At 36.3% G+C, this 1153433-nt stretch overlaps 1 long non-coding RNA gene and 2 pseudogenes across 3 annotated transcripts; 2 read left to right on the top strand and 1 right to left on the bottom strand.

Annotated features, from left to right (window-relative positions):
• Positions 1-270042: 270042 nt before the first annotated feature.
• On the bottom strand, positions 270043-1107839 carry LOC145509217 (protein CFDP2 pseudogene; annotated as a pseudogene). 2 transcript variants are annotated; one of them, XR_014055918.1, is made up of 11 exons: positions 1107348-1107839; positions 1086089-1086206; positions 1054002-1054081; positions 883595-884019; positions 722499-722576; positions 570837-570950; positions 409016-409196; positions 345360-345439; positions 320526-320743; positions 284098-284182; positions 270043-271563 (listed from the first exon to the last, which is right to left on the bottom strand). The product of XR_014055918.1 is annotated as a protein CFDP2 pseudogene, transcript variant X1 (transcript). The 2 variants fall into 2 exon arrangements; XR_014055919.1 differs by lacking the exons at positions 270043-271563; positions 284098-284182; positions 320526-320743; positions 1086089-1086206; positions 1107348-1107839 and adding exons at positions 541944-542040; positions 916759-916869 and having other exon boundaries at positions 1054002-1054212.
• Positions 767155-771511, top strand: LOC145516052 (ras-related protein Rab-22A pseudogene; annotated as a pseudogene).
• Positions 1024391-1028176, top strand: LOC145521478 (uncharacterized). Its single transcript, XR_014065409.1, has 3 exons — positions 1024391-1024464; positions 1026643-1026845; positions 1027895-1028176. It is a non-coding gene; the product is annotated as an uncharacterized LOC145521478 (long non-coding RNA).
• Positions 1107840-1153433: the final 45594 nt, after the last annotated feature.

Genomic DNA, 1153433 nt, shown 5'->3' with positions numbered 1-1153433 from the left:
AATAATGTATATATTGGGTTTAGGACCACGAATGCAAAATATTATTACTTTATTCTTCCATATTATTATCCCATGTTGCCCCCAAGATTCTTGACGGGGTGTCTTTCCTTCTTTGGCTTCTAGTTTTTCTTCTTCTAGTTCACCTATGTAGACATCCAGAGAAGGCAATGGCACCCCACTCCAGTACTCTTGCCTGGAAAATCCCATGGACAGAAGATCCTGGAAGGCTGCAGTCAGTGGGATCGCGAAGAGTCAGACACGACTGAGCGACTTCACTTTCACTTTTCACTTTCATGCATTGGAGAAGGAAATGGCAACCCACTCCAGTGTTCTTGTCAGGAGAATCCTACGGATGGGGGAACCTGGTGGGCTGCCGTCTATGGGGTCGCACAGAGTCAGACATGACTGAAGCGACTTAGCAGCAGCATGTAGACATCTGGGCTTTCCTAGTAGCTCAGCTGGTACAGAATCCTTCTGCAATGCAAGAGATCCCGTTTTGATTCTTGGGTTGGGAAGATTCCCTGGAGAACAGATGGGTTACCCACTCCAGTATTCTTGGGCTTTCCTGGTTGCTCAGTCGTTAAAGGATCTACCTGTAGTGAGGGAGATCTGGGTTCGATCCCTGGGTTGGGAAGATCCCCTGGAGGAAGTCATGGCAACCCACTCTAGTATTCTTGCCTGGAGAATCCCCATGGACAGAAGAACCTGGTGGGCTGCAGTCCATGGGGTTGCAAATAGTTGGACATGACAGCAACTAAGCATAGGACAGCACATGTAGACATAAACATTATTAGTTCATTTTGAGAGGGCTAGTTCCTATTCTTTTTAATGGGAATTATTTTATTCCCTTGTATAAATATATTATACTTGGTTTATCCACACTTCTATTAACAGAATTTGGGGATTTATTTTTTAGCCTTATCCTATTATAAATAAAGGGCTTTGCTAATGGCTCAGTGGTAAAGAGCCTGCCTGCCAAAGCAAGAGACACGGGTTCGATCCCTAGGTTGGGAAGATCCGCCAGTAAAGGAAATGGCAACCCACTCCAGTATTCATGCCTGGGATATCCCATGGACAGAGGTGGGCTACAGTCCATGGGGTTGCAAAAGTGTCAGATACAACTCAGTGACTAAACAACAAAAACAACATTATGATTAAAACTGCTCTGAACATTACATACATGTATTTTTGTTGATGAGTATTTTTATTCTCTTGGGAAAGTGCATAGGAATGTCATTGTTGGTTTGATACTTTGAGAGTATTCCAGGTGAAATCCCAAACAGGCCCTGTACCTAGGGGGAAGGGAGAGACCAAAGAGGCAGAACATTCCAGCTTGATAGGAGGCTGGTTTAACAAGCAAGGGAACTTACGTATTGGTGGCCCCAAGACAAGTAGACCTCTGCACCTGCCTGCTAGAATCTCAGAAGTTTATACAGGGGCCTTAACTGGGTTCCATCATGTACACCATTCAGATAGTCTCCAGAACACGTTGCTCTCTGTAGACTGAGACCTTAAAAATGGCTCCCACTGGAGAAACAATGGGCAGAATGTACTTTTTAAAGACAGGAAGGGGGTTGAGGAATATCTAATTGCATGGGTCCAGCTCAGGAACCTACCTTAGTCACATCCTTTAGTTGATCCCCTGCTACAGTCATAGTAGTTAGTGCATGTTTACCTTTTTAAGAAACTCAGTTTTTCAAATTTTGTACATTTTATACTTTCACCAGCAATGTGTGAGAGTTTCCACTTCTTTGCATCTGCTCATTTTCTGTTCTCAAGTCATTTTAATTTTAGCCATTTCTGTGGATGTGAACTTTATCTCACATTGTGATATTATTTTCCTGTTGATTCATGATGAGTCTTGACATATGCATATTTTCCTTTGTAAAGTGTTCAAGTCTTTTGCTTATATTTTCCATTTGGGTTGTTTGATTTTTATTATTAATTTTTATCAGATCTTGATACATTCTGAACACAAATTCTTTGCTATGATTATGAATTGTGAACATTCTATTCTGTGATTTCCTAATCATTTTCTTAATCATGCAGCAGAAGTGAAATATTTTGATTAGTCCAAGTTATTTTTTTTGTTGTTTTATGGTTAAATTTTTTATAACCTCTTTCTGTTTAAAAAAATATTTTTCTATTTAAATTTGTGAGTTCATTCTCCCAAGTTTTCTTCTAGGGGCTTTTAGATTTCACATTTAGTTATACATCACTACTTGAGTTATTTTTATTTTTTTATTTTGAAACGTAGGTGTAAAGATTAATTTATTTCCATATATTTATCTAGCAACGCCAGGAAATTTTGTGAAAGACTTCCCTTTCCTTATTGAATTACCTTCATCCCTTTGTAAAAAACTCAGTTGAATGTATTCAGGTACTTGAATGTATTGAATGTATTCAACTTGCTGTGCTTATTCTCCCATTTGTGTCTGATTATTTGCAATCCCATGGGCTGTAGCACGCCAGGCTCCTCTGTCCATGGGGATTCTCCAGGCAAGAATACTGGCATGGGTTACCATGCCCTCCTCCAGGGGATTTTCCCAATGCAATTGAACTCAGGTCTCCTGCATTGCAGGCAGATTTCTTTATCAGCTGAGCTACCAGGGAAGCCCCATTCAGGTCAACTACTAGGCTTTTATTCTGTTCCCTGGTTACATATATCAATCTACATAAACAAGCATTTTATGTGTGAATTAAGACAGTTTTACTTCTCTACCTTCCAAGCTTTTGGCATTTTGTTTTCTTACTTTGTTCAAGACCCTCTAGTAGGATGTTGAATAGAATTGCTGAGAACAGACATCCTTGCCTTTTTTGCAATCTTTCTGGGAAACATTTATTTTTTACCATAAGAAGTGAGTGATGATAGCTCTAGGTTTTTCCACAGATGCTCTTTATGAGATGTAATTCCTTCTTAATTTTCTGGGAGTTTCTACCATGAGTGGATGTTTTTCGTATTTTTTTATATGATTTTTCTCCTTTATTTTTAAATTTGTTAACAGGGTGAATTGCATGGATTTATTTTCAAATGTTAAATTACACTTTTACTCCTGGTATAGCTTCACTTTATTATCACATTATTTGCTTTATAAATTGAGAGATTCTATTGCTAACGTTTTATTAAGGATATCTTTGTTTACAGTCATGAGGTATGTCCACTTGTAAATTCATTATTTGATTTTTTTTGATATTTTGTTTCAGCAGTTTGATATCTCCTTTTATATTTTCTGAAGCATTTGTATAAAGTTGGGATTATTTATTCTGTGAAACAATTTTGTACTGGAATTTCCTTTGTGAGAAATTTATTGATTATGGATTTAATTTCTTAAAAAGGTTTTGTAGTTCTCCTGTATCTACTATGGTAATTATGATTTCTAAGGCATTTGTCCATTTCATTTAATTTGTTGAATTTATTAGGCATAAATTGTTTGAATTTACCTCACTATACTTTATAATAACATTCTCTCTTTTCTTCCTGAAAGTGTTAATTTTGTCTTTCCCAAACATTTTTAAGATTTATCAATTTCTACTCTTTTTAAGGAATCAAGTTTTGTCTGTGTTCATCCTTTCTGTGGTTTTCCTATTTGCTACTTAATTTCTTATCTCTTCTTATTTTCTTCCTTATACTTACTTTGAGTTTATTTTGCTCTTCTCTCATTATTTTCTTGAGGTATAAATATACATAATTATTATTAACACTTGTTGTTTAGTTGCTAAGTCATGTCTGACTGTTTGTGACCCCATGGACTGTAGGCTCTCCTATACGTAGGATTTCCTATACGTGGGATTTCCCAGGGAAGAATGCTGGAGTGTGTTGCCATCATCTTACCTAAGTATTTAATGCCAAAAATTTCCCTCTTGTCAGTGTTTTAAGTTGCACCCCATAAAGTTTGACAGTGACCTCAGCAGGTAGTGTCAAGAGGATCTGCTGCTGGAAAACAAGTCCCTGGATGCAGAGCACATTTACCAGTTTGCCCTCAGTGAGTGATGAAATAGCAGAGCAAATGAAAGTTACCCGGAGGTGAGAAGCCAGTTAGCAAACCTGGGTGACTGCTGTTTTGCCTCTATCATCACTTGTGCTGGAAGCAGATTTGTTTACTCTCTAACCCCTGATTAATGAGAGAAAATGTACCATATTTTGCCTAATGGTCTGTCATTTTATTAATTTGATTTAGAAGCTTTCTTTACTTCTGTGAGTACATATGGGGAGGACAGTTGGGGGTAGAGAAAAGCAGACAAATGTTCAGTCTTCCATTGCAAACCAGCTGCTGCCTGACTGAAAGGGAGAAGTGTATAAATTGTTTGGCTAGTCCCTGCCAACAGCCTAATGTCCACCAGTGGAAAGCAAATTGGTACATCATGTCAGAACTGATGCTTTTGTTTTGAACCTTAACTTTTGTTTAACCATCTCAGCGATTTTCAGTATGTTTTTCAATATGAAAATTGTCCCTGGTAAATTTGTGCAGTTTCACAAAATTTCCAATAAGAAATAAATGGTAGCTTATAGTTAGTAAAGCCTCTGTGCTTAAGGGTCTCTAAGAGATTTTTATTAATAGATAGTAGTAGATGATAGTGTAATATGATTCTTAACACCCACTTTAAATAGAAATTATTCTGAATATCTGAATATACTCTGCAATTCCCTGTGAACTTAATTAAGGTATACTATTCATTAGAAAAGACCCTGATGCTGGGAAAGATTGAAGAAGGGGACAACAGAGGATGAGATGGATGGATGGCATCACCAACCCAATGGACATGGGTTTGAACAAACTTCGGGAGTTGGTGATGAACAGGGAAACCTGGCGTGCTGCTGTCCATGGGATCGCAAAGAGTCTGAGCGATTGATTCTTTGACTGAGTCAAATGACTGAGCAATTGAACTGAACTGAATATAATGGAATAAAATAGGAGAAGGAAGGAAGAAATTAATAGTTACAGAGAACTCAGTCAATTTTTAACTTCAAGGCAGAAAGCAGAAATTGTGCCAAGTACTATGTTCCAAGCTCTTGCTGTATTTCCGTATTTAGTTCTAATCAAAATTTTTTATAATGAGCAGCATTGACCCATTTTAGAAAAAAATGAAACTTAAGTTTTTGATAAAGTCAATACCTGCCATCAGCCAATAAATACAAAATCAAAGATGCATATCCAATTCTTCATTGTTTCAGAAATTATGCTAATTCTTCCAACTACACTACATTACCTCCTTACCTTTTTTCATAAGTCCAGGCACATTTTTATTATATTAGATACTATATTGATATATTAGATGTATTACACCTGATTTTATTTAAATGTAATGCAACAGAAATTATCTAAAATAAAACTTTTGAAATTCAAATAAATAACTTTTCTCTGGCAGAAATATTTTTTTCTAAAAGATGTCTATAGTGTTAAAACATAAAACTATTAAGATACTAATGACATATTTTTATACTATATGGTTTTATTTTAAACAATGATAATTGATCAGTTTTCTTTTTCTGTAAAAGATGGTGACCTAGACTTTTAAAATGACTCTCATTGACTTCCTATTGCCTCCAAATTTTTATTTTTTAAAGTTTTATATTATTTTAATTCATAATATTCTGAAATCATAATTCCCATAGTTATTTAGTAATATATTAGTTCTACTTTTAATTAATTCAGTATCTATACATGGTCATGTATATAATTCCTAAACATTTCATTTAATTAACTGAATTCTATTTTTAAATAAAATCTTATAGACCTGTAGTGTAATATCACCACTGGGGCAACACTGATAGAGTCAAGATATACAGAATTTCCATCACCACAAATGTGCCTCTTGGTGCCCTTTTATCTCTTGTGTACTTTGCCCAGTTTCTTCCAGTGGTGACATTTTATAGAACTATGGTTTAATATTCCAACTAGGATATAGACATTGGTACAAACCATCAGTATTATTGAGATTTTTCCCAATTTTACTTGTAGTCACATATGTGTTTCTGCTTCTCTGTATTAAGTTCTATACAATTTTACCTCAGTGCTTGCTTGCTTGGGGGTTTATCTTTTTAATAAGTTGGTGTATGTCTTTTGGAAATCTTGGCAGTTTTCAGCACTTATTTCTTGGAACACTTTTAAAGCCCCATTTCCTTTCTCCTCCCTTTGAGACCAATTTAATGAATTTTAAATATTCTGTTACTGTTCCGTAGGTCCCTGAGGCTCTGTTACTCCCTGTTAATCCATCTATCTTCTGTCAGTCAAATTGGGCAATTTTTATTGTCCTCTGTTCTGGTTAGTTGGTTTTTGTCTATGTTCCCTCCATTATGGTGTTTCATTTCAAATAAATTCAGTCACTCAGTCATGTCTGAGTCTTTGCGACCCTGTGGACTGCAGCATGCCAGACTTCCTTGTCCATCACCAACTCCTGGAGCTTGCTCAAACCCATGTCCATTGAGTCGGTGATGCCATCCAATCATCTCACTCTCTGTCGTCTCCTTCTCCTCCTGCCTTCAATCTTTCCCAGCATCAGGGTCTTTCCCAATGAGTCAGTTTTCGCATCAGGTGGCCAAAGTTTCAGCTTCAGCATCAGTCCTTCCAATGAATATTCAGGACTGATTTCCTTTAGGATTAACTAGTTTGATCTCCTTGCAGTCCGAGGGACTTTCAAGAGTCTTCTCCAACAATGCAGTTCAAAAGCATCAATTCTTGTGTTTAGCCCATATACTGAGTTTTTATTTCAGTTACTGTATTTTAAGGTCTAAAATTTTCATTTGATTCTTCTTCATGCTTTGTGTTTCCTTTCTGAGACTTTCTAGTTTTTTTCATTTGCTTTAAGAATGTTCCTAACTATGTTTTGAAGCATTTTATGATGGCAGCTGGAAAACATTTGTCAGGTAATTTTAACCTCTCTGCATCTTACTGATCCTCTTTTCATCCTGTTTGAAATTTGTCTGGCTCTTGGTATTGTAACTTTAAAAAAAATCAAAACATGGGCATTCAGGGTATTACGTTATAAAACTCTGTTTCTTATTTCAACCTGATATTTTAGCTGACTTCCTCTGAAATTGCTTTTGCAGGGGAAGAGTGAGCTCCTATTGCCAGAAGTGGGTAGAAATCCAGATTTCTTTCTTGGCCTCCACTGATACCCTAGGAGGGTGTTCGTTGTTGCTGTTCAATGTAGGTAGGAATTCTGGCTTCCTAGAAGGCTCCCATAATACCTATATGGCTGGGAGGGATACAAGTGCCTGGAGACTGCTCTCCACAGGGTTTCCAGTGACACAGTGAGGCCGGGCTACCTACTTTACTGCTGAGTGATGGCTATTATTATTTATTAAATCATTTATTTATCAGTATGGACACATGGATGTTTAGTTTATACTTTGGTTTATATAGTTATTTATTATACCTTCAAATATTATTTTTCACCAATTACTTCATTTGTTAACTTCTTTTTCTGATTTGTTATTATTTTAAATTTCTATTATTTAACATTTGAATTATAGTTTGATGATTTATTTGTTGCAAATTTTAAATTTTTCTTGTAAATTTTCTTATTTTGAAATATTAAGTTAGCAGTTTTTGCCTGCTATGTGTTTGGTATTAATGGTGTGCTTTCATTATAATATGGAGATGATGTCCTGCTCCCCATCTTTTTATATTATATTGTAACATCTTTGTATGAGATTCTGCTGCAGTCCTTTTGTGTTACACATTTTCTGTTATACATTCTGTTACACATTTACACGTCTGATGATTTGTAGGTAAAATCACCATTATTGCACATTCAGGAAGGAGAGATGAGCAAGGATATTTACTGTAGTTTTCCTACCCTCTAGTGCCCCCTTTTGTTTTTCACCACCTAATCAAAACTGTGGTCTCAGCTTTCTGAGAACTTCCTCCACAATGCCTCACCCACTGTAGCCCTCCCTCCCCCTTTTCTGAATCTTCTCTTTCCTCCCCTCCCGTTTGATCCCTGACATGATCAGTTTGGGTTCTATAGTGGCAATACCTCCTCATCATAGAAAAGGTGCTTTAGTTTGTGGGTTTCTATATTTAACAGGGCACCGACTCCCAGATAACTTTACTGTTCTCAGACATTCACAAGGTTACTTGAACTCTCATCAAACTGGTGTTTACCATGTGACCTTTCTGCTTTTGCTACTCTTTTTTTTTTTTAATGGACTGAGTAACTTTGCAGGGAATACATGATAATGATTTGGAGTTCTCTGGATTTAAGGTTTGTTGAAGGCCCTTTGTTTTCCCCTCCTTTCTCTAATACAGTTTCTGATATTGAACAGGTTGTTTAGCTATTGTTACTTTATCTTCACTCAATTTATTTGGAGTTTTTTTTTATTGAAATATATAACACTGTGTATATTTAAGTTGCACAACTTGCTGATTTGATTCTTCTTTATATTGCAATATAGTTACCATCATAGCATGAGCTAACAGCTCCAACACATTTTGTAAGTATTGTGGTTTTTTGTGTGTTGGGAATAATTAAGATCTAGTCTCCTAGCAACTTTGCAGTTTCTAATACAGTATTATTGACCATAATCGTGCTCTGCACCAACTCTACAGAACTTATTTTTCTACTACTTCCCAGTTTGTATCCTTAAACAAGATATTCTGAAGTTCTTGAAGTAACCTTTTCACTCTTGTTATGTTTCTGAAAGAATTTCAAAAGATTAAAAAGCACATTTATGTTACAGCTATCTTCCTACTATCTTGGCTTGTTTATATTTAACTTAAATTTTTCACACTGCCTCTTCAGCTCACCTCTGCCCTACCACCCATAAAGTTTCACAAGAATTTTAGTTACTTTTAATTATCACCTCTATCATCTTTCCATTAAGTAATCATCATATTAAAAAAAAACAGATTTCTGGGATCTAGCCTTCAATGATTAAGGAAAAATAACTTACACAGAAACGTCTTTCTCCTTCAAATGTATGTATAAGGATAATGAATAAGATGCGTGATAAGCACTTTGAACAATTTGAGGAAATATGCTAAGAATATACAGAAGCAACAACATGTTTATTTCTTTGTACTTCATAGCTTTCTCCAAAATGAATGTGAGGAGGTGAGATTATAATTATTTTAATTAGGTTTCACCTTTCACTGTCTTCAAATTTGCTAAATCCTTGTGAATTTGGGTTTTGTAAAAGGAGAATGAGGTATAAAATCTCTTTACATTTGATGTACTAGCTTCTTCCCTTCTTCCCTTTTTCCTTTTTCACTTTCCTCTTCCTTCCGTTTGCTCTTTCTTACTGTTTCTTTCTTATCCCTGTTTATTTCTCATCTTGTTGTAAAGGGCTTGACTGATAACATAATTTCAGATGCTTCAAATCTAGCAGAATATGACACTTTGGGGGAATAATAAATGTGGAGGATGACAAAAGTAGGGATCCAAATCTATTCTGGTGGACCAAGCCTTTTAAAAATGAAATTCAACAGCAAGGGATGTGAGAAAGCAAACTCGAGCATGAAGTGAATGGCACAAAATTTAGGAAAAGAGTAAAAGGCCCTCAGCAGCAGTGTTTTAGTCAGTAGTGACTATAATTTCAGTCAACAATATGAAATGATCATTAAAGTGCTAAACACCTGAGCCTGCAATTATTACAGGAAAAATGAAGGGAAAAAAACCCCGCACTCTTTTGTCTAGATTGAGACTGTAATATTCTTTTTCATTAAAGGCATAATCTAAGTATTATGTTTATATTTAGTGCTTCATGTTAACAGGGTTTTATTCCTGCTGGATGTGTTTCAGTCAGAGACACAAGATTGGTGAAGATGCTCAAAACCTTTCAACGTGAACCAATAGCCACTCCAGGGTGGGGAAGATCCCCTTGAAAAGGAAATGGCAACCAACTCCATATTCTTGACTGAAAAATCCCATAGACAGAGGAGCCTGTTGGGCTACAGTTCATCGGGTTGCAAAGAGTCGGACACAGCTTAGCGACTGAGCACAGTAGTTTGAGAAAGAAATGGTAGGAGTATTTCCCTCATCTTGATAGTGTTATGTGGAAAAATTATATGAGGTCCCCAGTGGCGGAAGTGCAGAGTATTGATCAATATGAGAGAGAGTTCAGCTAAATATATGAGATTTTATAAAAACCAGACCAAAGACAGTAAGGGTTGCCTCAGCTCTTACTAAGATATCTAAACCACACTGTGATTACCACTTAGGAAAAAGTTTTATACAATATTCTACAGTTTCAAAGATGATTGGATCATGTCTTTTAGAATCTCTTCAAGTTAGAATGTTTGTAATTTTATGAATGATCCATCTCATTCTCAAAGAAATAACAGGTGTTATTCCCAACTTAAACTCAGATAACATTTCTGATTTATATTAAATTGTAATTTGAATCCAGTTGTGAGAACTATTTAAAATATGCCATTCTCTGGTAGCTCAGCTGGTAAAGAATTCATCTGCAATGCAGGAGACCCCAGTTCAATTGAAAATATAATTCAATCCCTATTTGCATTCTGCTCTAATGAGATAATTAAGACTAAACTATAATTTTTGCTGCTGCTGCTGGTAGGCTGCTTCAGCCATGTCTGACTCTTTGTGACCCTATGGACTGTAGCCCGCCAGGCTCCTCTGTCCATGGGATTTTCCAGGCAAGAATACTGGAGTGGGTTATCATGCCCTTCTCCAGGGAATCTTCTCATCCCACGGAATGAATCAGTGTCTCTTATGTCTCCTGCATTGGCAGGTAGGTTCTTTACAACTGGTGCCAACTGGGAAGCCCATAATTCCTGGTAATGCAGGGGGAGGGTGGGAAGCTATATGAAACTTTCATTATAGGACTGGAATGCAAAATAAGGACATCAAGAAATACCTGGAGTAACAGGCAAATTTGGCCTTGGAGTACAAAATGAAGCAACTCAAAGGCTAAGAGAGTTCTGCAAAGAGAACGCACTGGTCATAGCAAACAACTTTTTCCAACAGCGCAAGAGAAGATTCTACACATGGACATCATCAGATGGTCAATACCGAAATCAGATTGATTATATTCTTTGCATCCAAAGATGGAGAAGCTCTATGCAGTCAGCAGAAACAAGACCGGGAGCTGACTGTGGCTCAGATCATGAAATACTTTTGGCCAAATTCAGACTTAAATTGAAAAGAGTAGGGAAAACCATTAGACCATTCAGATATGACCTAAATCAAATCCCTTACGACTATGGAGTGGAAGTGAGAAATACATTCAACGGATTAGATCTGATAGCAGAGTGCCTGAAGAACTATGAACAGAGGTTCGAGACATTGTATAGGAGGAAGTGATCAAGATCTTTCCCCAAAAAAAGAAATGCAAAAAGGCAAAATGGTTATTTGAGGAGACTTCACAAATAGCTGCGAAAAGAAGAGAAGTGAAAGACAAAGGAGAAAAGGAAAGATATATCCATTTCAATGCAGAGTTCCAGAGAAAAGCAAGGAGAGATAAGAAAGCCTTCCTCAGCAATCAATGCAAAGAAATAGAGGAAAACTATGCAATAGGAAAGACTAGAGATCTCTTCAAGAAAATTAGAGATACCAAGGGAATCTTTCATGCAAAGATGGGCACAATAAAGGACAAACATGGTATTGACCTAACAGAAGCAGAAGATAATACGAAGAGGTGGCAAGAATACACAGAAGAACTATACAAAAAAGATTTTCATGTCCCAGATAATCACAATGGTGTGATAACTCACCTAGAGCCAGACATTCTGGAATGCGAAATCAAGTGGACCTTAGAAAGCATCACTACGAACAAAGCTAGTGGAGGTGATGGAATTCCAGTTGAGCTATTTCAAATCCTAAAAGATGATGCTGTGAAAGTGCTTCACTCAATACGCCAGCAAATGTGGAAAACTCAGCAGTGGCCACAGGACTGGAAAAGGTCAGTTTTCATTCCAATCCCAAAGAAAGACAATGCCAAAGAATGCTCAAACTACCACACAATTGCACTCATCTCATACTCTAGCAAAGTGGTTCTCAAAATTCTCCAAGCCAGGCTTAAACAGTAAGTGAACTTTGAACTTCCAGATGTTCCAGCTGGATTTAGAAAAGTCAGAGGAACCAGAGATCAAACTGCCAACATTTATTGGATCATCGAAAAAGCAAGAGAGTTCCAGAAAAACATCTACTTCTGCATTATTGACTATGCTAAAGCCTTTGACTGTGTGGATCACAATATATTGTGGAAAATTCTTCAAGAGATGTGAGTACCAGACCACCTGATATGCCTCCTGAAAAACCTGTATGCAGGTCAAGAAGCAACAGTTAGAACTGGATGTGAAATAACCGACTGGCTTCAAATTGGGAAAGAAGTAAGTCAAGGCTGTCTGTTGTCACCCTGCTTATTTAATTTATATGCAGAGTACATCATGAGAAATGCTGGCCTGGATGAAGCACAAGCTGGACTCAAGATTCCCAGGAAAAATATCAATAACCTCAGATATGCAGATGACACCACATTTATGGCAGAAAGTGAAAAAGAACTAAAGAGCCTCTTGATGAAAGTGAAAGAGGAGAGTGAAGGAGTTGGCTTAAAACTCGACATTCAGAAAACTAAGATCATGGCATCTGGACCCATCACTTCATGGCAAATAGATGGGGAAATGGTGAAAACAGTGACACACTGTTTTTTGGGACTCCAAAATCACTGCAGATGGTGACTGCAGCCATGAAATTAAAAGACTCTTGCTCCTTGGAAGAAAAGTTATGACCAACCTAGACAGTATATTAAAAAACAGAGACATTACTTTGCCAACAAAATTCCATCTAGTGAAAGCTATGATTTCTCCAGTAATCATGTATGGATGTGAGAGTTGGACTATAAAGAAAGCTGGGTGCAAAAGAATTGATGCTTTTGAACTGTGGTGTTGGAGAAGACTCTTGAGAGTCCTTGGACATCGAGGAGATCCAACCAGTCCATCCTAAAGGAAATCAGTCCTGAATATTCATTGGGAAGACTGATACTGAAACTGAAACTCCAATACTTGGCCACTTGATGCGAAGAGCTGACTCATTTGAAAAGACCCTGATGCTGGGAAAGATTGAGGTCAGGAGGAGAAGGGGACGACAGAGGATGAGATGGTTGGATGGCATCACCGACTCAATGGACATGGGTTTGGGTAGACTCCGGGAGTTGGTGATTGACAGGGAGGCCTGCCATGTTGTGGTTCACGGGGTCGCAAAGAGTCAGACATGACTGAACTGAACTGGTAAAAGATGGGGACAGTTGAGCATTTGTGGAAAAAATAACTGTAGTAAACCAAAACATATCAAATATGTTTTGATTCATTATGGTACTTAAAAAATACCCCTGCATTGGAGAAGGAAATGGCAACCCACTCCAGTACTCTTGCCTGGAGAATCCCAGGGACGGCAGAGCCTGGTGGGCTGCCGTCTATGGGGTCGCACGGAGTCGGACACGACTGAAGTGACTTAGCAGTAGCAGCCCCTACTTAATTGAGAGGAGGGCATGGCAACCCACTCCAGTATTCCTGCCTGGAGGATCCCCATGGACAGACGAGCCTAGCAAGGTATGGTCCATGGGGTCTCAAAAAGTCAGACATGACTGAGTAAGTACACACAGCACTACGTAATTGATCACTATCAGTGAATAGCTTGCTTCCCAGGTGGCATTAGTGATAAAGAACCCACCCGCCAGTGCAGGGGATGCAGGAGATGCTGGTTCAGTCCCTGGATCTGGAAGATCCCCTGTAGGAGGGCACGGTAACCCACTCCAGTATTCTTGCCTAGAGAATCTTATGGACAGAGGAATTTGGCAGGCTACAGTCCATGGGGTCACAAGGAGTCAGACACAACTGAATCGACAACACCAACACACGCACAGAGGATAGCATAAGGAATTAATTCACTTTGAAAATTTGTCAAAAACCAAACAAACACACAAACAAAAACAACACACACTTAAGCATGTATTTTGCATTTCTTATAAAATGAGGACTTTAGGGAAACAAAATTGTAGATCAAGATGTTACCAAAAATGGGGGTCCAGACTCTCACTGGGCTTCCCATGTGGCTCAGCTGGTGAAGAATCCACCTGCAAATGCGGGAGACCTGAGTTTGATCTCTGGGTTGGGAACATCCCCTGGAAAGGGAAAGGTTACCCATTCCAGTATTCTGGCCTGGAGAATTCCATGGACTGCACATCCATGGTGTTGCAAACAGTCGAATGCAACTGAGCCTCTTTCAGTTTCATTTTCAGCTGCTCACTGCCCAAAAGGCAGTAAAATGTCCAGATTGGTAGAAAGAAAAATCTTTATTTTGGATGCCAGCAACCCAGGGCAGGGGGGCCCACTCCTTCTCCATCCCACTGACAGTTAGTGAGCAAGGGTTTTATAGGCTGAGGGAGAGGGCTACAGGCAAACAGCACAGCCAGGTCTGACATTCATCTTGAAATTAGTCATCAGTGGTCAGATCAGCATTATCTTGCTTGTTTTAAGTGCAATTGCTCTTTAGTTCTAGCGCTGGTTTGTTTCCGTTTCTTGAGGCCAATTCTCAGAATTATGGCAGCTTATGTCATGGCTACAGTCTGGTCATCATGTAAACTTTTTGCTTGGTAGGGCTTTCAGTATCTATAAGACGGCTCCCAGGATATGGCTCAGGATATTATCTATAGCCCTAGAGAAGGAACTAAATATCCTTGACTCTGCTTTATGACTATATTATTATTATTCGATCTCTTTTGACTGTTTTCCTTTGTTTCTACATTTTCTCACTTCTCTGGTTAAATTTATTCTTTGGTGAAAGTTTTTCCACAGATGAAAGGCAGGCAGGGGACATGGGGGGCAAGGATCATAGGGTCCTGCTCTGTTTCAAAAAGCGTTGATCTTTGTAAGAATATCCAGCTTTTATATAAAAAAGAAATAATTTAATTAAAACACAAACATTTGCAATACCAAATTAAACAAGGATCTGAACAACAATCACTGCTGACAGCACAAAAAGGGGCAGCATTGATATCAGTTACCTTCCTAAAGGAAGCACAGAGTGCTGCCTGTGAAATAGCCCTCAAACGTGAGATCTAACTGTGAATTTATAGTAAATGCAGGAGAGAGATGAATGTGTTAAATGATGCTAATGAAAAGCAAGCAGCCCATCTAGACTATAGGAAATCCATAGGACTAAATAAATAAACAAAATCTTGATTTCTTAAAAATGAAGTATAAGTAGATATGACAGAGTGATAACTAAATTATAAGACAAATTAGCTAATCAAAATATAAGACTGTTGTTTGAATCTCTATGTGATCAAATATACTGTAAAAATAAAAAGACCAATTGTAGGATAATCAGTAGAACATGTGTATTGCATACATATTTGGTGATATTAGAAATTTTTGTGAGGGGTGGGTGTGATGAAGATAATTCTTCATGAAACATTGTCATATTTTTAAAAATAGCTGTTGTGTTTTATGCTTTGTATGGTCAGGCCTTTCAGGATTGATGTTCTCTTGCTCTCTGTCCATCCGTCCCCTGCTCAACCCGTCCCTGCTTCACACACATAATTATCCAAGTCTCATAATTATAGGGCTTAATCAGATAGACAAGATTCAGGTTCAATCCCTGGCTTGGGAAGATCCCCTGGAGGAGGGCATGGCAACCCACTCCAGTATTCTTGCCTGGAGAATCCCATGGACAGAGGAGCCTACCAGGCTACAGTCCACAGGGTTGCAAAGAGACACGACTGAAGCGATTTAGCACACATGCAATCAGTAATTGCCTATGTACATGCCTCCCTACCCCAACCTGGTTTCCCTGGTAACTGATGATCTTTCTTTTCCCCCAGAGTAGCAACGATTGCCACCATGTCCTGCCTACTGTTGGCCACGGAGGGTGGGATGTCGCTCCAGGACCTTTTGCTTCAGGCTGGTAAGATTCCCTATCCAGTAAATTGTTATATGAATCTGTTGCTGTTTCTAAGCTCTTTCTTTGGTCTGGAATCAGGACAATTGCAGGGCTTGCAAGCCTGCAGGGTATACAAACACACATATATACTAAAATGTTTATAGATGAAATAATATATGGCATTTGTTTCAAATTAATTGGATGGTGGGTGAACTTGTGAAGTTATGAAGAAAATTAGATTGATCATGCTTTGATAATTGTTGCAACTGGGTAAGGGGTACATAGAGATTCAAAATACTGTTTTCTTTACTATTGTGTCAGTTGAAATATTCTATAATAAAATGACCATCTGGCTATAAAGTATACACTTCTAGAACATAAAGTTAGATAAGTTACTGCTTATAACATAATTCTGAAGAAAATTGTAGCTAGATATTTCAGTGGGATAAGACTGTATGCTTGTATAACCTCACCTCTGAAGGTTCTTTTTATTCTTGGCTGTGCTTCAATTTTTTAGAAAGTACATTATATTTGTCTAAGATTCTACAGTGCTTTTAAAGATTTTAGTAGCAAAGAACATTACACTGTGGTAACTTTGTTTTAAGTGTGTCTTTGCTTTCAATATATCACTGCAGTAGAGATAACTACCCATTTTAGGTCACTGAACATACTACCTTTTTTCATCTCATGGGTGAAGATGAAGGTTATTTCAGTAGGATAGAAATCATAGATAATTTTAACTTTTAATAAGGAAAGTTAAAGAACTTATACTGCTAATTGGCAGTAGCTTTGCTTTTTTTATATGGGAAGATAAACTTGTTAAAATAGTGAAAAAAAATTTTGACCTCAAGGTTATCTGCTGCCATATCATTGATTTTGCAGCACTTAAGTTTATTATAAAAATGTAATTAGAGGTAATACAAATTATATTTATTCTTTATTTTTAAGGAAGAAATGCTACAATTATTTTATCTTTACTTTTAAATGGTTTAATAAATATTAAAATTTAAAATTTCACTTTTAACATACACATAAAATAAAAGAAATCAAAGGAACATCTGTGTACCAAATTAATAAACAGAATTTTACCAATTAAAATATTACCAATTTTATGATTTGCTACCCTGTGTGTAATCTTTGACTAAACTCATCATTCTTCCCATCCTTTCAGAGCTAACCGCTATTCTTAATTCTGCATATATTCACTTCTTCATTGTTTAGTTGATATGTAATTATCAATATATTACTTAGTTTTTCAGGTTTTTAAACATATGTTAATGGAATCACATTGTATATAATCTGTGACTTTCTTTTCTTTGTAAAAAGATTGTGTTTCTGATGTCCACTCGAGTTGATGAATTTTGCTGAAGTAGTTCAGTGCCATGTCATAAAATATCCAAATCCGTAAATGTGAGATAACATATTAACAGAATAAAGGATGAAAAGTATATGATCATATCCACAAATTCAGAAAGGGCCTTTGACAAAACTAACAACTTTTAGTTTTCACAGTTTGTTGTGATCCACACTGTTAAAGGCTTTCTTGTAGTCACTGAAATAAAAGTGGATGTTTTTTGGAACTACCTTGCTTTCTGTATGATCCAGTGAATACTGGCAATTTGATCTCTGGTTTCTCTGCCTTTTCTAAATCCAGCTTGTACATCTGGAAGTCCCGGTTTACATACTATTGAAGCCTAACTTGAAGCATTTTGAGCATAACCTTACTTGCATGCAGAATGAGTGCAATTGTATGCATTGCCCTTATTTGGGATTGGAATGAAAACTTACCTTTTCCACTCCTGTAGCCACTGCTCAGTATTCCAAATTTGCTGACATATTGACTGCAGCACTTTAACAGCATCATCTTTTAGGATTTGAAATAGCTCAACTGGAATTTCATCGCCTTCACTAGTTTAGTTCATAGTAATGCTTCTTAAGGCCCACTTGACTTCACACTCTATGATGTCTGGCTCTGGGTCAGTGACCACACCATAGTAGTTATCCAGGTCATTAAGACTATTTTTGTAAAGTTCTTCTGTGTATTCTTGCCACCTCTTCTTAATCTCTTCTGTTTCTTTTAGGAATAAAAAAGAAAATCGTGTAAATTGTACAACATGGATGAACCCAGAGGGCATTATGCTTCGTGATATTAGCCAGACAGAAAAACATATATATTGTGTAATATTACTTATAATTGAAATCTTAAAAAAAAAAAAAAGTCAAACTCATAGAAACAGAGTTGATTGGTGGTTGCCAAGGGTGGTGCTGCAGGGAAATTGGGTCAAGGTTGGCAAAAGTGTACAAACTTTTAGTTATAAAGGAATAAGTTCTGAGGAACTAGTGCATGACTATAATTGATATTATTGTCTTGAATAACTGAAATTTTCCAAAAGAATTGAACCTGTGTTTTCACCAAAAACAAAGGTGAATATACGAGGTGATGATTGTCTTAGTTAATTCAATTGTGGGAATCTGTTCACAATGTATATAAACATCATTGTATCATACACTTAAATATTTTGCTCTTTTATTTTATAGGTATACCTCAATAAAGCTCAAAAAAATTTTTTTCTTATCTGAAGTTCATACAGATATTCTCCTATATTGTCTTCCAAAAGTTTGTAAATGTTTCTTACTATTAATGTATTTTAGCTTTTAAATATTCTGGAATGGATTTTGGTTAAAATGTGAAGTTTCCATACTCAGTTTTGTTACTTTATTTGTCAATCTCCACTGTTAATATATTGCATCATCTTGGTGGCTCAGACAGTAAAGAATCTGCCTGTAATGGGGGAGACCTGGGTTCTATCCCTGGGTTGGGAATATCCCCTGGAGAAAGGAATGGTTACCAACTCCAGTATTATGGCTGGGAGAATTCCATGGACAGAGAAACCTGGCAGGCTATACTCCATGGAGTCCCAAAGAGTCGGACACGACTAAGCGACTTTCACTTTAATATAAATAAAACTTTTTACTTCATAGGAAAGTGCTCCAATTTTTTCTTACTCTCCTGAGATATTCTGGCTCTTCTTAGCTATTTTTCTTTCATATGAAAATTAAAACAGAACAAAAAACCCCAGGAAAACAAATCTAAATATAACATAATTGTGCTGACATTTTGATTAGAATTTTATTTTCCATTTAATTGTTTTCATATGTCCTTCAAAATAGTTTTAATTTTTGCACAAATTTTATGCATTTCTTTAGTTTTTTTATTCCTGGGTACTTATAACTTTGTTGTAAGTATAGATAGCTACTTCCATTTTAATTATATGTATTGCATATTCATTGCTGATGGAGAGAAATACAACAAATTTAAAGATTTTTTCAAAAATAAAAATGGTGAAATTTTTTGTGAGTCTAATCCTCATCCCTAGATCCTTTCCACTTTTCTAATAGGTAGTAATTTTCTTGGAAAATAGTGATTTTTTTCTCTAATTCTAATTCTTACGCCATTCATTTTCTTTCCTTATATTTCTTTCCTAGACAGGACTTTCAGCACAATGTTTAAATGTAGCAGTAAAAGTAAGTGTCTGTGTCTTATGTTCTTAAAGGGAATACTAACTTTTCACATTAAATATGATGACTGTTGTGGGATTTCTATCAATTCCCTTTTTAAGAATAAGGTATTTACTTCTATTGCTAGTTTCCTAGGAATGATGTCTACAGATATAAAAACAGATAAGTAAATATTATCTGGCATCCATTGGGTTGATATTCTATATATTTTGTTTGATAATACCTTGTTTAGAATTTTTCATCTGCAGTCTTAAGTATGTTTTGCAGATATATTGGACTTTTCCTTCTTTCTCCATTCGCTTCTGCTTTTTAAAAGGCAGAAGGCAGCATCATAAAAATATGTTGGAGTATTTTTCCTCACTTTCTATGTTCTGTAAAATTCTGTATAAGCTTGAATTTATCTGTTCTTAGAACACTGTCTGGTTTTGGCATCTTGCTTATACGAAGATTTTAATTACTTTTCCTATTATTTTTGTGGCTAAAACACTCAACTAATCTATTACTTCTTCAGGTATGGTGTACTTGTTTAAAATGTGAGCCACAGTTTGGAGGTATGACCTAAATCTAATCCCTTATGATTATACAGTGGCAGTGACAAATAGGTTCAAGGGGTTAGAACTGATGGACAGAGTGCCTGAAGAACTACAGACAGAGGTTCATGACATTGTACAGGAGGCGGGGATCAAGACCTTCCCCGAGAAAAAGAAATGCAAAAAAGCAAAATGGATGTCTGACAAGGCCTTAAAAATAGCTGAGAAAGAAGAGAAGCCAAAGGCAAAGGAGAAAAGGAAAGATATATCCATTTCAATGCAGGGTTCCAAAGAATAGCAAGGAGAGATAAGAAAGTCTTCCTCAGTGATCAATGCAAAGAAATAGAGGAAAACAATAGAATGGGAAAGGCTAGAGATCTCTTCAAGAAAATTAGAGATACCAAGGGAACATTTCATGAAAAGATGGGCACAGTAAAAGACAAAAATCGTATGGACCTAACAGAAGCAGAAAATATTAAGAAGAGGGGCAAGAATACACAGAAGAACTATATGAAAAAGATTTTAATGACCCAGATAACCACGATGGTGTGATCACTCACCTAGAGCCAGACATTCTGGAATGCAAAGTCAAGTGGGCCTTAGGAAGCATCACTACAAACAAAGCTAGTGGAGGTGATGGAATTCCAGTTGAGCTATTTCAAATCCTAAAAGATGATGCTGTGAAAGTGCTGAACTCAATATGCCAGCAAATTGGGAAAACTCAGCAGTGGCCACAGGACTGGAAAAGGTCAGTTTTCATTCCAGCCTGAAAGAAAGGCAATGCCAAAGAATGCTCAAACTACTGCACAATTGCACTCATCTCACATGCTAGCAAAGTGATGCTCAAAATTCTCCAAGCCAGGCTTGAACAATAGGTGCACCATGAACTTTCAGATGTTCAAGCTGGATTTAGAAAAGGCAGAGGAACCAGTGATCAACTTGCCAACATCCGAGGGATCATCGAAAAAGCAAGAGAGTTCCAGAAAACATCTACTTTTAGTTTATTGACTATGTCAAAGCCTTTGACTGTGTGGATCACAACATACTGTAGAAAATTCTTCAAGAGATGGGAATACCAGACCACCTGAACTGCCTCCTGAGAAATCTGTATGCAGGTCAAGAAGCAACGGTTAGAACTGGACATGAAACAGCAGACTGGTACCAAATCGGGAAAGGAGTAAATACATCAAGGCTGTATATTGTCACCCTGCTTATTTAGCTTATATGCAGGGTACATCATGTGAAATACCAGGCTGGAAGAAGCACAAGCTGGAATAATGATTGCCAGGAGAAATACCAATAAACTCAGATATGCAGATGACACCACCCTTATGGCAGAAAGCAAACAAGAATTAAAGAACCTCTTGATGAAAGTGAAAGAGGAGAGTGAAAGACTTGGCTTAAAACTCAACTTTCAGACAACTATGATCATGGCATCCAGTTCCATCACTTTCTGTCAAATAGATGGGGAAATAGTGAAAACAGTGAGAGTCTTTATGTTTTGGGGCTCCAAAATCACTGCAGATGGTGACTGCAGCCATGAAATTAAAAGACGCTTTCTCCTTGGAAGAAAAGTTATGACCAACCTAGACAGCATATTAAAAAGCAGAGACATTACTTTACCAACAAAGGCCCATCTAATCAAAGCTATGGTTTTTCCAGTAGTCATGTATGGATGTGAGAGTTGGACTATAAAGAAAGCTGAACACTGAAGTATTGATGCTTTTGAACTGTGGTGTTGGAGAAGACCCTTGAGAGTCCCTTAGACCACAAGGAGATCCAACCAGTCAATCCTAATGGAAATTAATCCTGAATATTCATTGGAAGGACTGCTGCTGAAGATGAAACTCCAATACTTGGGCCCCCTGATGCAAAGAACTGACTCATTGGAAAAGACCCTGATGCTGGGAAAGATTGAAGGCGGGAGGAGAAGGGGATGACAGAGGATGAGATGGTTGGAGGCATCACTGACGCGATGGACATGAGTTTGAGTAGGCTCCAGGAGTTGGTGATGGAGTGGGAAGCCTGGCGTGCTGCAGTCCATGGGGTCGCAATGAATCAATCGTGACTGAGCAACTGAACTGAACTTAGAGTTTGGAGACAATGTTTGACTCACATAAACAGTGCCAATATTCTTTTTTTGTGATGTTAGTAATGAGGTTCTTGCATTTCATATTCCTTCACATTTGATTTGCTAATGAAGTGCTCTAATTGTAATGTATGCCTCTCATATATATTTCTTTTTATCTGTCTCTTGATGTAACATGGAAATAAAATTCATACTGGATTACCTGAAACACTGTATAGACGAGCATAATTAAGATAAAAATATATTTACTGCAAAACATGAAATCAGTAAGTAGACTGTTCACTTTGCTGTTGATGAAGTTAAGGTTCATGATATTAAGCAAGCCTAATGTTTAAGATTAATATTAGATGGGTTAGAAATTTTAACTTTGAGATGGAAAAATCTATAAATTGAAGCAACAAAGGGCAAAACTGCCTGGTTAATATCTGCTGAGAGATAACTTGGAAGATATAGCATATTAGAGCAGATTGTACTGGTGCCCTTTCCATATCTTGACAAAGGCGAGATTTATGACTGCTAGCGTTGACTTTTTCTTTTTTTTCTCTAAAGGCTTTGTCTCACCTTTGGTATGTTCTTAGCCCACCTAGAGACTGGCAGTGTCAGGAGATTAATACCTCCTCTCCCTGGGGTTCCCAGCTAATGGTGGTTTGTGTGTAAATATCCCAGTTCTCTTTCCTCTCTGATGGTATAACTCTAAAGCAGGGGTCTCCAACCCCCAGGCCATGGACCGCCACTGGTCCATGGCCTGTTAAGAACCAGGTCACACAGCAGGAGATGAGTTGTAGGCCAGCAGCAAAGCTTCATCTGTATTTATAGCTGCTCCCTTTCTCTCGCATTACCGCCTGAGATCCACCTCCTGTCAGATAAGCAGCAGCATGAGATCCTCAGGAGTGCTAATTCTACCGTGAACTGTGCAAGCAAGGATCTAGGCTGTGTGCTCCTTATGAGGATAATCCCAAAACCATCTTCCCCCAACCCTGGTCTGTGGAAAACTTGTCTTCCCATCCCTGATGCCAAAAAGGGTGGGATCTGCTGCTCTAAAGTGAATGTAGTATAATGGTTCCCAGAATTTCCCAGTTGTTGGAAGTCATCGACAGCATGTGACCACAGGTTGACCTACAAGTTGAAACAGAGCAACTGGGTGTTCCTCACCCTCATCCCTAACCTGGGAATGCGCATTGTGCCCACTGTCCTCATAGTGGGAATAATTTTCAAGGACTCAGCCTCCTGAAAGAGCCCTCTGTTATGGAGACCATTTGCACAGTGTATATGATTGAACCCTGTTAAGGCCTCTCTACATGAACGTTTAAGATTCTGGTGGGTGGGTGAGGAGATCTCCTTGTCTTGTGGCCATCCTGTGTGAGCTTCTTTGCTTATTAAACCTGTCAGTCTGGAGTGGTCTGCTTCTTTCTTTGGTCTCTCCTTGCCCTCTGTGTACAAGGCCAGTTTGCGAACCGACATCAATGGAATTAAACTATTGTTTCCCTAAGTGATAACTTGATATATGCACATGCTTTTTTGGCACTCTCCTCTCCCCTATCTCATTTCCCCAATTACCTACCTGCATTTCTGGACTTATATTCCAAATAAACTAATTGTACTTGAATACATTTTTCAGGATCAGCTTATTCAAAAATTCCCACAAAGGCAGAAATTTTCCTAATAAGTAGGTCCTAAGGATATTTTTCTGTAACTGAACAACTGGCTGGCTGAGAGACCACAATAATTAGATTGCTGGTGCTCAGTGATGATAATATCTGAAATATTTTCCCATCACAATTACTAAGAATTTTCTCTGGAGTGAATTGGAATGGCATGCGGTTGTAAGAGGATACACTAATTTATGCCATGTTGTTAGCATTTGAGTAGTCCTGAAACAATATTAATTATATAAGACCTGTGAAATTTGAGACCATGGGGGCAAATTCTTAGTCTGTCTCTACAGTGTAGGACATTATAATATTTCTTAATATTAAAATTTATTATAGGGCCTTTTGAATAAGATTATATACATAAATGGGAAAATATAGTGATAGATTTGTTGAAAGTACTCATTAAAAATTGACATTAATACTAATGAAAAGAATAGACTGTCAAAGCTCAGTCATCTAGATAGTGCTTTAATCCTGCATTATTTTTCTGCCATGCTTTTTTAAAAATTTATGACCACTTGTGGAGACAGTAAGGAGGCTTTACTTTTGTGGCTGTGTTTTCTTCTACAGTTGGCCCCTTGAACAACATTGGTTGAAACTATGATAGTCCACTTATATATAGACATTTTTCCAGTAAATATGTATTTCAGAACTATAGGAGGCAAGGTTGGCTGCATCTTTGGATGTGAAAGGACAGATACAGAGGGTTGTCTGTAAAGTTACAGGCAGATTTTTCAACTTCATGGAGGGTTTGAAGCCTTAACCCCTGTGTTGTTCAAGAGTCAGTTGTATTCCAGTGGATTTTCAGAGAAGTCAGTAAATGTTGATGTTCGTTTACCATTTAATATCGTGCTCATTCTCAGTCACTCAGTCGTGTCCAGCTCTTGCAACCCCACACTCCTCTGTCCATGGGATTTCCCAGGCATGGATACTGGAGTGGATTGCCATTTCTTCCCCCGGGGGATCTTCCTGACCCAGGGATCGAACTGCGTCTCCTTCTTTGGCAGGCGGATTCTTTAGCACTGAGCCACCTGGGAAGCCTCCCCCCCCCATTTAATATAGGTAGATTCAAAATAAAGAGCAAGTTTAGGAAGAAAGAACTCTATGACATACTGTTAATTCTGTGAGGTGCTAAGTGAGAAAAAAAGTGTAGATTAATACAGATGGCATAAACTGATATTTGTAAAGCAAACAACGTAGCATCATCCCCCCACCCCTACCAACCAGTCTCTATCTAAAATAAATGTGCATAAATTTACATATGAGGGAATAAATACCAAATTTATATAACTGTTTACACCCAGAGTTTAAGCATGGAAGAGATTTGAGGAGAATTTTTAATATACTTATGTATCTTTGCATTTGTCTACTAGTCACCATGAAGATATGTTCCTTTGATAATTTAAAATATATTTAATTTTTTTTAGTGTGTGGAAAGATTACATCATTTGAATCATTCAAATATATAAAAAGTAAACAAATTTTTGCTTTCTGAATTTTATATTAAGAAATTTAAATTTTAAGAAATCAAGAGGGAAGCTCTCATTATTTAATATTCTTTTTTGTGACTTTTTTTCTGCTTCAATAGTTAAAATTGTTGGCATTTAGAAACTCAAACAAAGTTCTGTATCATAAACATTAAATACCTAGCAGTAATCATTTCAGGAAACTATTGGCTGGTAGCAAATATCTTTCTAAGTGGCTTAGGCTATCACTAGTCTGTGTTTCTTTAAAAAAATGAACAATTTTCCTGTAGATATATATGATGAAAGGATGCAAAATACTTGTTTGACTCCACATTTGCTTCAAAACTTCTTAAACTAGTGTGGCCCACTAAAAATAAGTGAAATCATCAAATTGCAGTCCTCTTATCTGTCAGTTGCTGTCTAATATGATTGCCATAAATAATGAGCCACATCCTTTAAGGGAGAGGATTTCTCCCAAGAAATTCAGTTCACTTCAGTCGCTCAGTCATGTCCGACTCCTTGTGACCCCCATGGACTGCAGCACACCAGGCTTCCCTATCTGTCACCAACTTCCAGAGCTTGCTCAAACTCATGTCCATTGAATCAGTGATGCCATCCAACCATCTCATCCTCTGTCGTCCCCTTCTCCTCCTGCCCCCAATCCTTCCCAGCATCAGGGTCTTTTCCAATGAGTAAGTTCTTCACATCAGGTGGCCAAAGTATTGGAGTTTCAGCTTCAGCATCAGTCCTTCCGATGAATATTCAGGACTGATCTCCTTTAGAATGGACTGGTTGGATCTCCTTGCAGTCCAAGGGACTCTCAAGAGTCTTCTCCAACACCACAGTTCAAAAGCATCAATTCTTCGGCGCTCAGCTTTTTTTATGGTCCAACTCTCACATCCATACATGACTACTGGAAAAACCATAGCTTTGACTAGGTGGACTTTTGTTGGCAAAGTAATGTGTCTGCTTTTTAATATGCTATCTAGCATATTAAATTAGTCATTGTAAATTTCATTAACATTCTGTGGCCCCTACAAAGATGGTGTTCTATCATCAAATATAATTTTATGAAAAAAGTTGATAAAATTGATTTAAAATGAAGACCATGGAAGTATTGATTTTTATATTGTTCTAATATCCTGATTTTAAAAATCACTTAAAAATTCAATTAATAGTGTATTTAGTGACATCTACAGTCTCTGTCAACATGAAAAAATATAATCTGACTGTTTTAATAGTTTGATTTAATTTCCAAATGAAGCCTCAGAAAAATAAAGTCACATTGCTTCTTTGATTGAATTAATTTGTTATTGCTTATTTGTTTGATGTAGTCAAACTGATATATATATGGATATTGGGTTTCCAGTGACTTTAAAGTAGTGAAGACTGATAATAAAATTTAATGAATACATTTTCTTTCTTTTATTTACTTATATATTTATTCATTCATGCTGTGTAATAAGCACTCAGTCAAGTCTTGAATACATAGATTTGTGGAATATCTTTACTCTTGATATTGTCTCAGTATAAAAGACAAAGGCTAATTTGTATGCAAATAATGAGGAGAGTGTGCTTGGTACTAAGGAAGAAAGTTACAGCATTGTTAATGGTGAGGCATTGAGCCCATCAGATGCACTCTCAGTTCAAGAGATTGGAAATAGGGTACAATTTGTTTACCCAGATACTGATTCTACCTACTCCTCAGAGTTTCTTTTATTTTATATCTCTTTCTTATAGCAAGTTATCCAAAAGTCTAGCTCAACTATTTGCTGATAAGCACATGTTTACATATAAAACTGAGATATAGAGGTACTGTTCATTCAAGGTATGTTTAACGTCCTGTCCTCTGAAATTACTTTCAGGGCAGTGATCTCTTCTTTCCTACACTTTTTGGTTCTTCTTCTTTTTCACTGGCTCTGATTCTGCACCCTGGTGTATACCCCAAGGTGCTGGGTATGTAAGTGTAGTGGAACAGCACTGGTTTTAGGATCCTGACTTGACCATAATCATTCTCAGCATCTTTTTATTCATGTATAAGATGAATTAAGTCAAATTTTAAACTTCACTATGCAATTAAGTAAGAATATAAGAATGCTTGAAAACATGCAAAGAATACCTTAAAAGCAGTTGAAACAAGCTAAGTTATCTGAATCTTTCTCTTCTATTCAACTGACTTACCAAAACAAGTTTGAAACATATACCAGGACAAGTAGCTGCAATATTCAATGCGCATATTATCTTGCAATTCAGTAGAACTACTTTAGGAAATAAGAATTGTAATAATACAGTAAAAATAAAACTGGTGAGGAGAAGGGCAAAAAGTGAATCTGATAGCTTTTCAACACATAGGTAAGTAAAAACAAAAAAAATATAGTAACAATCAAAGCATGATTGGGCTTCACAAATCTACAGTAAGTGTGTTTCTCCTTTCTGGACAGTACAAGTAAATAATGTGATTTTTAGCGTTCACTGTCGGTTAGTGGCATCCTACATGCTATCATTAAATAAGTTAGGCTTATTCCTTCCATTATCATACAAGCTAAATTTGGTACTGAGCACATGCTCATAGAGCAGAAGCTCTGAGGAAGTCTAAACAGACAGCAGCATAAACAATTAAATTTAAAGATGTGCATAGATAAAACTTGCTGGAAAAACTGAACCTTGGGGAGTCATTTAAATACAGGGAAGAAGGTAACTCTTCAGAGAAGCAGGGAAAAATTATTTCAAGTGAAAAATCATAACCAGAAATCAAAACCAAAAAGAAATGTGTAGGCAAGAGGGAAAGAAAAGATAAAGAAGAGAGAAAAGACATGCTGTTCTGTGCTGTGCTTAGCCACTCAGTTGTGTCTGACTCTTTGAGGCCCCATGACTGTAGCCCACCAGGCTCCTCTGTCCATGGAATTCTGCAGGCAAGAACACTGGAGTGGGTAGCCTATCCTTTCTCCAGGGGAACTTCCCGACCTAGGAATCGAATTGGGGTCTCCTGCACTGCAGGCAGATTCTTTACCAGCTGAGCTACCAGGGAAGTCCAAAGGACATGCAAAGGGGGGCCATTTGGTGAATCAGTTCTGCCATTTGCCTACAGGTAGAATAAATTTGCCTTGAATTTTTGAAACAATCTCAGCAAACACAATCTTCTAATCCTTATGGAGTTTTACTAAGGCAAAGAAAAGGCAAGTATGAGATACTGGAACTTAATTTTTACAAAAGCTATAAAAAAACAGTTGGACTTTGGACAGATCAAATGATCTAAGTGTCAGCTCAAGAAATTGACAAATTATTGCATCCCTACCCTTTACTTTATTATTACTATTTCAGGTGATGAAAATGTAACTTGACTAAGAACTGACTCTTGTCTTCAAGGAGATCACCATCCTGTGAGACAGATATTCAGGTAAACACATACTGAAAGTTATATGTTCTGTACTAGAAGTGAGAAACATGTAAACAGGAGACAGAGGAAATTACTTGTTCCAACTTGAGGACCTTAGGGAACTTCCTCTAGATACAAAAATTCAAATCTGTTTTGACGGCATGTGTGCCATTAACCAAGTGTTAGTTAAGGTTTCTAGGCAGTATTGGAGTTTCAGCTTCAGCATCAGTCCTTCCAATGAATATTCAGGACTGATTTCCTTTAGGATGGACTGGTTGGATCTCCTTGCAGTCCAAGGGACTCTCAAGAGTCTTCTCTAGCACTGCAGTTCGAAAGCATCAGTTCTTCGGTGCTTAACTTTCTATAAAGAAGATCCAACTCTCACATCCGTACATGACTACTGGAAAACTCATAGTTTTGACTAGACAGATGTTTGTCGGCAAAGTGATATCTCTGATTTTTAACATGCTGTCTAGGTTTGTCATAGCTTTTCTTCCAATAAGCCAGTGTCTTTTAATTTCATGGCTGCAGTTACTGTCGGCAGTGATTTTGGAGCTCAAGAAAATAAAGTCTGTCACTGTTTCCATTGTTTCCCCATCTATTTGCCATGAAGTGATAGGACTGGATGCCATGATCTTAGTTTTTTGAATGTTGAGTCTTAATCCAGCTTTTTCCCTCTCCTCTTTCACTTTCATCAAAAAATTCTTTAGTTCCTCTTTGCTCTCTGCCATTATGGTGGGACCTTCTGCATATCTGAGCTCCTGGTATTTCTCCCAGCAATCTTGATTCCAGCTTGTGCTTCATCCAGCCTGGCATTTCACATGATGTACTCTGCATATAAGTTAAATAAGCAGGGTGACAATACACAGCCTTGATGTACTCCTTTCCCGATTTCGAACCAGTCCATTGTTCCATGTCTGGTTCTATTATATTGAGCAAAACTCCGTCATTTGTTGGATTTGAGGCAAAGAGAGGTATCTAGAATGACAATCAGTTTTATGGTTTGAATAACTGGATTGATGTTCAGACCCATGAGTAAGAAGTAAACGCAACATTTGAGAGAGAGAGGTAAATGTGTTCAACTTTGGACAAGCTGAGTTTGAAGTTCCTGGGGATATCCCATGGGTCAAGTGAGCAGTGAGTAATATGCATAAGGCAGGACCTCAGTGGACTGCCCAATACTAGGACTATAGTTTGGGGAGTTATGATTTTGTAGAAGGTATTTGAAACCAAAGAAATAGATGAAGTCTTGAAAGTAACAGAAGAGTAAGGAAAAAACTGGAAAATGGAAATAGAAATATATGGATGAAAGCATGAAAAAATTAAGGACCAGGAGTCAGAGGAGTATAGCTAAAAGTCAGATAAAAAAGTATCCTTCACCATCTGAATGTATCTGGGTTCTTGAGTTCAGCCAGGAGGGATTTGGATGGAAAGGGTCATTTTAGTCTCAGAGAATCCAAGGGAGTAAGGCATTTTTAGGAACAAGTGGTTCCACAATCAACAGATAGGTCAAATAACACAAAAACTGAAATCCATTCGTTTAGAAATTAGACTTATTTTTTAGTAGTTTAAATGTATTGATGAGACAGAGCCAGAATTCAAGGGGATGAGCAGCAAATGGAAGATGTCTAGAGTCAGTGAGAAAAAACTACTTTCAAGAAGCTTGACCCAGATGAGAAGGAGTGATATCAAGTTAGATAAAGATCTAGGAGAGAAGGTTTTCATGGCATAACAGACTCGAGCATTTTCTTCACATATCTCTGATTATATATTTATGGAAATCATTTGCATTGTTGTTCAGTTGCTCGGTAGTGTCTGACTCTTTGCAACTCTATGGACTGCAGAATGCCAGGCTTCCCTGTCCTTCACCATCTCTCAGAGTTTGCTCAAACTCATGTCCATTGAGTTGGTAATGCTATCCAACCATTTCATTCTCTGTTGTCCCCTTCTCCTCCTGCCCTCAATCTTCCCTGGTATCAGGATCTTTTCCAATGAGTCAGCTGTTCACAACAGGTGGCCAAAATATTGGAGCCTCGGCTTCAGCATCAGTCCTTCCAATATCTATTCAGGTTGATTTCCTTTATGATTGACTGGTTTGATCTCCTTGCAGTCCAAGGGACTCTCGAGAGTCTTCTCCAACACCACAGTTCAAAAGCATTGATTTTTCAGTGCTCAGCCTTCTTTATGGTCCAACTCTCACATCTGTACATGAGTACTGAAAAAACCATAGCTTTGACTAGATGGACCTTTGCTGGCAAAGTGATGTCTCTGCTTTTTATATCTGCATAGATTTCAAAAAATAGAAGACCAGAATAGTTCTAAATACAGTTGGGGGCAACTCATTATCATTGCCATCATTACTACTTACCATTTTTAAAAAGCCAAAAAAATATATTTAGGATTCCATCTCTCCCTTGCCTACCACATACATTTGTTCTGCTGAGATATGACAGAGAGGGTGCTGTCTCCAAAGGCAACACATTCTGTTCTTTCTCAGCTCTGTGTTTGTGTGTGTTCATTACTTAATTGTGTCTGACTCTTGTGAACCCACGGACTGTATGTAGCCTGCTAGGGTACTCTGCCATGGAATTCTCCAGGCAAGAATGCTGGAGTGGGTAGACATTCCATTCTCCAGGGATTCTTCTTGACCCAGGAATCAAACTCTGATCTCTTGTATTACAGACAGATTCTTACCATCTGAGCTACCAGAGAACATTGCCTCTTATTCTTCTTAGTGATTGGTGGTTTAGTCGCTAAGTCCTACCCGACTCTTGTGACCCCATGGACAGTAGCCTGCCAGGCTCCTCTGTCCATGGGATTTCCTAGACAAGAGTACTAGAATGGATTGCCATTTCTTTCTCCAAGGGAATCTCCCCGATCCAGGGATCAAACACTGGAGTCTCTTGAGTGTCTCTTGAGTCTCCTGCACTGCAGGTGGATTCCTTACCGACTGAGCCACAAGGGAAACCCATATAAGAAGCTCTTATTCTTTTTCAGTTCAGTTCAGTCAATCAGTCGTGTCCAACTCTTTGTGACCCCACGAACCACAGCATGCCAGGCCTCCCTGTCCATCACCAACTCCCTGAGTTTACCCAAACCCACGTCCACTGAGTCGAAGATACCATCCAACCATCTCATCCTCTGTCATCCCCTTTTCCTCCTGCCTTCAATCTTGCCCAGCATTAGGGTCTTTCCGAATGAGTCATTTCTTTGCATCAGGAGGCCAAAGTATTGGAAGTTCAGCTTCAGCATAAGTTCTTCTAATGAATATTCAGGACTAATTTCCATTAGGATGGACTGGTTGGATCTCCTTTCTGTCCAAGGGACTCTCAGAGTCTTCTCCAACACCACAGTTCAAAAGCATCAGTTCTTCGGCACTCAGCTTTCTTTATAGTCCAACTCTCACATCCATACAGGAGAAGGCAATGGCACCCCACTCCAGTACTCTTGCCTGGAAAATCCCATGGACGGAGAAGCCTGGTAGGCTACAGTCCATGGGGTCGCTAAGAGTCGGACAAGACTGAGCGACTTCACTTTCACTTTTCCCTTTCATGTACTGGAGAAGGAAATGGCAACCCACTCCAGTATTCTTGCCTGGAGAATCCCAGGGACGGCGGAGCCTGGTGGGCTGCTGTCTATGGGGTCGCACAGAGTCGGACACGACTGAAGCGACTTAGCAGTAGCAGCACATCCATACATGACTACTGGAAAAACCATAGCCTTGACTAGACAGACTTTTGTTGACAAAGTGATATCTCTGCTTTTTAATATGCTGTCTAGGTTGGTCACAACTTTCCTTCCAAGGAGTAAGCGTCTTTTAATTTCATGGGTGCAATCACCATCTGCAGTGATTTTGGAGCCCAGAAAAATAAAGTCAGCAACTGTTTCCACTGCTTTCCCAACTGTTTGCCATGGAAGGATGGGACTAGATGCCATGATCTTAGTTTTCTGAATGTTAAGCTTTAAGCCAACTTTTTCACTGTCCTCTTTCACTTTCATCAAAAGGCTCTTTAGTTCTTCTTCGCTTTCTGCCATAAGGATGGTGTCATCTGCATATCTGAGGTTATTGATATTTCTCCTGGCAATCTTGATTCAGCAATACGTGAACCGTGAACTTCCAAATGTTCAAGCTGGTTTTAGAAAAGGCAGAGGAACCAGAGATCAAATTGCCAACATCTGCTGGATCATAGAAAAAGAAAGGGAGTTCCAGAAAAACATCTATTTCTGCTTTATTGACTATGCCAAAGCCTTTCACTGTGTGGATCACCATAAACTGTGGAAAATTCTGAAAGAGATGGAAATACCAGACCATCTGACCTGTCTCTTGAGAAACCTATATGCAGGTCAGGAAACAGCAGCTAGAACTGGACATGGAACAACAGACTGGTTCCAAATAGGAAAAGGAGTACATCAAGGCTGTATATTGTCACCCTGCTTATTTAACTCATAGGCAGAGTACATCATGAGAAACGCTGGGCTTGAAGACACACAAGCTGGAATCAAGATTGCTGGGAGAAATATCAATAACCTCAGATATGCAGATGACACCACCCTTATGGCAGAAAGTGAAGAAGAACTAAAGAGCCTCTTGATGAAAGTGAAAGAGGAGAGTGAAAAAATTGGCTTAAAGCTCAATGTTCAGAAAACTAAGATCATGGCATCTGGTCCCATCACTTCATGGGAAATAGATGGGGAAAGAGTGGAAACAGTGTCAGACTTTATTTTTTGGGGCTCCAAAATCACTGCAGATGGTGATTGCAGCCATGAAATTAAAAGACACTTACTCTTTGGAAGGAAGGCTGTGACCAGCCTAGATAGCATATTTAAAAGCAGAGACATTTCTTTGCCAACAAAGGTCTGTCTAGTCTAGGCTATGGTTTTTCCAGTGGTCATGTATGGATGTGAGAGTTGGACTATAAAGAAAGCTGAGTGCCACAGAATTGATGCTTTTGAACTGTGGTGTTTGAGAAGACTCTCGAGAGTCCCTTGGACTGCAAGGAGATCCAACCAGTCCATCCTAAAGGAGATCAGTCCTGGGTGTTCATTGGAAGGACTGATGTTGAAGCTGAAACTCCAATACTTTGGCCACCTCATGCGAAGAGTTGGCTCATTGGAAAAGACCCTAATGCTGGGTAGGATTGGGGGCAGGAGGAGAAGGGGACAACAGAGGATGAGATGGTTGGATGGCATCACCGACTCGATGGACATGGATTTAAGTAAACTCTGGGAGTTGATGATGGACAGGGAGGCCTGGCGTGCTGCGATTCATGGGGTCGCAAAGAGTCGGACACGACTGAGCGACTGAACTTAAGTTAACTGAATCTTGATTCCAGCTTGTGCTTCATCCAGTGCAGTGTTTCTCATGATGTACTCTGCATATAAGTTAAATAAGCAGGGTGACAATATACATCCTTGATGTACTCTTTTTCCTGTTTGGAACCAGTCTGTTGTTCCATATCCAGTTCTAACTGTTGCTTCCTGACCTGCATATAGATTTCTCAAGAGGCAGGTCAGGTGGTCTGGTATTCCCATCTCTTGAAGAATTTTCCACAGTTTATTGTGATCTACACAGTCAAAGGCTTTGGTATAGTCAATAAAACAGAAATAGATGTTTTTCTGGAACTCTCTTGCTTTTCCGATGATGCAGCAGATGCTGGTAATTTGACCTCCGGTTCCTCTGCCTTTTCTAAAACCAGCTTGAACATCTGGAAGTTCATGATTCATGTATTGTTGAAGCCTGGCTTGGAGAATTTTGAGCATTACTTTACTAACGTGTGAGATGAGTGCAATTGTGCGGTAGTTCAAGAATTCTTTGGCATTGCCTTTCTTTGGGATTGGAATAAAAACTGACCTTTTCCAATCCTGTGGCCACTGCTGAGTTTTCCATATTAGCTGTCATATTGAGTTCAGCACTTTCACAGCATCATCTTTTAGGATTTGAAATAGCTCAACTGAAATTCCATCACCTCCCCTAGCTTTGTTCGTTGTGATGCTTTCTAAGGCCCACTTGACTTCACATTCCGGGATGTCTGGCTCTAGGTGAGTGATCACACCATCATGATTATCTGGGTCATGAAGATCTTTTTTGTAGAATTCTCCTGTGTATTCTTGCCACCTCTTCTTTATATCTTCTGCTTCTGTTAGGTCCATACCACTTCTTTCCTTTATTGAGCCCATCTTTGCATGAAAGGTTCCCTTGCTATCTCCAATTTTCTTGAAGAGATCTCTAGTCTTTCCCATTCTATTGTTTTCCTCTATGTCTTTGTATGGATCACTGAGGAAGGCTTTCTTATCTCTCCTTGGTATTCTTTGGAACTCTGCATTCAAATGGGTATATCTTTGCTTTTCTCCTTTGCTTTGGCTTCTCTTTTTTTCACAGCTATTTGCATGGCCTCCTCAGACAGCCATTTTGCTTTTTTGCATTTCTTTTTCTTGGGGATGGTTTTCATTCCTGTCTCCTGTACAATGTCACGAACCTCCGTCCATAGTTCATCAGGCACTCTGTCTATCAGATCTAGTCTCTTAAATCTATTTCTCACTTCTACTGTATAGTCATAAGGGATTTGATTTAGGTCATACCTGAATGGTCTAGTGATTTTCCCTACTTTCTTCAATTTCAGTCTGAATTTGGCAATAAGGAGTTCATGATCTGAACCACAGTCAGCTCCCTGTCTTGTTTTTGCTGATTGTATAGCGCTTCTCTCTCTTGGCTGCAAAGAATGTAATCAGTCCGATTTTGGTGTTGACCATCTGGTGATGTCCATGTGTGGAGTCTCCTCTTGTGTTGTTGGAAGAGGGTGTTTGCTATGAACAGTGCATTCTCTCGGCAGAACTCTATTAGCCTTTGCCCTGCTTCATTCTGTACTCCAAGGCCATTATTCTTCTTAGGTTAATTCAAAACCTGTTTCTCATATTTCCACTTCTGTTTCTAGTTCTGCTGTTTGGAGTCACTAAAGAGTAAGGCAAGTCTGTCTTTTATAAGAAAATCCTTTGAGTATTTGAAAAATAGCTTGCGTGCTTCCCCTTTTATCTGACCCATTTCTATGCTAGATGGAAGTTTCTATACTTAACTCCTATTTGAGATGTTTTCAGATCTCTTCTAACTTCATTTCTCATTTTTTCTTCTTTCTTTTAATTTACTCTCTCTTATCAATATATATAAATGATGCTGAATTGTACATAGTATTCCAAGTTTGCTTTATGTAGTGCAGAGTAAAGTTGGCCAGCTTTGTGTCACCATAGGAGATAATCCCTTTAAACTCCTCTGATTGGCTACCCATTGTAAGCAAACATCTGACACCTCTAGCTCATTAGTAAATTTACAGTCACAATTAATTTTCACATTAATTCATACCAAGTATTTTTCTTACTCCATAAATTTATGTTGGCTATTTTTGAGCTTAAAAGCATAAGTACACTAGATTGCCTTCATAGTAGCCTAGGAATGTAGGCCCTCACTGTCATATCAAATCTTGGCTTCATCCCCTTATTAGTTGCTTTCTACCTTCTTTGTTGTCTCCTGAAAATATGATAAGCATACTTTTTTGTTTTCATCTAATGCATGAGAAAAAAATGATATTTTGATAAGTACGGACGAGGCCACAAATTTGTAATGATCCACCTTTATCCAAGGTTGAAATCAATGTCTTAGTCAACATGATTTATGATTATGAAGGAATTTATGAATGCACCTAATAATTCACATTTCAAAAAGTATCTTATTAACATGTATAAATAGTTTATTCAAGTGTCCATGTGCTTTGTTAAGCTAGTGAAAAATTACCAAAATAGGAAGTAATGATTGTACAGCTGATTTATTTAGGGTAAATCTTCATAGATTTCTTAAGATTTCATGATTCTTGTCAAGTAATAGTCAATTATATTTATATAGTGCTTGACTTTTCTAAATGATTCATCATGGGATTTTTTAGAGTGGAAGCATTGTATAAAGTTCATAGGCATTTTAGTCTAACCAATGGAGTAGAATGTCTAGCTTTAGTATGCATTAGCTCTGTGTCAAAAGTGAATGTTTAAACTTTCAGTATATAAAAAAGATAATAATGGATGATTCATAAGATTATTATGAAGATATAAAGAGAATTTATACTCAGTCCAGGGTCTAGCCCACAGTGTGCAAGACACAATTACATTTCTTACTTCCTACACAAGATACTTGATTAACTGTACTGATTATTCAGATTGATATTATATAGCCATTTTGAAGATGAAGAAAAAATGTTTAGAGAGCTTTATTCATTCATTCAATAATTATTGAATGCTTCCTAGGTTTGGCACTGTTATTCAGTGGGTAGAGTGAATTATGACATAGATGCACGGATACCCTGGGAACACAGAGAATGTGTAACCAAACTCACCCTCAAAGGCTAGACAGTTAATTTTGAACAACAGCTTGCTTAGAGTTGACATAGTGTTTTGACAACGCAGTAATTGTCTTTATTATCGACGTGACATAAACATTAACAATAAATCTAATTTTTTCTGGTAGGTATAGTCTATAATAAAATAGCTTCTCATATTTAGCTTCAAAGGGTAATATGTTGGGGCAGCAAAATGTGACCCACAAACATGTATAGAAGCCAGCTTTAATGAATCATTAAAGATTATTTATAATTAGCATATGAAGTATACGTAATTAGATGCTGTAAGGTATTTATGAGGTTCAAATAATTTGTTCTTTTATGAAGTAAAATGTTTTCCTTCTGATTAAAATTATTCTTTATTAAATTGATAATCCATTTTTATAGCTGAATAGCCTTAAGTTGGCCATAAATACAGAATTAGTGGAATTAAAATTAATGACATTGCATATAATTCAAAACCGTCAAATTATGACCTTTGTAAGAATGAATTTATTCTGTTCAAGTCTTATTGTCTGAGAGAATGAATAATATTGTACAACTTTGGAAAACTGTCAAGGTAGATAATAATTTAGTAGGTATACTTAATAGCAGTTACTAGAAAGATAACTAAAAATATGGTTTAAACTTCACAAATCCATTTTGTTTTTTGCTAAGTTGATCAAAACATATAGTGTTTTTCCCTTGGGAGAATTTTTATTCATTTGAAAAGAGATTTAAAAAAAATGCTAGTACAGGACTTTTTACTTCGAGAGGAAATGCACTGAGTGCTTTATATAAAGATACTATGTGAATCCTTAGTGTATTTAAAAAACAGTAAACACCAAAAGTAGGACTCCCACCTATGCAGAGTGATAGGTTGTTGATCCTATACAGACACAGACACACAGACACACAGACACACAGACCCACAGACACGACCATACTGAATTCCAAAAAAAAATCTAGACATTAGGAAAATGATAAAAGGCAGAAGAGAAACAGAATCACTTCTTGAAAAATCACTATCATTTCACATAAGAAAAATGGCAGTCTTTAGCCTTTTTGCCAGTTGCTCTATTCCTTACCTACTTCCACTTTTAGTTGGTGAGAAGTGTTAATTTATCAGCTCAGGGCTGTCTGCATAAACTTGCAGCTGTGCTAACAGAGGATGTGAACTCAATTTTGAGCAGAAGGTGAAAATACAAGACCTTGCAGATGAAATTGGTGGAGGCAGTAGGACACCAAGGAGATTTTGATAGTCTGAGATTTGGTCCTGGTTGGGGTGAACAGGGGACCAGGTGGAACTTGACTGGGTGATGTAGACTAGTTAAGTAAACTCTTCATGAGTCCCTGACTGTCTAGGAAACTATGTACATGAGGCAGTCAAGTGGAAATTGAGTGTAAACAGAGATTTGGGAACTGGTTGATTTTTGAAGGCCCCTTACGAGTTGCACACAACAGATCGATCATTGAAGAGAGGAAGTTCAAGATTTTTGAGCACATCTGCCAAGTTCATTGGCTGACCATTAAACTAATAGAGACACAGGGTGACCCCTCTGAAACAAAGCTTAAAGTTAAAAGATAAACCCTGTAGAATCCTATAGAAAAGAAGAAATATACCATATTACTATCCTAAACCTACAGATTTATTATCTATGTGAGTTGTGCTCAGTAAGATGCAGATATCATGACAACTACCCCCACGGACTCTAGAAGAAATCATATAATACAGTTCAAGTAATTAGAGCATAGTCTGACACATAGTAACTCTTCTGTTATTTTTTTTCCTTTTCATTTTTATTGAAGTATGGTTGACTTGCAACATTATATATATTAGTTTCAGGTGTACAACATAGTGATCTGACATTTATGTACATTACAAATTAATCACCACAATAAATGTAGTCACCATACAAAGTTATTATTGACTACATTATTGTATTATTACTGTATATTGTATTATTGTATTATTGACTACATTCTCTATTCTGTACTTTATATCCTCAAGACATTTATTGTGTGCCTAGAAGTTTATACCTCTTAATCCCCTTCATCTATTTTGCTAATTTGCCACCTTCCCTCCCCTCTGACAACCACCAGTTCATTCTATGAGTCTATTTCTGTTTTAATTCATTTGTTCATTTGTTTTGTTTTTTGGATTTCACATATCAGGGATATCATATGGTATTTGCCTTTCCCTGTCTGACTTTTATCACTTTAGCAGAGATACTGAACATTCCACCCCAAAAAGGAGAATACACATTATTTTCAAGTGCACGTAGAATATTCTCCAGGATAAATCACGTTTGGCCACAAAACAAGTCTTAAAAATTTAAGAAGAATGAAATCATCATCAAGCATCTTTTCCAACTACAAAACTATGAAACTAGAACTCAGTTACATGAAAAAAACTGGGAAAAACACAAACGTGGAGGGTAATTTTTCTATTATTCCTACAGAAAGCAGTAAGTGTGCTTTTGCAGTAACAAAAGCAAAATTCTATGAGAAAAGTAGTTTACATTCAGATCAAGAGAGAATAAAAAAAGAAAATAAAAAACAAGAGAAGCAAAGATTCAACAATACAAAGTTCCTAATTAACTTGCTAGTTTTTAGATGTCCTGAATTTTGCTATTCATGAATTTAGGTACTGTTATGCATGCATTCAACAATGATGTTGACACTGATGAGACACTGTATAAGTTTCTGAAAATAGAAAGATGACTGATGTAAGAATTATAAAAACAGTGATACTACTAACTCAGATGTTTCAAACATAGTATAATGATTTCATTTAACAGGGTCTCCCTGTTAGTCATATGGCAAGACAGTTTAAAGGTTAGGATGTCCTTCATGTAAATATGTAATGTTATCCTGGTGGCTGGTGACTAAATCCAGTAGTTAAATATTGACCTAAGAATTAGGCTTATATTAAAGTTAGCATTGTGTGGTCCTGTATATTACTCTCAAGTCAATGTAGCTGATATTTCTACCAGAGTTGTTATACCTTCTTTGAATTTGCTATTAGTTATTTCATCCTATTAATACATCTGTTAGTTTAGAGAGCATTAGGATATTAGGAATAGACTTCTAACTTGAGAGCTTATTGAGAGCATAACACCAGAAGGGAATCCATTGTGATTATCTTGGGGAGTGATACTCATAATTCCTTCTGACTTTTCCTCGATCAACACATGAAAAATTCATACATTTCAGAGTTGACTTTTGAAGGCTTATCTAAAAGGAGTAGGCAGCACTGAGACTGCAGTTTCTGTTGATGGTAATAACTCATATTATCTTTGCTGCTGAACAGTTCTCCCCTGACCTTTAGACTCATATAGATACTAGACTACTTGACATTTCCAAATGCATGCTACATAGATAAATCAAACAATATTTTCCAAGAGGAACTGTTGATTTCATCCAACAACCTGATCCTCTTCTGGTATTTCCTGGTTTCAGTAATTGTTAAAACCACCCACCAAGATGCTCACATTGGCAACTGTAGTGCCTTCCTCAGTCTCCCAACTCTGCAATTCCTACTGTTTCTGCCTTCTAAACATGTCTCATGCTTTTTCAGTTTTCTCTACACTGAGACTGTTTGGATCCATACTGCTTAAATTATACCTTTCTTCTAACCAGTCTCATCTTTAAATATTTTGTTGTTGTTGTTCAGGTGATAAGTCGTGTCTGACTCTTTGCCACCCCATGGACTGTAGCATGTCAGGTTCCTCTGTCCTCCACTGTCTCCTGGAGTTTGCTCATGTTTATTTCCATTGAGTCAGTGGTGCTATCTAACCATCTCATCCTCTGCTTCTCTCTTCTCCTTTTGCCCTCAATCTTTCCCAGCAGCAGGATCTTTTCCAGTGAGTTGGCTCTTTGCATCAGGTGGCCAAAGTATTGGAGCTTAAGCTTCAGCATCAGTCCTTCCAGTGAACATTTGGGGTTGATTTCCTTTAGGGTTGACTGGTTTAATCTCCTTGCTGTCCAAGGGACTTTCAAGAGTCTTCTCCAGCACCACAGTTCAAAAGCATCAATTCTTCAGTGTTCACATTTCTTTATGGTCCAATTCTTACATCTGTGCATGACTACTGAAAAAAACCATAGCTCTGACTATACGGATCTTTATTGCCAAAGATTGCTTTTTACCTTGATTCATGGACCTAACATTCCAGGTTCCTATGTGATATTCTTTACAGCATTGGACTTCAGTTTCACCACTTGACACATCTACAATTGAGTGTCATTTCTGCTTTGGCCCAGCCTTTTCATTCTTTCTGGAGATATTTCTCTGTTCTCCTACAGTAGTATATTTGGACACCTTCTGACCTGGGAGGGGGTGGTCATCTTCTGGTATCACATATTTTTGCCTTTTCATACAGTTCACAGGGTTCTCACGGCAAGAATACTGGAGTGGTTTTGCCATTCCCTTCTCCAGTGGACCACGTTTTGTCAGAGCTCTTCACTATGACCCATCCATTTTGGGTGGCCTTGCAACGAATGGAGAAGGCGTTGGAGAAGGAAATGGCAACCCACTCCAGTACTCTTGCCTGGACAATTCCATGGATGGAGGAGCCTGGTAGGCTACAGTCCATGGGGTTGCAAAGAGTCGGACATGACTGAGTGACTTCACTTCACTTGCAAGGAATGGCTCATAGCTTCACTGAGTTATGCAAGCCCCTTTACCACAACAAGGCTGTGATCCATGGTGGTGGTTTAGTCGCTAAGTTGTGTCCAACTCTTGCCACCCCATGGACTGTAGTTTGCCAGGCTCCTCTGTCCATGGGATTTCCCAGGCAAGAATACTGGAGTGGTTTGCCATTTCCTTCTCCATGGGATCTTGCCAACCCAGGGACTGTACCCATGTCTCCTGCATTGCAGGCAGATTCTTTACCAACTGAGCTATCAAGGAAGCGAAGGGCCTTTAAATCTCTCATTTAAATCCTCCTTTAAACATAGCAGCAGGGTAATCTTTTTAGATTATGGATTGGACAATAATATTGTCCTTGAAACCTTTCAATTCTCTTGCATGATGTTTTCCAGTTACAAATACAAATTCCTTACCAAGGCCTATTATAATCTAGCTTCTTCACACCTTTCAAATTTGTTTCTTTCTACTCTCTCTTCTCTGTATGTTCTGGCCACTGTGGCCTTTTTCCAGTTTCTCATCTTTGTCTGTTCCTTTCCTACCTCATGCCTTGGCTGCTAGCTTTCTGCCTAAAAAAGACTTTATGCTGCAGATCCCAGGTTAAACTTTACAAAGACCTTTCCCAAACTATGGTAAATTGTCCAACTACTGTTATTATTTTATATTATTCTACCTTTAATTATCATATAAGTACCTCATTTTAATTTATTTTTTATTGAGATAACATTGGTTGTTATATTACATGTTTCATGTGTGCACATTATATTTCTAATTCTGTATACAGTACAATGAACACAAGTTTTGGATATGCATTTTATGTACTCATCTATATCAATATATATTTAAGCTGCCACATAACTGCTTTTAAAAGAAGTGCTTAGAGAGCATATTTAGTACCTGTTTCTGCACAATTTCTATAGCCTATAGGTACTATACATAGGCATAGGCACTCAGCAAGGTGGCAAGTACCCTCCCAACCCGTCTGTGATGTCTCCTAAAATCTAGGCCCCATACCAACCAACATAGCACATTGCTGAGGAGTCTCTCCAAACACAAGGCTCATGACAGAGATCAACCACTAGCACTGGTGGAAATTCTCAATTTGTGGAGACATTACATTTTTAAACAACTGAGTAGAAATAGAATAAAAGGTAATACAACAATTTCCTTTATAGACCTAGCCATTTTACTAGATTCATAGTGTAAAAATTATAACATGTTTACTTGATTTACTCATGAAATTTAAATGGTTGGCATATTAAATTTAAAAGGATAGTTTGTGTAACCTTTAATTTCACATTTACTCTTGGGATTTACTATTAGATATAGTTAATTGCTACAAATACACTGCAAGGTGATGCACTTAAAAAGTGAACATCTTTTACTTTTCCCCCTATTTATCTGAAGTAGCAAACAACAGAAAATAAGAAACCAATATTAAAATTAACCAAAGCAAGTCATCATGTTTTGTGGCCATGATGTCCACTATGTTGTCAAACAGATGTAGAAGTACACAAATTCAGAAAAGAGAGCTTAGTGTGTGTGTGTGTGTATACATATACATATATATATGTATATATATATATATACACACAAATAAAGCAAACCCACAAAATAAAAATGTATATTACTAAGCAGTAAATATTCATAATGCATAAATGAACACTAATAATTTTATTAAAAGGTACTAACGTCATGTCCTGTAGATACTAGCTGCAAGCATAGGAAATCATCAAATTGGCAAAGTACTCTCCTAATCCTATGTTGATGGTATTTCCTAGAACACAGTGCCCCACTCTGTGTGTGTGTGTGTGTGTGTGTGTGTGTACATACATACACACATATAATGTACATATTTCACATTGGATCAGGCCAAAAGATTCTAGAATGGAACACAGAGTTGTAACATGAGCAAGAGGTAGGATGTTGCCATCCTCATATGGTGAGAAGATCTTGGAAAGCAGGAAGGGCAGAGCCCAGCTAAGAGATCTGAGCAGATAGAGTTCACTATAAAGGTGATGGGGAAGGTGATATGGAAGGTGATGCAGTTTACTGAATAAATAACCATAAGCCAAGGACTGGGCTTGTTATTGTTTAGTCACTAAGTCATGTCCAACTCTTTAGTGAGCCCGTGGACTGGAGCCCACCAGGCTCCTCTGTCCATGGGATTCTCCAGACAAGAATACTGGAGTGGGTTGCCATTTCCTTCTCCAGGGCATCTTCCCCACCCAGGGGTCAAACCTGTGTCTCCCGCATTGGCTGGTGGAATCTTTACCACTGAACCACCAGGGAACTGGGCTAGACAGTTTAAAGGTAAGTTGCTTTGATGTTTGCAACAAATTTTTGAAGTAAATAGTATATTCCTTAATTGACTTGTAAGAGACTTGGAGCTCAGTAAATTTAGCTCCTTTGCTCAAGTTCACACAGAAAGTGGCCTGTCTAGGGACTTCCCTGGTGGTCCAGTAATTAAGCCTGTTATATGAGGGGCACAGGTTCCAATCTTGATTGGGAACTAAGATCCCACATGCTGTCAGGATTGGCAAAAATATTTGAAAGCATTTGAAAATGGCCTGTCTGGACAGACAGAGAGTTATGTATCAGTCTTAAACCAAGCTCTTAAAGTTAACTAAGTCGGTATCAGGGCTGTTTCCAGAAAATGGAGGAAGAAATAAGACCACATCAAACCAAGAGGTGGAGAGGTGACATTAATACTTTGCCATTATATATGTCCCTGGAGAAGGAAATTGCTACCCACTCCAGTATTCTTGTCTGGGAAGTCCCACGGGCAGAGGAGCCTGGCAGGCTACAGTCCACGGGGTTGCAAAAGAGTTGGACATGACTTAGCAACGAAACAACAAACAAATATATGTCAGGCACACTTGTAGACTTTGTGTTTATAGCAGTAAATGAGACAAAGTATTAAGCTCATTGACTATACAGTCTAGCAGAAGAGGCCGACAATGAAAAATAAAGATACGAATAAATACATGGCATAAATAGTATGTAACTGTAGACACTTTGAAGAAAACTGTAGTTATCAAAGGGCATAGATGTGAACGGATAGAAAGGGGTTTTTTAAAATACAGTGGCTAGGAAAGCTCTCTGAATAGCAGATATCTAATCAGAGACACAAATGAAGAGAGGAAAGACTGAAACACTAGTGTTCTGGGCAGCCACTAGTGCCATGAAGCAGAATTACTGTGTTTGAGGGATGTTAGGAAGACAGCATGGTTCAAATGGATAAGGGAGGCAGACAGATCCGAAGATATGGTTAGAGACAAAGAAAACAGCTGGTTTATGTAAGCTTTCATAGGTTGTTATAAAGAGTTTGTGGGTTTTTAAACATTTTCTACTTCTTTATTTTTAATTTTTTAAAAATTTGTATTGAAATATAGTTCATACTATAGTTTACAATACTGTGTTAGTTTCAGGTATACAGCAAAATAATTTGGTTATATATATATATATATATATATATATATAAATGTATATATACATATATGCTGCTGCTGCTGCTGTTAAGTCGCTTCAGTCGTGTCCGACTCTGTGCGACCCCATAGACGGCAGCCCACCAGGCTCCCCCGTCCCTGGGATTCTCCTGGCAAGAACACTGGAGTGGGTTGCCATTTCCTTCTCCAGTGCATGAAAGTGAAAAGTGAAAGTGAAGTCGCTCAGTCGTGTCCAACTCTTGGTGACCCCATGGACTGCAGCCTACCAGGCTCCTCCATCCATGGGATTTTCCAGGCAGGAGTACTGGAATGGGGTGCCATTGCCTTCTCCTATATACATATATAAGTGTATATATATATATATATATATATATATATATATATATAAATAAATGTGTGTATATATATATATATATATATATATATATATATATATATAAATGTATATATATGCTTTGGGGGCTTCCCAGGCTGTAGCTCCCAATGCAAGAGACACAAGAGATACAGGTTCGATCCCTGGAGGCTGGGAAGATGCCCTGGAGAAGGGATGGCAACCCACTGCACTATTCTTGCCTAGAAAATCTCATGGACAGAGGAGCCTGACAGGCTACAGTCCAGGAGGTTGCAAGGAGTAAGACATGACTAAGTGACTGAACATACATACACACACACAGTAGACATATCTGAGCTATATTTTGATGCCACACACATAGAATATCTATACTAGGAGCATATAACAGGATCTCCCAGAGTTCCACTGAGCATGTCTTTGCTGATTGAGTTGCCTATGATTTCAGCTCTGTCCCCCTCAGGAGTTCAAAGGAGGCTATAAAGGAACAATGCAACTTCTGATCTCTCCATTTTCCAAACTCCAATATTATGCAAATGTCCTTTGCCATACTATTACACATTATCTGAATGATCACTGTCAAGGCCTTCTCCTTTGCAGAAAGTCTCATTTTGATTTCAGCATACATTTCACAAAACTGAAAGTTTTTACAATCATCTCTTTAAATGATTGTAAGTGATTTAAATGATTTAAATAATCATGTCTTTAAAATTGGTTAATTTCTTGGAGAGACAGATTTCCACACAGACATGGGATTTGTCCTTGCTCTTATCTTTCATTTTCTGATGAGGAATTCGATACTCCCCCTTATGCAGCCATTGTTGGCAATGTTTTGTGAAGAGGATGTTAACTAATATTTCTGGAACTTCCTTATATGCTAATTTTGGAACCAAGCATCTTGCTTACAGTATTTTACTTTAGCTTCAGAATAACCCTGGTAAATTTGTGTTTTCGTTCATAAAGGAGGACACTGAGGCTGAGAATTTAAATACCATGATTAATTACACTTAGTAAGCAGGGGAGTGGGGATTTGAGACTTTCCCTACAATTTCTCTAGAACTGCAAAGCACAAGTTCTTTCTATTGCTGATGCTCCATAGATCCCAGAGTAAGTTCCTGTAGCAACCCCTTAAGGAATGGCTTTTTTCCTCCAGCACTTTAAAGTTTCTTTCTGACATCCAGGCTAACTGTGCTGCTTATTTTGTAATCCAGTCAAATGCAGCAGCAGTTTTATATTTCTGCCTTTGAATCTCAGATCCAAGAAACTGGCAGCAGCATGAATTCCTCAGTGTAAAAGAATTGTAATGATCTGACTTTGTCGATGGGTTGACACCGAATTCTTTTAGTCACATAAGGCTTTTTCTTTTTTTGGTTAGAAATAAAAATAGTTGCAGAGGAATGAATTTGAGGAGTAAGAACAATTTAACTGAAAACTGATTTTTTATACAAGATTTATAATGAAAGTGAAAGTTGTTCAGTCAGGTCCAAATCTTTGTGACCCCATGGACTATACAGTCCATGGAATTCTCCAGGCCACCTTTCCCTTCTCCGGGGGATCTTCCCAACCCAGGGATCAAATCCAGGTCTCCCGCATTGCAGGTGGATTCTTTACCAGATGAGCCACAAGGGAAACCCAAGAATACAGGAGTGGGTAACCTATCCCTTCTCCGGCAGATCTTCCCAACCCAGGAATCAAACTGGGGCCTCCTGCATTGCAGGCAAATTCATAATTTATTATAAGCTTTATAATAAAATATGCTTAATTTTCCATTCCCAGAGACAGCTACCAAAAAATATACCTCCTTCGATTTTTATTCCCATCACTTTCCTCATTTCCCCTCAGGTCTGCTCTAAAATAATGTTCATAATCTGCTCCAAACTGTATTGTCCTGCCCTTCCTTTTCTGAGAGAGGAACAGGGAAAAAAATCTTCTCACTTGGTGAGAATTGATTCATGCATGCGTGCTCAGTGGCATCTGACTCTTTGCAACCCCATGGATTGTAGTCATCAAGGCGCCTCTGTCCATGGGATTGTCCAGGCAAGAATATTGGAGTGAGTTGCCATTTCTTTCACTAGGAGATCTTACTGACCCAGGGATTGAACCTATGTCTCCTACATCTCCTACATTGGCAGGCAGATTCTTTACCACTCAGCAGCCAGGGAAGCCCTAATTGATTCATGTGTGCATGCTAAGTCACCTCAGTCGTGTCTGACTCTGTGCGACCTATGGACCCTAGCCCTCCAGGCTCCTCTGTCTATGGGATTCTCCAGACAAGAATGCTGGAGTGAGTTTCCATGCCCTCCTCCAGGGGATCTTCCCGACCCAGGGATCGAACCTGTGTTTCTTAATGTCTCCTGCATTGGCAGGCAAGTTCTTTACCACTAGGGCCACCTGGGAAGCCCAATTGATTGATACTTCAGGGATAAACTGATTAAGGGGAAATGGTTATATTAATACCACCAATTTTTACCCCACATCTTAGTTTTCCTAATTCACACAAACCTATTTTACTACAATTTAAAAAGAAGTAGTAAACTTTATATAGTGTTTATCACCACTCAGTTTAGTTTAATAGTGAGGAATTAATATGGGCTATGGCTAAAGAAACTACTCAAGGAATTTATAGTCTGTGGAAGAACAAACATGTAAAGGGAAACAATTATATCCTAAGCTACAAATGCTATGAAACTCTCAAGACAGTAATTTTCTCAACTTTAAAATTCAAAAAAAAACTTATTAATGGCAATAAGTAAAGTGGTTCAGGTGAATATAAAGGGAGAGCAATTTCTGATAGAGGAAACTGCTTGAAATAAGGCAATCTAGGGAGTCAGGTATTGCTAGTTATTATTCTGCTTGCCTCTGTTTCTTCCCAATCCCCAGCATGTGAGTGGGGCCCAGTGAAGAGCTGAGTCTCCAACTTTTCCCCCGTTGATAATATGAAACAATGTGGTGGGAGGTGGGGCAACCTGGTATTCTGCTTTCCTCTCTTAACTGTGATATATGTCTATGGGAGTTTGGGGGAACCAACAGGGGCTCACCATCCACATGCAGGAACTGGCATCTAAGTTAACACACCTGTGCTGTGTGCGTGCTCTGCTTAGTGGCTCAGTCATGTCTGACTCTGTGCGACCCCATGGACTATAGCCCACCAGGCTCCTCTGTCCATGGGATTCTCCAGGCAGGAATAATGGATTGGGTTGCCATGCCATCCTCCAGGGGATCTTCCCAACCCAAGAATTGAACCCAGGTCCCCTGCATTGCAGATTCTTTATCAGCTGAGCTACCTGGGAAGCCCCAGGTTGACGCCCCTAACCACAATCAAATCTAAGTCAGTTTCCTTTTCCTGTTGTTCAGTCACTAAGTCATGTCTCACTCTTTGTGACCCCATGGACTGCAGTATGCAATGCTTCCCTGTTCTTCAGAATTTCCCAGAATCTTCCCTGTTCTTCAGAATCTTTCCTGTTCTTCAGAATCTCCAATGCTCAAATTTATATCCATTGAGTCTATGATGCTACCTAATCATCTCATCCTCTGTCATCCCTTTCTCCTCCTGCCCTCAATCTTTTCCGCATCAGGGTCTTTCCCAATGAGTCAGCTCTTTGCATCATGGCCATATTGGAGTGTCAGCTTCAGCATCAGTCCTTCCAATGAATATCCAGGTTCATTTCCTTTAGGATGGACTGGTTTGATCTCCATGTAGTCCAAGGGACTCTCAAGAGTCTTCTCCAGCCCTACAGTTTACTGTTACCTCAAGTGATATTTGGACTTGGTTCAGAACCGTCTATGTTCTTTCCAAAAAAATGTCATTATGAGAAGACTAAGCTTTCTCTTACCTTCTTGGTACATATTTGGCACCATCAGTCTCCAAATATAAATTTTAGATGGGGTTTCCATTTCTTGATGGGTGGGGTTTCATCACTTGAATGCCTATAGATGTACAGAGGGACAATGATTTAAATAGATTAAATCAGATTTCCCATCTGAAACTATGAAGGCCATTTTTCAAGCATTGAAAGTAAACGAATGTCAACCATAAGTTCTACATATGGTGATCTTAGATGTAAACATCTTCAATAAAATATTAGCAAGTCTAATCTAGCAATGAATAAATATAATTACTGATTCTGATCAACTGGAATTTATTCCAGGTATGCAAGTCTGGTTCAATGTTCAAATATCAACTAGTGCAATTCAGTATACCAACAGGCTAAAAGAAAAAAACACATGATCTTATCAACTAATTAAGAAATTGATTTAATGACATGAAACAACTCTTCATGATAAAAACTCTCAGCCAACTAGGAATGGTGTGGAAGAAGGGACTTCTATTTGAAGAACAACTAACAAAAGAACCTACTACTAACAAAAGAACCTACAACTAACAAAACTCTTTAATTGTGAATGATTGAATGTTTTCAACCTATGATCAGGAACAAGGCAAAACCATCCACTATTAATAGCTTTATCCAGTGACTACTGGAAGTTATTGTCAGGCAAGGAAAGGAAATAACAGATATGCTGATTAGAAATGAATAAATAAAGCTGACCTATTTGTAGATGAAATGACTGCCTACTTAGAAAACCCCAGGAGCCTATAAATATCTATAACTAATAAGTGAGCTGAATATGAGTGTATTTATAAGATCATCATGCAAAAATCTATATGGCATTTCTTTATACTAACAATAAATAGGCAGAAATGAAGAAAATTTACAATGCCTCAAAATAAAATGAAATGCCTAGGTATAAATGAAAATATACATGGGCAGAACCTGCATGCCTAAAATTACAAAATACTGATGAAAAAAGTCAAAGAAGATCTACATAAATGGAGAGTCACATTGTGCTCATGGATGGGAAAATTCAGTGTAATAACAATGCCATGTGTGCCTGCTTAGTCCAGTTCTTTGTGACCCTATGGACTATAGCCCGTCAGGCTCCTCTGTCCATGGGGATTCTCCAGGCAAGAATATTGGATTGCCATTTCCTACTCCAAGGGATCTTCCAAACCCAGGGATCAAAACCATGTCTCAACTTATGTCTCCTGCATTGGCAGGCAGGTTCTTTACCACTAGCACCACCTGGCAAGCCCAATGAAGATGCCAGTTCTCTCCAAATTGATATATAGGTTTAACAAAATCTCTATCAAAATCCCATAAAAGATTTGCTTTTAATATAAACAGAATTGTTGCACCGATTTTATGGAAAGGCAAATGAATTATAGTAGTTAAATATATTTTAAATGAGCATTTTTTATGATTCCATTTTCTCTCTTTTCTTTGTTAGAATATCATTTATATTTAAAAAAAACTTTTTGTTTGGTAGTTTCTCTAGAGCTTGCAATATTATTTACAACTAATTCAATTATACTTTCAAATAATACTATAATACCTCAGGGGTACGGTGAGTATTTTATAATAATAAAATATTATTAATTGCTTTTTCATGTCCTTTGTATCTTTCTTGTTATTCATTTCACTCATACATAAGCAAGTATCATTATATGTATATATATATCTTCTATACATAAGTTGTATACATAAGTATACATGATCAAATACATTTTTGCTACTATTATTTTGAATAAATGCTTATTTGTCAAATCAATTAAGAATAAAACTCATAAAAGTTTTATTTTACCTTCACTTAACCTTTTTGATGTTCTTCTTTTATTTCCTTGGAGTGGATTTCTGACTTGTGTAATACTTCTTATCTCTGAAGTTCAAGTTCAAGTTCAGTCACTCAGTCGTGTCCGACTCTTTGCGACCCCATGAATCGCAGCACGCCAGGCCTCCCTGTCCATCACCAACTCCCGGAGTTTACGCAAACCCATGTCCATCGAGTTAGTGATGCCATCCAACCATCTCATCCTCTGTCGTCCCCTTCTCCTCCTGCCCCCAGTCCTTCCCAGCATCAGGGAATCTTTTCAAATGAGTCAGTTCTTCCCATCAGGTGGCCAAAGTATTGGAGTTTCAGCTTCAACATCAGTCCTTCCAATGAACACCCAGGACTGATCTCCTTTAGGATGGACTGGCTGGATCTTCTTGCAGTCCAAGGGACTCTCAAGAGTCTTCTCCAACACCACAGTTCAAAAGCATCAATTCTTTGGCACTCAGCTTTCTTCACCATCCAACTCTCACATCTCCATTGCTGCCATTATCACCTGAGCTCCACTTTCTTTCAGATCAGTGGCAGCATTGGATTCTCATAGGTACACATACCCTACTGTGACCTGCACATGCAAGGGATCTCGGTTATCTGCTCCTTATGAGAATCTAATGCCTAATGATCTGAAGTGGAGCTGAGGCACTAATGCTAGTGCTAGGGAGTAGCTGCAAATACAAATAGCAGAGAGATATGACTGCACAGAGACCATAATAAAGCAATTACTTGCAGACTCATATCAAAACCCTATCAGTGAGTGGCAAGTGACAAGCTGAGTCTAGTGGCAGGCTTTAAGTCAGACTCCAATACTTTTATTTCAGTCTATGTGTGGTCTGTCTATTGTTTTGTTTACCACTTCTGTCCATGCCTCTTTCCTAGACTGTGCACTTGTCTCAGTCACAGTTTTCATAAGCCCAAAAGCTGACCCTAGCCAAAGTGAGTAAAAAAAGAAAAATGTTGCTGGAGAGCTTCTTTGAAAAGGGGCAAAGACCCAATGATGAGATGGCAAAAGACTCTAAGACTATCAACATAAAGAAAGCTGCATTTAAAAGAAAATACCAAGAGTCCTTAAATTGTGGGTTCACTGAAAAAAGTTAATTCACATCCTCCAAGCCCACCTTGTAAAATATGTGGTGAATGGTTATCCAGCAAAGCCATGAAACCTTCAAAACTGCTTCGCCACATAGAGACCAAGCAGCCTGCATTAAAAACAAGCCTCTGGTGTTTTTCAAAAGAAAAAAATGTGAACACAAAGAACAGAGCAATTATTGAAGGCCACAATTTCATCAAATGTGTCTGCGCTGAGAGCATCATTCTTAGTGGCTAACCACATTGCTAAAGCTAAGAAGCCATTTATTGTTGGTGACGAGCTGATCCTGCCTGCTACTAAGGACATTTGTTGTGAACTTTTAGGAGAGGCTGCAGTCCAAAAGGTGGCGTGTTTACCTGTTTCAGCTAGCATCATAACTAGAAGAATTGATGAAATAGCAGAGGACACTGAGGCACTCATTAGAGAGGATTAATGAGTCACCATGGTATGCAATCCAGGTTGATGAGTCTACTGATATTTACAAGTCAACAATGTCTGTTTTTGTGTGATGTGTTTTCAGGAGGATGTGCATGAGGATATGTTATATGCACATTTGTTGCCAACTAGCATGACCACAGCTGCAGAACTCTTCAAGCCTAAATGATTACATATCAGGAAAACTGAGTTGGTCATTTTGTGTCCATATATGCACAGACAGATTGACTGCCATGACTGGATGGTTTTCTGCTTTCGTTACTCAGGTCAAAGAGGTCACTTCTGAATATGAGTCTATGCACAGAGCCATCCATAGAGAAATGCTGGCTAGTGAAAAAATACCACCTGAACATAGCAAAGTTTTTGGGGATATGATTAAAATGATCAGCCTCCTTAAAGTTAATACCTTTTAGTTCAGTCACTCAGTCATGTCCGACTCTTTGCAACCCCAGGAACTTCAGAACACCAGACTTCCCTGTCCATCACCAACTCCCACAGCTTGCTCAAACTCATGTCCAACAAGTCAGTGCTGCCATCCAACCATCTCATCCTCTGTCGTCCTCTTCTCCTCCTGCCTTCAATCTTTCCTAGCATCAAGGTCTTTTCTAATGAGTCAGTTGTTCACATCAAGTGGCCAAAGAATTGGAGCTTCGGCTTCAGCATCAGTCCTTCCAATGAATATTCAGGACTGATTTCCTTTAGAATGGACTGGTTGGATCTCCTTGCAGTCCAAGGGACTCTCAAGAGTCTTCTCCAATACCACAGTTCAAAAGCATCAGTTCTTCAGCACTCAGCTTTCTTTATGGTCCAGCTCTCATATCTATACATGTGATCTCAAATCCACTCATTCCCTTAACTCACTCCTATTCACACAGCTCTGTGAGATGAACACAGAGCACACGTCTTCTCTTATACACAGAAGTGAGATGACTTTCTAAAGGTAAATCATTGGCTAGAGTTTTTGAGTTATGAGAGCAACTCCAGAGATTTCTTATAGAGAAGCAGTCACCGCTGGCAGCACTTTTCAGTGACACAGAATAGGTGGAAAAACTTGCTTACTTGTGTGACATATTCAACCTGTTCAACGAACTCAATCTGTCATTTCAAGGGAGTATGATACTATGTTAAAGTTGGCAGATAAGTTTGTCACATTCAAAGCCAAATTGGAATTATGGGGGCGAGGAGTAAACATTGGGCTTTTTGACACATTTCAAGCATTAGCAGAGATTTTGAAAGAGACTGAGCCAGAGTCTTCTTTGTCCCAGTTGGTGCATGATCTCCTATCTCAGTTTTCAAAGGAGTTTGAGCATTACTTCCCAACAACAAAAGATCCCGGACTGGGAAACAATGGATCCGTGAATTTGTGAATAAACCAAATGAATCAACTTTGTCTATCTTTTGTTGTTCAGCCTCTGTCATGTCTGACTCTTTGGACTGCAGCCCAAACCAACCCATGGACTGCAGCATGCCAGGCTTTGCTGTCCTTCAACATCTCCCAGAGTTTGCTCAAACTCATGTCCATTGAGTTGGTAATACCATCCAACTGTCTCATCCTCTGTCATCCCCTTCTCTTCCTGCCCTCAATCTTTACCAGTGTCAGGGGCTTTTCCAGTGAGTTGGCTCTTCACATCAGGTGACCAAATTATTGGAGCTTCAGCTTCAGTGTCAGTCCTTCCAATGAATATTCAGGGTTGGTTTCCTTTAGGATTGATGGTTTCATCTCCTTGCTGTCCAAGGGACCCTCAAGAGTCTTCTCCAGCACCACAGTATGAAAGCATCAGTTCTTTGGTGCTTAGCCTTCTTTATGGTCTAATTCTCACATCCATACATGACTGTTGGAAAAACAATAGCTTTGACTATATGGACCTTTTTCTATGCTAGAAGAGGATCAACTACTTGAGTTTGCAAATAATGGTGGTCTTAAAAGTATGTTGCTAGTGAGAAGTTGCTATATAACACAGGGACCCCAGCCTGGTGTTCTGTGATGACCTAGAAGGGTGGGATGGGGGAGGGCATGGAGGCTCAAGAGAGACATTATATATCTATAATTATGGGTAAATTGTGCTGTTGTCCCACAGAAACCAACACAATATTGTAAAGCAATTTTCCTCCAGTTAAATAGTATATATATATTTTTAAATTTTTTAACTTAAAAAATTAATTTATTTATTTTAATTGCAGGCTAATTACTTTACAATATGGTAGTGGCTTTCACCATACATCTACAGGAATCAGCCACAGGCATACAAGTGTCCTCCATCCTGAACCCCACTCCCACCTTCCTCCCCATCCTATCCCTCAGGGTCATCCCAGTGCACCAGCCCTGAGTGCCCTGTCTCATGCATCAAACCTGGACTGGCGATCTATTTCACATATGGTAATATACATGTTTCAATGCTATTCTTTCAAAAAGCATGTTTGAGACACCTTCAAATCTCCATATGTCAAGGTGGAATCGGAGAAGGAAATGGCAACCCACTCCAGTACTCTTGCCTGGAATATCCCATGGACGGAGGAGCCTGGTAGGCTGCAGTCCATGGGATCTTGAAGAGTCGGACATGACTGAACGACTTCACTTTCACTTTTCACTCTCATGCGTTGGAGAAGGAAATAGCAACCCACTCCCGTATTCTTGCCTGGAGAATCCCAGGGACGGGGGAGCCTGATGGGCTGCCATCTATGGGGTTGCACAGAGTCGGCCACGACTGAAGCGACTTAGCAGTAACCACAGCAGCAAGGTGGAATATCCTGATATTACCACAAAAGCATTGAAAAACCTGCCTCCATTTCCAACATCACATCTTTGTGAAGCAAGGCTTTCTGCAGTGACAGCAACCAAAATGAAATTATGGAATAGGCAAGACATGAGAAACACACTTCAGGTTTCACTGTCTCCCATCACCCGCAGATGAGATTGTCTAGTTGCAACAAAACAAGCTCAGGGCTCCCACTGATTCTGCAATATGGTGAGCTGTGTAATTATGTCATCCTATATCACAATGTAATAATAATAGAAGTAAAGTGTGCAATAAATATAATCAGTTCAGTTCAGTCACTCAGTTGTGTCCGACTCTTTGCGACCCCATGAATTGCAGCACGCCAGGCCTCTCTGTCCATCACCAACTCCCGGAGTCTACCCAAACCCGTGTTCATCAAGTCGGTGATGCCATCCAACCATTTCATCCTCTGTCGTCCCCTTCTCCTCCCGCCCCCAATCCTACCCAGCATTAGGGTCTTTTCCAATGAGTCAACCCTTCGCATGAGGTGGCCAAAGTATTGCAGTTTCAGCTTCAACATCAGACCTTCCAATGAACACCCAGGATTGATCTCTTTTAGGATGGATTGATTGGATCTCCTTGCAGTCCAAGGGACTCTCAAGAGTCTTCTCCAACACCACAGTTCAAAAGCATCAATTCTGCGGCGCTCAGCTTTCTTCACAGTCCAACTCTCACAACCATACATGACCACTGGAAAAACCATAGCCTTGACTAGACGGACTTTTAAGCTTGAATAATTCCCAAATCATCTCCCTTCTCAGTCTATGGAAAAAGTATCTTCCATCAAACTGCTCCCTGGTGCCAAAAAGGTTGGGTACTGCTGCATTAGAGTCCTTAGCATATTATTTATGATTGTTTCAAATCCCCAGTCAGATCATTTCAACATGCCTATCATATCTTATTTTGGATCTGAGGTTTATTTTGTTTCTTCAAACTGTGTATCTCCTAATGTCCTGTAGGGCTTCCCTGGTGGCTCAGTGGTAAAGAATCTGCCTGCTAATGCACGATACATGGGTTTGATCCCTGTGTTGGCAAGATTCCCTGGAGGAGGAAATGGCAAGCCACTCCAGTATTCTTGCCTATGAAATCCCATGGACAGAGAAGACTGGTGGGCTTTAGTCCTTGAGGTCACAAAGAGTTGGACGCGACTGAGTGACTAAACAACAACAACAATGTCTTGTAACTTTTTCTTGATAATCGAGCATAATATACGGAGAAAAAGAAACTGTTATAAATAGACCTATAGTTACGTGGTATCAAGATGTTGGGGGAGATGAAGCATTCTGTAATCTTATGACTAGGTCTCAGTCTTCCTGGAAGCCTGTACCTTTGACTATGAACTTAACCAGTGATTTTCAGTTCCCTCACCAGCATCTTAGGTGGGACAGGATGGCTAGAGTGGACTGAAGTTGTTTTCCTTCTCCCACATGGAAGGCTGGATGAATTTCACGCTCATGCTCAGATGCTTCAGTCGTGTTTGGCTCTTTGCAGTCCTGTGGACTGTAGACTTCCAGGCTCCTCTGTCCATGGGATTTTCCTAGCAAGAATACTGGAGTGGGTTGTCATGCCCTTCTCCAGGGGATCTTCCTGATCCAGGGATTGAACTTACATCTCTTCTGTCTCCTGAATTACAGGCAGATTCTTTACCACCTGAGCCACAGGGTAAATCCTTGAAGCTGTGTATTTCCATTTATCCCTGTGGAAATTAGAGTCAGCTGCAAGAAGAGGGTTGCATAGGTCAGCTAGGCTAAGATAAAACACCTGCAGGTTGGTGTCGAGTTAAGTAGTTTCTCGTGAAGGGAAAACTTGCTAAAAAGAACAGAATGCTCTGGGGTGTTTCAAAATGGTGGATCTTCCCTGCCTCTTGCAGTAGCAGCAGGGGATTTTTCTCCAATTTTCTTTTTGAGAACCTGGTACAAATCTAGAAGGTAGAACCCCCCAAAGTTCACTCCACCCCATGAATGAGTTCTCCAGAGTTTGTTATTCTCAGAGTTGTCTACCCTGACCCTCCTAAACAATTCAGTTCTGATTTCCCTATCGTGGCATGGATTCCTGCAGAGGTTTCAGCTTGTGGATTTCTGCTTTGGTAAGTTATGGTTCTTTGTATTTACTTGCTGGTCTCTTCAATTTTGGTGGCAGTGATTTGACTTGTGACCTCACTTCTCTTGGTTATGTTGGGGCTGCTGACAAGTATTTCTCACCTACACAGTTTTGTTATAAAATGTCATTTTGTATTATCTATTTGCACTAGAGAGGTTAAAGGTGTGCTAAAACTTGAAGCAGTTAGGATGCTTTAGGTTGCAAATAACATAAAACTCAAATTAAAAGAGGCCTTAAGAATAACATTTATTATTTTGCATAAGAAGAAGCCTAAAAGTAGGACGGTAATTACGGAGTATTTTAGTTGAGAAGTTTACAAGGTCTTCAAGTGCCCAAGTTCTATCTTTGGGCTTTATTACTTTCAAGATGGAGTTTTTGTCTTCAAGCTATAGCAATGTCAGTATCTTGTCTGTGATACTGTACTCTAATTCTGAAAGATTATAGTACAAAAATTTTGAGACAACTGAGCAAAGAGTACAATAGATTTCTCTATATTATTTCTTACAGTCCCATGTGAACCTACAATTTGAAATACGAAGTTTAATAAAAAAAAAATAAAACCTAGAAAGTGCAGTAGTTTAATATTATTAGAGAGTAAGCGCTTATCAGAGAGTATTGGAAGATGTGAATAAAGAAACTGGTATCGGGGAGCCTGGAGGGGCTTGAAGTTTATGGTAGAAAGTTTGGATTTCATCTTGCCAGTGATCTTATACCATTATGTTAGTTTTATATTGCCAGTGTAACAAATTATCATAAATGTAATGGCTTAAAATAACACCAATTTATTGTCTTACAATTCTGTAGGTCAGAAGTCTAAAGTAGTTTCACTGAGCTACAATTAAAATGTCCACAGGGCTGTATGTGTATGTCTTTTCTGGTGGTTATAAAAGAAAATCTGTCCCTTCACTTTTTGCTACTGCTGGAGACTGCCTGAATTCCCTGGCAACTAATCCCCTCCTCCATTTTCAAAGCCAAGATTGTGGCGTCAACAGGTGTGTCTGACTCTGGCCCTCCTCCTTTAGTCTTAACTTAGGAGGGTCAGGATAATCTCCTTATCTCAAGGTGGTTAATTACACCAGCAAAAGCTCTTTTACCATAAAAGGTAGCATATTTACTGGCTCTAGGAATTAGGATATGGAGATGTCTTATAAGGGTATTATGCATGGATACTTATTGTACATAACTTGTAAGACAGCTAAAAGAATTCAAGATTAAAATTGAGTACACTTAACATTAAGTGTTTAAGCAAAACATGTCTGCAGCTGTGTGTAGTGGTATGATTTCCCTGTTCCCCTAAGTCTTCCAACCCTGTGCCCAAAGCTGGACTCAAAGTAGAAAACATAGTGCTCTATTTATTATTGCTCTATATTGATGTATTATAGTAGATACTGGGTGTTCTTTTAGTGACTCCTGGGGCATTTGTCTTCTCTTTTTTTGTGTTCCAATTTTTGTTGCCCCTTCAAAATGGGAATTATTTCAAAGATTCCAAACATGTAAGGTGTGCACATCAGTAGGTTTAATAATGTCTAATTCTCTTGGTCCTCTTCAAACAAGATCCATGCTTCAATGGTTTGTCTCCTATGAGACCATTGCATTGAAAAGGCTGGTGTTCCCTAATTCTCACTGGCTTTTTTACTCTGAAGCGTCATTCAGAAAAGTACGTGCCAATTCCAGTGGATTAATCTGTTCTATCTTGCTTAGGTAGTCATTAATAACAAAGCTGAAAACATTCTAGTGCAGAACAAATTTTACTGTAATTAAATTGTTCAAAGTGAAAGAATTCAGTATGACTTTTACTCACCTTTGTCTTTAGTCGGGGAAAACAGTAATCTTGCTGAAATTTTCAGTGTGTAGGCTGTCATCTCTTCTCTTTCATCTCTGAAGGTGAAATATCCATAGACCTGACTTTAAACATTGTTCTTTAGAGATTTGTGCAAGGACTTATATAGTCAAATTTATAATGTAGAAATATTACTTTTACTGCATTGGGAAGGATGTGTGATTTGTGGAGAAGAAATGACTTGCCTTAATCTTAGTTGGCTTTTCCTAAGTATTTTCCTAGTCAGTGAGATTAAAGATCATATGAGATTGTCCTCAGATATTACTTAACATGCAGAGATATTAGTTAAAGTAACATAAGCATGCTTTATATTTACTTAATATGTTAAGTGTTTGGTGCAAAGGATTTCTTCAGAGCTACTTTGCTTGATCAGAAAATGGGAAAGCAAACTAAGTTGTCTCCATGGCTTACCCAACTATCCTGCCATTTCATGAAATTTTAATAAAGTTAGCAATACACTGTAAATGAGTTCAGCATTACTACTGAAGTAGCAAAAAGAGGTAGAAATGGGAAATGCAAAGCCAGTGAAATTAACACTTAAAACAGCAGTCAATGAAAGTATCATTCAGAATTTCAATATATGCGAGGCTTCTAGATAAGAATTTCATCAAGCAGAGCTCCTAAAATTTTGGCAACAATTTCTGAGTACTTGAAAGAAACACTGATATCAACTTGCTGACACCGTTTTAAATTCTTCCTTCAAAAGCTGAATAGAAATCATTACCTTTACCATCATTACTTTGTAACTATTTGACATGATTTATCCCTGAATGTCAAAGAGCTTTAGTATAATACCTTATCAAAAATTTAATAATTTCCTAGCATCTTGGGATAATACAGAGTTTTCTTCAAGTCAAATGCAGTGTGAATGGCAGAGAATAAAATGAAAATTCGCTTCTTTGTTCCCAGGTCCCTGAGCTAATATGTATTAATATACGCTCTTTTGGGCAGTGCAAAAATTATCTGCCCACTACCAGATTAGGGCTTCCCCAATGGTTCAGTGGTAAAGAATCTGCCTGCAATGCAGGAGTCATGGGTTCGATCCTTGAGCCAGGAAGATCCCCTAGAGGAGGAAATGGCAACCCGCTCCAGTATTCTTGCCTGGGATATCCCATGGATAGAGAAGCCTGGCGGGCTACAGTCCAAATGGTCTCAAAGAGAATGAGCACTACTATATTATGAGATGTTTCTATGCTTGCAAGAGGGTATAGTTTGTAATTGAATTACTACTTAGAGCTTATCTAGAGGAGAAGGTAAAGTACTAGTGAAGGGACACCAGAAACGACCACATCTACAATTGCTGAAAGATTTGGAAAGAGAGAGAGACACGATGTGGAAGGGAAGCTGATAGATACCTTTAGTTAACTGAATGTTGTCATGTCTAGCTCCTGAAGTTCTACATAGGAAAGTAACATGGAAACATGCTTCCGTCTAATATTGAGAAAAATAGAAATATCCAGTGATGAACTTTGTTGCCTTCTTAGCTGTGAGCTTCCATCACTGACGTTTTGAAGTAAAAGCTGGATTATCATTCTTCCAATATGTGTTAAAATAATGGTGTGCTTTGTACATGAGAGTAGATTAGAGGAATACGCTTCTGTTTTATATTTTCATGATTACTTAATATAACAAAGGAAGATGCTAAGGTAACCAACTGCCCAGTGAAGGGTATACCAGCCTGATGTCCCAGGAGGAAAGTCTATCAAGATTGACAGCAAACAAATCTAGTTGAGGTCAAAGAGAACCCAAGACTGGCTCTAGTTATTCATGGCAAGTTATTCTCCGTTTGTACACAAATATCTCAAAAATACATTCCAAACCATAATTACAACACTTTATATTGATCTTCCTTTTATAATGTATACTTTTAAACATCTTAATGTTTCATATCTTTCTCCTTTATGCCAAACATACCAGTGCTTTAAGAATATTAGTCTTGTCAGTTTTAGATGTATTAGAGTAAGTTGTAGGATACTCAAAATAATGATTAAAACAGTTTAGTCCTATTTTTTATTCTGGGGGAATGTTCTGAATGTGTTTCATAGACCCCATTCTTGGAAGGTTCTCTCTGAAGAACTTTTCTTTGAATTTTAGTGAAATTTACATATTGGCAGTACTTGCTCCAACATGGGAGAGCTACCATGAAAGTAATGAATTTTCTAATCCCTTTAAGAATTTAAGGAAGGACATAGCAGTGATAAGACATACTGCTTTTTTTTTTTTTTTTTTAGTATTAGTAGTAATATTTTTAATTGGGAATTTAGTTGCTTTATAGTCATGTTAATTTCTTCTGTACAGAAAAGTAAATCAGCCACACATACACATATATCTCCTCTTTATCACCACAGAGCATTGAGTAGAGTTCCCTATTCTATAAAGTAGGTTCTCGTTGGTTAGCTGTTTTATACAGAGTAACATATATACGTCAATCTCAATCTCCCAACTCATCCCACCCACACCCATCCCTCCTTGGTTCCATAGATTTGTTCTTTATGTCTGTGTCTCTATTTCTGTTTTGCAAATAGGTTCATCTATACCATTTTTCTAGATTCCACATATATGCATTAATATGACATTTATTTTTCTTTTGTTTTTATTGGATGCTGTTTCAGTGACCTGTGAACTCCAAGTACCGGAAGTGTAGATCAGGAACTGTCTAAATCAGTGAGATCCAAAACTGGGTATTATGTCTGAAATTTAAAAGCACAATGAATTGCTTAAGTTAAATTAATGGAATATTTCAGTGAATAAGAAATAAAATGATTTTCTAGAGTTTCTTTATGTATAAAGATACATACATATATCATGTACACACACACATGCACACAAATATTAACTACTAATACCAAAGTAATGCTGATATTAAATTCCAATTATGACATTCAGGTTAATTAATCACCTTAATCAGACTGTGAGAATTTCCACATCCTATGTCTGTATCCCTTTATAAAAATTTTTGAATTATCTAGTTCGGCAAGGTCTAATGATCCTTTACTTCCAATGGTAAATACTGTTTTTTTTTTCCTCCCACCATTTTCTGTAATGAATGCTTTTGCACATTAAGACATTTAAAATACATTAAATTCTCATTTCATTACTGAGTCTGGCTCTTGCCTTGGGCCTTAAATGTACATATGCTCAACTTAGTTAAGAACATCTGTATCCTTCAATATCCCTTTTCTAAAGCATGCTTCCTGTTTGTCCAGTGAGAATTGGCAGTAAAGAAGCTTTTTTCTTTTTTTTCTCTCATTCTGTCTCATTTGAAAGACTTGAATTCAATCTTTTGGGTTTCCCACAGTGGTGGTAATGGTAGAGGCATGAGTGATTAAACATCTATCTAGCTGTTATCACTGAGATGTTAATAGTTAACCATTAAAAGAGGATTGTGTTTATTGCCAGGTTGATTATACAAGTAGAGGTTATATAATTACTTGCTGAGTATGTAGTGGAGGTAATATTTAATCTTGATCGTAAACTGAACCATATGGCCTTTAAATTTTCTGTAATACCTAGGATTATCCAATTGGGTCTGATTTTGCCAGTATGAAAATTTGAGGCAGAGTAGTCAGTCTCAATTCTAGTCATCAGAAGTAGAGTATCAAAACTATATAGACATGTAAAAGCTATGCACTCCAAAGAAACATCCAAACACAATCATTTTGGGGCAATCATGTCAGCTATTCAAACATACCATTACTTGGGAGGATAATATTCAAGGAGTTCCTCAGTTTAAACCAGTACTTGATCTCAAGTATTTAAATTTTCTCATTGAAAATCAGAGAAAGACAATCTAAGACATGATTGTATCTATTTTCTAAGGAAATGAGGAATGAAAAATAAATCCAATAGGCATTTTGGTGTTCCCATGAGATTATAGCAAACTTTATTTTCCCTTGTTGCTTTCAAAGACTTCAGATTCTGAGGGTAAGCTCCCTCATTTCTTCTTAGAGGCACAAACTCAAGGTAAAATAAGCAAACACATTTACAAAAAATCTTTAGGGATGAAATGAGCACCTGTTGATGAAAACCAACCACTGATGAAAACCAAGCTTGCTGTGCACAAAATCAGAGGGAAAGTATCCCTAGAACAAGTGGGGAGTATTCAGCACTGAATAAGTAAGTATTCGTACTTTCCCTCTCCATAAGAAAATCAGACATATAAATTTAACCTGACAGGGTGGTGGGACTCATGCTTTTCTGTTTTTATTGCAAATATTCATCATTTCTATTTTCCTCATAATAGCATTCATTTTAGTGTACTCATGGGCCATAATTTAAAGGCCAAAACTATTCAGTTATCCCACTAGCATGAGGTATAGTGATTGTGGTGGAAAGCTATTTCATGTTGCATCCATGGCTTGGACTTGTACATTTCACAATGTTGGAATTTCAAAATTTAGACAAAAATATTTGTGATGGATCAAGCAAAGAAAGCAAAGCATGCCTTCTTAATAAGAGTTACATTGTAATGTTATCAGTAACATTAGCCTAAAGGATGTGAAAACAAAGTGAAATGGAAGTTTTTGAACTGAGATGCTAAATGGTATATCATCAATGAGAGATGCAATTTTTACTTCTTTTATTCCCTTCTTCAATTTTATCCTTTCCTAGTGATGTGCTTTCCATTAATATATTGCCACAATGAGAGATCATTATATAACCCAATCATTTGGAGTCTTGGACAAACAAGAAAAGGTCAAAGAAACAGCTGAATTTAGAGTGCGTATCCACTGGATTTATATTATGGACTTGGAGCGTTGGAAAAGCTTTCTTCAGTTTAATGAATTGAATATGATTTTTTTCTGGATTGAATCACTGTATGTCATTCAAACAGAAGTTCAACTTATTACTGCACCTGATTCCAGTTAAATTTTTTATGAGACAGACAACTGGGGAAATTTGAAGCTGCGACCATAAGAGTAAAAGCCCAAACACCTCTAGAGATTATTTTATGCAACACCATTGTCACCCTGCTCAACTGAAAATTCTCTTAAAGATTATAAAACTATTTTAATCTATAAAATAATATAAAATAGAAAAATAAAGCAGACATTTACTGTCATGTTATCTTTTAGTTGTGTGAACTTACTCAGATGTAGGTAAATTTAAAGACAAAAGGAAAAGAGCTTGGGCATACTTAATATATATAAATAAGGGCATACTTATTTATATGCCACATGCATACCGTGAAGTATCTGAAAGGTTTCAAGTAGCAAATTTTGATATTTAATGTTTTAGAGGTAAGTGCTATTGTAGTTTTTAAAAAAAAAACTGAAAAATTCACATAAATGAACATAATAAGATCCTCAACTCTTAATACAAAGCATTAACAATTGTAGGCTACAAAAATAACAAATTGCTTTTCTTCCTCCTCTATATTTCTCCATTAATCTATAGATCTTATTTATGACCCAGTTAATCTGGACATGACCAAAAGAATTGCTGAATGCATGTGGTTGATTGATGGCCTACTGATGCAAAATTGGTTTAACTCTTTCTAAAATACTCCTGTGTACAATGCTTTTCTTTTTTATCTCCATGAGTACCATGGAATACAATAAAATGACACTTTTAAAATAAATAAGGTTTTATATATATATATATATATATATAAGCATAAAGTTTATGTAAAACTACTGTGGATTTTATTATGCTCAAAATAAGAAGTGACATTATTAAGAAAAAGAGCAAATGTCAAGAGCTAATGCCTGTGAGTTTCACTTACTACTGAGGAACATCTCTCTGCAAAACTGATCCCTCTGTTTTCCTTTAGTCATTTCTAAGTTCTGAATATGGTAAGGTGATTAAGAGTCCATTTTTGGGTGAAAATGGTCTTTAAAAGCAAGTCAAGTTGTTCTTGTTGCTCAGTTGTGCCCAATTATTTGTGACCATCCGATTGCAGCACACCAGGCTTTTCTGTCCTTCACCATCTCCCGGAGCTTGCTCAAACTCATGTCCATTGAGTCAGTTATGCTATCCAACCATCTCATCCTCTGTAGTCCCCTTCTCCTCCTGCCTTCAATCTTTTCCAGCATAGAGCCATCTCTAATGAGTTGACTCTTCAGATGAGATAGCCAAAATATTAGACCTTCAGTTCCAGCATCAGTCCTTCTAATGAATATTCAGGATTGATTTCCTTTAGGATTGATTGGTTTGATCTCCCTGTAGTCCTAGGGACTCTCAAGTGTCTTCAATACAGCCTTGATGTACTCCTTTCCCAATTTTGAACCAGTTCATTGTTCCATGTCTGGTTCTAACTGTTGTTCTTGACATGCATACAGATTTCTCAGGAAGGAAGTAAGGTGGTCTGGCATTCCCATCTCTTGAAGAATTTTCAATTTTTTTTTTTTTTTTTTGATCCTTACAGGCAAAGGCTTTAGCATAGTCAATAAAGCAGAAGTAGATGTTTTTCTGGAACTCTCTTTAACTCTCTTGCTTATTCCATGATCCAGTGGATGTTGGCAATTTGATCTCTGGTTTCTCTGCCTTTTCTAAATCCAGCTTGAACATCTGAAATTTCATGGTTAATGTACTGTTGAAGCCTCACTTGGAGAATTTTGAGCATTACTTTGCTAGTGTGTGAGATAAGTGCAATTGTGTGGTAGTTTGAACATTCTTTGGCATTGCCTTTCTTTGGGATTGGAATGAAAACTGACCTTTTCCAGTCCTGGCCACTGCTGAGTTTTCCATATTTGCTGGCATATTGAGTGCAGCACTTTCACAGCATCATCTTTTAGAATTTGAAATAGCTCAACTGGAATTTCATCACCTCCACTAGCTTTGTTTGTAGTGATGCTTCCTAAGGCCCACTCAACCTCACACTCCAAGATGTCTGTATCTAGGTGAGTGATCACACCATCATGCTTATCTGGGTCATGAAGATTTTTTTTTGTATAGTTCTGTGTATTCTTGACACCGCTTATTAATATCTTCTGCTTCTGTTAGGTCCATACCATTTCTGTCCTTTATTGAGCCCATCTTTGCATGAAATATTCCCTTGGTATTTCTGATTTTATTGAAGATATCTCTAGTCTTTCCCATTCTATTGTTTTCCTCTATTTATTTCTATTGTTCACTGACAAATTCTTTCTGATCTCTGCTTAATATTCTTTGAAACTCTACATTCAGATGGCTATATCTTTCCTTTTCTCTTTTGCCTTTCACTTCTCTTCTTTTCTCAGTTATTTGTAAGGCCTCCTCAGACAGCCATTTTGCCTTTTTGCATTGCTTTTTCTTGGGAATGATTTTGATCACCACCTCCTGTATAATGTCTCATGACATTAGTTTTTATCTATAGTTCTTCAGACATTCCATCTATCAGATCTAATCCCTTGAATCTATTTGTCACTTCCACTGTTTAATTGGAAGGAATTTGGTTTACATCAAACCTGAATGACCTAGTGGTTTTCCCTACTTTCTTCAATTTAAGTCTGAATTTGGCAATAAGGAGTTCATGATCTGAGCCACAGTCAGCTCCCAGTCTTGTTTTTGCTGACTGTAGAGAGTTTCTCCATCTTCAGCTACAAAGAATATAATCAATCTGATTTCAGTATTGACCATCGGGTGATGTCCATGTATAAAATCTTCTCTTGTGTTGTTGGAAGAGGGTGTTTGCTGTGACCAGTGCATTTTCTTGACAAAACCCTGTTAGCCTTTGCCCTGCTTCATTTTGTGCTTCAAGGCCAAATTTCCCTGTTACTCCAGGTATCTCTTGACTTCTTAGTTTTGCATTCCAGTCCCTTATGATGAAAAGGACATCCTTTTCTGGTGTTAGTTCTAGAAGGTCTTGTAGGTCTTTATAGAGCCATTCAACTTTAGCTTCTTCAGGTTTAGTGGTTGTGGCATAGACTTGCATTACTTTGATATTGAATGGTTTGCCTTGAAAACAGAGATCATTCTGTTGTTTTTGAGATTGCACCCGTGTACTGCATTTTGGACTCTTTCGTTGACTATGATGGCTACTCCATTTCTTCTAAGGGATTCTTGCCTATAGTAATAGATATTATGGTCATCTGAATTAAATTTGCCCATCCTGTCCATTTTAGTTCACTGATTTCTAAAATGTCAGTGTTCACTCTTGCCATCTCCTGTTTGAATACTTCCAATTTACCTTGACATGGACGTAACATCCTGGGTTCCTATGCAATATTGTTCTTTACAGCATCAGACTTTACTTTCACCACCAGACACATCCACAACTGGGCATTGTTTCTGCTTTGGCTCAGCCTTTTCATTCCTTTTGGAGCTATTTCTCTGCTCTTCTCTGTAGCATATTGGGCACCTACTGACCTACAGAGTTCATCTTTCAGCATCACTTCTTTTTACCTTTTCATACTGTTCATGAGGTTCTCAAGGCAAGAATGCTGAAGTGTTTTGCCATTCCCTTCTTCAATGGACCACGTTTTTTCAGAACTCTCCACCATGACCCATCCTTTTTGGGTGACCCTACATGGCATGGCTTACAGTTTCTTTGAGTTAGACTAAGTTGTGATCCATGTGATCAGTTTTGTTAGTTTTCTGTGATTGTGGTTTTCATTCCATCTGCCCCTGATGGATGAGTATGAGAGGTTTGTAGAAGTTTCCTGATTGGAGGGACTGGCTGTAGGGAGAACTGGATCTTGTTCTGGTGGGCAGGGCCATGCTCAGTAAATTTTTAATCCAATTTTCTGCTGATGGATGGGGTTGTGTTCCCTGCCTGAGTTTGGCCTGAGGCCAAACTATGGTAGGGGTAATGGTGGTAATGGTGGCCTCCTTCAAAAAGACTTATGGCCAGCATGCCACAGCTCCCAGGGCTGTTGTAGTCATTGCTCTTGACCCCGCAGCAGGCCACTGTTGACCCACACCTTTGCTGGAGACTCCCGGACACTCACAGGCATGTCTGGCTCAGTCTCTTGTGGGGTCATTTCTCCTTTCTCCTGGGTCCTGGTGTGCACAAACTTTTGTTGTGCCCTCCAAGAGTCTGTTTACCTGGGGGTTCTCAGTCCTTTTGCCAGATCCCCAGGCTTAGAAACCTGTTGTGGGCCCTAGAACTTTTGCAATAATGCAAGAACTTCTTTGGTATAATTGTTTTCCAGTTTGTAGGTTGTCTGCTCAGTGGCTCTATAATGGGGCTAATGGCACCTCCTCCAAGCAGACTTATGCCACACACTGTGCCTCCCAGGTCTGCTGTAGCCAGAGACCCTGTCCCCAGGCCTCTGTCGGCAGGTGACTGCTGACCCATGCCTCTGCAAGCACTCAAATGCAGGTTTAGCTCAGTCTCTCATGGGGGTCACAGGTCCTTTCTCTCAGTCCTGGTACATGAATTTGGTGTGCAAATTGTCCTACTGATGACAAATTGAAGCTATCTAAGCAAGGGTTGGCATTCCTGACTTTGCTGATTTGTGAGATCCAAGGGACTCTATGTCTCCTAAGGAAAGATGGCTGTTTTTGAAGGGTCAACTCAATTGTTAAACACAATTTACAGGAGGCACAGTGCCTAACCATGACAATAATTTTAGAGATTCATTAAAATGTTTTCTTTTTTTTTTTAAATAAACTTTTAGGTGGAAGAAAATGTTGTAATATGTAATTAATATATGTGTTTTATACCAATGCACTTTTAAAAATACAATTTTAATATTTTATGGAGAAAGAGGCATGCCTAGGAAGGCAAAAGTGCCTAGGGCCCATGAATGTCATAACATGTTCTTGCTGGCTTTAACTTACAATCATGACGAAAGAGAAAAGGTAGACAGAAAAAATACATTATTGTGTGCAATGGATTAATATTAGGCTTTTTAGATTCTGGATGTTCCAAAATTAAATTACAGCCAATTTATCAATCATTCAGAGTGCTTTCTAATTTCCTTCAAGCTGAAGTAATAGATATAATGTGAACATGTTCCATCATCTTTCATTTGGAGGCTAAAACATGGTTTTTTTTTGCATTCAAGTGAAAAGTGCCATTCCATATGGCCCTGCTGCATTAGCCAGTTATTCATTCAGGATGGCATGAGTTCTCCACTTTGCTGTATTTCTGGTTGGTCTGTGATATGATTGTACCTCAATGTGTTGCTCAAATGTTTCATCTGATTGCAGCACCTGTTCCCTCTTCAATATTTTATGTAATAGAAAACTCATGAATGAAGGCACAGCTACCACTAGCAGGTGCCAAAATACTTTCTGAGATGCATATAGGAACTTATGTATGGATTTGTGCAAGATGGTTATTGTACTGTGCTGTCAAGGGTAGAACTTTGAACTGGGCATGAGAAAACCTGATTTTTGTTTCAGTAATCTCATATCTCTCTGACTTTGAGCAAGAGATGTGCTCTATCATGGATCTCCTCTGTTCAATTAAAAAGAAAAAGGGGCTGATTCCTAGGACCCTTTCTACCTCTAAATGTCAGTAATGCTTAAAGCTATTCTACTGGTTTGCAGCATGTCTTTCTATGATGTCTGCTCATAGTGCCTGGAATCTGAACTACTCATCAGTTGCTAGGATCTCCTACTGACAATGAGTCCTTTAAATTGTCTGCAGACATTTATAACAAGCATCACTTCCAGGCTGGAGAATACCTGGCTGCACTCCAGGAGGCTCTTTTCTAGTTGCTATTATGCCAAATTTCCACAGGTCACATCAATGGGAAGGTTAGATATTATCATCTTGAATAAGGACCAGAGTCTGTGTTAACTTGGTCTTAATCTGTGAAGTCTCATGGAAGTCAAGCTGACTTCTCTGATTTGTTTTTTATCATTTGGTTTGTCAGGAAAGAGAATTCATGGAGATGACTTTCAGCTTTCTGATGATGAGGGAAATTATTAGCTTTTTGATAGCATTTTCTTGGTGCTGGTTGCATGTGATTTCAATGCCTTAACAAATTAATGATAAATATCCAGATCTAGATATCTAGCAAAGTGACCAAAAAGTCTTAGCTCATTGTAAATGTGGATAGAGATGTGGAAAAGAGAATTTCTTATTTTTACTCCTTTTGCTCTGGTTTAATGTAAACAATTTAGCTATATATTAGTGTAATTTTTTTTATTATTTTTGGAATGTGTGTAGTGAGTTATATTTGTATATGATTACATTTATTTTAAGTTAAATAGAGGTATTATTTTCCTTTTACTGAAGATAAATGGCTGAATTATAGCTAAAGAGAAAACAAATACACATACTGGAATGTACTAGCTGTGTTTTCTGGTAAAATAATTAATATAAAAAAATGATAGTGGATCATTCTTATCTTACTCCCAACCTCAAGGAAGAATTTTCAATATTTCATTATCAAGGAGGTTGTTAACAATCAATATTCTATAAATATATTTGTTATTGAAGTAACTGATATAGTTTCCTTCAGATCAGTTGCTCAGTCGTGTACAACTCTACAACCCCATGGACTACAGCATGCCAGGCTTCCCTGTCCATCACCAGCTCCCGGACCTTGCTCAGACTCATGTCCATTGAGTCATTGATGCCATCCAAACATCTCATACTCTGCCATCCTCTTCTCCTCCTGCCTTCAATCTTTCCCAGCAACAGGGTCTTTTTTAATGAGTCAGTTCTTTGCATCTGGTGGCCAAATTATTGGAACTTCAGCATCAGTCCTTCCAATGAATCTTCAGGAAGAATTTCCTTTAGGATGGACTGGTTGGATCTCCTTGCAGTCTAAGGGACTCTAAAGAGTCTTCTTCCACACCACTGTTTAAAAGCATCATTTCTTTGGCACTCAGCTTTCTTTAGGGTCCAACTCTCACATCCATACAGGACTACTGGATAAACCATAGCTTTGACTAGATGGACCTTTGTTGATAAAGTAGTGTCTCTGCTTTTTAATACAGTGTCTAGGTTGGTCATAGCTTTTCTTCCAATGAGCAAGTGTCTTTTAATCTCATGGTTGCAGTCACCATCTGCAGTGATTTTGGAGCCCAAGAAAATAAAATCTGTCATTGTTTCCATTGTTTCCCTGTCTATTTGCCATGCAGTTATGGAACTGGATGCCATGATCTTAGTTTTTTGAATGTTAAGTTTCAAGCCAGCTTTTTCACTCTCCTCTTTCAGTTTTATCAGTAGGCTCTTTAGTTCCTCTTCACTTTCTGTCATAAATTTGGTGTCATCTTCATATCTGAGATTGGTGATATTTCTCTCGGCAATTTTGATTCCAGCTTGTGCTTCGTTCAGCCCAAAATTTCACATGATGTACTGGGCATATAAGTTAAATAAACAAGGTGACAATATATAGCCTTGACATACTCCTTTCCCAGTTTGATACAGTTTATTGTTCCATGTCTGGTTCTGTTACATCTTGAAATGTATACAGATTTCTCAGGAGGCAGATAAGGTGGTCTGGCATTCCCATCTCTTGAAGAATTTTCCACCGGTTGTTGTGATCCACACAGTCAAGGCTTTAGCATAGTCAATGAAGCAGAATTAGATTTTTTTTTTTGGAATTCTTTTGCTTTTTTGATGATCTAACAGATGTTGGCAATTTGATCTCTGGTTCCTCTGCCTTTTATAAATCCAGCTTGAACATCTGGAAGTCCTTGGTTCACATACTGCTGAAGCCTCACTTGGAGAATTTTGAGCATTACTTTGCTAGCATGTGAGATGTGTGCAATTGTGCAGTAGTTTGAACATTTTTGGCATTGCTTTTCTTTGGGATTGGAATGAAAACTGACCTTTCCCAGTCCTTTGGCCCCTGCTGAGTTTTCCATATTTGCTGGCATATTGAGTGCAGCACTTTCACAGCATCATCTTTTAGGATTTGAAATAGCTCAACTGGAATTCCATCACCTCCACTAGCTTTGTTTGTTGTGATGCTTCCTAAGGCCCAATTGACTTCACACTCTAGGATGTCTGGCTCTAGATGAGTGATCACACCATTGTGGTTATCTGAGTCATTACAATCTTTTTTGTATAGTTCTTCTGTGTATTCTTGCCACCTCTTCTTATTATCTTCTGCTTCTGTTAGATCCATACCATTCTGTCCTTTATTGTGCCCATCTTTGCATGAAATGTTCCCTTGGTATCTCTAATTTTCTTGAAGAGATCTCTCGTCTTTCCCATTCTATTTTTTCCCTCTATTTCTTTGCACTGTTCACTTAAAAAGCTTTATCTCACCTTGCTATTCTTTGGAAACTCTGCATTCAGATGGCTTTATCTTTCCTTTTCTTCTTTGCGTTTTGCTTCTCCTCTTGTCTCAGCTATTTGTAAGGCCGCCTCCAACAACGATTTGCATTTTAATCATGAAGGATTGTTCAAATTTATCAAGTGATTTTTCTATATTTGTTAAGATAATTGTATAATTTCATTGTTTCATAATATTTTAAATTGCATTGACCAATTTTGATGCCCTGTTTTCATCCTAAAGTCATATATTTGTTTCTTCTACCTATATAAGTAATAATACCAGTCTTTCTAATGTCATTCTAGTAAATATGTATAGAATCTTTGCTGCAGAGCATATCTGTCATTGGCCAGCCAGAATTACAGAGACTACCCTAGACAGCTGAAGCTGAAAAGGACTGAATGTAGGAAACTGATGATAAAGGTGTCAAGAGGACAGAGAGCTTCACTCGTGGCTCAATGATGCAGAACCAGCCTGTTAATGCAGGGGATGAAGGTTCAATCCCTGGCTTAGGAATCACCCCAGAGAAGGAAATGGCAACCCACTCAAGTATTCACCCTGGAAAATCCCATGGACAGAGGAGCTTGGTGGGTTACAGTCCACGGGGTAGCAAAAGAGTCGGACACGACCTAGCAACTAAACAACAACATGCTCTAGACCTTAACAGTCTGGCCCCTGCTTGCCTCTTGGACACCCACATATCATTCTCAGTATTCTGTTTTTTCTTTATAAAACCCAATTTCCAAAACTTTCAGACAAGAACACACATGTTTATATATACAGACATTATATATACATATAGGTTATATGTTAGTCACTCAGTCCTGTCTGACTCTTTGCAACCCTATGGACTGTAGCCCACCAGGCTCCTCTGTCCATGGAATTCGCCAGGCAAGAATACCTGAGTGAGTTGCCATTCCCTTCTCTAGCGAATCTTCCCAACCCAGTGATCAAAACTAGGTCTCTGGCTCTGCAGGCAGATTCTTTACTGTCTGAGCCACCAGGGAAGCTCCATATGTCAGTTCAGTTCAGTCACTCACTTGTGTCCGACTCTTTGTGACCCCCATGGACTGCAGCACATCAGGCCTCCCTATCTATCACCAACTCCCGGAGTTTATTCAACTCATGTGTATTGAGTCAGTGATGCCATCCAACCATCTCATCCTCTGTCATCCCCTTCTCCTCTTGCCCTCAATCTTTCCCAGCATCAGGGTCTTTTCAAATGAGTCAGCTCTTTGCATCAGGTGGCCAAAGTATTGGAGTTTCAGCTTCAGCATCAGTCCTTTAATGAATATTCAGGACTGATTTCCTTTAGGATGGACTGGTTGGATCTCCTTGCAGTCCAAGGGACTCTCAAAAGTCTTCTCCAACACCACAGTTCAAATGCATCAATTCTTTGGCACTCAGCTTTCTTTATAGTACAACTCTCACATCCATACATGACTACTAGAAAAACCTTAGCTTTGACTAGACAAACCTTTGTTGGCAAAGTAATATCTCTGCTTTTTAATATGCTGTCTAGGTTGGTCATAACTTTTTTTCCAAGGAGTAAGCATCTTTTGATTTCATGGCTGCAGTCACTATCTGCAGTGATTTTGGAGCCCAGAAAATAAAGTCTGTCACTATTTCCACTGTTTCTCCATCTATTTGCCATGAAGTGATGAAACCAGATGGTATGATCTTAGTTTTCTGTGCATATATATATTTTTTTTTTCTTTGTCTGAAACTCTGATTTTATCCTTTCCTTCAGCAATTAAATTCTAAGACAAGAACACCTAGATTAGGGATTGACACAAAATAGGTATTGACTAAATATGGGTAAAATTTATGTGAACAGCAAACATAGGATAATCGTAGTCTTTATAATTCAGTCTTTCTTGCTTTTTCTTTCTGATTATCTCATAATTGTGTCCACTGTAAAATAAGACATATCAAAGTGCACATTAAGCTTTTGATGTTTCTGAAGTTTTTCAAATGTTATGAAAAGGTGAGGTAAAAGACATCAAAACAATGAGGAAATCATTTATGCCATGGAATCAGGTACATATTACATTACTTCCAAATCTCTCCTCCATTGCTCTTCTATTGTATAGCAGTGTATGATGTATTTCAGTTCATTATCTTAATTCAATCTCCAAAATAATCCCATGACTTAAGGAAATAAGACTTTTCATATCCTTTCTTGTAGACAGATTTGGGGAGATTAAATGTGAGCTACTCAGCAAAACAGAATTAGTAACAGAACTAGGATTTGAATTTCAAATCTTGTACTCTTTCAAATGTACTACATTGTCTTATCAAAAAGGTGTTAACAGGTAGGAAATACAATCTTTAGTGTATTTCAACTTGTTAACATTATTAAAAAATAATGACTGTACATGGTCAGGCTATTTTTGGACTCCTGTTTCTCACCAAATAAACAGATGTTAGATGCTCCATCCATTTGATCTCATCATTTTTAATTACTTTTTGATTATTCAGAGAATATCAGTCTAGCTTTCACTGAGGATCAGTCCTGTTCATTTGGAAACTTCAATATCTTATTTTGATTTAAAGCTGTTTCCATCCCATCTTCCCAGAACTGCTTGACTTAATTCCAGCTCTTCAGAAGGAAACTTCTCTGGTGATGGAGCAGCCTAGATTGATAGGGTAAACAAAAGACACGTCTCTGCCTCTGATTAGGAAGCATTGCCTCTCCTGCAAATTAACTGTCACAACCTCTCTGCTCATTCCCACTCCCTGTTTGTAAAGGTAGCCAAGTGTTGCTCTTTCGTGGAGCGAGTTAATGTGCTGTTCTGAGTACTCTTATTAAGTGTCCTCTCTCTTTCTTGATGTATTTTCCAGACATGGGTTCCCTAGTTTGCTTATGTTACCTTCCTCATTTAGTTTAGCTCCTGTCAGAGAGGTTCCATTCTGACAGACTCGAGCTTCTAAGGTCCTGTAGCACCTTGGGGGACACTTGCCCAGTCACTTTCTTGTAAACCAGGACAAATAGTAGAAGTGCAGGATGACTGACCCTGTTCCAGGCCACCATCCTCCATGTGCCAGCAAAATTAGGTGCTCCGTTGGCCAAGAGGTTTGGAAAATGTACAGGAAGGATATTCATTAGTTGCCAACCTGATGGAAAGAGGGTGGTTCAGATATGTACACTAAAAATCTTTATTGAGATATTGTTGACATACAAAATGATATATATTTAATTACAACTTGATGTGATGATATATGTATACATTGTTACAGGATTGCCACACTCAAGCTAATTAGCACATCTATCACCTTTACATTTTGTGTGTGTGTGTACGTGTTGAGAAGATGTCAGATATACATTCATAATTTCAGATACACAGTACAATACATCTAATACCTATTTATCTTGCATAACTGAAAATTTGTATCCCTTCACCAGCATCACCCCATGTCCCCCTCTCCCTAAGTCCTGGCATCTACCATCTAAACTCTGATTGCATGAGGTGGGCAATTTCAGATTTCACAAATAAGTGAGATCATGCACTGTTTCCATTATTGTCTTGTTTACTTTGCTTAGCGTAACGTCTTCCAGCTTCATTCATGCTATTACAGATGGTAGATTTTTCTTTTTTAGAGACAAATAATAATATATGTTTACATGTATTATATATGTGTGTGTGCATATATGTATATGTGTGTGGATGTGTGTGTATATATATATATATATATATTTCTTTATCCATTTGTCCTTCAAGAGATATTTTCTTATTGATTCCTTCAAAGCACCCTTTGCTTGTCTATAGGGATGAAAAGCAGCCTCACCTGTTCCAAAGAAGCGTGTTCATGTGTTAGACATTCCAGATTCCACAACATACCTTTATGCAAGCCCTATGGCAAAATGTCTTGCCCTAACAACTGGGAACACTTTGGATGCAGAAGTTTCTTATTGCCCATTATTCATAGTCATGATTCTGAGCACAATGCCTGTGTTAGGGAAAAATACCACAAACAAATATACTATAGTATAAACAATGAGGGCTTCCCAGGTAGCTCAGCAGTAATAAATCCGTCTGAAATGCAGAAGACACAGGTTTGATCCCTAGGTCAGAAAGATCCCCTGGAGGATGAAATGGCAACCCATGCCAGTATTCTTGCCTGAGAAATCCCATGGACAGAGAGCCTGGTGGACTACAGTCTATGGGGTCACATAGAGTTGGACACAACTTAGCGACTAAGCAGTAGCAGCTGCAGTAGAAACTATGATTTTTACTTATTGTATTTTGACTTGAAACACAGATGATTAACTTCAGATGATGAACTTCCTTCTCAAGTCACATGGGATTCAACTTGCTGGGTTGTTTAGAATGGGTAGATATAAATAGATATAAACTCAGACTAATTTTATTTGATGGTGAAGAAGATGTATCTTTATTTAGTGACAACTGATTCAGTGGGAAATGTCAGAGATGAAGGAGGTGGCAGGAATGCTTTGTCCTATTCAATAAAGGTGACATTGAATATAATATTATATACAGAATCAGCTACTTTGGGGAAGAAAGATAACTTCAGAGAGCACTGATAACTCAAAGCAAAACAGGAAAATGTGATTTTTTAAAAATACAAGGTGTGAAATTTTAATCTAGTTTTTTGCAGAGTCATATGTAGAGTTCATTTTTTAGTGCTTTTATTGCCATAATAAGTTCAAGGTTTCAATAGTTCATGAGTATTTATAATATGAACATTAAAAAACTACATGTATGTCAATTAATAAAATTGGAATTTTCATTTGAGATTTTAAAATATTTGACATACTGGTACTTGGCCAGTGGTTTCTAGGAACAATATAAGACATGCATTGTCACATAGAACTAATTTTAGGTATTTGAGGGAACATCTTCAACACACCTAATTATTTTTTAGATCAGTTTCACATTTGCTTTCAAGAATTCTTATGATTTAAGTAGGCTTTGAGTAATGTGAGATCCAGAGAGCCATTCAAAGAGTAAATCTTTTTTTCTAAGACATTTTTTATTCACACTTAAGAATATTATCTAAGAGTTTTCATAATTAAAATATTATGTTCTGTGAAACATATTGAGTGTTAGTCTCTCAGTTGTGTCTGACTCTTTGTGACTCCATGGACTGTAGGCCACTAGGCTCCTCTGTCCATGGAATTCTCCAGACAAGAACAGTGGAGTGGATAGCCATTCCCTTCTCCAGGGGACTCTTCCGAACCCAGGGATAGAAGCTGGGTCTCCTCCATTGCAGGCAGATTCTTTACCATTTGAGCCTCCAGGGAAGCAAACATATTGAGAGTCATTTCAAAAACTATCTTACATACATTTTAGATACTTCCTTTTGTATGACTTTTGATTACAGTTGACCCTTGAGTAAGAGTAGTGTCTGTGATCCTCTGTGCATCCAAATAACTGGCATACTAAAAAACTCATGGGCCGCAACTAAGACCCAACACTGCCAAAATAAATAAATAAATAAATGCTTAAAAAATCTGGATTTCGCTGGTGGTCCAGTGTTTAAGAATCTGCCTTGCATTAGCGGAGGAAGCAGGTTTCATCTGAAGTCAGGGAACTGGAGAGGGCGAAGGCGGGAGGATATGGGAGAATGGCAATGAAGCATGTAAATTATCATATGTGAAACAAATTGCCAGTCCAGGTTCGACGCATGATACAGGGTGCTCGGGGCTGGTGCACCAGGATGGCCCAGAGGGATGGGATGGGGAGAGGGGTGGAAGGGGGGTTCTGGAAGGGGAAAACATGTACATCCATGGTGGATTCATGTCAATGTAAGGCAAAACAAATACAATATTGTAAAGTTAAAAAATAGAAAATAAACTAATTTTAAAAAAAATAAAGAGTAGATCTTATGGAATCCTGAGCATTCTCAGTAGGTCTGGTTTTAAGAATAACATTATGGTGATATAGAACCTTCATTCTCAAATGATTAGAGTCGATGAAATTTTCCAAGTTAGTCTGCCTTTATTTTCTCTTGATTTTTGCATTATTGAGATAAATTGTCATACCACAGTATGCAAACTTAAGGTATACAATGAGTTGATTAATACAATTATATATTGCAAAATGATTACCACCATAGTGTTAGCTAACACCTCCATCATGAAACATATTTACCACTTCTTTTTATTGGTGAGAACATTTTAGATCTAATCTCTTAGAAAATTTAGGTACATAATACAGTACTATTAACTGTAATCACCATGCTATACATTAGATCTGAGAACTTTTCCATTATATAAATGGAAGCATGTACCCTTTGACCAACGTCTCCCCATTTCTCCCACCACTCAGCCGCCTGGTAACCACCATCCTACTGTTTTTATGAGTTCAGATTTATTAGATTCCACATGTAAAGGAGATATAATATTTGCCTTTTGCTGTCTGAGTTAAAATTATTTAGCATAAAGCCCTCAAAGTCCATCCATGGTGTCCCAATGGCAGAATTTCCTTCTTGTTTATGGCTGAATAATATTCCAGCATTTGTGCTTGTGTATGTGAGTATGTGTATGATACATATACCATGTCTTGATCCATATACCTATTTGTAGTCTCGTAGGTTGTTTCCGTATCTTGACTATTGTGATTAATGCTGCAATGATTGCAGATATCTTTTTGAGATCCCATTTTCATTTCCTTTAGATATATACCAGGAACTGGAATTGCTAGATCATATGGTAATTCTGTTTTAAATATAAAGGAATTTCCATACTATTGTCCACAGTAGTTTTACTGATTTACATTCCCACCAACAGTGTCCAATGGGACTTCCCTGGTGGCTAAGATGGTAAAGCGTCTGCCTACAATGTGGGAGACCCGGGTTCGATCCCTGGGTTGGGAAAATCCTCTGGAGAAGGAAATGGCAACCCACTCCAGTACTCTTGCCTGGAAAATCCCGTGGATGGAGGAGCCTTGTAAGCTACAGTCCATGGGGTCGCAAAGAGTCGGACACGACTGAGCGACGTCACTTTTACTTTTTAACAGTGTCCAAAGGTTCCCCTTTTTTCTTATCCTTACCAATACTTGTCGTCTCTAGTCTTTTTTAATCTTTGCTGTTCTAACAGGTGTGAGGTTATATTGTGGTTTTGATTTGTGTTTTCCTGTTGATTAGTGATGTGTTGAGCATTTTTTCATGTACCTGTTGGCCATTTGTATATATTTTTAAAAATATCTATTCAGTTCCTCTGCCAATTTTTAATTGGATTTTCTTGTTATTGAGTTGTATGAATAAAAACATATTTTGGATATCAATCGCTTATTGAATATGTTTTGCAAATATTTTCATCCATCTTGTAGGTTGACATTTTTTTTTGTTTTTTTACTGACTAGAAGTGTTTTAGTTTGATATAGTCCCACTTGATTTTTGCTTTTGTTACCTGTACTTTTGGTGTCATATCCAAAAATATTGTTGCCAAGAGCAATGTTGAAGAGTTTCATTTTATGTTTTCTTCTGGGAATTTTATGGTTTCATTTCTAGTTTTTAAGTTTTTAATCTATTCTGAGTTAACTTTCATGAGTGGTTAAGATACAGGTCCAATTTCATCTTTCTGTATTTGGTTATCTAGTTTTATGAACACCATTTACTGAAGAGACTATCCTTTCCCCATTGAGTATTTTGCCTCCCTAGTCAAATATTAGTTGACCCCCTATAGAATTTTGTTTAATTATCTTCCATTTGCCTAGGTTTCCTTTTTATGCCAATGCCATATTAATTTGATTAGTACAACTCTGTAGTGTAGTTTGAAACTTGGAAGTGTGATACCTCCAGCTTTGTTCTTCTTTCTCAAGATTGCTTTCACTGTTCATGGTCTTTGCAGTTCCATACATATGTTAGGATTTTTTTTTCTTTTTCTTTTAAAAAAAAATGCCACTTGAATTTTGATAGGTATTGTGTTGAATCTGTAAATCACTTGGATTGTATAGATATTTTAACAGTATTAATTCTCCTGATCCATGAATACAAAAATCTTTACATTTGTTTGTGACTTCTTGTTTCTTTTGTCAAAGTTTGTACTTTTTCAGCATATAGATCTTTCATCTCCTTGATTAGATTTATTCCTATTCAATCCTTTTGATGCCATTGTAAATTAGATTTTCTTTAGTTTTTTCAGATATTTCATTGTTAATGTATAGAACACAACTAATCTGTTGATTTTCTATCCTATAACTACTAAATTTGTTGATCAATTCTAACAGTATTTTTGGTGCAATCTTTAAGATTTTCTATGTATTAAGATGATATAATCTGAAAAAAGACAATTTTGCTTCTTCCTTCTAATGGGGGTGCCTTTTCTTTGTTTCTGGCTTGTGTGCTTGCTATGGCTATGACTTCCAATATTACGTTGAATAGATTCCTATGGTGAGAACAGGCACATATTTTGTGTTTCTAATCTTAGAAGAAATGCTTTTAATGTTTCATCAAGTATGATGTAAGCTGTGTACATTTCATATTCAGCTTCTATTATGTTGATGTTAATTCCTTTTATACCTAATAGATTGAGAATTTTTATTATGAAAGGATGTTAAATTTTGTCAAATTCTTTTTCTGCTCTTGATTTATCACATGATTTTTGTCTTTCATTGTATTAATATGGCATATTACATTTATTGATTTGCATATGTTGAACAATTCTTACATCTCAGGAATAAATCTAGTTTGATCATGGTATATGATTATTTTATTTTATTTTATTTTTTTGATCATGGTATATGATTATTTTAATATAATGCTGAACTCAGTTTGCAAATACTTTCTTGAGAATTTTGCATCTATATTCATAAGGGATATTGGCCTGGAGTTTTATCATAAGGTTTAGCGGTGTAGGGTGCAAGTGCAGGGGTCTTTGGTGGCATCAGGTCCTGGGAAGCATTATGTCTCTATGGCTCCAGTCACTGGGGTCTACAGCAGTGACACATATGTGGTCCCTAGAGAGCACTGTGGGCATCCATATTGGCGACAAAGGATGTTGGTCTTCTTAGCAGCACCTGCTGTTGAAGCCAGCTGCATGTTCCTGTTTAGTGGCAGGGCTGGTTACAGATACTCACACACAATGATGGGGGTCAGGCAGGCAGTAAAAGGCTAGAGTTAACTGTAGGCACACTGGCAGCTGTGCTGTGGGGAGTCACGGCTATTGGTTGCACTATCATGGCTACTGGGTCATTACAAACGCATGGCAGTGGAGTCCAGTGATGAGGATTTTGCTGGAGGGTGAGGGTGGAATGATGTAGAAGTACAGCCAGAGGGACTAACCACAGGTGAGTTTGTACAGGCCAGTGACAGAAGGTAGGAATTGATCTGGGCTCACAAGGAGCTGTGAGATCTCTGGCTGGCAGTGTGCTCTCTCATGGCTACACAAGAGGCATATCCAAAGCCAGGGAAACATGTCAGGCTAGTGGCATTCAAGTGCACAGCTGGGGAGGCTAGACCCAAGCATGAACACAGCACCAGGGGATCAGTCATTCAGTTCAGTTCAGTCACTCAGTCGTGTCTGACTCCTCGACCCCATGGACTGCAGCACAGCAGGCTTCCCTGTCCTTCACTATCTCCTGGACTTTTCTTGAACTCAAGTCCAGTGAGTTGGTGATGCAATCCAACCATCTCATCCTCTGTTGCCCCCTTCTTCTCCTGCCCTCAACCTTTCCCAGAATCAGGGTCCTTTCAGTGAGTCAGCTCTTCACATCAGGGGGCTGAAGTATTGGAGCTTCAGTTTCAGCATCAGTCTTCTAATGAACATTCAGGATTGATTTCCTGTAGGATTGATTGTGGGTCAGCCATGCAGAGTAAAGTTTGGCATCTGGTGTTGTACAGCGGCAGAGGCCTAGGCTGACTACCAGGACAGTGCAGTCTCTAATGGATGGTGGAGGAAGGAACTGGGAAGACTCAGGAGGCTGACATCAGCTAACACAAATACCTGTGGGGCAAAAGCTCGAAAAATATGCAGGTTCTATAGACACTGTTCTCACCTTTGGTTTATTTATTGGTGAAAGCTGTTTGTCTACTTCTGCTGTGTGGCCAACATTGCTTCCTTTTTACCAGCCTTTTCTGCTTTGCCTATTTGGCTGAGATGAAACAGAAGCAGGATTTTCTTATGAGGCCTCCAAAGAGTGAGAAGCTGGTTGCTCATCCTGCACTTCCTTTCCCAGCAAGGGGAGCTCTTTCTAGCTGGGAAATTCCCTCTTGGCACTGAGCAATGCCAGCTTGAGGGCTGGAATAATTCAGATAAAATGGAATCATCTCACTTCTCATGCAGTTAGTCTCAGGTTTTTTGTTCCACTGTGATGCTGAAATTTCTTAAGTGTACTGCAGCACTGTCCCACAGCTATTTTCATTTGTGGATAGCTGTCTGACTGTTGATCTCTTGGGAGGACAGAGACTGGGGTGTCTTACACTGTCATTTCAGTGATGTCACTCTCCTGTCATTATCTACTTTTTATTTTCATTCTAGCTCCTGTACTGTTACTAGGGAGAGTCAACAAAACTTTGAAAAAGAAATGAACTATTATAATTTATGTCTCTGTATCTGTAATACTTTCAAATTTCTTTTCTGTCTTTCTCTTTTCCTCTTCCTCTTTTTCTCCCTCCCTTCATTCTTTTTTTCCTTTCTTCCAGTTCAGTAAGAGCAGAGATCCTGTCTGCACTCTTCACTGCTCTAGACAACCAGCACATAACTAGTATGTAACAATGTTTGTTAATATAAAAGGTGAATATTGTATCATTTTCTATATATCCCATGAATGCATATCTTTCAAATCTCTACTAACACTCAAATTCTTAACTCTGTGAAGATTTCTAAATTCATTGTCCCATGTCATCTTTTCATGGAGGTTCGTGACATGGTACAGGAGACAGAAATCAAGACTATCCCCAAGAAAAAGAAATGCAAAAAAGGATTGCAGCCATGAAATTAAAAGATACTTACTCCTTGGAAGGAAAGTTATGACCAACCTAGACAGCATATTAAAAAGCAAAGACATTACTTTGCCAACAAAGGTCCATCTAGTCAAGGCTATGGATTTTCCAGTGGTCATGTATGGATGTGAGAGTTGGACTATACAGAAAGCTGAGCGCTGAAGAATTGATGCTTTTGAACTATGGTGTTGGAGAAGACTCTTGAGAGTCCCTTGGACTGCAAGGAGATCCAACCAGTCCATCCTAAAGGAGATCAGTCCTGGGTGTTCATTGGAAGGACTGATGTTGAAGCTGAAACTCCAGTACTTTGGCCACCTGATGCAAAGAGCTTACTCATTGGAAAAGACCCTTATGCTGGGAAGGATTGAGTACAGGAGGAGAAGGGGACGACAGAGGATGAGATGGTTGGATGGCATCACCAACTCAATGGACTTGGGTTTAGGTAAACTCCGGGAGTTGGTGATGGACAGGGAGGCCTGGTGTGCTGCGGTTCATGGGGTCACAAAGAGTCGGACACGACTGAGTGGCTGAACTGAACTGAACTTATGTCATCTTTTAGGAATAATATGGTTCAAGATTTAATGTTTATGTCTACAGTGTATCCTTAACATATATATGGAGGGAGTAGTTAAGGTTCTTTTTCCTCATTTAAATATATATATTTTTTGTAATAGAAAAATACTTTCCTTTACTCACTGAATTAACTTGCCACCTTAGTTGAAAACCAGGTAAACATGTATGTGCGAGTCTGCATTTGACCACTCATCTATTGACTTGGTCTGTTTCTAGACTCATATCACACTGTCTTAATTGCAGTAACTTTATCGTATGTCTTGAAATCAGGTAGTTTAAGTTCTCTTACATTGCTTTTCTTTATCAAGGCTACTTTGGCAACTTGATATTTCTGAGTTTAATATCAAGAAATGTCAAGTTTAATATCAGAATTTCTATAATATATTCTCCTATGATTTTGACTAGAACTATACTGAATCTAGCATAGATCAATTTGGGGAAAATGGATGTCATTATAACTTTCAGGGACTTCCCTAGTGGTCCACTGGTTAAGACTTTGCCTTGCAATGCAGGAGGTGTAGGTTTGATCTCTGGTCAGGGAGATAAGCTCCTACATACCTCGTGGCCAAAAAAACCAAAACATAAAACAGAAGTAATATTTTAACAAATTCAAATTCAACAAAGACTTAAAATTTTTTTTTAATCTTCCAACACATAAACATGTTTGATTTTTAAGTCTTGTTTAATTTCTCTTATCAAGATTTTGTAGTAATTTTCATTATATTTATTCCTAGGTATTTGATAATTTTATAAATGATTTTGCTTCTATTTCATTTGTACTAGTCTCAGGTAATACATGGAAAAACAATTGAATTTTTGGGTGTTGACCTAATTATTTCTAGCACATTTTTTAATAGTTTGAATAGAATTTCCTTTTACATAGTGTCATCTGCAAATAGGTACCTTTTCACTTTTTCCTTTTAATCTGTCTTTCATTTAACTATCTTCTAGAACAATGCTAAATAGAATTAAGTACCTGATACCCTTGAGTTGATTTTGATCTTTGGGAAAGTGTCTAATATTTCACCATTAAGTGTGCATTAGTTGATGGAGTTTTGTTGCAACATTTATCAGACTGTAGAGATCCTCTTATATTTGCTGAGAATATTTTCTTTAAAATCATGTACAATGAATTTGTCACATCCTTTTTATGTATCTGTTGAAGTGAGCATATAGGTTTTTTCTTTACTCTGTTAATGCCATGAATTATTCTGATTGTTTTTTGAAAATTAAACTATCCTGAGCAGTGCGAGGGATGGTGCTAGCAGTGGGAGCACAGTGAGATTGCTCCTTGGCAGTAGACTGATTTTTTATTTCCTCTATTTGGATCCTGATGTAAGTCAAATTTCTAGATCTACTCTGAATTCTGTAATCCACCAGAGTCTTTCCCAACCAATTTTGGTTGAGGCTATTCATAATCAATTTCTTTGCAGCCCAAACTCTCTTACCATAGCATGAGGAATGATGTTGTTATATAACAACATCATGTACTTATTACACTCCCAAAGATGACTGAGTAACCAGCTTGTCCCCAAAACATGGGTGTTTTGTTTCTGTTCTAACATTATTCTTCGATTCACACTTCATTTTTGCCTGACAAGGGAGATGCAATTAAGGACTGTATTAGCTAATGGAGAGCTGCTATGTAGCTCTTTATTTTAAACAAGTATACATGTATATCTTTTGTCCAAATTAAAAAAAAAAAGATTATAGTGGAATTAATTGTCATAGGTTTTGAGGAAGGTGGGAGTGGGGTATTTTTCCACTGAAAGAAAATGATAAATGATGTTGCATTACAACTCTTAGGAATGTGAAAGACCTCAATGAAATTTTACATTGATAGAATGCCTCAGGTGTCAACTTGCAAGGTAAAGTGTAGAGTCAGAAATTGATCTTTAGGGAAGCCAATCTTTAAAGTTTCATAAAGGTCAAAGCATTTCACCTCAAGGTTGTTTCTTAATGGCTATTCTGGATTGTTGTATAGTCAATTTGATTGAGTGTGCCATTTGAGACACCTCAAAGAAAAAAAAATAATCTGCCAAAAAGCAGTCAATATGTTGATTACCAGTAAGTACAATCTAGGAAAAACAAAATGTCCTTTTTTACATTCATAAAAAATTTTACTTTGTAGTGGAAAATAATTGGGATCTGTAGTCATTACCTAAAAATATTTTGAATATTAACACAGTTAGCACATACACATGTAGACATAATCACATACATAGGCAAATTTGCTTTTTGTCTTTTTAATGCCTATTTTTGCACATTGATCTTTTTGCCTTAATAACTTGATGTTAATAAAAATGGACAGGTTAAGCATATTATTGTCTAACAGCCCATGAAATATTAGGTTTAAGGCAATGATAACAATAACACAACCTCAGGGTATAATGGGAAAGGCTACAGATCTCTTCAAGAAAATTAGAGATCCCAAGGGAACATTTCATGCAAAGATGAGCACAATAAAGGACAAAAATGGTATAGACCTAACAGAAGTAGAAGATATCCAGAAGAGATGGCAAGAATACACAGAAGCGCTATACAAAAAAGTTCTTAATGACCCAGAAAACCACGATGGTGTGATCACTCACCTAGAGCCAGACATGCTGGAATGTGAAGTTAAGTGGGCCTTAGGAAGCATCATTGTGAACAAAGCTAGTGGAGGTGATGGAATTCCAGTTGAGCTATTGCAAATCCTAAAAGATGATGCTGTGAAAGTGCTGCACTCAATATGTTAGCAAATCTGGAAAACTCAGCAGTGGCCACAGGACTGGAAAAGGTCAGTTTTCATTCCAGTCCCAAAGAAAGGCAATGACAAAGAATTTTCAGACTACCGCACAATTGCATTCTTCTCACACAATAGCAAAGTAATGCTCAAAATTTTTGAAGCCATACTTCAAAAGTACGTGAACTGTGAACCTTCAGATGTTCAAGCTGGATTTAGAAAAGGCAGAGGAACCAGAGACGAAATTGCCAACATCTGCTGGATCATCAAAAAAGCAAGAGAGTGCCAGAAAAACATCTACTTTTGATTTACTGACTATGCCAAAGCCTTTGACTGTAGGGGTCACAACAAACTGGAAAATTCTGAAAGAGATGGGAATACCAGACCACCTGACCTGCCTCCTGAGAAATCTGTGTGCAGGTCAAGAAGCAAGTTAGAAATGGACATGGAACAACAGACTGGTTCCAAATCGGGAAAGGAGTATGGCAAGGCTGTATATTGTCACCCTGCTTATTTAACTTACATGCAGAGTACATCATGCAAAATTCTGGGATAGATGAAGCACAAGCTGGAATCAAGATTGCCAGGAACAATATCAATAACCGCAGATATGCAAATGACACCACCCTTATGGCAGAAAATGAAGAACTAAAGAGCCTCTTGATGAAAGTGAAAGAGGAGAGTGAAAAGTTGGCCTAAAAACTCAACATTCAGAAAACTAAGATCATGGCATCTGGTCCCATTGCTTCATGGCAAATACATGGGGAAACAATGCAAACAGTGACAGACTTTATTTTGGGGGGCTCCAAAATCACTGCAGACAGTGACTGCAGCCATGAAATTAAAAGATACTTGCTCCTTGGAAGAAATACTATGACCGACCTAGACAACATATTAAAAAGCAGAGACATTACTTTACCAACAAAGGCATCTAGTCAAAGCTATGGTTTTTCCAGTAGTCATGTATGGATGTGAGAGTTGGACTATAAAGAAAGCTGAGCACTGAAAAACTGATGCTTTTGAACTGTGGTGTTGGAGAAGACTCTTGAGAGTCCCTTGGACAGCAAGGAGATCCAGCTAGTTCATCCTAAAGGAAATCAGTCCTGAATATTCATTGGAAAGACTGTTGCTGAAGCTAAAACTCCAATACTTTGGCCACCTGATGCAAAGAATTGACTCATTTGAAAAGATTGAAGGTGGGAGGAGAAGGGGACAACAGAGGATGAGATGGTTGGATGGCATCACTGACATGATAGACATGAGTTTGAGTAGGCTCCGGGAGTTGGTGATGGACAGGGAAGCCTGGAGTGCTGCGGTCCATAGGGTCACAAAGAGTCAGACATGACCGAATGACTGAACTGTACTGAACTTGGCTTCCTGGTTTCAGGATGACCTAAAATCAGCGAGCATCCCCTAATTCCTATAAGCTGAAAGATGACAAAGCTGCCCCAGTAGAAAACACTCTTATCTGAAGTCCGATTAATGGTTGCCTTTTTATTTCAACTTTTATTCCCTACTATTGAAGAAAGTAAATTGTATGCTTTCCTATAGCTAACTATGTAGTAAGTATACAAACCTAAACAAATGGGCTGATCTCTCTGAAACTCAGATTCAGTTTAGCTGGTCACTCTGTTTGTAAGGGTGGGGTTTTTTATACCACCTAGGAAAGCTGTGAAATTCAATCGGATAACCTAAGTAAAACAGTTAGCATAGTGCTTGTGATATAGTGGTGTCAAATAACTGAGTAATAATGGTGAGCCTACTGCAGTCAACAATCTTCTGAACACAATGAAAAGATTTGTAAGTAAGCCAACACATAGGATTATATTGTTGAATCCGACACACCAATCAAAGCTCTTACCTAGGTAGAAGAGAAAAGTGCCATTTTTCTTTTGTTTTCCTTTTTTTGTTTTTGTTTTTTTAATGACCCTGCAGCATGAGGGATCCTAGTTCCCTTACCAAAGATCAAACCCATGCCCCCTGCACTGGAAGCATGGAGTCTTAACCACTGTACCGCCAGGGAGGTCCTGAGATCCCCATTTTTCAATAAGCTTAGAAAAATCAGGTTTTCCTCCAGTATTGAAGAACACTGTTTTTATTTCAAAAGCACCAAGTGTAGTGGTTGACTTACATTTAAGGGCCACAAAGTATAAAAAAATATGCACCAAACATTAAAATCACATTCATAGGAGCTGGCTGCCCACAACACAACTGACATAAGGACCCTGAGACTCAGTGGAAAGAAAAATGGATCCATATCTCTTTTCTGATATACATTCCAGGCCATGGCTCAAGCAAGGAAATTACAGGCAGACTTCCTATTCTTTCACACTCTTGTCCCTACTCTCCACCTTTCTCCCTCTCTTTTTACTTTTTGTTTGGAGGAGGAGGAAGTATGTAGAATCAAATGTACAGCACACATGTTAAATACAGGTTTTCTTGTAAGGAGGAAAATCTTTGCTAAAAGAAACTGAAATCCAAAATGAAAATAACTTAAATGAAATGTCCTGAGGATAGATGGAGCTAAAATTAGGAAAAAAGTAGTTGAAATCACAAATTTCTTAGAATTGTCTTTCCATATTTTCCTCTGCTATCTTCAGTGTATTTTCTCCAGTATATTCGGTATATGGCATGAGTATATCCATACTCTTGAAGTGGCATCCTAAATATCATATCTTCCTGCACCAAAGTTTAGAGACAAGAATGGAAAGAGCATTTTTTTTTTCAATGTCTTTCTAAGCATGAAGGACCCTCACTTGGAAGCCCTTTAGAAGGTCACTTGGTTTTCTATGCTTTAGTCACTGGAAAAGGAACTGAAAGATTGGCTTAACAAATCAGTATTTATCCAAATCACACTGGAAAGAGATAGATCCAGGAAATTTTAGGATTATACAGCATTTTGTTGTTTAGTTGCTAAGTCATATCTGACTCTTGCAGACCCCATGAACTGTAACACACCAGGCTCCTCTGTCTGTGGGATTTCCCCGGCAAGTATACTGGAGCAGGTTGCCATTTCCTTCTTAGGGGTTCTTCCTGATCCAGAAATAAAACCCACTTCTCCTGCATTGGCAGGCAGATTCTTTACTACTGAGCCACCAGTATATGGCATAAACCTGCATTAGACAGCATAGAAGATGTTATAAACACTTGAGGATTGGTATCTGGTTATATTTTCGAGAGCTACACTCATCTACCCATAGAAAGCTACTCTTTATCAACAAATATAATGAAATTTCTCAATAATTTATCATTAAGTTATAGTTTTCCATGTAAACAGTTCAAGCCACAATGATTTATGAATTAATATTAATATAATTAGTATAATATACACCTTAATATAAGGTATTTTTTATTCATTTACTAACATGTTAGTGATCTATTTCTAAAACATATCTGCAAATACATAGTTTCCTAAGTTACTATTATACATTTTTGGAACATTAGGAAACAGCGTTATTTTAATCTGTCAGAAATGCAAAAATGCATTTCTCTCATTTCTGAATCACTTTCTGTTCTGTTTAGTGAGTATATTCTTTCAAAACAAAGTTTCTGTTCTATTACCAATGTAAGTAAAACAAAGGATGTGATTTTTAATTACTGTATGCTGTTGCTGCTGCTGCTAAGTCACTTCAGTCATGTCCGACTCTGTGTGACCCTATAGACAGCAGCCCACCAGGCTCCCCCGTCCCTGGGATTCTCCAGGCAAGAACACTGGAGTGGGTTGCCATTTCCTTCTCCAATGCATGAAAGTGAAAAGTGAAAGTGAAGTTGCTCAGTCGTGTCCAACTCTTAGCGACCCCGTGGACTGTAGCCTACCTGGCTCCTCCGTCCATGGGATTTTCCAGGTAAGAGTACTGGAGTGGGGTGCCATTGCCTTCTCCTAATTACTGTATAGTTTCCTAAAATTGAGAAAAAAGTAATAGAATTCAAAAAGTCCTGGACATTACATACTAATGTAGTTTAAAAATATAGTTTATTCATTTAAAAAGAACACTGTATTTTCTTTTGTTAATATAATGCATATGCATACACACAGAAACACATAGAGTAGATCACTTTAAAAATAGATCAATCAAAAAGGTTTAATAAAAGTGGGTGCATTAGAGTTTCAGTCCTTAGAGACTGAGACAAGTTTCTAATAGTTGTGTATAGGAATTAGCATATTCAAAGTAGAAAGGGCTGCATTGATAAAAAGGCATGGAAATGGGAAACAACTTCTAGTGCACGCTACCTAGAAAGACAAATTTGATTATGTGAATAATGAATATGAGTAGTAAAAATTTGTTAGCCATTAGTAAAAATTCATGGTAAGTCATAGATATCAGGCTATGGATTTATATTCTGGTGCACTTTTCTCTGTGTGTTAGCTGCTCAGTCATGTCCAACTTCTTGCGATCCCATGAACTGTAGCCTGCCAGGTTTCTCTGTCCATGGACTTCTCCAGGCAAGTATACTGGAGTGGGTTGCCATTCCCTTCTGTAGGGGATCTTCCTGAACCAGGGATTGAACCTGGGTCTCCCGCATTGCCAGAGAAGGCAATGGCAACCCTCTCCAGTACTCTTGCCTGAAAAATCCCATGTATGGAGGAGCCTGGTGGGCTGCCGTCTGTGGGATCGCACAGAGTCGGACACGACTGAAGCGATTTAGCAGCAGCAGCAGCAGCTCCTGCATTGCAGGCAGATACTTTACTGCTGAGCCACCAGGGAAGCCCTGTCAGTCAGTCAGTTCAGTCGCTCAGTCATCTCTGACTCTTTGCGGCCCCATGGACTGCAGCACGGCAGGCCTCCCTGTCCATACCAACTCCAGGAGTTTACTCAAACTCATGTCCATTGAATCAGTGATGCCATCCAACCATCTCATCCTCTGTCATCCCTTTCTCCTCCCACCTTCAATCTTTCCCAGCATCAGGGTCTTTTCAAATGAGTCAGCTCTTTGCATCTGGTGGCCAAAGTGTTGGAGTTTCAGCTTCAGCATCAGTCCTTCCAATGAATATTCAGGACTCATTTCCTTTAGGATTGACTGGTTGCAGTCCATCTCCTTGCAGTCCAAGGGACTCTCAAGAGTCTTCTCCAACACCATAGTTCAAAAGCATCAATTCTTCAGTGCTCAGCTTTCTTTATAGTCCAACTCTCACATCCATACATGACTACTGGAAAAAACATAGCCTTGACTAGACAGACCTTTGTTTGGCAAAGTTATGTCTTGCTTTTTAATATGCTGTCTAGGTTGGTCATAATTTTTCTCCCAAAGAGTAAGCATCTTTTAATTTCATGGCTGCAGTCATCACCTGCAGTGATTTTGGAGCCCCAAAAAATAACGTCTGTCACTGTTTCCTCATCTATTTGACATGAAGTGATGGGACCAGATGCCATGATCTTAGTTTTCTGAATGTTGACCTTTAAGCCAACTTTTTCACTCTCCTCTTTCACTTTCATCAAGAGGCTCTTTAGTTCTTCTTCACTTTCTGCTGTAAGGATGTTGTCATCTGCATATCTGAGGTTATTGATATTTCTCCTGGCAGTCTTGATTCCAACTTGTGCTTCATCCAGCCCAGAGTTTCTCATGATGTACTCTGCATATAAGTTAAATAAGCACGGTGACAATATACAGCCTTGACGTACTTCTTTTCCTGGTCTTAAGGAAATGTAAGTCTAAAAGTAACATTAAAAAGGTGGAGACATTTTATATCTTTAGGATCAGAGGCAGCAGTTACAAGAAATAAAGTATGCTTTAAATTAGATAGATGATAAATTTCAGCTCTGATGGTTATCAGTTTTAAAACCACACACATGTGTCCTTCTGTGACTGGTTTATTTCCCTTAGTGTAATGTCCTCCAGGTCCATCCACGTTGTCACAAGTTACAAGCCTTTTTATGACTGAATAATATTCCATTGTATATACATATACACCACATTTTCATTATCCATTTATTGGGTATTTCCACCATTGCTGCACCAGTGGTATCAATTACATGAGGAATCTAAAATAGTCAATGTATGGCAAAAACCACTACAATATTGTAAAGTAATTAGCCCCCAACTAAAATAAATAAATTTTAAAAAATAATAAAATAGTCAAATTCATAAAAACAGAGTAGAATGGTGATTTCCAGGATTGGGAGGAAGGAGGAAATGGGAAAATAAGAGTCAAAATGTGTGAAGTTTCAGTTATATAAGATGAACAACTTCTAGAGATCTACTGTACATCAGGGCTTCCTAGGTGGCTTCATGGTAAAGAATCCTCTTGCCAGTGAAGGAGGTGCAGGAGATGCAGGTTTGATCCCTGGGTCAGGAAGATCCCCTGGAGGAAAACCTGGCAACCCACTCCAGTATTCTTGCCTGAAAAATCCCATGGACAGAGGAGACTGAAGGGCTACAGTCCAAGGGGCAGCAAAGAGTCGGACATGATTTAGTAACTGAGCCACATTCTGTACATCATAGTGCCTATAGTTAATAGTACTGTACGGTATACTTAAAAGTTTGCTAAGATGGTAGTTCTTATGTTGTGTTCTTATAAAAAATTAGTAATGAATAAGGTGGGAGAATACTTTTGGAAGTGATTGATATGTTTATGACATAGATTATGGTGATGATTTCACAGGTTTGTACTTAATCTTCAAACTCATTGAGTTGTGTACATTAAATCTGCAATGCTTTATGTCAATCATACTTTAATAACATTAGTTATTAATGTTTAGTTTATAAAACAAACCAATTATTTAGCCTCTTTGCATGTAAGTGTGTGTGTGTATTTTTACAACTAAATCAAAAGCAATTAGCTAATCCTGTTGAGTTTTTCTACATAAACAATTTTATAATATGTTGTATATCACATTTCTATCCCTACTGATTTTATTCAGCAATTTACAATAATTTAGTCTCTTGCTTTCTTTCCAGCCATACATTCCCAGACAATAATACAAATGAAAGGAGACTTTCTATTTGTATTGGTATAATCTGGTGAACAAATGGACATATGAATAAAGGTCATTTGCTTAAGACATGTTACCAATTCTGAATATTTATTGTCCAGGAAGGGACACAAAGAGACCACAGAGAAGCTCTCAATCAGTGATTGTGTTAGGGCACGTACCAGATTATCCTTGAATAATGGATATCTCTAAGCAGAATTCAGCCTAAATTCTCCCCTGTGCTATAAATATTCAGAACCTTCCCAGTGTGGGATCTTTGAGAGAGGCTTAACAAGTAAAGGTATAATAGGATGCTGGGAGGATGCACACTCAGCACCTGTTGGATAGATGGAAGTAGTAGTGGGAGGAGGGAGAAAGTGACAAGAGTTTAGTGTCCTGTCCATCCTCTGTTAGGATCAGAGAGGGCCAGAAGAAAAGCACTTTCATAAATGACATCGCCTTCCAGGGGTGTCCTTGAGGGTCTGTGATTGTGTTCCATTGTCCCTGTCTAGAGCATTAAGGGAGGTTCTCCAACAATGTTAGGTATACCATTCTTTCTCTTGGCTCCAAGATCTCTGTTCTTTTAACTTTACTCATTCTGTATTTTGCTTTACTTGTTCTGCAAACTCCACTATAACTGTGTTGGATGAAATTTAACCATTGACTGCAGTTTTAAGAGTAGCAGTCAGTAGTGGCATTGCTAATGACATAAAGTGGGAGGAGGCAGCTGAGGAGAGGAAGAATGAGAGGTATTTTCCTATGACCTGGTTTCTTGAGATATGTCACTAGAGATGTGTCTGTTGGACTAGGGCTTCCTTCTCTTTCCTGGATCTCTTCTCTAAAACCAATCTTTGATACTGAGTCATATGGCCTCATCAATTACTAGCCCACCTCTTCTGCTGTGGGAAGGATATATTTAGCAGGAAAGGCAGTGGAGGTGAAGAGACCCATTGTTTATAAATATCTACCATCTTTGACCTCAGTAGCAGAGAAATGTGAATAAATAATTTCTCAAAACCTAGAATTCCAGAGAAAACACGTGGGTAGCATACAGGAGTCTCATGAAGAGAGACAGTTGATATGAACTCTCATGCCTGTATCATGAGGAGTAGTAGCCAAGTTTGTACACAGTCAGGGCACTGGACAATCAACTCAGTCTGCTGATGGAGAGAGAGTATTTATCCTCAATGTCAGTGTCACAGGCATAGCACACGTAGTGCTCATGCAGAACTTGCCAAAGAACAAAGAATCGATTTTAAATGTAATAAAGGCTCATTTTTCAAGCCAAAAACATTTATGAATGGGCCGTGGTTCCTCCCAGAATGTTTAGAATTTACGCTTTAGGGAAAGGAATGAAAAATAATGTATACAGAAGGGAGAGAGACTCTTAATAGGTACATCACAAGTCAGAGAATGACCCCAGAGGACCTCCCTGATGGCTTAGTGGTAAGGATTCTGGGCATTCACTGTCACGGCCCAGGTTCAGTCCCTTGTCAGGGAAGATCCCCACAAGCTGCAAGTTGTGCCAGAAGGAAAAAAAAGTACCAGAGAATGAGCCCAGTGACTATGAAGGAAAGTGAGGCAAAGTTTTAGCCTTTTAGGCCAATGATTTAGACTTTGGAGATTTAGTAAAGCCAAAAACATCAAGAGAGTAGATGCCACCAGAGAGAGAAACTGGTAACTCTTTTAGCTTAACTGATGATCTAAGAAGTAATTAAGAGAATAATAAATTGGATGATGATATATGTAAAATCCTAGTGTTTGGGAGTGGAGCTAAGTAAGAGGATGCAGTCAAAGGACCTATATCTCTCTGGCCAGCAGTTTGGACAGGGCCTTGGGTTTTCTGGGGATGAGAAGAAAGAGTATTACCAAAATGAGCAAGACCTGGGCCAGGAGCTCCAAGTACATGCAAGAGACACACAAGCATTCCATTTCCCAGGACAGACTCAAATCTGTAGGAATACAGATGTCAGATCCTGAATGAAAGGAAGCAGAGCAGGAGAAGTCAGGAAGCACAGTGTGAGATGGATGGAGATGAATGGCTCAGAATAGAGGGCCTTCTTGAGGTCCATAAGGATGATGTAGGTTTCCATACAGATTTCACAGACTTGGACTCTGGATGATCAAACAGACTTTCTCAATTCTCTAAGGTATATGAGTTGAGGAATTTGAAGAATATAGAGACTTTAAATTTCAATATAGGTAATACTGATGTATGGCTTATAAAACTTCCCTGCTGGCTCAGACAGTGAAGAATCTGCCTGCAGTATAGGAGACCTGGGCTTGATCCTTGGGTCAGGAAGATGCCCTGGAGAAGGGGCTGCCTACCCATTCCAGTATTCTTGCTTGGAGAATTCCATGGACAGAGGAACTTGGGGGTCTGCAGTCCATGGGGTCACAAAGAGTTGGACATGACTGAGTGACTAACACACACTTATAGTGTGTTCTGCATAATGGGATATTTGACAGGTCTATTATTCGGCTATGTTCCAGGTAACTTTTTATGTGAGATTGCAGGGAGCTGAGAATGCTGAGTTTGAATGGATGCTTAAAGTTGAATTTTAAGGTCTGATGGAAGGAAAACAAGTTTGTGAGCTTTTGTAAATTTGACAAAAATCAGAGATTTGAGAAATGTTTAATACAGACTGGAGAGACAATTTTAAGAGGACTCGAAAGATAAGAAGGAATACATTTGAAAAATCCTAGTTCAGGGGCTGTCTGAGGCTGGCAATGCTGTTGAAGATAATTTAGAGTCCAAGGGAACATGTGTAAGAACTCTGTGGGATATAATGAATACCACTCATGAAAAGTTTTTATGGTCCAGTCTGAGTCAAGTGTCAGCACATCTGGATGAATTGTGATAGGAAGAAGCATTTTGAAATCACTGAAGAGGTACCTGTGAAGGAAAATAAAGCTACTAAAAAATAGATCAGAGAATAAACATGGGATATGTAACATGGACCATGTTAAGGGAATCCATTTTCAAATTCTCCACTTTCATCACACAATTTTTAAAACTCCCTTAGAACGTGCTTGCACTCACACTAGCCCTTTTAGTACTTTTAAACTATAAAATCACAACCCCCACCCACCTCACTTATCTCAAATCTTGTAATATTGCCTTGCCTGGGGTGTCAAATTCTCTTGGTGACAAGGGGCTAAGGTGAGCAGCAGCACTGTTTTAGGGGAAGTTTCTCTTAAAGACTTTTCAAGCCACTGTAAACCATAGAGCTTATGGATTGCACCTGTTTTTATACTTTTTCTTTAAAGGTGAAGCTTGTATCTTACTGGAATATACTGAATTCTTAACAATAGAAGTTGGAGGGCTGTTGATCCTTGCTCTTTTAAACCAGTAATTCCTAATGGAGAGAAAGGGTGTTTTTATTCCCCTGGGAACTTTCAGCAGTATCTGGAAACATTTTTTTGTTGTCATAAATATGGGTGTGGATGCTACCGGCATCTAGTAGGTAGAGGTTAAGGATGCTGCTAAATGTGTTACTAAGGCATGGGGCCCCACTTCCACCCCCCAGCCCCCACAAATGTCAGCAGTGCAGAATCTGAGAGTCTTTGTTTCAAATGTAAGTAGATTATGTTTTGTAATACCATTTTTTTTCAAAGTGGAATAAATAAAGTTCTTTGAAAAGTAAATTTATTGTTATTCTGGTAATAATCATCTCTCATTATATGTTATAAAATATTTAATATATTCCACTTTGTATTTCAAGAGCAAACTTATTTGAACATGATAAAAAACATTTATCAACTTAAAGATCCGAGGAGAATGAAGTTGTCAGTCTCTCTGCTGGGAATCATACTTTTCCTTAGGTAACCTTATGGTTTTCTCTCTCCTCTGCATCAGCAATTTCTTTAAATGTTTCCTTTGAAATAGGTCTTCACTGAACCTTAGTATTTAAAATTATAACATTCCTGCATCCATATACTCCCAGCCCCCTTCTGTTTTAATGTTCCGTATCACTTGCCGCCATCTAATGGAATGCATATTTTACTTGAGATAAGATAATAAAGTCTCCTCTTACTCCTTGAAATATCAGTTCCATTAGGATGGGGTTATCCTGATTTGTTAAAGGCTGTATTCTCCACAACTAAAGAATACTTGGCACAGCATAGGTACTTAACATTTGTGAAATAAGTAAAAAAGTACATTGTAGTGGGGAGAGAGCTTTGAAAGATTCTAGAAAGCCACTAGATAGTGTAGAACACACAATGATAGCAAATAGACACGGGAAGGAAGTGGAGAAAGTTCACGAACTTTCTTCTTCAGGATACCCAGGGAATGTAGCTGAAGATGGTAACCAGTTGTGTCATTCAGAGAAATTAGAACTGCCTAGGCCTGAATAGTGAGAAACTAATAATCTAGCACAGATGAACATGCCTAGTTCAGTCACTCAGTCATGTCTGGATCTTTGCAACCTCATGGACTACAGCACTCCAGGCTTCCCTGTCCATCACCAATGCCTAACAGAAAGGCAAAACTCTGGAATGGAGAGAAATATTGAAGATAATATGGGGGAGAGCTTTGGTGAGAATTATTGAGCAGATAAAGAATCTGCCTGCAATGCAGGAGACAACAGGAGATGTGGGTTCATTTTCTGAGTCAGGAATATCCCCTGGAGTAGGAAATGGTAACGCACTCCAGTATTCTTGCCAGAGAAATTCCATGGACAGTGGAGCCTGGCAGGCTACAGTCCGAAGTGTCGCAAAGAGTCAGACATGACTGAGTGACTGAGCACACTCTGAGCTTTTTATTTTAGCCAGTAGATCAACAGCTTGAATTAATACTTAAAAGTAAAATATATACACATTCCAGCATGTATCATGCACTATCTGGTATTTTAAAAAGGAAATACCTATCTTTGGCTGACAAGTTTGCAATTAATGGCTCAGAACATATATTAACAAGCTTATCGATAACCAGGCTGCTATAGCAAAAGTGACAGCACTGTGGCAAGTATTCCAGGATTGACTGACAAGGGGAAAAGTTGCAGGACGTGCTGGGTGATGAGGACAGACCATTAGTAATGAAGTAAGAGCTTTTAAAAATCAGAAACATTTACCACTGTATGAAGGCCCAGTTGGAATAATCTGTACAGTCTGTTTTCTAGGGGGGAAAAAACCTATTTGTGTACAATGTCCCACTGTGAAATTTTCACATGACCAAGCTGGTTAAGAGGGACTTCTTTGTGATAGAGCCAGTGATGTGACTGGAGAGACTGCTGAGGTCACTCTTTCTGGGAGATTCTCAATGTTTGATTGATTGTTTGATGGAGCCATTCATTCAACCAACAGACATTAATTGGTAGCCTGCTCTGTGCCTATCAGTAGTATGTCATGCTTAAGAACCCTGATTTTAAAGTCAGACAAGGCTGGCTCCAAATCACAACTCTTAGGTTTAACAAGTCTGATTTGTTTGGTTTTGAAAAAGAGGTAACTCCTACATCTCAGATTCATCATCTAAGAAAGGGAGTGAATCATAGCTTTCACGTATCATGTTAGGATGCTTAGGGGACAGATTTATGTCAGTTGAGAAAGGCTTCTGGCACATAGGGAGCTTAGAAAATGTAACAATACTTTTTGTTGCAGCTTCACTAAGACAATAGAAATTCTTCGGTGAGCACCGAGGATTACCCCATAAATGATGCATAGGTAGGGCTCAGATATTTCCAAGAACTCAATTGCCTCCAGTAAGAATTAAGCCTAAATCTTCATGTTGAATGTGAAATATTAAGAACCTTGCAAGGTACAGAGAACACATATTCAATACAAAAGAATAAGTCATGTAGAAGTTATGTCAACATGTAGAAGAAAAGGGGGGATGTTTTAGAAGTCTGTGCAATAAAAGGAATCTTCACCGGATAAGCTTTGTAGCCACATTGAGCTGAAGCACTTCCCTTGACAGTCACCTGTGGGGAAGAGAGAGAAAGAGATCATTCATTCAAAGTCACTTATTAGCTCATTCCCAGTGAGACTCTGATAGAGCAAAAAATGTATTTCTCTTGCGCCAGGTGGCCGTTCCCATTCTAGGGCTGTGTATTCTCTGTGGGTCTCTACCTGACTATGTTTCTTACTCTTGGTCTTCCTTTCTTTCTTTCTCTCCATTACTACTTATTTGGTGGCCTGTTTTATAGTCAGATGTGTTTTTGAAACATTAAATGAATCAAGGAGAAATATTTGGGAAAAAATGTATAACTTCTAGATGGAATTCAAGGTATTAGAGATTAGATTGTCCCTCACACCAAAAACAAACCAAACAACAACAACAACAAAAAACATAGTTACAGAGTCCTGCAATCCTGCCATGGAATGTCTCTAAGGAAACTAATTAAGGGAAATGTCTTTAACTGGCATTTAGATTTCTAACATAGCTATATGTAACTCCCTTTAGAAAAGTTTTAGAGGAGATGTTACCCATCTCAGCTTGATTTGGATATGGTTAGTCTTCCAGTCTCCTGTGATGGAGACTTACAGGCCACAGAACTGAGGGAATAGCTTACCTAGGGGTGGACTTTGCTGCACATGTTTAAAGCAACTTCTATGAAAACAACAAAGAAGGCTGAGGTCAATTGTAATAAAATCTATTCTTCAACACTGTAAATATGTAACAAGTCAAGTGGCATCTAGGGTGGCTTCTCTGGTGGCTCAGATAGTAAAGAATCTGCCTGCAATAGGGGAGACCTGGGTTCGATCCTTGGGTTGGGAAGATCCCCTGGAGAAGGGTTGGCTACCTATTCCAGAATTTTTGCCTGGAGAATTCCATGAACAGTGGAGCCTGGCAGCCTATAGTCCATGGGGTCACAAAGAGTCGGACAAGACTGAGTGACTAACACACTAGGGTGACTTTGAACAGACAAATCAAAAGTCAAGGTCATAAACCTTATGTTTGTGAATATTCTTGTGTGTGCTCAGTCATGTCTGACTCTTTGCAACACTATGGACTATAGCCCACCAGGCTCCTCTGTCCATGAGACTTCCCAAGCAGGAATACTGGAGCGGGTTGCCATTTCCTACTCTAGGGTATCTTTCCAATCCAGGGATCGAACCTGAGTCTTAATGTATGTCATGAAAGATTTTTGATGTCAGAAATTACTTTTGCAAATTTTTTTAAATGTTGCAAATAACAATATTGACTCTAAGGCTCTGAAGTTATTCCCTTTCTGTCTCATTCTACCTGTATTAATTTCTCTTGATATTTCTTTTTGCTTATTCTCTGAAAGTTGCTATTTGTGTGTTTGGAGTTCTTTTTAATCCAATTGTCTAGGGCTACTTCCTGGAATTTCTCTACTGGTGAGAGAGAATATAGCCAAGAGCTAAATAGTCATATTTTTAGATTATCCATGTTTGAATGTACAAATATGGATAAGGATGATATTAGAAATCCACTAACCCTAGGACTGACATGTCTATAGATAACATTTTTCCTCCCATTGTTTTTTTCTTTTTCCTCATGATCTTATGTTCTTTTCCTCCTTATTTTAGCTGCCCATGTGTTTTGGTGTAAAATGTGGGTTTGTTCAAAAAGGCTAATGCCTTAAATAGGAATGAAGGCAAGTATGAGGTGACTAGGGAGTTCACAGACTGTCATTTCCAATTTATCTGAGGGCTTACCAGTAACTGAATAATAGTTTCTCTTCAACATAAGACTCTGAGGAACACTGAGAATCAGGAAATCTTCAAAGTCAAACCTTGATTTGATCAATACAAGGATGTATTGAACAATGTAGTTTACTTATGAGAAGGACTATTGGTATCTTGGAGAAGAGAGTAGTGTTAAGTAGAGGTATCACTGCCAATGCATGCCAATAATGCTGAATATGATGAGATATGTGACATGCCAGAAACAAGGGCAAGGAGCATGGGAAATGATTTAAAAGCACTCTTTAGATTTGGAAATAGTCAACATCCCAGTTGGAATTATTTTAAAAATTTTCTCTGTAAAAAAAAAATCCAAGGAGTGGTATTAGATGATTCAATTAAATGTTCAGAGCAGGACAATTGGCAAGGCAGGAGAAAAAGCCTGGGATATGCAAAAGCCCACAGAGTGTCCATGGCATTTAGTGTTTGTTCAGTAGACTGACAAGAGTTGCATAAACTGAGAATTATCAAGCTTTAACTTGAGACTGTATATTTCTCTTCTATTTTTTTCTATCTCATTCTTTGCTTTTTCCATACTGCCATGAATAATTCAAATGCATTTTACTGTTAGGATATATAAGGTGAATCTGAGTGTGGATGGCACTGGTAAGATTTGACCAGAAAAAGCTTTCATGGAATAAGGGTGAGAGCAGAAAGTTGGTGTCTGTGGGGTGGTTAGGAAGGTCAGTCACAGCCTTAGTGACTAGATTGCCATCTTCAATGGACAGCGGGTTGCATGAGTACTCTTACCACCCAAATACTCCCACACTAGGACTTTTTATAAGGCCAGTTTGCCTTTTTCAGGACGGTATCTTTGTCCTGTGCACAGAACTCTTTGACCATAGAGAAGCAAATCTCTGAAAAACTACATTCCAGAAAGAATATACCAAAAAAAATATCAAAATTGAATTGCAAGAATATCTGTTAAATTTTAGAATTTCTAAGTACACCTGAATTGAAATTGAGGACCTTATTAACTCAAAGGAACCCAGGGAAATGGAGATATGCCTGAGACCAATAAGAATATGTAAAATAATGTTTTACATTAATGATTATAAAATTATGAGAAATTCTTTTCAGAGCTTGAAACATTGTCATTAAATGTTTATAGTTCAGTTCAGTCGCTCAGTCATGTCCAACTTTTTGCAACCCCATGGACTGCAGCACACCAGGCCTCCCTGTCCATCACCACCTCCTGGAGTTTACTCAAAGTCATGTCCATTGAGTCAGTGATGCCATCTCACCGTCTCATCCTCTGTCGTCCCCTTCTCCTCCTGCCTTCAATCTTTCCTAGCATCAAGGTCTTTTCAAATGGGTCAGTTCTTCACATCATGTGGCCAAAGTATTGGAGCTTCAGCTTCAGCATTAGTCCTTCCAATGAATATTCTGGACTGATTTCCTTTAGGATGGACTGGTTGGATCTCCTTGCAGTCCATGGGACTCTCAAGAGTCTTCTCCAACACCACGGTTCAAAAGCATCACTTTGTTGGCGCTCAGCTTTATAGTCAAACTCTCACATCCATACATGACTACTGGAAAAACCTTAGTTTTGACTAGATGGACCTTTGTTGGCAAAGTAATGTCTCTGCTTTTTAATATGCTTTCTAGGTTGGTCATAACTTTTCTTCCAAGGAGCAAGTGTCTTTTAATTTCATGGCTGCAGTCACCATATGCAGTGATTTTGGAGCCCCCCAAAATAACGTCTGTCACTGTTTCCACTGTTTCCCCATCTATTTGCCAGGAAGTGATGGGACCAGATGCCATGATCTTAATTTTCTGAATGTTGAGCTTTAAGCCAACTTTTTCACTCTCCTCTTTCACTTTCATCAAGAGGCTCTTTTAGTGTCATCTGCATATCTGAGGTTATTACTATTTCTCCTGGCAATCTTGATTCCAGCTTGTGCTTCATTCAGCCCAGCGTTTCTCATGATGTACTCTGCTGTATTAATTCTATGGCAGGTATTTTTTAGCATCAGAAAGCCTTGGTGGTGAAATCAATGAAGAAGCTAAAACTGATGGAACAACTACGAGAGAGCGAGAAATGCTTAAAGAAAATTTTGAATGGATGTGAATAGAGAACTTATGCTTTACGTTAGGTTGTTAAGGAAGTCACAATACTCTCATTTTCTTGGTAAAAGCATGAAAAATAATGGGAAAAAAGGAAGATTTTTCTTTGGGGCTAGTTAAGAACAGTGACTCCAAGGAAGCCTTGATAAACTGAATTCTGGAGAAAAGCAAAACTCTTCATAGGACAGCAGAGAGTTGCAGTGCTATCTTTAGAAATGAGCAGAGGGAAGAATGGGCTTGCCACAGAAGGAAAGTATTGAGAGGGACAAGAGTGTTAACTGAGTGTGAATGACTTATGATTTTGAAGGGTGGTATAAAGCTCCTGAAAAACTCCAAATGCGAAAGTAAATCATTAGATTTACTTTTTAAATAATTCTAAGGGCTTCTTCACTTCTGACTTTTGTACAGACAGCAACAGTGGAGAAGAGACTACAGCATGGAAAGAAAGAATCTATTGTTGAGATTTCTCATAGTACTTGGGGTCTGGGGCTGTGCCTGAGTTAAATCTAAGCGTAATCTAAAATTTTATGAACTGTCGACCCATTCCCTCCCAGTTCAAATAATGACAAAATAACAAAATGCACAGTCACAAGAAATTCTGACTTGGGCTAATCATGGCTGAGTTCAGCCTAATTAAAGCTGGTCCAAATGTCACACAACTTGATGAAAGAACCTCAATGGGACATGAATTTTCCTATAATTAAGAATATAACAAAATATCATTATATTTCTGTCTCCAGAAATTTACACAAAGTTCTAGAATAATCTTAAAAATGTAGATAAGTAAAAAATTGTGACCCCCCTCAAATTAACAGAAAAAGTAATTATTAAGCTACCCAGATTTAATCTGTTATTGAATCTTACAAACAAAAATCTTCAGAACAAACATTTTAACTATGTTAAACATTTCAGGGAAATATTTAAGTAAAAATGAGTAATGTAGAGAAATTAAAACTAAAATAGAATTAAGTACAGATTCTATAATACGATGAAATCTGTTATCAGACATAAATTGGCTGAGCCTAATGATAATTTGGAGATTGAAGAAAAAGAATCATTGAACTTGAGGGCAGATCAATAGAAGTTACCACAACTGCAGTAAAGAGAGAAATATTTGAAAAATATTCAGCATAGTATCAATGGCTTCTGTGATAATAATAAGCCGTCTAGCATACATGCAACTGGAATAGGTTGCAGAAAGAAAAGAAAAGAGGTGTGAGAGAAAATAAAGCAGAATTTTAAAAAGTATTTTCTTCCTCAGTTTTGAGAAAAATCATGAGCCCACTGATTCAAGAACTTGACATACACTGATCAGGTTAAATACCCATTATGACCAAACTGTTGAGAACCAAGAGTAAAGAGAAAATATTAAACCAAAAAACAACAGCAAAGTAAGAGATGCATTACATACAGGTGAACAAGAATAAGAAATACAAATAATTTATCATCAGAAACAAGGCAAGACATGAAACAATGGAAGGACATCTTAAAATGGTGAAAGAACAAAAACAGTCAACTTAAAACTCTTTACTGAGTGAAAATGTATTTCAAAAATGAAAGCAATACAGATTACTTTAAATAATGAAATCTAAGAATTTGTATCTGGCAGACTTGGCGTATATGAAATGCTAAAAGAATTTCTTTAGGTTAAAGCAAAAATTAACAGAAACTAAGATCTTATAGTGGGAATGGGAAGAGTGGGTAGGTTGTAAAGTTTGTATAAATATAAAGACTTATTTTTAAGAATTCTTTTTAAGGAAAATTAGATGTTAAAAGATAAATTAACATATTGTCAAGTTTATAAAACATGTAGAAGAATATGACAGCATGAAGGACAGCATAGAGATCAATAGAAATATATGGTTATAAGGTTTTATTACATTTATGTAAAGTGGTATAATATTAATTCTGAATAGACTGTCATAAATTTGAAAGCAATCTTTTAATTTTTATGGTGACCACTGAATATTTACAGATACAGCTCAAAAGGCAATAAAGGAGATAAAATAAATTATTTTTATTTTAAAACTCTCAGAGCAAAAAAGGCAGGCAAGTAGAGGAAGAGGAACAAAGCACAACTAATTTAAAAAGAAATCAATTAGGAAGATGGCAGACTTAGATCTAACATTACTAATAATTTCATTCAACAAAAATGATCTAATCAATTTTTATATTAAAAGGCAGAGATTGTCAGACTAGATACACAGCAAGATACTACTCTGAAATGTATAAACCATGATAATAATATTCATGATAACTTTGCTGTATTAATATCAGACACAGCAGATTTCAAGTAACATTCCAGTATTAGAGCAAAAGACATTCAATAATGATAAAAAGGTCATTTCAGTAAGACAAGGGAATCCTGCTAATAAGAACCTGTGGTATAGGGAACTCTACTCAGTACTCTCTAATGGCTATATGGAGAGAAAATTCTATATATAAAAGTGGATATATATGTATATATGTATGTAAAACTGATTCACTTTGCTGTATACCTGAGGCTAACACATTGTAAATCAGCTATACTCTAATAAAAATTTAAAAGGAAAAAAGAAGACATTGGAGTCCTAATATGTATACACCTTATAACAGAAATTCTAAGTACATAACATGCAACAGGTACAAAAGAAGAAATATATACAACTGCAATAATATTTGGAGGTTTTACTATTCCTTCCCAATAATTGAAAGACTAGACAAAAATAGTGATAAGAATATGAGAGGTTTGAATAACACTTTCAATCAACAGGATCTATTAGACATTTGGGGACTTTAAACCCAATGAAGTAAGAATACACAATTCTTCTCAAAGGTATGTTGTATGTTCATTAAGGTAGATGATATGCTGGGCCATAAAATGTCTCAAAATGACAAAGGACTGAGATCACAGAGTACATTTTCTGATGATGGTGAAATTATTTTTAAAATTAATAACATTCAGGCATTCTGAAAATTCACCAAAAGTTTGGAAAGGAGATAATGTATTTGAAATAACCACTATGCTAATGAAATGACCAGGGAATTTAGAAAGTATTTCAAATGAATGATACATTGTAAAACCATGACATTTGTGGCTTGCTGCTAAGGATTCCTTATAGAGAAATGCATGACTTAAAATCAGTGCATTAGAAAAGAGGACAGATTTCACAATCAGCGATGTGTTTCCATCCAAAGAATCTAAATAATAAAGAACAAACTTAAAATGTGGAGTGAGGTTGTCACATTAGTAGACAGTTGAGGGAGGTGCCTCCAGTCTTAATTAAATGTGCCCAAGCTGAGTAGAGAAGACTTGAGTTGACGCTCATCCAATGTGATACCTCTTTTTTTCATCCCTACCCCATCAACTCTTCACACACAGACACATACATTTTTCTCTCTGGAAAAACCTGATGGGTAAGATAGCTAGAACATCTTCAATCTGGGTGTGCTTTAATATCATGGCATACAGAAAACCTGCCTTATTTAAGCATTTAATCAGTTGCAGTGATTCTGCTATGTGAGACCCACAAATATTAAATATGGTAACCTGGCATAAAATGCAGGAAAAGAGGTAGTGCCTTCTCAACAGGATGCAAAATCCTTATGAGTCATGTATAAATGGGTTAGATTTCAGTAGTAGTCATCTGTAGAGTCTACTCTTCAAAGCCAGAGATCCTGAGGAGGGACAACAGGAACAATTGTTCTTAAGAGCTACAGTACTAACATATTACTATTCTCTAGGTTAATCTCTTTATTATTTTCTGAGTATGTTGATTTTGAAACTAGTGAGTTTCCACGTTGTAGTTTCCTACTTAGGCTTTCCATTGTCTAGGAGTCGTGAGTAATTATTCTGTGAAAATACTCCATGTGTTAGGATTATGGGAAGGAAGCTGGTATGTGGGGGAATTAACTGTGTGATGCTTCATGTGCACGAACTTCTCCAGGGTATACAGGTAGCCCTCCACTATCCTCTTGAGATGTTTACTTCAATCTCATTGTTTCCTACCCTTGACTGTTATACTCGTCTTTCAGTCTTAAGCTCTTCATTGTGAATAGGATGTCTTAACATTAAGAGGTATTTTATTAAGAAGCCTTATTCTAGAGGGGGAAAAACAAACATATTTGTTCAACTTTTGGAGAAACAATTTCTGAGCTTTCAAACTTCAGATTTTCTAAGCAAATATTCATAACAATTTTGAATTCCATACATTTGAGGGACATCATGGAAAGAAGACAAGTGCCTGTTAAGTATGGAAACCAGGAAACCCATCCACAGTTCATCATACAGATACCCACATCATTTGTTAGAAAGAGGAATGCAGCCTGGCCCTGTTCTAGAGCCGTCTATCATGGACTTGGCAGATGGCATTTACTTATTAGCCAGAGAAAGGGGAGCACAGAAAGGAATCTATGTGTGACTATTTTTCCTTTTTATTTCTTTGTTATTTAGTCACAAAGTTGTGTCTGGCTCTTTGGAGCCCTGTGGATTGTAGCCTGCCAGGCTCCTCTGTCCATGGGATTCTCCAGGCAAGAATACTGAAGTGGGTTGCCATTTCCTTCTCCAGGGGATCTTCCAAACCCAAAGATCAAACCCATGTCTCCTACATTGGCAGGCAGGTTCTTTGCCACTGAGCCACCAGAGAAATGATGACTTCCTGGTGACTCTTGGTGACTTCATTATGTCACGTTATTTTGAATGATGAGCGTAAGCTTTTCCATTGTGCTATAAAATATTAACAGACTTCCAGTAATGGATTTTCATAATAGATATCCTTTAAGAGCAAACTTACCTAGTAAGGAATGGAAAGATGTAATAGAAAGATCTGAGATGTGTGGAAGCATTATACAGGAGGGGGTAGGAGTTGTCCATAGGAATATATTTTATGGTGGTAAACAGAAGGTGATTATCTCTGATGCAACTGAGCTGTGTTTCACACCCCCACATGTTTTCTCCTACAGGAAAATGGAAGCATACGTTTCAGAAATTAGACAACATGTTTTTTTCTGTTTAGAACAAGAGCTACTCTCAGTATTTACATCTGTTGTGCATTCTTTCTATTTTCTTCTTTTACAATCCACGTATTTGTGATAACTTTCCTTGTTCAGTTAATAGCAGTTATGAGTATCATGGTAGTAACTCAAATTGAATGTGTAATTACAGTGAAAAGTGGTTTTGGAGGTGTTATTCTTGGAATTTATTATCAGGGTCAGGGTTTGACATGGAGTTGTTGTTCAGTCGCTCAGTCATGTCTGACTCTTTGCAACCCCATGGACTGCAGCACACTAGGCTTCCCTGTCCTTTACCATTTCCCAGAGCTTGTGCAAACTCACGTCATTAAGTTGGTGATGCTATCCAACCATTCTATACTCTGTTATCCCCCTCTCCTCTGGCCTTCAATCTTTCCCAGCATCAGGGCCTTTTCTAATGAGTTGGCTCTTCGTATCAGGTGGCCAGAGTATTGGAGCTTCAGCTTCAGCATCAGTCCTTCCAATGAATATTCAGGACTGATATCGTTTAGGATTGACTAGTTTGATCTCCTTGCAGTCCAAGGGACTCTCAAGAATCTTCCCAGCACCACAGTTCAAAAGCATCAATTCTTTGGCTCTCAGCCTTCTTTATGGTCCAACTCTTATATCCATACATGGCTATTAGAAAAAACATAGTTTCGACTATACAGACCTTTGTTGGCTAAGTGATGTCTCTGCTTTTTAATACGCTGTCTGGGTTTGTCATAGCTTTTTTTTCTGAGGAGCAAGCATCTTTTAATTTCATGGCTGCAGTCACCATCTGCAATGATTTTGGAGCCAAAGAAAATAAAGTCTGTCACTGTTTCCATTGATTCCCCATCTATTTGCCATGAAGTGATGGGACTGGATGCCATGATCGTAGTTTTTTGAACGTTGAGTTTTAAGACAACTTTTTAACTCTCCTCTTTTACATTAATCAAGGGGCTCTTAGTTCCTCTTCACCTTCTGCCATAAGGGTGGTGTCATCTGCATATTGGAGATTATTGATATTTCTCTCAGCAATTTTGATTCCAGCTTGTGCTTCATCCAGCCTGACATTTCACATGATGAACTCTGCATAGAAGTTAAATAGGCAGTGACAATATACAGCCTTGATGCACTCCTTTCCCACTTTGGAACCAGTCTGTTATTCCATGTCTGGTTCTAACTGTTGCTTCTTGACCTTCATACAGATTTCTCAGGAGGCAGGTCAGGTGGTCTGGTATTTCCATCTCTTGAAGAATTTTCCACAGTTTGTTGTGATCCACATAGTCAAAGGCTTTAATGTAGTCAGTGAAGCAGAAGTAGATGTTTTTCTGGAATTTTCTTGCTTTTTCTATGATCCAATGGATGTTGGCAATTTGATCTGTGGTTCCTTTGCCTTTTCTAAACCTAGCTTGAACATGTGGAATTTCTCAGTTCATGTACTGTTGAAGCCTAACTTGGAGGACTTTGAGCATCACTTTGCTAGAGTGTGAAGTGAGTGGGAGAACAAAAAGAAAAGGCATGGGGAATAGATTACAAATATTCTGTGGCTTGGGTGACCAGATATGACCCTGTACTGCAAAGGAAGTCTCCTCTTTGTCTCTGACCTATTCTATTTCTACATTGGGCAGATGGCTCTGTTTATTACCTATACCAATAAGTGGTTCTGTGTGTTGTGGCCATTAATGGTTTTGAGTTTTGAAGATGAGGACATTCATTTAGGGAGCAAGATTTCAAGTGAAATCCTCAAGGTCGGGATATGATGAATGTACACATGCATTTTACTATACTTTAGAATTTCTTATCTAACATAAGAACAAAAGTAGCCTAATTAAAAAAAAAAGTAGCCTAATAAATGTAAGGTAGACTAGATACTTTGGATATATATTTAAGGTTAGGTGAAATTTTTAAATCTTCTAAATAAAGGAAAGACAAATTTAGTGAAATGGCTTTTAGGAGTAAGTCTATATATAAATATAACTGGGTAATTAGGCAAAGAAAAAGCATAGGACACTCTGAAAAGTTGTACCTTTTAAACATTTTTAAAAACCTCTGGGCCTTAGTTTTGCAATCCCTAAAATGGAATGACTGTTACTGCCTGTGTAAAGTCACTTTGCAGATTGAATGAGATGATGTTTGTAAACTGACTGCTTAGAGTACCTAGGTACACTCAGCATGGGTTCAATAGATGTAACTAGGGTCATCTTTTAAAATAACATTCCATAAAGAGAACAGAGATCATGGGGGGATGTAGAGGAATTCCTCATGAGTAATTGAAAAATGAAACTCATACAATTTCCAAGAATACAGTGATCTCCATTTGAAAATCAAGGTCTTTTTCAGAAACAAAATATTAAAAAATTGCACTGTACCATATTTAGTCCACACAATTCCTTAAAAATATGTTAGAAAAGATACAATGAATATTGGATTAAAGTCAAGTCAATTAGGTAAGTGGAAACTATGGTCATTATATTTTAAGCCCATGAAAAGAGCAAAACTTCCTCACAGTATGTGGAATATAGCTTATTCTGGGAATATTAAGCTGATACTTTTCCTCTTTGCCCCCCAGCACACAGAGAAACATGACTACTGACAGAGTGATGAAACTGAAGTAGTCAAGTTGTAGATGGACAGTCACCAACATGAGTCTCCTGAGCTGGATGCACTGTGATGTACCACCTACTGTCTCTGGAGCATCAAACGTGAGTGTGTGTTTCTTCTTGTATCGGGCTGGTTGTTTACTGCTCTGGCTTGGCAATTTTATTCATCATTGGGAATGTCTGTTAGTGTCTCTATATGTCCTTTATTTTTTTTTCTTATCTCTTTCTCTCTCTCCCTCTCCTCTCTCCCTTTTTCTCTGATTACTCTTTTCTGTTTTAAAAAATAAGTTTATATAAAAAAATAAGCTTATGTTTTGGGATCACCCCAGCTGACAACTTTTCTTAATGATAATGATGAAAATTAAGTTACAGAAGGCAATAAGTTAAGGAGATTGAATAAAGTCTCCAGAATGCCTAGGGAGAGAAATAGACATACTGGTGACTAAGGAATACCACAGCTCAAATATTAACTCCTAGTCCTTTTCATGGAATGTACTTGAAAGAAACAAGGCTAATCTGGAATGAGTTGTGTCTCGGGTAAGTAGATGGGACAACCAACATGGTCTTGCAGGGCGTGTCAGAGAATGAGTAAAAAGAACACAACCTGTGGTAAAAATATTTTCTTAGTTGGGAATTTCCAGGGGTAGACTGTGGCTTAGTGGGAATTTTAGAATCTACTCTAAACAAGATTCCAAAGACAGCCTGTCAAGATTTCATTAGAAAGAAAGAAAGTTATCAGTCATGGATTGAATCTGGTAACTGAAAATTATCCTAAGATTTCTATTGAGATATAATTTTGGATTAAGGGACTAACTTTTCTATTTTACATAAAACCGTGAGCATCACTGTTGAATCTATAGCTATAAAATCTCCTTCTTTTTCATTTTGAGTTATGAATATGAATATTGATATCTTTCTGCTTGTGATAATTTCAGTCCACTAGTGTTAATATCTGAGTTGAACTTGTATGGGGTGCTTATAAGTTCAACTAGAAGAAAGTTCCATGGAGTGGGAAGGATGACAGATACTCAGTGATTGACGAGTAGCGAGAATGATGCTCCTTTACAGTACTGGAAAGTCTTTGGCCCCATTTTCTCCTCAAGATTCTGACTGTCCTATAATATTTAATAAACAAGCTAGGAATCCAGGTCTGATAGAGTAAAAGCGGATTTCTAATTTAGAATTCTAATAGTTCTAAATAATCATACAAAAGGGGAACAAATAATCATTTGAGGGAGACCAAAAATATGGAGAACATATTTGAGACCATGTGGAATATAAAGGAAATAAGTAATCCTTGGAAACATAAATAGTCAATCTTGATAAGCAATGAGGTATAGCTAGGCCTACTGTTTCATCTGTGGTGTGAGAATTGGTCTCTTGAAACAAACATTCCAGACAGCACAGACACAGTAATCTTTCAGGAAATGTTGCTATTGAGAAATTAGGACTTAACTCAAAAAACATCTTCTCCACAAAGAAAATAATCCCAAAGCAGTAAGTGGGGCACCCAAAATAACTCAGCATACAAAGTCACTACTTAAGGCACTGGAACTGATGTTTTTAACTCATATCCTATGAGTGTCATAAGACAAACAGGTTTAAATTTGAAACTATTCTTTTGTTAAATTTTAATGAAATGAAAGGCAAAAAAGATGAACAGAAGGTGATGAACTAATAAACTCTCAAATCTCATTCCAAAAACAGTGAAAGCAATATGTTCATATAGGCAAATATATAAGTGTTCTCCATCCATTTACTGGGTTAAACTAGCAGGGTGGCATACTGACAAAACATAGCATTAAAGAGAATTCCAATCAAATGCAAGTCAGTCCAGTTCAGTCGCTCAGTCATGTCTGACTTTTTGCGACCCCATGGACTGCAGCACGCCAGGCCTCCCTGTTCATCACTAACTACTGGAGTTTACTCAAACTCATGTGCATTGAATCAGTGATGCCATACAGCCATCTCAACCTCTGTGGTCCCCTTCTCCTCCTGCCTCCAATCTTTCCCAGCATCAAGGTTTTTTCAAATGAGTCAGTTCTTGCATCAGGTGGCCAAAGTATTGGAGCTTCAGCTTCAGCATCAGTCCTTCCAATGAATATTCAGGACTGATTTCCTTTAGAATGGACTGGTTGGATCTCCTTGCAGTCCAAGGGACTGTCAAGAGTCTTCTCCAACACCACAGTTCAAAAGCATCAATTCTTCAGTGCTTGGCTTTCTTAATACTCCAACTCACATCCATACAGGACTACTGGAAAAACTATAGCTTTGACTAGATGGAACTGTGTTGGCAAAGTAATGTCTCTGCTTTTTAATATGCTGTCTAGGTTGGTCATAACTTTTCTTCCAAGGAGCAAGCGTCTTTTAATTTCATGGCTGCAGTTACCACCTGCATTGATTTTGGATCGCCAACCACCCCCCCCACCCCCCAAAGAAGAAGTCTGTCACTGTTTCCACTGTTTCCCCATCTATTTGCCATGAAGTGATGGGACCAGGTGCCATGATCTTAATTTTCTGAATGTTGAGTTTTAAGCCAACTTTTTCACTCTCCTCTTTCACTTTCATCAAGAGGTTCTTTAGTTCTTTTTTGCTTTCTGTCGTAAGAGTAGTGTCATCTGCATATCTGAGGTTATTGCCATTTCTCCTGGCAATCTTGATTCCAGCTTGTGCTTCCTCCAGCCCAACGTTTCTCATGATGTACTCTGCATATAAATTAAATAAGGAGGGTGACAATATACAGCTTTGCCGTACTCCTTTCCAGATTTGGAACCAGTCTGTTGTTCCATGTCCAATTCTAACTGTTGCTACCTGACCTGCATACAGATTTCTCAAGAGGCAGGTCAGGTGGTCTGGTATTCCCATATCTTTCAGAATTTTCCACGGTATATGGTGATTCACACAGTCAAAGGATTTGGTGTAATCAGTAAAGCAGAAATAGATTTTTTTCTTGAACTCTCTTGCTTTTTTGATGCAGAGGATGTTGGCAATTTGATCTCTGGTTCCTCTGCCTTTTCTAAAACCAGCTTGAACACCTGGAAGTTCACAGGACACGTAATGTTGAAGCCTGGTTGAAGAATTATGAGCATTACTTTACTAGCATGCGAGATGAGTGCAATTGTGTGGTAGTTTGAGCATTTTTTGGCATTGCCCTTTTTGGGATTGGAATGAAAACTGACCTTTTCCAGTCCTGTAGCCACTGCTGAATTTTCCAAATTTGCTGGCATATTGAGTGCAGCACTTTCACAGCATTATATTTAAGGATTTGAAAGAGCTCAACTGGAATTCCATCACCACCCCTAACTTTGTTTGTAGTGATGCTTCCTAAGGCCCACTTGACTTCACAGTCCCGGATGTCTGGCTCTAGGTGAGTGATCACGCCATCATGGTTATCTGGGTCATGAAGGTCTTTTTTGTACAGTTCTTCTGGGTATTCTTGCCACCTCTTCTTAATATCCTCTACTTCTGTTAGGTCTATACCATTTCTGTTCATTTTTGAGCCCATCTTTGCATAAAATGTTCCCTTGGTATCTCTAATTTTCTTGTAGAGACCTCTAGTCTTTCCCATTCTATTGTTTTCCTCTATTTCTTTGCACTGATCACTGAGGAAGGCTTTCTTATCTCTCCTTGCTGTTCTTTGGAACTCTGCATTCAAATGGGTATATCTTTCCTTTTCTCCTTTGCCTTTCACTTCTCTTCACTTACAACTATTTGTAAGGCCTCCTAAGACAAAACAACCACTTGGCCATTTTGCATTTCTTTTTCTTGGGGATGGTCTTGATCTGTGCCTACTGTCCAGTGTCAGGAATCTTTGTAGTTCTTCAGGCACTCTGTCTATCAGATCTAATCCCTTAAATCTATTTTTTACTTCCAGTGTATAATCATAAGGGATTGAATTTAGGTCATGCTTGAATGGTCTAGTGGTTTTCCCTACTTTCTTCAATTTACGTCTGAATTTAGCAATAAGGAGTTCATGTTCTAAGCCACAGTCCCCTCCCGGTTTTGTTTTTGCTATAGTTTTGACTATATAGAACTTCTGCATCTTTGTCTGAAAAGAATATAATCAATCTGATTTCAGTATTGACCATTTGGTGATGTCCATGTGTAGAGTTTTCTCTTGTGTTGTTGGAAGAGGGTGTTTGCTATGACCAGTGCATTCTCTTGGCAAAACCTTATTAGCCTTTGCCCTGCTTCTTTCTGTACTCCAAGGCCAAATTTGCCTATTACGCCAGGTGTTTCTTGAGTTCCTACTTTTGCATTCCAGTCCCCTATAATGAAAAGGACATATTTTGGGGGTGTTAGTTCTAGAAGGTCTTGTAGGTCTTCCAAGAACCATTCACCTTCAGCTTCTTCAGCATTATTGGTCAGGGCATAGACTTGGATTACTGTGATATTGAGTAGTTTGCCTTGGAAATGAATAGAGATCATTCTGTCATTTTTGAGATTGCATCCACATACTGCATTTCAAACTCTTTTGTTGACTCTGATGGCTACTCCATTTCTTCTAAGGGATTCTTGCCCACTGTAGTAGATATAATGGTCATCTGAGTTAGATTCACCCTGTAGGTAAAATTAAAGCCAGAGATAACAGGGCTAAAGGTTAGCACTATAAAAAGGAGGTGTGGTGTCAGAGAGGGTTAAACATGGGCTCTGCAGGTGAGAAATTTATTATCACAGAGTATTTCATGAAATGTCCCTTTGCCCTGGAATTGATTTGGGGAACCTTAAACTGATGCAGAGAAGTTTCAAACACTCCCCATATTTTAAAGAATTTCCAGGATAATTGGAGTCTGACATCTTTCTAAGGCTTAGTTAGTCATGGTCCAGTAAGTTCTACTAGTCAACTAGTCAATATTCTTTTCCTCTACTCCATTTACATAGAAACAGTACAGAAAAGGTGGCAATTTCAAAGAACTCTGTTGAAGTCCTATATGAGAGCCTAGAAGGGAGTGATAGAGCTTGTGCTACCCTTTCCTGTTGAAGAAGATGTGTATGACCCTCATCTACAATCTCAGGGATGTGGTTCAGAGAGGATAATTTGTAGAGAGAGAAGAGGATCCTGGCCCTTCACTTCCCTTTTGGAAGTGTTCTTGTGAAGTGGTTTGTTGATATGACATTTGTGCCTTTTTTTTATAATTTTTTGTTCATCATCTAAATTATTTATTTATTTTTATAATTTTAAACTTTAAACATTTTATTTTGTCTTGGGGGTATAGCCGATTCACGACAGTGTGGTAGTTTCTGGTGAACAGCAAAGTGACTCAACCAACCATATACATGCATCCATTCTCCCCCAAACCTCCCTGCCATCCAGGCTGGACATCTGTGCCTTTTGAATAGAGCAATAAGATAATTGTGGACAGGTAGGGAAAAATCCTGGGAGGAGAGACGACAGCCATGTAGCAGTCAGCTCCTACCCCTTGTGGTATAGCAAGAATGTGTGGGTTTTCGTGGATCTGCTGAACATTTGTAAGAAGGTGAGCTTGAGCTGCTCTGTAGGGACTACACTTAAGAAGGTTGTTCTCTGTGTGAATGATCCTACTAACAGAGGCTCAAGCTGGGGCACAGAGCAGAAAGCAATTAAATTGAAATCAGATATCCCTATTAGCATGGGCAGGAATTGGGGGTATCTCTAATAAAGTCTCTCATGGAACCCACAAGTACCTAATTCACATTTGCAATAAAGAGAACATTGAGCTACGGTAAATACTGAGTGAAAGAAAGGCCAACAGCCAAAGGGGCTCCAAATGCAGTCTGAGAACAGAGATACAGTGCCTCTCAAACTTCCCTTCCAGAAGTCTGGGAGAGGAGATTAACATTAAATACTGTTGTCAGACCAAAGAGTAAAAAAAAAAATCCAAAGAACTTGTACTTAAAAGTGACTGGAAGTGGGGAGCCATCCAAAATGTAGTTGAGTTATTAGCAATCCTCTAAGAAATAGATTGGACTTCCTTGGTAGTGTGATGGTAAAGAATCTGCCTGCCTGCAGGAGACTTGGGTTCAATCCTTGGGTCAGGAAGATTCCCTGGAGAAGGAAATGGCAACTCACTCCAGTATATTCCAGTATACTTCCCTGGAGAACCCCATGGACAGAGCAGCCTGGTCCATGAGGTCACAAAGAGTTGGACACAACTTGGCAACTAAACAATAACAAAGAAGTAGATATCAAGGTGATTAAACAAGCAAGTATTTAAAAAAATTATTGGAGTATAGTTTATTTATAATATTGTGTTAGTTTCAGGTATATAGAAAGGTGAATCAATTATACATATTATCAACCTCCTTTTATTAAGATTCTTTTCTTATATACATCATTACAGAGTATTGAGTAGAGTTCCCTGTGCTACACAGAAGGTCCTTATTAGTTATCTATTTTATATATAGTAATGTGTATATTTCCATCCCAAACTCCTGACTGATGCCTCCCCACAAGCAAGGATTTTTATTATGGAAATCAACTGTGAGAGAAAAATGGGGAAGAAGCCGGGGGAATCTCGGAGAGCCAGGTGTCAGATGACGAGGCAGCACTGACTCTGAGTGAAGGGGAAGGTAGGGTGAGTGGAAATGTTATAATCAGCTGTGTGGTCTCTGAAAGATTCAGTAGGGTACTTGGGAACTTGTTAGCCAAAGTTGTCTATCAGAAGAATTCCACGTCTTCCAGGAATAGACTCTTTATGTATCCCTGCAGTCTCTGTCATTTGCTGACAGCATCCTGCGAAAAGCATGACCTAGGAATAAAGATAATAGGTTTCAGAGCACATCACCTGGGGTTTTCCCTGTTGTTGGGAGTCTACCAAAAAAATACTGCCAAGGCCACTTTATTAGTTTAGAGAAAGTAGAGTTTGACTGAGGATGGGTAAAGGAAGTGCTGGGAAAAAACTTGAAGCTTGAACTCCACAAGTTGCAGAATAAAGTGATTATATAAGCTGATGAATAGCTTGGGAGAAAAACAGAAGCAAATAATTCAGGATTCAGGACATGACTGAGGCAGTTTTGTGCTGGCCATCTAGAGCAGTGGTAGATAGAACTTGGACACGGGAGAAGAGAGAAAATCGGAGCCTTTAAAATGAAATGAAATACTAGAACCATCAGTTTAAACTAGTTCTCAAAGAAATAATCTTGTTCCTATGGTTTTCTTTGTGTATGTATTTACCTTGCCTCAAGTATTATTTTATCTTGTTTTAGTTTTTCTGAGGTTACTAATTCTATAAAAGAGATACTATTAATCAAATGCATTTAGGATTAAAAACTCTCAAAACTGCTGATTCAAAAAATAAACTTCTATTGTGGACATTATGATGATTTTCAAAAGCAGGTAAAATGTGAAAGTGAGCTTGATATCTCTCTCACTATCTTCAACAATTTTTTGTCATCAATGTCCTTTTCCTCTTTCACTCCCCATGGATTATTTTGAGGCTCAACCAAGTCATCATATATAACTTTACTATGGTTAAGCTCTAGTTGCTCTTCTAAAATGACAGGTGGGCTTCTTTAGATTTCTAACTACATGAAAGTTGAGGATTTACAATTTGTTTCATGGTGACTCAGAGCTTACAAAGATAGTACAGATTGTTGGCACTGCTGAAATTTGATTTACTTTTGAATGATTAATTGATTTCAAGGACATGCCTTAATTGGGTACTTTGTGGGAGGGAATTTTAAATATAGATTAAAAGCTTAAGAGTTATGTGGCTCAGACAGTAAGGAATCTGCCTGCAATGCAGGAGATCTGGGTTCAATTCCTAGGTCAGGAAGATGCCCTGGAGAAAGGAATGGCAACCTACTCCAGTATTCTTGCCTGGAGAATCCCATGGACAGAGGAGACTGGCAGGCTATAGTCCTTGAGGTCTCAAAATAGCCAGACACATCTATGTGACTGACACTAATCTACCATCTGCCATGGGATTAGTCCAAATTCCATCTATAACACTTTCTACCTAAATATATAAAGCTCTCCACTGACTCCTTATATCTTTATCTGTGTAATAAAACTAATATTATTTACCAATTAAGTTGGTTACAGACGTTAAATATATTATGTAAGCAATGTGTTTTGAATAATAAGTGACACGATACATGGTAGCTAATGCTACTGTTTGTACTGCAGTGCAGTGAAGTAACAATGTGAGACACAGGGAGAGAGAGGAGGAACTCTTCATGAGAAATTGATTAGGTTGAAATGAGATTTTTCCCAGAAAAAAGGAATGATGCCAGAATTACAGTCTAGCAGTCTGGGTGGCAATAATCTTTCTGTGGTGCTCAGAGCTCTCTGCATTTACCTTCCCAAACTTCTTTCCCAAGCAATATTTTCTACTTACTATAGCTGATGCCCATCAGCTATCCAGTCTAAGATACTTATGATTTAGCAGGTTATCTCAAGTTTCACAGAGAACATGTAAAGCAATGTTCAGCTATCAAATCCAAACTGGTTCTTTTGCAGAAATTGACAAGCTGATTCTAAAATTCATTATGGAAATGCAAGGGATATAGAATAGCTAAAACAGTCTTAAAAAAGAACAAAATTGGAGGATTCACACATTCAGACATACTACACTTCAATGAAATACTATTTAGTATCCAGAAATAATCCTTCACATTTTGGGCCAATTTACTATGAACAAAGGTACCAGGATAATTTGATTGGAGAGGAATGATCTTTTTGACAAATGGACATGGCACAGACATGCAGTGCAAAATAATGAAGTTGGAACTTTAATTCATGCCAATACACAAAAATTACTTCAAAGTGAATAAAAATACCTAAAAATGAGCTTAAAATATTAAACTCTTAGAAGAAAATATGTATGTGAATCTTCACCATCTTGGGCTAGGCATGGTACCTAATGCACAAGCAGCCAAAGAAAAAATAGACACCTTTACATTATCAAAATTTACAACTTTTGTACCCTCAAAGGAGGGATACCATCAAGAAAGTGGAAAGATGTCTGTTCTATATGTCTGCATCTGTATTCCTGCCCTGAAACTAGGTTCATCTGTATCATTTTTCTAGATTCTAAATACCTGTATTAATATATGATCTTTGTTTTTCTGACTTACTTCACTTTGTATGACAGACTTTAGGTCTATTTACATCTCTTCAAATGACCCAATTTCATTCCTTTTTATGGCTGAGTAATATTCCATTGTGTATACGTACCACTTCTTCTTTATCCATTCATCTGTTGATGGACACATAGGTTGTTTCCTTGTCCTGGCTATTGTAAATAGTGCTGCAGTGAACATTAGGGTACATGTGTCCTTTTGAATTACGGTTTTCTCAGTGTATATGCCCAGTAGTGGAATTGCTGCATCATATAGTAGTTCTATTTTTAGTTTTTTAAGAAACCTCCAGACTGATCTCCATATTGGCCATCTCAATTTACATTCCCACTAACAGTGCAAGAGGGTTCCCTTTTCTCCACACCCTCTCCAGCATTTATTGTTTGTAGGTTTTTAATTTCTTTTTATGATAGCCATTCTGACTGGTGTGAGGTGATTCCTCATTGTAATTTTGATTTTTAATTCTCTAATAATTAAATAACAGACATGTGGACACAGTGGGGAATGGGGAAGGTGGGAAAATTAAGAGAGTAGCGTGTGTGTGTGTGTGTGTGTGTGTGTGTGTGTGTGTGTGTGTGTAACTCTGTGTTAAATAAGTAGCTAGTGGGAATCTGCAGTATAACCCAGGAAGCTCAACTCAGAGCTCTGTGATGACCTAGATGGGTGGGATAGAAGGGAGATGGGAGGGAGGTCCAAGGGGATATATGTGTACATACAGCTGATTCACTTCATTGAACAGCAGAAACTAACACACCATTGTAAAGCAATTACACTCCAGTGAAAAAAGAAAGTGGGAGGACAACTCACTGAATGAGAGAAAATATTTGCAAGTCATATATCTGGTAATGGATTTATATCTATAACAAAAAGAACTCTTGTAACTCCACAATAAAATAAAATAACCCAACTAAAAATAGGCAATTGATTTCAATAGATATTTCTCCAAATAAGAAATAAAAATGGTCATTAAGCACAGCAAAAGATACTCAACACCACTAATCATTAGGAATGAAAATGAAAACCTCAGTGAGATGCCACTTTCACTAAGATGGCTACAGTGAAAAAGACAATTGGTGTTTGTGAGGATGTGAAGAAATTGGAACCTTCCTGCATTGGTGGTGGGAATGTAAAATGGTGTAGAGGCTTTGGAAAACAGGTTGGCAGTTCCTCAAAGTGTTAAATATAATGTTACCTTATGGCTAGCAATTCTCTTTCTGGATATATTCCTTGGAGAATTGAAAATGTATGTTCACATAAAAGTTTGTAAGTGAATGTTCATAACCTCATTATTCATGAGGAGAAACAACATAAATGCCCACCAACTGAAGAATGGATTTTGAAGTGTAGAATTCCCTACAATGGAACATTACTCAGCCATACATAAAAAGGTAAGAAGTGCAGGTACATGTAACAGCACTGGTTTCTTATGAAAATATTATGCTAAGTGAATAAATTTAGTCATAAAAGACCTCAACTGTGTGACTACATTTAAATAGAAGGTCCAGAATAGGCAGTTTAGAGAGACAATCAGTAGATTACTGTTTGCCTCGAGCTTAAGGTAGTGTGAGGTTTTGGGAACAACTGCTGGTGGGTATAGAGTTTCTTTTTGGGATGATGAGAATGTTGTAAAATTAGATTGCAATTAAGGTTTCACAGATCTGGGAATGTGCTAAGCATCATTGAGTTGTTAGCTTTAAATGCATGAATTTTTGGCATGTGAATTGTATCTTAATAAGTCTGTTGAAAAGCATAATATTCAAAGGATTCCATAGAAATCTGAATGGAGACATTGAAGTCTAGTATTTCTAAGTGATATGGAGAAAAACAGAGATCTAAGGGATTTGGGAAATATATAGTAGGTTGATTGAGTTTATGATTTGAGATTCCTTCAATAGGACTGACTTAATAGAACATAAATTATTCCTGTTTATGGCAACTGGTTAAATTCCAGAGATCAAAATGCACAAGTTGGCTTGGTCTCTGGAAGAATTTGCTGAGCAGACAAAGCTCTGTTAGCCTGGGCAGTGAGAAGTACCAGGTTGTTTGGAAATCAATTTGATGAGGAAAAGAATTTAACATTCTTCAGAAAGCCCCTTCTCCTTCTCTAACTGACTAAGAAGGAGAAGCGGGCAACAGAGGATGAGATAACTGGATGGCATCTCCAATTCAATGGACATGAACTTGGGCAAATTCCAGGAGATGGCAAGAGACAGGGAGGCTTGGCGTGCTGCCGTCCATGGGGTCGCAGAGTCAGACAGGACTTGGCAACTGAACAACAATAGAAATCCTCTAGCAGGTGCGATCAATTAACTTTTTCTTTAGATAGCTAGATATTAAATACTTTAGGTTTGTAGACAATATGATCATTGTCAAAACCATTCAGCTGCCTTTTTTTTATTGAGAAAGCAGCCATGGAACATACCTACGTGAATGAGAATGGATGGGCTCCATTGAGATTTTATTGGTAAAAGGGTGATAACTGGATTGGGCCTACACACCATAGTTTGGCATTTCTGCTCTAGGGGAAAACTGATGTTACAGAGGAGATCTGGAATGGACAATTGTCTAGATCCAATTCCCAGATCTTCTAGGGTGCATAGAAAGAGATGGAAACTTGGATCTGATGGCTAATATAACAACACACATGACTCATTATGAAGATATCTAGATCTACGGGGGACTTGGAATTCCCAGACCAGCCCAACGCATGAGTCCAGGGCAGGGGAAGCAGCTCAGCCTGTTGCTCCATGTATACTCTGATGAAAGGTACAGTAGTTGCATATAAGGTGTGTGTGCTAAGTTGCTTCTATCATGCCCCACTCTTTGCAACTCCATAGACTGTAGCCTGCCAGGCTCCTCTGTGCATGGAATCCTCCAGGCAAGAATACTGGAGTGGGTAGCCACGCCCTCCTCCATGGGATCTTTCCGATCCAGGCGTAAAAGGTAGTTAATGTTTTTATTGTTTTAATTCTAATGCTTCAATAGAAAGAAAATATCAGGCCCTGGTAAAAATTAGAGGATTTCCTCAAGATGGACTTATCTCTTAGCTAACCATCAGTTCAGTTCAGTCGCTCAGTCATGTCCGACTCTTTGCAACCCTATGAATTGCAGCACGCCAAGCCTCTCTGTCCATCACCAACTCCCAGAGTCTACCCAAACCCATGTCTATCGAGTCAGCGATGCCATCCAGCCATCTCATCCTCTGTCGTCCCCTTCTCCTCCTGCCCCCAATCCCACCCAGCATTAGGGTCTTTTCCAATGAGTCATCTTTTCTCATGCGGTGGCCAAAGTATTGGAGTTTCAGCTTCAACATCAGTCCTTCCAATGAACACCCAGGATTGATCTCCTTTAGGATGGATCGATTGGATCTCCTTGCAGTCCAAGGGACTCTCAAGAGTCTTCTCCAACACCACAGCTCAAAAGCATCAATTCTGCGGCGCTCAGCTTTCTTTATAGTCCAACTCTCATATCCATACATGACCAGTGGAAAAGCCATAGCCTTGACTAGACGGACTTTTGTTGGCAAAGTAATGTCTCTGCTTTTCAATATGCTATCTAGGTTGGCCATAACCTTCCTTCCAAGGAGTAAGCGTCTTTTAATTTCATGGCTGCAATCACCATCAGCAGTGATTTTGGAGCCCAAAAAAATGAAGTCTGACACTGTTTCCACTGTTTCCCCATCTATTTCCCATGAAGTGATGAGACCAGATGCCATGATCTTAGTTTTCTGAACGTTGAGCTTTAAGCCAACTTTTTCACTCTCCTCTTTCACTTTCATCAAGAGGCTCTTTAGTTCTTCTTCACTTTCTGGCATAAGGGTGGTGTCATCTGCATATCTGAGGTTATTGATATTTCTCCCGGCAATCTTGATCCAGCTTGTGTTTCTTCCAGCCCAACGTTTCTCATGATGTACTCTGCATATAAGTTAAATAAGCAGGGTGACAATATACAGGCTTGACGTACTCCTTTTCCTATTTGGCACCAGTCTCTTGTTCCATGTCCAGTTCTAACTGTTGCTTCCTGACCTGCATACATGTTTCTCAAGAGACAGGTCAGATGGCCTGGTATTCCTATCTCTTTCAGAATTTTCCACAGTTTATTGTGATCCACACAGTTAAAGGCTTTGACATAGTCAATAAAGCAGAAATGGATGTTTTTCTGGAACTCTCTTGCTTTTTTGATGATCCAGCAGATGTTGGCAATTTGATCTCTGGTTCCTCTGCCTTTTCTAAAACTAGCTTGACCATCTGGAAGTTCACGGTTCACATATTGCTGAATCCTGGCTTGGAGAATTTTGAGCATTACTTTACTGGCATGTGAGATGAGTGCAATTGTGCAGTAGTTTGAGCATTCTTTGGCATTGCCTTTCTTTGGGATTGGAACGAAAACTGACCTTTTCCAGTCCTGTGGCCACTGCTGAGTTTTCCAGATTTGCTGGCATATTGAGTGCAGCACTTTCACAGCATCATCTTTCAGGATTTGAAATAGCTAACCATAGATATCCCAATATAACAAATGGTTTTATGGGAAGTTAAGCCTAGAGTCTCATGTGGGTTTTGAAACCGTAACAATCTTGTCCTGAGGGATCTTTGCATGTTTTCTGGGAGCAAATGCAAATAATCAAGTAATAGAAAGACACTAAGAAGACACTGAAATTGTCAGCCAGATAAAAATCTTATGGGAATTTAAAGCAAGAGTAGTGTCAACAGAGCTTAGGTTTGTTCTTAAGGGTTTCTCTGAAGGGCCTGTGGCAGAAAGAACATTTTGGAATCAGGGCTTCTAGGGAACTGTTATTAGAGCTATATGCTAGTGAAAATTCATTCTAATGACTCCAGAGAATTAATTCTGCTTTGTCATCTCTCCCTTCCTCCTCATTACATTTTCCCCACTATATATCACTTATTAATGATGCTAGTGTGTCAGTTTCATTTGCAAAGTTCCATGCTCAAGGGAACCTATGTCATGTGGGGTCTCTATCAGTGCTCAGTCATGAAAATCAGTCTATGAGTAAAGGGAGGGCAGGATGAAGGTGTCTGGGGCCACATTTGGGATACCTGAGGACCTTGTTGATAGATATCTATGCCTGTTGATGGGAGACCCTCTTGGTTCCCAGCCCAGACCTGCCTTTAACATCACTAATTTTCATTTAAATAATTCGGTCCCATTACTAACTAACTGAGTCTACTGTTTTTATTGTGTGAGAAATGAGAAGTATAAAACTGAGGTGACACATTTAAAGTGGGTAACTAGCTTTGGAATCAAGCTACTGAGGATAAAAAAATGTGAATCTGTCCTTTATTATACAGGGACTTTCAGTGAGAGAAAGGGGGTTGGAGAAAGACTGATGTTGATCCTCACAATTACCAACATATACAAATATGCTGCTGATGAAACATCATCCATCCCTTTTATCCATTTTTCTTTTAAATTTTTTTCAGGATGGCTTGTATCTCTGGGCTGCTAAATTTTTTCCTCTGCCTGTGCTTTTTTGGCTCTCATCTGACTCTTTTTCTCTTTTTCCCCTTTGCTTTTTTTTGTCTCTCATCTGGCTCTTTATTTTGTCTTTCATCTGACTCTTTTTCCCCTTTGGTGTTGACCTGATAAGCTCCAGTGGTCTTGAGTGGCCTTTCTAGGGTGCCCCAATCAACCTCACAGGGCCTAGTCTTGGTCCAGGAGAGAAGTGGTTTCAGTATTTTTTTTTTGTGAGGGTGCTCATAGGATGTTCACAAGCAGTGACACTCACACAATGCCCAGACACATCAGCCATGAGATTTACCACCTCCTATGCGCTGATAAACTTCCCAGGTGGTTCAGTGGTAAAGAATCCACCTGCCAGTGTCGGAGCCGCAGGAGACATGGGTTTGATCCCTGGTTTGGGAAAATCCTCTGGAGAAGGAAATGGCAACCCACTCCAGTATTCTTGCCTTGAGAATTCCATAGACAGAGGAGCCTGGGCAGGCTACAGTCCATGGGTTGCAAAGAAGTTAGACATGGGTAAGCGACTGAACACATACAAATATTAATCCAATGAGAAGTACCTGTGGCTTTGATTAAAAAAAATTAAACATCACTAGGCAATCAGTGGCATCATTTCTTTGTTCTGTTAGTGCTTCTGTTGATATGTTTAGTAACAGTCTTCATGTTCAAGGTGAACCAAGAAAGCATGATGACTGGCTTTGCTGGAGAAAACTGCATAGGAAGCAGGTGTGAGAAAAGAAGGGGAGGTTAAGTGAGCAGAGTTTGAGTGATCTTCTGAGTGTCTTGGAGGCCAGAAAATAGTCTCTAATCCTCCATGGACACTCTCCCTGTTTTCCTCCTGTAATCACTCCAAGATGCTTCCAGGTAATAACTCTAGTCTTAACATTTCATTTCTATTCCCATAATACTTTGAACCTGAAAACTTATAGAGTTGAGAAAATTCCAGAAATTCTCACTGCAAGTAGGAAATGTGTTGGAGTGAAAATCCTCAAACTGTGAGAAAAGAAATATTGGAGGAAGATAACTTGTAGACTTTAGAAAGGCTAAAAGTTTTAGAATTATAAAGGAAACTGACTGACAGTTCTAAATTATCCCAGAATTGGAAAGAGCAAAATATAGTTTTGCTTTCTCAGAAATGCTTCCCATGACCAACCTTCATCAGTAAGTCCCACTCTTCCTTCTGCCTTTGTTACTTTCTATTGCATCAGCTTATGGTTTCCTCCTAGCACTTGCCATAATCAGAAATCATTTTGTTCATTTTTGTTTTTATTTGTCATGTATTTCTGCTTCCAGAGTTAAAGCTCCATGGTGAGAAAAGCTGTCTTGTTTAGATAAATAAACTTGGCAAGTGATATAACATCTCTAAGCTATAGTTTCCTAAAGGATGAAATAGGGATTGTAAGACATACCTCAAAGATTTCTTATAAAAATTAAGTGAAATATTACTGTTAAAACTAAATAGTACTGTTGACCCTTGAACAATAAGGGTTTGAACTTTGTGGGTCACCTACAAATGGGTTAAAAAAAATACTACTCCAATACTGTATCTCATGGGAGGTTGATTGAATCTGCTGATGCAGAACCACAGATAGAGACAGACTGTAAAGTTACACCTGGATTTTCCACTGCATGGGGAGTTGTCATTTCTAACCCCTTGTGTCCTTCAAGGGTCAACTATACATGAAAAGCAGTTATCAAAGTGACTGAAATTCAAGAAGCATTTAACAAAAGGAAGATGTTATTTCTTCTGTCATTGTCATCATCCCAGAGCCTGTTCTTTTTCTAACACTATGATGGCAGATACAAAGAAAACACTGCAACTTATAGAAGAGAGAGAGGAAGAAAGAAAGAGAGAGGAAAATGCTATCAGTTAGTTTTTGATTCATGATAAAATAATCACCCCAAAACTTAGTCCAGTAAGTCCCATACATACAAACGAGTTCCATTCAGAAAGCAAGTTCACAAGTCCAATTTGCTTATAAGTCTGACTAAGTCAGTCCGGCACCCAGCTAACACAATTGGCTATATAGTACTACACTGTAAGAGGTTTATAATAATTTTCACACAAATAATACATAAAAAAAAACAAACAAAAACATTTTTAGTCTAACAGTACAGTAGCTTGAAAAGCACACTACAACAGCTGTCATTAATGGGCTGGCATCGAGTGAACAGACAAGAAGAGTTACTGACTGGAGGAGGGAGAACAGGTAGGAGGTCATAGAGCTAAAGGATTGTCAGCAGTAGAAAACAGAGTTATTGTCTAGTCACTAAGTTGTGTCCAACTCTTTTGTGACCCCACGGACTATAGCCCTCCAGGCTCCTCTGTTCATGGGGTTTCCCAGGCAAGAATACCAGAGTGGGTTGCCATTTCCTTCTCCAAAGGATCTTCCTGACCCAAGGGATCAAACCCATGTCTCCTGCATTGGCAGGCAGATTCTTTACCACTGAGCCACCCGGAAAGCCCAGGAGATGGATGACAAGCTGCAATTTCACTCATACCTTAGCTGATTAGACCTGCAAACCCAAGTCCGCATCTTTGAAAGTTTGCAACTTGAAGGTTCCTAATGCCAGGGGCCTTTCTGTATTCTAAAACCATCATTTTTTATGGTTAGTAATGGTATTTCTGAGAGTCAGAAATTAGTGTTGAATTTAATGGGACAACTTTCTTTGTTCCACCATCTCTGGGACCTTGGCTGGGCAGACTTGAAGGCTTGAGGTGATTCAACATCTTGGGACTAGAATAACCTGGAGGTGATTCCTTCCTCATCTGATCTAGGTGCTGTTTGTTAGCTGGAACATAGGTTGGTTGTGGGTCAAAGCACCCCCACTTTGATCTGCATGTGTTCTCTCTCTGTGGGCTCATTTGAGTCTTCTCACAGTGTGACAGCATGGTTTTCCAAGCAGGAATTCAAAGAGAGCAAGGCATAAGTATATGACCTTTAATGCTTTATTCTCAGAAGTGATAAAATGTCATTCCTCCCTCTTAAAACATACACAAAAGTTCACCCCAGATCAAGGAGAGGGGACCTGGGAGGTCCTACTACCTGGGATAATTTTCAATGTTACATTGAAGGTATGTGGGATGCAGTGTTCTGTTGCATCTCTCTTTGGAAGAGAAGATCTACTTCAGAAACCATTGTATATAGTTTAGCCTGACAAGGTTGAGAAGAAAGCAGAAAGAGGGCTATTCAACCACAACTGCCCCCTCCCACTGACATATGTGTGCAAATTTCTCTATCAGGAATGACAGTCTCTTCCATTTTTATTATATTCTCTCATTTGTTTTCTCTGTCTCTAAATTTTTCAAGTTGGGTATATGGAAATATCATTATGTTAAAAAAAAAAAAAAGGACTACAGAGGAAGAACAAATTAGAGAAGAGTTGAGAGAGTCATTTCCTAGGCAGGTTGATAAGAAGTCCAGGGGTCCCCAAGGAGAGAGGGGTCTGGAATTCTCAAGGAGGAAGAAAGGACAAACTCTTTTTTTTCCCTCTACATTCCTTAGGATTATATAACAATAATGTATCTTGCTTGAGGACAGTCTCTGGAAAAAACCTTCTGGCTAATCCTGTTATCTTAAAATGTAAATTATGGGAGTAGGTCTAGTGAGGTCTTTACAACCTCCAGACATTCTTTTGATTCAGTGTAATAACTAATTGGAGAGTATATAACTCCACTGCTAACACTAGCAAGGGGGTACTCTTCCTGCCCCCTTCTGATGTCTATGTCAGAAGCTTTCTCTATCCCTTGTATACTTTAATAAAACTCTATTGCACAAAAGCTCTGAGCGATCAAGCCTCGTCTCTGGCCCCGGATTGAATTCTTCTCCTCTGGAGGCCAAGAATACCGGTGTCTTTTCGTGGTTCAGCAACAACTTTTCAGAGTGATTAAAATATTATGATCGTGTTTAAGGAGCTAGGGGTATTTAGCATGGGCAGAGGGGCATGTTTTGTAGATAGCGCAAATTCAGAGATTTTTTGACAAAATTATTTTAGGATTCTGAGGCTCTGTTTGTGAATGTTGGTGTAGGAGACCATTAAGAAGTTATTAATGCAACATGAATAAGTTAAGTGTTGGCTTGTTCTCCAGGTAAGAAGAGATTTATTAAAAATAGAGTGAGCCTGTCTGGTCAGAAACATCTGGAAAGTAGATATTTAAACTTAATCACATTTCTCTGAATATTTTATGCAAGAAACAAGCAAGGAGGAAAGACAGAGAGGAAAGTGACCCATGAATGAGTGTCCCTGGAATAAGATTGAGAGCATTTTAAGGTTTTTGTCTTGTGAAATATGGGAAAAAAATTGAGCATAAGCCTGTGATTTTCCTCTTCCTTCTTCTCTTTTTGTGGACCATTGGTGGTTTGTTATTTCTCCCTCTTTCTAGGTGTATCTTCTCCTTTTCTTTTAAAGGGGACTTTTTAGATGGCTCTCCATGTATTCCACTTCCTGGGTGAAACATGCCACAAGAGCGTTTATCAGGAAGGCCACTTCATTACTTTGGAGTGAAGCGAGGAGCAGTGTCTTAGAGGCAGCAGTTTGCTGTAGAGGAATAGAGAGGAACACTTTTGTTCTGTAAACTGGGCAATGTAAAATTATCACTACTAGTCTTTGGTTGACTGGTTTCCATCTACAGGGCTGAGATAGAGCATTGTTAGTGTTTGCTGAAATAAGGTACTTTTGGATATAAAGCATAAACTAGATGGGTAGTTTGACTAACTCAGCCTGAAGATAAATGAAATTATTAAAAATGACAGAACACATGAGGGAACTTAGTTGAATGAAATTAAAGCTAAATATATACTTAGTCAACATGTCATATATATATATATATATATTTTTTTTTTACTATATAACTAATGATATTCTAGATACTAAAATGGAAGAGAAAGAGTGATGGTACACATGAGAAAAGTCTAGAGGAAAGGAGAGTGACTGGAAAATATAATGATGTAAACATTGAGATCATTTACAATCATAAAAATATAAACCAACTAAACATTCAATAATATGCATATGTGCTAAATTGCTTCAGTCATGTCTAACTCTGTGCAACCCTACGGACTGTAGATTGTCAGGCTCCTTTGTCCAAGGGATTCTTCAGGCAAGAATACTGGAGTGGGTTGCCATGCCCTCCTCCAAGGGATCTTCCTAACCCGGGGATCAAAACCACGTCTCTTATGTCTCCTGCATGGCAGGTGAGTTTGTTACCACTAGCGCCATCCCATTCAATAATAAGAAGAATGTTAAAATAAAAGATGTCACACACTTGTATCTGCAGCTTTAAAGTAACATTAAATCGTGGAAAATGATCACATTGTTCTATGGAAGATACAAATAAAGAGTGTGCAGTATAATTCAAATTATACAAAGAAATATGCCTTGATGAAGATTGTAAAGAAATATTTTTAAGTATATTAAAATGTTGAATAGGTATCACTGGTTGGCAGAATACCAGGATATTTTAATGTTCATCTTTCCTTTTTTCCATATATTTCAGAATTCAAAAATATACTCTTTTCTCATTAGTATTTAAGTAAAAGCTACTAGTTATAAATGTGACAATGGTCCTATCTCATTGTAGGACTCTGAAAGAACCATGCTCTGAAGTCTCCTTAAAGACAAAACTAGGAATAATGGGAGAGTGCTTTTTATCCACTCAATTGGCCTACAGATTGAAGGCAAAAGGAGAAGGGGACCGCAGAGGATGAGATGGTTAGATAGCATCACCAACTCATTGGACATGAATTTGAGCAAATTCCAGGAGATAATGGAGGACAGAAGAGCCTGGCATGCTACAGTCCATGGGGTCACAAAGAGTCAGACACGATTAGCAACTGAACAACAACAACATTGCAAAGTTATTTTTAAAAACTGGAGCTCAATGTTCAAAAATGGGAATGCTTTAGTGATTGATGAATTGTCATTGGACAGGTTTGTGATTATAGTTCTTATAAATAATGCAAACCTTCAGTTAAGAATTAGATTAACATAACCTTCCAGCCTTGAGATATCTTGATTTTAAGCAGCTGGCAAGTCTAGTTCTTCCTAGTGTTTGTAATCCAACTGGAAACTTGAAATAACCTTTAAAATGTATGTAGAGTTTCCAAGTTATTTTTCATTGTATATTTTAAAATGGGATATATTTATGGACTTTTTGAATGTCTCAGAAGATCACTAATAAATCCCAATAATACCATTGCTGTTGAAGCATTTCCAAGTTAGGTAAGGTTGGGGAATACTGCACATGTCAAAAAAGGAGATGTATTATTTGATTGTCTACATCATTTCCTAGTTCAGCCAGAATAATCTGAAAATATGCTTTGGACCAGACACATATTTTAAATGATTCAGCAAAACTTGGAAAAGGACATAGAAAAGAAGTATTTACTTTCTTGGTTGTTTATTAATATTTTTTAAAGGTGTTTTTCTACCAGAATAAACTATAATGCTAATTTGAATTGTAAGGCAGTAATACATCTTACTACAGATTGCAAAGAGTCAGACACAACCGAGCACACACACAATACAACTTCATTTCAGAACAATAATTTTTATTTTTCCTAATTGTAAAAGTAAGTTTTTTAAAGCCTAGTGGATGCTGGTACTAAATCTAGGCATCAATTTAATGCCTAGATATTAATGAATTTTCTTAATATCCCTAAGAAAATTAAAAGGCTCTGTTCATATTTACTTATGATAAGATTGTTCATATAAGAAATCCTAAGCATGTTTCAAAAATCAAATTCCTGGAATTAATAAGTGAACTTAGCTAGGCTAAAAAATTCCTGGTTAGTATACAGAAACAAAACAAAACAGACAAAACTAATGAACAAACAAAAATACTTATATATTTTTTTAGCCTACAGAATTTGTTTTATCATTTCTTAGTGCAGGTTACCAAGATTAATTCTTTTACTTTTGCCTATCTAAAAAGTATTTATTTCACCTTTATAACTTAATACACTTTTACAGCTTTTAGGGTACAGTACAATTTATACAAATAAAATTTACCCTATTTATGTATAGTTCTGAGAGTTTTGACAAGTGCTGACAGCTCTGTAACCATTACCATGTTCATACAGAACAATTTCTTCATCCCCCAAAACTTCCCTGTGTCCAACTGTAGTCACCTGTCCTGCCACCCACAGTCTCTGGTAACCACTGATTTATTTTCTATCCTATTGCTTTGCCTTTTTTCAAAATGTCATATAAATTGAATCATGCAGCATGCTGTTTTTAAGTCTGGCTTCTCTCACTTAGCATAATGCATTTCAGATTTATTCATATTCCTATTAATGCTCTGTTCCTCTTTATTGCAGAGAAATGCTGTTGTATGCCTGTATCACTGTTTATCCTTTACCCAGTTGAGGGGCATACTGGTTGTTTGCAATTTTTATGGGTCTTATTTGTACCCTCAGGGAAACAAGGGTTTGTTTATGTGATTTGATTTTTATTTCCATCCAGGAACTTAAGCCTTTTATTCTCTGGAGAGAGACAAGAGAGGCAGGCTCAGGTGAAGTTTTGTGCTTCTCCAGAAGGCAATGGCACCCCACTCCAGTACTCTTGCCTGGAAAACCCCATGGACAGAAGAGCCTGGTAGGCTACAGTCCATGGGGTCGCCAAGAGTCGGACACGACTGAGTGACTTCACTTTCACTTTTCCCTTTCAAGCACTGGAGAAGGAAATGGCAACCCACTCCAGTATTCTTGCCTGGAGAATCCCTGGGACAGCGGAGCCTGGTGGGCTGCCGTCTATGGGGTCGCACAGAGTCGGACACGACTGAAGCGACTTAGCAGCGGCAACAGCAGCAGCTGCAGTGTTTCCTTCCCAGAATCCTGCACCATAAGGGGGCTTTCTCAGATCTCCTGTCCTGGCCCTGATCTTTTTCTTGAGCATTGGGTTAGGTCTGTGAAGAAGATCCTGCAAATAATTGAGAATATCCCTTGTGTCTGGTTTTTAGGGTTTATATTTTCTAATCAGCTCACACTCAACCTTTAGCAATTTGGTAAATATTTACTTGAATTATTAGATGTTTGTAAGTAATCTGTCATCTGCCCCAGAGGACCAACCACTTAGATCTTGTCTCTTCATAGCTGTACTTGTCATCCTTGGATTTTGGGTGAGTGGTTGTCCTGTAACCATGAATCTAATAAGTTCAGGAAAAGCTGTGACATTTTAGATTATATAGTGAGTTGAGTGTTGTGGTTGTTGTTATAGATGTGGGAGTAATGCTCTTTCTTGCTTTCTAACATCCTAAACAGAAGTCAGAAAGCACCTAACCTTTATATTTAAAAGATGTTTTAACCAAGTGTACATTTTTTTTTCAACACTTTAAAATGTATCATTTGATTATCTTTGGCTTCCATTCTTTTTCAAGAAAAGTAAGATGTTCTTCTTATGATTGTTCACCTACATGTAATGTTCCTTTTTTAAATATATATATATGTTTTAGTGAAGTATAGTTGACTTAACAATGTTTCAGGTGCACAGCAAGGTGGTTCAGTTATACAAATACACATATATTGTTTTTGAAATTATTTTCCATCATAGGTTACTACAAGATATTGACTATGGTTCCCTATGCTACACAATAAACCTTTGTTGCTTTGTTGCTTGTTTCTATTTTTTAATTAGAAGTCTAGCATTCTGTTCGTACTAAGTCAAACAAGTGGAATCAAAATGTCATAATTTTTTAATTAGGCAAAAATTCATAAGTTTTCTTAAATATACATATTATGCATATTTATATATGTATACAAAAGCTTTTCTACTACACTTGATAAAGGCTTGAGAAGGAACAGTAAAAAAAAAAAGAAGAGATGGAGAAATTAGAGAACATAAACTAAATGAAATGGGAGCACTGAATATGAAATAGAAAAAGTGAAAAAACTAGATAAAAGTAAGAGATTATCATATAGTCCAGTTGTTTTTAAATGTAACTGCTCATTAGAAACTTATCTGGAGCTCTGGAGAAAAAAAGCAATACCTGAGCATTTGTATTTTTCAAAAAATTTCAAGATAATTCTAATGTGCATCTGGATTTTAAAAAGTGAAAGTATTAATTTCCAAAATATACAAGCAGCTCATACAACTCAATACCAGGAAAACAAACAACCCAATCAAAAAGTGGGAAAAGACCTATACAGACATTTCTCCAAGACATACAGATGGCTAACAAACACATGAAAAGATGCTCAACGTTGCTCATTATTAGAGAAATACAAATCAAAACTACAATGAGATATCACCTCACATCAGTTAGAATGGCCATCATCAAAAATCTACAAACAATAAATGCTGGAGAGTGTGTGGAGAAAAGGGGACACTCTTGCACTGTTGATGGGAATGTAAATTGATACAGTCACTATGGAAGGCAGTATGGAGCTTTCTTTAAAAACTAGGAATAAAAGCACTATATGACCCAGCAATCCCACTCCTAGGCATATATCCTGAGGAAACCAAAATTGAAAAAGACACATATATCCCTTTGTTCACTGCAGCACTATTTACAATAGCCAGAACATGGAAGCAACCTAGATGTCCATCGACAGATGAATGGATAAAGAAGTTGTGGTACATATACACAATGTAATATTACTCAGCCTTAAAAAGGAACACATTTGAGTCAGTTCTAATGAGGTGGATGAACCTAGAGCCGATTATACAGAGTGAAGTAAGTCAGAAAGAGAAAGATAAATATCATATACTAACACATATATACAGAATCTAGAAAAATGGTACTGAAGAATTTATTCACCGGGCAGCAGTGGAGAAACAGCCATAGAGAATAGATTTATGGACATGGGGAGAGGGGAGGAGAGGGTGAGATGTATGGAGAGAATAACATGAAAACTTACATTACCATATGTAAAATAGATAGCCAACGGGAATTTGCTGTATGTCTCAGGAAACTCAAACAAGGGCTCTGTATCAACCTAGAGGGGTAGGGTGGGGAGGGAGATGAGACTGAGGTTCAAAAAGAAGGTTCTATATGTATACCTATGGCTGATTCATGTTGAGGTTTGCCAGAAAACAACAAAATTCTGTAAAGCAATTATCCTTCAATTAAAAAATAAATTAAAAATAAGTGATTACAGGTTTTTCTGTTAGATCCTAGTTTTGGTGTTATAGAATTCTATTATTTTTCTGTTGACCAATCATGATATAATGGTATTAAATGAGTAATAGTTATATAATCACAATAGTAAAAGATATTTATCAGTTTTCACAATCAATTGCCAGGCAAAAAATAAAAGGTAATTATATTTGCAAGCCTAATGGGACATGATTAACAATATAAAATAATTGCATACAGTTTGGGGGAGAGTCAAGCAGAGTGATGTGGTAAGTGGAAGTGTATACATGCACATATTTTCATCCACCCAGATGTTGCAGGAAGGGCAACCCCTTCCAGGGCCCAAAAGCGGTCTCTTGTCTAACACTCAGAAATGAATTGTCTGAGGAGACACAGGAACTGACAAAGCAAGAGAATTACTGGGGAGGGGCATCCGGGCAGAGAGCAGTAGGGTAAGGGAACCCAGGAGAACTGCTTTGCTTGCAGTCTCAGGTTTTATGGTGATGGGATTAGTTTCTGGGTTGTCTTTGGCCAATCATTCTAACTCAGAGTCCTTCCTGGTGGCACACACATTGCTCAGCCACGATGGAGGATTCTGGGAGATGGTCGGACACGTGGTTTCTCACTTTGACCTTTGCTGAACCCTTATGATACGTGGTGGCTTATTAGTTCCGTGTTCCTTACTAGAACCTCCTGTCATAAAATAACTCATGCAAATAGTTACTATGGTGCCTGGCCAGGGTGGGCAGTTTCAATCAGTGTGCTTCCCCTAACACAGGCAGGCAGTCTATGTCTTGTGGTTGGTAGATTTAATTCATTTACATTTAAGGTAATTATTGATCTGTATGATCCTATTGCCATTTTCTAAATTGTTTTGTGTTTACTTTCTGTTGGTCTTTTCCTTCTGTATTTCCTGCCTAGAGAAGTTCCTTTAGCATTTGTTGTAAAGCTGGTTTGGTGGTGCTGAATTCTCTTAACTTTTGCTTGTCTGAAAAGCTTTTGATTTCTCCATCAAATCTGAAGGAGAGTCTTGCTGGGTAGAGTATTCTTGGTTGTAGGATCTTCCCTTTAATTACTGTCCATCTACCAGGCCATTCCCTTCTGGCTTGGAAAGTTTCTGTTGAGAAATCAGCTGATAAACTGATGGAAGTTCCCTTATATGTTGTTTGTCATTTTTTTCTTTGTTGCTTTTAATATTTTAACTCTGTCTTTAATTTTTGTCAGTTTGATTACTATGTGTCTTGGTGTGTTCCTCCTTGGGTTTATCCTTCCTGGGACTCTCTGCGCTTTCTGAGCTTGATTGACTACTTCCTCTTCCATGTTTGGGAAGTTTTCAGCTATTATCTCTGCAAATGTTTTCTCAGGTCCTTTCTCTCTCTCTTCTCCTTCTGGGACCCCTATAATGTGAATGTTAGTGCATTTAATGTTGTCTAGAGATCTCTTAAGCTATCTTCATCTCTTTTCATTCTTTTTTCTATATTCTGTCCTGCTGCAGTGATTTACACCATTCTGTCCTCCAGGTCATTTATCCATGCTTCTGCCTCAGTTATTGTGCTATTGATTCCTTCTGGTGTATTATTCATCTCTGTTAGTTTGTTCTTTAGTTCTTCTAGGCCTTTGGCGAACATTTCTTGCATCTTCTCAATCTTTGCCTCCATTCTTTTCCCTAGATACTGGATCATCTTCACTATCATTATTCTGAATTTTTTTTTTTTTTTTGGAAGGTTGCCTGTCTCCAGTTCATTTAGTTGTTCTTCTGGGATTTTGTCTTGTCCCTTCATCTGAGACATAACTTTCTGCTTTTTACTGGTGATTAACATTCTGTAATGTGGTTTTTGTTGTAGCCGCTGTGCTTCTTCTTACTTCTTTTGTCTGCCCTCTGATGGATGAGGCTAAGAGGCTTGTGTAAGCTTCTTGATGGGAGGGACTGGTGATGAGAAAAACTGGGTCTTGCTCTGGTGGGCAGGGCCTTGCTCAGTAAAGTTTTAATCCAATTATCTGCTGATTGGTGGGGTTGCACTCCCTCCCTGGTAGTTGTTTGGCCTGAGCGGACCCAAACCTGGGGTCTACAGGTTCTATGGTAGGGTTAATGCAAAGTGCAAGAGGGTTTACACCAAGGGGGACTTCCCAATGCCCTTTCCCTGTGGTGAGCCCCTGCCAACCCACACCTCTACAGGAGGCCCTCCAACACTAGCAGGTAGTTTTGGTTTAGTCTCCTTTGGGGCCGCTGCTCTCCTCTGGGTCTTAGTGCACACAAAATTTTATTTGTATTCTCCAAGACTGGAATCTCTGTTTCCTTCAGTCCTCTAGAAAGCCTGTTATAAAATCCCACTGGCCCTCAAGGCCAGATTCCCTGGGGATTCCTGGTCCCTTTGTCAGATCCCCAGGCTGGGAAGCCTGACATGGGGTTCAGAACCTTCACAATAGTGCAAGAACTTCTTTGGTATTATTGTTCTCCAGTCTGTGGGTCACCCACCCATTGGGTATGGAATTTGATTTTATTGTGATTGCACCCCTCCTACCGTCTTGCTGTAGCTTCTTCTTTGTCTTTGGGCATGGGGTATCTTCTTTGGTGGGTTCCAGCATCCTCCTGTCGATGGTTGTTCAACAGCTAGTTGCAATTTTTGGTGCTCTCACAGGAGATGAGTGCATGTCCTACTACTCTGCCATTTTGAACCATAAGCCCTATATTTAATGATTCTTATTTCACTAGGTGCCTCTGGGACTTTCTCTTTAATCTTTGATATTAGCACTTTGACTAACATGTACCTAGGTATGTTTTTCTTTTTCTTAAATCTGTTTGGATTTCTGTGAACTTCTGGGATGTGTGAGTTTCTGTGGCTCATTATTTACTTATTTTTTAATTCTGGCAAGTATCAGTTCAAATATACTTTATACCCATCTTTTCTCCTTCGTTAGTGATTCAATTGCAGGCGTATTAGATAGTTTCATTTTGTCCTATATCAAATATTTTTTCACTATAATAGTGTCGATTTTTTTCACTATTTTTGCTCTTTGTGCTTTAGTTTGGTGAATTTTTATTGCACTGCATTCTATTTAACTGATCCTTCCCTCAGTTGAGTCTGTTCTTCCAACTCTTCTATTTGAATTATTTATCTCATATTTTTTACTTCTATTATTTTGGGGGAGCTCTTTTTTATAAAGACTTCCCTGGTGGCTCAGATGGTAAAGCGTCTGCCTACAGTGTGGGAGACCCAGGTTCGATCCCTGGGTGGAGAAGATCCTCTGGAGAAGGAAATGACAACCCAATCCAGTATTCTTGCCTGGAAAATCCCATAGGAGGAGCCTGGTGGGCTACAGTCCATGGGGTCACAAAGAGTGACTTCACTTCTTTTTTATAGGTCATTTGAAAATCCATTGAAATTCTCCATCTGTTCATCATGTTAACCATATATAACTTCAGTTGCTCAGTCGTGTCCGACACTTTGTGACCCCATGAATCGCAGCACGCCAGGCCTCTCTGTCCATCACCAACTCCTGGAGTTTACCCAAACCCATGTCCATTGAGTCAGTGATGCCATCCAACCATCTCATCCTCTGTCGTCCCCTTCTCTTCCTGCCCCCAATCCCACCCAGCATTAGGGTCTTTTCCAATGAGTCAGCTCTTCGCATGAGGTAGCCAAAGTATTGGAGTTTCAGCTTCAACATCAGTTCTTCCAATGAACACCCAGGACTGATCTCTTTAGGATGGAGTGGTTGGATCTCTATGCAGTCCAAGGGACTCTCAAGAGTCTTCTCCAACACCACAGTTCAAAAGCATCAATTATTTGGTGCTCAGCTTTCTTCACCGTCCAACTCTCACATCCATACATGACCACTGGAAAAACCATAGCCTTGACTAGATGGACCTTTGTTGGCAAAGTAATGTCTCTGCTTTTAAATATGCTATCAAGATTGGCCATAACCTTCCTTTCAAGGAGTAAGCATCATTTAATTTCATGGCTGCAATCACCATCAGCAGTGATTTTGGAGCCCCAAAAAATAAATTCTGACACTCTTTCCCCATCTATTTCCCATGAAGTGATGGGACCAGATGCCATGATCTTAGTTTTCTGAATGTTGAGCTTTAAGCCAACCTTTTCACTCTCCTCTTTCACTTTCATCAAGAGGCTCTTTAGTTCTTCTTCACTTTCTGCCATAAGGGTGGTGTCATCTGCATATCTGAGGTTATTGATATTTCTCCCGGCAATCTTGATTCCAGCTTGTGTTTCTTCCAGCCCAGCGTTTCTCATGATGTACTCTGCATATAAGTTAAATAAGCATGGTGACAGTATACCGCCTTGATGTACTCCTTTTCCTATTTGGAAGCAGTCTGTTGTTCCATGTCCAGTTCTAACTGTTGCTTCCTGACCTGTATACAGGTTTCTCAAGAGACAGGTCAGATGGTCTGGTATTCCCATCTCTTTCAGAATTCTCCACAGTTTATTATGATCCACACAGTCAAAGGCTTTGGCATAGTCAATAAAGCAGAAATAGATGCTTTTCTAGAACTCTCTTGCTTTTTCGATGATCCAGTGGATATTGGCAATTTGATCTCTGGTTCCTCCGCCTTTTCTAAAACCAGCTTGAACATCTGGAAGTTCACTGTTCACATATTGCTGAAGCCTAGCTTGGAGAATTTTGAGCATTACTTTACTAGCGTGTGAGATGAGTGCAATTGTGTGGTAGTTTGAGCATTCTTTGGCATTGCCTTTCTTTGGGATTGGAATGAAAACTGACCTTTTCCAGTCCTGTGGCCCCTGCTGAGTTTTCCAGTTTTGCCGGCATATCGAGTGCAGCACTTTCACAGCATCACCTTTGAGGATTTGAAATAGCTCACCTTGAATTTCATCACCTCCACTAGCTTTGTCCGTAGTGATGCTTTCTAAGGCCCACTTGACTTAACATTCCAGGATGTCTGGCTCTAGGTGAGTGATAACACCATTGTGATATTTAACATCATTTCCATGAAAAGTCTCTATTTGATCATTTTAAAGTTCTTGTCTGATAATCCTAATACATGTGCCACATCTGAATTTTTCCTAAAGACTCTTTTGTCTTTGGCAGTGTATGGTGTTTACTTGATGTCTTCTGCACTTTATAATTTTTAATGAATGTCAGATTTTTTTTTCAGAAAAACTCTAGAGACTAAAGTAAATAATATTTTTATGCCAAGAAATGTGAAGTTCTCTTCCAGCTTTCAGGTGTTATTGTAGAGGGTTGAGTCAACCTACTTTGTTATTCGGTGTGTTGTTGCTTTATTGAGCTTTGTTCCATTACAAGATTCAATTATTTCTTAAGTGCTCTTCTGTTCCTCCCTTGGATTTTGTCATGCCATGCACTTCTACTCCACAAAGGGGTCTCCTTCTTTGCTTCTGACTTCTTCCCCAGTGGTAGACTGCTGTTGTTATCACTGTATATTCACAAGGCTCATGTAGGAAGGATCCCTTAATTCTCCTGCCTTGATATGAGGCAGGTTCTGTGTCCCTGATCCTTGGGAGTTGGATTCTCTCAGCATCCCTGCTCTTCTTCCATCAATCCAGGGTATGGAACGCAGGCAGGTTTTGTGCTCCTCCCTCAAGTGGCCCTAACAAGAGTGATTCACTTTGTGCAGAGTCCTGGGCACAAGTGTTCCTTGCTTCTTCAGAGTGATGGCAGAATCTCACTGCTTATCTATAAAGAGCCCAGGATGGGTGGTGGATTTCCTATCCCTCCTTCAGCGGTGGATAACGTCTGCTTCCTGTCAATGAAGGGTCTGAGGCATATGGGTTTCCTGTTACACACCCATCGATAAACATCTTTCTTGTACCTGAGAAATGTCCAGGACACAGCCAGTTTTTGTGTCTATATTCCAGCAGGAACAAGCTATGCTTTATGGTCTTCTTGGTCTAAAGTGGAGAGGCTACCTCACCCTTAAGTTTAGGCAAGTATTGTGTGCCTGGACCACACAGGGACTATGACTGAAGTGTGCTTCACTTCTCAAATATTTCTTACCAATATTGAGTAGAGGCTCAGGGGAGAAATGTGATGAATGGTGCAGACTCTTTTTGTATCTGGGGCTCCCTGGGATTCTAAACTGTCATAGTAGACCATGCAGAGAGGTAAGAGTCTCCTTTCTCAAGTCTGGATCCTGGAGGAGTTCTTGAGGGTAGAAATCTTTGATTATTCATCTCTCCACCCCATCATCTCCACACAACTCTTCTTCCCCATCTAAGTCTGATAAACTTTGTAACTGTTAGATGGTGCATGCGTACTGAGTCGCTTAGTCATGTCCAACTCTTTGGGACCTGACCCCAGGGACTGTGGGCCACAAGGTTCCTTTGTCTATGGAATTTTCCAGGCAAAAATACTGGAATAGGTTGATATTTCCTACTCCAGAAGATTTTCCCAACCCAGGGATCAAACCTGCATCTCTTGTGTCTCCTGCATTGGCAGGTGGATTTTTTTTTTTTTTTTTTTTGCCACTGAGCCAGCTAATAACTGAAGAGTAGCTTGTGTTTGGCCTTAAAGAATTCATTTCAATTTCACCTGTTTTATTCTTACCTGTCTTTATGGTGATGATGTTTTTATCTACTATTTTATAAAAAGTGAATTTATATTTTTTTCACTCTTAGGAAAGGATTTCAACTCTTTGGATTTTAGTTTGCTGGGTTACTTTGTAACCTCAACTCTTTGGTAGCCAAAAAAAGTTATGACTTTTTATAGTATGTGGTTTGCCCTCATCATTAAGGTAGAATTGATACATTTCTGAAATTTTATACATCTGAGGAAAAAGTGGAAGTTTAGTTGCATTACTAAATAATAGTAAATAACCAATGGAAAATGAAAATAAAGAACACCATCAATAGTTGTTTTACAACATGATCTATGGGGAGATATATTTAATAATAGCCTGAAGAATCCCATGGACAGAGGAGCCTGGTGGGCTACAGTCCATGGGGTTGCAAACAGTAGGACACAACTGAGTGACTAACACTTTTACTTTTCAAGAACTTAACAATGAAAACAATAAAATATTGCTGAGATAAATTTTAAAATATAGTAAATGGATAGATATATCGTTATTATTTTTGGAAAGCTCAATATTTGTAAAATTTCCACTCTCAATTTAATCTAAATGCAATCCCAAATGAAAACCCAAATACTTTGTTTGTGTTGAGAACTGGAAATATGATTCTAAAAGTTATGCAGACTTGCAAAATCTGAAAATCACTAAGGCTTTCTAGAAGAACAAAAGTTGAGGGATTTATAGTACTTGATTTCAAGACTTATTTTAAATCTCTAGTAATCAAGTGATTGTAATGTTGGTGAAAGGATAATCAAACATAACAATGCATCAGAATAGAGTCCATAAAAAGACTAAATTTATTTATTAGATCTCAAGTTCAAGTCACTTTCTCACTAAAATCTTCTGCCTCATGAAACTCTTAACAGATTCCTCTGCTAAACTCTCTCACTGTTCTATCTTTTCATCTAATTCATAGTACTTATCAGAGCAATATTAAGTAATTATTTCTATAATTATTTGTTTGTTCTTAGTGTTCCCCATGAGACCATATATTCATAGTGGGAAGTATGTCTCCTTTTTTCATGGGTATGTTGAGAGTTTTGGCACATATTAGGTGTATAATAAATGCAAATGAATGAGAGATTTCAGCGTTACATGAAGGGTAATAAGCAATTTGATATTATACTGGCTTAGAGCAGGTGGCCATGTGTGGACATCCTCTAAACTGCAAAAAGAGAACATATACAGGGCACCACTGTTTTGCTGTTTTGATACTGCTGGCTGGTTTTGTTCGTTGCTTCTCCTTCTGGTCTCATCTGGTCTTTAGCTGTTTTCTCTAGATTGCTGTATCAGTTGGTGTTCTTAATTTCAAGCAATCACAAACAAATGTGCTTCTTTGTTAGTGATAATGTTCAGCAAATTGTCTTTCATTTTAGAGCGAACTCTTTAGAATAAACCATTGAATTCCTCAACTTTTCATAAGATTGCAATCCAACTGCTTTTTCTTTTTTCACTTTGTATTGTGAAGTCATTTGAGAATTAAGAAGTTGCATATGTTGTACAATCAATTTCCCTGAACTTTTACCCCAGTTCCCTAAATATTTTTACAATTTTTATTCCCCCCACACCTTCTCTGTTTCTCTCTACACGTATAGACACACACTATGAGACCATTATGGGTACATATTATATGTATATATTTTCTTACAAAGTTTGAAGTCAATTTACAGATACAGGAATTTGAAATAAATTTATATTTGCTTATACATAGGAGTAAATACTGTAAATTTGAAGTAAATTTACATCTAAATACTTCAGGATTAATCGTCTAAAATTTACTTACACAAGAAAGTAAGATTATCCAAATTGGGGAATGAGTAATTATTGAAACTTCAGACTTTATGTAAAGGTCTCCTGTTGTCCCACTAATCATCTTTTTTTGCAAATAATTTTTTTTTTTCTTTTCCAGGGTCCCATCCACAGTCACATGATAAATTTATTTCTTTAATTGCTTTGTTTTCCATGACTTTAACATTATGGATGAATTCTGGCTGTTTGTTTCTCTAAACTATTCCTTTATTTGTGTTTGTCTAATTTTCATTATAATAGAACCTAGATACGCATTTTTAGTAGGAATCATCATAGAAGGCACTTGATGTCAACTTTTTCCCATTATTTGGGATATTATTTTGATCACTTGATTATAGTGTTGTTGGCCAGTCTTCTCTGCTCTATTTCCTATAGTAATCCATAAGTGTCTTATGAAGATGTTTTTAAATATTTTATTTTTCATCATATTTTTGCCGAGGAACTTTAGTTTATGGTGATTCTTGTCTGAAATAATTAATAAGATGATGTCAAGTGGTAATTTTCTAATTTCATCATTTCTTCTGCATATATTACTTTGGCATCTACTATAAGGAAGAGGTTTTCCTTCTCCACATTTATAGCTATTTGGACTCATGGATTCTTATTTTATTCTATGGCCTATAAAATATTCTTCTCATTATTTCTTTTGTTGCTCAAATACCTCCTTGATTTTGAAAGTTTTATCTCCCCATTTTCAGTAGACATATGTCTGATCAAGACATGTAGAGTATTTAGGTTTTAGTTCTTTTTTAGCATGAGGTCATCAACCTAGACTAGCATAACGTTCCCTGGATAGTAAGACAATCAAGGCCCCTGTAGTTTACAATATGGCACAAAGATAGAGAGCTGATATATCTTAGAAGCAACGATGGTAAATACTTGTAATTTCTGCTAAATTGAACAAAACAGCTTCTGGTTTTTCCCATGTATTGGAATACAGAAAAAAAATTCCCCAGGTCATTAGCTACATACCATATGCTGTCAGTGTCAGATAAGATGGTAGGTAAAAGGAAATGATAGGTAGCATTACAGTACTTTCTTAGGTACCTTTCAAGTCTTTGGTGGTGAATTTCTTAAATTTTCTCTTCGTTAACTTTTGATGTGCTAGGGAGGAGTTAGGAAAGAAGAGAGCCAAATATTTCTTTGTGGTCTTTCTATCATAAATATTTTGAATGTTCCACAGAAGACAGGGTGAGGTGGATTCATGTCAAGGTTTTATTGTTCACCTGATCTACTTACATTCCACTATACTCTGGCAATGTAGGTGCCCAGGTTATAATATTAACTTTAGCAAGCATCCAATAACCTATTGCTTAAGTACCTTAACAGATGGCTGCAGATATCTTTGGTAAATATTATTAGGATAAAAATACACAGAATATGGACACTGTATGTCCTTATGTATACCAAACTTCTGCTTTGTTCAAGGGGCTATGTTTATTTATTTATATAAGAATTGACTCATGTCTGGGAATTGGAATAAACCCTTATAGCTCAGTCGGTAAAAAATCTGCCTGCAATGTAGGAGACCTGGGTTCTATTCCTGGGTCGGGAAGATCCACTGGAGAAGGAAATGGGAATCCACACCAGTATTCTTGCCTGGAAAATCCCACGGACAGAGGAGCCTGGTGGGCTACAGTGCATGGGATCACAAGAGTCGGACACGACTTAGCAACTAAACCACCACCACCATCAAATGGGATACATGTATAGTTAGTCCTGGAGATTGCTTGAACAAGTAATACTAAATAAAGAGATTATTTCTCATGACTCAAATCACCACCCCAGTTAATGTAGTATCCCTGCACCCTGTTTTGTTAACCAAGCCTGCCTTATTCTTATTTTTGTATTTTAACAAACATTTCTCACTTATGTTTGCCACTTATACACTTATCCTGATACTTGATCTGCAGTATCTCCTCTTGGCAACCTGACTTGCCCTAAAGTGAATAGTCTCAGAAGTACTTTTCAGTACTTCATTACAGAGAGGATTCTCTCTCCCTTTTGCATTTCAGAGACTTGTGAAGGGCAAACAGTCTCAGCTGTCTTGTGGTCTTTAGTCAGAGCCAGGGTTGAATTTCCATCTCTTTAAATGTTTAAAGTATTTGTAAATGAATTTTGACATCTCAATTTCAAAAGGAAGACCCACCAGCAAATCTAGTTTTTTTAAAAATTACTATATAAGTAAAAAATTAAAACTGACCCTAGCTGTTCAAGGTAGCACATTATTTTTTTGCTAATTATATTTTTATTACTTTACTTTATTAAAAAATATTTATTTTAATTGGAGGATAATTACTTTACAATATTGTGATGGTTTTAGCCATACATCAACAGGACCCAGCCATAGGGATACATCAGTCACCCCATCCTGAACTCCCCTCCCACCTCCCTCTCCACCCTACCTCAGCTAAGGTAACACATTATATCCAGTGTATGTGAATATGTACTGATATACTGACTATTGACATATTCAGCCTGATGTAAAATTGTTTTCCTTCTTCAAAAGAATTTCTCAGGATCCATAGCCATACATCACAGATTTATGTTTATCATGTTGATACAGTTTCAAATTGTGTGGTTTTTTTTAAAAAAAATTAAGCCTCTCTTCCAAGGCTTTACTTTATAATTTATCTGTGGTACAAGGCAGAATTTCTTTAATTTTAATTCTGCTACTGAGGAGTGAATATGAAAGAACTGGCTTTATTTTAAAAGGTAGGAACCTCGTTTGAATGTTCTATGAACCATTAAAGAGAGGGAAACAAATTTAACAGACAGGTGAAGAAGAGGCCACATCACGTTGCAGGGGAGACTCAAGGAGGGCAGATGTTTTGGGGGAACCATGAGTTCTGAAATTCCCCATTTACCTGTATTCCACTTTGTAGAGTCCACACTTGTACTATCGATGCACTGACTTTCACATAGGGACTTGGAGAGTCAGTGAATTAAATTACCATTGCAATTTGGCAACCTATAGGAAATAATCTTGAGCTAATAGCTGCCTTATTACTGCTACTGTTAAAAATACAGATTTTGAAAAATTTTTATTGTCCCTTGTTTCAAGACATGAAAAAATTTTTTTTTAGGAATTTGACCTTGTCATTCTTTTCCTTTAAATTACTTAGTGCCCTTGGAGAAGCTGACCTTTGCTGCATTTCTCGAATTACTTTTTGCCCATCATGTAATTCTATCATAAAACCAGCAAAGATCCCGCAAACTTACTTTCCCTCAGCTCTTTAATTATAGATATCATAGGGAATAATTTAATTTGCTATTACACATGAGTGTCATGGGCAACCAGCTGTCCATCCATTAATGATAATGGGATTTTCATTGCCTTCAGCGGTAAAAGCAGATAATCAAACACACATTTCTTCCATTTTAATCCAGCTCTCTTCTCTACAGTATTCCAAAGGGTGAACAGACAAGTTCACAACTGAAATCAGGAGATATCATCTCATTTACAAGCAACAGAGAAAATTGGGAGGATATCTGGATAAGGCTTGAAAAGTGAGCAGAAACCAAAAGTAGATCAAGAAAATAAGTATCTAGAGTACCACCAACAGCACTATAACACACACTAAACTTATTGAAGATTTGAACAACACATCTACCAAGTGTGATGTAAGTAGCACATGTTGAACTGTGCACACAACTGTGAGAAAATACCCATTCATCACAAAGGTGTGCAGCATTTTCTGAGCTGGGCCTGCCTCTCCTTTCCACGCAATCCCTTCTCAGTAAATACACAAAATGGGAATGACAAATGTCAAAAAATTCCTTGTACTCTATGGGGATACATATTAGACTTGTAATTATGTAAATATCAATAGTGTATACTTAGATATAATTGTACTCTATCACTGTGTATTATGGTACTTGCCCATGTTTCTTAGGAAAAATAAGGGCATGAGCACTGATCCACTGGTTAGTGAGTTGAAATGATCAGTCTCTAAGATAAACAAATCATGAAAGAAGCAACTTAAATGTTGTCTCTCTTGACCTAAGATTTAATTGGAATAAGAATTTTCTAACATATAATTTTATAGAATTTATATAGATCAGTCATTATTGCTAACCTTACTCCTAACACAAATAATTATTACAAAATCAAAGTGATCAGAATGTTATACATATATATATAAAGTTTTGCAGTTTGGATCAAGTCCCATATTTGTCAAAATATGTATTTTCTTTATAAAATATTTTGATGTTGTGTCACAATCTTAATTATACTCTATGGTATTTTATATTATCACAGGATACAAATTTAAATTTTATGAGGAAGGCTTTTATTCCTTTTTTTTTTTGACATTTCCTCATTTTTTCAAGCATGGCCAAATTACCTTGTAATTTTCTTATCCAGAGAATAATTACATTCTACTTAATATTTTGAACATGTACTAATGTTTAATGAGTACCCAGTGGCCACATGCCAATGTAATAAGCATTCTTCTCGTTAAATGCCTATTTATTCCCAGATTGCAATGTCTTTTTAAGATGCTGAGAATCTTAGCAGTTTCACAATATGCAAAACATAATAGCCCCCTTATGAAGAATTAACACTCCTGAAAATATCCCAGAAACCAAAGAAAAAGAAACATCATGTCTCTGAATATTAATGACTTCCAGAGTTATAATTTATTACAGAAGAGATCTTTATTTCAGATATTGAATGGCATTCAGAATAGTTCCAATATATTAAGAAGAAAAATGCATCATACATGGAGAAACTGCATCTAATATTGATAAAATTTAGTAAGTACTTAAAGGAATTGAATTCCACTTACTATGTAGCTTAGTTGGTAAAAAATCTGCTTGCAATGGAGGAGACCCCAGTTCAATTCCTGGGTTGGGAAGATCCCGTGGAGATGGGATAGGTGACCCACTCCAGTATTCTTGGGCTTCCCTGGTGGCTCAGCTGGTAAAGAATCTGTCTGCAATGCAGGAGACCTGGGTTCAATCCCTGGGTTGGGAAGATCCCCTGGGGAAGGGAAAGGCTACCCACTCCAGTATTCTGGCCTGGAGAATTCCACGTACTGTATAGTCCATGGGGTCACGTAGAGTTGACACAACTGAGTGACTTTCACTTTCACTACTCTGAAACCAATACTGACGCTTTCTAGAGGAAGTGGTGTCAATTGTACAAGTAAATCCATAGACCACAACCAGAAATATAAGTCTTAGCCTAAAACATGTATCTTAAACTTAAAAGTATTTCTAATGACAAAAGGCAGACAAATGCATTAGAGTTAGGGCTTCAAGTTCCTTCCTTATATTGGTAGATAGGTGAAGATGGGGAGATATGTATTCAGGCCAGGGACTCCTAGTGAATCTAGGAACTCTCCATACAGTCTGAAGGGCAAGGGCTATGGCCTTATCTGAAGGATTGATACTGGGATAATAAACTATATTGCCTAGCCTTTGTTTATCTAAAAATATGTATTCGGAAATGTATGTTAGGCAGTAATGGACCAAAAATTTCCAGAATCTCCCTGTTATCAGGGAGAGCAGGAGAATATCATCTGCTCCACAACTAAGCAGGACAGCTGAGGGGTGATTGTTAAGAATATCTGGGGTATAGTTGGGTCAGGCAAAGAATTAAAAAAACTTTTAAGATGGCACAGTTGATCCGCTACGATTCTTTTGGCATATCAAGTTGGTGAAGAGACCAGTACTGAGTAGATCCATTTGTTAGGCATCCTGACTGGTTTATGTTTAGTGAAAGAAATGTACAAGCTTTTAGCATTGGGTGGGAAAAACCTTGTGAAAACCACATGTGTTCCAACAGTGAGTGTGCTATCTGTAAGGCAAGAAGAGATATTTGCCAAGAAAACCTAACCATCATATGAAAGCTCTCAGTCCTTGCCATCATCGCTTGCCACTGTGAGGAGCAGCAAAAGGCACTTTTTAAACATGATAGGCGTTGTAGCCCTGGTCTCTAGGAGGATGGGAACTTCTGTAGTTGCTGATACGGGTTATAAAGAGCTACTTTTAAATACTAGGCGAAGTGTGCTAAAAACACTTAATCTGCTAAAACCAATTTGAGTCGGGTTTATAAAGAGTAGTCATTAGACATCAGATAACAGCAAGGGTGTGTTTTGTACCTTTCATTAAAAAATGCACTGATTTTGAATATCTGATTAATTTAGATATATGCCCTTCTACTTGGAACCAAATGCTTAGTGTTCTCTACTATGAAATGGATGTGGTTTCATTGTCATAAACCTATATGTGGGTCTAAAAGGACGCAATGTGTCCATCTGCCTTAGCTGTATCTGTGATAAAAATAGCTATGATCAACAAGTACTCTTTGTTAGGTAGGCATTTTTTCTCAGTACTTTATATAATTTACCTCATTTTAGTCTTTTTCAATAATCTTATAAAGAAAGGACAAGTATGATCTCCATTAACACAGATGAAGAATTTAAATCTCAGGGTGATTATCTTACCCAAATAGTCAGTGATGGAGCTAGAACTGTAACCCAGGTTTGGCTCACTACAGATCCTTGCTCTTATTTAAACCGTACTGATACAAAGGCAGTTTTATATACCAGTTTTTTAAAGTTATATATTTAAGGGACTAGAAAAAATGTACATTGAGACATTGACCAATTATTTAGGGACAGTTAGGCCAAAGGGCCTGACTTCCTTGGCTCTCCCTGACTCTGGGGATCCCAGAGCCTTTTGTATAAAGTGAAAGTGCAAGTCGTTCAGTTGTGTCCAACTCTTTGTGACCCCATGAACTGTATAGTCCATGGAATTCTCCAGGCCAGAATACTGGAGTGGGTAGCTTTTGTATAAAAGTAGGTAAAATAGGGAACAAAAAGAAAAGCCTTCTAAACTTTCCCCTAAGATCAAAGCTTGTTGAGTGGATCTTTATGAAAACTAAAGTTGGTATAGAAGTTGGTGGAATTTTGATAAAGGTACACGAATTGGTATATTTAAATGAGCTTTATATAATATGGCTACAGCTCTTATTTAATTATGAAAGTGAAAGTCACTTAGTCATGCCCAACTCTTTGTGACCCCATGGATTATACAGTCCATGGAATTCTCCAGGCCAGTATACTTGAGTGGGTAGCTTTTCACTTCTCCAGGGAATATTCCCAACCCAGGAATCGAACCTAGGTCTCCTACATTGCAGGAGGATTCTTTACCAGCTGAGCCACTGAGAAAGCCCTTATTTAATTATACTGCAGGATAAATAGGGCTTCCCTAAGTAATTCAGATGGTAAGGAATCTGCCTGCAATGGAGGAGACCAAGGTTTGACCCCTGGGCTGGAAAGATCCCCTGGAGTAGAAAATGGCAACCTGCTCCAGTATTCTTGCCTGGAAAATCCATGGACAAAGGAGCCTGGCAGAGTGAATAAAGTATAAAAGAACTGTACATGACTGAGCATGCATGCTTCCAAGGCAGTTGGTATTTGACTCTGTTGATGGAGAGAAAGAGGTTCTGTAGAGGAAGGTACATTTATTTACTTGTGTGTATGTTGGGTTTTTTTTTTTTTTGCTTGTGATGAGAACTTTAAGATTTATTCTCTTTGTAACTTTCAAATATAACATCAGAGCAGTGTTAACTATGGTCATCATGTACATTTCATCTCTAATACTTATAATTAGAAGTTTGTACCTTCTGACCACCTTCATCCAATTCCCTCACTTTCCCTCCATTCTTTTGGTAACCACAGCTAGGATCTTTTGTTCTATGAGTTTGTTTCTTTTTTAAGATTTTCCATATGTAAGTGATATCATAAAGTATTTGTCTTTATCTGTTTGACTTATTTTACTTAGCATAATGGCCCCAAGGTTTATCCATGTTGTAGCGAAAGGAAATATTTCCTTCTTTTTTATAACTGAATAGTATTCTATGATGGTTAATAACAAAGAGTAATTTTTCAGGTGGTTTTTGCCATCTACATACACTCCAGTGTACTTTCTTTTCATGTCTTTGCCCATTTTCTAACTGGGTTATTTCTGTTTTTCTACAGTTGAGCTTTGAGAATCCTTTAAAATTCTACATACCAAGATGTCTAGCATATTGATTTTGTGTCCTGAAATTTGCTGATCTTGTTTGTGTGTGCTCTTTCTTAGAATTCTCTATGTGCAAGATCATGTAATTTATCATTAGGGATAATTTTGCTCCTCTGTTACCAATCTAGATGCCTTTTCATTTTCTTGCCAATTTCTTTGACTAGAACCTCCAGTAGAACATTGCATAGAAGCTGCAATAGCAGACATCCTCGTCTGCTCTTACTTTTAGGAAAAAGTATTCAGTCTTTTACCACTAAGTATGATGATGGATGTGAGTTTTCATAGATATCTTTTATAAAGTTGAAAAAGTTCCTTTCTATTCCCTGTTTGTTATATTTTATTTTGAAATCATAAAGTGGTGTTGAATTATCTCAAATGCCTTTTAAAAATCTATTGATATGATTATGGCTTTTGTTCTTTATTTTATTGCTATTGTGTATTATGTTTATTGAATTTTGGCTGTTCAAACAACCAACCCTTGAATTCCTGGAATAAATCTTACTTTACCATGTTACATAATTCTTTTTGTATAACTGTATTTCTCCTTTGAATTGCTAGCATTTTGTTACTAGAACTGTCTAGTGACCTTCTAAGGATCAAAACATTTAGTGACTCTCTAAGGATCAAATTAAGTCCAGGGACATTTATTCACTGACATAGCATCTGCTATTATTTTACATCCTTTTCTAATATTTTTCTATTTTCTCATTTATCACATGAAAAGCCATCAATTTTTCAGATCCTTCCCCTGGCTTCACCCTGTCCTGGTCTCTCTCTCTCTCTACATCAATTATAGATAGAATTTATTTTTGTATCTCCTCACTTGTGATAGTGCCTGATACTTGGAAGACTTCCAAGTTCTTTCTCCTCTTCCTCTTCTTCCTTTTAATCTCCCCTGCGCTCTCCATTTCTCCTCCTTCTCATCCTTTTCTCCCTCCTCCTCCTGCACTTCCTTTCTCTTTTTCTGACTTAATGAGTATATAAATATAAAAAACTAATGATTATATAAAAATAGAAAACTTCACAAAAAAGTGAAGAACGTACTTTCCTATTTAAACTCTATCTATAAACTATTAAACTGATCTATTTTGGGAAGACATATCAATTTAGAAATTTATGGGTAAAGCAAAGCTAAATGATTCCCTACAAATTCAGATAGAATGCACTATGTTGTTGATGTGAAGTGATAATAATTGCTGGCATTTCTCAATCATATTTAAAAAGGAGTCACTTGGGAACTACTGCAGCATTCACCTGAGGACTGAGTCTTTCTTTTTGGTGGAGAAAACCAGTTGCCTATTCATTCAGACATGACGTGGTGGTGCATAAGTGTAACTCAATATCCTGTATTTTTTTAATATTGTCTTTCTGGCCAATTTATGAAGTTTTTGCTCACCTATTATAAAGTTAGGCCATTAGTATTTTAGATAAATATAAACATTTGATGTTTATAGATGATGTCTTATCTGAAACTAGTTCCTCAGCATGGTTTCTTGTTACAAAAAGAAAGAATATGAAACATTTCAAAGCATCAGCATAACAGAAATTCAAACATAAAAGTGAATTTCAGAGTGAAATCTTAGAGAGAAACTATCTATTTATCCTTGCTGTGGTCATGTAGCAAATTTAGCTGGCTAAATACGGGCTTCCCAGGTGGCTCAGTGGTAAAGAATTCCGCCTGCTCATGCAGGAGACACAGGAGACATGGATTCAATCCCTGGGTTGGGAAGATCCCCTGCAGGAGTAAATGACAATCCACTTCAGTATTCTTGCCTGGGAAATCCCGTGAATAGAGGCACCTGGCAGGCTACAGTCCATGGGGTAGCAAAGAGTCAGACACCACTGAGCAACTGAGCATGCACGCAATAGGGAAATATCTTGTGATATGAAACATATGAAAGTGAAAGTGTTAGTCACTCAGTCATGTCTGACTCTTTGCGATCACATGGATTGTTGCCTTCCAGGCTCCTCTGTCCGTGGGATTCTCCAGGCAAGAAAAATTCTACAATGAAGCTAATATTTCTTGAGAAATGTTTTTATTGTTTATGTTTATCCTACTACAATAGGAACATTCATTTGATTGTTAAATCTGACTTATTTGAAAAAGTATACTTCTAGTTAAAGAATAAAGAATGAAATATTTACTAAAAATTGCCTTTGTTTTTCCAGAGAAACAGTTGCAACAACTATAAATCTAAGATTTAACACATAGTTTGTGGAAGCAATATAAATTTCATAATGAATCAAAATGAGTTAATAACATAAAATATAATTTATTTGAATACACAAATATTAATTTTTCCTCTGTCTATACTAGTTACATGTGAGAAATTTCCCTGATATTCATCCCTCCAGCCAATCACTAAAATCATTGCTTTTAACTCTTTACTATATTTTGAATCTTCCTTTTGACTTCACTTCTGCTGACAACCACTTAATTTATGTCCTATTACTTGAGAAGTCAATTCTTAGGATGACTTTTTAATTTGCCCATCTCCTTTAAATTTCCTTTGACTAATGTTTTTTCATGTTCCTTCTTAAAATTCATTAAGAGCCCTATTATTCATAGTATAAGGTAAAATCCCATTGTAAGAGCAAGCATGAACCCTCATGACCTATTCCTTGCCCTTGACCTCTTTCAAATTTGGAAATTAGTTTATGTCAAAAGTTGTTCCCAAAAGTACCCAATTGTTTTGAACCTGATGTATCCCCAGAATGTCCTCTACTGCTGTTTATATTTGGTTGTTTGTAAACCTCTCTTTTTTTTAACTTTAAAAGTCAGTTATAACAATTTTCTTATTCACAGTGAACAAATACCTATTTTGGACTTCAGTCATTCCCTCTGTGTACTGTATAACTAAATTTACCAATTGGTACCTAACTCATTGTATGGAGATTGTCTGTGTGTCATTCTCTTCTAACCAGCTTGACTGTAAGACAGTTTTATTCATTTTCACATCTTCATTGCTGGCAAATGCCTAAAATATATTTATTAGGTATTCATCAAGTTAGTAGACTATGCTAGCTTTTCCCTAAATCATTTTCTACTTCTTCCTGGGCTAGATTAACTTTCCCAGTTTTTCAGATTTTCTTATGTAGGGTCATGTGACAATGTTCTACTCAATGGAAGGTGAAATGACATTGTCTGCTTCCAGGCCTTTGTACCTTTATTTTCCAAACCAACAATCTTAGAGAATGACAAAGCCATAAGATGAAGGGATGCTAAGTTCATGGGTATTTCCTTGGTCACTTGCTGGTCATGAATGCTCAGAATTTATCTCTGCAAGAAGTAAACTATTTTGTTAAGCTATAAGATTTGGAAATTTATTTGTTCTCTTAGACACCTTGCATTAAATATGATTTTTAGTATAATTGAACAGATTTTAACATTTTGAATATGTTTTACTGTATTTGGTTTATCCATTAAATTAGCATATAATATTAGATAAAACTAAAAATTAATAATAGAGTGTTCTATGCCAAGTATTTTATAGTAATTGTTTGTAATTTATTATTCTATTTTTATAAATGGAAAAGTGAGATTTGGGAAGATAAACAATTGTTCCAGGATATAAAACCAGTTGTGAACCCTACAGTCAATCAATCAACTGAAAGTTCATAATCATGCACCACAGCATTCTGAAATAATTCTAGACTGCTGTGATGATTCAGAAAAACCTTTGAAATCAAGTCTATTGATGTGAGCACTGCTCATCACTTTGGGAGTGAGTCAGCATGCATCTATCTTTAGTATACAGATTTTCCAATCAATTATCTTTAATAATAAGGCCTTAATATTAGTTTATGGATCTACCACTGGATCAAATATATATGCCAATATTTTAAAGGTTTTGATTTTTCTGACTGTCAATTTTGAATGATAGGGCTTTTATGCACATTACTTACAAATTCAAATATGGGAGGAAGGATAAGAAATACCGTATACAATTCACATTTTCAGCAAACATATTTTGGCTGGGTTCTGATATGAGACAGAAATAATTTAACCATCATTAAAGAATTTGGTTGCTACTTTGTTGATTCATAATGACAATTATAGCTGCCTTGTTTTAATTTGCTGTTATTCTTTAGTTGCTAAGTTGTGTCTGACTTTTTTGTGATCCCATGGACTGTAACCCACCAGGTTCCTTTGTCCCTGGGATCCAGGCAAGAATACTGGAGTGGGTTGCCATTTCCTTTCCAGGGGATCTTCCCAACCAAAAATACATGTTATATATACATATAAGTTATATATAAAAGTTCTCTTCCTCTGCTCTACTGGTATCCATTGCATTCCCAAACTTCCTCATGGTAATGCATTCATTTGCTTCATTTTCTTTTTTTTTTTTGGTTAGGTCTTTAAATTCATTAACAAAATACTAGAGCATTGAGAGCTTTTATGCATGATGTTTATGTGCTAAAGCTGTATGACCTTTTCAAAATTCTTCAGTTCATTTTGCTGTAAATTCTTTGTCATACAACTGAAATACAGTGGTTTTGACAGAATCAAGTAGCTTCAGATTTTGAGTTATAAAACTCTGGTTGTTATTAAGGCAGGAGAGAAATTCAAAGAAAATTTTCTAAATTATAAACATAAAAGTTATTCAAGATAAGATGTAGAAGAATTCACTATATAAAAATAAACTAAAACTTACAAGTAGAATTCTTGATCTTCATTCTAGACCTTGAGTCTTTGTTATTTCATTCATTCACTCAACCATAAATGTTTTTTCAGGCAGACTCAAAACAAAGATTTCTGGGAATGAAACATGAATTTCACCTACAGATTTTCAGAAAGCTATAATGAAACGAATAAAATAATCACATACATTTCTTCTACATTAGATAATGATGGAAAGATTCAGATTTTAGAAAATGAAGAGAGTCCTTCCAACTGGGGAAACACAAAAGCCTTCTAGAGAAGATGGTACATGAGGTAGGACTGAAAAGGCCAAGAAAATTTGAATAAATGTGGATTAGAAGAAGGCATTTTAGACAGAGGGATTTGCTAGAAGTTAAATAGAGTTGGAGAGTCACAGTGTTTGTTTTGGTTTAATTTATTTTTCTATAATTTAAAAAAAAAGTACTATTATAGTTACCTGCTTCCCAGTGGTAAAGAATCTCCTGTCAATGCAGGAGATGCAAGAGACATAGAGTTGATCCCTGGGTCAGGAAGATCCCCTGGAGGAGGAAATGGCAACACAATCCAGTATTCTTGCCTGGAAAATTCCATGGACAGAGCAGCCTGGTGGGCTACTGTCAATGGGGTTGCAAAGAGTCGGACTTGGCTGAGCACACACACAACGAAGAGTTTTGTGACAGATATAAAATCCTTGTATGTATTTTCACACTTTCAAGTGCACCTGGGACATTTCCAAAAATGAACCATAAGCTGAAGCATAATGGAAATCTGAAGAAGTTTCAAAGGTTAGAATCATATTAGTATGTCTCTGACTACAGAGCAAAACAAGGCTGGAAACTAAATTCCAAGTAGATAAGTAGAAAGTGCTTACATGTTTAAAAGTTAGAAAGCATACTGTTAAGTAACTCATGGATCAATAAGAGATCACAGTGTAAATTTTAAACTATTTTGGACTGAGTACTAAAATGCCACATATCAAAGCTTGTGAAATAAAGCTAAACTTGTGCTTGGAAGAAATGATACACGTTTATGTATTTTAAGAATGACCTGCAAGTTAATAATACAGACATTCAGCCCCAGAAGTTATTTTTCACAAAGACAAAAAATAAAACTCAAAAAAGTAGAAAGAAGTAAATCATAAAGACTTAACTATAAAAGTTGATAAAATCCTGGCAAAATATGCAACATAGAGGATTACTGAGGGAGAAGCTTTGCTTTGAAAATACTAGTAAAATTGATAAGCCTCTGTGAAAATTTTTATGAAGGAGAAAAGTGCTATCACTGCAGAACCTGAAAGCACTAAAAATCAGAAGTGAATATTATAAAATATACCAATAAGTTAAACATTTGGAATAAATAGGCACAGTTGGCTGTATTTTTAAATATCAGCAACAGTTAGAACTTCTTTTTTACAAATACAATTTTAGAAAACCTTAAAACATTTTTAGAAAAGGACTAAACCTAAAAAATAATGTTTAAGAATCTGTGCAATACAAAACACTGTTTGGGAAAGTTAAGAATAACTTAAATAAACTGAAGTGGTAAACCATGTTCATGGATTAAAAGATGCAGTACTCTGATAAGATCAACTGGCCTCAAATTGCTTTACAGACTCTAAGCAGTTTCAATGAAAATACTAACAGTTTGTTTCTGGTGAAATCTGAAAATCCGGAGGGACACGAATATCCAAACACTGTTAAAAAAGAAAAAAATATGGGAATTTCTACACTATCAAACACCATCATGTCTCTTTAACAAGTAGTGCTGGGAAAACTGGTCAACCACTTGCAAAAGAATGAAACTAGAACACTTTCTAACACCATACACAAAAATAAACTAAAAATGAATTAAAGATCTAAACGTAAGACCAGAAACTATAAAACTCCTAGAGGAAAACATAGGCAAAACACTCTCCAACATAAATCACAGCAGGATCCTCTATGACCCACCTCCCAGAATATTGGATGTAAAAGCAAAAATAAACAAATGGGACCTAATTAAAATTAAAAGCTTTTGCACAACAAAGGAAACTAAGCAAGGTGAAAGGACAACCTTCAGAATGGGAGAAAATAATAGCAAACAAAGCAACAAACAACTAATCTCAAAAATACACAAGCAACTCCTGCAGCTGAATTCCAGAAAAATGAATGACTCAATCAAAAAATGGGCCAAAGAACTAAACAGACATTTCTCCAAAGAAGACATACAGATGGCTAACAAACACATGAAAAGATGTTCAATATCACTCATTATTAGAGAAATGCAGATCAAAACCACAATGAGGTACCATTTCATGCCAGTCGGAATGGCTGCTATCCAAAAGTCTACAAGCAATAAATGCTGGAGAGGGGGTGGAGAAAAGGGAACCCTCTTACACTGTTGGTGGGAATGCAAACTAGTACAGCCTATGGAGAACAGTGTGGAGATTCCTTAAAAAACTGGGAATAGACCCAGCAATCCCACTGCTGGACATACACACCGAGAAAACCAGAATTGAAAGAGACACGTGTACCTCAATGTTCATCGCAGCACTGTTTATAATAGCGAGGACATGGAAGCAACCTAGATGTCCATCATCAGACAAATGGATAAGGAAGCTCTGGTACATATACACAATGGAATATTACTCAGCATTAGAAAGAATACATTTGAATCAGTTCTATTGAGATGGATGAAACTGGAGCCCATTATACAGAGTGAAGTAAGTCAGAAAGAAAAACACCAATACAGTATACTAATGCATAATATGGAATTTGATAGATGGTAACGATAACCCTATATGAGAGACAGAATAAGAGACACAGATGCATAGAACAGTCTTATGGACTCTAAGGGAGAAGGTGAGGGTGGGACGTTCTGAGAGAATAGTATTGAAACATGTATATTATCATATGTGAAACAGAACACCATTTCAGGTTCGATGCATGAGACAAATGCTCAGGGCTGGGGCAATGGGATGACCCAGAGGGATGGGATGCGGAGGGAGGTGGGAGGGGGGGTTCAGGATGGGGAACACATGTAAACCCATGGCTTATTCATGTAAATGTATGGCAGAAACCACTACAATATTGTAAAGTAATTAGCCCCCAACTAAAATAAATAAATTAAACTATAAAAAAAAGATACAGTAATTAGGAAAATATAATATTGGCACAGTGATCTGCCGGAGTCCAGCTCCAGCAGGTCCAGGGGTTCCCTCAGGATGGATGGCGTCGGCGATACGAATGAGAAGACACAGCGAGTCTCTCGGTGTTTCCAAGTGTCTCCTGCCTTTATTGTTTTTTAAGACAGCTTTTATATTTTTAGTGGTACATAGAAACAAATGTATAGAGTCATATCAAATCAGCTTAATGGGTCAACAGTGTTGACCTTTACCGACATCGTTTGCATATCTTAGTTCATTTTGTTTACATCATCTTCTGGCCTGGGGGCCTGCCAACATCTTGTGACTCTCCTATTGATAAGGGTTGATCAGTCAGAACACTTTTGTATCAGGCACAGCAGGAAAGAACCCATCAATAGAAAGTTTCAAGGCAAAACCTGTTTTCGGTAATTTACTTTTCGCCTTGAGGTTAACAGAAAGGAATGTGGTCCCATAAAGTCACAGAACAGCAAGCTGAAGGTCAGCTCTAAGTAAGAATCTTCAGTTAAATCAACAATTGTCTCACTATTTGTATTACAGCTGAACTTCTATTTATATAAATCTTCAACTATTATGCTTTTATTATATAGGCTAAATACGTTAAGAGTAAAAACATAGCAAGTAAATATAGACTAAGCAACAGTTTCACAAAGCAACATTTCCTATATTTCCCAACAAGCCTTTTATCCTGCGAAGGGTTTTGTGCCCATAGGGGCTTTTCGTGTGGAGGCTCTCAATGCTGTTTTATTATTAAGGAACAGTCATGCACATTAGCTCCAAAGGCACAGGTACATTTATTAAACAAACCAATATGTTAGCAAAAGGAATTTAGATCAGCATACTCTATATCCCAGATAATTTTATTTAGGGTGCTACCGTTCAGGGGTCTTGTTGATTGAGGTTTCAGACTGATCTATTTCAGAAGAGAATCAGGAAAAGCCTTTTGTCCAAGTCACAGAAGACAAGAAGAGGTCTATTACAGCAAGCGTCAGAAAGAGAGATCTAATTTTTAAGGTGAGCGCTGAGGCAGCCTCTCGAGAATCCCCGAGGCCTGAGAAGCCGTGCTCAAATCAGTCCTCTTTCTCATGACTCTGTCATGGGTGGGATCTCGTGAGCTGGCTCCCAGCAGTGATCAACAAAGAGAACCCCTCCAAAGGGATAGACTCTTGAGAAGGTTCATCACATATATATAGGCACTTGATTTATGACAAAGATGATACTTCAGAAAATGGATCAATGATATTTTCAGTTGGATACTGGATTAGTTGGATTTCCATATGATAATAGTAGAAAATTGACTCCTACACTACAATATATATAAAATTCTACAAAATTTGATTCCTACTTGTACATAAGACAGAAAAAATGTCTCCATATGCAACAAGAGCTGTGTATGAGAATGCTTAGAACAGCATTATTGCCAATAACCTAAACTTGAAACAAACCCCAAATCCTTTTCTTATAGATTAGGCAAGTTATTGATTACAAATTATTATGAATTTTAAATTTTGTTGTATGATCCATTATGATCGGAGAAGGCAATTGCAACCCACTCCAGTACTCTTGCCTGGAAAATCCCATGGATGGAGGAGCCTGGTAGGCTACAGTCCATGCGGTCGCTAGGAGTTGGACACTACTGAGCGACTTCACTTTCACTTTTCACATTCATGCATTGGAGAAGGAAATGACAACCCATTCCAGTATTCTAGCCTGGAGAATCCCAGGGACAGGGAAGCCTGGTGGGCTGCCGTCTATGGGGTCGCACAGAGTCGGACACGACTGAAGCCACTTAGCAGCAGCAGCAGCAGCCATTATGATCATTATGATCCATTATGATCATTAATTTAGCTTCACACTTACATAGTCTACATTTTCCTGTAATGTGTTGTGCCTTGCCATTTTAAAAAGTGAAGGAAAAAACTCTTAGAATTAATGTTGCATGTGAAATACCAATGTATTTAAAACTCACACTCTATATTTGAAAATTTGCAGATAAAGCTATGTATGACTTAGAAGTAAGTGCACAGTATTAAACAGATTGTTTATTCACCAAGAAAAAAAGATAAAATTGCTAAAATCATAAATGAGATCTATCATTACTGATTCTATGAACATTGAATAATAATAAATATTACAAAACCTCTATGTCCATAAAGTGACCAATTACTTACCAGAGATACTCTGCCCAATCTCACATATGAAAAAAGCAGATAAACCAAGTAGGTGTATATTATATAAATTTATTAAATTAATTCACTCTTTAAATTGAAGTATAAATGGTTTATAATATTGTATTACTTCTAGGCACACAACACAATGATTCAGTAATTAACAACCTCCCAAAACAGAAAGCACCAGACAACAATAATTTCACTCATGAATTCTAATAACCTTTTAAGGAATATATGACAGCACATCTCTATAATCTCATCCAGAAAAAAAGGAGCAGAGAGAATGCTTCCTGATTCATTCTGAAGTCAGCATTTTGCTAATACCAAAACCAGGCAGAAATTCAGCTCAGCTCAGTCGCTCAGTCGTGTCTGACTCTTTGCAACCCCATGAACTGCAGCACGCCAGGCCTTCCTGTCCATCACCAACTCTAGGACTCTACCCAAATCCATGTCCGTTGAGTCGGTGATACCATCCAATATCTCATCCCCTGTCGTCCCCTTCTCCTCCTGCCCCCAATCCTTCCCAGTATCAGGGTCTTTTCCAATGAGTCAACTCTTCGCATGAGGTGGCCAAAGTATTGGAGTTTCAGCCTCAACATTAGTCCTTCCAATGAACACTCAGGACTGATCTCCTTTAGGATAGACTGGTTGGATCTCCTTGTAGTCCAGGGGACTCTCAAGAGTCTTCTCCAACACCACAGTTCAAAAGCATCAATTCATTGGTGCTCAGCTTTCTTTATAGTCCAGCTGTCACATCCATACATGACTATTGGAAAAAACATAGCTTTGACTAGATGGACCTTTGTTGGCAAGTAATATCTCTGCTTTTTAATATGCTGTCTAGGTTGATCATAACTTTTCTTCCAAAGAACAAGCGTCTTTTAATTTCATGGGTGCAGTCACCATCTGCAGTGATTTTGGAGCCCCCCAAAAATAAAGTCTGTCACTGTTTCCACTGTTTCCCCATCTATTTGCTGTGAAGTGATGGGACCACATGCCATAATCTTGGTTTTCTGAATGTTGAGTTTTAAGCCAACGTTTTCACTCTCCTCTTTCAATTTCATCAAGAGACTCTTTAGTCCCTTTTTGTTTTCTGCCATAAGGGTGGTGACATCTGCATAGATGAGGTTATTGATATTTCTTCCGGCAATCTTGATTCCAGCTTGTGCTTCATCCAAGCCAGCGTTTCTCATGATATACTCTGCATATAAGTTAAATAAGCAAGGTGACAATATACAGCCTTGACGTACTCCTTTCCCTATTTGGAAATAATTTGTTGTTCCATGTCCTGTTCTAACTGTTGCTTCCTAAACTGCATACAGGTTTCTCAAGAGGCAGGTCATGTTTTCTGGTATTCCCATCTCTTGAAGGATTTTCAAAAGTTTGCTGTGATCCACACAGTCAAAGGCTTTGCCATAGTCAATAAAGTAGAAGTAGATGTTTTTCTGGAACTCTCTTGCTTTTTCGATGATCCAGTGGATGTTGGCAATTTGATTTCTGGCTCCTCTGCCTTTCTAAATCTAGCTTGAACATCTGGAAGTTCACAGTTCACATACTGTTGAACCCTGGCTTGGATAATTTTGAGCATTATTTTCCTAGCATGTGAAATGAGTGCAATTGTGCAGGAGTTTGAGCATTCTATGGCATTGCCTTTCTTTGGGACTGGAATGAAAACTGACCTTTTCTAGTCCTGTGGCCACTGCTGAATTTTCCAAATTTGCTGGCATATTGAGTGCACCACTTTCACAGCATCATCTTTTGGATTTGAAATAGCTCAACTGAAATTTTATCACCTCCAGTAGCTTTGTTCATAGTGATGCTTCTTAAGGCCCACTTGAGTTCCCATTCCCGGATGTCTGGCTCTAGGTGAGTGATGATAACATTGTGATTATATGGACCATGAAGATCTTTTTTGTATAGTTCTTCTGTGTGTTCTTGCCACCTCTTCTTGATATCTTCTGCTTCTGTTAGGTCCATACAATTTCTGTCCTTTTTGTGCCCATCTTTTCATGAAATGTTCCCTTGGTATCTCACATTTTCTTTAAGAGATCTCTAGTTTTTCGCGTTGTATTGTTTTTCTTATTTCTTTGCGTTGATCACTGAGGAATTCTTTCTTATCTCTCCTTGCTATACTTTGGAACTCTGCACTCAAATGGGTATATCCTTCTTTTTCTTCTTTGCCTTTACTTCTCTTCTTTTCACAGCTGTTTGTAAGGCCTCCTCAAACAACGATTTTGCCTTTGCATTTCCCTTCCTTGGGGATGGTCTTTATCCCTGCCTCCTGTACAATGTCACAAACCTCCATCCATAGTTCTTCAGACACTCTGCCTATCAGATCTAAGCCCTTAAATCTATTTCTCACTTCCACTGTATAGTCGTAAGGGATATGATTTAGGTCATACCTGAATGGCCTAGTGGTTTTCCCTACTTTCTTCAATTAAAGTCTGATTTTGGCACTAGGGAGTTCGTGATCTGAGCCACAGTCAGCTTCTGGTCTTGTTTTGTCTGACTGTATCGAGCTTCTCGCTGTTTGACTGCAAAGAATATAATCAATATGATTTTGGTAATGACCATATGGTGATGTCCGTGTGTAGAGTCTTCTCTTCTGTAATTGGAAGAGTTTGTTTGCTATGACCAGTGCGTTCTCTTGGCAAAACTTTATTGCCTTTGCCCTGCTTCTTTCTGTACTCCAAGGCCAAATTTGCCCTTTACTCCAGGTATTTCTGGACTTCCTACTTTTGCATTTCAGTCCTTATAATGAAAAGGAATTCTTTGGGTGTTTGTTCAATAAAGTCATATAGGTCTTCCTAGAAGCATTCAACCTCAGTTTCTTCTGCATTTACTGGTCAGAGCATAGACTTGGATTCAGTTCAGTTCAGTCGCTCAGTCGTGTGCGACTCTTTGTGACCCCATGAATTGCAGCACGCCAGGCCTCTCTGTCCATCACCAACTCCCGGAGTCTACCCAAACCCATGTCCATCGAGTCGGTGATGCCATCCAACCATCTCATCCTCTGTCGTCCCCTTCTACTCCCACCCCCAATCCTACCCAGCATTAGGGTCTTTTCCAATGAGTCAACCCTTTGCATGAGGTGCCCAAAGTATTGGAGTTTCAGCTTCAACATCAGACCTTCCAATGAACACCCAGGATTGATCTCTTTTAGGATGGATTGATTGGATCTCCTTGCAGTCCAAGGGACTCTCAAGAGTCTTCTCCAACACCATAGTTCAAAAGCATCAATTCTTCGGTGCTCAGCTTTCTTCACCGTCCAACTCTCACATCCATACATGACCACTGGAAAAACCATAGCCTTGACTAGACGTACTTTTGTTGGCAAAGTAATGTCTCTGCTTTTAAATATGCTATCTAGGTTGGCCATAACCTTCCTTCCAAGGAGTAAGCGTCTTTTAATTTCATGGCTGCAATCACCATCAGTAGTGATTTTGGAGCCCCCAAAAATTAAGTCTGACACTGTTTCCACTGTTTCCCCATCTATTTCCCATGAAGTGATGGGACCAGATGCCATGCTCTTAGTTTTCTGAATGTTGAGCTTTAAGCCAACTTTTTCACTCTCCTCTTTCACCTTCATCAAGAGGCTCTTTAGTTCTTCTTCACTTTCTGCCATAAGGGTGGTGTCATCTGCATATCTGAGGTTATTGATATTTCTCCCGGCAATCTTGATTCCAGTTTGTGTTTCTTCCAGCCCAGCGTTTCTCATGATGTACTCTGCATATAAGTTAAATAAGCAGGGTGACAATATACAGCCTCGACGTACTCCTTTTCCTATTTGGAACCAGTCTGTTGTTCCATGTCCAGTTCTAACTGTTGCTTCCTGACCTGCATACAGGTTTCTCAAGAGACAGGTCAGATGGTCTGGTATTCCCATCTCTTTCAGAATTTTCCACAGTTTATTGTGATGCACACAGTCAAAGGCTTTGGCATAGTCAATAAAGCAGAAATAGATGTTTTTCTGGAACTCTCTTGCTTTTTCGATGATCCAGTGGATATTGGCAATTTGATCTCTGGTTCCTCTGCCTTTTCTAAAACCAGCTTGACCATCTGGAAGTTCACGGTTCACGTATTGCTGAAGCCTGGCTTGGAGAATTTTGAGCATTACTTTACTAGCATGTGAGATGAGTGCAATTGTGTGGTAGTTTGAACATTCTTTGGCATTGCCTTTCTTTGGGATTGGAACAAAGACTGACCTCTTCCAGTCCTGTGGCCACTGCTGAGTTTTCCAAATTTGCTGGCATATCGAGTGCAGCACTTTCACAGCATCACCTTTGAGGAGTTGAAATAGCTCAACTGGAATTCCATCACCTCCACTAGCTTTGTTCGTAGTGATGCTTTCTAAGGCCCATTTGACTTGGATTAGTGTGATATTTAATGGTTTGCTTGGTAATGAACAGAGATCATTCTGTCATTTTTTGAGACTGCATCCAAATGCTGCAGTTTGGACTCTTTTGTTGACTATGATGGCTCCTCCAATTCTTCTGAGGGATTCTTGCTCACAGTAGGAGATATATTTGTCATCTGTGTTAAATTCACCCATTCGAGTCCATTTTAGTTCACTGTTTCCTAAAATGCCGACATTCACCCTTGCCATCTCCTGTTTGACCACTGCCAATTAGCCTTGATTCATGGACCTAAACATTCCAGGTTCCTATGCACTATTGCTCTTTATAGCATCAGACTTGACTTCCATCATTAGTCACATTCACAACTGGGTGTTGTTTTTGCTTTGGCTTCATCTCTTCATTCTTTCTGGAGTTATTTCTCTACTGATCTCCAGCAGCATATTGTGTACCTACTGACTTGGGGAGTTCATCTGTCAGTGTCCTATGTTTTTTCCTTTTCATACTGTTCATGGGGTTTTCAAGGCAAGAATACTGAAATGGTTTGTCATTCCCTTCTCCAGTGGACCACGTTTTGTCAGAACTCTCCACCATAACCCTCTGTCTTGGATGGCCCTATAGGGCATGGCTCATAGTTCCATTGAGTTAGACAAGGCTGTGAATCATGTGATCAAATTGATTAGTTTTCTGTGATAGTGGTTTTCAGTCTGTCTGCCCTCTGATGGAGCAGGATAAAAGGCTTATGGAAGCTTCCTGATGAGAGAGACTGACTGAGGGGTAAACTGGGTCTTGTTCTAATTTTGGGGCCACTTTGAGTAAATCCTTAATCCAATTTTCTGTTGAAGGGTGGGGCTGTGTTCCCTCCCTGTTATTTACCTGGGGCCAAGCTATGCTGGAAATAATGAAGACATTGGAGACCTCCTTCAAAAGGTCCCATGCAGGCACTTCTACACTCAGTGCCCTCAACCCTGTAGCATGCCACCGCCAACCCATGCCTCCTCTGGAGACTCCTAGGTACTCACAGGTAAACCTGGGTCTGTTTCTTGTGGGGTCACTGTTCCATTCTCCTGAGTCCTGGTGCTCACAAGGTTCTGTTTGTCCCCTTCAAATGTCTATTTCCCCAGTCCTGTGTATGTTCTGGCAGTTCTATGGTGGGGTTAATGGCAATATCCTCCAAGAGGGCTTATGCCATACCCAATTCTGCTTCACCCAGAGCCTCTGCCCCTGTGGAAGTCCACTGCTGATCCATACCTCGATAGGAGACACTCAAACACAGTTCTGTTACAATATCTGTGGGGTCTTTGGGTCCTGGTGTATACAAGGTTTGTTTGAGCCCTCTGATTGTCTCTGGCACGTATGGGGTTAGATTCTAAATGTGATTTCGCCCCTCCTACTATCTTCCAGGGGCTTCTCCTTTGCCCTTGGACGTGGGGTATCTCCTCAAAGTCTCTCCAGCACCGCGCAGCTGATGCTCTAGCACCTACCATCTTGCTGGGGCTTCTCTGCTCTTGCCTTGTAGAGCCACTCAAGATGGATGGGTCATGGTGGAGAGTTCTGACAAAACATGGTCCACTGGAGAAGGGAATGGCAGACCATTTCAGTGTTCTTGCCTTGAGAACCACATGAACAGTATGAAAAGACAAAAAGATAGGACACTGAAAGATGAACTCCCCAGGTAAATAGGTGCCAAATATGATACTTGAGATCAGTGGAGAACTAACCCCAGAAAGAATGAAGAGATGGAGAAAGCAAAACAAATACCCAGTTGTGAATGTGACTGGTGATGGAAGTAAAGTCTGATGCTGTATAAAGCAATATTGCATAGGAACCTGGAATGTTAGGTTCATGAATCAAGGCTAATTGGCAGTGGTCAAAGAGGAAATGGCAAGGGTTAATGTCGACATTATAGGAATCATGAACTAAAATGGACTGAACTGGGCGAATTTAACTCAGATGACCATTATATCTCCTGCTGTGGACAAGAATCCCTCAGAAGAACTGGAGGAGCCATCATAGTCAACAAAAGAGTCTGAACTTCAGTATTTGGATGCAATCTCAAAACGACAGAATCATCTCTGTTCGTTTCCAAAGCAAACCGTTCAGTATCATAGTAATCCAAGTCTACGCTCTCCCAGTAATGCTGAAGAAGTTGAATTCTTCTAGGAAGACTTACAAGCCCTTCTAGAACACCCAAAAAAGAAAGAATTCCTTTTCATTACAGGAGACTGAAATGCAAAAGTAGGAAGTCCAGAAATACCTGGAGTAACGGGCAAATTTGGCCATGGAGTACAGAATGAAGCAGGGCAAAGACTAATAGAGTTTTGCCAAGAGAATGCACTGGTCATAGCAAACACCCTCTTCCAAAAACAGAAGAGAAGACTCTACACATGGACATCACCAGATGGACAATACCAAAATCAGATTGATTATATTCTTTGCAGTCAAAGAGCAAGAAGCTCTATACTGTCAGCAAAAGCAAGACTGGGAGCTGACTGTGGCTCAGATCATGAACTCCCTAGTGCCAAATTCAAACTTAAATTGAAGAAAGTAGGGAAAACCACTAGGCAATTCAGGTATGACCTAAATCATATCCCTTACGACTATACAGTGGAAATGAGAAATAGATTCAAGGAATTAGATCTATAGACAGAGTGTCTGAAGAACTATGGATGGAGGTTTGTGACATTGTACACGAGGCAGGGATAAAGACCATCCCCAAGAAAAAGAAATGCCAAAAGGCAAAATGGTTGTCAGAGGAGGCCTTACAAATAGCTGTGAAAAGAAGAGAAATGAAAGGCAAAGAAGAAAAAGAAAGATATACCCATTTGAATGCAGAGTTCCAAAGAACAGCAAGGAGAGATAAGAAAGCCTTTCAGTGCTCAATGCAAAGAGATGGGGGGGGGGGGAAGAATGGGGAAGACTAGAGATCTCTTCAAGAAAATGTGAGATACCAAGGGAACATTTCATCCAAAGATGGGCACAATAAAGGACAAAAATTGTATGGACATATCAGAAGCAGAATATATTAAGAAAAGGTGGCAACAATACACAGAAGAACTACACAAAAAAGATCTTCATGACCCAAATAACTACGATGTTATGATCATTCACCTAGAACCAGACATCCAGGAATGTGAAGTCAGGTGGCCTTAGGAAGCATCACTATGAACAAAGCTTCTGGAGGTGATGGGATTCTAGTTGAGCTACTTCAAATCCTAAAAGAATATGCTGTGAAAGTGGTGCACTCAATATGCCAACAAATTTGGAAAACTCAGCAGTGGCCACAGGGCTGGAAAATGTCAGTTTTCATTCCAATCTCAAAGAAAAGCGATGCCAAAGAATGCTCAAACTACCGCACAATTGCACTCATCTCAGACGCTAGTAAGGTAATGGTCAAAATTCTCCAAGCGAGGCTTCAACAGTATGTGAACTGTGAAATTCCAGATGTTCAAGCTGGATTTAGAAAAGGCAGAGGAACCAGAGATCAAATTGCCAACATCCATTGGATCATCGAAAAAGCAAGAGAGTTCCAGAAAAACATCTACTTCTACTTTATTGACTATGGCAAAGTCTTTGACTGTGTGGATCACAACAAACTTTTGAAAATTCTTCAAGAGATGAGACTACAAGACCACCTGACCTGCCTCTGGAGAAATCTGTATGCAGGTCAAGAATCAACAGTTAGAGCTGGACATGGAACACCATTCTGGTTCCAAATAGGGAAAGCAGTACATCAAGGCAGTATGTTGTCACCTGCTTATTTAACTTATATGCAGAGTACATCCTGAGAAATTCTGGGCTGAATGAAGCACAAACTGAAATCAAGATTGCCGGTAGAAATATCAATAACCTCAGATATGCAAATGACACCACCCTTATGACAGAAAGCAAAAAATAAAGAGCCTCTTGATGAAATTGAAAGAGGTGGGTGAAAAAGTTGGTTTCAAAGTCAACATTCAGAAAACTAAGATCATGGCATCCAGTCCCATCACTTCATGACAACTAGATGGGGAAACAGTAGAAACAGTGACAGACTTTATTTTTGGGGGGCTCCAAAATCACTACAGATGGTGACTGCAGCCATGAAATTAAAAGACACTTGCTCCTTGGAAGAAAAGTTATGACCAACGTAGACAGCATATAAAAACGCAGAGACATTACTTGCCAACAAAGGTCCATCTAGTCAAAGCTATGGTTTTTCCAGTGGTCATGTATGGATGTGAGAGTTGGCCGGTGAAGAAAGCTGATTGCCGAAGAATTGATGCTTTTGAACTGTGGTGTTGGAGAAGACTCTTGGAAGTCCCTTTCACAGCAAGGAGATCCAAGCAGTTCATCCTAAAGGAAATCAGTCCTGAATATTCATTGGAAGGACTGATGGTAAAGCTGAAGGTCCAATACTTTGTCCACCTGACTCATTTGAAAAGACCTTGATGCTGGGAGATGTAAGACTAGAGGAGAAAGGGACAACAGAGGATGACATGGTTGGATGACATCACCTACTGAGTGGACATGAGTTTGAGTAAACTCTGGGAGTTGGTGATGAACAGGGAGCCCTGGCATGCTGCAGTCCATGGGGTCACAAAGTAGGACACAACTGAGCCACTGAACTGAATACCTGTGTACTCAATGTTACCTAATTTGGGTAACGTATGATGATCATCCACTTAGTTTCCTAAACAAATAATAATTTATTTCCTTGGTGCTTCTCTTAAGTCTTTGATATTGAATTTCTCATCCAGGCCTGTTGCTGCTGATTTCTGTTTAATATATCCACATTTTCACCTTATGTCAGACTCTCATCATTTCTCACTCTGATTTTGCAGTACTGTCCTTATGGTGTTTCATAGACTAAGCCTAGTCCATTATCCTTATCACTGAAAGAGCTTTCTACCACACAAATCTGATCATGTTATCTACTACCCTTTCATTTTAAAGTATCTCCTATCACATTCAGAATTTTAAAAAGAAAATTATCTCGACATAAAAAAAGACTCTTCCCTCTATCTGCAGCCTCCCATCCAACCACTTTAGTGCTTACTTTTTCCCAATGACAATTCCTGGCATGAGACAGCGCACATTTTTTTTTTTTTAACTTCAAAAGGTGTTTTAATGAGGTGTAATTTAAACACCGTAAATTTTCACCAGTGTTGGCTGTCCAAATTTGATAATCTTAGTGATATTGTACCATCATTACCACAATCCAGTTTTTTAATGTCTCTATAACTAAAAAAAAATTCTCTTGAGTACATTTGTAATTATTTTTTAATCCTATATCATCCTCAGGCAATCATGATATACTTCCAGTCTTTATAAATAATACAGTATAAATAATCTGCCTTTTCTGGATATTTCCTATAAGTGGGATCATACAGTATGCAACATTTTGCATCTAGCATAATATTTTTGATACTCATACATATTGTAGCATATTTTAGTGTTTTATACTTTTCATTGTTGGAAGTTATCCTATTTTATATTAACATTTAGTTTATGCATTCACCAGCTGATAGACATTTGGATTGTTTCCAGATTTGGGCTATCATGGATAATGCTGCTAGGAATATTTACATAGAAGCCTTTTGTGCACAGATGTTTTCACTTCTCTTGGATAGAATCCTAGGAATGGAATTGCTGGATCATATGGTAGCTTTATGTTTAACTTTTTAAGAAACTGACAAAATATTTTCCATGTAACTATACATTCTTATATTCCCACCCCCCGCCCCTGCAATGTATGAAGTCTCTGAATGCTTCATATTCTTGCCAGTACTTGTTATTGACTGTCTTTTGATTATAAACATTCTATTGGGTATTATTGCATTGTGGTTCAGTTACTGTTTCCCTACTAAAAAATAATATAGAGCACCTTTTCTTGCACTTATCAACTATTTCCATGTTGTCTTTGGTGAAATGTCTGTTCTCATGTCCATTTTCTGTTTTGAGTTGTTTCTCATATTATTGTGCTTTAAATATTTTGGTATATTATTTGCAAGTATGGCCTCCTAGCCTGTGGACTGTTGTTTCATTTTTTAAATGCTATGTTTTGAAATAGAAGCTTTATAACTCTAAGGAAGTCCAAGTTTCCAATTTTAAAGTAACAAATGCTTTCGGAGTTTTATATAAGAATATAAGAATTCTTTGTCTAACTCTATCTACGTAATGAAGAGTTTCATGTATTTTTTTTTCATTGTTGTTCAGAGGTTTTATTATTTTAGTTCTTACATTTGTGTTTATGATATGTTTTAATTTTTGTGTATGATATGAGTAAAGAATGTGAGTTCTTTTTTTGGTTTGTTTTTTACTTTGTTCAATTGTCCCAGAACTAGCTAGTAAAAGGACTCTCCACTACCTATTTAATGTCTTGGTATTTTTGTTGAAAGCCAATTGACTGAAATTATAAATGTAACTTCTGAAATATCAGTTCTCTTCCATTTATCTTTATCCCTATCCTGATCACTACCATATTGTCTTGATCACTCTACCTTTAAAGTAAGTTTTAAAATCACACATTGTTAAGTTCTCTAATTTTGTCCTATTTTTCAAAGTTGGAGAAACTTTATTGGTCATATTTTACTGGTAGACACGTTCAGTCATATAACAATTAGGGCAAATAGTTTGGCATAAAAGCTAGCAATTTTTAAACATTTATTCCAGAGAAGTGAAGACTTACCATCAGGCAGAAGCTTATACACACAGTTTCAAGCAATTTTGTTTGTAATAGCCTTAAACTGGGATATATGTACCTGTCGTTCAGTGGTGAATGGCTAAACCAACTGTTGTGTATTCCCACTATGGGATACTACTCAGCAGTACAAGAGTATGAACTATTATACATCCAACAACTTGGATGAACATCAAGGAAATAGAGTGAAAAACGCCAATCTCAAAAGAGTATCTACTGTATGATTCTACTTATATAACATTTGTGAAATAACAGGAGAATAGAGATGGATATTGATTAGTAATTGCCAAGTGATGGAGGCAGGGGAGATGCATGGTTGTAAAAGGATGACATGAAGGAGAATTTTGGTGATGGTATAGTCATGTATCTTAGTGGTGGTTGTAGTTATGCAAAGTCACATGTGATAAAATTTCATGGAGGTACACACACACACACACAGATGAGTATATATATATAGCTGGTAAAATCTAAATAACCTCTGTGGCTTTGGCTGTTACCAATAACAACTTTCTGGTTTAGATATTGTACTATAACTCTGAAAGATGTTAATATTGGAAGACCCTGGGAAAATGATTCAGAGAACTACCACATGCATTTATTTACCATTTCCTATGAATCTGTAATAATTTAAAAATAAGTTGAAAAAAGAATAAAATATAATATGCATATGAAAAATGAACAGAATCCAGGGTTTCTTAAGAATGTATTTCAATTCTGAAAAATAATGTTAAAAAAAGTAATAATCCCTACTAAGAACTTTTAAAAAGTAAAGAACATTGTAGAAAACAAAGGAAATAAATGTCCAAAAGATATAAGAAGACTGATGAATTTTCACATAGAGATAGTTGTTGTTAATATCCTGGTGTACATATTTTTCTTTTTGTGAATGTAATAAATATTGTTTTGCAATATGCTTTTAAAAATAAACTACATTGTGAGAATTTTACCATATAATTAAATATTATTCCATGTCATTTTAAATGTTTATATAAAAGGGAAATATGTTGAAACTCTATAACTAGACACGTATTTCCCTTTTATATAAAGAAATTATTGGATGTTTAATTAGGTTCCTATTTTTACTATGGCAAAAGAGGTGCAATAAAGATTTTTTCAGATTTCATTTTTTTCAGATAAACACCTGTATTATTTATTTAGAATATATCTCTAGATAGGAATTCTAGGTAAAAATTGGGTATATTTCTTTTTTTGAAATATCTTGAAAAATTACTCTTGCTAATTATACCAATTTATAGTTCCACTAGGAATAAAAGAATTGTCCCACATATTCGTATATTCAAAAACGCTGGTGGTCATTATTATTGCTGATATGTATATTTTATTGTAAAATAGTATATTCTATATAATTATTAACTTAGTAGGCAAAATGAATCTCATTACTGTTTCAAAATGTCTTTTTCTCACATGCAATTTGCATTTTCCTATACTGATTTGCCCATTATTTCATTCACTTGATTTCTGTTAGAATACTCAAAGTTCTCTAAGCAACTTTTGTTCTAATCAATTTATAATAATATTCTATACTTAAATTTCAAAGAGATTGACATGATTTTTAACAGATCTATCTGTAGAACATATTATGCTTTTTCACAGTATAGAAGTTTATGAAATTGATCTCTTGCACTTGTCTTTGACCAGCATTCAAAAAACCAAACACTCTACCATATCTTAACAATTCGGATAGTGTTTGGGCAGCCAATATAATTCTCTTTCTATTGGAATCAAAACAGTCAATAAGATATTGTCATTTATCTGTAAAATTTTCAGTTGTCAATATACAGAGATTATTTTAGTACTTATAAAGTAGTTGTTTTATTGCATTTACTTTATGGTCACTAGATATGATATTAACCCTATTCCCCAAGTTCTCTTCCAGGTGTAAAATAATAAAGACATTGTTATTCCATAAAGAAATGGAAGAAAGGAAAATTCCTTTAGGTTTGTATGGCTACTTTTCAGAAAGTTAGATATCTAGGGGTTAGTGTATACACAAATCAGGATTTTTATATTCTACTTTTGCCAAGTATAGACTCCTTCCAGAAATCTTTTAACATTTCAATGATGTGGCTTAACCATGTGTGAAATATGTATTGCGAAAATACTAGATTAATTGAAGCTTAATGTTTCAAGTGACTTGAGTTACCAGGGAAGCCCCAAAAAGGAACTAATATTGAAAAATTATGAAATTTTAATTAGATTATTTTATTTCAAATTTATTGAGCATTTTAGATACAGGAATCAAAAATAGATCAAAACCAAAAGTCAATACTTTCTCTCCACATATAGTTGGAGGAAAACATACTAAGCTTTCACGAAGAGATAAAGGCTAGGTCATTTCTTAGAACAAAGCTTATATCTCAAATACATTTCTAACTTGAAAACATCATATTTTATTTATTTTAATTTTTTAAATTGAAGTATAATAGCTTTACAGAATTTTAATTTTTTAAATTGAAGTATAATAGCTTTACAGAATTTTGTTGTTTTCTGTCAAATCTCAACCTGAATCAGCCATAGGTACACATATATCCCCTCCCTTTTGAACTTCCCTCCCATCTTCCTCCCCATCCCACCCCTCTAGGTTGATATAGAGTCCCTGTTTGAGTTTGTTAGCCATACAGCAAATTACCATTGGCTGTCTATTTTACATACGGTAATGTAAGTTTCCATGTTACTCTTTCCATACATTTCACCCTTTCCTCCCCTTTCCCCATGTCCACAAGTCTATTCTCTATGTCTGTTTCTCCATTGCTACCCTGTAAATAAATTCTTCAGTACCATTTTCCAGATTCTGTATATATGTGTTAGAATACAATATTTATCTTTCTCTTTCTGACTTACTTCACTCTGTATAATAGATTCTAGGTTCATCCACTCCATTAGAACTGACTCAAATGTGTTCCTTTTTATGGCCGAGTAATATTCCATCGTGGATATGTAACCACAACTTCTTTATCCATTCATCTGTCGATGGACATCTAGGTTGCTTCCATGTTCTAGCTATTGTAAATAGTGTTGCAATGAACAATGGGATACATGAGTCTTTTTCAATTTTGGTTTCCTCAGGGTATATGCCTAGGAGTGGGATTCCTGGGTCATATGGTGGTTTTAGTCCTAGTTTTGTAAGGAATCTCCATACCGTCTTCCATAGTGGCTGTATCAATTTAAATTCCCACCAACAGTGCAAGAGCATTTCCTTTTCTCCACACCCTCTCCAGCATTGATTGTTTGTAGACTTTTTGATGATGGCCATTCTGACTGATGTGAGGTGATATCTCATTGCACTTTTGATTTGCATTTCTCTAATAATGAGTGATGTTGAGCATCTTTTCATGTGTATGTTAGCCATCTGTAGGTCTTCTTTGGAGAAATATCTGTTTAGGTATTTTTCCCACTTTTTGATTGGGTTGTTTTTCTGGTATTGAGTTGTATGAGCTGCTTGTATTTTTTGGAACAAATCAAACCTCAGTAAATTTAAGAAAGTTGAAATTGTATCAAGCATTTTCTTGACCACAATGCTATGAGACTAGATATCAATTATAAGAAAAAAACTGTGAGAAACACAGACACATGGAGATTAAACAATACATTTCTAAATAACCAACAGGTTACTGAAGAAAGCAAAAGGGAAATAAAAAAATTTCTAGAAACAAATGATAATGAAAACACAACTCAAAACCTGTGGGATGCAGCTAAAGCAGTTCTAAGAGGGAAGTTTATAGCAACAGAATCCTTCCTCAAGAAACAAGAAAATTATCTAATAGAAAACCCAACTTTACACCTAAAAAAATTTAGAAGAAGAAGAAAGACACCCTAAAATTAGTAGAAGGAAAGAAATCATAAAAAGTAGAGAAGAAATAAATGAAAAAGAAATGAAAGAAACAATAGTAAAGATTAATAAAATTAAAAGCTGGTTCTTTGAGAAGATAAACAAAATTGACAAACTTTTGGCCAGACTCATCAGGAAAAAAAGAGAGAAGGATCAAATCAACCAAACTAAAAATGGAAAAGGAGAGGTTACAACAGACGATGCAGAAATACAAAGGATTGTAAGAGACTATTACGAACAACTATATGGCAATAAAATGGATAGCCTGGAAGAAATGGACAGATTCTTAGAAAAGTTCAATTTTCCAAGACTGAACCAGGAAGAAATAGAAATTATGAACAACCCAATTACAAGCACTGAAATTTAAGCTGTGATCAAAAATCTCCCCCAAAACAAAAACCCAGTACCAGCTGGCTTCACAGAATAATTATATCAAACACTCAGAGAAGAGTTAAGGCCTATCCTTCTAGAACTCTTTCAAAAAAATGGAAGCAACCTAGATGTCCATTGGCAGATAAATGGATAAGAAAGCTGTGGTACATATACATAATGGAATATTACTCAGCTTTTAAAGAGAATGCATTTAAATCAGTACTAATGAGGTGGATGAAACTGGAGCCTATTATACAGAGTGAAGTAAGTCAGAAAGAAAAACACCAATACAGTAAAATAATGCATATATATGGAATTTACAAAGATGGTAACGATAACCCTAATGCAAGACAGCAAAAGAGATACAGATGGAAAGAACAGACTTTTGGACTCAGTGGGAGAAGGCAAGGGTGGGATGATGTGAGAGAATAGCATTGAAACATGTATATTACCATAAGTGAAATAGATCACCAGTCCAGGTTTGATGCATGAGATAGGGCACTCAGGGCTGGTGCACTGGTATTACCCTGGAGGATGGGATGGGGAGGGAGGGGGAGGGAGGTTCAGGATGGGGAACACATGTACACCCATGGTGGATTCATGTGAATGTATGGCAAAAACCACTACAATATTGTAAAGCAATTAGCTTCCAATTAAATAAATTAACTTACAACAAATAAATTCTCTCAAGGGGAAAAAAAAATACAGAGGAAGGAACACTTCCAAACTCATTCTACGAGGCCACCATTACCCTGATAACAAAACCAGACAAAAACAACACACAAAAAGAAAACTATAGGCCAATATCACTGATGAGCATAGATGCAAAAATCCTCAGTTCAGTCGCTCAGTCGTGTCTGACTCTTTGTGACCCCAAGGAGAGCAGCACACCAGGCTTCCCTCTCCATCACCAACTGCTGGAGCTTGCTCAAACTCAAGTCCATCGAATTGGTGATGCCATCCAACCATCTCGTCATCTGTCATCCCCTTCTCCTCTTGCCTTCAATCTTGCCCAGCATCAGGGTCTTTTCCAATGTGTCAGTTCTTCACATCAGGTGGCCAAAGTCTTGGAGTTTCAGCTTCAGCATCAGTCCTGCCAATGAATATTCAGGACTGATTTCCTTTAGGATGGACTGGTTGGATCTCCTTGCAGTCCAAGGGACTCTCAAGAGTCTTCTCCAACACCACAGTCCAAAAGCATCAATTCTTCCTGCTCAGCTTTCTTTATAGTCCAACTTTCACATCCGTATATGACTATTAGAAAAACCATAGCTTTAACTAGACAGACCATTGTTGGCAAAGCAATGTCTCTGCTTTTTAGTAATGTCTATGCTTTTTAGTTATCCTGTTGGTTTTCTTTATCATCATCATGCAAGAAATCACTTTGTATACTGACTCTTATAGACTTTGACTTTAGTTTCTTGGGATAAATTTATCAAAAGGTGTCTGTGTGTGAGTGTGTGCATGTGTTGGGAGGGAGGAAGGAACATAGGGGTTCTATGGAAAATGCGTGTGGTCTTTTTTATTGAAGTATCAGAAAAATTCATTAGAGACTTACATGAGGCATCTCCATCACCTTTTTATTTTTGAGCTAATTTCCCAGCAAAACTGTACATGTTTATTCTTTGACTTTGCTTTCTTGTAAGCCCCTCCAAATGTTTTGTTGTCTCCTAGTTTATGATAATACTCTTTTGATTGCTGTGCATATACATTGGTCTAATAGGAATACTTGAATATTTTATTAGCTAAGAGACTGATTCTAAAACTATGGTGCATTCTCCAGTCAGAATATCTTGAATCCTTTAGATGAGTGATCTTTTACTTAAACCTATTTTCCACTTTTGACATACTGTGCATCGATAGGAATCATAAATGTTTTCTATACATTAATAATATTAATTTTGTTGTTGTTCAGTCACTCAGTTGTGTCCGACTCTTTGAGACCCCATGGACTACAGCACACCAGGCTTCCCTGTCTTCCTTCACCACCTCCTGGAGATTGCTCAAACTCATGTTCATTGAGTCGGTGATGCTATTCAACCATCTCATCCTCTTTCATCCCATTCTCCTCCTACCTTCAGTCTTTCCACTTAGCTTTGTTTGTAGTGATGCTTCCTAAGGCCTCCTTGACTTCACAATCCAGTATGTCTGGCTCTAGGTGAGTGATCACATGATTGTGGTTATCTGGGTCATGAAGATCTTTTTTGTATAGTTCTTCTGTGTATTCTTGCCACCTCTTCTTAATATCGTCTGCTTCTGTTAGGTCCATACTGTTTCTGTCCTTTATTGTACTCATCTTTGCATGAAATGTTCCCTTGGTATCATTTTCCTTTAAACCCATATTAATATTTTAATATTTCATATTTTAATTAATATCAATATTTCTCTTTAAATCCATAAGACTCATGTATGCTGAGTCACTTCAGTCAAGACTGACTCTCTCAGACCCTGTGGACCATAGCCTGTCAGGCTCCTCTGTCCATGGGATTCTCCAGGCAAGAATACTGGAGTGGGTTGCCATTTCCTTCTCCAGGGGATCTTCCCAACCCAGGGATCCAATTCCTGTCTCTTAGGTCTCCTGCATTGGCAGGTGTGTTCTTTACCAGTAGTGCCACCTGGGAAGCCCTTAAGTCTCTAAGATATTCCTACATAAAGAATATTTCCTAAATGCATATCTTATTACAACATTCTCTCATGATGTTCTTCAGTGATCTAGTTCTGTAGCAACATCGGAAGTTGATAATGTAGCTAAAATTCTCTCTGATCAGATCACACTGTCTTCTTTCAGTCTCTTTTCTCCCCAACTTTCTCAGTTCTAGCTTTGCTAGAGATCCCTCCACCCACTTCCAGCTCTTAGGACATGACTTTTTTTTTTTCATTCCAGAGCTTTGTACAGTTTCTGTGTCTAAAGACTGTCTCCAATCCAATTTTACCTTCATATGACTTATGTCATCCAGCTTATAGACTGTCCCAATGGAATGCCATCTTCTAAATGTAGTTTACTGCATTAAAGTCTTGTGATAATTCAATAAATTTATACACACACTAAATTAAGTAATGAATTTATACCCTAGCACTACATGAGACAGGGAATCAGTCCATTTGGTTGTTCATTTTACTCTCATTTTCTTGACAGTGCCTGGCACATAAGAGACCACCAATAAGGATTTATTGACCTAATTTATGATGTATGCTTCAGAAATATAGCAGAGGAAAAGTTTAGAAATACCCAAAGATAATCTAATGCTGGTTGTTGTTTCACCATAAAATATCTTTTACAATATGCTATCTAGCTTCTGTTTGCCAGTCTTTACAGGCAGGTCCTGTTGCCAGCAGCCCATCTTACTTTCCAACTGCACCAGTTATTAAAATGCTAATTCTTTTTCAACCAAAAATTTTTTTCTTTGCAATATTCTTTTTTAAAAGATAATTCATATTAGATTATTAGCACTTGATTATTTAAGTTCCTATGGTCATATATATCCAGGATGATGTGTATGAATGTAATCAAAATTGATAAATTATATATTTAGAGCAATGATTAGTTTGAGATATAACCTGTTATATTTTAATTGGAGTGAGACCTTCTTCCACAGCATCCACTATATAAATTAATAATAAGGATAGCTAACATTTACTGAAAATCTCCCCTCTGTTCTAAGTGTTGTAAGTATAGTAACTAATTTATAATAACTCTGCAAGGTACTCTACTATTTTTTACTCTACTTTATTATATAAACAAAATGATTTCCTGTTTGTTAAGCATCTGAGACTATTACTTAGTAATGCTATCATTATTAATAGTAACAATGAGTATTATATTAACAGTATTGAAGAAAGTTGAGTTTTTTGCCAAGGAAGGAATAATTTAGGGATGAGAGGTGTACCTAGCCAAGGCATGACTGGGAGCAGTGCTGCTGTGAGCAGAGGATTAAATTACATCTGTAATACAGAAGGGCTTCCATGTGGAGGATGAGGGAAACAGAAATGAGGGATGGATAACTAGAGAAAACCAACATCACTTGCTTCATGAGTCTAGAACCATTTCAACTGCCCTAACAATTTAGTTTTAATTAGAAAATTAAATTCAAGTCTAATGAGTCATTGATGTGAACTTCAGTAGATCCATAGTCAGCATTTTTCCATATTCCACAGATCATTCTCACTCTCAGGTGCTATGAGGTTTTCTCAGAGAGAATATTTTGGTTTCTCACTTATCAAAAGAAAACTAGTTTTCCTATTTACTGTGTAAGTTATATAAGCAAGTGTCAACATTAAAAACTAACTGAAAAATTCACCATCATCTCTAGAACTCATACTGTTTTCAAAACACACAGTTCAATTCAAGGTGCAAATTATAGTGTGTGTTTTGAACTATAACCAAATCATAATGTATTGAGGTTTCCAGTAATGGAATAAATGCTATTACTTGTTCACATGATAACAATATTGAAAATAAGTTTAATTCTTATCTCTCTGGAGAGGAGATGAAAAATGTTCTTCAATGTAATATTGATGTTAAAATTCTACTACCTAAATATTGGGGGATGCTTATAGAGATTAGTACACCACTATAAATAATTTAATGCTGGCAAAGTCCCAATATTCATGTTGCTTTCTTTAGCAGGTATTGGATGTTTTGAGGAATAGAATCTTTTGTATTATTTTTGTCATGCAGAGCCATTTTGATTTTTTTCTCAGCAAAACTATGGCCAAGGAACATAGCAACTGAGAACTTTTGAAAGATATTTTTTGTGAATAATATCTATTATAAACCTTTCCAGATTATCTTATAATTATTTATATTTTGAGCCCAAATTTTGCTTATTTAATAAGCAAATGAGATAGCCCAAATATACTATAATATGTAGTATAAGTAAAGCATGCATTTGCTCTTTTTATTCTATCACTCATAAAATAGTTTATGTAAAATATTATATAGGATTTCATAGCCTGTAATATACAAATGGGCTCCAAAGCGTTCATGAATACTTAAATTACATGAAAAATTTTATGTGAAGTTGCTTATAAACATAATTTCTATTATTTTTCTTTTTCTTGAAGAAGGAGTCCTAAAGTTCAACTTAGCAGAGGGCATTCTATAACCAACAATTAAGAATCACTGCTTCTGTCTACAGTCACCATTATCTTCTCTCACAGTATGTTAATAATGAGTTGACACTTATTTGGTACTTAATTTGTACTAAGCTTTTGTTTAAATGCTCTACATATAATAACTTGTTCAACAGTCTTACAGTATAGGCTCTAATTTTATTCCCACTTTATAGATGACAGGACTGAATCACAGAGACTTAAAAATGTGCTCAGGATCAACCAGCTAGTAAGTGACAGAGTAAGGAATTAAATGTTTGTCACCACTTTTCACAACCTGAGCTATAATGCTTAATATTAAGTGAATTTTTATTAAAAATGGACATGACTAAATTCTGTGGATCAGACATTTATGTAATTACCTTATACATCTTATTTCATGTGACCACCACAATAACATTATGGATTAAATATAGTTTATTGTCTATATTTTATAATAGAGAAAATTGAAGTTTGAATAGTTTAAATAATATGTGAATGGAGTAATTAATATACTCAAGTAATTCATATTCATATATAATTCAAGGGGAGTCAATGCCCCTTGACATTAAGAGATTGTCCAATTAATGAAAATATCTCATTCTTTCTCTTCCTGAAGGCATTACATGTAAATGATTTTACATGTAAAAGGTTTGAAAAAACATTCTCTTAAGTCTTTATGTACCATATAAAAAGTTTACACAAACAATGAATCTGAAGTGAAGCTAAAACTCCAACATTAGCATATGGAATCAATATGGATAGCAGAAAGAAAATTTTGGATTTATTTGATAACGACTTTCATTTAGGTACAAACAACTATAATTTTCCTCCACATAAACAGATCAGTTTTCATTTTGCATGCTCTTCTGCAGGGCACCTATATTCATAGGTCCAAGATTCTTTCAAAATTTTTGATCCTTAGAGCTATTTCTTGAATTTATTGATTTCATTTCATTTTGCACAGAAATAAGTCAGCTTGGTAGCATCCACTTACTTTTAATGTTACCTTGGAATACCTGAACAGTTTAGATGTTTGTCAAACTCACAAATCTTAAAATCTGCAGATTGCTAGCCTTATTTGTGCCCATTGTTTGCTTTCCTCTGCTGTCCAGCTCTTTATCTTAAATTAATTCTAACTTTCTCCCAGAGGCCATATCTGCATAGTGGGCAGGGGGACTGTCTGCTCTAGGCTTTCAGGTGCTGTTTCTCATGAGAGCTTCACTCATCTCATCCAATTGTTTCTGTTAGGAGTCCACATCTTCCATTTGTCCATTTTCTCCAATCCTTCTATCTTTTCCTTTCCAACTTTTTATGCTTTCTCCCCTATATATCTTCAAACATGATTCATATTTGTTTTCTTCAACTTGTTGCTTTTTTTCACTTTCTGGTTTCATTATCTCTGCTGGCAACAGATGGATGGAAACTGCATTGACCACAATATTCAGTACATATCAGCCACCTACCAAGATCTCTCTCAAACCTGAGAATGGACTATGAAAGGCATTGTAATGTAGTAGAAGGAACACAGGCATTAGAAATAGACCAGGAGGTGTTATTTCCTAGCTGAGCAGCTTTATTCAGTTACTAAGTGCATTGTGGTCTCTTGTTATATCTTCTAATGGAAATAATGTGTTTCTCAAAAAGCTATTTTGAGATAGTACATATGATTTTGTTAACTATAGCTTGCTAGGCAATGATAAAAGTAACTAAAAGAGAGTTCTTAGATCAATGATAGTGGCAAAGGCGAAGATTAGAAATATTCCAATTCTATACAGCTGAGGTCCATTGAAAACAATTTAAAAACTGCAGTATTGTAGAAGTGTCAATTCTTAGTTTTTTTTTTTTTTTTAATAAATTTATTTATTTTAGTTGGGGGCTAATTACTTTACAATATTGTAGTAGTTTTTCCCATACATTGACATGAATCAGCCATGGGTTTACATGTGTTCCCCTTCCTGGACCCTCCTCCCACCTCCCTCCCCATCCCATCCCTCTGGGTCATCCCATTGCCCCAGCCCTGAGCATTTGTCTCATGCATTGAACATGGAATGGTGATCTGTTTCACATAATATACATATTTCAATGCTATTCTCCCAGAACGTCTCACCCTCACCTTCTCCCTCAGAGTCCATAAGACTGTTCTATGCATCTGTATCTCTTATTCTGTCTCGCATATAGGGTTATTGTTACCATCTTTCAAATTCCAAATATATGCATTAGTATACTGTATTGGTGTTTTTCTTTCTGACTTACTTCACTCTGTATAATGGGCTCCAGTTTCACCCATCTCAATAGAACCAATTCAAATGTATTTTTTTTTAATGGCTGAGTAATATTCCATTGAGTATATGTACCAGAGCTTCCTTATCCATTCGTCTGCTGATGGACATCTAGGTTGCTTCCATGTCCTGGCTATTGTAAACAGTGCTGCGATGAACATTGGGGTACACGCGTCTCTTTCAATTCTACACACTGAGGAAACCAATTCTTAGTTCTTAATTTACTTATTCAATAAATTTTGTTGAGTACCTTCTATGTGCTGGACTAAGTATTTACAACTATATTGGGTTCAAAGTTTTATAAGAATAATCCCTATTAGCATTTTGGTCTGCATCCTTATGGTATTTATAATTATCTCTATATAGATATCTGTAAATGCCATTTTTATGAATATAAACCAAAATATACTTCTTTAAAATTTAAACGAAAATCTGAGCAACTACAGTCCGTTCTTTCTCTCTTCATGCCTTGGTTCAGCATTAGGACTCACTCATTCATGACACAATGTGCTAAAGGAAATCAATAAACAGGTTAAGCTCAAGAAATTTCTGAAGTAGTAGGGGAAATATATATTATCTTTCATTACCATATCTAAAATAGAACTTCCTCCACTACCTTCTCTATCCTCTAATTTTGATGCCTTTTCATTTATTATACTTATTTATTCCCTAGCACATGTATGTATTGTAGGGAATATACTATGCACAGGCCTGTACTATAATTAACAGGGCTTCTTTGAAAAATAAGAATGACTTTCTCATCATCCCCAGGCAAAGGGCTGGGAGTAGTAAAAAGTATATCATGGAAAGACATCTTGAAAACAAGATGTTGAAGTACTGATGTGACTGATGGAAAACCATTAGTGATTGTTCCCATAACCAGAGCCTTGAGGGAGTTGCTGAGAAAGGGTGTCACTAGCCGAAGGGCTAAACAAAGTCATGAAAGGCCTGAAGGTTTGACATTGAGGACTCTGCATTGTATATCTTTATCCCTGATCTGAAATTTGACATTGTAAAGAACAGATATCTCTAGAGCATGTACAAGGGGGTAGATGTTAACAATAAAAGGCGTGCTAGGATCAGAATCTGGGCTTTTGCCTGTGAATGGCATCAGCCCCCTGATCCCCACTTTATTTCTGAGTCTTCTTTTTCCTTATTCTTCTGCAGCACCACTCCCTCAGTTCGGTTCGTTGTTGGGCTGGGCCCTGCATGTATGTTCATCCTATCCCATTAAAATGTAAGTCCTGTGAGGGTAGGATATTGTCTATCTTGTTCATTACTCTATCCACAGAATCTATATTTAGTAATTGACACTTAGAAGCTACTCCTTGCATGCTACAACATAAAAATGGATTTGTGTGATTATTTGATTGTTTCGTATCACATTTTGTGCCTGCCTCTCTCTCTGTTTCAGACTACATGAGGTCATGGATTGTGTATATTCTGTTTCTCACTGTCCCAGTATGACCTCCAAAATACTTGGTATGTTATATATGACCAATAAATATTATGAACAATTACTAAAATAAAGAGGAAATCAGACACAGTCTTTTCATTTCTTTTGAAAAATCTGTTACATTAATTTACCTTTCCAGAGTAATTTATATTAGCCTAGTAGCCTTATGGCTTTCATCTGATATCTGGTGATGTAGTTTTAATGTGCGTATGTCTTATTTTCCTGTTTATATTATGCCACTATTATATTCTTTATTAGGGTCAAAGGACTATTACTTACAACAAATATGTAATACCAGGCACAAATTTTATTTAATATTAAATAAATTTTACTTTTAATAATATAGAGGCAAAATTGCGTCTATATTTGACCATGTCCTCCATAGATCATTGTCTGTCTTAATCTTCCTTGGGACTTTGTATGGCTTTCTTCATGTTATATTTTTACCTGTTTATTTTATAACACAAGTGTATATGTTTATGTATACATTTTTCTTCTAAAAAAGTCTTTTTTCTAGCTTATAAGACAAAAAATAACATTTTTAGAAGTCAAGAAAGAAGAAGCAAAGGGAAAAAATGGAAATAGGACTGAGATCAATACACAAATACATGCTATGAAATACCAAGTATTACCTGCCAGGGTGAGTCATTAATTTGTTTCCACGTAGAAGTCACCACAAAGAAATTAAAATGTTCTTTCATGTTTTTTTTTACCAACTAATAGGATAGAAATTAATAGTTTTAAGAAGTAATACTAGTGCTCATAATAAGAAGAAGAAGAATTATTTTCCAGTATCCTCAGGAAGAATATCCAATTTTAATCAATGAATGACTCCCAGGACAACAGTCTTACTGTTGGCAATTATCCATATCTTGTTCCTGACACCCCAAAGCACAATTACAAAGGAAATTCCACCAGGGACCAATAAATGGTCCACCAGGGACCAATAAATTCCACCAGAAAGACCTATCTCTTTCTGCTGATCTGGCTTAATCTGAGAAATTTGGACTGTATTCCTTTAGGAAACCCTGTGCTTCTGACAGTTAAGTAATAGTTTCCAGATTTACTCCCTTGCCTATACTTAGAGCACTGATACATTCATATAATTGATTTTTCAGGGAAACCAGTTCTCTGGGGCAGAGGTATGGCTTCTGCAGACATTCAGTCTGTACTTTGAAATGTACATTTTCATCTCTGGAGGGATCCTTGCAGGAAACCTCAGGACACAGCAAAAAGCTTAAAACTAAAGAAAAAAAAAAAAATCAATAACCCTAGATTTACAAAGATAGGTGAAATTTGATCAAATGCCCTAGCAGTGGTTGTGTGAGTGAATCTGAATGTGGCCTTAGTCCATTTGGCATGGAGTTCTTATTACTGAGCCATAGAAAGTATTAATTTCCACTCCTTGAACAAAATTTATGCCTGAGGCAGGAGTCTGCAGAGTATCTATTTTATTTATTGGAATATAATTGCTTTACAATGTTATGTTAGTTCCTACCATACAATGAAGTGAATCAGCTATATGTATACATATATTTCCTCCCTCTTAGGCCTCCCTCCTCCCCCCACCCCATTCTATCAATCTAGGTCATCACAGAGCACCAAGCTAAACTTCCTGTGCTTTATAGTAGGTTTGCACTAGCTGTCTATTTTACACATGGGAGTGTTGATTGTAATCTACCAGTTCATTCCACCCTCCCCTTAGGTAGGAGACAAAGCACAGGAATATGGGACTGAGATTAACACAATGGGACATATCCTTTCAGAAAAGTGCAATTTGTCTTGATTGCCTTAGAATTCTTTCTTTAAAGACAATATTACTCCAGTTTTGATGATCCCCCTTAAGGAGTGGAATACAGAGTTCATGTGAATGTTTACATTTCATGAGAATGAGAAAAAACATCACAGTTTTTTAAAATGACAAAACTACAAGCATCACAAAGTCCAGAAACCTGTGTTAGGTTAATGAAGCTTTAGAGTTAATATCTTTTTGGAAACCCCCCCATTCTTCAATATGACAGGGCTGCAGAGGGAATCAAAGCCCCTAACAGAACCCAGATCCATATGGCCATAGAACTCCCTTGACTTTACATTATATTGAGTGATGTGATGGTTCTCCTTAGAGGTATCTCCTGTGAACTGGGGATGAGCAGTGAGAAAGTGGTCTCACTTGCTTTGCAACAGCTGCCACATTGGCTGTCTTAGAAGGCAGTAGCTGTGGCATTTTCCAAGCTCAAATTGCATTCATGTGAGGTCTGCTCTCACAGATATTCTGGAAGGAGTAGGATTGCATGTTCCAATCTTCCCACTCCCCTTCGCTGTCTTCCTGCCCAGGTCCCTCTCCAGGCACCCTCCCTCCAACACACACCCAACTGCATCCACAATTTTAAGACCATAAACATTCTTAAGTTGAATGGAGCTAGATTAGACTTTCTGTTAATCTCAACTTGTGGGGGATTCAAGCATATGGGTCTTATCTATACCCCAAGTCATAAATCTAGACATTGGTGTTGTCAGAGTCACATTGAAAAATGTGAGTTCACTAAGAACGTGTGTATTAGAGCCATCCTCCTGAGGCTTCAAGGAGAGGTGGACAACAAATGTTTAAATTATTTTAATTGTTTCTTTTCCTCTGGTTCCCCAAATGTAATCATACAAAGCATCAGTGGAGGACAACAACTCATATTTCCCCCAGTTTTACATATGTGCCCAGACAGAATGTGTTGAGCTGATTGGGAGCCATATTTTCTCTGTCTTTAATACTTCTTTGTGCCACAATACCAGCACTGTACACGGCTGCATGCCTAAGAGGGAAGTGAGGACTTAGACAGACCAAAAACCATTTTTCATTTTTGAAAATCAATAAGTCTAGAAACTGCTAAGAATTTATGGAATCCATCTACACTGAATAAATATGATTGTCATTGATTTTATATGAGCTTATTAATAATGATAATACAAACATACATTTTTGCAGAATGCTCTGTAATCTAAAATGTACTTTCATATTCATTCAGTGCCTTATTCATTCATCATAGCTTTTTTTTCATCCATGAGGAGAGAAAAGCATCTATTTTTAATTGTACACTTTGATGAAATAACATACAAACATTTCTACTTTCAGTTACACAAGGCTAGTAGGATCCATTTTTGTTTTCACATGAGTCCCACTATATTTTCAGTTCTTTGCACATCAGGCTAAATGGCAACTAGCCCTTTATTTAGAGAATCTTCATTTTCAGTTGTTGGCACAGCCATCCTTTCAGCTGCTCTTAGCCTCTAGAGCCTGCACATAATAAATAATACAGTCTGCTGGAAGCTTCTAACAGCTTTCAATGTTTCCGCTAATGTGCCTGTGGCATTTTAGACCAGACTTTTAAAACTTCCCTAAAATCTAGGAGTTACAAAACATTTATGGGTTTAAAAGGGCATAAATTAATGAACTGCTTGATTTTATTTTAGATGAGATGTCCATGTCAATCCCTGAGTTCATATTGCTGTCTGATATCTAGGGTGGCCAATCACCTTTTATGAAGGACCAATCTCTCTATTGTACCTGCATGAAGACTGATCTACTGACTTGTACTAGCTTGGGAGCCAGTGTACTAGAGCTGAAAACCTCCAATGGGTCAGCTCTTGTTGAGTTCTGGAAAGAGAAAAGCCTTTTGTTGTTTATTCATATCTACAGGGGCTGCATCCTCACTCTTTCAAATTCTGATCTCTATTGCAGGTCCCTGATAGATATTAGGGGAGATGTGAAAGCTTCTGTAGCATTTCAGAAGTGAGATACAGATAAGAAAGAAAATAAAAAAGACAAGATGCAGCCTATGTTTTCATCTCAGGTTATTCACAGAGACAGTCTTAATGGGTGGGGTGGGATGTACACTATTAGCAGGGATGAATACTCTTGTAAGATTCCTTTCAAGCCTCCAGAAATAAAGCCAGTTTCACTCTGAGTACTAAAGAGCCACTGTTTTGCAAAGGGGATTATTATATTTGTTATGGGTATGCCTATGGTGCAAACCTTTCCAGTTCTGTAGTTTTGCACATGGATATATTCGGAAAGCTAGATTTTTGTTCAAAATGTTAAATACTCTTCCCATGTAGGATATAAATTTAAAAACTAAGTTCAACAATGTAAGAACGGCATTGTGGATCAGCAGTCTACATTTTCATACATTATACTTTAGCTATTTCAAACTGAGGATGAACTTGGTCCTTCATAATTTTAAAGTTCCATTAATTCTGCAGTTTGCTATAATTTGAGAAAAGGCTAAAATCATTATTTTTAAGTATGTTGTTAAAGATAATGAACTTACTTAAGAAAACAGTTTGAACATATAAATGGAAGAACAACTCAAATAAGTGAGTGACATTTCAAAGTTACAAGGATGGCAGCTAAAAGTAATTCTCTTTTAGTTGGTCTTCGATGAGACCATGCTACTCTGACTTTCCTGGCACTTCTCTGTTTTGGTCTCAATATTTAACATCTATTATGGACCTGAAAGGGTTTCCCAGGTGGCACTAGTGGCAAAAGACCTGCCTGCCAGTGCAGGAGACAAGAGTCGCCTGTTTGATCCCTGTATCAGGGAGATCCCCCTGAATGAAGGCATGGCATCCGATTCTGGTATTCTTGCCTGGAGAATCCCATGGACAGAGGAGCCTGGCGGGCTATTGTCCATACGGTTTCAAAGAGTGAGACATGACTGAAGCAATTTAGCACACATGCACACATGGACCTTAAATTGCTATTCTATTTCCTTGGAAAGTGCAACCCTTCTCACAGGTTTGATAATACATTAATTGATCCAGAAATCTTTATTATCCATCAAGTTCCACCCTACTTATTCAAACTGCCTGTTTGATATTTCCTTTCCACTTCCTCATTCTATTATCAAACAAGATATACCTAAAAATGAAGTTTTATTGAAATCTAATTTATCTAATGACATTTATGTGCAAGAGAGTTAAATAGATATAGTCATGCATAATCTTTCCCCTTAGACTGATATGTCACTTGACTTTAATATTCATGCTAACTCTTGAATTCATTCAACACTTTCTGAATGTGCATTCTGTATATCAAGGCACTCAGTGATAAATTCCTTGGAATCAATGGTGAACATAATGTTTCATTATAGGATGCTATAAAACAACAAGCTTCTGAGGAAATTGTCACAAAATTTATTTAAAGTTGAATTTATGAATGTTCAGATGGTTAGAGGAATTTTCCAAGAGACAAAAAAGGAAAAGAGCATAATAAGCAGAAAATTGCTAGTTTAAAATAAACATCTGAGGCATAAAAAAACAAAGAGAAAACTTGGGTTGTCCTGGGTAGAAATATCAATGTTCAAGTAAGAATTAAAAGTCTAAGCATTGTGCCAATTGTAAAGTAGGAAAAGAAACTTGAAAATTCTGAAATTTAGCCAAAATATTTAAAGGGATAAATAGTGCCCTTTAGCACCTAGTGGAGAGCAAAACTAAATTATCTCTGTAGGAACAATCCACAATTGCACAATGAATGAACAACAAAACAATAAAAAGTAACTAGGAATATTTTAAACATAATACAATAGAACTTTTCAAAATAGAAGTTTAGAAACAAGATTTGAAATTTACAATGAAATGTGTATGCATCTGGTTTAAACTGAAAAGTTGTAAAAGAATGTTGCTCTTGTCCTTATAACAAAAGCAAGTCAGATCAACCACATATTTAGAGCTATTATTTTCTACCCATATACAAAGAAATATAAATAAACTAAATTCCAGAGAATGAAGAGAGGAAAAATCCAAGGATGTTCTCATCTGTGACTGAAACAGAAAGAAGATAAGGTATTTGCAATAGCTTGGGGTAAGAAAAGTCAGCCTAATTTTCAAAAAAAAGCTTTTATTTCATGTGTTGGCTGACGTGACAGATTAGGGTCAAAGGATCCCCAGACATAGCAAAATTGTATTACCTTTTAAAGTATTTTCTACCAGATTCCATAGAATGCTGAAGGCTGTACTGGAGAATCAAAAACAGGGAAGAAAACTTGAGAGAAACTCTCCAGGTACTGTTGACCTTCTACTACGGAAGTGAGAGCAATGAGTGTACCCATTTCTGGAGATAAAAATAACTCACTTCAGACTCACTTGGCCTTTTATAGAAATTCATGGCGCAATATAAAAACCCATGGAAAATCAAGAAATTATGAAACCTTTGAGAAAGGAAATACTCAATACAAGTAAACACTAAGAGATTTCAGATATTGGAATGATCAGTCATAGACTGGGAAATTCCATGGACAGAGAAGCTGATGGGCTATAGCCCATGGAGTTGCAAAAGAGTCAGAAATGACTTAGTGACTAAACAACAATAAAGACTTTTAAAATACCTATGACAACATGTTAAGAAATCTAGTGGAATACATAAGCAATGTAGATTAAAAGAGCATTCTAGAAGGCATGTAGACTAAGAAAAATACTCTAAAGTAATTATTTGATATAATAGCACAATAGTAAAACAAATGGGCTCATTAGAAGACTAAATACAGATCAGTAGAAAATGATAAAATTGAAGCACAAAAAGAGAAATTAGTTTTAAAAAGAACAAAGCATCAAAATTCTTTTGAAGACTATGAAGTGATTTAATATAATTAAAGTCTCAGGAGAACAGAAAACAAAATTGGACATATAAGATATTTGTTAATATAGTGGCAGAGAGATTTCCAACGTGGATGAACGGCATCAACAAAGAGAATAGTAAATAGAAGCAAGTTATATTTTTAAAAATATAGGTATATTATAGTCAAATAGGTAAAATCACAATAAATAGCAGACTGTAAAAGCATCTAGAGAGAAATAGACCCCTTACAGGGGAAAGTGCTAATAGTTTATCAGTAACAAAAAGGTGGGAGAAAAAAATTCTTGAAGAAAAAGCAGGCTGTTCTGGTTCTCATCTTTTGGACTGCATATCTCAGGAGTTTCTAGCTTCCATAATCATGTTGTTGTTCATTGCTAATTAATGTCAAACTCTTTGAGACCCCCATCGACTGAAGCATGCCAGGCTTCCCTGTCCTTCACCATCTCCCAGAGTTTGCACAAACTCATGTTCATTGAGTAGGTGATGCCACCGAACTGTGTCATCCTTCTGCGATCTCATCCTCTGTGACCCCCCTCCTCCTCCTGCCCTCAATCTTTCCCAGCACCAGGCTCTTTTCCAATGAACCAGCTCTTGGCATCAGGTTCAGTTGAGTTCAGTTGCTCAGTCGTGTCTGACTCTTTGCGACCCCATGAACCGCAGCATGCCAGGCCTCCCTGTCTGTCACCAACTCCCGGAGTCTACCCAAACCTATGTCCATTGAGTCGGTGATGCCATCCAACCATCTCATCCTCTGTCGTTCTCTTCTCCTCCTCCTGCCCTCAATCTTTCCTAGCATCAGGGTCTTTTCAAATGAGTCAGCTCTTTGCATCAGGTGGCCAAAGTATTGGAGTTTCAGCTTCAACATCAGTCTTTCCAATGAACACCCAAGACTGATCTCCTTTAGGATGGACTGGTTGGATCTCCTTGCAGTCCAAGGGACTCTCAAGAGTCTTCTCCAACACCACAGTTCAAAAGCATCAAGTCTTTGGTGCTCAACTTTCTTTATAGTCCAACTCTCACATCCATACATGACCACTGAAAAAACCATAGCCTTGACTAGACAGACCTTTGTTGACAAAGTAATGTCTCTGCTTTTTAACATGCTGTCTAGGTTGGTCATAACTTTCCTTCCAAGGAGTAAGTGTCTTTTAATTTCATGGCTGTAGTCACCATCTTCAGTGATTTTGGAGCCCTGCAAAATAAAGTCAGCCACTGTTTTCCCATCTATCTGCCATGAAGTGATGGGACCGGATGCCATTATCTTAATTTTCTGAAGGTTGAGCTTTAAGCCAACTTTTTCACTCTCCTCTTTCATGTAGCCAAACTACTGGAGTTTCAGCTTCACCATCAGTCTTTCCAGTGAATATACAGGATTGATTTCCTTTAGAATTGTCTGGTTTGATCTACTTGCTGTCCAAGAGATTCTCAAGATCTTCTCCAGGACCACAGTTAGAAAGCATCAATTTTTCAGCACTCAGCCTTCGTTATGGTCCAACTATCACATCAATGTATGACTAATGGAAAAACCATAGCTTTGATTACATGGAATTTTGTCAGCAAAGTGATGTCTCTGCTTTTAATTTGCTGTCTAGGTTTGTCATGGGCTTCCCTTGTGGATCAGCTGGTAAAGAATCCCTCTGCAATGCTGGAGACCTGGGTTTGATCTCTGGGTTGGGAAGATCCCCTGGAGAAGGGAAATGCTACCCACTCCAGTATTCTGGCCTAGCAAATTCCATGGACTGTATAGTCCTTGGGGTTGCAAAGAGTCGACATGACTGAGCAGCTTTCACTTTCACTTTCAGGTCTGTCAGAGCTTTTCTTCCAAAGAGCAAATATCTTTTAATCCGTGGCTGCAGACACTGTCCACATTGATTTTGGAGCCCAAGAAAATAAAACCTGCACTGTTTCCCCTTTTTCCCCATCTATTTGTCATGAAATAATGGGACCAGATGCTGTGCTTTTCTTAGTTTTTTGAATATTGAGTTTTAAGCAAGCTTTTTCCACTTTCTTCTTTCACCTTCATCAAGGGGCTCTTTAGTTCTTCTTTTTCTGCAATTAGAGATATGCATTTGCATATCTGAGGTTGTTGATATTTCATCCCACAATCTTGATTCTAGTTTGTGAGTCATACAGCCCTGCATTTCGCATGATGTATCTGCATGTAAGTTAAATAAGCAGGGTGACCACATACAACCTTGAGGCATTCCTTTCCCAATTTTGAACCAGTCCGTTATTCCATGACTGGTTCGAACCTACTTCTTGACCTGGTTTCTCAGGAGGCAGATAAGAAGTTCTGGTATTCTCACATTTTGAAGGATTTTCCATAGTTTGTTGTGATCCACACCGTCTAAAATTTTAGTGAAGGCAATGAAGCAGAGGTAATGTTTTTCTGGAATTCCCTTGCTTTCTACATGATTCAAAGGATGTTGGTGATTTGATTTCTGGTTCTTCTGCCTTTTCAAAATGCAGCTTATATATCTGGAAGTTCTCAACTGACATTCTGTTGAAGCCTGGCTTGAAGAATTTTGTGTATTACTTTGCTAGCATGTGAAATGAGTGCTTGTAGGATAGTTTGAGCATTCTTTGGCATTGCCTTTCTTTGGGATTGGAATGAAAACTAATCTTTTCCAGTTCTGTGCCCACTGCTGAGTTTTCCAGCAATGACCAATATTTCCAATATTTTCTGGAATATTGAGAGCAGTCTTTTAACAGCATCAACATTTAGGATTTGAAATAGCTCAGCTGGAATTCCATCACCACCACTACCTTTGTTTGTAGTAATGCTTTCTAAGGCCCACTTGACCTCACATTCCAGGAGGTCTGGCTCTAGGTGAGTGACAACAAAATCATGGTTATCTGGGTCATTAAGACCTTTTTTGTATGTTTCATCTTTGTAGTCTTGCCAGCTCTTCTTAATCTCTTCTGCTTAATCTCTCTTTTGTTAGGTCCTTGCTGTTTCTGTCTTTTATTGTGCCATCTTTGCATGAAATGTTCCCTTTGTATCACCAATTTTCTTGAAGAGATCACTAATCTTTCCCATTCTGTTGTTTTCTACTATTTCTTTGCATTGTTCTCTTAAGAAGGCTTTTTTATCTCTCCTTGCTATTGATTGGAACTCTGCTTTCAGTTGGGTATAATTTTCCCTTTCTCTTTTGCCTTTGCTTCTCTTCTCTCCTCAGCTATTGGTAAGGCCTCCTCAGACAACCATTTTACCTTTTTTGCATTTCTATTTCTTTGGGATGGTTTTGGTCACTGTCTCCTATACAATGTTACAAACTTCCTTCCATAGTTGTTCAAGCATTCCGTCTGATCTAACCCCTCACCCCTCACCTCCACCATATAATCATAAGTGTTAGTGTAGGTGTTGGCTGCTAAGTCATGTCTGACTCTTTGCAACCCAATGGATTGTAGCCTTCCAGGCTTCTCTGTCCATGGAATTCTCCAGGCAAAAATACTGGAGTGGGTTACCATGCTTGATTTAGGTCAGACCTGAATGGTCTAGTGGTTTTCCCTACTTTCTTCAATTTAAGCCTGAAGTTTGCAATAAGGAGCTCATGATTGGAGCCATAGTCTGCCTCAGGTCTTGTTTTCGCTAACTCTATAGAGCTTCTCCATCTTTGGCTGCAAAGAATATAATCAGTCTGATTTCATTATTGATCCTCAGGTGATACTGTGTGTAGAATCATCTCTTGTGATGGTGAAAGAGGGTGTTTGCTATGACCATTGTGTTCACTTGGCAAAACTCTATTAGTCTTTGCTTTGCTTCATTTCGTACTACAAGGCTAAACTTGCCTGTTACTCCAGGTATCCCTTGACTTCCTACTTCTACATTCCAGCCCTATGATGTAAAGAACATCTTTGTGTGTGTGTGTGTGTGTGTGTGTGCGTGTTAGTTAAAGGTCTTGTGGGTCATCACAGAACAATTTGGCTTCAGCTTCTTTGACATTAGTGGTTGGGGCATAGACTTGGACTACTGTGATGTTGAATCTTTTGCCTTGGTAATGGATGGAGATCATTCTGTCATTTTTGAGATAGTACCCAAGTACTGCATTTCAGACTCTTTTGTTGACTATGAGGGCTATTCCATTTCTCCCAAGGGATTCTTGCCCACAGTAGTAGATATAATGATTGCCTGTGTGCTCAATCACTTCAGCCATGTCCAACTCTTTATAAGTCAATGGACTGTAGCCTGCCAAACTCCTCTGTCCGTGGGATTCTTCAGGCAAGAATACTGGTTTGGGTTGCCATGGCCTCCTCCAGGGGATCTTTCCCACCCAGGTATAGATCCTGCTTCTTCTGCATCGCAGGCAGATTCTTTACCATCTGAGCCACAGAGGAGGCCCAGATATAATGATTATATATTTAAATTCATTCTGATGTGCAGGGCCATGCCCGGTAAATCTTTAACCCAATTGTCTGCTGATGGATGTGCTCTCCTCCCTCCCTGTTAGTCACTGGGTTGAGTCCTGGAGTCTACAGGCTCTGTAGTAAGGCTAAAGGTGACTTCCAAAAGGACTTACGCCTACACACACCTCCTAGAACTGTTGCTACAGGGCTCCTGTCCCTATGGCAGGCCACTGTCAACTCATGCCTCTGCAGAAGACCCTCAAACACTCACAGGCAGGTCTGGCTCAGTCTTTTGTGGGGTCGCTGCTCCTTTCCCCTGGGTCCTGGCATGCACATTTTGCTGTAACCTCCAGGAGTCTCTGTTTCCCCCATTCCTGTGGAAATTCTGTAATCAAATCCTGCTGTCTTTCAAAGTCAGATTCCCTGGGGATTCCCAATCCCTTTGCCGGATCTCGAGGCTGGGGAGCCTGATATGGGGCCTAGAACCTTCACAACAGTGTGAGAACTTCTTTAGTATTATTGTTCTCCAGTTTGTGGATTGCCTACCCAGGGGCTATGGTATTTGATTTTATCATGATTGCATTCCTCCTACCATCTTATTGCAGCTTCTCCTTTGTCCTTGGATGTGGGGTATCTTTTTTCTGTGTGTTGGTGCCAGTGTCCTCCTGTTGATGGTTGTTCAACAGCTAGTTGCAAATCTGGGGTTCTCATAGGAAAAGATGAGCGCACATCCTTCTACTCCACCATCTATACAGTTCCAGAGCAGGAGAAGTGATAGACTACTGAAGTAACATACACAAAAAGAGTAAAGACGACAGAACCTATCAGCTGCTGCAGGTGTCAAGCACCAAAATTGGTTTCACTGTGAAGCTGAAATAAGGATATTTTTCCATCTGAGCCCAGACCAGTATACTGGTCTTCCATGTCTGTGGAGGGTCCTGAAACCAATCCCCCCTTGCAGACCAAGGAATGACTGCACTTAGCACCACTTTATTTTAAACTATATGTCTACCCAAAAATGCATGTTAATAGGTATGTGTTTCTTCCCTGCCACTGGTGGCAGGGCAGATGGGAGAGTGGCCGTCCCTTGTCAACACTTGATTGCCCCTGTTGCCACCACTACCATGGCAGCCTCCACCTCTGGTCATTTCCTTATTCTGTAGACTAGATAGATAGGTAGGTAGATAGATATCTGGACTAGTAGAGATTTTAGTATTGAGAGTGTTTGCAGAGGAACAGAATATTCATGAGCTTTCTGAATTGGTTCTGGGCTTTCTGGAATTGAATCTCTAATCTGATGAAATGCCAATGATTCTGTTTCTAGAAGTGATAAGAACAATGATAGTCCATGTTGAGATCTGGCAATGGAGATACCGTATATGAGATCAAAGGAATATGTATGAAAATATATATTAGAGGTATGAGATAATGGTAGAAGAACATAGTTGGATTTGGTCAAACTTATCGATATGGTCTCACCTAGCAAAGATTCTGGATTTAATGTCACAGCTTGTGGACTTAGGAAGAGCTTGAATGGGTTGGTTAGTTGGTTGACTGACACAGGGAACAAAAGGTGGCCATGCAGTGAGCTAATTAGAAATACTGGATGTGCCTTGGTTAATGGAGATATAGTAGTTCACATGCTTAGCAGATTGGAATGTCAGAGTGGATTTGCCATATTGAAAGGAGCCAGAGGCTGTATCTTTAACCCTTACTGTGAGAAATAAATCTGAGTGAACCCCAGCATTCTTGAAGAACTCTACGATTGTTCTTTTCTGTCAGCTAGACCTTATAGCAGAAACCACAGTCACTAAACTAGAAAACCTAAATGCAATGAGAGTAATTAATTTTAGGGTGCAGGGACCAAGTGGCTGCACTCAACTGCTAAGAGCAGGATAGGCATCGTTACCATAAGAGAGAAGAAAGTGAAAGTTGTTCAGTTGTGTTGGACTCTTTGCGACTCCAAGGACTATAAAGTCCATGAAATTCTCCAGGCCAGAATACTGGAGTGGGTAGCCTTTCCCTTCTCCAGAGCATCTTCCCAATCCAGAGATCGAACCCAGGTCTCCCACACTGCAGGCGAATTCTTTACCAGCTGAGCCACAAGGGAAGCCCACAGAGAGCAGAGTCAAGCAGCAATTAGAACAGTCTCAATCACACAGACCTATGATATTGGTTAGTTAAGCATGAAGTTTCTAGAAGTGAAATAGGTAGGAAGTATCTAAATCTGTTTGGGTGGCCATAATAGACTACCATAGACTAGGTAATTTAAACAACAAACACTTATTTTTCACACTGTTGGAGGCTAGAAAGTCCAGCATCACTGTATGGTGAGATACAAAATGTCTAATATTCTTACAAGAGGCACAAGACTATTTTTAGATAATAAAATAAAGTATTATTTCAGTTATTAAAATTTTGTTAGAAAATTATAGGGATATGCTAGAGATATTTCACAAAAAGGTGACTGATCTTCAATTTTGCGATCAAATAATTAAATGTGAAATACAGTTCAGTTCAGTTCAGTTCAGTCGCTCAGTCGTGTCCGACTCTTTGCGACTCCATGAATTGCAGCACGCCAGGCCTCTCTGTCCATCACCAACTCCTGGAGTCCACCCAAACCCATGTTCATCGAGTTGGTGATGCCATCCAACCATCTCATCCTCTGTCGTTCCCTTCTCCTCCCACCCCCAATCCTACCCAGCATTAGGGTCTTTTCCAATGAGTCAACCCTTCGCATGAGGTGGCCAAAATATTGGAGTTTCAGCTTCAACATCAGACCTTCCAATGAACACCCAGGATTGATCTCTTTTAGGATGGATTGATTGGATCTCCTTGTAGTCCAAGGGACTCTCAAGAGTCTTCTCCAACACCACAGCTCAAAAGCATCAATTCTGCGGCGCTCAGCTTTCTTCACCGTCCAACTCTCACATCCATACATGACCACTGGAAAAACCATAGCCTTGACTAGACGGACTTTTGTTGGCAAAGTAATGTCTCTGCTTTTAAATATGCTATCTAGGTTGGCCATAACCTTCCTTCCAAGGAGTAAGCGTCTCTTAATTTCATGGCTGCAGTCACCATCAGCAGTGACTCTGGAGCCCAAAAAAATAAAGTCTGACACTGTTTCCACTGTTTCCCCAACTATTTCCCATGGAGTGATGGGACCAGATGCCATGATCTTAGTTTTCTGAACGTTGAGCTTTAAGCCAACTACAAGCCCTCTGTAAAAAGACCTAAAAATGAAATAATTAAAAATGAAAAAGTGTAAGTATTTTGTTTAGCTTTAGATGAACTAGGTAATGCAATAGAAACAGTGCACTTAATACTAATGAGGAAATTATGCATTAAAGGACTTACAATGAAAAACAGTCATTATTTTACAGTGTAAAGAATTAAATTATCTTTTAATCTTTTACTTCATTTAAAGAATAATTTGAGCTAGATATGAAAGGATAAGTTTTATCTTGACAGATGGTTCTCCAGCTGTACTAGTTCAAAAATATAAGTAATTATTACAATGTTAATAAAAGGTATTATATATTTTTCTTGCCTCTTCATTCCACTGTTTTATACATAATGAAAATAGTTGTGCTTGTTTTTTGAAGCAGACTGTTAAGATTGTCATGGATACAGTTGTGAAAATTATTCAGTCTATATGACAGATGCTATGAATCATTAACTGTTTGGAGAAATTGCAGATGAAATAGGAGACAATGAATTGAACAATACTTTGTTCTTGTCAATTTACCCTGGTTTAACATAGAAGAGTTTTTTGTTTTGTTTTGTTTGAAGGTTTCAGTTCAGTTCAGTTGCTCAGTTGTGTCCAACTTTTTGCGATCCCATGGACTGCAGCACACCAGGCTTCCCTGTCCATCACCAGCTCCCGGACCCTACTCAAACTCATGTCCTTTGAGTCGGTGATGCCATCCAACCATCTCATCCTCTGTTGTCCCCTTCTCCTCTTGCCTGCAATCTTTCCCAGCATCAGGGTCTTTTCCAATGAGTCGGTTCTTCGCATCAGGTGGCCCAAGTATTGGAGTTTCAGCTTCAGCATCAGTCCTTCCAGTGAGTATTCAGGACTGGTTTCCTTTAGGATGGACTGGCTGGATCTCCTTGCAGTCCAAGGGACTCTCAAGAGTTTGAAGATTTACTGTACTGTTAATTCCAATTGCAGATTTTCTTGACACCGAAGAATGTCTGCCAAAAATTTGATAATCAAAGACCAAAAATGGCAGTGTGATTTATGTTTTCTCACAGACACCACACTGCATATGAATGAGCTCAATTTGAAGCTAAGGAAAGGAAAAGTTTGTTATCTAAATAGACAGATATGGACTATATATTAGAGTTGAATCCTCAAAATGAGAATAAATTACATCTATATTTTTCTAACATGAATCAACATACTGATGATTTTCATTGCAATTTACACTGTTATAAACACATGTACATATGGTACAAAATCTATAGAAAATTGAAGAATTTTTGGTCATCATAAATTCGATGGAAGCAGTACTCTGAATATGATAATAGTATTGAGTTGACATGAGAATTAATAAATTTACTTGTATGGATATATTAAATTCCTGCATTTTTCTTCAAAGTCAAATCAATTCTTATAAAATTAGATAAACTTATTTTGTCTATATGAATGTGAGTGTTAAAGTAAAATACTCTTTTGTATTTAATTAAGTTATCAGAGAATCTTCACATATGTTTAGAAAAATGTGCTTCTATTCATCTGCATTTCAACTGAAAATTTTATGAAATAGAAATATAGACCATGCATGTCCAATTACATTTCAGCATTCAAATAGAGATATGCTATAAGGGGAAGATTGACACCACATTTTAATGACTTAGAATGAAAAATATGAAAATCTTATTAATAATTTTATGTGGATTGAAAGATATTTAAATGACTTGAAAAGATATCTTGCATAATTGAGTCACAGAAAATACACTTTTAAAATGAAGTTCACTGCTTTCTTCTGATTTTAATGTGAACACCAGAATATTAAAAATTATCAGATTTTTCTGTTGAATTCTAATTTTCTATCAGACTCTAATTTTCTGTCAGAATTTCAGTTAGAGTAATCACTAAAAAAATAATTCAGAGAGTGTGAGTAACTAAGATAAATTGGACATAAAATTCAGTTATTACAGTAGTCAAATAATACAAAAAATGGGGAAAGAAGAAAAAAAACTAATAAAGACTAATCGATCAGTCATAGGCTTTCAATAAAAGAATTTCAAAAGCCTGACATTTGGAGGGTTTCTGTTTCTGACATATACACAGAAAGTGACAGGGTTAGATCTATCCTCTCAAGTAGAAGGAAAAAGGGGGAGTGGAACAAAAAGGACAAAATATACACAACAACAGTTCAGAGGACTCTGGACATCAGAGATTAAAGGACAACAATATCTAGGAAAATGGGAAATGAACAATTCGAGCCCTTCTGTCATCCCAGGTTAGTGTCTACTGAGGATTTCCATGGTATGATACAAGAATGTGAAAACCAAGAAATTACATAGGTTGAGGACATGAATATTAGAGTCCAGAGAGACCAAGACAGCTAGCATTTAGAGACATAGTAACAAAGAGCAGAGAGCCTCACAAAGAGAGAACACTGCAGATTTGCATAGTGTTTCTCTTGAGTGTTACTCAGCAGAGTACTGATCAGTACTTGTCTGTGAAGAAGCTACTTACGTTTTAAAAAATAACCAGCTAAAAGAATCAAAAGGCACAGTACTGGGGACTCACAGCATGGGATTGTATCCCACTGCCATCAGTCAAACTAGAATACCTCATTGCTCATGAAAAATTGGGAATTGGGTGGCAAACCCACAAGGTCTTGCATCAGAAGTTGGCAATAATTAGTACTTGTCTACACGAGATTTTGGCTTGACCTAACCAACCATATGCAGAAGGAAATGGGAAGCCACTCCAGTGTTCTTGCCTGAAGAATCCCATGGACAGAGGAGCCTGGCAGGCTGTAGTCCATGGGGTTGCATAGAGTCAGACACGACTGAAGCAACTTAGCACAACCAACCATAAAATCTGACAAATCCAAATAAGTTCCAAGAAACTTAGCTGCAACCCCAAACAAAACTGAAGAATATCTATAGGAATACAAAAGTAACTAGAACCCAAGAAAGTCAAATTAACAAGTGGCGGTGATAGTGCTTTAGTCGCTAAGTTGTGTCTGACTCTTGCAGATCCCATGGAATAACTGTAGCCTGCCAGGCTCCTCTGTCCATGGGATTCTCCAGGCAAGAAAACTGGGGTGGGTTGCTGTTTCCTTCTCCAGGGGATCTTCCCAAGCTAGGAATGGAAGCCAGGTCTCCTGCATTTCAGGCATTCTTTACCAACTGAGCTACGAGGGAAGCCCCTAAATTAACAAGTACTGGGATTCATTGAAAAAGTTGGGACTCAATGAAAAAGCACTAGCCATGCAAAGAAGCAGGAATATATGGCCAATAATTTGGAAAATACCAAATAAATCAAAACTTACCCACAAGTTTAAAGTATGTCAAAATTATTAAGCAATGATACATGAAGTTATAACTGCATTTCAGAGACATAGAAGATATTATTTTTAAAAAGGAAATTGAAATTCTAGAGGCAAATACTACAATACTTGAAATGTAAAACATACTAGATGAGATTTATAACAGTTTAGATAATGTAGAATAGTAAAGGCATAACAATAAAACCTTTCCAAAATGAAACAATATTAAAAAAAATCAAACTTGTAACAGTTTAAATTGAAGGAGATATCAATGAGGATATATGTTTGTGTGTGTAGAATGGGAGATGCAAAAACCACAGGGGTGGGGGAGGGATATCTGAATTAATATCTGAAATGTTCCCATTTTCAATTAAAATTATCAATCCACAGTTCAAAGATGTCCAGTGAATTTAAAACAAAGAACTGAGAAACAATCAAGAACCTTAAGTAATATAAAAGGACACTACAATCAAGTTGCTCAAAAGCAGAGATTAAAAAAATGAAAAGAAGGAAGAGAAAAACACATATATAGAGAAATAATCTTAGGAATAGTAAAAAATTTCTTATCAGAAAAGGGCAAGCAAGAATACAATGGAGCAACATCTTATACTTTAAAAAATGTAGTTCATACTCAGTGAATTCTGTACCTAGTGGAAATAAATTCTGTACCCAGATTTTATTGTAAAGTCAGAATTTTCTCAGACATTCAAAAGCTAAAAGTATTTATCACCAGAAAACCTGTACTACCAAACTATTAAAGAAAGTCTTTCAAGCAGAAGAAAAATGAAACCAGAAGGAAATGTGGATTTATAAAATGAAATAAGAGAAGTGATAGTGGCAACTTTATAGGTAAATATACAAGAGTTCTACACTTTTAAGTAAATTTTTTAAAGATAATAGTTTCAACAAAAATAATATAGTGTGTGATTAATAACATATGTAAACTCAAAATCTTTGACAATACAGGACAAAGTTCAGGAGGAAAGAAATCTAAATGTGATATGGTTCTTACAGTCGATGTGGAGTGGCATAATATCACTTGACTGTGACTATGATAAGCTAAAATTATATATTATAAGCAAAACAAAAACGGCAATATATCAGGAGAGGTGATAATGACTGGTTGTCTCTCTAATAGGTACAGGCCTATTCAGATTGTTTATTTCTTCTGTGTGTTTTTGCAGCTTATATCTTCTAAGGAATTGGTCCATTTCTCTAGGCTCTTAATTCCTCCAGTATCTAATTGCCACAAGACATGTGAGATGTAGTTTATTAGGGAAGCTCATTAGAGACTAATTGACCATGGTTTTTACTGGAGGCTAGCCATGTAGGCATCTTCTGCTTAGTATGTACCAAAACTCTAGACTTCTAGAAGGAATGCACGTATTCAGCATAAGCCATATCATTTGCACAAATCATTTAGGGAGCATTAAGTGCTTTTCCCTCCTGACTCAGCAGGAAGGAATCCACCTTCAATGCAGGAGGTGCAATAGGAGCCACAGGTTTGATCCCTGGGTTGGGAAGATCCCCTGGAGGAGGAAATGGCTCCAATAGGTATTCTTGCCTGGGAAATCACATGGGCAGAAGAGCCTCATAGACTATAGTCCATAGGATCACAAAAGAAGCGGATATGACTTAGCAACTAAAAAAAAAAGACACTCTTATTTAGGGAATGGTGGAAATATTCCTGAAATCCCTTCTCAGACAGTAGTCAAGGGTCCATCTTGCAAGCATGCCTTACTAAGGATAGCAGTCTCAGGACTGTTATGTTACTTATTCTCTGTACAGTGTCCATTTTGAGTTAATTTTGGTGCATAGTGTGAGGTAGGGTTCTAAATTAATCTTTTTGCATATGGATATCCAACTGTTCCAAAAACATTTGTTGAAAACATGATTCTTCCCTATTGAATTGCCTTGGAACCCTTGACAAACTTAACTGACCATAAATTTGTTTATTTATGGCTTCCAATTCTGTACCATTAATATATATTTATGCTAATACCAGTATCATATTTTATCACTGTATTGTATCAGTTTTAAAATTGAGTAGTGTAATTTTCCAAATATATTCTTCTTTAGCAAGATTGTGTTTACTGTTTGGGATCCTTTGAAGCTTCATATGAATTTCACATCAGCTTGTTATTTTTTTAAATATGCCAGTTAGGGTTTTGATAGGGATGTGGTGAATCAATAGACAAATTTGTAGAGTTGATGTCTCACCCCAAACATTTCATTTTCCAATCCATGAACGTATTTCTCTATTAATTTGTATTTCACAGTTTCTTTCAGCAATGTTTTATAGAAATTTTTAATTAACTCTTGTATTTGTTAAATGTATCCCTAAATGTTTCATTCTTTTAATGCAGTTGTGATTGAAATAATTTCAGTTGTGTTTTGATCAGTGTTAGTATATAGAAATACTTTTGTAAAAATTGACATTCTGCTCTGAGACATTATTAACCTTGTGAGTTCTGCAAAAACTTTTGTATACAAAATCATATTCAGTTCAGTTCAGTAGCTCAGTCGTGTCTGACTCTTTGTGACCCCATGGACTGCAGCACGCCAGGCCTCCCTGTCCATCAACAACTCCCAGAGTTTACCCAAATTCATGTCCATTGAGTCGGTGATGCCATCCAACCATCTCATCCTCTGTCGTCCCCTTCTCCTCCTGCCTTCAATCTTCCCCAGCATCAGGATCATTTCCAGTGAGTCAGTTCTTTGCATCAGGTGGCCAAAGTATTGGAGTTTCAGCTTCAACATCAGTCTTTCCAATGAATATTCAGCACTGATTTCCTTTAGGATGAACTGGGTGGATCTCCTTGCAGTCCAAGGGACTCTCACAAGTCTTCTCCAACACCACAGTTCAAAAGCATCAATTCTTCAGTGCTCAGCTTTCCTTATAGTCCAACTCTCACATCCATACATGACTACTGGAAAAACCATAGCTTTGACTAGATGGAAAATCATATTTTCTCTCAACAAAAGTTTTAAAAAAATTTCTTATTTTACAAACAAAATGCTTTTAAATTAATATTCTTTTTGTTACATTGTTAGACCCTCCAGCATAAAGCTGAAGAGAAATGATAGTGGTCATTCTGCTTTGTTCCTTATGTTAGGGAAGTAGCCTTATGTCTTTCAATATTAAATATGATGGTCACCATAGGACTTTTGTTGTTGCTTTTGAAGTTCTTTTATTCCTAGTTTACCAGTAGTTTCAAGTGTTGGTATTTTTCAAATGGGCTTCCTTGGTGGCTCAGTGGTAAAGAATCTGCTTGCGAATGCAGGAGACACAGGTTCGATCCCTGGGTTGGGAAGATCTCCTGGAGAAGGAAATGGCAACCCACTCCAGTATTCTTGCCTGGGAAATCCCATGGACAGAGGAGCCTGACATGGTTGCAAAAGAGTCGCACAAACTTAGCTACTAAACAACAAAATTATGGTGTCTGTCAAGATGATCATGTGGCTTTTGTCTTTTATTCTATTAATATAGTGTATTGCACTAATTGATTTTCAGGTATTTTCAATTTATTTTTGGGTAAAGAACAAAATTCTTCAGCTGGCCTTCTGAGCTCTGCCTGCACTGGTCTCTACGGTTTTATCCACTCATAGATTCTTCCCCTTGTCTCATTTTTCTCTGTTGTTTTAGAATATTGGCCTTCTTTCCATAGTCCAAGATTGCCCTTATACTTATCTCTACAAGGTCTTTTTATATACTCCTCTTCTTGGCTAGAAGGTACCTACCATTGCCCTACCACATCTTTTAGTTAACTTACATTTTCCCTAGAGATCTTTTTTTAGTCATTTCTAGTTGAGAGAAGTGGTTTCTCTGTTATAAGCTCCCAATGTTCCATGTTGCCTTATCATAAGCCTTTGCCTCAATTCATAATATTGCAATTATACAATTTGGGAATAATTAATTGAAGCAAAGACTTGTTCTCTTATTACTCCATGTTTTGTCCCCAGTATCTAGCAAAGGACCTGGAATATGTTGGGCATTTAATAAATATTGTTGAGTGTAAGAGTGATGAACCAAAATGAGAAAGGATATTTTTAGGAGTGTTTTGAAGTATCTGTTAAGCTTAGATTATCTACTGTGGCATATTCTGGAAAATTTAAGTTGCTCAACATGGCTGAGCCAATAAATTCATGCTGGACACTTACTAAAAATGATTCTATAATTACAGACAGGCATGTTATAATGAGCCTACTATCTCATAGTTAATAATTTTGTTTTATCCTGGTTATTTCCAGTTATTCAAGCTTTAATATTTGAGTCATTACTGTTCTCTGTTCTTTCTCCCTCAAATCTCACACAATTCTTTACTAATCTCTGAAACTTATTCTTTCCTTTAAAGTGCCACTTCTATCACTATTTGCTTATGTTTGTCTTATTATGTTATTCTTCTACCATCACCCCAAAATTCATTTTATTTTTAATCCATTTATACCCTAATCCCTGTGAAACATGTGAAAACAGAGAGATTTTTTAAAAGGGCAAAACATTTAAGAACAACTAAGAATTTAGCATGGCTGGATTTAAGGGTAACCTGGATGCAGTCGAAGGTCTGAGGCTTGACAGAGACAACGGGTCCCCAAATTTGACTTTCTTCTGTTAAGTTCTTATGTATCATACAAACAATGTAGGAAATTTTGACAAATTGTAGGCCAAAGAGTTACAGTACAGATATTTAACTTTTAGGAAAAGGATTATTATACCACTTTAAGTATTAAATAAAAATAATACAAATAATAGGCAGAGAAGTCGGAAGGGAAATTATTGCACACTGAGTTTCTGATTAGTTATGTAGGTGGCACTAGTGGTAAAGAATCTGCCTGCCAATGCAGGAGACTCAAGAGATGTGAGTTTGATCCCTGGGTCAGGAAGATCCCCTGGAGAAGGAAATGGCAACCCACTCCAGTATTCTTGCCTAGAGAATTCCATGGACAGAGGAGCCTGGTAGCTACAGTCTGTGGGGTTGCAAAGAGTTGGACATGACTTAGCCACTAAGCACAGCACATGTAATTACCTATAGTTAGGGTGAAAGTAAACAGAGAAAGGATGTCTAATGAGAGCCAATTTAATCTTTATCGTTATTGTTGGCTGTATTAGAAGAAATAGCTGAAACAGGTCACATTTACTTTACTTTTTGCTTATAGGGCTTATTCTGCAGAGAGAAGGACTGTCATCAATTTTCTTTCCGTTTTTTTCCTACAAGTTTCAATGCTGTTGTCTTCATGATAAAAAATGTACCTAATGTTGGCAAAAGCTGAGTAGTCTAATGAAAGACAAAGCACAGTTTTTAATTTTCTATGCACTATGCTAAATATTTATATCATTTGCAGAAGGAAAATAGGAAGTAGGTACTATTATTGACTCATTTTACAGATGAGGGAAGAGATGTAAGAGTAGGTATTATTTGTTCCAGGCCAACCATTTAGTGTGTAGAACCATGACTCTGAGCTCAGATCTGTCTGTCTAGGCTCTTAGCCACTGTGTTTTACAGCCTGTGCTCTGTACTAGCACCTAAAAAGGGTCAAACAGGAAACAGTTTATTTCCTCTTCACAATACTTAATGTTGAAAAATACATAAACTATTTCTAAGTATTTTTGGTAGATTGAAAACTAGTTACTCTTTTACTTCATCTAGTAATAAAAATGGCATTGTCTAATATAGAATTTCTAATTCAATAGAGCTAAGGTTTATACATCTGTGTTTTAAACATTTTGTTAAGCCAAATAGACACATTAGGAAATGTAACCCCTGTGGAAGTAAATAATATAGGCTTTTCTGTATTTCTCACAGAAATGGTATCACATTATATGTCAAATTAACCTCATGATTGTGTTTTATTTTTAATTATGTACATAAACTATGTCTTAAGAAATGTAGTTACTTTCTGTTGTTATTATTTTTTCTTCTCATTCATAATACCTAGAATACATAGAACATCATGGTTAACATAAAAACTCCATGTTTAGTGCCAAAAAAGCAAAATATTCATGGAATACATCAGCAGTAATATTCTTTATAAGCATTGCTACATTTTAGGTTTCAAAAAAAGGGTTTTAGATGATGTTTCTGACCACAAAATAATTTGATTAAAAAGTGAAAGAACATCATCCTTGATTTCTAAAAAGTATATGCAAGTAGATGCTATATGTTTATTGGTATCATAATTCATTCTAAGAGTAATAAAATAGATAGTGGTTTTATAATCTTTCCTTTGTTGAGTGAGATCATTCTAATCCAATACATAAGAGACCTATGCTACCTTTTATATAAGTATAAAATATTACATTATGTATTCTCAGAAAAATAGCTTTGAGTTTCTGAAAGAGTAAGTTCAGAAGACTACTGAGGTACTGTTCTTTACCTCTTTAAGTAGATTTCATAGAATCCCTCTGTCTTCACTTGCTACCATCTGAGATACCACAACTTTATGATGTTTTTTAAGCAAAAGTCTGCTGATTATTTTTTAATGTATTTAATTGTCTCCATGGGATTCCAGGTGGCACTAGTGGAAAAGAATCTGCCTGCCAAGGCAGGAGACACAGGAGTCAAGGATTCTTTCCCTGGGTTGGGAAGATGCTCTGGAGTAGGAAATAGCAACCCACTCCACTATTCTTGCCTGGAGGGCTATAGTCCATGGGGCTGCTAAAAGTCAGATATGACTAGGGACACACAAATCCATTCAAAAAAAAGAAAAAGTTCCTCCATTAACATTGCATTTACCTCAAGTTACAGCTTTAATCTCACCTATATTTCTTAACCAAAGTTCTCAGTTGAGTTGTGTATTACAACTATCACTATTTTTTGCTCTAAAGTCAACACATTGTTGAAAACCATTTCACATCTCCAATCCCTGCTATCTTCCAAAAGTAGAACAACCATACTCCTTGGTGTTAAATCCAAAAGGCATGACTCATATTTGAGATCTAATCAGCGGTCATCTGATTAGTTGATGATGGAAGGCATCACTGACTCCATGGACATGAGTTTGAGCAAGCTCTGGGAGTTGGTGATGGACAGCGAAGCCTGGCATGCTGCAGTCCATGGAGTCGCAAAGAGTTGGACACGACTGAGCAGCTGAACTGAACTGAATCAGCAGGCAATAGTTCTGACTACTCTGTCTTTGATTAAATTACTGAAGTCAAACTTAAGCTCCTGGTTTTCGTTTCCTGTGAGTCTGTGCGTGTGTGTGCTTAGTCTCTCAGTCATGTCTGACTCTGCTGCCGCCTGGACTGTAGCCCATCAGGCTCCTCTGTCCATGGGATTCTCCATACAAGGATACTGGAGTGGGTTGCTACTCCCTTCTCCAAGGGCTCTTCCTGACCCTGGGATCAAACCCAGCTCTCTTGTATTGCAGGCAGACTCTTTACCGTCTGAGCCACCAAGGAAGCCCACTCAGTTCAGTTCAGTTCAGTTCAGTCATTCAGTTGTCTCCGACTACCCCATGGACTGCAGCACGCCAGGCCTCCCTGTCCATCACCAACTCCCAGAGTCCACCCAGACTCATGTCCATCGAGTCGGTGATGCCATCCAGCCATCTCATCCTCTGTCATCCCCTTCTCCTCCCACCTTCAATCTTTCCCAGCATCAGGGAATCTTTTCAAATGAGTCAGTTCTTCCCATCAGGTGGCCAAAGTATTGGAGTTTCAGCTTCAACATCAGTCCTTCCAGTGAACACCCAGGACTGATCTCCTTTAGGATGGACTGGCTGGATCTCCTTACAGTCCAAGGGACTCTCAAGAGTCTTCTCCAACACCACAGTTCAAAAGCATCAATTCCTCGGCACTCAGCTTTGTCACATCCATACATCTCACATCCATACATGACTACTGGAAAACCATAGCCCATTTCTGTGAGTTTCTCTGCCCAAATAATTCTGTCCTTTATTCTCCTCTATCTAATACTTAAATTATGAGATTCTTAGGACTCCATACTCATTCAATGATGTCATTCACCTTTATGTCTTCAATTACCATTTATAATCCCTCGAACTGTATCTCTGGTCAGATCTCCTGCCTCAGCTATAAATCTTCAGGTCCAAATAATTACTTGTCATATGATTTATTTGTTTTATAAATGTCTGGACCATAAAATTTCAAACGTAACATTTTGTTGAGTTGTAATAGTTCTTTATTTTGCATATTAGTCTTTTTTGAGATAAGTGCTTTGAAAATGTGTCCTCCCACTCCATGGGTAGTTTTTAAACTCTTTTATAATGCCCTTTGGTTTACAAAACTTCAATTTGTCTAGAGTCCAGGTTTTTTTTTTTTTATTCATTTCCCATGCTTTGATGTCATATCTAGGAAACCAGTACCAAATCAAAGACTATGAAAAATGTTTGTATGTTTTCATCTATGAGTTTTATAGTTCCAGCTCTCATAATCTGAACTTTGATTTATTTTATCCTTTTTGAACAGTGTAAAGTAAGGATCCAAATATATTTTTGGAATGTGTATATCTATTTGTCTAAGTATTATTTGTTGAAAATGATATTCCTTCCCTATTGAATAGACTTGGGACTTTTGTTGAAAATCAATAGACCACAGATGTATGGTTTATTTCTGGAGTCTCAATTTTATTCTGCTAATCTACCTGTTCATACTTATGATGGTAACACAGTGTTTTGATCATGATAGGTTTGTAGTATGTTTTAAAATAGATAAATAGGAGAATGAGCTATTGAGGTTTTGATAGGCATTGTACTGAATCTTTATATTGCCTTTGGTGAGTACTGACATCTTAATAATTTTAAGTCATCTAATTCCATGAACACATGATTTGCATAGGCATTTTTAAATTTCTTTCTGCAATGGTTTGTAGTTTTCAGTATAATACTAAGTCCTACAATTACTTAGTTGAACATGTTTCCAAGTATATTAATTTTTGATGCTATTGTAAATGGAATTATGTCATGATGTCCTTTATAAATTTCTATCTTATCAAAACTTTATATTTTTGAGCAGTTTTAGGTTTACAGTAACATTGAAGAAAAGGTACAGAGATTTCCCATATACTTGTTATCCTCATATGTGTACAGCCTCTACAATTCTCAACATCCCCCACCAGAGTGGTACATTTGCCTCAATTGGTGAATTATACTTTCACATCATAGTCAACCAAAGCCCATATTTTACATTAAATTTCACTTTTGGTGTTGTATAATCTATGGATTTGGAAAAATGTATAATGACATGTCACCTTCCCTGGTAGCTCAGTGGTAAAGAATTCTCCTCAATGCAGGTTCAATTCCTGAGTTAGGAAGATCCACTGGAGAAGGAAATGGCAACCCACTCCAGTACTATCAACTGGCAAATCCCCTAGACAGAAGAGCCTGGTGGGTTCCATTCAATGGGGTCACCAGAGTCAGTCATGACTTAGCAACTAAATCACCACTAACATAATAACATGTATCCATCAGTATGGCAACATATAGAGTATTTTCACTGCCCTAAAAGCCCTCTTTGCATTGTATATTAATCCCTCTTCCCTTCTCCAACACCTGACAACCATTGATACTTTAGTGTCTCAATAATACATTAAGTGTCCCCAAATAATACTAAATAATACATTTAGTGTCCCCAAATGTCATATAGTTGGGAGTCGTGCCATATGTCACTTTCAGATTGGTTTCTTATACTGAGTAATATGCATTTACACCTCCTTAATGTATTTTCATGTCTTGGTAGCTCATTGCATTTTCAGTCAGTTCAGTCGCTTAGTTGTATCCGACTCTTTGTGACCCAGTGGACCGCAGCATGTCAGGGCTCCCTGTCCATCATCAACTCCCAGAGTTTACTCAAACTCATGTCCATTGAGTCGGTGATGGCATCCAACCATCTCATTTTCTGTTGTCCCTTTCTCCTCCCGCCTTCAATCTTTCCCAGCATCAGTCTTTTCAAATGAGTCAGTTCTTCGCATCAAGTGGCCAAAGTATTGGAGTTTAGCAGCTTTAGCATCAGTCCTTCCAAAGACTGTTCAGGACTGATTTCCTTTAGGATGGACTGGTTGGATCTCCTTGCTGTGAAAGGGGCTTCCACAAATCTTCTCCAACACCACAGTTCAAAAGCATCAATTCTTTGGTGCTCAGCTTTCTTTATAGTCCAACTCTCACATCCATACATGGCTGCTGGAAAAACCTTAGCTTTGACTAGACAGACCTTTGTTGGCAAAGTAATGTCTCTACTTTTTAATATGCTGTCTAGGTTGGTCATAACTTTTTCTCCAAGAAGCAAGCATCTTTTAATTTCATGGCTGCAGTCACCATCTGCAGTGATTTTGGAGCCCCCAAAAATAAAGTCTCCCACTGTTTCCCCATCTATTTGGCATGACATGATGGGACCAGATGTCATGATCTTAGTTTTCTGAATGTTGAGTTTTAAGCCAACTTTTTCACTCTCCTCTTTCACTTTCATCACGAGGCTCTTTAGTTCTTCTTCGCTTTCTGCCATAAGTGTGATGTCATCTGCATATCTGAGGTTATTGATATTTCTCCTGGCAATCTTGATTCCAGCCTGTGCTTCATTCAGTGCAGCGTTTCTCATGATGTACTCTGCATATAAGTTAAATTAGCAGGGTGACGATATACAGCCTTGACATACTCCTTTCCCTATTTGGAACTGGTCTGTTTTTCCATGTCCAGTTCTAACTATTGCTTCCTGACCTGCATACAGATTTCTCAAGAGGCAGGTCATGGAGGTCATCTCTTTAAGAATTTTCCAGAGTTTGTTGTGGTCCACACAGTCAAAGTCTTTTGCATAGTCAATAAAGCAGAAGTAGATGTTTTTCTGGAACTCTTGCTTTTTCAATTATCCAGTGGACGTTTTTTAGTTATATTGCATTTTAGTGCTGATTAATATCCAATTTTGTAGGTGTACTAATTTACTCATTCACCTACTGAAGGACATTTTGGCTGCTTCCATTTTTTGACAATGATGAATAATATTGCTATAAACCTCCATGAACAGATTATGGTGTGGACATAAGTTTTCAGCTCCTTTGGGTAAATGCCAAGAGTACTGTTGCTGGATCCCTCTCTACATTGCGATTCCTGGTAACTAGCAGTCAGGATCATATGGAAAGGGTGTGTTTAGTTTTTTAAGAAACCACAAAAGTGTCTTACAAAGTAGCTGTTGTACCATCTTGCATTTCCACTAGCAAGAAAGGGAATTCCTGTTGTATCACATCTTGCCAGCATTAAATGGTGTCAAGGGTTTGGATTTGGCCATTCTAATAGCTTTGCAGTGGTACATTGTTTTCATTTGCATTTTTCTGATGACATATAATGTGGAAAATCATCTTTTCACATACTTATTTGCCATCTATATATCTTCTTTCACTGGGTGTCTCAAGTTTTTTGACCTATTTTCAATTTGGGTTTTTCTTTTTGTTAATTTTTAAGAATTCTTCCTGTATTTTGGATAATAGTGCTTTACCAGATGTGTCTTTTGCAAATATTTTATCCCAGTCTACATCTTGTCTTCTCATTCCCATAAAATTTTTTTCACAGAATTGACATCTTTAATTTTAACAAAGCCCAACTTATCACTTCTTTCATTTTTTTTTTTTTTTAATTATTTTTGGCTGCACTGGGTCTTTGTTGCTGCGCTCAGGCTTTCTCTATCTGCAGTGAGTGGGGTCTACTTTCTATTTGCAATACACAGGCTTCTCATTGTGGTGGCTTCTCTTGTTTCAGATTACAGGCTTTGGGGTACATGGGCTTCAGTAGCTGTGGTGTGAGAGCTCTAGAATACAGGCTCAGTAGTAGGTGGGTATAAATTTGTAATTGTTACATATTAAGAATGAATTGACTCCTTTTCAATTTATAATGTCCTTTGACTCTTGTAAAAATAATCAACCTAAATTCTATTATACCTAATATTAATACAGTCACCTCACATTTCTTTTGGTCATCATTCTAATGGAATACCTTTTTCTATCCCTTCACTGTCAGAGTGTTTGTATCTTTGGATCAAAAATAAGTCTTTTAAGACCACATGTAGATGGGTCATATGATTTTTCCATTCTGCCATTCTCTGCATTTTAATTGGAGATTTTAATCCATTAATATTTAAAGTAATTACAAGTAAGAAATAACTTCTGCCATTTTGCTGGTTGTATATCCTTTTAGTTCCTTAAGTTTAGTACTTTCTCTGTGTTCAAATGATATTTGATAATGTATTCTTTAATTCACTTATTTTTAATTGGAGGAAATTGCTTTGCACTATCATGTTGGTTTCTGCATACATCAACATGAATCACCCATAGGTGTTGATATGTCCCCTTCCTCTTGAAACTCCCTCCTACCTCCCACCTTATCCCACCCCTCTAGGTTGTCACATAGTACAGGTCTGGGCTCCTTGTATCATACAGGAAACTCCCACTGGCTATCTATTTTACGTATGTAATGTAATCGTTTTCATGCTACTCTCTTAATGTGTCCCATGCTCAATATTGTACAATTTAATTCCCTTATCATGTCCTTTTCTGTACATCTTAAATGTATTTTCTTAGTGATTTTCTTGCAGGTTACAATTAACCTCATAAACTTACAGCAACAAATTTTGTATTAATACTGACTTAGCTTTGGTGTGCCATGCGTGATCAGTTATGTCCGATTCTTTGCAATCCCATGGACTGCAGCCCACCAGGTTCCTCTCTCCATGGAATTTTTGAGCCAAGAATACTGGAGTATGTTGCCATTTCTTCCTCCAGGGGAATCTTTCTGAACCAAGGACCAAGCCCTTGTCTCTTTCATTGGCAGGCAGATTCTTTACCACTAAGCCACCTGGGAAGCTTAGCTTCAATAGCATACAAATCCCTATTCCTCCTTTATGTCTCTATCCCTCTTCCTTTATGTGGTTATTGTAAAAAAAAAAAAAAATGACAATATGCCCATTAACATAGAATTATTCTTCTTTACATTGGTCTTTTATATCTTGTAGGCAAATAAGAAGAATGTCAAACCCAAAATAAAATAATATTGGCTTTTATATTTACCTATGTGGCTACTTTGCCAATGGCCCTTATTTGTTTATATAGTTTTGATTTACTGATTACTGTCATTTCATTTCAGCTTGAAGGACTATCTTTGGTATTTCATTTACAGTAGATATGCTAACAGTAAACAACTTCATTTTGTGTTTATTTAAGGCTATAATATTTACCTTTAACTTTTGTAGGATTATTTTGACTGATAGACAGTGCTTGATTGACAGTTTTTTGTTTCAACACTTAAATATATCATCCCATTGCCTTCTTCCTTTAAGATTTCTCATAAGAAATAGGCTATTAGTTATAGTGAGGATCTCTTACACATGATGAGTTCCTTTTCTTTTGCTGCTTTCAAGATTATCTCTTTTTCTTTTTTTGCCATATTGGTTATAAAAAAACTTGGTGTACATATATTTGACTTTAAGTTTCTTGGAGATCATTAAGTTAATTGGATATATAGATTCATGCTCTCATCAAGGTTGAGAAATTTCAATCATTATGTCCTCAAATATTTTTTCTGCCCATTTCTCTCTCTCTCCTTTCCTTAAAGTACTGCTGTTGTGTGTATATTGGTACACTTGATGGCATACCACAGATGTCCTAAGCTTTTTTGCTTTTCTTCATTCCTTTCACATTTCTGCTCCTCAATTGGGATCATTCAGTAGTCCTATCTTCCAGTTCATAGATTCTCTCTTCTGCTTCTTGATTTTCTAATGACCTATTCAGAAAATCTTGAATTTTAGTTATTGAACTTTTCAACTCCAGAGTTTCTTTCTGGTTCTTCTTAATAATTTCTCTTTATTGATATTCTGTTCATTGAGTCATTATTCTCTTAGCTTTTTTTAGTACTTTTCTCACAGTTACCTTCTGAACATATTTAAGACAATTTAAAATTCTTTTATACTACCAATATATGTTTTCTGTCAGCTTCAGTTTCTCCTTCCCTGTGAAAACCCCATAATTTCTTATTTCTTGCATACCTCATACTCTTGTTGAAATTGGATACATTTGAAATAATATTATGTATTATCTCTGGAAATCAGATTCTCCCTACACCCAGATATCATTGCCTGTTGTTAGCTGTAGCTACTTTAGTTTTCTAAGCTATTTTTGTTTAAACTATATTGCTTATTATGTGGTCTCAGAAATTTTGATTAATTTAGTTCATGGTCATGGTTTTAACATGAGATTTTCTTAAACTTTCAGACTCAAGAAAAAAAGTAAGAAAACAAAAATGTTTTTTGTCTTTGCCAATTGGCTCTGTTTCAGAACACTTCTCCACTGCTTTGTTGTTGATGTTTAGTCACTACGTCATGTCTGACTCTTTGGGACCCCATGGACTGCAGCACACTAGGCTTCCCTGTCTTTCACTGTGTTCCAGAATTTGCTCAAACTTGTGTCCATTTTGAGTTGGTGATGCCATTCAACCATCTCATTCTCTGTTGCCCCCTTCTCCTCCTACCCTCAGTCTTTCCCAGCATCAGGGTCTTTTCCACTGAGTTGATGCTTCACATCAAGTGGCCAAACTACTGGAGCTTTAGCATCAGTCCTTCCAATAAATATTCAGGGTTTGTTTTCTTTAGGATTGACTGGTTTGATCTCCTTGCAGTCCAAGGGACTCTCAAGAGTCTTCTCCAGTACCGCAATTCGAAAGCATCAATTCTTTAGTGTTCAGCCTTCTGTAAGGTCCAACTCTCACATCCGTACATGACTAGTGGAAAAACCATAGCTTTGACTAGATGGAACTTTGTTGGCAAAGTGATGTCTCTGCTTTTTAATATGCTGTCTAGATTTTTTATAGCTTTTCTTCCAAGGAGCAAGCATTTTTTAATTTTGTGGCTGCAGTCACAATTCACAATGATTTTGGGCCCCCCCAAAATAAAATCTGTCACTGTTTCCACTTTTTCTATATCTATTTGCCATGAAGTGATAGGGCCAAATGCCATGATTTTGTGTTTTGAATGTCGAGTTTTAATCCAGCTTTTACTCTCTTCTTTCACTCTCATCAAGAAGCTCTTTAGTTCTTTGATTTCTGCCATTAGAGTCATATCATCTGCATATCTGAGGTTGTTGATATTTCTCCCAGCAATCTTGATTCTAGGTTGTGATTCATCCAGCACAGCATTTCACATGATGTACTCCACATGTAAGGTAAATAAATAGGGTGACAAAATACAGCCTTGTGTCACTCCTTTACCAATTGTGAGTAAGTCTGTTGTTCTTTGTAAGTTTTTAACTGTTGCTTCTTGACTGACATACAGATTACTCAGAAGACATATAAGGTGGTCTAGTATTCCCAGCTGTTTAAGAATTTTCCAGTTTGTTGCCATCCACACAGTCAAAGGCTTTAGCATCACAAAAGCAGAAGTAGATGTTTTTCTGGAATTCCCTTGCTTAGTCTTTGATCCAACAAATGTTGGCAATTTGATCGTCGGTTCCTCTGTCTTTTCTAAACCCAGCTTGTACATCTGGAAATTATCGATTCATGTGCTGTTGAAGCCTAGCTTGAAGGAATTTGAGCATAACTTTACTAGCATGTGAGATGAGCACGATTGTACAGTATTTGAACATTCTTTGGCATTGCCCTTCTTTGGGATTGGAATAAAAACTGACTTTTTCCAGTCCTGTGGCCACTGTTGAATTTCCCAAATTTGCTGATGTGTAGAGTGCAGCACTTTAACAGTATCATCTTTTAGGATTTGAAATAGCTCAGCTGGAATTCCATCACCTCCACTAAGTTTGCTCATAGTAATGCTTCTTAAGGCCCACTGGAGTTCCCACTCCAGAATGTCTGGATCTAGATGAGTGACCACACCATCATGGTTATCTGGATCATTAAGACCTTTTTTGTATAGTTCTTCCATGTATTCTTGAACCTCTTCTTCTTCGCTTCTGCTTCTGTTAGATCCATACCATTTCTGTCCCTTATTGTGCCCATCTTTGCATGAAAGTTCCCTTGGTATCTTCAGTTTTCTTGAAGAGGTCTCTAGTCTTTCCCATTCTGTCGTTTTCCTCTGTTTCTTTGCATTGTTCACTTCAGAAGGCTTTGTTTCCTCCCCTTGGTATTCTTTGGGACTCTGCATTCATTTTGTTATATCTTTCCCTTCCTCTTTTGCCTTTCCCTTCTCTTCTTTCCTCAGCTATTTGTAAGGCTTCCTCAGACAACCATTTTGCCACCTTACATTTTTTTTCCTTTGGGATGCTTTTGGTCACCTCCTTCTGTACAATGATACAAACCTTTGTCCATAATTCTTAAGACTACCAGATCTAATCCCTTGAATCTATTCATCACCTCCACTGTATAATCATAAAGGATTTGATTTAGGTCCTACCTCAATGATCTAGTGTTTTTCTTTACTTTCTTCAATTAAGCCTGTATTTAGCAATAAGTAGCTCACAATCGGAGCCATAGTCAGCTCCATTTCTTGTTTTTGCTGACTACCTAGAGCTTCTCCATTTTTGCTGCAAAGAGTATAATTAATCTGATTTCGATATTGACCATCTGGTGATTTTTATGTGTAGAGTCATCTCTTGTGCTTATTCAGGTCATTTACAACTCTGCTTCAGCCTGTAAACTTACTGCTTGTGTTGAAAGTAAATTTCAGTTGAAAGATTATGATCTTTCAGGTCTTTGCTGAGTATACATTCTACTTTTTGCAAGTTTTTGGCTTTCCAAATTTCCTGGTGTATCCAGGAACTTTTCATAGTTCTTATTCCACAAAGTATCTTTCTAACCAGCTTTTCCTCCAAGGTTTTTAGCATGTCTATTGTCTGTCTCAACTTTAACCTTTGCCTGAGGGGCTTGCGCATTTGCCTTTCAATTGGTATAAGGAAGGAAATCTTTTCCTGATGATAAAACCAATTGTTTTGTTAACAGTCTATCTAAAAAAAAAGCTCTACCTTGAAGGCTCAAATGTCCAGTATTTTAGTCTTCCATATATCATCTTGAGGAAGTTATTGACAAATAACCTCTTTCCAAAGAGAATACTGGATTATTCTTGCATTTTATGGCAAAGAGTTAGGCTACTACTGATTAGAAACAAATACCGTCCCTCTATTGACAGGAAATGACCATGTGCAAGTCTGAGTTGTTGAGTTTGTGTGTGTGTCTGTTTTCCATCTCCAAGTGATGGTGACTTGGATTAACATTGACATTATCATTTTAGCATAAATGCACTTGACCTTCAAGGAGGGTCTACTGATTAGTACCCTGAGGATACAGCTGGAATTTTCTTCAAAGGCTTGTTCAGCCCCACATTTATTGTGTCATATTATAGAAAAATCAGCAGTGGCCACAGGACTGGAAAAGGTCGTTTTTCATTCCAATCCCAAAGAAAGGCAATGCCAAAGAATGCTCAAACTACTGCAAAATTGCACTCGTCTCACACGCTAGTAAAGTAATGCTCAAAATTCTCCAAGCCAGGCTTCAGCGATACATGAACCGTGAACTTCCAGATGTTCAAGCTGGTTTTAGAAAAGGCAGAGGAACCAGAAATCAAATTGCTAACATCTGCTGGATCATCGAAAAAGCAAGAGAGTTCCAGAAAAACATCTATTTCTGCTTTATTGACTATGCCAAAGCCTTTGACTGTGTGGATCACAATAAAGTGTGGAAAATTCTGAAAGAGATGGGAATACCAGACCCCCTGACCTGCCTCTTGAGAAACCTGTATGCAGGTCAGGAAGCAACACTTAGAACTGGACAAGGAACAACAGACTGGTTCCAAATAGGAAAAAGAGTATGTCAAGGCTGTATATTGTCACCCTGCTTATTTAACTTACATGCAGAGTACATCATGAGAAACGCTGGGCTGGGGGAAGCACAAGCTGGAATCAAGATTGCCGGGAGAAATATCAATAACCTCAGATATGCAGATGACACCTCCCTTATGGAAGAAAGTGAAGAGGAACTAAAAAACCTCTTGATGAAAGTGAAAGAGGAGACTGAAAAAGTTGACTTAAAGCTCAACATTCAGAAAACTAAGATCATAGTGTTCGTTGGAAGGACAGATGTTGAAGCTGAAACTCCAACACTTTGGCCACCTCGTGCGAAGAGTTGACTCATTGGAAAAGACCCTGATGTTGGGAAGGATTGGGGGCAGGAGGAGAAGGGAACAACAGAGGATGAGATGGCTGGATGGCATCACCGATTCGATGGACATGAGTCTGGGTGGACTCTGGGAGTTGGTGATGGACAGGGAGGCCTGGTGTGCTGTGATTCTTGGGGTTGCAAAGTCAGACACGACTGAGTGACTGAACTGAACTGAACTGAACTGTACTGATAGAATGCTTTCCCAGGTGGTGCTAGTGGTAAAAAACCCACCTGCCAATGCAGGAGACATTAGAGACTCAGGTTCCATCCCTGAAGAAGGAAATGGCAACCCATTCCAGTATTCTTGCCTGGAGAATCCCATGGACAGAGGAACCTGCGGAGGTTAAGTCCATGGGGGTGCAAAGGGTTGGACACAACTGAAGCAACTTAGCAGAAACAAAATTAAGATCCTTGTGCCAATCTTTCGGTGAACCTCACGACATCCTGGAATGGATGAAGCATCCGGGCTGGATGAAGAACAAGCTGGAATCAAGATTGCCAGGAGAAATATCAATAACCTCAGATATGCAGATGATACCACCTTTATGGCAGAAAGTGAAGAAAAACTAATGAGCCTTTTGATGAAAGTGGAAGAGGAAATTGAAAAACTTGGCTTAAAGCTCAACATACAGAAAACTAAGATTATGGCATCTGGTCCCATCACTTCATGGCAAATAGATGGGGAAATAGTGGAAACAGTGACAGACGTTATTTTGGGGGGCTCCAGAATCACTGCAGATGGTCACTGCAGCCATGAAATTGAAAGACACTTCCTCCCTGGAAGAAAAGCTATGACCAACCTAGACATCATATTAAAAAGCAGAAACATTATTACATTGCCAGCAAAGGCCCATCTAGTCAAAGTTATGGTTTTTCCAAAAGTCATCTATGGATATGAAAGTTGGACTATAAAGAAAGCTGAGCACTGAAGAACTGATGCTTTTGAACTGTCGTGTTGGAGAAGGCTCTTGAGAGTCCCTTAGACTGCAAGGAGATCCAACCAGTCAATCCCAAAAGAAATCAGTCCTGAATATTCATTGTAAGAACTGTTGCTGAAGCTGAAACTCCAATACCTTGGCCACCTGACATGAACAACTACTTATTGGAAAAGACCCTGATGCTGGGAAAGATTGAAGGCAGGAGGAGAAGGAGACGACAGAGGATAAAATGGTTGGGTGGCATCACTGACTCTATGGACATGAGTTTGAGCAAGCTCTGGCAGTTTGTGATGGACTGGGAAGCCTGGTGTGCTGCAGTCCATGGGGTTGTAGAGTTGGACATGACTGAGCAACTGAACTGAAGTAGACATCAAAACAAAATTACTTTTGCACAAAAGTACTTCTGCTCCCTCTGGAACCAAGACTACATCTAGAAATCCAGAACACTGTCTTCAAGACTGTCACTGCCCCCCTGAAGGGGTGTGTAACAAAAGTAAATTAAAACTGCACAAAGCTGTCCAACTGACAGCTTCCTTTCTTCACTACAACTGAAGAGGAAAAGTTAAAATTTACAATAACTTCCTGTTCATTCTGCTTCTGTAACTCAGCTTGCTCCTTGCAAAGTCTGGATCACATAGGTTACGTAGTCTTGGAAAATGGAGACTTACAACAATGCTAAGAATTGAAGCTTATTACACTCATGCTTGCCCTGCTTTTGCGATTACCTAGCCCCTGTAATCCTGCTTAACCATGCCTGTCCATGTAAAGGTCAGGCATTTCCCCCTACCTCCCTGTCCTAACCACTGCTTCCGTGTGTGTGAAACCTCTAATTTAAACCAGCCTATTAACAGTTAGCATTACCCACTCTAGTTTGATGTCTTGCACTGTCTATAAAAACTTTGTAACCCCTTTGTTCGAGGCTCACAGCTTGGAATGTTAACTTCTCTGGGCTCACCGGCATTCTCCAACTCTCTGAATGTGGTGCTTGGTTTCTTGACTACTGGTTTCTGCACAAAACCATCAAATTAAACTAAGACATTCTTAACCTCTTCCCGGAAGATAGCCATATTCTCTTTATAGGTCATGTCTTATGCATATTTGGCTCTGGTCAATGCATTCCCCATTAGAAGAAATCTGCAAACTAAAAACTACAAATTTGATTATTTAATTTTTATGGTTAGAACATGTGAGTTTCACATAGGCACTTAGTCTAAAAACTAAAATGAGTCCAATAGATTACAGACTCTTCATGTTTGTGTTCCTGTCTCTTTCAACTTGTTAACCACCTTCTTTAGATCTCTACATTTGAGGTGTACTGGTCTCATCTAACTTTCTTGAATTAATCTTACAAACTCCTCCCTATTTTCTCTTCATCTCAGTGGTCTCTCTTTGCTTTTTGCTTCCTTGCCTCTTTTACCTAGTTCTCAGGCTTGTTAAATCTCTCTGATACTCATTACCTCACTATTCAGCTAGTTACTTAGTTAGCTTCAGGTCTACTCAATGTTTACTTTAGTAGGAATGACTATTGTTGCACTCTACATTCTTTATATGCAAAGCATTGTCACTGGATTGGCAACATCTGCATTACTGGTAGGCTTGATACAAATGAAATATCTGTACAACTTAGATATGCTGAAGATAGCTTGGGAGTTTGAAGTTTTGAGGCTGATGAGCAAGAATCAGTGCTTTAACAAGCTCTCTGGACAACTAGTAGATATGATCAAATTTCAGAATTACTGCTCTTGTGTAGTTTCATAACTTTCATAGCTTCTTGTATTTTGTCTTTTGAAATAGTTATCACTTATTTTTCAAGTTCTTTCTACCTCATTATTTTAAAAGTTACTTAAGAACATGACTATAAACATTTTTTATCATAACATAAATAGGAACTGAAATATATCTTTTAAAGTAATAAATTAGTTAATTCAATAATTGATTTTAGGACCATGTATTGCAAAGAATGGAATACCTGCTGATGACCTCTGAGGTTTCTCCCTATGATCTGAAATCCAGATCATTATTTCTCACATTGCTAGTGTCCATCGAAATTAAAATACAGATTCTAATTCAAGAGATGTAATTGTGAGACCTGAGATTCAGCATTTTTAACAAGGCTCCTGGTGATAGCTACTGCTATAATTTAGAGTACAATTTAAAGAGTATGGATAGCATATTCCTTGAGTTTTTTGGTGCATCAAATCTTTGACTGCTGCTGCTGCTAAGTTGCTCAGTCATGTCTGACTCTCAGCGACCCCATGGACGGCAGCCTACCAGGCTCCTCCGTCCATGGGATTTTCCAGGCAAGAGTACTGGAATGGGATGCCATTGCCTTCTCCAGTCTTTGACTAGAAGAACCAAATACACTTTCATTTTTGCTGACCTGTGCTTTAAGATAACCACTATGTTTCTTTCTGTTATTGAGGTGAAGCTTGTTTTAGAAGTATACCTGTGACATATTCCTAAGTATACTATGTGGGTCAGGGCTCTTTGGTTTTCTGTGGATGAAAAAATAGATTTAACCACTGTTTCCTAATAGCCTCGCATGCCTTGAGCTATTCCGCTCTGTTCTTTTTAGTGCAATACACATCTTTTCAAACAATTTGCTGACGTTAAAAAATAGTAAAAGAACTGGCTTGTCAAGAGTGGAGTTGATACTTGTCAATCAAAACAAACCTCTTGGGAAAAACAATCCAGATTCATTTTATTTGACTGTTTCCTGAAAGGCAAGTACAGTTTGAGAGGAGTTTAGGTAATGAAGCAAGGAGAACTTTAAGCCAGAATTGACAGATAAAGCTTCAGCAAAATTATCTTAAATTATATATTTAAATAATGCAAAAGGTGAAAACCACTTTAGGAAAGAATTAAATAATGAAAAGTTCAAAGAGACAGGCCCAGAGACCTGCTAATAACCATTTTATTAGCTGTGGGTCATTCGGTAAGTCCCTTAATCACTCTAGGCCTCATCATTGAAGTGGAATTGATAATTCCTACTCATCTCGCATGATGGTTTTATGAATCAAATCATGTAATACATAATAAAATCCTTTGCAGTAGTGCATGAATGTAAATGATTAGGATTAATTCACATTGTTGTTGTCATTCAGTCACTAAGTTGTCTGACTTTTTGTGACCCAACAGACTGCAGCATACTAAGCTCCTCTGTCCTCCACTATCTCCTGGAGTTTGCTCAAATCCATGTCCATTGAGTCAGTGATACTATCTAAACATCTCATTTGCTGATGCCCCCTTCTCCTTTTGCCTTCAATCTTTGCCAGAGTCAGGGTCTTTACCAGTGAGTCAGCTCTTCCCATCAGGTGGCCACAGTGTTGGAGCTTTAGTATCAGTCCTTCCAATGAATATTCAGGGTTAATTTCATTTAGGGTAGACTGGTTTGATCTCCTTGCTGTCCAAGGGACTCTCAAAAATCTTCTGTAATGCCATAATTCGAAAACAATAATTCAACACTCAGCCTTCTTTGTCATCCAGCTCTCACATCTGTACATGATTACTGGAAAAACCATAGCTTTGACTACTCAGAACTTTGTCAGCAAAGTGACGTCTCAGCTTTTTAATATGCTGTCCAGGTTTGTCATAGCTTTCCTTCCAAAGAGTAAGTGTCTTAATTTCATGGCTGTGGTCACTGTCTGCAGTGATCTGCAGTTCGTAATACATAGTAAGGGCAGCACTGTCCTCATGATCATGTGCATCATACGGGATCTTTACCATCTCTTTGAGAATAAGTACTTGACTGTCTGTGACTACTAGAGGCTCTGCTAATATTCTATTAATGGCATGACTTCAAAGAAGGACTAAAAAAAACACTTTAAAAATTGAGTAAATTAGAAAATGTGAGCCAGAACGTATCTGATTTTAAACAGCTTTTCTGACCTTAGATTTGGGGAAAGCTTATGAGGATTTCAAGAGTTATTTTAGAACTAAAATTAGACTCTGTGTAAGTTTTCTGTTTTAGCACAATAATATTCTAAATTTGTACCTGGAAAGTATCTCTAGTCCTCCCCACCCACCTTGAATTATTAATACATATTAGAGGTGTAGCATTGCCACCAAATAGTTTTGCAAAATGAATAATTATATCAAGGCCTCATTTTGTGCCCATGCTAGAAGAATCTCGGTAAGAATGGTTTAGTCTGGACACAAACTCATTTGTATGACAAAGTGAGAGTCTCCACCCCCACCCCTACCCCCACATACACACAAAAGAATGAGGAAAATTAAGTGAGGGAAAGTGAACATTTAGAAAAGATGGGTGATTGTGACAATGGCACATGATTCTTATTTCCAGCATCATTGAACTCAAAATTGGATATTAGAGTGAGAAGGTGTCAATGGAAGGATGAATAAAAGCTAATGAATGCTGCTCTGCAGTACCCTTGGGACACGGCGAGCAAGGCACATTGGGACTATTACTAGGGTTATTGGAAAAGGCACTGGCAGATATGGTGCTAGGACTGGCATGATGGATGCAGCAATCACGGTGTCAGCGGCAAGCATACCAGTTGTGATGCCTCGCTAACCTCAATGTTAGGAACTGGGACCAGAGATTCATACTCAGGATCATTGCTACTGAGGTATCAGTGGTACTTGTAGTAGTTAGCAACTCTGGTCACATAGCTCCTCCTTTTTGGATGTAGTGTTGGTTAGAGACACCCCTGAAGCAGCAAAGAAAGAAAATAGACAAAATCTGTTATCCAAGACAGTTAGTTAATCCTTGGAACACTCATCAAGCATCCTCTGGTCATTTCTAGACAATTTTAGGAGAAATATGTGGCAGGACAGATTTTGGTTAGAGGTGTTGAGAGAGTGTCAGTGAAATGCTATTTTATTTTTCAGTTGTGATCTGATAATCATTGGTCACATTTCATATGATTTCGGTAAGCAAACACATAACAAAACCAATACTTCATTCTAATGCAAACAACACACATTTAAATATTACTACAATAATATTTATTTTTTCTGGTAACAAGACTAATATTTTGAGAATCTAGTCTATTCTAGCCAATGCACTTACATCTAATCTTTATAATGAAAAGGCTTCATTCTTTGGTTACTTCAAATCTCTCAAATCAACAGGCTCCCTTCTTTGCTCACATCACTCGGAATAACAACGTGTAATACCTTATTTAAACAAGGACATTAGTAAAGCCTTCGTTCCACTTCCTTCTTCATTTTGATGAAGATGTTCATGTTAAGACCATTGATAACTTCATTCTATAAGATCCACAGGAGACATTTTGTTTTACCTGAATGACATTCATCAACATCTAACATGATTGCCTATTTGCTTCTCAGTTTTCCTCCTATCACTTCACCCTACTATGCTTCCTTCTTATTTTTCTGAACACTTGTACTGTCTTCATTATCATTCTTCCATTTTTCTCTGACCTCTACATGGTATAGGTGTTTAGTTTTGGGCTTAGATCCCCTTCCTTCTTTCTCTGTGTTTTGTCCCTAGGCAAGTTCTCTTCTGGACTTTGATGATGTCAAATAACATTACTATGGATCTTTGTGATTTTATGTATATGTCAGGAATCTCTCTAATCAGCTCATTTGTATATTTAAGAACCTACTTGAAGTCTTCACTTAAATCTTGCAAACACATAAAACTGAACTTTTAATTTTGTTTCCATCCATTTTTTCCTCCTATTCTTCTACATCTACTGTGAATGGTGCCACCAGCTATTCATATCCTTTATGTCTTCCTTCCTTTCTCATACCAACCTCTCAGTCCAACCCATAAATCCTAAATTTTCAATCCTCATTCTGGCACTATTTGTCTGTAGCCATGTATCTGTAGCCACCAGGGCTTCCCAGGTGGCTCACTGGTAAACAATCTGCCTGCCAATTCAGGAGACATGGGTTCAATTCTTGGGTTGGTAAGATCCCCTGGAGAAGGAAATACCAACCTACTCCAGTGTTCCTGCCTGGAAAATTCCATGGATAGAGGGGCCGGGTGGGCTACAGCCCATGGGATTGCAAGGCGTCGGACACGACTGAGCCCAGCACAGCACATGTGTTTTTAGACTCTGGAATTGAAAATAATAAACTGCTCTTACATGTTCCATTCATTCAATCAAAACATATGGACTATATATTTAAAATAAACATAACACTATCCATCAATTCATTCAACATTAAACTAATGAGAACCTAAACAGTTTTTCCATCAAATAATCCATTGCTTTTTAGCAGCTATAGGACTAGATACATATTCATTTGTTGGTTGTATATGTTGTCAGATATTACTTTTGAAACTTGTAAGGGAATTTTAAACGGAACTTCTCTGTTTCACATAATGGCCCCTGGGAAACCTTGTAAATTTAGAAAGAAACAGTCACCTGCAAAATAGTAACCATGTTTACTCACTAAACAATTATAGCTGAATTCTCTTCAGAGAAATAAACAAGCTATTCAGCTCCTTCAAATTGATTTTTACCTTTATATACATTATACTTCTTTTGGCCACCCCTTTTCTCAAAAACCACCAAACATAAGAACCTTATAAAGTTATTTGTACCTAAAATAAACTAGGAAGACATTATTACTATTCCTCGCTCTTTTCCCCTAGAGACAATGTGCTTTCTTCACTCTGACTTTCGCTTTAATATTTGTGAAAATTAAAGGATGATGCATCTTAAATAGACAGCTTTGATTTGCATAAAATACAAGTTTGCCCAAGCTCTTGAAAGCACTTCAGAGAGTACTTAAAGGCTGAGAATATTTCCCTGCTCATTATATATGCAACACTCAACTGCATCTGGTGATATATATTTTATTAGCAGTGTTTCCCTGTCTCCCTGCCCAAATATGTTGATTTACTCATCAGACCTACCTTTTCTCTCCCTATTCCTGTTTGGATAGAGTGCCATTGTGTATGGAGGTGGGTGGGGACAGGAGAGAAAAAGGAAAAGAGTTTTGAGTCAAAGCACAGGAAACTGCTCCAAGATGAACAGGATGAGACTTGGTGTGCTTTTCTGAAGAGGCGAGGGAGGAAGGGAGGGGGAAATAGACAAATATAGACAGCCTCTACCACTTGCCAAGAATTTTAATTTGCGTGGATATTTACACAGTGCTTGGATGCTCAAGTACATTGCGGGGGAAACATCCTTACTTTTGTGAGTACATTAATCCAACTTTTTTTGTCCTTTATCATCTTGCTTTTCAGCAATTGACTTCTTCCTTCCTTCCTTTCTGCCTTTCTCTCTTTTCTTTGTTCCTTCTTCCATCCTTCTTTATTAGCTCACCTTTTTGCTGGCCTAGTATAAACAGTGCATCTTAATTTTCCATTTGAGGAAAATCAAGATGTTACCTCATCAGTACAAGGTTTAACATAGCTCTCAGAAATTATGGTGTGGCAAGTGTGTTCCCCAAGCCAACACAGGTTCTCATTAACGCTTCAGTTCAGTTCAGTCGCTTAGTCGTGTCCAACTCTTTGCGACCTCATGAATCGCAGCACGCCAGGCCTCCCTGTCCATCACCAACTCTCAGAGTTTACCCAAACCCATGTCCATCGAGTTAGTGATGCCATCCAACCATCTCATCCTGGACTCTATTGAAAATATTTAATTGGGCTTCTAAATTGCAATCTTCCTTTGTTGTATTGTTTTTGTAATCACCTTATAGTTATTGTACATACACATGTATACACATACATATATATATATATATATATATATATATATATATATAACACATATATATTTTGATAAAAGATAGACTGAGGCACATGAAAACTTTGGTCCCATGGTTCCATGATACTTGTATACTAAATGAATTCCTTTAGATTTCATTAGAATGCAGATTCCCAAAGCCTAACTACAAAATTTGATTTACTTGCTCTTGGACTGTTTCATGAATCTGCATTTAAACAAAAAAAGATGATTCTGATATTTAACAGTCTAATCACATTATTCTCTGATAGCTCAGTTGGTAAAGAATCCGCCTGCAATGCAGGAGACCCTGGTTTGATTCCTGGGTCGAGAAGATCCACTGGAGAAGGGATAGGCTACCCACTCCAGTATTCTTGGACTTCCCTTGTGGCTCAGGTGGTAAAGAATCTGCCTGCAATGTGGGAGAACTGGGTTTGATCCTTGGGTTGGGAAGATCCCCTGGAGAAAGAAATGGTTACCCACTCTAGCATTCTGGACTGGAGAATTCCATGGACCGTACTCCATGGGGTTGCAAAGAGTCAGACATGACTGAGTGACTTTCACTTGCTTACTTAATTACATTAAACTTCTCAATATACTCATAAATAATACCTACTTCATTCTCCATGTTTTTAGTAGTTTCTTCTTCTAGAATATTCTGAATCTCTCACAAAAATCAAGTCAAAAGTCTCCTGTATATCAGTGTCTAGACTAAAATAACTCTGTCTCATCAGTCCTTCCCAGCACCTCACCCATGCTCCCAACTGTCTTCTATGATACTGTGTTAAATTAAGTAAGTCTTGGGACTTCTCAGATGGCTCAGTGGTAAAAAATCCACTTTGTGATGCAGGTTCAATCCTTGGGTTGAGAAGATCCCCTGGAGAAGGAAATGGCCACCCACTCCAGTATTCTTGCCTGGGAAATCCCATGGACAGAGGAGCCTGTTGGGCTACAGTCCATGAGGTTGCAAAGAGTCAGACATGACTGAATGACTAAACAATAACGACAATAATAAGTAAGTTTTGTTTCACTTGACGATTGTGTTTGTTTCTGCCAGCTTTTATTAGTGTTTGCATTTCTTATATTGGTGCAGTGACTGACACATAATTGTGACACAGAAAAACATATTTTAGGAATAAGCATATAGTTTTCCTTTTCAGAATATTTGATGTGGAGATATGTATAAAAACACTAGCTATATGTAATTTCCTCATTTTTATTTTCAATTATAAATTTAATACATATAAAATTTAAATAAGTTTAATTAAATAAATACAAAGGGTGTCCCTGGTGGTTCAGTGATAAAGAATCCTCCTGCCAATGCAAGAGACTTGGGTTCAGTCCCTGGGTGGGGAAGATCCCCTGGAGAAGGAAATGGCAACCCACTCCAGTATACTTGCCTGGAGAATTCCATGGACAGAGGAACCTGGTGAGTCCACAGGGTCACAAAAGAGTCAGACATGACTTAGTGACTAAATGACAACAACAACAAATAAATACTAATGGTCTCCAAAACCTACAACTCAGAGAAAATACATTTGCTGACATTTCTTGTAGATCTTTCAATTATCTTATACACAAAATATACTTTTTCTTTCAATAAAAAGAGGATGGTTGTGTTTTGAAATTTGCTTTAATTTTTTAATCAACAGATTGCATTTCTTAGAGCAGTATTAAGGTTGCAGAAAGGACAGAGAGATGCTCAGCCCTACTCCTCAGGCCACCCCCATCCTTTATCCACCAAGTCTTTCCCTATTATTAACATCTATCATTGGTGTGATACATTTATTAAAATTGATAAACCAGTACTGATACATTATTATTAACTAAAGTCCAAATTTACTTTATTGTTTTTTGATTGGAGTATAGTTGCTTTACAATGTTGTGTTAGATTCTGTTGTACAACAAAGTGAATCAGTAAAATTATACATATATTCCCTCCCTCCTGGACCTCCTCTCCCTCCCTGGACCACATATCCTACCCATCTAGGTCATCACAGAGCTGAGCTTCCTGTGCTATACTGCAGGTTCCCACTGGCTATCTATTTTACACATGGTAGTGTACATATGTCAATCCTAATCTCCCATTTTGTCCCAGTCTCCCAATCCTCCTCCATGTCCACATGGCCTTTCTCTATGTTGGTGTCTATTGCTGCCCTGGAAATAGGTTCACCTGCACCACTTTTCTAGATTCCATATATATGCATTAAAATATGATACTTGTTTTTATCTTTCTGATTTACTGCATTCTATATGGGGTTCATTCTTGGTGTTTTATATTTCTATGGGTTTGACAATGTATAATATCATGTATTCACAATTATATTATCGTAAAAAAAATAGTTTAACTGCCTTAAAATTTCCCTGTGCTACAATCCCTGGGGATCACTGATCCTTTTATTCTCTCTATAGTTTTGCCTGTTTCAGATGTCAGCTAGTTGGAATCATATGGTATGTAACCTTTTCAGATTGGAGTCTTTCTCTTATCAATATGTATTTAAGGTTTCTCCATTGTCTTTTATGGGTTGATAGCTCATTTCTTTTTATTGCTGAATATTATTACATTACTGGATGAGTCATGGTTTTCATATCCATTAACTTATTGAGGGACATCTTAATTGCTTCTGTACTCAGTCGCTTAGTCATGTCTGACTCTTTGTGACCCCATGGACCATAGCCCACCAGGCTCTTCTGTCCTTGTAATTTTCCAGGAAAGAATATTAGAACAAGTGCCATTTTCTTCTCCAGGGGATCATCCTGATCCGGGGATCAAACCTGCATCCCTTGTGTTTCCTGAATTGGCAGGGGGATTCTTTACCACTAACACCACCTAGGAAGCCCCTTAGTTGTTTCTAAGTTTTGCAAGTTATGAATAAAGATCCTATAAACACCCAAGTGCAAGATTTTGCATGTTCATAGTTTTCAATGTATTTTGGCAAAAGACTAGGACAAAGATTGCTGGGTCAAGTGGTTACTCTATGTTCGAGTTTGTAAGAAATTTCCAGTTTCTTCCAAAGTACTATTTTGTATTCCCATCAACATGAATGCGAGTTAATCTTACTCCATATCTCACCTGGATGTGGTGTTGTCAGTATTTTGGATTTTAGACATTCTGGAAGATGTGTAGTGGTTCTCATTATTGTTTTAATTTTCAATCCCTTAAGTACATATGATTGCAATCAACCTTTTATATACTTAGCTGTATATCTTCCTTGGTATGATGTCACTTCAGATCTTTTGTCCTGCTTTTCTTTTCACCTGTTTTGAAATTTCCAAGTCAGAAGTTTTTTTTAAAAAAATAGATATCTATTTTTGACAGTATCTACAAAATAGTGTAACTTAGGAAATTTATATGTTGATGTGGTCTATTTTCTCTCCTAAATATTCTTATAAATATTTTCTAGTTGAACTAAAGTGATCCCATAAGTTAGGCTAGGTATCATTATAAAGTAGGAATAAATGTCTAATATTAGTAAGTCTCATTCAAGTAGTAAACACAGACAGGTATTTAGAAGACTTAACTTCTAATGTACAACCATAGCAGATGCCACTCAAGTTGGTTCCTATAATGTAAGCTGTGCAGAAAGGAGCTATTAAATAGAAAAGCCTAAGCATGAAATTCTGATAGTCACTTAAATGTATATAATCTCCCTTCAAAAACACATATGCCATTATTTAATATAGGGATAATTATAGATAATTGATTTGATTTAAAATATACACTATTAAGAGCAAATTATAGTTTTATTACTGATCATGACAAAATACTACTTTAAAAAATCACTTATGAATCAAATGTATTTAAAAACTAGTTATCATTTTTGCCTCAGGACATTTAAAGTTTCAGGACAAGAGACAGTGTAATGGGAAGAGTATAATATATATTGTGGTAGAATTTCTATGTAAGAAATCTAGTGACAAAAAATTACTAGAGAGGATTTAACATACGTGTAAAGACTAATATTTTAAAATGTTAATATTTACTCCACACTGCAACCCTGATTCCTTTTTCATAAATGATTATGAATACCCCATTTCCATATTTAGAATTACAGTGTCCTCACCATGAAAAGAATTATACTTATCTACTTCATTAGCCCTCGTATGAATGTGCTTCAGTAATATATTTTCTATAGATTTAGTGAGAGATTCAAGAGAAAGACTTCTGTGGTATGGTTACAGAGTTATATTTAGAACAACAAAGGATAGAGAAGAAATTTAGAAAGCAGAAACCTACAAAAGATGTGTGGTTTTTGTGCAGTTATGTAGCCAAACTGATTCAGTAAAACAAAGTGAGTGTAGCCAAGTAAATTATGTTCATGCGTAGAAACCTCTTGCTATATATATATATTTATTTATTTATTTTATGCTTTAAGAATATTTTATTTATTTTTTTAAACACGACATCTTAAAGGCACTCAAAAAATTTTGTAACTTGTTTAAAACTGTAGTCATTATAATCATTTGCTAGACTACTCTAGAAATGCAGTGGATAATTAGAATGAGAGGCATTGGGCATGGTAGTATATTCTTCTCTGTGCTATATGCCAATGGGAAATTAAAGATATGTCCTGGTTTCTTTCCATACGTATCACATAATCTAATGGTTAAGTACTTCAATAATCAATCACTGTTATATTATCATACATCAAAATAACCAGTTGAAATTCTAATAGTCATCTCAAAATGTATGTTTCCAAATCTTAACTACTATTTCCATTACCCTCCTGACTCTAGCATTCTCCATTCATCACCTTCTCCATCTCAGTTAAATATACTTCCAGTCTTCTTGTTGTCAGGCTCTAATACCTAGAGTTATCCTTGATCTTCTCTTTCTCTCACACTCTTCATCCATGCCTCCAGGAAATTATGGTTATTTTATTTAGAAAATATCTTCACAACCTGAATATTCACTACTTGTACTGATATCAGCAGATCAGAGATACCATCAACTTTTTTCTAAATTATTGAAATAACCTCCTGGACTGTTTTCTTGTTTTTAAACCTGTCCCCCTGTATACTTTGAAATTCTAATGTCTTAACATAAACATTATGTTATGTTATATCTAATGTCTAATCCTTAACATAGAGCAGCCAGGATGAATATTTTAAGACAACTTAGAATATAGCACTCAAATCTTACTAAAATACTATTTTAAATGGCTCTCCATTTCATTCACAATAAAGCTAGAATCCTTATACAGTCTCAAAGGTAATGGTAAGACCCTCATTACCTCTAAATAGCATCTTCTTTTGCCCTACACTGTATTCACTAAACTCCTTCATGTCTCTCTAACCCAAGTATACTCTCACCTCAGTGGTATTGCTTCAGTCTTCTGCCTGCAGTTAATTTTCCCCAGATACATCCTTGGTTAAATTTCTAGCCAATTTTAAGCTTTGTTCACATCTCACCTTCTCAGATAGGTTTCCCTTAATGACTCTAATTCATATTGCAACCTGTTCCCTCCACCTCTATTTCACCTCCTCATGTGTGTCGTATCTGATCCCTTTTCTATGCTCTATTCTTTTCTGTTTGCTCTGCAGTCTTCTTAAGGACACTCAAACCCAGTCCTGTCTCAGTCTCTGTGGGGTCTCTGGGTCCTGGTGAGCACAAGGTATCTTTGAGGTGCAGGGGCAGGGGCTCTGGGTGTAGTAGACCTGGGTATGGCATAAACCCTCTTGGAGGAGGTTGCCTTTAACCCCACCACAGAGCCGCTAGAACTTACACAGGACTGGGGATATAGACTTTTGGAGGGCACAAACAGAACCTTGTGCACCAGAACCCAGGAGAAAGAAGTGGTGACCCCACAAGAGACTGACCCGGACTTTCCTATGAGTGTCCAGGAGTCTCCAGTGGAGGTGTGGGTTGGTGGTGGCTTGCTGCAGGGTTGAGGGCACTGAGTGCAGGGTGTGTTCATGGGACCTTTTGAAGGAGGTCACCATTATCTTCATTACCTCCACCACAGTTTGGCCTCAGGTCAAATAACAGGGAGGGAACACAGCCCTGCCCATGCACAGAATAGTGGATTAAAGATTTACTGAGAATGGCCCTGCTCATCAGAACAAGACCCCATTTCCCCCTCAGTCACTCTCCCCCATCAGGAAGCTTCCATAAGCCTCTTATCCTTCTCCATCAGAGAGCAGACAGAATGAAAACCACAATCACAGAAAACTAACCAATCTGATCACATGGACCACAGCCTTGTCTAACTCAATATAACTATGAGCCATGCCCTGCAGGGCCACCCAAGATGGATGGTCATGGGGGAGAGTTCTGACAAAACATGGTCCACTGGAGAAGGGAATAGCAAACCACTGCAGTATTCTTGCCTTGAGAACCCCATGAACAGTATGAAAAGGCAAAAAGATAGGACGCTGAAAGATGAACTCCCCAGGTCAGTAGGTGCCCAATATGCTACTGGAGATCAGTGGAGAACTAATCCCAGAGAGAATGAAGAGACGGAGCAAAGAAAAACAACACCCAGTAATAGATGTGAGTAGTGATGGAAGCAAAGTCTGATACTGTAAAGAACAATATTGCATAGGAACCTGGAATGTTAGGTCCATGAATCAAGGCCAATTGGCAGTGGTCAAACAGGAGATGGCAAGAGTGAACATTGATATTTTAGGAATCAGTGAACTAAAATGGACTGGAATGGGTGAATTTAACTCAGATGACCATTATATCTACTACTGTGGTCAAGAATCACTTAGAAGCAATAGAGGAGCCATCATAGTAAAAAAAAAAAAAAAAAAGAGTCCAAAATGCAGTACTTGGATGCAATCTCAAAAACAACAGAGTGATTTCTGTTCATTTCCAAGGCAAACCATTCAATATGACAGTAATCCAAGTCTATGTCCCAACCAGTAATGCTAAAGAAGCTGAAGTTGAACGGTTCTATGAAGACTTACATGACCTTCTAGAACTAATACCCAAAAAAGAATTCCTTTCATTATAGGGGACAGGAATGTAAAACTAGGAAGTCAAGAGATACCTGGAGTAACAGGAAAATTTGGCCTTGGAGTACAGAATGAAGCAGGGCAAAGGTTAATAGAGTTTTGCCAAGAGAATGCATTGATCATAGCAAACACCCTCTTCCAACAACACAAGAGAAGATTCTACACATGGACATCACCAGATGGTCAATACCAAAATCAGATTGATTATATTCATTGCAGGCGAAGATGCAGACACTCTATAAAGTCACTGAAAAAAAGACCGGGAGCTGATTTTGGCTCAGATCATGAACTCCTTATTGCCAAATTCAGACTGAAATTGAAGAAAGTAGGGAAAACCACTAGACCATTCAGGTATGACCTAAATCCAATCCCTTATGACTAGACAGTGGAAGTGAGAAATAGATTCAAAGGATTAGATCTGATAGATAGAGTACCTGAAGGACTAAGGACAGAGGTTCCTGACATTGTACAGGAGGCAGTGATCAAGATCATCCCCAAGAAAAAGAAATGCAAAAAGGTTCAATAGTTGTCTGAGTAGCCCTTACAAATAGCTATAAAAAGAAGAGAAGGGAAAGGCAAAGAAAAAAAGTAAAGATACACCCATTTGAATGTAGAGTTCCAAAGAATAGCAAGGAGAGAAAAGAAGGCCTTCCTCAGCGATCAATGCAAAGAAATGGAGGAAAATAATAGAATGAGAAAGACTAGACATTTCTTTAAGAAAATTAAAGATACAAAGGGAACATTTCATACAAAAATAGGCTCAATAAAGGACAGAAATGGTATGGAACTAACAAATGCAGAAGATATTAGGAGGAGGTGGCAAGAATACACCGAAGAATTGTACAAAAACTGTACAAAATAATAATCACCATCGTATGATCACTCACCTAGAGCCAGACATCCTGGAATGTGAACTCAAGTGGGCCTTAGGAAGCATCACTATGAACAAAGCTTGTAGAGGTGATGGAATTCCAGTTGAGCTATTTCAGATCCTAAAAGACGATGCTGTGAAAGTGCTACACTCAAAATGCCAGCAAATTTGGAAAACTCAGCAGTGGCCACAGGACTGGAAAAGGTCAGTTTTCATTCTAATCCCAGAGAAAGGCAATGCCAAAGAATGCTCAAACTACCACACAATTGCACACATCTCTCAGGCTAGCAAAGTAATGCTCAAAATTCTCCAAGCCAGGCTTCAACACTATGTGAACCATGAACTTCCTGATGTTCAAGCTGGATTTGGAAAAGGCAGAGGAACCAGAGATCAAATTGCCAACCTCCCTTGCATCATTGAAAAAGCAAGGGTTCCAGAAAAACGTCTACTTCTGCTTTATTGACTGTGCCAAAGCCTTTGACTGTGTGGAAAACAACAAACTGTGGAAAATTTTTAAAGAGATGGGAATACCAGATCACCTGACCTGCTTCCTGAGAAATCTGTATGCAGTTCAACAAGCAACAGTGAGAACTAAACATGGAACAACAGACTGTTTCCAGATCAGGAAAGGAGTATGTCAAGGCTGTATATCGTCACTGGGCTTATTTAACTTATACGCAGGGTACATCATGAGAAATGCTGGGCTGGATGAAGCACAAGCTGGAATCAATATTGCCAGGAGAAATATCAATAACCTCATATATGCAGATGACACCACCTTTATGGCAGAAAGCGAAGAACTAAAGAGCCTCTTGATGAACGTGAAAGAGGACAGTGAAAAAGTTGGCTTAAAACTCAACATTCAGAAAACATTCATGGCATCTGGTCCCATCACTTCATGGCAAATAGACAGGGAAACAATGGAAACAGTGACAGACTTTATTTTTCTGGGCTCCAAAATCACTGCAGATGGTGACTGTAGCCATGAAATTAAAAGACGCTTGCTTCCTGGAAGAAAAGCTATGAGTAACCTAGGCAGCATATTGAAAAGCAGAGACATTACTTTGCCAACAAAGATCCATCTAGAAAAAGGTTTGTTTTTTCCAGTAGTCATGTGTGGATGTGAAAGTTAAACTATAAAGAAAGCTGAGCACCTAAGAATTGATGTTTTTGAACTGTGGTATTGGAGAAGACTCTTGAGAGTCCCTTGGACAGCAAGGAGATCCAACCAGTCCATCCTAAAGGAAATCAGTCCTGAATATTCATTGGAAGGACTGATGCTGAAGCTGAAACTCCAATACCTTGTCTACCTGATGCGAAGAATTGACTCATTTGAAAAGACCTTGATGCATGGAAAGATTGAAAGCAGGAGGAGAATGGGATGACAGAGGATGAAATGGCTGAATGGCATCACCGACTCAATGGATATGAGTTTGAGTAAACTCTGGGAGTTGGTGATGGGCAGGGAGGTCTGGCATGCTGCAATCCATGGGGTCGCAAAGAGTCAGACATGGCTGAGCAACTGAACTGGCTGAGTCTTTTTAAGGACTAATCAGTTTTTTCTCTAATTCATCTCTTGTCTCGTATGCTATCATAGGCAGCTAAAAGAAGCTGAAAATCTCTAACTGGCATCTCTTTAGCCAAAGTAACGAGTTTCTTAATTACTCCTTAATCTCCAAAATAACTCCCTTACAATGGGAGGGAGACCTATGATCACTCACATTTCTGCCTGGTTAAGGGAAGAGCAACTGAAGCAACCATTCTAATCCCAGTGAAGTAAAAAAGAGAGAGAGAATGGCTAAGGTGACTGGGACTTGTAGAGCAGAATATTAGCATGGAGGGAGCTACACAAGTGTTCTAAAAAACATTACAAATAATTACAAAGGAGATATAGCCACAAACTGAATAAACCTTCTCACCTTCTTCTAGCTCTTAAGGAACTGTCTTCCTTCAGAATCAAAATTACTTTGTATTGTATATATCTACCTATGCTTTGCTTACACCTTTTTTTTTGTATTCTATAAACTTTTTGAAGGCAGGTTCTCATGCATGAAACTGTGTATTTTTAGCAATGAACAATATTTGTTGAATTTTTTAAAATGGTAAAATAGTAAAGAAAATTTCTAGCTCATCTTTTTTCTTTAAAAGTAAATGGAATCACTTAAAGTTTGATATTATGAATACACATCCATTTTTAAGTTAACTATAATTTTCAGTAACATAATTGATTGCCATTTTGTCTCTTTAAAAATTCTTAACATATCATAATATATACTTAAAAGTTATTAATTGCCATTAGGCATGCTCTTTAACAGTGCCTAGACACTCTTTGTGCTTAGTCGCTTGGTTTGTACAACTCTTTGTGACCCTTTGGACTGTAGCCTACCAGGCTGTACTGTTCATGGGATTTTTCAGGCAAGAATACTGGAGTGGGTTGCCATTTTCTTCTCCTGGGGATCTTCCTGATCCAGGGATCAAACCCACATCTCCTTTGTCTCCTACATTGCAGGTGTATTCTTTATGTGCTGAGCCATCTGGGAAGCCCAGACATTCTTTATACCTAAGTTAAAAACAAAATTTACTTAAGATACTATATGTGGCTTGTAAAAAGAAAAAAAGGCTAGTTTCTGGTTTAAACTTCATAACTGTTTAAGCTTATGGATTTTATCCAATCCTCAATACATGATAAAGAAGAAAATTTTACTAACAAATTAAATTTTTAGTTTTAAACAGAAACTATCCAAATTAGCTAGTTTCTAGCTGCATTTCCTTTACCACTAACTCTAATATGTGGTGATTATATAGGCAGGCTATAACTCTCACCCATTACCTCCAGTTAGTATTCACTAGAAATTGAAAATGATGATTTGAACAAGCCTATAAAATATGATTTATCTTAAAACTCACTAAAGGTTCTTAATAAAACCTTACGTCATATTCTAAAACTCTATAGTACTTATGACTCTTTTACTTTATAAAATCTAAGATTAATAAACAGGAAGAAAAAAAGAAGAAATATGAAGGAAGTATTTTCAATATTGACTTTCAAAAATATGGATGTGGTAGGCTGCTGAATAATGGATCCCCAAGAGCTTGTCATGTCCTAATTCCTGGAACTTGTGAATATTATTTTATATGGTAAAAGATGGGAGAAGAGAGATAATCTTGATTTATTCAGGTTGACCCTAATTGCAAATCACAAATATCTCTATGAAAGGGAGACATGGGGAAATTTGACACAGACAGGGGAAATCAATGTGACCAGGGAAGCTGAGACTATAGTGATGTGGCCATAAGCCAAGGAATGCTGGAGGAAGCAGAGAATAAATTCTCCCCTCAGTTTCCAGAGGGAGTATGACTTGGTTAACATGACTTTGGCCAAGTGAAACTGAATTAGACACCTGGCCTCCCTAAATGTGAGAGAATAAATTTATGTTTGTGGTAATTTATTGCAGAAGCCAGCAGAAGATAATACAATCTTATTGATAACTATTTAACTATTCTTAAAGCCCAGTCTTTAAGGGTTTCCCAGGTGGTACATGGTAAAGAATTTACCTGACAATGTAGGAGATGCAAGAGCCACAGGTTTTATCCCTGGGTTGGAAACATCCGCTTGAGAGAGAAATGGGAACCCACTCCAGTATTCTCATCTAGAAAATTCTATAGACAGAGGATCCTGACAGGCTACAGTCCATGGGGTCGCTAAGAGTTGGACACAAGTGAGCGACTGAGCACAACAGCGTTGAGTCTTTAACAGTAGGAAAAAATGAGATTTGTTTAGAATAAGATTGTGGAGCTACTCTGTAACTTTTTCTGTTTAAGAAAATGAAAACAAATATTTGGAGTAAATATTTTTGTTCCCTGTTCTAGCACCTCATCTAGTCTTAGGAAAAGAATCATAATAGACACTTAATAGGTTCAAGATTCCCAAGGCATTTCATTCGCCCTATTTGAAAACTCAATAGATTTTCCTCCTGAGGAGAACAAATGAATCTGGGCTGTTTTGGCCTCCATTGCCCTATCTTCTCTTTCCACAGTCTTTTACAACTTCTTTTCTTTTGGTTGGGATGCAAAGCTTGGAGAAGGGGAAGAAAAAGGGAACTAAAATTGATCCCATCCCAACTTACAGTCTGGTTAAAAATACACAAAAGCACAAGTATAACTGCTAGGAAAAGAAGTTCCCCCCAAAAGAGAGGATTATTTAGTTCTCTGGACATGTCTGTATTTTCTCAAATTTGGGGAAATAGATGTAAACCTGGGACAAATAGAAAAGCACATTCCTGAATTTTGTCCTGCTCACCTTCACTCATATGTCAATTCCTACCATCTGAAATCTAGTAATTAGATTTTTCTTAGGCCCTTTCAAGTTGCAAGGAAAGAAGAATGAGTTATAAAACCAAAGATGAAAGGGACTTATTAAGTACATATAAGAAGAAAGGAAATCCAGAGAGATCTCTAAGTGGCTGGACCTGTACTTCAATAAATGTTATTTCCATCTCCACTTAAAATGGCCAGAATTCAAGAGCACTGTGGAGAGCTGTAACTAATGCTGACATGTCTTTGACAGGGAGAAAAAAATTTCACCACATTCCATTGGTTTTAAAACAGGTTTTGGTATAAAGGAACATTTTCTAGCAATGTTTGATAATCCCACTTTCTTGGATTATATCTGTTATTTATGTTAGTTCATATTCTAAGCATTTCTATTTTCTTGTTTGCTTGACTTAATTAGTACTCAAGCTGCCAGTAGTTCTGACACTCAAACAGCAATAGAACTTAATAGACTTTTCCAGTAAACACTAGTTTGGGTTTTATAGAATCTATTAGTTGGGGGGAATCTCTCTTATGGTCGTCTCCTTTTTGACTTACTCAAACAGCTTCTGCTCTTTCTCCTTGTGTTATTTTCTGATTTTTCTCACATAACATTTCATCAGGTTATCTAATTTAAAAAAAATTGGCAACCATTTTCAGTCAAGCTAGGGCCTTATGCACTAAATAGTTGGCAAGTTCCCATCTGTATTATGTGTTAACACAGGTACAGAAAATAAAAGGATGCATTGTCTGTATAGATATATTAACAATAGAATTAACTAGAAGTTTACTTACCATTTAACAAAATAACCATACACTAATAATTCTAAGTAGTATTAGTGATAAAACATTCCTCCTTGCTGGGGCACATGGTTGCAACTGCTCCTTCTCTCTTGATATGCATTTATAAACAGACTTCATCTTCTCCAAACATTCTTATGAATTATATCTTAGAAGAACTTTTTTACATGTTTGCCTATTTTTTTTTCACTTTTTATTTTGTATTTGAGTATAGCTGATTAACGATGTTGTGATAGCTTCAAGTGGACAAAAAGGGATTCAGTCATACATATACATGTATCCATTTTCCCCCAAGCTCCCCTCCTATCCAGTCTGCCACACAATATTGAGCAGAGATCCTTGTGCTATACAGTAGGGATTTGTTGATTATCTGTTTTAAATATAGCAGTGTGTATATGTTGATTGCAAGCTCCCTAACTATTCTGTCCTCCTATCTTTCCCCCTGGCAACCATAAGGTTACTTATTAACTTTATTTTTTTATTGAGAAGTAATATTGCGACCCCATTGACTGTATATACAGTCTATAGAATTCTCCAGGCCAGAATACTGGAGTGAGTAGCCTTTCCCTTCTCCAGGGGATCTTCCCAACCCAGGGATTGGACCCAGGTCTCCCACGTTGCATGTGGATTCTTTACCCACTGAGCCACACGGGAAGCCTGAGAAATAATTTACAGATGGTAAAATGCACAGCACTTAGGTACTCAACTTGATGTATTCAAACAATTGAACCCTTGCAACCACGCATCTTAATAAAAATATAGAACATATCCATTAACCAGAAATATCTCTTTAGTTCCCTTCTAGTCAATTCAAAGCCAGCCCCAAACACCTTATTTCTAATTTTTTCACTGTCAATTATATTTTCAGATTCTTGAATGCCATTTAAATGAAATGTATCCAGCTACATTTGCTTATTGATCTGTGTGTCTGTTTTTGTGCCAGTACCTTATTGCTTTGATGACTGTAGTTTTGTAGTTATCAAGTCAGGGAGGGTGATACCTCCAACTTTGTCCTTTTTTTTCTCCCCCTTAACATGGTTTTTTCAGGATCTTTTGTGGTTGCATAAAAATTTTAGGATTATTTGTTCTAATTTTGTGAAAAATTCATCGTAGTTTTTATAACAGGGAGTGCAATAAATCTGTAGATAGTTTTGGGTAGTATGGACATTTTAACAGTATTCATTCTTCCAACTCATGAACTTGGGATATCTTTCCATTTTTTATCACCTTCAATTTCCTTCATTGATTTTTTTTTTTCCTGTATGTTAATATTGCATCCTGCAACTTTTCTGAATTCATTCATTCTCACAGTTTTGATGGAGACTTGAGGGTTTCCTATATGTAGTAGTATGTTACCTACAAATAGTGACACATTTAATTCTTTCCTTCCAATTGAGACATGTTTTATTTCATTTTTCCATTCTTTCTTGAAAAAAAAAATCTGATTGCTGTGGTTAGGAATTCAAAGGGTGAAAGTGTTAGTCACTCAGTCATGTCTGACTCGTGGACTGTAGCCCACCAGGTTCCTTTATCCATGGGATTCTCCAAGCAAGAATACTGGGGTGGGTTGCCATTCCCTTCTACACAGGATCTTCCTGACCCAGGAATTGAACCCAGGGTTCCTGCATTGCAGGCAGATCCTTTACCATCTGAGCCACTAGGAATTCAAATAATATAGTAAACAGAAATGGCAGGAGTGGGCATCCTTGTCTTATGCATGATTTGGGAGGAAAAGCTTCAGCCTTTCACCACTGATTATGATAAATGTTGGTTTGTCATAAATAGCCTTTAATATGTTGATTTATGTCCCCTGTATACTCCCTTTGATGAGAATTTTTATTATGAATGGATACTAAATTTAATAAATGCTTTTTATGCATCTGTTGAGATGATAAGGTGGTTTCTGTCTTTCTTTTTGTTAATGTGGTGTATCACAATGGTTGTGTTGAACCGTCCTTGTTACTCTGGAGTGAATTAAACTTGATCATAGGGTATGATCCTTTTTATATATTGTTAAATTTAGTTTGCTCATGTTTTGTTGAGGACTTTTGCATTTATATTCATCAAGGGTACTGAATCTTTTTTGAATCTTTTTTTTTTTTCTTTTTTGTAGTGGCTCTGTCTGGTTTTCATATTGTGGTAGTGGTAGTCTCATAGAAGGAAGTAGAGAGTGTTCTGTCCTCTTCAGTTTTTTGAAATAGATTGAGAAGGATAAGGTATAAGTTCTTTCATGTTGGGTAGAATTCCTATGAAGCCATCTGGTCCTGGACTTTTGTTTGATGAGAGGATTTTTTTTTTTTTTTTTTTACAAATTCAGTTTCACTACTAGTGATCAGTCTGTTCAGATTTTGTATTTCTTCCTGATTCAATCATGCTAAAATGTAGATTTCTAGGAATTTACACATTCTTCTAGGTTGTCCAATTTGTTGGTATAGAACTGTTTATAGTATTCTCTTATGACTTTTTTCATATGTCTGTGATATTGGATGTAATTTTTCCATGTCTATTTCTTGTTTATTTGAGTTCAGTCAGTTTTTGTCATGATGAACCTAAATAAAGGCTTTTCCAAAAACCACCTCTTTGTTTCACAGATCTTTTCTATTGTTTTCTTTCTTTTTGTCTTTTAAAAATTTATATCCTCACTGATCTTATTTCCTTCCTTTTGCTGAATTTGGGCTCTGCTTATTCTTCTTTGTGACACTAGATGGTAGGTTAGGTTGTTTATTTGAGATATTTCTTATTCCCTAAGTTAACACTGCCTCTCTAAACATTCCTCTTAGGACTACTTTTGTTATCTCCTACAGATTTTCACGAGTTTTTTCTTTTTTTAATTGTCACTTGTTTTGAAATATTTTTTTAGATACTCTGATTTCTACTTTGATCTATCGGATTTTAATAGCATGTTGTTTGGTTTCCACGTTGTTTTTGTTTTTTCCCCATTTTTTTCCTCCTGTTATTGGTTTCTAGATTCATACTAGAAATCCTGTGGTCAGGAGAAATGGTTGATATAATTTCTTTCCTTTTAAATTTGTTAAAACTTGTTTTGTGGCCCACTTGAAAAGAACGTATATTCTGCCATTTTTTGGATGGATAGCCCTGTAGATGTCTATTAAGTACAACTAGTCTAATGAGTCATTTAAGATGACTGTTTCCTTACTGATTTTCTATCTGAATGACCTGTCCATTGGTGTATGTGGGGTATTAAGATCACCTACTATTATTATATTATCATCAATTTCTCCCTTTATGTTTGTTAACATTACTTTGTATATTTAGCTACTCCTATATTAAGTGTGTATATGTTAACAAATGTTATATCCTCTTCTTATATTGATCCTTTTATCATTATATAATGCCTGTCTTTGTCTTTTGTTGTAAACTTTGTCTTAAAATCTATTTTGTATATGAGTACTGCTACCCTCACCTTTTTTATTGTTTTCATCTGCATGAGATATCTTTTTCTATCTCCCCACTTTCAGTCTTTGTGTGTATTTAGCTCTGAAGTGAATTTCTGATAAACATATAGATGGATCTTTTTTTTTTTAAATCCAGTCAGCCACCTCCTATTTTAAAAAATTATTTTTAATTGGAGGATAATAGTTTTACAATATTGTGTTGGCTTCTTCCATACAATAATGTGAATCAGCCACAAGTAGACCTATGTACCCTCCCTCATGAAGCTCCCCTCCACCCCTCACTCCATTCCACTCCTCTAGGTTGTCAAAGAGTACCACGTTGAGTTCCCTGTGTTATACAACAATTTTCCATTAGCTATTTATTTTACATATGGTAATATATACATTTCAGGCTTACTCTCTCAATTCATCCTACCCTCTCCTTCCTCTGTTGTATACAAAGTCTGTTCTCTATGTCTGTGTCTCTAGTCCTGTCTTGAAAATAGATTCATCAGTACCATTTTTCTAGATTCCATAAATATTGTTAATATATTTGTTTTTCTCTTCCTGACTTACTTCACTCTGTATAACAGGATCTAGATCCACCCACTTCACTAAAACTGACTCAAATGTGTTCTCTTTTGTGGCTGAGTAATATTCTATTGTATACATGACATGTACCAAAGCTTCTTTATCCATTCATCTGTTGATAGACCTCTAGGTTGCTTCCATGTCCTACCTATTGTAAATACCTCATATCTTTTGATTGTAGTATTTAGTCCATTGATATTTAAAGTAATTATCAAAAGGTATGTACTTAACGCCATTTTGTTTTTCTGATTGTTTTCATAGTTTTTCTTTTTTAGTTTTTTCCCTTATGATTTGATGATTTCTTTTAGTGGTATCTTGTTTTGTTCCTCTCTAGTTTTTATGTATTCATAATAGATTTTTGATTTTCAGTTACAGTTGGGTTCTTTTATGTTGATCTATAACTATGCTGGTTTTAAATTGGTTGTTATTATGATTTAAATTCAAATACATTCAGAAAGATATACATTTTCTTACTCAATGTTTGTGTTTTTTTAATCTCATCTTTTATACCTTTATGTCTAAACAGTTAAGTAACTGTTTATTGTAGTTATAGTTGATTTTACACTTTTTGTCTCAGTCATTAACAGCTATTTAAGTAGTTGATCCACATCCTTTATATATTTGACTTATCTACTTGGATGAATCTGACTTATAGCCTTTTCTTTTCCACTTAGAATATAATTTTTAATATTTCTTTTAAGGCCATATTAGAATTAGTGAACTCTTAGTTTATCTGAGAAGTTCATTTTCTCTCCTTCAATTCTAAATGGTAAACTTATTGGGTAGAGTATCCCAGATTGTACATTTCCCCCTTTCATCCTTTAAAATATGCTACTTCCTTCTAATTGGCAGTGTTTTTGTGGAAAAATCAATCAATAGCCTTATGGAGGTTGCCTTGTATGTTACTCTTTGTTTTTCTCTTGCTGCATTTTAAATTATCTCTTTATCTTTATTTTTTTCCCATTTTAATAATGATATGTCTTGATGTGGAGGTCTTTGATTTTAACTTGCCCAGAATGCTCTGTACTTTCTGTACCTGGATCTGTTTCCTTCTTCATGTTCAAAAATTTTTCAGCTATAGTTTCATCAATACATGTTTAACACATTTTTCTCTGTCTCCTCCTTCTGGAACCATTATAGTGTGATGTTGGTATCTGACGTTATCCTTGTTGTTGTTCAGTTGCTCAGTTGTGTCCAACTCTTTGCGATCCCTGGACTGCTGTTAACTTTTTTCTAGTGTATTTTTTACTTCAGATTTATATTCTTCAGTTCTGATTGGTACTTTTTATGTTTTCTAATTCCTTGTTAAGATTTTCACTGGGTTCAATTATTCTTTTCCCTAGTTTAGTTAGTATTCTTATTACTAATGCTTTGAATTCTTTATCTCATAAATTATTTATATGTTTTATTAGATTTTTTCCCCAAGTTTTTTTTTTCTTTTTCTTTTATTTGAAACAAATTCCTTTGTTTTTTCATTTTGCTCTATGAAATTAGGTGAAATATTTACCTGTCCTGGTTTTGAAGAGGTATCATTATGAGGGAGCATCCTGATAACTGTCTGCACACGTGTCTGGTGGTATTGGTGGGAGGACTGGATCTGAAGTGAGCACAAGTCACATCTTTCCCCAGGCTGAGTCAGGCATGATCCAGTGCTTCTCCTCTGCTCAGTGGTCAACACCACACTAGTGGAGATGAAGGTGGGTCCCAAGTAGCTGGATCAGAAACCATGAGGTTTGAGTCTGAGCCGGTTCTGTTCACTTTAAGTGTGAGCTCCTCTTTGGCACATTTGCTCAAGAGGGAAGCAGTGCTGGAGCAAGGGGGCTCAAAGTGGGCATCCTGTATGTGCCAAGGTGCTGACTGGAATGGTCCTAGGATACCAGTCAGGGTTCTGGACTGCCCCCGATCTGGTGCCTCTGTGGGCACCAGTAATGGCTGTCCTCACTCTGTTTAGATGTTGTGCTGGGTCTGAGCCAACTCTGTCCCCCGCAGTTGCACACTCTCCTTGGTCATGGCATTCTTCACCCTTGTGTGGAGCTACACTGGTGAGGAAGAGGGGCCAGAGTGGGTGATCCATTCAATCTGTGGTGGCCATGGGAAACCAGTCAGAGGCCTTGGCAGTTTCAATCTTCTTCCTCCACCTTTTCTTCAGGAGTAAGCAAGCATGTGTGAACTCTTCAGGAGCAGGTTCTAGATTTCTTATAGACTCACTGTCAGTCCCACTGGTTTTCAAACCAGGTAAGAGGACTTGTCCTCCTGGTGCTGGACTCCCAAAACTAGGAAGCCCAATGTGTGGTTCAAACCACTCACTCCCCAGGGAGGATTACTGAGTCCATGTAATCCCCCCATTTTCTTCTGTGTCCCATCCTGGAGGTGCAGGTCCTGACATGATTTATTAATCCTTCCTACTCAACATTCTTTGGATATTTACTACATCTTTGATTGCAAAAGAGTCTTTCTGCCTATTTCCGTGATGATTGTCCTACATGTGGGTGTGTTTTTAATGTGCTTGTGGGAGGAGGTAAGCTCTGTATCTTCTTACTCTGCTATCTTGATCTCTTCTCATTGTTCACATAATTGAGTTCATTATTTTATTCATTAAATTTTTTAATTAGTCCTATTAAAAAGGTTTTTCAGATTGATAATTTCAAATATAATGCTAGTTTTTCCTAATATTTTACTTTTTGTAACTTTTTCCTATATAATTAATATTAGAATAAGAAAATAAAAGTACTTTTTTCACAAATATTAATTGTATAAGAGTCAACAAGTGTAATGTACTGTTTTTAGTTTTACTTCAGCTTTCAGTTTTATTTCTTTCCCATAGCATTTGTAAAGACTGTATATGCCAAATTAAATATATAAAGAAAAACTCAAATCTAAGATATATTTTGTTCTATGTCCACTACCTTTCTTGTAAAATGAAAAAACTACATGCAAGATCATCAATGCATAATCTTTGCTTCATTTATATTTATTTTTTCATTGTTTGCTTTTAATTCTGTCCTTTTATTTGTCTCTTGATTTTTTATGTTCATCAATATTATTTATAAAACACTTATATTCCAAACTCCAGTATCAAAATTTAAAAAGAACTCTATAGGATAATATTTATTATAGATTGATATTTTTGCTATGCATTTGGGTATGTGTGAACTGATCACAAAAGGCTGAAATTTATAGTTTTCACACTCGTTTTAAATCCTTGTCAGCAAATAAGATTCAAAAATTGTATTTAAATACTTCATATCTTTAGCAAATTGTTGAGTATTGCTTAAGATTTTTTTCCCCCATTTTGTTGTTGTTCAACTGCTCAGTGGTGTCCAACACTTTGTGACCCCATGGACTAAAGCACGCCAGGCTTCCCTGTCCATCACCATCTCCTGGAGTTTGTTTAAACTCATGTCCACTGAGTCGATGATGCCATCCAAACATCTCATCCTCTGTTACTCCCTTCTCCTTTTGCTTTCAATCATTCCCAGCATCAGGGTCTTTTCTAGTGAGTCAGTTCCTTGCATCAGGAGGCCAAAGTATTGGAGCTTCATTTTCAGCATCAGTCCTTCCAATGAACATTCAGGGTTGATTCACTTTAGGATTGACTGGTTTGATCTCCTTGCTGTCTAAGGGACTGTCAAGAGTCTTCTCTAGCACCACAGTTCAAAAGCATCAATTCTTTGGCACTCAGCTTTCTTTATGGTCCAACTCTCACATCTGTACATGACTACTTAAAAACCATAGCTTTGACTAGACAAGCTTTTGTCAGTAAAATGATGTCTATGCATTTTAATACACTGTCTAGGTTGGTCATAGCTTTTCTTCCAAAGAGCAAGTGTTTTTTAATTTCATGGCTGCAGTCACCATATGCAGTGATTTTGGAGCCCAAGAAAATAAAGTCTGTCACTGTTCCCACTGTTTCTCCATCTATTTGCCATAAACTGATGAGGCTAGATGTCATGATATTAGTTTTTTTGAATGCTGAGTTTTAAGCCAGCTTTTTCACTCTCCTCTTTCACCTTCATCAAGAGGCTCTTTAGTTCCTCTTTGCTTTCTGCCATTAGGGTGGTGTCATCTGCCTCTCTGAGGTTAATGATATTTCTCCCAGCAATCTTGATTCCAGCTTGTGCTTCATCCAGCCTTGCATTTCACATGATGTACTCCACATATACATTAAAATAAGCAGGGTGACAATATACAGCCTTGATGTACTCCTTTCCCAGTTTTGAACCAGTCTTGTTCCATGTCCAGTTCTCATTGTTGCTTCTTGACCTGCATACAGGTGATTTCTCAGGAGGCAGGTAAAATGGTCTGTTATTCCCATTCCTTGAAGAATTTCCCGCATTTTGTTGTGATCTACACAGTCAAAGGCTTTTGTGTAGTCAATGAAGCAGAAGTAGATGTTTTTCTGGAATTTCCTTATTTTTTCTATGATCCAACGGATGTTGGTAATTTGATCTCTGGTTCCTCTGCCTTTTCTAAATCCAGCTTGAACATCTGGAATTTCTCAGTTTATGTACTGTTGAAGTCCAGCTTGAAGGACTTATTCATCTTCAGTGGCCAGAGAAAGCCAAGATATTGGCTGGTATTAATTTTGGGGGCTTGTCTGAGTTCTGATCATGGGCAGGCAGGCCTGCCGAGACCTTTGGCTTGATTGAAAGCTCCGAATCTCTCTTCATGCCAGCCTCCTTTGGGAGAGCAGAGGGTTGAGGTATTTCTCTGAGATCACAGACTCTCTGCAGTAGGGCCATGCTGATCACACATGACCAGCTGACTAGAGTGCAGGACTCGCAACAACATTGTTGTTGCGAACAATGGGAGAGAGGTTGCCCTTTGCGGCTGCTAAGGTCTTTTGCCTTGAGGACACCTTTTTATTCTCTTGTAGGCGCCAGCCTGTACTTCCACTCTGAGAAACGCAAATATTTGAGGATCAGAAAGAGGGTGTCTGGGATATTGCGACAGCCAATAGCATTTTGGGTAAGTCCCCCAAGGTGTACCTCGAGGCCTCTTGTTGTTTTCCATTTGGGGAAATGATGCGGTTACAGTTTTGGGGTTTCTCCTTATGGAATTGGGGCCCCATTTGTAGGGCTTTGCTTTGGAGAAGCATCACAGGGTTAGTGGAAATCGGAAGTCAAGTCTTGGGCAATCTTGCCATTTGGTTTTTGGATTTATGGGCATCTCTTTGCCATTTGCTTTGTTTTTGGTGACTTCCCACTAGTGTGGTTTGGTTTGGTTTGTGCATGCAGACTTCTGACACTAATTGCTTGAACCAGAATGGGATGTGCTTCCTCTGAATTTCCATCTCAGAGTCTCCTAGGGAGAATCCTAAGTGACTGGTCCACCTATAGTTATGATAAGAATTTACTTAGTTAGAAATTAAAGGTGATCATACACACGTAATTTCCACCCTTCCCCAGGGTTGCTTTTTTTTTTTTAATTGCCTGTATAATTAACGAAGGTGAAAAAAAAAAAAGGACATACCTCCTGGGGGAAACTTACGTTTCTATGTGTCTTTGAGATATAAACGTTCTGTCTTTCTAGGTTGTTCTATTGTGTGTTCCTTTTAGGCCTATTAAGAGGCCTTTTTTATAATTTATTAATGGTCAAATGATGGTGTTGTGGAATCTGGAGTCACAAAACACACCTCAGAGGACACTCAAGACAGTGGAGTACAGTTTATTATGCCAGTGGGTCCAAGCGGAATCAGTTCCCGACAAGGACCCTGATGTTTCTAAAAGCTCCAGTTTTATACCCTCCACTATGTGACATGTTAGCAACCTCTATGTTGTATATGACTGAGTTTTACAACACATAGGTGCTTGGAGAACAAACAACTGAGGTTAAAGATGGGGAACAATGATTATACATCAAGGGGGGATGTCTCCATGGTTAATCTAACAGGGGCAGCCTGACCTCAACTATAGTCTCCATTTGTCATCTATAGGGAGGGAAGTCTCCAGGAGACCTGGTTTTTATTAGCAACAGTTTCCTCACTTTTGGGCAAAGTTCATGCCCAGTTCACATCTTTAAGATGGATGACAGGCTTGAAGATGAAGTCTCCCTTGCTTTTCTCACACTGGCCCCAACAATGGCTCCTTTTAAAATTAGAGAAACTAACAAATTATTAAATCTACCCTCTCATGTAAACAACTGTTTTGTTGGTATCTATAAAACCAAAGTCAAATTAACCTGAGAACTAGAAAAACTGGTTTGGGAAGCATCTTTAGGATCTTCCCCTGGATGTCAGTTTTCCTTGTAACTGTATTTTAAAATATGTTTCCACTAGTATTAGTGGTCTCCCAAAAGAAAAAGAAAAGCATGTGTCAAATTTGCTTTATGTTACTAGGATTATTGTTCAGAATTCCAAGAGAAACCAACAGGACGTCTCTTTTCTCTCAGAGAGAAAGATTTATTATATGGAGTTGGCATGTGTGATTATGGAGATTTACAAATTCCAAAAGCTGCAGTTGGCGAGCTGCAGACGTAGGGGAGCCACACACTCCAGCTGGGATGTCCTCAAGCTTCCCAGGTGGCACTAGTGGTAAAGAACCCAACTGCCAGTGTAGGAGACATAAGAGACATGAGTTCAACCCTGGGTTTAGAAGATCCCCTGAAGGAGGGCATGGCAACCAATTCCAGTATTCTTGCCTGGAGAATCCCATGGACAGAGGAGCCTGGCGGGCTACAGTCCATTGGTCGCAGAGTCAGATAGGACTGAAGTGACTTAGCCAGCACTCAAGACCCAGGAGGTTTTGATGTTTCAGTTCAAACCTGAAGGCAGAAAAAAAAATGATGTCTTTACTCAAAGGCAGTCAGAGGGAAGGAATTTCCTCATAATTGCTAGAGTGTCAGTCTTTTGTTTTATTCAGGGCTGTAACCAATTGGATGGGGTGCCCTCACATTAGTGAAGGGAAATCGTTTTACTCAGTTTACCTATTCAAATGTTAACTTCATCCAGAACACCCTTACATATACACCCAGATTAATGTGTGATCAAAGGCCTGATCACCCTGTCCAGTTGAAACATAAAATTAATCATTGCACTAGGTAATAAGAAAGTTGAAGATTTCTCAACTGTAGAACTGTCTTCAATATGCTAATGTACATTGCTAGCTTGCAGAGTATGAATATTTCAAAATATTTTCATAGTATAACCCCTCTTTTTTTTTTTTTAATTAAAAAGGAACAACAAAATAAGGTCTCCAGTAATTGCCACAAAGAACAGTTTGGAATATAAGCTGACCCTTGAAAAACACTAGGAGTCTGGTGCACTGACCCTCAACTCAGTCAAAAATCTGTGTATAAATTTACAATTGGCCCTCAGTATCTGCAGTTCTGCATCTGTGGATTTTACCAACACAGATCATGTCATACTGTAGAACATATTTACCTAAAAAAATCCATATATAATTGGACCCCCACAGTTTAAACACATTATTCAAGGATCAACTATGCTTACTTTAATCTCTGAATAATAATCAGATAATGACAAAAAATTCTAGTAGTCACAAGTACTCTATTTCTTCCCATTATCAAAATTCTAGAGACTTTACATCTGGAATTATAGTCAATTACAAACTTTAATCTCTTTCTTCAACTGTTCTTTGTCATGTTTAGCCAAATATATCAATATATCATTCTAAAGATTCAGGATTATTCATCTATCTAGCAACAAAAATGCAAGTGGAGCTAATACTGGACTAACTTCTGCCCAAATAATGGTTCGTATATTTCCAGCTCTTTTTTAGATGGCCTTTTACACACAGTGAATGCTTCTGTATTTTAATATTTCTTGTTAAACCCAATTATATGATATTTTATTTATCATCTATGGGCCCCACTGGTTTTCTCTCTCTTCTGTACCAGCAAGTACCAAATGGAAATTCAAAATAATCTAGTAATAGTACAGGTACATTTTCTATGAGCAAATGGTTCCATTTTTTTTCTGATTTCATGAGGGGGCATATTGGAGATAAAATATTAAAGTTTAATATAATTCAATTATTTGTTCTATGAAAATTTGTTCTCTCCCCCTAGATTCTTAAATAGACAATTGTTACATGAGTATAACCATTAAATTCTTACTATTTTATTCATTGAGAAAAAAACAATTGTTTTACTCTTTTGGTAGTCTGGTTATATAGGTTTATTTATAGTCTTATGTAAGTGTTCAGTAATTTGATTCGGTCAGTGCATTTAAAACCCTAAATTTAAAACCCTAAATTTTGACACTGCAAAATAAATCACAAGCTTTCTTTGGAAGATTTAATGTAATTACCCAGAGTATCTGTGATAATTATCAATATGCTAAATTGACATAACCAAAACAAATAAACCCTTACATTTGAAATTTCAATTGCCAGGCAAGTAGTCATTTCCATGTTGATTAAATTACTGAATATCAATATTCTGTGATCAAATGGCTAGTCTTCAGTGGAATATTCTCAGAGTTTACAATCTGTTTCTTATGTCTAATTTCATACCTCTTTATCAAACTTAATTATTTCTAAAAGTGGTCTCTAACTCAAATGTATATTTCTGATTTTCTTTTCATTACTCTTCTAGATACATGCCTCAGCATATTAAAATCACCTTATAGGTGTTCCCTTCAGAGCCATTATGTTCATTTTAACCGGTGGGCACCTTGTGAAAGTTGAGATATGCAAATGAGAAGGTCAAATGAGACAATTTATAAGTTCCCTTAGTAAAGCCTTGAAAGTGAAATTGAAAGTCGCTCAGTAGTGTCTCTTTGTGACCACATGGACTATACAGTCCATGGAATTTCTCCAGGCCAGAATACTGGAGTGGGTAGCCTATCACTTCTCCAGGGGATCTTCCGAACCCAGGGATTGAACCCAGGTCTCCCACACTGCAGGCGGATTCTTTACCAGCTGAGCCACCAGGGAAGCCCAAGAGTACTGGAGTAGGTCGTCTATGCCTTCTCCGGTGGATCTTCCTGACCCAGGAATCCAATAGGGTCTCCTGCACTGCAGGTGGATTCTTTACCAGCTGAGTAAAGCCTTGAGGGAGATGAAAGAAAGAGTACACAAAGAATACTAGAGAGATGGGGAAAGAGTAGAAATCAAGAGAGGGAGATAATTTTAGGTGGTCGCTAGTGTCAGACTTTGCAGTGTGACATAATTGTAGTTACTGTGTTCAGTGTTAATTCTCTTCCCAGGATAATTTCTGAAAGATGTACTTTCATATCTCTTTTGCTTCCACTTCTGTCAGGCTGACCTCTTTTAGCTAAAAAATGCTAACCATTATCTGAGCCTTCAGCAAGGTGTAATCTTTCTGCAATAGCAACATCAAAAATCACTGATTACAGATCACCATAACAAATAAAATAATAATAAAAAAGCTTGAAATACCATAAGAATTACCAAAATGTGAGGCAGAGACAAGAAGTGAACAAATATTGTTAAAATGGCACCGTTAGACTTGCTTGATGTAGGGTTGCCTCAAACCTTCAATTTGTTAAAAAAAAAAAAAAAAAATGCAGTATCTGCAAAGCACAATGAAGTGAAGCACAATAAAATGAGGTGTGCTTGTATATTTACATGTTCAAAGCCCAGTATCTTTCCCCAAATCCTGTATCTAGTAGAACAGTGACAGAACCCAATAATTTGGGATTCTGTTCAAGAGAGTTTTCTATTACCCCAGAACCTGATTCTCCATTTACTCTTTTCCTTTATGTTTTCCCCATCTTTCTTAGGAGATCTTTAAGATATGTGTATTATATGTTTATGGTAAAGAGAGTAGGATAGTTTTGCTAAGTAATTAACTGGGTAAACGAAATCTCTGGGAGATGCACCATTTTATTACTATTAAGACCAGGCTTTGGAGTGTGTTGTGATAACGGTCTCTTGAAACAATGTGTGCTTTCACATAGTCATGTTTACTAGATAAGTGGTAGTCCCCTTATCTGTATGGGATAGCTTCCAAAATCCCCAATGGAAGCTTAAAACTGCTGATAGTACTGATTCCTATGTGTGCTATGTTTTTTCTTCAATATATATATCTGGGCATCCCTGGTGGCTCACATGGTGAAGAATCTGCCTGCAATGCAGGAGACCGGGTTCAATCCCTAGGTGAAGAAGATGCTCTGGAGGAGGGCATGGCAATCCACTCCAAGTGTTCTTGCCTGGAGAATTCCATGGACAAAAAAGTGAGCTGTATAGTCCATTGGGTCACAAAGAGTTGGACACGACTGAGTGACTAACACTATCTACACTACACTGTGTATATACCTTATTTTAATTTATAAATTAGGCACAGAAAGAGAATATTTAAAATCTATCCAGTATTGCTACTCTTGCACTTTGGGGCCATTATTAAGTAAAGTAAGGGTTATTTGAACAGAAGCACTGCAATACCTTGACAATCAATCTGATAACAGAGACAGTTATGCGAAGTGAATAATGAGTGGAATTGGATGGACAAAAGTATGATTCAGGTCCTGAGCAAGATAGAGCAGGACGGCATGAGATTTCACCATGCTACTCAGAATGGCACACAATTTAAAACAGAAATTGATTATTCCTGGACTTTCCCATTTATTATTTTCAGACCGAGGTTGATTGCAGGTAACTGAAATCACAGAAAGTGAACGTCTGTCTACAAGGCAGGAGACCCAGGTTTGATCCCTGGATGGGGAAGATCTCGTGGAGAAGGAAATGGCAAACCACTCCAGTATTCTTGCTTGGAAAATCCCATGGATGGAGGGGCTTGGGAGGCTACAGTCCACGGGGTCGCAAAGAGTCGGACACGACTGAGAGACTTCACTCACTCACTGTAGTTATAAATTTCCAGGCCAGAAAGGAAAAGGGATTCTATCTCCTTGGCACTTACTTTTGTTCCCTCAAGGAAGGACCACAGTGCAAAAGGCCTTTGTATCTTATTATTGTGCTAATAAAAGAAAAATGCCAGTTCATGTATTCTATCTGCTGTCTTATACTGAGAGCTATAAAACATTTATCTCAGGCTCAGCTTTAGATGGATATTTCTTCCCTTAATTTTATTGTACATCAGCAGAAAGAAGACATTTGGTAAATTCCTTGAGTAGCTAAAGATGGAATCCTTCACTTCTCTTACAAATCTGGGGATCACAGGCATTAGAACAATACAGTTTTTAGGAAGTACTGTTTTTCATGTTTTTAAACATATTATTCTCATTCAACTTATTCTCTATAATCTTTACAATTGATCAAAACGATATGCGATATGATGTTTTTCTCTCATTAGAATATGACATACAACTATGGCTAAAACAACTTCGATAGCAACAATTAATCATATATCTTTCTTTTTTATCTATCTGTCTCTCTGTAATCACTCATTTTGCACCATGCACCACTCTATGATTCGGCACTGTTATTATTTCCTTTAACTAATGAGGAAAGGGAAGCACTGACAGGTTAAGTAAATTTTACAGTCACACAGATAAATTCACCATTATAGGCTAGTCACACACGCTAGTAAAGTAATGCTTAAAATTCTCCAAGCCAGGCTTCAGCAATACGTGAACCGTGAACTTCCAGATGGTCAAGCTGGTTTTAGAAAAGGCAGAGGAACCAGAGATCAAATTGCCAACATCCGATGGATCATTGAAAAAGCAAGAGAGTTCCAGAAAACATCTATTTCTGCTTTATTGACTATGCCAAAGCCTTTGACTGTGTGGATCACAATAAACTGTGGAAAATTCTGAAAGAAATGGGAATACCAGACCCCCTGACCTGCCTCTTGAGAAACCTGTATGCAGGTCAGGAAGCAACAGTTAGAACTGGACATGGAACAACAGACTGGTTCCAAATAGGAAAAGGAGTACGTCAAGGCTGTCTATTGTCACCCTGCTTATTTAACTTATATGCAGAGTACATCATGAGAAACGCTGGGCTGGAGGAAGCAGAAGCTCTAATCAAGATTGCCGGGAGAAATATCAATAACCTCAGATATACAGATGACACCACCCTTATGGCAGAAAGTGAAGAGGAACTAAAGAGCCTCTTGATGAAAGTGAAAGCGGAGAGTGAAAAATTTGGCTTAAAGCTCAACATTCAGAAAACTAAGATCATGGCATCCGGTCCCATCACTTCATGGCAGATAGACGGGGAAACAGTGGAAACAGTTGCTGACTTTATTTTGGGGGGCTCCAAAATCACTGCAGATGGTGATTGCAGCCATGAAATTAAAAGATGCTTACTCCTTGGAAGGAAAGTTATGACCAACCTAGACAGCCATTACTTTGCCAACAAAGGTCTGTCTAGTCAAGGCTATGGTTTTTCCAGTGGTCATGTATGGATGTGCGAGTTGAATTATCAAGAAAGCTGAGCGCCGAAGATTTGATGCTTTTGAACTGTGGTGCTGGAGAAGACTCTTGATAGTCCCTTGGACTGCAAGGAGATCCAACCAGTACATCCTAATGGAAATCAGTCCTGGGTGTTCATTGGAAGGACTGATGTTGAAGCTGAAACTCCAATACTTTGGCCACCTCATGCAAAGAGTTGACTCATTGGAAAAGACCCTGATGCTGGGAAGGATTGGGGGCAGGAGGAGAAGGGGACGACAGAGGATGAGATGGCTGGATGTCATCACCGACTCGATGGACATGGGTTTGGGTGGACTCGGGGATTTGGTGATGGACAGGGAGGCCTGGTGTGCTGTGGTTCATGGGGTCGCAAAGAGTAGGACCTGACTGAGTGAGTGAACTGAACTGAACTTGCTAAATTTTCCTTCATTTTATCTAACCTACCAGAAAGATAATCATGCATATAATTTATCTTCAGAGACATGATATATATTTAATTTTGGATACAAACCATTAATTTCACCTGCTTTAATTTTTGACTCACATTTCTATTAAAATACATTATTAGAATATATCCTATCATAAAGACATTATGTCATTAAATATAATAGAAAAATTTTAAATATAAATGTTCATAAAACTAATTAACTGAATTATGACACATCTATACATAGAGTATTATATAGCCATCAATGCAGTCATTTTCAAGAAATGTTCATATCATAAGGTAATAGAGGGTATAAAATTGAATGAAATTTTGATATTTAGTTAATATTGAGTAAAATCAGCTTTACATGCAACTTGACATTCATTATAAATGTACATATATGTATAAGCATGTAGAGAAAAATAATGGAAAGAAAACTCTGAGGAAGCTGTGGGTGGTTATCACTATAGGGTGGGACCATGGAAAATTGTTGTGTATGTCTTTATACACTTTATTTTTCTAATTTTATGCTATGTATATAAACAATAAAATTGAAAACACTTTTTATTACTTGTCTCAAATGTTCTTTGTAGGTTATTATTTCTGAATAAGTTAAGGTAGTAGTTGCAATAAAGTGTTATTGTAAGTATATTAATCTTACACTTAGGAGACATATTGTTGACTTCTAGCTCTCATATGAAAATTTTAAGTTGTTTGCAAAATAAATTTCGGATTATCTCTAAACCTACTTAAATAAAATTAACCTATAATTATCATCTATAAAACTATAATTTTGATCAAAGAAATTATAGAAATTTTATGATATAGAATACTTAAAATAGAAAAATTCTATTGGATATGATTGATTCTAAAATTTACATACATTAAAAATATTCCTTCCCTTTGGAAAAAAGGAAAGTCATGCAAAAGCATATCACTACATGTGTGTTAGGTATCCTCTGGAGAATAACCTGGAGTTTTTTCTCATTCACTCTTCTTTATTAAACTGCCTGAAACTCTTTCTAGAATGAGACCCATGGTGAGAATGAAGCTTCTGAAGAAAGTCACCATACAGAGTTATTCCAGTAATAGGAAGTTTTTAATCATACAGATTTTTACTTCTATGGTTAAATTTCTTCCTAAATACTTTGCTATATTTGATGCTGTTGAGAATTGGATAGTTTTCTATTTCAAATGTTTTATTGTTAGTGGATAGGAACATGATTGATTTGTTGATTTTATATTCCACAACGTTACTGAATTTGTTAATTTATTCTAGAAAGTTATTCATGGAATCATTAGGATTTTCTACAGATAAGGTGATATCATCAGTAAAGACAATCATGAAGTGAAGTGAAGTCGCTCAGTCATGTTCAACTCTTTGTGACCCCATGGACTGTAGCCTACCAGGCTTCTCCATCCATGGGATTTTCCAGGCAAGAGTACTGGAGTGGGTTACCATTTCCTTCTCCAGAGGATCTTGCCCACCCAAGGATTGAACCTGGGTCTCCCGCATTGTAGGCAGACACTATACCATCTGAGCCACGCTTTTTATTTCATCTCCTTGCTTTATCACGGTAGCTAAGACTTCTAGTACTGTCTTAAGTAGGTGCAATAAGAGGAAGCAATCTTGTCATATTCCAGATCTTAAAGGCGCATTCCTATCGTGAAATTACTTGGTATTTTGTCAAATGTGTTTTTGCCATCTTTTGATATGATCATATGATTTTTTAAAATTCTGTTAACACATTGACCAGAGAAAGATTAATACATCTTCTGTTACCTGAATGTTATTGACTAGAGATGTTTCAAAATTCACTTACATAATAAATAGCCAGCCACAAGCAATAGTTTCTACAAAAATCCCCCAGTCAATAATGTGTTAATATGGTCTATCACATTGCTTGATTTTATATGATGAACCATCCTTGCATTACAGATATACACCCCACTTGTTTATGGTTCGTTGCATTTTTAATATGTTGTTGAATTTGGTATCTAATAGTTTGTTGAGATTTTTTGCATGTATATCCATCAAGTATCACTAATATTGGTCTGCAGTTTGAGTTTCCTTATTTGGTTTTGTATGAGGGTAATGTTGGCCTCATAAAATGAGTTTGGAAGCATTCTAATTTTTGAAGATTTTTAAGAAGGGCTAGCAATAATTCTTAACGGTTTGATAGAATTCGCCAGTGAAGCCATATTGTCCTAAAGTTTTCTGCACTAGAAGGTTTTTGATTATTGTTTCAGTCTCTTTACTCATTATTGGTCTGTTCAGATTTTTCTATTTTTTTTTTTTAATGATTCAGTCTTAATAGGTTGTATATTTCTAGAAATTTATCAATTTTTTTCTGTTATCTAATTTATTGGCACATAGTTGTTCATTGTAGTCTGTGGTACCAGTTACAATGCCTTCTATTTCTGACTTTAACTTTTTTACATCTTTTTTTCTTAGTCTAGCCAGAAGTTTGTCAACTTTATCTTGTCAAAATACAACTTCTTAGTTTCATTGGTTGTTTCTATTACTTTTTTGGGCCTCTATTTCATTTAATTCTGCTCTATTCTTTGTTATTTCCTTCCTTCCATTAATTATGGGTTTAGTTTGTTATTTTTTCCTTGTTGCCTGAGGTGTATAGTTGCATTGTTTGAGATTTGTTTTTATCTTTATCACTGTAAGCTTTTCCCTTAGAACTGTTTTTGCAGCATTCCATAGGTTTTGATATACTGTGCTTCCATTTTTATTTCATATTTTTGATTTCTTCCTTTTGAGCCATTGGTTTTTCAAAACTAGGTTCTTTAATTTTCACGTATTTGTGAATTTTCCAGCTTTATTCCTGTTAATGATTTCTAGTTTTATACCATCATGGTTGGAAATGATACTTGGTATGACTTCAGTCTACTCAATTTGTAAACACCTGTTTTGTGACCTATTATATGAGCTATTCTAGGGAATGTTCTATGTGCACAAGAAAGTATGTGTATTCTGCTGCTCTCAAGGGGAATGTTCTATATTAGTATTAGGTTCATTTGATCCAAACTATGAATCAAGTTCAATTTTACCTTGTTGATTTCCTGTCTGTTTGCTCTATTCACTACTGCAAGCAGAGTACTGAAGATTCCTACTATTATTATCTCCTTGTTCCTTCAGATCTTTTAGTATTTGTCTAACATTTACATGCTTCGGTACTGGGTGTAATTTTTTATCATTGTTATATCTTCTTGATAAATTGATCTCCTTATCAGTATAAAATAACCTTTATTTCTTATTAGCTATTTTAGGGTTAAAGTCCATTTTTTGAATGATATAACTACCTCATTTTATTTTTTGGTTTCCACTTTCCCAGGTGTGTATTTATTCCATCTCTTTGCTTTGAGCTAACATGTATTCTTAAAACTTAAGTAAATCTTGTAGGCAGCATATAGTTTAAGATTTTTTAAAATCTATGTAGCCACTCTATATATTTTGATTATAATTCAATCTATAATTAGATTAATTATTAATTGGTAAGGACTTACTACTGCCGTCTTACTGTTTTCTGTCTGTAGGTAGTTCCGTTGTTCCTTTCATCCTCTCTTGATGCCTCCCTTTCTGAGCTGATGATTTTCTGAAGTGGTATGCTTTGATTCCCTTCTCTCTATCTTGTGTGAATCTACTCCTCTCTTTTATTTCCCTGCCCTTTTATATTTCTGGTGTCACAATTTACATATCTTAATATTGTGTATTCCTTAACAGATTATTGTAGCTATAGCTATATTTAATACTTTTGTTCATTAACATTTATACTAAAGTAGTTAATACAACCCTATAATATAACAGTATTAGTGTATTTTGAATCTGACCATGTGCTTACCTATACTGGCGTGTTGTATATTTTCATGTTTTCACTAATTAGTTTCTATTCATTTCACCTTGAAGACCTCCTTTCAGCATTTTTTATAAGGGAAGTTTAGTGACAGTTAATTCCTTCAGGTTATGTTTTTTAAGAAAGTTTTGTTTACCTTCATTAATGATGGATAACTTTGCTAGATAAAAATGTTATTAATGTTGGTTAGGGGATATTGGGAGCAGGAGGAGCAGGGGACAACAGAGGATGAGATGGCTGGATGGCATCACCGACTCGATGGACATGAGTTTGGGTAGACTCTGGGAGTTGGTGATGGACAGGGAGGCCTGGCATGCTGTAATTCATGGGGTCGCAAAGAGTCGGACATGACTGAGCGACTGAACTGAACTGAACTGATAGGCTGGGTTCTCCAACATCACCATTTTAATTGAGGTGATACATTATTGATGATCAAGAAATAATTGTTGAATAAATATCAAGGTTTAAACATATTTCAATTTATACAGATTTTTTCTTTTATTATAGCCTCAAATTGTGATTCTTGAAAATTTGGAACAATGTGAATACACTTACATCAGTGATACCATGAAATCTATTTTGGGAAGCTTAGCCTTAGCTCAAGTACCAACAGAGATTTTTTTTGTGATGCTTTTGTTTATAATGTAATCATATACTTGTTCTCTGAGATCAGAATTATGCCAAATCAGGTAAAATCTAGTGAAGGAAAAATGAAATACTATTGAAGAATATAGAAAATAATGAAAAAAATTAAAAATTGAAAAAATATAGATAGAAGTATTTTATATCAATGTAAAGAATATTATATGAACCCAACTATGTAGATTTTCTGTTCAGTGCAATGCTATAATTACACAATGCAACTTCCTAAAAAATAGTAACAAATAGGTAGTATTTTAAGGTGAATATTAGCAAGAGTGATGTTGAGAAATATGCAGATTAACCAAAAATAGGAGTAGTGAGTCAGACTTACATTTAGTTTACTTCTTTACAAAGAAAGCAAAGAATGATGTTAGGGCAGTTATCTTGATAATTTATTTTAAAAAGATAAAAGAAAAAATCTCCCATTGATAGGAATGTAGGTTCAGCTGCTTTATTTTAGAACCAGGTTTATTTTTGACCAGTAGCCTGTGTAATCTGGCTGAACTACAGAGCTGTTCTCTCTTCTAATATACTTCATTATGTATTACAGACAGATTTAAATGAAAAATACTAGAGTTTAATTCTGATTTCAGTGTAGTCAAAAAAATAAATGAAGTGTACCAATGAGGTCTATAATTGCATTTATTCCTCCAACTATGCAAAAATTTTTATTAAATGCAAGATACTTAGCAACATGATTTATTCTTCTGAGACATAAATTACTTCACTGGCTAAATGCTTAACCTGAACTTTGTTGTATGTGGTAGTTATCTCATTGGGGATACTTGAATTTTCCTTGTGGAGACCATAGAAGTTCAAGTCACAAAATGTAAGAAGGCATAGGAAGAGGAGAGATGGAGAGACTGTAGAAATATAAACTATAAAAGTGACAAAGTAGAGATAAAACTTACCAAGACTGGGCTGGTTCCTAACAGCAGACTGTGGCAAGTCAGTAGTTGTTGGTACTATTGCAATATTCATAAAAGAATCAGTTGTATCACTACTATATTCTTCTTAAATATTTATTTGGTTGAGAAGATTGTTTAAACACTCTCTTCCTCAGTTTTCCTATACTTTATAAGTGGATATTGATAATTCTCTCACTTAATTGTCATGTAGAATGAAAACAGGAGATTTTACCAAGTTCTTCATACAAATTAGGCATTACCAAATGTTTGCTGCCTTTTACTCTTGTAAGAGCTGCATGATGAAAAAATCTGTGACAGGTTTGAACTCATAAGCTAGTGGTGGCTTTTAATATGATTCATTTGCATGTTTAACTCAATCACCCTCTATTGAAGCAATTTAGGTTTTTAATATTTGATATTTTAATTAATTTTATTGGAGTATAGTTGATTTACAGTGTTTTGTTAGTTTCTGCTGTATGGCAAAGTAAATCAGTTATACATATATCTACTGTTTTTAAGACTCTATTGCTATATAGGTCATTGCAGAATAGAGTTCCCTGTGCTGTACAGTAGGTTCTTATTAGTTAGCAACTCTATATAGAGTAGTGAGTATCTGTCATTTCCAATCTCCCAGTCTACCCCTCAACTCCTCCTTTCCCCTGTTTGTTTTCCTCGTTGTGACTATTTGTTTTGTAAATAGGTTCATTTGTAGCATTTTTTTAGGTTCTGCGTATAAGATATATGATACTTGTCTTTCTGATTTACTTCACTCAGCATGACAATGTCTAGGTCTACCTGTGTCACTCCAAATAACATTATTTTGTTCTTTTTATGATTGAATAATATTCCATTGTATATACATATACCACTCATCTTTATTCATTTCTCCGTCAATGGACATTTAGGTGGTTTCCATGTCCTGGGTATTGTAAATAATGTGCAATGGACACTGGGGTGCATATATCTTTTCCAATTATGGTTTCCTCTGAATATATGTACAGTAGTGGGATTGTTCATACAGAGGTCTACAATATTCTACAACCTCGGATAATAGTAAGAATATGTTGATTTATCTTCTTAACTCTTTCCCTTTTAGTGGAGTGATAAATTGAGAGAGATTGATTGAGATTATTCAAGCTCTTCTTCTACATAAACAGTAGCTGTTAGAGAAAAACACACAAATAAATGAAACATCTGCCAAACAGCAACAACAAAAACACTAAATAGTAATCTGAATATGTAGGTTAAAAAAGCAATTCTCTAATGTTTTATTTAGCTTTATCACAGGGCTTGCAAACACTAAGAGTCTGAAGCTATCTATCTCATTGTCTGTATATACCTATATGATCGATGCATGCTATTCCCTAAAAGTTCTCATGTAGGTTGCTCATAGGAAGATCTGCTTTATGTTTGACTATGTCTGAAAGCCTTTAGACACCAGCCTCTATATATATCCACGATGTGTTCACCATCAATTCCTTATTTTGTTAAGAGCCAAGGGAAAGGATCCCTACTTATATTTTTAGTAAAATACCTCAGAGGCATGTTTGCCACTTGGTTCCGTTCTATTACTAGTTCTGATAAGCTCCAATTTCATCTTTGATATCACAAATCAAGTTATAATACCTCCTTTCAAGACAAGCTGGATAATTTGTATTTTTCTCTCTTGTACTCTTATTTTGGTTCTGAGATTCTGTTTTGTGCCTTTGGATAAACTATTCTTTCAGATTCAGAAATATATACTTGGATTTCAAGCACCTATTTACCAATGATCTTGGGATGTTGTCCTTTCCCTGGGAATGATTTTTGGTTGGTCTTTTTTCATTTTCATGTTGTGTGTGTTTATACTTGGATTATGGAATGAACACTAGAGTGAAACAAGTACACAGATTATGATTGGCTATCAATTCTATAGGAACTAAAACTTAGTTCCCTATTTTTGGTTGAGAATATAGCTGTGTTCATACTTTTTCTTCATTTCTCTGGACTTGTAAACAAAATAGACACAAAAGGCAGCTATTGGTTTGATTTTTGAAGTGTGTGGTAACAGCATAATATCTAGGACAGAGAGATATGAGGCACACCTCCCCTGATACATCTTTAGGAGCCTTGGCTAGTTGTAACTGAGTTTTGTTGTTTTCTGAGTCACTTAAAGTAGACTCCACAACAGTTGTAATGTGTCATAACTATTCTAAAATTATGAGGTCTGGTACCGATAAGCCAACATTCTTTTATGTCTGGTGATCCTGGCTAATTGACTGAGATGGAGATTCTTTCTTTGGTTTAATCATGTAACATTTATCAAGCATTATATAGTAGTAAGAAACTGTGGTTGAGTTAAATATTTAACATTTTTGGCATGTGCCCTCCAGGAAGTTTTCTCACTGTGCATCTGATACGCACATATGAAAAATTAAATAACAGAATAAAGCAATTATATGCCAGACGTCACGAGGCATTATGTGATTAAGTCTCCAGTTAAGGCAAAAATTTTGGTTAGGCTTCTTAATTGGTACAAAAGTATATCAACCTCTCAGTGTGTTAACTATCATGACTTTACCTTTTGGAAGTCCAAGTTTATAAACACTCCAGGCTTTGTCATAGAATGCACCTGTCTGCTCTTATGACATATTTAGTTTAGAGACATATTTATAGAAAATATATGAAATATGTGGTTCATCCATTGTGTGTTATCTTTTTCTGTGATCTATACTTTTTCATGACTTAGTGACTACACCACCACCACCACCATACTTTTCAAGCCAGTCCACTATTATAACTTATACTTGGTCTGCTCAAAGAATCATGTTTCCTAAACTTCAGTTTAATATTAAAATGTGGCTTTTATCCAAGGGCACTATAAGGGGCAGCTATGTGAATCTCATTACTGCATCAGAATGGCTTTCAGGGATATTATTCAGGAAACTGTTCATGATATTCTTCAGTTTTTCTTTTATGAAGGCTCACAACGGAAAATTGTTTTAGAGAATGGTGTGACAAATATCTTTGCTTTCACTAAAAATTTTGAGTTCTCTCTTTCTAACAACAATAAAACCAACTCCATCTTCCTGTATTTGTAGTTGTCAGGAAGTTAAGTGCAAAATTTGAAACCTATGTTGCTTCAGTAAAGACCTTACTTCAAATGTTATCTGAAAAGGAGGGTGGCACAAAGATAGTTCAGTTCAGTCGCTCAGTCATGTCCGACTCTTTGCGACCCCATGAATTGCAGCACGCCAGGCCTCTCTGTCCATCACCAACTCCCGGAGTCTACCCAAACCCATGTCCATCGAGTCAGTGATGCCATCCAACCATCTCATTCTCTGTCGTCCCCTTCTCCTCCCGCCCCCAATCTTACCCAGCATTAGGGTCTTTTCCAATGAGTCAACCCTTCGCATGAGGTGGCCAAAGTATTGCAGTTTCAGCTTCAACATCAGACCTTCCAATGAACACCCAGGATTGATCTCTTTTAGGATGGATTGATTGGATCTCCTTGCAGCACAAGGGACTCTCAAGAGACTTCTCCAACACCACAGTTCAAAAGCATCAATTCTGCGGCGCTCAGCTTTCTTCACCGTCCAACTCTCACATCCATACATGACCACTGGAAAAACCATAGCCTTCACTAGACGGACTTTTTTGTTGGCAAAGTAATGTCTCTGCTCTTAAATATGCTATCTAGGTTGGCCATAACCTTCCTTCCAAGGAGTAAGCGTCTTTTAATTTCATGGCTGCAGTCACCATCAGCAGTGATTCTGAAGCCCAAAAAAGTAAAGTCTGACACTGTTTCCACTGTTTCCCCATCTATTTCCCATGGAGTGATGGGACCAGATGCCATGATCTTAGTTTTCTGAATGTTGAGCTTTAAGCCAACTTTTTCACTCTCCTCCTTCACCTTCATCAAGAAGCTCTTTAGTTCTTCTTCACTTTCTGCCATAAGGGAGGTGTCATCCACATATCTGAGGTTATTGATATTTCTCCTGGCAATCTTGATTCCAGCTTGTGTTTCTTCCAGCCCAGCGTTTCTCATGATGTACTCTGCATATAAGTTAAATAAGCAGGGTGACAACATACAGCCTTGAAGTACTCCTTTTCCTGTTTGGAAGCAGTCTGTTGTTCCATGTCCAGTTCTAGCTGTTGCTTCCTGACCTGCATATAGGTTTCTCAAGAGACAGGTAAGATGGTCTGGTATTCCCATCTCTTTCAGAATTTTCCACAGTTTATTGTGATCCACACAGTCAAAGGCTTTGGCATAGTCAATAAAGCAGAAATAGATGTTTTTCTGGAACTCTCTTGCTTTTTCGATGATCCAGCGGATATTGGCAATTTGATCTCTGGTTCCTCTGCCTTTTCTAAAACCATCTTGACCATCTGGAAGTTCACGGTTCACGTATTGCTGAAGCCTGGCTTGGAGAATTTTGAGCATTACTTTACTAGCATGTGAGATGAGTGCAATTGTGTGGTAGTTTGACCATTCTTTGGCATTGCCTTTCTTTGGGATTAGAACGAAAACTGACCTTTTCCTGTCCTGTGGCCACTGCTGAGTTTTCCAAATTTGCTGGCATATCGAGTGCAGCACTTTGACACCATCACCTTTGAGGATTTGAAATAGCTCAACTGGAATTCCATCACCTCCACTAGCTTTGTTTGTAGTGATGCATTCTAAGGCCCACTTGACTTCACATTCCAGGATGTCTGGCTCTAGGTGAGTGATCACACCATTGTGATTATCTGGGTCGTGAACATCTTTTTTGTACAGTTCTTCTGTGTATTCTTGCCACCTCTTCTTAATATCTTCTGCTTCTGTTAGGTCCATACCATTTCTGTCCTTTATCAAGCCCATCTTTGCATGAAATGTTCCTTTGGTATCTCTAATTTTCTTGAAGAGATCTCTAGTCTTTCCCAATCTGTTGTTTTCCTCTATTTCTTTGCACTGATTGTTGAGGAAGGCTTTCTTATCTCTCCTTGCTATTCTTTGGAACTCTGCATTGAGATGGGAATATCTTTCCTCTTCTCCTTTGCTTTTCGCTTCTCTTCTCTTCCCAGCTATCTGTAAGGCCTCCTCAGACAGCCATTTTGCTTTTTTGCATTTCTTTTCCATGGGGATTTTCTTGAACCCTGTCTCCTGTACAATGTCACGAACCTCTGTCCATAGTTCATCAGGCACTCTGTCTATCAGGTCTAGACCCTTAAATCTATTTATCACTTCCACTTATACTCATAAGGGATTTGATCTAGGTCATACCTGAATGGTCTAGTGGTTTTCCCTACTTTCTTCAATTTAAGTCTGAATTTGGCAATAAGCAGTTCATGATCTGAGCCACAGTCTGCTCCTGGTCTTGTTTTTGCTGACTGTATAGAGCTTCTCCATCTTTGGCTGCAAAGAATACAATCAATCTGATTTTGGTGTTGACCATCTGGTGATGTCCACGTGTAGAGTCTTCTCTTGTGTTGTTGGAATAGGGTGTTTGCTATTACCAGTGCGTTCTCGTGGCAAAACTCTATTAGCCTTTGCCCTGCTTCATTCTGTACTCCAAGGCCAAACTTGCCTGTTACGCCAGGTGTTTCTTGACTTCCTACTTTTGCATTCCAGTCCCCTATAATGAAAAGGACATCTTTTTTGGGTGTTAGTTCTAGAAGGTCTTGTAGGTCTTCATAGAACCATTCAACTTCAGCTTCTTCCACGTTACTGGTCAGGGCATAGACTTGGATTACCGTGATATTGAATGGTTTGCCTTGGAAACGAACAGAGATCATTCTGTCATTTTTGAGATTGCATCGAAGTACTGCATTTTGGACTCTTTTGTTGACCATGATGGCTACTCCATTTCTTCTAAGAGATTCTTGCCCACAGTTGTAGATATAATGGTCATCTGAGTTAAATTCACCCATTCCAGTCCATCTTAGTTCGCTGATTCCTAGAATGTCGACATTCACTCTTGCCATCTCCTGTTTGACCACTTCCAGTTTGCCTTGATTCATGGACCTAACATTCCAGGTTCCTATGCAATATTGCTCTTTACAGCATCCGACTTTGCGTCTATCACCAGTCACATCCACAGTTGGGTATCGTTTTTGCTTTGGCTCCATCCCATCATTCTTTCTGGAGTTATTTCTCCACTGATCTCCATTAGCATATTGGGCACCTACTGACCTGGGGAGTTCATCTTTCAGTGTCCTATCCTTTTGCCTTTTCATACTGTTCATGAGGTTCTCAAGGCAAGAATACTGAAGTGGTTTGCCATGCCCTTCTCCAGTGGACCACAACCTGTCAGACCTCTCCACCATGACCCATCCGTCTTGGGTGGCCCCACACGGCATGGCATAGTTTCATTGAGATAGACAAGGCTGTGGTCCGTGTGATCAGATTAGCTAGTTTTCTGTAACTTTAGTTTTAGTGTGTCTGCCCTCTGATGCCCTCTCGCAACACTTACCGTCTTACTTGGGTTTCTCTTACCTTGGGCCTTGGTTAATTCCTCTCGCCACCGCCGCCGCCGCCGGCCCCAGCCCCCGGCCCTGCCTAGGCCCTGTCTGCCGCCGCCCCTGGCACAAAGATAAGGAAAGGTAAAAGAAAAGAAGGAAGGAAAAAAGATAAAAGTGAAAAGTATAGAATTTACTTCACTTATCGCCCTGTACCAAATTCACATGCAAAATAATTATAAACATCCACTGGGAATAAGTGTTCAAATACAAAGCAATTTCTACCTAATTAAAATTGGCATGGAAATGTGTAAAGTTGAAACAACAGGTGAATCATTTTAATGACTTTTTCTCAGAATAATCATTATGGCAAATGGTAAATAATCACTGGATTGGTGAAATACAAGATAGTCACTAACTAGTTTCTCTTTCTAAGCAATCTCAGTGATTTAAATAATATTTCTATACACTAACAATAAACTATGTAAAAAGTAAATAATTCTCATTTACAAAAGCATGAAAAATAATAAAATACTTATTACTAAGTCTAACCAAGGTGATGAAAGATCTCTACACTGAACATTGTAAGACACTAGTGAAAGAAATTGAAGATGACACAAATAAATGGAAACATATCCATGTTCACAGATGAGAAGAATCAATATCATTAAAATGTCTGTAGTAGCCAAAGCAATCTATTTGTTGTTGTTCAGTCGCTCAGTCATGTCCAGCTCTTTGTGACCCCATGGACTGCAATATGCCAGACTTCCCTGTAGTCAATAAACCCCCTGTCAATATTCCAACAGGAATGTTTCCAGAATTAGTAAAAAAAAAAAAAAAAGAATCTAAAATTTTCTGAAGCTACAGAGGCACCTGGAAAGACAGACTAGCCAAAGTAATCCTAAGAAGAACAGAACTGGAAGCATTATACTTCCTGACTTCAGACTATATTACAAATCTATAGTAATCAAAACAGTACAGTATTAGCATAAAAAACAGACACATAAACTAATGGAAGAGAATAGAGAGCTCAGAAATGAGTCCATGCATACATACCAACTAATATTTGACAAGAGGGCCAAGAACACTCAGTAGAGGAAAAATAGTTTCTTCAATAAATGTTGCTGAGAAAACAGCATATACATATGCTAGTTAATGAAACTACATCCCTTACCAAAATTAACTCCAAATGGATTAAAGAGTTAAACATATTTAAGACTTGAAATCAGAAAACTCCTAGAAATAAGCATAGGGAAAAATCGCCTTAACACTGGTCTCAACAGTAATCCCCTTGGTATGAGTGACAGCAAAAGCACAAACAACAAAAACAACAAATAGCTAAGTAAAACTAAACCAAATAAGTTCTACAGAGCAAACAGAGCAATTAACAAAATGAAAATGCAGATTATGGAATGGGAGAAAATATTTGCACATCATATATCTGATAAGGGGTTAATATCCAAAGTATGAAGAACTCAATAGCAAACGACCCACAACACCCTATTAAAAATGGACAGCAGAACTGAATAGACATGGAAATGGCCAACAGAATTTTTTACATATAACATCATATCATCTGCAAAGGCAATTTTACTTCTTCTATTCTTTTTATATATTTTTCATACTTGATTGTTCTGGCTTGAAGGTAGAGTCATTTGCTAAATAGGAGTACTATTAGTGGGCACCCTGTCTTGTCCTGATCTTAGAGGAAAAGCTTTCAGCCTTTCATCACTGAGGATGAGGGGACTGTGACTGTGTCATATATGGCTTTATTTTGTTTAAGTTGTTTTCCTGTATGTACCTTCTATACTCAGTGTGTTGAGCATGTCTTATCATGCAGTGATACACTTTGCCAAGTGCTTTTTTGCATCTGAGGTGATCATAAGACTTTCTATTCTTTTAATGTGGTAAATCACATTTGTTCACTTGCGAGTGCTGAACCAATCTTGAATCCCAGGGATAAATTCAGCTTGATCATGGTGAAGATCCTTTTAATTTGATGTTGAATTCAGTTTGCTAATATTTTGATGAGAAATTTTGTATCTTTATGTGTATGCATCAGGAATATTGTAATTTTCTTATAATATCTTATCTGACATTAGTATCAGGGTAACGTGGGCCTTGTAAAATGAGTTTGGGAGTGTTCCCTCTACAATTATTTGGAAGAATTTAAGAATAATTGACATTATTTTCAATTTTGGTAGAATTCACCAGTGAAATCTGGTTCTATTTTTTTCTGTTTTGGGAGCTTTTTGATTAACTTGTTTAATATATTTAATCAATATAATTCTTTTCACGTTCTTGTCTATTTCTTCACAATTCAGCCTTGGCAGATGATTTGTTTCTGGGAGTTTATCCACTTCTTGTAGGTTATCCATCCTTTTTTTACATATAATTATTCATGATACTGTCATGATCTTTGTATTTTTGTGGTATTAACTGTAAAGTCTCCTCTTCATTTCTGATTTTGAGTCTTCTCTCCATTTTTCTGAGTTAGTATAGTTATATGTCCACTTGGTTTATCTTAAAAAAATAACCCAGCTCTTAAGAGTCATTAAATCCTTCCTACTATTGTTCTAGTGTCTATTACATCTATTTCTATTCTGATCTTTGTCAGTTCACTTCTTCTGCTAACTTTGGGCTTAGTTTGTTCTTTTCCCAGTTCCCTGAGGTGTCAAGTTAGGCTTTTATATGAGAAAGTTCTTGTTTATCAAGTTAGGTGTTTATTGTTATACATTCTCTTAATACAGGTATGCTGCTGCTGCTGCTAAGTCGCTTCAGTCGTGTCCGACTCTGTGCGACCCCATAGACGGCAGCCCATCAGGCTCCGCTGTCCCTGGGATTCTCCAGGCAAGAGTACTGGAGTGGATTGCCATTTCCTTCTCCAGTGCATGAAAGGGAAAAGTGAAAGTGAAGTCGCTCAGTCGTGTCCGACTCCCAGTGACCCCATGGACTGTAGCCTACCAGGCTCCTCCATCCATGGGATTTTCCAGGCAAGAGTACTGGATATGCAGCAGCCAGCAAATTTTGATATGATAGGCTTCCATTTTAATTTGCTTCAAAAATTTTTCCCTCTTTTTTCTTTGATTCATTGGTTATTTAGTGATATGTTGATTATTCTCCACATATTTGTGGCTTTTCCAGCTTCCCTCTTGTTATTGATTTCCAGTTTCATACAATTGTCATCAAAAAGGTACTTGGTATGATCTTATCTTCTTAAATCAGTGAAGACTTGTTTTGTAACCTATCATGTGACTTACCCTGGAGAATGTTTCATGCACATTTGAGAAGAATGTGCATTCTGCTGTTGCTAGGTGGAATGTCTGTATATATTTATTAAGTCTATCTGATCTAATATATAATTTAAGTCCAACATTTCCTTATTGATTTTCTCTCTGGATGATCTATTTAGTTTTGAAAGTGCACTATTGAAGTCCCCTACTATAACTGTGTTGGCTGTGTCTCCTCTCAGATCTGTTAGTATTTGCTTAATACTTTTAAGTGCCCTGATAATAGGTGCACTTATATTTGTGATTTTATATCTTCTTGATGGATTAAGCCCCTTATCATTATATAATGATCATCTCTGTTTCTTGTTACCATTTTTGACTTAAAGTCTGCTTTGTATGCTATAAATATAGGTAGTCATGCTTTCTTTTGATTTCCACTTATATAGAATATCTCTTTCATCCCTTTGCTTTGAATCTATTTGTCCTGAGGGGTGAGGTGAGACTTTTGTAGGCAACATAAAGTTCGGTCTTATTGTTTTATGTATCCACCTACTCTATACCTTTTGATGAGAAATTTTAACTTATAAACATTTAGAGTAATTATCGAAAGGTATGATATTTGACTTCCATTCCCTTTCCTGGCTTACAGATAACAAAACCCTTGGAATTTCCTGTGATAAGAATATGAACATACCTCAGTTTATTGTGCTGCTTCTTCTTTTTTTACAAATTGAAGGTTTTTTTGGAAACCCTATGTCAAGCAAGTTTACTGGCACCACTTTTCAACAGTAGTTGTTCACTTTGTGTCTCTGTATCACAAATATTCTGGTAACTCTCCCAATACTTAAAATCCTGCACCAGTGAAAATATTATAATTCACTGAAGGCTCAGATGATGGTTAACACTGTTTATCAACAAAGTATGTTATAAGTAAAGTAGGTCCATTGGTTTTTAGACACAATGCTATTGCACACTTAGTAGACTACAGTGTAGTGTAAACATCACTTTAAATGTACTGGGAAACAAAAAATTTGCATGGCTGATTTATTGCAATATTTATTGCAGTGGATAAACTGAACCTGCAGTATCTCTCACTTGTGCTTATAAAGGGAGCATCTTTTGCCATTACATTTGGTCTTTTCTTTCTGAAATCACTTCAAAACCATAAATGAGAAATGGGTGTCTCATTATTCATAAGAAACCCCTTCCACCACAACTGGGTTTATGTCAATGAGGTGAGTTCTAGAAAGCACCTAAGGATGTGGGCTGATTGCCAGAGTTCAGAGAGTTGGAATTTTCAGGCCCATCCTCTGATTTCCAGGCAGGGAAATGATTTAATCAGTAACGCCTTCATAAAACCCCAGAAGAAATGGGATCAGAGAGCTTCTGAGTTGGTGAACATGTGGAGATTTGGGGACAGTGGCACACTTAGAATCTTGTGGGACTGAACCCTTGTGTAATCTGATGCTATATCTGGGTAGATAGGATGAGAATTGAATTAAATTTTAGGACACCCAGATAGTGTCCCAAGTATTGCTTTGATGGTATGGGGTTCCACACTCACATTGTAAATGGGTTCAGAACCATATTTAATAAATGAGGGCTTATTAATCCCATCTTACTATTTTCTATTTGATTTGCAGTTCCATTTTTCTTTTCTTCCTTTCTTCTGCCTTTGGAACTAGATAATTTTTTCTAGTTGTATTCTTTGATTGCTTTCTCTTTAGCTTTGTGTATTTATTGTAGATTTTTGATTTGTGGCTCCAATGAGAGTGACATAAAACATCTTATAGATATAACTGTCTATCATATGGTGATAACAATTTAATGCTGAATACAAAATTTTGTCTTTTTACTCTTCCCTTTTACATTTGTAAAAAAAATAGTATTAAATATTCAAGCTATAGCCATATTATTTTTGTAATAATCTTTTTCTTTCATCATTATTCTAGAGTTAAGTACTTAACAATGCTGTGTTATAGTATTAGGATATTCTGAATGTTGCTATATGCTTACCTCTACATCGCCTTGCATGTTTTTAATTTGCCCATTAGTGTCTTTTGTTTCAGCTTGAGGAACTCCTGTCAGCCTTTCTTATAATTCAGGATTAGTGATGGTGAATTTCCTCAGTTTTTATTCATTATAGAAGGATTTTATTTCATCTTCAATTCTGATGAACAACTTTTCTGGGTATTCTTTGTTGCAATTTCTTTATTTTAGCACTTTGAAAATATTATCTCATTCTCTCCTGGTCTAATAGGTATCTCCTGAAAAACCTGCTCAGAGTGTCTTGAAGGTTTCCTTGCATGAGAAAAAATTTTTTTTTCTCTTGCTGCTTTAAAAGTTATTTATTATTTTTGGTTTTAAATAATCTTCTTGGGGAAGAACATTTTGGAGTGAAACTTCAAGGTGACCCTATGAGGTTCATGAAATTGTATGTTAAAATTTCTTTCCATATTTGGGAAGTTCTCAGCCATTATGTCTCTAAATAAACTTTCCAATTCTTTCACCCTCTGGGACTCCAGTAATTCATACATTATTCTTTTTGGTAGTATCTCATTAGGCTTTCTTCATTACTTTTCATTCTTTTTTCTTTTTGCTCTTTGAATTATATCATTTCAACTGATTTGTCTTTTAGTTCACCAATTCTCTCTGCTGCTTGTTCAAGTCTGCTGTTTAAGCTCTCTGTTGAATTCTTCAGTTCAGTCATTGCATCCTTCAGATCCAAAATTTCTGTTTAGTTCTTTTCTAATACGTTTGTTGAGCTTCCAATTTTGTTCTTAAATTGTTTCCCTAATATCTTTAAATTGTTTTTCTGTGTTTTCACAGCTCTCTTAGCATCTGTCAAGCACTTATTTTGAATTATGTTGGCCAGTTTCTGGATATCCATTTCTTTGGGGCCACTTTCTGGAGGTTTACTATATCCCTTCGGTGGAGACATGTTTCCCTCAAACTCTGTGATTCCTATAGCCTTCTTTAGCTGTCCATGCTTTTGAAAGAGCAGTCACCTCTTCCAGGCATTACGGATGATTTTCTTTTAAAGGAAGCCTTTCATTGGTGGTTAGGGAACACAAGGGGACTGTGCTAGGATCATGACCCAAGAGGTACAGGATACCAAGTGTGGGGCACATTGTGGCACTGTGTCTGAGGAGGGTTGTGATGGCTCTTCATTTTAGACCACTGGTCACAGCATTGATAGGTGCATGCTTCTTGGTGTGTACCAAAGGGGGACTACAGGGCCTCTAAGGGCTATTGGGGTCATAACAGAAGTGGTAGGACCAGTAACTAGGGACCAGGGCAGGCACTGGTAGTGGCTGGAGCCAGTGGTATAAATAAAATTAGCTGTGAGGGCAAGTTGCAGGTACCAATGCAATGGCAGTGGTCACATGCAGATAGAATCATGCAACCTGCCCTGGCCCCTACCAGTAAGAATAAGGGCTGACTATGGGTTCAACTGCAAAGAAGACCTGGGTGTTTGTGTGCTCTCCTATGGATTTATACTCTATCCCTATGTAGTCATTTTGCAGTAAGGGTCATGCAGGGTCCTAGCTTAAAGGTCTAACTAAGTTGGCACAGTGTTGCTGGCCATCAACAGAAGGCAGAGTCTGATCCAGAACTGTAAGTAGCTGTGGGAGCCCGAGATGCCAGTGTACTCTTCTGTGGCCACACATTCTTCCCTGAGCGCACCACAGTGAGGACCACTTCTGGAAGTTAGGCTGGGAACATTCTGGAGCACTGCTAGAGGGGCTATCTATAAGTGTACACGGCACTGCCAGCCAGTGACAAAAAGCAGAGATGATTGATTCCAACACCTCAGTAGCAACGGGGTCTCTTTGTCATTGTATTCAGCCAGGGCTGCATAATATTTTGGCCAAAAAGCTTCCATAACATCTTACGGAAAAACTCATACAGACTTTTTGGATAACCCAATACCTTCCAAGTATGCTGCAGTGGAGGCCAATGATATGCATCAGGCTGGTGGGGTGGCATGCAGCTGCAGAGCTGGAGGATGAGCCCTGAGCACAGGCACACTATCGACTGAGAGTGCCTAGGCTGGTGCCTTGCGCTTGTGCAGCTGTAGGTATCTAGGCTGGGAAGAGGCCCGGGCAGATTCAGAGAGCTACGATGGCTACCCGTGTGGGTCTGGGCTCCAACAGGGGGTGGGGGCAGATGCTCAGGGAGGATCTGAGGTGTCTGTTAGAACATAAATACCTTTGGGGTAGCTGGTGAGATCTGTGCAGCCCACAGGCGACTTCTTCAGTGGCAGAAGCGGTTGAATGTTTCTGCAGAGGACGTCCCTGTGAACTGCAAGGGGTCACACTATGTTCACTGATAATAGCTTCTGCTTTTCTTCCTTCTTCCTAGGTAGTGATTCAGGCCATTGTAGACTGTTGTTTAGTTGCTAAGTCATGTGTGACTCTCTTGCGACCCCATGGACTGGAGGCCACCAGGCTCCTCTGTCCATGGGGTTTCCCAAGCAAGAATACTGGAATGGGTTGCCAGGCTCTTCTCCAGGGGATCTTTTCAACACAGGGATCAAACCCGTGTCTCTGGCATTGGCAGGTGGATTCTTTACACTGAGCCACCAGAGAACCCTGTATGGTGGCTTCACCTGGCCAAGTTCTCTGGGCCATGGGTGAGCCAAGTTTGCTCTATTTTTAAGAACTCTCAAAATCAGCTAAGGAAAATAATTAATAATGTTATACCATCTTGAGATTCAACTTTTGCACCCAGCTCCCTTCCCTTCAAATATGAAGAGAAAAATAATATAGATGATGCTATGAGTGTATCAGTGAACACTATAGTACAATTTAGTGTTCATGCAGATTTGTATCATTGTTCTAGGAAAAGAGCTATACAATTAAGATAGAAAGAATGGGAACTAATTTTCCCTATCCCCTTAAGTCATAAAGTTAGTTATAAAATTGATATAGTATCATTGAAGTAGTATGTGTCAAAACTGGACCTTCACATAGTACTGAGAGAAGCTATAAAGCTAGTTGGTCACTCCACTTTTTTGTCTCTAGTGAGAGGATTTCTTATGAGCTGGGAAGTTCCTTCTTAGTGCCAAACAATGCTGGCTTAGGTGATGTGATGATATGGGAAACATTGTCTTTTTGTTATTATTTTTAGCATTTTTTCCACAGTATTGCTAAAACTTTCAAAGTGGAATCTAGATGTCTCATGGAGCTATTTTTGTTCATAGATAGCTGTCTAATTGTTGATCTTTGTGTCAGGATAGGGAACCTTGGAACTCCTATTTCACCATTTTTTCACGGAATTTGGAAAAAGCTTCTTCACATGAATCTTGGCAATGATTTTTTTGGATATGACATCTAAAGTGCAAGCAACAAATGGGATTATAACACATTAAAATGTTTCCTCACAGAAAAAGAAACAATCAACAAAATGAAAAGATGACCAATGGTGTTGGGAGAGAATATTTTCAAACCACTTATCTGATAAGTGGTTACTATCCACAATAAATAAAAGCCTCATACAACTCAACAGCAAAGAACAAATAATACAATGTAAAAATGGGCAAAGTACCTGGAAGTGAAATTTTTTTCCAAAGATTGTCAACAGGGACACAAAAAGGTACTCAACATCACTAATTATTAGGGAAATCAAAATGAGCTGTTACCTGATACCTTTTGGAATAGCTCACCAAAATGACAAGAGATAGCAAGTATTGGTAAGAACACACAGAAAAGGCAACTTACAGAATGGGAGAAAATACTTAAAATGAGGAGACTGATGAGATTAATTTTCAAAATACAAAAACAGGTCAGTAACAAAACACAACCCAATCAAAAAATGGGTAGAAGATCTAAATAGTCATTTCTCTAAATATATACAGATAGCTAAGAGGCACATGAAAAAGATGCTCAACATTGCTAATCATTAGAAAAATGCAAACCAAAACTGTGATGTGGTATCACCTCCAGAGAAAACTAGAATTCAAAAAGATACATGTACCCCACAGTGTTCAAAGCAACGAGATTTACAATAACTAAGACATGGAAGGAGAAGGCAATGGCACCCCACTCCAATACTCTTTGCCTGGAAAATCCCATGGACGGAGGAGCCAGGTGGGCTGCACTTCATGGGTCACTAAGAGTTGGACACGACTGAGCGACTTCACTTTCACTTTTCACTTTCATGCATTGGAGAAGGAAATGGCAGCCCACTCCAGTGTTCTTGCCTGGAGAATCCCAGGGATGGCAGAGCCTGCTGGGCTGCCATCTGTGGGGTCGCACAGAGTTGGACACGACTGAAGTGACTTAGCAGCAAGACATGGAAGCAACCTAAGTGTCTCTCAATAGATGAATGGATAAAGATATAGTGTAACTACACAATGAAACATTACTTAGTCATTACAGAGAATGAAATAATGCCACTTGTAGCAACATGGATGGACCCAGAGATTATCATAGAAAGTAAGGTAAGCCAAAGACAAATATCACATAATATCACTTACATGTGGAATCTAAAAAAGTTATACAAATGAACTTATTTGCAAAACAGAATGACAGACATAGAAAGCAAACTTATGGTTACCAAAAGGAAAAGGTTGAGAGGGATAAATTAGGACTTTCAGATTAACATTTGCACATGACTGTATATAGAATAGATAACCAATAAGGACCTACTATATACCACAGGAAACTCAATATCTTGTAATAATCTGTAATGGAAGAAAACGTAAAAAAGAATATATTTATATACATATATAATTGAATCACTGTGCTGTACCTCTGAAACTAACACAAAATTTAAAAACAAAAAACTAAAATTTGTGATAAATAAAAGTAGAATTACCCTATGATCTAGAAATCCTACTATTGAGCGTGTGTGTGTGTGTGTGTGTGTGTGTGTGTGTGTGTGTGCGTGTGTGTGTGTGTGTGTGTGTGGCCAACGAGGTAGAAATCATGATCTCATAGAAGTATCTATACTATGTTCATTGCAGCATTACTTACAGGAGACCTGTGACAAGACACAGAAATACCCTGAGTGTCAGACAGAAGAAAGAAGAAACTGTGGTACACAAATAGAATACTATTCAGCCACACTTAAGAAGGCAGTATTGCCATTTGTCATAGCCCTATGCCCTCAAGGGCTACCTGTGTTAAGTGAAATGAGTTATAGAGAGAAAGACAAATACTACATGATTTCATTTAATGTGGAAACTAAAAAAAAACACTCACTGAAACAGATTAGATTTGTGGTTGGCCGATGTGGTGTTTGGGGGTGAGAGAGTTCAGTAAAGATGCCCCAAATTCCAGTTACAATTTCTAGGAATGTACCATTACATAGATATTACTTCTCTATAGTTAATATTGTACATGTCTGTTGTTAATATTGTACACTTGAAAGTTGCTAAGAGTAAATCTTAAAAGTTCTCATCACAAGGAAGATTTTAAAATGTAGCTATGTGAGGTGATGGATGTTAACTAATCCTATTGTGGTAATCATTTTTCAATATATATATATATACACATATATAAACTGATTATGTTGTACATCTTAAACTTATACAAACTTATATGTTAAATACTGGGAAGAAAATTTAAAAATGAAAACTTTTATAGTTTTTCTTAGTGATAAATAATGTTTCATTATTTTTAGAATTTAGATCTAAGGAAAGGAAAGAGAACAAATTCTTACTGAGGGCCTAATAGTGGTTAATTCCTATGTAAAATATTTTTGGTTAAAATCTAGTGAATTAGGTAATATATTTAAAAATTTACAGATATAAAAATTTCATCTGATTAAAAATGTATACTCTTTCCTACCTATGTTGTATCTTCTTGTTATTGAACATTTAATGGAATTCTACTTCTTTGTAAAGATTGTTCTTGAAAGAATGAGTCAGTGAGTGAAGAGACAAAAAACTTGTCCTTCTAATCCCTGATTCATTCATTCTTTCAAGAAAGAATTTTTGGTATCTATTATGTTTTACACACTGTGCTTCTTTTAGTTAGTTGCTTGGAATACAAAATGAACAAGCTTGTTTCATCATGGAGATATTAGTCACAGCAGTTGGTCTAATTCTGACTTGAGTGATTCCATTTTCACATGCTTAAGTCTTTCTTTCCAAGAAGGGAGGTGATTAAACATGACAATTTCATTTTCACTTTTTTCAGCTAGGCTGCTGTTGTGCACCCTCTTAGAGATGTTTCTACTTCAGAGAAGATGAACTGATGTCACTTTGTAGGTGTTCAAATATTAAACAATTCATAAGCTACTTCAGGATTTAATATGGAGACTAGGAGCTCCCTTGGGTTCTTAAGACTTTGTTGCTTAAATAAAGCATTTTGCATAGTAAAGCAAAGGTAAAATTCTAAATGCTTTTTACTTCCAGAGTATATCACAATCTAAATTTATTCATGACTGTGCTGCTGATATTTAAGTAAATTCATTAGCCTATTATATTTAACTTTTAGCTGAACCTTTTAGTGCTGTAATAAGAATAGTCTTAGCAAAATATGTAGAAGACATTGTATTCCATGGTTACAAAAAGGCAGCATCAATCATCTCATGAATTCTTCTTGGATATCCTCAGAAGTTATATAGGACCTACTGTTATATTTGTAGGTTCATGGTCATAACGCACCAAATTATGAAAGTTAGAGCTTTAGTACATGGATAGTTGCATGAGGCAACACTATTGAATATTCAGTGGACTCTTGAACAATGTAGGGGATTAGGGGTACCGACTCCCTCACGGTTGAAAATCCATGTAGAACTTGTGATTTCCCTGAAATTTAACTAATAGTCCTGTTGTTGACCAGAGGCCTTACAGATCAGTTGATTACATAAACAGTTGAAAAGCACATATTTTATATGTTTTCTATATTATATAGTATATTCTCATAAAGTAGCCTAAAGAATGTTATTAAGAAACTTATATTTACTGTACTGTAAGTTTGTCCAGTGTTTAAAAAATGAATCACTTGTTAGTACCTACATAAATATTGCCTTGTGGGGTACAAAGCACTACAGATGTTATCCATATTACTAACACTGCTGCTGCTGCTGCTAAGTCACTTCAGTCGTGTCCGACTCTGTGCGACCCTATAGACGGCAGCCCACCAGGCTCCCCCATCCCTGAGATTCTCCAGGCAAGAGTACCGGAGTGGGGTGCCATTGCCTTCTCTGTTACTAACACTAGACATCAAAAATGAAAAGGTGAGAAATTCATGTTTATCTATGTCTATAACAATTCATAAATTGATAACAAAGCAGCAGTAATATGATTGCTTAATGGAAGCCTAGTATAATCAATATGATTTCTTCACAGTTACCTAGCTTTTACATTAATGAATGAATCACTGTAAAATTTATATGGAATACAATAGTACAGTACAGTCATATTCATACTAAAATATTGCAAACTGTTACATTTTTAAAACACACTGCTTACCTTTGGTGATAGGCTGATGGGCAGTTTTTCTAATTAGGAGAGACAGAGGTGTACTGTCCAGTAGTGTAATTCTTTAAAAGCCAAGCTATAAAACAATAAGAAAACTAGTATATTAATAATTTCATATTAGAAATCACTCACCTTCTACATATTTAAAAACACATTAATCTCTACATAAACATTTTTGCAATATACTTATTGAAAAAGATATCTGTCTGTAAGTGAACTCATGGAACTCAAACATCAACTGTATCTACTTGGTAGGAGGGTCACAAGAAATAAGAAAAACTCCATATTTAAGTTCAATTGTGATCAATAATTAACCTTTAGTAAATAACTCATAAATATTTTTTGTTAAAGTTCTAGAGAAGGAGACAATAATGCAACGGAAGGCTAGCTTTTGGATTTTTCAGAATTCACACATAAAAATCCAGAACTGGGTAGAAAAATTCTGGATATTAAGTACCCATATAAGCCCCTGGAAACAAACTATTAAGACTTATATTAATAATACATGAGTATTACAGTGGCTGTGTGGAAAACTATCAGAGGGTACTAAGAGGACAATTTGAAAGGCCTAAGAAAGGAAGAATACCCAAAATCTGAGTTATTCCTTAGGAATCACAGCAACAAAACACAAGATTTATATGGTAAAGTAAATTAGATTATAATGAGATATTTAAGATAGCTATACTTTACCTTCCATTTTGGCTTAGACAGTGAAGTGTCTGCCTACAATGTGGGAGACACAGGCTCAATCCCTGGGTTGGGAAGATCCTCTGGAGAAGGAAATGGCAACCCAATCCAGTACTTTTGCCTGGGCAATCCCATGGATGGAGCAGCATAGTAGGCTACAGTCCATGGGGACGCAAAGAGTCAGACACGACTGAGCAACTTCACTTTCGCTTTTTTTTTTCTTTTCTATACTTTATGTAACAATAAAGTGGAGTAACATATTTCAGGTACTCAAAACAAGATTTGAGGAGTTCCTACTAAGCATATCTCATCATCAGCTGAAACCCATATGGTTTTTGCCTGCTGCATTCTTTAATGACTATTAGAAGCCTAGATAACTCTTAATTGGGCTGGAAAAGCCAAATGCCTGTAAAATCTCAAAAATGACTCATGAGAACATCTCTTGATGGAAGGGATCCACGTTGAGGAAATATGTCTGGGAATCGAATCAGAATATGACTGAGACAATAGAGCAAAAAATTTTAGATAAAAGTGGAGGAAAAAACTACAGCCTGGAAATCTGAGAAAACAAACTACCATCTTTTTAAACAAAGCACACAAGAGTATAGAGAGCTTTGTGAGCTATGGAAATCATCTTCAAGCATACCTTCTTGTAAAAGTTTGGGAAACTCAATTCATGTAAAAATACAAACGTATTAAGGCCAGATACCATATACATACAAATATAAGAAAATAAAAAATAGACTAAGGAGCAGACTAATAGTCTTTCAGAAAAACATATGCATGCCAGAAATGCATGCCCAGAAACCATTAATAATCTAATGTATATTTCAAGATAAGCTAAGTAGGTTAGATATTTTTGCAGACATGAAATTATATCATAAATAAAAATTCAGAAATAAGATGACAGAAGTTAGAAGACTAAATTTTTAAAAAATCATAAGAATATTGTAAAAGGAGTATGGGAACAAATAAACACAACATAATGCCTCAATAGCAACTGAAAGTACAAAATGAGGAAGTTTTATAAATTAAAAATAAAATATTTGAGAAAAAGTAGCAGTTACTGAAGGTAAGCACATGCAAAGAAAATCTAATATACGGATAACTGTAGTACCCGAAGGTGAGCATCTCATCAAGGACATGGAACACATAAAAAGTATATTAAAACTATGATTAAAAAAACTATAATAAAAGAGTTTTGAATGTCCTTTTTGAAAAAGAAAACAGAGCTTCCTTGGTGGTTCAGTGGTTAAGAATTCACTTGCCATTGCAGGGGACATGGGTTCAGTCCTTGATTCAGGAGGATCCCACATTTAACTAAGCCCCTGTACCACAACTACTGAGCCAACTCGTTAGAGCTGGCAAGCTGCAACTACTGAGCCCACACACCTAGAGCCTGTGCTCTGAAACAAAAGGAGCCACTGCAGTGAGAAGCCCACATATCTCAATGAAAAATAGCTCCCATTCACCATAACTAAAGATAGCCTGCACAGCATCAAAGACCTAGCACAATCAAAAGTAAATAATTAAAACTTGGAAATTTATAAAAGACAAAACAATGCAGAATGGCCAACACATGTTTATAAAATGATTGCATAGAAAAAGAAAAACACTTGGGCCATTCACGCAACAAGGTTTATAAACAAAGTGAACTAAAACTGCTACATGGATAACATAATTACGATACTAAAAAAAAAAAATGTGACAAAAAGATTTCCTAATCAGCAAAATTGATCCCCATTCCAAAGAGCTATTAACTATGAGTAATGTATAAGCATTAATTAGATATTGTTCCCATGTGATTTTTCTCAGTTATCTCATAGTGAAAGAGATTTAGGCAATGATAAAAACACTAACAAAGTAATGCTCAAAATTCTCCAAGCCAGGCTTCAACAGTACGTGAACCATGAACTTCCAGATATTCAAGCTGGATTTGGAAAAGACAGAGGTACCAGAGATCAAATTGCCAATATCTATTGGATCATCGAAAAAGCAAGAGAGTTTCAGAAAACCATCTACTTCTGCTTTATTGAGTATGCCAAAGCCTTTGACTGTGTGCATCACAATAAACTGTCGAAAATTCTGAAAGAGATGGGAATACCAGACCACTTGATCTGCCTCCTGACAAATCTGTATGCAGGTCAGGAAGCAACAGTTAGAACTGGACATGGAACAACAGACTGGTTCCAAATAGGAAAAGGAGTACGTCAAATCTGCATATTGTCACCCTGCTTATTTAACTTATAAGCAGAGTACATCATGAGAAATCCCAGGCTGGATGAAGCACAAGCTGGAATCGAGACTGCCAGGGGAAATATCAATAACTTCAAATACGCAGATAACACCACCCTTATGGTGGAAAGCAAAGAAGAACTAAAGAGCCTTTTGATGAAAGTGAAAGAGGAGAGTGAAAAAGTTGGCTTAAAGCTCAACATTCAGATATATAAGATCATGGCACCTGGTCCCATCACTTCATGGCAAAAAGATGGGGAAACAATGGAAACAGTGACAGACTTTATTTTTGGGGGCTCCAAAATCACTGCAGATGGTGACTGCAGCCATGAAATTAAAAGACACTTGCTTCTTGGAAGAAAAGCTATGACCAACCTAGACAGCATATTAAAAAGGAGAGACATTACTTTACCAACAAAGGTCTGTCTAGTCAAAGCTATGGTTTTTCCAGTAGTCATGTATGGATGTGAGAGTTGGACTAAAAACAAAGCTGAGAGCCAAAGAATTGATGCTTTTGAACTGTGGTGTTGGAGAAGACTCTTGACAGTCCCTTGGACTGCAAAGAGATCCAACCAGTCCATCCTGAAGGAAATTAGTCCTGAATATTCATTGGAAGGACTGATGTTGAAGCTGCAACTACAATACTTTGGCCACCTGATGGGAAGAACTGACTCATTGGAAAAAACTCTGATGCTGAGAAAGATTGGGGGAGGAGAAGAGGATGACAGAGGATGAGATGGTTGGATGGTATCACTGACGTGATGGAGATGAGTTTGAGCAAGGCCGGGGAGTTGGTGATGCACAAGGAAGCCTGGTGTGCTGCAGTCCATGGGGTTGCAAAGAGTCAGACACGACTGAGCGACTGAACTGAACTGAGAACGATATTGACCTTAGTACTAATGGTAAGAGTTATATACGTAATTATTTCGAGATCTAAAAATGAAGTCTTAAAAAAAGATTTATTGCATGTAATGGCTGTATTATCTGCTATTGTAGACATGGTGTAAATATGACAGTTTTGGGAGAATATAAAGAAATATGCAAAAAAGATTTAAACTGTTTTCAGTAACCATCATTAGTATTGACATTATTTGAATCTTATTTCCAAACTGTTCATACATAATATTCAATAAACAAAATGAGTAATCATGGAATATTCTAATTTTACCATCTTCTGTATTCTTTAGAACCAAGATCTCTGCGTGGAAGAAAAAGGATACGTACAGATACAATATGAATATTATGTTGAAAAGATGAAGTGAAAACCCTATAATTATGTATATATTAGAACTGAATCAAGGTGAGATAAGAATGCCTTCTTAAATGAACAATTCAAATAAATATAGGAATACAATAGAATGGGAAAGGCTAGAGATCTCTTCAAGAAAACTGGAAATATCAAGGGAACATTTCATCAAGAATTGGCACGATAAATGACAGAAATGCTAAGGACGTAACAGAAGCAGATGAAATTAAGAAAAGATGGCAAGAATACACAGAACTATACATAATGACTCAGATAACCGCAATGCTGTGGTCACTCCCCTAGAGCCAGACATCCTGGAGTATGAAGTCAAGCGGGCCTTAGGAAGCATTACTATGAACAAAGTTAGTGAAGGTGACAGAATTCCAGCTGAACTATTCAGTTGTAAAAGATGCTGTGATGCTGTGTAAGTGCTGCACTCAATATGTCAGCAAATTTGGAAAACTCAGCAGTGGCCACAGGACTGGAAAAAGTCAGTTTTCATTCTAATCCCAAAGACAGGCAATGCCAAAGACTGTTCAAACTATTGTACAATTGCACTCATCACATGATATAGCAAGATTATATTCAAAATCCTTCAAGCTATGCTTCAGCACTATGTGAACTGAGAATTTCCTGATGTACAAGCTGAGTTTCAAAGAAGTGGAGAAACCATAGATCTAATTGCCAGCATTTGTTAGATATTGGAGAAAACAAGGGAATTCTAGGAAAAAAAAGATCTACTTCTGCTTAATTGACTATGCTAAAGTCTTTGACTATGTGTATCACAACAAACTGGAAAATTCTTCAAGAGATGGGAATACCAGACCACCTTACCTCCCTCCTGAGAAATCTGTATACAGGTTAAGAAGCAATTAAATTAAACTGGACATGGAACAACAGACTGGTTCTAAACTGGGAAAGGAGTACGTCAAAGCTGTATATTGTCACCCTGCTTATTTAACTCATATGAAGAGTACATCATGCAAAACACTGGACTAGATGAATCACAAGTTTTAATGAAGACTGCTGGAAAAACATTAACAGCCTCCGATATGCAGATGATACCACTCTAATGGCAGAAAATGAAGAGGAACTAAACAGTTTCTTGATGAAGGTGAAAGAGGAGAGTGAAAAAGCTGGCTTGAAACTCAACATTCAAAAAACTGAGATCATGGCACCTAGTCCCATCACTTCATGGCAAATAGAAGGGGAAAAAGTGAAAGCAGTAACAGATTTTACTTTCTTGTGCTCCAAAATCACTGAGGAGGTTCCACTCGGCCATGAAATTAAAAGGTGCTTGCTCCTTAAGAGGAAAGCTATGAAAAACCTAGACAGCATATTAAAAAGCAAAGATATTACTTTGCCAACAATGGTCTGTCTAATCAAAACTATGGGTTTTCTCGCAGTTGTGTACAGATGTGAGATTTGGACCATAAAGAAGGCTGAGCACTGAAGAATTGATGCTTTTGGACTGTGGTACTGGAGAAGACTCCCATTGAGAGTCCCTTGGATAGCAAGGAGATCAAATCAGTCTGTCTTAAAGGAAATCAACCCTGAATATTCATTGGAAGGACTGATGTTGAGGCTCAAGCTCCAATACTTTGGCCACCTGATGCGAAGAGTTGACTCATTTTCCAATGAGACCCTGATGCTTGGAAAGACTGAAGGGAAACGGAGAAGGGGGTGACAGAGGATAAGATGGTTAGATAGCATAAACAACTCAATAGACATGAATTTGAGGAAATTCTGGGAGAAGGTGAAGCACAGAGGAGCCGGGTGTGCTACAGTCCATGGGGTCCCAAAGAGCTGGACACAACTTAGTGATTGTACAACAAAAGAACTGAATTAGAATGTATTACTATCATTATGTGTTAGAAATGTATTAGAATATATTAGTAGTGTATGAGCTCCTGAAGTTTTGTTCCTTTTACCTACATGTATACATCTATCTTTTTACAGTCTGTTTTTCTCTCTCTATCCCTCCCTTCCACATACAGAATTCATGTATCATGTTGTCTGATGATTATATATATATATATATATATATGTATATACACATACATACAATGGAATATTAGCCATAAAAATAATGCCATTTCTAGCAATATGGATGGACCTGGAGATTATCATACTAAGTGAAGTCAGAGAAAGACAAATATAGTATTGCTTATTTGTGGAATTAAAAAATAATGTTACAAATGAACAGACTCACTGACTTAGACTATGAATTTATGATTACCGATGGGGAGGGTGGGAATGGGATAGATTGGGAGTTTGGGATTGTCATGTATGCACTACTTTATTTAACATAGATAATCAACAAGTACTTAGTGTAAAGCACAGGGAACACTGCTCAATATTCTATAATAACCTAAATTGGAAAATAATTTGAAAAAAAATATATACATGTATATGTATTAACTGAACCACTTTGCTGCACACCTAAAACTAACAACAATGTTAATCATCTATGCTCCAATATAAAATAAACATTTTTCAAAAGTCAATGGACTTTCTCCAATTAAAAGAAAGTGTCTGAATAAAAAAAAAAAAAACAAGGTCTAAGAGTATGCTGCCTATAATAAACTGAGTTTAACTTTAAAGACACAAAGACTGAAAGTGACAAGATGGAAAATGATCTTTCAAGCAAATATAACCAAAAAAATCAGGGGTAGCTATATTTATTTCAGACAGAATAGACTTAAAAATGATTTTTAAAAGTGACAAAGAAGTTTTTTATATAATGAAGAAGGGGTCAATCCATCAAGAAGTTATAACAATGGTAAATACATGGTCAATATTGAAGCACCTAAATAGATAAAACAGATACTAACAGATCTAACAAGAAAAACATTAACATAACAGTGGGTAATTTAATACTCTACTCTAAAAAATGGATTGATCATTCAGACAGAGAATATAAAAAACAAAACACACAGATTTGAATACAACTATAAACCACATGAACCTATCAAACATATGCAGAATATTCTACTTAACAGCAGTGGGATATACATGCTTTTTAAACCCACATGGAACATTTGCTAGGATAGATCACATGTTAGGCACAAAATGTATCTTTGCAAATTTAAAAAGATTAAAATCTCACCAAGTATCTTCTCTGACCAGAATGGCATGAAAGAAGAAATCAGTAGTTGGGGGAAAACTGGAAAAATCATGAATACGTGACTATTAAACACTCTATTGAACAACAAATGGGCCAGAAAAAAAAACAGAGGAAATTTTAGAAGTACTTGAGACATGTGTAAGTGAAAACACAAGATACCAAAATTTATGAGATGCAGTAAGAACAGTTGTAAGATGGATATTTATAACCACAAATGCAAATACAAAAAAATAGAAATATCTCAGCCAACCTAACTTTAGACTCATGGAACTAGGAAAAAACAAATTACATCAAAGCTGAAAATTCAGAGATGCAAAAGTGTTATTCATAAGAGAAAGAAAAAATAGACCAAGAAAACAGAAGAAAAGATTTAAAAAGCTGATTCTTTGAAAAGATAAACAAAATTGATAAATTTTTAGTTAAATGAATGAAGAGAAAAAGGAGAGGACCCAAATCAGTAACATTATAAATGAAAGGAGATATTATAACCAATATCACAGACATGTAAAGGATAATAGAGGCTACTATGAACAACTATATGCCAACAAACTGGACAACCTAGAAATTCTTAGCAACCTAGAAAATCTTACAACCTAACAAGACTGAATCAGGATGAAATAGAAATTCTGAATGGACCAATTACTAACAAGAAGACCAAATCATGAAACACAAAACTCCAAACACAAAATGCCCAGGAACAGATGGTTCTGCTACCAAACATGTAAAGAATTAAAGCCAGTGTTTCTCGAACTTTCTAAAAAAATCAGAGGAGGTTATACTCCTGAACTCATTTTACAAGGGTACCATTACCCTGATACAATGTCAGAGAAGACATTACAAGGAAAGAAAACTACAGGCCAGTATTCTTCATAGATATGGATAGAAAAAGTCTCAACAAAATATTAGCATACTGAATTGAGCAGCACATCAAAAGCATCTATAACATTAAAGTGGGATTCATGCTTGGATTGCAACAATGATTTAACACAGGCAAATCAATAACTGTGATACACCACATTGGCAGAAGGAAAGATAAAATTTATATGATCTCATTGTATACAGAAAAAAAAAAACATTTCACAAAATTCAATAACCATTCTTAAAAAACAACTTTCAACCAGTTAGATACAGAGGGAACATACCTGAACATAAAGAAATCCACAGAAGAGAAAGCCCATAGCTAACATAATACTCACCAGGTAAAAGTTTGAAGGTCTTCTCTCTAAGATCAGAAACAAAACAAGAGTGTCTACTTTTACCAGCCTTACTAAACATAGTACTAGTTAGACTTCAGAATTGGAAAGAAAGAAGTAAAATTGTCTCTATCTGCACATGACATGATTTTATATACAGGAAAAAATAAAGATTCCACTACAAAAGTTGCTAGAAGTAGCCAACAAAGCTAGTAGTTTCAGCACAAAAAAATGACATACAAAAATCAGTAGCATTCCCATACACTAAAACAAGGTATTTGAATAAGAAGAAAATGACCTCATTTACAATAGCAACAAGAGAATACTTAAATTAAACCAAGGAGGTAAACACCTCAACATTGAAAACTATAAGACATTGATAAAAGACATAGATGAATACACACATAAAATACAAAGATGTCTTATGTCATGGGTTAGGAGAATTAATATCATCAAAATGTTTATACTATACACAGTCATCTATTGATAGGGATTACACTGAATCTATTGGAGGTGATGGAATTCCAGCTGAGCTTTTTCAAATCCTAAAAGAAGATGCTGGTAAAGAGCTGCACTCAATATGTCAGCAAATTTCGAAAACTCAGCTGTGGCCACAGGACTTGAACAAGTCAGTTTACATTCCAGTCCCAAAGAAGGGCAATGCCAACAAATGTTCAAACTACTGTACAATTGTACTCATTTCACATGCTGGCAAAGTAATGCTCAAAATTCTCCAGGCTAGGCTTCAACAGTACAGGAACCCAGAACTTCCAGATGTTCAAGATGGGTTTAGAAAAGGCAGAGGAGTCAGAGGTCAGTTTGCCAACATCTGCTGGATCATAGACAAAGCAAGACAATTCCAGAAAAACATCTACTTCTGCATCATTGATTATGCCAAAGCCTTTGACTGTGTGGATCACAACAAACTGGAAAATTCTTCAAGAGATGGGAATACCAGACTACCTTACCTGCCTCCTGAGAAATCTGTATACAGGTCAAGAAGCAACAGTTAGAACCAGGCATGGAAAAATGGACTAGTTCCAAATTGAGAAAGGAGTACATCAAGCTTGTATATTGTCACCCTGCTTAATTGACTTATATGCAGAGTACATCATGCAAAATATCAGGTTAGATGAAGCACAAGCTTGAATCAAGATTGCTGGGAGAAATATCAATAACCTCAGAGATGCAGATGACACCACCCTTATGGCAGAAAGTGAAGAACTAAAGAGCCTCTTGATGAAAGTGAAAGAGGAGAGTGAAAAAGTTGGCTTAACTCTCAACATTAAAAAAAAGAAGATCATGGCACCTGGTCCCATCACCAGGTAGATGGGGAAACAATGGAAACAATGGCAAGTAGATGGGGAAACAATGGAAACAATGACAGACTTTATTTTCTTGGGCTCCAAAATCACTGCAGATGGTGACTGCAGCCATGAGATTGAAAGATGCTTGCTGCTTGGAAGAAGAGTTATGACAAACCTAGAAAGTGTATTAATAAGCAGAGACATTACTTTGCTAAGAAAGATCTGTATAGTCAAAGCTATGGTTTTTCTATGAGTCATGTATAGAGTGAGAATTAGACCATAAGAAAAAGGCTGAGCGACCAAAGAACTGATGCTTTTGAACTGTGGTGTTGGAGAAAACTCTGGGGAGCCCCTTGGACTGCAAGGAGATCAAACCAATCCATCCTAAAGAAAATCAGTCCTGAATATTTATTGGAAGGACTGATGGTAAAGCTGAAGCTCCAATACTTTGGTCACCTGATGCAAAGAGCCAACACATTGGAAAAGACCCTGATGCTAGAAAGATTGAAGGCAGGGGGAAAAGTGAATGACAGAGGATGAGATGCTTGTATGACATCACCAACTCAATGCACATCAGTTTGAGCAAGTTCTGGGAGTTGGTGAAGGACAGGACAGCCTGGTGTGCTGCAGTCCATGGGGTTGCAGAGTCAGACGTGACTGAGTGACTGAACAACAAATTCTTTGTGTAGAAAGTTGTATGCTTTGACATTCATGACAAAGCCAGAAGGCTATTTTCCTCCCTCAAAATGAGTACATTAATTTTTACAAATTAACAATGAAACTCTTTTGCAACCACATCAACAATACATTTTGATCTTATAGGTACATTCAAAGATGTTTCAACTTTATATTAATCAAAGTATATATTTATGTGCTTTTGAGTAAGTTCCAAGACCTCCTAAATTTTGTTTGTTATTGTGCCTGTTTTTCATCAGTAAATAATCATTCTATTTTGTCCCAGAATCAAATAATTTTAGCTAAAACAAACATAAATCAGTTCCATACTCAATTTCAAGATGGTTTTCTATAGCAAGTTTAAGTCAAACAATTATCTGCTACACGTCTTCTATAGTTTGAAGATTTTATAAATACCTGTTTTTGTTTTTATGAAAATATATGTCAATGTCCCATACTCCTAATCTTTCCCTTAAACATTTGCTCAAATAATTTAACATTCTTATCTGATCGATCTGTTTCAGGTGAATAAAAATCATGCTTGTCACAACACCTCAGTTCTGAAGAATATCATGCATATTTATACTTTTTAACAGTTTTTTAGAAGTTGTATACTGCTTTCTTTTTCTTAATTTCCATAGAAATTCTTTGTAACATGACAATAAGAGAGGAGGCTAATGTGAAAAGATCTTTGGAGTTTTATATCATTCACTTACTGGCAGGTGAACCTATTAAATATTGCTTGCTACTCACAGTATTTTGATTACTGATAACTTCATATAATTTTGATAAACCATTGGTATTTATCCTTCTTAATTGGCTTATTTAAAATTAAAGTAATGGAAAACCCTATGAATGTTAAAATTTTTCATTTTTAATGTAAATTATTGAATCATATCACCAGCCATTTTAAATGTTTGTCATATATCTAGTAGATAAAGAGTGAATATAGTAGTGTGTGTTTTTAATCCTGAACTCCTAGTTTATCCCTTTCCCTGCTTTCCCCATTGGCAGCCATGTTTGTTTTCTATGTTTGTGAGTCTATTTCTGTTTTGTAAATATACACTACTATATATAAAATGAGTAAACAGCAAGGACTTATAGCACAGAGAACTATACATGATATCTTGTAATAACCAATAGTGGAAAAGAATCTATAAATAGAATAGATATATATGTATCATTTTGTGAATCAAACGGAATCATATTGCTGTACACCTGAAATTAATACAACATTGTAAATCAACTGTATTTGAAAAAAATTTAAAAAAAAGAAACTAGATAATGAGTGGAAAGAAGAGAGAAAACCAAAGAGAATTTACTCATTATCATGATGCAAATGTCTTTACTACAGCTTTAACATAACTAAATGTACAACAACAGAATCTTATGCCTTCAACTATCAAGCTAGTTAGTGTTCTTTCATATGTACCATAGTATCTCTAAAGATACTTTGGGAAGAACAAAGACAGCTGAGGTTTGGGAAAGAATGTAAGGGTGATGGTTAAATTAATTTGTGTTTTTAGTTGAAGCAATAAAGTAAAAAAGAAAAGGATATGTATAAGCCTACCAGAACTATGTTTTCTTTGCTTATTTCAAATAAATTCAACAAACACAGACACACACACACACACACCCCTATCCAATTGTTTCTTGACATCAAAATATCATGAGAAGAAAGACACTTGAAAAGTATTAAAGCATAAGAGAAGGAAGATCAAGTTTTGAGGATCTTCAAGGAAAAAAGGGAAGGAAAAGACAATGAACTCAGTACAAACATTTAGAAAAGAGGTTCAGATAAGAGTAATTAAGAAAGGTTTGAAATCTAAAATGTTTCTATATATCATCACAGATTTACAGTATTATCTATAAAAATTATTCAAAAGCCAATTTTGCCTTGTATTTATTTTTGTATCTCTTATATTCCTCTGTAGAAAACAGTAATAAAAAAACCTGGTAAAACCACATGCTCAGATATGATTACAAAAATCTCAACAGATTAATTGGAAAGAAATTATGTTTTCTACCCAGATATGTAGGCAATAGCAGTAGAAAGGGGCTTTACTATAGACTTGCTTTATTATACACTTAAAAAAATGTGCTTAATGACTTAATAAATATATATATATGCTTAATAATAATAATAATTATAAATATAATAAATAAATTAAATAAATACATTATAAATATAATAATATAAATATAATAATAATTATAAATATATATTATATATAATAATTATAAATATATATTAATAAATATATATAATGCTTAATAAATATATATATATATATATATATAGTGTTGTGCCTTTATATTTAAAATACAAGTCTCGAGATGCTTAGTTTGAATCATATCTTACTTACCCCACTCTCCCCTTAATTAGAAGAAAGGAAATAAGTTAGAAAATTTCACCAGGATATGGGCAATTATCAAAGAAGCCATGATAAAATCTGGATTAGAAGATGATCTCACTTTGTTGTCTGTGTTGGGAAACAGTGACATGCTCTGGATGGTTACTTAAATATGTTTCCAAATAGATAGGTGTTCTGCTAGTAAGACTGGACCAATTCCTTGCTTGAATAATTTTATTGTAAGCACTTGTTATGCTGAGAATTTACATGAAATGCAATATTCTTGACCATTCTAAGTGGTTTTATCCTGTCAATTATAGAGTGTTAAATTACTATGTGTGACTTCTTTGGATGTACGCATATACAATATAATTAGGTTTAGGGAAATAATTCTGAAGGCATTCCACATATTGAGATTTCTAGTTTTATACAAAATATCACTTGTATTTGTTCTTAGAGCTGCTTTCTCCAGTGAAGTGCAATACTGGGCAAATTATATAAATGTGACACTTTAACTCAAATATTCTTTCACACCTTAAAGTTTTGGAAAACTCATTGCAGTTTTTAGATTGAATGGAAGAATCCTAGCCAATTATCCTGTAAATGAAAGTATCCTATCATATTCTCCCCTCGTCATCATAACACAATGTACCAAGGCATCATCTGGTGAATTCATATAAGTGTTAGCTTTCCATACAAATCATTAAAACTCATTGGTTTATAATCAAAGTGAAGAAATGTGATGAATGCCAACTGAAGTTCAATTTAAAATCAATTTAAAACATGATTTAAAAAATTGTCTCAAAGGAATATGCTATTCATTGCTAAATATTCTGTTTTATTGTTAAATTGAAATAATACAAAAAGCCAGAAAGAAAGTTTGTCACCTCAACACACCACCCAGAGAAAATGACTGCCAACAGAGATGGTCCCTGTCCTTGCAGAAAACCTAATTCTATATGTATTTATTACATGCTATCCATCTAGAGATATATACTCATACATATCTTTCACATTAATAAGATCTTTCACATTAATAAGATCTTCAGTTTTAGCATCATTCCTGGATACTATTACCTTGAATGATCTTGAGGCACTGTGCAATGAGGAAGTGAAAGCCAAGAAATAGTTGTAAACTGCTCATTGTATGTTCAAAGTGTGCTCAAATAAATAGAGCTCTTTTTAAAAGACTGGGAGATAATTTGGTCCCTGAAACCTAAGAAAATCTTTTTTCTGTTCATTAGCTGGTCACTAAGATAAATAAAACAGAAACTCCAGAGGTCACAAATGACAAAAATTTAGACTGTAAAATTAGTTCAGGAAAGCCACCAAACAGTAACAATAAACAATGAAAAAGAGGAAGACGATATGATTACCAGAGTTTACAAACTATAATGTTCAAAAAGTCCACTTTTCAGCAACAACAGCACTGAGGGTCCACTGTTGTATGGTCCACATGTGGAAAATGAAGCAATTAGGAGAAACTTTTTATGAGGAGGCTGAGACATTAAGTTTAATAGTAAAAACTTTAAAATATTTAACTATCTTCAAAGACTTAATGGAAATCATGTCTAAAGAACTAAAAGATTCCAAGAGAATAATGTCCCTTCATACAGAAAAATCAATAAGAATACAGAAATTCTAAAAAGGATGCATATATAAATACAAGTGTGTATATATATATATATATATATATATATATATATATATATATATAGTGAAGTCGCTCAGTCTTGTTCGACTCTTTGTGACCCCCATGGACTGTAGCCTGCCAGGGTCCTACATGCGTGTAATTTTCCAGATAAGAATACTGGAGTGGGTTGCCATTTCCTTCTCCAGGAGATCTTCCTGACCGAGGCATTGAACCTGGGTCTCCCATACTGCAGGCAGACTCTTTACTGTCTGAGCCACCAGGGAAGCCCATATGTATATAATAGAGTTGGGAAGTACCGTAACTGGAATAAAAAATTCACTCGGAGTGCAACAGAAGATATGAGCAGGCAGAATAAAGATTTAGTGGACTTCAATATAAATTATTTCAAATTATATCTGATCTGAGGAACAGAAAAAATATGAATGAAGATAAGTGAACACATGCAGACCTGTAGGGCATCATCAAGCACACTAACTAACTTATGAAATGGACAAATTCCCAGAGACGTGAAAATATCCAAACTGATTCAGATAGTAATAGATGATATGAATATGTCTATAAAAAGAGACTGAATCATTAGTTAAATACCTCCAATCAAAGAAAAGCCCAGGACTGGATGGTGTCACTGGTGAATTCTACAGTCATTTAAAGAAGATTCAGCATCAAACTTTCACTGTAAACACAGGAAACGATGGTCATCATCATTAGTCAGTCAGCTCAGTTCAGTCATTCAGTTGTGTCTGAATCTTTGTGACCCCATGGACTGCAGCACACCAGGATTCCCTGGCATGATGGACACCATCACCAAATCCTGGAACTTGCTCAAACTCATCTCCATTGATTCAGTGATGCAATCCAACCGTCTCATCCTCTGTTGTCTCGTTCTCCTCCTGCCTTCAATTTTCCCAGCTTCAGGGTCTATTCCAATGAGTCACTTGTTTGCATAAGGTGGCCAAAGTATTGCAGTTTCAGCTTCAGCATCAGTCCTTCCAGTGAATACTCAGGAGTGATTTCCTTGAGGATTGACTGTTTGATCTCCTTGCAGTCAAAGGGACTCTCAAGAGTCTTCTCCAACATCACAGTTCAAAAGCATCAATTCTTTGGCACTCAGCTTTCTTTTTGGTCCAATTCTCACATCCATACATGACTACTGAAAAACCATAGCTTTGACTAGATGGAACTTTGTTGGCAAAGTAATGTCTCTGCTTTTTAATATGCTGTATAGGTTGGTCATGGTTTTTCTTCCAAGAAGCAAGCGTCTTTTAATTACATGGCTGCAGTCACCATCTGCAGTGATTTTGGAGCCCCAAGAAAATAAAGTCTGCCACTGTTTCCACTGTTTCCCTATCTATTTGCCATGAAGTGATGGGACCAGATGCCATGATCTTAGTTTTTTGAACGTTGAGTTTTAAGCCAACTTTTTCACTCTCCTCTTTCACTTTTATCAAGAGGCTCTTCAGTTCTTCTTCACTTTCTGCCATAAGGGTGGTGTCATCTGCATCTCTGAAGTTATTGACATTTCTCCCAGCAATCTTGATTCTAGCTGTGCTTCATCCAGCCTGGCATTTTGCATGATGTACTCTGCATATAAGTTAAACAAGCAGGGTGACAATATACAGCCTTGATGTACTCCTTTCCCAATTTGAAACCAGTCTGTTGTTCCATGTCCAGTTCTAACTATTGCTTGTTGACCTGCATACAGATTTCTCAGGAGGCAGGTCAAGTGGTCTGGTATTCCCATCTCTTGAAAAATTTTCCACAGTTTGTTGTGATCCACACAGTCAAGGGATTTGGCATAATCAATAAAGCAGAAGCAGATGTTTTTCTGGAATTCTCTTAACTTTCTTGCTTTTTCTATGATGCAATGGATGTTGGAAATTTTATCTCTGATTCCTTTGCCTTTTCTAAATCCAGTATGAACATCTGGAAATTCACTGTTCACACACTGTTGAAGCCTGGCTTGGAGAATTTGGAGCATTACTTTGCCAGCATGTGAAATGAGTGTAATTGTGCAGCAGTTTGAACATTCGTTGGCATTGCCCTTCTTCGGGATTTGAAATTAGTCAACAGGAAAATCCAAATCAAATTTGTAACTAGACATTATTTCACTCTATCCAGGATGACTATAAACGTAACAGTTGTTGGTAAGGTTGTAAAGTTAGAATCTTCAAAGATTGCTTGCATGAATGTGTTAATAGCATGGTGCAGTGGTGTGGTAAATGATTTGGCATTTCCTCAAAGGTAAAAATAGAATTAATGTAAGACCCACCAATTCCGCTTCTAGGTTTTTATCCAAGAGAACTGAAATACATGTCCACTCAAATATTTATATGCTGATGTTCATAACAGCAGTATTTGTAATAGCTAAAAGATATTATAGGAAAAAAACAAATGCCCTTCAGGTGATAAACTGATATCCATACAGTGGAATATTATCTCACTATGAAAAGGAGTGAAGTTATGGATACAACATAAATGAATCTATAAAGCATTATACCAAATGAAATAAGCTAGAAATAAAAGGACACATATTGCATGAGTCCATTTAGCTGAAATATTGAGATTATGTAAATTCATGGGGATAGAAAATAGATTATTGGTTATTGAAGGGATAGTGGGAAGTGTAGGTTTTCTTTTGGGGGTTATTTAGGTTCTAGACACAACTCCAATGTGTTATAGGGGTTTTCTCTTGCCTCCTCACTACGACCAAGAGTTCTTTGATACCAACCAAGTATCCAAAAATTTGAACCGGTTCTGACACTCTACCTGGAGAGAGCATCAGATTCCAGGTTAAGGGCTCAGTCACAAAAACCTTCCTTCATTTCAGACAACAACTGCAAGTTCTAGTTGTTACCAGTGCTTCTGACCAACAGGTTTTAAGAAAGAGGTTCCCATGACTAACTTGTCAATAAGATTAATTTGTTAGAGAAACTCACAGAACTGAGAAATAGTTAAGTTACTGGGAAAGCCAGATGGAATAGATACATAGGGCAAGGTATGGGAAAAAATCATATAGCTTCCACACCTTCTCAAAGTATCTACTCTCTTTGAATCTCTGTGTGTTCATCAATCCAGAAGGTCTCTGAACCCTGTTATATTTAAAGGCATGCTTGATTAAATCACTGGCCATTTGGCAGTTGATTCAACCTTTAGCCTTTCTCCTTTCCTTTGAGATGGAGTAGAAAGAAAGGTTTGGGGAACTAAAAGTTCCAATTTTGTAACCACATGTTTGACTTCAAAGACAACAGCCTCTTAAGTGCATTCCAAACATAACCTTGCTAAACTAACAAAGATACCTTTATCACTCTCTTCACTTAGAAAATTCCATGGGTTCTAGGAGCTCTGTGTCACAGATGAGGACAAAGATCAAATGTACATTTCTTATTATAAATTATGATATCACAGGGGTCATGAAAATGCTCAGGAGTAAGATAGTGTTGATAAAGACACAACATGTGAACATCCTAAAATCACTGAATTGCACAATTTAATATGGTTAAAAGGTGAATTTTTTTGTATATGAATTTAACTCAAAAATTTTTAAAAAGGATAAAATGGATTTTAATTGTGAAAAACACAACAACAACAACTAAATGGACCAGCTAAGCGGCAAAAGGGAAAGAACAAAGAAATAAATGAATATGTACCTAGAATAGCACAATTATACAATATGAATAAGAAAGCGGAATTAGAGAAAAATAACAAGAGCTTCTGAGACCAGTGGTACTATAATCTTTATATCTATATCTACATCTATGTCTATCTCAGTTATAGCATATATCAGCTGAATCCCAGAAGAGCAGGCTAAAACATATTTGAAGAAATAACTGCTGATTTTCCCTAATTTGGCAAAAGACATAAACCTAAAATTCAAATAGGAAAAGTCAAGAGAAATAAATGATAAAACATAGACAAAGAAAATCTCTTGAAAGCAGCTGAAGAGAAACTATTTACTATCAAGATGAAAAAAATCAAATCTGGCCTGATTTCTCAATAGAAATTATAGATACCAGAACAAGGTCCTCCTGTATAGCATATCAGAAGGAAGTAAACAGCATTTTTATAAGCTCTGAAAGAAAAGAACTATCAACTCAGAATTATATACTTAGTGAAATGGCATTTGGGGATGAGTAAAAATCAAGCTATTCTCAGGTGAAGGAAAACAATTTTTTTTTAGGTCTGCTGACCTACCCTAAAGAATTTCTAAAAGAAGTTCCACAAATACAATGAAAATAATAAAAGATGGATCTTTGTAACATCAGGAAGATAAAAATAACAATGAAAATCAAATATTATATATATATATATATATATATAGACAATACAATAGATTTTCCTTTTCTTGAGATTTCTAAATCATGTTTCAAACAAAAACCATACTATCTAACTATGTATAGGAAATATTTAAGCCTTTTTTTAAATAAATGGAGAGGGCAAGGAGATGTAAAGGGAGATACGTTTTCTATATTTCAGTCAAAATCGTAACCTAGTCAACATTGTATATGTCCTAAATTATTTACATATAACATAATACTAGAAGAAGTATTAAAAAGCTATGTAAGTAAATGTATTCAAGAATACTGGATAAAATAAAAATGAAATTCTAAAAAAAACTGTGTTTTAGTCACTCAGTCGTGTCCAACTCTACGACCTAACGGACTGTAGCCACCAGGTTTCTCTGTCCATGAAATTCTCCAGGCAAGAATACTGGAGTGGTTTGCCATTCCCTTCTCCAGGGGGTCTTTCCAACTCACAGATTGAACCCTGGTCTTTTACATCACAGGCAGATTGTTTACCATCTGAGCTATAGGGAAGTCCTAAAATTTTAAACAAAAATTAAATGACCACAAAAAAAGCAGGTAAGAAAAAACACAGAAATGAAAATATAGAGATACTAAGCAGAAAACAAAGCATAAAACAGAAGAATTAAATCTTAACATAGCAATAATGACATTAAATGTAAATTGTTTAAATATATCAATTAAAAGATAGAGGCCAACAGGTGAAAAAAGCACACGACCCAATTATACACTGTATATAAGAAACTCATTTCAAGGATATCAGTATAAGTAGTTGTGAAAATAAGGGCAAAAAAATAGTATAAAATCATTAATCAAAAGTAAGCAGGAGTGGCTATGTTAACATGAGATAAAATTTACTTTGTAACAAAGAAGATTGACAAGGATAGGGAGGTACATTGTACAATGATGAATGGGTCAATCTATCAATGAAATCCAGTAATTTAAATGTGTATGCACTGAGTAACAGACTCGAAAAATTTATGAAGCAAAACCAGATAAAATTGAAAGGATAAAGAGATAAACTCAGAATTATACTTGAGACTTCAACATCCCTCTCAATACTTATCTGAGATAGAGCATGTCTTAATTACAAATCAAACCTTAACTAACTTCAGTAAATTGCAATCAGACTGATTCTGTTTTCTGACCACAGTGAAATCAAATTAGGGGAAAAAAATAATACAACTACAACAGGAAAATCTCCAAACACATGAAAAATAAATCACACACTTTAAAATAATCTACTGGTCAAAGAACTAGTTGCAAAGTTAATGACAAAAATACAAAATGGTGTGAAAATAGAAGATATCAAAGTATGCATAACCTGCAAAGTATGCAGGTATATCATTTCTGAGAGGGAAATTTATATCACTTAAGACTTATATTAGAAAAAAAAGGAAATATCTTAAATCAATAATCTAACTTCCTACTTCATGACATTAGAAAAAGAAGAACAAAGTAAATGCAATGCAGTGATAAGGAAAGGATACAGAAATCAATAAAATTAAAGTTGAAAAAAAGAGAGAAAATCAATGTGTCGAAGCTCTGTTCTTTAGTAAAAGTCACTGTATTTGATAAACCTCTAGAAAGACTGAAAATATGAGTGAAGTAATAAACTTCAAATTTAGGAAGGGGATGGGGATACAATAACAGATCTTAAGTCATTTCCATTCCTTGAAATTCACAAATTCACAAAATTGATGAAAAAGAAATAGACATTCTGAATAGACTGATTACATTTAAAGAAATCAAATTTCTAATTTAAAATCTTCCAGATATATATACTTCATCTCACATGATTTCACTGGAGAATTCACACATAAAACATTTACAGAAGAGTAACTATAAATTTTATAAAATCTTTTCTAGAAAATAAGTTAGTAGGAAACTCTTCCCAGCTCATTTGATAAAACTATTATCCTAATTCTGTAATCAGACAAAGATAGTTCAAAAAATTATAACAGAGTAATATCTCTCAGCAACATAGATGCAAAAATTCTCAAGACAGTATTACCAAATCAAATCCAGTAATGTATGAAAATATATATACATACTGTGAATAACTTGGGTTTTTCCAGGTATGCAAGGCTCATTCAATATTTGAAAATTGATCAATGTAATCAACCATACTAATAGGCTATAGAAGGAAAATCATATGATCATAATTAACTGACATAAATAAGTCATTTGACAAAACTGACACTCATGTATTATAAAAATCACCAGAAACAATAAAGGAGAATTTCTCATATTTAATTGGATTATCTACAGTGAACAATCGTATTTAGTGGTGAAATGCTGAATATTTTCTAAGCTTGAATCATTCTAGGGAATCTACTCTCGACAATACATTCATCATAATATTGGAAGTTCCATTTTTTGAATAAGGCAAGTTAAAAAAAAAAAAGACCTATATATTACAAAGTAAAAAAAAAAAAAAAACTACACATGCAGGTGATATGATTTTCTCATTAGAAAATCCCAAGATATACAAAGGAAATAATCTTAAGAGTAATAAGTAAGTTTGGCAAGTTTGCAGGACAATATATCAAAATGCAGAAATTAGTTGCATTTCCAGAGATTAATAACAGTCTGATAGAAACCAAAATTATATTTGTAGAATCATCTAGAGTTCCTCGGACTTAAATTACATGGTTATAAATTTATGAAAACATGTATGGCATCTCTACCATGAATACTGCAAAATGTTAATTAAAGAAATCAAAGAAGCTCTAAATCAGTGGAGAGAAACACTTTCTTCATGGATTAGAAGATTTAGCAGAGTAACGATCTTAATTATTTCTAAGCTGATCTATTTGTTTAATGCAATGTCTACCAGAATCTTCAGCAGTAAGTGAACTGAAAACTTCTAGATGTTCAAGCTGGATTTACAAAAGGCAGAAGAACCAGGGATCAAATTGCCAACATCTGTTGGATCTTAGAAAACTCAGGAAACTTCCAGGAAAATATCTACTTCTGTTTTATTGACTTCGCCAAAGCCTTTGACTGTGTGGATCATAACAAACTGTGGTACGTTCTTCAAGAAATGGGAATACCAGACAACCTGAACTGTCTCCTTAGAAATCTGTATGCAGATCAAGAAGCAATAGTTAGAACCGGACATGGAACAACAGACTGGTTCCAAAGTGGGAAAGGAGTACATCAAGGCTGTATATTGTCACCCTGATTATTTAACTTATATGCAGAGTACATCATGCAAAATGCCAGACTGGATGAATCACAAGCTGGAATCAAGTTGCTGGGAGAAATGTCAATAACCTCAGATACGCAGATGACACAACCCTTATGTCATAAAGCAAAGAGGAACTAAAGAGCCTCTTGAAAGTGAAAGAGGAGAGTGAAAAAGCTGGCTTAACTAAGATCATGGCATCTGGTCCCATCACTTCATGGCAAATAGATGGGGAAACAATGGAAACAGTGACAGATTTTTTATTTTCTTAGGCTCCAAAATCACTGCAGATGGTGACTGCAGCCATGAAATTAAAAGATGCTTGTTCTTGGAAGAAAAGCTATGACAAGCTTAGACAACATATTAAAAAGCAGCAATATTACTTTGCCAACAAAGGTCCATCTAGTCAAAGCTATGGTTTTTCTAATAGTCATTTATGGATGTGAAATTTGGATGATAATGAAGGCTGAGTGCTGAAGGATTGATGCTGTTGAACTGTGGTGTTGGAGAACACTTTGAGATTCTCTTGGACTGCAAGGTATCAAACCAGTCTGTCCTAAATATTCATTGGAAGGACTGATGCTGAAACTGAAGCTACAGTAATTTGGCAACCTGATTCGAAGAACTGACTCATTGGAAAAGACCCTGATGCTGGGAAAGATTGAAGACAGGAGGAGAAGAGGATGACAGAGGATGAGATGGTCGGATGGCATCACTGACTCAATGGACATGAGTTTGAGCAGTCTCCAGTTGTTGGTGATGGAAAGGCAGCCTGGCTTGCTGCAGTCATGGGGTCACAAAGTGTTGTACACAACAGAGTATCTGAACTGAACTGATCTATTTGTTTAATGCAATGTCTACTAGAATGTTAGTATTAATAACATATTTTTAGATACAGACAAGCTTATTCTGAAACTTGTGTGGAAGGTATAGGCCCTAGAATTATTAAAATAATTTTTAAAAAAGAAAATATAATGAGAGAAATTTTCCTACCCAAAGTCAAGGCCTACTAACAGAGCTATGGGCTTCCCAGGTGGTGCTAGTGGTAAAGATCCTGCCTGCAGCAGACATAGGAGGTGTGGGTTCAATTTCTAGGTTGGTCAGATCCCATAGAAGAGGGCCTGGCAATCCATTCGTTTTTTTGCCTGGAGAATTCCATGGACAGAGGAGCCTGGTGAGCTACAGTCCATGAATCATAGAGTTGGACATGACTGAAGCGACTTAGCACGCACACACACACAGTTGTAGCTACCAAGACAATGGTACTGCTGGGGGAAAGACAAAAAGACCAACGGGAAAAGCAGAGAATCCAACAGTTGACCAACATATATTTGTCCAACTGATATTTTGTATAAAGCAATTCAGCAAAGGAAGGAGCACCTTTCCAACAAATAATGTTGAAGCAATTATGTGCCTAAAATAGTCTCAACTTAAATTTTATGCCTGTATACATTTTAAAAAACAATTTAACTAAAATGTAGAACTATAAAATGTTTAGATAAAAATTGGAGAAAAATCTTGGGACCTAAGGCTAGGTGAAAAATTCTTAGAATTGAAATTAAAAGCACAATCTATAAAAGGAAAAGTTGACAAATTTAAGCATATCAAAATGAAACAAAGAATCAACAACTTCTGCTGTGTTAAAGACCCTGTAAAAAGACATAGGAATTGCATCTAGAATATGTAAGACTCTCAAAACTTGGTAAAAAACAACACTAAAACAAAACAAAACAAAAAGATGAAAAAATCGGTAAAATACATGAACAAACATTTTCAATGAGGAGACTACATAGATGGAAAATAAGCCCATAAACATCTTCAGTGTCATTTTCCATAAAGGAAATTCAAATTAAAACCAAAATGAGTATCAATGTCTCCTATTAAAATAACTAAAGTTGAAAAAAAAATTGTGGTAACAGTGTATGCTGATAAAGATGTGGCGAAAACACATTATTTATACAGTGCCTCAAGTAATGTAAAAAAATGGTACAGCCACTCTAACACAGGTTTCAGTTTCTTAAAAAAATCAGAACATGCACTTCCCATGTGATCTAGCAATTGCACTTTTGGGCATTTATTTATAATAAATGCATCTTATATTCACTCAACATTTGTCAACAAATTTTTATAGCACCTCCATTTGTATGAGCTGCAGACTGGAATGTTTAATAGATGATGGTTTAAAAATGTGGTACATCCATGAAGCCCAAGAATACGGGAATGGGTAGCCTATCCCTTTTCCAGTGGATCTTCCCAACCTAGGAATCAAACTGGTCTCTTGCACTGCAGGCCGATTCTTTACCAATTGAGTTATGAGAGAAACCCCTTCAAATACTACTCATCATGCAAGAGACTGTTGATACTCATAACACCTTGTATAGATACACTCTGAAAATTAACTTGAGTATTAAAAGCCAGTCTTTAAAAGGTTACATGCTATTTGATTCAGCTTATATAGCATTCTTAAAATGACAAAATGATAGCAATAAGAGGGTTGGAGGTGGTGGTAGAGACAGGCATCTGTGGATATAAGAGAGCAACGTGTGTGATCCTTGTGAAGAAACTGTTCTGCATTTTGACCTACATGCTGGATACATAAATGTATATGTAATAAAATAGCATGGCACTAAACACAAATCAATCTTAAGGGAGTTAAGCCCTGAATATTCACTGGAAGGACTGATGCTGAAGCTCCAGTATTGTGGTCATTTGATGCAAACAGATGACTCATTGGAAAAGTCCTTGATGCTGGGAAGGATTGAGGGCAGAAACAGAAGAGGGTGTCAGAGGATGAGATGGCTGGATGGCATCACCGATGCAATCAACATGACCTTGGGAAAATTCCAGGAGATGGTGAGGGGCAGGGAGGCCTGGCAAGCCGCAGTCCACAGAATCGCAAATAGTCAAACAGGAATGGATGAATGAATAACAACAGCAACAAACACAAATACACACAATTAGCACATGCAAACTGAAATCAAAATTGCCACGAGAAATGGCAACAACTTCACATATGCAGATGACACCACTCTAATGACAGAGAGCAAAGAGGAACTAAAGAGACTCTTGATGAGGGTGAAAGAAGAGAGTGAAAAAGCCGGCTTGAAACTCAACATTCAAAAAACTAAGATCATGTCATCTGGTCCCATGACTTCATTGCAAATAGAAGGGGAAAAAGTGGAAGGAGTGACAGACTTTATTTTCTTGGGTTCCATAATCACTGCAACAGTGACTGCAGTCACAAAATTGAAAGATACTTGCTCCTCAGAAAGAAAGCTATGACAAAACTAGACAACGTTTTAAAAATCAGAGACATCACTTTGCTGACAAAGTCCATATAGTCAAATCTGTGGTTTTTCCAGAAGTCATGTATGGATGTGAAAGTTGGACTATAAAGAAGGCTGAGTGCCAAAGAATTGACACCTTCGAACTGTAGTGCTGGAAAGACACTTCAGAATTCCTTGAAGAGCTAGGAGATCAAATCATCAGTCTAACAGAAATGAATCCTGAATATTCATTGGAACGACTGATGCTGAAGCTGAAGTTCTAACACTCTGGCCACCTGATGGGAAGAGTTGACTCATTGGAAAAGACCCTGAGGCTGGGAAAGATTGAAGGCAAAAGAAGAAGGGGGTGACACAGGATGAGATGGTTAGATAGCATCACTGACTCAATGAATATGAATTTGAGCAAACTCCAGGAGACGGTGGAGGACAGAAGAGTCTGAGATTCTGCAGTCCATGTGGCTGTGAAGACTGGAGATGACTTAGGGACTGAACAACAACAAACACATGCAAAACTGGTGGAATTGGGTAACGTCAAAGGATTTGATGCCAATATCCTTATTGTGATTCATAGAATAGGCCTTCTCTGTGTTACTTCTTATAACTCATGTGATTCTACAACTATCCCCCAAAAAAGAGCTAAAAAAATTAGTAGAAAAAAAATAGTGAAGTAGTCCACTCATCTAGGGATAATGTCAGTGTTTGGGGATAGTAAGAAAATATAAAAAGGAAAATCAGCCCTCTTTTCCTTAGTATTATGAAATCTATTTCTTAAGATATATACATATAACTCCTTAAATGCATGGAAACACGTATAAATAGTTTCCATTTATATTAAATACCATTGTGGACTTGAATGTTAAAAGCACTGTTTTGGAAATATCTTTTTTTTTTTTTTAACAGAAATGAGTGTTTCTTTAATAAATCAAACTTACTTGCAGAAACTAACTGGTTCACAATTGGGAAAGGAATACGTCAAGGCAATTGTCACCCTGCTTACTTAACTGATATGCAGAGAACATGTGAAATGCCAGGCTGGATGAATCACAAGCTGGAATCAATATTGCTGGGAGAAATATCGATAACCTCATGCGGAGATAATACCACCCTTATGGTAGAAAGTAAAGAGGAAATAAAAAGTATCATAATGAGGGAGAAAGAGGAGAGTGATAAGGCTGGCTTAAAACTCAACATTCAACAAACTAACATCATGGCATGCAGTCCCATCACTTCATGGCAAATAGATAGGGAAACAATGGAAACAGTGACAGGCTTTAGTTGCTTGGGCTCCAAAATCACTGCAGATGGTGACTGCAGCCATGAAATTAAAAGACGCTTGCTCTTTGGAAGGAAAGCTATACCAAACCTAGACAGCATATTAAAAAGCAGATGTTACTTTGCCAACAAAGATCCATCTAGTCAAAGCTATGGTTTCTCTAATAGTCATTTATGGATGTCAAATTTGGATGACAATGAAGGCTGAGTGCTGAAGGATTGATGCTATTGAACTGTGGTGTTGGAGAACCCTTTCAGAGTCTCTTGGACTGCAAGGATATCAAACCAGTCAGTCCTAAAGGAAATCAGTCCTAAATATTCATTGGAAGGACTGATGCTGAAACTGAAGCTCCAGTAATTTGACAACCTGATTCGAAGAACTGACTCATCAGAAAAGACCCTGATGCTGGGAAAGACTAAAGACAGGAGGAGAAGAGGACAACAGAGGACGAGATAGTTGGATGGCTTCACCAACTCAATGGACGTAACTTTGAGCAAACTCCAGGAAATAGTGAAGGATAGGGAAGCCTGGTGTGCTGCATTACATTGGGTGGCAGAGTTGGACACGACTGAGAAACTTAACAACAACAATTTGCAGGAAATTCTATAGGTGTTCCGTATGAATTATAATATTCCAAAATAAGATACTTTTATTATTGTCTAGCATCATGATTCCTTACCTGATGCAAAATTTCATACCTGATGGTAAAGTAGGAAGTCAAGTGATATCTGGAGTAACAGGCAAATTTGGCCTTGGAGTACAAAATGAGGCATGGCAAAACCTAACAGATTGCTGAGAGAACATACTGGTCATAGCAAACACCCTCTTCCAACAACACTAGAGAAGACTCTTCACATGGCCATTGACAGATGGTCAATACTGAAATCAGATTGATTATATTTGTTGCAGCCAGAGACAGAAGAGCTCTACACAGTCAGCAAAAATAAGACAAAGAACGGATTGTGGCTTAGATCATGAACTCCTTATTAAAAAATTCAGACTTAAATTGAAGAAAGTAGGGAAAACCACTGGAGCATTCAGGTATGACCTAAATCAAATCCCTTACAATTATACAGTGGAAGTGACTGTAGGAATTAGATCTGATAGAGTGCCTGAAGAACTAGGGATGGAGGTTTGTGACATGGTGATCAAGGAGGCAGTGATCAAGACCATCCTCAAGAAAGAGAAATGCAAAAAGGCAAAATGGTTGTTTGAGGATGCCTTACAAATAGCTGAGAAAAGAAAGGAAGCTAAAGGCAAAGAGGAAAGGAAAGATATACCCATCGGAATGCAGAGTTCCAAAGAATAGCAAGAAGAGATAAGAAAGCCTTCCTCTGTGATCAATGCAAAGAAATAGAGGAAAACAATAGAATGGGAAAGACTAGAGATCTCTTCAAGAAAATTAGAGATACCACAGGAAAATTTCATGCAATGATGGGCACAATAAAAGACAGAAATTGTATGGGTCTAACGGAAGCAGAAGATATTAAGAAGAGGTGGCATGAATTCACAGAATAACTACACAAAAGAGATTTTCATGACCTAGATAACCACGATGGTATGGTCACTTATCTAGAGCCAGACATCCTGGAATGAGGTCAAGTGGGCCTCAGGAAGCATCACTACGAACAAAGCTAGTGGAGATGAAAGAATTCCAGTTGAGCTATTTCAAATTCTAAAGGATAATGCTGTCAAAGTGCTGCACTCAAATCTGTAAAACTCAGCAAATCTGAATACACCAGAAAATCTGGAAATGCCAGCAAATCTGGAAAACTCAGCAGTGGCCACAGGACTGGAAAAGGTCAGTTTTCATTCCTATCCAAAAGAAAGGCAATGCCAAAGCATGTTCAAACTACTAAACAATTGCACTCATCTCACACGCTAGCAAAGTAATGCTCAACATTTTCCATGCCAGGCTTCAACCGTATGTGAACCATGAACTTCCAGATGTTCAAGCTGGATTTAGAAAAGGCAGAGGAACCAGAGATCAAATTGCCAACATTCGTTGCATCAGAGAAAAAGCAAGAGAGTTCCAGAGAAACATTTGCTTTATTGATTACACCAAAGCCTTTGACTGTGTGGATCACAACAAACTGTGGTACGTTCTTCAAGAGATGGGAATACCAGACCACCTTACTTGCCTCCCGAGAAATCTGTATGCAGGCCAAGAATCAACAGTTAAAACAGGACATGGAACAACAGACTGGTTCTCAATCGGGAAAGGAGTACATCATGCTGTATATTGTCACCCTGCTTATTTAACTTATATGCAGAGTACATCATGTGAAATCCTGGGCTGGATGAAGCACAAGATGGAATCAACATTGCCAGGAGAAATATCAATAATCTGAGATATGCAGATGACACCAATCTTACAGCAGAAAGTGAAGAACTAGAGAGCCTCTTGATGAAAGTGAAGAGGAGAGTGAAAAAGCTGGCTTAAAACTCAATATTCAGAAACTAAGATCATGGCATCCAGTCTCATCACTTCATGGCAAATAGATGGGGAAACAATGGAAACAGTGAGAGACTTTATTTTTTTGGTCTCTAAAATCACTGAAGATAGTGACTGCAGCCATGAAATTAAAAGACACTCGCCCCTTGGAAGAAAAGCTATGACCAACCTAGACAGCATATTAAAAAGCAGAGACATTACTTTATCAACAAAGGTCCATCTAGTCAAAGCTGTGGTTTTTCCAGTAGTCATGTATGGATGTGAGAGTTGGACAATAAAGAAAGCTGAGCACCGAAGAATTGGTTCTTTTGAATTGTAGTGATGGAGAAAACTCCTGCAAGTCCTTTGGACTGCAAGGAGATCCAACCAGTAAACCCTAAAGGAAACCAGTCTTGTATATTCATTGGAAGGACTGATGCTGAAACTGAAACTCCAATACTTTGGCCACCTGATGCGAACAACGGACTCATTGGAAAAGTCTCTAATGTTGGAAGAGACTGAAGGCAGGAGGAGAAGGGCATGACAGAGGATGAGATATTTGGATGGCATCACTGACTCCATCTACATGGGTTTGAGCAAGTTCCAAGAGTTGGTGGTGGACAGGGATGCCTGGCATGCTTCAGTCCATGGGGTCACAAATAGTTGGACACAACTGAGCAACTGAACTGAACTGAACTGAACCTGAAAGACTTGAAATTTAAAGTTCCACTTAAAATCTTACAATTTTCCATTTTACACTTGCATGAAATAGCTTCTTTTTAAGACATTCTATTGAAGCCATCAACAGATTTATTGAAATCCCTATCAAGATTCCAGTGGCATTTTTTCAAGAAGTAGAAAAAAAATCCTTCAATTTGTTAAAAACTACAACTGACCCTGGTTAGACAAAGCAATTATTAAGACTATTGAATATAGCTTGAGGTGTCATAATTCCTGAAACTTAAACTATATTACAAGACTATTTTAATCAAAAAAAGTGTGGTACTGATATAAAAACAGACACACAGACAATGGAACATAGTTGAACGCTCTGAAATAAATTCCTATATATGTGGTCAACTAAAATTTGACAGCTGAGCCAAGGAATACTTATTGGAGAAAAGACAGTCTCTTTAATAATTGACGCTGGAAAGATAAAATATCCACATGTGAAAGAATGACTCTAGACCCTATCTTTCACCACTTACAAAAGTTACCTTGAAATGAATTAAAGACTGAAATATTAGACCTGAAACTATACAACTTCTAGAAGGAAATATAGAGAAAACATTTCTTGACATGGGTCTTGGTAGTAATTTTTTATATGTGACACCCATAGAAAAAGCAACAAAATTAAAATAAACAAATGAGACTACATCAAACTAAAAAGTGTCTGGGAAATGAAACAATCAACAAAATGAAAGGTAGCCTACTGAGTAGGCAAAAATATTTGCAAACCACGTATCTGATAAGGAGTTAATATCCAAATACATAAAGAACTCATACACCTGAAGAGCAATTAAACAAATTATCAAGTTTAAAAATAAGCAAAGAACCTCAATATACATTTTTCCAAAAACACATTCAAATGGCCAATAGTAGATGAAAAGATGCCTAACATCACCAATCATCATAGGAATGCAAGTGAAAACTACAATGAGGGAGCTTCCCTGGTGGCTCAGTGGTAAAGAATCTGCCTGCCAATGTAGAGAAATACAGATTCTATCTCTGATCTGGGAAGAGCCCCACATGCTGCAGGGAACTAAGCCCATGTGCCACAACTATTGAGCCTGTGCTCTAGAGCCTGGGAGTCATAAATACTGAAGCCAAATGCCACAACTACCTAAGCCAGCTCACCCTAGAGCCTGTACTCTGCAACAAAAGAAGCCACCATAATGACAAGCCTGCGCACTGCAACTGGAGAATAGCCCCTGGTCACCACAACTAGAGAAAAGCCCACTCAGCATGAAGACCCAACACAGCCAAAAATAAATAAAACTATTAAAATAGAAACCACAGCGAGATATCACCTCATGCCTATTAGAATGGCTATTGTCAAGAAGTCAAAAATAACAAATGCTGGTAAGGATACGGAGAAAAAGGAATCTTTATTTACTGTTGGTGTGAATGTTAACTCTTATAGCCACATAGAAAACAGTAGAGAAGTTCTTCAAAAAATTAAAAACACAATTATCATATGATATAGTAATTCTATTTCTGAGTATTTTGCCAAAGAAAATTTTAAAAAAATTGAGAAGATATATGTACCTTATTTTCTTATAGCATTATTTACAATATTCAAGACAGGGAAACTACATAAGTTTCCATCATGAGATGGACAGATAAAGAAATTGTAGTAATATTCAGTTGACCATGTAACAACAAATGTCTAAAAATGTTTGGTCCACCTATACTAAGATTTTTTTCAATAGTATTCAGTAGGACTACTAGAGTAGTATATGATCCAAGTTTGACTGAATCCACAAATGCAGAGTACAGATATGAGAAACCAAACACAGGAAGGGCTGACTATATGTTATACATCAATTTTCAACTGTGCGTTTTCAACTCTGTGAAGCGTCGATGTCTCTAACCTCTGAGATGTTTGTCAGTTATATATACATTGGAATACTCTTCAGCTATTGAAAAGAAGGACAGCCTGTCTTTTGTGACAACATAGATTGATCTTGAGATCATTATATAAATGAGATAAGTCAGATAGACAAAAACAAATAGCGCATAATCTTAATTTTATATATGGAATCTAAAGAAATATAACTCATAGAAAAAGAGAACAGACCTGTGGTTTCCAGAGATAAGGGGTAGGGAGGGGGGAATTGGGTGAAGTTGGTCAAAAAGTACAAATTATAGAATAACTATAAGTACTGGGGATGTAATATACAACATGATGACTGTGGTTAACACTGCTATATGATATGTTTGAAAGTTGGTAAGAAAATAAGTCCTAAAAGCTCTCATCACAGAAAAAAAATTTTTTTTCTAACTATATGAGGTGATGGATGTTCCCTAAACTTGTAGTAATCATTTTATAGTATATGTAAGTCAGGCCATTATGCTCTATACCTTAAACTTATAACAGTGTTGGATGTCAATTATATTTCAATACAACTGAAAAAAAAAAACAAACTATTCAGAGTATGAGGTACTTACCCATCATTAGGTGCCCATATTGTTCACTCATCTTCTTTCCTTTTTATACTGATGAATGCAAAATATCATATTATGGTGTGTCACGTTGGTAATCATAAAAACTTGGTTGTCTAACCAAATGTCTGTTTTATCTTGAATACGTCTAAGGCCATGACTGCAAAATTTCTTTGCTCTGTGTTTCTACTTTCTACTCAAGTTAGAAACTCTGAAGTATAGTTATTATTACAATACTTCATCATGCTAATTTTTATTCCAAAGCATGTAAAATTGAGAAATAGTTTTCTCTTGTCCACCCACTTCAGGCAGTAAGAACTCCGGAAGTTTCTTTAGTAGACAAGGTATGAGGCTATACTTCATTGTGTAGCTTATGATAGTCAGTATAGCTTCTTTTAGGGTAACTTATTAGTTTGTTTAGTTGATAAGCACTCTAAATCCTACAACCATAATTAAAAGAGATCTGAATTCAACTACTTTGTGTGAAAGAGAAGCTCAATCTCATCTATGTCCTCTTCTAATTATTTTCAATCCATCAATTTAATTTCAAATCAATATATATTTCTTGTGTTTTCTACATGTCAGGCACTAGTAAAAAGTGAAAGTGTTAGTCACTCAGTTGTGTCTGACTCTTTGTGATCCCACTGACTGTAGCCTGCCAGGCTCCTCTGTCCATGGAATTCTCCAAGTGAGAATACTGGAGTGGGTTGTCATTCCCTTCTCCAGTGGACCTTCCTGGCTCAGGGATGGAACCTGGGTCTCCCACATTGCAGTCAGATTCTTTACCATCTGAGCCACCAGGAAAGCCCAGTCAGGCACTATACTAGACACAGAAACAAATAGAAAAATCTGCTTCCTAATTTCTAAAATATTTAGAAACTACCCAGGAAAAAAACATATTGCACAAGTATTTAAAATGAAGTATGGTAAACGTTATAAGAGAAAGAAACCTCTTTCTTATATGTTGATTACCCTTCAGTCTTATGACAATCCTGGATCCTAAATTAATAGCTTGTACATAATACTAAATATATTGAATCAGTATGGTAGATAAATTGAAGACAACCCTGTAAGAATTTACATGATATCTTGTGAAATTCTGCTTGAAAAAAAAAAACATAGAAAAAAGAAAAACCATGATAACCCTTAAAATTTTACCTTAATAATATATCTCTTTTTTGATACTTCTTTTTCTCATTTTTGCTGAAAATGGAATTCAAGGCCACATAGAGAGAGAGAGTCAATTTCTTCTAAAAGGTTAATCATCTCTCTTTCAATCTTCAATAAAAGAAGAACTTATACTCTTTTTCTTCATTGTATTCTTTAGAATGACTTCCTAGATGTTTGGTGGGAGGAACTCCAGGCTCCATTTTTTATTGCATATTCATATGTTAATTTCTAAGAATATATATATTTTTTATTCTTGGTATTAGTAAGGCAAGTACTGGTGATACAAAGGTCATAATGAGGTAGGAATTTGCTTATATTTATATATTATTTAATCCTATTGTATTTATTAGCTATATTGTCTAATCTTCATAACAACCCCAAGTTTTGATATTCTGTATGTTTCTCATGATAAAACTAAAGCTATATTACTTAAGTTAAAATATAATCTATAAAATAATAATATGAAATAAAATATTAGAGTAAGTTAATAAGAAAAATTTTCTAGCATAAGAAGTCACTTTTTTTTTTTTTTAAACAAATGACAGGCCTGGGATTAAAAACAAAGTTCTGTTTGATGTTGAAATCTTCCTGGTATACTAAATGCATTGGCAGCTCTCTGGTCACCTGAAATAAAGATGTATGCTTTGAAATCTAAAGGTTCTAAAATATAGCTAATCATTTGTTGTGCAAAAGCTTTTAATTTTAATTAGGTCCCATTTGTTTATTTTTGCTTTTATTTCCAATATTCTGGGAGGTGGGTCATGGAGGATCCTGCTGTGATTTATGTCGGAGAGTGTTTTGCCTATGTTTTCCTCTAAGAGTTTTATAGTTTCTGGTCTTATGTTTAGATCTTTAATCCATTTTGAGTTTATTTTTGTGTACGGTGTTAGGAAGTGTTCTAGTTTCATTCTTTTACAAGTGGTTGACCAGTTTTCCCAGCACCACTTGTTAAAGAGATTGTCTTTTCTCCATTGTATATTCTTGCCTCCTTTGTCGAAGATAAGGTGTCCATATGTGCGTGGGTTTATCTCTGGGCTTTCTATTTTGTTCCATTGATCTATATTTCTATCTTTGTGCCAGTACCATCTGCTGGGCATATACACCGAGGAAACCAGAATTGAAAGAGACGCGTGTACCCCAATGTTCATTGCAGCACTGTTTACAATAGCCAGGACATGGAAGCAACCTAGATGTCCATCAGCAGACGAATGGATAAGGAAGCTGTGGTACATATACACAATGGAATATTACTCAGCCATTAAAAAAAATACATTTGAATCGGTTCTACTGAGATGGATGAAACTGGAGCCCATTATACAGAGCAAAGTAAGCCAGAAAGAAAAACACCAATACAGTATACTAATGCATATATATGGAATTTGAAAGATGGTAACGATAACCCTATATGCGAGACAGAATAAGAGACACAGATGCATAGAACAATTTTATGGACTCTGAGGGAGAAGGTGAGGGTGGGACGTTCTGGGAGAATAGCATTGAAACATGTATATTATCATATGTGAAATGGAACACCATTCCATGTTCGATGCATGAGACAAGGGCTCAGGGCCGGGGCAATTGGATGACCCGGAGGGATGGGATGGGGAGGGAGGTGGGTGGGGGGTCCAGTAAGGGGAACACATGTAAACACATGGCTGATTCATGTCAATGTATGGCAAAAACTATTACAATATTGTAAAGTAATTAGCCTCCAACTAAAATAAATAAATTTATAAAAAAAATAAAAAATAAATAAATAAATAAAATATAGCTAATCAGTCTTTTCTGGTGAAGTCCTATAATCATTTGGAACCCTGTGTTTGCTTGGATCCAAATGCTTGCTGTAATTTTGTATTATTTCTTTATGTTCTTCCTTAATACAAGTTAAGCAAAAGAGCGCCCTGTGGGGCAGAGTGACTTGTCCAAGGACAGAATCCATTTGAATCTGATCTAACACATACAAAATAATTTAGTAAGAAAAGTGTAATATGGGAGGAATATTTTTTCTTTTTTGTTTTTGAAGATGAAGTGATTTTTGGAAATTCTATTAATCTTGCCATCTTCCAAGGCAGGGTTTGAGAGCAGTATACATTTTGGAGGTCATTGATCCTTTGCAATTAGATCAGGTATATACAGATATAATTTACTAATTCATTTTTTTTTTTAGTGTGAAAAACTGATTTTAACACAGTTAAATGTTAACATACTTAATTGTTACATCTTCAGATCACTCAGACCTGAATGTCTACAAATCAGGAAAATAGCCTGATGACATAGTCTAAAATTTCTACCTAACTTTCTTTATGAAACAATTATATTCCAACAACTTCAGAGCTCTGTAACATCTTTGTTTTGTCTCTGTCAGATAAAAGTCCTAGCATATCATCCTGAAAATTTAGATACCATGTCACAGTTCATAAGAGTCATTCACTTAACAAATGCTTATTGATCACTTTATATATAATGTGCTGGGGAAGGGTCTGAAGAGGCATTTATGCCTCTTGTTTCAATACTTCATTAGTTCAGTCTTCCTGCTTTACACAGTTTAATGCCTACACTATAGCACCTTTGACATGATAAAGGTACAATTTAATAAATGAAATCTAGATGAATGTACATTTCTTCCTGAGAAAGAGTTAAAACCTGAGTGAATCATGGAATTCAGGGCAATGCCTTTTTAATGGTTCTCCTTAAACACTAGAAGTCTTCCCAGGGGGCATTAATGATAAAGAATCCGCCTGTCAATGCCGGGAGATGTAAGCAATGTGGATTCGATCTCTTGGTTGGGAAGATCCCCTAGAGTAGGAAATGGCACCCCACTCTAGTATTCTTGCCTGGAAAATTCCATGGGCAGAGGAGCCTGGTGGGTTACCATCCATGGGGCCACAAAGATTCGGACACAACTGAGTGACTGAGCACACATTTTAAACACTAGAAGGGTTATCTGTGATCTTAGAACAGTCTAAATCCCCTAAGGCTTCCTGATCCCTTCTGTCTGTGGGTAACTGCCTTCAGTAGTCTTCAGAAAACAAGATAGACATTTCACATTGACAATTTCAGAATGCCTAAGCATTCAGAGGGATAGCTTCATGTGAATTTTGAAAGTTGAAGTGTATCTTACCAGGTGGCCATTGCTCCAGAAGGAATTAGAAGAGGTCTTTTGCAGAAGCAGGAACCGATGAATTAGATTCATCTGAAATCACTTTGGCTGTAAAAGATGCTCCTCTAATAATCAGGATGTTAGCTCTAGTGTCCTGGAGACAATCCAGTTCTGTAATTATTTCTGCCTACTTCCTTTCCTCTCTGAAATTTCAATGGAATTATTTTTCTTTGTTGTTTCTGGAAAGAAAATGAAAAAACTAATAAGCCCATGTCTAATTAAAGCAACACTACTACAATTTAATAGCATTCACTGAACTTTTAAGAATAAGGTTAAATTCTTTATAAAAGATTTAATTATGTGCTTCAAATAAGATATTTACTCATGTAACGGTAATTACAAACAGACATAGTCCAATAAATATGAGATACACGTGGAAATTTGAAATTTTCTATTTACAGTGTCATTTTGAGAAAAAAATAAGCAAACGCAATTTTAACTTCATTTTCTTCAGATAACAATGCTTTATTCTGAATAGTATTAGTATGTTTAACTAGCAAGTCATGACTCTGAGTTCTCTGGGTTATTTAGATTTACCCATGTCTTTAATAATCTCCTTGATGCTAGTGACAAAGTTACAATAGTCTATAGGTGAATTAACACATTTTAAGAAATGTAACATCGTCAATTCATTTTGTGCTTCAATATGTAAAGAACTGCAAAGTTTCAAAGACTGCTTTGATATTGCTCTGGCCTATTCTGAGGAACTAAAAAGTTTTTAAAATACTTGCATTTACTAAAGGTCAGCAGAACAAAAAAGAAAAGAAAAATTGCTCAGAATCTTTTTTTTTTTTACATTTTGAGTTATCATCAATTTACAAGGTGTAAACTCATTGTTGTTTACCAATTAAATTTATCATCATATATATTATATACTAAATATTTTTATTAATGCCTTATGTGACATCAATGAAAACATAACAAGAATTATATCACAAATCACAATATTTTGTAAAAACAAAGCTTTTCACCACATTACAAATCTTCTAGAGATGAAACATAATCTTCTAGAGATGAAAGTGTCATTGTTCTGCCACTATCTTATTCTTACTGAGATTTCTACTCAGACAAGTTATTTCTTGATACCACATTTCTCAATGTCTCAACCATGTGACAAGTGCATTCTAGAAACCATAACTTGTAGAATAATTTGGGAAGCATTGTCAAAGGACTGTCTGAAGATCATTTGAAGGGGTTGAGGAGGAAAGGCCATAGCTATAGGAGAGACAACGCTTGTCAATGATTGGGTTAATGATTAAAGATGCTTGCTTGGAGGTTGAGGTTGAGGTGAATGTCATTAACCTTCTTCTGCCAATGTTAGTAGTATAGTACAGTATATAGTATAGAGTGGAAGCATTCTTTTTACAATGTATTTTTTCATAGGATGCTTGAAATATTCTCTAAAAATATAAATGATCTTCTATGAAGATTAATAAACACAAAATGAATTCTAGAGTTAAGACACTGGCCAATGAGAATGAGGTATTCATCTCCAGCACAACTATCAGTGCTTTCTCTGGTTAATTTTTTGGTTGCATCCTAGGTTGGAAATTTTGCTCCTAAAGCTGAACACTCAATGGCATTATCTTGATCTTGAAACAGGAATTGCAGGTATTTCAGGGATAACTGCTATCCTCATTCACCTTGATAACATCCATTCTTCCACTTGCTCAGGCATTCCTGAATTATTTCTGAGCTCAAATTTCTGTGTCTTTAATATGTCTGTTTGTTAATATGCTGACTGATTCTACACATCCATTGCTTTCAAATATCTAACAAATAATACAGAATTTAATATGGGGGCCCTAATATGTAACTTTATGTATAAAGCTGTCTTTTTTTTTTTTTTTAGTTATAGGAATTAGGAGCCTTACTAAAATGATTTGGCCTGATTCACAAAGCTGGAGAGACTCTATCAAAGAACACTGAGCAAATGTGTCAGAATTTTAAGGTAAAATGAGCTTCATTAAGATGATGTGGAAGATGAAGAAATATGCAGCTTATGGCAGAAGATCAAAGCACATTAGATTTTTATTATATATTAACAGTAGAGATATAAATATATTTAGCTTGCTCCTTGGAAGAAAAGCTATGACAAACCTAGACAGCATACTAAAAAGCAGAGACATTACTTTTCCAACAAAGGTCCATCTAGTCAAAGCTATGGTTTTTCCAGTGGTCATGTATGGATGTGAGAGTTGGACCATAAAGAATGCTGAGTGCTGAAGAATTGATGCTTTTGAACTGTGGTGTTGGAGAAGACTCTTGAGGGTCCCTTGGACTGCAAAAAGATCCAACCAGTCCATCCTAAAGGAAATCATTCCTGAATATTCATTGGAAGGACTGATGCTGAAGCTGAAGCTCCGATACTTTGGCCACCTGACAGGAAGGGTGGGTGGACTCATTGGAAAAGACCCTGATGCTGGGAAAGATAAAAGACAGGAGAAGAAGGGAATGACAGAGGATGAGATGTTTGGATGGTATCACCGACTCAATGGACATGAGTTTGAACAAGCTCTGGGGGATAGTGAAGGACAAGGAAGCCTGGTATGCTATAATTCATAGGGCTGCAAAGAGTCAGATATGATCAAGCTTTGAACAACAATATTTACTGGTATAAAGTAAAATACACCAGTACTAATGGCTTGCTCATTTATTTCTTCAGAAATATAGATTAATTTATCTATTAATTTGTTTACAGTTAGCAGGCTAGTAGAGTGAGTTTCAGTCTACTAAAAGGATTCCCCAGGAAACAGCCTCTCAGTAGATCTGAGGGAATTGCTCCCAGGAATCTAACTGATTTTACTAAGTGAAGTTTGGAGACACAGATGAATATAATAGAAAACAGACAGATCAGGGCCCACCTGCTCTGAATATTAACTTTGCTTACTATAAATGGTGGTGTTGTTTTAGTCACTAATTCACATCCAACTTTTGGGAACCCATGGACTGTAGCCCACCAGGCTCCTCTGTCCATCCAATTTCCAAGGCAAGGATACCAGAGTGGGTTGCCATTTCCTCTTCCAGGGAATCTTCCCAAATCAGGAATTGAAACCACGTCTTCTGCATTGCAAGCTGATTCTTTACCACTGAGCCGCCAGGGAGGATGCCTATTGCATATAATAGGCATCTATATGTTTTAATATTCTGCAAACCTCTTGACTTCCCCAAGGCTCAAGACACATTTGAACTATATCATTTTTCCTAGTTCTGATATATTCTAACACTCTATAAGGGAAAAGCTTTATTTATTTAAAATGCGTACACATTTTAGGACTTCTCGGTGGTACAATAGCTAGGAACCCACATGCAGCAATGAAGACCTGGTGCAACCAAAAATAAAATAAATATATTAATTAATAAAAAAATGCACACACATTTTAGACACCAGGAGCCAAATCAGTGTATTTATTGTGTCAGCTTAACAGCTATAACTGATTTGAAATATGTTCCCTAAGTTTACATTTTATTTTTTACTTAACATGTACCTGGGGTACTAGATGAACATTATGCATAGTTAATCTTTACTAAGTAATTAATCTAAAAAATTAATCACACACTTACACTTAAATTTTCAAGGAAATGAAAAGAGCCTAGAATAGCCAAAATGTTTTCAAAAAGATAAAGTTGGAGGACTAAAGCTAGCTGATATCAATACTTACTATAATGGTGCAATAATGAATGCAGTGCAGAACTGGCATACAGACCAATAAACAGAATCAGTTGAACAAAACTGAATAAAGAATAAAGATTCCAGAAGTATTCTTGCATCTATATGGCAGCTGATATTTTTTTATTTTTTAGTGTATGTGATTATTTTTTTTTTTTTTTTTAATTTTAGTTGGGGGCTAATTACTTTACAATATTGTAGTAGTTTTTGCCATACATTGACATGAATCAGCCATGGGTTTACATGTGTTCCCCATCCTCAACCCACCTCCCACCTCCCTCCCCATCCCATTCCCCTGGGTCATCCCATTGCCCCAGCCCTGAGCATTTGTCTCATGCATCGAACATGCTGATATTTTACAAAAAAAAAAAAAAAAAAGGTTGAAAAGTACTTCAGTAGCTCTAACACTTGACAACCATATGGAAAACAAATTAAACAAACCCTTTTGATTCAGATTTCTCACCATGCACAAAAATTTACTCAAAGTGAATCATGGATCACTTTTAAAACCTTTAACTAGAAAACTTCCATTAAAATGCACAGAGGGAAGCCCACAAAAGAACAAATTGACAAATTGAACTTCATTAAAATTAAAAGCATCTGTTCTTTGAAAGGAACTACAAAAAAATTTTAAAAAAAGAAAACAAGCTATAGACTGGTAGAAAACTCACAAATCATATTTCTGATAAAGGACTTATACCCAGAACTCTCAAAATAACTCAATTTAAAATAAATAGCAAAACATTTCAACAAGTCCTTTACCAAAGAAGACATCGAGTCAGTAAGCATTTGAAAAGATACTCAATATCAATAATCATTAGAAGATGAAAGTTGCAATCACAATGATATTCCATCTCATATATATTAGGATGGCAAAAATCAAAGAGACTGATTATTCTAAATGTTGGCAAGGATAAGGTAGAACTAAAATTCTCATACACTGATGGCAGGGATGTAAAATATATAGTCACTTAGGGAAGGATTTGGCCATTTCTTTGAAAGTCAACATATACTTTCTGCATGATTGAGACATTCTATGCCTAGGATTTACTCAAGATAAATAGAAATATATGTATATATTAATACTTGCACGTAAATAATCATAATAGCTTTCATTATAATAGCTGGATATTAGGTGCAATTCAAGTAAACCAATGAGTGAACTGGTAAACAAACTGGTACATCTACAAAATTTAATATGATTGAATAATAACAATGAAGAAACTATTAGAACATATCTATAGCAACATGGATAAATTTAAAACTAAATATTGTAGAGTAGATTAAGAGTACAATTTATGATTCTATTTATATAAGATACTAGAATTAGAAAATGTGAATGAATCTATAGAAAGTTTGTAGAAAGCTCATCCGTGATTTCTCTGGGGATGGGGGAAAGGAATTGTTCAGAAAGGGGAAGGAGAAAGAGAACATGTGGACATTTTTAAGAATTATAAATATGACTATAGAATTTTTGATAATGGTTTCTTGAGCATATACACATGTCAAAATCTATAAAATATACTTTAAATGTGTAACTATATCTCAAAACTATTGTTTAAAAATGATATATGAGAAAGATTATTCAGACCTAATCACTGAATGTACATTCCTGGCAATATTATTAGTAAGAAATATACACTGGTGAAAAACTAGAGGAAAAAAAAACAGTTTTGTATAAAAACTAACACATACATATACATGTGGGCTTCTTGCATAGCTTAGTCACTAAAGCATCTGCCTGCAATGTGGGAGACCTGGGTTCGATTCCTGGATCGGGAAGATATCCTGGAGAAGGAACTGGCAAATCACTCCAGTATTCTTGCCTGGAGAATCCCATGGACAGAGGAGCCTGGCAAGCTACTACTGTCCCTGAGGTCTCAAGAGTCAGACATGACTTAGTGCTATTTTTCTTTTTTTTTCCTTTGTTTCATACATATACATATAAGGAAGTTAGTAATGCAAAATAATTGAAAAAAATTTAAATCAAGCTTTAAAGGACAATGTAAATGTAGGGCAAAATGGAGACCAAATGGCCAAGACAGAACCAGAAATAAACATATTTTTAATTAGCACTATACTTTACTATAAATTTAAAAGAAGCAGTTTCATTAACCTCTTATTTGTTTTATTGTAATTTGGTTGGTGAATATTTTAACTACAGACCACACAAGGTCAAGTAATATTGCTTATGGTCTCTAGAGTTCCGGCAGTTTTCACTGCACATTGGAAAACCAATATGTTAAAGCTTTGCAGTGTGTGTAGTGTTTAAGGGAAAGAAAACATCTGGGGTGTCATAAAATGAGAGACATAACTACAAAAAATTAATCAGCTGCTGTTTTTCATTATTGTAAGACTGAACGACTTTCAAAAGAGCAAGGGATCTGTGTTTATTTGGACATTAACAGTAAAATGGTTTATATATATTACAGAATTACTCTGACCTAACAATTTGCTTTATTGAAAAAATGTATTATACTATGAAAAACAATACTGGAGAAGAAAGTAAGAATATCCAGGGGCCAGTCTATCAACCCGCATTTCCTTTTGCCAGGAAATATGTTATTCTAATTGTGGCAACTAAGTGGTAAACATGAAAATATTTTGCAGGTTATTTTATTATATTGTGTTATGCTATGTTATATAATAGAATTCTCTCACCTAGAATATTCTTTTTAAAGCTTTTGTTTCTGGGCTTTTATCCCTTAGCCTTCTTTGGCCATTTAAATCCTCTTCTTCCAGACTCAGCATAAGCATGATCTCTTCTAAAAATAGTCTCAAATCTCCAGGGTGGTTTTAGTATTCCTTCTCTGTGTTAAACATGTTATCTCACATTTATCACTTCTATAGAATTTAGTCCACTACATTACCTGTTATCTCTTCTGTCTCCTCCACTGGGACAACCTACACCAGTAACCACGCAACTTTCACTTATAGTCATGTACATGCATAGAAGCTACTAAATACCAGAGCTTCCCAGGTGGTGCTAGTGGTGAAAAAACCCACTTGCCAATGCAGGTGACATAAGAGACACAGGTTCAATCCCTGGTTTGGGAAGATCCTTTGGAGATGGGCATGGCAGCCCACTGCAGTATTCTTGCCTGGAGAATCCCATTGACAGAGGAGCCTGGTGGTCTACAGTCCATAGAGTTACAAAGAGTAAGACATGGCTGAAGTGACTTAGCACAGCACTTAATACCCAACAAATATTTGATTCAAAGGAAAGGATGCAATGCTTTTGTTTCAAACTCTTATTAAAAAAGTATGCTGAAAACCTAAAATTTGAAGAAATGTATAGCTACCCAAATAACCAGGGAAGTCAACCAGTTATTTACATCAAAGAATTATGGAAATTAAAGAGCTCTTTTGTTCAAATCAACAACATATTTAATATAGCCAGAGGAATCAGCAAGCAGAAATAGAAGGGCTAATGAAATAATGCATATTGATAAAACAAGACAGCCCTGGACCATGCCTGGAAGCCATTAGCTAGAGTTTACAGTATAGTGTCTGAAATGGGAACTCACTGGCTGATCCTCTTCTTTCCATACAAAAACACCTCTACGGTGGTTTGCTTACAGGGTGAGTATACCTAGTGTCAGCTAAAACAAAAATGCACAATATGAGAGTTGCCAGTTAAGTTTTATTTGGGGCAATCTGAGGATTGCAGCCCAGGAGACAGCACCCCAGATAGATCTGAAAAGCTGTTCCGAAGAGGTAGGGGGGAAAGACAGTATATATGTAATTTTGGAGAAGGTGGAGTACGTGCAATCAAGCACATATTTTTTTGTAGAAAGTTTCTGTTGGTCTCATGAAGCTTCTGCTAGTCATGAGAAACAGTCATCACCATGAAGTATTTTAGTGCTTTTCTAGATGTGAAGAGATAAAAGAACTGGGCTCATAAAATCAGCTCCTGAGAGTATCTAATTATCTAAAGACCTGTCCTGCCAGTTTCCTGGAGCACAGAGTGCCTCATTTTGCTCTCCATCCTGAATTTCAGGGGTGTACTGGAGGTCACAGCTGCAGTGGCACATGATTTAATCCTTGTAGAGTTAGACAAAAGCAACCATGGCAAAGGTCAATTTAGCAATGACCATGGATGGTCATTAGCAATACCATCCCTCAAGTCAAAATGAAGAATTTGTGCCTGGAGTCCCCTCGAAAGTAGGATAGGGTTACAAAGAAAAATAAGAGTATTTTGGGTCACTTGAGTCTGTTCCAAGTGCTCACAGAAAGCTCACAGACTGAAAAACATCTCAGCCACTTATCACAGCCAAGGTTTTTCCATTTGCAACTACATTTCCTGCTAGACAAAGAATGATACATTAGTTTCCAATACTGATAATTTATTATGACTAATTATTACTGATCACTATTATTTACATGAATGGACAAAAAATTATCGCTAGATATGTGAGGACAGTGAAGAGAGGGTAAACAGGAAACAAGTCAAACAAACAAAGAAACACAAAATGTCTAGTTTATATCATCAGAATTCAAGAAAAGTTCACATTCATAAAACAAAAATAGGCTTCTCTGAATAAAAGAACATTTGTTGTTCCTTTCCATCTGTGTTATCTTTGATAGATCTTGCAACTTTTTCTCTGCTTATAACAGTGCCTGGCAATGTATGTACTAAGTTTTTTCTGCCCATCTGCTCTTTTATTGCAATGCAGCTTAAAGCATTAAGAAATACCATGCTAACTTCTTCAATCTATTAAAAGTGGTAAGATTTAAGCATTTATTATTCAACAAAGGAATCCATTCATTAAATATTTATTAAGCACGAATGTGTGTCAAACACTTTTGCAGTTTCTAAGAATGCATCAGTGGGAGAAAAAAAAAAAGATTACTTATTTTCCTCATGGAACTTACATTTTACTGAGATAAAACTGAAATTATTAGATGTGATGGGTTCAAAGAGGAAAAATAAGGGAGGTAATAGAAAGAGAGAAGATGTGTAGTTTGATTGTGTTCCTGAGGAAGAGTTTTGGACTGAAATCATATTTAGTGTTGACTTCAGAACAAAGAGCTTGTGAACCATGAGCAGAAGTAACAGAAAGTGTAAATCCTGTGACAAAAGTCATGTTCTTGTCATGTTCAAATGCTAAGTTGAAGTAGTAGTGGGGAGTGAAGTAAGAGCTAAATCAGACAGGCCACTAAAGAACGGTTGTATAAGGCCTCCTATCTGCTGACTTTGAGAATCTATTATGATAGGACAAGGGTGGAGGCAAGGAGAATAGTCATAAAGTCACTGAAATAACCCTTTGATCTCTGGCCCTCAGATTCTTGATATATTGTGAAAGGAAAGCTAACAGAATTGGATGTGAAGTGTGAAAAAAAGTGAGCAAGATTTAATGCTATTTTCCTGTCATTCTCCAAGGTACGTAGTTACACATTTCACAATTGGAACTTTCTTGGATGAATGAAGGATCAAGGAGTCAGGGGACAGAAAACAATAAGGAGAGCTAACATTTATTGAACGTGCATTTTGTGCTAGCAAACTTCTAAGTGCAGTCTTGTATCATATCATTAGATATTCACAATAATTCTCTGAGATAGATACTGTTATTAACTACGGCTTCAGATAAAGAAATATAATCTTAGTGATGATATATACCAAGCTTTAAGTTAGTATACCTAGTAACTGGAGACAGATGATGACATCAAGCTATCTGACTTCCAGTCCAAAAAAAATATGGTGAAGAATCAAGACTTGGAGTAAAGTAAAACCCTGTACACTGTTGGTGGGAAAGTAAATTGGTGGAAGCACTATGGAGAACAGTTTGGAGGTATCTCAAAGAACTAAAAATAGGACTGCCATATGACCCAGCAGTTCCACTCCTGGATATATATGGAAAAAAAAAAGACAAAAACCCCGCTAATTTGAAAAGATACATGCATCCCAGTGTTCACTGAAACATGATTTACAATTGCCAAGATATGGAAGCAATCTAAGTGTCCCTCAACAACAGAGAATGGATAAAGAAGATGAATATAGTAGAGTAGTACTATATATATATATATATATATATATATATATATATATATATATATATATATATAGTGTATATATATGTATATATATATATATTATGGAGTAGTACTAAGCCATAAAAAGAAAGCAATTTTGCTATTTTCAGCATCATAGAGGGACTTGGAGGGCATTTTGGAATCTAAAAAACACAATGAACTAGGGAATATAACAAAAGAAGCAAATTCACAGATGCAGAGAACAAACTATCAGTTACCAGTTACCAGTGAAGAGAGAGGAAGAGGGAGGGACAATTTAGGGGTAGGAGATTAAGAGGTACGAACTATTGATGAAAGTGTTGTGAAACTGTTTGTTGATCAGTTGTGTCCAACTCTTTTCGACCCCATGGACTGTGCACGCCAGTCTCCTCTGTCCATGGGATTTACTAGAGTGGATTGCAATTCCCTTCTCCAGGGAGTCTGCCCGATCCAGGGATCAAAGCCAGGTCTCACAATGCAAGCAAATTCTTTACCATCTGAGCCACGAGGGAAGCCCACAAACTATTGACATTACATATAAAATAAGCTACAAGGATATATTGTAAAAACATGGGGAATATAGTCAATAATTTCTAATAACTGTACATGGAATTTAACCTTTAAAAATTATACAATAAACAAATACAATGGATTTTAAAAAACAACAACAAAAAATAGCCCAACTAGTTTGTCAAAAAAGGCTATCTGCCAAGTACTTTACAAAAGTACTCCAGTTTAATCATCACTATGAGGTAACCATGAGGAAACTGATACTTAGGATATTAAACTTAGCAAAATATCACAGAGGTTTCAAACATTGATAATTATATTTATAGTTTAAAGTAATAAATTAGAGATACTAAGGGAATATTTGATGCAAAAAGGGGCACAATAAAGGACTGAAAAGGTATGGAGCTAGCAGAAGCAGAGAAGAGTAAGAAGAACTGGTAAAAATACACAGAGTAACTGTACAAAAAAGATCTTAATGACCAAGATAACCACGATGGTGTGATGACTCACCTAGAGCCAGAAATACTGGAGTATGAAGTCAAGTGGGTCTTAGGAAGCATTACTATGAGAAAAGCTAGTGGAAGTGGTAGATTGCAGCTGAGCTATTTGAAATCCTAAAAGATGATGCTGTTAAAGTGCTGCACTCAATATGGCAGCAAATTTGGAAAACTGCAGTGGCCACAGGACTGAAAAGGTCAGATTTCATTCCAATCCCAAAGAAGGGTAATGCCAACTATTGTTCAAACTACTGCACAATTGTGCTCATTTCACACGATAACAAGGTAATTCTCAAAATCCTTCAAGTTAGGCTTCAACAGTACATGAACCCAGAACTTCCAGGTATACAAGCTGGATTTAGAAAAGGCAGAGGAACCAGAGATTAAATTGTCAACATTCATTGGATCATAGAAAAAGCAAGTGAATTCCAGATAAACAACTACTTCAGACTACAATAAAGCCTTTGACTATGTGGATCACAACAGACTGTGGAAAATTCTGAAAGAGATGGGACTACCAGACCACCTTGCCTGTCTCCAGAGTAATCTGGATGCAGGTCAAGAAGTAACAGCTAGAACTAGACTTGGAACAATGGACTGGTTCAAAACTGGGAAAGGAGTACGTCATGGCTGTGTATTGTCACCCTGTTTATTTAACTTATATGCAGAGTACATCAAGGGAAATTCCAGGCTGGATGAAGTACAAGCTGGAATCAAGATTGCCAGGAGAAATATGAACAACCTCAGATATGCAGATGATACCACCCTTATGTCCAAAAACGAAGAGGAACTAAAGAGCCTCTTGATGAAGCTGAAGAAGAACAGTGAAAAAGCTGGCTTAAAACTCAACATTCAAAAGACTAAGATCATGGCATCTGGTCCCATCACTGCATGGCAAATAGATGGACAAACAATGGAAACAGTGACAGACTTTATTTTCTTGGGCTCCAAAATCAATGGGACAGTGACTGTAGCCATGAAATTAAAAGATACTTGCTCCTTGGAAGAAAAGCTCTGACAAAGGTCCATCTAGTTAAAGCTATGGTTTTTCCAGTAGTCATATATGGATATGAGAGTTGGACCATAAAGAAGGCTGAACACTAAAGAATTGATGCTTTCAAACTGTGGTCCTGGAAGAGCCTCTTGAGAGTCCATTGGAGAGCAAGGAGATCTAACCAGTCAATCCTAAAGAGGATCAACCCTGAATATTCACTGGCAGGACTGATATTGAAGCTGAACCTCTAATTCTTTGGCCACTTGATGCAAAGAGCCTATTCATTGGAAAATACCTGGATAATGGAAAAGATTGAGGGCAGGAGGAGAAAGGGACGACAGAGGATGAGATGGTTGAATGGCATTACCGACTCAATGGACATGAGTTTCAACAAAATCTGGGAGATAGTGAGGGACAGGGAAGCCTGGCGTGCTGCCATTCATGGGGAAACAAAGAGTTAGAGATGACTGCAACTGAACAACAATAAATATGATATTAATTGAGCTGTTATCAAAAAAAGAAGGAGACTTTATATTCAGATCTTTCAAGAAATGCTAAATTAGTTTGTTCTATTGACCGCAGTGCATGGGTGCTAAGTTGCTTCAGCCATGTCTGAGTCTTTGCAACCCTATGGACTGTAGTCCACCAGGGCCCTCTGTCCATGGGATTCTCCAGACAAGAATACTGGAGTGGGTTGCCATGCCCCCCCTAGGGGGTCTTCCCGGCCCAGGGATCAAACATGTGTCTATTATATCTCCTGCATTGGCAGGTGGGTTCTTTACCACTACTACCACCTGGGAAGGTGGGAATTCCTTGGGAATTTTGGAATCATTTGGAAGAGAATTTATAGAATTGTGAAGGGCTTCACAGGGATCCTGTACAATAACTTCAACCACATTATTTTTCTTGAAAAATATAGAAAACACTCCGAGTTGACAGAGTGGAGAGGGGAAAGAAACTTGCTATAATTCCCACCATTTGCAGCCAGGACAGAACATGATCAAATGTGCCCCATTCACACCCTCTATGTGTTAAAATATGGATATATTCACTGACTCATCAATCTTGTTATTCATCAAATGGGTAACTGACTACAAATATTTATTTTCATATTTGTATGGACTCAAATATTCCTTGAGAACTATCTCAAGCCCTAAATTATGAATCAATTATTGATATAAATTGGGCCACCGATAACTTTAACAGTCATTTTGACTCTGTCAGGGCCACAACACATAAAACATGTTTATAAATTTTTTTGATAGGTATCAGTATCTACATTCAGAGAAGGCAATGGCACCCCACTCCAGTACTCTTGCCTGGAAAATCCTGTGGACGGAGGAGCCTGGCAGGCTGCAGTCCATGGGGTCGCTAAGAGTCGGACATGACTGAGCGACTTCACTTTCACTTTTCACTTTCATGCATTGGAGAAGGAAATGGCGACCCACTCCAGTGTTCTTGCCTGGAGAATCCCAGGGACGGCGGAGCCTGGTGGGCTGCCGTCTAAGGGGTCGCACAGAGTCAGACACGACTGAAGCGACTTAGCAGCAGCAGCAGCAGCAGCAGCAGTATCTACATTTCTGAGAAAGGAAGAATTCCACTGGCTGAAAAATGAGATCTGAGATAGTTCAGCTGCTAAAACAGACACTGATTTATATCTGAGACTAATTGGTGACAATAATTGTCACAAAATGTACCAGGCTTTGTTACTTACTTGCAATGTGACATCAGCCAGGTGAATAATGATAGGACTGACCTTATGGGGTTGTTAGGCAGATGACTGATGATAATGAAGAAGATGAAGTGGAATTGGAGGAAGAACTACCATAACTACTACTTAGGGTAGACCATGATATATTGCATGTTGTATGAGTCCTAGTTATATTTAAAAAATCATTAATGCATGAATATATCATAGTAATACTATAGAAAAAAGTATAAATATTTAGAGTAATTATATTCCAGATATCCTTTTTAAAATCTATAAACCTCTAAAGGGTGAAGCAAATATTAACATGTTACCAACCTCTCACAACTGAGAAAAATACAATTTATAAAATAACTTTTCTAATAACGGTTTATTGTAAGAAAACACAAGTGGATGCTTTGACTGAAATAGATAACTTTGGATGATGGCTCAACTTGAAACTTGTCCCGACACATAGCCATTAAATATTGAGTTTTTGAAATGGTTGTTGTATAATTTATAAAAACCTATGCATTTGGAATATTTATACAATTATTAATCTGAATTAGATATTCTTTGAAGCATTAGCCCCTTACTAATTTAGAAAATTTCTGCTTAAAATAGAATACAGAATTAGAATAGAGGAAAGATAATGTTGCTTGTAAGTTACTGTGCTGCTTATTCCTTGAATCTCACAGAAAGAGGCATGAAAGGGGAATGATGTTACCCTAATTCTGAATCTTATGGCTTGTGGTCTGCTCCTTAAACTAGCAGTGTCCCAGGATTGGATTATACACAGGCACTTTCAAAGGATGTATAATCTGGTGCCCCTTTCAGGTATGAGTTAGAAATGAAATCAGCAGTTCTGTCATGTAATTATGTTCTGATACTTGGCAGTATGGTGAAGGCATGAAAACTGGTTGACTCTATATCTTACATGCCTTTATTCCTTATATTCTGAAATGATGGAATGAAACTGCTGTGTTTAGAAACACATAAAATTAATAAAGAAACTAGTGGTAAAAATAAATTGGTTTTAATTCATATGTACAATTATTTCCTTTTAAGTCTGAGAAGATAATTTAAGACATAAGATAGTCTACTTCAGGAACTGAATTTAAATAAGGCTCTACTTCAAAACTGTGTGTCTGTTGACTGTTTTTTTGTTTTTAATATACCATATTCTAAAATGCTTTCATTATTTTCTGAAAACTGATTACAATTTTCTCCAGATAGACAGACAGATAAATGGACTGACAGACTTGTTTAAAGGTGATGGTCTCCCCTCTTTCCCTGTGTGTTTTTTAAAAGGAATTATAACCCGAATAGTATTAAGATAAATCTAATTCCTTATGTTACACCAGCTTCTCAGTTCAGTTCAGTCACTCAGTTGTGTCCAACTCTTTGTGACCTCATGGAGTGCAGCATGCTAGGCATCCCTGTCCATCACCAACTCCCGGAGCCCATCCAAACTCATGTCCATCAAGTTTGTGATGTCATCCAACCATCTCATCCTCTGTCATCCCATTCTCCTCTTGCCTTCAATCTTTCCAAGCATCAGGGTCTTTTCCAAGGAGTCAATACTTCGCATCAGGTGGCCAAAGTATTGGAGGTTCAGCTTTGCATCAGTCCTTTAAATGAATATTCAGGGCTGATTTCCTTTAGGATTGACTGGTTTGATCTCCTTGCAGTCCAAGGGACTATCAAGAGTCTTCTCCAACACCACAGTTCAAAAGCATCAATTCTTCAGTGCTCGGCTTTCTTTATAGCCTAACTCTCACATCCATACGTTACTGTTGGAAAAACTATAGCTTTGACTAGATGGAACTTTGTCGGCAAAGTAATGTCTCTGATTATTAATATGCTGTCTAGGTTGGTCAAAGCTTTTCTTCCAAGGAGCAAGTGTCTTTCAGTTTCATGGCTGCAGTCACTATCTGCAGTGATTTTAGAGACCAAAAAAAATAAAGTCCGTCACTGTTTCCACCATCTATTTGCCATGAAGTGATGGGACCGGATGCCCATGATCTTCATTTTTAGAATGTTGAGTTTTAAGTCAGCTTTTTCACTCTCTTTCACTATCATCAAGAGGCTCTTTAGTTCTTTGCTTTCTGCCATAAGGGTGGTGTCATCTGCTCGTCTGAGATTATTGATATTTCTCCTGACAATTTTGATTCCAGCGTGTGCTTCATCCAGTCCAGTGTTTCACATGAAGTACTCTGCATATAAGTTAAATAAGCAGGGTGACAATATACAGCCTTGACATACTCCTTTTCCAATTTGGAATCAGTGTGTTGATTGAGGACGGCTTTCTTATCTCTCCTTACTATTCTTTGGAACTCTGCATTTAGATGGGTTTATCTTTCCTTTTCTCCTTTGCCTTTACCTTCTCTTCTTTTCTCAGCTATTTGTAAGGCATCCTCAGACAACCATTTTTCCTTTTTATATTTTTTTTTCTTGGGGATGATCTTGATCACTGCCTCCAGTACAATGTCACGAACCTCCATCCATAGTTCTTCAGGCACTCTATCAGATCTAATCCCTTGAATCTGTTAGTCACTTCCACTGTATAATCATAAGGGATATGATTTAGGTCATATCTGAATGGTCTAGTGGTTTTCCCTACTCTTTTCAATTTCAGTCTGAATTTGGCAATGAGTTCATGATCTGAGCCACAGTTAGCTCCCAGTCCTGTTTATGCTGACTGTGTGTATCTTCTCCAACTTTGGCTGCAAAGAATATAATCAATCTGATTTCAGTATTAACCATCTGTTGATGTCCACATGTAGAGTCTTCTCTTGTGTTATTGGAAGAGGGTGTTTGCTATTACCAGTGCTTTCTCTTGCAAACCAGCTTCTAGCTGTATTTTTATCTAGACCCTCAAGCATTACTTTTTAGTATGAAATCCTAGGAACCTTACAGCAGTATTTTTCAAACTGCGAACTGACCTATTGGTGAGTTTTAATGAAGTACTGGGTAATGAGATCAAGTTAGGGATTAGGCAACAATTTTTTTTTAATAGAATAGAATATGACAGTACAAAACAGTAAAAATTAGAGTTTACAACATATAGTATACATATATATGTATTCTATCATGAATATTTTATTCCTTTGTGTATATAAGTGTGTTCATGTACATAACGTTGTTAAAAATAGTTATACTATGCATAGATACTTAAAGTTTTGATTCCATAGTGCGTATTTGTGGTTGTACCTCACTTATTTCACATGCCCTAAAAATAGCCTTCAAAATTCTCTGTTTATTCATATTTTCTAGGGAAAAGTGTTTTGGCATTCATCTGATGTTTATAAATTATTTTTTTCAAAAAGTTCGAGACGAACTTATTCTAAAACAAATTTAATTATTATCTTTGTAGTTTTAGAACAGGTATAGTTTGAAATATAAAAATAATATAACATTTATATGCCTATTATATAAATAGATGTACTCCAAAATAATTGCTTTTTGTTCCCAGCTTAATGTTCTAATTAGATTACATACAAAACTTATTCATGTTCCTAAAAATTAAATAACATTTAGACTTATAAAGGTGTGAGTAAAGCATATTATATATTTTATTCTTCTTAAAATAATTTACTTCTTAAAACAACAGCATTTCATGAATTAAATTTATCTAAATATTATATTTCTATGCTAATAGTAATAGCTATATAACATAATAAGTATATAGACTTCCCTGGTACAGCTCCTGGTACAGCTCAGTCAGTAAAAAATCTACATTCAATTCAGGAGACTGCCTCCAATACAGGAGACTCAGGTTTGATCCCTGAGTCAGGAAGATGCCCTGGAAAAGGAAATGGCAACCCAATCCAGTATTCTTGCCTGGAAAATTCCATGGAGAGAGGAGCCTGGTGGGCTACAGTCCATGGGTCACAAGAGTCGGACACGACTTAGCAACTAAACCACCACAAGTATATAATGAGGATGGTGGCCTATGAAAGGATACAGTTAAGAAAAAGAGAGATAAAGAATTATTTCTTAAAGATCTAAAAATGACCTAAGAGAACAATAAAAGTAATGCATTCTCAACAATAATTTTGTCCCACTCAGGGTGCTGAAGATTATATATCACTATTTTTCATCACAGAGGCAACCCTATGAAGTAGATGGTATTTATATTTTGCAAATAAGGAAACTGAGGCTCAATGTAGTTAAGGTTTCTTTGCCACGAGTCACAAAACTAGTAAGTTTTGCATAGGATAATGAAAGAGGGAGAAAGAATTCTCAATTCTAATTCTCATCTGCAGATCACTTAGGAATGTACAGTACTGGCTTCCCTTTTACCGACAAAATCCCATTCTAGGTACTAAACTGGAAGTTGAATTATTGTTGAAAACAATCTGCCCTGTACAAGGAAAATTACATTCTTTAGCTTCATCCTGTTTACTCTAGGACACTGAGTTCTCAAATGAGAAAGGGGTGATTTAGTGGGATTTGTTAAGAAGGGTGATTGAATGGAACTGGAAGAGGTACAAATAAACAAGGAAGCACATGTTCAATTTTAATGCAAACTTTCGGTGACAGCAATATGTGTTGTCTGGGCAAACACCATCACCAGAGAAACTGATAAGACACAGAGAATAGCAAAGAACAGATCTAAGAAATCAAAATCTGGAGTAGTGGATGTTGTGATTCACTTACCAGATTCCTATTCAAGACAGAAGGGCTTATTTCCCCATCCCCATTGCTGCCTGATGATTCTCAAATGTCAGCCCTCTCTGGAAGTTACCATGGGTTGAGAGACTGCTTTACTTCTCTGAGGGCAGCCTACAATCAATGATTGGTAGCTTCTGTAGCATAAAGGCCCGGTTCTTTCTCGGTAGCACAAAATAATCTGTTTGTGTGACCCTCTATCTGTGGGTTCATTGGCTTCAGAAACTCTTCCTCTAACATCTTTGGTCACCTGAGGCTTTTGTTAAGACGACCTTGAAGCCTGATCTTTTCCTCTGTGCAACCCTGCTGTTTCTTTCCTTCCTCTCCTACAGTGATGATCTCCAAAACACTCCCTAATCAACTTCCTAGAATGTACACTCTACCTCACACTCTGGGGAACTGAAACTTCAAGGAGATCTACCATAATTTGAGTCCGTATCCACTGTCAGCTACCAAAGGATACATAGGGATTGAGCAATCAAGACAAATTGGTCAAGTAATTAGACAAATGGTCATATGCATTCAAAAGACTAAACATGTAGGCGTAGGACAGCAATTACTCAAGAAGAAAAAGGAAAAGCCCTGGATAGTGGTCAAGTCTGTTCAGATGAGGCCAAGTAGGGAGAAGAATGTCACCCAAAATTGTCCACGTCATAATCTCCAGAACTTACGAACATGGTATCTTATATGGCAAAAGGGACTTTGCCAATATGATTAATGTTAAGGACCATGAAATGGGGAGATAGTACTGGATTTCCAGGAAACCCAGTATAATCATAGAGATCCACAGATGCACAAAGCTTTCCCTAAGTGTGATCAGAAAAGGAGTTGTGAGAATGTTTAGAGGGATGCAGTATTACTAGATTTAAGATAAAAGATCAAGCACAAGAGCCAAGGAATACGGTTAGCCATTTAAAAGCTGGGAAAGTCAAGGAAACATTGTTCCCAAGAGACACTACAAAAATAACACAGCTCTGCTGGCATGTTAATTTTAGCCAAATAAGGTTTCTGTTTCAATTCTAACCTACAGCGCTATAAGCTAATAAATCTGCATTATTTAAAAAACCTTTTTTTTGACAATTTGTTACAGCAACAATAGTAAGCTAATATATATATTTGGTACCAGGAGTGAGGTGCTGCTGTAACAAATACCTAAAAATGCAAAAGTGTACTTGGAATTGGGCAACAAGGGAGAGACTGGAAGGATTTTGTAGAGAATGATAGAAAAAGGGTAGATTTCTTTGAGGAAACTGTTGGTAGAACTTTGATGGGAACTATTCTCAATGAGGGCTAAGAAAGAAGTGAGGAGCAGGACTGAGAAAACATAAATCATCTTACAGAATCCCAAATCATTGTGAATAGAGTGTTAAAAAGATGGACGTCAAAGGAACAGCTGGTGAAGGCTGAGAAGGAAATGAAGAATGTGTTATTGGAAACTAGATTAGAGAACACCGTTGCTGCGTAGTGGTGGGATGCTCAGCAGAAGTGTGTCCTTAAGTTACGTGGAGAGCAGAACTGGTGAGTGATGAAACTGTTCATTTAACCGAGGGTATTTCTAAGTGAAGTGTTGAAGATACAGCTTTATCTCTTATTGCTGCTTATAGTAAAATATTAGAGGAAGGAGAAGAACTAAGGAAGAACTACTAAAGTAACAAAAAAGAGAAAAAAACAAAAACACGAAGTACCCCAGTATTATAAGATTTTAGAAATTCTAAGCTTATTCTGAGTGAAAAAAAAAATTACCAAAAAGATTCACTGCCTGGAAATCATGATCTATAGCCAAGCCAAGCATGAGTCTATACCATTTTTTTCTTTTGCTAATACCTCAGAAAAATCAAAAGGTCATAATGTTCATTCATACAAATGTCTCTTTGAGGAGATTAACCTCTGTCTCAGGGATCACTCTAATCTAACTGGAAAGCATTTAGAAAGCTTTAGGGCATTATCCTTCAGTCATCCTCCCCAAATAGAAATCTAAACTAGAGACTGGGTTATCTAGGAAGGATCTGTGAAGGAACTTCTCATCTAATGGAGTAACTCCCATGACACATGGGAGCCACCAGTCTCCAGAACTGTAGGCAGCAGAAGCACTGCTAGCTGGGAATTAAAGAGATACAGTATAGAATTACAGAAGGCTGACATAGCCATAAATTTCCACAGACAGGAAGTAAGGTGGTAAAACTAGCCAGCTACAAACCTGTACTACCATTTATGAAAAATGGAGGATGCCTAGTGGGCAGAGACAAGAGCCCAAATAACTGAGCCACATAGGCTTAATTTCAGGGCTTAAAGTCTAACGGAGCTTCTCAGCTAGGTTTTGAAATTGCTTGGGGCTAGTAACTCTTTTCCCTTCTGATTTTGACTATCTTGAACCAGAATTTCTGTAACTTTTTATCCTATGCGTGTCTCATCATAGCATGTTAGGAACATATAACTTGCTCCTTAAGTTCTATGAGTCCATAGGTGGAGAGGAGGCCCCAGTATTATTACCAGGTTATCACTCACATCTAATTTAGGTGACTTAGATAATCAGATTTTAGACTTTTGGGCTAACAAGGTTTAGATGAGATTTTTGAACTTGAGTTGATACTGCAATGGGGTGAGACTTTTTATAATGTTGTGATGGGCTGAATATTTTTTGTATATGGGAAGAATGAAAACCTTTGTAGGGGTAGAAAGTGGACTAAGGTAAGTGGAATAATGGGGCCCTAAATATGCCCCACATCATTATTGTTGGAGCATGTAATCAGGATCTTACATTGAGAAATGGATTTTGAATATGTGATTAAGGTTAAGGATCTTGAGATAGGAGATTATCCTGTATTATCTAGAGAGACCCAATCTAATCATATCAGTCTTTATTTTTTTTTATTTTTTTATTTTTGTTATAAATTTATTTATTTTAGTTGGGGGCTAATTACTTTATAATATTGTAATAGTTTTTGCCATACATTGACACGAATCAGCCATGGGTTTACATGTGTTCCCCTTCCTGGACCCCCCACCCACCTCCCTCCCCATCCCATCCCTCTGGGTCATCCCATTGCCCCGGCCCTGAGCCCTTGTCTCATGCATCGAACATGGAATGGTGTTCTGTTTCACATATGATAATATACATGTTTCAATGCTATTCTCCCAGAACGTCCCACCCTCACCTTCTCCCTCAGAGTCCATAAAATTGTTCTATGCATCTGTGTCTCTTATTCTGTCTCACATATAGGGTTATCATTACCATCTTTCAAATTCCATATATATGCATTAGTATACTGTATTGTTGTTTTTCTTTCTGGCTTACTTCACTCTGTATAATGGGCTCCAAATAGTTCTTTCCTCTGGATAAGCATAAATAGCAGATTCTATTAAAGTGTGTTAAGTTTATAAAGTGTAAGTGTTAAAGTCTTAGTTGCTCAGTCATGTCTGATTCTTTGCAATCCCATGGATTATAGCCCACCAGGCTCCTCTGTTCATGGAATTTCCCAGGCTAGAACACTGCAGGGGGTTGCCATTCCCTTCTCCAGGGGATCTTTCTGGCCCAGGGATCGAACCTGGTCTCCTATATTACAGGCAGATTCTTTACCATCAGAGCCACCAGGGAATAATAAATGCCAAAAAATGGGTTTTGCTCTAGCATGTTATGTATCAGACAAACTAGGAGCCCACCAGGTTCCAAAACAAGAAGGTAAATTTCTTTTATGTAAAGACCTCTTTTTTTTTCTTTTTTTTTTTGACATTTAGAAAGTCCAGCTCTGCACGCTTTTTCTTCAGATATTAATACCTGCATATGGGCCCATCCTTTGGGTAGAACTTAGACTTGCTTTAGAAAGAAAATGTTCATGGGATGGTAAGGTAGGTACAGCTTTTAAGAGTAGAATATATTTTATCTAGAACTTGGTATATCTGAAAATGTCTTTTCCTTTTGCTGACATTTGCTCCAGCTTCTGTTGTGGTATTGGAGCTATGATGCTTTTGCTTTGCTTTTCATCTAATCTCATTTGCCTTCTGTATTTCAGAAATTCTTTACTTTTTTGGCTCACTAGTGGCATCTCTTTTTTTTTATGGAGACATATGCTGTCACACATTGGAGAAGGAAATGGCAATCCACTCCAGTGTTCTTGCCTGGAGAATCCCAGGGACGGGGGAGCCTGGTGGGCTGCCGTCTATGGGGTCGCACAGAGTTGGACATGACTGAAGTGACTTAGCAGCAGCAGCATTCTGTCACAATAGTGGAAGTTCGGGATGTCATGATTTAATTCTCACAGAATTCTGGGAAAATTAAAACAACAACAACAACTTTTAGTCAAGAGACTGAAGGTCAGATAAACGTCTGTGTGTCGCAATTTTTGAGTGTTTAAGCTGTGTTTTGACCTCAGATTCTCTGGTCTTCATATTCTGATCTCTCATCCCTAACCAGAGATAATCTTGCATTCCATTTCATTTTAATAAATTCCACTGATTTCACCAAAACATATTCTGAATATCTGTAATGTGACAGTTCTATACAAGCAGGGAAAACACAGATTTGGCTAAGACAAAGAGTCTATCTTCAGTTGACTCACAATTTTTTATGTGAAATTTACTGAAGAAGGAAAATAAGGGAAAGTAAAGACTAAATTTACTTACTATGCCATTTTACCTGAGATTGTCCTGGTATGGATAAATTAAAAAGCAAATATAAATTGAAAAAGCATTCACTATGAATACTCTATATATGTTGGTGAAAATAATGATCATGTTTTTTTATGTCTTGATATAACTTAGAAAATAGTGCCTATTTGAAGTAATATGCAAATGATAGAAATAAACTTACTCATATACACATTATAAGGATTAATTTCTTTAACTTACTTCCTACCAGTCAGAGTTAATTTGTAGCAAGGAGGCAACTGGAATAACAAGTAGTATTATTCATAAATAAAATGCATAAAAATATATTCAGGAAAGCCAATGCTGTTTGCTTAACTATCTCATTTATACCTTACCTGTATCTGTTTGAGGTTGTTTTCAAAGTTCCATGAAACGTGAGGTTTTAGAGAGTAGTTAGTTGCCTGTCTTTATTTTCAGAGAAAATAAAATGAAAGAAAGACTTGCTCTGAAATATACACAGAGGTAGGGGCATCGCCACACCTACCCCACAAGGCATTTCTGCTAATCCCTTGTCTTAATGGAGTGGGAGAATGGGAGATCTTGAGTCACTTAACTTTCCACACTTTTTCCTTGAGGGAAATTTATCTTCAGTGTTATGGGAATATGATATCCCAGTCTATTATTCTGATTCCCTCACAAAACAACTTGGGGTAAGAAGTGCTAGACAATAATAAAACAAGGAGAACCTGAAGAGATTTTTTTTGCTTATACATAATCAGATTTGTGTCATTAAAGGCACAAACTGGAGGGTATCTAATAAAATCAATGAGGCTTTTTTGGTTGCTGATATCTATCATATTGAAAGGAATACTGCCAATGTTTCCCCATCAGGATTTATGCAGGAAACAGACTCATATCCTCTCATTGTGCAGTACAGTCTTATTTTTCACTCATTCTTCTCTAGTTGCAACATAAATTAGGTAGCTGAGAAAAGTCAGACACCATTAATGACTGAAGGTAAGTAGTATTTTTAAAGGAATTCAATGCTGATTAAGGAAGAGAACAATATTACATTTCCTATAAGTACTGAGGATCTGAGGAAGGAAAAAAAAACTTGTGTCTTGTGAAATGTATGTGCCCTATTTAAAAAAGATTCAAATTACATTTCAGTAGAATATCAGCACTCAGCAAACACCCCAGACATAATTGCTGTAGACTGGACCCACCAAATGTAGCACGTGAATATTTGAGAAGAAACAAGATATTATCATAATTTCAAGGCATCTATTCCAAGACAGTTATTAACTACAAATGGAAAGATGGTAACCCACAAACACTATTTAACCAAGGGATAAAGTTAACATCACCAGTAATAGGGCATATCAACATTATTTTTGATATCCTGTGCCTGGAGAATTCCATGGACAGAGGAGCCTGGTGAGCTATAGTCCATGGGGTTGCAAAGAGTCAGACATGACTAGCAAATAACACTTTCACTTTTCATTGAGAACTGAGGACACTTTGTCATTTCTGTGGTTGTTATGCCCGTCATACTAGTTTAGTCCCGAGGAAACATCAGACAAATGCAAGTTGAAGGACATTCTACAAAATAATTAAACAGTAAGACTATTCAGAAGTGTCAAGACCATAAAACAATAAGGAAAGAGTAAGGAACTGCTGCATATAGAGACTAATGGAAAAAAATGCAATGTAGGATCCTATGTTGGATCCTGAAACAGAAAGAGGACATTAGTGGGAAAATTGGTGAAATTTGAATGCAATCTGTAGTTAATTAATAGTATTGTAACAATGCTTATTTCTTGGTATTGATCATTTTACTATGATATGTCAAATGTTAACTTTAGCAGAAGCTGATGAGAGATGTACAGAAATCCGTTCATAGCTTATATAAGGTTGACATTTCAAAATCAAAAGTCAAAAAAACCTCATTTTATCATAAGGACACAGATTTTTGAGGAAACACACTTTCTCCATCTAACTTTTAAAATTTCACAAATAGAAGAAGACTAGAGTTAGGGGGCTTCTGTTTAGTTCTATCAGGATATACAAATGTTTATGTGAGAAGGAAATTAGACCTATAGGGAGAGTGGGTGAGAGAAACCTGGAAGTTTTGAAGGTTTTTTCTTGCAAGGGTATGTCTACTTACCATTCTTCATCCCAAATGGAAGGTGATGTCCTGGAAAAATTACGTGGAGCTCCAAGGTACAGAGGCAGCATGAAGTAGAGCTTCAAGAAAGCATCATATAGAAAAAGATGGTAAGTTTCAGAAGCAGACAATCACTTTCAAATCCTGAATCTTCTACTTGATAACTGTCACCAGTTTGACTGTAAGTTACTACCATCACCACCGCTACCACTACTGCTCCTCCTCCTCCATTTTTATTTTAGATAACAGTACTTGTCTTGCAGGTTTCACAGATTACTAATGTAATGTAAATATTATATAAGTAAGAAATATTAACCCCATGTCTATTTAAAGCCATGCATTTATTATTAAACTAATCATTACACAAAGTTTAAAAGAAGAGAAAAATCACATACATTTTCATTTACCAAAAGGTATGTGCAATCACTTTAAGTTTTATGGTTACATGTTTTAACATGATTGTGATTTTAGTGTATCATTTTTATCTTGCATTTTCCCCACATTATTTATGAATTTTTTCATGTTTCTACAATATTTTTAAATATCTCCCTACAAAAGAGATTTTGATTCTGATTTTTTTAAATATTGCAAGCCATGCATGTTACATTTAAAAATGTTTTTTAACTTGGATTATTCCTTTTATAAAGAAATATGCATTAATATTTGTTGTTGTTTAGTCACTAAGTCATGTCCAACTCTTTGTGACCCTATGGACTGTAGCCCACCAGACTCCTCTGTTCATGGGAATTCCCAGGCAAGGATACTGGAGTGGGTTGCCATTTGTACCTTAGGTGATCTTCCCGGATCAGAGATCCAACCCGCCTCTCCAGCATTGGCACACAGATTCTTTACCACTGAGCCACCAGGGAAGTCCTCATTAATATCTGTAGCTTTTGTAAATAAGTTAAAATTGACCTTTTTCATAAATGCTCATTTTTACCTCCTACTTTATAAATATTTGAACACATGAATCTTAAATCACTGAATTTTCCTGATATTATCAGAAGTACTTATTCATCACTGGTAGACAAAGCAAGGTGGATTGGCATGATCTTTGCTTCTAGTATAGAACTACAACGTTGGTGCAGACTGCCACTGTTTCGATATAAGAGGCATGACGAGTGCTATGCAGATTGTTAGTTCTCATTATTAATTATTCATATTGGCATGGTGCTGAAGGGAAAGAGTAACTTTACCAGTTATTCTTACTCCCATTCTGTCAGCCTTCTTTAGTATAGGTTGCCACTGGTGGAGGAGGTAAGAATACAGAGTAGATGAGGTTCTTCATGTGGGAAAGCCCATCACAGAATCCCTCATTCCCCAGGGTTAGCACAGTACAAATGTTCTATTAGTTCTTTGGGTTTTGACCAGCGACTGCTTAGCTTGATCTAAGGTTTTAGATCTGTTAAAAGATCTAAATTTTCCTTGATCTTTATGTTCTATATATTTCTGGCTTGTGAGTATTCACATAGACCTCCCACTACACTTGGAACTCCGGTTTTATGTTTTGTTTTGTTTTTTGCTTACTTTTGTGATCTCAGATTCATTGTGATCCCAGTAGGGTCTTTCTTTTGTAGCCTGCTCTCATGTCTTGTTTCCTTGTTCAGCTCTAATAAACATGTTGCCATTCTTGATCCAGTACAGAAAATTTGGTCTACAGCACTCCTGGTGGCTCAGTGGTAAAGAATTTGCCTGCCAATGCTGGAGACAAGGGTTCAATTCCTGGGTGGGAAAGATCCCCTGGAGAAAGATGGCAACCCACTTCAGTATTCTTGCCTGGGAAATCACATGGACCGAGGAGTCTGGGGGGCTATAGTACATGGTGTCACAAGAGTCAGTCACATCCTAGTGACTAAACAACATAATGAAAATTAGATATTTTGAGTGTATTGGAGAACATTATTTGTTTATCAATTTACTAGAGAGAGAAAAGAGAAAAGGTTAAGAAAATAGAGCAGATGCTTATCGCTTTCTTATGAATTTCCTCAAGCTGAGAAGGAAAAGTAAAGCACCCCTCCAAGTTAGAACACATGCTGTTAGTTTTTAACTGGAAATAACAAAACTAATTTCAACTGTGCTATTTTGTTATTATCCCGTTAAAATATATATGATATTACATTTACCATTTACAATAGTTTAAGTGTACTGTTCAGTAACACTAAATACTTTCACATCGCTGTGCAAATGTCACCATTATCCACATCCAGGACTATTCATTTTCCCAAGTTGAAACTCTAAATCCATTTGACAGTAACTCCCCATTACCCCTGTCCCAGCCCTTAGCAACCACCTGCTAGCTTCCATCACTGTGACCACTCTAAGTACCTCGACTAATACAGCACTTGTTCTTTTGTGATTAGATTCATCACAGCATCATGTATTCAAAGTTCATCCATTTTGTAGCATGTGCCATAACATCCTTTTTAAAGCTGAATAATTTTTCATTGAATGTACACCATTTTGTTTGTCCATCCATCCATATATGGACACTTGAGCTGCTTCCACCTTTTAGTTACTGTGACTAATGCTGCTATGAACATGTGTGTACAAATATGAATCCCTACTTTTATTGCTTGTGGATATATAATTTTGCCAATGTGCAGCATGTTATTTTCTGTTTGTTTTAATACTAGCTATTCTTATGGGTGTGAGGTAATATCTCATTGTGGTTTTGGTTTGCATTTTCCTAGTTATTAGTGATGTTGAGTATCTTTTTATGTGGTTATTGACCATTTGTTGATCTTCTTTGGAGAAATGTCTGTCCTTTCAAGTTCTTTGCCTGCTTTAACTGGGCTTTTTTCTTGTCCACTCTAATTTTAATTATAAAGGGTTTAACGTTGAATCAAAATGTGAAGATGGGGAAAGAACAGGAGAGATGTGATAAAGAACTCTGGCCTCATTCCAATATACTTGGCTTTGACTCTATCTATATATTTTCCATGTGTTAATGGAAAGGATTGTGTGAATTGCTGTTATTCCACAGGTAGTGGAATATATAATATATATATATATTAATTGTAATATATATAATATATATAATAGCTGAAGTAATGGGTTACAAAGACTCCACAGATTATAGGGAAATTACAATATCTGGGTGCCTCCCACCCCCAATCAGAGCAGATGGCTGTTTCCCAAGGGTTATAAAAGTGACTACTTTCCTTAAATAAGCCATCTGTCTGAATAATCATTTTCACCAATTAATAAAGAAGGCATTTGAAGAGCCTCAGCTCAAATGTGTTAATTCTAAACACAGGAAGGAGAAAAGTACTATGTTTTCTCCAGTTGTAAAATAATATCATTTCTAGGTTTCTGTGTTGAATCAGAAATAGGATCTACTTTTGTTGCCCTTTCTCAAACATTCTGTGGAGCTAGATAAATTGGTAAAAAGCAAATCAATAGTTGAAACTAGTCTGTGATGACAAATTTGACTTGCTTGACAGCAGCATATATTATTATTGATCACCAAGATCAAATCAGGCAGACCGAGCAAGTCACATGCTCTTATGGTAAAACAAAGCTCCCACTCATAAAGTTAATCTGATGGTGAATTTCAGTAAGGCAGATAATTGTATTTTATCTTTATGTTGTTTAACTATAAAAATATTGATTAAACCTCAACCTACTACTCACTGTCCTCCCTTCACTCCTTAAGCTCCAGCCATAAAGATACATTTACAGTTCCCCTACCCAATTTTTTATACTAACAAGCACATGTAGGTGTCAGCCCCCAATAACCTCCACTTTGACAAACTGGAAAACCTTCCTCATTCTTCAGATTCTAGCTCAAGCATCTTCTCTGTGATGAACTGTTTTATCAGCCAAAAAAGCTGATATTTCCACTTTAGCCTCCTTGGTGTTTCCAATATGAATCGACAGTACAGAATTTTTCTCACTAAACTAATTCACTGTAAAACATTGACTCTCATATTAGAGTGTTATCACATGAGGAAAGAGACCATATCCTGCTTACCTATATAGTGCTAGTTCCTGAAAATAAAACTTAAAGAAGAAATTGCTAATGCAAAAAACAGTTTAGAAATACTCTAGACAAGATGACAGCTTGCTTTAAAAAATCCTAATATATGATAATTTTATTAAAGCTTTAATTCCTTTTTGCTCACAGTGAAAAACTACAGATAAAATTTGTTATTATCAATTTTGAAACACACATCAAAAATAAATTTCAATTGAAAAATAACTTGAAACAAAGATATGGAGATTACAAATCTGATTTTTGGGATTTAGGGTTGGTTTATTCAACAGAGTTTGCTGGAATCAGTAATCCAACTTTAAACCTGAAATTTTATGGGCTCATATTTATTCCTTGTGAATTCCTTTAGCTTTGTGGTTTTGCTCCTGTGCTGTGCTTAGATACTCAGTCATGTCTGACTCTTTGCCACCCCGTGAACTGTAGGCCACCAGGCTCCTCTGTCCATGGAATTCTTCAGGCAGGAATACTGGAGTGTATTGCCATGCCCCTTCTCCAGGGGATCTTCCCAACCAAGGATCAAACTAAGGTCTCCTGCATTGCAGGCTGATTCTTTACTGTCCACCAGGGAAGCTAATAGTGGGGAAACTTTTTTTCCTGGTGATCCAAGTGGGTAATCCAACATCATACATAGTTTTTTTTAATTATTCTCAATCACACAAAATATTAAAAAATCCTTATACTTATCATTCTTGGTTGGTTTACAGTGCAGCTACAGGTTTATAATATCGCTGTCTCTGCCCCACTCAAATTTCCTAGAGCTGGACACATAGGGTGCAATGACATTTTAGAGTAAAGCTTGAATACCAGTATAAAGTAACAGTGTCATACAGCAAAATGCACACCTTAGCTTCCAAAACAAAGAAACTAGTTCTTAATGAAATGATCAGTCAGAACTTACAAGTCTAGCTATATTTATAAAAGATGGCTCGTTGCAACATGGATTCAATGTGGTTCACACTCTCTCCCCTTAAATATAATTACAAATATACTTTGATATCTACCTTTGCCAAAACAGTAGAGAGAGGCCTCTTTCTCTCTCTCTCTTTTTTTTTTTTGTATTTTATCTCAAATGTTTACTCATCAGTCTTTTCCTATTTTCTTCCCCCATTTTTTCCCTCAGTAATTTTTTGATGAATGAGCCTTTTGCTTATCGCAGCCCTTAATGATGTCGCTTAAGGGAAGAAGTGCTGGGGATGAATTTTGTGTCTGCTTGCTTTAGCCAAGTAGAAAAGTACTTCACATCCCTTTCTTTGACTAGTCCCCTTCATGCTGCAATCTAGCCCAGCTGATGGATTGTTTCTTGTCTGCAGTGACTAACCAGTGTCTTTCAGTCTGGCTGCTTGCACATTAACTCACTCTCTCTCTCATTGTCCTGTCCTTTTAATTTAAATGCTTGTCTCCTTGCCTCTCAGTCTAACAGCTCATTCCTTCTCCTCCCCTATTACCCGGCATTGTTTCTCCATCATATCACTTGCAATTTCCAGGATGACATATTTTACTTCAGATCATAGCTCATTTAGTCTTTTCTCCTGCTGGTATGCTAATAACATCTCAAGCTAATCATTAATTTCCATCCTGTGGTTTCAATAATTCCTTCCATGCTAAATCTTGCACAAGAAAATTGTTTTAGGCTTGGCACCTTAACTTAATCTAAGGGAAAAATGAGCCAGAAGTGCCCAGGGGGCACTGCAAGTGGCCCCCTCTGGTCAACGGGGGCATTATTGCTCACCTAGTTCAAGGCTTGCTTTTTTTTTTAACAGGTGGAAGAATAAAAGGGGCAGAAACAACTTTACCTCTGTAACTTCATGTGTGTTTAATTAATGTCTTTGGGAAATAGAAGAATTTGAAAGTATTGTGCAAAATTATTATTTGACCCTAATATATATTATTGTATATATAAAAATATCAAAAGGAGGAAAATTTTTAAATATTAGTGCTGGAAGGATATTCAGAGATCAAGTACAAGCTCTTCCTTTTTATAAATGAGACAAGTGAGGCCCAAGAAGTTTCAAAGATTTGCCATGTCTGCCATGAGCTGGGCTGACAAGATTTTTGCTCTACATCTGTCTATAGCCGTGAAACTAAGATCCTGACTGAATTTCTGATGCCGCTCACACACACAAAACAAACATCATTATAGTCATGCTTCCCAGAGAAGTCATAAATCTGCTTCATATTTTCTTTGCTTTCAATATTAAATACTAGTGCTTTGGTTTGGTTTAATGTAGATAGAGTACAGAATCTGAACTGTAACAAGACTTGGAAAAATAGCTTTTGGTATACCATCCACTAAAGTGCAGTAAGGAACATTGCAAGGGAATTAGAATGGAGTTGAGTGAGCTTCTAGAAAATATCTTCCATGTCTGTGTTTAACTGAAATTCCATCAGTATACACTTTCTATGGATTTACATGTGTATATGTCAGTTCTCCTTGATTAGGCGTGATTCTGCCCCTTTGGGGACATTTGACCACATGTTCTTTTTGACATCTGGGGTTTGGTGCTGACATCTAGGGGGCAGAGGCAAAGAATGCTGCTAAATATTCTACAATGCACAGTACAGTCTCCAGCGATAAATACCAACATTGCTGTTTTAGAAACCCTAATACATGAGAATACATGAAAAATGAGCAATTAATAACTGTAATTATCTTTTGGGAATAGAGACAAACACTGGATTTAAGAATCATGATTAAAGGGACTTTAGCCTTTAGTTTATTCTATTCTATTGTTTTATTTATTTTCACGAAGAGAATGTGTATCATAGTGTAGTTAAAGATTAGTAAAAAATAACAAAACATACTGAACAGGAATCAAAATGAAGGCTAGGAATATTCAAAACAGTATATTATTCAAAAATATTCAAAAAAGTATAGATGTTTAAAGGTCCTTTGTTCTTATATATTTCAGTTGAAATATTAATTTACATGGTCATTTTAGCAATAAATCAAAGTGTCTGCCCTACCTCCTGTTTCTTCCCCATCCTCCACATTTAATCTATAATCAACCCAACCCATTTTAATGGTGAATAAGTTCTGTGAACCATCATTTCCTCTTCATCTCCACTGATCATTTTAATATATGTTTTTTTTCCTCCAGTCTGGACTACAGCAATCTCATTATTAGCTCTTTACTCCCTGCCTTTAAACTCTTTTTCCAAATAATTTCCTACATCATTGACAATTTCATTCATACATAATACATCATCATTCACAATGTCCCTTAACAAGGACTTCAGTTGATTTCTTCTTAGATCAAGGATGATAAAGACAGCACTTAGTACCAGTCTCATTTTCCAGGTTCAAGGCAGCTGTCACTCATAGCATTGATTAATCTCAGTAATCTTTCTGTCTGATGTATAACAACTGTGACTTCAGACTCCCTCCTAACAGGATCCATGTGGCCATTCAAACTGCCTGGAGTCTGTGTGAAGATGAAACCTATCATACATTCTTCCACCAGTGAACTGCTGCATATTTAATACTTTTTTTTTTCTTTCAGTGGCTATTTCCATGCTGAAGAATATAAATAATGAGGGGTTATTAGCAATTTAAAGAATGGAATCAGAAACTCAAGAACATCAGTTGAGTGTTCCTTTAAGATACTTTACTCTAATTATGGAAATTTAACAACCTTAGTCACAATAATTGACCAGTACTTGACCCTATTTACTATTGCTTAGTTTCCAAGAATAAAGCCTGGTAGGCTGCAGCCCATGGGGTCGCTAAGGGTCGGACACGACTGAGCAACTTCACTTTCACTTTTCGCTTTCATGCACTGGAGAAGGAAATGGCAACCCACTCCTGTGTTCTTGCCTGGAGAATCCCAGGGACGGCGGAGCCTGGTGGGCTGCCGTCTATGGGGTCGCACAAAGTCGGACACGACTGAAGCGACTTAGCAGCAGTAGCAGCAAGAATAAAGTCTGCTGGAAGCTGACATTTAAAGGTACCAGATTTGAAAGTACTACTGCTATAAAACCTTAGAATGTTACCTAATTATAAATGGGTATTGTCTAAATGTAAAAGAGAAAACTAAATAAAGATACTTTCAGGATAGAGCAGTTAAGAGAAAAATTAGGGAGTAGTCAAAAAGGATAGAAAAGGGCAAAAAAAAATGATTCTGGACAAGTTTAAATATAGAGTTGTCAAGACAATGTGTCGGAAATTACTTCAGAATAAGCAAAACTACTACATAAAATAGACTGTCATGGGGTAGAAAAATAGGTTGAGAATTTACCATGAATATGAAAATGTCATCCTAAAAACATCAAATAAAGTGAGCAGTGAGAAAGAATACAAAAATATGAAGGAAAGAAGTATAAGATTGAGTAAGTTATTACCAGGAATTTAATTTTTAAACACATGAAAATAATAGGAAAGAAACTAGTGAAAAAATGTGAAGAGTCAAGTGCGCCTAGGAGAATAGTATGAAGAAAATAACATCAGAAATAATAAAAAAGAGAAGACATGACATTTTAAGGAAATTATTTCAAATCTTCCTCAGGAGAAAGACTATATTTTAAAAAGGATTTGTTTTCAACAACACAAGTTGATTTTATGTGGCTTCCCTGGTGGCTCAGATGGTAAAGAATCTGCTTGTAATATGGGAGACCCAGGTTCGTTTCCTGGGTAGGGAAGATACCCTGGAAAAGGGAATGACTACCGACTCCAGTATTCCTGCCTGGAGAATTCCATGGATGGAGGAGCCTGGTGGATTACAGTCCACTGGGTCGCAAAGATTTGGACAGGACTGAGCAACAAACACTCCCACAGAGGCTGAATAAATCATAATTTGGTTTCAATAACATTGTTTTTAGAAAACAAAATTCATACTTTGATTATTTTTTATTATTTTACCTTAACATAGGACTAAAAAAGGAACAAAATGCATATTTGACATTCAAACTTAAATGAAATGCCATTCATCAATGTCACCACCAGTTAGGGAATCAGCACCCAACACAGCAGTAGTATTTTCTGGATGAAGCTTCCAAGCTGACTTTTCACAGTGTTAATAACTCCAGTATCAGAGGTTTCCTGAGGTTCCTTCGACTTACAATTCATTTAGTTGGTACAATTTTCATTATTTCTTTTAACACCTCATTACAGAATCAGACAGAATAATAGCTGGGAAGAGAAGTTGGATGACCTGAACTTTTCACCTTAGAAATAAAAACTAAGGTGTTTTTATGAAGCTGATGTGACTTTAAACTTTAAGTATTTTTCATACAATCACATAATGATGACATAGTAGGAGGAAATGAGAGTAAGCATAAAACCAATAGGGTTACAAAGGTTAGAGCCTACCAATATTGAGATTGATTTTTTACACCGACTGATTAAACTACCACTGCTCCCTTACATACTAAATCTTTGAACTCCAACTGTCCACTTCTGCTTCAAAAAAATGTGAAAGAAATAAGAGAGAAATTTAAATGAAGAAAAGTCATTATTTTCCCTTAAATACCACAGTATATTGATTTTGAGAAAAAGTGTCCCCTGAGAGATGATAGCCCAAAAGTTAGGGTTTGATTAACTCAATTAACGTTCCATGTTCTTTCCCATGAAGTCAGAGCTAACTGTGTATAAGCAAGTATAGATATATGTATCTATTTTTCCTTCTAACTCTTCATAATACATATATGCAGTTTCCACTTTTATTTATGTAACATTTCAGAAAGAGATATCAGATAAAAGCAAGAGTATTTGCTCAGTTTCTTAATTCCATCATAATACAGGATAGTCTAAAACTTACATTTGTGCTAAATTGTAGCAAGTTTATAGCATAAGCAATCAAATAAAGAGAAACAAGATTGTGGCAAAGGAGACTCCTGAGTTCTGCTTCTCCCAGGGATATACAGAACCTACAGGTACACATGGAACAGTTCTCTCTGGAAAAAAAAAATCAAAAAGTAGCTGAGAGATTCCTACACAGTGGGTCAATAACAAAAAACCTATAGGGAAAAGTGTAGTAGAGAGTGAGACATAATCGTGTCATAACCTTCATCCTCAACATGATAACACATGCCTAGGAGGGAACTCACAATTTCAGCTTCTCCCTGGAGCAGAAAGTTTGGACGCCACATCTGGCAACCTGACTTTTACAATCTCCGCCTGAGAGATGGGCCCCCCTCCCACACACACACACAACTAGCTCTGAAGGGTGAGAATCACAAGAATATAGCAAACTAAGTTCTTACTGGGCTTGTGAGGACTCTGTGGCTATTCCTCATGCCTGCTTCCAACCCCTAACACCAGGGCCCAGTGCAGAGGCTGCAGACATAAACTTGCCCAGAAGTTCCATGAAAGAGGCCTATTTGCTTATCTTAAAAGCAGTAGCCTGACAGACAGGTTTCTAAATGAACACACATCTAGGGTCCAACTGCATTCTCTCCAAAATCCAGGCTGGCCAGTACTATCTTTGTGCTCTCCCTCTTCCCCATCTTAGGTCATTGGTATCCCCAAGAAAGGTGTCTGTATACACAACTAGCACCAAGGATGCATCCCTTTAAAGCCTGCCTCTGTTGTCAGAAAGGCTGTATTCATGGGTTTAATAGATGGTAGTGAACAAAGAAATAGTCCTTAACTGGCAAAGTGCAGAGGCATTTGAAACATCTATTTACCAGTCTCCCCCTGAATGAAGAGTATTTATATACTTTAAAAGCTGCTGCCTGAGAGTCTATCTTCCAATAAGCCTCCATCTAGGTGCTAATTGAGATCCTCTTATTTATGACATTGCCTGATCTTGGCACATACTCAACTATTGGGAGCCACTAAGAACAAAGAATGTTGTTTGAACATTCACAGAGGTTTGAGACACAACCAAGAACTAGGGCAGTGTTGCATAATAAGTTTCATTTTCTATTAAAAGCTACTCCTTCAAAACTGGGAGAAGAGGCTATATCATGTAACGTATAGGACACAAATACAGAGTCCAAGAAAGTGAAGAAATAGAGGAAAATATTTCAAAACAATAAATAAAACCACAGAAAAATACCTTAATGAAAAGGGGATAAGTTATTTATCTGAAAAAATGTTCAAAAAAGGCCATGAAAATGCTCTCGAAGTCAGGAAAACAATGCACAAAGAGAATTTCAACAAAGAGATACTGTAAGAATGTACCAAATGAAAATCATAGAGCTAAATAATACAATAACTAAACTGAAAAATTTAATGAAAGGATGCAACAGAAGACTCGATGAGGTAAAAGGCTCAGAATCTCCATAATAGGACAGTGGAATTCATTTGATTTGGATGATCAATAAGATAAAAGAATAAAAGAGGGTAAGGATAGCTTTAGGGACTATATAACATAAACACGTGGGTCAATAATTCCATTATAGTAGTCCCAAAAGGAGAAGAGAGGGAGAAAGAAGTAGAGAGTTTATTGGAAGAAACAATGTCTGAAAACTTCCTTAACTTGGAGAAAGGAACAGATTTCCAGATCTAGGAAACCCCTAGGTTGCAAAGAAGATGCAACTAATGAGATCCACATCAAAAAATGCATTATAATTAGAGTGTTGAAAGTAAAGACAAGGAGAAGGGGACTTCCCAATGGTTAAGACTCTGTGCTTCCACTGCAGAGGGCATGGGTTCAATCCAGATCCATGGTCAGCAAACTAAGATCTTGTATATCATGTGGCATAGCCAAAAATAAAAATTAAAAAATCAAAAAAAACCCCAGAATATATTTTTTTAAAAAAGACAAGGAGAGAATCTCCACAGCAGAAAGACAAAAAAACTAATTGTTACATACATGTAAACCCCAGAAGACTATCAGCAGGTTTTTCATCAGAAATATTGGAGCCCAGAAGGGAATGACATCATATATTCAAAGTTTTGAAAAAAAGAAACATCCAAACCTTGCCAACTAAGAGTACTCTACCTAGTAAAGCTGTCCTTCAGGATTGAAGGAGAAAGAAGAGTTTTGCAGACAGTCTAAAGCTAAAGGACTTCAACATCCCTAGAACAGTCATAACAAAAAATGCTAAATGGACTTCTTTAGCTGAAAAGAAAGAGTGCTAATTAGTAACAGAAAAATATAAAAATACAAATATCACTGGAAAATATAAATATACAGCTGACCCTTGAGCAACATGGGTTTGATCTCCAAACTGGAGAGACAGAGGTTTGACTGTAAACTTACATACAGATTTTAAACTGCAAGGAGAGTGAGGTCCCTAACTCCCACATTATTCAAAGGTCAAGTGTACTTTAACATTCAGAATAATCTAATGTTGAGATGATTCCTTGCTTATAAATCTAGCATGAAAGTTAAAAGACAAAAGTAGCAAAATAAACAACAATGAAAAGCTTCTTAATGAATACAAGAAGTAAGAAAAAATAAATTGTGAAATAAAAAACATAAAACATGAAAGGGTACTAAAATTGTAGAGCTTTACAATGCATACAAACTTTTTAACAGATTAAAACAGAATGTTACAGTTATTTTATGGAAGCCTCATTGGTAATCACAAAGCAAAAATATATAGTAAATATGTTTAAGAGATAAAGAGAAAGGAATCAAAAATACCACTAAAGAAAATGATCAAATGACAATGAAAGAGAGTAAGAGAAGATGAAAATAACAAAGGAACTAGAAAAACATCCAGAAGATGATTTTTTAAAGTGGCATGAAGTCCCTACCTATAAATAAATATGTCAAATTAAATGGACTAAATTCTCCATCAAAAGATGCAATGGCTGAATAGATTAAAAAAAGAAAATCAAGATCCAAGTATATGCTGCCTACAAGAGACTCACCCTCAGTGTTAAGGATGCACAGAGACTGACAGAAGGGATAGAAAAAGATATTCCAATGCAAATGGAAACCAAAAGAAATCTGGGTTAGCTATACAGAAAAAATAGGGGTAAACCCAAGACTGTAACAACAAAGTTATTATATAAAGATAAAGGGGTCTATCCAACATAAGAATATAATATTTGCTTACATTTATGCACCCGAGGTAGGAGCACCTAACTGTATAAAGCAAATATTAACAGACCTAGGGGAAAATAGACAGCAATGTAATAATGGTGGGGGAATCCAATATGTTTGTTTCATCAATAAATAGATCATACAGACAGAAATCAATAAGAAAACATTGGCCTTAAATTACATGCTAGAAAACATGAACTTCCAACCCAAAGCAGCCGAATACACATTTTTCTCCAGCATACATGTAATGTTTTCTAAGAGAGATCATATATTAGGCCACAAAATTTTTTAATAAACTTAAGAAGACTGAAATCATGTCAATCCTCTTTTCCAAACACAGTGGTAAGAAACTAGATATTAGTTACAAGAAAAAGATGGAAAATTAAAAAAGAATGTGGAGATTCTACAACATGCTACTGAACAATCAATGTGTCAAATAAGAATGCAAAAGAGAAATAATTAATATCTTGAGACAACTGAAAATGGAGACATATAGTATCAAAACTTATAGGATGCAGCAAAAGTAATTCTAGGAAGGAAGTTCATAGTAGTAAAAGCAAACAGTAAGATAAAGAAATATCCCAAACAACCTAACTTTAAACTGCAGGGAACTAGAACAAAAAGAACAAACTCAACTCAGAATCAGTACATGGAAGCAAATAACAAAGACTGGAGCAATAAACAAAATAAATTTATTGGAGAAATAAGTGAAATAGAGACTAGAAATATAGTTAAAAAATCAATGAAACCAAGAGCTGATGTTTTGGAAAGATAAATAAAATAAAAGTTTTTAGCTAGATCACCAAGATAAAAGAGAGGAATCAAAATTAGAAATGAAAGAGGAGATATTACAATGGATATCATGGATATTCAAAACATGATAAAAAATACTACTATAAAAAGTTGTACACCAAATTGGATAACTAGAATAAATAAATTACCAGAAAAAAATATAACTTACCAAAACTGAATCATGAAGAAACAGAAAAATATCTAAACAGACCTATGACTATTAAGGAAGTTAAAAGTCCAGGGACAGAGGGCTTTACTGGTGAATTCTATCAAATTTCTAAACAAAATTAGTACCAATTCTTCTCAAATTAATCCAAAAAACAGAAAGAGAGGCAATGCTTTCAAGTGCATTTTAGAAGATCAACATTATCTGATGCCAAAACCAGACAAGTGTGCCACAGGAAAGAAAATTACAGGCCAATATCACTGATGAACACAGATGTAAAAATCTTCAACAAAATACTAGCAAACTGAATTGAACACTATGATCACACAACATAATCAAGTGATACTTATTTTAGGGATGTAAGATAGTTCAGTATTCTCAAATCAATCTATGAGATGTACATTAATGAAATAATTGATATAACTATATGACCTTCTCAATAGACACAAAAAAAGCTTTTGACAAAATTTAATATCCATTTATGATTAAAAACTCTCAACAAAGTGGGTTTAGAAGGAATGGACCTCCACATAATAAAGGCTATATTTGAAAAGCCTATAGCTAATAGCATACTCAATTGTGCAAAGCTGAAAGCTTTGCTTCTAAGATCAGGAACAAGACAAGGATGTCCACTATCACTACTTTTATTCAGCATTGTATATTGGAAGTCCTCACTGGAGCAGTTAGGTAAGAAAAATAAATGGAAGGCATCCAAAGTAGAAAGGAAGAAGTAAAACAATCTCTATTTGCAGATGACAAAGATATTATGTATAGAAAACCCTAAATTCTATTTAAAAATGTTAGAATAAATAAGTTCATTATAATTGCAGGATATAATCTCAATATACAAAAATCAGTTGCATTTATATACACTAATAATGAAATATCAGAGACAGAAATTTAAAAGAATTCCATTTAATTGTATCAAAAAAATACTAGAAATACATTTAACTAAAGAGAGGAAAGACCTGTTCATTGAAAACTGTAAGACATTAAAGAAGGAGACTGAAGATGGCACAAATAAATGAAAAGAGATTTTGTGTTCATGGATTCAAAGAATTAACATTAAAATATCCATACCACTGAAAGCAATCTACAGACTCAATACAATCTCTATCAAAATTCCAAAAGAATACTTCACTAAATAGAACAAACTAATCTAAAATTTGAATGGAGCCACAAGAGACTCTGAATAACCAAAGAATATTGAGAAAGAGGAATGAAGATGAAGTATATCACACTCTCTGATATCTAACAGTATTTTAAACCTATATTTATAAAAAAAGTATGATATTATCATTGAAACAGAAACTTAGACCAATGGAAAATAATAGAGTGCCCTGAAATAAATGCCAATGTTGGCATATATGGCCAACTAATTTATGACAAAGAAGCCAGGAATACACAACGGAGACAGAATTGTCTCTTCAATAAATGGTTCTGGAAAATCTGTAGAGCCACATGGAAAAAGAATAAAATGGGATCAGTATCTTATATGAGACACAACAGTTAACACAAAATACATTAAAGATTTGAGTGTAAGACTTGCAACTTTAAAATATCTATAAGAAAATGTAGGGGTTTACTCCTTTACATCAGTAGTGGCAATAATTTTTTGGATTTGACCAAAATCAAAGATAATAAAAGGAAAAATAAACAAGCAGGATTATGTCAAATAAAAAGTTTCTGTATAGCAAAGCAAGCCATCAAAAAAGTGGAAAGGAAACCTAAGTAGTGAGATAAAATATTAACAAATTGTATATCTGATTTGGGCACGAAAAGGTTTTCAACATCACTAATCATGAGGGAAATGCAAATCTAAACCACAATGGGATATCACCTTATACTAATGGCTATTATTAAAAAGACAAGACATAACAAGTGCTGTGGAGGAGATGAAGAATTTCCATGGTGGGAATGTAAGTGGTGCACCTACTATGCAAAATAATATGGAGGTTCCTCAAAAGTTCAAAAATGTACATAACTATAATATGGTTAAGCAGTTCCACTTCTGGGTATTTGTCTGAAGGAAACAAAAAATTTTTGTTAGGAAGAGGTATTGGCACCCCTTTGGTTCACTGTGGCATTATTTGGAATAGCCAAGACATAGACATCTAGGTGTCCATTAATAGATGAAAAAAATATGCTATATATACATAATATAATTTTAAATTTATTTTTTATTGGAGGATAATGCCTTTACAATGTAGTGTTGGTTTCTGCCATATAACAACTTGAGACAGTAAGCCTCCCTATAACTCTATTTGATGTTAATAGCTAACACAGCCAAAGTAATTTACATGAGAAAATCCAAGTTATCTTTTATAGTATTTTGTATATTTCATTAAGTTGTTCATTATATAATAACAAACACACTGCTTGGATGGCATTAACTTTTTTTTGTTGCTGCAAGGTAGGATGGTGATTTTATTTTCAAATGTCAGTTAGGTTACCTTTAAATCTGCATTTTTATGTAATAGAAATTCCATGTTATCAACCCCATTAAAGGTAAAATGAACAAAGAAAATTTATGCAGTGAACTCACTGTAACATGAAAAAACTTGTTATTATTTTTCTAGATCACAAAATATTTCAATAATATAAAAAATCCACTTCTAGAATGAGTTCTAGTACTGCCTCTCTTATTAGCTAGATTAAATTTAATTCTAAAATAAATATAAAATCTATCAAATTCTCTTCATGTCCATCTTATCCTCATCTAAAGTGCCATCATCTCTCTTCTGTAATAACATAACATTAAATTTGGTTTGATTATCATCCTATTTCTGTGTTTAACATTCTTCAATTTATTCTTCACATTATTACTAAGGCAAACATTTAGAAAATTATGTAAATAAAAATGAATCACATCCCTGTTTCTGATTCTTCAGTGATTCCTTACTAAATTTGTATAAAATTCAAAGTCTATATAGCCTAAAATATCCCACATGATCTAGCACTGTCCACATTGTCAAAATTATTCTAAGCCACTTCCCATATCCTTTGATCATTACAAAGTGAACTAATGGCAGTTCTTACTACCCCAAACTTAAAAAAAAAAAAAAAAAAAACTCTGTCATCATATTTATTGTTTTCTGATCCTAGATCCATCTTTTCACTGTGTATTACTGTACTTTTAAAAAGCATCCTTTGGGGCTCTAGTTTATTATCTGACTATTTATATGAAGTTATTCTTCCCACCCCTTTTGGTATTCTTTGTCACAACAATCTATTTAATTGCACTGATACCAATCTGTAGGCTTTATTATTGTTAAAGAATGTTTTCTCTATGAGAGGTAGGTATACCCTATTTATCCTTATAGACACCCAGGTATGTGATAGCTACATTACTGAAAACAGAGTTTAAGATGAAATCTAAAAAGCAGAAAAAAGATATGTATATGGAGAACATCTATTTGAATTTTATGTGTTTGTCATCAGAAATAGTGGAAGACAGAAAACAACAAGAGTATCTTTAAAATATGGAAAAAAAAAAAAAACCTGTAATCTAAAATTTCTATATCTAACAAAAACGCACTTCAACAATACAGTAAAAGAGACATTTTTAGAGCAAAAGAAAACCAAGATAGCTTTTCACCAACCAACTTCTACTACAGGAAATACTGAAAGAATCTCTCCAGGGTGAAGGCAATCATACCCGGATAGAAATTTGTATCTTCAGGAAAAAAATGAAGAGAAGTAAAAATATTGACAGATGAATTGTATGTTAATTGCTCAGTCATGTCAGACTCTGCAGCCTCATGGACTATAGCCTGCCAGGCTCTTCTGTCCATGGAATTCTCCAGACAAGAGTACTGGATTGTGTAGTCATTCCCTTCTCCAGGGGATCTTCCCAATCCAGGGACTAAAGCCAGATCTCCTGCATTGCAGGCAGATTCTTTACGTTCTGAGCCACCAGGGATATATATGATAATTTCCTTAATATCTTTCTAATAATTATGAGTAATTAATGAGAAAATTGTAACATTGTTTTATGGAGTATATAGTATGTGTAGATGTAGTACAGATGACAGCTACAGCATAAAGGAATAAGGCAACAGCAAATGGACATTTTTAGAAAAATCTTTACACATTACATAAATTAGTACAATAAAAATTAGACTGTAAAAGGTTAAAGACGTATATTGTAATCACAGATAAAGAAAAAAGCAAGGATATATAGCAAAAAAGAATAATTAAATAGAATTATAAAACATATCCAAATAACCCAAAACAGAAAAGTTAAATAAAATCAGTGTATCAAAAAACAGATTTAGACAGAAACGTAATAATAAAAAGGTGGAGTTAAATCTAATCAGATACCAATTTACATTAAAGTTTAATGGAATAAACACTTCAATTAAAAGGCTGAGATTAAAGACATGAGTATTAAGAACAGAACCCCCATTTGTGCTTTCTCAGTTGGTTCGGTTCAGTCGTTCAGTTGTGTCCAACTCTTTGTGACCCCATGGACTGCAGCACGCCAGGCCTCCCTGTCCATCACCAACTCCCAGAGTTTACCCAAACTCATGTCCATTGAGTCGGTGATGCCATCCAACCTGCTGCTGCGAAGTCACTTCAGTCATGTCCGACTCTGTGTGACCCCATAGACGGCAGCCCACCAGGCTCCACCGTTCTTGGGATTCTCCAGGCAAGAATACTGGAGTGGGTTGCCATCTCCTTCTCCAGTGCATGAAATGGAAAAGTGAAAGTGAAGTCGCTCAGTCGTGTCCGACTCTGCGACCCCATGGACTGCAGCCTACCAAGCTCCTCCATCCATGGGATTTTCCAGGCAAGAGTACTGGAGTGGGGTGCCATTGCCTTCTCCACCATCCAACCTAAAATGGTGTAATTTAAATGTAAAAATACAGGTGGGTTCATTTTAAATGGAAATAACTATACACATACACTTATATACAGAGAGACTATATATATATGTGTGTGTATATATATATATATATATAACATGCAAATAAGTATAAAAAGTCAGTGTAGAGATTTATACTAATATAAAAATATGGAATTCAAGGCAAAGAATTTAAAAAAGACAAGCCTTTAAATAATGGTAAAGGGTAAATCTGTCAAGCAAAGAAAACAATCATAAGTGTATGTGGCCATAAAAGAAATGAAAAATATATAAGGAGGTTTTCAAGTCAGGGCAAGGTGGCATATACTTGTTTTTCCCTGTTCATTGCTCAGTAGAGCAATAAAGACTAGAAAGAATTAAATAGGCAATTAAAGCAGAACTAGGAAAGGAAGAGTGAGAAAAGCAATCTTGTTAGGAACCCAAGACTAGAGAAATCACATAGCAGCAGCAGATTTTATGAATCCTAACAGAAGGGGGTGACCCAAGCCTGGCATTTCCCAATAACCAACCTGCAATAGAAGACTATTTAGGCAGGCTAGATAATCCCATGGACAGAGGAGCCTGGCAGGCTACAGTCAGTGGGGTTGCAAGAGTCAGACACTGCTTAGCAACTAAACCACAACCACCACTTTCTTCAACCAAATCGAACCTGAATGCTGACAGAAACTTCAGATGAATATATCAGCACATGTCACAACTAGGATGTGACCCATGAAGTCTCCTTGTCCTTGTAGATTTGAGACGCCTTTCTTGCTGGGAAGCATTGGGATGAATGGAGAATAGCAGCAAGAGATATACTAATCCAGTGCTCAGCCTACAAAGTCCCTTTGCCTCTTTGACCTTGGGACTTTTAAACCACCCAGAAACAAAGGGTATTAATGCAGAACCTGAAAAATGACAATATTTGAACCCATAGCAACTGGCTTGGCCTGGGAAGCCTTTTTATCTCTGAGGGTCTGAGACTACCTACTCCCACTGAAAGAAACCAGGTGTCAATAGCAAAGATTCTACCAAAACAACTGGATTGGGAAGCAACATCATCCCCAAAGTTCTAAAACCCTATCTGCTCAAAAACACCAGGAAGTTAGAAGGCACTCACAAGAGAATCACAATACAAGAAATACTCATCCCTGCAAGCATTCTCCGGAGAAGGCAATGGCACCCCACTCCAGTACTCTTGCCTGGAAAATCCCATGGACAGAGGAGCTTGGTGGGCTACAGTCCACGGGGTCGGGAAGAGTCGGACACGACTGAGCGACTTCACTTTCACTTTTCCTTTTCATGCACTGGAGAAGGAAATGGCAACCCACTCCAGTGTTCTTGCCTGGAGAATCCCAGGGACGGTGGAGCCTGGTGGGCTGCCATCTATGGGGTCGCACAGAGTCGGACACGACTGAAGCGACTTAGCAGCAGCAGCAGCAGCAAGCATTCTCCTTTCCTAAATTACAGGACTTGTCCTACCATAACAAGTTCAAACATTTTCCAAGAAAAAAATCTCAGAAGTGCTCACTTTCCCCATCTTGTCTGAGACTCTACTGTTTCACAAGGATACCGATCTGCCTGGGGTTAAAGGCAAAGTTAAGCTGCCTCAAGAAATCCAGGCTAAGAACCCTCTTTATCACCAAAGGCCTGAGACATTCATTTCCTACCCAGAGACATCATGCTGGGAAGTTAGCAATGGTCCCAAATAAGATTCAAGAATCACTTAATATTAATACAATGGACAAAACATCTAGCTATAGTATAGAATAACCTTCCAGACCATAAATAAAAAAATTCTTAACTTGAAAGATAAGAGAAAATGATGTAATGCCAACAGTGAGTTAAATCAGATGCTGGAATTATCTGACTTAGATTTTAAATCTGCCATCACAAAATGCTCAACCAAGCGTTACAAATAATCTTGAAACATAGAAAAAAATTCTTAGTTAAAAAAATAGAAATTATTAAAAAAAGAATGATACAGAAATTATAGAATCGAGAAACATAATACCACAAACAGATAATACACTGAACGGACTCAGTAATACAGTGAAGATGACAGAGAATAGAATCAGGAAACGAGGGGATAAATCAATGTAATTCCCAGAAAAAAAAATGAACTGAAAATATAGAACAGAGCCTGAGAGACCTATGGGACAAAAATCAAAGATCTCAAACTTGTATCATTAAAATCCCAGAGGAGAAGAGAAAGGGAGTGTGAGATAAAAAACATTCAATGAAACAAAGATTGAAAACTTCCCTAAATAGGTAAAAGACACAAAATACAGATTCAAGAAACTAAATGTACCCCAAACAGGATAAACCTAAAAGAATACACATTCAGATACGTTGTAGTTAAATTTCTGAAAAATAAAGACAAAAAAATAGCATAAGCAGTCAGGTAAAAACAGTCCACTGTCAATAGGGGAACACCAATTTGAATGACAACAGGTTTCTCCTATGAAACAGTGGTCAGAAAAAAGTGGTGTATTTTTAAAGTGATAAAAAACCACAATGAGGTATCATTTCACACCAGTCAGAATGGCTGCTATCCAAAAGTCTACAAGCAATAAATACTGGAGAGGGTGTGGAAAAAAGGGAACCCTCTTACACTGTTGGTGGGAATGCAAACTAGTACAGCCACTATGGAGAACAGTGTGGAGATTCCTTAAAAAACTGGGAATAGAACTGCCATATGACCCAGCAATCCCACTGCTGGGCATATACACCGAGGAAACCAGAATTGAAAGAGACGCGTGTACCCCAATGTTCATCGCAGCACTGTTTACAATAGCCAGGACATGGAAGCAACCTAGATGTCCATCAGCAGACGAATGGATAAGGAAGCTGTGGTACATATACACAATGGAATATTACTCAGCCATTAAAAAAGTACATTTGAATCGGTTCTACTGAGATGGATGAAACTGGAGCCCATTATACAGAGTGAAGTAAGCCAGAAAGAAAAACAACAATACAGTATACTAATGCATATATATGGAATTTGAAAGATGGTAACGATAACCCTATATGCAAGACAGAATAAGAGACACAGATGCATAGAACAATTTTATGGACTCTGAGGGAGAAGGTGAGGGTGGGACGTTCTGGGAGAATAGCATTGAAACATGTATATTATCATATGTGAAACAGAACACCATTCCATGTTCGATGCATGAAACAAGGGCTCAGGGCCAGGGCAATGGGATGACCCAGAGGGATGGGATGGGGAGGGAGGTGGGTGGGGGGTCCAGGAAGGGGAACTCATGTAAACCCATGGCTGATTCATGTCAATGTATGGCAAAAACTATTACAATATTGTAAAGTAATTAGCCCCCATCTAAAATAAATAAATTTATAAAAAAAAAATAAATAAAGTGAAGGAAAATAGAAAAAAAAAAAAAAAAGAATTATCAACTGTAAATTCTGTACCTGGCAAAATTATCCTTCAAACATGAAGGGGAAATATGTTATCACTGAAAGAAAACGTAAAAAAACAAAATTGTGATGATCAAGCCTACCCTTAAAAAATGGATAAGCAAAGTTCTTCAAACAGTAAACAATAAAAGCAGGAATACTGCAGAATCAGGAAGGAAGGCATAAGAATCAAAAGCATGGACAGTGTGATATACGCAGTGACTATTTCTCCTTGTTAGTTTTATAAATTATATTTGGTTATTGAAGTGAAGAGTTTAACACTAACTTATGTTCAAGAAAATATATCTGAAACTGTGAAAGTTAAAGGCATTTAAATGGAAATGAGGTTTCCATACTTGAAGTGAGTAGTTGTTAACACCAGTAGACTGTGGTGAGTCACAGTAATACCTAGACTAACCCCTATAAAAGGTAGATAAAGTGACACACTCACAATACTAATAAAGAAAGAAAGAAAGAAAGAAATCACAAAGAAATTCTAAAAGATGCTCCAGTAACCAACTGAACAGAAAAAAGAGTCAAGAGAGAGAAAGGGTAAAGAAAACAAATGATTAAAACTTTGACATTAAAATGTCAAAACTTTAGTTTTGACAAGTCAATAATTACATATATATGGTATATGCATATGTGCTAAGTCACTTCAGTCGTGTCCAACTCTCTGTTAACAAGCACAGATCGGCATAGTGAATAAAAAGCATGATCCACCATATGCTGTTTATATAACTCATTGCAAATTTATTAAAATATTAGAAAACTGATTTTAACAACATATAGAGAGAATTATACACCATGAACAATTAGCATTTGTTTCAGGTATGCAAGGCTACCTCAGCATTTTTATATTAATCAATAGAAGTCACCCTAATGACAGCTAAAGAAGAAAAAAAAATGACACTATCAACTGATGCAGAAAATATGTTATTCCATAGCTATACATGATTTTAAAAGCTTAGCAAATTATTAATAGTATTAGAAGGAACTTCTTTCAACATAATAAAAGTATCTCTTAAAGCAGACTGCAAACATCATAATGAATGTGAAAGACTGAAACCTTTCTCTGTATGATCAAGAACAAGGCAAAGATGTCTTATCATGTTGGTCTCTGTACTGAAAACTCTAGCCACTGCAGTAAGGAAGTATAAAGACATAAAAGGCAAAAGTTAGAAAGGGTGAAAGAAAACTGTCCCTATTTTCAGATGACATAATTGCATTTGTAGAAAATTTCAAGGATCTACCTAAAAGTAATACACTAGTATGTATTAATATATTTTAATAATAAAAAATAAAATCAGTTCAGGAAGGTTTAAGAATAAAAGATCATTAAACAAAAATCAGTCACGTTTCCAACCAGTAAAAATGAGCATATGGATACTGAATTAAAAACACAGTGTTTTGTACAATGACTCTAAAGAAATACAGTTAGATATAAAATTAAAAGACCTAAATAAATGCATAGACATATCATGTTCATGGATTGAAATAATCAACATACTAAAGATGTCAATTCTCTCCAAATTAATCTATAAGTTTAATACAATAAAATTTCTATTCAAATACCATGAGTTACTTTATTGGTTTTGTAGTTTTGCTCGTTTTTTGCACATAGGCATTATTTAAAAACATATGGGATGGTAGAGTCTTAGCATAGTTGAAACAACCTTGAAAAGGAAGAATAAACTGGGTGGGATCACTCTCAGATATTAAGTCTTTCAGTGTAGCTACGGCAATCAAGATTGTAACACAGCAGATTAAACAGAGAACACAGAAAGAGATTAAACACAGAACACTAAATATGTCCAACTAATTTTTGACAAGGGTGTAAAACTATTTAAGGGAGGTAGGATAGATTTCTGTGTATCCAAGGAGCAACTGGACATCTATAGGTAAAAATATGAGATGCAAATATAACACCTTATATGGAAAGTAGTACAAATTAAATAACAGACTTAAATGTAAAATGTGAAACAATAAAATTTTAGGAAAAGCATAGGGAACTATTTAGGTTGATAGTTAGGCAAATAGTTTTTAGACTTGACACCAAAATCATGATCTACAAAAGAAATATTAATTGAACCTCATCAAACTGAAAAACTTCTGCTGTGTAAAAGTCTCCACAAATAAGATCAAATGCAAGATACAGGCCAGGGGAAAATATTTGCAAACCACCTATCCTATAGAAGACTAGTACCTGAAATATATAAAGAAAAACAAACCTCAAACTTAAAAGAAAATCCAATTATAAAATGGGCAAAAGACATGATAAACTATTCCACATATCTATCCTTAAGAATTAAGACTGAAAACTAGAAACTGTATTGCATCCTATAGACAGAAGAACAACTCTGATCAAGTAAACACATATTGACATAAATGAAATTTCACTTTGTTTTGACCTACATTTTAAATCTCAGTGTTCTTTTATTCTTATAAGTGAAAAGGAAAATTCAGAGTCTCAACACTTGTTTACATTTTAAACATGAAAATGTGTTTTAGTTGCAGCTGTATAGATCACACTAATTAGGGGGATGATAAATTCTTTTAGTAGAAACAATAGCTTCTAACGTCTTTCCTGATACTCCTCTGTTCAAACTGGAATCTTGATTATACTCTCATTTGCTTTTTACATACATTCAGTTCAGTTCAGTCACTCAGTTGTCTCTGACTCTTTGTGACCCCATGAACCGCAGCATGCCAGGCCTCCCTGTCCATCACCAACTCCCAGAGTCCATCCAAACCCATGTCCATCAAGTCGGGGATGCCATCTAACCATACCATCCTCTGTCGTCCCCTTCTCCTCCTGCCCTCAATCTTTCCCAGCATCAGGGTTGTTTCAAATGAGTCAGCTCTTTGCATCAGGTGACCAAAGTATTAGAGTTTCAGCTTCAACATCAGTCCTTCCAGTGAACACCCAGGACTGATCTCCTTTAGGATGGACTGGTTGGATCTTCTTGCAGTCCAAGGGACTCTCAAGAGTCTTCTCCAACACCACATTTCAAAAGCATCAATTCTTCTGTGTTCAGCTTTCTTTATATTCCAGCTCTCACATCCATACATGACTACTGGAAAAACCATAGCCTTGACTAGACAGACCTTTGTTGGCAAAGTAATGTCTCTGCTTTTTAATATGCTGTCTAGGTTGGTCATAACTTTCCTTCCAAAGAGTAAGCGTCTTTCAATTTCATGGCTGCAGTCATCATCTGCAGTGATTTTGGAGCCCTGAAAAATAAAGTCAGCTACTGTTTCCACTGTTTCCCCATCTCTTTGCCATGAAGTGATGGGACCACATGCCATGATCTTAGTTTTCTGAATATTGAGATTTAAGCCAACTTTTTCACTCTCCTCTTTCACTTTCATCAAGAGGCTCTTTAGTGCCTCTTCACTCTCTTCCATAAGGGTGGTGTCATCTGCATATCTGAGGTTATTGATATTTACAAACATTACTGTGCTTCAAAGAGTAATGTAGTAAACAAAGATTGACTCCCTTTTTAATTATTATTCAAAGTCATATGTGGTATGATTCCTTGGAAAAAGGCCCAGGAACACATATCTTTTCCATTACAGTATACTTTATTACAAGTATTTTTAGCGCTCAGAACATTTTTATTTATAGCTTTAGAAAAAAAATATGAAGTTTAATTTTCCTGATTACAGAGGTAACATATGAATTTTTAGAAAATGTAAAAATGATTCAAGAATAAAATTTAAATAGCTTTTCCTCCACCTCTAAGGGGTCCTTACTATTGTAATTATTGAATTAATTACTGATAAAGGCAAAGGATTAACAAGGACAAATGACTACACTATAGAGATGAGATAATAAGATGAGGGCATGGTGGGTGGTGGTTTTGCTTTACACTGCAGTTAGTGTTGTCAAAATGCACTTTAAAAAATCTTTCCTTTTAGAGGTGACTCAGTTATTACTTGGTATTCTCATTAATTAGCAAACTTGCTTAGAGTAAAAAGTTGATATGCAATTTGTCATTCGTCCTGATGCATCCAATTATCACTTTTGCCATAAAGTCATATTAATAATCATGTCATTTCCTTATGATTATGATTGGTGATTCATTCAGTTATTTTTAAATGTTAAATTTTCAAAAATATTTATTTTATGGTTATAAATGTGTTCTATGCTTCTCTATTTTTAAAATGATATCAATTACCAACTGCAGCATACAACTCCTATTTTTGAAGCTGAGTAGAGATTAGGTTGATAACAATTATTTCTTTGTTCTATTAGGTTTGTTTAGGTATTCTTTTGTTTTTCTGTAGTTTTTCTGTTATTTTTTAAAATTCATCCCATTTTTCACTTTGCTCTTGATTTTAAAACCACAGCTAGATAACTTTATAGTACCCAAGAAATGTTTCAAAATTAGTTAAAACTGAAGTTATAAGCCACAGAATCCTAGAAAGTTAATCAACTTAGAAATGTGAGAATGAATATTCCAAGGATAGTGATTCTAAAATTTAATTATGCAAAAGTTAAAAAGAATAAATAAACTAATATTTTATTGGTACACTTGATATAGCAAATATATTGCCCAAAAACAAGTGCTTAGGTTTTTTGATACTAATTATGAAGCAATATCATGTGTTCACTTTGTCCAAGGGTTCACATTTTTCTAAACATGAAGGTAATGAGATTTGATATTTGGAGGTCAACCCATTCAATTATTGTCAGTGATGAAATACTGCTAATACTTAATCTCTTCAAGCCTCAGCTTTCTCACCTATAACATTTAATTTTATTGGATGTTGTGAATATAAGATAACACAATGTATGTTATACGACAAAGAAGTTTAGACTGACTAGCTGCTAATTGGAGAAGGAAATGGCAACCCACTCCAGTACTCTCGCCTGTAAAATCCCAGGGATAGGGGAGCCTGGTGCACTGCCGTCTATGGGGTGGCACAGAGTCAGACACAACTGAAGTGACTTAGCAGCAGCAGCAGCAGCAGCAGCTGCTAACTAATGTATTTCTTTTATTTATGTGTGGGCATGTAATTAGGATTTTGAAGCTATGGGACATGGGTGTAGGAAATGTACACTCCCACTTTCAGTTCATTACACTAAATTTTTCACATAACTCCCCACTTTTTCCCCCTTCTACTGTTACAGGAAAACTTTGTTGAAAATGGCAAATTTCTTATCAGTTTGGGTACCTGAATGACTAACTTGTGTGCATGTATGCCTGCTCAGTTCTGTATGACTCTCTGCAACCCCTTGGACAGGAGCCAACCAGGCCCCTCTGTCCATAGGGTTTTCCAGGCAAGATTACTGGAGTGGGTTGTCATTTCCTACTCCAGGGGATCTTCCTGGCCCAGAGATGGAACCTGCATCTTCAGCATTGGCAGGCAGACACTTTACCACTGTGCCACCTGGGAAGCCAGAATGACTGCCCTATGCAGAGTCAAAAACTGAGACTTCACTGGGAGAGAAATAAACTTTGATTTCTTTTTAAACTACTGTTTCCGAAATTACCTGTTATTTTACCAGCATTAGCTTAACTTACAAGGATCTGAATGTTACTGGTTGCTCTCCAGTAAGAAAGAAGAGAAAAAATATATATATTTTAGATATACAGAGAGTTTATACAAATGTATAAACAAGGCACTCACTATAAATACAAAGTTATTCACCGTGTTGGCTCTTTTTGCACAAATATCACCAAAACACAATCCAGTAGAAAAGACTACCCGCTGATTTATATTATATATGCCAAAGCTCAGATCCCATGGGCATTACATTTATATGACATTTTCCCCTGATTAGAGGATCAAAGTCTTGCTGTTAACGCTTTAACTTCAAAAGAACTTTTTGGTACCAAAGACCAAAGACTATTTGTAAAGAGCAAAGAATATTTGGCTGCTGAACAGATATGTCAAAAAGAGAGATGTCTGAAACTTAGAATTTTCATTTACATGATATTTTCCATTTTTAAATAGCCTATAATTTCAGAAATTTATTCATTTAACTGCCCAAATTAACTGCAATTATGATAAACATTGTTCAGGAAATCATAGGTACCAAACAGTATCAGATTGTAACAAGGAAATATGTGTGTATACACAGGTACACACACATATAAATACATAGAACATAAAACTTACCATCTGAACCATTTTTAAATGTAGAGCTCAGTGGTGTTAAAGATATTCACACTGCTGTGTGACTATCATCACCATCCTTCTCCAGAAAGATTTTCATTTTGCAAAACAGAAACTCGGAAGGAATAAATAAATCCCCATGACTCTATCCCCTTAGCCCTGGAAAACACCATTCTATTTTCTCTCTTCATTATTATTATTTTTTAATCTTTCCCCCCCTATATCTCAGCCTCTGGTAACCACTATTCTGATCTCTGTTACTATAAATTAAGTTTTATTGTACTTAATTTTTAAAATATTCCACATATTAGTATGATTGTAGAATCTTTGCTTTTCTGTGTCTGGTTTATTTCACTTAGCATAATATGCTCCAAATTCATCCATGTTGTTGGAAATGTTAGGATTTGCTTCTTTTTAAAGCTTGGATACACACACACACACACACATATATATATATATATATAAACCCCATATTTTCTTTATCTATTCACCAATGGACACAAGCTTGTTTTCATATTTTGGCTACTGAGAATAAGGCTGTAATGAACATGGAGGTACAGTTATCTTTTCAAGTTAGTTTTTATTTCCTTTGGATAAATATCTGGAAGTGAAATAGTTGGATCAATTCTGTTAATTTCTTAAGGAACTTCTATACTGTTTTCCACAATGGTTGTACCAATTTACATTCCTATCAACAGTATGCAAGGATCCTCTTTTCTCCATATCTTTATGAACACTTATTATCTCTTGCTTTTTGAGAACAGCCATGTCAACAGGTATGAGGGGATAACTCATTTTGTTTCTTATTTGCATTTCCCTGATGATTAGTGATGTTAAACATGTTTTCATATACCTGTTGGCAATTTTATCTCCTCTTTAAAAAAATGACTTTAAAAACTGCCTATTTGTTTTATGTGGTCCTTGTGAGTGAATGTGAAAGTGTTAGTGTTACTTGCTCAGTTGTGTCTGACTGTTTGCAACGCTATGGGCTGTAGCTCGCCAGGTGTCTTTGTCCATGGGATTCTCCAGGCAAGAATACAGGAATGGGTTGCCATGTCCTTCTCCAGGGGATTTTCCCAATCCAGGGATTGAATGTGGGTCTCCTGAGTTGCAGGCAGACTCTTATGGTCTTTGGAGACTCACAAACGCCGAGCTCCATTGGCCTTCACGCTAGGGGATTTAGAAGCCAGTTCCTCAGGTGGCACTCATAAAAGTCAGAGGCTAATGTGCCAGGGAGATGCTGAGGGTTTGAAATTCTCTCTTGATTGTCTGGCACTGTCCCAGGGGTGGGATTTATGGCCAGAGTATGTCTAATCTTTGCTTACCTATTTCAATATGGGTATTTTCCCAGTTGCCCAATGTATAGGTGTCACACAAGTAGTTTAGGGACTTTTTCTCAGATGGTACTGATCTATAAATATATTTGGTGAGTCCATGGAGGAGAGAACATCAGTAGTAGTCTCCTATTCCACCATTTTGCTGATGTTTCCATATATGGATTTTTATAAAAGTGTTTTTCTCTTACTTAGGAAGGAAAATGATAAAACAGTACCAACAGGAAGCCATCCATCAATGACTCAGGCTAAGTGGTGATAATCTGGTAATTCAAGGTTATTGGTCTAGAATCTCATAGAAGGGAGAGAGATTCAGTTAGTTGGATCATGTAAAGATTCTTACATTCCAATTCTACATAAGTTACTTAAAATAGTAACCCTCCATCTTTTCTTTCCACTTGATTTATAAGGAAAGTTTTGTTTGTTGTTTTTTTTTTATTGAAGGATAATTGCTTTACAGAATTTTGCTGCTTTTTGTCAAACCTCACCAGGAATCAGCCACAGGTATACATATATCTCCTCCCATATGAACCTCCCTCCCATCTCCCTTCCTATACCACCCCTCTGGATTGATACAGAGCCCCTGTTTGAGTTTCCTGAGCCATACAGCAAATTCCCATTGGCTATTGATTTTACATATGGTAATGTAAGTTTCCATGTTACTCTTTCCATACATTTTACCCTCTCCTCCCTTCTCCCCATGTCCTTAAGTTTATTCTCTATGTCTTTTCTCCACTGCTGCCCTGTAAGTAAATTCTTCACTACCATTTTTCTAGATTCTGTATATGTGCGTTAGAGTATGACATTTATCTTTCTTTTTCTGACTCACGTCACTCTGTATAATAGGTTCTAGGTTTATCAACATCATCAGAACTGACTCAAATGTGTTCCGTTTTATGGCTAAGTAATACTCCATTGTGTATATGTACCAAAACTTCTTTATCCATTCATTTGTCGACAGTCATCTCACACCAGTCAGAATGGCCATCATCAATAGGTCTACAAACAATAAATGCTGGAGAGAGGTATGGAGAAAAGGGAACACTCTTGCACTGTTGGTGGGAATGTAAATTGATACAGCCACTATGGAAGACGGTATGGAGATTCCTTAAAAAACTAGGAATTGAAACATGTATATTATCATATGTGAAACAGAACACCATTCCAGGTTCAATGCATGAGACAGGGTACTCAGGGCTGGTGCAATGGGATGACCCAGAGGGATGGGATGGGGAGGGAAGTGGGAGGGGGGTTCAGGATGGGGAACACATGTAAACCCATGGCTGATTCATGTCAATGTATGGCAAAAACCACTACAATATTGTAAAGTAATTAGCCCCCAACTAAAATAAATAAATTTATTAAAAAAAAAAAAAACTAGGACTAAAACCACCATATGACCCAGCAATCCCACTCCTAGGCATATACCCTTGGGAAACCAAAATTGAAAAAGACACATGTATCCCATTGTTCACTGCAGCACTATTTACAATAGCTAGAGCATTGAAGCAACCTAGATTTATAAGGAAAGTTTTCATACATCCTAATTTCCAGGCAAAAACTCAAAAACTATATAACAATATTTAAGGAGATTATCAAGATGCTGGTAATGTTTTATGACTTTCATATAATTCTAACTTGATCAAAGTTGACAAATGCTTCTTTAAAATGACAGGAAAATATTTTTTATGGGATTGCTGTACATTATACCTAGAAAGTAAAAATAATGAGATGAAGGACTTCCTACTCTAGAAAGGAGGCATAGACAAATTTTTTCCTATCCTTTTAAGTGTAGCTAAGAAACATGAACATAATATATAAAATGAATAAAAGATGTCTCTGAAATATGGAGAAAAGAAAGAAATTGACTAGGGTCTCCAGGTTCCCCAGGTTTAAAATTCCCCAGGAATAAGATGAGTCTTTTGGGTTCTGTTTTTATTATATATAACCTAGACTTGGACCTGAGGAATCTGACAACTTGGAAATGCCAACAAATAAATGGACAAATGAGAAATAAACTAATCCACAAGTATAGCTGGAGACTTCACACTTCTCACTCAACAAAAGATAGAGCAACTAGACAGAGAATCAGTAAAAATATGAAAGAACTGAACATTACCAACTTATCAACCAATGGAACTGAATCAATATTTTTACAACATTCCACCCAGTGACAGCAAAATACACTTTTTTTTCAAGTGTTTACAAAACATATACCAAGATAGACCATATCTTAGACAAGAAAACAAATCTAAACAAATTTACAGTAATGAAATCACATGCCATGTTTTCTCCACGATGTAATCAAACTAGAAATTAGTTACAAAAAGATAAAAGGAAAAAACTTCTAACACTTGGATACTATACATCACACTTCTAAGTAATCCATGCATCAGAGGAATTATCAAGAAAAACTTTAAAATATACTGAAATAAGTGACAGTTAAAATGCAATACACCAAAATTTGTGTGACACAGCTAAAACAATATTGCAAGGGAAATTTATAGCCATAAGTGTACACCTCAGAATAGAGAAGTCTCAAATCAATAATCAAAATAAGCTTAGATTGCTCCCACCTTAAGAACTAAAAAATAAAGAGCAAAATAACCTCAACCCAGTAGAGGAAAGGAAGTAATAAGAGCACAAGTCAGCAATACTGAAAACAAAAAAAGCAATAGAGAAAAATCAATGAAACAACATCAAATAAACAACAGGCCAATGCTTGTAATGAATACAGATGCAAAATTTCTTAACAAATAAATTTCTTAATAAATAACTTTAATAAATTTATTACTAATAAAGTATTATCAAATAGAAATCTTCATATATACATATAAAAATAAAGTACAATATGACCAAGATAAAATTAATTCCAAGGATGCAAGTTTCATTCTATACACTAAATTTAAAAAACTGTAATCCACTATATTGACATGCTAAAGAACAAAACTCACATAGTTACATAAAACCATGCAGAAAAAGCATTTAATAAAATTCAACACCAGTTCAAGTCATTGCTTTTGTGGGGGTGCAAGGTCTGGAGATAACCTGTTCCACCATCTTTCAGACCCTGCTAAGATTCTTTTAAATTTGATTTTCTGGCTATTTATTACTGATATTAAAAACAATGATTTTTTCAATATGCATTTAGTGTTTTGCTATCTTAGTAAACTATATTATCAGTTATAAAATGTATTTTTTATTCTGTTTTTCTACAAATCAATAGATGAATTGTACGATTTGCAGATATTGCCACCTCTTCCTTTGTTTTGGCTAATAAGTGACATCCTGTATTCGTGTTTTGTTGATCTTTTCCATAGTACTTTTTATGTTTTTGCTTCCAAAAATTAGCTCTTTATTTTATTGAACACTTTCAGGATTTTTCCTCATCTGATTTTACCTTTCCTTCCATTTTTCTTTTCATTTATTTGTTCATTTTTATTTTAATGAAATGATTGCTTGCTTTGTAACTATTTAATTTTTTACTTCTAACTATCAATATTTAAATTTATATAGATATTATGCTGCATCCAGCTGTGGCATTTCTTTTATTCCACTGTAGAGTATATGGATTATAATATTTATTATTATATTGAAAGTTTGTGAAATTCTGTATGACCACTCTTGGTAGAGTGATACTCATGGACAGCTGAAAACAGTGCACTCTGTAGACTACATTATTACTTACATAAGTGTGGATGCATGTATTTATAATCAAGGATTTTGGTAAAATTAATACAAGCTTACATGTATACTTATTTACTACCTATCTATAAAATTCTGAGAGAAATGAGTTATTCTTAAGTCTTGAGTAGTCTTAAGAAACAGTCAATGTAAGAGAGCCACTCTGATCCTTGTCTTTGTCTCTCTGAAAGTAAGAAATAAGTCTCTCCTGTGAGAGATGCACACCCATCATCTGAGCTGGAAAGGCACTCTTATCACCAGAGACAGGGAATCTGGTGCAGGAAGCCTGTATGAACAAATCTTGTTATTCTTTAATTTACTACGCAACCCCCAAATTCTATTTATATTCTTTGCTAATTGAGCATTCAAAATCTAAGTTTATTCATTCTGTTAATTCCTCACAGATTTATTGTTTCTTTATCTAAAAAATATAAAACATGCCTTCTTGGTCGACTTCCTATAGCCTACTTCTATGAGATCTCCTCGCACACAAAAATTGTTTGTTTTTCTCCTGATAATCTGTCTTGTGTCAATTTTATTCTTAGTGGACTTCCTTGGTGGTGTAATGGATAAGAATCCACCTGCCAACGCTGGGGATATGGGTTTGATCCCTAGTCCAGGAAGATTCCACATGGCACAGACCAATAGGACCTATGCACCATAACTACTGAGTCTGTGTGCCTAAAGCTGATTCTAGGCAACAAGAGAAGTCACTGCAACGAGAAACAAGAGAAGTCACTGCAACGAGAAGCCCTCGCATTTCAATGAAGAGTAGACCTCACTTGCCGCAACTAGAAAGAAACCTGCAGCAACAAAGACCCAGTGCAGCCAAAAATAAATAAATAAATACATAAAATTTATTCTTAGTTCATCTACAAGAATTTAAGAGAGGTAGAGGGAAATTCCCCTTGCTAGATAATACTACAAATTTGAAAATCATATATCATGCATATTACTGATAAATTAAATTCATTAATATAAAATAGCTTTATTTAAACCATATAAAGCACTTTGTTTAATCCTATTGTCTTAAAATCATTTTGCTTACCTCACACTTTTTGTACCTGACTACTTTAACTTTGATCAGTGCTGGAATTTTAACTCTTCCAATACGTAAGGTAATTCTCCAATTTACTTTTATTATGATAACACTCAAGTTTGTGCATGTATTTAATTTTATGTTTTGGTTTATAATATTTTGCTTTTTTAAATAAAATTTCCCATTGTGTTTTGTGTAATTTTGTTCAAATTTCCTTTATCTCTCTTTCCTTCTCATTATTAGTGAAAACCACATCCCACATTTCATATCAATATCAATAATAAATTAGGATAAATGGCAACATACTTCTGAAATCAAAGTTGTGAATTTATCATGGTTTTCCTTACATTATCTCAAAAGTTTTGTCCTTAATGTTAATTATATTGCCTCCTGCAATTTCTAAAGTGTTATTGCTTTGAATTTAAAAGGATGTGGCTATTGTACTTGCAGACTGGTAAGTGACTATTTTTTCTTTAAAGAGAGTGCAAGCAAGTCATTGACACCACAAGCAAATCATTTGACACCACAATGACTAATGAGAATTCTAGATGATTTAAAAAGATATATAAAGCTCTGCCTAAGTGGATCAGGTGTGGCCTCTGGGCTCTTGAACGGATTAACTAATTCTTAAATATGAGGCAATGCTTGCCATGGGAGTCAGAAGAAGAAGGCATTCCATGTAAAGGGAGCAGCACTTTCAAAGGCCTGGAACCATTAGACATGAAAGCACACTAAAATATAAATATTATAATTTGATGTGGTTGGATCAATGATTACACAATGCAGAATCATAGAACATACTCCTCCTACTACTACTGGCAGTTTTCCTAGTGATTTATTCATAGCATCATGTTTAATCATCACAACAATCTTTCAAAGTAGTTACTATTATAATGATCACTTTATAACAGGAAACTGAAAAGACTTTAATAACTTATTCAAAAATTTATATTAATAAATAAATACTTGTTCAGGGTCAATTGTTCGGCCTTAAAATCTATGTAAGATGGTAACATTTCAAAAATACCTTAACTTTAGAAAAGCTTCTCATAAAAAAAAATAAAATTACTTCTTACCTTAACATTTATAATATTCCTAACAAGGATTATTCATAGTTGCAAATATACAGCACTATTTCAATGGTTAAACTTTATCTTTTCATAGATTTTTCACTTCTCTCTTAATCTGTATTCCAAGAAAGATGTTGGGCTTTCCACAGTCCAACAGAACTCTATAGATCAAAAACTCAGTGAGATGGTTTTGTCATAAACTAATTCATGGCTGGGTTTCCCAGGTGGCTCATTGGTAAAGAATCTGCCTGCCTCTGCAGGAGATGCAAGAGAAATGGGTTTGATCACTGGGTCAGGAAGATCCCCTGGAGAAGGAAATGGCAACCCACTCCAGTATTCCTGCCTAGAAAATCACATGGTAAGAGGAGTCTCATGGGCTGTGACCCCCACCCCAGTCCATGGGGTCCCAAAGAATTGGATGCAACTGAGCACTCACACACACAACACTTTGCTAGGGGAGATGAATCAAGTAAAGTTTAAGTGACCTTGTTTCCCAAGTAAGGCAAAAATGACAAAAGATGAATAAAAGCAAGTTATCTATTCTAGGATGGTATTCTCCTGATTCTGAGAAATATGGGCCATGTCTCTGACTTCTATTTACAGACACTTAATTTATGGGCTGTTTGGTGATACCAATATTGAGTTTTAAAATGGAATAACATTTGCCTGTTCTTTAAATTTATTTTTATCTGCTCTATTGCTTCAGAGGGCAAATAATTCATAGTTTGCATGTTGATAATAATCTTAACTAGAATGTTGGCCAAAGGTAGAACCTATTACTGGTTTTAATAGTATATTAAATTGAGATTATCCATAGATTGGGACAACACTGGGATAATCAACATTTTTGTTTAGAATGGTTGTAAATGCTGAGAGAACTTGTTTCAAAATTCTGTAGTTATGCAAGTATGTTTGTGCAAGGAAGAGTTAGAAGAAGCCTGACAGATAAGCCAGAAATTGCATTTGGACTGTGATGTTATCAAAATTCTGTGAAATAAATATCATTATCCTCAGTTCACTGATGAGTACAATAAATGATTTTCCCTCAGACAAAATTAATATGCAGTGGTTACAATACTCAAACTGAGACTAAGCTTTTTGCACTTGAACTTGATACCATTCATTCATCTTGTGTGAAGGATTTCCCCTATAAAGATGATCTCCTTCATAAGAATACTTGTTATGCAAATTTTTCCTCAAACTTAAAAGGCATGTATACAGGTTAAGGATTTTTATTCTGCTTCATCACTATGTATTGAGCATTTACTATGAGCCGAAATTATTTCTGAGGTTAGAAGTTGAGTAAGACACTGTCCTTTTCCTTCCAACTGTTCACTCTACTCAATAACAACAACAACAACAACAAAAACACAATTAAAAAAAAATGGGCAGAAGACAGAAATTGACATTTTTCCAAATAAGGCATGCAAATGGCCAATAGGCACATGAAAAGATGCACAACATTGCTAATTATTAGAGAGATGCAAATCAAACCTACAATGAAGCACTTCTCTGGTGGCTCAGTGATAAGGAGTCTACCTGGAAATACACAGGTTTGATCTCTGGTCCAGGAAGATCTCACATACTTCAGAGCAACTAAGCCCATGAATCAAAACTATGGAGCCTGTGCTCTAGAGTCCAGGAGCCTCAACTACTAAGCCCACATGCCTCAACCACTGAAGCCTGCATGCCCTAGAGTCCATGCTCTGCACAGGAGAAGCCACCTCAATGAGAAACCTATGCACTGCAACTAGAGAGTAGCTTCCACTCACCAGCAGCTACAGGAAAGCCTGTGAAGAAATGAGGACCAAGGACAGCCAAAAACAAAAATAAATAAAATTCTAAAAAACTACAATGAAGTATCATCTCACACTGGTCAGAACAGGCATCCTTTAAAGGTCTACAAATAATAAATGCCAGAAAGTATGGAGAAAAAGTAACTCTCCCTACACTGTTGGTGGGAATTTAATTGTTGCAGCTACTATGAAGAATAGTATGGGATGTTCCTTTAAAAATTAAAATTAGAGTTACCATATGATCCAGCAATCCCATTCCTGGGCATACATTCAGAGAAAACTCTAACTTGGAAAGATATACAAATTCCAAATCTCATAGCAGCACTATTTGCAATACCCAGGATTTGGAAGCAACCTAATGTCCATACATAGGTGAATGGACAAAGTAGATGTCACACACACACACACACACACACACACACACACACACACACACACACACACACACACACACACACACACACACACACACACACACACACACACACACACAGAATACTACTCAGAAAAATGAAATAATGCCATTTTCAGCAACATGGATGAACTTAAAGATTATCATACCAAGTGAAGTAAGTTAGACAAAGTCAAATAATATGATATCACTTATATGTAGAATCTAAAATATGATACAAATGAACTTATTTACAAAACAGAAACAGACTTATAGACAGAAAACAAACATGATTGTCGAATGGGAGAGTGGAGGAGGGATAAATTAGAAATTTGGATTAGCAGATACAAACTACTACATATGAAATAAATAATAAATTCCTAAAAGGTATAGTACAGGGAGTTACATTCAATATCTTGTAAAAAACTATAGTAGAAAAGAATATGGAAAAAATATATCAAATATATCCTAACCAATTTGCTGTACACCAAAAACTAACACTGTAAATCAACTATACTTCAATTAAAAAAAAGAAATTGAGTAAGCCAAACACATAACTCCTTTTAATGAAATGGGTTATCTATTGGAGAAAATGGGAGAGATTAATGGGTGTTATCAAAGACAACATTATGGTGGTGTATAGCTATATCTATATTGCCTTCTTCTAAAATAAACCAGAAGTAGTTCTAAAGTCTTGATGTATCCATATATTAAATGAGCTAAAATATCTTTTAAGTCTTAGTGAGAAATTAGGGCTGTTTTATAGTTCAAAATGCATCATAGCATGAGACACAAATGTCTGGCTGACCATTCATTAGTGATTCATAAATAGGTTATTTTATTATAACATTCTAACACCTTTATTATATAACTTGTAAGTAAAAATCATTTCTACAATTTGTGTAATATTTTGCTTTCATATGAATGTGTCTATTTTGCCTTTAAACATGTAACTAAGGCTCTTAACACCGCTTGGCAACTTTTGTCTAAGTAACTATATTCGATTGGTGGTATATAAAGATAATATTCTACTGTATGCAAGAATTTAATTACCCCAAATCTTTTCTTTGTCTAATTTCCAAAACAGTTATCCTACCCTATGTTTTCTTGTAAGAATATATATTTTTAGTACACAGATATCAGTATTTCATAATATTTTAGTTTAATTTTAACTATGGTATTTTCACTTAATCTACTTGATTTTATAATTGCATTTCATTTATACTGAACATATTTATTCATATCATAATTAACATAATTAATTTATTCTCCCTTGTAAGGGAGTTTTAAAATTAAAATATTGATATTACTACAAACAACCAAAGTACTGAGTGAAGTACAAAACTTCCTTGTGTTCTTTTAATTCCTAGAATTTATTCCATTCATTCAAATCCCAAGGGCAGTATGATAGGAGTGATCAAATCTGAGTGTAGGTAACAAAGGTATGCTTTTTAGAGGATTTTAGATCAATAATAACATTTACTAACACCTAAACTACTTTTTATTATCATTATGTGTCAGCAATTTCAATACTGTAAGCAAGAATTTAATTACCTCAAATATTTTCTTTGTCTAATTTTCTAAAGAGTTACCCTACTGTTGAGATTTAATTGCATGCACATAAATATGCTTCCCAATAGCACATATAATACTTATCTTTAATAAATATTTTATGCTTGGAAATTACTTTAGAGAACTCTGTTGTATAACTGGCCTGGAAATATGCAGACTCAGCCACATGTGATCCTTTCAAGAGTAAACTTGTAATGTTTCAAAATCATTCTAGCTATCATCTGACTTCCCTGGTGGCTCAGTTGGTAAAGAATCTGCCTGCAATGCAGGAGACCTGGGTTCGATCATTGGGTTGGAAAGATCCCTTGAAGAAGGGAATGGCAACCCACTCCAGTACTCTTGCCTAGAGAATTCCATGGACAGAGGAGCCTGGCAGGCTACAGTTTAGGGGTCGCAAAGAGTTGGATACAACTGAGCAACTAACACTATCTATCATCTGATTCAGTTTGTGTCTCTAATCTTGGTGGGACCACATGGCCTTTTCTGTAAACAACAAATTTAAATGAACAATGAGTGCAGCAATTGTAAAGCCAAAGATGTAGATCTTGAAATACTCTAATGCAATTCTGCAGTGTGGCCATGTTGCAGATTACTGATGTAAATATAAAGCACCTTCCCACAAAAGTTGGGGTGCTGTGAATACCAGAAAGAGAAATTTGGCAGAGTTCATCTCAACCTTGGAAGCCCTGTTATCCAAAATAAAATGTGCATACAAAAGTACTGGCTTAGTTTTTTTCTGTTCTCTATACATGATTTTGCCTTTCTGAGTTATTATGTTTTCCCCTGGGATACAGTTTTATAATACTTGCAAGGGGCCAAATGAGTCTTTTTAAAGTGAATTATCAAGATTTAAAACTGCTCCTTGAAGAATGAAAAGCAGAAATTAAATAGAAGACCATTAATTTTGCAATGACAACAATATCACAGAAGAAAGTGAGAGTTATAGGTACACAATAAGAATCAAATTTCCAAAGATACCAGAGAAACAATGAAAAAGTTTGTTTTAAATTTCCAGTCCTAGATACTCATTCTAAACCAACAAATCATCTCCATGTTTACTGTCATTTACCCACTTCCTCTTGCTGTTTTATTTTATTTTTCCCCCAGAGAAAGAACAGTTTCAAAAGTTTTTTTTAAATCTCCAAGATTATGATGGAATATTTTGGACTATGGAGATATATAAAAGCCAAGGGAAATAATCTAGAAGAAGCAAAGACATCAGAGACCAAGACAGTGCTGCACTACCAATTTCTAGAATTTATTATGAAATGGGAATTTAAGCAATTTCTGCCAAGCTCATTTATATATGATTTTGCTATTCATTATCAGTTTCTTTCTGCTAAAAAAAATCCAACAATAAATTTTTTCAAACTGTTCTTTGATCAACTAATAGTGAAGATGGAAAAACATGCAAACTATATTTTCTAAGAAACATGAATATTTGAAGATCATTGGACAATTTACAAAAGTTTTGAAAACAGGAATTATATTATTATATTACTGTTAATGACAGATTAACATACCTCTGTTTCCTTTTTACTTTCTATCAACATATCTTAATTAATGTGTTTTAGAACTAGTTCATTATTTTTAGTATTTTATATTAGTTTTTATTTTACCTACATGATTATACAAACTTCAAAACAATTGTCTGAATCTCTTTTCTGATCATTATATTATTTATTTTATTTCATTACTATTGACTTAAAAGATATTTGTCACATAAACGATGGGATATTAAAAATGAGTATTCTGGACGTTGAATTCTTCTCCAAATTCCTTTAGTTTTTTGTTATTCTTTCATAGTTCCAATGCATGTATATTTAAATTGAAGCTATAGCTTGTTATTTTTTCCTTTACTTCATTTTAGCCTTTCTTTGGTGATTTATTTTTTTCTTCGTGCTGAAACTCTCCAAATTTATTTATTATTTTCTTCTGTTTTTATTTATTATTTTATTTTTGCATCAGTTTCTGCTGTACAACTCAGTATCAATTATACATATATCCACTCTTTTTTAGAGTGTTTTCCCAGATAAATCATTATAGAATATTGAGAAGAGTTCCTTATGCTATACTTATTAGTTATTTTATATATATTAGTGTGTATGTCAATTACAACCTCCCAATTTGTCCCTCCCTCCTTCCCCCATAAGTTTTCTACATCTGTGACTCTATTTCTCTTTTGTAAATAAATTAATTTGTACCATTTCCCATTTTTTTCAGATTGCACATATTAGTGATATCATAAATTTGTCTTTCTCTGACTTCACTCAGTAGGACAATCTCTAGGTCCATTCATGTTGCTGCAGGTGGCATTATTTAATCTTTATAAATATCTTTGTATGGTCATAAATGTTTTAAAAACATGTATCCATATTTAAATAATTCATGTTTACATGTTTAATTAAGACTTTCTGGATCCCTTGGAGGAGGAGGGGAGAGATTTAAAGATCGCGAGAACTTTTTCTCTTGCTCACATGATGGGCAGTCTCTTTAATATCAGGTCCCCTTTTGCCATTTTTTTTCTGTACCTTATCATACCTCTTCCTCTTAACCCATTTTCAAGCACTCCTTTGCTGTCCTACTGTCCTCAGAATTAAGTCACTTTCTCCTGGGGGTGTGAGTCCAACTTGTGGTGTTGTCTGGCACTACTTTCTCTAGGTCTGCTTGAGACCTGCATTTTCCCCATGAGAGCTGCTACACCATCACAGATACTGGCAGTAATTCTGTGGGTTTGGATCTCTCTCTCTTTCTGATCACTTACACCTTAACTGGGGATTTTCTGGAAATCCCTGCCTCCATCTTACTCATGGTATATATTGTGGGGACTTGTTTTAATTCCCATGGTTGGTGTCTATTGCCATTAGGTGAGGGAGTAGAGAATCGCCTCAAAGCTGCTTCCTTGCTCTTGTGAAATATGGACACTCTAAGAATATTGTTTAAAATAAAAATTACAGTCAAAAGAATGACTCAAAAAATAAGTATGAGAATCATGAAGGAAGAGAAGTGGCTGAGGAACAAGATGTTGAAAGCTAATTTTCATTAGGGAGAAAACAGTTTATTATTGAAAGTTTAAACTATTTAGCAACATGGAATTAGGTATCAGGGAAGCAGAAAATCCAAATTGATAAAAGTTAGTTAGCTGCCAGTGGGAAGAAGATAAAGTGGTAGACAATTGGTGGCATAGGAGCTATTAAGTTTTCTGCAGAAGCTATTCTTTACTACATATGTCAGATAATGTGCTTGTGTTGCTATTCTCCCTCTCTCTCTCTCTTTTTGCCTCTGTCTGTGTTCCTCTCTGTATTTCAGGTCATCTGTCTTTGAAATGGTTTGGAGTATTCTGATCCTGAAATAAGGAAATAGAGAGACTGATTTCATATGTAACTAACTAGGAGATTTTATGGCTGTCATGACACTCTGCCAGACACCATACAAGCCAAGGTCATGGACAATTACTCATCTGAATTTCAATGACAGGCTTTTATGTCAAAGACATTATGAATTATTTAAAAGAGCTAAATGCCTTTTCCTGTGATTTCTAATAATTCAGGTATCACTGAATATTTTCAATTCAGATAACCTTGTGATCAGTTCCGAGACATTTCTCTAAACATTTGATTATCACTGTGTATTCCCAAATCCACGTATATTATATTTGTGGGTATGTGTTTTTTGTTTTTTGTGTTTTTTTTTCAATAAATTTATTTATTTTAGTTGGGGGCTAATTACTTTACAATATTGTAGTAGTTTTTCCACACATTGACATGAATCAGCCATGGGTTTACATGTGGGTATGTGTTTTAAACATTTAGTTGTTGAAAACTCATTGATCTCCCGAGTGGGCTATTACTCTTAAGGCGGATTCATATAGTTTGATGTAGCTGTGTCATTACCATGCCAGGCAGATTTAATTTTTCTTAAATGATGTTTGGACTTTGGCCATTTAGGGTTTTTGTGTGTGAATGAACCTGACCAATCATTTTTACTCAGTTATTCTGGACCTGTTTTCTCCCTCACAATAAAACAATATATCTCAAGATCAAGAGAGATGATAAATTCTATAAAACATCATCTATCAAATTTGGGAACATTTAAAATCTGTGATATTCTGTTTGGTAGGGCTAAGTCCAGTTCAAGACATATGTTGGCATTTATAAGACATATAATCAAGTCACTTATATTGAATGTTAAAATACTGGATAATTGAAGAGACTTTTGTCTTTCTTACAATAGGAAAACTTAATTTTGCTGACTACTAGAATAAAGTTCTGCTTTAGTCAGAGGCTGGTTGTGAAGGTCATACTGGAATTTCTCTTTTTGCAAGAATATAGGGACAATGTGGTTTATTATATTTTCCATATTTAAAATTTAATAAACAAATATAGATTTTTCAGCAAATCTTTTAGTAACTGAGGCATATTTCCAATTCAGTTTTTGGCACTGTCAATTCTCATTTTTATTCTTCCCAACTGTCAACTTTAAGCTGGGGGGGTTGGGGGGGGATGCAACTGATATGTCTTCATCCACCCTGCAGTTTCTCTCATGACTGTCCTTAGAATGATTCCCAGCCTGTTAATATAGATCCACTGTCTTCTTTAATTTTACTAATGATGCCAAATCGTTCTCTGTCTCTTCCTGTGGTTCCTGCAGTGGATGATTTTTGGAGTTATAATCTTTTTTTACATTTTTAAGATTCTCTTTTCCTTTCATGTTTTGTAGTTCAACTCAGTCCTGTGCTCCAAAGAGTTGGTGTTTTCCCAGAGACCAATAAATAAATGCCTTTTTAAATTTACAATTTCAGTGAGTGATAGTTGGATTTAATATCTAATCTGTAAGTTAGAAGCATAAATAAACACAGCTCCCAACTAAAAATATTTTACTATTCAAATTTTCCCCTTTTCTATATTCTCTGATTCATTCATGTAAGTCCATCAACACACTGAATCAGGCCATCATCATAAGCCCACCTAAACCACACCATGACCTTGTCTTCCTGCAGCAATTCTTGTCTCACTGAGTCTATATACATTATGATCTGACCCTGCCTATCTCCCCAGATTTTTATTAATGCTTTGTATCCAGTATATCTTTCAGTTTTTCAGATATGCCATGCATCCTCTGGGCTAAGTTGTAACCTTGCACAGAGTCTTATTTCCTCCTCTATTTCCCACTTCTCGCTACATACATACTGCCTGGCCAATCCATATCCACCTCTGGTACCATTTTAGCAGAACTGAATGATTTCCTCAGATCACTAAAAAAGGTTAGAATGTAAATAATAAATAGTACCCTTGGAACTAAATCTCTACTTGCTTAAAGTCTGTTTTTCCCATTTAATTTTATACAATTATGTATAACTTATCCATAGAAATTCAAGGAAATAACCAAAGCTGCAGATAAAATGAAATTCAATGTAACCTCCTTAAGAGTATATACTTTTTCTCACACTCATCCCTGAATATAAAGATTCTAGACAGTATTTAGTATCTAACAACATTGTGCTTACACTCAGTTTCTAAGTTGTGTGCGACTCTTTGAGACCGCATGGACTGCAGCCCACCAGGCTCCTCTGTCCATGGGATTTCCGAAACAAGAATACTAGAGTGGGTTGCCATTTCCTCCTCCAGGGGATCTTCCTAACCCAGGGATTGAACCCATGTTTCTTGCATAGGCAGGTGTATTCTTTACCACTGAGTCACCTGGGAAGCTCCAATAACAACACATTCATTCTATAAGAAAATGTCTTCTTATAAACCTCCTCATAAAATCTAACTCTTTATGATTAAAATAGCTCAGATATGTCTGCCATAGTTTTAAGAAATTCTTCTGACTCAGATCTTAAAAATACTTTAACTCTGAAATATTTTTGAAGTACATAGTTAATTTTGAGTATCTCTGTCCATTATCTGGAGAAGGCAATGGCACCCCACTCCAGTACTCTTGCCTGGAAACTCCCATGGACGGAGGAGCCTGGTAGGCTGCATCCATGGGGTCGCGAAGAGTCGGACACGACTGAGCGACTTCACTTTCACTTTTCCCTTTCATGCACTGGAGAAGGAAATGGCAACCCACTCCAGTGTTCTTGCCTGGAGAATCCCAGGGACAGCAGAGCCTGGTGGGCTGCCGTCTATGGGGTCGCACAGAGTCGGACACGACTGAAGCGACTTAGCAGCAGCAGCAGCAGCAGTCCATTATCTGGTTAAAAATACATTACTAACAAGTGTTATTTCAGCCTAAGTTTTATAAAAGCTTGTAAATCTAATAAAAAGCTGCTGTATCTAGCATTTATTAACTGTAGATCTCCATGTAGTTGTTCATCTACACATTTGTAGTCAAATAATGATTAATATTCACAAGGCTAATTCAAGACTCAACAAGATTCTGGGGTAGCTTCTAGTGATCAAAGATAGGTTTAAATAGTGTTTATCAGAGTTTTAATGGCCATCATCATAATAATAGCTGCTGTGTTTCACAAGCCAGACTCACACAATTTTATCTCATCTTTATGAACACCTTGATATATAGGCAACAGCATGCCCCTTTTCTATGGGAAGACAGCCCCAACACCACATAGCTGGGAAGTGGCAAGATCAAAAGTCAAACCCAGGCTTGTCTGATTACAAAGTTCTGGCTCTTAAGAACTAAAAAGGCAGAGGCATCAGAATCAGATGAACCAAAGTTGTTAGATAGAGTCTCCCTGGGAATCCATTTCATACTAGGTCCAGGATCTGTGTTTCCGCATTTTAGGATTAGGAAAAATGTTGATCAAGTCAGCTCCCTCAGGGATGATTTGATAAAATAAAACTCATGAGAGATTTGTTTATAGAACAGAATGACAATTTATTATTTTATCCTGAGAAATATTAATGTCAAGCTGGCTTCAATACTCATATTTGGTTTTTTGTGTATGTTTTTATGACAAATTCTATGCTAGGCTATAAAGTCTAAATCCTTTGAGAACTGTCTGTTAACTTGAGTTACTAGAAGAAACTGGCATACAGATACTTGTGTCTTAAGTGCTTTTTTTTGGATGATGCTGATAACTGATATCTCCTTAGAAATATTTCTCTTCACTAGCATTTTTACATGATTCTCAGCTAATTGTAGGAAACATTGCCTTTATATTACTCCTTTCTTTGCAATACTCAAATTGAAAAAAAAAAGACAGATTTGAATTCTATAATGAAATGAATGTCATTCTGTCTTACAGGCTTAAAAATACAGTTGCCTCAGATCTTGAAAGTGCTCTACCCTAAAGGGCCAGATAACCATTAACAAACTCATAGGTCTGATTTATCATTCAGAATATCGTTCTGTCCTGTATTTTAAAATGCTAACACACCTACAGGTATAGCATACCATTTGTCTGCATAAACTAGTGCATTCTTCCCTATAGGCAGAAAAACAAACACAAATCAAAATTGTAAAGTTGCTGAATGAGCATCTAATGTGAATAAAAGGTTTTAGTGAGATGTATTAAATGTATAGTGGCATCAGAATAAGGTAGCCTCTTTTGTTCTACACATTTGGAATGACGTTAATAATGCACCTAAATTTTAAAATAGTCTGAACACCTATGGTTGGACACTGCTTGTCATCATTTCCTTTATTGAACTCCTTTTTCTTTTTGCCTAGGCAGATTACACACTCTCTCTCTCTTTTTTTGTTCCATTTTTAAAGATTGCCTACATTATCTTCCATTTAAAATTGGAACACTGTATCTGGTCACTGAAAATGTTCCAAACTCTCTTCTGGCTCACATTGTGATGATTTAAAGTTTAGCTCTCAGAATGTCACATATTCATTTTCAAGGTCTTTCTGACCAATTCTATGCAGTCTCCATGCATAGACATATGTAGGCACCATTACCTACATTCACTACACAGATACCACATGAGACTGTCTTGATTTAAATCCTTAATATATCACTTTTTAAAGTAAACTTGGGGTGTTGATCTTTCTGTATCTGTGTTTTCCTATCTGTAAAATGGGGGCAATATATTATAGTAGCAAGAAACAAAACAGTTAAATAGACATTAACACGGAAACAATTTATGGAGGTATATTTAGAGTTAAAAATAAACAAGGGGTGATGAGGCACAAAAAATCTAACCAAGGAGGAAAGCTGTCATCATCATTGTGATTGATGGAACAAGCAGACAAAGTAGTTGGAGACCAGTAGAAGCAGATCTATAAACTTTAGCCACATAGCAGAATATTATTTCAAGGAGGATGCATCTAAGTAAGTGACACCATGACTAAGCAGGAACAGAGTTGGAAATGAAAACCTGACTGCTTTGTCGTTTCTCCCTAAACCAAGTTCTTGCCATTGCCTCATTCTGGCTTACAGGGCACAAAGGGAGGCAAAGAATGGATTAGGCAAAGCGGAGGATAGAGAATAATCAACATATCCTATGTTCACAGCAATTTAAGAGATTAGAATGAGAAACAAATGGGCTAATGCATGTGAATTTGTTCATAAACTCTTCAGCTAAGGACAGAAGGCAATCACAAAGTTTGTGTGGGTGAGGCTGATATAATAGAACTTCGCAACATAGGAGGGAAATTGAATAAGGGGAAACACTGACTCTTAGCAGCCCCTCAATGACTGGGCCTTTGTTCAATCATGGTTCATGTCTCCAATATCAACCCCTCTATAATTCTCATTTTGTCTCCCAGTGGACTAGACTTTTTTGAGGAATGCTGTGAATTCATGAAAACGATATTTCCATGATAAAAATGTCATGATTTCTGTATTAGTAGAGGACAATTAAGTTGCTTGTGAATGAGACAGTAAGGTCTAAAGGATTATATAGATGTAGATATATATCTCACATACATACTAAAAATGATCCAAGTGAGTATGCCAAGTCTGGATGTCTCTGCTCCCTCAGATCATTTATGCCCTCAAGTTCTTTCTATTCTATTTCTCTGTCACCCCCTGAGGAACCATATCTGGTGGTATGACTAGAGTTACATCCTAGGCCTCCACATCTTAGCTTCTGGGGAAGGTACATGGTGGGAGGAGTGTGTTCACTGTTCGAAAGTGCTGGCATAGAAATGATACTCGTTTCTGTTCATATTCCACCACCAAAAACTGTATCACTTAATCTCATTGCCACACCAAATGACAAGGGAGGCTAGGAAGTATGTAGCTGATTAGGCATGTACCTATTTTTTTCAAAATAGTATTTAAGTAAGAAGGAGTGTGAATGAATGACGATGTTTGACAGCCTTCTCTCTGATATTACTTTTCTTTTTTGATCCTCTTTGAAGGAATAATTAATACTGTCTGAGACATGAGTATACATACTTCAGTTTACTCAAAGAATGCATTTCAGAAATTTCTGAGATATGGATTATTTGGTTCAAGGTAATTAAACTAAATGGGCTATAAAGGAGGGGTATGTTGAAAGTATATAGCAGAGTATACTGAATGTATATATAAGGATTTTAAAGAACACCTCCCCCAAGCAAAAGCCCTTCCTTCCTTCCCTCCCTTCCTCTTGATGACAGTCTGCAGTTTTTCTTTTGTTTTTTTGTAGTCATATTCATTCTTTTCTCTCTGAAAGTTACTTTGTGTGTTCCACTTTAATGTATGGATACCTGATTGATTCACCTGAATCAATTTTCTATCCCAGTCCTTATCACTTGCGAGGCTAGTGCCATATGCAGTCTACAACCTATCCATTAGTGATCATGGTGAAAAAAATCATATACGATTATATGTGAGAGTTGGCCCACTGTCATGTTTCCTATAATAAATGACTTTATTACTTTATACTTAATTGGAGTCACATCTCTAAATGTTAACAATTTATTGAGAGGCAAAAAGCATGACTATACCTTTTAAGAGTTAAATGAAGGAATTTAAATCAGTGCTATTAGTTTGGAGAACAGAGATACCACTGTGGGTTTCCATGGACTTTGATGGCCTTGTGAAGGAGTCTATACTATGGTGCGTTTTTGTGAACAGATTGAGATTTGAACAGGTAGAGGAAGGAGGAGAAGATACTCAACGGCTAGTGAATAGAACATGTGTAGACAGAACATAGATGAAAGAAGTCTTATGCATAGAAAAGTCAGATCCTACTATAGCAAAACCGTTCATATGGGTAAATAATATATGAATGATAGAAATATTGAATTAAATGTTTAATTCAATTGACATATATTTTGCCTTGTAATATTCTAGTGCTTTCACAGATATTTTAAAATATCATCTTATTTAATTCTTTAAACAGCCCTTTTAGTCTGTTTCATATTACTCTTTATATTCAAATGATGAAAAAACTGTTCAGAGTGGTAAAAATAACTAGCCCAAACAGCTAGTGAGTGACAAAATCAGAATTTGAATTCCATCATTTTGACTCATTCAGTGGACAATGGCATTTGCCTAACATCAAAAATGCTGCTTTTCTTCTCCGGCTTAGATGTATTCATCTAATATGCTTAAATGTTCTACAAAATCTAACGAATTTAGAACATATTACATTTCAAAAGACTTCCTCATGGTACATCTTGGTTTTGTGGGCTGTGACAAGATATTTCATGACAATATTTGACAAAATACTCAAAGAAGAGATCATCATTATGTTCAATACTAGATACATATTTATGGAAATCACTGGCTTTCAAATGAAGCAGTTTTCTATTTTTAATTGTTTATTGTTTTCAATTTTCTATAATGTTATTCAGCTTGTTTTGGTAAGAAATTATTTAGATAAGGATATATCTCACCATTTTAAGACTCCACACACTCCAATATAGAAATAATCATAATAACAAAAATAATACTTTAAAAGCCTATAAAATTTAAATGTTTACCAAAGTTTAGAAAGAATAGAAGGCATTATGTAAACAGACTGAGCATTTTAAAAACAATATACTTATTTAACGCGTCTGCCCATCTGTTTGGTTTATTTTTCATATTGGAAAGATAGTGGTATCTGAAAGTTAAAATGTTTTTAAAAATTAAAGGGACAATCCATATTTATAGGAGCATTAAATGAACTGCTCCTTGTACTTTGCTTTTAATGGTTTATTAATAAACACTTCAGAGAGAAGATACAACAAAGCATGAATCGCTCTTATTCAGTGCTTACTATTTTTATTCTTTAACATATATTAGGCATGCCCAAGTGTGCAGAATGCTATATAGAATGAATAAAAATAGAGTGATTATTAGGCTATATTCTGGGGAGGAATTTACAATAGGTGGTTGATAAATGTGATTTGGCCTCCAATTTTTATGCTAATGTTAAAGGGAGGTCAATAATATCTGAGCAGAAATGTGGAAGGAAACTCCAGTTTGTGGAAAAAAGGAATTCTATATTATGATTCACAGATAACATGACATAATCCTCTTCATTTTCAATGCAGTAAAAACAGTCTAACAGACTCTAAGTCCACATCCCAAATTCCTTCATAAAACTTTTGATTCTGGTTCTTTTCCCCATATAAGCAAGACCCAGCTAGTTCATATGAAAGATATAGAGCTCCTTCAACAGCTCACAATGGAAGACCACATTTTCTTGCAACATCAGCTTAAACAAGGAGTAGGAGGTGGTAGAATCATCTCTATAGTTAACCACCTCCCAACTTTGAACTATGTATCTTTGGGCCTCTTATTTAAACTCTGAAGTCAATGTTTCCACTTGCATTAAAAAGTGGTAGTAATTAATTCTTAGAAAGAATGAGAATTAAATGAGACAATGTATGGGGTAGTATCTCCTAGAATGGTCATTTAGTAAGTGCTTGCTCAGTATTGAAAATAAAATGAAGAATTTAGTCTTTAGAGACAGAAAGTTCTTGAATGACTGACTTTATGTGATCTCCCTCACTCCTGATGTAAAAAAACCATTCTTATTTACTCTCATTTAATTTCTCTCCACATGTTTTTATTCAGGGTGTTATATTACTGAACAATATATTCATCTATTTTTCAGTGTACAATGTAATGACTTTTGATAGAGTTTAAACCCATAAAACCATGCTAAGAACTTCACTCATATGCATTGCAATTACCCACATACCATAACTCATATTTCATGTAAGATTTGACTTCTGTCACTATATTTGGTAATTTTTGTACAGTTTTATATTAATGAAATCATATACTTGGCTTATTTCTCTCTTATTTAGACTTCTTTGGCCCAATATAATTTTTAAAATTCATCAATTTTGCATGCACCAATAGTTTCTTCCTTTTACTTGCTAAATACTTTCCATTTTAAGAATAATCATAATTTATCATTTCACCTATAGATGAACATTTGAATCATTTTCAGAGTTTAATTTTTATGAATAAAGCTGCTCTGAACATTTATGCAAAACTCTTTGAAGGGATATCTGTTTTCCTTTCTTCTGAGTAAATATCTAAGAATGACGTTTCTGGATCCTATAGTATATATTTAAATTTTAAGAAGCTGCCAAATGCTTTTCCTAAGTAGTACTGATATTACACAATGGTAATGGTAGCAGTTCACTAGAGTTCCAGTTGCTATACATTCTTATGCTTGGTATTGTTTAACATTTTAAATGTATGTGAAGTAATGTCTTTTAGCTGAGGTTTGCCCATTCATAATGATTAATGATGTTATGCATCTTTTCATACACTTCTTGGGCATTTGAACATCTTAATTAGTGAAAGCTTTTGTTTAAATTATATATCTTATTTTAATGGATTATCTGTTGTTTCATTATTTAGTTAGAAGAGTTATTTTAATATTCACCAAACAAGTCCCTTGTGGATTGCATTACCAATATGAAAAGTTACTCACCATTACTAATTATCAGGAAAATGCAAATCAAAATCACAATGGGCTATCACCTCACATCCATTAGAATGACTATTATTAAAATATAAGAAACAACAATTGTTGGTAAGGATGTGGAGCAAAGGGAATACCCATGTGATGTCAATGGGAATGTAAATTGGCGCAGACACCAAGGAAAACAGTATACAGAGTTCCTAAAAATTAGATCAAAAATAAAACTACCATATGATGCAAAAGTTCCACTTCTGGGATTTTATTCAAAGGAAATAAAAACTCTAACTCAAAGAGATATCTGTATCCTCATTTTCATTGCATTATTATTCATATTAGCTGAGACATGAAAACAACCTATGTCCATGTATGAATGGATTAAAAATGTTGTATATATACACAATAGAATAGTATTCATCTTATCTCATTTTCTATTCATTTAATTTCATTCAAAGAAAAAAATCCTTCCATTTGCAACAACATGAATGGGTGTGGAGTGCATTCTCCTGAGATAAGTCAGAGAAATACACACACTGTATGGGCTCACTTATAAGTAGAATCTAAAACACACACACACACACAATTCATAGATACAGGAACAGATTGAAGTGGGGGGGCGCAAAATGGATAAAGGTCAAAAGTCCAAATTTCCAGATATAAGTAAATCCTATAGATTTAATGAACAGCATAGAAAGTCTGAAAAAGGAATACATAAGCTATCAAAGCTTACAGGATTCAACAAAAGCAGTTTAAAATATAGCAATAAATGTCGACAGGGGAGAAAAAAGAAAGATCTCAAAGAACAATCTAATTTTACACTTTAAAGAACCAGAAAAAGAACAACAAATTAAGCCGAAATTAGTAGCAGAAAGAAATAAAGAGAGCAGAAATAAAAACTAAAAAGACAACAGAGGATGTGGGAGGGAAGCTCAAGAGGGAGGAGAAATACATGTATATATATAACTGATTCATTTTGTTGTACAGCAGAAACTAGCAACATTGTAAAGCAATTATACACTCCAATATAAAAAGACAATAGAAAAAAAAGAAGAGCTGACTTTTCAAAAGAATAAAAAAATACCCTTACCTAAACTAACTAAATAAAAAGTATTCAAAATTATAATTGAAAATGAAGACATTGTAATTGATATTACATAAATACAAAAGGATCATAAGATTCTGCTATGAACAATTATACATGAATATATTGTACAACCTGCAAGAGCTGAATGAATTCCTAGAAACTTTCAACCTACTAAGAATAAATCATGAGAAGTACAAAATCTGAACATACACATTAATAATAGGGAAACTGAATCAGTAATCAATAAATTCCCAAAGAAAAGTCCACTCTCAGAAGGCTTCATTGATGAACCCTACTGAACAACTAAAGAATTTATACCAATACTTTGCAAGCTTTTCAAAAAACTAGTGAAGGAAATAACAGTTCCAAGCCTATTTTAGAAGGCTAACTCCACCCTGATACCAAAACCAGGCAATGTCAGTGCATAAAAATTACAGTACAATATCTTTAATGAAATGTAGATGCAAAAATTCTCAAACTATTAGAATAACAATTTCAACTATACATTGAAAGGCCTGCATGTCATAATTAAGTGGGACTTACATCAGTGATGAAAGGATGAATCAACACTCTGTAAATCAATCAATATGATACACCACATTAACAAAATGGAGGGTAAAAGTAATATAATCATCTCAAATAATACAAAAAAGCACCTAACAAAATTCAACATCTGTTTATGATAAAACTGCCAATAATGAGGTATGGAAGGGACATTTATGTTTTTGTTTATTCACTGTCTTGTCAGACTCTTTGCAACCACAGGACTTGACAGGATCCCAGGACTTGACAGGAGCCCAGACTCTTTGGCACCAGGCTCCTCTGTCCATGGGAGTTCCCAGGAAAGAATACTATGGCGGGTTGCCATTTCCTTCTCCAGGGGATCTTCCCAATCCGGGGACTGAATCCACATCTCCTGTGTTGGTAGGTGGATTCTTTACCATTGAGCCACCAGGGAAGCCCCTAGAAGGGACATACCTCAAATAATAAACAACATTTATAAGAAGCCCACAACTAACATTATACTCAGTAGTTAAATGTTGAAAAGTTTTCTTCTACGATCAGGTACAGGGCAAGGATGGGTACACTGACCAATTTTATTCAAAGTGGTACTGGAATTGCTGACAATTAGGCAAGACAAAGAAATGGCAAGTGAATCATAAAGGAAGAAGCAAAGCTCTATTTGTGGGTGACATGATATTATATATAGAAAACCCTAAAGACTCCACAAAAAAGCTGTTAGAATAAATAAAATCAATAAAGTTGCAAGATACAAAATCAACTATAAAAATCAGATGCATTTTTATGCACTAACAAGGAATTTTCAGAAAGAAAAACTTAGGTAATAATCCCCTATACAATTGCACCAAAAATAGTAAAATATTAGGAATGAATTTAATAAATGTGATGAAACATCTATACATAAAGTCTCTAAGACAGTTGATGAAACAAACTGCAGAAAATACAAATAAATGAAAATATATTCCATGTTCTTAGAGTAGAGAAATTAATACTGTTAACTGTTCACATTGCCTAAAGATATCTACAGATTCAATGCCATCCCTAATCCAATTCTAGTGGCATTTTTCATAGAATTAGGAGAGAAATCCTAAGATCTGTATGACACCAAAATATTGACAAATAATTCTTAGGAAGATAGTTGAAGTTGGAGTCATCACAATTCCTGACTTCCAACCAAATAGCAAAACTACAGTAATCAAAACAGGATGGTAGAAACCTAAAACAAATGCAATGATCAAAGGAACAAAACAGAGAGCCCAGAAATAAACTCATGCATATGTGAACAATTAATTTTAACAAAGAAGCCAAGAAAATCAGACAAAGAAAGCATAGTCTCTTCATAAACGGTGATGAGAAAGCTGGACAGCCAGTTGCAAGCAAATGAAATTGGTATCCTATCTTAAATCACGCACAAAAATTAACTTGGAAAGAATTAAAAACTCAATAATCAGACATAAAAGAATAACACTTTTAGAAGAAAATATCAGGAAAAAACTCCTTGACATTGGTCTTAGAAATGAGTTTTGGGAAAACACACCAAAACCACAAGCAGAAAGGCAAAGATCTCCAAGTGACACAATGTCAAACTAAGAAGCTCCCATTCAAAAGTAACAAACAAAAAAGCAGCCTACAGAATGGGAGAAAAAAAAAACAAACCTGCAAATCTTCTATTGCATTAAAGGTTAATATCTTAACTATATAAAAACTCATATAAATAAAAAAAAATCTGATTTGAAAGTGGCAGAGAACAAGATGGCAGCTGAGAATGGACAGGAGTACCTGACCAGTGGAAAAGAATATATAAACCACACAAAACTCAGTAGGAGAAAGGAACTAGGGGGAAAAACAGGAGTGTTAGTAGGACTGGACCTGCCTTTGGTGAGTGAGGGAACTGAAGCTGGGGTCCAATCCCCACATTGAGGCAACTCTCTGGTGAGAGGAGAAACATTTAAGGCTGAGGGTGAAACTGCTGATCTGTGGCAGCCTAAATGGATTGAGAATCACTCATTGCTGCAGCCATACATACCCGGGACAGGGATGCAGGTCCCCTGGAAGGCACAGTGGCTAGGAGCTGGAATTTAGGGATTGTGGAGCAATCCCAGGGCGAGGGCTGCTGTTGACTGTGGAGAGACGGGTCGAGGGGATGTGGGGAGGAGATTGTGGTGCGAACTGCCTGTGGAGGAAAGCTGGGCAGCCATGGAGCAAGGCGAAACTGCTGAGTAGGGGGTGGAGCTATCACCATAGCCTCTCTCTCTCCACATGCCAGCCAGCAATCACAGGTGAATAATAGAGAGGCAGGCACATCAAACGCCTGACACACTGAACTACAGAGTAGGACCCTACTCAGGGTGCTCCCTTAAGTGACTGAAGTGCCGATCTACAGAGTAGGACCCCAGGCAGGGGGGCCCCTCTATGTGCCTGACGTGCTGAACAAGAGAGAAGGGCCCCAGACAAGGGAGCCCTCTAATAGCCTGAACGGCAGGGCTACGGAGAAAGACTAGCCAAAGAGGCTTTCTGATCGCCAGCTACAAGAGGCTCGAACAAAGACTAACGATAGGGCCATAACTCCTGGTGAGGAGGCGGACCGTGTCCCTCCACACTTTGAGCCACCAAGATCCCCACAAGATAAGCAGCTGCACCACCTCCACGCTCAACTCTCACTGGGACAGAGCTGCCACAGTCAAAAAAAATTCGAGTCTATACGCACAGGGTCAATTTAGTCTTATCCAACTCCTTGCGACCCTATAGACTGGCTTGCCAGGCTTCTCAGCCACGGGGGTTCTCCAGGCAAGAATACTGGAGAGTATTGTCCAATACTGGTTGCCATACCCTTCTAGAGCACTCCTGCTGCCCTAGCCACCAACTCCCCTGAGTACCTGGTGCTGCCAGAGCCCCTGCAACCCAAAAAGCTGCACCACCTCCACACCTAGCCCTCATGGGGGCAAACCTAAGTCCACCGGGGCAGCCCCAGGAGCAAACCCCAGTGGACGACCCACATGCAGAGGTAGAAATAAAATCACACTTGAAACCTAGGAGCAGTGTGGCTAAGGAAGAAGACCCAAAACCTTCCCATCCTCTGTACAAGCTGCAGATTCAATGCACACAATCAACTAGGTAGACTCTGTGTCTATGGAATATATAAAAGAACATGGAGAGCTCCCACAAAAGAAAACACACTAGTTCTGGTAGCTGTGGACATTGGAGGCAAGAACACACAGGATCAGGACCAGATTAAAACCTGAGCTGCTGCCATAACAGGTCCAGAGATCAGCACAGTGTTGGAGGGTATCCTAGGGAGGGGAGGTGGGCTGTGACTCCCAGCTAGGGAAAGGACATTGACAGCAGTGACTCAAGAAAAACATTTATTATTCTTATATTTTCATTTGTCCTGTAGATTCTTTTGGATTTTTTTTTTCATTTTTGCCCCTTTCTTCTCCCTCTGTTTAGTTGTCAATTTTATTGACACTATGAAATCTAGTTAAGCTTTTGAGCTTTTTTTTTTCCCTCAGTCACATTTTTTATTGTTGTCATAAACCTCTGCCTCTATGTTGGGCTTTTGCATTTCTGTGGAGTTTTCCTTTTTCTTTCTTTCTTTCTTTCCTTCTTTTTTATTCTTTTCTCTTTTTTATAATTTTAATTTTTTAAACCTATTATATTTTTTCTACATTTATTCATTTGTTTACCTATCCTACTTTCTGTTTCCCCTTGAAGTTAGTTATATTTAATGCATAAAAACCTTCTTCATCTACCTCTATTTAACTTTGCATATCTATATTGCTTTCTTTTCTTTCTTTCCTTTCCTCTCAACATATTTGTTAGTTTTCATTGCTTTATTCCCCACTTGGCATCTTGCTTTAGTTTTGTTTTCTGGTTTGTGCTTTAGTTAGTTTTGTTAACTGGTAAATATAATTTTTGATTTCCTTTGTTCACTGGATCAATCTACTGTACTTTATTTTTGTTGAACTGTTTCCACTTTGCTCATGGGTGTATATGTATATGTGTATATTCCATTATTTTAATTATTATTTGCTTGATTTTGTAACTGCCATTTGTCTGGGATTCATCTTTGGGTTTTTGTTTTTGGGTATTTATTTTAATCTCACTTAATGCTGTAACAAACCATTTGTGCAATCTTCATTCCTGACCAGAGATCAAGCCCTGAACCTTTGGAGTGGGAGCACTGATTCCAAGACCATAGTCTACCAGAGAACTAACCTTAGGGAGTATCAAATAGTTTGAACTCACACAAAGGAAACAATTTGAATACAAGACCTGGCATCACCCAACCACCAATAGCACCCTGTGCAGGACACCTAATCTAAATAACAAACAAAACAAAAATACAAACCCAATCATCAGCAGACAGGATTACCACATCACTCAGCCCTGCCCATCAGAGGGAAAACAAACAAACAAAAAAACTCAGCACAAATCTTACCCTATACAAGCTTACACAAACCACTGGACCAACCTTAGGAGGAAGAAAGAATTCAACCTTGAAGCCTGGGAAAAGGAGACCTCAAACACAATAAGTTAAAAAAAAAAAAATGAAAAGGCAGAGAAATACTACACAAATGAAGGAACAAATTAGAAACACAGAAGTCCAAATAAATGAAGAGGAAATAGGCAAACTACCTGAAAAAAGAATTCAGAATAATGATAGTAAAGATCATCAAAAGCCTTGAAAACAAAATGGAGAAAATGCAAGAATCAATTAACAAAGACCGAGAAGAATTAAAGAATAAACATACAGAGACAAACAACACAGTTACTGAAATTAAAAATACTCAAGAAGGAATCAGTAGCTCAATATTGAACCAGAAGAACAAATTGGTGAGCTGGAAGATAGAATGGTGGAAATAACTTCTGAAGAGCGGAATAAAGTAAAAAGAATGAATAGTCTCAGAGACCTCTGGGACAATATCAAAGGCACCAACATTGGAATTATAGGGGTCCCAGAAGAAGAAGAGAAAAAGAAAGGGTATGAGAAAATTTTTGAAGAGATTATAGTTGAAAATTTCCCCAACATGGAAAAGGAAATAGCCAATCAAGTCTAAGAGGCACAAAGAGTCCCATACAGGATAAACCCAAGGAGAAACATGCCAAGACACATACTAATCAAACTAACAAAGACTAAACACAAAGAAAGAATATTAAAAGCAGCAAGGGAAAAGCAGCAAGTAACACACAAGGAAAACCCAATACGTTTCACAGCTGATCTTTCAGCAGAAACTCTCCAGGCCAGAAGGGAATGGCAGAATATATTTAAAGTACTGAAAGGGAAAAATCTACAACCAAGATTACTGTCCCCCACAAGGATCTTACTCAAAATTGATAGAGAAATAAAAAGCTTTTCAGACAAGCAAAAGTTAAGAGAATTAAGTACCACCAAACCAGCTTTACAAAAAAATGTTAAAGGGACTTATACAGTCAAGAAATACAAGAGGAGAAAAAAGATATACAAAATCAACCCCAAACAATTAAGAAAATGGCAATATCAATAATTACTTTAAATGTAAATGGATTAAATGCTCCAATGGAAAGACACAGACTGGCTGAACAGATATGAAAACAAGACCCCTATATATGCTGTCTACAAGAAATCCACTTCAGACCTCAAGACACATATAGACTGAAAGTGAGAGAATGGAAAAATATATTTCATGCAAGTGGAAAGCAAAAGAAAGCTGGAGTAGCAATCCTCATCAGATAAAATAGACCTTAAAATGAAGAATACAAGAGATAAGGAAGGACACTACATAATGATCAAGGAATCAATCAAAGAGGAAGAAATAACAATCATAAATATCTATATAGCCAACATAGGAGCACCTCAATACATAAGACAAACACTAACAGACATAAAACGAGAAATTGACAGTAACACAATAATAGTAGGAGATTTTAACACCCCACCCACACTATTGGACAGATCATCAAACAGAAAATTAAAAAGAAACACAAGTGTTAAATGATATATTAGATGAGATGGATCTCACTGATATCATCAGGACATTCCATCCAAATGCAGAAGAATACACCTTCTCAAGTGCACATGGAACATTCTCCAGGATACACCACATCTTGGATCACAAATCAAACCTCAGTAAATTTAAGAAAATTGAAATCACATCAAGCATTTTCTCCAACCTCAACTCTATGAGACTAGATATCAATTACATGAAAAAAAAAAAAACTTTAAGAAACACAAACACATGGAGATTAAACAATACATTTCTAAGTAACCAACAGGTTACTGAAGAAATCAAAAGGGAAATTTAAAAAAAAATCTAGAAAAAAGTAACAATGAAATCACGACAACTCAAAACCTGTGGGATGCAGCAAAAGCAATTCTAAGAGGGGAGTTTAAAGCAATACAATTCCAGCTCAAGAAACAAGAAAAACATCAAATAGACAACCTAACTTTACACCTAAAACAACTGGAAAAAGAAGAACAAAAAACCCCCAAAATTAATAGAAGGAAAGAAATCATAAAGATCCAAGCAGAAATACATGAAAAAGAAATGAAAGAAACAATAGTAAAGATAATAAAACTAAAAGCTGGTTCTTTGAGAAGATAAACAAAATTGACAAACCTTTAGCCAGACTCATCAAGAAAAAAAGAGAGAAGAATCAAATCAACAAAATTAGAAATGAAAAAGGAAAGGTTACAACAGATGATGTAGAAATGCAAAGGATTATAAGAGACTGTTATGAACAACTATATGCAATAAAATGGATAACCTGGAAGAAACAGATTCTTAGAAAAGTTTAATCTCCCAAGACTGAACGAGGAAGAAATAGAAATTATGAACAACCCAAATACAGCACTGAAATTGAAGCTGTGATCACAAATCTCTTAAAAAACAGAAGCCCAGGACCAGATGACTTCACAGGAGAATTCTATCAAACATTAGGAGAAGAGCTAATGCCTATCCTTCTAAACCTCTTTCAAAAAATTACTGAGGAAGGAGCACTTCCAAACTAATTCTATGAGGCCACCATCACCCTGATACCAACACCAGACAAAGATAACACACAAAAAAGAAAACTGCAGGCCAATATCACTGATGAACATAGAGGCAAAAATCCTCAATAAAATTTTAGCAAACAGAATTCACCAACATATCAAAAAGCTCATACACCAGGATCAAGTTGGGTTTATTCCAGGGATGCAAGGATTGTTCAATATATGCAAATCAATCAATGTGATACACCATATTAACAAATTGAAAGATAAAAACTATATGATAATTTCAATAGATGCAGAAAAAGCCTTTGACAAAATTCAGCACATATTTATGATTAAAACTCTTCAAAAAATGGGCATAGAAGGAACCTACATCAACATAGTAAAGGCCCTATATGATACGCCTACAGCAAACATTCTCAATGGTGAAAAACTGAAAGCATTCCCCCTAAGATCAGGAACAAGACAAGGGTTTCCACTTTCACCAATATTATTCAACATAGTTCTGGAAGTCCTAGCTATAGCAATCAGAGAAGAAAACGAAATAAAAGGAATCCAGATTGGAAAAGAAGAAGTAAAGCTCTTCCTGTCTGCAGATGACATGATTCTGTACATAAAAAACCCTAAAGATAGTATTGGAAAATTGCTAGAGTTAATCAGTGAATTTAGCAAAGTTGCAGGATACAAAATCAATACACAGAAATCACTTGCATTTCTATATACTAACAATGAAAAATCAGAGAAATTAAGGAATCAATCCCATTAACCACTGCAACAAAAATAATTAACTATCTAGGAATAAACTTACCTAAGAAAACAAAATAAGTGTAAACAGAAAATTATAAGATACTAATGAAAGAAATCAAAGATGACATAAACAGATGGAGAGATGTTCCATGTTCCTGGGTAGGAAGAATCAATATTGTGAAAATGACTATACTACCAAATGCAATCTACAGATTCAATGAGATCCCTATCAAATTACCAAAGACATTTTTCACATAACTAGAACAAAAAATTTCACAATTCACATGGAAACACAAAAGACCCTGAATAGCCAAACCAGTATTGAGAAAGAAGAATGGAGCTGGAAGAATCAACCTTCCTGACTTCAGATTATACAATGCTAGAGTCATCAAGACAGTATGGTACTGGCACAAAAACACAAATATAGACCAATGGAACAAGATAGAAATCCCAGAAATAAACCCATGCACCTATGAGTACCTTATTTTTGACAAAGGAGCCAAGAATATACAAAGGAGTAAAGACAGCTTCTTCAATAAATGGTACTGGGAAAGCTGGACAGCTAAATGAAAAAGAACGAAATTAGAACACTTCCTAACACTATACACAAAGATAAACTCAAAATGGATTAAAGACCTTAATATAAGACCAGAAACTATAAAACTCTTAGAGGAAAACAGTGGCAGAACACTCAGTGACATATATCAAATCAAGATCCTCCATGACCCACCTCCTAGAGTAATGGAAATAAAAAAAAAGTAAACAAGTGGGACCTGATTAAACTTAAAAGCTTTTGCACAGCAGAGGAAACATTAAGCAAGATGAAAAGACAACCCTCAGAATGGGAGAAAATAATAGCAAATGAAACAACTGACAAAGGTTTAACTTCCAAAATATACAAGCAGCTCATATTACTCAATACCATAAAAACAAACAACCCGATCAAAAAGTGGGAAAAATACCTAAACAGGCATTTATCCAAAGAAGACATACAGATGTATAACAAACACATGAAAAATGCTCAACATCACTCATTATTAGAGAAATGCAAATCAAAACTGCAATGAGATTATCACCTCAAAGTAGTCAGAATGGCCATCATCAAAAAGTTACAAACAATAAATGCTGGAGAGGGTATGGAGAAAAGGGAATGCTCTTGCACTGTTGCTGGAAATGTAAATTGGTACAGCCACTATGGAAGACAGTACGGATATTACTTAAAAAACTAGGAATAAAACCACCACATGATCCAGCAATCCCACTCCTAGATATATATACCCTGAACAACCAAAATTGAGAAAGACTCATGTATTCCATTATTCACTGCAGCACTATTTAAATAGCTAGAACATGGAAACAACCTAGATGTCCATCAACATATAAATGGTTAAAGAATTTGTGGTACATATACACATGGAATATTACTCAGCCATAAAAAGGAACACCTCTGAGTCAGTTCTAAGGAGGTGGATGAACCTAGAATCTATTATACAGAGTGAAGGAAGTCAGAAAGAGAAAGATAAATACTGTATTCTAACGCATATGTGCTTCCCTTGTGGCTCAGCTGTAAAGAATTTGCCTGCAATGCAGGAGACCTGGGTTCGATCCCTGGGTTGGGAAGATTCCCTGGAGGAGGGAAAGGCTACCACTCCAAGAGAACTTCCCTGGTGGCTCAGAGGGTAAAAGTGTCTGCTTGCAATGAAGGAGACTGGGGTTCAATCGCTGGGTGGGGAAGATCCACTGGAGAAGGAAATGGCAACCCATTCCAGTATTCTTGCCTGGAAAATCTCAAGGACTGGGGAAACTGGTGGGCTGCAGTCCATGGGGTCACAAAGAGTCGGACACAACTGAGCTACTTCACTTTCACTTTCACTTTTTCAATGCATATGTACAGAATCTAATAAAATGGTACCGAAGAATTTACTTACAGGGCAGCAGTGGAGAAACAGACATAGAGAACAGATATGTGGACATAGGGAGAGGGGAGGAGAGGGTGAGATGTATGGAAAGAGTAACATGGAAACTTACCTTACCATACGTAAAATAGATACCCAACGGGAATTTGCTATATGGCTAAGGAAACTCAAACAGGAGCTCTGTATCAACCTAGAGGGGTGGGATGGGGAGGGAGATGGGAGGGAAGTTCAAAAGGGAGGGTATATATGTATACCTATGGCTGATTCATGTTGAGGTTTGAGAGAAAACAACAAAATTCTGTAAAGCAATTATACTTCAATAAAAAAATAATTAAAAAATAAAAGAAATAAAGTGGCAGAGAACCTAAATATTTTTCCAAAGAAGACATACAAATGGTCAAGATGTGTATGAAAAGATGCCCAACATCACTAATCATTAGAAAATGCCAATCAAAAATTACAGTGAGATATCACTGCATACCTGTTATTATTGTTGTTCAGTCTCCAAGTTGTGTCTGACTCTGTGTAATCTCATGGTCCACAGCATGCCAGGCCTCCCTGTCCCTCACCATCTTCTGGAGGTTGCTCTAGTTCATGTCCATTGAATCACTGATGTCATCTGACCATCCTATTCTCTGTCATCTTCTTCTCCACTAGAATACCTAGTTATCAAGACAAGAGATAACAAGTGTTGGCAAAGATGTAGAGAAAAGGAAAGCTTTGTACACTACCAGTAGGAATGTAAATTGGTTCAGCCACTATGTAGAATAGTACCGAGGTTCCCTCCAAAATTAAAAATAAAACTGCCATATGATCCAACCATCCCATATCTGGATATATATTAAATGAAATAAAAACAAGATATCAAAAAGATAATTGAACTCCCGTGTTTATTGTGGCGTTATTCACAACAGCCAATCTGTGTCTGAGAATGGATTAATGAATAAAGAAGATATGGTATACATTTTATACACACACACACACACAAAGAGGAATTTTATTCAGCCATTGTAAAAGGAAAATCCTACCATTTGCAACAACATGGATGGAGCTTGAGGGTATTATGTTAAGGGAAATAAGTCAGACAGTGAACAATATGACATATACATGAAATCTAAAAAATAATAGTATAACTTATATAAACAGATAGTAGAAAAATGGCTATCAGACTGGACACAGGGAAAATATAGATGTTCTAAACAGTGCAATCCCCCCAGCTTAGTTGATATCATTATTACTGTTATGTTATACTATTTTTGATATTGAATATTGCCATTGTGATATTATCTCTCCATCTCTGATTCTAGCAATAGAGGAATACATGAATGATCTGTTTGCAGACTCAAAATCACATGATAAAAGTTACATAAGAGAAATAACCATCTTTAAAGGGGATTTTAGTCACTTTAAGAATGAAGTATAGAATCTAGCATCATAGGTAATATCAATGGGAATGCATCCTCATCATTATGTTCTTACTGTGACAGATTTAAAGAGGGCTTCTCATTGGCCATTGGTATAGAGAAAATTTAACTCTAGCTGTAGGCTCTCCATAATAAGTAAATAATTCACTCTCTTAATTCCTTCAACCTTGAGACAAGTTTCTAACTTTCAAGTTTATTGTGTTTAGGAAGTTAAAATGCTGGAAAACAAACCACTTGAGAAAGCAGCAATGGCACTGAGAGATACAACATTGGTGTTCATCTTGTTTGTTTTACTGATTTGATTCCAACATATTCATTTTGCTTTAAATACTTAAAAAAAAAATAAGTAAATGAGAATGGCATTGAGACGTGTATTGTCATATGTGAAACAGAGCACCATTCCATGTTCGATGCATGTGACAAGGGCTCAGGGCCGGGGCAATGGGATGATCCAGAAGGATGGGATGGGGAGGGAGGTGGGTGGGGGGTCCGGGAAGGGGAACACATGTAAACCCATGGCTGATTCATGTCAATGTATGGCAAAAACTATTACAATATTGTAAAGTAATTAGCCCCCAACTAAAATAAATAAATTTAAAAAAAAAAATAAATAAAAAAAATAAATTCAAAAAAAAAAATAAGTAAATGAAGCAAATGCTTATAAAAATCATCTAGGTTTGAGGACTTAAAGCAGAAGTATTATTTCAAAGTGGTATTTTCATTGCTATTTATTTATCTTCAGCAATTGTGACTGTAGCAAAGATATGACAGAATGCCCTGTGATAGAAGGAATACATACATATCTGAAAAATGTCAATGTATTTCAAGCACTTCATAAGTGTTTGATACTAAGCTAAGTGTAGGAAACACATAAATGCAAGGCAGTGAGGAAGACTGATAATTATTTACAGTGCAGTGTGATACATTTAGAGGCTGGTAGGTTGAACAATGGCCCCCAAAGATACCCACTTTCTAATCATCAGAACCTGTGAATGCTACATTAAATGGGAAAAGATTTTGCAGATGTAACTAAGGATCTTGAAACGGGGAGAATTTCCTATATTGTCCATCTGGGTCTGATATAATCACAAGGTTTCTGTTGGGAAGAAGAGAATTTTTCCTCTACCCTTCTAAGTTCCTCTGGACGGTCTAAATTAAATTGACCTGAATTAAAATGATGTAAGGGCTTCTCGGGTGGTTCAGTGGTAAACAATCTACCTGCAATGCAAGAGACACAGGTTTGATCCCTGGGTCAGTAAGACCCCCTGGAAGCGGACATGGCTATCCACTTCAGTATTCTCGCTGGGAAAATCCCATGGACAGAGGAGCCTGACGGGCTACAACCCATGGGGTCACAAAAGAGTGGGACAAGACTTGGTGACTAAATAACAACAACAAACACATGAGAGAAACCCAGGAAAAGTAACCTGTAAAAATGGCCAAAACCGTCATCTTAAATATCATCTTGCTGCTGCTGCTAAGTCACTTGAGTCGTGTCCGACTCTGTGCAACCCTATAGACGGCTGCCCACCAGGCTCTGCCGTCCCTAGGATTCTCCACGCAAGAATACTGGAGTGGGTTGCCATTTCCTTCTCCAGTGCATGAAAGGGAAAAATTAAAGTGAAGTCGCTCAGTCGTGTCCGACTCTTAGTGACCCCATGGAAAATAGCCCACCAGGCTCCTCCATCCATGGGATTCTCCAGCATGAGTACTGGAGTGGGGTGCCATTGCCTTCTCCAAAATATCATCTTGAGTAAAACACAAAATAGAATGTTGAAGGTAGTGGTTTGGGACTTCAAATGGGAGGAAGTCAATTCATCAGAAGATGGAAAAGCAAAAATTGAGCAAACAAGTGTTTGCTGGACCCTACAGAGATAATGGGACACAGAATGGACCCCGAGCTCTAGGTCCTGTTTCCCCCACCACACGTAGCTTATATTCTTTACATATATCTCAGGTGATAGCTTTATTCCAGGAACAGGACCTCTAAGATCTTTTAGGCAGTGAGGAGAAGGAATGAAGCTTCTCTCTGAGTTTTTTGGGCTTCGATGCTTTTCTGTGCAAAATCATCTACATGCCAAAGAGACATTCTGAAGCTGCAAATTTTTCTCTCCTACAGTGCTAAAGAGAGGCAGACACTAGGAGTTTTGGCACTGAAGACCATGTGACTGTGGAAGCAAGATGCTATTTCTGTTGGCTGTCTATACTGGAGAAAGGCAACATGAACCAAGGACCATGGGGAATAAAGCTCTAAAAGCTATACAAGGGCAAGGAAGTTGCCTTTCCCCTAGAGCCCCCCAGAGGAGTCAGACTCTGCAGACACCCTTGACTTCAACCCAGCAAAACTTGTTTTAAACATTTGACCTCCAAAATTGTATAAACACATGTTGTTTTCAGTCAATTCTGTATTAAATTGTTAGGACAGTCATAGGAGACTAACGTAACAACATTAGTTGTTGTTACAACTAATGTAAGACTATAGCATATTTTAAAATCCCTACTCCAAAGCTCTTTCACTGTATTTTAATGGCTATTTTTATTCTCTTAAAATAGCTTAGCTGGAATTCCATCACCTCTGCCGGCTTTGTTTGTAGTACTGTTTCCTAAGGCCCACTTGACTTCACATTCCAGGGCATCTGGCTCTAGGTGAGTGCCTTTTAGACAAGGGCAGAAGAAGGAAAGGTGTTGGTCATTTGGCTCGCCAAGAATTTTTCTTTACAAAGTGCTCACGATACTACTGGCTCAGTGGACCCTCATAATCATAGGAAAGTGGCATAATCCTGTCGGAAGGGAATTTGGAAACAGAAAGATCTACAAACTGACTGTTCTATGAAATGACCAACTAACCTTGGTTGGCCTCTGATGCATTTGTAAAATGGAGGTAATACCTATAATATCTCAGCACATGTTAGACTTTCAATATCTATAGCTATATATAAGGTGGATGGGAAATCTATTACTGACACATTCATTTAATGATTGGAGAATGTGAACTCAGAGAGAAATTGTTACATGAATAGTTGAGGGCAGAGCTGGGGCTGGATCTGAGGTCTTCTGATGAGAATTACAGAAAGTTACTTGCCAATAATTATGGGCCAAATTTTTAACTAAACTTAAGTTCAAGAAAAAGAGTCCTCTTCAAGATGAAACTTCCAAACACAGGTAAACATAAATTATAATTTTATTTTTCAAAGGAACTCTGAAACCATTAACAATCAGAGTCCATACTTTAAAAAGGCTCTTATTTTTAAGGAAAGAGTTCAGATGAAGGAACTTCATGCTAGATCTTTGTTGAAAATGGAATCCACAGAAAGAGTACAACAGAAAGGGCAGTGTTTTTTTTCTGATACAATATTTGTAGATATTTATTTATAGTAAGGCACCTAAACTGCTTTACGGAGTGACATATTAATATTGGTAAATGTAAATCTAACTATTTAAAGTTATTTCAATTACTCCTTACTGAAGAAAATGCCAAAGAATGCTCAACTACTGCACAATTGCACTCATCTCACACACTAGCAAAGTACTGCTAAAAATTCTTCAAGCCAGGATTCAACAGTACATGAACTGTGAACTTTCAGATGTTCCATGGATTTAGAAAAGGCAGAGGAACCAGAGATCAAATTGCCAACATACACTGGATCTGTTGGATCACTGAAAAAGCCAGAGAGTTCCAGAAAAACATCTACTTCTGCTTTATTGACTATGCCAAAGCCTTTGACTGTGGATCACAACAAACTGTGGAAAATTCTTAAAGAGATGGGAATACCAGACCACCTGACCTGCCTTCTGAGAAATCTGTATGCATGTCAAGAAGCAACAGTTAGAGTTGGACATGGAACAACAGACCGGTTCTAAATCGGGAAAGGAGTATTCAAGGCTGTATATTGTCACCCTGCTTTTTAAACTTATATGCAGAGTACATCATGAGAAATGCTGGACTGGATGAAGCACAAGTTGGAATCAAGATGGCCGGGAGAAATATCAATAACCTCAGATATGCAGATGACACCACTCTTATGGCAGAAAGTGAAGAAGAACTAAAGAGCCTCTTGATAAAAGTGAAAGAGAAGAGTAAAAAAGTTGGCTTAAAACTGAATAGCATTGAAACATGTATATTATCATATGTGAAACAGAACACCATTCCATGTTCGATGCATGAGACAAATGCTCAGGGCTGGGGCAATGGGATGACCCAGAGGGATGGGATGGGGAGGGAGGTGGGAGGGGGGTCCAGGAAGGGGAACACATGTAAACCCATGGCTGATTCATGTCAATGTATGGCAAAAACTACTGCAATATTGTAAAGTAATTAGCCCCCAACTAAAATAAATAAATTTATTAAAAAAAAAACAAAACTCAACATTCAGCAAACTAAGATCATGACATCCAGTACCATCACTTCATGTCAAATAGATGGGGAAGCAATGGAAACAGTGACAGATTATATTTTGGGGGGCTCCAAACTCACTGCAGATGGTGATTGCAGCCATGAAATTAAAAGACGCTTACTCCTTGGAAGAAAAGTTATGACAAAATTAGACAGCATATTAAAAAGCAGAGACATTACTCTGCCAAAAAAGGTCTGTCTAGTCAAGGCTATGGTTTTTCCAGTAGTCATGTATAGATGTGAGAGTTGGACAGTGAAGAAAGCTGAGTGCTTAAGAATTGATGCTTTTGAACTGTGGTGTTGGAGAAGACTCTTGAGAGTCTCTTGGACAGCAAGGAGATTCAACCAGCCCATCCTAAAGGAAATCAGTACTGAATATTCATTGGAAGGACTGATGCTGAAGCTGAAAATCCAATACTTTGGCCACCTGATGCAAAGAACTGACTCACTGGAAAGATTGAAGGCAGGAGGAGAAGGGGATGACAGAGGATGAGATGGTTGGATGGCATCACCGACTCAATGGACATGAGTTTGAGTAAACTCCAGGAGTTGATGATGGACAGGGAAGCCTGGCGTGCTGCAGTCCATGGGGTCTCAAAGAGTTGGACACAACTGAGCAACGTAACTGAACCGAACTGATGAAAATGTTTTGTTAGCAAAAGGTGAAAAGTGTGAAAGTGTTAGTTGGTCAGTTCTGTCTATTTGCAAACCTACGGACTGTAGCCTGCCAGGCTCCTCTGTCCATGGAATTCTCCAAGCAAGAATACTGGAGTGGGTAGGATCAAACCCAGATCTCCTACATTGCAAATGAATTCTTTACCATTGGAGACACCAGGGAAGCAGTGAAAGTTGAGGGGTTATTTTAAGGGAACATCTTTTGGTGTGTGTGATTTTGCTTTGTGTAAGTAGTTTAGGTGAACTATGTGCATTTCTATTCTACAGGGTTGGTGTGAAGTCACTGATGCTGTGAGCTGTATTGATAAAATTCTGTGCAACGACAACTTAATATCTTCTTGTGTACTACATGTCTCCAATATAGGAATAAGAATGTGCATTCTGAAAAACCTTTCAACCATGTTTGTCAACCTTCTACCTCTTAACATGTAAAATTATATATCCATGTTCTTTCATAAGTTTCAATTAAAATACAAATACTATTAAATTAATATTTAAGTGTGATACATTAAGCTTGGGCATATTTTATTTAGGACACTTTTGAGCGTGAACTGATTTAGAATTACCTATTTTCACTTTTATTTCCTTAAAAAATTGCATTTTAATATCAAATGTATGCACACTAGAAATTTAAAAAAAAATGTTCACTGTACTAATGTTACTACCTCCGATAATACTAAGTGTTTAGTAGATACAAAATGTTTTAAAATGTCAAATTAAAACAAAAAATTCTAATGCATGTTTTTATAGTAAGAAATAGAGGAGGGGTTAATAGCTAGTCATTGCAAACCATATATTTATTATGCTTATTTGCTACTATATCTGAATGATGAGTTGGGGAATTTACTCCAAAGGAAAATTAAACACAGAGTTGAAGCTCTGAGGCATGAACCAGCTTCAGATCTTCTCATACATTAGTATATTTTGGGTCTCTGGCATTGCAGGCGGATTCTTTACCATCTGAGCCACCAGGGGAACCCTATGAAGATCCGCAGTAATTGTCAAAGTGTTTGAACTGTTTTCTTATTTTAATAGAGTTGTATACATATTTGAATTAAACAGTTCTGCTTTAACATTTGCTGTAAATACAAATTCAAGAATCTAGCTGCATCTTCATACAATATTTTTTTAAATATTAGGTTTTGCAGGTAATAGAGTCAATATTTTTTTTTTTCAATGCTGAATACAGATAGGATTGCAGTGGGTACAGTTGTTAAGAAAACAGATTTTAGAATCAGACTGTTCAGGATCAAATCCAGGCTCAAATACTTCTTCCCAAATCTGAATGAGCTTCCAACTTGGTGAGGGAGGGTGAAATTCTTTATATGGTTTTAGCAGGAGGGAATAAGCAGAATTCACCTTATTTCAGGATTAGGTGGTCAAGGTCAATTCTCAGGAAAGGGAAAAATGTTTCTTGTCAATTTATCAGCCATGGCTTGGACAGTTAAATTTTACCAACAGGCAAGAGAAGATTTAATGGCTAAGATATGCATGAGTGAATTCAGAAACACAGGCCACAAAAGAAAAACAGACACAATGGATTGCATCAAGGTAAAAACTCCAGTGCATCAAAAAATGCAGCCAACAGAGTGAAAAGCCAAACTATGGAATGAGAGAAAACACTTGCAAATCCTATGTTTGATAAGGGACTGGTGTTTACGAAATTAAAAGAACTCCTACAACTGAACAATAACAAACAAGCTGAGTAAAAACGAGGCAAAGGACTTGAATAGACATTTCTTCCAAAATATATACAAGTGAACAACTGGCAGAGAAAAACATGCTCAACATCACTTGTCAGGAAAATGCAAACTATAACTACAATAAGACACTACCTTATATCTTTAAAAGATGGCTACTTGAAATAAAAAGCACAAAATAGGAAGTATTGGTAAGCATATTTAGAAACTGGAACTCTTGTGCATTGTTGGTGGGGGTGTAAAATCCTACAGCTGCTATGGAAAACAGTATGGTGGTTACTCAAAAAATAAGTGGCAGAATTCCCATCAGTTCAGTTCAGTTCAGACACTCATTTGTGTCCGAATCTTTGCAACCCCATGCAATTCCACTTTGGGGGACATATATTGCTAAAAGAATTGAAAGCTGAGTCTCAAAGAGAATTGTACAGCCATGTTCACAACAGCCAAGAGGTAGAGGCAAATCATTACTTTGCTAACAAAGGTCCATATAGTCAATGCTATGGTTTACCAGTAGTCAGGTAGGGATGTGAGAGTTGGACCATAAAGAAAGCTGAGGGCCAAAAAATTGATGCTTTTGAACTGTGGTGTTGGAGAAGACTCTTGAGAGTCCCTTGGACAGCAAGGAGATCCAACCAATCCATCCTAAAGGAAATCAGTCCTGGGTGTTCATTGGAAGGACTGATGCTGAAGCTAAAGCTCCAATATTTTGGCCACCTGATGCAAAGAACTGACTCATTGGAAAAGACTGTGATGCTGGGAAAGATTGAAGGCAGAAGGAAAAGGGGACAGCAGAGGATGAGATGGTTGGATGGCATCACCGACTCAATGGACATGAGTTTGAGTAAGCTCTGGGAGTTGATGATGGACAGGGAAGCCTGGTGTGCTGCAGTCCATGGGGTCACGAAGAATTGGACACAACTGACTGAACTGACTGAGAGGCAGACCAAGTATTCATTTATGGAAGAGTGAAATGAAGTGAAGTGAAAGTCACTCAGTCTTGTCTGAGTCTTTGTGATGCCGTGGACTAGTCCATGGACTTCTCTAGGCCACAATACTGGAGTTCCTAGCCTTTCCCTTCTTCAGTGGATCTTTCCAACCCAGGGATTGAACCCAGTTCTCACTCATTGCAGGTGGATTCTTTACCAGCTGAGCCACAAGGGAAGCCAGCCAATAGCTCAGTTGGTAAAGAATCAGCCTGCAATGTAGGAGACCCTGGTTTGATTCCTGGCTTGGGAATATCTGCTGGAGAAGGGATAGGCTACCCATTCCAGTATTCTTGGGCTTCCCTTGTGGCTCAACTGGTGAAGAATCCGCTGGCAATGTGGGAGACCTGGGTTTGGTCTCTCAGTTGGAAAGATCCCCTGGAGAAGGGAAAGGCTACTCACTCCAGTATATGGCCTGGAGAATTCCAAGGACTATATAGTCCATGGGGTTGCAAAGAGTCAGACACGACTGAGCGACTTTCACTATAGATGAAAGGATAAATTAAAAGTGGTATATTCATGCACTGAATATCATTCAGCATTAAAAGGGAAAGACATTCTGACACATACTATGATATGTGTGAAACCTGAGGATATTATGCTAATTTAATTAGCCAGGTCACAAAAAGACAAACGCATTTCCACACATATTCTGTATCTAGGGCAATCAAATTCATGACAGAAAAGGGAATGAATATTGCAAGGACTGTGGGGAGAAAGGAAAGAAGAATTGTTGTTTAAAGGGTATAGAATTGGTCTTTTAAGATAAAAAGACTTCTGAAGATTGGCTTCACAACAATGTAAAAGTACCTAATACTACTGAACTGTATACTTCAAAATGATTGAGATGGTAAAGTTTTTGTTATGTGTATTTCACTACAAATTTTTTAAAAAAGTGGGTGAAAGAATACACGAAGTGTAGGTGGGAACCTTCAGTTATCTCTCAAGGCACTATTAGACAAGCTATTCAGCTCTCTGCCTTAGGTTTCTCATATTTAAAAGAACAGCATCTTCCTTACTGAGAAGATTAATGAGTTTATACAAGTAACATTCAAAACAATTTCTGAACACAATAGCATTATAAAACTGTTCACAGTTACTATTACTATTCAAGCAAAATTACTTTCAGCAGTAGAGGACAGCTGTAGGGAAAATTGCCTATGGATGCAAGAGGAGTGAAAACCATTAAAAGTTGGATCATCATCTCAGTAGTATCAAAAAATTTATCCCCTGAAGTATCTTTTATCAATTTATAATAAACTTTTTCTTTATTTTGAAAAGTAATCTGCCTTAGCTTCCAAGATACTTATCAAAAATATGTTGGACAATACTTCATTCCAGACTTCAAATTTCTCTTTTAAAGCTTACTTTGTATTTCAAAAGAACTTTACACCCGAATTTGATTTCTCTTTAATTCACTGTGGATAGAAGTCTCCATGAGTCTGTTTTGCAAGTCAATTTGCCATTATGAGGGAAAAAAAATAGTGCCAATAGTATTTTCAGAGAAGCAAAGTTTGGAAATGTAACTGTTTGGTATCATAGAAATTCAGTACATGATAACTGGTCACAGAACCACACAATTCTCCAAGGAAAAGTCCTTGAATAACGTTGCGGCAGGAGTAGCTATGACTTTTTTAAGGTACCCAAATTCCTGGTCATCCAATTAGTGTGCACATGAATGGATGAAGAGCTTCCCAGGTGGTGCTAGTAGTAAAGAAACCTCTGCCAGGGCAGCACACAAGAGACATGGGTTCAATCCCTGGGTCAGAAAGATAACTTGGAGAAGGAAATGGCAACCCACTCCAGTATTCTTGCCTGGAGAACCTCATGGACAGAGAAGCTTGGCAGGCTACAGTCCACGGGGTCACAGGGTCAGACACGACTGAAGCGACTTAGCACACAACATAATGCACAGGGGGCCGTAATTTATAGGAGGATACTTCTGTGAGTTTTCACGTGGCCAAAATTTCTTAAAATTTTGAAAATAGTGTAAGTATAAAGATGTAACAGGCAAGATGTAAACATGTAAATAGCTTTATATTATTTGACCTTTAGGACAAGGTCACATTAATCTGTTTGTAAACGCTATCACATTTTCTAAGTGCTGTGCTTAGCCGCTCAGTAGTAATCTCAATAATAATGAATGACTTTATATACCTTCAGAAGCTGATATTAGTACTATTGCTTTTGGGATGAACATAGTGGGCTTTAGCGTGTTTTTTTTTCTCATAATTTTTTCTTGCAATATAAAAAAGTAAGCTGCTCATTACAATTTTAAAAGAAGTAATTTTTGAAAACTACCATTTACTTTTACCCATCCTATAAAATTCAGCATCACCTTTCATTAAATGTTTTTATGAGTCCATAAAAAGGACAGAATTGATTGTTTCATCTTCTTTTATTTCCTGTATTTACCCTTTGGCAGAGGTGCTAATGAGCAACAAATTGGTGCTAAAGACAATCCTTAGGAGGGAGGAAGCTGGAGTCTGAAGACTGGTTTGAAAAATTTATCAACAGAGTAATCAGTCCCTAAATAAAATATGCAGTTTATTGCAAAGTAAAGTCAAGAATTTCTGTGCTTCATGTGGAATTATATAAACAGAGAATTAAGTGGCCAGAGTCACATTTTACTTTTTTTTTTTTGGAATTTTTTTGACTTGACTATCATAGATATCATCCCTCAAGAGAAAACAGGTTCTATTATGTAAAAAACAGGGATATTGTTTCACTCAGGGAGTTCTCAAGGAGGGAGACCAAGATGTCTGCTATTAACATATCCAAAAATGTCTCACACGTTTGGGCTATCCTATTTTTGCTATATTACGATTAGAATATCTAATGAACATGGGAACTAACAGTCGAGCCTGGTTCATCTCCAGGTAAATTTGATCATTAAGTTGTATCTAGTGCTTACATCTCTCATTTTTATGTTCTTTGCCATTTTACACATTATTTAGAACACTTTTCTCTTCTTCCAGAGATTTAGAATCTCTGTGTTTTTGTTTCTTTGTTTTTTGCTGTACTGCACAGCTTGTGGGATCTTAGTTCCCTGACCAAGGATCGAACTCAGGCCCTTGGCAGTGAGCCCACTGGACCATAAGGGAATTTCCAATCCCTGTGCTTTTTTAAAATTGTAACACTTTTCTCTTTGTCTTATATGTATTTTCAAACCCTGTTCTCCCCAGCAGCCTCTCTTACTAGCCAAATATTTATGAATAATATATATTCAGATTTCCAGTGGTTTTCCCCAATGTCTAATTGTAACATAAAGCATTCATCTTTATAAAAATATTTACAGTCATAAAAATGCAACAGAATTTTTGTACAGATGCTACTGTGGAATACATTGTTTCCTTCTACCCCTTAAAGGTGTAGGTTTAAGTCACAACACCCGGTACCTCAGAATATAATTGTATTTGGACACAGGAGCTTTAAATGAAGTGATTGCGTGCGTGTGTGCTCAGTCACACAGTCATGTCCTAACTCTTTGCAACGCCATGGACTGTAGCCCACCAGGCTCCTCTGTCCATGGGATTCTCCAGACAAGAATATGAAGTGCATTGTCATTTCCTTCTTCAGGGTATCGTCCTGACTCAGGAATTGAACCTATGTCTCTTGCATCTTCTGCATTGGCAGATGGATTCTTTACCACTGCACCACCCGGTAAGCCTCACATGAAGTGATTAGGGTGGGACCAAATCTAATATAATTGGTCTCCTGTAAGATGATGACAATGTGAAGACGGGGAGAAGACATCCATCTATAAGCCAATGACAAAAGCCTAGCAGAGATCCTTCCCTCAGGGCTATAAGAAGAAACCAAACCTGCTGACAGCTTGATCTTGGACTTTAAGCTTCCAATCTGAAACAATAAATTTATTGTTTAAGCTACCTAGTCAGTGGTGCTTTATTATGGTAGCACCAGCAAAGAAGCAACACCACCCATTTCAATATTCCTAAAAAAACAATATTCCTAAAAACACAACTAAGATCAGGGCATCTGGTCCCATCACTTCATGGAAAATAGATGGGGAAACAGTGGAAACAGTGTCAGACTGTATATTTTTGGGCTCCAAAATCACTGCAGATGGTGATTGCAGCCATGAAATTAAAAGACGCTTACTCCTTGGAAGGAAGGTTATGGCCAACCTAGATAGCATATTTTCAGAGACATTACTTTGCCAACAAAGGTCCGTCTAGTCAAGGCTATGGTTTTTCCCGTAGTCATGTATGGATGTGAGGGTTGGATGGTGAAGAAAGCTGAGCGCCAAAGAATTGATGCTTTTGAACTGTGGTGTTGGAGAAGACTCTGGAGAGTCCCTTGGACTACAAGGAGATCCAACCAGTCCATCCTAAAGGAAATCAGTCCTGGTTGTTCATTGGAAGGACTGATGTTGAAGCTGAAACTCCAATACTTTGGCCACCTCATGCGAAGAGTTGACTCATTGGAAAAGACTCTAATGCTGGAAAGGATTAGGGGCAGGAGGCGAAGGGGATGACAAAGGATGAGATGGCTGGATGGCATCACCGACTCGATGGACATGGGTTTGGGTAGACTCCAGGAGTTGGTGATGGACAGGGAGGCCTGGTGTGCTGCAATTCATGGGGTCACAAAAAGTTGGACACGACTGAGCGACTGAACTGAACTGAAAAACACATCACAAAGGTCACTGCCTGGTATGTCTATAAGTGCAGACAAAACTCTTTAGGGAGGCAGGCATTGCAGTCTCCTATTCTTGTGTATATATAACTCCATGAGATAAAATTAAATAAATATATATTTATTTAGTGTATATTATGTTTAAAACAGAAAAATGCCATGGAGGATAAAAATCCCCTCCTCTCAAGAAACACAAGCCCAAATGAGAATGAAAAACATGCAAATTATTCATTTATTCTTAAATATGTACAATTTTAGAACAATGTTGATGGCAATAAACTTGCTACAAGGCAGATCAAAGCTACCTGAGAAGAGTAGTTATCGTAAAAGGATTGGGGGAAAGATTATTTCCAAATGGATATATCGGGCTATGCTTTCTAGAAAGGGTATCTAAATTGAACCTTATGAACAATTTTCCACTTCTTAAGAATTGTGGAATAGATAAAAAGATTGGTCTGTGATAAACTATAGGTATTAAATTAAGGAGGGCATATTTAAGAAAACAAAATAAGGATAGTCATTTTGGGAAATAATGATAAAAAAGAAGAATGAAAATATCAATACTTCAGGATACTTAAACTTATTAGGAATAAGGCAAAGTATAAGGGAGTGAGTAACATACTAGAGAGGTGAAATACTATTCAGTACTCAGTATTAAACAATATTTTTATCAACAATATTTTTTAAATCTCATGGAAGTTATTTACAAAAGCAGCTGTCTACCTTTCACATACAAAATAAAATTCAGGTAAATGTATGTATTTGTGGAGCTTCCCTAGTGGTTAAAAATCTGCCTTGCAATGCAGGCAACATGGGTTCAGTCCCTAGCTGGGGAACTAAGATCCTTCATTCCCCAGAGCAACTAAGCCCAGGTGCTAGAGAGAAGCTTGAGCAACTCAGTGAAAGACCCTGCATGCCAAAACAAAGATCCTGTGCGATGCAACTAAGACACAACGAGTCAAATAAATAAGTAGGTTACCTAGGCTACTTAAAAAGTATCTATTTGCTTTGCAGTGCTGTATTGAAACCATGTCCCATTTCTGTGACTGAAAGAAATTCTTGAGCTTGTTTTATAGGACAGCAGGAAAGGAAGCAGCTTTTGAAACTACCTCTCTTGTAATATGACAAATCTGGCTGAAACTGGTAGGAACCAGTATAGCTGATTAGAGTCTGCACAGAATAAATGTGCTTATCCAATGGGTGACCTTTTGACATCTCAGCCTGAATTACCTCATGCTACATATGAACCCCTACTCCCAATGTGCACACGTGATTCCTGAAGAGGCATAAAAAGCAATTGTGCCTGTGCAGGAAACACTTGAAACTCACAAATTCCTTTCTACCAATCATTTCTGAGCCACCTTCTGCCCACTTACTCCTTGCTTCCAAGATCAATATCCCACTCAATGGAGGATCTTAGCTTCGCCCCTGTCCCCTTGCTTGTCTGCCGTTTAATAAATCCTCTTCTCTCTGCAAAAGACTATTATCTCAGTATCTGGTCTTGTGCAGTGGGCAGTGAGCCCCTGCTCTGTAACAATAACAAGGCAAGCTTTCTGTACCAAGATTGGAAGCTTCCTATATAGAATTTAATCCTGATTTTGTTATTACAAAAGAGCGTTTGGGAGTAAAATCAGCATATCTAAGTAATGATCATAATGTTTGTAGGAAAGTTTTATCTTTACTGTCTTTATGTATATTTTCTCATTGTGGCTTTAATAAGTTTAACAGAGACTTTGAATTATATTCATACTAAAATTCACATAATAGGGAGATACATAATTTTGGTAGAAGCTTTTGTTTCTGTTGTCTAGGTTTCCTTAGTATAGCTTGGGTCCTTGATATAAAAGAAATACATTCAGATAAGGCAAGGTAATACCCAAGGCTGGTTTGGTCACCATATATTTGGCTAAGTGATACTAATTAGGAACTATTTATTCAGGCTTGGTTACTACTAACCTGACAAATATTTAAATAGGCTTTCTTGTAACTAAAGCTCTAAAAAAATTATGTGGCAAGATGTCAATGTCAAGAGAGAAGAAGGCTAAATAATTCTTCATTGGAAGAAGAGGTCATCATTGGGACAATTAACCAAAAGGATTATGCAGGATAGTTGAAAGAATATTATTGATTTAATTTGTTGAATTTGGTAATTGTAGAGAGGTTGAACATGGAAATATCCTTACTCTTAGAATTGCCATCCTCATGCAGTCTGTGCAAAAAGAAGTGATGTGAGCCATGTACACTGAAACACAAGGGGGTTGGGTCACTTACATGTCTTAGCTATTGCAAACAGTACTGCAAAGAACAACCAACCAAAATGTCCATCAGCAAATGAATGGTAAAGAAGATGTGGTGCATGTCTATATAAGTAAAGATATGTATGTATGTATATATATATATATACACACACACACGTATAGACACATACACACAATGGAGTATTACTCAGCCACTAAAAAGAATGAATCAATGTCATTTGCAGTGACATGGATCAACCTGGAGATTATCAAACTAAGTGAAGCAAATCAGACAGAGAAACAAATATATGATCTCACTTATATGTGGGATCTAAAAAAATGGTAAAAATGAACTTACTTTACAAAACAGAATTAGGCTCCCGGACTTAGAAAACAAGCTTATAGTTACCAAAGTGGAAAGGTTGGGGGAGAGATAATTTAGAGGCTTGGGACTGACATATATACACCATTATATGCTAAATAGATAACCAACAAGGACTTAGACAATAGCCCAGGGAATTCTCAATATTCTGTAACAACCTAAATGGGAAAAGAATGAACAAGAATAGATACATGTATATGTATAAATGAGTCACTTTGCTGTACACCTGAAACTAATACAACATTTTAAATCAACTATACTCCAATATAAAATATTTTTAAAAAAAGATAAGAAAAATAGGTAAGGATGGAGGAGAAGTAGAGAGAAGGGAAAGGGCAAAGAATTGGCAAAACGTTAAAAGTTGATAAATCTGGGTAAAGAGTATCTAGGAGCTCTTTATTATTCTGACAAAATTTCTTCAAGTGTAGAATTACTTCAAAAATCAAAGCATAATCATGGTATGGCAATATCTACAACTAGATGAAGTGAAAAATGCTTCTCACGGCTTCCTCTTTTGTGACTCTGTTCCTTTTCATCCAACCTTGCATGATGTTTTTGACCACTTAAACTTATTGACTGACAGTTTTAAGAACAAAGGCTAATAAAAGAAATGAAAGCTCCAAAGGCTTCTCAGTTATTGTTATGAAAAGCAAAGCTTTTGCAATTTCTCTATCTTGGTGGATAAGTCCTATTGCTTTTCTCAGACCATCTAAACTTGTTGTCAACTAAAGAATCAGATTAAAGTTTCGAGAAGGTACAAATGTTTGCTGTTTTGGAAAAATCTATTTGGAATTGTATACCTCATTATTTTTTAAAAAAGCAGTAAAATAACAACAACAAAACAATACAATTACCCTGGACTCTTATGGTACTTACTTTTTGTTATTTTAAAACATTTGGCATTTAAAGTCATTGAAAATGAGACACTTTTTGAATTGTCTTGCATTTAGTATTCTAACTGGAAACTTGCTGTCATCATAAAACATTTTTATCCTGAACATTATTCTATGAGTGGGTGCACTGGAGCTGGAGCTCTGAGGAAAAAAAAAAAAGAGAGAGAGAGAGAGATTATGTGAATTCTGGCATTTTTAGCCTATCTGTAACACAGACCTCTTTCACCTCTGTTTAAAAAATAGACTTGACTCATTACTGACTTAATGAGTCTGATACATTTAGTTTCTTTCTCATGATGGAATTATTTCTTGAAAAATAACAGAAGGCAAATGGAATGACTTATCTCCCACTTCATTCAAAAAAGAAAAAAAAAAAGATACAAAGCTTAAGTGGTTTATATGATTGGAAAAACTTTACTAAATTTGATTATAGTCACTCCCATATTTCCTCATAATACAAATATTTGTCTTATTAAAGTGTTTAATAGAAATTTAAATGTCAATAAGGAAATGAAGCCATAGTCAAAAAGATAATGGGAAAATGTCTCTCCAGACTGGAAAATGAGCCTCGCATTAGAAAAAAATGCAATACTTTTTCCAATAAGAATGTATAGTTTCAAGTCTTTCCATCAGCAGGTGACTCAGATTCTCAGCATACTTGGCCTGTGTTTTTAGAATGCTATGACTGCAGAAATGAGGTTCAAAAATTTATAGCTAGAGCAATTTATAACGGGACAACATGAAGAGCTCTGTAGATCAACTCCCCCTGAACTGGTGAAAATTTTTAACAAAAGAAAAAATAACTCAAGTTCTCTAGAACTGGTTTTAAGTGATACAGAAAATGAAGAGACATTTATTCAAGAAAGTGTGTTTAAATTCATTAAAAAAAAAAAAGAGAGAGAGAGAGTCTGTAGTATTTAAACCAAGACTGCTCCTTTGGGCCACCTCTCAGCAAGATGAAAACTCCAGACTAGTGCATCCAAGAACACAGGACTCTGTTTCCTGCTAGCTCCCAACTAGGGGCTTTATTCCTGGGAAGATTAAAGACATCAATATGTCTCAGCCTCTCCTGTTACCTACTGGTGAGGCCTAGTTCAGGGTTTGTATGGTTGAAAGAATGGCACTCTCTCCTTCTGTCCAGCCTCCATTTATAGAAGAGAACATCTACCTACCCTTAGCACCATGAGAACACTGGGCCCCTAAACAGCCACTCCCTGGCTTCTGAGACTGGTTCCATGGCAAATAAAACAAGCCAAGATCTCAGGCTGTTGTCCACACCCCTTCCCCCACCGAATGATTAAAAATTAAAGACAGAGTGTCACTCAAAGAGAAGCACGATGTTGTTCCCATTTCCAGAGTCTTTGACTTGGCTCTGCAATTTCATCTGGAGTGAGAACAGGATATACAACCAAGAGAGCCTACTGTATGGCACAGGGAACTCTACTCAATCAATGTTCTGTGGGACTTAAACAGGAAGGAAATCTAAAAAACAGTAGATGTATGTATGTGTGTAAATGTGCAGTTGTGTCCAACTCTTTATGACCCTATGGATTATAGCCTCCAAGGCTCCTCAGTCCATGGAATTTTCCAGGCACAAAGACTGTAGTGAGTTGTCAGTTCCTCCTCCAGAGGATCTTCCCCACCCAGAGATTGAAACACAGTCTCTTGTGTCTCCTGCTTTGGCAGGCAGATTCTTTCCAACTGAGCCACCTGGGAAGCCCATGGGTATATGTGTAGGTATAGCTGATTTCCTGTTGGCTTAGCGAGCAGTAAATAATCTGCCTGCCAGTGCAGGAGACACTGGTTCGATCTGAGCCAGGCAGAATCCCTGGAGAAGGAAATGGCAATCCACACCAGTATTCTTGCTTGGGAAATCCCATGGACAGAGAAGCCTGGTGGGCTACAGTCCATGGGGTCACAAAAGAGTAAGACGTGACTCAGCGACTAAACAAGCAATGACAAAATACAAACAAAAAAATCAGCCGATTCACTTTGCTGTACAGCTGAGACTAACACAACATTGTAAAGCAACTTCGCTGCATGCTGCATGCTCAGTTGCTCAGTCGTGTCTGACTCTTTGCAAATATACAACAATAAAAATTAAAAACAAACAACAACAACAAAAAACAGCTCCTAATCTCTTTCCAAAGGATCCAATTTAATTTACAATAGGACCTAAAGAATTTCAAGACTAAGGATACTCAGTAACAACTGAAGGTTGAGGTGAAGGCAATTGGGAGGAAATTCCCAGATTACTACAGATTCAGGATAAACTGGAGGCTGGCTAATTTGCAAGAGAGAATCACTGAAGACATCTGGGAGGAGCCTTCATGGGGTCTGAAGAAATATCAAACACCTTGTGGAAGAATAATTTAATGAACTTAAAGATAGATCCGTAGATATTATACAATCTGAAGAACAGAGAGAAATAAGAATGCAGAGAGATAAATGGAGATTCAGAGAAATATGGGACACTGCTGATGGACAGGAGTTTTTCCAAACTCTGGGAGGTAGTGAAGGACAGGGAGGCCTGGCATCCTGCAGTCCATGGGGTTGCAAAGAGTGGTGCATGACTTAAGGACTGAACAACAACAACTGAATGCACCACATATACACAATCAGAATACCGGAGGTCAGGAGACAAAGGGAGCAGAAAAAAATATTTGAAGGAATAAGGCTGAACACTTTTCAAAACATAATGAACAAAAAAAAATCTGCATATACAAAAAGCTTAATGAACTCAAAGAAGGATAAATACAGAGATCCACAGACACTTCATCATAAATATACTGAAAGTAAAAGACAAGGAGAAACTCTGGAAATTAGCTGGAGATGAAGGGCCCATCACTTACAAGGGAATATGCTAATAAAGATAACAGCTCACTTCTTAGAAACAATGTAGATCAGAGGATGTATCATAACCTATTCAGAGAGATTAAAGAAACTGACAGCCAGCAAAGCTATCTTTCAAAAATGAAAGCAAAATTAACACATTTCTAGGCAAAAACTGGGAGAATTTGTTGCCACTTCATCTAACTTACAAGCAATATTTAAAGAAGTTCTGTGGACTAAAAGCAACTGACTCAGACATTAATTTGAATCCACACAAAAATATGAAGAGCATCAGTGAAATAAATCATATATTATAAAATACATCATAAATGCAAACTCTCTCTACCTAACGTAAAAATCAATTATTTGAAATAATATGTATATAATGTCATTGGATCCATGACATGCAAAACAGTAATTTATCTATAAAATATTTGCCAGTAAAAACACGAAAGACATAGGTAGGAGCAAAGCTAAAGAAATGACTACAAAAGGTATGGTAATAATTATAAGAATATATTGTTGCATTTGCAATGCTAATAGATATAACATAAATATAACAAAATATCATAGTAGGATGATAAAGTAATAGAGATATATTGGAGTTACATTCTTCATCACACTGATATTAAGCTTATATAAACTGTTGCCAAAGATATAGATATGAAATGAGATACACATGGTAAGCTCTATGTCAGCCACTAAAAAATGACTAAAAAATAATTAAGGTAAAATGCTTCATGGGAAAATACTCACAAAGTAAACAAAGCAGTAAAGGAGAGATAGAGGAACCCAACAAAATGCTGGAAAAACAGAACAGATATAAAATATTTTTATATTTCCGAATAAAATAAAAAAAATAATTAAACAATTTTCTCACACCATAATTAAAAATAAACTCAAATGGATAAAATATCTAAATATAAAACTGGAAATCTTAAAGCTCCAAGAATAAAACTTGGTTAGAACATACTTTAAAATAAATTGTGGCAATAATTTTTGAGACCTGTCTTCTAAGCCAAAAGAAACAAAAGCAAAACCAAACAAATTGGACCTAATTAAACTGAAATCTTCTGCACAGAAAAGAAAATTATCAACAAAATGAAAAAAACAACCTAACAAAAGGGAGAGAATATTTCCAAATGATATGACCTATAAGGTGTCAATATCCAAAATATATAAACGACTCATACAACTCACCATCAAAAAATCAAAGAAAATGGGAAGAAGTCCTAAATAGACATTTTTCCAAAGAAGACCAATAGGTACATGAAATGATGCTCAACATGGCTAACCAGAGAAATACAAACCAAAACTACAATGAAGTATCACCCCATACTTGTCAGAATAGTAGTATGAGTGTTAGTCACTCAGTTGTGTCTGACTCATTGCAACCCCAGACTGTAGCCCACCAGGCTCCTCTGTCCTTTGGATTCTCCAGACAAGAATATTGGAGTGGGTTGCCATTCCCTTCTCCAGGGGGTCTTCTCAACCCAGGGTCTCATGCATTACATGCAGATTCTTTATCATATGAGCTAGAGAAGTCCCACTTGTCATGATGGTTACCATCAAAAAGCCACATATAACAAATACTGGTGAGGATGTGGAGAAAGGGAAACTTTGTACTCTGTTGATAGAAATGTCAATTGGTACAGCCACTATGGAAAAAGAGACAGTTTCCTCAAAAAAGAAAAAAAAAAAAAAAGAATAAAACTACCATATGATCTAGCAATTTCACTCTTGGATATATATTTGAAGAAAACAAAACACTAGTTTGAAATAATATATTCATTCACCACAATGTTCACAGTAGCATTACTTATAATAGCAACCTAACTGTCCATCAATAGATGAATGAATACAAAAGATGTAGTGTGTGTGTCTATATATACATATATACACACAGAGTGGAATACTACTCAGCCATAAGAATGGAATTCTGACATTAGCAAACATGGATGGACCTGGAAGATATTACGCTTTGTGATGTAAGTCAGACAGAGAAGGCAAATTGTGTATATTGTCACTTATAGGTGGAAAACAAAAAATAAAATGAATGAATATAACACAACAGAAATAGCCTAACAGATACAGAAAACAAACTAGTGGTTACCAGTGGGGAGAGGAACACAGGGAAAGGCAGTATAGGGATAGTGGCTTAAGAGGTACAAACTATCATGGATAAAATCAGTAAGCTATAATAGGATTATATTATAAGCACAAGGAAATTGAGCCATTACTTTATTGTGGAGTATAATCCATAAAAACATTGAATCACTATATTATATACCAGAAGCTACAATATTGTAAATTGACTATACTTTAATTACCAAAAAAAATAAAGGAATCAGCAAGAAAGATAAAAAGATTTTGCAAACTCACAGATATCTGAATATTATAACAATCTTCTTAGGAATGTTATTAAATTATTAATGAGTCAAATATGAAATCAAAAAGAAAATCAGAAAATATCTTGAAATGGGTGGAAATGAAGGCAAAGCATACTAAAATTTAGTCAAATATAATTCAAGAGGTTTTCACTGAAAAATTCATAGCTACAAATAGATATATTAAGACAAACATATTTTTAATCTAGCATAATTCCCTCAAGGTCCATCCAGGTTGTTGCAAATGGTGGGCTTTCCTTCTCTCCTTTTTATTTACCGAAGAATAATATTTCATTATATCTCTCTCACATTTTCTTCATCCATTTATCCACCAATAGGCATTTAAGTTGTTTCCGTGTCTCAGGCAGTGAACATGACCATACAGATATCTTTGAGTTAGTGTTGATTTTCCTTCCTCTGATGTTTACTGGTTTGAGTATTATTTCAGATACCTGTTAGCCATTTTTATATCTTCTTTAGGAAAAAAGGGGATTCAGATCCTGTGCTCATTTTTTAAAATCACATTCTATTTTTGCCATTGAGTTGAAAAAAATCTAATCAATAATTAACCTTCTACTCAGAGACACTGGGAGAATGAGAAAGCTAAAACTAAAACAAACATAAGCAAGGAAATAATAAAGATGGGCAAAATGATTAAAGAGAGAATAGAACAATAGAGGAAAATCAGAGACCAGAACTTTATTTTTTTAAAGATAACAAAATTAACAAAGTGGTAGTTACATTAACAAGGAAAAAGGGAAAGACTAAAATGACTATTATCAACTATGAAAAAGGCAATACTATTGACAATATAGAAAACACTGAGAAGAAATAATATAAACAATCATATACCAAGAAATGAGATAATTTTAAGTGAATGGATGTTTTTAATAAAGACACCAACTACCAGAACTTGCTCTAAAAGTCATAAATAGACTTGTAACAAGAGAAGAGACTGAATTATTACTATTGCTACTACTACTATTATTTGTTATACTACTAAGAAAACTACCCACAAAGAAAATTCAAATGCAGAAGACTTCACTGCTATAATCTAGCAAACATTTAAGGAACAATTTGTACCAATCATTGAAAAATTCTTTCAGAAACCAGAGGAGGAGACAATTCCAACTCTATCTCTAAGTGTTACCTTGATACCAAAGCCAGAAAAAGGCATCACAAGAAAGAAAAACTATAACCATTATCTCTTATGAATAAGGCAAAAATCTTTAACAAAATACTAGCAAACTGAATCCAGTAACCTATAAAAATAATTTTACAAGTAGAATTTATTTTATGAATGCAAGTTTGGTTTAACATCTGAAAAAATAATATAATACATCATATCAGTAGAATAAAACAACTTGTATGATCCTCTCAACAGATACAGAGGGACAAACCTAAAAGAAAATGACTAATGAAAGACTCCTGATATGTTAGTATCCTATTGGTGCTATAATAAACAACAACATATTTATCATCTCAGAGTTCTGCAGGACATGAGTCCCAAATGACTAAAAGCCTAAAATCGAGGTGTCCATTGGATCCTTCAGGAAGCTCTAGAGGATAATTTGTTTTCCTTCAGATTCTGGAGACTGCCCACATTCTTTGTCTTGCAATTCCACATAACTTTGACCTCTGTTTCTACCATCACGTCATGTTCTTTCCCTCTGTTTCTATTACCACACTGCCATCTCTCTACCTCCCTTAGTCCAATATTACTGTTTCTTCTGGTACTGCATTCTCAAGAATATTGTCTGTGTATGTCATAGGACACAGTTCATTTGATAAGAGGCTTCTCCATAGATCTCTTGTGGATAATCCTATCCTTATAACTGGGTTCTGCTTAAATGACTGAGGGGATCCAAGAATGACACTCATAATCTCTATAAAAAGCTCCCTGTGTGACTGGATACTCTATTTGATCCTACCAAAGCACTAAGAAAAGGTTGTTCAGCTACACCTTCAACTTTCTCTTAAGAGCACACTCAGTTTTATGCCACTCCTCATTATATTACTTTTTGCAAGCTTAATAGGCTTGGTTTCTCTTATTATCAAGTTCTAGTTCCTTTTTGCTTAAAATTTCTTCTCTCATTTATTTTTTTTTTCTCTTTCCTGTTGTATTTTACTCTTAGCAGTCAGACCACCCCAGGCCACAGTTTCAATACTTTATTTGGAAATTTCCTTAGCTGAATAACTAAGTTCACTGCTTACCAGTCTTTATTTCTACATAACTAGGTGGTATGGTGGTAAAGAATCTACCTGCCACTGTAGAAGAGGCAGAAGACAGACGTGGGTTTGATCCCTGGGCTGGAAAGATCCCCTAGAGTAGGAAATGGCAACCTACTGCAGTATTCTTGCCTGGAAAATTCCATGGACAGAGAAGCCTGGTGGGCTACAGGCCATGGGGTTGCAAAGAGTTGGACACGACTGAACACGCATGCACACTAGGGCACACAATGCAATTCAACCAAGGCTTCTATCACTATATAACAGGGATACCCTTTCCTCCAGTTTCAATAGCATGTCACTTATTTCCTTCTGAGCTCTTACCAGCAGTGTCTTTATCATCCGTGTTTAGCAGTTTGTTCAAGGAAATCTGACTTTTTCTATTATGCCCCTCAAAAATCCTTCTGCCTCTGCCAACTGATCAATTGCAAAATCACTTGAACATATTCAGATTTTTGTTGTGGCAGCACTCATTTCCAGGTACTAAAAATTCGATCAGACTTCAACTAGAGAAACAGAACTAGCGGTGATATATGGTAAAAGATTTACTGTACATAACTGGCATACACAATTGTGGGGCTGCCAAGGCAAGTCTGAAATTCACAGAGCAGACTGTCATAAAGGGCAGGATGGAACTCTCAGGCATAATCTAGCCTACTGTCTTAGTCTGTTTGGGTTGCTATAACAAAATACCACAGGATGGATAGTTTATAAACGACAGAAATTTATTTCTCACAGGTCTGAGGGCTGAGATCAGGTATCAGCATGGTCAGGAAGGATCCTCTTCTGGGATGCCACTTCTTTTTTGTTCATGGTGAAAGTGGGCAAGGATGCTTTCTCGGACTTTTTTTTACTATGTGCTTGTTCAGTCATGTCTGACTCTTTATGAGCCCCTGGATAGTAACCCACCAGGCACCTCTATTCTTTTATATGGGCACTAATCCCATTTGTGAGGGTCCTGCCTTCATAACATAATCTCCTAAAGGTGCCCACATCCTGGGGGTATTAGCATTCCTTCAGCATGTGAATTTTAGGGGAATAAATTCAGAGCATAGTGTACATCCGCAGTTATTCAACCATTTTTTCTAGCTACTGCTGTCAAGTTATTTTATATATGAAACTAAAGTCCATAATGAGCTAATTTAAATAAGGAAGATTATCCAAAATAATCTTGGTGATCATTCAATCAACTGAAAGGCCTTATGAAGCAGAGCAGAAGTTTCCAGAAAAATTCTGCCTGTGAAATGAAGGTGTAGTCCCCATCTGAAAAACCTAAACTGTCCTTCCTGGCAGTCTGCCCATGTGGATCTCAGGGTTACTGAGCCAGAACCTACAATTTCATAAGTCAATTCCTTGTAGTAACTTTTAAAATACATATCTGCTACTGGCTATTTCTCTGACTAAACCCTGAGAGATAGACCTGAATTTAGATCAAAAATTTGTTTTCATAAACTAAACTAAAATCAGTTTACATAGATGACAAATGCTTCCACTAATCAGCATCTTACTTGAATTTGATTTAGAATACTTGAGTTTTGAAGACATAAAATACCTACATGTAACTGCCAATTCAGAGTTAGTATTATTCTTCAGAATTAATCTTAATAAAGTGATATAATAACCAGCTTCTGAATGGTTTTGTTTTATCATGAAAAGTAATCATTGAAACCCCTATAAATGTCTTTGAATATTAGCAGAGAGTCTATATTTGTGTCTTACATTGCAAAATAAGTGATCTAGAGGCCTTTAAAATGATCCTATACAGATCATCTTGGATTGAGTATTTTCACATGAAGAACCATTTAAATCCAATGTTATTTCATGATTTTAATGAGGAAAACTAAATGACCTATTAACATTTTTCACTGCCTGAGGCAGTATAGGCTTCTTGATGGACTGTGACTAAAACAAAGCAGCAGAAAACAGTTTCTTATTTTTCCTAGAGAAACAATTTAATTTTTTGTAATGAACCAAATTTAGGGAACATTAGAACTCCAAATATAAGCATGTAAACTATGATTCTATCCTTTAAGCTCTATTTTTTTTATAAGCAGTTAAATAACAAATTTCAAATTTTCAGATATAATTTGAAAAACAGTAGTAATAGTGTTTAGCCATTTTAGACCAAAAAATAAGCTGTTATAGATGGAGGTTATTTGTTGGAGAATTCTGATGATGTCAAGATAGTTTTATGGAACAGGAAACAGAATGTTATTCTATACAACCAGTATATATTGAACATTTTAGATAGAAAAATATCCGTAAGTCTTCTGCTTTCAGACAAGACACTGATACCAGATTTGTTTTTTAGGAAACAAACAACTATAATGCTAGGCAACATATCTGAGGCACTTGCTTGCAGGTCATGAACAACAGGCAACACAGGACTAGGATTCTTGCAAAGTGAAAAACACAAGAGATAAGCTTCATGTAAATTATATTAACCTCCTGCATAGGATGCTTTTCTGAGATTAGTAAAGGAGAACCTTGACTGAACTAAGCAGGGAGATGTTAGAGTTCCAAAAAAATGACGGGATTCCAAGAAAAGATAAAGCTATGCATGATGCTGCATAGGACTTGAAGGCTGTTTCTCAAGTGCTGGCACAGACTCCAGGTATCTTTTATTTCTGGGCAGAGAACTTACTGATGATATCAGAAGTTATTTATCCCTAGGGAATGGATATTGACGTTCTGAGCTAGTGCAAGTAGAGTCTTTGATGAGTGCCTCATATATTCAGATTAAACCCCCGATAAAGGCATGCCTAATACTATGGAGCACACCCTAGAGTAAAGGCCATTCCCTAGGAGTCAACCTCAAATTATTGTACATTTTCTCTAACAAAGTATATAAATCTATCAGAGAGGAGCCATAATATCTTCTAGTAATTTCATGACCAGTGAAAACACATCTTCACACTCCTCACAACAAGAAGACTTAATCCAGATGCCTTATGGTATATCACTGTATCAAAGCAGTTCATAGAAAGGACAAAAGTTTCCCCAGGTGTTCAAATTAGGAAGCACTGAATTTGAGACACATACTATGATGTCTCCAAGAATATAACAGAAAACTTGATCATAAAGAGTGAACAATGAGGAGTTCAAATGGAGAAACATAAATTAAAATGAAACAAAACCAAAATCTAGACCTGAGTTGAACATTTCATTTACTGGGCTTAACAGCAATGAAGAGAGTAAAATAAATTTTTAGTGAAATTGAAGCCATACCAATATAAAGCCTTCAGTCTAATGATACTTATACCTCAATGATCATTGTAGCACTATTTTCAATAGGTAGAACATGGAAGCAACCTAAGTGTCCAACAACAGAAGAATAGATAAAGAAGATGTGATACACATATACAATGACATATAACTCAGCAATAAAAAAGAAATAATGCTATTTGCAGGAGCATGGAAGAACCTAGAGACTGTCATACTGAATAAAGTCATACAGAGAAAGCCAAATATGTATCATTTATATGTGGAATCTAAAAAAGAAAAATGGTACCAATGAGCTTATCTACAAAACAGAAATAGATTTACAGCTGTAGAAAACAAACTTATGGTTACCAGAGGGTAAGGGGTGTGGTATAAATTGGGAGATTGAGGTTGAAATATACATACTACTATATATATAAAATAGATATCAAATATGGATCTACAGTATAGCACAGAAGGCTTCCCTGGTGGCTCAGATGGTAAAAAATCTGCCTGCAATGCCGGAGACCCAGGTTCTACCCCTGGAGAAGGGAAGATAGCACAAGGAACTCTACTCAGTACTCTGTAACCGATATGAGAAAAGAATCTAAAAGAGAGTGGATATATGTGTAACTGATTCATTTTTCTGTAAACCTGAAATTAACATGACATTGTAAATCTACTAAAGAGTATATAGTCAACTATAAGGAGGCTATAAATCAATTAAGGAGGATAGAGTGTAAGGAGATTGAAAAATATGAAGAGTCTCAGTGACTCCTGGTATAGTATCAAGTCAAATATATGGGTAATCTGATTTCAAGGTGGAAATGATAGATAATAGGGAAAAGTTACTGAGAATATATTTATGCAATGCATTTTAATGTTTATTTTAATTTATCTAAATCTAGGTATTTTGCACTAGAAAGACTAAAAATGCTAGTCTTCCATACTGTAACAAGTAGAAGTTCAATATATTAATTTCTGAATTGATGTTAGTTTGTGGCAATATTTTTTATACCTGCCCATTTCAACCCTTCAGAATAGTATAGATGGTATACAGATACAAAAGAATTAGTGCGCTTTCCTAACATGCCAATATGGGATAAAGTGGGTGCTTTGTTTGAACCAAATCTCTCTGGGCAGCAAGTGATGGATATTCTAATCTCAGTATTTTTTGCCAGTGGAAAATTAGGCCATCAATTGTCATGTTCCACACTGTGCATGTCTTATGTACAATAATGATACTTATGACTCATGGTTAGGGGAAATCTATGTGAATTGCTTTTCCAGTAAGAAGCAAAAGACATTTGTGATAAGCCAAAGAAATTGCTATAAATTTGCCAATACTGTTTCAGATCACCTTTCTGTCTTCATGTCATGGAGTAAGAAGACAGTGTGACTCCAGATGTGCCCCCATTTTTGACACTAGAATATTATTAAAAATATACTATATAAGACTCAATTCATTTCTATAAAAGTACCACTTGCAAATAGTTAACAAAATCATTAGGCATTAATTATATTTTGGCTCTAGTAATATTCAAAATAGGTATTTTTTCTTTCTGTCCACATTACTGAGTGCTTAAGACAGTGAGTCTCAGACTGTGATCCTACCAAGGTTTCTTGGTGACATCCTAGGATGTCAAATATGACTATGCATACGATCCTATTCTCCTTGAGAATAAAAACACAACTGAGATACTAATCTAAACAATATCTAATATGGCATGGAATAAAATGCAAAATTCACCTTCAGTTTCTGAAATAAAATACAGTGTTCAAAGGCATTCTTGTAACAGAACCTTTAGACTATACCATTGTTTTTCATTTTTTTTCAAGATTTTTTTAATGTGGACCATTTTTAAAGTCTTTATTGAATTCATTACATTGCTTCTGTCTTATGTTTTGGATTTTGGCCCCAAGGCACGTGGAATCTTAGCTCCCTGACCAGGGATTGAACCCACACCCACTGCACTGCAAGTTTTAACCACTGGACCGCCAGGTTCCCATAGACTGTACCTTTAAATGGTCAGAGTAGGCATTTACTTTGCTTGTAGAGACACTTTAAAAGCAACATTTAAAAAGTCTTTGGTTAAGAGACTATATTCCATTTTGTTATTAAATCTTTATTTAAAAAATATTGAAGTGTTTTTTTATAAATATACTGTATAGTATAGCATGACTATGAAACACAGAATTAGTAATTTTTAAAAGATGATTTCATTAAAACCAATAAAAATATCACGGTAAGAACAATATCTTTCCCTCTGATCTGGACCTGATCATCTCAAACAGACAACTTTTTTTTTTTTTTTAAGATTATGTCACAGTCTGGGTCTCTAAGGGTATGTATACAGTATGTATGCAGAAATGCTCTTCAAAATCCTCACCCAGAAGCAAGTTGAGTAGTTTTTTTGTAAAACATATTAATAATTTTTCTATTTATGCATCTTTTAGGAAGCTTGAAGGTGATTACTTTTTCATAAAACATTTACACTAAGTGAAAATAAGAGCCCTCAAGTTAGTTATATATACTTGTTATCCCCTTACAAGAAATCTCAGCTGAATGATAAAAGAAATAAGAGCTAAACCACATTTCCTTAAGGATCATTGGCTGATACTCCTTAATTTCGCCCTGAGAATAGGAATTTAGCTGATAGCCAATTATGTTTGTTTTCTCTGACTTAATGCAGACTCAGGAAGAGACTCATAGATACTGACCTGCACTTACTGGTAGCAAGAAAAATAAAAGCAGTAAACAAAATTTACCATAAGAGGTCAGAAACAACATCCATTATTTTGCCTATTGCCAGAAAGTTAAAATAGATGTTTAAGAATAATATTATATAAAGCCATTCCATATTTTAAAAGCTAAGTCAAAGTAAAGGCAGCACTCTGTGTTGGAATAAAAAAAAGTCCACATGCATTTTAAAAGGCCCTTCAGTTCTTCAAGTCATAAATGGTAAGTTTTCAAGGGTTCTTAAAGTTCATTAGTAACCAGTCTTAAAGTTGATTAATAATAGCAGTAGTTTTTGATAGACAATAACTTTTGCTAACAGCTGATGAGTTACTATCAATGGAGTTAAAACTGAACCTTATTCAACTATATACTTACAGATAAATACAGAAAAATCCCCCTTTTGAATATACTTATCTGTCATAGATACCAGTGAGAAATATACATATATTTTGAAGAGCAGGTATACAAGAAATGTTACCTTTAGTTTGAAATACTCTATATTCAAATTTAAATATTAAATTGATTCATGCTCTTCTTAGTTATGATTTGCTCAAATGTAACAAACCCCCATAATGTTTAGCTTATTCCTGTTGCATAGTAATTTCTTGCTCTAAACCAGTTTCAAGACTCTTCTTACTTTCACTTTGGGCTCAAGAGCATAAAAATGACTCTATAAAGAATATGTCAATCACTGCTAATCTCCTCCTTTGATTTCATGACTTTACACATGGGTATCCATTATGCACTTCTCAGTAAATTTTCTACTTTGGCCTAAGATTGTCACAAATAGCAGTAATCAAAAATGATTCATGTACTTATCAGTATCAGAAAAAGGATTAATATAAGCATAACCAGTCTGTGACCAATTCAATTTCAACTGAATTGAACAACATAAATACATAGGTTATTTTTTGTGCATATGTTCATGATGGAGGAGAGAAAAGTAGAAGTAGGAACTTCTAATTCTTTTTTAACTCATGAAGTGAGATTAACTATTGTATCTATATCAACATTTTCTCCTCAACTGAAGCTATAATCAATGTCAGTATAGGGCACAATGTATGCTGATGATTCCTTCCAGCACAAGGAATAAATTCCATCTTTTCAAGACCAAAATCTAAGTTGCCAGCTGCAAAGCCACAAAACTTATAATCAGTCAACTCCAACACGTATTTGTCCCTCTGTTATCCTTGAGAAATAAAAATGAATCAAAGTCCTGACTGATATTTATGCATGAAACTGAAATACATTTTTAAATTTTTGAGGCATACTTAGTTTTTTAGTTATTGAATATTTTTGGTTAAGTGAATATCACAATATGCTTACATATAAAATCAGATCATTCTTTCTGAAGAGAACATTGCTGTACAAATGTGGCTAATGATTATTATAAATAACGAACACAGATAAAATTGTTATGAATAGTTTAGAGCAACTGATCAAAAACTACTTGATAAAATAAATACATTCCAAACACAAACAGAAATTAACTGCCTTTGTACAAGAAAAGATCACTTCTCAATTTTCAAAATTTTCTTCATTTGGTGAACAAGCATTTAGCACAAGCACATTTTTTTTTTTTTTTTTTTACTTTTTAGTGGAACATACATATTGGTGTCCCTTACAAACAATGATGCTTTTGATTCAATTTAACTTATGGTACTCTGTATTGACTAAAAGGTTTTTGAACTTGAAAAGCAATATATATATTGGAAAAATTAAGATGTTCTAGGATCAGGCTAGATATATCTTGCAATGTATGGATTGTTGCAGTGGAGTTGGTAGGAGGCTAGACTTGAGGCCAATAGTGTGATTTTAACAAATGACATAAACTTCTAGAAAGTGATACTAGTATAGTCAAGGAGAAAATAAAAATTTGCCGTTGGATAAAAGGAAGGATGTACTTTCTCACCATATTGAATGAAAGTTGGAAAAGTGAAGAAAAATGGGGAAGCAGGGATAATTAGGAAATATAAATCATAACTACTGGTTATTTTATGAGAAACAAGGTCATAATCTGAGGACCAGGGCAGCTCTAGGCATAAAGCTGGGAAAAGGTGGTTCATAATTTGATTCTCCTGTTAGACCAAGAGTCTTAAAACAATGTTTTGTGAGGCCCTGGTCAGAATTACTTAGAGGAGAGCCACAGTGCTTTTAGGGAAAGTGATGAGAAGGAGGCCTACTGGGGCTCCCCATTCATGACCTGTACAATTCTCTCTGATGTAACCTTTCAACTCCAGACAATAAAACAGAAGCCCTAAGGCTACTATTGAAAAAGAACAAAAAATTGGTTATGGTACTTTTTAGATGAATGGTTGTGTATAAATTCAATCTAATTAAAGTATTTGTTATTTTTTGCTGTTTATATGCTAAGTCATGTCCAACTCCTAGACATGACTGTAGCCCTCCAGGCTTCTCTGTCCATAGGATTTTCCAGTCAAGAATACTGGAGTGGGTTCCATTTCCTCCTTCAGGGTATCTTCCCAACCTAGGGATCAAACCTGCATCTCCTGCACTAGCAGGTGGATTCTTTACCACTGAGCCAACAGGGAGGCCCAGTCAAAGTATGCCTCTACCCAACACAAACCTTAATACCAGCAGCCACTGCCTGCTGTTTTTAATCACTCTCTCCCTTTTGCCATAGCCCAGGAGGACTGGGCCTACTTACAGTGGGGAGAACTGGAAAGTAACATCCTACATTAAGCAATTCAACTGCTCATGGAATGAGTTCTGTTTATATTATGGGGTCTTGGGCCCATAATAATGAGATAATGAGAGAGCGTCATCCAAATATTATATATATATGACTTTCTCTGAGACTTACAATGATCCTTCAATTTTTTAAAAAAATCTAAAAACACTTTATGATTCTATGAAGGGTCAAGTGAGGCTTTTGCACTCCTTGCCCACTGGTACCTTTAGGAACTGCATGTTTTGTGTGTCATTTGCTTTAGCAGAAGTGAAGTAGAAGAGATGTTTGACCCATGGTTGGCAACTGGAAAGGCAGTGGTTAGAATGAGTGAGGCCATCTTGCGAACTAACAAATGTACCAGTGATGCATCTTCTTAGATGGTTCAGGCTGTGTGAGCTGAAAAGTAAAATCAGAATGTGGTTGGATTTGTTGGAGAAAATGAAGTAATCAAATGGCTAAAAAATGGATAAAATTCTTGGAGTAGGTATAGTAAGACAAAGTAATGAGTGAAAAGCTTGAGCAGTAATTTGTGCCCCTTAATTTGAACTTATAAGAAATTAAGCAAGAAGCATAATGACCCCCTTTAGAGAACTTAGAGCAGATAGGATGAGAAAATGGGCTGGGACTTGGCAGTTGTATACCCATCAAGTTGGTTATGTACAGGCTGAATTATAGTCCACTGTCTATCAGTAAGTTGCATCAGAGAAAACAATACATAAGAAAAAAGAGGAAACCAGAATTGAAAGAGATGCGTGTACCCCAATGTTCATTGCAACACTGTTTACAATAGCCAGGACATGGAAGCAACCTAGATGTCCATCAGCAGACGAATGGATAAGGAAGCTGTGGTACATATACACAATGGAATATTACTCAGCCATTAAAAAGAATACATTTGAATAGGTTCTACTGAGATGGATGAAACTGGAGCCCATTATACAGAGCGAAGTAAGCCAGAAAGAAAAACACCAATACAGTATACTAATGCATATATATGGAATTTGAAAGATGGTAACGATAACCCTATTTGCGAGACAGAATAAGAGACACAGATGCATAGAACAGTCTTATGGACTCTGAGGGAGAAGGTGAGGGTGGGACGTTCTGGGAGAATGGCATTGAAACATGTATATTATCATAGGTGAAACAGAACACCATTCCAGGTTCAATGCATGAGACAAATGCTCAGGGCTGGGGCAATGGAATGACCCAGAGGGATGGGATGGGGAGGGAGGTGAGAGGGGGGTCAGGATGGGGAGCACATGTAGACCCATGGCTGATTCATGTCGGTGTATGGCGAAAACCACTACAATATTGTAAAGTAATTAGCCCCCAACTGAAAAAAAAAGAAAAGAAAAAAGAAAAAAAGAACTTCAGCAGGGTGATCTGAAGAGTCACTGAAGTTCATGCTCATTAAGCAAAGTCGAGAAAGCAGCTTTTTCCTCTAGCACAGCTTAAAGAGTAGCATTGCCTATGATATCCACCTATTCTCCTGTATGGTCCAGATGGAATTTCTATAGGAACCATAGGATTTCTATTTAAATCCTGATCCCTAGAAGTCACTGATTTTCTGAAAATGGCAATAATAATTTCCGACGTTGCAGTAACCCATTCATATAATATAAACTCCATTAACAATTTTAGCTGTCCATTTAAGACAAACTTAAGCATTTTTTCCCCACTGTGTCGGATATTTTTTAAATGAATACTTTGCTTGTTTGTTTGCATTAATTCACTGATGAATTTACTTAAAATGGTCAATCCAGCTGCATAATTATGCAAAGCTAATGGATTTCCTGGACTAGGTCATTAGATAATTATATTAGTTAATGTTCTTTGGGTTGTAAACAATGAAAGCTGACTCTCTTAGCTCAGACAAGAGGAACCTCAATGGCAAGACACTGAAATAGTTTACATCATCGAAGGAACAGTTGAGCAAAGAAGACAAAAAGGGATTGAACCAGGATAGCTTTTTTTTTTTTAGTGTTTTCTACTTAACATTTTTTTTCTTTTCTTTTTTCCTTCATTAAAAATACCCATGGTTCTCTCCTCTAGAGTATAGTAAGCAATTTTTTTTTTTTTCTCCACAAAGAGTCAGATAGAAAACACATTATGCTTTGTGGACCATGCAGTCTTTGTTATATTACTCATTGCTACCAATGCAGTGAAAGCCGCCAATCACAATGCACAAATAAATGAGTATCTGTGCGCCAATAAAACTATTTATATACACTGAAATACGAATGCCACAGAATTTTCATGTACCATGAAACACCATTCTGTTTTTTAATTTTTTTCCATTAAAAAATCCAAAAACCATCCTTGCCTGCTGATCACCCAAAAACAAGCAGCAGGCTGGACTGGCCTGTGTGTCTTACTCTGTCCACTTTTTCTCTAGAAGGCTGCATGAATGCTCAACGACGTTCAATTTATCTCTGCTCAAAGTTTAAAATTCTGGGAAAGATAATCCTATTAACTCTTTTTGAGTCAGTTTTCTACTCCTTGCTCAAATGTTCTCTGCCAGATGGGAAGGGCTACACAAGGCAGACACGGTCTCTAAAAGTCTATCAAGGGGTATTAGGTACAGTTTTTGGAAAAGATTGGGCAGGGATTGTTTGTAACTAAGCAGTCCCTCACCAAAAAACCTACTACAATAATACTATTTCTTTTTATTTGTCTTCATGTGCTGTGCTGTGCTTAGTTGCTCAGTCGTGTCTTGGACTGTAGCCCACCAGGCTCCTCTGTCCATGTGGATTCTCCAGGCAAGGATACTGGAGTGGGTTGCCATATCCTCCTCCAGGGGATCTTCCCAACCCAGGGATTGGATCCAAGTCTCTCGCATTGCAGGCAGAACATCTGAGCCACCAAGGAAGCCCAAGAATACTGGAATAGGTAGCCTATACCTGCTCCAGGGGGTCTTCCAGACCCAGGAATTGAACCAGGGTCTCCTGCAATGCAAGCAGATTCTTTACCAGCTGAACTGCCAGGGAAGCCTATTTGTCTTCATACTACCAAGTAAATGTATATATTTAGTAGAGAGGGACTTTGTTAATCAGTGCATCCACACTTATGCTTTGTTTGGCTCTATGTTTTCTTGACTTTGAGATAAGAAAGAAGTTTCCCAGGTGGGATGATAAGAGCTCCAAACAGTACATAAGTGCAGCCTTTCTTCGAGATATTCCAAGCCCCATGAGATCTTAATTTAAAAATTTCAAAAGTTTAAAAAAAATTTCAACTGCTTAAAGATGTTTAAGGCTTCTTCCTACATGAATACATCGAACTTGTGGAGAATGACATAGAGATCCTTCATCAGTTCAGTTCAGTCACTCAGTCCTGTCCGACTCTTTGCGACCCCATGGACTGCAGCACACCAGGCTTCCCTGTCCATCACCAACTCCTGGAATTTGGTCAAACTCATGGCCATCAAGTTGATGATGCCATCCTTCATAATCTGACCTCAACATACACTAATATTCTGTCACCCAAGATATGTCCCACGTATCTGCCCTGTGTTTGTGCTTAGTTGCTCAGTCCTGTCTGACTTTTTGCAACCCTATGGACTGTAGTCCACCAGGCTCCTCTGTACATGAGAGTTTCCAGGCAATAATACTGGAAACTATTCTTGCCAACCCTTCTCCAGGGCATCTTCCTGACCCTAGGATCAAATCCATGTCTCCTGTGTCTCCTTCATTGCAGGCAGATTCTTTAACAATGAGACATCTGTGAAGCCCCCACATTCCTGCCCTACTGCTCTCTAAACAGACTATACAAAGCTTTGTATCTTGCAGCAAAATCCATCCGAAACGCATTTTCTCCTTTTTACCTGAGAACTCCTGTTTGGAATTCCTTAACCCACATAGTTGTTTCCCATCCTCTGTGCTTTTAAAGCAGTTAACCCTTATTATAGATTTATCACACCTGCCCAAATTCCTTTGAAATATTGAAGTATACCTATTGGTTTAAACTTTCATTATTTGCTTCCCCTTAGGTCTTTCCCATCCATATGTATTTTGATTAAGTACAAGATGCTCTTAGTTCTACATTGTGCCATTAACACCCTCTCCTCTTAATCTGAGTTGAGTTGAGGTCAGTTCAGTTGCTCAGTAGTGTCCAACTCTTAGTGACCCTATGGACTGCAGCACACCAGGCTTCTCTGTCCATCATCGACTCCCAGGCCTTGCTCAAACTCATGACCATTGAGTCGGTGATGCCATCCAACCATCTCATCCTCTGTCATCCCCTTCTCCTCCCGCCTTCAATCTTTCCCAGCATCAGGGTATTTTCCAATGAGTCAGTTCTTCATATCAGGTGGCCAAAGTATTGGAGTTTCAGCTTCAGCATCAGTCCTTCCAATGAATATTCAGGACTGATTTCCCTTAGGATGAACTGACTGGATCTCCTTGCAGTCCAAGGGACTCTCAAGAGTCTTCTCCAACACCACGGTTCAAAAGCATCAATTCTTTGGTGATCTGAGTTCCATAATAATAAAAATCATTATTGAAAATATTTGGAATTATATTTGAACCACTAAAAATAAGAAATATGTCATTTTTTTTCCTGCCTACAGGCTTCAAGTTTAAAATGAATGTGGGTTAATGACCTTATTTTCGTATAGCCTATTGCAGTAGGCATAATTCTAAAATGGCCTCTAAGATTTCAATCTCCTCCTATATACATTACATGCATTACTACTGGGTTGGCCAAAAAATTTGTTAGGCATTTTTGGTACCATATTAGGGAAAATTCCTAACCCACTTCTTGGCAAAGCTAATACATCCATTTAAGTGTGAGCTCTACCTGTGAATATCATGTATTATCACTGTTGTGATACGTTACCTGAATAAAGAAATTCTGCAGATATACTTAAGATCCTTATTTAGGTGACTCTTATGTAATAAGAAAGTGATATTATCCTGGGCAGGGTTGCCTTAATTGGGTGTGTCCTTTCAAAGGGAGAGATCTCAGGGAAATGCTCTTATGCTGGCCTTGAAACAATGAATGGATAAAGTAAAAGTATACTGAATGACTAAATATATTCTTTCAGTAGGAAAAAGATCCAGAAACATAGCCAATTCTAATTTTATTATACAATTCTCCTCTATTCGTTTTTTTTCCCCCCAGTATCTTGGCATCACTGCACACACACACACATAGTAAATGGGATATCATTTAGCCATAAAGAGGAGGGAAATCCTGTCATTTATGACAACATGGATGAAATGGAAGCACATTAACCTAAGTGAAATAAACCAGGCACAGAAAGACAAATACTGTATATGTGGAAACTGAAGGGGGAAAAAGGCCAAGCTGATAGAAATAAAGAGTAGAATGGTGGTTACCAGATGTTGGGGGGTGAGCAGGGGAAATGGGAAGATGTGGTCAACGGTACAACCTATCAATTACAAAATAAAGAAGTTCAGAGGATCTAGTGTATAGCATGGAAATCACAATAATACTGTGTTATAGGCTTGAAACTTGCTAAAAGAATAGATCTTAAGTGTTTGAAACATGCACACACACGAGTAACTATGTGAGGTAGTACATGTGTTAACTTGATTATGCTAATCATTTCACAACATGCACGCATATCAAATCTACATAGTGTACACTTTAAATACCTACAGTTTTATTTACCAATATCACTTTAGTAAAGTTGGGGTGGGGGAGATGAAAAATGAAGCCATTTTCCATTTTCAGTAGGCTCTGTGAATGGGACCAGGTGGACAAAACCAATGGAGAGAAACTGTCTCAGGGAGCTGTATACTAAAGGACTACATCTAGGAGTTACAACTGCATCTGATTTATAATTATGTAGATGATTATGAGATTTGGGTCTTTGAATTAGTGATATTTAGCTTTGATTTTGGACTTTGAGTTGAAAATAATGAGATTTAGACTTAGATGACAAGATTTGGGATTTTGGGCCAAATATGTGATAGAATGAGAGTCAGGAATTTTGACAGATGGTGGACATATTTTGCATTTGGGAAGTATGTGCATCTTTGGGGGGCAGGGAGGCATATTGTAGTAACCAAGATTCTATAGAGCTGCCAAGATTCCCGCCACTTCATGTGTATGTTTTGTATTATCATCTTCCCTTGAGTGTAGACAAAATGTGTGGATCTGATGAAATATTGCTCTCATGATAAGGTGACATGGCAAAGGTAAAGGGATTTTCACATGCAATTAAGGTCTTTAATTAGTTGACTTTGACCTTGAAGGAGATTATCCCAGGTGGTGCTAGTGGTAAAGAATCCTCCTGCCAATGCAGGAGACATAAACGATGAGGGTTCGATCCCTGGATCAGGAAGATTCCCTGGAGGAGGCCAAAGCAACCCACTCCACTATTCTTGCCTGGAGAATCCCATGGACAGAGAAGCCTAGTGGGCTACAATCCATAGCGTTGCAAAGAGTTGGACATGACTAAAGTGATTAGGCACAACACAGCACATCCTTAGTGGGGCTGACCTAATCAGGTAAGTTTTTTAAAAGAATAACTCCCTTACTGATCTAAAAGAAAAGAAATAACCATGTCATGAACTGCCTATGGAGGCACCACGTGGCTAGTTTCTGAGGGATGACTGGAGCTGAGAGTGGTACCTAGCTGATAGGAAAAAAAAAAAAAAAGAAAATATCAGACCTCTAGGTACAAGAAACTGAATTTTGCCAATAACCACAAGAGCTTAGAAGAGAACCCTAAACACCAAAAAGGAATGGAACCCCAGCTACCATTTTGATTTAAGCCTAGTGAGAGCTCTGCAGAGGATTCAGGTAAGCAGTACTCGAACTTCTGACCTGCAGAAACTGAGATAGTGTATGATGTGTGTGTTCAGTCATGTCCCACTGTTTACAACTCCATAGACTAGAACCCGCCAGGCTCTTCTGTCCATGGAATTCTCCAGGCAAGAATACCAGACTGGGTTTCCATGTCCTTCTCCAGGGGGTCTTTCTGACTCAGGGATCAAACCCACATCTCTTGCCTCTCCTTCATTGGCAGGCAGAGTCTTTACCACTGAGCCACCTAGAAAGCCTGAGATAATAAACAGATGTCATTTGTGGTATCACTTAAGTTTGTGATAATTCGTTGCACAGCAATAGAAAGCTAATACAACTGTGTTGCAATTACTAGTCTCAGTTCCCAGATGCCAGCCTGATGTGATTGTTGACAGCATTTTATAATCTATATCTAATTGTAAGTTTTACCAAGAAAATTTAGTACACATTTGCATAATTCCCTCACTAGTAAATTGAATACATCGTTATTCTCACTCATTCCTTTAGAGGAAAGCTCAGGTCTTTCTATATTCATTGTCTATTCATTGTTTCTATCTTTGCACTGAAATTAGTATTATTTTTCATTGTTGTCTTTTTTTTTCACAATCTGATAAATGTTTATGTTTGCTTAACAGCTAATCCAAAAAAAGATTATTAGAACTTTCATTTGTATACGAGACTATTTTATGTCCCTGTTGCATAGAACGACTAACTATATTCCCTCAGCAGGAAAAAGATCCAGAAACAGAGCCAATTCTGATTTCATTATACACTTGTCCTCTATTAGTTTTCTCCAATATTTTGAAATCACTAACTGTGCCTGAGTTCATTTCATCAATTATTGCTTCAGCCAAAAAGCAGGAGCTAATATCCTCAAGCTCCGATATTTTAGGAATTTTTTTACCCCAAAACATCTCAAAATTCAAATATATAAAAGAGTGCCTATTACAAAATGAGTCACAAAAATAAACTCATAAAGTAGAATAAATTATATTACAGTTATAAGCCATCTTTTCTGAGATTTTAAATAAAGCTATTCTTAAAATATCCATAGAATAAGTATATCTGAAGGATATTTTTTTAAAAAGAATTACACATGATTTTCAAGAGAATATGTACTTTGAATTTCCTTAAGCATTAATAATGGATATTAATAGTTATTATAAAAACGAATGACATATTTTAAGATTGAAAATATTTCTGTAAAAGAAGGAACAGAGTCTAGAATGGTAATTATCATTGTTAGTAAAATCTGGAATTTTTTGTTTGTTTTCTTAAGGTGGCATGGATTGGATCATGAGGAGAATGCACAGTTCCAACATTTTCTGACATACACACATGTGAGATTGTTAGGGTGAAGCCAGAAGAAGATTTATTAAGGCCCATAATTCTTCCCATGTCAAGGGGAAGGATACTGGTGAACCCCATCAGAAATGGCAGTCTTGCTATCCCTAAGCCAGGCCAATGACAGCTGTCTCATCCTTCTCTTGAGGTACTAGGATTTTGTGTCCAATTACACTAGGTTTTATTTTGATCCTGGGTTCTAAGTCCCATTTTCAATCACAGCATCTTAGATCTAATTGCCTCCTACTCCTATCCTAAGGAGCAGGGTGAAGTGTGGATCTGACCTAAGATAGCACTAAATGTCGCTTCTAGTCTCACTCCTTGGATATTGATGACGGCCTGACTGGGTCTCATGTCTGAATCTGAACTGATCCTGCAGCTACCTGCTTTCTTGCCCAGATCTTAGTCCTGGGTCTCCGCTTCCATGTGGCTGACTTCTCTCTGTAACACTCACCTCACATACATTTTCATTCATTGTCTCCATGTACCACTAACACAAGCAAAAATTTCTGATGAAATATATGGGGACTTAGGAGGAATTTTAAATAGTGAAAAAATATTAGAATCAAATTCCAAGCTTCCTAACCTTGCCTTAGGCCAGTTTTCCTTGCAAGGTTTCTCCCATATGATTTTCCTTTTCTAGGTAAGGCTTCATATCCCTGATATTTTAAAATACTGAATAGTTACAGTTTTCATTCTCTGTCTTCTGCATCCTGGTCTCAATACATTTAATTGATTTCACAATGCACTAATAAGTTTGGCTTGCAGTCTGTAAAAAAATTTCTAGATCAAGCCACAAATCCCTCACCTATCATGACAAAAAATATCATTATTTTTTTTCCAAAATATCCAAGTCATCTGCCTCTGAAATGAATCCAGCTGCTGTATCTAGAATATAGAATTAGTAGATATATTATTAGAATATTAAAAATATTTGTTCTTTCTTTTAGATTACTGTTATTGTTGGACTCGTTATTGTCATTGCTGCTGCTGCTACTATTATCATGGTTGCTACCACAGGGCTTCTCTGGTGGCTCAGGCGGTAAAGAATCTGCATGCAGTGCGGGAGACCTGAGTTCAATTCCTGGGTTGGGAAGATCCTCTGGAAGAGGGCATGGCAATGCACTCTAGCCTTCTTTCCTGGAGAGTCCCATGGACAGAGGAGCCTGGCGGGCTGTAGTCCATAGGGCTGCAATGAGTCAGACATGACTGAGCAACTAAGCACAGCGCAGCACCACAGCTCATATCATTACTAATATTTAGCATTCATTATTACACCTGATTCCACATCAAAACTTAGGTCTCTGATTGCTCCACTGTTTTAAGAAATCTGTAATTAGCAACTATACTAGGCAGCCTCTAAAATGGCTCTTAATGTTTCCTGGTATTTATGACCTTGTATAATCCACCCCCCACCCCCACCATGCATTTAAAAGAGAGTGTATGGCCCACTTCTAAACACTAGAATACAGCAATAGAAAACAAATGTCACATCCAAAGTCAGGTCACAAAAGACTGGTTTCTGTTTTGCTGGCCTTCTCTTGCTCTCTTACTTGCTGACTTTGATGGAATCCAGCTGACATTTTGTGAGTTGAACTATATAGAGAGACCCAATGGAAATGACTGAGGCTAGCTTCCAGCTACCAACCACAGGCCTGAAGTTCTCAGATCAATGACCTACAAGAAACCAATTCCTGCTAACAACTCTGTGATTGAGTTTGGATGTCAATTCTCCCCCAGCTGAACCCTGAGATGATTATAACCCTAGCTTATACCTTATGTGCAGCCATGGGAGAAATTCTGAGTAAGGGATTCAGCTACATGGTGTGTAGATTTCTGACCAACAGAAGCTCTGTTGTTTCAATCTACTGTGGTTTGGGGGTATTTCATTATGCAGCAGTAGACAACCAATAAAACACTGTACCTGACTTTTTTGTCTCTTTCATGGCTCTGTAACTCCATGTATTATCCCATCAGTAGTACTATTCAGTTACAATAGTAATTGATATTTATTTCTCCAACTAACCTATCAGACATTAAGCAAAATAGGAACTGCCCTGATCACTCCTGTGATCAGCTCTGTATTCTCTCACTATCCCCTCAGAACTCTACCAAGTATGACTTAGTCAGTTAATAGCTATGCGGTAAATATTACAAAAAAGATGAAGTTGTCAATGTGTATCAGCTATAATAACAGTACTTGACTCAGACACCTGATGCGAGTAACTGACTCATTAGAAAAGACCCTGATGCTGGGAAAGATTGAAGGCAGGAGGAGAAGGGGATAACAAAGGATGAGATGGTTGGATGTCATCACCAACTCGATGAACATGAGTTTGAGCAGGCTCCAGGAGTTGGTGATGGGCAGGGAAGCCTGGTGTGCCACAGTCAATGGAGTTGCAAACAGCTGGACATGACTGAGCAACTGGATTGAACTAAATGATGCAGAAATTGGACAATGTGAAAAGAGAAAGACTATCTTGTTATCTATTTTAGATACATAGGATATAAATTAAAGATAATGTTTTCCCATGTGAGAGACAGAGAAATGTCATCAAATAAAAGTGACAGTGTAGAGTTTAATCTTGAAGTGAAGAAAACTGAATCAGATGGTTCAATTCAACTATTGATAGTTTTTTTAAGACCACCACTTTTGTCAGCATTCTGAGATTGAGTTATGTATTTGCTAAGCATCTGGTTTCTTATGTTCCAGATGTCCTGCTAAGGTTATAATTATTCTCTTCTCAGTCTTGTTCTTTTAGTCATTCCCATATTAGATTTTAAGAGTGATTCACAATGATACAGAAAGGAAAATGGATATTCAAACAATATGGTTTTCTTAGACTGACACTGCATCTGTTTCTGTTGGAACCCCGGCTAGAAAGCAGTTGAAGGTCTGTCAGCTTCTCTTTCTAATGAAAACTCCCAGGAATATAATCACTGATGCTACTAAAAGCAGCAGCGTCCTGTTGCTTCTTGTGATGAGTTTCATTTCCTCCTCAATTCCTGGTCAGTTTCTTCATTCATCACACATTTCAGTATTGCTCTTTAAGCACTATTCAACAATTGTCCCTATGGCTGAAATCTAATATTACCAAACTTCTCTCTTACATATTCTGATTCTGTAGGATATGTATGTTTGACAAACATCAAGGTGAGTCTTACCTGCAGGGCAGTTTCAAAATCATAAGAAGACAGCTTAAAACTAAGACCATGCTGAAACTATCTAGAAATAACAAGAGTGCTATGTAGTTTTCTCAAATTGTCTATTTCAAGCCATTTTAAAATTTGAATCCCTTTTAACACTACACGATTGAAAAAAATCCTAAAAGGTTACATTTTAGTAGTCACAAAACTAAAATTCAATGCTTTTATTCTACAGGCGCTATAGCGCTTTGGGATATCGAAGAGTCAGACATATTCCTTGTCCTTGAGGAGCTCATACTCTACCAAGACAGTTGAAATCAACATGAAAATGGAGATAAAACCCTTTAGATAAGGGAAAATCAAAGTATTAAGAATTTCATGCCAGGGTATGTGATCCGAACCATGTGCAAACATGGTAATTATATCTAGATTTCCTAAAATCTAACACTAGTAAAGTAATGCTCAAAATTCTCCAAGCCAGGCTTCAGCAGTACGTGAACCGTGAATTTCCAGATGTTCAAGCTGGTTTTAGAAAAGGCAGAGGAACCAGAGATCAAATTGCCAATATCTGCTGGATCATCGAAAAAGCAAGAGAGTTCCAGAAAAACATCTATTTCTGCTTTATTGACTATGCCAAAGCCTTTGACTGTGTGGATCACAATAAACTGTGGAAAATTCTGAAAGAGATGGGAATACCAGACCATTTGACCTGCCTCTTGAGAAACCTGTATGCAGGTCAGGAAGCAACAGTTAGACTGGACATGGAACAACAGACTGGTTCCAAATAGGAAAAGGAGTACGTCAAGGCTGTATATTGTCACCCTGCTTATTTAACTTAAATGCAGAGTACATCATGAGAAATGCTGGGCTGGAAGAAACACAAGCTGGAATCAAGATTGCTGGGAGAAATATCAATCACCTCAGATATGCAGATGACACCACGCTTATGGCAGAAAGTGAAGTGGAACTAAAAAGCCTCTTGATGAAAGTGAAAGAGGAGAGTGAAAAAGCTAGCTTAAGGTTCAACATTCAGAAAACTAAGATCGTGGCATCTGATCCCATCACTTAATGGCAAATAGATGGGGAAACAGTGGAAACAGTGGCTGACTTTATTTTTCTGGGCTCCAAAATCACTGCAGATGGTGATTGCAGCCATGAAATTAAAATACTCTTACTCCTTGGAAGGAAAGTTATGAGCATCCTAGACAGCATATTAAAAAGCAAAGACATTACTTTGCCAACAAAGGTCCGTCTAGTCAAGGTTATGGTTTTTCCAGTAGTCATGTATGGATGTGAGAATTGGACTATAAAGAAAGCTGAGTGCCGAAGAACTGATGCTTTTGAACTTTGGTGTTGGAGAAGACTCTTGAGAGTCCCTTGGACTGTAAGGAGATCCAGCCTAAAGGAGATCAGTCCTGGTTGTTCATTGGAAGGACTGATGTTGAAGCTGAAACTCCAATACTTTGGCCACCTGATGCGAAGAGCTGACTCATTTGAAAAGACCCTGATGCTGGGAAAGATTGAGGGCAGGTGGAGAAGGGGACGACAGAGGATGAGATGGTTGGATGGTATCACCGACTCTATGGACATGGGTTTGGGTGGACTCTGGGAGTTGGTGATGGACAGGGAGGCCTGGCATGCTGCGATTCATGGGATCACAAAGAATCGGACACGACTGAGCGACTGAACTGAACTGAACTGAATGCAGAAATAAATAGATAAAATAAGTCACATACTTTTCATGGAAAGAGGGGGAAACTAAGGTCCTGTGGAACTGATCTTTATCTCACCCTACACACTGCAAGGAGTTAAATTCTTGGCTTTTTTCTTAAATACAATGAATATTAAATGGCATATGTGGTGCTAATAATGAACGACAGGATTATTTCTGATGGTTTCGACTCTTATCTAGGAAAAAAATGTCAGCCAGGAGGAAGAAGTGGTTGGGAGGAAGGGGATGGTAAAAAGACAGTTAAATACTGAAGAGTAGGATCTGTTTTAAAAGGTGGTTGCAAGTCATGTATCTTGCAATTCAGCCAAGTAAACATACTTATTACATGCTAATAAGTTTGTCAATAACAGAAGTTGATATGAGCAGAAAATCAGAGGATTTACTTTGTAAGTGTCTAACCCTGAATTCTAAAAAGTGACTCTGACATTAGCTTTAACCATACATTTTGCCAAGTGACACGTAATTATGATCATTATAACATTAGGATGTGTCACTGTCTCTATTTAAAATTTACAGGATATGGATGGCTTTTTGAGTAAAATTCTCTGAGCATATCAATAAAATGCCCACTGACTTTCGGGATGTAGCTATGCCCTTCACATAGTGTCATTAAAGAGAGACCTTATTTCACAACCAAATGAAGATTCAATGGTGAGTCTCTACAAATGGTTTATGAAATCTAAACCCTGGATTTGCAGAGGTACAGTATTCCCATAGAGTACTTTGTGCAAAATGGATTGGAATCTGCTATGGTCTTACATCTCTTTGACAGTCAATTTTGTGCCTTATTCGCAAATGTAGCACTTGGTGTGAAGTCATTCGCCATCAATGTTACAAATCCTAATGAAGTGTTTTACCTCCTGCCAGATTTCAGTGGGGAAGGCTTTCAAATGCATTTCCATTTATACATGCCTGCTTTTTACTCTCAGTGTACAGTGAAATCCTTCTGAATAATGTGTTTTATTTTCTATTTCCTTTCTTTGGGAATGTGTGTTGTAAGACAGAAAGTAGATTGGTGTTATAAATGCAAAGAGAGAAGCAATTAAGTCATAAAAAATTGGGTAGGCTCTGCCTAATGTAGATGCATTGTTATAAATCAGAGAGGTGTAGACGTCTGTCAACTTTGGGATTTCGTTCTCCATGCCAGTGGTTTCAGTTTTCTATCAATATTGAGGAGGCAAGGACTCTATTTTCTTTTTTTGCTAGACCTCAAAAACGATATATACAAGCCTGTGTGCGTGTGTGCTGAGTCATTTCAGATGTGTCTGACTCTTTGCGATCCCATGGACTGTAGTCCACCAGGCTCCTCTGTCCACAGGATCCTCCAGGCAAGAATACTAGAGAGGGTTGCTACGCCCTCCTCCAGGGGATCTTCCCAACCCATGTCTCCTGCATTGGCAGGCTGGTTCTTTACCACTAGTGCCAGCTGGGAAGCCCTATAGAAGCCTGGAGTTTCAGTGTTTTAGAACTCTCATTCTGTATTTTTCATCTTTCAAGCTGAGTGCCATTAAGAGCAGTAAAGTTTAGGTACTAAAGGGAAAGTGTTAACTAAAGAAAAAGATAAATTGTGTCAAAAATAGTTATAAAAATAACAGAAAAAATTAAATAAAGCCACTTGTTTTGCTTTCAGACTAGTTAGCACAATTTGATATAATGATAATAAATTTACAGCTATTTACATAAGTTGGTAAACAGACAACAAAGGCTCGACAATTATACACGTGACTTCCATCTTTCACTATTTTCAAAATAAATTACAAGGTATCTTGATTGATTGTGAACATGATTTTGATTTAAACTACCATATTCAGTCACTGATATAATGGTTTTATCACCCAACAATAGGAACATTTAAAACCATGCTAATAAACCACAGGTTTTAGCATTTATTCATTTCTATAATTATTACTATCATTTGAAAACTTACTAAGGGAGACATGTATCTTTGGCCTCTGTTGCTACAAGTATGATTAAGATGTAATAAAAATGCTGACTGCAGATTTCAAAGCAACTGGTATAATATTATACCCTTGGGTTTCAAAGATAATAATAATAGCCCTAAACTCTATGCCAGGTGCTGTCCTAATTGCTTCTATGTCGTTTTATTGCACATTCTCAAGATATCATTATACAGATGAAGAAAGTAAGCCCTAGAGAATGACTCAAGGACTCCAAAACATCCAGTAAAAAGACAAAGCAAACAAACCAAAACAAAACAACCTGGGATTTAAATCCAGACAGTTTGTCCCCAACATCAAGTTTTTAAGTGTTATCATCTACCACCTCTCCTGTTGTCTCAAATCCTTACCTAATACCCATTACTACAGTTTCTGCAGTCAAGGCAAGAAAGAATAAAAAAACTTATAAGCTGGGATCTACTCAAGCACTGTTAGTTAGGCTTATTGGACTGCCTTTGTAGAAATGATGAATGAGTTTAAAAAAAAGGAGTTATTTTTAATAAAGCACTGGGACAGCAACTTATAATAAGCCCCTACTATCTTCCCCTTAACGTATTTGTGCAGGCACAGAAAAGCGTGAAAACACACATTTTTAATAGATTAGACATATAGGCCATTTATTGCCGTGATCTCTGAGAAATTTTATCAGCCATTGAAAATGCAGCTGAACACAAATGAACTTCACATCACAGGACTGGTATAGAAAAAGGAGGAAGGGGAATATAATATTCCCATGGACAATGTGCTGTGGATTCTTATTTAGTCTAGGCTCTTCTGGTCATTAGATATTGTCAGCAGTTTATAGAGTCTATAAAATAATTGAAAACAAGAAGAGTATCATCCATAAAATACAAAATAAAGAAAATAAAGTGCAAAGTTCAAAAACACACAACTAAAATATTTGTATAATATTATATCATATGAATGAGTTAGAATTTAACTGCATTTGTTATATATATATATATTATATATATATATATATATATATACACACACACACACACACATAACAAGTACATGAGCTATATTTATGTGGGTAGGAAGAATAACAGAGTGGCCATGGATTCCTGGAAACATCCTTGCATTGAATAAAACTTTGCCAGATTCTCAGCTCCTGATTCTGCCACCCTTAGTTCCTCACACTCAGTCCTGCTGACCTCCTGTCCTACAGGCTCAGTATCACTGTTTCCCAGGTCAAAAAGAACTCACAAAACCAGAAAGAAAGGCAATCTCAGCTTCTCTGAAATTTGGCCGTAATTTTAAATTATTCTGGCATGGGGTAGAAGTGGTTTACCATATGTAAAAGAGAGTGCCAGTGAGAGTTTGCCGAATGACTCAGGGAACCCAAAGCTAGGCTCTGTGATAACCTAGAGGGGTGGGAGGGGTATTCAAGATGGGAGGGAGGTAGGAGGGGGTTCAAGAGGAGGGGACATTTGTATACCTATGGCCATTTCATGTTGATGTATGGCAAAAAAAAAAAAAAATCACAATATTGTAAAGTAATTACCCTCTAATTAAAAAATAAAATAATAAAAAAAGAAGATAAGACAAAACTGGTTAGAAGCTACTAGGCCCAAGATGGTAGAATATTTGGCTCCCAGTAGACCTTGAGCCTTAGTATATGTTCATTGTAATATATTAGCATATGCTAAATAACCCATAGGTGCCATGAGAATTCAGAGGTCCACCAGGAAAGACCAAAAAGTGGGTGTTGCCTCAATTCCTGGAAATCCCACCCTATCTTCAAAATAGTTAGCCTTTGAAATTATTCAGCTCATAAAAACTAATACCCCCACACCTCAGGCTCCCTCTCACTTTCTGAGATGGATCCCATTCTGTCTATCGAATATGTTTCTCAATAATTCTTGAATTGTTTCCTGTGCAGAGCCAAGGGCCCTCAGTTGGCAGCCCATTCTAGAGACTCACTTGACACTTGATACATGACCATCCTCTGGTGACCCATTTTTCCTACAAAAATCCTTGGCCACATCTATGTGCTACATCACAACTAAGCATTGGATTTCAGCTATAGCTGACAATTTAATTTTTTCTTTTCTTTTTTTTTTTTTTTTTTACTGACAGGTCCGCAGTAACACAGCTTCTCTGAAAAGATTGGTGCTAATATACTGTTAGCTCTTGCGCTCCAAGTCCCTCACCATGTCCCAATCTGTAGTCAGGACGAAACTTATTTGGTGATCTCTAAGTATTATTTGGATGGCCCATCTACTGCCAGAATATCCTTCCTCTTACTTGACCTTCTACCTCCTATAGATTCAGAACATGACCCCTGAAGCTCTGTTACACCTGGGCTAGAGTGATTCACAAATCACTTTAAGATTCAGCTGCTGCATTTTGGATCTCTGGAGATCTCCATTCATCTAACTTATTATGATGAGAGAGGATGGTCATCCCTGTCCAGATGAATCTCTGGTCAGCCGGGCTCAAAGGTATTTGTAGCAGAAGAGCAGATTCCAAGCTTTATCTATTTCTGGACATAACTCACCATAAACAAAAAATATGATTTCCTGACACTTCCAAAGATTATATGAACTGAACTCACTTACAGATGAAGACGAAGATACACGTCTTCATTTTCCTTTTACCACATTTTTGGGAGCACATCAGTCATTCTGCTCTATATAGTGAGAAGCATATTCTCAAGATTTTTACTAATTTCTTGAGAACAAATTTCAAACAGTGATAGCTAAGGCTTCTTTTCCTTTTTAATGGGTAACATGGTATTGTATAAAGTAATTTTTTAAAATGTTTCTTTAAAACATTGAAAGTTTATCAGGCTTGGAATTTAGAATGACTTCCTAGATCAATGAATCATGATTTTTTTAAAAAAAAAAGAGGAGAAGAAAAAGAACATTTTAAAACCCTTGAAGCTTTGAGTTACGACAAAGCTAATATGGAGGGTATAAAGGTATACCAATATATACTTCCAATGAATATTCAGGACTGATTTCCTTTAGGATGGACAGATTGGATCTCCTTGCAGTTCAAGTGACTCTTAAGAGTTTTCTCCAACACCACAGTTCAAAAGAGTTATCACAGTTGTGGAGGGTATAAGGGTATAAGGAATATTGTGGTAAATTTCAAGAGGAAAAATAAGTCATTACCTCACAGCAGGAGTAAAACATGGGCCTTGAATAGGGAAGATATTTCTTATATACTTTCTTAACTGAATTCCATGCCCTTTTCCATTTCTTACATGTGGCCATCAGTTCAGTCCTGTTCAGTTACTCAGTCGTGTCCAATTCTTTGCGACCCCATAAACTGCAGCACGCCAGGCCTCCCTGTCCATCACCAACTCCCAGAGCTTGCCCAAACTGATGTCCATTGAGTCGGTGATGCCATCCAACCATCTCATCCTCTGTTGTCCCCTTCTCCTCCTGCCTTCAATCTTTCCCAGCATCAGGGTCTTTTCCAATGAGTCAGCTCTTTGTATCAGGTGGCCAAAGGATTGGAGTTTCAACTTCAGCATCAGTCCTTCCAATGAATATTCAGGACTCATTTCTTTTAGGATGGACTGGCTTGATCTCCTCGCAGTCCAAGGGACTCTCAAGAGTCTTCTCCAACACCACAGTTCAAAAACATCAATTCTTCGGCACTCAGCTTTCTTTATAGTCCAACTCTCACATCCATACATGACTACTGGAAAAACCACATATGGCCATTATATATCCTTTTTATCATAGTGATTAATTGGTAATTTAGAGGGTTATAGTTAAGGTAGCAAAGGGTTATAGTGAAGGGTTAAGTTAAGGTCGCTTAGAGGATTATACTTTATGGTAGGAAAGATTCAAATGGTCTAAATACACAGAAAAGCTGTATCTTTATTATTCAGTTCTCCATTTTGGCTTAGGATAGAAATCTAAATAAACAAGCAATAAAACTGGATAGAATGTCTATGTATTGCAGAGTGTGGTTAGTTTAGGGTGTAAGTGAAAGTATAGTTATAAGAACATTGACCCGAGGCCCTATTTTCTACCTGCTTGTATTCTTTTCTAGTTTCTGTAAAGTACAAAATATTATCAGTAGGTATTGATACGAGGTATGCTGGCCTCTGGTTATTTTATACCTCAGCAAAGAGGATGCTATTGAGATGTGTACTGTTGTAACAACTATGTCCTATATAAATGCATCTAGACTTTCTTACACATTTTTTTATGTTCCCAGAGAACTGGGCTGACCTTATGAGATTTTTAATCTTGTGTGTGTATGTGTTATATAAACTCGAAGGCCACTGCAAAAACCTATAACTATACTTATAATTTTTTCAAGGCAATATTATTTTCAAAAATCAAAAAAAGCCTTCTTATAAATAAATTAACAGCAGAAATATTTCCCTTGCACAGTTCTGAGAAAAAATTTCAGATGAATTCAGAAGAGGCTGATCAGAAAATAAATAAGTAAAACAATCAAATAAACAATCATAATAGAATTTTCTCTATTCATTAACATCATATGGTAATTTAAACATTTCATACAAGAAAAGCTTATATGTTTGTCAGCTGTTTGTGATAAATACTTTGAGTTTCTTTCTTTGGGGGACAAATGCCTTTTTGCAAATGATTTCTTTTTAATACAACAGAAAACAAAGACTGTAGGAACCAAAAAGATGAAAAAAGAGGAACTATTTCATGTGTATTATAAATTTAGGATATGCTTTATATATATATATATGTATATATCTTTAAGAGAATTTTTGTAAAGCAACTTTTGAAACACATGTTTTAAATATGTTTTTTGAGTAATTGTGTATCACTTTAAATTTTATTTGTCATACTTCTAAAACAGTCTTTAAATATTTCTAAGTCTGAAGACAATGTATAAGAGTGTTTATTATTAGCTATATTTTGGAAACAAAGAATTTAATTAAATTTTTATACCAAGGACTAAAATTGTGAACAAAATAGATTATTATAACTTTTCTTCACTTTAAAAAATAATCAAATGTCACTCTGCATTTCTTTCTAGATTGCCATTTTTTCTTTAAGCATCTTTTCCATTTGTTTTTTCTTCTTCTGTAAGATTGGCAGAAAATGTTGTGAAGGAAGAGATAAGAGATCTTGAGATCCCTTAGAAACAATTCAGGGATAATTAATAAAACATACACACTTTTTATAGCTGGCTAAATTTGATAAGCAAAAACTCTCAAAAATTCAAATGGAGTTTTGAAGTCATATATATTCTGAGAGGAAATGAATTCAGCATTTTGGATTTGAAATTCTGAAATATGAAACTTTTTCTTTTCATTCTATTTTGAAGTTTCTACATAAGTCCTACTGCTAATATTCAGAATATATTCTCAATTATTTATTTCTGGCCTAATGTGGGACTCATTTCTTAACCACAGTATGTACTAACTGACAGAACCAGAGTGGATGAATAAAATAAATGATATTTTAAATATCTTATCTGCTAACTTGGAGAGAGATGGAAGAAGAGGGGAATTGCACTGCAAAGAGAGAAGAGTAATTCACTTAACAATGAATATAGGAAAATTCAAAACCACTGCAGATGGTGACTTCAGCCATGAAATTAAGAGACACTTGCTCCCTGGAAGAAAAGCTATGACAAACCTAGACAGCATATTAAAAATCAGAGACACTACTTTGTCAATAAAGGTCTGTATAGTCAAAGCTATGTTGTTTCCAGTAGTCATGCATGGATGTGATAATTGGACCATAAAGAAAGCTGAGTGCCAAAGAATTGATGCTTTTGAACTGTGGTGTTGGAGAAGACCCCTTGAGAGTCCCTTGGACTGCAAGGAGATCAAACCAGTCCATCCTAAAGGAAATCAGTCCTGACTATTTAGTGGAAGGACTGAAGCTGAAGCTCCAATCCTTTGGCCACCTGATGCGAAGAACTGACTCATTGGAAAAGACCCTGATGCTGGGAAAGATTGAAGGCAGGAGGAGAAGGGGACGACAGAGGACGAGATGGTTGGATGGCATCCCTGACTCAATGGGCATGAGTTTGAGCATACTCTTGGAAATGGTGAAAGGACAGGGAAACCTGGTGTTTTACAGTTCATGGAGTTGCAAAGAGTCAGACATGGCTGAGCAACTGAACAACAGATAGAGAAAGAGGTTAGAGGAAGTGATGATAAAAAAATAGCAAAAATATGATAAGATATAGGACAAAAAATATTAAGGAAGTGCCATTGTCAGTATAAAGATGGCAGAGATCCTGTTTTGTTCAAAAGTCTATGGAGATTTGGTGGTGTTGTCATCACCCACGTCTTCTGTAAGATAGTGCAGTTGGCCTCTGAACAACAGGGAGGTTAGGGGCACCTATCCACCACACATTTATCCTTTCTTTCTTTGTAATTTGCTTTCATATCCTTAGAGTCAACTAATCATAGATTAAGGAAACATCAAATCCTGTAATGCTGTAGCATTTACTGAAAAAAAAAAATGTGTGTAAGTAAAGTAAGTAGTGCTACATAGTTCAAACTCATATTGTTCAAAGGTCAACTGTAACTCTTATTTTGAGAGACACTATGGTATAATATGGGCTTCCCAGGTGGCACAGTTGGTAAAGAATCTGCCTGCCAATGCAGGAGATTCAAGAGATGTGGGTTGAATCCCTGGGTCAGAAAGATCCCCTGGAAAAGGAAATGGCAACCCACTCCAATATTCTTGCCTGGAAAATTCGATGGACAGAGGAGTCTTGTGGGCTAGCAGATTGCAAAGAGTTGGACATGACTGTGTGCCAACATGCAGGCATGCAATGATTAGAATTAGTCTGTGGAAATTCCGAACAATGTGTGTGTTTGTGTATATATGTATGTACTTACGTGTGTGTATGAACATAAAGTTTAATTTTGCTTATCTAAATATAGAAACATTATTATATAGTGACTGTACCAAAACTTTTGCTAATTTTAATTTGTATTACTAAAAAAATAAATAAATAAAGATAACTTTAAGGGAGTAAGTTGCAATTTAAAAGCAAATACACTAGTCTATGGCCTTACCACCCTGAATGCTTCCGATTGTGTCTAAAAAAAAAAAGCTGAAAATCCATTTTTTTTCTGTTTGATAACCCAGCTAATTTTATTTACAAATGTATGTCAAATATTTAGAAAGGAATATGGAAGATAGCAGTAACAACAACAACAAAAAAAAAATACTTAAGAAAATCCAGTACTATGCAACATTGACAAAGAAGGCAGAGAACTATGTACATTTCTATACAACATGTAAATCTATCATTACTTTAAAACAAAAATTTAAAACAGAGGAAATCAGTGTAGATTTACCTTTTTAATGCACAACTTGGCTTGAAGGTAAGAGAATTCACCAACAATGTATGCCAAGTTCAGAGTGTTTATGATAGATGTTTACACAAGAAGAGTTTAAGCCACTACATTGGCCATGTAGAGAAGAAGGCTTTAACTGTCACAGAGAAATTACTGGAAAGCTAGTGAGAAGAAATTCTGTTCCTTTGAAAAGGAATGCAATTCAATGAGGATTGCTATGTCTATGAGTATTTCTGATAAGTTTTGGAAAACTCATTAAGGGCTGTGATCAAAGTTAGGATGTGAAAACACTAGGAAATTCTCCTTTCAGATGACTAAATAATGATAATTCAAATTAAAATATTCAAATAAATTGTCGTGCTATAAAGTAAAACATCACAGCCTCAAAAAAAATTAAGTTTTCCATGGACTAAAAATGCACAGAAGTAAACTAAAGATGAAGTGACAGGGCACTTGGGTAGCAGAAATTAAAAACTTATATGAGCAGCAGAGGTGTGAAACAAGACTGACTACTTGAACCAAGGAGGCTGAAAATAAGTGGAAAATGATGCCCTTGGCTAGAGCTGATATCAATCAGTGTATTTGTGGTTGTAGGAGAAATCATCGCAGAGCTTGAGTCAAGTTACTCTCTGGTTGAATAACTGGAGCTGGAATATCAGCAATATTACTGTGAGACAAATTTTAGTCACTGATAGAACACCTGAGTCTGGGTTCGGAGTTACGAGAGTGCCCACAAAATCTATGTAGAGATAACTGTTAAATGCAAAGGAGGGAAATAGTGCACAAGAAAATCTTCCCACAGAATTAGACCCAAATTCCCAAACTTCCTGAGAAAAACAATGGAAGGTGCCAACAATATAGAGCAATCGTGTTATAATAGACTCATAGAACAATCTCTAAATGTCTTTAAAACCAATTAGCTCTGTAAACTATAAAACGAGAGCATGATAGTCCTAAGAACAAAATAAGATATTAATAGCAGTTATCTATAAATTAGAATTATATAGACACAGGTTTAAAACACTTAGACAAACAAATAGAGATCATATATTGTTTAATGCTATTATCAGGCTTTTACATTTGTAAATAACCAAATAGGTGCTTATATACTTGATTTTGCCTCTTTGTCTGCTTAGAGAAAAAATTTGCCTACTCTTGGTATACAAAGTAGTAAAGCACATGCAACTTTGACCAATTTAGGGGAGAAAATCATCAAATCTCTTGTTAAATTTCCAACATTTCCACCAGAACAACTAATCCAGGAGTTCTAAGTAAGTACAACCTGTAATTCACCCCCTAGTGTCTGCACTTTTTGTTACATAAATTAATGAAAAAGTGGATCAGCTCCAAATCTGGAGGTACTATTAATTTTATTTTAGGCAAGGACTATACAAACGCCTCCAGAAGCAAGGTAAATATCTCTTCTTTCACGTGATACAAAGTTTATATACTTGGCAGGTTCAGGTGATCAACTGCTAACACAGATGTCATTGATCTTGACTTCAGAGAGCTTACTGATTCTGTTTTAACTTGGCATGCTTCAACAGGTCAGGATAATCTAGATACTACACTTAGGTGGCCACATTAATGCCCAAAGTATTTTCAGTGTAAAATGCTGGCTAGAAGAATTTAATATGCATTTATTTCTAAAGGAAAGGCCTCAAGTTTATTTTAAACATTGCTACCAGTAAAATCTGGATAAAAATACAATTTGCTACATCTGCAAATTAAACCAAAGATGGGGAATACAATATAGAACCACACTGTGCTAATTAAACTTGAATTTAAAATTAATATAATGTAACAGAATTAAAAATTCAGTTCCTCATTTCTATTAGCCATATTTCAAATGCTCAATAGCTGCGTGTGTTAGTGGTTACCATTTTGCATAGCACAGACTTAGAAGATTTCCAGAACTGCAAAAATGTGTACTAGACAGGGGAGTTATAGAAGATAAACTAAGATTCAGACTGAACTTCATCCTATCTAGAAGCAGGATGAAGAATCAACTAAAGACAAACTCGTTGACTTAGTTGATAAAATACATCTGAATTTGCCTATGAGGTAGTGAGTACAGTTTTGAATATATTTAGAGTACTTTTGGTAAATACCTATGTGGAGATGACAAATAAGTGGAGAAATAGTGTGATACTCAAATGTCTGATGTCAAAGACAGAAACAAATATTAACTTCTAGGTTTTCACTGAAATTGTGAAATGGTTTTACTGATGACCGGAATAGAGACCTTTAGTTGCTAAATCATGTCCAACTCTTTGCTATCCTCCACTATCCATAGTTTGTGGATAGACCTTTGAGGAACACTGTGTCAGTCACTAATCTCTGTTCTTAACAATGTAATAGAAAGCACTGTAGCTAGTTAGAGGAGAAAAAAATTACGAAATTAAACTCAAAAAATAATAGGTGACTTCAAGAGATTCCGGCTTAGAGATGATGCAGTCAAACATTTCCTAACTATCTCATGGGAATGAACCAGCAAAAACCCTGACACTGCAATTGGCATCACTGGCATCAGCCAAGGAGGTGGAGCTCTTTGTCTTGTGCTTGTAGGGTGGATGCTTCTAGCTTCATTCTCAGCCAGCCTTGTTCTGCACTTTCCAATAAAAGTCCTGTACGGATGTACTTGACCTGGCAGAGCCTAATTTCCATGTCTACTTTGGTCCTTGGAGGCAAAGAACTAACTCATTGGAAAATACCCTGATGCTGGGAAAGACTGTTGGCAGAAGAAGGGGGCAGCAAGAAGGTGAGATGGTTTGACAGCATCACTGACTCAATAGACATGAATTTGAGCAGGCTCCTGGAAATAGTTGAAGTCAGAGAGACCTGGCATGCCACTCATGCCACCCCAGCTCATGGGGTCTCCAAGAGTCAGACACAACTTAGCGAATGGACAACAACAACAATGCCTTCTTAGCTTAAAAACCAAAACAGAGTTTTACTAAATTCTACCTTAAGGATGCACAACTCATACTGTATGAAATGTACCAAAACATGGGATGCATTTTTAAAAACAGCCAGAAATCTTGACTGAAGTTCTTGATAATATGGATATGTACATGGATATCCTCAGCAAAGAATGAGTACACAGCTAAACTATCTAAAAATTGTCAGAATCAAGAAAGTCATGGGACAAAGGATTTTTAGAAATGAAGGGTAACCTCCTATGTCAAATGCAATACGGAGACAGTTGAAGAAACAACTATTTTAAATTTAATGTTGTAAAAGATGAACCAGTTGATGTTAAGTCATGAGCTTTGTGTGAGAAAATGACAATGTTATATGAAAATTAACTCTGGTAAAAAACTCATTTCACTTGTTTGTGGGGTTACTGGATTAACAAGCCATCTACTTTGTGGTGGTGGCACATTACATGAATTATCTAATTATATCTCCACTTCAAACCGTATTTATTTCCTTTGTATAGATAAAGCAAACTGGAACTTCAGAGACATTAAATATTTTGCCCAAGGTAACAGAACTGGTAGGTACTAGAGCTGGGCATCAAAAGAGAATACAGTAACTCCAATGCTTATTATCTTTCCATTGTGTTTTGCTCCCTAATATTATTAGACTTTGACCGCAGCAGGCTGTAGGACAAGTATAAAAGTATCTGAAAGAACAAAAAAGAAAAAAAAAATGTGCTGGATGTTAAAATAAGTTAACTGACAGATAAATGAACAACCAATTCCCAGAGAGTACTTATCAAGTTAGATCAATTAATAAGAGATATCACAAGATAAACTATTTGATTCTCTCCATATGTTGCTGTGTTTTTACAATAACAAAGTTGAAAATTTGGGAGATAGCATGTTTAATCCTGTTACTGTTGTTTTTATTTTTATTTTCACATATACTTCTAATTATGCTATTCTCCTTCATTTTACTTCCTGTTTCTACTGCATTGACTTAAATCATAACTTTGGTTTAATTCCTAGTTTCGTCATTCAGTGCAAATTAGTCGACAGTCTACTGATTCAATCAATGAATGATTACTTACTACTCATCATCTGTCAGGTCTTTTTCTAGGTGCTGGGAATATAACTAGTGAGCAAGGTAGTTGCAGACTCTGGCTTCATGAAGCCTGGGTTTCTAAGCTAATGTTTCCTCATCTATAAGGTGCAAATTGTACTCCACACTTAAAACTGTACTGTGAATGAATAAGCAGATGCATCTAAAAATATTAGCACAGTGGTGACTAATTTACTTATTTATTAACTCACTAATTTACCCATTACAACCACTGTTTCTGTAGGCTTATATTTTATCTTGGTAATTTCTCCTAAATGTTATGATTAAATATTCCCGACAACCTATTGGTCTAGCACTCTGATTATGGTATTCCTGGGTTGTCCATAAACTAGATTTACTCATGTCTGTTGCATATTCTTTTTACCCCTTGACGAACTTCTCTGAAGGACTAGTATGTCTTCCTTTGACCTAATAGTAAATTCTGATGCCTTTCATCATCTACCTCCATAAAGGCCCCATTCTTTTTCCTGCTGGATCTACTCCATAGGTTCACAAATTTTTGAGTACACAGGATTCATCTAGGGAACTAGTTCAAATGCATTTTTCCACCACCACATTCAATTGCTAGATACCGATTATTGGAATCCATTCTTACTAAAGAACAAGTCTTGCGAGATCCAAAACTTAGATAATTATAGGTTGTTATAGGCTGAAATGTGTCCCTCTGAAATTCTTATGTTGAATCCTTAGCCCACAATACTTCTGAATGTAAGTGTATTTGGAGGCAGAGCCCTAAAAGAAGTGATCAACTTAAAACAAGGCCATTAGGATGATCCCTAATCCAATCTGACTGTGGTCCTTATTAAAAGAGGGAATTTGGACATCAGGATGCACACAGAGAGAAGAGGACATAACAAGAAGGTGGCCATACACAAGCCAATGGGAAGAACCTCAGGAGAAACCAAGCCTACTGACACCTTCATCTTGGACTACTAGCCCCAACATCAAAAAAAAAAAAAAGAATTCTGTTGTTTAAGCCAGACTGTTTCTGGAAGTCTAAGCAAACTAATACATACGGTAAAATTTACATACGGTAAATAAAGAGTGCATGTACTTTGCCCAAGTTCAATGAACTCAAAAAGAAGTAGAAATATGACTCAAACATAGATCATTTAATCTAAGTAAACACTTTTTTACATTATGCCACATTGGCTCACATAAACAGCAGTAATGTCATCAGGTTATTAAAGGTAACTCTTGGCTAACAGTGAGACTTTTAAGATATTCTCAAGGGAGATCGTGGCATTTCCCATATAAAGCTGCACATGTGGCAGTTGAGTAAGGATGAAAGGACTGACAAAATGATCCATCATTCAGAGTTCATCCCTATAATACTAGTCTATGGTTCAATGTTCCCCTCTAATATCTGCTACTCATACAGACTTCCTCTTTACATTTTCCAACTGATGGGGTTACTTGTCAGTGAAAAAAGAGCTGCACTGATTTTCAACTGTTTTATTTCTTGTCTTGAAATCATCAGAATGAAGAGGGTAAGTCCAAAATCTTTTCTGTAATCTGTGCTGTAAATTTCACATGCCTGTTTTCAGTCATCACGAACAGTCAGTCCACAGTCTAAGTTGAAAACTGATTACCAACAATTTTTTATTATAACTCATCTAACCTTTATTGTATAAGAAAAACTTAACTCTGATCTCACTTTTTGTGTGTGTGATGTGTTTTGGGCTTGTAGAAAAGTCCTTGAGATTTTCCTATTTTTGTGGGTGTCAGTTTTTTCAGAGACATGATTCACAGAGGATAGAATAATTTTCAAGGAGTATGAAATTCTGAGTCTGCAGCCTCAATAAGACAAAGGTGAAGAAAAGGAATAAATGAAAATCTCTTGTATCTATAATGAATTTCAAAAGGCAAATTATAAATAACTCAGAATTTTTACCCAGTTATTACATAAGCTTACATTATGCTATTCAAGTTCATAATCAAAATAATGAAGGTGAAACCTTCTATTAGAAAATAATACATCTTTCAGATTAAGACACTGCACTGCACCCAGTTACAAAAATAAAATGTCCTAATAAAGCTAAAGTTGTGAGATTAATTGCTGTCATATAGTCATTTTTAATGAAGAGTAACAATTGACTTGACAGGCTAATTATTATAACATCCTGGGTCCACAGTATGTAATAAGAGTTATAATGTACCAGTCAATCAAACTCTTTCACTTCTGTTACTGTGCTTGAAATCCTCAACTTTCTTTGTTTGTCATATTAACTAGATGACATATGGAAATTACTAAAGGTGTTACCCTCAAGAGAGAACAGAAGCATGAAATATTCTGCTCATATTTCTATGCAATTGATGTTGTGAGATGGCTTTGGCTACACTGAGGAAAAACTCTTCCCAATTTTATAATAATTATTATATTACCTGGGGCATACTGACATGGAAATTTTGATAAGAATCACTAAACCTTAGAGCATTCCATTGTTAGTATAGGTTCTTGTAGAATGGAGAAAGATTAGAAACGTTTTAAAATAAACCCCCTAATGAGAGGAATGTTAGAAGATACTATAATATGTAGAAGTTATTGCTGGTGTTGCTGCTGCTGCTGCTGCTAAGTCGCTTCAGTCACGTCCAACTCTGTGCAACCCCATGGACTGCAGCCCACCAGGCTTCCCCGTACCTGGGATTCTCCAGGCAAGAATACTGGAGTGGGTTGCCATTTCCTTCTCCAATGCATGAAAGTGAAAAGTGAAAGTGAAGTCGCTCAGTCATGTCCGACTCTTAGCAACCCCATGGACTGCAGCCTATCAGGCTCCTCCATCCATGAGATTTTCCAGGCAAGAGTACTGGAGTGGGGTGCCATTGCCTTCTCTGGGTGTTGCTAGATTGTTTTAACAAAAATTTTCAGTCACTCTATTCTTTCTCTATATAAAGTGTTAGCCAAAAAGTCATGTCCAACTCTTTGCAACCCCATGGAGTGTAGCTCTCCAGGATCCTCTGTCCATGGAATTCTCCAGGCAAGAACACTGTGGATAGCCATTTCTCCAGGGGATCTTCTGGATCCAGGGATTGGGGTCTCCTGAATTGCTGGTTAAAGAAAGTATATTTTCTGGGGAATTTGATTTTTTAAGAGCTTATGTTTAAAATTTGTTACCTGAATGTGTGTGATTCTTCCTTTTAATGCAATTCAACCTTTCTAAAGTGCCTACCAGATCATATTTGTATATTATCCTCACATTTATACTGAGAGATCCTGCCATCAAAATATACAAAGAAATCCACAGTGAAATGAGGAATGTGAAGCAACTGGTCCAGAAGTCAAGCACATGAAAGGACAGAAATTGAAAATACTGTTTAACAATGCAGCATGGGTGAGAATTCAAAAATGATTTTCAAGATGTCATTGAGATACTACCATGATAAAACAGTGCCGAAGTACTTATACAAGGTGTCTGTGCATCATATCTGATGAGAAGAAATTGAATTTTGTGTATCATCTAATCTCAGATGGTGTCAGTTATAAGAGTACCACTACCAACTTTACTGACTCAACACTTTCTTATCATTTAGAAATTTTATAATTATTGGAAGAGCTTTCTACACATATTCTAATAAAGATATTTATCACATACTTCTTGGTTAGATATCTATAAGAATAAAAGAAAAAATAACTCATCAAATGATTCCTAAAATCTATATCCAACTCAAGTTTTCTGAAATATTCTTTGACTTGATGTAAAAAGTGTCTATATGGTCTTCACAGTATTGTTCCCTGGGACACCAAGAGAGTCGGTAATGCAGCATTTTTAAGAGTGCTAACTACTGTCTTGGCTTTTCATGTATGTGCTCAGTCACATCTGACTTATTTGCCACCCCATGGATTGTAGCCCACCAGGCTCCTCTGTCCATGGAATTTTCCAGGAAAGAATACTTGACTGGGTTGCCATTTTTTTACTCCAGAGGATCAGGAATCGAACCCTCATCTCTTTTGTCTCCTGCACTGGCAGGCAGATTACTTATCACTTTGTCACTTGGGAAGTCCCACTCTCTTTGTAATTTTCTCCTAAGTTTCTGGCCATTCTTTATCTGTTGACACTACTCTTTGTTCTTTTCACTAAGAGATGTCAACAAGTTCAGTTAGTTCAGTCACTCAGTCATGTTCGACTCTTTGTGAAACCACGGACTGCACCGCGGACTGCAACACACCAGGCTTCCCTGTCCATCACCAACTCTTGGAGCTTACACAAACTCATGTCTACTGAGTCAGTGATGCCATCCAACTATCTCATCCTCTGTCATCCCCTTCTCCTCCTGCCTTCAGTCTTTGCCAGCATCAGGGTCTTTTCCAAGGAGTCAGTGCTTTGCATCAGGTGGCCAAAGTATTGGAGTTTCAGCTTCAGCATCAGTCCTTCCAATGAATATTCAGGACTGATTTCCTTTAGGATGGGCTGGTTTGATCTCCTTGCAGTCCAAGGGACTCGCAAGAGTTTTCTCCAACACCACAGTTCAAAAGCATCAATTCTTTGGCTCTCAGCTTTCTTTATAGTTCAACTCTCACATCCATACATGAATACTGGAAAAACCATAGTTTTGACTAGATGGAACTTTGTTGGCAAAGTAATGTCTCTGCTTTTTAATATGATGTCTAGGTTGGTCACAGCTTTTCTTGCAAGGAGTAAGTGGTCAACAGGTTATCAAATAGCAACCAAAACTCCTATATCTTTCACATTTGTATCCAGACTGGAACATGGAGGGGTTGTCTTTGTCTACTCAGATAAAAGGAATAGTAGCCAAGTTTCCACACGAACAGAGCATAACTACATCCCAACATCACTAGACCAACAGAGACCATATTACACCATCAAAGGATAAGATGCAGCTCAATTTCAGATACTAAAATGTGGAAAACAATGTCACAAAGTTGAAGAACATAATAGGCTTCACCAGGGTTATTCCATTCTTGTAAACAACTCTAAAACATATCCTTTTTCTAGAAACAACTATGAAATAGAGTTTCTGTAGCTATTCAATTTTTCTTGCTCAAAATAATGAAATGAAAAAAGATGGGCTCTATCATGGGGTACCACATAAGATACCATTCACAGTAGCTCACAGAGTTCTAGTCATTCTCCCACATGCAAAGGATATGATTAGTCTTCATCAAAATAGGGCTCCTTTAATTGGAAATCCAGATCCAAGACAGTACTTGAAAATGATCAGATCATGTTATTGGATGGTGGTACATGCATCTCTGGAGCTTCCCAGGTGGCACAGTGATAAAGAATTTGCCTGCAATGCTGGAGACATGGGTTTGATCCCTGGGTCAGAAAGATCCCCAGGAGAAGGAAATGGCAACCCACTCCAGTATTCTTGCCTGGGAAATCCCAAGGATGGAGGAGCCTGGTGGGCTATAGTCCATGAGGTCACAGTCAGACACTAATGAGCAACGGAGCACACACATGTGCATTATCTACTAAATAACTGGAGCAAACACTTCAAATAAGAACGAGGGTAATGGATCGGTTTGATTCTGATTATGTATCTCTAATCTCTTCTCTTTAGGCTGCTGTTAGAAATACACTAGCTATGAATAAATAAATAAATATCTCAGGCCCGATCTCGGACTTAAGTGTTTTAAAGTCTTGCTTGTCTTTGATTTTCTTGTATACCGTTCAGGAAATAACAAACACACTCTGCAATATAATGTCTTATTGCAAGGTCTTTGCTACATTAAATATAAAAGTGTTGCTTCGCTTCTGCTCTTGAGTCCGTTGTTTCTTCTGATCTCAGGAATACTTTAACTCTATTTTCCATGTTTCTCTTATAATGTCGCATCCCTTCTCAGTCTTTTTTTTTTTTCTAAACTGTACATCTGTCTTCACTATGTATTTCACCTTTGGATTCTTTTTTCCTGGAGAACTGGCTCAGTCTACTTAGTTCTCCAAGCCAATGATTTCCAGACAATTCCTAGACTCTAGCAGTAAAATATCAGTATGTGGAGGTATAATCTGTGCATGTGTATATGTGCTTAATACTCTACTAATTTTTAATAACTGTTTTTTAGCCCAACTTCTAATAAGTGATGAAGTCATTGTTGAACTGAGTCTCCTGCATTGAAGGCAGATTCTTTACCATTTGAACTACCAGAGAAGCCCCTTCTTAATATTACTGATAGCATAACTGGGAATAGGAGGAAAACTGTCAATCCTGCTCTTGTATTACTATTTGCTTATACTTATATTAGAAGGCAATGGCACCCCCACTCCAGTACTCTTGCCTGGAAAAATCCCATGGATGGAGGAGCCTGGTAGGCTGCAGTCCATGGGGTCGCTAAGAGTTGGACACGACTGAGCGACTTCACTTTCACTTTTCACTTTCATGCATTGGAGAAGGAAATGGCAACCCACTCCAGTGTTCTTGCCTGGAGAATCCCAGGGATGGCGGAGCCTGGTGGGCTGCCATCTATGGGGTCGCACAGAGTCAGACACGACTGAGGTGATTTAGCAGTAGCAGTATATTAGTTTAGTTTTTAATCTATAGGTCTTTAAATGGATATTTTCAAACCATTTTTGTGATGGTAAATGTAGTCAAAATTAAATAACATAGACTTTAAGTCCTTTTAATTTAGGTAACTATTGTCCTAATAAACTAAAAGAACCAAACGTTAAGTAAAAGCCTCTGAAGCCCCAAATTGTAGATTTCTCTTCCTTTACTTAGATTGCCTCCCATGTGTTGATATATTCGACCTAGGGCCACTTGACAAGTTAATTGATTCCAGCCTTCCATTAATTATAAATGAAACATAATTTCTTTATTATCTATAGATATATAGAAGTTATTACTGTGCTTTCTTTCCTAATTTTAATGGGTCATCTCTCATAGTCCCTAGCATGCACTCATTCCTCTTGGAGGTCACTGCTCTGAAATAAACCCCTTGACCTCTTTGTCACAAGGTCATGACCCCACTGCTTACATCTTTCTTCCATTCTTCATTCTGCTGAACTCTCTGTCTACACAAGGTTTACTGGCTGGGAAGAAAATCTAGCTTCCTGCAAAGAGCAGACCAAAGAGCAATAAAAGAATTCTGTGTCCATATAGATTTCTTGTCTCTGAAAGAAAACAGTCCCCCTCAGGTATAGAGCAAGGAAAAAAATGAACATATATCAAAATATGCGAACTTGCTTTGAATTCTTACAGTTGCTGATGAAAAGTAATTCACCTTTAGCGTTTCCTTATCTACTCTGACTAAATCTAATAGGCAAATTTCTCTTTTTTTCCTAGTTTTCTTTCTTACTGGGAGATAAAAAATATTGATGAACAGAGATAAAATCACTCCTTTTTCCCCTTTACTGCTTTCTTTTATTGCTTTGCAATTTTTTGAACCTAAGTACCATTACATATTTCCAAAATAAACCTGGCTTTCTCATTTTGATGAGAAGTGGGTCAGTTCTCAATATTTAGTTAACATTAACCACCTAGTCTCTGTGACACATATGTTAAGAACTAGAAATGAAAAATATGCTCATAAAGTCTTCAAGGACTCAGGGTATAGTGAGCAAGACATGCACACTATGCAATTCTAATAAAATCTTATATGCATATTCTGCATGTAAGAATACAAGCAAGTGAAGTTACTCAGTTGAGTCCGAATCTTTGCGACCCCATAGACTGTAGCCCACCAGGTTCCTCCATCCATGGGATTTTCCAGGAAAGAATACTGGAGTGGTTACAAACAAAAGAATAATTAATTTTGCTTAAAAAGAAGAGAAGGGAGTTTGGTCTTAAATGATGAATGACTGTTTCGAACTTTGTAGGGAGCAGGAAAGCTAAAAAAAATGCCTGGAGCATAAAAACAAAACAAAAAATTCCCTGGCTCCATGTCATGTATAATGAGTAAGAAAGAGAGAATGACTACACACAAAACTCAGCTTAGTTAAAATTGTTTTGTCTAAAAGGTAAAAATCTCAAATTCATCCAAACTGAGATATTTTATTAACAACATTTCATGAATAAGCTGTTTATCTTTATAATTTGGCCAGGGGTACAATCCATATATAAGTTAGAGCTGTTTTTCTTTTAAACAGCATAATAAATATTTTTTGCTAATTCCATCATACATTTAATGATGGAATTACTATTTGCCTTCAAACTTAATTTGAAAGCAAATTAAATAGCTGAGAAATTATAATATAATCTAAGAAAAGGAAGAAAACAGAGTAGGCTAATGATTTGTGTAAAAGAACTCACACATACTTTCTTTATTCTGTTTCCACAGAATAGTTCAGTTTCGAATATTTTATATCATATCTTTCTTATAAAGATTAACTTTTTCAAGAGTAAGAGTCTAATTCAATTAACTTGAGTCTTGGTATCTGGGAGACAAAGGAGCAACCCACTTAGAATTGGGCAGGGTAGTTTTCTAATAGAGGCATTATGACCAAAAGAGCACGGAACAAAAGATGTCTTTGCAAAAATAACACTAATCAATTTCAATACTTGGAGTCTCGGCATAAACACATTTTGTTTCATATCGTCAATTCAACACACGCATAACATCCTTTACTATCCTTTACTGTGGTTTAGACGGTAAAGAATCTGTCTGCAATGCAGGAGACCTGGGTTCAGTTCCTGGGTTGGGAAGATCCCCTGAGAAGGAAATGGCAACCCACTTCAGTATTCTTGCCCGGGAAGTTCCATGGACAGAGGAGCCTGGAGGGCTACACTCCCTGAGGTTGCAAAGAGTCAGATACGACTGAGCAACTAATACTTTCACTTTCATATCATACAAACATATACATTATAAACTCATATGCATTAAATCTATGATATATCTAAATATATAACATATGAAAAAACCTCCTCCTTGTCTCCCCAAAAGAGGGGAAACTCTAACCAAGTTAACCATGGCGATTTCATGATCTCTGAATGACTCACATTCTTTTTTTTTCTTGCCCTGATTTTTTTCTTTCTAGATCTCTTCTAATCTATGCCATGTATGACCATAATTACTATGCCTCTTATTAATAATATGAGTAAAGAAGAGGAAAACTATGATTTTTGTTTTTCAGTGTAACCTAATAAGAAAACACTATCATTTTGCTTCTACAATTGTCCATATCTCTAAGTTTACATTTATGGTGCTCCTCGTTCCATTTCGTCTATATTTTGCTTAACAACCCAGCTAATTGGAGCATGTGGCCAAAATCTTATTTTAAGAAGATCTGATAAGATACACCGGAGTAGGAAATGGCAACCCACTCCAGCGTTCATGCCTGGAATATTCCATGACAGAAGAGCCTGGCAGAATAAAATCCATGGGTCACAAAGAGTCAGGAACAACAGAGAAACTGAACGCACACACACACACGCTGCCTAGATTACACTTCAGTGGACTTCTTTAAAAATTTACAGTTTTTAAAATAATGACCCCCCCACACACAGAGGTCTTATATTCTTCTCATAGACCTTTTTCTAAGAGAAAAGCTATTTCTCAATGATTTAAATTATTTTGTTGCTATAGAGCTAACAGAAGCAGAAGATAGTAAGAGGATGTGGCAAGAATACATAGAAGAACTATACAAAAAAGATCTTAATGACCTGGATAACCTGGATGGAATTCCAGCTGAGCTATTTCAAATCCTAAAAGATGATGTTAATGTAAAGTGCTGCACTCAATATGCCAGCAAATTTGGAAAACTCAGCAGGGCACTGGACTGAAAAAAGGTCAGTTTCATTCCAATCCCAAAGAAGGGCAATGCTGAAGAATGTTCACAATTATACTCATTTCACATGCTAGCAAGGTAATGCTCAAAATCCTAAAAGCTAGGCTTCAATAGTAAGTGAACTGAGAATTTCCAGATGTTCAAGCTGGATTTAGAAAAGGCAGAGGAGCCAGAGGTCAAATTGTCAACATCTGCTGGATCATAGTAAAAGCAAGACAATGCCAGAAAAACATCTACTTCTGCTTCATTGACTACGCTAAAGCCTTTGTGTGGATCACAGCAAACTGTGGAAAATTCTTAAAGAGATGGGAATACCAGGCCACCTTACCTGCCTCCTGAGAAACCAATAAGCAGGTCAAGAAGCAAGAGTTAGAACCAGACATGGAACAACAGACTGTTTCATATTGGAAAAGGAGTACATTAAGGCCGTATGTTGTCACTCTGCTTATTTAATTATATGCAGAGTACATCATGAGAAATGCTGGGCTGGATGAAGGACAAGCTGGAATTAAGATTGCCAGGGGAAATGTCAATAACATCAGATACGCAGATGACACTACCCTTTTGGCAGAAAGCGAAGAAGAACTAACGAGCCTCTTGATGAAGTTGAAAGAGGAGAGTGAAAAAACTGGCTTATAAGTCTACATTTAAAAAACTAAGATCACAGCATCCAGTCTGATTACTTTATGGCAAATAGATGGGAAACAATGGAAACAGTGACAAATTTTCTTTTCTTGGGCTCCAAAATCACTGCGGATTGTGACTCTAGCCATGAAATTAAAAGATGCTTGCTCCCTGGAAGGAAAGCTATGACAAACCTAGACAGGATATTAAAAAGCAGAGACATTATTTTTTCGACAAAGGTCCGTATAGTCAAAGCTATGGTTTTTCCAGTACTCATGTACAGATGTGAGATTTGGACGATAAAGAAGGCTGAGTGCCAAAGAATTGATGCTTTTGAACTGTAGTGTGGTAGAAGATTCTTGAGAGTCTAGTGGACTGCAAGGAGATCAAACCTGTCAATCCTAAAGGAAATCAACCCTAAACACACATTGGAAGGACTGATGCTGATGCTGAAGCTCCAATACTTTGGCCATCTGATGTGAATAGCCAACTCACTGAAAATGACCCTGTTGCTTAGATAGATTGAGGACAGGAGGAAAAGAGGGTGACAGAAGGTGAGATGGTTTGATGGCATCATTGGCTCAACGGACATGAGTTCGAGCAATCTCTGGGAGATGGTGAAGAACAGGGAAGCTTGGCGTGATGCAGTCCATGGGGTCACAAAGAGTTGGGCACAACTGAGTGACTGAACAACAACACAGAGCCTTGTCTAAAGATGCCTAAAGTTGATAAGACATTATCAACTTCCAGTGTTAATATAACCATTCTTGTATGCCCTGGTAGATGAACCTAGAATGGCAAAAATGGGAGCAATCTTAAAAAGATAAAAGAATTTACTGAGTCTCCACTCCCACATCTGCTTTTTGGTTCCTAGACTTAGGTATTCTGGCTCTAAGTGAAACAGCACTATATCAATAAATGGCTTAGAGAATATAGCACACAACCTCCAGTACCTTCAATCAAATGGTATTGATAGCATCTTATGTCACATGGTCATTTGTTAAATTTTTGTCAGAGCCTAGTAGCATGTCAAGAGGTATTTCTTTGAGGCTAACTACCAAAAAAATCATGACTTTTCTCCTCCACTTTAGGATCCTACTCTCCAATTGTGAGAATAATGCTTACCAAAGGTTCCATCTATTTTGTCATAGTCATCTTGGGAATCATTGCCTTGGCTGCATCTTCAAATTAGTTCAAAGAACCATTAGCAACATAACCTGGTATTTCCATATCTTGCTCTCAAATTCTAAGCACAAACTTTACAACTTATTTCCCCTGGTAAGTAGCTCACAGAGGGGATTCCCTAGTGGCTCAGCTGGTAAAGAATCTGCCTGTAATGCAGGAGATCTGGGTTTGATCTCCGGGTTTGAAAGATTCCCTGGAGAAGGGACTGGCTACCCAACTCCAGTATTCTTGCCTGGAAAATTCCATGGAAAGAAGAGCCTGGTAGACTATAGGTCATGGGGTCACACAGAGTTGGACACATCTGAGAGACTGACACTGACTGTAGGTCACAGAAGGACACTTAAATGTTTTTAAAGTCCCAAGTATCCATCCAACTACTGTTTGTCCTTTTCAGTAGTAGTAGAACAAAAATGAGCAGCGTTTCATTTACTTTAGAGGTAATATCCTGATGTACCTTCAGACTATACAAACTCCAGAAACTTTCCTGAAGGAAGTAAAACATACATCAGTTCAGTTCAGTTGCTCAGTCATATCCAACTCTTTGGGACCCCATGAACTGTAGCACGCCAGGCTTCCCTGTCTATCACCAACTCCCATAGCCTACTCAAACTCCGGGAGCCTACTCAAACTGATGTCAGCGATGCCATCCAACCATCTCATCCTCTGTCATCCCCTTCTCTCCCAGAGGCAGAGAGGCAGGCTTGTGACAGCCAGAGCTGGAAGGCAAGGGACTGCTACAATCTCAGCCCCAGAGAGGGTATCTTCCACCAAACTGTGAGCAGGCTCCCAGCTGCTAACCATGTCTTCCTGAGATCCTGCATGGTTGACACCCACATGGAGAGTCACAGCCTAAGATCAGCTCTCCAAAGGAGACATATGGCACACCTGAGACAGTGCTCTTGCAGCATACCTGGGAAACCGAGCAGCCAGGACCGGGGAGGTGATTAAGACACACGGCCCACCTGGGACAGTGCGCCCACCAAGCACCTGGTCACCTGAGCTGCTCATACCTGGGAAGGGCACAAAACGCATGCCCAATCCAGAGAGACTGAGTCAGAACTGTGTCTGGGTGTCTCCTGTGGAGGTATGGGTCAGCAGTGGCCTTCTGCGGGGGCTCTGGGTGCAGCAGACCTGGGTATGGCATGAGCCCTCTTGGACAAGGTTGCCATTAACCCCACCATAGAGCTGCCAGAGCTTATAGAGGACTGGGGAAACAGACTCTTGGAGGGCATAAACAAAACCTGTGTGCACCAGGACCCAGAAGAAAGGAGCAGTGACCCCATAAGAAACTGACCCAGACATGCTGATGAGTGTCCAGGGGTATCCAGTGGAGGCGTGGGTTGGTGGTGGCCTGCTTGAGGGTCAGAGGCACTGAGTGTGGCAGTGCATGCCTGGGGCCTTTTGAAGGAGATCGCCATTATCTTCATTACCTCCACCATAGTTTGGCCTCAGTTCAAGCAACAGGGAGGGAACAGAGCCCCGCCCATCAACAGAAAAGTGGGTTAAAGCTTTACTGAGCATGGCCCCAACCATAAGAACAAGACTCAGTTTCTGCCTCAGTTAGTCTCTCCCATCAGGAAGCTTCCATAAGCCTCTTATCCTTATCCATCAGAGGGCAGACAGAATGCAAACCACAATCATAGAAAACTAACCAAACTGATCACATGGACTACAGTCTTGTCTAGCTCAATGAAGCTATGAGCCATGCTGTGTAGGGCCACCCAAGATGGACAGGTCATGGTGAAGAGTTCTGACAAAATGTGGTCCACTGAAGAAGCGAATGGCAAACCGCTTCAGTATTCTTGAACAGTATGAAAAGGCAAAAAAGAAAAAAACATATATAACATCTATTTTGCTGTATTCTCTTACTCTGTGATATTCTTATTTAAACATCTTCACACAGCACAAACTGAAAGATTGAGGGCAGGAAGAGAAGGGGAAGACAGAGGATGAGATGGTTGGATGACATCACTGACTCAATGGACATGGGTTTGGATGGACTCCGGGAGTTGGTGATGGACAGGGAGGCCTGGCATGCTGCGGTTCATGGGGTTGCAAAGAGTCGGACACGACTGAGCGACTGAACTGAACTGAACATCACAATACTTTCATTGTCACACAATAATGACTGTGATATTAAGTTAGCCAACAGAATGAATTAAATTGAGACACAAAACAAGAATACAAGAAGTGGCAGATTGAATAAAGGTCCCCAAATATGTTCCCATTTCTAATCCCTAAAACCCATCAGTATATTTCTTTACATGGCAAAAAATCTTTGCATGGGGTGATTAAGAAATTTTCAATGGTAGATTATCCAGGTGGGTCTAATGCAATCATAAGAATTGTTACAAAAAGTATACCAGGAAGGTCAAAATCAGACAGAGTTGTGATGAGACATACAGGGGTTGGAGCAATTTGTGGTCACTAGCTAAGGCATTCAGGCCATCTCTGGAAGGTAGAAAAGGCATGGAGACAGATTCTCTCCAAAGAGGAACATGGTCCTATTTACACTTTGTAGACTTCTGATAACATATTTTTTGTTGTTTTAATCCACTAAAGGACTAGAAGTTAGTCTGTCTGTTGTTTTAAGCTACCAAATTTGCAGCAATCTCCCATAGCAGGAGTAGAAAACTAATACAAACAATATAAGGATATTACTGATTTTACTGGGAAAAAAACAAACTACTTTGATAGTTGATACCAACAGCCAGGAGCGGCATTACTTTATCCCAGTAAGGCTACAACATTAGGGAGAGTGTACAGGGACTGAATCATTTTTTTAAAAACTAAGCTTCCATAATCCTATTATTTTCTAAGTCTCATCAGGAAATTTCACAGATCAAATTAAAGATTTGAACAGGGATAATATGGAGGTTTCCACCTTGATTTTTTATTTTTAGGTCTTTGATGGTGAATAATATCTTGAATTTCCCAAGGATGTTATTACTTTTGTAGGGAGAAGAGTCTCCAATAGTTTCTTCATCATTCCTTCAATAATGATTCTTACAGTAGAGTCTGCGGATAATTTTCCATTTTCTGAGAATATCTATTCAGATTATTATTCTCAGTGTATGTGAAGGAAAAAAAATCAAATGGCTGAGTTTGAGGTCAGAATTTGGCCTCTTCTATTTCCTGAACCCTCATAAACCCGCATTCTTTTCAGCAGGTCATAGTAGTAAATTTTGTATCCAATATTTTCCAAAATTTTCAGCTATTTCTCATTACATAGTGTTGTTTTGGATATTAATCCAGGTCTCTTTGTGTGAGTTCCCTGTTGGATCAGATGGCAAAGAATCCACCTGCAATGTAGGAGACCTGGGTTCAATCACTGGGTCAGGAAGATCCCCAGGAGGAGGGCGTGGCAACCCACTCTAGTACTCTTGCCTGGAAAATTCTATGGACAGAGGAGACTGGCAGGCTACAGTCCATCGGGTTACAAAAAGTTGGACATGAGTGAGCAACTAACACACAATGAAGGATTTATAGTACATATGATTGTAGCATGTGTATACAGTTTCCTCTATCATTAAGACACCACAGCAACTGTATTTCATCTCTAGTAGCCCGATGGCACCCCACTCCAGTAATCTTGCCTGGGGACTCCCATGGACGGAGGAGCCTGGTGGGCTGTAGTCCATGGGGTCGCAAAGAGTCGGACACAACAGAGCGACTTCACTTTCACTTTTCACTTTCATGCATTGGAGAAGGAAATGGCAACCCACTCCAGCGTTCTTGCCTGGAGAATCCCAGGGATGGGGGAGCCTGGTGGGCTGCCATCTATGGGGTCACACAGAGTCGGGCACGACTGAAGCGACTTAGCAGCAGCAGCAGCAGCAGCAGCAGCCTCCTGGCTGTTTGGCAACCCACTCCAGTATTCTTGCCTGGAAAATCCCATGGACGGAGGAACCTGGTAGGCTGCAGTCCCTGGGGTCGCAAAGAGTCGGACACGACTCAGTGACTTCACTTTCACTTTCCTGGCTGTTTGTGGTGTATATATGCAGACCATACCCCACATGATCTGGTTACCTTTCATTGCATTATGCTCAATATGATAATCACGATCAGTGAACAGATGCACATGAAAGATACAATCCAGCTTTCCAACAATCGAAGTCTGTGACAGTACTTCTAGAAAGATATGGACAGGGATTTTTAGTCTTTCAATGTCAGTTAGCAAATTACATTCAGGTTTGCTCTTCCTAAAACAGAGGCAGCAGCTGTCTACTTAAGCTAGCTCAATAAATGTAGCAACTCTAAGGAGAATAACAAGTTTGATAAGTCCAGCCTGATCCAAAACTATGTCCTCCTCCCCCATCCTTGGCTAAGCATTCTCAAAATCCAGTCTTACAAATAATTTCCAAGCTTAGACTAGACAAATAAGCAAATTCCTGTAAATCCTCTGGGACTAGCTCTTAGCTTAACTATTCTAATGCTGCATTTCAATCTCTGTACATATTCACAATTACGGCCAGTAGGCTCTCAACAATGCAGATTTCTCTTGCATGAGAAACATAGATTGGGTGTTTCACAAGGATTTGAGAGACCTGGGTTCTCCAGCTGGTCTTATCCCCCATAATCTGGGCCCTACTTGTCCCAGCTGTTGGGGATGTATTAGTTCTAGAGCTGTGCTTGATCTTCACAAAGGAAAACTGACAAGGTTGTAAATACAACTAATTTATCATTCGGTAATCTACAAACCAGTCTCTAAAGATTATTCTGATGATTTCAGCTTTACGGCTATACAAGGGAAGAGATTTTTTTTTTTTTTTTTTTTCCAGCACAGTTACAGAAAGGCCCTGCGTTTCAGTCCATGCCTGAGGGTAAGAATTTAAAGATTTGAACTTGTCATTTTTTTTGTTTTTAAAATATTGAATATTGTCAGAAACAACTATTGTTCCCCTTGCTTTCAGAATTATTTGACCTTTCTGTGCCATTCTGTGACAGCAGTTAGTCACCCAAAGCCTTGCTCTTGCTGAACACATGGTTCCAGGTGACCACGGGGAAATATTTAATTAGCTGTTAGACCACAGATTACCCTGAGGGAGTTATTTTCCAGTTCTGGAATGTTATGGGAATCTCAATGTCATTTCCTGCATTTCAGTGTCATAACCCATTATAAATACCCCATATTTCACTGAGAGTCTGTGGTGTGAAATGCTTTCTAAATCTTTATTTCAGTTTCTTTGCATATGTGCTCTGGACAAATTTATTCTGGAAAACCTAACATCATAATCAAATATAAAACTACACAAGCTTTTGAAAGGAGAACTATCAGGAGAGTTTTGGGGATTAGGTAGAAGCAACTAATCAGTATTCCGTTAACCTTACAGAAATTAAGGTGATATAGTTCTAGTAGTTTTCCACCTTTGGGGAATGTTCCTTAAAATTCAAATATCTCGATCTGATTTGCCTAATTTTGGTCACTGTTTGCTAGTTCACTCCACCTTTGCTAGCGTTGGTGGTGGAGGATATCATCTGGATTTGTAATTCCGTCAAGAACACACTGACTAGAAATAGTAGTGTGCTAAGGGAAGGAACAAAGGGAAAAGAGAAAGGAGTGATCTCAGGCAAAACAACAAATGACCAATAAAGCTTTGAAACATTGCAGTCAGCTCTCAAATTCAACACTCAATTTGTATACATCTGTCTCTCTCATTTTATATATAATTTGTATACATAAATAAGAAAATTATTATTTCTTTCAGGGTTTTTAGCTTATATATAACAATCATATAAAAGCTAACTGAGAAGGCCATCCAATAACTAGCCTATAACCTATAAACATCTTAATTATTTAAATTATATCTTACCACCTAAGTATCACATTTACTTTTATATCATATGTAAGACTGTGTTCATAATATAATTACAGCATATGCATAATAAGTGATGTAATTTACATGCTCTAATTTAAAGTGAACAAAACCTCAATTCTAGGTGGTTACATTCTAGAAAGTAATATAAATTCAGCAACTTATAAGGAAAGGAGGAAAGAATCTAGAAACTGAAGAGCTGGAATCAGTATCTGGCTGCTTCACTTTTCACATACTTTATAAATCTTTAAGATATATTTTTAGGCCTAATTTAAAAACTTTCAAAAAATGGGAAAATGACCATCTTCCTACCTACTGGTTAAAGGTTGATGTCAGTGACTTAGTGAGCATGGGCTGGACAGTGGTATCAGGTACTATCCTGTCAGAAAACAATTGCATATACATGCCAGTGTGTAAAATTCAGGGGAGGAGAATAGGCCGCCTCCAAATATGCCACTTTTGCATGTGGATTATTACAAGCTAAAGACAACCAAGGTCCCATAACCCAGGGAGACTGCTTATATTCCCCTTAACTGTCTAAAAGAATTTAGATAGAGGGCTTGTACCAGGAAGAGAGTTAGTATCAAAGATTATTTTTTTCTGTCAGAAAGACTTATCTGTTTGGCATGACAAACGTTTGGCATGACAAACATCTATTTACCACACATCTTCTCTTCTCATTTTCCTGTAATTTATCTCCCTTCCCTTTAAAGCCCCAAACCCCTACCCACTTCTGCTTATCTCAGGAGGGCATAATCAGCCCTAATCACCTGATTGTCCTTGGGTCTCATGACTCTGGGATTCTCATATGTAGGAAATTTGTTTTTCTTCTTTGAATCTATCTTATGTCAATTTAATTATTAGGCTGTTCAAAGAACCTAGAAAAGAAGGGAAAAGTTTTCCACCTCTACAAAAGCAGTGGTTAAGAGGATGGGCTTTTAAGAAAGGCTGAATGCGATCAAAATGTGACCCCACTATTTGTTGGCTCTATGATGTTGGGAGACCCCTTGTATGACCTCTCTCAATTTCAGTCTCTTCCTCTGTAAAATGACAGTTATGATACTGAACATGGTAGTTACCAGAATCAAATAAACTAATACAGTTAGCACAAAGGGGCTACTCCAAATTAAGTATTGTTCAAAATGTATGAAGATTTTTCTATCCATTGATTTACATTTATATTTATAGCTACACACATACACACGCACACACATATATATGTAAATAGAATAGGAAATGGAAACCCACTCCAGTATTCTTGCCTGGAAAATTTCATGGATAGAGGAGCCTGGCAGGCTACAGTTCATGGGGTCACAAAGAGTCGGACATGAATGAGCAGGCATGTAACATACATATATATAAAATACAATATGTGTTTTATAGCATTGTTCTAACACATATTACCCCATAGTCTAGATAAATTTAATCCATAAAATAGCACAACAGGACTGGATAATATGAGAAAAACCAAATCTCTTTTTAACTTTCTTACAACTTCACAAGTAACTAGAGGTAAAAAGGAGCAGCTATTAAGCTCAGCAATTCTCAGTGGTGTAGGGGATTTTTGAGTAATTCTTTTCCTTTCTTCTTAAGTAGTTTCTCTCTTATTAAACTGTCAAACAGAAGCATACATGGGTATCGAGTCTGATCTCTAAAGCAAAAGCAGAATTTACCATCTACCCTCCGGCATTTTTTTTTTTTTTGTAATGCAGATTAACTGTTGTTCTCTTGTCTTTTTTTCCCAAGGTAAAGAATCAGAGGACCAATAGGAGTTGAGGAAATACACTTTGTTCTTTAAAAATCAGCACAATAGAGACAGAGCACATAGAGGTAAGGTATTCAGATTACCTTTATTTCTCTTTCCATGTACCTAGCGACAAGGTGACTAGTTTCCACTTCCGTCCTGAATTTTCTGGCAAAATAATTTTTAAAAGGCCATCCTTCTGAAAAAGGATGAAATGATAAAAATCTCAGAATTTGAAAAGAGATGAGGTCCGATTCACTCGGAAGACTAAAATGATAAAATTTAGATTCCAACCTGTTTCTAAACTACCAAATACAGGATTAAATATAACTAGATAATGCATGATGGGTTCCTTTAGTAATTCATTTACCACTTGTGTTACACTGGATGCTTTTAAGTAGATAGTAAGAGAAAACCAGCTAAAATTGAATCAAACATATGGGTTTTTATGACTCAGGACATTAGAAGGCAGGTGGTCCAAAGTTTTGTTTGATGACTGGGAAGGTCAGCAGCCAACCCAAGATTTTCTGATCCTTTTGCTAAATCCCATTCAGTTTGACAGTGATGTCTTTTTAAAGGTACTGTATCAACAGGGCAGTATGACAAAGTAGGAAGAAGGATGAGGTTGAGGATAGCAGATGAAGATCTCTCTTCCATCCCTAGATGATTTCTCTTTGAATTTCATTGATCATAACTAGGTCATGTGCCTGCCTTTAGTTGAGAATAGAGTGAAAAAGCTAGTGTTTACCTTTTGAATGTCTTAGGAGACATCACTTAGATTGCACGAAATAACTGGAGTAAGAACAATTAGTTGAATAAGAAATACATTGACATATCACACGCTTCCTTGACAAGAAAAATAGAACTTTAAATTATTTCTAGTTTGCTACATCATTTACTGGTTTGCTCCTCAGCACATTATGACCCTGTCAACCTTGGTATATTTAAATCTTAAAATGTATTTGGATACAGCCAGACAGATTTAAAATCATTTAAATGGGAGCCCACCTGGTCTCTCATTCACTAACACTGTGTGTACTAAGTCGCTTCTGTCATGTTTGACTCTTTGTGACCCCATGGACTGTAGCACTCCAGATTCCTCTGTCCATGTGATTCTCTAAGCAAGATTACTGGAGTGGTTTGCCATTTCCTTCTCCAGGGGATCTTCCTGACCCAGAGATCGAACCTGCCCCTCTTGCATCTCCTGCACTGGCAGGTAGATTCTGTACCACTAGCACCACCTGGGAGGCCAACATTACATGACTACACAGCCCATCCATCTCCTCTGTTATCCCAAGTTTTCATTTCAGCATATTTCATCCAACAATAGTAATATTCCAGCCAATCAGTCTCTTCATGAGAAAGCAATGGAGAAAAACAAATTCTGCTTGTGTTCCTGATTGTAAAACTAAAGTCTGATTAAAAGAAAACACTTTTTTCCTTCTACTTCCACATCTCATTTTTCTAATTCTTTGCCAGGTAATGTAAGACATGTAACTGGTACAAATGCAGATACAGTGAACCACAGTGCAGATACTCTCTATTCCATTGTCTTGTGATCTCAAAGTTCTGGAGCAGAAAAAACACCCCAGAATTGAATTCTTTGTTATATTCCTCCCACCTTCCTGCTCTTATCTTCCTTTCCTTTTCTAACTTTCCCATAAATCAGGAAGGTAGATGTTACAAACAACTGGTCAAGTTTAAAGAGATATTGTTATGGCATTATGGAGGGAAATGTTTTTTTATTTTACTACTAGAAACCTCTGCAATATAATTTTTGAATTAAAGCCTAGATTTCTGGCATTTGAATTTTAATATGTATTTTTAAGACTTGAAAGCACAGTAATATGATATAGAGATTCTTTCAATTACACTATTAAAAGCTTATTTTCTCAATCTATCATCTATTACATATGTTGCTACTTGGCAGATACTTGAAGTTTATAACTAGAATACATGAAATTCTTAATAGAATTTTGAGTATCACAGATATCATTTAACTGCACAGCCGAATTTAAGAGGAAATAAATATTTCATATTTAAGCAAAAGTTTTGTTGCTTAGGATGGTTTCCTGATTTATGTAGGCACCTGCCTTCTGATCAATCTTTCTTTTAATAAAGATTGAGGCCATTGGGTGGCTCACTGAAGGCTATCTTTTGCAGACAGCCTTGCTTTTGGATTTTGGGTGTGATTTTCTCCATCTTGTTAAATCTTTCCCTGAAGGGAAAACATTTGAAGTGCCCCCAAACGTATTATTAAATTCTCTTTCAAAGGGATAGTTGAGGAAAATATAAAGTATTTTATATTTTCTTTTAGCACCTAGGGCTAATGCAATATTTTCTCTTATTCTCCCATAAGATCTCTAGGTTTGTAACTGCTGAGGTGGGTATGACAAAAAAAAGGCATTAGCATCAAGATTTGCAGTGCTCTGAGTGGGCGAGTGCCTCATTTACTCTGAAGTCTGAAACTCTGCCTCTAGCTTCAGGGCCTTTCTTCATGGCTTTGATCCATGGGCAAACACAGTGTTGACAGGGGTCAGACTAGACAGCTCAGGTGCAGATTACAGTGGGATATAACCATTTTCTTCAAGTTAAGAAAACATTACAGTAAGTCCCCTACATATGAACTAGTTCTGTTCCACGAGCAAGTCTGTAAGTCCAATTTGTTCATATAAGTCCAACAATGTTAGCCTAGGTATCCAACTAACACAACTGTTTGTACTATAGTTTTGTATGGGCTTCCCTGGTAGCTCAGACTGTAAAGAATCCATTTTTAATGAAGGAAACCTGGGTTTGATCTCTGGGTGGGGAAGATTCCCCTGGAGAAGGGAATGGGTACCCACTCCAGTATTCTTGCCTGGAGAATTCCATGGGCAGAGGAGCCTGGCCAGGACTACAGTCGATGGGGTCACAGAGTTGGACGTGACTGAACGATTCACACACACACGCATAGTTCTGTACGGCAGTAAATTTATAATTTTCATACAAATAATATGGACCTAATAAGCAAAAATAAGAAAGAAAACACTTTTAATTTTACAATACAGTACCTTGAAAAGTACAGTAGTACAGTACAATAGCTGGCATATAGGGGTTGGCATATACGTTCACATATTTGAAAGTTCACAACCTAAAGGTGTGTATGTAAGAGCCTTACTGTACAGACTCCAATCTTGCTAGGGTTTTTAAAACCTCACAGAATGGTGTACAAGAGGTCACAGAAATCCCACTTGTGACTGTCCTTGCTAAACTTCTACACTAGAAGCAGATCCTAGATGGGGCAAATTATACTCTAAACCCAGGCTGTATTTTGTGGAGTTCTCTCTTAATAGGGATCAGCAATGTGCTTCCTTGGTTTAACTAATGTAGCCTGTGTATCTATGCATCTCTGTGCACACGTGGTCCCTAGTAGGTACTCAAACATGGAATCACGCTTCATGAATGAAAGATGAAAGAATGAAGACTGAAAGCTGACTTACCCTTCCTATCCTAAGTTCTATACTGTGCTTCTAGGGAATTTTCTTCAGAGGTTTATGTTCTCATTTGTTTGTTTTGTCCCAGTAGTCTCAAAGGTATCTCAAAATGAGTATATATCCCCAAGTAACCTGTTTTTGTTTTTATTTTTTTCATTTTTAAAAACCTGTCTCTCACTCTCTGGTTCCTGGCTTGATAAAGCTATGCAATCATTCAAAAAATTTTGAATTGCTTTACTTTTTCAGTTCATTTAGTGTCTAAGTACCTTGATTCTTGCTTTTCATGTTTTCATATATTCACACACTTCACCCACCCTATCTGTCAGTGCTGTAGTTTAGGGACATACTGCATTTTACTTGGGCAAGTGACACAGCATCCTAAAAATCTGGTTGCTCTGCAGCCTCAGAGCTCTCCCGTACTTTCTCTGCAATGTTTAAAGAAAATGAAATAAAATGTGAATAAGACCTCATCTCTCTCTAGTTAAAGTCTTAGTTTATCCTCATTACAAAGGAGATAAAATCAAACTTGCTGCTGTCATAAATATTTACCTATTCTCCAAAAATGTTGTCAAGTTCTATCTTTATTATGAACATATTATAGATACCTATATGTCTGATTCACAAATAAATATGACACTGTTCTGAGAGTAAAATTCTTCCAGAAAATAAGAGGTACTAAATAAATGACTGACAATTAAATCAATGAAAAAAATATAGATGATATTGAACTGAAATCTATTTCCTGACCACTTATTTTCATTTATCCTAGATATTACCCTTGGACTTAAGACTCTAATGTACTGCTTTTGCTTTATTTAATTTTTGGTCCATGACAATTTTCTAATAATTTAAAAATACTCCTTCATAGATTTGTCAACACTAGCTAAGAATCACCTCTTTGCCATGCTGATTTTCCTAATTTTTAATTCTTTTTCCTGAATTATAATATTTTTTGAATACTCTATAATTAATAAAATTTAAATACATGCAGAAGAAAAGGAAACAGATTGAGGCCGAAAGAGCTGGCTTTAAGAATTAACAAAGTCAATAATCAAGACAGTATTGTACCAGCACACAAACAGAAATATAGATCAATGAAACAGGAGAGAAAGCCCAGAGATAAACCCTGCACTGATGGTCTCCTAATCTATGACAAAGGAGTCAAGAACATACAATGGATAAAAGACAGTCTCTTCAATAAGTGCTTCTGTGATAACTGGACAGCTATATGTAAAAGAATGAAATTAGAACACCCCCTAATACCATATACAAAAATAAACTCAAAATGGATTAAAGACCTATATGTAAGGCCAGACTATAAAACTCTTAGAGGAAAACATAGGCTGAGCACTTTTTGACACAAGTTGTAGCAAGATCTTTTTTGACCCACCTCCTAGGTTAATGAAAATAAAAACAAGAATAGACAAAGGGTGACTAATTAAACTTAAAAACTTTTGCACAGCAGAGTGAAAGTGAAGGCGTAGTCACTCAGTTGTGTCCAACTCCTGGCAACTCCATGGCCTTGGTATTCTCTAGGCAAGAACACTGGAGTGGATTGCCATTCTCTTCTCCAGGGGATTTTCCTAACCCAAGGATCGAAACTGGGTCTCCTGCATTGCAGACAGATTCTTTACTATCTGAGCCACAAGGGAAGCTGCAGCAAAGGAAACCATAAACAAGACAAAAATACAACTCTTGGAATGGGAAAAATACTTGCAAATGAAGTAACTGACAGGGGATTAATCTCAAAAATATACAAACATATCATGCAGTTCAATATGAAGAAAACAAACAACCCAATCTAAAAATGGGTGTACAACCTAAATAGACATTTATTCAATAAGATATGCAGATGGCCAAGAGACATATGAAAAGACGCTCAACATTACTAATTATTAGAGAAATGTAAGTTAAAACTACAATAAAGTATCACCTCACATCTGTCAGAACGGCCATCATCAAAAAATCTACAGACAATAAATGCTGGAGAGGGTGTGGAGAAAAGGGAACACTCTTACACTGTGGGTAGGAATGTAAATTGATACAATTCATAAGGAGAATTATGGGGGTTCCTTAAAAAACTAAAATAGAAGTACCATGTGACCCAGCAATCTCTCTTCTGGGTATATACCCAGAGAAAACTATAATTCAAAAACATACCCACTCTTCAGTGTTCATTGCAGCACTATTTAGAACATCCAGAACATGAAAACAACCTAAATGCCCATCAACAGAGTAATGGATAAAGAAGATGTGACACTTATATAAAATGGAATATTACTCAGCCATAAAAAGGAATAAAATTGATCCATGTGCAGAGACGTGGGTGGACTTAGAGACTGTCATACAGAGTAAAGTAAGTCAGAAAGAGAGAAACAAATACCATTTATTAACACATAAAGAAAAATGGTACAGATGAATCTATTTGCAAAGTAGAACATAGATGTAGATAACAAACTTATGGACACCAAAGGGGGAGAGGGGGAGTGGGATGAATTGGGAGATTGGGATTGACATATATTCACTACTATGTATAACACAGATAACTAATAAGGACCTACTGTATTGAACAGGAAACTCTACTCAATGCTCTGTGGTGATGTAAAAGGGAAGGAGATCCAGAAAAGAGGGGGTATATGTTTACATATGGCTGATCCACGTTGCTGTATAGCAGAAACTAACATAACATGGAAAAGCTCCAAAATACTCCAATGAAAATTATTTCAAAAACAGAATCAACAAAGCATGGGTAAAGCTGTTTCATTAATATCATCACCACCCTATCCAAACAACTTTGATTTTTATGAAGTGAATTCTAGACACAATATAATTTTTATCAGTAAAAGTTTTGGCATGTATTTTCAAAGTGTAAATTTCTTACATTAACATGGTTTCATGACCCACTCATTATTCTAGTCAATATCCTCTGAATATGTTTGATTCTCCTTGTATCCCAGCATTACATATGAATAAATAGAATAAGACAATCAGCAGAGAAAGAGTATTAGTACTACCCTAATTCTATACACACATTTCTAAATAATTATATTCTTATTTGCCAAATAAAAAACTATTATCTCCTTTAAAAGCTATTTTTCAACATTTATTCATATTAATTTAAGGGAATGGCAACCCACTCCAGTATTCCTGCCTGAAGAATTCCATAGATGAGAAGGGTCTGGTGGGCCACCGTTCATGGTGTCGTAAAGAGTTGGACATGACTGAGTGATTTTAACTTTCTTTTTTACCTTTCACCAAATAAGATACTTCTGACATTTTGTCATATTCTAGAATAATCTCTGAGCCTGTGCATATTAGAAACGCCAAGAGGCAAAGTTCATCTTTTATTGTTTGAGGAGAATTTTAAGAAAATCAGTTAAAAGTGTAAAGGGTTTTGGCATCTTGAACAGCTTAAAAATTGCTCTACCTAGATGGTAAAACAGCCAACCCATTGGAAAATACCCTGATTCTGGGAAAGACTTAAGGCAAAAGGAGAAGAGAGGGGCAGATGGTGAGCTGGTTGGATAGCATCACTGACTGAATGGACATGGACTTGGGTGAACTCCGGGAGATAGTGAGGAATATGGAGGCCTAATGTGCTACAGTCCAAGGGGTCGCAAAGAGTTGGACACAACTGAGCAACAACAAAAGATAATAAAATAGGGTGACCCTGAGGAAGGAGGATAAACTAAGTGGGGAGAGATAGTGGGAAGGGAAGAATTAAGACTTTCCAAATTCCTTGAATTTAAACCATTGGTTACATATTATTATTTAACTTTAAATACAATTTCAGCTTTTCCTAGAGTAGAATAGAGCCATTCTAAAGGCACTCCTCTGTACAAAAGGACCATACAAGTATTAAACTCCTAGAGCTCCAGTTATCAGTACCTAGCCTCTTAGCTGCAAGCTCTCCTTCTCTAATGGACAGCATCCCTTTAAGCATCTTTTTCACAGTGAGCACGATGCTCAGCAAAATTTAGGATGGCAAAATACAAGGACATGGCAGAAGGAAGGATTCCTCTTGTGCAGTGGGCCCATGTTGTTGTGTTATCTTGGGAATACTGATTTGTTCACCAAGAACTCTGCCTGGCCTGATGATCACCTTTCCACCACTCTCTAGACATGGACACCAGCATCCTAAAGTCCCTCCTCCCTACTCTGGCACATTTTCTGTCTCTGGAGGCCTGTGTAGATTGTTCCTCCTGAGCCTTCACTCTCTGCACACCTAAGCTACCAGTTTCTGATTGCCTACGCCCCATATGACTTTCCAAGAGCTGTTTTCTGCTTGCCCAGCAACAGCAAGCTAGCTCTAACTGGGGCACACCAGCAAATGTTCCTGCTATGCAAGGGGTTGAGCTACACCTCTGCAAGGAGGTCTGAACTCCAGCCTTGGGAGGGGACCCTTTCAAGTCTGCCCTGCCTTTGGTGCTCTCCCCAAGTCCTAGGGTACAATACAGAGTGTCTTTGTATGTTATGGCCATGCCCTTATCAGAGGTTAATTGCTTTTTATCTGAGTTTAATTGCTCTTTATGTTAAACTTCTCTGGCTTAAAAACAAAAAGCAAAGATACTCATCAAAAATTAAATCCTATATATGTGAGACATAACAATACCGGCAACAATTCTGCAAACTGGAAAATTTATTCCAATCTAACTTACAATAAAACTGGGTCTTAGGTTTCTCTGATGGCCTGCCAATGCAGGAGACACAGGTTCTATCTCTGGTCCAGGAAGATTCCATGCGCCACAGAGCAACTAAGCCTGTGCGCCACAACTATTGAATGTGTGCTCTAGAGCTCAGGAACTACAACTATTGAGGCCATGCACTGCAACCAGATTAGCCCCTGCTCGCTGCAGCTAGAGAAAAGCCTGCATAGTGACAAAGACCCAGCAGAGCCAAAAAATAGAAATGAAAAATACTCTCATAGAATTAAACATGTCCATAGCCATTCACTCAATCACCTGATGAACCTGGTTTTCAATCTAGGTCATCTTTACTCTAAAGTCATGCTTTATCTGTCTGTCTGAGCTATGGATAATTCCTCTGGTCAAGGCAGGCATTTATGATGAAAATACATGTGGTATATAATACGCTGTCTCTAAACTCTCTTCTCTTCACACTAGCTCTGGAGAAGTTAGGGCTTCCCAGGTGGTGCAGTGGAGAAAAAAAAAGAAATCTACTTGCCAATGCAGTAGACTCAAGAGACTCAGGTTTGATCCTTGGGTCAGGAAGATCCCCTGGAATAGTAAATGGCACCCTACTCCAATATTCCTGCCTGGAAAATTCCTTAGACGGAGGAGCCTGGTGGGCTCGCATCCATGGGATCGCAAAGAGTCAAATATGACTGAGCAAACGTACCCCAGAGAAGTTATATCCACATTTCCTCCCAAGTAGTGGATCAAACTGTCAGTTTTGCAGTGTCGCAATATCAAATCTATAATATTAATCTACTGACTATTCTCCTCTGACAACATATTATGTTTTAATGCCATTAAAATGAATGATCTACCATATAACAAATTTTTGGTACTCAAATTTTCAGTCAGTACAACCAAATATTCATACCAGCCACAGTTTTATTTTTAGTCTTGCTCTTGCAAAATGAAACAAGTCTTTTAATGTTTTTAAATATGAGTGCTATTAAATGTACAGAAATAAATGCTTTAATAATCACCGAAATTCTTAAACCATTATCAGTTAATATGACTACTAGGGCATCAAGGTTTCTAATACAATTATAGACCAGTACCTACACTGTGTAGGAAAGGAAAATAAAAGACGCAGAGGCCAAGGAATAAATTCAAAAAGCTATGAATAATAATCTGAATGGGATATGTGCAATCTATTGAGTGGGTTAATTTAGCAGCAAAACCAGCAGTAAGAAAGAAAAATGACTGAACATATCTAATAGATTTGCTCCAGATTAGTTCACTTAAGAGGAAAATAGGTGTTTTTACAAAAGGGCATCTTAGGCAGTATCATTAATGGTAGATAAAAGATAGAAATCCAAAGGATATGCATAGCTTGTCATATACTAAATTATATAGCTAAACTCCTTGGAAAATTGCATTTTCATTTTTTTTAGACTCTGGTTGTGTTATATATATATGTGTGTGTGTGTGTGTATATATATATATATATCTCAACAGAATAGCTCAAAGATATATATATATATATATATATATATATATATATATATATAGAATAGCTCAAAGATCTTTATTCAGGTCAAGTCTACAAAGTTGATCAATTTTCCAGTCACAATTTGATTACTGAAAAAGGGATTACCATACTTAGAAAACAACATTATCTCATGATAGCAGCCATGAAATCCAATATACAATTGGGAGTATTAAAAAGAAGAAAGCTAAAATGTCCTATAAAGATATTATATAGTAGTTGTGTACGTGTGTGTGTGTGTGTGTGTGTGCTCAGTCGTGTCTGACTCTTTGTGACTCCATGGACTGTAGCCTGCCAGGCTCCTCTATTCGTGGAATTTTCCAGGCAAGAATATTGGAGTGGGTTGCTATTTCCTACTCCAGGGGATATTCCTGACCCAGGGATCAAACCTGTGTCCCTTGTGTCTCCTGCATTGGCAGGAGGATTTGTTACCACTGTGCCACCTTGGAAGCCACACATAGTAGTTGGAAATATTTAATTCAAATAATTTTTCTAAGTCAAATATACTATAGAGGAAAGCTTTGGTCAAACAATCTTTATTTTTCCTCCAATCAATTTAGAATCTACGTGTAGTGTCACTTAGGGTAACTTTCTTAATTTTTTCTGAAACCTTTATCTCTATAGTAAGTGTTTATTTTGGATTTTTCAAAAATCTTCATTGGTATATATTTTCTGCCAGGCAACCACATAGTGTGCTATGTGCTTGGATAAACAAGAACAACAAAAAAATTTTAAAGATATTATAGTTTCTCCTATAAGTTTATGCCTTGAATGGATTTTTTTTGGTTAGGTTGCTTGACAGATCAATAAGAAAATTTTATACCAACACTGTTCATATCAAAACCAAAAAGTCTCATTCCTAGAGATGTCCCTCAAAAACTATTACCCAATAACAGAAAATAATGTCATCCTATCAGTTTTAGGTACATACAACTACACCCGACAAAATAGGTTCAAATTATATTCATGATGATAATGAAAATATATGGCCACTTGAGGCAACGAGCTGACTCACTGGAAAAGATCCTGATGCTGGGAAAGACTGAAAGCAGGGGGAGAAGGGGACGACGGAGGATGAGATGGTTGGATGGTATCACGGACTCAATGGACATGCGTTTGAGCAAGCTCTGGGAGATGGTGAAGGACAGGGAAGCCTGGCGTGCTGCAGTCCATGGGGTCGCAGAGTCAGACATGACTGAGCAACTGAATAAACACATTCAAGCTTGTATACATATTTTGTGAGACTATGTAATATCTAAAATTCTTTCCCTAAGGTTCTAAAATTTTATAATAATGTCTTGAAAAGAAAAACATTATATGGTATAATCAGATTGGCTTAAAATTGATAGAGCTATATGACGCACTACCTTGAGAAGTTAAGATAAACTTATAGATAAACATCACAGGGTTTAATTTATTTGTTAGTATAAAGAAGACTGATTACAACTCATTCTTATGTTTCTTGAAACACTTTAGCACTGTAGTCAAACCTGAAACATTTTCCAATTGGTTTCTTATATTTTCTTGCCCTGTGTATTTTTCATCTGTAAGGTAGTTTGTCTTGAATGCTCATACTTAAAATGAGCTCTTTATTGAAAGCTACAATCTTCTTCATTGAATGGTCTAAGACTATGGGATAAGTTCTCATTGATCCTCATTTTCCTCTTTTATCAGCTGAAATATGATTGAACATGATTTACTTAGATGAATTCACTGACTTTGATTCATTCTGTACTGTAATTCTTGAGGCAGTCAGATAAATTCAGAATGAACTACTGGGGACATTCAAAGTTCCAATGAAACAGACAGAAAGTAAAGATGTAATCTAAGACAAGGTCCCTACCTAAAGAAGATGGGCCACCAATACTTCCATTCAGTCTTCCTCTGGGGACACTCTAGATGGTACAGCTTATCTTCATTTACTACCTGTGAGAGATTGGCTGCCTACCTGAGTTCCTATGTCAGGTGTTGGCATGTTGACTACAAATATCAGGGTATTTTCTTCCTTCCTGATTTGAAACTTTCTTTTTAAACAATATTCATAAAGAAATCTGCTAGAGGCTTTATGAAGAATATCAAACATAAAAGTATTCATTCTTTAGTGTTCACTTAGTATGACTTAAAAAAATTCACTTAGAATATAAGTCAATATATAATTAACATAAACACAGATATACTAGAAGTCGATGTTTGAATTTGTTAAGCTGCATGGTGGTATCACAAAGTGCATGCATGTATCCTCAGGGGCTGAGTCATATCTGACTCTTTGTGACTCCACAGACTGTAGTCAACCAGGCTCCTCTGTCCATGGGATTTCCCAGGCAAGAATACTAGAGTGGGTTGCCATTTCCTTCTCCAGGGGATCTTTCCAACCCAGGGATTGAACCTGTGTCTTCTGCATTGGAAGATAGATTCTTTACCACTGAACCACTTGGGAAACCCAGTATTACCAATTACCAAGTTATCTTCTTGTCACTAGCACCCAAAGTATACAACCATGTGAAAACATAGAAACTCTGAGCCACAGTTCCTTGTGTGAGATCAAAGACAGAGTAAAAATACAGAAAGTGCATGCAGAATAGGATGCATGTGAACCACAACTTGCAAGTATGTTGACAGCTTTGCTACCACTTTTCCTTCCTGTATTTATTGTGAAATTGTTCTTAAATCATTCTTTATCTCTGAGCTTTGAGAAAGTTTAGAAGAATTTTAAGACAATGAACCACATGGCTGCTGACAATCAGTGATAACATCTGCTATGAAACCTATCATCCCTTCCCTATCGAAAGATATCACTGATGCTAAAACATCACATAAGTACACTACCGTGAAGATTGCTTGAATACAGTGGGAAGAGCTGGTTCAGCTACCCAGTGTATATTGATGTTTATGTACATTAATAGCAAGTAAGGTAGATGCAGAAAAGTATTTCATGACGCTAATAACAATATTAATGATTCTTATCTCATTAAAAGGTCTCAGTCAAGAGTATTTCCAAATTAAAGTGTTAGTCACTCAGTTGTACTTGACTCTTTGAGATCCCATGGACTGCAGCCCACCAGGCTTCTCTGCCCATGGGACTCTTCAGGCAAGGATACTGGAGTGGTTTGCCACTTCCTTCTCCAGGTTCCAAACTTAAATTGCTATTAAAAAAAAAAGTATTTCCTACCACACTAGAATCTAATTAGTTTTGAAATGATGAGTAGATGAGTTTCATGAGGAACCAAGATGAGACTAAATTTTGGCAAAAACCGACAAGGAAGATAATTTTAAAGCAACAGAGCCAAGGAAAATATCACAACTCAGTTCAACAAATCAGCCTTGAGATTTATAGGATTTACAATAACAAAAGTTTCTTCATTTATAAATGGTGATATCTATTCCTGAAAAATACCATTATTCTAGGTTATTAAGAGAAGTTCACATCTAAACATCAAACTCTAGCTCAAGGGTCATCTCTTCTATCAAGCCTTATCCAGTCTTTCACGTGATGTCAGATAGGCAACTCTCTCATCAGGACACAGTGCATTGCACTCTTTCCCTGTTTGTTTATCTGAATACAGAGAGAAAATAGATTTTTAAATTTTTGTTTACATTTTATATGCATGAGACCTGTTAAATAAAATGTATGCATGGATGTGTTTGTGTATAAATGAATGCACCTTAAGAAATACTAAGTAGATGACAGTTATACAAGATTACAGGCATATCTCAGGTAAGGTGGTCTGGTATTCCCATCTCTTGAAGCGTTTTCCACAGTTTGCTGTGATCAACACAGTCAATGGCTTAGGCATAATCAATAAAGCAGTTGTTTTTCTAGAACTCTCTTGCTTTTTCTTTTTCCAGACCACCTTACCTGCCTCCTGAGAAATGTGCATGCAGGTCAAGAAGCAATGGTTAGAACTGGACATGGAACAACAGACTAGTTCCAAATTGGGGAAGGAGTACGCCAAGGCTGTATATTGTCACCCTGCTTATTTAACTTATATGCAGAGTACATCATGCGAAACTCCAGGCTGAATGAAGCACAAGCTGGAATCCAGATTGCCGGGAGAAATATCAATAATCTCAGACACGCTGATGATACCACCCTTATGGCAGAAAGTGAAGAGGAACTAAAGAGCCTCTTGATAAAAGTGAAAGAGGTGAGTGAAAAAGCAGGCTGAAAACTCAACATTCAAAAAACTAACAGCATGGCATCCAGTCCCATCATTCCATGGCAAACAGATGGATAAACAATGGAAACAGTGAAAGACTTTATTTTGGGGGGCTCCAAAATCACTGCAGAGGGTGACTGCAGCCATGAAATTAAAAGACGCCTGTTTCTTGGAAGCAAAGCTATGACCAAACTAGACAGCATATTAAAAAGCAGAGATGTTACTTTGCCAAGGCTATGGTTTTTCCAGTAGTCATGTATGAATGTGAGTGCTGGACTATAAAGAAAGCTGAGCACCAAAAAATTGATGCTTTTGAACTGTGGTGTTGGAGAAGACTCTTGTGAGTCCCTTGGACTTCAAGGAGATCAAACCAGTCCATCCTAAAGGAAATCAGTCCTGAATATTCACTGGAAGGACTGATGCTGAATGTGAAACTCCAATACTTTGGCCACTTGATGTGAAGAACTGACTCATTGGAAACGACCCTGATGTTGGGAAAGATTGAAGGCAGGATAAGAAGAGGATGACAGAGGATGAGATGGTTGCATGGCGTCACCAACTTGATAGCCATGAGTTTGAGCAAGCTCTGGGAGTTGGTGATGGACAGGGAAGCCTGGTATGCTGTAGTCCATGGGGTTGCAGAGAGTCAGACATGATACCGAGTGACTGAACTGAACAGGCATACCTCAGAGATATGGTAGATCTAGTTTTAGACCACAATAAGAAAGCGAGTATCCCAATAAAGTCACAAAATATTTTGGTTTCCTAGTGCATATATAAGGTATATTTATACTATACTGTAGTATATTAAGGGTACAATAGTATTTTGTTTAAAGAAACAATGTACATACCTTGTACTTTCTTGACTTAAAGGGCTGGGATGGGGGAGGCAGAAGAGAGGCCGAAGAGGGATGGGATATATCTGTTCCTATAGCTGATTCATGATACAATAGAAACCAATAAAACTTTGTAAGGCAATTATCCTCCAATTAATAATTAAAAAATACTTTGCTGCTAACCAATACTTAATATCATCTAAGACTTAAGCAAGTCAATCTTTTGGCTGGTAGAGGGAACTGCCTCAATGTTGATGGCTGCTGATTGACCATGGTGGTGGTTACTGAAGTTTGGGATGGCTGCAACAATGTCTTAAAATAGACCACAATGAAGTGTTCTGCAATGATCTGACTCTTCCTTTCATGAATAATTTGTCTCTAGCATGCAATGGTGTCTGATAGCCTTTACTCAAAGTAGAACATTGAACAAACTCCGGGAGATAACGGAGGACAGAGGAGCCTGGCATGCTACCCCTGGCAGTCCGTGGGGTCACAGAGAGTCGGACACAACTTAGCGACTGAGCAACAACAATATAATCTTTTTAAAAATTGGAGTCATTCTTTTCAAACTTTGCTACTGCTTTAGCAACCAAATTTTTATAATATTCTAAATCCTTTCTTGTAGTTTCAACAATTTTCACAGCATCTTCACCAGTAGTAGTTTTCTCAAGGAACCACTTTCTTTGCTCATCCTAACTCAGAGCAAGTTTTGTGAATTGAAATATAGATCTCAAATCACACTCTGCTTTAAAAGTTGTAACAAATACAGGTGAAGTAAAAAGAAAAAGATGCAACTTTAACAATTTGTTAAAATTTTATCATGAGATTGGAGTAATTCAGTCACATTATCAGACTCCCCTTCTATTTCTATTTCTCTTGCTATTTGTACCACATCTGCAGTTACTTCCTCCAGTGAAGTCTTGGACCCCACAAAATACATCCGGGGAGGGGAGGGGTTGGAATCAACATCTCCTAAACTACAGTCAATATTGATATTTTGACCTATTCTCATGAATTTGAACAAATGTTCTTAACGACATCTTGGAATGGTGAATCATTTTCAGAAGTGCTTCAACTGACTGTTCAAATCCATCAAAGGAATCACTATCTATGGCACCTACAGCATTACAAAATGTGTTTCTTAAATAATAACACTTGAAAGTCTAAATCAGTCCTTAATTCACGGGCTGCAAAATGGATATTTTGTTAAGACATGAATACATTAATCTTCTTATATGTACCCATCAGAACTCTTGGATGACCAAGTGCATTGTCAATGAGCATAATACTGTAAAATGAATATTTTTTTCTGAGCATCAAGTCTCAAAAGTGTGCTTAAAACTATTCAGTAAACTGTGTTGCAAAAAAAAAAAAAAAGTGCTGTCGTGTAGGCTTTGTTGTTCCATTTATAGAGCACAGAATAGATTTAGCATAATTCTTAAGGGATATAAAGTTTGGGGGATGGTAGATGAGCCCTAACTTCAATTTAAAGACACTAGCTGCATTAGCCTCTAACAAAAGAGTCAGCCTGCTCTTTGAAGTTAAGTATTGACTGCTCCTCTCTAGCTATGAAAGTCCTAGACGGCATCTTCTTCCAATATATGGCTGATTTACTACATTGAAAATCCGTTGTTTAGTTTAGCCATCTTCATTAATGATCTTAGCAAGATCTTCTTGAAAACATGCTGCAGTTCCTACATCAGCACTTGTTGCTTCACCTTTGCAACTTTAAGTTATGGAGACATTTTCTTTCCTTAAACCTTATGAACATTTATTGGTTTTTTCATCTTTTATGGGTGCAGTTTGTTCCCCCCCCCAAAAGCTACAATAGTAACATCGCAAGTCACTGATCACCATAAAATTATAATAAAATGAAATGGTTTGAAATATTGTGAGGATTACCAAAATGTGATAAAGTGAGCACATACAGTGGGAAAAATGGCTCTGACAGACTAGTTCAATGCAGGATAGCCACAAACCTTCAATTTGTTAAAAAAAAAAAAAAGTAAGATCTGCTAAGTGCAATAAAATGTGAATTATACCTGTACTTCTACAACATGATAATAAGATGAGAATGAGTTATTGAGTTATATCAGGTATTTACCATATATAACTCTTAGAAAATCTATCTATATTGACAAACTATTGCCTGTGGGCTAAATCTGTCCTGCTGCCTATTTTGGTAAATAAAACTTTATTGGAACAAGGCCATGCTCATTCACTTATGAACTGTTATTGCAGCTTTCAGGCTACACAGGCAGAGTTGAGTATTTGCAAGAGAGAACACATAACCCACAAAGCTGAAAATATTTACTATCTGACCCCTAAGGGGGGGAAAAAAAAATTACTGATCTCTCTTCTATAAAGACATGTCATAGAGGCATAAACACATTTGGATATGCATGGAACAGGACATTTGTCAAGAAGATTTGTTTGTAGAACAAGCTCACTGCTTTTTCCCACTTTATTTTCTATTTTAATTTGGGATACCTGGTAGAATGTTTTAGTTTTCTTGGCCTTTCTCCCAAGCCAGCTCTTTATGATCCACTGCTTCAGAATTATATAACTTCAGGTTATAAATATCCCTCTATTTCTAGGTTCTAGATCTTTCTGTGAGCCTTACTATCAGAGTCACTGGTAGTAAACCAGTTATCTTTGGATCTCACTTCCTACCTCAGTCAAGTAAGAGGGTTAAATGGGATATTCTTGTGCTCTCTTCTAGACAAGGCTAACTGTGAGTTTGTGACCTGTGTAGTCACATAATTTTATTAAAACTTTCATCTGTAGAATTCACTAACAAGGTCTCCCAAGCTCAAGCAAATTTGATTTATAATCAAAGGGCTCCGAGAGGTATCACAACACTGGAAAGCAGTGAAGCTAAAGTGTTAGGGACTGTCTTTGCATCACTTCTCTTCTTTCCCACTGTCAATGGCAGACCAACACTTCCTAGGTTCTCAAAACTCCTATAATTTCCTGAAAGTTCACCAGCCATGAGCAAGAAGTGGCTTAATGTTCTTTGCATTCCAGGAATATTTCTACTCAAAACAACTTTGGAAATATAAAAAAAAGCTAAAGAGATATGACATTATGTTGAGATCTAGTTCTCTCATTTTATAGGTGAAAAAACCCAGAATCAGCAAAGTTCTGGGACTCCCCCAAGTTAAAGGCAAGACCCAAACTGGAACACATGCTCTGGGCTGCCTCTCATCTGCTAATTTCAGCACTTTAAGGGAGGGGCCATTTCCAGATTTTCTTATAAAGTATTTCAAATAGCATAGGACCATTCTCTGTTTATTTCAACAATTTAAGGGAGGTGCCAGGTTTTTTGAAGGTTTTCAGCAAAGTACTCTAAATTGCAGCCTGATGTAAAATTAGAACTTCTTTTCCAATGTCAATGCCTCAGTTTAAATCATCATTTATAATCATTATCATTATTAAAATAACAGATATAGTAATGGCCTAATTTTAACTTTGTAACTACTATCGATCAAATACAAGTACTTTACATACATTACCCATGTGCTCCTGTATTAGACTAGCTGTTGAGACTCTGCATAAGTAACTTAATCTCTTTTTGTCTTGGTTTTCTTGTATGTAAATTGTTACGTCTGGGTGGTACATAATCAAAGCAGAAACAAATGTTAAATCCAAAGCATGGTAGAAAGTTCCAGGTATTTTTTGCTGTACAAAAAATAACCCCAAAATGTAGAGGTATAAAATAACAGTTAAGGAGATCACAATTTTCTGGGTCGGAACATTTGGCAGGGTGAAGGTCGCTTGAGGTCTCTCCTATGGGTGCACTGAGATGTTGGCTGAAGCTGCAGTCATCTGAAGGCTGGTCTAGACTTGATGTTCAATTGACTCCCTAACATGACTGCTTAGCTGAGGCCAACCTGACTCATCTGCTGATGTTGCCAAGAGTGCCAGTACTTGTCTTTTTCAGTGTTTGTCTCCGAGCAATCAAACTTTAAAAATAGTGGCTGTGTTCCCCCAGAGCAAGGACATTAAGAGAACCAGTCAGAAGCTCCCTGGTCTTTCATGTCAGAAGTATAACTTCTGCCAAACAGAGTTCTATTTTTCAAAGCAGTCACAAGCCCAATCAGTGTCATGGAGATGGATATAGAGCAAAGCTAACTCATGGGAGAAACATACAAGAATTTGGGGGTTATAATGTGAGATTCTTGACAAAACATACTGATCAAACAGGGACAAAAGTTAATGACATTTAAGTAGCAGACTATAGAATCCTCTATAAAGCCAACCTATCTCCTTTTATGCATCTTTCAATCTTTAACTTATTATAAAAACTCTTAACTGTGTATCATCCAGTTTTCATCTTTCTAAGAAGTGATTTTTTTTTGAGTTCTTCATTGTTTACTAATATTTAATCCAGTTTATGCCCTTTATTTGTACCTTTTGATCTCTTTCTCAGTTTCATCTGTCAGTTCAATCCCCTTCTCTCTGGTGACCACCAGTTTGTTCTCTGTAAATATTAGTCTGTTTCTGTTTTTATTTGTTCAGTTTGTTTTTTAGACTTCGTGTAGAAGTGAAATCAAAAGTCTTTTTCTTTTCTCTGACTTATTTCACTTAATACCTTCTGGTCCATCCATGTTGCTGCAGATGGTAAGATGCTATTCTTTTTGGCTAATATTTAATTTTATGTATACATATAAATACATACACATATACATATATATATATATATATATATATATATATATATATATATATAACATCTTACAGAAAGACTCAAATGACCTTTTTGGCCAACCCAATGCATCAAATTGTTATCCTGTTTTGAACAACATATGATTGTTTAGAGCTAAGGGAAATAGAAATCATGAAGGAGTATATTCCCTTGAGTAGCTTCTATACTAGTTTTATAGAAAGAACTGTAAAAATAATTAAAGAAATATACAGGCTATATAAAGCACGTGATGTAAGCAATATTTTCTCAAGTTGATCAGTGAAGAGAAAGGCTTTTTTGGTCAAATATGTGAGAAGGGCTTATTTAAATCCCTAGGGTAACATGAATTAAGTGTAAAGAAAAAATTTCCTAGAACTACACTGACTGCTTCTCTGCTTTCATGGAGAGAAACCCTTCATTTGCTTGATCCAGGGCAAGTGCTAAAATAGAGACCCTGCTCCTATGATAAAGCAAGACTTATGAACTTCTGATCTGAGAGGTTTATGTGACCCTTGCAAGTAGCATATTATCCCTCACAGCTCTAGCTTTTGTTTGGTGGTTGTTGGAGATATTTGGAAGATAGGGCCAGTTTGCCCAGCTGAATTTTAGAATGTCTGTCTTGTGACACATGCTATCATTTAGTCTAGCACAAAAAATAACAATACAGTACACCCTTCAGTTTCACAAAATCTCAATCTCAACACTATAATAAACTGGAAGCTTGTATCCAAGCTGTTTTGAAAATCAGCAACCTATTTCAATGCACCATCAATTACATAGGACATTCTGACCTAGAAGAAAAAAAAAACTATAAATTTCCTATTTACCTAAGTGCATGGATATTCATATTGGCACTGATACTATGATCTTTGGATACATATATTTGGTGGCATGTTTTTTACTCCAAGTCTTGGGATTTCTCTGATATATTTTGCTGTTGTCACTAGTTTTTGCTTGCTTTTCTCTATCAGTTCAAAAACCATCTGCTATATCCTCCCTCAATCATACAGCCTCATGTTTTATTTTAAATTTTTAATTTTTTAAAAAAAAATTTATTTAGGCTAAGTCCTAAAATGAAACAACACGAGGAGCAGAGCCATGGCCTGGAGCAGAAGCACAGCTAATTGGTTGCCTACATACGCCAAAAGAGATAAATATTTGGCAAGGAAATCTACTCAGATTTCTCTTTGTACTGAAGCAAAAATGACTTAATAGACTGCCTGAGCTATTTGCCAGATAAACTTAAACAGAGAACTGGTAAATTTGTCTTTCTTCATTGTCCTAAATGGTGCAGGGGACGTGAGTACATATTTATTTTCCTTTTTTATGCAATCTTTCTCCATAAAGCAACTTCAGAATAAGTTCATCACATTAATCCCCTGGAGAAGGGAATGACAACCCACTCAGTACTCCTGCCTGGAGAATTTCATGGACAGAAGAGCCTGGCGGGCTATAGTCCATGGGGTCACAAAGAGTCGGACAAGACTGAGTGACTAACACTGTCACTGTTATCACATTAATAAACTCCAATTGGGACCGTATGAAGTGCCTTTACAGTTATCAGAAGAAACAATAGGCTTTGGGTGCTGTAACAGATCTGGGATTTATGCATTTTCTGACTTAGCTGATATTTCAGATATGGTGTTTCTCAGTTCTACAATTTCTTCTTTTCATAATTTCTTCTTGTTCTGTTGAGATTTCCTCTATTTTCACTTGTTAAAAACATATTTTCATTTTGATGTTGAGCACAGTTATAGTAGCTGCAAGAAAATCCTTGTCGACTTATTCTAACATCTTGGTTATCGAAGGGTTGGTCTTTACTGATTGTTCTTTTCTCTTGAGAATGGGCCATGTTTTGCTTATTTTTATCCCCCTGTATGTTGAACAGTTCTTTGGAGTACCTTGGACATTGTGAATAATATATTGTAGAAAAATCTAGATTCTAGTATGGTCTTCCCAATAATATTCACTTTTTAAGCAGGCTGAATCCAGACTACAAAACACATCCCCTTTTTGATAGGTGGCAGCTCCAACTGCAATTGAGTTCTTTTTTCTGGGCTGTTTGACATTAGTCTCACTTATGCGTGGTTCAAGGTGAAATTAGACATTTGAGTAGTGATTGCACACAGGACTTGTTACTCTCATCCTCTGGCTTTTACATTTTTCTGGAAACTCCCCTAGCTGAGATGTCACCCAGTTTTATTTTTCCCTATAGTTGTAGTTGCTCCAAACTCTCTCCTTGGTTCTTCAAGCCAACAAGACTGTGGGCTTCCCATTAGTTTTAAGTGCCTTGAATGATGCAGACTTGTGCCTGCTCTCAGAATAACAACCAGAAAAAAGAGAAACTCAGTGCTATTCTCTTCATTCAAAAGTTAACTCTCTTTGGTGTATATGTGTGTGTGTGTGTGTGTGTGTGTGTGTGTGTGTGTGTGTGTGTGTGTGTGTGTGTGTGTGTGTGTGTGGTCACTTCATGTCCAATTCTTTGTGACTTAATGGACTGTAGCCCACCCATGGGGCTTCTCTATTGATGAGATTCTCCAGGCAAGAACACTGGAATGGGTTGCCAGGCCCTTTTCCAGGGGATCTCCCTGACCCAAGGATTGAACCTGAATCTCTTGCGTCTCCTGCATTGGCAGACTGGTTCTTTACCACTAGGGCCACCTGGGGGTGGAAGCCTAACTCTCTTCTACTTTCTGTTTATTTTATTACTCTCTGGTGCCTTCATCGAGGTCCCCTAGCCCGATTTTCGGTTGCTATATTCAGAAAGGTTGTTTTGATAGGAGCTACTCAGCCAAACCAGAAGCAAAATTTTCAGGTAATATTTGAAATGCAGATGGAGGCTTGTTATCTACAATTAACATCCATAATTGAATTAAAAGCTTATTTTTAATTATATTGAATATATTGTTCCTCATATTCCAATCCCCTCACACTTGATTGATAGAATTTAGGAGATTATTTTTAAACAAAATATTCTGTATAAACTAATTTCTAGAATATTAATTAAAAGATAAAGTTCACAGTTGTAATTTAAATGACTTATGGTCTGCTTCATGTGTGATCTCAGTAAAAAAGATTTAAAACCCTTCAAAGTATTCTTTTAATTGAGTAAGGACGGGATTTGAATTCTTTTGAGGAACCTCTTGATATAGCTCATTCTTACAAGGAATTACATTTTAAAATGACTTAAAAGTATTAGTGAATAAAGCTACATATACTAGAAGAAAGTAAAGAGAAAAAAAAGCACAGCATTTTAAAATTGATTTTTATCAATTAGTACTAATGAGTATATAGTTACATATATGAGCCTGATATTAGTCTTCACAAAATGCATTTGATTATTTTACATTAGGTTTTCTTATTGTTCATGGTAAGGGCAACTTTCTATAAGAATGGAAGTTTTATATTTCATTGCTGGTAACAAAAGATCAGAATAGAAGGCTTTAATTCTGAACTTAAATTTAAAAGAACATATATACCCTGCTTCTCTTCCAGACTAATAAAGTCTTTGCATAAATCAAGCATAATCTGTTGAGTCAATATGACAAACAAATTGAATTCATGACCAAACTAATAAATTGTACACATTTACCAACACTTCATGTACTGTTTCATTTCTCTTGATACATAATCACTACAGATGCAACCTGTTTTCAGTACAAAGCATAAGTTATCTAGAAAACCATTACTTATTCACACTGTTATCATTTATATGAAAAACTTTCTGTACAGTTGGAACAGACCAATTTATTCTTATATATAGAAGAGCTTGTCATAAATTCTGTTTTTGCTTTCATGTTGAATCTTGTATTTCTTGTACTCTCCAATTTAAATCAAGTTTCATTGGCAAAAATCATTTTGCGGCATATATCATTATCTTATTTACTATTCTTAGGATATGAAATAAAACATCATCTTGAGTAAACAAACATCATATGAAACCAATGTAAAAATAATCATGAACAATTCTTTTTCTATTTTGTAATTTCTGTAGTCTCATTAAAGTATATTTATGTTCATATGCTAAATTTACAAAAAATATGTTTTACATACTTTACTTGTATATATATATATTTTTTAATATGTCTATGTTTGAAGTCAAATAGGAGACAGGTATGGTTATTCTGCTTGAAGCAAGCAAATTTTATTCCTATTATTATTACTAGGTTTTTAAAAGAATTTGTATTTACCTTAAGGCACAACTGTAGACACATGTGAACTACTACAGTAACACACATTTTTATTTTGTGTTAGCAAGTCAAAGAGATGTTCAAAACCAGGTGACCATAGTTAACCGATCATTTTTTACTGTGTAATAGGCTTTTACGAAAAACTGTATCTAAAATAGATAGAAGATACAAAATTTACATTAGGACTTGAGAATTTTGTGGTAGTTATAAACAAGCTAGATGTACTATAATAGCTCAGAAATCAAAGAAAACTCCTCTCATATTTTTTGTAAGGTATGTCGTTGTTAAGTCACAAAGTTGTATCCAAAGACTGCAGCAAGTCAGGCTCCTCTTGCCTCCACTATCTCTCAGAGTTTTCTCAAATTCATGTCCACTGAGTTGGTGATGCTATGTAACCATCTCATCCTCTGCCACCCTCTTCTTTTGCCTTCAATCTTTCCCAGCATCATGGTCTTTTCCAATGAGTTGGCTGTTCACATCAGGTGGCCAAAGTATTGAAGCTTCAGCTTCAGTCCTTCCAATGAATATTCAGGGTTGATTTCCTTTGGGATTGACTGGTTTGATCTTGCAGTCCAGGGGACTCACTTTCAAGAGTCTTCTCCAGTACCACAGTTCTAAAGCATCAAATCTTCAGTTCGCAGTCTTCTTTATAGTCCAACTCTCACATCGTACATGACTACTGGAAAAGCCTTTGTTGGCAAAGTGATATCTCTGCTTTTTAATACTCTGGCTAGGTATGTCATAGCTTTCTAGGTTTGTCATAGCTTTTCTTCCAAGCAGCAAGCATCTTTTAATTTGGGGGCTGCAATCACCATCTGCAGTAATCTTGGAGCCCAAGAATATAAAATCTGGCACTGCTTCCACTTTTTCCCTTTCTATTTGCCATGAAGTGATGGGACCAAATGCTATGATCTTAGTTATTTTAATGTTGAGTTTTAAGCCAGCTTTTTCACTCTCCCCTTTCACCTTCATCAAGGAGCTCTTTAGTTCCTGTTCACTTTCTGCCATTAGAGTGCTATCATCTACATATGTGAGGGCTTTGAAATTTCTCCTGGCAATCTTGATTCCAGCTTGTGCTCCATCCAGCCCAGCACTTCAGATGATGTACTCCCATATAAGTTAAATAAGCAAGGTGACAGTATACAGCCTTGACATACTCCTTTCCCAATTCTGAACCAGTCCCTTTTTACATGTCCAGTTCTTCACCTGCATACAGGTTTCTCAAGAGACAAGTAAAGTGGTCTGGTATTCCCATTTCTTTTAAGAATTTTCACAGTTTGTTGTGATCCACACAGGCAAAGACTTTTGCATAGTCAAGGAAGCAGAAGTATATATTTTCTGGAATTCCCTTACTTTCTCCATGATCCAGCAAATGTTGGCAGTTTCATCACTGGTTCCTCTGCCTTTTTACAATCCAGCTTGTACATCTGGAAGTTCTTGGTTCATATACTGCTGAAGTCTAGCTTGAAGGATTTTGAGCACCTTGTTAGTATATGAAATGAGTGCAGTTGTACAGTAGTTGGAACATTCTTTGGCATTTCCTTCTTTGGGATCAGAATGAAAACTGTCGTTTTCCAGTTTTGTAGCCACTGCTTTTTTCCCCAAAATTTGCTGACATATTGAGTGCAGCTCTTTAACAGCTTCATCTTTTAGAATTTTAAAGATCTCAAGTGGAATTCCATCACCTTTAGTAACTCTGTTTGTTGTGATTCTTGCTAAGGCCTACTTAACTTCACACTGCAGAACATATGACTCAAGGCATGAGACCACACCATCAGTCATCCGTGTCATTAAAATCATTTTGCAGTTTATCATTACATTTGTTAAGTATATACAGTATGTAGTTTATACATTTCCACTCTCTCTAACCAGATTTATCACCCTGGGATTAATGAGATTGTTTCAGAACTACATTTTCATATGACTGTGATCACAGAGTTTTAATAATAACTGCAATGAAACAAAAATATATTTATGGTAGGTTGAATTTTATAATTACAAGAGCTTATTGGTTGAAGGCAGCTTTCAGACTACAGCAGAAGAAGGGGATATCCAACAATAAGCCAAAGAGTTGAAAACCAAAAGTCAGAATTTATGGAGGTGAAGATGGGTAGAAATTGGGGTTTAAAATATTGGACTATGTGGGGTCTTAGCCTAGTAAGTTGCATCCAGCCTGCCTGTAGTTTTCATTCTCTATGAATGACACTCAACAGTAGCATTAAGGTATTTAAGAGTCACGTACATTCAGTAATGACTACAGAATGGCCTGTCCCTTCTTTTTTTTTTTTTTTTGGTTTGTTTGTTTGAACACAAGACAGACTCAGCATTTTGTGAGATACTATGGTGAGTGAACCTTAGAGCACCCTCTCAACCACCTTTCAGTTCAGTTCAGTTGCTCAGTCGTGACCGACTCTTGGCGACCCCATGAACCGCAGCACGCCAGGCCTCCCTGTCCATCACCAACTCCTGGAGTCCATCCAAACCCATGGCCATTGAGTTGGTGATGCCATCCAACCATCTTATCCTCTGTAGTCCCCTTCTCCTCCTGCCCTCAATCTTTCCCAGCATCAGGGTCTTTTCCGGTGAGTCAGCTCTTTGCATCAGGTGACCAAAGTATTGGAGTTTCAGCTTCAACATCAGTCCTTCCAATGAGCACCCAGGACTGATCTCCTTTAGGATGGACTGGTTGGATCTCCTTGCAGTCCAAGGGACTCTCAAGCATCTTCTCCAACACTACAGTTCAAAAGCATCAATTCTTCGGTGCTCAGCTTTCTTTGTAGTCCAACTCTCACACCCATACATGACCACTGGAAAAACCACAGCCTTGACTATTTGGACCTTTGTTGGCAAAAGTAATGTCTCTGCTTTTTAATATGCTGTCTAAGTTGGTCATAACTTCCCTTCCAAGAGGTAAGCGTCTTTTAATTTCATGGCTGCAATCACCATCTGCAGTGATTTTGGAGCCCAGAAAAATAAAGTCAGCCACTGTTTCCCCATCTATGAAGGAAGCTAAGAGCTTTATTTAATTCAACAACAGTATAGTAAAGAAATGTAAATTCTTCATAAATGATTCTTTCAAGACAGATATCACAGCTTTTAATTTGGGCCAATTATGAATCCCACACAGTAACTGTTAATTGTGAAAACAGTGGATAGGAAATTTAGGAAATTTGGGAGTATGAAAGAAAGAAAAATGAACAGAGATGTGGAAGAAATACCTGACACAGAAAATTAAAAAGTAGTAAGTAGATAGATTAAAATAGCTGGAAAGAGGAGGTTAAGACTGCAAAAAAAGCAGCAAGTCATTTCAAAAATTAAGTCAAGCCTAGGTTATAAAGATTAAGGAATGTGCTCTATCATGAGTAGATAGCTTGGGACCACTGAAGCTTTTAAATCTAAAAGTTGAATAACATCACAAATATAAAATGTTAGAAAGATTTGCCACTGTGGGAATACAGTAAAAATTATCATGGGGAGAAATTAGAGATGAGGAGTTCAGCGATACTCTCTATCTGCGATTATGAGAGCCCAAGTCAGCATGAATACAGGAAAGACAGAACTGGGAAATAATATTTAGCAAATATATTGAAAAAACAATGGACAGAAATCAGTGAATTAATTGACTTAAGAGATGAGAAGGGTAGATGATAACATAGTTACGTGTTCTCAGCCCAGAATATTAAGAAACTGTTAAGGGTCACTAACAAAAGTAAATTAATTAATAGAATTTAACATGTAAGCTATGACTATAAGCTAGGCTTTAATCACATCAATATTTCTTAATCACATCATTATTTCTTAATCAAAAATAAACAGATAATACTTCAGAAAAATGTGTTACTGAATCTATTATCTTATTTTTATTATCTTAACATTTTACGATATTGAGAGCATAAATATTTGAAATATTATATATATATATATATATATATACACACATATATACATACATATTGTTATTCAGTTGCTAAGTCCTGTCCAACTCTTTGCCCCATGGACTGCAGCATGCCAGGCTTCCCTGTCCTTCACTATTTCCCGGAGTTTGATCAAACTCAAGTCCATTGAGTTGGTGATGTCATCCAACCATCTCATCCTCTGTCACCCCCTTCTCCTCCTGACCTCAATCTTTCCCAGCATCAGTCTTTTCCAGTGAGTTGGCTCTTCATATATGAATATATAAAATATCATATATATATATATATGCACACATATGTGTATATGTGCACATATACATATATAATGAAACTAAGCAAAAGAGCAAAAGTTTTTTGTTGTTGATGTTATTATATTAAGGTTAGGAAGGGCCTGAATATGTATATTTTGATGAAAGAAAAAAACTAGATGAATCTAACGAATAGCAGTGGTTCAAGAAATATTTCCTAAATTATCTTGCCGCCCTAAAAAGATAAATTAGAAAAAAAGTATAAATAATAATATTGCCACCTGCCTAGAATTTTCTTAAATATACATATATATGATAATAAAGATGAATATAAACTTCTATGTAGAATCACTTGTGAATTATCAAATTGATCCTGACACAGAGTCAAAGTAAAAGAGTCTATTTGTTGCTTTACAAGACAAGCCAACTCCAGACTAAAGGTAACACATCTTATTGTGACTCTACCTATTGACTGCATTTTTGAAATAGTGACCTCCTGCAGGGAGATTCATTTGAGACTAGAGAATAGATTATGTGAGGCAGTTAACTATAATAATTAATAGTACACTAATATTCTAATAATTGAGTATTCCAGTTTCAATTTATATAATATGTAATTCAATTGGATCTTGAGAATTACTGAGATACAATTAACCATTAAAAATAAAATTGAACACTGGCATATGTGAATTATAAGAGGAAAACAAAGGATCTGTGATGTTAACAAATTACTGGTGAGAAGTTTAATTTTCTCATATCAAAGAAATTGCTTTTAAATTAACAATGACAGAAGATGAGACAAATGGCAGGAAATAAACATGATCACTTCCAAGTACCAAAGAGTAACAGGGACTAAAGAGGAACAAGAAAAGAGAAGGACACAATTCAGTGTTTTCATGAAAAACAAAAACCAAAGAAGTTTGACTTTACCAAAATTAAATGAAATAATGAGAAGAAAAGCAAGAGTTTCTAATGTTTTCATTGAAATATTAATTGCATATCCTTATATCATCTTTAAAATGGATAAACAATAGCTCTCAGTTATAAAAGTATTTCCAAAGAGATAAATTAATACTCCTTTATATCACTACTTGCAAGATGGACTTATTTACAATTTTTGTGATTTTCTTATTTTTAATAAATTCACCTTTATTCAATACTTTACAAAATTTCCTATGTGAAAACATGGATGATGCTTACAGAAATGTAAAATACCTGCTCAAGAATTCACACACTCTTGAGATAAATCATACAAGCAAACTAGAATAAAGTGAGTACATCATGATAAATACTGGGCATATGCATCTATAATAAATAAATCTACAGTGAGCAATATAGATGATTTAAAACAATCTTAGAAAAAGTACTGTTATGGCTACATTTTATACAATTCAGTGCATAAACAGATATATATAATCCAGGATGATCACTGAATATATGTAATCTCATGCAAGACAGATGAAATATTGCTAAATATCCTAAGTATTAAAGTACTTTTATGTTCCAGATTGGCTTGGGTGTTTATTATAGGGATATTGTTAAATATCTGAGTTGAGAGATTCAGTATTTATTAATAATTATAATAATTAGACAGTGGATAGAGTAGTTATGGGTATAACTGATACCCTCTTTATAAAGATGTTGGAGCTTTGGGATACTTCTGGTGTATCCTTAGGGCAAGTGAGTTGCTTCTAATATCATGAAGGTCTAATGTCTTGCAAGAAGTAAGTAGGAACACTGGAGAACCGTGATGTCAAATGAAAGTAGCAATGACAGAGTTCTCTCTCTCATAGTAACCACATAATCTATTATGATTTTGAACTGCTATACTGATTGAAAAGATGAAAAATTAGCTAGCATTATTTTCACTGTTTATTAAGTCATTTCATTTTCTTTCAAATTGCAAGATGGAAGTGAAAATATGCAGCAATGTAACTATGATAACATGATCAAGAGAAGAAGAACATTATGTGTGAAACCAATCCTTCATCTTACTGGCAGACGCACAGCACATAATTTTACAAAACTATTAAGGAGTGATTCTGTATATACATAAGCAGTTCATCCAAATCATTTAGATCCCAGGAATAGCAAAACAAGTTTGAAATTTTAAAATAATATATTGTTAGAGAGATGAAGGGGCTTCAATCATGCCCATACTGTATGGCACAGCTTCCTGCCAGACGCCAGATAATGAATCCAAAGACACCTCACAAATGGATCAATATGTGTGCTCTGTGTTTGGTTAGAAATGTTATTCAAAATCAATGACGAGATTTATGACCAAGATATATTTGGGACTGTTTTATCACAATATTCTCTGACCTCACATGTGATGGTTCCTTGACCTATATTACAAACATGGGGAATTAGAGATGAAAATTTAATGACTGTGCTACACATGTAGGGTGTCTTTTCAACACAGTGGCAGTGAACCTAGAGGTAACTCCAGGAAAAGAATGGGTTTCTCTTCAAAAAAACAGCCCTGAAAAATATATAACCTCAGTGGGCATAATTCCTTATTAAACTACACATCGTTTTGTCTAGTCCTCTGCTTCCCACATTCCTGATGCTAATCAGAAACATATAAATTATAGTCAAAAGAACACAGATTGAGATCAGGCCACAATGCTTGAAAAAGAGAAGACCTGGCCTTAAATTTTTTTCTCCAACTTATGACTTATTACAAGTGTGAATATTATTATCTTGTTTTAAATGGAGAAAGGACTTTATTTGAAAGCTTTGGTCTTTTATTATTTCAGTAAGGAAAATATAAGCAATTTAGAAAAATCTTGGAAAAATTATTATCATTGCTACATTTTATAAAATTTTGTGCACAAACAGATATATGCAATCCAGGGAAATCTTTGAATATATACAAACTCCGGGAGAGAGACAAAACATTACTAAATAACCTATTCAACTATCAACGTACTTTTATATTTTAGAATGATTTAGATACTCAAACACATCAAAAATAGGTCAATATGCACTCAATAAAACCTAACTTGTCTGCTTTCAGATTTATTTTCTTTAAGCACTTCTATATTAATCTCTTCATGTAAGGTCAAGTTTCTAACAAGTGTGGGTAAAATATTTTAAAATTTCAGAACACTTTTATAATAGTTTGGCCACAATTGGGTGACAGAATCCTTATTTTTAGAGTCTTGATGTTATGAAACTTGATGATGTTGTTCATTTGCTATGTCCAACTCCTGTAACCCCATGAACTGCAGCAAGCCAGGCTTTCCTGTCCTTTACTGTCTGCTGGAGTTTGCTCAAACTCATGTTCATTGAGTTGGTGATGTCATCCAACCATCTTATCCTCTGTCACCCCCTTCTCTTTCTGCCCTCAATCTTTCCCAGCATCAGGGTTTCTTTTCCAAAAAGTCGGCTCTATGTATCTGCTGGCCAAAGTATTGGAGCTTCAGCTTCAGCATCAGTCCTTCCAATGTCTATTTACGGTTGATTTCCTTTAGGATTGCCTTATTTTGTCTTTGATTCTTTTAAAAATTTTATCAGTGATACCCTGAGCTTCTTTGGGCCTGTTATAATCCAAAGAGCATTCCTGGTTTTCTCCTGATTAGACTTTGGCTCAGTTTCTTTCAAGGTCTTCAGTTTTCTGACATTTGAGTATTTCCTAAAACTATAATCTCTTTTTCTTCTTATATTCTTATTCATTTCACTACTTATGCTCCATGGCTAATTTCATCTTTTCCATTATTTGACTTCTTTTATATTCTTTTGAGTCCTAAGTCCATTATTGCAACAATATATTAGCCTTTCAAAACAATGTTTTTCCAGTGTTCTCTCCTGATTGGCACAACCACCAATGATAAAGGTTCTCAATCCATAAATATGTACCTATTTGTTATTTTCTTTCACTGAATTTCTACACCTAGTAGGTCAGTAATCAGTTAGAAAAAAATCTTCACTTACTACTGCTATGTAATTATTTTCTAACATCATATATCATTAGAATTTCAATTCATTAAAAAACGCTAAATCCTATGCCACTCTAGCTGTTTAAATGATATTTGTTTGAAGATAACCTATTATTTTATCATATAAATATAACTGAAGATGAGACAGCATGTATATGTATATATAGTAATTTATAACTTATGAATTGAATTAAATTTAAGAAAGCACTTACAAATAGCAGAGGGAAGAAATCTTCTTTAAATTACTTCATCACACATGTAAAGCTCATTGACTGTTGATACTCCACTTACTGGGAATTCTGTATTACTAAAGAGCATTGGACTCAATTGTTTTTACTCAATTTGTGATTTACATGTACATGTACATTTACATCTACATTAACTCACATGTCTACTGATAGAATGGTGGTTTCGAAAATGTGAAGCAGTTTAGATATAATTATATCTAAATGGTAAGTAATACACCTTGTTCAGTCCTTTTGTTCTCAGGCTGATCTCTGGGGTCATTTATACAACTTCTTGTTCTGCCTCCTTGCCCCATTTTCCACTCTGGATAAAGTCAGATGGATTTTCTCCATAGAATACAAAAGCCCTTTGCAATAGAGAAAATTTTGCTTGCCCCTGCCTTCCATAGCACACAGGATATTTCCTTAACTGCCTTGGTGAGAACACTCTTGTGAATGAATAATAGTAAGTCAGTATGCTATAAGAGAAGAATGCTTTTGAATAATTACTAAGAAGGATTAGAAAGACACACACAACCAGGTGTTCACAAAGGACTATTTTTTTTTTTTAACCTTCTGTTTGGTCTTCACCAAACCTTAGTCTCTGATAGCTCAGTTGGTAAAGAATCTGCCTGCAATGCAGGAGACCCTGGTTTGATTCCTGGGTTGGGAAGATCCCCTGGAGAAGGGATAGGCTACCCACTCCAGCATTCTTGAGCTTCCCTTGTGGCTCAGCTGGTAAAGAACCCACCTGCAATGCAGGAGACCTGGGTTCGATCCCTGGGTTGATGGGATCTCCAGATCCCCTGGAGAAGGAAAGGCTACCCACTCCAGTATTCTGGCCTAGAGAATTCCATGGACTGTATACTCCATGGGGTTGCAAAGAGTCGGACACAACTGAACAACTTTCACTTTAACCTTAGTTGGGCTTTTCCACTCACCTACAATTTACTGGACCCTGCTTCCCCCAAGGTCTGGGCAAGCACTAAAAAGCACAATGTGTACCCTTATCAGCTTATTCTAAGTGATTAGCCACAGTGAGACACTTTTTCTCTCAGGCCCCAGTGGTCATTTTCCCTTGCTTACCCAACTTCACTTTAAATATTTTTGCTGAAGTATTGCCCACCCCTCTCTCTCTATAAAAAACAAACAAACAAAAAAAACCTTTCCTGTTTGTTTCTGAGACACTTGCCAATTTCTGATATAGCATTCTCCCTATTGCAAAAGTCTTAGTTTTAAATAAAGTCTCTCCTTATGTAGGACTTCTTGGTGTCTCAGACAGTAAGGAATCCACCTGCAATGCAGAAGCCTTGGGTTCAATCCCTGGGATGGGATGACCTTCTGAAGAAGGGAATGACAACCCACTCCTGTATTCCTGCCTGGAGAATTCCAGGGACATAGGAGCCTGGTGGGCTACTTTCCATGGGGTCACAGAGTTGGACACAACTAAAAGACTAACACTTTTACTTTCACTCCTTCTCTAAGTCCAGATTTGCTTTTATTCAACAACATGAAGTTTTAAAAAAGGAGTAGGGAGAATAGTATAAAATATATTTAAAATCCAAACAATTTTATAGCACCAGATTGGAACTTTTGCTACAAATAATGGAAGCCTAGATAATCAAGGATAATTCTGAAAAAAAAATCTCATAATTACCTCAAATTTTCAATGGGATAGTGAAGATTGTTTCAAGTTAAGAACAGAGAGATATTCCATTTTCATATTCAGAAGACTTAATAATATAAAGCTGTCATTTTTTTGCAAAACTCCCAAAGATCTCAAAATTCTCTGTGCATATAAATATTCATATGCAAATTCTAAAATTTATATTGAAATGTAAGGGGTCAAAAATGCCCAAGACCATCTTCAAATTGTAAAAAAAAAAAAAGGAAAAAAAAGTATATTGGTAAAAGTGTTGATAAAATAATCAATGGAATAGAAAATAGTGACCAGAAGCAAAGCAATCTATGTATGACACTTGATCTATCACGAAAGTTGATATGGCATGGATATGAGGAGTAGGGTCTTTTCAATGAATGATTCAACTTGTAATTTTTTTGCATATTAAAAATATCATGACCATGTATCTAACATATATATTTACTTCCATTACTATGCTAATGTAAAAAGTAAAACAAAAAACAATTTTGATGTAAAAATATACAGGAATATATTCGTGCATGAAGGCTAGGAATATACATCTTTAGAGAAATCACAAAATGCACGAAAGGAAAATTAACAAATTTAACTATACTGAAATTAGAACTTCTGTTCAACTAAAGATAATGTTAAATTTAACCTTCAGTATTGACAAATATGTTTGGAGCACACAAAATTTACAAATAATTTACAACCAGAGTATTTGTCATATAATAATAATCAATATATAAAGCCTACAAATCAATTTTTAAAAGATAGAAATCCTAGAAGAAATATATGAGAAGAAAAAAAAATTTGAGCAGTGTTCTACAAAAATGAAAGAAGATACCCAAAGAGACATTAAATCTATGTAAAGGTATAGAATTTCATTAATAAACAGAAAAATATGAGGGGGATCAAGATGGCAGAATAAGAGAATATGGAGCTCACTTCCCTCGACAAACATATCAAAGATACATCTACATGTGGAACGATTCTCCTGGAAAACCAACTGGAAACTGGCAGAATTTCCATACAACAAAGGTTGCAAGAAAGAATGTTGTGTATCTGGGTAGGATAGGGGAAAAAAGCAAAAGTTCAGGACCTGTGCGTTTGGGAGGGAATCTGAGGCAAAAAGAAGATTGCATGGGATGGACACTCACCCTGGAGAATAAGCAGATCAAGCCACAGCTTGAGGAGACAAGCCTCCCAGGCTACTGGGAGAATTACTAGAACAAACAGGAGGGATGGTGCTGGAAAAGCTGAGGCTCCACTCAGGAACTGCCCAAGTGCTGGTGTGCCAACAGACAGGACAGAGAGCTTTGCATTAGATGCTGTACTTCAACCGCATTTCCCAACCCAAGCCAGGCAAACACCCCAGCCCCTCATTTCACGACAGTGCAGTGTGGGATCTAGGACAGTCACATCCTGGAAAAGACTAAACGGGCAAAGCTGAGACGGTCAAGGTGTGTGGGGTGCGGTCTTGGTGGGGCAGGGGTGGCCACCACTGGTGATAACACGAAGAGCAGCGCAGAAGCAGCCCAGACCTCTGCTGTCAGCAGAGCAGTCCTCCAGCTCCAGCAACCACACTCCCGCTTGAGCAAACACTGCAACTCTGCCCACCCTGTGCCACAACCTTGCACTGGATCTGGGATGATCATAACAGGGAAAAGGAAAACTCATGCTATTTTGGGCTATGTCTGAGCGGAGCCACAGACAACGTTCATAGGCAGCACATCAGACGTCAGTGAGCACACAATCCTCACTTACTTCAGCACTCCCCTCATTTGGGACAAACTATGGAAGGAAATTTTTCCACACTTAAAGGTAACAGAATCAGCTCAAGCGCAACACACAAGGATTACACTCTAGTAACTGGGAAAGAGACCCTGCCCCCCAAAAGGGCAGGAATAGTCATGGAAAAGATGGGAAGTTGAGTCTCACACTTTGTTAAGGCTTTAGCAGCTCCAGCATCAACTACACTTCCTATCAAGGTGTTAGTGGCCAACACACCCTGAGAAAAGATGTGGCTGGCATCCACATCAAAGACACTGGGCACACACAGTCCATGTAGGGATGTTCCCACACACAAATGCCCTTCAAGATCATAAGAGGGAACTGTTTCACCTAAATTCATAGAGATGGAAAGTAAAGTGAAAAGGTAGAGAAAATACTCTCAAAATACCAAGAGAAAACCTGTGAAAAAAAAATTAATTAATAAAACAGAGACAGTCTACCAGACTCTAAATTTTAAGAGTAGGTAATAAAAATGCTAACTGAAAAGAAAGGTTAGCAATATAAAAAGAGATCATTTAAACAAAAAACTAGAAACTATAAAGATGACTGAATCAAAAATTGATAATTCCATTTCTGAGATAAGAAAACAATCTAAATGCAATTAATAGTTGATAAAATGACACAGAAGTGTTCATAAGTGATCTAGAAGAGAGAATAATGAAAATCACCCAAACAGAACCATAGACAGAAAAACTTATTTTTTTAAAAAAAGGAAATAAAGCAAAAAATGGTATGTATAGGCTGCTATAAAACATGCCAATAAACATAATAGGGAGTTCCAGAAGGGGAAGAGAGAGAAGAGGATAGAAAACATATTTGAAGACATTGTGGGAAAATTTCCCAAAATAAAAGAAGGAAGAAGATATCCACATACAGGAAACACAGAGGGTCCCAAACAAGATGAACACAAAATAACACACACCAAGACATATCATAATTAAAATGGCAAAAGTTAAAGAGATTTATAAAGCCAGCAAGAGAAAAAGAGAGTCATATAAAGGAAACCCCAGTTAAGACTATCAGCTGATTTCTCTGCAGAAACTTTGAAGGCCAGAAGAGTGTTATGATATATTCAAAGTCCTGAAAGTGAAAAACCTGCAACTGAGAATAATCTACACAGCAAGACTATCATTTAGAATAGAAGGAGAAAGATTCTCTCAACAAGAAAAAATAAAAGAAATTATAAATATTAAACTTGTCACTAAAGAAATGCTGAAGGATTGTTGCTCAACAGAAAATAAGCAAGAAATTATATGAAAGGGAAAATATCAATAGCAAACACAAATAAATATTAAGAATCAAAAGTTACTTAAATAAGCCAGTACACAGATTAAACAACAACAACAAAAAGTTGTAAAAGCAAATATAATTGCAATAAACAGTAAGAGATAAGCATGAAGATGTAAAATATGACTTCAAAAACACAAAATGTGGAGCAGGAGAGTAAAAAATGATTTTTAGAATGCATTTGAAGTGAAATATTTATCTAAATTGATATATATATATGTGTGTTTATGATTATACATATAATTATGGGTCAGTTCAATTCAGCCACTCACTCATATCCAACTCTTTGCAACCCCATGGACGGCAGCATGCCAGGCCTCCCTGTCCATCACCAACTCCTGGATCTGACTCAAACTCATGTCCATTGAGTCAGTGATGCCATCCAACCATCTCATCCTTTGTCGTCCCCTTCTCCTCCTGCCCTCAATCTTTCCCAGCATCAGGGTCTTTTCAAAAGACTCAGCTCTTCGCATCAGGTGGCCAAAATATTGGTGTTTCAGCTTCAACATCAGTCCTTCCAATGAACACTCAGGACTCATCTCCTTTAGGATGGACTGGTTGGATCTCCTTGCAGTCCAAGGAACTCACAAGAGTCTTCTCCAACACCACAGTTCAAAAGCATCAATTCTTTGGCGCTCAGCTTTCTTTACTCTTGCCTGGAAAATCCCATGAACGGAGGAGCCTGGCGGGCTGCAGTCCATGGGGTCACTGAGTCGGACACGACTGAGCGACTCCACTTTCACTTTTCACTTTCATGCCCTGGAGAAGGAAATGGCAACCCACTCCAGTACTCTTGCCTGGAGAATCCCAGGGACGGGGGAGCCTGGTGGGCTGCCGTCTATGGGGTCGCACAGAGTCGGACACGACTGACGCGACTTAGCAGCAGCAGCAGCAGCAGCAGCTTTCTTTATGGTCCAACTCTCACATCCATACATGACTGCTGGAAAAACCATAGCCTTGACTAGATGGACCTTTGTTGGCAAAGTAATGTCTCTGCTTTTTAATATGCTCTCTAGGTTGGTCATAACTTTCCTTCCAAGGAGTGTCTTTTAATTTCATGGCTGCAGTCACCATCAGCAGTGATTTTGGAGCTCCCCAAAATGGAGTTGGTCACTGTTTCCACTGTTATCCCATCTATTTGCCATGAAATGATGGGACCAGATGCCATGATCTTCATTTTCTGAATGTTAACCTTTAAGCCAACTATTTCACTCTCCTCTTTCACTTTCATCAAGAGGCTTTTTAGTTCTTCTTCACTTTCTGCCATAAGGGTGGTGTCATCTGCATATCTGAGATTATTGATATTTCTCCCGGCAATTTTGATTCCAGCTTTGCGCTTCATCCAGTCCAGCATTTCACATGATGTACTCTGCATATAAGTTAAATAAGCAGGGTGACAATATACAGCCTTGACGTATTCCTTTCTCTTTTAGGAACCAGTCTGTTGTTTCATGTCCAGTTCTAACTGTTGCTTCTTCACCTGCTACAGATTTCTCAAGAGGGAGGTCAGGTGGTTTGGCATTCCCATCTCTTTTAGAATTTTCCACAGTTTCTTGTGATCCACATAGTCAAAGGCTTTGGCACAGTCAATAAAGCAGAAATAGATGTTTTTCTGGAACTCTCTTGCTTTTTCTATGATCCAGCAGATGCTGGCAATTTGATCTCTGGTCAATATACATTAATTCCAATGTAGGCACAAATCAAAAACCTGCAATATATACAAAAAGAAAGGAACTACAAAAGAAAATCACAAAATCACAACAGGGACAGATAAAAAAGATGGAATATTGAAAGAATAACTTTGTACAAAACAACCTGAGAACAAGAAATAAGAAGGTAATAAGTACATACCAATCAATAATATCTTTAAATATCAATGAAATTAATCCTCTAATAAAAAGACATATATGGCTGATTAGATTAAAAACTAAGACCCTTCAATATGCTGCCTACAAGAGACTCACTTCAGGGCAAAAAACATACCAAAACTAAAAGTGAGGAAATAAAAAATATTTCATGCAAAAGGAAAGGACAAAAGAGGATGTAGCAATACTCATAACAGTTAGAACTCGACATGGAACAACAGACTGGTTCCAAATGGGGAAAGGAATACGTCAAGGCTGTATATTGTCACCCTGCTTATTTAACTTATATGCAGAGTACATCATGAGAAATGCTGGGCTGGATGAAGCACAAGCTGGAATCAAGATTGATGGGAGAAATATCAATAACCTCAGATATGCAGATAACACCACCCTTATGAGAGAAAATGAGGAAGAACTAAAGAGCCTCTTGATTAAAGTGAAAGAGGAGAGTGAAAAAGTTGGCTTAAAGCTCAACATTCAGAAAACTAAGATCATGGCATCTGGTCCCATCACTTCATGGCAAATAGATGGGGAAACTGTGGCTGATTTTATTTTGGGGGGCTCCAAAATCACTGCTGATGGTGATTGCAGCCATGAAATTAAAAGATGCTTACTCCTTGGAAGGAAAGTTATGACCAACCTAGAGAGCATATTAAAAAGCAGAGACATTACTTTGTCAACAAAGGTCCGTCTAGTCAAGGCTATGGTTTTTCCAGCAGTCATGTATGGATGTGAGAGTTGGACCATAAAGAAAGCTGAGCGCTGAAGAATTGATGCTTTTGAACTGTGGTGTTGGAGAAGACTCTTGAGAGTCCCTTGGACTGCAAGGAGATCCAACCAGTCCATCCTAAAGGAGATCAGTCCTGGGTGTTCATTGGAAGGACTGATGTTGAAGCTGAAACACCAATACTTTGGTCACCTGATGCGAAGAGCTGACTCATTGGAAAAGACCCTTATGCTGGGAAAGATTGAGGGCAGGAGGAGAAGGGGACGACAAAGGATGAGATGGTTAGATGGCATCACTGACTCAATGGACATCCGTTTGTGTGGACTCTGGGAGGTGGTGATGGACAGGGAGACCTGGCGTGCTGCGGTTCACGGGGTCGCAAAGAGTCGGACACGACTGAGCGACTTAACTGAATTGAGCTGAATACTCATGTCAAATAGATTGTAAAACAAGTCAATAACAAAAGATAAAGATGGCATTATAATAATGATAAATGGGTTAATACAAGAAGATATTTTATTTATTAACACATCATCGATTGGAGGCATATCAATATGCTTTTAGAGAGTGATACAATTAACATCACAGTGTGAAGTTGCTAGAGCTCTAAATTATTCAAGGTTCATAATACAACTTATGATTGTTGTTATCATTCACATTTTCTTCCATTAGGTTTCTGTTCCAACCTTCTGTATATTATAAATACAAGTTTATTAACATAAAATTTTTTTAAAAGCATTGTGAAATGTCTTGTTTGTAAAAGAACCCCCTCCAAAGATCCACTTTGTCAACTATCAGATAAAATAAAAGAATATATTCTAGAGGAAATAATACCCACGGGATTAAAAAAAAAATTCCATCACACCGGGAAGTATACAGTCTCCTCTTTCAGAGGAAAGCACAGTGAAACAGTCTATTTGTAATAGATGTTCTTTTCTTCTGCAAAGAGGTGCCTGCCATACTGCCTATCACACTCTAATGAAATAGTAGGATGCTTTATTAAGACATGTACAAAATTTCAAATAAATACATTAAGTTAACAATAATTTTAGAATATTTCCTCAGCTATAAACAAATATAGGCAAACACTTTTTCACATAAATCACTGCAATATTTTCTTGGATCAGTCTCCCAAGGCTAAAAATATAAAACAAAAATAAACAAGTGGGACCCAACTAAACTTAAAAGCTTTGGCACAGAAAAGGAAACCATCTCCAAAATGAAAAGACCACCTACAGGATAGAAGAAAATATTTGCAAATAATGCAACAGATAAGAGATTAGTATTCAAAATAGATAAACAGCTCACACAACTCAATACCATAAAAACTGAGAATACAATAAAATAGGTGCAAGAGATTTGAACAGACATTTTTCTAAAAAAGACATACAGATGGCTAAAAGGCACATGAAAGGATGTTCACTGTTGTTAATTATTAGTGAAAAATAAATCAGTACCACAATGAAATGTCACCTCACATTTGTCTGTATGGCTATCATCAAAAAGCCTACAAATAAAAAATATTGGAGAACATGTGGAGAATAGGTAACCATTTGTAGACTGTTGGTGGAATATAAATTGGTTTAACCACTATACAAAACCTATTGAGGTTCCTTAAAAACTAAAAATAGAACAACCATATGATTTAGCAGTCACACTCCTTGGTATATAACTGGAAAAATGAAAATGGTAATTTTAAAAGATACATGTACCCCTAACATGCACCCCCATGTAGATAGCAGTACTACTTACAATAGCTAAGACACAGAAACTACCCAAGTGACCATCAATTAGCCTAAAAATATATGTATGTACACACACACACACATATATACAATGAAATGTTACTCGGGCATAAAAAAGAATGAAATATTGCTATTTGGAGCAACATAATGGACCTAGAGAATATTATGCTTTTTGGAGTAAATCAGAAACTAAAGAAAGACACTATATGATACCATTGATAGTTGGAATCGAAATAATAATACAAATGCATTTAATCAAAACAGAAACAGATTCACAAACATAGAAAACAAACTTGTGGTTACCAATGACAAGAGGGGAGGGGAAGGGGAAAATTAGGTATATAGGATTAACAGATATAAACTACTACATATAAAATAGATAAGCAACAAGGATTTACTGTATAGCACAGGGAACTATACATGCTAGCTTAAGTTAACCTATAATAGAATAAAATCTGCAAAAACACTGATCTACTCTGCTGTACACCTAAAATTAACACAACACTGTGAATCAACTATCCTTCAATTAAAAAAAAAAAAGAAGAAAAAAAGAACACAATGTTATCAGCCAGCATAAAAAATGTAAAACTCTGAGTAATGAGAACAAATGAACAAAAACCTGAAGAGCACAGAGGGAGGTAGAGAGAAGATTGGAGATCAAGACAGACATGACAGTGAAGACTCAGCTTCCCTGAATCTGGTTCTCCATCTACAAAATGGGAGTAATTATTGTAAAGTCCTGAATTTAGGTGTAAAATGTTACCTGTGCAAATATAGAGAAGGGAATTTCTGATGAGAAACAGGGGTTTTAGCTGACTCTGTCTGTGTGTGGGTACTCAGTTGCATCAACCGTATCCGACTTTTTGCAACCCTATGGAGATCCATCCAACCAGTCCATCCTAAAGGAGATCAGTCCTGGGTGTTCATTGGAAGGACTGATGTTGAAGCTGAAACTCCAATACTTTGGCCACCTGATGCGAAGAGCTGACTCATCTGAAAAGACACTGATGCTGGGAAAGATTGAGGGCAGGAGGAGAAGGGGACGACAGAGGATGAGATGGTTGGATGGCATCACTGACTCAATGGACATGAGTTTGGGTAAACTCTGGGAGTTGATGATAGATAGGGAGGCCTGGCGTGCTGTGGTCCATGGCGTTGCAAAGAGTTGGACGCGACTGAACTGAGCTGAACTGATAGACTGTAGACTTCCAGGCTCCTCTCTCAGTGGGTTTCTCCAGGCAAGAATACTAGAGTGGGTTGTCATTCCCTCCTCCAGGGAATCTACCCAACCCAGGGATCAAACCCATGTCTCCTGCATCTTCTGCATTGCAGGCAGATTCTTTACCCACTGAGCCATCTGAGAAACCCTTCAGCTGACTACATGATCAATATGATCCATAGTGTGATATTTGCAATTGTTAAAACAAATACAGTTTCCAGCTGTGTGAATAGAAGTAAAACTACTTGCAATAAAGCAAGAACAAAAAAATAAATAAATTAAAACCACAACTGATACCACTGGACCTTTGATGAGAATGTCTTTATTATTCATGAACCCCTTGGATCATATCTGAGTTTATGATAAATCAGTGGAATTTTAAGAAAGTAAAAGTAAGAAGCAATTAAAAAAAAACAATAACAGGTTTTGTTTATGAAGGGATAAGGACTCATAAAAAGCTTGTGAGAGAGTAGCTTGGTCAATTACTTTCAATAATAATTTGAATCTATGTACAAAATAAATGTTAAATAATGGGAAAAAAAAAAAAAACTTTGGTCTTTGTTCTGAGTTCCTGGTATAGCTTCTAATATCCTGGACCTTTCCCAGTTGATGGGAATGTCTTTATTATTCATGAACCCCTTGGATCATATTTGAGTTTATGATAATCAGCCAATTTAAGATGGGGCTTGTGACCAGAAAGACTAACCATATGGCTTGGTTGAGGGTTGGGGCTTTGAGCCAGCTCAACTTTCAGGAAGGGGAGGAGAGGAGGGGGGCTTAGTTTCAGTCATGTGGCCAATGATTTAACCAATGATGACTATATAATAAAGCTGACAAAATAAAAATTCTGAACACTGAAGTTTAATGGAATTTCCTGCCTGGTAACCATATCAGTGTGCTGGGAGGGTGAGGCAATATGATTCTATGGTGAGAAGGCACAGAAGCTCTACCTTTGGGAAACTCCTATTCCTTGTCGTGTATATCCCTTCATCTGATCCCAATTTGTATCCATTACTATAAAACTACAACTGTAATATAGAACTTTCCTGAGTCCTTTGAGTTGTTTCAGTGTATTTTCAAACTTGATTGAGATTGTGCAAACTTTTCTGGACTCCTAGTTGGTCAGAAATATGGGAGGCTTTGGGAACTCGCATGCCATTAACAAACAGGATATACAATAACTTGCAGATTGTTAGAATCAAAACTTCATTCCCATGCAGTAGACATATACCATGATCTTGCAATTATACTCCTAACTGTATTCCCTAGAGAAATTAATCCATGCATGCACCAGAAGACCTGTATTAGCAGCATTATTCATAAAGTAAAATTCTGCATAAGCCATAAACCCAACTGCCTATTGGCAGTGCAAACTATTAGATGCTTTATATTCATAAAGAAATACAGGCAATTATTAATGAATTAATTATTAATGAAATACAGGCAAAAAATCAATGAACTACAGCTATATACGAAAACATGGTTGAGTCTTAAAAGCACAACTTTTGAGTGATAGAAGCTTATCACAAAAGAATACCTGTCATATTGTAATTCATTTTATGTGCGATACAAACACAGTCTGTAGAAAAGAGAAACCTTAATTAAAGTTGGGAGATCAGAAAGGGGAGTTCTCACACCCTATGGCCATAGCACAGCACGATAACAGGAAGAAAGACTCTTCTTTCCAGGCAAGGACTCAGTCAATCAAAATCCATGGACTCTTTCTTTACCATGGCCCTTTCAAATTCCTTTTCCCCTCTATAAGAGTTCTGCCTTCCTTTCCACATGGGACTTGCACATGGCTCACTATGGTTGCAGAACCCAAATTGCAATTCTCTGCTGATTCCAAAGAAATCCATCTTCACTGGAAACATATCTGACAGTCTGTTTTAGGACAACATTTTGGTGGCCCACATGGGGTCCAGAGAAGACCCAAGGCTCTAGGTGTGGTGAACAAACAGGTAGAATATCTACAAATTGAACCTATTGAGCTCACTGATTTTTCTTGCTAACCCTGAAATTTGAAGGTATGTCTCTTTCTTGGATCTGAGCGTGTGTCCTTTTAGCATTTGAATCTCCCTCGGCTTTATTCAGGGACTATTTTAAGGTTTTGTCCTTTCTGTATGTGAGTACTTGTTAGGGACTTGGATCTGATTTCAAGATTATACTATTTCAACCGAAACTGGCTGAGAAGCTGCCGGCCAATCCCTTCAGGAACAGGGGCTGATTCATGGAAACTATGCCAGGTTTTCGGTCATTGGCCCATTCCTTTGGAGTAGGGGCTGTTTTCCAGCAAGTGGCTGAAAAGCCTTTGACTTGGCTCCTCTGAGACCAAGCTACATCCTTAGAACTGGGTGGTATTAGCTTGCAAGCAGTTTAAACTGAGCTGTTTGAGTTGTAAGCTGTTTAAGCTGTTCTTCTACTTTATAGTAATAAACCTCTAAGAAATGGGATCCCAGTTATTTAAATACTTTTAGGGCACCCTACCTTCAGGGACTTTAGTCTACAATAATTCTTCCTCATACGCATTTTTAACTTAAACGAAATGACCTTACCAAAGACAATTTTGATTATCAATGACTATTATGGGGGGCTTTTAAAAATCCCCAAACTTAATTTCCTGAAAATTGAATTGGACTAAAATAGCTCAAAATTTTCCAGTAATGAGTGGAATGCTTATTTTTATTGGTATTTTGAGGTTTCCCAACATTATCAGAAGTCTAAAATTGCCTCTACACAAAATAATATTTTAAGATTAACTGAGGCAAACAAATGATTAAATAAAGATAAAATGGCTCCCAAAGCCTCAGGTTCCTCTTTTTTTGTTCCGTTGCAGGCTCTGCCTCTGTTGCCATCTCTCTTTTTCAGATCCTCATGACCAGACTCCTCCTCCAACACCATTTTCCTCCTCCCCTTCTACACTGCCTATGCCTCCTCTATGCCCTCAATTATCTCATACTAATTCTACAGCCAAATTTTCCCTCTTCTCTGAAACTGTTCCCACTACCATTTCCTTTGAACTTACCAGAGCCTGTCTCTTAAAATTAAGTCTTCTGAGGATCCAGGGGTTAAAGTCTTAATTTCTTATATTCTCTGGACTAAAGCTGAACTGTGAACCACAGTCAAAGATTTTCTAAAAGTAGCTGAAGATCCTCAAAGACTTGAAGAGGAATTTAATAAAGTCATTCAAACTTATCAACCTGGTTTCTCTTGACTTGTACCAGCTATTTCACATGCTGGTTGATGAAGTTCAGGCTCAGCATTGGATGAAAATCACAAATTGGGAAAATCCCAAAAGGTTTCTAGTATTACACCAGGATACCAACCTGATATCTTAACTACATGATGAAGCTTGGACAATCAGTAGGTAATTCACTGAGTAATTTCCAGGACTTTTCCAAAGTCGGTTGGAACAAAATTTAGGTTTAGCTTTGCACACAAAAATCTGATGAATCTATACATAATTACTACAATTGATTTCAGATCAGTTTTAAAGAAAATTCCGGTTTACCTCAAGATGTTGATTCCACCAAGGTAGCTCTTACCTCTATGTTTATTAATGAGCTGAACTGGGACTTTTCCTTTCTAGTAAAAAGGAGCAGGATGGAATGGGATATTATGTTCATTCCAGATTTAGTTAATCTGGCAAACCAACTCTCTCACACTTTAGATGAGTGGTCTCAAAGGAAGACTAACACAACTCCAGCAATTGAAACCTCCTAAACAAAATCAAAACCCTCTGAGTTTCTGCTTTTAGTGCAAAGATTCAGGACATAGTAAAAGAATTTACCCAGAGGAGTTTTTCTTACCTATGAGAGTACTTATTTGCTGGAGAAATATCTAGCAGCCTATTTATTCTTAGGTCAACAAGTCAAAAGTAATCCATATTGTTTCATAAAACATCTACAGGTTGTTAAAATATATATTAAAATAAGGTAGTGGTTACCATAGATTTCAGAATACTGATTATCTTTAGAGAGAAATGCTGTTACCAGGTTGGGGCAATTGTAGAAATTAAATTGCCTACAAATGTTCCATTTATTGTCTGAAGTGGTGATTGCATGCATGTGTGCATGCTAAATCACTTCAATCATGTCCAACTTTTTTTGACCCCAGGGACTGTAGCCCACCAGCTCCTCTGTCCATGGGATTCTCTAGACAAGAGTACTAGAGTGTGTTGCCATGATTTCTCCAGGGGACCTTCCCAACCCAGGGATGGAACCCACATCTCTTATGTCTCCTGCATTGGCAGGCGGGTTCTTTACCACTAGCACCACCTACATGAGTGTTTTGTGAAACAATTCTGCTGTTTGTTTTATGAACATTTCTATATGTAGGTTGCTGCTGCTGCTGCTGCTAAGTCGCTTCAATCGTGTCTGACTCTGTGCGACCCCATAGATGGCAGCCCACCAGGCTCCGCCATCCCTGGGATTCTCCAGGCAAGAATACTGGAGTGGGTTGCCATTTCCTTCTCCAGTGCATGAAAGGGAAAAGTGAAAGTGAAGTCGCTCAGTCGTGTCCGACTCTTAGCGACCCCATGGATTGTAGCCTACCAGGCTCCTCCATCCATGGGATTTTCCAGGCAAGAGTACTGGAGTGGGGTGCCATTGCCTTCTCCAATATGTAGGTTACACTGCACTAAACAAAAAAACAGAAGGATTTCATAGAATGAAAACTTGTGACAAAGTTTTACCAGCTTCCTTTGATTTGCTTTGGTCAGTATTGACAATGAATGAATTGTGTTTATTACATAAATGTTTGCTTCTAAACCCATTGAAGCCAGTTATTATCTAAGGGAGATTTTGTTTCATAATATTATTTTCATGATATACTTGATAAGGACATTAGTAATTCATTAGCAAAGCTGAATGGAGCTCTGGCCAAGCCCCAGACAAAATGTAAATAAAACAACAGAATCAAGGGAATCCAAATAAATAAGACTTTAGAAATGCAATTTTTTCTATTTTCAAAATGTTGTGTGATCTTGTCACTTAAGCCAGGGTCCAGTAAATTAACTAATTTTGTAGAAATCAAGCTTGAAACTTCCCTGTTAATGCACAGTGGTGTAAAAGTGTATGACATTTGAAATCAGAGCAAATCAATGTTTTGCCAAATACAATCAAATAATATAATAAAAAAAAAAAAACCTAAGCATTATTTTGAGTCAGAAATATATGAGTGCTCATTCTTTAATATTTATTAAAATGTTTGAATGAACTCTCTGAAACATTCTAGTCAGTAAGTTTTGAGGTTTACTTGTTTTCATTCATCCCAACCTCTCCAAAACTTAGTTCAAAAATGCACTATATTTTTCATAATATGAAAATAATACATCATGACAGAAATGTTTATTTTTTCCATCTATTTTATACTCCTGTTCTTCAAATTGTTGTGAAATAAATGCATCAAAATATTTTTTGCGTTTTTCAAAATGTTAGTGAGTCACAGTCTAGAGCAGTTTTTCAAAAGTCTGCTTGTTACAGAGCCCCTGTTTGAGTTCCCTGAGTCATGTAACAACCTAGAGGGGAGGGACATGGGGAGAAGGATCAAGAGGGAGGGGACATATGTATACCTATGGTTGATTTATGTTGATACTTGGCAGAAACCAACAAAATTCTGTAAAGCAATTGTCCTTCAATTAAAAAAAATCTTTTTTTTTAAAAAAAGTGTGCTTGTACACAAATTTTATTTATAAATAATATTTCTAATTCAGTAGACTTGTGGAGTGGTCCAAGAAAAACTAAAGAGCCTCTTGATGAAACGTGAAAGAGGAGAGTGAAAAAGTTGGCTTAAAACTCAACATTCACAAAACTAAGATCATGGCATCTGGTCCCATCACTTCATGGTACATAGGTGGGGAAACAATGACCGACTTTATTTTGGGGGGCTCCAAAATCACTGCAGATGGTGATTGCAGCCATGAAATTAAAGGATGCTTGCTCCTTGCAAGAAAAGCTATGACCAACCTAGACAGCATATTAAAAAGCAGAGATATTACTTTGCCAACAAGGGTCCATCTAGTCAAAGCTGTTTTTTCCAGAGGTCATGTATGGATGTGAGAGTCGGACTATAAAGAAAGCTGAGCACTGAAGAATTGATGCTTTTGAACTGTGGTGCTGGAGAAGACTCTTGAGAGTCCCTTGGACTGCAAGGAGATCCAACCAGTCAATCCTCAAGGAAATCAGTCCTGAATATTCACTGGAAGGACTGATGCTGTAGCTGAAAGTCCAATACTTTGGCCACCTGATGCAAAGAACTGACTCTCATTCCAAAGTTGCTCACTGGAAAAGACCCTGATGCTGGGAAAGATTGAAGGCAGGAGGAGAAGGGGACGACAGAGGATGAGATGGTTGAATGGGATCACTGACTCAGTGGACATGAGTTTGAGTGATGGACAGGGAAGCCTGACATGGTACAGTCCATGGGGTTGCAAAGATTTGGACACGACTGAGCAACTGAACTGAACCAAGTACCTGTATTTTCGGAAAGCTCTATGAAAAAATTCCATATTCAGTGCAGTATGGGAGTAAATAAACTTTACAGAAATTCCTATTATCATAGTTCCTTCCATCCATAGGTGTTTGAGACTATTTCCGAAATGAAATAGTTCAATTTGTATTATATGTACTTTCCTCTTGCTTCCTAATTTTTAGGATCATTGTAACTTTTATAGAATATGGCTATTAAGATATGCATTTTTCTTTTTTATTCAAGGGTAATGATTCATACAAATGATATCTCTCCTTTTCCATACTCTACTTCTTTGGGACCAATTGAAAGTTATGGCTTGGCTTCTAAAGAGATTTCTACATTTTTATTAAAACATTAACTACCATTTGAATGTAAGCATTCCCAATGGATTTTCAAGTCGATCTTCTGAACAATTTAAATCAGTTACCCCACACATTATACACAAGCAAAGAGGATAAAATTTTACATTCATGAATCTCAGTTTCAATACCACTGTCTAAAAAAGAGTGCCATGTGCTGTGCTTGCTTAGTCACTCAGTTGTGTCTGACTCTTTGTCAATCCATGGACAGTAGCCCACAGGCTCCTCTGTCCATGGGGCTTTCTCAGGCAAGAATACTGGAGTGGGTTGCCATGCCCTCCTCCAGGGGATCTTCCCAACCCAGGGATTGAATCCAGGTCTCCCACATTGCAGGTGGATTTTTTACCATCTGAGCCACCAAGGAAGCCCAAGGCTTTAAGAAATGAGATATTTGGGACATAACATGCCTATGCCAGTACATTGGTTTGCCTGACAATAAAGTTAACCCCATTCCTCAACCTTTCTGTTTTCAGTAGGGTTGGAATAATAGAGTCCTTTGTAGTCACGTATTGACAGAGTTGGCAAAGCACAAATTTCAAGTCAAATAGGCCCACATTCAAATTTACAAGTACACTTGCACTCTCTGAGCCTCATTTTTCTCATCCTTAAATAGGAATAATTGTGTCTTTTGTGTGGAAAGTGTTGACCACAGGAAGAATCTATTGTAAAAGAGAAAGGGAAAAGGCATCAAGAGTAGACAGAAGAAAAAGAGTAGGTTAACTTAATAAATTTAGGAGAGGCTGGAGGACATTAAGGGAAGAGAAGAAAGATTGATTTTTTGAAAATATAATATTCTTTAAAAAGACCAAAAACCCAGGAAAAACCATGGAATGGTTCTTATTCCCTTAACCAAAGTAATAAGGAAAACCAAGTCCATAGCAGGGATCTAACTAATAAATGCTAAGACTACTGTCAAAACAGCCCTGTAAATTCTTAACTTCAGGTGCCCATGATATATTTGTCTTATAATAAGGACTTATATTTACACAAAAATATTTAAATACAGTAAACGGTTTTTAGATTGGAGGGGTAACAAATGTCTATCTAGCGCCATCCTGGGAGCCACCTGTGGAGAATTTTGGTTAATGTCTGGTCTACAATGAGAACTGTTTACATTATACCTAATATTCATTGAACACTTATTCTATGGCAGTTGCAGTTCTAAGTAATTTACACATGTGGACTTATTTAATTCTCATAAAAGCCTTATGAGATTATTGTAAGTATAGTCATAATTTCTTTTTGCATTTGAGGAATCTGAGACAAAGAGAGCTTAAGTAAATTGTTCAAGGTCATGCAGCCTGCATGCAGATACAAATAATATTAGCAATTATAGGATATGAAACAAATATTTTTGCACTGTACATTTTCCTGTAATGTCTTAGTCATTTTTTGATTCCCTAAAAAAAAAATAAAATTGCCAAAGATTACCTCTGTATGAAACTGGAGCTATCTTTGACGAAAAAAATTATCTTTGAATATTGAATTTTAAGTTATATGCAAAGATAAATTCTTCACGCATTGACAGAAAATAGGTTTTTCAATCCACTTAATAAAAATAACATAAATTGGCAGAAAAAATTTAAAACCAATAGTATCATTTTACCATATAAATAAACTAGAGTTTTGCAATTGATATTTTTCTCCAGTTAGAACACAACTTTGAGTTTTTTGACCCTAACTATTTTGAAGTATCTGACTTTTTCGCTCCCCTTTCCCTTCCTTCTTTTATCATCTTAACTTCACAGACAAAGCTATGATAGGGATCATGGTAAATATTTTGATACTATTCTCAGAGAAGACTCCAGACCTTAAGGTGAACAGACAACCTTTTCCTTTTCCCATTTAGCTGAGATTTTTAAGACTTTCAACTTGCTAAAAATGGGTAAAAGGGGAACTAATTTACAGAGCTTTCTATTTATAGTTTTGATGTATCAGCACATTAAAGAACATCACTCCACAGATATATAGACACCCTGCAGATGGGGTTCCATCTGTTCAGCCTGATTTTGCTACACGCTTAAGAACAAAGCTCAATCTTTGACCTTTTAAATTGCTGCTGCCTTATACACTCACTACATTGCTATATAATACACTCTGAATGCTTTCCTGTCTTGACTATTGTTTTCTTTTTCCTGCAAAATAGTGGTTTTGCTGGAAGCTTTACCTCCACAGACAGTGTGTTACTTTAGGCAGGTATTGCCAGTTACATGTTTTATATGAATTTTAAATGTAAATTTATTCATTAAAATGCCTCTTGTTTGCACTAAAATTTAAAAAATAGTATGCTTTGAATCGACACAATGAATGCATAAATGCTCTCTTAATAATTCTTTTGTTACTTTAATTAAAACTATTTTTTCTACTGGTGTCTTTCACTACTGAGTAAATGGACAAGGCATTGCATTAAAACTGCAAAGGCAAAAGAGTAGCTTAAATCTCCAGGACACCTCAGCGTAAACATGTGTCAGGCAAACTGGATTGCCCTCTACTGTCCTGAGATACAGAAGCTAGGGTCAGGATGAATAATTTCTTGCCTCTTTCTGCAATCTCTTCCATCTTCTTTTCTAAGTGACTTAAAATGACAAATACAAAACAAAACAAAAATGACAAAGAGATGAAAATATGAAGTCTCTGCTAGCTGTTCCTCTACTTGAAGACCTAGAATTCAGGCAGCGGGTGGGGAATTTCTATCTTCAGAAATGAAGGCACCTAATTGCCTACATCCCTCATCAGTAGTAAATTTATGGCAATACAGAACTTTTTTGTACAATAAAATGTGGTATACTGGAGATGAGTTTTAGAACATATATGAATAGGCAACAGTTTTATATAGAATAAATAGTGTTAAGTGTTTCTAGATCAATGGTTTCTTGCTTTATGATTAATAATGCCACAGATCCGCTTCTTCCCATCTGAGAATAGTCTGTTCACTGTACTCTTTACCTGAACAGAGGAGAATTGCAATTTCATTCAAAGCTTCAGTCCCTCTTTCTTCCTCATTCTCTTTTAAACTAGACTGTTTCTCCTGAGAGTTCATAAAGAGATTCCTTTGAGTCCCCTTACTCCATCAATGAATAAATAAAAACAGCTTTTCTGATAATCCTCACTGTGCAAAGAATATCACTTCCCATCACACACACACACGCACACACACACACACACACACAATCTCTTTGAACTTTTTGAGCTATCACCTGACAGTAATTTCAGTGTGATTCAATTCCTTACTTTTTTCTCTTGCCAAGTGTACTTAGCAATGCAGTAGGAGCTTAAGGAGGTTTGGCTTAAAACTCAACATTCAGAAAACAAAGATCATGGCATTTGGTCTTATCACTTCACGGCAAATAGATGGGGAAACAATGGAAACAGTGAGAGACTATTTCTGGGGGCTCCAAAATCATTGCAGTTGGTGACTGCAGCCATGAAATTAAAAGATGCTTACTCCTTGGAAGAAAAGTTATGACCAACCTAGGCAGCATGTTAAGAAGCAGACATTACTTTGCCAACAAAGATCCACTTGGTCAAAGCTATGGTTTTTCCATTAGTCATGTATGGATGAGAGAGTTGGACCATAAAGAAAGTTAAACGGCAAAGAAATGATGTTTTTGAACTGTGGTGTTGGAGAAGACTCTTGAGTGTCCCTTGGACTGCAAGGAGATCTAACCAGTCTATCCTCAAGGAAATCAGTCCTGAATATTCAGAAGGACTGATGCTGAAGCTCCAATACTTTGTCCACCTGATGTGAAGAACTGACTCATTAGAAAAGACTCTGATGCTGGGAAAAATTGAAGGCAGGAAGAGAAGGGGACGACAGAGGATGAGATGGTTGGATGGCATCACTGACTCAGTGGACATGAGTTTGAGTCAGCTCTGGGAGTTGGTGAGGGACAGGGAAGCCTGGCATGCTGCAGTCCATGGGGTTGCAAAGATTTGGACATGACTGAGCGACTGAACTGAACTGAGGAACTTAAGGGCTGCAGTCAGGGAAGATGTGATTCTGAGTGAGATAACTGAAGTTCTATGAGAGGTGGAACCATCTGCCAAGAAGCTGTTAAGAACCAGTGATCTTCTAGTGGTGGACTTCAGTTCTCAGACCTTCTGAGTGGATCTGGTCACTGTGCTAGGCATGTACAACTGAAGAGCAGGCCACTTCACAATTTGTACCAAACGGTACAGGGCCATGGAAACAATCAAGTTTGAAACCACAGAATCCTGTTTTGAATACTGGTTTGCCAAGTATTTGCTCTGCGTTCATAGCTTTCTTCTTATATGTGTAAATCCCACTTTTGCTCATATGAAATTGGCTTTCCCTAACATCTGCTACATACTTCCTATTGACCTGGCACCTTTATTTTTAGTTCTAGAACTCTTATTCTCAATGGGTTTAGCATACTTTTAGTATATGCACAAACACATGAGATTTTAAACAAATAAAAAATTATGATCTTGTTACATGTAGTGAATGTTTACATTCTTTTCTCTCCCATATTCTTTTCCTTTTCTTTCTATGCTTGGCTCTCACATTCAGGGTTCCAATTTTGGAGGTTTTTTGAGTCAACCTATAAATTAAACACTTTACATTTTCTTAAAAAATTCCATGAACAAGTTTGTGATATCTTAATTTCTGATATGTAGTGATACTATTTCTTTTTTTTTTTTTTTTAGTGATACTATTTCTAAAGTCTCTATTATGTTTTGCTGATATATGCTATTCTTTTATCAATAATATGATTCATTTTGAAACACCTCACAGTTTAATGAGGGATAACAAATACCATTTACTATCAAATATTTCATCTCATTTAACATTGAAATGTTTATTTTATTGTTTTATAGTAATAGAGGTCCTAAAGAGTCAGACACAACTAAAGTGACTTAGCACAAACACACGCAAGTATATTTTTATCATTATATATAATCACATCAAAAAAAGAAAATCACTGGTAAAAATTAAGAGACTGAAAGGAATTATTGTGTAAAGCTAATGGGCCTACAAAGTGAAAATGAATATCACTCAGTTGTGTCTGACTCTTTGCAACCCCATGGACTATACATTCTCCAGGCCAGAATACAGGAGTGGATAGCTGTTCCCTTCTCCAGGAGATTTTTCCAACCCAAGGATCAAATCCAAGTCTCCCATATTGCAGGCAGATTCTTTACCAGCTGAGCTACCAGGGAAGCCCAAGAATACTGGAGTGGGTAGCCTATCCCTTCTCCAGGGGATCTTCCAAACCCAGGAATCGAACCAGGGTCTCCTGCATTGAAGGTGGATTCTTTACCAGCTAAGGGCCTACAAAGGTCTTTGACAGAACAAATAGACACTGACATATACGGATGCTTCTGCTTCTGCTTCTGCTGTCAAAGTAGTAAGTTGTAATGGAATTTTTCTTACACTGTAGTAAGAACAAAACAGATAACATCTAAAATTACAGACTTACTTATATCTATAAAAGCTCCAAGAATCTAAGCAAACTATAACGAATTAAAAATCCAAAAATGATCATCTTCTAGGAGAAAAGAGACCAACTGCTGCTTTGTCCTCTGCAAAACAGTGGGGAAAAAGGAAGCTGCCATCATTAGGAATTAGGAGAAACTAGCTGAATGTTTTACAGTTGTTTAAAGTTGAGAGTAGACTGGCCTGAGTGTTTAGATTCTAGAAGAGTCTGAAGCTCAGAAAAGTTTGTACTCACCCATCATCAGTTTCCCACAAGCCTTCATCAAGGGCTCACTCTGAAAATAGGGGTTCAGCAAGGTGAACAGCAAAGACCCATCTGAGCATTACAGGTCCTGAAATAGTAGAGAGAGTTCACCTATGCCCAGGAGAGAAATCTATCATGTATATAATTTATATAAATCAATCTACCTACCTACCTGTGTGTGTGTGTGTGTGTGTGTGTGTGTGTACGCGCATGTGTAGAAAATGAGAAAGTAAAATTGATTCTAATCACAGGGAATCCAATCATCTATCACAAAGTCCTAAGGGAGTTAACAAAAAGTGTTTTAATTCTAGTAGTATTAGTTAGTAGTAGTAGTGCTCTAGTAGTAGAATTAGCAAGAAATTAAGCAGCAAGTTACAAAGTCAATACCTAAAGTCAAGGGCATTTCTATATATTGGTAACAAACAAATGGAGAATGGAATTTGTAAAATACCAGTTACGCATGTTATATCACATATTCATTAGTTTCAAGGCCTTTAGAAAAAGATTGACCTCCTGGAGGGAGGGATTTCAGCCGTCAGATGGCCTTTGGATTCCAGCTGCAATAGCAACTCTTTCCTGAATCTCCAGCCTGCCAGCCTACCTTGTGGATTTTGGACTTTCCAGCCTTCAAAATCACATGAGCAAATTACTTAATATTTATTTTTAGATTTATCTCATATCCTTCTGTTTCTCTAGAGAACAGTGACTACTAGAGCCATGTATGTCTACTCTCATTTAACAAATCTATAAGATGTAAAATTCCTTTCAAAGTATTTCATAAAGAAATGCTCTTCATCCTTCCACTGAAGTCTGTTTATGCCTAGGTCTGAAACCCAAGATGATATGCATCTTAGGAAACAATGTAGAAGTAGGATTAAATAATTATGTGTTAATACACATAATTTGTCTCCATTTGTTTATAACTTCATCACTCATAAAACCTTATCATTCTGATACTAAACAATGTGTATTTCAGCAAGTGATTGTGTTTAGAAATTCATATGAAATTCATATGATTTGGGCAACAATTTATCTCTCACCATGAAAGAGAAAGCAACAGCACATTGTAAGGAGGCTTTTTTTTTTTTTAAAGATAAAGTGACTCTGAAGCTTTTGAATACATGTCTTAGATTAATGAGCTCAAACTATTGGACACTGTATTGCACTCTCTAAGCATGTGGTCAATATTTCTATGATAACATTTGACTCATCACAGTTGGTCAGGAATCCAAACCTGGGTAACCATTCACTTGGCTAATTGTTCTAACTCATGAGATAAGGTTTTGAAAAAGAAAGAATAAACCATAGTCAGTTGGGAGTCTCTATGTCCCAAAATATTTGAATTTTTGAATCCAACATTTTCTCCCCAGCCTCACCACCTGCCTAAGGAAAGGATGAGTTCTTTTTTAGCAAAGTTTAAAAATCTGGTGACTTAACTTGTGACCAAAATAGTAATTCTTGATTTATACACTCATAAGAGAGAAACTTTTTCTTCTTTGCTTTTCACTTCTCTTCTTTTCACAGCTATTTGTAAGGCCTCCTCAGACAGCCATTTTGCTTTTTTGCATTTCTTTTCCATGGGGATGGTCTTGATCCTTGTCTCCTGTACAATGTCACAAACCTCTGTCCATAGTTCATCAGCACTCTATCTATCAGATCTAGTCCCTTAAACCTATTTGTCACTTCCACTGTATAATCATAACGGATTTGATTTAGGTCATACCTGAATGGTCTAGTGGTTTTCCCTACTTTCTTCAATTTAAGTCTTAATTTGGCAATAAGGAGTTCATGATCTGAGCCACAGTCCACTCCCAGTCTTGTTTTTGCTGACTGTATAGAACTTCTCCATCTTTGGCTGCAAAGAATATAATCAATCTGGTTTCGGAGTTGACCATCTAGTGATGTCCATGTGTAGAGTCTTCTCTTGTGTTGTTGGAAGAGGTTGTTTGCTATGACCAGTGTGTTCTCTTGGAAAACTCTATTAGCCTTTGCCCTGCTTCAGTATGTACTCCAAGGCCAAATTTGCCTGTTAGTCCAGGTGTTTCCTGACTTCCTACTTTTGCATCCCAGTCCCCTATAATGAAAAGGACATCTTTTTTGGGTGTTAGTTCTAAAAGGTCTTGTAGGTCTTCATAGAACCGTTCAGCTTCTTCAGCGTTACTGGTCAGGGCATAGACTTGGATTACCATCATATTGAATGGCCTTAATGAAAGTGAAAGAGGAGAGTGAAAAAGTTGGCTTAAATCTCAACATTCAGAAAACTAAGATCATGGCATCTGGTCCCATCACTTCGTGAGAAATAGATGGGGAAACAGTGGAAACAGTGTCAGACTTTATTTTTTGGGCTCCAAAATCACTGCAGATGGTGACTGCAGCCATGAAATTAAAAGACTCTTACTCCTTGGAAGGAAAGTTATGACCAACCTAGACAGCATATTAAAAAGCAGAGACATTACTTTGCTAACAAAGGTCCATCTAGTCAAGGCTATGGTTTTTCCAGTAGTCATGTATGGATATGAGAGTTGGACTGTGAAGAAAGCTGAGCACTGAAGAATTGATGCTTTTGAACTGTGGTGTTGGAGAAGACTCTTGAGAGTCCCTTGGACTGCAAGGAGATCCAACCAGTCCATCCTAAAGAAGATCAGTCCTGGGTGTTCGTTGGAAGGACTGATGTTGAAGCTGAAACTCCAATCCTTTGGCCACCTCATGCGAAGAGCTGACTCATTGGAAAATACCCTGATGCTGGGAAGGATTGGGGGCAGGAGGAGAAGGGGATGACAGAGGATGAGATGGCTGGATGGTATCACCGACTCGATGGACATGGGTTTGGGTAGCCTCCGGGAGTTGGTGATGGACAGGGAGGCCTGGCGTGCTGTGATTCATGGGGTTGCAAAGTGTCGGACACGACTGAGAGACTGAACTGTACTGAACTGAAGAGGGAAACTTCTCAATTTTTCCATCCCCAAATATTGTTTCATTTTAAAGTTCAATAATTCAGAAAGAATACTACTTTACTATTTAAAAATAGAAGTAGAAAGGTAAAATGCTGAAGAGGAGAAAATCTGTGACTTTTTAAAAGTGATTCACACTTAACAGGACAATTCAAAATTAATTTTCAGTAGAGACATAGTAACAATAAAATTTTTCCTTTACTGGTCCTACTCTTAAAGTCATGAGAACATCATCTCTGAAATCCTTCCTGACTTGGTTCAGAAAGTCATGGAAGGTAGAGCTCTTTCGTGTATTACTAAGTGGAGAGTCCTCTCATCTCACTCTCTCTTCTAGATTTGTATATATTAATCCTTACAATTCCCTCAAAGCATGCTCTTCTGTGGTATTTTTTTATATTCCCAATAATGAGTGATACTTCCATGTTGGTACTTTGATATTTCTCATTAATCCAAAGTAGACTGCATTGTTCAAGACCCCAAATAATCTTCAGTGCCTTATATTGACCATTTATTAATACACTTGCTTCTTACTGCATATATAAACTAAACATATTCTTATATCCTCACTTAATACTCAGTTTCCATGTTCTCAAATTGGCATGTCAGTATACAAGAAGAATACTCCCCTTTCATTCTCTAAATTATTGTTATTTCTGTTTAATTGGACTCTACAAATTAGGAGAAAAGTAAGGATATTTGAATTATATACCATGATGCACTCAAAATAATCCTTTCATATTTTCTGATGCTTTGTCTCTGAGTCAAGGAAGACTTCCTTCTCCTGAAGACATCCAAAGCAGTAAAACAAATAAAAATGAACAAATATGAATCACCCCATATGGTGAATTTGTCCTGGCAGGCCAGTGTAGGCTAAGTTTCTATTTATAATGAATACATAGCTTTACAGATTCAATACCTCAATTATTTTCCAATTTCCCCACTACACAAATAAGATGAGTGGGTAAGGATTGGTTTCCTTAAAGCCAGTAGCCAAATTTTAGAAAATGGAAGTGGCACTGTTCTTTCCAATAAGGAAAGAATACATCTCAAGGGGAGAAGGAAAAAAGCTAGTTTATCTTACTATAAACACCTAGTCAGTATTAGAGTATTCTTTAACTTAGATACTGTATGACATCACTCTTACCAATTCAACATTTGGATGGAGATACAGTTTTATAAATTTGAGTTTTTAAAACTACTCCAAGGAAAGAAACTCGAGGTAGCCCTGTTCTGTGTTCCAATAACATAGCTGTAATTCAGGTGGTATAGGGTCCATGCCCAAGTCAGAAAACTATAGTAAGTTATTATTTTATGAGCATTATCTAGTGCTAGGCTTATAGTATACACATTATGCTTAAATATTCAAAATCTATAAGATTTCATATCATTTACTTTGTGAGAGGTATTAGGATAGGTAGTATTATTATTTAGAGTTTAAAGATGAGGAAACTAAAGTATAGAAAGTGGGGTAATTTATTAGCTAGTATCCTGGCTAGTATAGCAAAGGCCAAAGTTAAAAGAGAATTTTGGGCAGCAATGCTAACGTATTTTAAACCAAAAATATCATATGCTTAATAAATATTGAACTAAACTGAGCTGAAATTCACTATGTTTGCAATTTTAAAATGTGGTTTTGACCAAGTTACATATATTTTAGATTGAAACAAAGAGAAAAATGAATTGGCAATAAAATTGCCATTATCTAGCTGTCTTTCAAGCTCAAATCTCTGAGGATCAAAATTAAAAGCCTTTCTGAGAATTCAGGAATCAAAAATAAAACACACACACATACATACATACACACAACTCTTAAGGCTACTGAGACATATTCAATTACTTTAAAATATATTATAGCATGAGCTATGAATTTGTTTTTTCCAGAAAATAACTTTCCACATGCCTAGTAATTTATCATAATTCATTGCTTTTTCCATGCAATATTTTATTCACTACTTAAAATACAAAAGCACATAGTTCCATTCATCTAAAATCTAACATTTAAGTAATTCATGAAGTCTGGTTCAAATTCTGAGAGTGGTGACATCATACACCCTCAGGAGGGTATAAAATGAATCTTTTCATGTGTTTATTTTCAAATTGTGTTTATTTTTTTATTCTCTGCAGTTTTTTTTTTTTTCTACTGGGGCATTTTCAATTAATTCATATGGTCTCTTTATATATGAAAACTTTGCCTTTTCTGTTGCAAATATTTTTCTCATATTTGTTTCTTTGTTTTCTGACTTTGCATTAACCACAGAGAAATGACTAGTGTTTATGTAGTCAAATCTATATTTAACTCATATACAACCCTATCTCCCCATGCTTCTATTTCTAATTGCCTAATATCTACAACTGAATATTACATAAATACCGTTAGTGTTTCATTTCATATCATGTCATCCTTTTACCTGCATACATTGTGTGCTTAGTCACTTCAGTCATGTCCGACTCTCTGCGACCCCATGGACCATGGCCTGCCAGGCTCCGCTGTCTATGGGATTCTCCAGGCAAGAATACTGAAGAGCCTTGGCCAAATGTCTTGCCTTGGTTATGGAATAAATTTAATCTTAATTCAGCCACTGGTTGAGGCAACAGACTGCACTTGGAAAAACTAGATAGCACTTTTGCATTTGCCTTTTGTGATATGCTTTGTGTTCTACTCTTGAGTTCCTTACCGACACTGAAGTATAAACCAACGTGGTTTTAGTGTCTGTAAACTGAACTGTGAACATGTAGAACAGTTACCGTCCTCAATGTGAATCTGTGATGGGAGTCAGGGTTTTGGTGGATAAATTCCTTTCCTTTCCTCCTCCTCCTGGACTTCCTGTCTCTAGTGTTCTATTATATATGACTTGGAAATTCTGTACAACTGAGCTATTGCTTATGCTTGATCCGGTAGGTGGCCAACTCAGTTATGCACCTGATACATGTTGCTCCTTCCTACCTCTCTCTCCCTCATATTTGTTTCTCAATCACTGTATTCCCTAACAACATATTAACATGCAAATACCAGCTTCAGGCTCTGATCTCTGGACATCCCATACTAAGGCAGATGTGTGAGAGAGAACTAGTTAATATGGCAAAAGAGGGCTTCCCAAGTGGCCCAGTGGTAAAGAATCCACCTGCCAATGCAGAAAACATGGGTTCAATCCCTAGGCTGGGAATATGCCATGGAGGAGGAAATGACAACCCACTCCAGGATCCTTGCCTGAAAAATCCCATGGACAGAGGAGCGTGGCCAGCTACAGTTCATGGGGTCACAAAGAGGCAGACATGACTGAGCGACTGAGCACTACAGGGGATTACAGAAAGACTAATATGTCAAAAAAGTGAACAACTGTTTCCTTAAGCCTGTTTTTCACAGTTTTCCCCATCTTAGTAAATGGAAACTCCATTTTTAAAGGCCTCCAGCCCACAGTTTTGAAGCAATTCCTTTCTTCTCTTTTTTTCTCATACTTCACATCTATCCATTAGCATGTCTTGTTGTATATACCTTGAAAATACATCTAGAAATTATCCTTTCTCTCCACCTACACCAACCAAAATTATTCACGTCCAAGGTACCATTAACACTCATTAAAATTTTTTTCAGGATTCTTCCAAGTGGTATCCAGGTTTCTACATTTGATCCCTACAATCTATTTTTCACATATCAGAGGATAAATTCTTTTATAAATGTATATCATATGTCCCTACTCTTCATACAACCTTTCACAGATTTTATAGTTACTCAGATTTAAGTAAACACCTTACAATGGCCTCTAAAACCTACCTGTTTTAAATACTTGGTTTCTCTGTAACTTTATTTCCCTGATATACATCCATTCCTTTCTCCTAATCACAGATCTCCTTACTAGATATCAAACATACCAAATATGCTCCTTTGTTATGACTCTTCCTACTGGCTACATACTATTGCTTGTCAAAAGGATTTAAATAGATATCAAGTTACTTTTGAGCCCAGTCCCTGATACATAGTAGGATCATAATAATTATCAATTGTTATGACATTTTCAAATAGAAACTGCTATTATTCTTAGTGCCTCAGTCTTACTAGTAAAATGAGTACAATGATTATATCACCAGTGATAAAAATGAGAATATTTCTTTGTGAGTTCATGTGAGGAAATATGATGGGGTAGCACAAGACAATGGTCCATACCCTGGAAAGCATTACACAAATGCTGGTAATTATTTAATATTTAATGTATTCATTGCACTATTTTTTCACATTTCTAAATACTTATCATGTCTTTGGACGACTGTGTCATGGTTACAGATTTGATAACAGATCATGTTAATATGTCACCACATTCTTCCCTTCTCCTCTCCTTCCATCCCCTTCCTGTTATCTGATTGATATATATATTTCTGGTCCTGTTTCATCCTTCCTTCTAGCAATTATTCTATTGATTTTTTAAAAGTCCCTCTCACCATTCTTTTCCAGGCTCATTTTTCTCTTTCTTAGATTCTCTTCCACTTTCTCTTTTCTTTTTCTAATATAACTTGGGATTTCTAAGCCAGTGTTTGATGTCAGGGTTTGGAGTTGTTTGTTGCCATGGATACCGTTTTAGCTACTTGCCCACAGGAGGGAGCCCTCTACCTGTTAAAAGGTAGGTCAGCAGCAGCATTTTGTTTTGTTATGGAAGAGGACAGTGGAAAAGGAATCAACTAGCAACAGAAGCATAAGATGATTTATTTTCTCAGTGTGTGACTCTTACTGGGTACAAGTACGGCACTGACTTACTCTCTAGACATAAGTTAGAAGCACGGTAGACGGTTACTTATGTAACACAATAAGTAAGACATCTAACCTCTCACTGAAAAAATATTTCTTCTCATTTTCTTTTACTAGTCCTATCTCTTTGCATTGAAACTCAACATAAAATAGCTATCAAGAATCTCATGCAACTAGACCTCAGTTCTTATAGAAGAAAGAAAAATCACAACGACTGGTTCTGAAAGAATGCAAGATCTAAATGGGTCAAAGCAATGGAGTTCCCCAGATAATTGTGGTGTTTTGTAACATTTGCTTAGAAGTGTAGAGTCCTTGAAACAAAGGGGATTTCAAAACAATCTCTTGACTTTCACAATGCTCTTTTGGGACAACTATGCCAAGGCAAAAATAATTTCATTCAGGGCTAGAGTGTTTTCTAACCCAGGAACCTTGAAAATACCTGTTCATAGCCCCAGCACTAACAGCCCCACAAGACACACCATGCCTAAGACCTTGAGATTCCTGAAGATAGACGAGATCCTATGGCCTTCTCAGGCAGTAATTTCTGCTCATTTATCCAACCTTGATTAGTATGACCAGACTTATTGTCAGCTTCTGGCTTAGAATCTTTTTCCTTGGCTATCCACCTTCAAGTCCTAGCTGTTTAGAATTTACATTGGTAGAAAACACCAAGTTATAGTTATACCTAAAATAGCCACCATGCAAATGCTATTTCCTATAGGCAAAAATAAAAGAAAAGTGTTAAAACTCTTAAAGATGATGTTTTAGGTCAAACATGAAGAAGAGAGCATTGAGTAGTCAAAACTGGTGGAACAGGGGCACAGTACTTTCAAAAATATGAATTCTAATATTCCATATTTCTTAAGGAAAAAAAATCTGTATGCCCAAATTAATGTGGAATAAAGTTGGCATGAAAAGAGAGCAACAGTTGAAATTACTTACTTGTGTGAAGTTTTCAGCTAATTTATCATATATCAAGTGCTCATTTATTATAAAGAATATTAATTAAAATTCAAAGATTAGACTACACTCACATAAATAAAATCTAAGCTTCATTACCGAAAAAGATACTATAATTTTTTTGGAGGATAAAGATCCAACTTCAAAATGTTTCACTTTTGTCAACGTTTATGATGGAAATCTTTTATTTGAGGGTCTAAAAGTAATTTAAGAGCAGAAAGTTGCTCAGGTGTGTCCGACTCTTTGTCAGCCCATGGACAACCCATGGAATTCTCCAGGCCAGAATACTGGAGTGGGTAGCTTCTCCCTTCTCCAGGGGATCTTCTCAACCCAGGGATCGAACCCAGGTCTCCTGCATTGTGGGCGGATTCTTTACCATCTGAAACACCAGGGGAAGCAAAATGCTATATGTAAGTCAAAGAAGGAAAACAAAAATAAACACAAAAAAGCAAATTATCTAAAGGAAATTAGCCACTAAATATTCACCAATATGGAGAAGGAAATGGTAATGTACTCCAGTATTCTTGCCTGGAGAATCCCATGGACAGAGGAGCCTGGCAGGCTACAGACCATTGAGTCACAAAGAGTAGGACGTGGCTTAGCACCTAAACAATAACTCACCTGTATCTCTGTGGAAAAGAAAAAATGTGCCACCAGCACCAAAACAACAAAAACTAGTAACATTTGGAGCTTTAATGAGGAAAGCTGTTTCAAAATTTTCACTGAAATGTTGCAGTTTTACCTGAGCAAACCATGAAACCACTATTAAGAGGACTGAGCTGACTGCATCTCTACATGTAATACCTGTGAACCTAGCCTTGTTATGAAAACATATATTTACATACATATATGTGGAAGAAACACAAGCTGGGATCAAGATCGCCGGGAGAAATATCAATAACCTCAGATATGCAGATGATACCACCCTTATGGCAGAAAGTGAAGAGGAACTAAAGAGCCTCTTGATGAAAGTGAAAGAGGAGAGTGAAAAAGTTGGCTTAAAGCTCAACATTCAGAAAACTAAGATCATGGCATCTGGCCCCATCACCTCATGGGAAATAGATGGGGAAACAGTGCAAACAGTGTCAGACGTTATTTTTTGGGGCTCCAAAATCACTGCTGATGGTGATTGCAGCCATGAAATTAAAAGACGCTTACTCCTTGGAAGGAAAGTTATGACCAACCTAGATAGCATATTGAAAAGCAGAGACATTACTCTGCCAACAAAGGTCTGTCTAGTCAAGGCTATGGTTTTTCCAGTAGTCATGTATGGATGTAGGAGTTGGACCATAAAGAAGGCTGAGCACTGAAGAATTGATGCTTTTGAACTGTGGTGTTGGAGAAGACTCTTGAGAGTCCCTTGGACTGCAAGAAGATCCAACAAGTCCATCCTAAAGGAGATCAGTCCTGGGTGTTCATTGGAAGAACTGATGTTGAAGCTGAAACTCCAATACTTTGGCCACCTCATGCGAAGAGTTGACTCATTGGAAAATACCCTAATGCTGGGAAGGATTGGGGGCAGGAGGAGAAGGGGACAACAGAGGATAAGATGGTTGGATGGCATCACCGACTCGATGGACATGGGTTTGGGTAGACTCCGGGAGTTGGTGATGGACAGGGAGGCCTGGCGTGCTGCGATTCATGGGGTTGCAAAGAGTCGGATATGACTGAGCGACTGAACTGAACTGATGTATGCATGCATACGTGTATTATCTCTCCTTTATTTAATCTGTAGCTATTTAATCTTACTTTTATTAGAACCTACTTGTTTAGACTTTTATTAGAACCTACTTGTTTAGACTTTTATTAGAACCTACTTGTTTAGACTTGCTCTGTGACTTTAAATTACTTAATACAGACTTGGATCTACTTGTTTAACATTAGAGTAAAAGACAATTCTAATAAAAATTTATGTGTGATTGTTGATCCAAACTGTCAAGAATATTTTTAAGCATGCCAAAAAAAAGACAGTCCTTTACAAAGTCTGGGCTTTGGACAGTGAGTTATTGACTCAATCTTTTGTCCTTTCCGACATGAATCATCAGTTACACATATGGATTTTGAAAACTAAGGTGGAGATATAAATTGCTGCAAGTTTTCTCACTGACCTCTCTTACTCTGCCCTCAGGCTTTGCAAAGATAATTATCATTTACATCAAAACCCTTTTGCTAGGTTATTTGAAAAACAAGATATTTACCTCTCTTTATAAGAGGAAAGGATCCAGATTTGTTGGCCTAATACATAATCATGCTAAATGAAAGAAGTCTTTGCAATCTCTCTGTATTCTTCCCAACATATCTGTGATGATGCAAAAAGCTGACCTAAATAACGGAGCACAGCATAAAGATTAATTTCACTGTTAAGGCAGCCAAAGGTTAACATTTATTTAAAAGCAGTATCTTGGATTTTTCTTCCTCAGAGCCATGACTGTTGTACATTTAGTCATAGGAGATTTATGGTGGCAATACTTTTCTATACATACATGTTTGTTGCCCATCCACATTTGTACTGTTTTCTACTTTAATAACATTTCAAGGGGTATGTATGTGGGACGTGGGGAGATGTCCATGCTCTGAACCTTGTTGCTTGTCCTTAGTTTTTGAACCTTCCCTTTGATGTTCCTTCTTTCTTACTCCCTTTGCTTTGTGATAAGGTATAAGTTTCTGCATCCCTCTTTCTTCTTGACAGTCCTTATGTGAATCTTGGCATCAAGTCCTCCATGCTCTGGCCTGAATTTAAGGTTACAATCTCAACATGATCCTAACTCCATCCCCTTGTAAAACCTTGAGGTTGTACAGTAAGAACACTGTCATTTACAAGCACAACTATGTTTCAGCAGGTTTCTATTTGTAGCCCATTTAATTTCTTGTGGATGATATGTCATTTGTTCTGAAAAGCTATTTTAGAAGGAAAGAACCCTCCTTGATGGATCTACTGAACCCTATGTGTATATCAATCATAGTTGCTATGTCATGGTAATCAATACATTTGTTTATATTTTATTTCTTGCTGCTCTAGACTATAAGCTCTTTGAGATCTACATTTACTTGTTTTTATATACCCATTAGCTAGAACTATACTAGGCATATAATAGACTCAATAAATATTTATAGAATGAATAAATCCTCACAACAAGCCAGTAATGTAGGTATCATTAGCACATTTTAAATTAAGAAACTCATGAATGGGAGATGTTAAATAACTTGTCCCAGTTCTCAGCATAGATAAATAGTAAAACAGAGATTTAAACTTCAGGTAAGTCTGACCCTGTGGCTTGCTCATTATAGCATCTTGTTATACCCTGTATGAACTCAGATTCTTTTTTCACTATTCACAGAATTACATTTATATTGACACTGTTTTCACTGTTGCTGTTACTTTTATTTTTATCCCATGTGAAAAATCAAAACTGAAAATAATGATCTTTACATAAAATTTTACCTAAATGAAAATTAATTTGCTTTGGATTTTCTGAATAAGGAGGATTTTTATTTGGATGACATCAAATTAAGACTAAAGATAGTAAATACTGAGAATGATAAATTAGAAATGAGAGTGCAATGCTGTATTTAAAATGAGTGCATGATCATAATCACACTAGGAGAGATGTCGAAAGTAGCCTAGTAGCCAGTATAATTTTACCTAGGAGCAATATTCCTAAGGCATTTACTGTGACTCTGAATCTGTTGTTTTGCTTTGCTATGATTGTAGTTCTTTTCCCCAACCTTTCAAAATGTGGCTATAGGGAAATGTTATTACAACTTATTTAGTTTAGCTGGGCTTCATTAAAGGCTAATCGGCTCTTGTAATCTATTTTATATGTTTCTGTACCATTTGCTGAATTGTATCTTCTCAAAATAACATTTTAATATCTTTATCAATAATAACCACCAGTAAACTTTGGAACTTAATAAAAACATTCAATGTTAATGTCCCTAAGCATTCATGAAAATAAGAGAAAATAACTTCCCAGGGAATACGATATAGAGAGGAATTCTGTCTGTATTTTGTGGGTAGCAAAATTCTGTACAAAATTCTGTTTCTATTTTGTCTGTATTCTGTCTTATTTTGTAGTAAGAGGTGGTAAGCCATTCTGAAAGGAAATGAATAGGATGTTGACACATGACATGTATTTTTGAAAATGGTTTTCACTTTAAGTCTTCTTTTAATAAGTACATAGTTTCCTTCTCAGGATATTTATTTCCATAATTTTGCCTTACATGGACCCAGTATCATAAAGAATATTGTTATACTAAAAACAATACTCCAAAAGACTTAGTGATAAAGACAGTAAGAGAAGAATGAACTTTTGACCCTAATCACAGAAAAGCCTGTAGAAATATACTCATAGCTTCCTTAGATATTGGTTATACTGGAGATCTATTTAGCACTAAACATTGCTTTCCTAATATTTGGCAAAATTTTGATGCTACACAATTTTCACATTGAAAGTGTTTCTTTCCCAGATATATTAAAAATATTTACCTCTATTTTCTAATATTTTAATAGACTTTCACCTTATAATAAATATGTAACTGTTCAGCTACATTCTCATAATTTTTAACTGTTGAGGGACAGTCTCACTTTTATAATTTAAAAAACAAGACCTATGTACTCAAATAAAAGAGAATGCTGAGGTTCCTTTCACTTAGCTGTAGAGTGATGTTTCCTTCCATGGAAAGTTTAGAGTATGCCGATAGACACTTTTATTATTTTCCCTGCATCCACCATTATTGACTAACTATGTAGCTAAGTTGGTGTACTCAGATTCTGATCATTTTTCATCATTCTTTTTTTCTCTCTTCTTCAAGCTGCATAACTTATATCCATCAGTTTTCATACAATTATTGCTTTATTCTGTCAGGTCAAAACTATTACTGAGATCCTCTAATGAGTTTTCAATTTTGGTTATTGTACTTTTCAACTCCATAGTTTCCATTTGGCTCTGTTTTGTAATGTCTATCTTTTTCTGGATAGCCTTAGAGATAAGACATTATCATCACACCTTCCTTGAGTTTGGTTCCATTTAGTCCTTCGAAATGTATTTGTAGTAGCTCCTTTGGAGTCTTCACCTGTTAAATCTGACATCAGCACCCCCTTACTGGCAGTTGCTGCTGCCTGCTACTTTTCCTGTGTATGTATCACACTTCCCTTTCTTATGGCATGTTTCATAATTTTAATCCATTTATATAGAGCTCACTCTTGCTCTTTATTTATGACTGGCTGGGCTATTTTTACTAAAAATATCTACCACCACCCTGGGCACAGCCTTTGCCATGTACACTGTCACCTGGGACTGGGATGCCCGTGGTCTTAGCAAAATTCTCTTTGACCATCTCACTTCCTGATCATAGTCAGTGTTAGGTTCCACCAACCCTGAGCTGATTGCCCCAGTGTTTTTGCCATTACCTGACAAACTGCCCCACAGTCTGATTCACTTAAATTTGGTCTCCTTCGCATGGGAAGTTTTTGTGCACAATGTTGTAGGATGCTCTGAAACCAGGATGGTTCTTCTTAGCTATTTATATCCCTGGTTCTCTCTTTTAAACTAACAGGCTGATAGTTTACTTTCTGCACTCTCAGGAACCTCCCCTTAAGTCTTTCCCAATAAGCCCTCTTCCCGTCTTTGTGTTTTGCTTTTTGACAGTAGCTATATGTTTGAACTTCCCTAAGACTTTGCTTCAAATACTATCAGTTCCTTTAAAGTAAACCCAAGAGCTTAAGGCTTATAGTCTACTCTGGAGAAAAAAGTCTCAGACACATGGCTCTGGAGCTAGAGGTAAGAAAAGTGGATTATTTCCCTAAATGTCACCCACATTTAGACAGAGAGAGAGACAGTTTCAATGGTACTGTCTCTTATGATTTTTATTAAGTTGAAGTAGATTTCCTTGAGTAAATGCTTTATTTGTTATAAGCTCATAAGAAAATTTTCAGAGAAATTTTATTTTTTTCAATACTTTCACCAGCTATACTTGTTTTGCTTAAGGGTGATCTACAGAGAGCCTCACGCTGATTTTTAGAAGTAGAACTTTAGAGGTCATATAATTTGTGTTTAAAAGAAAATGTATGCTCTAAAGCAAAGGTCTCCAACCTCCAGGATCTAATACCTGATGATCAGAGGTGGAGCCGATGTAATAATAACAGAAATAAAGTGCACAATAAATGTAATGCACTTGAATCACCCTGAAACCTTCACCCACTCCCGGTCTGTGGAAAAAAACTGTCTTCCATGCAAAACTGGTCCTTGGTGTCAAAAAGGTCGGGAATTGCTGCTCCAAATTATTTAATCATTGTAACTTATTTAAAACAGAACAGATAACCAAGGAAGATTAATAATTTTCTAAACTAAAAACTGGTGAAACAACAAGAAATTAATCCAAGTTTTCAATCCTCTAGTGTTTTCACTTCATTATATGCTGTTTTAAACTTGAAAATATACAAGACAGAAAATCATTCCATTTAAAAACTATACTTTTCAAGGAAGATTTTACTATTATTAACTACAATAAAGAATATTCATTTAGAGATTGACAGATATAACAGTTATAACCAATATAAACTAAATATTCTAAAGATTTACAAGCATACAATTTGATTACTGAGTACAGTAATCCTCTATGTAATATTCTCTCTTGTTCACATTACTATTGCATAATTGCTGATATTGTTTTTTTAGTATTGTTTTTAACAAGAGAATTATCCTAAGCTTGTTATTCCAAACAGAAGTCTATGAGTTCTTTCTGAAAATACAGTAATTTATGAAGTGGATTATCACACTGGATTGATATCATATTTGTTTTCTCCAAAATCTCCAAGGATGTCTCCAAATAGAATGAACAAAAATTACTGAAAGATGATAAATTTATTATGAAGACTGAAAGATAATACTAGCAATAGCAAAAATCATAACAGCTGTGAACTTTGGCTATAGAAATGGACTATACACATGATAGATAAATAGATATATTGATGCAAATATATCTACGGATCAGTGCTTCTCAATTAAGGATGATTTTGTCTCCTAGGAGACAAAATTTAGTAATTAGGTAGAAATCAGAAGTGCTGCCATATACCCTACAATGCACAGAACATCCCCCACAATAAAATATCTGTAGGCCCAATGGCAATTGTGACATGGTTAAGAAATCTTGTTACAGATAATTTTAATTCAAACAGAGGCTCCATTCCAATATTTCATAAATGTATTCAACTCATATTTCTTGTGTATAACATGGATCAAGCACTGTCCAAGGCTTTTTGGAATTCAGTGATAAATAAGAGATGGTTAGTTTCATGAAATTCACAATTTCATAAAGAAAACTTTGCAGAAAAACACCTGTAGGGAATCTAAGAAGCTGAGAGAGCAGAATACAGATTGTAAAGATCTAAAATGACTTTTCTTTCTTTTTTTTTTTTTACTGGAACTTCTATTCAGTTTTATGATCACTTAGGTTAAGAACTGTGAGCTTAAATTTCAATCTTTCATGACACAAGATATTAAAAAAGAAAAACAGGTCTCATTTTGAGCCTAAGGTTTTTCACCCTGAGTAATGCAAAACTTTGGATCTATCTAGATGATTAGAGGATCGAGCACAATGGATTTAATTTTTCATTTAATAAGTAATTTTACTTTCACAATTAACAAATAAGCATACTAAAGTGATTTAAATGGGGAGAGGTAATAGGGAACAGATTTTGGTTCAGCAACAATGTGCCAGAAGAAAAGTGTAATTCTAATATAGCATGAGGTTATCAATTTCCCTTAGACCTCTCATGTCATCCTTATGGACTTATTTAGGAACACAGCAAGAGGAATGAAAGCAGAGTTAACAAGAACAATACAAACTCTCTCTCTGTAAAACTTGAGGACAACTTGGTGGCAGTGTTAGAAGTCTTAGAAATTGCTCTAAGAACATTCCATTGTGGTATGGGTAACAGCAATATCACTCAAGTCTAAATTGTGACAATAGTTAGCAGAGTTCTAATTTTTTACTCCTCCAGCTGATAGGAGTATCCCTCCAGTAGGTTAGAGAAGGGGATGAGAAAGCCACCAGACAGTCTGCAGTATATAAGGAATTATGTAACGACTTCAAGATTCTGAGGAGAAATGTAATTTCTAAGAAAAAACTGGAGTAAACACCTGAGCCACTCTTTTTAAACTATTACTGCAGTCTTGTTTTACTTTCTGATTCATGCAGTATAAGAAACATTTGTTTAAAACACTTTTTATCTTCTCCAGTATATTGTCTTTCAATTTACCAAACTCACAACTAAAAAAAAAAGGAAATTGAGCTAATATTTGTTGTATGATCAAATCAGCAATAAAATTTTTCTCATGTGTAGAAAACTAAAGTCCCTTGGCCCATATATTAAACCTATCATAACAACAAAGAATAATGCAGATTAAATGTAAAAATATTCCATTTGATTGCCTGGAAATCAATTCTGAAGACTCACAAAGACACTGCACTTTATTAGAGTATTTTGCTCTTCAGTCTTGCTAACATAGGATTGATGTTTTCATTTAAATTTACAAAGCTCCCTCCCATATGCACATCAAAAGCAATATTTAATATGGTTATCATGGATTCTATCACTATGGGCTGTCATCATGTATTCTCTAGCATGAAAACAACCTAAACATAGGATCAGTCGGTAAGACAGGCTGACAGATCATGTTGCTTTAGATTTTATATTTTCCCTAAGAATCTAATACAGCAGAAGATGAATAAGAGAAATTACTAAATTGTTAGCAGAAAAAAATTGTACTAGTATATCTCCATCATTTTATCCATTGATTTCAGTAAAGGACTTGTAAGAGAGCATCTAAAATCTAGATTTGAAATTATTCCCAGTCTCCCATTTTATTGCAATAATGTACAAATCAAGATGAAGGGAGAGAACATGCTTGTTGATTTCTTTTAAAAAAAATGTAAATTCAGTGAGGGAGGTCTAAACTTATTATATCCTTAGATAAATCATGTTTTCTAAACATAAATGTGAGAGAAAAACAAAGACTCAGTCACTCTTTGAATATTACGTATTACTAATGCAATGGAGGAATAAAATTGAGCATATTTTTGTTCTTATCCTGTTTTCCGATAATTGTTCAATGTCACATTTTAAAAAATCATAAAAGAAACAGTTCTGCACTAAGAGTATAATACATTTAAATTGAACATTTAATCTAAATAAATTTACCACTAAGAATATTTACTCCTGAGTTATCTGGTAGAAAACAAAAAAGAAAAAAGTCTACTATTCATTTATGAATCAGTCAGTTCAGTTCAGTTGCTCAATCATGTCCGACTCTTTGTGACTCCATGGACTGCAGCATGCCAGGCCTCCCTGTCCATCGCCAACTCCCCGAGTTTACTCAAACTCATATCCATTGAGTCAGTGATGCCATCCAGCCATTTCATCCTCTGTCGTCCCTTTCTCCTTCTGCCTTCAATCTTTCCCAGCATAAGGATCTTTTCAAATGAGTCAGTTCTTCACATCAGGTGGCCAAAGTATTGGAGTTTCAGCTTCAGCATCAGTTCTTCTGAATATTCAGAACTGATTTACTTTGGATGGACTAGTTGGATATCCTTGAAGGCCAAGGGACTCTCACAAGGCTTCTCCAACACCGCAGTTCAAAAGCATCAATTCTTTGGTGCTCAGCTTTCTTTATAGTCCAACTCTCACATCCATACATGACTAATGGAAAAACGATAGCTTTGACTAGATGGACATTTGTTGGCAAAGTAATGTCTCTGCTTTTTAGTATGCTGTCTAGGTTGATTATAACTTTTCTTCCAAGGACCAAGCATCTTTTAATTTCATGGCTGCAGTCACCATCTGCAGTGATTTTGGAGCCCCCCAAAATAAAATCTGCCATTGTTTCCACTGTTTCTCCATCTACTTGCCATGAGTGATGGGACCAGATGCCATGATCTTAGTTTTCTGAATGTTGAGCTTTAAACTCAACTTTTTCACTCTCCTCTTTCACTTTCATCAAGAGGCTCTTTAGTTCTTCCTCACTTTTGGCCATAAGGGTGGTGTTATCTGCATATCTGAAGTTACTGATATTTCTCCTGGAAATCTTGATTCCAGCTTATGCTTCATCCACCCCCGCATTTCTCATGATGTACTCTGCATATAAGTTAAATAAGCAGGGTGACAATATGCAGCCTTGTCGTACTCCTTTCCCGATTTGGAAACAGTCTGTTGTTCCGTGTCCAATTCCAACTGTTGATTCCTGAACTGCATACAGATTTCTCAAGAGGCAGGTGAGGTGGTCTGGTATTCCCATCTCTTTAAGAATTTTCCAGAGTTTGTTGTGATCCACACAGTCAAAGGTTTTGGCATAGTCAATAAAGCAGAAGTAGATGTTTTTCTGGAACTCTCTTGCTTTTTCAATGATCCAACAGATGCTGGCAATTTGATCTCTGGTTCCTCTGCCTTTTCTAAATCTTATGCCAAGTTGCTTATCAGTTTATGAATATGATTTGTCAAATTTTTATTCACACTAAATTCTTTGCTTATTTATTTTGTAGAAACTCATGTGAGCATTAAGGTATGATATGGAGGATAGTATCTTTTAAAGCAGTTTTATAGAAGATGAAGACTGTGTTATTTATTTTCTAATTTTTGATGAATCTCAAAGATAAAGCCAGTCATGTCAATTCATGGTTTATGGAAGCTATTTCTCAGACATACAAAAATGTATCTGAGGCAGGTACTTTCTGGTTCTCCATTTCCAGGGTAAATGGAGAATGAATTCATGGTAATTAATGAATTGGACATTATAAAATTTAAGATACTTAGGATTGTAAAACATTAGTATGCTTTTTCAGGACTAAATATTCTTTATTTAACTGACAGTATTTTGAAATTGACACATTTGCTAATGGCCTGAAATAGAGATTCCTTATTAATTGATTGAAAACAGTTTCACATGTTTTAGGTGCAGGGGTTATCACTGATATTTTGTTTGAAGAATTTAAATGTTTGGCTCCTAATTTTTCAGGGGGTGCCAAGACTTTTCTAAATGAACAACTTTAGTTCTGTTACAAAATGTACACAAGCTGAGTTAACTAAATTGTGAATTACATAGCAGTGCTGAGATCAATTTGTTTGCAAAGATTTTAAGAGATGCAGCCTTGAATAATCCTTAGCATTGCCCCTAAATGATTGGTTTTTATTGTATTGCATGGCTAGAGTGATTATCTTTGTTTGGATTCTCTTTTAATGGACCCTGAAACAAGGACTCAGGTGTAATTGTAAGAAAACAGGACATGTGAAAGTAGGAAGAAAAAAAAACAACAACAACCCTGAGGATGGTGTATTAACATGGTCACAACTGTAGGCTTTGACTCCAAGTTTCTTCTGAACACATGGTCCTCTGAACACTCTTAGAATGGTCCATTCAACAAAAGAGAAGCTGGAGTTCTTAACCAAAGGCTTCAGTTACCCATTGTTTGAGGATGGCCTCACAGGGGCATCACCCCCGTATTTCTGGGCTGCTCCTATGACCGAATCAATCCAGTTTTTGCTAGGATGCGTTGTTAGACGAGGCAATTTGCTTAAATCTGGACAACAGCAACCCAAGGAGAATCTGAATTACATGAAATTTTCTACCACAACTGAGGCTGAATAAAAAGATGGGCAGAGACAATGTGATATAGAAAACAGAGGCATGTTTCACAGTGAGTTTTGAGGGGAAAAAAATACATAAGCTGACATTTTTTTTCATCCCAACTGAATGCCAATTAGTGCCTGCTAAAAAGTAAGTACTGAAGCTTCTAAAAACTGCAGTTGTTTTTGAAACTAATCCAAGCAATATGACACTAAGATGAGTCACCAGCCATATTATCATATCATTGGATACTATATGTTATTCCTGAAAGATTTGCCCTTGGAGTACAAAATAAAGCAGGGAAAGGCTAACAGATTTTTGCCAAGAGAAAGCACTGGTTATAGCAAACATGCTCTTCCAACAATACAACTCTAAATATAGACATCACCAGATGGTCAAAATCAAAGTAAGATTGATTATATTCTTTGCAGCCCAAGATGGAGAAGCTCTATACAGTCAGCAAAAACAAGACCAGGAGTTGACTATGGCTCAGATCATGAATTTCTTATTGAAAAATTCAGACTTAAAGAAAATAGGGAAAACCTCTAGGCCATTCAGGTATGACCTAAATCAAATCCCTTACTATTATAGAGTGAAAGTGACAAATAGATATAAGGAATTAGATCTGATAGAGTTCCTGAAGAACTATGGATGGAGGTTCCTAACATTGTACAGGAGGCTGTGATCAAAACCATCCCCAAGAAAAAGAAGTGCAAAAAGGCAAAATGGTTGTCTGAGAAGAACTTACAAATGGCTGAAAATAGAGAAGTGAAAGGCAAGGGACAAAAGAAAAGATACACCCATCTGAAGGCAGAGTTCCAAAAATAGCAAGGAAAGATAAGAAAGCCTATTTAAGTGAACAACGCAAAGAGATAGAGGAAAACAACAGAATGAGAAAGACTAGAGATCTCTTCAAGAAAATTAGAGATACCACAAAAACATTTCATGCAAAGATGGGCTCAATAAAGGACAAAAATGGTATGGACCTAACAGAAGCAGAAGATATTAAGAAGAGGTGGCAAGAATACACAGAGGAACTATACAAAAAAGATCTACATGACCCAGATAATCACGATGGTGTGATCACTCACCCAGAGCCAGACATCTTGGAGCGTGAAGTCAAGAAGGCCTTAGGAAGCATCACTACAAACAAAGTTAGTGGATGTGATGGATTCCAGCTGAGATATTTAAAATCCTAAAAGATGATGTTGTGAAACTGCTACATTGAATATGTCAGCAAATATGAAAACTAAGCAGTGGCTACAGGACAGGAAAATGCCAGTTTTCATTCCAATCCCAAAGAAAGGCAATGCCAAAGAACATTCAAACTACCACACAATTGCACTCATTTCACATACTAGCAAGGTAATGTTCAAAATCTTTCAAGCTAGGCTTCAACAATAAGTGAATTGAGAACTTCCAGATGTTCAAGCTGGATTTAGAAAAGGCAGAGGAATCAGATATCAAATTGCCAGCATCTCAGTGATCATAGAACATCTTCAATGATCGTAGAAAAAGCAAGAGAGTTCCAGAACAACATCTACTTCTGCTTCATTAACTACGTTAGTCTTTGACTGTGTGGATCACAACAAACTGTGTAATTTAAGAGATGGGAATACCAGACTACCTTACCTTCCCACTGAGAAATCTGAATGCAGGTGAAGAAGCAACAGTTAAAACTGGACATGGAACAAAGGACTGGCTCCAAATTGGAAAAGGAGTACATCAAGGCTGTATATTGTCACCCTGCTTATTTAACTTATATGCAGAGTATATCATGGGAAATGCCAGGCTGGATAAAGCACAAGCTGGAATCAAGATTGCCGGGAGAAATATCAATAACCTCAGATATGCAGATGACACCACCCTTGTGGCAGAAAGCAAAGAGGAACTAAAGATCCTCTTGATGAAGGTGATAGAGGAGAGTGAAAAAACTGGCTTAAAACTCAACATTATAAAAACTAAGATCAAGGCATCTGGTCCCATCACTTCATGCAAATAGATGGGGAAACAATGGAAACAGTGAGAGACTTTATTTTCTTGGACTCTAAAATCACTGTGGATGGTCACTGCAGCCGTGAAATTAAAAGATGCTTGCTCTTTGGAAGAAAAGCTATGACAAACTTAGACAGCATATTAAAAAGCAAGACATCACTTTGTGGACAAAGGTCCATCTAGTCAAAGGTATAGTTTCTCCATTAGTCATGTACAAATGTGAAGTTGGACCATAAAGAAGACTGAGCAGTGACAAAATGATGCTTTCAAACCGTGGTGCTGGAGAAGACTCTTGAGAGTCCCTTGAATAGCAAGGAGATCAAACTAGTCAGTCTTGAGAGTCCCTTGAATAGCACGGAGATCAAACTAGTCAGTCTTAAAGGAAAGCAACCCTGAATATTCATTGGAAGGACTGATGCTAAAACTGAAGCTCCAATACTTTGGCCACGTGATGCGAAGAGCTGACTCATTGGAAAAGACCCCGATGCTGGGAAAGATTGAGGGCAGGAGAAAAGGGGGGCAACAGAGGATGAGTTGTTTGATGGCATCATCAACTCAATGGACACATCTTTAAGCAAACTCCGGGAAATAGTGAAGAGCGGGGAAGCCTGGAGTGCTGCAGTCCATATGGTCGCAAACTGTTAGACACGACTGAGTGACTGAACAACAACAAATTCCTGAAAGATTGGTCAGATATTGATTTATAAATAAAAAGGAATTTATTGAGTCATGGACCAGTTTCACATCATTAAGGATGACAACCTGCTCTAAGAAGAGCAAAGACTTTCCTATGCTGAATTCTGGAGTACACAGTCATAAGGAAGCTATTTCTACATTAGGTGAAACAGTAGAGAAAACTTAGCTGAAATGTACTGACTAGTTGTTCAAGATATTCAGTTGAGATACCAAAATCTGGAGCTTTGAAATCAAAACACAACAGCAAAATATGGAGTTTTAATGGGGTAGCTAAGTTGATTTTAAATTAAAAATCAACTAAAGAGAATTTCAGAAGGTGAATAATAAAACTTAAATACTTAAACCTAAGCATCTAAGTCTGAGGTTATTGCTGAAAGCATTTTTGATAACAAAGAGGACCTTCTTTTATTCATATTTTTAACAAGTATATATTTACTATCTATACTACTCTTATCACCTCTTTTTTTAAAATAAAATTAGCACCCACATATTTTGCATCAGAGAAGGCTTATCATGAGCAAAAATATAAAGACCAGAATATCTATATCCACATTTTTCAGATACTTATATAAACATACACAAACAAACAAACAGAAAAACTATTCTCACAGTAATATTTGTATATGCCATCCCAGTATCTACATACAGGTTTCTGGTATGAAGTTATAAAATTAATCTAAGTCTCCTAGATATAGTCATGGGTCAAAATATCACACAAATAGTTCCTGTGGCATAAGCAGCTCCTGCCATAAAGTCAAAGCTTCAAAATGCCAGCAATTTTGCCTCCTAGTTTAACAGATATTAAACTAATTAGCTGAAGAGAAGCGAACATCACCATGGTCACTCACTAGGGTAGTAGGCCAGAAAAATAATTCAGAGAGCAGAGATGGAGCAGAAGAGTACTGTTTTGTTCCATGGGTTCCAGCTAAGTGAACTGTCACTGCAGTTCTCAGCCCTTGGAGTTTTCTGATAGAAATGGGCTCTCAAACTTATTCTGTTCTCTATAAAGCAGGCACTTACTGGTCTCTTGCCACAATGCATCTTTTCAAGGTATCTTGGCTCTAGGCCAAGCAGTCAACTAAAATTCATTATTTTAACTTTCAGAGAATCATCTAATGCTGAAATTGGAAGGAACTTTAGAGGTCAGCTAATCTAATCTTTTTATGATGCATGATTCACCATCTATTGACTGTTGGCCTGCAAGGTGATATATTTGGAACATTTTCTCTGGCCTTCCTTCTGGGATCTGAGAAGCAGATTCCAATCTGAGTGTCACTGTAAGATTGTGTGAAAAGAAAAAATGTGATGGTCAGACTGATGATGTTTAAATTCTGTCTCTGACTGGACTTCTGTGTCATTTTGTATAAGTTCATTGCTCTGTGCTTCAGTGTTTATATCTGTAAAATGAGATGTTAATAATTCTCCACTCATAGAGAGGTAAAGTTTTTAAGAATATTTCCTAGCACTCAGTAATGCCTAATGAGTTTTAATTACCATTTGCACTGAACTCTACTGACTTAATATTTCCTCTTTCTCACAGCTATCTCTTCTAACAAAACTTTAGTACTCATTTTCACCATCAAAAAGAGATTAATAAACCCTTGCTCTCTTTTGCCTACTGTTTAGGAAAAACATAAAGGATATCTTATCAGTTAAGTTTAGCTGCTGGAAGTTGTATTCAATGATGGAGCAATGATATCTATGAATCCCAGATATTAGTATCTTTTTTAGCACAGAATATCTCAAAGGCATTCTAGTTATGTTATCACTAATGTGTTCAAATGTTTTATAATCACTTCCAATTTTTATATGTTCTGAAATGTCAAAAATTTGTGAAATGGTGAAATTATAACTTAAAAATAATAAACCTGACATTATAAAATTGCATGTTACTTTAATGTAACTGGAGGCTACTGAGTTTTGTTTTAGTTAAAATAGGAAGACAGTGGGAACAGGGACCACCTATATTTCATTTATTGCTATATTTATAGTTGATACCTGCATATTGTAAGTTCTGAATAAATGCTGTTGAATGACTGACCTAATTAGTGATTAAGCTATAAATTTTGTAGTAATTAAACATTAATAGAATCAGTATACATTTTACTAAAGAGAACTGGCATTAGCATGATTAATTGCTATTGTCATCAGAATGTAGATATTGAAAAGTTAATACATTAAAAAAAATATATTAAAATTTTAGCAGGAAAATCATACATAGTATTTATACTTAAACGTACATATTTGTTTGCTAAATAATGTGCATATTTTAATTTGCAACTAGTTTATTTTTGCTCACTAAGCATCTGTATGGTCTCTATGTACTCGATAAACTATACATTTTTAACAATGGATATATGAATGTAAACTATATCTTCAGCTAACAGCAAATGGAATATTATTTCAATATTCTCATCTTGATAGATTCTAGTATACTTACTTGAGGCTTAACCAGTGACAGATTTCCATTTGTCTGTCCCACAAACTGAGTAAATTCTTTCAACTTTCTCAAACTTCACAGTTTCCTCCTCAATGTCTCAAACTCAAAAATGTCCAGACTAGAAATTTTTACTGTGAGTTCCTTATAGAGACACATGCTACTTTTATTTGCTATAAATGATTACCCGATAGAGTAATTTCATTATCCATGCTTCTTTTAACACTTGCCCTTTTATCCTTCATGTTTTTATACTGTAGTATACTTTTATACTTCAGAATCTCACCGTATTAGAGACTATAAGTCAGGATTAGACACCTTTATGCTGTGTTCACAAATAAATAATTTGCAGTTGTTTTCACATTAATATATTTATACATTAACTATCCTATTTGATTACAATAAACATTTTACTATGAAAGTTGTTGTTTAGTTGCTAAGTTTTGTCCATCTCCTTTGCAACCCAATGGACTGTAGCCCCCCCAGGCTTCTCTGTCCATAGGATTCTCTAGGCAAGAATACTGGAGTGGGTTGCCATTTCCTTCTCCAGGAGAATCTTCCTGACTCAGGGATTGAACCTGCATCTCCTGCACTGCAGACAAATTCTTTACCACTGAGCCAGTGAAAGATACATAGATATATATTTAGCATGTACAAATATATACATACAAAGCCACAGATGCAATTTCTTTCCTATGACCAAAGAAGACAACAGTATTTACAAACACTTTCAATTCTATTTGTTTTACAATAAACTTGAGTTGTTATTGCTTTTTCTTATTTTACTATTTCCAAGGTGTTTTTTACTCCTCTGGTTAATTTTGACCTAATAACTACTCTATGAGTTCAAATCATTCTGCCATCTCATGTGATCTATATCCACAAGGACATAATTATCATATTCTTACTCTGTTCTTTTATATCTTAATTACTCTTCATATTTCTTTGAGCTCTAATTTGAATATTCAACTTTCATTACTTGGAGGCATAAAATATATTATACTTATATATTCTATAATTTATACTGTTTTTTAAGAACAGGGTTTTTCACAGACTTTGTACTTAGCCTTGTCATCATATCAGATAAACCCAGTAACTTCAATGTACATGGTCCAGAAATTCTATTTGAGACACTATTGGCATCCCATATAAAATTCTATTGGAATTATTAACTTTTAAAAATATGTTTCTATTTTTCTTTGTTTTTGAATGATGGAAATGATAGATACCATTTTTATAACATCTATTGCATTTTTAACATAAAACATGTATATCTACTGTATATATACATACATATATGCATATATATAGTAGAAAGTAAAAGTCACCTGTGGTCCCTTCAAGCTCCCTACTTCTACAGACAATTAAGTTTAAAATTCTTCCATTTGTCCCCACCTACAATAATGTTATAAAGAAATTTGCCTTATAGAATGTGTGAGCATCTGTAAGGGCTGAGGTGAAGTATTCTTGGGAGATTCGTTTAGCTATCTTCTCCTTCATGCATTAAGAACTGTATTTTGGCTACTAGGCCCTCACTACCTCCCAGATCCTGAACCTGGCTGACATTTAGGTACAAAAGGCTGGTGGGAAGAGGCTTAGTTGCTGGCATATGTTGAACACATATGAGGAGTGTTAGATTATCCAAGTCTCAATAAATATAGGTAATAGGACACTGGCATGTTCTAAATCATGCAAAAAAAAGTATTCCTATTTCTCTTTGGTATTTTAGTTTCTCAAAAAGTAAATGTACAATTATCAGTTAAAAATAAGAGTTTCCCATCCTGAAAGAAAATGTAATTGTCCTTATATATAAACTATTACTAGTATTATTTGTCACATATATACATATATATATATTTTTTCATTTTCTTTCCCTATCAAGACCTTTTCAGGAAAGTCTTGATTTTAACATAATAATAGTACATACATTGAATACTATGTAGATTTTTAAATATACTTCTCTTGTTTTAAAACTAATTACTGATTTTATTAATTTCAGTTAGACTGCAATTATGCCAATAATTTAAAGTCTTTATAGCTTAAACACTAGCAATCATTAATTACTTCATACACACTGTCTAATTTATGTCATTTACATGCATATTTGCATACTGAAATTTATTTTTGAATATATCAATAAAATTTAAAAAAGGACATTAAATATTTTTTAAAATCTTTAACATTTTCAAGAAATACTTACATAATATTCTGGCTATAAATAATTAAAAGGAAGAAAGCTGTTTATACTAATTTTCCATGGTAAATAATTTAAAATATGAAATTGTCTGTATACAAGATGTGCCCTGAATATGTGCTGAAATATATATTTTGTACTTCGGTCTCTCTGATATTATTTGTGCTTTCACTTGGGCTATTCTGTTGCATACTATTTATATCCTAGGATATGACAGATATTATGAAGAAGTCTTTGAAATAACAAATCATAATTTTTCCAGTATCATTTTGTGTCTGCTATACAGTATTTGCTAAATTAGGAGTTAAAATTTAAAAAAGTTTTTAAGTTTATATAATGACAAAGTAATATATATCTTTAAATTTCATGAAGAAGTCATATATTTAAACTCTTTACTTCAGATATATTCCTAAATCAGTAACTAAAAAGAGTTAATCTTGCAATATCTAAGATCTAGTATTTCTTGGTTGTTCTCAAAACCTATTCATGGAAGTTCTAGCATCTAAGGACTGAGTATCAACATTTTCTCCTGCAATCTTTGCATTTCCCAGTCTTTCTAAGTATCCCTACCTAGCCACATCTAGTAAGACAGTGATAAGATCCTGCATCATCTACCCAGATTGAGACCTGCTTCATTCAGGAAGTTCCACTGACTCATAGAGTTGGAAGCCCACATAGTATAACTCATGGGATACTCAGCTTCAATGAGTTCCTACCAAGGGTCTTCTTTGGAAATAAATATCAAGAGTCATACTTACTAGTATTATTTCAGAAGAATAAAATACAAAGTGAAACGTTTGTCAAACATTTGATCTGTACTGTCTTATCCTTACTATGAGGATTAAGGTCACGACGTAGATTAAGTATTAGCTCCATTTTATAGAAAAGAAAAAAAAAATACTCCTGAATCTAACAGATATAAATAACTTATTCAAAATCACATGATTCCTTAAAGCAGACAATAGTTTAAATCCTAGTTCTATCTTATTATATAGCTTGCTTTTTTAAGAAAAACGTATTTTTTTTTTTTTTCAAAAATAGGCTAATGCATGTTTTACAGATTACCACATTTTTGATGTTTGACTGTTGACTTCTTTTTAACTCTCAACATTTTCCCGCTTTGGCCCCACTCTGGATAGGCTGATAAAAGAGTCTGTGCAGCATACTTCTTTCTTTGGAGCACATGAGAATTTTAAATTTCACAATTCTCCTGCCAAGGTATGAGATCCCCTAGTTATACCCCTTACAAACTGTAAACCCACTCCGTCTGCTTTTCCCAAGCCACTTCCTACCTGCTTCCACAAACTGATTTCCTTAAGAGTCCTTGTGTGAAGATTTTCTGTCAACTGTCTTGGTGTGTGAAGTGTCTTCAGTGTCAACATATTAAGTTTGGGCTGAGTGTCCATCTGCAAAAGAACAAAATATTTATAACTCTACCAAGGAGTTTCCAGGCCAGTTTTCAACCAAGTTAATGATATTGCCAAGAGATTCCAAGGAAAATACCCAAAACATAACTTGCTTGTTACAAGTAGTTGAGATATATCAATATTCTCAATAGGTACAAGTTTGTAAACTAAAAACTTGATCCTCAACTCGTTTTCCTATTTCATACTTTCATTGGACATTGCTGTGAACATGATAACTTGCAGGATGTAAATGCTGTTCATTTTTAAATATTCTTTGTGTCTAATATACAACAAAGTGTTATTAACTCAGATGTGTCTGACTCTGCAATCCCATGGACTGTAGCCCAGCAGGCTCCTCTGTCCATAGAATTCTCCAGGCAAGAATCTGGAGTAGGTTGCCACTTCCTCCTCCAGGGAATCTTCCCGACCCAGATGGTTCAAATGGTAAAGAATCTGCCTGCAACCTGGGTCTCCTGCACTGCAGGCAGATTCTTTATCATCTGAGCCATTAGGGGATCTCAATATACAACAAGCACCCAATAAAAACTATTTGAATAATAAATTAACAAACATTACTGATTATTCCACTTACATTTATTCTTAATAAAAGTGATACATTGTAGAGGTCTACTCAAGAATCAAAAAGTCAGATTGACCATGTTCATACTATTTTAGATTTTTGACAGTACTAAAAAATAACATTTTCTGCAGATAGTAAAAGAAAGAGTATATATATTCACAAGCCCAAAATACACATCCATGCGGAATTATCATCTAAAATGAGGGCAATATTCAACAAAGATTGTCAGAGCTTGGGCCAAGAGAAGGTTGATAGTGACTTTAATACTCCAAAATCAACATGGAAATATAATTGTGTTATTAATAGGCTAAATCAGGCTATGGTCCGACTAATTAATTAGATGTCTTAATTTAGTTATGCTATTAATGAACTCTGATCCTTTTTTAAGAAATTAATTGAAAATAAGAGCATTACATTTATATTATAATTCTAAAACAAACACATAAAGAATTGATCATCTGTCAGTTTTTCCTGCTTTTCCACATAATGAAAGTGAAAACAAAAATGTTACAACGAAGCTTATACATGGATCTTTGGAGTTTCACGCATTTGCACAGAATTCTTTTCCTCAGGGAATATTGCTTTTTTAAAACTCTGCTGTAAATTGTGCAGATATTAATCGGTGTAATGCCCCTGTTAAATCACCCTGCAATAACGATTTGTACAACTTGTTTTCAAATTAATACACTAACATTTAATGAGATAATTAAAATTCTTTAAAAATCATAATTTTTCGGGTTATTTTCTTAGCTCTTATTGAAGATGCACATAATCCATATGAAGAAATGGAGAGGATCTCCCTTGTAATATATCTAGTATAATTTTTACAGTGTTAATATAAAAAGTGGTGTTTTCATGCAATAAATATATTAGAAATAGATGGAGTCCCAAAAATTAAGTATTACTTCCTGACATACTTATTTAATTCCAAAACAGCACGGGAGGAGACGTTCTACTTTGAAAGTGAATTTGCAAAAGCTGAAGAAGTGAAACTAATCAAAGGCCATTAACTCAAACGTATTTGAATGTTGCAACATGAAAACAATTCACAATAAATGGAATTTGAAATTAATAGAAAAGGGGAAAGGAATTGGGGGGCAAGGGAAATGAGGTTTTTTTAAGATGTGGCAATCATTGGCTCCTGACATGTGGAAGGTTCTGGTCTTATAATCATGCTACTTGAGTCAATATTCTTGAGAATCTTTATTACTGGGATGCCCTGTCAGCACTGATCTCTTGGAAATGCAAAACATAATTTTTTTTTAACCAAGAGATATGAACTCAAGGGTCAATTCTTTTTAACTAGAGTCATGAATCTAAGTGTTAATTCCACAGATTTTCAGTGCAAATGTTTGTATTAACAGAATCTATGAGAATCCTTCTAGTAAGATTAAAAAGGAGCCTTGCTGCTGCTACTGCTGCTAAGTCGCGTCAGTCATGTCTGACTCTGTGCGACCCCACAGATGGCAGCCCACCAGGCTCCCCTGTCCCTGGGATTCTCCAGGCAAGAACACTGGAGTGGGTTGCCATTTCCTTCTCCAATGCATGAAAGTGAAAAGTGAAAGTGAGGTCGCTCAGTCGTGTCCAACTCTTTGCGACCCCACGGACTACAGCCTATCAGGCTCCTCCGTCCATGGGATTTTCCAGGCGAGAGTACTGGAGTGGGGTGCCATTGCCTTCTCCAAAAAAGGAGCCTTAAATAATAGTTATTTCCAGTTCTTGGCTAAAGGTCCATATTTATCCTTTTGAACTTATTAGTAATAAATTTGGTTGTATGGGTGTGTGGAGGCTCAGTCATGTTCAACTCCTTTGTGACACTATGGACCGTAGCCTGGAAGCCTCTTCTATCCACCGGATTTTCCAGGTAAGTACTGGAGTGAGTTGCCATTTCCTTCTCCAGGGCATCTTCCTGACCCAGGGATGGAATCTTTGTCTCCTGTATTTCCTGCAGTCACAGGCAGATTCCTTACCATACAGTGCTTTAAAACTTTATAATAATACATTAGATAATTGTGAAAGCTTTTAAGTATCTTTTATTCTCCCAATTTTTATTGTTGATTATGGATGATAAAAACAAAGGTGCTTGTAGATGATGAGTAGCACTGGATAAAATGCTAATACTTAGACTATTTATATTATTCTGAAAGCAAACATGAAAGTTCCAGGCTAAAATCAGACAATTATTAATGACAGCAAATAACCACATCAGTTTCCTGTACCCGACTCTCAGAAGTATGTGATGAGAGGCAAATGGTTATCCACACATATACAAAAAGTGATTTTCTTTTATAGAGGAGAAGAAACTGAAATTATGAGTTTTTATGAGGACCGGTATACAGTTATACTCCTCTCAACTTGAGAAAGAGAGAAACCTTGCCTCCCTAATGAAAATAAATCTCAGAGGCAAGAAGAGGAAGGACCCTAATTTAGAACCATTTCTATTGTGAACATTAAAAAAATGGCTCAGGGATTCATCTCACTGTGAAATCTGAAGCATACATCTGTTTATAATACACTAAAAGTATAAAAGAACAAATCCTTCCAGAGAACAAAAGGAGACAGTCTCTATATTTAGTCTGCTAATTTTCATTGCTCAGGCCAGAACCCTGAAGGAACCCTGAGAAATTTAGGAAGAACTACATGCCTGGTGTCTTGCAAAGATGTTTTTAAAATGTAAAAATATAACATGAGTGTCTTTGGTATTGAATATTTAAGTTAGATAAGCCAAGGTGTAAACAGTCTTAATGTTTTGAGGTTTTCAGTTTACACTGAGATAGCTGTCTTTTGATTGAGCAAACTTTCTAGCCATCCAGAAAGCAAACAAACAATTACAATGCATTCACGTTCAGGTGAATGATACAACTGTATAAAATCCCCATTTGCTAGCGTTCAAACAGCTATGTGCCACTTGCATATATCTTTGCCAAAATTCTGAGGTTGGCAGATGGGACATGTACCAGAGAGAAAGTCTCAAGAATTTTGAGTGAAAATGCCTAACAGATAAGTTGCTCACTGCAACCTTATCCCCAGGTCAACTCTCGGTGTGGCCCTTGGTGACAGCCTTCACTTACCAAGTCTTTCACCTATCTTGTATTCATTATCAAAAGAATCTTTAAATTTTATAAAACAGAAAGTAGAATCCTTACTTTAGGAATCACATTCAACTAATTTCTAAGAATGTAGTCGTTAATTACTCTTGAATGAAAACCTAAATAAAGAACACTGAAAAGCCTTTTGAATCAAATTAAAATCAATCAAATCATATAGCATATATCATAATCTGATATATTACCAAATGTCACTTTTTATATCTGAGTAACAAGTATAATAAATCTGAAAACAAGAATTAATTGGTAAATAGTATCTAGTCTTTGGATTTCAGTATGAACATTTTTCTTTTCACATGAGAAGGCTACTTTTGCATATAAATTATGACAATGGAACTATGTTTTGGGAAACAATTTTGAAAATAGCTTTGTGTTTATTAAAATTTGGAGAATATCAAAGCTTACTTTCTTTATTAATCATTTTAATCTCTTTATAAAAAGACAGAAAAAAAAACCCTGTTAACTGGGCCATTTCAAGACAATCCATACTCATTCTTGTTTTATACTTGATGTAATCTCAATTATTTATGTTAATTATCATCTTAACCAAAGGAACCAATTTTTGTTCCCTACAGACACAAACATAATGACAACTATATTACAAATCCATAAACTCTACATCTTTATGAGCAGATATTTCTTATAACGTTCAACAACTCTATTGTAGCAAAAAAAAAAATAAAGGTGATAACATTTTACAAAGGCATTTTCACATTCAATATGGTAAACAAGGCAAATTATGCTTAATGACCAAAACTTCTATTTTTTCTTGCCCTCAAATTATCCAAGAACCCAAAGATTATTTATTTAAAAAATTTAATGTTAGTCTAAGGTTTTAAATTTAATTAAGAATTTTGAAATTGTAATTAAAGTCAATACATTATTCTCTTGTTATTCCTAGTATTACTAGAATTTATGGGACTTAACACTTTAAGAGCTATCCGATTATTACAAACTAATTTCTTTCTACTGCTAAGTCACCTCAGTCGAGTCTGACTCTTAGCAACCCCATGGACTGCAGCCTACCAGGCTCCTCCATACATGGGATTTTCCAGGCAAGAGTACTGGAGTGGGGTGCCATTGCCTTCTCCGAATTTCTTTCTACACCATTTAATAATCTGAAAGCTTAAACTACTATGAGAACAATGATAGCTTCTTTAACTCAAAACCAAATGTTGGAACTTTCCAAAGATTTATATCATGAGAAGTTTAGACATACTCTTGTATAAACTGGAAATTCTGTTGCTATTTATTTACGTACTAAAACATGGAAAAATACATGTCCATTACTTGACTTGTGTTATTCACTTAACAGTAATATTACGTGTACTTATTTTTAAGACAATTTACAAGCTTATGTGTTTAGAAAACTAAATTTTAAGTTTTTAAATCATACTTAAGCTTTCTTTTTCATTTTATGGAACTAGAGATCATCTTTTCTCTAAGATTTTGAGCCAGGCCACTGCTCTACTTTTCCAAGTTGTAGGGCTTTTAAAAAACACTCACATATTTTAAGCAAAATGATTTCAGTTTAGTAATTTTTATTTACCTTTTTTTTTTTTTTCTGTTTTGAAGACAATATATATCTAGATTGGATATTTTTAGAGTGAACACATAACAATTTTTGATTAACTGATCTCCAAAAATCCCCAAGAGAGAGGATAAGAAAAGGAACAAAATAAAAAGAATAAAGAGGAAGTTTTGAAGAAGCCAGTTTCAGACAAATGTGAAATTATTATTCTCATGGGAAAGATTAGATACAAGAATCCTCTTTTGAATACACATACACAAACATGCATGCACACACACACGCACACATGTGCACACACACACGAGTCATTATAGCTCATTTAAGTAAGTGAACTCTCATATATATTCTCTTCAGACAAACAAATATACAGTCTGTCTTCTCCTTTTTCAGCTAAGTTGTCTAAAATGAAAAATGAAAAATCTGGTCAAAAATTTCTCCAAGTGTCCATTGTAATTCTAGATTTTTCTTTATGGATTTTGAAAATCCTTTCAAAATTAAGGATTTTGAAGATTTAAAAATCTTAAGGATTTTGAAAATCCTTTCAAAAATTAAAATTTGTGTGTTACTGGCATCCATACAAACAGGCAGATGGGAACTGGCTTAGTGGCAAGCTTATTAAATGATGGCTGTCCTTTTATCCTTTTTTTGATGAAAAAAAATATTACTAAGAGTCCTCTGACCAACACTGCACTCTTATCTATTTCATAAAAGCTCTCAGAAGTGATAAAAAAAAAAAAAGAAATTGTAGATAATTACTCTCTGATAATGCTGCATTTACAACTATAAAGAAATTGCAAATGTAGCAATTAAAAAAATACCTGGAGATGTGGGAAATTATTCAACTATTTCCTAAAAAATTCTTGGATAAAAGAGGTAATCAAAATTTAATTTTTAAATAGTGACTCCTATATTTAAAACTATGAAATTGATGACAATTTTACTGAGAGGAATTAACCATCATAAAAACCCATCATTAGTCACAAAGGGAAAGAATGAAAACAATAAAGGACATATTCGATAATATAAGAAAAAATACTAAAAATTATAAGGATTATACTTCATGAAAGAAAGCAGAGGGACTTCCGTGCTCAGTGGTTTGAGAAACTGCCTGCCAGTACAGGAGACACAGGTTTAATCCCTGGTCCGGGAACTAAGAACTCTCAAGCTGGAGGGCAGCAAAGCCTCTGTGACAAAAAGGCTGCAGGCGCGCCTAGAGATCGGGCTCCACAACAAGAGAGGCCACTGCAATGAGAAGCCTGAGCACACCAACTAAAGAGTAGCCCTTGCTCGCTGCAATTAGAGAAAGCCAGTGCATAAATGAAGACTCTGCACAGCCAAAAAATGAATAAATTTAAAAAAAAAAAAAAAACTCCCTAGGTGATTCTGATAAAATAAAGATAACAGAAATTTTGAAATGGAAAGAGAAGTGCAACAGAACTAAGAAGTGATTCTTGAAGTACAAATTAATATTGTTATTGTTTAGTCGCTCAGTCATGTCTAACTCTTTGAGACCCCAGGGGCTGCAGGACGCCAGGCTTCCCTATCCTTCACTATCTCTAGAGATTGCTCAAACTCATGTCCACTAAGTCAGTGATGCCATCCAACCATCTCATCCTCAAACTAACAGTGGTATATAAAGATGAGAAATATGAAAAAGATGCTGTCTAAAGTGAAAATTGTACTGGCCATACATGAAGGGCCTAGGGTGAGTTCAAGAGCCTGTTCAAACAAGGAAGAGAACTGGATTCTCAACTCAATTCTGCTGCAACAAGGGGTTTTTGAGATGAAGTGAGGGAGATTTTATGGCATCTTTGTTTGCTAACTGGTCTTACTATAAAAACTAAATTTTCTCCTGTCTTCATGGCTGGAGGAAGTTTTATAACTTGGAGGTAGGCTCTTACTCTTCCACTGGGACTGGGAGATTAGGATGCTCTTAAGCCTGATGATTATGTTTCACTGGGATGGCTCTAGGTCCTTGAGAAAGATATTCCTGGGTTGTAAAACTGCCAAGAGACTTTTAAATGACTTATAGCTCACAGAACAGAGTCAGAATTTGCAATTATAAATTTTCTAAAATAAATGTTCCAAGAAAAGAGAGGCAGAGAGCTTGAGTCAGAATCCTATCTCAAGGGTAGATAAGCTAAAGGGAATATTAAGGCCCTGTTGGTCCATACTCTAAGATGACATGGTCCCACAAGTCATTACATTCAAATTTTAATATAACATAACATATACTACCCCTGGAGAAGGGATAGTTTACCCACTCCAGTACTCTTGGTGGCTCAGATAGTAAAGAATCTGTCTGCAATGCAGGAGACCTATGTTTGACCCTTGGGTTGGGAAGATCCCCTGGAGGAGGGCATACAACTCACTCCAGTATTCTTGCCTGAAGAATCCCCATGGACAGAGGAGCCTGGCTAGCTGTAGTCCATGAGATTGTAAAGAGTCAGACACTACTAGGTGACTAAACACAGCAAAGCATACTAAAAAATGTTATCACATGATAACTAAATTGTTTTATAGCACAGAAAAAGGCAAAACATGTCCAACTTTGTAACCACAGCATAACCCTTATGTCTAAGCATTACAAAGTACCATATGTAAACTACCAGCCAACCTAATTTCTGAGTATTTACTGACACAAAAGCATACACCAAATCTAAATTTAACATTAATAGACTAATTTCAGCTGACATTTAAAAAAATAACCCACAGAAAAAACTGGGTTGTGTGTCAGTTGGGGTTCTACCACGAGACAGATGATATACTTAAGATGGGTTAATTGAAAAGAGATCAATGAAGGGTCTATTTACAAAGGTTTGAACAGACTTAAGAGATCAACATGGATTCTGAAACTGCAAGGCAGGAATTCTGAAACAGTGGGCAAAGGCATAGGTGATATCACTTAGATACAAGGAGATACATTACATCGAATCCTGAAGGGAAAAAAGAGGTATTCACGGAGTCCAGTGAAAACTTGAGCCATGGACATCTAGACAAACTTTCTGTTGTTGCTGTTCCGTCGCTAAATCCTTTCTGACTCTTTGCAACCCTGTGGACGGCAGCACGCCAGGCTGCCCTATTTCCCGGAGTTTGCTCAGATTCATGTCCACTGAGACAAACCTCAGCACCATAAAGAAATACAGCCTTTGCCAGATATGTAGCAAAATAAAAAATAGGAGGTGCGGGAATAACCATCTCCCCTCCTCTCCTCCTCCCACTCTAAGACCTTCTGAATATTGTTTGTACGGGTCAAACACAGCCTGAAGGCAGAGGGCAAAGAAGCCTTCCAGGTAGGGCAGACAGTGTTGGTACACAAATGAGGGGGTGGGGAGGACAGTGAGGATTGTATGTTAATTGCCAATGAGCACCAAGATCAGGAGAAGTGCTACATTTTTCTGAATTGAAGCCTAAGTTGTTTGGAAGATGTCATTTTATGTGTTACTAAGAAATAAAAAATGCTGGCAATTAAGTTATAACACAATATTTTTTATCTGATATGTAAAAATATTTCTTACTAATTTAAAATTATTTTAGATGTAGACAAAAAAAAAGTTACTATTTATCACTGTATGCCTACATAAAGACAAAAATATGTGCAAAAGCCAGCTGAGAAATTCTTTAAGTGTCACTATTTACTCTGATTATTCAAAATCACTTTGACTCAGCTTTCCTATACTCTATCACCTGTACCATTAAGAACATTAATGAGGTGACTTTTTTTAAAGAATGCCTTAACATCCTTTTCAGGAGTTTCTTCCAAGACACAGACACTTGTTTTTAAGTTTTGATGCTGGTATTGGCTCTACTGTATCAGAAGTTATCAATGGAAAGTTTCTAGACAGCTCTCCAGATTAATGTTCCTTCCTCAAATGATCCATGAATGGATTATGAGAGAAAAGAAATAAAAATCTTCTCTCTTTGTGAAATCAATAATATTTTAAGTCACTGTTATACATAGATGAAGCTTTATTACGCTACACTAAGATACCATGTTAAGATGGATCACAATTTAAAGGATTATACAAGACTCCTAGGAAGAAAATTATGTTTTTAAATGTACCAAGGAATATATGAAAGTGAAAACTGTTAGTCGCTCATGTCCGACTCTTTGCTACTCCATGGACTATAGCCTACCAGGCTCCTCTGTCCATGGAATTCTCCAGACAAGAATACTGGAGTGGGTTGCCATTCCCTTCTCCAGGGGCTCTTCCTGACCCAGGGATCAAATCTGGGTCTCTGGCATTACAGGCAGATGCTTTACTATCTGAGCTGCCAGGGAAGCTAAAGGAATGTATAGAAACTAGCAACAAATTAAGACAGATAACTTTTATTCCTTCAACAAGTAAACATTAAGAAAAACACTGTGTATATTTTTTAATCCATGTTTCTTTATGTTTCCAGTGAGTTGTATAGTCTATGTTTTATGGGGCAGAATTATGATCCTTGACTATTATATCCAAGAAATCTGCAGAGGTTACCAAAAAGACAATTATGCTGAAAATTTCTACAGATCTGAGAGTGAAGAAAGCGAAGGTAGTAGGCAGAGGAGCTGTGCAATTCCCTGCCAAGTGGAAAAAATAAGAGAACTGCAGCATGTCGCTGGGATACAATTTTTCTGTTTTTCCTTTTTTTCTCCCCCAGAGGGAATGCTGAGAGTTAACCAGGTGCATTAAAGTAGTCTTCAATAGCTTCTCCTTAGTAAGTTCTAAATATGAAATTAAAGGTCTGTATTCTAGAAGAAGGAGATACTGAACAAAAGCAACCTGCCAGGTTACTGGACACAATAGGGCTCTTGATATCAGGAGGAGTATTTGAATCTAGGATTAAATACTCCTTTTGAGGGCTTTTGCTTCTAGCAGAGTGTGCTGGCCAAATTAAATGTCTGTTTCCTGCTTAAGTATGGGGCAGATGACAACATGTGTTTGCCTGCCTAAATTAACCACAGAGAAGACCTCCCCCCACCCCACCCCGATTGATATCAGTAAGTTAACAAGGAAATACTAAAGTGAAATTGGTGATATTTACTTCCATTTCTTGTTCTGCACTACAATGTGTTTTAAAATATGGCAAATTAATGTTAGGCAATGCTTCAAGACTGAACTTTTATCAAGGAATGCTGTTTCTGTGGGAGTAAAAGAAAAACATAAATCCATGGGTTTTTGCAAATTTGTATAGATATGAGAGTTAGACCATAAAGAAGGTTGAGTGCAGAAGGTTGATCCTTTTGAATTGTGCTGTTGGAGAAGACTCTTGAGAGTCCCTTGGACTGCAAGGAGATAAAACCAGTCCATCCTAAAGGAAATCAGTCCTGAATATGCATTGGAAGGACTGATGTTGAAGCTGAAGCTCCAATACTTTGGCCACCTGATGTGCAGAGCCAGCTCACTAGAAAAGACTCTGATGCTGGGAAAAATTGAGCGCAGGAGGAGAAGCAGGCAGCAGAGGATGAGATGGTAAGATAACATCACTGACTCAATGGACATGAAACTGAGCAAACTGGGAGATAGTGAAAGACAGGGAAGCCTGGAGTGCTGCAGTCCATGGAGTCACAAAGAGTTGAACATGACTGAGTGACTGAATAACAACAACAAAATTAACTCATCCTTTGAGTTCCTAGCTGCTTTAGTTTAAAACACACATACACAATGCATGTATATAAACAAAGGGATACAGATACTTTACTTTGTATTTAATTCATCCCATGCAAAATCCTACTTGATAAGGGTAAAAAAGCCATAAAATGCAATCTTTACCCTCATACCATCATATCATAGTGGCATCCGTTAAAACAAATAGTAGACATAATGAAAATGAGCAGGACTCTATGGGGCCCTTTCAAGTACAAAAGTCCCCCCTAGTGTCCTCAATTTCCTATTTGTAAAAAAAGGCTTTAGTCTCCTAGCCCTTCTTTGAGTTTCAAAGGACAGATCAATGCAGTTACTAATTAGGGAAGTGAGGAAACATAGAAACAAAGGAAAAGCAATCAAATGCATGCTGACTTAAAAAAAAATGCACAATGTAAGAGTTGCAAGTTAAGTTTTATTTGGGGCAAAATGAGGACTGCAGCCTGGGAGATAGCCCTCAGATAGCTCTGAGAAACAGCTCCAAAGAGGCAGGCAGGGGAAAGTCAGTGTATAAGTAATTTCAGTGAAGAGGGAGTTCATGCAATCAAGCACACATTTTTGCAGAAGTTTTTGCTAGTTACTAGAAGCAAATGTCATTGTGAAGGAATTTAGTGCTTTTCTAGATATGAGCAGATGAAAGAATTGGGCTCATAAAATCAGTTTCTGAAAATATCTGTTTGAAAACCCGTTCTGCCACTTTTTGAGAGCACAGAGAGCCTCATATCTGATCTCCACCTTGAACTCACTTTAGGATATGTTGAAGGTCAGCAGTTTCAGCAGCACATGATTTAATCCTTACAGAAGTGGATGGCAAGTGCCAGTTTGTAACGGACACAAGTAAAGTAATGACAATAGTTCATTAATAAAACAGAATCCTAGTTCCTCTTCAATCTGTATATACATAACCATCTGACAGATCTTGAGTTATTTTTCAGGCTCTAAGACCCTCCCATCCTCTAAGGGGATGGTTACTACATGCTGACCACAGCACTGGACCTGATTGGAACCAGAATGTCAGTTAATTGACATTAGTGAAACACTACCCTGTTACCTCACCACCAATCAATCAGAAGAAAGTTATGTACCCCCTGAAGCCCCATCCCCAAGTGCTGTCTTTAAAAATTCTTCTCTGAAAGCCATCAGGGAGTTGGGTCTTTTGAGCATGTGCTACCTATACTCCTTGCTTGGTATGTTGCAAATAAAAGCTGTACTTTTCTTCACCACAACCTGGTGTCAGTAAATTGGCTTTGCTGTGAGTTAGTGAGTAGATCCAGGTTCCTTCAGGTGACAACAGTGACTAAGAAAGCAGCATCTCCTTGCATGGCTAGATTTTTGCAGTAGTGAGCAAAGTGAAACACAAAGAATGGGAAATATGAACCTAAATGATAATCTCCGCTATCTCTCCCTTCTACTTTTGGCTTGCTTCTGAGATAAGAGAAAAGGGGCCAGGGTACCACTTTTAACAGAATGACATAACCATTGAGGGCACAGCATAAACTGGTTAGAAATGATTAGGCCCAAGATGGCAGAAAATTCAACTTCTGATAGACCTTGAGTCTCATGATATGCCCATTGTAATACATTAGCATATGCTAAACAACACATCTACAGGCACCGTGTCAATTCTAAGTCAATGGATAAAAGGCCAAAATGGGCAGTAACCCAATTCCTGGAAATCCTCACTCCCTCTCGAAAACAGAGTGATCCTCCTACGCAGTTTATGAAATTACACAATCCATAAAAACTAACCAGCCCCACACTCGGGCCCCTTGCCTTCTGAGACAGCCTATTCTCTATCTATGGAGTGTGTATCTCCCTGATTAAATCTGCTTTCCCTTCATGTGGGCTCCCTCTTGAATTCTTTCCTGCATCAAGCCAAGGAACATCACTTGGCGGCCCGTCCCAGGGGCTCTCTGAAGACCTAGGACAAGACCATCCTCTTGCATCCTATTTTCCTGCAACAATTGTGCTCACACTAATATATTTCCAAATGATCATTTTCTATTTAGACTTTCTAATTGTTTTTGCTAGGAGGATTAGTTCAATATGAGTTAACTCTAAATTATCAGAAATGGAAATTTCATATTTTGATCTCTCCAGGTGATTTTAATGTGTTCTGAGAATTTTGATTTAGCCAAATGCTGACCTATTAGCTTAAAATTGTAAAGATTTTGTCAATTGGATTATGAATTGAGTTTTCATATTTACCTTTAGTATAATAAATCAGATTACATCTTTAACATTTGTTCAAAATTTCTACCAACTGGTAAGGTCTAAGAAACAAGATAAACTTCTTAGTGTGTTATTTTTGTCCTGTAAACAACTGCAGTTCTCATAATTTGGAGCAGCTTGTAAACTTTAGACAAGTTTTATTCCTGGGGACTCATTCATCTTTGTGTCTTTTGTAAAGGATTTAGTATATTGTGGTATGTCAGCATATCATCTTCAACAGGCTGAAATCACTTCTGAGATTTTTAACCTGTAATCTTTGTTCACAAAAGCAGGTATAGATTCCCAATTTAATACGCATCTGAAGAACTAGCAGCAGGCATTATGTATCCCTAAACATTTTAAATAAAATGATATACATTTCTAACTTGATTAAACATATTATTCTCCTAACAACCCTCTGACTTCAAGATTGATTTCTATAGAACTATAAAAATTACAGATTATGTAACCTGACTTTTCTCATACAATTCATCACTGGTATTCCTATATAACAGGCCAAGTGTTTAAGTAGAAGGGCTTCGGAATATTCTTGTTTTATTTTTTCTTTTCTTTAAACTTGAACTTGATCTCTATTTGGGGCTATATTTGTTACTTTAAATGTAATCATCTGAAATCTTTCTTTACTAATTGAAAGGACATCAGTACTGGTGGTTAACTGGTACTTTGCTGATGAAACTAGATAGTTGAAGGGCAGCAATTCATATGGAAACAACATACATCCCCATTTCTTAGGCAATTACTTTTAAAATTCAAAACCGTGTATCAAAGACTATACTGCAAAGGGCAGAGTTCTCCATCCTTGTTGTTGTTCAATCCCTAAGTCATGTCCCACCCTTTGTGACCTCATGGACTGCAGCATGCCAGGCTTCCCTGCCCTTCACAATCTCCTGGAGTTTGTTCGAATTCGAGTTCATCCTTAGCAAAAAAGAAACTTCACACAAATCCTCTTTAAAGCTTATCAAAGAGTCTTTAATGAGAAAAAATATATTGTAATCTCTAAAAGGACCAGTTTAGTAGCAAAATGAATTTCTAATGTGTGGGTCCTATCATTTTGCCACTTCATAATAATTTAGCTTCTTAGTGGAGAACGTTAACTCTTTCAGCCTTTGAGGAAAATTTATAAACCTTACTGCCAACAGCAGTGCAGCTGATGGGCACTAAGTATTTAAAGTCTATCAAACTAACCATGTTCCAAAATGTCTTGTGTGGGAATGATGAACTACTCCCTGCGGGTCAAAGTGCTGCATGTCCCCTACTTCTGAAAGGTCAAGCAATTTGGTTCAGAAAGGGTAATGTGTTTGTGTTTCTAAGATAGCAAAATTTGAGTTAAAGTTGTACATTTCTACATATGTCTTCACATATCCAATCCTCAAAAGAACATGAAGAGAAATAAAGCTGTGATGAACTATCAGTTTGTGCTGAGCATTTGGCCCTAAAAAGCTTATTTTAGACATTTTAGTAGCATTTAAATATAATTTTTTAGATGATAAGAAGTCCAAGGTCAAATTCACACCTCTGTTCAAAATACAGTTTGGCCAATCATTATATAGAAACACAATGATGTTTCCAAACATTCCTATTTGTGAAAGAATAAAATTGGATGTATCTCTTTTTTATTATATCTAAGGTTCACAAGGTCAAATTTTGAGAATGTACTTTCTTTTGTGTTTATTTTGCTCAGCCTCTACTTAATACATGTAACAAAATCTAGCAGTACATTATAATTGTATCTTGTCAAGCGGCTGTTTGAAAAGCACAACAGCAAAATATTTGTTTTTTGGAGCAAATATGACATGATGGTGATTAAGTAACTGGAAATTGAACTTTACTAATAACCACAGAAGAGGCTGAGAAGAGGTAATGGGTGGACTGCAATGTGTATCTGAGGACGTGAATTAGCTTATATACATGCAGAGTACATCATGAGAAACGCTGGACTGGAAGAAGCACAAACTGGAATCAAGATTGCCAGGAGCAATATCAATAACCTCAGATATGCAGATGACACCACCCTTATGGCAGAAAGTGAAGAGGAACTAAAAAGCCTCTTGATGAAAGAGAAAGAGGAGAGTGAAAAAGTTGACTTAAACCTCAAAATTCAGAAAACTAAGATCATGGCATCTGGTCCCATCACTTCATGGGAAATAGATGGGGAAACAGTGGAAACAGTGTCAGACTTTATTTTTTTTGGCACTGCTGATGGTGATTGCAGCCATGAAATTAAAAGACACTTACTCCTTGGAAGGAAGGTTATAACCAACCTAGATAGCATATTTAAAAGCAGAGACATTTCTTTGCCAACAAAGGTCTGTGTAGTCAAGGCTATGGTTTTTCCAGTGGTCAGGTATGGATGTGAGAGTTGGATGGTGAAGAAAGCTGAGCGCCGCAGAATTGATGCTTTTGAACTGTGGTGTTGGAGAAGACTCTTGAGAGTCCCTTGGACTGCAAGAAGATCCAACCAGCCCATCCTAAAGGAGATCAGTCCTGGGTGTTCATTGGAAGGACTGATGTTGCAGCTGAAACTCCAATCCTTTGGGCACCTCATGCGAAGAGTTGACTCATTGGAAAAGACCCTAATGCTGGGAAGGATTTGGGGCAGGAGGAGAAGGGGACGACAGAGGATGAGGTGGCTGGATGGTATCACCGACTTGATGGACATGAGTTTGGGTAAACTCCAGAAGTTGGTGACGGACAGGGAGGCCTGGCATGCTGCGATTCATGGGGTCGCAAAGAGTCGGACACGACTGAGCAACTGAAATGAACTATCTGGTTGAAGGAAAAAAATAAAAGAACAGAATGTTTTCCAAGCTACTAAGACAAAACAAATCCTAATTATGCTTTATTTCTACAGAAAAAAAAATGTTGCTTTTCCTTTCAGTAAAGCAAAAATGTTGCCCATCATCAAGCCATCAACCAATGCAGCCATCACCAACTATGTGCTGTGATGGGAATTGAGGATAGTGAAAAAGTATGAGGATAGAGATAGTTAAAATGCATATTTAAGGAATAACTTCAATGGTTTCAGACTCTTACATCTTCCTACATGTGGAAAAGCACTAAAATTAAAAACTGAGATATCTTTTTCTGTGGCTAGCAGTAATTTTTTTGATGTTCAACTACATTTTTTTTTTCTTTTTTGGTATTTTAGCAAAAACTCAGGTATATCCCAGGCTATACTTCTCAGTAAGGCCTCAAATAAAACATAGCTTGCAACTTTTAGGCTGTACATTTTTCTTCAGTCAACACTTCCCTCATTTCTCATGCTAATTCTGGGCATTATGCTATATACAAACTTGGAGCTATTTTTCTATTCCCCATACCTCTTTTAAAGTGTCATTTACTTTTATCAACTATTATGATGTCTGAAAATAATTTTTATCAACATGTCTTGTAGATTAATCTATATTCAACCAGTTAGAGACCTATTATAAACTCAAGATTGTTAGATGCCACATGAAATGCAGCAGCATAGGAAAATCCTGTTGCCTTTATAAAATTTATAATTTAGTTAACAATGACAACATTAAAATAAACAACATGCCATTTTTCTGTCCATATGACTATCATCAATTAAGATACTAATAGTTGGAGATGATGCAGATCAGTAAAATATTTTAATATTTTTATAGATTTAAGAAGGTGGGAAATTGCCCTGGAAAAGTGGTACTATTTTATAAATTAAAATTGTATTAAATGGAGAAACACTGTCCTCCCTGTATTACCAAAAGAATTTCTTATGATGTATACTGGAAAACGGAGAAGGCAATGGCACCCCACTCCAGTACTCTTGCCTGGAAAATCCCATGGATGAGGAGCCTGATAGGCTGCAGTCCATGGGGTCGCTAAGAGTCGGACACGACTGAGCGACTTCACTTTCACTTTTCACTTTCATGCATTGAAGAAGGAAATGGCAACCCACTCCAGTGTTCTTGCCTGGAGAATCCCAGGGACGGGGGAGCCTGATGGGCTGTCGTCTATGGGGTCGCATAGAGTCGGACACGACTGAAGCAACTTAGCAGCAGCAGCATACTGGAAAACAAGATAATAGGAGTCCGGTCTACAAAAATACAGCTTCCCAGGTGACTCAGCAGTAAAGAATCTGCCTGCCAATGCAGGAGACACAGGAGACATGGATTAGAACTCTGGATCAGGAAGATCCCCTGGAAGAGGAAATGGCAACCCACTCTAGTATTTCCACCTGGAAAATTCCATGGACATAGGGGCCTGGTGGGCTACAGACTATGGGATCGGAAAGAGTCAGACACAACTGAGTGACTGAGCCCTCATAGATACAAAAACAAAACTCAGAAAAAACTGAATGCCCATCCACAAGAGAACAGATCATACACTTTAAAACAGTCAAAAAATGGAAGTATTTAACATAAAAGGACATAAACAAGCTAAAAATATATTCAACAAAATGAATGAGTATTAACAATGTGATTGAAAGTTTAACAAGTTATAGGAGATTATATCTCATGATACCATTTATTAATTAAGCACAGTTTTGAAAAATTATTTTCAGGAATTTTTATTGAATGAACACAAACAAACATATCTGCAAGGAAATAACATACAGAACTATAGGTGGCTTTTTGTTTGTTTGGTTTGGTTTTTGAGTTTGAAGGTCGCAGGTATCTGGATGGGACAGGACCAAACTGGATGATGGAGGTCTTTGTTAGTATCCTAGATTTTGTATTGGATAGTGGGTTTATAGATGCTTATTTAATTATTTAAAATGAATAGATGATAGACATATAGATCAAGGAATAGACTGATCAGCAGAGGGATGACAGACTATCAGAGTCTGTCATAATAATCAAAGTGAAATAGGCTGGTATCTGGGATCCTTTACTGCAATGTGTGCTTCTGGACAAATGTCTCCTTGGGCAACAGGATACAAAAGATGATAAGGGACTAAAAATAACTGGGTGCATGCCTACGCATACATACTCAGTCACTAAGTGTCTGACTCCTTGCTACCCTATGGACTGTAGCCCATCAGGCTACTCTGTCCCTGAGATTTGCCAGGCAAGAATACTAGAGGGGGTTGTCATTTCCTTCTCTAGGCAGTCTTTCTGACCCAGGAATAGAACCCCCATTTTTGGCTTAGCAGGAAGATTCTTTGCCACTGAGCCACCAGGGGAGCTCTGTGTACATGCCCAGTTGGGGCAAACTGTGAACAACAAGACACAAAGGCAAAAACCCCAAATGCCACTTCTGAGGCGTTAGGAGCAAGAGCAGGTGCTGCACATAATTCCTGCACACAGCACCACCAAGGAGGAAGGCAGATCACCTAAGTCACTGCTCTGGTGGTCCACCCATGGATCTATCTCCACCCTCATCTCATTTGAGGGGCCAGATTAACCACCCCAACCCCACTCCCACCTACTGAGTGAGCAAGGTAACTCATTACTTCTCACCCCCTAATGCTGTATCAGGAGTCCCAAGGAAGCCTGGTCTGAATTTCTCATCTGTCCTCATCAATTTCTATTGATTCAAGAGTTCAAGAACTCAGGTTGGTAACAAACAAACAAAAAAAGCATGGCTCTAAGTTTGTGTTCCTTTGTCCATCAAAAGAAATAAAGAAATCAAAGATGGTCCTCAAATAAGTAAAAGAAAAAAAATCCTACTTGTAATTTGGAATACGAGTCAGAAAATTTTATTGAAGGGAAAATGTGTTTCTTCAGTTGACCCTTCTTTATTGCCTTCACTAAAAGAAATAGGGGAAAACAATAGAATGGGGAAAGACAAAAATCCCTTGAAGATAATTGGAGATATCACAAGAATATTTCTTGTAAAGATGGGCATGATGAAGGACAGAAATAGTAAGGACCTAACAGAAGCAGACGAGATTAAGAGGGGGCAAGAATACGCAAAAGAAGTATACAAGAAAGGTCTTAATCACCTAGATAACCACGACGATGCGGTCACTCACCTAGAGCTAGACATTTTGGAGTGTGAAGTCAAATGAGCCTTGATGGAATTCTAGCTGATCTATTTAAAATCCTAAAAGATGCTGCTGCTAATGTGCTGCACTCAATATATAAGCAAATTTGGAAAACTCAGCAGTGGCCATGGGACTGGAAAAGATCAGGCTTCATTCCAATCCCAAAGAAAGGCAATGCCAAAGAATGTTCAAACTACTGTACAATTTTGTTCATTTCACATGCTAGCAAGGTGATGCTCAAAATCCTTCAAACTAGGCTTTAACAGTACATGAACCAAGAACTTCCAGATGTACAAGTTGGATTTATAAAAGGCAGAGGAACCAGAGATCAAACTACCAAAATCCACTGAATCATAGAAAAAGCAAGGGAATTCCAGGGGGGGAAAAAAAAACATCTGCTTCATTGACTATGATAAAGCCTTTGACTGTGTGGATCACAACAAACTGGAACATTCTTAAAGAAGAGATGGGAGTACCAGACCACCTTACCTGTCTCCTGAGAAACCTATATGCAGGTTAAGAAGAAAGAGTTAGAATTGGACATGGAACAATGGATTGGTTCAAAATTGGGAAAGGAAGATATCAAGGCTATATATTGTTACCTTGCTTATTATCTTTTATGCAGAGTACATCATGTGAAATGCCAGGCTGGATGAAGCACAAGCTGGAATCAAGATTGCCAGGAGAAATATCAATAACCTCAGATATGCAGATGATACCACCATTATGGCAGAAAGCAAAGGAGAACTAAAACATTCTGTTGATGAAGGTAAAAGAGGAGAGTGAAAAAGGTGGCTTAAGACTCAACATTCAAAAAACTAAGACCATGGAATCCAAAATTCCATCATTTCATAGCAAATAGAAGGGGGGAAGTAGAAACAGTGACAGATTTTATTTTCTTGGGCTTTAAAATCACTGCAGATGGTGACTGCAGCCATGAAATTAAAAGAGGCTTGCTCCTCGGAAGGAAAGCTATGATAAACCTAAAAAAGGTATTAAAAAGCAGACTAAACAACAACAGCAAGACTGAGTTCTTCCAATAGCAATGCACTTGATCTTTATACCACTATAATTTACAAATATAATTTTTGAATGTCAATCTCACTTGTTTCTTCACAAGCCCAAAATATAATAGTACCATTAGCGTTCTATGCAGACATTAACCTGCCATCTAACAGAACAGTTTAGTGTTTCCTCTTTTAGCTTAATTATTTGGCTTTCATTCTGATAATTTACTTGGTGTTCAATTATCCTTCACCAGCCGCTTGTAGAGTTTAACTCCATGAGTGACAGATTGTAAAGAAGCTCCAATTTAGAGTAGAGACAACTTGTATATAGAGGTTAATAAAGGAAAATTAGAAGGTTAATAAAGGAAAATTAGAAGGTGTTATAGAATAGCTCCATGAGCTTGGTTAGATATTCATTTTCTGACATATTAAAAATATTAAAAAAAACCCTACAAAGTATACAGCATAGCTTATGTATATCTCTATGAAAAATCCTATTTATATGACTCATTCAATTTAAGAATTTTCAAGTAGAAATTTAAGAAAAATTGTAGAATGTTTCTTTTTTTGGCACTACATTTTTTAAATTGTTAATTATGTTATATTCTTTCATAATCCAAATAGTAGTCTCTGTGAGAGTTTCACATTACTATTCCCAAACTGTAAAAATTTCAAATTTATTGCTGATGAAAATATTTTATTTTTCTAAGAATCTTATATAATAATGTTTTCAAAAGTAACATATTTTTTAGTATTGTTAAACTGAAATAAAATACATTGGTTAATATAGTTTTTCCATATTTTGTGTTTTTTTTCCTACTTTACTTCTCTTTCTTATACTGGGTTGGCCAAAACGTTCATTTGTTAAGATTACATAACATCTTACAAACATCTAAATGAACTTTTTGGTCAATCCAATGTTCACTAGTGAATTTAATTGTCCAAGTATACATTTATTAATGTATATTAATATTATAAACAACTACATTTTCAAGGTTCCAATCATGAAAATTAAGAATTTTGGCCTTTGTCTTTGGTGAAACATAGCCTAAGAATTTTAAATGTAATCAATACAAATTCTGCTCTATAATGGCTTTTATAATGAGAACATCCACTTAAAATATATGTTTACAATATTTGGTAAGGCCTATCAGTGCTTTCCTGTGTCTTAGTTGTGTCTCACAACACCCCTGTGAATCCTAGTTTCGTCCTTTGTAAGTTGAGGATTAACTATCCCTCATGTCTGTTATCATTAAAATATATTTATATTGTAACTTATCGGCAAGAAATTACTGTTACCTACTTTTCTCTGTTCAAAGATGCATTATTCATGTTCTAATAAGTTCACATATTATAAGCAATTAAGCAAAAATTATCTAGTTGAATTCTAACTTTTAATTGGTTATTTGTATTGCTTATGGTAAACTCAGACTTAGGTCTAATGTTAAAGTGATGAGATTATACCAAAAATATTCAAGAGAAGCCTCACTACTGTCATAAATGTTCACATCAAATAATCTGACACCATAAGTATTGGAAGAAAATATACCCAACTGTGTCAGTGGCATTCTGAAAGTAATACAAGCTGAAGGCAGGAAACTTGAATTCAGACTTATAAAGTTTACTAGTTATATACTGTCAGGCTCCCCTGATGGTTCAGATGGTAAAGAATCCACCTGCAGTGTGGGAGACCTGGATTCGATCCCTGGGTAGGGAAGATCCCTTGGAGGAGGGCATGGCAACTCACTCCAGTATTCTTGCCTGGGGAATCCCCATGGAGAGAGGAGCCTAGCAGGCTACAGTCCATGGGGTCACAAAGAGCTGGACATGACTGAGTGACTAAGCACAAGGACAACTTATATAGTGTCAGGCAAGCAACCTAACTTTTCTGAACTGTATTCATTCATTTGTTAGTGTTCAAAAATCATGCATGGAGCTATTGTACTAGCTGGTTCCACTTTCTTCATCTTTACAATATAGATAATGACTAAGTCCTTTTATTCAGTTCATGAGGTTCTCACGGCAACCTGGGTTGGGTTGGGGGGGGAGTTGCCATTCCCTTCTCCAGTGGATCACATTTTGTCAGAACTCTCTGCTATGACGGGTCCATCTTGGGTGGCCCTGCATAACAGGGCTCATAGCTTCATTGAGTCACGCAAGTCCCTTTGCCACAACAAGGTAGTGATCCATCAAGGGTGAAGGTGAAGGAGGAGAGTGAAAGAGCTGACTTAAGACCAAATATTATAAAAACTAAGATCATGGCATCCAGCCCCAATATTACATGGCAAATAGAAGGGGAAAAGGTGGAAGTAGTGGAAGATTTCTTCTTCTTGGGCTCCAAAATTACTGTGGACAGTGACTTCAGCCATGAAATCAGAAGATAATTGCTTCTTGGCAGGAAAGTAATGACAAACCTAGACAGTGTGTTGAAAGGCAGAGACATCATTCTGTTGGCAAAGGTCGGGATAGTCAAAGCTATGGTCTTCCCTATGGTCACATACGGTTGCGAGAGCTGGAATGTAAAGAAGGCAGAACACCAAAAAATTGATGCCTTCAAACTGTGGTGCTGAAGAAGACTCCTGAAAGTCCACTGGAGAGCAAGGAGCTCAAATCAGTCAATCTTAACGGAGATCAACCCTGAATATTCACTGGAAAGACTGATGCTGAAGCTGAAGCTCCAGTATTTTAGTGATCTGCAGGTCAGGAAGCAACAGTTAGAACTGGACATGGAACAACAGACTGGTTCCAAATAGGAAAAGGAGTACGACAAGGCTGTATATTGTCACCCTGCTTATTTAACCTATATGCAGAGTACATCATGAGTAATGTTGGGCTGGAAGAAGCACAAGCTGGAATCAAGATTGCCAGGAGAAATATCAATCACTTCAGATATGCAGATGACACCACCCTTATGGCAGAAAGTGAAGAAGAACTAAAAAAGCCTCTTGATGAAAGTGAGAGAAGAGAGTGAAAAAGTTGGCTTAAAGTTCAACATTCAGAAAATGAAGATCATAGCATCTGGTCCCAGCACTTCATGGTAAATAGATAGGGAAACAGTGGAAACAGCATCAGATTTTATTTTTCTGGGCTCCAAAATCACTGCACATGGTGACTGCAGCCATGAAATTAAGAGACGCTTACTCCTTGGAAGGAAAGTTATGACCCACCTAGATAACATATTAAAAAGCAGAGACATTACTTTATCAACAAAGGTCCGTCTAGTCAAGGCTATGGTTTTTCCAGTAGTCATGTATGGATGTGAGAGTTGGACTGTGAAGAAAGCTGAGCGCCAAAGAATTGATGCTTTTGAACTGTGGTGTTGGAGAAGCCTCTTGAGAGTCCCTTGCACTGCAAGGAGATCCAATCAGTCTATCCTAAAGGAGATCAGTCCTGTGTGTTCATTGGAAGGACTGATGTTGAAGCTGAAACTCCAATACTTTGGCCACCTCATGCGAAGAGTTGACTCATTGGAAAAGACCCTGATGCTGGGAAGAATTGGGGGCAGGAGGAGAAGGGGACGACAGAGGATGAGATGGCTGGATGGCATCACTGACTCGATGGACATGGGTTTGGGTAAACTCCAGGAGTTGGTGATGGACAGGGAGGCCTGGCATGCTGCGATTCATGGGGTTGCAAAGAATCAGACACAATTGAGCAGCGACTGAACTGAACTGAACTGACATATATATATATATATATATATATATATATATATATATATATATAATACAAAATGTATAATTTCCAACTAGCTTTGCATTCCAGGTCAAGAAGCAGTGAACTAAAGCCAGGGAGGAACTGGAGAGTGAGCAAGTTTGGGGAATAAGGGCTTTGAAAAGATCCTGCATATATAGAGAAATCTACAATGTCATGGACATGCCCTAGACAGAATGCATCCTCACTCTGCCTGATTTTTATGCTCAGCATAATCAGGAAGTGAAAGCTAATGTAAAGTTGGGGGAAAAAATCAGCATGGCTAGGCAGCGAAGGAATTTCCCAACATACACTCAATGTGCAAAGACCTGGAAAGTACTTGTAATAACTTTAAACAAAATAGTGCAAGGCTTGGATACTGAAAACTATGAAAAATTGCCAAGAGAAATTGAAAAAGACCAAAATAAATATAAAGACATTTTGTGTTTATGAATTGGAAGACTTAATATTGTTAAGACAGCAATACTACCCAAACTGATCAACAAATTTGAAGCAATTCTTATTAAATCTCAGTGGTCTTTTCTTTCCAGAAATAGAAAAGCCAATTCAGAAATCCATAGTGAATTTAAAGGACTCTAAATAGACGAACAGTCCTGAAAATGAAGCACAAATTAGGAAGATGAGCATTTCTCAAATGTGATCTCAGAACATACTACAAGTCTATAGGAATAACAACTGCAATATTAAAATAAGAGAGACATACAGACCAATCAAGTAGAACTGACTTTCCAGTAAGTCAAATACTGAATTACCATTTGACCCACCAGTTCCATTTCTATGTATATATCCAAAAGGATTGAAAACAGACATCCATCCAAATATTTATATCTGAATATTTACAATAGCACACTTTACAATAACCAAAAGGTGAAAAGAATGGATAAATAAAATGTTATAGCTGTATAATAGAAAATTATTCAGTCATTAAGAGAAATGAAGTACTATGATATATATGAACTTTGAAAATATTATGCTAAGTTAAAGAGACCAGGCACAAAAGGGCACATATAATTTCATTTGTATGAACTATCTAGAACAGACAAATTAAGAGAGACAGAAAAGAGATTTGTGTTTGCCAAGAATTAGGGGGAGAGTAACTGATTACTGGGCACTGCGTTACCTTTTGAGTGGAAGAAAAAATTCTGGAACTATGCAATGATGTTAGTTGCTCAATTTTATAAATGTACTTAATGCTACTGAACTGTACACTTAAGACAGACAAATGGTAAATTTCATCTCACATATTTTAACACAATTAAAACAATATAAAAAGAAAATAACCTATTTTTCTCACTTCTATCTAAAAAAAATAATTATATAAGAAAGCTTAGTATAATTAATCTCTGCCATTAACTTAAAAGATGATCTCTATCTAAAAGTAAAATAGATAATTTCTAAGACTAAAATGGTGATGTATTTTGAGGACTAATGGAGAATAGTACAAATTTGAACAGCTACTCAGAATTTTTCAAAATGATTCCAATGTAACCACATAGCACTCCTAAGAGAAAGTCAGTGTTGTCTTATTTAAAATTTTTTTCCAAGTCATTTGCACAAAAAGAACATTGTTTTTAGTAAGTAAAATAACATCTGTGATTTATTAAATAAAGAGAGAGATAATTATGTTGTTAGGATTAATGGCCCTATAATCTCAACTCAGTAAATTAAATGTTATTTATGTCTTCTAAAATAATGAGAACATCCATAGTTGATACCCCTGGGAAAAATTCTGAAATTATTACAACAAAAATGTTTGATTCACAGTAGCTTTTAGCACTTATACTTGGTGTGGTACCTCCCAACTTATGCTACCTCATGACAAACTGCCCCTGCGATAAATAATGTGCTTACCTTCAACATGATATTTCAAGTGCTAAATACTTTATAAACTCCAGAATTCCAAGAAAAGTGAAATGGAATATATGATAGAATATTTGAATTAGAAGAACCCTTAGTGATTTAGAGAGTTCACTAATCATTTTATAAAGCTGATTCCTAGAGATTTTAAGTGTATTATTTTTCACATAAAGTCACACAGCTAATTAGTAGTCAAGGGGCACTAGGCATCCAATTTAGTGTGGGATTTTTTCCCCCTTGTATTTCTCTCATTACTTCTACTGCTGCTCACTAATAATCCTTCCCTTTTAGCATAAAAAAAATCTCTTTAATAAAATGTATTAGGTACTTTTTATGAATGGTTTTACCTAGGGTCATCAAAAAAGGCCTCTCTGAAGAGATGATATTTGAGTTTGGCTCTGAATTATGAGAAAGAGGTAGCTATGCAAATATCTGAGAGACAGTCTAAATGAGGAGGAAGAATAATTAACCTTGGAGGGAGTGACCTTTAAATATCTCTGATTGAAAGTCACTGCACCTAGAGCCTGGTGAAAGTGGGAGAAGCATGACATAGATGAGGTGGGAAAGGTAGGTGGTAGCCATGGCAAAGATTTTACTTTTATTTTCAGTAATAAGACACGATGGATTTTAATCAAGGATATTACATCTCTGATTAAAATTAAAGAAATGAATACACAGATGTCTGTTCTATGGCTTACAGAGCACCTTTGAACAGGATTATAGCATGGTGATACATGGGGATAAAATGCTCCAGGGTGTAATCTGCAGCTAGTACCAAAGACCAAAATCCTAGATGCAGATTTTAAAAGAGAGAAGTAAATTACAACTCCTTTATTTGTAGACAAAAAAAACCCAGGTAAATGTTGTTGACATTAACAGATTTCGAGAAGGAATGTATAATAAATAGCTTCAATTTCATGTGGCCAAAATATAACAATTGATTCCATTTTTCCAATCAGTGAGAACTGTGAGAAGATATAAATACAGAAGCCAGAAAAGGAAAAGTAATAAAATTCCCATTAGGAAGATGGAAAACCCCATCCGTTTCAAAGAAGGAAGCAGGGAGCTGAGTCAAAGGTGCTCAGAAGTCATGGAAGATGAAGATGGAGAAGGAACCATTGTGTTTGCCAAAAAAGTAGATTATAAAGGCTCTTAAAGTGGAACGGTAGGATTAAAAGCCCAAAAGTAGATAAATTAAGTATGTATATCAGATGAGAAGGAAGACATTAAAAAAAAAAATTTAGTTGTGCGTGGGCCAGGGAAATGGAGCAAATGCTGGAGTCAGAAGTATGTGAATAAAGGCATATGAAGGCATGCAATTTACTGGCATGGATGATTCCTCAAAAAATTCTTCAGAGTATAGATATTTTTTCTTAAAGTTTGAAAATGAAGAATCTGTGGCCCAGGGACTTTGCTAAAGCCCTACTGATTATTAGAGGGGCTTTACTTCTGAAACTTGAATTCTAAGCATCATTTCTCACCAGATAACTTGGTCTGTAATCTAAGGTAATCAAGCTGGTAAAGGGTGCTTTTTCCAACTGAATGTCCATCAACAGATGAATGGATAAAGAAGATGTGGTATGTATACGACATCTTTCATACATATATATGTATATGTATATGTGTGTGTGTGTGTGTGTGTGTGTATAATGAAATATTATTCAACTATGAAAAAGAATGGAGTACTACTATTTGCAGCAAAAATCACAGACCTAGAGATTTTCAGACTGAAGTGAAATAAGTCAAAGACAAATATTATGTGTTATCACTTACTCATATGTGGAATCTAAAAAAGTAATATAGATGAATTTATTTGTAAAAGAGAAACAGACTCACAGACTTTGAAAACAAATTTATAGTTACCAAAGGGGAAAGGGGGGAGATAAATTTTAAGTATAGGATAAACAGATATACCTATTATGTGTAGGAGAAGGCAATGGCACCCCACTCCAGTACTCTTGCCTGGAAAATCCCATGGACGGAGGAGCCTGGTAGGCTGCAGTCCATGGGGTGGCTGGGAGTCGGACACGACTGAGCGACTTCGCTTTCACTTTTCCCTTTCATGCACTGGAGAAGGAAATGGCAACCCACTCCAGTATTCTTGCCTGGAGAATCCCAGGGACGGGGGAGCCTGGTGGGCTGCTGTCTATGGGGTCGCACAGAGTCGGACACGACTGAAGTGACTTAGCAGTAGCAGTATTATGTGTAAAATAGATAAACAATAAGGATTGCCCGTATAACACAGGGAACTATATTCAATATCTTGTAATAACCTATAATGAAAGGAATCTGAAAAAAGTCTGAACCACTTCACTGTACATCTGAAATTGTATAATTATTGTATTACAATATTGTAATCAACTATAATTCAATAAAAAAGGTACTTGTTACTTGATTTTTGAGAATCTCAAATTCTATATCTGTGAGGGTGTGTTTCTCATAAGATGAAAAAACTGGACACAGCCTTTGATGTCTTTGTTTGCTTAACCTGCCAATGAAGGACTAGAGATAAGTGTACTTAAGTGTGTGCTGAGTGGTTGAAATGACTAATTGCTTGTATACAGCTATTTCTATGAAAGATGACCAGATGCTCATCAGAATTTTGTAAATTCCTACCAGAGTATAGGCATGCTTAGTAGTAACATTCTGGTCTCAATTCCACCTTCTCCTGCATCTAAGTAATATCATGTAAATAATTCTTGCTAGTGCATTTTGGGGCTTCCCTGGTACCTCAGCTGGTAAAAAATTCACCTGCAATGTGGGCGACCTGGATTTGAACCCTGCGTTGAGAAGATCCCCTGGAGGAGGGCATGACAACCACTCCAGTGTTCTTGCCTGGAGAATCCCCATGGACAGAAGAGCCTGCTGGGCTACAGTCCATGGGATCGCAAAGAGTCAGATACGATTGAGCAAATAAGCACACAGCACAGTACATTTTGAACAGAGTTGTTCATCAGTTCCCACTCCAAAGTGATTAAGGAACAAATATACATAGACTCATCATGGTTTTCCATTTCCCGTATACCTGATACACATGAAGAAATCTGACACCCTAGAAATCGACATTCTTTTCTCAGAGAAAAAGTCTGGATCCCTGACTTGTCCCTGTAGAAAGCCACTTACACTTAAGGATCACTAGTATTCAACTTTATATGAATAGGAAACAAACATTCTCTAATAAACCACAGACATTTAGAGATTTAGGCATTATAGCACTTACAGTTACCTTAACTAATACACTCAGCTTATACTGAATCATTGTAACAAATTCTTTAAAATTCAAGAATCATAAATAGTTTAAGGATATTTGGACATGCTAGTAATGGTGTTATGTTCAATAATGCCCCCCCAAAAAAAAAACCTGTTGCTGAGAGAATGGAAGCTTTTATACATTCTTTATGTGATGTTGCCAATTTCTGAGTATCATAGAGCAGAACTATCAGAGTACTGTTAAGAAACTGAAAAATACAAATACTCTACCTAGCAACCACACTGTTCCCAGTAGATGTCAGGAAATTTTTCTTACTGACGTTGAAAGAACAAGTTAAATGAAGAAAATGTTCCTCTAAAACTAGAAATTTATAAAATTAATTTTCTTTCTGAATATCTCTTTACCCTGTGACTAACATCATTTTCGCATATTTATCTTGACCAACTGGAAATAAGCAGAGTATATACTGTCCTTTTTTCTTCCTGGGAATAAACACATGTATTTTACAACCATAGCACTGTTATCAAAACCAGGACATTTAAATTAGACACAAATAATAATCCATAGTCCATTTTCTGATTTTATCATTTGTCCTAATAGTCTTATTTATAGGTTTCCTTACATTTTCACTTTCTTCCATTTATTTATTTATTTTTAATGAAGAATGATAGTTTTACAATATCATGTTCGTTTCTGCCAAACAGCAATATGATCAGCCATACAGTGTATATATGCATATATATGTGCCCTCCCTCTTAAACCTCCCATATTATTTAGGCTGGTGCAAATGTAATTGCAGTTTTGGACCATGAGTTTTAAATTATTATAACTATGCTCAAACACATCTTCATTAATCAAAACAGGAAACATTACAATCAACACATTTTTGCCAATGAGAAATAAATTTGTTTATTCCTGTAGCATAAAAATCCATGTTTAAGTATTCAAGGAACTCTTGAAATGCATTTTCTGTTTTCTGCCTCCTGCTGGCTGTGGAAGCATTTTCCCTGCAAAAAGTTGTTGGCAAGAGAGCAAGTGAATATAGCAGATGAGGCAAAACTTTGTAGCCCAATTCATTCAAATTTTGAAGCATTTGTGTGAAATGCATTCAGGCATGCATCACTATGGATAAGAACTGGGCCCTTTATGTTGACCAGTGCTGGCTGCAGGTGTTGCAGTTTTTAGTGTATCAGTTTGCTGAGCTTACTTCCCATATATAATAGTTTTGCCAGGATTCAGAAAGCTGTAGTGGATCAGATGGGCAGGAGACCACCAAACACTGACCATGACGTTTTTTTTTGGTGCAAGTTTGGCTTTGGGAAGTGCTTTGGAGCTTCTTTTCAGTCCAGCCACTGAACCGGTCATTGCCAGTTATTGTATGCAATCTACTTTTCATCACACATCACAATCTGATTGAAAAGTGGTGGGTTGTTGTTGTGTAGAATAAGAGAAGATGACACTTCAAAATGATGTTTTTATGATTTTCAGTCAGTTCAGTTCATGAGGCACCCACTTATCTAACTCTTCCATCTTTCCAATTTGCTTCACATGCCGAAAGACCACAGAATGATTGACACTGAGTTCTTTGGCAACTTCTCATGTAGTTGTAAGAGAATAAGCTTTCATGGTGGCTCTCAGTTGGTCACTGTCACCTTCTGAGGGCTGTTCATTATGTTCCTCATCTTCAACGTTCTTGTCTCCTTTGCAAAACTTCTTGAACCACCACCGCACTCGACATTCGTTAGTAGTTCCTGGTCAAATTCTTTATTGATGTTGCAAATTGTCTCTTTCTGACAATTTGTGATCCATTTTTAACTCGAATAAGAAAATGTTCGAATTTGCTTTTTGCCTAACATCATTACCATTGTCTAAATACGTATGAAATAAATAGCAAGTACTAAGTCATTAGCAAAAAATTAAAGTGAGAAATGCACATTAAAAAAGATGTATAACATAACCACATTTATTTATGAATGCATTCCAGTATCAAATGGCAAAGTTCAACAATGCAAAACTGATATTTCTTTTACACCAACCTAAAAGGAAAAATACAGAGATGGTAGAGTTTTTCAAGAATTAAGAGATATAGCAACATTATATGTGTGTGTGTGTACAAAGATAGCTATGCATATATGTGTGTATGTAACTGTTGTAGGTTGTGGGCTCAGGAAGATAATTCTTTGATATCAGGGATATTCTCTTGTTTCAGATACATAAATTCCTTTGTAAAAGAAAAGGAAAGGAAAAGACGGATATATCCCTCTCCTCTACTGTGCTTTCTGTATTTTCATATAAAAGCCATACATTAAGTCCTAGATTTTAACTGTCTGTTATAAGTAAGAGGACTTACATGAAGTGATATCATAGTTCACAGATAAATTTTTCTAACCTTGCTATACAATTTAGGGAGTCAATTATTTGAAAGTACCAATTCAAGTATCATGCACTTTATTAATTTGACTTAGGGAGTCCTAAACAGAGAAACATTTAGTAAATCCTACAGTTAATTACAAAGTAAAAGCACTATTTTCCTTCACTTTTTAGTTAAAATCATTGAGTATAGAGGCAGCCATGAAATGGGCAGGATAGTATTTCTCCAAATATTGTGATTTAAAACATGAAAAAAATAATTCCATTAGCAGTCAAATTGCAATATACTCTTCTGTTTCCAGTGCCCTGGCATAAAGACATCCTTTGGTACTAGAGGGAGATTGCTTCTAGGACTCCTTGTAGACACCAAATTTTAAGGATGTTCAAGTCCCTTATATAAAATAATGCAGTATCTGCATACAACCTACATATTCTCACATATACTTTAAATCATTTCTGTACTACTACTAATGACAGCTACAGTAAACAGATTTGAATTCTGTGGGTGCACTTATAGGAGCCTTTTTTTTTTTCAATAAATACATACATAGTACTATACAATCTGAAGTTCATTGAATTCTTGGACATGGAACTACAGACATGGAGGGTTAACTACAAAGTTTTAGTTGGATTTTTGATTTCATAGGAGTTGATGCCCCTAATTCCTTTGTTGTTCAAGAGTTGAAATGTACAACATAAATGGAATGCAAATGCCCACACATGCCAAATCCAGGCTGTATTTTTTGGAACTTTCTGGAACGTTTTTGGAATATTTTAAATTAGTGGTTGGTTGAATCCGGAGATTAAGAATCATGGATAAATAAGACCAACAGAACCACTATATTTCTCTCAAATAAAGCAAGTATATTCTTTCTTCTTCGGGGTGTGTGTGTGGGTGTGTGTGTGTGTGTGTTGCTCAGTTGTATCCAACTCTTTGTGACTCAATGGACTGTAGCCTGCCAGGCTTCCCTGTCCATGGAATTCTCCAGGCAAGAATACGGGAGTGGGTTGCTATGCCCTTCTCATAAGTGTGTGTGTATACACACACACACACACACACAATAACATAAAGTGTCCATGAAGAGAACCACAAATTAATCTTATATTTGAGTGTGTGCTAAATTGCTTCATTTGTGTCCAACTCTGTGTGACCCTATGGACTGTAGCCTGCCAGGCTCCTCTGTGCATAGAATTCTCCAGGCAAGAATAATGGAGTGGGTTGCCCTGCTTTCCTCCAGAATCTTATATATACTATCAACTAATTGTTAATATTTAGCAAATTACTTACACTAAACCTCATGTACTTTATCTGATAGGTAAGTTGCAGGATTTTGCTAAAGTGATTCTGGAATCCGTCAGCCACAATGTTTAGTAATTCTATAGTAAATTTAATTTCATCCTTTGTGGTTTATAAGCCATTTTATCATCAGTTCCTTCTTACTCTTATGCAAGCTTTAACTAGATAAATTAAAACATTCATTTTACTAGTGAAAATAAACCAAATCTGGGAAACTATAATTGCTTAATATGAATAACCTCCTAGTTATTTGGGGAGAGTTCTAACCCAAAAGTTTTAAATTCAGAATTCTTTTTATTACATGATACCATATTTCTGAACACATAAGGTTCCTACAACAAAAGGAATGTATCTTTTTCAGAACCCACTAGATTCCTGAATATTATCAAAAAAGTATCATTACGGTAGTGAGAGTTCAATGTTGAGAATGTTTGCAATGATAATTCCTTTGTATTTCATTCCATGCAAAACAGTTTGCAAGCTTCAAGTTAGTATTCACTAAATGAGTACAGGTCATGTGAAGAAAAAAAAGAAAAAGAAATATGATTTATTAATTTGAAAATTATTTTCTTTTGCCTAGCAATCTGAATAACAAATTTTACTGAATCACTAATTGAATACAGCAAATAACTTATACATTTAAAGCCAGAAGGGCATGTAACTGAAGGCATTACTTGTGTAATTAGCTTCTCTATGCTTACCTTGCTTCAATTGCCAAATGAGGCCAATATTAAGAACTAATTATACAACTTTTACTATGTGTATGCCTTGCATTATCTTCAGCTCAAAAAGACTGATTCACTTTAAGGCAAGAATTCTAAAAATTCTGATTTTACAAATGAAGGAACGAAGATAAGGGTGCATTAAGTAATTTGGTCAAGGTCCCATAGTTGGGACATGTCAGAGCCAGGATTCAAATTCAGATAGTCTAACTCTAAACCCCATGTCTTAACAATTACTCTGTAATTATTTCACATAGTATGATGATTTGATGAAAAAAGATCATGAAAAGAATTTGCAGTGCCAATCAAAGAATAACCCCAGTTATTATTAACAACTTAACACCAGTTAATATTAACTTTCATTAATATTATCAATCTGTAATGCTTATGCCTAACTATTATAATGAAATGCAATAGTATGCAAATAATAAATCATCAATATGATAACTAATATCTTAAAGGAAAAGCACATAAATTAGGGTATATTGTATACAACTCTGGCTTAAATTTAACTAAGCATAAAAACTGATGGGGTTCAGTTTGCCCCATAATGTATCACAAAGCCCAACAGACAAGAATAGTTTTTAACCTCCACCTTAACTGTCTAAAATACTTTAGATAGGGAGCCAAAAGCAGAGCTATTATCAAAGATAATTTGTTTTAACATAAGAAAGGCTTATCTATGTGGTATTACAAAGACTTGTCTACCAAGTATTTGCTCTTTGCTCCATCTTTCTGTGAACTGTCTTTCCACCCTTTGAAGTTCCAGGTGTTTATACCCTTCTCCTTAGCTCAGAATGGCATATAAACTCTAGTCGCCCGTCACTGAGCTTCTCACGTCTTTGGGGATTCCATCTTTACATAATTAACTTTGCTCTTTTTCTGTTAATTTGTCTTCCATTAATTTAATTGTTAGGTCAGCCACAAAAGCTAGAAGGAAAATGGTGACAATTTTCCCCCTCTGCAAAACACAAGCAAATATTTATCAGCATCACAAAAATCATTAATGTGAAAATAAAAATTAAGTAGAATAAAACATAAAGAGACACTGAATGAAAAAGACTATATAAACCTATACTGTCCCCTGATATTTAAAATATTAATACTTTCTATTTAAAGTAAGTGTTTTTGTCTAGATTTAAATTGTTGGTAGTTTATTTGTTTTCTTCTTGTGACTCACTGCTTTCTCTGAAAACTTCCTTCTACTCTTATCTCTGCTTCTATGTGGTAACCAGATGACTTATTTTCTCAAAATATCAAAATATTGATTATATATATATATATATACACCAAGGTGAATAAAGATTTTAAATAATGGATTGTTGTTGTTGTTTAGTTGATATGTCATATCCAACTCTTCTGCAACCTCATGGGCTATGGCAAAATGGTTGTCTGAGGAGGCCTTACAAATAGTGAGACAAGAAGAGAAGCTAAAGGCAAAGGAGAAAAGGAAATCTATATCTATCTGAATGCAGAGATCCAAAGAATAGCAAAAAGAGGTAAGAAAGCCTTCCCAAGTGATTAATGCAAAGAAATAGAGGGAAACAATAGAATGGGAAAGACTATTCAAGAAAATCAGAGATACTAAGGGAACATTTCACGGAAAGATGGGCACAATAAAGGACAGAAATGGTATGGATGTAACAGAAGCAGAAGATATTAACAAGAGGTGGCAAGAATACACAGAAGAACTATACAAAACATTTTAATGATCCACATGACCACGATGGTGTGATCACTCATCCAGAGTCAGACATCCCTGAGTGCAAAGTTAAGCAGGCCTTAGGAAGCATCACAATGAACAAAGCTACTGGAGGCAAAGGAATTCCAGCTGAGCTATTTCAAATCCTAAAAGATGATGCTGTTAAAGTGCTGTATTCAGTATGCCAGGAAATTTGGAAAACTCAACAGTGGCCATGGGACTGGAAAAGGTCAGTTTTCATTCCAATCCCAAAGAAAAGCAATGCCAAAGAATGTTCAAACTACTGGACAATTGAACTCATTTCACATGCTAGCAAAGTAATGCTCAAAATCCTCCAAGCCAGGCTTCAACAATACTTGAACCATGAACTTCCAGATGTTCAATGCCAAAGAATGTTCAAACTACTGGACAATTGAACTCATTTCACATGCTAGCAAAGTAATGCTCAAAATCCTCCAAGCCAGGCTTCAACAATACATGAACCATGAAGTTCCAGATGTTCAAGCTGGATTTAGAAAAGGCAGAGGAACCAGAGATCAACTTGCCAGCATCAGTTCCATCATAGAAAAGGCAACAGAATTCCAGAAAAATCATCTACTTCTGCTTTATTGACTACATCAAAGCCTTTGTGTGGATCACAACAAAATGTGGAAAATTATTAAAGAGATGGAAATAACAGACCACCCTGCCTGCCTCCTGAGAAATCTGTATGCAGGTCAAGAAGCAACACTTAGGACTGGACATGGAACAATGGACTGTTTCCAAACTGGGAAAGCAGTAAGTCAAGGCTGTATACGGTCACCTTGCTTATTTAATTTATGTGCAGAGTACATCATGTGAAATGCTGGGCTAGGTGAAGCACAAGCTGGAATCAAGATTGCTGGGAGAAACATTAATAACCTCAGATAAGCAAATGACACCAACCTTATGGCAGAAAGTGAAGAGGAACTAAAGGGACTCTTGATGAAAGTGAAAGAGGAGAGTGAAAAAGTTGGCTTAAAACTCAACTTTCAAAAAACTAAGATCATGGCATCCAGTCCCATCACTTCATGGCAAATAGATGGGGAAAATGAGAACAGTGAGAGACTTTATTTTCTTGGGCTCTCAAATCACTGCAAATGGAGACTGCAGCCATGAATTTAAAAGACGCTTGTTCTTGGAAGAAAAGCTATGACAAACCTAGACAGCATATTAAAAAGCAGAGACATCATGACAAAGTCCATATAGTCAAAGTTCTGATTTCTCCAGTAGTCATGTATGGATGTGGAGAAGGCAATGGCAACCCACCCCTGCACTCTTGCCTGGAAAATCCCATGGACGGAGGAGCCTGGTAGGCTGCAGTCCACTGGGCCGCAAAGAGTCGGACACGACTGAGCAACTTCACTTTCTACTTTCATGGATTGGAGAAGCAAATGGCAACCCACTCCAGTGTTCTTGCCTGGAGAATCCCAGGGACGGGGGAGCCTGGTGAGCTGCCATCTATGGGGTCGCACAGAGTCGGACACAACTGAAGCAACTTAGCAGCAGTAGCACGTATGGATGTGAGAGTTGGACCATAAAGAAAGCTGAGTGCTAAAGAATGTATGCTTTTGAACTGTGGTGTTGGAGAAGACCCTTGAGAGTCCCTTGAACTGCAAGGAGATCAAACCAGTCAATCCTAAAGGAAATCAGTCTTGAATATTCATTGGTAGAACTGAAGCTGAAGCTACAATAATTTGGCCACCAAATGTGAAGAATCGATTCACTGGAAAAGACCTTGATGATGGGAAAGGTAAAAGGCAGGAGGAGAAGGTGACGATAGAGGATGAGATGGTTGGATGGCATCACTGACTCAATGTACATGAAATTTGAGCAAGCTCTGGGAGTTGGTAATGGACAGGGAAGCCTGGCATGCTGCAGTTCATGGGGTCGCAAAGAGTCAGATACAACTGAGTGACTGAACTGAACTGGGATATAGCCTGCCAGGTTCCTCTGTCCATGGTATTTCCGAGGCAAGAATACTGGAGTGGGCGGCCGTTTCCTCCTCCAGGGGATCTTCCCGACCCAGGGATCAAACTTGCATCTCCTACATCGGCAGGCATATTCTTTACCACTGAGCCACCAGGGAAGCACAAATAATGTACTACATCAACAAAAAACTGCGAATTAGACATTCTTGTCTTCAGAAGCCCTTTACTCAAACCAACAAGCACTTTCCAAATTTTGGAATAACTGGCAAGCACTTGCCCAGTAATTGTTTAACACACTGAACTATCCAAGCTCAGCTCATCTTACCTCATCTTACCTTACATTCTTTCCCCATCTTTATTCACATAAATTTGCATGCTTAATTTCTCCAACTGAAGATTTACCAATTTAAGATTTACTTTGGTGTAAAATCTCAGGAGGTGCTAGTGGTGAAGAATCTGCCTGCTAATCCGGGAGACAAAATAGACACAGGTTCGATCCCTAGGTCAGGAAGATCCCCTGGAGAAGGGTATGGCAATCCACTCCAGTATTGTTGCCTGGAGAATCCCATGGATGGAGGAGTCTGGTGGGTTACAGTCCGTAGGGTCACAAAGATTTGGACAGGACTGAAGCAACTGAGTACTCATGCACTGGCTTAAAAAGACCATCTTCTGTGAATTTCCCTTTAGTGCGCCATACAACTTCCAAATCTTAGTAATTTCAGAGACTTTCTTCCCCTTCCATTAATTGAAAATCTGCAATCTAGAGATTTATTCTCTCCCTGATATAAATAATGATAACCCTTTTAAAAAGCAGATACATTTTTGGTCAGTTTTGATCTTTCTTATGTCTCTTAGGCAAAGCTTGCTATATAACTTGTGGGGGCTACTGCAAGATAAAATGTGAGCTTTTGTATTCAAGAAGCAGAGAAAAAAACAGACACAAAAGGCCATGTGCTATATGATTCCATTTATATGAAATAAACAGAATAGGCAAAACCTAGACAGAAGGAATATTAGTGGCTGCCAGGGGTAAGTGGGAGAAGACAATGGAGCATAAATGTTTGAGTCAGGAGATGATGAGTGTAAATGTTTGAATCAATTTCTGATCCCCAGGTGTCCTCTGCAGACATTTAATGAAGTTCCTGGTCATTTAAAGTTAAGTTTCAAGGAACAAATGCTTGTGGTAAAGAGAAGCTATTTCATTAATAAATTAACTTAATGTACTTTTCTGAAGTTACACATTTTTTTTTTCTTTTCTCCTTATGGCCTAATCTAAAATTTTCCACATTCCCTGTGTATTTATTTTTAGGCTTTATTTCCCTTAATCCTCAATTGTACTTATTGTTATATGATGAGATTGTTTCAATATCCTCCTAATTTGTCTCTTTGCTGCTATTAAATTCAACATACAATCCACACTGTTTCAAATGGGATTATGTTCCAAATATATGAGACCCCATGGACTGTAGCCTACCATGCTCCTCTGTCCATGGGATTTTCCAGGCAAGAGTACTGGAGTGGGTTGCCATTTCCTTCTCCAGGGGATCTTCCCAACCCAGGGATCGAACCTGGGTCTCCTGCATTGTAGCCACTTTTACCGTCTGAGCCACCAGGGAAGTCATACGTATGCATATATATATATATATAAAATTTCTGACACTTCCCTATAGACTCATTGCCTGGTGCATAAATTCAGATTCAACTAGGATAATTTGCCCAGTGTATTAAACACTAGTGGAAAGTCAGGATTGGTCAAAGGGAGATTCAATGTGATTCAATCTCTACAGCATCTCCTCAGACTCTCACTCTATAGGAAGACAAGGAGTTAACTGGTAGTCACTTTATAGATTTCAATTAGAAAGCCAGGAGAAATAGCTATAACTGAAAAGAAATTGTGGAAAAAGATATAGGACAGAAAACAAAACAAAACAAAAGGATAGACTATAAAATACTTATATTCTTGCCACCATAAATGTCAGGGTCACCAAAGATGAAAAGTTTTAACTAAGAAGGTAAAAGGAGTCAATAAAGACTGCACGCATGTATTTCTCTTTCATTTATACTAGCTATAGAAATTTTTCTCTTAAGTATCCCCTGCTTAGGATGAAGGAGAAAAATCATAAAGGAATTAGACAAATCACAATAATAATCAAAGCTAAATATGATCTACTACTTAGCATTGCTTAGGGTAAGATCTGTGCAGAATTTTGAAAGAGAACTATGCCTCAAGTAAGTGATATCAAAAAATAAATATTCAATTTTCTATGAAAAGCTTAATTTGAATTTTACACCTCACAATATTTGCAGACTACCAAGACCCATATTTCTGCTGCTGAATTTAGTTAAGTCCATGTAGGGAATATATTGGGTTAGAGTTAGGGTTTAAACCGCCAGTTCCAATTATCAGCACTGGAGGGAAACTCAGGAAATCCAAGCACTGATACTAAGCAGAAGTTTATTCTCCAAGATGTATTTGTCATTTGGGATGAGACTGGAGTAGCTGCACCTACCAACTGCATACCTTAAACTCCTTGCTCTACAACCTTCCAAAAATGTTGAACCTCCTCAGGGCATGACAAGGACAAAATAGGAAGCCAAAACAAACCAGAATTCTAACAATTTTAAGAAACTTTCCTCACATATGAAACATTCTTTCTATCACTTTTCTCCTATTTTTCATTTTCTGGATAGTTCTATTTCATCCTTTAAGATCAATACAAGATCATTTCCACTGTTAATTCGTATTGAAATCTCATCAGAAGTAACCGTTTCCTTTACTGCTCTATAATATTCTATACGCACTGATGAAACAAAATTATTCTTAAGACAATATGAGAAAATTCACGATTTGACTGGCTGCCCCCTCCCCTTTAGTGTGCACTGTGCATCTGAGTTACACATTAAATAGCTTCCCTTAGACAGAATTCTTACTCATCAAAAAAAAGAGAATTTCCACTGGCTTTAGGAAGATAACTTCTTAGGATGTAACAGTCCTTTGTCAATCCTGTAAAGGGTTACAATGACCCACTACTCATCTGTTGGATTATGTAAACTGTCAATATGTTACTCCGATGTGTAACAATTTGTCTCAAAAACTTAGATGACTGTGCTTTGATCGCCAATGGGTGGGATGGCCCTCAAAGCTTTCTGAAAGACTATCTCCCAGGTTATAATTCTCAGGTCGGCTGCTTTAAAATTTTCCATGTCGTTCTTAAATTGACTATTAATTTTTTGGTTAACAGCAACATATTTCTATTATCACACTGAAGCTATTTTTTTATATCTCTTTGTGTGTTAAGTCGCTTTAGTCGTGCCCTACTCTTTGCAACCCTATGGACTGTAGCCAGGCTGCTCTGCCCATGGGATTCTCCAGGCAAGAATACTGGAGTGAGTTGCCATTTCCTCTCCAGGCGATCTTCCCAACCCAGGGATTGAACCCGCATCTCTTATGTCTCCTGCATTGGCAGGCAGGTTCTTTACCACTAGCAACACCATTTATTTGTTTCTAATGGCTTCACTTTGGATAAAATTCAAAGTCCTTACCATTGATGTAAAGGTTCTGTACGACCTGGCTTCATGCTATCTTCCTGATCTAATTTATTTCCATTTTCCTCATGTGGGCTTTTGCAGGCAAACTGGCCTTTTTCTGCTAATCCAGGACCTTTGAGCTACTGACCCTTTTATCTAAATAGTTCTTAACCTTTAGATATATGATTGGAGGAGGAAATGGCAACCCACTCCAGTATTTTTTCCTGGAGAATCCCATGGACAGAGAAGCCTGGGAGAGTACAGTCCATGGGGTCACAAGAGTCAGATACGACTTAGCGACTAAACCACCAGATATATGATTGATTTATTCTTTCTTTATCTCCTTAAATTGTCTTATCAGAGAGGTCTTTAATGATGATTTCACCTAAAATAGATCTATTCCTAACTGCATCATCAAATTCTTCTTGTATATCATCTTCTGTTTTCTTCACAGCACTTTTCTTTTGATTTTTGAAACATACTGATTTTTTGATGCTGTTGTCTACCCACCAACCAATACAACATATACTTTACGAGAAAAGGGAATTTTTTTGTTTACTGAAAGCATTCACTATCTAGGACACTTTCTGGAGCACAATGAGTACTTGATAAATAGTTGCTGAACATATAAATAAGGTTCAGTCTTGTCTTATAAACTATACATTCTGTAAAGGCAAGGACCACATCACATTTCCTCAGTGTTTGGGCCACTGTCATCCATAGTCATGAAAATATAATGAGTTCTTCCTAAGAAGAATTTTTCACAAATTTTAAAGGTCATTTTCCATTTACAGTTATTACAAAGTATTGGGTGCATTCTATGTGTTGTACGGTACATCCTTGAGCCTATCTTACACCCGATAGTTCATATCTCCCATTCCCCCCCCACATACTGCCTCCATAAGAGTTTATTGAAAAACTAAGATACTTTTTCTTAGACTATGAAACAATTACTCCTGTGTACTATTATGAATTTAAAAGACTCAAACTAATGAAAATAAAGAATGAACTGGTTGTGTTTTCAGTTGTTGATGCTTCTCTTTCCTTCTTGATCTCAGCTTCTTAAGCCTCCAAGAACACAGTAGGTGAAAATTTCAATTTTTTCATTTCAATTCATATTAAATTACAAAACAAAACTAAACTAAACTATACGTGTCTCTATCTCATCCTCTGTAGGTTTTATGTTTCTTATCCTGCAACACTTAAGAAAGCAGCAAATTCACTGACAGGCAATGTTACAGATGGAAAGTTGACCATACTTCAATGAATACTTCTTTTTTCTGACATTATGACTCAGAAGATTCCTGCTACCTGCATTCAGATTTGTTTTTGAGTATATACACATTTCACCTATGTTTTACAGTTTTCTTCAGTAAGATCATTTGTTAGTGCAAGTTATTTCTTCATAACAAGAAATAAACATACATATTATTTTACTACTTCAATCAAGCAAACTAAATTTTAGGCATCAGATTTTTTATGGCTTCTTTTAGGATGGAATATTTTGCATATTGTCACAAATAAAACATTAAAAGAACAACATGGTCGATGACACTACAAGATTATGCAGTTTTAAAAAATAAAAATAAAGAATTCTATGCTTTTGTAACACAATCACCTTTCTGTCTTGTAAGTTTTTAGGTCATAAATAAGGACCAGTGAATGCATTAGTAGAGAATTAGAAATCTTCATGCAAACAATTTAAAAATAGTAAGTACTAAATGGATTGGATGTGCAAAAACAAGCACCTAACAAACCCTGGCTATCAGACTAGAACTGCAGTCCCACTGACCTACCTCCTTATTCTTCTTCATTCTCCTACTCCAGATCAGGGTCATTACACTATTCAAAAAAGAATCATAATATAATAGAAATGGTTGATACAGTTGTTCCAAGTAGACATTGTGAAACACTTAGTATGACATTAGACTAGAAATGAGTGAGAAACATAGTTAAGGATGTAAACTAAAAAAACTGGAAGATAAATCATATATTCACACACACACACAAAGTATTAATGATATGAATTGGCATCACTTAAGTTGTAAGAAGTCAATAAAATTTAAGCTTAAGCATTTTTACAGAAGTTTCACTCATGCATTCATTAATACAGTCAATATTTGTTGAACTATGGCAGTCATTCAGGCAAAGGGGATTCAACAGAAAACAACTGCTTCTGTAGAAGCTAAACGTCTACTAGAGAAAACTCAAATTAATTGGACAATCACACAAATGCATTTGTAATTTTAAATTCTGAGACCTGTTGGAGAGAAATATGGTGTAACAGGAAAAAAGAAAACACTATTGTTGCCTATCCAAGAGCCACCATCCCTTCTTCCTGTTTAACAGAACCACTTTCAACATGCTTCAAGTTTTTTGCCATAGCCCGCTTCCTTCCTGCTGGGATGTTCTTGACAAGGAGCGTGAAGCTTGGCACTTCAACATGTACCTTAGCAAGGTGACAAAGCTGAGGTACTGAGGATGGCAAGTAAGAGGCTCTATTTCTTTTAATTTTTGTTTTTCTTGGCTGCACTGTACTGTATAGTGTATCTTAGTTCTCCAACCAGGGATCAAACTCACGTCTGCTGCAGTGGAAGCACAGTCTTAACCACAGGACTGCCAGGGAAATTCTAAGAGGCTTTATTTCTTAACACTGTTTAGCCATTAGATTTACCTCCTGTGTAAAACTGATAATGTTAATACAACTATTTGGGTAACCGTTTTTTAAAGCTAAACACATCCCATTTAGAGTTAAAACAAAACATAACTCCAACTGATGTTTCATGACAGATTTCATTCTCAGTGCTTCAGGACAGGTATCACAAAGTTAGATTTTATTTCCCCAAAGTCATCATTACACTTTGCAATACTAGCTATGACTTATCGACTACTTGTGCTGTGCTTAGCTGCTTCAGTCATCCGACTCTTTGTGACCCTATGGACTGTAGTCCACCAGACTCCTCTGTCCATGGAATTCTCCAGGCAATAATATTGGAATGGGTTGCCATGCCCTCCTCCAGGGGATATTCCCGACCCAGGGATCAAATCCTTGTCTCCTGTGGTTCCTGCATTCAGGCAGAGTCTTTACCATTGAGCCATCGACTACTTATATTTTATCAGAATCCCATATATTATTTATAATCTTTACAAAATTTGAAGAGATAGACACAGTCCATTTTTTTCCAGATAAGAAAACTGATATATAGTCAAATTAAGTAAGACTTTTACAGTTTATAAAGTTATTGAAAGATGGAGCCAGAATTCTAACCCTTGTCTCAGTTAATTTAAAGCCCAAGAATTTCACAATAAATAATGGTAAATATCTCATCATCTTGATATTTAACTGATTCAAATTTAATTTATTATTAGGAAAAGAGAAAACTGTAAGATTCAATTAATTAATTTTAGCCATAGAATTAATTAGCAGAAAGTCTCAGGTTGAATATTAATAAAGATACTTATAATTGTCATGTTGGTTTAAAGCTAGTACACTATTCAAATAAAGGATAAATCCAGGGGTTAAATCTAGATATAACTGATAAGCAAATCTTATTAAATCAGAAATAGTGTAATAATAATTTCAAATATACAGTGCAACTTAGGTTGCTTTTCTGTTCCTGAGTAGACTAGAATTCACTATAAATTCATATCTTTTCTAAGAAGCTAAGAAACTATGAGACAATAAAATACATTCATTTAGATCTTAAAAGTTCTAATCACAAAAAAAATATTTTTAAAATTGCCATCATTTATGTATATATGTCTTTGTATACACATAAACCCAAACACAGTCATTATAGCTATTAATTACCTCCTTATGATTATTCCCATTTAATAATATCACATTATCTAATTATTTGAATTGGATATTTCACTCAAAGAATTAGATGTTTATTAGAAAGAAGAATTTAAGAACTAAGGTTGTCTCTTGTACATCAAAGGAAATTTTACTTGTTAGTCATTTCTATTATTATCCATAGAAATTTAGGCTATTGCATTTTGAAGGTTTTAAAAACAATTTCAAATGGAATTCTAATTTCTCTCCCTCACTAATACACCTGTTAAAGCCAATAAAGCTTTTTAGAACTGTTTAGGAGTAAGTGACCTCAAGGGAACGATATTTTCCAGAAAAATGATAATGGGATACAAAGCCTTTCATTTCTGGGTCACTAGTTTGAAAGTAGTTCCGGTTGTAATTGATGGAAAGTCATTACTGTTCAATAGTCTATATGAAATTAGTTGGTTTCAGTCCAGTTCCTAGTGAATAGGTGTTCACATCCCAATTGGCATTAATTGAAATGCATGTTGATGGTTTTATTATGAATACCAGGTGATATAAGCATTGAATATCTGATCTTGGAGCACACAACAAATAATAGCATGGCTGGGGAAAAGTATGTTTCTAAAAATATAACCATGGAAAGAGTTTGAAATTTGTTTCTCTTTACGAGCCCCTTTGAAGAGTTTCTTTGGTACTCAGAATTTTTAAATGACAGTGCCTGTGTGCTAAGTTGCTTCAGTCGTATTCGACTCTTTGAAACCGTATGGACTGAAGCCCACCAGGCTCCCCTGTCTATGGGATTCTCTAGGCAAGAATAGTGGAGTGGGTTGCCATGTTCTTCTCCAGGGGAGCTTCCCAACCCGAGGATTGAACCTGACTCTCTTGTGGCTCCTGCATTGCAGGAAGATTTTTTTTTTTTTTTTTTTTTTTTTTACCACTGAGTCACTTGGGAAGCCTTTAAATGACAGAGATATATCTTTTATATGGCACAGTGTATCTCTAACGCTGTTCAACATTCTCAGAATGATTTTTTTAAATCTTTAATTATTGCAAACACCTATCAGCAAAACCAATAATTATTACTTAGATTATTAAAATTAGTTCTTAATTTTCTAGGAACAATGAAGTAATAATCTGGCTAGATCCAATAATCAATATTATTTGTTTTTCTAGATGCTGCTGAAGATAGATAGACAACTTTCGAAATGGAATGTACCTTATAAAGGATCGGCAAAATTATTTGATTCAAACAGTACTATAAAAGACTTTTTAAATACAGAAAAGTTTACAGTTATCTGTATCTGATATTTCCTAGCTACTTGACAGGTATATGACTAGAGCTGAAAAACCAATTATATCAGAATCTCAGATAATCCATCAAACAAATATGAAAAAAAGAACATGCTCACTAAATGTTTATATGGTAAAAGTTGAATAGTAATATCATAAGACACAATTCTGTAAATGGGTATATCTATCTATGTCTGTCTCTCTCACACACACACAGACACATGTGCACGTGTGTGCATGCATGCACACCAATTTAAAAACAAGGCATGTGGCATTTATTGAGTACCTATTACTCCATTGTTTATAGGAACTTTAGGCTTCTTCAAAGTAATCGCTCATTTAATACTGAGACAGTAAGTGAGGGTTGTCATTATTATTTCAACTTCATTACTGAGGAAAGAATCTTACAGAAATAAGAGTTTATCCAGTTTCCACTTTACTTCAAAATCCATGTGTATGCCACTACAAGTTACACTTGAGGAGTCTATAAGCCAGTCATTTCTACTCTTTCAGATATATTATATATGGGAGTGGGTCTGATTAAAGTGAAAGTGAAGTTGCTCAGTTGTGTCCAACTCTTTGTGACCCTATGGACCGTAGCCTCCCAGGCTCCTCCGTCCATGGAATTTTCCAGGCAAGAGTACTGGAGTGGGTTGCCATTTCCTTCTCCAGGGGAATCTTCCGGCCCAGGGATCGAACCCAGGTCTCCCACATTGCAGGTAGACACTTTACCATCTAAGCCACCTGGGAAGCCCATTCAGATATATTTCTCATATGCAACTAAGAGAGTTGAACTAGATGCATCCTCAAATTTCTGTTAACTCAACTTTCGTAAGATTTTGAATGTGTTTTAGGTGGATGATGCAGACAATGATTGGAATCACTGAAGAAATTGTTCTAAGGCACATCTTAACAGTAGGTCCTACACAGATTGCAAAGGGCAAATAGAATTACTTATTTAAATAGTAAGAAGCTTAGATTAGTGACTATTGAGAAAAAAAAAACAAATTTTATGTGAGGAATATATCAAGAATGAAAATGGACAGATATTCGTTGCTAGGAGCAGAAACTAGTTAGCAAAACTTAGGCAAATGAAAAAAAAATTAAATCAATAATCTAAAGAAGGAAGACAAATACAAGTGAGAATACAAGTTTCACCATATATGAAGTTCAGAATCATTCCTGGTTGGACTCTGCTGTTACTATTTCCCATTGAAAGGCTCTGGGCTAGAAATCTCAAGATTTGATGTACTTTTCTCCTTTCTTGTCATATTAAGAAAGACTACACTGTCAAATTTCCATTTAAGGACCATATCATGATTCTGGCAGAAACTGAGTTGGGTCTCAAATCATAACAGGAGCCACCAAAGAAATATGAAATAGTTTCTTAAGAGTATTTCTAGACTTGTCACTTTGATCACAGAATTACTGATTCTTGGTGAAAAATGCCTTTGATTTCTTTGTTAAATTGGACAATACATAAACCATTGCTAGGAAATAAAGAAATTAAAATCAGCTACACAGAAGACATACAAAATTTTCATATGACTAATATGATTATCTGAATAAAGGTTGTTTACAACACAAGACATATGATGCAAATTTTTCTTAAGCATATGAAAAAATAAGACACTTGATTCTGTCCAGTTCAATTCATTCACTTGTAAGTAAATATCAAAACAATATTGAATTTGACCCAAAACTTTTAAACTCCTTTGTGAAAATTTCCTACAGAGTCCATTGAACATTTCTTTAAAAATAATATAACTGATAGAAAAATTTTCTCATTTGAGGATAGATTTCATTTGGGGAAACAGTAAGACACAGTTTAACAGCAGGCATGATAAATTAAGTAAAAAGATTCCAGGAGGAAAATACTATTTTGATCAAATTGAAGTGTGACTAAAAGATAATACAAGTGATTTGTGTGTCTGTGACTTATAAACTACCACTGATGGCACTTCTAAAGGAAGAAGACCTAAAAAATGTCAGCACTGTTAGAATACTGAACAGTGTCTAAAATCCTCTTGAAATAGATATTTTGAAGGAAAATAATTTCTCTTTCAGTTGTTGTTTGTTTGCATTTTCATATGTTTCATAGGTTTGTATTATACAAGTCATATTATGTACTACAGAAAGCAAAGATAACAAATGCAAATTAGACATAGTAAAATTCATGTTAATCATCTGCAACAAATCAGAAGGATTATCTATAAAAAAAAATTCATGATTAATAAACCAAAATTAGAAGCAGGGAAAATAAATCCACTCGACTAGGTAATCAAACCCTGATTCTTTTCCTTGCTCAGAACCTTAAGCAAGATGTTACCATTTTTAATATTTCTAACTAATACCTTGAATTTTTATAACAGTGATACTTAGGCTTATTTTGAGGTTAAATACTATATGGGAAATTGTTTTGTCAAATGAAAAATGCTATACAAAAATTAGTATGTAGTTTTCCTCTCATTTTTATTTTTGGTTCTGTATCAGGTAGCATTGGTTTATAGTAATTATAAACCATATACCAATTGGTTTATACCAATTATAGTAATCCATTTCAAAGAAGCTTAAACAGTAAATACATTTTAATGTCATATAACATCAAATCCAACTATTCAACTCTAAGAATGATAACATTAGCGACTCAATAAGTTCACCATAAATCATCATCCTTTCATTTTTATCACCTCACCATCCTTCAGAGGGCCCAACTATGCTTTACAGATAGCTACAATATTCCCAAGCATGACATCCAAACATAGCAATGGTCAGAGAGACAAAAAATACTCTTCCCCTATTAAAGTATAAAGCTCTGGGTTTTTATTTACATTAGAGCACAAGTTAGTAGACATACCCTGGCTTACATGGCAAGACCAAAATAGAAACTGATGAAAGAAATAGGTTAATCATGGGACCTTAGACTAAGGATTTTCTCAAAACTGGGAGAAGTTCAAATTTCTTTGAGAGATGATTATCTAAACAAAATTATGGCATTTTTATAAAGGTTATCAATAATACCTATTGGTAAACAATAATATCTATTGGTTCAGGGTTTTGGTAGTTATTACTGGAAGGCATTAATTTATCTTTAGTACCTTGAGCATTAGTGACCCAATAATTGTGTAACAGTATAAAGTTCATATCTGTTATTACTAATAAAAATATTCCTACATCTTTGCAGACACAAGGGTCCCTTCTTTTCCTACCCCAATAACAACCAAAGAGCTGCCGTTAGACCTGCATATTTTTATATACGCCCAGTCTACTATCAGTATTTGGTTGAGCAGGCCAATTTGAACTCTTTCTCATGAATTCTTAGAATAAATGTTAAGTGCAAAATATGTTACATTTTAACAAATATAAATTCAGTAACTAGCAAACAATTACTATCATGTAATCATGATATGAAACATTTTCACTTCTCTAAAATGTTCCTTCATGTCCCCTTTTATTCAGTCCCCTCTCCCACCTCAAATCTTTGACAACCACTGATGAACTCTGCCATTTTAGTGATATCTTCTTTAGAATTACACGGATCTCTTTTATATCTGACTTCTTTCATTTTTCATAATATTTATGTGATTCATTCATAAAACATCTGTCCATTTTATAAGGCTGTTTTCTCATTATTGAGTTGTAACTGTTTTCTAAATTTAAAGGAAACAAGTCTTTCATTAGATAAATGTATTTTGAATATTTTCTCATAGACTGTGTGTGCCTTTGTGTTTTTTAAATTAATGGTCTACAGAGAATAAAAGTTGTCTTTTTTTCTTTTATGATTCATGGTTTTCACCATCTGAAAAAAAAATAACAAAACTGCCTATCAACTGTCAAGAAATATTTTCTCCTATGATATATACTAGGAGTTGTATAGTTTCAGCTCATATTTAGGACTATGATAGATTTCAAATTAACACTAATTTATAGAGTAAAAATGTAATTTTTAGGTATGGATGTCCAATTTTTTCAGGTCTTCCCAGGTGGTACTAGTGGTAAAGAACCTGCCTGCCAAAGCAGGAGATGCAAGAGATGTGGGTTCAATCTCCGGGTGGAGAAGATCCCCTGGAGGAGGAAATGGCAGGCCACTCCAGTATCCTTGCCTGGAGAATCCCACAGACAGAGGAGCCTGGAGGGCTATAGTCCATACGGTTGCAAAGAGTGGGACACGACTGAAGCAAGTTAGCATATACACACATGTCTAATTTTTTCAGCATCATATATTAAAACTAGTATCCTTTTTTCTATTGAATTTGCTTCATATTTTTGCTCAAAATCAACTGTCTATATATGTGGGGGGCTATTTCTGGATCCTATTATTTTCTATCCTTTTACACACAGCATGCTCTTTATGAACATAGATCTATTGTAAATCTTGATGATGAAGAGCATATCTCCCAGTTTGTCTTTTTTTTTAATCTGTCTAGGCCATTTTCATTTCTATATAAATTTTAGAATTATCTTGTCAGTTTTAACAAAGATGCCAGCTAAGACTTGGTGAGGATAGTAACTGAGTCAACAGATTAACTTATGGAACTGACATCTGAACAACATTAAATCTTCTGATTCATGAATATGTGTCCTCATTTAAGTCTTTTCAAATGTCTCTCAGCATTGTATTATAATTTTCAGTGTACAAATCTTTCACATATGCTGTTAAATATTTTCCTAAATATTTCATGTATTTGATGCTATTATAAATTCCAACTTTTTCATCATTATTTAAAACAAAAAGGGCATTTTTAAAAAATTTGTCTATGTCCTGAAACCTTATTACTTTGAGTAGCTTTTTCAAAGTCCTCAGGGTTGTCTTTATAGACAAAAACACCATCTACCAAGAACGACTTCCTTATTTCCAATCTCTAGGCCTTCCAAATTATTTCCTTGCCTCACTGAAGCATAGAACATCTGGTACAATGTTGAATAAAAGTAGTGAAAGTAGAAATCCTTGCTTTTATAAGACTATATTAAAATTTTCAGTATCCCACCATTAAGTATAATATTATTGGTAGGTGCTTTGTAACTATCTCTTATCTCCTTACACCATCCTTCTTATTCCCAGTGTGCTGAAAGTGCTCAATGATGTAACCAAAACCATGTGCATGCTCAGTCATGTCTGACTCTTTTGCGACCTTATAGACTCTAGCCCACCAGGCTCCTCTGTCCATGGGATTTTCCAGGCAAGAATATTGGATTGGGTTGCCATTTCCTTCTCCAGGAGATCTTCACGACCCAGGGATCCAATCTGTATCTCTGGCATCTTCTGTATGGGCAGGTGGATACTTCAGCACTGAGCCACATGGGAATCTTCTCAATGATGTAAGGAGACTGAATTTTGTCAATAATTTTTTTTCATATGTTGAGATAATATTATATTTTATTTTTGTAGAATGAAGAAAATAGTTAAAAAATTAATTTTATAGGTTAACCTTGTATCCCTGAGATGAATCCAACTTGGTCACAAAGTTTTTGGCTTTTTATATATTGTTAGATTTAATTTGCTAAAATTTTATTAAGGGTATTTTGCTGAGTACATATGGGTTATTGGACTGTATGATTTCTTTTCTTAAGTTTTCCCTGATATTTTTGCTAAAAATTCTATGTGAGTATGAAGCTAAAAACTGAGCTTCAAAACAAGTGATGGAAAAACTGAAAATCTAAGGAAGAAATGGGAAATCAGTAATTATAGAGTTATATTTTAATAAGCATCTGCCAGTAAAAGAGAGAACAAGTAGAAATAAAGAGTACAGGAGACTTGAACAACCTTATTAACAATCTTGATCTGACATTTTAAAACTATTTATCAAGAAATAGCAGAATATATATTATTTTCAAATGCTCATGGAACTCGAGCAAGATCAATTTCAATATACTTAAAAGATTGAAACTATGCATGTCATTTGACTATGTGAAATTAAATTAGCATTGTTAATAACAAAGGTATCTGAAAATCCCTGAATATTTGGAAATTGAACAAAATTCTTAAGAAGATAATGATCAAAGAAAAAATCATGCAAAGAATTCCAAGTTAAATATGTGAGAAATTATATTTAACTTAATAGAATGAAAATACAACATATCTGTATTTATGGAATGGGGCTTAAACAGTGATCAAAAGGAAATTTATCTTGTTAACTACTTCTATTAGGCAGTAAGTCTCAAATCAATAATATAAGCTTCTGTTTGAGGAAACTAAAATGATCAAAAACAAACAAAAATTAAACTCACCACTGGTAGAAAGAGAGAAATAAAGGCAAGATAAGAAATAAATTGAAAACACAATCACAGTAAGGAAAATAAAGGAAATCAACAGGTAGCATTTTGAAAAATATCAAGAAAATAGTATTTAAAAATATAGATAGAGAAGACAGAAATTACTAGCATCCAGAATAAATGATGGGACATTGCAACAGTTTTCATAAATATTAAAAGCATACTAAGGTATTATTAGGATGTGCTCTGCCTGTATGTTCTAAAACTTAGATGAAATGGACACGTTCTTTGAAAGCCAGCAATTGCAAAACTCATTCAAGGAGAAATAATTAGCCTGAATAGCCCCACATTCAAGAAATTCAGTTAAAAATTTCCTACAAAGCTCCCAGTTGCATGTATTTCAAAATAAATCTTTGTTGCCATCACTATGATTACTAACTTTCCACTGAACTATTCTATAAATATTTATGTAGCATACTTTAATTCAGGGACAACTTGACTCTAGCTAACTAGTTAATATCATTTTAAGGCCATCATGACTTGATCAAATATCTTCTCCAATTTTGTTGGCTCAGGGGTAATCTTTGTATTCTTATTCATTTAATATACTTTCAATAATCTTTATTTCAATAACTGGTGATATTAGTGCCCTTTTTTTTTTACACCATATTGTTATCACCTCACAATTCTAAATACTGGTCTTACTTTTATTATTTTTTCAGTGACATGATTTTTATCTCATTTAATGTACTATACCATTGGGCAAAACAATGCACCTTCTCCATAAATTGATATATCTACACATGCCAATTGGTATATCTTTTAGTTCCCAGAATTATTTCCATTTCACTATTTAGCATTGTTTAAAATTACGTGAATAAATTCTTTCGACTGCTAGAGAATGAGTCTGGAATATGAACTTGACAAATGCATGGGGACTTCTTCAAAATATGGCTATAATGCTATAGGCATATTAGATGGTGTAAGGCAATAACAAATCTGGAAAAGGCATGTTTAAACTTCGCTAAGTAGTGTTTTTGAAAGGAAACAAATCTGCCTTTAAATTTGATTGAAAATGCTTAACTACTCAATTTCTTCAAGTAGCTTTGTTTGTGTATAATTTGGTTTCACTGCTTTGTGATTGTACATTTGCATTTAAATAGATTCATCTTCAAATGCTATGCAACATACAATACAAATGTGGGAGTGTGAGGCCACTTGGTAGAAGGCATTTTTACTGACCCTATAGTCCAAAATGCTTTAAAGATCTCTCCGACATTTTAAAAATTGCACAATGAATTTTATCACATCTATAACTCATGATGAAATTACAATTTGGAATGATTTCTCAGTGTGTCTTGAATCTGACTCTTTCCTCCATTCTTCACCTCATTCTAAAGCCAATTTATGAAACTGAGTGTCTCAGCCATTTCTCTAACCTCAAATCCAGGTAGAGGGCTATGCTATTTGAGATAAGACAAACTACATTATGTTCTTTTATTGATTTTTCCTTTTGAGTAACAGTGTCTACATGACTTCTAATATTGGTAAGTAAAATTCTTCCACCCTATACATGAGGAAGATGTTTAAGCTATACCCAATAAAGTCTTAATAATATTGCAGAATTGAAACAGAGATAGCAATACAATCACTGAATATATACTTATATCTAAACTCTCACATTTTTATATGTATGTGTCATAAAGTAGGAACCACATGAATGTAATAATTTATATTTGATGTAGCCGAATTTATTCATTTGAAAATCACCTCTTTCTAAAACGTCTTTTTAAAAAACTCTTTATTTTATATTGTAGTACAGATGATTAATAATGTCATGATACTTTCAGGTGTACAGTAGAGCAACTCAGCCAGGCATATACATGTATCCACTCTCCCCCAAACTCCCCTCCTATTAAAAAAGTCTACCTTTTGATGGAAGCTCATTTCTACTATACCAGGAGGTAGGCGAGAGGACTCAGCCATAATCTAATCAGTGAAATCTTAACCTCCTGGCCAGAACAATTAATTCAATAATACATACTTGAATTAAATATATTTAAATTTGAGTGAAGCTCAAGAAATAATTCCCATAGACATTATCCCTTTCCTCTTGAAATAAATTAACATAAACTGTTGATAATCACCTTCAGATGAAAAGGAGACAGCCTACTGATAAAAGAGCCAATCTCTAAAAAGCCAAAAAAGGAAATTAACACCCTGGCCATATAAAATGAATATTGCATTAAGCTGTACCTGACAATAGGCTCTGGAAATGCATTTTAACATGCTGCAAGAAAATTGCATTTTGTTTAAGCAATATGTGGCTTGAATTGTCCTTCACATGCTAGTAATTTAGTATGAATTTTCCCAAATGAGAGTATATATGGTATGCTGATATATATGTAATAGTCAGATATACAAAATAATGCTTTGATTTATATACCTGACTATAAACAACTAGTATAAAGTGTAGCGTCGTTGAACATGGCATTAGAAAGCCTGCCAGAATTACCTGTAAGTAAAAAAGCAGTGTGAATCACTCTAGCCCAACAATGAGGCTAAGCTGTAGCTGTGTCCTGGACAATCTCCTTAATTTTAAAAAGTGAGTAGGGAATTTTTGTCTGGATTATGACAAAATTTGAGAAAGTAATTGAAATATAATTTTAAGGGCCTTGCCTCCTGTGCTTCATTGTTTGTATGTTATTATTTGAATTGTGGGACTAAAGAGCCAATTATTATTAATAATATATGTGCAGTATAATATGGATGAAATGTAGAACATGGATTAGAAAAGGAGAGGTAAATTTCCAAAATATACAAATATACAGTTTAATAACAAAAAAAACCCTAAATTACCCCATCAAAATATGAATAAAAGACTATATAGATATATCTGTAAAGAAGACATACAAATGGCCAACAGACACATGAAAAGGGCATCATTGCTAATTATTGAGAAATAAAAATCAAAACTATGGTGAGGTATCCCCTTACACCAGTCAGAAGACATCATTAAAAAGTCTACAAATAAATGCTGGAGAGGGTGTGGAGAAAAAGGAACTCTCCTACACTATTGGTGGTAATGTAAATTGGTTACAGCCACTGTGGAAAACAATATGGAGGTTCCTTTAAAGTCTAAAAATAGAGCTACAATCCACTCCTGGGCATGTATCTGGAGAAAATCATAATTCAAAGAGATATATGCACTCCAACATTCATAGCAGCACTATTTTAAACAGTCAACACATGGAAACAATTTAAATATGCATTGACAGATGAATGGATAAAGAAGATATGGTATGAATATATAATATATACACAATGGAATATTATTCAGCCATAAAAAATGAAATAATGCCATTTGCAGTGATTTGGATGAATACAGATATTATATCGTGCTATGTGAAATACAAAAGAAACAAATATTGTATGATGTCACTGATATGTTAAATCTATTACATGATACAAATGAACTTATCAACAAAACAGAAAGAGACTCAAAGACATAGAGGACAGACTTGTGGCTGCTAAGGGGAAAGGGCATAGGGGAGGGATGAATTGGGAGTTTTGGATTAGCAGATATAAACTATTATATATAGAATGTATAAACAATAATCTCCTACTGTATAGCACAGGGAACTATATTCAACATCCTATAGTATAAAGTGAAAAAGAATATAAAGAAAGTACACATATTAAAACATATATACACATATATATAACTGAATCACTTAGCTATACAACATAAATTAATATAGTTTTGTAAATCAATTATACTGGAATAAAATAAACTTTAAAAAAAGAAAAGGAAAGGCAGAGGCAGACATATGATGAAGCAAATTAAGTTTCTGTATTTTTATTTTCACAGGTCTTTTCCTGTACCAGGTGTATGGCACATGTATGCACAGGATCATATGCTTTTATAAAATTACCAATGCTAAAATATTTAGCCAGTGTCATTTAAGAACACTATGTTGTGCAACTTCAATATTCCTATACTTTCTGTAATGGAGGATGCACTGAAAGGCCACAGCTGTTTTGAGGTACAGCTAATACCCAAGTAGACTGAGGGTGAGAGACATATTGATTAGGGTTTAGGAGAGTGGTTGGTGTGGCTATGTAAGAATAAGTAGCACATAAATGTTTCTTGAAGTCATGAATGAGCCTGGAAACTCCCCAAATATCTGCAAATTAAAAGAAAGTGGCTAAAATTAAAATTGGAAATAGCATCATTGAAGCAGTATGGAGCAGGTAGTCAGGGGAAATAAAATAAAAATTGGCAGTGGTGTGGAAGTTACTGGAGGTCAGTTTCAAGTGGAGACTTGATAGAATGATCTCAAAATAAAAAACAAAAAGTGAGAGGCAATTAGATGTGACTAATAAGAAATTAATTTAAAATAATTATTTCAACAGAGTTCTAGAAGAAATCAGGTGACAATGCGACAAGGAAGTGACAGTAAGAGCTGTAACAAGAAAAGCGGGCAACTTTATAAATACTTTTTTGAAATGCAGATATGTAATAGCACTAGGATGACTTCCAAAATTTAATCCTACATTTAAATATTTTACAAACACACATTCTCTCTCAAGTAATATAGACAATTACCTTGTATAACATATGTATACAAAATTAATATAAGGTAAATGTAATTACTTTATATCCAGGTAAAAACCAAAACAATACTAATCAGAATATGTTTAAAAAACAAAAAAAAACTTAAGGGAATAAGCATTTACAGGTACATTGTACATGCACTAGTGTAATGTTAGGGTTTTGTTTACTCTAGCTTTTTATAAAATTGATTTTATGTATTACATTTAGTACTTGAAGGAGGGGAAAAATGAAAATATAGAGGGTAAATTGCAACAGTTAATTTTTCAAGCCTATTGAAAGCTAGGTAAGACATGTAGATTTTTGTGGTTTGTGTTTCTAAACTTCTTGATGTGGACCATATTTTAAAATTTTATTGAATTGGTTACAATATTGCTTTTGTTTCATGTTTTGGTTTTTTGGCCATGAGGCATGTGAGATCTTAGCTCCCCAAACAGAGATCGAACCTGAACCCCCTGCATTCAAAGGCAAGCCACTAGACCCAAGGAAAGACAATCGACCTAAACTCCCATGGTCTACTTGCTCTACAAACAATTTTTATTTCAAAACTTCATTTAACATACCAAAAAGAATTACTAGGTGCGTATTACTAGTATCTATTTCTCCATCACAATCTAAACGAGAAATATAATCCCTTTTCAAAAAGGTTTTCCTTTCAAATTTCTCTACTTCTAAAAAAAGATACATTTTTGTCACATCTACAAAATACAGAATAAAAAGACTGTTTTGAAGTTGTGACATTTTCTTCATAGAAGATGTGACAAGAAACAGTTTTATTCCGCCTTATCTTCCACTGGTACAAAGCCAGCACATTTGGAAATGGTGCATTTATTATTATTTCCATTACAGCTACTGTCAGTTTGGCAAACATTACTTTTGTCTAAATACACAGCTTGCAGATTTTGAACCATCATTTATGGAAATAAAACACATGGTACCAGGCTTAATGCTATGTTGCATATTATCTGAACACTCTACCAACTGAATTGTCTTGGTTCTAAGATTTTTGGAGTGTGGTTAATTCATTTTTTGCTTAGTAAGCTAAATGCTTCAAGACTTTCACAGGCAGGGATACACTAGACAGTACTATTAAAAAACTGAGGCAAGGAGAGGCCACAGGAATCATTACTAACATGGGAGAAATTTATTCTCATGGAGACTAAATGGAAATCAAAAAGATAAGCAACTGTGATAACACCATGACCTGTAAGCTATGTGGGCTGTAGAATCAAAGAAAGCTTGATGAGGTTGAATTACTGTTTCCTTTCACTGGCTACTGGCAAATTTGTAGTATTTTCTGACTTCTGTGAAGATTAAATAGTAATTACAAATAAAATATTTTGTATTTTATCAGATCCATTATTAACAATAAATATCAACTATTTCTCTCATCTATAATAAACCTTCAAAAAAGATAAACAGATTCTGAGACCAGGGCAAGAAGGGAAAAAGGTCTATCGAGTACTTAAACTATTCTACACTCAACTGTGAGATCTCTAGAAATTTGGGAGGGCCTAATAGGGAGTACACTTAACACCCATTCATAAACTTGGATAAAGTCTTAGTAGTCACTGTTGTGGTAAATGAGTGGTTATACTAAATTATACCTAGGATTCCCAAGGATTATTTTTAGCTTATCCACTGAATAATGGATATACTAACGGTATATTTTTCTTTTTCATTTACTTACATGTTCTTTAGTCAAAAGTTTTTGTGAAGATTTAAGGTTGCCAATGCACTCATTTCACATGCTAGCAAGGTTATGCTCAAGCTAGGTTTCAGCAGATGTAAACCAAGAACAACCAGATGTACAAGCTGGATTTAGGAAAGACTGAGGAACCAGAGGTCAAGTTGCCAACATCCACTGGATCATAGAAAAAGCAAGAGAATTCCAGAAAAACATCTACTTCTGCTTCACTGACTACGCTGAAACCATTGGCTGTGTGGATCACAACAAGCTTGGAAATTTGACTGTGTGGATCACAAAAACGTGGAAAATTCTTAAAGAGATGGGAACACCAGACCATCTCACCTGCCCCCTGAAAAACCTGTATACAGGTCAAGAAGAAAGAGAACTGGAGGTGGAACAATGGACTGGTTCAAAATTGAGAAAAGAGTATGTCAAGGATGTATATTGTCACCCTTCTTACGTGCAGAGTACATCAGGTGAAATGCTGGGCTGAATGAAACACAAGTTGGAATCAAGATTGCCAGGAGAAGTATCATTAACCTCAGATAATAGCAGAAAGTGAAGAGGAACTAAACAGCATCTTGCTAAGGGTGAAAGAGGAGAGTGAAAATGCTGGCTTGAAAGTCAGCATTAAAAAAACTAAGATCATGGCATCCAGTTCCATCACTTCATGGTAAACAGATAGTGAAAAAGTGGAAATAGTGACAGATTTTACTTTCTGGGGCTCCAAAATCACAGTAGATGGTGACTGCAGCCATGAAATTAAAAGACACTTATTCCTTGGAAGAACAGCTATGACAAACCTAGACAGCACAGTAAAAAGCAAGGACATCACTTTGCTGACAAAGGTCCACCTAGTCAAAGCTATTGTTTTTCCAGTAGTCATATACAGATTTTAGAGTTGGACCATAAAGAAGGCTGAGTGCTGAAGAATTGATGCTTTCAAATTGTGGTGCTGAAGAAGATTCTTAAGAGTTCCTCGGACCTCAAGGAGATCAAACCAGTTAATCCATGAGATGGTTGGATGGCATGGACATGAGTCTGAATAAACTCCAGGAGATAGTGAAGAACAGGGAAGCTAGACTTGCTGTAGTCCATGGGGTTGCAAAGAGTTAGACATGACTTAGCAACTGAACAACAATAAAGGATGACAAATAATTGAGTGAAATATATGTGATATGTACTAGATACTAATGATAATATTTATAATCATCTGCTGATAAAAGACCTTAGGACCTGTACATAATTCTCTAAAAATCATAATTACAAACTATCTTCCATCTAAGAAATAGATCATGATCAATCTCAAAATACTCTCTCAATACTTAAAAATTAAAGGTCTCATTATGTGTAGTTTTGCATTTTTCTATATTGAGAAAAGTGTAGCGGAATCTGGCAATTTAGGCCTGTCAATTCATTTAAGAGAAACAATCTTTCCAAAGCCAATTTAATTGCTAAAATTTGTATTATTTATAATTTCATTTAATTTTGTCATCTCCAATATGGTATAGGTCAATAGCAAATACTTACAGAACTGTTGTGAGAAATGAAGAGCAGATATCAGTGTCTGATAGTACTTAATTTAAGTAAATCTGAGTTATTCTTACTGGTGGAGGTATTGGAGTAAATATTAAGTTGTGACATCCTAAAACTTATATCTATGAAAGTAGATACAGACCAGTTCTATACGTGCTTCAGTAAAGAAAAAAATGAGGGGGCTGACAAGAGAAACAGGGGATAAACATATCTGAATAAATGCTTTTGAATCTTAGTTCCTTTATTAGGTAGAGATATTTAGAGCATTTAGCTCTTTAAATATTAAACTATTATGGATTTCATAATGAATTTGTAATGTGGGGGATTATTTGCCTAGATATGAAAAATATCCAAAATATCATTTAAGTTATAATATTCGAACATCAAATACAGTTGAATTTGAACTCAATGTACTAGGCAAATCACATAAAGACCTTCCTTCCATATATCGTTTCTGACTAAATCTGATAGGTTGAACCTCATGAATCCTCACCCTTATATAAACTGTCAGTATCCTCATGCAAAATTTCTGGTTTCAGTAGTGTCATTTCAAACTAACAAAAGCATATGATTTACTCTCATTTCTTTCCAGGTAAGAGAATTTTGCTGTGAACAATATAAAATATTTCAGAAAACTCTAAAGCAAAAGCAAAATATTACAAATGATTTATTTCTTTCTCTAGCTCCAGCATCCCCATCTGACTTTCTTACCTCTTGTTTAAATGTCTGCACATGCTTTCCCTGAAATACTATAATGAAGACTTGATCAATTCCCATCTTAAATTTAGAAAAGTTCTATTTATTTACCTTGACTGTTTCTACAAGTTAAAAATATTTATTTATCTTAATATCAGCTATATTTGTCTCTTCTTTTTCCCAATAATATCCACCTTTCATAAAGACACAAATTTACCTGCTTACTGTGTAGATAACATTTTTGCCAATTTGTTAGCCCCAAAGATGAATGTTTTCCAAATGAAAGTGAACAGTCCTATATTCCTCACCTCCTTGAAAGATGAACCGTGTGTCTTTTATAATATTAAATATTAAATAGGTAATATTAAATAGGTGATATCTGTCCTAGGCAGCCTTGCTTTCTTCTCGAATTTCATGACTTTACTTCCTTTTAACAACTCCTCAGTAACCACATTTTGGCTGTTTTCTAAATTGTTAAGTCTATATGTATTAGCTCATCCCTTTCAATGGTTACTTACAGATACACAAAGAATACTTATGTTCTCTGTTGAATCAAGAACTAAAATATCTAACCTCGGAATTTCAGAAAATGTGAACTAAAGGTCTTTGGAAGCCTTATAATAGATACAGCTTCCATCTTCTTTTCATGACCAAAAATCTCAACCATAAAAAGTACAGATCTCAGCTATAACAAAAGGCTGTATAGCCTTATAAACTGATCTTAGTTATTAAAAAGATCTGGGTTCAATTCCCAATTAATTCACTGAACTGGGTAGCCTTAAGAATGGTATACTTTTCTCTAGATCTCAGTTTCCTTTTTCATAAAATCGATTGAAGATGCAATGAGATAATGTATAACACACGCTTAGGATTGTGATATAAGAATAAATGATCAATAAACAGCCACTTCAAAGATAATGATAATATAAATAATAGTGTGATGATAATTAAGATGCAAATTTTCTTTTGATCACTATTACCCTATATTTCTATTTACCTATAATTAGTATAAGATGTTATAACCTGAATATTTGCATATTAACTTTCTTGCATTTCTTATCCACTGTTTCATCTAAATCACTCAGATTCTACTTTGCTTTCTTGTTTCACTGTGTTGTATATATTCATGGAGGCTCTATCAAATTGAGACAGTACATACAAGAGAATGTTCTCTGCAAAAATAGAATTTTCTCTAGAAATTTACCATCATTGATATGTCCAGGCTTGCCTCAAAGATTACAGAAGTTTACTACCTCCAGAACCAGTTCACAAATTTACTGCTCTGGTAACTGAAAAATACTTCCTCTTAATAAGTGTAAAATCTGCTTCCCTGTACCTACCAACGTGAGGTATTAGTTCTGCTCCCTAGAGTTCTACAGTACAAGTCTAATCCATCTTCCACATGACAGCCCTTCACATATCTGAAGACAGCTTGCATTGCTCCTCTAAGTCCTTAATCTATATATTCCTCTGGTTCAACTACATTTTTGTCAATTCTAGTTTTTCCTTCTTGACACCCCATGTTGTTATTTTCTGTTGCACTTTAGGTTCAGTTTGTCAATTATTAGTTTCAAGACACTCTTCTCTTGGAATAATCCTCCATATGAGCATAATATCAAATAGGGATGGTTAAAATGTTGAAAAAAAATTAAAAAATCAATTGTAACTTTCCAGTGCTTTACTCTCTGTTGCTATGTTATGAATAGTTCCAAACTTTGTGGTTTAACACAAAGCTCATTTTATTAAGTTTCTGAATTCTTGCAAGAAATTCAGACAGGGCATGATAGAGTGGATTACCTCTGCTCCGTAATGCCAAAGCCTCAGCTGGAAGAACTACAACAAGGGTGACACAACTGAATGGGGCCTGACATAATATGGAGGCTTCTTAACCAATATATATCTGTGCTGGGATAACTCAGACCTCAGTTTCCATGTGGTCTCTCCATGTGGCTTGAATTCCTTAGAGCCTAGAAGTTGAGTTCTTAAGGGAACTTGTACAGAGCACTCAGAAAAAAAACAAGGCAGGGCTTCCCTGATGGTGAAGAATCTGCCTGTAAATGCAGGAGACATGGGTTCCATCCCTGGTCCAGGAAGATCCAACATGCTGTGGAGCAGCTAAGCCCGTGGGCCACAACCATTGAGCCTGCACTTTAGAGTCCAGGAACTGCAACCACTGAGCCCATGAGCCCTAGAACCCAGGCTCCACAACAAGAGAAGCCACTGCATTGAGAAACACCCACACTGAAACTAAAGAGTAGCCCTCGCTTCCTATAACTAGAGAAAAGCTCTTGCAGCAGCAAAGACCTAGCACGGCCAAAATAAATAAAATTTAAAACAATTTTATAAAAAAAGAAATAAAAACAAGGCAGAAGCTTAAAGATGTCTTCTGACTGTCCTCAAAATACGTGCAGATGACTTTGAGGTGACCCAAGTTGGAAATATTACAATAGACAGTACCATAGAAAGGAGGAAAGAAAAGGTACACAGCAGTCATGACTCCAGAGCAACTCTGGAGTCTAACTGGGCATATGTGTTTCCAACTCTAAAGATCTCCACAGCTCCTACTGCCTTCATCACTTAGTGCAAGCTGATAAAAATTCTTTTAAAAAATTCAGGATATCTTATGTATCGATTCATAAATCCACTCCATTAGAAGAAAACCAGATTTACAAATCTCTTTATAAAATCTTTTCTCAGTCTTGGGCTTCTTATGAGACAGTTGTGGGACAACACCCTTAAGAAATAACAGAAGACTATTTTTAACAGGGAGTGTGTCAGAGGCACATATAAAAGACACTTAAACTTTCTGTCTTCTGAAAGAGCCTACAAAGTATCACTTTAAATTTTTTGGAGGGTTAAACAAAGGGATTTTCAATCACACCCTGGCTTCATCTTACTCTGATGCCATATTTTCCTGACAATATTGTAGATTTGATACTTTCTCTGAAGTCCTTTATAATTTTGACATCTTTGGCATTCTGAAGAGGCTGTGAATGAATAGGTTTTTTTCCCCCAAAACTTCACCATGCCTTGTCTCAATACTGTTTTCTAAAGTTTGCCCTAAACTGAACAACAAACACCTTTCTAGCTGATTTCTATCTTTTCTTTAGATCTGTGCTTTTTTATTACAAATTGTTTTTACTTTTCAAAACAACATTTGTGTATGGGCATGGTTGAGACATTTCACGCCATGTCCAAAATTCTACAAATATTCCCAAAGGCAGCTTTATTAATATTATTAAACATTTCCTTAATACAATATTTTATACAATTTATAACAAAGAATTTAAAAAGGCAAGATTAATTAACACAAATATTTGTTATAGGTACAATAGGAAATAACTTTTCAGTCTTTTCTTCATGTTTACTTATTTACTTATATTTGAATATAGCTGTATTATATTGTTTTGTTAGTTTCTGCTATACAGCAAAGTTAATCAGCCATATGTATACATGTATCTTCTCTTTTTTGGATTTCCTTCCCATTTAGATCACCACAGAGCACCAAGTAGAGTCCCCTGTGCTAAACAGTAGGTTCTCATTAGTTACCTATTTTATACATAGTCCCTGGAGGAAGGCATGGCAACCCACTCCAGTATTCTTGCCTGGAGCATACGCATGGACAGAGGAGCCTGGTAGGCTACAGTCCACGGGGTCACAAAGAGTCAGACACGCCAGAGTGACTAAGCACAGCACAGTGTACATATTGGTATATATGTCAACCCCAATCTCCCAGCTCATCCCACCTCCTTCCCTCTTGGTAACCATATTTTGTTCTCCATATCTGTGTCTCTATTTCTGCTTTGCAAATAAGCTCATCTACACCATTTTTCCTAGATTCTGCATGTATGCATTAATATACTATTCTGTTCTTCACTTTCTAACTTACTTCACTCTGTATGACAGTCTCCAGGTCCGTCTGCATTTCTGCAAATGACAATTTCTTTCCTTTGCACAGTTGAGTAATATTCCAATGTGTATAATGATCCATTCCTCTGTTGATGAACAGGTTGCTTCCATGGAAATTTTAAATAATGCTGAATTTACAATTTGTATGGAAATATAAAAACCCTAAATAGCCAAAACAATCTTGAGAAATAAAAATAGAGCTGGAGGAATCAGGCGCCCTGACTTCAGACTATATACTACAAAGCTACAGTAATCAGGACAGAATGGCACTGGCACAAAAACAGAAATATATATCAATGAAACATAACAGAAAAGCCCAAAGACAAATCCATATACCTAAAGTCACCTAATGTATGACAAAGGAGGGAAGAATATACAGTGGAGAAAAGATAATCTTTTAAAAAAGCGGTGCTTGGAGAACTGAATGCTACAGATAAAAAAATGAAATTAGAACTCGACATAACATCATATACAAAAATAAACTCACAATGGATTAGAGAAATAAATGTAATTCCAAACACTATAAAAATCTTACAGGAAAACACAGACAGAACACTCTTTAACATAAATCACAGCAAGATCTTTCCTGACTCACTTCTGAGAGTAATAAAAATTAACAAAGGAGTCTAATTAAACTTAAAAGCTTTTGCATAGCAAAGGAAGCCATAAACAAGGCACAAAGACAACCCTCAGAATGGGAGAAAATATTTGCAAATGAAGAAACTGAGAAGTGATTAATATCCAACATACATAGAGGATCAAAAGAAAATTGGATTAAAGATTTACTGAGCATGGCCCCACTCATCAGAGCAACACCCAGTTTCCCCTCAGTCAGTCTATTCCATCAAAAAGCTTCCATAAGCCTCTGATCATTCTCCATCAGAGGGCAGACAAACTGAAAACCACAACCACAGAAAACTAACCAATCTAATCACATGAAACCACAGCCTTGTCTAACTCAAAGAAACTATGAGCCATGCTGTGTAGGGCCATCCAAGATGGATGGGTCATGGTGGAGAGTTCTGACAAAATGTGGTCCACTGGAGAAGGCAATGGCAAACCACTTCAGTATTCTTGCTGGAAAACCCCATGAGCAGTATGAAAAGGCAAAAATATAGGACACTGAAAGATGAACTCCCAAGGTTGGTAGGTGCCCAATATGCTACTGGAGATCAGTGGAGAAATAACTCCATAAAGAATGAAAAGACGGAGCCAAAGCAAAAACAACACCCAGTAGTGGATATGACTGGGTATGGAAGCCAGGTCCAATGCTGTAAAGAGCAATATTGCATAGGAACTGGGAGTATTAGGTCCATGAATCAAGGTAAGTTGGAAGTGGTCAAACAGGAGATGGCAAGAGTGAACGTCGACATTTTAGGAATCAACGAACTAAAATGGACTGGAATGGGTGGATTTAACTCAGATGACCATTTTATCTACTACTGTGGGCAAGAATCCCTTAGAAGAAATGGAGTAGCCATCATAGTCAACAAGAGAGTCCAAAATGCAGTACTTGGATGCAATCTCAAAAGCGACAGAATGAGCTCTGTTTGTTTCCAAGGCAAACCATTCAATATCATGGCAATCCAAATCTATGCCCTGACCAATAATGCTGAAGAAGCTGAAGTTGAAGATTCTGGGAAGACCTACAAGGCCTTCTAGAACTAACACCCCAAAAATATGTCCTTTTCATTATAGGGGACTGGAATGCAAAAGTAGGAAGTCAAGAAACACCTGGAGTAACAGGCAAATTTGCCCTTGTAGTACAGGATGAAGCCGGGCAAAGGCTAATAGAGTTTTGCCAAGAGAACGTACTGATCATAGCAAAAACCCTCTTCCAACAACACAAGAGAAGACTCTACACATGGACATCACCAGATGGTGAACACCGAAATCAGATTGATTATATTCTTTGCAGCCAAAGATGGAGAAGCTCTATACAGTCAGCAAAAACAAGACTGGGAGCTGACTGGCTCAGATCATGAAATCCTTATGGCCAAATTCAGATGCAAATTGAAGAAAACAGGGAAAACCACTAGACCATTCAGGTATCACCTAAAACAAATCCGTAACGATTATACAGTGGAAGTGAGAAATAGATTTAAGGGACTAGATCTGATAGACAAGGTGCCTGATGAACTATGAATGGAGGTTCATTACATTGTACTGGAGCCAGGGATAAGGATGTCCCCAAGAAAAAAGAAATGCAAAAAACCAAAATGGCTGTATGAGGAGGGCTTACAAATAGCTTTGAAAAGAAGAGAAGTGAAAATCAAAGGAGAAAAGGAAAGAGATACTCATTTGAATGCAGAGTTCCAAAGAAGAGCAAGGAGAAATAAGAAAGCCTTCTTCAGTGATCAGTGCAAAGAAATAGAGGAAAACAATAAAATGGGAAAGAATAGAGATCTGTTCAAGAAAATTAAAGATAACAAGGGAATATTTCATGCAAAGATGGGCGGACAGAAATGGTATAGACCTAACAGAAGCAGAAGATATTAAGAAGAGGTGGCAAGAATACACAGAAGAACTGTACAAAAAAGATCTTTATAACCCAGATAACCACGATGCTGTGATCACTCACCTAGAGCCAGACATCCTGGAATGTAAAGTCAAGTGGGTCTTAGGAAGCTTCACTATGAACAAAGCAAGTGGAGGTGATGGAATTCCAGATGAGCTATTTCAAATCCTAAAAGATGATGCTGTGAAAGTGCTGCACACAATATGCTAGCAAATATGGAAAACTGAACAGTGGTTATGGGACTGGAAAGGTCAGTTTTCATTCCAATCCCTAAAGGCAATGCCAAAGAATGCTCAAACTACTGCACAATTCTACTCATCTCATATGCTAGTAAAGTAATGCTCAAAATTCTCCAAGCCAGGCTTCAGCAATATGAGAACTGTGAATTTCCAGATGTTCAAGCTGGTTTTAGAAAAGGCAGAGGAACCAGAGGTCAAATTACCAGGATCCACTGGATGATCGAAAAAGCAACTGAGTTCCAGAAAAACATCTATTTCTGCTTTATTGACTATGCCAAAGCCTTTGACTGTGTGGATCAAAATAAACTACGGAAAGTTCTGAAAGAGATGGGAATACCAGACCACATGACCTGCCTCCTGAGAAATCTGTATGCAGGTCAGGAAACAACAGTTAGAACTGGACATGGAACAACAGACTGATTCCAAATAGGAAAAGGAGTACGTCAAGGCTGTATATTGTCACCCTGCTTATTTAACTTATATGTAGAGTCCATCATGAGAAATGCTGGGCTGGATGAAGCACAAGCTGGAATCAAGATTGCCGGGAGAAATATCAATAACCTCAGATATGCATATGACACCACTCTGATGGCAGAAATCAAGGAAGAAGTAAAGAGCCTCTTGATGAAAGTGAAAGAGGAGAGTGAAAAAGTTGGCTTGAAGCTCAACATTCAGAACACTAAGATCATGGCATTTGGTCCCATCACTTCATGGCAAATAGATGGGGAAACAGTGGCTGACCTTTTTGGGGGGAGGGTCTCCAAAATCACTGCAGATGATGACTGTAGCCATAAAATTAAAAGATGCTTACTCCTTGGAAGAAAAGTTATGACCAACCTAGACAGCATATTAAAAAGCAGAGACATTACTTTGGCAACAAAGGTCTTTCTAGTCAAGCCTATTGTTTTTCCAGTAGTCATGTGTGGATGTGAGAGTTGGACTTAAACGAAAGCTGAGTGCCGAAAACTTGATGCTTTTGACTGTGGTGTTGAAGACTCTTGAGAGTCCCTTGGACTGCAAGGAGATCCAACCAGTCCATCCTAAAGGAAATCAGTCCTGAATATTCTTTGGAAGGACTGATGCTGAAGCTGAGACTCCAATACTTTGGCCACCTGATGCAAAGAGCTGATTCATTTGAAAAGACCCTGATGCTGGGAAAGGTTGAGGGCGGGAGGAGAAGGGGACAATAGAGGATGAGATGGTTGGATGGCATCACTGACTCAATGGACATGTGTTTGAGCAAACTCTGGGAGTTGGTGATGGACAGGGAGGCCTGGCATGCTGCAGTCCATGGGTCGCAAAGATTCAGACATGACTGAGCAAATGAACTGACTGATACAGAGAGCTCATATAGCTCAATATCTAAAAAAAATTAATAAATTAATCGAAAAATAGGTTGTAGACCTAAATTGATATTCAAAGAAGACATACAAATGGTCAACAAAGACATGAAAAGATGCTCATCATTTCTAATTAGATAAGTTCAACCTAAAACTACAATGACGTATCACTTCAAACCAGTCAGAATGGGCATCATCAAAAAGTCTACAAGCAATACATGCCAGAGAGGGTGTTGAAAAAAGGGAACACTCTTGCACTGTTGGTGGAAATGTAAATTGATACATCCATTATGGAAGACGGTATGAGATTCCTTAAAAACTAGAAATAAAATCACCATATGACCCAGAAATCCCACTCCTAGGCATATACCTGAGGAAATCAAAATTGAAAATGCCACATGTATCCCAGTGTTCATTGCTGCAGTATTTACAATAGCTATAAAGTGGAAGCAACCTAGATGTCCACCAACAGATGAATAGATAAAGAAGTTTTGGTACATATACACAATGGAGTATTACTCAGTCATAAAAAGGAAAACATTTGAGTCCGTTCTAATGAGGTAGATGATCCTAGAGCCTGTTATACAGAGTGAAATAAGTCAGGAAGAGAAAGATATATATCATATTATAATGCACATATACGGAATGTAGAAAAATGGTACTGAAGAATTTAGTTACAAGGCAGCAATGGAGAAACAGACATAGAGAATAGACTTGTGGACATGCGGAGAGAAGAGGAGAGGGTGAGATGTACGGAAAGAGTAACATGGAAACTTACATTACCATATGTAAAATAGATAGCTATTTTCAAAAACAGTGAATTTGTTGTAGGGCTCAGGAAACTCAAAGAGGGGCTCTGTATCAACCTAGAGAGGTGGGATGGGGAGGTAGATGGGAGCAAAGCGGATATATGTATACCTCTGGCTGACTCATGTGGAGATTTGACAGCAAACAACAAAATTTTGTAAAGCAATTATCCTTCAATAAAAAAATAAATTTTTTAAAAATCAGAAAATATTAAAAGACAAAAAAATAAGAAATGATGCTTTTGAACTGTGGTGTTGGAGAAGACTCTTGAGAGTCCCTTGGACTGCAAGGAGATCCAACCAGTCCATCTTAAAGATCAGTCCTGGGTGTTCATTGGAAGGATTGAACTTATGTTGAGGCTGAAACTCCAATACTTTGGCCACCTCATGCAAAGAGTTGACTCATTGGAAAAGATCCTGATGCTGAGAAGGACTGGAGGCAGGAGGAGAAGGGGATGACAGAGGATGAGATGGCTGGATGGCATCACCAACTCGATGGACATGAGTTTGGGTAAACTTCGGGAGTTGGTGATGGACAGGGAGCCATGGTGTGGTGCGATTCATGGGGTCACAACTGAACTGAAATCTATAAATGTTTAGAATAGGAATATTTGTCATTTATTTCAGAAAAACTTGTTTGTCCAAAGTTTTAAACTATGTTTGGCACAGAAGGTTGGTTATCCTAATAACAATTGCCCCTTGAGTATGATTTGGCTGATCTACATAGAGAGTCATTTCTAAGTATGTTATGATAATATCTAATTATAATTTTTCTTTCCCCAAAATATAGTTTGAGTTAAAAACAATAAATTTAACAGTTATCTTGTTAATCTATTTCTTGAAATGTCTGTTGACTGAAAAAAAAAAAAGCACAATCTAAAAGTTGAGAATTATGTTTTATTTGGTGGACAAAACTGAGGACTTATGTCCAGAAGACAGCCTCTCAGAAAGCTCTGAGAAACCGTCTAAAGAGGTAAGAGAAGAGGCAGGACAGAGCTGAGTTTTTGTAACAAAGACCAAATAGTCAGCACTTCAAAATATTACTGCTATTTAAAGAAAATCATGAGACACAGGTTAGATCACTGGGGTTAGACGCAGGTTTGATCTTCCCTAGGGAAGATCCCCTGGGGAAGGACATGACAACCCACTGCAGTATTTTTGCCTGGATAATCCCACGGACAGAGGGCAGTGGGACTGCAGTCCATAGTGTCACAAAGAGACAGACACAACTGCAGTGACTAGCATGCACACAAAGAAAATCAGGTATCTCAAGTTAACTAACTCAGCACTTTCTAATATCGGAACATACGAGAGTCTGGGCTCATTTACTTTGACATGAACCTTAGATATCGATGGCCAGTACCTGTTCTTCCTTATCATGAGTTTCCTGGAGTAGACCATTGGAGTGGCTACAGTGGATTGTTGGCAGCAACATCCTCGTCTACTGATATAGCAGGCAATATTTTTCATTCACATATTATTTCAGTTCTAAAATCACTGTATTTTATAGGATGTCAAGTTTTTTTGTTTTAATGTGTTTAGGTGTATATATCATACCAATGTATTTCATCCCAATCTCAGTATCCTGAACCTTGAGAAGATTAAAGATACACTTAAATGTAGTGAGTTCGCACATAAAGCAATTTCACCCACTCCTACCTGTCTGTCTTCAAACTGCTATGTTGAACTGTTCGTCCCTCTTCTTGTATAAAACACTGAGGAAATACCAAAGCTTTCATTATCCCATTCTAGTATTTGCAAGTCCTGTATGGTCTAATGACAAAAGTTTACTCTCATCTGAATCAAAGCTGTTCCATTTTCAGGCAGCTTTGACCTGAATCTCTCAAGTAAGCTTTCATATACTCCACATTCAGCTTCTTTCTTCTGTTTCCTTTACCTCCTCTTCTACATTCTAATTGATGTTTGTATTTATTCTCAGACTTAGGGAATGGGTAATGATTTCTAGGAAACAAGCATAATGTTCTGTGGTTGGGATAATTGTAATTTAACATCAGGACTACCTTTGTGTCAAATGTTGAAGTAATGACAAAGGATATTTTCAGATTCCTTCTAAAATACTCATGATTAGAGATCACTTTTCCTGTACTTCCTTGATGAAGATAGGGCTTCTTCCCATTAGACTTTTAAGACTTGGCCCTCGCAGAGTCTAGCTTCTGGGTGTCTACCTGATGCACACACTCCCTCTTGCTCCCTTCCATGCTCCCTTCCACAAGGTCCAACTCTGGCCCATAGGAAACTGCTTTGTGGAATTTAAGTTCTATCCATTTCTCATAAAGTTTTCTTCTCTCTGCTGCCACAGGTCATTCAAACCTACAGATTTTTCAGGCTTGGATTAAAAGTTACTTCTAACAATTTATTTTGCACTTCTAGTGCTGTGAAAGTGCTACAATCAATATGCCAGCAAATCTGGAAAACTCAGCAGTGGCCACAGGACTGGAAAAGGTCAGTTTTCATTCCAATCCCTAAGAAAGGCAATGCCAAAGAATGTTCAAACTAAAGCACAATTGCACTCATCTCACACACTAGTAAAGTAATGCTCAAAATTCTCCAAGCCAGGCTTCAGCACTATGTGAACCGTGAACTTCCAGATGTTCAAGCTGTTTTTAGAAAAGGCAGAGGAACCAGAGATCAAAATGCCAACATCCGATGGATCATCGAAAAAGCAAGAGACTTCCAGAAAAACATCTATTTCTGCTTTATTGACTATGCCAAAGCCTTTGACTGTGGGGATCACAGTAAACTGTGAAAAATCCTGAAAGAGATGGGAATACCAGACCATCTGACCTGTCTCTTGAGAACCCTATATGCAGGTCAGGAAGCAACAGTTAGAACTGGACGTAGAACAACAGACTGGTTTCAAACAGGAAAAGGAGTACATCAAGGCTGTATATGTCACCCTGCTTATTTAACTTATATGCAGAGTACATCATGAGAAATGCAGGGCTGGAAGAAACACAAGCTGGAATCAAGATTGTCGGGAGAAATATCAATAACCTCAGATATGCAGATGACATCACCCTTATGGCAGAAAGCAAAGAACTAAAGAGCCTCTTAATGAAAGTGAAAGAGGAGAGTGAAAAAGTTGGCTTAAAGCTCAACATTCAGAAAACAAGGATCATGGCATCTCGTCCCATCACTTCATGGGAAGTAGATGGGAAAACAGTGGAAACAGTGTCAGACTTTATTTTTGGGGGCTCCAAAATCACTGCAGATGGTGATTGCAGCCATGAAATTAAAAGATGCTTACTCCTTGGAAGGAAAATTATGACCAACATAGATAGCATATTTAAAAGCAGAGACATTACTTTGCTAACAAAGGTCCGTCTAGTCAAGGCTATGGTTTTTCCAGTGGTCATGTATGGATGTGAGAGTTGGACGGTGAAGAAAGCTGAGCACCGAAGAATTGATGCTTTTGAACTGTGGTGTTGGAGAAGACTCTTGACAGTCCCTTGGACTGCAAGAAGATCCAACCAGTCCATCCTAGGGGAGATCAGCCCTGGGTGTTCATTGCAAGGACTGATGTTGAAGCTGAAACTCCAATACTTTGGCCACCTCATGCGAAGAGTTGACTCATTCGAAAAGATCCTAATGCTGGGAAGGATAAGGGGCAGGAGGAGAAGGGGACGACAGAGGCGGAGATGCCTGGATGGCATCACCGACTCGATGGACATGAGTTTGGGTAGACTCCGGGAGTTGGTCATGGACAGGGAGGCCTAGGGTGCTGCGATTCATGAGGTCGCAAAGAGTCGGACACAGCTGAGCGACTGAGCTGAACTGAACTGAGTGAGTGCCAATTAACATTGTTGTGATAGTGGCAGATAAACAGCAAAGGGACTCAGCCATACATATACATGTATTCATTCTCCACCAAACTCCCCTCCCCTCTAGGCTGCCACACATCACTGAGCAGATTTCCCTGTGCTATACAGTAGGACATTTTTGGTTACCCATTTTAAACATAGCAGTGTGTACATTTTGATCCTAAGCTCCCTAACTATCTCCTCCACTCATTGTTCCACATTGGCAACCATAAGTTCATACTCTAAGTCTGTGAGCCTGCTTTGTAAATAAGTCCTTTTGTATCATTTCTTTTTATATTTCACATATAAGGAATGTCATACAACATTTCACCTTCTCTGACTTACTTAACTCAGCAAGACAATCTCTAAGTTCATCTACGTTGCTGCAAATGGCATTATTTCACTCTTTTCTATGACTAATATTCATTGTATATATGTACCACATCTTCTTTATTCATTTCTCTGTCAAGAAAATATTTCTTGTAACCTTAAAAATCCCCCTCCCAAAAACAACACACCTAACATCTCTAAGTGATTTTCTGATTTTCACTTCACATGATGTGGTGGCAGGAAGAGGAATTAGCAGCTTTCTCTCCAAAAAAGTTCCCAATTTGCAGAATTTTTTTAATACTATCATTATCTTCTCCCTTTATTTAGGCTGGAGTTGATAAATGGCTAGTTTCACAGTGTCTTACCATATTCTGCTTACTATTTAGCACATAATGAGTCTTCTGGCTCACTGGAGCCACTTCCCAAGGAATAGAAACTCCAAGACCATAGGAAAAGTCACATGTGACATTGAGTTTCCAAGAAACAACTCTTAAAGAGGCACTAAGACTTTTCATTGTAATTCAATACCTCCAAAGAGGTTACAGAAAAACTCAAGAAAAGCTAGCTAAGATTAACAATTTTAATTACTTCAATGGTAATATTTACATGTTTTATATTTGGTGAAATACTTTTTAGGAAACATGTCTATACAAATACAACAATACATCAAAAAGATCAGTTCAGCTCAGTCGATCAGTCATGTCTGACTCTTTGTGACCCCATGGACTGCAGCATGCCAGGCCTCCCTGTCATGCCCATTGAGTCGGTGATGCCATCCAACCATCTCATCTTCTGTTGTCCTCTTCTCCTCCTGCCCTCAATCTTTCCCAGCATCAGGGTCTTTTCAAATGAGTCCACTCTTCACATCAGGTGGCCAAAATATTGGAGCTTCAGACTCAACATCAGTCCTTCTAAAGAATATTCAGGACTGATTTCCTTTAGGATGGATTGGTTGGGTCTCCTTGCAGTCCTAGGGACTCTCAAGAGTCTTCTCCAACACCACAGTTCAAAAGCATCAATTCTTCGGCACTCAGCTTTCTTTATAGTCCAACTCTCACATCCATACATTACCACTGGAAAAACCATAGCCTTGACTAGGCAGACCTTTGTTGGCAAAGTAATGTCTCTGCTTTTTAATATGCTATCTAGGTTGGTCATAACTTTTCTTCCAAGGAGTAAGCATCTTTTCATTTCATGGCTGAAATCACCATCTGCAGTGATTTTGGAACCCCCAAAAATAAAGTCTGCCACTGTTAACATCTATTTGCAATGAGGTGATAGGACTGGATGCCATGATCTTAGTTTTCTGGACACTCACCTTGAGCTTTAAGCCAACTTTTTCACTCTCCTCTTTTACTTTCATCAAGAGGCTCTTTTTTTTTTTTCTTTTATAAATTTATTTATGTTAGTTGGGGGCTAATTACTTTACAATATTGTAATAGTTTTTGCCATACATTGACATGAATCAAGAGGCTCTTTACTTCTTCCTCACTTTCGCCCATAAGGTGGTGTCATCTGTATATCAGAGGTTATTGATATTTCTCCTGGCAATCTTGATTCCAGCTTGTGCTTACTCCAGCCCAGTATTTCTCATGATGGACTCTGCATATAAGTTAAATAAGCAGGGTGACAATATCCAGCCTTGACGTACTCCTTTTCATATTTGGAACCAGTCTGTTGTTCCATGTCCAATTCTAACTGTTGCTTCCTGATCTGCATACAGATTTCTCAAGAGGCAGGTCAGGTGGTCTGGGATTCCCATCTCTTTCAGAACTTTCCATAGACTATTGTGATCTACACAGTCAAAGGCTTTGGCATGGTCAATAAAGCAGAAACAGATGTTTTTCTTGAACTCTCTGGCTTTTTCGTTAATTCAGTGGATGCTCGTAATTTGACCTCTGGTTCCTCTGTCTTTTCTGAAACAAGCTTGAACATCTGGAAGTTCACAATTCACGTATTGCTGAAGACTGGCTTGGAGAATTTTGAGCATTACTTTACTAGCATGTGAGATGAGTGCAATTGTGTGGTAGTTTGAGAATTCTTTGGCATTACCTTTCTTTGGGATTGGAATGACCTTTTCCAGTCCTGTGGCCACTGCTCAGTTTTCCAAATTTGCTGGCATATCGAGTGCAGCACTTTCACGGCATCATTTTTAGGATTTGAAATAGCTCAACTGGAATCCATTACCTCCACCAGCTTTGTTCAGGTGATGCTTCCTAAGGCCCACTTGACTTCACATTCCAGGATGTCTGGCTCTAGGTGAGTGATCACACCATCATGTTATCTGGGTTGTGAAGATCTTTTTTGTACAGTTCTGTGTTTTCTTGCCACTTCCTGTTAATATCATCTGCTTCTGTTAGGTCCATACCATTTCTGTCCTTTATTGAGCTCATCTTTGCATGAAATATTCCCTTGGTATTTCTAATTTTCTTGAAGAGATCGCTAGTCTTTCCCATTCTATTGTTTTCCTCTATTTCTTTGCACTGATCACTGAAGAAGGCTTTCTTATCTCCTCTTGCTCTTCTTTGGAACTCTGCATTCAAATGAGTATATCTTTCCTTTTCTCCTTTGCCTTTCGCTTCTCTTCTTTTCACAGCTATTTTTGTAAGGCCTCCTCAGACAGCCCTTTTGGTTTTTTGCATTTCTTCTTCTTGGGGATGGTCTTGCTCTCTGTCTCCTGTACAACATCACGAACCTCCATTCATAGTTCATCAAACAGTCTGTCTATCAGATCTAGGCCCTTAAATCTATTTTTCACTTTCACTGTATAATCGTTAGGGATTTGATTTGGTCATACCTGAATGGTCTATTGGTTTTCCCTGCTTTCTTCAATTTTCATCTAAATTTGGCAATAAGGAATTCATAATCTGAGCCACAGTCAGCTTCCAGTCTTGCTTTTGCTGACTGTATAGAGCTTTTCCATCTTTGGCTGCAAAGAATATAATTTGGCTGCAAAGGATATAATTTAAAAAATCATGTCTAAATTATTTAAGTTACTAAGATTATGCATTATTTGGAATGGAAACTATGCTTTGTACAAGTTTAAAACTATTAAAATGGGTTCATTTAATGCCACCAAAATAGGTAGTTTAAAGTTCAGATTTATAGTCCTCAACTGTTTAAGAGAACTACTAATTTAAAAAGTCACCTGCAGTGTAAATATCACATTGGATTATAGCTTTCCTAAAAACAGCCAGTATTTCCCTCCTGCTTATGACATTAAATTTAAACTCCCTAGTTCAATGTAACATGTGCTCTTTTTCTATATTCTTCCTACTTTCTTAACAAAATTAACCTCACACTACTTCCACACTTAGTTCTTCCTCTTAACCATGTATTCTTCTTGACGTAAGACATTCATCACACAATTCCCCAGGTATCTTCCCCCTGATTTCCTACAGCTAATTTTACTCTTCTATTTCCAATCAAGATCTATGTCACTATATGTACTCACTTGTTTAGAATTTGCTAGGCTAATTTCAAATATGTATCTGCTGGTTTACCTCAACTATATTTTAAATTACTTAAACTTGTTTTTCTTCAGGTTTTAGTGCCTAGAAGAGGACTCTGTATGCACAGAATAGGCTGGCAGCACATTATATTGGTCATAATTTATTATGCAACCAAACATAAAACACTACCAATATAGCGGATCTCTTAAATCTCACCAATGGAAAAGAGTGATGTGACTTGATATAAGTTATGCAGTAGCACACCATGCCTTGATTTATTTCTCTCTGTTTACACGGTTATTTATTTGATTTCTGATACATATACAGAGATGCTTCTCTGTTGACCTGAAAGGGCACTTATTAATATTTCAGTCATAACTCATGTATGTTTGTAAATAAATACATGCATACACACACACACACATACTTAAGTATAGTGGATTAAACTGACTTGCATATGATATTTGAAATATATGTGTGTTCATACATGTGTATATGCATACAGAATGTGTTAGATTGCAGGCACAATCTAACAAAAAATTGAGTCTCTCTGCACCAACTTGGATCTAGGCCACTGCTTAGGGCAAAAGGATAGTAGCAAGCAAGATGCAAGCCGAGTTATAAAAAGTAGTTTCACTTTAAGATTCCTTGATGTGCTGGAAATCTTTCTACCATCACATAAAGAAGCCTGAGGTGGCCTACTGGAGGATGAGGCCATATGGAACAGAATCAAGTCAACAACCTGAGGCCCCAGAGACCAACCAGACTCAGAGTTTAAGTTAGGACATCCTAGACATTTGAACCCCAGCAATTGTGGTGGCAGAACAGAAGGGCTTCCAGGTTAACTCATAAAATTGTAACTAAATAATCAGCAATTTTTCAGGTCCTACTCTACGTGCTTTAAGTGTTGTGTATGGGCTCGGTTGTTAAGTCACATCCAACTCTGTGCTACCTCATAGACTGTAGCCCACCAGGCTTCTCGGTCCATGAGATTCCCCAGGAAAAATTACTGGAGTGGGTTGCCACCACCTCCTCCAAGGGATCTTCCTAACCCAGGGATCAAAACCACACCTCCTGTGTCTTCTGTATAGACAGGCTGATTCTTTACCACTGAGCCATCTGGGAAGCCCTGTGGGCTTAAAGTATATAGCATCAACTCTTGAAGCTTCACACCAACACAATGAAGCAGGCATTGATATGTATCTTAAAATTGAGACAAAGAAAGGTTTCATGATTGCTAGATAGTAAGTGGTTAAAAAAAGAAAAAAAAGGGACCCAAACTCTGGCAATCTATTTTCTTCCTGTGGATACCTAACGTCTTCTTCCCTGCATGATGGACTGAGCTGCAAATTATTTATGAAGGATCAAATAGCTTGCAAGTTCAAGCCCTAACTACTTGATTTCTTAAATTGAGAGTTAAAAGCAATAAAGTCTGATATAGGTTTAAGTCTTCCATTTTAACCTTTGAGTATTTGAATAAAGCTAGTCAAAAAGATATGTACCAAAAGGTAGACATTCCTCTGACTCATTTTCAGCTTTTAAAGGTAGTAGGTAGTTGCCAAAACATGTCCCCCAGCTATAGTATGATTGTTACCCCAATAATTCTGTGAGAAAAGCCTGGATGTCCCCAAAGGAAATCAAGGCTTTAAGGGGATAAACAATTTGTTATGTGTATCTGTTGGTAGGTAGATTTTTTTTAATCTTCCAATTGCAGTATTCCTTCTCTTACATCATATGTCTATCATCTGAGCATGCGTATGTGCTCAGTCACTCAAGTCATGTCAGACTCTGTGATCCCATGGACTGTAGCCTGATAGGCTTCTGTTCATGGAATTTTCCAGGCAAGAATCCTGGAGCAGGTTGCCATTTCCTACTCCAGGGGATCCTCCCAATCCAGGTATCAAACTCGTATCTCCTGCATGTCCTGCATTGGAAGACATTTTTTTTTTTTTTACCGCTGAGCCACCTGGGAAGCCTCATCTGAGCATAGGAACCAATGACAACACTCCTTTAATGTTGGAACACCCAGCAAGTCCCAACCCCCTACCCACTTTTCTCTTCTTTTTCTTAAGTTTAGAGGCACAGATATCTGACTCATATTTTCATGATTATCTGTAACCTCAGGGAAAAATACAAAGTATGACATTCATCTAGAATATTGGTAAGTAAATTCATGTCGATTTAAATTTCAATTCTTCCTTCATAGATTAAGCTACTTGTCTCCAAGCAATACTGCTTCTAATTATATTAATAAGTGATCAAATTAAATTCCTAGATATTAGCACTGGAAATTGACTTTTCTTGTTGGCAGTCACTGAAATATATATAACTTATTCGGCACTAATTCTCTAGAGTTTCTAGAAAATGACCTCTAGCTCTTAGTGTAAATTAATTTTATAAAATGCTTTTACACTTGAAGAACAGGATTGAGACCTCTGGGTCAAGGATAAAAGAACATTAAACTTTTAACATTTCAGATTTTCTTTTCTTTCTGTGATTATTTGAACTTATAAATAAATGGATTTTTGCGAATACGGTATTTTGTTTTTAATATCGTTAACTAAAGGCAGTTTAAGTAGGGAACATAAAAGAAATCTATTAAGGATAAATTAAAGTAGGTTTCAACTGATGAAGCCTAGTGGCATTTTATTTTGAAATAGCAGTAGCTGTAGTTTAACGTGCATGAGGCTACAATTTAATCAACAGATTTAATGAGAACATACTTCTTAAAAATACACAGGAAACAACGATAGCATAAGGTAGTATTTGAAAAATGTTATGTGAGAAACAAAGCAAGTGAAACAGGAAAGACACACAAAATAAGAGAAACAGGATGACAGAGATAAGAGAGACGTGAGAATTGAAGAATTCAAGGAAGAAGCTGAGTTGTAGAGTGGATTGCATGGCATGGAAAGAAAAAGTAATTCAGACAAAAGAACGAGCATCAATATGGCACAAAGTTCTTGGTAGAGTAAGACAGTGTTTATTGTGGGTGTATCTGGAGATTTCTAAATATTTCCTTCAAATATCTGCTAGATCTAGGAAATGGAATGGCTACCAGTGTGTGTGTGTGTAAATATGTAGGTGTATGTCCCTTGCATAGAAATCATGGCTGATCTTTTACAACTTTCTTCAGCCATAAAAAAAATCTGAAGACAGTAAACAGCTGTACTGTTTTCTCCTGTGGATAAAATTTGGGACTGTGTGGGAGTTAAACTTCTTTTATGCTGATTATGAACATTATGACACCTGACACTGAGCAGATGAGAAATTTTTTTGTCAATTAATATAATTTGAGCAAGGTCTAAGAGGAACTGAAGTCTACCCTTAAACCAACTTTAAAGATGAAGTCTAAGGAAACACCAGAAGCACAAGGTCAGTGAGGCTATGCTTAAATTATCGTACAGGAAATCTCCTATTACCATTTAGTCAAAAGGCTAATGTGGTAATTGCAAGCAAATTTATCCATTCATTAAACTGTCAACTCTAATGACTTAAACTTGTAAACACCTCATATGCCAAAGTTACAAATATGTTTTTAATTTAAACATTTTATGACTCAAATAATAAATGTCTTTATTTTGCTTTTCTCACATTTAGTTTGAATAATGGGGAGTACTTAATGTATTCTACTTTATCATTGTTGTGACAGCAGAGTTTTTTTGGAATAGTAGTACAGGAAAATAAATTTTTTCTCCCTTTTCTATTTTAATGATGCTGTCATTTAATAGTAATGTTTACAGAATAAAACAATTTATAATATTTATTGCATTAATACTATATATGACAATTACAATTGAAAACTAGTGCATAAGAGGGACTTATTTTAACATTACCTTTATAACTAGGTTACCACAATGCCTCATATGAACTGTAGTAATAAGAGTAGTTGACACTTTACTTGAACATTTTCTATGTACAAATCCTGTGTTAAGCACATTCAGTTCAGTTCAGTTGCTCAGTTGTGTCCGACTCTTTGCAACCCCATGAACTGCAGCATGCCAGGCCTCCCTGTCCATCACCAACTCCCCAGGTTTACCCAAATTCATGCCCATTGAGTCGGTGATTCAACCATCTCATCCTCTGTTGTCCCTTTCTCCTCCAGCCTTCAATCTTTCTCAGCATCAGGGTCTTTTCAAATGAGTCGGCTCTTTGCATCAGGTGGCCAAAGTATTGGAGTTTCAGCTTCAGCATCAGTCCTTCCAGTGAACACCCAGGACTGATCTCCTTTAGGATGGAGTGGTTGGATCTCCTTGCAGTCCAAGGGACTCTCAAGAGTCTTCTCCAACACCACAGTTCAAAAGCATCAGTTCTTCTGTGCTCAGCTTTCTTTATAGTTCAACTCTCACATCCATACATGACTACTGGAAAAACAATAGCCTTGACTAGATGGACCTTTGTTGGCAGAGTAATGTCTCTGCTTTTCAATATGCTGTCTAGGTTGGTCATAATTTACCTTCCAATGAGTAATTGTCTTTTAATTTCATGGTTTCAATCACCACCTGCAGTGATTTTGGAGCCCAAAAGAATAAAGTCAGCCAGTTTCCCCATCTATTTGGCATGAAGTGATGGGACCAGATGCCATGATCTTAGTGTTCTGAATGTTGAGCTTTAAGCCAATTTTTTCACTCTCCTCTTTCACTTTCATCAAGAGGCTTTTTAATTCCTCTTCACTTTCTGCCATAAGGGTCGTGTCATCTGCATATCTGAGGTTATTGATTAGCAACCTTGATTCCAGCTTGTGATTCCTCCAGCCCAGTGTTTCTCATGATGTACTGTGCATACAAGTTAAATAAGCAACGTGACAATATACATGTTTGACGTACTCCTTTTCCTATTTGGAACCAGTCTGTTGTTCTGTGTCCAGTTCTAACTTGCTTCCTGACCTGCATATAGGTTTCTCAAAAGGCAGGTCAGGTGGTCTGGTATTCCCATAGCACACTATAACTATATAATCATAATAAATACTAAAGTCTTGGCACTTATTTCTATTTTATGAACAAGAAAATTGGTGATTAGAAGGTTTATATTCATTCCCCAAGGTCACATAATTAGTAAATTGCTGAGAATGTTTTCTCAGTTTATACCCTTAGGTCAGGGCTAGGAGTTGTATCCTGCTTAGGTGACTTCTCAATAAGCAAAACTCTATGAGATGCTACGTCTACAATCCACAGCCCTGTTTACTCTGCAGAATTGCTTGCTACTGCCACTATTTATAAATTTTAATTATTCTCTTAAACTAAAAACTATCATTCACCAAAGGAAAATTAAATGTAGTAAAATGTACATATATTGCTAGTACATCAAAAACACAAAAAACATGTACCCACACTTCTGTCAAGATAAACTATTTCCATAATCCAAGAAATATTTATCTTGCCACTCTCCACACAATTCCTTCTTACCCTCCACTGCCAAGCCCATGAGTCAACCACTGTTTTATCTTTATCTACAGATAACTGTTTTCTGTTTTAGAGTTTGATTCAAATGAGATTAAAAAGTATGTACTATCTTTTAACTAGTTACTCTTGCTTAAAGCTATGTTTTTGAGGTTAATCCTTATTGTTTGTATTTACAGAATGTTTATTTTTTTATGATTATTATTCTAATGTATGAATAAATCACAATGTTTTAATCCATGTTGTTGTTGATAGACATTTTGTTTCCAGTACTTTTTATAAACTTAATTGTCATATCTCTTGGGCAATACAAAAAAGCAAAATTACTGCCTCATAAGATAGGTATGTTCTTAACTCTTATTAGAAGTTGTAAAATCTCTGATTTTATCACTTTATACACCCAGCAGCACATGTAGACTGTTCTGTGTCTGTCAGTATTTGATATTATCAGTTTTCTTTTACCCATTGTATTAGATGTAGTAGTATCCATTGTGATTTCAGTTTTAATTTCCTTTCAGTAATAATACATAATCATAAAATTATTAGTGTGTGTGTATTTTCCTGGGAATTCATATTCATTTATTCTGCCCAATTTACTGTGTAATTTGTCCTAATATTAATTTTTGAGTTGCTTATATAATATGAATAAAACTTTTTCACCAGACATGTGTGTTAAGAATATATTATCCCATTCATTACTTGTATTTTCATTTTAATAAATGTATATTTTTCCATAGACTTTTAAAGACCATTTTAGGGCAGAAAATTGCTCAGAATGTATAGCAAGTTTCCATACATGTGTTATAATTGATGAAATGATTCTGATACATTATTATTAAGTAAAGTTCATAGTTTCCATTTGGGATCATTCTTCATGTGGTACAGGTATATGGGTTTCAACAAATGCTTAATGTCATATATCCACCATTATGCTATATACAGAACTGTTTCACAATCCAAAAAATGCCCTGTGTGCCATCTATTTAGCTCCCCCTCTCCCACAAAACAACTGGAAATCATTGATATTTTAGGAACGACTCTATAGCTTTATGTTTAGAATCAGTTTGTTGATCTCCACAAAGTGCCTTGTCAGGATTCTGATTGAGATTGGGTGTGATATAGATCAAATTTTGAAGAACTGACATCATATTAATAACAATATTGACCCCTTATGTCCATGAGCATGAAACCTCTTTCCATTTATTTATATTTTCTTTGATTTCTTTCATTAGAGTTTTATAATTTTCCTCATATAGATTTTATACATATTTTATCGACTTTATACATAAATATTTAATTTTTTCTTGGTGGTAACACAAATGATAATATGTCTCAGGCCCCTCATTCAAGGCCAGGATGATTAGAGCAAACTGTTTCTCTATAAAGCTAAAATGTCTAAAATAACTATATTTAGAAGACATTTATAAATAATATATTAGAAAAGTAAAAAATCTAAAATCCACAAAAATTTACTGTCTATAGCATCATTGCTGCAAAGACAATTTCTTGACTTCCATACTATGAAAATCCAAATTTCAATATATTCAAGCCATATAAAGATTGCTCTGTTTTGAAATTAATACAAACTAGTAGGTTATTTAAGTTCTCTTCTCTATAGCTTCTTTCCTTGAATTTTATTAGTCAAATCTTCATTGAAAGCACCCATAACAGAAATAAGGCAACGGCTGATAAAACAGTCAATTATATGAGTAAGCACAAATGGAAGTTAAATGAGATGTTTAATTTCTGAGACTTTAAATGGGACTGAGATGTAAATATTGAAAAAAATGACTACTTCAATAATTGGGTTTTCTGAGGCTATTTATGAAAGTTACAGTCCTGTCTTTGAATAGATACAAGGACAATATCAGAGTGGGACCTGTGATTCAATGTGGAAAACAGCAGAGATGAGAAGCCACATGAAAATTTTCCTCTGGTTTTCAGTGTGTCATATTATGATCAAGTGGTAGTTCCTCTTATTTTACCTTTATTTAAAATCTGTCATTTCTTATTTTACTTTAAGCTTTACCATTTTCTCCTTGGCATTCTGCCTTCTATGCACATTTGTCTCTATACTTAGTCACTAGCAGTTCTACATTATTGAGCTAAACAAAAGAGACAGGCAAAACCCTTACTCGAAAGTAGTTTTGGTTAAAATTGGAGGTAAGTGTTACAATAGCAGCTTGCAAAAGGTATAAATGGAACAAGAAGAGGTAGAGTTAACTTACAAAGACATACAGATAAGGCATCATCTTTCAAAGCAGCGTCCTTTGAAAGAAGTGAGGAACAAAGAGAGATGGCAATATCACACCATTAAAGAATGAATATAAAGGTCCATGAATCAAGGCAAATTGGAAGTGGTCAAACGGGAGATGGCAAGAGTGAACGTCGACATTCTAGGAATCAGCAAATTAAGATGGACTGGAATGGGTGAATTTAACTCAGATGATGATTGTATCTACTACTGTGGGCAGGAATCCCTTAGAAGAAATGGAGTAGCCAGCATGGTCAACAAAAGAGTCTGAAATGCAGTACTTGGATGCAATCTCAAACACGATAAAATGATCTCTGTTCATTTCCAAGGCAAACCATTCAATATCACGGTTATCCAAGTCTATGCCCTGACCAGTAACGCTGAAGAAGCTGAACTTAAACGGTTCTATGAAGACCCACAAGACCTTTTAGAACTAACACCCAAAAAAGATGTCCTTTTCATTATAGGAGACTGGAATACAAAAGTAGGAAGTCAGGAAACACCTGGCATAACAGGCAAATTTGGCCTTGGAGTACAGAATGAAGGTGAGCAAAGGCTAATAGAGTTTTGCCAAGAGAACGCACTGGTCACAGCAAACACCCTCTTCCAACAACAAAGGAGAAGACTCTACACGTGGACATCACCAGATGGTCAACACCAAAATCAGATTGATTATATTCTTTACAGCCAAAGATGGAGAAGCTCTATACAGTCAGCAAAAACAAGACTGGGAGCTGACTGTGGCTCAGATCATGAACTCCTTATTGCCAAATTCAGACTTAAATTGAAGAAAGTAGGGAAAACCACTAGACCATTCAGGTATGACATATATCAAATCCCTTATGATTATACAGTGGAAGTGACAAATAGATTTAAGGGACTAGTTCTGATAGACAGAGTGCCTGATGAACTATGGACAGAGGTTCATGACATTGTACAGGAGACAGGGATCAAGACCATCCCCATGGTAATGAAATGCAAAAAAGCAAAATGGCTGTCTGAGGAGGCCTTGCAAATAGCTGGGAAAAGAAGAGAAGCCAAAAGCAAAGGAGAAAAGGAAAGATATTCTCTTCTGAATGCAGAGTTCCAAAGAATAGCAAGGAGAGATAAGAAAGCCTTCCTCAGGGATCAGTGCAAAGAAACAGAGGAAAACAAAAAAATGGAAAAGACTAGAGATCACTTCAAGAAAATGAGAGATATCAAGGGAACATTTCATACAAAGATAGGCTCGATAAAGGACAGAAATGGTATGGACCTAACAGAAGCAGAAGAAATTAAGAAGAGGTAGCAAGAATACACAGAAGAACTGTACAAAAAAGATCTTCACGACCCAGATAATCACGATAGTGTGATCACTCACCTAGAGCCAGACATCCTGGAATGTGAAGTCAAGTGGGCCTTAGAAAGCATCACTACGAACAAGGCTAGTGGAGATGATGGAATTGCAGTTGAGCTATTTCAAATCCTGAAAGATGATGCTGTGAAAGTGCTGCACTTGATATGCCAGCAAATTTGGAAAACTCTACAGTGGTCACAGGACTGGAAAAGGTCAGTTTTCGTTCCCATCCCAAAGAAAGGCGATGCCAAAGAACGCTCGAACTACTGCACAATTGCACTCATCTCACATGCTAGTAAAGTAATGCTCAAAATTCTCCAAGCCAGGCTTTAGCAATACATGAACAGTGAAATTCCATATGTTCAAGCTGGTTTTAGAAAAGGCAGAGGAACAAGAGATCAAATTGCCAACATCCACTGGATCATCGAAAAAGCAAGAGAGTTCCAGAAAAACATCTCTTTCTGCTTTATTGACTATGCCAAAGCCTTTGACTGTGGGGATCACAATAAACTGCAGAAAATTCTGAAAGAGATGGGAATACCAGACTATCTGACCTGTCTCTTGAGAAACCTGTATGCACGTCAGGAAGCAACAGTTAGAACTGGACATGGAACAACTCCTTTTCCAAATAGGAAAAGGAGTACGTCAAGGCTGTATATTGTCACCCTGCTTATTTAACTTATATGCAGAGTACATCATGAGAAATGCTGAGTTGGAAGAAACACAAGCTGGAATCAAGATTGCTGGGAGAAATATCGATAACCTCAGATATGCAGATGACATCACCCTAATGGCAGAAAGCGAAGAACTAAAGAGCCTCTTGATGAAGGTGAAAGAGGAGAGTGAAAAAGTTGGCTTAAAGCTCAACATTCAGAAAACTAAGACCATGGCATCTGGTCCCATCACTTTATGGGAAATAGATGGGGAAACAGTGGAGACAGTGGCTCCCTTTACTTTCTGGGCTCCAAAATCACTGCAGATAGTGATTGCAGCCATGAAATTAAGAGGCGCTTACTCCTTGGAAGGAAAATTATGACCAACCTAGATAGCATATTTAAAAGCAGAGACGTTACTTTGCCAACAAAGGTCCATCTAGTCAAGGCTATGGTTTTTCCAGTGGTCATGTATGGATGAGAGAGTTGGACGGTGAAGAAAGCTGAGCACCGAAGAATTGATGCTTTTGAACTGTGGTGTTGGAGAAGACTCTTGACAGTCCCTTGGACTGCAAGAAGATCCAACCAGTCCATCCTAGTGGAGATCAGCCCTGGGTGTTCATTGCAAGGACTGATGTCGAAGCTGAAACTCCAATACTTTGGCCACTTCATGAGAAGAGTTGGCTCATTGGAAAAGACCCTAATGCTGGGAAGGATTAGAGGCAGCAGGAGAAAGGGATGACAGAGGATGGATGGCAGGATGGCATCACCGACTCGATGGACATGAGTTTGGGTAGACTCCGGAAGTTGGTGATGGACAGGGAGGCCTGGTGTGCTGTGATTCATGGGGTCGCAAAGAGTCAGAGACGACTGAGTGACTGAACTGAACTGAACTGATAAAGGCATAGAAACATGGACAGTCACTGGAAACAGCAAGTAGCTTGGTGCACTAGAGGATTTGGAGTAGTTGAGAAAGAAAAATTTATAGATAATGTAGAAAGCACTCTGCTAAGAAGATTTTAGTTTACTGTAAAAGCTTTTGAACACAAGATTGACAGACAGTGGATTATCTTAATAAAACTGATGTAAGTTTAGGGTATTAAATTTGGAAGGCAGCAAGAGAGACACGTAGAGAAAAAGAAAAGCCAAAGACCAATTAGAAAGTATGATAGTATCTGATCAGGAAGAGAAACTAAGGTTCTACCTTCTCAAATGCACTCGTTTACTTCAGATGTTGTAATGTTGATTATTTACTACAATGATAAATTCAGATTTTTTTATATGAGATTTATATCTAATAATAGATTTATATCTAAGAATTTAAGAGCAAATCCTCTGGTATATTTTGGAAAAACAAAGCAATTAGGACATGGTTCCTGATACCTCATGGTATCATGTAGTATAAATTGGAAAAGAGATAGCTGTTATGCCAAACCTGGAATTTTAACAAAGATAAAGGTCAATTAAAAGAGATACATCATTGTTCAGGATTAAAGACTTATAGAGACTCTTCAAGAAAGAACTGAAGTTTTGAAGTCTACTTCTGAAATGTAACTTGGTTCACGCTCAGACTACCACTTTGTCTAATTTTGAATACCACTCCCTCTGCTTCAACAAATTTAATGGCATCGATCCTAATATAATCTATATTAAGTAATTATCCAAAATAATGGATATCTATTAGAATGTACATAATCAATGGAAATACTGCTTTGTTTTGAAGTCTTTAGAAAAAATATTTCTGTATTTATAATCATTTGTTTTCTTATTTTAATACACACCACCTCAGCTTTTCTTGAGAGAGTTTAAAAATAATATATATATATATACATATATATTTAACATTATTATAGCAATACAAAAATATAAAATCAAAAGGGACTATAGATAATATCAGAGGATAAATACAAATTGTCAAGAGAACAAAGAGTATATAACAGAGCCCACTGCTGTGTCTTGCTCATAATAGATGCTTAGTTAATGATTAATGACTTAAAAACAGATTATGGTTCACAAAACTCATTCTATGAGGCCACCATCACCCTGATACTAAAACCAAAGATACTACACACAAAAAAGAAAATTATAGGTCAGTATCACTGATGAACACAACAGTTCAGTTCAGTCCCTCAGTCATGTCCAACTCTTTGCAACCCCATGGACAGCAGCACGCCAGCCTTTCCTGTCCATCACCATTTCCTGGAGCTTGATCAAACTCACGTCCATCGAGTCAGTGATGCCATCCAACCATTTCATCCTCTGTTGTCCCCTTCTCCTTCCACCTTCAATCTTTCCAGCATCAGGGTCTTTTCCAATGAGTCAGTTGTCGTTTCAGATGGCCAAAGTATTGGAGTTTCAGCTTCAACATCAGTCCTTCCAATGAATATTCAGGACTGATTTCCTTGAGGATGGATTGGTTGGATCTCCTTGCAGCCCAAGGAACTGTCAGGCATCTTCTCCAACACCGCAGTTCAAAAGCATCAATTCCTTGGCGCTCAGCTTTCTTTACAGTCCAACACTCACATCCATACATGACTACTGGAAAACCATAGCTTTGACTAGATGGACCTTTGTTGGCGAAGTAATGTCTCTGCTTTTTAATATGCTATCTAGATTGGTCATAGCTTTTCTTCCAAGGGGTAAGCATCTTTTAATTTCATGGCTGTGATCACCATCTGCAGTGATTTTGGAGCCCCCAAAGATAAAGTCTCTCACTGTTTCCATTGTTTGATAAACAAAACAAAATACTATCAAACTGAATCTAACAACATATTAAAAGCATCATTCACCATGATCAAATGAGATTTACCCCAGGGTTGCAAAGATTCTTTATTATATGCAAATCAATCATGATACACCATTTTAAGAAGTTGAAGAGTAAAAACCATATGATTGTCTCAATAGATGCAGAAAAAGCTTTCAGCAAATTTCAACACTGATTTATATTAATGATAAAAATTCTCTAGAAACCTCAACACAATAAAGGCCATATATGAAAAGCCCAAGCAAACATTATTCTCAGTGATGAAAAGCTAAAAGCATTTCTTCTAAGGTCAGGAATAAAACAAGGGTATCCACTCTCATCACTATTATTCAACATACTCTTGTAAGTTCTGGCCACTGCAATCAGAGAAGAAAAAGTAATAAAAGAAATACAAATTGGAAACGAAGAAGTAAAACTATCAGTGTTTGCAAATGACATGATACTATACATAGAAAATCCTAAAGATGCCACCAGAAAACTGCTACAGTCAATGAATGTAGTAATCTCAAAGAATATAAAATTAATACACAGAAATCTCTTGCAATCCCATACACTAAAAACAAGAGATCAGAAACAAAGATTGACTTGGTCTTTTAAAGTAACATTTCAAATTATTTAATCTCTTTATGTTTAAAATTAATTTATAATGATATTCTAATTTACTTTAAAACTTTAATTTTCAGCTTAATATTTATTCTTAACTTTTTTCATTAATCATCTGCTTCCTCAAAAAGTTTTTTGCTTTCCAAATTCAATTATAACTATAAAAAAATGTAAACAAATTTAAGATGAAGAGCTAAATATGTCAACTGAAATATTTTTCAAATTTTTTCCAAATCAGTATTCAATGGAATTTTCAAATGAAATAGTATTTGTTTTAAGAATGAGTGATTAATTTAATGAGGACACAAATTGATCTTTAATTTACTATTTTTATTTCTTAGTTAACATTGTAACCTAATGGGCTTAGAAAATTTACCATTAGGTTACAACATTAAAACTTACTGTAACTATTAGTTGATTAATATCATCCAAATTGAAATTTATTTAGGCTAAAATTATTTGCATTATCTTATTTATACCCTTGTAAAACTACTTCTATTTATTACAATATATCCAGGATACACATCCAGGTGGAGAATCTTTGCCTTATTTACAGGTAATTCTTCAGCTTAATTCCAAGCAGAGGAACCCAAGCAGATAGATCTGAAGATATCTACAATTCCTCACTGTGAGAAAACATCTCACTAAGAGGAATATTAGAACCAATAAAATCTAAGATATTCTACAATTATTTCCTCTGCTATCTTATTCATGAAAATGCATTTCTTCATCATATTTGAGGGGAAAAAAAAACAAGTAAACTTTTATCCAAATACTGTTAGGCTATTTATCATTAACCAAGTTGATTAGAATGCTGCAAATATAATTATTCTAGCCATTTATAGAAAACATTTCCTGACAAGGAGCAATTTTATTTAAATTGATGCTCACTTCATCAATAAGTGTCCAACTTATGGCCACTTAAGGAGTAAATCTTTCTCAGGTATCTGTAGCATGGAGATTTGTATTAATCTGAATACTTTTGTTTTTTAAATTGTGAACTCTGCAAATAAAGTAACAGACAATATAGTGTTTTTTTCTTGGCTTTTGCTTTAATCATGCTCACAATTTGTATTCCACTTTTCTATCGTTTGGATAGGATAAAAAGGCATGCATTTATGTTCAAAAAATTCATTCTGATTTTTTCTGGTTAGTTTGTTGTGTAACTTTTCATTTCTTTTTAAGTGCTGATTTTATTATCTAACACTTTACTTTTTGTTCATATTTTGGAAAGTTGTCTCAAATAAACTGCCCTCTAACTCCAGGTTTAACTCTGTGTATCAAAGTATGTACATTAAGTGAATAACATTGTTAAAATTACCACTGACAGTGTTTGGAAAAATATATTTTATCATGAGATTTACATAATTTATTGTCCTATTTCAGTGATCTCTTACAAAAACAAATTAAACACTGGAGGAGATTTGATCAGCTTGACAAAATATCTCCTGAAATTTAACTTTCCCTTAAGGTTCCATACTTTGAGTCTTAGTATACTACCTTTTTATTCACAGCTTTAAAATGCAGCCCAAATATACAGTTAAATCATTCTTTTGGAGTTCACTGCAAACCTGTGATCAATAGTGTTCAACAGTACATTTAATCTCAAGCCTCATTAAACGGACACTCTGCATCAAGATGACAGTACAATATGATAGTACTCTGTTAATGTATTTATACACAAAATATACATCAACTGTCAAGTGCAGCTACTGGTACAGGGAACTTTATTCAATAACAGCCCAATATAAATTCTAAAGAGTTAAGCTATTAATTTTTCCCCAACTTTATGGGAGAGTCAATGACCAAATGTCTTAAAGGAAAAAGCTAATACTGATACTATATTGCTCTGTTTAAGTGGTTCTGCTTTAATCAATGTTCATCAATATGAACCTGAAAAATACTGAAAAGCAAAAAAATAACACATGAAGAAAAACTTCAAAGTCCAACAAAAAGTAAAAAAAATATCTAACTTTTTTGATAGACCTAAGATTTTGTGCCTTGAGCCATTCCTTAAAATTATTAAACAGAGGCATCATGTTCAGGATTAACAAGAATATGAGATGGTTTTACTTAAAAAAAAAAAATGGTAGTGTGGAAAAAAAATCTTTTCCAGTAATGCCAGAAGTCAAAGAGTTATGCTTTGAAATGTTAGCAAAGATATGCCTTATGAAAAATAAAACCAGTTCTAAGCCTGTAGGTATAAAACAGTACAGCAAAGTTGTGTCTGGCAATTAAGTTGAATACCTTGGAAAAATCAAACTCAACATCACATAAAATATTTTCAATGACAGAGGCATTCTGTTTCCATTATCTTCTCTGCATGCTGCATAATTTATAATTTCACCTTTATGTTTGTGGTCAATATGATCTGCTTAAAGGACTGCAAGGTCTAATATTCTATACAGCAGCTACACAGTTTTGTAAAAAATCAATGCCACTAGCATTCAGGTCAAGTTGGAGCACAGAGGTCACGCTTTGATTGCCCTCTCTGTTCTAAACATATAGTAATGAATGATGAAATATTAAAGAAGAAAACCTAAAAGGCACTGTTGGACTCAAATACAATCTCTGTGTCCAGAAATAGAATAAAAACATGCAGTAACGAGCCAGGCTGAAGCTGCAGACTTGTTGAGCTCTAGGTACAAAAAGGATGGAGTGTGGGGAGGAGTTAAGCTTCTGCAGGGTAAATTGTTTCTTGTAAAATGGCAAGTTGAAACCATATTGACTACAGAAAACCAGGGAATGAAATCTGGTCCTTCTACCAAAAACTTTGTAAATGGAGACAAAAGTGTAAAATTTTAAAAAAAGATAAAGTAAAATGATATCAATCATTCCTAGCCTATAAGTCCTGGGACATTTCAAACATAATCTCTGAACCAAGAATTGAGCTAAATCATTAGCTGTGTTTAGTCTGTATCTGCTGAACAGAACCATAGGATGGAGAATCACAAACTTTGTTGAAGATTCGGTTCTTTATTGTGGGCCTGTAAGATTGAATGGCGGCAACTGAAATAGCGCTACAAAGCAAGAAGTGATCCAAGAATGGCGAGGAGGGAGAGTCAAAACCCTCAAAGATCTTGACTACACACACAAGATAATAAAATACCTGAAAATAATCTAATGCATTGATAGACAAAAAAATAAAAATTCCTTTCCATTAGGATGGAAAAACTTTACACTTGAAATGAATTTTGTAACTGATTCTTATAAAAACTTTAAGTATATGGAAATAGTTAAAGAGAAATATGAGTAATAATCTTCCCTGGTGGTTCCACGGTAAAGAATCTCCCATCAAAGTAGGAGACATGGTTCAATCCCTGGGTTGAGAAGATCCCCCAGAGTAGGACATGGCAACCCACTCCAGTATTCTTGCCAGGGAGATCCCATGGACAGAGGAGCCTGGCAGGCTACAGTCCATAGAGTCTCATGGACACAACTTAGAGAGTATACAACAACAACAAAATGAGTGATAAACCCTAGTTTGAAAAAAGAAGTATTTTTTAAAGGAAAGCAAACAAAAATGAAAGAAAAACAAATATGAAATAGGAGATTTTGAATCGAAAATTACTGAAATGAACGTCTAACACAAGACTGCCAGAGGGAGAAGAGACAAAGAAAGAAGGAAAGGAGATAGAAAAAGCACAGAAAAAATATTGGAGAGAATGGTTGCAATTTTGTAAAACAAATATCCCAAATCACGGATTCTTAAAAGAATAGATTGAAAAAATATTCATACCAAGACTTTGCAGAGATAAACTAAAGAAAACCAAGGATAAAAAGAAGTGTTAAAACAGGAGAGGAGGGACAAATTATAGAAATGACAATCACATCACACAGATCTCTCCATACAAGATGTAAGGCAGAAAACAACAGGAGGTATATCTTAACTCTGATAAAAGAAAATGACTGCTTCATACAAGTCTAAACTCAGCCAAAAATATATTTTAAGAATGAAGGCAAAATTCAGGTGAACAAAAATCAATCAGATGCTAGTGACTGATGCACAATAAGGAAAATCTGAAGAATGCATTTTAGTCAAAAAGAAAAATTCCCTAATAGGAATTACAGATGGAATGAAGGAATTTTTTGCATATAAATAAAATATTAAAAACAATATCATATACAAATCGACAAATTGAAAATGAAATCAATTGTCTGCTGAGAGGACCAGATATTTACTAATTTTATCTAATTTAATGATGACAGTTTTAATTTGGAAGGGAAGCCATCACAGTTACCACAATAATAAACTGTGTATGTTCTGAGTTGGTTAAGGCAAACAGTGTTAACAAAAAAATATATAACTAAAAGAAGAAAAGAAATGAGGAAAAACACAGAACAGAGAGGATATATGGAAAGCACATAATAAGATGTTAGATTTCAACCCAAACGCATTAGTGCTAAAACAAGTTTAAAAAACATTAATTGCTCTATAGTAGTTTTTATCTAAAAGTGTATGTATACAAAAATAATGAAAAATAATAAATGGGAATAAGACATGCAAAACTAACCAAAAGAAATTTTGTGTAATTACTCAAACATAAGGCAAAGAGAAATTAAAAAGAAAACACAAAACAGGATTTCTAGGTATGGAAAGATCTTTCACTGTCATAAAAACTTTCAAGTTACCAGGAGGTATAATAAATCTAAATTTGTATAAATGTAATTATATAGCAGTGCTGTCCAATAGGGCATTCTGGGATGATAGAAATGTTCTGTATCTTCACTAGCCAATATAAGAGCTACTGCCCAATATGTCGGAGAAGGCAATGGCACCCCACTCCAGTACTCTTGCCTGGAAAATCCCATGGACGGAGGAGCCTGGTAGGCTACAGTCCATGGGGTCCCGAAGAGTTGGACATGACTGAGCGACTTCACTTACACTTTTCACTTTCATGCACTGGAAAAGGAAATAGCAACCCACTCCAGTGTTCTTGCCTGGAGAATCCCATGGACAGGAGAGTCTGGTGGGCTGCCATCTATGGGGTGGAACAGAGTCGGACACGACTGAAGCGACTTAGCGGCAGCAGCAGCCCGATATGTAACTAGTGGGCATTTGAAGTATGGCTATTGTGAATGGGGAACTAGGTTTTAATTTAATTTTAATTTAAATATAAATATACATATGAGATTAGCATCTATTCTACTGGATAGAACAGTTATGTCATTTAAATCCATAAATAAAATATCTGGAAAGGTCAAAGAAGAAGTAGGGAAATCTGAATTAGAGTTGAAGATTTTAATAAACCTCTATATGTTACAGATAAGTAAGTGGAAAAATAAAATACTAAAGATAAGATTTGAATACCAGTAAGAGCAAATTCAACAACTTGATATGCACAGACTACTATATCCCCGATTTGGAGAACAAACATCATTTTCTAGTGCAATTTTTTGTAAAAAAAAAAAAAAAATTACCATAAGGTGGGACAGAGGCAAATCTCAGCTAATGTAAGATTAAAGTCAAAAATATGTATGCAAAACTACAGCCTTTCATAGATATAGGGTAGCAGAAACAGATAATTAGAAAATATTCTATTTTGGAAATTAAACTCTTAAATAACACACAGGTCTAATACAAAGTAATGGGCTTTAGAAACAGATATACAGTATAATAAAGTAAAATACTAAATGTGTTGCAGCTAAAGTTTGTTTACAGGGAAATTTTTAGTCATAATGCACATACTAGGGAATAAGAAAGGCTAAAACTCCAGAAGGCAAGATTTTTTAAAATAAATTTTGAAACAGTATGCCTATTAGCTCCTTAAAAATCAGAGAAAAATAGCAAATGGAGCAATCAAACTCAATGAAAAGATAAGTCTACAATAAAGAAAACAGACAAATGAAAATTAGGTCTTTGAAAAGACTAACATAATAACAATAGTATGTGCAGACTTCTTAAAGCAGAAAATTGAAAAAAAATGCAATTAAAATATTTCAGGAATATAAAAGGGAATATAGCATTATAAACCTCAATGTAATTCAAAACAATATGAGAATATTATGAGCAACTTTATACTTATAACACAGAAAATGCACATAAAAAGAACAAATTACTAGAAAAATGTAAATTATCTAAACACAAGAAGAAACTGACCTGTAAATGTCCTAGATATTTATTTAAAAAGTGAAATCTATAGATAAATATTCTGATAAAATAATAATAGACCTAGATATATTCATGAATGTATTCGAGTAACATTTAAGAAGAATCAACATCAATCTTCCACAAAAGCCTCCAGAGAGTATATAAAAAGGAAACATTTTCCAACTTGTTTTCTGAAGTCAATATAAATTTGATACTAAAACCAGTAAAAAGGAACTTATAGGCCTATATTACTCATAAACACAGATGCAAAAATTCACAACAAAATATTAGAAAATCTAATGCAGCAACATATAAGAACATCATGAATGAGTTGATATATCAGGAATGCAAGTTTGCTTTGTAAATTTCTAAACTGTGCATTAAGACATTGCTTTTAAGGATAAATAGTGGCAAGAACTTCCATGCATGCTAATGAAAAATAAAAATAATATAAAGTACATAATTTTAAGTTAATTATAACAACCATCTACCAACATGGATATATCTCATAATATAATGGCAATCATAATTGCAATTGTGATACGTATCACAATTTTAAATAGTAGAGAACAATTTCCATTTAATATTTAGAGGAACATAAACATAGTAAATATGCATGGAAAGAAATGCTACTAAGAGAAAAGAAAAATGAGACTGGAGAAGGCTTACGTGTTTTTTTTTTCTTTACTCATTCTTTTCCCCTCAGCTTTAAAGTGTCAAAAGTCATGGCTTAATATTAAGATACTTATAACACTGAGATATACATATATATATATGAAAAATCTCACAAAATATTAAATAACTTAATTCAGTAATATATAAAAACATACATATTTGTTTTATATATACATGTGTATATATGTGGAGAAGGCAATGGCACACCACTCCAGTACTCTTGCCTGGACAATCCTACGGACGGACGAGCCTGGTAGGCTGCAGTCCATGGGGTTGCAAAGAGTCAGACATGACTGAGCGACTTCACTTTCACTTTTGACTTTCACTCATTGGAGAAGAAAATGGCAACCCACTCCAGTGTCCTTGCCTGGAGAATCCCAGGGACGGGGGAGCCTGGTGGGCTGCCGTCTATGGGGTTGCACAGAGTCGGACACGACTGAAGCGACTTAGTAGCAGTAGTAGTAGTAGTGTATATATGTATGTCTGTTATATTATCTATTCTTGTGTATATATCTGAAATATTGTACATGTGACATAAATAAAGAGGTAAAGATGCCAAAATTTATAGGAGACTTTACACTATGATTTACAATTATTACAATGTTCCATCATATATCAATTTGAGACATCTATTCAGGCTAATTCTTATATTTGCTGATATGAAGCTTTATAATGAAAAAGGTAGCTAACATATTAATAATTTTAGCTGTATTTTATATCCATTAAATATCTGAGAACATTAACTTTCATTCTTCTCTAAAATAATTGATGCAATCATTCTTCTTCCAGTTATCCAGAAAGAATCCATGTCTGTTTCTGACAGGCTTTGATACTGTATCATTTTAATTAAAGTCAATTGGTCATTTTTGTTCTAGAAATGGAAGCCCACTATCATTATTTTGAAGAAGAAATTTATGAGGAAAACAATTCAAATTGATAAATATGTAATTGTTTTTGCTTCCAATATACTAGAAGCATTGCCAGTAAGGGGGAAAAAAATAAATTATTTCAGTGCTCTTATTTGTACACAGAACTATTAGCTTTTCAGAAATCAAGAGCTATTGTGAAAGCCAATGAACCAATTTTATTCCATATTTTGCTGAATCTTTGTTGGTACGCAGGATAGTAGCTACAAAAAAGTCAAAACTGGTATTTATCACATTATCAAATATAAGTGAATTAGAGATTTTGTTTTTATTAAGGTATGATGTACATACTGGGTTAGCAAAGTCAATTGATATTCATTGATTTAGTCACAATAGAATGATTATGGGTTCATGATGCAATTGACTTCATCTTTGTGTTTCATTATCTCTATGGGAAGGGCAATGCTAGTCATACAAAGACACTTTGGGTTAAGTTGAATCAATCTGCAATACAAATAATTTGAATTCAAATCTAGTGACTTGTTTAGTTGCTAATTCAAGTCTGACCTCTTCTGTGACACCAGAGATTGCAGCCCACCAGGCTCCTCTGTCTATGGAATTTTCCAGGCAAGAATACTAGAGTCAGTGCCATTTCCTTCTCTAGGGGATCTTCCTGACTCAGGGATTGAACACACATCTCCTGCATTGGCAGGTGAATTCTTTATCGCCAAGTCACCAGGGAAGCCCAATCTAATGACTATTAACAAGATAAAAATCTCAGTATGTAGGAAAATGGGAGGGGGTGCTATTGCATTTCTTGAGGTATTCTTAAATGGTGGGGAAGCCAAGCAGTTTTTAGGTAGTAAGAATTGAGGGTTCAATCCTACCACCAATGCTTTCATAAACTTATACTGCATTGATCTATATAATGGACCTTCAATTCCACCTCTCTTGAAAATTGGTTGTGTCTGGATAAATCTACAGATACTTTCCTGGTGGCTCAGATGGTAAAGAATCCGCCTGCAATGCAGGAGACCTGGGTTTGATCTCTGGGTTGGGAAGATCCCCTGGAGAAGGGAATGGCTACTCCAGTATTCTTGCCTGGAGAATTTCATGAACAGAGGAGCTTGGCAGGCTACAATGGGTCACAGAGTCAGACACGACTGAACTGCTAATACACACACACACACACACACACAGATATTTTATCTTGTGAATAACAATATGAGAAGGAATTAGTACTATTCTTTTCCCCCCATTAGATTTGCCAAGTTAGGTCTCACTCAATTCATTTATTTAAGATTGTGCATTTTATGCCCCCCAAAAAGGAAAGGAAATGCCATCATCACTTTTCTCAGATTTACTGAATTTTGACTCATGAAACTGCTCGTTGCTATGAGGACACATGAGAGTAATCGCTGAGTATACAGAAGAAGTCAAAGAGGTAGTGTAGCTTCTAACTATTCACATGACTAAGATCAAAGTTTCCTAGGGTTGAAGTAGCTCTCATCATTTAAACTGTCTTCTAGGTACTTAACCCAAAAGGGCCAGCCTTTGGGACATCAGTCCCCATGAACAAAATCTCTGGGATGGACTTTTTGTGACTAAGGCTGATTGGGAGAAAATAAGGTTGAGATTCAATCAGCCTCCACCAGAGCCTGTGTGGTTAGACGTTCCTTTAGAACTGTGCTTTCAGCAAAGATACAAGAGGATCTCAATGCAGATTTCCAGCATCATTTTTTCCTGGGGATCTCTTTCCTTCCTGCAACTTTATTCCACAGTACCTAGTCCCCTCAGACTTTCTGAGCTTTTCTGCATTTGTTTCCACAACTCAGCAAGACTGCTCTGGAATCCTGGCCCCTGTTCTATGGCTAGAATATGCCTTCAGACAGCAAATCCGTGCCTTTTAGGTCTTTGACTTACAGATTGCTATCTAGTTCTGCCTCTGGTCAAATATGTGAAAATGACATTCCATACATTTTTCATTTATCTAACTATTTTATCTGAGTGAATAAATCCAGTTACTACTACTATATGTGTGTGTGTGTGCACTCAGTTGCTCAGTAGTGTTGGACTATTTGTGACCCCATGAACTATAGCCCACCACGCTTCTTTGTCCCTGGGATTTCCCAGGCAAGCATACTGGAGTGGGTTGCCATTTCCTTCTCCAGGGGATCTTCCTGATCCAGGGATCAAATCCATGTCTCCTGTGTCTCCTGCATTGCAGGGAGATTACTTACCACTGAGTCATCCAGGAAACCCCTACTACTATATAATGGCTAAAAGTCAACATAGTCTCTATATTCCAATAGTAATAAATAATTTTATATTGCTAAGCTTTTTACTGAGTTATTTGAAAAGTATTTTAAAAAAGCTTTTGCTTTGTACAGTGATTTTTACATTATTAGGTGTAATAATAAGTTGTACTATATCATGTATTAAATGTTCAAAATTCTCCAAGCCAGGCTTCAGCAACACATGAACCATGAACTTCCAGACGTTCAAGCTGGTTTTAGAAAAGGCAGAAGAACCAGAGATCAAATGGCCAACATCCGATGGATCATCGAAAAAGCCAGCGAGTTCCAGAAAAACATCTATTTTTGCTTTATTGACTATGCCAAAGCCTTTGACTATGTGGATCACAATAAGCTGTGGAAAATTCTGAAAGAGATGGGAATACCAGACCACCAGACCTGCCTCTTGAGAAACCTGTATGCAGGTCAGGAAGCAACGGTTAGAACTGGACATGAAACAACAGACAGGTTCCAAATAGGAAAAGGAGTACGTCAAGGCTGTATATTGTCACCCTGCTTATTTAACTTATATGCAGAGTACATCATGAGAAATGCTGGGCTGGAAGAAACACAAGCTGGAATCAAGATTGCCAGGAGAAATATCAATCACCTCAGATACGCAGATGACACCACACTTATGGCAGAAAGTGAAGAAGAACTAAAGAGCCTCTTGATGAAAGTGAAAGCAGAGAGTGAAAAAGTTGGCTTAAAGCTCAACATTCAGAAAACTAAGATCGTGGCATCCGGTCTCATCACTTCATGGCAGATAGATGGGGAAGCAGTGGAAACAGTGGCAGACTTTATTTTGGGGGGCTCCAAAATCACTGCAGATGGTGACTGCAGCCATGAAATTAAAGGACGCTTACTCCTTTGAAGGAAAGTTATGACCAACCTAGATAGCATATTAAAAAGCAGAGACATTACTTTGTCAACAAAGGTCTGTCTAATCAAGGCTATGGTTTTACCAGGAGTCATGAATGGATGTGAGAGTTGGACTATAAAGAAAGCTGAGTGCAGAAGAATTGGTGCTTTTGAACTGTGGTGTTGGAGAAGACTCTTGAGAGTCCCTTGGATTTGGCAGGAGATCCAACCAGTCCATCCTAAAGGAGATCAGTCCTGGTTGTTCATTGGAAGGACTGATGTTGAAGCTGAAACTCCAATACTTTGTGGTCACCTCATGCAAAGAACTGATTCATTGGAAAAGACTCTGATGCTGGGAAAGATTGAGGGCAGGAGGAGAAGGGGATGACAGAGGATGAGATGGTTGGATAACATCACCAACTCAATGGACAAGAGTTTGAGTAAACTCCAGGAGTTGGTGATGGACAGGGAAGCCTAGCGTGCTGTGGTTCATGGGGTCGCCAAGAGTCAGACACGACTGAGCAACTGAACTGAACTGAATGTATTAAAGCTAAATGCGATGAAGAAACATATAAACTCTGAGTGTTTTTATTTTTTAAAAGCAATTATTAAATTTAAAATAACATTTGACTTATCATTTCACATTGATTTGAAGTATATATTTAAGGAAAATATTTTTAGCAAACATTAAAATTATTGACATATATTCAATAATTCATAAATTACTGGAAAAAATTATTTTCTTCAAAATTTATAGACATGAAAGGAAAAATGCAAATGGCTTTCCAAAAAAATAAGTATTTAAGGTTTTACAGCTCCAAAGGATAATTTTGGTGAGCTCTAAGTATAATTTTGGGGGTAATGGTGCAGATTTTGATACTTGATTTTATAAACTTTTTGCTTTCATATTCAATATTTTTGTTGCTATTGGTGAAACTAAGAACATAGAACCAAAGTTGAAGATTTAATCAAAGAGAAAGGTTAAGAAAAAGTCTACAATAAAATGTGAAGCATGGCAAAAACCCAAATAGTTATTTGGGAATAGCCAAATTGTTGCTACTGAAGTAAATAAGGGAAGATAATATTAGTAGCAATATTGAAACCAATAAACCTAGTCATAGATTCACTTGCATTTCTTAATATTTATGTAAATTCATCTTGATAGAACTTTTAAGGCTATAATAAGTAACAAATGGATATTTCCTCTGAGAAAAGTTGTAAAGGTTCATCAGATTTAAGGTTTTTATGACTTTTAAAAAGAAAGTAGTTTCTTTTTATCTAAACAAATATAAAAATGTAATACATGGATGATAAAACTGTCACAGTTCTTTAACCAAGTAATTTGGTTCATTTTCTTTTTATTGCTCTTATTTTATATATTTTCAGAGAATGAAAAAAAGATATTTTTTTATTCAATGATGTGTATGGCGAACAATCATTTAAAAAGGCTTAACTCCTAAGTGTTAATATTCCTTTCATGGAGTATATCCTCTCTCTGTTTTTAGGAAAAGATATTTCCTTGTAAGAACTAGATTTCTTATATGTCAGATTCGCTTAGTAGAATCTTAGCTAAGACTGCTTTTCCTCATTGCTGATTTCAGTTAACAGGTTTCTCACATGCACTCTCAGGGCTTCTTGCAACATACTCAGCCCCTGAGGAGGGGCTTATTTTCAGTTAAATCTTCTCTTCAGCTTAGCAGGATCTGGTGTGTGCTAGGGCAGGGGTCACCAACTTCTGGGATCTAAAGCCTGATAATCTGAGTTGAAGCTGATGTAATAATAAAAGAAATGGAGTTCACAATAAATATAATGCACTTGAATCATATCTAAATCATCCCCCTCACCTGGGCCCATGGAAAAATTGTATTCCACAAAACCAGTCCCTGGTGCCAAAAAGGCTGGTGATTGCTGCTCTAGAGGATAGCTCTGCTTTGCCAGTGCTGTGTAGGGAGGTTCTGTCCAAGTCCTTCTTTGCTTGCACTAGGCATTTCAGTCAACCTGATGCAGGGGTTCATCTAGCAGCTTCAGTGGCTATCATGATAAAGGTATCTTCCAGCCTTGTCTTTTTCTGTAGTCAAGGTAATGTGTTAACCATCATCACATCATCATCATCTATTCAGTGCATGCAGAATTAGGTTGGAGTCTAAAAAAAATAAAAACTATTCAATGAAGGCCACTTTAAAGAGTACAACATGAATAATGGTTAAAAATATGAAAAATCAGGCCATGTAGGTGTCTGTTTAAATCCTATCTTCATGTGTAAGGTGTTGCATTATCTTAGGCAAGGCATTTTCTCTGAACTTCAGCTTTCTTATCTTTATATGAGATCAAGATATATTGTTTACTATAAGCATTTAGTTGAATTACTATTTTGTACGCATACTTATTTTTAAGTGCGTGCATGCTCAGTGGCCTCAGTCATGTCTTTTTGTGACCCTATGGACTGTAGCCCACTAGGCTCCTCTCTCCATGGGAATCTTCAGGCAAAAATACTGGAGTGGGTTGCCAGGCTCTTCTCCAGTTATAAAGTTATTTTTAAGTATAACTATATAAAAAATATGTAACAATATATAATACTCCTTTAACACTAGTGTACAAATAAGTGATCTATTTTATACAGACATAAGATATTTAACAGCAATTATATAACAGATATTTAAGGTTATTATATTTATATGACAGACACAGAAGGCAGAAAACTTTAGTATAATAATTTATATATAAAAGAGTCTCAGAATATTAAGTATTAATCTCTAGAAGGAATAATGGGGGAAAAGTTTTTTTTTAATACTACAAGCCTTACTTTTTTGTGGAACATATTCCATGAATATTCCAGTTGTCAGTATAGAACAAAATAAATAAGCAAGCAGAGAATGTAGGACATGATTCTCTTTTTATTCATACTACTACTTTCTCTTAGTGTTCCTTAAACTTGCCAATCTATGTTTTCCTTTTTTTCTCTTTTTTAGCAGTCAGAACTTTATATTGCAACTTCGTATCTATTTGGTACCATATTATTAATATTATGCTTACTGTAGTATAATCATTAGCTATGAATATTGGGACATGTGATATAATGAATAATCTAAGCCACTTTTCATTTATCCAAAGTGAGATGGAACTTCTATGTATAGGAGATGTTGAGAAACTTGTCATCTTTTTTAAAGAAAATTAAAGGGTTAGGGGAAATATATCCCCTCCTAATTTCAGAAGTTAGTAAAAAAAAAAGAGGAGATTTAATCTAGCTGCAACTGCAGCAGGAGAAATTAAGATGAAACTCAAGACAGTTTAGAAACAACAATCTGCCTTAAAGAGAGAAATTCAGTAGTGCTGCTCATATTAACAGATGACAAATAAAATAATGATCAATATTTCATGAATCACAGAATGGTTCCTTGAATATTATGAGTCTCTAGTCAGTGAGTAGCAAATTAATATTTGTTAACTGTTATCTATGTATTTTTTTTTATCCATTGAGGCCATACGTTTCCTGAAGCCTATTCATCTGAGGGAAACAAATGCAATGATTGAAAATTACCACCTTCAACATCTTCCTCATTCTCTACCCAGTTACCAAATATGATTTTTTCTCTGTGCTTCTCTTGTATCATACACAGTTCAGTGGTATGATTTTAACAAGAAAAAGACACTAATTTATGGTTAGAGATGTTACAAAGGTACAACTTAACATAGGTGAATTAAATACCTTATAAAATAAGATATCCTACAAAGCATGTAGATTTCTCAGATAACTCTATGCAATAAGGACCTTTCTAATCATCAAAATAAAATACAGTTAAATGATACATGAGTACAAAACATTAAAAAAACTAAAACAAAAAAATCATAAAAATATTAATAATCAAATTGTGCTTCTCAAATAATACTGGGTGATAGACTAAATGATAAGCAAAACTCATACTTGGAATAGTTTTAAAGATTATGAAGATATGTCTCAAATATACTTTATGAATATGGTACTTTAGTTTTAAAACATGAAATTCTCTAAGTTAAAAAGGGAAACCTAAAATATCTAATTTGAAACTTGGCTATTCCATATGTATATTTTATTAACACACAAATATGGCATGGTTCCTAGTTACTTGAATCATAAATGAAGGGTTTAATTTATATATAAGCATATATGTATACATATGGTTGGATAGCATAACCGACTCAATGGACATGGGTTTGGGTAGACTCCGGGAGTTGGTGATGGACAGAGAGGCCTGGCGTGCTGCAATTCATGGGGTCGCAAAGAGTCGGACACGACTGAGCGACTGAACTGAACTGAACTGAACTGATATACAAATGTCTATTCATATGTAATAGGAATCATATAAATGCATTTGCATATATATATACACAAAAATCAACACAGAGAAATGCTATATCTATATCTATATATATTATATCTAATAAGGATGTGATCAGAAAATATAAGGAGATATATATACATATGTATATACATATATATGTTACACACACATGTGCACCCACACATAGAAAGGAAAATGTGATTAGGGGAAATTATCCTATGAACCTTCCTCTGCTTTAGTCATTTTTGTCATTTTACACTAGTTAATCTACTCCAAATTTTATGTCTTTTTGTAAATATGAGGCAGAGATCTAATTACAAGAAATCCTTTCGTATTAGGGTAAACAACAGATAATTGTGATATGATGCTAATTCAATATGACAGAGGCATGTAATGAAATAAGACTTTCAAATCACATTAGTGTAGGATACTATGCTTCATGAACATTTTCAATGGTGTTGTAGTTAGTGCTTAATGACATGCACGTCCTGGAGAGACAGCGTATTTTGTTTGATCAGGTAGGTTAAGAACTGACAAAACAGTGCAGTTGTGAGACTGTTCATTGTTGAGAACAATTCTGTTACTTGTTGGTCATTTACGAAGAACTGCACTGATTTCTTAAAAGAGGCTAATTGGAAATGAATGAGTTTGAGTTTACCAACTTAAGCAGCAGCATAAATCATCCTTGCCCGTGTACTCTTCACAATGCCAGTGGGTGGTAGTGTAGGGGTGGAATTTAACGGAGTCATTTCATAATCACAGTCAAACACATGATGTTGTGATGGTGTCTCATGTTAAAAGTAGGAACAGGTTGTTCAGAATCTGCATAATACCTGCAAGTCAGTGTTTCCTTTGCTTTTTTATACATGATAGCTGTTATTCAGTGAAAAATGGAATTAGGAATCTGGCTATTTAAAAACACACGAGATACTCTGGTGTAAAAGGTTTAGAGGACCAGCATTTTCAGCAGCATTCACTCATGATTCCTGAGCGAGAAATACCTCCCAAGTAAACCCAGGGCTCCATGAAGCAGCTGAAAATGTGCACTTCTGAAAGCTTGACATTTAGCAGCTTAAATACTACATCCAGGCCAACTACAGGCTTCATCACACTTCTTTTTTTGAGTGTGAATTTTCCACATTGCCTCAGAATTTTTAAAATTGCTTTCTTATCTTCTACTCTGTGTATGTGTGCGGTTCTTTGAAGTGTACTCAGTTTTTAAAGAAGAGCATATATAGTCTGTGTGAGAAATGAAACGATTTCGGTTTTGAGCTGCGTTTTTGTTTTATGTTGGGCTTCCCTTGTGGCTCAGTTGGTAAAGAATCTGCCTAGAAAGGCTAGTATTACCCATTCCAGTATTCTGGCCTGGAGAATTCCATGGACTATATAGTCCTTGGGGTTGCAAAGAGTCAGACACAACTGAGGGACTTTCACTTTTTTTTTTTAAAGTAGGCATCAGTGTCTACATGTACTTCTCAAACTGTACGTAGATCATCTATACATCATATTTCTGAAAATGGTTTCTAAAGCTATCATGAGGTTACTAAATAGGTTTTTGATCCCCAAATATAAACAACCTTAAATTTAGAGTCATCTTTCCTTTTCACACAGTGATAGGTCAATTTTGATAGTAAAGTATCTGTAATTTGAGAAAGTGCTTGTTTACTGGATATATAACTTCAGTCTCTTGAATGACAGCAGTGTCAGCATTCTGATAGCTATTCATCTATAACTTCATTTATGTTCAATTTCACGTTAAGTTTTATACCTTTTTGTTTCTTCACTGCACTTTCATCAGTGTTGAGCGATTTCCTTTCCTAAGTATCTATATTTGTAAAATGTCAGAAGTTTATCACCAAGGCACAAGAATGTGGCACACTGACACACTTTGCTCCATGTACTTGAGTAACAGATGTGCATTGATCAGTCACTGAATGACTTTGGAAGAAATGATGTGATTGATTGCTAATCCTAATATGCATTTCTTACTTATACAAAAATTTGTGGATTGAAGAGAGAGCAGCAAAGTTTGTACTCACTCCTAATACACAGTGGTAACTAAAATGTGGGGGATTGGTATTATTTAACTAACCACAGTAAATGAAACTCATACATATCAGAATCGTATACAGTGAGGATTACTTTCATTCAATACCCAACGAAAATATTATTCAAATATAAAGGCCAAAATGCTTTTCCAGATTGGACAAAGACCAAGAGAATTTGTAACCACCATATCTGAACTAATAGAAATATGGAGGAAATTCTTCAGGCTGACAGGAAATGATAGCAGCCTAAGCGATAGGGAACATGAATCTATACGAAAGAAAAAACCACCACCAGAAGGAAGATCTCCTTGAATAACTTTAAAGAACATATTTTTTTTCCTTTTTATCTATCTAAAAGTCAGTTGACAGTTTAAATGCAGAAAATCACCTATTGTGAGTTGTAAAATATATGACAATAATATTACCAAGAATGTGATAATGTAAAGGGAAGTGAAATGTGAAAGGTTCTTATATTTTACATGATATCACTGGTATGCAGATTCTGATGAGTGTTACAATTCCCTAAAATATATAAATATAACTGATGATACCAACAGAGTAGTTAAAATATGAAACATTTTTTATTAATCCAGAAGTGACAGTTCAAAGGAAAATAATAAACAATGGGAGCTTAGTACCCAATCAGATCTGTAATTCCACTAAATGTAAATTGACTAACTAGTCCCATTAAAAGTAGATAACAAACTAGATAAAATAGCCAATCCCACCTACATACCATCTGAGAGAGATTAATTTGAAATATAAAGACATGTTAGGTCTGATAAAGAAATGAAAAAATTAAACTGTTCAGAAAGTAAAGAAGGTTGTTTTGTACAGATTCATATCAATGAGGATCTCTAGAGAGTAAGTCTTAGAAGAAATACAAGGCGACTCATGAAAAGGTGAATTCATAGGAAATATATAAATCTTAAATGTGTGTGGGTGCCTGAAAAGAGAGCTTCAAAGTTATACAAAACTGTAAAATAGAGAAATAGGCAAATCTATAAGTACAGCTGGAGATTATAACACATATTGCACTGTAACTTTAATGAAGTTACTTTGTCTCTTAAGGCTAGTCTCCTGGTATGTTAGATATGTACATTTCCTGTCTTAAAATATGAAGCTTAAATGTGATAACATATATGAAGTGTTCAGCACAGTTCTATTTGACATATAAAAAGGTTTCTGTGAAGAGTTGATACTAATGTTTCTTTAAAATACCCGATGTATAAAGAAGAATAGTCCACTCTAAAACTCAGAATTGGTTATAATGCCTTCTCATTTCAAAGGTAACTTGCTTAAAAATAAACTCAAAATGGATTAAATATCTAAACATAAGACCAGAAACTATAAAACTCCTAGAGGAAAACATAGGCAAAACACTCTCCGACATAAATCACAGCAGGATCCTCCATGACCCACCTCCCAGAATATTGGACATAAAAGCAAAAATAAACAAATGGGATCTAATTAAAATTAAAAGCTTTTGCACAACAAAGGAAACTATAAGCAAGGTGAAAAGACAGCCTTCAGAATGGGAGAAAATAATAGCAAACGAAGCAACAAACAATTAATCTCAAAACTATACAAGCAACTCCTGCAGCTGAATTCCAGAAAAATAAACGACCCAATCAAAAAATGGGCCAAAGAACTAAACAGACATTTCTCCAAAGAAGACATACAGATGGCTAACGAACACATGAAAAGATGCTCAACATCACTCATTATTAGAGAAATGCAAATCAAAACCACAATGAGGTACCATTTCACATCAGTCAGAATGGCTGCTATCCAAAAGTCTACAAGCAATAAATGCTGGAGAGGGTGTGGAGAAAAGGGAACCCTCTTACACTGTTGGTGGGAATGCAAACTAGTACAGCCACTAGGGAGAACAGTGTGGAGATTCCTTAAAAATCTGGGAATAGAACTGCCATATGACCCAGCAATCCCACTGCTGGGCATACACACCGAGGAAACCAGAATTGAAAGAGACACGTGTACCCCAATGTTCATCGCAGCACTGTTTACAATAGCCAGGACATGGAAGCAACCTAGATGTCCATCAGCAGACGAATGGATAAGGAAGCTGTGGTATATACACACAATGGAATACTACTCAGCCATTAAAAAAAATACATTTGATTCGGTTCTATTGAGATGGATGAAACTGGAGCCCATTATACAGAGTGAAGTAAGCCAGAAAGAAAAACAACAATAAAGTATACTAATGCATATATATGGAATTTGAAAGATGGTAACGATAACCCTATATGCGAGACAGAATAAGAGACACAGATGCATAGAACAGTGTTATGGACTCTGAGGGAGAAGGTGAGGGTGGGACGTTCTGGGACAATAGCATTGAAACATGTATATTATCATATGTGAAACAGAACACCATTCCATGTTCGATGCATGAGACAAATGCTCAGGGCTGGGGCAATAGGATGACCCAGAGGGATGGGATGGGGAGGGAGGTGGGAGGGGGGTTCAGGATGGGAAACACATGTAAACCCATGGCCGATTCATGTCAATGTATGGCAAAAGCTACTACAATATTGTAAAGCAATTACCCCCAACTAAAATAAATAAATTTATTTTTAAAAATAAATAAATAAATAAATCATCACAGAGCTCCAAAAAAAAAAAAAAAGTAACTTGCTTGAGCATTGCTATATATTCCTTTGATTGCTAAAATTTTCCATTTTTTTTTCAATAACCTTTCTATATCTTAGTACTTTGGATTCTGGCCCTTCCATTCTACAGAAATTGATCCCTCAAAGGTTGTGTCATTCTCTTCTGGAAAAATTGATTATAGCTTCTTAAACCCCATGATCTTTGATGTACTGTTCACAGTTGTAGAGGCTGAACAACCTTTCCTCTTTTGAAATGCTTTCCTCAATCTGCTTCTGTATTTTGCAACTCTTTGAAATGCTCTCCTGTCTTTGATTTATTCTTGTCTCTACTATTTTACTGTACCTTTTTCTTCTTCTTACTTTGAGATGATGACTCTCAGGGTCTGATTAATCATATATGCCCTCTGTTTCAAGATATACACTTTGGGATTTATTATCATTATCTAAATGATGATTATGATTTACATTTTCAGCATCCAAATAGCATTTTGTTCATTACCTTATATTTAAAATATTGAGTAAATGGAACTATGATTCATTATATGCAAGAAGTTCTTCTTTCTCTTTGCTCATATTAAACAAGTTTAAATGTCAAGCTTTTTTTTTTTTTTGTATAATTTCAGATTGAGATTTGTCAGCACTGACTCCCTTATGGCCATGTTCATTGCCATAATTATATAAGAATAATTCCTACACTGAACTCCAAACCATTCTATCCAGTTATCCTAAAACCTGTAATCACTAGGCCTTCCTTAAGCAAGAGTGTCTACCTCATAGTACTAGTCTGTCTTAAAGCATTAATGGCTGTATAGTAATTGTTTATCCAAATCACTATCTGATGTCCTCAGGTTTTCATCATCTGACACTCTTTTTCTTTCTTTTTTTTTTTTTTATTTTTTTTACTGAAGGATAATTGCTTTACAGAATTTTCCAACCAGTTTTATCCACATCATCTTTCAAATATACATTCCCATCATTATTCCTGGTAAATCACTCATCTTAGATTTTCCTTCTAGTGAACCACCTTTCTTCATGATTTGCTGTATTAGCTCATACAAAATTTCTTACCTCACTCTGGGAAACTCCTGCCCATTCTCTCATCTCATCTTCAGTTCAGGGTTCTCTTTTTTGTGAATTTTTTTGCTCATTTCACCATCTTTCACTTCCTTACATTTACCTGCTGTGCCAGCTGATGGACTATTGTTTCTCAGATTAAAACTCACTCTCCTGGGCTCAGCAAGGACTCTGTAAACTGAATGTCAGCTCAGCTGCTTGGATCCCTATTAGCTTCAGCCACTGGGAGAATTAGAGGGATATCAGAAAGTCAGAGGAGGAACAAAGGTTTTAGTCCGTTTTGTTCTGCCTTCAGTTTCTGACTTGCTTTTTGTTCTAGCCAGCATCACCATAGTAGTGAATCTTGATTTTGATGGTGACAGTTCACTTAATGATAGCATTTGGTTTCAGAGTCCAGTTTTCAACACTTTCATTAAAGTGAAAGTTGCTCATTCGTGTCAGACTCTTTGCGACCCCAGGGACTATACAGTCCATGGAATTCTCAGTAGCCTTTTCTTTCTCCAGGGGATCTTCCCAATCCAGGGATTGAACTCATGTCTCCCACACTGCAGGCGAATTCTTTACCAGCTGAGCTACAAGGGAAGCCCAAGATACTGGAGTGGGTAGCCTACCCCTCCTCCAGCGGATTTTCCAGACCCAGGAATCTGGGGTCTCCTGCATTGCAGGCGGATTCTTTACCAACTGAGCTATCAGGGAAGCCCCAACACTTTCATAACTACTCTCATTGTAACCCCTTGGAGATACCAAACATCCTCTAGTAGTCCTCTTTTAAGGTCTGAATCCCTGCTCCTTCCTCTGGGCTCCTGGGATGTCTATCTCATCCGTGTAGGGCCTCCTCCTTAAAAGTCATAGTTTCAGCTCCACAAAGCCCCTCCTCTGGGCTTTTAAACTTTTATCATTTCAACATCCTATCTTTTAGTTCAGTCTAAGAGGTAATTACAGGTACTACCACTGTAAGAGGGCTTCCTAGGTGGTGTTAGTAGTTAAGAACTACTGGCTGTCATCCTGCCAAAACAGGCGACATAAGAGATGCTAGTCAGATCCCTGGTCTGATGCCTGGGTTGGGAAGATCCCCTGGAGGAAGGCATGGCAACCCACTCCAGTATTCTTGCCTGGAGAATCCCATGGACAGAAGAACCTGGCGGGCTACAGTCCATAGGGTTGCAAAGAGTCAGACATGACTGAATGCAGCACTGTAACACAATGTTTCTCTATCATAACAGTTCCCTAACAATGCTAACAATTGCTTTTCTTGAAGTACCTTGTTAAATAATTGAAGTGGTAACTGTCTCCTCACTGGACCCTGTTTAGTAGAGCTGCCTATAAGCCATCTCTCCTTCGTTTCACGCTTCATTATGACATGTGTCAATTTAAGGTACTTATTTTCCATTTGCTTTATTCCAGAATAGACCCTGCTTCTTGAATGCAGGATAATTTTCTTTCCTATCTTCACTCTTGGAACCCAGCACCATATATACTTGTTACATGAACAGAAGAATGAATGACAGCATTGAGTTTTCCCAGCTTGCTATTACTGTTGTGTGCTGATGGAGTATTTTCGAAGTCTGGCTTTTTTAGTTCCTTATCAGAGCAAAGCAGGAAGCTGTCTAGCTGGAGGCTATGAGGAGCACCAACTTCCCAATCAATGCCTCACTACTTACCCAGGTTTTTATCATTCTCTAGGAAAGGACAGAATGACCATTTTCCCTCCTCTCTGAGAGTGTATGCTATATGATTTTTCCGAGGAAAGGAGCTTACATCATAATTTCATTCAAAAACCTTCATATATTAAGCCAGATTTCTCAGCTCTCTCCTATGGTTTAAAAATACGGTGATGAAACATGCAATATTGCTATCTAAGTAACAGAAATTATGCTCAAGTGATATTCTTTAATAAACACTAATTCCGTAATAAAAATCAATGTTGCTATGTGGCACTATAATTAATAATTTTCTGTAATTGACACACAATCACTTATAAGAAGCTTTCCTCAGATAACATGAAAATTGGATGTACACTCTTCATTCAACAATGAATTGATTCATCTTTTTCTCCCTCTAAAGAGATGATAGCTTATGTAACTCATTCTCTGTTTTTATGGGTATGACACTACCTCTATAGGAGGAATGTCTAGATCAATGTTATAGGTCCTAGGAGTTTTCCTCTGGAAGCAATCGAAAACAGTTAGATATAATCTGTACTCTCTTTTCCACTGTTGTGACCTCCTTCTCTAAGTCAACTAGGCTTCATGTAGTAGGATTCAGCAAGGTTACAATTAAACATCCTGAACTTTTCTGGTAGTCCACAAGCTCGTGACTTGATTAAACAGTAAGACATCAAATACACATTAAGAGTCTAGTGAGGTGGCGAGTATAAAAAGAAAAGACACAAATTACAAAATCTGTACAAATCAATGGTACTGTTTTAAGAAAATCAGTATTAACATGGTGGCTGGGAGAATAACATTCTTCCCCAGAGGTTGATAAGTGTAGCATAATGAGTAAACCCTTTATAGCCAGCAATTAGTCTGCCATGCAAAGCCCTCAGCAGAAAATGGAATTACCAAGATCCATCCCAATCAAAAAGCCATATAGGCTGTTAATGGGCAGTCTATATCTTCTCGTTCTTATTGCCCTTATGAAATCAAGAGAAGCCCTAGTTGAATTATATAAGATAGAAGGAAAGTGTTGCCTCTACTAAGAGTCAGAAAAAAAAAAAAAAAGTCAGTTGATGGTGGATATGTTCCTAAATTGTTCTATAGCTGTTTAAACTCTTACTTTTTCTTATCCATTCAGTTCATGAGAAAACATTTTGGAAATTTAAAAGTAAAATATGCTGCTGAAACTGAGTTATGTGTTTATAATATCATTATGTGCCAACCACATCTAAACTAAATCTTTCTACTTTGTAAGCAAGGACAGCCCAAATTACAATTGGAAGAGGAATAAATACATCTCTTTATGTTTTGTCTTCCTTCTATGTTTCCTCTATTTTACAGATATTAGTGTTGGAATCCTGCACCAAAAGAAATGATCTGGGAGAGGGAAAGTAAATTCATTCACTCTGTAATATTAAATGCCGTAATTCATCATGATATCATGACCTTTCATTTTTCCATGTTTGCATGCGTTGTGCCATTTTTTTAATGATATATTCCCCCTTGTCTTACCTAGGGGAAAAAAAAAAGCTCATCCTTCCTCTTTTAGCTCAAAGTTCAAACTTTTTTGTGGCCCATGTCCCTGACTGAAGCACAGAGAAGCGCTTCTATGTGTAGTACCTTGAGTATAAATTGTTTCAATTTTAGCATTTACTACCTCTAGACTTTGAGTTGTTCTTTTATCTGTTTTTGTCTCTGTATCCATTAAACTAACATAGTGCCTGGTACATAGTAAGCACTTAAAGAAATCCACTCAATGGTTGCATATATTAATTACAATTAGCAATATTTTACATAAGATGACTTCATCATGTGTATTTTCAAAACAGACAGCAGATTTTAGAAATTCAGACTGTAGAACATTTGACTTGGAAAATATATTCATAAGGGGGATCCTTGAAATTTAAGCTTGCATGCATGACTATGTTTGGGATATTTTTCCCTGAAAATTCTGGTAAGCTTTGACAATGTATCATTGTCATGCAACTGCACCAGTCCTAAGGTTGAATTTGCTATTAGTTACCCGTTTCAGGACACATAGTTTGAATGCATCTAATGAACTCAGCACCCTTCTAGCCAACAATCTAGATCTAGGTCTGCTGTGTCTAGAAGAATGCCCAGGGCTTCTGCTGTTTACACAGTGTAGTTTCCTTCCTGTAGTGACTTCTACATAAAGGTAGTCCTTCTTTCCTATTACATGTTCTCTACCTAGAGCTATATTTGTAAATCTTTAAATGGCAATTTGACTTTTACTGCTCATGTACAGTCTTCTGTTTTCCATTATATTATTTATATCTGGGGAGACTCCTTGCTTCTCCTAGAAATCACAATGCTTAGCTTTTGAAAATATGGTAACTGGCATTAGTGATTTATCACTGAGATTTAGCGTTGATATGTGACATGTTACATGTCAGACTGAGCAACATGGCTAAATTAAAAATCAGAACCATTTTAAATCTATTAGAAGTACCTTTTAGTCAACTTAAAATTCTAACATGTAGATTTTAACCTAATTAATTTGGTCCATATTTCAAAAAACATTTTGTTCACTTTTCTACTTAAAATATCAAAAATAATGCCCAAAATATTTTAATTAAACAGCCACCACTATATTTTGTTTTGTAAATTCCATTCAGTTCTATATAATTATACTTATTTATTTAATATTTGATTGTCTAGCAGCTCTTTTCACTCTACCATCATCCGTAGACTACAAGAGCCCTGGCTCAGCCGTAAAAAGGAATAAAACTGGATTATTTCTAGAGACATGAGTGGACCTAGAGACTGTCATACAGAGTAAAGTAAATCAGAAAGAGAAAGACAAATATTGTATATTACTGTATCTATGTACAACATAGAAAAATGGTATAGGTGATCTTATCTACAAAATAAATGGAGATATAGACTTAGAAAACAAACCTATGGACACCAAAGTGGGTAAAGAGGGTGTGGGCAGAGTTGGGAGACTGGGACTGACATACATACACTGCTGATGCTGTGTCTAAAAGAGAAGGTAACTCACTGAGAACTCTACTCAGGGCTTTGTGCTGACCTATATGGAAAAGAAAACCAAAAAAAGAGGGGATATATGTATATGTATAGCTGATTCACTTTGCTATACAGCAGAAACTAACAATATTGGAAAGCAACTATACTCTAACAACAATTAATCTTAAAAAAAGAAATCCCTGAAAATCCTGACTCAGTTCAGTTAAATATTCTGAAGGAATCTGTTTATGATATTGAGGTCAGCTTTCATTAGGAATGATCTACTCATGAATTCTATTTCTTGCAGTACTGATAGTCAAGGGGAACTAAAATACTTCAATGAAACTTCTTTTTGTTTTTCCCCTCCTTCTCTCTTCTAACCTATAGTTTTTAGTAGAGGGCTTTAGGCTAATGTGAGGGAGAAAAGAAGAACTATGGTTTGATAAGATTGAGTGGTTCTAAATAATTTATTATAACAATCAGTGTCAGAATGGAGGCAAATGGAATTCTCTTTTTGATATATGACATATAACTATTTCATAAGTATTAAGTTGAGATTATCCTTAGGCAGAAAACATATTATGGACAGTAAGTAGGACACTGACAATATTCCAGGGTCCTTCATTCACTCAGCAAAGTATATCTTAACTGTCAAAATGATGAGGATTGCTTAATCTAGGATTAAAACCTTATTAAATATTAATTTATTGAAAATTAGGACAGTATACATTAAAATGAGTAGGCTTCTATCTATAATGAAACAGGTAAAAACATTCTACTGAAACCTACTCAGGTCAATAATGTTTTATTTGTACACAATGTGGCTTGGAGAGATTTGTCTTCTATTTCTTTTATTTTTAATCATCAGCTCTTTCCTTCTTGTGAGCTTGCTAAACAGGATAATTTTTACAAAAGCATTCAGTTAATTAATATAAATAAGAACAGCCATGCATACTTATTTCCATTAACTCTCCTTTTATAAGGAAGAGGATGATCCTTGGAGCTACTTAGTGGCCATCTGGGAAATAATAAACCTGGTTTTCATATAAAAGTCAACTTCACAGTATTATTTTTCTGGAGCCTATTTTTCTTGGAGCCTAAATTTAAAAAGGGCAATAAGCTGTGAGACAAAAGTGCTTATTATATAAATAGGTACAGATAAAACTAGATTTGCTAACTTAAAATTTTTTTCTTCATTATCATCTTCATAGAAATTGTATAGGCAATTTAAGACCTCAAGTAACCAAAATAATACTTTCATTGTTTTTACTCAGTTATTAATCTAAAGTTCTAAAATAATTTGGGACTTAATAGTTATCAAGCAATAAGTGAATGTGAAAGTGAAAATGAAGTTGCTCAGTCGTGTCCGACTCTTTGCGACCCCATGGATTGTAGCTTACCAGGCTCCTCTGTCCATGGGATTCTCCAGGCAAGAATACTGGAGTGGGTTGCCATTGCCTTCTCCAATCAAGCCACTAAAATTACACTAAAATCTTGTCTAAGAGATGCCATACATATTTTGAGGCAGTTTATGTGGAATAACTAAATCTACATGCAGCACACCCTGGATTTATAAGTGATAAATCTTTAAAAAAGTCATTTTAGTTTAAAAATATGCCAATTGTGCAGGGACATGGACTGCCTCCACTGCGGGAGTTACGGCCCTATCAGAGTCTTTTTCCAAGCCTCTTGTAGCTGGTGATCAAAAGGCTTCTTTGGCCAGTCTTTCTCCATAGCTCCTCCTGTTGAGGCACTTGGAGGGCTCCTTTGCCTGGGGTCCTTCTTTGTTGTTCAGTACCTCAGGCACATAGAGTGGCCCCCCTGGTTGGGGTCCTACTCTGTAGTTCAATGTGTCAGGTATTTGATTGGCCAGCCTCTCTATTGTTCAGGGGCAGATGCTGGTACCGTGGGGAGAGAGAGGCTATGGTGATGGCTCCACCCCATATGTGTGACTCAGCAGTATCGCCTTGATTCCATGGCTGCCTGGCATTCCTCTACTGGCATTTCCCACCACAATCTCCTCCCTCACATGCCTTCTATCCATCTCTCCACAGTCATCAGCAGCCCTTGCCCTGGGATTGCTCCACAAAAAATCCCTGAACTCCAGCTCCCAGCCTCTACACCTTCTAGGGCACCTGCATCCCTATCGAGGGTATATGTGACTGTGGCAAGGACTGTCTGATTCTCATTCCATTTAGGCTGCCACAGATCAGCTGTTTCACTCTCAGCCTTAAATGTTTCTCCTCTGACTCAGACAATTGCCCTGATCTGGGGATCAGACCCCTGCTTCAATCTGTTTCAGACCCCCACCCACCGAAGGCAGGTCCAGTAGTACTAACACTCATGTTTTTCCCCCTAGTTCCTTTGTCCTACTGAGTTTTGTGTGGTTCTATATATTATTTTCTGCTGGTCAGGTACTCCTGTCCACTCTCAGCTGGTGTTCTGCATGTACTTCTGTGTCTGAAGTTATATTCCTGATATATCTGTGGAGAGAGATGTACTCCATGTCCACCTACTCCTCCACCATCTCGTTCTCATACAATTACTTTTTCTTTGAGTTGGCACAGAAGACATATTCCTTGGGTTATTTACTTTCATCAATGTGTAAATTTGGGGAAAAGTAAATCTTTTTTTAGCTAAACAGACATTACAAAGCAAATGTTAAACTATCAGGAAATCAGTCTAAGAGGGTATTTCTCTTTATAAGAGCCTCTCTGAATTAAACTAAAGGATCATCAAATAAAATCTTAACCATGAAAATTGTTTTCAAAGATATATTTAATCTACTAACTTTTTATTCCAACTTTTCATGTTGGAATAAAAGTTTGAATGTGTATGTATTTTATCAAAAAACATTCAAACTGCATTATATTGATTTTAAAATTGGTCACTGAATGTATGCTTATACACATTTATTCAAAATGAAATTTTTATAAAAATATCATATTCATTTGTTAAATACAGAATAAGGAATACAAAGACTTGTACTGTTCATAGTTTCTCACTAAACATACAAGTGAAACACATAGTTCTCTTAACCCTTTGCTGGGCTCCATGCCTGTGCCATTCTCAGCGTTTATTCTGACAGTTTCTTGTCACCACTGAGTAACAAAAGAAAAAATATGGAGCTTTTGATACTAGTTTCTTTCTCAACCTGGGCTGTATCAATATATTAAGTAGTCTTGAAGGCCAGGCTAGAAGTGAAAAGGGCCCTTGTGTGGGATTCAAAGGTCAGAGAAGACCAGACATGTACCTTCCATCTTTTTCTCTCACACCTGTGTTCTATCAAATAGGTAGTTCCCTTCAAAACTTCACAGGTTTAGGATTTGACAGAGATAGTGGAAGTAACACTACAGGTTCTCTAAAGACCATCTTGAGTATTTGACTCTACTGGGGCTTACACGTCTTCCTCAGCAAATCATCAACTGCAGAATTTGCAAGAAAATAAAATAGGGCATGTAATCACTGTATCACATTTTATTTCTCCATTCCCTCTTGAATGAGCCATCTCTGATTTTGTATTTGTGATACATCTATTCTTTTATATCTATTTTGGACATCTTCATGATTTTTGAGCCATTTTTTATCATCACCCATAAAAAGTACTTTGAACACATGGACATAGTATAGGATTTTCCAAGGCATTAGCACACAATAACTGATTAGTATTTGGCAAATCATTCTCTTGCATACAAGTAACTACCATACACACTACTTTCACTTCACTGAAAAACACCAATATGGGCCACAACTATTACACTCCTCCTGAGGCAAAGCAAGAAAAATTTATGTTTATAAGTTGATATATCACATGCATTTCAGCCTCTGATACTTCAACTACATTGGGACATTACCTAGTAGTGATTTACTTTCCAACTGCTGACCAATTGAACATTTTCATTAATCATGAGCAAAAATAAATTACCTTTTTAATTTTCGTAAGCACAGCTATTATTCTCATACATAATTACATGCACAAAAATAAAACTATACATGCCTCTATACAGAATTGTACCATGTGGGTTACACAAAACAGGAGGGGGAAAATTATGCAATGAAAAAAAAGGTCAAATAATATCTAGCACAGTGGGCCCTCTGTATTCACAGGTCCTACCCCCACAGGTTCCACATTCATGGATTCATCAAACTGCAGATCAAAAATATCTTGGAAAAATTCTAGAACATTCCAAAGAGCAAAATTTGATTTTGCCATGAGCTAGCATCTATTTATGTAGCACTTACATTGTATTTACAACTATTTACATAGCATTACATTTTTGGTATTGTAGTATTATAATTACATGTTATAAACAATTTAGACATGACCAAGTATATGGAATATAATCTATTGGAGCTCAGTCAAGATAGCAGATTAGAAAGACCCTGAACTCATCTCCTCTGACAAGTACATCAAAATCACAACTATCAACAAAACAACCATCTTTGCAAAACAACAATCTATGCAAAAGACTGGAACCCATCAGAAAAGATCTCTGCAACTTAAAACATAGAGAAGGAACCACAGTGAGATACGGAGGAGTGGTGAACTCACAATATATTCAAGTCCCATATTCCAGGGTAGGAGACTCACAAAAAGTGAAAAATGAAAGTGGCTCAGTCGTGTCCGACTCTTTGGAACTTCATGGACTGTAGCCAGCCAGGCTCCTCTGTCCATAGGGATTCTCCAAGCAAGAATACTAAAGTAGGTAGCCGTTCCCTTCTCCAGGGGATCTTTCCAACTCAGGGATCAAACCCAGGTCTCCCACATTGCAGGCAGATTCTTTACCATCTGAGCCAGCAGCGAAGCCTAGGAGACCCACAAGCTGCAGAATAATTACAATGCAGAAGTTCTCCCACAGGAGCGAAAGTTATGAGCATCTGTCAAGCCCTGGAGGATCTGACTGCTTATGCCAGTAGGTTTAATTTGACAGACTCACAGAACTGGGGGCAACAGAGACTTCGCACTTAAAGGGCACTTGCACAAATCTCATACACTCTGGATCCAAGGCAAAGGCAGCAATTCAATAGGATCATGGTAGATCTATCTGTCTGTCTTGAAAAGTCTCCTAGAGAGGTGTATGGGGCAGCTGAAGCTCACCCTGGGGACACAGACATTGGCAGCAGCTATTCTTGAGACATTAGGCATGGACAGAGGTGCTGGCAAGCCCCCTTGTGGAACCTCCATCTAGCTCATTAGCTCCAAGACCTAACCCCACTAATAGCCTATAGGCTGCAGTGCTAGGATGTTTAAGTCAAAGCAACTAACTGGATGGGAACTCAGCCCCACCAATCAGCAGACAGGTTGTCTCAAGTATTTCTGAGCCCACAAGCCACATCTAGACATTCCTATATACACTGCCTTTCCTACTAGAGGACCAGGACCCAGCTCTACCAGCCAGTGGGCAGTCAGCAGCCCTGCCATCCAAGAAGCCTGCTGTAACCTCTGGATCAGCCTAACCAACCAGAGGATAGACACCAGACACAAGAAATTCACAATCCCATAGCCTGTAGACAAAGTCTGGCCACAGTAAGCCAGACCCTGCTCCGGGAGCAGCTTGCCCTGTTCCTGCCCACTAGTAGTTCAACACAAGCTTCAGGACACCCTTGGATCCCATACTCAATGTGCTAGCAACCCCCACCCTAGTGGTCTGACACAAACTCTGGGATACCCGGCTCCAGAGCAGGCTCCCACTGCTGACTCTGCCTGCCAATAGTCTGGCACTAACTCCAGGACCTGGCTTCACTCACCAGTTACTGGGAAGCAGCCTCAGACTCTTCCAGACCATGACTCCACCTACCAGTGAACAAGCACTCACCCCAGAGCTCCCTGGGGCTCTGCAGTCAGCTACCTCTTGACCATGCCCTGCCAACAAGCAGCCAGCAGCTTCTTCAAAAGATAAGAATTGGCAACAAAATAAGCCTAAGGATCAACCAAGCCTATCAGACCACCCACATAGTTGGCCTGCCACAACAGGAAAACTCAATTAGTGCTCACAGGGGGAACCCCTAGAACATGTAACTTAATTGACAAGAGGGGAGTTTGCTACTGGGATGGATAGGGTATCTCCTACAGAAGGCCATCTCATCAAAGTTGGGAAATGTTACCAACTTACTAGATAAACAAAAATACAAACAGCAACTTAGGTAAAATAAGGTGTCAGGAGAACATGTTCCAGGTGAAGGAACAAGATAAAATCCCACAAAATGAATTAAGTGAAGTGCAATAGGCAATCTACCTGAGAAAGAGTTCAGGGTAATGATCATAAAGACGATCAAAGAACTTAGGAGCGAATGGATGCACACAGCAAGAAGTTGGAATTTTTAACAGAGAGAAAACATAAAGACTAACAAAACAGAGATGAAGAGTACAATAACTAAAGAAGACACAAGAATGAATCTATAGCAGACTGAATAAGGAACAGATCAGTGAGCTGACAGAGTTGTGGAAATCACTGCTATCAAAGAGAAAAAAGAAAAAAAAAATAGGACAGTTTAAGAGAACTCTGAGACAATATCAAGCACATTGATATTCACATTATAGGGCTCCCAGAAGGAGAAGAGACAGAAAGGGGTAGAAAATAAATTTGAAGATATAAAGCTGAAAATTTTCATAACTTGGGAAAGAAAATTGTCAAGTCCAGGAAGCACAGAAAGTCCCATATAGGATTAACTCAGAGAGACACACCAAGACACACTGTAACTAAAATGAGAAAAATTGAAGAGATAATACAAAGGATAATAAAAGACTATGAAAAGCTATACATTAATAAACTGGAGAATCAAGAGGAAATGGACAATTCTTAGAAGTGTATCATCTCCCAAGACTGAACCAGAGAGAAATGGAAAATATGAACAAACCAGTTACTGGTACTGGAATTGAATCAGTAATTTAAAAACTCATTAATTTAAAAATGTCTGAGATGAGATAACTTTACAGGTGAATTCTATGAAACACTTAGAAAAGACATAAAACCTGTTTTTATTGAAGTATTCCAAAAAGTTTCAGAGGAAGGAACACTCCTGACCTCATTCTGTGAAGTCAGCATCACCCTGTTATCCAAAACAGAACGGTATCATATATATTATGGAAAATACAGGCCATTATCACTGTTAAATACAGATGCAAACGTTCTCAACGAAATATTAGCAAATCAAATTCAACAATGCATTAAAAAGATCATATACCATGATCATGTGAAATTTATTCCAGGAATGCAAGGATTTTTCAATATATGTGAATCATTGTGATATACCACAATAACAAATTGAAAAATAAAAGCCATAAAGTCATTTCAATGGGTGTAGAAAAAGGTTTTGACAAAATTGACATCTATGATTAAAAAATCTCCAGAAAGTGGGCATAGAGGGAAGCTACCTCAGCATAATAAAGGAAATATACTGACAATCCCACAGCCAGCATTACACTCAATAGTGAAAAGCTAAAAGCATTTCCTCTAAGATGAGGGACATGACAAGAATGCAGTGTCTTTCCACTTTTATTCAACATAGTACTGAAAATCCTAGCCAGTGTAGAAAAATAAATAGAAATCCAAATTGGAAAGAAAGAAACAATACTATCATGGCAAATGACATGATACTACACATGGAACATTCTAAACATGCTATCAGAAAACTACTAAAGTTAATGAATCCAGTAAAGTTGTAGGATGCAAAATTAATATACACAAAGATGTTCATTTCTATACACTAATGACAAAGCATCAGAAAGAGGAAACAATCCAATTTACCATCACATCAAAAAGAATAAAATACCAAGGCATACACTTAAACTAAAGAGGTAAAAGATCTGTACTCAGAAAAACTACAATACATTGATGAAAGAAAATGAAGATAACATAAACTGATAGAAAGATGTGACATAATTACAGGTTAGAAAAATTAATAGTTAAAATGACCATACCATGCCAGAAAATCTATAGATTCAATGCAATTTCTATCAAAGTAACAATGGGGTTTTTCATAGAATTAGAACAAATCAGTTTAGAATTTTTATGGAAACACAAAAGACCCCAAATATCCAGATCAATCTTGAGAAAGAAGAACAGAGCTGGAGGTATCACCCTTCCTGACTTCAGACTATAATACAAAGATACAATAATCAAAACTAAATGGCACTGGCACAAAAAGACACATAGATAAATGGAGCAGAATAGAAAACCCAGAAATAAACCTGTGCACTTATGGTCAATTAATACTTAACAAAGGAGGAAGAATATACAATGTAGAAAAGATGATCTTTTCAATAAGTGCTGTTGGGAAAACAGTGACATGCAAAATAATGAAACTATTAACATTCTCTAACACCCTACACAAAAATAAACTCAAAAGTGGATTAAAGACCTAAATGTAAGGCCAGAAAACATAAAAATCTTAGAGGAAAACATAAGTAGTTTTTAACATAAATTGTAGCAATATTTTTCAGTACCTGTTTCCTAAAGCAAAGGAAATAAAAGCAAGATAAACAAATGAGACCTAATTAAACCTAAAATCTGTTGCATGACAAAATGCAAAAGCAACCTACAGAATGGCAGAAAATATTCATAAATGATATGACCAAAATGGGTTACTATTCAAAATATATGAACAGCTTATACAACTCAACTTCAAAAAACAAACAACCTAGCTTTTAAAAATGGCAGAAGACCTGAATAGATATTTTCCAAAGAGGATAAGTACATGGCCAACAGGCACATGAAAAATTGGTCAACATCACTAATCGCCATGGAAATGCAAGTCAAAACTACATTGTTATATCACCTCACACCTGTCACAATGGCTATCATCACAAACATAACAAATGTTGGTGATTATGTAAAGAAAAGGGAACTCTCATACATTGTTAACTAGAATGTATATGGATGAAGCCACTGGGAAATCAGTATGGAAGAATGTCAAAAAACTAAACAGAACTACAATATGACCCAGTAATTCCACTCCTGGACATATATCTAAAAGAAACAAAACTAATTCAAAAGAATACATGTATCCCAATGTTCAAATAGTATTATTTAAAATTGCCAAGATATTGAAGCAACATGTGTCCATCAACAGATGAATGGATAAATAAAGAGTGGTATACACACACACAGGGATACTACCAAGTCATAAAAAAGGAATACAATTTTACCATTTGCTGCAACATGGATGGACTTGGAGGGTATTATGCTAAGTGAAATAAATCAGACAGAGAAAAATAAATATTGTATGATATCACTTTTATGTGGAATCTAAAAAATAAAATAGATTTGTGAATATAACAAGAAACAAATGCACAGATATAGAGAACACACTATGGTTATCAGAGGGAAGAGGGGAGCAAAATAGGGGTAGAGGATTAAAAGGTACAAACCATTATGTATAAAAGAAGCTACAAGGATATATTGTACAATGCAGGGATTAAAGACAGTATTTTATAATTATAAATGAAATAAACCTTTAAAATTGTGAAAAACTATATTATATACTTGTAACATAGTTAACATCAGCTATATCTGAATGAAATAAAACAATCTATTGTCTCTACTGGAGATGAAAAGGCAAATCAAATATAGTTTCTTCTCCTAAGGATTACACAAAATACTTGGGGGGTTGCAGATACTAAAATAAGGGGAAATAATCACAATAGTGTGTGTTTTAGTCCCTGCACGGACTATCAATGGGGCCCAAAGAAAGTTGCCAGTGGGGAAGAGTGTTATGGGGAAGATGATAATTGAACTATAACTATGTCCTTTAGATACAAAAGGCAGGAAAAACACCGTGGAAAAAATATACAGGGGATTGGAGGTGGAATTTGAGTAGATTATAGACAAATACTATAGCATTTTATATAAAGAGACTTGTACATCTGCAAATTTTGGTATCTGTTGAGGGCCTTGAAACCAATTCCACATGGATACAGAGGGATGTATATGTGGAAATTGATTAAATATGTGTGATAATAACCAATATATTTTAAAAGTGTGGTAATTACTGTAGTAGGATGGCATAATTTGGGGGGGCACTAACTGTGCCTGGAGAATCCCAGGGATGGAGGAGCCTGGTGGGCTGCCTGCCGTCTATGGGGTCGCACAGAGTTGGACACGACTGACACGACTTAGCAGCAGCAACTGTGTTTGTTCTACCTTTAAGATTTTAATAGTAATATCAAAGTACTCAGTACACATCACTTTAAGGCAGGTGCAAAGTACAAAACTATATTAAGCTCTTAGACCCTCAAAAAGTGCATTAAAATATCAAAATACATCCTTATGCAATCATAGCTGTAGTCTTTCCCAATTTTAAAGCATGCTCCATTAGTGAAAACAACACAGAGAAAGGATGCTCAGCAGCAGATAATTTGATATTTAACTGTGTTCAGAAATACACATATTGAATTAAGAAACCATTTACTCATCACTTGATCTTTTCCCCCTAGTCATGGATGGTTGGAAAAGAAATGAACTGAGGTATGGAAGTGATTGATCAAGTTTTAGAATTATACAGTACATTAAAAAATTACATGGAGCTCACTTGGGCTTTAATTTTAAGGTCTCTTTTCTGAAATTCATTTACTGGTATATTAAAACTTCTGTTTAACATTAATATTAATGACACTACATTGACATAATGTGTCAAAGATGTTTTAAACTTTTTTTTTAATGTAAACCAAAAGATTGATAGATACGTGTTCTCTCACAGACAAAACTATACTATTGATTACAAGGACTTCTAAATCTAATTCATTACCTTTGAAAAACTGAAATTGTGGATTTGATGACCTACTTTTATGTCCCCAGGATTATAACAGAAAGCTAAATAAAACTTACTAATAAGTATTTGCATGAATTATACATGTACATCCATGGTGGATTCATGTCAATGTATGGCAAAAACAAATACAATATTGTAAAGTTAAAAAATAGACAAATAAACTAATTTAAAAAAATAATAATGAAGAAGAGGGAAACCAAAAAAAAAAAAAAAGCATCTACATGAATTATAGAACATTTGTAAAATATGAAGACCAATAGTCTACTTTGAGGCTATGCCTTCATCTTCAAGATGCTAATGATGAGTAAACTTCAATGAGGGTTTAATCATAAATGCAAATTCCAGAGCTAGACTCCTACTTGAAAACCTGCTAACAGGTTGAGTTTACCAGTTTTTCTCCCTTCTTTTTATGTTACTTTTCTGTTTTTGAATATTTTCCATAGTCTAGTTCATTAATGTAATCAAAATTGCATTACATATAATAATTTTAGGAAGGACAATTATAGGAATGGAAATGAAAAGAACTAGGAAATACATGACTTTTCAAGAGAAACTATTATAGAGAGAATAATTTTGGTGATCTATTTAACAGAATCAAAGTGTTTTTTCCTCTTACTGAAAGCCTTTTTTTTTTGGACTCCCATAAATGCTTTTAAGACTTTCTTTGGAAAACCTGTCATTTTCAAAGTACCCTTAAGAACATATAATCCCTACATAATTTGAAAAAAAATGCACTTTTCTGAAATAATAGCAATTTTCTAGATAACTAGTTTATACAATAAGGAAATGCCTCAGACTCGCATTGAAAAGGGGAGTGCATTACAAATGGACACTTTGTGCCATACTTGGACAGAGTACATTACCTACAAATATAAAAATATACAGAGTAACATGCATTAGATGGTAATCTATACTTCTTTCAGGAAAACACACAGCTTAGAAAATACCTGGGAATTTTGGGGGAGAAGAAGGTGGTATTACAAAGCAATAGTCTTAAAGCCTTATAAGAAGAAAACAAGAGCTATTGGGGAGTAACATAGTTACAGTGGTATTTTTAAAAAAGTTTTTTTTACTCTGTATATAAGGTGAGCTACAAAACAGAAATATGTAAGGCAGGTTGATCCTGACTTACCTCAACAAATTATACCTATCTCATTTGCAATGAAAGTTTGAGGTTGTTCTTATGCTACCCAAGGTAGGGAAGGAAAAAATAACAGAGCAAGAGATAAAATGAATGGGTTTATAATCCACTTTCCTAAAAGATAGATATGGTAATCTTTTCCCATCTTTCTAAAAGCAAAAAAATCTGCTATTGAATGCACTACCATAGGATGAGCTTACTTAAATTGTCTACAATTACCCATTATCAAGAAGTGACAAGTCAGACCTGCTTCCTTCAGTCATTCTTATAGAGAACATCTAGTCTAGAAGAATATTAGAAATTTCTATAGGGGAAATCTTCATGCAAGGGTATTAAATCTTTGGTTAGATTATTACCAACTTTTTATTTATCAAGATGGTTAAGCATTTTTTGAATCAGTTTCCCAGGAATCAAATAGTGACTTAGAATAGCTGAATAACAAATCTCTTACACAGAGACAGATAGTGGCGCTTGAAAGGTATACTTCAAATCTTGAAAATATATCACTGTCATTCATAGATACACTAGTTACAACTGATAGGAGCAATGGAGATAAAGCCTTTCCTTTGGGCTATATATTGCAAAATACTTTGCAATGGGAAAACATTCATTATTCTTGGAATAGGAACACAAAATACTAGCTCAGTTATAGTATTCTCATGCAAACATGAGGCTCAGACTTGTGTTTGAAGACTCAACAAAATACTTCATCTGTGATTAGTTCACATATTAAAATAGATGAAAATAATATATATAATTAGTTGTCATTAGCATTAAGGATATAAGGATCAGTCAGTTCAGTCGCTCAGTGGTGTCCGACTCTTGGCGACTCCATGAATCGCAGCAGGCCAGGCCTCCCTGTCCATCACCAACTCCCCGAGTTTACCCAAACCCATGTCCATCGAGTCGGTGATGCCATCCAACCATCTCATCCTCTGTCGTCCCCTTCTCCTCCTGCCCCCAATTCTTCCCAGCATTAGGGTCTTTTCCAATGAGTCAACTCTTAGCATGAGGTGGCCAAAGTATTGGAGTTTCAGCTTCAACATCAGTCCTTCTAATGAACACCCAGGATTGATCTCCTTTAGGATGGATTTATTTGATCTCCTTGCTGTCCAAGGGACTCTCAAGAGTCTTCTCCAACAGCACAGTTCAAAAGCATCAATTCTTCGGCGCTCAACTTTTTTCACTGTCCAACTCTCACATCCATACATGACCACTGGAAAAACCATAGCCTTGACTAGACGGACCTTTGTTGGCAAAGTAATGTTTCTACTTTTAAATATGCTATCTAGGTTGGTCATAACCATCCTTCCAAGGAGTAAGCGTCTTTTAATTTCATGGCTGCAATCACCATCTGCAGTGATTTTGGAGCCCCAAAAAATAAAGTCTGACACTGTTTCCCCATCTATTTCCCATGAAGTGATGGGACCAGATGCCATGATCTTAGTTTTCTGAACGTTGAGCTTTAAGCCAACTTTTTCACTCTCCTATATTAGAATACTATTCTTGACTCCAAATCAAGATAATTTAAAAACATGAACATCTTGTATACCTCAGAGCCTTACATACCATAATCCATAATTATATATGTTACATGTAATCTACACTAAAATGATATGAAAATGCATTTGCTTAAGGTAAGTAACATTTTAATAATATAACCACCTAAATAATAGCACTATCTCAGATAACTCAAATACAAAATTTCATGTAATTCAATCAAAATAATCCATGCTATGTAAGTATGGGGCTGGAGCTGAAACTGATAAGTATTTAACATTGCAGTTTATATAACTACAATAGAATTATCAAACTGTTGAATGTTTAATCTAATTTTCTTACAGATAACAACATGTATTTAATTTAGCAATTGAAATGAGAGTTGGAACACACTAAATTCTAGGCACTGTGCTGAATATAGTAAAGGTATTTTCTCTTTGAATTCTGATCAGTATCCTGTGAGGCTGTATAGTGGACAGAATGTAATTATTTCTTCTAATCATTAGCTTACAATTAGGTGAAAATTCCATGAAGTCAAAATTTCCCTGCAAAATGTATGAGGTGCTATGTCAGATATCACACAATGTCTCCACAAATCCTTATAGCTGGGTTTTGCTCTGGTAGTAGGCACTCATTCATGCTTTCTGGGTACCATGGTAGGGTTCAGTAGTTGCTATAGAGATGCTATGGCCAAAAGAGCCTAAAATATTTACTATCTGGCTCTTTACAGAATAGATTTGCTGATCTTGAACTTCGAAGAATAAAATAGAGATTTCAATGGCATTGTTTAGTGATCTCTTCACTATTTAGAAAGCTTCCTGTGGGGAATATTATCTGTTTAATACTCAGTTTAGTATAGAAAATATGAAGTTAAAGCAATGCAACCGATTTCATAAAAAGCACTGAAGAAGTTATGCATCTAACTGAAGGCTGTCTCCTTTGGCATGTCTATTTATATATCCTCTCAGTGGTGAAAACACATTGGCCCTTTAACGCTGGATTTAAAGCGTGGAAGCATTTGAAGTTTTTTCAGAGGTAAAGTGACTGAATAATAAGTTTGATAATTGACAATACAATTTTGGTTTGAAAATTTGAAGCAATGATAGTTATTTCATTATGTGGCCTATAATCTGACTCTGAAGAGAACACCAAAAGAAGCATCAGGAAATAAATTTTTGTTTCCAATGTTAAAAAATCCCCAAATTGTAACATCCAAGGATTTAGAGTCACATCTAGTATGAACAAGGCATATAAATATGAAGTTCATTGTGCAAACTGCAATATCTTTCACTTTTGTATATTAACCTTCATCTTCATTCTATTTTATATTCTTATGAACATTTGGATCAAATAGGAAAAAAAACACATAGTAGTAAAAAGAAACTCTTTGAATGGTCACATAAATTAAATATTCAGTTTGGCCCACAGCAAATTAGAGAGCATCAGATAACATCCCTAATGTTTAGTAAAACTGACAACAGATTCTTACTCTGTTCAGACAGTGTGGCATTACACATTTTAACTACATTGGTTGTGAAAACATGTGTCAGCTTGAACATAATTTCTTAGGAATGTGAGAGTATTAAATATTGCCTTGCAGATGCTCACAAAATATGTACCCATTTTTGCCATATGGGAGAGACAAATGAAAGTCTTCAAGGATCAACAAGGAAAAAACAAACCACTCCATTTGCAGATTAAATTAAGTGCCAACTTGGGATAATATCCTTCTTTGAAGAGTCAGGAATGGTTACAAGACATCAGAAAGTGATCTATGAAAATTCAATGGAACAAACAAAAAACATCCTCTCATTCTGAAATAAATAGATAATCTATTTTTATGTTTAAAAATATTGAGTCATGTCAATGTATGGCAAAAACCACTACAATATTGTAAAGTAATTAGCCTTCAATTAAAATAAATAAATTAAAAAAACATTGAATCATGATGTAAGGGATACCATAATAATTTTCTATGCCTCAGTTTTAAGCAGAATGTGGAAACAAAACCTCCAAACATTTTAGTATGTTTTTTTTTCAATAAAAGTAATTACCAAACATCCAAAGAAACTACTCAACACTCAGTTCTCTGCAAATGACTGAGAGATACATAAGAAAAGCTAACATTTACATTTCAATCAATCTCTCTCCTCTTCCTATCTCCTACATTGGCTTCCTTCCCTGCATTTAGTATCTTAATAATTGGCAGCTCTCTAGACTTCTCCCCTCTCACTCCCCACAGTTAGTCAACAAATCCTGTTAATGGTACCTGATAACAACACCTCCAGTCCTTCTCTTGTCTTCACTTCTACTGTTTGTTTCAGTCAGGATCATAGCACAACTGACACAATGTACTTATGATTACAAGTCCCTGTATAATATTTCCCCTTTCACTGGACTTCAATTATACAGAATTCAATGAATAATAATCCTCTTTTTAAGGCACACTCATGGTTTTTCCATGTGAACAGTGCTGCTATAAAATTTGTTGGTTGATGGTAAGTAATTAAAATTAGAATTACTGGGTTACATAGCATATGAGTATGTTAGAGTAATATGTAGAGTATGTTAAAATAATCCCAGGTTTCTGTAATGGATGTACTAATTCATATCCCTGCCAGCAATGTACAAGCAAGCCTACCGATTCGCATTTTCTGCCAGACTTGATATTATAAAACTTTTTAATATTTGCCAACCAAAGGGATGGAAAATATTATTTTGGTCTTAATCTTCAGTTCTATTACCAATAATGAGGTAGAACATCTCATATCATCAGCTCCAGTTTTGCCTCACCCTCGCCTGAATGTAACCACAAAAAGTATTCATGCAAATATACACATGTACACACACCCAGAGACTCTTCACTCATGATTTTTATTCATCATATGTGTGTCTGACTCTTTGTGACCCCATGGACTGTAGCCCACCAGGTTCTTCTGTCCATGGAATTCTCCAGAAAAATACTGGAGTGTGTAGCCATTTCCTTCTCCAATTCATCATATAACAAGAGTGTAAACATCATGATCCCTTGGAAGGTTTTATTCACCCGTTCTTTCTGTATCAAGTTTAGTTACACACTTCTGTACTTCCTACATTTTTTATGTCTTTTCCCATAGCAGTGGACTATTCAATATGTCAAACAGAATTTTTCTGGAGCTTATGAAATCTGTAACTATCTCACATATTAGTGGATCCTCAATGCATAATGAGCTGAACACTAAATGCTCTTAAAATAAATTTGTGCTGATTCCAGTAGGCTGAAGTTATGAAAAAGTGCTTTTCCACTTATAGTATTGAGTATTTTGGCAACTAACATGCCTTATTTTTTCTTAGCTTTCAGTAATTGAAAATGTGTGTGTTTATATGAGAAAGATTCAAATAATAGGGGTTTACACATATAAGTACATAATTTTGTCAATATATTCTCAGCAAATTTTGTATTTGGGGCTTTAAGCTTGATTACCAGACATTAAATATTCTGTGAACCCCAAATATTCCAAATGATTTCCGGTAGCTTCAAAATGGGTGTCACACAAATGTTCCCAAACCATCCTACCCACTGGTTTATTTCATACCACTGCCACATTTATCCACTTTTGATCCAGCTCCCCAGATTATTTATTCAATTATTCCATGAATACTTTTGAGCCCTTGAATACTCCTGGGGTTGCCACATCCAGACACTTTCAAATGATGCTGCACCCTATAGCTTGCCATAGTGGTGCTGGATTCTGTGCATAGGAAACAAGGGCTTCTCCCCTGCTCCCTGCCACCCAAACACAGCAAGGCTTCACAAAAGAGGCTCTTTACTTCAGCTACTCTCCTCTACTCGTTATCTCCTGCAGACATCTTCCAAAACTTCAACAACAAAAGTAAACGCTCTCCACAGGAAAGGTTGCGATGTAGTTTCGACTTTTGTGTACAAACCTGGGAAACTAATCTCTCCCCACCTCCCACCCTCTCAGATAACCTTCAAGGTAAAGTTTTAACACAGCGAAGAAAGTACCTAGACTTTGAAATTGGGAAGATCAGTATACAACGCCTTACTTCATTTCCTTCAATATTTGAAAAGCGGGATGCAATTTAATGTTATGCTGTTTTGGGGTTGTTTTATTTTTTTTTTGGTATCACCCACTAATCTTTGATGAAATACATTAAGTGTTGCAAACTCAAACTTTAAAAAGTAATCAACAGGTGAACTGTATCAGAAGGGAACAGATGGCCTGTAACAAACCTTACAGACTCTGTTGATACAGATTTCAGTCATCTCAAACAAACGTCGAAAATACATACTAATGTTTGAGAACTTGTGTTCTCTGTGGCAGTAAGAACAAGAGCGGGACTCAAGCTCATTCAAGAGGGACACAAAGACTGTTACGTTTCTTAAGGCTGGTGCAAAACATACTACAAACTGGGTAGCTTAAAATAAGAGAAAACTTACTTTCTCCCCTTTCTGGAGTCTTGAAATCCAAAAACAAGGTGCTGGCAGAGTTGTTTCCTCTGGAGTGCTCTGAGAAAGAATCTGTTCACGTCTCCCTTCTACCTCTGAGACGTCAGCAATCCTCGGTGTTTTTTGTGTCGTTGATGCATCAATAAATCACCGTATCCACCTTCACCTGGCATTCTCCCCGTGTCTCTCACTTTCCTCTTCTTAAAAGGACCGATTATATTGGCTTAAGGGCTCACCTGACTCCAATCTTAATCTCATTTTAACAAATTTCACCTGTAACAACCCTAGTTCCAATTAAAGGTCACAGTCTAAGGTCTGAAAGATTCAATATATTTTGGGGCGGCAATATAATTCAACTTATAATAAATAATAATATTCAGCCAAATGGTCTCTTATGATCACATGAATCAGAATCCTCTTGGGAGCAAGATAACTATGCATATTCCGAGGCATACCCCAAGATTTCTGAATCAGGATTTTCAAAGCAGTTGAACCTATACTAGGTTTGAATTTTCTTTTTAAAGTAACTTTAGAAACTTGTTTTAAAATCATTATTGTAAACAGATTACTAATGTTTCTATGGTAATGATCTGTGCTATTATAACAGAACATCTTTCTGACACTGAAACTTGGAGTCAAATAGACTATAATATTTTAAGTTAGCCAAGTAACATTAAGTATTTCTTGTATGAGGTTGCTATGATACAAAAGGCAACAAATCCTTTGAAAGTGATTTCATCTGAAAATGAAGTTTCATAATGGATTTATATCATAGTTTTAATGCACCTCTTTGTTCCTGTTTTATATTAATCTTTATCTTCTCTTTATATGTTTACATTTCTCTTCTGTTCTGTTTGGAGTAGTAAGAATTCTTTTACAAGTATATCTCCAATTTATTTACAGTGATATTTATTATGTATTTGATTGTATGCTAAAATCTGAGAAAATAATATTCTCTGAGAATCTCAGTTTAGAAGAAATCCTTGTTTTACTGAAAGAGAGAAAAAAATAGCTACTGTGAAATGTGAAAAGTATTTTTCAAACTTTAACATGCATCAGAGTCAACTTGGCATCTTGTTAAAAATTGATTCTGATTCAGTAAATTTAGGGTGGAGCCTGTGATTCTTCATTTCTAACAAGCTCCCAGTTGATGATGCTTCTTGTTTGTGATCTAAGCTTTGAGTAGAAAATCGATAAAAAATCAAATAGAGACACATGCAAAATGCTAATGGAACACAAATGGGAAAAGATTATTACAGAGGAAAAGGATATAGATTTTGGACTTCAAATATCACTAGGAATTAGCTTCCCAAAAGGAAAAAGAATATTCTGAGCAATGGGAATGGAATAAGTAAGGATTCAGAAGGGAAGGGTAGTGACCAAAAATGAGTGTGGTTAGACCAGTGGCGTTTCAAAATGCACTTGATAAAAAAGCAGATTCTTAGAATACAACTCGGAAACAATGATTTAGAATTTCTGAGACTAAGGGCATAGGAATCTCCCTGAAGTAATTCTCAATTCTGCTGTCTCCGCCCCCTCAATTTTGACAGCCCTCAACTAGTGTGTAACACTAGGCTGTATGGCTGGAGGAGGGAAGGAAATACAGTCATCCCTCAGTAGCACTGGAGGAGTAGTTCTAGGACCCCTGTAACAAAATCCACAGATGTTTAAGTCTCTTATATACAAGAGTATATAGTACACTTGGCCCTCCCATCAATGGTGGGTGGTTGAATGCTTGAATGTGAATCTGTAGATATGGAGGGCAGACTGTAGTGTTCTTGAACATAGCTTAGGGCCAAGTGGAAAAGAGCATTCTGTGCCTTGTCCATAACTTGTGGTTTCTTTTTCAAAATAGTATCTTGACTTTTTTCAATGCTTTGGTCTTATTAGAGAGAGAAAAAAAAATGAGCACACCTCTCCCATTTAATATAGCGCCATTATTTAATATACATGCAAATACAGTCATATGTGTATTTGTTGTGGTTTAGTCACTAAGTCATGTCCAACACATTTGCGACTCCATGGACTGCAGCCCACGAGACTTCTCTGTCCATGAGTTTTCCCAGGCAAGAATACTGGAGTGGGTTGCCATTTCCACCTCCAGGGGTTCTTCCTGAACCAGGGTTCAAACCTGCGTCTCCTGCTTTGACAGGCAGATTCTTTACCACTGAACCACCAGGGAAGCCTCATATGTGTATACTAGTTCATTTAAATCACAAGCCTCTAACTGATAGATGCCCTGGACATGTCTTATGAGTAGCCCAACAGTGAGCCACTCTTTGTCTCTGATTTTGATACATTGATTCCTTTTAAATGCTTTGGAAATTTTTGTTAATATAAGCATTCTCTATACCCTAAATCCCAGTTGCTGTGGAGATTAAATTAAGGCAAGCCAAAGGTGCTCAAAGCTGCTTTAGAAGCAATTCTGTGTGTTCCCTCCAGCTTCAACAGCGGAAATAGGAAGAGAGACAGAGAATAAAATTGAGCTTCTGGATTCAATAATACTCCCCCACACATCCCATTCACCTTTTTATACTAGAGCAGGAAACGTTAACATCCTACTGGCTTACACAGGGAATTTATTTAGAGCTGACATTAGCTGTTAGTTTATGATAATTTTAATGAAATGTTCTCCAGTCCCTCCAAATATAAAGGATGTTTAAAGTGTAGGATAATGCTCGACAATTGAGAGGATATAACCAACAGGGGAGAAGTGATGCAGTAATAATCAAGCTGAATTGTTGTAATGTGACTGTTCTCTTCCAACAGCCTTATTCACTTCTTTTTATGCTTGGGATAAACTATCTTATATAGTAGTGAATAAGTAATAATGAATCACATCCCAGATGTGAGTGGTATTGTGACTGGTAAAATAAGGAGCAACCAGGGAGTTCTGATCTCGAATAGCATTGTGTATGACAACAGAAACTTTAGTCATTGCAGTGAATAATTCTACACAAGAAGAACAGGAGATGATGGTTATGAGGCTCAATTCTTTAAATATAATTGGATACATGTTTAAAACTTGAGTCTTGGGAATTTAACAACCTAGGGAATTTATCCTAGTTACTTTGATCATGATACTAAGTGAGTTGTTTAACTTCCCCAAACCTTAGTTATTACCATCTGTAAAACAGGAAATTAGATGAGATTGTTTTTGGTGGAAATTACATAGGACATAGAGGTAGATAGAATTTGGTTACACAGTGCTCCAAAAGCACCATTTCCTGCCTTTCTTCCCATGCTCTCGGCTTTGGAAAGCTCCAGGACTCAGTTGCAGGGCTTTCCTCCTCCCTTTCTTCACCTTCTCCCTAGAAAAACTCTTTTCAACCTAAACTTTTCTCTTCCTTGAACTCTAGCTTTGCTTATGGAACAATGGCAAGTGCCTTCTCACCAACTCCTCTGAGATATCTGATGAGCATCACCAACTTCACATATTTAAAACTGAGATCTAATTTACCTGTTCCTCAAACCACTATCTATTCCTCAAACCTACTGGTTGCCCTGGCTGATGCTACATAAGCAAATAAGACAAACTCTATTCTTTTTGATTCATGTTCAATCCATTAACAAATCTTGTGAACTCAACTTTCAAAATATCCCTGAACCTCACAAAGTTGCACTATCTTCACTGTTTTTATCATGGTCCAAACAACCATCATCTTTCACCTGGGTTGTTACAGTAGTCTTCTAAGGAGTTCCTACTTTTACCCCTGCCCAGCTGCAGTCTATTCTCTGTTTAGCAGCAAGAGTCCTTAATTAAAATATAAATCAGGTGATGCACCTGAGTGGCTTTCCTTATCTTTCAACAAATATCATATATTCATATATATATGTGAAATCTGAAAAACTGCTATAGATTATCTTATTTATGAAGCAGAAATACAGACACAGACATAGAGAACAAATGTATGGATACCAAGGGGAAAGAAAGGTGGGATGGTTTGAGATACTGGGATTGACATATATACACTACTATATATAAAACAGATAACTAATGCGAACCTAGTATATCTCAGAGAACCCTGTTCAGTGCTCTGTGGTGACCCAAATGGGAAGGAAATCCAATAAGCAGGGGATATAGGTATACATATAGCTGATGTACCTTGCTTTACAGTAGAAACCAACATAACATTGTAAAGCAACTAGACGCCAATAAAAATTTTAAAAATAATAAAAATAAATAAATATAATATGTCAGATGATGCCACTTAATGGCTTCCCTTATCTTTCAAAGTATAATCCAAGTACACCCCATGGATTCCCTGGCCTTGTCATTCTTGTGATCTAATCCCCTGCTACTTGTCCTTTCCTTACTTAGTTTCGCTCAAATAGTTCAAACTGTACAAGAGCCCATCTCAAGGCTTTTAGCACTTCCGTGTGTTTTCATGAACTTGGGACATGACTATTATGGCTGGAAGGACTGGGACATCTAGGATAACTGAGACCTCTCAGTTATATTCCTTTATCCTCAAAGATACTAGTTTGGCATTCTTCACAGGGTAGTGGATACAAGTTTTTCAGCTGCAAGGAGGTACAAATTTTAATATACACAATTTTCTGGTTGTATTATGTTTGTTAATGTATTAATATCATTGGCCAAAGTAAATTCTAAGTTCAAGCCTGATAATGATGTGGAGGAAGGTCATAGAAGAGCATGAAAATGTGGATGTAGAATTTAATGTTGGCATTACTGTAAATATTAGTTTCCCATGCTGCTGTAATGTTATCACAAACTTAGTGACTTAGAGTGACACAAAAGTTATAGCATACAGATTCAATGAGCCTTAGAGGTATCAGAGGTCTGAGTTCCTTCAGGAGGAAGAATGTGTTTCCAGGTAAGACTGTGTCTCTGTCTTTTCCACCTTCTAGAGGCTGTCACCATTCATTAGTTTATGACTTCTTCCTCCATCTTCAAAACACATCACTGTAACTTCTGTTTCTATCATCACATCCTATTTTCTATGAGTCTCCTTCCTCTCTCTTATGAGTACCCTTTCGATCACACTGTGCCCATCCAGATAATCCAGAACATTTGCCTCAAGAGCCTCCATTTAATCATATCTGCAAAGGTCCTTTTGCCATATACAGTAACGTACTCACAAGTCCCAGAGATTAAGGAATGGCTGTCTTTAGGCTTCATGATTCAACATATCATACCTATAACGAAAAGTATTCTAGGGCCTCGAAAGAAATTCTGGCATGGAGTGGGTGCTCCTTAGATGCGTGTTGAATGAAATAATAAATTATTGGAGCAAATTTTTTAAGACATTTTTAAGCTTATAAGATACTCTAAAGATATATTCTGTATGCAAGGTAATTCTTCATATATACTGATTAAAAATTATGTGTAAAAGTAAGTCATTTTAATTATTATGGATTGACAGAAAAAGAGGAAAGGCAATATCCATGTTTTAATACATTTATTTGTGTTTGTAGGCCTATGTACATGTGTATTGAAGAGAAATTTGTTCGTTGATGATGCAGATAATATAATAAAAATTTGAGTTTAATGAAACTCTAATATATAAATAATTTAAAATATTATGTATTATTAATATGCAAAGGGTTATTCTAAGTATTTTACTTTTATTAGCCCAATTGATTTTTGAAACAATATAATGAGGTAAATACAATTAATATTCATTATTTACTAATGAATATACTGGAAAACAAATTGGTTACATAATTTGCCCAACATGTCATAACTACTAACGAGGGGTGATATGCATGAAGCCCAGGCAGCTGGTTTCAGATTCAGCTACTTTAATCAGTAAGGAATAGCACCTTCATGGAGAAACAGAAAGTTTCAAGGAAAATAATGGAAAGGAAAAAAATCACATTTCATTGGCATTATTAGAAGAACTTCAAATTAGTGTCATTTATATTCAGATATATTATCCAGAGAAAGAAGTATTCCAAGCAGAGAGACTAGCCTTAGATGAATCACAGAGGCAGGGAAACTTGATTTCTCCATGAGAAACAGCAAATATTCTTGTTTGACTGGAGCATCTGAAATATGTTTCCCTGTAGGAAAATTAGCCTAAGAAAGTCAATAAAGAACAAGTTATAAAAGAATTTGTAGAAGTGCGACATCTACCTTAAATTTGGTAAACAATGGGAAGCCTAACAAGGGGAATAATCTGATCAGATTGGCTTTTCAAAGTCTGATCTCAAAATGACATATGGGATAGCCTATAACACGTGATAGTACGCAGGGAGAAAAGTAAAGCATTTTGCATAATTATAGATAAGTTATCATTTATATGAATTAATGGGAATTAGTGAAGAAGGGAAGGGATAGAGAGATGAAATAAATCTGAATAATTTAGATGCTCTATGATCTGTCAGATTTATGAATTTTCTACAAAGAGTTAAAGAAATATCTAAAGATGCTTGATTTTTTAAGGTTGCCTCTTCAGAAGAAGTAATTCTTAAAAATGTGTTCAATCATTTGAAAATATCTATCAAGCACCTACTGTGTATCATCCATTGTTCCAGTTATTAAAGATTCACTGATGAAAATACAAAAGCCCTGAAATGAAAAATGGTGCACATTTATGGAAATAATTTGTTATTGAAATATAATAATAGTTATGTTCTGTACTCCTGTACTTCTGTACAGGAGTACTTCTGGACTCTTGTAAGTACAGGAGTTAAGAAAAAGAGCTAGTTATTAAGGAGAAAAAAGCTATCACTTAATATTCAGAACCAAGAAAATAAGAAGTTAAAGATATCCACAAAAAAACTGGAAATATGGATAGAAGAGAAAAGATCAGAGTTAAAAATAAAGTCTGAGATACTGTAAAGACAGGATAGACTGCTGCATCAAACAAGCCCCACGTGTAGCATCTTCAAATGGTAACTATTTGTTTCTTTCTCATGGCTGACTTTAATGTTGGAGAGCTTCACAGGAGGCTTAGTGGCAAAGAATCCACCTGCAGTGCAGGAGATGCGGGTTTGACCCCTCGTTTGGGAAGATCCCCTGGAGAAGGAAAAGGCAACCCACTCCAGTATTCTTGCCTGGAGAATCCCATGGACAAGGAGCCTGGCGGGCTACAGTCCATGGGGTCACAAAAGAGTCAGACAAACTTAGCAACGAAACAACAATGGACAACCATGTTGGAAGGATGGGAGGTGGGTCGGTTTTAAGTAGAATCTGCTCTCACACTCCTTCAAAGACTTAGGCTATTTTTATCTCATCCTCTTCTAGGGCTATGAAACCATCCACTTCATAAACAACATAAGTTTAGCAGCCAGGGAAGAAAGAGCCTGTGGAAAGTATACTGGATGTTTTCAGGGGACAGATAGGAATTGGTGAATATTATGTCCAACATGGCCCTGTAGATTTGACTCAGCTTCCTTCAGGAGGCTAGAAAATGCAATTTAAGAGGAAAAAAACTATGTTTGACACAGTAGTGGCTTTGCGTCAGTGGTATTTGCATATATTGAGTATTGAAGATGCTGGAAACAAGGAGAACCACCACAGGACTGACTACAGAGGAATATATGATGTTATAGCCTTAGGGAGCCCTACAATTCCAAGTGCTGTGTCAGGAAATAATTACACAGAAAATAAAAGAATAGAGAAATAGGAGATATTCATAATATGACCTAGTAAATCAAGGAAGGATACAACTTTAATACTGGACAAAACTATTAATGGTTCATGAACATAATGTAGATGAAAAATGCTTGTGAACATTAGATTTGGTAATAAGCAACACTTTGGTGAACACCAGAAGATATTTTGTAGTACAGTGATAGCACTAGAAAACCAACTGTATTTTCTTCCTATACTACACAAATTGCTGAATTTATTTGGATGTGATTCATAGTAGATAGTTCTCAATTCAAATTAAGATATTTGTTGATATGATCAATTGCTTTATGCCTCTGTTAGTCTACTGCTGTTCAAATTTTCTAGAATCAGAATGAAACTATTATTTCCCTTACAAAAAATAATATTAAATAATATTAATCACGTTTTCCAAGCAGAGACTGGACAAAAAAATTTTACTTACCTCTTTGAAAAAGTGTGTAAACACAAGAATCAGCTGAATGGTTTCTACCCCTTTTTCACCCTTATCTTTTTGGTAGGAAAGTACCAAGGTGGGGCAGAGAAAAATGATGAAGATGATTTGATTATGTAACTGTCAAAGGTTTATTTATCACTAAACCCATCTTCACCCTTATCTTTCTGTAGTTTGGCAATTTATTTCAACATATTACCCATTTTTGCTTGATCTGGTTCAAATTGTGTTTCTGACTCTTGAATTGAGTGCTAACACACTTCTAGATTTTCTTATCATAAATCGGGGGAATAAGTTTTGTTCTGCAAAAAATTTCTTTAAATGTAAAGGAGACTAAGAAAGAAGGATTTCCAGTACAAATTAAAGGTTTGAGATGGAACATAAAAGAAATCCTGTGAACATCAAGAGAGGTTCTCATATGTCTAAAGAGTGTGAAAGGATGGCAGTCTTGAATGGATGCTCCATTCTCTTACATACCAAATGAAAGATCATTTTTGCTTTGCTGTGTTAGTTAGGTCTTTCCTTCCTTTTACATGGAAGTGCTTATCTTTTCAATATGATTATGACAGCTGCCACATTTCTTCATATCATTACATTATGTGATGACTATCTGATATATAACTAAGATAACAGTGTTGAAGAAGTCTTTCTCATAAATCTCAGAAATTCATTTGGTGATTTCCAGGTGGCATCTTATACTAACATATATGTGTACAAATACTTTATTGGTTAGTTTTGAACCTGTGGTGTTTCACAATGGTAATCCCATTAAAATAATAGTTAATTGCCAACAGATTGTCTTTCACTAACACTCTAAAACATAACAAGAAAATAATTCGCTTTTCAAATTAGCAAAGTTGTGCGTTGTTATATGAGAATATACATTTGAAAGAATTTATATAAATGGGAAATATATTGTTGGGCAATTGACTCAAATTTCTAGAAAGCATTTTGGCAATATTTCCAAAGAATCTGCAAAGTGTTAAAGGATTCTGACCAAACAATGTCTATTAAAGATTCTGCTAAAGAACATAATTCAAAATAGCGGAGCAAGGCAGAAAAAAATATTAATGTATAAAAACATACATTGCAGAAATGTTTATGTTAAAAAGTTTGAATACCCTATATAAGAACTGGTTTAAAATATTATATATCCATAAATACTATTTAATAGTCAAATGTTATTCATCAAATGATATTTGATGATAAAACCTCATCATCAAAATTATTTGCAAATTGTTACGCTAAAATGTACATTAATAAGATAATTTAGAGAAGCAGATCAAAATGTACACTCTGATATTTTTCTTAAAAATAATGTTCTCAAACACTCTAGAGTCAAACATAATGTCGTCAATTGACCTTATATCTGCAAGATTGTTGTAACGGCTCAGACAGTAATATCATATAAAACTGGAAAATCACTTGGGAAAAAAACAATTTGAAGGGAGAAAAATCTATCAGTTAATACAGTTATTTCCCCAGTTGATGACACAGAAATGAACTTTCCAACTTCAGCATGATTGAATAAACTGAACATCACAGAACCTTAAGAATGGAAAGATCACTGATAATGTCACCCATTCCCTCCTTTGCTATTTATAAACAGCCTTCAGAAAAAATGAGAATGTATTCTGTTCTTTATTATAATTCTCAAAAGAAAGCACTGCTATAACTTCCCACTTTAATAAGCTTACTTAATATTTCAAAGTTCATTTAAGGAAAATTTTTTCTCTTAAAAACCCAAAGTGGAAAAAAAAAAAAAAAGACTTTCTTAATGGAGACTTAATTTTCTAACCATCACTGAAGTTTTGGTCTTATGGATGGTTATTTAGTAATTTTCTAGTTTTCTACTTCATTTAAAACAGTTTTACATTCTTCAGCTTTCCCCTATGTATGCTATTTTTATTTAAAAGTTTTACATTCTTCAACTTCCCCCTATATATGCTATTTTTCAGTCCATTAATTACTACTGATCTCTTTTCTGAATAATCTCCAGTTCCTCTCTTGCCAATTAATGTGTAGCAGAGAACTAGTCAAATTCCTTACTTCATAAATTCTAGTAATCATCAATTTTTACTGTACTGCTCAAACTAAAATTTGTATGAATTAATTATAACCATGACTAATATTTTGTTACTGAAAAGTTTACTATTAAGAAGAACAATAGCAGCATTCAATGACCATCTTGATGTATGTGTCACCAAATTTTTGATTATTATTTCAGAGTAAGGCATAATTTCAAATTTAATTCCTTCATCTTTTAGTTGAATTGCTAAAAGAGCATACTAACTTGCTAAAGGAAAACTTACTTATATTGCATATTTCTTCCAAAATCAAATTTAGAAAAGCAATATTCTTTAAATGAAGATGCAATTTTTTCATACTCCTAACAAAAAGTTTATAATCATGACTAAATGTTCTTTACATTATTTTGTGTGTTTGTGTGTGTATATTTTGTAAGAATACTCAGGCTTCCCAGGTGGCACTATTGGTAAAGCACCTGCCTGCCAATGTGGGAGACGTAAGAAACACAGGTTTGATCCCTGGGTTGGAAGGTCTCCTAAAGGAGGGCATGGAAATGCACTCCAGAACTCTTGTCCAGAGAATCCCCATGGACAGAGGAGCCTGGCAGGCTGCAGTCTGTAGGGTCTCACAGTCGGACGCGACTGAAGTGACTTAACATAGTAAGAATATTTAACATGAAATCTATAAACAAATATTTATGTACATTGTACAGTATTTACTATAGGTACAATGTAGCAGATGGCTAGAATTTTTTCATTTTGCATAACTGAAATTGTTAGTGTTGTTTAGTCCCTAAATGGTGTCAAACTCTTTTTGTGACCCCATGGATTATAGTACAACAGGCTCCTCAGTCCATGGGATTTCCCAGGCAAGAATACTACATTGGCTTGCCATTTCCTTCTTCAAGGGATCTTCCCAATCCAGGGAGTGAACCTGCATTTCCAGGATTGACTCAAGAGGATTCTTTACCACTGAGACACCAGGGAACCTCATAACTGAAAATACATACTTGTTGAAAAGCAACTCCCCATTTCTCTTTCCCCACATCCCCTATAAATTACCATTCTTCTTGGCTTCCCTTGTAGCTCAGCTGGTAAAGAATCCGCCTGCAATGTGGGATATCTGGGTTCGATCCCTGGGTTGGGAAGATCCCCTGGAGAAGGGAAAAGCTACCCACTCCAGTGTTCTGGCCTAGAGAATTCCATGGACAGTCCATGGGGTCACAAAGAGTCAGATGCGATGAGCAACTCTGACTTCACTTCACTTCACTTGTTTCTATAAGTTTGACTATTTTAGATACTGTTTAATTGGATCATGCACATATGCCTTTCTGTGATTAACTTATTTTACTTAGCATAAAGTTGTCCAGGTTAATCCATATTGTACCATGTTGTACTGTCTTTGCTAAGGCTAAATAATATTCCACTGAATGTATGGACATTTTCTTTATCCATTCACCCATTTATGGACATTCAGGTTGTTTCCGTATCTTAGCTATTGTGAAAACTTGCTGCAATGAATTTCTGAGTGCTGATATCTCTTTCAGATCCTGACATAAATTCTTTTGAATATAAAAAGTCCCAAAGTGCGATAGCTAAATCATATGATCGTTCTGTTTTTAATTTTTGAGAAAACATCATACTATTCCCATAACAGCTGCATCATTTTACTTTCTTAGCAACAGTGTAGAAAGGTTCCATTTTTTTCACAGACTCACCAACAATTCTTAATATCTTTTTTCTCCTAATAACTGTCCTAAAGTGAAATGAGGGGTATCTCATTGGGGTTTTGATCTGTATTTCTCTGATGGTTATGTGGAGAATATTTTTCTATACCTGTTGGACACTTGTATGTCTTCTTTGTAGAAACACTTGTCAAGTATTTTAGCACTTTAAAATCAGGTTATTTGAGTTTTTGCTATTGAGTTGTGGCAGTTTCTTACATATTTGGGAAATCAACCTCTTGTGTGAAATATTTTCACCCATTCTATAGGTGGTCTTTTAACTCTGTCAATAATTTCCCTCGTATGCACAGACTAGTTTGGTGTAGTGTCACTTTATTTTGGTTTTGTTGCTTGTGGTTTTGGTGGCATGTTAAATAAATCAGTGCAAACAACTAAAATGAAGCTTTTTCTAGGTCTTCCTCTCAGTTCAGTTCAGTTCAGTTGCTCAGCCATGTATGACTTTTTGTGACCCCATGAATAGAGGATGCCAGGCTTCCCTGTCCATCATCAACTCCCAGAGCTTGTTCAAACTTATGTCCATAGTGTCGGTGATGCCACCCAACCATCTCATCCTCTTCGTACCATTCTTCTCTTGCCTTCAATCTTTCCCAGCATCAGGGTCTTTTCCAAAGAGTCAGTTCCTCACATCAGGTGGCCAAAGTATTGGAGTTTCAGCTTCAACATCAGTCCTTCCAATGAATATTCAGGACTGTTTTCCTTGAGGATTGACTAGTTTGATCTCCTTGCAGTCCAAGGGACTCTCAAGAGTCTTCTCCGACAATCTTGATTCCAGCTTGTGCTTCATGCAGCCCAGCATTTTGCATGGTGTAATCTGCATATAAATCAAATAAGCAGGGTGACAATAGACAGCCTTGATGTACTCCTTTCCCTAATTGCAACAAGTTTGTTGTTTCATGTCCAGTTCTAACTGTTGCTTCCTGACCTGCACACAGATTTCTCAGGAGGCAGGTAAGATGGTCTGGTATTCCCATCTCTTTCAGAATTTTCCATAGTTTGTTGTGATCCGCACAGTCAAAGGCTTTGGCATAGTCAATAAAGCAGAAGTAGATATTTTTCTGGAACTCTCTTGCTTTTTCGATGATCCAGCAGATGTTGGCAATTTGATCTCTGGTTCCTCTGTCTTTTCTAAATCCAGCTTGAACATCTGGAAGTTCATGGTTCATGTACTGTTGAAGCTTGGCTTGGAGAATTTTGAGCATTACTTTGCTAGCGTGCGAGATGAGTGCAATTGTGTGGTAGTTTGAACATTCTCTGGCATTGCCTTTCTTTGGGACTGGAATGCAAGTTTACCTTTTCTAGTCCTGTGGCCACTGCTGAATCTTCCAAATTTGTTGGTATATTGAGTGTAACACTTTTACAGCATCATCTTTTAGGATTTGAAATAGTTCTACTGGAATTCTATCACCTCTACTAGCTTTGTTTGTAGTGATGCTTCCTAAGGCCTACTTGACTTCACATTCCAGGATGTCTGACTAGGTGAGTGATCACACCATCATGGTTATCTGGGCCATGAAGGTCTCTTTTGTATAGTTTTCTGTGTATTTTTGCCACCTCTTCTTAATATCTTCTGCTTCTGTTAGGTCCTTTATCGAGCCCATTTCTGTCCTTTATCGAGCCCATCTTTACATGAAATGTTCCTTTGGTATCTCTAATTTTCTTGAAGAGATCTCTAGTCTTTCCCATTCTGTTGTTTTCCTCTATTTCTTTGCATTGACCACTGAGGAAGGCTTTCTTATCTCTCCTTGCTATTCTTTGGAATTCTGTATTTGTATGGTTACATCTTTCCTTTTCTCCTTTGTCTTTTGCTTCTCTTTTTTTCCTCAGCTATTTGTAAGGCCTCCTCAGACAACCTTTTTGCATCTTTTCTTGGAAATGGTTTTGATCACTGCCTCCTGTATAATGTCATGAACCTCCACCCATAGATTTTCAGGCACTCTTCCTCTAGAACTCTACAGTTTCAGGTCTTATGTTTAAATTTTAATCCATTTTAAGTTACTGTTTATGGTTTAAAACAGAGGTCTGATTTCATTCTTTTGCATGTGGACTTCCAGTTTTCTCAACACCATTTATTTAAGGGACTATCCTTTCTCCATTGTGCATTCTTGAATTCCTTATTGAAGAACAGTTGACCTTACATGTGCGGGATTATTTCTGGGCTCTCTATTGTGTTCCATTGGTCTAGTTGTCTATTTTTATGCCAGCTCCATGCTATTTTCATTATTATAACTTTGTAATACATATGAACAAGAAGTATAATGCCTCCTTCTTTGTTCTTCTTTCTCAAAATTGCTTTCAAAACTCATGGGTTTTATATGAAACTTAGTATTTTTTTTTTTACTATTTCTATAAAAGATTTCATTGGGATTTTGATAGAATTTTCCTTGAATCATAATATCATTTTTTTTGTAGAATAGATTTTTAACAATATAAGTTCTTAATTCCGGGACATAGGGTTTTCTTTTTGCATTTACTTTTGTCCTCTTTAATGTCTTTCAGCAGTATTTTGACATTTTCAGTGTACAGGTCTTGGCCTTTCTTGGTTTTGTTTATATCAAAGCATTTTGTTCTTTTTATGCTATAATAAATGGAATTGTTTATTAATTCATTTTTTGATAATTTGTTGTTAGTGTATACAATGATTTTTATATATTGATTTATATTTTGCAAATTTACTGAACTCGAAACTCCTCCACTAACAAATGAAAATCCAGATCCAGGTAACTTCACTAGTGAATTCCCCCAAGGATTTAAAGAATGACTAACATAAATCCTTAGCAACTCTTTCAAAATTTTTGAAGAACAGAAAACATCTCCAAACTCATTTTTGTAGGCCAGCACTGGGGCTTCCCTAGTGGCTGAGATGGTAAAGACTCTGCCTGCAATGCAGGATAATGGGTTTGATAACTGGATTGGGAAGATCCCCTGGAGAAGGGAAAGGCAACTCACTCCAAATTCCAACCCACTGGAAAATTCCATGGACAGAGGAAACTGGTAGACTACAGTCCATGGGTTCACAAAGATTTGGACACAACTGAGCAACTAACATATTACCCTGGTATCAAAGTCAGACAAAGATATATAATAAAATACAGATATATAAAGATATATAAAAAATACAGGCCAATAACTCAGATGAATATACACGTAAAAATTCTTACCAAAATGACCAAACCAAATCACACTGCATATTTAAATGCTCATACTCCATTACCAAGTAAGACTTAATCCCTGGGATATAAGGATAGTTCAACATATGCAAATCTATTACTGTGGTATATGACATTATACAAATAAAGGATAAATGTTTTGTTAATGTTCAAATTTTTTGAATAACAGTTTCTTGAGCAAAGATAATACTTGCTAAATCCTTGATTGGGGGTAGGGAAATTCACTTCTTTGAACATAATATTTTCATAAATTATATTACTAGATTTTAACAACAAATAAATTCTAAATAACAGTGAGTTTAGAGCCTCAAGACAGAAGCAGGATTTCTGGTAGGTGTTACACGTGTTGGTGAGACAGGTATAGGAGAATTAAGAAGAAATAATAGATTTTAGTTACGTAGCTATAGACCAAATACCATGAGAAATATTTTACGTCTTCCATTTTAGTTTTTTTCTTGTTTCACCATTAGAGGTCTCATTAAAATAAACTGTATAAATTTAAGTCACAATTTGATGGCCTATGTATGTATCAATGATGTCATCAGCACAATCAAGAAAACTAACAAACACATCACAGACAAAGTTCTATCACAATCCTCGGGCTTCCCTGATAGCTCAGCTGATCTGCCTACAATGCAGGAGACCCAGTTCAATTTCTGGGTTGGGAAGATCCACTGGTAAAGGGATAGGCTACCCACTCCAGTATTCTTGGGCTTCCCTTGTGGCTCAGCTGGTAAAGAATCCACCTGCAATGTGGGAGACCTGGGTTCGATCGCTGGGTTGGGAAGATCTGCTGGAGAAGGGAAAGGCTACCCACTCCAGTATTCTGGCCTGGAGAATTCCGTGGACTGTATAGTATAGTCCATGAGGTCGCAAAGAGTCTGACACGACTGAGCGACTTTCACTCACTTTTAATTTCTTACACTCACCGTTTCCTACTCCCAGTTTCCCATGTGACACATAAACTGTTTTTTGTTAATTAGAGATTAAGCTCACTTTTACAGAATTTAATATGCATAGAATCATACATTATGTACTTTAACTTCTTGCATTCAACACAAGATGGAGATCTATCCATGTTGTGATATGTATCAGTTAGCTTGTGTGTGGACACCATAGTTTCTCTATTTACTTATCATTGGATATTTGGATCATTTTAAGTTTTGTGACTATTATCAAAAGCTTCAATGAAGATTTACAGACATATCTTTGTATGGACATATCGTTTTTCTCTTGGGTTGATATCTAGGAGTGGAATAACTAGGTGGTGCATATTTATACTTGTATTTTTAACAATCAACCTATTTTCCAAAATAGGTATGAATTTATGTTCCATCAGCAAGGTATCAGAGTTCCAGTTATACCAGACCCCTAGCAACACAAGAAAGTTTCTTTTAAGCTATTCCTAGTGGGTATGTAATAGCAACTCTTTGCTGTTTAAATGTGTATTTTCCTAATAGCTAAGAAGGCTGATCATTTTGTGTGCTTATTTGCCATCCATATATCTTCTTTAGTAAATCATATATAAAAATGTTTCTGTAAATTATAAATTGGGTTATCTTCTGGTTATTTAGTTGAAATAAATCTCTACATATTTAAGTAATTATACATATAAATTACACATGTGAGTAAAGATGTGAAGCTGCTAGATTACTTATACATTGATGTTGAGGATGTAAAACAGCACAGCCAATCTGGAAAATAACTTGGTTGTTTCTTAAAATTTCAACACATAAGTACAATATGACCTAGCAATTGCATTCTTAGGCATTTATTTCAGAAAAACAAAGACTTGTGTTCATACAAAGGTGCAGACATGAGTGTTTACAGTAGTTTTATTTGTAAAAGGGGAAAAACTGGAAACAACCCAGATGTTTTTCAAGGGATAATATTTAAACAATCTATGACATATCCATACAAAGAATGAACTTCTGATACAAATAACAATTTGGATGAATCTCAAGGGAATTAAACTAAATGAAAACAGCCATCTTCAAAATGTTCATCTATGCTTCCAGTAATTTCATTCTTGAAAAGACAAAATTTTAGAAATGGAGAACAGATTAATGGTTGGTAGAGGGTAAAATTCTAGGTGAGGGAGAAGGAGGGCCTGATGGGAGAGCAGTAGGTATCTTTATAGCAGGGCAACACCAAAGATCTAGTGGTGATTGAATATGGGGGAAGGTAAATAAACCTGTGCTGTGTATAGTAGCTCAGTCATGTTCAACTCTTTGTAACCCCATGGCCTATAGCCTGCCAGGCTCCTCTGTCCATGGGATTCTCCAGGAAAGAATACTAGAGTGGGATGCCATTTCCTTCTCCAGGGGATCTTCCCAACCCAGGTCTCCCACATTGCAGGTGGATTCTTCACTGTCTGAGCCACCAGGGAAGCCCATACACTTTATAAAATTATGTAGAACACGCATAACCATAAGTACTATTAAAATTGGGAAACCTGAATAATATTGGTCAATTGCTTCATGTTAATATTTAGGTTGTGATAATATATTATAGTTTTTCAAGATATCACTATGGGGGGAAACTAAGTTAAGAAACCCATGAAACTTCACTATTTCTTAAAATTCCTTAAAAAAACTGCAATTATCTTATAAAAACTTCAGTTAAAAAAGGATTTTATAGCTAACTATAGCACACAACTCTAATATAAAGTTGTCCTATGTCTGTCTATTAACAAAGGGCTTTTGGTTTTTATATTTGGTATAAACACCCCTGAATGATCAGTAAAAACTAAAGCTATAAAAGACTGCAGGATTGCCATTGTGATATGATTATCCATATGTAAAAATGAAATTTAAAAGCCTTCTCACTCTTTGAAAACAACATACATTTTGAGTTCATGTATATGGACTTTGACATAAACAGAGCCCTCTTTATATTGGGAGACAGAGGGGAATGCTTGATCTTCTATGAATCTTTATTGGTTAAGACTGAAAATTTGACATTATAAAGACATTCTCCTTGAGCAAACTAGTTGAGATTATGTAACAGCAAAAACTGCTATATATTCAGCCTAGATAAGAACATACTTGCTACTTAATTGGACATCAGCATGCAAAGAAAAATGAATCTGGACAGAGATCTTACACCTTTCACAAAAATTAACTAAAATGGATTATAGATGAAAACCACAAAAAATATAACTGCTATGAGATAATAAAGACAGAAACCTAGATAAACTTGGGTATGGCAATGACTTTTTAGATACAGCATCAAAAGTATAATCCACAATAGAAATAACTGATAAATTGTACTTCATTAAAATTAAAAACTCTGCCCTATGTAAAACCAAGGAAAGAGAATAAATAAGCTATAGACTGGAAAAAAGTAAAGTTACAAAGACACATCTGATAAGGGTAGTTATTAGAAACATATAAAAGACTCTTAAAGCTTAACAACAAGGATACAACCCAATCTAAAAAAAGGGGAGGGGGGCAAAGACCTTAACAGACACCTCACTAAAGAAGATCTATGGGTGGCAAATAAGCATATGAAAAGATGATATATGTGTCATCAAGACATTTCAAAATAAAGCATCAGTGAAATACCATTACCTACCTATTAGGATGGCCAAACACCAGAACACTGACAACACCCCATTGCTACTTGTGGAGCAGCAGGATCTCTCACTCATTGCTGTGGAAATTCAAAATAATACAGTCACTTTGGAAGGCAGTTTGGTAATTTCTTGCAGAACTACATACACTTAACATAGGATCTAGCAATCAAACTCTTGTGTATTCACACAAAGCAGTTGAAAATATGTCTACACAAAAACCTGTACAATGATGTTTATAGTGATTTTAGTAATTCATTGATAATCACAAAAACTTGGAAGCTACTAAGATGGCCTCCATCTTATTTATTTATTTATCCTAAATAAATGGATAAATACTGCAAAAAGTATTTATTTATTTATTCAGATACTGCAAAAGTATTCAGTGCTGAAAATAAAATGAGCTATCAAGGCACGAGAAGATATGGGGGGATTTTAAACGCACATTACTAAGTGAAAGGAGGCTGTCTGAAAGGGCTACATACGTTTGACTCTATTTACATATTTTAGAAAAGGGAAAACTATGGAAATAGTACAGAAAGAGATATATGGTTCCCTGGAGTAAGGGATGAACAGAGCGAGCATAGAGGATTTTTAGAGCAGTAAAAATACTCAGTATGATACCATATTGATGTCATATTACATTTGTTAAAACTCAGAGAAGGTACAACAATAAGAGTGATACATAATGTAAACTATGGACTTTGGGTGATTATGATATGTCCACGTAGGGTTGTAGAAGGAAATGGCAACCCACTCCAGTATTCTTGCCTGGAGAATCCCAGGGACAGAGGAGCCTGGTGGGCTGCCATCTATGGGGTCGCACAGAGTTGGTTGCCATTGATGCGACTTAACGGCAGCAGCAGCATGTAGAGTTACCCACTGTAACCAACGTTCTACTCTGGTGAGGGAGGTTGATAATTGGGGAAGCTGTGAATATGTAGGAGCTGGGATTATTTGGTAAATCTCCATGCTTTCCCCTTAATTTTCCTGTGAACTTTAAATAGTTCTGGAAACAAGAAAATCAATAAAATGTTTTAAAATAAATATAACATCTGACTTGGAAATATGCTTCCTTCAGAAGGGTGATAAAGTGTTCTTATTTTAGTTCAACCCAGTTGAAACTGAGAATTTCTATAGGTTTATTGTGAATTACCGCTTCTAAGAAGGAACTGATAACTGTGTGCTTATCCTTATGGTTACATTTCCACTGCTGCTTGTCTTGTAAATAATTTATTTGTTCACACTTTGCAACTAAATTATTCTAGCTGCCTGCCTCCTTTTCCTTCAACAAGTCCTGAGCATTACTTGTTTTATAACACCTCTTTAGTCTCATCACTTCCACTTCCAAAATCTATTGCCTTTAAAATAAAGACTGTCAGTTCTCTGTTGTGACATTAACTGATCTAACTCCCCTTTTTGTAGACCAATCTTTAGCAAAACTGTCAGTCACACTGTGGCACTGACCTTTATACATTTATACCTCAATACATTTGCCTATGTCAATCCCTATTTTGCTTTTATACCCACATTATCCCAAGTTTCACCTTCAAATTCTGTATGTGTTTTATGGACTGGCTCATATTTAGAGACTGGCACCTTCTCCATGAAACCTCTTATTATCACTTTAGGTGAAAATGACTTCTTCCTTTTCTTTAATTTCTGAATTCTCACAACTATTCCAGTAGACCCTGGGCATCATATCTACTATACATTTCTTACAGTTATTTAACTGATATTTTCTCCCTATGTCATAAAGTCCTTTAAGACAGAGACTGTGTTGTAAGTTCCTTGAAGATTCCTTATAGATTAAAACTAAAGATTATCACATCTACAAGGATGGCTTGAATATAATAACTACTATATATTTGTTTGACAAGTATCTCTAAAATTGTGATTTAGTAATTTCACATTATGGGAGGTTTATTTGGCTCTGAACAAGGCAGAAAAATTACAGATGTGATTTTAATAGGCCATATACTTTCAAGGATTTCGTTCGAGCAAGTGAGTCAAATTAAAGTCAAATTAACAATAAAATAAGATGCTGATTGATACTGATAAACTGTAGATGCATAAACAAAGAGAGATTTTACTAAATCATGGTACCATAGGTGTTGATGCCTGACTTGAATAAAGTTGAAGATAATCAGGAAAATACACCATATAAAACATTCCAAGAAGGAAGTAAACAAACATGAAATTATATCAACAATGACATGCAAAATTCATGTGCAGAAAGGGCTGGAAATGAAACACCTGGAAAGTAAGTAGTGGCCTCCAAATTATAGAATCTGGTCCAAAACTACAGTTCTGAAAGGCAAAATCCTAGATATCCAGCCCCCTCATCCGATATTAATGTACAAGTCGGTCCTTTTGTCAAAAGTTACAAGTCATAATTCTTCCTTCATCTTTTGCATTTTTCCTCAATCATATTTCTAACTGACTGGAGAAAAATTATATTCTTTTGTTATCAAAGCTTCAGATTAATATTTTGTCCAGTATTAAAACCCATGTATAAACTTAATATTTAACTTAATATATAAATTAATATATACATTTAATGTTTATTAATCAATAAAGCAAGTTCTTTGCGACCTCATGGACTGTAGCCCGCCAGGCTCCTCTGTTTATGGGGATTCTCCAGGCAAGACTATTGGAGTGGGTTACCATGCCCTCCTCCAGGGGATCTTCTCAACCCAGGATTGAACCCAGGTCTCCCACATTGCAGGTGCATTCTTCACCATCTCAGCCACAAGGGAAGCCCAAGAATACTGGAGTGGGTAGCCTATCCCTTCTCTAGGAGATCTTCCTGACCCAGGAATCCAACCTGGGTCTCCTGCATTGCAGGTGGATTCTTTACCAGCTGAGCTACCAGGGAAGCACAGTCAATACAGCAATCTAGGAAAATGCAAGAGCCCTAGTTGTCGAGATTCAGGAAGAATTCAGAGTATGCATGATAGAATAAGCATTGAAACATGTATATTACCACATGTAAAATAGATGACCAGTGCAAGTTCAATGCATTAAGCAGGACACTCAAAGCTGGTGCTCTGGGACAACCCAGAGAGATGAGGTGGGGACAGAGGTGGGCGGGGGGTTCAGGATGGGGGGACACATGTGCACCCGTTGCTGATTCAAGTCAATGTATGGCAAAAACCACCTCAATATTGTAAAGTAATTAGCCTCCAATTAAAAAAAAAAAAAAAAAAGATATGGCTTGACTAAGAACACTGATATTTTGGCCAAATAAAGATGTTAGGTGAAGGACCACATTTCATGAATAGTACACTTTGCTTCCTTGTAATTTTAGTGGATTGTCCCACTAAAATCTGTATGAAGAAAGCATGCCAGAACAGTTATAAGAAACTGCATAAAAAGTAAGTCATGACAATTGGCATGTATGCAGTTTGGCCACTTTCAAGGAAAGAATAGGAGATGGGCATTTTTGCCTGCTCCCTCTATGCTGAGCTCATGGGGAATAGCCAAGGTGAGTGCTTTTAGGCTGTTAGGAATTGCTTCTTCATGTAGTTGGTGGCTTTCAGAGCTATACATTTTGGGGGGCCTATCACTTTGGTGGGAGTCTACAAGTTGGAGGTGTTATATTGTGGTCCAAATGTTTTGCTCCTCAGGGAGAAGATGAAAATTGGGGATTCCCTTTCTATTGTATGCCAGTGTTCTGGGGTGGGGTTTAAGGTGAGAGTGTATCTCAGCTTTTCATACCATTTTAATATGTGCATGTTTTTATTTGTCCCTTGTGTAGTAGGTGGTCATCTAGTTTCTGGATTTCCCTGCAGAAATTGCTCCAAGTGCAGCTGTACCTTCCAAGTGCACTCCTGGGAGTTCATTAAAGTTCTGGAGCCTCCTATATTGCCATTGTGGTTGACTCATTCATTCGTTTATTTACTTTGGATGTGCCAGGCCTTGGTTGTAGCATATAAGATCCAGTTTCCTGACCAAGGATCGAATCTGGGCCCCCTGCATTGGGAGCGTGGAGTTGTAGCCACTGAACCATCAGAGAAGTCCCCCTACTCATTTTTCAACCTAAACAAACATGATTGTTAAATTCCAGTTCTGTCATAGATTATCAGGCTTCTCAGGTGGTGCTAATGGTAAAGAATCTGCCTGTCCATGCAGGATATGCAAGAGATGCGAGTTTGATCCCTGGGTAAGGAAGATCCCCTGGAGTAGGAAATGGCAACTCACTCCAGTATCCTTGCCTGGAGAATCCCTTGGACAGAGGAGCTTGGTGGGATACACAGTCCATTGGGCTACAGAGTTGGGCATGACTGAGCAACTGAATGCCACACTCACGTGGATTCTAAGAATATTAATCAACCTTTCTAATACTCAGTTATTTCATCTACAATCATAGGAAAAAAAGTACCCCCAACAAAAAAATTCCTATGGTTATTTGAAGAGTAAATGAGATAATATAAAAGAGAGAGAAGTTTCTGACATTTAGTAAGTGTTAAATAGATGTCATGATGATTATTAGTATTTTAATATGTTCTTTACTTCCAAATGTACATTTTCTGAGTTTCATCTCAGAATATTTTCTTTGAAATTTTTATAGAAAATGTTTATTTTACCCTTAATTTTTTCTAATAGTTTCTATTATTTTAATATAATATCTCATATCTTTTAAAATTCTCTCTACCTATCTTTCATTAACATCAGATTTTTCAAGTTGACATTTCTAGAGTTATCATAAATATTTGCTCTTAAACTCTTTTTTTAACAAAAATTACAGTTATATTTATAATGAATACAAAAAATGGAAAAACTGGCCATGCTGTATATAAAATTAATCTTTAAGTTAATTTGAGATGACTAAATGCCATCCTTCAGATGTCTAATCTTCATAAACTTTGAAAAATATAATTTAAAATTAGTTGAAAATACAGCTGTATTATTTCTGTGTTAGAAAATATAAAAATTAGGCAAACCAGCAAAAACTATGCTTGTGTTCTATAAAAATAATTTATTTTCTTGTAAATTTTATTTTCATATGCATAACCACTGTGATCAATTTTGTTTGGCAATTGCTTTCCAGTCAATGGATGCTAACATGAAGAGCTAAGAAAGTTTAACATGGTCAGAATATACACAGAAATAATTAGAGGTAACAGATTGTAATAACCTTGAGTATATGGTCTTAGATTACAATATAAGATGTTTCCCTTATATTTCATATTTTTAAATGATGAAAGGACATGATCAATTTTTTTTTCTGTTTGAGTAATGTCAATATTATAGCAATCATATTTTTGCACACCTTGCTGTTCTAACTTTTTGGGAATTGGACCAATCAATGCATTAATTGTATTGTGTTACTTTATTATCAGCATTTTATGTTTTGATGTGTTAATTAGAGGAGGAAAAAAAAGAGGAGTGGACTAAGGAAATTGAAGTAATTGGAGACTCTTGGATTAACATCTTATTTTATTCACCTCAGTATATCCTCTATGACAAATATACAGGGCTATACATCCAGAGAACTGTTTGATTTCAGCATAGTTTAGTGAAAATTCTTTATATCTATTTCTTTGTATCAGTGAATATTCATTCAGAAAATGAATTTTCAGCAGTCAAAAAATAACATGTTGCTATTTAATAACAGTCAATCAACCTATCATAGTGGAAAGTCAGTTTAAGAAAAATATTTCATGGCAAATGACACCACTAAAGATGAATAATAATGACAAATTAAAAGGCTTAATGAGAACTAAGCACTGCATACCCTCAAACCTCTAGAACTATAATCACATGCTAAGAAATTAATCAGAATGCACTTGTTATTTTACAACAGACATTTAAAATATGACAAATTGAAACATACACTATATGACTTTCCTACAGATCTAATGAAACATCAACAAGGGATGGTACAATGGTGAACAATGAAATACGCTCACAACACAAAAAAGTGGAAAAGGGCAATTGAACCTCTGATGTAGATTCTATGCCCTAAGTAGGTATATATCCCACATGAAGTAATTATATAGTACTATAAGGTACACACATATTTCATATAATAAAGTTCATAAGGTGCTATAATAGAGAGAAAGGAAGGCCGGAAAAGAAAAAGAGAAGTTGAAAACATTTCACATTCAGATAAATACTATCTGTAAGAAATTAATTTAACAGCATACAATAACTCTTTATAAATAATATTTTCCAATTCTCATACCAAGGTATCCCAATAAGTAGTGTTACCTAATGCTACAATCTTTTATTCATCCACAATGCCCCAATGATAACCTTATTTTCCCTAAAATAAGACAAATTCTTAGGACTTGAGTTTGTCCTGAGCCAGGGAAAATAGAGATAGGACAAGAAAACTGAGTTGCCGCCAGACAGTAAGAACACCTTCAGGGATGCAATGGGGTCAGCTGAAAGGAGCCTCCCTAAATAAGGTATGATCATCTAAAATTAAGTAAGAAAACAATAATTCTTTGAAAAACCATGAATATATGATGATACTCAAGATATGTTAAAGAATAGGTATATTCTCATATTTCAGATATTTCTAGAAATTGCTGAATATGGTATATTCAAGTTAAGTGCTTATCTCATTGTAGCCAATGTTTAAATCTCATCATACTTAGCTGATGGCAAGTGACTAGTTCTTCTTCTAAATGGGATAGCAAAAATGTTAGTAGGTGAAATCAATCAATCAAACAAAAAAGTTGAGGACAGTGTAAAGAGTTATATTGAATTTTTTATACCCATGCAAATATGTTTCTCCAATTATTGGCTTTCACATTAGAAAAATTACACCTTTAAAATTTTACCTGATGAGTTTCTTTTTTTTTTCCACCTGATACTTTGCTCACCTGATGTGAAGAGCTGACTCATTGGAAAAGACCCTGATACTGGGAAAGACTGAGGGCAGGAGGAGAAAGTGGTAACAGAAGATAAGATGGTTGGATGGCATCACTGACTTAATGGACATGAGTTTGAGCAAACTTTGGGAGGTAGAGAAGGATAGGGAAATAGGGTGTGCTAGAGTCCATGGGACTTAGTAAGTGAACAACAGTTCCAAATTAGACTGGATAAATGTTGATGTGAATAAAGGGATTTTACTCAGCACCCCCCTGACATACTCTCTCCACACACAATCAACCTCTACCACTCCCAACATAAATATAAATATACATACACACATTTAGCAAGAGTATACAGGAAAATTGTATGATATGAAAAGGGATGTGAAATAACTCAGGCTGAAAGAAAATTTATTCCTTGAAAAGTTGCACTGTATAAAAAATAGTAAAATCAAGTCTGGGTAGAATCTTCCTGGAAGTTATACCGATATTCAAAAGATAAGCATAGGCCATTAACTGCAGTATAAAATCAAAGTTGCCAAAGCAGGTATGAGATGGCTACTATGCTTCACTTCACTAAAAGAATGTACTTGTAACCCTGTGATGAAGAAATTAGTATATAATTGAAAGCTTTATGTATTTTATGTTAGTAATATAAATCCAGTAATGGATTTTTGGTCATTGCCTGTGTGTATATACCTGTTTAAAGTTGAATTGAATGGTTAAATTAATCTATTACACAATTTACAATTATAGTTTATCACACTTACAAGCACTGCCCAAGTACACAGGAATATTTTGCTCATATAATCTATATACTACCTTGTTAGATGATCAAAGTGATTAAGATAATCAGAAAAATTAAATTTTGATCGTAGATTAATGTTTAAGTGAATTTGCTTAAGTATGTAAATAGAGGTAAATTTTAAGCAGATTTTAATCTTGCAAATCTATAAGCTACTTGAACATAAATTGAAACCAAGTAAAATGACTAACTACATTTTATATAATTGCTAGATTTAAAAAATCTTAGAGGCTCAAGAAAAATAATTAAAATATTTTAAAATATAATAACTGAAATATTAACTTAAAAAGTAATTGAAACTATTTCTTACTGTGTAAAAATACTCTCCTTAGACATTAAAAAAAAGGCCAAACTTAAATTACATACCTTTTACATTTGCTATAAGATTTACTTTATTCATGTTGAAGTAGCTTTAGGATGCTCAACAATTTTTAAAAAAAATCTTGAGTTTCTAATTGTGAAATTCTGTCAACTGAAATCTTCCACATTCATATTCTACAACTAAGAACATACTTAGGTAACTATGAGATAAAGATTACAACCTACTTCTGAACCAAACTAAGAGTGAAATGAAACGAGAAAGATAAAATAAGTTGAATATAATTAGTCTTATTAATACAGCTATGTTTAGACTGTATAGATATACACTATATATATAAATCCCTTATATGTGTAAAGGGATATATAAATATATATATATATATATATATATATATATAAATCCCTTATATAACTAGACGTGCTTAGTTGCTAAGTCGTGTCCGACTCTTTGTGACCCCATGGTCTATAGCTCGCCAGGCTCCTCGGTCCATGGGGATTCTCCAGGCCAAAATACTCGAGTGAGTTGTCATGCTCTCATCCAAGGGATCTTCCCAACCCAGGGATTGAACCCACGTTTCCCACATTGCAGGTGGATTCTTTACCATCTGAGCCATCAGGGAAACCCATATAACTAGATGAAGTAAAACCAAATATTTTTTAGCTATTTCAGGAAAGAAAAAAATAAATTTAAAAAGCATATTATTTCATTTTTATAATTGAGATACCTGAAACGTCAAAATTGATATATTCTAGTGATTTCAAGATTAATCAAAGTATTTCTACATCATTCTAAGAGGAATATAATTAATTCCTCTCCTTTTTCCCTCCCTTCCTCTATACTTTTCTTTCTCTTTCCTTCTTTCTCTCTTTGCTTTTCTCCTTTCTTTCGCTTCCATCATTCCTTCCTTCCAATGACCATTTCACTTTCCAAATATACAAGATTAGGGTAGTTAAGGTTTATTTTGCAGCTGTTATGCACCAAGGGATATTATTTCTCTAACCACTGGTTTTCCATTGGAAAAATCACATCTTTTAAATTTTGAATGCTTTATCTGATGGAATTATTTTTTTACCTTGTATAATTTAGGAAGTAAATAGCCCACTAAAAATTGGTTGAACAGTACTTCTCTGGTGGCACAGTGCATAGGAATCTGCCTGCCAATACAGGAGACACGGGTTCGAACCCTAGTCTGGGAAGATTCCACATGCTGCAGAGCAACTAAGCCAATATGCCACAAATACAGAGCCTGTGTGTTGCAACTACTGAAGCCCTCACACCCTACAGCCCGCACAGCACAACAGTTGAACCCATGCACCTAGAGTCTGTGCTCTGCAGCCAAGAAGCCGTGTCAATGAGCAGCCCATGCACCGCGGCCAAGAGTAACCCCCACTCACTGCAACGAGAGAAAGCCCGCACAGAGCAACGAAGACCCAGCACAGCCAAATATACATTTAAAATTGAGGTTGAATGAATTATTTTACTCAACTCCTTGTAAATACATACAAATCAGAAGGAAAAATAAAAACTATTTTATTGATATGAGACAAATATAAATCCTAGATAGAAAGGAGTATACCACTTCAGATTTTAAGCAATGTAGTAACATCAACTGATTTATTTCAAAAGGCCAATTCAGTGATACTCTGATTGTTGCAGTGATGCCTAGATAACTGGTCAGACAACTGGAAAGAGAGGGCATAGCATTTTAGAGAATCAATTCACCGGTCTGGAATAACCTTATAGGCTGCCTATCATTAGGCTTCCTAACTGAAAGAGAATTTAGAGAAATTCCTTTTAGAATGAAAAATAAGTAAGGTATATTAGCATATCATTTTATATACTTTGATCATCTTTCCTGCACCTGCCCAGTATAGGGTCAAATGATAGAAGAAGGATTTTCTTGAGACAATAAGCCACATGAGAATCTGTAGACTGATTCAGTTGAGTTCCCTTTTGCTTTCCCTCTCCTCTCAAACTCTTTAACAGCTTATAAGGGAACCCACATGAACTAATCCATAAAAACTTCAGAAACTAAAGTTTTAAGTTAGGCGTGTATTAAGGTATTGTTTCTCAGTTTCAAGCCCATAGTGTCAACATTCCGCTTTGTGAGTAGAGGACAGAACTCTGAAAAAAACATCTTTTGCCAGCTAACTTGTTTAGCCTCTACCAGCAGGAGTCGGTGCTTGATTCCAGTCTGCAGTATTTCCAACACTCAGAACCAGACCCAGTACATGCTGTCAGAAATATTTCATTGTCAGGGGTCTGATTTTCAGCCCCACAGAGAATTTTCTCCAGCTTCAGAGACATCTGTAGTGAGGAAGCAGCATCTCCTTCAAATGGGACCAAGTTCCAGTTTTCTGGATGCTCTCCCCAAAACATTTATGTTTTAATAATTCCCATCTCTTTTCTTTGTCCCCATCACCCTAAGGGAATGACTATTTTTCTGCAGTGGCTTTTACTATAATATCTTATTGTTTAATTTCTATATTTTAAGATCTTCAACTAATAACAATTCTTTATAGCAAATTATCTCTATAGTATAATAACTGACATGATTATATCTCTTGACCAGACCTTGGCTAATATACCATGAATTAAAAGTTTATTTCCACAAATTCTCATATTCCCTATATCTGCCCTAATAGATTTTTCTTTATATCTCTAGTTGAGGAACTGTATTTTCTCCTTGTTATTTTTTCTAATGTCTCCTACTACTAAAATATACATTTCAAGGACATAGACATTTTTGTATGCTATGGTCACTGCTATATCAATAGTGACTAGAACATTAACAAAAGTAAATAAGCAATAAGCATGTATTGTGTAAATAAATAAATGCACATGCTATACAATTTAATCAATATAGAAAACTATGAAGAAACAAGTAGAAAAAGCTACCTTAAATTTCTGACTGGGAAACTAAGCATCATTAACCTTTAGAAAGCATCATTCTTAGACACCCATGTATAAGAACCATTGATAAAAATCCATTTAGATAGAAAGCACTTAGTAAAATGGAATAAAAGTATAAGAGTATCTTTAGAAAATATTAAATTCATTTTAACATAACTAAAGAAACACAAACTAAAGTAAAAAAGATAGAATTACTGAATATGAGGTAAATGTTTATTATGTGAAATATTTGTTCTTAAAAAAAAAAAGGTTGAAAACTGGCAAGCAGATTGCACGAAGAATTTGTTCTACTGACCTTTCTATGTGTACACAGTTACAAACTTCTAAAATAAGCATATGGACTCCTCATAGTTCCACCCTCTCCCAGTTGTCATAAATCCAATTACTCTATCCCTCTTATTACATGCTTGGAATCTGGTAGTATTTGCCTGTCTGACTCCTGTTTAAAGACCTTTACAAAATTAATGGAAAGGTGGTTTCATGGACACCTGAAGCCTTTATTATTTAATAAATGTATCAGGAAAAGAACTGAAATGTATTGCTCTTTAGAAATTAAACCTATAAGAGTTGTCTCTATAATCCTATCAATACAACAAAATACAGCTGGTTTGCTACAGCTACCCAGAAAAAATGATTCATTTTCTCAAATTTCCTTAGCAGAGACATGCTTTGGGGTTACAATAAAAGTAAAATTTATTTTTAAAAACATATCTTAAAAATTACTTCCCACAATACTAATATGCCAGACATAACCATGTTTACAATTCTGTTCTTCAGTTCAGTTACGGATTGAATATTAACTATATGCCAATCTCTGTATTAGGAACAGGAAATGCCAAGTACTATATGAATGTGTCTTGGCCCTCAAAGAAGTATGTTTTGAGATCTTATGTATTAACAGAACAATCTAAAATAGACATAGAGTCTGAGACTCCTTTGATAAGGCTATGCTATAATCATTCTATTTAATATAGAGTGGATAGGCTAAACAGTCCACAAACATCTTTTTCTCCTAAAAACAAAACAACAACAAAAAGAACTATAGCAAATTCTGTTTGGCAACTAGGTTGTTGGGTAACTGTCAGTCTATCAATCTATTCTATCTCATTTTTGTTACAAGAAAGAAAGAAGGTGAATAGAAACATTGAAACTACTTGATTAAGGCAAACTCTATCAAGTCACTAAATATATCCATATACATTCAAAGTGTATATCCAAGGATTTTCAATGTATAATCTAAGACAAACTGAAGGAAAAAAAAAAAAAAAAAGCGAGGGACAGGGGGTGTTACTCAGACATGCTTTCATACCCTCTCTCAGTCACTAGTCGGTGTTGGGGGAAGATTGGTGTTAAGTTGTGAGCACCCTCCTTCTTGTGTTCTCCGTGGATCAAGAAGTCTTTTATACATCAGCTCAGAGATTTCAGGAGAGGGCACAGTATAGTTCTGCTAACATCTACCACTGTAGCAGAGGTAAGAGATTGGGAAAAGTGCAGCCTATTTGAACTAAGTTTCTTGATTTTGTTTTTAAATTTAAAATCAATTTCTAGCCAATCATTGTAACTCCACAGTTATCATTACTGAATTAGAAGGCCTTCTGGTGGTCCAGTGGTTTAGAGTCCACTGGCCAATGCAGTGGACACTAGTTTGATCCTTGGTCCAGGAAGATTCCACATGTGTCAGGGAAACTAAGCCCATGCATCCCAACTACTGAGCATGCAATCTAGACCCTGGAAACCACAACTTCTGAGCCCATGTAGGGCAGCTACTGAAGATCAAGTGCCCTAGAGCCTGTGCTCCACAGGAGAAGCCACCACATTGAGAAGCTCATGGCCCCCAACGGGAGTAGACTCTACTCGCCATAACTAGAGGAAGCCTGCATGCAGCAACAAAGACTCAGTGCAGCCAAAAATAAAATAATTATTTCCTTTTTTAAAAAAGGTCTCAGACATCAAGATATTAACATTTCATTTAAAATCATTATGAAAACTTGTGGGCAAGTTAACTATGGAATCAAGTTAACTAGTAAACATTTGGTGATACTTAGGAAAGAAAAAGGAGAAGGCAATGGCATCCCACTCCAGTACTCTTGCCTGGAAAATCCCATGGGTGGAGGAGCCTGGTAGGCTACAGTCCATGGGGTCGCTAAGAGTCGGATACGACTGAGCGACTTCACTTTAACTTTTCCCATTCATGCACTGGAGAAGGAAATGGCAACCCACTCCAGTATTCTTGCCTGGAGAATCCCAGGGACGGTGGAGCCTGGTGGGCTGCCGTCTATGGGGTCGCACAGAGTCGGACACGACTGAAGCGACTTAGCAGCAGCAGCAGCAGCAGCAGTAGCAGCAGGAAAGAAAAAAAGAGTCAATGTTTACAGAGTAACTATTTAATGTTGAGTCCGATCTAAGTTCTTTACATATATTTTGGTTTGTTTACTGATTACAACAATGTTGATTTTATGAGTGTTATTCTTATCTCAAATTTTATATCAAAAAATCAAAATGTGAATTTTAGCTAAATTTCCCAAAGACTCAAGATGTAATGGAGTTGGGATTAAAATTAAGGTCAGACTGGAAGCCCAGTCCATGAATTTCACATTCTTGTTTGCCCAGCTATAAAATTAGGAAAAATATCTCTTAGGTTTTTTCAGCTCTGAAACACTGATTCCTATTAAAATAATATATCAGATGAATATCAGTAAGGTTCTTTACATTTTTCCTATTATTAGCAGGTTGATTTATTCATATCTTTAAGTACAGATCTAGAAGAGTAGATCATTAATTGGACTGAAAAAGGACATAGATTTCTTTTACATTCCCCTTCAGATTCTTGAACATATTTTTACATATTAGTGAACAAAGAAATAGGGCAGTAGATAGAGCTTTAACCAAGTTTGTCTCTACAATCTCCTTTTTATGAAGGATCCTATGCTACCTACAATGTAAACATTCATATAACTGCCTGGAAGGCTAGGCAACAAATGATGTCTTCAACAGCTAGAGACATAACTGCATCATTTCTTCATTTCCTTTTTCTGTATATTTCACCCGTGAAGGTGTATGGCTGATCTCCTACCTATAAAATAAGCTGGAAAACTCTTAAGAAAGTTTTTTCCCTGTTTTTCATTTTCTCTTAACCAAAAGTTACTTGTGGTGTCAGAGAGGCCTAATATACAGTTCATGAAAAGTGAAACTGAAAGTGTCAGTTGCTCAGTCGCATCTGACTTTTGGGGACCCCATGGACTGTAGCCTGCCAGGGTCCTCTATCCATAGGATCTCCAAGCAAGAATACTGGAGTGGGTAATCATTCCCTTCTCTGGAGGATCTTTCTGACCCAGGGATCAAACCTGGTTCTCCTGCATTGAAGGCAGATTCTTTACCACCTGAGCCACCTTAATATCAGTGTATTATTATTGTTTGGTATTTGTTTCCAGAGTTTTTGGCACCAGAAAATCTTAAACACACACACATATACATGCACAAGACAATTTAGCCTGAGGGAATTTTTGTTTACTAGGTTTCTGGTGTACAATTAAAATGAAAACAACCTGCTAAAACAAGTTCACATTGCTGATTTCAATCTGCCTCAACAGCAACCATCTGTTAAGGTAAAACACACTGCTGCTCTCAGCAGTGCACGTCTTTACCTAATGCCTCTGACAACAGAAGGGAAATCTAAATTCCAAAAGAAATTTTCAGTGAGAAATAGGGAAAGTCCTTTGAACAGGTCAACAGTCATTGCTCTAACCTCCTGGCTTGACAATAAACATGTAATATGTTATAGTACTATTTAAAATATGACACTGGAAGAACTTCTTTACTTATTCACAGTTCAAATGGCAATGATTTCCTTAGAAGGCTAAAAAAAAAAAAAAAAAAAAATCCTAGCATTCAGATGTTCTTTATATGTTTCCCAGTATGCTTCTCTTCCTTGCGTTGCTCCATAAGGATATATTGGATTCAGAATCTAAGTTATTTCAAAAGTCCCTAATATCCCCTGGAAAAATATTCTGCTATTTTGTTCATTTCCTCTTTTGGATAATTTTTGCAGTTCTATAGCTCTGTTAATACTTTTCTCCTTGTTTCTGCAATACTGAAAATTTCCAGGTCTGCTCTAATCAATTGTAAATTTCCTTTTGTGGGAATGCTTTTCTGTTTCCTATTTCATAAATACAGGCATTACTCACTCTTTTTTGTGTTGCATTTTCTCCTTAAATACTACCTTGGAGATATTTTTATCCCTTTACTTAACTGTTACAATTAAATTTGTGGCATTATTCCTGACTTGCTTTCTGAGTCCCAATATTTTCAAGTGACAGATATCTCTACCTTATAATAGAACTGATATTGCATTGATCATCTAAATTTAATGACTCACATTTTTCTTCATAAAATGCATGTATGATAATTCATGAAGTACATGTACGATAATTCATTAAGTGCATGTACGATAGTTCCAGAGATAGCTTGATCTCCAGAATAGCTTAAATTGGAACTCTACTCAATACTCTGATAAGCAGATGACACCGCCCTTATGGCAGAAAGTGAAGAAGAACTAAAAAGCCTCTTCATGAAAGTGAGAGAGGAGAGTGAAAAAGCTGGTTTAAAACTCAACGTTCAGAAAACTAAGATCATGGCATCTGGTCCCATGACTTCATGGCAAATAGATGGGGAAACAGCGGAAACAGTGTTAGACTTATTTGTCTGGGCTCCAAAATCACTGCAGATGGTGATTGTAGCCATGAAATTAAAAGACACTTACTCCTTGGAAGGAAAGTTATGACCAACCTAGAAAGCATATTAAAAAGCAGAGACATTACTTTGCCAACAAAGGTCCATCTAGTCAAGGCTATGGTTTTTCCAGTAGTTGTGTATGGATGTGAGAGTTGGACTGTGAAGAAAGCTGAGAGGTGAAGAATTGATGCTTTTGTACTGTGGTGTTGGAGAAGACTCTTGAGAGTCCCTTAGACTGCAAGGATATCCAACCAGTCCAGATTAAAGGAAATCAGCCCTGGGTGTTCATTGGAAGGACTGATGTTGAAGCTGAAACTCCAATACTTTGGCCACCTCATGGGAAGAGCTGACTCATTTGAAAAGACCCTGATGCTGGGAAAGATTGAGGACAAGAGGAGAAGGGGGTGACAGAGGATGAGATGGCTGGATGGCATCACCAACTCGATGCATGAGTTTGGGTAAACTCCGGGAGTTGGTGATGGACAGGGAGGCTTGGCGTGCTGCAATTCATGGGGTCGCAAAGAGTCGGACGCGACTGAACTGAACTGAACTGTGGCTTAAATAACGTAAATGCATTTTCTCCCAGTTGATTAAGCCAGAAGTTTAGGAACAAGGTACCAGCATGATTGGTTTCTCATGAAGGTTTTCTCTGTGGGTTATAGATGGCTGTCTTTTCACTACATCCTCATGTCATGGTGAAAGAGAGAAAGACAAGTCTTTTGATGCCTTCACTTAAAAGAATACTAATCTCACCATGAGGACCCCACCCTATGACCTCATCTCAATATAATTACCTCTCAAAGATTCCTTCCTCCAAATACCATCACAGTAAGGGCAAGGCCTTCAAGATAGGAATTTGGGGGTGGTGCAGTTATGTCTCTAGCAATGTTATTACAGAATTTGTGGTACATGGCTTGATAGACTTTTCCAGCTCTTTCCTTATGCATCATAGGGTCATTTTCTTTGAAAAATACTTTAAGTGCCTGTTCATTTCAGCTTTCAATTTCATTTGCCATAATTCTAAGGTACTCCAGGGTTCTACAGAAAACAATTTGATACTCATCACATAAATTATCAATAATTTTTAATTCATATTTTCATTTTAATAGGAATTACTATACCAGAGTATACAAACTATTGATAAACTATAGTCTATTTATCAATAGATCAAGAAAGGAAGTAAAAGTGAAAGTCACCCAGTTGTGTCCAGCTCTTTGTGATCCCATGGACTACACAGTCCATGGAATTCTCCAGGCCAGAATACTGGAGTGGGTAGGCTTTCCCATCTCCAGGGGATCTTCCCAACCCAGTGATCAAACAGAGGTCTCTCACATTGCAGGTAGATTCTTTACCAGCTGAGCCACAAGGGAAGCCCATTTTCATTTTAATAGGAATTATTACATCAGGGTATACAAACTATTGATAAACTACAGTCAGTTTACCAATAGATCAAATGCTCCATAAATACCAATATGGTCCCTGTTTTGTTGTTGCTTAGTTACTCAGTCATGTCTTACTCTTTGCAACTCCACGCACTGTAGCCCACCAGACTCCTCTGTCCATGATATTTCCCAGGCAAGGATACTGGAGTGGGTTGCCATTTCCTTCTCCATGGGATCTTCCTGACCCAGGGATCAAACCCATGTCTCCTGCATTGGCAGGCACATTCTTTACAGCTGAGCCACCAGGCAAACCCAATATGGATCCTCCTGTGTATATAATTATGCACAAGATACTAAGTAGTGTTTATATTTTAAATCATTCTAGTTTTAAACTGACCTCAGTTCTCCATTATTAAAAATACTTGGGCTTCCAGAGAATAGGCTAATAAATTATCAAGTGTACACACAAAAGATACAAATATAGAAGACAAAAAGGGGAAAAAAAACTTCTTAAACATGCTTTTAACTTACTGTTCTACAGTTCATTTTTTAATTGGATGTTAATCACACAGAATAAAAGTTTGAGTACATCAAGCATGGAAATCCCTTTTATATTTTATTCAAAGACAACACAAAGACATACAGATGTGTTTATACTGAAGAATTTTTATTTGACAAATAAGACCAATAATGTGGTGGTCAGATGAGTTAAAAACTCAGATGAGTTAAAAACAGGAACTGGTATATAGTGATGTTGCTAAGGTTCACATGATTTCTACAAAAATCAGCAATAAAATAGGAAAATATCTCCCCAGGATATTATAATCCAATGTACAGAGTCATAAATGGCAGAAAACGAACATTCTATATGTCAGAGTGGCCTTCAGATAACCTTTAGATATCTATTTTTTAAATATATTTTTCTGCTCTTTTCAAGTTAAGCATTATTATTTAATATTGCAGAGTAGACAAATCTTTTTCATTCATGAGTTCTACAACTGTTTGAAAATAAGACTTAAACAAAAAACATTTGCAAAGTGGAAGTGTTACATAAGTTTCTGTACTTTTATATTTAAATATTAAGTATATAGCAATTATCAAAGCAATTAAAAGCAAACATCCAACTAGAACTACAATTTATATGTAAATATTGCATTATTACATTTCTGAGGTAATTTCTACAGTCCCAAATTCACTATGGGCATTTTTACCTTTGCTCTTTTGCACATTTTTATTTCTTTCTGGAACATTTTTCTGCTCTTGTCTGCCCGATAACTACTTGAATTTTATTAAGAGTGAAGTTTCCTTTTGATTAATTTTGGATATGTCTCAAGTACTGTTTAAGAGAAACTGAAAGTGTTAGTCTCTCAGTCTTGTCCGACTCTTTGCAACCCCATGGACTGCAGCCCGCCAGGCTCCTCTGTCCATGGAATTCTCCAGGCAAGAATAAAGGAGTGGGTTGCCATTCCCTTCTCCAGGGGGTCTTCCCTACCCAGGGATTGAACCCAAGTCTCCTGCATTGCAGGCAGATTCTTTACTGTCTGAGCCACCAAAGGTACTATTTACAGAGATAAAAAGATGAGCATGCTTGCCTCAATAGAAGATAACTCTGTGAAGCAGTTTATGCTAAATTTTACATGAGAATACAATTTTATTCCCTTTTCCTTTCACTATTCTGATGTAATTCTTCAAACAGACTAAAAGCACCCGATTTTTTCCCTCAGGTTCTTTTACTAGGGAGCCTGACCCATTATAGGTTTAATTTATTGTAAACAAGAATTAAATGACCTTTTTTTCCCCCTAGCTCTTTACTGCCTACCCTTGATTCTGGATGCCAGGTCCTTATTATTTATGAGAATTCTGAGTTACAAATTAAGCTCCTTTTTTGGTTTTCTTTTCCCTTCAGCTAGATAAAGATATTATCAATGAAAATAATAATAATAATTATAATTATAAATGATAATGCCTTAAAAATTCCTTCCTATTACTACACTGGTGCTTCAAAAGGCAAAAAAAAAAAAAAGAAAGAAAGATGTGTAGATATGTTAATGCTATTCTCCCAATTTGTCCTACATATCACTTCTCCCTGCCACCCCATGTCCACATGTCCATTCTCTATTCCTTCCCTGCAACTAGGTTCACCATTTTTCTAGATTCCATATATATACATATAAGTGTTTTCCAAACATATTTGCAGGGCAGGGATAGAGGACAGACATGTGGAATATCGTATATAAGTGATATTTGCTTTCTTATTTCTGGCTCACTTTACTCTGTATGACAGACTCTAGCGCCATCCATAAACAGCCAGTGGGAAGCTGCTGTATAAGATATGGAGCTCTCAGCTTGGTGCTCTTTGATGTCCTAGAGAGGTGAGATGCAGTAGTGGGTGGGGGAGTGGGGAGTGGGGCTGAAGGGAGGCTCAAGAGGGAGGGGATATATGTATACCTACATCTGATCCAATGTTGCTCAGCAGAAACTAATACAATGTTTTAAAGAATTATGCGGCAATAAAAAAAAAAGTGGATGAATGTGCTCAGAATTACTCTATTATTGAATTACTTTTTTCTAAACATAAAAAAAAAAAAACTTGATTTTGCTATGGATCCATAGTGTGAATGCATATATTTGAGTTTAATTGCGGAAAGAAAATTTTCCCATGAAATTCACAGTTCTTTCTTCAGCATAAGCCTTCTATTCATTGTTATAGGATTGGAAATAACCAAGGATTCAACCAACCATGGACTTTGTAGGACTATAGTACACTACCAAAAAATATCCATATATAAGTGAACCCACACAGTTCAAACTTGCATGGTTCAAGGGTCAATTGAATTCATGATTATTATTTGATTTGATGATACATTTTAACTACCATCTTCTTTTCTCTTTCCCATCAGTAACCCTATTTGTCTTTTTCTTGTTCCAGGCTAATTTGGGGGCTACTCCTTTGTTGTTTTATAATCCAGAGCAAATTTTAATCATTTATTCCCCTGAACTGCCATAATTATTTTTCATGTTAGCATATATCTGTGATGCTCTCCTGCAAAGAAACACATGTAATTTCTCAAAACCATTGACCCTGTTGGCAAGTGTGATCTGTTTCTGTCTTACTTATACCATTCTCATAGAAGTTGAATTTTTTATTCCCCTCACATGTTCTGGTACAAACTCAATGACTAGCACTTTTCTTGGACCATTTTAAATGTCAATTTTTATTTTGTCAAGACACACTGTTGGAAGACTTCACTAAGAATTTTACATAATACAAACCAATGCCACAAATTATCATCTAACAAAACCAAAAAAAAAAAAACTGTTGAGACAGACTTTTTAACTTCCATATTAGGATAATAGCCCAAATATTTGTGTATTCCTTTAAAATTCATAATTTCTTTGATAAAACATAATGTTTTATCCCATCAACAGACTTGTAACGATACTATGTTTAGTTCCAATTTATTGAAAGGATACTGAGCCTCAGAGGTACTTATGATTCATCTAAGGTATTACATATATAAATATGGGAGCTTGGATGCTAGAATAATATACATTCTCCTAAATCTCAGAGCTTTAATTTAATTAAATAATATTTTATATAATTACAAAGCTATTATCTAATAAGCAATCTCTTAAGCTCAGAAATACTATATGGAATGTGAGAGAATATGCTTGGAGCTCAAGTTGTCAGCATGCCACACTTAAACACACGTGATTATCAATGTGCAACTATTACAGTTTTACTGAACATACAATAAAAGGATCATAGCATATAGATTTATGAATCTGCTTAAAGTCAAATACTAACAAATAGCCGCAAAAAGCTCATTACTGGGTTATGATTCAGATTCCACATAACATATGTATTCCACAAATACATATTGAATGCTTATTCAAATATTCAGTCATATTCAATCCTTAAGCCAAAACTATGAAGTAGATGATGCTACCTCAGTTTTACAGATGAAGAAACTAAAACCTGAGAAAAATAAAAAGCCCCATATTGTCTAGACTGCAAATATGAAAATCAAATGCACGTATTACGATTATTCCTCTGTATGCCAAACAATGTTAAATAGGTCCATACTTCCGGAGTTCTGTGAGGTTGTGGACTAAAAGTGTTTTAATTCAACAAGTGGTTCTTTCATACTTTTCCCCTATGGGAGTACTATTGAATCTGGAGCTCCACTGTACTAAATTGAAACAATATAAACTTTTTAATGATACATTCAAAGAACACTTAGTATAATTTGTTTTAGAAGGAATTCACCTTTATTTTTTTCTATGAAGTTAAAACTAGCCGAACCGAAACTTGCTGTATCATCAATATGAAATATGTTGGATTTAAGGAAACACAGATTGTTTTCTTTAACATAAAAATCAGTCATATTCTTCCTTCCTGTTAAAGAGTTGCCTGTGATAGTCTTTAGATAGTGCTAAACTGAAGAAGACCAGTTTTCTAATCAGACTTTTTCAAACCGTGTCTTAAACTGCAGAGAAGCAATTTTGGTAAACATAGGACCTTAATGCTACATTCTTTGTTGGTTCAACACAGGAAAGAATCACCGATTGAAACAATCAATAGAAAGCAGCCAGTTAGTCAGCACCTAATGCCCACCCTCTTATGAGCTCCAATAAAAGCTTATGTCAGCAAAGAAAGTCATGACAGCATGAAACTCAAAAATGAAACGGCAGTCTTCTGCTCTTGGGGTATCTGAAGTCTGTAACAATCTGGTTAAACCTCTCAGGATTCCATCTAATTCTAGATTATTTCTCTCAAGTTTGGGGGACTATTTTCCATTTTATCCACTGACCTGACATTGATTGTATCCACAGTGTATCTTCCAATTTTGATTCCATTTCATACTATCTTCTGGCATTTCTCAAAATACTCTAAAAACATACAAGTATCAATTGCTAAGATAAAACATGACAGGGTGAGCTCTAGTTCAGAAACCAGACTGAGTTCTCATGTTTTGAACGAAAATAACCATCTTCACACTTGCTTTGGATAAAGGCTTTGCCTTGATGATTAACCAAATGTTATGTAACTGCCATATTATTTTTGTGAAAAACTATGGCAACAACAATGAAATATAATCTTTCTTGTTATTTCCTTTCTTAAAATTTTAATTTTGATTCAGTGGGTGTAATCTCCCCATGGATATGTAGCATCTTGATCACTGGGTAGACTCCGGGAGTTGGCGATGGACAGAGAGGCCTGGCGTGCTGCAATTCATGGGGTCGCAAAGAGTCGGACACGACTGAGCGACTGAACTGAACTGAACTGAAATGATCACTGGAGAAGCTAGTACCTTCCCATCCAACATCTCACACTGAGAGCTGTGAGACTGGAAGAGGAGAAAACAATACACATAGATTTTTGGACACTAACGTGTATCACACAGTGCTCTTGATGCTTTAATTATGCCACCAAAGTAACTCTCACAGCTTCCATAAGTGTATGGCATTAATATCAGCCCTAGTTCATAAAAGAGGAAAGAAAGTCTGGGTGACTACGTGCATGGGTCAATTTCTCCAGCAGCAAGAAGCACACATCATTTCTCTAGACTTTCACTTGTTCATCTGAATAAGTTTAACTAGACTGTTGCTAATAATTGCTTTATTTCAATCTCTCTCCTGTGCTGGGAGAAAAGATGCTCGTTGGTACTTACATATCAATTATTTTGACATTTGCCATCGAGTCTCAAGTTCCCCATAAACCTAACGTACTCTTAAGTTGGAAATATCAATCTGAAATTTTAAGCAGAATCTTTTTTTTTTCTTTTTATTCAATACATATGTTTCAGAAAAGGTAATAATTCCCCCTTATTCTTTGCTGGTGTTGCTTTCTATTTACCTATGTTTGATAGTTTCGCTGATTTTTATCTCTTTCTTCATTTTACAGAGATTTCCTTCATGCTGGTTTTCTGTGTATTGTACCTAACTATCTGGGGCAAAGCATTGCTGTGCTTTTCTTGTATGTTCTATAATTTTCTGAAATAAAAGGAAACATGGGAAGTCACTTACAAAAAGTAAATAATTCCCTAAATTTAGTTCTGATATTCAGTGGTGATGACTGACTTTTTTATTCAGATTCTAATCATGGAATGAGGAAGAGATATTTAGCAACATTACTTAAGTGAAAGCCCTCTCTTCATGTCTAATTCAGTTCAGAGGGTTTTATGTCCTAATATTCTTGATTCCCTAGAACTAGTTGTCATTTCTCATGTTCGGAGACACTTCTAAAAATAAATCACCTTGAAAAGGGCCCAAAACCACAAGAACCGAGAACTTCCATTTTTCTTTCTTCCTTGTAATAAAAAGTTTCATCCAAGAAAAAGTAAGATCTTTTAAACATATTAAAAATTTACAAAACAATGAAGAAAACTCTTTGAAAGCAATTTTTAAAGAAGAAGGAAGTTTTGCCTCAAGGTTATTTTATTTTCATGACTATAATGTGAAATAATGGGCAACTTCTGTGCTAAAAGAAGAAAAAATGCACACACATTTGATTTATGGCTGTCATTCCTTTACCAGTCACTGTTCAAAAGTATTTAGTCATAATTTGCCATGCATTAAAATGATACTTCATCTTACGGTTTTTACTAATTTCAGAATGATTATTTCCATCCATAAAAATTGAAAGAGAAGTAAAAAAGCCTGCAAAACTTCAACACATTGTGGATTCAATTCCCCAGGGTTCTCAGATCATCCCTCTAAAATCATGGAAAGAAGAAACTGTTTTGTAAATGTGTTTACAAATGTCTGCTTGCTAAACAAGCATGACTCAATAACAACAGCATCAAAAGATGAATCTTTTACTTTCTATTTTTCTATAGTATTGAAAGTGTAAATTATAAAACATTGTAAAGACTTTAAATTAAAACTCTACATATCTCCACGGGAGGCTTTCAAAGACCTGTGCTAATACAAGGATGACAACGCTTTTTATCGTCTACTGGCTTCAATCCTCCTAGAGAAGCAGATGTATCCTGAAGAGAACTGTTGAAAATGTCACAACTTCTACTAGAAAAACAAAATGCTATCATATACAGGAATTCCATTATCTTCTCTTCATTCTAGCAGCTGGCACTAACAGATGGTTGCTTTTTCTTCTTTCTTTTTTTTTTTTTAATTGAAAAGAACAATAAAAAGGCTGTAGCTCAATCAAAAACCTGTGCTTTCTTTCATTTGTTTAACTGCATGCAGAGGTAAGGAATTAAAATCTTGAATTTACTACAAAAAATCAAATACCAGATGGTTTCATAATTGGATAATTTTTTTCTCCCACAGCAAACCAGACTTTCAAAAAGATGACGATATGGGCTAAAAATATGTGTGCATGAAATATTCAATCTTTGTACTTGAATGTAAAAAAAGAAATAATTATTATTTAAATTCTGGAGAGTTTGACCAAACTAAGTTTCATAGTAAATTACATTAGTATGAGCCACCATATATTGATTTATGCTCAGCCTGGTTTTTTTTAGTATTTCATACAACATAATAAATCACACTTTTTGAACTGAAAAAATATTTTGAAATAAATCTTACAGAGTTTTATGTTCCATTTGAGACAAAGTTAGCATAAAATTATAGATTTTAGTCTAGGTAATTTCACAAATGATACAAGATAATGAAAATATGCACCAAATAAAAATAACATATCAAGTGAAATAATCATTATCTCTGCTATATCCAAGACTCAATAAGAACACAATTACAGATATGTTATTTTGAAGTTATTGAATTTTCCTTTTGGTATATGCTCAATAATTGCCTTCAAAGAAATCCATATTCTGGAGCTTGTTAATGTTACCTTATATGGCAAAAGGGAGTTTGCAGATGTGACCAAGTTAAGGATCATGATATGGAAAGATTATATTGGATCATCTGGGTGGGGTCTAAATATAATCACAAAACTTAAAAAAGAAGACATATATGAGTTTTAAGTATTATAATAAAATTTCATTTTAATAGACATAATAAGTAAAGTTGAATAAAAATGTATCCATGAATACTTTTTCAATCTTTCTGGGAATATTGATTCACCGTTATCAGAAAATGATGGCATAAACATGAAGTAATAATATTAATTAGCCCATTTCTTAAGAATCTTTCCATAATGTATACCTTGTGCTGTGCTTAGTGGCTCAGTCGTATCCAACTCTTTGCAACCCCATAGACTGAGCCTGCCGGGCTCCTCTGTCCATGGGGATTCTCCAGGGAAGAATACTGGAGTGGGTTGTCATGCCCTCCTCCAGGGGATCTTTCTGACTCAGGGATCAAACCCAGGTTTCCCGCATTGCAGGAGGGTTCTTTACCTTCTGAGTCACCAGGGCAAGAATACTGGAGTGGGTAGCCTATCCCTTCTCCAGGGGATCTTCCCGACCCAAGAACCAAATCAGGGTCTCCAGCATTGCAGGCAGATTCTTTATTAGCTGAGCTACTAAGGAAGTCCAACAAATACCTTAGGATTAATGAAAATATTTCGTACATGGTTTGGGTTTTATGATAAAGCTCTATGCTATAATATAAAACTTCAAATAATTAGTATTTCATAAAACTTTATTTAACACTTTTGCAAAATGCACTCAATAACCATTTTGCATGTATAAAATCCTGCAAGTTTCTTAACTGAATGAATTAATACTACTACACAAGTTCATTTTTCCTAATTATTTTAGTGACAACATTAAGTTATGGATACATTAAAAATTATTTAAGAACAAATAATATTGATCGATTATATTACTGCATAGAACTACCTGAGATTTCTTAAGATTGCCCTATTATGTTGCTACTGGACAGCATGCAGTGCACTTACTGTAACACATAGTTCATTCAAGGCAGCCATTCATACATTTGGAAAAATGTCTGCCTGATTATAACTTTGAAAGTTTATATATTGATCCAACTTCAATCACTTCTCTATCATTTTCTGCAACCTGCTATGATCCAAGTAGGCCCTTCTTGAACCTCTGTTACAATTTTCTAAGAACTAGTTTGACCACCACTTTTATATTAACACAACCTTATTGTCCAATTCATAGAGAGCATGTTTTCATGAAGATGGCCAGAGTAGATCAGTTTGGTAAAATGTTAAACTAGCAGTAAGCAGATAAATGACTTCCCAAGAGATACTGAGGGCTTCCCAGGTAGCTCAGGGGGGTAATTATATATATATATATGTGTGTGTGTGTGTGTGTGTGTGTGTATACACACATACATATATATATAACTAAATAGTAGGTACAATATATAGGTCAATCATATATTAGAATATAAGTGCTACAGAAAAACTAGATGGGATAAAAACAATAAAAATCTTGGAGGGGGCACTCTTTGAATTTTCTTGATAAACAACCTCATCAATGAGGTAATGTGTAGAGAAGTAAGTTACATTTTGAAAGGACTGCTCTAGCCGATGGGTTGAGGATATACTACATTTTCTTGGAGGGAGTAGGGTGACAGAAAGAGTTTGGAATCTGAGTCTAGTTGGGAAAGGAGTCCTAAAACCATGCTGGAAATATTTGCAGTTGGACTAGACTTATAACAGTGAAGGTGATGAGAAGTATCCAGATTCAGGCTTTAACTTGGGTTACATCCTCTAATCGTCTGGCTTTAAATTACCTCATATAAAATGGAAACTACTCAATTTATATTTTCAGCTCAAACTTCCAACCTAAATGTCAGAAATACACACACACACATACACAAATACCCATGTAACACTTTACATGAGCTTTAAAAAGATAGTTCATTTTTTTCTGATATCTGGATCTACCATAGTTGAAATGAATTAAACTGTACTCTAATAAAATTAAGTTGGAGTACCCACTGGAGCCCATCAGTATTTTTGTTCACTTTTATTTTTCCAAAATTATTTTTAGTTGGAATATAGTAAGCAAGATTTTCTGATTATTGCCTCATGAATACAGTTTACCATAAGTTGGAGAAGTTCAAGACGAAGAAAAATTTAGTTGCTTAGGCTTGACAATAAATCTTACGCTCTAAAGTAAAGAAGAATCATTTGCTTAGATCTGCAGCAGAATTTTCAGCTCAATTTAGATTTTAGAATAAGACTACTGCAGTTGAGTGAGACAGAAAATAAACTCTTGAATAAATTATCATGACTGAAGAACAATCCTGCAAAAAGGCTGAAATAGGGAGACATATAGAAACAGAGAAGGAATAAAGAAGGAATGACATTAGCTTATCTACCTATCTAGCCAGCTATCTTTTTTATATTGAAGCTTCTGCTTCCTCAGTTGGGAGCACTGCAGAAATGACATTTGAAAGACTAGATTCATCCTAATCTATTAGAAGCAAAAAGAAATATGACAGAAAAATTTAAAGTGCATATATCCAATGACAAACAAATTAGTTTTCTTCAGCAGTAAGCAAGCCTGTGTGCTGAAAGTATAATGAATCTTAACCAAGACGAAAGTGAACATTTTTTCACTGAGAAATAAAATGTCTAAGAAAAAAGTAGAATTCATAGTGTTTTTTCTTTGCTTTTCCTTAAAACGTCTAAGGTTAATTTTCAATGTGTCTATAGAACTTCAACAATGAATGATTCTTGTCATCAATATAGCTGACCACTGCAGAATGTTGGCCAACCTCTACATCTCTATTAATGGAAAGAATCATTATGTGGTTCATGTCAGTAATCAGGGTACCAGATACTGGAAGGGCAACTCATTTAACTTGCACTTTATTTCACTGAGCTACTTTTGCCGTTCATCTTTACTGATCCCCTTACTGCCGGCCAAGGAATTGTGCATCTGTTATTAGCAAATCTGATTTTACCTTATGTCAGAAAGGACAAATGAACAATTGACAACATAACCTTTTGTTTCAGAGAGATCCAAGGTACTATGTTTCAATAGCAGTGATACGGCACATGTATTAGCCATATTCAGCTTGACAGGAAGTGAATATTGTACCTTAAAGCAGCTTAAAAGTTAAAAAGAAAAAAAAGTGAGTGCCTTGTTTTTCAATTAACATTGAAAATGTCCGTTTACTGGCTATTATTTATTGATTTTTAATATAAGAAACAAACAAAAATAATGTGATTTCTAAAACATGTGAAATAAATATTTGCCAGTATGAAATGGACAGGCATTACACAACAGGTTTCAATGAAAATAAAAACTGAAATTCAAAAAAGGATTTTCCCCCTTTTTAACTGCAGCAATTTATTAGAATCCCTGATTCATTTTTTCTTCTGTACATATTTGTGAACTATTCTTGAGTATCCCAAAGATTTTTGTGAAAGGTACAAAGTATTGTCATATAAATTTTTTGATTATATTTATACTGAGAAAAGCAAAAAGGGTAGCAATATATAATGTAACCTTTGAAGGAAAACAGGGTTGAAATGCATTAACCATGTTAGTATATTTAGCAAATATTACACACACACATACACAAACACACACTGTTAAGATAAACATTTAAATGCCAAAGACTTTTTGAAGAAATGGAGAAAAATAGTTTTAAGTGAGCTTTTTCTGTAAATATGAGAAATTTGTGTTAAAATGGAGTATATTTGTACAGAAATCTGTGAGAACAGAGCAGCCATTGAGGTTGGAGGGGACCAACCATCTGCAGGCATCATCTGTTGTCATGAAGACATCAGTGTTCATTAGCAAAAAGAATTGCTCCCCAGATCCACAGATGTCCACCTTGTTTGCCTAGAGTAGACTATGCCCAAAAGGAAGAGCAGGAAGGAAATCTCCGCCAGCAAATAAGAAAAATGTGCTTTCTCTGCTTCCATATTGTTAGGTTGCTAGACGTAGAAGTTCTCTACTATGGTCTCTCAATGATGAGAAGTTTGAAAAATAGGTGCCTGTAGAATGATTAATACCAGCTCTCATAAATTATGCCCTATTAACAAGTAGTTATCTGACAGTTATCAGTATGATGTCATTTCTGCCAATTGCAATAATTTGCAAACACTTTAATAAATTGCAAGACAAGTTAATGATCATTTTATGCTCCAAAGTGTTTCAGATTTCTCAAGTGAATCATGTTTTTCTCCCTGTAACCCAGGTCAACAAGGTTCACATCTGTATTATTTTTGTTCTTTTCTCTCTGTCTCTCTCTCTTTTTTTTGTTTTAAAAAGATGACAGCATACAAACATAGACAGATGTTTATGATCACACATATGACAAGCAGCAGTAGAAGAATCCTAATGCAGATAGTAATGTATTATCTAGTTTCAACCTGTTTCATGTCTAATGATGGATATTACTAATGTATTAGCAATACATATTACTAATGTATTAGCAATACATATTACTAATGTATTAGTAACCAGAGTCAGAAGTTTATGGATTAATTTATTGGATTGGGATCTGACTTGACAATGTTCTTTTCTTCCTTGTGAGAAATGAGTCACTTGCTAACAGATTAGAGGAGTTCCTGAGTCTTGAGTCCTCCCCAGTGATACTGATAGTTCAGTCTTCTGGAAAATGTTCATTGATTTTTAAAAATAACTTTTGGCAAAATATCTCAGGAATCTGAACTTGCACAGAATTATAAAAGGTTTCCCTAGTAGTTTACCACAGACATAAATAAAGACAAGCTAGGGAGATGCCATAGGTGAAAATCATTTGTCCGTAACTATGTACATCAATATAAGAATAAGTAAAATAAATTGAATAGTGAATACTTAAAAAGTAAATTATGTCATCAAAATCTCCTGCCACAACAGTCTCTAAATTAATTGAACTTTTAAGTTCAATTTTAGGTCTAATAGATATTGTTAAGATAAGGAAGAAAACTATATGAGTATAGGGTAATTGTAATTCTTGGAATACACATTACAATAAAAACATCCATTACAAACCATATTTACATGCTGAATAATGCCTTTAGTTAATTATTTGCAACTGATAATATTGTATAAACTCTGAAAATGGGATTTGTATAAAGGTTCAGTTCAGTTCAGTAGCTCAGTTGTGCCCAACTCTTTGCGACCCCATGAATCACAGCACGCCAGGCCTCCCTGTCCATCACCAACTCCCGGAGTTTACCCAAACTCATGTCCATTGAGTCGGTGATGCCATCCAGCCATCTCATCCTCTGTCATCCCCTTCTCCTCCCGCCCCCAATCCTTCCCAGCATCAGGGTCTTTTCCAATGGGCCAACTCTTCACATGAGGTGGCCAAAGTATTGGAGTTTCAGCTTCAACATCAGTCCTTCCAATGAACACCCAGGACTGATCTCCTTTAGGATGGACTGCTTGGATCTCCTTGCAGTCCAAGGGACTCTCAAGAGTCTTCTCCAACAACACAGTTCAAAAGCATCAATTCTTCGGCACTCAGCTTTCTTTATAGTCCAACTCTCACATCCATACATGACTACTGGAAAAACCATAGGCTTGACTAGATGGACTTTTGTTGGCAAAGTAATGGCCCTGCTTTTTAATATGCTATCTAGGTTGGTCATAACTTTCCTTCCAAGGAGTAAGCGTCTTTTAATTTCATGGCTGCAATCACCATCTGCAGTGATTTTGGAGTGCAGAAAAATAAAGTCTAACACTGTTTCTACTGTTTCCCCATCTATTTGCCATGAAGAGATGGGACCAGATGCCATGATCTTAGTTTTCTGAATGTTGAGCTTTAAGCCAACCTTTTCACTCTCCTCTCTCACTTTCATGAAGAGGCTTTTTAGTTCCACTTCACTTTCTGCCATAAGGTGGTGTCATCTGTATATCTTTGAGGTTATTGATATTTCTCCCAGCAATCTTGATTCCAGCTTGCGCATCTTCCAGCCCAGTGTTTCTCATGATGTACTCTGCATATAAGTTAAATAAGCAGGGTGACAATATACAGCCTTGACGTACTCCTTTTCCTATTTGGAACCACCTGGTTGTTCCATGTCCAATTCTAACTATTGCTTCCTGACCTCCATACAGGTTTCTCAAGAGACAGGTCAGATGGTCTGGTATGCCCATCTCTTGAAGAATTTTCCACAGTTTATTGTGATCCACACAAAGGCTTTGGCATAGTCAATAAAACAGAAAGAGATTTTTTCTGGAACTCTCTTGCTTTTTCGATGATCCAGTAGATGTTGGCAATTTGATCTCTGGTTCCTCTGCCTTTTCTAAAACCAGCTTGAACATCTGGAAGTTCACGGTTCACGTATTGCTGAAGCCTGGCTTGGGAATTTTGAGCATTACTTTACTAGCATGTGAGATGAGTGCAATTGTACAGTAGTTTGAGCATTCTTTGACATTGTCTTTCTTTGGAATTGGAATGAAAACTGACCTTTTCCAGTCCTGTGGCCACTGCTGAGTTTTCCAAATTTGCTGGCATATTGAGTGCAGCACTTTCACAGCATCATCTTTCAGGATTTGAAATAGCTCAACTGGAAATTCCATCCCCTCTACTAGCTTTGTTTGTAGTGATGTTTCCTAAGTCTCACTTGACTTCACATTCCAGGATGTCTGGCTCTAGGTGAGTGATCACATCATCATGATTATCTGGGTCGTGAAGATCTTTTTTGTACAGTTCTTCTGTGTATTCTTGCCACTTCTTCTTAATATCTTCTGCTTCTGTTAGGTCCATACCATTTCTGTCCTTTATCGAGCCTATCTTTGCATTAAATGTTCCCTTGGTATGTTTAATTTTCTTGAAGAGATCTCTAGTCTTTCCCATTCTGTTGTTTTCCTCTATTTCTTTGCATTGATCGCTGAGGAAGGCTTTGTTATCTCTCCTTGCTATTCTTTGGAACTCTGCATTCAAATGGGAATATCTTTCCTTTTCTTCTTTGCTTTTTGCTTCTCTTCTTCTCACAGCTATTTGTACGGCCTCCTCAGACAGACATTTTGCTTTTTTGCATTTCTTTTCCATAGGGATGGTCTTGATCCCTGTCTCCTATACAGTGTCACGAACCTCTGTCCATAGTTCATCAGGCTCTCTGTCTATCAGATCTAGTCCCTTAAATCTGTCTATAAACCTTACAGTTCTGTAAAAATTGAGTTCATTAAAGGATGAAAAATAATGCAAAGTATCACCTGTACAAACAACCTGCACATTTTTTAGCACATTTAAGATTTACAGGAATGAGACAGTTCTATTCATAATATTATAATTACTTTACAACTAATGGTATTTTGACTGGTTGCTTTAGTTGCTAAGTCATGTCTGAATTTTTGCAACCCCATAGACAATAGCTCTCCAGGCTTCTCTATCCATGGGATTTCCCAGGCAAGACTACTGGAGTGGGTTGCCATTTAATTATTTTTATTCATTTTAGATTTAATGGGCAATTTTATGACACTTTACAGTTTATTTAAAATTACCCGAATTTTTTATGGTTTTTTTCTTATTTATGAGTTCACAAATGTAGAGAAAGCTGTTTCCTAAATTTCCTTATAAAAGATAGTGGCACTCAGCATATCTACAAGTGCATAATATGACAATTACATGCAATGATGTTCAGCTAAAACACAGTAGATTTACTGAGACTATAAATTAAGAGCTTTCCTCAATGGCAGACCCAGAGGGATAGGTATGTATATATTCTTTTCTTGGAAACAATCATTCCTAGTTTTTGCTTTGTTTTGTGTTTGCCTAGTCTTCCTTAACTATTGGATGCCAAGTAGGCAAAAAGTTTCCTTAGAGTTGTTTAGGAATGTTTGGTTGATTTTATAAATAGAAATGATGGTTACTAATTTGTAAATCATGTGTACTTTATGCTAAACAAGTCTTCAGTAACTGCTTTCTAAAAATGTAATCTAAAATTGCACTTGATTTGGCAGCTGCCATTCCAATCAGTCAAAATATTGAAATGTCAGCCTCTCAGTTATAAGAAAACAGGAAAATTCAGGTTAATCAACATATTTATTGAACAAAAAAGGACACGTAAGTGGAATTTCCATGTCAAAATATTTCATTTTTAGTAAGGACTTATCTGGCATGCCTTTGGTAGCACTAAAAATGTTATCAATCATTCTTGTCACTTAAATAATCATATTTTATCATGTGTTCACATGCTGCATGATTGTCTGAAGCAATTTCAATTGATAAAGATTTCTATTTTCATTTTCTTTTTTTTTTCACTTAATCAGCTTTATTGAGATATAATTCACATACCGTACAATTCACCCATTTAAAGTGTATAATTTACATTTTTAGTATATTAACAATATTGTTCATATATTGACATAATCTGAATTTTGAGCAGTTTTATCACCCCTGAAGAAACTTAGTAAACACTCCTATTACCCTCTACCACCTACCCTCATAACTTAGTCAGCAACTAATATAATTTCTGCACTAATCTAATTTCCATCTTTAGGCATACACATGTTCTCAACATTTCATATATGTTGAATCAAACAATAAGTAGTGCTTTGTTACTGACTTCTTTCAGTTAACATAGTGTTTTCAAGCTTCATCAGTGTTTTAGCATACATCACTATCCTATTAATACATTCCTTTTTATGGCTAAGTAATATTACATTGGAAAGATGTACCATATTTTGTTTAACCATTCATCAGTTGATGGCTTTTGGGGGGTTTTCCACTTTCTGTGTTACAAATAATGCTGCTAAGACCATTTCTGTATGAATTTATTTTGTGGGGATGTTTTCAGTTTTTTTTACAATGAATATATACCTAGGTGTGAAATTGCTAGGGCATATGATAACTTTATGTTTAACTATTTGAGCCACTGCCAGATGTTTTCCAAAGTGAATGCATGAGTTTGCATTCTAATCTGTAGTATATGACAGTTCCAATCCCCATATTCTCAACAACCTTGATGTGTCTTTTGATGATTAGTCATCCTAGTGGTGTGGAGTAGTGGGTTTGATGTTTTCCTTGACCATTAATGATGCTGAATATCTGCTCATGAATGGGACATTTGCATATCTTTGTTGGAGAAATGCCTCTTCAGATTCTTTGCCAATTTTTAAACCGTGTTATTTGTCTTTTTGTGTTAAGAGTTTTTCTATATATTCCAGATACACAGTGCTTAATAGATATACAGTTAGAATTTTTTTTTCCATTCTTTGGACCTTTTTCATTTCTTGAATGCTGTCCTTGGAAGCAAAAAGGTATCCATTTTGATAAAGTTGAATTTACCTATTTTTTTCTATTCTTGGCTGTGCTTTTGTGTCATCTCTAAGAAGTTTTACCTAATCTAAGATCATGGTGATACATTCGTCTATTTTCTTCTATGAGTGTAATTGGTTTAGTTCTCACAGTTAGGTCTATGATATATTTTTTTATTTTATTTTTTTAAATTTTTTTATTATTTATTTTAGTTGGAGGCTACTTACTTTACAATATTGTAGTGGTTTTTGCCATACATTGACATGAATCAGCTATGGGTTTACATGTGTTTCCCATCTTGAACCCCCCTCCCACCTCCCTCCCCATCCCATCCCTCTGGGTCATCCCATTGCCCCAGCCCTGAGCATTTGTCTCATGCATCGAACCTGGAATGGCATTCTGTTTCACATATGATAATATACATGTTTCAATGCTATTCTCTCAGAACATCCCACCCTTACCTTCTCCCTCAGAGTCCATAAGACTGTTCTATGCATCTGTGTCTCTTATTCTGTCTCGCATATAGGGTTATCGTTACCATCTTTCAAATTCCATATATATGCATTAGTATACTGTATTGGTGTTTTTCTTTCTGGCTTACTTCACTCTGTATAATGGGCTCCAGTTTCACCCATTTCGTTAGAACTGATTTAAATGTATTCTTTTTAATGGCTGAGTAATATTCCATTGTGTATATGTACCACAGCTTCATTTTCATTTTCTTTCCCACTTCTCTTAAGATATTTAACTGTCTACTTCTAGTAGTTTTCAAAGAGTAGTGTTTCTATCTGTGGAAACAGTTCTGACTTTCATCCTTTCAACCATATGCATATTATATACAAACCGGTTGAAAGCTATTGGATGTCATTGTTCTCACAGATATTAAAATTCTACTAAGTTATACTTCTTTTTTGTTGTTTGTAAATACAATAAATGTGGCACACCAGATGTCTAGATGCCTGTAAGAAATCATTTTCTGAAAAGAATTCAGTTGGCTTTAACTCACCTCAGGAACAACTAAATTGAAAACAAGTAAATGGGAAGAGATTAGGAATAAAGTGGCAAAAGAAATGAAAGCCAGTTAGTGAGACAGTATGTAATACTTTAATCCATTTAATTAAATTGTTATTTATTGATTTCCTATTACTTACTGTGCTTGGCAACATAGACAATCCAAAGATCAATTGGATATAACTGTTGTGTTGTCAGAACTCAATTTACTGAGAGAGATAAGAAAAGTATATAAAACAAGCTCAACTCTAAAAAGCATGTAACTGAGCCACAAACAAAGAGTAAGGTAAACAAAGGAAGGTCAGAGATTGCATGTGATTGAATAATTTGGGAATAATTTAAAGGTAGGGAAGGCAAATGAAATAGAAGGAACACTATGAGCAAACTATGTAGACAAGAAATGTTTAATTTTATTAAAGAAACCTAAGAAAATTCATTATAGCTATAGGTTACTACTGATACATTTCTTTCCACTAAACAGTGTATTAAAGACACTTAAAGCCATACATATGTAAGCACTGAATGAGTTTGCTTTGAGAATTATAATCATACTGCTGTTAAGCTATTTACTCATTTACACAACAAATGTATTGAGTTTGGGGGCCTGATCAGTCATCTCCCAAATATAGTAAAAAATACTAAAAAGCTGAATAAAATTGAATTTAATGGGTTCCTTATAGGGAAAACATGAGAAGGCAATAGCATATACAGCTGATAATGGATGAATGTACTTACTGCTAGATTTATAGAAAAGTGAATATTTGATATTGTACCCCCAATTCTGAGACAATACGATACAGCCTGCTACAATTTTTTAAGTGCTGGAAAAAGAAACAAAAATTCTGGGTCAAACATACAGGACAGTTCATCACTCCCAGTAATAACACTAGTGAGAATACCCATCTTGCACTAATTCCCTTAGCCATTATTGTCCCAGAGTGACACCAGTCAAGTCACCTGACAGTGGTACACAAGGTAGGTTGTGTTAGAGGAGAGGAAACCTGGGCTTAGGGAACATGAATCTTTTATAATGTGTACTATGCATATCTTCCTTTTGTTTCAAAGACAAAATACTATCTTGGTCTATCAGGGCTTGTGTTATGCAAACATCATCAAAAAACAATCCACAACAGACAGTCAGTGTGTCTGCTTACAAGATATGCAGGAAAGTGAAGAACCCATGGAGAATTGTCTTCCAACAGAATTAGAATAAAGGAAAGGAAATTACTTTTTCTGACTAGACAACAGAAGGGATTAATGTATCATAGATATGTTAACTGTTGAGCTGGCCCTTGATATTTAAGTAGCAAGAGAAGAAGAGATAAGGATATTATGGGTGAAAAGATTAAAGCCAAAACCATGGTGATGGAAATATCTTTGGTGAAGGATGGTATTATTGAGGGAGGAGTGGATGCAGAGAGAAATTCAAGGGGTATTAATTTGAACAAAATAGGAGTTAGGGCCAGGTTATTCTGCTAACTAATTTGTTCTTTCTATAGAAGCAGTAGAGACCCATCAAAGATCTTTAAGTTGGGCAAGAATTAAATAATATCAAATGACTTAGAGGGGAAATATTGATAGCCTTTTGAAGGAAGACAAGAGATAATTGAGACTAGAGTAAGAAAATAAAAGAGTAGGAAGGTAACTGTAATAAGAGATAAAGGTCTGTATGTAAATTAAGAAGGTTGCAGATATATGTCAAATCTTAATTGGCAGGACTTCTTGATTATTTGGATTAAAGGCAAGAGGGTAAAATTGGAGATGCTATTCAAGATCCTAGCTCTGTAAAGGAGAAACTGATAATACTGTCAACCAAAAGAAGCAGAAACAACAAACCGATCAACCAACCAACAACAAAACACACAACAGAACTCTATATTAAAGGGGAAATTTAAGGTCTATTTGGAGAAGGCAATGGCAACCCACTCCAGTACTCTTGCCTGGAAAATCCCATGGACAGAGGAGCCTGGTGGGTTGCCATCTGTGGGGTTGCAGAGTTGGATACAACTGAAGCGACTTAGCAGCAGCAGCAGTTAAGGTCTATTTATAGATACATTTATTGTCCCATGCCTGGAAAACATCTAGCTATAGATGTCAACTACATAGTTTCCATTTTCATTTTATCTGGGGCTAAGGGAGAAATGAAGGCTGTATTTGCAGACAAACATTCTAAATAGTTGCACAGAAGATCATTGGAGAAAGGACTCCCACTACTCTCTGCTGTTACCATCTTACATTCTTAACAATATCTCAACAAGGAGCTCTGCTTTTTCTTTTAGTACTGGCCCCACAAATTATGGAGCCAGTCCTTATGACAGATCTTAATTTCGAAGGCATTACTAGTTAGTAATATTTAAAGTTACTGTAGTAAACATACAAAATAAAAATATAAGTTGAAAAAAACATATTGTTCTTTTCAAGATACAAATTGATTCTGCTACCCTCAACTTCTATAGTACAGGAACTCTTCAACAGCTATCATTGCTGTTAGGCAAAAGAAACAAGCAAGCAAACAAACGAAAATAATTATTCTCTCCTACTTAGTTCTTCATGGTGTAGCTACTAACTCTCCAGTCTCATCTTATACCACTTGCCCTCTCAGACACTCCAGCTTTTATTTGATGCCTTAGCTAATCCTCCAATCTTGTCTTCCATATCAACTTTGTTGTTATCTCTGTTGGGAATACTCTCTTCACTGGCCCCTATTCACACCCACACATATATCCATTCATATTTTTTAGATCATATTTTCAACATGAAGGTATCCAATCCCTACATCTTCTCTCATCAGAGATAGGTCAGGAGCTCAATTTAACCCTAGAACTATGAATCATTCTAATATAGTATTTCTGAAAACATTCAATTTATACATTTATTTTCAATATCTGTTTAATGGCTGTTTTTTCTGTGGTGTCTAAACTTCATAAGGATAGTTGCTGCTTGTGGTTACAAGGTTGCATAGCATCACATAGCATAAAACCTAGGGCGTCTTATTTCTTTTTTCAACTTGTGTCTCCCACATTGGCAGGTAAATTCTTTACCACTGAGCCTCTTGGGAATCCCACGTTATGTATAATGATTCCATTAAACGACCCTAATGCTGGGAAGGATTGGGGGCAGGAGGAGAAGGGGACGACAGAGGATGAGATGGTTGGATGGCATCACTGACTAGATAGTCATGGGTTTAGGTAAACTCCGGGAGTTGGTGATGGACAGGGAGCCTGGTGTGCTGCGATTCATGGGGTCGCAAAGAGTCGGACACGACTGAGCTGAACAGAATTGAAATATTTTAGACAAAATAATACACTTTACAGTACCAAATGGAAAAAAGTAATATACTAGTAATAGACATGGATTTGATCCCTAGGTCAGGAAGTTCCCCTGGAGAAGGAAATGGCAACCTACTTCAGCATTCTTGCCTCAAAAATCCCATGGACAGAGGAGCTTGGTGGGCTACAGTCCATGGGGTTGCAAAGACTCCGACAGGACTGAGTGACTAAATAACTACAATTATATTGAACAATTTTTTTGGAAAAAAAGTTAGACTAACTTATACATACATATTATACTGTGGTTTGCAAAAATAATGAATGACTATTTCCATTTGTATTATAAAGTTTATACAAAATAATGAATAACTTATTATTCAAAATAATAATATTAGTTAGTTATGTTCCACAAATTATCAATAACTTTGTCAAAACTGATCTTCACATTGTAAGTGCCACAGATAATATTGCTTGATTTTTAAATTTTCATTGCCTCATAGATGGTCAATAAAGATATTCTGTCAATTTTAATTATGGAAGTTTTTAAATAAAAACAAACATGCAGTGATAATAATTGAGGTTTTAAGAAGTGGTCATATTTTCTAAAAATCTTGAAGAGAAAACTGACAGCATTTTGTGATGAAGTAAAATTTAGATACGGGGGAAGGGCAGGGATTGAGGATTATTTCACGATTTTTGGACTGAGCACCAAGAAGTTACTATCATCTTCCAGGAGGCTTTAGGTAGAGTCAGTCAGGTGGAGTGAGGGAATTACAAGTTCGCTGTTATGCTGCCATGTTGGAGATTTTTATTCACCAACCAGATAGAAATCTGTCCAAAGGGACATACTATCTGAATTGAGGAGGGTGGCTTGGGCTGGAGACAGGATTTATCATTAGGATACAGCCATAAAACAGGAGGAGATCAAGTGAGTAAATTTTGATTAAGAGGACCAAGGAGTAAACCCCAAATAACTAACAGTGAAAGTGAAAGTGTTAGTCACTCAGTCCTGTCCGACTTTTTGTAACCCCATAGACTGTAGCCCGCCAGGCTCCTCTGTCCTTGGGATTTTCCAGGCAAGAATACTGGAGTGGGTCACCATATCTTTCTCCAAAGGATCTTCCCCACCCAGGCATTGAACCTGTGTCTCCTGTGTCTCCTGCATTGGCAGGCAGATTCTTTACCACTGCACCATCTGGGAAGCCCAACCAATAGTGAGAGGTGAAAAAAAAAGGAGGGGATGGATAGGGCATGAGATATGTCAAGTAATGAAGAGTACCCAGTGACCTGCAAGTCACTCTAAATATTGTGTGCAAGAAGCAAGTGTCAATTCTGTTGGCAGGTCATATAAGATGGATACTGATAATTAACCATTGTTATTACTATTGTGACCTCAATAATATTAGCCTGAATGGTGTGAATATATAAAAGAACAGGAGGATAAGATGGTACTATAAGTATGGGCACTACAAACAGAGACAAATGTATTCAGGGGAGTAAAGAAATGAGGACATTTTTGATAGTAATCACTGAGGGCCTGATAAATCAATCTCTATGGATTTAAGCAGATAGAAAAGCTGAAGGCTATAAAGATATAGGGTAGATAAAGTGGGAAGGGCAGTTTTCTGAAACTGGGACACATACATAGTGGTTTTAAAACCACCTAGCTTTACAAACCATTCCTAGTTTTTAAAGGAATCTCCACACTGTCTTCTATAGGGGTTCTATCAACTTATATTCTCAACAACACTGCAAAGGTGTTACCTTTCCTCCACATCCCCTCCAGCACTTATTGTTTGTAGTTTTTTTAATGATGGCCATTCTGACTGGTGTGAGGAAATGTCCTTATTGTAGTTTTTATTTGCATTTCTCTAATAATGAGCAGGTCAGTTTTCATTCCAATCCCAAAGAAAGGCAATGCCAAAGAATGCTCAAACCACCGCACAATCGCACTCATCTCACACACTAGTAAAGTAAGGCTCAAAATTCTTGAAACCAGGCTTTAATAGTACATGAACTTGAACTTTCAGATATTCAAGCTGGACTTAGAAAAGGCAGAGGAATAAGAGATCAAATTGCCAACATCCGTTGGATTATCAAAAAAGAAAGAGAGTTCCAAAAAAACATCTATTTCTGCTTTATTGACTATGCCAAAGCCTTTGACTCTGTGGATCACCACAAACTGTGGAAAATTCTTCAAGAGATGGGAATACCAGACCACCTGACCTGCCTCCTGAGAAATCTGTATGCAGCTCAAGAAGCAACAGTTAGAACTGGACATGGAACAACAGACTACTTCCAATTAGGGAAAGGAGTATGTCAAGGCTGTATATTGTCACCCTGCTTATTTAACTTATATACAGAGTACATCATGAGAAATGCCAAGCTGGATGAAGCACAAGCCAGAATCAAAATTTCTGGGAGAAATATCAATAACCTCAGATATGCAGCTGACACCGCCATTATGGCAGAAAGCAACAAACAACTAAAAGGCCTCTTGATGAAAGTGAAAGAGGAGAATGAAAAAGTTGGCTTAAAGCTCAACATTCAGAAAACTAAGATCGTGGCAACCGATCCCATCACCTCAAGGCAAATAGATGGAGAAACAGTGGAAATAGTGACAGACTTTATTTTGGGGGGCTCCAAAATCACTGCAGATGGTGACTGCAGCCATGAAATCAAAAGACTCTTGCTTCTTGGAAGAAAAGCTATGACTAACTTAGATGGCATATTAAAAAGCAGAGACATTACTTTGCCAACAAAGGTCCATTTAGTCAAAGCTACCGTTTTTTTCAATAGTCATGTATGGATATGAAAGCTGTACTATAAAGAAAACTGAGCACCAAAGAATCGATGCTTTTGAACTGTGTTGTTGGAGAAGACTCTTGCAAGTCCTTTGGACTGCAAGGAGATCCAACCAGTCCATCCTAAATGAAATCAGTCCTCATATTCATTGGAAGGACTGATGTTGAAGCTCCAATACTTTGGCCACCTGATTTAAAGTACTGACTCATTGGAAAAGACCTTGATGCTGGGAAAGATTGAAGGCAGGAGGAGAAGGGGATGATAGAGGATGAGATGCTTGGATGGCATCACAGACTCAATGGGTATGAGTTTGAGTAAACTCCGGGAGTTGGTGATGGACAGGGAGGCCTGGCGTGCTGCAGTCCATGGGGTCACAAAGAGTCGGACACGACTGAGTGACTGAAGTGAACTGAATAATGAGCAATGCTGAGCATCTTTTCATGTGTTTATTAGCCATCTCTATGTCTTCTTTATGGAAAAAATTCTGTTTAGGTCTTCTACCCATTTGTTTGATTGGGCTGTTTATTTTTTTGATGTTGAGCTGTAGGAGCTGCTTATATATTCTGGAGATTAATCCTGTCATTTGTTTCATTTGCAGTTATTTTCTCCCATTCTGATGGTTGTGTTTTGCTTATTGTTTCCTTTGATGTGCAGAGGAACATTTGTTTAAGTCCCATTTGTTTATTTCCATTGCTCTAGGAGGTGAGTCAAAGAGGATCTTGTTGTGATTTATGTAAAGAATATACTGCCTATGTTTTCCTCTAAGAGCTTGATAGTTTCTAGTCTTACATTTAGGCCATCTTTAGCCCATTTTGAGTTTAGTTTTGTGTATGGTATTGGGAAGTGTTCTCGGGGAGACGCCACCTTACTCAGAGTATGGATGTTCTGAATCAAACCCCACTAAATCCATAATTTGAAGTAAAAGAATGTGCAATCATATTAAACAATGCAATGATTCAGTTAGATAAAGAGTGCTAATTTCTTAGACATTCTGAACTCAGTCTCCTCCTTTTCTGCTCTGAGTGTTTTTCTTATCTTACTACAAAAAGGGTCCAAAGTAACAGGTAAGTAAGATGGAAAGATATTAGAAACAGCTATAAGGAGACTGCTTACGTTTACGGGTTCATTCTTTTGGATTTCTTGTAGCTCTAATGAACTCAAAGATTTCAAGTTTTCTCTCCAGAAAATTGAAGTATTTTATTAAATGTAGTATTAGCAAATTTTATGGAAATGGAATGAAATCTATGATTGTGTTTGTTTATTTGGCACCTTGCTTATTTGGTAATAGTAATTTTGGCCAATTGTTTTGTTAATTTGGTTTGCTTTCTTTTGGTGGGGAGACTTGCAATACTAGTAAACTATTATTTGAAACACTGACACTAAGCTTTATTCTGTGGCCATTAGAGACTTAGAGACATAATTGTTTTAAATAGCCATGCTAATTCAAATTGAGACTACCACTGAAGAAATGGCATAGAGCTCCTTTAGAGTCCACTGGAAAAATCAGTTTAAAAAATCTCTCATATTATAGGCCTTGAATAGATTTAGTTCAGCTTGCAATAAAAAGAAAAAAAAGACTATATATATTTCCTATAAATAGCACAGATTTTTCTTTTTTGGGGGTTTCTTTCAATTACAGTCATATAACGAATAAATGTTAAATATTTAATTTCAATTATTCTAAATATATTTTCCTATTGTGTTTTATCTCTAGGATGTTTAAAAAAAATAATAAGGACTTGGGCAACTGAGGTGCTCTGAGGAGGAAGACATACCAGTAGAGGTGTTCAGCTCTGGGAACTTGCATATTGCATACAAACATGGGAAGTGGATATTAGTATATCTATTAAAAATAGGAAATACAGAAAAGTGGCCACTGAATTCCTCTCCTGTGCTCCCATGTTGAGAAGGACTTTTGTCACTGTTAGCCACTAGACTTTTACTTCCCAAGAAAATCCAATTTATTGCAGATGAAGAAAACAATAGATTACAGTCTGACAGTGGTTAAGTATATTCTAATTTTCTTCCTTTTTATAGCAACTGATAGTTTCAGGATTCCATAAGGACGTTTCAGAAAAGAAATTTTAAATGCAGTGACAATATTATATGATATGATGTAACAAAATAGAATAGAATGGAACAGAATAGTGGTTGAGTATATTAGATGTTCATATGGGCATTATGTGAAGAATAGACTATGAGATGAGAAAGTCAGTCAGCAAACATGTAGAACAAACAAAATTAATGAACAAATATCTCATAAATAGTAAATTAGTATTTCTGATACTTCTGTGTTACTGACATAACAACATTACAGCCAATGGACTGATTAGCCATTCTTTTCTCTTATATGCAAAAATATTCATAATTCATTTTTATTGTGTATGCAGTTGTTGTTTTCAATGTTACAGAATGAGGAGGTAATAAGCAACATTCTTGATGGAGAGAGCTGGACTTCTGATGAGATACATAGCCAATTACCTCTCTTCACCCATCCATGTCCAGTGCTTTTAAAATAATACAAAAGAATATAGACTACTGGACAATAGAAAAACTGTTTTTATAGTGACAGGTTCAGTTTAGTTCAGTTGATCACTTGTGTCTAACTCTTGGCGGCCCCATGGACTGCAGCACACCAGGCTTCCCTGTCCATCACCAACTTCAGGAGCTTGCTCAAACTCATGTCCATTGAGTCAGTGATGCTATCCAACCATCTCATCCTCTATCATCCCCTCTCCTCCTGCCTTCAATCTTTCCCAGCATCAGGATCTTTTCCAGTGAGTCAGTTTCTCACATCATCTGGCCGAAGTATTGTAGTTTCAGTTCAGCAACAGTCCTTCCAGTGAATATTCAGGACTGATTTCCTTTAGGACTGACTGGTTGGATTGCCTTGCAGTCCAAGGGTGTCTCAAGAGTCTTCTCCATTCTCAAACCAGGTTTCCAAAAAACATCTCCATGAGGGGTAGAAAGAGGTCTCTGTGAGTATGGCCTTGGGCCCTGTCTCCTCAATTTCCTAGAGTTGCTTTGATTTATCTGTTTTAAGATCTGAGGTTTTGGATTATATTTCAGTAGAATAAAAGATTCCTTCGCCTAAGGGCAAAGGAGAAGCCCAAGCAAGATGGTAGGAGGGGCAAATTCACATTTAGAATCAAACCCCATTCCCTCCAGAGATGCTCAGAGGGCTCAAACAAACCTTGTGCACACCAGGACCCAGGGACCCCACAGAGACTTGAGACAGAACTTTGTTTGAGCATCTCCTGTGGAGGTACAGGTCAGCAGGGGACTGTCGCAGGGAAAGGGGCTCTGGGTACAGCAGACTTGGGTATGTCATAAGCCCTCTTGGAGAAGGTCATCATTAAACCCACCAAAGAGCTGCCAGAACTTACATAGGACTAGGAAATAGACCCTTGGAGGGTACAAAAAGAAACTTAGAGGGCACAAACAGAACCCCATCATAGAGCTGCCAGAACTTACACAGGACTGGGAAATAGACTCTTGGAGGGCACAAACATGGCACATGAGGATCCAGGAAAAAGGAGAAGTGACCCCACAAGACACTGAGCCAGACATGCCAGGGAATGTCCAGGAGTCTCCGGCAGAGGTGTCGGTTGGTGGTAGCCTGCTGCGGGGTTGGGGCCAGTGAGTGTAGCAGTGTGTCCATGGGAGCTTTTGAAGGAGGATGCCATTATCTTCATAACCTCCACCACAGTTTGGCCCCAGGTAAATAGCAAGGAGGGAACACAGCTCCACCCATCAACAGAAAACTGGATTAAAGAAATAACTCCAGAAAGAATGAAGAGACAAGGCAAAACAAAAACAGTACACAGTTGTGGATGTAACTGGTGATGGAAGCAAAGTCTGATACTGTAAAGAACAATATTTCATAGGAACCTGGAATGTTAGGTCCATGAATCAAGGCAAGTTGGAAGTGGTCAAACAGGAGATGGCAAGGGTGAATGTCGACATTCTAGGAATCAGCGAACTAAATGGACTGGAATGGGTGAATTTAACTCAGACGACCATTATATCTACTACTGTGGGCAAGAATCTCTTAGAAGAAATGGAGTAGCCATCATAGTCAACAAGAGAGTCCAAAATGCAGTACTTGGATACAATCTCATAAACGACAGAATAATCTGTTCATTTCCAAGGCAAACCATTCAATATCACAGTAATCCAAGTCTATGCCCGGACCGCTAATGATGAAGAAACTGAAGTTGAATGGTTCTGTGAAGACCTATAAGACCTTCTAGAACTAACACCCAAAATAGATGTACTTTCATTATAGGGGACTGGAATGTAAAAGTAGGAAGTCAAGAAACACCTGGAGTAACAGGTAAATTTGGCCTTGGAGTACAGAATGAAGCAGATCAAAGGCTAATAGTTTTGCCAAGAGAATGCACTAGTTATAGCAAACACCCTCTTCCAACAAGTCAAGAAAGACTACACATGGATATCACCAGATGGTCAATATTGGAATCAGACTGATTATATTATTTGCAGCCGAAGATGGAGAAGCTCTATACAGGCAGCGAAAACAAGACCAGGAATGAGTATGGCTCAGATCATGAACTCCTTATTGCCAAATTCAGACTTAAACTGAAGAAAGTAGGGAAAACCACTAGACCATTCAGGTATGACATAAATCAAATCCCTTACGATTATAGAGTGGAAGTGACAAATAGATTCAAGAGATTAGATGTTATAGACAGAGTGCCTGATGAACTATGGAAAGAGGTTTGTGACACTGTACAGGAGAAAGGGATCAAGACCATCCTTAAGAAAAAGAAATGCAAAAAAGCAAAATGGCTGTCTGAGGAGGCCGTACAAATAGCTGTGAAAAGAAGAGAAGCCAAAGCAAAGGAGAAAAGGAAAGATATTCCCATTTGAATGCAGAATTCCAAAGAATAGCTAGGAGAGATAAGAAAGCCTTCCTCAGTGATCAATGCAAAGAAATAGAGGAAAACAATAGAATGGGAAAGACTAGAGATCTCTTCAAGAAAATTAGAGATACCAAGGGAATATTTCATGCAATGATGGGGTCAATAAAGGAAAGAAATTGTATGGACCTAACAGAAGCAGAAGATATTAAGAAGAGGTGGAAAGAATACACAGAAGGGCTGTACAAAAAAGATCTTCATGACCCAGATAATCATTATGGTGTGATCACTCACCTAGAGCCAGACATCCTGGGATGTGAAGTCAAGTGGGCCTTTGGAAGAATCAGTATGAACAAAGCTAGTGGAGGCAATGGAATTCCAGTTGAGCTATTTCAAATCCTAAAAGATGATGATGTGAAAGTGCTTCACTCAATGTGTCAGCAAATTTAGAAAACTCAGCAGTGGCCACAGGATTGGAAAAGGGCAGTTTTCACTCCAATCCCAAAGAAAGGCAATGCCAAAGAATGCTCAAAGTACCGCACAATTACATTCATCACACACGCTAGTAAAGTAATGCTCAAAATTCTCCAAGCCAGGCTTCAGCAATACGTGAACCGTGAACTTCCAGATGTTCAAGCTGGTTTTAGAAAAGGCAGAGGAACCAGAGATCAAATTGCCAACATCTGCATCGTCAAAAAAGCAAGAGAGTTTCAGAAAAATATGTACTTCTGCTATATTGACTATGCCAAAGCCTTTGACGGTGTGGATCACAATATACTGTGGGAAATTCTGAAAGAGATGGGAATGCTAGACCACCTGACCTGCCTCTTGAGAAACCTGTATGCAGGTCAGGAAGCAATAGTTAGAACTGGACATGGAGCAACAGACTGGTTCCAAATAGGAAAAGGAGTACGTCAAGGCTGTATATTGTCACCCTGCTTATTTAACTTATATGCAGAGTACACCAGGAGAAATGCTGGGCTGGATGAAACACAAGCTGGAATCAAGATGGCCGGGAGAAATATCAATAACCTCAGATATGCGGATGATACCACCCTTATGGCAGAAAGTGAAGAAGAACTAAAGAGCCTCTTGATGAAAGTGAAGAGGAGAGTGAAAAAGTTGGCTTAAAGCTTAACATTCAGAAAACTAAGATCATGGCATCTGTGCCCATCACTTCATGGTGAATAGATGGAAACAAAGATAGATTTATTTTGGGGGCTCAAAATCACTGCAAATGGTGACTGCAGCCATGAAATTAAAAGACGCTTACTCCTTGGAAGAAAAAATATGACCAACGTAGAGAGCATATTAAAAAACAGAGATATTACTTTTCCAACAAAGGTCCATCTAATCAAGGCTATGGTTTTTCCAGTATTCATGTATGGATGTGAGATTTGGAGTATTAAGGAAAGCTGAGTGCTGAAGAATTTATGCTTTTGAACTGTGGTGTTGGAGAAGACTCTTGAGAGTCCCTTGGATTGCAAGGAAATCCAACCAGTCCATCCTAAAGGAGATCAGTCCTGAATATCCATTGGAAGCACTGATGTTAAAGCTGAAACTCCAATACTTTGTCCACCAGATGCGAAGAACTGACTCATTTGAAAAGACTCTGATGTTGGGAAACATGGAAGGCAGGAGGAGAAGTTGATGACAGAGGATGAGATGTTGGCAGGCATTACCAATTGTATGGACATGAGTTTGAGTAAACTCGGGAGTTTGTGGTGGACAAGGAGGCCTGGCATGCTACTGACCATGGGATGCACAGAGTCCGACATGACCGAACAACTGAACTAAACTGGGAATAAAAGATGGCCATACTCAAAAATATTTTTAGACCTCTGCCTTCTCTATGGTCTGCTTTGTTGTCTTTGACGATATAGTAGCTGGATTGATTCATTTATTTGCCTGAGGTTCTTTTAAAACTGTAGATTCCTAGATCTTACCCACAATCCTATTGCCTCAGAAACTCTAAGGACTTGTAGCTTTATACACAAATCCCAAACAGTAAAGAGAACTAATTTGGTTACATGCCTCTACCACCATTTCTCTTTCTGATAGGAGGAAATCAGTGTCTTATTTGAGGAAGTGTTCTTTGTACTACATAGGTGTCAAAATGGACTAAATGTCTCTTAAGAATTCCTTTCACTCTGCAGCTGATCGGCCGCTGTCCCAAGATGGCAGCAGCGGTGGCGCCCGGTAACCTGAGGCACGGTCCAGACTGCTGAGTCGGGCTCTGCGCGGCTGGCAACAACTGGGCAGGGCCAAGGGCCAGAAAACGGGGGGCAGTGGCCTCTGTGTGCCCCGCGGCCGGGGTTAGGCTTTGCGGTGGTGGCGCTGGGGAATGCTCGTGCTGGGCCCAACCTCTCTCTCAATTTAGGATGGCAGGCGGCCCACGCCCCTGGCTCCCAGGCCATGGCTCTGAGGTAGCTCAAATTGTCTGCTGGAGGATACAGGTGTAGGTAAATCAAGTATTGTGTGGCAGTTCGTGGAAGACAGTTTTGATCAGAACATCAACCCAACAATAGGACCATCTTTTATGACCAAGACTGTCCAGTACCAAAATGAGCTACATAAATCCTTCATCTGGGATACAGTTGGACGAGAACGATTTCCTGCCTTAGCACCAATGTACTACCAAGGCTCGGCTGCAGCTATCATTATTTACGACATCATGAAACATTTTCAACATTAAAGAATTGGGTAAAAGAGCTTCGGCAGCATGGCCCACTCAACATTGTAGTTGTCATTGCAGGAAATAAGTGTGATCTTATCGATGTAAGAGAGGTCATGGAGAGAGATGCCAAGGACTATACCGACTACATCCATGCAGTCCTTGTATGGACCAGTGCGAAGAACAAGATAAACATAAACGAACTCCTTATATAAATTAGTCAAATAATTCCATCCACTGATGCCAGCCCATCTTCTGGCGGCAGAAAGGGCTTTAAACTCTGCAGAGAGCCTTTGGAGCCTAAGGTGAGCTGGTGCTGACTGGGCCTCGGCCTGGGGCCCCCAGACTTAGTAGGTGGTCCCGACAGGTAACAGGAGGTCTGGGCCCCACCTTCAGGGGTCGCCTGCCAGTCTTGGATCTTTTTTGGGCAACAGGAATTCACAGGAATTGACTGGTTCCGTCTCCTCTTCAGACTGCAACAGTAATAAGTCAGTCCGTGGACTTCCGTCCTGTAAAGGATCTCTGTGTACACAGGGGCCGCATCGTTGGTTCCTGACGTTGCTGAGAAGGAATGTACAGTTGTGTGAGTGGTAGGATGAGATCACTGAGTAGCTTTGTAGTCAAGATTCTATGTCACATTTGTAAAGGAAAAGTTAGCACTTTCACGGTTCTTGAGGGGAAAAAAAAGTCCCTGTGGATACATTCCTTCCCTTGGGTGCCATTGCCCATTGCCACATTTAGAGGAAATGATAGCGTTTAAAAAGTATGCAGTTACCACCCTGGAGGGATGGCAGTTAGGACTGTCTGAAGCTGACGTGGGTTGTTTCTGAGGCTGATGGAGAGGCACCCATCCACGCCATCTCTGACACACTTTCCGTTGGGCGCAGTAGCCCAGGACCCTGTCGCACACGTATCCCCAGGCACATTACTGGCATCTTTTTAAGTAAGCTCTGTCGATCAAGATGGTGGTGGTATAGAGGCTGCCTGGAACATGTTGAATTGCAGAATTATTTTAAACTGACTAGCCGTGTTTTCCAATGAGAAAATAAGCCCAGAAATGCTGTCCATTTTTTATTTGACCGAGCTGTCTTGGTAGGGGAGACAGCTATCTGTCGCTTAGCACCTGTAAAGTTGTAGTCATATATTTATGAGACCACTGCTTACAGATTGTGAATTCTGTAAATACATTAATAAATTCTATGCTTCATTAAAAAAAAAAAGAATTCCTTCCACTCTGAAACTCATTAATATCACAGCCAGTGCTTTCATATATCTGACAGGATAAAATAACCAGCTGTATGGAAAAGTCGTACATAATATATCTTTAACAATATGTTTTGTCTCACTTAAAAGATTACAGTAACTAAAAGGCAGAGAAGATCTGCATATTTAACAATATATTTTGGTATTAAAAGGGGGAATATTATTTTTTTTAACTGTCATAATTATTAACCTGCTTTTAAATGAGATGGCAATACATTCAAATGCATGGCACAAAATTCTTATAAAAGAAAACAAGGTAATACTGGTGAATGTATTTTCTTTATGATCTGGGGTCATGCTAATACAAAAGGAAAAAAAAAACATATGCCAAAATGAAATATCTGACTTAATGAAAAAATAACTACCACATATAGCAATCTTTGGTTTTTTATATTCCACATATGAGTGAGATCAAATAGTATTTGTCTTTCTGTAACTTATTTCACTTGTCATAATGCCCTCAAGGTCCATCTATCTTGTCCAAATGACAAGATTTCCTTCTTTATCATGCCTGAATAATCCATTTGTACACCAATTCACTCATTTGAAAAGACCACGATGATGGGAAAGATTGGGGGCAGGAGGAGAAGGTGATGACAGAGGATGAGATGGTCGGATGGCATCACCGACTCAATGGACATGGGTTTGGGTGGAATCTGGGAGTTGGTGATGGACAGGGAGGCCTAGTGTGCTGTGGTTCATGAGGTCGCAAAAAGTCCGACACGACTGAATGACTGAACAGTAACTGGACATCAATTCTACATCTTGTTTATCCACTTATCCTTGGTAAATACTTAGGTTGTTTCCATATCTTGACTGTTGTGAATAATAATGCAATGAGCATGGGAGAGCATATATCTTTCTAAGATAGTGATTTAATTTCCTTTAGATATATGGCCTGAAGTGGGATTTATGGATCAAATGTTAAATCTATTCTTAATTTTTTTTGAGGAAACTCCATACTATGTTCCATAAAGGTGGTAGCTTTTCAAGTACTATTGGTCATTTGCTTATCTTTTTTGGAAAAAAAAAAAAGTTCAATTCCTCTGTCCTTTTTTTAAATAGATTTTTTTCTTCCATTGTGCTGGATTTTTTTTTAATATATATTTGGATACTAATGCATTAGATATATGATTTGAAAATGTCTTATCCCTTTCTTAGGTTACCTTTTAATTTGGTTGATTGTTTCTGTGGTTGTACAGAAGATTTTTAGTTTCATGTAGTCTCATTTATTAACTTTTGCTCTTGCTGTTGTGCTTGTGGTATCATACCCAGAAAAATCAGTGTTAAGAACTAATTTCAAGGAGTTTTTCCCTATGCTTTCTTCTAGGAGTTTTATGGCTTCAGGTCTTGTAAGTCTTTGATCCACTGGGAAAAACTTCTTTGATTTTTATACCAGTCTTATCAGAAATACATTATTAATCTCCTTTTATATCTGAGAAAATGAAGCCTCAGAAAATTAAAGTGACTAAGTCAATGGTAAGTGGCAGGATGTGAAGCCCAGATAGCATTCAGTCCCATCATCTTAGCTGTACTGCACTGAGCAATAGAGTGAGAAGAAAAGCCAAACCACGAAGTACAAAGATGAAAAAAAAACTGACCAGAATATGTCTTCTAATTTTAGTTTCTACACATTTACAAAAACAAAGTGAAATCATGTTTCCAAAATTTAAAAAAAAAGCAGCTTTACTGTTGTGCTATTTTATTTGTTGAAATATAGGAAATTTTATAGTTTCAGTTTAAGCTAATATGATATTCAATGAGTAATTTTAGAGGCACTAAGATAGTATTCTACTAACCCTGGGAAATTTCCAAGGTGCTCAGTTGTTGCTATGAATCATATGGATCCAAGATATAAAAGAATGTGAGAACAGTGAGTAAGGAGACAGATAAAAACCCAGATGATGGGTTTCTGCAATGTATTTCTGCAATCCTGAACAGGCTGTGTTTCACAAACTGTATTTCCTCTGTCTCTGCTTTCCTTTCTTCCCCACATTAATCTTTCTCCTTAAACTTATTTTGATATGTGTACATGTTTGAGGGTTCTATGGAAAGTTCTATTATACTACTATTTATAGTTTTATTTGAAAATCATCTGTTTATTCGTTGGTTTCAGTAGAATGAAATGGTCATGTTTCTCACTTTATAGCCATTGACTTAATGTTTCCCTTAGCAAATCTAATATATTCACTTTATATTGTGTTCTTCAATTTTGCAGTTCAAATGCATGGCCTTCTATTCTTTGAGGATAAAAACTCTCAAGACATTTAATATCTATGATTTAGACAGTGTCATCATTATTACAGTGGCATAGTAGGAACCAATGAAAATATCAGAATACTTACAAAGCAATTTTATATACATAAGAGCACTGAAAGGAGATCATGTGGAAATAGCCTAAAATATTAAATCAGTCTCCAGTTTGGCAAGGTTAATATTTTCTGCCCCGTGTCTTGTAGGATGAAACAAGTCATTTATCATATATGATGGCTCTAGAAATACTTCAGAACCATGAAAAACTCTTGTAATAGTGCATTTATATCTATAAAGTGAAAATGGAAACAAATCTATACCTGCAAATAATAGTCTATTATAATAATGAATGACCATTTGGGGAACTAGACTGAAAGTTTCAAAGATATATATATATATATATAATTTTAGATTAAAAAGGGTGGAAACACAGTATTAATAGTAAAATCAGGTTGCTGAGTAAAAGCACTGAAAATATAAGGTCATTTTAACCTTTCACTCCCAGTGTCTTACCAAGAAGCAGGACTGGTGTTTTCACCCAGAAGGCATCATTGAACCTATTTAAACAGGGCCCCCTCTACTCTGTTCTCATGTAATATATATTCCTTAAACTCCTCTGAATTTATTAGAACAATACTTGTTCTATCTCTTTCCTTAGATTATACAGAATCAGTACTTTTTTCTTTTCCCAACAGAGCAGTTGCGTCTTATGAGCCAAATGTTTGAGCCTCATAGAAGCTGTGCTAACCAAGATGTAAAGGATGAGTTCCACTTCAATAGAAATGTGTTTGTGAATGTGTTTTTATAAGAAGAGCTATTATATGAATTTGCATATGGTCTGTAATACGTCTAGCATATGGTCAAACTATCACTATAGAGCATACTGGTAACTTTCAGAAAGGGTTCTATATATGTTTAATCAAATTGACATGATTGTACCATGATTAATATGAACACATATGAGAAGTGCTTTACCCAGTTAATGCATTTATTCATTCATTCCTTATCCTACTTAAATATTCAAGAAGGTAATCTTGCTTTGTTAGACACATCTCCCTTTTCTGCCTCTTGAAGCTTATAAACTACGTTCTGCTTATGCAAGTACACGTAATTTTTGCATCTGGTTATTATAATGCATTTTAGGGGAGGCAAGTGAGGAAAAAAACAAAGAAGTTACATATATATATATGTTGAAATTTTCTCCTACTACCAAGAAGTCATTATCTTAACTGCCCCACCATGTAGTCCTCCCTTTTACACCTAGACAATTCAATTTACAAGGCTTCCCTGGTTCCAAAGCAAGAGACACAGGTTAATCCCTGGGTTGGGAAGACCGTCTGGAGAAGGAAATGGCAACCCACTCTAGTATTCTTGTCTGGGAAATCCCATGGACAGAGGAACCTGGCAGGCACAGTCCATGGGGTCACAAAAAAGTAGGACATGACTTAGCAACTAAACAGCAACGACAAAATTCAATTTACACCCAAGTCACTTTTTACATTCAAACAATATAAAAACTTTATATTCATACAACAAAACTACATTTACTAGAAAATACTTAAAGATTTCTTTACAACTTTCAGAAGTATTCAGCAAATATTACTTAAGCCCCTACTGTGAGCCAAGGATAGGAGACATACAAGGGTCACTCTTCTCTTTGCCTTCCTAGTGTGGGATTTTGCTTTACTACGTGTAAGAAACAGACAGACGGCAGCGTGGAGGGGAATGCCATGAAATGAATAAAGATAGCAGATGGGACCAGAGCTTCTCTCATCCATTTCTATCTTTTACAGTATTTTGAGAGGTAGTAAATGTGTGTGTGTGTGTGTGTGTGTGTGTGTGTGTATACACACATATATATTTACAGCAGAAATATGTTAAAAAGTTTGGTTTGTCCTGAATGATAATAACAGAAAGACAATGAGTAATTTGTCAATATGTAAAAATCAGAATATTTTATATAACAATCCATATTTCTAGCTTATCTGGAAAACTTGAAGGCAGCTGGTCCTAGATCCTACAACCAAGGTATTCCCTCTCCTCACATTCCTTATTCACCATGCTCCACCCACTTACATCACTGACTTAGCTTCTGTTGGTGAGGGTTTTCCCCAAACTGCCAGATCAGAAAACCATCAAGACTCTGGACTAAAAATACATATCCCCAGCTCATCCTCTGGAGATTCTGGTTCAATATATAGAGAATAATGGTAGACTCTAAATTTTAATAAGCATCTTATGTGAGTCTTTGTATACAAAGTAGCTGGGGAAATGGTACTGCAGGTGTTTCAGTTTGCAGCCCCAAGATGATTGAGAACATGCTATTAACCTCACAATAAGAGTTGGTGATTTCAACACAGTATTAATTTACGGGAGTTTAATAAATGTGAGACACAGGAGATGCAGGTTTGATGCCTAGGTAGGGAAGATCACCTGGGGGAGAGCATGGCAACCCACTCCAGTATTCTTGCTGGGAAAATCCCATGGACAGAGGAGCCTTTATCATGCCATTCCCCTGCACACTACTGTCTGTTTCTTACACATAGTAAAGCAAAATCCCACAACACCAGGAAGGGAAAGAGAAGAGTGACCCTTGTATGTCTCCTATCCTTGGCTCATAGTAGGGGCTTAAGTAATATTTGCTGAATACTTCTGAAAGTTGTAAAGAAATCTTTAGGTATTTTCTAGTAAAAGTAGTTTTGTTGTATGAATATGAAGTGGTGAGCTACAGTCTGTGGGTTGCAAAGAGTTGGACATAACTGAGGTGACTGCGCATGCATGCATACAAAGCAGTAATGGTAACAGTAAAGATAAACACTATCATTCACTGAACATATATTCTCTTCTGAGAGTTATGTTAATAGTTAATTCTATAAAAACATATTACATTTATACTCGCACAGTATATAATTGACTCTTCACTATGTGCTAATATTAATCCTAGCACCTTAAATATTATTTCAATGGTGTCAGTACTACTTTTCTCTCATTCAGAAAATGAAAACAAAGCTCAGAAAAAATATATATACACTATATTTTTAATGTTCTACAATTTGTACACATAAATATTGAATTTGAACCTAGGTAATATGACTTCAGAACTAACAACTCCAAACAAAATCCCACTGCCCTATTAGAACAGATAAGAAATGATATCACAAGGAATAAATATCCAGGCATAGTGGTTAAAGGTGGATTCATGCTTATGTGACCTATGAATTCTTGCTCTCTTCAGAGTTTATAATTAATTCTGCAGATATCACTGCAAAATAAGGCATGCTGCAGTCCATGGGCTTGTAAAGAGTTGGATACGACTTAAAAATTGAACAACAGAATCATATTATAGACTTTGTCCCAAGAAGATCTAGAAGAAACATATTAGTTATGCCAAAACAAAGAGACTAAATTTATATGGAAACTATGATTTGATATTGTATGTAAATTCACAAAATATAGAGACTGTAGCCCCCTGAAAGTTTTATTACAATAAAGTTAATTATATCCAATTTAAAGTAGAAAATATATCCATTGTTTTCAAGCATGTAAAACAATTATTAGACTCATTGCCAAATTACTGAGTTATTATCTTCAAAACTAAATGCATCTTTCTCTATTTCTTCCAGTATTTAATATTGCATGGATGTTTAGGATAAACCTTATTTTGCTCTCTGTAGTTGTTAACCCCTCTCATTCTTTCTCTCTCCCCTCCCCAGCCCATCCCAGTCTGGAGGCAGGGAAACTTCTTTATACTTTAAATTAAAAATATGTCTCTAGAGTCTGGAGTCTCCTGAAGTGTGGGCTACTTTTATTTTTTCATGAATATATTGTGCATATTAAATCTGCATACCAAATTGTTTCCCTTAATTGTCTTCTGGTAGTCTTACTGTCAGAGCAGATCTGGAAGGGAAGGTACTAACAGGATAGGAAGTGATGGTCAGCTCCTCCACCAAACAAAACCACCACACAGTGAGAGCACCCACGGGTCCCACTCCAGATGGACTGATTCTGAGCTTACATTTTCGAGAGAGACAGAGAGGATATTGGGGTGGGCAACTAAGTGACTTTCTTATGCTTCTCTGTAGACTGTCCCACTCTGTCCTGGAAATATCTGTACAGTGTTTGCTATTCTGAAGCCATTCTATCAATTCTATAGATAGAGAACATTTTGTCTAGATTCTGGAATTTCTATTAGTATTCCTATAGTTGTCTCTGACTTTACTGTCTTTAATGTATGTCTTTATTTTACTGAGAAGCTGAGAAAGTCTGTCAATTGTTTCAAGATAAATCTATCCTAGGAGTTCTTAAACCATTTGGTTTGGGGGGTTATTTCTAAGATACTAGTTCTACTCTGAGGTTGTTGTCCCTCTTGAGACTCTCCAAGATTATTTATTTAGTGTGAACCAGGGCCAGATGTGCTTCAGAATGTCTGCCCCTGCCATCTTTTGAACAGCTGTATCATAGGGCTCTCTGTTTTGGTCTGTCAAGTGGGATAAAAATAAATGTAGAAATGATTAAAGATTATAGAGCTAATGCCTGGTACTCATCTAAAGAGCATGCTAAATTATTTTATTTAATCTTCACAACAATTCTAACAGTAAAAAAATTATAATTATTTCTGCTTTAATGATGAGAAAGCTGTGGCTTTGGGACTTTATGTAATCTACTTAGTAAGAAACTAAGAGACAAAGAGTCAAATTTAAACTTCAATTTTTGCCTAAATTCAAGAGCTGGACTCTAATTTACATGTGTAAGTGATGAGTTTGTATCCATACCGAACACTAACATAAGAAAAGACACACCAGTAAGGAGAGTGCTTGTATACTGCTTTGGCTAATCAGAAAATGCAAATAGTCTACAAAGTCCCAAAATAGCCAATTCTACCAATAACAGATGAAAAATTCTTTGGGGAAAATGTAAACTGTTTTGATAACACAGGTTATTTTTCAGTATTTTTATCTAAGAATCATCCACTTATTTTTTATTAGGAATATATATCATAAGATGTTGTCAGGGGAAAAAAAAATTAGAACTCAAATCTTACTAAAAATCCCTAAATACCCAAAAGTCAACTTCAATATGTATACCACCATTAGCATATTATCATCAGAGAAAATATTCATAGGAGAGAGAAATATAGCATAACAGAGGTTTTTTGGTTTTTTTTTTTTCCTTTAGAGATCAGAATTATGACAGCTCTCATTGCTCATGTTAGAAAAATCTAATTTCACAGCCAGTTTCAAATCCTGCTGTTTCAGCAGAGCTAACAGAGATATGTGAATGAGTCAAGTCCGTCCTTATTGTAAAGCAACTATGGAATCTGTGATTGCAATATCCTTCATGGGCAACTTTTATTGCTAATGTTATATATCTTAAAATAAATGGGATTTCTATGGTGCTGGGCCCCTAAAAGTAGTAAGATACTGGAAGTGACATACATACCTACAAAGGTTAATGCCTCTTGCCAGAGAGGCATTTAACTGAATGTCTCAATTAAAATATTGAGAAAGTAGATTTTCATAAAGACAGCATGAGAATAGGGTGGACAAGGTAGATAGGAGCTGAATTATACTAACATCTTATTAGAGAAGCCTGGAAATTGAAACTATAACCTTTTACATTTAAAAATTGGGGAGTCTGAATTTCTGAACATAGCAAAATTTTGCAGTAAGTAGGTTTGTTTTCTTGCATTTCCAAGGAAAAAATTTATCTTCAGCTTTGTATAAAATAAGAAATAAAATATATAGACTCCTTTACATTTTGCTCTTGAATAACCTACAAGGAATGTGGACAAACAATGTATCAAATTCTCAGTAACTGACAGGTTTGAGTAGTAGGATTTCATTTTTGACTACTGGCTTGCAAATATTGTTAAATTACATTCCTAATGAACATGGCTTAAAGATTTGTGATGTTGAAAAGCAACAGTGTCACAGTGGAGAATATTCATAGGTTTATCAATGCTCAAACGAATAAATAATTAAATTACACAAGCATAAATTATGTTCAATCTCTAAATATTTCTGTTACTTGTAATAAAGATGACACACAAATCTACTTTTTAAACCTAAGAACTTAAAAATAAGCATTTTTATTACTAAATACTTATAAAATTTGGTTTTAGTTTCCTAATACTAAAATCTATTCTCTATTCTTTATTCATTTATCAGTAAATATATAAATAGTAAAATCTTAAGTCATAATTTTAACCCTGTCTTATGAGAGAGGTGTCCCTATTATGACTCAACTAATATTATTTTCATTATAACACTAACAGTTATATTTAAGATAAATATTTCTAGAACATATAGAGGGGCAATATATAGAAATTAAAGTAGAACATGCAGAAGAAGAGTACATTATATGAGAAAATGATATTTATGCATATATCAACAGATGATTAAAACAGAGTAAACAACATCAGTCAATCAAATGTAGTGATCGTTGGAGAGGATGTGGCACCAGTTATGTTCATCTGTATTTTCTCCAATACCTCTCCCAGTATCTTCCATATAGTGAAAGTTCAATATACATTTATTAAGTATTTACTGAACATTTTCTATCTTTCTAGAACTATGAACAAGTTAGTCTATTATTTCTTACATGCAGCACTACAGTCTATTAATTTACATTCTGACGCTATCAAGTTTTAAAATCAATTTTGTAAGTGCCACTGGAGTATGTATTCACCATCATTTGAATGGTTTAGTTCAGTTCAGTCGCTCAGTTGTGTCCGACTCTTTGGACGCCACTGACTGCAGCACTCCAGGCCTCCCTGTCCATCACCAACTCCCGGAGCTGACTCAAACTGATGTCCATACAGTTGGTGATGCCATCTAACTATCTCATCCTCTGTCCATCCTCTTCTCCTCCCGCCTTCAATCTTTCCCAGCATCAGAGTCTTTTTAAATGAGTCAGCTCTTCTCATCAGGTGGCCAAAGTATTGGAGTTTCAGCTTCAACATCAGTCCTTCCAATGAATATTCAGGACTGATCTCCTTTAGGATAAACTGGTTGTATCTCCTTGCAGTCCAAGGGACACTCAAGAGTCTTCTCCAACACCACAGTTCAAAAGCATCAATTCTTCAGCACGCAGCTTTCTTTATACTACATCTCTCACATCCATACATGACTATTGGAAAAACCGTAGCCTTGACTACACGGACCTTTGTTGGCAAAGTAATGCCTCTGCTTTTTAATATGCTGTCTAAGTTGGTCATAACTTTTCTTCTGAGGAGTAAGCATCTTTTAATTTCATGGCTGCAGTCACCATCTATAGTGATTTTGAGCTCCCAAAAGTAAAGTCTGTCACTGTTTCCACTGTTTTCCCCATCTTTTTGCCAGGAAATGATGGGACCAGACGCAATGATCTTAGTTTTCTGAACGTTGAGCTTTAAGCCAACTTTTTCACTCTCCTCTTTCACTTTCATCAAGAGGCTCTTTTGTTCTTCTTCACTTTCTGCCATAAGGGTGGTGTCATCTGCATATCAGAGGTTATTGATATTTCTCCCAGTAATCTTGATTCCAGCTTGCGCATCTTCCAGCCCAGTGTTTCTCATGATGTACTCTGCATATAAGTTAAATAAACAGGGTGACAATATACAGCCTTGACATACTCCTTTCCCTAATTGGAACCACTCTGTTGTTTCATCTCCAGTTCTAACTATTGCTTCTTGACCTGCATACAGATTTCTCAGGAGGCAGGTCAAGTGGTCTGGTATTCCCATCTCTTGAAGAATTTTCCAAAGTTTGTTGTGATCCACACAGTCAAAGGCTTTGGCATAGTCAATAAATCAGATTGATTATATTATTTGCCACCAAAGATGGAGAAACTCTATACAATCAGCGAAAACAAGACCAGGAGCTGACTGTGGCTCGGGTTATGAACTTATTTGAATGGTAGTCTCAGTCAATTAACTCCTTTTTGAACATTTTGTATATTCACTGTAATAGAATAGATTAGAGATCACAAAACAAACAGGCATTCTCCTATACACTGGGATCCCTGAGAATGATGAAAACTGTAGATTATGCCCCCAGGAAAATGTAATGATCTATGTATGTTTTATTTCATGCTAATTCAGAGATGCATCCTAGGGCTAATGGACTTCTAGTTGAGCAAAAAAAAAAGATTGTAGAAAACTTCACGCATGCCAGAGTATCTGGTACTTATCTTGCCCTTTTACAACTAGAAATTTGACAAAACATATAAAATAACTGTTTTTCAGATATTTGACAACAGACATCATAGCACTATAATCCTTGAGAGAAGAAATAATAAAAATGAGAATACAATTGCCCTAGCTTTCTGCCTAGACAGGCAAGATCTGCCTTTTCAGATCATGTCACAGGCAGAAGAAACCAAAGCACTGCAGTCTTGTTGAATTGAGGATACAGATGTTGAAGTCTGAGGAGGTCAAAGTAGGTGGAATTTTAGGAGTAAAGTATTAAAAGAAAAAGTTACATTAATACTCCAGATATATGCATAGGATCCCTTGAATTTTTGGAGGAATCTCAGGCAGCACACATGTAGGATTTAATTCCATTGCTGCTGCTGCTGCTAAGTCGCTTCAGTCTTGTCCGACTCTGTGCGACCCCATAGACGGCAGCCCACCAGGCTCCTCTGTCCCTGGGATTCTCCAGGCAACAACACTGGAGTGGGTTGCCATTTCCTTCTCCAATGCATGAAAGTGAAAAGTGAAAGTGAAGTCCCTCGGCCATGTCCAACTCTTTGCGACCCCATGGACTGCAGCCTACCGGGCTCCTCCATCCATGGGATTTTCCAGGCAAGAGTACTGGAGTGGGGTGCCATTGCCTTCTCCACTAGGCCATGCCAAAAAAAAGAAAAAGTTTCTGGATGCCTGTAAATCTAAACAATTTATAAAGCTCATGCAAGCCACAAATGTTGAGTACAAACCACCACAATGGAGAGACCTTGTTGCATATTTGGGGCGTAGAGCAGAGACACAAGGAAAGTCAAGCCTTGGTAGTAGGGATAAACAAGCTCTACAGTAAGACTATTATAAATCCATCTATTTAAAAAAAAAATCTTTTAAATGATGCAATGACTAAACTGTCCTCCAGAATAAAGTCAAGTACTGTAAAAGGAAGATAAAAAACTCCAGACACACATCAACATATTGATTTCATTTTCAGTGCCTGAAATTTTCAATTTCAAATGCCTGCTACAAAATATGCTTAAAAATTATTCAAAATATTTGATATTCATTAAAACAGTAAACTATTTTTATTTGTTTTATTCATTAAAGTAGTAAACTATTTAATAGTAAACTGCTTATAATAATAAACAATTAAATTATAAAAATAAGGACAAAAAGCAAAATATGAAAATTATATACCATACAAACTAAACATAAGACAGCTGCAGTGGCTCTATTACTATCAGAATGATCAAAGAGAAATTGGTAAATTCTTTAATGAAAGAGTTTGCAAGTCATCAACAAGATATAACCATGCCAAAACTGCATATATCCAATAACAGAGCTTCAAAAATAAATGAAAACTCAAAATAGGAACTATATGTAAGCATATCCACAATTACAGGAGATTTTAAAACTCAGAATTGATTGAAATATCAACCAAAAAGTTAGTAAGAATATACAAGATTTGCATAACTCAAATAAATGGACCAGGCTGACATTTACATAACAACCAAGGGGTAATGGAGCTGGAGTAATTATATCAATCAGCCTTTGGTCAAGAGCTACTCCAATACACAAATTCTTTGACAATTCCAGGATTTTGTACTTGAAGGCAAAGAGGGTTCCAGTAACCCAGGAGGACAAACCCTTATTAAAGGTATGCTGGTGCCCTCAATTGGAAGAGAAAGCCCAGCAATAGACTTCAGGGTGAGAAAATAATATATACAGCGAAAGGAGAAGACACTGGTAGTTTCAGAAATGGGATGAGGCAGAACCCAGATAGCCTCTGGGAAAAAAGAAAGGTGCTTATGATGACCAGCAGAAGAGGAATCAAGATCCACAAAGAACAGATTAAGTGGGAAAACATGAGCATATTTGTTACAGATTAAGGGCAAATGTGTAGAATGTTTATAATGAGAACTTACAGATAATAGGAGAGCAATTGTGACTCACAAAATCATTAAAATCTAAAGCACATAGAAAAATGTTATGATGGACTGAGACAGTGGAAGGAAAACTGTGAGAATGAAGTGGAAAGAAAAACTAGTGAATTATTGGGTATTTACTATGAAGCTCTGGCGGAGGGCATGGCAACCCTATCCAGTATTCTTGCCTAGAGAATCCCACGGTCAGAGGAGCCAGGCAGGTTACAGTTCAGGGGGGTCACAAAGAGTCGGATACAACTGAAGCGACTTAGTATACATGCACCATGAAGCACACATCGTACCAGGAACTTTGGATGTATTAACATTGTCACTCCTTAACCTTTCAAGATACATAACAATAACATTCCCATTTTCCAGATTAAAATTTTGAAATAAACAGAATACAAAGAGTTAAACTGAAGCACTCTGGTTGCAGGGTCAAAGGCTTAGCCTACTTTACTTCAGGAATTACATTTTGTCTTACTACTTCAGATGGGATCTAATTCCTAAGGTGGAAAGCCTTGGTGAGCCTGATGGCTGAGTAAATTGCTGTAGTGATGAGCAGGTCAAAGTCCTAGCAAGTAAGGACATCAGAGGATGACCTAAATTTCTCACAGTGGGGCAGTTACTTGGAAAGAAATAGGAAAAATAAAATGAATGTGAGAAAGGAGATAAAGTCTGAAAAATGAGGATTTTTACATTGAAGCATGAGAGACTCAATAGCAAAAGAGGTCAAAGTAGGTGGAGCAAAGCAATGCTAACCTTATTTTAACTTTGAGGGACACATGGTTTGCAGGAGAACAGTACCTTGGTATAGATTAAAAGAACCTCAGAAAACAATGATTAATACTGCTTGAATGACAAAATCTAAAATATATGAACCGAATGGAACAGAATTGCTCAGGCCTGGAAGAGTCCTCAGGTTCCATGTAAGTCACGGTGAGGCTTCCGTAAGCCCTGAAATCAGCTCTACGGCTCTGCATAGAAGTGTTTCTCGTCACCTACTAAATTGCACGGTAAGTCTTTCCTCCAAGCACAGTTTGGTTAAGATTGTCCTAACAGGAGGGATGTAAGGGTAATACAGAAGTAGGCCCCTTGAATACTATGATCATAGGCATAATCTTTTGTTTTGAGTGGTAGGGACTGCTCTGTATGGCACAGTTCATTCTGTCATTCTCACTCTTTGTGTCCTAGTCTAAACACTCTTCACTGCTTTGATTCTTCGCATGGTGACTATAATTTGTTTATATGTGTTTTCACTTAATATGTCCTAGGGCTAACTGCAGTCTCTTTCTGTCCAATCAGTTTAGATTTCCTAATGCAAACTTAATTGCTTATTTGTATTTAATCCTTGCCTTCCCCTTTCCTATTGCTATGGAACAGCCATGCTAGGAAAATGGCCTTCCCTAAATATTTGTCTGCTCACCATCAATGCCTCTTAGCATGTATAAGCTGCCAGGGCACTTAAACCGGATATATGCCAATTTCATTCTTGGAATATCTCACATAGCAGTTCCACAGAATAACATATCCTAGATATTTAAATTATTAATACTATTTTTTAGTGCATAAACATGAGCATGTGACTACTAAGAAAACTATAAATTTAGAGAAAATAATTTGTTGACATCCAAGGCTATCCATAATGGGAAAATGGGTATGAAATGGAAATATACTAATTTATAATACTTTTTTCTACTTCTAGGAATAAAATTGATTAAGAGAGTCAATGTAACACATAATTACAAGTAACATTCAGCTACAGGGAAAGAGTACGCCAAAGTGAGATTAATGGTAAGGATTTTAAACTGCTAAAGTGGGAAGTAAACACACTTGCACAACACACACACACTTGTTTTTGAAAGTTCCAAAAGAGAAAAATAAAAGCACTAATACTAAACAATTTAAAGTTTAATATAAGGTTTAATTATATATATAACAAAATAAATAGAAAAAATATATTAAGCACTGATTCTAAACATTTTTAAATTCAGTTTTAATTATGTATATATAAAAACCTGGAAATTTTTCTTATAGTGAAAATATAGCACCAATATGAATGAATAATGTTAATACTTGGAAACTACATACATTATGGATAAATTTGAAATGTATAAGCATGAGTCCTTCTGGATATATCAAATTGTTAATTAAAATTTTGAAAAAAAAAGTATGATTAATGGAAGTTATAACAGGAAAAGGTATATGGAGACACAAAATTCAGGATTCCTAAAAATAGGGGAAACACAAATCTAAAGAAAAAGTTACTGTTTACAAGTGAATTTGTTTTAAAGAAATGTTTGCAGACTACATAGATCAAGTGTATTCAATATAGATCTTTTAAGTTATAATGTATGGGGTGAGAAAGAAAACAATAGTTGACTAACAATAATTCAAATAAAGGATACAGGTCTAAATAACTAAAGATATCACAGGATAAAGTACCAGATGGATTCTCAGGGTTCTTAGGGTTCACAATACAATCCTTTAAAACAATTAGAACTATAGAACATGTAACTCTTACGGTCAGTTCAGTCACTCAGTCATGTCCGTCTCTTTGCGACCCCATGGACTGCAGCACGTGAGGTCTCCCTGTCCATCACCAACTCCTGGAGCTTATTCAAATTCATGTCCATTGAGTGGTGATGCCATCTAACCACCTCATCCTCTGTTGTACCCTTCTCCTCCTGCCTTCAATCTTTTCCAGCATCAGGGTCTTTTCCAATGAGTCAGCTCTTCACGTCAGGTGGCCAAAGTATTGTTCTGATGGCCAAACTCTGATGTTCAACTTTAGTTAAAAAGTATTTTTTAATATAATTAACCCATCTTACTAGGTAATACAGTACTTGCTAGTGACTCAGTCCATTTTTTTCCCTTCCAGTAAATAAATTTATATTTTGCTATTGACATTTAGTCATCTATTGTACCATTTTATCCACATACACATATCAGCTAGGCTCTACAAAAAAACTGAGGCTGTGACACTAATAACATTAATAGGAGGTTTGGAAATCCATTCCAAAGCTACAAGTGTCCTGGAAATCATCTTTTTTATGTCATAGATTCCACAATTCAACGTGAGGCTAATATTAAGAGACCTCCACAAAATATGTCTATTGGCTGTATCTTTTTTCCTTAGAAATACCAAAGATCAAAGATGACTTACTATAGTGGGTTAATTGTATCTCCCCAAGAGATATGTTGAAGTGATAACTTCTAAGGCCTGTGAAAAAGATCAGATTATATTTAGAAAGGGGGTCTTCGCTGATGCAATCAAGTTAAGATGTCATACTGGATTAGAGAGGGCTCCAAATGCAAGGACTAGTGTCCTTATAGGAGATACAGAGACACACATGCAGAAGGATGACAGCTGTTTGAAGGCCGACAGAAACTGGAGAGATGCAGTTACAAGGGAAAGAATGCCAACAACTACCACAAGCCAAGACGGAGGAAAGTGGTATCTTTCCAAGAAAATTTAGCAGAAGCATGGCCTTGCTGACATCTTCGTTTTGAACTTCTGGCCCCCAGAACTGTGGGCAAATACATTTCTGTATCTTTAAAAATGAAGTTGTGGAAATTTGTTATGGCAATCCAAGGAAACTAACATACACTTGTGACAAACATCTTTGTATCTCTTTGTGTTTTCACCAAAGAATCACATTAGGTCAGAACTTCACTGGTCTTTTGGTGTGAGGGAGATAATACATCATCTTCTTGGATATTTAGCATCTTAGAAAGGACATGAGCTTGGAGTTTGACTGACTTAAATTTGGTAAGTCTGAGATCAATGGCAACTTGAGCAATGTGTTGTTTTTTTTGACCTTTGACAACATGATGCCTCAGTTTCTTTTTTTTTAAAAAAGGAGGGGTCAATAAATTCTACTTTATAAGCGTGAAATATTATTCTTTGTGATAACAGATAATATATGGCATATAAGTAGTTCTTATCTCTTAAAGTGGCTTTGATTTTAATAGGTTACCTTCTCTTTTAGAATACAGAGGGATATATGGCAACAGGGCACATTTCCACATTGATTTCCAGGATAAAATTGACAGCCAAAATCATTTCAGCATTATTTTCTTATTCTCTATGCCCTGTGACAGCTCAGTTGAGGTTCCTTTAAGGACTCCGATTCTTATCTTTCATTATTGAAGAAAATGGGATCCTTTAATTATTTTAGTAACTCATTCCCATTTGGCCATCTTATAGTCTTTGTACAAAAGTACAGGAACCAATATGCCTCTAAGTTCTAAAAAGAAATATAAATTAGATGTGGCAGTGATTCTCACCTATAGGTTTAAAATATACAACATGAAGTTTCCAATTATCATGGCAACACTGTGAAAAGTCTCAAAATGAGAATTCAAAAAAGGCCTAAGAAGAAAGTTATATATGTATATTAATTTTAATCTGGGAATAATTTTTATAATTTTACTTTGTTGAAGAATTATCTGACAGCAGTTCTGTTAAATGTAGCTAATGTAAGTAGCCCAGAATAACCTTGTGTGTGTGTGTGTGCACCTGTGTGAATGGACACAGTATTTGAGAAAATCCTCCTCATGCTTTCCCCACATTAACCCATTAGAGGCCAGATAAATAGAGTAGATTTAAGCAATAGAAATGCTTTATTATAAATATTTTACAATTAGTTCATTATAAAGGTGAGAAGAGAAGAAATGGAAAGAATTTGATAACAATTAAAATAAATTTAAACTACACGGAAAAGGTATGTGCATACTTGGAACACTGCTTTTATAATATTCATGCAATATAAGTATAAACATATGTGTTATTAATTATTAATAAACTTCCCTAAAATGGATCTTTATAAATATACCAATAATAATAGTAAAGAATGTTGTATATCCTTTACACATAGATGAGAGCATAATTCATAAGTATAAAACTCAAATAATTTTCACAAAGTAAACATACTTATGTAACCAGCAATAAGGTAACGCCATAGATTTTACCAGTACTCTAAAATCCCCATGATAACTTTTTTCTTTCATTACACCTCTGTGGAAGGTAATTACTCTCTTGCCTTTCACATGTTTTCAGAGATGAATATAATTCCATATAAATGGAATCATACGGGATGTACCCTATGGTGTCTAGCTTCTTTGGTCCAGCCATTCATTTGTGGGATTCATCTTGATTGCTGGTTTAGAAATAGTTTGTTCATTATTAATAATTTATAACATTCTATCATTTAAATACAATGCTATTCATACCATTGTTTCTGGGTTTCCAATTTTTGGCCATAATGAATAGTGCCACTATGAACATTATTAGTCAATGTGCTGTGCTGCGCTAAGTTGCTTCAGTCATGTCCAACTCTTTGGACCCCATGGACTTAGCCTGTCACACTCCTCTGTCCATGAGATTCTCCAGGCAAGAATCCTGGCATGGGTTACCATGTCCTCCCCCAGCGGATCTTCCTGACCCAGGTATAGCACCTGCGTCTCCTGTGGCTCTTGCATTGCAGGCAAATTCTTTACTGCTGAGCCACTAGGGAAGCTTACTAGTGAGTATGGATAGGTAATTTTCATTAGGAAATGTCTAGATGTCTGATTTTAACACAACTACTCATTTCCTTTGGCTTCTTTCTGTGTTCTTATATTTAACATGTGCATCTAGTAATGAATTTATAGTTAAGCTTTTTTAAAGATGTCTGAAAATCTTAGTCTTTGAATTTTTACTTCATTTACACTAATAGGATTCCTTTCATAATCAGCTTTATCCTACTAGTTTATATTTCATTTAAATAATTTGTCCCTCTTTCATTCTTCTTGTAGATGATTCAACTTTAAAAATATGTGCTGCATCTATTTAGCCTGATAATTTACATTTTTTAGTACCTATTACAGTTTTCTCAAGTGTGGGAACTATAGCCTATGTCCAGGCTCAGGAAGGAGAAGAGATATGGTTTCTTGATGAAAAGTAGTCTCTGCCACAATGGTGAAGATGAACAGCTCACAGGCTGCTAAGCAAAGCTTGAAAACACAATGTGGGACTTCCCAGCAACACAAAATTCTAAACTACACACATTCAAACTTATATTAAGTTCTAGAATAATTATAAGTTGAGTCGCAGCAACTGAAAAGAGAATCCATACATGACATTTTACATTATTTACTTCTTATTCAAAACTATGTTTTATAAATAAAAAGTGATGATATTCTGATTATAAAAGTATTGACATTCATTTTAGAAACATGGGTATTACACAAAGTAATTTTAGAAATTCTCCTTCATTTCACAGAATGATATAGTCATTGCTAATATTCTTTTCTCTTACCTATTTTTATTCACATTGTATATACTGTTTATGTTTTGCAATATTAGAATTGGCATAGTAAAAGACATCAAGCTGAACCATAAGAAATTAATATTCAGGATTTTGAATTATAAAGATGGCTATTTCATACAGCTTAAGGTCACAAACAGTAAAAATAAAATGTAAAATATGTTTATCAGTCAGAAAATTAAAGAATTCATGCTTGCCTCTATAATGTTGTAATTAAAATATATGAGGTAGAATAATTAAATTACCATTTGTTAATTCATATTCTTTTATAAACAAGATTGCTGAGATCATTCTATATTTGTTTTCAACAATATGAATGAAGGAATTAATTGATAAGCATGCATCAATAAATCTCTTTAAATTACTAAATGTAAAGAAAAATATATATTTATTGTGGATATAATTGAAAAACAACAATTGGATGGGAAGGCCAACTAGAAATAAGCAATTTTTATATATATCAAAGCTATTTAAAACTTAAAAGTAGCATTTTTACTGGAACATAGTGAATAAGCCTTCAAAACTCTGCTATTTTACAGATAATGATATTTGTGTGTAATGAACATGTTGAAATGTGAAGGGTATGATAGACGAGCTAATTCTATGTCATTAAAATTGTTGCTTTACCCAAAAGTTAATGATCTTCAAACCTGACAAAGGTAGTAGCTATTTCATTAAGTACTTAATGTTTTCCTAATTTTATGGAATATACTAGGATAATATGTTATTTTCTCTTATGAGATAAAACATGCAGCAAATTATTACCTTAAACAACCTTAATATATTAATTTAGTATCAGTTACTGAAAGACACAACTTACTGAATTAATACTATTTCACTCAAAAAGAGTTCAATGCTTCAACAAGAATTAGACTTTATTGAAATTTTATTAAGCTTCCTTTTCTTTCTTGAGTTTCTGTTTAATATACTGAAGTGGAAATTTTCCACTTCAGTCTTGCTTGATTGTTTCTGCAAAGTCCTCATTCTACCATTTCCTGTTCTGAAAAATTATACTTTTAAAATGACAGCAACAAAACAAAATGAACATCTGGAAAAACTTGAGGTTGTGTGTTTTTATCATCAGTATTTTTATATTTTAGCTAAAAGAAAAAAATACATGAGTGCATACATATATGATGACTTGATAATATATTTCAGAGATTTTAGAGAACTAATGAAGTCCAATCTTTCAGTTAATAGATGAAAATATTACATATCACAGAGCTTCAATGACCTGATCTAGTTCTGTTTCTTTGTGACTAGTTTTCCCTGTCATCTTGGTTTCCCCATTCTAGAAATTTATTGACTTAGGTTTCTTTGTATCTTCAGTTCTCTGCTGGGCACAGTTTTTAAAATTATTTTTTAATGGATTATCCAGTTGGCACTGTTAGTTGAGGAGTGATGGTCCCTTGTATCTTTCTACAACTGACCCAGAAATGGAAGCCTTACTCACCTTATATTTTTATTTTCATCACAAGGGTTAATCTGATACCATTTGATCCCAGTCAGAAACAAACATTGTTGTTAACTCATTAAATGGATTTTTCCTTCCAATATAAACTTTGTTTACATTTTAAATACCACCTGATAACTTTACTTCTTTATGAACATCACTTAGTGCTATATTGGATTTGGATAACCCTTGTCTTCCATACAATCTAGCCTATTTGACTGTCCTTTAACTTACATTTCACTGTATCTTGTTACTCTTGTGTATACAATTTAAAGTCGTCCATTTGATTTGTTATTCCAGAAGGACTTTTTAGTTGTATAACGATGTTCTTTTTTCTTATGCCAAGTACTTAAACTCTCATAATCTAGATTTAATATTTTATTTTTGATATTATACATAGATTAAATCATTATCCCTGTTTCTTTACTCCTTTCCAAGCCCTTTGCCTTTTATAATTTGCAGCATGTTTCATAGACATACAGTATACTCTGAACCATGTGATGTATTTGGTCATGTGACTTGATTCTTCAAATAGTATATTAGTAGGCATGATGCCAAGAACGGGCCGGAGATTTGCTTGCACATTTGGGTGTGCTCTCTTTTGTGTCTGCCTTTGCCATGAAATAAGCACACTCTGGCTAGCCTGCTAGTTGAGAGAGAGTAGACGAGACACTGGGAGCCAACCAGTGCTGAACCCTGAATTACCTAGCCAATGTCAAGTTATATCAGCAAAGCCACTGCAAGTGATCTGAAGACAACTGGTATATACATGATTACTATTTTTTTCCACTGCATATGTCTGTGTGTATGATTGGTAGTAAACACTGACTATATATACAAACTGAATGAATTCACGCTCTCATTATTTTCAGCTATAGCACAGGGACAGCCAAATGTAAATTTTCTATTTTCTGTGATGATTTAATTCAACAACTGATTCTCACTATTTGTACTGATGACTTCCTCTCTTTTCTTGCCTCATTTCCTTTTCAAGAAGAATTTATCTTTCAATATGGTTGTATTTCCCTTTTCTTTTTTCCCTCCATTTTGCTAGAGAAGGGAATTATGTCAAAAATTACCTCATTTTGGTTTACTGTCCCACTATTGTGAGAACTGTGTTAGCTTCTCCATAGAATTATAGTTAAAAGGTCGAAGAGTGCATACTGTGTTTATTGTAATGTAATCTGAGGGAAAGGAAAGATCAGCTAAAGCAATGATCAGTTTTGGTTGGTAGACCTGCTATGTATTTTTTAAGCTCTGATTTTATTAAATGGGCCATATAGGATATATTTGACTTAATAAAAGTATTTTTTATTCTAATTTTAGGGAAGCCCATTAGACTTTAAAGCCTGGGAACAAGTCATCTTTGGCTACTTTTCCCTGAATTTTGAATGTCTTTTGTACATCAGCGTTCATTCTTCACTCAAACCCAAAACAAAACATGAAATGAATAAGTGGGTCTTTGTTTACCATTGGAGGAGAGGAGCCTGGGGGAAGGGGAGTTTGAATGTCCCTAAATCTCTACTTCCTTTTAAGACAGTCTCCAATTTTCCTTTTTGTTCTTCCAATGGTTCATGTTGCTTAGGTTTCTTTATTGCTGGGGATAGTCTGCAAGTTTCCCTTGTACTTATTATTGTTCTAAATAGCATTAACTTGAAGAATCAATCCTATGCTAATTGTTAGCGAAATCTACTCTTTGTATTTTTATTATTTTCATATTGAACTGCTTTCCTTCTCTGCTAATTTTAGGAAACTGTTGTGTAAGATTATGCCTCTTTCTTGCTTTCTGTTGTTGAAGATTTGCTAGGCTTTTATTAATCTGTTTGCGTTTAGTTACTTACTGTAAAACAATATGCTACTATTGGACTTCACTATATCACCTTGAATTTCTGCATACTACTTAGGATTTTCAGTTGCTTTTGCAATTAAAACTGAAATTAAAACTTTCAATCATATTTAATGATTTATATGTTCATTCACTAACATTTCCAATTAAGGCTCTAGTATTAACTTTGGAATATAAGTCTTTCAACTGTTGGCTTATTTGACACACAGTATATATCTCAGTTTTCATTAGTCTTTCATTCCAAATGATTTTTTGCCTTGTATTTCTTTTTACTTACTATGTTAACAGATATTTTTATCTTTGTAAGGTAAGAATACTTCACTAAAGTCATTTTTCATAAATGGTGAATACTTTAAACATGTTCAATGTCTTTTCTGTGGCAGCAGGTCAAATTAGGACTACACGTATTTGTGTTTCATTTTCTATAACTCTTTAAATTTTGTGTCCTTTACAACTGAAACTATATTCCATTCTATGACTATTTTTTAAATCTGTCTTAGTATGCATTCTTTTCTGTCTCCTCTGCTGAATTCTAGTTAAAACAGGTGGTTACTTTTTCAGACCAAAGGTCTCAAATCTCCAGAACAGTGCATTAGAAAGCTTCAGAAGCTTAGTTAATTGAATAATTGAACCAACTGTGCTAATTGCTAAACCCCAGTGTTTGTACCTGTTGAAAATTCTCACAAGTGCACATTAGATGAAAAATGCAAGCTCTGCATAGATAAAAAAGGAATCTCCGGTCCCTGATGTATTTTTGATTCTCTACAGCAAGAACATGAGTGAATTTGAAAATAATCTTCTAAATTAATTGATTTATTAATAACATGTACTGCTCTCTTTCAAACAATGAATAACTATGAATGATATACTGGGAATCACAATCATACCAAAACATAATTTAATAACAAACACTTTAGGCTTTTCTTACCTACAAAAATACTCAAGTAGATTTTATATCAGATGTTAAATCTGTTGCCAAAATACACCCATTCAAGAAAATAAAACTTTTAAAATAATTATAAAGAGAAAAGAATGCTTAGTGGGGGTGTGTGTTAGTGCTCAGTTATGCCCCACTCTTTGCAACCTCATGGAGAGCAGCCCACCAGGCTCCTCTGTCCATTGGATTTTCCAGGCAAGGATACTGGAGTGGTTTGCCATTTTTTTCTCCAGGTGGGGATAAATTATATAATAGAATTAATACTGACCACTCAATATTCTGCTTTATAGTGTCTTAATTTAGATTATTAAGGGAAAAATAAGAAATGTGATACATTTTTAATATTTAAAATTTGTATTCAACTATTATTATTTTTATGTTCAACTATTTTATTTTATGATTAACCTAAAATCATATTCCACTTGATCAACAAAAGTGAAATATGACTGGAGATGTATAAAAGAGGACATATTTGTAATGTTACCAAAATGCCATGGATAGAGTAAATATTCAAATTTTCCAAAAGATAATATGACAAATAGCTCCAGATATTTAATGAGACCACACTAATACTGTTGTTTCTCCAGAAATGCAAAGGTTAATGTAATAATGGGGCAAAAATAATATTTTATTTAAAAGATTGCATATAATCGAGTTGATGAGCTGTTTGTTCAGTTTCAAAGCACCTTCTTATATTTCAGTTTGGTTACTGTGGCTGAGACTAAGAAAACATTTCTGCTTAGTCAACTGACATCCTGTGAGGTAAGTCATTAAATATAGTACCGTTAATTTTATACACTACTAAAAAAGAATATTTCACGGTCTACCTGGAAAACCAAAGTGGTCCCTTGGTAGATTAGGATTCTAATTTGCAAAAACTCTATTCTATGAGGAGAGACAACAGAAGAAAGAGGATGTGACATGTCAACTGAATATGAATCTTAGAAACACATCATGGACTCAAAGGGAACAAGGGGTGAAACTGCTTTGATGTTATCTTCCTCTCATTTGTCCATTACCCTTTGAAAGCATTCATCCTCACAAAGAGGACCTCACTCTTACATGTCTAAAGTCAAATAAGAAGCAGAGACTGCATACTGAGCAATTGTTAGATATGAGGAGGTAAGGTTTATAACAGATATGTGGAAATAGAAAAGAATGAGCATGCACTTTTTTAAACATCTTTTTTCTTTTCTATTTATTTGGCCGCACCTCCCAGCAAGCAGGATCTGTGACATGCAGGATCTTAGTTCCCCAACTAGCCATAGGACTTGGACCTGCTGCAATGAAAGCGCAGCATCTTAACCACTGGACTACAGGGAGGCTCAGCATTCACAGTTGTAACTGTCACCTTTGGAGGGAAAGGTGGTTTCTATCATCCATGTTCCTCTTAAAGGAGTGTATAAAGGTCAGCAACCATCGGAATGCACAAGCCTGAAAATACAGGTGTAGTAATACCACGTTTTCTAATAACTTTCACTCTATTCCCTCTAGATTTTACCATTTATTAAAATGGAAAAAAAAAAAAAAAGATCCTTTAAACACACTCACACACAGAAAGAGAGTTAATACAATTTTTAGAAGTGGTGAAATTACTCCTCAGCAACTCATTTACTGAAAATACCCTGTAGTGACTTTATTAGCCTATATTGTCCCTGGTTATCAAACCATTTATTTCTGTGCAATAAGAAGCCTTGCAAAACTCAAAATACTAAATTTCTAATTTTTACAATTTAAAAAAGTTCTATCATTCTGTCTCAACATGGGTTCATTGTTCCCCTTAATGTTTGTTTCTCTTTGCTTTGTCCTTTTTAGCAAGGTCCCTCTTAGACACTATCAAAAATTATCATACTTAAATGACTGTCTTTATTTTTTCCTTCATCCGGTGTTATGCAAGAAAAAAGAGGCTAGTGGAAAAGAGTGTAACAAAATTAAAGTATGTATTTCTACTAAAACTTCTCCTTTTTTTAATCACAAGTCACCAAGTAAAGGAGTGAGAGAGAAAGTCTTCAAGTCCACTCTTCCCACCAGGCATTTTTTGAGAACTCTTTTTATGCCAGACACCATGTTAGACTGTTTTGTCAAAATAAATGAGATATACTTCTTTTGTCTGATAACTGTAATTTAGATAGGAATCTACTGTGCTAGCAGATAAATTACAATAATGCTACTGCTATATTAACAATGAAGACATTTAATGATACAAGAGTAAAGCCAGCTCAGAACTTGAGACAAAACTTTTACTAATTACCAAGAAATGATCTGATGACATTTTTAGCAATTTAAGATGATTAAGTAGTTAGGCAGTAGATGATTAATGGAGGCTATAAGTAAGTCTTCCCAAACTAGAATTCTGTTTAGCCTTTCACAAGATGTAAGATAACGGACACATTATTTACTCTCTTTAAGCATATTTCTCTGGCTGTGAATTCAAAGTGATTATGGAACCCATTTTTTTGTACTTTTATAAATATCAACTTCTTCTTGCCACAATTTGAAACTGAAAACTGATGGTACAGCTTTATATCTTTCCAACTAGATGATGGACAAATGCCACTCTTAATTATTGCTATGGTATTTCTTGACTTTTTTTTTTTCTAAGTTGCAGTTCTGCAACTTGTTTTTCAACTAAATTCTTCCTCTGTACTAGAAATACCACATGACAAACAGTCTCTTTATTTTGGCAACACAATGATACAGCACTGTACCTGAAATTTTGTATTATAAAAGAAATAAACTTACATATTATTAAACTATCACAATTGTCATATTCTGTGCTTTCCTTGGTTAAAACTGTGTCAGGGGGAGATAGCCTGTTTCTTATGTGAGGAAAAAAAAAAAAGCTCTCCACCTTCAATCTTAAAAAAAACCGTGAAAACTTATCAGAGTATAAAAATGATGCATCTCAAAGACCTTCTGTTCAAAGAAAAGATCCATATTATTACTTTGGTCTATGATGAAATTGGGTCTCTTTTTCCTTTCTGGGTCAAAATAAATTTTGATTTTCAAACATATTTTACTGAATGAAACAAATAGACAGCAAGGCAATGACATTAGTCAAGTTTTCACTCTTTCATATTTCATCTGGTCTCTAATCTTTTGTTTGAGGTGGGAGTTTTTCATCTTTAAGCAGTCCAGAATTTTGTGTTTGGCCCGTTTACTCAGAGATGAGGACAAAGACGATGTCTTGTTTTTTTGTCTTTGTCTTGTCTTTGTCAATTTGCTACAGAGTGACCTCAGATTTGTTATTTGCTACAAATTGACCTCCAATATTATACTTTAGGGGCCAGGGATTGAAGACTAGCTCGGAAGTGTTTCTCAAATGTTTTACTATTTATTCAGGTTGGAAATTACAGGCATATGATGACTTCTAAACACACACACACACATCCTTATTTACATTTTTCCAGATGCTTATTTGTATTTTCCTTAATCTACTATAAAAAAGAAAGTGAAGTTTTCAATGAGAAATTTGGAAACTTTGACATGAAATGTCAATATTTATATATTATATCTTAATTTCAGATATTTAGATATTGAGAATTCAAATTATCCATAGGAAAGAGGCAAATTTTCATTCTGCTAGAGCTCAGAGACTTTAGCACACTTGATCTAAAAACAAAAGCAAAAATCAGGTAGTCTGTTTTCCTTCCCAGGAGAGAACAAGGCGGTACCCAGAGTATCCAATACGACACAGATTCATTTCCCAAAGATATTCCATAGCAATTGGACAATCCAAATTAGAAAAATCAATATAAATTTAAATTACCTGACCTCTGCTGCAAAGATTAAATATTCTTTTCTCATATTAAAAAAAGAAATATGTATATATATATATATATATATATATATATATTTACTGGGTAAGCAATAAACAACAAGAAAATCATCGTCATAATGTCATGAAGCTAATAGTATATTTTAGAGTTAACAGATAAATCACTATGATACACTACATGCTAGGGTAGAAAGACCATGGAGTATTAAAGTAGCATATAGAAAGTACAGGCTATAAAAGTAAAGGACACTACTATTTTAGACAGGATAAACCTATATGTAATGGGACAGACTTTAAAGAAAGTGTGATGCAGTTAGAGATATAAAGAACATTTAGTATGATTCCATTTTGTAAATGAGATGGTATTTAGAAGTAAACAGAAAAGATAAAATGAGTAGAGAACATCTTATAGGATATCATTAGAATCTGGGGCTTTTACCTTAGCACAGTAGGGAATCATTTCAAAGGTTTTATAGAAGAGAGTGACATGGTTATATTTGCATTTACAAAGATCATTCTGATCTCAGTGTGAAGTGTGTGTTAGAGGGAAGTAAAACTAGTCCATCACCAACTCCCTGAGTTTACTCAAACTCATGTCCATTGAGTCAGTGATGCCATCCAACCATCTCATTCTCTGTCATCCCCTTCTCCTCCCGCCTTCAAACTTCCCTAGCATCAGGATCTTTTCAAATGAGTCAGTTCTTTGCATCAGGTGGCCAAAGTGTTGGAATTTCAGCTTTAGCATCCGTTCTTCCAAAGAATATTCAGGACTGATTTTCTTTAGGATGGACTCGTTGGATCTCCTTGGTGTCCAAGGGACTCGCAAGTGTCTTCTCCAAAAGTTCAAAATCATAAATTCTTTGGCACTCAGCTTTCTTCACCATCCAACTCTCACATCCATACATGACTACTGGAAAAACCATAGCCTTGACTAGACGGACCTTTTTTGGCAAAGTAATGTCTCTGCTTTTTAATACTCTGTCTAGGTTGGTCATAACTTTTCTTCGAAGGAGCAAGTGTCTTTCAATTTCATGGCTGCAGTCACCATCTGCAGTGGTTTTTGAGCCCAAGTAAATAAAGTCTGTCACTGTTTCCACTGTTTCACAATCTATTTGCCATGAAGTGATGCGACCAGATACATGATCCTAGCTTTCCAAATGTTGAGTTTTAAGCCAACTTTTTCTCTCTCCTCTTTCATTTTCATCAAGAGACTCTTTATTTCTTCTTAGCTTTCTCCCATAAGTGTGGTGTCATCTGCATATCTGAGGTTATTGATATTTCTCCCAGCAATCTTGATTCCAGGTTGTGTTTCATCTAGTCCAGAATTTCTCATGATGTACTCTGCATATAATTGAAATAAGTGACCTAGACAGCTTATTAAAAAGCAGAGACATTACTTTTCCAACAATGGTCCATCTAGCCAAAGGTAGCAATGGTATGGTTTTTCCAGTAGTCATGTATGTATGTGAGAATTGGACTATAAAGAAAGTTGAGTGCCAAAGAATTGATGCTTTTGAACTGTGGTGTTGGAGAAGACTCTTGAGGGTCCCTTGGACTGCAAGGAGATCCAACCAGTCCATCCTAAAGGAAATCAGTCCTGAATATTCATTGGAAGGACTGATGCTGAAGCTGAAACTCCAATACTTTGACTACCTGGTGCAAAGAAATGTCTCATTTGAAAACACCCTGATGCTCAGAATGATTGAAGGTGGGAGGAGAAGGGGACATCAGACGATAAGATGGTTGGACGGCATCACCGACTCAGCAGATATGAGTTTGAGTAAACTCCAGGAGTTGGTGATGGACAGGGAGGCCTGGTGTGCTGCAGTCCATGGTGTCGCAAAAAGTCAGACACGACTAAACAACTGAACTGAACACAACCAGGTTTTTGTTAACTTCTGCAAGCAATTTTTTTTCTTCCTTTCTGTCTTCATTCTTTGCTTATATTACCTATGTGCACACTCATGTTCTCAACTAAACTTGAAACATTGTTTTGTATTTACTGTATTTTCTTGACTGCAAATACAACTTGACTACCGTTGCATTTTCAGTACTTCCAGATTCAATTACTGCTCACTATGTTTTTTAAAAAAGGTAAAATAAAAACCAATTTTCATTCTTCTAGTATATAGTGTTTTTAAGCATTTAATAGGTAGCTCTGTGTGTGTGTGTTTTGTTAGCAGTTCAGTTATGTCCCACTTTCTGCAACCCTATGACTATAACCCTGCAGGCTCCTCTGTCCATGGTATTTTCTGCCTATCCTTAATTATATCTTTATTATTTGACACTAAAATGGATGATCATACAACAAATACATTTCAGGTGGGCACAAATGTTAAAAAATAAATACTAGGACTACATTTACATTCCTAAATTAGTCACCGAAACTGGAACTAATGTGAAATATGATATGCGGTAAATGCATAACTACAAACGTGTAATTTTTTAAAATAAGGTTTAAAATTTAATCCTAACATTAAAACAAAGTGTCAGTAGATATGGTCCCACTGCTATTCTTGATTTTATTGATGAATTTTTTTACTTTGAGAAAGGCTCTCTAACCAGTTGGTAATGTGATCCTTTTGAGGAATGTTCCAGTTAGGTTGCCTTGGGAGGTGTTTAGTTTTATTGAATAATATATCATTGCCAGGTATTTCTTATAAGAAACTTGATTTCTCCAGGAAATGTGTTCATTTGTGTGGCTTTTAGATAAGTCAGTTTGGTGAATGGTCAAGAGACTTTCAGCTCTTTTTCATTGCTTTTGTTAATAAATGGGCACTCTCACAATTTCACTGAGATGAGTAAGACAGCTGCAGAGATTTCTGAAAATATACGTAAACCTCTTAGGTAAAACACTGAAAACCTATCTGATATTCAGAAAAATATAAAATAATAAGCTTACGTTCTAAAATGAATTAATGCTGTAAGGGGAGGAATTAGAACTAATATGTAGGCTTGGGATGCAAATAAAGTGCTTAAAGAATTCAGAAAACATACTTGCAAAATATTTACTCTCAACTAGTTCCTCTCCAACAGTCAGAGAAACAAGCATCACAATACATCTTTGGGGGAACAGAGAGAGAGAACAGGAGATTTTATTTATAATTAATAGAACATCAGAAATCCATCTTAAATGAAACTATAGAAAAAAATGCATTCAATGAAATAAGTTCAGTATCAGAATAAAAGGATTAATACAACTAACCATAAAAATAGTAATAAATAATTAATAATGCATAAATGTTGATAATATCATTGAAATAAATATTTGACTTACAGTTTTACCAAAACAAGTGAAAGAAAAAAGAAAAAAATTATAGTATGATTTATGAAAAAACTATAAATAATAGAAATTGAATGAATAGAACATGAATCAAGAAATTAAGAATAGATAATAAACAGAGAACTCACTTTTTTACACAAGAATAAAATGAAAATATTAAAATAATAAATCTAAGTATGCTCAAGATTTAAATATGCTACAAATAATACATAATTTATCATAATAGAAGAGTAGATTGTATTTTCTTTAAGTTTTTGAAAAATTTAAGGGTAAAAGAGATTACAATTCAAAGGACATTTCTCAGGGAGTTAAAGAAGCCATTTCCCTTTGTTTCTTCTCTGAAAATTCAATTCATAAAAATGCTAATTCAAGAAACATATAATAAGGTTTAAAAGATAAAATTCACTGGCAAATTAAGGAGATGATTTTATTCTGCCTATTGCAAAAAAAAGATGCTCATCAATTCAAAAATCTCAGAGAATGGAAGGAAACCTGGGGGTTTCATAAGACAGGTAAACAAGGGAGTAATATGTAGTGGTTAATGTGTCAACTTGTCTAGGCTACAGTATTCAATCATTTGGTCTAATGCCAGCCTAGATGTTGTTAAGGTATTTTTTAGATAAATTGCACATGTAAATTAGTAGAATCTGAGTAAAGCATATACCCTACACACTGTTAGTGGGCCTCACAAAACCTATGCTGCTGCTGCTGCTAAGTCCCTTCAGTCGTGTCCAACTCTGTGCGACCCCATAGACGGCAGACCACCAGGCTCCGCCATCCCTGGGATTCTCCAGGCAAGAATACTGGAGTGGGTTGCCATTTCCTTCTCCAGTGCATGAAAGGGAAAAGTGAAAGTGAAGTCGCTCAGTCGTGTCTGACTCTTAGCGACCCCATGGACTGTAGCCTACTAGGCTCCTCCATCCATGGGATTTTCCAGGCAAGAGTACTGGAGTGGGGTGCCATTGCCTTTTCCCCACAAAACCTATACATGAGTGTTAATAGTAGCTTCACTTGTAACTGTCCAAATTTGGAAGCAACAAAGATGTCCTTCAGTAGGTTAATGGATATGTAAACTGTGATATCTCCAGAAAAATAAATTTTATTCATCTATGAAAATGTAAAGCTATCAACCCATGAAAAGATACAGGGAGATCTTTTTAAAAGTTCATTTGGGTGCATTGGATCCCAGTTGTGGCAGGTGGGATCTTCACTACATCATACAGGATCTTTTGAGGCAGCACATGGACTCTCTAGTTGTGATGCACAGCCTCAGTATTTGTGGCATGTGGGCTTAGCTGCCCCATGGTAGTTCCCCAACTAGGGACCAAACCCACGCCCCCCTGCAAGGCAAGGTGGACTCCCTACCACTGAACCACCAGTCATGTCCCTAGGGAGATATTAACTGCATGTTACTAAGTAAAAGAAGTTAAGCTGAAAAAGTCACCTACTGTATGAAAGATATGCATTCTGCAAAAGGCAAAACTATGGAGACAGTAAAAAGATCAGCGGTTGCCGGTGGTTAGAGGGAAAAGAGCAGGATGAACAGGTAGGGTGCACAGGATGGGGTGGGGGCCAGTGAAAATAATTCTATGAAAAGAACTCCTGTATAAAGACATAATGATGGACACATGTTGTTATACATTTTACCAAATTTATACAATGTACACAAAGAGTGGGTGATTATGCTCTGACAGTGTAAGTTTATCAACTGTAAAAAAAAAAAAAATGTACCACTCTAGTGGAAGACATTAATAATGGGGAAGCAAGCGGATGCAGGGTACACAGGAAATTTCTGTACCTTCAGCTTAATTTTCCTGTAAAGCTAAAACTGCTTCAAAAAAATCAGGTCAATTAAAGACTTCCCAGTGGTCCAATGGTTAAGAAACTGGGGAACACATGTAAACCCATGGCTGATTCATGTCAATGTATGGCAAAAACCACTACAATATTGTAAAGTAATTAGCCCCCAACTAAAATAAATAAATTTATTAAAAAAAAAAAAAAAAGAAACTATCTTTTGACGCAGGGGACACAGGTTCGATCCCTGGTCGGGGAAATAACATCCTACATGCCACAGGGCAACTAAACCTGTGCAAACTAAACCTGCGCAAACTAAACCTCAAATACAATGCTTGCACTCTGGAGCCTACTGGCCACAACTACTGAAGCCCACAAGCTCCAGAGACTGTGCCCTCAACAAGAGACCTGTGCACTGCAAGGAAAAACCAGCACACCACCGTGAAGACCAAGCACAGCTAAAATGAATAAATAAAAATATTAATAATAACTTTAAAAAAGTCAATAAAAAAGCCCACATAAACACACTACTATATATAAAATAGGTAAACAACAAGGCTCTACTGTATAGCACTGAGACTATATTCAATATTTTATAATAACCTATAAGTAAAAATAACCTGAAAAAAATAGATATATATGTATGTATAACTGAATCACTTTTCTGTACACCTGAACTAACAAATCATTGTAAATCAACTATACTTTAATGAAATTTTAAAAAAAGCACAGCAAAACCCAAAAGATATATACATTATTTGATATAAACACAATTCAAGTCTCATTTTTATCAATCAATGAAAAAATAAAATGTTTAAATTATGCTATCCATGAGATAATATTAACAGTTTTTGAAGTAGGATAAATTAAGACAACTAAGAATGTTCTTAAAAACACTGCTTTCAATGTACTTCATCTTTGTAACCTTTATAGTAACTTCAAAATAATAATAAAAACTTCCATTATTTAATACTGATTCTTTGCCAGGCACAGAAGTATATTTTATACATGTCTTTTAATCATTACAGCAAATGAGAGAATACCATTTTCCATATTTTATAGTAATATGAGCAAGCGCTGGAGCTAGCCAGAGGCAGCAACAGAGGAGCACCTAGTCTAAGCAACTCCAAGCTATTCATCGTCACTGTCTTACTCTGTAGAAACAAAACATTTTATTTCTGATTTCAGTGCAACAACAGTTAGCGCAGTAAGAAAATTTAAAAATGGTCTTATATATAAGCGCTAGCTCATCGGTAATTAGGGAATACAATAAAAAACCTTACATCCTAATGACTAAAGCATTATTGAAAAGAAAATATGCTTACATTTATGCTCTTTCATAAAGAAAGGACGAGAAACACTGTTGTACTAAAATATATATATATTTAAAGGTAAGATATAAAAAATGGAAGGTAAATGTCTTTTAAAGTGGAAATTATTTTTAAAAAAAACACTGGAAAATTAAAAAGAAAAGTCATTGCAAATGCCTCAATTATTTGGTTAATTTCACCATATTTCATAAAGAAACACAAAATACTAATTTAAAAAGAGAACTGTGTGTGTGCCAGTACACACAATACTGGCAACACATCAAAGAATATTGTATGCCATTATTTGGAAATATATCTACTCTTCATGAAGAAATAACAGTGATTGAATAGATAATCTATAGAGTTTTTAAATAGGGGATGGGTCCATTTTAACATACAAGAACATGAAATAAAAGTTTTAAAACCACTAAAGACTGCTTTGTCACTTCACAAAATTTCTAATATATAAGATTAGTATTTAAATAATCTGCACAGGTTTATATTCTCAGACAATTTTCACATATTTACCCTGAAAATTTTGATCAGAAAAGATAAATATTAATTTAAATCCAGCTATTAAATAGTTCTCAAATAGATGGTATACATAACATAGAAGAGACATGTTTCAAATTGATTAATTTTATTTTCCATCACAACTTTTCAGGATGGAAATCATAAAGTTACAAAATTTAGATCTACATCTTTGCTGTGAAGATTTGTTAGATGTGTGCACAAAAGGTAAAGTCTCTTTTTCTGATTTCCACCACACAATAAACCATCGATATAACCGTCATGGGAATGGTTAACCGACAGCAGTATAGGAGTTGCTATGGCGTAAATGGATAAAATCCTGTACAGGTGTTGATATCTAGGTGAAGCATCAATTCTGTGTTAGCTCTCAGGTTTAATGACAAAAGAACCTTTAGTGACACAATTTGTAAGAAGAGAAAATAAGAATCCAAGTGCAGGTTAATTTAATCTAAACTTTAAACAAAATGGAAGATCTTCAGAGATCAGTAGTATAAAACTGATTATATCAAGTAATAAAGCATGAAGTTGAAGAGATGGATGCTTTGTCCTTATGCTTTGATGTTTGTCTCAGAAGAGCAAGTTGTTATGCTGGGAAGGTGATAATTGCACCTAGTAATTATTAGAGACTAGCTTCTGCTCTGATATTTACAAAAGAAAAGTTTAGGATCTGAAGAATCAAGGTTTCTTCAGTTCAAAACAAATGTCACATACTTAGCTGGATGAACTCCAAAGATCTAGCAAATATTTTATAAATCATAGAATCAAAGAATTCTAGAATAGGATGAGAGCTTGCAGTGATCAAGCCTAAGCTGGTTGTTTCTTATGTAATGATAACAAGGATATAAGATGAGTATTAAGTTTGGTTTTGTCATAGATCTATCAATCATTAGCAATTTAAATAAACATGAATCTGACAATGGTGATGAGAGATGACAATGAGATTGATGGGTTCTTGCTGTATTCATATGAACTATGAAACTAAACCCCTATACAATCTTCGTTCCCAAATCTTATTTCCTTGAAAATATTCAAACAACTTCAATCATTGTGGGTGATTTTAATTAAATCATTATTCATTAAGGATCAAAGTGTATAACTCTTCTTTTCAACTAAATAAAGCGATGTGCTATGAGATGTTGGGAGTTTAAACAATGATAAGATATAACAGAGAAGCACTGGACCCTAAGTTGGGAGATACTGAGTTAGAAGCTGCTGTTCTAGGCTCAGGATGCATAACTATAGCAAAATAGCTTCTACGCTACTCTGAGAGATTGAACAACTATTTCAATATTCCCTAGTACTTTAATTTGTTTCAATATTAAGAAGAGTAAAATTTTGTAACAGTTAATATTCATATATAATCCTATTTATGATTGGCATCCAGATCTCAGAATTTCTGGCCAGCTAGCTTTGCAGCTAGAATATCATTGGCTATTTCATTAGTTCAAAATAGCATGTCTTCTCATTTCACACAGTAATATTTTATTTTTACATCCTGTTGCTTTGGTTATCTACTGTTGCATAACAAACCACCACCAAAGCTGTGGATTGCAACAGCAAATCTTTTTATCTCTTATTGGTGATTGCAGCCACAAAATTAAAAGACTCTTGCTCCTTGGAAGAAAAGCTATGACAAACCTAGACAGAGTATTAAAAAGCAGAGACATTACTTTGCCAACAAAGGTCCGTCTAGTCAAAGTTATGGTTTTTCCAGTAGTCATGTATGGATGTGAGAGTTGGACTATAAAGAAAGCTGAGGGCCGAAGAACTGATGCTTTTGAACTGTGGTGTTGGAGAAGGCTCTTGGAGTCCCTTGGACTGCAAGGAGATCCAACCAGTCAATCCTAAAGGAAATCAGTCCTGAATATTCACTGGAAGCTGAAGCTGAAACTTCAATATTTTGACCATCTGATGCAAAGAGCCGACTCATTAGAAAAGACCTTGATGCTGGGAAAGATTGAAGGCAGGAAGAGAAAGGGACGATAGAGGATGAGATGGTTGGATGGCATCACCAACTCAATGGACATGAGTTTGAACACGCTCCAGGAGATAGTGAAGGACAGGGAAGCCTGGTGTGCTGCAGTCTATGGGGTTGCAAAGAGCAGGACACGACTGAGTGACAACAATGACAACAACTACAAGGTTCTGCGTAATGACTGGGCTAGGCTAAGCCCTTCTTCTATTTTGCTGGGGGTCTCTTTACTGGTTGCAGTCAGATGGCTTCTGGGGCATGGCTAACCTGGAAGCTAGTACAGAAGGTCCAATGTTTGTGCCTCAATCTCTCTTTTTCTCTCTTCATGCAAATAAAAGACCTCTTTTCCTCTTGAAGGACCTTATGTGCAGTGTCTGCCTATGACCATCTCAGTGATACAGACAGATTTCTCATATGAGCAAACAGGTACCTCCAGTGTGAGAATCTCAGTAAGCAGAAGCTCACAACTTTCATAACAGCTAGTTTGGAATGGATTCAACATCCCTTCAGATACATTCTACAATCACAATGAGTCAGGAAAGACAGAGCCAAGCCTAAGGACTGGGCATTTTGTAGAAGCAAAGCCACCTCCTTGTTTTGCACTTACTGAGACCATGATGCATGGAAGAATGGTATCTAAAACAGAAACTCTGTAGCATCTGAGCAAGAAACTCTGACCATGAAAACCGTGGAGCACGTGACAGAAATGCACAGATTGCTGATGACCTTCCATATATGGGGCTCAACTAATAAGGGAAATTTTAAGAGCAAATAGCTCTTAGAGTGCATGTTTAGTGTCTTTAGGAGACAAATACATAGGACTGGGAGCTGATGCAACCTGGTACAATCCAGACCCACAGCAAGCCTCCCGTTAAGGAATATTCCACACTTAATAAAAAAAGACGCCATTTATTCAAAAGGCTAAGAATAAGATAAAAAGTGGGATCAACAATCCTGAATGGAGCCCCTCATTCATGAGGACTCTGGTGCTCTTCTCTGAGTAAGTAAATTTCACCTCTACTCTAAAATAAACTGCTTCTTTGTTCTCTTCGCTCCTCAGCCTCAGTGAGTGTGTGTCTCTGTGTGTTTATTTTTCCTTTATGTTTTGTGTTCCTCATCCAAATTCTTTTGGATGAATCAAACAAGAGCTTGGACATTTGATAAAGCTTTTCTTGTTTCAACAAAGTCAGTATGAAACCCAGTAGGACCCTAGGGGGCTCCTGGGCACGGAAGTTTTTCTGTGTTTCCTGTTCCTTGTTTATAGGGGAAATACTTCAGCCTCTATGACCTTCCCTGAGTTCCAAAGGGCAGATGCTAACAGTTGCTAATCAGGAAAGAGAGGGGGCACAGAGACAATGGAGGGGAAGTCAAGAAACAACAGTGCAGCCTTGGGGCAGGGTCCTGGTTCTGCCTCAAGGGATATAGATAACATTTTTGAGCTCTTTATAGAACTGAAACTCCCAATAAAGGGAAGTGAAGTCGCTCAGTCGTGTCCCACTCTTAGCGACCCCATGGACTGTGGCCTACCAGGCTCCTCCGTCCGTGGGATTTTCCAGGCAAGAGTACTGGAGTGGGGTGCCATTGCCTTCTCCGCAAATTCCCTGAGACTTACATAAGCAAAGGAAGGGTAAATACAATCACAATAATCCCATCGTTCATGTGTTATGTATTCAAACAGTTAAACAATTGGCCAATAATCAATAAGCCTGAGGTTACACTCCCATAGCAGAAAAATTTGCGGCCTGTCCAGAGACAGGGGTGATTACTGTGTTTTCTCTTAGGCGATGAGTAACCTGGGTATGATCTTCAAGGTTCCCCTGTCTGGAGGGGGTCTTATCCTTCTATTGTCGTTTCCATAGGCACTAAGCACAGAGTTTAGAGTCCCGTGGAGAGGTGGCCAAGCATGATCAGCATGAACAGGCCTAAGATGGAGTCCAGGCCCTATGAATTCCCTCTTCAAGATGAAAGGAGTACAGGCCCTGTATACATCTTAATCCATATCAGCAACCCTGTCCTTGAACCACTGCAATAAAACTTACCATATTGGGTTGTAACACGCAGTTTTTGAAGGGCACAAGTTCACTGTGTCTCCGTTTTTCTGGCAAAGCAATGAAGCTATGCTTTTCTACCTGACACAAAACTGTCTCTAAGATTTGATTTGGCACCAGCACACAGAGGCCAAGTTTTTAGCAACAAACCTAGATTTGGTATGTGAAAGACAATACAAGAGCATGACTAACGGAGATATGAGACGTCATAAGGTCATATTTGGAGACTAACTACTATACCCACTTTAGATTTAAAATGAGAACTTAAGGCATTCTTTATCCAAATAATAAGAATGTGTGGGGGCACTGAGGCACTTGCCTATTGCATGATAGAGATGGAAATGACTATGAAAGGAAAAGCTTAATGGATGGCTTCTGACATTTCCTCTAGTCTCTGCAACACCTGAGGAGTTATTTTTTTCCTTTTTTTTAACTTAAGTTTATATGTGTATGTGGAATCTTAAAAAAAAAAAAAAAGGAAAAGGAAAAAATACAAATAGACGTACTTACAAAACAGAAATAAAGTCACAGATGTAGAAAATAAACATGGTTACCAGTGGAGGAATGAGGTGAGGTGAATTAGGAGATTGGGATTGACATATATACACTACTATACGTTAAGGGGCTTCCCAGGTGATGCTAGTGGTAAAGAACCCTCCTACTAATAGATGAGACATAAGAGATGCAGATTCCATCCCTGGGTCAGGAATGTACCCTGGAGGAGGGCATGACAACCCACTCCAGTATTCTTGCCTGGAGATGCCCATGGACAGAGAAACCTGGTGGGCTACAGTCCATGGTGTTGCAAAAAAGTCGGACCATAACTGAAGCTACTCAGCAATGCACTATATGTAAAATAGATAATTAATAAGGACCTACTGTATAACACAGGGAAATTTACTCAATACTCTGTAATGATTTATATGTGAAAAGTATCTAAAAAAAAGTGGATGCATATGCATATTTATAAATGATTAACTTTGCTGTACACCTGAAGCTAACACAGCATTGCAAATCAACCATACTCCAATAAAACTTTAAGAAAGAAAACAAAATAAAATAATTGCAGCCATGAAATTAAAAGACGCTTACTCCTTGAAAGGAAGGTTATGGCCAACCTAGATAGCATATTGAAAAGCAGAGATATTATTTTGCCAACAAAAGTCCGTCTAGTCAAGGCTATGGTTTTTCCAGTGGTCATGTATGGATGTGAGAGTTGGATGGTGAAGAAAGCTGAGCACCGCAGAATTGATGCTTTTGAACTGTAGTGTTGGAGAAGACTCTTGAGAGTCCCTTGGACTGCAAGGAGATCCAATCAATCCATCCTAAAGGAGATCAATCCTGGGTGTTCATTGGAAGGACTGATGTTGAAGCTGAAACTCCAATACTTTGGCCACCTCATGCGAAGAGTTGACTCATTGGAAAAGACCCTAATGCTGGGTGGGATTGTGGGTAGGAGGAGAAGGGGACAACAGTGGATGAGATGGTTGGATGGCATCACTGACTCGATGGACATGGGTTTGGGTAGACTCCGGGAGTTGGTGATGGACAGAGAGGCCTGGCGTGCTGCAATTCATGAGGTCGCAAAGAGTCGGACATGACTGAACAACTGAACTGAACTGAACTGAAACATTAACTCAAGACATTTATAGGACCATAGCAGATCCAAGATTCATGAGAATTTAGTATAGAGAACTACATATGGAAACAAGCATCTATACTTCAAGGTCAAATTTATTTATTTAGTAACAACTATCCTGAATTAACAAGATTCCATTGCATTCAGGAATAGAAGCTGGTAATGTACTATGTAGGGGGCTTCGTCGATAAAAGGTTATGAGAGCTGACAATACTCTGGAGTTGATGACTTCCCTAAACTGATTAGTCTTTTCTCACCCAGTTTCATTTCTCGTTACCATATATGTCCTAAGTAAGGAGTAGCTGCATATTGGGATACTGCCTACAAGTTATGAGAGTTTAACTATGCTATTACCTTCTTGTCTTGTTGCTGTGTTCTGTATTCATTCTCACATTAAGTAACAGCAAATCTGGATGAAAGCCTGTTATATTTTGTAGCTTTATTGTCAGTGTGACCAAGACACACTTGGCAGTTGAGAACAATGTGTGTGTACAAAATCCCAACTATTTTGAAACTTCTCCTCATTTATTCTCTTAGACACAAGATAAGGAACTAACTCATTAGGTGGAACACTTTCCTTTGTGATGGATATAATTTATAGATTCAGTGTCATTGAAGAATCTTCAAGAATAGCATGGCTGCATGACTTTGACAGTGTTGGAGTGACTGTGTTGGAGGCAGAGAGAGTGATCTCCCATTATTACTCCCTGCTCTTGTCACTTAGAATCATATCTACATATCATAAGAAGCAGGGAAATTAATCTGGAGCTGATATAGTTTCTATTCTGGAACTGATCAGGGCTGCGAGGCATCCAATTACTAGCAACTCAACTACTTTAGTAAACTTGGAAAGGAAAGACAATGCTAGGTACTGACAAATCTGCTTCCTTTCTTTCTTGGTCAACAGCCAGATCATTTCCTCCAGCTTCTTTGCTTCTATGTTTATCTGCATGACAAATGTTGCCATGGAATAAGAATGCAAATCATGTATAACTTGCAGGGTAAATTGATTAAAAGTGAACATATCTTTTCCATTGTCTTATTCCTCATTCCCTGATTGCATTATTCTAGGTCAATCTTGAAATGGCAGATTGAAGTTTGAGAGAGCTTAGGGTCCTAAATAAATGTTTGTGGAAGACTTCCTTCACACCTGCAACACAGATACACCGTCCTATGCTGAATAATGGCAGAAAGTGAAGAGGAACGAAATAATCTTTTGATGAGGGGGAAAGGGGAGAGCGAAAAAGCTGGCTTAAATCTCAACATTCAAAAAACTAAGATCATGGCATCCAGTCCCATCACTTCATGGCAAATAAAAATGGAAAAAGTAGAAGCAGTAACAGAGATTTTATTTTATTATATTCCCAAATCACTGTAGACAGTGACTGCAGAAATGAAATAGAAGACACTTGCTCTTTGAAAGGAAAGCTGTGCACTGCAGACGGTGACTGCAGCCATGAAATTAAAAGATGCTTACTCTTTGAAAGGAAAGCTATGACAAACCTAGACAGTGTATTAAAAGGCAGAGACATCACTTTACCAATAAAAGTCTGTATAGCTAAAGCTGTGTTTTTTCCAGTAGTCATGTATGGATGTGAGAGCTGGACTATAAAGAGGCTGAGCATTGAAGAACGGATGCTTTCAAATTGTGGTGCTGGAGAAGACTCTTGAAAGTCTCTTGGACTGCAAGGAGATCAAACAAGTCAATCCTAAAGGAAATCAATCCTGAATATTCATTAAAGGACTGATGTCAAAGTTTAAGTGCCAATACTTTGGTCATCTGACGCAAAGAGCCCACTCATTGGAAAAGACCTTGATGCTGGGAAAGACTGAAGGCAAAAGAGGAAGAGGGCAGTAGAAGACGAGATGATTAGATAGCATCACTGACTTAATGGACATAAGACTGAGCAAACTCCGGGAGACAGTGAAGGACGGGGAAGCTAGCATGCTCAGTCCATGGGGTTGCAAAGAGTTGGACATGACTCAGTGACTGAACAATAACAACAATGCTGGATAGTCAGTAAAAGGACTAATATATATATATATATATATGTATGTTTCGGTTTTACAGCTGAAATTTTAGAGTTTATCTCTTCTGGCAACTAACATGGACCTTAATATAGAAATTACTGCAAGTAATTGGAATTCTGGTTTGACAAAAATTAAATATTTGGCTTTACACTACTGGGCAGCAAGAAATAGATTAGAAGCTATAAAGTTGATGATGCATGTCTTTCGGATGTTTAGAAAAATATTTAGAAAAATTGTTGTCTGTGAATAACTTAGGAAATACCTAATTTCCTAAGGTAGGAAATAACTACCTCAAGATGGTAGATCTGATATTGTCTGGAAAAATAGTTAGAATGAAGTTTTAGAGGCTTTTTTGGTGGCTCAGTGGTAAAGAATTCACTTGCCAATGCAGGAGACAAAGGTTTGATCCCTGGTCCAGGAAGATCCCACTTGTCACAGAGCAACTAAGCTCATGTGCCACAACTACTGAGCCTGCCCTCCATAGCTCACCAGCCTGTGTTCTGCAATAAGAAAAGCTACTGCAATGAGAAGCTCTGTGCACCACAACTAGAGAGTAGACTCAGCTTGCCATGACTAGAAACAAGCATACACAGCAATGTAGACCCAACACAGACATAAATAATAAATGAAATTAATTAACATTAAAAAAGTTTTAATGTTCACAAGTTATTTTTAGCCACTTGACAGGGTGGCAAAATAAATAGAGGAGCTTAGGAGAATTACTAAGATTTAAGGCAATATAAGAATACACTTGTAGAGTCTAAGAATTTGAATTTGTGATGGTTAGAAAACTCTGAAAAGTAAGACATAAAAGCTTGAAAATATCGTCTATAGAGAGAAATTTTCAGAGGTGTAAACAGTAGTAGGTGAATTATCACCATTGTACTCTGCATGGGGCAGTAGCATGATATTAATAATGAGCAGAACTAAATGTCAGATTCTGTGAGATGATCCCTCTGGAGTGTGGGGTTAACAAGATAAGTGATATCAGAAATATCAGTCCTTTCCTAATGTGATCACAAGCTGGGTTACTATTTTTTCAGAATCTGCTGAAAATGGTACCAGCCTTATCTTCCATCCTTGTTCCTCCTCTTCAGCATTAATATTCAGAGTTGCTTTTGCTTTAAATCTGAGACATTAGACACAATTAACTGTTTAGGAACAGAAACAAACAAATAACATTTTTATTTCCCCCTTATTCTCCATCTACAGATGAACTAATTAAAATTCAGAGATAATAATGTTTTCTAAAATTTTTTTGGTAGTTTTAAGGATACTAATGTGCCAACCCTGCTTAAATACAACGGATAATTAATGAACTTCAAACAACAATGTCACACCCAATATGATCCAACGAGAGTGAATGTGAAGGTATATTTTGGGGAGGTCATCTTCTAAAAAACTGACTCCCCAAAATATAATATATGGGTTTCCCTTGTGGCTCAGATGGTAGAGAATCCACCTGCAATTCAAGAGACCTGGGTTTGATCCCAGGGTTGGGAAGATCCCCTGGAAAAGGAATTGGCAAACCACTCCAGTATTCTTGCCAGGAGACTACCCAAAATATGATATATAATAATATATAATTCTATAAAACAAACATTAAGGATTCATACAAACCTCTAACTTACTATTTCAGTTTTTATTATTAGCTTGTTACAAATATTGAGGAAAAGAGACTTTCTACATGCTTGTTCAAATGTGTCTGTGTCATTGAAGGCTCTATTCTTTGACCCTATAATAATTTTAATAGGAAACACATTATTATAGTAAAAAATTGTAATTTGGAATACTTTTGGACAGTTTGAAGTTGTGTGTGTGCATGTGTGTGTGCACCCACCAAAGTATATTTAATTTTATGACTACTAGATACATACAAAGTGGTAAACATAAAAATGTTTAGTATTTTATTAATTCAATATTAGAGAATTGATGCAATTTTTCCAAATTTTATTTAAATAATTTGATTTTATATACTTATCTCCTTGTTCAAAGCTCAAAGTAAATAGGATTGTCAACTTTAGTGCACTGGAATGTAATTACTTTGCTTATTACTCATTTATAAAAATGAGCCATCTCTACATACAGTGTCCACTCAAAGGAAGAACAAATAAAGTATTCGGAAATGGGAAAAAGCAACTATAAATGAAAAACAAAACCTATTTTAAGAATATTAGATTATTTCATAAAACACAAATAACTGAACAGCTGTATTTTAGGAACAATTAGAACAAAATCACTGTAGATGGTGACTGCAGCCAAGAAATTAAAAGATGCTTGTTTCTTGGAAGGAAAGTTATGACCAAACTAAACAGCATATTAAAAAGCAGAGACATTACTTTGCTAACAAAGATCCATCTAGTCAAGGCTATGGTTTAACCAGTAGTCAAGTATGGATGTGAGAGTTGGACCATAAAGAAAGCTGGGCACTGAAGAATTGATGCTTTTGAACTGAGGTGTTGGATAAGATCCTTGAGAGTCCCTTGGACTGCAAAGAGATCCAACCAGTCCATCCTAAAGGAAATCTGTCCTGAATATTCACTGCAAGGACTGATGCTGAAGCTGAAACTCCAATACCTTGGCCATCTGATGTGAAGAACTGACTCATTGGAAAAGACCCTGATGCTGGGAAAGATTGAGGGCAGGAGGAGAAGGGGATGACAGAGGATGAGATGTTTGGATGACATCACTGACTCAGTGGACATGAGTTTGAGCAAGCTCCGGGAGTTGGTGAAGGACAGGGAAGTCTGGCGTGCTGCAGTCCATGGGGTCTCAAAGAGTCGGACACGACTGAGTGACTGAACTGAACTGAAGAACTGGTTTATTATTGGAGACTTCAGCAGCAGGTATTCCTGAATATTTCAAAATGTCTGGGTTAGTCTAAATTTCTATGTTCCTAAAAGTATTATTGGTCCAGCATGGATTCAGGTGCTTACTCCCAGAACAAATAATAAAACCACTGATGCTGGAAACCACTTCAATGGTGAGAGAGGGAAATCCAAAATTAGCAATACAAAACCTAAATTTTGGTATCTGTCTATTATAGATTCCCAAGACAAACGGGGTAGGAGAAGAGCAGAAAAAACTTCAGTTAATTCTCTAGGTCTAGGGATTGCACACATAAAGAGATAAACTTGCTTAGCTCTTCCAACTTTCTAAGTATGTAGGGAAAAAAGCATATTCGATACTGACCCATTCACTGGACTACTCTGCATGAAGCATTTTAATCTGGTACTGTACATTAAGAATTCTATATATGATGGCAAATATTTTTCAGTGTTAAAACATTAGTATAATTATACAGAACACTTGGATAGGTTGTATAATTATGGGGCAAAAATATGTCTTATTTGAATGATTTTTAAAGATCAAAGCATTATCCTCATTTATAATATATGTACATGTATACTATTCAAATTGATATTTTATGCCATGGATAAGTTTGTTGAGATAGACTGTGATTAGAGCTCTGAATCAAATAATTCTGCTGTATTACAATGATTACAAGACTTCAAGTTCATTTAAAAATATTTACTAATTCTTTGTTCACAGCTCTTGCAAATTGTTGCCATTTGAGTTTGTTGTCTCAACTTTGGCATATGCTTTTTCTTTTTAAGATGCAATTAAAAAATTTTATGTAAAATATTTTAATTATTGAATAGTCATATTTATCAGTCCTTTTAAATAGAAGCTAAATAAACATTTTACATTTTAAAAGCCCCTTCCATATTGCTAATTAAGACACTATTAAATGCTGCTATTTTTCATTCTCCTGAACATTTCAGCATACTTAGTAAAGGGTACATTATACTTCTATCAACTGACAGAATCTACATATATCTGTCTATGTAAAACACACAAACATAAGATTTAGCATTTAACTCATTTTAAAGTACATAATGGCATTGAAAAACAACAATACAGTATACTAATGCATATATATGGAATTTGAAAGATGGTAACGATAACCCTATATGCGAGACAGAATAAGAGACACAGATGCATAGAACAATTTTATGGACTCTGAGGGAGAAGGTGAGGGTGGGACGTCTGGGAGAATAGCATTGAAACATGTATATTATCATATGTGAAACAGAACACCATTCCATGTTCGATGCATGAGACAAGGGCTCAGGGCCGGGGCAATGGGATGACCCAGAGGGATGGGATGGGGAGGGAGGTGGGTGGGGGGTCCAGGAAGGGGAACACATGTAAACCCATGGCTGATTCATGTCAATGTATGGCAAAAACTATTACAATATTGTAAAGTAATTAGCCCCCAACTAAAATAAATAAATTTATAAAAAATAAAAAAAAAAAAATAAAACAATAAAGTACATAATGAGTAGCATTTAGTACATTCACAATTTTGTGCAACCTTTACCGTTACCTAGTTCTAGAACATCTGCATTATCCCCCTAATAAACCATACCTGTTAAACACACACCCTTATTTCTTCCTCCCCTCAGTCCTCAGAAACCACTAATCAGTTCCCCATCTCTAAGAATTTGCACATTCCAGTAATTCCATATAAATGGAAACATATAGTCTGTGTCTGGCTTCTATCATTTAGCGCAGTGTTTTATTTTTAAAAAAGCAAACAAAAAACAAGACACAATGTTCACTGGAATTTAAGCATACTTTTTGAAAAAGTAAATTCTTATGCTGACAAAAACTGCAGTACAGATAATAAAGTCAATTGATACAAGAGCATGCTTATTCTAAACATCTGTGTGTGTGTGCATGCGTATAAGTAGAGAAAAAGCACTTTTGATTTATATCTGGTAAACTGTAGTAGATGTCCTTGTTGTCAATGACATTGTGGGATAAATTAATTATTTCCTCTTCTTTTTCCCAGTCTTATTTTTGTACCAACCAGGCAATAAGAAAATGAGAACTCACTCTTCAATGGCTTAACTATAAGGTGCTTTCTAATATTCCTGTCATTACAGAACCCTACCTATTAGCCATTTACATTTTAAAATATACAAACAAACTACTTTAAGGTAAAAGTGTAAATAGATAACTGATATGCAACTTCCAGATAAATACAAAAGAAAATGTCTCAGAAGATAAGCAAGAAATACAGCTCTGTATTTATAAAAATATGGCTAGCATTATTTGTGACACTACCTCAATTATGAAGAAGCAGTATCCAACCTAGATTGTCAAAGAAGTTTGGAAAGTTTTGTATTATCTCTTCTATTTAATTGTTTACTTATCTGATAATTTACTACTTTTGCACTTTATTGATAAGACTGTGTGCTTGTGCATGTGCTCCGTTGTGTCCAGCTCTTTCGGACTCCAAGGACTGTAGCCTGCCAGGCTCCTCTGCCCACGGGATTTTCCAGAATTTGGCAAGAACCCTGGAACAGGTTGCCATTTCCTACTCCAGGGGTTTTCCTGACCAAGGAATCAAACCCATGTCTCCTGCATTGGCAGGCGTATTCTTTATCTCTGAGCCACCAGGGAAACCAGATAAGACTGTGATAACAAAAATAATAGTTTTAAAGTAATGACTATCTCTTTTTTTCTACTTTGTGAAGTTATACTTTGCAATTAAAATGTTTCAAAGGCATCAGTATTAGAACAGAATCCAAAATAAGATCTGCATTCCCTGTATTCTTATCCCTAAATCTCAACCCTGAGGATGTCAATCTTATCCCTAACACTAAAGTGCTATTTTAAAGTGTATTTCTAAATAATACAATTCACACAAAAGAAAAAAATATAACCACATATGATGAATAATTAAGAAGTGGCACAAAAAGCAATTTTCTAATTTAAAGATAAAATAATTTTGTGAGCCAGATTAATCAAATCAATGTGTGAAACTCTAAGAAAGTTATTTTAGTTAAAATTCATAGAAATGAAAGGTGATATTTCACAAATTAGAAAAAGAATATTAAAATTTATTTGAGACAGTAATAAACTCATACTTAAAAAGGGGTTTAGGTAAAAGAAGCATCTACCTAATAAACTGCATCAGCAGATTTTAGAAATAATTCCAACATGATAATACTTTTAAGCAAAAGGCTTAGATAAGGTGGGGTGCTGTACAATTTTATTTTCAGTCATAATTTTAAATGAGACACTAATATGTGTAAGTATTGCAGTTTTCCCTAAGTCAGAAAAAATTCAGCATGCCTTGTCATCACTTGAATGAAACATTAGTCAAGATGATTTGGTTCTCTGATTGTTTTGATGTCTTGCTTACTGAAGTGAGTAACAACTTTGCCTAATACTCACTTATGTTTTTAATTTAAACTAATCAGTTTATAAAACTCAAATGATTTCTTGGACTTTGTATTAAATTGAAAGTGTTTAATAACCCTATTGGAATTATGATGGTTCCACTTTTCAGGGGGAGATCCTTTCTCTTCCTGTTGAATATGAATAGGATATATGCAAATCTGATGGCAACTTCCATGTACATAAAGGGACACTTCTTAGGGATGAAGTGATCATTGAAAACAAGAGAGTGAAAATCTGAGAGAATAGGCATTCTCATTGGCATATATAACTCTCAGACTCTACTATTTTTCTATGCCATTTTTCCTTTGGACTCCAAATACAAAGAGCTATCAAATTCCCCATTTATGTAATCCAGTATGAACTAAAGCCGAGAGTGAGATAATTACTCCTCAATGAGTACATTCACCTGGGCAGAAATTTTGACTGTCCATAACAGTATACCATTGTCTCCTTCTTCTTTCCTGTGTCAAAATGTTGACTAAAATTGCATTTTCTTCTCTATCTTGCAGTTAAGCATGGACATGTATCTAGGTCCTGGCCAATGTGATATCAGCAGAAATACATTATTGGAGGAGACAGTAAGATCACGTTAAAGAAAGGAGTTCTTATCATTTCTCCCTCCTGCTTTTTTTGATGTATAGATACAAAGCTACAGCCTTGAGGACACGTATTTTACCTTAGTGAAGACATATGGGAAAGGACAAAGCAGTTGTGTTGTCACCAGCTATTCATAACTGATTAGATGTTGATGATTTTTCACATGAGAGGGAAATAAATTTCTACTTTTTGTCTTTGAGTTTATGTATGGAAAGTCAAAACTGTTCATAGCTTACACTGAACAACAACAAAAACTGAGTATTATTGGTCGGTTATTTTAAAAATAGGATTAAAATGTTCTATATATACTAACATTACTATTTATTCGTGAATGTCCTGTATATTTGATTAGTGTGAATCTGCCCAACCACGGAACTCTAGTAGTATCCATGCTCCGAAACTAGTGGTGTCCATATTTCAGCTGTGTAACCTTGGGAGGATACTGAACTTCGTTGGGATTTGTTCCCTCATTGTATGGGCAACAATGCAGGTAAGCAACTCCTGTGTACAAACAGAAATCCTTTGATACATGTTGCTGCTGCCACTAAGTTGCTTCAGTTGTGTCTGACTCTGTGCGACCCCACAGATGGCAGCCCACCAGGCTCCTCTGTTCCTGGGATTCTCCAGGCAAGAATACTGGAGTGGGTTGCCATTTCCTTCTCCAATACGTGCATGCATCCTAAGTCGCTTCATTCATGTTCAACTCTGTGTGACCCTATGGACACAGCCCACCAGGCTCCTCCGTCCACAGGATTCTCTAGGCAAGAATGCTGGAGTGGGTTGCCATTTCCTTCTCCACTGATACATGTTAGATGTTGCTATTTTAAGACTTTGGAGAAAAGCCAAATGATGCTGACTCAAGTGAATTCTTGACCATTCTGAGCAAGCAACTGAAGTTCCACCACAGTTCACACAATTCTAAATTATATTGATTCCAAGAAGTGAAGAAATATGTGGTTCTTCAAGTATTCTACTCTGAGGTAAGGTATTTTAAAGAATTAAAATATTTTTACTGAAATGTAATTACTTTAAAGGATTTAAATATTTTTACTGAATTACTTTGCTATAAACTTGAAACTAACACAACAGTGCAAATTAACTACGTGTATACTGCAGTTAAAAAAATAAGTATTTTAAATAAACAGTCCAAGTATTTACATACAGTTCCCAAAATAAGCATTGCAGAATTGATGGCATCTCATCCAGAGTGCAGAATATTATGAGGAAGTAAATATTGCTAATAATGGGGGAAAAGTGAGGATAAAGGAGTATGGTAGGCAGATTTCTAAGACTGTCTCTGTATTACTTTCTAGGGCTACTCTAAGAAGCTACCACAAACTGGATAGATTAAGAGAAATTTATTTTCTCACAGTTCTGGAGGCTATTAGTCTAAAATCAAGGTGTTGGCAGGGCAGGTTCCTGCTGAAGACTGCAAAAGAAAAATCTATTCCAAGCCTCTCTTGTCAGCTTACAGACTGTCTTCATATAAATAAGGCATTCTCCTTGGTTCTGTGTCCAAATATCCCCTACTTGTAAGGACACCTATCATACTGGATTAAAACTCACCCTAATGAACTTGCTTTATCTTCATTACAAAGATTCTGTTAATATCTCCAAATAAGGTCACATTCTGAAGTACTGGAGTAAAGAGTTCAAAACACAGGAATTTTGAGATGACACAATTCAACTGATAACATACAAGATTCCAGTCCCAAGTATATGTGTTCTGCACTAACCCATGCTTTTGACTGTAACATGAATAGCATGTGATAGCCACTCCCTTTGTTAGGTAATATTATATAGCAAAAATGAAGGAACTTTTCAGATCTCCTTGAGATTTCTAGTCGACTGAATTTATCTTAATCCAAACAGAAATAATTCCATGGGAGTCTGACCTAATTAGGTTAGTCTTTAAAAGAGGACCTAAAGATCACAGGCAGAGATGCTCTTTTAAGAATATTTTAGTTTACCTTGGAAAAGCAAATTGCCATGTTGTAAGAGAGGGTCAAATGGCAGTGAATGGTGAGCAGACTCTAGCACTGAAGACCTTAGTGTTTTAACTGCAAGAAACTGAATTCTTACAACAAAGAATATAGTGAGAGATCCTGAGACTTTTTGAGATACCAGCCTCAGCTCACACCTTGATTTCAGCCTGGTTGGATAATGTGCAGAGCACCCAATTAACCTGCACCTAAGCTCCTGACACATGGAAAATGTGAGGTAATACATCTGTGTTGTTTTAAGCTGCTAAACTGTGGCAACTTGTTAAAACAAAGCAAAAAGTAAACTAATACAAGAGAAAACATATGTTGAACAAGTACATACCATATGAAAGGTCATACATCTTTGAAAACATATTTTACATCAAAATGAATATACTTTACCAGGATATATATACTTTACCAGATGATAAAGCGTCTGCCCACAATGTGGGAGACCCAGGTTCGATCCCTGTGTTGGGAAGATCCCCTGGAGAAGAGAATGGCAACCCACTCCAGTACTCTTGCCTAGAAAATTCCATGGATAGAGGAGCCTGGTGAGCTACAGTCCATGGGGTCACAAAGAGTTGGACACGACTGAGAGAATTCACTTTCTTACCAGGAAAAGTCCTGTTTTCAGCACATACTGATAAGCCTACAGATTCATGTTCAGAGCACAGGAGCTTATTTATGTACAGAATAGGTTTAGTATGGGAAAGGGGGTACTGGGTATTTGGGTAAAAAATTGATGCTTGCTTCATACAATATATTTCATGATTATATCAGATATATATTTTATCTATTTTTCATGGAAAGGTATTTTATTTTAAATATAGCGGTTTGTACATGTCAGTCCCAAACTCCCAAAATATCCCTCCCCAACAACCTTCTCCCCTGGTAACTATAGGTTTGTTCTCTAAGTCTGTGAGTCTGGTTTGTAAAATAAGTTCATTTGTATCATTTCTTTTTAGATTCCACATGCAAGTGATATCATATGATATTTGTATTTCTCTGCCTGACTTACTTCACTTAATATGATATTTTAGATTACAAACAGAATGGGGTACAGGATGATACATACCAACATGCAAACAGAACTTATCTTTGAGATATTAAATAACTTGTTGAAAAGTAAAAAGAAGAAAGGAGAAGATAATGATGATTATGATTATTACTTTTTTGAAACTAGAAATTTGTTCATTATTAATTTGACAAATAGGAACTATGATAGTTGAACTGACTTTAACCAAGTCAAGTACTGGCAAAAGAAATCAAAGCTATAACATTAAAAAACAAAATCTGTACAGTATCATTGATAAGGATCTGTTTCAAAATCAACCAGGTTTTGTTTTTTAGTACTAGATTCTAAATTACTACTAGATTCTAAATTTAGTACTAGATTATTGGTTGGTATGAAATTCATTTCTATCTATTGGCAAAGGAATTAGGGAAACACATAGTATTCCAAAAAATACGATAGGCTTGCCTCAAGTCCTCATTGGTATGTGATTTAATTTCATAAACTTTGAAATCTACACTTTAATATGTCACATTTTTTAGACTTCAGTTTAGTCACTCAGTTATGTCTGACTCTTTGTGACCCCATGGACTGCAGAACACCAGGCCTCTCTGTCCATCACGAATCCAGGATTTACTCAAACTCATGTCAATTGAGTAAGTGATTCCATCCAACCATCTCATCCTTTGCCATCCCCTTCTCCTCCCACCTTCAATCTTTCTCAGGATCAGGGTCTTTTTCAATGAGTCAGTTCTTCACATCAGGTGGCCAAAGTATTGGAGTTTCAGCTTCAGCATCAGTCCTTGCAATGAATATTCAGGACAGATTTCCTTTAGGATGGACTGACTGGATCTCCTTGCAGTCCAAAGGACTCTCAAGAGTCTTCTCCAACACCACAGTTCAAAAGCATCAATTCTTTGGTGCTTAGCTTTCTTTATAGTCCAACTCTCACATCCATACACGATCACTGGAAAAACCATAGCTTTGACTAGATGGAACTTTGTTGGCAAAGTAATGTCTCTGCTTTTTAATATGCTGTCTAGGTTGGTGATAAGTTTTCTTCCAAGGAGCAAGCATCTTTTAATTTCATACCTGCAGTCACCATCTGCAGTAATTTTGGAGCCCCAAAAATAAAGTCTATCACTGTTTCCCCATCTATTTGCCATGAAGTGATGGGACCAGATGCCATGATCTTAGTTTTCTGAAAGTTGAGCTTTAAGCCAATTTTTTCACTCTCCTCTTTCACTTTCATCAAGAGCCTCCAAAGTTCTTCTTCACTTTCTGCCATAAGGGTGGTGTCATCTGCATATCAGAGGTTATTGATATTTCTCCTGGATATCTTGATTCCAGCTTGTGCTCCATCCAGCCCAGCGTTTCTCATGATGTACTCTGCATATATGTTAAATAAGCAGGGTGACAATATACAGCCTTGACATACTCTTTTCCCTATTTGGAACCAGTCTGTTGTTCCAGGTCCAGTTTTAACTGTTGCTTCCTGACCTGCATACACGTTTCTCAAGAGACAGGTCAGGTGGTCTGGTATTCCCATCTCTTTCACAATTTTCCAGTTTGTTGTGGTCCACACAGTCAAAGGCTTTGGCATAGTCAATAAAGCAGAAGTAGATGTTTTTCTAGAACTCTCTTGCTTTTTCAATGATCCAGTGGATGTTGGCAATTTGATCTCTGGTTCCTCTGCCTTTTCTGAATCCAGCTTGAACATCTGAAAGTTCACAGTTCATGTAGTGTTGAAGCCTGGCTTGGAGAATTTTGAACTTTACTTTACTCACGTGTGAGATGAGTGCAACTGTGCCGTAGTTGGAGCATTCTTTAATATTGCCTTTGTTTGGGTTTGGAATGAAAATTGAGCTTTTCCAGTCCTGTGGCCATTGCTAGCTTAGGAAGGCCATTTTATTCTCAAGTACAGTGAGGGTCATTTCATTCTTAAAGTGCAAGGTTCATATTTTGTTGAGCCTTGCTGGCATAGACTGAAATTGGAAAAAAATGAAAATTTCTTTACTCCTGAAGTATTTCTGTTAGTTTTCTTATTTTTAATGTTTTTCAATATGGCTGTGGTTCTCAATGGGCTTCACAGATGGCTTAGCGGATAAGGAATCCACCTGCGATGCAGGAGACAAAGGAGACGTGGGTTTGATCTCTGTGTTGGGAAGCTTCCCTAGAGGAGGAAGTGGTAACCTACTCCAGTATTCTTGCCTGAGAACTCCATGGACAGAGGAGCCTGGTAGGCTACAGTTCACAGGGTGGCAAAGACTCGGACATGACTGAGCATATGACACATGATTCTGGTTACTAGTTTTTCAATTCAGTGCACACCTCGCTAATACCAAAATTTTACACTCTTACACTCTCATACAGTTCAACTTTGGACCAAGAGAGAATGGATATTTTAGAATGAAGTTTTCCTCCCCAACTTCTGCCATGTACCACGCCCTTCTCCCTCCAAGAGCTAAATGGGAGAGGAGAGGACCCAGCCATGTGTGCAGATGTTTACAAGACTTTGAAGTGATTCTTAATGCTCAGAACTGGGGTAATAATAATACCCAGTGAAACAGAACAAATGCTATGCCACCTTTCAGGACTTTTTCTCACCTAAAACCTTTATATTCAACATTTTCAAATACTGTTTCTTCTTAAATTCTTCCCCACTTCCCCCAACCCACTCCATAGGCAGTCACATTTTTGACCTTCTGGTTTTAGAAAATAATTCTCTTATAACCTCTTACTTTTCTTATAAATGTGTGCATACTGGACTCAAGGCATTCCTATTAAAATCAATACACTAGCATTTCACAGAATTTGGTTTATAATTTTCACATTTTATTAGAAATAGAAACTCCATCTCACTAACATCAACAATGCTTTAAAAAAATGATACAGTAACTAAGCACACTTTTTAAACCATCAGCTTTCAAAATAGCTAAAGCTCTTAGCAACGTAAAAAACTTTCCAGCCCATTTTCTATTTGATCAATTTTCCTGGTAACATATTTTCTATTATGCCAGTTGATAATTATAGCAGTAAAATATAACCTTTTAATCACTGACATTAACTGAATACCTCTTCTGGTCCATTCTGAATTTAATACTACTTAATGCTAATCTCTTTGTATATGTTCTTCATTTCTAAAACGACTGCATTGTCTTGCTTTATTTCCTTAATTTCTATAACACCTCTTTGGAAAATGCAAAATTATATCCTTACAGATAAAAACATGAAACTTCAAATACATACACTACATTGTTTTATAAACTACATTATGATTTAACACTTGAAGTACAAAACATTTTTCTTCAACTTTCACTGTCTCTTCTCTTTCAAGAACAATAATGAAAAAGATAGTCACAAGAATATTTCATTCATTCTTCTTGATTTAAAATCTTATTCCAATTGACAATATAACTGCTAAGAATAGAGATAAATCAAAAGCAGTAGGGATATGTAAATGATTTGTCCTTTCTAAGTTCATCTCTAAGTGAATCACCCAGCCTCCAGTATTTTATAGCTAATAGTCACTTTTTGTTTGATATGAATCTTCCATGACAGCTAAGTCAGCTAGGAATGGGCATATTCCCCAAGGGCAGTCCAACCAAATTTCAAGGGAATCAACTTGTGCTGGTAAGTAAAGAGCTGAAGTGGAAGAGTCAGGATCCTTAATGAGCCAGGCAGGAGTGTTTGCAATTTCTTGCAATTAAAATGCCTAAGTAGAACACTGAATAATGTCATTATCACTTATTTAAAATAATGCATAATTCAAAACTATTTGCCTCATGAAAAAATTAAAACTAGAAATGTTAGAATCTTTAATCCATTAAGTAGAGTTCAAATACTTTTTGATTTCTTTTAATGTTAATACTAAATGTTTTTCTTATAGAACACATTTATAAAATACACATGTGATAGCTGAGACATAAAACTATTACATATAAGCTGGTATACATTATATATTACACATAAGCTGGCACATACACACATATGTATGTGTGTGTGTGTGTGTGTATACACATATATATAAAGGTGGATACATAGATAAATCATGAATAGTTTGAAAAGAATATCTGCACAGAGATATATCCATTATAACACTATATACTTACATTTTCAAGCCTTTTCCATTAATAGCCTGTAACTAACACATCAGTTTGGCCTGTCCCACAAAGATATTGTCAGTTCATCTGGAACAGTGCTTCTTATTTTATTTAGGGACACTAGTTTCTCAATTTTTAAAATTTCCTTTCAGGTTTCTTTTTCAACAGATAGATATGGTATATACGGCATAAGATCTTATTCCCTATTCAAAGCAAGATTATGAGATGAATGTGTATAGTTTTATAATCTTTCTCTTACCATGTCTTTTTTTTTTAATTTTTTTTTTTTGTTTTTTTAACATGTCTTAAATCACATATGATAAGTCATGATGCAGATGTCAGCTGGGAAATTTGAAAGCAAGAAGATCAATCAGTTAAGGATTGCTGAAGCATAGCTTTAAGCCAGTATTCTAGCAGATGTGAGAATTCTTATGCAGGAAAAAAGAAGTATGTTGAGATAGTATCAAAATGCTGGGATTACAATAGAGAAATAAGATGGCAATTAGAGGCATAATAGGTTGAATAAAAAATATTCATGGTGCTCTGCAATGCACTTTAATTTTTTTCAAACATTTATCATGCACACATAAAAAGCCTTTTTTTGCTTTGACTGAGTACTAGAAAACTATAATTCATATAAACAATCCTCTATTGGTGGACATCTAGATGGGGTTCATCTAAATTCATGTTACAATAACTACTGTATATATATATGACACTGACATATGTACATATGTCAATGTCTATGACCAAGGCTGTATTTCCAATGATCCATGTCTGTACTTACATACAGTAGGACAGTATCCATGATCCATATTCCACTTGCTCCTATACTTCACTTTTCCACTATTTCCTGACACTGCTGTAAAACAGATTCTTCAGGATGGAATTGATTTTAGGAAAAAAACTGATAAGTAGTATAAGACATCAGCTTGGAGAAATTATCATCTTTGGTAAAAATAACCTTTAAGCACCCAAAGTCTATAGTTACCACTAATTTGTTACCATAGTAATGATATTTAAAATAGTATCTATGTTTACTGGAAAGTATCATTAGTTGCAAGTTTACTTCGTAAGCTAGAAGAGGATTATGGTCTTTTGCCTCTTTTCCACATGTGTGACATCTGGAAAGAATGGGCTCATAGAAATTAGTAATAGACGTCTAGAAGATATGAAGTATAGTAAGAAAAGTAAACGTACTTAAATTCAGATAGATTGGAAAAAATTCCACAAAATGGCTTAAACCATTTACATTCCTACTAATAGTACTTGAGGGGGTACCCTTCCCACACTCATGAAAAATTCCCAACTTATGTATACGTATGGCTGAGTCACTCTGCGGGACACCTGAAACTATCACAACATTGTTAATCAACTCTACTCCAATACAAAATAAAAGGTTAATAAATAGATCAAATATAAAGAATTAAAGAAAAATAAATCAAGGAAGGTTTTTGTAGAAACTGTGAGTATATCTGTCTTTGTTAAAGGCTTTAAAATAGACGTATTATCAGAAATAAAGATGTGATAAGAAATAAATCAGTAAAACATAATATGATAGAAGCCAAGAGAGGAGAAAGTTAAAAGCAGCAAAATGCATTTGATAATGCAGTGGAAGAGACAAGTGGATGAGACATGGATGGAGAAAATTGTACTGAATTCAGCAATTTTTAGGCTGTTCATTAAGTTAAGGGGTAATATCTCTTTTCTAGCAAGCTAGATACTAGACTGAAAGAGATTAAAAGCAAATTTAAAAGTTAGACATATATATTTATATATTTATACATATATATGAAAACTTTTTACAGAAGCATTTACCCTTATGGCAGAAAGTGAAGAAGAACTAAAGAGCCTCTTGATGAAAATGAAAGAGAAGAGTGAAAAAGTTGGCTTAAAGCTCAACATTCAGAAAACTAAGATCATGACATCCGGTCCCATCACTTCACGGCAGATAGATGGGGAAACAGTGGAAACAGTGGCTGACTTTATTTTTCTGGGCTCCAAAATCACCGCAGATGGTGACTGCAGCCATGAAATTAAAAGACGTTTACTCCTTGGAAGAAAAGTTATGACGAACCTAGATAGCATATTAAAAAGCAGAGACATTACTTTGCCAACAAAGGTCTGTCTAGTCAAGGGTATGGTTTTTCCAGTGGTCATGTATGGATGTAAGAGTTGGACTATAAAGAAACCTGAGAGTCGAAGAATTGATGCTTTTGAACTGCGGTATTGGAGAAGACTCTTGAGAGTTCTTGGACTGCAAGGAGATCCAACCAGTCCATCCTAAAGGAGATCAGTCCTGGGTGTTCATTGGAAGGACTGATGTTGAAGCTGAAACTCCAATACGTTGGCCACCTCATGCGAAGAGTTGACTCATCGGAAAAGACCCTGATGCTGGGAGAGATTGAAGGCAGGAGGAGAAGGGGACGATAGAGGATGAGATGGCTGGATGGCATCACTGACTCGATGGACATGGGTTTGGGTGGACTTAGGGAGTTGGTGATGGACAGGGAGGCCTCACGTGCTGCGGTTCATGGGGTCGCAAAGAGTCGGACACGACTGAGCGACTGAACTGAACTGAATCAGAAAGCTCCCCTCATATCCTCTTCAAATTATTATCATTCTTTTTAATCAAAATTTAACTGCTCACTACTTTGACATTAAATGCTAGGATCTGTTTTGTCCATTTTGGAATTTCATATAAATTGAAAAGGACTACATATATTATTTGATGTTTGGCTTCTGTTGCCCAATATTGTGAAATTCATCAGTATTTTTTCAGGTAACATAGATTGTTTGGGGTATTTCTGGTACTTGAGATGATAAAGAATCTGCCTGCAATGCAGGAGACCCAGGTTTGATCCCTGGATGTGGAAGACTGTTTATTTTCACACCTGTATAGTTTACCACTCTATGAATGCCTTGTAATTTGTTTTTCATTGGATCACTGGTGGACATTTAAGTTGTTGAACAGCATATACCTACTCTATTTCCTCAGATCATCTAAGTTTTCCTGTGCCTACAAACTGTCTCTGGCTTGCTAAAGATTTCTCAGCTTGAGTTTCTTGAATTTATATTTCTTCTCTACTAGAGGGCCTTCTGTGACACTGAGGGAACTTGCACAGCTATGTGCAGACCCAATCTAGGAATGGAGGGAAATATATGCCACTGGAGCAACTCTCAAACCATGGGGAGTGGAAACTAGTAGAAAATGCCTCAGTTTTCTTAACTTTCTGAGGAATAATTCTGAGCTATTACCCATATGTCACAGAGGGTCCCCAGATGGCTGGTCTCTAGTGTTTACTGTTCTAAATTCTATTAGCTTTCCTTTCTTCCTTCTCGCACTTTCACCATGCACATTCTCATTTGTGTTTCATAAATAATCTATCGCATCCATGTCCTTGACAGTGTGTCTGGTTTGGTGCTGGAGAGGGTAGGGCTGGGGGTAGGGCTAGACTAAGACTAGAGCAGCGAGTTATGGAACTTTCCTTAGAAAAAGGACATCAATATTTGATTCTGGAATTTTGATGATCAAGTGGGAACAAAAACACACTGCTGGTAGAAGTTAGGTTGACAGCAATACCTGGCATTCTGTCACAATACTATCAGTAAGACTTTCAATTTTGGTGGACAGGGATGAATAGTAAATGGACAAGTGAATATTTGTTATGCAAAAGTTCTGGCAATAACAGATTTAAGGCAGAGAGTAAACTGGCTGGCTAGATTTTGTTAACTTCTTCAGAAGCTCTGAAGGAAGAGAATGCCACGTGTTAACTTTTTTCTCAAATTATTTTCTGTGCTTCCCATATTTTTGTCTCTATTTGCTTAAACATGAGTATTTAACTACAAAATATTGTTCAAAAGACTAATTTTCTCTTTAGCTGTACCAAAAAACTACTAAACACATCTTACATAAAGTTATTTTCTAGTTCTTAAATTTCCATTTTATTTATCTTTGTAGTCCTTATCTTACTCCTGAAATTCTCCACCTATGTTTTATTTCCTTGATTACACTATTTCAAAATCTGTATCCCAAATCCTCATTAGTTTTATTCCTTTTGAATGTCAAATTACTGTGATTTTCTTGAATTGTTAAAGTTCTCTTGCATGTTTTGTGGATTTATGATTCATGGTTTCAAAAGGTATATGAATACTGTCATACATCATTTTAGTTCAGAGAATATCCTTTTATATTTTGTTAAGAAAGTTAGGCTAGGTGACAAGCGTCTTAAGCCAATCAAAAACTGAAATGATGGTGAGCTTGATTTCAGTTCTTGTGAGAAACGGTCTATTTCACAGATACTAGTAGAACATTCCTCTTCTAGATCCTTGCTAGAAACAAAACATGATTTGCCAGCTTCTTCACAGATCCTGCACTTCTTTATTTGTTTCCTATCTGTGTAAGAGTACAGAAATACCTGCTCAAGGAATTCTTGCCTTGAGAATCCCATGAACATGTAATAATATATTTATATATTTAATATAAATAATATTGTCTTTGCTTTTATTGCAGATATTTACAGGCTGGTAGTTTTTCTTACTTATCTTCATAAATAATCCTGTATGATAAACTCTCAGTACTATTAGTATATTGAAAAAAACTATATTTTTGTTGTTTTTGTGTATTGTCCTTTTTTTCCCTTTATGCTCTTCAGCTAATGCTAAAATTGGATCTGTTTCAATTTAGCCAAATTTTTCTTGGTAATAAAAAGGATTTATTTTCATTTTATTCATCACTTTTCCCTTTCCTGATTTGCACAGTCATAGGATCACATGTCATTTATCAAATTATAAAATACTTTTAGATCCCTGCAGCATTTGCTAATAACATGCTACAATGATATCTACCACATGTGACTCACTTGCAAATTGTTTTTCTTATATGAAATATTCCATTAATAATAGCCTAATGCACCCTAGGAAGTATAATTTAAGGGTTACTGTTTTGTTTCCTGAGAGGTAAAATTATTCCACTTTAAGATTCCAGGCACTGCCTGATGCAATCACCTGAAACTTTATACCTACTGGGTTTTATTATCAAAAAAAATTGATCAAATTCTTAAATAATCTGAAGAATAAAAACATAACAAAATTAGAATTGATAACTACTGTTCTAAGGACAACTAGCTTCTGCTGCCTTTCAACAAAGTAACATGTATGTCAGTATGATATTCTAAAACTATTAAAATAAGGCTAAAAATATCCCACAAAAGATATAGTATTATGTAAACTAAATGTTTAAGAGTAACTCAACAATGTTAATTTTATAACTTTCTTTAAAAGAAAGATATTTTTGAAATATTTTTATACCATATAAAAACATTTTTCATCTTTAATAAATTTAGATATCTTAGATATCAACCTAAACTTTTTTTCTGCCTTAGATATAAACTGTACGTTTTATACATATTTCATGTAATTTGAAGTGAGATACATGGGATATCTCTCTCTTAAAAGATCTGTTTTAAAGGTAACTATTAATTACTAAATATTTATTTTATTATAGCCACTCCTTATCTTCAAGGTAAACTGCTTGGATATATTTTTAAATTAAATTTCTTCAAGCATAACTTATTATAATATACCCATTTTAAATACACAGAGCAATACATTTAAAAAAACACATTTAGCTGTTTACTACTGCTCCAACTTCTCTGTAGACTATTCCTTTAGTCCCTTTGTAATTAATCAACTCTAGTCTATCAATGGTCTGCTTTACACCATGATAAATTATAGTTATGTTCTCTATAGAATTTTCTAAAAATGATATTATGTAATATGCACTTTTTCATCTGCCATCTCAGATGAAAAACTTACTGTTTTTGAGGGTAAAACACTGTTTTAAATGTTATTATTTTAAATACTATACTAAAAATCTTTCGATAAATATATTAATTATCATATATACCTTCTATACTCAAAATATGGGAGAAGGAAATGGCAACCCACTCCAGTATTCTTGTCTGGAGAATTCTGTGAACAGAGGAGCCTGGAGGGCAGCTGTCCATAGGGTCGCACACAGTCGGACACGACTGAAGCGACATAGCGTGCATGCATGCATTGGAGAAGGAAATGGCAACCCACTCCAGTATTCTTGCCTGGAGAACCCAGGGACAGAGGAACCTGGTGGGCTGCCGTCTATGGGGTCACATAGAGTCGGACACGACTGAAGCGACTTAGCAGCAGCAGCATACTCAAAATAAACAACAGTTACAACCAAACACAGATCAACAGACTGGTTCAAAATTGGGAAAGGACTGCATCAAGGCAGTATATTGTCACCCTGCTTATTTAACTTATATGCAAAGTACATCATGAGAAATTCTGGGCTGGATGAATTACAACCTGGAATCAAGACTGCCAGGAGAAATATCAATAACCTCAGATATGCAGGGCTTCCCCTGTGGCTCAGCTGGTAAAGAATCTGCCTGCAATGCAGGAGACCTGGGTTTGATCCTGGGTTGGGAAGATCCCCTGGAGAAGGGAAAGGTCACCCACTCCAGTATTCTGGCCTGGAGAATTCCATGGACTCTATATTCCATGGGGTCACAAAGAATCAGACATGACTGAGGACTTTCACTTATCATTTCAGATATGTAGATGACACCACCCTATGGCAGAAAGTGAAGAGGAACTAAAGAGTCTCTTGATGAAGGTGAAACAGAGTGAAAATGTTGGCTAAAACTCAACATTCAAAAAACTGAGGTCATGGCATCTGGTCCCATCATTTCATGGCATACAGATGGGGAAACAATGAGAGCAGTGACAGACTTTATTTTCTTGGGCTCCAAAATCACTGCAGGTGATAACTGCTACCATGAAGTTAAAAGACTCTTGCTCCTTGAGGATAAGCTACGATAAACCTAGACAGCATATTATAAAGCACAGACATAACTTTGACAACAAAGGTATAGTCAAAGCTATGATTTAGCCAGTACTCATGTATGGATGTGAGAGTTGGACCATAAAAAGGTTGGGTGCCAAAGAATTGATGCTTTTGAACTGTGGTGCTGGAGAAGACTCTTGAGAGTTCCTTTGACTGCAGGGAGATTAAACCAGTCAATCCTAAATGAAATCAACTGAATATTCACTGGAAGGACTGATGTTGAAGTTGAAGTTCCAATATTTTGGCCACCTGATGGGAAAAGCAGATTCATTAGAAAAGACTCTGATACCGAAAAAGATAGAAGGTTGGAGGAGAAGGAAATTACAGAGGACGAGATGACTGGAAAGACCCTGATGCTGGGAAAGACAGAGGACAGGAGGAGAAGCGGGCGATACTGGATAAGATGGTTGGATGGCATCACCAACTCAATGGACATGAGTCTGAGCAAGCTCCAGAAGATGGTGAAGGACATGGAAGCCTGGTGTGCTGCAATGCATGCAGTTGGAAAGAACTGGACAAAATTGAGTGACTGAACAAAAACAACAATACTCAAAATATGAATTATAATATTTAGCTACTTAGAACCCATTTGTTTCTTGGTTAAGGACACATGCTGACTTGTTTGACCACAATTCTACATTTTTATATTTCATTTTTACTATATATAGTCTTTCTCAACATACTTTATTTCCCTTTCTTTTGGCATATATTTTGTCATGGAAGATATATTTTAAAGTTTTGTGCTTTGTGTATGTATATGTATTCATCCAAATATACAAATTATAATTAAATATAATTTTTCTGAATTAAATTACAGATATAGGTCCATTTACCTCTGATCATCTAGTATATATTTCCAATTAAAAAATTAATATTTTCTTTTTTATAATGTCAGTTAAAGCTCCAGAATCAAAAAAACTAACATTGAAACAATACTGCTATTAACATATGATTTATATTTAGATATTAAAAACTGTCACTGTAATGGCCTTGGTAAATAAAAGTCAAAGTATATATATATATATATATATATATAGTTTGCTGGGTTTTTTCTCTAAGTATAAAAGCAAAAGAAAAATAAACAGTATTTGCTCATTTGTGCAAATACAGGAAGAAAATAAAAACATAATGTAGGCTACATGAAAGAAGTGAAAAGACATAGTATTAAAAGTATATCAGGAAAAAAAGAGGATGCAAGAATAATTTTTGGAATATAGCTTTCTCTATATTTCTGACTTTTAGAATCATGATAATCTTCCATATAATGAATATAGAATGAAAATGAATATGGATAACACAAATAAATGCTGGAGAGGATGTAGAGAAAAGCAAACCCTACGTCACTATTGCTGGAAATGTAAATTGGTACAGACACTATGGAGAACAGTATGAAGATTTCTTAACGAACTAGCAGTAATTCTACCATGTGAACCAGCAATCCCACTACTGGGCATACACCCTGAGAAAACTACAAATCAAAAGGACACATGTATTCCAGTGTTTATTGCAGCACTATTTACAATAGCAAGGAAATGAAAGCAATTTTGATGCCCATCAATGGATGAATGACTAAAGAAATTGTCGTGCATATATACAATGGAATATTCAGTTCAGTTCAGTCACTCAGTCATGTCCGACTCTTTGCAACCCTATGGACTTCAGCATGCTGGGCTTCCTTGTCCATCACCAACTGCCAGAGCTTGCTCAAACTCATGTCCATTGAGTTGGTGATGCCATCCAACCATGTCATCCTCTGTCATCCCCTTCTCCTCCTGCCTTCAGTCTTTCCAGGATCAGGTATTTTTTCAATGAATCGGTGCTTCGTACAGGTGGTCAAGCATTGGAGTTTCAGCTTCAGCATCAGTCCTCCCATGAATACTCAGGAGTGATTTCATTTAGGATAGACTGGTTGGATCTCCTTGTATTCCAAGGGACTCTCAAGAGTGTTTTCCAACACCACAGTTCAAAAGAATCAATTCTGTGGTGCTCAGCTCAAGCTGGTTTTAGAAAAGGCAGAGGAACCAGAGATCAAATTGCCAACATCCGATGGATCATCGAAAAAGCAAGAGAGTTCCAGAAAAACATATATTTCTGCTTTATTGACTATGCCAAAGCTTTTGACTATGTAGATCACAATAAAATGTGGAAAATTCTTCAAGAGATGGGAATACCAGACCACCTGACATCCCTCTTGAGAAACCTGTATGCAGGTCAGGAAGCAACAGTTAGAACTGGACATGAAACAACAGACTGGTTCCAAACAGGAAAAGGAGTACGTCAAGGCTGTATATTGTCACCCTGCTTATTTAACTTATATGCAGAGTACATCATTAGATATGCTGGGCTGGAGGAAGCACAAGCTGCAATCAAGATCGCTGGGAGAAACATCAATAACCTCAGATATGCAGATGACACCACCCTTATGGCAGAAAGTGAAGAAGAACTAAAGAGCCTCTTGATGAAAGTGAAAGAAGAGAGTGGAAAGTTGGCTCAAAGCTCAACATTCAGAAAACTAAGATCATGACATCCGGTCCCATCACTTCATGGCAAATAGATGGGGAAAGTGGCTTACTTTATTTTGGGGGGCTCAAAAATCACTGCAGCTGGTGACTGCAGCCATGAAATTAAAAGATGTTTTCTCCTTGGAAGGAAAGTTATGACCAACCCAGACAGCATATTGAAAAACAGAGACATTACTTTGTCAACAAAGGTCCGTCTAGTCAAGGCTATGGTTTTTCCAGTAGTCATGTATGGATGTGAGAGTTGGACTATAAAGAAAGCTGAGCACCGAAGAATTGATGCTTTTGAACTGTGGTGTTGGAGAAGACTCTTGAGAATCCCTTGGACTGCAAGGAGATCCAACCAGTCCATCCTAAAGGACATCAGTCCTGAATATTCATTGCAAGGACTGATGCTGAAGCTGAAACTTCAATACTTTGGCCACCTGATGCAAAGAACTGACTCATTGGAAAGACCCTGATGTTGGGAAAGATTGAGGGCAGGAGGAGAAGGGGACTACAGAGGATGAGATGGTTGGATGGCATCACCAACTCAATGGACATGGGTTTGGGTGGATTCTGGGAGTTGGTGATGCACAGGGAGGTCTGGCATGCTGTGGTTTAAGGAATTACAAAGAGTCGGACATGACTGAACGACTGAACTGAACTTTTTTATAGTCCAACTCTGACATCCACACATGACTACTGGAAAAACCATAGCTTTGACTAGGTGGACCTTTGTCAGCAATAATGTCTCTCCTTTTTAATATGCTGTCTAGGTTGGTCACGGCTTTTCTTCCAAGGAGCAATCATCTTTTAATTTCATGCCTGCAGTCACCATCTGAAGTGGTTTTGGAGCCCAGGAAAATAAAGTCTGTCACTGTTTCCATTGTTTCCCCATCTATTTACCATGAAGTGATAAGACTGGATGCCATGAACCTAGTTTTTTGAGTGTTGAGTTTTAAGCCAGCTTTTTCACTCTCTTCTTTCACTTTTATCAAGAGGCTCTTCAGTTCCTCTTCACTTTCTGCCATAGGAGTGGTGTCATCTGTATCTAAGGTTATTGATACTTCTCCCAGCAATCTTGATTTCAGCTTGTGCTTCATCCAGCCCAGCATTTCACATAATATACTCTTCATAAAAGTTAAATAAGCAAGGTGACAATATACTGCCTTGACGTACTCATTTCCCAATTTGGAACTAGTCTGTTCCATGTCTTGCTCTAACTTTTGCTCTTGACCTGCATACAGCTTTCTCATGAGGCAGGTAAGGTGGTCTGGTATTCCCATCTCTTGAAGAATTTTCCACAGTTTCTTGCGATCTACACAGTCTAAGGCTTTGGTGTCATCAATAAAGCAGAAGTAGATGTTTTTCTGGAATTCTCTCTTTTTTTTTCCGATGATCCAGTGGATGTTGGCAATTTGATCTCTGTTTCCTCTGCTTTTTCTAAAACCAGGTTGAATATCTGTAAGTTACTGGTTCATGTAGTATTGAAGCCTGCCTTGGAGGACTTTGAGCATTACTTTGCTAGCATGTGAGATGAGTGCGATTGTGTGGTAGTTTGAGCATTCTTTGGCACTGCCTTTCTTTGGGATTGGAATGAAAACTGAACTTTTCCAGTCCTATGACCACTGCTGATTTTCCAAACTTGTTGGCATATTGAGTGCAGCACTTTAACAATGGAATATTACTCAGCCTTATAAAGGAATGAATTTGAATCAATTGCATTGAGGTGGAGGAATCTATAGCCTGTTATACATTATGAAGCAAAAAAGAGAAAAATAATATTGTAAATTAATGCATATATATGGGATCTAGAAAAACAGTATTGATGAACCTACTTAGAAGAAATGGAGTTACAGAGATAAAAAATAGACTTGTGAACACAATGGGGGAAGGAGAGTCTAGGAGGAATAGAGAATGTATTATCATATATACACTATCACATGTAATATAGATAACTAGAGGGAAAGTGCTATATAACACAGGGAGCTCAGACTGGTGCTCTGTGCTGACCTAGAGGGGTGGAATGGGAGTGGGGGAAGGCTCAACAGGGAGGGAATATATAGATGTATATTATATATATTTTGTGTGTGTGGGTTTATGCACATGTGTGTAAACTAAGCATCTGGTCCCATCACTTTATGGCAAATAGAAGGGGAAAAAGTGGAAACAGGGACAGATTTTAATCTTGGGCTCCAAAATCACTGCAAACAGTGACTGTAGCTACAAAATATAAAGATGCTTGCTCCTTGGAAGGAAAACTATGACAAACCTGGACAGCATATTAAAAACCAAGAGACATGAGACATTACTTTTCTGACAATGGTTCGTATAGTCAAAGCTATGGTTTTTCCAGTAGTCATGTACAGATATGAGAATTGGACCATAAAGAAGGCTAAGGGCTGAAGAATTGATGCTTTGAACTGTGGTGCTGGAAAAGGCTGTTCAGAGTTCTTTGGACTGCAAGGAGATTAAACCAGTCAGTCCTAAAGGAAATCAACCCTGAATATTCATTGGAAATGAGAGAGCTAATTGTTAGGTAGGTTGATAAGGAGTCCAGGGCTCTCAAGGAGGAGAAAGGGGTCTGGGACCTTCGAAAGGAGAAAAGGATAAACTTTTTTTTTTTTTTCCTACATTCCTTAAACTTTGTCACATAAGATTTAGTCACACATTTTCTTTAAGCCCAGAGCTAATGATTACACAACAAAACTCATCTTACTCAAGATGGCTTACTCATCTTACTCAAAAACTCATGTTTTTCCTTAAGCTCTGTACTAATGATTATATAATAACAATTTATCTTGCTCAAGAATATGTTTCTCCTTAACAAGAACCTTCTGACTCATGTTGTTATATTAAGACATATGTTGTGGGAGTGGGTCTGGTAAGACCTTCCTATTGTTAGTTCTAATCTTGTTAATTTAAGATGTATGTTGTGGGAATGAGCCTGGTAAAAGTATATAAGGCCTTCATAAGACTAGCAAGTGGGGCACTCTCCATCCCCCTTCTGATGTCTATGTCAGAAGCTTTCTTCTTCCCTTTTATACTTTAATAAAACTCTGCTATACAAAAGCTCTTGAGTGATCAAGCCTGGTCCCTGGTCCTGAAACTAAATCTTCTTCAGAGATTACGAATCGGACCCATTCACCATAAGCTGTCAGAAGGACTGATACTGAGGCTGAAGCTCCGATAATTTGGCCACCTACCATGAAGAGCCAACTCATTGGAAAAGATCCTGATGCTGGGAAAGATTGAGGGCAGGAAGAGAAGGAAGGGGGCAACAGAGGAAATATAATTATGAATTTATTAGTTTAAAATAAATTTATATAGACAGAAATCTATATAGAACTGTTTATGTATATGCATAAATTCACATATACCTATTTATATGTTTCAGTGTATTAAATATACACGTGTGTGTGTGTATTATATATATATATATATACACCCACATATATATATTTGATTATGACTATACATGGATATCCCTTGTCCCTGGGGGCTCAGTGGTATAGAATCTACTTGCCAATGCAGAAGATGCAGGTTTGCTCCCTGGGATGAGAAGATGCCCTGGAGATGGAAATAGCAACTCACTCTAGTATCTTGCCTGGACAGAAAAGCCTGGTGGGCTGAAGTCCATGGGATCACAAAAAAGAGTCAAACACAACTTAGTGACTAAACAACAACAATAAATGGATATATGAATATATGGATAAAGAGTGTCTGAAAATTATATTTTTTAATTTTTCTAAGCTTGAAAATATTTTAAATGAAAAGCTTTTAAATATCCTATTCAACTCATATTATTTTAAAATATTCTCCAAATTCTTTTTCCCTTTCTATGAAGATTCTTAAGCAAAAGTGAAACATAAACCTCCCTTTTCTTTCCTTCAAAATATTTTGCCCCTTTTAGTCTGTTCTGTGACAAAGCATTTCCTGTAGTTTCTCAGATTTTTGTTATTTCTCTTTACAACAGAACATATTTGATGAGTTCAAGTAAAATGAGTGATGGAGGCTAGAAAAACCACCCCTCTGTCACAATAATTTTCATCTATTTATCAACTGAATTACTATTCATGTCTCCAGCCACTCTTTGCTGTAAAATTTACTCATTAAGATTGATCCATGTCATATTGTGACCATTAAAGTTAAGTATACTTGATATCATTCAGCGAAGATAATGACTTTAGAGTCCTAACATCTTTTCTTGTCAGTTATGACCAAAGTGACACGACTAAATATGCACCTTGAATACTGCATTTTTCCTCCTGATACACTGCTCTGCACTTAATAAATATTTACAATCTCAGTTGTTTGTAACTAACAATTACAGGACTTATCCAATAGTTTCATTTCTCTAAAATGTCAATAGCTACTTAGTTTTGTACACAAAATTGTGTAATACTTTCCATTGCATTTATAGATGCTTATTACAGATACAGGTGAGTGAATTTAATGATGTGTTGGAGCTGGCTCATAGTGGCTCTCAAGACCTGACTGGGTATAACTCTTCCCAACTATCAGCAGATATCTCATACTGACAGCTTAACATCACCACGGTGAGCATATTGACAATGTAGGAAGTGGTAAATGGTATAGACCAGCCCCCACCCCTGAACCCCCTGCCCAGGGAAAGTGAAAGTGAAAGTGTTAGTTGCTCAGTTATGTCTGACTCTTTGTAACCCCACCAGGCTCCTCCATCCATGGAATTCTCCAGGCAAGAATACTTGTGAGAGGTCATTTGCTTCTCCAGGGGATTTTCCTGACTCAGGAACTGAGCCCGATCTCCTGAATTACAGCAGATTGTTTACTATCTGAGCCACCAGGGAAGACAAGGGAGCCCTTTACTATATAATTATTAGCACCTTATTGTTCTAAAATTTTATAGGAATATGGAACATTCCATATTCATAAACTTTAATTGGAAATCTAGAAGTCTCTTCTTCATTCAGCTTCAATTACACAGTTTTTCCTGCTTTTCTTAGGAACTGAAAGTCACTCAGTCATGTCCGACTCTTTGTGACCCCATGGACTATACAGTCCATGGAATTCTCCAGGCCAGAATACTGGAATGGGTAGCCTTTCCCATCTCCAGGGGATCTTCCCAACCCAGGGATAGAACCCAGGTCTCCTGCATTGCAAGCCAATTCTTTACCAGCTGAGCCACAAAGGAAGCCATTTATCAGGAAAGTAGGCTCTAAAAGCAGGACTTCTACACTTGCTGTTTTCTCTCCCTGGAACAGTATTTGTCCATATAACTGCTAATGTGTTCCTTCACTCCCTTCAGTTCTGCTAAAAAGGCATCAATGAAGCTTCCCTTGTACCCTATGTGAAATAATTTCCCTGTGTACAAGCCTTCAGTATTCTCCTCCCCAAACAATATAGGCTTTCTTTTAATCAACAGCAGGTAACACAATCTGAAGTACTCCTTATTGACTTGCCATTCATTACCACTTATTTATCACCAATCTAGACAGCATACTAAAAAGCAGAGACATTATGTTGCCAACAAAGGTCGATCTAGTCAAAGCTATGTTTTTTTCCAGGAGTCATGTATGGATGTGAGAGTTGGACTATAAAGAAAGCTGAGTGCTGAAGAATTGATGCTTTTGAACTATGGTGTTGGAGAAGACTCTTGGGAGTCCCTTGGACTGCAAGATCAAACCAGTCAATCCTAAAGGAAATCAGTCCTGAATATTCATTGGAAGGATTGATGCTGAAGCTGAAACTCCAATACTTTGGCCACCTGATGCGAAGAACTGACTCATTGGAAAAGACTCTGATGCTGGGAAAGATTGAAGGCAGAAGGAAAAGGGGACAACAGAGAATGAGATGGTTGGATGGAATCCCTGACTCAATGGACATGAGTTTGAGTAAGCTCTGTGATTTGGTGATGGACAGGGAAGGCTGGTGTACTGAAGTCCATGGGGTCGCAAAGCGTCGGACACATCTGAGCAATTGAAGTGAACTGTTTTATCACCAAAACAATGCAATCTCCATGACAACAGACTTACTAGCAATTTTTCTTAAATTTCTATCTCTGAGGTATAAAAAATGAGTCATATAAGTGACACTCAAAATATATGTTGAATGAATAACAATAATGAGAATAAAACTGTGAGTAGTATTTTAAAAATACAAACTACTTTTATAAAAGTAGTTCAGAAGTATGGATATTATTAAAAATTAGTACCTTAATAATACATATAATTTCTGTTTATTTATTTCACAATCTCATCATATATGTTTTCTTTAGATACTCCTATATTATGACTTTTTATCCATATTACTAGATATAGGTATTACATAAATAGACTAGCTATTATAAATGTCACACTGAAGAGTTGTTTTGTTCATAAGCAAATTTAGGTTTCATGCATACAAAGCTTTTGTGTGAAAAATACATTCTTATGTGTTTTTATGTGTAAAAGAATTGCTAGCACTTTCAATACATGCTTATTTTGTCGAGAAAATATTTAAAATTTTCACTAATTGGTAAAATTATGTAATAGTTTATAGTATAGTATGTTATTATATGTTCATTAATTCTTTCAGCTTTTGTTAAATACCTTAAACATAGTTTCCTTGTACTAGGAACTTTATATTTTATTTACATTTTTTATTAATACTGAGGTTCATAGAACTGAAATTGCATAAATTTATCATTTTATAATTGATCCCTACAATGGGATTTAGTGTCCCATATTTATAGGTGATAACATCAAACACCTTTTGACATATGACATCTGTTATGACATCTGATTTCCCTGGAACAAGATGTCTAATTCACTTTCATCTTTCCAGATAATAACATCATAACTGTTAGATAATAAGTGAGACTTACTATGAATAAATGAGTGAATGAACAAATGAATGAATGAATGAGTGAACAAATTTTCAGGATACTTGTATTAGAACTTCTCAGAAAGTAACTTTTTTAAGTTACAATGTCAGAAAACAAAGGATTCTTTCTTCCAAGATATATAGGAAACACCCTGTGTTTTCTTTTTTAATTGAAAAAAAAAGAATTTTTAGAGCAGTTTTAGGTTCACTGCCAAACTGCAGCAAAGGCACAGATTTCCCATAAACCTCTGGACCTCGTGCTTGCATACCCCTCTACTTTATGAATGCTCCCCACTAGAACAATATATCATTACAATTGACAAACCTACAGCTACATATCGTAATCACCACAGTCCCCAGTTCACATTACTGTTCACTCATGGTAATGTGCATTTTTTTGGCTTTGGACAAATTTATAATGACATGTGGGGCTTGCCTGGTGGCTCAGTGGTAAAGAATCTGCCTGCCAAGCAGAAAATGTGGGTGTGATCCCTGGGTGGGGGAAGAATCCCTGAAGAAGGAAATGGCAACCCACTCTAATATCCTTGCCTGGAGAATTCCAGGGACAGAGATGCCTAGCAGGCTACAGTCCACGGGGTCATAAGAGTCAGCCAAGCACAACTTGGCAACTGAGCACACACAGAGCATTTCCACCACCCTAAAACTCGTCTGTGTTCTGCCTATACATCCCAGCACGCTCTCCTTCCATCTTACAGCAATCACTGGGACAGACTATTCTGATCGTACAAGGAAGACAATCCAGGACAAGCTATTAAATGTACCTAAAAAAGTACTTATGATGATTCCAAACTTCTGCCAAAGAGAATAAAAAAATTTGCTAGGTCAGTTCTATAAATGTCATCCAAACATCATTTTTGAGTATTTTGAGGGCTGAATTTCTAATATTTATATAACTTGTGTATTTTAACAGGAAATTTTGTATTACAAAGAGCCAATCACAATGTAATACTGGATATTCTTCTATATGTGAAATTAAATTTAATACAGTGTGTTTATATAAAAATAAATCACATCACATCAAAAAATAAAATATGTAGGAATAAACCTAAACAAGGAGGTGAAAGACCTAAACGCTGCCAACTGTAACACATTGATAAAGGAAACTGAAGATGATGCAAAGAAATGGAAAAAATATCTGATGCTCTTGGATTTGAAAAATTAATATTGTTAAAATGGCCATACTACCAAAAGCTATCTAACAATTTAATGTGATCCCAATCAAATTAACCATGACATTTTCACAGAACTAAAATAACAATCTTTAAAGCTTATATGAAACTCCAAAAGACCCAGAATTTCCCAAGCAACGCTGAGGTAAAAGAGCAAAGCTGGAGGCACATCTAGCCCAGATTTCAGACAATAACACAAAGCTACAATAATGAAACAACATGGTACTTGCACAAAAATATAGGTCACTGAACAGAATACAGAGCCCAGAAATATACCCACATGCCTATGGTCAATTAGTCATCAACAAAGGAGACAAGAATAACAATGGAGAAAACACAGTCTCTTCAGCAAGCAGTGTTGGGAAAGCTGGACAGCCTCAGATAAATCCCTCATACTATATACAAAAATAAACTCAAAATGATTTAAAGAGTTAAATTCAGGCATGCATGCTAAGTCGCTTTAGTCATGTCTGACTCTTTGAACCCTAGGGACTGTAGCTCACCAGGCTCCTCTGTTCAAGGGATTCCCCAGGCAAGAATAATGGAGCGGGTTGCCGTGCCCTCCTCCAGGGGCATCTTCCTGACCCAAGGATCAAACCAACATCTTTTTATGTCTCCTGCATTGGCAGGCAGGTTTCTTTACCACTGGAGCCACCTGGAAATACAAGAAATGAAATCATAAAATTCCTAGAGCACAGGCAAACATTTTCTGACATAAATTGTAGCAATGCTTTCTTAGATAGGGCACAAGACATAAAAGTACCAACAAACAAATGGGACCTAATCAAACTTAAAAGCTTTTGCATAGCAAACAAAACCACAAACTAAACAAACAAACAAACAAATCTAATGAACTTCCCTGGAAGTCCACTGGTTAAGACATTTCCTTCTCATGCAGGGGATGTGGGCTTGATAGCTGGTTAAGCAGCTAAGATCCCACATGCTTCATGGCCAAAAAAATAAAAATAAAAAATCATAAAACAGAAACAACTTTGGCACAGATTCAGTAAACAAAGACTTTATAAAATATATGATGAACTGGGAGAAGATATTTGTAAATAATATGACCAATAAGGGCTTAATTTCTAAAACACACAAATAGTTCATAGAACTCAGTAACAAAAAATAAATACAAAATAAACAATCAGATAAAAAATTAGGCAGGAGACCTAAATAGGCATTTCTCCAAAGATGACATGCAAGTGGCCAAGAGGCACATGAAAAGATGCTCAACATCCCTAAGTCTAAACTACAAAGAGATATCACTTCACACTGGTCAGAATGGCCATCATCAAAAAGGCGATAAATTATAAATGCTGGAGAGATTGTAGAGAAAAGGGAACCCTCCTACACTGTTGGTGGGAATACAAATTGGTACAGACATTGTAGAAAACATTATGGAAGTTCCTTAAAAATCTAAACATAGATTTACCATATGAGCCAGCAATTCACCCTTGGGAATATATTCTGAAAATATGGAAGCTCTAATTTGAAAGGATACATGCACCCCAATGGGCTTCCCTCGTGGCTCAGCTGGTAAAGAATCCACCTGCAATGAGGGAGACCTGGGTTCGATCCCTGGGTTGGGAAGATCCCCTGGAGAAAGGAATGGCTACCCACTCCAGTATTCTGGCCTGGAAAATTCCATGAACTATATGGTCCATGGGGTTGCAAAGAGTTGGACACAACTAAGTGACTTTTGGGAGTTGGTGATGGACAGGGAGACCTGGCACGCTGTGGTTCATGGGGTTGCAAAGAGTCGGACACGACTGAGCGACAACTGAACTGACTGAAGTGATTTTCATTTCACTTCATGCACCCCAGTGTTCAAAGCAGCACAAAGCAGCCAACACATGAAAGCAACCTAAGTGTCCATCAACAGATAATGGAGAAATAAGGTATAGTATATATATACAGTAGGATATTACTTGACCATTAAAAATAATGAAATACTGCCGTTTGCAGCAACATGGATGGACCTAGAGAATATCATACTATGTGAAGAAATTCAGACAGAGAAAGGTCATTATATGATATCTCTTATATGTGGAATCTAAAAAATTATGCAAATGAACTTATTTACAAAATATAAACAGGCTCACAGACAGGGAAAACTTTTGGTTATAAAGAGGAAAGTTAGGGGAGAGACATTTTGACAATATTAATTTTTCAAATCCAGATACAAACTACTACATATAAAATAGATAAAACAACAAGGATTTATTGTATAACACAGGGAACTATATTCAATATATTTTAATAACTGAAAATAGTAAAGAATCTGAAATAAAAAATATGTGTAACTGAAGCACTTTGCTGTATATCTGAAACTAACACAACATAAAGATAGAAATTTGTCACTTTGAGCCTCAGTTTATTCATCTAGAAAGGTTATTATTTTGGATTGTCCTCTTCTTAAAGACTTCTTTGAGAAATAAATTGCCATAAAATTCAACTGCGTGTGAAGCATACCCTTTGCTCTCTTACTAGGCACTCATTCAATTTGGGTCCTGATTCTACCTTCACATTGATCACCCTCAGGATTCAAATTTCCAATTGTTTTTAGTTTAGTTTTACCTTAAAAAAATGTATTATTACAAAGGGCAACATAGTTCCATGTTACTTGTTCATGAGCCTTAAGCCAACTGCACGAGATACACAGAGAAAGCCACAGGAGACATCTCTTTCTATTTAATAATTTAGACTAAAATAAATGAAAAGATTTTAGAGGAACTATTTAAGGCACAAATATCTGTATGGTTTTTGTTGGAGAAGGCATTACTAATTTGCTCTGGGAAAAGCTGTACTTTATTGGACATGATCTTTTTCCCTGTGCAGATTTCCTCTTGCTTAGCAAAGTTACACAAAGAGAATGCCAGTTTCGTGCTCTGGAAAAGGCTGTCGTTTCCTCCTGAGCTCAGCTCATGCATCTTAATGCAGCATCAGGTTTCCTGTAGACGACCACATTTCAGGCCCTTTGACAAAGCCCGTACAAAAAAAAGATATGATGCTCAAGTAGAGGAGGTGGCTTGAATAATTTAACAGCTACATATAGACCTATGAAATATTAAAGGAACAATAGTGTTCAACGGGAATTTTATAGATTCTAGCTTGACATCATCTCCCCCTTACATAACTGGCTATTTGGCTACAGTGATAATTAATATGTTATGACAGAGAGATGGTAATTACAATGGAGTTAATAAGTACTTTAATTAAATCTAAACTAGCTTACTGACACTCAGGTATCTTAAAAAGTTTTTAAAAACTCAAATATTTTAAGCTTTCAAAGGAATATTGAGCTGATATTAAAAAAAAAAAAAGAATACTCTATCCCTGCTATTTTTAAATAAATTTGTTCTGAACAAGAACTGTTTAGCTAGCATTTCTTTTTCCTTTATAAATATGATAGATTTTAAAAATCCCTTTGTAGGATCATAAGAGACTACTACCAACAGCTATATACCAATAAAATGGACAACTTGGAAGAAATGGACAAATTCTTAGAAAAGTATAACTTTCCAAAAATGAACCAGGAAGAAATAGAAGATCTTATCAGACCCATCACAAGCATGGAAATTGAAACTGTAATCAGAAATCTTCCAGCAAACGAAAGCCCAGGACCAGACGGCTTCACAGCGGAATTCTACCAAAAATTTAGAGAAGAGCTAACACCTATCCTACTCAAACTCTTCCAGAAAATTGCAGAAGATGGTAAACTTCCAAACTCATTCTATGAGGCCACCATCACCCTAATTCCAAAACCAGACAAAGATGCCACAAAAAAAGAAAACTACAGGCCAATATCACTGATGAACATAGAGGCAAAAATCCTTAATAAAATTCTAGCAAACAGAATCCAACATCATATTAAAACGATCATACATCATGACCTAGTGGGCTTTATCCCAGGAATGCAAGGTTTCTTTAACATCCACAAATCAATCAATGAAATACACCACATTAACAAATTGAAAGATAAAAACCATATGATTATCTCAATAGATGCAGAAAAAGCCTTTGACAAAATTCAACATCCATTTATGATAAAAACCCTCCAGAAAGTACAAATAGAAGGAACATACCTCAACATAATAAAAGCTATATATGACAAACCCACAGCAAACATTATCCTCAATGGTGAAAAATTGAAAGCATTTCCCCTAAAGTCAGGAACAAGGCAAGGGCGCCCACTTTCACCACTACTATTCAACATACTCTTGGAAGTTTTGGCCACAGCAATCAGAGCAGAAAAAGAAATAAAAGGAATACAGATTGGAAAAGAAGAAGTAAAACTCACTGTTTGCAGATGACATTATTCTCTACATAGAAAACCCTAAAGATTCTACCAGAAAATTACTAGAGCTAATCAATGAATATAGTAAAGTTGCAGGATATAAAATTAACACACAGAAATCCCTTGCATTCCTATACACCAATAATGAGAGAACAGAAAGAGAAATTAAGGAAACAATACCATTCACCATTGCAACAAAAAGAATAAAATACTTAGGAATATATCTACCGAAAGAAACAAAAGACTTATATATAGAAAACTATAAAACATGGATGAAAGAAATCAAAGAGGACACAAACAGATGGAGAAATATACCGTGTTCATGGATTGGAAGAAGTAATATAGTGAAAATGAGTATACTACACAAAGCAATCTATAGATTCAATGCAATCCCTATCAAGCTACCAATGGTATTTTTCACAGAACTAGAACAAATCATTTCACAATTTGTATGGAAATATAAGAAACCTTGAATAGCTAAAGCAATCTTGAGAAAGAAGAATGGAACTGGAGGAATCAACCTGCCCGACTTAAGGCTCTACTACAAAGCCACAGTCATCAAGACAGTATGGACTGGCACAAGGATAGAAATATAGATCAATGGAACAAAATAGAAAGCCCAGAGATAAACCCACGCACATATGGACACCTTATCTTTGACAAAGGAGGCAAGAATATATAATGGAGAAAAGACAATCTCTTTAACAAGTGGTGCTGGGAAAACTGGTCAACCACTTGTAAAAGAATGAAACTAGAACACTTCCTAACACCATACACAAAAATAAACTCAAAATGGATTAAAGATCTAAATGTAAGACCAGAAACTATAAAATTCCTAGAGGAAAACATAGGCAAAACACTCTCCGACATAAATCACAGCAGGATCCTCCATGACCCACCTCCCAGAATATTGGAAATAAAAGCAAAAATAAACAAATGGGACCTAATTAAAATTAAAAGCTTTTGCACAACAAAGGAAATTATAAGCAAGGTGAAAAGACAGCCTTCAGAATGGGAGAAAATAATAGCAAACGAAGCAAAAGACAAACAATTAATCTCAAAACTATACAAGCAACTCCTGCAGCTGAATTCCAGAAAAATAAACAACCCAATCAAAAAATGGGCCAAAGAACTAAACAGACATTTCTACAAAGAAGACATACAGATGGCTAACAAACACATGAAAGGATGCTCAACATCACTCACTATTAGAGAAATGCAAATCAAAACCACAATGAGGTACCATTTCACGCCAGTCAGAATGGCTGCTATCCAAAAGTCTACAAGCAATAAATGCTGGAGAGGGTGTGGAGAAAAGGGAACCCTCTTACACTGTTGGTGGGAATGCAAACTAGTACAGACACTTTGGAGAACAGTGTGGAGATTCCTTAAAAAACTGGGAATAGAACTGCCATATGACCTAGCAATCCCACTGCTGGGCATACACACTGAGGAAACCAGAATTGAAAGAGACACGTGTACCCCAATGTTCATCGCAGCACTGTTTATAATAGCCAGGACATGGAAACAACCTAAATGTCCATCAGCAGACGAATGGTTAAGGAAGCAGTGGTACATATACACAATGGAATATTACTCAGCCATTAAAAAGAATACATTTGAATCAGTTCTACTGAGATGGATGAAACTGGAGCCCATTATACAAAGTGAAGTAAGCCAGAAAGAAAAACACCAATACAGTATACTAATGCATATATATGGAATTTGAAAGATGGTAACGATAACCCTATATGCGAGACAGAATAAGAGACACAGATGCATAGAATAGTCTTATGGACTCTGAGAGAGAAGGTGAGGGTGGGACGTTCTGAGAGAATAGCATCGAAACATGTATATTATCATATGTGAAACAGAACACCATTCCAGGTTCGATGCATAAGACAGTTGCTCAGGGCTGGGGCAGTGGGATGACCCAGAAGGATGGGATGGGGAGGGAGGTAGGAGGGGGGTTCAGGATGGGGAACACATGTAAACCCATGGCTGATTCATGTCAATGTATGGCAAAAACTACTACAATATTGTAAAGTAATTAGCCCCCAACTAAAATAAATAAATTTATTTTAAAAAAAAGTTTCTTATTGTTTGTAAAATATATTTGCCTTTAATTTTCTTCACCTCTTTTGGCATAATAATCTGCTTACTTACAAAAACCTGTAATTAGACCAAAGTGTATTGTAGCCACTTTAAGTGAAGTAAATGTTTGAGATATCTTATTTAAAAGAAAGGATCTAATTAAACTTAAAAGCTTTAGCACAACGAAGGAAACTATAAGCAAGGTGAAAAACAGCCTCAGAATAGGAGAAAATAATAGCAAATGAAGTAACTGACAAAGAATTAATGTCAAAAATATACAAGCAGCTCCTGCAGCTCAATCCCAAAATAATAAATGACCCAATCAAAAAATGGGCCAAAGAACTAAACAGACATTTCTACAAAGAAGACATACAGATGGCTAACAAACACATGAAAGGATGCTCAACATCACTCATTATCAGAGAAATGCAAATCAAAACCACAATGAGGTACCATCTCATGCCGGTCAGAATGGCTGCTATCAAAACGTCTACAAACAATAAATGCTGGAGAGGGTGTGGAGAAAAGGGAACCCTCTGACACTCTTGGTGGGAATGCAAACTAGTACAGCCACTATGTAGAACAGTGTGGAGATTCCTTAAAAAACTGGAAATAGAACTGCCATATGACCCAGCAATCCCACTGCTGGGCATACACACCGAGGAAACCAGAATTGAAAGAGACACGTGTACCCCATTGTTCATCGCAGCACTGTTTACAATAGCTAGGATGTGGAAGCAACCTAGATGTCCATCGGCAGATGAATGGATAAGAAAGCTGTGGTCCATATACACAATGGAATATTATTCAGCTATTAAAAAGAACACATTTGAATTAGTTCTAATGAGGTATATGAAACTAGAGCCTATTATACAGAGTGAAGTAATTTAGAAAGAAAAACAGCAATAATACAGTATATTAACACATATATATGGAATTTAGAAAGATGGTAACGATGACCCTATACGTGAGACAGCAAAAGAGACACAGATATAAAGAACAGAATTTTGGACTCTGTGGTATAAGGTGAAGGTGGGATGATTTGAGAGAATAGCATTGAAACATGTATATTACCATATGTGAAATATATCACCAGTCCAAGTTTGATGCATGAAACAGAGCACTCAAAGCCGATGCCCTGGGACAACGCTGAGGGATGGGATGGGGAGGGAGGTGGGAGGGGTGTTCAGGATGGGGAACACATGTACACCCATGGCTGATTCATGTCAATGTATGGCAAAAACCACTACAATATTGTAACGTAATTAGCCTCCAATGAAAATAAATTCATTAATTAAAAAAAAGAAAGTATCATGCTATTTTGCTATTGCTTCTAATAGGCCTCACTTCCGCACTTCTCAATACAGTGCTCTGAGTTTTTGCTTTGAAGAGATACCTAAGGATAAGGGAAGTGGAGGCAAAGGGGCTGGTTTCCCAAAGGGATACTTTCGTGCAATAGCTATAATAGTGATCTCATTGTTAGAGAGTTTAAATCAGTTTAGCAGAGATGTTGTATTGCCGCTGAATACCCAGGATATGCTTTAGGTTCTTGCAGTGTTTATGGAAATCTGTAGTGTGACTAGGGCTATATATGAGTCATCTGTAGAGGCACCATGTCCACAAAACAATGATTGCCATTTTCTGGACATTAATAGTCTCAGAAGAGTCATAAAGTAAACCACTAACTAGTGAGGTAACTGTGCTATCAAAACAGTCCCTTTACAATGTTTTACCATTTTTCAATTGCTTCCTCATGTGCAATTTCAAAGGAAATATACTTAGCATAATCCCATGGGAAGACTTGGAAAGAGGGGGTGCATTCCAGACAGAAGCAGTTCAGCAAACTAGACATCATCAGTTACTGTGAATTCAGAGGTTATAACATCCTATAAGATGATGCTGTTAAAGTGATGCACTCAATATGCCAGCAAGTTTGGAAAACTCAGCAGTGGCAACAGGAAGGTAAAAGGTCAGTTTTCATTCCAATCACAAAGAAAGGCAATGCCAAAGAATGTTCAAACTACCGCAGAATTGCATTCATCTCATATGCTAGATAAGTAATGCTCAAAATTCTCCAAGCCAGGCTTCAACAGTCTGTGAACTGGGAAATTTCAGATGCTCAAGCTGGATTTAGAAAAGGCAGAGGAACCAGAGATCAAACTGCCAACATCTACTGGATCATAGAAAAGGCAATTCTAGAAAAATTCCTGACATCTACTTCTGCTTCATTGACTAAGTTAAACCCTTTGACTGTGTGTATCACAACAAACTATGGGAAATTCTTAAAGAGATGGGAGTAACAGATCACCTTACCTGCCTCCTGAGAATTCTGTTGCATGTCAAGAAGCAACAGTTAGAACTGGACGTGGAACAACAGACTGGTTCCAAATTTGGAAAGGAGTACATCAAGGCTGTCTACTGTCACCATGCTTATTTAACTTATATGCTTATTTAACTTATATATCATGCAAAATGCCAGACTGGAAGAAGCACAAGCTGGAATCAAGATTGCTTGGAGAAATATCAATAATCTCAGATATGCAGATGACACCATCCTTATGGCAGAAAGCGAAGAAGAACTAAAGAGCCTCTTGATGAAAGTGAAAGAGGAGAGTGAAAAAGCTGGCCTAAAACTCAACATTCAAAAAACTAAGATCACGGCATCCGGTCCATCACTTCATGGTAAATAGATGGGGAAACAGTGGAAACAGTGGCTGACTGTTTTCTTGTGTTCCAAAATCACTATAGATGGTGACTGCAGCCATGAAATTAAAAGACAGTTGCTTCTTGGAAGAAAAGCTATAACAAACTAGACAGCATATTAAAAAGCAGAGACATTAGTTTGCTGACAAAGATCCATAGAGTCAAAGCCATGGTTTTTCTAGTAGTCATGTATGGATGTGAGAGTTGGACCATAAACAAGGCTGAACGTGGAAGAATTGATGTTTTCAAACTGTGGTGTTGGAAAAGACTCTTGAGAGTCCCTTGGACTGCAAGGAGATCAAACCAGTGCATCCTAAAGGAAATGAGTCCCGAATATTCATTGGAAGGACTGATGCTGAAGCTGAAACTCCAATAGTTTGGCCACTTGATGCGAAGAGCTGACTCATTTGAAAAGACCCTGATGCTGGGAAATATTGAAGGCAGGAGGAGAAGGGGACAACAGAGGATGAGACGGTTGGATGGCATCACTGACTCGATGGACATGAGTTTAAGAAAGCTCCCCGGGAGTTGGTGATGGACAGGGAAGCCTAGTGTGCTGCAGTCTATGTGGACGCAAAGAGTCAGACATGACTGAGCAACTGAACAGAACTGATACAACGCGGAACATACCTTTGGGAGAAGAGCTGCAGAGTTGGAAGAGCTAATTACCTTTGGAATCATTAGTAATTCTGTTTTCTTTTAAACAATACTCAAACTTTCCAGCTTCACTACCACTAGTCTTACCTCTTTTGTTCTGAACTAGTTAAATGGGACAACTTCTGGATTCTATACATTCCGTTACTGGTATAGCAGAAAATTTCCATAACTCATTCCTTGATCTTAGTGAAATAATCAATAATAGGACTATATCATTGATGTGTGTCAGTAGAGTATTTCCCCAGGTAAACAATACCAATCAGTCAAATTGGCATTTGAAGTGAAATTCAGTCCTACTTCATTCTCACTTTCATCCTTTGATGCACTAATTTTCTTGGTCTTAGATAGCTCTCACATATTTCCAGCATGTACTTCATTAAATCATGTTCCAATCTCATTACTTAATAGGATAAACAATTTCTTTATTTAAAAATCTCACACATTACAGAGGTTACTTTGATTTTGTTATACAGTCAGGTTGCTTACATTCTTTTTTTTGTTTCTACACATTCTTTCCCTAGTTTATTCACTGACAGGTGAGTTCTTTACCACTAGCACCACATATCATCAATTAGTTTAAAAAACAAATTATAAATTAAAAATACAGAACCAATAACTGGTCAGAGGTTATAAGCTAACAGGTTATAAGCATGTCACTTTACTCAAAATATTGCTTTAAAAGGAAGATTAAAGAACGGTAATTGTGATGCTTTTGGTGGGAGAGCAAAGATTTAGGAAAAGCAAGATCATGTAGGGAATTGTAGAGGTTCTCAAGGACATGATTATTTTCTGATCAATTCTGACATTTTTACACCATTCCACAGGCATTCCTTTTATATATTTCAAAACTCATGGTTATAGTCAATTGCTACTGTGGGTCAATTATCACCAGTTACATTTTCATCTATTTCTTTCACTGATCGCTGGAAAGTCTAGCTGTCAAACTGACCTGTTGTGACTGTTCATGGCCAGTGGGAACTGGCTAGTCAAAAGTATGAAACTTCGCCTCCATTTTAAATACCATTTCAAATATGAGTTTTAACCTAAAAGACACATTTGCCTTAAAAAAAAAAGAATCCCTGCCCCTCATCCTCAAGTCAATAGTGATTTTCCTACAACATGCTGCTGCTGCTGCTAAGTCGCTTCAGTCGTGTCCGACTCTGTGTGACCCCATAGACGGCAGCCCACCAGGCTCCGCCGTCCCTGGGATTCTCCAGGCAAGAACACTGGAGTGGGTTGCCATTTCCTTCTCCAATGCATGAAAGTGAAAAGTGAAAGTGAAGTCGCTCAGTCGTGTCTGACCTTTAGCGACTCCATAACCACATGCAATTTCACTACATAATTTTAATGCATGCCCAGGTTTCTTTATACTCTTTTTTCCATTCCTTTTAAATCTAGTCCTTCTTGTTTCAACCACCTATGCAGATGACATTTCAGAGCTTTGTGTATAAACTGTAAGGTTAGAAATGCATGTTAAATTTTGAAAATGATTTATGGGTTATAGGGTAGAATGATGTATATTATCATGTGAGGGGTTCAGGAAGGGCCATTTATGCACAATTAAGGAGAAACAGGTATAACTGTTTTTTCTCAAACCTTGGCCTTTTTCCTTTTAACCTTCTGAAAGTCATTATGTCATATTTCAAAATTCTTATTTTGCTTGAGGGAAAAATTTAAGTCACATAACTAGGACATAACATTCAAATGTTCAAGGTTTTTTTTTTTTTTCCTGTGTGATTTATAACATTGCATGCTTTCATAATGTGTAATTTATCAGGTGTGATGCAAGATTTTATGCCAGTTGTACAATTTATTCCTTAAATCTTTAATGGAAGAAGAAAAATTGATTGTTGAGAGTAGAATAAGTTGCCAATAATTTCTTCATGACATCTCTATAAGGCATCCATCACTCATTTCCATTTTTAAGCTGCCAGCCTAACTACATTTTTTTACCCCTCTGTAGAGATTAGCATAGAAACCCAAGGGTAAAGTTTCTAGTTTATTCTGCTCTCAATATAATATTTTCATTATTACTGCTGTTGTCATTCTCACCAGCCTAATACCTTATATAAATTGTAGTGCTTCACAGGTTGAAAAATATCATGTCAGTTTCCCACCCATTTTTTTTTTTTATTGAAGCACAGGTGATGTGCAATATTGTATAAGATGCAAGTGTACAATATAGTGAATCACAATTTTTAAAGGTTATATTCCATATATGTGCTGTGCGTCAGCCACTTAGTTGTGTCCAACTCTTTGTGACTCCATGGATGGCAGCCTACCAGGCTTCTCTGTCCATGGGGATTCTCCAGGCAAGAATGCTGGAGAGGGTTGCCATGCCCTGCTCCAGGGGATCTTCCTGACCCAGGAATTGAACTGGGGTCTCCTGCATTGCAGATGGATTCTTTACCAGCAGAGCTACCAGGGAGGCCCATATTCCATATAAAATTACTAAAACATACTGGCAATATTCCTATGTTATACAATATATCCTTGTAGCTTATTTTATATATAAAAATTTGTGCCTCTTAATCTAACTGTATCTTGCCTGTACTCCTTCCCTCTCCCCACTGGTAACCATGGCTTGTCCTGTGAGTCTGTTTCCTTTCTGTTATATTCAATAGTTTATTTTTTATATTCTACATACAAGTGATATCATACAATAATTGTTCTTCTCTGACATATTTCACATAGCATAACATCCTCCAAGTCCATGTTACTGCATATAGCAAAATTTTATTATTTTTATGGCTGAGTACCATTCCACTATAAATATATACCCCATCTTTGTCATCCATTCTTGTGTTGATGGACACTTAAATTGTTTCCATTTCTTAGCAATTGAAATAATGCTACAATGAACACTGGGATGCATGTGTCTTTTCGAATTCATGTTTTTGCTTCTTTTGGATACACATCCAGGAGTAGAACTGCTGGGTCATAGGGTCACCCTGCTTATTTAACTTATATGCAGAGTACATCATGAGAAACGCTGGGCTGGAGGAAGCATAAGCTGGAATCAAGATTGCTGGGAGAAATATCAATAACCTCAGATATGAGGATGACACCAACATTATGGCTGAAAGTGAAGAGGATCTAAAGAGCCTCTTGATGAAAGTGAGAGAGGAGAGTGAAAAAGTTGGCTTAAAGCTCAACATTCAGAAAACTAAGATCATGGTATCTGGTCCCATCACTTCAAGGCAAATAGATGGGGAATCAGTAGAAACAGTGGCTGACTTTATTTTTCTAGGCTTCAAAATCACTGCAGATGGTGACTGCAGTCATGAAATTAAAAGACACTTACTCCTTGGAAGGAAAGTTATGACCAACCAGCATATTGAAAAGAAGAGACATTACTTTGTCAACCAAGGTCCATCTAGTCAAGGGCATGGTTTTTCCAGTGGTCATGTATGGATGTGAGAGTTGGACTATAAAGAAAGCTGAGCACCGAAGAATTGATGCTTTTGAACTGTGGTGCTGGAGAAGACTCTTGAGAGTCCCTTGGATGTACAGTCAGTTCAGTCGCTCAGTCATGTCCAACTCTTTGTGACCCCATGAACTGCAGCACGCCAGGCCTCTCTGTCCATCACCAACTCCCAGAGTCCACCCAAACCCATGTCCATTGAGTCAATGATGCCATCCAGCCATCTCATCCTCTGTAGTCCCCTTCTCCTCCTGCCCTCAATCTTTCCCAGCATCAGGGTCTTTTCCAATGAGTCAGCTCTTCGCATGAGGTGGCCAAAGTATTGGAGTTTCAGCTTCAACATCAGTCCTTCCAGTGAACACCCAGGACTGATCTCCTTTAAGATGGACTGGTTGGAACTCCTTGCAGTCCAAGGGACTCTCAAGAGTCTTCTCCAACAGCACAGTTCAAAAGCATCAATTCTTTGGTACTCAGCTTTCTTTATAGTCTAACTCTCACATCCATACATGACCACTGTGGACTCAAATATCACACAGGGCATTGTGTTTCCCAAATCACAGTCAGATATTTTACTAATCCAGAGTAAAGGGAAGTAAACTTCCTTTATTTATGTTTAATTTCCACAGTCAAGCTACCTATAATATTGAGGTTTATCACTTAGCAAACAAAAGGACATATAGTCAAAGTTATGACTTTTCCATTAGTAATGTACAGATGTGAGAGTTGGACATGGGTTTAGGCAGACCCTGGGCATTGGTGATGGACTGGGAGGCCTGGCGTGCTGCGGTTCATGGGGTTACAAAGAGTCGGACATGACTGAGCGACTGAACTGAACTGAACTGATGGTAGCTCTGCTTTTAATTTTTTGAGAAACTCCCATACTGTTTTCCATAATGGCTGCATCCATCTGCATTCTTACCAATAGTATAAGAGAGTACTCTTTTTCTCCATGTCTTTACCAACATTTTTAAAGCTAGCCATTCTAACAAGTGTGAGGCCATAGCTCACTGTGGGTTTAACTTGCATTTCTCTCATGATTAATAAGGTTGAATATCTTTTCATATGCCTGTTGGCCACCTGATATCTTCCTTGGAAAACGTCTATTCAAATCTATTCTTTACCCCATTTTTAAGTTGGGTTGTTCATTTTTCCATCTTTGAGTTACATGAGATATTTGTTTATTTTGGATAATAACCCCTTCTCGGTCATATCATTTCCAAGTATTTTCTCCCATTCAGTAGGTTTTCTTTTCATTTGTCAATAGTTTCCTTTGCTGTGTAAAAGCTTTTAAGTTTTACTATATTAGGTACTATTTATTTATTTTGGCTTCTATTTGCTTTAGGAGATAGATGCAAAAAAAAAAAAAATACTGCTACAATTTATGTCAGGGAACATTCTGCCTGTTTTCCTCTGATTTTTATTTTTCCCTCTGGCTGGAAGCCATCACATCCATTAAGAGGGCCTTCACTGAACATCTGATCAGGAAAAAATACTATCTTTTGAGCCCCTGTGGTTAGTCATTTTCATGTGACCTTTGCTATATAATGGGCTGGGCAATGTTTTAGTTGTAGCTAAAGATATGACACACTCTTTACGTGATTACATGAATGATGAAATGACAATACTAATGTAGAGGGCAAAGATGAGAAGGCAATGGCACCCCACTCCAGTACTCTTGCCTGGAAAATCCCATGGACAGAGGAGCCTGGTAGGCTGCAGTCCATGGGGTCGCTAAGAGTGGGACACGACTGAGCGACTTCACTTTCACTTTTCACTTTCATGCATTGGAGAAGGAAATGGCAACCCACTCCAGTGTTCTTGCCTGGAGAATCCCAGGGACGGGGGAGCCTGGTGGGCTGCCATCTATGGGGTCGCACAGAGTCGGACACAACTGAAGCGACTTAGCAGCAGCAGCAGCAGAGGGCAAAGACCGTAAATAATAACTCAGTTATCAAAGATTCCTTGAAACACTGTAAGTATTTTCCAATATCATTTACTATATATACATATATATAAATAAGTAGCTCAGCAGCTTTCTTTTAACATATCTATTGAAGGGTAAATCACATGCAATACAACTAACTTTTTTAAAGTATAAGACTCAGTGGTTTCTAGGAAGTTTTCCGTTCTAGGACCAAAAGGAACAAAATTCTGCCAACACCCTGAATGATCAAATAAATGGAAACCGTCTTAGAGCAGTCATAATGAAACACAGCCTGCTAATCTGGTGATTTTAGACAGTGAGGACCACTGAAAAATGGAGGCGTAAGATAATATATTGGTATGGTTTAAGACACAAATATATGGTAATTTGTTACAGAAGCACTCCCTTCTGGTCAGTAAGTTTCCAACAATTTTTTTTCTGATAGTTTCATAAGGTTTCCTTCAGGTATAACAAGTTGCATAACTGACCCCAATTATTTGATCAACAAATATATAACTCTAACCAAGATATTTAAAATGAAGTCAAGTGTCTAAGATAATTCAAGTGTTCAGAGATTGGGACTGTACCATTTTATATTACTGTTGTTCAGTCACTAAGCTGTGTCCAACTCTTTGTGACCCCATGGACTGCAGTATGCAAGGCTCCTCTGTCCTCCACTATCTCCTAAAGTTTGCTCAAATTCATGTCCATTGCATCAGAGATGCTATCTAATCATCTCATCCTCTGCTGCCTCCCCTTCTTCTTTTGCCTTCAATCTTCCCAGCATCAGGGTTTTTTCCCAGTGAGTCAGTTCTTCACATCAGGTGGCCAAAGTGTTGGAGCTTCAGCTTTAGCACCAGTACTTCCAATGAATATTCGGGGTTGATTTCCATTTGATCTCCATGCAGTCCAAGGGACTCTCAAGAGTCTTCTCCAGCACCACAACTCGAAAGCATCAATTCTTCAGCACTCAGCCTTCTATATGGATCAACTCTCACATCTGTACATTACTAATGGAAAAGTCATAACTTTGACTATATGTCCTTTTGTTTGCTAAGTGATAAACCTCAATATTATAGGTAGCTTGACTGTGGAAATTAAACATAAATAAAGGAAGTTTACTTCCCTTTACTCTGGATTAGTAAAATATCTGACTGTGATTTGGGAAACACAATGCCCTGTGTGATATTTGAGTCCACAGTGGTCATGTATGGATGTGAGAGTTAGACTATAAAGAAAGCTGAGTACCAAAGAATTGATGCTTTTGAACTGTGCTGTTGGAGAAGACTCTTGAGAGTCCCTTGGACTGCAAGGAGTTCCAACCAGTCCATCTTAAAGGAGATCAGTCCTGGGTGTTCACTGGAAGGACTGATGTTGAAGCTGAAACTCCAATACTTTGGCCACCTCATGCGAAGAGCTGACTCATTGGAAAAGACCCTGATGCTGGGAAAGATTGAGGGCAGGAGGAGAAGGGGACTACAGAGGATGAGATGGCTGGATGGCATCATTGACTCGATGGACATGGGTTTGGGTGGACTCTGGGAGTTGGTGATGGACAGAGAGGCCTGGCGTGCTGCGGTTCATGGGGTCGCAAAGAGTTGGACATGACTGAGCGACTGAACTGAACTGATATGAATTAGCCACGTGTGGTTAACAAAGATTCCATTTTGATGCCTGATAACATTGCCCTGAGAAAGTGACAGTACTGCTATATTTAGTTGTTAATCTATTTCAATCCATCAATTTGAATATTCATTAAAACATGTCAGCAAGATAAAATGCAAATAAATAAGAAGACGATTTGCAAGGGTATTGATAAACATGTGACGCTGGTAAAATAACAACATAAAATTTATTAAATCAAGCTTAGAGCCAATTAAAATCTTTCTAAGATTTTCAATGTTATTTCTCAATGTATTTCTTTGTTTAGGAGGATGCAAACCTATTTGTTTAGATATCCATTTCCTCCTTAGATTCTACCTTCATATCTACAGTACATGATGCCTTTAGGAAATTTTTTTTTTTATCATTATCAGCTATCATAATGCAGAAAACACTCAGGTTTATGTCTCTCAATTTGATAATTTAGCTTTGGCTGCAGATGATCTGATTCAGAGTCCATCTACAGTGAATAATTGAATGTCTGAAATGTTTTAAATTAAATTCCAACAAAGATGAAATGCTTTGTGGAGGAATCTTAATGTTTGTTAAGTTCCTGTCCTCCTTTTCATGGCCTCTTAATGGTTGCAATCTTATATCCACTTTTCCAAAGAAAAGTCAGTACACTATTTAAGAGTCTGTGGGGGGAGGCTTCAGTCATATTAAATTTCTCCCTCTGTGTTCTTTCACCATCTCAAGTACACTGTAAGCGTAAAATAAAAAGTATAGCAATGGAAGAGGGTTTTTGACTGGGTGCATATTTCATTTCCTGTTAATGGATGTAGATTTAAGAAATAGGTCTGGTTAACGGTCTCTCATGGATAAATATAAAGAAGATTTTGGTGGAATTCAGGAGCAGTTGGTCCTCTGATATACTCAATAGTCAACTGAGTTACCAACTGATGATATTGTAGAACTGGTAGGTAACTTACACATATATGCACTTCGATTTGTAGACTCAATATATATTCATATGGAATTGAAGTACAGGGAAATTCGAGGTGTGCCGGCACTAACCTTGGTTTAGAGATAAAATATAAACTTGAGATAAAATTGACTTAGATTCAATTTCTAGCTGTTACTCTTTATTATTTATGTGACACTGGGAAAGTTACTAAATAATATACTTCAATTTCCTCATTCATAAACTGGGAGGGAATTATATTGCCCTCATTTATTAATTCAATCAACACATATTTACTGTATATACATGATGAGCTAGCCATAACCAGCAAAGGATGAAAGATTAGACAACAAACAAAATTTCTACTCACATGGGCCTTAAATTCTAGTAAGAGACAATGAATGAGAAAATGAAATGTGTTAGATAATTATAAATATAAACAAGTAAGAGATAGAGAAATGATGTGAAAGTGGGTCAGGGGATATGTGTATATATTGCGTGTGTGTATACATGCCTTTCCCCAGTTGTCTAATCAAGCAGTATTTACACATACAGTTTGGAGATTTTATATATATATAATATAGTTTGCATGTATATAGCTTCCCTGGTGGCTCAGTTGGTAAAGAATCTGCCTGCACTGCAGGAGACCTGGGTTCAATCCCTGGTTTGGAAAGATCCTCTGGAGGAGGGCATGGCAATCCACTCCAGTATTCTTGCCTGGAGAATCTACATGCACAGATGAGCCTGGTAGTCCATGGGGTCACAAAGAATCGAAAACGACTGAGCAATTAAGCACAGCACAGCCCAGCATTATATGTGACATCTGGAAGCAGAACAGCCAGCTATTATTTATTGGTAAAATAAACATTTAGTGTTGGAAAAATAGCTCCAATTTCATATTTCCTGCAAAACAGGAACCAGGTGTCTTATGGCACCAGAAAGGAAGACATAAAATTTCTAGATTCAAATGTGTTCTGTTTAATTATTAAAATACACATGAAGGGATGCTGATCACACAAGAAATGTTACTGATGGCAGGAAAAATTGTCAAATTCCTGTGACTAAATATGCTAGGTCTAGCATGTGCTATGATGTTTTTTTGTAACCCAAGAGGATTTTCAAGAAGAAAGCTTGACCCTGTCTGCAATTCTTCATCTGCTTCGGTTTCTTTGCTGTTCCCAAGAAGTGTGACTCAGTAAGTACATCTTTGTTGTGTGACATAGATGAAATCTCTAAACATACTTGATGACTGCTTAACATGAAACTAGTGTCTTTCCTTCTAAAACCCCCTATTAAATGGCTAACTCATTGTTACTTGAACCCTTTTACAAAAACATCATTGCTGTAAAGAACACATAAAACTTCAATATAGTGTTTCTCATTGCTATGGATTTTTGATGACCTGACTTTAGATTTTGTATGTTTTGGCTTTTTTATCGAATTAACAGACTAGTAAATCACCAGACACATATTTATCATCATTAAAAACATCTCCATGTTTTCTTCTTACTTGCCCCTGTAAATATATTTGTGTTTTATGTGTTTGAAAGTCACAACATATAGGATCATCATATCCAAAAATATATGTGGAGGAAAAAAATCCTTAAGTAATTGCTAATGTGCATGATTTTTATTTTTATTAATGCTGTCCTATATTTTTTTAAAAAAATAAATATTAGATTTTTTAAAAGTCTGCTCTGCACTGTGCTCAGTTATATTGACTCTTTGCAACTCCATGTACTATAGCCCACCAGGTACTTCTGTCCATGAGATTCTTCCAGGCAAGGATACTGGAGTGGGTTGCTATCCCCTTTTCCAGGGGAATTTCCCAATCCAGGGATTAAACCCACATCTCTTGCATCTCCTGCATTGGCAGGCAGATTTTTTTTTAAAGTCACAGGTTAGTGAAAACAATTTTATATATACCAAACACTCTAAAATAAAAAATGGATACTAAGATAAGAAACTGTCTCATCTAAAATATGAAACCATTTCATATAAAATAAAAATTCTCTAGAAGGACTAGGAGTGGTAATTGCTTTCACTATTGTTTTCTTGTCTGATAACTTCTCCATAGTAAGAATATATCACCTTTACATAAAAAAAAAGTGTCATCTTAATAGCAACTTTTATTTTATATTGTTTATCTGGATAGGTGTCTTAGATGAGTTAGGTTCAATAATGTGTTATGATGATTCTCTCTCCACTATCTAAATGCCACACCTTAGGATATTTTGAACTTTGATAGATCATTGTCATTCACCACTAATAACTTTAAAATATGTATTTTATTAATTATATTGAGAATAGATTCCCAGATGCAGAATCTATCTCTAACACCAATTCGACTGCCACTGCCTAGTTAACCACCTGCTTCATCTCCAACAGGAGTTGCCCACTGTCGATTTCAGTCAGTATTGGCAAAGAGAAGGTCCCCAAGCCAGAGACTAAGAACAACACCAGTGTCATTGCCAAAGATCGACTACATCCAGGCCTTAGAAATAAACAGATATAGAGTGCCTGTGAGGGTCTTGGAATTTGGAGTGCTAATCTGTACATAGGGTTTGCGGAGTCTTCTTCAGTGCCTCTTGGGTCTAGGAATTTATCCAGGAGTAACCCATTTCAAACCAGAACAAGCCTGACACCCCAGAAGGAACAAAAGCAAAGAAATACAGAGGTGGCAGTCAATCAGCTGGAGGTGCGACTGGTGGGACTGAAACTTGTATGTTCACAGGCTCCATTGGGTTCACCTACCAGGTCATCTGGATTCAAAGGAATTCCCACACTGGTGTTTCTAAGCCAGACTTGCCCAGGGTGTCTAAGCCTGATATCCAGGGTCTGTAAGGAATCTGCATGCAGGCAGGAATGGAAGTCTCCTATTAGGTGAACAGGTGGTTGGAATTTGACAACCTTCTGTGGGGACAGCTCTTCATATTGGTTGTATCTAAATGATTCTCCAAGAATATCCATAACTAAGAGAGATCTATCCACATTTCCAGGTTTGCAAACTGGCTCTGAAAGGAGCAAAATTCCCTGCCCCAATAAGAGTTTAGGGTGCTCTGGCAGCACTTACCTGACCCCAAGCTCATGAGGCTAGGGCTTTACTATTACTGGGAAAAGACCCAGAGATTCTACAGTCAGGGAAGGGCTGTCTACTTAGCCACTCATTCTCCCATCACATGCTTCCCAGCTCTGAATTTTATTTCCCTTCACAACCTTGGATGGGTGATATGAGAAACCAGAAGATCCTGGCCTGAGCTGTATTCAGAGGCATCCCAATGTGAAATAAAAGAAAGTACCCAGATGAGAACTGTGACCCACCTTCTTACATGTACACTTATCCTTGAATTTATACTCCAAATTTGTTTTTACTGGTTTGGAAATGAAATTAACTGAGAAACCCTCTTCAGCATTCCTGTTTACAGGAAGCTCCCCCCAACTCACGCCGTTCTTTTTTTGTCAAGTATGAGATGAGTAATTTTTTATTTAGTGACTTTCTTTCCTATTGTTGTTGTTCAGTCATTAAGTCCTATCTGACTTTTTGCAACCCCACAGACTGCAGTGCACCAGGCCTCCCTGTCCCTCACCATTTCTTGGACTTTGCCCAAGTTCATGTCCATTGAATCGGTGATGTCATCCAACCATTTCATCCTCTGTTGCCCTCTTCTCCTTCTGCATTCAATCTTTCCCAGCATCAGGGTCTTTTCCAATGAGCTGGCTCTTCTCATCAGGTGGCCAAAGTATTGGAGTTTCAGCTTCAGCATCAGGCCTTCCAATGAATATTCAGGGTTGATTTCCTTTAGGACTGACTAGTTTGATCTGCTTGCTGTCCAAGTGAATCTCAAGAGTCTTCTCCAGCCCCACATTTCAAAAACATCAATTCTCTGGTGCTATGCCTTCTTTGTGGTCCAACTCTCATATCCATATATGATTAATGGAAATACCATAGCCTTGACTGTATGGACCTTTGTTGGCAAAGTGATGTCTTTGTTTTTAATATGCTATTTTTTTAATAGCTTTCCTTCCAAGAAGTTTCCCTGGACTTCCCTGGTGGCTCAGATGGTAAAGGGTCTGCCTACAGTGTGGGAGACCAGGGTTCAATCCCTGGTTTGGGAAGATCTCTTGGAGAAGGAAATGGCAAACCCACTCCAGTATTCTTGCCTGGAAAATCCCATGGATGGAGGAGCCTGGTAAACTACAGTCCATGGGGTCACAAAGAGTCAGACACAACTGAGCGACTTCACTTTCACTTCCAAGAAGCAATCATCTTCTTGTGCATGAATGTGCATTCTTTTCTAATACATGTATGTATTTGAAAGGGCATAATAAATTCTAGAATCAAGCTTCTAGGTTTCACTTTTTTAAGTTCTTAGAGTTCTGATTATTATTTACAGATTGATTTAGAGAGTTTGACTATCTTTACCAAGATGAGTGCTCTTTTCCAGACACCTGACATGCCATTCTGTTTACTGAGGCAAGTCTAGACTTATGTGTTTTTTGAAAGTTTTTATAGGTTTACAGATTTTTAATTACAGCAATCCTTCAGTTTTCTTGTTAAAAAATTCAATTAGTATTTATATTCTGTTGCCATCAGTCATGTCTTTTTATTAACCTCCAAAGCTCTTGTCTTTTTTTTTTCTTTTTACTATTGATGCAATAATTGACATATATTTTATTAGTTTCCAGTCTACAACACAGTGATTAGACTTCTATGTATGTTGACATCACAAGAAGTTTAATTATCATCTGTCACTATTTAAGTTATTGCAATATGATTGACTATATTCCCTATTCTGTATATTACATTTCCATGAATTATTTTCTTTATCACTAGAAGTTTGTGCCTCTAAATCCCTGTCACCTACTGACTTGAAAAAGTGTTTAAATTTTGAATGGGTTAAATGTGCCCACTGTAAACATTTCAAGAAGTGCTTTCATTTATATAATGTTATAAAAAGGATCTGTCATTTCTTTCTTTTAAATCATTTTGTACATTTGAAAGTTTTTTGTATATAAATTTAAAATTCCTATATTGCTTATTTTATTTAATTTCATGTACTATACTTTCAAGTAGAAAACTCAAAGAGTGTTAATAATACTCACCCTACTTAATCTTCCTGAGTTCAGCACTAATGCCTATTACAGTGCTATACATGATTTTGGTTTATGAATTAATTTTATGTTTACATATTCATCATTTTTATTTTGTGTGTATGTGTGCTCAATTGTGTCTGACTCTCTGTGACTCCATAGACTGCAGCCTGCCAGGCTCCTTTGTTCATGGAATTTTCCAGGTAACAATACTGGAGTGAGTTGCCACGTCCTATTACACTTTATCTTCCAGACTCAAAGATTGAATCTGCATCTCTTGCGTCTCCTGCAGATTCTTTACAACTGCACCACCTGAAGCAGTTTTTAAATAATGTTTTGAACTTCATAAGTTTTCAATTAAATTATTCTATAAATTTTATGCTGGCCTATTAATATGATGAACTTTATTAATATATTTCATAATAGTGAACCATGTTACATTCGTGAATTAAACTTGTTTGCTGAATTTTTAGTAATAATTCTATACCAATATTAATAGTAAGTTTGGTTTTGTTATTGTCTCATTGCAAGAAGCTTATAAATATATTATTAATGTTTTCTGATTTCAAAAGTGAATATAGATAACATCCCTGGTGGCTCAGGTGGTAAAGAATCTGCCTGCAATGTAGGAGACTCAGGCTCTATCCCTGTGTTGGAAAGATGCCCTGGAGAGGGAAATGGCAACCCACTCCAGCATTCTTGCCTAGAGAATCCTACGGACAGAGGAGAATTTTTCCTACTTGAAAATACATGTATCTGGTGAATGTTGAGCTGTTACTAGTGCATTTTGAACCAAAGTTTGTAACGGAGATTTACTAACGCTGTTAAAAATATTATTGATTTATATGATTGGCTTGGTTGCTTTTGTTATATTTTTTGTTTTGGAAAGTTATTTATCTAAGTATCCATCTAGTTCACATGAAAGTATGCTGTTTCTATATACATTAAATTGAGATGCTTCCATAATAATTATTTCCATCTAAAGTCTCAGTATTAACTCTGATATCTATTTTATGTTGATTTTGAAATCAAAGTGATAGAATTTTATGGACTTTTAAAATGCATATTCTCTTCATATTCTTTCTAAGCAAATCCTTATTTGCATTCTACCTAGAGCATTTTAAAGTCATTCTCTTCAAAAGAAACTGGCGTTATTCAGTTGCTTGTATCTTAAGAAGGCAAACTGTATGAAGGAAATAAATTTCAGGGACTGATACTTTTCCTGAAACTATATATGAGAAATGCCCAGAAATTCACAGTTTGAATATAATAGTACAGAGTTACATGATCCAGTATACTATTTTCCTAAAGATACTAATTCTGCATAGACAAATCAGTATTATATATATAATTTTTTTCTATCTTGCTGCATCATTGCTTTAGAATATCTGTGCCAAAGCAAGATGTAAACATAACAGTACTATAATATATATTTAGGAAGGTTTCCATTATTTTAAACTTTATATTTACAACTTTTTATTTTGTTCCTTTAGAAGTTGAGTGATATTTAATGTGATATTTTGACTTTTTTTTTTTTAATTATCAGTTAAATGTAGTAGATTGAATTGAGTCTGTAGCTTGACTCATGAGATACAGGACAAATAAGAATTGAACAGAAGAGGAATGCACAGATAAATGTTGGCCCAGAATTGATGTGCCTTTCATTTATATTACAACATATAATGCGATAGGTTGTTTTGTAGAGTCTAGGATGATATTCTCTGTATGGCAGAATCTCAAACTTCAAGCTGCCATTAACTTTCTCTGTGAGAGGAAAGCAGCACTCCTGTAAGGTAGTTCATTTCAAGCACAGCTGAACTCCAAGGCATTTACCACAGGTGGTTATAATCTGCTCTGCCCTGTCCTGATAGGAAACAGATTAGCTAGCTTTTAACGTTTTCGTCTCAGAATCTGTATTCTAATTGTAAACATTTAAATATTCAGTCCCTAAATTGCCCTACAACAATCCTAGAAGACCTATATAAGCATTTACTGTGTAAGTGTAAAATTAAAGATTTATTAATATGGCTAACATGTATGGATTTATGTCTCTTATTTCACTAGGATGCTGACTTGTAAGTAAATATTCATGTATATAGACTCCAAGTGCCTCACTGAGCTAACCCTCTGACAAGTAGGCCGGTCCTGATAACTTAGGGAATTATTCAAGAAGCCTCCTTGAAATTAGTGATCATGTTCAACTTCAGGACTGGAAAAGGTCAGTTTTCATTCCAATCCCAAAGAAGAGCAATTTCAAAGATTATTTAAACTACCACACAATTGCAATCATTTCACATGCTACCAAGGTAATGCTCAAAATCCTCCAAATAGGCTTCAACAGTACATGAACCAAGAAATTCCAGATGTTCAAGCTGAATTTAGAAAAGGCAGAGGAACCAGAGATTAAATTGCCATCATCCACTGGATCATAGAAAAAGGAAGAGAATTCCAGAAAAAAAAAACACATCTACCTCTGCTTCATTGACTACGCTAATGCCTTTGACTGCATGAATCACAACAAACTGTGGAAAATTCTTAAAGAGATGGGAATATCAGACAGCCTTACTTGCCTCCTGAAAAATCTGTATGCAGGTCAAGAAGCAACAGTTAGAAAGGGACCTGGAACAACAGACTGTTTCAAAATTGAGAAGAGAGTATGTCAAGGCTGCATATTGTCATCCTGCGTCTTCAACTTACATGCAGAGTACATCATGCAAAATGCCAGGCTGGATGAAACACAAGCCAGAATCAAGATTTCTGGGAGAAATATCAATAACCTCAGATATCCAGATGACACCACCATCATGGCAGAAAGCAAAGAGGAATTAAAGAGCCTCTTGAAGGTGAAATAGGAGAGTAAAAAAGCTGGCTTAAAATTCAACATTCAAAAAATGAAGACCATGGCATCCAGGCCCATCATTTCATGGCAAATAGATGGGGAAACAATGGAAACAGTGACAGACTTTATTTCCTTGGGCTCCAAAATCAGTGTGGATGGTGACTGTAGCCATGAAATTAAAAAGATGCTTGCTCCTTGAAAGAAAAGCTATGACCAACCTGGACAGCATATTAAAAAGCAGAGACATTATTTCACCAACAAAGGTCTGTATAGTCAAAGCTATGGTTTTTTCCAGTAGTCATATATGGATGTGAGAGTTGGACTATAAAGACGGCTGAACACCGAAGAATTGATATTTTCGAGTAGTGGTGTTGGAAAAGACTCTTGAGAGTCCCTTGGATTGCAAGGAGATCAAACCAATCAGTCCTAAAGGAAATCAACCCTGGATATTCATTGGAAGGACTGATGCTGAAGCTGAAACTCCAATACTTTGGCTACCTGATGCAAAGAGCCCAGCTCGTTGGAAAAGACTCTGTTTCTGGGAGAAGATTGAAGGCAGGAGGGTAAGGGGTCTACAGAGGATGAGATGATTGGATGTCATCACTGACTTAATGGACATGAATTTGAGCAAGCTCTTGGAGATGATGAAGGACAGGGAAGCCTAGTATGTTGCAGTCCATGGGGTCATAAAGAATTGAACACAACTCAGCAAATGAACAAAAACAACAGGATAATTTTAGAGGTTTATGAGTCTTTGATTTTCTCAAGATGAGGTCAAATTATAGGCACAGTTTTTTTAAAACTCAAGACTTCACTTTCACTTTTTTTCACGACTGAGCGACTTCACTTTCACTTTTCCCTTTCATGCACTGGAGAAGGAAATGGCAACCCACTCCAGTATTCTTGCCTGGAGAATCCCAGGGACGGCAGAGCCTGGTGGGCTGCCGTCTATGGGGTTGCACAGAGTCGGACACGACTGAAGCGACTGAGCATACTTATCATTAGTATATAACACTCATTAGAAGTACAACTTAAAGTGAAGTTTTATTACGTATCCACATAATATTTCAAAAAATCTACTTAAGTGTGTTGGTGAATACTTCCTGATATTTATAGCAAGTATGCTGCTGCTCAGTCACTCAGTTGTGTCTGACTCTTTGTGACTCCATGGACTGTAGCACACCAGGCTCCTTGGTCCATGCAATTTTCCAGGCAAGAATACTGGAGTGGGTTGCCATTTCGTTTTCCAGGGGATCTTCCCGACCTGGGGATCAAACCCAAGTCTCCTGCACTGCGGGCAGATTCTTTACCATTTGAGCCACCAGGGGAGCCAGTGAGTATATAAAACACTTTTCTCTAGAATTCTATAGAATATATCAAAGGAAATGGCAACCCACTCCAGTACTCTTGCCTGGAAAATCCCATGGACGGAGGAACTGGTAGGCTACAGTCCATGGGGTTGCAAAAAATTGGGCATGACTAAGCGACCTCTTTCTTTCTTTCCAACATAGAACTCCAAACTCCATCTAGTGGTATAATATTTAGATTTTGATTATGATAGTTTGATTCAAATTGTTTGATGATGATGAAAATAATACTTTTGCAAGCTTTTTCAAAAAAACATCACTATTTCATCTGACACGTTCTTGCAAATAGCACGGACTTTAAAAACCATGAATGTGATGAGTCTTTAAACCTACACTGTCTATAATTTTAAAATGCTATTAGGGTAAACAGATTGAAGGATAATAGGTATATAGACAACTATGCCTCACAAAATGCAAAAATTAATTTGAGAAAGGTTTATCACCATGGCATTCGATTATCTTCATATTTCTCTCAAGTCTGAGAGAAGGCAGTCCAACAATAGCCTATCATTGGTTAAGATTAAGATTAGCTTTGAATATAATTATTTTCATTCAGAGAAACACTTTCTTTATCCTCCACCCAGACTCCTAATTCAAGAAGGCAAATAATTCAAATTTATGCAAGTATGGGATTTTAAAAATGATAGTATTGGAGACATATACACTTTCAGGTACTTCTGGCATAAGAAAGGTCACACATATGCTAATATACTAATTTACATCTTAAGCTTGAACACTGGACACTGTTTTCATAGTGGTGGGCAATTACTTTTTAACATAAGACTAAGGAGTAATGAAAATGCTTCAAACTTGTATTGAGCTATTAAAAGTATTACTATATTTCTAACATGATGTATGGGCTTCACTGGTGGCTCAGTGGTAAAGAATTCCGCTGTCAAGGCAGGAGATGTGGTTTGATCCCTGGGTCACCAAGATCCCCTAGAGGAGGAAATGGCAACCATTTTCAGTATACTTGCCTGAAAATCCCATGGACAGAGGAGCCTGATGGGCTATAGTCCAAGGGGCCACAAAAGAGCTGGACACAATTTAGCGACTACAACGTAACAAAATATGATGTATAATTATATTGTTTTACAATCAGAAAATAAATAGAAGTGATCCTTTATGAATTTGCTAGAATGCATTCTCTGTATGTCCTAGCTAGTCCTCACTAAATGGGTTATTTCTATAGTACACTGGTGACACAACAAAAATGACAAAAATAACACTTATTACTTGCACATGACAACTTTTTTTCCATCTAGAGGAAGAAGAAATACATATAAACCAAAATTAGCATGCTAAAAAAGGTGTAGAAATTAATAAATGACAGCAAAGAGAAGAGACCGGAATAATGTGGATGGGAAAACTGCAATTTAAAAGTATGTTCTAATACCTGACACATCAAATAGCAAACATGGAAACAAATATTAAAATGTCTTTCTTTTAATATGAAATGACAAAGTTAAAGATAAGACCCAGCCTTACAGAAAAAAGCAAGTTTAATCACTAAATGGAACTCAAGCTAGCTCTAGTAAATTCCTGTTTTTTTTGTTTTTTTCTTTAATGTTCAGGGAAAAAATTACTACTAATAGATTCATGCTGGGATAAAAGTATGCTAAACTGTTAGTTTCTACACTTCAGAGGACAACATCAAGGATTTATTTTTTTTTAATTTTCTGACAAATATTTCCAAACAAGTATTGGTATTTTATTATCCAACATAGTATTTTATCTGTTATTTTATGAATTGTTCATTTACTTTGCATATTTGTAGACCATTTTTACATCTAATGCCTAAAATTTACTTTAGTTCTGGACATATTTTACAATTGTTATGGAGGCAAATCAAATATCTCTGAAAACTCCTTATTTTTTACTAATTAACTATTTTTTTAGGACATATAAAAGACATTCTAATGGGGCTTCCCTGGTGGCTCAGTGGTAAAGCGTCTGCTTGCCAATGCAGGAAACAAGGGTTTGAACCCTGATCCAAGAAGATCCCACATGCTGTAAGGTAACTAATTCTGCACTCCACAGCCACTGAGCTCTTGTCCTGCAACTACTGAAGCATGCGCACCCTAGGGCCTGGGTTCTGCAACAAGAGAAGCCACCCCACCGCAAGGAGAAGCAAACACTGCAACTAGAGAGTAGCCTCCCACTCGCCACAACCAGACAAAATTCTGCAGAGCAATGAAGATCCAGCATAGCCAAGAATAAATAAATAAAATTAAAAAAAATCTTAAAAAATATACATTCTAACTTGAATTAGTCAAGACTTGAATTGTGTGGTGCTAGAGCGAGCGGCACTGAGGTGATACCCCACGTCCAAGGTCAGAGAAACCCTGGTAAGTCAGTAGGTGCTGGAGCGGCTGTGAGGAGATACCCCATGTCCAAGGGCAAAGGAGAAGCACTAGCAAGACGGTAGGAGGGGCGATTTGCATTCAGAATCAAACCCAATGCCCGCCAGATGCTCAGAGGGCTCAAACAAACCTTGTGAGCACCAGAACCCAGGGACACCACAGAGACTGAGACAAACTGTGCTTAAGCATCTCCTGGGGAGGTACGTCATGCCTCCCTGTCCATCACCAACTCCTGGAGTTTACTCAAACTCATGTCCATTGAGTCGATGATGCCATCCAACCATCTCATCCTCTGTTATCCTCTTCTCCTCCTGCCTTCAATCTTTCCCAGCATCAGGGTCTTTTCAAATGAGTCAGCTCTTCCCATCAGGTGGCCAAAGCATTGGAGATTCTACTTCAGTACCAGTCCTTCCAATGAATATTCAGGACAGATCTCCTTTCGGATGGACTGGTTGGATTTTAGGACGGACTGGTTGGACCTCTTGGCAGTCCGAGGGACTCTCAAGAGTCTTCTCCAACACCACAGTTCAAAAGCATCAATTCTGCGGTGCTCAGCTTTCTTCATCGTCCAACTCTCACATCCATACATGACCACTGGAAAAATCATAGCCTTGACTAGATGGACCTTTGTTGGAAAAGTAATGTCTCTGCTTTTTAATATGCTATCTAGGTTGGTCATAACTTTTCTTCCAAGGAGTAAGCACTTTTTAATTTCATGGCTGAAGTCACCATCTGCAGTAATTTTGGAACCCAAAAAAATCACGTCTGACACGGTTTCCACTGTTTCCCCATCTATTTACCATGAAGTGATGGGACCAGATGCCATGATCTTAGTTTTCTGAATGTTGAGCTTTAAGCCAAATTTTTCACTCTCCTTTTTCATCAAGAGGCACTTTAGTTCTCCTTCACTCTCTGCCATAAGGATGGTGTCATCTGCATATCTGAGGTTATTGATACTTCTCCCGGCAATCTTGATTCCAGCTTGTGTTTCTTCCAGCCCAGCGTTTCTCATGATGTACTCTGCATATATGTTAAACAAGCAGGGTGACAATATACAGCCTTGACGTACTCCTTTCCCAATTTGGACCAGTCTGTTGTTCCATGTCCAGTTCTAACTCTTGCTTCCTGACCTGCATACAGGTTTCTCAGGAGGCAGGTCAGGTGATCTGGTATTCCCATCTGTTTCAGAATTTTCCAGTTTGCTGTGATCTACAGAGGCAAAGGCTTTGGCATAGTCAATAAAGCAGAAATAGATGTTTTTCTGGAACTCTTGCTTTTTTGATGATCCAGCAGATGTTGGCAATTTGATCTCTGATTTCTCTGCCTTTTCTAAAACCAGCTTGACATCTGAAAGTTCACAATTCACATATTGTTGAAGCCTGGCTTGGAGAATTTTGAACATTACTTTACTAGCGTGTGAGATGAGTGCAATTGTGCAGTAGTTTGAGTATTCTTTGGCATTGCCTTTCTTTGGGATTGGAATGAAAACAGATCTTTTCCAGTCCTGTGGCCACTGTTGAGTTTTCCAGATTTGCTGACATATTGAGTGCAGCACTTTCACAGAATCATCTTTCAGGATTTGAATTAGCTCAACTGGAATTCCATCACCTCCACTAGCTATGTTCGTAGTGATACTTTCTAAGGCCCACTTGACTTCACATTCCAGGATGTCTGGCTCTAGGTGAGTGATCACACCATTGTGATTATCTGGGTCGTGAAGATGTTTTTTGTACAGTTCTGTGTATTCTTGCACCTCTTCTTAATATCTTCTACTTCTGTTAGTTTCATAACATTTCTGCCCTTTATTGAGCCCATCTTTGCATGAAATGTTCCCTTGGTATCTCTCATTTTCTTGAAGAGATCTCTAGTCTTTCCCATTCTATTGTTTTCCTCTATTTCTTTGCATTGATCGCTGAGGAAGGCTTCTTATCTTCCCTGCTATTCTTTAGAACTCTGCATTCAAATGGGGATATCTTTGCTTTTCTTCTTTGCTTTTGGCTTCTCTTCTTTTCCCAGCTATTTGTAAGCCCTCCTCAGACAACCATTTTGTTATTTTGCATTTCTTTTTCTTGGGGATGGTCTTGACCTCTGTATCCTCTACAATGTCACGAACCTCAGTCCATAGTTCATCAGGCACTCTGTCTATCAGATCTAGTCCCTTAAATCTATTTCTTACTTCCACTGTATAATCATAAGGGATTTGACTTAGGTCATACCTGAATGGTCTAGTGGTTTTCCCCAGTTTCTTCAATTTAAGTCTGAATTTTGCAATAAGCATTTCATGATCTGAGCCACAGTCCACTCCCGGTCTTGTTTTTGTTGACTGTATAGAGCTTCTCCATCTTTGGCTGCAAAGAATATAATCAATCCGATTTCAGTGTTGACCATCTGGTGATGTCCATTGTAGATATCAACACATGCTGATGGACTGCATGTGTTAAAGTTTATATATATAAATGTTGATCAGTTTAAACTCTTTATCTACATTTGTAAGCTCAGTAGGATTAAGGAAAATCATGTTTTGTGATTGTAAGTGTGTGTAAAAATTTTGTGAGTGTGTAAGTGCATGTGTTTATGTGCATGGGGACATGCAGGAACATACTCACAATAAATTTTAGTTCCGCACAACTCTTCAGTTCTTACAGACTTTAATTTGTTTGGGTCACTGATGCAATTATTCCACAGCTATTTTTAAGTTATTTTTTAGGAGCACTACTTTTCTTTTCAAGCGTTCCTGGTTGTTTTAACTGCTGTTATGATCTCTGATTTATACAACTAGTACAAAACTAAATAAATCAAATGAGAAAAAAATAGGTTAAAATTTCTATATAATGGTTCAAATAAAATAAGGAGGATTATACTTACTCCTTAATAAATCAAAATGCACCTATCATGTAACAATCATTATACTCACTATTCTAAAAGCTATTACACAATTTTAAAGCATAACTGCTACCATGATAGGTCTTACAATTTAACTCCAAAAACAAGGATACATAATAATTCAATTCTAAATTCTGAACTCTATATATAATAATTCTAAACTATGACAAAAGTATAATAGCAACACAGGGAATGGAGAGTTATTACATTGCTGGATTAAAATCATTGGTAAATAGTTATTTGAAAGATTTGGAAATTTGTTCTTTAGAGGGAAGAAATGTTAATATTTATGTTTTGTATCTTTGGTAATCTTCAGTGGTGGTGCTAGTGTTAAGTCGCTTCAATCGTGTCCAACTCCTTGCTGCCCCTCGGACTGCAGCCCCCCAGGCTCCTCTGTCCATGGGATTCTCCAGGCAAGAATCCTGGAGTGGGTTGCTATTACCTTCTCCAGGGGATTTTCCCAACCCAGGGATCTAACCTATGTCTCTTTGGTCTCCTGCACGGGCAGTCTCATTCTTTACCACTAGCGCCACCTGGGAAGCCCTGATATCTTCAGGCAAAGTGCGATAATTAGATATTTAACAATCATGCACAAACACAAAGAGCAGAGGAGGAATCTTGCTGTGATAGTCTCTGTTTCTTTAGTTCCTGCATCAATTAACAAAATTTGCAATGCTTTGGTAAATCTCAAGCATTACATTAATTTGAATATGCATATCTTGAGCTAAAACCAATATATAGTATTAATTTATTCTAAAATGGATATATTATGAGTTATGCCTCATGGTTCTATTTTTTAAGGGCTTCCCTTGTGGCTCAGCTGGTAAAGAATACACGTGCAAGGCAGGAGACCTGGGTTCGATCCCTGGGTTTTTCCATAATTCCATAGATTAGTTTTTATAGAACTGTTAAGTCCAATTTTATATGTAGTATTTTGCCATTTCATTATCTAAGAGCAAGAAAATAATATTTAATGTATCAAACAAAATATATTAAATCACATTAGAAATTATAGTTAATAAGTGATCAAATAACAGACATTGTTTAGTGACCATTACAAAATGATCACTAAATCACTTTTATAAACCAGCTATTTTGCTAGGCATCACACATACTATAGCCTATTTTTTCCTCACACAAGTATCAAATTTGAAGTTATTATATGCAAAGGAAAAATCGGGAAACAGTTTCAAAGTATTTAAAAAACTTGACCTATTAATATGAAAGCATGGTTTATATCCTGTTTTCTTGGACTCCAAAGCCTGTTATACAGCAGAACAAAAGTAACATATTCAGATTAAAGTTTAGTGTTTAAAAAATAAAAAATCTTAAATGTTAATGTTACCAGATTATTTTCTAGATCCACTTCTTCTTTGCTGTCTTTTTGGCAAAGTATACAAACAATTTCCTCATGGCTTCAATTAATTTTATATATTCAACTCTGAATTATTTTTTAAATTCAAATCCATAAAGCAAACTGATCTCTCAACTTGGAGAAATCTATTACTTGATATATCTATCACTGAATTAATTCCCCCAAACTTGCTCCTTTGGTATTGATACATCATTCAGTAATTCTACACCTCATACATTATCCAAAGAGGAAGCCATGATATCAACATTGTCTTAATTGTCCACTGTTTTCACTGTTAATTCTAACTCCTGTGTATCTTATTAATCCTTTTCATCCTCTTTATGACAACAGCACTACCCTGTAGGTCATTAATACTTATGACTGAATTAAAACAGTTTGAATGTAATTCTGCCTACCAGGAATCCACAATGAACTCAGAATGACCTTTCTACAACAAAAATTAGATCAAGTTACCTCCAGCTTTAAATGTTTTCAAAATCTCTCCATGTCCTTAATAAAAGCTCAGTTCTTTACAAGATTTGCAAGATTCTTCATCATCTGGCTCAACTTTCAACTTACTTTTTATTCCGACCTAAATTACATGCTGAAACTATATTTTGTGATAGTCGCTCAGTCGTGTCTGATTCTTTGTGAACCCATGGACTGTAGCCTGTCAGGCTTCTCTGTCCATGGGGATTCTCCAGGCAAGAATACTGGAGTGGGTTGCCATGCCCTCCTCCACAAGCTATATTTTACTACTTTTAAAACTGGAATATGCCATGATCTCTCTTCTCTGCGTTCTTTGACATATGACAGTTTTTCTACCAGTGTGAGACCTTCTTGCTGCTTATTTATTGTGCTGCTTTCCCACTGATACTACCAATTTTTTTTCTTAATTGGTGGTTTACACTTTTTTTTTTGGGGTGACACTGCATGGCACAACTCTGAAATGGGCTGAATGGGCTACAGTCACGCTCTTGTCAGGACTGCACTGCTTTAGAAAGTTTTAGTACAGAATTTCCTTGCCTCCTTGAAACTTCCAGGGCCTGCCTGCAGGTCCTTAGCTTGTTACTCTTTCTATCCCCAAGCCAATATGGCTGGTACAGTGCTGTTCATGTCATTTCCTTCTGACACTGAGGATCCTGCCTCCATCTTTTACTTACTAGAACTTTTGTAATTACATAGGTCCACCCAGATAATCCAGGGTAATCTTCCAGTCTCAAACTGCTTAATCATATTTGCAAATTCCCTTCTTTCCACGTAAGGTAACACGTTCATAGATGTGCAAGATTAGGATGGAACATCGTTAGGGGTCATTATTTTGCCTACAGTATTGATTCTTGAATTTCCAGATTAAAGGTAAATTCTCCCCCAAAGCTCCATGTTAGAGTTACATGACACTCCTATATGTTAGCATAACTTCTTAGTTGTTTTTACCAGGCAAAAGTAAACAAGACAATCACTGACCCCATGCCGTTTATAATCTACTGAATTATAGAGAAGATTAAATAAATATGTACACAATGTCAGGAATTTGGGTCACTACTGTATTCCCAGTGACCATCAAAATTCATTTCATCTAGTATGTTTAAGTATCCTAGATATTTAAATGTTTTGAGTGAATGAGTGAATAAGTAGAAAGTACATTTTCTACTTAAATATTTTTAATACACCTCACAAAGCATCTTCTAATCATTGATTTTATATGTATCTGTAAAGATTTTTTTTTAACCAATATCTCATCCAGCCTTCAAGTCTTGTTTACACTGTTTTCATTCTCTTTCTCTAGAAAAGGTATGCATTACCCAAAACACTGATGACTTTGTACATCTAACTCAGAAAAAAAAAATTTAATTAGGCAAAAACAATCTTCCTGTACAATCTTTTATATACTCCTATATTCTTTCTGTATACTTGCAATGAACAACCTTGAAAATAAGAACACGTTTCATAGTAAGATGAAAAAGGAAAGGAATAAAAATGAGGCATACACTTAACAAACAAAGCAAAAATCTTGCATAATATGAAAACCACAAAATATCTCAAGAAATTAAATGATATCTAAATAACTGGAGGTAAATCCATGCTCATGACTGAAAGATTTATCCTGTTAAAATAGCAACACTCCCCAATCTTATCTACAAGTTCAACACACCCCCCATTACAATGCCAGATGACTTCATTATCGAAACAGACAAGCTGATTGTAAAATTCATATAAAATTATAAGGAACCAGAAGAGCCAAAACAACTTTGAAAAATAAAACACAATATATGACCTCACAGTTTCCTACTTCAAAGATGGTAATCAAGACAGTATGAAACTCAAACTGGAACAGAGATAAAATTCAATGGAGAGAAAGAGATCTCCCACAGGCCATGAGAGAGAGAGAGAGAAAGAGAGTGTGTGAGAGTGAGTGTGTGCTCAGTCATGTCCAACTTTTTGTGGCCCCCTGACCCTGCCAGGCTCCTCTTTCCATGAAATTTCCCATGCAAGAATACTGTAGTGGGTTGCCATTTCCTACTCCAGGGGATCTTCCCAATCCAGGATAGAACTTTCATCTCCTGGGATTCCTGCATTGGCTGGCAGATTCTTTACCACTAATGCCATCTGGGATGCCAGTTAAATGGACGAAAACAGAAAATCCACACACATATGGCCAAATGATTTTCTACAAAGGTGCCATGACCATCCCAAGAGAAGAGTCTTTACAACAACTGAGAGTGGGACGACTAAATAGCCCCATGCAAAGCATCAAGATGGGCCCTTACCTTATAACTTATTTAAAAATTAAATAAAAATTGAACCAAGACCTAAATATATGAGCTAAAGCTATAAAACCCTTTGAAGAAAACAAAGAAGTAAATCTCTTTTACCTCAGATGTGGCAAAGGATTCTTAGAAATGAACACAAAAACAGGGGCAATAAACAAAACAGAAAAACTGGATTAATCAATATTAACAACTTATTGTTTCAAAGGTGCCATCAAGAAAGTGAAAACATACAGAATAGGGAAAATATTTGCAAGTCATTTGTCTGATAAAGGACTGTATCAAGAATATATTAAAAAAAACTTTTTATAACTATAATAAAAACACAAAACAATTAAAAGATGAATAAATGATATGAATATTATTAATATTTCTTCCAGGCAGATATACAAATATTTGGCCACTAAGCACATGAAAAGATGCTTGACATCATTAGTGATCATAAAAATGCAAGTTCAGAACACAGTGTGATATTACTTTGTATGTGCTAAGATAAAGTGTTATAGGAAGATAACAATGTATGATGGTGAGAAAATAGAGAAATTGGAACACTGATACACTGCTGGTGGGAATATAAAATATCACAGCCACTTTGGAAAACAGATTGATATTCTTCTCATGATTAAAGGTAGAGTTTTCCTATGGCCCAGCAATTCTACTCCTGAGTATATGCCCAAGAGGGATAAATATATATGTCCATACCAAAAACTGCATATGAATATTTAAACAGCATTATTCATATAAACAAAAGGTGGAAACAACATATATCCATCAACCACAGGATGAATAAACAACATATGGTATGCCCATACAATAGAATATCCAACTATAAAAGCAATGAAGTACTGATATATACAACACAAATGAATCTTGAGACTATATGGTAAATAAACTAGTCAAAAATATCACAATTTTTATGATTGCACTCACATAAAATGATTAGAAAATAAAAATATAGAGACTGAAAAATAAATAATTGCTTAGAGATGGGTATATTTAGACAAAAGGATTAAAAAGATGATAGTCACAAGATATGGGGTTTCCTTTTGAGGTGATAAAATGTTTTATAATTGACTGCAGGTTACTGCACATATCTGTGAATATACTAAACACACATACACACACACAAAAAATGAATTGCAAGCTTTGAATCAGTGAATTGTATGGCATGTGAGTCATATCTCAATAAAATTGTTGAAAAATAGTCAACTAATACATATTTCATTGTATAATAGAAGCAAAAAGGCCTTTAACATTTTATCTCTCAAATGATAAACAATAAAGGAGAAAAATACACGATAATCCTAATATTTAAGGTAAATATATTTTTCTAAAGCACTTAGGTATTGCTTTATTTGCTCAATGCCTGTAACATCACCAGTATCTTCAAACAGACAAAAATGGAGAACAGTTTGGAAAATTCCCTGAGCAGATGAAACCAGTTTAGTACTATAAACAAAATTTATAAGCTTAATTTAGCTTATTTTGCTAGATTAACATGACCTGGGTCACTTTTTATTTATATATCTTGAAATCATAAACAAAACTAAAATTATTTCTCAAAATCTATTTGACACAATCATCATTTCCTATCATTTAAGAAAATTCTAGTATTACAACCAATCTCTTTGAAGGACAGTCACTGCCTTCTCACTATAAAAAAATGCTTAATAACGATATACCCCTGAGCCTCATTCATGTTTGGTTTGAATGCTTCTGGTTCACAAACAATCTTTTTGTTATGTGCACAATAAGCTTTACTAAGAACTGCTTTGGTGATTCATTGGTTTTACCCTTGTTATTTCTGAACTTTAGACAGTGCAAATATAGTGTCCCTTAGTGATGGTCAAAAGCTCTCACATAGGTGTTTGGAAATCAATTTCCGTTCCTCTTTTACTAAATGATACACACTTATACCAAGCTGATACACTTATGTGAAGAGAGACATTCCAATTTGTAGCTCTTTTATCTTTGTGCCTCTAATACTCCTTCTTTTATTCCTATTTAAGTTAATACATTACTTTATTCTAGTTTGGTTTATATATGCATTATATATATAATGAAACATCATAAATATCTTGAGAGAGTAAGCACAGTGCAAAGTTATTTCAATGGAACCAAGAATAAAGGTCTTCCCCAAGAAGAGGGAGAAAATATGGAACTTACTTGTCACAGGTTGATTTCTTTCAGAAGCAAACTCTGAAGCAGAAAGCAGGAAGGAGGCTGTGTTCTCTTGGGGTCATCAGCCGTGGATGAGGAAAAAGGAAGTTGAACCAGAGGAAGACATCAAGCTGCAAGGCAGTTTTAGTGGAAGGGTCCAGTCATCACTGCAGCGAGTACTGAGGATGGGATGACCTATCCAAGTGGTTCCAGGACTGGATGAGAAAGCAGGACATTTTTACTCCTGTAAGCAATCACTGGATATGGACCAATCAGAGGCAGGGTCACAACCTTTGTGATAATCATGTTTAGTTGAGGCAATCATGAAGCACGATGGTAGTAATCTCTGGTAAGAGCTGACAGCTGAGTGCTGGATGCCAGCAGCAGTCACAACAGCTGGGATAAATGGATCGCATCTCAAGACCATAACCCTGTTAAGAGAAATATTATCTTAAATAATATGGTATCTAAATTAATACTTAATAAGCTAATTATAAGCAGAATGAAATAAAGCATAAGAGCACAATAACTTTACACACAATTTTTTATTTTGAAAATGCATCTGTCAATCTTATTATTGAGCATATGAGGTCCTATTTTTTTTTTTCCATTTGGCTGCTTTTCGGACTTTTATCGTTTGTTTTTTTAGAAATTTTCAGTGATTTTTCTAGACTTGGTTTTTTCTGTGTTCATCATATTTGGGGGTGTGGAACTATTCTTAAATCCTTGGTGTCTTTTATCCCTTTGCCCTGCCTCATTCCACTCAGCTCAATCTCCCAGTACTTTAATTAGGATAACTGTCTTTCATTTTTGTCTCAAATGTTTCTTATGCTCTTATCTCCATTTTTCATCCATTTTTCTCTTCAGGTTGTACTGACCTATGTTATACTTTACTGATTCTCTTTTTGTTCATCCAATCTGCTGTTAAAACCATTTACGGAGATAGCAATCACTATATTGTATTTTCTTTTTTCTAATTCAACTGTTATCTCCTATGTATGAACTCTCCTATGAAAATTTTGTCTTGTTAGGTACAGTTAGTTATGGTTGTTTTAAAGTTTTTAATAACACAGTCTTGATCGTATGTGCATCTATTTTTGTTGAATTTTTTGTGTTGGTTTTAAATAATTTAGTACTATATTTAGATGTGTCTGGTAGTTTTAGATGTAATAGTAGTCACTGTATATAAAAAAATTTTTTTTAGAGGTGTAGCTTTTATCTTCCCCTAGAAAGGATTTAATATTCTGCTGACAATTATGTGTACTAGGATTCAGACTTCATAGGGACTGGCCTATTTACAGTTTATTTTTATTAGTAGAACTTAGTTTTTTAGGGGACTCAGCTACAAATCTAAAATATTCACTAGAGCTACTCATACTGGGTATGGCATGTACTCCACATTTTAAAACCCAAATACTACAAGACAATCAAAAATTCTAATTAGTTTTCAGGATTTTTAGCTTCAGGTTCCTGTTTGCCTTCCTGGCCTCTTAGTCCATGCAAATACATATGAAAATGCTTTCAGAGGACACATGGCATAGACTATTAAGCTAATCTCTTTGCTGTTTTTTTTTTTCTTTTTTCTTCTTCTTCAGAACAGGCACCCCTCAGCTTTTGCTCTGTCTTAGAATCTCTGAACTTCAGTGTTGTGTTCTAATCCTGCTGCTGCTGCTGCTGCTAAGTCACTTCAGTCGTGTCCGACTCTGACCCTAGGATACCACTAAAAGCAATGGGTTGCTACTTTCTTCTTGGACTGCTCTCTGTTGCCTACAGATAAGCAAAGGGGGAGGGTGACAGTCAATGCTTAGTGCAACTTACTAAATCTCCCACTGAAGAAAATCAATCAAGCAATCAATTTGAGCTTTCCGTGAGACTAGTAAAAGGGTTTGCGATCTACCCTGGGCTTTGAAGCAGAAATAAGCAATGCAAAAAGGTAGAGAACACAGGAATGGAAGTCACAGCAACAACCAGGCCACGGAGTCACATTATGTCCATCACTTTTGGCAGCACTGCCATGACTCCCTCACAGATGATGTATCTAGTGTCCCTAATACTGAGGCTGCTGAATCAAGTGCTCAGAGACCTGAGCAGTTCTGTTCTTGCTAGGTTGATCCTATGGCATGTTTTTCTCATGGTCCTGATGATGAGTAGCCTTTAAACTACTCAATATTTTCAGCATTTTAGTGAGATATCTAGTAAAGTCTCAAGAAATTATTTTCTGCTGTTTGTGCAGAATGAATTATATTGCATTCAACCACTGTATACTGTCACCAATGATGTTTACAAGTGTTTCCCAGCACTCCTCATACTTTCAGGTTGCTATCCATTGAATAAGTGAAAAAGTATATTTCATTATTATTTTAAATTTTATTTAATTGAAATGAGTAAACACAATCATAATTTTGTGTTTTTTTAAAAACAGCCATAATGTATTGACTGCTTGATATGTGCCACTAGTTTCTGTTTAACTTCAATCTTCCCATTTAACACTTACCAACAGTAACACTTCTGGTGTAGGTGCTAGCAGCATTTCTATTGCATGATTGAGGAAACAAGTGTTTAGAAATACAAAATGACTTGCCTAATATACTATGACAATTGAGTTTGGAGATCAGATTTCAAGCCAAGTAGTGTGGCTGCAAAGCCCATGTGTTTAAGTAACATGCTTCAGCACTTCTACTTAATATTGATATAAAATATTTGCATTTGTTCATTTGATTGAGTTAACATTGTCATATTTTTCCAATAATAAAACAAGGCTGAGCATTGAAGAATTGATGCCTTTGAACCCTGGTATTGGAGAAGACTCTTGAGAGTCCCTTGGACTGCAAGGAGGTCAATTCTAAAGGAAACCCGACTGCTGAGCACTGAAGAAACCCTGAATATTCATTGGAAAGACTGATGCCAAAGCTGAAGCTCTAATACTTTGGCCATCTGATGTGAAGACCTGACTCATTGGAAAAGACCCTGATGCTGAGAAAGATGAACGCAGGAGGAGAAGCGGACAGCAGAGGACAAGATGGTTGGATGGAATCACCAACTCAACAGACATGAGTTTGAGCAAACTCTGGGAGATGGTGAAGGATAGGGAAGTCTATTGTGCTGCAGTCCATAGGGTCAACAGAATTCTATGTGGCTTAATTTGAATCAATAAATGAGAAAATTTTGTCATGCAAAAGTAAAGAGTTTTAGTATTTCTTAAATATTTAGCCAGCTTGACATCTGATTTTTAAAGACTTTCTTGAATCATATTTATAGTATTCACTCACTTCTAATAATTTCTAACCACTGATTGTGATCTAAATTGACAACCATGATTTTTGAATGATACAAATGGATATAACAATATAGATTTTGGAGACATTTTCTAAATGCAACTTGGCATATACTGTTAATTATTTTTAGGCTTTAAATGGTAAACACCTCTATTCTGGAATGTGATGCTGTTCTAAGGAGGAGTGAAGTAGTTTGTTTTTAAGTGAAATCTGTCTGTTGCCTCATTAGCTATTATATTGGCAAAATGGGATATTTTTTAATAAATACGTTCCTTACTAAAAACCTGAATCACACTCAGAGGAATGGAACCCCAAAGAGGTCCTTAACCCTGACTGTAATAAAGGATTTATAAGCAGTGCTATAAAGGTCTCTCAAAGATTTAACATAGCTAGCCTAGTTCCTTAGAGTAGGCAAGTACATAGGAACTTAAACAAATGTCCTAGTTATGAAAAATGGGCTTCAGGCAGCTTGAGTACCTCATATATATCTCTCTAAGGTTTAAGTATCAACAAAGTCAGAGTTACTTGAGGTCCAAGAACTTCTAAGAGATACTTAATATCTGCCATCATCAGTAAGTTGCAAGATAATAACCAGAAAAACAGCAAGAGATAAGATATAGAAACATAAGTATGCTCAAACACAGGATGTACTTATGGGAACACAGAGAAAATAAAACACAGAGCTTCATACTTGTTTTGTAGAGAAAACAGGACATGAGAAAGCCAACTGTTAGAGTTTAACTCTCCTTAGTTTGCAGTCCCTTTCTTTATCTACTGTTTTGTTCCATACTCAGATTTCAGCTATTCTGTACCCCATGTAGCCCCAGCATAAAGAATTGGACCTCTGGGAAATGACAATTTTCCACAAGAGCAATTTTTATGTCAAAAAGACAACAGAAATATGAGAAGAATGGCTGTTGCTGTTACAGTGTGTCCTCAGGATTATAAACTACATTATGCAGTCATGAACTTCTGTATTAATGTCATTTAACCTCTGGCAATATTAGTCTAGAGAGGATCTTGTGAAGGATGGTACATTAACTTTAAGAAGTGATGGGCTGTGATATTCCTACTGTGATGTGGAATGGCACAGGCTGAACTTCAACACAGCCTTCGAAAGGCAAATTTCCTTTCTACAGGGCAAACATAATGTGGGCAGAACAGTGAATTCAGATAGCTCAACCTGTCCTTTGAACAGGAACACATAATGGTGCAATTTTTTAAAGAATTCTATAATATAGCCCAATTTCCTGGTTTCTGACCACTATCTTTTTAACGCTTTCATCAATCAATTCATTCTATAAATATATACTAGGAGGCTAGAATGTAAATGTTAAATATTCAGTTCAGTTCAGTTCAGTCTCTCAGTCATGTCCGACTCTTCGCGACCCCATGAACCGCAGCACGCCAGGCCTCCCTGTCCATCAAAAACTCCCGGAGTTTACCCAAACTCATGTCTGTTGAGTCGGTAATGTCATCCAACCATCTCATCCTCTGTCTTCCCCTTCTCCTCCTGCCTTCAATCTTTCCCAGCATCAGGGTCTTTTTAAAAGAGTCAGCCCTTCGCATCAGGTGGCCAAAGTATTGGAATTTCAGCTTCAGCATCAGTCCTTCGAATGAACACCCAGGACTGATCTCCTTTAGGATGGACTGGTTGGATCTCCTTGCAGTCCAAGGGATGTTCAAGAGTTTTCTCCAACACCACAGTTCAGAAGCATCAATTCTTCCGCACTCAGCTTTCTTCATAGTCCAACTCTCACATTCACACATGACTACTGGAAAAACCACAGCCTTCACTAGAGAGACTTTTGTTGACAAAGTAATGTCTCTGCTATTTTAATATGCTGTCTAGGTTGGTCACAACTTTCCTTCCAAGGAGTAAGTGTCTTTTAATTTCATGGCTGCAATCACCATCTGCAGTGATTTTGAAGCCAGAAAAATAAAGTCAGCCACTGTTTCCAATGTTTACCCATCTATTTGCCATGAAGTGATGGCAACGGATGCCATGATCTTCGTTTTCTGAATGTTGAGCTTTAAGCCAACTTTTTCACTCTTCTCTTTCACTTTCATCAAGAGGAGCTTTAGTTCTACTTCACTTTCTGCCATAAGGGTGGTGTCATCTGCATATCTGAGGTTACTGACATTTCTCTTGGCAATCTGGATTCCAGCTTGCGCTTCATCCAGCCCCTCGTTTCGCATGATGTACTCTGCATATAAATTAAATAAGCAGGGTGACAATATACAGCCTTGACGTATTCCTTTTCCTATTTGGAACCAGTCTGTTGTTTCATGTCCAGTTCTAACTGTTGCTTCCTGATCTGCATACAGGTTTCTCAAGAGGCAGATCAGGTGGTCTGGTATTCCCATCTCTTTCAGAATTCTCCACAGTTTATTGTGATCCACACAGTCAAAGGCTTTGGCATAGTCAATAAAGCAGAAATAGATGTTTTTCTGGAAGTTGCTTGCTTTTTCGATGATCCATCGGATGTTGACAATTTGGTCTCTGGTTCCTCTGCCTTTTCTAAAACCACCTTGAACATCTGGAAGTTCACGGTTCACGTATTGTTGAAGCCTGGCTTGGAGAATTTTGAGCATTACTTCACTAGCGTGTGAGATGAGTGCAATTGTGCAGTAGTTTGAGCATTCTTCGGCATTGCCTTTCTTTGGGATTGGAATGAAAACTGACCTTTTCCAGTCCTGTGGCCACTGCTGAGTTTTCCAGATTTGCTGGCATAACAAGTGCAGCACTTTCACACCATCATCTTTCAGGATTGAAATAGCTCAACTGGAATCCCATCACCTCCACTAGCTTTGTTCACAGTGATGCTTCCTAAGGCGGCTTGACTTCACATTCCAGGATGTCTGGCTCTAGGTGAGTGATACACCATTGTGATTATCTGGGTCGTGAAGATCTTTTTTGTATAGTTCTTTTGTGTATTCTTGCCACCTCTTCTAAATATCTTCTTCTTCTGTTAGGTCCATACCATTTCTGTCCTTTATTGAGCCCATCTTTGCATGAAATGTTCCTTTGGTATCTCTAATTTTCTTGAAGAGATCTCTAGTCTTTCCTATTCTATTGTTTTCCTCTATTTCTTTGCATTGATCGCTGAGGAAGGCTTTCTTATCTCTCCATGCTATTCTTTGGAACTCTGCATTCAAATGGGAATATCTTTCCTTTTCCCATTTACTTTTGGCTTCTCTTCTTTCCCCAGCTATTTGTAAGGCCTCCTCAGACAGCCATTTTGCTTTTTTGCATTTCTTTTTCTTGGGGATGGTCCTGACCCCTTTATCCTCTACAATGTCATGAACCTCCGTCCATAGTTCATGAGGCACTCTATCAGATCTAGTCCCTTAAATCTATTTCTCACTTCCTCTGTATAATCATAAGGGATTTGATTTAGGTCATACCTGAATGGTCTAGTGGTTTTCCCCATTTTCTTCAATTTAAGTCTGAAACTGGCAATAAGGAGTTCAAGATCTGAGCCACAGTCAGCTCCCAGTCTTGTTTTTGCTGACTGTATAGAGCTTCTCCATCTTTGGCTGCAAAGAATATAATGAATCTGATTTTGGTGTTGCCCATCTGGTGATGTCCATGTGTAGAGTCTTCTCTTGTGTTGTTGGTAGAAGGTGATTGCTATGACCAGTGCATTCTCTTGGCAAAATCTGTTAGCCTTTGCCCTGCTTTATTCTGTACCCAAGGCCAAATGTGCCTGTTACTCCAGGTATTTCTTGACTTCCAACTTTTGCACTCCAGTCCCCTATAATGAAAAGGACATCTTTTTTAGGTGTTAGTTCTAAAAGGTCCTGCAGGTCTTCATTGAACCTTTCAACTTCAGCTTCTTCATCATTACTGGTCAGGGCATAGACTTGGATTACTGTGATACTGAATGGTTTGCCTTGGAAATGAACAGAGATCATACTGTCATTTTTGAGATTGCATCCAAGTACTGCATTTCGGACTCTTTTTTGACTATGATGGCTACTCCATTTCTTGTAAGGAAATCCCGCCCATGGTAGTAGATATAATGGTCATCTGAGTTAAATTCACCCATTCATGCCCATCTTAGTTGGCTGATTCCTAGAATGTCGACATTCACTCTTGCCATCTCCTGTTTGACCACTTCCAATTTGCCTTGATTCATGGACCTAACATTCCAGGTTCCTATGCAATATTGATCTTTACAGCATCAGACCTTGCTTCTATCACCAGTCATATCCACAACTGGCTATTGTTTTTGCTTTGGCTCCGTCTCTTCATTCTTTCTGGAGTTATTTCTCCACTGATCTGAAGTAGCATATTGGGCACCTACAGACCTGGGGAGTTCATCTTCAGTGTCCTATCTTTTTTCCTTTTCATACTGTTCATGGGGTTCTGAAGGCAAGAATACTGAAGTGAATATTTACTGAAATAAATATTATTTCCCCACAAATTCTAGACACAAATAGTTAGCTTTAGATGTAGCTTCTGTAAATTACTGAGATAAATGAAAAACATCACTATCTGATTGGATCAAGGGGTAAAGGCAAGCACTCCTCCTGGGGAGAATAAACACTAAGGTGATGGGTGGGGAAAAAGAAGAAGACAATGAATATGGAACTGAACTCAGATCAAAATAAAACCCTTGCATTCTGGAACACTGACTTGACCTTTGCAGTTTGGCAACAAGCAGAGGCTAGAAGGCAGTGGGCAGACTTGAAGAAAACTGGAAGAGCAGTACAGTAAATGCTTCTGGAAGGCAGGGGAAATGTGACCATTTTTAGATACTTCATACTAGTAAAACACTTCTAAATGTTCCTTGAGATATCCTGGTCATAAACTAACTTTTAAAATCTTCTTCTGCTCTTGCTTTTCCTGCACTTCTGCAATTTATTTCAAAATTGGTTAAAACAAGGAGGCTTTAATTTGCTTCAGAAATAAAATCCTTACTCTTCTATTTTTATCAGTGCCTTTTGACCTATTTTGACCTACATGACATCTCAGTCATCTCATACTTTTAACAAATACTCCCCTTCTTAATTTTTATGTCCTAGAAGCAACTCAAATGAATGTGTCCAAAGTTTGTTCAAAATGAATATTTCTAAAACCTATTACATTTTCTGTGAAAGTATGTACCTCCTGATGTAACCCAAACCTGATGAAATGTATCTGCATTTACTGGTTCCATTCACATATTCTAGAAATGTTGGGAGCCGTTCTGGAACTAATGCCGGATGACAAAGTCACGGCACCACTCAAGAAGAAATTGCAAAGCGGTTTCTCTCCTGGATTGGAAACTTCACTCCTTTCTGTTTCTATGCTTTTGTTGTGGCTAACTCTGTTTCATTTTTTTATGGCTGGAGTTGGAGAGGCTTCCACGATGAGGTCATGAGAGTCCAGGAAAAAGAAAAATGATCCCTTGCCCCAGAGAAACATTCCAAAAATGATCAGACTTACTGAGGCCCCTGACTGGTGGGTCCCTAACATTCAGCCAGGGAATAAGGCCATGATCATTTGGAAAGCAAGCCCTAAGCCTATTGTGACCTGGCCTCATGAGGAGATTGTTATTGATGACTGGAAAACTTGGGTCATGTATCAGGGAAAATTACAGAAACAAAGCCAATTGCATTTTCCCCTCAGAATCTAAGCATAAACAGAAAAGACATATATGAATTGTATTGTAAATAGTTTCTAGGTAAACTGCAAAAGACTTGTCCCTGCCAGAAATAGCCTTGTGTTATGTGGGTAGATGGTAAACAAACCATCACTGACAATCGCTATACTCAGAAACTTTTGCCCTTAGACACCGCTATAGTACTTATTCACTGAAGCAAGACGCTGTACTCGCTGTAGTAGCAGGCTGTACAGAATAAGTAAATGGAATAATATGATTCATAGACTATGTTTTAGTAGAATAAAAATAGGTTTTGGGGTAAACATGTTACCAAAATGTGACAAAGGATTAGGAAAAAACTTTTAACACATCTTAGAATCAGGGGATGTTGATCTGAACGGAAAAATATTGTAAGAGTCATTATGTAGAAGAACATGTGCTATATAAGTAGAAACTAAAAGCAATAAAGATTTTGTCCTTGGACCAATGGTCTTTGGGCCATCAAAAACTCTCTGTCTCCTTTCTTTTCCTTTCGCTGATGCCATTCATCCCTTGGGCCCCCTGGACCAGCTGGAGCGGGACTCCAGCATAGAAATTCAATGAAACTCCATGTATTACTAAGTATGTTCTAAATATTTCTCTGCATACCCTCTTTTTGCTCCATCCCTTGTGACTTGGTGCAGACTTTCAGCATTTCACACTTAAGTAAGTACAAATTTCCAACCGGGCAGTTCGATAAAAGTTGTCCTGCCACATGGCTCATTTCCCACCATGTGATTCACATGATTTCTGTCTGATTCTATAAATTTTGCACAGAAACTGACTAACCACTAGTTGTTTCCATGATGTAGTCAACACTTATTAACTTAGCAAAATAAAGATTCTATTTTGATTCTTCCTAGCTGTTTCTGTTTCTTCTTTTAAAGATTCAGTTTTTGTTACTGTGGTTTATGAGCAATCTTACCTACTATATAGTAAGCTTTTTGTAGCTTTATCTAGGTATAATTGATATACACAAAACTGCACCTAATTATTATATATAATTTGATGAATTTGGACATATGCTTGTAATACCATCGCTATAGACAAATATCCATGGCCTTCCAAAATTTCCTCGGGTCACTTTGGCCCCCTCCACTTCTTTAAACCATCTTCTGCTACAAACACTCCCCAATGCAACAGCAATAATAATAATCTGAAATACCTACTATTTTTGATTGCCTTCTGTCAGGCACTCTAATAAGTATTTTACCAACATTTCCTACTCAAAAGGAGTTTATAATCTAGTGGATATACTTACCCTAATTTCATAGCTGAAACCGCAGTGCATCAATTTAGTGAGTGACCAGAGACTACACAGCAAGCAATTGGAGAACTCAGAATTGAATGCAGGTAATTTACTTCTAGAGTCCTTAGTTGTACATCACTGTTTGTACACTGATTTGTGGTTCTTTGAATATCTTTTTTTTTTAACAATCATATGATTTTTTCATGTGTTCCTCCTGATAAGACATTACTGTAGTTGTACTTACACCAAACATTCATAATTGAATTCAAAAACCTTCTCTAAAAAGTGTTTTTTTATTGCCTGCCTCATTCATACTGAGATCTATGCAGATATCTATTGCAGTCGCTAGTAATTGTGAGAGCAGGAGTGCCAAACTTTCATCTCATATTATATGGTAAATACTATCTAAATATTTCCTGAGTTAATTTAGCAAATGATTATACAACTTTTACAGAATCATGTTAACTTATTTATATCACATACTTATTAACCATCTTCCTATATATTCTCCAAAAACCCATTCAGTCCTTTTCTATACAACTAGATAATTCTTACAAAGTGTGAGTCAAATCGTATATTTCCAGTTTAATATATATGACACAAAATTTTTACTGCTCATTTATAACAAAATATGAACTACTTACTCGGTCTTTTGAAAATGACAGAACACGGTCTCTGCCACTTTCTCACCTCCTCACACCTTTCATCACAAGTTGTAAAATACTACAAATAAATTTTACTCTGTTATTGGGAAATTAGGGATGAGAATGACAGGGAATATACAGTCATGGAAAAAAATGATGTTTGATCTTTTTTAGGCAAAGAATCAATTTAAAAGTGATGTTAACAAGTACTGACACAATAAAATATATAGGAAGTTCTAGCTCTTAAAGGCTTAAACAAGTATTCAAAATAAGGACCATTTGAGAGGAAATATATTCTTCTATTTCTCTGTGTTAAAATATAATGCTTACAGCTTATGGAGGAATTTAGACAAAAAGTAAGAAATAGTAAAAGAAAAGAAAAGTATGATCCTAAGGAATCGTGTTATAAAGATGACTTTAAAGTCTCTATATTCACGTCTAAAAACATAAATTAGAACAAATAATTCTCTTAATAAGAATGATAAGACTATTTTCATTTCAAATCAATTATTATCAAACCAACACAACATTGTAAAGCAATTATCCACCAAAAATAAATTTTAAAAAAAAACTGAAATAAAAGTAGAAATTTCTATTATCTGGAGACTGGGCTGAATTACCAGTGTGGTTATTCACAGTAACTAATTACTATCTAGTTAATTACTATGACTAAAACTGATATGCAAGTAGTCCAACTTGTGAATAATTGTTTCTATATCTTGAGAGGAGCTGAACACTTCAAAGGACTGACAAAAGCTTCCATTAGTTAGTGTCTGCAAAGTGCTCCCTAGGAGTCAAGTCTCAGACTTTGGTGAGATGAAGTAAAACCTCACCTAGAGATGAACTCTGAAGCAAATAAAAAATAATACAAAGAATGTATATAACAAAACAGAAACAGACTCACAGATAAAAGCTAGTGGTTGCTAGTGGGGAGACAGTGGAGGGAAGGGGCAAAATAAGGGTAAGGGATTAAGAGGTATAACTACTATATATAAAACAGATAAGGAACTAAGGAACATATACATATCATACAGCACTAGGAAATATAGCCTTTATTTTGTAATAGTTATAAATGGAGTATAATCTATAAAATATTGAATTACTATGTTCTAAAACTGAAACTACCATTATACATCAACTATACTTAAATAAAATAATGCTAATTACTGTATTAATATCTTAGACATTATAGTAATCATTGAATTAATTAATTTGTTTTATTTTTTAAGCCAACTTTTAAAACTTATTGACCATATATCTGTCTTTTGTTCATGTAACAACTCCTATTACCCCTCTATAATTGTATTTGGCAGAAATATTTGAGAAAAATTAAGCAATCAAAATTTTAAAAATCATCAAAATTGTTAGAAAATCTATTAGTGGATTCCAATTAGAAGTTTATTTGTAGTCTTCTTGACTTATTTCATTAACCTTTCCTTTGTCTTCACCTTATTACCTTCTGCATCTATGCTTTGCTATGTGTTCTCAACATTTGCATCTAAGCCCAGATTTCTTTTATCATAAATGTAGAATTTTAACATGAGCTGAAAGGATCCTTGTTTCCCAAATTGTTTCCCTCTCCTTTTCTATAACACATAACTGAATAGTGTGTAAATGCAATTTTTATAGAAAACATATTGCTCAAACCTCAATAGATAACTGTCAACAAGGTCAAAACAGACCAAAGTTTCCATTCAAGCTCATCTCCCCATTTGTGCCTACACAGAAACCTATGAATCCATGGCAGTCAGTTCCTTATGCTCTGAAGACATCATAGCTATTCAGTTTTTTAGGTCTTAATATTTGCCTTCCCCTGTCTTGCAGTAGTCTCCTACTTCACATATCCAGGTCCTATGTGCACAGCTTTATTCAAATCTAACTCTGACTCATAATAATGTCTTCTTTCTCTGAATTTATAGTACATTTTTCTATGCCAAGTAGTTGGCATTTAAATAGGCTTTGCTTGTTCCATCTATGTGACTGTTTCCTTATAACGTTTCTTGCATTTTAAAGCACTTATCTTTAACTAAATCTATTTCCAGGAGTTTATCAATTCAGAGTTTACTTATTTGTATTCATTCATTAAACAAACATTATCAGAAATGTAATATAACTTTGCCAAAATGTCTCTTGAAAATTCAAAGATAAAACAATCTCTTTCCTACTTTCTGAGAGCTCACAGTCTAAGAGTAGAGACAAGAAAAAACAGATAATCATACTGCATTATACTTCCTTGTCACAGAGAAATGCATATATGGGGTAATTAATGACTTTCTACAGAGAGTAACAATTATTAGAGTCCTTATTTCCAGGCACTAAATCATTCATAGATAAATCACACATTAAATTAATAAACATAGACCCAGAAATATAATAAATAATCCAAGAAGGTCTGTTTACAAAATTTAGACTATCATCAGTGCTATTTTAGTTATTCCATTCAATATTCCTATAAGGTAGGAAGGCATTTCTATCTTTTGAGATAAGGAGAATGGGCATAGGTATAATTATATAAAATTATTTAACCTTGTGGTCATTGAGGTAGTATTTAATAAATCTAGAATTTAAACTCATCATCTTGATTCTAGGATCTGTATTTTTCCAGTAAATAACCTTGACAAATGATTTTTCTCTCACTGCATTATTAAAAAGTAAGAATGCAGTTGGATAAGGACCATCTTATGCTCATATAAAGTGAACTTAAAATTTCTTGGTCTGTCATTTCATTTCTCAACCAAGAGACAAAGAATGAAAATATGAGTATTCAAGTGTGGCTGCTTTATTTTTTCCCCTCAGACTTTAACCCAACTGTTGGTTCAATTATACAGAGGTTCATTTAGTTTGCTCTGAAAACAGTAGGTGTTATTTGAAGAAATTTAACAGGGAGGTAAAAGCCAAGATTGATTTTAACAATGAGCATTGTCCACTTACAGCATTTTAACTCAAAACCTTATATTTGAAGCTAGTACTTAGACTTTTAAATGCTGAGGTTATCAGTTAATTTTCCACACATTTTAGAGAATGTGTGGGTCACCATGTCAACCAGGGAGATTCCTGTCCAATGGGGCCTTCTTTTCAATAATGCACCATTTGCAGTCTCTTTGAATGAGCCTCGAAATGTTAAAAGTCCTCAGCATTACCAACTGGCACAGCCTAGACAATCAGTACTGTCTAAATGATTCATTATAATCCATCATAAGTCTGAAAATGAGTAGAGTGAATTTATTAGTGCCATACAACAGTGAGACCATAATAGACTTATTAATAATTACCACCATCACATGTATAGTGTATATAGTGATCATTAATAACATTTACCAATAATGTACTTCAGGCCATGCCACACCTTAAACTGTATTAAGCACTTTATACACACAATCTCAATTTTATTAACTCTGTAAGGTAGCCATCACAGTTTTTTATCCTTTGGCACATGCAGAAACTTAGCCTTTTTAGGTTAGGATATATAATCTCATACTGGCAGAGCCTAGCTATGGACCATAATTGTTGAACCTCAACTCTTAACCAGTTCTACATACTGTTTATAAATACAGCTAGTTGGGAATGTAGGTCTAGAAGATAAGATAGGATGTTAAAGAAGAAAAATATCGTCTTTTAAAACTGCAGTCTCAGCTACAGTTTTATTTTTTTCATATTATGACATTTATCTAAATTATTCAACAGAAGTAACCATGGTAATCTCTGCTATTTTCATATATACTTTTTCTTAGAGCACTGATATACCAGTTGAGTCTGCCAGAGAACTTTTCCCTGGTTCCTTGATCTTTGGGATTTCTGAATCTCTGGTGAAGAGTCAGCTGTATTTTTATTAGAAATATGGGAAATTGAAGATTTGTTCTTTATCAAATGGGATGAAAAGTTATTGAGAAACATGTCGTGTTTTTATGACTTGCCTTATGAGATTCAACTCACAGTATCCAGCATGATAAAAGAATATTCATTCTGTATCAAAATCTTTGGGGCTATATAGCACACAAACCCAAACCAAATAAGAAGGTAGAGTTTTGAGGGTTTGTTTTTTTTTTTTCTATGCATCATTAACAGATGGAAAACTCTGTCTTTGAAGAAAAGCATCAATATATAGTTTTCACTACTGATTATCACTCAAGGTTATAGGTGTATGCCTAGGTTTTCCTCATAGTCAATCTCTGGCTCTAAATGGTTTGAAGGCAAATTTGACTACACAGCACACTTCAAGAACTGTGGTATTATTATTGGAGGTTTAAAATAAGCAAAGACCATTGCTAATTTTTATGTATAAATATGAATGTCTAATTTTTCTTAACCATTCATTCAGGAAAAAATTGATTTCTATCAGCCTTGTTCTGTTGCTGTTCTTAGTTGCTCAGTCATGTCCGACTCTCTGTGACCCTACCGACTGTAGCCTGCCAGACTCGTCTGTCCATGCAAATTCTCCAGGCAAGAATATTGGAAGCCATGCCCTCCTGCAGGGGATCCTCCCAACCCAGGGATCTAACCCAGGTCTCCTGAATTACAGGCGGATTCTTTACCACCTGAGCCACCAGGAAATCAGCCTTATCCCCAAATGTTGTGTAAAATATTACACAACAACATGCTGTTCCCAGTGCTTTTTTATCTTAATGAGAACTTAAAAAGCACTACATATAAATGAAATGTAAATCTGGGAAACTTAGGTTTCTAAATAAATATAATTACATGTATTTTCATAGCTTCATGTTTATAAATTGATTTCATATCTTTTATCTTATTTACTTTTCACAACAGCTTGTCAGCTAGACAAGGCATAAGTCAGAATCATTTTACAGCAATTACAAATGCTCAGAGGAGCGAAGGGACCTCCCTGCCACACATGAAAACAAATACTAGGATCAGGACTCCAATTTTCTCACCTCTTCATTACTTCAATGCATTTATTCATCTATTATCCAATACCAGCCTAAATAATAAGTTCCTTGTATAATGAATATGCAACACTCATTAATTTGGGATATCAAAATGTGTGTCTTAAGTCTAGTCATCTCATAACTTTTTGCATAGTTCAGAGTCAAAGCAATACTTTTTAGTTTCTTTCAAATTTGAAGAAGAATGTGCATTAACTATCAGAGTGAGAGGTATAATTGGCTGATTTGTTCTATGATATGGATACAAATTAGTCTTTATATATAAAAACCTATTTATGCTGTACCCAGCAGGAATAAATAACTATTTTGAAACCTCAGAGATATAATAAATATATCCACTTTACTTAGCTTTTAGAACTTAGTACCTAATAAATGCTTGTCTTATTTTCCATATACTAAGAAAGGAGAATCTCAATGTTTTTATAATACGCTCTAAACTGAATAAATATAAAGTTTAAAATTTTATATAAGAATTTCAATATGGAGGCATTACAAGATATGCACTCTTGGATGTTGCTTAAACTACAGTTACAAAAAACTATATGGAGACACAAAGAACAGACTTGTGGACACAATGAGAGAAGGAAAGGGAGAGACGGACTGAAAGAGAACATTGAAACATATACATTACCATATGTAAAATAGTCAGTGTAGGGGAAAAAACTGTATATTTTATACAGTATAAAAATATAAATATAACCAAAATGGCACTATGGACATATATATGTATATATATTTGAATATATATCTGTATATGCACATATGTTTATGCATATGTATACACATGAATGTATATATGTACATATTTGAATATATGTACATATATTTGTATACATATGTATATCTGTATATACACGTGTGTATATATTTGAATATCAGAAAAACAATTTAAAAAGTAACAATTGCCTTTTACTTTGGGAGAGATGCAGTAGTTGTGGCAGAAAACAAGTTTGCATTCTAAAATATTACAAATATCAAAGTTTTTGAAAGCTGATGAGTTGACAAAGAGAAAAGGAGCTGTAATTATTTAGAGGACAAAATTTTCGTGAGGTGATTTATGATTATCAGGTATTTTTTCACTGGGGCAATCTGTAGATTAAGGGAAAATACAAGATACTGACATGGTCTACAAAGAAAGAGGATGACTGTCACTGGATAGGGAAACCAGTTGTGAATTTGATAATTTCACGGAGAAGACATACACTGGAGATTTTTACAACATTGAATTTCACCATAATTTCCCTCAAGAAAGATAAAATGTACAGCACTGCAGGGATAGAAGCAAAAATACAAAACCCTGAGAAGCAGAGTGGTGTTTTCTCATGTTTTACTGGGCTGTGGAAAAAAGGTTTAGAGCTTGGGATCCATCAATAGGAAGAGACAGAATGAAATAAAAGAATCTCTTGACTAAAAAAAAAAAGCTCTGGAAGATCACACCTTCCAGGAAGGGGTGACTCAGAATAATGTTAAAATCTAACAGGGAATACTCTCAGCCAAGCTGGAAATAAATGAATAAATAAGGACTGGATTTCCTTTTCTCCTCAAAAACAACTTTAAAAAAGTGACAAAGTAGAGGAAACAAACATTCTCAGACATTGGACATCAGCCAACCAAGTCAATGGTCCTAGCAGAGATGTAGCAGATGAGGTTAAGTCTTACAATCAACACCACTTACTGAATAGAGTGATTCCAGGACACAGGACAGGAAGGGGAAAGCCAGGGAGAATCTGGTGGAGCAGCAAAGACTGAGTGAGGATTTCAGGGAGTCCAAGGAGCTAAAATTCTCAGGGTAGAGTACTGGAGAAGACAGAACTGCAGAGAAAAAAACAGAGGGTGTGGAATGGAGTTCCAGATATCAGCAGAAGGTGCTGAGTAGTAAGCATACATGTGTGTGAGGAAACTACCCAACATGGTCTTAAACAAAGGAAGAGAGGGACCTGTCCCTGAGTCTCTACAGGTTTAAGAATAATGTGAATTCATATCAGCAGAGCAGAAAAACTTAGAATTTATGGCACACTGGGAAGAATACTCAGAAAGAAACTACTTCAGTAGTAAAACATATATATATATATATATATATATATACATATATATAGACTTGACTCAAGGTTGTTTTGAAAATCCTAACATTTCCCAGAATTGCCTTTTTAGAGTTGGACATTACTGAGCAAGTAAACAAGAACAAAGAATTGATGCTTTTGAACTGTAGTGTTGGAGAAGACTCTTGACAGTCCCTTGGACTGCAAGGAGATCCAACCAGTCCATCCTAAAGGAGATCAGTCCTGGGTGTTCATTGGAAGGACTGATGTTGAAGTTGAAACTCCAATACTTTGGCCACCTGATGCGAAGAGTTGACTCATTGGAAAAGACCCTAATGCTGGGAAGGATTGGGAGCAGGAGGAGAAGGGGACGACAGAGGATGAGATGGCTCGATGGCATCACTAACTCGATGGACATGGGTTTGGGTAGACTCCGGGAGTTGGTGATGGACAGGGAGGCCTGGCGTGCTGCGATTCATGGGGTCGCAAAGAGTCGGACACGACTGAGCGACTGAACTGAACTGACTGAACTGAAACAAGAACAACATGTTTCTTGTTTGGGGAGGTTCCAAGAATAATTCTCTTGTTGGAGGACTCAGGCAAGGGAGTAGCCATTCTGATGCAGACACATGCATTGTTGTTAATCTGCTGACTCACTTCCTTGACCCAGAGTAGCAGATAGGCCTGGAGTTGCTAACTCTTCTTTCTGGATCTTCATTCAGTTTCTCTGACTCTCAGGCCATGTATGTTTAGTTACATGAAGGGCACTGACTTAGCAGGATATCTTTCTCAATTAGATCAGAAACAAGGAAAAGGACATGAGTTTTAGATAATCCTTGAGTTTCCAGTTCATGGGGTTTCCAGGCCGCTCCCAAGCTTCTATCAGACTGTCTACCTTGCAGACATATGAGCTCCACCATTAGATACAGAAATAGCCTTGTAGAAACTACTTACTCAGCCCCTATAAATGAGTAAGCCAGTTCATTCATTTCCTACTTATGTATCCATCATTCATCCTAATGGTTTTGCTACTTATCTGGCTGGACCCTAAATGACACATACCTGTACAGACTTGTGGAAACAGGGTGGGAGGCAGGAAGGAGAGGGTGGAATGTATGGAGAGAGTAACATGGAAACTTACATTACCATATGTAAAATAGATAGCCAATGGGGTTTTGCTAAATGACTCAGGGAACTCAAACCAGGGCTCTAACAACCTAGGGGGGTGGGATGAGGAGGGAGATGGGAGGGAAGTTCAAGAGGAAGGGGATATATGTATACCTATGGCTGATTCACGTCAATGTTTGGCAGGAAGCAATACAATACTGTAAAGCAATTATCACTCGAATTAAAAAAAACAAACAAGCTGTTACCAAGAAATTTAACTGCACCAGAGAACAAGCCTCAAGTGTATTTACAGGAATATGGAAATATCTATCACCCCAAAAGATCAATTTCATAATTTTTGTCATTCAGTAAAAAAACTACCAGACATAAGATGAAGGAAAAATCAATCAAGAGGAACAGAGCAAAAAATAACAGATGACAGAATTAATTGTTAAAGGCACTGAAATAGTTACTATTACTAAATACCATATAGACAAGAAGATAGGAAAGATATCAGGAATATTAAGCAGGAATAAGAAAGATATTTTAAAAGACCCAATCAACCTTCTAGAGGTGGAAAAAATGTCTAAAATGAGAAATACACTGGATGGGACTAATAGAAGATTGCATACTGCAGGAGAAAAGATTAGTGAGCTTGAAAGAAATCAGTAGACACCATATGCAATGAAACACTGACTCGAGCATTTATGATACAGAAACGAAAATGTGTGTGAAAGAGAAAGGCTGTACACAAATGTTCATAGAACTTCATTTGTAATTGCCCCAAACTGGAAATAATCCAAATACCTTCAATGGCTGAACAGTTTGCAAACTGTTCCATCCATACCATGGACTACTGTGTGTGTATGTGTGTGTGTGTGTGTTAGTTGCTTAGTCAGGCCCAACTCTTTGCAACCCCATAGACTGTAGCCCATCAGGCCCCTCTGTCCATGGCATTCTCCAGGCAAGAACACTTGAGTGGGTTGCCAGTTCTTTCTCCAAAAGGAACGATAGAAAGAAAGTGAAGTCAGTCGTGTCTGACCCTTTGTGACACCATGGACAGTAGCCTTCCAGGCTTCTCCATCCATGAAATTTGCCAGGCAAGAGTATTGGAGTGGGTTGCCTTTTCCTTCTCTACCATGGACTACACTCAGCACTAACAATAAAGAATCTACTGCTGCATGTAACAACTTAGATGGACATTAATGGAATTATTCTCAGTGGAAAAAAAATCTCAAAAAATACATTCTGTATGCTATAATTTATAGAGTATGTATGAAATGAAAAGTAATTACAGAGATAGAGAATAACAGAGTAGTGGTTGTCAGGGGTTAGAGATTTAGACCAGAGTGAGGAATGAGGTTGTAAAGGAGTGGTCAGTTCTGTATCTTCATTGTACTGGTAGTTACATGAAGCTATGCACTGATAAATTCAGTATAAATACATACACAATACACAAAAGAATAAATACATAATTTAAAATCTGAGTAAGCTCTCTGAGTTATACTATGTCAATGTCTTGGTTATGATACTGGATTGCCAATACAGAGTTATGAAAGATAGCAGCACTTGAGGAAGCAGAATGGAGGATCATTAAATTTCCCTGAATGTTTGTCACGTCCTATGACCCTACAATTATTTCAAAATAAAATTTTTAAAAAATGAAACAGAGAAAAAAAGAAGTAAATTACTACAATTGGCCTAATCCACCCATAATTGGAGACACTGAAGGAGTAGGGCTGGAAGCATGAGGATAAGAGGTATTTGGAAAAATAATCACTGAAAACTTTTCAAACTTCATGAAAAGTATAAACCACAGGAAAAGCAATGTCAATCAACTGTAAACAAGAAATATAAAGAAAATACTGTGAACTTACAATTCTAAACCCAGCAATAGATATTTCAGGAATAGGAGAAATAAAGACTCCCTCTGACATATAAAAGTTGATGAATTATTACTATAAGAAATGTTAAAGTCAGTCCTTTAGGCAAAAGGAAAATTATGTCAATGGGGAAAATGTATCTATACAAAGAAACTTGGAAAGCAAAATAAACTGTAAATATGAGAGTAAATGTAAAAGATTTTTCTTACTCTGTAAATAACATTAAAAGATAATTGTCTAAAAGAAAGTAATAAAAATGTGGGGTTAGTTTCTTTGACAGTAGATGTTCACATGGGTTTTTGTGCATCTAAACTTTCTTCTGTCTTGCAGATGAAAGATAATTTGCCTTTTACAATGTAAAACCAGCACCCCAATGTTTATTGCAGCATTATTTACAATAGCCAGGATATGGAAATACCTAAATGTCCACTAACAGAATAGTGGATAAAGAATTGGTACATATACACAACGGACTATTACTCAACCATAAAGAAGAACAAAATAATGTTTTTTGAAGCAACATGGATGGAGCTACAGATTGTCCTACTGAGTGTGGTAAGTCACAGACAAAAGACAAATATCATATGATACTGCTTATACGTGAAATCTTAAAACAGTGGCTATTTAATAGAAATAGAGTCACAGATGTAGAAAACAAACTTATGGTTACCAGGGATAAAGGAAGAAGAGATAAATTGGGAGACTGGGAGTGATCTATATAAACTACTATATATAAAACAAATAGCTAATAAGGCCTACTAATAAGGGAACTCAATACTCTGTAATGACCTATATGGGAAAAAAAATCTAAAATGTGTGCTTTCTGAAGAACCGGCAAGATGGTGGAAGTGGAACAGAAGAAGAAGCGGACCTTCTGCAAGTTCATCTACCGTGTAGAAGCATGCCAGGACAGACTGGTGAAAAGTAAATCATGTACAATTTTTCTTTAATAAAATTGGCCAGAGCTTGTTTTAAAAACAAAAAAATAAATAAATAAAAAAGTGTGGATATATGTATATGTAAAACTGAACTGTATACTTGAAACTAACACAACAGTGTAAATCAACTATATCTCCATAAAAATTAAAAATAAATAATTTTATATGATATATGTAAGCTTACTTTTAAATTTGTTACAGTGGAAACAGTATTTCTCTCTCTTCTCTCTCTCTCTACACACACACACACACACACACACACACACATATATATATATATTATTCAGCCTTGAAAAAAAGGATATCTTGACATTTATAGCAACATGAACATGGATGGAATTTGAAGTCACTATGCTAACTGAAGCAACTCAGAGAATGAGAAATATGGCATGGTAACACTTATATGTGGAATCTATGGGGAAAAAAAAAAAACAAAGTCATATAAACAGAGTAGAATAATGCAAGGGGCTGTACTGTGGGTAGGGAGAGGTTGGTAACAAAGTAGAAAGTTTCAGTAATAAAAATGCTAACTTTTGAGGATCTACCCTGTAATATCTCTATGACAGTTGACACATTGTATTGTGTAACAGAAATTTGCGAAGAGAATAGTACGTCAGTGTTTTCAAACACACAAGAAGCTAAATATGCGAGGTAATGAATGTGTTAATTAACTATTTAAGGGAAAGCTATTCACAATGTGTACATATATTAATTCATCATAATGCACATTGTAAATGTCTTCCAATATTGTCAATTGTAACCTTGATAAAGCTGAAACATTTTTTAATTACCAAGAACCTCTTTGCATCCACATTTATATTTTTTCCTTCTTTTCTGTATTTCTTCCATAGTGCATGCATGCATGCAAAGTAGCTTCAGTCGCATCCGACTCTGTGCGACCCAATGGAAAGCAGCCCACCAGGCTCCTCTGCCCACAGGATTCTCTAGGCAGGTGTACTGGAGTGGGTTGCCATTTCCTTCTCCATTCCTCCATATTGCCTTTGCCCTTTTGCATATGTGTTTGTCTTCTACGTCTCAACTTCCTCATTTGTTAAGCGAGACTACACATGGATTCAACTCATGGAAAGTACTTAAAATGGTGACTAGGACAAAATAAGCACTCAAAATACTGGTTATTATAATTAAGAGTATTATCATACATTATTTAAACAAAAACGTTTTTTCACAATTCTACCATGGTAAAATAGCAACTGAGACTATTTTTCTGTGTTCCTTTCAAATTCTTACATATTTTCATATGTAATGTTCATAAAAATGGTTATGAAAAGATTAAACTTCAAACCAGGTAGCAAATTGAAGCTTTTATTATCACTTGCTATGACTTTCCTAAAATGTATGTTCATTTACTCAGTTTTTGAGGGGGATCATGGAAGAGCTGGATAGAGAGATCCATATTGAAATTTAAAAATAATAAATGAGTTTATATTAATCAGTAACATACATGCATGTTAACATTATCCGATAGCTATTACTGAATCTCTAATTAAGGTAGTTTATAAAACTCTTACAAAAAAAAGTAATCAAAGTTATTTACAGATTATTTTATAACACTGTTTTTTTACAGTAATGTTCAAACCATCATGCAAGAGTGGAGGGATATACTGAAGTCATCTGTAACACAGATAAGAAGAATTAAAGATACATCAGTTCGGTTCAGTTGCTCAGTCATGTCCGACCCTTTGCGACCCTATGGACTGCAGCATGCCAGGCCTCTATGTCCATCACTAACTCCCGGAGATTATGCAAACCCATGTCCATCGAGTCGGTGATGACATCCAACCATCTCATCCTCGGTTGTCCCCTTCTCCTCCCGCTTTCAATCTTTCCGAGCATCAGGGTCTTTTCAAATGAACCAGCACTTCGCATCAGGTGGCCAAAGTATTAGAGTTTCAGCTTAAACTTCAGAACTTCCAATGAACATCCAGGACTGATTTAATTTAAGATGGACTGGTTGGATCTCCTTGCAGTCCAAGAGACTCTCAAGAGTCTTCTCCAACACCACAGTTCAAAAGCATCAATTCTTTGGTGTTCAGCTTTTGTTATAGTCCAACTCTCACATCCATACATGACTACCGGAAAAACCATAGCCTTCACTAGACAGATTTTGTTGGCAAAGTAATGGGTCTCTGCTTTTTAATATGCTGTCTAGTTTGGTCATAACTTTCCTTCCAAGGAGTAAGCGTCTTTTAATTCCATGGCTGGAATCACCATCTGCAGTGATTTTGGAGCCCCCAAAAATAAAGCAAGCCACTGTTTCCACATCTATTTACCATGAAGTGATGGGACTGGATGCCATGATCTTCATTTTCTGAATGTTGAGCTTTAAGCCAACTTTTTCACTCTCCTCTTTCACTTTCATCAAGAGGCTCTTTAGTTCTTCTTCACTTTCTGCCATAAGGGTAGTATCATCTGCATTTCTGAGGTTACTGATATTTATCCCAGCAATCTTGATTCCAGTTTGTGCTTCATTCAGCCCAGCGTTTCTCATGATGTACTCTGCATATAAATTTAATAAGCAAGGTGACAATATACAGTCTTGACGTATTCCTTTTCCAATTTGGAACCAGTCTGTTGTTCTATGTCCAGTTCTAACTGTTGCCTCCTGACCTGCATACAGATTTCTCAAGAGGCAGGTCAGGTGGTCTGGTATTCCCATCTCTTTAAGAATTTTCTACAGTTTATTGTGATCCACACACTAAAGGCTTTGGCATAGTCAAAAAAGCAGAAATAGATATTTTTCTGGAACTCTCTTGCTTTTTTGATGATCCAGTGAATGTTGGCAATTTATTTCTGGTTCCTCTCTCTTTTCAACATCCAGCTTGAACATCTGGAATTTCATGGTTCACGTATTGCTGAAGCCTGGTTTGGAGAAGTTTGAGCATTACTTTGCTAGTGTGTGAGATGTGTGCAATTGTGTGGTAGTTTCAGCATTCTTTGGCATTGCCTTTCTTAGGGATTGGAATGAAAACTGACCTTTTCCAATCCTATGGCCAGTTCTGAGTTTTCCAAATTTGCTGGCATATTGAGTGTAGCACTTTCACAGCCTCATCTTTTAGGATTTGAAATAGCTCAACTGGAATTCCATCACCTCCACCAGCTTTGTTCGTAGTGATGCTTCCTAAGGCCCACTTAACTTCACATTCCAGGATTTCTGGCTTTAGGTGAGTGCTCACACCATCATGATTATCTGGGTCATGAAGATCTTTTTTGTACAGTTCTTCTGTGTATTCTCACCACCTCCTCTTAATATCTTCTGCTTCTGTTAGGTCCATACCATTTCTGTCCTTTATTGAGCCCATCTTTGCATGAAATGTTCCCTTGGTATCTCTAATTTTCTTGAAGAGATCTCTAGTCTTTCCCATTTATTTGTTTTCCTCTATTTCGTTGCAGTGATCTCTGAAAAAGGCTTTCTTATCTCTCCTTGCTATTCTTAGGAACTCTGTATTCAAATGAGTATATCTTTCCATTTCTCCTTTGTTTTTTCTTCTCTTCTTTTCAAAGCTATTTGTAAGGCCTCTTTAGACAGCCATTTTGCTTTTTTGCATTCCTATTTCTTGGGGATTGTCTTGATCCCTGTCTCCTGTACAGTGTCATGAACCTCCTTGCATAGTTCATCAGACACTCTGTCTATCAGATCTAGTCCCTTAAATCTATTTTTCACTTCCAGTTTATAATTGTTAGGGATTTGATTTAGGTTTACCTAAATGGTCTAGTGGTTTTCCCTTCTTTCTTCAATTTAAGTCTGAATTTGGCAATAAGGCGTTCATGATCTGAGTCACAGTCAGCTCCTGGTCTTGTTTTGCTGACTGTATAGAGCTTCTCCATCTTTGGCTGCAAAGAATATTATCAATCTGATTTTGGTGTTGACCATCTGGTGATGTCCATGTGTAGAGTCTTCTCTTGTGTTGTTGGAAGAAGGTGTTTGCTATGACCAGTGCATTCTCTTGTCAGAACTCTATTAGCCTTTTCCTGCTTCATTCTGTACTCCAAGGCCATATTTTCCTGTTACTCCAGGTGTTTCTTGACTTCCTGCTTTTGCATTCCAGTCCCCTATAATGAAAAGGGCATCTTTTGGGGTGTTAATTCTAGAAGGTCTTGTAGGCCTTTATAGAACCATTCAACTTCAGCTTCCTCATCATTACTGGTCGGGGCATAGACTTGCATTACCGTGATAGTGAATGGTTTGCTTCAGAAATGAACAGAGATCATTCTGTCCTTTTTGAGATTGCATCCAAATACTGCATTTTGGACTCTTTTGTTGACCATGATGTCTACTCCATTTCTTCTAAGGGACTCTTGCCCACAGTAGTAGATCATCTGAGTTAAATTCACCCATTCCAGTCCATCTTAGTTCGCTGACTCCTAGAATGTCAATGTTCACTGTTGCCATCTCCTGTTTGACCACTTCCAATTTGCCTTGATTCATGTGCCTAATCCAGGTTCCTATGCAATATTGTTCTTTACCTCGTCAGACTTTGTTTCCATCACCAGTCACATCCACAACTGGCTGTTGTTTTTGCTTTGGCTCCATCTCTTCATTCTTTCTGGAGTTATTTCTCCACTGATCTCCAGTAGCATATTGGGTACCTACCAACCATGGGTGTTCATCTTTCAGTGTCCTATTTTTTGCCTTTTCATACTGTTCATGGGGTTCTCAAGGTGGGAATACTGAAGTGGTTTGCCATTCCCTTCTCTAGCGGACCACATTTTGTCAGAATTCTCCACCATGACCCGTCCATCTTGGGTGGCCCTACAGGGACAGCATGTCTCTGGGCTCATAGTACATACATACAGTTAAGGGAAGCTTTCCTTTTAGACAAGAGAGTTGAGAGTATTTTGTAGTTAATGAATAAGATAAATCAGATGGGATGCTATTTTATTCTGCTAGTGTGAGTTGGATTTCTTTAGTGTGATAATTTAGAAACTGATCACTTAAAAAGTTGATAATGATTCATCATTTTAAAAACCTGAGCAGAATTAGTTTTCTCAGGACACCTTTCATTACTTCATTCTACAAAATTTTTAGGTATAAATGCATTTCCTTGTTAGCACTATATTAGCTATTAATACGTTAAATATGTTCCCTTTCAAAGTATACTTCCCTCGTAGCTCAGTTGGTAAAGAATCCAGCTGCAACGCAGGAGACCCTAGTTCGATTTCTGGGTCTGGAAGATCTGCTTAGAAGGGATAGGCTACCCACTCCAGTATTCTTGGGCTTCTCTTGTGACTCAGCTGGTAAAGAATCTACCTGCAGTGCGGGAGGCCTGGGTTCGATCCCTTTTTTGGGAAGATCCCCTCGAGAGGGAAAGTCTACCCACTCCAGTATTCTGGCCTGGAGAATTCCATGGGCTGTGCAGTCTATACGGCTGCAAAGAGTTGGACACGACTGAATGACTTTCACTTTCAAAGTATATTAACCAATCTTCATGGTACAACAAAATGTACATTTTTTCATGCAGTCTAAAGATCAGGATCAGAAATAGAAATTAAACATATTTTAGGACATTTATAAGCAATAGCTCTTAGAGAACCAGTATGTGTTACAGCGTGGCTACATATAGTTTAAATGTATTTATGATCATAATTTATTAACAGGTTCACAGTTTTTCTCAGCATTATCTTAAAACCTTTTTCTATGTTTTAAAATGAAATTTATAATTAAAAACTTTGCATATTGTTTATAAAGGATTTATCACTTTTTTACTGGGGCACTTATAACCAGTTTTTAACTTACTTTCTCTGTATTCCATATATATTTCTAAGAATTCACAGGTTTGTATAACTGAATGGGACTGCAGAATTTCCTGGAGTATACTCATATACGGCCTTTGAAAGGATACAGTAAACCACTGGAAATCTAAGAGATATACTAGTAGTAGCTCCTGAAGTTCATTCTTACTCACACAAGAACCAACTTCAACTCCAAACTGAACTGCCAAGATTTGTGTGATGAATGTTGATTTCAGAGAGTTTATAGTTTATAGTTATGAGGTCCTTTAATTCTCTGGTCAGCTAGCAAGCCAAACTGGCAAATTGGTTATGCCAGGGGAAAGTAATTAATAAATTGTCCTTGGGCATCACCAGAAGCATGCAAGATTTTAAATAGTTATTAAAAATCATTATAAATCATAGTTAGTTGCCCTGTCCCGGCCAAAAATTGAAACATGACATTTAGTCTGTCCTGGTCCAGCTTAAAATAACTCTATTCCATCTAATGACCTACATATTTCCAGTTAGAAATTATGGTATGATTATTCATGCTTGTGCAATTTCTTTCCTTTGAATTCTCTTACTAAGATAAATTTACAAATGTAGAGAATGTGAAAGAATAAGCTTAATGATTCTTGATAGATAAGCTATGCATAAAGAAATATGCTAATTTTGTCCTAACTGTACCAGTATTAGCTCATATATTTTTATAATAATCAATTTTTCTTGATTACAAATGATATTGGACTTTTCACATATGTTTCATATGGATTATTAAAATAAGCAGTATGAAATGAAATAAAAATTAAACTATCAAAATGGTTATTTGTAAAATGAAGTAGGTATTTTTGAAATGGTAATTCATGTAGCTCACATTACTTTCTGAGGAGTGATGGCATCTTTGGTTTACTTAACCCACACTCTAAGGTGAAAAGATAGCCTGCAGAATAGGAGAAAATAAGAGTAAACAAAGCAACTGACAAAGAATTAATCTCAAAAATAAACAAGCAACACCTGCAGCTCAATTCCAGAAAAATAAACGACCCAATCAAAAAATGGGCCAAAGAACTAAACAGACATTTCTCCAAAGAAGACATACAGATGGCTAACAAACACATGAAAAGATGCTCAACGTCACTCATTATTAGAGAAATGCCAATCAAAACCACAATGAGGTACCATTTCACACCAGTCATAATGGCTGCTATCCAAAAGTATACAAGCAATAAATGCTGGAGAGGGTGTGGAGAAAAGGGAACCCTCTTACACTGTTGGTGGGAATGCAAATTAGTACAGCCACTATGGAGAACAGTGTGGAGATTCCTTAAAAAACTGGAAATAGAACTGCCATATGACCCAGCAATCCCACTGCTGGGCATACACACTGAGGAAACCAGAATTGAAAGAGACACATGTACCCCAATGTTTATCACAGCATTGTTTATAATAGCCAAGACATAGAAGCAACCTAGATGTTCATCAGCAGACGAATGGATAAGAAAGCTGTGGTACATATACACAATGGAATATTACTCAGCCATTAAAAATAGTACATTTGAATTAGTTCTAATGACGTGGATGAAACTGGAGCCTATTATACAGACTGAAGTAAGTCAGAAAGAAAAACACCAATACAGTATACTAACACATATATGTGGAAACTAGAAAGATGGTAATGATAACCCTATATACAAGACGGCAAAAGAGACACAGATGTATAGAACAGTCTTTTGGACACTGTGGGAGAGGGCGAGGGTGGCATTATTTGGGAGAATGGCATTGAAACATGTATATTATCATATGTGAAATGGATTGCCAGTCCAGGTTCGATGCATGCGACAGGGTGCTCGGGGCTGGTGCACTGGGATGACCCAGAGGGATGGGATGGGGAGGGAAGTGGGAGGGGGGTTCAGGATGGGGAACACATGTACCCCCATGGCGGATCCATGTCAATGTATGGCAAAACCACTACAATACTGTAAAGTAATTAGCCTCCAATTAAAATAAATAAATTTATATTAAAAAAAAGTATTTGTGACCACTGCCATATGCCTAAACGGATAGTGCTATATGCAAAATCTGTACATCAAGATCTTAATTTCATTAGCAGAGTTTTCACACCAACAGAGTTAAATATACATGTCTTTTAAAAATACCATGTATGAGAAATTTTTATATTTCTCATAAATGTGATCCTATGTATGAGGATCAAAAATGTGATCCCACTTTTATGAAACTCTTGCAGATTTGTCTCTTCAATCCATTTCATAATGTCACATCATTGCTCTACAATAAAACAATTTATATAATTTTTCCTACCTTCTATTAATTCCTCTTTTCCTCTTTAGTCTCCTATTTTACCTAATTCTATCTCTTGTTTTCTTCAATTATACCTGTCTCATATATTTAAAAAAAAATGCAGGCTATGTATCCAAAAATTAACCATTTAAACTCCGTTTTTCTACACCTTTTAGTTTTAATTCCTCTCAAAACTATCTTACTCATCTTGCAACCCTCTATATTGTACCAAAAGGATGCCAGATTGATAACTGCCTCTTGAAACACCAAAAACTTGAATAAACACACACACATGTGAACTGAGAAATCCACTTTATTTATCTTATGAGATTTGATGTAAGAAACTGAATATAAAGTACCCTTCTCCCCCAAATCCAATAGATAAGGCTTCCCCTTGAGTGTTCTTTAAATCTTTTTCCATTGTGGAATTTTCACTTTCTTAATGAAATATAAATATCACTATGAACATGCAAAGATCTCAAGTGAATTATGACAGTAAAATTTTGAAATTCAGGAAGAATCAAGGTTTATAATCCAAATGTCAGGCATGATAATTAAGAGAAAAGAAAACCAACACTTTCCTGCCATACAGTTTATTCACATTTTCATCATTAGATTTTTTTGAACTAAATTTAGTGCGTTACTAAAGAAATTGTACAGTTGCAAATTCTTCCAAACTAGTGGAAAAAAAAAAAAAAGCCTGCAATATCTAACTGTATCTGGGCTTCCCAGGTGGCACTGTTGTACTGTGCTCTTGTGCTCAGTCATGTCCTATTCTTTGCGACCCCATGGACTGTAGCCCTCCAGACTCCTCTGTCCATGGGATTTTCTAGACAAGAATGCTGGAGTGGGTTGCTATTTCCTAATCTAGGGGATCTTCCCCACCCAAGGATCCAACCTATGTCTCTTGTGTCTTCTGCACTGGCAGGCATGTTCTTTACCACTGTGCCACCTGGGAAGCAGCCAGAACTGTCAAGTGGAGTAACGGGTATAGGCTATGGTCTTGGGACTCACAAGACCTGTATTTGAATTCCACCCCTAACACCTTATTCCTGCACAGCCTTCAGCAACTCCTTAACATCCCTCAACTTAGACTGGCAAAGTCTTATTTTCAAGACTATATAATACAGCATTTTTAAAACTTACCAAGTTACCTAAAACATAGCACGTATTCATTACTTTATTTGCTTTATTCATTGTTTTATTTGCTTTGGTCTGAGAAAGACCTAGATTTAAACTCTTACTTTGCTATATATTAGCTAAATAAGCATTGAAATAAACTCTGTAAACTGGTTTCATCTGTAAGGTGGGGATAGTGATAGTTTCTGACCTTGCATAATTTCTGTAAGAGTTGAATGAGGCAATGATAGAAAGCACCCTGCACTTAGAACAGAGACTGTGCTGCATGGGCTAAATGAATCTTTACCGTTGGTAAGCCTCACACCTCATTAAAATGTAGAAAGTGACAAATAGTTCAGTTATCATTTTATAACAATAAGTAGACTACTTATTCAAGGTGGGCCTTTGTAAAGAACTGATTCTCAGGTCACTAATAATAGACCACATTTTAAAATCATAACTTCCCTTTCACCATTAAGATGGTTATAATAAGAATTTTTAAGAGAAGTGGACAAAATACATCACCAGGGAAAACCTCATACTGAACATACGATTGGCTTTGAAAGCAAAGCTGAAGATGTTAAAATTTATGTAGCAGACTAAAGGAACACTTGAGTGGCTTTTTAAAACAATTCTGAATAATCAGGCAGAATCTTAAAATATGTTGAAAGTAAAAGAACTTCGAAGAAGTAAAGCTATTGAGGAGACTAAGTCTAGATAAGCAATTCTGATCACCTTCTATTATATGGTAATGGAGGTGGAGAGATATAGATGTGCATCAATAATGTTGATAGGGAATTAGAGACATGAAGATGGAGACTTCCCTGGTGGCTCAGTCAGTAAAGAGTCTGCCTGCAGTGCCTGAGACTCGGGTTCAATCCCTGGGTGGGGAAGACCCCCTGGATAAGGGAATGGCTGCCCACTTCAATATTCTTGCCTGAAGAATCCCATGAACAAAGGAGCCTGGCAGGCTACAAGTCCATGGAGTCACAAAGATTTGGACGGGACTGAGTGACTAAATGAAGGTTAACTCGCAAGAGTGAGTGAATTCTGAATATATCCTGAAATTCTTGTATTTTGGAGGGTGGAAAAGTGTGGGATAATAAAGTAGTCTTATAGGAAATGAATGACAAGAATGATGGAAGGAAAATAAAATTTTAGTCTAGGTGTTCATGTCTTCCAATATTCAACTTTGGGTCAAGTTGAAGAACCTGGAACTTAATGATAAATCTCAGGAATTGGTATATAATTTTGAATGTTGCCTGAATAAAAGATATGTACTCCTTTAACCACTAGTTGGACAAGTTCTAATTTATGATAAAGAAATTTAAGTTAAAGCAAAGGGTTTCAGAAGCACTGCCTATGTGTATATTGCTTCTAAATCCTTAGGAATCTATTAGTGCAGTTAGCAAAATCAAATTATACCACAGATAACACTGTTACAGAAATTGTGCCTCACTTAAATGTTACTAAAAATCAACCTGCAAGTGGAAAATATGGCTTAAATAAATGTAAAAATAATTCAGTGGGCTTGTTTTCAAAGATGAGTTTGATGAGTATATGATATTATTATAGGAATAAACTTCAATGTAATCTGTACCATACCTAACACACTTTCATATGGCGTATTTATTTTGTCAACCTGACCTTTTTGCGCTTTCCTCTGAGAATTGATATGATATAATGAGACACAACAGACACAGTAAAATAAGACAAGGAAGAATTAACAACTCTTAGTGTGTGGGATGTAATGTGAGAGTTGTACTATAAAGAAAGCTGAGCGCCAAAGAATTGATGCTTTTGAACTGTGGTGGTGAAGACTCTTGTAATTCTCTTGGACAGCAAGGAGATCCAACAAGTCCATCCTAAAGGAAATGAGTCCTGAATATTTATTGGAAGGACTGATGCTGAAGCTGAAACTCCAATACTTTGGCCATCTGATGCAAAGAACTGACTCATTTGAAAAGACCCTGATGCTGGGAAATATTGAAAGCGGGAGGAGAAAGGAATAATAGCGGATGAGATGGTTGGATGGTATCACTGACTGTATGGACATGAGTTTGAGTAAGTTCCGGGAGTTGGTGATGGACAGGGAGGCCTGGGGTGCTGCAGTCCATGGGGTCACAAAGAGTCAGACATGACTGAGCGACTGAACTGAACTGAGCATATAGGATTACAAAAATACATGGCAAGGGTAAAAGAAACCAAAAGCTATACTACATGTTGTTTGGTCTTTTAAATTAATCTTTATGCTGAATTATCCTCTAGGAAAGATTCCCTTCAACATCAGCCTTGACTCCCATTAAACCAGAGAGTATAAAATTAGAATGAAAAATGATGAGGTTCATGCTTACCAAAGCAAACAATAAATATTTGTAGATGTCCTATTACACATGGAAATCTTTAAGAGCTTGAAGTCTTAACATCATACAACATGAAAACTGCATCCAGGCCCAAGATTCTTACTGTGGGAAAACAAAGGAATTAAATGTTCACATAGAAATGCAATTATTAAAAAATTATCCTCTAAAGGAAACAGAATGTCATAGGCATAAAGTCTCTTACATCTCTTAGGATGCTATTTAAACCAGGAACTAATCATAAGTATCCAGAATCAAGTTGATTGATTTTATCAAGTTGATTCAGTTTAAATTTGAGAGGAAGAATTTGAGAGAGAACATTATATACAAAGGCCATCAGGTGATAAACATATCAGAGTATTTGAAGAACTGATAGTTGGTTGCAGGGAATGCACAATACTGGAGTTGAGTAAGAGGAGGAAAAAAGAATGGTAAAAAGAAAAAAGAGCTAGGAGAAGAAGGCAGGATAAAAATCATTCAGGATCATGGTAACAAGTTTGAATTTTATATTGAAACTAATTCAATTACAATTTACTAGATAATTGTAAACAAGAGGATACCATGATATCATATAAACTTTTAAAACACAAATTTAAGATTTCCTCTTCCACCTATTGTGTAAAATGCTAGAAAGTTCAATGGCCCTGAAATAATGATAGAAAAGTGTGAACAACACAATTATAGTTTTTTTGAGACCATCAGCGAGCTGAGTATACAAGATTACTAAATTAGTTTGAATTCTAAGAATATGAGGGTTAGCTGTATTTGTCCACTTAACCAGGTCACTGAGTACCTAGATATCTGGCTAACCATTATTTCTGGGTGTGCTTGTTTCTGATTGAGATTAACATTTGAGTCTGTAGACTAAATAGAGCAGATTACTTTCCTGGATGCAGGTGGGCACCATACAATCTGCTGAAGACTAAACAGAATAAAAAAGCAGAGGAAAGAATAATCCACACTTTATCTGACAGGATGAGCCAGGACATTGGCCTTCTTTTGCATTTGGACTGAGATTTATATTAATTACTTCAGCTTTCTTAGCTCTTGGGACTTTGGTCTTAAGCTGGAAGCACAGTAACTTCCCTGGGCTTCCAACATTCAAATGTCAGATCATGGGACTTCTCAGACCCTATAAGCCATTATCTGATTTTATACACACATACAGCCAAACACACATTTAAATATTCATTTTATATATGTTCCATATATATATATTCTTTATATAAGATAGACAGAGGGATGGGTAAATGGATCAGTTCATTTCAGTTGCTTAATCATGTCTGAATCTTTGCAACCCCATGGACTGCAGCACACCAGGCCTCCCTGTCTATCACCAACTCCTGGAGTATACTCAAACTCATGTCCATTGAGTCTGTGATGCCATCCAACCATTTCATCCTCTGTCATCCCCTTCTCTTCCAGTCCTCAATTCTGCCCAGAATCAGGGTCTTGGCAAATGAGTCAGTTCTTCGCATCAGGTGGCCAAAGTATTGGAGTTTCAGCTTCAACATCAGTACTTCCAATGAATATTCAGGACTGACTGATCTCCTTTAGGATGGGCTAGTTGAATCTCCTTCCAGTCCAAGGGACTCTCAAGAATCTTCTCCAACACCACAGTTCAAAAGCATCAATTCTTTGGCACTCAGCTTTCTCTATAGTCCAACTCTCACATTCATACATGACTACTGGAAAATCCATAGCTTTGACTAGATGGACCTTTGTTGGCAAAGTAATGTCTCTGCTTTTTAATATGCTGTCTGGTTGGTTATAACTTTTCTTCCAAGGAGCAAGTGTCTTTTAATTTCATGGCTGCAATCACCAGCTGCAGTAAATGGATGAAGTGAAGTGAAGTGAAGTCGCTCAGTCGTATCCGACTCTTTGCGACCCCATGGACTGTAGCCTACCAGGCTCCTCCGTCCATGGGATTTTCTAGGCAAGAGTACTGGAGTGGGTTGCCATTTCCTTCTCCAGGAGATCTTCCCCACCCAAGGATCGAACCCAGGTCTCCCGCATTGTAGACAGACGTTTTACCATCTGAGCCACAAGGGAAGTAAATGGATAGATAGATACATAAACAGACAGATAGGGAATCACTAACAATAGGTTCTGCATTTAAAATTGTAGCTCTGGGAGTTAAAAGGGGCTCTGACAGTGACCTAGATCAAATCCCTTATGAGTATCGAGTAGAAATGACAAATAGATTTAAGGGACTAGATCTGATAGAGTGCCTGATGAACTATGAACAGAGGTTCGTGACATTGTACAGGAGACAGGGATCAAGAAAATCCCCAGGGAAAAGAAATGCAAAAAAGCAAAATGGCTGTCTCAGGAGGCCTTACAGATAGCTGGGAAGAGAAGAGAAGTGAAAAGCAAAGGAGACAAGTAAAGATATTCCCATCTCAATGCAAAGTTCCAAAGAATAGCAAGGAGAGATAAGAAAGCCTTCCTCAGCGATCAATGCAAAGAAATAGAGGAAAACAATAGATTGGGAAAGACTAGAGATCTCTTCAAGAAAATTAGAGATACCAAAGGAACATTTCATGCAAAGGTAGGCTCGATAAAGGACAGAAATGGTATGGACCTAACAGAAGCAGAAGATACTAAGAAGAGGTGGTAAGAATACACAGAAGAACTACACAAAAAACATCTTCACGACCCAGATAATCACAATGGTGTAATTACTCACCTAGAGCCAGACATCCTGGAATGTGAAGTCAAGTGGGCCTTAGAAAACATTACCACGAACAAAGCAAGTGGAGGTGATGGAATTCCAGTTGAGCTATTTCAAATCCTGAAAGATGATGCTGTGAAAGTGCTGCACTCAATATGCCAGCAAATTTGGAAAACTCAGCAGTGGTCACAGGACTGGAAAAGGTCAGTTTTCGTTCCAATCCCAAAGAAAGGCAATGCCAAAGAATGCTCCAATTACCACACAATTGCACTCATCTCACATGCTAGTAAAGTAGTGCTCAAAATTCTCCAAGCCAGGCTTCAGCAATATGTGAACCGTGAACTTTCAGATGTTCAAACTGGTTTTAGAAAAGGCAGAGGAACCAGAGATCAAATTGCCAACATGCACTGGATCATTGACAAACCAAGAGAGTTCCAGAAAAACATCTATTTCTGCTTTATTGACTATGCCAAAGCCTTTGACTGTGTGGATAACAATAAACTGTGGAAAATTGTGAAAGAGATGGGAATACCAGACCATCTGATCTGTCTCTTGAGAATCCTGTATGCAGGTCAGGAAGCAACAGTTAGAACTGGACATGGAACAACAGACTGGTTCCAAATAGGAAAAGGAGTACGTCAAGGCTGTATATTTCCACCTTGCTTATTTAACTTATATGCAGAGTACATCATGAGAAACACTGGGCTGGAGGAAGCATAGGCTGGAATCAAGATTGCCGGGAGAAATATCAATAACCTCAGATATGTGGATGACACCACCCTTATGGCAGAAAGTGAAGAAGAACTAAAGAGCCTGTTGATGAAAGTGAAAGAGGAGAGTGAAAAATTTGGCTTAAAGCTCATCGTTCAGAAAACTAAGATCATGGCATCTGGTCCCATCACTTCATGGGAAATAGATGGGGAAACAGTGGAAACAGTGTCAGACTTTATTTTTGGGGGCTCCAAAATCATTGCTGATGGTGATTGCAGCCATGAAATTAAAAGACACTTACTCCTTGGAAGGAAGTTTATGGCCAAACTAGATAGCATATTGAAAAGCAGAGACATTACTTTGCCAACAAAAGTCTGTCTAGTCAAGGCTATGGTTTTTCCAGTAGTCATTTATGGGTGTGAGAGTTGGACGGTGAAGAAAGCTGAGCACTGCAGAATTGATGCTTTTGAACTGTGGTGTTGGAGAAGACTTTTGAGAGTCCCTCGGACTGCAAGGAGATCCACCTAATCCATCCTAAAGGAGATTAGCCCTGGGTGTTCATTGGAAGGACTGATGTTGAAGCTGAAACTCCAATACTTTGGCCATCTCATGCAAAGAGTTGACTCGTTGGAAAAGACCCTAATGCTGGGTAGGATTGGGGGCGGGAGGAGAAGGGGACGACAGAGGATGAGATGGTTGGATGGCATCACTGACTCAATGGACATGGGTTTGGGTAGACTCCTGGAGTTGGTGATGGACAGAGAGGCCTGGTGTGCTGCAGTTCATGGGGTCGCAAAGAGTCAGACACGACTGAGCGACTGAACTGAACTGACCATATGTTTATTTGATTGAAACATGAACTGAAAGCTGGTTCACAGTGAGTGAGTTGTAAATACTGGAGCTACCTTGTTTCATTGTATATGAGAGGATTCAAGACTTAGGAAGATGGAATATTTTGGAGTGCACTTGTCATTTAAGGCTTGCTCACCTAGACTGGAAGGGCCAGAAAATACATTTCATCAACACCATGAAAATTATATTTGTGAGGGAAGCCACGTCATCCTCCAAGAGTTCTATGATTTCTCTTCTCTGTAGGCCAGACCTTACAGTGGTATTTGCAGCTACTCAACTGAGAAACTGAAAGGCAGTGGGAGTAATGGGTTCTGGGGCAGCAGGGGTCAAGTGGCAGGATTCAATCACCAAAAGAAAGGTGGGTATGTCTACCATAATGGACAGCAGAGCCAAAGCAGCAATTAGAATTGTCTGATTTATACAGAACCATGGTGTTGGTTAGTGGATCAAGGTGTTCCTAGAACTGAAACAGAGAGGAAGTCAAACAGAGAAGAATTCCATTCTCACTTGATATGTATAAGCATAAAAGTCCTACATTAAGGCTAACTTGAATTATAAAAAAACAAGAGAGGCAGAACATCTTAATTGAATTCCCAGTATTGAACCAGTGTGCAGACCCAGAACACCCTGAATGAAAGGGAGGCTGGATCCCTTTTAGAAAGAATCCCAGTATACTGACAGAGATACACACTGTTAATATTTCAGCCTTCCCCCAAAATACCTATAGCCTTTCACCATGCACAGGAGGAAGGAAACAATCAGACCTTCAGGGACTACTGCACACTGACTCTGAGCTGACACTGATTCCAGGAGATCCAACATATTACTCTGGTTCACCAGTCAGAGTGGGTGCTCATGGAGGTGCTCAGTGATTAATGGAATTTTAGCTTAGGTCTATCTCACACTGGAGCCAGTAGATCATCAAACTGACCCTTTCATTATTTACCCAGTTGTGAATGCATAATTGGAATATACATACATTATGGTTGGCAAAATTCCCATACAGGTTCTCTGATTTGTGGAGTGAGAACTACCATGGTAAGAAAGGCCAAGGGGAAGCCACAAAAACTGCATCTATCTAGGAGTATAGAGAACCAAAAGGGATACTTTTTCCCCCCTGGAGAGATTATAGAGATTAGTGCCACAATCAGTGACTTGAAAGATACAGGGGTTATGATTCCCATCACGTTCTCCATCCAACCTACTTATGTGGCCTCTGCAGAAGATAGATGGCTCTTGAAGAAAAATAGTGGATTATCAGAAGCTTAAGCAGGTGGTAACTTCAACTGCAGCTGCATTATCAGATGTGGTTTTCCCTGTCAAGCAAATTAACACCTCGTACCTGATACAACCAAGGTGAGTGGTGGAACAATGAAATTAAAAGATGCCTGCTCCTTGGAAGGAAAACTATGGCAAACCTAGACAGTACATTAAAAAGCAGAGACATCACTTTGTCAACAAAGGTCCATATAGTCAAGCTATGATTTTTCTAGCAGTCATGTACTGATGTGAGAGTTGGACCATAAAGAAAGCTGAGCACCGAAGAATTGATGCTTTCAAATTGCACAGCTGGAGAAGACTCTTGAGAGTTCCCTGGACTTCAAGGAAATCAAACCAGTCAACCCTAAAGGAAATCAACCCTGAATATTCATTGGAAGGACTGATGCTAAACCTGAAACTCCAAAACTTTGGCCACCTGATGTGAAAAGAAAAAGACCTTGATGCTGGGAAAGATCAAAGGCAAACAAGGAGGAGGCAGCACAGGAAGAGATGGTTATATAGCATCACTGACTCAATGAACATGAATTTGAGGAAACTCTAGGAGACAGTGAAGGACAAGGGACCCTACTATGCTGCATTCCATGTGGTCACAAAGGGTCAGACATCACTTAGCATCTGAACACCACCACCACCTGATGCAAATACTGATTACATGTACAAGTCACTCCATATCTGTCAATAAAGACCACCAGAAACAGTTTGCTTTCAGCTGGAAAGAGCAGGTATATACCTTCTTTGTCCTACCTCAGAGTTATATCGACTCTTTAGTCGTCATTTAGTTTGCAGGAATCAAGATCATCATCTTTCCCTTTCACTAGAAATCACACTAGTCTATTACACTGATGACATTATGCAGACTGGACCTAGGGAGCAAGAAGCAGCAACTCTTCTGGACTCATTGGCAAGACAGTTTCACATCAGTTGGTGGGAAAGAGATTTCACAAAATGCCGGGGGTTGGGCACTTTTATTTCAGGGGTTTGACGCATGTTGAGATATTCTTTGTAAGGAAAAGGGTCAATTTTTTCATCTGGCCACTTCCACCACCAAAATATAGGCCTAGTGGACTCTGGATATTGGCAGTAATATATTTTGAGTGAACTGAAAAGTTGTTAGTTTTAAATGAGGCCCAAGACAAGAGGCCTCTGCAACAAGTCTTGGTAGCTATGCGAGCTACTCTGATGCTTAGGCCATATGATCCAGCAGATTAAATGATGCTCAAGTGTCAGGGGCAGAGAGATGTTATTTGGAGTCTCCTGAAAACCCCTATTGGTGAATCACAGCTAAGGCCCTCAGAATTTTGGAGCAAGGCCCTGTCGCCCTCTGTGGATAACTATTTTCATTTTAAGAAACAATTCTTGGCTTATTCTTGGGCCTTAGTAGAAAGTGACACTCTACTATGTGCTACCTAGGTACCATGCAACCTGAGAATTCCATCATAAACTGGGTATCACTTGACCCAGCAAACCTTCAAAGCTGGGTATGTACAACATTTCATCACTCTCAAATAACCAAGCCCAAGACAGCCCTGAAGGCATAAGTCAGTTACATGAAGAGTGTCTTGAATGCCTGTGGGTCTCCAGTCTTGCTAAACTGCATCCTTCCCTCCCAGCCTGTCCCTACTGTCTCATCTGAATTCTCTCACTATCAGTTAACAGAGAACAAAAGACTGGGGTCTGGTTTAAAGATGGTTCTGCATGATATTCAGGCAACCCTTGAAAGAGAATAACTGCATCACTCCAGTCCCTTTCCAGGGCATCCCTGAAGGACTCTGGTAGAGGAAATTCTTCCAGTGAGAACGTCCAGCAGTGCACCTGGTTGTTGATTTTGCTTGGAAGAAAAAATGGCCAGATGTGCAATTAGATAACGATGAATGGGCCATGGCCAATGCTTTGGCTGGAGGGTTAGAGACTTGGAAGGAACATAGTTGGGAAACTGATGATATGAGGGAAGAGGTATGAAGAAGGGAAGAAGATGGGATGAGGGAAGAAGTATGTGGAGAGACTTTCCTGAATGGGCTAATATGTGAAGTGAGTTTCTTGTGAAGGTACTGTGTCTTTTGAGAGTTTAGCTATGTTACTCCATGGTACTGCTGCCTCAACAAACATTTTGTTTGGCCAAATGGCTTACAGGGACTTGAACCTGACACTAGTTCCCTTACGCAAGTGCACACCCTAGATACTGGTCTACAGAATTATATAAGTTTCTGTATGACCTCCCTAATAGCCCTTGTGACCAACAGTTTTCTCTGCTTCCCAGCATCAGTGTGCCTTATATAACCATTAGATTAAGGCTACTATGGGTATTAACAAATAATCCCACTTTATTTATGTATTTATTATTTTATTAATAAATAAAACCCACTCCTTGGTTTTAGATCTGTCCCTAGCCTGGGAACCCCAAAGCACTTCACCCATGGATCTGGATAAAGGCATGTGCCCAGATCCTGCCTCTCTGCAAACTGCCTTGACCTCCCCTTGTGGCTCCCTGAGGTGTGCTGTGTACTTCTTCCAGGACCTGAGCGTAATAAGCTTCTCTATTTCAATTTCTCTTGTATCCTGTTGTTGAACCATGGCTCACTATTAGGTACCCCATGCTTCACTTAACTACATTAATTTAACAAAGTCACATCAGTATTCCATGTGAATGTTCATCACAGGGTGACCTCAGTCGTGGTGGATTTTAATTATCAATGGACAATATAACCCATTTTGTGGATATGAGTCAGCCTCTTTTCCCAGTCACCTCTGTCCCTGCCTAATGGTTCATGAATAAAGAGACCGTGATGGCGGGTGTGGAGGCTATGTATGGGCTCAGCAACATGGAATTCCACTTACCAAGGTCTACCTGGCTATAATCACTGCTTGTGCCCAATCTGCCAACAGGAGTGTCCTACACTAAGTCCCTAGTATGGTACCATTTCCCAGGGTGATGGCAGGTTGATAACACTGAATCATTTCTGTCCTGGAAAGCAATGTTCTGTTTTGTTCTTACTGGAATAGACACTTACTCTGGACAAAGATTGGGCTTCCCTGCATAGAACGCCTCTGCCAAAGTTATACCATCCATGGAATTACAAAACAATTAACCACCATTACATTATTCCACACAGCATTGCTTCTGATCAACAAACTCACTTCACAGCAAATATAGAGTGACAATCAGCCCATGCTTATGAAAAATGATGTGTATTCCATGCACTGCCAATATTAAAATTCCATCCATCTCAATATTGTTCATCATATAACAACCTGCATTCTATAATGATCAACTCTAACAAAGTATTTCATAGTATGATTTCACATGTACTCAATAATTCCATGTTATTTTGGAGACAGGGATCAATCTCAGGCAGTGCCAGTATTTGCATATTTATATTAATTGTGTATGTGTTATTATTATGCTATACTTTCATTAGGTATACTTTTCTGAACCCTTTTAATGGATGAATTTAAATAACTCAAAAAGATTTGTATTTCAATTACTCAGACTGGGCAAAAGATAAGACCCAACTCTATGTTGTCTTCAAGATGCTAACTTTTATTATGAAGATCTAAACAGTTAATGGTAGAAGGATAGAAAATGATATACTATGCAAACAATAATTAAAGTACCAAGGTATATTACGTAATAGGCAGCCTTTAAAATGCTCCCTAATGTTTCCCAATTTGTATTCATGCTTTTGTATAATCTCTTCCTCTTGGATTTGGGATGAACTCATTGATTCATTTCTAATGCATAGTAGCTGGCAGGAGAAATTGGATGTCACTTCTGAAATAAAGTTGTAAGAGGAATGCGGCTTCAATCTTGCATGTTTTCTCTGTTTTGTTCTCTTGCACACCTTCAGGAAGTCAGCTGCCATGTTGTGATCTGCCCTCTAAAGAGTTCCCCTTGGCAGGGAAATGAAGGAGGACTCTGGCCAAGAGTCAGTGAAAAACTGAATATTCAGTCGATCAACCCACAAGGAACTGAACATTGCCAAACAGCACATGAATTTGTTTGTAAGCAGATTCCCCTCAAGCTGAGTCTTCAGATGACACCTTGACCAACAGCTTGACTGCACTCTCGTGATATATTCTGAGGCAAAGTCATTGAGTTAAGCTACATTTGAGTCGCTGATTAAAATCAACTATAAAAATTGAATTTTTGTTATTTTTAAAGCTCCTAAAATATAAATAAATTGTATATGTGGGTAAATGTATATGAAAGTAAAGTGAAAGTGTTAGTTGCTCAGTCATATCAGACTTTGTGAGATCCCACGGACTGTATCCCACCAGGTTCCTCTGTCTATGACATTTTCCAGGCAAGAATACTGGAGTGGGCAGCCATTCCCTTCTCCAGGGGATCTTGCTGACCTAGGGATTGAACCTCAGTCTCCTGCATTGCAGGCAGATTCTTTACTATCTGAGCCATGGGAAGCCCTACATATATATTCACACACACACACACATATATATGTACATATATATCCCTACATATATATACATCCCTATGTATGTGTATGTATATATATATGTGTACATATATATCCCTATATATATATATATATATATCTCCCTATGTCAGTTCACTTCAGTCGCTCAGTCATGTCCGACTCTTTGGGACCCCATGAATTGCAGCACGCCAGGCCTGTCTGTCCATCACCAACTCCCAGAGTCTACCCAAACCCATGTTCATCGAGTCGGTGATGCCATCCAACCATCTCATCCTCTGTCGTCCCCTACTCCTCCCGCCCCCAATCCTACCCAGCATTAGGGTCTTTTCCAATGAGTCAACCCTTCACATGAGGTGGCCAAAGTATTGGAGTTTCAGCTTCAACATCAGACCTTCCAATGAACACCCAGGATTGATCTCTTTTAGGATGAATTGATTGGATCTCCTTGCAGTCCAAGGGACTCTCAAGAGTCTTCTCCAACACCACAGTTCAAAAGCATCAATTCTGCAGTGCTCAGCTTTCTTCACCGTTCAACTCTCACATCCATACATGACCACTGGAAAAACCATAGCCTTGACTAGACAGACTTTTGTTGGCAAAGTAATGTCTCTGCTTTTAAATATGCTGTCTAGGTTGGCCATAAGCTTCCTTCCAAGGAGTAAGCGTCTTTTAATTTCATGGCTGCAATCACCATCAGCAGTGATTCTGGAGCCCAAAAAAATAAAGTCTGACACTGTTTCCACTGTTTCCCCATCTATTTTACCATGGAGTGATGGGACCAGATGCCATGATCTTAGTTTTCTGAACATTGAGCTTTAAGCCAACTTTTTCACTCTCCTCTTTCACCTTCATCATGAGGCTCTTTAGTTCTTCTTCACTTTCTGCCATAAGGGTGGTGTCATCTGCATATCTGAGGTTATTAATATTTCTCCTGGCAATCTTGATTCCAGCTTGTGTTTCTTCCAGCCCAGCGTTTCTCATGATGTACTCTGCATATAAGTTAAATAAGCAAGGTGACAATATACAGCCTTGACGTATTCCTTTTCCTATTTGGAACCAGTCTGTTGTTCCATGTCCAGTTCTAACTGTTGCTTCCTGACCTGCATACAGGTTTCTCAAGAGACAGGTCAGATGGTCTCCCTATGTATGTGTATGTATATATATGTGTGTGTGTGTACACACACATTTAATGTCAATGATCAAGCCACCAAAATTACATAGGCATAAGTCATTTTATTGCACTTCAGTTAACTGTGCTTGGCAAGTAGTGTATATTTCTTTTTTAAAGTTTTGTTATAGCACCCCACTCTAGTACTCTTGCCTGGGAAACCTCATGAATGGAGGAGCCTCGTAGGCTGCAGCCCATGGGGTCGCAAAGAGTCAGACACGACTGAGCGACTTCACTTTCACTTTTCACTTTCATGCATTGGAGAAGGAAATGGCAACCCACTCCAGTATTCTTGCCTAGAGAATCCCAGGGACGGGGGAGGCTGATGGGCTGCCGTCTATGGGGTCGGACACGACTGACGCGACTTAGCAGCAGCAGTAGCATTTTTTTTTAGCACTAAAATACTTTAACTAAGGCATTTACATTGTTTCTTAAACATATGCTATTGCACACTTAATAGCCTATAGTATACTGTAGACATAAATTTTATATGCACTGGGAAATAAAAAATTCAAGTGACTTGCTTTACTGCAATACTCACTTTATTATGGTAGTCTGAAACTGAATCCACAGTATCTCTAAGGTATGCCTATATACTAACTATAAATATATATACATAAAATATCAAGCTGTGATATATCAAAAATTTTGAATTTTATTCAGTGATTAAGAAAGGAGCTATTATGAATGAATCTGAGAAACATTGTGGTAAGTGAAAATGCCAAACTCAAAAAGAATGTATAGTATATAATTCCTTTTAGGTAATAGTTTGGAAAAGAATAAAACTATGGGAATAAAGTATAGATCAATATTTGCCCAGCGCAGAGGGAAATTGGGAATGTGGAAATTGATAATAAGGGGGCAAAAGGGAGAATTTGCGGGATGACAAAAATACCTTCTATCTTGACTGTAATGGTGGTTACATGATGATATAATATATCACGACCTATATAAATGTACCTCCAAAATAGTGAATTCTATCATATGGAAATTAAACCTCAGTAAACCTGACTAAAACCAAATCAAATACAAAACTATAAATAGATGGTGCTAGCCATCAATGCATGAACGGTAGACTGTATGAAGTATACATAGTCACAAAAAGGTTACTATGGAGGCAGTGATCCAGTGGGAAGATAATTGTAGTCTTGGATAAAATAACATCTTGTAGCTATGTCAGCACCTAAGGGTACTCCATGTTTCAGGTGGGATTTCTACTTTGTTTAGGAAATGGAAATGGGAGACGGAATGAAGATGTCATACCAATAGCCTAGGGGCCAATGCTCTACTTCCTCTTAGGCTAAATAATAGTTACATAGCTATATATAACTAGCAGAAAAACTCAGAAATAAAGTTTAGCCATGGTACCTAGGAATAAGACAGAACAGATTGTTTGTGTGAAAACAGATAATCTTAGCTATAGAAACCAATTAATATGGTTTGGTAGAAATATTCAGTTATCAGTAATTAATTAAATCATCATTTATTTACTCATTCTTTTAATTTATTATGAAACATTATCTTCCACCCACTGTGCTTCAGTTACCTCAGAGAGTTTATTATTTGAATAAACAACACTTGAGGTGTCTTCCTCAAAATCCCTTTTCACAAGAAATGGAGGTTTCAAGTAACTATATTCCCTCTCTTCCTCCCCTGAAAATTCCTAAACTATGTATATTCACCAATTTTATATTATCAAAAGATAAAAAAAAACAGAAAAGAAAAATATTTTTCTGGCTAAAATAATATTGGCAATAATATTTAAAGTATGTCAATCATCAACTGCACTTATGATAATACTAAAACATCCATAAAATTAGCACATAATGAGAAACCTCTCTTGCCAACATATTTTTAAAATATTTTGTATTAAGCTACAAATAAATGTGTAAGATACTTAAAAGAAAATTAATAAAAAAGGTTCTGTAAGACATGAAAGAGAATGCATGAAGAAACAAAACTTTGTCTGGATGAGATAATATAATTGTAAAGACAGATTTTATCTAAATTAAAGCATAAATTTAATGCAATCTTTGTCATTATTTGGAGAAGGAAATGGCCACCCATTCCAGTATCCTTGCCTGGAGAATTCCATGGACAGAGGACCTGGCCGGCTATAGTCCATAGGGTCTCAAACAGTTGGACACGACTGAGCAACTAAGACTACACTTGTAATCATTAATATACATAAACTCACATACAATGTGGTTTAGCAATTCCAGCAAATGGAAACATTACACAAAATTTGGAAGCATTTGTGTATGTGTGTGTGTGTGTCTGTGTAAGCTATGATAGAAGCTTACACATCTATTAAGCAGGTTATAGAAATGGTAAAACATATTCTATCACTTCCTTTGCATTGAATAACTTATAGCTACTTAAATAACTGAATAGACATGAAATAGATACAATATCAGGGCTTCCCTGGTGGCTCAGACAGTAAAGAGCCTGCCTGCAGTGTGGGAGACCCAGGTTCGATCCCTGGGTGAGGAAGATCCCCTGGAGAAGGAAATGGTAACCCACTCCAGTATTCTTGCCTGGAAGATCCCATGGACAGAGGAACCAGGCAGGCCACAGTCCACAGGGTCACAAAGAGTTGGACACGACTGAGCGACTTCACTTTCTTTCTAATAAGCATGTATAAATATAAAGAAGAAGGCATAGTAAAAAGTCATCAATTATACAAACCAGACTGGTAAGTGTTACACTGTCTCTGAATGAAGGGTAAAATTGCATATGCTGAGAGAGGAGAAATTTAACTTTTTAATTTACATAGCTTAAATCTTTTAAAGAAGAATGTATCATCCTTGAAATTAAAAACAAAAATTCTGAAAGGAGACAAATAATGTAACTCTTCTAGTGCAGCTATCTGAGTTTTTCCTTTTTAGTTTGGATTCTTCCAAACTAATACTGTGGATAAGAAGTCATGACGGATTAACCACTTAGGATAGTATTTTTATGACTACAAATAGAAAGAATTAGATACACTTCTTTGATCTATGGAACTTATTTGAGAAAGGTTATGGAAGATGGAAAAATAAAGCCTAGGGTAGTATACATCATTATTTTATCTCTTTATAATTAAAGCCTGGTGAGCCAAAGGTGGGGACCTAGGATCTTAAACTGCACCGATCTTATAGATCACTAGATCATGCACCAAAATTAAAAATCAAGGAGAATATTCAAGAGGACTTTGTTGATCAGTTAATATCTTTTTGTACCCCTCATACATAATAGATTGGATTTCACAACAGGATCATAACTAGAGCTTTATATTAGGAGGAGCTTCTGTTGCTTCCCTATAGGCCTCATATTTTCAATCTATTGCAGCACTTAATGTATCTTGCAAAATTTCAACCTGTGTATTTTTGCAATAAGCATTCTAAATGCAAATTGAAGCTGGGAAAGGGAGAGAGTAAAACATGGTAACAAAGCTCTTATGAAAGTAAGGAAGAAATTTATCTATAAATAAAAAATAAAATAGACCAAATTGTGTCATTTACAATATTAACTCAATATTATTAAAACGGTGAATACTGAAAAGGGTTGAATAAAATTATATCTTCAGTAGAGAGCTTCACTCTTAGATTATGTAAGTGTCATGCACTTCATTTAAACTTTGAGGCAAACCAAAGCCCTTCCCCCAAAGTATATTTCCTTCAAGACTCAATGTTATCTGCCGTAAGGTTATTACAGGTGATTAAAATAGTATCTTGTCCTATACAGTTGGACCTTATTGTTTATCTATTCTACATATAATAGTTTGCATTTGCTAACCTCAAACTCCCAGCTCATCCTTCCCCTCTACCTTTGGCAACCACAAGTCTGTTCTCCATGTCTGTGGTTCTGTTTCTGTTTCAGTTGTGTCATATTTTAGATTCCAAATGTAAGTGATATCATAAATTCAATATCCTGTGATAAATAATAATGGAAAGGAATAAGAAAGAGAATATATACATATTTTAACTGAATCATTTTTCCATGTAGAAATTAACACAACACTGTAAATCAGCGACACTTCAATAACACAGATAAAAATTTCTTGCACACATAAAAAAAAACAATTTTAAAAACAACAAAAAAACTATCTCACTGCCACTGTGATGACTTTAGTCATTTGTATGACAGACTATTTTCTAGGCTCTAGGAATATAGACAGAAGTAGACAATTAGCTTAATGACTTCAAATTTTCCTAATCTTCCAATTTATGTGTTTCACATTATACATATCTACCTAAGAACTGTTTCCACTGCGTCCCAAAAGCTTTAAGTTCTATTTTCATTTAGTCTGAAATGTCTTTTAAACTCCATGTAAGACTTCATTGACCCTTGTGTCAGTTTTAAGTCTGTTGCATAATTTCCAAATACTTTAGAATTTTCCAGCTATATTTCAGTTATTGATTCTTAGTTCAATCTCGTTGTCTCAGAACATATGCTATGTGATTTCTATTCTTCTAATTTTATCAAGATGTGTTTTACTGCACAATAGATGGTCTGTTGTTATAAATAAATGTTCCTTAAGAGCTTGAGAAGAATGTGTACTCTTATGGTGTTTACTGAAGCATTTAACAAATGTCAATTAGATTTCATTGGTTGATATTGCTTTCCAGATCACTTTTTCTACATGCTTGATCTATCAATTATTGACGGTGGGTGGATTTGTAGTCTTCAACTATTCTGAATTTAGCAATTACTCTTTATTAAATTTTTTGCCTCACCTATTTAGATATTATATTGTTACATTAATATTCATTTAAGATTGCAATATATTTGTGAAGGATTGATACCTTTGTCATTACATAGCCCTCTTCTTTATCTCTGATAATTTTCCCTGTTATGGAAATTGACTTTTCTGAAATTATTATAACTATTTTACATTTATTTAGAAAGTTTTAGCATGGTGCAACTTTCTTCACCAATTTGAATTTATCTTCTCAGAATCTTTATATTTAGGGTGCCCTATGCTGGACAACATATAAATGGATTTTGTTGCTTTAAAAAAATTAACCCATTCTAATAATTTCTATTTTTTAGTTGGTGTTTTGAGACAATCATATTTATAGCAATAACGCACTTTGATTAACAGCTTCCATCTTAATAACTATGTTCTACTTATTTCTGGAGGTTTTCAGTTTTAACTAAGCATTTTTATTCCATTTGATCTCTTCTCTAAGTGGTTCAATTATACTTCATTTTTAAAAATTAGTGGTCAGCATAGAGTTTACTGTATACACTTTTAACTAATCTAAGTCCACCTTCAAGTAACACTTTCTGCTTCATATATAGTGCAAGTACTATATAATAAAATATTCCCATTTCCTCTCCCCTTTCTTTTGTGCTATTGGTACCACTCATTTCACTTATGCACACATAGTCATCCAATTAATTGTCACTTTCATTAAATCAATTTTGTATAAAGTCAGCTACAGATAAGAAAGCTCAACTATTTTATTTCACTTTCATTTATCTCTTTGGCAATGCTCTTTCTTTATGTAGATACTTATTTCTAAACTATACCATTGTTTCTATTGGAAAAACCTCGTAACATTTCATGAAGGGCAGGTATCCTACAAATGAAATGCTTTAGTTATTGTCTGATAATGTTTTTATTTGTCCTTAAATTTTGAAAGACAATTTCAATGCATGCACAATACTAGATTAGTATTTCTTTTTCTTCTCTCACTTTAAATATACCATATCACTCTCTTCTTGTGTGCAAGGTTTTAAATGTAATTTTGATGAAAAGCCTGATATAATTACTATCCTTGTTCCTCTACGGATAAATACACCCACCACCCAACAACTCCTAGCTTTCTTCAAGATTTTCTTTTTCTTTTTGACTTCCTGCAGTCTGACTATAATATGATCAGTATTTTAGTGTTTGTCTTGTTATTTTAGTGCTTATCTTGTATTCTCTGAACTTCCTGGAACATGGTTTGATGTTTATCATTAATTTGGAAAGTCTAAATTGGCCTTATGTTGATTTCACTAGCAGTGTGGCTGTGTTTGATACTGCTGTAGTTACTTATGTCAGAGTCTACAAATCTCCTTAGTGTCCTGTTCTGTTCTTTATTTTGGTCTCCTTTTTCATAAGTCAGCTACCCTAGTGCTCTTCCCCACCCCCCACCCCCCCGAGTGTCTATATCTTGCAGCTCCTCCAGATGCAATTCACTATCATTGTACTGGAACCTTGATGTGGTGGTAAGGTGAGGGTAAAGGGTCTCTGCCTCTGGTCTGTGAATTTTACAAGTGTTTCTTTCTTCCTCATTTAGTTGACACAGGAAGACAAGAGGGAGCTGAGGAGAAGGGAATGCTCTTCCCTTACCAGTGAAGGGCAAGACTCTGGGTCAATATTTTCTCTAGAATAGTACGCCTTTCTCAGGTAGAATGATCTCCATGAGGACTACTGTCCCCCCCTCACTGTCAAAGCCACGAGGACTCTTTCTTGAAATTTTACTATGAGAACACAGTGGGTTTCCTGGGGATAAAGTGTGAGTTTTCTCACACACGACCAGAAACCCCAGGAATATCTTCTCTCACTCAAAGTTCCACACTCAGCTTCCCGATTTTGACAAAATTACTATTTAAGTTGTCCAACCATTTTATTTCTCCAGCAGTTTCTGCTCTAGGTAAACAGATCTTAGCTCTCCCTCTCTGTATTTACCTGTCTCAGAAAATACTTTGCCGTGCAAACTCAGTTCTTTGATGGATCCAAAAAAAAAATTCCCTGACTTTTGGTTTCTTCTCCGTTTTTCTTTATTTAAGGATGGGAAGGACAACTTTCAAACTCTACACTGGGAAGCCTAAAGTTTCACTAATTTACTTATTATAGTGAAGAAAAGCCTCATTAAGCAGATGCTATTTTATTCAAGATCTTTATGACAAAGCAGTTCTAACCCTGTAATAATAAAGGGGGAAGTATTTTATGCAAAGCAAACATCATATTCAAGGCCTCTGAGAAGGAATGGCCTAGTAAAATCAAGTCCAGTGTGGCTGGAACATGAAAAGTCAGTGAAAGAGTGCTAGAGAAGTAAGTAAAAATGCAGAAACAGGCAAGAAGAGATTTCACTCTGGGTCATGATAACAAATACGATAGTCTTCTAAATACATTGAAAAGTTACTGGAAGTATTATGCAGAAGGATGACACAGTTCAATTAACTTTAAAAAAAATGGCTCTATTTTGTGGGATTAACAACTGTTCTGGGGTAAGAGCAGGTGAAAGAAGACCCTTTGGGAGTCTATTGGAATAGCTTCATTAAGAAGAGAGTTGAACTAAAGTTGTAGGATTGAAAAGGAAAGGAAGTAGCTAGATTGGGAATTTTTTAAGAGATAGAACCAGATGACTTTCTGACATAATTTGTTGGGAAGCGTAGGTACAGGCTGAAGCCAACTTGTGAACATTATTATAGGAAAATAACTTAGATGACTCAGATTAATTAATCCATTCCCACATTAATCAAACAGTCCAGATCGAGTACAAAAATTGCCTAATGATACAAAGCTAGCATGATCAAGGCCTGGAATTAGATGACTCTCATAATAGGCTTTTTAGTCATCATAACAGTTTTGTTCACTCTCTGTTTTCTGAGTACTTTTATTTATGCAAAAATAATATGTTTCTACTTCAAATTTATCTGTATATGGCATCTTCTTTCCTAACTTTTTTTTTAAAATAAATTTATTTATTTTAGTTGGGGGCTAATTACTTTACAATATTGTAGTGGTTTTTGCCATACATTGACATGAATCAGCCATGGGTTTACATGCGTTCCCCATCCTGAACCCCCTCCCTCTTCCCTCCCCATCCCATCCCTCTGGGTCATCCCATTGCCCCCAGGAATGCAAGGTTTCTTTAACATACGCAAATCAATCAATGAAATACACCACATTAACAAATTGAAAGATAAAAACCATATGATTATCTCAATAGATGCAGAAAAAGCCTTTGACAAAATTCAACATCCATTTATGATAAAAACCCTCCAGAAAGCATGAATAGAAGGAACATATCTCAACATAATAAAAGCTATATATGACAAACCCACAGCAAACATTACCCTCAATGGTGAAAAACTGAAAGCATCTCCCCTAAAGTCAGGAACAAGGCAAGGGTGCCCACTTTCACCACTACTATTCAACATAGTTTTGGAAGTTTTGGCCACAGCAATCAGAGCTGAAAAAGAAATAAAAGGAATACAGATAGGAAAAGAAGAAGTAAAACTCTCACTGTTTGCAGATGACGTGATCCTCTACATAGAAAACCCTAAAGATTCTACCAGAAAATTACTAGAGCTAATCAATGAATATAGTAAAGTTGCAGGATATAAAATTAACACACAGAAATCCCTTGCATTCCTATACACCAATAATAAGAAAACAGAAAGAGAAATTAAGGAAACAATACCATTCACCATTGCAACAAAAAGAATAAAATACTTAGGAATATACCTACCTAAAGAAACAAAAGACTTATATATAGAAAACTATAAAACACTGATGAAAGAAATCAAAGAGGACACAAACAGATGGAGAAATATACTGTGTTCATGGATTGGAAGAATTAATATAGTGAAAATGAGTATACTACCCAAAGCAATCTATAGACTCAACGCGATCCCTATCAAGCTACCAACGGTATTTTTCACAGAACTAGAACAAATCATCTCACAATTTGTATGGAAATATAAGAAACCTCGAATAGCCAAAGCAATCTTGAGAAAGAAGAATGGAACTGGAGGAATCAACCTGCCTGACTTCAGGCTCTACTACAAAGCCACAGTCATCAAGACAGTATGGTACTGGCACAAAGATAGAAATATAGATCAATGGAACAAAATAGAAAGCCCAGAGATAAATCCACGCATCTATGGACACCTTATCTTTGACAAAGGAGGCAAGAATATACAATGGAGAAAAGACAATCTCTTTAACAAGTGGTGCTGGGAAAATTGGTCAACCACTTGTAAAAGAATGAAACTAGAACACTTTCCTAACTTTTTAAAAAGAGATGCAAGCCAGACTTTAATTTCTTTAAAAGTTTGCCAACTGTCATATAATTATTTCAAAACTCACATATGAACGTATTTACTAAAATTGAACTGAAAATAAGACAAAGGCTCAGCCAGTTAAATTTTTTAATGTAGAACTGTAATGATAGCTCAGCTAGAAACATTAATTTTATACTACAGTATCAAGTGACTATCTTAAAATTATATCATAGTGATCCTATCCAATTAGTTTTTAAAGGGAAGAGTATAACCATAGCCCAATGTAAATTCAAATGCACCTAGGTGTCTTAATTGAATAAATTAAATGTGCAGGCATATGTAAAAATATAAGATATAAAACTGCAACTTGCAACACTTTTTAAAAGTATCTGTCTTTAACTTCTACTAAATCTTGACACCTATTTTTGAGGACTGAGCCTTATTACAGTGTTTTAAATAATAAGATGTTAGCATAGTTTTGCCTTTGGAAAAGATTCTAGAAACAATCCCTAGTTTAATAAACACAGAAATAGTGACTCTACAGGATTGGTGAAGAATTCTTAGTATTTAATTTACTTAATAACCTGAACTTTATTGTCTTTGAATATAATTAAAATTTTTGAAAAGAGAAAAGCATTAACGTTCCAGTTGTACAAAAAAGATAGCTGTTATATACTATGTGCTATTGGCCAGGCACTCTCAAATATTTTACATATAGTGCTGGTGGCTCAGACAGTAAAAAAAATGCCTACAATGCAAGAGACCTGGATACAATCCCTGGGTTGGGAATATCCCCTGAAGAAGGACATGGCTACCCACTCCAGTATTCTTGTCTGGAGAATCCCATGGACAGAGGAGCCTGGTGGGCTACAGTCTACAGAACTGCAAAGAGTTGCACACAACTGAGCGACTAACACTTTCACTTTTTTCATTTAAGTTAAATCTAAACTACAAGAGGATTTTTTTAAATCTTCACATTATACATGAAAAATTTGGGATTTTAACAGACTATATTACTTCTAAAAGGTCACATTGCCAGGAATTAAGGACCCAAGATGGAAACCAAGATAATCAGACTCCAGAATCTGTGTTCTCAATTAACTGCAACACTGCCTTCCTGTTACATGATACTGTCTTCTTGTTCCATAATGAAAGTACCCACTTCCTTATACTATTCTTCACAAAGAAAATGAAAAAAATTACTAATTTTAAGTACGATTATTAAATACTAATAGAACAAGGAGACTCTATTTGTAGCTTCCCTACAGGCTCAGTGGTAAAAGAATCTGCCTGCCAATTCAGGAGATGTGGGTTCGATCTTGTGTCGGGAAGATTCCCCAGCAGAGAACATGGCAACCCACATCAGTATTCTTGCATGAAAATATCCTATGGACAGAGGAGGCTGGTGGGCTACAGTCCATGGAGTCACAAAGAGTCAACACAACAGAGCAGCTGAACACACACACACACGTGCACACACACACATTTTCACTTATCATTTGTTTGTTACTTTATTCACCTATTTAATCAATCAAAATTTCTTAAGAAACTCTTAGGTATTAAGGTTAGCAGAAGACTAAGATTAAAGACAAGGTTGCTATTCTCAATACGTGTAAAAAAATGAAATTAGAAAATTTCCTAACACCATTCATAAAGATAAACTCAAAAATGGATTAAAGACCTAAATGTAAGACCAGAAACTAAAAATATCTCTTAGAGGAAAATATAGGCAGAACACTCTATGACATAAATGACAGCATGATCCTCTATAATCCTCCTTCTAGAATAATGGAAATAAAAACAAAAATAAACAAGTGTGACCTAATTAAATTTAAAAGCTTTTTCACAGCAAAAGAAACAATAAACAAGGTGAAAAGACTACCTTCACAATGCGAGAAAATAATATCAAATGAAACAATTGACAAAGATTAATTTCCAAAATATACAAGCAGCTCATTCAACTCAATACCATAAAAACAAACAATCTAATAAAAAAAAAATGGATGAAAGACTGAAACATACATTTCTTCAAAGAAGACATACAGGTGGCTAACAAACACATGAAAAGATGCTCAATATTGTTCATTATTATATAAAAGCAAATTAAAACTACAATGAGATGTCACCCCACATCAGTCAGAATGCCCACCATCAAAGTCTATAAACAGTAAATCCCGGAGAGGGTGTGGAGAAAAGGGAACACTCTTGCACTGATGGTGGGAATGTAAATTGATACAGCCATTATGAAAGACAGTATGGAGATTCCTTAAAAAGCTAGGAATAAAACTACCATATGACCCAGCAATCCCACTATTAGGCATAAACCCTGAGGAAACCAAAATTAAAAAAGACACATGTACCCTAATGTTCATTGCAGCACTATTTACAATAGCTAGAACATGTAAGCAACCTAAATGTCCATCAGCAGATGAATGGATAAAGAAGCTGTGGTACATATATGCAATGGAATATTATTCAGGGCTAAAAAGGAACACATTTGAGTTGGTTCTAATGAGGTGAATGAACCTAGAGCCTATTATACAGAGTGAAGTTGGAAAGAGAAAAACAAATATCAAATACTAACACATATAAATGGAATTTAGAAGGATGGTACTGATGAAATTATTTGCAGGACAGCAATGGAGACACAGACATAGATAATAGACTTATGGACATGGGGTGGTGGGGAGAGAGGAAGGAGAGGGTGGGATGTATGGAGAGAGTAACATGGAAACTTACGTTACCATACGTAAAATAGATAGCCAATGAGGATTTGCTCTATGACTCAGGGAAGTCAAACCTGGACTCTAACAAGCTAGAGGTGTGGGATGGGGAGGGAAGTGGGAGGAAGGTTCAAGAGGGAGGGAACATGTATATACCTATGGCTGATTCACATGGATGTTTGGTAGAAACCAACACAATTTTGTAAAGCAATTATCCTTCAATTAAAAAATAAATTTAAAGAAAAGAGAGAAAATGACAAAAAAGAGAAAAGGTGCTGTCCTCAATTATTTTCAAGTCCATGGGAAGCCTACAGAAATTTGCATAACCTCTGCATGATTTGAAAATAATCAGGGAGACAAAGCTAAATAGGAAAAAAAAAAAAAAAACAGCACAAAAATTTAGAATGACGAACACGTAAATGTAACAAAAGTAAGTTTCACTCTAGTAAAACTGAAGAAGTGGTAAGGAAAATTTTAGTGTGACTTCCTCATTCTCATGAGGAACATTTCAATATATTGTGATCCTTGGACAAGCAGCAATGATATCACCTGGAAATTTGTTGTTGTTGTTCAGAATGTACAATTTTGAGCCTCATCTCAGATCTACCAAACGAGAGCCTGAATTTTACCATGAGCCCAGGGTAATCTATTTATTTATAAATTAAGTAATTTAATTTCTTTAATAAGTGATTTATTTAATTTATGTACATCGAAGTCAGAGAAGCAGTATTATAAAAACATATACCTTGAGTGTTTATGTTTCCATAGACTCCTTGTGCATATTTGATATTCAGTCACAAAGTCATGTCCAACTGTTTGTGACCCCATGGATTGCAGAATGCCAGGATTTCCTGTCCTTCACTATCTCCATTGAGTTTGCTTAAACTCATGTCCACTGAGTCAGTAATTCCATTCAATCACCTCGTCCTCTGTCATCCCCTTTCCCTCCTGCCCTCAATCTTTCCCAGCATCAGGGTCTTTTCCAATGAGTCGGCTCTTCGCATCAGGTGTCCAAAAATTGTAGCTTCAGCATCAGTCCTTCCAATGAAATTTCAGGGTTGATTTCCTTTATGATTGACTGGTTTGACCCTGTTGCTGCCCAAGGAACTCTCAAGAGTCTTCTCCAGCACCACAGTTTGAAAGCATCAATTCTAAGTGCTTAGCCTTCTTTAAGGTTGAACTCTTACATCTGTACATGACTACTAGAAAATGTATGGCATTGACTATACAGACCTTTGTTAGCAAAATGATGTCTCTGCTTTTTATTATGCTGTCTAGTTTTGTCATAGTTTTTCTTCCAAGGAGCAACCATCTTTCAATTTCATGGCTGGAATCACCGTCCACAATGATTTTGGAGCCCAAGAAAACAAAATCTGCCACTGTTTCCATTTTTTCCCCATGTTATTTGCTGTGGGATGGGACTGGATGTCATGATCTTAGTTTTTTGAAAGTTGAGTTTTAAGCAGGCATTTTTCGCTCTCCTCTTTCACCTTCCTCAAGAGGTTTTTTAGTTCCTCCTTGCTTTCTGCCATTAGGGTGGTATCATCTGCATACCTAAGGTTTTTGATACTTCTCCCAGCAATCTTGATTCGAGCTTATGATTCACTCAGTGAATATGGAGCTTGATAAAGCTCCCTCTAGGATTCACTCCTGTCACTACTATGTCTTTGGGGTCCCACGGTTAGTCCCACTCAAACTTGGAAAAGCTGATATTGCTTAACTATAGAATGTAAAACAAGAATGATTTTTGACAAGCATGGATGCTGTGAAAGTGCTGCACTCAATATGCCAGCAAATTTGGAAAACTCAGCAGTGGCCACAGGACTGGAAAAGGTCCGTTTTCATTCCAATCCCAAAGAAAGGCAATGCCAAAAAATGCTCAAACTACCACACAATTGCACTCATCTCACATGCTAGTAAAGTAATGCTCAAAATTCTCCAAGCCAGGCTTCAGCAATACGTGAACTGTGAACTTCCAGATGTTCAGGCTGGTTTTAGAAAAGGCAGAGGAACCAGAGATCAAATTGCCAATATCCACTGGATCATCGAAAAAGCAAGAGAGTTCTAGAAAAACATCTATTTCTGTTTTATTGACTATGCCAAAGCCTTTGACTGCGTGCATCACAATAAACTGTGGAAAATTGTGAAAGAGATGGGAATACCAGACCACCTGACCTGCCTCTTGAGAAATCTGCAGGTCAAGAAGCAACAGTTAGAATTGGACATGGAACAATAAACTGGTTCCAAATAGGAAAAGGAATATGCCAAGGCTGTATATTGTCACCCTGCTTATTTAACTTATATGCAGAGTACATCATGAGAAACACTGGGCTGGAGGAAGCATAGGCTGGAATCAAGATTGCTGGGAGAAATATCAATAACCTCAGATATGCAGATGACACCACCATTATAGCAGAAAGTGAAGAAGAACTAAAGAGACTGTTGATGAAAGTGAAAGAGGAGAGTGAAAAAGTTGGCTTAAAGTTCAACGTTTAGAAAACTAATACCATGGCATTTGGTCCCATCACTTCATGGGAAATAGATGGGGAAACAGTGGAAACAGTGGCTGACTTTATTTTTCTGGGCTCCAAAATCACTGCAGATGGTGATTGCATCCATGAAATTAAAAGAGGTTTACTCCTAGAAAGGAAAGTTATGACCAACCTAGACAGCATATTGAAAAGCAGAGACATTCCTTTGTCAACAAAGGTCCATCTAGTCAAGGCTATGGTTTTTCCAGTGGTCATGTGTGGATGTGAGAGTTGGACTAAAAAGAAAGCTGAGCACTGAAGAATTGATGCTTTTGAACTGTGGTGTTGGAGAAGACTGTTGAGAGTCCCTTGGACTGCAATGAGATCCAACCAGTACATCCTAAAGGAAATCAGTCCTGAATATTCTTTGGAAGGACTGATGTTGAAGCTGAAACTCCAATACTTTGGCCACCTGATGCGAAGAGCTGACTCATTTGAAAAGACCCTGATGCTGGGAAAGATTGAAGGCAGGAGGAGAAGGGGACAATAGAGGATGAGATGGTTGGATGCCGTCACCAACTCAATGGACATGGGTTTGGGTGGACTCTGGGAGTTGGTGATGGACAGGGAAGCCTGGCGTGTTGTGGTTCATGGGGTCACAAAGAGGTGGACACGACGGAGCAACTGAACTGAACTGGTCTTTTTACATTTGACATTGTGGTCCGAATTTACTATTATACAAGATGATTAAAAATAAGAGAGAGATTGTATGTGAGAGATCCTCATTTGTAAATGAGAAGATATTTGGGTTGTTCAGAAATTCAGTAGAAAAACATCATTAATAACAGGTTTCAGAAAATTATTCCCAATGATTAGCTAGCAAAGTGATGACAGATACAGAATTAATATTCAGACTCAATCATCTTAGAGTCCATCATCCTAACTACAAAAAAATTGTGCAATGATTGAATATGTGTGACATCATGCAAGAGTAATTTTAAAGACTAGATCTCAGCATTGTAAAACATAGGTTGCTGTTTGATTAAAAGATACTAAGATAGAAGGGATTTTAATGTGGGCAGTGCTTAAAATCCCCAGATTTTTATAAAAGTTTATTACTAATACTATGAGCCGTCCTTGGGTTGACTTCTTAGAAACTGCCATACTATCTTTGTGGTCAACATCAATAAAACAGCATTTCCAAATCAGCATGGCCTTTGCCACAATGAATTCTTCTACTATGTTTAAATTATAACAAAACTTAAAAGGCAAAAAGAACCAGATATTATGGATATTACTGGAAAACTAAGCTCTAGAGATAAAAATAAGCTAAAATCAATTCTCAGACTCCTAGTCCCCAGATAAACTTCCCCGACCTCTCATGTATTTTCGTAAGAGACTCTATTCTTTAACTATACAAAATTTCCAGTAACACATTGTAGAGCTATTAGAGTTGAAGTGTCAGAAGCTAAGAGAAAAAAAGAATGAAACAATCAAGAAAGAATTTGTTAGAGAATTCACATTGCAAAGAGTAGACTCTGACACACAGTGGAGTTAACAAGAATCTTTTATTCTGTGAAATTTGAGAGTCAAACACAATTAAATAAACCCTTATTGCCCTACAAAAATATATATCACATTATTTCTGCTAAAACACTAATAACAACATATGTAAAAATATGTGCTAAACCTTACAGAATGTTTTCATATGAATTATACGTAATTAATTGTGAACAACAAAAAATTAGTTTCTTATACTACATTAGTAATTTATCTCAACTATGGAAGTTGACAGTATCTTAGAAAGCCAAAGGTTTTATTGTCAGACAGGCCTCAAATTTAATTTATCATTTTGTTATTTTTTAGGGTGTGAGATCTTAATGAACATCTCAATTTTTTATCTGTAGTCTGAGGTAATAATCTCTACCTTGAGAGCTGGTTTTCAACATATAAACCAACTCAAAATGTTTAAGAGGCCTTGAGAGTATGCATGTGATGACTCTTTGTCACCGATTCTCATCTGCTAATAAAATTATTCATATTCTGAGCTGTCATCTGAGTTTTCTCCATTGATTACAGTCAAATACATGAATACATCAGTTCCTCCTCTACTTGGCTGTGCATTTCTGGTGCCCTTTTGTCTCTTCCAAAATGACAACTGCTTTCTTCTTCACATAAGCAGTCATTCACTCTTGAGCCAAGGAAATAATGCTCACCAGAACAATATTAATCTGAGTACCACTTTCAAAGAATTCAGGGCAATGCTATCTGTCACTGAGAAAGTGGGTTAAATGTGAAGATTCTTCCTACTATAAGAGTCATGTTAGTAGGAGTTATTGATTTACTGTCAACAGAAACAAACTCATGTTGATAGCACCTGGAAATCAATTTCATCATCTTTAAACACAACTTCTCAAAAAGAAATGTGCAATTGATATAGAGAACACAAATTGTAGAGTGCAACATATACACGCTAATTTGAGAATACACTCTTTGTCCTAAATGTTTTCATATTCATTAGTACCATGATCCTGTCTGTGGTAGTTTCTTTATTGAAAATCATCTGTCTACGTTCTGTGTCATGGATAAAATACAGTGACCAGAACTTTCAGTTTAGCTCTAACTAAAAGTTCTTGTCGATGTATTTTATCCATGGCATATAATACACATATTACATGCATACATATACATATTTATTTATGCATAAAATGCAAAAACACAGATATATCTATATCATATATTTTATATAAAAAGTGAATTAAATATTACTTATCTAATTAAATGAGATTTCATAAAATTTAGAAACATGAAAATAAAAATAAAGGAATAGAGAAATGTAACCACAAAAGTAAGCACTCAACATTTTTTCTGTTAATATTTTGATAGAGATGATTCTGGAAATAATTCCTAGGAAAATTAGTATCATTTGTGATGTGTTCTTAATTCAGGTAAATTATTCGTAGTTAAAGCTAGAACTGTAATATAGAGGAAACTTCACAATCTATTACAAGTTAATCACTAATGATGTTGCCTATACAAATAAATTATACATAATGATCCATCTCTGGGAACCCTGTCTCTCAGATAATGAGCATTATATGAAGATACTTTTATTTGGCTCACAGGAAACATCGTAAGCAGGCCCACCTGTGAATGGCTGCAGGCAGGAAGAAATTAAGACATCCCCTCCAGAAATTGGCTGAAACAGGACTTTACCCTCTCCTCTTTTAGTATAAAAGCAGTCTGAATCCTAACTCATGGAAGATGGTTTTGTTTGAGACACTAGTCCAGCATCTTCTCTGTCTGCTGAGAATGAAGTCACTATTCGTTGTCCTCAAAACTCATCTCTTGATTTACTGGACTGTCATGTGATGAACAGTACAAATGTGGAAATAATAATGGAAGTATGAATTTCATTTCAGTAGATGAGAGAATCTAGATAAAAGTATAATGTTGGTCAATATACATGCGTAATCTTGGAAAGTCTAAAATTCTTTAAGCATGTATACTCTTAAGTTTTTTTATAAAGATAAAATTCACAGAGAGGGCAATAGGATTAGATAACTGGGAGAACCAATGAATAACAGTAACGGCTTGGCTTATTTAGGAAGTCCAGCAAAATGGATAAAACAGAGAATCCAAACTAAAGCAGAATACTAATTCTAGTATTAGGGATACTACCTGATGAGTGGCTACTAATACTAGTCCTGCCACATTCAACAGAAAACATGACACCTGGACTCACGCCTGCCAGTGAGTCCACCTTTCCAATGGTCTCCTTTTTAAGGATCATGTGTTTTTTACTTTTATTTTAAAGCTATGAATATAGAGAAAATTGTATACCTCCCAAATTTTACAGATAGCTTTATAGAGTAAGTTAAGATAACCGAACAGAGAACCTCATGGTCTGGGCTGAGAAGAAGCACAAAAAAATGCTTCAATGCCCTGCTCCACAAAGCATCTCAAGGAGGAAAGGCTCTGGTTGTTTGAATTTATTCCTGCAATTTTGCACACATATGTAGGGGAGATGTGTGCACAGGGTGATTTAAGAGGAAAAAGGATAAGGAGAGACAAATATGCTTTAGAATCTTGGGCCATGATAGTTTAAACATAGATATATTTGTATCGCTTGATAATTTTAGTGTGAAAGCAAAAAATAAAAAGTGAAGTAGTTACTAACAGAATTGAAGGAACATTAATAAAAGCAGCACTGCACAATGTTTGCAAACCAGGTGGAGTTTAGAATGAATCACTTTGTATTGATGCAAATTTCATCTTTTCTAGTGTAATAATAGATAAATCATGATGAGCTGTCTCAGGACATTAAAACCAAGACTTAATTCTATAGACTTACCACAGGCCAAAAACGATTCTAAGATTTTACTTATATCAATGAATATTTTACCATAATTTTATAAAACACAGATTCACCAAATAAGTTTGAGTGCCTAGGCAGTAAGAGATTCCTATCTAGCCTGAAGTTGAACAGTTACAAGAAGGCAGGTGCAGGACTCCAACACAGTGTGTTGAAGGTTTAAGAGATGTGGACTCAAATTCCATGCTGTGAATTGCTATGCTCAACTCTGATGCTCTGATGGAACAGAGCTATTTCTGTTTCTTTACCAGCTCCATTATGGTGGAAACTGGAATAACACAGCTTGTGCATAGGTTTCTCTAAGTCATCAAAAGTAAATATAATGGAAGATACAAATATCACAAGATATTTAGCAAAAATCATTATACTCATACACACCCTTCTGAGATAAAAATAACACAAAATTCACCATTTTAACCATTTGAAAGTTGTATGATTCAGTAGTTTTTAGAACATCACGATGTTATGCAGCTATCACTGCTATCTAGTTCTAGAGTATTTCATCACCCTAAAAGAAATACCATACCCACTAAGAACTCACTCCATGGTCTCCTCTCTCCTCTAGCCCTTGACAAACAGAAATCTGACTTCTGCCTCTAAATATTTGCCTATTCTGAATTTACCTAATGAATTTGAATAATATAAATGGACTTTGGGGTCTGGCTTCTTTCATTTAGCATAATGTTTTCAAGGTACTTACATCTAATGTGTACTAATATTCCATTCCTTGTTACTGCTGAATAATATTCTATCAAATGGATATACTACATTTGTTCACCTTTTCATCAGCTGATGGATATTAAGATGTTGTTGTTTTGGTTACTGTGAATAGTGCTTCTATACATACTTGTGTTCAATTTGTGTTTGTCATCTTTTAAATTCTTTGGGGTATATACCTAGCAGTGCAGTTGCAGGATAATATGATAATTCTGTGTTTAACTTTTTGAAGTGTTGCCAGTTTTATACAGTGGCTGTACCATTTTAAATCCACCCCTAACTATATATAAGAGGTCTAACTTTTTCATATACTCATCCACACCTGTTATTTTCCCTATTTTGCAATACAGCCATTCTATTGTGTATGAAGTGTTATTTCATTATGGCTGTAGAAGTTCATTTATGACTAATTGCACTGAGCATGTTCTAATGGGCTTGTTGGTCATATGTGTGTGTGTGTATGTATATTCTTTGAAAAGACATCTATTTAATCCCCTTGAACGATTTTTAAAAACTGCTTAGTTTTGTTCTTGTTTTTGGGTTTAATCGTTCTTTATATATTTCAGACTCATATATATTTTATAAATATTTTCTCTCACTTTGTAGGTTGCATTTTTTTTTGGATTTTTGATAATGCCCTTTGATATATAAAACTTTTAAAATTTGATGAAGATAAAAATTTCTTTTGTTGCCTTCACTTTTGGTGTCAAATCAAATAAGCCATATCCAAATTCGAGATCATAATTTACTTATTTTTTCCCTAAGTATTTGAGAATTTTAGGATTTAAGCTTATGTCTTGATCAATTTTAATTAATTTTTATATTTGATCTGAGATAGACTTTCAGTTTCATCCTTTTACATGTGTATAACCAGTTGACCCAGCACCATTTGTTGAGGAGAATATTTTTTCCCAATTGAATGGTTTGGGCATTTTTGTCAAAAATCTGTTGGCCATAGATGTATAGGTTTATTTCAGGATTGCCAATTGCATATATATGTTTATTCTTATGCTATTAATGTACTATTGTTATACCTGTATGTTTGCATTAATTTTTGAAACAAAGAATTATGCGTCCTCCAATTTCGCTTGTTATTCGAGATTGTTTTAGCTATTTGGGATCCCTTGCATTTTCATAGGGAGAAGGCAATGGCAACCCACTCCAGTACTCTAGCCTGGAAGATCCCATGGACGGAGGAGCCTGGTAGGCTGCAGTCCATGGGGTCGCTAAGACTGAGCGACTTCACTTTCACTTTTACTTTCATGCATTGGGGAAGGAAATGGCAACCCACTCCAGTGTTTTTGCCTGGAGAATCCCAGGGACGGCGGAGCCTGGTGGGCTGCCGTCTGTGGGGTTGCACAGAGTCGGACACGACTGAAGCGACTTAGCAGCAGCAGCATTTTCAGATGAATTTTAGTATCAATTTGGCCATTTCTGTAAAACACATAATTAGGATTTAGACAAGGATTGCAACAAATCTATGAACACCTTTGGGAGTAATGCCACCTTAATAATATTATTTCCAAACCACAAACATAGAATACATTTTATTTATATCTTTTAAAATTTCTTTCTAAAATGTTTTGTAGTTTGCAGTGTACAATTTCTAAATCTATTTATTTGAATTAATTCTCATTTTATTTTATTTAAAATGTTAACGATAATTAACATTAGATAATATTATGTAGATACATTAGATAAATAGATAATTAGATAATTCTGTTTGTAGCTTTTGAAGCTTTGCCAGTTTTATACAGTGGCTCTATCATTTTACATCCACTCTTGACTATATATAAGAGGTCTAACTTTTTCATATACTCATCCACATCTGTTATTTTCCCTTGTATTACAGCCATTCTAGTGTGTATGAAGTGTTATTTCATTGCAGTAATGAAGTTCATTTATGACTACTTGCACTATTTAAATGTTAATGATGTTATGATAAGTGGAATTGTTTTTAAATTTCCTTTTCACTTTGTTCATTGCTAGTGTATAGAATGCAGCTTCTGTCTGTATATTGATCTTGTGTGTATGTGTTCAGTTGCTCAGTCATGTCTAACTCTTGGCAACCCCATGGACTGTAGCCCATCAAGCTCCTCTGTCCATGGAATTCTCCAGGCAAGAATACTGGAGTGGGTTGCCATTTCCTCCACCAATGCTCATCCTGTAACCTGCGACACTGCAGCATTCATTTAATGGTCCTATAGCGCATATGTGCTTCTTTCTCTGTGTAAGTGTTTATGTGTTTGTGTGTTCTGCGAAAAAGTTTCACCTCTTTCTTTCCAGTATTAAGGTCTTTTAATTATTTTTCATGTTTCATTGTTCTGCTAGAACTTCTAATACAGTGTTGAACAGAATGGGTAAAAAGCAGGCATCATCTTGGTCCTGATCTTTGGGAAAAAGCTTTCAGTCTTTTACCATTATGTATTACATTATCTGGAGAAGGCAATGGCACCCCACTCCAGTCCTCTTGCCTGGAAAATCCCATGGACGGAGGAGCCTGGTAGGTTGCAGTCCATGGGGTCGCTAAGAGTCGGACACGACTGAGCGACTTCACTTTCACTTTTCCCTTTCATGCACTGGAGAAGGAAATGGCAACCCACTCCAGTATTCTTGCCTGGAGAATCCCAGGGACGGCGGAGCCTGGAGGGCTATCATCTATGGGGTCGCACATAATCGGACACGACTGAAGCGACTTAGCAGCAGCAGCAGCAGCGTTACATTATCTATGAGCTTCTCATAAATACCTTTTATAACATTGCAAAAGTTATCTTAATTTCCTATTTTTATACAGTGGCTATTGTTATGATCCAAAAGTGGTGAACATATATGTATTCCTTTCATTTCAAGAGTCACAGAGTTGACAGTCTCTTCAAAGTAAATATCCTGTATCGCACTTTTCATTATTACTGTTTTTCTAGTCTAATTATTTTATGTTACCTCATTGTTCATGTATCTAAAAAAGTAATCTAGAAATTCTTATAAACATATCTAGAGCATAAATTGATACAAAAAAAGAGCAAGGTGTGTAATTAAGCTCAATCAGTTTAAGAGAAGGATACATTTTGCTGATTACCTGGAATAATGTAGTACCCTAATTCTATTCAGACTCTTCATGAAGTCAAAAGAATTAAAAATCAAAAACAGAATTCCAGATAAAAATATTTTAAACTAAAAATCATTATTGAAGTTGATTTCAGAGGGCACAAGTGCTAACCACACCATTAATAATATTTGTAGCTACCTTTAAATTATATCCCAATACACATAATTCTCTTTGTAAAATTTTAGTATTATTTATCATATTAGGCAAAGCCCCTTCTCCCAAAGAATGCTGTAATTTAAATAACGTGGAGGTACAAGGAGATTTTCATAATTCATAAATAAGTTCCTTCAACTTTGGTGCTTGTTAGTCACAGTGGGTATTACTGAAAAGATCACACTAGCTCAGCATGTCCTCTGGGTTTATCTAGCACTAATTACTCAAGTGACCTTCGAGCTCACAAAGTCAAAATGTCACATTAACACTGGTATTTCCCTTGATGTGCTTGCCAGACTTATACATGCACAGTGCTGTAAATTGTGCATAAATGTGCTTCATACATACCCCTTTCCAGTGGCTGAGCAGGGATGGTTTTCTGACACTTAAAGTTAACTAATAAAAGCATTAACACAAAGCTTTAAGCCAAAGCCTACTGAAAGGAAAGCAGAACAACACATTTTAAAACATTTCCCCTCCCAAATGAACTTCAGAGTTTACACCAGAAATAACCTCAGATAATAAGAGTACTCTGCCTAAGAAAACAGTTACCTTCTACATACATAGAATTTAATAAAAAGACTAACCCTAGGAAAATGGCACTGATTTCTGAATAGAGACAGAGACTATGTCTTGTTAGAAAACTCCTTTTCTTGTCAATCATGGTTCTAAGCCTGCTGCCCTTTTTAGTGCCAACAGACAGCTGCCTAGGGACATTTTGCTGAAAGAACAAAAGATGTATTCTTCAGCTGGAATGAGTTTGCTATTTAACTCGCATTCTTAGATAATGACTAAATATATCTCCCCTGTTACAAGTCAGAATAGCTGAAGAATTCACAGGAAATTTCTTTACAAACTCTTTGTGGAGGATGGGGATGGTGATGCAGGGGTGAGGAATTTTTGTCCTCACGACATTTAAAATGAGACAAGATCTCTCAGTGGAATTCGAAGATGTGATGGCTCTAATTTTAATGCAAGTCATTTTAAAGTCTTCATTAGAACCCTGGAGTTTCAAAACTGAACTTTGCATTTCTTACCACTGCATTCATCAGACAAGTGCCTGAGACAGATTTAAAAAAAAAAAAAAATAAATCTTTAAAGCTATAAACTGGAACTCCAAAAGTTATCACTCCCTTAAATATGAGCTATTTACACTATACAGATAGACTCCAAATATTAAGGCAGGATTTTTCTCTCTTTTGTTTCACTACAATCGAACAAATTCTATCATTCGGTTGTCTCTGCTGCTTTCTGACCCATTTTGAACTCCACCAAGAAATCGGTCAAATTTGCTTTTTTGTCTAACATTATTTCCTTAGTCTAAATTAAATTATAAAATAAACAAGTAATGTCATTAGCAGAAAGAAAAAAAAACATAAAGCAAGATATGTGCATTAAAATGAAGTATAACATAGTCACATTTATTTAAGAATGCATTCTCATATCAAATGGCATGTTTCAACCACGCAAAAACTGTAATTATTTTTGCACCGATCTAACACCACCATCTACGGGACTTCCCAGGCAGCATTAGTGGTAAAGAATCCACCTGCTGATGCAGGAGACAGAACAGATGCAGGTCTGACCCCTGTGTTGGGAAGATCCCCTGGAGGAAGAAATGGCAACCTACTCCAATACTCTTGCCTTGGAAATTCCATGGACAGAGGAGGCTGGAGGTCTATAAAGTAAAGTTCACAGGGTTGCAGAGAGCTGGATGTGACTGACCATCTGAGCACATTAGCAACTCATTCTATTACCAATTATAACAGAAAACGGCAAAGGTGGAAGAGTCAAAGAGAATCAAGGTAGGAAGATGCATGTTGAATGCATTTTCTTAATCTAATCTCCAAGCCTAACATTCTGTACTCAGGGGAAAAACTCAGGGTAAGAAGAAATAGTATGAGTGGTTAGGATCTAATATTATTTGAGAAGATACAGATTGCCTCAGTAGTTCTTGTAATTCCATGTGTAGTATCTTAGAAGAGTGAGAGAGCAGACGGAAGGCTGATATTACACATCACATAGTAGAATACCATTGATTCTTCAATCGTCAAACAATAGCAATGCATGTGAATGCAGATGTTTATAACAGAAGTGTGAATAACTAGCTCTGTGTGTAATTCATCACAGTGATTGCCTCCAGGGAGAAAAACAGAGGACTGAGAAATAAGGGTAACATAAAGGACTTAACATTTATCCTCAACATTTTACTTTTTAATAATTAATAAGTGAATCAATAGCTAATACAGTAGTAACATTTATTCTGGGTGGATGCTGAATGAGTGTTTGCAACTATACTCATGATTCATCGTGATTTCTTCAAATAAAAAGATAAGGTGAACTTTCAGTTTAGGGACAAGATGGCATAGACTCATTTTCCCCTGTCCTTCTACTCTAAGTATGAGTAAGCACTATGGGAATAATTCAGTAATAGTTGAAAGTGGAAAAGTAGAAAGGATCTAGAAGGTAGAAAGAAGATGTTGGACTGGAAAGGACTTAAAGAACAGCACTGTGATAAGTTCTGTGTTTTTCTGTTTGCTACTTTGCTTTTTTTAATTTTTTTAATCTCCTACATAACTCAAACTGAGTGCCAGAGAGACCTGCAACTACTGACGTGCTCAGTCGCTCAGTTGTCGCTAACTCTTTGGAACCCCATGGACTGTAGCCCGTCTGACAGGCTCCCCTCTCCTTGGGATTGTCCTGGCAAGAATACCGGAGTGCGTTGGCATTTCGTCCTCCAAGGGATCTTCCTGACCCAGGAATCAGATCTGCATCTCTTGCCTCTGAGCCACTGGAGAAGACCCCTGAAGCTACAAAGGTGCAATAGAATACAGGCAAGAAAAAAACAAGGAGAAAGAGGGGGAGGAAAAGAGAGAGAAAAGAAAGGAATAATAAAGAAAGGAAAGAAGGAAGAAAGGGAGGGGAGAAGGGAGAAACAGATGATGAGATGAATGAAGAAGAAAGGAAGAGAGAAAAAAAAGGGAAGACAGACACAAAGGAAGGAAAAGGAAAAAAAAAAAAAAAAGACTGTTCTTTCTGGCCAAAAGAATAGGAAAGAGGAACAGAGGACTACCTAACGTGAAAACCTATACCTAGTGTTAGCAGTGTCTTGAATCTGCTTAAAGATCAAGGTCTGACCTTTGCCCCAGGATGAGCTTGCACCAGCAGCAAACGTAGGAGTGGGCAAGCTAACTAGCCCATGCCTCACACCCACAGGCAAGAGACAAGCTCTTATTATATAACTAAAGATGACAACAAACCCACCGTCTTCTGGCCCTCCACCCAGTGACAGAAGGTCATCCAGCTAAGTGCTTCTTCCACGAGTGCTACCAGTAAAGATAGACTAGGAAGACCTTTGGTATTGGGTAGTCAGGGTAAAGGTCAAGGTCACCCTCTGTCATGCAGTTCTGGTATCTATCACTGTCCCCATCCCCCACCGCATTCAAGGACACTGTGGATCAGAAAAGTGCCTTCTTTTTCACGGGTTCTATCAGTAGAAATATTAATATAACCTGAGCTGAAGTGAAACCAGGTGATAAAGACACCATTAGAGCTCTGTAAACTAAATTGTCATTGGAACTATAGATCAGGTCAAATCTGACTTGTTAAACTTAACCAGGGAAATTGTTTACTGAAATACAATATTTAAATAGAACCAAGAATCTCTTAACATGATAGACAAAAGGTATAGAACACATGAATACCACATGAATACAACATGAATAAAAAATAGAATCAATGAGTGATAGAACTAAGATGAACTTGACATTGGAAATATTTGATTAGGAATTTAAAGTGAGTATACCACAAAAAAGCTTCAGTAATCAATTATACATATTTCTGAAAGAAAGAACATAGAAACTCTTAACAAAGAAAATGTCTTTTTTAAGAAGGAATCAAATGCATATTGTAGAATCAAAGAAAATTGAATAATACAATCACCAAAATAAAAATATTGTTAAATGGATTCAATTGTAAAATAAGCAGGCCATAAAAATCAGTGAACTTCATGACAGATCAACAGTAGTTACTTAATTTGAACAAAAGAAAAAAAAATAAGATGAAAAGAAAATGAAGAGCCTCAAGGGCCCCGCAAAACATAAGAACTGGCATTTATACTTTAGGTCCCAGAAGGAGAGGATAGAAAATGTGAGATTGAAAAAACTATATGAAGAAATAATGTCTGAAAACTTTCCAAATTTGATGAAGACACAGAGCCACAGGTTCACAAAGCTGATAAATCCAAAGAAATTCACGCTAATGCACATTGTAATTAAACTTTTGGCTAAAGACAAAAAAAAAAAAAAAATACCTGCTAAAGTCAACAGAAAGAAATAACACATTACCTATATGAACACACCAATTTGTATAACAAAGACTTCTCATCTGAAATCATGAAGCCCAGTATGAGATGGAATAACATTTTCAATAGTTGAACAAAAAGAACATTCAGCACCAAATTATGTATTTAGCACAGACATCCGTCAGGAATAAAAGAAAAGTAAATACAGTCTCAGAAGTACAAAAGCTAAGATAATTTGCCACCAGCCAATCTATCTTTAAATAGTGGCTAAAGAAAACTGTCTAGTCAGAAAAACAGCAACAGAATAAGGTTTGGGATGACAGAAAGGAAGGAAAGGCAAAAGAATAGGTGACTGTAACCATGAATGTAATAAATGATTCTTTTCATGAGTTTCTTAAATTACAATCAATGATTGAAGCAAATGATAATGATATATGTACATATATATCCCTATATACATATATATATATATATATATATATATATATATATATATATATGATAGTGTATTCAGAGGAATATTGAGAGAAATGTAATTAAGAAATGGAAGGATAAATAAACTAAGTGGAAGTACGGTTTCAACATTTACTAAAAGTTGAAAAATATAGAGAAAAGCAGGCTATAATGTTAGGTATATGTTTTGTATCCCTAGAGCCACCACTATAGAAGAAAGAAAAGGATAGAAAAGAATAAGAAATAAAGAAACAAGCAAAATAGATAATAAAATGTGACAAACCGATCAATAATTACTTTTAATATAAACATTTTAAATGCACCAAATATAAGCAAGAGATTGGAAGAGTATATTTAATCTTCCACTCGTAATAACCAATACAACTACTAGGCACATAACAAAATTAGTAATTATATAGAAAAACTGAACCACACCATCAACCAACAGAATCTAAATGACATTTCTGGAATATTCCAGCTAACAATAACATATATATATACTCTCTCTCTATATATATATTTCAAGAATCTATGGGACACTCATTAAAATAGACCATATTCTGGTTCATAAATAAATAAATAAAAGACCATAAATAAATCTTGAAATATTTTTGGAAATCAAGTAAGTGATATTTTCAACCAAAGTGAAATCGAGTAGAGAAAAAACAGGAAATTTTGCAAAAAGGCAGAAATTAAACATGCATTTCTAAAGAACCGATGGGTCAATTTTTTTTTTCCAAAAGTAATTTTGAAAATCCACAGAACTGACTGTAAGTGAAAACACAACATATCACATTTGTGGCATGCAGCTTAAGTGGTCAAAACAAAAATTTATAGCACAAAATGCTTAGATCTTAAAAGAAGAAATATTTCAAATCAATAACTTACATTTTGACCTTTAGAAAAAACAGAATAAACTCAAAACAATCAGGAAGAAGGAAATACAAAAGCAAGTGATAATACATATAATTGTTATCCATGATATGCAATATTTCATATATACACGTTTATGCAGTGTTAAAAATCATAAAAATACCAAAATGTTTACATATATTTTCCCAGAGAGATAACCAAATATGTAGCTTAGAGTTGTTCGCTACACATTTTATTCATTTTACTTGATTCTATTATGAAGTGCTCTTTCAAACGTTTTACAAGAATTGCTATGGATTGACTTTAAATTGAAATTATGTTTTGAAATGGTAGAATGGATATAACTCCTTGAGAATAATGCCTTTTACAATTCTCCTTACTAAATAATTTGAAAAGAAAAGTAAGTCTTTCTGAAAATGCTTCACTACATAGTTTAGGAAAAAGTTTCTATGTATATACTGCAGCTACAGCTGGAAAGATCTCATAAGAAAAGTGAGCTTTGAACAGAAAGTCAGCTTGTGCCATTTTAGTCAGATGCCCCATCTCCTAAACTAGGGATATAAGATGATTTAAATTTTCCTTTTCTTCACCTAATTTGTTACAAAGTTATTTATTTCTTCCCTTGAAAGTTTTCTCAACTAGGTTTATTCATGAAAGCTCCCCCTTCCCCTAGGCCATCCCTTCATCAAAATGAGTCTTCAGAAAGCTTTATTTCTTTATCATCTGTAGCTCAGATAATCAGCTCCCTACTGCAAAATTCAGGCTCAAATTGAAGAAAGTAGGGAAAACCACTTTCTGTTTACTGCTATATCTGTTGACAATATTGGATTTTTGACTTGTTTTTATGAGTCTTCTAATTTCTAAAGGAATGCGAAGCATCAGGTATACAAAATAGTAAGTCACAAGATTATCATTTATGCCCAGAGTTTTCATTTTTAATTATTATTATTGTTGTTTGATGTTGTTACTTATCTTGTGGGAAAGACTAGAGATCCCTTCAAGAAAACTAAAGATACCAAGGAAATATTTCATGCAAAGATGGGCATGACATAAGGGACAGAAATGGTATGGACCTAACAGAACCAGAAGATTTAAAGAAGAGGTAGCAAGAATATACAGAAGAACTATACCAAAAAAGATCTTAATGACTCAGATAACCATGATGGTGTGATCACTCACCTAGAGCCAGATAATGTGGAGTGTGAAGTCAAGTGGGCCTCAGGAAAGATCACTAGGAACAAAGCTGATGGAGGTGATGGAATTCCAGCTGAGCTACTTCAAATCCTTAAAGATGATGCTGTTAAAGTGCTGCACTCAGTATGCTATCAAATATGGAAAACTCAGCAGCAGCCACAGGATTGGAAAAGGTCAGTTTTCATTCTAAACCCAAAGAAAGGCAATGCCAAAGAATGTTCAAATGACCATATAATTGAACTCATTTCACATGCTAGCAAGATTATGCTCAAAATCCTTCAAGCTAGGCTTCAGCAGTACATGAACTGACAAATTCCAGATATACAAGCTGGATTCAGAAAAGGTAGAGGAAACAGAGACCAAATTGTCAACATACACTGGATCATACAGCATCTTCATTGACTATGCTAAAGCCTTTGACTGTGTGGAACACAATGAACTGTGGAATATTTCTAAAGAGACAGGAATACCAAACCACCTTACCTGCCTCATGAGAAACCTATATGCAGGAAAAGAAGCAACAGGTAGAACTGGACATGGAACAACAGAATGGTTCAAAATTGGGCAAGAGTACATCAAAGCTGTACATTGTCACTCTGTTTATTTAACTTATATGCAGGGTACATCACACAAAATGCTGGGCTGGATGATTCACAAGCTGGAATCAATATTGCCAGGAGAAGTATCAAAAACCTCAAATATGAAGATGATACCATTTTAATGGCAGAAAATGAAGAGGGACTAAAGAGCCTCAAGATGAAGGTAAAAGAAGAAAGTAAAAAAGCTGGCTTAAAACTCAACATTCAAAACACGAAGACCATGGCATCTGTTCCTATCACTTCAAGACAAATAGATGAGGAATAAGTAGAAACAGCATCAGATTTCATTTTCTTGGGCTCCAAAATCAATGTGGATGATGACCACAGCCACAAAATTAAAAGATGCCTGCTCCTTGGAAGAATACTTATGACAAACCAGACAGTGTATTAAAAAGCAGATACATCACTTTGCTGACAAAGGTCCATCTAGTCAAAGCTATGGTTTTTTCAGTAGTCATGTATGGATGTGAGAGTTGGACCATAAAGAAGGCTCAGCACCAAAGAATTGATGTTTTTGGACTGTCCTGCTGGAGAAGCCTCTTGAGAGTCTCTTGGATAACATGGAGATCAAACCAGTCAACCGTAAAGGAAATCAACCCTGAATATTTATTGGAAGGATTGAAGCCAAAGTTGAAGCTCCAATACTTTTCCAAGTGATGTGAAGAGCTGAATTACTGGAAAAAAAGACTCTGATGATAGAAAAGATTGAGGGCAAGAGGTGACAGAGGATGAGGTGGTTGGATGGCATCAATGACTGCATGGACATGAGTTTGAACAAACTCTGGGAGATGATAAAGGACAGGGAAGCCTGCTGTGCTGTAGTCCATGGGGTCACACTGAGTTGGACATGACTATGCAACTGAACAGCAATGATTTTCTCCAATTTCTATCTTATCCAATGCCTACAATATTCATACAAGCAATAAACTAATCTTAAAATCCTCCTACTCTCCTGTCATTCCCTTGAACTGTGCGTACAACGCGCCCTTCTCCCCTTGATAACAGTATTGCGTCCAAACAAGTCCCTCCCATTCCATTCAATTGTGCAGCATTATTTTCACACAAAATGCACTTTTTCTACTCCTTTCTCTTTCTCCTCCACTCAGTGACACCTTATATGTTATTCCTCATCTACTACCCCAAGAAAACCAACACTGTCATTACTGTTTTCTATCATCTCTTCATTCTACAATGTTAGACCTCACATGAGATAGTGCCTGGCATGCAGTTTTCAGGTAGGGTAATTCTGCTTCAAATATAATGCTATTCATTCTATTCTCCAAGCTAATGAGACACAGTAATAAGAATGATAAATCCATTCTCTTAAACATATACATTACTGTATTTCATACCCTTTTGTTTATGTCACTGTTCCAGTTTAAAATCCGTTATCAGAATATAACCTTTAAAAATTGTGAACCACCCTGCTGCACACCTGAAATATATAATATTATTCATTAATTATACATCAATAATACAATAGTAAAATTAAAAAAAAATAAATTCTGTCTAATTTTGAAAGCTTGATGTTGCTATTAAAATCTCTCATTCTGTATGTATATAATACATTTCATAGAAATTCAAACTCTCCTACCCTCAATTATATCTTTTAATTCAACTAAATTGCAAGGAGATCCGACCAGTCCATCCTAAAGGAGAGCAGTCCTGGGTGTTCATTGGAAGGACTGACATTGAAGCTGAAACTCCAATACTTTGGCCACCTCATGTAAAGAGTTGACTCATTAGAAAAGACCCTGATGCTGGGAAAGATTGAGAGCAGGAGGAGAAGGGGACGACAGAGGATGAGATGGTTGGATGGCATCACTGACTCGATAGACATGAGTTTGGGTAAACTCCGGAAGTTGGTGATGCACAGGGAGGCCTGGCGTGCTACGATTCATGGGGTTGCAAAGAGTCAGACACGACTGAGCCACTGAACTGAACTGAAATGCATTAGATATGTAGATTTAATATTTTTAAACTGCAAAACCAAGTCACTTTAAATTTATACATATATATGAAAAATGAATTTGATAGTGATAGAACTATTTTACTTCCCTTCTAATTAGATGGTTTACTAGTACTTAAAATACAAAATACTTAACCAATCATTTTAGCTATAAAACACTTTATGGAATCTCAGCTTATCTTTAAGTAGTCATTTATTCAATTTATATTTACCATAGCTTATTTAGAAGTGGCTTTTAATATCAGTAATAGTACTTTTTCTAAGTTTAGTGAAGAGACAATTTAATCATTGTTCATTTAATAATTATTTAGCACCAGATTCATAATATATTTGTATATCTATAAATTGGGAAAAGAGTACGTCAAGGCTGTATATTGTCATCCTTCTTATTTAACGTATATGTAAAGTACATCATGCAAAATGCCAGGCTGGATGAAGCACAAGCTGGAATCAGGATTGCTGGGAGAAATATCATTAACCTCAGATGTGCAGATAATACCACCCTTATGGCAGAAAGCAAAGAAGAGCTAAAGAGCCACTTGATGAAAGTGAAAGAAGAGAGTGAAAAAGTTGGCTTAAATCTCAACATTCAAAAAACTAAGATCATGGCATCTACCATGGAAAATAGATGGGGAAATAATGGAAACACTGACTTTATTTTTGGGGGCTCCAAAATCACTGCAGATGGTGACTGCAGCCATGAAATTAAAAGATGCTTGCTCCTTGGAAGAAAAGCTATGACCAACCTAGAGAGCATATTAAAAAACAGGGACATTACTTTGCCAACAAAGGTCCATCTAGTCAAAGCTATGGTTTTTCCAGTAGTCATGTATGGATGTGAGATTTGGACTATAAAGAAAGCTGATCACCGAAGAATTGATGCTTTTGAACTGTGGTGTTGGAGAACTCTTTTGATAGTCCCTTGGACTGCAAGGAGACCAAACCAGTCAATCTTAAAATAAATCAGTCCTGATTATTCATTGGAAGGACTGATGCTGAAGCTGAAACTCCAATATGTTTGCCACCTGATGCGAACAACGCACTCACTGGAAAAAACTCTGATGCTGGGAAAGATTGAAGGCAGGAGGAGAAGGGGACGACAGAGGATGAGATGGTTGGATAGCATCACCGACTCTATGGACATGAGTTTGAATAAGCTCTGGGAGTTGGTGATGGACAGGGAAGTCTGACATGCTGTCGTCCATGGGATTGCAAAAAGTCTCACATGACTGAGCACTGAACTAATTGATATACATTGTATTGATTTTAGTTAAACTAATTTTCTAATATAGTTTATCTTCCCTTTATGTAAATGCTATTTTGTAATCTACAATATTGATATATTCTGTCTAAAAATATTTTTAAAGTTACAATTCTTGTTTATTTTGCCTTGTTATACAAAATGAACAAACACATAACTTTCATATAGCTTAATATGTTATAAATACAATAATATATAGGATGTATATTCCATTTAACACACGATTTCCAAGCTCACTCTTTTTTATGAGTTTTTATTACAATGTTAAAAAACTGCTTAAATCAAAGACAACATTAAAGCTCTGAACTATTTTTACATCCATGCAAAATTAATGAGCATTTCATAGTTATATAGGTTACCATTTGATTAGAATCTGGCAATTCTATGATCTGATCAAAATCAGAAATAAAATAAAACACTATATATTGCCAACTAAACTTAAAAATCTCACTGTAGATTGTATGGTAAGATGTGTACAGAAATGACTTTTATGAAATTTTTGTTATTCTGCATTAAATTGAAAGGCTAGGTTTTTCGGATGATGTGGATTTTCATGTCTTTACACAGTGACTCTTCTAAATTATACTGGATAATTTTATATATCAATACTGTCTTCATCTACATACATACATGATCATGTCATGTTATAAATTTAAAGAAAATTGTACAGAATTGTGTGTCAGTACTATTTCTTCTTATGTTGCTGAAAACAGTAATTCTATTTTTCTGAAATTTCAAATCTTCATTGTGGTTAAAAATAAGTTTACAAATTCAGTTTTAGAAGTATACTTTCTTAGTGTACACACACACACATATATATACACACACAGATATAAATTTTACTTAAAAAAAAAAAGATTTCATTACCTTGGTTTCCTGTAAAACTAGGTGCCTAAGCGTATTCTGGAATTCCTAGGTGGCATTAGTGATAAAGATCTTGCCTGCCAAATCAGGAGATGTTAAGAGATGTGGGTCCCCCCCCCACCAAGGTCGGGAAGATCTCCTGGAGAACAGTATGGCAACCCACTCTAGTATTCTTGCCCTAAGAATCTGATGGGCAGAGGAACCTGGTGGGCTACAGTCCTAGGGTGGCAAAAAGTCAGACACAACTAAAGCGACTTAGCAACAAAAAGCAACAAATTCATTTTAAAGTTATTTGGGATTCTATGATTTCATGACTGTCTCACTAATTTACAGGAAAAAACAAATTGGCAGTATATAATTTAAATCAATTGCATAACTTGGAATAGATTACTCCTTATTTTGTGATTACAAAGGTTATTTTTCAGGGTAATATATGGAAAGTGCTTATAATGACTAGTCAGCAAAACATTCAATAAAACAATTGTTCCTCTGATTGTATCATTATAGGGTAACTGAATATTTTTGTTAGCAAGGTAAAATCTACACACAATAAAATATATAGATCTTGTATTCAACTTGATGACTTTTGAAAATTGTGTATGGCCATGGAATCACAAGCCAAACTTGGACATCAAATCTTTCTATCATTTCTGGCAATTCCTTTTGCTTCTATCCCAGCAATCAAACCTCCACTCAAGGCAATCACTATTCTAATTTGCCTTTTTTTACTCTGAATTCTTCAAGATTTTCTCTATTTGTCAGCCTACTGATTAGCATGTGCCTAGATTTTTAATTCTTTCCATTTAACTTCTATGGAATTTGGTGATTTTTAGTTAGTGTGGGGATTTTTGTGGTTTTTTTATCAGACGTGGGAAATAATTGCACACTACTTAAAAAAACCACTTGCTACATTATTTCTATCTTCACTCTAGAACATCTGTGTTATGCAGAATGATCAATGACTATATATTGATTTTTGTTAGTTTTTAGTCTTTCTCCTCAGAACGAGTAATTTTTATCTATCATCAAGTTTGCTGACCATTTCTCCTTCATCTACAATTTCCTGCTAGTTCCATCAATATTCTTCTAATTTATACATTAATAATTTCACTTTTAGAAATTTTTTGACTCTTTTATGATTTGCATTTACCAGCTGAAATTCCTTTGTCCATTCATTATGGCACTTTTTTCCCTTTAAGTCCTTAAACATGTGTATAATTGCTGCTTTAAAATTCTTGCCTATTAATTCCAGTGTTTCCATTGCTTGCTTCTTCTTTTGACCAGAGATCATTCCTGTTTCTTCACTTGTCTAATACTTTTTCTTACATATAAAGATATGGTGATAGAGGGCAACTCCAGATACTGCAATTATGCTCTGCTTTCTGTTGTGTGTATTTCTTGTAATTTTCTTAACTCATGAACAGCACAGGGGTTAGCCAAAGTTTGGGGTTTAGCTTATATAAGATTTTAGGGATTCTCCCTCTGTAGCATCTTCCTTTTTGGACTTCCACTGTAACTTTCCAAACATTCTTACAGACTCACACTCTACTCTCTGACTCCTTCTATACTTGAAGCTTTCTGTTTGGATTTCAGATATTCCATACCAAAGGGAGCTGTTTTTAAATACTCCACTGATCTCTAAGAGTTACTTTTTATTTTTGTGCATATTTGCTGAATATTTGTAATTGATATTTGAAGGCAATGTAATATATTTCATAACCAGACCTCTACCATCATTGTTAGACAGTTCATTGATAAGGAATTCTGCATTGACATTTATTTTTCTCTTAGCATCTTAAGTATATTATACCATTGTCTTCCACTCTCCCTTGTAATATATTACAATAATATTTGTAATGGTTCCTATTTGTAATATATACCATATATATTTTTCCCTTGGCTGTTTTTAATATTTTCTTTACTATTAATTTAACCCCTTTGGCTGTATTATATTTAGGTAAAATTATAAAATTTTTTGGTGTTACAGAGATTCTGGCATCTTGAGTTGTTTGCTCGCAAAATTCATATATTTAAGTCCTAACTCCAAGTAACTGAGAATGTGATTGTATTTAAATATAGGAACTTTAAAGTTATAATCCAGTTAAACTGCAGTCATTAAAATGGGCCCTAACTCAGTATGACCGGTATCCTTGTAGACATTAGGACACAGACAAGAGCGCATTTAAAAGACACGGGGCAAAGATGGCCGTTTAAAAGCCAACGAGAGGCCACAGAGAAATCAACCTTGCTGGCAATGATTTCATACTTTTAGCCTCTAGAATTGTTAGGAAACAAATGTATAATTTTTAAACAACCCAGTACATAATATTTTGTTAAAGCAGCACTAGCAAACTAACACAATTATTTTCAAATATCTCTTCAAACGTTTTTAGGTCTATTCTCTTTCCTGTTTCAATGTGTTTAGTGTATTCACTGAGTTGTGCAGCCATCATCATGATATAATTTTATTTAATTTTCATCAACACCCAAAGAAATCCTACACCCATTGGCAGCCATTTCACCCCCTCTATTAATCCTTATTGCTGTTGTTTAGTCACTATGCCATGTCTGACTCACTGTGACTTCATGGACTGCAGTATGTGAGGCTCCCCTGTCCTTCACTATCTCCTGGAGTTTGCTCAGATTCATGTCCATTGAGTCAGTGATACCATCTAACTGCCTCATTCTGCCGCCCTCTGCTCCTCCTGCCTTCAATCTTTTCCAGCATCAGGGTCTTTTTCAATGAGTCAGCTCATTGCATCAGTTGGCCAAAATACTGGAGCTTCAGCATCAGTTCTTCCAATGAATTTTCAGGGTTGACTTCCTTTAGGATTGATTGACTTGATCCTCTTGCTGTCCAAGGGAGTCTCAAAAGTCTTTTCCAGCACTTTTCACTAATACTTTTCTCTCCTTGTTGTCTATGTATTCTGAACATTTCATACACATGGATTGATAAAGTATGTGGTCTTTTGTCTTTAGCTTCTTTCATTTAGCTTGATGTTTTCAAGACTCATCCATGCTGTAGTAGTTATCAGTGCTTCATGTCATCCTTAAAACTTGATGATTAACAATCCATTGTAGTAATATACTTTATTTGTATTCCCAGTCATGGACACTGCATTGTTTTCACTTTGAATATTATAAATAATGCTGCTATAAACCTTTAAGTACAAATTTTTGTGTGAACATATTTTTCTTGGGAAGATGACTGTTGAAATGTTGGGTTATATGGTAACTCTGTATATAACATTTTGAGGAGCTGCTAAAGAGTTTTCCAAAATAAACACACCATTTAATTCCCAGCAGCAGTGTGCTGGGTTTCTACTTTGTTTTTTCTTCCCAACACTCTTTATTATCTTGCTTAGTATAGATATCCTAGAGGTTGTAAAGTTGTATCTTACTTCATTTTCATTTCCCCAATGGCTAATGGTATTGAGCATCTATTTTAGGTATAGTTGCATACTTTCTTTGGAAAAATATACATGTATTTGTTTTTCTTTTTTTTTTGGGGGGGGGTGCATGCCAAGAATGACATGCAGAATCTTAATCCCCAGACCAGGAATCCAACCCATGGCCCCTGCAGTGAAAGCCCAGACTCCTAACCACTGGACCACCAGGGAATTCCATTTATATGTATTTTCTTTGCCAAAATTTTAATTTTGTTGCTTCTCTTTTTATATGTGAGTTGTAAGCCTCCTTTATATGCTCTGGAGACAACTCTCTATCAAATATATAATATGAAAGAATTTTCTTCAATTCTGAGCTTTGTGCTTCAAGTTTCTTCAGTTCAATCGCTCAGTCATGCAACTGAAGTTTCTTAGAAGTATCCTTTAGAGCGCACACACACACACACACACACACACACACAAAGAAAGAACTGTTAATTTTGATTAAGTCCACTGTGTGTTTCTCTTCTTTTGGTGCTTGTTCTTTTTGTGCTGCATATAAAAAAAGGTCTTCCTTATGCAAAAAACAAAAAAAAAATGTACTTCTATATTTCCTTCTAAGTTTTATATAAGTTTAGCTCTTACATTTAGGTTTTTGATCCATTTGTACTTTATTTGTTCATTTATTATCTTTTTGAATATGGTGTGAGATAAGGTCCCACCTTCATTCGTTCACATGTGTATATCCAGTTGTTCCAACACCATCTCTGTTAACAGAATAAGTTATTATTTTCCCATTGAATTCTCTGGCATAGGATTTGGTCTAAACATATCAAATTAATTCTTCATTCTTTCATTATGGTTTTCATTTCTTGGAAATTTCAGTTAAACTCTTTTTTAACTCTGTACCAATTTTCCTCTCATATGTTCAACAGTTTTCTCCTTTTCCAATTAATCCTTTGACATATCTACATTATTATCTTAAATCTATCTGCTAATTTTAACATTGAGGCTATCTTTGTAAATGTTTTTTATTGTTTCCTTGGTAATAACGTGCCAGGTATTCTTCCTTTTTCTCATGTCTCATGATTTTTTTAATTTACACTGAATAAAGTAGGTAAGTAAGCAGATGAGATCAAAATAAGTAGTATTTATCTCTACAAAGTGGCATGCTCCTTTTCAGGCTTCTAGTAATGGGTGAATATTTAATCTTGTCTGTACTCTTCTTGCTTTAGGCCTTTGTTCACCTTTCAGTTCAGTTCAGTTCAGTCACTCAGTAGTGTCTGACTCTGCAACCCCATGAATTGCAGCACGCCACGCCTCCCTGTCCATCACCAACTCCCAAAGTTTACCCAAACCCATGTCCATCGAGTTGGTGATGCCATCCAACCATCTCATCCTCTGTCGTCCCCTTCTCCTCCTGCCTTCAATCTTTCCCAGCATCAGGGTCTTTTCCAATGAGTCAACTCTTAGCATGAGGTGGCCAAAGTATTGGCATTTCAGCTTCAACATCAATCCTTCCAATGAACAACCAGGACTGATCTCCTTTAGGATGGACTGGTTGGATCTTCTTGCAGTCCAAGGGACTCTAAAGAGTCTTCTCCAACACCACAGTTCAAAAGCATCAATTCTTTGGCACTCAGCTTTTTTTACCGTCCAACTCTGATTGCAGCCATGAAATTAAAAGATGCTTACTCTTTGGAAGGAAGGTTATGACCAACCTAGATAGCATATTTAAAAGAAGAGACATTACTTTGCCAACAAAGGTCCGTCTAGTCAAGGCTATGGTTTTTCCAGTGGTCATGTTCACCTTTGATGAATTTATTTTGATATTGGCTTTAGATGTCTTAAGAGACTGTACATTGTCATCCTTTCAGAAGTGTTTGGAATATGAATACCAACAAGACTCTGGAAATCATCATTTCTCTTTCTTTCCATTTTTCCCTTTTTAACCTGTTTACCAGCTTTGTGGATCACAGGAGAGTTTTCTTCATTACCTAATTTTATACTTTTTTTTTTTTTTAACCACAGAACATTTTATCATAATCCCTTGCTATCTTATCCCCAATTGTTCTCAGTCTGGGCCAAAGTTTCATTGAAAGGATTAACGGAAACTGCTACAATGCACACAGTTTTAGCAGTCTATTATTGTGTATGTAATCAAGTCACCATAGGTCTCAGTTTCTTTCATCTCTCTCTCTGTCCACAACTTTCAAAATGCTCTTAGTAAATGCCTATGGGAAAGAGCTGGCAGGTAGTTACAGGTTTGCTCTGTGCCTGGTTGGTCTAGTAAGTTTAAAAATAAAAAAGTGAACTATGATGATGTAGCTTTTCCAGATTCTCTTTATAATTATGTCTTTTGCAGTGTTTTACATCCTAAAGTGGAAAGTCTGAATAATTATATGTTTGTAAATAAAGGGGAAATGAGCTTTTTAATTATACCTTTAAATGCATATGCTATGTCTTACCATTTCTGTCTACATGTTTCATAAGAATAACTTGAGCATCATCATTATGGATATTAAAATATCTATCAGTTCACAAGTAAGGATAACTGGCAACTAAGGATGCTAAGAAAATATTTCACTCTTAATATAGAATTTAAAACAAAGCATATTTTAAAATTTTGGTGTTGTCAAAGTCTAGAGATGACAAAAAAAAGAAAACCAAAATCAGGACAGTGGAGTTATCTGAAATATATTCTACATTATGGTATAGAGACTCTGCAAACCACAGTAATACTTTTGAGTGTGACTGAAGCTTTTTCTGAGTGTTGGGGATAAACTGAATGGCATAATTTATGTAACTCTATTTTTGTTGTTGTTGTGTTCTAGCCAATGACCAATGGTGCCTAAAATAGAAACTGGCTTAACTTAATTAATTATATTTGAATTAAACTCATTTGATTATCAACAAACTTTGACCATAATAATCTGGACTTCCCTGGTAGCTCAGATGGTAGAGTCTGCCTGCAATGCAGGATACCTGAGTTCAATCCCTGGGTCAGAATACGCCCTGGAGAAGGAAATGGCAATCCACTTCAGTATTCTTGCCTGGGGAATTCCATGGACTTGGACATACTACAAGTCCATGGGTCGCAGAGTCAGACACAACTGAGTGAGGTTCACTTCATCTGGACTTATCTTGACTGCAATAGCTACAGTTACATTATTGTCTTGCCCAGAGATAGTTGTATACAAAAATGAAGATAAATAATGTGAGGATAACAAAACATTTTAACAATTTAATTGACTAATATTAGAAAATATAACCGTATAAGTTATTTTTTCTGTTTTCAACAGATTCAGAGCAATAGAGCAAGCCCTTTTCTAAATGTTTAAGCACTTTATTCTTATCTATTTTTTTTCAGAAGTGTTTAGATGATTTTGTTTTCTTTCTAATCTTGGTTTTTATTTTCCATTTTGAAAGGTTTTATTATCTTGATATATGATCTCTTTCCCAATCACTAGTTCAAAATATTTAAACATTTGTATTGTATAGTCTAACATTATTTGTTAAAGATATATTCAACTAATTTTATATTAATGAACATTTTGGCTATTTCTCACTATTTCTCACTTCATGAATTCATGTTAAAACGGAAAATCAAGAAGGAGGTAACATATTCTCTAAAAAATTGAATAGTTTCAAAAGTCATATGTATAAATAAAAAGCTTTTCATTTCTAGAGTCCAAAGTGATTAACAATCAAATAAATAAACTGTGATTAATAAGTGTTTTTCTATCAAATAGCCAACTCATGATTTAAATTATAAACTGTGTTGCCACTTTCCATCTTATTCACAAGGAAATTCTACAAGTTGGTGTGCACTATACATGGAATAAAAATGGAAATAAGTGGAAGAATAAAAAATGAATATGTAAATTAAAAACTCAAACTGAGATATACTTTCTTGACAATAATAATTCACAATCAACCACTTGTAATTTTGGAAAGTATACAAATTAATCGGAGAAGGCAGTGGCACCCCACTCCAGTACTCTTGCCTGGAAAATCCCATGGATGGAGGAGCCTGGTAGGCTATAAAGTCCATGGGGTCGCTAAGAGTCAGACACAACTGAGCGACTTCACTTTCACTTTTCCCTTTCATGCACTGGAGAAGGAAATGGCAACCCACTCCAGTATTCTTGCCTGGAGAATCCCAGGGATGGGGGAGCCTGGTGGGCTGCCGTCTATGGGGTCACACGGAGTCGGACACAACTGCAGCGACTTAGCAGTAGCAGCATTACTAAGCACTATTAGTTAACTAAACTGAATGTAACAGTATGTTATGGTAAGGACAGATGTTTTGGTGAAGTATGGTAAGGGCAGATCTATGGTAATGTTTTCTGTCATAAAAGGATCTGTTTTCTTCGCTGACATAAGATTAAGACCAAATGTAACATGGAAAAGCTTACTATCTCCTTTCCCATGGTTATAGTTTGAGCTCTCAAAAGGCCCAGTTCTTAGAGATGTTATATTTTGAATACCAAAACAGTTTAGGAGAAAACTACAGGACAAAATCATTCTCACTCTAACATACACATCTCAGTTTCTAAACATGTTTATGCAAGATAAAGGGAAAAATAAAGAAAAATGTCTTTTGCATTGTATATCACCACAAAGAATTTCTGCTAAAGTTACTTTTTGTTGTAAATATTAATATATGAGTTGGTGTAACAGATGTTTCTGGATCATAATTTAGCCTAACTACAAGGGAAATAAGTAAAATGCATCAATTTAAATGGACAGTCTCATTTTTCACCTATTTTCTATACTCAGCACAAATAAAGTTTTATTGTAAGTATAAAAAATGCAGACATGATGTTGCAAAATTCAGCACAAGTTCATGAATCTTAAATTTGTGTACAACTTTCAAAAAGTTTTCTCCATTTAATAAAACAGGCACCTAAGTTTGAAAGTGCTGTTACACTCAAGAAACTGAGTATAACAACTTACTCCATAGAATCTTCATCACTAGAGTTATCCAGAAGCACGAGAGAATCATAATTATATAACTATTTATTCATGTACTGGTAAAATGAATTATTTTAAATATCCAGATTGCATACTCTGCATCAACATTTGTTCTTTTTACTTCTAATTGAAATTCAAGTTGGGAATTCAAAATAATATGAAGTACGACTATATCATTCATACTGTATTTAAATAATGTCTATAATCAGTAGCTCAAACTGGGAAAAAAAAATCACAAATGGGAATTAAACTACCCTTTAGGAATCCAGCCAAAGCCAAAAAAAAGAAAGAAACAGACTGGAAATAACTGAAGAAATATAGAGAAGCTGAAGAATCTACCGAGGCCATATGTAAGCAATCACTTAGCAAATGAAAAGTAACCTGGAACTTCCCTGGTGGTCCAATGGCTGTGACTCCATCTCCCATTGGTTCAGTCACTGGCCAGGAAACTAGATACACAAGCTATAACCAAGAGCTCACGTGCTGCATTTAAGATCCTGCATGCCACAAGTAAGACTCGGGACAAAGGAATGAGTAATTTTTTTTTATAGAAGAAAAAAAAAAAGTAGAGAAAAGTAACCCCCCCTGCAGATAAATTTCAGAAACTCCTATCACACAGCTGTGTGTCCTATCACACAGCTTTACATGGCTTCTTAAACTTATCAGGGTCGGCTTCATGGATATGTGACTTATGCTGTGGCCCAAGCCCTGCATTCAAAGGTCTTACACTTGGTTTAATGCTTTGCTTTCCTCAATAAATTAAACTCTTAACCATCTAGACTCTGAACTGTGTTTTGTAAATGAAGTCTGTTCAGACAGTGAAGCAAGAGCATACGCAGAACACTATAGGTATAATACGTGTGTCAGCTACAGAATGGTAACTGTAGTTCCTTTTCCTCCCTGTTCTTTCTTACTCATCAATACACTGAAGGTTGGACGCATTGGCATTATGCACATAAATCAAGAAATATAAACAGGTGAGTCAATGTGTGGAGCATTTTTAAGGTTTTGAGAAGAAAACAATACACACGCATGTATGAGTGATGGAATACAAATTTTGTAATTTGGTTATTACACATAATAAGTGAAATGCTTTTATATTAGCATTTAAAACTGGTATGGCATATTGTCACCCTATTTATTTAACTTCTATGCAGAGAACATCAAGCAAAATGTTGGGCTGGATGAATCAAAAGCTGGAAACAAGATTGTCAGGAGAAATATCAACAACCTCAGAGATGCAGATGATACCACTCTAATGGCAGAAAATGAAGAGGCACTAAAGGGCCTCTTGATGAAGGTGAAAGAGGAGAGTAAAAAAGCTGGTTTAAAACTCAACATTCAAAAAACTAAGATCATGGCATCTGGTCCCATCACTTCATGACAAATAGAAGGGTAAAAAGTGGAAGCAGTGAGGGATTTTATTTTCTTGGGCTCCAAAATCACTGTGGATGGTGACTAGAGCCATGAAATTAAAAGATGCCTGATCCTTAGAAGGGAAACTATGACAAACCTAAACAGTGTATTAAAAAGCAGAGACATCACTCTGCTGACAAAGGTCTGTATAGTCAAAGCTATGTTTTTTCCAGTAGTCAGGTACTGTTGTGAGAGTTGGACCATAAAGAAGGCTGTGTGCACGCTAAATCATTTCAGTCATGTTCGACTCTTTGCGACCCTTTGGACTGTAGCCCACCAGGCTCCACTGTCCATGGGATTCTCTAGGCAAGACTACTGGAGTGGGCTGTCATGCTGTCCTCCATAAGATCTTCCCAACTGAGGGATCAGACCTGTGTCTCATATGTCTCCTGCATTGGCAGGAGAGTTCTTTACCACTAGCACCACCTGGGAAGCCCTGTCTCTGTTGATGTTATTGGATACTTTTTCTTACATTTCTTTTAATACCCTCCTACTGGAATCCCCTGTTATTTTTCTTTCTCTTCTTTAATATTCCATAATGCCATCAGTGTTACTGTTCTAAAATGCAAATTCAAAGAATTAACTCCTTAGTTCCAGTGGCTCTATGTTGCCTGCAGAATGAAGTCTGCACACCACACAAGGTTTCTCACTAGCTTGGCCTTCCTTCTATGTTCAAGCTCATATTAGAATTTGCCTCTTTCCCCAAATCCCCTGAGTTCCAGCAATAACAAGTTGAATTAGCCATAGTTTCTTATGTGTCCTTTTTTCATTGGCCTTTCTCCCATCCCCTATCCTCTGCCCTTAATATTCTGACATTCTTGATTTTCCTTTATGAAACTGGTTCCACAATATGAGCAGAGGCTACATAGAATAGTGAAGAGAATAGGTACTAAATTATGATTACCAAGGTCATCTTGCATTCACTACTTGTAGGACACTGATTAAATCACTTAACCTCTGATCTACAGTAGGAAAAGACATGTTTATGGCCAACCTATGATTCCCTCTATACTTGTGGAGCTGTAGGAGGGAATATTTGAGCCCACTGAATTGTCTTGGAAACCTATTTCCCTTCAAACAAGCCAGTGATATTTACTACTGGGAAGATATGACGAGTCTTTGGGGAAAAATTATAATAGACTATACTCGGTCTATCTTGAGTATCTTTTGACAATAAGCTTGGAATTTATGGATTGATGGGACATGACTGAATGGAGAATGAAAATTATTCATGAAGAACTTTACTATCCATATGACAACTAGAACACATAGCTGAGATGCTTTGAAAACTTATAATACAAAACTCACTTTAAGAAAGCTGTTCAACAAGCACAGTAAAATGGACTTTCCACAGTTACATCTAAACCAAAAGTGTCCCAGAGGGGGATAAAGGGACAGTTAGGAAACTGCATCTTCAGATTTGGCACCTCTAGAAAGGAATGCTTCATGTCTGTCTGTTTCTTGCTTGTATTCTTTGAATTATTAGTAAAGTTTGTTTGGGGGCTGTGATGCTACATTGACAATCCAACACTTTGAGGCAAACATAGTGAAAACACTGCCTTATTTTCTTTAAGGCCCATGAGTCATAATAGATAATGCATTCTTGGGCAAGAACAGGGAGGATGAGGATAAAGATGATAAGTTGTTATCATGATATTTTTCCAATGTGATTTGGAGGAAATCAGTGTAGTTCTTAGAGAACTAACTAAATGGAAAGACAGAAACAACAAAGCAAACAGAAAGTTAGCACACATACCATTTCTTGGTCATTATTAGCAGCTCTATTAACATCATCTAAAGAAGAAAATGTAGACTTTGAAAGATTTTGAAAAAGAAACTCTTTTTCTGATTACTATAAACACTTAACATATACACAATGGAATATTACTCAGCCACTAAAAAGAATACATTTGAATCAGTTCTAATGAGGTGGATGAAACTGGAGCCTATTATACAGAGTGAAGTAAGCCAGAAAGAAAAATACCAATACAGTATACTAACACATATATATGGAATTTAGTAAATCAGTAAAGATAACCCTGTATGTGAGACAGCAAAAGAGACACAAATGTATAGAACAGTGTTATGGACTCTATGGGAGAGGGTGAGGGTGGGATGACATGGGAGAATGGCACTGAAGCATGTAAATTATCATATGTGAAACGAATGGCCAGTCCAGGTTTGAAGCATGATACAGGGTGCTCGGGGCTGGTGCATTGGGATGACCTGGAGGGATGGGATGGGGAGAGAGGTGGGAGGGGGGTTCTGGAAGGGGAACACATGTACACCCATGGTGGATTCATGTCAATGTATGGCAAAACAAATACAATACTGTAAAGTTAAAAAATAGATAAATAAACTAATTTAAAAAAAAACAACCATGTGTTTCCTTGTTCACTTAGAAGACTATATTTATGTGCTAAGTAATCCTGTTATGACCATGATTTCTGCAGAGTCTATTTATGACTATTAAAGTAGCTATGTCAGTTGACTGTGAAAACTGATAAGCATCTTTACTATTGTGATTATGTAACTGCTGCTGCTAAGTCACGTCAGTCGTGTTCGACTCTGTGCAATCCCACAGCCGGCAGCCCACCAGGCTCCTCCGTCCCTGAGATGCTCCAGGCAAGAACACTGGAGTGGGTTGCCATTTCCTCCTCCAGTGCATGAAAGTGAAAAGTAAAAGTGAAGTCACTCAGTCGTGTCCGACTCTTCGCGACCCCATGGGCTGCAGCCTACCAGGCTCCTCCATCCATGCGGTTTCCCAGGCAAGAGTACTGGAGTGGGGTGCCATGGCCTTCTCCAGATTATGTAACTATTACTCACTTAATACCACTGTATATGATTGGTTGTAAACAGCAATATTGCATAGGAACCTGGAATGTTAGGTCCATGAATCAAGGCAAATTGGAAGTGGTCAAACAGGAGATGGCAAGAGTGAATGTCAACATTCTAGGAATCAGCGAACTAAGATGGACTGGAATGGGTGAATTTAACTCAGATGACCATTATATCTACTACTATGGGCAAGAATCCCTTAGAAGAAATGGAGTAGCCATCATGGTCAACAAAAGAGTCCGAAAGGCAGTACTTGGATGCAATCTCAAAAACGATAGAATGATCTCTGTTCGTTCCCAAGGCAAACCATTCAATATCACGGTAATCCAAGTCTATGCCCAAACCAGTAATGCCGAAGAAGCTGAAGTTGAACGGTTCTATGAAGACCTACAAGACCTTTTAGAACTAACACCCAAAAAAGAAATCCTTTTCATTATAGGGGACTGGAATGCAAAAGTAGGAAGTCAAGAAACACCTGGCATAACAGGCAAATTTGGCCTTGGAGTACAGAATGAAGCAGGACAAAGGCTAATAGAGTTTTGCCACGAGAACGCACTGGTAATAGCAAACACCCTATTCCAACAACACAAGAGAAGACTCTACACGTGGACATCACCAGATGGTCAACACCGAAATCAGATTGATTATATTCTTTGAAGCCAAAGATGGAGAAGCTCTATACAGTCAGCAAAAACAAGACCGGGAGCAGACTCTGGCTCGGATCATGAACTGCTTATTGCCAAATGCAGACTTAAATTGAAGAAAGTAGGTAAAACCACTAGACCATTCAGGTATGACCTAGATGAAATCCCTTATGAGTATACCGTGGAAGTGACAAATAGATTTAAGGGTCTAGACCTGATAGACAGAGTGCCTGATGAACTATGGACAGAGGTTCGTGACATTGTACAGGAGACAGGGATCAAGAAAATCCCCATGGAAAAGAAATGCAAAAAAGCAAAATGGCTGTCAGAGGAGGCCTTACAGATAGCTTGGAGGAGAAGAGAAGCGAAAAGCAAAGGAGAAAAGGAAAGATATTCCCATCTGATGCAGAGTTCCAAAGAATAGCAAGGAGAGATAAGAAAGCCTTCCTCAGTGATCAGTGCAAAGAAATACAGGAAAACAACAGATTGGGAAAGGCTAGAGATCTCTTCAGGAAAATTAGAGATACTAAAGGAACATTTCATGCAAAGATGGGCTCGATAAAGGACAGAAAGGGTATGGACCTAACAGAAGCAGATGATATTAAGAAGAGAATACACAGAAGAACTGTACAAAAAAGATCTTCACGACCCAGATAATCACGATGGTGTGATCACTTACCTAGAGCCAGACATCCTGGAATGTGAAGTCAAGTGGGCCTTAGAAAGCATCACTACGAACAAAGCTAGTGGAGGTGATGGAATTCCAGTTGAGCTATTCCAAATCCTCAAAGGTGATGCTGTGAAAGTGCTGCACTTTATATGCCAGCAAATTTGGAAAACTCAGCAGTGGGCACAGGACTGGAAGAGGTCAGTCTTCGTTCCAATCCCAAAGAAAGGCAATGCCAAAGAATGCTCAAACTACCGCACAATTGCACTCATCTCACATGCTAGTAAAGTAATGCTAAAAATTCTCCAAGCCAGGCTTCAGCAATACATGAACTGTGAACTTCCAGATGTTCAAGCTGGTTTTAGAAAAGGCAGAGGAACCAGAGATCAAATTGCCAATATCCACTGGATCATCGAAAAAGCAAGAGAGTTCCAGAAAAACATCGATTTCTGCTTTATTGACTATGCCAAAGCCTTTGACTGCGTGGATCACAATAAACTGTGGAAAATTCTGAAAGAGATGGGAATACCAGACCATCTGACCTGTCTCTTGAGAAACCTGTATGCAGGTCAGGAAGCAACAGTTAGAACTGGACATGGAACAACAGACTGGTTCCAAATAGGAAAAGGAGGACGTCAAGGCTGTATATTGTCACCCTGCTTATTTAACTTATATGCAGAGTACATCATGAGAAACACTGGGCTGGAAGAAACACAAGTTGGAATCAAGATTGCCAGGAGAAATATCAATAACCTCAGATATGCGGATGACACCACCCTTATGGCAGAAAGTGAAGAAGAACTAAAGAGCCTCTTGATGAAGGTGAAAGAGGAGAGTGAAAAAGTCGGCTTAAAGCTCAACGTTCAGAAAACTAAGATCATGGCATCTGGTCCCATCACTTCATGGGAAATAGATGGGGAAACAGTGGAAACAGTGTCAGACTTGACTTTTTTGGGCTCCAGAATCACTGCTGATGGTGATTGCAGCCATGAAATTAAAAGATGCTTACTCCTTGGAAGGAAGGTTATGGCCAACCTAGGTAGCATATTTAAAAGCAGAGACATTACTTTGCCAACAAAAGTCTGTCTAGTCAAGGCTATGGTTTTTCCAGTGGTCATGTATGGATGTGAGAGGTGGACGGTGAAGAAAGCTGAGCGCCGAAGAATTGATGCTTTTGAACTGTGGTGTTTGAGAAGACTCTTGAGAGTCCCTTGGACTGCAAGGAGATCCAATCAATCCATCCTAAAAGAGATCAACCCTGGGTGTTCATTGGAAGGTCTGATGTTGAAACTGAAACTACAATACTTTGGGCACCTCATGTGAAGTGTTGACTCATTGGAGAAGACCCTAATGCTGGGTAGGATTGGGGGCGGGAGGAGAAGGGGACGACAGAGCAGGAGATGGTTGGATGGCATCACCGACTCGATGGACATGGGTTTGGGTGGACTCCAGGAGTTGGTGATGGACAGAGAGGCCTGGCGTGCTGCGATTCATGGGGTCACAAAGAGTCGGACACGACTGAGCGACTGAACTGAACTGATATGATTGGCCAACAGAAAAACAATGGAATTCTATATCACCAAAATTACCACTTAATAGAAAAACCTGTGACCATTTTCTAAAATTCAGATGCATATCAGAATTATCTTGGGATTTTTTTTTTTGAAAAATACAAATGCCCTGGTACTGCTGTTTTTTTATCTAGAGCTCCAGATATATTTCTAGTGAGCAGCCATGTTTAAAAATATCTGGAGTATATGATGATCTTTTACTTTTATCTAGTTTGTTTCACCTTTTCTATTTTATATTCAGTGTTCCCATCCCATTTAGTTTATGTTTCCCAATTTCTCCAAGCTTTTTTTTTGATGCTTTCTCAAGCCTTTATCAAGCATAGAAAAACTTTTGTGTGTATATATATATATGTATAATATATATATTTTATGAAATTTATGCATTTTTGCCTAACTAAAAAAATTATGACTTTTTGATTTCACTTGCTTGATTTAGTGTGAATAGAATGCTAGACTTCTGATTAAAAAATAGATATGCAACAAGCAACAAATGTTTACTGTAGAGCACAGGTAACTATAGTCAATATCTTATAATAACGTATAATAGAAAATTATTTAAAAAATAATAAATCGTATATGTACAACTGAATCGCACTGCTGTGCACCTGCAACACTGTAAATCAACTATGCTTCAATTATATGTATATACAAGAAAAAGTAAAGTAGCTAGGGCAACTGCTAGTGATCAAAGAACAAAGATACTATACAAAGAGTTGCAAAACTACAGAGAAACGTCAGTAAAGACTGATTAATCCCAGCTAGCACTCTGAATCAAACATCCAAGTGTCATATTCCTTATTTGAGAGTTTTCTACATGAAATATATTAGTTTGTTGATGACCAATCTCCAAGTAGGTCCAAACTTCTGTGAGCAGACGCTTCTGGATGTTAAGATTGCTGCTGCTGCTGCTGCTGCTAAGTCACATCAGTCGTGTCAGACTCTTTGCAACCACATGGACTGCAGCCTACCAGGCTCCTCCATCCATGGGATTTTCCAGGCAAGAGTAATGGAGTGGGGTGCCATTGCCTTCTCTGTAAGATTGCTAACTTGTTGCAATTAATATGGGTGAGAGTTGGGTGGACTGTTTTCTTACATACGTTTCCTGTTACATGATTTGCTTCCTTACATATTAGAGTTGTTAACAGAATTCAGTTCCCTGAAATTTTAGGACTAAAGTGACTTTTTCCTTGTTGGTTGTACAGCCTGACAGTCATCCCAGTTTCTAGACCCATTCACATTTCTTGACTCGGGTTGCTTTATTGCATCTTCAACAAAAGCAACCTTCCAAGTTAGCGTTGAGTTTGCCCCTTGTCATGTTTCTGACATGAATCTCCTGGATTCCCAAAGGGTGATTTATTCCTTACTGGTGATTTTCTTCCAGTTTGGGCTACTGATTAGAGACAACATTTAAATACAACATTAATGATATATTCCTGCTTCATATTAGTTTGAATTTCCAAATGATTTCAGTTTTCCAGAAGCAAAAAATAAATGTTGATTCTGAGTATGTAATCTGGATATTTAAAATAATTCATTTTCCTAGGACATGAGTAAATAGTTAAAGATTTTATCCTTTCTTGCTTTCTGAACAACTCTAGCAGTGAAGATTCTGTGAGCAAGTTTTTAGAATCAATTTCTTGATTGTAACAGCACTTTAAAACATAAGTGCCTATTTTACTAAGTAAAGAAAACTTTTTGAAAGTTGTACACTAATTTAGGATTCATGAACTTATGCTGAATTTTGCAACATCACATTTGTCTACTTTTTATACTTACAGGAAAATTTCATTTGTGCTGAGTATAGGAAATGGGTGAAAAAATTAGACTGCCCATTTAAAATTGATGCATTTTACTTATTTCCCTTGTAGTTAGACTAAATTTTCTCTGTCATTTTTATCTTCTACATTTTCTTCCACTTTTAAAGACTCATATAACTAGATTGGGCTAATCAGGATAATCCAGGATAATCTCTCCATTTCAATGTTAGGTTCACTACCAATATGAATTTCATTTTCCACTTTAATTCACTTTTTAAAGGTAATTTGTACTAATTTCCACAGAATAGGGAATGCACATCTTTGGTAGGGGGCACTAACCTCCTTACCAAAATAGCTATTCCAAGTATAGCTAAGACTTGGTAATTTAAGATTCTGGAGGAAAGACTGTAATAGCTGATCTCTGTGTTCTAAAGAAGCAGTTAACCATTTCGTTAGTAAACTGATCAGAGGATACATTTCTGACTCAAGAGCCCAACCTATTCTGTATCTAACATGGTACCTCCTGTAAGAACAGAACCAATATAGTTTCCAAATAAACATATAAGTGAAAAGAGTCACATTTCCATTTACACCAGGTATTCTCTTTTCTGCTTATGTTAGGACTTCATTCAAAATTATTGCTTTATTATGGTGTATGAATACTCCAAAATCACTATGGATGATGATTGTGGCCCGGAAACTAAAAGACATTCATTCCTTTGAAGAACAGTTGTGACAGACCTAGATAGTGTAGTAAAAGGCAGAGACATCACTTTGCCAACAAAGGTCTGTCTAATCAAAGCTACGGTATTTCCAGTAGTCATGAATGGATGGGAGAGTTGGACCATAAAGAAGGCTGAGTGCTGAAGAAAACTCCTGAGAGCCACTTGGACAGCAAGAAGATCTAACTTGTCAATCCTAAAGGAAATCAACCCTGAATATTCATTGGAAGGACTGATGCTGAAGCTGAAGCTCTGATACTTTGGCCATCTCTGATACAAAGAGTAGACTCAAGGAAAAGACTCTGATGCTGGGAAATATTGATGGCAGGAGAAAGAGGCAACAGAGGATGAGATGGTTGGATGACATCATCGACTTAATGGACTTGAGTTTGAGCAAACTCCGAAAGATAGTGAAGGATAGGGAAGCCTGGCGTGCTGCAGTCCGTGGAGTCACAAAGAGTTGGATGTGACTTAGCAACTGAACAACAACAATGATCAAAAAGCAATAAAAAGATGGATTTCCAAGAGGATTAAGCAACAAAGGTATATTACTTTGTGTAGTCTTGTTACTTTTTTAGAATGTGAGTATTGAATGATATCACCTAAGTAAATTAAGCTGAAAATGGTTAGAATTAATGCATATAATATCAAAGATACTCTAAGTAGACATTTTTTACATTCATATCCCACTGGTTGGACACATACTTATTCAGAAAAAGTATGGAACATAATTTACTGAGTACTGCTTTATGTATGCCATAGAAACATACCTGATGTAGATATTTTTCATGTTTTTAGATAACTTATGTGATGTGCCTTATTTTCTCTATTTACAGATGAAGAAACTGAAACTCACTATGGCTACGTGACTTGGCCTAGGACATTTAGATTCTAAACAAATTCAATCAGGTTAAGACTCCATTCCTGATTACAATGTCTGCGCTCTCTCTACTTCATGATGTGGGTTTCTATTCTCTGTAAAGAATCTCTGATGTTACTAAAATATTTCTGTATATGAAATAAAGCATGTGATCATGCTTATCTTTGAGGGAATTGAATGGATGTAGAGTGATTATTTTATTTGGAGATAACTGATACAATAGAGAAAAGGGATAACTGGATGATAGATTTATCATCAATATGTTAACTCTTAACTGTCATTTTTGGTGAACATTTTTAAAAATAGCCTTAGAGTTAAAAATCACCCTAAAAAGATATATGTGTATGCATATAATATATCTGTATGCATATAATAATAATGCATTGCTATTATGACACAATGTATTATTATTGTAATAATAATGTAATAATATGCTATATATATAAATTTTATTATATATAAATATATATAAATTTTATAATATATAAATTTTATTATAACATAAAGTATTTTATATATTTTAATATACAAAATATTATATATAACATATATAATTCTAATATTATGATATTGTATAAATATATATGTGCATGCATATAATAATAATGTGTGTATGCATATAAAAATGACATACTGGAAAACCATGCAAAAGAAATATTAGAGACCCCCAGTGTGACAAGTTACATATATAACATAGGGTTTTCAGAGAATGCAAGCAGAGAAGCAGCACAACTCATGCTCACCACCATGATCTCATGATTGCATAGTCTAAGGCCCTATTAAAATTCACAACTTTTCATCAAAAGATACCATGAAGAGAGTGAAAATAAGCCTCAATATGATAAATATATTTTCAATAGAATATCCAGTAGAGTACCCACCCTAAAATAAAAACAACTCTAAGTGATGAAAGAAAATAAGACATAATATCTATTTAATTCATGATGATGATTACCTCAATCTATCTCCCAATTACCTGCCCTAACTAGTAAAAGAGTTAGGGTTGAGTCTGCCTATTAAGAAGAACAGAGTAGGTATTCACATAGTAGAAGACAGCAGTAGATAGATGAATACAGAGAAAAGTAGACAAATAAGTATTTTATCAATAATTAACCATTCCCTGGTATCTCAGATGGTAAAGCATCTGCCTGCAATGCAGGAGACCTGGGTTCAATCCCTGGATTGGGAAGATCCCCTGGAGAAGGAAATGGCACCCCACTCCAGTACTCTTGCCTGGAAAATTCCATGGAGAGAGGAGCCTGGTAGGCTACAGTTCATGAGGTCGCAGAGTTGGACACAACTGAGCGACTTCACTTTCTCTTTTTCTTTCAACCATCAGCAAAGATAATTATTAGTAAATAAAATCATTTCAAACTGTGGTGCTGGAGAAGACTCTTGAGAGTCCCTTGGACAGCAAGGAGATCAAACTAGTCAATCCTAAAAGGAATCAACCCTAAATACTCATTGGAAGGACTGGTGCTGAAGCTGAAGCTCCAAAACTTTGGCTACCTGATATGAAGAGCAAACACATTGGCAAAGATCCTGATGCTGGGAAAGAGTGAAGGCAAAAGGAGAAGAGAGAGACAGAGGACAAGATGGTTGGATGGCATCACTGACTCAACGGACATGAGTTTGAGCAAACTCAAGGAGATAGTGAAGGACAGGGAAGCCTGGTGTGCTGAAGTTCATGGGTCACAAAGAGTTGGACACGACTGAGCAACTGAACAACAACAACAAAATCATTAGTAGCTTTAAGGCTATTACTTATTCTTACTCAAGTGCACTGAAGGGCATCTTCTAAGAATCAAAACTTGAATCATGTTTGTCACACAAGTAGTACTATTATCTGATTTCCTCTTCTCACTTGTACTCATGTTATCACATTGTGGTACTGATTTCTGATTAGAAAATACTGCATATTTATTAATAAATATACATGCATGTCTTTTTCCTTAACCTAAATTTTAAAAATTGTCAATATGTGAACTGTTTTGAAATATTCTTCCCAGCCATCTCCATGTTTATTAAAACATAAAATTTAATGAGAAAATGCATATAGTGGTCAAAAGGGATTAAATATCACAAGCAAAATCATTATCTGTGTACATTTCCTGGCACTCTCCATTTTGCAATATCTTTTGCTTTCTGCTTCTTTAGGATTTTAGTATCTGATGATTTGATTCTTTCTTTCTCACTCTATTGGTACTTATTAGTGGATGCTAGCCCACACAACTGCCAACTGAAAACCTTATTACACTTTTGTGTTTATGCTCTTAAGATTATTTTCATGTTATGCCAAGGTCCAAACAATCATTTTATTTAGAAATTATTGTGTGAAAAGCCTTGCACTAGGTGCTATTGTAATGTACACTTAACTGAAACTAAACAAGAAGGTGACTTGTGTTAGTTCACCAAGTATACAAACTACTGTTCATCAATTGTGGTTCATTCTATTTTCATGTTGAGATTTTCAGCTGATTTCACAGATTTCATCTATTTTGAATACCATATTTATGTTTCACTTTTATTTTAGTGAAGAATAATCTTTTCAAATATAACTCCATGGTAACTTTTTTGTCTCTTTTCAGCTAGAAATGTGATTTTAGAGTCAGCAAAATTCATTATCCTTTTCTCAAGTTTCTCTTTCACATACTTTTAAAAAGCTCTTCAGGATGTGATTTCTTCTCAATTTAGACACAATTGAAATATGTCATCATATAAGTTTTAGGTGTACAATGTAATAATTAGTTACTTGCATATACTGTAAAATGATCATCACAATAGCTAGTTATCATTTAATTTCAAATAGTTTTTCCTGTGATGACAACTTTTAAGATCTATTCTCTCAGCAACTTTCAAATAAACAACAGAGTATTGTGAACTACAATTGCCAACTGTAAATTGCATCCTTGACATTCATTGTACAGCTGGAAGTTTGTAAGTTTTAACTGTTTTTACCCATTTTGCCTACCCCAATGACTGCTTCTGGGGACCACCAATCTCTTCAGTATATCTATGAATTTCTGTGTGTGTTTTTTTTTTATTCTACATGTAAGGGAACTCATACGGTTGTCTTTCTCTGATTTGTTTCAGTAAGCATAATGCCCTTTAAGTCCATTCATGTTGTCACAAATGGCAAGATTTCCTTTTTTTATGGCTAAATAATGCATCTACATCTATTTCATTGTGTGTCTACACACACACATCCCCACACAGCATGTGTATGTGTGTGTGTGTGTGGGTGTAGACTACACAGCATGTGTAAGCTTCCGTAGTGGCTCAGTGGTAAAGAATCTGCCTGCCAAGGCAGGAGATGCAAGAGACATGGGTTTGATCTCTGGGTCAGGAAGATCTCCTGGAGGAGGAAATGGCAACCCACACCAGTATTCTTGCCTGGGAAATCCCACAGACAGAGGTGCCTGGCAGGCTGCAGAGTTGGACGCTACTTAGTGACCGAGCGCGCATGCATGTATAGATACACGATGGAACAGATGTAGATACAGATACATAACACTGTCTACATCCATTTCTCCACTGATGAATACTTGGGTTGCTTCTATGTGTTGGCCATTGGAAATAATGCTGCAGTGACCATGAGGCTGTAGATAACTTGTACATATAGGACACATTTCTAGGTTTGTCCTTAGCTTAGACCTACCATCCTATTTCTTTTGCTTTTTAGATAATATTATATTTACAAAATATTAAAATATTTTTAAGTTAATAAAAACATATAATGTTTTTCAAGTTCATAAAAAGCATCTTACATGTTATGCTTCATTTAATAATCTAGCATGGTTACTCAAGTGGAAAAACTACCCACTATAAAATGCTTTTCATTCTTCCTTAACAGTATCAAAATAATGTTTAGGGGAAAATATTCCTTTTATTTTCTTCCCTCTGTGGAAAAACATTCCTTTTATTCTCTTCCCTCTGTGGACAATCAGTCTCCTGACTAAATTTTATAGTTCTGTTTTGTAATAGCTGAGACAAATAAGGAGCTTTAACATCCTCTTACTTCATAAATACAAAGATCATTGTGAATATTATGATTTTTTATCTTAACACAGATGTATATGGCATGTATTTAAAATTAAGACTCAAAAGTCATTTAAGTTAATCTACAATATACTTTAATATTTAATATTATCTATAACATAATTTCATCTTAAAAGTTAGTTTGGTGATTGTATCTTAAAAATAATGAAAGTTTCATCTTTTCATCTTGCTGCTAATCTATCTCTTCTCTTTTGCTCTGGCCAGTCTAGGGATATGCTTCTTCTGTCACATATTCCTAAACTGTTTTGGCATTCCATTCCTTAAATTACAAACATTTATTTACCTGTGATTCTACACCTCTCTTTTCTGAGTCTCTTGAGGGTAAGAAAGGAATGTTAGTTGTGTTTTTATAATTCACACAGGCTTGTACATAATAAGTCTCCTGCTAAATTTTGATTAATGAATGAATGAATGCATGAATGGGAATCAATTTCTGACATCTGCCCAGGGGTCTGTGTTACATTTTTTATGCATTTTAAATTGAACTAGAATTGTTATAGGGGAATTAAGGAATTATTTTTTTTGGAGCAGAGCCTACCCAAAAGTATACTAGATATTTACCATTTACCAAATATTAGGACCCCAATGAATACCAAATTGATTTTATGCCCCTTAATTCTACCAAGTATATTCTTACTCAACTTTTCTATTTAAAATTGTATTTCTTTTTTAAACAGATATAACTAATTCAGGCTGTTAGGACTTAAGACAGTGGTTATGCAGGATGGTAGGGGAAAGTAGCAGTGATGGGTTGGCATATAAAGACATGTTCTGGGATGCTACTAATATTCTCGGTGCAAGTTATATGCATATATATATATTTACTTTGTAAAAACAATCATTGTCCTGTATATTCTTATTTGGAGATTTTCTGATAAACGCATTTTAATTAAAAATATTACAAAATATTTATTTATTCCATTTAAAATACAACAAATTATTATTAATATTTTTAACTCTTCTTATAATGTTCTTAGAACAAATTTTCTTATGCGGGGAATGACTATTAGGAAATCAACTAATTGAGAGCAATAACAACTCCAATTTCTACCACAGTAATACACTTCTTCAAAACTGAGGGCTACTAAAATTATGGCTAATAGCCTTTCACTTCTCAAATTGTTCATTTATACTTTTTCTGCTTTTCAATCCACAGTCAATATTTTCAAGTAATTTTAGTTCACCAAAACCATTTTTTGTTTTTACATTTTATTTTTTATAAGAACACTTACCCTTTTCCTAAAGACCTACCCCCTTAACAAATCTCCAGGGTATGATACATTATTGTTGGCTACAGTTATAATGTAGATCAGATCTCTAGAGTTTACTCATCTTAAGCAAATTGTTGTAGCTGCTATGGAATGCTGTATTGAAGTTCCTCAAAAAATCAAAACTAGGACTATCATGTGATCTAGCGGTTCCGCTTACAGTTGTTCATCCAAAGGAATTGAAATAGAAGTTTCAAAAGATGTAAGTACTGCCATGTTCACTCTATCAGTACTCACAATAGCTAAGATGTAAAAGCAATCTAAATGTCCCCCTGCTGATATGGATACAGAAAATGTGCTATACATACACAATCCAATACTTCTTTATGACCAACAGAAATGAAATTTGAGAACATTATTCTAAGTGAAATATGCCAGTCATAGAAAGACAAGTCTTATACAATTCAAATTCTACCTAAAGTAGTCAAAATTATAGAATCGGAGTAGAATGGTGTTTGCCAGAGCCTGGGAGAAATAGGAAATTGGAGCTCCTAAAAAAAAACCATAGCATTTTTTAATCATTGCATATTTTATTTTTTTAATCTTCTTTAAATTAGTACTAGAATGAGTCAATTTGCTCCCAGTTGCTCTCTTTTAAGAAACAGTCTAATTTCAGTTTTCATTGTGTTTGCATCATCATATCTGTAAATGCAAAAAAAAAAAATCTAGTTCTTATCCTATGCTTCTGTTATTTCAACAATAAATGCATCAACTTTACTAATTTTAACATGCTCATTGTGGCACTAAACAAGGATAATACAGACCTAGAGACTGTCTCTTGTGAAATGAATGTTATTAACAAAGGATTCTTTGCATAACCACTAACATATAATTGAGAGTATAATTTTACCTATGAAAATTGCTTTCTACAACTTGTCATAGTTTTACACATTTACAGGATAATTACATCATTTCTCTCCAATGAAAAGGAAATTGTAAAAATGCAGAAATGAGTTCACTTTGGAAGTTATAATCACTTATAAAAATTTAGTCCAAATTATATAGATGAATTTATACATGAAAAGTTTTGTTATATGTGAATAAAATGCTTCTTTTGACAGTTCTGGGTGCAGGGATCATCCACAAACTTCAAAAATATATGTGCACACATTTATGAACACATATACATGCACAGATAAGCATAAACTGATAGAGACTATTTGTAATAGTCATTCATTTATTTACATATTTTTAAATGATTTATTGCATTATATATTGGTTTACCTTATTTACCCAAATCAACTTTGATGACTATGAATTTTCTTTATAGATTCAGTTCCTACCATCCTCTTCTTCAGAATAAATCATCTGCTTTTCTATTTTGCTACTGCATCTCATTCAACCTCTATAATTGTGCACAAATGCAGTAATGTCATATCAAGTGGAATTTTTGGGCTTATGTATCAAATTCTTCTTGATACAACTAACTCTGCTAGGAGGTTATAAGCCTTACTCATATTTAAATATCTAGTCCTAAGGACAAAACTTGGCATACAGTTGTTGTTCAACAAATATTTATTTACTTGATACATGTTCACTCAAAAAAAAAAAATAGGGTGTAATGTTTATAAAACAGTAACTTTCCAAAGCTGATTCTATTAAAAGTTATACTGTACCTCTTCAATTATTATTTTTCAAAATTATGATCCATATAATTACATACAGATTTCCCTGGTAGCTCAGATAGTAAGGAATGTGTCTGCAATGCCAGAGACCTGGGTTCGATCCCTGGATCAGGAAGATCTCCTGAAGAAGGAAACGGAAACCGACTCCAGTACCCTTACCTGGGAAATCCCATGGACAGAGGAGTCTGGTGGGCTACAGTCCACGGGGTCATAAAGAGTCAGACACGACTTAGTGTCTAAACAACAACATAAATACATACTCATTAAATTAGTAGAAACTTGAGGCAATCAGAAATATCCCAGGAATATAAGTATACATATCACATGCCTAAATGTGGCATACAGTTTAATCAAATATGGAAATGGGGGTCACTGCTCTATTTTCAGTTATCATACCAACACTGGGATTAGTTAAAATAACACAAAAGAACAACTTACTCATCCAAAATTAATTTGCCTAGGAATCAGCGAACTAAGATGTACTGGAATGGGTGAATTTAACTCAGATGACCATTATATCTACTACTGTGGGCAAGAATCCCTTAGAAGAAATGGAGTAGCCATCATAGTCAACAAAAGAGTCCAAAAGGCAGTACTTGGATGCAATCTCAAAAACAATAGAATGATCTCTGTTCGTTTCCAAGGCAAACCATTCAATATCACAGTAATCCAAGTCTATGCCCCGACCAGTAACGCCGAAGAAGCTAAAGTTGAACGGTTCTATGAAGACCTACAAGACCTTCTAGAACTAATACCCAAAAAAGATGTCCTTTTCATTATAGGGGACTGGAATGCAAAAGTAGGAAGTCAAGAAACACCTGGCATAACAGGCAAGTTTGGCCTTGGAGTACAGAATAAAGTAGGGCAAAGGCTAATAGAGTTTTGCCATGAGAACGCACTGGTAATAGCAAACACCCTATTCCAACAACACAAGAGAAGACTCTACACGTGGACATCACCAGATGGTCAACACCGAAATCAGATTGATTATATTCTTTGCAGCCATAGATGGAGAAGCTCTATTCAGTCAGCAAAAACAAAACCAGGAGCAGACTGTGGCTCAGATCATGAACTGCTTATTGCCAAATTCAGACTTAAATTGAAGAAACTGGGGAAAACCACTAGTCTATTCAGGTATGACCTAGATCAAATCCCTTATGAGTATACCGTGGAAGTGACAAATAGACTTAAGGGACTAGATCTGATAGACAGAGTGCCTGATGAACTATGGACAGAGGTTCGTGACATTGTACAGGAGACAGGGATCAAGAAAATCCCCATGGAAAAGAAATGCAAAAAAGCAAAATGGCTGTCTGAGGAGGCCTTACAGATAGCTTGGAAGAGAAGAGAAGTGAAAAGCAAAGGAGAAAAGGAAAGATATTCCCATCTGATGCAGAGTTCCAAAGAATAGCAAGGAGAGATAAGAAAGCCTTCCTCAGCGATCAGTGCAAAGAAATAGAGGAAAACAACAGATTGGGAAAGACTAGAGATCTCTTCAAGAAAATTAGAGATACCAAAGGAACATTTCATGCACAGATAGGCTCGATAAAGGACAGAAATGTTATGGACCTAACAGAAGCAGAAGATATTAAGAAGAGGTGGCAAGAATACACAGAACTGTACAAAAAAGATCTTCACGACCTAGATAATCACGATGGTGTTCTCACTCACCTAGAGCCAGACATCCTGGAATGTGAAGTCAAGTGGGCCTTAGAAAGCATCACTATGAACAAAGCTAGTGGAGGTGATGGAATTCCAGTTGATCTATTTCAAATCCTGAAAGATGATGCTGTGAAAGTGCTGCATTCGATATGCCAGCAAATTCGGAAAATTCAGCAGTGGCCACAGGACTGGAAAAGGTCAGTTTTCATTTCAATCCCAAAGAAAGGCAATGCCAAAGAATGCTCAAACTACCACACAGTTGCCCTCATCTCACATGTTAGTAAAGTAATGCTCAAAATTCTCCAAGCCAGGCTTCAGCAATACATGAACCGTGAACTTCCAGATGTTCAAGCTGGTTTTAGAAAAGGCAGAGGAACCAGAGATCAAATTGCCAATATCCGCTGGATCATCCAAAAAGAAAGAGAGTGCCAGAAAAACATTTATTTCTGCTTTATTGACTATGCCAAACCCTTTGACTGTGTGGGTCACAATAAACTGTGGAAAATTCTGAAAGAGATGGGAATACCAGACCATCTGACCTGTCTCTTGAGAAACCTGTATGCAGGTCAGGAAGCAACAGTTAGAACTGGACATGGAACAACAGACTGGTTCCAAATAGGAAAAGGAGGACGTCAAGGCTGTATATTGTCACCCTGCTTATTTAACTTATATGCAGAGTACATCATGAGAAACGCTGGGCTGGAAGAAACACAAGCTGGAATCAAGATTGCCAGGAGAAATATCAATAACCTTAGATATGAGGATGACACCACCCTTATGGCAGAAAGTGAAGAAGAACTAAAGAGCCTGTTGATGAAGGTGAAAGAGGAGAGTGAAAAAGTTGGCTTAAAGCTCAACGTTCAGAAAACTAAAATCATGGCATCTGGTCCCATCACTTCATGGGAAATAGATGGGGAAATAGTGGAAACAATGTCAGACTTTATTTTTTTGGGCTCCAAAATCACTGCTGATGGTGATTGCAGCCATGAAATTAAAAGACGCTTACTCCTTGGAAGGAAGGTTATGGCCAACCTAGATAGCATATTTAGAAGCAGAGACATTACTTTGCCAACAAAGGTCCATCTAGTCAAGGCTATAGTTTTTCTAGTGGTCATGTATGGATGTGAGAGTTGGACGGTGAAGAAAGCTGAGCGCCGAAGAATTGATGCTTTTGAACTGTGGTGTTGGAGAAGACTCTTGAGAGTCCCTTGGACTGCAAGGAGATCCAACCAGTCCATCCTAAAATAGATCAATCCTGGGTGTGTATTGGAAGGACTGATGTTGAAGCTGAAACTACAATACTTTGGCCACCTCATGCGAAGAGTTGACTCATTGGAAAATATCCTAATGCTGGGTAGGATTGGGGGCGGGAGGAGAAGGGGACGACAGACGATGAGATGTTTCGATGGCATCACCAACTCGATGGACATGGGTTTGGGTAGACTCCGGGAGTTGGTGATGGACAGAGAGGCCTGGCGTGCTGCAATTCATGGGGTCGCAAAGAGTTGGACACGACTGAACGACTGAACTGAACTGAAAATTAAGTTGCCAAGTAAGAGTCTAAGTGCTTATTATGGAAGAAAAAGGTTGTCCTTGTCTTTAAATATAAATAAGTAACTCACAGATTCACTAAATCATTTTTTTCTATTCTTTTTTAAAATGAAAGTAATATATGTTCATTGGTTAAATAATGACATAGTAAAGAGTAAAGAATCGATTTAGACAATAAACTGTACCCCATAACATAAAGACACCCATTCTAATATAAAAATGGTACATTTCATTTCAAATATTATCTGTGCACAGGCATGTATGTGTGTATATTTCCTTGCATATGGGTATGTCCTTGCATATTTGTGTTTATTCACAAAAAAGTATTGGTATGATGTGAGTGATGTGAAATCTAAGGTTTTTGTAATCTGCTCAACATTATTTATCATACCAAGACGAAATGAGAGAGTAGCATGGAAACATATACATTACCATATGTAAAACAGATAGTGGGAATTTGCTGTATGATGCAGGGAGCTAAACAAAGTGCTCTGTGACAACCTAGAGGGGTGGGATAGGAAGGGAGGTGGCAAGAAGTTTCAAGGGGGAGGGGACATATGTATGCCTATAGCTGATTCATGTTGATGTATGGCAGAAACCAACACAATATTGTAAAGCAATTATCCTACAATTAAAAAGAAAAAATAAAAATACTAATAAATATTAAAATATTTTATAACTGTCATTAATATATTTTAATATTTGCATTACAATCTATTGAGGTATCACAGTTTAATTACCTGTCTTCTAAAATCAGATATACATTAGAAAATATTTTGTTTCTATAAATTATTCTACAAATGATCTTTGCATCAATCTATACTGATATTTCTGAGATAATTCTTCATGTGCCTCAGATTTAAGGCCAATGTCTACTTTGTGATGATCGACTTCAATATTTACATTCTATAGATAAAAGAAATTACTTGACTGAGCATGTTTTTATGATACATCAGAACTTATATAATTAAATCTGAGTCTAAATATTCAAGAAAATATTTTATTGATGTTTCATATATTGTTTGAGACTAAATGAAGTATATAGTATGCTTTGTAGAGTTACACTTTGATATTCACTACCAAAACTAGATATGAGAATTAATATTATATTCCTTTACCACTTCAAATAAGATACAGTTTATTAGAAGAAAATATATTCATTTTTATTTTCTTAAAGCTTTATGTACATATTATGAGTTACTCTAACAGTAAAAGATAAAAAATAAGTAACAAAATCAACATTAAATATATGAAAATAGGTCACATTATAGTGCTATGTGATACACACAATGTTAAATTTTTTATTATTTATTTCTGTTTTATTGACTTTTCTTAGATTTTAGAAGTTATTTCCAATGGCAGGAAATTATAATAATAGTATCTTTAGCTGAAATCTCCTCAGTATAAAATGACATGAAAAGTACCCTCATTTTATAATTTCTTGTTAGAGAAATTAAATGTTTTCAAAATTTAAAGTCCAAACCTGGCAGATGATAAAATCAGTGAGCAAAAATTTTTGAGTGACTACTATAACCTTCACTGTTTGAATAACAGAGTGATGGTTATACAATTCAACTATGTCTGTGCTAACTGAAATACAACTTATAACACAGATTACCTACTACTGTTCTCCAGCAAATATTTTTCAGAAGAGATTATGTAACACAATTTATCTCAGAGGCTTGTCTTTCTCTACTGTGGGTTAAGTCCATCTATTCCTTTAAACATTCAGAAAATGTGAATAATAGAGTCCTGAGTAACTAATCACACAATTTGAAAAAACAATCATACTAAAAATTCATTTTTCTGCTAGCTTTAAAATTACCTCTGATGTTAAATTACTGGGAAGCAAGGCAAATAATACTGGTGAATTTGTACAGCTCTTTGACGTCATGGAAAATAAGCATTAAAATTAAACTCAAGCTGAACAGGACAGGTGACTGGAGTGGAGAGAGCATTTTGATGCAAATGGAAAGAGAAAGCCTTCTTGCAATAATGAAAGAAGCAATGAACCTGAGCTGAACGTGACTGTCTATGAGAATCTTGTCCCCGCATATATAGTTCACAACTCCTATCTCCTCTCAGACTCTGTCCAAACTCATTAGAAAGGTAATTGCAACTGTCTGTTCAAATACTAGAGAACAGCAATTGACTTTTTTCCCCTTTCCTTTCTATTCCATTCACAGGTAATCTCTCTACTGCCTCTGCTCATGATAAGGGAAGAACAAACCTTGAATCCCTTGTAACCACTGGGCTATTCACTGCCAGAATGAAATCCAATCTCTGGTATTTAAAGTAGATTTAATATTTTTAGGCACTATAATTCTTGGTAGGAGTTAGTGTATATTAATGTTAAAACTCTGTTAAAAGAGGATTACTCTTCTATCTGAGAAGCCAAATCAATGCAAGTCATTTTTAAATACTTTTGGCATTCCCATACTTAATCTTTTAACATGCACCACTGCAAAAATGTATTTCTACCTTAGAGGAAAGAGTGGATTCCTCACAGAGATTAGGTCTGTATCTTAACTGTCCATCATCATGACAAGTGTAGTTTTGTTACTAACTTTCTAGTGTAATTACCATCATTACTCTACTAAGTCATTTTTCAAGGAGCTAAACCCCATAATCTACTAAGCAGATTAAACGAATATGTAATCTAACATAAAGCCAGGTTTAGGTTAGGTTCCTTAACCTAAATTATAACCTAAATTATACGGTGGAATAAGCAATCGTTGGAGTTAGAGTTTAGTTCTAGCTCTAACACATGTTGGGCAACAGGTTATCATATTTAAAATGCAAATAACATACCATCAGTACAGTACTGTTTCAAGTAAATAAGGCATTTCCTTAAGTCAGACATATAGTGATTTCTTATTAAGTTATAAATACATACCTTGATAATCTTATAACCCTTTCTCAAACTTCTCTTTCATATATTTATTTTTGTTGTTTCTCCCCAAAAAGATCATATATATTTATGTTTAAGTTATATTTATGTTTATTTAAATTATTTTTCAAAGATTCTCTCAAATGTCACTGTGACAGTCAAAAGGATTTTGGTCCTTACATATGTCTCCATAACTTATGGCAAAGCATATAGAGAGAAATGCATTGATTTGACTTCTCACATAGAAGAGCAATCACTGTTGAACAGAGTTTTAATATTAATATGTTGTTGTTCAATTGCTAAATTGTTTCTGATTCTTTGCAGCCCCATGAACTGCAGCATGCCAGGTTTCCCTGTCCTTCACTATCTCCCTGAGTTTTCTCAAATTCATGTCCATTGAGTCAGTGATAACATCCACCCATCTCCATCCTCTGTCACCCCTTTTTCCTCTTGCCCTCAATCTTTCCCAGCATCATTTTTCAATTAGATTATAATCCCTGATGGGCCTTTTTAAAATCATTTTATTCCCCAAAAGACTAAATGCAGATTATGTATCACTGTATCATGTTATATAATAATTTTAGTTGACATGAATTCAAATTCTGGCATAGCTAAAGGAGTTAAACCTTTACATTTTCTTGTAGAACTCAAAAGTAGTTTGCAAATTTCATGAGCACTGTTACTCATCTCCAATCAGTTTATACAGATTTTGCTTTTTCACTTCTTTCTGACCTATAATTATGTCAAAAAGCAAAGGATAAACTAATTTGCAAAGCACCTGTTGCAGTCATCTTTAAACATCAAATCCTATCATTTTGCTGTCTATAAAAGTACAATTGCTTCCAGAAGTTTCATGATGTTAATTATATGTCATTATTTATCAGGCTTCAATAGGAGACAAAAATACATTTAAAGATCCTCACAATATTTATGGATATTATTGCTATCTTGAAATACCTGGATTATTTATTAAGCCTTAATTATTCAATAGAAAATAATGAGTTTATAAACACTGATAATGGTATATAGCCTATTTTTAAGTACTGCTACTGAAAGCTTTAATAAATGTATTGTGCTGTAAATACTCTGATATATAATCAATAAATTCAGTACATTTTGAAACCATGAAACAATATTGAACAATGCCATGTCTATAAATTACATTTTTCATTCAGTAGATTCATTTTTTTCAAGTAAATTTTACCTTTTGTAGGTGAGAAATGTGGTACTCAAAAACCCAATATCCCTTTGCGTTAATAATTCTTAGAATAAATACAGATATATAATATGCTTATATGTGTATGTCTCACTAAGTTTTCCCCATTTAACTTACCCATCTATGAAAGGTAAACTCTTCCTTATAAAGAATCGGGAAACAGACTATTCTACAATAAAACATCGAAGTTACTTCTTACATTATTTATAGCTTATTTCACAGTTAGGTACATTAAATGGAAATTAATTTTGATATGTACCTCAGTAAATTATAAGGATTCACATTTTATAAAAATTAACAACTACATTAAGTAAATTTTGACACAATTCCTTGGTTTTCTCTTCTGTATTTTTTGCCTGCATGATTATCATAGGTAAATTAGTAGTCTACTGAATCTCTCAAAAATCATATTTCTTAATTAAACAAAGAAGATAATAAAAGGTGGTATTTATTTTGGTACAGTACAGGACTTATCCAAATTATTAACTATATAGAATAGTTTCATGCTAGAGACAGCCAAAGCTATGGTGGTGGTTTAGTCTCTAAGTCATGTCCTACTCCTGAGACCCCATGCACTATAGTCCACCAGGCACCTCTATCCATGGGATTTCCAAGACAGGAATACTGGAGTTGGTAACCATTTCCTTCTCCAGAGATCTTCCCAAACCAGGGATCAAACTTGGGTCTTGTGCACTGCAGGCAGTCTCCTGCATTGCAGGCAGATTTTTTGCTGACTAAGCCACCAGGGAAGCCCATCCAACTATTATAAGTTACAATTCATAGGAGTCATGGTTCCTTTAGCTTGTACATACATTCAAAAGAATAAAAATATTCATCATTTTTATAATGAACATATAATGGACACAGGAAATCATTAAGAAAATCTATGATAGTTATTAAGTCTTTGAAAACTCACTTCCTGTAATGTCTTACTATCAACTCTCCCAAAGCCTTTCTAATTCTGGTCAAATACAATCTGTTCTCTTAGCCTTCTAATATCAGTTGAGACCTATCAAAGTCTGGGTCAGAGTTTTATAACAAATATACCAGCACTGTCCAATCAAGTACATTCCATGTCTGTGGTGATGGACATGTTCTACATATGCTCTTTCCATTGTGTCAATCACTGGTCACATGCGGTTGCTAAGCACTTCAGATATGGTAAATATGATTGAAGGACTTAATTTAAAAAAACTTTTTTAATTTAACTGCTATATTTAAATAGCTATATATGGCTAGTTGCTACTGCACTAGAAAACTCAGAAGTAGAGTTCTTAAAGGATCTTTCCTAAAATCAAACACAATATCACAGATGTGATGTGAACAGTACTTTTTCTAGACAGGATTTGTTCCCACTTCCCATGGTATTCTCTAGGCTATTACTATCACCTGTAAATACAACTTGGTCAAGCTGTAGCGAAAACCTAGCTGTAGATACGCTAGATCTGCTAAGAGAGGAAAGGGACTGTATTCCAAAGGAGCTATTAAACGTTGGCAGTGTATACTTGATGGAAAATCACCAATTCACAAAGAAAGCAGAAAAGTGGAATAAACAAAATAAGAGAAATTTAAAAACAACCAGAAAACAATTAATAATATAAGCATTAGTAAGTTCATATCTATACTATTTATTTAATGTTAATGAATTGGGTTCTCCAATCAAACTGCAAAGAGTGGCTAGATGGATTAAAACAAGCAAACAAAGAAACAAACAAACAAGATCCAATTACATGCTGCCTAAAGAAACTCCTATCAGCTTTAAGAACACATAGTCTCAAAGTTAAGACATGGAAACGATACTCTATGCAAGAAGGAACCAAAAGAAAGCAACAGTAGTTAAACTTACATCAGACAAGAGTCTTTAAGCCAAAAATAATAGCAAGAGATTAAGAAGTTTATTATACAAAGTATTCAAGAAGATATGACAATCATAAATATATACTCATGTAACACTGACACACTCAGTTACATGAGGAAAATGCTAACAGATCTAAATAAATAAATAGACCATGATACAAAAATAGTAGAGGACTTCAAATAGTGCACTTTCAAAAATGATAGATCATCTAGACAGAAAGTCAATAAGGAAATGTTGGATTTGAACTATATTTTGGACCATACAGATCTAACAAGTACAAATAGACCATTCCATCCAACAGCAGCAGAACACACTGTACTCAGGAATACATGGATGGAACATTCTCTATGACACACCAGATGGTAGATCACAAAAAATTCCGTAAATTCAAGAAGACTGAAATCATACCAAATAACTTTTTTTATTAATTACAGGAGGAAAGCTGAAAAGTCTTAAATATGTGACAATTAAACAAAGCACTCATGACAAGGGATATATCAAAGAAGATATTGAAAGATATATCAAAAACATATTGGGACAAATGAAAATGGAAACAAAAACTCCTATGAGATGTAGCAAAAGCACTTCTAAGTGGGAAATTTACAGCAACAAGTGTCTTAATTAAGGAAAAAGAACCTGACATTATACCTCAATAAACCAGAAAAAGAATAAAGCAATTCCAAAGAAAAGATGAGAGCAGAAATAAAGGTAGTAGAGATCAAAAACAATATAAAAGATCAATAAAACTAAAAGTTGCTTCTTTGAGAATATAAACAAAACTGAGAAACCTTTAGCTGCACTTAAAAAAAAAAGAAATTTCAAACAAACAAAATCAGAAATGAAAGAGGAAGTATTACAACTGATACCACAAAAATAGAATGACAGAAATTACTATGAAAAATTATACTCCAACAAATTAGATAACCTAGAATAAATGGTTACATTGCTGGAAATATACAATCTACAAAAACTGAAAGAGGAAGAAATGAAGAATCTAAACAGACCAATAATGAGTAAGGCAACTGAATAGTGATCCAAACTCTCTCATCAAAGAAAACCCAAGGATCAGACAATTCCCTAGTGAATTCACCCAAACATGTTAAAAATTAACATCAAAATTTCTCAAACTCTTTCAAAGAAGTAAGGAGGAAGGGAGATCACTATCCAATTTTACAAGACCAGTATTATCCTGATACTAAAAACAGGTAAGAAGTCTATGGGAAAATGAACTATAAGCCAATATTACAGAAGAATGTCTATGCAAAACTCCTCAAAAATATTAGCAAACCAAATAGAACAGCACATTATAAAGAGCACATACCATAATAAAGTGGGATTTATCCCTGGAAGGCAACAATGGTTCAACACAAGCAAATTGATATATGTGATATACCACAATAAGAAAATGAAAAATAAAATTTATAAGCTCTTCTCAATTAATGCAGAAATGCATTTGAGAAAATTCAACATCTTTTTATGATGAAAACTGTCAATAAATTGAGTATAGAAGAAATGTACCCCAATATAATAAAAGCTATACAAGATAAGCCCATAGCTAACACCATATTCAATAAAGGAAAGCTGAAACGTTTTCTCCCAAGATCAGGAACTAGACAAGGGTGTCCACTCCTACCACTAGTATTCAATGCAGTACTGGAAGTTCCAGGTAGAGTAATTGAGACCAGAAAATAGATAAATAAATAAATAAATAAATACATAAATAAAAGGAGTCCAAATCAGAAGAATATAAGCTAAACTCTATTTGTTTGCAAATATCATCTTACATATATAAAACCCTAAAGACATATCAAAAAGCTGTTGAAATTAATCAATAAACTCAGTAGTAGTTACAGGATATAAAATCAACATACAAAAATCAGTTGAGTTTCAATATAGAAAAAGGCACTTTTTGAAAATGAAATATAGAAGACAACTTATTCACAGTAGCATAAACAAGCAAAATACTTAGGGATATATTTAACCAAGGAGGTCAAAATTCATTACACTGAACACTTTTACCTGTAGCTGACTCATGTTGAGGTTTGACAGAAAACAACAAAAATTCTGTAAAGCAATTATCCTTCAATAAAAAAATAAATTTAAAAAAGAAAAAAGAAGACAAATAAATGAAAATACACTTTATGAACATGAATTAGAAGAATTAACATAATTAAAATATTCAAATTACCCAAAGTCATCTATAGATTCAATGCAATTCCTATTAAAACTCCTATGCTATGGTATTTTCTGCAGGAATTGAAAACAAAATTTTCTAAAATTTATATGGGATGACAAAAGACCCTTGACAACCAAAGAAATACTGAGAAAGGAAATAAAGCTGGAGGCATCACACTCCCTGATTTCAAACTGTATCATAAATCTACAGAAATTAAAACTGTATGGAATTGGCAAAAAATAGACACACAGACAAATAGATGAAAAAAATTTCAAAACTAAACTTGCACATATATAGTCGATAAAAATTTGACCAAAGTCAATAATACTCAATGCAGAAATTATAGTCTCTTCAGTAAATTGTGCTGGAAAACACTAGATAATGATAGCAGTAAAATTAAGTTAGAACCCTATCTCACACCTCTCACAAAACAAATTAACTTGAAATAAATTAAAGACTTAAACATAAGAACTGAAACTGTAAAACTCCTATTGGATACTAAGGCAAAAGCTCCTTGACATTGGTCTTAGCAAGAAATTATTTGGGTGTAATACCAAAAGTGCAAGCACTGAAAGCTATTAACAAAAGGTAAAGGTGACCTACAGAATGGAAGATGACATTTGCAAATCACATATATGAAAAAAGGTTACTATCTAAGATATTAAAAGAACTCATACAATTCAATAGAGAAGAAGCAAATTTTTTTTTCAAATGGAAAGAGAAATCAAACAGATATTTTTCCAAAGAAGGCATATAAATGGCTGATAATTACATGAATAGATACTCAAAATCAGTAATCAATGGGGAGATGACATTAAAAAAAACACAGTGAGTTACCACTTTACATCAGTTAGAATGGCTACCATAAAAAAAGCCAAGAGACAAGTGTTAGCAAGGATGTGGTGAAAAGGAAACCCTTGTGCATTGGTGGTGGGAATGTGAAATTGGTTCAAACCCTATGGAAAAAGAGCATAGCAGTTACTCAAAAAACACAAAAAAACCTGCCATATAATACAGCAGTCCTACTTCTGTGTATTCATTTAAATGAAATAAAATCATTATATCAGAGATAATGCACTCCCATGTTCAATGCAACAATTTACGATAAGATATGGAAACAACCTAAGTGTTCATCTACAGATGAATAAATAAAGAATGTACAAAGTATATACACAATGGAACATTATTCACCATGAGAAGGGGAAAACCCTGCCAGCTGGAACAACGCGGAGGGACCTAGGGAACACGATGCTAAGTGAAATAAGCCAGACAGAGGACACATACTGTAAGTAAGTAGATTTGGACTTAACAAAAAAAAAAAGAAAAAGGACAAACAATAGAATCAGAAAGTAGTATGGAGGGTTGTTGCCATGAGCTTAAAGGTAAGAAAAATGAGATGTTTGTCAAAGGGTATAATCTTCAAGTTATAAAACAAACATGTTTTGGGGATCTAATATACATCATGGAGATTATAATTTATAATACTATCCTATATACTTGGAAGTTTCTAAGAGGAGATTTTAAATGTTATTACCACACAAACACACACACACACACACACAAACCCAGTAAATATATTATGGCAATATTAGTTATTGGTACTCTGGTAATAATTTCACAATATCAAACCTGTATGCTGTATATCATAAGCCTTTAATAAAACATGTGAGTTTTATCTCAATAAACTTGGACAAATATTAGTGCTACTTTGCTATGCTAATATTATAAATAACAGTAGAAACAACAATTACACCATAGTAATCTCCCTCAAATATGATATGTTGAGATTTGATATTTATAATAAAATTTGCACATTACCTTACCGATGGCATTAGAATATTTGTAGTACATACCCAGTACCCGCTGCTTTATTGTCTTCACTTTCTTTTTGTTGTTGATATCCTGGGTGTTCATCAGAAGTACTGATGTTGAAGCTGAAACTTTCAATACTTTGGCCACCTGATGTGAAGAGCTGACTCATTGGAAAAGACCCTGATGCTGGGAAAGATTGAAGGCAGGAGGAGAAGGGGACAACAGAGGATGAGATGGCTGGATGGCATCATCGACTCGATGGCCATGGGTTTGGGTGGACTCCGGGAGTTGGTGATGGGCAGGGAAGCCTGGCCTGCTGCGGTTCATGGGGTCGCAAAGAGTCGGACATGACTGAGAGACTGAACTGAACTGATATCCTATTAATTCACTCCAATATACCACAGTTCTGTATCCTATAATTACTGTGCATCCTAGGAATAATGAAATATAACACATAAAGTGAGCACATATATAAAAGCATGGGGAATTCTGCACCAAATTGACTGTTTGTACATCTAATTATCTCTTTAAGTGAATATTCATGTCAGGTTTTGTTTTTTTTTTATCAAAATATCAGGACCAAAAGACGCCCAAGGCCATGTTTCAAACAGGAGGATAAAAATAGTAATTGGTCCAGATGTCTGCTGAGAGATTTTTCTCTTCTGCTAGAACATAAACAAACCACCCATAAATAACTGCACTGCCAAGGTGTAAACCTTTACCCCTCAGTCTTATTTTAGTAAAGGTTTGGAGAATTGATTTATCCTTACATTGTACCTACTATTAATACAATGTCAAAATAGTATTGGGCCTCTCTATTATTAACTGTGGAGAAGGAAATGGCAACCCACTCCAGTATTCTTGCCTGGAGAATCCCGTGGACAGAGGAGCCTGGTGGGCTGCTGTCCGTAGGGTCACACAGAGTCGGACACGACTGAAGCGACTTAGCATGCATTATTAACTGATTATTGTAACACAAAACTGAATAAGCTAAGAGTTTCATTTAGGCATTATAAAATGACTATTCAAGAACTAAAGCCTATGATATTGCTTATGATTTTAATGTTGTGATACTACTGCATAAAATAATGGCAGATACAAACATATTTATAACTGCTCTATTGGAAGACTGGGGTATGGTTTATTTTCTTCATGTTATTCAATTAAAAAAAAAAAAAAGAACCACACACTGCATCTGCTACATTCCACTGTAGGACTTTGAAGGTAGTTTCAATAGTCTATTGAGCACATGTGCAGTCCCTGATCTTCTGACATCCTATATTGTATATTTATTCATATGTTTCTGCTTTGCTGCTCAAAAAATTACTTTTATGCATTATGGTTCTGCATCATGACACATCACAAGTGGCCTTGGATAAGCATGGGTGAATCACTGTATTGGCATCATCATAAAGATAAGTGTTTTCTATATTCAGGGTGTGAGATCCTATCAAAACAATCACTCCACTGTGTTCTTAAACAGAGAAAGAAAGATGATGATGGAATCTGAGCAGCAGCTGCCATGTTTATCCATGTCAGTTTTCCTATGGGAGAAAGAGTGGTAAGATGTCCCTATGCTTTTCTTTTTTTCCATATTCACATTTCAGCTCTATAGCTTATTAGCTATATTTTTCTACAAATTAATATCCTTGAGTCTCAGTTTCTCAATAGCAGTACTCTACCACTTCTTTCAGATCATCATGTGATTTTTCTGTTCTAAAACTAGGGTGTTTTTTTTTACTGATTGATAAAATCCCATAACACAAGAGATGAGTAGAAACTACATACTCATGATCATCAACCTACCTCCATATAAATTCTATTGCACCTTTGTGGTCCTTGAATTATCAAATGCAGTGGTCGTTACAATTAGCCACTCTCTTCAAATTTCCTTGTATCATCCTGATCCCCAGCCTGTATGTCTCTCTTACTGGCACTGGATTACTTAACACTGTGTTGTATACAGATATCTGGAGTTGTGAGACATAAACCCCTCAACCACCAAACATGCAGGTGGACCTACATCTGTAAATTATCCCATTTATTTAAACACAGAAGTGTTTATCAGTTAACTAAAAGTTTGTAAACTTCATTAACTTTTCTATGCAACTTTTTATTTCTTCCTCTCTTTATTGTGTTTCTATTCCTGATTTATTTATTTTCTGTTTTGATATTTAGTATTTCCCTTCTTCATTTTGGATGTCATCTTATTTTTCTAATCCATTTATTTAACATGGCCTTATTGATCATCGATTTATCTATTTTCTTTAATACAGTCAGTTATAGGAAAATGTCCTTATTAGTACTACTTTAACGTGCATTCAGTAACATTTTGGTACGTTGTGTGTGTGTGTGTTTGTGTGTGTGTGTTTCCACTCATCTCAAGGTATTTTCTCATTTCTGTTGTGACTTCCTCTTTGGTTCACTGTTTTTTTTTTAATAACCGTTATATTTAATGTCCACATGGTTATAAATTTCCCAAATTTCCATCTGTTATTTTCTAATCTCCTTACACTATGTTATGATAACACTCATTGTTATGATTTTGATCTTCTTATATTTACAACATGTTTTATGACCTAACATACAGTCTTTCTTGAAGAAAGTTCCATATACATTTGAAAAAAATGCACACCCTGTATCTTGTGTGGAACGTTCTATATGTGTCTATTAGGTCTAACTGTGTTATAGTGTTGTGTTGCTCAGTTTCCTAGTTTGCTGTTGATTTGCCTTTTTATGCTATTTGCTATCAAAGGTGGTTTATCAAATTCTCCTCAATTTTATATTTATCTCAGTTTTCTAATTTTGATTTATATGTTTTTGTACTTTGCTATTGTATGCATTTACAAAGTTTATAAACATTATATTTCTTGACTGACATGTTCATCATTTCAAAATGTCCTCTTAGTATGCAGTATAAACTTTGTCTTAAAATTTCTTCTATCTAACTATTGTTACTACAGGTTTTTTGTTTGTTTTTTTTTTCAATTACTATTTGCATCCTAAAGGAAATCAAACCAGGATATTCACTGGAAGGACTGATACTGAAGCTGAAGCTACAATACTCTGGCCACCTGATACGAAGAGTTGACTCATTGGCAAAGATCCTAATGCTGGGAAAGATTGAGGGAAGGAGGAGTAGGGGATGAAAGAGGATGAGATGGTTGGATGGTCCATCACTAACTCAATAGACATGAGTTTGAGCAAACTCTGGGAGATAGTGAAGGACAGCAGAGCCTAGAGTACTACAGTCCATAGGGTTGTAAAGAGTTGGACATGATTTGGTGACTGAACAACAACAATTTGCATTCTATATGATTTTCCACTCTTTTACTTTCAAATAAATTTAGCAATTTTCAGACTTATTTCTTTCTTTCTGCTTCTTTTGCCCTATCGTCTTCCTCTGAGACTCAACTGTGCATAAGTTTACATGCTCACTCTTGCCCCATGGTTCTCTGAAGCTCTGTTCTACACTATTTCTCTCTCAGTTTCTAAGACTGGGTATTATAAGTTGACCTATCTTCAGGGTCACCCGTTGTGATCGCAAATCTGCTGTTGACACCCTAGTACATTTTTAATTTTAGTTTTTGTACTTTCCAACATGATATTTCCAGTTGGCTCTATTTTATGATTTCTATATCTTTACCAATATTCTCTACTTAATGAGATAACCTTATATTTGTCAATTCTGCAGAAGTTTTTATTTTAATTCTTTGAACATATTTAAAACAGCCAACTTATGTTTTTTGTTTAGTAAAATCTAATATTTGTGCTTCCTCCAGGACAGTTTCTATTGATTTTTTATTGCCTATGTAGGGGTCATGATTCTTTGTTTCTTTACCTATTTAATATAATTTACATTTGTTGAAAAAAGTGAAATTTTAAATAACATGTAACAACTCTAGAACAAAGATTCTCCCCATTCCCCGCTCCCCCAGGGTTTGTTGTTATGGTTGTTTACTTATTTAGGTGCTTTCCTGAATTAATTGCTTAAAGTCTATATTTGCCAGCCATAGCAACTGAAGTCTCAGCTTAGTTAGTTTAACGATCAGATAATGACTGGAGCAAGATTATCTTAAATGCCTCAAACAAATAATTCTAGCATTTGCTGAGGGACTCTGTGCGTGGTTTAGGGCATATCTTCAATGCTCAGACAGGAAGTTTATGGCTTGGCTAGATTTCACTTTTTGCCTGCATGGATACTTAAGATCAGCCAGAAAGGAAAGCTAAGGGCATCCTTAGCTCTTTCCTCAGCAAACACATACTTCTGGAAATGCGCAGTCTTACACATATATGTGACCTTCTTAATTCCTAGGAATATGTTGAAACTTTTCCAAATCCCCTTTGGGTATCTCCTTCCACAGTTTTTTTTTTTTTTTCACTTTAAATAACCATCAGCCTTACATCATCCTCAAAAGTTAGCACCATCTCAGGCAGCTGCATTGGTAACCAGTTACTACAGATTGTTTCAGAAGGCTATTGTTAGCTTCGCAATGTCTCTCAGTAAGGTCAAATAAAGAAGAGTCTGGGGAGTGGTGTTTTATAGGAAATCATCACACAGGTCCGGCAATGACTACTCTGTGGATATAGGACTTTGGGGGAGCTCCAATTCTGTTGCATTCCGTCCACTGGCTTCTAAGCTCTGGGTTTTCATAACCATTTCAGGCTGCGGGTGTTCAAGGCTATCCCAGAGCTGAGAGGACCGAAATTGGAACAGAAATATTTGCAATACCACTATCATGAAATTACAAAGCTCACTATTCTTATCTAGATTTACCATTTTTTGAAGAAATGCTCCCAAGATTGTTGCACATTCTGGTTAACTTCCCAAGTACTGGAAAAGTTGATGATGACAATTTTTGCCAATACTTTCACTGTTTTTTTGTAAAAAAATATGTTTTCTGGAAGTCCTTCCACCATTCCCAGTGGAACATTCCCATCTCTCTTTTACATCTTTGAATATCTATATTTTTAGTTTCATTTTCTTTGGAATACCAGTTTCACATTTTTTTTTACATCTGTATTTTTCTACAATTATTATTTACCCCTAATTACTGTATAGGTTGATCCTCTACCATTTAAAGTCTTGTAATTTCCTCTGTCCTTTCCACAATATTCCTGACTGTATTTAACATCATATGTGTTTTACTGCTCCCAGTTTATCATTCAGCTCTACGTAACATTTTAATTTTTTTTTAACATTTTAATTTTTATGTAAATATTTCTATTTTCACCTTTACTTCTTTGAATCTCTGTTTTCTCAGAATCTCATTTCTGAGGCTATGTAACTCTTATTAAAAAAAAAAAAACAAAATAAGCCTAGCATTTCTTTGAAATTCTAGAGATGTTTTCCCTGAACTCTGCTCCTATTTCACTGAAAATCATAATGAGAAAAATATCTTTTCATCTTCCATTTGCAAGTGTTTATTCCTGCCTTTTTTTCTTTGATATCATTACATAAGTCTTGAAAGTTCTTTTGTCAATATTACTCATGTTTTGAATGAGGGCAATTTTCCTCAAAACTATCATGATGAAGAGTGGGAGGATAAGTCACAGCTTCAATTCACATTGTTATATCCAACAGCTTCTTGCTCAATTATTATTTCCTTTGCCTTAGGAGCACATCTTCACTCCATTTTTACTATTCAGTTATTTAATGTGCATAGAATGATACATGTCGACTTGGTATTGTCATATGACCATTGCTGCCTTCTCTCTCTCCTTTATTCATTTTGAGGAAGTCTGAAAACCTGAGTAAGAGACTATGAAACATGGTACTACCTCTGCTTCCCAGTAATGTATTCATGTAGATCTCACTCCATTCAGTCTTGTTCAAGCTCTTTGATCTATTTTAATCACCGATCTCTGGATATACATTTGGTTGGCTAAAAATTTCCTTTGATTTTGAAGTATTATATTTTGATGGTTAACATTTAATTGTATAATAATTGGCTTTACTGTTTAAGATCTGAAGCAGTATGTGTCCTATCTCAGTTTCTGCTTTATTTTGATCCATCTACTCCAGTATATGGCACAGATGAATAACACTGATTTTGGATGACAGCTACTTTCCTGTTAATTTATTAAAATTATTCCTTTCCTCCCTTCCTTCCTTCAACCCTCCCACTCTTCCCCCCGCCTCCTTAATTTCCTCCTCTGCTATTAAAAAAAAAAAAAAACTTCAAAGATGAGGCTCAGAGAGAAATTATACTAACATGAACTTATCTTTTTAAGAAATCTCTCTTTTAAGAACTTATCTTTTAAGAAGTCTCTCTCAAGAGTTAAAAATCTAACTATTGAGACTTTACTGCTACTTCCATTATTTCTCATCCTCTCACTTCTTAATATACATAAAACTCAACACTATCACACTGAAGTACATGTACCTAAATCTGATTGCTTTCTACATAATTATAGCATATATATTCGTTATTTCACCTGATGCTAACAAAGTGTTTTGTCTTTCCCTTAAAATGTTCTCTTTATTAGACGTCAAGAGATTAAAAGTTATGTGTTTCTATTTCAATATGCCTTCTTTTCAGTTATATATTTATTTATTTAAATCTTATCATGTTTCTTTTACTTTTGGTTATTTTAATGCTTCAGGTCTAGGTCTTCTTTTTCTCTTATCCTATGTATAATACTTTCCTTAGCCAACTGAAACAACATCCATTTTTCTAAACAAGCCATTTATAGAATGACATAAGTCATAATATATATCCCCATTTCAAACTTCTTCTGAGTTCTCTATCTCTAATATCCTGAATACTTACTTCTCTACAGGTACCTCAGGACAGTATTACCTATGCAAATTACAGTTGGTAATTAAATTGAAGTAATTAATTTAGCTAAAATGTGTTTGCTATTTTCTAGTTTAATAACTTAGGCCAATGGCAGGGTGTTTAAGCTATTGAGTTGGCCAAAAAGTTTGGAAAACCTGAATGAAACTTTTAGCCAAAGCTATGAGACTGTAAAAACAAAGATACAATGGAAAAAATCAGTGGTAGAGACGGAAAAAATTGTATCAATTCTTGCATAAAATATTCCTAGATAGTATATCAATCACCGATCAACTAGAAAGAAAAGCAATAGGATACGGATGTGTGTAAACATAAATTATATATAGATATATAGTGTGTGTTTGCAAGTGTGTGTGTTTGCAGATCTACAGATGGATAGAGAGAGAGAAAGAGAAGGAGAGAGAGCGGGGAGAGGGAGGCTTTTGTTATGTTATAAAGTGAGCTGGCTAAAGAAGTCCAATTCAAAGGTCAAGGGCAATCAAAAAAGGAGGGTAACCATAAGCAGAATGGAATTTTCAGACAATTACAGGTACAGGTGAAAGCTGCTGTCCACAGGTAAAAATTCTGTTTCTTTTCCTCTTCCTATCTCTCACGGGGAAATCTCAGTGATATTGTAAGGCCTTTTGACTTATTCAGGTCCAGCAAGATTAACCAGAATAATCTCCCTTAGTTAGCTGTTAAGTCGCTTCAGTCGTGTCCGACTCTGTGCGACCCCATAGACTGCAGCTCACCAGGCTCCGCCATCCCTGGGATTCTCCAGGCAAGAATACTGGAGTGGGTTGCCATTTCCTTCTCCAGTGCATGGAGAACTAACTAAGTTTAGTTAGTTAGTTAACTAACTCCCTTAGTTAAACTGATGTCAATTATACCTGTAAAATACCTTCACAACAACAAGTATATTAATGTTTGATTGAATAATTAGAGACAGCCTAGCCAACCTGGCATAAGAAGCATCATCACAGTCACAGAGATGGTAAAAAATTATATAAATTTCAGTTATGAAAAAATTCTGTTAAAAAACCATGAGAATCTTTTTAAAAAGTAAATGTCTTCAATAAGCCACTAAACTATTTGTCATAGAAGAGTTTTCTACTAGCTTCAAAATCTAAGTTTATACTATGAAAAATCAAGGTTTTTGCTTTATATTTAAATGAGTTTTGTGATATGCCTCCTTCATTGCCTTCTCAATCTTTTAGATATATTTTGTCTTAAAGAAATTCCAAATTTAGTTTAATATGTCATTAATTTTGAAATTGAAATGGTCTCAGATTTTTTTTTTAATCTGTCAGAAATAATTTTAAACTCATGTGGAAAAAAATCTAGGTATATTAGATAGAAAATTTAGATATACTGGGATTTATAAACAAGAGTCTAATGTTTTCTATACTGCCGGGTTCTATTGCATGAAAAGTGAAAGTCGCTCAGTAAAGTCCGACTCTTTGTGACGTCATGGACTATACCACCCATGGAATTCTCCATGGCCAGAATACTGGAGTCGGTAGCCTTTCCCTTCTCCAGGAGATCTTCCCAACCCAGGAATCAAACCCAGGTCTCCTTCATTGCAGGCAAATTCTTTGCCAGCTGAGCCACAAGGGAAGCCCAAGTATACTGGAGTGGCTTGTCACTCCCTTTTCCAGGGGATCTTCCCAGCGCAGGAATCGAACCAGGGTTTCCTGCATTGCAGGCAGATTCTTTACCAACTGAGCTATCTAATAGATATTAAAAATTTAAAAAAAATATTCATTCACTTTTTCTTGTTTGAATCATTCTATGGGTACAGATGTTGTTGTTTAGTGGCTAAGTTATGTCTGACTCTCTGTGAACCCGTGGACTATGGCCTGCCAGGCTCTTACATCCATGGGATTACCCAGGTAAGCATACTGGGCTGGGTTGCCATTTCCTTCTGCAGGTTGCCGTTTCCTTATTGACCCAGGGATGCAACCTGTGGCTCCTGCATTGGCAGGCAGATTCTTCATCCCTGAGCTACCAGGGAAGTCCCTGTTGTTTGAATTGTTGGATACGTATATGGAAATTATACAAGAACTAATTACAAGAATAATTATATAATTATTGGAATCATTACAAGAAATAATCCCCAGTAAATCAAACTGTAGAAAGAAATAAACATTTAAAATACTTTGAAATATTCAATTTTAAAACAATTTAAAATATTTAGCTTTAAAATGAGCTGTGGAAGAGTTTTGTAAGTTTTATTGAACTGTTAACTCCAACTTAAGATTTTCTTGAAATCAAAAGAATGTTTGTGAAATATTTAATAATCAAAGAAAATAAGTTAATGGTAATTCAATTCATATTTCTCACTACTATCACACTGCTTATGAGAAGTTAAATTTGAATCTACAAGGAAAGGAAAATCTCATTTGTGAACAAGCTAGAAAAGTATAATATTAAAACTTTTTATAATAAAAATCAGGAATAAAGATCTTATACATTATTCAGATGATCAAACTGCAGAAATGTTCATTGTAATAAACAGAATAATGAAAATTGGCTATATGTCTAACTATAAAAAATGGAGAATGCTTGGTTGATATTCATACATTTAGATTTGTTTTCAATTCATATAATATTATTTTTAATGTTAATATTGAGTTGAAACAAGAGTTGGGGAATCACTTAACTTAGATATAATTTTGAAACAGGTCTGATTTTGCTTCAAAGTTTAATCTACTGTTCTAAAAATGAAAAACTACTTTTTATGAAAGTGAATGAAAATTTCAAAGAAGAATGATGTTGCATACTTAATTCAGTCACTGAAAAATATATGTATGAAACAACTTGAGTATGTGAATCAATTTTTTCAAATGTAAATATTATGATATCTAGATATAGAACCAGTATTTCTATTTAATGTTGATGTGTGTACTCAGGCATGTCTGACTCTTTGCAGTCCCATGGACTGTGGCCCATCAGGCTCCTCTGTCCATGGAGTTTTCCAGGCAAGAATACTGTAGCAGATTGCCATTTCCTTCTCCAGAGGATCTTCCCAACCCAGGGACAGAACATGCATCTCTTTATCTCCTGCATTGCAGGTAGATTCTTTACCACTAGCACCACCTGAGAAGCCCAACTGAATACCTAGTACTCAAATTAAATGGGCTGTAAATATAAAACACTCATTACAAAGATTTCCCCCAGCATCAGGGACTTTTTCAATGAGTTGTCTGTTCTCATCAGATGACCGAAATACTGGAGCTTCAGCTTCAGCAACAGTCTTTCCAGTCAATATTCACAGGTGATTTCCTTTAAAGATGGACTGGTTTCATTTCCTTGCTGTCCAAGGGACATTCAGGAATCTTCTCCAGCACCACAGTTAGAGGGCATCAATTCTTTGGTGCTCTGCCTTCTTTACAGTCCAGCTCTCACAACTATATGTGACCACAGGGAAGACCATACCCTTGACTACACAGACCTCTGGTGGCAGAATAATGCCTCTGCTTTTCAACACACTAGGTTTGTTATAGCTTTCCTACCAAGAAGCAATCATCTTCTGATTTCATGGCTTCAGTCACCATCTGCACTGATGTTAGAGCCCAAGAAGAGGAAATCTGTCACTATTTTCACCTTTTCCCCTTCTATTTGCCATGGAGTAATGGCGCCGGATGCCATGATCTTAAATGTTTTTTGGTTTTATTTTAATAGTTAGTCTTAGCTGGCTCTTTGACTCTTCTCCTTCACCCTCATTAAGAAGCTCTTTAGTTCCTCTTCACTAATGGAACGCTATTCAGCCATAAAAAATAATGAATATGAGTCTGTTCTAGTGAGGTGGATGAACCTAGAGTGAGTTATACTGAGTGAAGTAGGTCAGAAAGAGAAAAACAAATATTGTATATCAATGCATATTTATGGAATCTAGAAAAAATGGTATTGATGAACCTATTTGCAGGGAAAGTATAGAGACCCAGACATAAAGAACTGACTTGTGGACACAGTGGGGGAAGGAGAGATGGAATGAATGGATGAAGTAGCATAGACATATATATTATAAACTACCATGTGTAAAATAGATAGCTAGTGAGAAGCTGCTATATTACACAGGGAGCCCAGCCCGGCACTATGAGATTATCTAATGAGGTTGGATGGAGAGAAGCTCAGGAGAGAGGCTCAAGAGGGAGGTGAGCCTCCCCCTTGCACATATATGTGTACATTGATGACTGATTTGTGTTGTTTTATGGCAGAAACTATCACAACACTGTAAAGCAATTTTCCTCCAATAAAAAATAAGCTAAAAATAATTAAATTACCAATAAAAATATAGTGGAAAAATCCTTAACAAAGTTAAATACTGAACTAGAAAATCTCCACTTAATGGAAAGGGAAGGAGTTAAGGAAGAACTGGGGCTTCTCTGGTGACTCAAACAGCAAAGAAACTATTTGCAAGGAGGGAGACCCAGGTTTGATCCCTGGGTCAGGACAATTCCTTGAACAAGGGAATAGCTTCTCACTCCAGTATTTTTGGAGGGCTTCAAGGGCAGAGGAGTGTGGCAATCTACAGTCCATGAGCTCACAAAGAGTTGGACATGACTAACCAACTAACATTTAAGGAAGAATAGACGGGATAAACATTAGGCATTTGGGAAGTAAAACTAAAATGGCAGACATAACTCCAACATCAATAAGATTATTGAATGTGAATGGTTTAAACAGTACAGGCAAAATGTAGAATTTGTCAGAGAGGATTAAAAACAAGATGTATCTCTATGTTGTCTATTGGAGACAGACTTCAAAAGCAATGCTACAAATTGGCTGAAATTAAAAGAATGGGAAAAGAGATAACATGCAAACAGCAAACACATGGACGCTAAAGTTATTATGCTAATATATGACAAAACAGACTTTAAAACCAAAAATGCTATTAGAGATTAATTTCTAAATAATATGATAATATATCTACAAGATTATAAATATACATTTTCTTAACAACAACTCAGAATGTAAAAAGCGAGAACTGATATCACTAAAGGGAGAAATAATTCAACTCAATCTTAATATCAGAGACTTCAATACTTCTCTTTAAATAATGTATATAAAAAACAATTAGAAATTAAAATAGAAAACAGAAGACTTTAAGAACATCATAAAAACAACTAGATCTAACAAACAACCACAGAATATTATACTTGACAACAGCAGACTACACATTCTTCTTAAGATCACAGAGAATATTCTACATAACAGGTGATATATTATTTCAATTAAATTTAAATTGAAATGATGCAAGTTTGTTTTCTGAACATTATTAAGTCAAATGAGAAATCAGTAACAGTAGAAAAATTGGAATTTGCAAATATGTGGAAATTAAAAAAAAAAACTTCTAAATAACAACTAGTAGGTTAAAGATTAAATCATAAAAATCAAAAATACATTCAGATGAAAACATTAATATATAATATACACAAATTTATTGGATTCACCTAAGACAGTGCTTTGTGGCTCTGACTGCTTATATTAAAAACAAACAAACAAACAAACAAACCTCAAGTCAATAACCTAACTCTCTAAGTTAAGAAATTAGAAAACAAAACTAAACTAAATTAAATTTAAAGCAATAAAAGGGAAGTAATTATAAATACTAAAGTGGAAATGAAGCAAACTGAGGATAGAAAAACACTAGGGAAAATCAAGGAAATAAAAATTGATCATTTGTAATATCAACAAGAGTGATATAATTTTAGCTAGACTGATCAAGGAAAAGAGAGAGGGAAAAAAATACTCAAATGATTGAAACAATAGAAATTATTATTGACCTTACAGAAATAAAAATGATTATATGAAACTACTTTGAGTAATTGTATGCCAATAAATTAGATAACTTGAATGAAACAGGTTGTTGCTGTTCATTCACCAAGTTCTGCCCGACTCTTTGTGACCCCATGGACTGCAGCACGCAAGGGCTTCAAGAGCAGGAGGTAGAACTCTGGACATGGCCCTTTTTTTAAGGATGTATCTTGAAATCCACATGGTAGCCTTCTGCTTATCTATTTTACCAAACTAATTGCAGGATCTGAAATACTGTAATGAGTCTGAAGAATTGAATCTTTTATTGGGCAGTAAATTTGGGAGGCTATCAACAGCCTAAGCCCCAGATAATAACTGACGTTCCTTTAGTAAAAGAACACAATAACTCACCAAGAGTGAATAGACTGTCAAGAGAAAACATAACACAGAGAAAAGTAAAACTGATATTAAAGATATAAGCAGATTTGAAAGAAAGAAAACCTCAGAGACATAATCAGGAAGCTACAGTCAGACTAATTAGACTATTGAGGTTGAACACCAATAATCAATCAAAATTCTAATGTTAAAATAGAATTAGACATAATAACCCAAATTCTGAAATTAAAGATAGATAAATTTCAATCACCTGACTGGATGATGACTGCCTTGATCCCTTCTGTCTCAGGAAACTGATAAATGTGTAGGTATTTACAGCCTTACTCCAAAGAGGTGCTTAGCATTACAAGGCAAGGAAAAATAATTTAACTTATCTCTAGCTACCTATCTATCTATGTACTTACTTACCTACCTACTCATATAAAATTAAGGACATTTAATGTTTGGAATATGGTGAACTACAGTCATATTTTGGCCTATTTGGAATATCAAAGGACAAAGAAAGAACCCCAAATTTGATACCTGTAAAATATCTTATCCTGTCTTTCCTAGACACATTCAACAAGCTAAATAGTATCTGTGTTACCCTGCACTGCACACATATTCTAGAAGCCACAAATATAGAGCTGCTGCTGCTGCTAAGTCGCTTCAGTCGTGTCCGACTCTGTGCGACCCCACAGACAGCAGCCAACCAGGCTCCGCCGTCCCTGGGATTCTCCAGGCAAGAATACTGGAGTGGGTTGCCATTTCCTTCTCCAGAAATATAGAGCAATAGAGCCTAAACATTTATACTGTAAATGATCAAATAGCTTTGCATCTATTAACTAACTGAACTTTAATCTATCAGGTTGAAACAAATATTATCTCTATTTTGTAGCTGAGGCAACTGAAAAAGAACAACAAAGTCAATCTCCTAAAGTCATACAAACCCAGCTTGTAAATGATGGAGATAGGATCCAACTTTGTTCATCTGGCCTCAGGGCCTCCTTTCTTAAATACTACAGTTTACCCTGATAATCTGAAATCCAGAATAATCAGGACTTTTTGCTGTTGTTGTTGTTATGAAAACCAAAACAAAGAATCATTTGAAGAAACAAGTGATCAAGAGTTTAAAATATTAAAGATGGATAAAACATTAAAACATTTCTATGTAAGTGGCAACAAGGAAGTCATAAGTGAGATAATAAAGTTGGCTAATTGAGTATGTGAAGGAAGGCATTTTGATTTAAATGAGTCCTCCTGATAAAAAGAGGACAAGGACACAGGCAAAGAGAGAAAGACAAATAGAAAGCTCAAGGGCATGAGTAGGGTACTGATGGCTGACATTCATAGTCATTAAGGAATAGATGCAGAAATGACTAACAGATTAAAGCTTATCTTTGATCCCCACCATTATGCATATAGATCTTCTTGATGACTAAGCCCACTGATAAAGAGTGTTCTCTTGTTTATCACAAATCATTTAGCTGTGATCTCAGACAATGGCTTCCTCCAGGCAATTCTTTCAGTTCCCCCTGTGGCTCTACTTCTGCGATTGCATTTGCTGATTCTCTCAGAATCATAGGTTGTTGACACATTTAAACTTCCAATTCTACATGTACAGATCTTCCCACAGCTTTGAAGCTTTGAAGTTCTAATTCCCATATTAAATAATTTATTTCATAACTCACAATAGAGTCTGCTACCATGATACAGTATTTATATACTAGGTATCCTTGTATACCTCACAAGGCAAGTAAATAATATTTCAACATTGAGTGTGATGTAGGTGATTTGTAGATATAACTGAAAAGACTAAGCATGTTTCCATATCTAGTCTGCTAAGTGTCTTTTAAGAAATGATAATTTAATCAAATGAATTTTATTCTTTGTTGAGATAACCACGTTTTCTATACCGTATTCTCTTTGTAATAGGTAATCACATTGTTTTGAATAATAAAGCTTGTTGCTGCTGCTAAGTTGCTTCAGTCGTGTCCGACTCTGTGAGACCCCATAGATGGCAGCCCACCAGGCTCCCATGTCCCTGGGATTCTCCAGGCAAGAAGACTGGAGTGGGTTGCCATTTCCTTCTCCAATGCATGAAAGTGAAAAGTAAAAGCGAAGTCGCTCAGTCGTGTCCGACTCCTAGCGACCCCATGGACTGCAGCCTACCAGGCTCCTCCATCCATGGGATTCTCCAAGCAAGAGTACTGGAGTGGGTTGCCATTGCCTTCTCCGAATAAAGCTTGTATTCTTGGAATAAATCAGATATATTTATTGTAACAATTAAATTTGCTAAAGTTTTGTTCATGAGTCTTTGTATCTACGTTCATGAGGTTTATTTTCCTTTAATGTTCCTTTAAGTGTAATATCCTCAAGTTAGTATCACAGTTATACTGGTTTTAAATCCCACCTAATATTGGTATTATATCTTCTTTTAATGTTGGTAGTTTTTATGAATGGGAGACTTGTAGATTAAAAATTCAACAGGTAAGAGATTATTCATACTTTTTATTTCTTCTTCTCGGTTTTGGTAAACTAAAACTTACCAAAGTTTTATTACTTAAAGAAATAAATCTATTTTTTTTCTGAATTTTCACATTTTGACATAAATTTATTATCTTTTTTATTGTGGGGAGGGCTTGAAAATAGTGATAAACACCCATGTGCAAGCTTTTGCATGGATATAACATTTTTTCAAGTCCTTTGGGTAAATATCAAACAATTGCTGTATTATATGAAAATAGCTTATTTAGTCTTATTAGAAACTGCAAACTGTCTTCCAAAAGTGGCTGTACCTTTTTGCATCCCCTCTAGGAATCAATGAGAACACCAGTTGCTCCACATCCTCATTGAGGTCCACAACTCAGATAATCTCCTCTATGTCTCCGTGTCCCACCTGATGACCCAGGAGTTTCCTCATGGCCTCTTGTAGCTCACCAGTGCTTATCTCCCCATCACCATTGGTGTCAAACTCTCAGAAGGCATCTCGCAGTTCCTTTACTCCGATCATATCTACTGTCTCTGCCAGGAGTTTAGGTCCCATTAGCTCCACAAAGTCATCAAAATCCACGTGGTCACCCAGGTTCATATTGATCTGCTGAGACAGCTCGATGAGCTCCATCTCAGTGGGCATGTAGCCCATGGTGCACACGCAGTTACCCAAGTCCCGGCAGTTGATGTAGCCATCTTTGTCCTTGTCAAATTCTCTGATGGCCTCCCTGAGCTCTTCAATCTCCTCTGGCGGCAGAGATCTGTCAGGCTGCCTGTTCTCCGCGAAGCCCTTACGTAGGAAGATGAAGGCTGGGCCCAGCAGGTTGTGCGTGGCTGTGCAGTTCTGAGCCAGCATCAGGAGGGGCCTGGGAAGCTCGCCGCTGGCTGCCAGCCCCTCCTCACTCATCTGCACCACTGTGTAGCTAGTCTCCTCTTGGCACATCTTCCTTGTCTTCCTTGAGAGATAGACTAGTGGCAACTTGACACAGTTGCCCATCCTAAGCTGAGGCAGCCACTTTCAGGATCCCTGGGTCCATGAAGGAGGCTCCTGGGGGCTATGAGACCTGAGTCCTGGTCCCCACCAGCCCCAGCCTGCGTCTGCCTGTGTCTTTCTTCCTCCAAGAATGGCTGAGCCCTCTCTCCTGCGCGTGTGCTCTCTTACTCTTCTGCCTGCTCCAGCTCCCTGATTTTTTTTTTTTTTTTTTTGGTGGATTGTGTGTGTGTTCCTGTGTGTGGGCTTAATTTTCTGGACACTTTCTTAGGGAGATGAAGGCAGGAGGGGAGAGTGCAGGCACAGAGAAAATCGCCTGGAGAGCTGATGGCAGAGGGCAGCTGAGATGGAGAAGGCTGCAGGATCATCTACCCATGTATGTGGCTTTTTGATGTATGTGTCTTTCAGAAATATTTTCTCCCAGTATATGGCATGGCTTCTAATTCTATTCACATTGTCTTTTACTGGGTGGCTTTTTTTTAATGACGTCTAGCATATCCACTGTTTCTTTCATGACCTTACCTTTGCTATTAAATATATAAAGCCATCACTATATCTAAGGTCATCTAGGTTAGCTCCTATGTTGTCTTTTAGTTTTGTGCTTTACATTTAGGTATGTAATACATTTTTAGTTTTTTTTTTTGTTTTTTAAGGGGGTAGGTCTCTGTCACATTTTGTTTGTTTGCATGTGGCTATACAGGTTTTGGGGGGGGGTTTTTTGTTTGTTTTGTGCTTCACACATTTTGATGTATCTTTCTGCTATCAACATATATTTTTTTCTTACATTTTGTTTCACCACAATCTTGATTACTGAGATAATCCAAGATTGAACTTTAATCCTCGAAAATGCTTGTATACTAATAGTTCACACATATTCCAAAATTACAACTATATAGGGTCAATAAAATTGTATAAAATATATATTTAGGAAAAGTTATTTTGCTTTTGTTTTAAATGAGGGATAACTAGAGGTTTTCCCACCAAATACACCAAAAGATGTAAAACTGGTAGAGATTTTGATCAAGCAAATTAGATCAAGTCACAGAATAATTGCTCTCAAGATTTATGTATAAGTGTGGTTCATTTTTTAGGATACAGTTATCTAGGAGACAGCTATTACCTAAATAGCTGGGTATTCTTTAGTGTGAAAGCATGTTCTCAGAAGAGATAGTGAGATGTTCCTATGTGCATAGATGTAAAGACTATCAATGAACACGTCCTGTAGAGCAGTGTCCCCAGTCAACTATGAGATGTATCTTACAAATTAAACATGCTTCTCTAGTGGATTAATACCATAAATTTTTTGCTATTAAAACTAGTCCTTGAAACAAAATTCTTCACTGAAATATGGTCTTGGTTACTGGACTAAAATTTGGAAAGTAGGTGTACAAGACCCCTAGAAATGGTAAAACTTCCATATTCCCTATCCTTTTCTTTTAGGGTAGTCGGTTATTTAAAGTTAAAGGGAAAACAACAGCATGACTTACTACAGAGTTAGTGGCAACATAGTGAAGCACCTACAGAACCTTGGGAGCAAAGGCGCATGTAACTTGTCAGGTAAGACTTGCACCATAAGCTTAAATAGTCTGCATCCTCAATTAATCTTTGAGTATAAGAAGAGAAAAAATGAATAATTAAATATGACCTGTTAATTATAAAGTAAAGTAAAAACAAAAGCTACCTATTTACTTAATGTTATTGGATGCAAGCTATATAACACTGACAATATCTCTGATCTCAAGGCAATTATAAACTATCAGTCAATTGCCAGTTACAGAATAAGTATAAAATAAAATGAAAATGTAATCCTCCATATCTATTTTTATTTAGAAAATTGAGCCCAGAAATAGAGCCACATGCTATTGACTACAAAATCCAGAGGAATAAGTCTGATATTTTATTGATCTGTTATGCATAAGGTAATTTATTTTCTATTCAAAGACATCTTGGGCAGTTTTTATTCTGCTTAAACTGAATACAGTAAATAAAAAGCTGAAGTGTACTCTAGTGACTTTTTATTAGAATTGATAATACAAATGAATATTATTTATGAGTGCAAGTGGACACATTAAAATACCAAATAACAATCATATTTCAGGATATATTTGGTTATTTACAAGTACAAAATCTGTGATTATATTATTTTTAACAAAGCTTAGGTAGGAAAACTTTTTGTAAGAGAAGAATAACTATTGCAATATTCATTATAATTATGAAGTGTTATTAGCAATGGACTTAGTTCATCTTATGTGTTTATATTTGGTTTTAGCACAACAGAGGGAGGCAGGCTATAGTCCATGGAGTCACGAACAGTCAGTTACAACTGAGCATGTACCTATGCACAAGACATAGTTTTAAGCACATTTAAAAGATTTCACAATAATAATTAAATATTGTAAATGTATAATTCATTGAGCCTATATTGATTTTATATTTTACAGAGATATAAGAAATGCTGATTTAAAGTTGTACTATATTTCCTATACTTTTGTTATTGTATTTTATCAACTGGAAGCAAGAATACTGTAGGATGTCTATTTTAATACAAACTGCTTGCAAATAGTTAAATTGGAGAGATCAATCAAGATGGCAGAGAAAAAGAACATGAAACTCACTTCATGAACACATCAAAAATACATCCATGTGTGGAAAAATCCTCACTGAAAACTACGTGGAAACTGGCACAAAGACTTGTACAACCAAGGCTTTAAGTAAAGACAGACAGAGATTCAGGTAGAAAGAGAAAATAAGCCATCAGGAAGGGGACTCAGAGGGGAAGAGAGATTACAGAAGCAGCAATTCACCCTGTGGAGTGAGTGGTTTGATTGGCATACTGAATGCCCCTGTTCTAGGGCTTACAAAGGGAAGATGAACCTGCTTGATTGGTTGGGGGGCTGGTAGGAGTGACAAGAGGGTTATGGAAATCCTAGACACTGCTCCTGAGGAGCACATACATGCTGACTCACACCCAAGGCAGTGTGGAGGTGTGGAGGTGGGAGCCTGAGGAGTGCTCCAGGGGCTGTCTGGTTTTCCATGACCATCATTCCCATGACCCAGCATAGACAAGCAAACCCTCCAACCTTATTTACCCCATGTCACACTGGATCTAGGGCTGCCGCAACTAGTGAAAGAGTAGGATCATGGCCCAGAGAGGCAGACCTGGGTGGGTCATCGGTGGCCATTGCTGGTACATACTGAGGCAGCACAACGGAAGGAGCCTAGGATGATGATGGTGTCTAGTCCACCACAGTCCACACTCAGATACATGTAAAGAGTTAATATGGGCCTTGCATACCCTTCAGTATGGCTCTACAACAGGGATGGGGCAACAGAGGCTGGTGGCAATAATCAGTTGTGAGGCATAAAGGGGATTTGGACCCAAGGTTAATTCTGAGCAAGATGAGAGCAACAACTGCTGCCACATATAAAGGTAATGCATCAGAAGCAGCTCAGACTTCTATCTGCAGCCAATCCACTGCAGGTCATGCCCCACTATGATCCAATAGCCTTAAAAGGACCTTCTAGTTTCAGCACTTCCCCCCTCTGGGGCAAAGGTCCTGGTGCTGAGAGAGGAGAAAACACACACTTAAAGAAATCTGAGGCAGCTCATAGCTGACGCTGTGTTTCTGGTCCAAAAACATGGGCTCAGACCCCAACTGCAGCACGTCAGGCCTCCCTGTCCATCAACAACTCCCAGAGTTTACTCAAACTTATGTCCATTGAGTTGGTGATGCCATTCACCCATCTCATCCTCTGTCGTCCCCTTCCCCTCCCACCTAAAACTTTTCACCGCATCAGGGTCTTTTCAAATGAGTCAGTTCCTTACATCAGGTGGCCAAACTATTGGAGTTTCAGCTTCAGCATCAGTCCTTCCAATAAATGTTCAGGACTGATTTCTTTTAGGATAGACCAGTTGGACCTCCATGCAGTCCAAGGGACTCTCACGAGTCTTCTCCAATAAAAAAGTTCAAAAGCATCAATTCTTCAGTGCTCAGCTTTATAGTTCAATTCTCACATCTATGCATGACTACTGGAAAAAACATAGCCTTGACTAGACGGACCTTTGTTGGCAAAGTAATGTCTCTGCTTTGTAATATGCTGTCTAGGTTGGTCATAACTTTTCTTCCAAGGAGTAAGCATCTTTTAATTTCATGGCTGCAGTCACTATCTGCAGTGATTTTGGAGCCCCAAAAGATAAAGTTTCTCACTGTTTCTACTGTTTCCCCATCTATTTGTCATGAAGTGATAGGACCAGGTGCCATCATCTTACTTTTATGAATGTTGAGCTTTAAGCCAACTTTTTCACTCTCCTCTTTCACTTTCATCAAGAGGCTCTTTAGTTCTTCCTCGCTTCCTGCCATAAGGGTGGTGTCATCTGCATATCTGAGGTTATTGATATTTCTCCCAGCAATCTTGATTCCAGCTTGCGCTTCATCCAGCCCACCATTTATCATGATGTACTCTACATATAAGTTAAATAAGCAGGGTGGCAATATATAGCCTGACATATTCCTTTCCCAATTTGGAACCAATCTGTTGTTCCATGTATAGTTCTAACTGTTGTCTCCTGACCTGCATAGAGATTTCTCAAGAGGCAGGTCAGGTGTTCTGGTATTCTCATCTCTTTAAGAAATTTCCACAGTTTATTGTGATCCACACAGTCAAAGGCTTTGGCATAGTCAGTAAGGCAGAAATAGATGTTTTTCTGCAACTCTCTTGCTTATTCGATGATCCAACAGATGTTAGCAATTTGATCTCTGGTTCCTCTGCCTTTTCTAAAACCAGCTTGAACATCTGGAAGTTCACGGTTCACGTATTGCTGAAGCCTGGCTTGGAGAATTTTGACCATTACCTTACTAGCCTGTTAGATGAGTGCATTTGTGCAGGAGTTTGAACATTCTTTGGCATCTCCTTTCTTTGGGACTGGAATGAAAACTGACCTTTTCCAGTCCTGTGGCCACTGCTGAGTTTTCCAAATTTGCTGGCATGTCGAGTGCAGCACTTTCACAGCATCATCTTTCAGGATTTGAAATAGTCCAACTAGCATTATATCACCTCCACTAACTTTGTTTGTAGTGATGCTTCCTAAGGCCCACTTGACTTCACATTCCAGGATGTCTGGCTCTAGGTGAGTGATCACATCATTGTGATTATTTAAGTCGTGAGTCTTTTTTGTATAGTTCTTGTCTATATTCTTGCCACCTCTTCTTAATATCTTCTGCTTCTGTTAGGTCCATACCATTTCTGTCCTTTATCGAGCCCATCTTTGCATGAAATATTCCCTTGGTATCTCTAATTTTCTTGAGGAGATCTCTAGTCTTTTCCATTCTGTTGTTTTTCTCTCTTTCTTTGCACTGATCATTGAGGAAGGCTCTCTTATCTTTCCTTGCTATTCTTTGGAACTCTGCATTTAAATGGGTATATCTTTCCTTTTCTCCTTTGCCTTTCATGGCTCTTTTTTTCACAGCTATTTGTAAGGCCTCCTCAGATAGCCATTTTGCTTTTTTGCATTTCTTTTTCTTGGGGATGGTCTTGATTCCTGTCTACTATACAATGTCACAAACTTCCATCCATAGTTCATCAGGCACTCTATCAGATCTAATCCCTTGAATCTATTTGTCACTTCCACTGTATAATCATAAGGGATTTTATTTAGGTCATACCTGAATGGTAGTGGTTTTCCCTACTTTCTTCAATTTAAGTCTGAATTTGGCAATAAGAAATTCATGATCTGAGCCACAGTCAGCTCTCGGTCTTATTTTTGCTGACAGTATAGAGCTTCTCCATTTTTGGCTGCAAAGAATTTAATCAATATGATTTCAGTATTGACCATCTGGTGATGTCCATGTGTAGAGTCTTCTCTTGTGTTGTTGGAAGAGGGTGTTTACTATGACCAGTGTGTTCTCTTGGTGAAACTCTACTAGCCTTTGCCATGCTTCATTCTGTACTTCAAGGCCAAATTTGTTTGTTACTCCAGGTGTGTCTTGACTTCCTACTTTTTCATTCCAGTGTCCCATAATGAAAAGGATATCTTTTTTGGGTGTTAGTTATAGAAAGTCTTGTAGGTCTTCATAGAATTGTTCAACTTTAGCTTCTTCATCATTAGTGGTCGGGGCACAGACTTGGATTACCGTGATGTCATATGGTTTGCCTTGGAAATGAACAGAGATCATTCTGTTGTTTTTGAGATTGCATCCAAGTACAGCATTTCAGACTCTTGTTGACTATAAGGGCTACTTCATTTCTTCTAAGGGATTCTTGCCCACAGTAGTAGATATAATGGTCATCTGAGTTAAATTTACCCATTCCAGTCCATTTTAGTTCACTGATTCCTAGAATGTTGATGTTCACTCTTGCCATCTCCTGTTTGACCACTTCCAATTTGCCTTGATTCATGGACATAATGTTCCAGGTTCCTATGCAATATTGCTCTTTATCTCATCGGACTTTGCTTCTATCACCAGTCACATCCACCACTGGGTGTTGCTGTTGCTTGGCTCCATCTCTTCATGTTTTCTGGAGTTGTTTCTCTACTGATCTCAAGTAACATATATGGGCATTTACCGACCTGGGGAGTTCATCTTTCAGTGTCCTACTTTTTGCCTTTTCATACTGTTCATGGGGTTCTCAAGGCAGGAATACTGAAGTGGTTTGCCATTCCCTTCTCCAGTGGACCACATTTTGTCAGAACTCTCCATATATATATCTATATATATATATACATATATATATATATATATACACACACACACCAAAACAGAAACAGACTCAGGTATTGGTAACAAACTGGTAGTCACCAGTGGGTCAAGGAAGGAGACGGGGCAAGAAAGGGGTATAGGATTAAGTAATACACATTACTATGTATAAAATTGATAAGTCACAGTATATTTTGTAGAACACAAGGAAGTATAGCCATTGCCTTGTAATAAATTGAAATGGAATATAATCTATACAAATACTGATTAACTATGTGGTACAAATGAAACACAAAATATCGTAAGTCAACCATGTGTGTGCATGCTAATTTGGTTCAGTTGCATCTGATTCTTTGTGACCTCATAGACTGTAGCCCACTGGGCTCCTCTGTCCATGGGATTCTCCAGGCAAGAGTATTGGATTGGGTTGTCATGCCCTCCTCCAGAGGATCTTCCTGACCCAGGTATCAAACCCAAGTCTCTTTTGTCTCCTATATATCCTACATTGGCAGGTGGGTTCTTTACCACTAATGCCACCTGGGAAGCCCCAAGTAAACTACAATTCTGTAAAAATTTAAAAAATCAATCATTCCCAGATAGTTCTGAATAAAGTAAGACATACTTCTGTAGCCAAATTTCAGATGCTTATACAGAACACAGGATTACATTTTATTATAATTGTAATAATCTTACATGAGAACATTGCTGGTTTTACTTTTCTAGCTACATTGTTTCCCAAAATTAAAAAATATATATGTATGTAAAAATATCTCCACATACAACATAAATACAGAATAGAAAGCATGATACATCAATTTTAATACAGTGGAAAATATTTTCTTTGTTTTCCTTTCTGGTTGGAAATATTAAAAACTTGCCAAAATCATGTTGCAAATGTATTAGAAAAGGCTAGGACATGGTACAAGTGAAGCAAAAAACACAAGAGAGTAAACAAATATAGAGTTTTCTCTCAGTCATATACCAATTCCTGTTACTGACTGACTCTTCTCCACGTGGTGATTCATGGAATTGTAATTCTTTATGTTGAGGACCACATGCCCATTGCCCATCTATATCTATTCAAGTCTTCAGCAAAGAAAATGAGAGAATAGAGACACACTTATTAATAAAACATCCTGTCCCAGATTGATAAGCCCTCTGTATGTCTATGGTACCCTCTACATATACACAGAGACAGTTCAAAATGTCCACACAACTCCAGTTAACTAAGGACCTGAAAACTGCCCTAAATCAGTGATCTCCCCATTCATACACAGATGCCACAGAAAAGCATGAATACTAATTTGCTCAAACTGCTGGACCATAAACTCTAATCACTTGCTGATGGACCACTAAGCAATTTAGGCTAAGAGACCACTCCTAGGATTCCAAATTTAAAAAATTTAAAACAAGATTAACACCAAAGGCATCAACAAACTAAACAGCGACATCAGTGGCCACACACTGCAGGAGACAGAGACTAGGTACATTGAGACACATAAATCTACAAAGCAAAGAACAAATAATCCATAACATGAGGCTTAGTCTTACATAGATAGGAAATAAAATGCTTCAACCTGTAAACAAAGAAATTCTGCAATATTTATCAAAGTATACAATGTGTAAACCTTCGTTTATGAGTAAAATTACTGATAAAATTCATGGCCTTATGAGTCTTAGTTAAAAGTTGGGGAAACATGAGAGCGAGGTGAAGAGGAGGTATTTTATATATATTCTTCATATAAAACTCATATGTATAGTTATATGAAGAGTTGAAAAGCAAGATAAGATAATTAAAAAGCCTGAAGGTACTGCTTGAGATAAAAATGATGAGAGAAAAAAATCCTTTTTGAGGAGAAGACTTTCAAGCAGTATACAAATGAAGTCAAAAGTTGAAAGTGAAAGGGAAAGTCATTCAGTCGTGTTCGACTGTTTGTGACCCCGTGGACCATATACAGTCCATGGAATTCTCCAGGCCAGAATACTGAAGTCAGGAACGAGTTAATTTCTACTTTGAAGGGAACAGAATGTCATGGGGATGGAATAAGCTAGACTTATTCAAGAATGAACAAGCAGTTCAGTGTGCTGGACATCATAAAGAAAGGTATACAATAATAGGAGATGAAATTAGACATACTACCCATGGATTAGGCCATATTGGGACTAGTTATGTAATAGGCCATGGTAAGTATTGCATTTTTAACACAACAAAAGTCATTTTGGATGACTTCAATAGTGATTTTCAGTGGACCCGTTCCAACCTGTAGAGAACAGATCAAAGGAAGCTGAGAAGGCAGGCAAGAGGATGGATTAGAAGGTTTTTTATTTATTCTAGAATAACAGACATTTTGCTTTAGGATGGGGTAGTAGTAAGAGGTGAGGTGTGGTAGGTTTTGGAATATATTATTAATGCTCTGCAGAACTAATATGATAATAGACTGGATACAGTTTGTGAGAGTAGGAGAGGAATTAAAATAGTACCAATAATCTTTCTAGAAAAATTTGTGGCTCCACTTACTGAATGGGCTTTGTAGGGAGAAACAAGAGTTCAATTTTATGCGTGGTAACTTTAAATGTGTATTATAGATCCACATGATGATGTACAATAAATGGCTTGATATATGAATATTTCATTCATTTAGGGGAGAAATATTTAAAGTAGTGGCGCTAGATGGGAACATCCAGTGAAGATGCAAACCTAAGAGGAGAAAAGTCTCATGGGAAGATGTTTGGGACTCTCCAACATTTTGAAGGAAAGGAAATGATAATAGAATCCAGAAAAAGAGACTGAGGAGTGCCAAAAGTTGAGGAAAAATCATGGGAATATGATATCTTAATAGCTGAGGTAAGAAAAGATTTTGACTCTTTGTTTTAACACAGGGAGTGATCAACTGTCTCTAAACATTATTGGAGGAGTTGAAAAAGATCAGTCCATTTCAATTGTGGAGGTTACTGCTGACTTGTCATGATCTATTTCAGTCTAGAGACAGAGATAAATTCCTGATTAGAGTGGGTTGAGCTGAAAATGGAGGTGGAACTGGCAAATACAGATTAGTCTTTCAGTGAGTTTTGCTTTGAATATATGGAAATAATAGCAGAGAATGGGGCAGAGGCCAAAAGTGATTTGATATCAATGAGAGCTTTTCTAAATTTGTGTTCTGATTAGAATGATCCAGCAGAGAAGGAAAATTAATGTTACAAAAAGAGCAGGTCTATGACCATAACTGAGTGCTTGACTGAGAAAAGAAGATGGGATTTACAGGGAAAGTAGAGGAGGCAATCTTCTGTCCTAGTCAGCTTTGGCTGCCATAACAAAATACTGCAGGCTGGATAAGTCAAAGAGCAGAAACTCATATTCTTATAGCTCTGGTGGCTAGAAGCCTGAGATCAGGATGCCACACGCATAGTTAGTTTCTGGTGAGAGTTCTCTTCCTAGTTAGCAGATAGCCACCTCCTTGTTGTGCTTTACATGACAGAGAGAGGCCAAGAAAGAGAGAGGTTTAGAGGAGCAGGGAGGGACAGAGAGAGAGGACAGATGGAGAGAAAAAGGGAGGGAAAGAGGAAGGGTGGTTGGTCACTTGTATCTCTTCTTATAAAAGCACTAATCCCATCATGAGGACTCCACCCTCATGATTTCATCTAAACCAAACTGTCTCCCAAAAGCTCCATCTCTAAACACTATAATACTGGGGGTTAGGATTTCCACATATGAACTTGGGGGCAGGGCAGAATTCAGCCCCCCAGCAAGATTGACAGAAGCAGAGGCAGAATGTCTGGCGACATACACCCTTAAATTGACAAATTCAGTATTTTTTTTTTTCTCTTACAAATACAATTACATATTTTTATTTTGTTATACTTTAAAGCCATTTTTATTTCCTTTCCTTTGCCTAGCCTGAAGAACTTCTTTACTTATTCCCTGAAATGAGGTAATTCGTGGAGAGTAAAGATCCAGGACAGCATGCTGGAAGTTTAACAAAGTGAAAATTATGAAATTATCTTCCTTATACGCTAGCTTGATATGACACATTTAAGGAATACTGATTCTAATACTAAGAGCCAAAGATTGGAAACATCTGAAATATCCATTGATGGAAGACTGATGAAATAAGCAAAAGCATGTGTGTGTGTGTGTATGTGTGTGTAAAGGAATACTATAAAGAAGGTAAAACACAATGAGACTCTTATCTCTGTAATTTCCAATATTAACACACTGAAAAACTCAAAAGTTCAGAGAACTTTATATATATTAAAAATAATGATACTATTGTTGGCATAGAATACTGCCAAACTGCTAAAATAATAAGGAAAAGAAGCCATTAACAGAGATCATAATCATTGAGTTTATTTGCTTACTATAGTACTCATAACTTTGTGAAATCTGCAATTTATATTCTTTTATATACATATATATACACATAATATGAATATATCCCTTTAAAGATACTTTAGAGGAACACAAAATAGAGAAGTATGGAAGAAAGAAACAGATATTGAAGCTGCTGCTATGGCTCCTTGCCTAATGCCATCAACAAATATTTTTAAAAATTTAAAATAATGATGAATAACAGTAAAGGATTTGAACTGACCTACTATTTCGTATCACTTTCCAGAATCACCAACTGACTGTTAAGCATTATCTATTACACACTTATTTAAAACAAGTCAGACTTCAAATCAAGGTTGGTCTATTTATAGTCTATACATTTATCTGTAGAAATTTGATTTGAAGTACAAACTTTTAATAAAATATCCTTCTCCCACTTTACATATTATGCCATGCTTTATCCACTAGGTCTACTTCCCTTAACTTTTTGGGTTGAATTAAAAGAAACAAAGCAGGAAAAGAATGGGATACTAATTAGAAAAAGTAGGGCTTCAGCAATCACCTTATTAGTGTCAAATTTTAATTTTCTCATTTGTGAGGAATTTCAACTGCATCAGTAGTTGTGTTCTTCAAGCACATCCTTTTTCTGCTTTTGAATGCTGTTCCAAGGGGGTCACAGGATAATCAGTCCCTTTGAAAATCTCTTGGCTAGAGCTAAACAAGTCCTAGTTCCAATTATATTAATGAAGCAGTAAAGGGAACAATTCATTAGGGAGGTGAAATAAAGTATTCAATTGTTGCTTGTACAGCAGCTTGTAAGATGTACATGTAAATATCTTAGAACTGTATAGATACAACTCAACTGGGTTGGACTTAATATGCCCAGGGTTAGTAAATCTGCACAATTTCATTTGTTAGTTTATCGATGAAATTCAAATTTATATATTTAATAGTTTTCCAAAAACCATCAAAATAATTTTTTAATTATGAGTGGACCACTGAAGCCTTGTCAAATTTTGAAGATTTCTCTGATTCTAATGGCATGTGTGGTGGTTGATGTGAATTTGCTGTGGGTTGTACTTCCATCACCCACCTCTTCCTTCCCTTCATTCTTCTGGATATGGTCTAATAGAAACATTTTGTGCTATTGCGTGTTTTATCTGAAACATAAGCAACACATCATCTGGTGAAAGATTTTATTACTATTCTGATCTTAAAGAGTAAGATAAACATACAAATTTTAGTTGTTTTCAAGAATTACTCAAAGGCTAACTTCTCTTTGCATCTTTCTAGACCTAGCGGTCAGAATGAATCTCACTCATTCCCACATTAATATTTCACAAAATTTTCTGTAATATGTCATTTTAACATTGTAGAATTTTGTTTGGTGAGCCATTAGGAAAATGTATGTCTTCATTAAACTGAACTGCAGCGATAGGAGAGACTATGTTTTGCTTGAATTCCATGTTCAACTCATTGTTCTCTATAGAATGACAGTAGAATGGCTCTGGGTGGATCATGTATTACAGTGAATTGAACACCTAAAGTTATACAAGTGGGTTAGAATACAGCAGATTTACATTACTCTACACTATCTAATAAACCAGGTCTTATATGTTCTATATTGCATCACCCTAACAAGTTATTGAATGCTTGACTCTTTCTGGTTACCTAGCAAATTCTTTTTGTCCAGCCAGTTGTAAAAAATACATATTTATATTATTCAAATGCAAAATATCAGTAAGCTAGTTTACATATGTCTGTTAATTCCTATCTCCACCTTGTTCCTATGTTTCCATTGTGACAATGCTGGAATAAGAAAGCAAAGACATTCTGAATGACTCTAATAGGGTCAGTACATTAATTTCTTTGTATATATTATAGAAGGAATGAAACATGGATCTAAAGAGAAATGATCAGTTGTTAGATTCTTATAAATAAAAAAGAAATAAAATACAAGGATATTTAAGTTAAATCATCATTTGCTTAGGAATTGATATTTAAACACCATTAATGTTAATTCTGATATGGTAGAAATCCTTTTACTATTTCAACATGCCCTAATTTTAAAATAACAACTGAGTAACAGAACTGAACTAAAAACTGATGCTCAAATTAGGAACTTTATAAAATCCTGGAAAGTATAACCTTCACTCAAAGTAACAATAATCAGACCAACCTACAACGACACCACCAAAGGTAACATCATTAAAGAGGTAGAGGTATTTTAAAATTTTTGCAGAGTTGAGTCTATAAATGGTGGTAAGTATAGCTTTTGAAATTGATCCAGCTCTTAGATTTATTTGCTACATTATTATCAGTCAATGCATTTAACTGCTAAATATTTAAGACTGAGTTTCTATTGATAAAATAGAGAAAAAATGATGAGAATTAAAGATGAAACTCTTTCATAAATTATTACTTCTTTATATTAATGTGTATCCCTCCCACCTCTGCTCTGTTTGTCTCATTCCCTCCTTACTCTAAACCCATTTTTTACCATCTCTTTTCTTCTTCTTTACCTTTTCATACCAGCACAACACTGACTAAGACTTGATAATCCTGCCCTCTACACAAAATGCAGAACTTTGACTATTTCTGGCCGAGCATTAAATGCAAATAAAATCTTTAACAGCACGTCTGTCCTAGTTAAGAAAGAATCCACTGTACCTATAAGAACAGGACAGGAGCAGCAGAGTACAAAAATACAATTTCTTATTAATGTTCTGTTACACAAGTGGAGATTTATACCAGTTGTATACATGACTTAAAGCAATATCTTGGAGTTAGTGATTTTCAGACTCTATTGACCTCAATGGGACTCAGTTCAGTTCAGTCGCTTAGTCGTGTCCGACTCTTTGCGACCCCATGAACTGCAGCACGCCAAGGGGACTCACCTCTCATTAATTTCTGAGAGCATCACCAATTCTAGCAACTGTTATTAAAATGATTGCCTTCTGTCAAGGCATTATGTTTCCTGTGTTTTCTCAATACATCCAACATATCCATAAGTATTTCTCTGTAATTACAGTGCTACCACCCTTACACATGCTGCTGATTGAAAAATTTTTCACATACTGAGGTATGAGCAAGTCGTCCTGGATTATAGTTTGGCTTGAACCTTATGCTAACTACAACAGCCTTTCTCGTGGCCTGTCAAGCATGCATTGTACATCTGCTTTGACGATTAAAGAATGCACTTAATAATGCACTTAAAAAATTAAAATGGAGTAACTGTTTCAAGCATCCAAAATAGAGCTCAGTGCACACTGCATATGTAGTTTCAGACACGTTCCTGCATAAGTAAGAACCTGACTTTTCTGAATTGTAACAAACTTAAGGACAACACCAGCCATTTTCAAAACAAGATCTGCTAGCAGCTGCTGACTTCAACTTTATGATCTCGAGGTCTCCCACTGTAACTACACAACCATTTTGATCATCAACCAAACCTTTCTTAATGAGCACCCTTACTTCTTACCAGCTCCTATCCTAATTCTTGACAAATAATTTATGTAACTTTGTGGTTACTGCCTACATAAGTCCCTCCAATTCTATAGCCCAGTGGCATACAATTCAAGTGCTTCTTGAATCTGTCTCCCCTAGCCTATAGGCCTCAGTGTAGCTCAAACAAAGCTCTTTTCTATTCCCATTATTGACTGTTTATTATTTGCATCAACACTGCTTACCAAGGAAAGCATTTTTCCAGATTTGTCTATCTTGGCAGCTTCAATTGATGCATAAGGCTGTTATACACTTTTTTTCCTTTTTGTTTTATTACTATCCTCATAATTGTGTAATTATTTAGTCATATCTTACTATAATAACCTGATAGCTGTGAGAAACTAGTACTGTAATTTTTTTAACTCCAGAACTCCAGAAGATATCTTGCATTTATTATGCAAACAATATTTTTATGTGACCCTTGATACTGTTTTAAAATTTTATTATTTCTTAAAGAGAATTAAGGTTATACATATGTAACCTTTTCATGTTTTTTCATCTGCTAGATTGGGCTCAGGAAGGGGGATACTTTAGGTATTTCTAAGGTAATGTGGGACCCTATATCCTTCACTGTGTTTTTAAGACTGTATTTCACAGTAATTACAATACACTGATTTTAAGGGTGAGTGAGTACATTCTGAAATTATTAATGCAACACTCTTTAAATCCTAAACTATTCCCATGCCATAGGTTTTATGCATAGTGTGATTGTTAGTTTTACATGTAAACACTAATCTAGGTGCTTCAGTGAATAAATTTTGTAGCTGTAGTTAATATCCACAGTCAGTTGAATTTAAGTAGGGTCTCCTTGATAAAGCAGGTGGGCTTCATACAATCAGCTGAAAGGCCTTTAGAACAAAAACAGGTTTCACAAAGACAATATTCTCCTTCAGGTCTATAGACTGTCTTTATTTCAAATCCTAAGTTTTTAGCCTGCATGATCACTCCACCAATTTTGAACTTGCCTGGTTTACAATCACTTAAATCAATGCCATGGATGGATTGATAGATAAACAGATAAATGGGTATGAGAACATTTATCATATAAATACTATAGAGATATTGAATGAATAAAATTATATAATCTCTTAGTGGTTATTCTGTTCATAGATAAAGACTCCTCAAATCATATTAATAATGAAACAATCACTTATTTAAATTTAAAGGAAGTTAAGCAGTTTGATTATGTAAATTCCATAAAAGATGTCAGATTTGGCAAAATCTAGCAGAGAGACTGTTTTCATGTTTTTCTTAGTAGAGAAAAATATTTTATAGGAGATCATCCCAAAATTCTCCTACCTTATTGGTCACAATTAAATTACTTGCTATGGTGATATAAAAGGATCTGAAACTAATCTAAATTTTTAAAAAGATATGACCTTGAAGGCCCAGCTGCACACAATGAGACTGATTTGAGCAATGCTTTAACAAGTTTACTTATGGGGCAAGACCCTGATAGCATGAGACACTCCAATATATACAGCATTTAAAACTCCCTAAAACAAACTTGTATGGTAACATATATGAGTGAGAATAGTCATATATATATAAACACATATATATTATACAAATGTATGGAGTATATAAACTTCAGGACAGTGTTACAAAAAGAGTGCAGGAAAGTAGTCAAAGAGGACAAAAGGTAGACCTCAGTTGTATGCATTGAACTTTATTTATTTTAAAAGATTTTCCAAATCTGAAAAAAGCCATAGAAAATATGCTAAGATATATTAAATATTATCTAATAAGTATTTGATCTTCTATGTATTTTTTAATCTATAGTTGAAATAATAAGTGATAGAAGGCAGAGAAAAAAATGAATTACATGCCTATAAATTAAGATGTTTAGAGGATTCAAAAAAGAACACAAGAAAAACGTTATATAAAATAATACCACTATAAAGAGAGTCAGAATAATAGTTGTTCATATTCCAGAATTTTGAAAACTCTGAAGTAATGATTATTTGTTGCCCTATATGAGCACATGACTTATAATCATTAACAAGATTCCAACTAATTAAAAGAACCCAAGTGAAACAATTTCACTGGAATACTAACTGGTATAGTCATTGTGGGAAAGAATATAGTGATTCCTCAAAAAGTTAAAAACAAAACTACCAATGATACAGCAATTTCAAACCAAAGGAAATGAAATCAGTACCTCAAAATGATATCTGTACCTCCATGTTCACTGCAGCAATATTCACAATCTCCAAACAAATAAAAATGGAAACACAACATAACAAAACCTATGAGATGTTTCAAAAGCAGTTCTTAGAAAGGAAGTTTATACTGATAAATGCATACATTAAGGAAAAAAATCAAATAAATAAGTGAACTTTCCGTCTTAAAGTACTACAAAGAGGAACAAACTATGCCCAAGGTTGGGAAGGAAAGAAAATAACAGAAGTCATAAAGGAAACCATGAAACAGACACCAGACAAATAATAGAAAAAAATATAACAAAAGTAAGAACTGCTTTTTTGGAAAAAATTAACAAAAGGACAAATCTTTATCCAGACTAAGAAAAATGAAAGAAAACAAATCAGAAATGAAAGAAGAGATATTACAATTGATATCATAGGAAAACATAGAATCATAAGTGTATACTATGAACAATAATATGCCAAGATTTGGATAACCTAGAAAAAAAATGGATAAATTTCTGGAAATATACAATTTATTAAGACTGAATCATGAAGAAACAACAAAGAATAAGGTGAATGAATCAGTAATGAAAAATTTTCAACACAGAAAATTTCAGAACTAGATGGTTCCATTGGTGAATTCTACCAAATATTTAAAGAAGATTAACATCAATTCTTTTCAAATTCTTCCAAAAAAAGGAAGAGGAAACACTTCTAAACACAATTTACCAGGCCAGCATTACTCTAATATCTAAAGACAGATAAGGACATGACAAGAAAACTATAGACTGATATCCTTGATAAAGAATAGATGCAAAAATATTCAACAAAATATCAGTATACCAAATTTAACAGAATGTTGGAAGGATCATACACCATGATCAAATGTGGTTTATTTCATGGATACAAGGCTAATTCAACATAATAATGCTAATAAGTGTTATACTCTTAATACATGAATAAAATAAAAGATAAAAATCATTCTGTCATCTCAGTGGAGAAAAAAAAGTATTTTGGGAAATACAGTATCTTGTCATGGCAAGAAACTTCAACAAACTGGGAAAAGTAGTAACAGACTTCAACACAACCATACTAATTTAAATGTTATACTATCTGAATAGAATGGAAGATAAAAATCATTCAGTCATCTCAGTAGAGAAAAGAAAAGGTATTTGAAAAATACAATATCTCTTCATGACAAGATGCCGCAACAAATTGGGAAACAAAGTAACAAACTTCAACATAGTGAAGGTCATATACAACAAACCTACAGTGAACATTATTCTCAATGGTGAAAGTTTGAAATCTCTTACTCTAAATCGAACAAGATCAGAGTGCTCATATTCAACATAGTACTGGAAATTCTAGTTATGAGTTATCAGGCATGATTAAAAAAATAAAATAACAGGCATGCTAAAGGAAGAAGTAAAAGGTCTTTATTTGAAGATGATATGACCTTATATATAGAAAATCCTGAAAATTTTACCAAAAAACTTTTAGAATTAATCAGTAAATCCATTAAAGTTGCAGGATGTAAAATAAACACAGATAAATCAGTTGCTACTTCTATACCCTATCAATGAAGTATTTAAAAAATAAATAAAACAATTCATTCACAACAGCATTATAAAATACAAGTATTAAAATAGCAACAAAATAGCATTAGAAACAATGAAGGAATAATTGAACCAAGGAAATGAATAATCTGTAGAGTGATAAGACTTCGATGAAACAAACTGAAGAAGACAAAAGCAATTGAAAGACATCCTGTGTTCATGGATCAAAGGAATTAATATGGTGAAAAGTCCATACCACACAAAGTCCTCTACAGATTCAATGTAATTTCTATCAAAATTCTAATGGTATTTTCACATAAACAGAAAAAAAAAAAAAAACCCTAAATTTGTATAGAACCACAATGGATCCTACATAGCCAAAGCAATCCTTAGAAAGAGCAAAGCTGGGGGCATCACACTTTCTGATTTCTAAACATGCTATAAATCTATAGTAGTAAAACACTATGGTATTGGCATGAAAATGCATACCTAGACCAATGGAACAAAACAGAAAGTCCAGGATTAAACCCCCGTATATGCGGTCAATCAATATTTGATAAGAGAGTCAATATATTCCATGAGGAACAGAGAACCTCTTCAAAAAATGGGCTAAGGAAAAACTGATGACCACATACAGAAAAATGAAATTAAACTCCTATTTCACACTACTCACAAATTTCAAATTGAGATGTATTGAAGACTTAAACATAAGACATGAAAATGTGAAACTCCTAGATAGAACGTTGGGAGAAATCTTAACATTGCCCTGGTAAAGATTTTCTGGTGATGACACCAAAACCAACACATAAAAAAATAAATAAATGGAACTGTATCAAACTCAAAAGTTCTGCATAACCACAGAAACAATCAACAAATTAAGTGGCAAAATACAGAATGGGAAAAAAAAATATTTGCAAACCACATAACAGATAAAAGGTTAATATCTGAGATTCGTGAAGAACTCATAAAACTCAATAATAATAGAAGATTAAACAAGCTAGTCCATTTTAAAAATGGGCAGAGGAACTGAAGAGACATTTTTCCAAAGAAGATATAAAAATGGCCATCAGATACAAGAAAAGTTTCTCAACATCACTAATCATCAGGAAAATACTAATCAAAACCACAATGAGATATCACCTCCACCTGTTACAATGGTTACCATCAGAACACAAGGGATAATTTTGGGCAAAGATGTGGAGAAAAGGGAATCCTTCTGCATTGCTAGAGGGAATGTATGGTTATTTAGCCATTATGGAAGACAGAATGAAGACTCCTCAAAAAATTTAAAATGGAACTATCATATGACCCAGAAATCCCATTTATGAATATATATCTGATGGAAATAAAAACACGATACTAAAAAATATGTACCTGCACTTTATGTTTACTGCAGCATTATTCAAAATAGCCAAGATATGGAAACAACCTAAGTGTCCATCAAAGGATGAATGAATAAAAATGATGTGGTATATTCAACACAATTGATTAGGCAGTCATGAGAAAGATGGAAATCCTGCCAGTGGAAAGAATATTGATGGATCCTGAGAGTATTATGCTAAGTGAAATACGTTTCACAGAAAAAGACAAATGTTGCATGATATCAATTATTTGTGGAATCTATAAAAGCTGAACTCACAAATGGAGAGTGGAATGGTAGTTACCAGTAGTTGAGGAATGGGAGAATTGGGAAAATATTAGTCAAAGGGTACACACTTGCAATTATATGATGAATAAATCCTAGAGATCTAATGATCAGCATTGTGGTTATACTTAACATTACAGCATTACATCATTTAAAGTTGGTAAGAGACTAGATCTTAAATATTCTAACCACAAGAAAACATATAATAAGTATGTGACGTGATGGAGGTGTTAACCAACGCTATGGTGATCATCATAATGCAATATATGAATGTGTAAAATCAGATTGTACACCTTCAATTTTCACAATGTTATCTGTCAATAATATCCCCCAAATAAACCAGAATAAATATAAACCTAAAAAATAATTTAATGAACATTAACTGAGTGTTTAAGACAAACCATTAAACCAGACATTATATACATATTATCTCATTCAAGCATCAAAATTTTCTATAAATTGGATACTATTATTCCATATTTATGGATGATACTTTAGTTGAAGAAGTTTAAAAGATATGGACTACACTACACAGCTAATAACTGTCAAGGCAGTATATAAGACCATTTAATTATAATGCAAGTATGTAGGGGGTGCAATCTAATGTTATATACTTTATTATCTAGAATATAACTATAGTAACTGGAACTATTATATATGACTTGGGAAATTTCTTTTGAATATTTAAAAATTCAAAATAAAATTTTCATCAAAAAATATACATAGTGACACTATCTTTGTAATCCACAAGAACTAGCTATCTGAAAGACTCTCAGAATGGATGTATGAAGAACTTGACAAGTCTCTTTTCCCCAAAACAAGAGTGTTATTTGACAAAATTGTCTTGAATAGCCTTTTAAATCACCTGTGCTAAAGACAAGGAACATATTTAGAAGAATTTATTCAACTAAATATACTCAATCCTAGTGAAAAGCACTGCTTCTATTTTACTCAAATTCAACTCGCATCTCAATTTACTTCACCCCAGCTCCATGGTCCTGCCTAAGGAGCTGACATTATTTTTGGAGATGATCATGAAAAATCAATGCCAAAGAATGCCATGGAAAAAATAATAATAAAGATCTCAGCAGCAAATAAAACATTTGACAAAATCTAATACTGATTTATGATAAAATCCTCAATAACCGAGGAATAGAAATATGAAAACACAAAGTATATAGCTCACATCATATTTAATGATAAGACACTAAATACCTTATCCTTAAGATCAGGAAAAAAGGCAAGTGTTCATTTTCACCATTTTTTTTTTTAATACTGTACTGGAGGACCTTGGAAGCGCAATAAGTTAAGGAAAATAAATATTAATAAAATGGAACATGGAAGAGAATAAAGACTGCCTTTATTCCCAGATCACATTATTATATAGAAGAGTATGAAGGAGAGAAAATTAATCTGTTCTAAGTTGATGAGGTAAAGGCTTCTGATCAGAAACATTTTCCTAGAGAAAATAATTCCTGAGCTTTATATTAAACTATGAGTAATTGTCTAAGTCAACAGGCTTTAGAAAGCAAAATCATCCAAAAGAGAGAAAACTGAGAACATAGTATGTATGAAAAACCTCAAGCTCTTCAAAGTAAGCAGTGTAAGGTAAGAATAATTTTAACAAATCAAATTAGAAGCAAAAATATAATGTTTTTTTTACATCTAAACTGCAGCTGATGAAAATCACATGCATTTGGTGTCATTTGCATTCGAAAAACATTCACTAAGACTTTGGAGGATAGATTTGAGAGCGACATAACTGATATCAGAAAGATGATTTGGGTGAGTGACTCAGAACTCCACATAAGTAATGGTGGGGACTTGAATCATGACCCAAGTATATAAAAAAGATGGAGAGGAAGAAATATTTCCTCATACATGGAGAGTATAAAGACATTTGAGCTTTATGATTAATTGGTATGAATGGGTGAGAAAATTTAAAAAAAAATACAAGAGAGAATCTGACGTCTCAAGCTTGGGGGACAAGGAAAACACACGAGTGAGATGATACATTGCATTTCAGATATGTTGAGTTTAAAATGCTTGTTGGGATTTCTTTGGTCATCCAGTGACCAAGACTCCATGCTCCCAATGCAAGAGCCCCGGGTTCAACCCCTGGTCAGGGAAGTAGATCCCACATGCTCACAACTAAAAATATCACATATGTCAATATGAAGATTGAAAATCCTGCCCCCATGCCGCAACTAAGACCCGCAGCCAAATAAGCAAATACATATTTTTTTAAATGCCTGTCAAAGTAGAATGTATAATAGAGATTTGGAAATACGATTTTTAAAAATACCTTAATGAAGTATACTCGATTTACAATATAATGCAAGTTTCTGGTATACAGCACATACATATACATAATTCTTTTTAGAGATTCTTTTCCCTTAAAGGTTTTTACATAATATTGAGTATAGTTCCCTGTGTTATACAGTAGGTCCTTGTAGGTTATCTATTTTATACATAGTAGCGTTTACATGCTAATCTCAGCCTCTTGATTTGTCCCTTTCCCCATCCTCCTCTTTCCCCATTGGTAACCACATTCATAAATTTATGAAGAATGACATCGGAAATAATATTCTAAAGAGGTAAATAGCAAAACATGGTAACTAACATGCAGAGATGAAATCAGGTGTGAGAAGCCCAGACTGGAATGTAAAATATTAAAGAGTAATGATATAAGCGACAGTGGATAAAAAGGGGCCAAAGCAAAAGGAGGAGGAGAAGGGAGGAGGGTAGAGTGAAGGGAAGAAGCTGAGGACGAAGGAAAAACATAAGAAGAAGAAATGATGACATACATGTAAGGGGAAACAGATTCAGAATTTTAAGAAGGTGGAAACAGTAAAATAATTTAACATGGTAAAGAACAAATGAAATTCATTCCACATGATATTAAAAAAGTCTACTGCCTGACTTAGTGTGGAGCATTAAGTAGAATGATGGGAGAAGAACCTACATGGCAGTAATTTTAAAATAGACTGAAAATCAAGAAAGGGGAATACTGAGAATAAGCTACTAGCACAAGTGGTTTAATTTAATAATCAACTACCTACAGCTAATAATCAGCAGTGGAAAATCAAGGAGCAGCCACAAGACAGATATCAGGAAATTTCAGCTGTGACATGTTTGCTCCCTAAGAACCACTTTTGTTATCACTGTTGCTGTTATTGTGTTGCTATCAATGGAGGAAAAAAATAGCAGTGTAAAAAGTGAAATAAGAAGCCCACAAATTGGAAAATATTTCACACATCAGATGTTACGGAATATGAAGAATTAGATAAGTCAGTTACAAGTGACAATCTAATTTTAACTATTTCTGATCTCTTTTAAATTGCTTCACTGTTTATATTTCCTTTCATCGCGGATATTAATCCTAAATAAATGAGGCAAGCCTCAATTTGACTTCCATTTTTGTATGAAAAATATATGAATGAGAAAATGAGATTCTAATAAAAATTGACTAAGAACTGCTAAACCAATCTTAACTGAGAAGACACACTACTTACAGCTCATTAAATTTGATATGATCTTAAAAACCACAAAGAAATATCTGGGGAGCTTTGAGGCACTTTGTTTTTCTTCTGTTTTATTATTAGTAGTTCTTTATGTTCTTTCTCTGAGTGTTTGATAAATATGAACACAAAATCCACAAAAAGTATGATTTTTAGATTAAGATAAGGTACTTACCTTAAAATTTTTATGTGACAAATGAAAACTTTTCTCTAATCCAAATATGGACATAAATATGTACCTGTTAGTATAACAAAATAATCTCTTTGCAAGAAAAGCAACTGTTTTATAGCAATTAATTAAAGCACTCTAAATTATGGAATAGAGTTTTCTTTAATCTGTTCAGGCATAAGATAAATAAATGTACTTAATTTAAACTACAGTGAAATTTGGGTTATTATAAATCTGTTAATGATATATTGCTTAACTTTTGATGAAACACCTACTGCATAAAGTGTTATTTCTTTGTGTGTATTGACATTTGAAGGACTGGAAGAAAAAACATAAAGATTACTATTAAAAAAGAACTCCCTAATTCTTGTTCCCATATGGTGTAATATTTGTGTACAACAACAATAATAACTGCATCACTCTCACCTCAAAGGGATTAATCACAATGATTTCCTCCCCCAAACAATATACACCTAAACCAGATTAGCTGAACGCCCCATACATTGTTTTTTGGTGAATCAGAGAATATATTAGTACCATGATAGTATGATTTTTCCAAGAAACTCTCTTCACTCTAAAATTTACAGTAGTTTGTAAACTTTTACTGCAAGAAATAGTTAAAAGTTTTTCATTAGATGAAAAAATATAAAAATATTATAAGAATTTCTGAGAGGTGACAAAAGAATACTGTTTTTTTTTTTTTCTTTTATTGACTCAATCATTGCTCCCCACTGAACATACCGATGATCAAAAAAGAGCAAAACCACCCAACAACAATGCAGGATGTGCTCTGCAGGCCATTTTCTTACAAGAAAATCTCAGAAGAGGTTTCCTTTTCTGCATGTTTAAACTATCACACCTATGTTTAACAGATGAGAATAATTGTTTTTTCCATGGATTTGCTAGGTAACACTGCAAAGCTTACTGAACTACAAAGGGACGTGTAATTTTAGTAGGCCAATTAAGGATTATTTAGTTTTCAAACTTGTGCAAACATCATTCCATATTACAAAACTCTACTTTGCATAATATGTATGCAGCCTGGCATTTCCTCAGACCTCAATATGTTTGGTCATGTCTTTGAAATAGCCATGTGTGACAGTCAGAAGGTAATTGGGAGCAGAATAAGATGCTACAACAAAGAAATCCTAGAGAACACTGGCCCAAAATTAAGGAGATACTTATTTTTTTCCATAAACAGTAATCCAAAGGTAGGAGAGGATTCCAAGGCTCACAGCATAATTTTGTCATCCTCAACATGTGCTTCTATCCGAGTCCAAAACACTGTTCTTTTTATTGCAATGTTCAGTCAAATGGAAGAAGAAATGGGAAAAAATGTAGGAGAGCAATTTATTTAAAAGTTATGTTAAAAAGCAGCAGTTCATACCAAAACAATGGGATATAGTCCAGCAAAATTTCAAAATTCTTTTTTTTTTTCCTCTTTTCCAAAAACTATGACCCATGTCTCAGAGAAGCTGCAGTTGTTAGGCTGAAGTTGGAAGAGAAGAGGGGAGAGTATTTCTCTGCTTGCTAACTAGTCTGTCCTTCTTGTTTCCAACTCCTCCTCCAATCTCTGGAGAGACTCGTATGTATTTTCTAAATTGCCCCACCCAGTCCAGGCTGGACAATTTCTGCCTGAATGATGTCACTATCTCTGATCCTTATTAGCATCATTCTTTAAGCAGGGGTCCCCAACCTCCAGGCCATGGACCAGTACCTCATGTCAGATAATTGGCAACATTAGATTAGAAATAAAGTACATAACAAATGTAATGTGACTGAGTTATCCCCAAACCATTCCCTCCCACTCACCCTATGGAAAAACTGTCTTCCACCAAACCTGCCCCTGGTGCCAGAAAGGTTGGGGACTGATGCAAGGAATCTGAACTTCAAGATCAAATTCAAATTCAGGATTACTGGGCTTCACTGCTGGTTCAGTGGTAAAGAATCTGCCTGCCAATGCAGGAGACATGAGTTTGATCCCACAAATCAAAGACATGAGTTCAATCTGGGAAGATCCCAGACGCCATGAAATAATTAAGTCCATGTGCCACAACCATTGAGCCAGCACTCTATAGAGCCTAGGAGCAACAACTACCAAAGCCCACGTGCTCTAAAGAAACTCTGCAACAAGAGAAGCCACTGCAACAAGAAGCCCATGTATACGAACTAGACAGTAGCCCTTGCTCTCTGCAACTGGAAAAAAGCCCATGCAAACAATGAAGACCCAGTAGCCAAAAATAAATAGATAAAATTATTTAAAAAATCAGAATTACTGAACTCCTATGAAATTCTGCAGAGGAATATGGTAGTATCTATAGAGCATTTTCCAGGTTCTCCAGTTTTCCCATGTCAGACCCATTACACAAAATTCAATGCCTCACTTCATATATGTGCAAGTAACTATTCCTTATCCCTCAGGTAGAGATGTTGTGCTCATTTAGCTCTGCAATGATCTACTCTCTGATAAAAATGGCACAGTGGAAAGTGGGCTCCACAACTCTTAAAAGCAGGCTGGGAACTGTTAGGTTAGGGCATCTGGGAATGGCTACCCACTCCAGGATTCTGGCCTGGAGAATTCCATGGACAGAGGAGCCCGGCAGGATACAGTCCATGGGGTCACAAAGAGTTGGACACGACTGAGATACTTTCACTTTCTAATGGTTTGCTCAGAGACTGGTCTAGAAGTCAAGGCAAGTGTCTTTAACTCCAGACTCCCTTGCTTCAAAGGAAAACCAGAGAGGGGCCAGCTCAATACACAGAGATACAGCAGGAGCCTTCCCATTTGTCTAGGTCAGTGCTGATACCATCAGACTACACAGAAGAGATTCCTAACCGGACGGAAAAGGGGTGGACAGAACTCTGCCGAGAAGCAAGGACATGGGCTTGGTTTTCAAAGATGAATAAACTGTGGGGAATACACCTCTTTCTGAAAAGCCATAACCGCTCAGGATCCATATTCCAGTCTCAGTGGCAATTAATCTTCCAGCCATAACCTACCTTCTCTTCAAGAATATTGTTTTTAAATACCTGAATAGCTCAGTGTTCAAAGTTTCTTTTTCAGGCATTCTTATTTCTACAGTTTTTTTTTTTTTCTCTCTCAATTTTACTTTACTTTCTATTTAAGTTTAATTTTAATTTGATTCTACTTTTCTTAACATCCACATCTCCTTTGATTCACATTCTGTTTCCCTTACCTGTGAGCTTTTCCATAGAGTCAGTTTTCCTTTCAAAGATATCCATTAACTTTCATTAATATGTGGTAGTAAGTGTCAGTTGTCAACAATTTGAAATAGAGAACAAAATAAATATGAAAAAAGGGAACAGAGGCAGTGGACTGGGTTTTCTTCTATTCTCATGATAATCTCTAACAACTGATAATCATCAGTTTGGATACTACGTGCCAAGACAAAAGTTCCTTAAATTAATAATAAACATACTATACTACAACAATTTAATATAGTTTAAGAATATTTGACACTAAGAATATCACAAACAAAATCACAAATCTGTTTCTCACCATTCTTTACTTTATATAAGAGGATAGAGTTTTCTGAACCACTAGATGTTATCTAGGAATAGATACTACAGGTAGCTAATGCCACAAGGACAGAGGAAGACCCACCCATGCATTTTAAGATGACTTAGATCTGAGTGGGGAATAGCAAGGGAAGAACAGAACCATGGAATGGCATGTAGATCACCCCTCACACCATGGTACACTGTCAGTCTTCTGGCAATCCATACATCACCCGATAGAAGGAAAACGAATTGTAGAAACATGTGAATGCTGACTCCTTTAATAGGGACAAAAGAGAGAGCGAGTATAAACTAGACATGCCAGAGTTTACCATGAACTAGCAAAATTATTCCATGAGCCAAGTTAATTTCAGTCACAGGAAATCAGGACTGAAAATGTTCATAGGAGAAATGTATTTTTTATAATTTCTCAGCTACTAAAATGACAGCAATGATCGGATAGATTTTATAAACTTAAGTCTGACTCAGGGCCGGATCTCCTGTATCTGATATACTCAATCTCCCGAACACACTTCTCATTTTAACTCACCTCTTTTGTGACCGAGGCTTCTAATTTCTTTCCCAAAATCTAAGTGCTCTTCAATATTGACATGTCCATTAGTAAAAGCCCTTGTATCTATTTGTCAACCTGTTGTTATGATTTCTTCCTAGTTTTCCTTGAACTTTTGTACCAGTAAGACACTTTCAACTACAAGCAATAGAAGCTTAATCAACAGAAGCATAACCAACATAAATATTATTTAGGAAGAGGTCTGAAGGCTGATTGTCTCAGAGTTAACCACGATAATACTGTGAAGAAACTAGGCTCTCTTCAGATTCCAACTCGACCATTACAGTTGTTGATCTTTTCCATCATTAAGATTTTCAACTCACGATCACAAGATATTTGTTTTGATTCCAGACAACTTGTCAGCTACAAGGCACGAATAAAGGAAAAGGAATGGTGCCACTGAAGAATTATCCAACATCTGTCTGTGTCAGAGTTTGGCAAAGGATATCCTCAAAGTATCCTATTAGATTTCCTTTTGTGTTTCATTGGCCATGAGTTATTGTTGTTGTTCAGTCTCTCAATCATGTCTGACTCTTCGTGACCCCACGGACTACAGCATACCAGGCTTCCCTGTTTTTCGGTACCTCCTGGAGCATGCTCAAATTCATGTCCATTGAGTCAGTGATGTCATCCAACCATCTCATGTGGTCCCCTTCTCCTCCTGCCTTCAATCTTTTCCAGCATCAGGGTCTTTTCTAATGAGGTGGCTCTTTGTATCAAGCGACCAAAGTATTGGACCTCCAGCTTCAGCATCAGTCCTTCCAGTGAATATTCAGGACTGATTCCTTCAGCACTGACTGGTGTGATCTCCTTGCAGTCCAAGGGACTCTCAAGAGTCTTCTTCATCTACACAATTCAAAAGCATCAATTTTTTGAAGCATCAGTTTTTCTTTATGGTCCAACTCTCACATCTATACATGACTACTGGAAAAACCATAGCTTTGACTAGACGGACCTTTGTTGGCAAAGTAATAATATCTTTGCTTTTTAATACGCTGTCTAGGTTTGTCATAGCTTTTCTTCCAAGGACCATGCATCTTTTAATTTCATGTCTGCATTCACCATCTGCAGTGATTTTGGAGCCCAAGAAAATACAGTCTGTCACTGTTTCCACTGTGTCCCCAACAATTTGCCAGGAAATGATGGGACTGGATGCTATGATCTTAGTTTTTTGAATGTTGAGTTTTAAGCCAGCTTTTTCACTCTCCTCATTTACCTCATCAAGAGGCTCTTTAGTTCCTCTTTGCTTTCTGCCTTAAGTAGGTCGAATAATGACCCTATCCCTCAAGAATAAAATATCAGGTAATAAACTATCTTCCCTGAAGACTGCTGCATTGGTATTGAACGAAATCGGAATTCAAAAGGTTTGGGCATCAAGGAAGTGTTTTCCTTTTGTTTGTGATGAACTCTAAAGATTATGTCTCTTAGTTTCCCAACACAAAGTTATATCCATTTTCTTCATTCTAAAAGTTCACAATTTGAAATCATATTCCAAGTGACCCTGTACAATATCTTTCCCATTTACACCTGCTGAGAAATGTTTATCTTTTCAGAATTCAACATGCTAGCCTAAGGAAAATGACTATATGAAGCAAATTGGAATAGGATTATCTTCCTTCCCAAACTGCCACAATTTGGTTCAGAAGTAAATCCTACCATATCATAGCACTTATCAAGACAATACCTCTGCTTTCCAGAGGTACATTAAAACCTTAACATTCAAGAGCATGTGAAAATACATAATTCAAATGGTTGCCTATAAATTCAATGACTTCTGTTATCTGAAACATTTTCATTGATGACACCAAAGAACTCCTAATTGTTTTAGCACTAACAGAAGCCTCTTAAATTTTAGAAACAATAATTTTCCATTTTGGCTTCAGACATCAAAATAAGAATTATTTTTGTTTCACCACCATGAAAAAACAGTATACCAAAATTATCTAATAAACACATGCAGGATGTGTCATCAATTTTAATTTGTGAAGAAATCAGATTGTATATGTTCAGTAAACGTGATATTGTAAAATAATAACAAAATTTTATCATTTACATGTGTATTTCGAATACAGATAAAAGACCACCTTAATTTTTACTAAAATTAATGAACTTGATTATTAAGTGTTGCTGAAAAAGCAAGTTAATCAGATAGTGAGTGTTCCAATGAAAGTATTTACCACTTCATAGTTATTTCTAAAATTAACCCATATCTATTTATGTGCAGGGAGGAGATGAAGAAACTTAGATTATATCGTGGGAAACTTGCCAAGTCACTGACTCATTTCAGTCCAGTTTAGTCACTCAGTCATGTCCGACTCTTTGCGACCGCATGGACTGCAGCACACCAGGCCTCTTTACCCATCATCAACTCCTGGAGCATGCTCAAACTTATGTCCATCGAGTCAGTGATACCATCCAACCATCTCATCCTCTGTCATCCCCTTCTCCTCCTGCCTTCAATCTTTCCAAGCATCAGGGTCTTTTTTCCAGTGAGTCATTTCTTCACATCACATGCCCAAAGTATTGGAGCTTCAACTTCAGCATCAGTCCTTTCAATGAATATTCAGGACTGATCTCCTTTAGGATTGACTGGTTTGATCTCCTCGAGTCCAAGGGACTCTCAAGGGTCTTCTCCAACACCACAGTTCAAAAGCATCAATGCTTTGACACTCAGCTTTCTTTATGGTCCAACTCTCACATCCATACATGACTACTGGAAAAGTCATATACATACATGACTACTGGAAAAATACAAATAATATCTGAGTATCACAAAAGTGACTCATTTATCCCTGTAAAATTTTTAAAGAGAAAAAAAAAAATAGATCATTGTGTTCTTACAGAAGATTAGAGTCCAAATCATTACAATGATTGGTGTGTTGTAAAGCCCAAATGCCAGCCTATATTCAAAGTTAGTTACTGTCCAGTACCTAAAAGCTTTTCATTTATTTTATGTTTATAGTTTCTATCCTCTAGTGAAATTACACTAGTTACAGCACTTTATTATTATACTTAAATGTTTCATACCTACATGTTAAGGTTTGGTCCCAGATTCTTAAATACTTTCCTTAGTTCACAAACACTATTATGCAGGAAACATTATAAACTTCACAAAATATTGCTCGCTTCCACATATCACTTTCATTACAAATCATCTTAACCTTTTTCTACCTTCTTCTGTCCTTACTTGAACCAACTTCTGGGAGAAGCATTTTCTGTTAAATCATCCTGTTTTTGCCATAACCTGTCTCCCTCTCCCACAAAGTTCTGGCTAGTCCTATTTTTTTCCTTCTCTATAAAATAAAAGCCTTTTCCTGTTTGATTTTTGAGATACTTGTACATCTTTACATCTTGGGATCAGCAATATCTTTTGTGAGTACAGTTTCTTTATGTAAGTTTTTTATATGTTTTTATTTTAAATGAAACTAGTGAACTTGGAAGAGGACCTTCACCTCAGATGTTGATTTCAGCCTTTTTAAGACACTAAGCTAAGTTGTGCTTAGATTCCTGCAACAGAGAAACATGAAATAATAAACTTATATTGTAATAAGCTACTAAACTTATAAATAATTTGTCACTCAGCAATAGAAAACTAATACATATTGAAATGCACAACATGAACTTAAGTCCCACCCTAGATCACAACTTAAGGTTGTTTTTTTGCTTTTTTTAAATAGAAAAGCTTCCCTTTTACATTCCTACCAGAAACACACAATGACTCTAATATCTACTGGACTAGATAAACAAATCTGCATGCACATAAAATTATTTAGTCTTAAAAAGGAAGAGGATTTTGACACATGCTACAACACTTATGACCCATGAAGACATTATTCTAAGTGAAATAAGACTATCACTAAAGTACAAATAATGTATGATTCCTTTAATATGCGATTCTGAGAGCAGTCAGACTTATAGACAATATAGGATGGTGGTTGTCAAGGGCTGGGGCATTATTATTCATCAGGTTACAGAGTTGCTGCTGAGGGAAGCTTGTAGAGATGGATGTTGGTGATGCTTATACAGCAGTGTGAATTTACTAATGCCACAGAATTTTTAAAAATGGTTACAGTGGTAAATTTTATATGCATCTTACAGCAGTTATAAAGAAAAGAGTAAATAAATAAGAACAGAGAACAAAAAGAAAAAACTTCCTTAAGTTTTTAATATATCTCATGCAATTGTTTTCCTCTGCATTTTATTTGATGGTAACTAGAAAAAAATCTTTAAATGTACTACAGTTATTATAATGGCTGATACTCATTTAAATGAAATATTACATTAAAAATCTCAAAAGTTGAATTATAACATTTAAAATAAACTCTTCTAGGGGATACCTAGATAATGGTGTTATTTCATGATCAAAACATTTCCCGTGTACACACATGAGAAAATAGGATAATATCTATACAGCATTGGTATTACACTCATTATTTGGATATGGAGCTTTCCTGTAATGAATTCCACCTACAAAGGAGAAGAAAAGTGTTCTGTTGATTGACCAACAATATTCAATTAAAGCAAATATTAGCAGACATGATCGCTACTTCATTTTCATTACTAGAATCATTTCTGGCAGAATAGAAAATAGAGACAGAACTCAGTAGAAAGGATAACATTTATCCTAAGATGAGAAGACTTAGTATAACACTGGTTCTGACATTCAGTAAATATCTTTGTGAGATATTACAGCCAAATTTTGGAGATTTAGTTTTGACCTTCTAATAAGCAGATGTTTATTTTTACCAGTTTTACAGTAGTTGATTAGATCATCCCTGTGATGATTTATGGAAGTCTGTCTATTTAATCTTATCCAGAGGAATCCAAAGAGATTTTTTTTGAATTATGATTTTAGAAAGCGATATGTCTAATAATCTACCATGCTGGGTCATACTTTGAATCAGAAGCTGATTTTACAGATATTCTGTAACCTGTTGAACTAATATACAGTCCTGTGTTCCCTCGGTTCTTTGCAGGAGATATTGAAGATATTTAAGGCAATAGCCAGTCAAATACTGGGACATAGCCAAGTTCTTCACACTAGCAAAGTATCTCAGAAGAAGCACAATACACTCAAATTATAACAACAATAATGACTTTTCTCAGTTGCATCTGAAGAAAGAGTAAACTGATCATGTGAATGCTTCATTACATTCTTCTGTGTTTGCTCCAAGAAATTGAAGGATAGCAGTAGTTGTTGATCATTGTCTAAGTCATGTTATTTTGTTAAGGCAACAAATACCCAATGCTCTATTCCAGCTTTGTGGATTAAATTTGCAGATTGAGAATAGCAGAATTGTTATCTCTGTCACAAGGATAAAACTTAAAGCTGATATTAAAAAGGGTTACAAACTTACATAACCACATACACAGTTAAAACATGCCCAGCGTATAATTTTTAAAGGGAAATATATTTTCAAATTTTTAACAACAATATGTCCAATAAATTGTAAACGGTGCATGAACTTCATACTAAATATCTGGAAACTGGGCCACAAAGAACACAAAAAGAATATCTAAAATCTTATAACTGATTCATATTTTGAAATTCTTTATATAACACTTTTTTAGAAATGTTATAAGAAAAACTTAAAAGGACAGCTACTCATAACAGTGTTCTGTTTCAAATTATCAGAAATAAAATAATTTTAGGCTTTTAATGAGGTAGCATCTGTCATTGATGAAAAAAGTAAGATTCATTAATAAAAATTTATTTTGAGAATTTTCTAATTCATCATGATATCAAGTGTTAATTTATGTGCAGAATACCAGTATAACCATATCATAGTATCAAAACTGACTCTAATTTTGAGATGATATGCTACTATTAATAATATTGTTTCAATGTTTAATTACAGGGTAATATTATAGGCACTTTAAATATATTTTTTAATCTTCAAGCAACCTTAGAAGGTAGGTGCCATTATTATTAGTCCTATTTTACAAATGGGGTAACTAAGGCTCAGAGAGTTTAAGATTAATTCACCTAAGATTCAAGACCAGCTACGGAAGTCTTCACTTATTTCTTTCTATCCACTATCACAAAGACCTGCTAAGACCAAGCACAGCATTGCAAAATAAGGAAACTTTTCTTCTCAGATGCTTCTGTTCCTTCATGCTCCCTTACTAGCAACCGCCACATACTATGTCAGGATCCATGCATAACCACGAGCCAACCATGTAACATTAAAACAGAAGGGGATTTGAGAGACATTCTTCTATTAAAATTCACTCATGGCAGTGTATTTCTCAGAGAAGGTGGAGTTTTAGCCTTTTTTTTTTTTTTCTATAATTCTGAGAGTGGCCTGTTTTTTCTGATCACAAACAGTATATGGGCAGGTTATTAGGAAAGAGGATCTGAGAGCTAGACTATTGGAAAGCTGCACATGATGGCCATGTTGATAGTACTGCTGCCCATAGCCTCTTCCTCTTGCTCTACAGACACCTCTCTCCCTCCTCTAACCTCAAATGCTCAGATATCACAGATGATGGTTATGCTGTGGTGGTATAAGGGTTCGAGGATATAGGCCCCAGAATTTCAGCTGCTTCAAGCCTTCTAAGATCCAGGATAGAAAATATTGTTGCACAAAGTTAAGGTCTTACTAGTGTAGATCTGTGAGAGCCATAGTGAGAAAGGTTACTGACCGCAATGAGAGAATACCCAGAGACAGCCATGTTTTACAATGACTTCCTTGCTGATGGCCTCAAAACTACTTTGTCTTTCACCTAATTGCTAGATGTAAAACACATTCTGCCTTGACAGGCCATATTAATTTATGAATTGCACATTCAGGATTCTATTATATACATTAAAATCTTACAAAAGCAGAACTTACGACAGATCGAATAAAATTATGATTTATTCCAGAACCCTTACTCATCCCTTTGTCTATGCTAAAATATTGTACAATATATGTAGAAGACTACCACGACAGAAGTCTCAGAGGTTTCTCTGTTTCTCATAAACACATTTTTTTTTTATTAAATAAATTTATTTATTTTAGTTGGGGGCTAATTACTTTACAATATTGTAGTAGTTTTTGCCATACATTGACATGAATCAGCCATGGGTTTACATGTGCTCCCCTTCCTGGACCCCCCTCCCACCTCCCTCCCCATCCCATCCCTCTGGGCCATCCCATTGCCCCAGCCCTGAGCATTTGTCTCATGTATCGAACATGGAATGGTGTTCTCATAAACACATTTTTAAGCTTTCTTGCACTTATTTCCTTTCTGCTACTGCTACTGCTAAGTCGCTTCAGTCGTGTCTGACTCTGTGCGACCCCAAAGACAGCAGCCCACCAGGCTCCCACGTCCCTGGGATTCTCCAGGCGAGAACACTGGAGTGGGTTGCCATTTCCTTCTCCATTTCCTTTCTGCTTTATCGTGAATAGATTCTAGCTCTTTAGAGTCACTCTGGATTGTCCACGTGATTTTACCTTCAATTTTATGCTATTTACGGGATTATTTAGATTCATATTTTGCTCCATAGGGACCCACTAGAGAAGGCTCTAGAATCTGAAGTCAAGAACATGATATTGTCAAGACACAAATGTGTGGAAATAACATAGGTAAAAATCATAGATAATAGCCCAATGTTGTAGAGCATATTAAATAAATTGATACATATAAAACACTTAGAATAGAGCTTTGTGGGTCAGCTGTACTACAATATGTGTTATCTAAAATGACAAAAAGGGAATAAAAAGCACAAAGGAGAATAGTGTGAAGCTTTGGGAAATGTTATTTTATATAAGACAGTCATGGAAAATCCTTAGTATAATGAGGATATACTGTACTTGATCACAAATATCTATATAGACCTTTTTAATATGTAGGGTTATGCTAGTTTCCCAGATATCTGAAACAGTAGGAATTTCTCCCCCTTTTTTAGTCTAAAAATTTGATTCCAGGTTGAACCATAAAATGTGGGTTTATTCTATTTATATGTAATGGGAAACTAACCCTTTGCAAAAAAAAAAAGGCAAGCTACATAACCATTTAGGATGTACAGAAGTTACAATTGTTAGCTTTTGTGTTAATGTGTAAAATATATGCATTAATTGCCACTCATCAATACATATTTATGTTATTTAATACTTAAGATTGCTTATTTCTTTTGAAAAACATGAAGAATCTTAATAAACTCTCACCCTATGTACTGATTGTAGAAAGGATATGTTATCGAGATCTTTCAAAAAAATTTATAATCTGACAACATCTGTCATTTAACATTAAAAAGACATATTAAAAAAGCACAATGGATAAAGTTGGGAAAATATAAGTAAAGAAAGTGAGCTGATTTTGAAAATGCACAGAATAAGAACATTACTGTTTGACTGTGGACCAGACTTAAATCTACTCCAGCATCAAAGTGTAGGTTATGAAATTCTTCCCAGATTTGGGTCACTGAGATGTGTTTCATTCCAAAAGAAAGCTAGACACATATAGGAACAGTCTTCAGAATTTGAGGCTCAAGCTATGTTTTTCCATCTACAACAGTCACAAAATGAGAGGTGGCATTACTTTCTACCTAGTACCCTTCTTTTGTTCTTCTAATAACACTAAAACGTGTTCACATACATTGAACAGGAACACTAAGTGAAGCTTAATTACTCGTGCCCCAAATAATATTCCTTTTCTTCTTTTCCAACATAAGTAAGACTAATCAAACTGTCACTCAGCATTATCTAAGTTTTGGATAGGCAATATCTTCAGAGTCTTTTTTAACACTGGAAAACAGATCATTATCACAAACCATGAAAAATAACCAATTTTAATATAACACAAGAACTGCACTGTTATACTTGACAAAATATCAATGTTTTCAGAAACCCATGACTTTGCACAAGGTATACAAGGAATTTTTAAAACATATATATATATATATATGTTTTATATGGGTATATATATATAGTTAAACATTTGATACTGAAAAATATCCAGTCATATAAATCAATACCTGCCCCCCCCCAATTAAAAGGTTAGCGATCCTCCCTGTCATAACGTACGAAATTTCTGTTTTATTACACGCGGCCTTACCTAAATTAGTGAGCAGGACTCCAATCTCAGGACTCTCACTTCGCTTCCCCTTTCCACTGTTGCAATTTAGGCTGATGTGTCTTCCCAAAGCATATCAAGAAAAACAAAACAAAATCAAACAAACCGCTTGTTTTCATTGGCTTCTCAGAGTGGTCTTTTTGAACCACAAACCAGCCAGGCCTGCACGCTCGGCCTTTCCTCGCTGTGAGGCGCGGGCTGGGCGGAACTAATAGCCTTGGGGAGCCGCAGGGCAAGCTGGGAAATTCATCTGGCAATTCTGCAGCACCAAGTCTCGCTCAGGTGTAGCTCCTCAAAAAAGGCATGCTTATTGGAGGCAGCTGCTGAGATAATAGTACCAGGACAAACCTACTAAGAGATAGCAGACAACTCGGTGGAGGAGTTTGCAATGAAGGACAAACCTGTTGTATGACCTCTAGGACTCCAGCAAGACCTTCAGCTTGCTACAGAGTTTAAGAAGATTTTCCTTGCAGATGTACACAATTAATCAGGACCAGTTACTGCAATTAGACTATTGGCCAAGCAGGTGGAGCTTCTGAGGTACAATAAAGAGCATGCAAGTGTTGAGCAATTAGATGTTATATAGCAAGGGAAATAGAGTGAAAAAATCAGTTTGCTGTTATCAAGGTAACATAAGGGAAGAGTCTATGTCTGTCTGAAACAACTGATGCCTAAAAACCCGCACTGGTAATCTCTAGAACTAGCTAGAGGAAATTTGAAACTTTTGGTCAAGGGAGAAGGATCAAGGAGAAATATGATCACCAGAAATCAGTGGATAGTTTATGTCTGACAAAGTTATCAGACCTCTGTGGAAACAAAAATGAAAACCACCACAGTGCAAATAAACCCTCCTCTTCACTTCTTATACGATGAAAGAAAAAGATAAGATCCTATAAGACATGTACACCCATGGTGGATTCATGTCAATGTATGGCAAAACAAATACAATATTGTAAAGTTAAAAAATAGAAAATAAGCTAATTTAAAATGTGAAAAAAAAATCCTATAAGATGAAAAAAAAAAAAACTATGGAAGTGTGGTATCTGCAAAGATCATCATGAAGTTTTTGAAGATTAAATAGAAAATTTGGGCCAAAGACACCAGAAAAAGCAATAAAAAAAAAAAAAAAATCTGAGTTAAGATTGTTTGGGTCAATGAGATGGCCAAGTTTCAGAAGACAACTAGTTCACAATGTGAGAGTGAATGAGTATAATAAAGGCAACAAAAGCAAGAAGGCCAAAGACAACAATAAGGACCTGAAAATTGGGAATATTTTTGTTGTTTTGGTTGAGTTGCTCAGTGCCATCGTACTCTTTGAGAACCCATGGGTATATTTTGCATGTAATCAAATACAGACTCACCAAAGATGGATGCTGATAAATCCTAGGAGTGATATAATATGCATCTATTTAGTAAAATCAAGTTTACTATTTTGTCTAACAGCACTCACTTGGCTTGCTAAATTAAGGTAAGTATACCTTCAGAGGGACATCATGATACCATAAGGTAATACTGTTAAACCAAATCACTATCATGGTAGTGATTCCAAAAGGACTGGTGAAGCAGGAAAGATAATACCTATAAAGGAACATCATGGAAATCTGATAACTTCAGCAGCACTATATCTTAAAATTATCTCAAGGATATCCAAAATCAGTTAATTCAGAACTTTCTGGATAATTAAATTAAAAATATCTAAGGAGAAAAGAAATAGGATTTTCCCAGCAATATGTGACTACTCTAAAAATAATCCCAAACTTGTATCTGTCAGGTAACCAAAGATGATCAATAAAAAGTTCACCTGTTTTAAGAGTAGCAGTAGGCATGTATGCTGAAACATTAATTTTAATAGTTCGTACTGTACCAACAACTAATGCTTAGTCAATCACTCCATGTTATGGCCCTCAGATTGTTAGCTGATCTTAAACTCAATCTCTTTTTTTAAACTTACTCTCTGCTTTCCTAACTATTCTCTGCCACACAAAGCTCAGGACCAAGTGTTTGCAGCTAATAAATGGGCAAATGTGCTGGAATTCCCCTTTGATGTTCATGTTTAGTCTCTAAGTTGTATCTGACTCTGTGGTCCATGGATTGTAGCCCATGAGGCTTCTCTGTACATGGGATTCTCCAGGCAAGAATACTGGACTGTGTTGCCATTTCCCTCTCCAGAAGATCTTCCTGACCTAGGGATGAACCCTGGTCTCCTTCATTGGCAGGCAGATTCTTTACAGCTGAGCCACCAGGTAAGCCCTAGAATACCTCTTAGCAAAAAACGTAATATGTCTTGTTCTTCCTTAAATGTACAATCTACTATTTCTGTTATGGTCAATGCCTTTAATGTTTTTATAATTACTCATGTTTTTTCTAAGATGGTTAAGAAGTAAAAACGAGAAGATACTTGTATGCTGATATGCTATGAATAACCCTCAAAGTTATTCTTGCCTTTTAGAATCCTATGTCAGAAATACATAAGTTTTAGAAGCAAAATTTATTTTATTTAGTAGAGATATTTTTTCAAAGACAGCCTAATGTTCAGATAAGAAAAAAAGGCCTTGTATCTGCAATGCTATCAAAGCAAGATAATTATATTTTTTTGTCAACGAAGTAGATATAAAAATAACAAAACAATAGACGTAACATTTACCCTAGTAAGTCATTGCTCTAGAGAAATGTTGAATATTTTTAATAGGACTCTTCAATTAATATTCATTTGTGCAGTAAAATTATTATAATGAACAATACAAAGCAATGAAGCATTGTAAATGAAGGTAGATTTCTTAAAAGCTTAAAGAAATAAATTATTTTTGAGTGTTTAAATATGATTTATATTTCATGGAATTATGTTTTATCTATTTTAATATACTCTGTAAGTCACAGAACTTATTTCAAACTGGCAATATAACAAAGTAATTTTTGTGTCATTAGATGTTTTCATTTTTCAAACATCAAGAAAGCTAATTTTTTTAAAAAACCTTGGGATTTTCATTTGTATTTTTTCATAAGTTTTCATTTGATTTTTAAAAAGTATAATTTTTACTTGAATAAAACACACTTTCTAATAGTAACTGTAATTGCATTAATAAAAAATAATTAACATTTGTTTGTCCCCTGCTATGAGCCAAGACATGACTTATATGCTTTCTAGGGGAAATTACTTTTAGTCATCACAACCCTGTAAGGCAGATAATTTTATTAGTAGGAAATTTTGCACTGATAAAGATAATAGGAGTCCAAAGTTCTGAAGCTGATGAATGGAAAACCCGGGTCTGTTGGAAACCAACATGTTTTCTTCATCTATAAGCAATACTATCTCAAAATATAAATCTGCCTATGTGTAAGAATGTAGAGAAAAATGTACCAACCAACATATAAGCAAAACAGTCAGGTATGGTTCCTATAAAGCACCCTGGCCCCACTGGCAAAGCTCAAAAGGAGTGGAGAGGGTTGCATATGATGGTCATGTGTATGACTACCATCAGTTCATTGTCATCACTGGCTTCTGCTGTTGATCATTCTTGGAATTCTTGAAGCCATCTGTAATCAACCTTATTAGTAAATATAATTTCAGGTCATTATGTGGTATAAATGAACTGCTGTTACTTGCTGTAAAACAACTCCTGCAGCTTTTATTTAAAAATGTTTACATTTGAACAGTTATGTTATTTTTGTGGGAAAGAAGTTTTATTAACTTTTTCCTTCCAAAGCCTGTCACATGGCTATACACAATGAAGAGCTGACAAATTCTATTCCTATGTGCAGTTTGTGTATAAAGAATGCATGTGAATGAAATGAACTATGCATTGTTAGTTACATGTACTGTAACTATAGCATTGTTACATGTACTGGAACAGTGAACCCCAAGGCTGAACTGAACTTTAACAAGGTAATCTTTTCAAAAAGGAAAGAAGAATATCCTGATTCTATGCTTTTTTAATATTAGAATATAGATTTATGAGGAAGCCAAGAGGGAAAAGAAAAATACAAATTATTCTTCTTTATTTTTTGAATAGTATGTTTTCCTTCTTTGAAAAGTTGTTTATGCTTTATATGTTGCAATTCCAACATAATAATGGTTTTGATCCAGGTCAAATAAAGCATGATTCCAGAGAATACCAAAAGGTAATAGATGATAAAAAAAAACAACTTATTCTTTTGTTAGATTACAAAAATATTTACACTAAAATTCACTCATACATTATGAGTTTTTGAGGTATAGATGCATGGCACATGTGTTTCCTATTATTACTTAAAATAAAAGAACCCACAGTCATAATTATGGCTCCAACCTACTTTTTTTTCATTGCATTGATTGTATTTGATTTGAAACCAACACAAAGCCTTATAAATTTGAAGCCTTATAAATTAAAATGGTCAATAAAACTCCCCAAATGTACATTTCTAAAATTCTAACATTAATATATTAATAACATCAATGTTATGTTTCTTGTCATCTCCCCAGAATTTCTGTGGTGAAGTTCCATTGAGAGGTCCTGAAAAGGCCTTACATCAGCACTCTACAAGTAATTTTTTATTTCCCCTCTAACTCCAAACCTTGATTCTTATAGTTCTGAGAATTGAATCACCATTCTCCAATTCACCCAAGCTAAAATTGTGTTATTGGCATTGATTAGTCCCATAGCTAATTCTCTCTGCTTAGCTAACTAGCCAAGAGATCTTCCTGACTGAGTCTTCCTTCAAAATCTAGAGTCATCTCATTCTTTCTATTTCCTCTGCCACAACCAAGATCCATGTCACATGCATCTCTTATCATGCATACCACAATAAACTCAATGCCGTTTTAAAAAATACACACACACATTTACCTATCAATGAAATAACTAGTACTTAGATATCATTTAATAGCTGTAACTTTTGTAAAACTAGTTAATCCATGAAATTCACTTTTCTCAACTAGTAAATGACAATAATAATACCTAACCAAAACATCTAATATAAAGCTTAAAGTAAAATGATTTTATAAAAATATTAATCTTATGGAATATGCCCATAACTGGAAATATCATTTATTCACCCTTTTGTTTTTAGTCTTTCCTTTCTTTAATCAGTCAATCATTCATTTAGTCATTCATCTATTTATTTATTCAATGATAATCATTTGTTTGGGAGGCACTGAGCTAGGTCCTGGAAGTACAGATTTATTTCATGTGAATATAGATTTACACTGTTAAATCTCTTATTCCTCAAAAAGGATTAAAGACATTTCAATTCCAGAGCCCACAAGCATATAATTACTTTTTGCTCTCTCTAATTTGGTCTCTGCCTCAAGGAATGTACAACACACCAGGGTAACCACTGTATCTGTTAATACTGTAATGTTTAAAATACTATTACAAAAGCATTACAGTAATTTCCAATTCATACAACATACATAAGTCAGAATAAAAGTTAGGGAAAGACTTTAAAGGGGAGACACTGAAACTGATATTTAATAGACCAGTATAAATTAGCTAAACAAGTAAAGGGTAGGTAGAAGAAGACAGATAAAACTACATATAAGGATGCAGATATAGGAAACAGTATGGCATATTCAGGGATTCCAAGATGGCTCAATGATAAAGAATCCACCTGCCAATGCAGGAGACAAGGGAGATACAAGTTCGATCTCTGGGTCAGGAAGATCCCCTTAAGGAGAAAATGACAACCCACTCCAGGATTCTGGACAGGAAATCCAATGGACAGAGGAGCCTGGCTGGCTACAGTCCATGGGGTCATAAAAGAGTTGAACACAACTGAGCATATGGTATATTCACATCCTTAGTTATAGAATGAGGTTATAACTATTTAAAGAGAGTTTTATTGATATTATTAGAGTCTAATTATGAAGATAATATACTTCATTTTTAGTTACATGTGCAGAAGAGAATTATTTTGAACTTCAAAGTGAATATATACTAAATATGAATATGTACTGCAAGCATTTTTCTTTTTTAGAAAGCAGATTGCCATAGTTTGTATTCCTAGGAAACACTCTGAGACAGTAGTTTGCCTGAAGGAAGTTTACTTAGAACGCTCTGGCCATAAGACTTATGAAAGAGTGAGAGAGGTGATCAGTTGTTGAGTGTGGGCTGTTCTTGGGGAGGGGATTTACTTTGGGTGAAGTTGTGAAGGTCAGCTCTAGGATAAGGAGTCAGTTGTGAAGCATATACACATATCTTTTTAGCTAGAAGCGCCTCTGTCCTCAGGTGGGATTTGTACAAGAAACTACAGCGTCTGCAAGATTTTACCCATTGCCCATGTAGGATCCACTGGCTACATACAATACAGTCAACCATCTGGGAACAACTTTTCCAGGATCCATATGGCTCTCTTTTTCTGGGTAAATTTAAAAAAGGAAGAGCATGAGGATAAGTTAGGTTCCTACCCCTGTATCTGCTCTTGACATCTCAATTGATACCAGTTGGCTCCCTCCATTATTCTAGATCATCTTCATTGTAAATTCCCTTCACTCTTTGCCAGTACCTAGGCTAGGCTACATAAGACTGGGTGAGTTTACTTTTGATGTGACTCAGATGCAGATATAGATCCTCAGAACTGTCACCTTGCCCTTCTATGTTTATAACCCCTATACTTGTCTATCTAATGTCCAGTTGGATAGTTAAATAATAAAACCCACCCTCATGGATCATCTTGGTTCCAAATATGTTATTCCTTCTTTACACTGTATATCAGTATCCCTAACATTCCCCAATAATCAATTACTATAGTGGTCATGTACTCTTTACTTTAGCCAAGGGATGGTGACTCCTTTCTGTTTCCTAGGATCACTTCTTGACTAACTACCCTGAAAGTGATGGTAGGGGAGGCAGGAAATGTTTAAGTATTAAATTCATAAATTACTTAGGATGCTAAGTAGACCTAGGCCCATACTTGCAATACAAAATGATTTCCAAAATAATATGCAGCCAATTAAGCATCAATGTACATCTAAGATGGTATAATGTCTTCTGTATATATGGAGGATGCTTTAACTTATGCTGACATTATATATTGTACAGAATTTTTTTCTCTACTTCATTAAAATATCACATATTTAAATCTTTAACTATAACAGGAAGTTATTGAAATATTCATAAAAGACAATTCTTAGAGGAATAAAATGAAAGCTGACATTTTAATCCTGTGGCACTATTACTCACTATTTCAAAGAAAAAGGGAAAAACACCAACTATAGAGTCTTGAATAAAAAGTTCTGAAACCAGGATGGTGACAATAGATATAATAGACAAAAAGTTGGTGACTACTGAAGAGACTTAACAAAGTGTTCATAAACTACCATGAGATGCTATAGTGTATAACCTCTGTCAAGCAGAATATTTAATATACTTTTGTGACTTTTCTATTATTGTTTTTCATAATTTTTTCTTTAGTATTCAAGGTATAATGTTATCATATCTCCAAACTTCAAACAACATCTTTGGAGAGCACATTTACAAAAAACTCACCAAGGCAACTTAGATCACTAGATTTAGTGAAAATTTACAAACTGGCTGGGATTTCATTTGTGAGGGTGCATTTTCTTGTGCTCTTTAATTAGCAGTCATTCACTTTAGGCCAAACTCTGGGGCTTCTGTCTCTATCACATATGAAAGGATACTATTATACTTATTTTAAAGTCTGGTTTTCTTAAGTGTGTAGAGGATGTTTTCATGTCCTAAAGAAAATCATCAGCACTTTTTACAAACTACATTATTATTGCTATTATTTTTGTGTATTTTAGAGTAATTTAAGTCTTACAAAACATATTGTCATAAATATTTGGACCTCACAATGATTTCAAAATGTATAAGTAAAGAAAATTACTTCATTTAGAGACAAAATAACTAATGTTTCAGATAGATTAGGAGAAAAGCCAGGTTTTGGATTTCTAAGTTTTCATGCTTTGAAAGATTTTCATTTTTTAAGTTTTCATAGATACACAAAAATGAAAGAATGCTGGAAAGAGGAGCAGTTCTCTGTGAGGAAAAATCAGCACTAGTTACCATCCAGACAATCTATGAACAACTTTGAAACATAGGTAGTCTCTTATTCACCTCTTCCTCAGAGATAAAATGGGAAGTCAATGCAGATGGCAAGATTGGACTCTTATCAGTAAACAGTCATTCAGACCCACAGGAAGATATAGTTTTATTCTATAATTATAACTCTCAGAAACAGCAACCCACTCCGGTATCCTTGCCTGGAAAATTCCATGGACAGAGGAGCCTGGTGGGCTATAGCCCATGGGGTCGCAAAGAGTTGGACATGACATAGCGTGCAGATGCGCACACACATGTGAGTACACACACATACACACACATAAAGTCATCATTAAAGGTTGCCTTCCTCAAAAAGAGTTTAGAAATATGAAAGTCTTGACTGTTAAGACTCAATGAAGCAAATGTTTCAGCATGTATTTTTAACATACTTGCATATTGTTTTTAATTAAAAAATTATATACTCTAATTTTTAGAAACAATGTATTGCAAGCCTTGAAATATTTTCATTTGAGACCCATAGAGACAAAAGACACCAAGGCCTCAGATATAGGTTCAACAATCAAGATTTAGAGAATATTTTTACCAATATGCATGAAAAAAAGATAGGAGAATCATTAGGGTGGATTAATTCAGTGTTCATGTTTGGGTTAGGCCTGCTGAAACACACAAACTGCAACCTCTTTAACAAGGTATTACTTTTTATAGTGAGAACAATGTCTAGTCATGTCAATCCCATATAAAATTAGGATAAAGGGGGAGGAGTATCTGTACTTACTTATAGTTAAAAATAACATTTTTAGTCTATCATATGACTATGCCATTTTTATTTTTATATAATTCCTAAAATATTACTTCAAAATTGACTATTATAAACAGTAGGAAACATAAATCATATCATTTATTATTTAGTTCAGGCTCTGATGATTGGACTTATGTTAGTGGTTAAATTACTTAGCCTTCCTAAACTTATATCCCTCCTCTTTCTCCAGCCCCTGAGGTGACTAATTATAGTAAAGTACTTTACATACAGATGTATTTTGTCTATAGGAGAAAAAATTGTAAATGTTTTCAAAATGATTCACAATGTGAAAATATGACATGTTTTCCATTTTTAATATGAAGACCCCTAATGTGGTTCCTTAACTAGGTATGATCCACAATTAATGTAATTCCTTAGGAATATTGGAATCCTTAGGAATATTGGATCTCTTAACTGAAAAAAGATTTTTAAACATTTGAATATGTTTACTTATATCTATCACTTAATCCTTGATTTCAACTTTAAAAATACTTATTATGATATTTTACTTTCATGAGAACATTTGCTTTGTCCACCCCTGAAGTTACATTAGCTGCATTTATATTAAGCCATGATTCAGAATTTCTAAAGGTCAATAACACTGCCTTTAATCCTATATTAGCTTTTCCCCCCAATTTTGATTAGTAGTTTCAATGGGCTAAGAATTATCAAGCTGTGTTCATAATAAGACTATACAATGTACTACCCATCTATTTCTTTCTGAATAGAAGGGGTGTAAAGTTCTGAAAAAAAAAAAAGCTAACTATGATGATGTTGCACTAGGTTTCTATTATAGGAGATTTGCAACCACCTAGTTAAGTGAGCCTTGACAAGTCATATTATTTCTCTGGATCTTTTTATTTTTGCCCATGTAATCAAATCTGTGTCTTTCTGTCTTGAAAGAAACCTTTTCTCTGAAGATATTTTTGTTCACCCTATTACATTTTTTTATAGCTTTTCTATCCAGATAAATGGAGAAGGAAACGGCAACCCACTCCAGTATTCTGTTCTGGATAATTCCATGGACAAAGGAGTCTGGCGGGTTACAATCCATGGGGTCACAAAGAGTTGGACATGACTGAAGTGACTGGGCATGCAGCACACATCCAGATAAAAGATTTTGTTTCCAAAAATAACTATCACATATTGCTACTCTTCTGACAAGTTTTAGAGAAGAAAATCTAAATGGAAATATATTATTAAGAAATATTAAAGGAAAAATAACTTGTATTTCTTTATCACTTCAATTATTTGCCAAATATGAAGTAATGAAATACTAGAAAAATGGGTACTTGATTTACATTAAGAATAATACTCATTGTTTTGAATTTTAAAATATATTTCTTATTCCTGATAAAGTGTCAAGGTGAAAATACACATATAAAATTGACTAAAAGTAGAATGATGATATGTCTACAAGTAAAAGAGGCATAAACCTTTCTGAACTGGATGTAACTAGAGAAAATGATGATACAAAAGTATTCTTTTGGAAACTGCAAAATGGAATTGATCTATAACTGATTTAAAACATGCAGGTAAGCAAAAAAAGAAAAAGAAAACTAAGCAGGACAGGAAGAATAGAGAGTAAATCCTATTTATATAAATTACTTCCTCCAAATCTCAGTAGTTCCAGAAGTAAAAGCAGAGGGAAAAATAAAAAAAAAAAAAGCAATGAAATAATTTGAGACAATTTTCCAACATTAAAAACAAAAAGTTACTAGAGAGAAAGGACCTACATGTGTCCAAAATATTGGTTAAATAGAAACTCAGAGAGAAGTATGTAGGACTTTCTCAGGGAAAATAGAGGTAAAGAGTGTATATGTATATGCCTATGTATGTATACATAAGGAGTATTGAATGATTTGAACTTTGGAATTCTCATTGATAACATTGGAAGTTAGGAGTCATTGCAACAATGCCTTCAAGTTCTACAGAAGCATGTTTTCTAACCAGAATCTAGAGTTCTATACTCAAACATCCGTCCAATCAAGTCTCAAGTTTAATTACAGACATCAAATATTTAAGTTCTGAAAGACTGACTGCCCATATATAGCCTCTCTTAAGAAGTGGATGGAAATTAGCATCTATCAAAATAACAAAGCAAAATGAAATTGATAAATATGGGAAATAGAAAATCAGGTTCAACACAAGAGAGAAGTAAAATAATATCCTCAAGATAATTGTAAATGCATATCTTGTTAGTCAGATCTATAGATTAAGAATGCCAATTTGAAGCAGGTCAAAATGCAAAAGCTGGGAAACAAACAAACATACATGTATGCTGTCATTATACACACCTCTGACTTGATGGAACTAAAAAATTAACTTCAGTGTTCTTCATATTATTCTGTTATCTATGATTCTAGACATTTTTTCCCATGACCAGCAATAAATGTAGAAAGTCTGGAAAAAAATAATGTTTAGAATTTGAAACCAAATCACTGATATTCTATATGTAAATTTTATGTGTTTCTCCTTAAAAATTATGTCAATAATAGTATAAACACTATAGTTGCAATGTCCAGAGAATAGTAACAATGGGATTTTTATTTCTAACAGACTAAAAAGCCTTTTACATCTTTATTGAGATATTCAGGATTCATCTAATATTTTCATGAATAATAAAAATATACCTAGAAGTGCATTTTGTTGGAATATTTCAAGAGTAAATTAGTGAGGCTTGGTCACTGAAAACTCCTTAATGCCTAATAATATAATAAAATATTTAAGGAAATTCAGGATAATCAATACTATCATGAAGACACTGTTTTAAACACTGGCAACCATAATGTGTGTAATAGTGGGTTATCATATATAGATCTGAAAATATGTATTAATAGTTTTTTAAATGCTCTATTTAAATTAACAAGAAATTATATATTAAATATTTTAGCAATAAATTATTTCTTTGAAGTACATACTTTCTGTCTTTCAGTCCTAAAATATAGGTTAATTGAATAATTTATTTCAGACATGATAGAGAAAAAATCTGAATTATTATATTTGCTGTTCAGTTGCTCAGTTGTGTCCGACCCTTTGCGGCCTCATTGCTGCAGCATGCCAGGCTTGTATCCAGAAGTAAAGCTGATTTAATTCCATTAAAATGAGTTATTACAAAATTTAGATCCAACTAGTATTTTTTCCCCTGTTTTGTTATTTTGTGGCTAACATATGTCTTATTTTAAATTTAGCTATAAATCTAAGCAGTTAGGGAAACACACAGAATCCTAACTGCTTCATTGTCATTAGTGCATGGAAAAATAAAGGATGCTTATAGAACTTTTTTTTTTTAATAAATACAGCTCCAAATTGTGTTTTTTTCCCCAATATAAAAAACTAGGTGTGTAATAGAAATGAATATTATGTGAAGAATCTAGTTTTATTTCTTGGAATTGGCCATTTTCAGCTGCTGCTGCTAAGTCGCTTCAGTCGTGTCCGACTCTGTGAGACCCCATAGACGGCAGCCCACCAGGCTCCCCTGTCCCTGGGATTCTCCAGGCAAGAATACTGGAGTGGGTTGCCATTTCCTTCTCCAATGCATGAGAGTGAAAAGTGAAAGTGAAGTTGCTCAGTCGTGTCCGACTCTTAGCGACCCCATGGACTGCAGCCTACCAGGCTCCTCCATCCATGGGATTCTCCAGGCAAGAGCACTGGAGTGGGGGGCCATTGCCTTCTCCCCATTTTCAGCTAGAAGGACATTTTTTACATTTGCTGAAATAGGATTGTATGACAAAAAATTAAGTCTGTGGGGAAATTTGTGAGTTCAGCTTTGAACAGCTCAATTGGAGTCTATGGACTGTAAATCTATCCATTAAGCAACTGGATTCTAGTTTGGCGCTCATGAGAGAGATATGAATTAGGATGTAGATAAGTCATAAAGTAAGTCCATTAAATAATCCAAGGGAGTACATAGATTAATCCTGGACTGGACTAAGATAGAATCCCAAGACATATCGATATTTAAGTTGTGCTCTGTTGTGCTTCGCCACTCAGTTGTGTAAGACTCTTTGAGACCCCATGGACAGCAGCCTACCAGATTCCTCTGTCCATGGGGACTCTCCAGGCAAGGATACTGGAGTCCATTGCCATGCCCTCATCCAAGGAATCTTCCAACCCAAGGATAGAACCCAGGTCTCCCACATTTCAGGCAGATTCTTTACCCTTTGAGCCAACAGGGAAGCCCAAGAATACTTGAAGGGTAGCCTATCTCATCTCCAGGAGATCTTACTGACACAGGAATCAACAGGGGTCTCCAGCATTGCAGGTGGATTCTTTACCAGCTGAGCTAAACACACACACACACACACACACACACACACACACACACACACGTGCTCGCGCACATGTACACATTAGCATCCAGATAAGTAAAACACAACTCAATATAAAATAGCATTATTGAAGCCAGTGAAAAAATGTGTTTTGAGGGCGAATGATCAAAAATATCAAGCACTTAAGAGAAAATCTTGATAGCCTTGGTGACACTAATATAGAAGAATAATGGGCATGGAAAATTAGATTTTATCCAGGTTGACAAATTATACAACAAATTGACAAATAGATTCAAGGGATTAGACCTGATAGACAGAGTGCCTGAAAAACTAAGGATAGAGGTTTGTGACATCATACAGGAGGCAGTGACTAAGACAAGCCCTAGGAAAAAGAAATGCAAAAAGGCAAAACAATTGACTGAGGAGGCCTGACAAATAGCTGAGAAAGAAGAGAAGTGAAAGGCAAAGGAAAAAAGGAAAGATATACCCATTTGAATGCAGAGTTCCAAAGAATAGCAAGGAGAGACAAGAAAGCATTCCTCAGTGATCAGTGCAAAGAAATAGAGGAAAATAATAGAATGGGAAAGACTAGAGACGTTTCAAGAAAATTAGAGATACCAAGGGAACATTTCATGCAAAGATGGGCACAATAAAGTACAGAAATGGTATGGATCTAACAGAAGCAGAAGATATTAAGAAGAGGTGGCAAAAATACACAGAAGAACTACATAAAAAAGGTCTTGATGACCCAGATAACCACAGTGGTGTGATCACTCACCTAGAGCCAGACATCCTGGAATGTGAAGTCAAGCACGCCTTAGGAAGCATCACTACGAACAAAGCTAGTGGAGGTGCTGGAATTCCATCTGAGCTATTTCAAATACTAAAAGATGAAGCTGTAAAAGTGCTGGACTCAATACGCCAGCAAATTTGGAAAATGCAGCAGTGGCACAGGACTGGAAAATGTCGGTTTCCATCCCAATCCCAAATAAAGACAATGCCAAAGAATGTTCAAACTACTGCAACATTGCACACATCTCACACGCTAGCAAAGTAATGCTCAAAATTCTCCAAGCCAGGCTTCAACAGTACATGAACTGTGAACTTCCAGATGCTCAAGCTGGTTTTAGAAAAGGCAGAGGAACCGGAGATCAAATTGCCAGCATCTGTTGGATCATGGAAAAAGCAAGAGAGTTCCAGAAACACATCTATTTCTGCTTTATTGACTATGCCAAAGCCTTTGACTGTGTAGATCACAACAAACTGTGGAAAATTCTTTAAGAGATGGGAATACCAGGCTACCTGACCTGCCTCCTGAGAAATATGCATGCAGATCAAGATGCAACAGTTAGAACTGACATGAACAACAGACTGGTTCCAAATCGGCAAAGGAGTACATCAAGACTGTACATTGTCACCCTGCTTATTTAACTGGATGAAGGATAAACTGGAATCAAGATTGTTGAGAGAAATATCAATAACATCAGAAATGCAGATGACACAACCCTTATGACAGAAAGCGAAGAACTAAAGAGCCTCTTGATGAAAGTGAAAGAGGAGAATGAAAAAGTTGGCTTAAAGCTCAACATTCAGAAAACTAAGATCATGGCATCCAGTCCCATCACTTCATGGCAAATAGATGGGGAAAAAAATGGAAACAGTGAGAGACTTCATTTTCTTGGGCTCCCAAATTGCTGCAGATGGTGACCAGAGTCATGAAAATAAAAGACGATTACTCCTTGGAAGAAAGTTATGACCAAACTAGACAGCATATTAAAAAGCAGAGACATTACCTTCACAACAAAGGTCCATCTTGTCAAGGCTATGGTTTTTCCAGTAGCCATGTATGGATGTGAGAGTTGGACTATAAAGAAAGCTTAGCACTGAAGAATTGATGCTTTGAACTGTGGTGTTGGAGAAATCTCTTGAGAGTCCTTGGGCTGCAAGGAGATCCAACCAGTCCATCCTAAAGGAGATCAGTCCTGAGTGTTCATTGGAAGGACTGATGTTGAAGCTGAAACTCCAATACTTTGGCCACCTGATGTGCAGAACTGACTCATTTGAAAAGACTGTGATCCTGGAAAGATTGAAGGCAGAAGGAGAAGAGGATGACAGAGGATTAGATGGTTTGATGGCATCACAGACTCAGTGGACATGAGTTTAAGTAAACTCTGGGAGTTAGTGATAGACAGGGAGGCCTGGCTTACTACGGTCCATGGGATCTCAAAGAGTTGGACACGAATGAGCTACTGAACTGACTGAACTGAACTGGGCCTAGACAACACATTAAAAGGCAGAGACATTACTTTGCCAACAAAGGTCCATCTAGTCAAAGTTATGGTTTTTCCAGTACCCATGTATGGATGTGAGAGTTCGACTATAAAGAAAGCTGAGCACTGAAGAATTGATGCTTTGAACTGTGGTGTTGGAGAAGTCTCTGAGAGTCCCTTGGACTGCAAGGAGATCAAACCAGTATCCTAAAAGAAATCAGTCCTGAATATTCATTGGAAGGACTGAAGCTGAAGCTGAAACTCCAATACTTTGGCCACTTTATGCGAAGAACTGACTCACTGGGACAGAGCCAGATGCTGGAGGAGAAGGGGACGACAGAGGATGAGATGGATGGCATCACCAACTCGATGGACATGAGTTCATGTTAGCTCTGGGAGTTGGTGATGGACAGGGAAGCCTGGTGTGCTAAAGTCCTTCGGGTCTCAATGAGTTGGCCACGACTGAGTGACTGAACTGAAAGTGAAAGTGAAGTCGCTCAGTCGTGTCCGACTCTTTTTGCAACCCCATGGACTATAGCCTACCAGGCTTCTCCGCCCATGGGATTTTCCAGGCAAGAGTACTGTAGTGGGTTGCCATTTCCTTCTCCAGGGGATCTTCCTGACCCAGGGATCAAACCCGGGTATCCCGCATTGTAGGCAGACGCTTTACCCTCTGAGCTACATGCCCCCTCTCTGAACTGAAGTATAGATAATTCTAAGCATCAGTAAATCAACTGAGATTTAGCCCTGATCTGTAGTTCCAGAAATGAAGACTTCTCTGAAGACCTCAGCAATGAAACTGGGATTCTCATAAACTTGTCATAGTCCTGGAGATGATTTGGGAGTAAAGACAGTAGAATCATAAAGAACCAAGAACCAATTCTAGGCTACAAATTTGAGAATGTTTCTGATACTAGATGGTATGTATACAGTACAGTAGTCACTTGGCTTCAGGCACACTTCTAAATACTAAACTTTAAGATGTACACTTGTGTATTACTATATGAAGCAAATAGTAGTTTTACTATTATCCCCCATTTTATATTTGAAGAAACTGAGGTGTAGAAATGTTAATTACTTGCTCTAGACCTCAAAAGAAATGAACACTAAACCATGATTTGGTTCTACCCTATTTGATCCAGAAATTAGGACCCTATCCATATTTTTGAAGTTCCTGGTTGTTCAGATGGTAAATGATCTTCCTGCATTGAAGAAAACCCAGGTTCATTCCCTGGGTCAGGAAGATCCCCTGGAGAAGGAAATGGCTACCCACTCCAGTATTCTTGCCTGGGAAATCCCATAGACAGAAGAGCCTCCCAGGCTACAGTCCATGAGGTCATAAAGAGTTGGTCAGACATGACTGAGTGACTGTCACTTTCACTTTCATCCATATTTTCACAGCCCCTTTTTAATAATAAACAATAATTACTAGTTGATGAAAGGAATGAGAACATGGTGAATGGAGTTTAGAAAAGAAGAATTATGGCCTACTTTAGAAGTTAACATCAAACAAAGTATTTCCAAAAACGTGAGGGTATATATTGGGCTTCCCAGGTGGCACAGTGGTAAAGAATCTGCCTGACAATGCAGGATACGCAAGAGACGTGGGTTTAATTCCAGGATCAGGAAGATCCCTTGTAGTAGGAAATGGCAACCCACTCCAGTATTCTTGCCTGGAAAATTCCATTGAGAGGGGAGCCTGGTGTTCTACACTATATGGGGTCACAAAGAGTCTGATACAACTGAAGCAACATAATATATATATATATACACGCATATATATACACACACACATATATATATGCACATGTGTATATATACACATGTATAGCTGATTCACTTTGCTGTACAGTAGAAACTAGTACAACATTGCAAAGCAACTATACTCAAAGCAACAAAGCAACTATACTAAAAATTAATTTTAAAAAATTCAGCAATGCAAGTGTTTCAAAAATAAAAAGATTTACCATCAATTGTCTCAGATGGACCTTTCTTTTATCTGCCTTTCCCTCTCTCAAGTATTTCTAATAGTCAAATGTAATCAAGCCAATTACATAATCATCTTCAGTTTTCACAAATGACAGAAACTTCTGCTTAATTTGTAAATGCTACGATCATCGAATCACAGTTTAATCACAGTTTACTACATAACCACCAGCTCAAATTACAGAAGTTGATTTTTAAAATAGCTGTTTAATAGAAAATATGTCCAACATTAGGAGTTTTGATTTCTGAGAATAGAAAAAAAAATTGAGCTTGTCTAAAACTAGAGAATGAATATTAAAAATAACAAAATAATATAAATTCCCAAAGCTTATGTTCAGTTTAATTTATACAATAAATAATGTATTTGAGAGAAACAATAGGCTATCATTTTAAAATCTGTGATGTTGATAGTAGAATATAATGGTTCATTATATTCACTTAGCAGTATACAATTAATAATAGAGTAATCAAGACATTATAATTTGATAGATAAATAAGATAGATTGATGCATGAATAAATACATATATATATAGATAGATATACATTTCAATAAAGATAAAGACATATCAACAAAAGCAAGAGATATTTATTATTACTATATCTCAGTATTTGTTCGCTAGGCTTTCTTAGCAAAGTACTGCAAACTAAGCGGCCAAATAATGGAAAGATTATATCTAATATGATGTTCAGAACCTGGAAGTCTGAGATCAAATTGTGAATGTGGTTATGTTTGAAAAAGTTTAATAAAAACAAAATTCTTTATAACAGTTACTTCTGGGAAGAGATGATATGAAATAAAAATAAAGGCATGTACAATATAACAAATTTCAAGTAAAAGCTTATTTATTAGATAATACAGCCAATCAAAATATCATCTTTCTGATGCAGAATCAGTTCAGTTCCATTCAGTCGCTTAGTCGTGTCTGACTTTTTGCGACCCCATGAACTGCAGCACACCAGGCCTCCCTGTCCATCACCAACTCCCGAAATCCACCCAAATCCATAGCCATCTCATCCTCCATCATCCCCTTCTCCTCCTGCCCTCAATCTTTCCTAGAATCAGGGTCTTTTCCAATGAGTCAGCTCTTCGCATCAGGTGACCAAAGTATTGGGGTTTCAGCTTCAGCATCAGTCCTTCCAATGAACACCCAGGACTGATCTCCTTTAGGATGGACTGGTTGGATCTCCTTGCAGTCCAAGGGACTCTCAAGAGTCTTCTCCAACACCACAGTTCAAAAGCATAAATTCTTCAGTGCTCAGCTTTCTTTATAGTCCAACGCTCACATCCATACACGACCACTGGGAAAACCATAGCCTTGATTAGACGGACCTTTGTTGGCAACGTAATGTCTCTGCATTTTAATATGCTGTCTAGGTTGGTCATAACTTTCCTTCCAAGGAGTAAGCGTCTTTTAATTTCATGGCTGCAATCACAATCTGCAGTGATTTTGGAGCCCAGAAAAATAAAAGTCTGTCACTGTTTCCACTGTTTCCCCATCTATCTGCCATGAAGTTATGGGACCAGATGCCATGATCTTAGTTTTCTGAATGTTGAGCTTTAAGTCAACTTTTTCACTCTCCTCTTTCACTTTCATCAAGAGGCTCTTTAGTTCTTCACTTTTTGCCATAAAGGTGGTATCATCTGCATATCTGAGGTTTTTGATATTTCTCCTGGCAATCTTGATTTCAGCTTGTGCTTCCTGCAGCCCAGCGTTTCTCATGATGTACTCTGCATATAAGTTAAATAAGCAAGGTGACAATATACAGCCTTAACGTACTCCTTTTCCTATTTGGAAGCAGTCTGTTGTTCCATGTCCAGTTCTAACTGTTGCTTCCTGACCTGCATACAGGTTTCTCAAGAGGCAGGTCAGCTGGTTTGGTATGCCCATCTCTTTCAGTATTTTCCATGGTTTATTGTCATCCACACAGTCAATAGTATTTTTAAAATTATACTCAGGATCCTCAATCTCTGATTTTAAATTCTAGTATTTATGTGTTGCAGTTTTACATTCTGAGAAATTTAGCAATCTTTCTAAATTGGGATGCTTTTAAAAATGTAAATATAGTAATATCTTCCTTCTGCAATATTTCAAGGATTTAATAAATTAGTATTTATGAAATACTTGGAAGTATGTCTCATACATTGCAAACATTGTAGGACTACTCATTAAATAAAACACATCATCATTTAAATAAAATAAGATAAATGCAATGAAAATGTAATTTACCAAAAATTATAATTAATTCAATTATTTTTGACTGAGTTCCACAGGATGAGAAGGAATGTGGTGAGGGAAAATAGCAGGAACGTTTTTTTACATTTATACGTTCTATGTACTTTCAAATAGAAACATAAAATTTAGAATTGTTTTAAGGGAGTGGTCTATAAAACTGTCAGTTGTTTCCTACAATTTATTTTAACTAGAAAAGTGTAAGCTGTTCAAAGCAAAGAAAATGCCTCCATTTTCTATTGACCTTTCCTTAGAAAGTGTTCTGAAATCTCTTCTGCATGAAGAAAATTCAACCACTACCATTCTCTGATTGTCTCAAATCTTAATGTTTGTATAATTAGTTATTCAACAGACCAGGAATGGAGCCCTGGACAGTGACAGGTGAGGACTAAATGCATCATGCTCTATCTATCACCAAGAGAACTTTATAATGTATGGGTAGGGGATAAGGCTCCTATTATGAACCTTCGACATTCTATCATGTTCTTCAGTTCAGTCCAGTCGCTCAGTCGTGTCTGACTCTCTGAGACTCCATGAACCGCAACACACCAGACCTCCCTGTCCATCACCAACTCCTGGAGTCTACTCAAATCCATGTCCATTGAGTAGGTGATGCCATCCAACCATCTCATCCTCTGTCATCCCCTTTGCCTTCTGCCTTCAATTTTTCCCACCATCAGGGTCTTTTCCAATGAGTCAGCTCTTCGCATCAGGTGGCCAAAATATTGGAGCTTCAGCTTCAACATCAGTCCCTCCAATGCCCACCCAGGACTGATCTCCTTTAGGATGGACTGGTTGGATCTCCTTGCAGTCCAAGAGACTCTCAAGAGTCTTCTCCAACACCACAGTTCAAAAGCATCAATTCTTCGGCACTCAGCTTTCTTCACCACCCAACTCTCACATCCATACATGACCACTGAAAAAACCATAGCCTTGACTAGACAGACTTTTGTTGGCAAAGTCATGTCTCTGCTTTTTAATATGCTGTCTATGTTGGTCATAACTCTCCTTCCAAGGAGTAAGCGTCTTTTAATTTCATTACTGCAATCACCATCTGCAGTGATTTTGGAGCTTCCAAAAAAATAAAGTCAGCCACTGTTTCCCCATCTATTTGCCAAGAAGTGATGGGACAGGATGCCATGATCTTAGTTTTCTGAATGTTGAGCTTTAAGCCAAATTTTTCACTCTCCTCTTTCACTTTCATCAAGAGGCTCTTTAGTTCTTCTTCACTTTCTGCCATAAGGGTGGTATCATTTGCATATCTGAGGTTTTTGATATTTCTCCTGGCAATCTTTATTCCAGCTTGTGCTTCCACCAGCCCAGCATTTCTCATGATGCATATAAGTTAAATAAGCAAGGTGACAATATACAGCCTTGACGTACTCCTTTTCCTATTTGGAACCAGTCTGTTGTTCCATGTCCAGTTCTAACTGTTGCTTCCTGATCTGCATACAGGTTTCTCAAGAGGCAGGTCAGGTGGTCTGGTATTCCCATCTCTTGAAGAATTTTCCATAGTTTACTGTTATCCACACAGTCAAAGGCTTTGGCATAGCAAATAAAGCAGAAATAGATGTTTTTCTGGAACTCTCTTGCTTTTTTGATGATCCAGCGAGTGTTGGCAATTTGATTTCTGGTTCCTCTGCCTTTTCTAAAACAAGCTTGAGCATCTGGAAGCTCACGGTTCACGTAGTGCTGAAGCCTGGCTTGGAGAATTTTGAGCATTACTTTACTAGCATGTGAGATGAGTGCAATTGTGCGGTAGTTTGAGCATTCTTTGGCATTGCCTTTCATTGGGATTGGAATGAAAACTGACCTTTTCCAGTCCTGTGGCCACTGCTGACTTTTCCAAATTTGCTGGCATGTTGAATGCAGCACTTTTACAGCATCATCTTTTGGGAATTGAAATAGCTCAACTGGAATTCCATCACCTCCACTAGCTTTGTTAGTAGTGATACTTCCTACTGCTGCTACTGCTAAGTCACCTCAGTCGTGTCCGACTCTATGCGACCCCATAGATGGCAGCCTACCAGGCTCCACCGTCCCTGGAATTCTCCAGGCAAGAACACTGGAGTGGGTTGCCACTTCCTTCTCCAATGCATGAAAGTGAAAAGTCAAAGTGAAGTCGCTCAGTCATGTCCGACTCTTCGCGACCCAATGGACTACCAGGCTCCTCCATCCATGGGATTTTCCAGGCAAGAGTACTGGAGTAGAGTGCCATTGCCTTCTCCAGATACTTCCTAAGGCCCACTTAACTTCACATTCCAGGCTTTAGGTGAGTGGTTGCACCATCATGATTATCTGGGTTGTGAAGTTCTTTTTTGTATCATGTTCTTAACAGACACCATTTCCACACCTCACTCTCACTTTTCTATAGCTGAACTCCTTAAGGTTATGTAATGTATGGGGTAGGGGATAAGATTCCTTTTATGCACGTTAGACATTCTATCATATTCCTAACAGACACCATTTCCACATCTCACTCTCACTTTTCTATAGCTGAACTCCATAAGGTTATGTGGAGGGTGGGGGATTGGGTTCTTGTTTTATAGATAAATTGCCCCTTTGTTTATACCTCTTCCTGGATCATGATTTGCCCAGATGTATATTTCATTTTTTGATTCATCAGCACTTAGCAATCTAATTCAAAACTCATTTATATGCTTGGAATTTTCAGGCCTGGGATAGCAAATAGGCACTGATGGGAAGGCGTTGAGGATATTGATGAGAAAATTGTCTACATGATCGAGTAGATAATTTTAAGGAAAGCAAGGTATAATAGAGCCCTGTTGAAAAGCTGAATCTTTTAGGGGTATGAAGATTCTAAGATATCAGAGAGCAATGAGAATAGAAAGAGGTAAAGGGTAACAAGATTGCTATAATCAAAGATTGGGATATTGAGTTTTAATATAAAATATTCTTTATTCATCAACTATTATTTAACTGTTATATACCAACATGTGTTAAGAGTTGTTGCATACAAAGTATTAAACATAGAATACAAACATCTTTAATTTCTGAAGTTTAAATTCTGTGAGAGGGAAATAGAAATAGAATAACATATTTGGACTATAATATTGGAGAAAAAAATGCAGTGATGAATATAGAGAGTATCAGGAAAAGTTAGTAATTTTAAATGGGGTGGGTAGAAAGACTTCACTGAAGAGAATTTTATGTAAAAATCTGAAGAATTTTATGTGAGGGAATGAACCAAGCAGGTATCTTGCAAAAGAGCACTTCAGGAAGAGTGAACAGCAAGTGCAAAAGCTGAGTTCAGCAGGTATGCCTGGCAAGTGTGAGATATAGCAAGCTGACCTATGTATCAGTTGGAAATTTTAAAACATATTCATTAACATTTCTATATTGTTATGCTATGATGGGGAAAGAGACTGACACAGAAATCATAATTTAAAAATATATAATTTTTTTTTCTAAAAATAAAAGAGTTTTAACTTATCCCAAGATTATTTGATTGGCATGCTCTTTTAATAAAAGACTGGTTATGAGCTTTTGGTCAAATAGTAGGCTAAGAGTGACATGGTCTCCTCCCTCTTGTGACATCAAGCAGAATAGCAGTAGAAAACCGTAGGGACACCAGAAGAAAATTGTAGACAAAAAATTTACACAGAGTTTAAAATTTTTCCTTTTTTCTATTTTAATTCTGACATGGACTGATATGCAAATTTAAGTGCCTCTGGAGACCCTAAATCACTGCTTTCCTCTGTCCACTCTTGTGTGTTTGGAGTTATGATGATAAAACCCGATTAGGAACATTAATTACGTCTGCCATTTCATTTCTCACTCATTGAGTCCAAGGGAACACATTTCTCACATTCCAGGTTCCAAAGAACGCTTGTCCTTTTGATATAGCAGGTAGAGGATGCAATGGAAGATGTTCTTCTTAGTTTATACTCTAGTTATTAGAAATATAACCTATCTCTCTATTCACTCCTACTAGGGCAGATATTAAAAAGCCAGGTATAAAGGAGACAGGCAGATGACATCTATTTAGTCAGGTCAGGTAGAAGATAGCCCTAACCATCTCACTTTGAATAAGGACTTGGTCTTTTGTCAGCTTTTTTTCTTAAGAGTTCATTATTCAATAAAAATTATATGCAGAGATAAGATAATTACAAGATTGATAGATACGTGTATATCTCTAATAGAAATCCCCTTTATTTTTTAAAACAATGTAATAGCAGGAGATAAATACTGCAGGTGTGCAAAACACTGACACACACAAAGATACACACACACAGACATAAACACACACATCTTTGCAATAGTAGTCCTGAAATAAAGTTAGCACAAGGACTGCAAGTAGCACTCCATTAAGAATTTCTTCTCCGTAGTGTCTAATCAAAGCATAACTGTTGAATATATGTGAAATAGAGTATTTGGAAAAGAGTTAAATAATTAAACTTTACATGGTAATAAATGACTTATATGAATTTTTTAAACTAATTCAGTTTAGCTAATGAATTAATCACCAATTAATCCATTAATAAGAAATATTAGAGAATAGCTCCTATGTTTGTCTCCAGTTGTTTGTTTTGCATACAGAAATTTGAAGAATTGAGAGTGCATAGTTGAAAATCTTGCCATAATAATAAAAAATGTTAAATATTTAAATGAGTAAGCAGAGTTAGATAATATTAGGTTTGGACACTTAAAAAATGAAGAAATGTAAAAGTGAGCTTTCCAAAGTTATGCATGTATCACATACTAACATTTAATTAATAAATATTTTTTACAAAAATAAGATTTAAAACCCTTGAGTATACAAGAGAAGATATATTAACTAATTATCCTCAGTATAATATAGAAAATACTATTTTAAAACTATCAGTAAATGATGTGTATGAAGGAGGAATACTGCACTTGTTTCTTAAGTTCTTTCCTTAAACTGTAAGTGTGGTCAAGTTATTTGTCTTTGCATGATCTTTTTTTTTTTGTGGTTATATCATTTTTTATTGCTTATAATGTTGCTTTGTCTATGGTAACAGTGGTAATAAGGCAAGTAACTTCCCAATGACTACCTATCTCTCTATAGAGAGTTAGATAGATAGATATAGATATATACTATATAATGATATATATATATACTTTATTTATAAAATTATATCATATATCAAATAATATCATAAAATTATTTGCCACACAGTGTTTTCCTTCCCCAAGTACACATTTATTACTACATATATGTGTATGTGTGCATGCGTGTGTGTATGGGGCTTCCTTGGTGGCTCAGACGGTAAAAAATCTGCCTGCAATGCATATATATATATAATATTTTGCCAAATTAAGATTGGTTACAGGATCACAGGATTACATGTGATTTTTAAATTATAGTAACATTATTGGATAGTATAAGTAAGATATATGTACATAAAAGTTATCTAAATTTGAATACAGAATAAGATTTGTCTGATTTACAAAAAAGTAAAGGCAGAGTATATTCAGTTATACTACCACTCTCATATATGGTGTAAGGACTAAGGGGAAAAAATGGTATATGACTTAAACGTGTTTTAAAGGAGAAAATATTTTTGAAGAAAAGATCCACATTTAATACATTTTGTAAAAAGAGATACTTTACCAGCCAAAAAAGACTGTATATTTTCTCTATTTGTTTCCATGAAAAGGACCCAGCCTTTTGACAACTTACAACTGTATGTACAAAGTCCACTCCATCCCTGCCTTCAGCTCCCTAACCTTCCGCTATTAGAGAAAGAGTATTCCAGGTGTGTTTTCAGAAAATAGAACCTATTTTTATTAGGAGTCATCTTTTCAAGCCAAGAAATGACTAGGTAATTCTTCAGAATTTTCTCCTATAGGCTGTTACCCTGACTATACTCTCTCAACTCAATTAGTTTTCTTTCTGGATTCCCATTTCCTAATTCTCAGAAACAAAAAATGTAACTTTAGAGAATTTTAACTATTAATAAAAGTTTCCTTTTTAGTACCTTGGCAGCACTAAATTGAGCAAACTACAAAGCATAATGCATGTTTAAGCTCCTGGAACCTCCAGGGGTTTAAAAATAACAGTGAATATAGTGACTAACCTTGACCTAAAATAATTTTAACTTTTTCTCTAGAATACAAAATTGTTTCTATTGGAAAAGTAGGTTCACATTTTTAACTTATCTTTAACCTGAATATAAACCCTTCTGTTTATTAATAGCAATACTTTTATTGACTAATTTACTCTTTCCACAAAGAAAATGTTTCAGAAGGAGAGAGCAATTATATAGAAGAACAACTACAATGGACACAAAATCAATGTCACTTCTGAAAATGTACCATCCACATGACAGAAACCTTTAGATATCTCTGTAAGATACTGTGAAACTGTGTGCATGCGTGATAAGTCGCTTCAGTTGTGTCTGAATCTTTGCTACCTTAGGGACTGTAGCCCAACCAGGGTCTTTTGTTCATAGGATTCTCCAGGCAGAATGCTGGAGTGCATTTCCACGCCTTCCTCCAGGGGAATCTTCCCAACCCAGGAATCAAACCCATGTCTCAAGTCTCCTGCATTGGCAGGCATGTTCTTTACCACTAGCACCACCTGGGAAGTCCTATTGTGAAGTTAATATCAAGTTAAAGATAGAATTAATCAAATATATAACTAGAGACCCAGAGTTTCCACTGTTTGCATGCAAAACCATGCATATAAAATATTACTACATAATCACACCCAAGGCCAGAACCACAATGAATCCTTCAGATGCAGTCTCCGTTCTTCAGCTTCCTTTTTGCCCCAGAAATTTTCTATTTGCATTATATCAAAGGAGGTGACCTCTGGCTTCCTTATTATTTTATCCTTTTGGCAGCAAAATAGCCTGAAAGTGACCATTACCATTTCTCAGTTCAGGGTAGCTTATCATCTGACCCCTTTGAAGCCCAGTTGAAGTGTTACCTGCTGTGACCTGTGAAGTATCACACAGAGATTAACTGCTACCAACTTGTCATTCTCATACACTTACACCTTCATAAATAGCTTAAAAAAAAAAAAAAAAACCCTCCTTGAGTTATTCTGTAATGAATTTTCTAAATGTTTTTGATTGGGATAGTAGCTTACGTTCTAGACCTGTTACACTGAGACTACTCACCAAAGACCTTATTTTTCAGGTAAATTACTAAATATCAGCAATGTTAGAAACAGTGGAACAATAAAAACAGTAAGAGACTTTATTTCTGGGGCTCCAGAATCACTGCAGATGGTGCCGGTAGCCGTGAAATTAAAAGATTCTTGCTCCTTGGAAGAAAAGCTATCACCAACCTAGACAGCATGTTAGAGAGCAGAAACATTACTTCGTCAACAAAGGTTCATCTAGTCAAAGCTATGGTTTTTCCAGTAGTTATGTGTGGATGTGAGAATTGGACTATAAAGAAAAATGAGCACCAAAGAATTGATGCTTTTGAACTGTGGTGTTGGAGAAGACTCTTGAGAGTCTCTTGGACTGCAAGGAGATCCAACCAGTCCATCCTAAGGGAGATCAGTCCTGAATATGCGTTGGAGGGACTGATGTTGAAGCTGAAGCTCCAATACTATGGCCACCTGATGTGAAGAACTGACTCACTGGAAAAGACTCTGATGCTGGAAAAGATTGAAGGCAGGAGGAGAAGGGGATAACAGAGGATGAGATGGCTGGATGGCATCACCGACTCGATGGACATGAGTTTGATTAAGTTCCAGGAGTTGGTGATGAACAGGGAAGCCTGGCCTGCTGCAGTCCATGAGATCGCAAGGAGTCAGACACAACTGAGTGACTGAACTAAGCAATGTTAGATAACTTAAGGGATGGTCATGATCATAATTATTCAGTGCAGTTCAGTTGCTCAGTCGTGTCCGATTCTTAATTATTAATGAATTTCAAAATTTTATATATTTTTTAATATTTTTAGTATTTTTTTTTTAAGTTTCACTATATGTTATAATAGGCTGTGTGTGCATACTAAGTTGCGTCAGTTGTGTCCAACTCTTTGTGACCCTATGCACTTTGTGACCCCTCACTCAGCTCCTCCTCCATGGGATTCTCCAGGCAAGAATACCGGAGTGAGTTGCCATTTCCTCCTCCAGGGGATCTTCTTGATCCATGGGTCAAACCTGCGTCTCGTGAGTCCCCTGCATTGGCAGCAGGGTTCTTTACCATTAGGGTCACCTGAGAAGTCCCATAATAGCCTACTGAATGTTTAAGCACAGGGAATCTCCATGTCTACCCTACAGAACTGCCTGCAAAGCAATCAGATCAAATTGGAATATTAAGGTGTTTGATACTTCATAACACAACTTGAGAGACGTAGTGTTTAGGATACCTATAGAATTACATTTAAATGAAAAAAAAAAAAGTCTGAAAATTAATCATCTAAATGTGCAATTTACAATATTAGGAAACAGACAAAGTGGAAGAGAATAGTAGGAAGGAAATTATGATAAGAGAACAAGATAATTAACTGGATGCCCAAGGAGCAGCAGAATTAAGATTTTTTAAAATGTTCTTTTTCTTACCAAATCACTTACCCAGTTACCAAGATTACCAAAGCATTGATTTTATAGGAAAAGTGGTTTACTAAATATCAGGCAAATTAATGGATATATCCTTATAAAACTTTTGAACATTTTCTGAACTGAATCTAGAAATATATAATTAAAATAATTCTATAATCAAGAAATATAGTTCTACGATTAACTATATGTGGGTAAAGAATTACAAGAGACTGATGAGAAGAGAATGATGATACGTTGTTGGGTATATTTATACATTAGAAACACAGTATGGGACAATCTGCTAGTGAAAGAGATTTTGATATATAATCACAGAATTAGAGGAAGAATAAGAAAGGTACAGCATTACAGAAGAAAAGCTGACCAAAATTTCAAGCAAGCTGAATTTTCAACATGGGCAAAGAGTGTAGCATGAGCAAGAAAGAATGAAGATGTAGTTTCAAGAATTTTTTAAGTTAAAAATTAATAAGCATTTCTTAGGGAAAATGCAAATTATTTGATTTTCCACATGGTGCTCTTAAAAATCCATTCTACTAGCTATTCATGTGTAGTTTTCCATAAGCAACATCAATATTACCTCAAATGTGTATTTATTTTATTGCCTGAAAAAAGAGGGGAGAAATATATATTTTGTTTTTTATTGGAATAACAGAAAGCTCAGGCCAAAATAATTGATCTTAAGTATTAATTTGTATATTAATGTTCATTTTTTTTATAGTAAACATTACATAAATGCATTAAAAATAATTATTTGCCTTGATCTTTAATAATGTATTTCATTACTTTTTGTATGCTAACATCTTAGAAGGGATGAAAAAGTAACCCTGAAGTGAAATATTTAGGTCATACTTTAATACTTCCTTTCCTAAAACCACTTATCCTGCTTAGTATATTCACATATTATTTTCAGTCAACTCTTGCAATGATTCATCATGGAATCCCATAGCCATAGAAATGTATTTCTACATCCCACAGCAATAATGAAATTCTAAAACTAATTTCTTCTCTCTTTTCTCCTTGGGTAGAAGTATTCTATTTGTAAAACTACAATTGTCAATATTCATATTCAACTGAAATCAATATATTACTAAACCTTAAAAGGGAAAAAAAATTACAGTATAAACTTGGAGTATAATTTCTTATAAATACACACATTAATCTCTTTTTCTAAGAATCTGAAATTCCATTATTGAAAGTTTCCTGTGATTTGCTTGCTAATTAGTGTTGCTAAATTCTCCACACGACCACACTAATGCCTTTGTACTTATTGTTAAAAATATATTATGCTCACATTGCTAATCTAAGCATCTGAGTATGTTATGCTCATGAAACAAAAATATATGACAGAGGTATTCTGCACATTATCTAACTTAATCTCAAGACTTCATGGAGTTTATTGTTATCCTAATCTATAAAGGGCTTCCCTGGTGGCTCAGATGGTAAAACAAAACACAAAAAACTGCCTGCAATGCAGGAGACTCATGTTTCATCCCTTGGTTGGGAAGATCCCCTAGAGAAGGGAATGATTACCCACTCCAGTATTCTTGCCTGGAGAATTCCATGGAGGGGTATCCTGTACATTATCTAACTTAATCTCAAGACATGGAGTTTATTGTTATCCTAGTTCTATAAATAAATAAACTGAAAGTTAGAGTGTATTAGATTGTCAAATAGGCATCTAGTTAAGTAGTCAAAATACAGTTTGAAATCAGGTCTTGACCTCAGAATTCATTTCCTTCTGGTGTATCTTGCTGAACCACAATTAATTGTTTGTATTTGTTGTAAAAAGGTGTGTTCTTGATCAAACAGTAAGCTCACAGTTCTTAACTAATGTTTTATCAATGAAATCAGTAGGCAAGGAAGATAAGTCTCAATTTGAGTAACCGTCTAGTTGGCAAAGTTCTTTTACTATCATCGTTATCCTTTAACTCTGCAAGTTTTGGTTTCTAGCCCATTTTACAAATGAGATTGCTTGGATTGAGATTTCAAATGAATTACTTCAAGTTTCACAACTCTTAATTTCTATGTAATGTAGACCAGGAGACACAGTGTCCCCCTGGGCCCCCACAAAAAGCTAACAAGACAAATATAACAAGACAAAAAAAAAGAAATCCTCCTTCCTTAACTCAATCTCTGAAACCCCATCCTCCCAAAAAATTCTGAAATGACCAAAGGAATATAAAGGTATATAGAAATTAACAAAAGGTAAATACAAAACTGCATTCATTTAAGAAACTAAGAGTGTAGCAAATTTTGAGGAACATCTACATTTAATGGGATCAAAAGAAAGGACACCAATGTAAGACAATTCTTATATTTGTTTCTCAGAAAGTAGTCTAGTGACTTGTCATGGGGGGGTCCAGCAGCAAAAAAAATGCACTAATTACCTTCTAATTTGTGGACAGTAGGACCATAGGCAAGTTTGATTCGTAAGACATATAAAGACTATTATTGACTTATCTTTGCCACTACAAACGAGAGCATTAACATTGATATTTTCAAACTTAAATGTTTACTAGTGATTTTCTTTAACATATGATATCCTAGGACAAGATTCAGCAATGAAGACCTCCATTAATTCTCAGAAAAACTTTTATTAACGTGTGCTTTAGTCTTATCTTTCACTTACAATAGATCCCTCTGTCCTTTTATAGACAGAGGTAGGGTAAATAGAGTGACTTGAGTCAATGACAATTGAGACATTTCAGAGGAAATGGAAGGAAAGGAAAGATAATGAACCACTTACCTTCTTTCTCCTTTAGCCCCACCCCCACCATATCCCAACCTGTCTAGCCGCAAGTATTTTTCCTTAGTGCATAACTGAATCGAATCTACCTAGAAAGTTCCAGTGACTAACCATGATCACTATTCTATAGTAGACCATCTTTAATATGTAATTAAGCATCCTCAAACTGTAGCTGAGAGTCAGGAATTAATCCATAACTATGAAAGTAAAAGAGGAGAGTGAAAAAGCTGGCTTAAAACTCAACATTCAAAAAACTAAGATCATGGCATCCGGTCCCATCACTTCATGGCAAATAAATGGGGAAACAATGGAAACAGTGACAGATTATTTTCTTGGGCTCCAAAATCACTACAGATGGTGAATGCAGCCATGAAATTAAAAGATGCTTGCTCCTTGGAAGAAAGCGATGACAAACAGAGACAGTGTATTAAAAAGCAGAAACATTATTTTGCTGGCAAAGGTATGTATAGTCAAAGCTATGGTTTTTCCAGTAGCCATGTATGGATGTGAGAATTGGACCATAAGGAAGGCTGAGCGCTGAAGAATTGATACTTTGGAACTGTGGTGTTGGAGAAGACTCTTGAGAGTCCCTTGGACTGCAAGGAGTTCAAACCAGTCAATTCTAAAGGAAATCAGTCCTGAATGTTTATTGGAAGAACTGATGCTGAAGCTGAAGCTCCAATACTTTTGCCACCTGATGCGAACTGACTCATTAGAAAAGACTCTGATGCTGGGAAATATTGAAGGCAGGAGGAGACTGGGACAACAGAGGATGAGATGGTTGGATGCCATCATTGACTCCATGGACACAAGTTTGATCAAGCTCCGGAAGTTGGTGATGGACAAAGCATCCTGGCATGCTGCAGTTTATGGGATAGCAAAGAGTGGGACATGACTGAACAACTGAACCGATGTTTTCATCTACATATCAATGAGGATTAGAAGTCACTGAGTATCCTCAATTCTCAGTACACTATCTTATACCAAGTCATTAAAAAATGTACATTTATTGAATTAATGTTGAATGCTGTCTTTCTCTGTAAATCAGGTTAAAATTTCTGCATATAAATCTTTAGAGTGGTTGAAGAAATGCATTTTTAAATTTAAAACTAGCACTTCTTTATCAAAAAAAGAAAAAAACACATAAAACTTATTATATTCTAAAATAACTATTGTCTGTGTTGTGAAACATCTTTACTCAAATCCAGATATATGGGTTTAAACACTTGAATTTCATAAAAGTAAAAGTTTCATATACTTACTTATATTTTGAATGGCCTCTGTCCTTTCCATATCAGAGAAGCAGGCAAGTTGTATTTTCTCTGCCCTGATATATCTACAATAGGGAACGCATTGCCTTTATAACTTCCAGGGTATAATCTGCTTAATCAAGAAACTTGAAGTAAGCATTAAAGGAGTAACATAACATTATTGTTAAAAGAGATATAGAGAATCCTGCATACATACTTATATCATTTTTGTATTTTTATTAAGAATCAAGACAGTTCATCTTTAGTGGACTTCAATAATATGTGTGTTCTTTCCTGAAACTAAGGTATCTACAGTAGAAACACACGGTTCTGGAGGGTGATAACTGTATTTCATAACTACATTGACTATATTTCTCAAATTAGGTAGAAATGTATCATTTGTGAACCCGAATGTTCTCTAAATCCTTTTAAGGCAATGCAGTGAGATCCATTACTTTTTATTATGACTAGTCATCTTTCAATGCATTTGAACATTATTTCACCCACTTGCAGCTCCATTCTATCTCTAAGATTGATTATGGCTGACATACCAGCAGTCAAAACATCTTGCAAATGACTTCTTAGCATGAAGAGGCCAACCGGAATGTTGTTCACTTTACTTCCTGCCTAGCTTGCCTCCCATCTAGCTGTTGAAGCATTTACAAGAACACTTTTGATTAAATTTGTTCTAATGTGTTCAATTAGATGAAATCTTAAATATTGCACTAGATGTGAATTGGGAAAATGCTAAATCACCTCTGTACTTGGTAACTGGATCCTCAAAGGTACATGAAGCTATATTACATCATTGAATTCAAGCAGTAAAGTAAATAGAAAAAAAAAAAAAAAGATGTTCTTCTAGTTTGGTTAAGTTTATACATTGTTCTCTTTTCTAGATACATAAGAATCTATTAAATAAGTGGATTATAAAGTGATAGTCCTGGATAAAAAGTCACACTTTATTTTCAATATATTAATTTTATATGAGGGTAGAAAAATAGGCTTTCCCATCTATATAAAAAAGAAGGGCTTCCCTGGTGGTTCAGTGGTAAGAAATCTAACTGCCAAAGAAGAAGATGAGGGTTTGATCCCTGGGTCTGGAAGATCCCCTGGAGAAAGGTTTTGCTTGGGAATCCCATGAACAGAGGAGCCTGGTGGGTTACAGTTCATGGGGTTGCAAAAGAGTTGGACACCAACTACCAAATAAGCAACAACAACAAATGGGGGAAAAGAACTAAGAGTCAACTTAGTGACAGTCTTCATTCTCCTTATTTGATAAATGGGAAATTAAATAGTCCATAATTATTTTGTCACACATAGAATATATTTTGTATCAATGCTTTATTCCTTGGAAAACAGAGCATACATTTCAAATAACATACTATACAGATTATATTAGTCTATATAATATACTAAAGATCAAATATATTTGCTTTGCTTAATATTAGATATTATTTAAAGACAAGTGTCCCTTTCAGTTCAATCACTCAGTTGAGTCTGACTCTTTGCGACCCCATGGACTGCAGCACTGTCCATCACCAACTCACGGAGTTTACTCAAACTCACATCCATTGAGTTGGTGATGCCATCCAACCATCTCATCCTCTGTCATTTCCTTCTCCTCCTGCCTTCAATCTTTCCCAGCATCAGGGTCTTTTCAAATGAGTCACTTCTATGCATTAGGTGGCCAAAGTATTGGAGTTTCAGCTTCAGCCTCAGTCCTTCCAATGAATATTCAGGACTGATTTCCTTTAGGATGGACTGGTTGGATCTCCTTGCAGTCCAAGGGATTCTCAAGAGACTTCTCCAATACCACAGTTCAAAAGCATCAATTCTTTGGTGCTCACTTTTCTTTATAGTCCAACTCTCACATCCATACATGATTACCTGAAAAACCATAGCCTTGACTAGACAGATCTTTGTTGGCAAAGTAATATCTCTGCTTTTTAAGTGTCCCTTAGAGGTTATTTAATACAAGTAGTGAAATAGCTGGAATTTCTGAAAGAGAAAAAAAAAAAAAAGAGAGACCTAAACTGGGAAATTCAAAATATTTTTATCGGAGAGAGGCAAATAGCCCATGATTTATTTATTTATTTATTTTCGTAGACTGATTTCTGTTACTTTTTATCTCATTGTGTATATGTGGTGGTATGTGCGTGCTCAGTCCTCACTTGTGTCCAACTTAGTCATGTCCGACTCAGTTCTGTCCAACTCTGTGACTCCAAGGACCGTAACCCACCAGGCTCCTCTGTTGATGGCATTTTCCAGGCAAGAATATTGGAGTAGGATGTCATTTCCTCTTCCAGGGGGTCTTCCTGACCCAGGGATCAAACCTATGTCTCCTGAATTGCAGATAGATTCTCTATCATTGAGCCATCTGGGAAACTCCCAATGTGTATATGGATGCATCTAAATAACATACTGTGCTAGATGTAGGCAGCTCTGTACTTTTTAAAAAGAAACATTTCAACATTATTATCCCTTCTCATATCAGATATTTACTTGTATATCTTTTCACTTCTGAGGATCTTAATTGCTGATCTGTGAGCCAAAATTGAAATTATAGCTGCATATTTGTTTTTTTTTTAATTATGTGTGGATTTTGATTATATGTTTTTGAAGAAGAATGTTAGAGCTGCCATGAGATTCTTTGGAAGTTTGTGACTCTAACATAAAGGACCATGTTTCTAAATATTTTATGACGGACATTACATCTTGAATTAATTGGAATGTGTTTTACATACTTAAATGTCAGATATAATTTTATTACTTATATTCAAAAACAATTTACTTTTTTCTTTTGTGCTTTTATTAATTTGGTTTAATCTTTATCCTAACTTTATGTAAGCTTATTTTGAAGCAGTTTATAAAAGACAAAACTGAATATGATGAATCCCCAGCAATGACAAATTTAGGATTTAAAGAAGAGAAATAACGAATGTCTTATATTATTAAAATGGTTTTAAGTTCAGCTCTCAAGTTCCCTCTAAGCTAAAGTAAAAAAGTATGATGAATTACAGAAGTCAAGACAAAGTAATACTAACTTAGGTTAGGGAATTATTTTCTATGAATTTTTTCCCTGAGCATAAAATAGTTAAATTAACAACTCTTCCTTGTTCTATGTAACTTGCTCCATTTCAATTTACAGTGTAAGAAAGAATACAGGTTAAGAAGAGCAAAACAAACAGAAGAGGCAGCTCTGCACATGGAAGTTTGACAGACTGTAAAAGTAGGGAAAGGAATGCTGTTAAGAGCACCTGAGAGGAGTTTGAGGCAAGAGATATATAAGGAGAACAGCTACAGTTACAATGAGAAAATTACAGAACACTGAGAAAGATACCTTTAAGATTTTTCTTCTGTACTTTGCAATGCATTTTCCACCTTTGGAAGAAAACTAGCTTCCTGAGCTAGCCTTAGGGCTTTTGGAGCTGTACTTTGGAATGAAGGGTGTTGAATTAATTAACCTAGGAGAACATTAGATGGAGATGACTCTAATGCCATGGCAGCCTATATAAGGAGATAAAAATCTTCTGTAAAGCAATTATCCTTCAATAAAAAATAACTTAATAAAAACTAAAAAAATAAAAATCTAAGCATGTAAATGACTTAAGGTATCAAAACCTAAGGTCAACAAATAGCAGACAGAGAGCAGGTTTTAAGCTATAGTGAATCAATAATTTCCTTTGCTTCAGTATTTCTCTGTAGAAGTGTCTTCCAAAGCTCCTATACATGGAACCCTCCTAACTACATCTGGTTTGGCACTAGCCTCTTCCAAATGATTTTTTCCTCAAAGTTTTAAAATTAACATGGTTCAGTTTATCTTTAACAAGTGATTGGCTACATCAATTTGCCTTAAACAAAAATCTGAATTTACAGGAAAAGAATACTTGGGTTAAATGAAAACTGCTAATAATCTAAAATGTTATATTAGCCTGTCCAGTTTTCCGCCCTGCCCCGCCCCTCCACTCACTCCTTGATCCTACTTTGAAGGGAAAAATCAATGTTTCTCTATTTAAATATAATGCCCTTGGGAAATTTTAAGAAAATGGGCAATGAATGGGCAGCAGATGATGTCAGAGACCAGCAAATGATACGTCAGATGACAAACTCTGGAAATGCTAAAGACCATGTTTATTTCACACCTGTAACGTATTCAGTTCAGTTCAGTCGCTCAGTCGTGTCCGACTTTTTGTGACCCCATGGCTGCATGACACTAGGCCTCCCTGTCCATCAACAACTCCCAGGGCTTACTCAAACTGGTGTCCATTGAGTCAGTGATGCCATCCAACCATCTCATCCTATGTCATCCCCTTCTCCTCTCACCTTCAATCTTTCCCAGAATCAGTGTCTTTTCAAGTGAGTCAGCTCTTCACATCAGGTGGCCAAAGTATTGGAGTTTCAGCTTCAACATCAGTCCTTCCAACGAACATTAAGCACTGTTTTCCTTCAGGATGAACTGGGTGGATCTCCTTGCTGTCCAGGGACTCTCAAGAGTCTTCTCTAACACAACAGTTCAAAAGCATCAATTCTTTGGTGCTCAGCTTTCTTTATAGTCCAACTCTCACATCCATACATGACTACTGGAAAAATCATAGCTTTGACTAGACAGACCTTTCCTGGCAAAGTAATGTCTCTGCTTTTTAATATGCTATCTAGGTTGGTCATAACTTTTCTTGCAAGGAGCAAGCGTCTTTTAATTTCATGGCTGCAGTCACCATCTGCAGTGATTTTGGAGCCCAAGAAAATAAAGTCTGCCACTGTTTCCACTGTTTCCCCATCTATTTGCTGTGAAGTGATGGGACTAGATGCCATGATCTTCATTTTCTGAATGTTGAGTTTTAAGCCAATATTTTCACTCTCCTCTTTCACTTTCATAAAGAGGCTCTTTAGTTCTTCTTCGCTTTCTGCCATAAGTGTGGTGTCATCTGCATATCTGAGGTTACTGATATTTCTCCTGGCAATCTTGATTCAAGCTTGTGCTTATGTAATTCTAGCTTGTGTAATGTATTAGCACATATATATATATATATATATATGTATATGTTCAGATGTTCACTTAACTCTGTGCAGTTAAGTGTTCAAAGTAGACGGTTTTAATTTTTAAGCCATATTTTTAGTAAACAAAATAATGAATAAACAAAAAGTATTTCATACAGTTTCTTGTATTTACTTTCAGAATTTTTCTCTAAGTGTCTAGTTTGTGATAGTTCTAGCTGCATGTTTTTATCCTTAAGATGTAACATATGCAACTTCTCAAGTAATTATAAACAATCAGTATAATAAGACATTTTGTGTATTATTTTATTCCATAATCTAATGCCAGCCTAAGCTGTTTCTTTGGTTTATTGTATCTTAGCTTGATATAAGAACAGCTAATTGTACTACTTGCTTTATTGAGTGTGCAATTGCTTAATTTCCTTTTATTCATAGTTCATCCATGTATGTTTTGGATAAATTGAAAATATTAACATCAAGAGGAACATACTTTTAATAACGGCAGCAAGTCCACTGAAATTAACACTATGAATTGTTAGTAATTTATTCTATTGGCAAAATAGAAATTTAAATATTTTTCCTTTCAGATCACTTTTTAAATAACAACAAACATATGCTCTACAATCATTTCATAAAATTTCTGTCAGTAAATATGATTAATATTATATGTGTATATTGCAAAAATCCAGCATTCATAAGGTAATTCCTTCTAAGTTAGAACATTTTTTCCTGTTTTTACTTTATAAACATGGAATAGAAACACACAAAATCATAAGATATTATGCTATAATGTCCTGCTGTATTTAGTTGACTCATTATCCCCTGAATGAGTTTTCCAACATTTACCCTTTTTGTTTTAAAATCATGTATAAAATTGAATTAAAAATGAAATTAGGATGATCATATAATTTCTATATTTTAGAGCACAAAAATCAACACTTTTTTTCACTTAATATCTACAGTAATTCCAGTTTGGAGTAAAATAATTAGCATTTGATAAATATTGATAAACACAGAATTAGGTTGTGCAATAAGACTCATAATAATCAGATAGAAAATTAAGATCATGTTCTACAAATACAGTTAAAGACAACTATTTTACAAACATACAAAACAGAAAATAGTTTAAGCCCTCTAACACATCTCCCTATAGCTTCCTTTGCATCTTAAGATGAGCTTTGGCTCAGATTAAAATATGAGATATGTCACTCAGACATAAGCTGTTATTGCTTAAGGAATGTTATTTTAATCATGGAAATCTCCATTTTCATATGAAGTTATAGAACTTACTTGACATTTTGCAGCAAAACATAAGTCACAAAACTATAGATTCACATGTACTAATCCTACTAAACAATCCAGACAAACTAGGTATATAGTGCAAAGGCATTCCATAAAGGAGAGTTTGCTATGGATCTGTCATTAGCATATCTATAGGCCATTTAACAGTATCTTTTTTTCCTTTATTTACTAGAAAGTTTCTCCTAAAGAAGAGGATAGTGGATGAGTTTTCTGCTAATCTTTTCCTTTACAAAGACCTATTAACTTGTCCAGCACTTACTGTATCATAACTCTAGATTAATTCTCAAATATCTTGATAAAGTCTGTCATTGCTTTAATTATCTTAATTACTTTTATAAATTAGCAAACTGAGGCTCAGGGATATTTAAAGATTCATTCAAGGACAGAATTGGGATTGAGATACCAAACTCAGATACACATGATTTGTTAAATTTTCAAACATTTAAAAACATCTTAGACAAAATTAAGCTCAGGAAAAATGTGTATTCTAGAGGACAGAATAATGTTTAAGTCTTGGCTTTCTGAACATCTGACCTATCTTCTCTAGGTGAGTCCAAAAAGAAGAGAAAAAAAAAATAGACATAAATATGGAAAATGAGAAAAATGGAGAAACCAAGGAATGTGCAGGAATTCCTATTTTAACAATTTAATAATGACATACATTGTAGAATTAGAACAATATTGCATAGGGACTTGGAATGTAGGGCCCATGAATCATGGGAAATTGCATAAGGTCAAGCAGGAGATGACAAGAATGAACATCAACATCACAGAAATCAATGAACTAAAATGGATGGGAATGGGTAAATTTAAAATGATTATTATATCTACTACAAGGACAAAGATCCCTTAGAAGAAATGGGGCAGCCCTCACTGTCAACAAAAGAGTCCCAAATGCAGTACTTGGGTGCAACCTAAAAAACAACAGAATGATCTCACTTCATTTCCAAGGCAGACATTCAACATCATAGTAATCTAAGCCTATGTCCCAACCACTGATGCCAGAGAAGCCAAAATTGACCAATTCTACAAATACCTACTACACTGCCTAGTTCAGTTCAGTTCAGTCGCTCATTCATGTCCTACTCTTTGTGACACCCTGGACCGCAGCACGCCAGGCCTCCTTATCCATCACTAACTCCCTAAATCCACCCAAACCCATGTCCATCGAGTCAGTGATGCCATCCAACCATCTCATCCTCTGTTGTTCCCTTCTCCTCCTGCCCTCAATCTTTCCCAGCATCAGGGTCTTTTCCAATGAGTCAACTCTTCGCATCAGGTGGCCAAAGTATTGGAGTTTCAGCTTTAACATCAGTCCTGGATGTTCATTATTATTTTTCTGAGGTAATTTTAATTTCAGTAAAATACATTAATCTCACATTTCTATAGTAGATAGCTTCAAATTAATTCATTATGAAAGTATTATATAACCAGTACTTAAATATCAGTTTATTTATAAAAGAAGATTAAAATTTACCCTTATTGATTTGGATAAATAATAATAAGAAACCAATGGGAAACATTTTTCTTATAACTTCTGCAAATAAACTCACAGCACTTTCCCAAGATCATGTGCATACATTACACCTAGCACCAATCATTCCCAAATACAGCAAATATTAAGCAACAGTCTTGGTGCCATATGGAATGTTTGCACTCTATGGGTCCAGAAGAGCAGGAGAAGATTTGCTTTATTTTTTTTTTTTCTGAACTCCTTTAAAATCATAAAGAAATACTTAATCAACAAAATTCTGAAGAAATGATATTAAAGCACATTCAGAACTTCATAAAAAGAATTGTGTGTGGTTAGATTGTTTCCTGAAAATTCTATTTTTTAATTTCATGTTAGATACTATTATCCTTTATAATTATCCACTTCCTTCCCTTGGAGAGAATTTTAGACTCTATCTAAAAGGACAAAAGACTTGACCTTTTGAAATATCTTTGATGTGGAATAAGAAGAGAAATGACATGTCTCACTCCTGGGTACAAGTTAAGAGCTGATATTTTCTCCCTCAGTTCAGCTCCCAGATTGAAGATGTGAAACAGAGCCATGGCCAAATCTTAATATATATGTAGCTTGATAAAATCTTTATTATTTTAAATCATTGAAGTTTGTTTATCACATGAAAACCTAAACTACTGTAAATTATAGTCATGTTTATATAGTCTCCCACTCAACTTTTCACTCTTGGATCCAGAATTTTCATATTCCTAAGTGATTTATCCATGAATACTAACTTGGATAGAGGGCATAATAAACAGTTTCCTTTGTTAAGGTCTATGGAACTCTGCTAATTGTGATAGTGCAACAAATCTCTACTGAACAATAGAAATCCACAAATAATTTCCTACCTGATATCATATTAGTTATTAACTGGAAATTTTATATTCTGATTCTCACATTATTGATAATGTATCTGTTCTATACTTGGAAATGTGTTAAGTGATAATAAAACACTGTGTATTACATATAACACTTCATTTAATCCTCACACAACCCTATGAAGTAGATGCATGCTTACTTTACAGTCAGGGCATGACTCTGCTAGTGTCTCACTTGGCCTCAATCAGAATGTTTTACATTCTTCTTTACATACGCATCACGACTATACTAAGTCATTTAAATCTTATGGGTTTTTTTTCCTGCCAGACTATGAGCTGCAATTAGATCCTGACAATGCTAAGTGCTGTTATTATTTGCTGCATAAATCAATGAATTGGGGATGCAATTAATTAACCAAATATGCTCAGATATTTAAAGTAGGATACAATAGGTTTGAACCTGGGTCTGTCTGAATCAATCCTCTTTGTATAACACCAGGTTTTCTTGAGGATTATATAATGACATGCTATAAATGCTTTGATGCTTTTGCTGTATAATGTCCATTGAAGCTGAAATCTGAGAGTCTACACCTACTGAATGATTCAGAACAGTTACTTCTCTAATGATCTTGTCACACACTCATTATTTTAAATGGACTTGTTCTCTTATGGTTTTAATGTTGAAAAACATTTAAAAAATATACTCACATTAATGTGCCAGTAAATTAAGCCAAAATAATTATTGTCAATAACTGTGTAGTTCTCCTCAACCTAAAAACACTGATTTTGAGGGAAAATTTCAGATGTACATGAATTATTTGTTTTGTGAAAATAGTTTCTAAATTATGCTGAAAGGATACTAAAAGGAAAAGTATATATTTTGCTTCTTTTCTGTCTTGTTCATGTACTATCCCTTCCACTATCATGCTTAATATGAGGGAAGACTACAACTTAAAGGACAGAATTTAGGACATCACTTTTTGTTTGAAACCTCTGATTTTTAAACCCATCATTAAGCCTGCTTTTTATAATAAAAAATCACAGGTTGTTACATGAATAAATAGCACTTAGTAGGTCAAGAAGCAACAGTTAGAACCAGACATGGAACAACAGACTGGTTCCAAATTGGGAAGGAACATATCAAGGCTGTATATTGTTACCCTGCTTATTTAACTTATATGCAGAGAACATCATGCAAAATGCCAGGCTGGATGGAGCACAAGCTGGAATCAAGATTGCTGGGAGAAATATCAATAACTTCAGATATGCAGATAACACCACCTTTATGGTAGAAAGTAAAGAGGAACTGAAGAGCCTCTTGATGAAAGTGAAAGAGAAGAGTAAAAAAGCTGGCTTAAAACTAAACATTCAAAAAACTAAGATCATGGCATCTAATCCCATCACTTCATGGCAAATAGATAGAGAAACAATGGTAACAGTGGCAGACTTTATTTCTTGGGCTCCAAAATCACTGCAGATGGTGACTACAGCCAAGAAATTAAAATATGCTTGCTCCTTGGAAGAAAAGCTATGACAAACCTAGACAGCATATTAAAAAGCAGAGACATTACTTTGCCAACAAAGGTTCATCTAGTCAAAGCTATGGTTTTTCCAGTAGTCATGTATGCATGTGAGAGTTGGACCATAAAGAAAGCTGAGCAGCAAAGAATTGATGCTTTTGAACTGTGGTGTTGGAGAAGACTCTTGAGAGTCCCTTGGACTGTAAGGCGATCCAACCAGTCAATCCTAAAGGAAATCAGTCCTGAATATTCATTGGAAGGACATGCTTATGTTGAAGCTCCAATACTTTGGCCACCTGATGTGACAAATTGACTCATTGGAAAAGACCGATTCTGGGCATGATTGAAGGCAGGAGGTGAAGGGAACAAAAGATGATGAAATGGTTGGATGGCATCACTGACTCGATGGACCTAAGTTTGAGGAAGCTCCAGGAGCTAGTGATGGACAGGGGGGCCTGGAGTGCTGCAGTCCATGGGGTTGCAAAGAGTCAGACATGACTGAGTGACTGAACTGAACAGAACTGATTTTCTTTTTTTATTAGTGCTTGCAAATTATGACCTAGGATTTCAGTGTTTTTTTTTTTTTTAATACTTAAGGTTATATCACCAGTAAAGGCTTTCCATGAAGTCTAATCAGACTTAGCTTCATTTCAAATATCTATCACAAATGTATAACACACATTGATATAGAGAAATGAATATAACCTTTGCTACATTAGAGATTTATTTTCACTTATAGAAAAATTAATATAGGATGAGAAAATGATAATCATATTGCATTTTGCTTTCTGAGTGTGCCTTCCTAAAACCATCTAAGAATACAGACATTCAATTTAAAGATATGACAAGTCTGACACACTGTTATAATATAAGCTCCATTGGGTTGGAATTTGATTAATTTGTACTCTGCAGTATCCCCAACAAGGAATATATGGCATATGAATGCCTAATAAATATTGAAACAAAAATAAAAATGATTATCTCCCAAGGAAGTTATTATTGTAGATATTAAAGAGGCTTCCTAGTACAAAGAAGGGAGAGAAAGTCTTCAAAACATTGGAATTAACACATGTCAAAAAAATAAAAATGAAAACATGTTTTTAAAATTCAAGGAGTACCAAGTTTGGCTGTGCATTGAAACCTGGATTGGAGTCAAAAAGATGAAGCTAAAGAGAAGGAATTGATATGTTCCTTTCATGTGAATGTCAGGGGTAGGGTCTAAGCTAAGAATCAGGATGAAGAATTATACTGGTGTAGTCAGCAATGAAAAAAAGTCAAGAGGGAAACATAAAACAAAATAAGAGCAAGTAGACAACAGTGCAAAAATGCAGGCGAGGACACTGAAAATTTCAAATAGTCAAAGGCAGAATGAGAATGGGATTGGGTGTCAAAGTAAGAGATCCGAGGAGAAACAAAGACTGGTAGGAATAAGAATAGTCAAGGCAAGACTGGGGCATGCAAATGATAGAACCAGGGTGGTAGATTTTATGATATCTGCCTAGTGGTTGTGATGCTAGTAAAGAGCTAGCCTCAGAGTCAGGTCATGAATTATCTGTGGCCAAGCAATGAGATTTGCCCTTTATTTGAAAGGCTGTGGGGAGCTCTTGAAGAATTTTTAGCTAGGGAGTGACATGATTAGTTCTGTGTTGTATAAAGTTCACTCTGGCAGCTGTGCAGAGTGTATAATTGAAAATGGTAATAAACTTGCAGAACAGAATTTAGGCTTGCCTAGAGTAATTAAACGAAACCTTCTTTAATGAACAAGAACACTATTACCCAACATCCAGACCAATATATAAAACTTAATCAATAAAAGCACAAGGATTTCTGCTATGGAAGTCAAATCAACAGGTCTGCTAATGTAAGCAATTTTAGTGTCTATTTAAAACCAGTAATGCATAGAATAAACATGTTCTATCTTTGTCTTATCTGAGCTATAGCTCTGATTTATGCTACTTAAAACTAGTTACAAAATTCATATTATGATTGGTGATTCATTAATAAGTACTTGTAAGGAACTTGAGCTTCCTAGGTGGTACTAAGGGGTAAAGAACCTACCTGCCAATGCAGGAGATGAGTGTTTGATCCTTGGGTCAGGAAGATTCCCTGGAGTAGGGCATGGCAATCCACTCCAGTATTCTTCCTGGAGAATTCCAGGGACAGAGAAGCCTGGGGGGGCTACAGTCCATAAAGTCACAAAGAGTTGGACACGACTGAAGTGACTTAGTGGGCGCGCATGCGCACACACAAATACACACACAGGTAAGGAACTTATTCCAAAGATTAAGCCCTTCATATTGCACAAGTATCTTCATCCTACAATGAAATTATTAAGGACTCTAATATGTCCATTCCTTCTTGAATCTTACTAAGCCTTTGAGCTTTTTCTTTTAATAACAGAAACATGACATTCTTTTCCTTTTACCCATTGTTTCAGAACGCATGCTGGGGTTCAAAATACACTATTTAGAGGGGAATCTGCTGTTGATTTCTTAAAAGAAGATGAAATATTCATTTCCCTTTCAAATAATAGTTGTTTTTCAATAACTCTTAAGTTATCTGTATATTTAAATATGCAACAGCACTCCTCAGTCACTATGCAGAGTACTAACAGGGGGAGGACTAAATTAGATAGCCAAACATGTTTATTTCTGGTCTCCAGAGTAAATAGTGAAATTTTCTTAAGAAATTTTGCAGTAAAGAAGCAAAGGTCCATGCAGATCTCAACCAATCTAAACTGGACATTTATTATATTCACCTCTCCTTTACACACTTAAGGAAATGAAATATTGTGACATGCCCGTTTGTTACCTAGTCCAAGCTTGCTCTGCTCACAGCACTGCAGGCCAATAAATATGAGAGATGAGGTGTTGAGGCAAGAAATACAACTTTATTCAGAAAGCCAGCTGACCAAGAAGACAGCAGACTAATGTCTCAAAATAACCATCTTACCAGGGTCTGAATGTCAGGTCCTTTTATAGAACAGAGATGGGGGACAGTGAGGAAACAAAGTAAAAAATTCATTAATTTTGCTTCCCAGGTGGCATTAGTGGTTAAAAAAAATAAATAAATAAGTAAACTATTTGCCAATGCAGGAGACAGAAGAGACACAGTTTCAATCCCTGCATCAGGAAGATCCCCTGGAGTAAGAAGTGATAACTCACTCCAGTATTCATACTGGAAAAATCCACAGGAAGAGGAAGGAACCTGGGGAGCTGTAGGCTATAGGGCTGCAAAGTGTCAGACAGTACACACACAATCTTGCAAATGTCTCCTAGAATGGCAAGTCTCAGGCCAGGGATGTGCTAAGCTTTTCCTTCCTGCCATCCACAGGTGGACAGGGTCCTGAACAAAGGTTCTTTAGTTTAACAGTCAGGCAGAGGGGCAGGATTCTCTCAGGCAGGTAATTATGTATGATTATAATAACAAAAGCAATGAAAAGGAAGTCAAAGAAACAGCTCCAACATGGAGTCTAACTTGTTTTTCCCTTGCAACATCTATTGGACAAGAAACTGGTATTATCTAGTATCCTTGGGCTTTCCTGGGTGAAAATAGTAATAAAGATCCTACTGCCCAATTTTACTAATATTTTACTCTTCATTATTTTTTTCTCTTTTAAATTATTGTTTCTAAACCAAACAACAACAAAAAAGGGTTCAGCGTCTTTCAAGAAAATGGTTGTTTTTCTTAGGCTTAAGTAACCTACATATAAACCTTGTTTGAAAGCCCATGAGATGAACCTGGCATTGAAAACTGAGATGACACGATAATTTTATTTCATTTTCATTTTATTCAACTGTTAGCAACCTCCTTACACGTTGTGAAAAGAAGAACAAGTCTCATGTTCAAACCTAAAAATTAGAATTACAACCATATCTTTTCCATAGAATCTATATGAGGATTTGTTAGGGGCATCCTTTAAGATGCTGAGGAGTCCCTGACTGAATGCGGTACTAAACAAGGCCACAACTTGCTAATTCGCATTGCCTCTGGCAGAAAAAAACAATTGTCCACATTGAAAAATGTATTAAAAGGTTCACATTTATAAAACACAATTCATTTTTCAATAGAAATCTGGAGGAAATTGAAACTATCTCATTTTAAAATCCAGCTGAGTAGTTTTGCTTCCTTTTCCCAAAAAGAGCCGATGTATTATTTCATCCAGTGGTAAAAGTGATAGGAGGGTAATAAAACAATGAAAACTTAATGAAAAAAACTATGAGTAACTTGTCTAAACAATAGAATATTTCCTATTTCCAAAAGTGTTCTTTTAATTTAATGATTAGCAGGAATGTATAAGGAATTTAATAAACATATACAAGTAAAGATGTGCTATTTTAGATGTCAATTAGATTGAGTTGCATTAATAATACAGTATTAAATATCCATTTTACTTTTGGATATGGAATAACAAATAGGTTTATGCTATTTTAAAACACATTTTGAATGGGAAGTTTAAAATTGTAAACTTGGTGAAATTTTCAGAACAGATCTAATTAGAAAAGAAATAAATACAAATTTAATACCAGATTTCAGGATCTAAGATGGAATATGCTTAAAGTTTCTTTTTGATGCTGTCTTGTGGTATTTCAAGTGGCCCTGGGTAAAACACTTCATTTTTGTTTGGTAACTCATCACCTTCAGTTCTTGTTAGCTATCTTTGATGTATTAATTCCACCCAGTAAGTGACAATAAATTTCACTATATTTAGAATTACTACTTTAGTTAAAAAAGTTTGTCAGTAGAAAACCTGGAATCCTTTCATAGTCTAAAACCTGATTTATTTATTTATTTTTAATGCATTTTTACAGGTTAGCAGAGGCTTTCAGGACAGCACATTTCACCTTGTAACACGGTCCTCGTTATTATTTATTTATTATGTGTTCGTTTAGTCACTAGTCGTGTCCAACACTTTGTGACCCATGGACTGTAGCCCTCCAGGCTTCTCTATCCATGGGATTCTCCAGGCAGGAATACTGGAGTGGGTTGTCATTTCTTCCTCTAGGGCATCTTCCCCACCCAGGGATAGAACCCATGTGTGCATTGCAGATGGATTCTTTACCACTGAGTCACCTGGGAAGCCCCCAGTTAGAATGTGATACAACACAAATCAACAAAAGTTCATTTTAGAGTTTGCTCAATCAGGCTTTGCCTGACACCTTTTCACTTTTTGTTGTAGATCTCAGTTCCAAGGGAAGAGTATGCAGATTCACAGGCAAGGGATATACTGAGGAGTTTCTCAGGTTCCAGATCTGTGAGGAAGAGATCTAGGACAAAGGTGGGTACTGAAATGTGATGCAGGTTAACAAAGACTTCACCTGATCAGGTTCATGACTGTCCCTTCTCTGGGCAAGGGGCTTAGCTACTTTACTCCACACTGTGGCCACTTGGTTGATATGGGCTGCTCTCTAGGGTTTTTTGTTTGTTTGTTTGTTTTCTCTAGGGTTTCTTTTTCTTTTTTTTTTATACTGGGAAGCCTCTTGATGAAAGTGAAAGAGGCACGTGAAAAAGCTGGCTTAAAACTCAGCATTAAGAAAACTAAGATCATGGCATCTGGTCCCATCACTTCATGGCAAATACATGGGGAACAGTGGAAACGGTGACAGACATTATTTTGGGGGGCTCCAAAATCACTGCAGATGGTGACTGCAGGCATGAAATTAAAAGACGCTTGCTCCTAGGAAGAAAAGTTATGACCAAACTAGACAGCATATTAAAAAGCAGAGACATTACTTTTCCGACAAAGGTCCATCTATTCAAAGCTATGGTTTTCCAGTAGTCATGTATGGATGTGAGAGTTGGATTATAAAGAAAGCTGAGCACTGAAGAATTGATGCTTTTGAACTGTGGTATTGGGGAAGACTCTTGAGAGTCCCTTGGACTTCAAGGAAATCCAACCAGTCCATCCTAAAGGAAATCAATCCTGAATATTCATTGGAAGGACTTATGCTGAAGCTGAAACCCCAATACTTTGGCCACCTGATGCAAAGAACTGACTCATTTGAAAAGACCCTGATTCTGGGGAAGATTGAAGGTGGGAGGAGAAGGAGACAACAGAGGATGAGATGGTTGGATGGCATCACCAACTCAATCAACATGAGATTGAGTAAACTCTGGGACTTGGTGATGGACCCGGAGGGCTGGCGTGCTGCATTCCATGGGGTCACAGAGTCAGACATGACTGAGCGACTGAACTTAATTGAAGGTCTTTCAAATGGATAGTTTCAAAATAATTGGGTTATAACTGTTAGAAGCAACATTTCTAGCAGCTAAGCATCTCAGGACTTGAAAGTAAAATTCAGTAATGTATTTTACCCACTATGGGCCCCGTGGGGGCTCAGTTGGTAAAGAATCTCACCTGCAACGCAGGAGGTGTGTGTTCTGTCCTTGGGTCAGGAAGATCCCCTGGAGAAGGGCATGGCAAACCACTCCAGTATTCTTGACTGAAAAATTCCATGGGCAGAGGGGCCTTGTGGGCTACATACAGTTCATGGGGTTGCAAAAGAGTCAGACACAACTGAGTGACTGAGCACACACAAAAAGTAGTAAAAGAGGGCTAGGGTGTTTATAAACTTCCATAAAACAATCATAATTATTTCTTAATATTTGTAAAAGTAATAGCAACATTTTCCCAGCCTTTTCTCAAAGTATCTGGCAGAACCTCTGCATAGTAGTCTCTTTTGAGCACAAATGATAAAATAAGTTCTGTAAAAAAAAGCCATACTTAGGGTAATCAATTAAGAGAACTTTCCATATCACCCACTATTTAGCGTTAAATTTTCTGATCTCCATCTGTTTCAATCCACAATCTGAAAAATTGTGGAAGCCCTGACTTTCTGTGGTATGATAAGGTCAAGAGAACACAATTAAGATTATCTTACTTATATAATTATGCATTTTTATTGCATTGTAGCTGATTATAACTAAATAGCTATCTTCTAAAATTAAAGAATAAAAATAAAAATTAACACTATATAATCCATTGTTTCTTTTTCATTTTCTTTTTTTTTCCTTTTTGGCTATAAGTAATATTTTATTGTGTCAGGTCTAGTGCAGCTTTTTCTGTGTTTCATTGCTTTAGAAATCCTAGGAAGTATTCTTGTACCCTCATAGCTCTAAATCCCAGGGAGACCTCAAAAGGAATGTGATTGTTTCTCATTGTACTAGTTATAGTTTCCAGCTACATCACAGTCCAGGGCTTTTGTCTGATGGAGAAGTCTCCTTATCAGAACCCAGGAGGAGACTGGGACATTTTACCCCATCTCCACTGTAACTTCATCTTTGTACCTCCAGGGAGTGAAGTGTGACACTCTAGGTGCTTGTGTGAATTGTGCTTTCTGGAGCTCTCCTCTAAATTATTTCCTTTCTGGATAAATTTGCTTAAGTAAATCTTGTCTAAAAAGTGCCTCCTCATTAGCTTTCTTTAGTCTCTCTTCTCACCTTATCTTTGCCTTCCAGACCATATTTCTTTGTATTTTAAACGCAATGGACACTACTGTTTACTAAATCTGCACGAAAAAAGTGAGGACCAATGTATCATTTATGCAAACTTTTGGCACTGATGCAGTGTGTAAAATAGCAGGATATACACATTTTCATTTCTGCCACTCTGTATATTTCTCTAGGGGCCAGCCAGAAAGCTATGCTTCCTTTCAATATATGATAAGCCTGGATTCTATTTTAGGTTTGTAAAAATAAGAAATGTTCTCCAGAGGTTTGTTTATATCATTTCTGTGCCACATTCTGAAATGAAAATGACACTTGATATACACCCTTACAGACATCAGGGGAACTTATTTTTCGGGAACAAACAACCTAGCTATGCAAAATGACTATATCTAGATACCAAGGCTGTTAAAAAGACATTTATTTACTAGATTACACACTAGAAATCTTTGTTGTTGCTGTTGTTGTTTTTTTTTCTAGGCTTCCTATTCCCTCTCTGTGAAAAAAAATTCACACACGTTTTTAGATTATTTTTTCAATACAGGTTGATACAAAATATTGAATATAGTTTCTTGTGCTTATGTCTATTCTTCTCAAGCTATTCCAAAAGATGTAGGAGGAAACAATTGCAAATTCATTCTATGAGGCCACTATCACCCAGATATCAAAACTGATGAAGATATCACATAAAAAGCAAATTACAAGACAGTATCTCTTATGAATATAGATGAAAAAATTCTCTACAAAGTATTAGCAAATGTATTAGCAAAATGTATTAGCAAATGTATTAGCAAATATATTAGCAAATGTATTAGCAAAGTGTTAGCAAAAATTCTCTACAAAGTATTAGCACATTAAAAAGATCATACGTCACGATCAAGTAAAATTCATTCAAGGGTCACAAGGCTGGTTCACATAGACAAATGAATGTGATATACCACATTGACAAAAGAAAATACAAAAAACACATAATCATCTCAACAGACACAGAAAAAGCATTTGATAAAATTTAATGTCCACTCATGACAAACATTCTCATCAAAGTGGTATACAGACATATCTCAACATAAAAAAAGCCATTCGTGGCAAATGCACAGCCAACAAAATACTCAATGGTGAAAAGTTGACAGTCTTCCTGATAAATTCAGGAAACAAGAATTCCAGTCTCACCACTTTTATTCAGTATAGTACTGGATGTCCTAACCATAGCAATAAGATAAGAAAAAAATAAATAAAAAGTATCCAAATTGAAAAGGAAAAGGTAAAACTGTCACTCTTTTCAGATGACATGTCGGTGAAGAATCTGCCTGCAATATAGGAGACCCAGGTTCAATCCCTGGATTAGGAAGATCACCTGGAGAAAGAAATGCAACTCACTCAAGTATTCTTTCCTGGAGAATCTTATGGACAGAGGAGACTGGTAGGTTACAGCCCATGGGGTCACACACAGTTGGACACAACTGAATGACTAAGCACAGACATTCTAGACACAGAAATCAGATAAGAAAAAGAAAAAGTATCCAAATTGAAAACAAAGAGGTAAAACTGTCACTGCTTGCAGATGACATGATACTCTATATAGAGAACCCATTTTTTATTTTATTCCCAATAACTAGAGGGTCTAAGAAAGCAGAATTAGTTTTTGAAAGATTTTCAGGGGACTTCTTTGGCAAGATACAAAGAAATTTCTATTCAGATGCATCTGAAAAGGTGCACAGATGCATCCTTTTCAGATGCACAGGAAAAGCTAAAGTTTGGAATAAAGGGTGTGAATAAAGTATTCAGTCTTAAATCATTCTAAGTCTACTATTATTAAGTTAGAGTTCATGTGAATTCATTCACTCTGTCAATCTGTTTTCTTTTGATACATTTATACCATTTACATTTAGGGTAACTATGGATACGCTAGTGCTTAAATCTATCCTTTTGTTATTTTCCTTCTGTTTGTTTCCTTTAGTTATTTTTTCCCTTTTTCTCTTTTTTTTAAGTTCTTGTTACTTTAACTCTCCCCTCTGCCATGTGTTTGATATTTGTTTATTTATAGTCTGTAATTAAATCAATATCAAAACCATATCTCTGTGGTTTTGTATACCTTCTCACACATCATATATTATATGTATATCCATAAATATATACATGATAAACAATCTTCCAGTGTCAACAGTGTACCGCTTCAAGTGAAGTGTGGAAATGGTACTTTCATTTACATTCCTTTATCCCCCTCATCTTTTTAAAAACTAATTGATAAATTAATTAATTTTGGTTGTGTTGAGTCTTTGTTGCTGTGCACTGGCTTTCTCCAGTTGCAGCAAGCAAGGGCTACGCTTTGCTGTGGTGCATAAGATTCTCATTGCAGTGAGTTCTCTTGTTGTGGATCACAGGATCTAGATACATAGGCTTCAGTACTTGTGGCTTGAAGGGTTCAGGAGTTGTGGCCTGTGGGCTCTAGAGCACAAGCTCAATACTTTTGGTGCACGGGGGTTCCGTGGCATGTGGAATCATCCCAAGCCAGGGACTGAACTCTTGTCCCCTGCATTGGCAGGCGGTTTCCTATCCACCATACCACCAGGGAACTCCTTCCTCAGTTTTAAATACCACTGTTTTGAGTATCAAGCGATGTTTATTTTTGTTTTAATCATAAAATATATGAGGGAAAAGAATAGTCTGTTGTGAAAATATCCCTTGTTATTTCCAGTGTTTATTCCTCTTTCCTGATATTATAAGATTCTTTCTCTCATCATTTCCTATTTATTAGAAGAACTCTCTTCAGCCATTTTTTAAGAACAGTTCTGCACGTGATAAATTATTTTTTATTTTCCTTTGCCTAAGAATGTCTTTATCTCGTCTTTGTTTTTCAAAGATGACTTTAGTAGATAAAGAATTCACAACTGACAGTTCCTTTCCTATAGAGCTTCCTTCTGGCCTCCATGGTTTCAGATGAGAAATCCATAGTTATGTGAACCCCATAAGCAATACATGTTTCTCCTTAACTGCTTTCAAGACATTTTCCTGGTCTTTAGTTTATGGAATTGTGATTATGATATGTCTTGTCATGGATTTCTTTGGGTTAATCCTGTTTAGGATTCACTTAGCCTCTCAAATCTGTACGTTTTTGTCTTTTGACAAATTTGCAAAGTTTTCAGCCATTATTTTTTTCAACATTCTTTTACCCTTGCTCTTTTTCTCCTCTCCTCTGAGACTTTGATGATTTAAATGTTTGATGTTTGTTTCTCCACAGGTCCATGAAGCTCTGTTGTTATTATATATATATATGCTAAGTCGCTTCAGTCGTGTCCGACTCTGTGCGACCCCATAGACAGCAGCCCACCAGGCTCCCCCGTGGCTGGGATTCTCCAGGCAAGAACACTGGAGTGGGTTGCCATTGCTTTCTCCATATATATATATAATGTGCATTTTATTATTTTGAGATTTTTATTTTACTTAATATTTCTTTTAAAAACATTTCAAAATTTGAGTATACTTATTTAACAATTTCATGTGTTTCAGGTGTACTATATAAACTGACTCAGTTCTATATATATGTATGTATTCTTTTTCAGATTATTTTGTATAGGCTATTACAAGATATTGAGTATAGTCCCCTTTGCCATATAACTGGCCTTTGTTGTTTATTATTTTACATATAGTAATGTATATATGTTAATCACACACTCCTAACTTACCTGTCATTTGCTTCTTTTATGTAACATATTTCTTTGTTCAAATGTTCTATTTCCAAAGTAATTTGTAATCAATTGCTAAAAAATTCCCATTAAGTCTTCTTTAAAATTCTTGTCAGATAACTCCATCATATGATTCATCTCAGTGTTTGCATGACTGTCTTATATGCAAGTTGTCATTTTCTTGTTATTTTTGGCATAATGGATTATTTTCTGCACATACTGAACATTTTTTGTCCTATTATGTTAGAGGAGACTCTGGTTCCTGTTTAAATATTTTAAGAGGAGGTCACATTGCTTACGTTTAAGAGACAGGTCTTCTGTGTGTTGAGGTCCCAATGACCCATTTAATTTTCCGGATTAATTAATGTAATGTTCTTCTGGCCTTTCTGGTATCTGATGCTGCCAGGGCTCCCACTGATCACTGCTGATGCTGCCTACAGAGCTAGAAGGGGTTTCTACAGACTGGGTCACTGGATGTCTCTTGGTGTGTGTGTGCTAAGTTGCTTTAGTCATGTCTGACTCTTTGTGACCTCATGGACTATAGCCCATCAGGTTCCTCGGTCCATGGGATTCTGCAGGCAAGAATACTGGAGTGGGTTGTCATGTCCTTCTCCAGGGGATTTTCCTAACCCAGGGATCAAACTCACATCTCTTATGTCTCCTTCATTGAAAGGCAGATTTTTTTTTTTTTTTTTTTTTACCACTAGCACCAGCTGGGAAGCATCTCTTGGTAGTGTAATTAGTAAATTCTCATGACCTAAGGGGGATTTCCTGGTGGTTCAGTGGTAAAGAATCTGTAATTCAGGAGTCACAGGTTCAATCTCTGGGTCAGGAAAATCCACTGCAGAAGGAAATGGCAACTCACTCCAGTATTCTTGCCGAGGAAATCCCATGGACCGAGGAGCCTGGCAGACTAGAGTCCATGAGGTCAAAAAAGAACTGGACATGAATTAGTAACTAAACAACAACAACAGGGCCTCAGAGACCTCCCAGGCTGGAGGCTTGTCTTGGTGAGTCCATCTTACTGATCCTTCTTCCCTATCCTAAGGTCTCCACATGTGACAGGGTAGTTTCAGGCCTGTGGGGATGAAGAGTTTTTCTGGCCCAAGTCAGTTGCTGTAGCTAAGTGCCCCTTGTCTGTTTTATCTTCCTATCTCCTTGTCTCCCATCAAAGAAAGGCATCCCTGGGCCTGGTGAGAAAAGGGGTGCTTCCTTGGTCATTTCTTTGTGGCAGGTCTCCCAACTGATTTTCTTTCACGTGACTCAGCTGGCCAAAGAATTTCTGGGAGACTCGTAATACATACAGTGATGGAGTAAGACTATCTGAGTTGGTGTTTGTTCTTATATTGGAGATCAAGAAGCAGGTGATCATCCTGTTGGACAGGAATATATGAATCAACCTGCTGCTCTATTAATCCTCCAGTCCTGGATCCAAAGTAAGTTCTCCCTATTTTCACCACCTTTCTTCTTTGGTTCACTCTTGTGTTATTTCCAGGATTTATAACTGTGTTTATCAAGTAGGAATGGGGAAGAACAGGGAGAGGCAGCTCTATATAATCTTGTATCAACTGAGATAATATTCCATTTGGAAATCTAGGTAGTGATATAAATATCCATCTGCCTGAGGTAGTGCATAGAATGCCTCTGCCAGTGGGATGGTTGAGTTAACCTTGAACTTTATTACAGTTTAGTACTTTCCGGCATTTCAGTCTCCGGTAAAGTTCAATGAAAAAGAATATATATACATATAAGAGCAAAGAAAGGTTTGCTTAACTAGAAGATAGTCTTTTCCATTATGTTGGAAACCCTAAACATGTAAGGCAGTTTCTTTATCAGGGCCTCTTATGTAAAATAAAATATATCTCTCAGATTTATGTAGTAGATTTTACTCTACAAAAATTCTCCGTAAAGAATTTCCACATGTCTACCTCAAAGAAGCTCAGAAAGGTGGTAGAATAGTCAAGGTGCCCGTCACTAAAATGTAGAAAACTTTTGCTTCAAAGTTTAAAGCACTATTTAAAATGCTTTCAGATGCAATGTTCTAAGCCTTCTGATATTCCCAGGTCTATCTCTGGAGCTTATCCAAAGATGTAATTAGTTATAGTCAATGCCTAATAATGCTCAAAAAATGCTCAAACTATTGCACAATTGCACTCATCTCACACACTAGCAAAGTAATGTTCAAAATTCTCCAAGGCAGGCTTCAACAGTACATGAACCGTGAACTTCCAGATGTTCAATCTGGTTTTAGAAAAGGCAGAGTAACCAGAGATCAAATTGCCGACATTTATTGGATCATCGAAAAAACAAGAGTTCTAGAAAAACATCTACTTATGTCTTATTGACTATACCAAAGCCTTTGACTGTGTGGATCACAACAAACTATAGAAAATTCTTTAAGAGATGGGAATACCAGACCACCTGACCTGCCTCCTGAGAATTCTGTATGCAGGTCAAGAAGCAACAGTTAGAACTGGACATGGAACAATAGATTGGTTCCAAATCAGGAAAAGAATACATCAAGACTGTATACTGTCACCCTGCTTATTTAACTTAGATGCAGAGTACATCATGAGAAATGCTGGACTGGATGAATCCCAAGCTGGAATCAAGATTTCCAGAAGAAATATCAATAACCTCAGACATGCAGATGACACCACCCTTATGGCAGAAAGTGAAGAAGAACTAAAGAGCCTCTTGATGAAAGTGAAAGAGGAATGAAAAAGCTGGCTTAAAACTTAACATTCAGAAAACTAAGATCATTGCATCTGGTCCCATCACTTCATGGAAAATAGATGGGGAAACAATGGAAACAGTGACAGACTTTATTTTCTGGGGCTCCACAATCACTGTAGATGGTGACTGAAGCCCTGAAATTAAAAGATGCTTGATCTTTGGAAGAAAAGTTATGACCAACCTAGACAGCATATTAAAAAGCTGAGACATTACTTTGTCAACAAAGGTCTGTCTAGTCAAAGCTATGGTTTTTCCAGTCATGTATGGGTGTAAGAGTTGGACTATAAAGCTGAGCATCAAAGAATTGATGTTTTTGAACTGTGGTGTTGGAGAAGACTCCTGAGAGTCCCTTGGACTGCAAGGAGATCCAGCCAGTCCATTCTAAAAGAAATCAGTCCTGAATATTCATTGGAAGGACTGATGCTGAAGCTGAAATGCTGATACTTTGAAGAAGAACTGACTCATTTGAAAAGACCCTGATGCTGGGAAAGATTGAAGGCAGGAGGGGAAGGGGACGACGGAGGATGAGATGGTTGGATGGCATCACCAACTCTATGGACATGATTTTGAGTAACCTCCGGCAGTTGGTGATGGACAGGGAAGCCTGGTGTGCTGCAGTCCACGGGGTTGCAAAGAGTCCGGACACGACTGAGCGACTGAACTGCACTGAACTGACGTCTCATAGTAGTAAGTCCATCTCTCTGTCTTTCCTCATCTCAGTGACAAGGGAAAACTAAACTGCAACAGCAATATAAATTGAGCATTCTTGCTAACTGGCAGGAAAAAGAAAAAAAACAAACAAACAGAAAGCCCTCTTGTGGCCCAAGGGAATTCTGTGTGCCAAATAAAAAAAAAGAAGGATTAGAGGACATCTGTGTCTGGGTCAAAAAGAGATATTGCTATGCCTAAGCTATGGCTCGGCCTAAAATGTTTGTTATTTGCATATCATGCTTATTGATGCTTCAAATAAAAAAGCACAATTGCTAATCCTAAACTAAGATTACACTACAGTGATATTTGTTAATGGGCAGGAAATTTAGTGTGAACAGGGCTTAGAAACTGAAATTTTGGTATTCAGCATCTGCATTCACTTTCTCCTGCCACCAGCTGGCACGTAATAGGTAGTCGTTTATATACCCCAAGCAAGTGAGAGAAGAAATTTCAACTAAACTTCGTTGAATCATCATGTGCAGATGACAGTGAAATACACGGACAAGGGAGGGTTCTTGAACATCATCGTTTTGGTAACCTTGGCAAATAACAGGGTAAAGGAAGAGGATAATATCTCATTTGGAAACCTAGGTATTGATATAAATATCCATCTGCCTGAGGTAGTGCATAGAATACCTCTACCCATGGGATGGTCAAGGTAATCTTGGACTTTATTCCAGTTAGTACTTTCTGACATTTCAGCAAAATAGAAGATGTGGCAGGGCTCACACTTAAGAATGCTGGGCCAACCATTCTGTGATGCTTATCCTGAAATTTCTCTGGAGAGACACCACCTGTCTATGTCAGACAGCCCCTGGAAGCTTCTTATGTCTCTGCCCCCCTTGTTTACCATATGCATTTGACGTTTTCCTCAAAGTCATGGCAGGATGCTGTTTGTGCTAAGCTGGGATACATGCACAGCTACCTTAGAACAATTGGTGTATATTACTCTTTAAAAATAGTCCCCCATGCTTATGCCAACATTCATGTTAAACTAGCAATATTTCCTGATATTTCTGTAATGTGAAGTGACTTCCCTGGAGCTGATAATCCCAGACTCCTCTGGTCCCTTCAGGGAGATGAGCCATAAGGCTGAGAAGCCAGTGCACTAAGGCTAAAGTCTACTGGCCAGCACCCTGAGATGGTGCACGCTGCCAGCCAGCTTACTCAAGGCCAGCTGGCAGAGTGAGACGTGGGGACAGCTGCATCTTATAAATGGACATCTGTGGCAAGGCTGCACTCCAGGCCTTCCGGGCTGGCATGGAATTAAAGGGCCCATTCTTCCTCAATGATAGGAGGTACCACCTAACCAAAGATGTGATACCCTCTTGGCAGAGGAAAGAAAGAACACACCCAAAGCTGAGATATTAAAAGGACTGAAGCTGCAATCTCGCAACCCTATGAGTTTAACTGGAAAAATTCTATTAGAATCATGTTTTTGTTTTTGTTTTTTTCTTTCCTTTCCTTCTAGGATCAAAGCAATAATGAACTGTGGGAAAAAATCAATTTTGTTGTTTTGTGTAGTCCACCAAAGAATAAATATTATGTGTGTTTTTATATATATTGTTTATATATTATATGTGTATAAATAAATATATGCATAGGGTTATACAAATATGAATATATATATGTATGCACATGTACACAACTACATATATACTTATACATGCATATGTACTTGTGTGTTCATTAAGAGAGTAGATAGTTATAAAATTTCACACTGAAAATCTCCGTTAAGTTTTTCAGTTTTAACCATGCCTGGGCAATAACAGGTGAAGGGCTTTCTTCGATGGAATTCTCAGAAGTCTTTCTCCCTGAGAGATTGATTATTGATTGTATTCCTATGAAAGATTAGCCTTAGTAGGGAAGATTGTCCAGAAGATGAGTTCCCATAGAAAAAACTATTATAGTGTTTCCACAGACACTGACTCTATCAATATGCTTAAGGTACACACACACACAGAGCATCCTGCAATAAAATAACTATGCAGTGCAATGGATTAAAAAAAAAAAAAAAAAGGTCATTCTGATTTCTTCCTACAGCATTTCACAAAGGCTTTTACAAGTATGTGTGTGTTGGTATAAAGAACGTCCATGATGAAGATATAGTATGCCATTTATCTGATGGCTAGAATGTCATGGGGCAACATTAAGAAAATGCCACCCTGATCTCTGTCACTTGAGAGAATGAAGTGTTATTTATGGCAGGAAGTTTAAGAATTAAACATGTCTCTTGACTCAGTCATGTAAAAACTACTGTCTGAGTACTGGTTACAGGAGGAAGACATAATGAAAGAAAAGCAGGAGGAGATTCTGAATTGTACCTGTGTAACTTTGGGGCATTAAGAGATCTCTAAAAGTGCTCAGACCTATGTCGCTAGGTTTTTAGTGCTTGCCTATGGAACACAGGTCCGCTTCAGGACAAAGAACACTCCAGAGAACATTATCTCCTTAACACCTAGGAAGCTCACACACCACAATGGGATGCCTAGTGGAAGCTGGTGATGTCTCTTCCCACCAAGAACTCCGTTTCTCAGGACTATAGAGCTGGAACCAGGTTCAGTGATTCTTGATGGACATCTTGGTCTTCAGCAGGAGACTTGGTGCATTAAAGAAATAAAAAACAATGGTAACTAGTCATGGTGATGGTGCCTAGGAAGACACAGTGCCTGTTATGAAGGATCAGTGCTCTGACAAGCAGCTAGAAGTTATCTCTTTAACCCCTGAAACCGTGAACCTTCCTGGCTGAGGTTAGTGATACCTGGGGATGTAATACCATCTAGCTGCATGGACAGTGACTATAGGAGGTGGTGTGTTAGTTGCTCAGTCATGTCTGACACTTTGCGAGCTCATGGACTGTAACCTGCCAGGCTTCTCTGTCCATGGGATTTTCCAGGCAAGAATACTGGAGTAGGTTACCAATTCCTTCTCCAGGGGATCTTCCCAACCCAGGGATCGAACCCATGTCTCCCACATTGCAGGCAGACTGTCAAAAACAGGTGCTGCCTGTCAAAAAAGAGCCCTTTCGGGAGCAGCAGCAACACTTCACAGAAGATGTTTCTTTCTCTCACTCCCTCATGTTTTCTCTCAGACGAAGCTGTCTGACTTGTGGGATCTTAGTTCCCCAACCAGAGATTGAACACGGGCCATGGCAGTGAAAGCATTCAGTTTCAACCTCTGGACCACCAGAGAATTCCCACAGCAGAAATTTCAAGCACAGTCAGGCATGAGTGCCCAGGAGAGTGGATTTTGTCTTAAGCATTAAGAGAAACAGGGTTTCATTTGTGATAGGATATCAGTTGCCTCTTGTGTGCCCTCTGAACTACTTTTGGCTACCAGTGGGATCGAATTGATTCTGCAAGTAGCTCTGTGGTTTTATCCATCAAACTCAAATGAACTTTGTTTTATCCATTGACATCATATTTCTTACAATGTAATTTTAATAACATGACTTGATATGGAAATAGTATAACAAAAGGGTTGTAAACTGTATCTGGGATATTATTCTAGAAAATAAATTAATATAGAAACCTGGGAAAACTAAAAAAATTAATGTAGATAAAGTTGATATTGGCAGAATTCTGTCTGAAAGATGATTATTTATTATGCATATAAAGAGGGCTATTGCTTCAGAGAAGGAATATTTGACCATAACATCACATATGAAAGCTTTCTTATTTTAAAATTTGTGAAGATTTTCAAGAGCTCTACTGTTTGGCTACACTGGAATATATTTGGGACAGGAAATCAGGCATGTGCTCATGCATTCAAAAAAGATTTCAAGCATTAATTTAGAACTGACTCTATCTGAAGCTCTCTGCTTATCCCCAGGGAGAAAAAGTTGAACAATATATAGTCCATGCATGGCAGAACCTCAGAGAACAGTAGGGCTGTCAAAGTGGGAAAAGGTGCATAAGCAAGCCACTATGATGTGTTTTGATAGGTTCCATGGTAGATATATGTACCGATTACTGTGATAATACAGAGGAAGGAAACAATATTCTTGCCAAGGGTACAAGGAAAGATTTCAGAGAGAGGTGACATTAATGCTGAGTCCTGAAGGGTAATTGGAAATCCTGCCAGCAGATTGTGAATGTAAAGTAGGCCAAGCAGTGGGAACATTGCATAACGGGCATAATTTGTCAAAGGGCACACAACATTTGGGGAATTCTAAACAGATAAATAAGACCAGAATACAACCTATATCCAAAAGGGATAGAGGGCAGTGGAGTAGATACGACACTATTGTAAGTGAAGAGGAGGGTAGAATTAAAATTGTATTTAAATGTAAACAGAGGAACTGATTGAAGGGTTACTGTACAATACCAGGTCAGAAATGATGAAGAGTTGAAATAATAAGATAGTGGAGATCTGTGAAGGACACAGAACTTATATATATAGATCAGGTAGACTCTGTTAATAGATGATGATACTTCCCAGATGGCGTCAATGGTATCCATTTGCCAATGCAGGAGAGAGAAAAGATGCTGGTTGGTTCCCTGCGTCAAGAAGATCCCCTGGAAGAGGCATGGCAACCCATTCCAGTATTCTTGCCTGGAGAATCCCCATGGACAGAGGAGCCTGGTGGGCTACAGTCCATGGGGTCTCACATAATTGGACACAACTGAAGTGACTTAGCAGTTAGCACATGTAGATGCTATGACTGATTGATAGCTTAGGGACAATGAAGAGGGAGTTAGGATGACTCCCAAGTTTTAGCTGGACCTATAGACAAACTCCTTTAACAAATTATAAATTCTAAGAAAGAACACATTTGAAAGATAAAAATAAGTTCTCTTTTGGACATGCTAAGTTTGGCATTTGTCGGTACAATGCCTTCTGTTGCACTGTCAATTAAGGATGTGTTCAGTGGTAACTAGATTTACTGTCATTATTTCACAATGCTGAATCATTATGCTGTGCATCTGAAAATCACACTAATAAAAGGATATTACAAGGGGGATTTCCCTGTGGTCCAGTGGTTAAGACTCCTCACTCCCAATGCAGAGGGCCTGGGTTCAACCCCTCATCAGGGAACCTGATGTTGCACACTGCCACTGAGAGCCTGCACGCTGCAACTAAGACCCAGTGCAGCCAAATATTACTAAATAAATTTTAAAAAAGAAAATAAGTAAAATAGCATTAGTTTTCAGGGAAAGAAAAAAGATGTTCAAATCAGAAGTTGGAATCTGTAATTCAGGAGGTTGTGATTATAAGACAAGTCAATTCTGAAGTCATCCAAATGGTACAAATATACAGTCACTGAAGACATAGGGAGAGATGAGATTGTTGAGTGGGGAAGTAGGAAGTATGGATGAGTGCTGTGCCCCTCAAGTTTGATCCCTCCTCCTGCTTTTCAAAACCTCCTTATCAGTTATGTTTGGACAATCCTCATCTCCCCTTCATAGTCCTGGGTTTACCAGTGCAGTGATGGGTTTAGGAATCAGCATGTGATTGATTTCTAATTTATGATAATAAGGAAGAATCTGTGCATGTTTGGGCAAGACGGGAAAGACTGGTACTGCTTATTTTAAAACTTCCTTTGATACTAAAAAAGACAGAAAGGAAAAAATGAAAGCTAAATATGACATTTTCAATTCTTACCAAGAAAAAAGTTACATAAGTTTATTTCAGGAACATACTTCTAATTAGTAGCTTCAACATTCTCTTCTAGTAAATGAGTACATGTGTATCTGCTGTGAGTATTTATGTCAGTGGCAGAGATGAACGATCCATAAATCATGCATGTATTCAGAAAATAATGTTCAGTAACTAGAAGCAGGGTTGGGGTTTTACAGAATGAGGAGAAAAGAGGGATACTTGTTCTGGTGACATAGTTCAAGTGGCAGTTTTCATCTTTCACTGGAAACTTGTGGTTGAAATGTTTGCAGATGTGAGTATTTTTCCAGTTTCCCTCCCTCCTGCTTGGTATCTCTGACACACAATCCCATCCTGATAATTGACAAAATAGTCCTTTCAAGAGCTTTTTAAAAATGTTTATCTATTCTATCTTTTTAAATACATATTTATAAATATATATATTTGGCTACATCAGGTTTAAGGTGCAGCATGTGGGACCTAGTCCCCTGACCAGGAATCAAACCAGGGTCCCCTTCATTGGGAGCTTGGAATCTTAGCCACTGGACCACTATGGAAGTCCCTATCTATTTTTGACAAGCCTGATGGTTTTCAAAGCTCAGAATCAACAAAGGGAGAGTTTCAAAAATAAATGGGGTAGGGGGAGGAGACATTTTTTGAAAAAGGAAAATGTAGCAAGGATTGAAGACAAAGGGATCTGGAGACTCTCACATCTGTTTTATACTCTTGCCGTTTGACATCAAATATCTTTTCTCTGATGCTTCTCTTCCACACTGCTCTGACATTAACCCTTGGCTTCTAGAATATGCAGTGTGAATTGAGAAGGCAGCAAAAACAGCTGCCTGAGAGAGAAGATTCAGGCTTTAGAGAGGAGATGACATAGAATTTAAAGCTATAGAGATAAGCAGCAGTTCAGCACTTAGATGAAGTGGAAGCAGAGGAGCCTCAGCCAGCATGGTTTCTTGTAGAAAAGAGTCCCGGAATTATAAGCATAAGGACATCAAGTTGAATGACAGAAAATGAGGTCAGAAATATTATTTGGAACCACTGAAATAGAATGCGACAGAAACGAAGACTAGAGGCATGCTCGAGAATTAATAATTTTCTAATCACGGTCACATTTAGTATGTGACTTAAAATACATTGACTTAAGCAGGCAGGAAGGGTCAATAAAAACTTTGAAGAGATTCATTCCAGGGGTAATTTGAAAGCAGGAACAAAGTTGAACTAGAGATATCAGAGGGAAGAGAAATAGCACACAGGAGAAATCTTTAAGTGAGGAGAGGTTTACTCAGATAAATTTTTTGATGCATGAAAAGCAGCTCAAAGTCATGATAAAGCACATGAAGTCTTGTGCTCTGAATGGATTCTGGAGACAGATTGGATGGTTTCAAACCATAGCATTGGCATTTACTAGAAGGCTAAAAGTAGATAAATTATTAAAATCCTGGAAAATCACAAACCTATTTCATAAAGTTGTTATGAAGGTTCATATAATCTATTATACTTAAATTCTTAAAATACTGTCAGGCAATTTATACTGTCTCTTATTAGTTTATCAAAGGGATCACATTAGAGGTGGAAAGGGGGCTCAAGAGGAAGGTGATATATGTATAAGTGAAGTGAAAGTTGCTCAGTTGTGTCTGACTCTTTGCGACCCCATGGACTATACAGTCCATGGAATTCTCCAGGCCAGAATACTGGAGAGGGTAGCTGTTCCCTTCTCCAGGGGATCTTCCAAACCCAGGGATTAAGCCCAGGTCTCCCACATTGCAGGTGGATTCTTTACTACCTGAGCCACCAGGGAAGCCTGATATATGTATACATATAGCTGATTCACATTATCGTACAGCAAAAACTAACACAAGACTATAAAGCAATTATACTCCAATAATAAAAAAGGTGGGGATCTAGGAATGCAAATTAATTGAAATCAAGTAGAGTTACCTGGTAGAAATAAAATTTGAAAAAAAGTGATCATATCGACCTGAGAACAGTAATTCCCAAAGTGTAATCCCCAGACTAGGACAAGAAGCAACAGTTAGAAACAGACAAGGAACAATGGACTGGTTCAAATTGGGAAAGGAGTACATCAAAGTTTTATATTGTCACCCTGCTTATTTAACTTCTATGCAGCGTACGTCATGCAAAATGCTAGGCTGAATGGCTCACAAGCTGGAATCAAGATTGCTGGGAGAAATATCAACAACCTAAGATATGCAGATTATACCACCCTTATGGCAGAAAGCAAAGAAGAACTAAGAGCCTCTTGACGAGCATGAAAGAGGAGAGTGAAAAAGTTGCTTAAAACTCAACATTCAGAAAAGTAAGATCATGGTATCCAGTCCATCACTTCATGGCAAATAGATGGGGAAAAAGTGGAAACAGTGACAGATTTTATTTTCTTGGGCTTCAAAATCACTGCAGATGGTGACCGCAGTTAGGAAATTAAAAGACGCTTGCTCCTTGGAAGAAAAGCTATGACAAAACCAGATAGCATATTAAAAAGCAGAGACATTGCTTTCCAAAGAAAGGTCCATATAGTTAAAGCTGTTTTTTCCAGTAGTCATGTATGGATGTGAGAGTTGGACTGTAAAAAAGACTGAGCACTGAAGAATTGATGCTTTCGAATTGTGGTGCTGGGGAAGACTCTTGAGAGTGCCTTGGACTGCAAAAAGATCAAACCAGTCAATCCTAAAGGAAAGTAACCCTGAATATTTATTGGAAGGACTGATGCTGGAGCTCCAATACTTTGACCACATGATGCAAAGGGCAAACTCATTGGTAAAAGACCCTGATGCTGGGAAATATTGAGGACAGGAGGAGAAGGGGGTGACAGAGGATGAGATGGTTGCATGGCATCATCAACTCAATGGACCTGAGTTTGGGCAAACTCCAGGAGATAGTGAAGGACAGGGAAGTCTGGTGTGCTGCAGTTCATGGGCTTGCAAAGAGTTGGACACAACTTAGTGACTGAACAACAACAATTCCCAGACCAGGAGCTTCAACATCTCCCGGGAACTGTTGGAAATGGGAATATTTGGGTCCTATTCAGAGTTATGGAATCAAAAGCTGCAGGATGGACAGGATAGCAATCTGCAGTTTTATGTGCCCTATTGGTGATTCATGAAACCAAATGCTTGACACTTACTGCCTTAGAGTACCTTAAAGTTCCAAGAGGACTTGCACCTATAAGAAAGTAGAATCATTTTTAAGCAGGTTTTAAACAAAAATTGTGGCAAGATAAATTATGTCATATTATGGCTGCAATATTGGCCATATAGAAATATATACAAAGATTTATGTCTTTTACTAAGTGTCCAGTGATTTATGGCTTTGAGTTAAGTAGCACCTGGTACAAATATCCTTTTATTTAAAATGCAAATGGTCTTGAAGTAGATAACATTGCCAGGTAAACTGTAAGATGAATTCAACTTAACAAGAATATTATCATTTATAAAGTAAGTTCTCATAATAACCTTAGGATTTACACAGGGGAAACACTATTACTATCTCTATTTTTAAAATGAGAAAACAGACAAATTTAAAATGATTTGCCTACAGTTACTTCCATGTCTCCAGACTCTAAATCTCATGTTTTTATGTGCTAAAATAATATAGCACTTACAATGTACAGCGTCCAGTTGTTCTTAATAATTATTAACAAATTATCCTACTACTCCTCTAAATTCTTAATATTACTGGGGTTTTCAGGTTTCCCTCCTTGCGAGAGAATTGAAGCTATGGAGATGGAAGATAAGAAATCTGAGTTCAATTAATCTAACCAGAGATTAATGTGTGCTTTGTACTAGACACTGAATATACTAAGATTATTGGATATAGCATTTTCCCTCAGAGAGCTTATATACTGATACAAGATTTTACAGTGTAATGATAAATAATTTAGGGAATTGAATAGAAAATGTTACTGGAGATTACAACTACTACTAATTTTATTATGTTCCAATGATCTTGTCTTGGGCAATATTTGGATATCTTCTGCCAATTAACATCATGGTTCATTGAATTAATTTGACCACTGAACCTAGGATATTTGGTTGACATACTAAGAATATGTGACTTTATAGATAAAACATCTTTTAATGTGTTGGGAGTTCCCTATGTCCAAAGTTTATTGGAACTGTAATTTTAGCTTCTTTCAGTAACTTTAGGTGTTATAATTGGCTAGCTTTCATTATTTGGGGGACATTAAAGAGCTTGATTCTTTAAAGGCTAGCTCTTATAACTACTGCCTTCTTGCTTCTTACAAGTTTATGCATGCATACAGGTGAATTTGAGAGATAAAAGTTATCATATTCTAGTTTTTATTTCATGCATTATTCTACAATTGCTATTTAAATGGTAAATAAGACACTATTCTATTAGATGCCATATTATTTAGACATTCAATTTTCAGGTTGACTAGTTTGTATGTATTCATTATTATTATTATTATTTGGGGGGTCACTTCACACACTAGATGTGTCTGTCCCATGACTGTCATCTACCAATGTTCAATCTAACCATCCAACTTGCTGAAGTGACTGAGCTAATCATTTGGTAAACAAAAGAACACTAACTACATCAGGTACCTAGAAAACTGAAGAACTGACAAGCAATTTCACTCATATGGCAGATTAAACTGACAAAACCAATTTCTTTCATTTCAAATACAGCAGTTCTCTGCATGGGAACTTCATTTACCTAGAAACTGGAAAACCTTATAAAGATTAAAGGGATTAACGATTATAGACCTAGAGTTCTGTACCAATTGTCATTCAATATTGAAGAGAAAAAAACAAAACAAAACATATTTAGACTAACAAAAATAGCTTTCCACTCATATCCTTGCTAAAGGAACTAATAACAAATATGCACAGAAAAGGGGAAACAAGAGTGGAAGAAGAAATAATTACAAGAATCAGTGGTGGATAATAAAACTGGCAACTATTGGGAAGTCTAAATTAATATTGACTGTAACAATGGATGACTAGTCTCTGGGATATGCTGCTAATAAAATGATATGTAGGAAAATGATCAGATTTAAAGTATTCTAAGGTCCTTGTATAAACTGAGTAACATGAGAGCAATTTGATTAAAATATCCAGAATAAAAATTATAAACATAACTAGTTATAGATGAGAAGTAGGTCAAACGACTTCCAAACGAGCAAAACAAATGAAAGAGGAAAAGGGAACACTGTCAAATAGAACACTGGAAACATTAAAATAGATTAATGTTAAATGTTTATTTGGGCTTCCCTGGTGGCTCAGGTGGTAAAGGATTCACCCACAATGCGGGAGACCTGGCTTTCATCCCCAGACTGGGAAGATCTCCTGGAGAAGCGCACAGCAACCCACCCCAGTATTCTTGCCTGGAGAATCCCCATGGACAGAGGAGCCGGGTGGGCTACAGCCCATGGGGTCACAAACAGTCAGACACGACTAAGCAAGTAAGCACAGCACAAATGTTTATTTAATACCAAATGTTACAATAAATAGAGCAAGAAAAGTAGATGGTGACTATTATTATTTATGTGTATATTTTCATGTATTAAATATATGAAGTTGGGCTTGCAAGACTCTTATAATGTTTGAGAGTTGGTATTAGGGTTGATAGAAGTGGAGTAAGCTTGGAAAGGGAAACAGAGTTATTTAGACTCTGTGGGCTTCCTAGGTGGCTCAGTGGTAAAGAATCTGCCTGCCAATGTAGGAGACTCAGGAGAAACAGGTTCAATCCTTGAGTCAGGAAGATCCCCTGGAGAAGGAAAGGAGAACCCACTCCAGTCTTCTTGCCTGGGAAGTCACATGGACAGAGGAGCCTGGAGGGATACAGTCCATGGACTTGCAAAGAGTTGGATACAACTGAGCACACGAGCACACAAGCGCACATGAAATATTTAAAATATTTACTTAAATAATACTTAAAAAATAAATATCAATGTTCATTAATTTGGGACAATCAATATTCTGTAATTCATTAAAGTATTATCTATACTTTTATAAATTTTAAAATTCTAATGGTGTCAAGACCGTGGTACTTTTTTTTTGACCAAATAATGTTATTAAGTTTACATATGATGAAAGAGTCGTATGGTTAGGTCTAAAGTTGAACCCTATGAAAATTTGATTTACATAATTTTAATTCAAATTATAACACTATTTTCTGTTAACAGTAAGAAGACATTTCCCTGGAACTGGCAAAAGTCAGAGCGCTCAATGGCTACATTATAACCTTAGACTCTCTGAAGTGTAGACATAGACCTACATTCCTTGTAAAGATGTTTTTACTTTGTGCTTAAGGGAAAAAAAAAAAAAAAAACAGCCTTGACAGATTTCCTCCTTGTTTTGCTAATTATTGTTTAGCATACTAGGTGTCACTAGGCTGGGAATTTGAACGAGGTGGAAATTTTTATTTTAGGAGGATGAACTTGTAAGGTAGTGCATCTTGAATATTAAAGATGTACCAGTTTGTCAGCACTGTAACTACCTTTCCCCTCAAAATAGAGAATTAAACAAATGCTCAGTGGAACAACAAGAAAAATGGAAGAGGGATAGATTGGGATTGAAAATAATTAGTGCTCAGTATAAATAATGTGAGCATATAATTTATCACACAATGTCAACTACATTTGACAATAAAAGAAGTTCAGTTCAGTTCATTCTCTCAGTCATGTCCAACTCTGCAACAATAAAAGAAAGTACTTACAAACAAGAGTAGAAGAAAACAGGATAAACCAAGGGTCTCTGCAAACCCCAAGTATAAAGGGTTTTCTAACTTCTCAAATATTCTAGATAGTGCCACTTCAATAAAGTTAAGAGGAGATGGGAAGTTATATTTCAAAGAGAGGAACACCAGGAAATTTTAACAGCTTTTGTTGTTTAGTTGCTACATCACGACCGACTCTTCACAACTCCCATAGACTGTGGCTAGTCAGGCTCCTCTGCCCATGGGATTTTCCAGGCAAGAATAGTGAGTTGCCATTTCCTCCTCCAGGTGATCTTCCCCACCCAGAGACTGAACCCAAATCTCTTGCATTGCAGGTGGGTTATCACTGAGCCACTGGGGAATTAATATAGATTGCTGGCGTGGAAGTTCCTCCAGTTATTTTATTTTAGGCATCATTGGCCATAGGCGTTAAATAGATTCACAGAAGGGATAATCTAACAATTAAATAACCTATACTCCATAATGTTTAACATGGTAATTTCCAATGATCCTGTAGGCAAAATATAACTGAAATAAGAGAGAATTTATTTGTTGTGTTTGATTATTTAATCCTTTTATATATGCCAGTTGTTGTTGTTGTTCAATCACTGAGTCTTGTACAACTCCTTAGGACCCCATGGACTGCAGTATGCCAGGCTGCCTCTCTTCCCAGGAGACAGGAAGACTTCTGTCCTTCACTATCTCCAGACTCAATCTCAAAAAATGATTTGAAGCCACTTACAATAACCTTATATATATAAGGTTATTGTGTGTGTGTGTTTGTGTGTGTGTGTGTATACATGTATATATACAAATAGAAAATATGAATTTAAATGTCTAGGGAATGTAAGGCTAGAATAGATGCCAGCATTGGGGCAGGAGAAGGGGTGTTCATACAGATTTAGAATATAAGGGTGAGTGGAATTTTATATTTGAATCTCAAATTTAAAATTGTCTCACTGAAGAAAAATGTTTATATGTATATATACACATGCATGTCTGTATATGTGGTGAGCATAGGTATATTTTTCTCAGGGCTACACAATGGGTACACACACACATACACATACACATGCATACACATATTCACACACATACACATGTAGATTGAGTTCTAATTCCTAAAATAAGTTGTTTAAATGAGAATTTCCATTTAGAGGATCTGAAAGGTGGAGTAAACAGTGGTTTCTGTTTTTGTTTTTTTTTCCTAAAGCTGTTTCATATACTGTCGATCATACATGTGAATATTTAATCACTCATTCATTCACTCAGGTATCAGGTGTCCATTGGCTGTTAACGTATCAGAGGTAACATGCTAAGTACTTACACGCAGAAGTGAGCAAATTAGATATGTTTTTATATGTATGGGGTTGGTCTTATTTGGAAAACTAATTATATAATCGCATACATAAAATATATGTAAATTAAAGCATATATTTATATCCACACAGATATATATCTATACAACTCTATATATCTAGGTCTGTCTCTCCATCTCTCTTTTTCTATCCATCTGGCTCTTTCTTTCTATATATTTATGGACATACACTGATAGTTATAGATTTAAATTTATCCATTTACCTATCTATCTAAATACATTGTCTGTGTTGACAGAGACTTGGTTTAGTGTGTTTATATATAGACATACAGACATATACTTATGCCTATCTACAATTGTATCTATGATATTATTAAATCCATATTACATTCTTCAAGGAAATGGGACTCTTCACAATACATTATACTTTAAATTAACAAAAAGATATTCACATATATGGTATGTCTTTTTATCATAATTATGATATAAAAATACAAAAATATTTCAACTGTTATGTTGAAATCAATGTTAAAATGGAAACCAATGACAAATTTTTCCTTCATTTACTATAACTCATTTTATGTTTTCACTTTTCTCTGTCATACATTCTTGACCAGATGGGTTATGCCTTGTAACATACTGCATACTCCAAATGTAAAGATTCTGCTCTCCTACTAGTTCTAAATATTGTTCACAAATAACTATTAGATATCTAAGCATATGAATTGATTAAATTTAATTCAATGATTGTTAGTTAAGCTGAATGAATGAAAAATAAGCCTTAACAATTAATTACAAGAAACATGAAGCTTACATGCAATCCACTTGGAAAAACAGAAGTTCCAACTATGAGTATTTCATTCAAGTATAAGACAGTAATACATAGATCACCTTGAAGTTTGCCAATCGGCAATGTAAGGATAAAAAATCCAGGGGATAGGGAAATTCATACCAAGCAGGGAAACAATGAAAGAAGAAGGGTGCTATAGTTCAAAAAATGATTTAAAAGACATAACTTATTTTTTTTTCTTCTAGATAAAACTATCCTCATCTTCCATTTCACTGGCAACTGCCACTCAGATTATTCTAATTCCTACATATTTTAAAATAAAGTTATTCTCATTCCTACATATTTTAAAAGACACTTGTTCCTTGGAAATAAAGCTATGACAAACATAGCATATTAAAAAGCAGAGACATCACTTTGTTGACCAAGATCTGTATAGTCAAAGGTATGATTTTTCCAGTAGTCATGTATAGATGTGAGAGATGGACCCTAAAGAGGACTGAGTGCTGAAGAATTAATGCTTTCAAACTGTGGCATTGAAGACTCTTGAGAGTCCCTTGGACAGCAAGGAGATCAAACCAGTCAATCCCAAAGGAAATTGACTGCATATTCACTGGAAGGACTGATGCTGAAGCTGGAAGCTACAATTCTTTGTCCACCTGATGCAAAGAGCCGACTCATTGGAAAAGAACCTGATGCTGGGAAAGATTGAGGGATGGAGAAGGGGATGACAGAGGATGAGATGGTTGGATGGTATCACCAACTCAATGGACATGAGTTTGAGCAAACCCCAAGGACATGGTAAAGGACTGGGAAGCCTGGTGTGCTGCAGTTCATGGTATCACAAAGAGTCAGACATGACTTAGCAACTGTACAACAAAATATTTTCAAATAATTTATGGTTGTAATTTCTTGATTTCTCTCATATGCATATATATCCTATATATATTATACATACCTGATCCTGTAATTTATATAATTCCATTTTATATTTTCCTTTTTTCTCTTAAAAGTACTGTTTATAACTCCCTCATCTTTTCCCAGTTGTTTCTGTATGTTAGCCTCTATATTTTACATTTTGAAGAAGCAAATGATGGTTTTCTCTTCCTGTACAACCTGATATTTTTGCTCCTGCTGTCAGCATTGCATATCTAGACTATGACAACCAAGATATTTACTTATTCTGAAAGCCAATTACATTAATATTCTTTATCTCATTGTTCAGTGCCTCATAAGGACAAACATGCCATAAAACAGTAAGTATAAATCAAATTTAAGTGTACTGCAGAGGTAATGAGGATTGTAAAAATGTCATGCTTTGGTACTGTTTGAGTGGAGAATGACCCATTATCATATTAAAGTGATAAAAATCTATGTGATAAAACACATAAAGGCTGTAACATTTTTGATTCTTGGCAACCCAGCCGATTTTAGGTCAAAGCTATGTGTCAGATTGACTCTCAATAATGAAAAATAAAATAAAATAATTTTAACCCTCAACAAAATTGGGGAATTTAAAAATATTTATTTTCCTGTGCATGAGAGTTAGATTTATGAAACCAAATAACCTATATTAATGTGTAATACATTTACGAGGACATGTTTGTGATAATTTTTTCTACAATCTATAAATTGCTGTATATAATAGCAAGGAACAGAGGAAATATTTGGAAGCATTGTTGAGTTACCTTCAGAAAAATGTGGTATCCAGAATGAACCACTTTCACATTAAATAAATAAAAACAAACATATAGTTGTTGACACAACATGTTGACATACGGCTCAGTCAACACACGATGTTAATGTCTAGTTGAATAGAAAGCAGATAAAAAAGTGAGACCTATTAATTACAACTTGAAAAAAAATCACAAATGTTATTACAGGCCAGCAGTGAATACTCACAAATTTCTCCCATGAATATTAAAATCCTCTCAAAACAAACAAATGAAAAACAAAATAAAAAAAACTATAACTTTTCCAGCTTCAAGTAATTTCATCCAATAATGAGATATTGCATCCTTCATCACTGTCCCATTAGTTGGCTCTTTTGGTCAACAAAATTACATCAATTACACTGCTGACCTCAGAAGCTTTAAATAAAAGACAGTTCTGTTGAAAGCGTCTAATTGTGTGGCATACATACACCCCGTTATGAAATCAACATGAAATTAGAGTATGTGCACACAGAAATAGGGAAAATAGTAGCTTTCTTGCCCAAATATCTAATTAGTTACAAATTCTAGCTTATTGTTAAGTAGACACAATAAGGAATGTACTTCCTAAACAGATACCATGCTCTAACTAAAAATTAAGAAGACTATTAGAACAAAAATGATTCACATATGACCTTATCCAAATATTACTTTTCATAAGAACAGCTGAACTAAATGATGCATTCTACTACACACATGAATTTTGAAAATGGAGGTCCCTATTTGCTTTTTACACAGGGATGTGCATGAATAAAATATACTTTTTACAGCAATTACTAATACTGTAACATACTACGTTTTTGGTTGACTACTTCAGAAATAGCTTAGTTTTCAAATCATTCAAACCTGGCCTAAAGCAGCACTAAAAGAAGGATAAGCTATTTACTTTTTTGGACCCAATTTTCTCAGAGTGGGTAAATACTAGATGATGCATGACTGTTGATAAGCAGTTACAAGATATCTTTTATTAATTTAAGCTTTTCCATTTCAGGATACAATTCTCTATGTTTTTCTTACATTTATGCACATCTTAACAAGCAGAGGCACTGACAACTTCCCTTTCACATTGTCTTTTCAAGAACAATTGAATAGTGAAAACCTGGATGACAGAAATAGTGCTATTAATACTTTCCAGAGCAAAGGGCTCCCTCCAGGGTAAAGATCAAGCAGGTTTATTGAAGCATATTATCAAATGTCCATAGGCTGCATTAGATTCTTTAGCTCTCACACAAATGCACTGTGTACAGGGTATCTACATATTTTCATTCAAGTCTTTGATATAGCACTTAAGGAGACATGGCAAGCCACCACGAACACAAGGCTTATGCTTTTTGTTCTGCAGTGAGTAATAAAAATCTTTGTCTTAGACCTGGGAATCTCATGTCTCTTGTCAGTATAGTATCAAACTGTCAAGTTAATATATTTTCTTGTAGGTAAAGTAAAATCTTAGGCCCTCTACAGTTCTTGAAAGCACCCATCAATAAATTCCTAGTGGTTGTCAGATGATGGTAACTTAGACAATTGGGCCCAAATCATAGGGATTCCCCAGTTGGTAAAGACTTTGCCTGCAATGCAGGAGACCCAGGTTCAATTCCTGGATGGGAAAGATCCCCTGGAGAAGGAAATGGCAACCCACTCAGTATTTTTGCCTGGAGAATCCTATGGACAGAGGAGCCTGGCAGACCACAGTCCATGGAGTCACAAGAGTTAGACATGACTTAGCGACTAAACCACCATGGGCCCAAATCCACCCAATATGACAACAAATTTATTTTTTAATGCAAATAAGCAGTTATAATGTGTCCAAGGCCTGCTACAGTTTACAATCTAAATATGAAGTTTTGATTGCTTCCTTGGTGGCTCAGTGGTAAAGAATTTGCCTGTCCATGCAGGGCATGTAGGTACAATCGCTGGGTCAGGAAGATTCCCCTGGGGAAGGAAATGGCAGTCCACTCCAGTATTCTTGCCTAGAAGAAATACCATGGACAGAGGAAACTGGTGGGCTATAGTCCATGAGGTAGAAAGAGTTGGACATGACTGAGAGACTGAGCAAGCACAATCACACACAATAAACAAATGAGGGTCTTTCCTGAAAGCATAATGGTAAAGAATCTGCTTGCCAATGCAGGAGATGTGGGTTTGATCCATGGGTCTGGAAGATTCCCTGGAGAAGGAAATGGTAATCCACTTCAGTGTTCTTGCCTGGAAAATTCCACTGATAGAAGGAGCCTGGAGGGCTATAGTCCATAGGGTTGCAAAGACGTGGACACGACTTAGCAACTAAACAACAAATAAGCGAATGGTCGTGTCATATTAAAAATAAAAATTGTTTTATCTAAATTATAAACTGATTGAGATCTACATATTTACATAAATTCTACTTCAGAGTCAGAATTCAACAAAGCAAGTCATCTCAAGAATTGTCCTATTTTGGAAGACATATTCAAAACAAATAGATAGTGCTTTTGTTTTAGCCTTTTTTGTGTGGAAAAGAATAAACTGCATATGCTAAGGAAGAAACAGTTACTAATTATTTGGCATATGTGCTAGGAAATAATTGATAGTTTTCTTTTAATGAAGTGAAAACCCCCTAACCTGTATGCTAGTGATCACCAAGAAACACTATTGCAAGGAATTGATACTCAGCATGGCTCTACCATTGCCTGTCTCTGACAGTTTGCTGAAGAAATTTGATCTGTTGTGGACTGAATTGCCTCTTCCCTCCTAGGGCAATTCATGTACTGAAGTCCTAACCTCCCCAACTTCAGAATATGACTGTTTTTAGTAGAAATAAAGTCTTTAAAACAGTAAAATAAAGTCTTTAGGGTGTACCGTCATCCAATGTGAGTGGAGTCCTTATAAGAAGAGATTAGGGCCACAGATACAAGAGGAAAGACCATGTGAAGGCACAATGGAAAAGATGGTCACTCATAAACTAAAGTTGGAGTACTCAAGGAAGTAACCCTGCCTACACTTTGATCTCAGACTTCTAGCCTCTTCAACTGCAAGGAAAATACATCCTCTTCTTTAAGCCCCCCAGTTTGTGGTTTTTTGCTATGGCACACCTAGTAAACGAACAGCCTTCCCTGGTGGCTCAGATGGTTAAGAATCTGCTTGCAATGCAGGAGACCTGGGTTCGATCCCTGGGTCAGGAAGATCCCCTGGAGAAAGGAATGCAACCCATTCCAGAATTTTTGTCTGGAGAATTCTATGGACAGAGGAGCCTGATGGGCTAGAGTCCATGGGGTCGCAGAGAGTCGGAAACGATTGAGTGACTAACACTTCACTTCATCTCACAGTAAATGAATACACCTTCCTTATACCTAAATTCTGGCACTGTAGATAAAGAAATAATACTATATATCTTTTTTTAAACATTTCTGGGAAATGTAAATAATGCAATACAGTTCAAGCACCTACTATATCTCTAATAGAAATGGGAATGCTCAATGAAATCTCAGAATCCTTCTCTAAGAATTTAAACAGCATTCTATGCTCAAGGAGAAAATCCTGAAGATGAGTACCATGTGTCTTGCTGACAATACAGTCAAGGGAAACATAACTTGCATGTGTGGAAATGAATAAAGATATTGTATATATCTGATATGGTGATTTAGACCCCAAAGGAGAAGAAGGAAATTTAGAGTATCATATCTAGAGAGAAAAATGAGTGTTGATGGATATTCTGAACTTTCAAGGGTAAGAATATTTAGAACTATAAAACAAAGTCAGGATTGTAAGAGAATTTTTCAGTGATGTCTAAGTAGTCCAAACATGATATATAAATAACTAAATGAGTATTATTACACCATCCAATGTCTTTGCCAAGAATTCTATTAAGAGGTGTGAGCAACTTACAAAAGCTGGAAACCTAATATTTACAGAAAAGTGAAAGTGTTAGTTGTTCAGTTGTATCTGACTCTATGGGGCCCCGTGGACTATAGCCCACCAGGATCCTCTGTCCACAGTATTCTCCAGGCAAAAATACTGGAGTGGGTAGCCATTTCCTTCTCCAGGGGATTTTTCTGACCCAGGGATCAAACACGGGTCTCCTGAACTGCAGGCAGATTCTGAACCATCTGAGCCACCAGGGAAGCCCACATTTATAGAAAGGGGTTTGTTAAAGTACTAAGAAGATCAGGTTGTCAGAGGAAGGGTATTTAAAAAATAAAATCCTCATGTTTTACAAATAGAATTAGGTGACACGAGGACACTGCAGTAGTTGCACAAAGAAAAAAGCTTAATGAAATGCAACAAGGTATAAGAAGATACAGAATTAGACTCTAAACAGAGAAGCAAATCCTCAAGAATTTCTAAACTGCTGAAGTAGAACTGTAGCTCACAGAGCACTGTGTAAAGTATTAGAGAAGGACCTCAAGATAATGATCTGTACTCCTGTGGTAGGAAATGTTCTGTCATTGTTTTCTTGGTCTGTTTTTCCATCTCCCTTTCAGTTCATAGGAGGGAAGACATCAATACCCTGAAGGACTCTGTTTGGCTGAGCACCTCTCTGGGTTTATAGAGACAAATTTGAAAGTGGTAAATTTCCTAATGACAAACCTGGTGTCCCTTGATATCAAAGCTTTAAGAAAATGGAAAATCTTCTTCCATAAAATGGGGAAAAAATAAAAGTACCTGAAAAGTGAAAGGATATAAATGAAAAGGAAGCATAAGGAGCAAAGTGAAATTCAAAGAAAGCAGAACAGTTAGCAGTGCCTTTACTTAATCCACAAATGAACAATAAATCAGACTAAAACTCACAAAGTGGCTTTCACAGAAAAATCCCTAAAGTGAGTGCACACTGTGTTGAATTCTGAAAATAAAGATGACCTCAGGTCATAAGGATGCAGACACCATCCTCACAGAAAAGTGAACACCAGAAATCCCAAAAATGCAAAGAGAGGGTCACACATTTACAGGTTATGGAATTGAATGGTGTCGGTCATGGCATACTTGGATTTTCCAAAGTGATGCCAAAGGACCACTTCCTGATAGCTAATTTAGAGTTGAAAGGACAAGATAGAAGGCAACAGGGTAAGATGGCAATGGTTGTATGTATCCCAGCAATGGTTGTTTATGCTTTAAATACTAATAATTAAAAGCATGTTTGTTTTCATAGCTAATCTTTGCTATTGATGTTAGGGGTAAGGTATGAAAAGGATAGTTCCACTATCCATATTGAGATTTAGTGCTAGAATGGTAGTTATTTTGGAAAAAAGTTTTGCTTAGCTCAAAATAATATCCTTTTTAAGGACCATGGGACTCCATTGTTCCAAGGACAAGAAACAGATTAGATCGTAATTCTATGCAAAACTATTCTCTATCCATGCTATAATCTGCATGCATTTGAAATTTCAGCAAAGTGTTTCTTTCCAAACAACCCCAAACATGAGAAAAATATAGAACTGATTTATTGGCAAGAAGTACCAAGTAAAGGACTCTTAATTTTAAGTGTATTTTATATAACTACAAAGGTAATTCATACATTCTCTGATCATGAACAAAGGAATCTGTGAGAGAACAAGGAAAGTAACTATCTTATAGGAGATGATACTCTGATCCCTGGTATGATTATGACAATATGAGCCATGTCTTTCTCTGATGGCCATATCTGAAATTATTCAAGATTTAATGAAATCAATTTTTGGACCAGTGATAATTCACATCTTTCTACCTCTTAATTATGTTTGAATATTCTACAACACATTATTTTAATCTAGTCTTATACATGCTAATTATAAGCTATTATTTATACATATACAAATACAAAACACTTGCCTTAATCTTAATATACAAGCCTAAATATACATGCCTAAATCTTAATATACAAGCAGTAACAATATTTCATCTTTTCTTTGTTGGCTATCAAATTTAACATAAAGCTGCTTATTAACTAATTTTTATATATGGCTTTTGTGTTGTGCTTCCAATTGCCATTATGAATGCAAAATAGCTTTGCCTCATCTTTGCTCAGAATGTGTTCTGAAAATGGACACACAAGTCATTGTACCCTTTGAAAACTATGTCTGAAAATGGAGTTTGGGTCATGGGATGGAGGGGATAGAAGGATAGATTAACTGCCATAGCAAATTGAGTCTCTATAAAATTATTATTTCTTTTAAAATTTTCAAATATTGAGTTAAACAAAAAACTAAGAAATAGTTATTGCTTTCCTTGTCAGTATATCTTCTATTTATACCAGGCAAAAAGAAATGGCAGTAACTATAAGATTAATTAATTGATTAAACAAATATTTGTGTTCTAATTCAGTTCCAATTTCTATGTTAGGTAAAATACAAAGCAGTAGTTGTCATGTTTTTAATGTTATACTGTAAATAATGACAAGAAGGTAAAAGATAATTATATTTCAGTAGAATAAACACCAATGGAAATGATTTTTATGGAGCTGATTGCTGTATTAGGAAACATTTGTAGAAATGAGAACCGCAAGTGTGAAAGGATATTTACAGCCATGTGGTGTATATGTTTGTGTTTTCAGTAGCTTCAGTTGTGTCTGACTCTTTGCGACCCTATGGACTGTAGCCCATCAGGCTTATCTGTCCATGAGATTCCCCAGGTAAGAATACTAGAATGTATTTCCACGCCCTCCTCCAGGGGATCTTCCCGACACAGGGATTAAACCTGCGTCTCATGTTTCCTGCATTGGTAGGTAGTACCTTTGCCACTAGTGCCACCTGGTAAGTGACATGAATCATTGTAAAATTAATTATTTTGAAATACGTATTAGAAATACTTTTCCCTCAAAATTTTATCATTGTGAAATCATTAACACCTGTGAAGTCTGATATAATGTAAACACTAGAATTAAGAAGCAAGAATCCTGCCTCCATATCTAGCTCTGCTGGTATCTATTATGTTGTTCTTATGAAGGTTTCTTCATTTAAAAAAAAGGGCATCACTGTACTTCATCAGGGTCTGAGGAGCTCTCAGACAACCCAGAGATGTCCAAGTCCCCAGAGAAAAACTAATTACTACCCTTGCTTTACTAACAGCAAATCTGCTTTGACCTATTTTTCATAATGACTGGAAAATATTTCCCTTGGAAATAACTGTTTCGTTGGTTAAATTAATTGGAAAAGCAGTAAATGATGATATCTGTGTCCTTGCTAATCCAAACACAATGAGATTCTAACAACTTGCAAAAATTTCTATGACAATCAGGCCAACAAATGTCAGAGTAAGCAAATTTTAATTTTTGAATAAAACAACCTAAAATCAGGAAAAAAAACCTGTAATCAAATCAAGGACAGTTGACATACTTTTAGTGTTGTATCTATTTATATGGATTTTCAAAGTAGGAAAGCTGAATGATAAATATATTATTCGTTAGGTAAGATTAAGATTCACTCTGTCTTTGTTTTAAGTGTAACAACATGGAAATTTTTACTCTAAGTCTTTACTGAAAAAACTATGTCATGTGCAATCCAACATGTAGAAACTTAGGGATGCAGTCTTTTTTTTTTTACTTTGGAGGAGTTGCTCTATTACACCCCAAATCACTGAATCCCTAAAATTTTGGTTAATGTGGCAAGTGCCTGAAACTGAAGGGTTTATTACCCAATTTACAGCTCACAAAGGTCTGTATAGTCAAGGCTATGGTCTTTCCAGTAGTCATGTACATATGTGAGAACTGGACAATAAAGAAGGTTAAGCACCAAAGAAGTGATGCTTTTGAACTGTGGTTCTAGAGAAGACTCTTGAGAGTCCCTTGGGCTGCAAGGAGAACAAACCAGTTGGTTTTAAAGGAAATGAACCCTGAATACTCATTGATAGGACTGATCCTGAAGCTGAATCTCTAATAATTTGGCCACTTATTGCAGACAGCCAAATCGTTGGACAAGATCTTGATGCTGGGAAACATTGATGGCAGGAGGAAAAGGGGATGACACAGGATGAGATGATTGGATGGCATCACCGATTCATTGGACATAAACTTAAACAAACTCCAGGAGATGGTGAGGGTCAGGGAAGCCTGGCATGCTGCAGTCCATGGGGTTATAAAGAGTCAGACACAACTTGGCAACTGAATAACAACATCTGTCATCATAGCATCTAGCATACTAAGGCACCTCTGGCTTAATCCCAGTCAATAAACATGACTTTCTTGGTATATTGCATTCATGTGATATTACGGTATTCCTCAGGATATTTAAGTGGTCTAGATCTTTTGTGGTTATATTATGACAGAGGGTAAGAGATTTAGCATAAACCTAGTTCAAAACTGTGGGTAAATACTGATGTCCATTTAACACAAATGATACTGTTTTTGATTCTCTCTTATAAATAGAAGGCAATACATTTTTCATATCAATGGCCACATATCATATACATGAGGTCTTATTAATCTGTTTGAGCAACAACACACTGTGTTCTGCAGGATAGCTCTGATGTGGATTGCCACTGGTTGCATAATCATCCTCCTGGATCCTTCTCATTTCTACAGAAATCAGACATGTCCATTAAATGTAAACATAAGGACAACCATTCTTACATCATTCAGATCTTTAAAGGTGGAACTTACGGCCACTATCTTCATTTTCTTCTGCTCTGAGATGCAATATGACATTTACTCTCTTGGCTGGTGAGAAGAATAGATCCAGAGGCTTCCACTTGGCCTTCTCACTATGACAGCTCTTACACAACTCTGAATTCTGGCTCAGGCTAAGGAAGTACTGTGGCTTATTAATACAGAAGTTGCCTTAAACATCTTGCTCTTAAATCCATGCTTTCTTCTAGTTGCAAATGTTAAGCAGCATCTTCACTCGCTTCATGTATTTTGCCTTAGTAACATCATTGTGTTCATGTTAACCATCTTTAGAACTCGCTGCAAGTGTAGTCTCATGGCAGTACCTGTAAGCTTGTCATTACTATGATAAATGTGGCACTGTGGCTTCAGGCAGTTAAGGGCTGCCATTTGACCTCTATTACTCTGGGGACCTGTCAACCCCATCGCTATTAACAGCCAAGTTTTGTGACTACCTCTGGCAGTCCTACTTTAAAAAGAACCAACACCAGATTTAGTGAAGTTGGCATCCCTCAGTGCATTCTCAGACTGGATCAGGTTATGGGAACTGTCTGAACCATCCTTGAAAATTTTCTGCAAATAAAAAATATTTCTAAAATAAGAGGCTTATTAAATATTAAAAATCTGTAAGACTGTTATAGAGCAGATTCACATACATATTTATATCTAAAATGTATATATTTATATAATCTCTGAAAATATTTTACATGAGATGAAACCTTTTTAAAGGGCAACTATGTATTTCGGTTATTTTATCTTAATTAAGTATTTGTATGCCTTTTGTAAATAGGAAAATAGGGAATTTCCAGCTTGGGGAACTTGTGCAAAATGAGAAACACATGCACAGAATTCCTTTCTGTTAACTTGAACTTGATATTTATTTTCTTTTTTCTTTAATATTATTCTCTATTAGAAAACCAAGTTTGTTAGTTCACTACTGAAACTATTGAAATTGTAAAGACACAGAAGTCAGGAAGTTCTAAATTAAATTGTCTTATCACCAGATTAAATGTTGCTGAATTTCCAATTACTTCTTTTTAAAGACATTAGGGCTGGTTATAGGCTTGAAATTGCTCAGAATAATCAATCTTTTGCTGAATCACTTGTTAAGATACAAGAAAATGAGCTTTCTTCAGTACATATTATGTGCATAATTGGTGGCCTGTTTACAATTTCTAACGATATGATGCTCTAAGGAGAATGTCCAATGTTGAGAATGCTGGTAGAGTGAAGAATTCAAGAATACTTAATAATATTTGATGAAAACTTTGAAAATATCAATATTGTCTAAGAATATGATTTACATGGCTTTTCTATACTTAATGATCTCATAAATTGGTGAGATGATTTGAAAATTTACTATTGTTTCAGTTCAATGTCTTATAAAAAATGTCACAGAAACATTGATGAAACAAAAGGATTTACTTGGGTTATTCTGTTTAGCTTAATGCTTGCTCTATACACTTTTATTTTTAAAATTACATGAAAATAAGTTTGAATCTTATATGTCATGCACATATGCTCAACCTTTTTTACATATATGTTCTTATATTAATTAATCAAAAAGACTTTCACAGAGTATTTACTATAGTCTGTTCATTAAATGCATTTTGAGGCATAAATAAACAACATATCTTGTTAATCTTCAATGATTCTCAATGTACTGGAGAAAAGAGAAATACAAACAAGCACCTCAGGTCACTATTTTTTACGTTTAGCTAAAAAATCATGCCTTGAGAGGTAAAATAATCTATCCTAAGAAATCCAGAAAAACTGTAAAGGGTAGAGTAGGTATAATAAATGAAAAATAGGACAGTAGGCAGAAATAACATCTGATGTACCTGGTTTGCATGACTCAGAAGTCTGGATTTCCTTTCTTTAGAAAATAGAAGACTTTTGAAAGATGTGTACAGTTGCAACATAATAAATTTTAAAAAGTTAACAATGGTAGTTGTACAGATATTAAATTATTAAATAATATATCAAAGGTAAAACAATAATGTTGGTGCTTATTGCAAAAAAACACGTGAACAATATAGCAATCTTAAACAATACTTTTAAAAAGGAAAAATAAAAAGTGAAGAGAAAAGAAAATCTTGAGAGATATTTGAACAGTAAACTTGAGAAAGTGTCATCAGGGAAAGGGAATATGAGTGCGTAAAATGACACAGAGCCACCCACAGGTGTCAGAGATCTGTTATGTCAACTGTGTTCAATGCTTTTACCTAGTTTACTGGTGTACACATGTTTCTTAAAGTCATTTTAGCAGCAATATGTATGGAAGTTCTCAAATTGATTATATAATTTGTTTAAATGCAGCTAATCAAATTTTAGAGCTTTGTTGGTGGCTCAGACTATAAAGAATTTGCCTGCAATGTGGGAGACCTTGGTTTAATCCCTGGGTTGGGAAGATCCCTGGAGGAGTGATCACAACTCACTCCAGTATTCTTGCTTAGAGAATCCCCATAGACAGGGCCTGGAGGGCTACAGTCCATGGGGTTGCAGAATTGGACAGGACTGAGCAACTAAGCTTAGCACGACCCAGCAATCAAATTTTAATTTGACTTTTTACTTATGGATGTTGTTAAGATTTTTTTAATGTTTGAATTAATTTAGCTATTAAAAATGAAAATTTCATTTATCAACATAGACCAGACTATAGCATTTGTAATAATTTGTTGAAAAAAATCTACACATTTTATAATTTTTGAAATTAAGTTTATCATGTGTGCTTTCCTGGTGAATAACAAATAGAAAAAAAATTGGCTGATATATTAATTGAGGAAACATTATCAACAGTAACTTACTTGTTAAGTAAAAAAGCAAACATGCCTACCATGTAAAACACAAGCAAGTTTTGGTTACTCAGTAATGGAACAACCATTTATACAGGCAAGTTGAGAAGAAAATAATGTTTACTTGTGTAATATATGTGGAAAAATGCAAAAGTTTTAGTCAATCATCATCATATACAGCTGTGTAATTTTTTTCTTTCTGAAAGGGCTTTCCATGTGTCCCTTTATATATACAGGTTGAAAAGCACCATCATGATTTGGGTGTGTTTATTAGGTGAACCAGTGGTTTGTGCTTATTGATAAATGTACGCAAATTGTAATCTAGTATAAAATTATAACGTGGACTTTCTTACTGGCTCAGTGGTTAAGAATATGCCTGCCCATGAAGGAGATGTGAGTTTGATCCACGCACTGGGAAGATCCTGTGGAGGAGGAAATGGCAACCCACTTGGGTATTCTTGTCTGGGAAATTCATGGACAGATGAGCTTGGTGGGCTACAGTCCATGGGGTCACAAAAGAGTCAGACATGACTTAGCACTAAACAACAATGTCAATGAAAGTGTAATGTAGTGAAACATTTCTAGGTAAAGTTTCAGGAGATATAAATTTGAACCCTGGTTTTTAATCAATATCTATATGACCTGGGTAAGTCAGTTTTTGTGAGAATGTTATTTTAGAAAGCTGAAAATCCCTAAGGTTGAAAATGGAGACTAAGAAAGGCAGCCCATAATATTAGAGAACATAATTGAATATGTATATCAAACAACAGCACAATTATTTGTGCTTCACATAACAAATAACTTCTCAATGATACTCTGCACAGAGTGATATTGAATTCATTGATGACTCAGCAAAGAAATGAGCTTCCCTGATGGCTCAGCTGGTAAAGAATCCTCCTTCAATGTGGGAGACCTGGCTTTGATCCCTGGGTTGAGAAAATCCCCTGTAGAAGGGAACTATGGCTACTCACTCCAGTATTCTGGTTTGGAGCATTCCATGGACTGTAGAGTCCATGGAGTCTCAAAGAGTTGGACACAACTGAGCCATTTTCACATTTTGGCAAAGAAATAAGACAAAGTCTATGTTTATATGGTCTACATATTCTAACGGGAGGGCTTAATTGGACTTCATGTGAAAGCATCTTTTAAAATGTCCCCAACATCATTATCTGCAGTTTGATAAGCATATGGATATTTATTAAGAAGATGATAAATATTAATTGTTTTGTAGTTCTTAGTTCTAGCATAATGTTTGGTGTTGATTAGTGCTTAAAAGATTCTCAGCCCTGGGAACAATTCACAATCTGTTCAGTTTACAGGTATTGAGTAGTCCTTTGTGAAGCTGTGTGATGTTTTTCTCTAGACATCACACTTGACTATTCAGCAGAATTCTCAAGGAGAACCTATGTAGATTTCTGGCCTTTTTGTCTGTATACCTCTCTTCTTTAGTATTCCCTGGAAATCCAGCTAGCTCAGATTTTCAAAACTCCAAACTCCATTTCTTCATCTTAATGAAATGGTCTTTTTCACCTTGGTTTCTCTCTCCTTGTGTTAAAGTTGGGAAAATGTCTCTAGGGAGAACTTGGAAGGCCCTTGGAATTCCAGCTGTTCAATGTTTAAAAATAAATATTTTCTTTGGTTTTCTAGTTATTTAGAGAAGGAGGTCAAACCTAATATCAGTTTACCTATCCAAGTCAGATACACTTCTTTATCTCCTTTTCAAGTTTATCTGTTTTACTATTCTTATACAATTAAATTTTCTTTTGAACTGATCAGTGTATTCATTTAGTTTGTCCATTTTTATGTATTTTGATTGAACATATTGATTATAGTTATTTTAAAGTCTTTGTCCTCCAAATATAGCCTGTGAGTCACTTGTGGGTCTGCTTCTATCATTTTTATTTCCTCTTACTTATCAGTGATAGTTTCTTGCCTCTTTACATCTAGACATGTTAGATTTTAAGGTGAACTTTGTGTATACAAGACCCCTGATCAACCACCAAGGAGGCTTGGAGATAGTAAGGAATAACCTTATAATACTTAGGTATTGAGTTTTGTTGTGTTTCTTTGCCATTTTAGGGAGAGTAATGAGCTTCTGCTTCACTTTTCTGGATTGTGATTCTCCCAGGTTTTAGCTAAAAGTTTACAGGTTTACTTCTTTTCAGACCTAAAAACTGTGAGAAACACAATTTTGCCCTTCAAATGTTCAGTCCAACTCGCCAGACTCCTGACCACTTCATTTCAAAATCTGGCAGATTTCTTGAGTGGAAAACCAGCTATGTGCTTGAAGCAGGTCTCCTCCTTCAGGTTTTTCTGTTTGTTTGCTTGTATGTTTGTTGTTTTATCTGAGCCTCAGGAGACTGTAGGAGATTCTATTCTGCCTTTTCTCTCAATTTGGCCTAGCTTCCCAGCCTCTCTTGCAGATCTACATTCAGCAAATGACCTGTGGGCACATCAATTCACCTTAAATGACATTTTTACAATTGATGTTCAAGTCTCTTGAAACCACTAGAAGATTTACTAGTTTATCTTAATCCATCAGGATTAAATAGTTCACTTGGGGGAAACCTTAGAAATATACTGTTCTCATTTCACCAGACAATCAGGAAAGGAGAAGCCCAAGATTTCCTCAAAAGTATGTAGAGGGCTTGCTTACTACCAAGGCTTTCTGGAACTTGGTATTGGGACCTATAGATGCTTTAATTTGATATCAGCTTCACAATGCTATTATAGATGCACAAACATTATTATACATGCAGGTGTGGTACATGCTAAGTCACTTTAGCTGTGTCTGACTCCGTGTGACCCTATGGACTGTAGCCCACCAGGCTTCTCTGTCCATGGGATTTTCCAGGCAATAATACTGGAGTAAGCTGCCAAGACCTCCTATAGGGGATCTTCCAAACCTGCGTCTCTTGTGTCTCCTGCATTGGCAGGAGGATTCTTTACCACTAGAGATACCTGGGAAATCCACCCATACATATATACATATACTATATGCTACATATATATATATATATTATACATAGATGTATATGTGTGTACTATTTCAATTTGATTCAGTTCACTTAGTCATGTCTGACTCTTTGCGACCCCGTGGACTGCAGCACCACAGGCTTCCTTGTCCAGGCCCAAATCCCGGAGCTTGCTCAAACTCATGTCCATCGAGTTGGTGATGCCATCCAATCATCTCATTCTCTGACATCCCCTTTTCCTCTGCCTTCAATCTTTCCCAGCATCAGGGTCTTTTCCAATGAGTCAGTTCTTCCAGTCAGGGGGCCAAAGTATTGGAGTTTCAGCTTCAGCCTCAGTCCTTTCAGTGAATATTCAGGACTGATTTCCTTTATGATTGACTGGTTTTGATCCCCTTGCCGTCCAAGGGACTCTCAAGAGTCTTCTCCAACACCACAGTTCAAAAACATCAATTCTTAGGTGCTCAGCTTTCCTTTTGGTCCAACTCTCACATCCATACATGACTACTAGAAAAATTGTAGCTTAGACTAGTTGGACCTTTGTTGGCAAAGTAATGTCTCTGCTTTGTAATATGCTGTCTAGGTTTGTCACAACTTTTCTTTCAAGGAACAAACATCTTTTAATTTCATGGCTGCAGTCACCATCTGCAGTGATTTTGGAGCCCCCCAAAATAAAGTCTCTCACTGTTTCCATTGTTTCCCCATCTATTTGCCATAAAGTGATGGGACCAGATACCATGATCTTAGTTTTCTGAATGTTGAGTTTTAAGCCAACTTTTTCACTCTCTTCTTTCAGTTTCATCAAGAGGCTCTTTAGTTCTTCTTTGCTTTCTGCCAAAAGGGTGGTGTCATCTGCGTATCTGAGGTTATTGATATTTCTTCTGTCAATCTTGATTCCAGCTTGGAATTCATCCAGCCCAGCATTTTGCATGACGTATTCTGCATATAAGTTAAATAAGCAGAGTGACAATATACAGCCTTAACATACTCCTTTCCTGATTTAGACAGTCTGTTGTTCCATGGCCAGTTCTAACTGTTGCTTCTTGACCTGCATACAGATTTCTCAGGAGGCAGGCCATGTGGTCTGGTGTTCCTATCTCTTGAAGAATTTTTCACAGTTTCTTGTGATCCACACAGTCAAAGGCTTTGGTTGTTTTATTTGTTAAAGTATCATTTACAAAGATGTAAAATCATGACTCTGGTCAAAATATAAAGTAAGAACATATTAAAAATAATATTAAATGTACTAAGTGATGAGGGTTCCAGGAACATGTTAAAATCTTTCCAAGGAACACTTAAGAATTAGTTTTTTACAGTCAATTCTAAGATAAGATTTTCAGGTTAATTTTAAATATGATCTGTGACCAAAGGAGCAGAAGCCATAATCCTTGGGGGTTATCTGTCCCATTGACTAGAAATCATTTTCTTCTATACCAGACAAAAATTCTCATTGTTTATCTGCTACACATACAAATGCCCTTCAATAATAAGACAAGCCTAGCATGCACTGAAAAGAAATACTACTTATATCTCTGGCCTATATATTTTTACTTGTTTTTTTACATTATAAATTAAACATTTTGTTGTATTTTATATGTTTTTCATTTAAATATAGTAAGATGTATACTAAATGCATTTCTTGAGGACATTTTATAGCTTTGTTTATGTATAATTGACATATCACACTAACACATTGCACATATGTGAAGTGTACAACAAGATGAAAATTGCAGTATGTATAAACTCATTAAATAATCATTCTAACAATAAGATAATGAACATGTCCATCACTTCAAAAGCTTCCCAGTTCCATAAACATCAAGAAATCATTACCTAGTACAACCTCCCAAGACAGAATCAGGAAGAAATACAAAATATAAACAGAAGCTTCCCAGTTCCCCTTTAAAATACTCTCTTATTCACTTGTATATGGGCATCTAGATGTTTCAGCATCATTTGTTCAAAATATGATTCTTATGTCATGGACTGCCTTTGAACCTTTGTTGAAAATCAGTGCCTATATATATATATTTCTGAATTCTTTATGCTGCTCCTTTAATCTGTTTTCTATCTTTACTCTGGTACTACACTAACATTGCTATAAAATTATAATAAGTCTTAAAATCCGGTGGTGTTAGTTCATGAATCACATTGTCAATTTTAGAATCACGTTGTCAATTTCTTTTTAAAAATATCTAGGATTTGATGGCTATCATTAAAGATTGATTTTAGAATATTAGACATCTTTAATATTGGGTCTCATACCTATGAGTCCATATGCTTAAACGATTTTAGTTTCTTTCAAAAATATTTTGTAGACTTCAGTGTACAGAGGTTTCCCATATTTTTCAGATTTATCCTTTATGCTGCACATTCTCACACAATTGCAAATGTTATTTTTTTAATTAGCTGTCTTATTGTTGATTGCAAGTATTTTTAAATGACAATTTAATTGGATAATATAATTGAGCCTCAAAAATAACTATTTTTTTTTCTTCTAAGTTTAGGAGACTGCTATCATATATTAAGTTATAATTGCCCTCAGTAACACTCTTCTGGCTCTCAAGGATAATATATTCAAACAAAAGTCACATTTCAGCTTATAAGCAACATTTCAAAACTGTCAAATTGCATATACCTTTAGAAAACTAGAATAATAAAGGAACAGAAATACCAGCTCATAGGCAGGTATATTACTACATCTGAAAATTATCTATATACTGCTTTAACCACTTTTAAATTGTATGTTGATATTCTTTCTTTCCACCTCTTGAAATTCTCTTACACTGATTATTGATTTGTTTCAATTCCTCTTCTTTTTTCCTATAACCTACTTTCTAATATTTTACTAACGTTGTGCTTTTTTCTTTTGATACAGTTTTAAAATGTACAATTCACTTTGTGTTAAAAGTGGGGAAACGTACATATGTTTGTGCATTCATGTTCACTGTGAAAGATCTGAAGCAACTCAAGTGTTTATGGATAGAAAATAGATATATAAAATGTGGTATATACATGCAATGGAATATTATGCCACCTTAAAAAAAAAGTGACACATGCTACAGTATGGATGGAATTTGAAGACAGTATGCTAAGTGAAATAAGACAGTCATAAAATATTGTATCATATCACTTACATGAGTCACTTAATGTAATCAAATGTATACAGACAGAAAGCAGAATGGTGGTAATCAAGAGCTGGGGGAAGGAGTGAATGAGGAGTCAGTGTTTAATGGACAGAGTTCTAGCTGGAAAATTAAAAAGGTTTTGGAGCTGGATGGTGGTGATAGTTGCAGAACAATGTGAATATCAAGAATATTAAGAATGCCACAGAACTATGCATTTTAAAAATGGTTAAAGAAATACATTTTATTTTAGGTTTATTTTAGCAGATTAAAAGTGCACAGTTAACAAAAAATAGAATATATTTTATAGTGGTGATGCTATTTCACATGCTTGCATATACTTAAAATTTCAAGAGCCCTACTTTCAGATAAGATCATTCAAGATTTCCCAATGTAGAGTAAAAGAAAGCTATAAACAATTCCCATTTTCAATGAGATTTGCCTGGAAAAAAAATATAAAACTAGCCAATTTTGTTTATCATTATTATTATATTCTTATTTCATTAATGAAAGTGTGCAAAAGCACCATTTAGCAAACCAACATCACATTGCTATATAGCTCATATATGTAAAATAGTGAAGGAAATGAGACAGAAAGAATTTAATTTAAATAATGCTGACTAGACGTCCTTATCCTATAGTCATTATTATTTTTTTCTAATAGTAATTAAGTACTTCATATAAAGCATCTAAGCTCAGTTTACATTTGCATTTAATGAGGTGCTATAGAAACCTGATTTAATGACAGAATGACATTAATGACAAGATCAAGAAACTTCTTCTGGGGATTATTTCTTTTTAATTTTTTTCTAATCTAAGCTACCCAAGAGACAACTGGTTCTCCTACTTTTAGAAGATTAAAAAACATGTGTTGGGCATGAAGTGTTAGCTACAGTATTAGCTAACTAAATTAAATATGAAATAAACTTCTCTCTTTTAAATATTTACCAGAAGATCTTGGTATTTGTTTTCCTCAAGCACTACATTCTAATAAATAATTCTATTTGAGAGAAAACATCTGGGTAAAATGGAGAAACACTGAAGGGCTTTAAACATCTTTGGCAAAGCTGTAACCTTTACAGCTTCTCTTCAGATGGATCTGTGTTTGGTCAGGCTCCGAAGGATTCCTGTGGATAAAGGTGGCTGAGATTCCTGACTGCAGAGCAGAAATTCTAGGTGGAACCCTTTCTGCTTCAGGAGCCTTAGAGAAGTACAAGCTGCAGTTTGCTATCTTCATCCCTAATTGTAATAATAAAAATATGTCATCCTAAATGAAGCACTTTCTTTGGATATTTGGTTTAATTCTCAGATTCATGTATTTACTGAGATCCAAAAACTGTTCATACTAATAGAATTCTAAGAATTCTAAAAACAGTTCATACTTAACAGTAATCTAAGAATTCTAGAAAGGGTTTCCCTAGTGGCTCAGATGGTAAAGAATCTGCCTGCAATTCAGATGAACCGTGTTTGATCCCTGGGTTATGAAGTTCCCCTGGAGAAGGGAATGGCAACCCACTCCAGTACTCTTGCCTGGAGAATCCCATGGACAGAGGAGCCTGGTGGGGTACAGTCGTTTGATCCTAAAACCTCAGAACCAACTGAGCAACTAACACTTTCAATTTCACATAGAATTATTTTAAAAGAACCTAGAAATATTAAAAAAAAGAGGGCAAGAGAGTAAAAGTGAGAAAAACAAAGGAAAACGCATGGCCTCTTTTGTTATTATAACTTGAGATCAGAATTATATTTTGTTAATCTAATTAGAGATATTATTTAACATTTTTATCTTCAACACAAATTTTTAATCATGAAAAAGAAATTTAATTTGCTGAAGAGTCTGACTTGAAATTTCAATATATCATTTTTAATAAAACACTATAAGGTGAAGCAAATGATACAGAAAACTGTATCCCATATTGAGCACAATCTCAGAGTTATATTGAAGTTGAGCCCAGCACCTGAAAGTCTGTCTGACACCTAAGATGACTTGTTAAGCCATTTCACAAGAATTGATTTTCCTATCATATGCCCAGCATGGTGAGAATTTCAGAATTCCAATATTCACTCTGCTGTTTGGGCCAATTACTTTATATCTCTAAGACCCAATATGCTTAACTGTAAAATAGGGATAATAATAGTACCTAGTTATTCAGTTCTTACAATATGATGCATATCAAATGAATCATGGTGTCTGGTATACAGTAGTTTCTCAATGACTATTTACCATTGTTTTCAACACAAGCTGGTTATGATGATAATGATGGTATTCTTCTCATGCTAGATTGTGGGTAAACACAAGAGTTATGTAAAATATTTAAGTGTCTCTAAAAGAAGATGTTTCTAATTTAGGGTACTATTTACAGATTAAAATTTTTATACTCAGATTGAAAAAAAAATGTACTTGAGTGTTTTCAAATCAGGATACATTAATGAGCTTGAGCAAAGAGGACAGGAAATGAGATAAGTTCTTACTGCTACATAAGAGAGATTTATTGGAAATCTTTAACCTCTACTTGGATTTGAGAGGATATTCTAAGAAATTACTTAGAATTTAGGCAGGATTGACTCTGATGAGTCTGAGGAAAATATGGTCCACCATTGTTCAAAATAGACTACTCAGTCAAAGTACTTTTTAAGGAAATGTTTTGAAGGAAGAGAACATGAAATGAAGATGAGGAAATGAGGTTATTATAGTAACCTAGAAATGTGATAATAAGCATTAAGAATGGTATTTTGTTGAATGGGAATACTTGAGGAGCCATTTCTTGTTAAGTCTAGACAGGATTTTACATTATGGTGCTAAGAAGGTTAATGTCCCAAATACACCAGCACCTTCATTCTCAATCAAAATACTTTGTTTACATAACTGATGACCATCTACACTTGAGTTAGTGCTGAAATGCCAAACTGCAACTTAAGAAATATAAAAATATCAGAATTGCAATATACTTAAATTGAAAATAATAATCCAATTCAACTCATTATTATTGAAATAAAGAAAATCAATATGCATGATATACAATTACATGAACATTTACTTCTCTACAAGGAATGGAAAATCAGAAGCAGCTGAGGGAGGGCTAGGCAAGTGTCTAGTACAATAAAAGCAGGCAAAAGTCCACTGTTTCAGAGGGACAGGTAGAAGAAAACACATCAGACTTTAGAGAAACTCAAGAAATTCCATGGTACTCTCCCTTGATCTTGACCTAGTCCAGCAAAAGGAATGCTGATTATGGGAGGAAGTGGAGAAGTAAAATACTTCCATCTCATCAGAAGGATGGAAATATTTGGGAGTCAAGGATCCTAGAGTAATGGATGCAGAGATGACTACTGCTGTGGAGAGTGAGAAAATCTCCAGTCAGTGGTCTCAGGGAAAGATACAGAGATATACAATTTTGTATATCTCATGCTTTGCATTCCTTCAAAATTAGAAGATTTATAAAAGCAAGTCAAAAATAAGTATCATCAACAGCAAAGAATTAATTTCCAAAATATACAAGCAACTCACACAACTCAATACCAGAAACAAAAAACCCAATCAAAAAGTGGGAAAAAAGACCTAAACAGACATTTCTCCAAAGAAGACATTGGGTAACAAACACATGAAAAAATGCTCAACATCACTCATTATTAGAGAAATGCAAATCAAAACTAAAATGAGATACCACCTCACATCAGTCAGAATGACCATCATCAAAAAGTCTACAAACAATAAATGCTGGAGAGGATGTGGAGCATTGCTGGTGGGAATGTAAATTGATATATCCACTATGGACGACAGTATGGAGATTCCTTAAAAAACTAGGAATAAAGCCACCATAAGACCCAGCAATCCCACTACTAAGCATATACCCTGAAGAAAGCAAAATTGAAAAAGACACATGTACCCCAATGTTCATTGCAGCACTATTTACAATAGCTAGAACATGGAAGCAACCTAGATGTCCATCAACAGGTGAATGGATAAAGAAGCTGTGGCACATATGTACAATGTAATACTATTCAGCCATAAAAAGGGATGTATGTGAGACAGTCCTAATGAGGTGGTTGGAACTAGAGCCTATAATACAGAGTGAGGTAAGTCAGAAAGAATATTAATGTCATATACTGACACATATATATGGAATCTAGGAAGATGGTACTGATGGATTTATTTCCAGGGCAGCAGTGGAGAAACAGACATAGAGAATACTTATGGACACAGGGTGAGGGCGGAGGGCGAGGGTGAGATGTATGGAGAGTGCAACATGGAAATTTACATTATCATATGTAAAAGAAACAGTCAGTGAGAATTTGCTGTGTGACTCAGGGAACTCAAACATGGGCTCTGTGACAATCTAGAAGGGTGGGATGGGGCAGGAGATGGGAGGGAGGTTCAGGAGGGAAGGGACATGGGTGTACCAACTGCTGATTCTTGTTGTTGTATGACAGAAAGCCACAAAATTCTGTAAAGCAATTATCCTTTAATTAAAAAAAAAAATAAAGTGGCAAAATGTGATAAAAAAGAATAAATGACTTAATTAAAGACAGTCAATAACAAAATAATAATAAAAATGTTTCATCAACAGATATAGAAATCAACAGAATTAGACTCAGATAACCAAAGATACTGGAACACACGTGCCAATACTTTAAAATTATAATTGCTAAAATGTTAAAACAGTTAATAAAAAAATAGACAACATGCATGTAAAAAACAGGGATTTCCCACAGAAACAGAACAAATAAAGAGGTCCAAAGCATATGCTAAAATCGTGAAGGTTAAGATATGATGGTATAGATGGAGCACATCTGCAAATTCCTCAGCAAACTAGTCAGAGCAGAAGAAAAATTAGTAAATTTTATAATAGGTTAAACTAGTTTATAAGAACTCAAAGGAAAAAAGCAAAATGAAAAAAGCAAGCAAACAATAATCTTAGAGATTCTAAGAATTCAGTGATAATACAAAAGAGACTAAAGTACATTTTGTTGAAATCCAGAAGGAAAAATCACCAAGTGAAACAGAAAAAATATTTGAGGAGATGACTGGGAATTTCGAACATTACTGGAAGAAAACAAATTATAGACCTAGTAGATTCAGAGAGCCCCTGAGAAGAACTAATATAAAAATTAAACACATCAAGAATAATGATAGCTAAACTACTGAAAACCAAACAAATACACACAAAAAATCTTAAACTCAGCTACAGCAAAAAGGGAAGATTATCTAGAGGTAAAAAAAAAAAAATCAAATGTCACAACAGCTTGTTTATCAGAACATATACAAGTCAGAGTCAATGATATAAAATCTTGAAAGAATTGACAGAAAAAAAGTCAACCCAATATTTTATATCCATTATATATATATGGCTTAAAAATAATAATGAGATGATGACATTTCAGAAAAATAAATGCTGTAAGAGTTCATTGACAACAGATCTGCACTAAAATAAATGCTAAAGGAATTCTTAAGGCAAAAGGAGTATGGAAACATATGGAAATTGAAACTAAATAAAGAAATCAAAAGCACAAAAAAGGATACAAATATGGATAAAAAGCCCAGTTATTTCCATTATTATAACAAAAATTTATCACCTAAGTGAGAACAGTAACGCTATACTATGGAGATTATAATATTTGAGAGCATCATGCATGATAAGAATAGTAGAGACTGAGAGAGAAGAAATAGAAATTATACTTGAAAGGTTTTTACACACTATAGGAGTTGGAATAATATGGATTTTAGATCACTGTAATAATAGAGAAACCACAAAAAATTTAAAAACTAGTACATATAATATTATTTTTATAGAATTTCTTGTTTTTCTTTTTTAAAGTGCTTTGCATGCTAAATATCTTCAGTAGTGTCAGACTCTTTGTGATCTTATTGACTGTAGCCCACCAGGTTCCTGTGTCTATGGAGATTCTCCAGGCAAGATACTGGGGTGTGTTGTCATGCCCTCCTCCAAGGGATCTTCCTGTCCCAGGGATCAAACCCATTTCTCTTAGGTATCTTGCATTGGCAGGCAGGTTCTTTACCACCAGCATCACCTGGAGAATTGTTTGCTTCTATATATGTAGTAAGATGACTTCTTAAAATCAGTACAATGAGAATTCATGACAATTATAAATTGATTTCTTTCAATCTAAAGTAATAATAAATATTAAAACAATTATTTAAAAATCCCATTCTAACAACAGCAAGTTAAAAGTAATAATTTAAAATTAATATGGATTGTGTTAAAGTTTTCTGTTATTTCTTCAGGTCATTTCAGTTAACTTCAGTCTTGCACATAATGTAGATCTGGGGGTCACATAAAGGAATGGCCAATATGGGCATGCTCAGAAAAGTTCTCAAACTAAAGAACTCCTGAGGGACTTCCCTGGTGGTCTAATGTTTAAGAATCTGCCTTCCAACGCAGGGGACATAGGTTCAATCGCTGGTAAGAGAACTAAGATCTCACATGCCATTGGGCAACAAAGCCTGTGCACCGCAACTACAGAGCCCGTGCACTCTAGAGCCTGCACACCACAGCCGGAGAGAAGTCCACACGCCACAGCTAGGGACACCTGTGTGCCACAGTGAAGATCCCCTGGCACAGCAACTAAGGCTCAATGCAGCCAAATACATACATAAACAAATAAATAAATATTTAAAAAATATATTTTATATTTTATATAAATATATTTATATTTATAAATACACTCATATACATATTTATATATTATATAATTATATATTTATATGATTATATATTTATATTTTAAATTATATTTAATGTTTACTATAATTATTATGAACATATTAAATAAAATATTAAAACCAGATTTAAGTATATATTATAAATTATATATTATAAATTAAATACTATAAAATATGAATATATATTTATATTATATATAATCATGTAAAATGTAAATTATATAATATAAATATATAAGTTATATAAATATATAATTTATAAATCATAATTTATACATTTATATAAATAGTATATTTATATCTATAAATACATTTATATTTATATGCAACTCCTACATAGTGTAAAAGCCTTTCAAGTATAATTTCTATTTCTTCTTTCTCAGCCTGAGAATATGTCTGTTTGGTTAAATCTTGCTACAGTTTTTAAAAAGTAACAAATCATTTTTTTCCCCTGAAGATGAATTCTGTAGGATTTGGAAAAGGCCTTATATTTGGTCTTTTTTTCCTTCATAGCTTTCATGAATATCTGAAACACAGGCAGATGATTTAGTAGAGTCAAAATCTAAAATAATTTTCTGACTTTCTGTGTTGTCCTGATATATTTTTCTTTTTGACAGTATATTTTATCTTTAGGTCACTTCCTGGTAAATAATTTCCCGAAAATTTTTAGCATACTGAATCTCTCAGCATGAACAGTTCTTACATCCCATAAGCATCCTTCCAGAATTCTCAATCTTTCAAAAAGCATGACATGATCTAGACATTGTATTAGTCTAGGTTATCCAGAGTAACAGAATCAATAGGATATACATACAAAAATATAATTACATATATTATATAATTATACACATACACATATATATGAGGAGATTTATTATAGAAATTGGCTCACGTAATTATGGAAGCTAGGAAGCCCCATCATCTGTTGTCTGTAAGCTAGAGAACCAGGGACAGTTGGAGGTATAACTCACTCTGGGTTTAAGGCTTAAGCATCAGAGGAGCTGACTGTCAAAGTCCCAATCCAAGTCCAAAACCCCTAAGAACCCAGAGTGCAGACATCTGACGCAAGAGAAAAACGCAAGCAGAAAACAGCTTCTAATTTCTTCCGCCTTTTTGTTCTATTCAGACTCTCAAGGGACTTGATAATGTCCACCCTCATCAATGTGGGTAATCTTTACTCAGTCTACTGATACAAACAGACTCAACTCTTCTAGAAAAACTCATACAGACATACCAAGAAATGATGTTTACCAATTACTTGAGCATTTCTTAGCCCTGTCAAGATGATATATAAAACTGATCATCAAAGATGCTTACATGAATATAAAAAGTAAAAGTCTGGCTAGAGTATTAGTTCACTCTATGAATTACTTTTTTATTATAGGTGTCACATTTAAAGATTATTGGAATGAACTGATGTTAGACTTGATTCAAATAAGGATAGAATAAAAGAGGTCAGCTTTATCATTACACATGAAACAACAGGCAGAATATATGACACAATGATTTATAAATCAATGAACATCAGGCAAAAAAGCACAGTAATTCCAGAGATATGAACAATACACAAGGTGAGCTCTGCAATTACCCTGGCTTACTGCCTGGAGAGTTTCCAGGGTGTGGTGAATCATTTTGGGAGTGCAGGGGTTGTTGGAGTCTGGTGCTCTCCCTGAGTTAAGGAAGCAAAATGGATAATCTGGTGAGGTATGTGGATAGAGATAAGAGAACAGAAAAATGGAGATTAGAGAGGTACACAAAGTAAAAACTTGAAAAATCTGCAGAGGGAACCCTTCAAGTGTTCAACAGAATAGTGACTGACACATACATGTATATTAACTAGTAGTAGCTGGGGAAGAAAATACCTACAAAGGGTTAGAGGTTCATATTCCACAGAGTTCATAATCTACAAGATTGACAATGAACTTGTGTTAATAGTGGGAAATTGTTAGCACCCCCAAAAAGCACTACTTCACTCACAAGTAATAACTTTTTTAAAAAAAAACACTTGCAAATATCAAACTTTTTCAAAGTAAGTTAACTGTCTCATAGAAAAGAGTTCAAGAATATTTATAGGTATAAAAATATATAACACTCAACAAGGTGAATTTCAGGTTATTTGAAATCCAGTAAAGCATTACTAGATTTGCAATGAACAAGACAAGGATGGCTCATAATGAGGAGAAAAATCAATCCATCAAAGCCAACTCAGTAGAAGCTCAGGCTTTTTTTAAACATTAGACTAGGTGTGTGATATCATTAGAACATATATTAAAACTGTATTCAAATTGTTCAAAATGCTAGAATGAAGAATAATAAAATATATTAAGTAGATAAAGGAATTATGTGTTAAAAAAGACATAAGTTTTTACAGATGAAAACTACAATGTCTGGGATGGA

Source organism: Giraffa tippelskirchi, chromosome 1 (assembly GCF_054371585.1).
Source record: "Giraffa tippelskirchi isolate mGirTip1 chromosome 1, T2T-mGirTip1v1.2.pri, whole genome shotgun sequence".
NCBI classification, from domain to species: domain Eukaryota; kingdom Metazoa; phylum Chordata; class Mammalia; order Artiodactyla; family Giraffidae; genus Giraffa; species Giraffa tippelskirchi.
The sequence above is the reverse complement of the archived record's forward strand: the minus strand, read 5'-3'. Positions and strand labels throughout refer to the sequence as shown.